This window comes from Carcharhinus amblyrhynchos, chromosome 17 (genome assembly GCF_965287045.1).
Source record: "Carcharhinus amblyrhynchos chromosome 17, sCarAmb.v2.hapA, whole genome shotgun sequence".
In the NCBI taxonomy this organism is placed as follows: Eukaryota; Metazoa; Chordata; class Chondrichthyes; order Carcharhiniformes; family Carcharhinidae; genus Carcharhinus; species Carcharhinus amblyrhynchos.
In genome coordinates, this window is record NC_137340.1 from 51,993,627 (window position 1) to 53,145,679 (window position 1,152,053).

Consider the following 1,152,053-nt stretch of genomic DNA (forward strand, 5'->3'; position numbering starts at 1 on the left):
CAGAGTTGAGGAGGAACTTCTTCACTCAAAGGGTGGTGAATCTCTGGAATTCTCTGCCCGTTGAAGTGGTGGAGGCTACCTCGCTAAATATTTTTAAGACGCGGGTTGATGGGTTTTTGCTAAGAGAGGGGATTGAGGGTTATGGGGAGAGGGCGGGAATGTGGAACTGAGCCATGACAGATCAGCCATGATCTTATTGAATGGCGGGGCAGGCTCGAAGGGCTAGATGGCCTACTCCTGCTCCTATTTCTTATGTTCTTATAATGACCAGATAACCTGTTCCTGTGATGATGATTGGGGATCAAATATTGGCTAGGACATTTGAAGTAGCTCTTAAATAGTACCACAGCATTTTTTATATCCACATGGAACAGTTGGTACTAGAATGTCAGTAAAGCATTTGACGAGTTCCCAAATGGCAGACTGGTACAAAAGTTAAAATCGCATGGGCTTTGGGGTGGACTGGCTAGATGGATACCGGACCGGTTTGGTTATACAAGTCAGAGTAGTGATGGAGGGATGTTTTTCAGACTGGTGATCTGTAGCTAGTGGTGTTCTGCATGGTTCAGTGCTGGGACCTCTGTTATTTGTAGTATATATAAATGATCTGGAAGAAACTAGGTGGGCTGATTAGTGAGTTTACGATGACATGAAGATTGATGGAATTGTTGATGCTGTCAGGGATTGTTGTAAGATACAACAGGATATAGATTGGCACCTTGGGCACAGAAATAGTAGTTGGATTTAATCCGGACAAATGCAAGGTGATGCATTTTGGAGGATCAAATTTCGGTGTGAATCATACTGTAACTGGGAGAACCCTTAGGTATGTTGACACCTAGAAGGATCTAGACGTGCAAGTCCACAGTTCCGTATGAGTGGCACGACAGGGTGCCAAGGTGATTCAGAAGGCATATGGCATGCTTGCCTTCATCAGCGGGACATTTGAGTACAAGAATTGGGAAATCATTTTGCAGCTATATAAAACCTTGGTTAGGCCGCATTTGAAGTATTGCATGCACTTGTGGTCACAGAACTACCAGAAAGACGTAGAAGCTTTGCAGAGAGTGCAAAGAAGTTCACCAGGATGTTGCCTGACCTCAAGAGTGTTGACTCAGAGGAGAGGTTGAATGAATTAGGATTGTTTTCACTGGCAAGGTGGAGGCTGAGGGGAGACCTGATAGAGGTCTACAAAGTTATGAGAAGCATAGACAGGGTGAATAGTCAAAGGCTTTTTCCCAGAGTGCAAGTGTCAATTACAAGGGGTACAGCTTCATGGTGAGAGAGGGGAGTTTAAGGGAGATGTGTGGGGGACGTTTTTCACGCAGAGTGGTGGGCGCCTGGAATGCGCTGCCAGAGGAGGTGGTGGAAGCAGGCACATTAATAACACTTAGGCATCTGGATGTGTACATGAATAGGGAGGGATTAGAGGGATGGACCGAGCAAGAGTAGAAAGTTGTTTTTTTTAATTTGGTTAGGGCATCATGATCAGCACATGCTTGGAGGGCCGAAGGGCCTGTTCCTGTGCTGTACTTTTCTTTGTTTTTTGTTAACCATTTTTTGTGCTGGAGTGTGACTTGAACCACGGCCTTTTGATTTGGACAAGAGTGCTACGAACTGAACTATGGTTAACGCTCAACCGCACCTCAGAGATTTGAACCCCAGTCCAGGCTGGCACCTCAGTGTTAAAGGAGTGCTGCACTGTCAGTTGTGCTATCTTTCAGACAAATGAGACCCCACCTGCCTTTTCATGGATGGAAAAGATACCACAGTACTATTCGAAGGAGAGGAGGCTGCCCAATATTTATACATCGCTATAACAAATGATAAGAACATAAGATATGGGAGCTGATGAAGGCCATTAAGCCTCTCGAATCTGCTCCGCCATTCAGTAAGATTATGGCTGATAAATGTGGCCTAAGCTCCACTTTCCTACTTGTCCCCCAAAATCCTCAACTCCCTTGCAGATCAAAAATCTGTCGAACTCAGCCTCACTGTTCTCTGGGATAGAGAATTATAAAGATTAATCACAATCAGTAGGGGAATTTCACAGTAACTTCATTGCAGTGTTAATGTAAGACTTACTTGTGATTAATAAATAATCTTTAACTTTTAAGTAGAGGTGGTAGCATATTGGTAATGTGACTGAACAAGGAAGAACAGAATGCACTGGGAATATGGGTTCTAATCCCACCACTGGCAGTTAATAAATCTGGAATGAAAGGACAACCTCCATCATGAACCTTACAACCGTAGAGGTGATGAGGAAATCAACGGCAATGTTGTAAAAATCTTTTCTGGTCCATTAATGTCCTTGAGGAAAGGAAATCTGTGGCCTTGCATGGTCTGGCCTACATGTGACTCCAGTCCCTCAGCAAAGTAGCTAACACTTGTATGCCCTCAGAAATTTCTAAGGAAGCCACTCAGTTCCTAAGGAAGAAACTCTTAAATGGGAGACGTCAACGTGAAATCATGCCTCCTAGTTCTAGATATCCCCCATGAGCCAACATTCTGTCGTCCCCTGAAAATCAATATTTATCTCATTCATCTAAACTCCAGTGAGTACTATCTGATCATTAATCACATTGTAACTTGAGAGCTTGCTGTTCACAAATAGGCAACTGCGTCTCCTACATTTAAACATTGACTGCACTTCAGAAGTATTTTGTTGCCTGTAAAGACTTTGCAGATGTCCTCATTGGTCAAGGGTGCTATATAAATGCAACTTTTTTCTTTGTAAATAAATTTTCTCTGGCTTCAGAAAATCAATGTGAAAGCTTAAGAATTTTTGGCCATTCCACCCAACATCCTTACAGATAGTTATTACCGATCTATCTTTTCATCTTTCAGTCCCTTCTCCCTCATGCAGTGCATGTGAATTGTCCTTTAATTCCCCATGCTGCCAACTCCATTGTCATTCTCTATTGACCTTGTCAGCGATGTCCACATCTTACGAATCAAAAGTACTTATTCACGAAGATGAGTGGAAAAGCAAATTGCGCGGAGGGTGTGGAAAGTCTGCAGAGGGATCTCGATAGGCTGAGCGAGTGGGTGAGGACCTGGCAGATGGAGTATAATGTCAGCAAGTGTGAGGTTATCCACTTTGGCAGAAATAAAAGTAAGAGGGATTACTATTTAAAGGGCGAAAAGCTGCAGCATGCTACGGTGCAGAGGGACCTGGGGGTCCTTGTGCATAAGTCACAAAAACCCAGTCTGCAGGTGCGGCAGGTGATCAAGAAGGCGAATGGAATGCTGGTCTTTATAGCGAGGGGGATAGAATATAAAAGCAGGGAGGTCTTGCTGCAACTGTACAGGGCACTGGTGAGGCCGCAGCTGGAGTACTGTATGCAGTTTTGGTCGCCGTACTTGCACAAGGATATTTTGGCCTTGTAGGGAGTGCAGAGGCGGTTCACTAGGCTGATACTGGAGATGAGGGGGTTGGACTATGAAGAGAGACTAAATAGACTGGGTCTGTACTCATTGGAGCTTAGAAGGATGAGGGGGGATCTTATAGAGACGTATAAGATAATGAAAGGGATGGATAGGGTAGCGATAGAGAGATTCTTCCCGCTTAGAAAGGATAGCAGGACTAGAGGGCACAGCCTCAAGATAAGGGGGGGTGCAGTTTAGAACAGAGTTGAGGAGGAACTTCTTCACTCAAAGGGTGGTGAATCTCTGGAATTCTCTGCCCGTTGAAGTGGTGGAGGCTACCTCGCTAAATATATTTAAGACACGGGTAGATAGGTTTTTGGCAGACAAGGGAATTAAGGGTTATGGGGTAAAAAGTGGGAAAGTGGAACTGAGCCACTTCAGATCAGCCATGATCTTATTGAATGGCGGGGCAGACTCGAAGGGCTAGATGGCCTACTCCTGCTCCTATTTCTTATGTTCTTATTCCACGGAGTTGTATGAGTTTTGAATGAAAAGTTCCACCTGAATTTCCCAATGCAGTTTTGAACCTTTATCACCATGAGCAAATAGTTTGTTTCAGCTTTGCTGATCCATTTCCTCCTCATGAAGTGTGGTAAAGATTCCTCTCTTTTCTGGGCCAACCTGTAATTCCAGAAAGCTGGAGTTATCTTCACTCCAGGAGCTGATGAGACAGATTCTAACTTTCAGAGGATTGGGCTATTGCAACAATCATTCTGCAGAAGGGGAATGAAAACAGGAACATTAATTCCTTCACCAGCCTCCCTCTCATTTACATTTCCACACCTCCCCAAACTGCCCCTGCCATGAGTCACTCAGTTAATCTTCAGGGCGACACGGTAGCACAGTGGTTAGCACTGCTGCTTTACAGCTCCAGGTCCTGGGTTCGATTCCTGGCTCAGGTCATTTTCTGTGTGGAGTTTGCACATTCTCCTCATGTCTGCATGGGTTTCCTCCAGGTACCCCGGTTTCCTCCCACAGTCCAAAGATGTGCGGGTTAGGTTGATTGGCCATGCTAAGAAATTGCCCCTTAGTGTCCAGGGATGCGTAGGTTCGAGGGATTAGTGGGTATAATATGTAGGGATATGGGGGTTAGGGCCTGGGTGGGATTGTGTTCGGTGCAGACTCGATGGGCCGAAGGGCCTCTTTCTGCACTGTGGGATTCTATGATCTATGATCTGTGACTAAGTGATACAAACCATTAAGTCCCAGACTGGATTCCCAGTCTCGATTGTCACTTCTTGGCCAGTGTGGCAAGGAGTTATGGTTCTATGTACAACTTGCTGGAGTGACATCAGGATAGATCAGGAAAGGTTTGGTCCATACTTCTTGCTGACCTGCATTGGCTCCCAGTAATGCTCATCCACGTGTTGATATCCTCTATGGTGTGAGGATCTATCTTAATAATCTTGTCCACCTCTACAGCCTTTCAACATGGCTGCGTTCTACCAGCTCTGCTCCCTGTCCATTGCCAACTCCTTCACTTTACCTTTGGGAGCCCTGCCTTTCGCAGTCCAAGCCCCCTCAAGTTCCACTCTTTTCAAGGATCTTCCTTAAAATTGAACCTTAATGTCTCCCCCTTTTGACTTGGTGTCAGCTTTTAACTGACATGCCTGTGAAGCAGTTTGAAGTATTTTGTTACATTAAAACTAATGTAAACATAAATACAAGTTATTGATGCCTTGGGAATTTCCTGATCCCGTTCACACACTCAGCTCACATTCTGAAAAGCTCTTGTGTGAATGTGGAAACAGAATGAAATTAAAGGTCTCTGTGTTTCACTTGTCCTGCTCCTGCTCCTACCCCCACCTGACTCAGCCAGTACTCATCACGTGTACTCATTGTGGTGAAGTGGTTGCCTGCGTCATTTGTACTTTCTTTCCAGTAAGTGTTTGTGTGTCCACAAGAAGCACAAGAGATAATCGGAGACAAAACTCAACACTTTGAGTAAACAATGACTGGAAGACGAGGGGATTGGGAGTTTAGAATCCTCGTATAAACGCACTTCCTTCCGAATCTGTAAAGGAGTATGTAGATTTCCAAACATTGGAATCAAACATTGGGACAGACTATTCCTTTCCTGTTTCTTCCTTCCAGTGGAATCAATTATTCTCTGCTTCCTGTTTCTCTCTTCTGGAAAAGCTGTGGCTTCCAACCCGTCTGCACCCTGGAGATTCCTTGTCCTTCACCCTGGCTCACCCCCGAATGACTGATGTGCAGTGATGTCAGGAGCATGCAAAGTTTCACCCCATTGGCATGGTTCTCTTGTGCTGCTGTTTATCATTGAAATATACAGCACAGGAGGAGGACCTTTAGCCCATTGTGCCTGTACTAGCTAATTGAAACAGCTAATTAACCCCTCTTCCCTGTTCCTTCCCCAGAGCCTGATTTTCTTTTTCCTTCAAGTATCAATCCAATTCCTTTTCTAAAGTTACTGTTGAACTGTTTCCACTGCCCTATTAGGCTCCAAAGTTCAGCTCACAGGAACTTGCTGCATAAAATACTTCTTTAAAAATTCTTCTAATTTCTCTGTTTTTTCTGCCAATTATCAAAAGTTGACAACGGGGTAGTTTCCCTCCTTTCAGCTTTGAGAGCTTCAGTTCCAATCCCACTGCAACAGTTTGAGAATTTGATTTCAGTTTTTTAAAAACTGATATCAATAAGTGTGAAGCTGTTAGATTGTGGATAAAATCCCAGTTTGTTAGTGTCTCTTAATGGTAAAATTGCAAAGCTTGGAGATGCAGAAGGATCTGGGTGCCCTAGTACATGAACCATCAAAGATTAGTTTGTAGACGTACCAAGTAATTAGGAAAACGAGTGGAATGTGATTGTTTTAATGCTTCAGTTATACAGGGCATCGGTGTGGCCACATCTGGAGTACTGTGTACAGTCTGGGTTTTCCTATTTAAGAAAGGGTGTATATGTGTTAGAAGCAGTTCAGAGAAGCTTTACTAAACTAATATAGGAATGGGTGGGTTGGACATGCTAGGCTTGTAACCACGGGAGTTGAGAAGGGTGTGAGGTCTTTGAATGCTTAAGGTGGAGGTAGAGAGATTCTTGCTAAATAAGGGGATGATAGGTTACGGAGGATTAGACAGGAGGTTACGGCCAGATCAGCCATGATCTTTTTGAATGGTGGAGCAGGCTCAAAGGGCTGAGTGGCCTTCTGCTAGAGTTCATATGCTCGTATGTAAACATGCCCCATCTCGACCTTATAGGTGACTCTAGTCCATGCAGAGCTGGGCCGAGAGGTCCCGGATAGAGTTTAATGCGGAAAAGTGTGAGGTAATTCACTTTGGCAGGAATAACAGATGTGTAGAGTATAGGGCTAACGGTAGGACTCTGAATAGTGTTGATGGACAGAGGGATCTAGGTGTATGTATACATAGATCCCTGAAAGTTGGGAATCAAGTAGATAAGGTTGTTAGGAAGGCTTACGGTGTCTTGGCGTTTATTGGTAGGGGGATTGAATTTAGGAGCCGCAGCGTCATGTTGCAACTGTACAAAACTCTGGTGCGGCCGCACTTGGAGTATTGTGTGCAGTTCTGGTCCCCACATTATAGGAAGGATGTGGAGGCATTGGAGAGGGTGCAGAGGAGGTTTACCAGGATGTTGCCTGGTATGGAGGGGAGGTCCTATGAGGAGAGACTGAGGGATTTGAGGTTGTTTTCGTTAGAAAGAAGGCGGCTAAGAGGGGACCTTATTGAAACATATAAGATGATTAGAGGTTTAGATAGGGTGGACAGTGATAGCCTTTTTCCTCGGATGGAGAAAGCTAGCACAAGGGGGCATAGCTTTAAATTAAGGGGTGGTAGTTATAGGACGGATGTCAGAGGTAGGTTCTTTACCCAGAGGGTAGTGAGGGATTGGAATGCCCTGCCTGCTGCAGTTGTAAATGCGCCTAGTTTGGGGGCATTTAAGAGATCCGTGGATAGGTTTATGGATGGAAAGGGATTGGTTTAGGTTAGAGGGTCATTGCTTTTTAATTGGTTGGCGCAACATCGTGGGCCGAAGGGCCTGTTCTGCGCTGTTATGTTCTATGCCAACATGGCTGACTTCCCTTTGAAGTGACCTAGTCTGTCAGTGCATTGTATCACATCGCTCGCAGCAGTTGTAGAAGGTTCACAGATATTCGGGGATGGCGATAGATGCCAGTGTTTTCAGTAAATCCTCATTCCAAGAGAACTGTTTTTAAGCCTGAAACGTTAAAAATTGCAGGACAGCCGAATTATCATTTTGTGATTGTGCTGATTATCATTTGAATCTCATGCAGTGTGTGTGTAGAAAGTCTTTTAAAAATATTTGTTTTCTTTCCCTTCCCCCACTCAACCCCTTCTTAGACTAGCTTCCAGAACAATCTCCCAGGTTGTGGCCTTGTATCTCGATGGGGATGTCTCCTTCTTGCCTGAAAATAATTTTTCCAGAAAGTTCCAGCCTTTCCAAGTGAGTAACTCTTTTGCTTTTCTTGTTGATGGTCAGAATAATTCAGCACAAAAGGAGGCCATTTGGCCCAGTGAACCTGGGCAGCTTCACCCCTACTTTTCACCCCATAGATTTTTTCCTTTTGGAAGTTAACTGTTGAATCTGATTGCACCACCCACTGCGTTCCAGATCATCATAATTTGCCTTTTAATGGTGTTTTTTTTAAAATCCTCACATTTCCTCTCATTCTTTTGCCAATTACTAGTATCTGCCTGAAGAAATACTGCTCTTCTCTCCGACAGGATTTCTGTCTCACTTTTTATGCCTTCTAGCTTTGGCAAAGGGTCATCGATGGATAGGATAGAGGTGGAGAGACTCTTCCCGCTCAAAAAAGACAGTAGGACTAGGGGGCACAGCCTCAAGATAAAGGGGGGGCGGTTTAGAACGGAGTTGAGGAGGAACTTCTTCACTCAAAGGGTGGTGAATATCTGGAATTCTCTACCCGTTGAAGTGGTGGAGTTTGCCTCGCTAAATATTTTTAAGAAGCGGGTTGATGGGTTTTTGATAAGAGAGGGGATTAAGGGTTATGGGGAGAGGGCGGGAAAGTGGAACTGAGCCACGACAGATCAGCCATGATCTTATTGAATGGCGGGGCAGGCTCGAAGGGCCAGATGGCCTACTCCTGCTCCTATTTCTTATGTTCTTATGTTCATCTGGACTCAAAACATCAGCTCTTTTCTCTCCTTACGGATGTTGCCAGACCTGCTGAGATTTTCCAGCATTTCCTCTTTTGGTTTCAAATTCCAGCACCTGCAATAATTTGCTTTTATACTCATATCTGTCTTCTCTGTTTAGAGACCTTCTGAAAGTGTTTTGCAAGGACCAAGCTGAGATTTAGTTCCACTGCTACCTGGCATCAAGGGGCTATACTGCCTATCTGAACAGTTCATATTGGCTAGTCCATTCAACTGTCATGCCATTGAAACCCAGCCTGACATCCACATATGCAATTCAGGTCACTTTTAGTTGTGTGCTCTTCAAATAGTTCCCTGGGATCTTTAACACTGAGCTATTGGAGCAGGTAGATGGGACCTTTGTTTATCCATTCATTGCAGTTTTAATGGCTAGAGTTAAAGCAAAGAAACAGGAGAGTGTCAGGAGGGGGCGGCATGGTGGCACAGTGGTTAGCACTACTGCCTCATAGCGTCAGGGACCCGGGTTCAATTCCAGCCTCAGGTCTCTGTCTGTGTGGAATTTGCATGTTCTCCCTGTATCTGCGTGGGTTTCCTCCTGGTGCTCCAATTTCCTCCCACACCAAAAATGTGCCGGTTAGGTGGATTGGCCATGCTAAATTGCCCCTTAGTGTCAGGGGACCAGTTAGAGTAAATGTTTAGGGTTATGCTTGGGTGGGATTGTGGTCAGTGCAGACTCGAAGGACTGAATGGCCTCCTTCTGAACTGTAGGGTTCTATTTAGGCTTTTGAGCTTGTTCCACAAGTCTGTGCAATTGTGGCTGATCTGTATGCCAACCCATCTACCTGTCTTTGACCCCCGATACCTTTACCCAATATAAACTTACTAGTTGAGAGATTTGTTTGCTCCTGAACATTTGCAACTTTTTGAGTTCCAGATTTCCACAACTGTGTTGACAAATTGCTTCCCAGTTTAATCCTAGGTGGCCCAGCTCTCTGAAGTTGAGAGCCTTCGTTAGGCCCCACTTGGAGTATTGCATTTTGCTCAGCCTTGTTCTGGATTCCTCTTCCACCAGAGGAGGCATTTCTCGCCACCTCCTGATTGAAATCCTTTTATTTTAAACACTTCGATTTAATCATTCCTCAATCTTTCACCGTTGAGGGAATACAAGCCTGGAATTCAACCCATGTAGCTGTATGATCATTCTGGTGAATCTGCTGTTTATCTGCTCCAAGGCTTGCAGCGCAGTGTCTGAATACAGTGACACCACATGGGATCTAACCAAGGCTCTACATAATTAAAGCACTCCTTTAAATTCCAGTCCCTCAAAATAAAGGCCACCGCCTCAGGTGCAGGAGTAGACCTGTTCCTTATATATCTGAGTTTGAAGAGTGATGTTTTAAATGAATAAAGTTAACTTTGAAGAGCTGTGCAATTGATCTGAAACATTCACTAACATTTCACCAGCACCATCAGGGGGTGCTTTCTGGAACTGCATGTAAAGCACATTAATGTGATGTTAAATTCAGATGCGCATTTCACCTCAACAAGCTGTTTCCAGCCCTCCAGATGGCTTTTACCCAGTGGAGAATCTAGGATTAGGGGGTCAAAATCAGGGGCCAGTCATTTAGAAGTTATTACGTAGATTTTTTTGCAGCACAAAAGCAGGCCATTTGGCCCAACAGTTGTGCTGCCTGCGATAAGATATTCCTTGACTCAGGGTTTGCATCATTGAAGTGCCTCAGAGAACTGTGGATGCTCAGTCATTGGGTTTATTTCCCCTTCTAATGGCAGTGTGGTTGTAGCTATGCACATGGACTGCAGTGGTTAAGAAGGCGGATCGCTATCACTGTCTCAAGGGATGGGCATCAGATGCTGGCCTTGACAGCAATGCTCACATTCCATGAAATTATTTTTAAAAATAGATTTTTGGAATCAAGGGATAATGGGAATAAGACAGGAAAGTGGAGTTCAGCCTGATCATATTCAATAGTGGAGTAGTCTTGAGGGGGCAAATGGCCGACTCTTGTTCCTATTTCCGTACTGCTCAGTGCCCAGGTTTGAACTTTGCTCTGTGCTGAGTCTGCTCACTTCACTTGGGGTGGAGGCAGGAGCGGCGTTAGGGATGGAAGGGAGCCAATAAACATTGGTCTTTCCAATGATATTTCCACTGAATTCTATCAAAAAATGAGAGTGTGAACAAAGCCAAGTGCAGCTTCTCCAGTTGAATACTCTGCTTAATGTTATGCCGTCAAAGCTCAGGTGATAATTGGCCACTTGGCTAAAATACTGAAATTACTCACTGCCCCTGGAGCCTTAATTGGAAAAGAGACATCATGCTCGAGAACTGAGGGGTACCAGACATTTCTGAAAGAGAAAATTCTCCTGCCACTATCCCTACTTCAGGCAGGGTTTATTCCGTTCTGCATTATGTGACTTGGTTGGAGAACTGCACCCAAGGCTGTACACCAGTGACTTTATCAGCAGTAGGTGGGAGAGAGTAGTTGGTGAGTCATTGGCTGAGTCTTCATTTCCCTCCTGTGACATTCCTTGCTTTGAAGGTCTCTGCTTGCTAGCTCCCTGTTATAGTCTTGCTCAGGAACTAAGAGCTGGGATTCATTACTCCAGCCCTCACCCCACCATCCTGATAAACCCCATAATTGAGGGCCTTAAATACCATTATTCCTATGAGACTCATCTCCACACTCCATGGCCTGGGGGTCAGCTGCTCCATCTGCAACTGGATCCCACACTTCCTGTCCCAAGACCACAGTCAGTAAGAATGGGCAACAACACCTCCTCAACACTTCAGCACCTTGCTATATATACCCCTTACATACCTTTCACTGTGTGGTCAAATTCCCCTCCAACTTGATTTTCAAGTTTGCTGATGACACCACCGTAGAGAGTCGGATCTCAAACAATGATGAGGCAGAGTACAGGAAAGAAATAGAGAATCTGGTGAACTGGTACAATGACAATAATCTCTCTGTCTGTCAACAAAACGAAAGCGGTAGTCACAACTTCGGGAAGTGCCTTGGAGGGCATGCCCCTGTCTACATCAAAAGCACTTTCCTGAGGTAGGAGCAGCACTCTGAAAACTTGTGATTCCAAATAAACCTGTTGGGCTTCAACCTGGTGTTGTGAGACTTCTTACTGTACATCAATGAGGATGAAGTAGAAATGGTCGAGAGCTTCAGGTTTTTAGGTGTCCAGATCACTAACAACCTGTCCTGATCCCTCCATTGGATGCTATAGTTAAGAAAGCTCACCACGCCTCTACTTCCTCAGTAGACTTAGGGAAATTTGGCATGTCTGCCACATCTTTCACCAACTTTTACAGATACACCATAGAAAGCATCCTTTCTGGTTGTATCACAGCTTGGTATGGCTCCTGCTCTGTCCAAGACCACAAGAAACCACAAAGGATCATGAACAAAATCCAGTCCATCACTCAAATCAGCCTCCCATCCATTGACACTGTCTATGGGGTTTGCGGCTGCCTCGAAAGCAGCCAGCATAATGAAGGACCCCACACCCCGGACATACTGTCTTCCATCACCTTCTTTTGGGAAAAAGATACCAAAGACTGAGATCACATGCCAACCTACTCGAGAACAGCTTCTTCCCTGCTGCCAATAGACTTTTGAATAGACCTACCTAGTATCAAATTGATCTTTCTCTACATCCTAGCTATGACTATAACACTACGTTCAGCACTTTCTCCTCTATAAACAGTATGCTTTCTGTATAGCACACAAGAAACAATACTTTTCATGTATACTCATACATGTGACAACAAATCAAGTAATTTCGTGGTTGTGCAGGAAATAACGAACTTTCGTTTTAGAACTCCCTTGTACAATTCCATTTATTATAGAATCCCTATGGTGACCATCCAACCCATTGAGTCTGTACCGACAACAATCTCACCCAGGCCCTTTTCCTGTAATCCCATAGATTTACTCTGCTAGCCCACCTGACGCCAGAAAGCAATTTGGCATGGCCAGTCATCCTAAGCTACACATCTTTGGGGTGTGGGAGGAGGAGCACCCATAGGAAACTCACACAGACATATGGAGAAGGTGCAAACAGCACACAGGCATTGACCCAAGGCCAGCATTAAACTCTGGTCCTTGGCGCTGTGAGGCAGCAGTGTTAACCACTGTGCTGTCCTGGGTCTATAAGCTGCCTCGCATGTAGCTCTAATTTACAGTATGAATTTGGCAGGCCTTGTGTAAAACTGGATCATGTCCCCTCTTCATATTGATATCATGTTAGAGTGGAACCCAGGGGTTTTTTTATTCCTTATCTGACCAGGGAGTGCTTGATGCTGACACAGGGCTCCTGAAATGAAATGTGTTGTAAAACCCATTAATACCTTCCATGCTGGTGAGGGAGAAGGTCCCAAACCTCTCAATATTGCTGGTTGAAGGCTGCCTATATTTCCCCAGCCATCATCCAACAGGGAGATCGAAGCTTGGCTTAGTGGAGCTTTGGCAGTTCAATCCTTCAGCAGCAGTTTATAAATACATTCTGTCTCATCATAAAGATTTGTGAGATTGGAAAGTCTCCCTGTAGTCAGGATGCTGTAATCATCTCTCCTTTCCTTTTGCAGTTGCCTGACTCGCCCTGGCCACAGACTCAATTGACTGCTCTCCTGCAGGCTGCCGTTTGCTCGCTGCCAAAGAATGTGAGTATTAACCCCACCTGACTATGTAATGTCAAATCACCAGAGTTTTCCCCTCACCTTGGAACTGAGACTGTCTTGGTCCATTCCAGCACAGATCCAAGGTGGATGGTTCAGAGGAGTCCACTGAGCAGAATATGTTTACAAATTAGCAGTGAGCTGTCAGTTCCCATTCCACCTCACAACATGGTGCAGTGTGGAAAATAAAACTGTCACACTGACATGTGTCACCATGCCACCCCTAGGGAATAGAATATGCCTTTCACATTTTTACTCACAAAATCAGTCCTCACTTTGGCGGCATAGTGGTTAGCACTGTTGCCTCACAGTGCCACGGACCTGGGTTCAATTCCAGCCCTGGTCACTGTCTGTGGAACGTGCACATTCTCCCTGTGTCTACGTGGGTTCCCTCCGGGTGCTCTGGCTTCCTCTCTCAGTCCAAAGATGTGTGGGTTAGGTTAATTGGCCATGTTCAAATCAGGGGGATTAGCAGGGTAAATGTGTGGGGTTACAGGATAGGGCTTAGGTGAGATGTGGTCGATACAGACTCGATGGGTCAAATGGCCCTCCCTCTGTACTGTAGAAATTCTATGATTGGCACTAGCCGCACCTCCTGCCTGCTTGCCAGCATTACTGCCAGTGTGAACTGGACCCCATTCAAGTCAGCTCCGACTGCATCTCTCAAACAAGGATTTCTTCAGCTTAATTCGACTACTGGTAGTCAAAAAGTTGACCAAGATTTTACAAAAACATTTCACAGATTATATACATCAGGATCAACTAATTGCAGGTCAGACTTTAGGACAAAAGAATTAAAGGATGGGTAACACCGCAGCTTGTGAAAACACTGCCACTCCTGCGCTCATGTCACATGACCCCCAGTTTGCATTCATTTAATCACCAAAGTGTGGGTGTTGCAGGGTGGTTAATTTCACAACCCATTACCAGTTTCTTTTTGAGAAAGAACTGAAGGAGGAAATGTCTGACTGAGCTCTTATTTGGTTTCATATGCCTTAAATCACCAATCATTGAGTTACTAAAGCATTTCCTTTGTTGCAGGTAACTGTACCCCAACAGGAGAGGCTGCTGACACACTTGATGGAGCTGTGTTGCACCAGCAACCATCGGTTCACTTACACATCTGCTGCCAAATGCATTGCTGGCCTTATCAATAAGTGCCCTGCAGGTGAGAGACAGAGAGGTGAAGACAGAGTGGTGGAGTGAAATTTTCAGACTGGAGGCCAGTTACCAGCAGTGTAACAGAGGGATCGGTGCTGGGTCCTCTGCAATTTGTGATTTTTATCAATGACTTGGAAGAAGTGGCTGAAGGGTGGTCAGTAGATTTGCTGATGACACCAAGATTGGTGGAGTAGTGGATGAGGTGGAGGGCTCTTGCACACTGCAAAGAGACATTGATTAGGATGCAGAGCTGGGCCGAAAAGTGGCAGATGGAGTTTAACCCTGTTAAGTATGAGGTGATTCATTTTGGTAGGACAAACTTGAATGCAGTTTACAAGGTCAACAGCAGGGTTCTGAGGAATAGAGAGATCTGGGGGTTCATAGCCACAGAAGGTTGCCACTCAAGTGGATAGAGCCGTGAAGAAGGCTTATAGTGTGTTAACATTTATTAATAGGGGGTTTGAGTTTAAGAGCCGTGGGGTTATGCTGCAACTACATAGGACCTTGGTGAGACCACATTTGGAATATTATGTGCCGTTCTGGTCACCTCACAATAAGAAGGATGTGGAAGCATTGGAGAGAGTGCAGAGGAGATTTACCAGGATGCTGCCTGGTTTGGAGAGTAGGTCTTATAAGGGAAGGTTGAGGGAGCTAGGGCTTTTCTCTTTAGAGCAGAGGAGGATGAGAGGCAAATTAATAGAAGTTTATAAGATGATGAGGGGGATAGATACATTGGACATTCAGAGACTATTTCCTTGGGTGGGTGTAGCTGTTACTAGGGGGCATAACTATATGGTTCATGTTGGGAGATGTAGGAGGGATGTCCGAGGTAGGTTCTTTACTCAGAGTGGTTGGGGTGCAAAATGCACTGCCTGCTGTGATAGTGGAGTTTAGGAACTTTAAGCGGTTATTGAATAGGCACATGGAGCACACCAGAATGATAGGGAGTGGGATAGCTTGATCTTGGGTTTGGATATGGCTCGGCACAACATCGAGGGCCAAAGGGCCTGTACTGTTCTGTGTGAGAACTGGGTCCGCAAGTCTTTGTGCTCCAGGTGCAGTAATCTGAACCAAGATATTGTTCAATATTCAGTCTGCAATACTGCCATTTATGTAGCATCTTAACCTGTTGGAAAGGTAAGGGGAGACCATCCATCAATACTCAGTTCCCCAATTGTGGAATCTAACTGCCTCTTTTAGAACAAAGAACAGCACAGCACGGGAAACAGGCGCTTCGGCCCAACGAACCCGTGCCTTGGTCTTGAGATGGGCTGACACTATTCTTTTCCACATTGATAGTGATATGCATGGTTGCTCAAGCTTCTTTTGTCAGATATTTTGTACATGCACACATTTCTGTGTCACCATTGTTCTGTTCTGTGCCTGGATTTGCAGTAGAAAATTGCTTGTATAAAACTATCTGCTGGCATCTGCACTCCCTCTAGTGGAACCTCTGCAGTAGAACCATTCGCAGGAGGCTGTAACTGCAACATGTCAACTTTCCAACACAAATATAGACACAAGAACTTACAGTGGAAGTGAAGGCAGAGAGAAAATGACTTCAAAATGGGGGAACCTGTATCCTGTGAGCACCCCTTGTCTTAACACTGCTTCACCTTAAGACTAAACTGTGTTCTGGGGCAATTAATGAGCTTGATCCAGTTGGATATCTCTATAAATATAAGCAAGAACCTGAAATACCAAAGAAGTCTCACAATACCAGATTAAAGTCCAACAGGTTTATTTGGTATCATGAGCTTTCAGAGCACTGTTCCTTCATCAGGTGAGTGGAGACTTGGGTTCACAAACACGGCATGTATAGACAGAGATATGTTTCTGAAATCTCGTGGTTCAAATAAACTCATTGGACTTTAACCTCGTATTGTGAGATTTCTTACTGTGCCCAGCCCAATCCAGTGCTGGCATCTCTACATCCTGAAATATCAAGGCATTTTCGCACTGTGCAGTGTGATGAATTTGAGGGAAGAGGACAAGAATCGATTTCACACAGTGACTTGTGATAATCTGAGATGAGCTGCCTGTAAGGGTGGTGAGAGCAGATTTATTAAGCCCCTACAGTCAGAAGAGGCCATTCGACCCATTGAGTCTACACTGACTCTTACCAATACCAAGTATCTTACTCAGGTCCTATCACTGTAACCCTATATGTTCCCAATGTCTAATCCATTTAACGCTACACATTCAGTAGTAACTTTCAAAATGGAATTAGACAATTACTCTAATGGAAATGTTTTTATGGTTGTAGGGAAAGAGAGTGGAATTAACAGTACCAATCTCTCAAAGCACCAGAACAGAGACAATGGCGTCCTCTGATGTTTCATTCTAACTTGCCTTCTCTCCTAGATTCATAGAGGTTTACAGCATGGAAACAGGCCCTTTGGCCCAACTTGTCCATGCTGCCCCTTTTTTTTGAAACCCCTAAGCTAATTTGGCAGCTGTAGATTTCTGGATTTTATTACCTTCCCATTGCAAAAGGTCTTTGTTACATTTGTCACTTGTGCCTTCTACAAGTGTGGGTGATACTAGCACCCTAAACCAGGGAAGATGCCTCACATCCCCAATAATACCAGGTTAGGTGATTACCAAAATACAACATTACATTACAGTCTGCCATTGGGAAGATGGTGAGAGCTGGTCCTTGGGATAAAGCACTCCTCCCCTCAGTGCAAGGAGCCTCCTTCATTCTCACCCCCACCCTATGTAAGGTGACACAAGAGAAACCTAACCTGTATGGAATGCAAAGCCTAGGTTTTAAATAGCTGAACATTAGAGTCAGGTGGGGACCAAGATCAGTGTGAGGTCTATAAGTACGAGTAGACAATACATTAATTGCAATATTTGTGTATTGTGGAAGAATGAATCTAAAGCTTACCTCAGGCAGGTTTATTATTGAGACAGCAGAATGACATTCTCCCAACTCCTTTCACACCACACTCTTACAGGTGTGTTCATTTATGGGTGAGCCAATGCTTATCAACTGTCGTTAACCATGTGAAGTAAAAAGGAAAGTCACCATTGTCCCTGACAACTATAGAAACATAGAAAAACTACAGCACAATACAGGCCCTTCAGCCCACAAAGTTGTGCCGAACATGTCCCTACCTTAGAGATTACTAGGCTTATTTATAACCCTCTATCTTACTAAGTTCCATGTACTTATCTAAAAGTCTCTTAAAAGACCCTATCGAATCCGCCTCCACCATTGTTGCTGGCAGCCCATTCCATGCACCCACCACTGAGTGAAAAACTTACCCCAGACATCTTCCTCTATCTACTCCCCAGCATCTTAAACCTGTGTCCTCTTGTGGCAACTATTTCAGCCCTAGGAAAAAGCCTCTGACTATCCACTCAATCAATACCTCTCAACATCTTATACACCTCTATCATGTCACCCCTCATCCTATGTCTCTCTAAGGAGAAAAGGCCAAGCTCCCTCAACCTATCCTCATAAGGCATGCTCCCCAATCCAGGCATCATCCTTGTAAATCTCCTCTGCACTCTTTCTATGGCTTCCACATATAGGCTGTGAATGGTGGTGATTTAACCTGAGGATCACCTCAGGGTAAGGGCAAGTTGAGACGGTGGGGCCTTCATGAATAACCTCAGCTGGTACAGGAATTGAACCCACACTGTTGGCATTGCCCCTGCATCACTCACCAGCTGTCCAGCCAACTGAGCTAAACTGATACCCTGTACAGTGTAACTGGTGATGGATTGATCAACGAGACCCAACATGGCCCAGTTCAGAGCAGCAATAAGCAGTTATATTGACAGAATACAGAACAGCAGAAAAGTGTGATGAGAGGGAGGGGAAGTTCAGGGTGAAAACAGAACTTGTCTATCAAACAACAACCTTTGCAGCAGCCTCAGCATATATGGGTTTGTCATTGAAATTCTGGGGACAGTTTTGGACTAGAATGAATTACCTTAGTCAACTCTTGCTTGGCCTGTTTTCCCTACCTCCATGTGAGGGAGCCTCAGCCTCAGTTTGGTACGACCCTCTCATGATGGATTATTTTCCCCTTTTTTGTGTAGGTGAGCAGTTGGATGCTATTCTACGTGATGTACTGAAAAAGATTGACAGTGGGCTGGGGAGGAACACTGGCGATTGCTCGCAATCCACTAGCAGGACCCGGATCTTCACCTTGCTGCTGTGGGTAAGGAATCTATGTGCCAATGGTATTAGAGGTAAAGAAGAAATTTAATTTATCTCATGCCTTCATATCCTAAAATTGCCTCAAAACACTTTACAGACAGTTAAGTGTAGCCATGGGTCAGAATGTGAGAAGCATGACAACAGTTTGTGTGCAGCAAACTCCCACAAAAAGCAAGTGATGTTGGCTGAGGGATAAATATTGGCCAGGACACGAGAACTGCCTTGTATTTCATAATCATAGCTGTGGGATCTGTTTGATCCATCTCGGAGGCCTTAGTTTCATGTCTTGTCTCGTTTCACAGCAATCTTTTATAAACAGCGCTGGGAATATTTTGTGCTTGTGCCTCTGCAGTGGGATTTGAACCAGCAACGTCCTGGTGCAAAATGCTACACTGACCATGTCTGACAGATGAAATACAATTTATCCAAGGGTACAGGTGCCTCAGTTGTCTCAACATCCTTCGGTTAAGGGGCAATGGGGAAATCAGCCAGGATTCCTGTTCTCAGTTACTAACCAGTGACTTCATGAGCAATGGTTTGAGATTTACAATGCAACTTACTAGTTTAAGTTTATTCATTAATGTCACAAGTAGGCTTACATTAACACTACAAGCAAGTTACTGTGAAAATCCCACACTCCGGCGCCTGTTCAGATACACTGAGGGAGAATTTCGCACGGCAGTGCACTTACCAGTAAGTCTTTCGAACTGTGGGAGGAAACTGGATCACCCAGAGAAAACCCATGCAGAGATGGAGAGTGTGCAGACTCCACACAGACAGTGACCCAAGCCAGGAATCGAACCCAGGTGCTGTGAGGCAACAGCTATCCTGCCACCCTAATAGAAACTGCAATGTATATAGAATCTGTAGTGGCTTTTAAGAGGGCAGTGGATAATGAAGCAGTTAGATGTGTTAGGGAGGAAGTAAATGGCTCTTTCAGGGGGCTGGCATAAGGCTGATGGGCCATATAGTTTTCCATTTTGTGCTGTAAGATTCTATGATTTGGTTCCTTTTTGAATTTGCTAATACAGCCACCCTCATTTTCTAGTTTCTCTCCTGCTGGTCTGCTCTGTATGTTGATCACCCACCATGTCAAGAGGTTAAATTTAAGCCATCTTGTTCACCTTTCCGGTTTTGAGCTTGGGTTCCTTTTCTTGTATCAATCTGGTTTTCGATATTGTCAAAATAGCTATGTCCTTTGCCCCCAGAGAATGTGACTGGGGACAGTTTTGTTCTCTGTACAACAACCTTCTTTTGATTTTTGTCTCATTTCTGCAGTTAACAAAATCTCTTGTGCTGCGATATCACCCTCTGGCTACCACGTTGACAGACAAGGTAGGAGGAATTTTCTCCCTTGACCTGTTACTCAGCATGAAGCCTTTTTGCTTACTGGTCTCTCGTTACTGTCTGCTACCTTTCTCCAGCGCCTTGACTTCAATTATCTCTTGTCCCAGCTTATCGAGCTGCTCACTGACCCGGATCTGGGAACCGCGACGGCAGACGGATTCTCCATGTTGGTGAGCGACTCCACAGATGTGCTGAACAAGGCCACTCATGCCGACATCCGCATCATGTACCGGCAGCGGTTCTTCACTGAGAATGTCCCCAAACTGGTCCAGGGCTTCCACTCAGCCAGTGAAGGTGATCCATGGTTTCAGTCGCAGTCAGAATGAACACTCTGAAACATAGAGATTAGAAAGGCGCAATTGGTTAATAGGCAAATGAGAGAAAAGGATTGTTTGCAGGAGGACCAACTATCGGGACAGGTGAGCACACCAGTCCGCAGACAGCAGCACCCACATTGTGTCCTGGGAGCCACTGGGTCCAGGGGTATGTGTACATTGTTCCAGAAGGTATAAGGATTAAATTGTTGTTAAAATTTGCAACTGAGCTGACATGGGTGGCATGGTGGCACAGTGGTTAGTACTGCTGCTTCACAGCGCCAGAGACCCAGGTTTCCAGTCTTGGGTCATTCTCCGTGTGGAGTCTGCACATTCTCTCCATGTCTTTGTGATTTTCTCTGGGTGCTCTGAGTTCCTCCCACAATGTAAAGATGTGCAGGTTAGGTGAGATGGCCATACTAAAATTGACCCTAGTGTCCCCAAGAGAGTATTTTGGTATAATTAAAACTTTTGGCTGTGAAAACTATGACTAGAGGGAAGATTTTGAGCTGTGTAATTCCAGGGTGAAATTATGTTGGTGGGGTGGGGTGGTCAGGGGGAAATGAGTCCTCATCTCCATTATTAATTACTTTGAGCCACATGTTGCTGCCAACACTGGCACTGTCGCCCTGTCATTGATAATTTAACATTCACTCTAATACCATCCCAATGCTTGGTTTGTTACAGATAATAAGTCAAACTACCTGAAGGCACTTTCTCATGTGTTGAACAGTCTCCCGAAGCAGGTCCTGATGACAGAGCTCCCGTCGGTCAGTGCAAGCATTTTCCTCCTTCAGGACTTGGTGCTGTTGTAGTGTGCAAGTGTCAACATCCTGTTACTGCTGTTTTGTGTATCTGTGATTTATATTTTACTCACTCTATTTAAACCTCACCTCCACTTTCCACTCAGCCTCAACCTAGTGACACACTAACCAAGTCGTTAGCACTTCTGCTTCACAGCGCCAGGGACCCGCGTTCAATCCTGGCCTTGGGTGACTGTCTGTGTGGACTTTGCATGTTCTCATGTCTGTGTGGGTTTCCTCCAGGTGCTCCGGTTTCCCCCCACAGGCTAAAGATGTGTCGATTAGGTGAATTGGCCATGTATGTTGTCCCTCAGTGTGCCAAATTGCCTTAAAAAAAGGATTACACAATCCTTTGTAACTGCAGTCAGGTGCTGAGTTGGTGCAGACTCATTGGGCCGAATGGCCTCATACACAGTAGTGGTTCTATATTTGCTGTTGTTGCATATTCCCAAGTCTGGTTTCCTCCGCCATCACAATCTGGTCATATTTATACCCAAAGCCCACATTAATGGACTTTACAGCAGCAATGACTGGACTGACCATAGATTGATCCATAATTGTTTCCTCACCTTGCCACCCTTACAATTCCAAGCCTGGGGATGTTGAGGTCAGTTATTGTGCCTCTATTGCCAAACCAGTGGACAGCTGTTTTACCCTAGAGCAAGTTGGGATCGCTCCCTGACTGTCTTTATTACAATGGAGGCACTCTGATAATGTTTGACTCCCTGCAATATGCATGAAAGATCACTATCTCATCACCACATCCTGTTGTAGTCGCATATAGGTCTGCAATTACTATAATTTCTTTTCTTGGTCCAACCCATCAATAAAGTAATGATTTTAAAAACCTCTACTTGTCCCAAGTGCAAAGAACATCTTAAAACATCAACTTGAGCCCCTGTCTGCCTTCATTGGGCATTATAGATCCTACTGCCACTGAAGAGCAGTCAAGTTGTTTGCAGTGTCCTACTAATGTTGGTTTATATTGATCAGCGTGTGAGGTTGCTGCTTTTTTATATCACTGGGTGTGTGATTGTTACTGGTTTTAACTATTGCTCCTTTTCCTTCTCCAGTTGCTGACGCTGCTGCTGGAGGCTCTGTCCTGCTCAGACCAGGTTGTCCAATTGTCCACTCTGGGCTGTTTGCATCCATTGTTACTGGACGCCCCACAGATCATGAGCTTGCATGTGGAGACATTAGTGACTAAACTGCTGAATCTGACTACTAGCCCTGCCATGGTATGTATGGTGAACCGGGACAGTGGGGCTTTGAGTGAGCATCTCATTCAACCTTTGCCAGCTTTACCCAGGAACAGAAACCTGGGCTCCTTAAGGTGAAGAACATTTTCCTTTGAGATGTTTTGTGTTGGGTTCTCCAGTCTTTACATGAAGGCTGTGCTACATCCTGATTGCACGGTGCTTTGATCCATCAGGGTGTCTTGTCTCGAATGTGATAGCTTGTATTTATATAGTCATGTAACATAGTGAACATTCCAAGAGTTTTGACAAAGGATCATCTGGACTCAAAATGTCAACTCTTTTCTCTCCTCACAGACCTGCTGAGATTTTCCAACATTTTGTCTTGATTCCAAGACTGTGCTTGCCCTGGGTCAAAGCTTGTCAGAAGGCTTTAGGGAAGTGGCCAAGGAAAAGTATTTTTCAAGTGGACCCTCTGTGTGTAATCTCCACAAGGATACTCCCTGTATGATTGAATTAAACAGTACAGGAGGTCAATCAATTCATCATATTTGTGCTGCCACTTTGAAAGCTCTATCCAATTAGCCTCACTCCCTTGATTTCTCCTGCTGGCCTCTAATGTTTTCATGTTTAATTATTTATCTGAGCAGGGATAATTATTGAGGAGGAAAGCCAACTTTGGGATGGGAATTGGAATCAAACGTTGACAGACAAGACAGTGGCTGAACAATGGGCCACTTTTGGAGAAAGCATATTTTAGGCAACATAAAGTATATTCCCTTTAAGGGGAAAGGTCAATCAAGTAAATCCAGAGTATCCTGGATGATGAGAGAAATAGAGGTAAAGATGAAAAGAAAGAAGTGCACCTATGATGAAAGTCAGGTAGAAAATACAATGGAAAATCAGGCTGAATATAGAAGGACAGAGAGGAAGTGTAACAACTAATAAGAAAAGCAAGATCAGCAAAAAAGAGACTGGCAGCGAACAAAAAAGAGAATCCCAATGTCTTCTATAAGCATGTAAATGCTGATAAAAGAACATAAGAAATAGGAGCAGGAGTAGGCCTTCTAGCCCTTCGAGCCTGCCCCGCCATTCAATAAGATCATGGCTGAAGAGAAGTGGATCAGTTCCACTTTCCCGCTTTCTCCCCATAACCCTTAATTCCCTTGTCTATCAGAAACCTATCTACCCATGACTTAAATATATTTAGCGAGGTAGCCTCCACCACTTCAGTGGGCAGAGAATTCCAGAGATTCACTACCCTTTGAGTGAAGAAGTTCCTCCTCAACTCTGTTCTAAACTGCTCCCCCCTTATCTTGAGGCTGTGCCCTCAAGTCCTGCTGTCCTTTCTGAGCGGGAAGAATCTCTCTACCTCTACCCTATCCATCCCTTTCATTATCTTATGCGTCTCTATAAAATCCCCCCTCATCCTTCTAAACTCCAATGAGTACAGACCCAGTCTATTTAGTCTCTCTTCATAGTCCAACCCCCTCATCTCCGGTATCAGCCTAGTGAACCTCCTCTGCACTCCCTTCAAGGCCAATATATTCTTGCGCAAGTATGGCGACCAAAACTGCACACAGTACTCCAGCCGTGGCCTCACCAGTGCCCTGTACAGTTGCAGCAAGACCTCCCTACTTTTATATTCAATCCCCCTTGCTATAAAGGCCAACATTCCATTTGCCTTCTTGATCACCTGCTGCACCTGCAGACAGGGTTTTTGCGACTCATGCACAAGGACCCCCAGGTCCCTCTGCACCGTAGCATGCTGCAGCTTTTCGCCTTTTAACTAAGAATCCCGCCTACTATTATTTCTGCCAAAGTGGATAACCTCACACTTGCTAACATTATACTCCATCTGCCAGGTCCTCTCCCACTCGCTCAGCCTATCCAGATCTCTCTGCAGACTTTCCACACCCTCCACGCAATTTGCTTTTCCACTCATCTTCGTGTGATCAGCAAATTTCGACACCCTACACTCAGCCTCCTCCTCCAGATCATCTATATAAATGGTAAATAGCTGAGGCCCCAGCACCGATCCCTGCGGCACTCCACTAGTCACCAACCGCCAAACCGAATAGCACCCATTGACCCCCACTCTCTGCTTCCTATTAGACAGCCAATCCTCTATCCTCAAAAGAATGAGTAGGGCTGATTAGGGATAACAAGGTTTGCATGTGGAGGCAGTAGAAATAGTGTGCTACGAAACACGTACTTTTCATCTGTCTTTACAAAGGAAGATGATGCTACCCAGGCTGAGGTGACAGAGGAGGTAACTGATAAACTCTGACCGAATTTATAATTGAGAAGGAGGAGGCATTAGAAAGGTTTTCTTTACTTAAAATTGATAAGGTGTCGGGACCGAATGAGCTGTAGCCAAGGATAGTGACAGAAATGAGTGGAAATTGTAGAGCATTGGTGATAATCTTCCCATCTTCCTTAGACACAAGGGTGTTGCCAGGGGACTGAAGAATTGTGAATGTTACACCCTGGTTCAAAAAGGGATGCAAGGATGAAGCCAACAGCTACAGACCAATCAGTTTGACTTCACTGGTAGGGAAACTTATGGAAACTATAGTTAGGGACAAAATTACCTGTCACCTAAACAAGTGCAGGATAGTGAAGGAAAACCAGCGCAGATTCATTAAGGGGAAATCACGTTTAACTTACAGGAGTTTTTTAAGGAGGTAGCAAAGAAGCTTGATAAGGGCAACGCTGCCGATGTGATGTATGTAGATTTTCAAAAGGTATTTGATACAGTGCCACACAACAGACTTTGTGAACAAAACTCTATAGCCCATTGAATAAAAGGAAAGTAGGCATCTGAAAAAGAAATTGGCTGAGTTGTGATAAGTGGTTATTTTTTGCATTGTTGGAAGGATTGTAGTGGAGTTCCCCTGGGGTCACTGTTGGGACCCTTGCTCTTAAACTAAACGACCTGGTGTGCAGGGCCTGATTTCATCATTGTAGATGGAGAAAATTGGAAGCTTTGTAAGCTGTGATGAGGATCATATCGCTTCAAAACAACCTAGACGTGTTGGTGGATTCAGCAGACAGATGAAATTCAATGCAGGGAAATGTGAAATGATTCATTTTGGCAGGAAGAAAACAGAGAAATAGTTTAAAACAAAGGGAGAAACAGGATCAGAGGGACCTCCGTGTATATGTACAAAAGTCATTGAAGATGGCAGGGCACGTTGAGAGTGCAGTTAGTAAAACATATCTTAGGCTTTATCCATAGGGCCATTGTGTGAAACAGTAAAGAGATTATGTTGAATTTGTGTAAGATGCTAGTTAGGCCTCATCAGGAGATTGTGTCCAGTTCTGGGCATCATACTGGAGGAAGGATGTGAAGGCATTGGAGAGAGTGCAGAGGAAATTCACAAGAATGATTCCAGGGATAAAGAATTGTGAGGATATATTGGCAAAGTTAGAACTGTTATTCTTGGAGAAAAGAAGGCTGAGAGGAGACTTTATAGGAGTATTCAATACCCTGAGTGATATGGACAGGGTAAATACAGAGAAATTGGTCCCACTCAAGAGGGAACAACTAGAGGGCACAGATTCAAAATCATTGGCAAAATGAGTAAAAGTGATGCGAGGAAAACTGTTTTCATTCTGAGGGTGGGTTGGAGTTTGGAAGAAGTTTCCTGAGGGGATGGTGGAGGGGGATTTGAACGAGGTGCACAAAGGGAAATTGGCTTGCTATCTGAAGAGACAAAATGTGCAAGGTTGCAGGGATAAGGCAGTGGAGTGGAATCAGGTAGAAAGCCAGTGCAGTCTCAATGGGACAAATGGCCCCTTTCTGCATCGCAGCAATTCTGTGATGTAATCCCTTTCTGAAAGTTACCATTGAATCAACTTCCACCGCCTTTTCAGGGAGCACATTCCAGATTACAGCAACCCGCAGGGGCCTGGGAATGCACTGTAGGGATTCAATGGTTAAAAACAACTGTCCTCATCTTGTCTGTTGTTTTGGTAATTATCTTAACTTTGAAAATGTTTTACCTTCCTGCTTCAGTGCAAGGCTTGCAGGTTTCTTCACTTTGATTCACTTAGTGCCTCATTTGAGATATATTTGGAGTACAGACGTCCCGTGATGATGAGTTAGGGTTTGCTAGAAAGTTTCACCTCTCTTTGTTAATAGTTTGCCTGTTTTAATTGCAGAAGGTCCGTATTGCATCCTTGCAGTGTATGCATGCGCTGACCAAGCTGCCTCCACATGTGGTAAGATTTTTAAAATTAATCATCTGTTATGTTAACCATTAGTCTTGTATTTATACAAATGCATGTTTTGCAGTTATTTCTTCCCTCAACGTACAGTTACTATTGTTAAGTAAGTAAAGTGAACAGAGATTTTGTGTACAGCATGGCCCCACAAATGCTGATAAATGATGTGGTTTGTTGTTTTTCCTCTTTTTGGAGGGAACCGATTGAGGGAGGAATGTTAGCCAGGACTCCCCGCTGCAGTTCAGGTGGTTGCATTGGATCTTTAGCATTCACCAGAACAGTGTGGGCTTCAATTTACTATCTCAATCAAAGGATATCACCTCAGACAATGCAGCATTTCCTCAGCGGTGCTGCCACACCTATAGGACCACAGTCAAATGCTGTGTGGCTGCAATGTTTCACTGGATGTGTTTTTAAATTTCTGTTTATAAAGTTTTAATAACAATCATAATGAATAACAGTGAAGAAAATAGATTACAGTGCAGTAATTTTCTCCCCCACCGCATGCACACGCACACAAACATCAGTGGCAATCATGGGACAGATATAGGGAGGAAGCCCATTGGTCCATGGTGTCGGCACCAACAACAATCCCAACAGGGCCCTGTCCCCATACCCGCACGCATCCATCCTGCTAATCCCCCTGACACTAAGGACAATTTAGCATGGCCAATCCATCTAACCCACACACCTTTGAAGTGTGGGAGGAAACAGGAGCACCTGTAGCTCCTCGAATTAATCTAGAAAAGGTTGCCAAATCCCATCTGTGCAGCCTCTGATGGTGTACTTTATTTTCAGAAGAATTAATACAATATAATTTAACTTCTAGCAAGCCATGTCTTGCACAGATAAGGAACATAACATGAGAGAAAATAGACTTCCAGTTATCTCCTGATAATTCTGAATCAAAATTTTGCTCTGAGTTTTTAATGTACAAAGCAGAGGACAGCATGGTGAAAAAAGTGGAGAATATAATTTAAAAATGAACCCCCTAACAAGAGGATTTAAAATACCTATCAGCAATTTAGGGGCTATACAGGAAACTGAGCCCTTTTTGCACACAACCTCTGATTTGTAAGTAATGAAAGAAATGTGTGCGGGGCACATCATATTTCTGAGCGAGAGAGTCAAACAAAGCAAAAATATTATCAACGTATAAGTTTGTAAGGGCTCCGATGCCTCTCACGTACCAGGCTTGAAGAGCAGAATTTCCTAATGAAGGCAGAAGTAAATGATTTGCATCAATAGGGCTGCATAAAGAGAGAGATCACAGACCCAAGGGTGTTCTGAACTAGGTCCAAATCTTAAGTGACTATTGCGTTTGAAGTAAAGTGAGTGGTTGAGAAAGGGATAGAGGAGTAGACAAAATGTGGTTTATAAATCCACTTCTGTGCCAACTCACTTTATCTTTTCCAGAAGAACATACTGTCAGTTAAAATGTAAACACAGAAACTGACCCTTTGTCCCACACCATTACAATGTGTTGTATGTCACAATTTATACATTCCCACCCTGGCTGAATCGCTGGGAGCACCTAGGAGACATGAATAAAGGGTTGAGGACCCACACCAAAATAGGAATTGAGCCAAGATCATTCTGGTCCTGATTCATGTTGCAAGCTCTCTCCAACTAGAAACAAAAAAGATTCTGCAAACCAGTGCACAAACTGAGCGGCACGGTGGCACAATGGTTAGCATTGCTGCCTCACAGTGCCAGGGACCCAGGTTCAATTCCCAGCTTGGGTCACTGTCTCTGTGGTGTCTATATGTTCTCCCCGTGTCTACATGGGTTTCTTCTGAGTGCTGCAGTTTCCTCCCACAGACTTGAAAAACGTGCTGGTTAAGTGCATTGGCCATGCTAAATTCTCCCTCCATGTACCCAAACAGGCACTGGAGTGTGACGACTCAGGGAATTTCACAGTAACTTCACTGCAGTGTTAATGTAAGCCTACTTGTGACACTAATAACTAGAGTGCGGAAGATAGTTTTTTTTAATCACTTCACAACTGCTCGTGATTCTTGATGTCTCTAACTAGATTGTCCAAATATCTAGCCTTCCTCACCTGCTTCGATTCTTTTCCCTGAAGTGTCTATTTATGTTAACCATTTGCCTAAACAAATATGCGTAACACAGCACTTCGCTAAATTGAGGTATAATTGTTCACACTGTACCTGTTCCTTTGGTTGCCATGCTTAGTGGCACCAGAAATGTGTTTGCTAAGTTTCCACCTGTTCAGTATTTCTGATGAATTTGTGAGTAAATTCTCTTTTAAGATATTGAAAAGCACAGCTGCATTGTTTCTATAGAGAAGTCAGATGGACTGTTACCATCGATCATTCTGCCTTGTGGAGGCCAGATTTGAGTGTCACTTTCTTTCATGCTTTTACATTTGCTTCTTCTCTGCAGATCCTGCCACGTAAATCCCGAGTCATCCAAGCCCTGGCTAAACCATTGGATGACAAGAAGCGACTCGTGAGAAAAGAGGCAGTCAGAGCTCGGGGTGAATGGTACGTGTGGGATATAGTGTGAGTTAGGAGGGAAAATATATAACTGTCTTTCATCTGTGAAGGTCCAGTCTTTTTACTGAGCGTAGGGGTTGGGAATTGTGCAAAATCAAGTCTTGTCGTTCCAATTCAGCAGTGAACAGCTGAGTGATGCAGAGCAGGTTCCATTGCTGGTGTGTGCTATGTTCACTGATCACTGCCTTAACAGCACTGGAACATTTCAATGGATCAACTGGAGCTGCAAGGGTGAAAATCAACAAGGTTTCCAATTGCTGTTCACTATTCTTCATGTTTCGCAGGTAGAAGGGATGCAACAAAATGCACTCCCTCAGTTCCCTTCCCTGATGCTATGATCCCCTTTCCTCAGTACAGGAGCACATTAGTATATCTGCTGTCGGTTCGCTGTAGATTGCCTACCGCAGTAGAGGACAGGAACTGAGCCGGTCACACGGGTGTGTATGCATGCACGAGCGTGTGTGGGTGCGCACACGTGCCCGTGGGGTTCTGCCTGGATCTGTCCCTCTGTTATACATGCTGGGGCTTCAGTGCTGAGTCTCTCAGCCTAAAAGGCCTTGGCTTTGATCCCTTATTGCTGATCACTTTTTGTCAAGATTCCTCTAATCACTCAAAAGAGCATTAGTTTGATGGGTTTTTTGTGCTGTTGTCTAACCCAGCTTTTACGTTTGCATATGAACTGATCTCTTTGCGCTCCTGCCTTTACAAGAAAGACTTAATATTTGTTCTTTTTCTTTCTTCTACTTACCCCACCCCTCCCAAATCTGTTTTCTTTACAGGTTTCTTTTAGGGAGCCCAGGCAGTTGATGTGTGGCCAGCTGACAAGAGAGACAATCAGACAAGGCCCAGCCTGTCCTGCACATTTACAACTCAGCAGCCTATTCAACTTAACATTCCAAACCCCAACAAAAAACACACAGAAAATGAAACCATTTCTTACAAAACTGAAAATCAACCGTTTCCAGCAGAGATGAAGACTGAAATGAAGAAATTGCACCTTTAACCTGTTAACAAATATTTAAATAAGCACATTTCACCCACTCCACGTATGGCCCCAAACCCCATGTGTGGAGTGTGATTCACCCACCTGCTTGTACAATATGTCAAAGCAACATCACCAACCCTGAGCAAATCACCTCATTTATTCTAGTCTCTGAGTAAAGATTGGATGTATCAGAGAGACCCTGGCAAATGTTCTGTAAGGCTGTTGCATCTAACAACTGCTGGGCACTTCAGAGAATTGCTGCTGAGATCATTCATTTCACCCCTGATATGTGCAGTGAAAGACTGTGTACAACATTGGGCAACCAGGAGGGAGTTACAGACTGGAATCTAATTGAGGGATTCGAGGTGGTTTATATATAGAATAACAGATACCCGGGAGTGAGTTACAGACTGGAATCTAATTGAGGGGTTTGGGGTGGTTTATATATAGAATAACAGATACCCGGGAGTGAGTTACAGACTGGAATCTAATTGAGGGGTTCGAGGTGGTTTATATATAGAATAACAGATACCCGGGAGTGAGTTACAGACTGGAATCTAATCAAGGGCTTCGGGGTGTTTTATATATAGAATAACAGATAGCCGGGAGTGAGTTACAGACTCGAATCTAATCCTAGGGTTTGGGTGATTTATATATAAAATAACAAATACCCAGGAGTGAGTTACAGACAGGAATCTAATTGAGAGGTTCGGGTGGTTTATGCATAGAATAATAGATACCCAGATGTGAGTTACAGCCTGGAATCTAATCCTCGGATTTAGGTGGTTTATATATAGAAAAGCAGATACCCGGGAATGAGTTACACACTGGAATCTAATTGAGGGGCTCAGGGTAGTTTACATATAGAATAACAGAAAGCTGGGAGTGAGTTACAGACCCAAATCTAATTGCGAGGTTTGCGTGGTTTTAAGTATAGGATAACAGATATCCAAGAGTGAATTATAGACTCAAATCTAATCGGGGGTGGGGGGGGTGGTGTTCAGGTGGTTTACATATAGAATAATAGATACCTGGAGTGAGTTACACACTGGAATCTAACTGAGGGGTTTACATATAGAGTAACAAATACTTGGGAGTGAGTTACAGACTCGAATCTAATCGAGAGGTACAGTCTTGAAATTGCTCGTGTGATTTGAGATTTTTTTAAAAATACATCTCCTTACAGTTCTCCTGGACTGTTTCACACAGTTAGGTGATGCACATTTTTACATTGACAGGAGCAGTAAGTATAACGCACAGACCTATTCTCCTGTTCAGTTGAAGTTGTTCTTTGCTTTGGCCTGTCCTTTTCAAGCTGTAAGGTCTAACTGCTGTAAGTAAATGCAGATCAGTCTGAGTGTAATTTCTGCTGAGAGGTTTGAAAATTGCCAAGTACTAATAACCAGAATAGCCCTGAGGGCGGCACAGTGGTTAGTACTGCTGCCTCGCAGCACCAGGGACCTAGGTTCAATTCCTGGCTTGGGTCACTGTCTGTGTGGAGTTTGCACGTCCTCCCTGTGTCTGCGCAGGTTTCCTCCGGATGCTCCGGTTTCCTCCACATTCTGAAAGATGTGCTAGTTAGCTGCATTGACCCGAACAGGGGCCGGAGTGTGGCAACTAGGGCCATTTCACAGTAACTTCATTGCAGTGTTAATGTAACCCTTACTTGCGACTAATAAATAAACTTTAACTTTAGAACAAAATACCTGTCTTGTGAAAATCGTGACCCTTTTGAAGTCTGACAAATGTGGCCAAAGTCATGACTTAATGGAACATGAAGGATGGGTGTGAGTTAGGGTAGGGTGTTCCACAGTTAGGGTAACAGTGCATCTTTTACTGAATGATGAACCTGAGTGGTCATGAATCTGTGAAATAATTTAAACAAAATTATCTCTGTCAGCTACGGAAGTTGGGAGAAATTGGAGGAGTAAAATCTGCATTTTTGTTTAGTCTGAATGTGGTTGCAACTCATTCTTGATATAGTCTGTGTGCATGTTAAAGGGCACAGTATTTGCATTCTGGGCACCTTGGCAGAGTAGGGAAGATCAAGCAGCAGTGTTTGGGGAAGTGTAACACAGTGAGTAAAACCTGAAGAAAGTTTCCAAAAGGGGTGTGAAAGGATGCCAGAGATGAGGGATAGCCTCTCCCAGTTTGAGTTCTATGGTTATTTCATGGCCTGTGTGGGCTTGTAATTGGCTGTTGGTTCAGATCCTCCCCTCACCAACAAACCTTTCCTCCACCAGTAAACCCCTCTATAAAGGGATTTTGATGTATCGGCCTGTGATGATTGACTGCTAGCAGTTATAGACTTTGAGCAGGAAAGAGAGAGTCTGCACGGCTGCTATTGAAGTTTTTGATTCTATGTTTGCACTTTCTTTTCCTTGGGGCTTGCCTGTCAATGGGGGTTGTCCCACATGTCTGGGTTTCTCCAGATTGTACCCATTCCTGCCAGAGAGGGTCAGTATTATAACAGTGTGGGTTGATCCCTTATTTTGTACATAGCTCAGTGTTTTCTTACACTCTCTCTCAGGAATTATTTTGGGGGTGGCGGGAACGATCTAATGGAAGGTTTGTTTGGATGTGGTTCCTCCTGGATTGCTAAACTGATTATTATCAGGAATGACCCTGTATGCAGCTGATTTCACCCGAGTCTCCAATTGGGTCCGTCTCATTGGCCTCTTTGGGATGGTAAAATTGTCCAGTGCACATTGCTGGCATTGTGCCACAGGGTTTAAATCCTATACGTGTATCACAGTGTCGAAGGTTAATTCACAGAGAATATGACTGCTGTCACTGTAAGTTCGTGCTGACCAATCATTGTTATCCTCCTGTCATTGACTGGCACTAATCCATTTGCCCCATCTGTAACTAGTATCAGTAAAACCCTCACTGTCCCACCATTGACAGACATTGACCCATCTTTGGCATGCATTAACCCATGGAGTTATTACCAGCTGATGTTCCTTTTGAACTAGCAAAGTTTTTATTTTATAGGTTGCTCACCTGTCCTTTTAATCACTGCCTTTGTACCAACTGCATGGTGTGCATATGTGTGTGGTTACTGGGAAGAGGGGGTTCTTCCACCCCAAGAAGTTGAAATTTGTGTTTCTATCCCTTATCCAGTTCTCCCACCACTTGATTTTATTGATTTGGTAAATAAATAATTTGATCTTCCATCGATTACATAGTTTACTTTGCCTGTGGCGCCCTCCCAATTCTGGTACAACTGAAACAGCAGCCCAGGGCTTTTATTAATTATTCACCAACATCCTTTCAAAGCCACAATAGCTTAATTCTGTTAACCATGAGCACATGCATCAAGCACTTCTGCTTAGTGACAGTTTCCTTGCCTCTTTTCTGCACTCCTCTGGTGGGAAAGGCAACTTTTTATTTCCCTCTGTTGCCCCAGCCTATTTTCAATCCTGTCAAAATTGCAATGCAGGTAGATCATCAGTCCAACTCCTACCCTTGTTTCCTAGGATCTCAAAACCAATACCATCAATTGTTTAAGCTTGGTAGTAATTTTCACTCTCCTACTTTGTACTGATACCCTTCATCTTTCAAACCATTTTGAAATAATTCTGCAGCCTAAATTGCTGGTTGAGTTTTTTAATTTGCTGACTTAAAGCATCAAGTCCAATTTTAACCCATTGGCCTCTTCCTTCTGGAACCCAGCTCAATGCACCTTTTTTTTTGGCACATGGGTTTCATGGAGGCAAATGTCCTGCCACATGGGCTGTACACAAACAGCTTTTTCACCACCTCCTTTGTTCAACGTAAGAGAGATTAATTGAGCCATTGCTGGTTCCATCCAGATAGTTCACAAAATGTGTGATTTGCAGTTGTTGCCTCTCAACTTTTATTGTAAGATTAACTCTTGACTGGAGGAATAATTAACATTTGCAAAAAAAAAAATTATATTAAAGTGTTTTTTTCTCCACCAGCATATACTTCAAAGACCACCAGTGTTTAAAATATCAAAGTGTGTCAAATGTTGGGGATGGAGCTGGTGGCTGGGATTAGACTGGTTCAGTTAGTGAGGAATGGCTTCCTACTCTGTTGATCTTTGCTTCAGTAGATCTGCCTGATAATGGCTTTTGTTCTAAGTATGGTTTTGGGAGTTTTCATTCACACAGTATGAATTAAATCTTCAGATTCTTTCCACCCACCTAGTTTACAAGTGTGAGATTGGTGGGAATTATTCTCCCATGTCTACGTGTGTTTCCAGAACTGTGTGGGTTAGGTTGATTGGCTATGCTAAATTGAGCAGAACAAATACATGAGATTATGGTTAGTGCAGACTCAATGGGCTGAATGGCTGCCTCCTGCACTGCATGGATTCTATGATTAATTAAACAACTGTCTACCCACAAGCACCACAGGGAAAGAATAGGATATGTAGACTGTGGGAGGAGGCTCACATGAAACATAGATATTGGTACAGACCAGATGGGCTGAATGGCCTGTTTCTGTGCAAATTAACAGCACATAAGATTCTTTGAATTGTGAAACTGACAGTGAAAAGCACCTCCAACTATCAGGGAGGGGAGAAGGGTTGGGGAAATGACAACTCGAAGACTGGTTAATCACTGATTTTATTATTTAAACACTTGGAATTTCCAGCACTAATCTGACTGTCCAGTGGTTAGGTGTGTGAGTACTGAAAGTGTTTATCACATTATTAACCACATTATCACACAAGATGGTTCAACTACACTAAACAAAGGGTAAATAAAGGAAGTCCAGGAACAAACACCACTGTTTTTAGATTAGACTGGAGTAGTTACCCTGAAATCTAGGGTGCTTTTATACTTATGGTGGGAACCCTGTTGGGGTGTCCACAGAAAGATATTTCAGCTGGAGTGGGATATCAGTATCAAGATTGACCAGCTCCTGAACCAAGCTGCACACCATTTCCAGTAAGCTGTACATATGGCAAACACACACACACACACACACACACGATGGAATCAAGCTTAAAAATAAATACAACTTGACTGTAACTAAAGCCCTTTTACCCAGACACAATATTCAAAACCATAAAAAAACCCCACAAACTGTTCAAAGACTAGACTACAATTTCTTCCACTGAAATATAAATAGGAGGGCATTTGTTTCACTGGAATCTTATTGCAACAGGGTGAAGGGGAATGAGAAGTGGTTTGGTCCATTGGAGTTTTGGAGAGGAGTTTGAGCCTTCTGTCCCCACCACAGCTAAACCTTCCATTCCCCAGGTCCCTCAGAAATTACTCCCCGTAGGGAATACTTAAATGTTTCGACATCAATAATTCAAGAACTTGCAAAGTCGACATCAAAGGAAATAATCATTATACAATAATAGCTAGTTTTATAATATATAAAACATAGTCCAAAATCTCCATATTAAAAAAGTCCCTGATTAACTCCCATCTGAGGAAGCACAGTAGCTATGGCTTCAGCATAACCACTGGTCAAGGAATTTAGTCCACACATGACCATTGGGCACTTTATTGCTTCATTGACCTGCAATTATTGCCTTCGAACACAAGGAGCACCAGTGGATCATTTTGAAGTTTGTCAGTTTGAAAGTTTTCATCTTTCACCAAGTCCAGATGAGCAGTAAAGTCAACGAGCCATTAATTCCCTCCCTCTGATTCACATATCCTCCTGGTGAATAAAGAGATTTTATCTCCTGTCGTCCCTCATCAGGTGAGCAAAGAGGTGTCCCTTATGTCATCTCTCATCAAATCGCCAGTATGGCTTTATCCACATTGAAGGTTGATGGCAACGTCCATTTCATACCATCTCCATAAGGCAGGTGGGATGAGGGGAGCAGCAAGCGAGTAATCCAGTGACTGAAATGCAAAGAAAGTATTGGTCAATGTAATGATTTCCTAGTGAGCAGAACATTAAACCCATTACTGGATATAACCACAAAAGAAAGAGCAAAGACAACATGAAAAGAAACAGGCAGTCAACATGAATTCAAGAAGGGCATAGAAATGGTAAAGGAATAATCAAAACACCAGTGTCAATTAAGGACTTATCAGGGGATTTACGCCTGGAGGAAGAGGTCATGATTAAGGTGTTAAATTAATTCTTTGCATGTCTTCACCAAGAAAGATGATACTGCTCAACCCGGTGAAAGGAGAAAACTTAACGCCACATGGACTAAATTCAAAAGTCTGGCTGTACTTTTGGGGGAAAAGTTTGATATGGAGACCAAAAACATTGCTTCAGTCTTCCCAATATTTAATTGGAGGAAGTTTATGCTCATCCAGTTCCACATATTGGAAAGCAATCTAATAATTTAGCAACACTGGAGGAGTTAAGGGAGAAAGTGGTGAGGTGGAGTTGGGTTTTTTCAACATGTGTGTGTAACTTTACATTGTGCTTTCAGATGATCTCATCAAGGGGGTAACATAGATTTAAAAAAAAGGGAGCCAAGGATAGACCCTTGGGGAACACCAGGGATAACAGGTCTGACAGCAGCTGTGGAGAGAGAACATAGGTAACATTCCGAGTCGGGATGACTCTGTCAGAGCAGCTTTGACAAAGGATCATCCTAACATCCGCAGTAATTTGCTTTTACAGGAAGAGAAACCATTACATGTGACTCTCCAGCTATGGTTAGATGAGAATGGAATAAGATATATACTGCTGCAAATTAGTGGTAGACCAAAAGATTGGGACAATTTTAGCAACCAGCAAAGCATGGTTAAAAAGAGAGAAATCAGATTATGAGAGAAAACCAGAAACATAAACTCAATAAAAGCCTTAATAAACAGAGATAAAGGGAAAGAGTAGCTAAAATGACACTGATTCCTCAGAGGGTGACACTGGGGAATTAATAATGGGAAACAAGCAAATGGCAGATACTTTGAACAAGTATTTTGTATCTGTTTTCACAATAGAAGATACAAAACATCCAAGAAGACAATCAAAAGGCAAAAGGGATTAATTTAAAACCATTACAATCACAAGAAAGGAACTGGTAGACAAGTCCCCGGAACCGGATGGAATGCATCCCAGGGTTCTGAAAGAAATGGCAGAAGTAATAGCAGATGCTTCAGTAATTATTTATCAAAATTCGCAGGACTCAGGGGAAGTGCCGGCGGATTGGAAAACAGCTACTATTACGCTGCTGTTTGAAAAAGGGAGCGACAAAAGGCAGGTAACTACAGGCTGGTTAGCGTAACGTCCGTAGTTGGGAAAATGCTAGAATGCATCATCAAAGAAGAAATAGCAGGACACCTAGGAAAGAACGTTTTGATCAAACAGATGCAGCACAGATTCGTGAAGGGAAAGTCGTGTTTGACGAACTTACTGGATTTTTATGAAGATGTGACTAATGCAGTAGACAGAGGGGAACCGGTGGATATGGTGTTTTTAGATATCCAGAAGGCGTTCGATAAGGTGCCTCACGAAAGGTTGCTGCAGAAGATTAAGGCACACGGAGTTGGGGGTAAAGTGTTTGCGTGGATTGAGGATTGGTTATCTAACAGGAAGCAGACAGTTGGAATAAATCGGTGCTTTTCTGGTTGGCAGTTAGTGACGAGTGGAGTGCCGCAGGGATCGGGGCTGGGGCCTCAACTGTTTACCATTTACACAGATGATCTGGAGGAGGGGGCTGAGTATAAGGTAACAAAATTTGCTGATGACACGAAGATGAGTGGAAAAGCGAATTGCGTGGAGGACGCGGAAAGTCTGCAGAGAGATCTGGATAGGCTGAATGAGTGGGCGAGGACCTGGCAGATGGAGTATAACGTTAGCAAATGTGAGGTTATCCACTTTGGTAGAAATAATAGTAGGAAGGAATATTATTTAAAGGGCGAAAAGCTGCAGCATGCTACGATGCAGAGGGACCTGGGGGTCCTTGTGCACGAATCGCAAAAACTCAGTCTGCAGGTGCAGCAGGTGATCAAGAAGGCAAATGGAATGTTGGCCTTTATAGCGAGGGGGATAGAATATAAAAGTAGGGAGGTCTTGCTGCAACTGTACAAGGCACTGGTGAGGCCACAACTGGAGTACTGTGCGCAGTTCTGGTCCCCTTATTTGCGTAAGGATATATTGGCCTTGGAGGGAGTACAGAGAAGGCTCACCAGGCTGATACCGGAGATGAGGGGCTTAGCTTATAAGGAGAGATTAAATAGACTGGGCCTGTACTCAGAGTTTAGAAGGCTGAGGGGGAATCTTATAGAGACTTACAAGATAACGAAGGGGTTAGATAGGGTGGAGGTAGAGAGATTCTTTCCACTTAGAAAGGAAACCAGAACCAGAGGGCACAGCCTCAAAATAAGAGGGGGGGGGGGGAGCAGTTTAGAACAGAGTTGAGGAGGAACTTCTTCACTCAAAGGGTGGTGAGTCTCTGGAATTCTCTGCCCATTGAAGTGGTGGAGGCTACCTCGTTGAATATATTTAAGTCACGGGTAGATAGGTTTCTGATAGACAAAGGAATTAAGGGTTATGGGGAGAAAGCGGGAAAGTGGAACTGATCCACTTCAGATCAGCCATGGTCTTATTGAATGGCGGGGCAGGCTCGAAGGGCTAGATGGCCTACTCCTGCTCCTATTTCTTATGTTCTTATTTCCTTAAGGGACATTAGCGAACCAGACGCATTTTTATGACAAACAACAATGGCTTCCTGGCCATCATTAGTCTTTTAATTCCAGATTTTTGTTGAATTCAAATTTCACCATCTGCTGTGGTGGGATTTGAAGCAGTGTGCCCCAGAGCATTATCCTGGGCCCCTGGATTACTAGTTCACCGACAATACCACTATGCCACTGTCTCCCAGAGTATAATCTGGGAATGTGAGAGGTTGTCTACTTTGGCAGAAGAGTTAAAAAACAGAATTTTATTTTATGGAGAGAGTGCAGAATGTTACAGTACTTGGGTTCTGGGTGTCCTTCCAATTAGGAAGGCAGGTGAAATAAGAACATAAGAAATAGGAGCAGGAGTAGGCCATCCAGCCCTTCGAGCCTGCCCCACCATTCAATAAGATCATGGCTGATCTGTCGTGGCTCAGTTCCACATTCCCGCCCTCTCCCCATAACCCTTAATCCCCTCTCTTATCAAAAACCCATCAACCCGCGTCTTAAAAATATTTAGCAAGGCAGCCTCCACCACTTCAACGGGCAGAGAATTCCAGAGATTCACCACCCTTTGAGTGAAGAAATTCTTCCTCAACTCCGTTCTAAACCGCCCCCCCTTTATCTTGAGGCTGTGCCCCCTAGTCCTACTGTCCTTTCTGAGCGGGAAGAGTCTCTCCACCTCTATCCTATCCATCCCATTCATCATCTTATACGTCTCAATGAGATCTCCCCTCATTCTTCTAAACTCTAACGAGTACAAGCCTAGTTTATTCAACCTCTCCTCATAGCTCAACCCCCTCAACTCCGGCATCAGCCTAGTAAACCTCCTCTGCACTCCCTCCAAGGCCAAGATATCCTTGCGTAAGTACGGCACCCAAAACTGCACACAGTACTCCAGCTGCGGCCTCACCAATGCCCTATACAGCTGCAGCAAGACCTCCCTACTTTTATATTCAATCCCCCTCGCTATAAAGGCCAGCATCCCATTCACCTTCCTGACCACCTGCTGCACCTGCAAGCGAGGTTTTTGCGACACATGCACAAGGACCCCGAGGTCCCTCTGCACCATCGCCTGCTGCAGTTTTTCGCCACGTAAGTAATAATCCTTCCTACCATTATTCCTACCAAAGTGGACCACCTCGCATTTGCCAACGTTAAATTCCATTTGCCATTTCCTGGCCCATTCGCCCAGCCTATCTAGATCCTTCTGCAGACTCTCCACACCCTCTGCACAATTTGCCGTTCCACCAATCTTGGTGTCATCAGCAAATTTCGACACCATACACTCGGTTCCCCCCTCCAGATCATCTATATAAATGGTAAATAGCTGAGGCCCCAGCACCGACCCCTGGGGCACTCCACTAGTCACCAACCGCCAATCCGAACAGCACCCATTGACCCCCACTCTCTGCCTCCTATTTGACAACCAATCCTCTATCCACGCTAACACCCTACCCCCAACTCCATGTCCCCTGACCTTCTGCAATAACCTCTTGTGAGGTACCTTGTCAAACGCCTTCTGAAAATCAAGAAAGACCACATCCACCGGCTCTCCTCTATCCACCGCCCTAGACACATCCTCACAGAACTCCAATAAATTTGTCAGACACGACTTCCCTTTAATGAAACCGTGCTGCGTCTGCTCTATCAAGCAATTCCCCTCAAGATGCCTCGCTATTTCCTCCTCGATGATGGATTCTAACATCTTACCTACAACAGACGTTAAACTAACCGGCCTATAATTCCCTGCCTTTTGCCTGGCACCCTTCTTAGACAACGGCGTAACATTAGCCGTTTTCCAATCATCCGGCACTTCCCCGGAATCCAGCGACGTTTGGAAAATAACCACCAAGGCATCCACTATCACCTCCGCCATTTCTTTCAGAAACCTCGGATGCATTCCATCCGGTCCTGGGGACTTGTCCACAATCAGCCCCTCCAGTCTGTCGAGCACCGCCTCTCTAGTAACAATAATGTCATTGAGACCCTCCAGTCCTACCACCTTTCCATCTCTAACACCCGGCAAATTATTCACGTCCTCCTCCGTGAAGACCGAAACAAAAAAGTTATTCAAGACCTCAGCCATATCCCCATCCCCTACCACTAAGTCCCCTTTCTCATCCTCTAAGGGTCCAACGTTCACCCTAGCCAGCCTCTTCCTTTTTATATATTTATAAAAACTCTTGCTATCCTTTTTTATATTAAGCGCTAGCCCAGCTTCATAGTTTCTCCTACCCTTCTTTATCAACTTCTTTGTCAATCTTTGTTGACATTTAAACCTCTCCCAATCCTCTTCTCGCCCACTACTCTTAGCTACTCTAAACGCCTCCGCTTTTAATTTAACACTTTCCTTCACCTCCTTCGTTATCCACGGCTTATTACCTCTCCTCCTACGGTCCTTTTTGACCATCGGAATAAATTTCTGCTGAGCACCAAGAAAGATCTCCTTAAAGATCCTCCACTGCTCCTCAGCAGACCTACCTTCCAACGCGCTCCCCCAGTCCACATTCGCCAATTCTTCTCTCATCCTACCGTACTCCCCTCTGTTCAAACAAAGGGCGCGTGTCCGGGAACCCACTTTCTCCTCCTCCATCTGCACCAGAAACTCCACCATACAATGATCACTCTCCCCAAGAGGATCCTTCACCACAAGGTCCCTAATTCTACCCGCCTCATTACATAACACCAGATCCAAGATAGCTCACTCCCTCGTCGGCTCCAACGCACACTGTTCAAGGAAACTATCCTGGCAGCATTCCAAGAACTCCTCCTCGAGCCCACCGCGTCCAACATGGGTCGACCAATCAATATGCAGATTGAAATCCCCCATAACTACGACCGTCCCATTCCTGCATGCCGCACTTATTTGTGCGTTAACAGCCCGCCCCACCTCCAGATCATTATTCGGGGGCCTATAGACGACACCCACCAGCGTCTTCCTCCCTTTGCTGTTCCTAATCTCTACCCACAACGATTCCACGTTCTGTTCTTTGGTTCCTATATCATCCCTTGCTACCACCCTGATGCTATCCTTAATCAGCAGAGCTATGCCCCCCCCCCTTTTTCCTCCCGTCTATCCTTCCTAAACACTTGATACCCCTGGACATTCAGCTCCCAGTCCCTGTCACCTTGCAGCCACGTCTCTGGAATGGCCACCAGATCATATCCATTTGTGCTGATCTGCGCCACCAGCTCATCCACTTTATTCTGAATGCTTCGTGCATTCAGATAAAGTGCCTTCATCCCAGCCTTCACCTGGACCCTATTTGCCGGAACGCCACCAACCATACTCACGCCCCCTACTCCCTTTATTATTGGGACATCCTCGGCCTCTACCCTTACCTGTACCCTCTCCTTAACTCTAGGCCCCGTAATGTCACCTACCCTTGCACCCTCCCCCCCCCCAATTAGTTTAAAGCCCTGTCTACAGTCCTCTTTACACGATTCGCCAGCACTCTGGTCCCAGCACGGTTCAGACCAATCCCATCCCACCTGAACAGGTCCCAACTACCCCAATACTGATGCCAATGTCCCATAAATGCAAACCCATTCCTCCCACACCAATCCCTGAGCCACCCATTCACTTCCTTAATCCTATCGACCCTACGCCCGTCTGCACTCGGTTCAGGCAGTAGCCCAGAGATAACCACCTTGTCGGTTCTACTTTTTAATTCCATTCCCAGCTTTTCATACTCCCTCCCCAGATCCTCAGTTTGCATTTTGCCTACGTCGTTGGCACCCACATGTACCACAACGACCGGATTCTCACCCTCCCACTCCAGGTTCCTCTGCAGCCCAGATGCGACATCCCGGACCCGAGCACCAGGCAGACAGCACACCCTTCTGTGCACTTTGTCATTGTGACAAAGGACAGTGTCAATACCCTTCACCCCACTATCCCCAATTACTACTACGTTCCTTTTCACCTTCTCTATGCCTATGCCCTGCTGCATCACTGTACCGTGTGCAGTTTGCTCACCGACCTCACCTCCCTCATTCTTGTCCAGACTGGAAGCAAGAACCTCAAACCTGTTATGCAGATTGAGAGGCTGAGGCCTCCGCTCCCCACCCCCCTTCCTCCTCTCAGCAGCCCCCTCTTGTTGCTGACCCTTAATTAGCCAGTCCGGGGGGGGGGGGTGGATGTCACTTGCACCCCATTGACAATGGCACCCTCTCTCCCCCTGATATTAGCCTTTATTGCAAAGGGGATAGAGTATAAAAGTTGGGAAGTCTTGCTGCAACTGTACAAGGCATTGGTGAGACTGAGAGTACTGTGTATAGCTTTGGTCTTGTTACTTTAGCAGGATATATTTGGACACAGTTCAGAGAAAGCTCAGTGGGCTGATTCCTGGAATAAAGGGTTTGCCTTTTGAGGAAAGGTTCAGCAGGTTGGGCCAATCCTCATCAGAATTAAGAAGAATGATTTTATGAAACATAGACGTTCCTGAGGGGGCAGGACAGGTGAGATCATAGAATCCCTACAGTGCAGAAGGAGACCATTCAGCCCATCGAGTCTGCACCCACCACAATCCCATCCAGGCCTTATCCCCATAACGCCACACATGTACACTGTTAGTCCTTGTCACTAACGGTCAATTTAGCATGGTCAATCAACCTAACCCAAACATCTTTGGACTTGAGGAAATCTGAGAACCCAGAGGAAACCCACGCAGACATGGGGAGAACATGCAAACTCCACACAGACTGTTAGCTGAGGCGTGAATCAAACTCGGGTCCTTGGCACTGTGAGGCAGCAGTGCTAACCACTGTGCCACCCATCTAGAACTAGTGGAAAAAGTTTAAAAATCAGTGATCTCCTACTTAAGACAGAAATGAGGAGGAATTATTTTTCTCTGAAAAGGTTATTAGTCTGTAATAACGTATTCAAGGCTTGATTAGATTTTTGAATGACAAGAAAGTCACAGGTTATGGGGGAAAGGCAGGAAAGTGGAATTGAGGCCACATTCAGATTAGCCATAATCCCATTGAATGGTGGAGCAGGCTCAAGTTTCTGACAGACAAGGAAATTAAGGGTTATGGGGAGAAAGCGGGAAAGTGGAACTGATCCACTTCAGATCAGCCATGATCTTGTTGAATGGTGGGGCAGGCTCAAAGGGCTAGATGGCCTTCTCCTGCTCCTATTTCTTATGTTCTTAAGGGGCTGAATGGCCTCCTCCTATTTCGTTGAGAAGCAGAGGACACATTTAAATTGATTGCCAAAAGGTAAATGGTAACCTGAGGAAAACATTGTTCCGTAGCAAGTGATTAGAATTTGAACTGTACTGGGTGTGGTGGAGGAACATTCAATCAAGAGGGAACTGGATAAGCAAGGGCTGTGGGAAACAAGACTAGCTGAATGGCTCAAGACTAGCATAAATCTGATGAGCCGAATGGAGACCTTCTAGCTGCAACCAGAGAAACAAAATAAAGAGATGGCGAACAGGTTGAGTAGATACAATTGGAATGGTTTATGTAGAGGATGAGGGTGGGATAATTGATCCAGATGATCTGCTGAGAGTCAGTTCTGTGCAATTCTGTCATCTTTTACCTTCGCTTTTCTATTCCAAGAAACAATTTCAAGTTGTTCAATTTTCCAGCATGATAGGGATTCCTGAAAACCTGATCAGAAAGAAGGAAACTGTAAATATTTAATAAAAATGAGAATGAGGCAGATTCCAATGAAACAAACAATGTCTCCAACCCAGAGATCAAAGGGTGGCCACCTCAGTACAATGGACACTATTAGCACTAAGGTTAACATAATACTGAGTAGTGAACATGGAGCTTTACCCTGTATTAATCCCGTGCTGTACTTGTCCTGGGAGTGTTTGATGGGGAATGTGTAGAGGGAGCTTTACTCTGCATCTAACCCCGTAGTGTTGTAGTGTTTGATGAGAAGCAGAGCTTGAAATGGAGAGGAACCAAAACAGAAAATGCTGGAAAATCTCAGCAGATTCTGACAGTGTCTGTGGGGAGAGAAAAGAGCCAACGTTGAGTCTGGATGATCCTTTGTCAGAGCTGAGAGCAAAGAGATTTATATCATTGGGGTGAGTGGGTGCGCTAGAACATTGCAAAAGGCCAAGGAAGGACATGTGGACAGGACAGCAGGATGGGGTGTTGAAGTGGCAAGAGACAAGTGTCCTGTAGGTGTTCAGCAAAGTGGTCGCCCAGTCTACGTTTGGTCTCTCTGATGTACAGTAGATGCATTGGGAGGAACAAATGCAACAGGCCAGATTGAAGGAGGTGCACAAGAAGCTTCACCTCCAAACATTGGCTCTATTCTCCTCCCACAGACGCTGTCAAAGCTACTGAGATTTTCCAGCGTTTCTGTTTTTGTTGCAACGTCCACAGTAATGTGCTTCTTTCTAAAATGGAAAAGATCTGGTCCACAGCAAAAACTCTTGCTTTAATAAGCAAAGAAAATTCAGACACGAGAACAACTAACAAACCCAAGGCATTTTCTGCTGCTCCTCTCTCACATAGTCCTGTGACTGAGCTAAACCCAGGATAGGGACAAATTTGTTAAGAATCATAGAATCCTTGCAATGCAGAAGGAGGCCATTCAGCCCATCAAGTCTGACCAATCACAATCTCACCCAGACCCTATTCCCATAATCCCTTGCATTTACCCTGTTAATCCCTAGGGTCAATTTAGCATGGCCAATCAACCAATGCGCACTTGTTTGGACTGTGGGAGGAAACCGGAGCACCTGGAGGAAACCCACTCAGACATGTGGAGAACGTGCAAACTCCACACAGTAACCTGAGATCGGGATTGAACCTGGGTCCCTGGCGCTGTGAGGCACTCTGCTAACTGCATGTGCGGCACTCTGCTAACTGCATGTGCACCCTATACTGTTAGCAGTGTGACCCACTGCAATATAACATGAGCCAAAGTGCTCAGGGACCATCCCCACCTCCATCTTGGCCTATCCTTGCCACCCAAGTATCAACTCTAGATCCTGCACCACTCCCTGCTCCAGGAACAGCCTCTGGAAGATGTTATTCAGCAAATTTCAGTGTGGAACAGGGACATGGGAATGGATCCGAGAGAGAAGGGAACCAGATATTCAAAATGAGAAAATTACATCACTCCTGCTGATTTCTTCACCCTGAATCCCTTGGGTCTTAAATTCAGGCAAGTAGGCTGCAGTAACTGAACCAGGCCTCTCACTATCCTTCCCCAACCAGACGTAACAGAGTTAAGAGACTGGAGAAGAACATCATCGTCCAGCCCGATGTCTGGACACCTCCCCCTCACCCGCCCACCCAGCAGCCCACCACTAGGTAGCAGACAGCAATCATTGGACAATTTTCAGCTGTTCTTGCGCCACCCAATACTGTCCACTGTCAAACCCCATTTCACCAAAACTCCATTCCACCCACACTGCCTCCTCTCAACCTCCATTCCATCCACACTGCCTCCTCTCAACCTCCATTCCACCCACACTGTCCCCCAGCTCCCAAACCCCCTTCCACCCACACTGTCCCCAACTCCCAAACCCCATTTCACCCACACTGCCCCTTTCAAACCCCATTTCACCCACACTACCCTCTCGCAAATCCCCTTCCACCCACATTACCCTCTCCCAAACCCCAATCCACCCACACTATCCTTCCCAAACCCCATTCCACCCAAACTGCCTCCTCCCAAACCCCATTCCACCCAAACTGCCCCCTTCCAAACCCCAATCCACCCACACTGCCCCCTTCCAAACCCCAATCCACCCACACTGCCCCCTTCCAAACCCCAATCCACCCACACTGCCCCCTTCCAAACCCCAATCCACCAACACTGCCCCCTTCCAAACCCCAATCCACCCACACTGCCCCCTTCCATACCCCAATCCACCCACACTGCCCCCTTCCAAACCCCAATCCACCCACACTGCCCCCTTCCAAACCCCAATCCACCAACACTGCCCCCTTCCAAACCCCAATCCACCCACACTGCCCCCTTCCAAACCCCAATCCACTCACACTGCCCCCTTCCAAACCCCAATCCACCCACACTGCCCCCTTCCAAACCCCATTCCACCCACACTGCCCCCTTCCAAACCCCATTCCACCCACACTGCCCCCTTCCAAACCCCATTCCACCCACACTGCCCCCTTCCAAACCCCATTCCACCCACACTGCCCCCTTCCAAACCCCAATCCACCAACACTGCCCCCTTCCAAACCCCAATCCACCAAAACCCCATTTTCCATCCAATACCGTCTCCTCTAAAACCCCATTTCACCAAATACCACACCCTCAGAATTTTACCCAACTGGCTTAACAACCTAACACTGACCCCCAACTGTGTCTCATCCCCAACAATGACCAATTGTCCTTACGTGTACCACCCCACGCTGCCCCAACATTGATCACTGGACAGACTGGCCTTCTAAGGGAGCCAGGGTCTGAGCACTTCAGATTCTGACAACTTACTCGGCCTTTCTTCTGCTGCCTCTGACGCTCTTTCTTATTGATGTGCCTTTCAATGCTGGTCTCTCCACACAGAATGAGGACTGTGTGCCACAGGGTGAGGCCACTGAGAGCAAGGGCCACAGAACTGGAACAGAGGGGAAGACACAGGGAAAGAGAGCAATTAACCACACCTCAAATTTCAAACGCCAACATCCTCCATACACCCAGAACCTTTAAATGGGGAAGAGGTGGCGGGGGAGGGGAGGGGGAGCGGGGAGGAATAGCTACAGAGGCTTTATTGTTAAATGTTAGAAATACTCAATCATTTAGTAAATTACATTTAAGTGAATTGAATGTTCTTAATGGGCAATAGCAGCAGTCATTTTGTGCTCAGCAAGATCCCACAAGGATGGTGGGCTAGGGGGTTACATATGAACAAACAAATTAGGAGCAATAGGCTATTTGGCCCTTGTACCTGCTTTCCTATTTGGTAAAAGTTAAAATTTATTTATTAGTCACAAGTAAGACTTAACACTGCAATGAAGTTACTGTGAAAATCCCCTAGTTGCCACACTCCAGCACCTGTTCAGGTACACTGAGGGATAAGTTAGCACGGCCAATACACTGACCCATGTGTCTTTCAGACTTTGGGAGGAAACCGAAGCATCCGAAGAAAACCCACGCAGACATGGGGAGAATGTGCAAGCTCCACATAGACAGTGACTCAAGCTGGGAATTGAACCCAGGTCCCTGGGACTGTAATGTGCTAACCACTGTGCCACCATGTGTAAGATCACGGTGGCTCCATTTATGACCTCAACTCCATTTTTCTGCCTATCCCCATCATCCTTTAACTCCCATCTTCAAAGATTAATCTAACCCAACTGTTAAATTATTCAATGGCTCTGCCTCTACTGCTCTCCGGGGTGGGGGGCGAATTCCACAGACCAACAACCTTCTGAGAGAAAATATTTCTCCTCTCTGTCTTAAATACAAGACACCTCATTTTTAAACTGTGTCCCCTGGTACTAGTCTCTCCCACAAAGGGAAACATCCTCTCAGTATCCACCCTGTCGAATCCCTCAGGATCTGGTGTTTCAATAAGATCATCTCTTATTCTTCTAACTCCAATGATACAGGCCCAGCCTTTCCTCATAGACAAGCTCTTCTTCCCAGGAATCATTCGAGTGAACCTTCTCGAATGTCAATACATCCTTTCTCAAATAAGGAGACAAGAGCGAGTGGATAGCACTGCTGCCTCACAACACCAAGGACTCAGGTTCAATTCAGGCCTTGGATCACTGTCTGTGTGGAGTTTGAACGTTCTCCCTGTGTCTGCATGAGTTTCTTCCGGATGCTCCGGTTTTCTCCCACAGCCCAAAGATGTGCAGGTTAGGTTGACTGGCCATGCTAACATTGTCCCTTAGCGTCAGGGGGATTAGCAGGGTAAATATGTGGGGTCATGGGAATAGGGCCTGGGTGGGATTGTGGTCAGTGCAAACTCAATGGGCTGAATGGTCTCCCTCTGCACTGTAGGAATTCTATGAAAAATTGTATAGCGTATTCCAGATGCAGCCACACCAACATCCTATAAAATTGTGGCAAGATTTCCCTATTGTATTCCATTCCCTATGCAATAAACAACAGGGGAATGTTATACCAGGGAATGAGAGCACTGACCTGCAGAGAACCCAGAGATAAATGATACACTTATGGAAAATCTTTTCCCGGAATGAAATGGTGGGAGCTGGAGTTTGCGTGGCTGACTGTAAGAGAGGGAAAGAGAAAGAGGTCATTTCTCAGCAACTTAGAGAAAACCACACTTCACCAATAACTTACACACTGCTTTCATTATCAAAGACATTTTAGTTATTTAAGAGACAAAATATTCAAATTAGAAGAAAATAAAAATGAATACACAAGAATTTTCTGCAGCATTTGCTAAGAGGCAATTTAGCATAACCAATCCACCTAAACTAGACGTCTTTGGAGTGTGGGAGGACCCAAGCCAGGAATCGAACCCAGGTCCCAGGCGCAGTGAGGCAGCAGCGCTGACCACCGTGCCACCCTGGCACTCTTCTTTGAAATACTGCCACAGAATCTTTTCCATCTGCGCAGGTGGTTAAAAGCCACATACAAAAGATGATCCCTCGGACAGTGGAGCACTCCCTCACTACTCAACGTCAGCCTAGGTTTTTCTCTTTAAGTACTGGAGTAAGACCTTAGCCCACCACGCTGACTCGAGTGAGTGTGCGATCCACTGAGCCAAGGGCAGCTAGAACTCAGCACAGACAGCAGTGCAAACAAATTGGGCTAAATAGTCTGTGGCAAATTCCACGTAAAGAAACTTTTTTTAAAGACAGGTCATTCCTACACCCCAGGCAACTGTTCCTCCCCACTTAATTCAGGGGCACCAATGTCAGATGTTCCAGGTCAGACCCAACCCCTCAGCAGAACTCAGACAACCTGGGACCTTCCAATTTGTGGTGCTTGGGGCATGTTTATCCACTGATCCATCAGGGAACCGGCTGCAGTAAGTTTGCAACATGTATTCTTGATAAACACACTGCTGGATCAAAATTATAGGTTTAGAAACAGGGCCCAGTTTGAACTTTGTCAATAAAATAACTCAGTTATTTTTAATTTTTATTTCGGGGCTCAGACTAACTTTTCCAGACACTCAATCCACAATTCCAACTTTAAAAACTTTCTCGTGAGAATTTTATTCGCATCGGGGGTTACAGTGTGCGAGATAAGGTCTGCAAAATGACTCGATAGGGGTCTCCAAAATGATACAGATAAGAATAGAGGTTGAGAAGATTTTCCTTCTTGTAGGGGAGATTAAAACGAGGAACAATAAATATAGGACAGTCACTAAACAATCCAATCAGGAGAAATTTCTTCACCCAGAGAGTGGCAAGAAGGTGGAACTCACCTCTACAGACAGTAATTGAGGTGAGTTACAGGCACAGTTAAGGGGTAAGTTAGATAAGAGAAAGGAATAGAATAATACACTGATAGGGTGCGATGAATAAAGATAGCAGCAGCTGGAATGCAGCATAAACAGTGGGACAGACAAGTTGGGCTAACTAGTCTGTGGTAAATTTCACATAAAGAAACTTTTTTTAAGGCAGGTCATTCCAGCACACCAATGCCAAGATGACTTGCTGCTTACATTAATGGTGAAATATGCATCAACAAACAGCTCCCTGCTGCTCACACTACAGTACACACAGCCCAGTGTCATAAATAGGCAGAATGAAAAGAAGTATCGATGGTTGTAATGGCCCACGCAGTTATTCAGCCAAGCTGGACTGGAGAGTTAAGGAGGAGAAACCGTGACAACAAAGCCTCCTTTCATTTCACCCTTTCAGCTGTTGGTATAGTGCTATTATTGTACCTGTCCTGGGAGTGATGGGGGCAGTGTACAGGGAGCTTTACTTTGTATCTAACCGTGTGCTGTACATGTCCTGGGAGTGATGGGGGCAGTGTAGAGGGAGTTATACTCTGTATCTAACCGTGTGCTGTACCTGTCCTGGGAGTGATAGGGGCAGTGTAGAGGGAGCTTTACTCTCTATCAAACCATGTGCTGTACCTGTCTTGGGAGTGTTTGCTGGGGACAGTATAGAGGGAGTTTTACTCTTATCTAACCCCATGCTGTACCTGTCCTGCGAGTGCTTGATGGGGACAGTGTAGAGGGAGTTTTATTCTGTATCTAACCCTGTGCTGTACCTGTCCTGGGAGGGTTTAATGGGGACAGTGTAGAGGGAGCTTTACTCTGTGTCTAACTCCATGCTGTACCTGTCCTGGGAGTGTTTGGTGCGGACATGGTAGAGGGGAGCTTTATTCTGTATCTAACCCCATACTGTAGTTTTCCCGGGAGTGTTTGATGGGAGTGTAGAGGGAGTTTTACTCTGTATCTAACCCTGTGCTGTACCTGTCCTGGGGAGCATTAGATGATCTGGTGCATGAGAAAGGTCACCAAAACTAATGAACTCAGGAACACAAGTTCAAAGTAAGGGGAAACAGTTCAGTGGAGATGTGTGGGGGAAGTTTTTTTACACAGAGGGTGGTGAGGGCTTGGAATGCACTGCCAAGTGAGGTAGTTGAGGCAGTTACATTAGCGACATTTAAGACCTATCTGGATAGACACATGAACAGACGGGGATTAGAGACCAACAGATGGTTGGTCTAGATAGTACAATGTGGTCGGCACAGGCTTGGAGGGCCGAAGGGCCTGTTCCTGTGCTGTTCTTTGTTCTTGAAGAATAATAAAATATCAAAAAGATGATAAACCATTTAAGTGCAGAAAGGATACGGCAATGATGATCCATCTTCAAGATACATCTGAAAGATAATAAAGTATTGGTTAGCAGTCTAAGTTTGCTCTTTAAAATCTGTCAGATTGAGATCATAAACTCCAAAAGGACTGAGAAGCACCACAGCAAAACTCCATCCTGTCCAAAACCAGAGTCCCAGGGACCTCTGGCCCCACCCACATGGCCCCATGGGATCTGCCCCTCCCCTCAGCGCCAGAGACCAGTCTTACCGGTTACAAATGCTGCAGTGATGGGTACGGGCTGGTTTTGGATTAATGCACTTCCTGCAGATTGAAACCATCGGAATGTCAGTTTTTCCCTGGGAACAAAGAGAGCTAAACATGTAACTCACACATCAGCTACAGCACAGGATTAGATGCAGAGTAAAACTCCCTCTACACCCTCCCAATCAAACACTCCCAGGACAGGTACAGCACGGGGTTAGATACAGAGTAAAGCTCCCTCTACACTGTCCCCATCAAACACTCCCAGGACAGGTACAGCACAGGGTTAGATACAGAGTAAATCTCCCTCTACATCGTCCCCATCAAACACTGCCCTACAGATACAGCACAGGATTTGACTAAACTTCCTTCCACAAGCCATGCTCCATTATTTACATGTGTGAATCTGTGGAATTATACTAATGTTTTTCTCTTTTAATTCACAGGTTTTAAGTCGGTCCGCCTTGTTGTCCAACGAGGGGCATACACGCGATGGGTCGTACCAGGGCTGTTCTTCGATGTTCGAGAGTAGCCTAGTACTTCATGTCGTTAGTGTACGCTTAAACTGGACCAGATGCTGGGCAACACGACAGCTCAGTGACTATCACTGTTTGCTGTGCAGACACATGGATTTGGGCCAGTGTCTGTGGGAGTTTGCGCATTCTCCCCGTGCTTGCGTGGGTTTTCTCCGGGTGCTCCGGTTTCCTCCCACACCCCAAAGATGTGCTATTAGGCTGATTGGAGGTAATAAATTGTCCCTAAATTAGTTTTCCCTCAATGTGAAATGCCATAAGCATAGATAAGATCATGGGTGGAGGGGGGACTGGTAATGTTAAAATGGCGGCGCGGGCTAGTTGGGCCGAAGGGCCTGTTTCCCGGGCTGTTTTTGTTCTTCTTCTTTCTTTGAATGATGCTATATGAGTGCAACTAACAATCATCCTATTGCACTTTGCCTTATGTGCCTCAAAAATCCTCTGTAATTACACTATGACGCTCACGTCTTTCTGGTCCACCCTGATCAGATTCTCCTCTTGCCCAGCCCTGAGGGCCATGTCTGTATTTGAGTCTGTACCTCTGCTGGGTGTCCAGGGTGTGTCCGCACGGCCTTGTAGTAGTGAAATACAATCTGCATCAGGTTCCAGTGCCCGTAGCAGAGGTGCCAGGCGATCCATCCCACAGGATATGTGCTGAGGATGACGGGCAGGACACAAATATAAACTATCATCACAATTGTGGTCGTCAGGATGATCACCAGGACAACAAACACCTGCAAGAGAGAAGGAGCAATGAATCTGCAGAGACCACATGGGGAGGGGGGGGCAGAGGGTCCACATCAACCTACCAGGCACAAGTCAGGAGTGTGATGGAATACTCCCCACTTGCCTGGGTCAGGGCAGCTCCAACAACACTCAAAAAGCTCAACATCATCCAGGATAAAGCAGCCCACTTGACTGGCATCACATCCCCCATCTTAAACATTCACTCCCTCCACCAACACACAGTGGCTCATGCAGTGCAGCAACTCATCAAGATTCCTTAGAAAGCACCTTCCAAACCCATGACCTCTACCAGCTAGAAAGACAAGGGCAGCAGATACATGCTATAACACCACTTGTGAGTTCCCCTTTAAGCCACTCACCATCCACAAGACCATAAGGTATAGGAGCAGAATAGGCCATTCGGCCCATCATGTCTGCTCTGCCATTCAGTCATGGCTGACATGATTCTCAACCCCATTTTCCTGCCCTTTTCCCCATAACTTTGATCTCTTTACCAATTAAGAATCTCTGTCTTAAATGCACTCAATGCCCTGGCCTCCACAGCCTTCTGTAGCAATGAATTACGTAAGAACATAAGAAATAGGAGCAGGAGTAGGCCATCTAGCCCCTCGAGCCTGCGCCGCCATTCAATAAGATCATGGCTGATCTGTCGTGTCTCAGTTCCACATTCCTGCCCTCTCCCCATAACCCTTAATCCCCTTGCCTATCAAAAACCTATCAACCCGTGTCTTAAATATATTTAGCGAGGCAGCCTCCACCACTTCAACGGGCAGAGAATTCCAGAGATTCACCACCCTTTGAGTGAAGAAGTTCCTCCTCAACTCTGTTCTAAACCGCCCCCCCCCCCCTTTATCTTGAGGCTGTGCCCTCTAGTCCTATTGTCCTTTCTGAGCGGGAAGAGCCTCTCCACCTCTATCCTATCCATCCCATTCATCATCTTATATGTCTCAATGAGATCTCCCCTCATTCTTCTAAACTCTAACAAGTACAAGCCTAGTTTATTCAGCCTCTCCTCATAGTTCAACCCCCTCAACTCCGGTATCAGCCTAGTAAACCTCCTCTGCACTCCCTCCAAGGCCAAAATATCCTTGCGTAAGTGCGGCGACCAAAACTACACACAGTACTCCAGCTGCAGCCTCACCAGTGCAGCAAGGCCTTCCTACTTTTATATTCAATCCCCCTCGCTATGATGGCCAGCATCCCATTCGTCTTCCTGACCACCTGCTGCATCTGCAGGCTGGGTTTTTGCGACTCATGCATAAGGACCCCGAGGTCCCTCTGCACCATTGCATGCTGCAGTTTTTCGCCAAGTAATAGTCCTTCCTACCATTATTCCTACCAAAGTGGACAACTTCACACTTATCAACATTAAATTCCATTTGCCAGTTCCTGGCCCATTCGCCCAGCCTATCTGGATCCTTCTGTAGACTTTCCACACCCTCCGCACAATTTGCCGTTCCACCCATCTTGGTGTCATCAGCAAATTTCGACACCATACGCTCGGTTCCCTCCTCCAGATCATCTATATAAACGGTAAATAGCTGAGGCCTCAGCACCGACCCCTGGGGCACTCCACTAGTCACAAACCGCCAATCCGAATACCACCCATTGACCCCCACTCTCTGCCTCCTATTTGACAGCCAATCCCCTATCCACACTAACACCCTACCCCCAGCTCCATGCCCCCTGACCTTCTGTAATAACCTCTTGTGCGGCACCTTATCAAACACCTTCTGAAAATCAAGAAACACCACATCCACCGGCTCTCCTCTATCCACCCGCCCTAGACACATCCTCATAGAACTCCAATAAATTCGTCAAACACGACTTCCCCTTAACGAAATCGTGCTGCGTCTGATCTATCAAACAATTCTCCTCAAGATGTCTCGCTATTTTCTCCTTGATCACGGATTCTAACATTTTACCTACAACAGACGTTAAACTAACCAGCCTATAATTCCCTGCCTCTTGCCTGCCACCCTTCTTAAACAACAGCATAATATTAGCCGTTTTCCAATCTTCCGACACTTCCCCAGAATCCAGCGATGTTTGGAAAATAATCACCAATTCCACAGATCCACCACCTTCTGGCTGAATGAATTCCTCCTCATCTCAGTTCTAAAGGATTGTCCCTTCACTCTGAGTCCTAGTCTCTCCTACTAATGGAAACATCTTCCCCATGTCCACTCTATCTAGGCCTTTCAGTATTCTGTAAGTTTCAATGAGAAATACTCTCATCCTTCTAAATTCCACTAAGTACAAACCCAGAGCCCTTACATGTTCCTCATACATGGAAACATATTGTCGTTCCTTCACTATCACTCAAAATCCTGGAATTGCCTCCCTAACAGAATGGTGGGTGCATCTGTATCCCTGCGACTATAGCTGTTCAAGGCAGTGATTCACCACCACCTTCTCAAGGGACATTAGAGATGGGCAACAAATGTGAATATTTAAAATATGATGGAGTTAGAACACTCACCACTCCAAACCATCGAGTTACATGGTCCACCAGCCAATAGATAGGCTCAAACAAAGAGTCAAGGACAACGTCAGTATTGGTAAAGGAGTTGTAGATGAGGGACTTGGCACACAGCTTGCTGTAGCTCCAGAGGGTCCTCACACGGTGAAGGAACTTCGATCGCCGCCTACGGCCCAGTCGGAAACACTTCAAAAACAAACGCATGGCGGTGCAGACACAACGTAGTTGCCTCCTCATTTCAGCACAGCCCAACCTAGAGACAAGGAATTAGGACAGAGCAGGGGATTAGATACAGAGTAGAACTCCCTCTACATTGTCCCCATCAAACACTCCCAAGACAGGTACAGCACGGGGTTAGACACTGTAATGTCCGAATTATGTTAGGGGTTGTGGGCTTTAAAGAAACAGAAAACTATGTGGTTCCTTTCAATACCAAATCCATCATCTTCCACACTACAGGATCAATTCCACTATATCTCTGAACTTGAGAAGTTGTCACAGACAAATGATCTACCAGCAAAAAATAAAGAACGTTGGCAAAACTAGTTGGTGGCATCTGCTCAATAGGTAAAGGAAAACATGATAACGTATCAATCACTCTGATTGACGATGCTGTATATCATAGGAGTGTGCAGACAGGAGTGGTGACTGTTACTGCAATCAGTTAGCAGCTATGGAAGGTATACCTTCGTACAGACCAAAAATAGTAGCTACGGGTTGATGATTAGTCTGGAAAAAGTCAAACTTTTTTCTCTTGATTCGCAGACCATTTGCTTGAAAACATACCAAAACTGCTTCCAAAGCATTCAAGTGCTCCTGTTCACTCGACTTTGTAATTAAAATATCATCCAGGTAACATTGTACTCCAGAGAGATCACTTGAAATCTGCTTCATTGATCTTTGCAAAAGGTCTGGTGTGGATGGTATTCCAAAAGGCAATCTTTCATAGTGAAAAAGACCTTTGAGTAACGATGGTGAGCAATGGTTGAGATTCAGTGGTTACATTATCTGTAAACATGCTTGTGAAAGATTAATCTTGCTAACTTTCTGACCATCTGATAACCCAGCAAAATCTTCAATTAAAGGAAGCAGATACTGTTCCGCCCACAACACTGGATTTCACCACAAATACAAAACTGAACCATCTGGTTTGTTGACAGGTACAACAGTGTAACCCAGTGACTCATTGTAACTGGCTCTAAAACACCAATGTTAATAAGTTGTACTAATTCTCCTTCGGCTTTGATCCGAATTGCATATGATACCACTCTTGCCTTGAGAGTTGCCACTTTTAGGGAACTGTGGACGTGCACGCCCAGATCCCTCTGTACGTTAATGTTCCTACAGGGTTTTGCCATAGTAACATTAATATAGAGGGATCTGGGTGTGCAGGTCCACAGTTCCCTAAAAGTGGCTACACAAATGGCCAAGGTGACTAAGAAGGCATTTGGCATGCTTGCCTTCATCGGCCAGGGCACTGAATACAAGAGCTGGCAAATCATGTTACAGCTATTTAAAACCTTGATTAGGCTGTATTTGGAGTATTGTGTGCAGTTCTGGTCACTCTACTACCAGAAGGATGTGGAAGTTTTGGAGAGAGTGCAAAGAAGGTCCACCAGAATATTGCCTGGTCTTCAGGGTGTTGACTATGAGGAGGGGTTGAAAAAACTAGGATTGTTCTCACTGGAAAGACGGATACTGATAGGAGACCTGATAGATATCTACAAAAATATGAGAAGCATAGATAGGGTGGATAGTCAGAGGCTTTTTCTCAAGGTGGAAGTGTCAATTACAAGGGGGCACAGGTTCAAGGTGAGAGGGGGAAGTTTAAGGGAGATGTGTGGGGAATGTTTATCACTTAGAGTGGTGGGTGCCTGAAATGCGCTGCCAGAAGTAGTGGTGAAAGTAGACACATTAGTGACATTTAAGAGGCATCTGGATGGCTACATGAATAGGGAGAGGACAGAGGGGTTCGGACTGAGTAAGGGCAGAAGTTTTTTTTTTAAGCTTAGTTAGGGCAATCTTGATTGGCAAAGGCTTGGAGGGCTGGAAGGCCTGTTCCTGTGCTGTATGCTCTTTTTATTCTTCTCAGGGGAAGCTGGTTTAGCCCAACAAGCTTTTGCAATGTGACCCCTTTTGCCATTGTCCTTGCTCCAGTATTCACTTGCTGAATGGCCCATTATGGGATATCTATGACATGCTTGTTGCTGTTTTGGCTTCTTATGGGCAGTTACCAACTTGTGGCTCTTCATTCCTGCACCAAATTGTGATGCCACTTTAGCAGCCAGTTCCATTGACACCATTTTCTACATCTGTCTTTAAAGGCAAAGTATGTTCATTAAGCAATCTTCTTTCAATAGCCTCATTTTGAGATCCACAAACCGAGAGATGCTTTAACCTTCCATTCGATTCCTTCAGTGGAACTTCAACTGTTCTGTGATAATCAATGGCTCTGGAGAATCATGCTTTCAAGGATCTTTGTTACGTCGTTATAAGTTTTGGTTCCTGGTTTTGTTGGATGAACCAAGCTCCAGAGCAAACTGAAGGTTTTACTTCCAATTGTGCTGAGAAAAGCTGGTATGAGCAACTCATTTGTAATTTTATTCACTTGGACAAAGTACTGAAAACGCTCTCACTAGGAACTCCATGATTCATTTTCTTCATTGAAAGGCGTCATGGATCCAAATTCCTGTTACAGGCTCCAGTGATTTGAGACAGCTCAGAATATTTTATTTTACTGTCTTCCCTGTACTCCCTTTTAACTCTGGTGACCGTTGACTTGACGTACTTTTTCTAAACAATGCCAGTTATACGGAAAAGCATCCCTTATTTTCAAATATGCCAGATACTGATGGGAATCTCACCCTTCTCTGGTCAAACATTAACCCTCTTTAAAATTCCACAGAGAGCTTTTTTCTACATGGTCTTTCTGTATTGGCATTTCAATCTTTCATTCTGTTGTTGGGGGAAATCAGAAAAGAGGGAGACTGGGGGGGGAGAGAACCAGAAAGGGGGGTGTGGGGACAGGGGAAGAGGACCAGAAAAAAGGGGGGGAGAAAGAGGGGGATCGAGAAGGGAGATTGGGGGGGGGGGGGGGGTGATGGGAGGGAGGTAGGAGGAGAAGGTTGGGAGGGGAAGGCTGGGAGGGGAAAAGGAGGTGGGAGGAAAGACCAGAGCTCATCCCACGTTTGATGTCGCTGCAAAGACACTCATTCTCACAGCACTACTTTGTTCCTTTGTCACATTATAAAATTACAAAATAACCTTTCCCAGAATCCAACTGCAGATTAATTCCACTAAAAATATAGTGGGCTATCAGAAGATGGAAATCAATGCTTACTTTCAGAAATCGATGTGCAGCTAGCTGCAGAGATGATCAGATCAGGTAATGCAATAAAGATACCAAGAAGAAGCAGTGAGGATGTGGTTAGAGCAGTCTGAAGATAAGGTGGAACAGGAGAGGTCAGCTCCCTGTTGATGTGACAGAGCACACTGACATCCGCAGAGCAGAATTGTGTGTGTTATGATGGAGGGGGAAGGTCGGAGGTGAGAGAGTAAATATGATTGACATTACTTATAGTCACAAATTAACCTGTAGCAGCGACGACAATTAAACCGGACTTCTGTCAAGCTAAAAATAACATTCTCGAGTTTCACTTTTGGTTTACAATGTCATCAGATTCAGGACTGCCTGATCAGTGCCCCCCCCCATCCCACTCAGATATATTTCTGGGGAGGCAGTGGTACAGTCACTGGATAGTAACCCTGGATAATGGTCTGGGGGCGCACGTTCAAATCCCACCATGACAAATGTTGCAAGTTTCAATAAATTAAACCTGGAATTAAATGCCCTTTAGAAAAAGATATCTGTCATCCTTACTGCTGACTCCAGTTCTACAGCAACGTAGCTGACTCTTAAACGTGCTCTGAAATGGCCCAGTAAGGAAAGTGAAAGACCACACAGCATCAATCCTGCAAAGTCCTCCTCACGAACTTCCGGGGGGCTTCTGCCAAAATTGGGAGAGCTATCTCAGACCAGTCAAGCAACAGCCTGACATAGTCACAGTCATGGAATTATACCTCATGTCTTAGACACCACCATCACCCTCTTCTGTCCCAGTGGTGCAATCAGGGAGGAATTCCTCTGGATTCCTCAACATCAACTTGAGACCCCTGGCACCAAGTCAAAGAAACCCCCAGCGGATTACCACACACGCTGCTTGAGCTGACGAATCTATACTCCCCCATATTAAACACCACTAGAAGGAGTCCTGATGGTGGCAAGGGTGCAAAATGTACTCTGGGTGGGGAACCACAATGTCCATCACCAAGAGCGACTCGGTAGTACCTACTAACTGAGTCCTGAAGGACATAGTTATTAGATGGGGACTGCGGAAGGTGGTGAGGAAACCAACAAGAAGGAAAAACATACTTGATCTCATCCTCAAAAAAAAACAAAGCAGCCCATTTGATTGCTACCCCATCCACAAATATTCAATCCCTCCATCAGTAACATACAGTGGCCATCTACCAGATGAATAGTCAAAGCACCTTGGACAGCAACATCTAACCCTGCAACCTCTACCATCTAAAAGGACAAGGGCAGCCGACGCCTGGGAATACCGCCACTTGCAAGTTCCTCTCCAAGCAAACACCATCCTGACTTGGAAAAATATCACCACCATTCCTTCACTGTGACTGGGTCAAACTACTGGAACTCCCTTCCTAACAGCACTGTTAGGGACTGCAGTGGTTCAAGAAGGCAGCTCATCACCACCTTCTCAAGGGCAATTAGGGATGGAAATAAATGCTGGCCTAGTTGGCATCATCCACATCCCATCAACAAATAAAATATATCACTCAAAATCCCGCAATTAGATTCCAGTCTGTAACTCACTCCCGGGTATGTTATTTTCTATATATAAACCATCCTGAACCCCTCGATTAGATTCCAATCTGCAACTCAGTCCTGGGTATCTGTTATTCTATATATAAACTATCCTGAACCCCTCGATTAGATTCCAGTCTGTAACTCATTCCCAGGTATCTGTTATTCGATATATAAACCACCCCAAACCCCTCGATTAGATTCCAGTATGTTTCTCACTCCCAGGTATCTGCTATTTTCTATATAAGCCATCCTGAACTCCTTGAAATTCAGTCGACAGTACAAGTTAAGTTTACTCACAGGTGAATGGTGAAGACAGTGACCCCAGATCTGAGAAACCGGGCATCATATGGACAAACTCTGCAGATTCTCCCAGTTATTGGTAAGGTTGTTCAGCCCCGAGTACAGCGCTTGTGTCTGCAAATAAAAAAAATGATGAATTAGTCAAACAAATAGGCCCCGGTTACACTGAGCAACAGCTTCTGTGGTCAGGTGCTGAGTTTGCTGAGAGGGACCACAGCAGCAACGTGGGCTTGGGAGGAGGTACAGAGGGGCTGGAGGTTGGGAGGAGGTACAGAGGGGCTGGAGGTTGGGAGGAGGTGGTATAAGTGGTTTCTGCTTGAACAGAGCAAATGTTTCTTATGGGGGCAATTCAACCAAAGAAGCACCACAACCAATGATGATCCAATTTGTATCCAATGAACTCACTTGCGCATGTGCATAAACACTCATCCCCTCCTCGTGTACACATACACTGCACATATTTCCATAAGAGATAATTAAACAGAAACCCACAGCTACTAACATTTCACAGAATCCCCACACTGCAGAAGGAAGCCACTCAGCCCATTGAGTCTGCGCCAACCGCAATCCCACCCAGACCATAACCACGGGCATTTATCCTAGCTAGTCCCCTGGCACTAAGAGACAAGTTAGCATTGTTAATCCATCTAATCTCCACATCTTTGGACTGTGGGAGGAAACTGGAGCACCAGGAGGAAACCCACGCAGTCACAGGGAGAAAGTGCAAACTCCACACAGACAGTGACCCAAGCTGGGAATCGAACCCAGGTCCCTGGCACTGAGAGGCAGCAGTGCTACCAACTCTGCCACCATGTCGCCCCTCTCTACTTCTCTCGACTCATCCCTCTCTTCTACTAAACCCCAAGCTTGGATTCACTTTGTCTTCTCTCCCAAGTTAGGGTCCCCGGTTCTGCAGCTTTTCCCTGAATGAAGGTACTCAGCCTGGCTCTGTTGAACACACACAGGTTACACTGTCACAGTCCCCCACAGCATCCTCAATCCTGTGGACTAGTTTCTGGCAGGAAAATCTTCTCCCTCAATCCACGGAGCTGTCATCACCAAGGTCTTTCCTCTCTGGAGTGGTGATGGAAGCAGAAGTTTTGATCCTTGGAAAAGAGGGGGACTGGAGACAGGAGAGATCCTGTATCCAATGTGTCCCGTAACTAAGGTCAGTTCTGTATTGTGGAGCAGGTTGGTCAAACTTAATTAACTCAGTGAGTTATTTATTAATGAGTTAAGCCCCAGTAATAAAGACTATTACTCTTTATAATTAATGGTGAAACCCAATCGGTGCATTCAAACTGGTTTCATCAGCAGTGTACAAATTCAGCAGGTGGGGTTAGTCCTCAGAGCAAGAAATACAAACATTCATTTGCTCTGCTGTAGTAAGGACTCACCTGACAAAGGGGCAGAGCCCCGTAAGCTAGCGGCGTTTGCTACCAAATAAACCTGTAGGACTTTAACTTGGTGTTGTGAGACTTCTTACTGTGTTTACCCCAGTCCAACGTCGGCATCTCCACACCATGGCATAGAAAGACAGAGGTGGCCATACTATGGACTGAACTGAAAACAAGGATATGAATTGTTAGATAGATTATCGCTGGACTGGTCAATGGAGGTCAGAAAACTGGGGGAGGGGGGCAGAGGTGGTGACGGGAGTTTGGCGTGAATCAGAACACGGGGCAGCAGAGTTGCACAAGCCCAAGGTTCTCTCTTTGACTCATGTCCAGTTGGTTGGTCCCCAACTAGAGTAAACGATGCTATGGCATTTAATGCCCTCACCTGTGGAGATTGAAAATCAAGTAAGGGCTTTGTTATCTGATGAGTGCCCAGTGATCCCTGCAAGGACACAAATGAATGTTGAATAAGCACGGTGGAATTCAGCCATGACAATTTGTGTTGTCCTGTAGCACATTAATAAATGAATGGCTATTTCTGGGTGAGGTGTGAGGGAGGAGGTTTCAAAGTTTGACTGATTTTCCCAACTGGAGTTTTTTTTAAATTCATTTATAGGTTTTGGGCATCGCTGGCTAGGCCAGCACTAATTTCCTATCCCCATTGTCCTTCAGGAGGTGGTGGTGGTGAGCTGTCGTCTTGTCCCTGAGATGTAGGTACACCCACAGTGCTATTAAAGAGGATTTTAACCCAGCGACAGTGAAGAAACAGTGATATGTTCCCAAGTCAGGATGGTGACAGTCTTAGAGGGGAACCTCCAAGTGGTGGTGTTCCCAAGTGTCTGCTGTCCTCGTCCTTCTATATGGTAGTAGTTATGGGTTTGAAAGGTGCAGCCTAAGGAACCTTGGTGAGTTGCTGCTGTGCATCTTGTAGATGGTACACATGGCTGCCACTGTTTATCAGTGGTGGAGGGAGTGAATGTTTGTGGAAGGGGTAGCAATCAACTGAGCTGCTTTGTCCTGGATGGTGTTGAGCTTCTAAGCAGCTGAAGGTGTTTGGGCCTCAGGCATTATCCTGAGGAAGTCCCGCAGTGATGTCCTGGAGCTGAGGTGATTGACGTCCAATAACCATCTTCTGTTTTTCCAGGTATGACTCCAACCAGCACAGTATTTTCTGTCTGATTCCCATTGATTCCAGTCTTGTTAGGGTTCCTTGATGTCACACTCAGTCAAATGCTGCCTTAATGTCAAGGACAGTCATGCTCAGCTCACCTCCAGCATTTGGCTGTTTTGTACATGTTTGAATCAAGGCTGTGATGAGGTCAGGAACTGAATGACTAGTGGAACCCAAACTGAGCATTCGTGAACAGGTTATTGCTGAGTAGGTGTCACTTGACTGCACTGTCATTGACCCCTTCAGCATTTTGCTGATGATCAAAAGTAGATTGATGGGGCGGTAATTGGCAGGGTTGGTTGTGTCCTGTTTCTTGTGTACAGGGCACACCAGGTCAATTTCCCAATTGTAACTGTACTGGAAAACATTGGCTTGGGGCGCGGCAAGTTCTGAAACACAAGTCTTCAGTACTACTGCTGGAATATTGCCAGGGCCCATAGCCTTCGCTGTATCCAGTGCCTTCTGTTGCTTCTTAATATCAGGTAGGATGAATCGAATTGGTTGAAGACTGACATCAGTGATGCTGGAGACCTCCAGATGAGGCCAAGATTATCATCCACTCAGCACTTCTGGCTGAAGATTGTTCTGAATGCTTCAGCCTTATCTTTTCCACGAATGTGCTGGGCCAGTCCATCATTGAGGATGGGGATACTTGTGAAGCTCCTCCTCTAATAAGTGAGGCAGCACAGTGGTTAGCATTGTTGCCTCACAGCACCAGAGACCTGGATTCAATTCCTGGCTTGGGTCACTGTCTGTGTGGAGATTGTACATTCTCCCCATGTCTGTGTGGGCTTCTTCCAGATGCTGCAGTTTCCTCCTACAGTTCAAAGATGCGCTGGTTAGGTGCTTTGGTGAATTTTCCCTCACTGTACCCAAACAGATGCCGGAGTGTGGCAACTAGGGGATTTTCACAGTACCTTCATTGCAGTGTGAATGCAAGCCTACTTGTGACTAATAAATAAATTTTAATTGTCCACCACCATTCATGACTAGATGCAGCAAGACTGCAGAGCTTAGGTCTGATCTGTTGGTTGTGGGATTGTTTAGCTCTGTCTGTATCATTTGCTGCTTATGCTGTTTGGCACACAAGTCGTTCTGTGTTGTATCTTCACCAGGTTGACATCTCATTTTTAGGTATGCCTGGTGCTGCTTGTGGCATGCCCTCCTGCACTCTCCATTGAACCAGGGTTGATCCCCGGCTTGGTGATAATGCTGGAGTGGGGATATGCTGGGCCACAAGGTTACAATTCTGCTGCTGTTGATGGCCCACAGTACCTCATGAATGCCCAGTCTTGAATTGCTAGATAGGTTTGAAGTCTGTCCCATTTAGCACGGTGATAGTGCCACACAACACAATGGAGGGTGTCCTCAATGTGAAGATGGGGCTTGGTCGCCACAATGACTGTGCGGGGGTGACTCTTACCGATACTGTCATGGACAGTTGTATCTGCAGCAAATGGGTTAGTAAAGATGAGATCAAGTATGTGTTTTTCTCTCTCTCCGATTCCCTCGCCACCTGTCTCAGTCTCAGTCCCAGTCTAACAGTGATGTCCTTTAGGACCCAGCCAGCTCAATCTGTGGTGGTACTACTGAGCCATTCTTGGTGACAGACATTGAAGTCCCCACCCAGAGTACATTCTGCACCCTTGCCACCCTCAGTGCTTCCTCCAAGCATTGTTCAACATGGAGAAGTATGGATTCATCAGCTGAGGGGGGGATAATACATGGTAATCAGCAGGAAGTTTCATGTTTGACCACTTGCCATGAGACTTCTTGGGGCTCAGAGTCAATGTTTCGGACTCCCAGGGCACCCTCCTAACTTTATACCACTGTGCTGCCACCTCTGCTGGGTCTGTCCTGCCAGTGAGACAGGACATATCCAGGAATGGTGTTGGTGTCTGGGACAGCATCTGTAAGATATGATTCAGAGAGAATGACTATGTCGGGCTGTTGCTTCACTAGTCTGAGAGACACCTCTCCCAATTTTAGCACTAGCCCTCAGGTGTTACTAAGGAGGACTTTGCAGGGTCGACAGGGCTGGATATGCCGGTTTCCAGTGCCTGAGTCGATGTCCATCCAGTTTCATTCCTTTGGGTTCCATTGGTAGCGGTTGAATAGAACTAAGTGACTTTCTAGGCCATTCCAGAGGGTCCTTAGGAGTCAACCACATTGATGTGAGTCTGGACTCACATGTAGTCAAACTATGGTGGGTTTCCTTCCTTAAAGGACATTAATGGTCAGATGAGTTTTTACGGCAGTCACCAATGGTTTCATGGTCATCATTAGACCTATTGTGTCTAATTCTGGTATCACATGTTAGGAAGCGTGTTAAAGCTTTAGTGAGGGTGCAGAGGAGAATGGTACCAGGGATGAAGAATTGCAGTTAAAGTGGTGTAAAGAGGCTGGAGAAGTTGGGATTGTTCTTTTTACAGCAGACTAGGTTAACAGGGGATTTAATGGAGGTATCCTAAATTATGAAAGGTTCTGATAAAGAAAATAAGGAGAAAAGCAAATTACTGCGTATGCTGCAATCTGAAACTAGCTTTGACAAAGGGTCACCTGGACTCAAAACGTCAGCTCTTTTCTCTTCTTACAGATGCTGCCAGACCTGCTGAGATTTTCAAAATTTTCTCTTTTGGAAGGAAATGAAGAGAAACTGTTTCCACTAACAGGAGGATCGCTAATAAGTGGGGCACAGTTAAGGAAACTAGCAAAATAACTAGAATTAGCATGAGGATTTTATTTTACTCAAAGTTTCAGGAATGTATTATCTGAAAGAGCAGTGGAAGTAGATTCAATAGCGACGTCCAAAGGGGAATTGGATAAATACTTGAAAAGCAAATATTTGCAAGACTATGGGGAAAAGGCAGGGACAGTGGGATTAATTGGATAGCTCTTTCAAAGGGCTAACGTCGATACAATGCACATGAAAAGCCTCCATTTGAACAGTGAGATTGAAGGATTTTCCTAGTTCTGAGGCAGAGATAAAACTGGCTTAAATTTTTAAGTTTTATCTCTGTACCATACCTAATTTCAGGAAGCCTTAATCAGTTTTAATCCAACCAATTATTTAACACAATCTAACTGCCCGAGGCAGGAATACAAACTTTAAATCCTTTAACTTAACAAAATAAGGAAATTAAACCTGAATACAGCAATGGAGCTCCATCTCCCCACCAGAAATGGTACAGAAACCACATTGGAATTTTGCATAAAGCAGACAGTACACTCTCCCCTCCCCACAACACATATCACCTCAAAAAAAAAACATTTTGTTACCTTCAGCAAAACAGATAATTAATCTCAGAAAACTGTCATAAAAGAAAGTAGTTCAATCTCCTGTTCTTGCCCAACAATAGCCTTCATGCTTTCGGTACTTTCAGGTTCAATTACAGCATCGCAGCTAGAGGTTTGGGGAGGGGGGGGAATGAGGGGCAGCGGAGGGGGTGAGCGGGGGTGAGGGTAGGGGAGGTGAGCGGGGGTGAGGGTAGGGGAGGTGAGGGTAGGGGAGGTGAGCGGGGGTGAGGGTAGGGGAGGTGAGCGGGGGTGAGGGTAGGGGAGGTGAGGGTAGGGGAGGTGAGCGGGGGTGAGGGTAGGGGAGGTGGGTGGGGGTGAGGGTAGGGGAGGTGAGCGGGGGTGAGGGTAGGGGAGGTGGGTGGGGGTGAGGGTAGGGGAGGTGGGTGAGGGTAGGGGAGGTGAGCGGGGCTGAGGGTAGGGGAGGTGAGCGGGGGTGGGGGTCGGGAGGTGAGCGGGGATGAGGGTAGGGGAGGTGAGGGTAGGGGAGGTGAGGGTAGGGGAGGTGAGGGTAGGGGAGGTGAGCGGGGGTGAGGGTAGGGGAGGTGAGGGTAGGGGAGGTGAGGGTAGGGGAGGTGAGCGGGGGTGAGGGTAGGGGAGGTGAGCGGGGCTGAGGGTAGGGGAGGTGAGCGGGGCTGAGGGTAGGGGAGGTGAGGGTAGGGGAGGTGAGCGGGGGTGGGGGTCGGGAGGTGAGCGGGGATGAGGGTAGGGGAGGTGAGCGGGGGTGAGGGTGGGGGTGATAGTGGGGATGGGGATGAGGGTGGGGGGGGGATCAGGGGCGCTCTGCTCCCCGTTCGGGGGCGGAGGGGGGAGGGGCTGCACTTACCGGCTCACCGGGCTCCGGCTGCAGTGTTAGCACTCGGAGCACAGACACAACACGCCTGCGCAGGCCGGGCACCAAGGCATTCTGGGAGTTGTAGTGACCCGATTGCGTCATGGGTATAGAGGCTGCGCCTGCGCCTTGGCACTTGGAACTACATCTCCCAGTATGCTCTCCGCGCAGCTCCCAGGCACGGCGAATCGCCGGCAGAGGCGCTGCCAGGGAAGAGCAATGGATTGTGTGCTTTCTGAAAGGAAGGATGGGAAGGTTGATTGTGAAACAGCAGAGAGTCCAGATTCATATCACTCAACTAATCAGTAAGGGTTATGGGGAGAGGGCAAGGAAGTGGATATGAGGAATGTCAGATCCGCCATGGTCCTATTGGATGTTGGAGCAGGCTTGAGGGGCCGAATGGCCTACTCCTGTTCCTGAGCCATCTCTCACACCTCCCCCTCCCTCCCAGAACCAGGATAGTATTACCCTTGTGTGCACTTTTCACCCACCAGTCTCTGCATTTAAAGGATCATCCTCCACCATTTCCACCACCTTCAGCATGATTCCATCATTAGATACACCTTGCCCTCACTCCTGCTGTCAGCATTCCACAGGGACATGTCACTCAGTGACTCCCTGGTTCGTTCCTCCATCACCCCCAACCCCTTCCCATGGCATTTTCCCATGCAATCGCAAAAGATGCAACACCTGCCCCTTCCTTCTTCCCTCCTCACTGACCGAGACCCCAAATAGTCTTCTCAGGTTATGATGTTGAGATGCCAGTGTTGGACAGGGGTGGGCACAGTAAGAAGTCTCACAACATTAGGTTACAGTCCAACAGGTTTATTTGGTAGCGCAAGTTTTCAGGGAGCTGCTCCTTCATCAGGCGAGTAGCGTTTCAAGTGAAGTAGTGTTTCACTTGCACCTCCTTCAGCTTGGTCTGTTGCATTCACTGCTCCCAGTGCAGACTCCTCTACTGGGAGACTAAACACTGACTAGGTGAGCGCTTTTTGGAACACCTTCACCCAATCTGCAAGCAAGACCCCAACCTTGCACCTTGCTCTCATGTCCACGTGTCCATCCTTGGCCAGCTACAATGCTCCAGTGAAGCCCAACGTAAGCTGGAGGAGTTTGCTGATTAGGCCCCCTACCGTGATCCGGAGGCTGAATTCATTGAGTTCAACTTTAGACTGTGAACTTTCTCCTCCACCTTTACCCTTTTTTAAAATCCAAAATGTTTTCTCTACCAATGCAACCACCCTCCCGCCCCTCCCCTCTGGGCCATCTGTCACTTGCCCTTTAATTTCGCTTTCACCAAGCACTGATCTTTGTTCTCTTATTAACATATTCTGGTATCTTTCCTCTATGCCACTATCAGCACCTTCTTTAGTCATAGAATCCCTACAGTGCAGAAGGAGGGCAGCACGGTAGCACAGTGGTCTGCACTGCTGCTTCACAGCTCCAGGATCCTGGGTTCAATGCTCAGGTCACTCTGTGTGGAGTTTGCACATTCTCCTCATGTCTGTGTGGGTTTCCTCCAGGTGCTCTGGTTTCCTCCCACTGTCCAAAAATGTGCGGGTTAGGTTGATTGGCCATGCTAAAAAAAATGCTCTTAGTGTCTGGAGATGTGTAAGTGGGTATTAGTGGGTATATATGTAGGGATGTGGGGGCAGGGCCTAGGTGGGATTATGGTCGGTGCAGACTCGATAGGCCGAATGGCCTCTTTATGAACAGTAGGGTTTCTATGATTTCTTTCTCCTAGGACAGTATAAAGATACAGTCCGTTTATGGCAGAGAAGTGAATTCAAGGCCATTTGGCCTATTGAGTCTGCACTGACCACAATCCCATCCAGACCCTATCCCCACAACCCCATGCATTTACCCTAGCTAGTCCCCCTGACACTAAGGGGAAATTTAAGCATGGCCAATCCATCTAATCCACACATCTTTGGACTGTGGGAGGAAATTGGAACAACCAGAGGAAATCCACGCAGACATGGGAAGAATGTGCAAACTCCACACAGACAGTAACCCAAATCGAGAATCGAACCTGGGTGCGTGGTGCTGTGAGGCAGCAGTGCTAATCACTATGCCACCGCGCTACCCACCTTAATGCTTAAGGTGTAATGCTTAATGCTTAAGGACTTAAGTTCTTAATGCAACCAGTAATACTCTCTTTGTCTTGTGTCCATGACATCTTAGTCAAACTCTCCTTAGCTCCCACCTATCCCTGACCTTCTATTCTGCTCCACCTTCTCCACTTCCCATTCCAACCACACAATCCATCACATTTTTACTCCTCCTCAGCTCTGAAGAAGTCATGCGGACTTGAAATGTTAACTTTATTTCTCTCTCCACAGACCTGCGCAGTTTCTGCAGCATTTTCTGTTTTTATTTGACATTTTCAGCACCAATAGTATTTTGATAGGGTTTGACCAAGGCTCTGTACAACTGAATCTTCATCTATTCAACTCTCTTGTTACCCTCCATTCTTGAAGCTAGGATCATTTGGCAAACTCTCTGAGGGAACTTAAAGCCACTGGAACTGTATCTCTGAATGGTGAGAAATTAAAAGCAGGCGGGGGAGAGTTAAGGAATAGAAAAAATCTGCCCAGCAGTTTCTTGGCCTGTCATTTCCTTTTAATTGAGATAATGGAGCCAGTGCACATGCTCCAGTGTAATCTATCACCAAGATTGTACATGAGACGCATTGAGAGGAGAGTCAACCTGCCAGTCATTTGCTGATTAATTGACTCTGAGAATTCCCTAGACAGAACTGACAATGGGGCTATTTTTACACAGAGCCAGTGTTGTGTCAATCAACACCTTAAGTCACTGCAGTCTCAGGAAAAATAGTGATGACATGGAAATATCAGGGAACTCCAATAAATCAGAATGTTTTCTGCTGGCAGTATATTTTTAAAAGCTGTCAGATAATGTAGCTGCTTAAAGGCAGGGACAGTTTGGTCGTGCTATTTGAGCTACTGCTTTTGAGATATTGATGAGCCTAGCAACATTGCAAAACAGATATTCACCTAAGGCAAGCTGGCAACAACGGGGAACAGAACACAAAGGATTTGAATAAAGGGTTCGAGGTTCAAAGGAGGAGGCAAGAGGTGAACTTTGCATTTACACTTGAAAAGGTAGACTCACAAAATGAAGCTAATTCAGTTTGAATTCTGGAGAGGTTGGTTCGGATAAGGGAAGATCAAAAGGGAAAAACTGTCTGTCAGAGATAATTTAACCTAGGCAAGGGTGGCTGCCTCTGACCTCAGGCATAGCAGGAATAGTTGTTAACTCCCAGCCAGCTGGGCCTGTGAATAAAGCCTGTCTGCACTGCTCTGCTGGCAAAGGACTTTGAAAGTCATATCGTCTGAATTGAATTGATTTATTATTGTCACATGTATTGGGATACAGTGAAAAATATTGTTTCTTACGCACTATACAGGCAAAGCATACCATTCATAGAGTACATAGGGGAGAAGGAAACAGTAAGGTGCAAAATATATTGTTGTAGTTACTGCTAGGGTGAAGAGAAAAGTTAGCTTAATATATAATAGGACCATTCAAAAGTCTGACAGCAGCAGGGAAGAAGCTGTTCTTGAGTTGGTTGGTGCGTGTGTTTCAGACTTTTTCCCAACCGAAGAAAGTGGGAGAGACAATGTCCAGGGTGTGTGGGTCATTGATTATTCTGGCTGCTTTTCTGAGGCAGCAGGAAGTGTAGAAAGAGTCAATGGATTGGAGGCTGGTTTGCGTGATGGATTGGGTTACGTTCAAAACCCTTTGTGGTTTTTTGCTGTCTTGGTCAGAACAGGAGCCATACCAAGCTGGAAAGGATGCTTTCTGTGGTACAAAGTGGGTGAGAATCGTAGCTGACATGCCAAATTTCTTTAGCCTCCTGAGAAAGTAGAGGCATTGGTGGGCTTTCTTAACAATAGCATCGGTGTGGAGGGACCAGGACAGGTTATTGGTGATCCAAACATCTAGAAACCTGAAACTCTCAGCCATTTCCACTTTGTCCTCATTGATGTAGACTGGCACATATCTTCCACTACGCTTCCTGAAGTCGATGACTGTCTCCCCTTCACTGGCATGAATTATACTCTTCTACTCTCACAACATTTTGATATGGCTTCAGAAAACCCACGCATGGAGAGTATGGGGTCAACATTTCCACCTCCCCATCCCACTCCGCTGAGTTTGGTGCATGCTACAGGTGAACACACTGGCCCCTCAAAGGTACCCAATATCAGCAAGATACTGCTTTTCTATTTCTCCATCCCCCAAAGGTTCAGTGCCAGAGCACAGAGCTACCTATCCTGTGTCAGCAACTGAACTTCAGATGGTGTACAAGGAAATGGATATATTTGACAGCAGGTATCCAGGAGTCAGTTACAAGCTGCAATCTATCGAGGGGTTCAGAGTGGTTTACATATCGAATAATCATGGTAGTCAGTTTAAAAAGAATCCAGTATCAATAAATAGCAACCAGGAAGCTGTTGAATTGTTGAAAAACTCTTTAAGGACTTTACCTGGTGTGGTGACTCCAGACCCAGATCAACATGGTTGACTTGAAATTGTCCCCTGAAGTAACTTAGCTAATCCCACAGTTGTATCAATATCGGTCCCAACAGTTCATGTGGGTAGTTCATCATCACCTTCTCAAGAGCAACTGTGGATTTGCAACAAATTGTGGCCTGGTCTTCAATGATGACCATCCTAAGAATGAGAACAGAGTTGTTATTTATTTAAGTGGTTAGAGTCATAGAGGTTTACAGCATGAAAACAGGCCTTTCGGACCAACTTGTCCACGCCGCCCATTTTTTTAAAACCTGCAAACTAATCCCAATTGCCCGCATTTGGCCCATATCACCCTATACCCATCGTACCCATGTAACTATCTAAATGCTTTTTAAAAGATAAAAATGTATCTGCCTTTACTACTACCTCTTGGCAGCTTGTTCCAGACACTCACCATCCTCTGTGTGAAATAATTGCCCCTCTGGACACTTTTGTATCTCTCCCCTCTCACCTTAAACCTATGCCCTCTAGTTTTAGACTCCCTTACATTTGGGAAAAGATATTGACTATCTACTTTGTCTATGCCACTCATAATTTTCTAGACCTCTATAAGATCACCCCTAAGCCTCCTACGCTCCAGAGATAAAAGCCCCAGTCTATTCAGCCTCTCTTTATAACTCAATCTATCAAGTCCCAGTAGCATCCTAGTAAATCTTTCCTGCACTCTTTCTAATTTAATAATATCCTTTCTATAATAGGGTGACCAGAACTATACACAGTATTCTAAGTATGGCCTTACCAATGTCTTGTACAACTTCAACAAGACATCCCAACTCCTCTATTCAATGTTCTGACCAATGAAACCAAGCATGCCGAATGCCTTCTTCACCACTCTGTCCACCTGTGACTCCACTTTCAAGGAGCTATAAACATGTACCTCTAGATCTCTTTGTTCTGTAACTCTCGCCAACACCCTGCCATTAACTGAGCAAGTCCTGCCCTTTGCACGATTGCTTTCAGAGTCGGTCACATGATTTGATGGTGCTGTCATTGGGGTGTTTCACATGCTACTGTTTAGTTTCATTTGCTACTCTGTACAACCTGTTACTGTTATTTTGAATCTACATGTACAAACCACATCATTTTATTTTTGTTTAAAACCCACAACCCTTAACATAGTTAGGAGATTACAAAAAGAATATTGTCGACGACTCAGAATTTTGTTTTGTTGAGAACATCGAATAAAGGTCCCAAGTAAAACAAAAAGTTATGGGTCTCCTGTGCTTCAGATGTAAGAAGGCCGTAGAGAAACAACAACAGGATTAAAGATTGAAGTTCCAGTAAAGGAAGACCAAGTAAGGGAAAAAAATAAATACTGTGTTTCTTCCCGAAAAACAAAAATCACACAGACTCCTCTGAGCTGCAGGAACCGTGCAAAGTGCTGCTGTGCATTGTGGCAGAGCAGGGGACTCACTACACAGTAGAAAAAAGGTGGAAGCTATTTGTGTGGTTTTTAAAATACATTTTTATTATGTTCAGAGAAGGGTAAAATTCCAGGCAGAATCTGGCATATTTGAAAAGTAAGAAGTCTCACAACACCTAGTTAAAGTCCACAGGTTTATTTGGAGCTTTCGGACCGCTGCTCCTTCATCAGGTGAGTGGAGTCACTCCTCCCATCTGTTGAAGGAGCAGCACTCCAAAAGCTCATTATTCCAAATAAACCTGTGGACTTTAACCAGATGTTGTGAGACTTCTTACTGTGCCCACCTCAGTCCAACGTCAGCATCTCCACATTATATATGAAAAGGGATGCTCTGCTGTCTAGCAAAAAAATACAGCAAATCATTGATCTCCAGGTTAAAACAGAGTGTACTGGGAGAGACAGTAAAACAAAAAATCACTGAGCAGTCTTGAGTCATTAGTGCCTGCAAGAGAAATGGTCAATTAGAATCCATGGTGCCTTTCAATGAAGAAAATTAATCTTGGGAGTTCCTGTGCAGAGCAGTTTCAGTACTTTGTGTAAGTGAAAAAATTGCAAACAAGTTGTTTGTACCAGCTTTTCTCAGTTCCATAGGAAGTAAAACCTTCAATACGCTCCGGAGCTTGGTTCATCCAGCAAAGCCAGGAGCCAAAATGACTTGACAAAGATCCTTGAAGACCATTACTCTCCAAAGCCATTGATCACTGTGAAACAGTTCAGGTTCCACAAAATGAATCAAGTGGAAAGTGAAAGCATTGCTCAGATTGTGGCAACCTTCAAGAGATAACACAACATTGTGAGCTTGGTGAGTCATTAGAAGATACTCTTGGAAATCGTCTAGTTTGTGTATTTCAAGATGAAGCTATCCAAAGAAGATTGCTGACTGAACATGACTTAACTTTAAAGACAGCAGTAGAAATTTCATGTTGTTGGAACTGGCTGCTAAAGAGGCTTCACAATTTGGTGCAGGAATGAAGATCCATAAATTGTAAATGCCCATAAGAAACCAAAACAGCAATAAACATGTCACAGGTGTCCCATAATGGGTCATTCAGGAAATGAATGCTGGAACAAGAATAGTCTATGCAAGAAATGTGGCATAATGGGCCACTTTGCAAAAGCTTGTTGGGCTAGACCAGCTTCCCTTGAGAAGAATATTCAGATGAACAATCTGGGTCCCTTCATAAAGAACTATTGCATTTGACGAAATAAATTAACAATATGGAAGAAAAGAAGAGAATGTCTAGGAATATGATGAAGAGCTCCAGCTGAACATCTGATCCATACAGGGTGAATCATATAGATTCTGGGTGATTCCATAGTTAAGTGGACAATCTATTAGGATGAAGGTTTATACTGGTGTTGCTGTATCTTTAGTTCCTGAGACTACACACCAACAAAAGCTCAAGCATCTTCCTTTAAAACCAGCTGATGTGATTTTAAGGACATGCACAGAAGAGATTGTGCTGTTAAAATGTTACATCATGGTCAATGATAGAGTTGAATGGATAAACAGGGAAGTTGCCTCTCCACGTGGTCCGAGGATATTTTCCAGCTCTGTCTGGGAGATCATGGTTGGAGAAGATAAAGCTGAACTGGAGTTCATCAACAGATGTTAAAACAGACCTACAGAACCTTCTGGATAAATACAAGACAGTATTTAAGAAGACACTTAGCTCAATCAACATAGTTCAAGTGAAACTCAAGATAAAGCATAATAGTCAAGCAATAGTCACTGTGGCACAGTATTGCACACTGCTGCCTCACAATGCCAGGTTCAATTCCTGGCTTGTGTCAATGTCAGTGTGGAGTCTGCACATTCTCCCTGTGTCTGTGTGGGTTTTCTTCGTGTGCTCCAGCTTTCTCCCACAGTTTGGGAGACATACTGGGTTAGGTGCATTGGCCGTGCCAATTCTCCCTCAGTGTATCTGAACAGGTGCCAGTGTGTGGCAACTAGGGGATTTTCACAGTAATTTCATTGCATTGTTAACATAAGACTATTTGTGACATTAATAAATAAATTTTGAACTTTGAATAAAAAATCTCAAAGCAAGAATGGTGCCATATGTAATTTGTCCAATGTTGAAGAAGAATTAATATGATTTGTTAACACTGGTGATTTAAAGCCATTTATAATGAGTGACTGGGCTACATCCATCGTATCTGTCATGAAACCAAATGATTCAGTTCATAATTGTGGTGATTTTAGAACAACCATAAATCCACTGTTGTGTGCTGATCAATATCCGCTTCCTTTAATTGAAGATTTGTTTGCTGGGTTTTTAAGTAGGCTGAAATTCAGAAGATTGGTCTTTTACAAGAATACTTATAGGTGAATGTAGCCACTGAATCTCAACCATTTCTTATATTGTTATTCATAAAGGTTCTTTTTGTTATAAAAGATTACCTTTTGGAGTAACATCTGCACCAGCCCTATGTTTTCGAGCACGTGCTCTGCGACCCAAAAAAGAAAGGGCAGCATGGTGGCACAGTGGTTAGCACTGCTGCTTCACAGCACCAGGGGCCTGGGTTCAATTTCTGGCTTGGGTCACTGTCTATGTGGAGTTTGCACATTCTCCCCTGGTCTGCATGTGTTTCCTCCGGGTGCTCCAGTTTCCTCCCACAGTCCAAAGATGTGCAGGTTAGGTGCACTGGTCATGCTAAATTGACCCTTGGTGTCAGGGGGACTAGCTATGGTAAATGCATGGGGTTATGGCCTGGGTGGATTTGTGATTGGTGCAGACTCAATGAGCCAAATGGCCTCCTTCTGCACTGTTCTACGATTAAAAGTATGACATTTTCCAATGTCAGTCCAGTAATCTGGTCATATTAGTAACAGTAAAAGCCTACATAAGGCACCTAAAAATTTGGAGGTTATTTTAGAAGCATTCAACAAAAGTGATGCAATTGACATCCTTTATAGAATTAGTAAATTATTATGGCAAATATGTTTCCAACTTTGTTGTATTATTGAAGCAATTGTATAATTTACTGTGTGTGAAACAGTCATGGGACAGACAACAGAATGTGAGAAAGCGGATAAGGATGTCAACGTTGCTTTGCAGAAGTCTGAAGTATTTGTTCATTTTCATAGAATCATAGAACCCTACAGTGCAGAAAGAGGCCCTTTGGCCCATCGAGTCTGCACCGACTATAATCTCACCCAGGCCCCACCCCCACATCCCCACACATTTACCCACTGATCCCTCTAACCTATGCACCCCAGGACACTAAGGGGCAATTTTAGCATCGCCAATCAACTTAACCTGCACATCTTTGGACTGTGGAAGGAAAGTGGAGCACCTGGAGGAAACCCATGCAGACACGAAGAGAATGTACAAACTCCACACAGACAGTGACCCGAGCCGGGAATCGAACCCAGGTCTCTGGAGCTGTGAAGCAGCAGTGCTAACCACTGTGTGTTTTAATCCTAAGCTATCATTGCTACTTGTTTGAAACACTTCACCTTATGGAGAAGGGACAGTGGTTTGCTATTTTGTACTTTTGGGAGAAGAATGACCAATAGTATTTTGCTTTGTGTACTCAGGCTAGTGTTGTATCTAACTATGTTCAGCTCGAAAAAGAAGTGTGGGATATAATTTTTGGTGTAAGACTTAATTGAATTTGTGCTGTCTGATGATTGTGTCTCAGCTACTATACCATGTGAGAATGGTACAGAAATATTACCTTGAGAAGAAGTGTATATTGAAGTTCCAAATCAAACTTCTAGGTAAAGGACAACCAAATTTCAAAGCATTGTATAGAACTAAAGAAAAATAAACATCCTCCTCATCAACTTTCTTATTGATTGTGTATAATGATTGTGAAGATATTGTGCCTTTAACAAATTTACTTATATCTTGTTTCTCATAAGAGATATGTTTAGAATTCATATATGTACCAATTTGTCAAATAAATATTTTAAATTGGTAGCTGGGAGAACAGGATAAGTACTCATTTTAGCTTGAAGTATTTGTTTAAAGCTAAGCTGATGCATTTGTGTTTAACTAGGCATCCCTGGGGTTTCAGAGTAGAGTTTTGATTAGGTTAGTTGACAGGGAGTCATGTGCTTAGTAGGAGGAGCTAAGCGTACCAGAAAGATACAGTTTCTCTTTCATTTTCGAAACAAGCAGTTACTGCTTAGTTCTGAAAGAAGCAATATGTGTCCCTTTCTCTCTCTAGAAGTGTTCTGAAAGCTCTCGGACTGTTAACCTGAGGCAAGCAAGTAAGGCTGTAATTTGTGGACTAGTTTTAAAGAGTGGGTTTAAGTCTACAAGAGGGATATTGCTGAATTGGAACTCATAGTGAGAGGTTAGCAGTCAAGAATTGTATTTTGTTTTGGTTAAGTATTGTTCAATTGTTAAAAGTTAAAAGTCATTTGTTATAGTTAAACCATATTGGTAAATAAAAGTTGCTTTGATAAAAGCTTCCCTCTGTTGCCGATAGCATCATGTCCTCACATTAATACCAAAATAGCAAATTGTTGGGGTTTTGTCTGACTTCAAAGTATAGCTTGGAGGTTCTGATCCATACCCTAACATGGTTAATGATGCATAGAAGAGTGTCTAGAGTATAATTGATCCTATGTATAACATCACAGTAATGTGTTGTCATGACCACAGAAGTGGGAGAGGTAAAAGTAAAAGCTTATTATTCACAAGGAGGCTTACATTCTCACTGCAATGAAGTTACTGTGAAAATCCCTTTGTCGTCATCACTCTGGCGCTTGTTCACGTACATTGAAGGAGAATTTTAGCATGGTCAATCCACCCAACCTGCACATCTTTGGACTGTGGGAAGAAACAGGAGCATCTGGAGGGAACCCACACAGACATGGGGAGAATGTGCAAACTCTACACAGACAGTGACCCAAGCTGGGAATCGAACACATGCCCCTGGCGCTATGAGGCAGCAGTGCTAACCACTGTTTAAGTGATTTCATGATTGCTTTATGAGATGGCCACCTGATTTGATGTTGACGTCATTAGGATGTTTCACAGGCTCCTGCCTTCGTTTCATTTTCTGCTCTTCTATGCAGCAGCTCTGAGAATAGATGTTATTGTTATTTTGAATCTACAAGTTAAAACCACATATTTTTCTTTTGGTTTAAAACTGTGATGTTAGTGTACCGATAGAAGTTTTTTTTTCTAAATCATATTTTCTGTAGTCGTATACAGGCCTTTTTGGCTTCAGTTGTTTTCTCATTATGTCACCAGTTTGTCTGGAGGAGTCTTTTTATTGCAGCTTAAAGGGGGTTTGTTTATTTTTACTGGGATGTTTATGACTCTGCATTGCTAGAAAAACTGGTTGGTGGGTCAGGTGATAGGAGTTCCTTTATTTTCAATATGGAGCTGCAGGTTTTGGTTTTAGAAGGGACATTGAGCTGAAAGAAGTTTTTTTCTATCGTTGGTTTTGGATATCCTGCTGGTTATCTGAAAGCAAGGTTTTGCCTTCCTGAAGGGGGTAATCTGCTGTTGGTGGCTTGCCTAGAATCCCCAGTGTTTTGGGAAGCTGTTCTGACTTCAAACTTTTGAATCTATCCAGAGAACTGCAGACTTCATCCAAAGGACTCAATTCCAGTATCACGTGAGCATTAGGCTATGCTGTATTAAACCTGTTTGAAGGGTCTTGTTTATGGGTTTGATTGGGACAGTTCCTATATTCATTAAGAGTTATACATTGTCATGGTTGTTTTGGTTTTGTTTATAATTGATACTTATTGCTAATATTCTTAAATAAACTTTGTTTGATAAAAGCTCCCTAGTAGGCCATTTGAATCATACCTGAAGTGAAACCTATCATGCTTACCCTAGCCAAATTCAAGATGCAAAGCTTATGATCCAGGCAGGCTCTATAAAACACTTTGGAGTTTCTGACCTCAACCATAACAAAACTCACAGCCCCTAACATAGTTAAGATTTTACAGGAGTGCCAATTCTGATGAAGGATCAGTGTCCTGAAATGTAAACTTTCCCTCCACAGTTGCTACATGGTCTGAATTATTTCCAACCTGTTCTGCTTTTTTCACTTAAAGCAGATTGCCCCGTTCATAAATCTCATTGAGGTTTATGGGAACCTGATGTCCACAAACTCACTCTGCATTGCTAACAATAGTGGCTACACTTCAAATATACCTAGTCACTGGGGCTCCTTTGCTCATGTATGGAGCTTGGACTTCTTTTCCAGCATTTCTGTGGCTCTCCAACCAAAGTTACAGAAGGTGAGGAGAATCCCTAAAGAAAATCATTCCCTTCCCTGTGTGTTCTTCCTACATTAAAAAGTGAGCCAGTGACATCTGCTGGCAGTCTCACAGCATTGCTGATTATTTCCATTCAAATAAAGAAATTGAGATTCAAAGCCACGCCACTCTGTGGGGGAAATTCCATGTCCTGTATAGAGGTGCACTCAACAAGTGGCAATTTAAGTTAGAAACCCACCCATCGGGGCCACCGTGGGCAGCACAGTGGCTAGCACTGCTGCTTCACAGCGCCAAGGACTTGGGTTCAGTTCTGACCTTGGGTACCTGTCTGTGCATAGTCTGCAGTTCTCCCCATGTCTGCACGGGCTTCCTCTGGGTGCTCTGGTTTCCTGCCACAGTCTAAAAAACATTCTGGTTAGGTACATTGACTGAACAGGCGCCAAAGTTTGGCGACTAGGAGAACTTCACTGATACGTGGTTTCAAATCAGGATGTGCTTAATGCATCCCAGCTATCATTCATAGTCATAAAGGTTTACAGCATGGAAACAGGCCCTTCAGCCCAACTTGTCCATGCCACCCTTTTTTTAAAATCCCTAAGTGAGTCTCAATTGCCCGCATTTGGCCCATATCCCTCTATATCCATCTTACCCACATAACTGTCTATAAACGCTTTTTAAAAGACAAAATTGCACCTGTCTCTACTACTACATCCTTAGGGATTCACTATAACTTCATTGCAGTGTTAATGTAAGCCTTACTTGTTAATAATAAATAAACTTAACTTCTCCCTGTAATACAATAAGATCTTGTTGTCCAACAAGGGGCATACACGCGATGGGTCGTACGAGAGCTGCTCTTGGATGTTTTCGAGAGTAGCCTAGTACTTCATGTCGTTAGTGTGTGCTTAAACTGGACCAGATGCTGGGCAACACGACAGCTCAGTGACTATCACTGTTTGCTGTGCAGGTACATGGATTTGGGCCAGTATCTGTGGAGTTTGTGCATTCTCCCCGTGCTTGCGTGGGTTTTCTCCGGGTGCTCCAGTTTCCTCCCACACCCCAAACATGTGCTCTTAGGCTAACTGGTGTAACAAATTGTCCCTAAATTAATCTCCCTTCAATCTGGTTTCCAATGTGGAGTGCCATAAGCATAGACAAGGGTCATGGGTGGAGAGGGGACTCAAAATGTTGAAATGATGGCGCGGGCTCATTGGGCCAAAGGGCCGGTTTCCTGTGCTGTGTTGTTCTTTGTTCTTAATCCTGTTTAATGTTCTTTGACCCTTCCAAGTAGATTGGTATACTGCATTTTTATAGCACCTTTAACAGTAAAGCATCCCAAAGAGCTTTAAAGAAGCAAGTATCAAAATTTAACACTGAGCCACATAAGGAGATATTTGGATGGGTGATCAAAAACTTGGTCAAAGTGCAAGGTTTTAAATAGCATTTTAAAGTTGGAAAGCAAGACAGAGGGGTTTAAGGGAGTTCCAGAGATTAGAGTGCAGGCAGCTGAAGGCAGTGCTGCCAATATGGAGTGATTAAAATGGGGATGCTTAAGAGGCCAGAATTGGAAGGGTGCAGAGTTCTGAGAGCTGGAAGAGATTATGGAAATAGGGAAAACAGTAGGGGGAAGATGATGGATTTGGTATTGAAAGGATTAATAGCTGGAATGCATCATGCAATCCTGATTTGAAACCACATGTTAGGAAAGCTCGAGTTGATCGTCCAAGGTGGGTACTCAGAGGGATCATTCCTCCTAGTCTGCAAGATATACAGCAGCTGTAAATCTGAACCACTTGTTCAAATTAAGGAGTAACAATGGGCTACAGGTTCATTATTAAAGGCAAATTTAAAGGCTGACGTTAGAAGAGTCATAGAAAATCAACAAACAAAGCCCAGAATCAATTAAGATTGTCTTCTCAAAAGTATGACATGTTGAAGGTCACAATCATACCTGAATAGATGGCACCCTCGCTTCTGAGTCAGCAAGTCGTGAGCTAAAGTCCAACTCCAGTCATGAGTATAAAATCCAGGTTAGCCTAGTGCAAGTACTGAGAGAGCACAGCACTGTGATGAGGAATCATCCAGACTCAATGTTAGCTCTGTTCTCTCTTTCCATAAATGCTGTCAGATCTGCTGAGATTTTCTAGTATTTTGATTTGATTGTATTTCAGGTGTTTGCCCTCTCAGATGAATATTACAAGATCCCAAGAGAAGGATTGTTCTTTCAATTGTCTTGCCCAAGAGTACAGGAATGAGATAGAGAATCTGGTGAACTGGTGCGACAACAATAATCTCTCCCTCAATGTCAACAAAACAAGGGAGATTGTTATCGACTTCAGGAAGCGTAATGGAGGACATGCCCCTGTCTACATCAATGGGGACAAAGTCAAAAGGGTCGACAGCTTCAAGTTTTTAGGTGTCCTGGTCCCTCCATGCTGACACTACAGTTAAGAAAGCCCACCAATGCCTCTACTTTCTGAGAAGACTAAGGAAATTTGGCACGTCAGCTATGACTCTCATCAGCTTTTACAGATGCGCCATAGAAAGCATTCTTTCTGGTTGTATTACAGCTTGGTATGGCTCCTGCTCTGCTCAAGCCCGCAAGGAACGACAAAAGGTCATGAATGTAGCCCAATGCACCACGCAAACCAGCCTCCCATCCATTGACTCCTTCCGTACTTCCTGCTGCCTCAGCAAAAGCAGCCAACATAATCAAGGACTCCATGCATCCCAGACATTCTCTCTTCCACCTTTCTACGTCGGGAAAAAGGTATAAAAGTCTGAGGTCACCTACCAACCAATTCAAGAACAGCTTTTTTCCCTGCTGCTGTCAGACTTTTGCATTAAGTTGATCTTTCTCTACATCCTAGCTATGACTATAAAGTACATTCTGCACTCTCTTGTTTCCTTCTCTATGAACAGTATCGTTTGTAAAACACGCAAGAAACAATACTTTTCACTTGTTAATACATGTGACAAGAATAAATCAAATCAATATTTAGCCCAATGCTAACAGAACCAAATCTGACAATATCGCAGTGCTGTTTGTGGCATTTTGCTCCCTGTATTTTTTTCATAACGTTTTTATTGCTTCTGAACATCCTAAGGTTGTAATAGATGCTTTAAAGGGCAAGTCTTTTCCTTTAGCTTCGCAAATGTGAATGTTATCCATGCTGATCGCCTCTGATAATTGCAGCTTCAGTGTAAAATGTTATTAGCTAACTGATTGGAATTCTTCTGCAGGTGAAGAGATGTAACAAGTGACCTTCACGATAGATTACCTTCTGAAATAGAGGTTGAAGGAATTCTCCCCAAGCATAAAAAGCTATTAAAGCTGAGACGTCCTTGTGATTATGTTAGATCACCGGGCATATATTTCTATTCTGTAAATTAGGAAGCTCTGCTGAAGAATGCAAGATTCATTTATTTTAAAGAAGCGTACACACTGAAATGGTGGACAATGATAGCACCAGTTTCCAAGGTGAAATGCAAGGATGAGTTAGCAAATGGGGGAGTTGCAAAAAGATGGTGGCATAGTGGCAATGTCACTGAACGAGGAATTCAGAGGCACAGACCAATGCTCTGGGGATGTACATGTGTACGAATCCCACCACAGCAACTGATGGAATTTAAATTCAATTCATATATTTGGATTATAAAACTAGTCTCAGTAATGATGAGCATAAAACTACCATCGATTGTCATTAAAAACCCAACTGGTTAGCTAATGCCCCTTTAGGGAAGGAAATCTGCTGTCCTTATCTGGTCTGGCCTGTGTCTCCAGATCCAGAAAACATGGTTGACTCTTAACTGCCCTCTGAAATACTTAGTTCAAGGGCAACAAATGCTGGTTTTGCCAGGAGAATTAAAAAAAGGTTTGATTCTGATTACCTGATCAGGGCCATGCTAAACCAATACAGTGGCAGGTTCCTGCATGAGGGGAACCAATCCAAACCAGAAAGTCTCTGCCTGGGTTGAATTAGTCTCTGCTGGTGGATGGTGGTTACTGGAGGTGCTGACAAGATGTTGCAAGCAATTCATATGCCTGCTTTCCACACAATCAAGATTTGATGCCACGGAGAGATGGACGCAAGAGAGTAACAAACACAATCTGAAATTGATAAACTGTTTAAAACCTAAGCTTTAAAAACAAAAAAAGTTTTATTTAGAAGTGAAAAATCTGTAACGTCACTCGAAACTGCAAGTTGTGTGAAATAGCAGACCAAAAATCATGACATTATCTCCAGTGCCAGTCCTCAGCTGGGCTCAGTTCTGCTATTTATGCGGCCGACTACCGGATCAGATGGTCAAACAATAGCCTTAATACAAACTGGGTTCATGAACAGGCTTCACAGAAGTAATCAGCATCAATGAAAGGCAGAGAAATCTTCTCTTAGTGTGCTGTTGGTACAGGATTCAGGTGTGGAGGAACTCTGGCTGCACCCGAGCCACTTTCCGGAACTCTTTTCCATGGGATTTGGGGCACTGCATCTCACACCAGCTGATGGGAACCATCTGTGCACCTATGAGAAGGAAAGACTATATTTTAAAATATACAGGGATGTAAAATATAGAGGTTTAAAACATCATCTCTTCTGCTTTAAGATTAATCCAATTCCTGACTCATCCCACCCTCCGTTTGATTTTTCTAAATAAAGGTATTACTCCCTGCCAGGTTAGATTCAGTTACTTGTTTCAGTTAATCATTCTTCAAATGTGACCATCTTTCCATCTTCCACCTTACATAAACTCGAGCTCAGCTATATCATTGCTGCTACTCGTATCCTAACTCATACTGAATCCCGTTCACCCATAACCCTGCGCTGGTCAGCATATATTGACCTTTGGTACCTTGACACCTTAAATTTTACAATTCTCACCTGTAATTTCAAATTCCTCTTTAGCTGCTCCCCTTCCCACCCCTGTAGCAATCTCCAGTCCCGCAACTCTCCATAAGACATAGGAGCAGAATTAGGCCATTCGGCCCATTGCGTCTGCTCTGCCATTCAATCATGGCCAAAATTTTTCATACCCCATTCTGCTGCCTTTTCCCCATAATCCTGGATCCCCTTATCAATCAGGAATCTATCTATCTCTGTCTAAAAGACACTCAATGGCCTCCACAACCTTTTGCGAAAGAGTTCCACAGATTCACCACTCTCCGGCTGAAGAAATTCCTCATCATGGTGTTAAAGGCTTGTCCCTTTAGTCTGAGGCTGTGCCCTTGGGTTCTAATTTTTTCTACTGGTAGAAACATCCTCTCCACATCCACTCTATCCAGGCCATGCAGTATCCTCTGAGTTTCGATAAGATCCCACCTCATCCTTCTAAATTCCAACGAGTACAGATCCAGAGTCCTCAACCGTTCCTCATACAACAAGCTCTTCATTCCAGGGATAACTCTTGTGAACCTCCTCTGGAATGTAACCTCCTCCAGTCCTGCAACTCTCCAGTATTGTAACCTCCTCCAGTCCTGCAACTCTCCAGTATTGTAACCTCCTCCAGTCCTGCAACTTTCCAAGGTAACTGTGCTGCTCCAATTCCGGCCTCTGATTTTCATTACTCCACAATTGGTGGCCATGCCCTCAGCTCTGAAAATTCAATTCTAAATCTCATCTTCTCTCTGGATTTCCACCATCCTGTGTGTGATGAAGCTCTTTCTGGCATCATCGCAAATGGCCTATCTCTAATTCTAAGATTTTGCTCCTTTTGTACTGGACACACCCCTGCCCTCCCCTCACCAAAGGAAACAGTTTTCTTGTAAACTGCTTCACTCATCAACCTTCGACATTTGAGGGAATACAAGAGTAGTTAGCCTGTGTAACCTGTCCTCAAAGTAGGAGCTTAACAAACTTCAGAAATGCTTCAAAGCTGAAAATGAGTTAGGATGTACTTACCTGCTTCACTGTGTGCAACTACCACACCGAGTTCATTCTCTGCAGTAGTCAGCAGATAGTTAGACTGAGCGTCACCTAAAGAGATCTAGGAGGACACGTTAAGGATAAAATACAAGTCATACAGTTTAAACATCAGAGCACTGAAGAGGAGTAATTAGTGCATTTAAAAATCATAGAATTCCCATAGTGCAGAAGGAGACCATTTGGCCCACCTGCAACAACCACAATCTCACTCAGGCCCTAACCCCGTAACCCCATGTGTTTACCCTGCTTGTCCCCCCGACACTAAGGGGCAATTTAGCATGGCCAATCCACCTAATCAGCACATCAAAAGAACATGCAGACTCTGCACAGTGACCCAAGGCTGGAATTGAACCTGGGTCCCTGGCACTGAGGCACCAGTGTTAACCACTGTGCCACCCCTACGGGAGGAGGCATTGAACAAACTGAAAGGGGCAAAGCCTCTGTTCCGGATGGGTTTTTAAAAAATCTTGGGTTGAGATAGCAGAGGCAGTGGATGGCGGAAATCTAAAGAGGGGGTATAGAACACGTCCATGGAATTACAGACCAGTCAGCTTAACATCAGTGGGAGGAAAAATAATGGCATCCATATCGAAGGAGAGAATACAAGAACTTCTTGATTTGAGAAATACAAAAAATAGCCAGCATGGATTTCAGAAGGGGAAAATCTTCCTTGACCAACATTATTGAATTTTTTGAGAAGGTAACAGAGAGCACAGACAATAGCAATGCAGTAGATGTAACTTATCTGGATTTTTAAAAGCCTTACGCTGATGAATAAGAGGCAATAGTGTGTGTGCAGAGAGGAAAGGATACCAGAAATGTGTTTATGTATATAACAGGAAAGAAATAACAGGGTTTTCTCTTGAAATAGGAGTAACTAGAGACTTTTAAAATTATGAAAAATTTTGATGAGAGAAAATGTTTCCTCTTGTGGAAAAAGCATAACCAGAGGCCAGCAATATAAGATTATTACCAAGAAATCTCTGCCTAAAGAACAATAGAAATGTGCAACTTGGGAGTAGTTGAAGTGAATAGTACAGATGTTTTCATGGTTATGATGGTAGATTTAGAGAAAAGATAGGAGGGAGCTTGAACGAAGCATAAATATCAGTACAGACCGGTGGGGCTGAATGGCCTGGTTCTGCACTGTATATCTTTTGTAATCCTAAACTGCATCTTGTTTTCAGGGGGAAAATTAAGATTTATCAGCAGGGGCCATTGGTAGTTACCAAAGTATAGGAGCCAATGGCCAAATTGAGTTCCCCTTCTATGTTGAGGTGCTCCATCTCAGGTTAGGCAACTTGCTACAGAGTAGGGAACAGAAACTAGAAACTTTCTGGTTTGTACAGCTCAGCTTCTGGCTGGATCAGGAAGCTAAGCAATAATGGGGACTTCATTGGGCTGCTGGTATCCTCATGCACAGTTCTTTGGCAGAGATTGCAGAACAAACATTCTAAGGATTGCTTTATTCAAGATATTGCCTTGGCTACAAATGGGTCCTTGCCTGCCTCCTGTATAGCAACATACTGACTCACAAACATTTTAACACGTTACAGATAATGAACTCAGTGACTGTTGTTACATAGGCAAAGTGTAGAAGTTATTTCTCTGACAGTGACAACCAAAGGATAAATGACCAGTGAATCAGTTTCAGTGGAATCGATTGAGGGAGGAATAGTGGCCACGTCATCTTGGGAGATTTACACTGTTCAAGCGCTATCATGGTCGTTAACAACTGCGTCAATGTCTCATCCAAAGGTGAGCACCTCCAATAATGCAGCATTCCCTCAGTACTGCAGTGGCTATCTACATGCAATTTCTACATCCAATATTCTGAGGTGCAGCTAATAATCAAATATCAAACAACGATACGTGAAGGATACCACTTTTGCTAAAACAATGTCGCCAGGTCTGAAGCATTTGTAGACCTCTATCTGCAGGAAAGATGATTCACAGTAAACTTACAACAAAAATTAATCTCGACACAGCATCCCAGGACAGTGTCTCACAATCAATGCAATAGCTTCAAAGTGTAGGCACTGTTATGCAAGCATCTTGGGACATTTTACTAATGAAAAAAGCTATCTAAATACCAAATTATGTTATGTTAAGTAGATAAAAATGGTTGTCAATTTGTGTACAGCAAGAACCCACAAACATCATTTGAAATAACCTATTAACCAATCTGCTGTTCAGGTGATATTGACTAAGACACCAGAGAATTATACAAATAACGCATGGAATCTTTTATATTTGCTCAGTAGCATAGTGGTTGTGTTACTGGACTGGTAATTCAGAAGCCTGGACTAATAATCTGGAGACACAAATCAAATCCCATCATTTAAATTCAATTAAAAATTTGGAACAAAAACCGTTACTGTGTCAGTAACTGTGCAAAGTAATCATGAGATTCTTGTCACACTCATTTGTTCACCAATGTTCTCTAAGGAAGGAAACCTGTTGTCCCTACACTGTCTGTTGCTGTCTCTGAACAGCCCTCTGAAATGGCCTAGCAAGCCATTCAATTAGAGGCATTTACCGATGGCATTAAGAGTACTCTTGACAGTGACCCCATGAATTATTAAAAAAGACAGGAAATCTAATTTGGAGGAATAATGTAGCATCTCTCAGTACCAGAATGGCCAGTCAACTCAAACTCCTTGTGTGTAGTGCAATACATAACTTGCTAGCCCAGAGGCTGGCGTGCCACCAATCGTAACAAGTTGACAAGTCTGCCAAATGTAGTCAGAGACCAATGGGTAAGAATGAGTTACGGAGGCAAAAATAGAAACTCAGCATATTCAATAAAACATTAGCATTGCTATTCATCCACACAACCGCCACGCAACAAGCTTTTACTCTTAAAGCAGGGAGAGGGGAGATCAGAAAGAACGGCTCCTGTGACCATTTTTGTTTCCATCACAAACATTTAAATTTAATGATGAGGGAGGGTACTGACAGAGGGAATACCTTACCTCTCAACAAAAGCATTGGAGAGAAATACAGTGCATACCTTGTCCTTTTCTGTTGCTCGAATATCTTCTCTTCTACATAGAATAATGCAAAGTTATGATATCTGATTGAGTCCCTGACAAACAGTGCCCTGTCCTCAAAATAATCAACATTTTAGTTTGCTAGTGTTCAATACTTTAAGGGAGTGGTAAATGCTGTAATTGGTGAGCATATCATAATTTTACCCTCTACCAAATAAGAATATATAGACAAGATAGCATAGTTTTATTGTACTGGAACCCAGAGACATGAGCTCAAAACAGTAACTGGGGAATTTAAATTCAGCTATTAAATAAAACCTGAAATAAAGAGCACGTATGAATCAGTAGTGCTGACCATGAAACTACCGGGTTGTCATAAAAACTCAACAGGTTTGCTCACTTTAGGGAAGGAAATCTGCTGTCCTTATTTGTGTTAGTTTGCATGCGAGTCCAGACACACAGCAACGGAGCTGAATCTTAACTGCCCCTGAAATGACCGAGTTCACCATACATCCATAGAAACTTATAAAATTCTAACAGGGTTAGACAGGGTAGATTCAGACAGAATTTTCTCAACAGTGGGAGAGTCCAAAACTAGGGGTCATAGTTTGAGGATGAGGGGTAAACCTTTTAGAACTGATGTGGAGATGTCGGCATTGGACTAGGATGGGCACATTAAGTCTCACAATACCAGGTTAAAGTCCAGCAGGTTTATTTGGAATCACGAGCTTTTGGAACACTGCTCCTTCACCAGTGAGTCACCTGATGAAGGAGCAATGCTCTGAAAGCTTGCGATTCCAAATAAACCTGCTGGACTTTAACCTGGTATTGTGAGACTTCTTACTTTTAGAAGAGGTGAGGAAAACTTTCTTCACCCAGCAGGTGGTGAATGTATGGAATTCACCACCACAGAATGTTGTTGAGGCCAAAACGTCTGATTTCAAGGAGAAATTAGATTTAGCTTTTGGGACTAATGGGATCAAGGGATATCGGAGGGAGGAGGAATCAGGTCATTGAATTCAATGAACAGCCATGATCAAGGTGAATGGCAGAACAGCCTCGAAGGGCAGAACGACCTACTGCTGCTTCTAGTTTCTATGTTTCAAAAAGATGGTTCAGCGCAATCATCTTAGGGGCAATGAAGATTAGACAATCGTTGCTGCTTTTACAGTGTGACAACATTCTGAACAAACAAGAAAAGCACCTCCACGATCAATGGATTTGAGCAGATGTTAGCGTGGATCTCTTACACAGTACCAATTTTACAGTGTGTATAGAGTTTCTCCCAATCTGTTAAACAAAGTGGAATGAATCCAGTCCCTCATCAGTATAAACAGCACTGCCATTTTTCTGTCCAATTAACTGTCATTCCCGGGTTCTTGGCGGGATCTAGCCCCACAACTGCCAGCTACTCTGTTGCATCACTCATCAATCTTTCCACATGAGCCTCTGAGTACTATAAGGTAGTTTGCAATCCTGAAGCATATTTCTATCTCAACCATGCTTGATGACTATTCACCTTTATAGTTGACATTCGTTAAAAGTAACCAGAATCCAGACTGATTTTCACCCCCAAAACCACAGCAATTATTAGTTGTGCCAAAATTAATTATGCCAGATAGTGAGGGACTATTGTGAAGTACTGCAAAATTGTTGAGTAGAATTCACCAACCTTTTAAGTCCTCTAAATGCAGAGGATGACTGACTCATGCATCTATCCCAATGCCCAACAATTCAAATACCATGCCCACTTGGTCTTGGTTCCGAATAGCCAGTTGACTACAGCTTGACCACTTGCTTGTTTCCAGGTATGCCAGACTAATAAAACCAAAATAGGGAAGGGGCATACAGATTCATAGAGCAGGCTCTCCTGCCGGACTGCACAGCCAGATAGCATTATTATTACCTGATGGTTCCTCGAAAAGTCCCTTTCAGTGGAGTGGATCGTACGTATAAAATATGGACTTTAGCAAACCGAGGGTTAATACTGGTCACCTGTTTATAAAAAGAAAAAATGTCCATTTATATTAAATGTGATACAGAACACTTGGGAAACAGCAAACAATGCCTACTGATGGGGGCAAAACTCGTTATTCTAAGTTCCAGACATGTTACAATGATAGTGGTCAGGGAGATCGACTGTCAGCTGAGAAAAATTTTTAAACATTTCTTTTAGACAGTAAACAGTGCATATCTCTCAGTCTTAACCCATGGATCAGTCCAGTCAGTGCAAGTCAGCAAAAGTCTGCCATCTAGTCTAGCACAGGGTAAAATTAAGTGCTTTTGCGCCCTTTTCAGGACAAAGATATTGTTGGCTAGGCCAGCATTTGTTGCTACCTTCTTGAATCGCTGCTGTCCCATGTGGTGACAATGCTCCCAGGAGAGAGATCCAGAGTTTTGATCCAGCAATAATGAAAGAGAAGCAATATGGTTTCAAATTAGATCCTGTGTGACTTGAAGTGGAACATGTTGGCAATGAGGTTCTCATCCTTCTAGGTGGTACAGCTCGAAGAAGCCTTTGTGAATTGCTGCAATGCATCTTGTAGATGGCACACACTATTGGTACTGCGCTCTGCTGGTAGAGAGGATCCAAATTTTCAGCCAAGGTAGAAATTAAGGGATGCTGAAGGGAACACAAAATGGCTATTTGCCAACCTCTGATGGGTTGGAGGCATGAGCTCTGCAATGACTTAGTGGCATCCAGTTAAGATTGGAAAGAAAATTGATCACTATTGTCCTTCCAACAGGCATTGTGTTTTAATGTTGACCAAGCACAGGATCAGACTGTTCATCCAAGGATCAAACAGCACAGAAATCCATTCATCCCACTATGTCTGTGCTGGCTCTTTGGAAGAGCCATCCAATTAATCACTCAACCTGCTGTTTCCCCATAGCTCAAAAAATGTCTCTTTTTCAGGTACTCATTCAATTCCCATTCAAACGTTGCTACTGAATCTGCTTCTCTTAGCCCTTTAGGAAGTATGTTCCAGGTCACAACTCACTGCATAGAAACAGGACGTACTGGAGGTTACTCAGAATTTTAAGTAAATACTTAAAGTTTGGCTCTACTGAGGACTGCACAGGAAAAGATTTGAAACCACCTTACCTTACATGTTACAACAACACTGACTTCTGGCAGGAGTTGGGGCTCTGTGTCTCGAACAACCGATATGACAGGCACCTGGGAATAACAGCTCAGAGTTATCATCCAAAATGGTCATTTAGTCCAGCTCGTATAGAGCAGCGTTTATCCCCCACATGAATCTCCCTCCACTCTGCTTCACTTAACCCTATCCGCAAGTTGTCTTTTCTTTTGTCCCTCTTGTACTTATCCAGATTCCACTCTAGTGCACCCAATTCCCTTAACTATGACCTGTGGGAGTGAGTTCCATATTCTAATCACTAATTGGGTGAAGAAATTGCTCCTGACTTACCTACCAGCCTTAATATTGACAAGTTTATATTGGCGTCCTCTCATTTCTGAGACCAACAACCAGGAGGTGCAGATTGCTTTCCTGGACTATGCAAGAGGAGAGTGAGGAAAGTTAACTGATGCCACTCCTGCATTTGAGCTTGGAGGCAGGTTCAATCATTCTAAAATTCTGAACACTGAGAGTTAGCTGTGGCTGTGCTCCCCACCTGATAGCTTTTATTGGGCATATAGAGTGTACAATAAACAAAGAGGAGCAAATTATATAGTTCAGTGAAAACCACAGTGTAATTAAACCACTCAGAAAGGGGGTTTGCATTCAATTTCTGATGTGCAAGTTAGCTGATGTCAGGAGGAAACAGTTAAAATGTGACTTAGCACCACTGGGTTGGGAGAAAATAAAACAGCCAGATGTTAGAACATAAGAAATAGGAGCAGGAGTAGGCTATCTGGCCCTTCGAGCCTGCCCCGCCATTCAATAAGATCATGGCTGATCTGTCGTGGCTCAGTTCCACTTTCCCGCCCTCTCCCCATAACCCTTAATCCCCTCTCTTATCAAAAACCCATCAACCCTCTTCTTAAAAATATTTAGCGAGGCAGCCTCCACCACTTCAACAGGCAGAGAATTCCAGAGATTCACTACCCTTTGAGTGAAGAAGTTCCTCCTCAACTCCGTCCTAAACCGCCCCCCCTTTATCTTGAGGCTGTGCCCCCTAGTCCTACTGTCCTTTCTGAGCGGGAAGAGTCTCTCCACCTCTATCCTATCCATCCCATTCATCATCTTATACGTCTCAATGAGATCTCCTCTCATTCTTCTAAACTCTAACGAGTACAAGCCCAGTTTATTCAGCCTCTCCTCATAGCTCAACCCCCTCAACTCAGGCATCAGTCTAGTAAACCTCCTCTGCACGCCCTCCAAGGCCAAAATATCCTTGCGTAAGTACGGCGCCCAAAACTGCACACAGTACTCCAGCTGCGGCTTCACCAATGCCCTATACAGCCGCAGCAAGACCTCCCTACTTTTATATTCAATCCCCCTCCCTATGAAGGCCAGCATCCCATTGGCCTTCCTGACCACCTGCTGCACCTGCAAGCTGGGTTTTTGTGACTCATGCACAAGGACCCTGAGGTCCCTCTGCACCGTCGCCTGCTGCAGTTTTTCTCCACGTAAGTAATAGTCCTTCCTACCATTATTCCTACCAAAGTGGACCACCTCGCACTTGCCAACATTAAATTCCATTTGCCAGTTCCTGGCCCATTCACCCAGCCTATCTAGATCCTTCTGCAGACTCTCCACACCCTCCGCACAATTTGCCTTTCCACCAATCTTGGTGTCATCAGCAAATTTCGACACCATACACACGGTTCCCTCCTCCAGATCAACTATATAAATGGTAAATAGCTGAGGCCCCAGCACCGACCCCTGAGGCACTCCACTAGTCACCAACCGCCAATCCGAATAGCACCCATTGACCCCCACTCTCTGCCTCCTATTTGACAACCAGTCCTCTATCCACGCGAACACCCTACCCCCAACTCCATGTCCCCGGACCTTCTGCAATAACCTCTTGTGAGGTACCTTGTCAAATGCCTTCTGAAAATCAAGAAAGACCACATCCACCGGTTCTCCTCTATCCACCGCCCGAGACACGTCCTCATAGAACGCAAGTAAATTTGTCAGACACGACTTCCCCTTAACGAAACCGTGCTGCGTCTGCTCTATCAAGCAATTCCCCTCAAGATGCCTCGCTATTTCCTCCTTGACGACGGATTCTAACATTTTAACTACAACAGACGTTAAACTAACCGGCCTATAATTCCCCGCCTTTTGCCTGGCACCCTTCTTAAACAACGGCGTAACATTAGCCGCTTTCCAATCCCCGGAATCCAGCGACGTCTGGAAAATAACCACCAAGGCATCCACTATAACCTCCGCCATTTCTTTCAGAACCCTCGGATGCATTCCATCCGGTCCTGGGGACTTGTCCACAATCAGCCCCTCCAGTCTGTCGAGCACCACCTCTCTAGTAACAGTAATGTCATCGAGACCCTCCAGTCCTACCACCGTTCCATCTCTAACACCTGGCAAATTATTCACGTCCTCCTCCGTGAAGACTGAAACAAAAAAGTTATTCAAGACCTCAGCCATTTCCCCATCCCCTACCACTAAGTCCCCCTTCTCATCCTCTAAGGGTCCAATGTTCACCCTAGCCAGGCTCTTCCTTTTTATATACTTATAAAAACTCTTGCTATCCTTTTTTATACTAAGCGCTAGCCCAGCTTCATAGTTTATCCTACCCTTCTTTATCAATTTCTTTGTCAATCTTTGTTGACATTTAAACCTCTCCCAATCCTCTTCTCGCCCACTACTCTTAGCTACTCTAAACGCCTCTGCTTTTAATTTAACACTTTCCTTCACCTCCTTCGTTATCCACGGCTGATTACCTCTCCTCCTACGGTCCTTTTTGACCATCAGAATAAATTTCTGCTGAGCACCAAGAAAGATCTCCTTAAAGATCCTCCACTGCTCCTCAGCAGACCTACCTTCCAACGCGCTCCCCCAGTCCACATTCGCCAATTCCTCTCTCAACCTACCGTATTCCCCTCTGTTCAAACAAAGGACGTGTGTCCGGGAACCCACTTTGTCATCCTCCGTCTGCACCAGAAACTCCACCATACAATGATCACTCTCCCCAAGAGGATCCTTCACCACAAGGTCCTTGATTCTACCTGCCTTATTACATAACACCAGATCCAAAACAGCTCGCTCTCTCGTCGGCTCCAACACACACTGTTCCAGGAAACTATCCCGGCAGCATTCCAAGAACTCCTCCTCGAGCCCACCGCGTCCAACATCGGTTGACCAATCAATATGCAGATTGAAATCCCCCATAATTATGGCCGTCCCATTCCTAGTTGTGACTGAATGAAGAATGGATAAAGGCAGAGACTGGTAAGTTCCTTGGAACAGGAGGAGGCTATTTAGCCCTTTGAGCTTTTTCCACCATTCAACTCAATCATGGCTGATCTGTAACCTAATATTCAAATACCCGTCTTTGCCACAAATTCCTCGGTACCATTGGTTAACAATATGCTAATCCCAGCTTTAAAATGAACAATTTTCCATGGTCCTGTATCCATTTCCATTTCTTAATTCCACCAATAAAATCTTCACTACCCACTTACTCCACCTTAGATCCTCGATTATTTAAGTGATTTAATCTGATATCATTACAGTTATTCCTCCCCTCCACTATTTTCCATGTTTCCTGTAGATCCTATAACCTGGAATATTTAGTTCCTAGCATCAACCATATCCCAGTAATGGTTGTTATCCTCTCATAGACTAATGGTAAAGGATGAATCCAAAGCCAGTCTTTAATTTGAAGAGATATATTCACAGAGTGAAACGTTAAAGGTGTACATCTCCTGGCTCCAATCACCTTTGTGTCGGTGTCTCCTTATGCTTCTTTGCATTAGCCAAATATACTAAATCAACAAACTGTGGGATAAATTAAAAATGCAGCTCTTTAAAGAGATACTGTAAAGTTAACAGAATCTCAAAGGAAACTGAAAACGTCAAAACAAAACGTGATTAAAGGAGTCAATAAGACACCCCAGTCCGTGCAGTGCCCGTGGAGCATGGAAGGCCTTTATAGTGCCAATAGACATCGTGTGCTCTCATTCCAGGGAGACCTGGCAACAAGCACAGTCGTGGAAGGCAGATAGACACTCTGGATGGATGACTCCTTCAAGCACCCCTTGCCTGGACCCATTAATGGCCAGCTTGGCTAGACCCACGAGGAGGTCCTTGTCTTTCACCACAACCCACCCTCACAAAAACTGGTTCCTGCAGATCAAGAGTGTGGGGCTGCAGCCACATGACTCAAACTAATTTTCAGGGACTGCAGCCTAAAGTACCCTGAACAAAGCAAGCGCAGCAGAGAAACATCTGAACCATCACAGCTGAAAATCTTTTAACACATACTTGTTCTAGTTTCCGGGATCATTTGAGAACGAACCTCTGGCTGTGCGGCTAAGAGAAGCTTCACAGCTTTATGTGGACCCTTTGTTTATAAAAGACCTTCATGCCAACCAAAGTATTAACTCAACTAAGGCAGCAGTGGGCCTCCACAAGTTATAAGCTCAATTTTACAATTATGGCATTAAATTCATCTGTATCTAATCTTTGTGTGTGATAGTGAGAATGAGACGAGTGACTGAGATGTTACGTTTCAAACATCCAGGGCAAGTGTGAGAGATCTGATAAGTAACATTCATTATTTTTAAAAATCACTAAAAACACCTGCTGCTGACATTTGTTTTTGAATTAGACAAAAATCGCTAGGAGGGTAAGGGAATACAAACACCTCACACATAATCAGCCTAAATACACCCTGGAAGATAATAGCACTTTCAACATTATTACACGAATGACAGCCTGGATTATTTTTTCCAAGTCTCTGGACAGGACTTGAACCGACAACCTTCTGTTTCAAAGGTAAGAATATTACCCATTGAGTCATGGCTCACACCTTCTTTGTCGCATAAATGACTCTGTGCCTTGCTTACCATTCCACTGTCATTTTCCTTCACCACATACCCAGCTAAAGATGCAAAAATGTATCCATGTCTGGAGTAGGTGCCATTACCAGGTGTGCAATCCTCAATGCTGCACAATCTCTCCCCTGTAGTCATGCAAAAGAATATTGACAAAAATCAGGCTATATACATGCAAGATGATTGAATTAAAAAATAAATTACATTTATGACAGTGCTTTTCATGATCTCAGGATATCCCAAAGTGGCTCACACCAAATTTAGTATAGTTGAAATGTAGTCAATGTTTTAAGATAAGAAATGAGGGGCAACAATAATGTGATAGGGACCATATTTTAGATACATTGGCTGAGGAATAAATATTTTACAGTAAGAAGTCTCACAATACCAGGTTTAAGTCCAACCAGTTTATTTGATAGTAATCCCAAATCCCTACATCAATGATAAATATTTGCCAGGTCACAAGACAGAACTCCCCTACTCTTCTTCAAAATCATGCCCTGGAATCTTTTATGCTTGCTTGAGGGAATGGAGCTTTAATGTCATATTCAAAAGTAGGCACCTTCAACAGTGGAGCACTCCCCAACAACACAACATCACCTCAGACTATGCACTCCAGTTTCTGGATGAGGCACCATCATCCAGAACATCATTTCACAGATTAAAAATGCAGTTACAACTTTTCAAAGCCAAGACCTCTCAAGGTTTTGCTGCTCAATAAATCACTGAATAACTAATGCTTTCATCTAGAAAATAAGAGATTTGGGATCAAAAGAGAAAACACTGGAAAATCTCAGCAAGTCTGGCAGCATCTGTAAGGAGAGAGAAGAGCTGTCATTTGACTCTTTGTCAAAGCTAAAAGGCATAGAATATGGGAGGTATTTGTACCGCAAGTGGAGGGAAATGAAAGATGAGTCATAGACATAAAAACCAGGGAGAAAGACTGTGAATGGCTGTCCACAGAGAAGGTAAAAAGTGAATGGCCAAACGGCAGAGGAACTAAAATCAGAAGGTAAGCTGTGACAGATGGAGGTGTTGAGGGGAGGGGAGAATGGGACAGAGGTAGCTGGGGCTTCAACTGTTTACCATTTACATAGATGATCTGGAGGAGGGGGCTGAGTGTACGGTAACGAAATTTGCTGATGACACGAAGATGAGTGGAAAAGCAAATTGTGTGGAAAGTCTGCTGAGAGATCTGGATAGGCTGAGCGAGTGGGCGAGGACCTGGCAGATGGAGTATAATGTTAGCAAGTGTGAGGTTATCCACTTTGGTAGAAATAACGGTAGGAGGGATTATTACTTAAAGGGCGAAAAGCTGCAGCATGCTACGGTGCAGAGGGTCCTGGGGGTCCTTGTGCACGAATCACAAAAACCCAGTCTGCAGGTGCAGCAGGTGATCAAGAAGGCAAATGGAATGCTGGCCTTTATAGCGAGGGGGATAGACTATAAAAGCAAGGAGGTCTTGCTGCAACTGTACAGGGCACTGGTGAGGCTGCAGCTGGAGTACTGTGTGCAGTTTTGGTTGCCGCATTTGAGAAAGGATATATTGGTCTTGGAGGGAGTGCACAGAAGGTTCACTAGGCTGATACCTGAGATGAGGGGGTTAGCCTATGAGGTGAGATTGAATACTCTGGGTCTGTACTCGTTAGAGTTTAGAAGGCTGAGGGGGGGATCTTATAGAGACGTAAAAGATAATGAAGGGGATAGAGAGGGTCGAGGTACAGAGATTCTTCCCGCTTAGAAAGGATAGCAGAACTAGAGGGCACAGCCTCAAAATAAGGCGGGGGGAGCAGTTTAGATCAGAATTGAGGAGGAACTTCTTCACTCAAAGGGTAGTAAGTCTCTGGAATTCTCTGCCCATTGAAGTGGTGGAAGCTACCTCACTGAATATATTAAGTCATGGGTAGATAGATTTCTGATAGACAAGGGAATTAAGGGTTATGGGAAGAAAGCGGGAAAGTGGAACTGATCCACTTCAGATCAGCCATGATCTTGTTGAATAGTGGGGCAGGCTCAAAGGCCTACTCCTGCTCCTATTTCTTATGCTCTTAGAAAAGGGGAAGCGGGGGGGGGGGGGGGGGGGGCGGGCGAAGGAAAGAGTGGCAGGGGCAGAAGAAAAATGAAGAAAGACCATAAAGAAATGGAAGAAAACAGTAAAAAAAAAATTAAAATGAAAACAAAAGGCTCGAGGTGGGGTACAGCTAAGGCTTTAAAGTGCCTGGCCAGAAGATGAGATGCTGTTCCTCCAGTTTGGGTTGAGCTTCACTGAAACATTGCAACAGGCAAAGGATAGACATGTGAGCATAGGAGCAGGATCTCTCCTTACAGGTATTGCCAGACCTGCTGAGATTTTCCAGCATTTTCTCTGTTGGTTTCAGATTCCAGGATCTGTAGTAATTTGCTTTTAACAGATTTGGGATATTTTGATCAAGACTGATTGTTTTTTCAAGCATTGATCATGATCAGCTGTATCTTGATACTGTTGATAATAAACCTTGTACATTTTAATTGCAATCATTGATAGCACGTATAAATTTCCAAGCAGGCTCCCCTATTCTGACACCTAGCAGGTCTGACTTCCCTGCCTAAGTCAGCAAAGAATATCTACACTGCTCAGCAATTGTTGAGTTAATGCACTGGCATCTGACTTAAAAGTTCATGGGTTCAAATTTCAAGAGAATTGAGCATGAGATCCAGGCTAATGCTGCCAGTGCAGTACTGAGGAAACACTACACAGTCAGGGTGCTGTCTTTTGGATGCAATGTTAAGCTAACGTTCCATAGCTGTAAAAGATCCACAGCAATATTTTCCAGCACAGAATAGTTGGGCTGAACAGCCTGTTTCTGTGCTGGATTTTATCTATGTGGTAACCAACGGGCTAGGCTTTCTGGGATCCCATTACCTGGCTTACAAATAGCACAGTTAACAGGGATCCAGGGTGCCATGGGTAGGTCAGAGTTACTAGGGACCCAATTGACAGGAACAAATGTAACTGGACAGGGCTGTTATACCATCAGGACATTGCGTCTTTCACCTTTCTCTGTCAGGAAAAAGATACAAAAGTCTGAGGTCATGCACCAACCAATTCAAACAGTTTCTTTCCTGCTGCCATTAAACTTGAATGGACTTGCATTAAGTTGATCTTTCGCTACACCCTAGTTATGATCATAACACTATATTCTGCACCCTCTCTTTTCCTTTTCCCCTATGTACTCTAAGAAGGGTATCTTTGTTTGTATAGTGTGCAAGAAACAATACTTTTCACTGTATGTTAATACATGTGACAATAATAAATCAAATCAGGGCACAAGCAAAAAGGACTCCAGACCACATCTGGGATGTTTAAATTCAAATTGAAAATTTACACAAAATAATAAAACCCAGTCTCTTGTGTAATCTGAATTATATCTTTGAGGCCAAGCTGAGCAAACCCCCCACCCTCCCCCCCCACCATCCTCCCCTCCCTCCCCCCCCCCCCCCACCCTCCCCCCCCACCCTCCCCCCCCACCCCCCACCCTCCCCCCCCACCCTCACCCTCCCTCCCCCACCCTCACCCTCCCTCCCCCCCCACCCCCCTCCCTCCCCCCCCACCCTCACCCTCCCTCCCCCCCCACCCCCCCCTCCCCAACCGCCCCCCACCCTCCCCCTCCCCCCCCCCAACCGCCCCCTCCCCCCCCCCAACCGCCCCCCACCCTCCCCCTCCCCCCCCAACCGCCCCCCACCCTCCCCCTCCCCCCCCCAACCGCCCCCCACCCTCCCCCTCCCCCCCCCAACCGCCCCCCACCCTCCCCCTCCCCCCCCCCAACCGCCCCCCACCCTCCCCCTCCCCCCCCCCAACCGCCCCCCACCCTCCCCCTCCCCAACCGCCCCCCACCCTCCCCCTCCCCCCCCCCAACCGCCCCCCACCCTCCCCCCTCCCCCCCCCCAACCGCCCCCCACCCTCCCCCTCCCCCCCCACCAACCGCCCCCCACCCTCCCCCTCCCCCCCCCCAACCGCCCCCCACCCTCCCCCTCCCCCCCCCAACCGCCCCCCACCCTCCCCCTCCCCCCCCTCCCCCTCCCCCCCCCCCCAACCGCCCCCCACCCTCCCCCCTCCCCCCCCCCAACCGCCCCCCACCCTCCCCCTCCCCCCCCCCAACCACCCCCCACCCTCCCCCTCCCCCCCCACCCTCCCCCTCCCCCCCCAACCGCCCCCCACCCTCCCCCTCCCCCCCAACCGCCCCCCACCCTCCCCCTCCCCCCCCCACCCTCCCCCTCCCCCCCCCAACCGCCCCCTCCCCCCCCCAACCGCCCCCCACCCCCCCCCCCCCACCCTCCCCCCCCACCCTCCCCCCCCACCCTCACCCCCCCCCTCACCCCCCCCACCCCCACCCTCACCACCCCCACCCCCACCCTCACCACCCCCACCCCCCCCACCCCCACCCTCACCACCCCCACCCCCCCCACCCTCACCCCCCCCACCCCCACCCCCACCACCCCCACCCCCACCCTCACCCCCCCCACCCTCACCCCCCACCCCCACCCTCACCCCCCCACCCCCACCCTCACCCCCCCCACCCCCCACCCTCCCCCCCCCCACCCTCACCCCCCCCACCCCCCACCCTCACCTCCCCCACCCTCACCCTCCCCCCCGACTCTCTCTCCCACCCTCCCCTGGCAGTTCCTCACTCTGTCTCTGTCTCTTTCCCCCCTCCAGCATCCCCGGACCTCAGGTTCAGCCATGGTAAAAACAGAAAACGTTGGAAATGCTGCTAAACCCGGACAGCATTTCCAGAATGTCCCGTCCTGCTGTCAGGTTTGGCCCTGGTCTCCTCACCACCCCGTCTACCTGGGATGCAGACTTTCACCGGCGCCATCATAGCTTCGCGGAGCCTCGGGAGCTGCCCCGCGATTGGCTGAATGGGCTCTGGCAGTAAGGAGCGAGCGGATTGGCTGAGGCCCGTTGCTTGGAGCTTGAGCTGTCTGCTGCCACCTGTTGCAGCTCTGGAGCAGTGCAGCAACACTCACCTGTCAGAGTTCACTGTGCTGGAACTAAGATCACTTTCTATTCTTCACTGGACTTCAGTTCACAGAAACACATGAATGCAGAAGGAGACTATTTGGCCCATCATATCTGTACCAACTCTCCAAAATGAATAATTCTAGCCAATAATTCCCCCACCTTCTTCCTGTAATGCTGAGCATTATCTCTCTCAATAACTGTCCAATTGTTTTCATGCCTCCACCACTTGTCTCAGGCAGTGCACTGCAGACTTTAAACACTTTGCATGAAAAAGATTTTCTTATAGTGGCTTTTCCTTAATTACTCTAAGAGTGTGCCCTCTGTCAGGTTTGGGATCCAGCTGGGGTTTCTTTCAGGTTTGACTGTTACACTATGAATGCTACCTTAGACTGTTACTCATTAAAAAAATTGATTATATACAGATGCATGCAGATCTCAATACTCTACACAAGATTATACTTCTGATTTCCTCCAGATCTCAGTTACTGACTATCATGTGAACTTGCATCATAATTACATCAAGTTGTTTGATCAGTATCAGGTGCTTCAGATATTAATTCTTTTCATCTCCCCTCAACTCTTGATCCCAACTATGTACATAGACCTACATTTCCTCCCAAAGTCTCCGATTTTATAGGGTTAATCTCTGTGATGCCTTGACCAATCTCCCTGATCTGGTTCTTATCTCCTCTGGACATTGAGGATGAACTGCACTAATTTGTTGGTCAATAGAAGTGACTACTACCTGAGTGATTGTAGAGTTTCAACTTGTTTCTAGTTCCTTGTCTTTGTTTGGATCCAAATGGTATGTCCAAGGTTCCATTGGTTTCCTTCCCCACAGTATCAGGGGAGCTGATCATGTCATGGAAATGCCATTGGATTAGTAATACAGAAGCCCTTGAATACAGGTTCAAATCCTGCCATGGCAGCTGGTGGAATTTGAATTAATTTAATAATTCATTCACAGGATATGAGCATCATTGATTAGGCCAGCATTTTTATTGCCCATCCCAAATTGCTGTTGAGGTGGTGAGCTGCCTTCTTAAACCACTGCAGTCCATGTGGTGGAACTGTTTTGGAATTGAAAGCTGCTCTCAGACCTGGTGACTATAAAATTATTACTAGTTGTCATAAAAACCCATCTGATTCGCTGATGTCCTTTAGGGAAGGAAATCTGCAATCTTTACATGGTCTGGCCCACATGTGACTTCAGATCCACAGCAATGAGGTTGACTCTTAATTAGAACATAGAACGTAGAACACTACAGCACAAACAGGCCCTTCGGCCCACAAGTTGCGCCGATCACATCTATATCTACCAAGGCATAGAACTATCTGTAACTCCCAATCCCATTAGATCCCATATACCCATCCAGAAGTCTTTTAAAAGACCCCAGCGAGTTCGCCTCTACCACCACCGACGGCAGCTGATTCCACTCACTCACCACCCTCTGAGTGAAAAACTTACATAAGAACATAAGAACATAAGAAATAGGAGCAGGAGTAGGCCATCTAGCCCTTTGAGCCTGCCCCGCCATTCAATAAGATCATGGCTGATCTGTCGCTGCTCAGTTCCACTTTCCCGCCCTCTCCCCATAACCCTTAATCCCCTCTCTTAAAAACCCATCAACCCGCGTCTTAAAAATATTTAGCGAGGCAGCCTCCACCACTTCAACGGGCAGAGAATTCCAGAGATTCACCACCCTTTGAGTGAAGAAGTTCCTTCTCAACTCCGTTCTAAACCGCCCCCCTTTTATCTTGAGGCTGTGCCCCCTAGTCCTACTGTCTTTTTTGAGTGGGAAGAGTCTCTCCACCTCTACCCTATCCATCCCATTCATCATCTTATACGTCTCAATGAGATCTCCCCTCATTCTTCTAAACTCTAACGAGTACAAGCCCAGTTTATTCAGCCTCTCCTCATAGCTCAACCCCCTCAACTCCGGTATCAGCCTAGTAAACCTCCTCTGCACTCCCTCCAAGGCCAAAATATCTTTGCGCAGGTGCGGCGCCCAAGACTGCACACAGTACTCCAGCTGCGGCCTCACCAATGCCCTATACAGCTGCAGCAAGACCTCCCTACTTTTATATTCAATCCCCCTCGCTATGAAGGCCAGCATCCCATTTGCCTTCCTGACCACCTGCTGCACCTGCAAGCTGGGTTTTTGTGACTCATGCACAAGGACCCCGAGGTCCCTCTGCACCGTCGCCTGCTGCAGTTTTTCGCCCCGTAAGTCATAGTCCTTCCTACCATTCTTCCTACCAAAGTGGACCACCTCACACTTGCCAACATTAAATTCCATAACCCATAACATTAAATTAAATTCCAATACCCCTAACACCTCCTCTGTACTTGCTTCCCAGCACCTTAAACCTGTGTCCTCTCGTAGCGACCATTTCAGCCCTGGGAAATATAGAACATAGAACACTAATTGTCCACTGAAATGGCCAAGCACCCATTCAGTTCCAGAGCATATCCCATATCCACATTCCCTGGGCTATAGCATTTTCAAGGCTTGTGCTTGAAGTTAAAATTATGAATTTGGCTGCCTTATTGTTGCTCCACATTTCCTAACTCTCTCATGATCATCTGAGCTTAGGTTAGGTTTGATTTGATTTATTATTGTCATATATATCAACATACAGTGAAAAGTATTGTTTCTTGCGCACTGTACAGACAAAACATACCAGTCACAGAAAAGGAAAGGAGAGAGTGCAGAATGTAGTGTTACAGTCATACCTAGGGTGTAGGGAAGGATCATCTTAATGCAAGGTAAGTCTATTCAAAAGCCTGACAGCAGCAGGGAAGAAGCTATTCTTGAGTTTTTTGAATCTTTTTCCTGAAGGAAAAAGGCAGGAGAGAGAATGTTCGGGGTGCGTGGGGTCCTTAATTATGCTGGTTGCTTTGCTGAAGCAGCAGGAAGTGTAGACAGGGTCAATGGATGGGAGGCTACATTCATGACCTTTTGTCATTCCTTGTGGTCTTTGGGCAGAGCAGGAGCCCAGACCAAGCTGTGATACAACCAGAAAGAATGCTTTCTATGGTGCATCTGTAAAAGTTGGTGAGAGACTTGGCTGACATGCCAAATTTCCTTAGTCTTCTGAGAAGGTAGAGGTGTTGATGGGCTTTCTTAACTTTAGTGTTAGCGTAGGGTAACCAGGACTGGTTGTTGGTGATCTGGACACCTAAAAACATGAAGCTCCCGATCCTTTCTACTTCATCCCCATTGATGTAGACAGAGGTATGTTCTCCTTTACACTTCCTGAAGTTGATGACAATTTCCTTTGTTTTGTTGACATTGAGGGAGAGATTATTGTTGCCGCACAGTTCACCAGGTTCTCTATCTCATTCCTGTACTCTGTCTCGTCCAACCTACTACAGTGATACCGATAGCAAACTTGAAAATTGAATTGGAGGGGAATTTGGCCACACAATTACAGGTGTATAAGGAGTATAGTAGTGACTGAGAACACAGCCTTGTGGGGCACCGGTATTGAGGATGATTGTGGAAGAGGTGTTGTTGCCTCTCCTTACTGACTGTGGTCTGTGAGTTGGGAAGTTCAGGATCCAGTTGCAGAGAGAGATGCTTTCACTTACCCAATAACATCTTAATCATCCTATTTGACCTCTTCCACTGGTATTCTTGATGATGCATTTTATCTGGAAGTACCAGATGTTATCTGGTAATTCCCTTGAAAGCACTCAGTACCGGAATCATATCTCATGAATCTCAGCCTAAAACGTTGAAATCTAAGTACCATTCTTTCAATTACCTTTAGATTAAGTGATCAGTTTCAATTTTAACAATTTTGATCTCATTAGAGAACTTCACGTGGGCCTACGTGACTGCTACTGTTTTTTTCTCAACACTGCATAGCTTTTCTCTACTTAGGTGAGAGATCTTCAGGCACAATAAACTGGCTTACTTTGTCCATCTTTTTGAACTTGAAACAGCAATGTGCCCATGCCTGAAGATGATGTGCCCACTGCTATACTTGTTGGCAATTCTGGATCACAGTGCCTTAGAATTTCTGGTAAAGTTAGAAGATTTTCGATCCTTTCAAAAGCATTTTCTAGCCCACATTCCAGCACCTAGTCCAACAGTTGTTGTAACGGTTGTTGAATTCTGCCAAATTTTATAGGAACTTGCCTACTTGGTAGACCAATGAATCTTTGTATTCTGTGATGGTTCTAGGTTGTGCAAACTTGCTAATCATCTTGGTTTTCTGTGGATTGGCCATAATTCCTGAAGCTTTTACAATGTGCCCTAAAATTTTTGTCATAGGCTTTGCAAATTCACATTTTTCGTTCAATGTTAAACCTGCTTCTTACAGAATTGTGAGGACTGCTTTCCCTTGATGGTTATGTTCTTCCTTCAATGAACCATGAGTGAGAATGTCGTGCAAAAGGCATATTACTCCTTCCATGCCTTCAGGGGTCATTGTTTGGAATATCTCAGGTGCAGAAGCAATTCCAAATTACGACCTACTGTGATGAAAGTAGTTAACAATCTGGATTCTTTGTCTAGATGTAACTACCACAAACCAGTGTTAGCATCTAAATTTGTAAAGAACATACTTTTTGCTAACTTAGCAAGACTTTCATCCACTGAAGTGCTCAAATGACTTGGTTAGACCATAAGACCATAAAGCATAGGCGCAGAATTGGGCCACTTGGCCCATCGAGTCTGTTCCGCCCATTCAATCACTACTGATATTTTTCTTATCCTCATTCTCCAGCCTTTTCCCCATAACCCCTGATCCACTTATTAATCAAGAACCTAACTATCTCTGTCTTAAAGATACTCAATGTTCTGGCCTTCACAGACTTCTGCAGCAAAGAGTTCCACAGGTTCACCACTCTCTGGCTGAAGAAATCTCGTCTCTGTTTTAAAGGATCGTCCCTTTAGAACATAGAACATAGAAAAACTACAGCACAAAGAGGCCCTTCGGCCCACAAGTTGCGCCGATCATACCTCTACTTACTAGGCTTACCTATAACCCTCAATCCTATTAAGTCCCATGTACTCATCCAGAAGTCTCTTAAAAGATCCTATTGAATTTGCAAACTTACCCCTGACATCTCCTCCGTACCTACTCCCCAGCACCCTAAACCTGTGTCCTCTCGTAGCAACCATTTCAACCCTGGGACAAAGCCTCTGAGAATCCATCTGATCAATGCCTCTCAACATCTTATACACCTCTATCAGGTCACCTCTCATCCTTCATCTCTCTAAGGAGAAAAGATCGCGCTCTCTCAACCTATCCTCATAAGGCACGCCACCCAATCCAGGCAACATCCTTGTAAATCTCCTCTGCACCCTTTCAATGGCTTCCACATCCTTCCAGTAATGAGACGACCAGAACTGAGCACAGTACTCCAAGTGGGGTCTGACCAGGGACCTTTAGTCTGATGTTGTGCCATCTGGTTCTAATTTTTCCAATTGTGGAAACATCCTCTCCGCATCCAATCTATTCAGGCCTCCCATAAGTTTCAATAAGATTCTCCCTCATCCTTCTAAACTCAAATGAGTACAGAGTCCTCAACTGTTCCTCATACAACAAGCTCTTCATTGCAGAGATCATTCTTGTGAACCTCCTCTGGATCGTTTCCAAGGCTAGCACATCTTTTCTTAGACCTGGGGCCCAAAACTGTTCACAATACGCCAAATGGGGTCTGACCAGAGCCCGCAGGGAATTATAGGCCGGTTAGTTTAACGTCTGCTGTAGGTAAGATGTTAGAATCCGTCATCAAGGAGGAAATAGCGAGGCATCTTGAGGGGAATTACTTGATAGAGCAGACACAGCACGGTTTCGGTAAGGGGAAGTCGTGTCTGACAAATTTATTGGAGTTCTATGAGGATGTGTCTAGGGTGGTGGATAGAGGAGAGCCGGTGGATGTGGTCTTTCTGGATTTTCAGAAGGCGTTTGACAAGGTACCTCACAAGAGGTTATTGCAGAAGGTAAGGGGGCATGGAGTTGGGGGTAGGGTGTTAGCGTGGATATAGGATTGGTTGTCAAATAGGAGGCAGAGAGTGGGGGTCAATGGGTGCTATTCGGATTGGCGGTTGGTGACTAGTGGAGTACCCCAGGGGTCGGTGCTGGGACCTCAACTATTTACCATTTATATAGACGATCTGGAGGAGGGAACCGAGTGCATGGTGTCGAAATTTGCTGATGACACCAAGATTGGTGGAACGGCAAATTGTGCGGAGGGTGTGGAGAGTCTGCAGAAGGATCTGGATAGGCTGGGCGAATGGGCCAGGAACTGGCAAATGGAATTTAATGTTGGCAAATGCGAGGTGGTCCACTTTGGTAGGAATAATGGTAGGAAGGACTGTTACTTACGTGGCGAAAAACTGCAGCAGGCGACGGTGCAGAGGGACCTCGGGGTCCTTGTGCATGAGTCGCAAAAACCCAGCTTGCAGGTGCAGCAGGTGGTCAGGAAGGCTAATGGGATGCTGGCCTTCATAGGGAGGGGGATTGAATATAAAAGTAGGGAGGTCTTGCTGCGGCTGTATAGGGCATTGGTGAGGCCGCAGCTGGAGTACTGTGTGCAGTTTTGGTTGCCGTACTTACGCAAGGATATTTTGGCCTTGGAGGGAGTGCAGAGGAGGTTTACTAGGCTGATGCCGGAGTTGAGGGGGTTGAGCTATGAGGAGAGGCTGAATAAACTAGGCTTGTACTCATTAGAGTTTAGAAGAATGAGGGGAGATCTCATTGAGACGTATAAGATGATGAATGGGATGGATAGGATAGAGGTGGAGAGACTCTTCCCGCTCAGAAAGGACAGTAGGGCTAGAGGGCACAGTCTCAAGATAAAGTGGGGGGCGGTTTAGAACGGAGTTGAGGAGGAACTTCTTCACTCAAAGGGTGGTAAATCTCTGGAATTCTCTGCCCGTTGAAGTGGTGGAGGCTGCCTCGCTAAATATTTTTAAGACGCGGGTTGATGGGTTTTTGATAAGCAAGGGGATTAAGGGTTATGGGGAGAGGGCGGGAATGTGGAACTGAGCCACGACAGATCAGCCATGATCTTATTGAATGGCGGGGCAGGCTCGAGGGGCTAGATGGCCCACTCCTGCTCCTATTTCTTATGATCTTACGTTCTTACGTTCTTACACAGCGTCAGAAATACATCCCTGCTCTTGAATTCCAGCCCTTTCAACAAGAATATGAACATTGCATTTGCCTTCTTAATTGCTGTCTGAACCTGCAAGTTAACCTTAAGAGAATCCTGAACAAGGACTCCCAAGTCTCTTTGTGCTTCTGATTTCCTAAGCATTTCCCCATTTAGAAAATAGTCTATGCTTCCATTTTAAGAACATAAGAAATAGGAGCAGGAGTAGGCCATCTAGCCCTTCGAGCCTGCCCCGCCATTCAATAAGATCATGGCTGATCTGTCGTGGCTCAGTTCCACATTCCCGCCCTCTCCCCATAACCCTTAATCCCCTCTCTTATCAAAAACCCATCAACCCGCGTCTTAAAAATATTTAGCGAGGCAGCCTCCACCACTTCAATGGGCAGAGAATTCCAGAGATTCACTACCCTTTGAGTGAAGAAGTTCCTCCTCAACTCTGTTCTAAACCGCCCCCCCTTTATCTTGAGGCTGTGCCCCCTAGTCCTACTATCCTTTCTGAGTGGGAAGAGCCTCTCCACCTCTATCCTATCCATCCCATTCAACATCTTAAACGTCTTAATGAGATCTCCCCTCATTCTTCTGAACTCTAACGAGTACAAGCCTAGTTTATTCAGCCTCTCTTCATAGCTCAACCCCCTCAACTCCGGCGTCAGCCTAGTAAACCTCCTCTCCACTCCCTCCAAGGCCAAAATATCCTTGTGTAAGTGCGGCGCCCAAAACTGCACACAGTACTCCAGCTGCGGCCTCACCAATGCCCTATACAGCCGCAGCAAGACCTCCCTACTTTTATATTCAATCCCCCTCCCTATGAAGGCCAGCATCCCATTAGCCTTCCTGACCACCTGCTGCACCTGCAGGCTGGGTTTTTGCGACTCATGCACAAGGACCCCGAGGTCCCTCTGCACCTTCGCCTGCTGCAGTTTTTCGCCACGTAAGTAACAGTCCTTCCTACCATTATTCCTACCAAAGCGGACCACCTCGCACTTGCCAACATTAAATTCCATTTGCCAGTTCCTGGCCCATTCGCCCAGCCTATCTAGATCCTTCTGTAGACTCTCCACACCCTCCACACAATTTGCCTTTCCACCAATCTTGGTGTCATCAGCAAATTTCGACACCCTACACTCAGTTCCCTCCTCCAGATCATCTATATAAATGGTAAATAGCTGAGGCCCCAGCACCGACCCCTGGGGCACTCCACTAGTCACCAACCGCCAATCCGAATAGCACCCATTGACCCCCACTCTCTGCCTCCTATTTGACAGCCAATCCTCTATCCACGCTAACACCCTACACCCAACTCCAACTCCCCTGACCTTCTGCAATAACCTCTTGTGAGGTACCTTGTCAAACGCCTTCTGAACGAAGACACATACTCCACCAAGCCTCTAAAACTGACTCTGACCCTCAGTGCCAGTCCCTCTCCCCTCCCTCGGTGTGCCCCCTACCCCCAGTGCCACCCCCCCATCCCCCTTTCCCCAGAACCCCCAGTGTGCCCCCAACATTGACCCCGACCCCCAGTGCCGTCCCCCCTTTCCCCAGAACCCCCAGTGTTCCCCCAACACTGACTCTGACCCCCAGTGCCATTCCCCCTTAACCCAGAACCCCCGCTGTGTTCCCAACACTGACCCCGACCCCCAGTGCCATCCCTCCTTTCCCCAGAACCCCCAGTGTTCCCCCAACACTGACCCTGACCCCCAGTGCCATTCCCCCTTAACCCAGAACCCCTGGTGTGCTCCCAACACTGACCAATACCCCCAGTGCTGTACCCCCTCAACCCCTCCCCCAGTCCCTAGTGCCTTTCCCCATTCCAGTCCCCCTCGAGAACCCTGGACTCCAACTCCCAGTGCATTCCCTCCCCTCCCCCTGAACCCCGGTGTGCCCCCAACACTGACTTTGACCCCCAGTATTGTCATGTCCACATCCGACACTGACCCCAGTGTTGGCCTGACCTGATTATCTGGTGCACAGTGGAACCCTCACCATAAGGTGCTGTTTCTGATACTCAACCAGTTCCAGGTGATGCTGCATCTGGATCATTTGGAACTGCACGTTCTTCTGCTGCGTCTTCAGTTCTTCCTCCAGTCCATGCCGATTCTACCTGAACCAGTAGCTTTGTACTATGACCATTCTGGAACTCCACTTGATTGCTATGGTTACTAGAGAGATGTCATGTTTAAGTATTGTTCAATTGTTAAAATTTGAGCTAATTCATTTGTTATAGTTAAACTGTGTTGTTAAATAAGGGTTGTTTTGATAAAAGCTCACTAGTTTGTCAGTATTAATTGCACCTGGAGTGAAACGTTATATCTTCACATTAATGTCAAAATGGAGTCTAGTCTGGCTTAACAATATATATCTTGGGGTTTCTGATCTGGTACCCTAACAGAAATCTTTCTGAATTTGCAAGATATCTGATAGGGTTTCATCAAAGATTCCAACTGCTATGCAAACACATATTATGTGATTGCGTAGCAGTTGGAGACTGCAGAACTGAAAGACCAACATCTCTGAGGATCAAGTATTCACAATTTTCTGGTAGCCTGTATATGTCATTTATGAATTAACCCATGCATTTGCCCTTTTTTTATTCCTTCTTATTAAATTTTGCTCATTCAATGTTTTCCTAAACACCAAATTATGTAACAAATGCCTGGAGGACTTCATTGTAAGAGATTGAAGATTTATTGACTCCCTGTTTCATTATTACTTCACCTGCAATAGCTCCTACTGCATGGAGGGAAGTACTGACCTGATCCTTTTGTTCATGTATCTGGATAATCTCGTCATCCAATTGCCATAAAGTTGACTCTGTTATAAGCATTCAGCACTTTGGAAAGACTCTGTGGTTAGCAATGTAGACTCCATGCTTGTCCTAAACATTGGATCTGTTTCTGTTTCAGTAGTTTGGCTTGTACATTGTAATCTGTGCTCACTGCTGTCTGGACTTCAGCTATGTGGACTAGCCTGCAACCACGATGTTCCATTCTCTGGTGAATCTTAAACCTTCTTCTCTTCTTATCCTTTTTCCAAAGATTTATTGGTCTTTCAGTTCTGCAATCTTCTCTTTGAGTTTTTCTGGGTCTTTATTCTCTATCCTTTGCCATCATGTTTTAACCTAGCTTCACAGTCTAAATGGAGTTTCTTTAGGATTTGTCTGTACCCTATGAATGATACCATAGATTGTTATACTTTTAGAGTTGATGTTACCACTGGACAAGTCAGATCCAAGGTTGGAACCAACTTGATGGATCCTAACTTCCATCTTTTGTTCAGAAACGTGGAAGGTGGTTACTGAACAGAGTCACAGGAGTCAACTGCTGAACTTTTAACAGAAGAATAACACATTTATTAAACAAGAATAGATGAACTATAATACACTACCACTTCATTCCAACAATACCTTCACAGAATGTTTGCAGATCTGTAAGGATACAGTAGTTGCAAAATCCATCTTATACTTTAGTGTTCACAGTAAGTTCTGTCCATGTAAACCAATAGGCAAACTGTGGTCAGACACACCACTCTCTGAAACCAAGTGACAGATGCCACCCAAAACAACTTTGACAGATTTCTTAGCAATTCCGCCCAGACGCTGGTCACACTGAGACTGCCCATCTCACTGAACTGTGATTGTGTGAACTGTCATTCACACAATCTCTGCTCTTAAAGAACGCAACTTGGAATCTTGTCACAAACGATGCTTTGACTTGGATTTTTTTAAAAATTATGTACGGATGTGGGTGTCACTGGCTGGGTATTTATTGCCCAGCCCTAGTTGCTCTCAAGAAGTTGGTGGTGTGCTGCTTTCTTGAATGGCTGCAGTCCCTGTGGTGTAGGCACATCCACAGTGCTAAACGGGAATTCCAGGATTTTCACTGAGAAATGGTGAAGGAATGGTAAAATATTTCCAAGGCAGGATTTTGAGTGGCTTTGAGAGGAACCTCCACATGTCGGAGTTCCCAGGTATCTGCTACTCTTGTCCTGCTAAATGGTAGTGATCATGGGTTTGGAAGCTGCTGCCTAAGGAACATTGGTGAATTCCTGTGGTGCATCTTGTAAATAATACACATGGCTACCATTGTCCTTCGGTGGTGGAGGGATTGAATGTTTGTGGAAGAGGTAGCAATCAAATGTGTTGCTTCATCCTGGATGATGTTAAACTTCTTAAGTTTTGTTGGAGTTGCACTCAATCTGGCAAGTGGAAAGTATTCCATTGCATTCCTGACTTGTGTCTTGTAAATGTTGGACTGGTGTTGGGGAGTCAGGAGGTGAGACACCAGAGATCCATTTCCAGGTTTCAACCTCTCCTTCTGATATTCATCTGCCCTGGATTGCAACGCACATTCAAATTTCAGCACAATCTCGCAGATACCCCACCACCAACAGAATACTACAGCTTCATAGGTCCGCAAAAAGGAGTTACAACATTCCAGTCACCTCAGATCTCTGGCTTCTCACAAGCCGACATCCCCAGGTCACCACCTTGCAGCCCTGTATTTAACTTGGAGTCTCTCTGCTTCTTAATCTCAACTTTATTGAACATTTTCTGTTCACATCCCTGGCACCCCACTAGTCATTGCCTGCCAATTTGAAAAGCACCCATTAATTCCTACTTTTTGTTTCCTCTCTGCCAATCAATTGTTCTGTCCATCTCAATACTCTCCCTCCAATCCCATGCACCTTAATCTTGCACGATAATCTCTTGTGTGGGACTTTGTCAAATACTTTCTGAAATATACCACATTTATGGATCCCCCCTCCACATCTACTGGTTCCCCCTTGGAGTTGGATTTGGATTTCCAGAACGCACACAGATCAGCAGAAAAAGTAGAGCTAATATTCTAGAGCATTCTAGAGCAGCAGAGCACCTAAGGGGACTGAAGGCAACTTTGGATTCTTCCTGTGCACCAATTGGTATGGGCTGTACCCACCAACCATTCACGGAGAGGTCTTTGCACGCACTGCCTATGCCAGCACCGCTTGCAATTTACAATCTGGTTGATCGGCCAATATTTTATGTAACATATCATCTATCATTGCATGCTTTCCCTCTCACTGACCATTACTGAATGAGCTCTCAGCCACAGAGTGCATAACTATAAGAACATAAGAACATAAGAACATAAGAAATAGGAGCAGGAGTAGGCCATCTGGCCCTTCGAGCCTGCCCCGCCATTCAATAAGATCATGGCTGATCTGTCGTGGCTCAGTTCCACTTTCCCGCCCTCTCCCCATAACCCTTAATCCCCTCTCTTATCAAAAACCCATCAACCCGCTTCTTAAAAATATTTAGCGAGGCAGCCTCCACCACTTCAACGGGCAGAGAATTCCAGAGATTCACCACCCTTTGAGTGAAGAAGTTCCTCCTCAACTCCGTTCTGAACCGCCTCCCCTTTATCTTGAGGCTGTGCCCCCTAGTCCTACTGTCTTTTTTGAGCGGGAAGAGTCTTTCCACCTCTATCCTATCCATCCCATTCATCATCTTATACGTCTCAATGAGATCTCCCCTCATTCTTCTAAACTCTAACGAGTACAAGCCTAGTTTATTCAGCCTCTCCTCATAGCTCAACCCCCTCAACTCCGGTATCAGCCTAGTAAACCTCCTCTGCACTCCCTCCAAGGCCAAAATATCCTTGCGCAGGTGCGGCGCCCAAAACTGCACACAGTACTCCAGCTGCGGCCTCACCAATGCCCTATACAGCTGCAGCAAGACCTCCCTACTTTTATATTCAATCCCCCTCGCTATGAAGGCCAGCATCCCATTCGCCTTCCTGACCACCTGCTGCACCTGCAGGCTGGGTTTTTGCGACTCATGCACAAGGACCCCGAGGTCCCTCTGCACCGTCGCCTGCTGCAGTTTTTCGCCACGTAAGTAATAGTCCTTCCTACCATTCTTCCTACCAAAGTGGACCACCTCACACTTGCCAACATTAAATTCCATTTGCCATTTCCTGGCCCATTCGCCCAGCCTATCTAGATCCTTCTGCAGACTCTCCACACCCTCCACACAATTTGCCTTTCCCCCAATCTTGGTGTCATCAGCAAATTTCGACACCCTACACTCGGTTCCCTCCTCCAGATCATCTATATAAATGGTAAATAGCTGAGGCCCCAGCACCGACCCCTGGGGCACCCCACTAGTCACCAACCGCCAATCCGAATAGCACCCATTGACCCCCACTCTCTGCCTCCTATTTGACAACCAATCCTCTATCCACGCTAACACCCTACCCCCAACTCCATGTCCTCTGACCTTCTGCAGTAACCTCTTGTGAGGTACCTTATCAAACGCCTTCTGAAAATCCAGAAAGACCACATCCACCGGCTCTCCTCTATCCACCGCCCTAGACACATCCTCATAGAACTCCAGTAAATTTGTCAGACACGACTTCCCTTTAATGAAACCGTGTTGCGTCTGCTCTATCAAGCAATTCCCTTCAAGATGTTCAGATTTTCACACACCTCAAAATTCCTCATTGGGAAATTCTCCACCATTATGTCAGGAATTTCTCTGGTGTACCCAATCCTGTTCTCACCCTTTTTCCATGACCTTATTGATGATGGTTTGTTTTTCTTTACCATTTATTCCACGGATGTGCTAAATCTGGTCTCAATATCCATACAGCGCAGCAAAAAAAACCCCTATCTTTGTCCAATACTTTTAAGTCCTTTGTCACTGCATCCCCTGGCTAGTGGCAAGCTCACATCAGAATGTGGTGGTGTCTTCTGATATTTTATGTAAATTTCATACAGATCCGTATATTGCTTAACAAGGTCATCATATTCTTTATCAAGCAGCCCAGCATCTCATAGTAAACTCTTCAGTTTTTGTGAACCTGGATGTGCAAACTGTCTTTGCAACTTCCAAACCATCTTTTTGCCTCCCAGATTTTTCTTCCCAACTTTGCGAATTCTTTGAGAAATTTCTGGCTTCCTTAAGACAATGATGGCCTCCCAGAAGAAAAATAACAGTATAATGAAGAAATAAGAATACTTGTCTTGTATACTTTAAAATAGAACCCCAGTAAATGGCACCTGAATGTGGCGACTAAGGGATTTTTACAGCAACTTCACTGCAGTGTTAAGGTAAGCCTACTTGTAACACTAATAAATAAACTTTAAGATGTGCAGGGTAGGTGAATTGGCTATGCTAAATTTGTCCCTTAGTGTCCCTAGATGTGCAGGTTACAGGGATTATCAGGATAAATGCATAGGTTACAGGGATAGGGGGGTGGGCTTGGGAAGGATATTCTGGTAGAGAGTTGATGCAGACTCAATGGGCTGAATTGCCTCCTTATCCTTACATAAATTCTTTGATTCTAAGTGGTGTAGGTAGATCCACAATGCTGTTAGGGAGGGAGCTCCAGAATTGTGACCCATTGACAGTGAAGGAACGATGATATATTTCCAAGGATGGTGTATGACTTGGAAGGGAATTTGCAGGTGGTGTTGGTGTTCCCAGGTGTCTGCTGCCCTTATTCTTGGTAGGGGATGCAAGTTTGGAAGATGCTGTCGAAGGAGACTTGGTGAATTGCTGCAGTGCATCTTGTCATGGGGATATGGCGAAGGTCTTGAATAACTTTTTTGTTTCTGTCTTCACGGAGGAGGACGTGAATAATTTGCCGGGTGTTAGCGATGGAAAGGTGGTAGGAATGGAGGGTCTTAATGACATTACTGTAACTAGAGAGGTGGTGCTCGACAGACTGGAGGGGCTGATTGTGGACAAGTCCCCAGGACCGGATGGAATGCATCCGAGGGTTCTGAAAGAAATGGCGGAGGTGATAGTGGATGCCTTGGTGGTTATTTTCCAGACGTCGCTGGATTCTGGGGAAGTGCCGGAAGATTGGAAAACGGCTAATGTTACGCCGTTGTTTAAGAAGGGTGCCAGGCAAAAGGCGGGGAATTATAGGCCGGTTAGTTTAACGTCTGTGGTAGGTAAAATGTTAGAATCCATCATTAAGCAGGAAATTGCGAGGCATCTTGAAGGGAATTGCTTGATAGGGCGGACGCAACACGGTTTCATTAAAGGGAAGTCGTGTCTGACAAATTTACTGGAGTTCTATGAGGATGTGTCTAGGGCAGTGGATAGAGGAGAGCCGGTGGATGTGGTCTTTCTGGATTTTCAGAAGGCGTTTGACAAGGTACCTCACAAGAGGTTATTGCAAAAGGTCAGGGGACATGGAGTTGGGGGTAGGGTGTTAGCGTGGATAGAGGATTGGTTGTCAAATAGGAGGCAGAGAGTGGGGGTCAATGGGTGCTATTCGGATTGGCGGATGGTGACTAGTGGGGTGCCCCAGGGGTCGGTGCTGGGGCCTCAGCTATTTACCATTTATATAGATGATCTGGAGGAGGGAACCGAGTGCAGGGTGTCGAAATTTGCTGATGACACCAAGATTGGTGGAACGGCAAATTGTGCGGAGGGTGTGGAGAGTCTGCAGAAGGATCTAGATAGGCTGGGCGAATGGGCCAGGAAATGGCAAATGGAATTTAATGTTGGCAAGTGTGAGGTGGTCCACTTTGGTAGGAAGAATGGTAGGAAGGACTATTACTTACGTGGCGAAAAACTGCAGCAGGCGACGGTGCAGAGGGACCTCGGGGTCCTTGTGCATGAGTCGCAAAAACCCAGCTTGCAGGTGCAGCAGGTGGTCAGGAAGGCGAATGGGATGCTGGGCTTCATAGCGAGGGGGATTGAATATAAAAGTAGGGAGGTCTTGCTGCAGCTGTATAGGGCATTGGTGAGGCCGCAGCTGGAGTACTGTGTGCAGTTTTGGGCGCCGCACCTGCGCAAGGATATTTTGGCCCTGGAGGGAGTGCAGAGGAGGTTTACTAGGCTGATACCGGAGTTGAGGGGATTGAGCTATGAGGAGAGGCTGAATAAACTAGGCTTGTACTCGTTAGAGTTTAGAAGAATGAGGGGAGATCTCATTGAGACGTATAAGATGATGAATGGGATGGATAGGATAGAGGTGGAGAGACTCTTCCCGCTCAAAAAAGACAGTAGGACTAGGGGGCACAGCCTCAAGATAAAGGGGAGGCGGTTTAGAACGGAGTTGAGGAGGAACTTCTTCACTCAAAGGGTGGTGAATCTCTGGAATTCTCTGCCCGTTGAAGTGGTGGAGGCTGCCTCGCTAAATATTTTTAAGAAGCGGGTTGATGGGTTTTTGATAAGAGAAGGGATTAAGGGTTATGGGGAGAGGGCGGGAAAGTGGAACTGAGCCACGACAGATCAGCCATGATCTTATTGAATGGCGGGGCAGGCTCGAAGGGCTAGATGGCCTACTCCTGCTCCTATTTCTTATGTTCTTATGTTCTTATGTACTTTGTGCTGGTAGTGGAGGGAGTGAATTCAGCTCATTGAGTCTGCATCAACTCTCCGACAGAACATCTTTCCCAAGCTCACCCCCCTATCCCTGCAACCCCATACATTTACTCTGAAAATATTCCTAACCTACCCAAGTGGGCTGGATTGTCTGGGATGATTGATGTCAATCTTCTTTTCTGTCAATACAACGTTGCTGAGCACATACTGGCTGCTGTGTTTCGCATGCTCCGAAAGTGACTACACTTCAAAAGTATTTCTTTGGCTGTAAAATATTTCGATGTGTCCAATCATCACGGAAAATGCCAAGTATATGCAACTGAGAACTTGAATGTAGCTGAAAAGAGAGACATGTTGCCAAAGTTTTTTTCTCTTGCTCTCATCACGACACACACAAGAATGCCAAATTTTAAATAAACCCAGCAACAGGAGGAGGCCATTCGGCCCCATCATGCCTGCTCCGCTACTTAACTAGATTATGGCAGAAAGTTATACTACGGGAGAAAAGGGTGCTGATTGGTTGCCAAGTTGCCTCTAGTTGGCTGGGGCATTGTCAGGGGAAAATAAAAGCAAAATGACTAGCTGTCATGTAGAAAATTAAAGGACAGTCTGCCATAGGTGTCCTGATGAAGGGGCTGCCAGAGAGGTGAAATTTAAAGGTCCGAATGACAAACAGTGTCCCAGCACCATGCAGCCTGCGGTTCAGGACAGTGGACTCAGATAAACAAAATTAGTAAATTTTGTTTGGATGTTGGAATTTGAAACAAAAATAGAGAATGCTGGAAAAACTCAGCAGGTCGGGCAGCATTTGAAGTGAGTGAAAACAGAGTTAACATTTTGAGTCCACTTGACTCTTCATCTGAACCAAAAGAGACGGAAAATTTGTTGGCTAATATACTGTAGCTGGGAGACATTGCAACAAAGATGTAACAAACTTAAGAACAAGAGACAGGTGACTCAATGGTGGGGATGGAGAGTGGGAGAGGAGGGTGGATTTGCATTGAGACAAAAAATGTATGGGATATAAAAATGAGGTTAAGATAGCGGAGCAAGGTCACAGTCTAAATTTGTTGATCTCAATCCTGAGCTCTGAGGGCTGTAATGTGCATAATTGGAAGATGAGATGCCCCTCCTCCAGCTTGCGTTGTGTTTCACTGGAGCATTGCAGCAGGCCCAGGATAGGCATTGGCATGAGAGCAAGGTGCTGAGTCAAAATGGCAAGTGATAGGAAGGTTAGTGTCATCTTTGTGGGCTGAGCGAAGATGTCCCACAAAGTGGTCACCCGCTCTGCATTTAGACTCCCAATGGAGTCACCTGTCTCTTGTTCTTAAGTTTGTTACATCTTTGTTGCAATCTCTCCCAGCTACAGTATATTATCCAACAAATTTTCCCTCTCTTTTGGTTCAGATGAAGAGTTAAATGGACTCAAAATATTAACTCTGTTTTCACTCACTTCAGATGCTGCCCGACTGTGAGCAACGAAGAGAATGCAGTAGACCAAGTTGAAAAAAGTTCAAGTGCCCATGTCGTTTAACCTGAAAGGAGTGAGTTTTTTGCTTCCACTCTTAAAGTGACAAGGCAAATGCTCAGAGTGGACTGGGTGGACCTGAATCCATCTCCTTGCTTGCTCCAAAACCAAATTCAAAATCCCATTGAATTTAATTCATAGTCTCCTCAAGAGAAACAAACAAGATCCAAGCTGATAAGAAAAGGCATAGCAACCCACCTTGGGCTTGATCTGATGCTTGATCTTAGCCAAAAGATTAAGAAGTGGTGTTTAAAGTTTTTAGTTTGTTTAAGTTTAAAGTTTATTTATTGGTGTCATAACTAGGCTTACATTAATACTGCAATGAAATTACTGTGAAAATCCCCTCGTTGACACACTCTGGTACTTGTTCACGTACACTGAGGGAGAATTTAGCATGGAGACTGAGGGAAGAAACTGGAGCACCTGGAGGAAGCCCGTGCAGACATGGGGGAGATCGTGCAGACTCCACACAGAGAGTGATCCAATCTGGGGATTTGAACCTGGGTCCCTGGTGCTGTGAGGCAGCAGTGCTAACCATTGTGCTGCTAAGTATGTCGCATTTGTGACATTGGACAGTGAGGAGGTAAAGGGGTGTGTGTTGCATCTTCAGCGATGACATGGGGACATGCTGGGGGGAGTTGGGCATGACATAAGAGTGAACCATAGTGGACTCCAGACAGAGGGCCCAAGCTGTAAAATAAAGTGACAAGAGAAGCTGCTGGAGCCCTGAGAAATTTGGCATTCTTGCCTTTGTCCTTGTGTTGGGGCTGGGTAGATTGTGCTGGAGGAGGGGGGAAACACGTGGGCGTCATGACGCTTGGTAACACGCGCCTGTCCGCAGGATTGGCACGCTCGGGTTGAGGGCGCGCACGCACACAGTAACTGCCCCGTGTCGCGCGCACGCACGCACGGTGACTGGAGCGGCGCTCGGACGCGAGCATGCAGTGAATGGAGCGGGGCGCGAGCGCGCAGGTTGCCGGCGCTTCCTTTCCTCCCTCTCCCTGAGCCGGCAGGCTCCGCCATGGAGGGGGATTAATTTTGATATCATTATCTCCTCCCCGCGCGCACACTGCCAAAGCCTGTCAGAAAATGGCGAGCCCGTGTCATCGTCAACAATGTTCGGTGGAAAGGCGCGGCTTCCGACAGGAGCTCGACTCTTGGAGACATAAACTTATTCACTGTGTAGGTAAGATTTAATGTATTTATTCCTGCCAAATTGACGCTGGGAACCAACCTGCCTCTGAATAAAAAAACCCCTCAGACAACTATGAGGACACTCAGCCTCCCTGACTATCTCCCCCCACCCGCGTTGTGGGGAGGGGGCTAATATTGAAGGTGACAGTTTAGTTTTGTTTTAGTGCTGAGGGCTATTTTTGATCTTTAAATAAAACGACACGGTCCTCATCCTCACAAACATCACCACACGCACATACCACAAAATCATCAATTTCTCCTTAATATTACTTTAACTGAATGTTTTAACTCCTGGTTCTATTAGTGGGGAGAATGTTGGCGATGCCTCCCCCACACCCGATTTAATTCTCGGCTTGGTTTTTTTTTGCCAGCCGGTTAGAAACCGTTTTATTTAAAAATCCGAATATTCAAAATAAAGGGACGGAGGCGGCACTGCGCACGCGCACCGGCTAGACAGCGCGACGCATTATGGGAGTTGTAGTCAGAAAACCCCCCGCCCCCCGCACCTGGAGAAAACCCACGCAGACACAGGGAGAATGTGAAAACTCCTCGCGGATAGTCACCCAAAGCTGGAATCGAACCTAGCTCCCTGACCCTATGAGGCAGCAGTGCTGACCACCATGTTGCCCATTTCCTTAGAAAAGGGAACCAAACCTGTATCCCAGGTGTGATCGAACCAGTGCCTTGTATAGTTTTAACAAGACTTCTCTATTTTTATATTCCATTCCCTTTGAAATAAAGGGCAACATTTTATTTGTCTTTCCTATAACCTGCGGAACCTGCATGCTATTGCTCTGAAATTTATGCCCAAGAACCTCCAGTGCTCTCTGTGCTGCAGCTTTTTGTAGAATTTCTCTATTTAAACTACCATGCCTCCAAATAAGGTTCAGCTCCTTTATTCTTCCTACCATAACTTCTTTTCTTTACATTATATTCCTCCAACCAAGTTTTTTACCCACTTACTTAACCTGTTTATATCCCTGTGTAGACTCTTTGGATGAAATTTTCTCAGAAAAAGGAAGTTTTCTCGCCTGTTTACCCAGTGAGGTAAGTGGTGCAATACACCGGCCATAATGCTAATCTCAGCGGTCGGGGAGTGGGTGGAGCCTATTCAGACCTTGAAGCAGACTGCTAGGGATGTCATCATGCAGATGCCCCAATTTCCCAGTAAACAGCGTACACAGTATGCTGGAGGTCTATCAACACTCCCACCCCACCCCACCTTCCCCTTGGACATCACCCCCACCCACCCTACTCCACGGACTCCCTCACCCGATTGCTGGCGTCAATCCCTGAATGCTGGCCCCACCAACCAGCCCCTATTCCTGATGCATAGTTGCTCCTACCCTCCCTGGGGAGGGCAGTATCAGGAGAGAAATCGGGCTCTTGCTCATATTTGCCGCCCCGCTACGCTACTCAACTGGGTGGGTTGGAAAAATCCCACCCTTTGTGTTATCCATACCACTTGCCTTCCAACCTGTTTTTGCGTTATCTGCAAATTTGGCAACAGCACACTTCCCTTGTCCAAGTCACTAATATATGTTGTGGCACTCCACTAATTAGAGATTGCTATCCTGAATGTGTCCTTCTTATACCAATTCTCTGCCTCCTATTAGTTAGCCAATCTTCTATCTGTGCTAATATACTACCACCAACACCATGGGCTCTGTAGTACCTAATCAAACACTTCTTGAAAATCCAAGAATATTCATCTGGTTTCCCCCCTTATCCGTTATGCTCATTACCACTTCCAAGAATGCTAATAAATTTGTCAAACATGATTTCCCCTTCATGAAGCCATGTATGTTGACTCTGCATGATCATATTATTTTGATTTATTATTATCACATGTATTAGCATACAGTGAAAAGTATTGTTTCTTGTGCGCTATACAGACAGAACATACTATTCATAGAGAAGGAAACGAGAGAGTGCAGAATGTAGTGTTACAGTCATAGCTAGGGTGTAGAGAAAGATCAACTTAGTTCAAGGTAGGTCCATTCAAAAGTCTGATGGCAGCAGGGAAGAAGCCGTTTTCAAGGCAGTTGGTACATGACCTCAGACTTTTGTATCCTTTTCCTGACGGAAGAAGGTGGAAAAGAGAATGCCCAGGTTGGTGAGGTCCTTAATTATGCTGGCTGCTTTGCCGAGGCAGATGGGACGTGTCGACAGAGTTAATAGATGGGGGGCTGGTTTGCATGATGAATTACATTCATGATCTTTTGTAGTTTTTTGCGGTCTTGGGAAGAGCAGGAGCCTTACTAAGCTGGAAAAAAGCCAGAAAGAATGCTTTCTATGGTGCATCTGTAAAGGTTGGTGAGAGTCGGAGCTGACATGCCAAATTTCCTGCTTCTGAGTCTTCTGAGAAAGTAGAGGTGTTGGTGGGCTTTCTTAACTAGAGTCGGCATGGGGGGAACCAGGACAGGTTATTGGTGATCTGGACACCTAAAAACTTGAAGCTGTCAACCGTTTCTACTTCATCCCCGTTGATGTAGATAGGGGCATATATTCCACTATGCTTCCTGAAGTCGATGACAGTTTCCTTCATTTTGTTGACGTTGAGGGAGAGATTGTTGTCGCAGCACCAGTTCACCAGATTCCCACCTCATTCCTGTACTCTGTCTCATAATTGTTTGAGATCTGACCCACTATGATGGTGTCGTCAGCAAACTTGAAAATCAAGTTGGAGGGGAATTTGGCCACACAGTCATAGGTATATAAGAAGTATAGTAGGGGGCTGAGAACACGGCCTTGTAGGGCATTGGTGTTGGGGATGAATTTGGAGGAGGTGTTGTTGCCTATCCTTGCTGATTGTGCTCTGTGAGCTAGGAAGTTTAGGGTCCAGTCACAGAAGGAGGAGCCGAAGCCCAGGTCACAGAGTTTGGAGATGGGTTTCATTGGAATAATCGTGTGGCAGGTTGAGTTGTAGTTAATAAATAGGAGTCTGACATACGTGTCTTTGTTATCCAGGTGCTCCAAGGTTGACTGCAGGGCAAGGAGATGACGTCTGCTGTGGACCTGTTGCGGCAGTAGGCAAACTGTAGTGGATCCAGGTAGTCCAACAGGCCTGAATTGATTTGTGCCATGACTAGCCTTTCGAAGCACTTCATAATGATGGATGTCAGAGCCACTGGACAACAGTCGTTAAAGCACGCTGCTTGGCTTTTCTTAGGGACCTCATATTGTTGTGAAGAGAGGTTGAAGAATATTCTGTGAATATTCCTGCCAGCTGATCCGCGCAGGATCTGAGTGCTCTTCTGGGTACCCCATCTGGGCCAGTCGCTTTCTGTTGATTGACCTTCAAGAAAGCTGCTCTGGCAATGTATTTCTAAATGCTCTGGTATTCGATCCCAAACTAGCCTTTGGTTAACTGTTTTATGTCCCTCTTCCTTTTTGAATAAGGGAAGTTTTCACAATCCTCTGGGACTTTTCCCCTGAGAATTTAAAGATTCTTGGAAGGTTATGACCATTGCATCCACAATCTTTATAGCTACTTCTTTTAATATCCTAGGATACAAACCATCAGGTCCAGAGTGACTTATCAGCCTTTATCCCCATTAGTTTCCTGAGTCATTTTCTCTCATGATGGTTATTAATTATTTCCTGCCCTCTTTTGTCTCTTGATTATTTAGTATTTTTGGAATATGATTAGTGTCTTCTACCGTGAAGACTGATATAAAATATTTATTTAATTTCTCTGCCATTTCCTGGTTTCCCATTATTATTTCCCCAGTCTCATTCTCTAAAAGGCCTGTATTCGCTTAGGCCTCTCTTTTCCTTTGTATATATTTAAAATGTTTACTGTCCGTCTGTTTTTATGTTGCTAGTTCACCCTCATAATTTATCTTTTCCCTCTTTTGTTTGGCCATCTTTTGTTGGTTTTTAAAACTTTCCCAATTCTCTGACTGGTCACTAATCTTGCTAGATTAGTTTGATTTTTCTTTCAGTTTAATACATCCTTAACTTCCTTGGTTAATTATGATTGATTTATTCCTTTCCTAGAGTCCTTCTTCCTCAAACCAGTTTCATAAACGTCTGCCATTACTAATCAACCTTTAATATAGAACCAACGTTCTATATTTAAGAAAAGCTTGGACAGGTGCATGGATGAGAGGGGTGTGGAGGGATAGGGTCCAGGTGCAGGTCAGTGGGACTAGGCAGAAAAATGGTTTGGCACAGCAGCCTGTTTCTGTGTTGTAGTGTTCTATGGTTCTAACCATCTTTTCTGCTAAACTCTTTTTCCGCTCCAATCAACTCTGCTGTCATTTTTTTGTATTTACTTAAGTTTAGCACAGTTGTTTCTGACCCACATTTGTCATTCGCAAACTGAATGCTAAATTCTATAGTCACTGTTTACGAGAGAATCTTTTATTGTGAGATTGATTATTAAACTTGCCTCAGGCTGCACCACTGTGCTGTCCCTATGTGGAATTTGCACATTCTGTGTCTGGGTGCTTAGGTTTCCTCCCGCAACAATGTGTGGATTAGATGGATTGGCAATACTTAATTGCCTCTTGGTGTCCAAAGATGTGTAGGTTAGGGGAATTAGTAGGGCAAACGTGTGGGGTTAGGGGGATAGGGTACTGGGTGGGCCTCTGTAAGATCCTCTTTCAGAGTGTTGGTTCAGATTTGACAGGCTGAATGGAATCCTTCTGCACTGTAAGGATTCTATGATAATACATTACCAGATCCAAAATAGGCTGATCTCTGGTTGGATGCACAACATGTTATTTTGGGAAACTGTCCTGAATAGACTTCTTGAATTCTTCCTCATGGCTACCTCTGCCAATTTGATTTTCCCAACTTAGATGAAGTTTAAGTCATCTATAACTTATGTGCTCTCATTGTTTCCTGATTAATTCTTTGTTCTACACTATAGTTACTGTTAGCGGACCTGTGGACTACCCTCACCAGTCTTCTTGCCCTTGTTATTCCTAGTCCAACCATATGAATTCTTCATCTCCTGATCCAAGATTATTTCTTTCTATTGTACTTGTTTAATCTTGTACTAACAAAACCTAATCAACGACTCGTTCCTTCTTGTCTATCCTTGCCCCATTCTCCACCGCATAGCCGCCCCTCTGCTTGTTCCTTCCTCCACCCTGCCCAGTTAGTCTCTTCCCTTCCCCGTCTGTTTTCTTCACCTCCCCTGTCTGCCTCCTCTGTCGCCCCCACACACCCACCCCATTTCTCTTCCCCCTAGCTGTCTCCTCCATTTTTCGCTGGCTCCGATGCTCCGGATATTCAACCAAGAAATTATTGTCACTGAACTCTGCTCACATGACACGCATACATGCATAATTTTCAATGTAAGTTTCAGAATAGTGATGTGCAATGTTGCTCTGACTGATTATTACTTCCCCAAGGTTAATTGTTTCACTTCAGTTGCTAGTAACTCAGTGTGGTCATGATATTATCTGACTTGTTTGATTTAGTTACACGTTATCCTTATGCTTGAATGATCGAAAATGGTGTCACAGATTTAAAGATTTTTTGAGGATTTCTCAAAAGCTTCCATTAAATAAGATTTTTAAAGATCAAATTGCAGTAACTAAGGTAACTAAAGTAAGACGCTAATGGGGTTTGACATGGTAAAAGCTTTGATACGTGCATACATTATTCATTACTGTCCAATTAGTCTTTAGTGGAGATATTCTGTAGATTTTCATTGTCAACAGAATAATTTTATTTCATAAAGAAGGCATTTATATGAATATATTGGAGGATTAAGGGGAGAAGAAAGTTAGATATTCGCAAAAGAAATTCACTTCACATAGTCATACACTGTGTCATTGGCTCTTAATGCCAAAGGACATCTGAAAATGAACAAGAAATAGTGCCTAGCCCATGCACTTGCATCCCAAAAGCAAATTTAAAAATAATTTTAGACCTTTGGCAGGCAGTTTTAAAGAAAAAAATGATTAAGGCCCATAATCCAGGACCACAGAGCTGTTAAAAAGTGTAGAAGAGTAAATGAATCATTGAGCGATACTAAGAAAATAAGACTTCCGTTTTTATAGCACCTTTTGCCAGATATCTCAAAGCCAATGAAGTACTTTGAAGTGTTGTTACTGTTACAATATAAGGAACACAGTTGCCAATTTGGATACTGCAAGAAAATGACAGCACAGGAACAGGCCATTTGGCCCTCCAAACCTGCACCGACCATGCTGCCCTCCATTCTCATCCTAGGACCAGTTAACCTGTTAGTTTGATATTGATTGAGGGATGAATATTAACCAGAGTATCAGGGATGACAACCCTACCCTTCTATGAAAAATTGCCATGCAATCTTTTACATTCATCCCAACAGGCAGATAGAGCCTTGGTTTATTGCGGTAAGGTTGGTGGATTTATGGATAGTGATGAACACCATCAGAGGATACAGCAGGATATAGATCGGTTGGAGACTTGGGCGGAGAGATGGCAGATCGAATTTAATCCGGACAAATGTTAGGTAATGCACTTTGGAAGGTCTAATACAGATAGGAAACATACGGTAAATGGCAGAACCGTTAAGAGTATTGATAGGCAGAGGGATCTGGATGTACAGGTACACAGGTCACTGAAAGTGGTAATGCAGGTGGAGAAGGTAGTCAAGAAGGCATACGGCATGCTTGCCTTCATTGGCCGGGGCATTGAGTTTAAAAATTGACAAGTCATGTTGCAGCTTTATGGGACCTTAGTAGGCCACACTTGGAATATAGTGTTCAATTCTTGTTGCCACATCACCAGAAAGATGTGGAGGCTTTGGAGAGGTAGAGGAAAGATGTTGCCTGGTATGGAGGGCATTAGCTATGAGAAGAATTGAAGAAACTTGGTTTGTTCTCACTGGAACGACAGATGTTGAGAGGTGACCTGATAGAAGTTTACAGAATTATGAGAAGCAGAGTGGATAGTCGGAAGCTTTTTCCCTGGGTTGAAGAGCCAATTACTAGGGAGCATAGGTTTAAAGGAGATGTACGAGGCAAGTTTTTCACTCAGAGGGTGATGGGTGCCTGGAACTCGCTGCCAGGGGAGGTCGTGGAAGCAGATACGATAGTGACTTTTAAGATGTGTCTGGACAAATACATGAATAGGATGGGAAGGGTAGGGAGTTTTAGTTCAGTTGGATAGCATGGTCAGTGCAGGCTTGGAGGGCCAAGAGTCTGTTCCAGTGCTGTAATTTTCTTTGTTCTTATTAACAAGGGAGTGAAAAGCTTATTTGGGGGTAGGCAGGAATGTGAGTTTAAGATTGCAATCAGACCAGTCATGACATTATTAAATGGTGGAGCAGGCTGAGTGGCTACTTCTCCTAATTTGTATGTTTGTATATTATTGGAGAATGAGGTGGTCGTTGTTGGGGAAAGTAGTGGAGGCAGAAGCGATAGTGACTTTTAAGGGGCTCTTGACAAATACACGAAAAGGATAGGAATAGAGGGATATAGTTCCTGGAAGGGTGGGGGTTTTTGGTTCAGTTGGACAGTATGTTCAGTGCAGGTTTGAAGGGCCGAAGGGCCTGTTCCTGTGCTATAATTTTCTTTGTTCTTTGTTTGTTGACTGAACCTCAAACAGATTTGATAGCTGTAAATATGATTTACGCATAGAAAAATTATTAATAGTCATTTGGTAGTATAGAACTTGAATATTTCTGAATGAAAGAGACTATTTTGATTAAAGCTTTTGTCTTGCACTCATCAGGACAATTTGCAAGAATAGCACTGAGGGAAACAAATTGATACTGTACAAGAAGAGGGGGCTGATTGGTTGGCAAGTGGATTTTCATTGGTCAAGGCAAATGATAGTTAAACTGCCAAACACAGTTTGAAATTTAAATCAGGCAGTTTGACTTCAGTCGAGGCATTGCCCTGAGGAATGAACAAAATAAGTGACAGACATTCTGTGGTTCATTCCTCAACTTGCGCATTTTCCATTGGTAATTCCAGAGTTCACTTGCCAACAACCTTCACACTCTTGTCACACAGTATAAATGTGCAAGATGAAAATCTTTGACAAAAAAAAATTCCCTTTTCATCAATGCTAAAGAAATGATATACTTCATCATGTTGTGAGCATTGTCCACTAAGTCACCTTCCAGTTTAATCCTTGGGTGTACTGGCATTATTTTTGGAGAAAATGGCAGTCATTTTTTTCTGCATGCAGTACTTTACATTTGCTGCTCATTATATGTAACTGTTTCTGACACTTTTGCAATTTATTGAACCTTTTGAGATTTATAGGCTGTTCCCATTGATGTAATTTCTTTTTGTTGTTGTATCATCTGCAAATCTCACCAGTTAACATCCAACCATGGCAGCTGGTGGTATTCAGATTCATTTATTGAATCTGGAATATAAATTCCCCTTTATGAAAGAAGGAAATCTGCCATCCTTACTATGTTTGGTCTACATGTGACTTGGTAATGGTATTGACTCTTAATTGCCCTCTGAAATGGCTTAACAAAGTTACTCTGTTTAAGGGCATTTACAGATGGGGAACAAATACTGGCCTTGCCAACAGTGCCCATCTCCTATGAAAGAATGAAAAAGCTTGGCAAGTTACTGTGAAGTCAGTTGCGGGTAAACTTTGGAATCTACAATTCAGGTATTTAGATGAGGCAAAATGGAAGGAGGCTTAAGTGGAGCATAAACAATGATTAGACATGGGCTGAATGGTGTGTTCTGTGCTGTATATCCAATATACATTGAACCACTGCCGTGTGATATCAGTATTTTTTGTGGGGCATTCTTTATTATTGCTTTTGAAGATCATGGATAATGTTGTATGCTTGGAATGTTTACTTCTGTCCTCATTGCTTCAGAACCTGTGTTCTGACACCTCTCAAACAATAGTACTATTTAAAAGCTGTAACTTTTGAGTTTATTTCACAGAATCATAAGAATCACAGGGCAGGAGAGGCCATTCAGCTCAGCAAGTCTGCACCAACACATGAGAAATAGCTAACATACCTAATCCCATTTACCAGTACTTGGCCCATAGTCTTCAATGTTATGACATACCAAGTGCTCATCCAGGCACTTTCTAAAGGATGAGAGGCAACTTGCCTCTGCCACCCTCACAGGCAGCATATTCCAGACTGTCACCACCCTCTGAATAAAAAAGTTCCTCCTCACTTCTCCCCTAAACCTCTTGCCCCTCACCTTGAACTTTTGTCCCCTTGTGACTGACCCTTCTATTAAGGGGAAGAACTGCTTGCTATCCACCCTGTTCATGTCAATCATAATCTTATACACCTTGATCAGGTCGGCCCTCAGCTTTTTCTACTCCAACTGAAACAACCTAAGTCTATATAACCTCGCTTCATAACTTAAATGTTCCAACCCAGGCAACATTCGGTTGAATCTCCTCTGCACCCCCTCCAGCACAATCACACCCTTCTTATAATATGGTAACCAAAACAGCACACACTACTCTAGCTGTGGCCTCACCAAATTTCTTTGCAACTCCAACATGACCTCCCTGCCTTTGTAATCTGTGCCTCGATTAATCAAGGTAAGTGTCCTATATGGCATTTTCACCACCCATTAACATGCCCTCCAGCTTTAGAGATCTATGGACAAACATGCCAAGGTCCCTTTGTTCTTAAGAACTTCCTAGTGTCATGCCATTTATTGATTGAATACCTCCTTGTCAAATTACTCCTTCCAAAGTGTATCAACTCTCACTTTTCCTATCTGCCCATTTGACCATTCTGTCTATATTTTCCTGTAGCCCAAGACACTCAACCTTACTGTTAATCATCCAGCCAATCTTTGTGTCATTGGCGAACTTACCAACCCTATCCCCAACATAGTCATCTATTTTGTTTCTATAAATGACGAATAAGAACATAAGAAATAGGAGCAGGAGTAGGCCATCTAGCCCTTCGAGCCTGCCCCGCCATTCAATAAGATCATGGCTGATCTGTCGTGGCTCAGTTCCACTTTCCCGCCCTCTCCCCATAACCCTTAATCCCCTCTCTTATCAAAAACCCATCAACCCGCATCTTAAAAATATTTAGCGAGGCAGCCTCCACCACTTCAACGGGCAGAGAATTCCAGAGATTCACTACCCTTTGAGTGAAGAAGTTCCTCCTCAACTCCGTTCTAAACCCCCCCCCCCCCCCCTTTATCTTGAGGCTGTGCCCCCTAGCCCTACTGTCTTTTTTGAGCGGGAAGTCTCTCCACCTCGATCCTATCCATCCCATTCATCATCTTATACATTTCAATGAGATCTCCCCTCAATCTTCTAAACTCTAACGAGTACAAGCCTAGTTTATTCAGCCTCTCCTCATAGCTCAACCCCCTCAACTCTGGTATCAGCCTAGTAAACCTCCTCTGCACTCCCTCCAAGGCCAAAATAGCTTTGTGCAGGTGCGGCGCCCAAAACTGCACACAGTACTCCAGCTGCGGCCTCACCAATGCCCTATACAGCTGCAGCAAGACCTCCCTACTTTTATATTCAATCCCCCTCGCTATGAAGGCCAGCATCCCATAATAGGGTACCCAACACAGATCCCACTGGACACTGGCTTCCAGTGTGTCACCACCCTCTGTGTCCTACAACTGAGCCAATTTTGAATCCACTTTATCAAAGTACCCTGTATTCCATGTGTGTTTATCTTCTTTATCAGTCTTCTGTGTAGGACCTAGTCAAAGGCTTTGTTGGATTCCAAATAGACTGCATCAACTGCATGACCCTCATCTGCATGCCTGGTTACCACCTCAAAAAATTCAGTCAAATTTGTTAGGCATGACCTGCCTCTGACAAAGCCATGCTGACTATCTCTGATGAAACTTTGCCTGTCAAAGTGGAAATAGATTCTCTCCTTCAGAATTTTCTCCAATAGTTTCCCCAACAGAAGGGGCTTAGGAAAGCTAGGAGGGGGCATGAGAAGTCCTTGGCGGGTCAGATAAAAGAAAACCCCAAGGCTTTTTACTCTTATGTGAGAAATAAAAGAATGACCAGGATGAGATTAGGGCCAGTCAAGGATAGTCGTGTTGTGCATGGAGTCAGAAGAGATAGGTGAGGCATTGAATGAATACTTTTTTTCAGTGTTCACTAAGGAGAGGGGACATGTTTTTGAGGAGGAGCGTGTGATACAGGCTGATAGGATGGAGGAGGTAGATGTTCTGAGGGAAGATGTATTAGCAATTTTTAAAAACCTGAGGGTGGATAAGTCTCCTGGGCCAGATGGGATACATCCTAGGATACGATGGGCGACAAGGGATGAGATTGCGGAGCCTTTAGCTTTGATCTTTGGGTCCTTACTGTCCACAGGGATAGTGCCAGAGGACTGGAGAGTGGCAAATGTTGTTCTTCTTTTCAAGAAAGGAAATAGGAATGACCCTGGTAATTATAGGCCAGTTAGTCTTATTTTGGTGGTCGGTAAGCTAATAGAAAGGGTCCTGAGAGATAGGATTTCTGACCATTTGGAAAGATTTAGTTTAACCCAGGATAGTCAGCATGGTTTTGTAAGGGGTAAGTCCTGCCTCACAAATTTGATTGAATTCTTTGAGGAGGTAACTAAGTGTGTGGACGAAGTTAGAGCAGTAGCTGTTGTATACATGGATTTTAGTAAGATGCTTGATAAGGTTCCCCATGGTAGGCCCATGAAGAAGATAAGGAGGTTGGGATAGAAGGAAATTTGGCCAATTGGATAAGTAACTGGCTGTATCATAGAAGACAGAGGGTGGTGGTGGAAAAATTTCCAGACCGGAAGTCAGTTACCAGCGGTGTACCACAGGGGTCAGTGCTGGGTCCTCTGCTTTTTGTGATTTTTATTAATGACTCGGAAGAAGGGACTGAAGGGTGGGTTAGTAAATTTGCTGACGATGCCAAGATTGGTGGAGTGGTGGATGAGGTGGAGGGCCCTTGCAGGCTACAAAGAGACATTGATAGGTTGCAGCTCTGAGCCAAAAAGTGGCAGATGGAGTTTAACCCCAATAAGTGTGAGGTGATTCATTTTGGTAGGACAAACGTGAATGCAGATTACAGGGTCAACGGCAGGGTTCTGAGGAATGTGGAGGAACAGAGAGATCTTGGGGTTCGTATCCACAGATCTCTGAACATAAGAACATAAGAAATAGGAGCAGGAGTAGGCCATCTAGCCCCTCGAACCTGCCCCGCCATTCAAAAGATCATGGCTGATCTGTCGTGTCTCAGTTCCACATTCCCGCCCTTTCCCCATAGCCCTTAATCCCCTTGCCTATCAAAAACCTATCAACCCGTGTCTTAAATATATTTAGCGAGGCAGCCTCCACCACTTCAACGGGCAGAGAATTCCAGAGATTCACCACCCTTTGAGTGAAGAAGTTCCTCCTCAACTCCGTTCTAAACCCCGCCCCCCCCCCCCCCCCCCCCCCTTTATCTTGAGGCTGTGCCCTCTTTCTGAGCGGGAAGAGCCTCTCCACCTCTATCCTATCCATCCCATTCATCATCTTATATGTCTCAGTGAGATCTCCCCTCATTCTTCTAAACTCTAACGAGTACTAGCCTAATTTATTCAGCCTCTCCTCATAGTTCAACCCCCTCAATTCCAGTGTCAGCCTAGTAAACCTCCTCTGCACTCCCTCCAAGGCCAAAGTATCCTTGCATAAGTGCGGCGACCAAAACTGCACACAGTACTCCAGCTGCGGCCTCACCAGTGCCCTACACAGCTGCAGCAAGACTTCCCTACTTTTATATTCAATCCCCCTCGCTATGAAGGCCAGGATCCCATTAGCCTTCCTGACCACCTGCTGCACCTGCAGGCTGGGTTTTTGCGACTCGTGCACAAGGACCCCGAGGTCCCTCTGCACCGTAGCATGCTGCAGTTTTTTTGCCAAGTAATAGTCCTTCCTACCATTATTCCTACCGAAGTGGACAACTTCACACTTGCCTACATTAAATTCCATTTGCCAGTTCTTGGCCCATTCGCCCAGCCTATCCAGATCCTTCTGCAGACTCTCCACACCCTCCGCACAATTTGCCTTTCCACCAATCTTGGTGTCATCAGCAAATTTCGACACCATACACTCGGTTCCCTCCTCCAGATCATCTATATAAATGGTAAATAGCTGAGGCCCCAGCACCGACCCCTGGGGCACTCCACTAGTCACCATCCGCCAGTCCGAATAGCACCCATTGACCCCCACACTCTGCCTCCTGTTTGATAGCCAATCCCCTATCCACGCTAACACCCTACCCCCAACTCCATGCCCCCGACCTTCTGTAATAACCTCTTGTGAGGCACCTTATCAAACGCCTTCTGAAAATCAAGAAACACCACATCCACTCGCTCTCTTCTATCCACCGCCCTAGACATCCTCATAGAACTCCAATAAATTCGTCAGACACGACTTCCCCTTAACGAAACTGTGCTGCGTCTGCTTTATCAAACAATTCTCCTCAAGATGCCTCGCTACTTTCTCCTTGATCACGGATTCTAACATTTTACCTACAACAGACATTAAACTAACCGGCCTATAAGTCCCCGCCTTTTGCCTGCCACCCTTCTTAAACAACGGCGTAACATTAGCCGTTTTCCAATCTTCTGGCACTTCCCCGGAATCCTGAAGGTTGCCACTCAAGTGGATATAGCCGTGAAGAAGGCGTTATAGTATGTTAGTGTTTATTAACAGGGGGTTTGAGTTTGAGCCATGGGGTTATGCTGCATCTATACCTGACGTTGGTGAAACCACATTTGGAATATTGTGTTCAGTTCTGGTCACCTCATTACAAGAAGGATGTGGAAGCATTGGAGAGAGTGCAGAGGAGATTTACCAGGATGCTGCATAGTTTGGAGGGTAGGTCTTATGAGGAAAGGTTGAGGGAGCTGGGGCTTTTCTCTTTGGAGTGGAGGAGGATGAGAGGCGACTTAAGAGGTTTATAAGATGATGAGAGAGATGGATTGAGTGGACGTGCAGAGACTATTTCCTTGGGTGGATGTAACAGTTACTAGGGAGCATAACTATAAGGTTCATGGTGGGAGATATAGGAGGGATGTCCGAGGTAGATTCTTCATCCAGAGAGTGGTTGGGGTGTGGAATAGACTGCCTGCAGTGATGGTGGAGTCAGACATTGTACTTCTGAACAAAATTCCCTTCTGTGTGATGCCATGACATTTCATTCTGAAAATGTAATAAATGAGAAAACAGGTTGATGATAGCAAATTGATGAGAGGAGAATTTCAGATTGCTGGAGAACTATTTTTGGCCTTTTCATCAACAATAACTAAGAAATTAATGGTCAGTGTTCTGAGTGTTGATGTGTGTACTGAAGGATCAGTTAACTGTGATTGAATCTGTTCAGTAATGAAGATTTGATTACCAAGAAACATGATCAGTATATATTACAGATTTAAAGTATTAGCCAAAGTGGACATTGGATTAATTTAACAATCCCAAGATGTATGCTTTTCAAATCAATGTTTCTTGGTATCTGAGGCTGAAGAAAGCACCAGCGCAGCTGTCCCATCGTTGACCGTGTTCAGTAGTTAGTTGAATTTTACTCTTGTTTTAGCTTCCAGGGTTGATTGGGTAACTACGCTACACCACCCACAGTCTAAAATAAATAATGGAGTGTCAAATGTTGTGATCAAAAACGCCATTGTGCAAAGGGACTGCAACTGAGCAGTAGTGAGTTTTAGCTCCAGGTTTCTCTATTGGTTAGTGAAGGCAACACAGCAAAGATCTTTAAAATGAAGCTGTAAAACCTGGAAGATAGCTAAGCTACTCTTTGCACACACAGTTTTTCTCCATCTCTCGCTCTCTCTTCCTCTGTCAATGTTACTGAACAGATTGATTACAATTTTAATATTTACGAATACTTTCTAATTTATGCACAAAACAACGGAGGCAAATATAAATAAAAGAAAGTAGTTACAATGAATAATTAACTGTTTAATTGATTGTAGAAGATTAAATAAAATGTAGGAACAGGGTAAATTAACTATATCGATAAAAGACTAAAAAGCAGGAAAATGTTCTAAGAAAATATTTTATAAGTTCTCCTTGTGAGATAGTGTCTTTGGATTATTAAATGGGAGTCCCAAATGTCTTGGTTGGAGATGTGCAACTGTGCGTTAAGAGGAAGTTTGCACTCATATCCATATTTCATTTGTTTATTGTCTGAATTTGATAAAAAATACATGGATGAAAATGTGTATGAGGAATGGAAGCAAAATATTGGGTGATTGCTTATTTGTTTTTCCAACCAAGATATTCGGGATTCCTGTCTAATAACCTAGAGCCACTATCTCGCAAAGAGGACTTATAAAATCTTTTCTTACAACATTTTTCTGTTTTTGTAGTCTTTTTTTCAATATATTTGTTTACCATGTTCTTGCATTTTATTTAGTCTTGTACAATCAATTAAACAATTATTTGTTCATTATAACTACTTTCCTTTATTTGTGACTATGGCAAGGTCTGCAAAACAGAACAGGCTACAAGATGAAGGCATGTAAAATTGCCAGCTCCAACGCACACCTTCCTGATGAGCTGAATGCATTCTATGCTTGTTTTGAGCAAGGGGTCAGTGATAGCATCCCCTCCACCCTGGAAGCCCTAGATGAACCTATATTGGGGTCACCATTGCAGATGTCAGAGCAGCTTTCTTGAAGGTCAACCCATGAAAGTACTGGCCTGGATGGGGTACCTGGACGAGGACTCAGATCTTGCACGGATCAGCTGGCAGGGGTATTCGCAGACATCTTCAACCTCTCTTTGCAGCAATCTGAGGTTCTTATCTGCTTCAAGAAGACGACCATCATCCAGGTACCCAAGAAAAGCCAAGCAGCGTGCCTGAATGACTATCATTGAGTGGCTCTGAATCCATCATTATGAAGTGCTTCGAAAAGCTAGTCATGGCACGAATCAGTTCCAGCCTCCCGGAATACCTGGATCCATTAAAATTTGCCTACTGCCGCAACAGGTCCACAGCAGATGCCATCTCCCTGGCCCTGCACTCAACCCTGGCACACCTAGATAACAAAGACACTATGTCAGACTCCTATTTATTGACCATAGCTCAGCCTTCAACACCATTATTCCCATGAAACTTATCTCCAAATTCCCTGGCGTGGCCATGGCATCTGCGTCTGTGACTGGATCCTAAACTTCCTAACTCTCAGATCACAATCGGTAAGGGTAGACAATAACACCTCTTCCATGATCAACCTCAACACTGGTGCCCCACAAAGTTCTCAGCCCCCTACTACACTCCTTATACACCTATGACGGTGTGGCCAAATTCTCCTCCAATTTGATTTTCATGTTTGCTGACAACACTACCATAGTGGGTCAGATCTTGAACAATGACGAGACGGAGTACAGGAATAAGGAAGGGAATCTGGGTGAACTGTGTGGCAACAATAATCTCTCCCTCAATGTCAACAAAATGAAGGAGGTTGTCATCGACTTCAGGAAGCATAGAAAGGGTCCTGTTTACATCAACGGGGATGAAGTAGAAAGGGTCGAGAGCTTCAGGTTTTTAAGTGTCCAGATCACGAACAACTTGTCCAGGTTCCCCCATGCTGATACTGTATTTAAGAAAGCCCACCTATGCCTCTACTTTCTCAGAAGACTAAGGAAATTTGGCATGTTGGCTATAACTCTCACCAACCTAACAGATGCATCATAGAAAGCATTTTTTCAGGTTGTATCACAACTTGGTATGGTTCCTGCTCTGCCCAAGACCGCAAGGAACTATAAACGGTAATGAATGTAGCCCAATCCATCATGCAAACCAGCCTCCCATCCATTGACTCTGCCTACACCTCTTATTGCCTCGGCAAAGCAACCAGCATAATTAAGGATCCCACGCACCTCAGACATCCTCTCTTCCACCTTCTTCTGTTGGGAAAAAGATACAAAAGTCCGATGTCACCTAGCATCTGACTCAAGACAGTTTTTTCCCTGCTGTCATCAGACTTTTGAATGGACTTACCTTGCATTAAGTTGATCTTTCTCTATACCCTAGCCATGACTGTGATGTTACATTCTGCACCCTTTTGTTTCCTTCTCTATGAACGGTGTGCTTTGTCTGTATAGCGTGCAAGAAACAATACTTTTAGCTGTATGCTAATACATGTGACAATAATAAATCATCAAAACATTCATGATGTACCAATTAGCTTCTGTTCCATATTTGGACTCGAAACGTTGGCTGTATTCTCCACAGATGCTGTCAGACCTGCTGAGTTTCTCCAGCATTTTCTATTTTTGTCACAAGTGTTTAAAACAAGCTGCATGTAAGTCACATAGCCTTGCCATGTATGGGCTGAGGCAGTAAATCAGCAGCCCTGATCTGTCTGGCACCTGTCCAAACAACCATCCTTATTTGGTCAGCACAGGAAGTGTCAGGTCGTGTCTCACATACAGGTCCCGACTTGCTTCAGCTTCTCTGATCTATATCAGTGTTTAACTTGACTGGAATTCCCAGCATGCTTGATTGTAGCTCTTAACCGTTCTCATTGTTACTGTTCTTGTTGCCATAGGCTGCCCGACCATAAAACAATCCTAGGATTTCCTTTTATTCTGAAGTTTTGGTTCAGTCCAGGATTATGGACTACCCAGTGACCATTACAAAAAGCTGATGGGTGACTTTGGTAGGTCCGTCGAAACCAATGTCATGAAAAACTGATTCAAATGTCTATATGAACCACGTCCTTGCCTAAATATGTATTTAATGTCATAATTTGTCCCAAATGTTGAAATATTTGAAGTATTCCAGATCTGATGTTACATTGGTGATCACTTTGGTAGGTGGTCAGTTCTAGTTGTCCTCTTAGTGATGGATATGTGCTAGAGAAAACAGACATTTGTGCACATCTGGTTTAACCACTTTTTACCTCGAGCACTATTAGGTCAAGTATAGCTTGTTTAGATGCATTGTAAAGCTTTATTACCTAAATAAAAAATCAAATCAGAGATCCTGTCTACTTATGATGACATTTTTTAATATACAAACAAAAATTAGCAAAAATTGTTCTGTGAAGATGTTTTCCAGCTGAATTGCTTCTTAACAATATTAATGCTGACATTTTAAAATTGGCAACATTTTTTATGTCTATAAATGTATTGAGCAGCCCTATTAATCACAGTCCAATGCCTACAATAAATATTACAACATGGGTTGGCAGATATATAATTGTGAAATTAATGCCTGCTGTTTCTGCCCCTGCATGTTGTTGCCAGGACTGTTTTGTTTGTTCTCACATTGTTGTAATTGTTTTTCCATAAGGGTTTGAAAGCATTTTGGAAGGGCTGTTTGGACCTAGACTTCTAGAAGATATCAGCTTATTTGAAGGTAAATCTTTTAAATGTTTTTCTGATAGCCTCACCCAATAACAGTTTATAAAGCCCATTGTCTTTAGTTGAACAAATTCAGGAAATAGTGGAGAATTTTTTTTTTGCACAGCATTCTATTTTTGGGTGAGAGGATGGCCATCTCGAGCTTGTTGGAAGTTTTTAAGCTAACATTTAGGTAGAGAATTTTTTTTGTTGTTGATGGGATGTAAACATTTCTGGTAAGGCCAGCATTTATTATCCATCCTTAGTTGCCTTTGTGAAGGTGGTAGTGAGTTGCCACTTTGGCTGCAGTCCATGTAATGATACAGTGCTATTCAGATAACTTCCATGTTCTGCTATATTGGAAATTAGCAGGTAATGAAAAATCCCAAAATTTAGTTAAGTCTAGGCATGAGGACTAATGTCATAGAAATAACAGCAAGTATCATATTTTATTGATCAAGAAAATTATATAAAATACAAGCAGGTGGATTGTACAGTAAAGTTCTTTTTTCAGAAACCCTTATCAGGAAGATGGAGCAATGTAGTGGAGGGTTTTCTGTAAATAATTTCACAAGCTGTCAAATTGGTGCTTTCTCTGTGTTTTAATAAAATTGTGCTTAAATATTTATTGATTTGTTCTGAGAATAGAAATATTTTTGTTCATCTTGGGCAGATATATTGCTAATCATTTGTCAATTTGGTAATTGAATATGTGGTATTGAATAAGCAAGAACAATAGTAAGTCTGAGCCCAAATGGCTAAAGATGAAGGCATCTGCAAGTAACTTAGCCGACTGACCTCTGATTTTTTTTCCACATAAGATTTTGGGCTTCTGTATTCCATGTATTTATTCCTTTGGGTTTGATGTGCTGGAGTAAAGCAAGTGGATTTCCATTGTCATGGGTGGTATAGGTTTTTTTTTAGGTTATTTACCAATTTTAATAGTGAAAAGATCTGTTTATGAAGTTTGAAGACAAGTATCGTGATACTGAATGACAATACTGCAAAGCAATCCCTTTGTTCTGTATTATTACTGAACATATCTTTGCTGAATGAATGGGCTAAATAGAGCATAGAGGTAATGGTCTTCAAAGACATATTTTAAAAATACAGCAAAGCAAGAGTTGTTCTGTGATATTATGTTTTCCACATGATTGATTAATTCACATTTGGACTTAAAGTACCATGTGCACTTCTAATTTCATTTTAGTTTGATACTCCTCAGTTGTTAGTAAACTTATTAATCAGTCCTTGCATTATCCTTAATAATTTTCATCAATTACATAATTTTGATCCATTTTTTAAAATTGTGAAGTAAGTTTTTTTGATGCCGGAAATTGAATGAAATCCATTCTGAGTGACTAACATCAGATTTGACACTACCACACCAAGGGTAGCATGGTTAGATGTAGAATAAAATTTTATTCTATCCCAACAATGTGGTTCAGCCCAAACCCAGTATTTCCTGCATACTGGTATACAATTCTTTGATATTGTCAACTGATGCTGAATGAAGTAGAGTTTTGTGGTGTGCCATACCCACTCAGAGCTGCACTGAGACTGTTCTGAATAATTTTATGTAAGACTCTTTTAAGCTAATTGATCACAGATACTTTAGTTCCCTTGTGTTGGGCTGGATTTGACATCTTATAAATGAGGGTTTATTGTCTGACCTACTGCACCATCCAGTTCTTCCTGAGTGTAAGCAGTTAATAATGAGGTCTCTCCATGACTTTGATGTCCATTGTAAGGTTCATCCTGTACAAAATGTCATTGAGTGTTTGATTACCAACACTCTCAGGTTAAGAATTAAAAGGAATTATATTTGATTTACCGTCCATTTTGGTAAGTTATCTGGGCTGCATTGTTGTAATACCATGCCTAGTGTTAATTTGTCATTTCCTTATGCTTCGGGAGGTGGGCTAAAATTGTCATAAGATTTGTTGTTAAACTACTGAACGAAGAGTTATATTGACAGAGGAATTGGGGCTGATTGTACCTCTGCCCTGTCAGCTGCAAGAGTGTTGGCTTGGCAGTACCTGGTCTGAGAAGCAAAGGAAGAAGAAAATATTAAAGTGTTTTCATACCCTCAAAAAAAGCTAAGTCAGTTTTGTTTTATTCTAACGACTATTCAGTTATGTGTGGAGCTTTTTTGCACACGTAAGTTGATTTCTTAGTTTTCCTCCTCTTGCACTAGGAAGGAGGAAATTTAGGAGTTTTGCCAAGTGTACCTCTGGTTGACTGAAATGTGGAATGATTTCTTACTATATTGGATGCTATTTGACAGATAATATACCCTTCCAAATGAAGGATGTGGGAAAAAGACTAAAACAGCAGCAAAGTCAATCTTGTGTTAGGCTAAAATTATTCTTGAATTCCACAGATTGTGAGCCTACATGTGTTTCTGACTGGTCATTTGATGAAAACTGTCTCTTCTGTTGCTTGAGAAGAGAAAAAGTGAAGGTAAGAAGTAATTTGAAGTATTTAATTTTGGTGACTGGTTGGTACACTTGGTTTAGAACAGAATGATGCTGCTCAGTTTATTAGGTTGTGCAACTGGAATGAAAAAAATCTTTTTTTTTGTACTGTATTTTTTATTTGAGGGTATGTACTTCCTTTACTCCCTACCAGACAAACCATGATCAATGTCAGGAGGCAGGGGTGCTGTGGTATTGTCACTGGACTAGGAATCCAGAGACCCAGAGCAATGCTCTGGTGACCTGGGTTCAAATCCAACCAGGGTAGATAGTGAAATTTGAATTCAACAAAAATCTGGAATTAAAAGTGTAATGATGACTATGGAATCATTGTCATAAAAACTCATCTGGTTCACTAATGTCTTTTAGGAAGGAAATCTGCCATCATCACCTGGTCTGGCCTACATGTGATAGCCAGAGCTTTTAATTGCTCTCAGTTCACGGGCAATTAGGGATGGGCAATATGTTAATGAGTTGTTACAAGGTGCATGAACAAACGTGGGTGCTGACTATCCATCTGACTTGTCTTTCTGCTTTCTTTCTCAAATCACCTCCCACTACAAAACTTTAAAAGGAGATTGCAAGCAGGCATGTAATGGATTGGACCTTTGTGCAATCAGTTCATTGCTGCTGATCCTCATTGAAGTTGAGTGGAAATAATTAGATCTTAACCTAGCTGAAGGATGAAGAAGAACCTGAATGAATATCATTCAAAGCACACTCAAGTTTGATAGCAAATTGTCAACTTTCTGCTTTAGACAAGTGTTTGTGGCTGATGTCTCTTCGTTTGTGAGAGATGACGGGAATGCAGCCTTAAACATATTGGGAAATCACAAGCGATCATTTGCTGGACTTGTTTTGATGGCTGAACAAACAAGAAATGTAAATTCTGTCATAAGTACCACAGGTGAAATTGTTTCTCGCTGATGGTGTAGGAAGAACTCTGCTCATGCCTTGTTTACAGGACTTTCTGGTTTGGAGTTTCATGGTGGCGAATTCCTCCACTCCATTAGTGTTGCTTTTTGCATTGCACATCAGATAGAGTTTCCCATTTGTTGTGATTGATGTTGAGGCTTTCATGTGTCTTTCGACAGTATCTTTGAATTGGAACTTTTGGCGCCCTGCTGATCTCTTGGCACGAGCCAGTGAAACTTCCTTTGTTTGATTAGTGCTCACCTGCTTGGCACATTGATCCTAGAAAGGTCTGCTTTATTCGTGACTTTGTCTTTATGTGTCATGCTGAAGATGCGTGGTAGATACTGGAGGTGGAAGTTATTGGATCTTTCTTCATGAATTATTCCTAAGTTGGGTTTCATATCACTTTACAGCTGTTAGGCAGAAATTTGCCATCCTGCCTGCCAAGGGAATTGTAGTCGGTAGGACAGGATCGTGCAAAGTCCCATTGACCTGCAGCATGGTGGCACAGTGGTTAGCACTGCTGCCTCATAGCACCAGGGGCCTGGGTTAGATTCCTGGCTTGAGTCACTGTCTTTGTGGAGTCTGCATGTTCTCCCTGCGCCTGCACAGGTTTTCTCCGGGTGCTCTGATTTCCTCTCATGGTCCAAAGACGTGCAGATTAGGTGGATTGGCCATGCTCAGTTGCTTCTTAGTGTCAGGGGAACTAGTAGGGTAATTACATGCCGTTACACGACCTGGGTGTGATTGTTGTTGGTGCAGGCTTGATGGGCCAAGTGGCCTTCCCTGCACAGTAGGGATTCTATGACCTCAAGTGGAATTTTCTGGTCTTGGAATGAGTGCAGCCGGAAAATCCCACCCGTTTTGTACTATGTCAAAAAGGCTCTTTACGATGCATTGTTTTGTCTAATACCTGGTGATGCTTTTATCAATGAGTAATTTGTTTTCTCATGTATATAAAGAAAATGGATGCTGTTTCACTTTGTGTGATAGGCATAGGCAAAGTTTCAGTTACTTCATTCAATTATTTCACTCACTTTCTTAAGGCCTCGATCTCTTTGATATTTCACTGCAACTCATATGAAATGCTATCTAGAAGCTGAAAATTATAAGAAAACTGCAGTTTACTTTCCTTTTCAGTTATGGTCAGCAACAGATCATCACATTTGAAACTATCAATTTTTCTGATTGCTCACTGGTTTCCTTCTTGGTGATAGGTCAGCTTAACCTCATGCTGCCTAAACATATTGCTACGATTAACTGTTAGTTGTGCGGCACAGTGGCACATGGTTAACACTGCTGCCTCATAGTGCCAGGGACCTGAGTTCAATTCCCAGCTTGGGTCACTGTCTGTGTGGAGTTTGCACCTTCTCCCCATGTCTATGTGGGTTTCCTCTGGGTGCTCCGGTTTCCTCCCACAATCTGAAAGACTTAGTGGTCAGTTGTATTGACCGGAACAGGCGCCGGACTGTGGTGACTAGGGGTATTGTACAGTAACTTCATTGCAGTGTTAATGTAAGCCTTACTTGTGACTAATAAATAAACTTTTTAAACATTATAATTTGAAATTTCCCAATTGCGAATAAACTTTAGCCGCATGATCCTAAAATGCTCACTTATGACAAATGATCCATAATAAACAGTCCTAACTGTACTTGCAGTGACTATTTAGACAGTTTTCTGGTGAATGCCTAGAACGTGCTGATGGAGGAGATGGTGGAGGCAAATTCCATAATGTTCAAGAGGCATCTGAAGTGATATATGAATAGACAAGGAATAGAGGGATATGAACCATGCAGAGGCAACAAAATATTAGAGAGGCATCTCTGTTGGCACAGACTTGGTGGGCTGAAGGGCGAGTTCCTGTGCTTACTGTTCGTTGTTCTTTGTACTCCAGATAAAAGCATTTTCCAGCAAAATATAGTGAGTGAAGGATAGCTATATAATACAAATTATGCAGGTAAAATTGATCCCATTTTTGCAGTTCAGACTCCAGTCATGATTGACTGTGAAATGATTCATCATCTCCATTTTTACCAGCCTTTGTGATGCCGTTATAAGCAGCCTGACAGAGTAGCCACCTGAAACTCCTTTCAGACTTGAATATGGAAAAGAGCTGAAACTCCTTATTTTGTGCATGTTGCAATTCTGGGTTTTGAGTAGGACAACTGATTTTCTTTCTTTGTTTTCAAAATTGTTTTCACAAACTAAGTTGGCAGATGGAATATAATGTTGGAAAATGTGAAGTTATGCATAGGATTATCAGATCAGTCATGATCTCATTGAATGGTGGAGCAAACTGGATGGGCCATGTGGCCTACTGGAGCTCCTATGTCATATGGCCTTATTTTGTACTTTGCGATTCATACCTGGCACAAAGGAAGATGGTTGGGATTGTTGGAGATGAGAGATGAGTCATTTCAGTTCCAGGGTTATCACTGCAGGAGTTCCTCAGGGTAGTGTCCGAGGCACAACCATCTTCAGCTACTTTATCAGTGACCTTCCTTCCAACATAAGATCAGAAGTGGGGACATTCACTGATGACTGCAGAATGTTCAGCACTATTCATGCTTCCTCAGATGCTGAAATGCTCCATGTTCAAATACAGCAAAACCTGAACAATATCTAGGCTTGGGCTGACAAGTGGCAAGTGCCACTTTTGTGCCATGCAATGACGAGTGAAACTAACCATCTTCACTTGATGTTCAGTGGCATTAGCATCACTGATTTCCACACAATCGGCAACCTGGAGGCTACGATTGACCAAAAACTAAACTGGACTAGCCATGTAAATATTTTTGTCTTATGAGAACAGGTCAGGGACTAGGACTCCTGCAACGAGTATCTTACCTCCTGACTCCCCAAATACTGACCACCATCTACAAGACACAAATCAGGAATGTGATGGAATATCTTCCACTTGTCTGGATGAATGCCGCTCCAACAACACTTGAGGAGCTCAACACCAGATAGGACAAAGCAACCTGCTTGATTGGCATCCTAGGAACTCACCAAAGCTTCTTGGATAGCACCTTCCAACCCATAATTGCTGCCAACTGGAAGCACAATGGGAGCAGATACATGAGAACATCACCCCCTGGAAGTTCTCCTCCAAGCCACTCATGATCCTGACTTGGAAATATATTGCCGTTCCTTCACTGCCACTGAGTCAAAATCCTGGATCTCCCTCCCTAACAATAGTGTGGTTTTACTTACACCACATGGACTGTGACAGTTCAAGAGGGCAGCTCATCACCACCTTCTCAAGGAAATTTATGGGTGGACAGTATATGCTGGTTGAGCCAGCGACACTCGCGTCCCATGAAAGAATAAAAAAAGTATTTTTACAGTGACCAATTTTCATAGAGCTGTTTGATTTCAAGGATGAATAATTACCCCATTTTCAGTCAAACACTGGAATATATGTAGCCTTCTGCTGTGCTGCACATTTTCTTTGAATAGACGAACGTTACACATGAATCAGAGGGAGTTTTCTCAGCTGAAGGCAATTAATTTGTTTACTATTAAATGGTAAGATGGAATACAAGATAATTCTTCCTGAAGTTAAAATAGCAAAGTCAATATTGAGCCAGCTGCCTTTTCTGTAACTTTCTGGTGAAAAAATGTTAGTAGGCTTTGCTGCTTTGTGAAACAACATCCTGCTTACGTAAATTCAGTATGATTTACCTAGCTACTGCCTTTCTGTATCTGCTAGTTATAATTGCAATATTATTTATACAGCAAAGGTCTCATGTTAGGAAAACCTCAGTCTTGGAGTACAGTACACAACTGGACTGAAAAATCTTCCAGTTTTGAATCAGTTATTTCTTTCAAAGTTAAGATTTTACAATTATTCAATCTTTGCCTATGAGAAAAATGTTCTTAAATGCCAGTAGATAATTTCCTGAATGCATCAGGATGAGAGTGGATCATTTCCTGATTACAGTTATTCTAATTCGCAATGGAAAAATGTTTTAAATGGTTTTACGAAGACTAGTGAGTCAGCTAACACATTTTGCATTATTATTTCACATTTCCAAGCTAGTTTCTTAACAAAAAATAATTCTCTGGCTAATTATGTTATGAAAGACTTTATTTGTGCTTTTGGAATTATCTTTAAATACAGAGCATAAACCACAACATTTGTGGTTGCACCATGCATGCTGCCAGTATTACCTAGCATTGTTGGCACTCATTTCCATGTTCTTGAGAAATTTCTGGAGTCTTCTTGGAACTCAGTGTGGCTTCCCCCAGTGTTCTTTGCTGCCCTCATTAATGCCGCAGACCAACCTATCTCTGAGCGCATCTTCTAAAACTGCTCCAAAATCACAGTATTCTGAAAGCTGGCATAATTCTGCCACAAAGTTAGCTACTGATTGACCTGCTTTTCAAAAATAGCTATAAAATTTAAATCTTTGAACAATCACTGAGGGCTTTCAATTATGATGATTCTAAACCAGAGCAATTAAATCTACAAATGAAATCTCCTGGTTCCTGTGGCCTGGCTAGATTCCTCAACAACTTACAAATCTTTGCTCCCCCTCTGCACTGGCAAATTGAGTGCTGCTTCACCTCATCCTCTTTTCCATTTGCTAAGAACAAATGCTGCACCTTCTCCACATATTCAGCCCAGTCCTCGCTTCTGTCTTCAAACTCACTGATTGCCCTGAACATGATGCTGCCAACCTGAAATTCCGTTAAATGAATCCACAGTGCAACCTAGCTGTCACACTGAATGTTGAAACTTTGTTTTCTTTTCGTTGGCCGTTTTCTCATCATCAAAAAGATGTGTAACTTGAGACCACAATAAAGGTAGCTGAATGTATTGTTTTAAAAGGATCTTCTTTATAGTCACTCAGCAGAACAATAATAAGTAATGACTATGAAAACAGGAGCATGAATAAAACATGCTTGCAGAACACTCTGGCAGACTGAAAAGCCATCCAAAACTCTTAACAGACGTCAAAACAATTTCATAGGAGAAAAAGCTTATTAGAACACTCTGAATCAGTTACAAGGTGTCATTTCGAGTACAATGTCCAAAGCTGCTTAATGACCAAAGAAAGATGGGAAATTAGTGGTACGTTCACCTATATCCTGATATGATAACATCCCAATGCACTCAATCTGCATTCTCAAATTGTATTTGCTCACATACGTATCTGTGCACTCACCACTGACACTCCTTCTCATCCAAGTGCCATGCTTCTTCCTCATTGTTATCCTAAACAAATGCTGTCCGTCCATTTGATACAGGCCGTTAGTCTCATCAACAATCTCTCTTTCCTTGCAGAATAGAACACGTAACATGAGGGACAGACAGAGAACTGCTTCTCCAGCCACCTCATGACTGACACCACCTGCTCTGCAGGGTTCATCACAGCTATGTGATGATAAGATTTAATATCAGATAGCCTTATGGAACAGAACACTCCCTCATGTTGACTTTAACTGGGAATGAAGTATCATGTGCATACTCACCATTTAAAGTATTCTTATCTTGACAATTCATGTCTTTTAATCTCAAACAGGATTTTCATGTGTCCAACAGGAGAAGGCTGATGACTCCTAAAAAGAGATCACTCCCTCTGAGAATACACCACTGCAGAATTTGAGCAGATAGTGCACTTGTTGAGGTGCTCAATTAGTGGAATCAGTACGGCAGATGGTTGGGTTTCAGCTAATGATTCCTATGTTATGCATGAGCAAGAGCTGTTGGTGGAGACAGGGACAACAGTGGAGAGTTCATCCTGGAGGCTGCAGGATGCTCCAAGCTCTGCTCAGTTGGCTATGGATGCTGTGGCTTTGGTCTGATGACAAACAGGGTATTTCTGGAGTGTCAGAATATATAATATTTTGGCAGGACATCAGCAAAGAGCACTTCAGTAGTCAGAGCAGGGATCTGTACAAACTGTCTCTATCTTCTGTGAAGCTGCATGAGTTGTGCCATTTAGAAGTGATGGAAAAGCAAGAGTGAAGATTTTAGACACAAAGGTATGCTTTTGAGTGTCTTACACAGTGCTAGAACGTTAAGTATCTGTTCTATTTTTGAGTACAATTAATAATTTCTTCTTGCTCTTTTTCTGTCTTGCCAATTTTTCTTTGGTTGCTTTTGGAAAGTGGCCTTTTCACTTGTGATGAATGGTGAGATACAAATTGACACCAAGCAATTGGGGACTGTGAAAGGGATATTTGGTTGTTTGTAGGACTATTTGGTGTTATGAGAATGGTGGGGGAAGTGGATTTTTGGTGTAGTTGTCAGATGCGTGAAACCTAAGTGAACCTTGAGGGCATCCTGAACTGCGATACGTATTACTATTATTGCATTAAGAATATCATATTCTGCAGCAGCTTCTTGCCTTTCTTTGCAATTATCTGAGAAAGCATTAAGCTCTGTGTTTTGTTTCTCTTGTAGGCCCAATTCTCTCTGCTGTGAGATGTTGTGCAGAGTGCTCACGACCACAGCTGTTTTGAAGAATCTGGCTGGTACATTTTGAAGGGGCTGCAAATCTGCCCAGAGACATAAAATACATTCTAAGCATGCCAATGGCTTGCTCAATATCCTACCTGGTTGTTAAATGGTTTTTGTTGCATTGCTTCTAAACCTTATTGAATTGTTTCCTCCTGGATACCATCAGCCAATGTTTTAAGTGGTTATGCTTTGTCTCTGTGCAATCAGCCAGGGTTACCTCAAGGAATGATGAGATCATGGAAGGTGGACAGCTGCAGAATGAAAGCATCGTGACAACTGCCTGGGAATCCTGGGACTATTTGCATGAAGATCAATTTGTGATTGCACATTATGATGCTGAGGGATTCGAAGCCCTTGCGGCTGATGAAGATTGATCTGGGAGTTCCTTAATTGCCATATTTGTGGAAACAGTGATGCTTTGTAGTTGTCCACAGTCATCCAGAATGAACAAGTGCTTGTTCATTCTGACTGGCATAATAGCTAGCCTGGAAACAAACCATTAGTCATATGCATTTATGGGCTACCAATATAAGATTACGCAAATGTATCCAGCAGAAACCTGGAAGGATCTAGAGGCACTGACAATGTAGGCTTTGGTAACTTTGACAGCCACTGGTAAGGCATGGCCATCAGGTAATGTTCCAAAGGCTGCAAGTGTTTGCCACCACATGGCGCAAGACACTAAGACTTCTGGGTTAGTAATGGAACGTGTTGAACAAGCTTACTCTCTACTTGTAGATCCTTTATGTTGAGTATGGCCTCCTTCAAACTGCTCCTGTCTGTTAATCCTCCCTCTCATGTGGAGCTGCAGGTCTATATGGCGCAGGCTGTTGCTGCTGCTGCTGCTGATGGTGGTCATCTTGGTTCTTGCCCAAGGCCCAAAGTAATGCAGCATAAACAGTACCTTTACCAATCTGATAGCTCAGAGCTCCAAAGGGCTGGTTTGGTGTACAAACCTCCAAAATTGTAAAAGTAACCTCTCAGCACAAGTAGTGTGAGCAAAGCCTTTTACACAAGAAGGAAAGAAATGCGCCATGAGGTTTCAGTACTTACTGACATTGTTCCTTATGATGTTTTCAACCCTCAGTTGCAGCTGTGTTCTCACCTGGTTTTACTGGCAAGTTTTAGGAAGCCTGGGAAACGTGGACCCTGAGTTAAGTTGCCAACTTCATGTCAATATTGCTACAGTCAACTTATTAACATATTGAAATTGACAGCCTGTATCTGCTGGGGAGATTGTTGACATGCAGATTAAGATACTGGAGTTAAATGCGAAAGTCAGTGGTTTGGTACAGGCTTGCAAACATACTTCAGCTTCCCTGGTTTTAATCTCAACTTGCTCCCAATCCAGTGAGCACCATGAATGAAGGTGCTATTTATACATAAGATTTCACATAGATTTTTATTGAATAAATTTAATAGAACTCCATCCTAAGCTTCTAATTGCACGTTTGCTTCTCTACAGGAACATTTAGCCTCTCTTGATCTACCAAAATTAAAAGGTGGAGAAAAGGCATTCTCAAGACAGGAACAGGCCAAAATTAATCGTTTAGAAAAACAAGCAGAAGAATTTCTCAATGCTGTCTTTCAGAGAAAAGGTAAGTCATTCAAAGCAGCTGCTATTATGGAACTATTTGCTTCTTATGACTTGATAGCCATTGAAACATGTTGTGTTTCTGTACTCTCCAAATAATTGGATTTGCCAGGTTTGAAAGATTGCCGTTTAGGAAGTTCTTCTATTTCATTCTATATCAGAGGGTTATGTGAAAATTGTCTAAATCTTATAACATTAATAGTCACTTGATGCCTAAGTCAACAGATGGGAGAGCTAATCACAGCAGATGCTGGAAATCTGAAATAATAGAATGCTGGAAATAGTGGCAGCATTTACAAGGAGAGAAACAGTTAAAATTTCAGTTTCGTATCCATTTTTCTGAACTGGTTCTTACATAGAATCATCATCTGCATTGTTAACTCTGCGTCACTCGCCACAGATGGCAAATCTTGTTCTTTGCACTCTATGATTTGAATTGAGGTATTAATTTATGTAATTGTGGGAACTAAGATGAATGATAGTGTTTTATACATTCTTGGTGATGAACATTCATCACGAAAACTATCCTTAGGGCAGGATTCTCTGGCTTCCTCGCGGTCTCTTCCTCATAGCGCGGGGATGCTGAGCTGTTGGCCGGTCATGGAATCTTCTGGTCCTGCCACAGTTAATGAAATTTCCCATTGACTCCACTCCATGCTGGGGTGGGGATGTGCCCTTCTGGTTCCATCGGCATGATGTGGGTATGCCGGCGTTGGACTGGCGTAAACACAGTAAAAAGTCTGACAACACCAGGTTTTAGTCCAACCGATTTATTTGATAATAGATTCACAAGCTTTCGGGGTTAGTCCCTTCGTCAGGTGAATGGAGAGTTCTGGCCTCAGACAGAGCGTATAAAGCACAGTTTAGAGATTACTGATTAGAATGCGAATCCTTACACCTAACCTTACTGTACTGTCTGGAGACAATATACATCTCTTTAACCTGTGATCAGTGCTCCTTCCACTCACATTGTCAGCCAGTCTATTATCAAATAAATCGGTTGGACTAAAACCTGGTGTTGTCAGACTTTTTACTCCATCGGCATGAACAGCTGGAAAGTTCTAACGTTATATGTTTCAGTTTTAATCACTCAGTGATGGAAAACCTTTGAGGTTGGGAGTTTATCCAAACAAGTATTGTTACTTATGAAAAGAGAAAATTCTGGAAATGTTCTGTGAGGAGAAAAACAGTTAATATTTCAGGCCAAGGATCTTTCTTCAGAACAGAAGGAAGATTGAAATGTAATAGGTTTTTTACAAGTGAAAAGGGGAAGGAAGAACAAAAGGGAATGTCTCTGATATGGTTAAAGGCATGAGAGATTAAATGATTAAAAATTTCATGGTATAAAGGGCAGAGAGTGCGAATGGTTGTAGTAAAGAAACAAAAGATTTGTCCAAGTGAATGGCAGAATAATGAATAGCTGTGTCTGAAAGCAAAATCATGAAAAAATTAAGGCACAGCAAAAAAAAAATAGGGAGTCAGAGTTTACTGTCTGAAATTGCTGAAATCAGCGTTGAGTCCAGAAAGCTGTAAAGTGCCTAATTAGAAGTTGAAATGCAGTGGGAGGATATTGAGCACTTTATCCCAGTGACAGTGAAGGAATGGCCATGTATTTCCAAGTGAGAATGGTGATTGGCTTGGAGGGGGACTAGCAAGTGGTGGTTTGCCTGTGTATCTGCTGCCGTTCTCCTTGATGGCTGTGGTTGGGATTTGGAAGAAGCTGTCTAAGAGTCGTGGTGAATTCCTGCAGTGTACCTTATAGATGATATGTTTTGCTACCACGATATGTTGGCGTTGGAGGAGTGAATGTTTGTGGATCAGGTACCAACCAATTGGAATACTTTGTTCTGGATGGTGTCAAGCTTTTTGTGTTGTGGGAGCTGCACTCATTCAGTGAAGTGTTGAGTTTTCCACTATATCCCTAACTTGTGCCTCGTAAATGTTGGGCAGGTTTTGGAAGGTCAAGGAGTGAGTTACGTACTGCAGGAGTCCTAGCTCTTGGAGTATCTATATGGCTACTCCAATTCAGTTTCTGGTCAATGTTAACTCCCAAAATGCTGATAATGGGTGATTCAGCGATGATAATGTCATTGAACATCTCGGGGAGATGGTTAGATTCTCTCTTGTTAAAGCATTCCTGGTACTTGTGTGACCTGAATCTTGGTCGTCAGCCTAAGTCTGGATATTGTCCAGGTCTTGATGCATTTGAACATGGACCACCTCAGTATTTGAGCAATCGTGAATGTGCTGAACGTTGTGCAGTCATGAATGAATGTCCCCAATTCTGACCATGTGAAAGAAGGAGGGTCATTGATGAAGCAGCTGAAGACGGTTGAGCATGGGACAATACCCTGAGGAACTCCTGCAACAATACCCTAAAACTGAGATGACTGACCTCCAACAATCTTAGCCATCTTCCTTTTGTGCTGGGTATGATTCCATCAGTGGAGAATCTTCCCCTGATTCCCATTGATCCCAGTCTTTGATGCCATGCTTGGTCAAATACTGCTTTGATGTCAAGGGCAGTCAGTTCAGCTCTTTTGTCCATGTTTGAACCCCTGGCTTGGTGGTAATTATAGAATGAGGATATGCCATGAGGTTACAGATTGTGGTGTGTGCAGTTCTGCTTGCTAACGTGTACCATCTACTGCTTGCCCAGTCTTTTGAGTTTCTAGTTCTGTTTGAAGTCTACTCCATTTAGTACAGTGGCAGTGCCACACGAGATGATGGAGGCCATCTTCAATATAAAGACAGGATTTCTTCTCCACAAGAAATGTGTGGTGGTCACTCCTACCAATACTGGCATCTGCGGTAGGCAGATTATTGAGAATGAGGTAATGTATGTTTTTTTTATCCTGGTTCCTTCATCACCTCCTTCTGACCCAGTCTAGCAGCTACGTCCTTCAGGATTCAGCCAGTTCGATCTGTAGGTGTTTCCAATCCTCTCTGTTGATGGACATTGGTGTCCCCTACCCAGAGTACATTCGATGCACTTGTACTTGTCAGGAGCCGAGAAGATTCCCATCTTGACTGTATACCATTGTGTCACCACCCATTCTAGGTCTGTGCTGCCATTGGGATAGGACATACCCATGGATGGTGATGGTGCCCGGGACATTATCTGTAAGGTATAAATCTGAGAGTATGACTGTGTCAGGCTGTTGCTTGGCAAAGAACTGGCTTGGGCAAAGAAGACAGAGGGTAGCTGTAGAGGGGTGCTTTTCTGAATGGAAGGTTGTGACTGCTGGTGTTCATCAGGGATCAGTTCTGAGACCTTTGTTGTTCACAGTACGCATAAATGATTTGGAGGAAAATGTAGCTTGTCTGATTAGCAAGTTCACAGACAACACAAAAAATGGTGGAGTTGCGGATAGTGAAGGGGATACAGTCAGAGGATACAGCAAGATGTAGACCGGGAAATAGCAGATGGAGTTTAATGTGGACAAATGTGAAGTAATGCATTTTGGAAGGTCTAATGGAGATAAAGGAGAGTATTAAATTAAAAGCTGATGCGTTTAGAGTGGCTAAAAGTAGTGGGTGAGAAGAGGATTGGGAGAGGTTTAAATATTAACAAAGAATGACGAAGAAGTTGATAAAGGAAGGATAGAATATGAATCTAGGCTAGCACTAAATATAAAAAAGGATAGTAAGAGTTTTTATAAATATATAGAAAGGAAGAGGCTGGCTAGGGTGAATGTTGGACCCTTAGAGGATGAGAGGGGGGATTTAGTGGTGGGGAATGAGGAAATGGCTGAGGCTTTGAATAACTTTTTTGCTTCGGTCTTCACGGAGGAGGACGCGAATAGTTTGCCGGGTATTAACGATGGAAAGGTGGTAGGAGTGGAGGGCCTGAATGAGATCATTTTACTAGAGAGGCAGTGCTCGACAGACTAGAGGAACTGATGGTGGACAAGTCCCCAGAACCGGATGGAATGCGTCCAAGGGTTCTGAAGGAAATGGCAGAGGTGATAGTGGACGCCTTGGTGATTATTTTCCAAACCTCGCTGGATTCCAGGGGAGTGCCGGAAGATTGAAAAACGGCTAATGTTACACCGCTGTTTAAAAAGGGTAGCAGGCAAAAGGCAGGGAATTACAGGCCGGTTAGTTTAACGTCTGTTGTAGGAAAAATGCTTGAATCCGTAATCAAAGAGAAAATAGCGAGGCACCTTGAAGAATTGTTTGATAGAGCAGACGCAGCACGGATTCGTTAAGGGGAAGTCGTGTCTGACGAATTTATTGGAATTCTACGAGGATGTGTCTAGTGCGGTGGATAGAGGGGAACCGGTGGATGTGGTGTTTCTCAATTTTCAGAAGGCGTTTGATAAGGTGCCGCACAAAAGGTTGTTACAGAAGGTTAGTGGGCATGGAGTTGGGGGTAAGGTGTTAGTGTGCATAGGGGATTGGCTGTCAAATAGGCAGAGAGTGGGGGTCAATGGGTGCTATTCGGACTGGCGGTTGGTGACTAGTGGAGTGCCCCAGGGATCGGTGCTGGGGCCTCAGCTATTTACCATTTATATAGATGATCTGGAGGAGGGAGCCGAGTGTAAGGTGTCGAAATTTGCTGATGACACCAAGATTGGTGGAACGGCAAATTGTGCGGAGGGTGTGGAAAGTCTGCAGAAGGATCTAGATTGGCTGAGCGAGTGGGCGAGGACCTGGCAGATGGAATACAATGTTGGCAAGTGTGAGGTTATCCACTTTGGTAGGAATAATAGTAGGAAGGACTACTATTTACAGGGCGAAAAGCTGCAGCATGCTATGGTGCAGAGGGACCTGGGGGTCCTTGTGCATGAGTCGCAAAAACCCAGCCTACAGGTGCAGCAGGTGGTCAGGAAGGCAAATGGGATGCTGGCCTTCATAGCGAGGAGGATTGAATATAAAAGTAGGGAGGTCTTACTGCAACTGTACAGGGCAATGGTGAGGCCGCAGCTGGAGTACTGTGTGCAGTTTTGGTCGCCGCACTTGCGCAAGGATATTTTGGCCTTGGAGGGAGTGCAGAGGAGGTTCACTAGGCTGATACCGGAGTTGAGGGGGTTGGTCTATGAGGAGAGGCTGAATAGACTGGGCTTGTACTCGTTAGAGTTTAGAAGGATGAGGGGGGATCTCATTCAGACGTATAAGAAGATGAAAGGGATGGATAGGGTAGAGGTGGAGAGGTTCTTCCTGCTCAGAAAGGACAGCAGGACTAAGGGCACAGCCTCAAGATAAGGGGGGGGGGGGTGTGTGCAGTTTAGGACAGAGTTGAGGAGGAACTTCTTCACTCAAAGGGTGGTGAATCTCTGGAATTCTCTGCCCATTGAAGTGGTGGAGGCTACCTTGCTAAATATATTTAATACGCGGGTAGATAGGTTTTTGGTAGGCAAGGGGATTAGGGTTATGGGGAGAAAGCGGGAAAGTGGAACTGAGCCACTTCAGATCAGCTATGATCTTATTGAATGGCAGGGCAGGCTCGAAGGGCTAGATGGCCTACTCCTGCTCCTATTTCTTATGTTCTTAATGCCTGTAGGAATTATACAGTAAATGGTAGAACCCTTAGCAGTACTGACATGCAGAGATCTGGGCGTACATGTCTACCGATCACTGAAAGCGGCAACTCAGATGGATAAGGTAGTCAAGAAGGCATACAGCATGATTGTCTTCATTGGTTGGGGCATTGAGTATAAAAATGAGCAGGTCATTCTGCAGCAGTACAGAACCTTAGTTAGGCCTCATTTGAACATCATGTACAATTCTGGTCGCCACACTACCAGAGGATGTGGATGCTTTGGAGAGGGTACAGAAGAGGTTTACCAGGATATTGCCTGGTCTGGATGGTATTAGCTATGAGAAGAGGTTGGATAAACTGGGTTTGTTGCCACTGGAACAATGGAGGTTGAGGGGTGACCTGATAGAGGTTTACAAGATAATGAGCGGCATGGACAGAGTGGATAATCAGATGCTCTTTCCTAGAGTAGAATAGTCAGGTACTAGGGGACATAGGTTTAAGGTGCATGGGGAAAAGATTAGAGGAGATGTGCGAGGCAATTTTTTTTTAACACAGAGGGTGGTGACTGTCTGGAATGTGCTGTCAGGGAGGTGGTGGGAGCGTGTATGATCGCAGTATTTAAGGGGCATCTAGACGAATACATGAATAGAATGGGAATGGAAGGATATGGACTCCATAAGTGTTTTAGTTAAATGCTGCTCACCTGTTTGCCAGGTCTGCACTCATATCCCAGTAAATCCTGATTGGATGGCCTTGTTAAATGACATCACGGTGCTCTGTTGCCCACAGAAGAACAAATTCCTCCTTCTTGCAGTGATGGGACCGTACTAGCATGGCTCATAGGGGGTTGCTGGGTGAGGTTTCATTTGAAAGATACAATGGGATCTGTCTGCCTCTGGGGGTTTGGGGAAAGTTTCCTCACCAAGCACTTCTTTGAATAAAACCGGCATGGACCTCAATCCAGCTACAGTGAAGGAATACCGATGTATATCCAAATCGACATGATCCATAACCTGGAAGTGATGCTGTTCTTATGTTAGTGTTAGTCTGTGTTGAGGTTGTGGAGAAAGAAGGTGCTGGTATGTTGCTGCACTGTGGTTTGTCAATTTGGCCTCCGAATCTCCCTGACTTTGGTTTTGCTAGGGCTCCTCAATACTATATTTAGTCGAATGTTGATGTTGAGAACAGTTTCTCCTGTCTGACGTTTAACTCTTGCACCTGTGTTTGGACCAAAGTTGTAGTCACGTCTGTGGCTGAGTTGGTTCTGTTAGAAACTGTATTGAGCACTGGTCAGCAATGATTTGGTGTTATTTGATCACATTGTTGATAATACCTTCCATTGCTTTATTGATGACTAGAAGGAGACTGATAGGACAGTAATTGACCAGCTTAAATTTATTCTATTTTCGTGGATTGGATTTGATTGGACATTCATCCAAATTGACTGGTATATGCTAGTATTGTTGTTGACCAGGGGAATGACTAGCTCAGGTGCACAGGATTTCAAGTCAATAGCCTTTACTCTATTTATTGCATTCAGCTTAATGTTACATGAAGCTCGGGGAGGCTGAATAAGATCATTCATTTAGCACTTTTGGCTGTGGACATTATGCCTTGTCTCTTGTACTCCTACTGAATGTGTTGACTAACCTGTAGCTAGTTCCCAGACAAACATATGAACAAGGAACAGGAGTGGACCATTTGTCCCCTCGAATGTGCTGCATCATTTAATAAGATCATGTCTGATCTGACAGTAACCTCAAATTTGCATCCCGCCTACCCCCATTAACCCCTTTGCTTACCAAGAATCTATCCACCATTGCCTTAAAAATATTCAAATACGCACCTTTATAGGAAGCAAATTCCAAAGACTCATGACTCTCTGAAATAAAACATTTAGCCTCATACCTGTTTTAATAGGGAATAAATATTTTTAGACAATGTTGTAAGTTTATTTATTAGTGTGGAGAGGATGTTTCCTTTTTAGGGGCAATCCAGATCTAAGGCTCATTGCGCAGTGGTTAGCATTGCTGCCTCACAGCACCAGGGACCTGGTTTCAGGCTTGTGTCACTGTCTGTATGGAGTTTGCATGTTCTCTCTGTGTCTGCGTGGGTTTCCTCCGGGTGTTCTGATTTCCTCCCACAGTCTGAAAGACGTGTTGGTTAGGTGCAATGACCATGCTAAATTCTCCGTTAATGCACCCAAACAGGCGGTAGGCTGTGGCAGTTAGGGTATTTTCACAGTAACTTCATTACAATGTTGATGTCAACCTACTTGTGACAATAATAAAATGAACTTTAAACTCCACCACTCTATCCCTGTAACCCCAGATATTTGCCATGGCTAATCCAGCTATCCTACACATCTTGGGACACTAAGGGGCAAGTTAGTCTAGCCAATCCATCTAACCTGCACATCTTTGGACTGTTGGAGGAAACCCATGATGTGGGTATGCCGGCGTTGGACTGGCGTAAACACAGTAAAAAGTCTGACAACACCAGGTTTTAGTCCAACCTATTTATTTGATAATATACTCACAAGCTTTCGGGGTTAGCCCCTTCGTCAGGTGAATGGAGAGTTCTGGCCTCAGACAGAGCATATAAAGCACAGACAGTTTAGAGATTACTGATTAGAATGCGAATCCTTACACCTAACCTGCTGTTCAAGACCTGAAGTGGCTGATAATGTGAGTGGAAGGAGCACTGATCACAGTTTAAAGAGATCATCTTAAAGAGAATCAGTTGCATTCTTGGACACACGCATCTCCATTAAGGATGGTCACCTCAGCACCTCACTGTACCACAAGCCCACAGACAATCTCACAATGCTCCACTTCTCCAGTCTCCACCCTAAACATGTTAAAGAAGCCATTCCCTATGGACAAGCCCTCCGTATGCACAGGATTTGCTCAGATGAGGAGGATCGTGACAGACACTTCCAGACCCTGAAAGATGCCCTCATAAGAACAGGATATGGTGCTCGACTCATAGATCGGCAGTTCCGATGCGCCACAGCGAAAAACCGCACCGATCTCCTCAGAAGGCAAACACAGGACACAGTGGACAGAGTACCCTTCGTCGTCCAGTACTTCCCCGGAGCGGAGAAGCTACGACATCTTCTCCGGAGTCTTCAACATATCATTGGTGAAGACGAACATCTCGCCAGGGCTATCCCCACACCCCCACTTCTTGCTTTCAGACAACCACACAACCTCAAACAGACCATTGTTCGCAGCAAACTATCTAGCCTTCAGGAGAACAGTGGCCACAATACCACACAACCCTGCCACAGCAACCTCTGCAAGACATGCCGGATCATCAACATGGATACCATCATCACACGTGAGAATACCATCCACCAGGTACATGGTAAATACTCTTGCAACTCGGCCAACATTGTCTACCTGATACGTTGCAAGAAAGGATGTCCCGAAGCATGGTACACTGGGGAGACCATGCAGACGCTACGACAACGGATGAATGAACGTCGCTCGACAGTCACCAGGCAAGACTGTTCCCTTCCTGTTGGTGAACACTTCAGTGGTCACGGGCATTCAGCCTCTGACCTTCGGGTGAGCATTCTCCAAGGCGGCCTTCACGACACACGACAGTGCAGAGTCGCTGAGCAGAGACTGATAGCCAAGTTCCGCACACATGAGGACGGTCTCAACAGGGATCTTGGGTTCATGTCGCACTATCTGTAACCCCCGTGACTTGCCTGGGTTTGCAAAACCTCACTTACTGTACTGTCTGGAGACAATACACATCTCTTTAAACTGTGATCGGTGCTCCTTCCACTCACATTATCAGCCACTTCAGGTCTTGAACAGCAGGTTAGGTGTAAGGATTCGCATTTTAATCAGTAATCTCTAAACTGTCTGTGCTTTATATGCTCTGTCTGAGGCCAGAACTCTCCATTCACCTGACGAAGGGGCTAACCCCGAAAGCTTGTGAGTATATTATCAAATAAATAGGTTGGACTAAAACCTGGTGTTGTCAGACTTTTTACGGAGGAAACCCATGCAGACACACAGAGAATGTACAAACTCCACACAGGGTAGTCACCCAAGGCTGGAATTGAACCTAGGTCCCTGGAGCGATAAGGCGGAGGTGCTAACCACTGTGCTATCTATAATATGCTTTTCTTTTATTCTGCTACCAAATGGACGATTTCACGTTTTCTCAGTTATACTCCATTTGTCAGATCTTTGTCTACTCAACTTATTTATTTTCGTAACCTCCTTATCTCCTCATCACAGCTTACTTTTCTACCTATCTTTGCGTCATTGGCAAGTTTGGCAACTGTCCTATCCATCCCACTTCCAGGTCATTTATATACATTCTAACTACTTGAGGTTCCAGCACTGATTTCTGTGGCACACCACCTGTTATATCTTGCCAAACTGAGGAAAAACCCATTTATGCTTACTCTCTGCGTGTTTGCCAGCTGATCATCTGTGCATGCCAATGTGTCACCCCTGATACTATGAGTTTTTATTTTCTTCTTTAACCTTTGAGGTAGCACTTTATCAAGTACCTTCTGGAAATCTGTACATCCACTGGTTCCCCTTTATTCACAACACAGGTTACTTCCTCAAAGAACTCCAAAAGGTTGTTTAAACGTGATTTCCCTTCCACAAACCATGCTGACTCTGCCTGATTATCTTGAATTTGTCTAAGTGCCCCTCTATAAATTATTTAACGATAGCATCTAACATTTTCCTTATGATAAATGTTAGGCTAACTGGCCTGAAGTTTCTTGCTTTCGGTCTCCCTTCCTTTTTCAGTAATGGGTTACATTTGCTGTCTTCCAATCATATAGCATCTACCCTGAATCTGGGGAGCTTTGGAAAACTAATGTATCAACTATCCCATGAGCCGCTTCTTTCAAGGTCTTAGGGTGAAATCTATTAGGACCCAGGCATGTGTCAGCCTGTAGTTCTAGCAATTTACCCATACCACTTCTCTGATTGTAATTTTCCTAAGCTCCTCCCTCCCTTCCATTTCTGGATTTATAGCTGCTTCTGGAATGTTACTTGTAGCCTTTGGTAAAGATTCATGCAAAATATCTTCAATCCATCTGCCATCTCCTTGTTTTCCATTATCAGTTTTCCAGAATCACTTTCTATTGGATCAATGGTCACTTTATTAATTTGTTTCTTTTTAAAATATTTATAGAAATACTGTTTTTATGTTAATGGCTAACTTTCTCTCATACCCTTCTTTTTTCTGCCTTATTAATCTTTTAGTCATCCTGTGTTCCTTATATTTTTCCAGTCTTCTGACCTTCTACCTTTTTCTTTCACTTTGATGTTACTGTTAACCTTTCTGTTTAACTACCGATGGTGTGTCCAGTCCTTGGACCCTTTTCTTGTTGGAATGTATCTTTTCTGTGTATTCTGAAACATCCTCTTAAAAGTTGCCACTGTATCTCCATTGACCTAATTTGCCAATTCACTTTAGTCAACTCTATTTTTGTTCCATTGTAATTGCTCTTATTTAAGTTTATAAACATAGTCTCAGACCCATTCCTCTCTCCCTCAGATTGAATTTGACATTCAATCTCTCAAATTCATCTGATTTGACTCCATTTGTATATTCTGCAGGTCTATTATGTTCTCTTCAGTATTGACTGTCCCTGTCTCCCCACTTTGCTATCATCAGCAAATTTAGAAATTGTGTTTCTGATTTCAAAGTCCAAATCATTAATGTAAATTGTGAAGAGCAGGGCTCCTAGCACTGATTCTTGTGGAACACCACCTCTTAACATCTGCCATACTGACTAACTACTCTTCACTATCACTTTCTGCCTTCTGCCCTGAAGCCAGATGGTAATCCATTCTGGCACTTGTCCTCTGAGACCAATTATCTGACCTTATTATTTTATCTATTATGGGCCACGTTTTTGCATGGCTTTTGGAAAACCAGATAAATTACATCTACTGCAATACCATTGTTCTGTTGCCTCTTCAAAAATTCAGTAAGTTTGGCCAAGCAAGACTTTCTTTTGAAATCCATGCTGATTCTATTATTATGTTTCATATTTCTGGATTTTCTTTTATTCTCACCTTCAGTAGAGTTCCATTATTTTTCCTACCACCAATGTTAAGCTGATTGGTCTATAATTCTGGATTTGTTTTTTGACTGCTGATATTTTTGACTTTCATAGGTGAGATAGTCGCTGAAAATCTCTGTCCTCGTTCGTGGCTGGGATTCCCTGATGCCACTGAAAGTGAATGTAATTTTGGCTGGAAGGGCAAATTCTCCGTTCGTTCTTGCAGTGGGAGGGCCACAGATGAGATCAGAGAATCCTGCCTAATCTTTCTGCTTTTCCAGATAAATTTGTAGTGACCTAGGAAATGAACAAGAATCTTTTCTGACTTCATTTCAGATATCTATTTCATTACGTGATCATTTTTGTCTTGGAAAGTGGCAGAATAACTCTACACTTCAACTGACTAGAAATTTTATTCTCAGAAGCCTAAGGAAGTTTGACATGTCAGCTACAACTCTCACAACTTTTACACATGCACCATAGAAAGCATTCTTTGTGGTTGTATCACAGCTTGATTTGTCTCCTGCTTTGCCCAAGACCATAAGGAACTACAAAAGGTCGTGAATGTAGGCCAATCCATCATGCAAACCAGCCTGCCATCCATTGACTCTGTCTACAGTTCCCACTGCCTCGGCAAAGCAGCCAGCATAATTGAAGACCCCACGTACCCAGGACATTCTCTCTTCCACCTTCTTCCTTTGGGAAGAAGATATAAAAGTCTGAGGTCATGACCAATTCAAGAACAACTTCTTCCCTGCTGCTGTCAGACTTTTGAATGGACATACCTTGCATTAAGTTGACCTTTCTCTACACCCTAGCTATGACTGTAACACCACATTTTGCACACTCCTTTTCTATGAACGGTACGTTTTGTCTGTATAGCCTGCACGAAAAAATACTTTTCACTGTAAATACAGTGACAATAATAAATCGAATCAGTAAAACAACATGCAAACTGGAAGAATAACAAAATGTATATTTTTACAGTGGCTATTATGCTTTGACAGTTTTCCATCGTAAAATTCATAAAGACCCTGTGACTGCTGTGTTGAACATTGATATAAACAAAATATGGAAAATAAAGAGAAATGAGACAGGTAAGAGAGGGGATTTATTGTGAGCTAGTAGAACATTCACAAAATCTGTTTGTTAAATGCTGGATATTCTAGCTTCCACCTTGGAGAGAGATTTTCAGCCCTGTTTCTTCACAGCAAAATGGAATGCCAATGGACTTCCTTTAAAATAAATAACAATTATTTTGTCTCCTGTGCAGATAGTCCATGGGTTGTGGATCCCAGTATTCCTTTAGTGGCTCGTGAGATTATGCATCGAATGATCAGGCAATTTGCTGCTGAATATACCTCAAAAACTAGCACTTCTCAGGACTCTATAGTACTCACCAGCACCAAGGACCAAAGTGCAACTAAAATACCTGTGCTGGGCGCCAGTGCTCTAAATCCTGTTCTAAGCAGACTCCTTATGGCTGACCAAGATATACCTTTGGATCTAACTGTCAAAAAGTCTAATCCTGAATCTGACAATCAAGGTAAGTGTGCAATTTCTAACAATCTTCTGACTTTCTGTCTTTGATTTATTTTGCTGACAATCGTTTCCTCTGAGATAATAGGATGGGGTGAATATTCTAATCAGGCATTGTGATTTTGTAAGTCTGATTTTTCTTTTTAGCCAGAGTCCACTTCTTTTCAAACCTCTTTGAAGATTGGCATTTGAGAGCATGAATGTACATCCTCATGTTTTGCAGTGCAGTTTCTTTGTAAAGAATATATTTCATATGTTTTATCATTAAAAGTCCTGAAGTCAGAGATTGTAACATTTTGAAGTGAGGTTCTATATTTGCATTTAGCTCTATATGGTTTTTCAAGACTTTTTTTAATGTCTTACACTTAAAACATCCCTTTGTTCCAAGGTGCTGCTCGTAACCTTGGTGTCTCCCTTTCTTATTTTGTCTCCCGTTTAAGGAGGTTCAAGACCAATTCTAACTTGTATTTGTATTTTATGCTATATTCTCAACAGCACTGTGTCTTGTATAGTTAAAGGAAGCAATACTGTAAGAATATTCAAGTGAAGGCAGCATGTGACAGAATGACGGAGATTGAAAATGATTCGGTTTTGATTCTTGGTCTATGTTGATTTAGGCTGAATAGGGTTTAAGTTTTTAAGTTAAGGAGAAGAATCTTATTCCTGACTGTAGTCTAATGGCCCTGATAAAATATTTGTGTGATGATCAAGTGAGAACACAGTGGGACTTTATATATGCAAGTTTTTGTTTCATTTACAAGGAAGTATGTTCGCTTGAATAGACTGCCATTATTCCTGATTATGCTCAATTGTGTTGGTGTCATGCATAGACATCCGTATCCAGCCAACATTTATGTGGCTAGCATGAGCTGAACCAGACATGTCTTATATGATAGTCATGATAATGAAAACATATATAAATGGAAATAATTCAAGTGATGGGACTTTGACAACCAGGTTTGATTCTCGGCTTGGGTCACTGTCTGTGCAGAGTGTGCATGGGTTTCCCTGGTTGCTCCGGTTTCCTCCTGCAGTCCGAAAGATATGCTGGTTAGGCACATTGGCAATGCTAAATTCTCCCTCAATGTACCTGAACAGGCGGCAGAGTGTGGCGACCTAGGGATTTTCACAATAACTTCGTTGCAGTGTTAATGTAAGCCTACTTGTGCCACTAATACATAAACTTAAACTTAAAAACACTGTTAGATTGTCTTGGGAAGAAAGATTATTGTTAAACTATCTTGAAAACAAGCGTTTTTTCTAGTTTATATGGATGGCCACTCAGTTTTAATATGTCTCTCCAATGTATGATCTGAGGCCAAGAGTAAACCTCTGGCATATTTTCTAATGTGTTAGCTGAAAATAACCAAAAGCAAGTTGGTTAGCTTGAAGCTTGAACTGATCAATCTTGTTCAAGTGCATTGTTAAATCTTGGGAACCTTATTTTGTAAACTAATTGATGTCCATTGCACATCTGAAGTTGAAAATTCCAGCTTCCTATTTTGTCCTGGACAAAACAATGTTTTATAAAAGAGATTTGCTTGGGCAATGAGTAATATTATGCAGACTTGATGACTTTTTAGGACTTTTGTTCTTTATGGAGTTCCATAGAGAGCATCTGTATGGAGCAGATAGATTTGCTTACAGGCTGAGCAGATATTAAAAACTACAATGAATGCACAGCAAATAATGGAGACAAGTGGCCTTTTCTGATGTGAAATATATGTTAATCAACTGAATCCGAGATGAATGCGTCAGTTATTAGCTGCTTTCACCTGCTGTTATGTCAAATTTTGTCTGATTATGCTTCTGTATAATGCATTAAAATGTTACGTAAAGGTGGTCTGTAAAGACAGATTGTTATATTACAGAAACACCTACTTTGATTATAACTAACCCTTTCCGTGCTCTAATGGATTAATCACTTTTTGAGCCTTAATTTGTATAGAGCTATTGTGTGATAATTATTAGTGGAGGCTTTGTTTGAAATATTGAAACTGTTCAATCGTTTCCAGCAGTGTAATGTAAGAAGGGATGTAAGGGATGTTCCACCACATTGTTTTAATCGATTTGTAAATGCAAGTTGTTCAAGTACATTCTTATCCAAAGGTAAAGGAAAACATGGCAAATCTGAAACAGGAATGGAACTGTTTCATCAATCTTTTTATAAATGTTTATACATTTCTGACACTTTCTATCTGTAGCCCACTTCTGAGTAGATATATTTTTCTTGCACTGATAAATTTACCTGGAGTAAGAAGTTTTTAGTTGGTGGAGTTTGGCTGTTTGTCTCTGGAGTGATGTTATTTTCCAAATCAAACTTCTTAAAAAAATGCATATATTGATCTAAGCTGTGTTTTCAAAATACAGTAAGCCCTTGTTTTAAGCTGTAGTTGCATTCCTGGAAATTGTAACTTTAAGTGAAACAACTATTGTTCTCAGTAGGAATCAATGTTCAAGTTGGAGTTGCATTCTGTTGATTATTTTTTACCCAGAAATAACGATATCCATGTGTGTGTAGCATTGTGCATTCCTAGCTGAAATAACTTGCAAAATAAAACAAATCACTAAGTATAAAATAAACCCTGTATAAATTCAAATTAGATAGCACTCAACAGCCTCAAGACAATTTAAAATATCCAATTTCACTGCTAGGCTGATAGGCTTTTCTTGCTTCCTTTGCAGCAGCAGACACTACCAGCCCTTGCTGGACATTTCTGGCTCATGTTTAAAAGTAATTTAAAAGTCCCACCATTGCTGACACCTTAAATTTAAATCCAATTTTTGGCTTGGGAAAAAAAAGCAACTCTGGCTTTGGATGCCTCTGGTTTTAAATTAATGTTACCTTGAATACAGCTTCCTTAATAATGACACTGATAGGGACACAGGACCTGTAGTTATGTGAAGGAAACTGATGTGCAATGACGCATGATGTGATGTGCTGTGCGATGACAGAGAGGGCGATGAGGCATGCTGTGTGATGACATGCAGTATCTAGTGACAATGGGTGGTGATGACCCATGCCCCAGTGAAGACAAGCGGCAATGATCAGCAATCGTGTGCATGCAAGAAAAACTGACAGTATTGTTGCGAGCAAGGTGATGGCACAGAACAACTCTAAAGTGGAAGTCGTAACTTAATCAGGGAAAATGGACCTAAAACAAAATTAACTTTAAAACAAGAACTTGCTGTAATCTGTTCTCATCTATGAATCTGAATCAATATTTTTAGAGTTAAAAGTGTGCTTGATGCGATCCCTAGAAGTACAAAGATACTCTTTGGTATTTATTCTAAACAATCAAAATCACTTTTTCTACATAGTTTAATAGCTACTCGTATGTATTGTATTTAAGATGAAGAGTGGGTCTTAGGTTCCCAGAAACTTCATTATTAGTTTTTGTTTGAAAGTATGAAATATATTAAAAAAGAACTTGTATTGCACACTTAATATGACAGTCCTCTCAAAGAAAAATCTCCCAAGCATACTAACACTTATCAAACAGAAGTGACTTTGTTGCCTTGAGCATCTTCACAGAAAGGAAGATGGATGGGTTTTTGAAGATTTTCGTCTGGTGAGGTAGCCGGAGCCAGGGGATCAGCAGGTCACCCAAAGCTTTACTTCAAGGATGATTGCAATTATGAGTTGGAGGTCATTAACATCAATGTGTCACACCTGGGAAACACCAACTAGTGACCAGGAAATGGTGCCATCATGATGATCAATGGTTGTAATGACTTGGCAATAGATGTCAATACCAAAAACAACAATCCCCAATGACAATTGATAACTACCTCATATGCGGCACTTATGGTAGAACTTTCTTCTCATAAAGTGGTCTTTTCCACCATCAGTAAAAATGCAACATATGAAACTTATTTCCAAAGGATTTTCTGCATGTTCATTATCTTACATAGATGGATGGTTGCTGATTGAACTTGCTTCACATCTGTTTGAACCTTAACCAGCTTCAAGGAAGAACTAGATAGATTCTTGTCAACAGATGGGATGCTGAGTAATTCAAAATATACGAAGGGAATACTGTGGATGGGTAGGGTAATTGAACTGAATAGTTTCATGCACCAGAAAACATCATTGTGTTGAGAATGATCAGGAGGGCAAAGAGAGATTCAGAACAGAGTACAGAATGGTAAAACCTAATGGTGAGGGATTCTTTGAGTAGCTATAACAACAACAACTATTGGCATATTACCTTTAACGTATCAGCAGATTAGGAACAGGCTAACTTGATTATTTTCAAAAATAGTGACAAAACAGGTACAGAAAACTAAAATGTTGTTTTTCCACTATCCTGTGTGAAATGCTAGAATTTATGATGGAGAAAATTGAGGAATTGTCTATTCAGTCAAAACTTAGTAAATAGAATCATGGATCAAAAAAGGATGAACCTCTTTCCCATTTCTAACTGTTACCCTAAGTCTCCAATGAAAAAAAGCCACATGTGTACCTGGAATTTCAAAGGCACCTGATAAACCTCCACTTTAAAAAGTAATTAAACTGAAACAATGGGATTTTAGGATAAATCCTTATAGAAAACAGAGCGTACATTTTGAAGAATTATTTTTGGGAGTTTGTGAAGTATTTAGTGGGTAGCCAAGGATCAGTTTTGAGATTTTTACTATTTCTAATTTGGAATCCCAGCTAAATTGCGGCAGTATTATGGTGCTCTGTTTTAGGTAATCAGGATAATATGGGTAATTTTGCATAGTTGAACTGGAATACAAATTGGGAGAAGGAAAATTGCACAATATTTCCACATACTTTTGGAATGTATTTATTGAAAAGTGTTGAAAGAGGAAGAACCATTATATAATTAGGGAACAATTTTGAGTGTTGATAGCAGGTCTGGTTTCTGAAAACGGTTGCTTCGTTAGAAAGGAGACAGGCACTGTCTCCTTTAGAAAAAAATTATCAGGCTGCAATAAATTTACCCCAGGAACAATTCCATTCTAATGTTTGGTTACTATTAACTTTCTAGAATTGAAATTGTGGAGTTTTTGATGGGATTAGCTAGTTTATGAAACAACCATGAAGCTGTCTTGTGCAACTGTGTGTGTTTCACTTGAAATGAAGAATTAGTTTTTTATCTCTTGCTCATTTAATTTTCTTAGTATCTTAGACAGACATGTAGGCAGTTCCAAAAAATGTACACCCACTCCAGCACCAATCTGTCAGTCTGGGCTTTTTGACATCTGTGTTTCCTTTTCCAGATGGAGTGCTTGATCTGTCAACTAAGAAAAATCCTTGTGCCAGCAATGTTTCCACAAGCAAATCCCTGAGCTGCTCCACATCTACTATTCTAGCCAAAGGGTATGTATGAAGTCTGCCTTAAATTACATTCCCCCGTCTTTTAAGTACTCCCTTTTTATTTTTAGTTTGCATTCGGTTATAACTAAGAACTACATGAACGCTAGGTGTTTCTTCTGTACTCTTAGTTAAGGTTTTCTCACAATGGAACAAGTCAACAATGGAACAAGTACAAGATGTGAGTGGGGAAGCAAGGGATGAAAGTAACTCACTAAATATGGCAAATCAAATGATTTATTACCTTTTTATCTTTGTGAAGTAACATTTTGTTTCCTTCTGCTTTTGCAGAGGCAGTTAGTTTTGATAACTATGGGTATTTGCTTGATGATATAGTTCGTTGTGATAGAGTCATCTATAGAATGGTCCTATTCCCCGTTTAGACTTGATAAACAGAAATTTTACATATGGCTGTTCTTCAGAGTTCTCTTTGTGAACAATCTCAAGAATTGTTCTGTGGACATTATTTCAGGCCATTTGAACTCGTTCATCAGGTTGCAAAAAACAATCTAAGTAACATAAAATGCACCTCCATAATAATGTTGTGGAGGGAAGCAGAAGCTGTAGTGTTTGACTGGCTTCTGTTTGTAATGATATGTATAAGGGTTTAGTCTAATTGATATTGTCTACATAATATATGGACCTATCGCAGCAGAGTATTTTCTGCAGCTCTTTAATTACATAAGACTTGTCTTCATTTTTGTAATGTATGCTTTTCTATAACTTTACTGATGCTAAACATTTGTAGTTATACAATCATCTGTCTGAACGTAACATGCAGGACTTAGCAATGCACTGCAGAATTCGAAGAAACATGAATTCCGAATTTGTTTGATGTAAGCATTATAAGCTTTTTAAAGTATACAATTATTTGATTTCATTAGAATGGAAAATGTAAACTAAATCCATCCAAACACCAATGAATTCAATGAACAATGAGAATATACATTCAAGAATTAAGCTGTCCCTCAGTCCTTTCTAGACCTTTTGAAATGGCATTTTTTTTGTGGGACTAACCATGAGCAACTGGGGTTATCTACACTCCTGGTAATTTCCAGGAGTTGCTAGGAATTAAAAGTTAATACCCTGCATAGTGCAGAAAATGATAAAGAATTGGGGGAGAGTAGGGAATCAGGATAAGATTGTGCTGGGAAAGAGGGAGATGAGCGTAGGATTTGGGAGGACTGAGGATGAGAAGGCAAACTGTAAATGAGGTAGTATGAGAGTAGCAACATTTCCTGAAGAGCCTAGAACAGCAATAGCAACTTAGTGTGATCAGGATTGAAAGCAAATCAGCTAGTTAGGACAGCATGTTGGCACAGTGGTTGGCACTGCATCAGGGACCCGGGTTCAATTCCTGGCTTGGGTCACTGTCTGTGTGGAGTCTGCACGTTCTCCCGTGTCTGTGAGGGTTTTCTTGGGTGCCCCAGTTTCCTCCTATAGTCCGAAAGACATGCTTGTTAAGTGCATTGGCCATTCTAAATTCTCCCTTAGTGTACCCGAACAGGCACTGGAGTGTGGCAACTAGGGGATTTTCATAGTAACTTCATTACAGTGTTAATGTAAGCCTTTTGACACTAATAAATAAACTTTGAATCCATTAACACAGGAAGTAATCGATGGCAAAACATTGAATGTATTCGAGAGGTGGCTAGATATAGCACTTGGGGCGAATGGGTTCAAAGGTTATGGGGGAAAAAGCAGGATCAGGCTATTGAATTGGATGATCAACCATGATCGTAATGAATGACAGAGCAGGCTCAAAGGGCTAAATGGCCTCCTCCTGCTCCTATTTTCTACGTTTCTGTTAGTGGGTGAGTGAGATTTGGGGATTTCACTGTGGTTAAATGTGTACAAAAAATAAGGATTCCTGTGAGAAGATCAAGAATTTTAAATAATCTGGGGGAGAATAGAGTTACAGGAGAAAGAATGGGTGTATGTGGGTTTGAAAGGCTGCTTCTTGCACCATGATTTCCATCATTCTATGAAAACCTTTTCCATGTTGTAGTATAGAAAAGTTGATGCTGAACTGAGTTTAGAACAATGTACTTTTGAGAAGTTTGCACAATCTTTTAGTTTGGTTTACCTTGGTCCATAACAGCTGACTTTGACATTTTAAGTCTAAGCACAGATCAGCTCTGACTGAGGCTTCCATTCAGAGTTGTCACGTTTATGCACAACCTGAGTCCCAGGGAGAGATGGAGCAACAATAGCAGATACAACATAAACAAAATGTCACATGATCAAAGCTTCATGGATATCTAAAACCAGAAATGGAAACTCCACTGCTAGTGCCTGAGTGACACAGTAGTCTATTTTAATATGGAAATCTAGGTCCTATGATGCATATCAGATCCTGAGTGTCATTTTAGGGTTCAATTGGATGCAATGTGAACTGTTCACTTATGCAGTTTCATCTTGTGCTCCAGCTGAATAAGAACTCAGAGTATAAATTCTTTATAAAAGCAAATTACTGCGGATGCTGGAATCTGAAACCAAGACAGAAAATGCTGAAAATTTTCAAGAGGTCTGGCAGCATCTGTAAGGAGAGAAAAGAGCTGGCATTTCAAGTCCTGATGACCTGGAAAACTTTGACAAAGGGTCACCTGCATTCGAAACATCAGCTCTTTTCTCTCCTTACAGATGCTGCCAGACCTGCTGAGATTTCCCAGCATTTTCTCTCTTGGTGTAAATTCTTTACTTAGTTTTGTGAGCGCATTTGCTCCACTGGGTTCTATTTAAAATAATTGGGACCAAAACTGCATATGTTCCTGAGAACAGATCTCCGCTTACCCCGTCCCATCAACTTTCTGTTTTCTGGCCCTGAAAATTGGTCAAAGTGCCTGATATTGCTGCAGTTCAGCACCAGCAGTTTAACTGGGGGGGCTTGTTCACCATATCCAACCTGTTGGCTTTGTGTTATTGTGCTGCCAGTCCTCAGGTTGGACTGGATCTTTCATTGACATAAACTCACAAGACTTCTTGACAGCATTTATCACACCTCTAACAATCAAAAGAATGAGGGCAACAGATGCATGGAACCAATTTTTTAAGTTCCACTTCAAGCCATGCGCCATCCTTGCTTGGAACTATATCACTGTTTATTGAATGTCTTGAATCAAAATCCTGGAACTTTCTCCCTAATAGCACTGTGGGTTTATCTACATTGCATGAACTTCAGTTCAAAAAGGTGATTCACACCACCTCAATGACAATAAAAGGATGAGTAAAAAACTTCGGAATATGGCTAATCACTGATAACCCTATTATTGACTTTATTTTTAAGAAAACCACTGCTTTTATACAAAACATCAAAATAATGGTAGTTTGGGGAGAATGTTGTCGTGATTCATCAGCTTCTTGTAGCCAGAAAAAATTGAGATTAATCCTTGTGTTCTTAGTGCTGTGCTAGCAAAGCTGAGTAAATTCTGCAATTATTTTGGATTGTGTTTTGAACCTTTCTGGCATTCATTTTCAATACTATATCACATAGAATTTTTAAAAAATGCTTGTCTAATTACTAGTGAGTAAATGCAAAAATGAGTATCACTGAAACCATGGAGACAGGAATGGCTGTGGTCAATTCTCAGTCCATGTTACGAACTGATCTCAGTGGGGTAGTAGTGAAAGAACTGTTCAAATTCAGTGCCCATGGGTTGGGGAACAGTGCCTCTTCTTTCTGCTGTTTCCTTAAACAAAGGGAATTATTGATCTGATTCCAATTGTATTTAAAATGCTTTAAAAGTATGATTTGCATTTATCGCACTTTGTCATGACAGCATTGACGTTCTCTTCCAAACTCTTTGTTTGCTAAAATAAGTTCCCTATATTACAGCAATCATGAATTAAATTTCAAAAGGATTTCATTAGTTATGATGTGATTTAGGTTGTTCTGAGGCTATGAAACAGACTATGTAAAATGCAAGTTCTTCGTTTTAACCGCATAGCTTTGTTTTTGAATCCTTCAATTTACTCATGAAAATGCCATCAAAGTTGGCTTGTGAAGTTTATTGTGAAGGATGTGGACAAGCCATTTGAAATGGACTGCTTTTTGTCATGGATCACTTGTGACCTTTATTCTTGGTACAATAAAGGCCAATAACTAATTTTACCACTTCTCTGAAAGAAATAGTACCATATGTTACCTGTGGCAAGACATTGAATAGACTGATTGTAATCAGAGGTTAAGTAAATGAACAAAGCCCATGCCTGCTGCAAAAATATAAGAGTCTAGAGCATTAATCTTTTGATTTCAGGGTGAGGTGTTTTCTTGCAGAGTACATTGCTTTTTCTGGTAATGGCACTTTGTAAATCATTGCAGTTCTGTATTCCAGAGGTCCATGAACATTACACAGTGTAAAATTTTAATAGATTGATAAACTTGACTACTGTATTTTGGAAAGAAGTTATGAATAATGTAAATTTAATATTAATGACTTTAAGTCACTATTGGATTCACAGTATTTCCATGGTGTTAGTGTACTATCTTATTGTAGGTTTTAAAAACATATAAAAAAATAACTCCCAGGTGCTGTGGACAGGATTTTCAGAGAGGAACTGGAATCAGGAAAGTTCCTGACTTTGCAACTTGTCTGTATGAAGGATACCCTTGCCCTTAATGTTTTCTTTCCAGGGAAGTGTGGGTGATGTGGAATCTAGCCTGCTGCCCCCTACAGCAGGTCTGAGGGAGAAATGAAGATGGATGGAAGGAGAGGCTGGAAGGCTCACTTCAGTTTAATGGGACATCTGTTCAACTGTAGTGATGAACGTTAGGCCCACAAATCCTCAAACCACCTGCCCACTCATTCCATGTGCCCTTCATGTCTGTCATACCCACTAAATTCGCCTTGCCCTGCTCCATGCATTCTCCATATCCATTCTTTCACTATCCACTATTTACAGAAGTAATACTGAAACAGATAATAAGCAGAGGCTTTGAAAAGATTTTCTGAAAATATGACTTGGTTTACAACCTAGGAAAGTGTCAATCAGATAGCTATTCACAGCATCAATGTAAGAAACCTTTATCCACTTAAAACCCTTTAATCTTGTGTACATAGACACGTAGGAAGTGAAAAAAGTTCTACAAAGAAACAGAAGATTATTACAAGGTAATACAGATGTCTATCAAACAAATCTCTCACTGCTGTCTGCAGCTTTGTAAACGTTGTTTGCTGAGATCTAAGTGGATTAACCATTCTTGGAATTCAGCCAAGCATTCATGACAAAGCCACTGTTCAGCCTGCTTTTCTTGGTATAGTTGCCATCACGGAAGGGGGGGATGGAGATGATGCTGACTGTGGGCTGGCTGCCAATACCATTATCCCACACCAGTGAGAATTGCTTGAAATGAGCCTGGAATCAGGAATCCCAGATTTGGGTACCCCCAACATTTTTATAGGGCTCCCAGGATGACACAGCTTCGCGAAAACCCAGGCCAAAATGTTTGGTGTTATCTTTTAAAATAACTTTTTTTCCTCCCAAAACGTTACTTACAGGCTTTTACTATTAAGGGTGAAATAGGTAAGCCATGATGATGCCAGTCTCTACTTCCTTGTTGCTCATTCGGACTGATACTAACAGACCTGAAACTTTGGATGTGTTTTATTTTTAAATAACCTCCAAACTGTTCCCACTGATTAAATTGATTACTGAATGGAATGGACAGGTTGGCACTGTCGAATAGCTCTTTAACAAGTTTTTGAAAATATGTTTCATTAAAATGTTATTTTTTAATTGCTCTTTTCAATGGTGATGATTTATAGGTAAATACTTCAACTTAATAAACATTCTTTAGGTGAGACTTTAATCCAAGGAACAGTCAACCTTTCAGTTGGATGTTAAAAGTTTCATGGAAATATTTGAAAAACAGCTCAGAGATCCACAAAGAACTATCATCAAAAAATAATTATTCTGATCATTTATCTTATTGCTTCTTGTGGATTCTTGCTAACATTGAAATCTTTGCACTTGCCTATATAACAATACTTTGGAAAATGCTTTTACACTTTTGAAAAGCAGTATATTAATGTAAGTATTAATTATATTGCTGTTATAAAGTACTTGTTCATTTGAGTTACTACTGTTTTTAATATGAAAATACAATTATTTTATTATAATCTTCCAGCACTTCAGATAGCAACATATAACAGCATTAAGGCATGTGTATCATGAGTGCAGACATAGGCTTCCTGAGAAGTATTTTCATTCAATGTTTTGTTTTTAATTAACTTCGGTTTAAACTAAGTTTATTTCAGTAATAAAACACGTGTTGTTAATGATGTTCATAATGCCCTAACTATGTTAGGGGTTGTGCTTTTTCCACAAAAAGATAAAGCTGTGGCCTGCACATGTAGATCAAATTAACAATAACAGATTTATTCTGGGACCTCTTACCTGTACAGAGCATTAATAAACAACAGCCTCTGCAACACCTTAACTACAGCATAAAGTTATTTAATAAGCCACTCTATAATATCCCTCCCCCTTCACTTCTGTAGTCATGACAACAAATGTTTCTGGAGGTGATGACAAATCATAGTTCTGTACTATTGCTTTAAGAGTAATGCATGTGAACTTTGGGTAGCCTCATGAATAGTATTTCTGCAAGATGCCAAAAAGCTATTCATATGATGTGATAACAAATCTTGTTCTTTTGTAGCTTTTAATGAATGTTTCAAGGATTGTACAAATCCTTCAGACAATCCATTGGTTGATGGAGATAAGGTGTGAATTGTATATACTGAATATCACTTACTTTGAGATAATGAAGTAAGCTGTGAACTATTATCGTTAACAATCAGTTCCAGTTTACCAAATGTTGCAAAAGTTTTCTTTAGTTTTTCAAGTTTGTTCAGATGTAGTAGATCCATGATGACAACATTTGGCCAATTTGAGTATGCGTCAGTTATGACTAAGAGTATACAACCCTCAAGTGGACCAGCAAATTCTGCATGCAATCATTGCCATGGCATCTTAGGTCACTCCCAAGAGTGTAAAGGTGACAACGATAGTGTATTTCTTCTTTGTGCATACGATTAACACTGTCCCTGCTTATTCTTCAATCTGAGCATTCAGACCTTTCCACCAAAAGTAACTACGTGCTAATTCCTTCATCTAGACTGTATCAGGACATTGTTCATGTAGTTGCTCAAGAACTTTTCCACACAAACTAGGAGGAATGATCTCACGCATTCCCCACAACAGACTACCACCTTGGATGGTCAACTCAAGCTTTCTTGACACATATGGTTTAAAATCAGTGTGTGTATCATGCATTCATAAGAACATAAGAAATAGGAGCAGGAGTAGGCCATTTAGCCCTTCGAGCCTGCCCCGCCATTCAATAAGATCATGGCTGATCTGAAGTGGCTCAGTTCCACTTTCCCGCTTTCTCCTCATAACCCTTAATTCCCTTGTCTGCCAAAAACCTATCTACCCATGTCTTAAATATATTTAGCGAGGTAGCCTCCACCACATCAAATGGGCAGAGAGTTCCAGAGATTCACCACCCTTTGAGTGAAGAAGTTCCTTCTCAACTCCGTTCTAAACTGCCCCCCCCCCCTAATCTTGAGGCTGTGCCCTCTAGACCTGCTGTCCTTTCTGAGCAGGAAGAATCTCTCTACCTCTACCCTATCCATCCCCTTCATTATCTTATACGTCTCTAAGATCCCCCCTCATCCTTCTAAACTCCAATGAGTACAAACCCAGTCTATTCAGCCTCTCTTCATAGTCCAACCCCTCATCTCTGGTATCAGCCTAGTGAACCACCTCTGCACTCCCTCCAAGACCAAGTGTGGCGACCAAAACTGCACACAGTACTCCAGCTGCGGCCTCACCAGTGCCCTGTACAGTTGCAGCAAGACCTCCTTGCTTTTATATTCAATCCCCCTCGTTATAAAGGCCAGCATCCCATTTGCCTCCCTGATCACCTGCTGCACCTGCAGGCTGGGTTTTTGCGACTCATGCACAAGGACCCCCAGGTCCCTCTGCACCGTAGCATGCTGCAGCTTTTTGCCCTGTAAATAGTAATCCCTCCTACTATTATTCCTACCAAAGTGGATAACCTCACACTTGCTAACATTGTACTCCATCTGCCAGGTCCTCGCCCACTCGCTTAGCCTATCTAGACCCCTCTGCAGACTTTCCACACCCTCCGCACAATTTGCTTTTCCACTTATCTTCTTGTCATCAGCAAATTTCAACACCCTACACTCAGCCCCCTCCTCCAGATCATCTATATATTCCAGTGATTATTCCTTTCAATACCAAATCCATCACCTTCCCCTAAAGGATATTTCTGGTATGTCTCTGGACTTGAGAAGCTGGCACAGGCAAATGATCTTCTAGCTAAAAATAAAGAATATTCGCAAAACTAATCTCAGTAGGTAAGGGTAAGCATGATAATGCATCAGCATGGCTGTAGTCAGAGTAGGCAAGGCAAAACCTATTGGTCGTTCTTCTCCCAAACTTGTGAAATGACTGCCCCTGCTCAATAAGGTGAAGCATTGCAAGAAAGCAGGTATGGTAGCTTCCAATTAAAATGAACCAATACTTCAGACTTGTAAAGCATTTTTGACAGCCTTGTTCACTTTATCATATTCTGTTGTCCAGTCATGTGACACTTTCACACACAGTAAATTATGCAATGGCTTCAATAATATAGCTAAGTTAGGAACACATTTACCATAATTATTTACTAATCTTAGAAGGAAGCTCAATTATGTCACATTCGTTGGACATGGTATTTATAAATAGCATTCATCTTTTTAGGTGCTTTATATCGGCCTTTATTATCAATAACGTGACCCAAATACTGGACTAACATCGGGATAAAGCCATACTTTCTTGATGCGCGGACCATATGCACGAAGGTGTTCCAGTGTTACTCTTGTTCACTTGACCCTGTAATTAGAATATCATCTAATATTGTAGACCAGAGAGACAGCTTAAAATCTGATCCATTAATTTTTGGAATAGGGCTGGTGCAGATGTTATCCCAAAAGGTAATCTTTATAATGAAAAAGACTGTGTGTAATGATTCAGTGGTTGCATTCATCAGTAAATATGCTTGTGAAAGATTTATCTTTCTGAATTTCTGCCCATCTAATAACCTAGCAAACAAATCTTCAATTAAGGGAAGCATATATTGATCACACAACAATGGCTTTATGGTTATTTCCAAATCATCACAAATGTGAACGGAATCATCTGGTTTCATAATGGGTATGATGGGTGTAGCCCAGTCACTCATTGTAACTGGCTTTAACACACCAGTGTAACAAGTCGCACTAATTCTTCTTTGATCTTGGGATGAATTGCATGTGGCACTGCTCTTGCTTTGAGACACTGGTTGTCTGTTAAGCTTTATCTTGAGTTTCACTTGAACTCCCTTGATTGAGCCAAATGTCTCTTCAAATACACTCTTTTGTTTATTCAGAAGGTGCAATAACTCTGTTTTAGCATTGATTAATCTCCATATAGCATAGCTAGCACTCCAGTTAAGTTTATTTTCTCCAACCATGATTTCCCAAATAGAGTTGGAAAATCACCATGGTCCACATAGGCAACTTCACTGTTTGCCCACTCAACTCTACCTTTGACCAGAATGTTACTTTTTAATGGCACAATCTCTTCCCTGTATGTCCTGAAAAATTACATCAGCTGGTTTTAAAAGAAGCAGCTTCAGATTTTGTTGGTATGTAGCCTCAGAAATTAAAGGTAAACCAGCACCAGTCTCAACTTCCATCCTAATAGATTGTCCACTTAAGTTTGGAATCATCCAGTGTTTATTGGATTCACCCTAGTTGGAGCTCTTCATCATATTTCTGGACATCCTGTTCTTCTTAGTTGTAATTTTTCTCTTCCATATTCTGAATTCTTTTTGTGGAATGCAATGTGTTTATTTCTTGAAGGTGTCCAGATTATTTTGAATATTCTACTCAGGGGAAACTGGTTTAACCCAACAAGCTCTTGCAATGTGGCCTCTTTTGCCATTATCCTTGCTGCAGTATTCAATTGCTGAATGGCCCATTATGGGACATTTATGACATGCTTGTTGCTGTTTTGGCTTCTTACGGGCATTTACCAACTTGTGGCTCTTCATTCCTGCACCAAATTATGAAACCGCTTTAGCAGCCAGTTCCATTGATGACACTGGTTTCTACATTTGTCTTTAAAGTCAGAAGCATGTTCATTAAGCAATCTTCTTTGGATAGCCTCAATTTGGAGACCACAATCTCGATGATTGTGAAGAGGATCTTCTAATGACTCACCAAACTCAATGTTGTACCAGACTTTTCAAGGTTACCAAGCACTGAACAATGCTTTCACCTTCCACTTAATTCCTTCAGTTGAACCTGAAACCATTTTGTCTTAGTGTAATGTCTTCAAGGTTTTTCAAAAGTCATTACAAATTTGGTTCCTGGCTTTGCTGGATGACCATCATGTGGAGATGCAGGCCTTGGACTGGGGTAAACACAATAAGAAGTCTCACAACACCAGGTTAAAGTCCAACAAGTTTATTTGACAGTAAACCCACAAACTTTCGGAACAAGCTGGATGAACCAAGCAGTGGAGAAAATTGAAAGCTTTTCTTCCAATTGTTCTGAGAAAGGCTGGTACGAGAAACTAGTTTGCAGTTTTATTTGCTTTGGTTGATTTATTATTGTCACGTGTATTGGTATGCAGTGAAAAATATTGCTTCTTGTGTGCTATACAGACAACGCACACTGTTCATAGAGAAGGACATGAGAGAGTGCGGAATGTAATATTACAGTCATAGCTAGGGTGGAGTGAAAGATCAGCTTAGTGCGAGGTAGGTCCATTCAAAAGTCTGATGGTAGCAGGGAAGAAGCTGTCTTTGAGTTGGTTGGTACCTGATCTCAGACTTTTGTATGTTTTTCCCAACAGAAGAAGGTGGAAAAGAATATGTCCTTGATGTGTGTGGTCCTTAATTATTTTAGCTGCTTTTCCAACGCAGCGGGAAGTGTACACAGTGTCAGTGGGTGGGAGGCTGGTTTGAGTGATGGACTGGACTTTGTTCATGACCCTTTGTAGTTTCTTGCAGTCTTGGATAGAACAGGAGCCATACCAAGCTGTGATACAACCCGACAGAATGCTTTCTATGGTGCATCTGTAAATGTAGTGAGAGTCTTAGTGGACATGCCGAATTTTCTTAGTCTTCTGAGAAAGTAGCGGTGTTGGTGGGCTTGCTTAAAAGTTGTGTTGGCATGAGGGGACCAGGACATGTTGCTGATCTGGACATCTGAAAACTTGAAGCTCTCGACCATTTCTCCTTTGTCCCCATTGATGTAGACAGGGGCATGTCCTTCACTATGCTTCCTGAAGTCGATGACAATCTCCTTCGTTTTGTTGACATTGAGGAAGAGATTATTGTTGCCGCACCAGCTCACCAGATTCTCTACCTCTTTCCTGTATTCTGTCTTGTCGTTGTTTGAGATCTGACCTACAATGGCGTATCATCAGCAAACTTGAAAATCGAGTTGGAGGGGAATTTGGCCACACAGTCATAAGTGTATAAGGAGTATAGTAAAGTGCAGAGGACACAGCCTTGTGGGACTCTGGTATTGAGGATGATTGTGGAGGAGTGTTGTTGCCTGTCCTTACTGATTGTGTTCTGTGGGTTAGGAAGTTTCGGATCCAGTTGCAGAGGGAGGAGCCAAACCACAGGCCATGGCATTTGGAAATGAGTTTTGTAGGAATAATGCTTGTACAAGGTACTGAAAATGCTCTGCATAGGAATTCCATGATTCATTTTCTTCATTGAAAGGTGCCGTGGACCCTAATTGCCCTGCCATTTCTTTTGCAGGCACTAGCGACTTGAGACTGTTCAGTAGATTTTTTGTTACTGTCTTCCCAATACTCCCCTTTTCAGCCTGCAAACCATTGACTTGATATTTTCTTTTCAAATGATGCCAGCAGTCCAGCAAAACATCCCTATTTTCATATATGCCAGATGCTGTGTGGAATCTCACCCTTTTGTGATTGGAATAAAAACCTACTTCTAAAACCACTCAGAGCTTTTTTTCTTACTTGAGTCTTCCTTCACTGGCACTTCAACCTTTAATTCTGTAGACCCATAATGTTATTTTTTTTCTTCTGCTTAGCATCTTTTCTCTATGTTCTTGATGAAATGAGATCCAGACTTCTCGCTGATTTTTTTTTTTGTAATGTTCTAACTATGTTAGGGATTTTAAGTTTTACACAAAAAGAAGCAGTTGCACATACAGAATCAAACCAACAATGACAGATTTATTCTAGGACCTCTTACTTGTACAGAGCGCAAACCGGAAGTAAAATGGCAGCCTCTGCAACACCCTCATGACATAACCATCAAATTATGTCATCAGTTCTTTAAATACATAACAGGGTTGGACTTCGTGAACTTACTGAGAGTAAGGACACTTAACTAACATGGTCACTTGTGGCCATGAAATATGAAATTAAATATTACACATTAGATATGGAGAATGATAGGTCTGTCCCAAAAGTTAATATTCTAAATTGGCCCAAGGCCAATTTTGATGCTATCAGGTAGGAACTTTCAGAAGTTAATTGGGGGAGTCTGTGGGAAGGAAAAGGGACGTCTAGTAAGTGGCTTGTTTTCAAAAGTGTGTTAATCAGGATTCAGGGTAAACACATTCCTCTTAGAGTGAAAGGCAAGGCTGGCAGAAGTTGGGAACCCTGGATGCTTTGGGATATTGAGGCCCTGGTCAAGGAGAAGAAAGAGGCACATGACATGCATAGGCAGCTGGGATCAAGTGAATCCCATGAAGAGTATAGGGGTGTAGGAGTAGTGTTAAGAGAGAAATCAGGAGGGCTAAAAGGGGACCTGAGATTGTTTTGGCAGATAAGGCAAAAGAGAATCCAAAGAGCTTCTACAAATACATAAAGGGCAAAAGAGTAACAAGGGAGAGAGTAGGGCCTCTTAAGGATCAACAGGGTAATCTATGTGCAGATCCACAAGATGGGTAAGATCCTAAAAGAATATTTCTCATCAGTATTTACTGTTGAGGAAAGCATGGATGTTAGGGAATTTGGGGAAATAAATATTGATGTCTTGAGTGTACATATTACAGGGAAGGAGGTGCTGGAAGTCTCAAAGTGCATCAAGGTAGATAAATCTTCAGGACCTGATGAGGCATATTCCAGGATATTGCGGGAGGAAATTGCGGGTCCCCTAGCCGAGATATTTGATTCATCAAAAGTCACGGGTGAGGTGCCTGAAGATTAGAGAGTGGCAAATGTTGTGCCTTTGTTTAAGAAGGGCTGCAGGGAAAAGCCTGAGAACTACAGGCCAGTGAGCCTCACATCTGTGATGGGTAAATTGTTGGAAGGTATTTTGAGAGACAGAATCTACAGGCATTTAGAAATGCAAGGACTGATAGGGACAGTCAGCATGGCTTTGTAAGTGGAAAATCATGTCTCACAAATTTGAGTTTTTTGAGGGGGTAACCAAGAAGGTAGATGAGGGCAGTGCAGTTGATGTTGTCAACGTGGACTTTAGCAAGGCACCACATGGTAGGTTGTTGCATTTGGTTAAATCTCATGGGATCCAGGGTGAGGTATCTATATGGATAGAGGGTGGTTATAGCGAGTTTTTCAAACTGTTCTGACCAGCTGTGTGCCTCAGGGATCAGTGCTGTGTCCACTGTTATTTGTCATTTATATTAATGATTTGCATGAGAATATAGGAGGCATGGTTGGTAAGTTTGCAGATGACAGTGAAGAAAGTTATCTCCAATTGCAGTGGGATCTTGATCAATTGGGCCAGTGGGCTGACAAATGGCAGATGGAGTTTAATTTAGACAAATGTGACGTAATGCATTTTGGTAGATTGAACTAGGGCAGGACTTACTCAGTTAATGGTAGGGCACTGGGGAAAGATACAGAACAAAGAGATCTAGGGGTACATGTTCATAGCTCCTTGAAAGTGGAGTCACAGGTGGACTGAGTGGTGAAGAAGGCATTCAACATGCTTGGTTTCATCGGTCAGAACATTGAATACAGGAGTTGGGACATCTTGTTAAAGTTGTACAAGACATTGGTAAGGCCACACTTGGAATACTGTGTGCAATTCTGGTCACCCTATTATAGAAAGGATATTATTAAACTAGAGTGCAGAAAAGATTTACTAGGATGCTACCGGGACTTGATGGATTGAGTTATAAGGAGAGGCTGAGTTATAAGACACTGGGTCTTTTTTCTCTGAAGCATAGGAGGGTGATGGGTACCCTTATAGAGGTCTATAAAATAATGAGCATAGACAAGGTAAGATAGTCAATATCTTTTCCCAAATGTAGGGGAGTCTAAAACTAACATAGGTTTAAGGTGAGAGGAGAGAGATACAAAAATGGCCAGAGGGGCAATTCTTTCACACAGAGGGTGGTGAGTGTCTGGAATGAGCTGCCAGAGGTGGTAGTAGAGGCGGGTACAATTTTATCTTTTAAAAAGCATTTAGATAGTTACATGGGTATGATGGGTATAGAGGGATATGGGCCAAATGTGGGCAATTGGGATTAGTTTACGGGTTTTTTTTAAATAAAAGGGCGACATGGTCAAGTTGGGCTGAAGGGCGTATTTTCATGCTGTAAACCTCTGACTTTGACTCTATATGAAACTAAGCAAATAGAATTACCAGACCAGGTACCATATTCCTTATCTGGCATCCCAAAATCCCGAAGGACCTGAAAATATGCTACATTTGAGGTTGGGCTACTGGGTCACAATTTGAATGAAACCATTTTATTCATTTTTCATGCCTTATTTTATGTATTATAAGTACATGCTAGGCCTTGGACCTAAAATCCCAAATCCGCCACAAGTCCTAGCCCAATCTTGCTTGGATTTGGGGTTCAGTACCTGTATTTTGTGAAAATCAAATGCAATTAGAATCATTGAATAATTACAAAACAGAGAGAGACCATTCAGCTCATTTGTTTCTGCAGATTCTCTGAGCAATTCAACTAACTTCACTCCTCTGGCTTTTCCTCCTGGCCTGCAGTTTCTTTTCAAGTAATTACACTTTTGAAAGCCACAACTGAATCTGCTTCCAACAGACTGTCGCAGAATGCATTACAGATTCCAACCACTTGCGACATAAAAAATGGATTTTCTTCATAGCGCCTCTGGCTCTTTTGCTAAGCACTGAAATCTTTGGTTTCTGGTTCTGTACTTTTCCAAAAGTGAAAACAGTTTCTCACTACTATTCTGTCCAGACCCCTCTTGATTTTAACCAACTTACCAAATCTTTCAACCTTTTCAAAGGGAAACAACCCCAGTTTCTCCAAGCTATCCAGATGACTGAAGTTCTTCATCTCTGGAATCATTCTTGTCAATCTTTTCCGCATCATCCTTAGTGCCTTCACATCTTTCCTAAAGTTTGGTCCAGTTAACACAATACCAGTGTTTGTAAAGATTCATCAGAACTTACTTGGCTTTGTACTCTATGCCACTGTTTATTAAGCCAGTATTCCATATACCATAATGATCGCTTTCTCAACCTTCCCTTCCATCTTCAATGATTTAATTTGATTTATTATTGTCGCATGTATTAGCATACAGTGAAAAGTATTGTTTCTTGTGTGCTATACAGGGAAAGCATACCGTTCATAGAGAAGGAAAGGAGAGATTACAGAATGTAGTGCTTCAGTCATATCTAGGGTATAGAGAAAGATCAACTTAATGCGAGTTAGGTCCATTCAATAGTTTGATGGCAAGCAGGGAGTCTGCTCTTGAGTCAGTTGGTACATGTAATCAGACTTTTGTATTTGTGCACGCGTATTCCCAGGTGTCTCTGTTCCTGCATCCCAGAATTGTACCCTTTATCTTACATTTTTTTCCTCATTCTTCCTATCATTTCTCTCTAATCCGCATTTAAATTCATCTGCCATATGTCTGCTGATACCAGCAACCTGCCTGTGCGCTCTTGAGCTCTATCATTGAATGGCGGGGCGGGCTCGAGGGGCTAGATGGCCTACTCCTGCTCCTATTTCTTATGTTCTTATGTATCCTCCTCTTTGCTTCACACTGAAAAGTTTTTTGTCATCAACAAAATTTAAAGGCTCCAATATGATGGGATTTGGGCTCTCAATACCAGACCATAATTCCAGGTATCTCTAGTGCAATAATATAATCATTATGATCTTTTTCCTGTATACACAAAGCAGAGACTTTATAGACTTCCCATCAGGAAATATAATTTAAGAAAGATTTTTAAATATTAAAATTGTGGGTTTTTTAAGCTATACTAGCTTCTTAAAAGTAATTTTGGAATGCAGTTTGGGATCACACAGTACATGTTTTCTGAAAGGATTGTTCACTCCAGGTACTAATGTATATGTATGATATTGGTTTAACGAGGTTACCCATTTAGAACATAAGAAATAGGAGCAGGAGTAGGCCATCTAGCCCTTCGAGCCTGCCCCGCCATTCAATAAGATCATGGCTGATCTGTCGTGGCTCAGTTCCACATTCCCGCCCTCTCCCCATAACCCTTAATCCCCTCTCTTATCAAGAACCCATCAACCCGCTTCTTAAAAATATTTAGCGAGGCAGCCTCCACCACTTCAACGGGCAGAGAATTCCAGAGATTCACCACCCTTTGAGTGAAGAAGTTCTCCTCAACTCCGTTCTAAACCGCCTCCCCTTTATCTTGAGGCTGTGCCCCCTAGTCCTACTGTCTTTTTTGAGCGGGAAGAGTCTCTCCACCTCTATCCTATCCATCCCATTCATCATCTTATACGTCTCAATGAGATCTCCCCTCATTCTTCTAAACTCTAACGAGTACAAGCCTAGTTTATTCAGCCTCTCCTCATAGCTCAACCCCCTCAACTCCGGTATCAGCCTAGTAAATCTCCTCTGCACTCCCTCCAAGGCCAAAATATCCTTGCGCAGGTGCGGCGCCCAAAACTACACACAGTACTCCAGCTGCGGCCTCACCAATGCCCTATACAGCTGCAGTAAGACCTCCCTACTTTTATATTCAATCCCCCTCGCTATGAAGGCCAGCATCCCATTCGCCTTCCTGACCATCTGCTGCACCTGCAAGCTGGGTTTTTGCGACTCATGCACAAGGACCCCGAGGTCCCTCTGCACCGTCGCCTGCTGCAGTTTTACGCCACGTAAGTAATAGTCCTTCCTACCATTCTTCCTACCAAAGTGGACCACCTCACACTTGCCAACATTAAATTCCATTTGCCATTTCCTGGCCCATTCGCCCAGCCTATCTAGATCCTTCTGCAGACTCTCCACACCCTCCGCACAATTTGCCTTTCCCCCAATCTTGGTGTCATCAGCAAATTTCGACACCCTACACTCGGTTCCCTCCTCCAGATCATCTATATAAATGATTTAATATGCTACCACTTTGCACAAGACCATACTTTCTTTCTTAGAATGGTGTATCTTCCCTAAACTAATCCACAGAACCCAGGCCAGACATAGAAACATAGAAAAACTACAGGCCCTTCAGCCCATAAAGTTGTGCCGAACATGTCCCTACCTTAGAGATTACTAGGCTTATTTATAACCCTCTATCTTACTAAGTTCCATGTACTTATCTAAAAGTCTCTTAAAAGACCCTATCGAATCCGCCTCCATCACCGTTGCCAGCAGCCCATTCCAGGCACCCACCACTGTCCGAGTGAAAAACTTACCCCTGACGTCTCTGTACCTACTCCCCAGCATCTTAAACCTGTCCCCTCTTGTGGCAACCATTTCAGCCCTGGGAAAAAGCCTATGACTATCCACTCAACCAATAAGATGTCTCAACATCTTATACACCTCTATCAGGCCACCCCTCATCTTTCGTCTCTCCAAGGAGAAAAGGCCGAACTCACTCAACCTATCCTCATAAGGCATGTTCCCCAATCCAGGCATCATCCTTGTAAATCTCCTCTGCACTCTTTCTATGGCTTCCACATCCCTCCTGTAATGAGGCGGCCAGAACTGAGCACAGTACTCCAAGTGGGCTCTGACCGGGGTGCTATATAGCTGCAACATTATCTCTCGACTCCTAAACTCAATTCCTCGATTGATGAAGGCCAGTACACCATACGCCTTCTTAACCACAGCTTCAATCTGCGCAGCTGCTTTTAGTGTCCTATGAACCCGGACCCCAAGATCCTTCTGATCTTCCACACTGCCAGGAGTCCTACCGTCAATATTATATTCTGCTATCCTATTTGACCTGCCAAAATGAACCACTTCACGCTTATCTGGGTTGAACTCCATCTGCCACTTCTCCGCCCAGTCTTGCATCCTATCAGTGTCTCTCTCCACCTTCTGACATCCCTCCACGCTATCCACAACACCTCCAACCTTTGTGTCATCAGCAAACTTACCAACTCATTCCTCCACTTCCTCATCCAGGTCATTTATGAAAATCACAAAGAGTAAGAGGCCCAGAACAGATCCCTGGGGCACTCCACTGGTGACTGACCTCCATGCAGAATATGACTCATCTATAACCACTCTTTACCTTCTGTGGGCAAGCCCGTTCTGGATCCACAAAGCAACGTCCCCTTGGATCCCATGCCCCCTCACTTTCTCAATTAGCCTTGCATGGGGCACCTTATCAAATGCCTTGCTGAAGTCCATACATCTACTGCTCTTCTTTCATCAATGTGTTTAGTCACATCCTGAAAAAATTCAATCAGACTCGTAAGGCATGATCTGTCTTTGACAAAGCCATGCTGACTATTCTTAATCATATTATACCTATCCAAATGTTCATAAATCCTGCCTCTCAGGATCTTCATCAACTTACCAACCACTGAGGTTAGACTCACTAGTCCGTAATTTCCAGGACTGTCTCTACTCCCTTTCTTGAGTAAAGGAACAACATCCACAATCCTCTAATCCTCCGGAACCTCTCCTGTCTCCATTGATGATGCAAAGATCATCACCAGAGGGTCAGCAATCTCCTCCCTCGCCTCCCATAGTAGCCTGGGGTACATCCCATCCGGTCCTGGCGACTTATCTATTGATGCTTTTCCAAAGCTCCAACACATCCTCTTTCTTAATATCTACATGCTCAAGCTTTTCAGTGTGCTGCAAGTCTGCACTACCGTCAAGATCCTTTTCCATAGTGAATACTGAAGTAAAGTATTCATTAAGTAACTCTGCTATTTCTTCCGGTTCCATACAAACTTTCCCACCGTCACACTTGATATGTCCTATTCTTTCATGTCTTATCCTCTTGTTCTGCATATATTTGTAGAATGCCATGGGGCTTTCCTTAATCCTGCCTGCCAAGGCTTTCTCATGGCCCCTTGCTCATCTTGTAATTTGTCATGGAAGTTGTAAGTGAGGGATGACCTGATAGAGGTTTACAAGATTTTATATTTTAATTTGGTTTCTGGGAGTATAAAATGCAAGGGATAAATCCCAGTGTTTGTACTGTTAATTTTATTTACCTTACACAGCAAAACTAATGAGGGGCAGCACGGTGGCACAGTGGTTAGCACTGCTACTTCACAGCTCCAGGGTCCTGGGTTCGATTCCCAGCTCGGGTCACTGTCTGTGTGGAGTTTGCACATTCTCCTCATGTCTGCGTGGGTTTCCTCCGGATACTCCGGTTTCCTCCCACAGTCCAAAGATGTGCGGGTTAGGTTGATTGGCCATGCTAAGAAATTGCCCCTTAGTGTCCAGGGATGCGTAGGTTAGTGGGCATAATATGTAGAGATATGGGGGTAGGGCTTGGGTGGGATTGTGTTCGGTGCAGACTCGATGGGCCAAAGGGTCTCTTTCTGCACTGTAGGGTTCTATGATTAACCAAACTCATCCATCCCCTCCAAAAATAAGAGTGGTACACCCAAAACTAGATCCCCCTGGTTGTTTTGAAAAATACAAGGGAAGATCAAGCAGAAAAAGAAAGTGTATGAGAGGCGCAAAGAACTAAGCACTGCAGATAACCTAGATGAATATAGGAAGTGCAGGGACAAAGTGAAAGAGGAAACAAAATCAAAGAGAGGACATGGAAAAAGATTAGCAAGTAAAGTTGAAGAAAACCCAAAGATGTTTTTATCAATGTACTAATGGTAAAAGGTTAGTTAAGGAACAGAAAACAGTGGAGCACAGGAACAGGCCCTTCGGCCCTCCAAGCCTGTGCCGATCATTGTGCCTGCCTAAACTATGCACTTATGGAGTCCATATCCTTCCATTCCCATCCTATTCATGTATTTGTCTAGATGCCCCTTAAATGTCAGTATCGTACTGCTCCCGCCACCTCCCTGGGCAATGTGTTCCAGCCATTCACCACTTTTTGTTAAAAAAAACTTGCTTTGCACATCTCCTCTAAATCTTTCCCCACGTGCCTTAAACCGATGTTCCCTAGTACTTGACTTTTCTACCCTAGGAAAAAGCATCTGACTATCCATTCTGTCCATGCCACTCATAATTTTGTAAACCTCCATTAGATTACCCCTCAACCTCAGTCATTCCACTGAGAACAAACCGAGTTTATCCAACCTCTCCTCATAGCTAATACCCTTTAGACCAGGCAACATCCTGTAAACCTCTTCTGTACCCTCTCCAAAGCATCCACATGCTTCTGGTAGTGTGGCGACGAGAATTGTACACACTATTCCAAATGAGGCCTAACTAAGGTTCTACACAGCTGCAGCAAGACCTGTCAATTTTTATACTCAATGCCCTGATCGATGAAGGCAAACATACCATATGCCTTTTTGATACCTTATCCACCTGCGTTGCCATGTTCAGTGATCGGTAGACGTGTACGCCCAGATCTCTCTGCTTGTCAATACTCCTAAGGGTTCTACCATTTACTGTATAGTTCCTACAGGCATTGGACCTTCCAAAATGTATGACCTCATATTTGTCTGGATTAAACTCATTTGCCATTTCTCTGCCCAAGTCTCCAACTGATCTATATTTTGCTGTATCCTCTGACAATCCTCTTCACTATCTGCAACTCCATCAATTTTTGTGTCATAGAGTCATAGAGATTTATAGCATGGAAACAGGCTCTTTGACCCAACTTATCCATGCTTTTTTAAAACCACTAAGCTAGTCTCAGTTGCCTGCATTTGGTCCATATCCTCCTCTATCTATCTTACCCATGTGACTGTCTAAATGCTTTTAAATATGTTGCCTGCAAATTTATGAATCAGACCAGCTACATTTTCCTCCAAGTCATTGGAACAACAAAGTCCCAGAGTTGATCCCTGTGGAACACTGCTGGTCACAGCCATCCATTCCAATACTTGGTCCGTATCCTTCTAATCACTCCCTGTTCATGTACCAATTTAGATGCTTCTTAAATGTTGCTAATGTGCCTGCTTCCACCACCAGCTCAGGCAGCGTGTTCCAGGCACCCATCACTCCGTGTGAAAAACTTCCCTTAAACTTATCCCCTCTCACCTTGAACCTGTGCCCCCTTGTTATTGACACTTCCACCTTGGAAAAAAGCCTCTGACTATCCACCCTGACTATGCCTCTCATAACTTTGTAGACCTCCATCAGGTCTTCCCTCAGCCTCTGTCTTTCCAGTAAAAACAATCCTAGTTTAGTCAACCCTTCCTCATACCAACACCCTTGAGACCAAGCAATATCCTGGTGAACCTTCTTCGCACTCTCCAAATCTTCCACATTCTTCTGGTAGTGGAGTGACCAGAACTGCACGCAATACTCCAAATGCGACCTAACCAAGGTTTTATATAACTGCAATGTGATTTCCCAACTCTTGTACTCAGTGCCCTGATTGATGATGCAAGAATGCCATGTGCCTTCCTACTCCCTTGGCCACCTGTGTTGCTACTTTTAGGGAACTGTGGATCTGCATGTCCAGATCCCTCTAGATATTAATGTTCCTAAAAGTGTTCTGTGATTTAGCAGTATGGTGGCGCAGTGGTTAGTGCTGCTGCCTCACAGCAACATGGACCCAAGTTCGATCCCTGGCTTGGGTTACTGTCTGTGCGGAGTCTGCAAGTTTTCCCCGTGCCTGCATGGTGCTCCAGTTTCCTCCCACAATCCGAAAGACATGCTGTTTGGGTGCGTTAACCGTGCTAAATTCTCCCTCAGTGTACCCAAGCAAGCCTGAATGTAGCGACTTGGGATTTTCACAGCAACTTCATTTCAGTGTTAATGTAAGCCTACTTGTGACGCTAATAAATAAACTTAAAACTTAATTCACACATAAATTTGATTCTCCAAAATTGAAAATGTAGGGACCTGTTAGAGATGAAGAAGGGAGCTTGTGTAAAGATGCAGAAGCTGTTTGGTTTTAAATTAATATTTTGTTTCCGTGTTTACAAAAGGTGATGCAGATTTAGAAGTTCGGGAAGAACACTGAGAGAATTTGGACAGGATAATCTAAAGAGAAAGGAAGTACTGGAAGGGTTGGAATCCTTGAAAGTTGATAAGCCACCAGGACCAGTTGTACTGTTTCTGACGCTGCTGAAAGAGTTCAGGGAGGAGATAGCAGATGCTCTGAGGATGATTTTCCTATCCTCACTAGATACAGGGGAGGTACCAGAGGACTGGAGAAATGCAAACATTATTTAAAAAGGGATTGGAGGAAATGCCAAAGAATTATAAGCTGGTGTTAGCCTTACATTGGTGGTGGACAAATAGTGGAATCAATCCTGAGAGGTAGGATTAACTAGAAAGGATGGATGTATCAGGGATGGTCAGCATGGATTTGTTAAAGGAAGATCTTGTCTTACTAATTTGATTGAATTATTTGAAGTGACAAGAAGCGTTGATGCAGTGCAATGGATATCGTGTACATGGATTTTAGCAAGGTGTTTGAGGTCCCACGTGCAGATTGGTCAAAAAGGTAAAAACCCATACGACATAAGGTAAAAACCCATACGACACAAGGTAATGTGGCAAATGAGCAAAAGTTGGCTTAGTAACAGGAAGCAAAGGATAATGGTCGATGGGATGTTCTTGCAAATAGAAAGTTGTTTCAAGTGGTGTTCCATGGGATTTATTGTTGGGACACTTGCTGTTTGTTATATATTAATGATTTGAACATGAACTTGGGGTCACAATTGGAAAATTTGTAGATGATACAATGATTGGCAATGTAGAGGAAAGGTACAATCTACAAAATGATATTGATGTGTTGGTGAAGTGAGTGGTAAAGTGGCACATGTATTTTAACAGAGAGAAGTGTGAGGTATTGCATTTAGGGAGGTCAAATAGTAATAAAGAATACACAATAAATGGAAATATACTCAGAAGGGTAGATGAAGTGAGATATCTTGGCATTAAGCACACAGGTCCCTAAAGACAATAGTTAAGGTAAACAAGGTTGTAAAGAAGGCATATGGAATACTCTGCTTCATTGACAGAGAGATAGAACATAATAAGGATATAATGTTGGAATTGTATAAAACACTGATGAGGCCACAACTGAAGCATTGTGTGCAATTCTGATCACCATATTACAGGAAAAATATAACTGCTCAGGAGAGAGAGCGCAGAGGAGCTTTACAAGAATGTTGCCCGGGTTAGAAACCATGTAGGTATGAAGAGAGATTGGACAGGTTGGAGTTATTTTCCTTGGAACAAAGACGACTGAGGGTAAACTTGAGAGAAAGAGATACACTGGACAGGATAACATTGTTTCCCTTGATGGGGAATTCTAGAACCAGGGGACATAGATTCAAGGTAAGTGGCAGTAGGTGTAGATGGGATGTGAGGAAGAACTTTTTTAAGCAAAGGGTGGTGGGTGTCTGAAATTTGCTGAGGACCTTAAGTGTTCTCAATTGTGGGGCTATGGGCCAGATGCAGGAAGATGGGATTAGATAAGCACCTGTGTGTCATAAAAACATAGAAGATAGGGGAGGAGGGGGCCACTTGACCCTTTGAGCCTGCTTTGCCATTCGTTACGATCATGGCTGATGATCCAACTCAATAGCTTAATTCTGCTTTTTGCCCATAATCTTTGATTCTGTTCACTTCAAGTGCTAAATCAACCGTCTCTTGAATACATTCATTTTGGCATCGACTACTTCCTGTGGTAGTGAATTCCACAGGCTTACCACTCTTTGGGTGAAGAAATGTCTCCTCACCTCAGTCCTAAATTGTCTACTCTGAATCCTCATTCTGTGACCCCTGTTTCTGGACTCCCCCACCATTGGGAATATCCTCCCTGCATCTACCCTGTCTACTCCTGTTAGAATTTAATAAGTCTCTATGAGATTCCCCCTCATTCATCTGAACTCCAGCGAAAACAATCCTCGGGCTGGCATAAAAAAGATGGGCTAAATGCCTTCCTTCTGTGCTGTAACTTCTCTGTGGTTCTATGGAAACTGACTGGATCCACAGCAATGTTGGTTTTACGTTCTGCTCAATTTTACTCTCCACTAGAGTTAATGGTAGTATTGAGCCAGCTGTAAAGTGTTCATTCCACCTGATACCATGAATGAGTTAGGTTAAAATGATCCCATTTGCTCAGATAAAGATAGGTCTATAAGTCTATTGTCAAATTATGGAAAATTCATACATAAATGACCCGTGCAGATGGTCATGATATGGAGAATCTTAAATGGAAATCTGAAACATTTCAGTACAAAAGCAGCTGAAATGTTGTAGTGCAAGTCAAACGAAGTTTTTGATTGCATTTATCTTTTATACCTTTATTATGACGTCTTCATTGTAATTCATTTATCACAGTTAAGTAGGAAGAAAACAGGTGGTATCCTGGGCTATACTGATGTGATATGCCAGAACATATTCAGTATTATCATTAGCATTTTAGTATTGGATGTATAATTTTTTTTAGATCCAATCTTCATGAGGTAAGGCAGCATCTGGAGAAGACAATTAAGCTACGACATCAGCATGAAACAGTGATTGTGGTGGGAGTAATTTATTTTAGCATATCTGACACAAAATATGCTGGGGAAAAATTAAACTATTTTGGATTAAGTTTGACTTTGGTAATGTATACGCTAAATAAGCCTAATAAAAGCATTGGTGATGTACGCTATCAGCAATCTAGATATGCCTCGCAACAGGTTAATCTATCCATAATTTTCCTCTCCCCTACCAGCCTTGCATTAAAACCATCAGTGGACTTCGCTAGGATTTGGGCACATGACTAATGTTTATGGCAGTTCAAATATTGGAATTCACAACTTCACGTTGCTGCTAGTTTGGCCAGTTCATTCAGTAAAAATGCTGTGATGATATGGATGCTAGCTAAGGTGCTTGTGCATTAGAATTTAGAAGAAGTAACTGTAGCATTGCATGATAGTTCTTTCTATTATTGTTCTTGTACTGTCCCTGAATGTTAAGCGTATGACAAAATTCAAATTCATTATAATTGAATTCATTTGAAGTGTGATATGCCATGCTTAGGTCCCAGGTTTTTACTGCTAGTGCCCTGTATTAAAATTAAGCGACACAAACAATGGCCTGTAGGTTGAGAAGAACCATAAGTCACTGGTTTGCTTTAGTTCCAAAAGGTGTATTTTCTATATATGGGCAGCTATCAATGCAAGTTTGTTCAAAGCCTGTTTGGGAATCTCAGTGATGATCAGTGCATGTGGCTAGTTGGAACAACTTCACTAGTCCTTCAGGCCAGTTACACTTCAACTGTTGCTCATCTATTTCTAAATTCACTGCCTCAATCCAGTTAACCATTGTTAATTTAGAGACCCTGTAGTATTCCAAGGTCACTTTGTTCTCTTGCCATTGGCTAAACTTGTAAATATGAATAACCTAACATTTGTCATTTAAACAGAAATAGAAACTTAATTTATGTGGCCCTTGAAAGCTCTGTCTGGCTGACTAGGTGTCCCAATCACTTTAGTCTGTTCCACATCTTAAGTTTTTACTTTTCCACACAACTTCGTACCAGAAAAACTAATGGGATGAAAGGCTGAAAGGTGCCCTGGATCTGATGGTTTTAAAATAAGTGCTGCAGAGAAAGTAGATACATTGATTTTTAGAAGTGTGCAACCAGAGGGGAAATGGGTGACTGCTAGGCAGTCTTGGACAACCAGGCAGGTAGTGCAGGAGACCTCAAGTCTATCCCGCTTGCTAATCATTTTCCATTTTGGAAGCTGAAGAGGGTGATGTCTCTGCAGGGGAGTGCAGTCAGATCCAGGCCTATGGTACCACTGGTAGCTCAGCTGTAGGAAGGAGGAAGATGAATGGAAGGGTAATAGTGATAAGGATTCCATTGTCAGGGGATCAGACAGGCATTTCCACGGCAGTAAATGTGACTCCAGGATGGTGTATTGCCTCCCTGGTTTAAGGGTCAAGAATATCATGGAACAACTGCAGGATATTAGTAAAGCATTTGATAAGATCCCTCATGGCAGGCTGGTGCAAAAGGTTAACTCTCACAGGATCAAAGGTGAATTAGCTAGATGGGTACAGAATTGGCTTGGCCATAGAAGACAGAGCATAGCAATGGATGGGTCTTTTTTTGATTGGAGGTCTGTGACTAGTGGTGTTACAACACCAGGTTTTAGTCCAACGTATTTATTTGATAATATTCTCACTAGCTTTCGAGGGGACAGCCTCTTCGTCAGGTGAATGGAGAGTTCTGGCCTCAGACAGAGCATATAAAGCACAGACAGTTTAGAGATTACTGATTAAAATGCGAATCCTTACACCTAACCTGCTGTTCAAGACCTGAAGTGGCTGACAATGTGAGTGGTAGGAGCACTGATCACAGTTTAAAGAGATGTGTATTGTCTCCAGACAGTACAGTAAGTGAGGTTTTGCAAACCCAGGCAAGTCACGGGGGTTACAGATAGTGCGACATGAACCCAAGATCCCTGTTGAGACCGTCCTCATGTGTGCGGAACTTGGCTATCAGTCTCTGCTCAGCGACTCTGCGCTGTCGTGTGTTGTGAAGGCCGCCTTGGAGAATGCTTACCCGAAGGTCAGAGGCTGAATGCCCGTGACCACTGAAGTGTTCGCCAACAGGAAGGGAACAGTCTTGCGTCACCAGGCAAGACTGTTCCCTTCCTGTTGGCGAACACTTCAGTGGTCACGGGCATTCAGCCTCTGACCTTCGGGTAAGCATTCTCCAAGGCGGCCTTCACAACACACGACAGCGCAGAGTCGCTGAGCAGAGACTGATAGCCAAGTTCCGCACACATGAGGACGGTCTCAACAGGGATCTTGGGTTCATGTCGCACTATCTGTAACCCCCGTGACTTGCCTGGGTTTGCAAAACCTCACTTACTGTACTGTCTGGAGACAATACACATCTCTTTAAACTGTGATCAGTGCTCCTACCACTCACATTGTCAGCCACTTCAGGTCTTGAACAGCAGGTTAGGTGTAAGGATTTGCATTTTAATCAGTAATCTCTAAACTGTCTGTGCTTTATATGCTCTGTCTGAGGCCAGAACTCTCCATTCACCTGACGAAGAGGCTGTCCCCTCGAAAGCTAGTGAGAATATTATCAAATAAATAGGTTGGACTAAAACCTGGTGTTGTCAGACTTTTTACTGTGTTTACGCCAGTCCAACGCCGGCATACCCACATCATGACTAGTGGTGTTCCGCAGGGCTCTGTACTGGGACAGGTTTTGGGGTGAGCTGGGATAATTGTATTCAAAGTTTTCAGATTGCAGATGAGATTCAGGTGTTCTGCATATGCCTGATTATGCCCACTTGCTCTATGATTGATCCATCTGTAAGTTAGGGAGAGGAAAATAAGCCAAAGGTTCCTATTCCTGATTGCTTGAAAGTGCTTGTCGGTGTTGGGTGAAGGTGGCACGGTAGCACAGTGATTAACACTGCTGCTTCACAGCTCCAGGGGCTTGTGTTCGATTCCTGGCTTGGGTCACTGTCTATATGAAGTTTGCACATTCTCCCCATGTCTGTGTGGGTTTCCTCCAGGTGCTCTGGTTTCCTCCCACTATCCAAAGATGTGCAGGTTAGGTTGATTGGCCATGCTAAAGTTGCCCCTTAGTGTCCTGAAATGTGCAGGTTGGGGGGATTAGTGGGTAAATATGTAGGAGTGTGGGGGTAGTGCCTTGGTGGGATTGTGGTTGGTACAGACTCAGTGGGCCAAGTGGCCTCTTTCTGTACTGTAGAGTTTCTATGATTTTATGTTTCTATGGGATTTGCCTTGGCTATAATGATTCTTATGGTTGTAGGACGTAGTCTACAATCGAGACTAGTTCAGCAAAAATGGTCACGAGAGAATTATCTAATACTACCAATGCTTTCAGGAATGAGAAGTAAAAAAGAGAAAATATGGACAAGTTTTTTTTATTAATTCGTGGGTGAGCAATAAACTGGCTTGCTACGTCATTCCAGAGGGCATTTAGGAATCATCGATATTGCTGTGGATCTGGAGTCACGTGGCCAGACCATGTTTAAAGAATGTTAGTGAACCAGATAGGTTTTTACAACAATCGGCAATGGTTTAAAAGCCAGATTTTTATTGAATTCAGAGGAAATAAGCCAAAGGTTCCATTCCTGATTGCTTGAAAGTGCTTGTAGGTGTTGGGTGAAGGTGGCACGGTAGCACAGTGATTAACACTGCTGCTTCACAGCTCCAGGGACCTGGGTTCAATTCCCAGCTTGGGTCACTGTCTGTGTGGAGTTTGCACATTCTCCCCATGTCTGTGTGGATTTCCTCCAGGTGCTCCGGTTTCCTCCCACTGTCCAAAGATGTGCAGGTTAGGTTGATTGGCCATGCTAAAATTGCCCCTTAGTGTCCTGAGAGGCGCAGGTTGAGGGGATTAGTGGATTTTAGTCCCAGGCCCCTAAAGCATTACTCTAGGATCCTGGGTCACTAGTCCAGTGACAATACCACTATGCCACTACCTCCTCATGTGTTGAACACATAGTTTCGCTAACAATAGTTTGAATTTGTAGCAATCTAATTTCCATTCAAAGACGCTAATTGCATAGTCATGAAAATCTGAGAATGAAAACCATTTAAAGTTAGAGGCAATAACAGCTGTTAGTCTAGTAGGATTTATTCCATGAGGCATATACAATAACTATCCTAATTTAGGTAGCATAGTTTTGAACAGGTTATTTTCAGGGTGGCTGCTAGATAATTCTGAAAATAAACAACAAAAGAATCCTTACAGTGCAAAAGGAGGCCATTCGGCCCATCATGTCTGCACCGACAACAATCCCAGCAAGGCCTTATCCCCGTAACCCCACATATTTACCCTGCTAATCCCTTTAACCTATGCATCCTGGGACACCAAGGGGCAATTTAGCATGGCTAATCAACTTAACCCGCACATCTTTGGACTGCGGGAGAAAACCAGAGCACCCGGAGAAAACCCACACTGACATGGGAGAACATGCAAACTCTACACAGGTGGTGACCTAAGCCAGGAATCGAACTCGGGTCCCTGGAGCTGTGAGGCAGCAGTGTTAGCCACTGTGCTGCCATATTTCGAGTACTGAAAAATATTATACATGTGTATGACATGTATAATATTTGCGCGCACAAACAAAATGCACCAGTTTTACTTGTCTGATTGTGTATGTCGTTACATGTCTTGAGGTCAGTTTTGGACTGGAGAAAAATTGGCCCACTATTTGTTTTTAAATGAAGAAGACTATGCATTACAGAAAAAAGCAAAACCTGTAAGAGCATCATGTTTATGACATTGGGCTTGTGTGTGTATGTATGCAGAAACTGTTAGTACCTTAATTTCATGGGGGAGGTTGAGAAGCTTGATGGGGAAGATAACTTTAATTGCTTAGTTTATTTTGGGAAGAACAAGTTTTTTCAATACCTCACACAAGTGACAGAATGTTACTTTTCAATATCACATAAGAACATAAGAAATAGGAGCAGGAGTAGGCCATCTAGCCCCTCGAGCCTGCCCCGCCATTCAATAAGATCATGGCCGATCTGTCGTGGCTCAGTTCCACATTCCCGCCCTCTCCCCATAACCCTTAATCCCCTTGCCTATCAAAAACCTATCAACCCGTGTCTTAAAAATATTGAGCGAGGCAGCCTCCACCACTTCAACGGGCAGAGAATTCCAGAGATTCACCACCCTTTGAGTGAAGAAGTTCCTCCTCAACTCTGTTCTAAACCGCCCCCCCCCCCCCCCCCCCCCTTTATCTTGAGGCTGTGCCCTCTAGTCCTACTGTCCTTTCTGAGCAGGAAGAGCCTCTCCACCTCTATCCTATCCATCCCATTCAACATCTTATACGTCTCAATGAGATCTCCCCTCATTCTTCTAAACTCTAACGAGTACAAGCCTAGTTTATTCAGCCTCTCCTCATAGTTCAACCCCCTCAACTCTGGAATCAGCCTAGTAAACCTCCTCTGCACTCCCTCCAAGGCCAAAATATCCTTGCGTAAGTGCAGCGACCAAAACTGCACACAGTACTCCAGCTGCGGCCTCACCAGTGCCCTATACAGCTGCAGCAAGATCTCCCTACTTTTATATTCAATCCCCCTCGCTATGAAGGCCAGCATCCCATTAGCCTTCCTGACCACCTGCTGCACCTGAAGGCTGGGTTTTTGCAACTCATGCACAAGGACCCCGAGGTCCCTCTGCACCGTAGCATGCTGCAGTTTTTCGCCACGTGAGTAATCGTCCTTCCTACCATTATTCCTACCAAAATGGACAACCTCACATTTGCCAACATTAAATTCCATTTGCCAGTTCCTGGCCCATTCGCCCAGCCTATCTAGATCCTTCTGCAGACTCTCCACACCCTCCGCACAATTTGCCGTTCCACCAATCTTGGCGTCATCAGCAAATTTCGACACCATACACTCGGTTCCCTCCTCCAGATCATCTATATAAATGGTGAATAGCTGAGGCCCCAGCACCGACCCCTGGGGCACTCCACTAGTCACCAGCCGCCAATCCGAATAGCACCCATTGACCCCCACTCTCTGCCTCCTATTTGACAGCCAATCCTCTATCCACGCTAACACCCTACCCCCAACTCCATGCCCCCTGACCTTCTGTAATAACCTCTTGTGAGGCACCTTGTCAAACGCCTTCTGAAAATCAAGAAACACCACATCCACCGGCTCTCCTCTATCCACCGCCCTAGACACATCCTCATAGAACTCCAATAAATTCGTCAGATACGACTTCCCCTTAACGAAACCATGTTGCGTCTGCTCTACCAAACAATTCTCCTCAAGATGCCTCGCTATTTTCTCCTTGATCACAGATTCTAACATTTTTCCTACAACAGACGTTAAACTAACCGGCCTATAATTCCCTGCCTTTTGCCTGCCACCCTTCTTAAACAACGGCGTAACATTAGCTGTTTTCCAATCTTCCGGTACTTCCCCGCAATCCAGCGATGTTTGGAAAATAACCACCAAGGCATCCACTATCACCTCCGCCATTTCCTTCAGAACCCTTGGATGCATTCCATCCGGTCCTGGGGACTTGTCCACAATCAGTCCCTCCAGTCTGTCGAGCACCGCCTCTCTAGTAACAATAATGTCATTCAGGCCCTCCACTCCTACCATCTTTCCATCGCTAACACCCGGCAAATTATTCACGTCCTCCTCCGTGAAGACCGAAACAAAAAAGTTATTCAGGGCCTCAGCCATTTCCCCATCCCCTATCACTAAGTCCCCCCTCTCATCCTCTAAGGGTCCAACGTTCACCCTAGCCAGCCTCTTCCTTTTTATGTATTTATAAAAACTCTTGCTATCCTTTTTTATATTAAGTGCTAGCCCAGCTTCATAGTTTCTCCTACCCTTCTTTATCAATTTCTTTCTCAATCTTTGTTGACAGTTAAACCTCTCCCAGTCCTCTTCTCGCCCACAACTCTTAGCTACTCTAAATGCATCCGCTTTTAATTTAACACTTTCCTTCACCTCCTTCGTTATCCACGGCTGATTATCTCTCCTCCTACGATCCTTTTTAACCATCGGAATAAATTTCTGCTGAGCGCCAAGAAAGATCTCCTTAAAGATCCTCCACTGTTCCTCACTGTTTCATGTTTTGGCCTAAGTAAATCTCATTGCTGCTGAGCGTTGTTAATTAAAATAAACATTTGTTCAGTCCACTGACCTATTCATATTTAACCTGCGTTGAGGCCCTGATTGTGACATCATGAGGTTGAATTGTATCAAGTGATTGGGAGATATGTTCAATTGCCAATGATCCTTCATAAACAGTACCAAGAATATATGAGGCTATTCTCCCGTAGCATCTTTCACCACAGCAACCATACAAGACCTACAGAACACAATTGCCTTTGCAACATCTGTACAGTGGGCAAGAGTGAATTTGTTATTTTTGGAATACGAATCTGGACAGAAAATTAAACAACTCATTGGAGGAGAAAGCTCCACGAATATCCCCTATCACAATGATGGGGAAGCCTGGCACATCAGTGCAAAAGATAAGGCTGAAGCAGTTGTAACAATCTTCAGTCAGAAATGCCAAGTGGCTGATCCCTCTTGGCCTCCTCCTCAGGTCCCCAGTATCTCACATATCATGCTTCAGCCAGTTTGATTCCACAGGATATCAAGAAGTGGCTGAAGGCACAGGATACTGCAATGACCCTGACAACATTCCAGCAATAGTACTGAAGACCTGTGCTCCAGAACTTGCTATGCCCCTGGCCAAGCTGTTTCAGTACAGCTACAAAACTGGCATCTAGCTGGCAATGTGGGAAAATTGCCTGGGTATGTCTTGTACAAAAAAAGCAGGATAAATCCAATCTGGACCCATCAGTCCACTCTTGATTGTCAGTGAAGTGACGGAAGGGGTCATTAGTGGTGCCATCAAGTGACACTTGCTTAGCAATAACTTGTTCAGTTTAAGTTCCACCACGGTTACTCAGCTCCTAATCTCATTACAGCATTGGTTCAAACATGGAAAAAGAGGTAAACTCTAGAGAAAAGCTGAAAGTGACTGCCCTTGATGTTATTATAGTATTTGACTGAGTGTGCTATCAAGAAGCCTTAGCAAAACTCGAATGAATGGGAATCGGTGGGGGAACTTGCTGCTGGGTAGGAGTCATTCCTGGCTCAAAGGAAGAAGGTTGTGGTTGTTGAAGGTCAGTCATCACAGTTCCATGACATAATTGCAGGAGTTCCCCAGGCCAACCACCTTCAGTTGCTTCATCAATGACCTTTCATCATAGGGTCAGAAGTAGGGATGCTTGTTGTTGATTTCACAATGTTTGGCATCGTTCATGACTCTTTGCATTCCATGTCCAAATGTAGCAAGACCTGGACAATATCCAGACGTGGGGCTGAGAAGTGGCAAGTAGCATTCGCACGACGCAGGTTCCAGGCAATGACTGTTTCCAAAAGGAGACTATCTACCTGTTATCTCATAACATTGACATTACCATCGCTGAATCTCCTAGTATCAACATCCTGGAGTTTACCATGGATCAGAAACTGAACTGGATGAACCATATAAATACTAGGGCTACAAGATAATATCAGAGGCTAGGAATCTTGTAGCATGTAACTCCCCTCCAGTCTGTCCACCATCTATCTACAAGGCACTAGTCAGTAGTATGAAGGAATATGCTCCACTTGCCTGGATGAGTTCAACTCCAGCAACATTCAAGAAACTTGACACCATCTAGGACAAAGCAGCCCACTTGATTGGCACCCTATCCACATTTACTGCCTTCACCACCAAAGAACAAATAAAATTACAGTCAGGAACAGGCCCTTCGGCCTGCCAAGTTTGCACCGACCATACTGCCTGACTGAACTAAAGTCCTCTACCATTCCTGGGACCATATCCCTCTTTTCCCATCTCATTCATGTATTTGTTCGGACACCTCTTAAAAGTCACTATCATATCTGCTTCCTCTACCTCCCTCAGCAGTGAGTTCCAGGCACCCACCATCTGCAAGTAAAAAAAAAATTTGCGTCATACGTCTCCTTCAAACCTTGCCTCTCGCACCTTAAAGCTATATCCCCCAGTAATTGATTCTTCCACCCTGGGAAAAAGTTCTGACTATTCACTCTGTCCATGCCCCTCATAATCTTGTAGGCTTCGATCGGGTTGCCCTCAACCTCTGTCGTTTCAGTGAGAACAAATCAAGTTTCTCCAACCTTTCCTCATAGCTAATGCCCTCCATACCAGGCAACGACATCTTAAATCTTTTCTGTATCCCCTTCAAGGCCTCCACATCCTTCTGGTAGTGTGGCGACCAGAATTGAACGCTATATTCCAAATGCGGCCTAGCTAAGGTACGATAAAGCTGCAACATGACTTGCCAATTTTTAAATTCAGTGCCTTGGCCAATGAAGGCAAGCATGCTGTATGCCTTCTTGACTACCTTCTCTACCTGCGTTACCACTTTCAAGTGACCTGTGTATCTGTACATCCAGATGCTTTTGTCTATGAATATTCTTAAGGGTTCTGCCACTTACTGTATATTTGCTATCTGTATTAGATCTTCCAAAATGTATTACCTCACATTTGTCCGGATTAAACTCATCTGCCATCTCTTCGCCCAAGCCTCCAACTGATCTATATCCTGCTGTATCCTTTATTGGTCCTCATCGCTATCCGCAAATCCTCCAACCTTTGTCTCATTCGCACCTCCAAATCTATTGCAAACAGCAAAGATCCCAGCACTGATCCCTGAGGAATGCCATTTGTCACAGCCCTCTATTCAGCTGTGATATTCTCCCACCCCTTTTATATCCCCCTCAGTCCTGCCTGAAACATCTGTATCCTGGGATGTTAAGCTGCCAACCCTGTCCTTCCCTTAACCAAGTCTCTGTAATAGCAACATCATAGTTCCAAGTACTAATCCAAGCACTAAGTTCATCTACCTTGCCTGTTACACCTCTCGCATTGAAACAAATGCACTTCAATCCACCAGATCCTCTCTGATTAGCAACCACACCCTGCCTGCTATTTCTGAGTCTTACTGGCCCTACTTTCTGGTTCCCCTTCAGTTAATTCACTTTTGCTTTGGTTCCCACCTCCCTGCCAAACTAGTTTAAATCCTCCTATGTGATACTAGCAGACCTCCTGGCCAGAATATTTATGCCCCTCCAGTTTAGATGTAACCTGTGCTTCTTGTGCAGGTCCCACCTGCCCGAGAAGAGATTCCAGTTGTCAAGATATCTGAAACCCTCCCTCCCTCCTACGCTAGCTGTTTAGCCTCACTGTCACGTGGCACAGGGAATAAGCCTGAGATTACAACCCCAGCGGTCCTGCTTTTTAACTTTCTACCTAACTCCCTAAACTGCTGCTGCAGGACCTCATCATTCTTCCTTCCTATGTCGTTGGTACCAATATGTACCACGACCACTGGCTGTTCACCCTCTCCCTTCAGAATGCTTTCTGCCCGTTCAGAGATATCCTGGACCCTGCACCAAGTTGGGAATATACTATCCTGGAGTCTCATGTCCACAGAAGTGCCTATCTGCACCCCTAACTATAGAGTCCCCTATAGCTATTGCTCCAGTGCTCTTTGTCTCTCCCTGCTTAACAACAGAGCTAGCCTAGGTGCCACTGCTCTGGCTGCTGCTGCTGTTATCCCCTGATAGGCCATCTCCCCCAACAGTATTTAAACAGTATATTTGTTAGAGAGGGGGATGACCACAGGGGATTCCTGCACTGACTGCCTGCCCTTATGAGCTGTTACCCATCCATCTGCCTGCACCTTGGATGTGACTAATGCAAATAGCAGCAGTGTGTACCATCTACAAGATGCACTGCAGGAACTCACCAAAACCCCATAGACAGTATCTTCCAAAGCCACAGCTGCTGCCATTGAGAAGAGCAAGGACAGCAGATACATGGGAACACCACCACCTGGAAGTTTCCCTCCCAAGTCATTCACCATCCTAACTTGGAAATATATCGCCATTCTGTCATTGTTGCTGGGACAAACCCTGTATCTTCTTCTTTAATAGCACTGTGGGTGTACCTACAGCACGTGGACTGCACCAGTTAAAGAAGACAACTCACCACAACCTTCTGAGGAGCAATAGTGGATGGGCACTAAATGCTGGCCTAACCATGTAATGATGAAAAAATACGTTTTTCATTTAAAATCAGCATATTGTTGACTTATATAGGCAAAACAAATCAGAAATTCACACTTAAACCTTTATAATGCTCTGGCAAGATTGCATCCTGTACACTATCCATTTATATTTACCACAACAAAAGGGAGACATCCAAGCATTGAAACTATGGTGGAGAAACTACTAAGCTGCTTCATCGCATAAGAGGTCTGGATTACCAGGAGAAGCTAGAGGAAGTTGAACTTTTCAGTGTTGAAAAGGAGTTATCTAACTTTCTGGCAGTATACAAGACATTAATTTGTACAGAAAAGGGAAATCCAGAAAATTACCAAGTTGTTAGCTTAGACCTTGTAAAAGGCAATTTAGGAAAGATGCCAGGAAGTTGTGCTTTTGTAGAAGCTGTGCTCAGCAAATGGAATGGATTCCTGAACAGAACAGCAGAGGTGAAAACGTTAGAATTGTATAAGACCCAACTTAATACTATTGCAGATATTTAGTTGCACTGGGTGGATGAACTTGTTTTTGGAGATTTTAAAACAATTGGAATGCTAAATGTGAAGCCACCTGACTGCTATTATTCAGATTTGACTGGGCTTGTCTTTTGTTTCTGTTTTCCATTACCAATGTAATGGAAATATTGAATCTCTCTTACCAATTGATTTTTTTTTAACTGAAAACAAATGCAGCGAGTTAGTTTGCTCTCTGTCTCACTGAACTGGATCAAACCTGAATACATGAGGCATAATTCTCTCTGCCAGCTATCGGGAGCCAAAACAAAATTTCTTTTGTTGACCTTTCGAGCAAAACGACCTACAATTCAATGCAGATTGGCACTCATGTTGGATACAGGATATCTAGTGTAATTGCATACTGGGCTGCTTTACAGTTGTTACAAAGTGGCGATTTTCACCTTGTATCTAATCCATTTGAACGTTGAATCTAAAAGATTTTTTTCTCTCCCCACCATGTATTTACAATGACCCCACTAAATTGGTATTTGATACTTCCCAACATTTGACCTATTGCTATCAAATTTGCATGTATTTGAATACACACTTGATAAGAATACATTCCTATTAATATTCTACAAATATAAAGAATTTAAAAAATGGGAATGTGTGCAAATGTTGCAGTTTAGTATTTTTTCACTAATGCTGCTATCCAGAGGTTGTTCTGAGCCTATGATTCGTACATTTGCAAATTCTCAAAAGGATTAAAGTATCAAAGGTTATCTGGTGGAGCTGGTGTAATGAAAGCCAGATCGGGTAAGTGAAAGTTTTTTGGTTGATGATCAGTAGTATGCATGACGTATTTAGATTTGATAGAGGTGTTCAAAATCCTGGAGGGCTTTGATAAAGTTAATAAGGAAAACCCATTTCGAGTGGTAGAAAGGCCAGTAACCAAAGGATACAGAGTCAATGTAATCACTAAAAATAACCAGAGGTGAGATGAGAAATATTTTTATGCACTGAGTTGTTTTGAGCTGGAATGCACTGCCTGAAAGCATAGTGAAAGCAGATTCAGCAATAATTTTCTAAAGGGAATTGGATAAATTCTTGAAGAGGAAAAAATCTCAAGGACAATGGGGAAAGAACAGGGGAGTGGAACTAATTAGAGTCATAGAGGTTTACAGCATGGAAACAGGCCCTTCTGCCCAACTTGTCCATAGTGCCCAGATTTTACCATTAAGCTAATCCCAGGTGGCCATGGGATTTGGCCCATATCCCTCTAAATGCTTTTTAAAAGACAAAATTGTACCCTCCTCTACTACTATCACTGGCAGCTCAATCCTTACTTTGACAACCCTCTGTGTGGAAAAAAAATTCCCCTCTGGACCCTTTTGTATCTCTCCCCTCTCACCTTAAACCTATGCCCTCTAGTTTTAGTCTCTCCTACTTTTCAGAAATGATATTGATTATCTCACTGATCTATGCCTCTTATTATTTAATCGACCCCTGTAAGATCACTCCTCAGCCTCCTACTCTCCAAAGGAAAACAGTCCCAATTTATCCAGCCTCTCCTTATAACTGAAACCGTCAAGTCCCGGTAGCATCCTAGTAAATTTTTTCTGCACTCTTTCTAGTTTAATAATATCCTTTCTGTAATAAGATGACCAAAACTGCACACAGTATGCTAAGAGTGGCTTTACCAATGTCTTGTACAACTTCAACAAAACATCCACTCCCGTATTCAATGTTCTGACCAAAGAAACCAAGCAAAGCCAAATGCCTACTTCATTACTCTGTCCACCTGTGACTTCACTTTCAAGGAGCTATGATCCTGTACCCCTAGATTTCTTTGTTCTATAACACTCCCCAGTGCCTACCATTAACTGAGTAAGTCCTGCCCTGGTTCGATCTACAAAAATGCACCACATAGAACATCACATCACAGTACAGGCCCTTCAGTCCTCAATATTGTGCCAAGCTATGTCCAATCCCAAGATCAAGCTATCCCTCTTCCTATAATTCTGGTGTGCTCCATGTGCCTAGCCAATAACCACTTGAAAGTTCCTGAAGTGTCCGACTCCATTATGACAGCAGGCAGTCTATTCCACATCCCACCCACTCTCTGAGTAAAGAATTTACCTTGGACATTCGTCCTATATCTCCCACCATGAACCTTATAGTTATGCCCCCTAGTAACAGTTACATGCACCCGAGGAAATAGTCTCTGCATGTCCACTCTATCTCATCATCTTATAATGTTGCCAACTATTAAGTTGCCTCTCATCCTCCTCTGCTCCAAAGAGAAAAGCCCCAACTCCCTCAACCTTTCCTCATAAGACTATCCTCCAAACTAGGCAGCATCCTGGTAAATCTCCTCTGCACTCTCTTCAATGCTTCCACATCCTTCTTATAGTGAGGTGACCAGAACTGCACACAGTATTCCAAATGTGGTCTCACCAAGGTCCTATGTAGTTGCAGCATAACCCTATGGCTCTTAAACTCAAACCTCATGTTAATAAATGCCAATGCACTGTAAGCTTTCTTCATGGCTATATCCACTTGAGTGGCAACCTTCAGCGATCTGTGGATATGAACCCCAAGATATCGCTGTTCCTCTACATTCTTTAGAACCCTGCCGTTGACCCTGTAATCTGCATTCAAGTTTGTCCTACCAAAATGAATCACCTCACACTTATCGGGGTTAAACTCCATCTGCCACTTTTCTGCCCAGCTCTGCATCCTATCAATGTCTCTTTGCAGCCTGCAAGAGTCCTCCACCTCATCCACTACTCCACTAATCTTGGTGTCATCAGCAAATTTACCCTTCAGCACCCTCTTCCAAATCATTGATAAAAATCACAAATAGAAGAGGACTCAGCACTGACCCCTGTGATACACCGCTGGTAACTGGCCTCCAGTCTGAAAATTTCCTTCCACCACCACCCTCTCTCTTCTATGATACACAGTAAAAAGTCTGACAACACCAGGTTTAAGTCCAACCAATTTATTTGATAGTAAACTCACTAGCTTTTGAGGTTACCCCCTTCGTCAGGTGAATGGAGAGTTCTGGCCTCAGACAGAGCATATAAAGCACAGACAGTTTACAGATTACTGATTAGAATGCGAATCTTTACACCTAACCTGCTGTTCAAGTCTTAAAGTGGCTGACGATGTGAGCTCTGATCACAGGTTAAAGAGATGTGTATTGTCTCCAGACGGTATAGTAAGTGAGGTTTTGCAAACCCAGGCAAGTCACGGGGGTTACAGATAGTGCGACATGAACCCAAGATCCCTGTTGAGACCGTCCTCATGTGTGCAGAACTTGGCCATCAGTCTCTGCTCAGCGACTCTGCACTGTCGTGTGTCGTGAAGGCCGCCTTGGAGAATGCTTACTTGAAGGTCAGAGGCTGAATGCCCATGACCACTGAAGTGTTCGCCAACAGGAAGGGAACAGTCTTGCCTGGTGATTGTCGAGCGATGTTCATTCATCCATTGTCGTAGCGTCTGCATGGTCTCCCCAATGCTTCGGGACAACCTTTCTTGCAACATATCAGGTAGACAATGTTGGCCGAGTTGCAAGAGTACTTACCGTGTACGTGGTGGATAGTATTCTCACGTGTGATGATGTCATCCATGTCAATGATCCGGCATGTCTTGCAGAGGTTGCTGTGGCAGGGTTGTGTGGTATTGTGGTCACTGTTCTCCTGAAGGCTGGGTAGTTAGCTACGAACAATGGTCTGTTTAAGGTTGCGTGGTTGTCTGAAGGCAAGAAGTGGGGGTGTGGGGATGGCCCTGGCGAGATGTTCGTCTTCATCAATGATATGTTGAAGACTCCGGAGAAGATGTCGTAGCTTCTCCGCTCCGGGGAAGTACTGGACGAACTCTTACAACTCGGCCAACATTGTCTACCTGATACGTTGCAAGAAAGGATGTCCCGAAGCATGGTACATTGGGGAGACCATGCAGACGCTACGACAACGGATGAATGAACATCGCTCGACAATCACCAGGCAAGACTGTTCCCTTCCTGTTGGCAAACACTTTTGTGGTCATGGGCATTCAGCCTCTGATCTCCGGGTAAGCATTCTCCAAGGCGGCCTTCACGACACACGACAGCGCAGAGTCGCTGAGCAGAGACTGATAGCCAAGTTCCGCACACATGAGGACGGTCTCAACAGGGATCTTGGGTTCATGTCGCACTATCTGTAACCCCCGTGACTTGCTTGGGTTTGTAAAACCTCACTGTACTGTCTGGAGACAATACACATCTCTTTAACCTGTGCTCAGTGCTCCTTCCACTCACATTGTCGGCCACTTTAGGACTTGAACGGCAGGTTAGGTGTAAAGATTCGCATTCTAATCAGTAATCTGTAAACTGTCTGTGCTTTATATGCTTTGTCTGAGGCCAGAACTCTCCATTCACCTGACGAAGGGGGTAACCTCGAAAGCTAGTGAGTTTACTATCAAATAAATCGGTTGGACTTAAACCTGGTGTCAGACTTTTTACTGTGTTTACCCCAGTCCAACACCGGCATATCCACTTCTATGATACAGCCAGTTACTTTTTCAATCGGCCAAATTTCCTACTATCCCACACATCCTTGTCTTCTTCATGAGCCTACCATGGGGAACCTTATCACACACCTTACTAAACTCCATGTATATGACATCAACTGCTGTACCTTCGTCCACACACTTAGTTACCTCCTCAAAGAATTCAGTCAAATTTGAGAGGCAGGACTTACCCCTCAGGAAACCGTGCTGACTATCCCAGATTAAACTGCATCTTTCCAAATGGTCATAAATCCTATCTCTCAGGACCTTTTCCATTAACTTATCGACCACCGAAGTAAGACAAACTGGCCTATAATTACCAGGGTCATTCCTATTTCCTTTCTTGAAGAGAGGGACAACATTTGCCACTCTCCAGTCCACTGGCAGTAGCCCCATGGACAGTGAGGACCCAAAGATCAAAGCTAAAGTCTCCGCGATCTCATCCCTTGCCTCCCACAGTATCCTAGGATGTATCCCATCTGGCCCAGGGAGAGTATGGTAGGATGAGAGAAGAATTGGCGAATGTTGACTGGGGGAGTGCGTTGGAAGGTAGGTCTGCTGAGGAGCAGTGGAGGATCTTTAAGGAGACCTTTCTTGGTGCTCAGCAGAAATTTATTCCGATGCTTAAAAAGGACCGTAGGAGGAGAGGTAATAAGCCGTGAATAACGAAGGAGGTGAAGGAAAGTGTTAAATTAAAAGCGGAGGCGTTTAGAGTAGCTAAGAGTAGTGGGCGAGAAGAGGATTGGGAGAGGTTTAAATGTCAACAAAGATTGAGAAAGAAATTGATAAAGAAGGGTAGGAGAAACTATGAAGCTGGGCTAGCGCTTAATATAAAAAAGGATAGCAAGAGTTTTTATAAATATATAAAAAGGAAGAGGCTGGCTAGGTGAACGTTGGACCCTTAGAGGATGAGAGGGGTGACTTAGTGGTAGGGGATGGGGAAATGGCTGAGGCCCTGAATAACTTTTTTGTTTCGGTCTTCACGGAGGAGGACGTGAGTAATTTGCCGGATGTTAGCGATGGAAAGGTGGTAGGACTGGAGGGTCTCAATGACATTATTGTTACTAGAGAGGCGGTGCTCGACAGACTGGAGGAACTGATTGTGGACAAGTCCCCAGGACCGGATGGAATGCAATCGAGGGTTCTGAAAGAAATGGCGGAGGTGATAGTGGATGCCTTGGTGGTTATTTTCCAAACATCGCTGGATTGCGGGGAAGTGCCGGAAGATTGGAAAACAGCTAATGTTACGCCGTTGTTTAAGAAGGGTGGCAGGCAAAAGGCAGGGAATTATAGGCCGGTTAGTTTAATGTCTGTTGTAGGAAAAATGTTAGAATCCGTCATCAAGGAGGAAATAGCGAGGCATCTTAAGGGGAATTGTTTGATAGAGCAGACACAGCACGGTTTTGTTAAGGGGAAGTCGTGTCTGACAAATTTATTGGAGTTCTATGAGGATGTGTCTAGGACAGTGGATAGAGGAGAGCCGGTGGATGTGGTGTTTCTTGATTTTCAGAAGGCGTTTGACAAGGTACCTCACGAGGTTATTGCAGAAGGTAAGGGGGCATGGAGTTGGGGGTAGGGTGTTAGCGTGGATAGAGGATTGGTTGTCAAATAGGAGGCAGAGAGTGGGGGTTAATGGGTGCTATTCGGATTGGCGGTTGGTGACTAGTGGAGTGCCCCAGGGGTCGGTGCTGGGGCCTCAGCTATTTACCATTTATATAGATGATCTGGAGGGGGGAACCGAGTGTATGGTGTCGAAATTTGCTGATGACACCAAGATTGGTGGAACGGCAAATTGTGTGGAGGGTGTGGAGAGCCTGCAGAAGGATCTAGATAGGCTGGGCGAATGGGCCAGGAACTGGCAAATGGAATTTAATGTTGGCAAGTGCAAGGTGGTCCGCTTTGGTAGGAATAATGGTAGGAAGGACTATTACTTACATGGCGAAAAACTGCAGCAGGCGACGGCGCAGAGGGACCTCGGGGTCCTTGTGCATGAGTCGCAAAAACCCAGCCTGCAGGTGCAGCAGGTGGTCAGGAAGGCTAATGGGATGCTGGCCTTCATAGCGAGGGGGATTGAATATAAAAGTAGGGAGGTCTTGCTGCAGCTGTATAGGGCATTGGTGAGGCTGCAGCTGGAGTACTGTGTGCAGTTTTGGTTGCCGCACTTACGCAAGGATATTTTGGCCTTGGAGGGAGTGCAGAGGAGGTTTACTAGGCTGATGCCAGAGTTGAGGGGGTTGAGCTATGAAGAGAGGCTGAATAAACTGGGCTTGTACTCGTTAGAGTTTAGAAGAATGAGGGGAGATCTCATTGAGACGTATAAGATGTTGAATGGGATGGATAGGATAGAGGTGGAGAGGCTCTTCCTGCTCAGAAAGGACAGTAGGACTAGGGGGCACAGCCTCAAGATAAAGGGGGGGCGGTTTAGAACGGAGTTGAGGAGGAACTTCTTCACTCAAAGGGTGGTGAATCTCTGGAATTCTCTGCCCGTTGAAGTGGTGGAGGCTGCCTCGCTAAATATTTTTAAGACGCGGGTTGATGGGTTTTTGATAAGCGAGGGGATTAAGGGTTATGGGGAGAGGGCGGGAATGTGGAACTGAGCCACGACAGATCAGCTATGACCTTATTGAATGGCGGGGCAGGCTCGAAGGGCTAGGTGGCCTACTCCTGCTCCTATTTCTTATGTTCTTATGTTTTACCCACCCTCAGATTTTTCAAAATTATGAATACATCTTCCCTCAGAACATCTACCTCCTCCATCCTATCAGCCTATCACACACTCCTCCTCAAAAACATGGCCCCTCTCCTTAATGAACACTGAAGAAAAGTATTCACTCAATGCCTCATGCACAAGTTCCCACTAGTATCCTTGACTGGCAGTAACCTCACCCTGGTCATTTTATTTCTCACTTAAGAATAAAAAGCCTTGGGGTTTTCTTTTATCTGACCCGCCAAGGACTTCCCATGCCCCCTCCTCGCTTTCCTCAGCCCTTTCTTTAACCCATTCCTAGCTATCTTTAACACTCAAGTGACCCAACTGAACCTTGTTTTTTCATCCTTACATACGCTTCCTTTTTCCTCTTAACAAGACATCTAACCTCCTTTGTGAACCATAACTCCCTCACTCAGCCATTTCCTCCCTGCCTGCCAGGGACATACCTATCAAGGACATGCAGTATTTGTTCCTTGAAAAAGCTCCACTTTTCGTTTGTGTCCATACCTGACAGTTTCTGCTTCCATCTTATGCTCCCTAATTCTTGCCTAATTGCATCATAATTGTGCTGGATATTCTGGAGGGTCTGAAAATACATAAGTCCCCTGGTCCGGATGGGATTTACCCCAGGATTCTCTGGGAGGCAAGAGAAGTGATTGCAGAGCCTCTGGCTCTGATCTTCAGGTTGTCGTTGGCCTCTGGTATAGTACCGGAAGATTGGAGGTTAGCGAATGTTGTCCCATTGTTTAAGAAGGGGAACAGAGACTTCCCTGGGAATTATAGACCGGTGAGTCTCACTTCTGTTGTGGGCAAGGTTTTAGAAAAAATTATTAGGGATAGGATTTATAGTTATTTGGAGAGTAATGAATTGATTGGAGATAGTCAGCATGGTTTTGTGGTGGGTAGGTCGTGCCTTACTAACCTTATTGAGTTTTTTTGAGAAAGTGACCAAAGAGGTGGATGGGGGTAAGGCAGTGCACGTGGTGTATATGGATTTTAGTAAGGCGTTTGATAAGGTTCACCATGGTAGGCTTCTGCAGAAAATGCAGATGTATGGGATTGGGGGTGATCTAGGGAATTGGATCAGGAATTGGCTAGCGGATAGGAGACAGAGGGTGGTGGTTGATGGTAAATATTCATCATGGAGTTCGGTTACGAGTGGTGTGCCTCAGGGATCTGTTTTGGGGCCACTGCTGTTTGTAATTTTTATTAATGATCTGGATGAGGGTATAGTTGGGTGGATTAGTAAATTTGCTGATGACACCAAAGTCGGAGGTGTGGTAGATAGTGAGGAAGGGTGTCATAGTTTGCAGGAAGACTTAGACAGGTTGCAGAGCTGGGCCGAGAGGTGGCGGATGGAGTTTAATGTGGAGAAGTGTGAGGTAATTCACTTTGGTAGGAATAACAGATGTGTTGAGTATAGGGCTAACGGGAGGACTTTGAATAGTGTGGATGAGCAGAGGGATCTAGGTGTATGTGTACGTAGATCCCTGAAAGTTGGGAATCAAGTAGATAAGGTTGTTAAGAAGGCATACGGTGTCTTGGCGTTTATTGGTAGGGGGATTGAATTTAGGAGTCGCAGCGTTATGTTGCAACTGTACACAACTCTGGTGCGGCCGCACTTGGAGTACTGTGTGCAGTTCTGGTCCCCACATTACAGGAAGGATATGGAGGCTTTGGAGAGGGTGCAGAGGAGGTTTACCAGGATGTTGCCTGGTATGGAGGGGAGGTCCTATGAGGAGAGGCTGAGGGATTTGGGGTTGTTTTCGCTGGAAAGAAGGCGGCTAAGAGGGGATCTTATTGAAACATATAAGATGATTAGAGGTTTAGATAGGGTGGATAGTGATAGCCTTTTTCCTCTGATGGAGAAATCTAGCACGAGGGGGCATGGCTTTAAATTAATGGGGGGTAGTTATAGGACGGATGTCAGGGGTAGGTTCTTTACCCAGAGGGTGGTGAGGGATTGGAATGCCCTGCCTGCTGCAGTTGTAAATGCGCCTAGTTTGGGGGCGTTTAAGAGATCTGTGGATAGGTTTATGGACGAAAAGGGATTGGTTTAGGTTAGTGGGTCATTGTTTTGTAACTGGTCGGCGCAACATCGTGGGCCGAAGGGCCTGTTCTGCGCTGTAATGTTCTATGTTCTAATTATAAACCTGCCCCAATTATAAACCTTGCCCTGTCATGTAACCCTATCCCCCTCCATTGCAATAATGAAGGACACCGAACTGTGGTCACTATCTCCAAAGTGCTCTCCCACAAATAAATCTCATGCTTGGCCTGGTTCATTACCCAGTACCAAGTCCAATGTGGCCCCACCTCTTGTCAGTTTATCTGCATATTGTGTCAGGAAACTTTCTTGCACACACTGTACAAAAAGTGTCCCATATGAACTATTCGACCTATAAAGGTTCCAATCAATATTTGGAAAGCTAAAATCACCCATGATAACTACCCTGTGACTCCACACCTACCCATAATCTGCTTTGCCATTTCCTCCTCCACATCTCTATTACTGTTTGGGAGCCCATAGAAAACTCCTAACAATGTGACCGATTCTTTCCTATTTCTAACTTCAGCCCATATTACCACTGTAGGCAGATCGCCGTCGAAATGCCTTTCAGTAGCTGATAAACTACCCTTGATTAACAATGCTACTCCTCCACCACTTTTATCGCCTTCCCTACTCTTACTGAAATATCTATACCCCGGAACTGCCGACAACCACCTTACATTTATCTCAATTAAACTCCGCCTGCCATTCATCAGCCCACTGGCCAATTGATTAAGATCCCATTGCAATCCTAGAGAACCTTCTTCACTGTCCACTATGCCACCAATTTTGGTGTCGTCTGCAACCATGCCTCCTAAATTCTCATCTAAATCATTAATAAAAATGACATAACAGTGGGCCCATCACTGGTCCCTGAGGCACACTGCTGGTTACAGGCCCCCAAGTTGAAAAACAACCCTCTATAACCACCTGTCTTCTGTCATCAATCCAATTTTGTATCCAATTGGCTAATTCTTTCAAAGAGTTGGCACAGACACAAATAGAATGAATTATTTGTACTGTATCATTCTATGATTTTATGGATGTAGTGAGTATGAAAGCACTAATATTATTTCTAAAAAGGTCAATTGCTTTAAGTAGTAAATGCTGAACCACAATGTGAGGATCTAGCTAAATTCCCAATTGGTTAATCTGATCTCTGCTAGGATGGATGTAGGATGCTCCAATTGGCTTTTGCATCCTTGGCTTGAAGGAATGAATATAGTCGGGATTCCCACTCCAGATAATGATCCAATGTCCCTCACTAGAAAATGCATCTGTGTGAATAAAGACAAGAATGAACAGAAAAAGGACTATCGAATCTTCCAACTCAGGAGGCCATTTGGCCCATTGTGCTTAGCCGGTTCTTTAAAAGAATAATCCAATTAGCCCTACCCTCCTGATCTTCCCCTATTGTCCTGAAATTATTTCCTTTTCAAAAATATGTGATAAAGTAGCCTTTTAATGCTCACTGTCTGGGCCAAAGTATGAATTGTGACTGCCTGAGCTAGTATTCAAGGGTGTTTGGCACTCATGAAACCGTATCCTAGCATGAGAGAGGAGAAAAAAGGGAAAGAAATTTCCAGGAATAAAAGTGTAATGCATATGAAAAAAGTAACTTATGTTGAAATCACACTGCTAAACATTGCAAAATTATTGAGAGTTTTTGTGTTTTGACTTCATCAGATACTTTAATATTTTGCTTTGTTAAGGTTATATGTTGGTTTAAGGTGATTCCTATGCTTTTGTGAAAGAGTGGCTTGGACAAAGTTTAATCTGTTATTTCGATATACTATGATATTAGCATTAAATGTTTAATCTTGTATAATTTGGCTGACTCTTTTATTACTTGTTTAGAGGTAACGTCACATTTGTTACACTAAAATTAATTCTGTATTGTAGAGTGACAATATATGTTAAGTTGTAATGTGCAATAAAGCTACTGTTTGTAGACTATTTGCGCGAATCATTTCAAGAGAAATTTATGCACCCTTTTTAAAAATGACTGCCCTTCCTGCTGTATTATTTTTGTATTTTGGGGGAGCTTTGATTTCAATGCCTCAGTTTGAGCTACTTCAGACTATTGGTAAATATTCTCCAACAATTTTATAAATAATTATTTAAACAATTTTAAAATTGATTGAGATGCTGAGGTTGTTAAATTCTTTGTATTCATAAAGTGATGTTACCCAAGCAAGGCCTTCTAATAAAGGAGGTGGCCCCCATCGATCCCTTCCTGCCTGTGCAAGTCCTGCTCACCTGAGTTTCCTTCCATCCAATCCTAGGCGTCCTGTGAGAGCTGGCCAACAGCAATTGGACTGCGAATCGCAAAGTATTGAAGGAGCACTTCCAAAGTCACTAAGAAGCATTCAAACCGTGACACAGGACAGTTATGGATCTTCTGTTGTTCTCAAAATACCAGTGACTCGATCTGTCCAGAAGGGTGAGGAACCAGTAAGCAAGAATGAGGAATCTACTACATCAAATTTAGGGCCAGCGTCTCAGCACCGTGGACAGCACTTAATACTAGCCAGAGAGGCCCCCTGGGCCAAACCACATTATGAATTCAATTTGGAACATGTAAAATTCAGGGGAAATGATACATCTGCAGATACCAAGGAATTTCCTTTCCATCAGGTTACATTTCAGAGAGGATCAGTTCAAACAAAACATGGAAAGAGAGACCAAGGCCATTCCTCTTCAGTAGATTTGAAGATACCACAGGTTCGGGGAATGGCTCTCTCTTGTGAAACCAATGTCACAAATCATTATAACTGTAGTTCATTGCTCATGAATTCACAGATTGAAAGCGCACTCCACAGGAAACTCAGAGTGATCCTTCCAAAGCAGAATTTGTGGCACAGGAAAGGGGTGGTGAGCTTGGTTGATGGAGGACATGATTCCTGGGGCTCAGATGCAGACCAGCCTACTTCTAGTAAGCAGCAGACCACATCTGAACAAGAAGGTGACTTGAAACAACCCAGAAAAAAGCGAGGACGCTACCGACAGTACAACAGTGAGATCCTTGAAGAAGCTATCACTGTGGTGATGAATGGGAAGATGAGTGTTTCAAAAGCCCAGAGTACCTATGGAATCCCTCACAGCACCCTGGAGTATAAAGTGAAAGAGAGGCTGGGTACTTTGAAAAACCCGCCAAAGAAAAAGCTAAAACTCCTCAGCCCAGAACCCCAAGAGTTGGATGACGAGCTAGAGCATAGTCCGAACAATTTGAAAGTTGAGTAGGACTTCATTTATCTGGGTGAGCACTAGTATAGCCCAATGACAATTTGAAAAGACATGGTAGTGGGGCATAAAGGTAGGTTGAGAACAAAAGGGAGTGCTCCTTTGCTACTGAAAATTCCAATTATTTAAAACTAGCCAACATTACAGAAGCACCAAAATGCTGAAAATTTGGGAAACAAATTAAAAGAATACAAATGCTGGAAACACAAAATTCTAATCGACCAGACATTAATTCTCTTTCCCTCCACAGAGGATGCCTGAGCTGCTGAGTGTTTCAAGCATTTTGTCTTCCTATTTACTGTAGTACTACTGGTCCAGTGAATAAGTCTAAAAGAAATCTCTTTTTAAATTGTTAATCTTTGTGCAGTTTTTTCCTAATGCAGTAGCAAAGGAGTTTGTACTGAACAAGGGAAAGACTTCTGAACCGTTCATTATAAGCTATCAGTACCAAGGTAAAAGCACTTACAGCAGCATTAGCAGTCAACATTTAACACAGCTTTTTAGAGAATATAATTGATAAATTTAATGTCAAAAACCTATACTTCAGTCCAGGCATGTTTCCTAGTGCTCTCCATCAATTAAAAAAAAATGAAATTAGCACGAAACTGGTAGGTGATTTATTCATATGGATATTCATATTCCTCGCATAGAGACACATTAAGAATAATTGTCCCAAACTGTTTTTGCTCTTTTAAATTTTACTTTGGAATTTGGCCCATCAAGCCACATAATCATTGTTGTAAGTTTTGAAAAAAATTCATTGAAAATTTATAATTTACTTTATGCTCGACTTAGGATCTTTGAAGTAGAATCTAAACAGATTGCCTTTATTGCAGAAAGGTCTGTCTTATCGAGTCTTGTTGGATTTGAACCAGCAGCAAGATTTTATAAACTGGTGTGGGGAGAATATTTTTCACATACGTGTGCTAGTGATATAGGCCTCTTACAAAGCTTTGGTTCTGCCCACCATAGATTCTTTTAAAACCCTGTGGAATGAAATGCCGGTAATGTATCTCATTGCTTGCCTTTTGATCTCTTACTGTTAGCTGGTGCCGAAACTTAATAGGAGGAGCTGGAGGGGAGCAAAAAATGTATCGGTAATTAATACTTATTGGAGCTAATTATGTGCATTTTTTATCATAGTCATTGATGCTTATTATTGGAGACAATTATATACATTTTCGGTAATTCAGCTATCAATTCCTATTTTTAATTTTCTCCGATGTAATTAAAATTAAACAGGCACATGCTGAGGCCTTCTAACGCTGAAATAGAAGATTGGCAATTGTAAGAACCAGTCCGGGAAGAGGTACTCTGCCCTGAGCCAATCAGGGAAGATGCGGGTGGAACTACTCAAGTCCCTTTCACTCTGGCTTGTGGACTCCTGGGATGTAACTGCAGTTGTATATTTTTTTGAAAAAAATATGCCTTATGACAAATTTCTATTAATGGAGTTCAGAGACAGTGGAGTGATTGGGAACTGGAAATCATCTATATGACATGTAAGTTGCTTGGAGAGACATGTTAGACTCAGGAGAGAGTATGGCTTTGACTGTTTTGGTATTTTGACCCACATTCCTTTTTTTGAAAAAATAGATCTGCTCATTCTCTGGTCGTATGTATTATGTTTTATACTCTTAACAAATTGAGTTAGACGTGTAGCACGGTCAGGCGGTGGAAGAGAGCAGCCTAACTGTAGCGGAATAGAAGATTTTGTTACGGCTGCGCTTTTATTTGATATCATTGGAAACAGGCCTACTAGCTAAGAGGCAGTAAGGAGCATAATCCGAAACCACAAGAGATAATACTACTGCATGATCGACCATGGTCGTCACCAAAAATTCAGCTTTGCAAGGTTATAAGGTCTATGTTAGTTGGCCTACAAGAGCTGTTAAAACAGCGGGTTTTCAGTGTAATTAGATGAAGGGCTGAGCATTTGGATCCCTCCTTCACTAACACTTCCTGTTTGACAATTAGTGTAAAATTCGATGTATTAGTTCAATATAAGCATGAAGTGGAATCTTATATTTCAGAGATGCTTAATCAATTTGCCAGTTTTGCTGTAACAGTATATTCACATGGAAATACTTTTAAACATATCAAGGTTAGACGCGCACAGATTCTACAGATCTGCCTCTGTCAGTATTGATTATTTTCATGCAATTTTTTCAAGTTTTTAAAAATCAGATTTGGAGCATTCGACAGTGTAGCTTCATGATAGATATGAGCATTTTTTCATATTTGTCAATATGAGGCCTTCTTAATTTGGCATTCCAAGTTGGTAATGTTCTTTAAGATGACCATTTGGTAAATTTTATAAGTATAATGCCAGTTTTGAAAAAAAAGTGTTTGTTCAAATTTATTAAATTCATTTAGATTGCATAGGAAAGATCTGATTTCCAAGTAGCGAGGGAGACTTAATAGTCTTAATTAAGGGTCCCACAAGAGGGCACAGTTGTGGCTTGTACAGATTGATTAAATAAACCTCTTGCAAAGCTGTGCTCATGTAGACGTTCCCCATCACCACCCTGTCATCTTAGTTTAAAGATTTAGAATTGTTGTTTCTTAACATTGTTCAGGAACTAAAATATTTGTAATCCAAAATTGAAAAAAATAAACTTGGAATGACAGGTTTTTTTTAAAGTTCTGACACTAAATTCAGGATGAAAAGCGATTCATGCTGCTAGTGTACAGGAACTAAAATATTTCTAGTCCAAATATGTGAAAAATTTGATCTTGGAATGATGGGCGATTTTTCTGATTTTAAAAGTTCAGGATGAAAGGCTATTTGTTCTGCTAGTGTAACTACTGAATCAGTCAATGAACTGAGAAAATTGGAACTAGTGGAAGTGCTAAGTGTCATTTGTATTTCTGATTAAATTGGCTTTGAAAATCTCCCAAGCTTTTAAAAGTAAGAACTTGACAAGAAATGAAGTATTGAACAAATTGGAAGAACACAGTATATAAGCTTTGTAATGAAAATGTTAAATTGTAATTTTAAATTGATTAGTATCCTTAGTATAATTTAATGTTCTACCTTGTATATTGGATTGAATGCAAAATTGTAGAATAAAATTTATATTTCCCCAAAAGTAACTTTAAACAATGAATTCTAAAATAAGTTTAGCCAAGTTTTTATTCTAAAGAGACACATAGCAAATACATTGTCCTTATTAAAGAACAAAATTATCAATTTACTTTATTCATATTGTACCTGCTTTTTATTTATTTATTAATTCATGGATGTGGGTGTTATTGCCTAGGCCAACCCTAATTTCCCTTGAGAAGGTGATGGTGAGCTGTCTTCTTGAGCTTCTCTCTTCCATGTGGTGTAGACAGTACTTTTGGGGAGGGGAGTGTGACAATTTTGACCTAGCAACAGTGAAAGAATGGTGACATGGTTACAAGTCAGGATGTTGAGTGGCTTGAGGGGAACTTCTTGGGCAATCAGCTGATGTAACCTGTTGTAGCATGGGAAAATGATAGGACACAGCTTTGTTCATCTGCCCTTTGTCTCCATATCATTCAGCTAATGTTCTCGGGTGTGCTGCTGTGGTAAAATGTGTAGGGAAAGGAAGGAAGGGGGACGGGGAAAATTGAAAAGCACTTATTGCCCTGTTTTTATGAAGTGAGATAGCAATATTGTTGGGAGTTTTCTGTTACTGTAGATTGCATAGTAAGCTAACATCTGCACAAGGAGAAAACGATTGAGAGGACTTTATAATTGTTGGAAGTAGACAATCCGCTGTGTTGATGTTTTTATGAAACTCCTCTTACTACACAAGTAAAGGCATTAATTTGAATTAAATGGGTTACATCTCTATTCAGACAGTATAAAGAGGGATTTCATAGGATGTATAACTATGGGCACTGTTGGCACCACATTATTTCAGGAGTTAAGTTGTTAAAGTAGAAAATCAACAGATGTTGATGGAGAGTTGGTCTTGAGTTAGTTATGTATTGACTCTGGGTAGCCTGAGCTTGATGAACAGAATAACCATTTCTCTCTTGTGTTCTTCGGATATTGTTGCTTTGCCTCACCCACTGCTGCAGTTCACCCCTTCTGCCATTTTCAAATAAGGAGTGAAATTTAAGTAGAGTGATGATGAATTAAAATAAGCTATTTGCACTGTTCTGAATTGATTGGCTTTACTGGCACTTTTTATTCCACCATTATTTCCATGGTGCTGTACAAGAAGGAGTTGCTGTTGGGTCATTGTGTTTTGTTGACTCATTTTCTTGATCTGGTAGTATGTTGACAAATCATAAAGTGGTCACTAAATTAAAACAACAAGTTTTGATTTTGACATATGGGTTTTGTGTCTTCACATACCCACCAAATAACACTGTTCAGCATCAGTTGATCACTTCCACTAATGAAATAGACTGATTGAATATTCAAAGAACTTGACAGACTGATGCCATGAAGATAACTTTATAGAAAGAACATTACAATAGAACTGCAGTATTGCTGTCTAAAAACATTTTTCCCAGGGTATTTCATTGGACTTGCATGCAACATTTTACTTATTTTTACCGAAAGGAGGATGTGTGTTTAACATTTGCATCCCAACAAATGAACAGTTGATTAGCACAAAATCAAAATACATCAGTTGCTGCAAATCTGAAACAAAAACAATGTTCAGCAGGACAGGCAGCACCTGGAGAGAGGGTTAAGGGAGTAGTGCCAATGATGGTCATCAACCTGAATTGTTGGTAAACATGTTTTCCATTAGCTTGGATATCTGCTGTGACTGTGATGATGGAGTTTTTTGTTTACTCAACTTTTCACGTCTTGTTTAATTTTGAGTGTTGCACTTTTAAGTTTATTGTAAAAGGGTAGGGGTTGATTGTAGGGGTTCAACAGCTTTCTGTTTTCCAAGGTGTGGTTCTGGTTTACTGGAGACTGCCACAACAACCATTACTTTTGTTAAGAAGGATAGGAATTTTAGCAAATTTTAAGTTCCTAAGTTTGGAAGTACATAAGTTCCTGCCATGCTGATAAACTAAAGAGCGCACGTTCTTGACAATGTTCTTTTGGGGCCCTAACATCAATCCATGTGAGAGCTCTAGGCCTTTTGTTAAAGCAACTCAAGAACCCCCAACTATTTCAACCTTCAAATGATGTAAGTAAAATTTTAATGTGGGTAGAGTTTTTTAAGTAAATTGGAAAATTAATTGATGGGAAATCTAATAGTTTTTAAAAGTAGGACACTTTGAACATTGCCCTTTTTTCTTCATCCTCATTTCAAAATCATTAATTGTTCCAGTAGCTGAACTGCTATATTTTTCTGCCTAATTTGTGATTAGTCACTTGTTTTAGTGCATAATAGTTGGTACAGAAATTCTAGAAAGTGATATCCAGTTCCCAAACTTGTGGTCTTGAAACAGATCATGACTGTTTTTTGTGTTGATTGTATGTTTCCTTTAGCAACCAAACGCATTGAAGTTTTGTCATCTGATGTGATCTGTCTAAAAACACATAATTGTGTATTTATAGGAATAGTTAAAATTAAAACTATTCCTCAGCTGCTAATTATAAGAAGGGGGTGCCATCAAGCTGCCAGTTAACAAATAGGCAGGGAATGGCTTGAAGATGAAACTGAATCAAAACAAAAAGAAAAAGAATGGTACGTTGTATGCTAGTGCTCACCTAGAAAAAAACTCATATATTGTGAAATGGCTGACAGTATTGTGCTGGTACTGTAATTGTCTTAATACTTCATACCTAATTATGCACAACTACTTTATCAGATAGTGAAAATGGTACCTTCACTGTAATATTGTATTAATACAAGACTTTCTCACCTCTTTATGATCAGTAGCCTTATAGCCTTATTTATAAAGATTCATAACGCACCATTGTATATTGCAATAGCTGTTTACTGTAGGTGATTTTTGTTGAACACTACTCATTCAATTTATTTAAGGCATTAACTTTCCCAAGAACTGCTCAGAGAAACTGCTTGGTTCCAGTAATTTAATGTTCTCCATGAATTCGACAGAAAAGGTTTTTTGGAAAACACACTTTTGAAGCTTACACTGATGTGTAATTGCCAATTTTCTGTATCCCAATGCTAAAATAGGCCGATGGATAAGACAAATATCAACTTCAGGCAAAATGATTTCGGGAAATCATGTTTCTTCTTCTGGAGAAGAAATGGTGGAAGAAGCTCTCCTGAATTTTTCATATCCATCTTTGTGACTTAGAGTTCTGTTGAATTATTAATGACATTTTAAACAAATTTATTATTTAATGTTAAAATGAACTGATTGTGGTCAGCCTCTGCTTCACTTTTTACTTATGTTTATTCTAAAGCACTAAAATAAAGTATTATCTTGTCATTTTTGCTAATTTATAAAGCCTCCATTCCAATTGGAATGCTAACTATGAATATGCGAGACCAGTGCTGGAGTCATGCAGTTTCTGAGAGATTTTATTTGCAATATAAATAATATTTGAAATTGCAAGCATTTACTGTTACTTCCTAGAACATTGATAATTTGCCCTCTGAACTTTAACATTTGACAACTAAACTGCATTCACAAAAAGCATTGTCTGATTTAATACATCTTGCTAAAGGTGGTTTGTATATATGCCAGCTTTTTGCAAGTGTGGACCCAGAAGATTTTCAATTGGGGTGAGAAAGAAAGATTAGAGAAAAGGGAGACAGTGGAAACTCCTGTTTATGACTTTGCGTGAATACTGCAACATTACCAAACAAATCACTTGGCACACCATTCTGTAAATGGAAAGTAAATCCGTTCTTAATCGAAAGTTTTTTAAAAAAAAGTTGTGACTGTGGGAAATTTATTTAACTAGACATATTTTCTATAGAGCTCAGAGTATTTGTTGCATCACTATAATATTTGCAAGATTGGCACTTTGCTAATGAATTAACCTGGTATCAGGATTGATTAGAGCAGTATGAAACTATATAATTTTAAACTAATGCCCTTGTTACTTCTTACTTAAAATCCTGAGAAATTAAAATGCCTGAAGAGTCCTTTTGTGAAATAGTTTGAGCTGGTTTGCTACAGTTTCTAGATTGTATGCACCCACACTGCAAAACTCTTCATTTTAATACTAAACTGATCATTTCACTCAGATGGCCAGAGGGACATTAAATAAACATCAGAATGGGGTTCTTGTCATGGAGGTGTTTTGGAGGGGTTATGCTGGGTTACAGTGTAAGGAATTTTATTATGTATCTGAAGGGTCTTCTCCCTATTCTGATGGTGCTCAATGCTATTACCGCATCCTTTAGATGGAAGGAGTTCAGTTCTGGAGCACTAATGTCTCCCATCATGTCACGGGTACTAAAATAAAAGCCAAACAATATTATTGGTGTGTTTTCTATCAATGCTAGGCAAACAACATTCATTTTTTGCACATTGTCATAATCTAACGTATATTTTTGCAAATCTAAAAAGCAATACTGTAGCACAAGAACAACTTGCATTTATGTGGCATCTTTTAATATAGCAACACAGCTCAATTTGAAAAATGCAAAATTAGGCAGAGAAGGGAGAAGGAAGTTAATATATCTGCCTATTTTGAAGCTGGATGGGAAAAGGATTATTAAAACAGGATATATATATATATATATATATATCAAAAAGCTTTCTGTGTGCCTTAGTGATCCTGTACATTGGAGCACCTACAGCAATAATGGAAGCATGGACTTAATGTCTCCAAATGTTATTCGTTCTGTTTGCCGTAGCTGGTATATAATCTCGGAAGAAAAAGGTTTGAAGGATTTCCCATTTTTTAAAAAAAATGTTAATTGTGAATTGACTTTTGCAACCACTAGTTCAATTGGATGGTGTGTATAAGTTCTGAAAAGATAGAATCCTTGCAGTGCAGAAGGTGGCCATTCAGCCTAATGGCTCTGCATCAACCCTCAGAGAGAATCTTACCCAAGGCCACCCCTCACCCTATCCCCGTAACCCCTGGCATTTACCTCACTAATCCCATAACCTACAAGAACACTAAGGAACAACTTAGAATGGCCAAGCCACTGAACTGGCACATCTTTGGACTGTATTAACAACTGATTTTGCAGTTGATTTCATTCTTCCTCGACGCACAAGGTATTCAATTTCGTACCTCTTGCACATTTTGTTTAAAGGTAAATGATGATGGACATCAGTCTCATGGGAATTCTAATTCATTATAACAGAGCCAGACAGTCCTCTAAGCCTCTATCAGCTGGTGTTGTTTATGTAGATTATGGTATTCAGATTTTAATATTCTACCACGATACTTGGTGTCAAAGCTTTTTTCTATCACTTTTTTGTAGCATGGGTCTCTAAACTTAATGTAAATTAATACAACAAATCATTGCAATTTTTGAATTCAACTCTGAATTTCCCATTTCAGTCGCATGTTTAAAAAATGTATTAACCCAGTTTTGTGATTTTTTTCCTACCCCTTGCCCGTTTGTGATGCATCAAGATTTTGTTGGATTGTAATTTTGATTCATAAGCTGTACGATGCACATTTTTGTCTGACTTCTAATCCAGAGACAAGGTTGCTATGGAAACAGGGTTTAAAGAGCTGTTTCAGGTCAGGAGCAAGGTGCCTCATTTGTGAAACAAATGAGATGGCTAACGGTATAATACAGCTGTAAAGATGGGATAATTTTGGCAGTAACTATTTGGAACACGATTTAACAAATTATTTCACACCTGCAAACTCTAAAGATTACAGCTTTGTTTTTATTTTACCTCATTTAACAAGATTAAGGGTTTTGTCAATGCTGGAAATCCCATTTTCAATTTCCTAACTGATAGCAAAAAGCAATCTTGTTCAGTATGTCAGTGAGAGGATTTGAGTGGACAAAACTAAGGTCCAGTTTTTCTTGCTTTGCTCATCAGAAAGTTCCTGAGTTTAATTCAGATTCACATTGGTTCAGTATTATGTCCTGAATGAATAGATTGAATGGTGTGCCAAGCCTCTCAAGGTATTGTTACGGTATAAATTTTTTAAAAAAGCACCATTTAAAATCTGAATCTCTTTCAGAACATAGATGGTAGATTGGAGTTTGTAATGTATGTATAAATAGAGCAGAGTGAAAGCGATGATTTACTCTGAACATTGCAGTATTTTCCAATTGTTTATGGATTGACCTCACTCCTCTGTTTTGTTAACCAAAAGCGCACTCCATTTCTCTGTTTTATTACGTATAGCTTTTGATTATTGTAGTGTTCCTTACTACTGTATAGTACTGTTTCTAATGCATTAATTCTCACTTCTGTCATACGAATGTTTTGTAAAAAAAAACGCTGCCCCTTCCCTAGACAAGCTGTCTGTGTTAAGTGAGCTTCTGTGCAATGTAGTTGTCCTTTATTGTAAGCCTGGAATTGTTCACAGTTTGATACCGAAGCCAGTTTGTCAGTTACTTTGCATTTCAGAATTAATATATCATGGCTTGATTTCATTTGCCATTTGAGCGAGCCTTGACCTTGATTGAGCAATTGGTTACTTTTGTACATGTTGTCCATCCTTCAAATACAGTAAAAGTGAATGAAAATTACTGACCTTTCTGGTTCAGCAATGGGTACGCCCTTAGTGCTGGAAGAGGGGATTTGTGTAAAATAATTTATGCAACTCTAAGAGACAGTGGGCAGTGGTAATGTTGTGACTTTTTTCCCCATTCAGTATTAAATCAGCCAGGACCAATAGGAAGAATATGCTGCTGCAAGTGCAATCAGCAGTCGGTTCCCAGCTGGACTGAAACCTGGCAAATGACAACTTTGTGTGACCTTAAGTCTCGTTCTGCTTGCAGCTTTGATTGTTATAACAGTCAGCATTGGGTTGGTGATCTATTAATCTCCAGTATTTTTTAATTTGATATAATCCAACGTTTTAACTGGGCTCTTATTTGCAACAGATCTTTTTTGAGGAGGAGGAATGGATATGGTATTTTGTTTATTCAGTGCCCCTACATATCCTCCATGCACTTTGCATAGATTTTTCCCAGCATAAAAAAGTATTGTTTTTCTGGCCAAAGGGTGAAGATGCTGCTCAATGTTGGGCCAAATTATAGAGACTAAAGAGCCAATGTTCAATTCTCTGTCTGTACTGAGCTACCAAATCTCGCTAGGTTACCAGTTGGTGGGCTACAGTTAGTCAGTCAGAATCCTAGTGCTCATTGCACTTAACGCACATCCATTCCTTGGCTGAGATTCCAGTAATCGTTGAGTAGCCTGCAGACATTCACTGTTCCACATTGCTTTTATGGAATCAACCAAGCAAGACTTCATGTACTTGTGAGAAGAGAAAAGGAAAGTTGTAAAACATATTACATAGATTATTGCTCCAATGTCCGTTTTGAGTTTGTAGTGAATGTGGACTGTATAATACTCCTACACATAAATGTGTTGTATTACAGAATTTTCCAAATTTACAGCTATCCAGTTTAAAAAATCACTTCCATAGGGCTCAGGGGAGGCCATCAGGGAAGGATGAAGTTGAAATGATTTATAGGAAAACAGCTTTTTTTGGGAATGACTGTAGTTAACATTTTGCCTAGGGTTTGAAATATGCCCCTCTCTGGACATGAATTATGGATTATCATGTCTGAAATAACAATGATAAGAGGCTACTTTAGAGGTTTTAGAAAATCTGGCTGACGTATTGGCTGTGAACATATCAGGATGTTCAGGATAATTTGTTACTTTATTAAAGCATTTGTTCCCTGTTTCAATACAGAAAAGTGGATTGTACAATGTATATCTGAGGCATTTCAGATCTACTTCATCCAGACTCATAAATAAGTATTTTGTTTCCAAGTTTGTGCAGTATCTTCATCGTGTAGAATGCTGTTTTTTTCATTTTTTAAATACAGCTGATTCTGATGTGTGTGCTTGGAGTGGGAGAGGGTAAAATGAGTATTAGTGCAGGGGGAGTGGGGGGGGGGGGGGGGAAGAATGTTGACAGAAAGGTGGGCTTTGTTCCTTTTTGATATGCATCTCATCTGTACATAAAGCAGCTTGAAACTCAGGTATTTTTCTCAGTCTTCTCTGTCAGTTTCCCACTTTCCAGCACCTTGGTTAGTTGGCCTTTATTTGTGTGAAAAATCTTGGCTGTGTATGTTAGCAAGTTATTTTGACTGTGACTGGAGTTTCAGCAGAGCTTGATATTTCTTTACCCAATACTTGCATGTGCATTCTCCTCTTTCTCAGGCCACAGCTAGAGAGCCTGATTTTATGGAACTTGTTTGGTTAATTGGTTGCAGTAGAAAATACAGATCAGGTATCTGGATTACTGGGAAGTATTGTCTCTTGCCTTTGTGGTAAGAGATAAGTAGAGCCATGTGTGAGAAAATATAAACACTTAGAATATGGAATTCTTAAATTCCCCAGTTCCTTTGTCCATTTGTCTTGCTAGGTTGTTGCAGGTTTTTAGGTTCCTCCCACAGATAGTCAGAAGTGCCATCTTTTTTAAAACACCTATTAAGATTTTAGGATGCGATGGACAATTTTTTTTTGTCATTTCATTTATAAATTGTAACAAAACAGAGAGAATAGCTTCTATTTGCAAAAGGAATGAAGGATACAGGATAAAAATACCACTAGCTGTGATTTATACCTCATGAGATTCTTAGCAACAGATGAGTTCATGTCAATGCCAAAAGTCAGATGCAAATTGCATCACATGACTCCATCACACATTCTAATTATATCACTTGTTAGCTAAGTAATTATGATCCAAAGAAATTGATGGAAATGGTCCATTGTAAATACAGGCTCTGTTGATTGCAGATAGATTCCAATACTGTCACAGTTATGATGTCCCTATAAAATATAAAAATATTTCACAATTATATTGGTTTGTGTGGTGCAAAAGTGAATACACACATCACATCGGAAAGTAACAGTTTCAAGATGATGGAGGAAGAAATAGAAAAGCTGTTCATACTGTCTCTACTTGGATGCATATCAAAGAAACAAACCTATTCTGTTTCAGTAACCTCTTTTGTTATGTCAGTTGTGTTTGTGTATTGTACTGTTACGTTACCTGTAAGAAGGATAAGTGACTTTAAAAAAATAGCGCCTCTATACTGTTTTATGAAACCCTCAGGGACATTTGACACACTACTTCAAAACCAATTAGTGCAGGTACTAGATTGTTAAATTTAACAGTGAGTTTCCAAGTGCTATGGCATATTTGGTGAATGTTAATTTTATTCAGTTTAACAATTTAGTCAGCGAATCTGAAGCTTCATTTTTTTTCTACGCAGTGCCTCTGATGTTTAGTTGCTGCATTCTGTGTTCACAATTGTGTTTTTCTGTACAGACTTATTGGGCTCTGTTTTCTGAACGCACCAAATTTTTACGGTATTGTTTGCATTTTTAAAACATTTATAGAAATTCTGCTGATTGATACTTATATAGGTGGGACTTGGGAGTCAAACAGTTTCAAAGGAAGTGATTAATCCTTGCTGGTTAAGGGCTTTTCAGAGATGACCAGTTTTACTGTAATTCCATTTCCCTACCCTTTAGTATTTTGCTCCTGCATGTATTTATCAAATTCTCTTTGTTGTGATTGATTTTGCTTTAAAAACTACATACGGTAATGCTTTTCATATTCTAGAACATAAGAAATAGGAGTAGGCCATCTAGCTCTTCGAGCCTGCCTCACCATTCAATAAGATCTGAAGTGGATTGGTTCCACTTTCCCGCTTTCTCCCCATAACCCTTAATTCCCTTGCCTATCAGAAATCTATCTACCCGTGACTTAAATATATTCAGCGAGGTAGCCTCCACCACTTCAACGGCAGAGAATTCCAGAGATTCACCACCCTTTGAGTGAAGAAGTTCCTCCTCAACTCCAATCTAAACTGTCCCCCCCTTATTTTGAGGCTGTGCCCTCTAGTCCTGCTACCCTTTCTAAGCGGGAAGAATCTCTCTACCTCTACCGTATCTATCCCCTTCATTATCTTATGTATCTCTATAAGATCCCCCTCAGCCTTCTAAACTCCGAGTACAGACCCAGTCTATTCAATCTGTCTTCGTAGGCTAACCCCCTCATCTCCGGTATCAGCCTAGTAAACCTTCTCTGCACTCCCTCCAAGGCCAATATATCCTTCTGCAAGTGCAGCAACCAAAACTGCGCACAGTACTCCACCTGCGGCCTCACCAGTACCCTGTACAGTTGCAGCAGGACCTCCCTGCTTTTATATTCTATCCCCCTCGCTATAAAGGCCAACATTCCATTCGCCTTCTTGATCACCTGCTGCACTTGCAGACTGGGTTTTTGCGACTCGTGCACAAGGACCCCCAGGTCCCTCTGCACCGTAGCATGCTGCAGCTTTTTGCCTTTTAAATAATAATCCCTCCTACTATTATTGCTACCAAAGTGGATAACCTCACATTTGCTAACATTATACTCCATCTACCAGGTCCTCGCCCACTCAGTCAGCCTATCCAGATCTCTGCAGACTTTCCACACCCTCCACGTGTCATCAGCAAATTTTGTTACCCTACACTCAACCCCCTCCTCCAGATCATCTATGTAAATGGTAAACAATTGAGGCCCCAGCACCGCTCCCTGTGGCACTCCACTAGCCACCAACTGCCAACCAGAATAGCACCCATTGATTCCAATTTTCTAATATTCCGATATTCTAATAGTTCTTTGTATGACAAAAATACCCTTTCAACATCCTAGATGCTTTTAGTATTAATAATTTTCCACCAGCACCCCCATTACCAATTTATCAATCAACAGAAAAAACACTTTTGTTTACTATCAGACTTTCCATAAGTATTGCTTATACTTTGTATTTGATCCCCATTTAATCTCAGCTCAAGTTATTTCACCCAAGTATTCTTTAAAATCTTTAATCCTTAATAAATCTGTGTTCTGTAAATTAAACAAATACTAAAGTGTGAAGAGATATGGAATTGTATTGCTTTGACCCATATGCCCGGATTACATGCAGTCACTTTTTAGGTGTATTGGCTGTGCTAAATTCTTCCCCAGTGTACCCAAACAGGTGCCAGAGTGTGGTGAGTAGGGGATTTTCACAGTAACTTCGTTGTCGTGTTAATGTCGGCCTACTTGTGAAGCTAATAAACTTAAAAGCTAAACAGCCAGTTCTGTCTTTGGAGGAGTGGGTACTTATCATTGTATTTTGTTGCCAATATCTAAATTATCCAGCAAAATCTGCAGCTGTATCATAAATAGCAATATCCTGTCTGAGTGATTGAAGTGGACTTTTGTGTGTACGATATCTGGGGAAATAATGATTCTGAAAGTGTCAGTGGTTTTTGTAGTGCAAATTCAAGAGCTGATATTGCCTTACCCTCTTCCAACTTTAAAAAGTAGGTCTTTAATCCTATTTATGTAATGGACTGAGGGTAGGGTCTGCACTGACCCAGCAATGGACACATTTGTCTGTCCTATTTTGGTTTTGAAAGAATGGGTTTAACGTTCTCAGTAACAAAAAAAAACCCTAGCCTATTATGTGGAAGTGACTTTTTGGTGTTAAATCAGATTTTCTGTGATTTTCTTTATATGGGATCCTAAATTGGTAAGTTCTGCCCAGCACAACACTACCGAGTATGATGGACTGTGCTGGTTGATTAGTTTAGCATGAGGCCAGCTGTGTTGAAGTCAAGTGTCTCATGTAAGTTTTAAGTTCCCTCGAACTCTACAGCAGTGGTGAAGAAGAATTGTTGATTAGGTTACCTGATTTCCCACAACATCCCAAATCCAGTTGCAGAATTTATAATTGTTCTGGCATTTTTGAAATCAAAAATGGCCCTTTACAGTGCACCATAATCAACCTTATCCTATAGCATGATATTTCTTTCCCCATCCTCTACCCCAATAATGTATAAGAAATTTCTGCAATTTTCTCATTGGCTGATTAACATGAAATTTTCATGAGCACTATTTTAAACATGAACAATCTGTCATATTTCAGACAATGGTAGAAATTCATTACAGTCATCGTTGAAATTAAATGCTTTAAAAATGTTGGGAATCTGATGGGATGCTCCACTGGACTTTGATCATAAAAGTCCTGGACATTCTGGCAAATGGCAACAAAGCTTTCTGGCAGAGTCAATCAATGTCATATGCTTAATGTTACAGGTATACACTTATCATTTTCACAAACTACTTTCAACATCAAAAGCACACTATCTCAGACAAGCATTTCAAGAAGTTTTACTCATGCTGGATGCAGAATATTCAAATGTAAACTACAGCTGCTATCCAGTTGAGTTGGGGCTAGGTGTTTGTGATATGTCCAATTCTCCCTTAATAATCAGTAATGTTAGTGGGTGCTCTCTAATGTTCTGGAGTGATAGAATCTTGAGTGGTAACTTGCTTAAGGCTTATTTCTGTTCCTCTATGATTGCATATACCCTGGTTTGATCATGTGATTGAAAGATTGACTTATGATTTAAAGCTGGTGGCAAGTGGCTATAAGTCTGCTGGAGCACACGTGACCACAAACAGCCCAGCTGGATTTTGAGCACTGATAACTGTCTCATTTGCAAACAAGCTCACCTACCACGTTCAGATAAAGTTCAAAAAACGGGTGCCCATTTGGTCTGCTTGACCTCATATTATAATAACAGTTTACAATCTGAAAGAATTGTATAATTTTTTTAAAAAGCTTATTTGGCAGTTGATTATAAATGTATTTCTTGTTTCTGTATCCATTTATTATCAATGTCTTGTATAGATGTTGTGACATTTATTTTTTGCACTACTGTAATGGATTTGTTTCAAAACTGGAAACTGATTTCAACTTGGAATACTAAAATACCGTGTCTTACTGTAAGTGACCAGTACTTTTTAGATTTTTTGTAACTTGTGTGGTCCTTTGCCTTGTACAGTATGTTGGAAAACAATGATTCTGTCTCTGTGCATGTGGAATTTTTGATTGTTATTGCGTAAGAATAACATGAAGTTTAACAAATAACAATTCTAACTGTAATGTGTTTGTAGTACTTACTAGTTGTTTTAGGCTCAGTTTCAGTACAAAAACACTATTCTTCTAATAAATTTTGTTTGTTAAATTTTATGCTGTCTGTTAATTTCCCTTTTCTATCCTCATTGCTGTTGATTTTCTTGCATCTGTTCTTTGAAGAGTTGAAAGAATGGCACAGATTTCTGACAACGTTCCCATTCAATTTGAACTTGAAGCAGTACGCTTGCATTTACAATCCTTGCTCCTGTGTCTGACACTGAAATTTTATATTTTGGAAATATTTCGTTTGGCACTACAAAAGATAGAGAATTGAAGGAAAAATGTGCTTTACCTACAAGTGTCAGAAAATAAACCTAGAAGTGCATAAAAATATCTGGTTCAGGCTCAAAATCATTAAGTCACAAAATCATCAACAGTCACTGTTGAAACTAAGCAACTTTTACCTACTTTGGTAATAATGATAGCATTAGATGTTAATCTAATGCTATCATTATTTGGCAGTTGGAAATTGCCAAATAATGGCAATTATTGGAAATTGCTTACTTCCATTTTCATTGGTTTTGCATTGCACATATTAATAATTTTAAATGATTGTCACCTGTTCAGTGTACTAGTACCAACAAAAATGGCATATCAGTACAGCTCAATGTTTTGCCAATACGCTTGTTTGATACTATCAATTAGGAAGCTTTTGTTAAATATCCTTTTATTTTGTTATGATTTTAACATTATGCAGCTGTTGTAATTGTTTCAGCATGCAAGTACTGGCAGCCTTGAGTAGTATTTTTTATGTCGATATTTCCTCTATTATAATATTCATTACCTCAGATTGCTTCTATCAATGCCAGTGACAGACTTGCAACGACCAGTATGCACCCTATTGCTATCCAACTCGAAATGCTCTCTTCAGATACTACCAGCTTTGGTACGAAGTATTTAATAATTTTACTGGTTTTCATTACTACTTTCTCATTATTCAAGTGGACAAAGTATCACAATTTCGAGATCTTAGTGACAACAAGTTAAGGCTCAGGATGCATGCAAATACAATATCATTACAAAAAATTATGAAATGGGAGAAAAGTGCAAAACCAATACTACTTTCTTTAATCCAGTTTGGAGTTTGCATATGTTAATTGTATTTTCTCTATTAGTTTATGGCTGAATGTTAATTTTTAAACAAATAGTAACAATAGTAAGTTTGCAGATAGTGATAAGGACTATCAGAGGATATCGATCTGTTGGAGACTTGGGCGGAGAGATGGCAAATGGAGATTAATCTGGACAAATGTGAGGTAATGCATTTTGGAAGATCTAATACAGATAGGAAATATACAGTAAATGGCAGAACCCTTAAGAGTATTCATAGGCAAAGGGATCTGGGTGTGCAGATACACAGGCCACTGAAAGCGGCAATGCAAATGGAGAAGGTAGTTGAGAAGACGTACGGCCCGCTTGCCTTCTTCAACCGGGCATTGAGTTTAAAAATTGGCAAGTCATGTTGCAGCTTTATCATACCTTAGTTAGGCTGCACTTGGAATATAGTGTTCAATTCTAGTCGCCACACTATCAGGAAGATGTGAAGGCTTTGGAGAGGTAGAGAAAAAAATTTACCAGGATGTTGCCTCGAATAGAAGGCATTAATTATGAAGACAGATTGGAGAAACTTGGTTTGTTCTCACTGGAACAACGGAGGTTGAGGGGCAACCTGATAGAAGTCTACTAGATTGAGAGGCATGGACAGAGTGGATAGTCAGAAGCTTTTTCCCAGGGTAGAAGAGTTAATTACTAGGTTTAAGGTGCAAGGGGCAAGGTTTAAAGGAGGCGTACGAGGCAGATTTTTTACACAGAGGGTGGTGGTTGCCTGGAACTCGCTGCTGGGGGAGGTAGTAGAAGCGGATACGGTAGTGGCTTGTAAAGGGCAAATACATGAATAATATGGGAAGAGAGGGATATGGTCTCCGGAAGGGTAGGGGGTTTTAGTTAAGTTGGGCAGCCTGGTTGATGCAGGCTTGGAGGGCCAAAGGGCCTGTTCCTGTGCTATAATTTTCTTTGTTCTTTGTTCACTGAGCCAGGAGAAATTTAATTTTTCTTGTAAAGTACCATAAAGTTTTTCTTTATGACCATGTTTTTTGAGGTTAAAACTTTTATTTCTCATTATCTTTTTTTCCTCCCACTTCTATAGATGTTGTTCATGCCATTTCATAGTTCCACTGATTTGGTTAGTGACATAATTGACAACTCTGTAAAATAAGTGACGCTTAAGCATTACAATTGCAGATGTGCATACTCCTTTCAGAAACTATTATTCCAGCTTCTTGCTGCTGGTGGTTGGCAGGACTAGATGTAGAACTGTAGCTCCCAATAGCATTTACATCAGGATCACTGTCCTTTTAGTCTGGTGGCTGATCTACCAACCCCTCCCCACAGGCTAGCTGTATCTTTTGTCAAGTGCACATCAGATAAATCAAGTGTTGGTTTTGCATTTAATAGTGCAGGGACTTTTATGTTGTCCTCAATTTCAGAGCAGCTGAATCTCTAAGTTGCACTGAATTTGGAGATTAGCAAACTTTGGAACATGTACTGAAAATCTGATTGGGATTGTTGTGCAGGAGCAGACCCTCTTAGAGTTCTATGAATGACACTAATTGGTTAGTGGTATGTAACAATAAGCATTCCGAGCAAAGTATATTGTACTTGTACCATTGTGTCTTACACAATGTGGTTTCTCACCAGAGTCTTGCTGTAATTAAAAATTCTTATACCTAGTTTAGACATTAATCTATAGTCATTTTTTAATCCTTGGACTTTGAAACTATATTACTATTAATAACAAACACTTGAAGGTCCCTACAATTTCTTTTCTCAGAGCTGAGTACTTTAGGTAAGGCTACATTATATTTTCTAGTCCTTAGTCATGCTGTAGGCCTTCTCCTTGAGCTGCTGTAATCCTTATGATGATATTGCTCCAATGGGGGAATAGGATATTCCAGGATAATGACAAACTATTAATGAAGGAACCTAAAACTACCTGCTCTGGATAGCTCTCACACTTACTCCCATTAAAGGAGCCTAAGTACAATGCTTTTTGCAATGTAGCAGACACTATACTTCAAAAAACAATAATTAATTAGTTGTGAAGTGACTTTGGGCATTAAGGCTATAAAAGATACTAAATTAATACATTTTTTTCCTTCACGCTAATGTCAAACCAGCTATTATAAATTATGGATCATTTATCCATCCGGAACAATCTCTGCAATTATACTTGAGCTAAGCAAAATAATACTTGTGTTTTGTTTGTATAAAATTGCATATTTAATAGTAAATATTTCACCTTGCATCGTCTGAGGGGTGGGTCTCTCGGTCTCGTATAAAACTGAGCAAATGGAGCTGAAGGAAAGGATGCACCATACATGGTATTAACCTGAATTTGTTGAAAGGAATACTTCAGCCGGTGCTCTCAAATTTAAGTGAACAGCACTTAACAACTAAGAACACAAAGGAGTATGTACGATGTTTTATTCATGGTTTTGGTCCAAAACAAATTGCTTTATGTTTGAAACTATAGGAGTGCAGCCAGAGGCAAGGACTCTGTTCTCCCTCTCATGTGTAAACAAACTTAAGCTCCTGGAGCCAATGGTATTGTGGAGCTCAGCTTTGTGACTGTTGAATGTGCATCAGATTAAGACCACCAAGTTCAATAAAGGGAATTTGGCCTCTGTCCTTTTGTAATCTGGGTTCCTACCCCAGCATTGTGCAAGGGAATTCGATAGTCTTGTAGAGGCCAGTTCCCAACGTGAAATTGTAAGAATGATGAACAAAGATTGTGCTCCTGAAGCTGGATCCTTATGCAACTACCTAAGCAATGTATTGGGCACTGCATTAACTAAAAATTGTTCTGAGTTTGCTGTTACCAGTCAAATTCAGACCTGTCTGTGAGCAAATCCTGACAATCCTGCTCACAAAGCCACAAGTCTGTGCTTGTGGTTCTTGCATATTGGACATTTTTTGTATAATATTTCCTTAGTGCAGAAATTTTAATATCAAACTATGTAACCACATTTGAGATGTATGCATGTTAATAGGACGGCTGATTTTAATTTTAAATGGTGCCTGCGAGGCGCCCAAGATGGTTTAAAGGCACAAACTTGGGAGATTCTAATAGGTGTCAGAATTGCTACTGAAGCTAATTATAACTGGTGTAGCAGTATTGGTGTTAGACCCAGCAACAATCTGCTGGGTCAGGGAAGATTCCCGGTACTTGTCGCTGTCTATTGACTCATCTTAGGTTAGGTCAGGATTGAATTTGGCATTGATGTTTTCTCCGGGTGAATGCTTATTGCCATTCACTATGTCTGTTGCCATAAAGGATTGTTGCTTGGCTGCAAGAATTAGCAACTCAGAAGACAATGTTAGCACAATGTATTTTGTTTGGGTACAGACAATATCAGGTAGCTAAGTGTCCTTGTTCTCTCGGTAATATGTACAAGTGACATGAATAAATGTTTGATTTATTCCACTTCATTGTGTGTGTTAGATAAGCAACAATCAAAGGTTGACATTTTTAAAATTAACCTTGGCCAGAATTACTTCACTTATTTAATAGTAGCAGCTGGCTTTTCTGTTGGAATCTTGCAATTGTTTGTCAGTCAATCTAAAGTCATGGGAATAATGATCTGGAGGTGGGGTGGGCTGTTAACGCGCAAATAAGTGCGGCGTGCAGGAATGGGACGGCAGTAGTTATGGGGGATTTCAATCTGCATATTGATTGGTCGACCCATGTTGGACGAGGTGGGCTCGAGGAGGAGTTCTTGGAATGCTGCCGGGATAGTTTCCTGGAACAGTGTGTGTTGGAGCCGACGAGGGAGCGAGCTATCTTGGATCTGGTGCTATGTAATGAGGCGGGTAGAATTAGGGACCTTGAGGTGAAGGATCCTCTTGGAGAGAGTGATCATTGTATGGTGGAGTTTCTGTTGCAGATGGAGGAGGAGAAAGTGGGTTCCCGGACACGTGTCCTTTGTTTGAATAGAGGGGAGTATGGTAGGATGAGAGAAGAATTGGCGAATGTGGACTGGGGGAGCGCGTTGGAAGGTAGGTCTGCTGAGGAGCAGTGGAGGATCTTTAAGGAGATCTTTCTTGGTGCTCAGCAGAAATTTATTCCGATGGTTAAAAAGGACAGTAGGAAGAGAGGTAATAAGCCGTGGATAACGAAGGAGGTGAAGGAAAGTGTTAAATTAAAAGCGGAGGAATTTAGAGTAGCTAAGAGCAGTGGGCGAGAAGAGGATTGGGAAAGGTTTAAATGTCAACAAAGATTGACAAAAAAGTTGATAAAGGAGGGTAGAAGAAGCTATGAAGCTGGGCTAGCGCTTAATATAAAAAAGGATAGCAAGAGTTTTTATAAATATATAAAAAGGAAGAGGCTGGCTAGGGTGAACGTTGGTCCCTTAGCGGATGAGAAAGGGGACCTAGTGGTAGGGGATGGGGATATGGCTAAGGTCTTGAATAACTTTTTTGTTTCTGTCTTCACGGAGGAGGACGTGAATAATTTGCCGGGTGTTAGCGATGGAAAGGTGGTAGGACTGGAGGGTCTTAATGACATTACTGTTACTAGAGAGGTGGTGCGCGACAGACTGGAGGGGCTGATTGTGGACAAGTCCCCAGGACCGGATGGAATGCATCCGAGGGTTCTGAAAGAAATGGCGGAGGTGATAGTTATTTTCCAGACGTCGCTGGATTCCGGGGAAGTGCCGGAGGATTGGAAAACGGCTAATGTTACGCCGTTGTTTAAGAAGGGTGCCAGGCAAAAGGCGGGGAATTACAGGCCGGTTAGTTTAACGTCTGTGGTAGGTAAAATGTTAGAATCCGTCATTAAGGAGGAAATTGCGAGGCATCTTGAAGGGAATTGCTTGATAGGGCAGACGCAACACGGTTTCATTAAAGGGAAGTCGTGTCTGACAAATTTACTGGAGTTCTATGAGGATGTGTCTAGGGCGGTGGATAGAGGAGAGCCGGTGGATGTGGTCTTTCTGGATTTTCAGAAGGCGTTTGATAAGGTACCTCACAAGAGGTTACTGCAGAAGGTCAGAGGACATGGAGTTGGGAGTAGGGTGTTAGCGTGGATAGAGGATTGGTTGTCAAATAGGAGGCAGAGAGTGGGGGTCAATGGGTGCTATTCGGATTGGCGGTTGGTGACTAGTGGGGTGCCCCAGGGGTCGGTGCTGGGGCCTCAGCTATTTACCATTTATATAGATGATCTGGAGGAGGGAACCGAGTGTAGGGTGTCGAAATTTGCTGATGACACCAAGATTGGGGGAAAGGCAAATTGTGTGGAGGGTGTGGAGAGTCTGCAGAAGGATCTAGATAGGCTGGGCGAATGGGCCAGGAAATGGCAAATGGAATTTAATGTTGGCAAGTGTGAGGTGGTCCACTTTGGTAGGAAGAATGGTAGGAAGGACTATTACTTACGTGGCGAAAAACTGCAGCAGGCGACGGTGCAGAGGGACCTCGGGGTCCTTGTGCATGAGTCGCAAAAACCCAGCCTGCAAGTGCAGCAGGTGGTCAGGAAGGCGAATGGGATGCTGGCCTTCATAGCGAGGGGGATTGAATATAAAAGTAGGGAGGTCTTGCTGCAGCTGTATAGGGCATTGGTGAGGCCGCAGCTGGAGTACTGTGTGCAGTTTTGGGCGCCGCACCTGCGCAAGGATATTTTGGCCCTGGAGGGAGTGCAGAGGAGGTTTACTAGGCTGATACCGGAGTTGAGGGGGTTGAGCTATGAGGAGAGGCTGAATAAACTAGGCTTGTACTCGTTAGAGTTTAGAAGAATGAGGGGAGATCTCATTGAGACGTATAAGATGATGAATGGGATGGATAGGATAGAGGTGGAAAGACTCTTCCCGCTCAAAAAAGACAGTAGGACTAGGGGGCACAGCCTCAAGATAAAGGGGGGGCGGTTCAGAACGGAGTTGAGGAGGAACTTCTTCACTCAAAGGGTGGTGAATCTCTGGAATTCTCTGCCCGTTGAAGTGGTGGAGGCTGCCTCGCTAAATATTTTTAAGAAGCGGGTTGATGGGTTTTTGATGGGAGAGGGGATTAAGGGTTATGGGGAGAGGGCGGGAATGTGGAACTGAGCCACGACAGATCAGCCATGATCTTATTGAATGGCGGGGCAGGCTCGAAGGGCCAGATGGCCTACTCCTGCTCCTATTTCTTATGTTCTTATGTTCTTAAAATGTTGAGACATCACCTGATGGCTATTTTAAGGAAGGTAACTTCTTTTGTAGTGTTAAAGAATTCTGCATTGTCCCATTACATTGATTTTTGCTTGCAGCTGTGAGGTCCTTGAAATTCTCATTCTGTAACCTACTTCAGCCCTACCTCACTCCAAGCTCTGCTCTTCCAATTCTGGTCTCTTGCACATCTCTGATTTTAATTTCTCCACTGTTGATGGCTGGGCCTTCAGCTGCCTGGTGTCCTGAACTTCATAATTCTGTCCCTAAACCCTGGTGTGTCTCTTCTGATGCTGCATAAAACTTACCTCTTTAACCAAGCTTTTGGTGATCTGCCCTAATATCTCCTTATGGAGCTTGGCTCAAATTCGGTTTGATAATGCTGCAGTAAAGTGCCTTGAGATATTTTGCTATGTGAAAGGTACTGTACAAATGCATGTTCTTGTTTGTTCAGTTTAGATTTTAAAAATCCAATGGCTATGTTCAAAGAGGAGAAGAGTTCTCCTTGTCTTGTTGAAATGTGGACTGGTTATTGGGGCTGAATTTGAAGGGCTGCAGTCTTCTGCCTTGTCACTCTAATGACATGCATTTTTACAGTATTTGACCTCTCCCACCTGGAGAGCTGCACCCTCTCTGCTGCTGAATGACAGAGTCTCCTGACCCCTCATAGACGTTGTTTGCTGACAGTATTTTCTTTTCCAGAAGCCATCTGCCAAAAAGCAATATCAAAGGGATCCTCTTAGAATCGTTGAATAATACACCACAAAAGAAGATCATTCAGTCCATCGTGTTTGCACCACTTGTTTAAAAGAGCCATTCAATTATTTTAATTCTCCCCTCAATTGCATATCACATTTCCTTTTGAATGTTACAATGAATTTGCTTTCATCACACTTTAAAACAATGTATTCTGGTTCATAACAATTCACTATATAAAACGTTTCTCCTTCTCTTCCCTTTGGTTCACTTGCCACGGATCTTAAACAGTGTCCTCTATGAAACCTCCTGCCCTTAATTTCCACAGATCCAACATTCCCGGGGGTCAACGTTGAGACTATGTTAATAACCTAGACCTTTGTGTATAGGGTACAATTTCAAAATTTGCAGGTGACATGAAACTTGGAAGCATTGTGAACTTTTAGTAAGATAGCATTAGAACTTGAAAAGGACAGGTTGGTGGATAGGTGGCAGATGAAGTTCAATGTGCAAAAATGTGAAGTGATTTTATTTGATAGGAAGAATATGGAGAGACAATATAAAATAAAGGAAAGGAATGCAGGAACAGAGGGACTAGGTTTTCATGTGCATTAGTTGTGAAGGTGGCAGGGCAGTTTTAACGAGCACGTACAGTAGATTAGGCTTATTAATAGTACAAGGCCAAAGAGGTAATGCTGAACTTACATAAGACACTAGTTCAGCCTCAGCTAGAATATTGCCTTTTAGTTCTGGGCGCACCACATTTAGAAGTGTAGAAAAGATTCACAATGATTCGTGGTATAAGGAGCTTCAGTCTCAAAGATAGAGCATAAGAACATAAGAAATAGGAGCAGGAGTAGGCCATCCAGTCCTTCGAGCCTGCCCTGCCATTCAGTAAGATCATGGCTGATCTGAAGTGGCTCAGTTTCACTTTCCCGCCTGCTCCCCATAACCCTTAATTCCCTTGTCTATCAGAAATCTGTCTACCCAAGACTTAAACATATTCAAGAGGTAACTTCCACCACTTCAATGGCAGAGAATTCCAGAGATTCACCACCCTCTGAGAAAAGAAGTTCCTCCTTAGCTGTGTTCTAAACTGCCTCCCTTTTATTTTGAGACTGTGCCCTCTAGTTCTGGTTTCCTTTCTAAGTGGAAATAACATCTCTACCTCTACCCTATCTAGTCCCTTTGTTATCTTATATGTCTCTATAAGATCCCCCCTCAGCCTTCTAAACTCCAAGTACAGGCCCAGTCTATTCAATCCCTCCTCATAAGCTAACCCCTTAATCTCCGGTATCAGCCTGGTGAACCTTCTCTGTACTCCATCCAGTATATCCTTATACAAATAAGGGGACCAAAACTGCACACAGTACTCCAGTTGCGGCCTCACCAGTGCCTTGTACAGTCTTAGCAAGATCTCCCTGCTTTTATATTCTATCCCTTTCGCGATAAAGGTCAACATTCCATTCGCCTTCTTGATCACCTGCGGGCTGAGTTTTTGCGATTCATGCACAAGGACCCCCAGGCCCCTCTGCACAGTAGCATGCTGCAACTTTTCATCATTTAAATAATATTCCTTCCTACTATTATTTCTTCCAAAGTGGATAACCTCACATTTGCTAACGTTATACTCCATCTGCCAGGTCCTCGCCCACTCACTCAGCCTATCCAGATCTCTCTGCAGACTTCCCGTGTCCTCCACGCAATTCGCTTTTCCACTCATCTTCATGTCATCAGCAAATTTTGTTACCCTACACTCAGCCCCCTTCTCTATGTAAATGGTAAACAGTTGAGGCCGCAGCGCCGATCCCTGCGGCACTCCACTAGTCACCAACTGCCAACCAGAAAAGCACCGATTTATTCCAACTCCCTGCTTCCTGTTAGATAGCCAATCCTCAATCCACGCTAACACTTTACCCCCAACTCTGTGTACCCTAATCTTCTGCAGCAACCTTTTGTGAGGCACCTTATTGAACACCTTCTGGAAATCTAAAAACACCACATCTACTGGATCCCCTCTGTCTACCGCACTAGTCACATCATAAAAATCCAGTAAATTCATCAAACATGACTCCCTTCACGAATCCATGCTGCGTTCGTTTCATTGAACGGTTCTTTTCTAGGTGTCCCGCTATTTCTTCTTTAACGATGGATTCTAGCATTTTCCCAACGACGGGCGTTATGCTAACCGGCCTGTAGTTACCTGCCTTTTGTCTGCTACCTTTTTTTTTAACAGCGGCGTAACAGTAGCTGTTTTCCAATCCGCCGGCACTTGCCCAGAGTCCAGCAAATTTTGATAAATAACTACTAACGCATCTGCTATTACTTCTGCCATTTCTTTCAGAACCCTGGGATGCATTCCATCCTGTCCCGGGGACTTGTCTACCTTCAGTCCCCTTAGTCTACCAAGCACTACCTCTCTAGTAACAGTAATTGTATTAAGGACCTCATCTCCTACCAACCCTCTATCTTTAATATTCAGTAAGCTATTTGTGTCCTCCTCTGTGAAGACTGACACAAAAAACTTATTTAAAGTCTCAGCCATTTCCTCGTGTTCCACCATTAAATCCTCCCTCTCGTCCTTCAAGGGTCCAACATTCACTCTAGCCATTCTCTCCTTTATATATTTGTAAAAACTTTTACTATAATTTTTTATATTTAGAGCTAGTTTAGTTTCATACTCTATCTTTCCGTCCTTTATTGCTTTTTTAGTCATTCTTTGTTGTTAAATCTTTCCCAATCTTCTAATTCCCCACTATTTTTATCCGCTCTGCATGCATCGGTTTTTAATTTAATACTCTCCTTTATTTCCTTCGATATCCACAGCTGGTTATCTCTTTTCTTACAGTCGTTCTTTATCACCAGAATATATTTTTGCTGAGTACTGAAAAAGATCTCCTTAAAGATTCTCCACTGTTCCTCAGCTGTCCTACCAACCAGTCTGCGCCCCCAACCTACATTAGCCAATTCCGCCCTCATCCTATCATACTCCCCTCTGTTCAAGTAGAGGACACTGGTCTGGGAACCTACTTTCTCACCCTCCATCCGTAGCAGAAATTCAACCATATTGTGATCACACTTTCCAAGAGGATCCCTCACAAGAAGATCCCTAATTCTACCTGCCTCTTTACACAGTATCAGATCTAAGATAACTCACTCCCTCGTAGGTTCCGTAACATACAGTTCAAGGAAACTATCCCGACAGCATTTCAAGAACTCTTCCTCAAGCCCACCGCGTACGACTTGAGTCAACCAATCAATGTGCAGGTTAAAATCCCCCATGATTATCGCCATTCCGTTTTTGCGCACACAAATTATTTGCTCATTTATAGCCCGCCCCACCTCAAAGTTATTATCTGGGGGCTTATAGACCATACCCACCAGTGACTTTCTCCGCTTACTATTCCTTATCTCCACCCACAACAATTCCACATTTTGCTCTTTGGAGCCTATGTCGTCTCTCACTACCGCCCTGATATTATCTTTTGTTAACAGAGCTATCCCACCTCCCTTTTCTTCCTGTCTATCCTTCCTAAATGTCTGATACCCCTGGATACTCAGTTACCAGTCCCGGCCCCCCTGCAGACATGTTTCCGTAACGGCCGCTAGGTCATACCCATTTGTGCTGATTTGTGCCATCAACTCATTCACTCTGTTTCGAATGCTTCATGCACTCAGGTAAAGTATCTTTATGCCAGCCTTTATCTGGACCCTATTTGTAGGAAGGCTACTAACCCCTCCTGTGCCATCTACTCCTTTAATTAGTGGAATGTCCTCAACATTAACCTGCACTCTAACCCTCACTTTTACTTTTGATTTTGCAATTCTGCATACCCCTGCATCCTCCCCCCACTAATTAGTTTAAAGCCCTGTCTACAGCCCTAATTATACGATTCGCCAGGACTCTGGTCCCAGCACGATTCAGACTAAGACCATCCCATCTGCCCCAATACTGGTGCCAATGCCCCATGAATTTGAACCTATTCCTCCCACACCAATCCTTGAGCCACGCATTCATCTCCTTAATCCTATTGACCCTGCGCCAATTTGCGCATGGCTCAGGTAGTAATCCAGAGATTTCCACCTTGTTGGTAATTTGTTAGTATTACCTTGTTGGTAATAGACTGGAGAAGCTGGCACTATTTTCTTTGGAGAAAGCTGAGAGGTGCTTTTGTTAGAGGTAAATGTAGATGGGGAAGAACTGTGCCACTTAAGATAGTTGAAGTCTGATGTGCACTGTCTGAGAGGGTGATGAGGCAGTTTCAATGGAAACATTCAGAAGGAAATTAGACATTTATTTGAAGAGGAACAATGTGCAGAGTTATGGGGAGAAGGTGGGGGAATGGCATCAGATGAATTGCTGATTTGGAAAGCCAGTGCGCAGACAATGGGCCGAAAGTCAAGCCCCGGGTGCTTTAACAATTCTGTGATGAAATCAGCATCTTAGAATAAGTTTCATAGTGAAAGCTGCCATGTTTGCACTGTCAGAGCTACTTAGCCCCAAACTTGCACAAATTTGTTTTGCATATATTTGTCTAGTCCCCTGTCAGTAACTCTATACAATGCATTGTTGTTTTATTAATTTCCATAGGTGCTGGAACTTTTGTTTCTCCCACAACCACACATAATATGGATAGTTGCTGCAGTTCATGAACTACTTATGATTGGATGGTACAATATATTACAATACAGTACTTTCACTTTTGGGGCGAGTGTCCGTTTTTAACTGAGTCAGAGATGTTGGAAACTCCTAGTTGTAATGGCCCTAAACGAAATTGAGTTTAAGCTTACATTTTTATTGAGGAGTCTACCCCCAACTCACCAATCCTCCTATGAATTCAATTCTCATTTATGACAAATCGCAAGCGCTTCCTTGTATGATTCTGCCTGACAGTTTTCCATCAATCAACATGCCCATTTTTGTATTTTTAAGGCAGAGCTAGATAGATCCTTGATTAACAAAGAGTCAAAGGTTATAGGGGTTAGGGAATATGGATTTGACACATTCTGATTGGCCACGAACTTGAAAATGGAGCATTCTCAAGGGGCTGAATGGCATACTCCTGCTCCTAGTTTGTATGCTTGTGAGATACCTGTATTTCTGTAGCAGAGTGGGATGTTGTTTTTGCTTAGTAAAACAAGACCTCCCGCTCTTAAATGTAATTCTCTCAAGCTTCTGCTTCCCAGACTATCCATTTGTTGTTTCTTGGTGAATTATCTGCAGATGCATTAATACCCTGTAGAAGGAAGGATGCTCACATTGGCCATGAACTTGTGCACGTGCAGCTATTATGCCTTGGTTTTCAGATAAGGAGCCCTGCTTGAGTGGCTTGTGATGACCATCCAGGCCAATATGGAAGAAACAGCATTACAGTGCCTCTCTGCTTTGTCAGGTCTGTCACATTTATGCTGCTTTGCAAGTTGACTTTAAAAATTGAGGAATTGTGCGTGTGATTCAATTGGGCTGGTGTGATTGGTCCCCAGTTTGAGTTTTATTCCTTGCACAGCTATTACATCGTCTAGCTGATGCCCTCCCCCATACCAATCTCCTCTAATGTGCTTTTAGGAACGTAGGCCATCGGTTGGTTGAGCATGTTTCACCATTCAAACAGATGGAGTTGCAGGCGGATGATCAACCACTTTTCCCCAGTGTCCTCATATCCCTTGACACCATTAGTCTCCAGAAATCCATTAATTTGAGTGAAGAAATTCCTCCCTCACTCTCTTAAATGATCGTCCCCTTATTTTGAGACTATGTCCCCTGGTTCCAGACTCACCTGATGAAGGGGCAAACCCTGAAAGGTAGTGGCGTTTACTACCAAATAAACCTACTGGACTTTAACCTGGTGTTTGAGACTTCTTACTGTGTTTACCCCAATCCAATGCCGGCATCTCCACATCCAGACTCACCAGACAGGAGAAACACCCTATCCGCATCTATCATGTCATGCCTGGTAAGAATTTTCAAAGTGTCAATGAGATCATCTCTCCTTGACATTCTAGAGAATACAGGCCAAGATGCCTCAATTTCTCTCAGAAACCTATCCTGCCATTCTAGGGGTTAGTCTGGTGAAATCCTGTTGCATTTCTTTAAGGCAAGCACATCCTTTCTTGGATAAGAAGACCAAAACTGTACGCATTACTCCAGGTGCAAGACATTTTTACTCCTGTACTCAAATCCTCTGGCAATGAAGACCAGTATTCAGTTGGATTCTTAATTGCTTGCTGCACCTGCATGCATCACATTGCTGTTGCAGTTTAAAGCTGAGGTTAACCCACTCAGTGATAAAGGCACTATACCACTTTCAGAGAGCGCTCATGCTGTGATAATTCTTTTGGACCACAATGCCTACATTGACATGCAAAATGGTTTCCTGCTGCAATACACAGTGATCAAAAGCAACCACCCATATAAATATTTCTTCAAAGGTGCAAGCATAAACCTTGGCAGATTGGATGAAAGACAAACCTCATTACGTTTGTCTGCACTGAAGGAAGATTACTTTCTGCATGGAAATTACATAACTGCAGACTGTAACACAAGGAACTATATGGAACAGACCTCTCTGACTGACTGTGAAGTCTCTCTGGAATCAGCAGTCTTTGCTTGAATTTCTTGCGGTTCCACACGTGTCTACTTTGGTTCTTGAGGGGCCCTATTTTCTCTCTTTTCCTTTAACATAATGAAAGAATTCCTTTCGATTTACCTTAATCCTCTCAGCCAAAGCTACCTATGCCCCCTTTTTGCCCTCCTAATCTCCTTGAGCATACTCCTGTATCCCCTGTACACCTCCAGGAAATTCCTTGATTCCAGATGCTTGTACCTGAGCTGTGTCTCCTTTTCCCTGACCAAAACCTCAAATAGTTTTGTCATCCAGGGTTTCCTACTCCTTGCCCTTCACCCTAACAAGAACATATAGATCCTGAATTCTAGCTATTTCACTTTTAAAGGCCTCGCACTTGCTGGAGGTTCCTTTGCCCTCAGACAAGCTACTCCAATCAACCCTTGTAAACCCTTGTCTAATTCCATCAAAATTCTCCTTGCCCCAATTTAGAATTTGCACTTGTGGACCAGTTTTGTCCCTTTTCATGACTACTTTAAAACTGGTCCCAAAATGATCTCCCACACCTCAGTCACTTGCCCTGCCCTATTTCCCAATTTTGCCCTTTCCCCGAGTAGGAACTTCTGCATATTTCCTGAGGAAACCTTCCTGAACATACTTAAATTCCACCCCATCTAAGCCCTTAACAGTTTGGCAGTACCAGTCTAAGAAAATTAAACTCCCTACTATGACAACCCTATTACTCTTGCAAGTCTCCCCAACCTCCCTGCATTTTTGTTGTTCTTATTCCCATTGCCTATTTGGGGGTCTATAGTACAACCCCAATAAGGTCACCATCCCCTTCTTATTTCTTAGTTCCACCCACAAAGCTTCATTCGATGATCCCCTGGTTATTTCATCTTTGACTACTGCCATGATGCTTCCCTTAATCAAATATGCGACTCCTTCCTCCTCTTTCCTCTACCTCTGTCCTGCCTAAAGCACCTATACCCTGGAAAATTAAGCTGCCAGTCCTGTCCCTCCTTTAGCCATGTTTCAGTTATGGCTATAATATCCTAGTCCCACGTATCTATCCATGCCCTGAGCTCATCAGCCTTACCTGTCAGTCAGGGCATTGAGTAAAGAAGTTGGGAAGTTATGTTGCAGCTATACAGGACATTGGTGAGGCTGCACCTGGAGTATTGTGTTCAGTTTTGGTCGCCCTGCTATAGGAAAGTTGTTATTAAATTGGAGGGAGTGCAGAAGAGATTTACAAGAATGTTGCCAGGACTCAAAGGACTGAGCTATAGGGAGAGATTGGACAGACTAGGACTTTTTTCTTTAGAGTATAGGAGATTGAGGGGTGATTTTATAGAAGACTATAAGACCATGAGAGGCATGGATAGGGTCTTTTTCGTAGGGTTGGGGAATCGAGAACTAGAAGTCATAGGTTCAAGCTAAGAGGGAAAAGAATTAACAGGAGCCTGAGGAGCAACTTTTTTACACAGAGGGTAATGAGCTGTCGGAGAAGATGGTCGAGGTAGTGACATTGACCAGATTTAAAAGGCATTTGGACAGATACGTGAATAGGAAAAGTTTAGAGGATATGGGGCAAATGGGGTTAGGTTAGATGGGCATTTTGGTCAGCATGGACTAATTTGGGCCTAAGGGCATGTCTTCGTGCCGTAGAGTCTATGATTCTTACAAGTTACAAGACAGCCTAGAAATTTACAGGATCTGTTTTTTATTTGTTTACGGGATATGGGCGTCACTGGCTAAGCCAGCATTATTGCCCATCCCTAGCTGCCCTTCAGAAGGTGTTGGTGAGCTGCTTCCTTGAATCACTGTAGTTCCTGAGATGTAGGTAAACCACAGTGCAGTTAAGGAGGGAATTCCAGGATTTTGACCCAACAACAGTGAAGGAACAATGATATATTTCCAAGTCAGAATGGTGAGTTGCTTAGAGGGGAATTTCCAGGTCGTGATGTTTCCAGATATCTGCTGCTTTTGTCCTAGATAGTAGTAGTCATGGGTTTGGAAAGTGTTGCCTAAGGAACCTTGTGTTTCTGCAGTGCATCTTGTATATGGTACACACTGCTGCCATTGTTTGTGGTGATGGAGGAATTGAATGTTTGTGGAACGGGTAGTGGTCAAGTTGATGCTTTGTCCTCGATGGTGTCTTTGTGAGTGCTGTTGGAGTTGCAATCATCCAGGCAAGTAGAGGGTATTTCATTTCACTTCCGACTTGTGCGTTGTAGATGGTGAACAGACTGTGGGAGGGTCAGGAGATGAGTTACTCACAGGAGGTTTCCTAGTCTTTGACCTGCTCTGGTAACCACAGTATTTATATGTAGAGTCGAGTTGGTTTTCTAGTCAATGGTACCCCAGGATGTTGATCATGAGGGATTCAGCAATGGTAATGTCGTTGAAAGAGGTGATGGGTGGATCCTCTCTTGTTTGAGATGGTCATTGCCTGGCATATGTGGGGCGTGAATGTTACTCATCAGCCTAAGGCTGGATGTTGTCTGGATCTTGCTGAATTTAGACACGACTGCTCAGATATTGAAGTAGTTCATGAATGGTGCTGGACATTGTGCAGTCATCAGCCAATGTTCCTATTTCTGAGCTTATGATGGAAGGAAGGTCATTGATGAAGAAGCTAAAGATGATGGACCTAGCACACTACCCTGAGGAACTCCTGCAGTGGTGTCCTGAGTGACCCTGGCAGAACCCAAATTGAGCAAGTACAAACAGGTTATTGCTGAGTATCTGCTTGTAGATTGATGGGGCAGTAATTGGTCAGGTTGGATTTTCCAATTTGGCTAGATGCCAGTGTTGTAGCTGTACTGGGACAGCTTGGCTAGTGGCGTGGTAAGTTCTGGAGCACAAGACTTAAGTACTATTCCTGGAATGTTGTCAGGGCCCATAGCCTTTGCAGTATCCAGCCCCTTCAGCTGTTTGTTGATATGTGGAGTGAATCGAATTAGCTGAAGACTGACATCTGTGATATTGGAGACCTCTGGAGGAGACAAGATGGATTATCCACTTGATACTTCTGGCTGAAAATTGTTGTGAATGCTTCAGCCTTATCTTTTGCACAGATGTGCTGGGCTCCATCATTGAAGATGGGGATATTTTTGGAGCCTCATCCTCCAGTGAATGGTTTAATTGTTCTCCACCATTCACGGTTCAGTGTGGCATACTGCAGATCTTAGATTTGATCTGTTGATTGTGGGGTTGTTTAGAACTATCATTTGCTGCTTATGCTGTTTGACACGCAAGTAGCCCTGTGTTATAGCTTCACCAGGTTGATACCTAATTTTTAGGTATGCCTGGTGTTGCTACTGGCATGCCCTGCACTCTTCATTGAACCAGGGTTAATCCCTTGGCTTGGTGGTAATGGTAGAGTGGGAGAATATGCCAGGCCATGAGGTTGCTGGTTGTGCTGGAGTTCGATTCTGTTGCTGCTGATGGCCCACAGCGCCTCATGGATGCCATGAGCTACTAGATTTTCTGAAAATTATCCCATTTAGCATGGTGGTAGTGACACATGACACAGTGGAGAATATCCTCAATGAGAATATGGGATTTGTCGCCACAAGGACTCTGCGGTGGGTACTCCTATTGACACTGTCATAGATGTATTTGCGGCAGGCAGGTTGTTGAAGATTAGTCAAGTATGTTCCCTCTTGATTCCCTCACCACCTGTCTCAGACCCGGTTTAGCAGCTATGTCCATTTGGACCCTGCTTGCTCAGTCTGTGGTGGTGCTACCGAGCCACTCTTTGTGATGGACATTGAAGTTACCACCCAGAGTACATTTTGCGCCTTTTCCACCCTCAATGTTTCCTCCAAGTGGTGTCCACGTGGAGGATTCATCATTTGAGGAGGACTGGTACGTGGTCATCAGCAGGAAGTTTTCTTGCCCATGTTTGACCTGGCAGCATGTGACTTCATAGGTTTCAAAGTTAATGTTGAGGCCTCCCAGGGCAACTCCCTCCTGGATGTATACCACTGCTGCTGCCACCTCTGCTGGGTCTGCCCAAAAACCCTGAAGCCTCTTTGCATCCTCCCTGCAACTCCCATTCCCATTTAAATTTGTGTTATCAGCAAATTTTGAAATATATTTGATCCTCACTTCCAAATCACAGCTGCGGCCCAAGCAATGAGCCTTGATTAGTAACAGCCTGCCATCCTGAGTGACCCATTTATTCCTACTGTCTGTCTGCCAATTCTCAGTCCATAGCAGTGTATTACCCCCAATTCCATGTGCTGTAACTTTGGCCACTAACATGCGTAGCATCTTAATGAAAGCTTTCTAAAAGTCCAAATACACCAGCTCCGCTGGTTCGCCTTTATGTATTCTGCAAGTTTCATCCACAGAAAAACTCCCAACAGCCTTGTCCAATATGGTTTCTCTTTCTTTGATCCATGTCGACTCTACCCAGTTTTATTGACTTATCATCTGGTGGCTCTGACATGAAGTGCTCTGAAAGTTTAGTAATGGCACAGATCAATTCCAACCTCCCAGACCATCTAAATCCACTGAAGTTTGCCTATCGCCACAACAAATCCACAGCAGATACCACCTCCCTGGCTCTGTACTCAACCCTGGACTACCTGGATAACAAAGACATTCCTGTCAGACTCCTGTTTAGTGATTACAGCTCATCTGTTACAGCTTCATCACCATTATTCTTACAAAACTCATTTCCAAACTCCGTGACTTGGGGCTTTGCTCCTTCCTCTGCGATCTGATCCTATTCTTTCTAACCCACAAATCGCAATCAGTAAGGATCAACAACAACACCACCACCTCCACAATCATCCTCAACACCAGTTCAACGTAAGATTGTGTCCTCAGCTCCTTACCCCTTATACATCTATGACTATGTGGCCAAATTCTCCTCTAACTCGATTTTCAAGTTTGTTGATGACACCATCATACTGGATTAGATCGCAAACAATGATGAGAAAGATACAGGAATGAGATAGAGAATCTGGTGAACTGGTGCGGTGACAATAATCTCTTCCTCAATGTCAAAAAAAAAGGAGATAGTCATCAACTTCAGGAAACGTAGTGGAGGACGTGCCCTGTCTACGTCAATGGGGACAAAGCGAAATGGTCAAGAGCTTCAAGTTTTTAGGTGTCCAGATCACCACCAACCTATCTTGGTCCCTCCGCACCGACGCTATAGTTAAGCAAGCCCATCAGTGCCTCTTAACTTTCTCAGGAGTCTAAGGAAATTTAGCATGTCTGCTACGACTCTCACCAACTTTTACAGACCATAGAAAGCATTCTTTTTAGTTGTATCACAGCTTAGTATGGCTCCTGCTCTGTCCAAGACCACAAGAAACTGCAAAGGCTCGTGAATGAAGCCCAGTCATCACACAAACCAGCTCCATTCATTGCCTCTGTCTACCTTTCTCGGAAAAACAGCCAACATAATCAAGGACCCCAAACATCCTAGACATGCACTCTTCCACCTTCCAAAAGGAAAAAGATACTAAAGTCTGTCGTCACGTACCAACCAACTCAAGAAAAGCTCCTTTCCTGCAGCCATCAGATTTTTGGATGGACCTACCTTATATTAATTTGATCTTTCTCTACGCTCGAGCTATGACTGTAATACTACATTCTGCACACTCTCCTCTATGAATGGTATACTTTGTATGGCATGCAAGAAACAATACTTTTCACTGTATACTGGGACAAATCAAATCATTATTTTCTAAGTCTCCAGTTATCATATCCTTTATAATATATTTTCACACTTTCCTCATTACTGATGTCAAACTGGCAAGGCTGTAGTTAATTTTCTCTTCTTCCATCTTAAATTGTATAGTTGTAATTTTGACAGACCAATAAATAAAGAAGAAACTTCTAACATATCTTCTGTGACCTTGGAATGTCAAAGTGCTATACAACCAAAAAAGTACTTTTGAAGTCACTGTTGTAATGTAGAAGATGCAATAGCCAATCAGGACACAGCAACTCCCACAAACAGCAGTGATGACGATGACCAGATATCTTTTTGGCAGTTTTGGTCCAATATATTGGAGGGAACTCCTTTACCCTTTAAAATAATACAATGAAACAGTTCATGACCATTTGTGAGAGCAGATGTGGACCTTAGTTTTACTTCCCATCTGAAAGACAAGTACCTTGGGCAGTTCAGTACTCCCTTAGTTGGAATGTCAAAGTCTGGCATTTGACTTGAAGCCACAACTTGACACTGAGGCAAGAGTGCTACCCACTGAACCATGGCTGATACTGGATAGTATTACTAAGGGGATATACAATACAGTGCAAAATGTGGCAATTATAAATATGTTGATAGGTTCACTATATGAAACTTGCAGTGGAACAATTTTACTTATGAGACCTGGATGTTTTGGAGATCGAAATGTAACTCCATATTCTGATATCATTTCTATTGGCCTTCATCCATGCCCAATCCATGGCTTACAAAGGAAATTAGAGAGAGTGTGCAATCCAAGGAAGAAGCATACAGATGGGCCAAGAAAAATAACTGGTTTGAGGATTGGGAGCAGATTAGAATTCAGCAAAGAAGGATTAAGGGATTGATTAAGAAGGGGAAAATACAGTACAAAAGTAAGCTTGTAGGGAACATAAAGACTGACACAAAGAGTTTGTATAGCTACATGAAGAGGAAGAGGTTGGTGAAGACAAATGTAGGTCCTGTACAGACAGAAATGGGGGAATGTGTAATAGGGGACAAAGATATGGCTGAGCAACTGAATACATACTTTGATTCTGTCTTCACAAAAGATGAAACAAGTCAGATGCCAGAAATGTTGGAGAATGCAGGATGTAGTGAGAGGGAAGAACTGAGGGAGATCAATATTAGTAGAGGAATGGTACTGGGAAAATTGATGGGATTGAAGGCGGATAAATCCGCAGGGCCTGATAACCTATATCCCAAAGCACTTAAGGAAGTGGCTCTAGAAATAGTGAATACGTTGGTCGTCATCTTCCAGGATTCTATAGAGTTGGGAATAGTCCCTGCAGATTGGAGGGTAGCTAATGTCACTCCAATATTCAGAAAGGGATGTAGAAAGAAAACCGGGAATTATAGACCAGTGAGCTTAACATCGGTGATGGGGAAAATTCTTGAATCTGTTATCAAGGACTTTCCATCAGAGCATTTAGAAAGCAGTGGCAGGATCAGACAGAGTCAGCATGGTTTTATGAAGGGGAAATCTTGCTTGACAAATCTTTTGGAATTCTTTGAAGATGTAACTAGTAAGTTGACAAGGGAGAGCCAGTCAAAGTCCCACTTTAAGAGGTTATCGTGCAAGATTAAAGTCATGGGATTGGGAGAAGTATTGAGATGGATAGAAAACTGGTTGGCAGAGAGGAAACGAAGAGTAGGAATTAATGGGTGCTTTTCAAATTGGCAGGCAGTAACTAGTGGAGTGCTGCAGGGATAGATGCTGAGACCCCAGCTATTCACAATATATATTAGTGATTAGGATGAGGGAACAAAATGTAGCATGTCAAAGTTTGAAGATGATACCAAGTTGGGTGGAAGGACGAACTGTAAAGAGGATGCAGAGATCCTTCAGAATGATCTGGACAGGTTGGTGAGTGGGCAAATCAATGGCAGATGCAGCATAGTTTGGATAAACGTGAGGTTATTCACTTTGGAAGCAGAAACAAGAAGGCAGATTTCTACCTGAATGACTGTAAATTGGGGGAGGAGAGTGTTCAGTGGGACCTGGGTGTCCTTGTGCACCAATCACTGAAGGTAAGTATGCAGGTGCAGCAGGCAGTAAAGAAGGCAAATGATATGTCGGCCTTCATTGCAAGAGCTTTTGAGTAAGGAGCAGGGATGTTATGTTGCACTTATAGAGAGCTTTGGTGAGGCCTAATCTAGAGTATTGTGTGCAATTTTGATCTTTTCATGAAGAAGAATGTTCTTGCTCTGTAGAGAGTGCAGTAAAGGTTTACCAGGCTGATTCTGGGGATGGCGGGACTGATGTGTGATGAGAGATCGATTAGGCTAGGATTGTTTTTGCTGGCGTTCGGATAAATGAGGGGGGATCTCATTGAGACTTATACAATTCTAACAGAACTAGACAAGGTAGATGAAGGGAGGTTGTTACCGATGGTGGGGGAGTCCAGAACCAGAGGTCACAGTCTGACGATTCAGGGTGGACCATTTAGGACGGAGGAGACATTTCTACACCGAGTGGTGAGCCTGTGGAATTCATTATCACAGGAAGTAGTTGATGCCAAAACGTTGAATGTATTAAAGTGGCGGTTGGATGTAGCACTTGGGGGCAAATTGGATCAAAGGTTATGAGGAGAAAGCAGTTAGGCTACTGAGTTGGATGATTAGCCATGATGGTGATGAATGGCAGAGCAGGTTAGAAGGGCCAAATGGCCTCCTGCTCCTAACTTCTATGTTTCACTGACTGCTGTTATTGTGTTGGCCAGTCTCTCGAGCAACATCTCAAGCTAATTGGATGAGGCACAGTGTATTAATGATAACAGCAATGCAGTTCAAAAGATTGTTGGCCTCAGTTGTTGGCATGTGGTTTAGCAGAGTGCCAGCAGTGCACGGTTCAACCCCTATCCTGGCTGCAGTAGACTTGGACCCTGCCTCTTTGTTGTGCCCTATAGTAATATCACAGCAGTAGCTGTGGTTTCATGACCTTTGAATAATCAAAGATTATACTTTAAGAAAACTCCTTCTATACTCTCCAATCAAACACTGCCAGGGCAGTGATAGAAAATTAGTTTTATTCAAAAAGAGCCAGGCCAGGTGCCGAATTGTGATAATTATACAAATAAAGTAATTATAATTCATAACATAGACAATTTTTAAAAATATAAAGTAATAAAACAATTGTGCAATTGTTAACATTTCAGTATACAAATGATGACACACAATCTACAGCTAAGAGGTACAAAATGGCAGACCATTGGGTCAGATTGCAACACAGGTGCATGTTCATCACCTGACAATGTCAAGGGCACCTCCATGTTAACCAGAACCTAACTTTACATTGGTTGTTGAAAGCAACATTAGTCCTATAAGCTCTTCAACAGTGGTGTCCTAATAAAGTAAAATAAAGTCTCAACTTGTCACCCCAAAATTAGTATAAAATGGCAGAGCACTTGCAGGCTCTGAGATCCCTTGGAATTCTGAACATCCAGCAGAGAACTTTAGATGTGAGATTAGCTTTCATACATGCAATACACATTGGTCACAGGGAGATGCAGGAGAATACTGGCGCAAAGGATACGGTAGCAAAGTAGTTAGGTAACTAGGTTAATAGCCAAGAGATGTAGGCTAATATTCCAGACAGAGACAGCTGTGAAATTTAAATTTGCTTAATTTAATAAATGTGCAATAAAAGGCTGGTATCTGTTACTGTGACCATACAACGACCTAATGGCCTTAAATCTCTGTCTTTTAAGGAAGGAAATCTGCTGTCCTAGCCAAATTTAACATCTGATTCCATACCTACAACAGTCTTAACTTCCTCTGAAATTGACGAGCAAGCCACTGAGTTGCTTTCACTGCTATCTTCATGAAGACAATTCAGTATTTATATTATATCCTAGGAATGAATTACAAAACAAAACAGGAATTTGGAGCAGAAGTAGGCAAATTCAGCCCTTCAAGCTTGAAAGCTCATATCTATTTTGGTTGTATAAGCAAATTTTGGGCTTTTGTGCTTTGAACGTGTGGTTCTGACGTCATGGTTCTTTGCATTCTGGTATTATTCCACCTGATATAACCTCCACTTGCATTAATGTTTTTTAATCATTGTTATATATTGAGCCACAATGTGTAGAATTCCAGTGAATAAATGAAGAATACTTGCTGTTGCCATAGTAGTCAGTCAGATGTTGCTGTTTTTTCCCTTGCTGGATGTACTAATTCTGAAAGCTTTAGAGGAAGAACTTGCCCTATGGTAGGAAAATGAATACATCCCAAAGCAAACTCCCACAAATGACAAAAAGATAAATGGTTTTGTTTCAGTGATGATTGGTTTGAAGGATAGAAATTGGCTTGGACATGGGGGCTTTCACTTTGAATAGTGTTTGAGGTATCTTGCGTGTCCACCTGTGGGAGCAGACAACCCCACCCTGTGCTCCAGTTCAGTGGCTACTGGTGCCATTTTGTAGGAGTTACCCAAGACTGGACTGTTTGCCACATGGAAGACTTTGTAATACAATTAAATATTTTCCTCATTCAATGCATACGCAACCTAAGAGATTTATAAGGTCATAAATAGGAGCAGGAAAAGGTTATTTTGGCCCATCGAACCTGCTGCATCATTTGACTCCACTCTGCTCCTACCCCCAAAAACTATGTAAACTCCTTAAGTAAGGAGACCAAAACTGTGCATTGTACTCGGGTGTGATCTCATCAATGCGCTGTACAGTTTTAGTAGACTTTCCTGCTTCATCTCCCTTGTGTTATTAAAGGCCAACATTCCATTGCTTGCTATCTTTTAACGATTTATGTACAAAGACACCAGGTCCTTTTGTGCTGCAGGATTCTGAAGTCTGTCTCCATTTAAATAATGTTCTGTTTTTCTACTTTTCTGCCAAAGTGGACAAACTTGCATTTTCCCTCATTATATTCCATTTGCCAATTTTTTTTTACTCACTCAACCATTCTACATCCCTTTTCAGATTTTTTTTTGTATCCTCACGGCTTGCTTTCCTATCTTTGTATCATCAACAAATTTGGCTACAACACAGCCTATCCCTTCATCAAAGTCATTAATATAAATTGTAAATGGTGTTGCAGCACTGACCACTGCATACTCCACAAATTAAAGCTTATCAAACAGAAAATGATCCATTTATCCCAACACAGTAAGCTCTTATTCTTGTGCAATAATCTTTGAATGCCTTTTGGAAATCCAAAAATACCACACCTTCTGGTTCTCCTTTATCCATCTTGCTTTTTCCATCCTCAAAGAACTCTAATAAATTTGTCAAACACATTTCCCTTTCAGTAAACAATATTGACTCTATCTGATCTTATTATTTTTTAAATGTCCTGTTACTACCTCCTTAATAATGGATTTGACTATTTTCTAATGACAGGTGCTAGTCTAACTGGCCTATATAATTTCTTGCTTTCTGCCTCCCTCCTTTCATGAAGAGTGGTGTTGTATTTGCGCATTTCCAATCTACTGGGACCTTTCCAGCTAATCTTAGGAATTTTGGCAGATTGCAATCAACGTATCTCTGTAAGATGCTGGGATGTAGGTCATCGGGTCCAGAGGACTTAGAACATAGAAAAGTACAGTACAGTGCAGGCCCTTCGGCCCTCGATGTTGTGCCAAGCTATGTCGGAACCCAAGATCAAGCTGTCCCACTCGCTATCATTCTGGTGTGCTCCATGTGCCAATCCAATAACCGCTTAAAAGTTCCTAAAATATTCGACTCCACTATCACAGCAGGCAGTGCATTCCACACCCCAACAACTCTGAGTAAAGATTCTACCTCGGACATCCCTCCCTCCTATATCTTCCACCATGAACCTTACAGTTATGCCCCCTAGTAACAGCTACATCCACCCGAGGAAATAATCTCTGAATGTTCACTCTATCTATCCCCCTCATAACCTTATAAACTTCTATTAAGTTGCCTAAGTTGGCTCAGGGATTGGTGTGGGAGGAATGGGTTTGAATTTATGGGGCATTGGCATCAGTATTGGGGTAGGTGGGACCTGTTCAGGTGGGATGGGGTGGGTCTGAACCGTGCTAGGACCAGAGTCCTGGCTAATCATGTAGATAGGGCTTTAAACTAATTGGTGGGGGGTGTGGGGTGGGGTTGGGGGGGTGTGGGGTGGGGTTGGGGGGGTGTGGGGGGTGGGGTTGGTGGGGGTGTGGGGGGGGGTGGGTGGGTGTGGGGGTGGTGTGGTGTGGGTGGGGTGGGGGTGTGGGGGGGTAGGGGGGGTGTGGTGGGGGGTGGGGGGTGGGGGGGTGTGTGTGGTGGGGGGGTGTGGGTGGGGTGTGGTGGGGGGGGGTGTGGTGGGGGGGGGTGTGGTGGGGGTGTGGTGGGGGGGGTGTGGTGGGGGGGGTGTGGTGGGGGGGGTGTGGTGGGGGGGGTGTGGTGGGGGGTGTGGGTGGTGTGGGGGGGGGAGGGGGGAGGGTGCGAGGGTAGGTGACATTACAGGGTCTAAAGTAAGGGAGAGGGTGCAGGTAAGGGGGGAGGCCAAGGGTGTCCCAATAATAAAAGGGGTAGGGGGCGTGAGTATGGTTGGTGGCGTTCCTGCAAATAGGGTACAGGTGAAGGCTGGGATGAAGTCACTTTATCTGAATGCACGAAGTATTCGGAATAAAGTGGGTGAGCTGGTGGCGCAGATCAGCACAAATGGATATGATCTGGTGGCCATTACAGAGACATGGCTGCAAGGTGACAGGGACTGGGAGCTGAATGTCCAGGGGTATCAAGTGTTTAGGAAGGATAGGAAGGAGGAAAAAGGTGGGGCGGGGGGGGGGGGGGGGGTTGCGTAGCTCTGCTGATTAAGGATAGCATCAGGGTGGTAGTAAGGGATGATATAGGAACCAAAGAGCAGAACGTGGAATCGTTGTGGGTGGAGATTAGGAACAGCAAAGGGAGGAAGACGCTGCTGGGTGTCGTTTATAGGCCCCCAAATAATGATCTGGAGGTGAGGTGAGGTGGGGTGGGTTGTTAACGTGCAAATAAATGCGGCATGCAGAAATGGAACGGCGGTAATTATGGGGGATTTCAATCTACATATTGATTGGCCGACCCACGTTGGAAGCGGTGGGCTTGATGAGGAGTTCCTGGAATGCTGCCGGGATAGTTTTCTCGAACAGTGTGTGTTGGAGCTGACTGGGGAGCGAGCTATCTTGGATCTGGTATTATGTAATGAGGCGGGTAAAATTAGGGACCTTGTGGTGAAGGATCCTCTTGGGAAGAGTGATCATTGTATGGTGGAGTTTCTGATGCAGATGGAGGAGGAGAAAGTGGGCTCCCGGACATGTGTCCTTTGTTTGAACAGAGGGGAGTACGGTAGGATGAGAGAGGAATTGGCGAATGTTGATTGGGGGAGTGTGTTGGAAGGTAGGTCTGCTGAGGAACAGTGGAGGATCTTTAAGGAGGTCTTTCTTGGTGCTCAGCAGAAATTTATTCCGATGGTTAAAAAGGATCGGAGAAGGAGAGGTAATCAGCCTTGGATAACGAAGGAGGTGAAGGAAAGTGTTAAATTAAAAGCAGAGGCGTTTAGAGTAGCTAAGAGTAGTGGGCGAGAAGAGGATTGGGAGAGGTTTAAATGTCAACAAAGAATGACAAAGAAATTGATAAAGAAGGGTGGGATAAACTATAAAGCTGGGCTAGCGCTTAATATACAAAAGGATAGCAAGAGTTTTTATAAACACATAAAAAGGAAGAGGCTGGCTAGGGTGAACATTGGACCCTTAGAGGATGAGAGGGGGGACTTAGTGGTAGGGGATGGGGAAATGGCTGAGGCCCTGAATAACTTTTTTTTGTTTCGGTCTTCACGGAGGAGGACGTGAGTAATTTGCCGGGCGTTAGTAATGGAAAGATGGTAGGAGTGGAGGGCCTGAATGATGATATTGTTACTAGAGAGGCGGTGCTCGACAGACTGGAGGGGCTGATTGTGGATAAGTCCCCAGGACCGGATGGAATGCATCCAAGGGTTCTGAAGGAAATGGCGGAGGTGATAGTGGATGCCTTGGTGATCATTTTCCAAACGTCGCTGGATTGCGGGGAAGTACCGGAAGATTGGAAAATGGCTAATGTTACGCCGTTGTTTAAGAAGGGTGGCAGGCAAAAGGCGGGGAATTATAGGCCGGTTAGTTTAACGTCTGTTGTAGGTGAAATGTTAGAATCCGTGATCAAGGAGAAAATAGCGAGGCATCTTGAGGAGAATTGTTTGATAGAGCAGACGCAGCACGGTTTCATTAAGGGGAAGTCGTGTCTGACAAATTTATTGGAGTTCTATGAGGATGTGTCTAGGGCGGTGGATAGAGGAGAACCGGTGAATGTGGTCTTTCTTGATTTTCAGAAGGCGTTTGACAAGGTGCCTCACAAGAGTTTATTACAGAAGGTCAGGGGGTAGGGTGTTAGCGTGGATAGAGGATTGGCTGTCAAATAGGAGGCAGAGAGTGGGGGTTAATGGGTGCTACTCGGATTGGCGGTTGGTGACTAGTGGAGTGCCCCAGGGGTCGGTGCTGGGGCCTCAGCTATTTACCATTTATATAGATGATCTGGAGGAGGGAACCGAGTGTATGGTGTCGAAATTTGCTGATGACACCAAGATTGGTGGAAAGGCAAATTGTGCGGAGGGTGTGGAGAGTCTGCAGAAGGATCTAGATAGGCTGGGCGAATGGGCCAGGAACTGGCAAATGGAATTTAATGTTGGCAAATGTGAGGTTGTCCATTTTGGTAGGAAGGAATATTACTTGCGTGGCGAAAAACTGCAGCATGCGACGGTGCAGAGGGACCTCGGGGTCCTTGTGCATGAGTCACAAAAGCCCAGCCTGCAGGTGCAGCAGGTGGTCAGGAAGGCGAATGGGATGCTGGCCTTCATAGCGAGGGGGATTGAATATAAAAGTAGGGAGGTCTTGCTGCAGCTGTATAGGGCACTGGTGAGGCCGCAGCTGGAGTACTGTGTGCAGTTTTGGTCGCCGCACTTACGCAAGGATATTTTGGCCTTGGAGGGAGTGCAGAGGAGGTTTACTAGGCTGATACCGGAGTTGAGGGGGTTGAGCTGTGAGGAGAGGCTGAATAAACTAGGCTTGTACTCGTTAGAGTTTAGAAGAATGAGGGGAGATCTCATTGAGACGTATAAGATGTTGAATGGGATGGGTAGGATAGAGGTGGAGAGGCTCTTCCCGCTCAGAAAGGACAGTAGGACTAGAGGGCACAGCCTCAGGATAAAGGGGGGGCGGTTTAGAATGGAGTTGAGGAGGAACTACTTCACTCAAAGGGTGGTGAATCTCTGGAATTCTCTGCCTGTTGAAGTGGTGGAGGCTGCCTCGCTCAATATTTTTAAGACGCGGGTTGATCGGTTTTTGATAGGCAAGGGGATTAAGGGTTATGGGGAGAGGGCGGGAATGTGGAACTGAGCAACGACAGATCAGCCATGATCTTATTGAATGGCGGGGCAGGCTCGAGGGGCTAGATGGCCTACTCCTGCTCCTATTTCTTATGTTTTCTCATTCTCCTCCGCTCTAAGGAGAAAAGCCCCAGCTCCCTCAACCTTTCCTCGTAAGACCTACCCTCCAAACCAGGCAGCATCCTGGTAAATCTCCTTTGCACTTGCTTCCACATCCTTCTTATAGTGAGGTGACCAGAACTGCACATAATATATTCCAAATGTGGTCTCACCAAGATTCTGTTTGGAGGCAGCATAACCCCACGACTCTTAAACTCAAACCACCTGTTAATAAACGCTAACATACTATAAGCCTTCTTCACGGCTCTATCCACTTGAGTAGCAACCTTCAGAGATCTGTGGATATGAACCTCAAGATCTCTTAGAACCCTGCCATTGATCCGCATTCAAGTTTGTCCTACCAAAATGAATCATCTCGTATTTATCAGGGTTAAACTCCAGCTGGCACTTCTCGGCCCAGCTCGGCATCCTATCAGTATCTCTTTGCAGCCTATAAGAGCCCTCCACCTCATCCGCTACTCCACCAATCTTGGTGTCATCAGCAAATTTACTAAGCCACCCTTCAGCCCCCTCTTACAAGTCATTGATAAAAATCATAAATAGCAGAGGACTCAGCACTCAGGACACCACTGGTAACTGGCCTCCAGTCAGAAAATTTTCCCCCCACCACCACCACCACCTTCTGTCTTCTTGGAGATAGCCAGTTACTTATCCAATCAGCCAAATTTCCTTCTACCCCACACCACCTCACTTCCTTTATGAGCCTACCATGGGGGACCTTATCAAATGCCTTATCAAAATCAATGTATATGACATCAACTGCTCTATCTTCATCTACACACTTAGTTACCTCCTCAAAGAATTCAGTCAAATTGGTGAGGCAGGACTTACCCCTCATGAAACTGTGCTGACTATCCTGGATTAAGCTGCATCTTTCCAAATGGTCATAAGTCCAATCCCTCAGGAGTTTTTCCATTGACTTATCGACCACCGAAGTAAGAGTAACTGGTCTATAATTATCAGGATCATTCCTATTTCCTTTCTTGTAGAAAGGAACAACATTTGCCAACTCTCCAGTCCTCTGGCACAATCCCTATGCAGAATGAGGACCCAAAGATCAAAGCTAAAGGCTCCGCAATCTCATCCCTTGCCTCCCGAAATATCCTAGGATGAATCCCATCTGGTCCAGGGGACTTATCGACTTGTCAGACTTTAGTGCCATTACTTTTTCTCTGGTAATCGTTATGGTTTTAACTTTGTCTCTTGATTTTCTGCCATTTTTGGGTGCTTTCTGTGTCTTCTACTGTGAAGACAGATATAAAATACTTGTTCAAGCTATCTGTCATTTCTTTATTTGCCATTAATTCCAAAATCTGACTCTCAAAGAACCCAATGGCTGTTTTCAGTAGGGGCCCTTTGAGTAGAGGTCATTGGGAATTAATAGCATTAGCAACACGAGCTAAACTTCCCTTCCACCTTTTTTTTCAAGCCCAAAATAGTTGAAGTTACAACTAAAACCTCTCTGCTTCTGTGCCCCTCTCCTCCTCTGAGACACGAAGGTTGGAGCTGTTGTGGATAGTTTGGAGGGATGTCAGAATTTGCAGTGTGACATAGACAGGATGCGAGACTGGCCGGAGAAGTGGCAGATGGACTTCAACCCGGATAAATGTGTAGTGGTACATTTTGGCAGGTCAAATGGGATGAAGGAATATAATATTAAGGGTAAGACTCCTTAGCAATGTGGAAGATCAGAAGGATCTTGGGGTCCGGGTTCATTGGACTCTCAAATCGGCTTTGCAGGTAGAGGATGTGGTTAAGGAGGTGTGTGGTGTACTGGCCTTCATCAATCGAGGAACTGAGTTTAGGAGTCAGGAGATAATGCTGCAGCTGTATAAGACACTGGTCAGACCCCACTTGGAGTACTGTGCTCAGTTCTGGTCGCTTCATTACAGGAGGGATGTGGAAGCCATTGAAAGGGTGCAGAGCAGATTTACAAGGATGTTACCTGGATTGGGTGGCATGCCTTATGAGGATAGGTTGAGAGAGTGCGATCTTTTCTCCTTAGAAAGACGAAGGATGAGAGGGGACCTGATAGAGGTGTGTAAGATGATAAGAGGTATTGATCAGGTAGACTCTCAGAGGCTTTTCCTCAGGGCTGAAATGGCTGCCATAAGAGGACACAGGTTTAAGGTGCTGGGGAGTAGGTACAGAGGAGATGTCAGGGGTAAGTTTTTCACTGAGTGCTGGGTGAATGGAATCAGCTGCTGTCGGTGGTGGTGGAGGCAAATTCGATAGGGTCTTTTAAGAGACTTCTGGATGAATACATGCGATTTAATAGGATTGAGGGTTATAGGTAAGCCTATTTGGTAGAGATAAGATCGGTGTAACTTGTAGGCTGAAGGGCCTGTTTGTGCTGTAGTTTTTCTATGATTCTATGATTATTTTTATCATGCCTCTGGTCAGCTGACCTAAACACACACACACACACACCCCCACCCCCACCAACCCCGTCTCTTTACTTCAACATTGGTGTCAGGTTTTATTTAATCGTGCTCCTGCGAAGTGCCTCGGTGCATTTAACTATTTAAAAGTTGCCACAGAAATAGAAGGTTTTTTAAACTGTAGTGTTCCTGTCACTGCCAAGCTTATTTCCTGTTTATCAGACTGAAAATCAAAAGTGATTCATGTCATCCAACTCTTCATTTGCTTTTAATAAAGACAAAACACCTTTAACACAACAAAAAGTACTTAATGTTACAAAAACCCCAGCTTGTTTCATGGGCCAATGAAAACAAAGAGGCTGAGTTGGGAAAAGGGAGACATCGAGAGAGAGCTCAAAGTTTGGTTAGAGAGATGGAGAAATTGAGGGAGGGGATTCCAAAACCCAGGAGACCATCTCTCACCTGCTTTCCCACACAAATCTCCTTCAGTTCCAGCCTTTAAGCACCCTGATTTCCTCTGCGCCAAGTCAGTTACCTGTCAAACAATGCTCTGGAATTCCTTCTCTACCTTTTCTTTCATTTGCTCAAAACCTACCTCTAACCAACCTTTTTGGCCACCTGCTGTAGTACCTCCTTTGGTGGCTGTGTTAAATTTTACTTGATAATGCTCATATGAAGCACCTTGAGACATTTTTGCTGTATAAATACAAGTTGTTGTTGAAGTTGAAAGGATGGTTGAAGGGTATGCACAGGCAGAGGAATGAAGAGTTCCAGGATGAGGATCAGGAGTCAGTGACAGCTTGTCACTTGTGTGTCTGGGAAGCTGACATTACTTGGACTGAAAAGGTTTTAATTTTCTAAGGAATGCTGCCTTTGTCAAAGGCATTAACATAAAAGAGAGGTGTTGGGGGAGAGAATAGTCAATGTCAGCTAATGAACCTTTGATCTAAACTCTCAACCTTCCCTTTAAGACGAAAGCAAACTGTTTACCTTTAAGGCCCATCCCCCACCCAGGCTGTCTTTTGTTTGGTTTAACCCTGGAGATCAGTTTTTAAAAGCCTGCGAACAGGCTGCGCAGAAAGTGTGATCAGGAAAGCTCCAGCTGGGAGTTCACTCGTTGCTGCTGTTTTTCATTGGCTTGAGAGCAGCAGGGAGAAGAATTAGGTGAGTTGACACATAATATGCTTGGTAAAGAACCGAGAGTGACAGTTTGAAAGAAACACCCTGAGTGGATTTGAGAGAGAAGTCAGGAGGAAGTGATGTAAAGGATTTAAAATGGAACAGTGAGGAAGGACGCCACAGCCTCGCTGCTTCCTCATTCTTCCTCTCTTTAGAAGTGATAAATTTGGAAAATTCTGGCAAAACCTAATTTTTACACAGGGAGGCAAGGCAGTAGGATTATTTCAGACTTGTGATGAGATGTAAGTACAGTTGTATTGAGGTATCATGTCCAGAGAAGCAGGTCAGAAGTTAACTTGCAAAAGATTCTTGAGCTCAAGGGGAAGCTGGACTAGTAAATTTGAAAGAATTCATCGATTTGTTGCACGTATCTGCTTTTGATATTTCCTGCATTTGTTGCTCACTGTCTGCACATTACAGCCAGTTGCTCAGTGCTAATTCTAAAGCTTATTCCTGTAATTAGACTACTTTTTCCTTTGCGGAGTTGACTGACTGGGGATTTCTCACAGTGCACCAGTATTTGTGGTGGGGGCAGAAGATTCGAAAGAATATTCCCATCAGGACAGACAAGTCATTAGAGGCACAAACTCTGTGTCATCTTGTCTCCCTGTGGATAAGTTGTCAGGTTTGTTTTCCTGGATACTGTGCTTACCTGGGGGTGGGGAGGTTTGTCCCGAGGAGTATGTCAACATTTGCCACGGTTTGCAGGAAATTCCATGTTTTAAGGTCTCGGGGAGCATTTGTATCGCCCCCCCCCCCCACTACTTTGTACCCCAGGCAGACACCACTGACCATTTGCCATCATCACTTACAAAAGCATTTCTTAAATGTATATTTGCATATTAGGCAAAACAAGATACTGCAGCTGATGGAAATCTAAAATAGAAAATGCTGGAAATACTCAGCAGGTCTTGCAGCATCTGTGGAGAGAGAAACCAAGTTCTGATCAAAGGTCATTACCTGACTATTTATCTCTCTGCAGATACTGCCAATCCCACTGAGCATTTCCAGCATTTTCTGTTTCTATTTAATGAGATATTAGGACAGGAGACCAAAAGTTGGATTGAAGAAGTAGATTTTAAGTAGAGTCAAAAATAAGAGAGTGTCCTGTGGAGAAATTGGGGAGCAAGTTCTCAAGCTTAGGACTAGGGCATTTGAAGGCATGACTATCAGTGTTTCAGCTATTAAGATTGGGGATAAGCAAGGGACTCGAATTGTTCAAAAAGTCCTTAATTGGCTGTAAAGTGTTTTGGGATGTCCCAATATCATGGAAGGCATCGTTCGTTCTTCTTACTACAAATGCGTCCCACTATTTGTAGTGTAGATCTTATTTCCTGGGGTTACCTGGCCTGAATCTAATGTGGCTTGATGTCACATTTTGATTAAGAGGTCCTTTGAAGCACTTTAGAACATATTACTACATGAAGGGCACTAGATAAATGCAAATAGTGCAGCCTCTATCTCTGCCATGATCAGTTTTGGCCTAGTAAATTGGAAATCAAATGTGCTTTGTGTCACCTAACTCTGTACTTTTAATGCCAAAGCATCTTTAACAAAACACAGAGTCTTAAATATAACCAAGGTCCCAATGTGTTTTGCAGGTGGATGCAAAGAGGCCGAGCTGGGAAAGGAGAAGCATGGGGACACATCTAGCTAAAAAGCTTGGCCAGAGAGGTGGGGAAGTTGTGAGAGAGGATTCCATAGTTTAGGAGTTTGATGCTTTTTTTTAAGGTGTCTATGTCCTACTGTTCTCTGTTAAAACTGTTCACCTTTTACAGGATCATCTTGATTGCAAAACTCATTTCTTTTCTCTACTGCAAATCCTCCTTGACCCTCACCTCCAACAATAAGTACAAAGAGCTCATGAATTTATGTCGTTAAGATCGCGACCATCTAATCAGCCAGCTTTCCTCCTTCACTCCTACTCTGTCCTATCCCTGAAATCTCATTGTTAATTTTTCCTATCTCTTTACACGTCCCCTCTGATCTCAGTTTGTCCAGGAACCTCACCTCTGTTGCCTATCCCCACTAAGCTGCTGGCCACCCATTTCATTTCTGTTTTCAATGTTGGTTGATATTGTTAACGGTTCTTTCTATTCCGTACTATTCCCCTCCCCTTCAAATGTTAAATCATTGCCCCTTTCAAAAAGTAAATCGATCATTGACCTCATTGTCCTTGCAAACTACTATCCATCTGGATTTAGCTATCATCTCCCAAATCCATGCCCAGTTTTTCTGGAACTCCATGTTTTAATTCCTCCAATCAGATTTCTGCCTCATCACGGCACCAAAATGGTTCTTACTAAATTCACAAAAGACACCCTGTGTGACAGTGACCAAAGACACATTATCTTTCCTCATCCTCCTCAACCTGTCTGCACCTTTTGACATGTAGACCACACTGTCCTCCTCCACTGTCTCTCCACTGGTGGGACTGAATGGTTCTGTCCTTATCTATCTAATAGTGAACAGAGAATAATTTGCAATGGCTTATCTTTTCAGTTCCACAGTTATCTCTATCCCCCATGGACCTATCCTTGATCTATTTCTCGCCTCTCAGTGACAATATCTGAAAACAGAACATTCATTTTCAAGCCAGGTCTACTTGACCACCATCTCTCTTGACTCCTCCATTGTTGCTAAATCAAATGACCACTTCTGGATGCGCAAAAATTCCCTCCATTTACTGGAAGACCAAAATTCTAATGTTGCTTTATGAGGCTGAGTGTTAAATTTTGCATGAAAACATTGCTGTGAAGTATTTAATTACATTAAAGGGTCTGTACACATACTTATTAATTGCTCATTTTGTGATTATATTGCCATCATATTTCTTCCCCGTTGAGTGGCATTCCTTGCATCCCAGAAGGAGATGTGTTGCTCTCAATTGGAATAGTTGTACCTGATTTTTGCAATAATCCATCTTGTTTGTCATTAGATTCTATCTTGCCTTGAATGATGATGCTGGGGCAAAATAAAAACATTTGTACATTTTGCCATTGTGACCGCATACTGTGTTGGAAAGAACATTTTTTGAGGCTGAAGAACGTAGTAGATTCAAGTCTGATTTGTACACATAATCCAAGTTGGCACATCTAGTGCAATATCAGTGAATGTCATAGGGAAGTCGTTATACGCTGTCTTAAAGGTGTTGTTCTGTCATTCAGTCAGAACATGGCAATCACTGTTGGTGTTGTGACCTAGGGGCTTTGCACCAGTGAAACCACAACCGTAGTCGAACTTAAAGATGCACGTAATTTAAACTGAACAGGCCAGTGAGTAATTTTACCTCCATGCCAAACACTGGTTAGATCATTACTTCAGGGGTCAATGATGATTTTTTTAATAATGTTAATTGAAGCAGATTGTTTTGTTGACTTGATGCAAAATATATTGAGATATGAGAACAAGAGAATCACAGCCTGTGGCAACCAGTGAGATGAGTTATTTAGGTAGAAGGAAGCCACATAGCTGTTGTCTAAACTGTTCCTTTAAGAAGTATAAATGTCCTTTTTCTTTGCTTTTTTTTTAGCAACAACAAGATACCGAGACAGGAGGCACAACTCCATACAGAATCCCAGACTTCCCTGGACCAGTTTATGGCTAAGCTGTGTAGACATCATCAGATACAGTTTATGAGTGTATTAAGCTACATGCACAGTGAAGTGAGTCCAACTGAGGAGCCATTAGAATCATCACTATTTGAGGACATGGCTGCCTCCAATCCAGCTGCTGTCCATCTACAGTCTAAAAACCCTGAAGGCCGAGCTGGGAGAGGATCTGCTTTACAGTTATGTACTTCATCAAGCCAAGAGATACAAACGCCAAATGAATTCAAGAGTGAAAGCGTTGAGGAAAAATGGCTTGCTCATGAGGAGGTACTCCTGGTAGGAACTGAAGCAAGTAATGTTGCCTCCATTGAAAAACCAACACCCAGAAGCTGCTATAGCAGTGGGAATTGTATCAAACACTGCACTGAAGAGGCCGGGTTCTCCTCTGTGAGTGCATGTACTACTGACTGTAATCAAATGGGGAGTGTGGATGTTTTACAAAAAGAAACTGTGAATAGGGAGGAGATCAGTAACTCACAACTGGATCAGTCTTCCAATGAATGTACGCACATCAGTACTGTTGCCAGAATAGAAGAAGTGTGTTCTAACAGTCAGGAGGACAACACAGAGGCTGCAGTTCCTGCCAAAGCTCAGGTTGAATCACTTCTAGCTCTCCCTGAAGAGCTTTTGAACTTGAGTAAGAATTTGACCAAAAATCAGAATGGTTCACGGAATGCTTCTGGAGCCACTACAGATCACAAAACAACTAAACACACACCAATTCAAGGAGGGCCTCGAGAAAATATTAGTGCTACCAAAAGAATGATCAAGGATAATCATGTGCTCACAAAGGAAACAAGCGCCAAAAATTGCTGGTCTGTCTCGAAGCCGCGCACTACTGTGCGCAACACCAATGGCCGTCTGAGATTAAAGCCCCAGGTTCCTCCCACAAAGACAGCCAGAAAGAGCACCAGGGTGTCTATGCTGCGGGCTCGGACCTCTGTGCCCACCATGTGCCAATATGTGAATGAGCACGACAACCAGTGTGACATTGTTTACATCAGCAAACCCATCACTGAATGCCGTTTTGATGCTCATAGGTCCTTATCTTCCAGTAGGAAAACTGCAAGGAAAAGCACACGTGGCCATCTCTGTAACGAAGAATATTGGGAGCTAAAAACTGTCCGTACATTGGCCAAGAACTCAACAATAGAAGCCAGCAAGGGGAACTGCCCCTCTTTGATCCCCATACCACCCACCCCAGTGACTCCGAAGCAAGCACTTATCCTGCCAGTTAGTGTGCCGGCCATTGGTGTTCCTGTGGCCTCTGACATTCAGGAGAACTCAAAGTCCCTGCTGTTAAAAGTCTTGCCAGAAGAAAGTCAAGACTGTCGTTGCTCAAAGAGCAAAGATGAGCTGGTTGTTGAACCAAGTCAGACCTGTCGATTGCAGGAGCCTGAGGCACCTTCCCAGAACGCGAACAGCGCACAAGGGGAGTCTGGGAGGCCGAGGGGTCAAACCATCACTTACAGTTCCAAAACACACACTGTGGAAATCAAGGGCACACTGGTCTCGAATGCACAAGTGGGCGACCCCATCCCAACAAGTGCCGGTTGTCAAACTCTTAGAGACAGCTCACCAGAAAATGCTGGTGCTAGTGAGAGCACTGAGCCATTGAGATTACTGAAAGAGTGCAGGACAACCCAATGGAGCCCTTCTAAAGTGGAACAAATCGTTAAGGAAAGAGGAGACATGGAGAGAACATTCTCAACAGCAGACTGTCCAAACACTTTGGAGCCTGTTCTAACTAACCAGAACCAAAACCCACTGTTATCATTTGTGGATAAGGGAAGCAGCAGTCCTGGTAGTATTGGAATTAATACCATTCTGTCTCAGGAATGCAGCAACCAGCACTCTGACAATAGTGAAATGTCAAACACTGACAAGGCAATGATGAACAACATTCCCAGCAGCCCAATAGCAGCAGCTGGAGATTCATGTGAATCTGCTGAAATGAATGAGGTACAGGTAGAAAAATCAGTAATTGAGCAAGAAGGGTTGAGCAGCTCAGGGCAGATACTCAGTGTTCCACTTGGAGCAGTTCCTTGTTCAGTCACTCCAAAGGAAGTTTTATGTCCACAAATAGATTCCAGGTGTCAAGACGAGAACAGTTGCAATGTGCCAGGGGGACCCACACTGGAGTTGCTGAAAGAACCTGTTCAAGGAGCTGACAGATTGAATGACCCAGGTTTGGAGAAGGGGAGGTTGGAAGACCTCGATAAAAATGTGATTGACTACAAGAATGAAAAAAGTATTGTTATTGGAAGAACTTCTGAGTCTGAAAAGTATGCAAGCCACCACAAGGAGAAGACACTTAACCCAAGCAAGCCGGAGAAGAGAAAGTGGCGCAAAAAACTGGAGCTTGCTTCTTCAGACAGATGTTTGCGGAGTCAGCAGTCTAGGCCACAAACTGTGACCTGTCCCAGTGATGTTAAAGAACAGCCGCTGATTTGTGCTGATGGGTTACAGGTACCCTGCCTGAACATAAAACTCTTGAGAAGTCAAGGCGAGAGGGGCTACAAAAGGGAGGTGTGTGTCAACAGAGTGGCATTGGTTCAGTTTCCAACAGACTGCTTCAACAAAATTCTTTTGCAAAGCATTATTGACCCAGAGAGCAGAGTATATGAGTCTCTTATTACCACGCCAGAGCAAGAATTTTCCAAAACAAGGAAGGTAGCGGTCAAGCAAGCCTCCGAGGATCTTCTGGCAAAGCTTGAAAGCTTTGAAGATGAAGAGCTGATTGATGACAGTTCTATCTATGACAGCACACGCTATGGACAAAATCGTATTCTTGAGGTTTGTGTGGATACAAAATCCTCCGAAGAGCGGAAAGTTTCCTTCTCCATTCAAAAAGTTGGAAGTGATCGGGATTCTGAGTCTTCCAATGGCCCCATGGATGAAATCTCTCCTGCGAACCGACAGCAGTCAAGCTCATGGAAGGCAGATACCTGTAAAGAGAACTCAAGGTGGGCAAAAGGAAGCCTTACGAGAAGGTCAGCCAATTTTGGATCACTGCATCAAGCAGCGAAGGGAACAGCTTCAAAAGTGCCACCAGGAGATAAGAAGGTTGTCGGAGGGTCCCGCACCTTGAGATTCCCAAATATGCCCAAGACTGAACCAGAAATGGCAGTGCTACAAGAGGACAGCAAATGCTCAAGTCTAAATCAATCCAGTAGAGCTCTCCAGGAGAATGAAGATTCAGATTTGTTAGGTGTGAATGACCCCGATGCTCCAGAAGTGAGTCGGCCAAAGTTTTTGGACTGGTGCTCAGAGGATGAAAATCAAGAACTAATCACCACCCTGAATGCCACGTACGAGAACATTCACAAGGCTTGGATTCAGCTGGAAAAGGAAGTACCAGTGATGCAGAAAACCAAATCCAAGTCCGACCGGCTCAAGGAAATCTGGAAAAGCAAGAAGAGGGCACGGAAAGCACGAGGACTTTATGACCACAAAATATCTCCTGTGCAGAAACTCTTTGTGACCAATTTCAACCTTGCCAGCATCTGTAGGTGGTTCATGGAAACGACCGAGACCAGGTCTCTGATCATTGTCAAAAATGTCAGTGCCCGGAATCCAGTAGAGACCATGAAAGCCAAAACCTTCCTCCAGAAGAACTCCATGGTTGGCCTGTTCCCCAGTCCCCAGGCCGAGCGGCTGAAAAAGCACCTGAAAAAGTTTGCCGTGGCCTCCCCTGCTCGGAACAATTGTAAGACCCGGGCCTTGCTGGACCATGTGCAGCGGAGTGCCGCCACAGGAGCAGATGGAACTGGGCAGCAGCAGCAATGGGACCTCTCGTTAGATGCAGGAGAAGGCCTGGCTCCCAGGGATCTCTTTCTGGCCAAAGTGGAAAGCACCTCTGTTGAGGGAGGCAGATCACCCAGCAACAGGACAGCACCCCAACCCTCCAAGCATTTGGGGCTGAAGAAGCCGGTTAGTGCTTGGATCCTGCGGAAGTATTCCAACATGAGGGGCAAGCTTCACAAATTGCAGCAGGGGAAAGAGCAAGCTGGGAGGAAGCTCCTAGCTAAACACAAGAGCGTCTGCATGAACCCCATGGTTTCACCCAAACTGACCTCGCAGACCCAATTGGACTCACGTGGAGCATTTCTTCCCACTGCCCCTCCGAAACCTGAGGGCAAAGGGAAGAGGAAGGCATGTAAGAACACCTCTGTCAAGGGACTCCGTAAAGGACGAGTAAAGAGCAGAAAGTCCGACGCAGGGCCTCCTGCACCTCCGCCCAAATTCACCCCCAAGCAGTTGTCAGCAAATCGTAAGTCCAGAGTGGAGGGTGGCTCTGTCAAGCTACCAGTCCCCAAAAAAACTGCTGCTGGTGGTAAGGCCCATCTTCCAGAGAAGAGATATTCTGGCCTGAAAACCATTGCAAGGGGCAAGAAACTGCCCCAGAGCCGAGACAGAGCCAAAGCCAAAAAGGTGAAAGGCAGCAGCAGCAAAGAGCGTCAGATGAAACCCACCAAGAAGATAGCAGCATCTTTGGCCAAGACCAAGCGGGGGGGTAAGACTGATGCCAAAAAGAGAAACAAGGTGGCCACCCCAGCCAGACGCAAACGAAAGGGTGAAATTTCCTCTGAAGCCATGTACAAAAAGAAACGGAAACTAAATGAAAAGAGAGACCCAGTTCCCAACAAACGCAAGCGGACTGATGCAAAATGACACGCTTACCGAAGGACTAACTGTAAATTATTGTGTCTTTGTATAACAGCAACAAAGAAGAAAATAGTTGACTGCAGAGAGCATTAATTGTCGAAGCTGCTTTTTATAATCTTGAAGCAAGTCTTTGAAATTGCAGAGGAAAGAACTCGTGTGATTTTAATTTTATTTTTTTAAGCACGTAAGCAGGTAGCTTGTTGTAAAGAGAATACAGGGAGCTTCCCCCAACTGTGAATAGAGTTTTTATACGGTGCTATGAATAGTATTGTTTTCTTTCTCCTGTTTTGATTTTTTTATATATATATTATATATATATATAAAATATTGCCCCAGCTTAAAACTGATAACAAGAGCTGCAAATGCAAATTGAAAAGAACAGTGCCTTATTTAATGACGAAAGGAAAAGGAACAATTTTTTTGTGTGTATTTGAGATTAAAGGCTTGCATTCACAACGGAGACTTACCCTGTACTTGCTGCACCTCCACTTTGTTTTTTTAAAGAAAGCCATCACACACACAGAACCATGCAGCACAAGGAGGAGGCCATTTGGCCCATTGGGCTTGTACCAGCCCTTTGAAAGAGCTATCTAATTAGTCTCACTCCATCTGTTCTCCCCCCATAGACCTGTTCATTTTTCCTTTTTAAGTATTTATTCAGTTTACTTTTGAGCGTTACCATTAATTCTGCTCCCACCATTCTTTAATGCAACACATTCCAGTTCACAACAACTCATTGTGTAAAAAAAAAACAAATTTTTATCTCCCCGCCACTTCCTTTGTGAATTGCCAACGCATTTGCCCGCAGGATCCATTTCACTTTATTTATCAAAAAATCCTTCACAATTTTGAACACCTCCATTAAATCTCCTTACTAAATTTCCCAGTTCTTGAGGAGAGCACCCCCAGCTTCTCCCACATCTGTCTATTTGATTATCCCAATAAATAGAAAAGAATGTTGGAAGGCTGGGATAAATCACACTGCTGAAGCCGCATTAGGAGGTAGAAAGTTACACTTGGGTCAGGATCCTCGTATCTGAGATGTTAACTGATCTGTCTCGTGCTGGTCCTCTGCTGTCAATGAAGTCAATATTGTTTGACCTTTCTATTTAAGCTATCTTAAGCAACACTTGGTTCTAAGTGAGGCTGAGTTCTCTTTGAATGCATATCTGAAATCTCAATGTCTGTAAAAGCCTTGTGTTGTGGTATGTGGATGGCTGCACTCTAGTTATGTGAGGTATTCACCCCTCCTCCCCACCACCACTTCTCCTTAAAGTCGCAAAATCATTTCAGTTTACCACCCAAGAAGGCACAATGCCTTCTTTCTCCCTTAACCAGGCCTTGTATCTGTTCAGTTCTCCCAGTGTATTCATGTTTCCATTGCCCCACCCACAGTTGATTACTGAAAGCACAACCTACAGTCTCCAATAAAAGCAAAATATTGCGGATGTTGGAAATCTGAATTAAAAACAGAAAATGCTGGCTGAACTTGGCAGGTCTGGTGGCATCTGTGGAGAGATGAACGCAGTTAACATTTTAGGTCTAAATGACTGATCATTTAGACCCAAAATGTTAACTCTTTCTCTCCAAAGATGCTTCCAGACCTGCTGAGTTTATTCAGCATTTTATGTTTTGACTATGCTCTTTAGTAACTGCCTTATGCATCCTTCCATAAAATCTCCTCATTTGCCACCTCCCACGTCTGATAAACAGGGATTTCTGTGGTATTTTCTCTTAGCTTAACCAACATATGAATTTGGAGTAGGAGTGGGCCATTTGGCCCCTCAACTTTGTTTTGTCACGTGGCTGATCTAATTGTGGCCTGAACCCCACTTTCCTGTCTACCCAACACCCTTAACTCCCCCGTCAGTCAAGAATCTATCTAACTCCACCTCAAAAATATTCAACAACCCTTCTCTGTTGCTCTCCAAGGGAGAGAATTCCACAGACCAATGACTCTCTAAGAAAAAATTCTCTTGAGCTTTAGATTTGATCCTGTAGTTCTAGTCTCCATAAGGGGAAAACATCCTCTCAGCATTCACCCCGTTAATTCCCTTCAGGATCTTGTGTTTCAATGAGATCACCTCATTCTTCTAATCTTGAATAGATACAGACCCAAACTTTCCACATAAGATGACCCCTTCCTCCCAAAAGTCAGTTGAGTGAGCCTTCTCTGAACTACTTCTAATGTCCTTTTCAAGTAAGAAAACCAAAACTATACATAGTACTCCAAATGTGGTCTCACCAATGCCCTGTACAATTGTAGCTAAACTTCCCTACTTTTATATTTAATTCTCCTTGCAATAAACAACAACATTCCACTTACCTTCCTAATCACTTGCTGTACCTGCGTGCCAACTTTTTTGATTAATGTACTAGGACACCCAGATCGCTCTGTATCAAGGAGTTTGCAATCTTTCTCCATTTAAATAATATGCGTTTTCTTGGGCAAGTTCACATTTTCCCACATATACTCTGCTAATTTTCCATCTAAATCTTTTTTTCCCACAATTTACTTCCATACTTTGTCTTAGCAACCATAAATTTGCTTCCTTCATCCAAGTCAGTTATATAGATTGTAAATAATTGAGGCTCCAGAACTAAGCCTTGTGGTAATCCAGTCGATACATCTTGCAACCCCCAAAATTGCATACTTATCCCTATTCCCAGCCAATCTTCTATGACATTATGTTACTCCCTACATCATGAGCTCTTTTTTTTGTAGCAACTTTCAATGGGACACTTATCAAATGCCTTTTGGAAATTCAAGTACACCGCATCTACAGACTCCCCTTTATCCACTTTACTTCCTACTTCTGCCAAGAACGCTAACAAACTATTCAAGCATAATTTCCCTTTCACGAAATCGTGTTGACTCTGCCTGATGCATTAAGGTTTTCCAGGTTCCCTGTTATAACCACCGTAACGATGGATTCTAGCATTTCCCAGTGACTGTTGTTAGGCTAACTAGTCTGCTGTTTCCTGCTTTTACTGTTTTTACTTTTTCCTGTTTTCTCCTTTCTTGAATAAAGGAATTACATTTACTATTTTCCAGTCCATGGGGACATTGCTAGAATCTAGGGAATTTTGGAAAACGACTATTAATGCATCGACTATCCCTGTAGCCAATTCTTTTAGGAGTCCTCGTGCTCAGAATAATTTTCATAGCTCTTCACTGAGCGACAGCTCCCTAGGAACTCAGTAGCCAATGCTGATCACAGGGTGAGGGCCCACCAGAGTACCATCAGTTTAAGCCTAACTTTCCCCTTGCTAGATACCACTGTTTATTGCTATAAAATTTATTTTACCCATTGGGCTGTCAAGATAACAATAGTAAAAGCAGGCATGCTTCCAGACTACTACTGTTCCAGAATGATGCAGTATTGAAGGAGGCCATTCGACCCATCATACCTGTGCTGACTCTTTGAAAGTGCTTTCTGATTGATGTCTCATCCCTCCTTCCCCATTGCCTGGCAAAATATATGTACTTTTCCTTTTCAAGTTTATATATAATCTTTGGTAAGTTATTCAATGTTTCCACCACCCTTTTCAGCATTCCTCAGCACCCCTCTGTTTAGTTGGTGCATGATTGTACCACTTTGAAAACCCCACTGTGATGACAGCCAGTAAGACACCAAATGTAACTTTGATCTGCAGCTCAGATGTGCAGATTTTAATAAAGCCAGAATGAAAAGTGCACCAGGTTTTAGCAAGCTGTGCAGTGTTATTGTAGCTAGATAGAGGAAAATGAATTGAAATGACCTGTTTTGCTTAAATAGTGCAATCAAGAGTTTTAGTTTCTAATTTCAGACTTATTGCCACAATATTGTGACAAAATTGGTTTCCCTGCCAGGCTTTATTTTGTGGAAAAACTGAGGAAGTGATTTGAACAAGTGACTTGGTTTCTTTGGAATAATTTTTGCCAATCCACCAGGCCAATGTAAAGGGTAATTGTCCCTCCACCTCACCCTCCTACTCCTATTCTCCCTCCTTCTCCCACTCCGTCCTTCTATTCTGGTAGCATGAGTGGTATATAAACCAGCTGAAACATATGAAAAGCTGCTGGACACGTGAAATTACAAAATAATCCCCGGGAAGCAACACTTGAAAGAGTTTTGAGGGGGGTGGGGGGGAGTTCTGTCCCGCCCACCACAGGAATTGTAGCAAGCAGGGGGCAGAAGGTCTATTGAGTTCAGGCGGGATTCTCCGATTTTGGGGCAAGTGCAGCAGAGAATCCCACCCTTTATGAGCAAAGGTTTAACAGGTTCTGAACCTGAGCCTGTCTTTTCTCTCTGGGAATTTGGAAAGCTACTTGAGGATGAAAAAATACAGGATGACAGACAAAGAATTGGATGGGGATGGGGGGCAGGGGGGAGACAAGAGGCATCACTGGTACAACATGCCAAATGGCCTTCTGTGCTCTTAAATTTTCTCATCATCTGATTCTGCTTTACTGGGTGACAGAATGTTACGCCTCAATACAATAGGGCTAACTGCATCTTGCCAGAAAAGAATGGAAATAGAGTTTATCACCAGTGTAGAATTATGTTAAATTTTACAGTGCAGATTCAAGCCATTCAGCCCAAATTTGTCCATGCTGCCTTTTATGCTCCAGACTAGCCTCTTCACATCCTTCTTCATCTAACTCTATCAGCATAGCCCTCTATTTCTCCCTCTTATGCTAAACTAGCTTCCACTTAAATGTATCTTCATCCTCAATCTCTTGCTGTGGTCGAGACCTCTGCATTTTTCTGGGTCACAGAGTTAATTCTGTATCCCCTGTTAGGACTACCTTATACAGTGGGCACTGCTTTTTCTGTCATCCACGATTGGAAACACGCTCTGTTAACTTCCTATTTTGATGTGGGACTGATTCCAAGAGGTTCAGAAATTGAGACTGTGTATCATGTAATCCGCTTTTGAGGAAAAGGCATTTCAGGTCTGTTCCCATTAGCCCTGATGCCGGAGATTTCCACCTGGCCTTTAAAAGGTTAGATGTTCTTTGAGTGTTCGTGCTCCCAGTATGAAGCAATAAAACTTTGTGCCACTTAAACAATGAGCGATCAGCTGCTGGACAGTGCCTTGCTGTTCATTCTTATCTATGCAAGACTTATTTTTTAAACTTCAGTAATAATTGTTATAATTTTGAATATTGATGCCTTTTGATTGAAGCAGGGCATCGATGGTGATCTGAGATCTGCAGCAGGAAGTTGCTAAGTTGTAAAAATGAATACAGCCTTTTAAAGTTAATCTCACAGTTACTACAGCATTTAGACAAACTTGGCAGCTGTTTTGCACCCAGCGAAGTTGCACCAACAATGGTGAATTTTAAAACAACATTTTTTTCTCTGTGACAACAGTCCCCATATTTCAAACTAATTTATTTTGTGTGATGCTTGTTGAAACTTGATAAATACAAGTCTTTTAAACAATGAACATGATTTTTTTTTCTGTTGTGGTTCATTTCAGCTAGAGAGATGGCATGTTACATTATGGTGGATAGGTTAGTCATGGTGATGATATAACATGGTTTCTGCCTTAACCAATCTTCCTTTTAATCATCCATGTGTAAGCCAAGATGTCGTTTACACATCTCCCCTGTCCTTAGTGACTTAGTTCCCAATCTGGCAATACAATTGGAACGGCATGGTGGCACAGCGATTAGTACTGCTGCCTCCCAGCGCCAGGGACCTGGGTTCCGTTCTGGCCTTGGGTCACTGTCTGTGTGGAGTTTGCATGTTCTCCCCTGTGTCTGTGTGGATTTCCTCCAGGTGCTCTGGTTTCCTCCCATAGTCCAAAGATGTGCAGATTAGATTGGTTGGCCATGCTAGTATCACATTATTAGCTGGGTAAATATGTGCGGTTACAGGCCTGGGTGGGATTGTGGTCAGTGAAGACTCGATGGGCTGAATGGCCACCTTCTGCACAATGAAACCTCGATTTTAAAATTCTCATCCTTGTTTTCAAACGATCCCTGGCCTCTACCTCTCCAGTCTTCAACCGTCCAGTTTTGGTCTCTTTATGCATCACCTTGCCACTGGTGCTGTGCTCCCAGTTGCTTGGGGCCTATGCTCTGGAATTCCCTCCATGAATGCACTGCATTTATTTCCTCCTGCTAAGTTGCTCTTTAAAATCTACCTCTTTGACCAAACTTCTGGTCAGATTCCCAATATGGCCGTTGTCAGCATTTGTTTGAATACACTCCTGTGAAACATCTTTAGAATGTTTTACAACATGGGCACTTTACAAAAGCAAGTTGTTCCCTCGCACCAGCAAGTAGAACAACGTGACAAGATGTCTGCAAGATTTCCAGCAAGGTTGCTGCTGTGCAGGTCCTTCCATTGGACATGTACGTTACAAGGGTAGTGGGGATGTGTGAGGGTGGCAGGGCCAAGGCAGAGACATCTCCACTCTGTGTTTTGGGAAAACTTGTCTTACAACTCGCATTCTGTGGGACATGTGTGAATCGACCCAACAACAAAATATGACTTTGCAAGATTTTACCTAATTATTTAAATCATTGTAAATTTAAATCTTGGCTACCCCCAATGGTTGTATCTTAATCCTAGTAATTATACTTAATCACATCATCAATTGAGTTGAGGGATGCATTGCAGACCATGCCCAAGATTGTCTGTGTTGAGATTACCCAGTGCCTCAAGATCCTGGGCTCAGTTACATCTCCCTCCCCCCTCCAATTCCCACTCTACATCTCCCTCCCCCCTCCAATTCCCACTCTACATCTTGCTGTTGGCTTCCAATACACCTTGGAAGAGGTTGAAAGGTCAGCCAGAATTTCTTCTCCTGATCTGGGAAGGCCTCTTTTAGAATGCACACACAACACAGAACAGAGATAGAATCAGGTTTGTCCACAGCCTCCACAATTCCATGAGTTATTTGCTGTCTCAACTCACACCTGAATGATGGCAAAGAACGGTTAGCAGCCATTCCCTCCACATTTTGTTCAATTTTTCCATCTGTTCCTGGTCCTCTGCACCAGTCACACAGCCTGTTAATTCCAAAGCACTGTCCTTGGTAATAGCTTCCAATGGTGTTGTTCTCTGCACCAGTTTTGCACCATTCCAGGGTAAGCAAGCATCTTTGAATTTCACCAACCCACCAACATGACCTCTTATCTCCAAAGCTTGTCATGTGCAATCCCTCCTGCAAATCTGTCCGACAACAAAAAAAGGCGGGTGGCAAAACATTTACCAGAGAAGGAGAGGTTGATGGTGACAGAATGACCTGCTTTGCTAGAAAATTGTAAGTTCAGATTGTTTTAAAACTCATAGAATATTGCATGTGTGTCAAAGACCTAAATGTGTGAAATACATGCCCTAGTATCTTTTAAAATATTGTGTACGTTATAAATTTAAATCAAAATGGTTGTATATGGAAGCAATGGGTTGCAGTTCCCTGAACACAGACACAACGAAAACATTTGGTGATCCAGGCACTGGATGGTTTATGTGCAGTGTCCACCTGATTGAAATGCGGAATCATTCCTGGAAATTGTAGGAGCTGTGGGAGTTCAGTATCACAAGCAGAGTTGCAGGTTGTGGTTCTATCTCAGGATGATTCATTTCATTTTCCACTGGATAATTTGCTAATGTGACGATAGATTTACCAGTTGTTGCTCTTTGGTTTTTTCTGGGAATACTGTAATCATTAAAAATCCATTAGGAAATCCAGGGGAAACGTTTTTACCCAGAGTGGTGAGGATGTAAAACTCACTACCACAAAGTGTAATTGAGGCTAAAAACACAAATGCATTTAAGGGAAAGCTGGATAACCACCAGAGAGAGGATATGTTGATGGGGTTACTTGAAGAAGAGTAGAATTGCACTGTCTGGGGGACAAATGATGCTTAAAATAGGTAGAGGACTGGATTTATTAACCATCATAGAAACAAAACATACTTTAAACTATTCAATGAATGTTGTGTGTGATTTCAGTAAGTTCTTGTCTACCTTTAGACATTCATAACTCACTCAGTTCTTGCTAACTGTTTGGGCTGCAGGTTACTCACTGACCCCATTCATTCACAACCCTTCTCTTTTTGCTGCAACAGAATTTTGAAAAACACTGCCCAAGATGATCTAGACAATAGGATAGAAAGCTACATATCCAAGTTTGCCAATGGCACAAAAGATTGGTGGCATGCAGACATTGTGGGTATTAAGTTACAAAGAGTTATTGATAGACTGATTGAATGAACAAACAGGCAAATAGACTGATTTCAATGTAGGCAAATGTGTAGCTATCCATTTCAGATCGAAAAAGGATAAAACAAGATTTTCTAAACAGTGAAAAGTTAGATCCAGATAACTGATCATTTAAATGTCATCAAAAGCACAGGAAATAGTCAAAGCAGCTAATGGAATGCTGGGCTTTATATCTCCACTCTGGTTAGACCACATCTGGAATACCATGTTCAGTTCCGAGGGCCACACCTTAGGAAGGATACATTGCCCTTGGAGAGACTCAGTGTAGATTTACCAGAATAATAACCTGGTCACTGAGGGTTAGATTAAGAGGAGAGATTGCACAAACTGAGATTGTGTTGCCTGGAATTTAGAAGGCTAAAGGGTGAAGTGATTGAAAAATATTAAGTTTAGAAAGAACAAAACTATTCCCACAGAATTGGGAATCTTAAAATTAAAGCCAACCCTTTTTCAAGAATGACATTAGGAAACGCTTCTTTATGCAAAGAGTGGTAGCAGTTTGGAATTTTTCAATAAATGGCAATTAATGCTGGGTCCGTAGTTAATTTTATATATGAGATGGATAGATTTAACTTAACCCAACGGTATGTCTGGATATGAGGCAAGTTGGGTCACACACCAATCATGATCATATTAAGTGGCAGAGCAAGGTCTAGGTTCTAAATGGCCTACTCCTGTTGTTGTGTTCTTAAGATTCATGGGCAGAGTGAGTGTCACAGAAGACATTGAAAATGAAAATCTTGGAAAGATGTGTAATAAATAAAAGCAGAATGTCTCTGATTCAGTTCTGTGAATCCAGTGTCGGTGGGAGTGAATAAATAAAATCTTGTTGTCATTCATAGACAAGTTAGAAAAAGCAGAGTATTAGCACTGCAATTCAAAAAATGCCTCGAGTCTTATCAGAACAAGGGACTTGACTCATTCAGGAACAAAGTGATCCAGTCATTGAAATATACATAGATTTACACCATTTGGATATGTCAAAGCAATTGCCCTTTCCAAGGTATCTTACATGTGAAAATATTTTAAAATATATGCTTCATCCAATCAATATATGACACGGTGATAGAATAGCCAGTACGATGTTAGAAACTTGATTTGATCGGGCAAAGCCTTTCAATAATCCATAATATCTTCCAATATTCAAACTTATTTTTCTCAAAGGTTTTTTTTAGAAGAAGCTTTTTTTTAAAATTCAAAAGAGCCTGTTGTGTTTCTGTAAATAATATTTATGCTAATTATTTTAGGGTTTAAATATCAACAAATGTAAATAACGCAGGGGAGAGCCTTCCACAAGTATGATGATTAATGAGTACATTTTGTGGCTGCTGTACTTGGGGTAGGGGTTTGGTGTAGTGTGGGGGAGAAAGAATTTTTTTTAAAAGTTCTGATGGATCCAGCAATGACCAATCCTTCATAATTGACTTGGTGAATATGTACTAGGTTGTTACACGTGCAATAGTGCGTCAGGACAATTGGATTAGAAGGACTCTGTACTCACTGGCTCTGCCCAGGACCATGTCAGCTGCTGCAGTGAGTGAAGGTCTAAAACCAGTGTGAAAGAAGTAGTTTATTGCATTCCTTCATGGCAACCAATTAATGCAGGTCTCTGCAGCAAAATGATATAGCTCGGATATGTGCTTCATAAAGGTCAGGCCAAGTAGACAGTGCTTGGATGTGTACATCTCTCTTGTTCTTTTGTTGGGAAAAGTATTTGGTAACAAGGAATGCTCAGGCCATTGATATTGTAGATCCTAAAGAATTTTTAATAAATGATATCAAATTTGATGGTTAAAACATTAGGTGTTCAGTGTTATCTCGTACACCAAAGGCTAAAGTGTACTTGAATTTCACCAAGGCAAATTTCCTAAGGCTAAATTGCAGATATTCATGTTCTGTTATTTGGTACTGGTTAGCCCTGGCGTTGCCACTTAACTTCCTCCCCAAACCCTAGTATATCTGGTCAACCCTCTGCTGATTTGGATTGGATAAAAGGGAGTTAATTCATCAGGAATACAGCCACTATGTGGTTGCGTGGTTTGGATGTTGTGACTGCAAATCTATTTAGTGGGCATTTTCAACTGGCCTGGTGTTGGTGGGCTAAATGACAGGAGAGATCCTTGCACGGCTAGTGCACACATTCTGTACAGAATTCAACACTTCCATCCCGTGACTGGCAGTAAATCATGTTTCAGTATTTGTAATAGAATTCCCACAGCACCATACTGTCTGATGCATGGTTCATACCTCACTATTAGAATTTAAAGAAAAAAGTTTAAAACTTTATTTATGAAATATGTGGATTATATTGCGTGTTACAATATGTATAACTGTAACTCATTGTTTGTTTCAACTTCACATTGGCAAATTGGATGTTCTTTATTTAATGTGTGCTCCTCCCTATTGCTACTTCCCCCTTCCTTCTCTGCCTCCTCCTCTTTCTCTTCCCCTCTCCCTCTGATTTTCTTTTTCTGTCCCTCTTCATCTCTCTCCCAGTGCATCCCCCCCTCCACATTCTCTTTCTCTCTTTCTCAATTAGTGTATTGGAATTTTAAACAACCTGTGTTCCTCAGTTGAGGCCTCTCCATCCAAGAGTAGATCACCCGTTGCTAATCATTGGTTTAATGGGGAAATCAATGCTAACTTGATGTGTTAAGCCATGTCTTAGAGTTTAATTTTACAATTTCTCCCAGAATTAGTATTTTTTTGATTTATTTCAATTCCTATTTGTTTTTCAAATGTTCTAGCATCACTCATGCTGTACTTATTCTGGCCATTCCCGATGTGTATATTTTATCTAATCTTATTAAAGCATAACTTGATTATTTCCCTTTCTGGTGTCTTTGCTGCAGAGTTTATTTAAAGCTTAGATCTGAGGTCACTCAAAGAACACTAAAACTGCCTTCATTGGTACAGTTGGCAGTCCTGGAGCTAAATAGGCCATGACTTACAGTCAACAAAAGACTAGGTGCTAGACCCAGTTGAGCCCAAAAACTGGGTCAATACTCCCAATATAGCATCTAGTTAGTGAGTTAAAAGATAAAGTTGCCATAGTCCCAGATGACCATTGGCTACTCTCCCCTTTTGAGGGCGAGAGCAGTCTATCAGAATAATGGGTGAACATAAATGTTGCCTTGGCACTAATTCAGGGAAGAGCTATTGAGTTCTCCCCAGGGTCCTGGTCACTATCCCTCTTCAACATCAGTATGAAAAAAAAACATGATTTGATCATTGCCTGTCAGTTGTTAGTGCAATCTTACTGTGTGCAAATCAACTACTGTGTTTTCGACATTGTAACAGTGACTACATGTCAAAAGTTATTGGTTGTAAAGCACTCTAGGATGTTCTAAAAGGTGCTATCTTAATGCAAGTCTTTATAACTTTCAACTTAAATAAAGTTGTGGATAGACATTAAGTAAAGTTGGAGGAAGGCTTAGATGGAGCATAAACTCTAGTAGAAGCCAGCTGGGCTGAATGGCCTGTTGCTGTATCCTTGCCATTTCTGCCCATGGCTTGATGCAATTCCTGTTTGCTGCATTGAGGTGATATTTGTTGTGTTAAAGGCAATGCCAGTAATGCAATCCAGCCAAATTGGAGTTTGAATCTCCATCTCTCAGTCAGGCAGATTAGGGAGATGTTGACACTCAACGCACAGTCTTTGCCAAATCAATTAATAGATGTGTCATTAGCATTCTCTGGTATAGGGGATTCAGTCTGGATTCCTTGATTCTGGTCACTGTCCACAATCTTGGGAGTGTGAAGATATGGCTGCTGGGCGCAGACACAAACTAGTCAAAGAAGAGAGGGCTTATGTTCATATAGAAACCTCAGGATGCTCCAAAGCTTACATTAATGAAGTACTTTTCTGAAGAGTAGTTACTTTGCAGTGTAGGGAGATATGAAATTTGTGTACAGCAAGCTCCTACCGAGGCAGCAAAATAATCTTTTAATGATGTTGGGTAAAGGTAAATATTGGCCAGGATGCCAGGCGAGATTGGAATTCACTGGCAAGGCTAACACACAGACTATTGGATGAATTTGTGGAGAAGATCCCTGAAACAATAACCCAGAGAACCTGCTTATAAAATCAAAATGTCATGCGCCCTTTCACTGAATCTTTCAAACATTAAAAGGTCATCACCGGCAGCATAACACATTCTACTAGCACACAACTGATTCTTGGCTTTGCACCAGACTGGGATATGTGAAGCCCTGTATATTCAGAAAACCTTTCAGGAGGAAGGGTTAGTTGAGTCTGGTCCAGGTGCTTAACCATTGAGGAAAGTCAGGCAGAGAGTGAAGGACGTTGCACAGATTGGCTGACCTCAAGATCTGCACCATAGTATTGGGTAGGAGATGCTTTGGGTTTGTTATTCTCTCCAGTTGTGTTGGAGAGAGAGGTAGGAGCAGTAATGTGTCCAATCTTGGGTAGACTTGAGGTTTACAGAGAGCAAATAATAATAATCTAGGCTGACAGTTAAGTGCACTACTGAGGGAGTGCTGCATTGTCTTTCCGCTCAGGCATTAAACCTCTGGCAAGGCTGCCTGTTCTTGAAGATCATATGGCAGTATTTAAAGAAAAGCGGGTGAGTTCTCCCATTGTCTTTTTCCTTACTCAACACCTTCAAAAATCTCTGATGCTGTGGTCATTTATCTCATTGCTGTTTGTGGGATCTTGCGTGTGTAAATTGGCAGCTACATTTGGTACAAAACAGTGATTACACATCAACAGCACTCCACTGGTTGTGAACAAGTCCTGATGTGAAAGGTGCTACAGAAATTCAATTTCTGGAGCCAATATGAATATGAAAGATGCAATAACTCAGACGAGACTGGGACTCATCCTAGAACTTTTCTAGATTGTTTAGCTCACCGAGTAAACAGACTGAGTCATTGGTAAACTGGCCCAGTTTACATTAGCTCCATTTTCTCTCCACAGAGGCTGTCGGACCTGCTGAGATTTTCCAGAATGTTCTCTCTATGTTTCAGATTCCAGCAGCTGCAGTAATTTGCTTTTATCTGAACGTTAGAGTGTGGAGATCATGCAGTGGGCTTATCAGCCATCTCAGAACTCATCCAGCTGGAGTGGAAATAAGTCATCCTTGATCATGAGGGACTGCCTAAGAAGAAACTTTTTCCACCTCAGTCTGAATGTTTACCTTCTGCCTCCTTTTGCATGTATTTTCTGTTAATCTGCCAGAGATGTTACACTGTGGCCCTCTCGGGTGTTTGTAAAAGATCCCGTGGCACTGTTAGGATGCAGACGACGTTTACCCAGTGCCCCACTGCAATAGTTCTATAAACTCTACGACTAATATTGAAATATTGTTCAAGGAATTCTTTTGATGACAATTACTTTTTATTGCCCCCTTTTTGTTCCTGTGTTTGGCTCACGTAAAGTGAATCTAACTCCTGAAGCTCCCAGGGCAATCCTGGAGGGTTGGAAATCCGAACTTGTAAATGTCTCCAGAACTACAGAGGGGCGAGTACCACCAGTGCTTAGTTCTGACTACTGATGTCCTCCTGGTGAGTATAGGCTGAAGGAGGATAGAAGAGTTAAACACTTCCTTTCAGGCAAAATACAACCCCCGTGCAATGAAACCAAAACTCAGGATTGGTTGGTGAAGTCAACTGTAGTGTCTCCATTGCAACTCTCGTTCAGATCCACAGCATGGCTCAATCGGTCACTTCCATAATCAAACCACAGAGACCAATTGAGAGACCTTCTTTATTTATGTTCTTTACTGACTGGTTTTAAGTGTAAAGCCAGTTTGCGCTGACTGTTTTTAAATAATATTTATATTATAACCATACGACAAAACTGGGAGCCAAGCATCATATTGTTTAAAAAAACTCCTAATACTATTCATTCAGTAACTTGACTTGTTATTCTGAATTTTCTTCCATCGCATAAGGACGCTGCATCTTGCTATCCTTGAAAGAGGTGCTAGCATTTCCTTGCTTGCAGTTCTGCCTACTCCACATCATGTTCAATTAACATCAAGGATGAGGCAAAGACTGCAGCGAGGTATATGACAGAGACACAAGTTGGAGGTAAGATGACATTTTGTTATATCTAGACTGGTTCATTGACGCTCCAAGATACAACTCACCTTTCCAGCTAGGTAACCTTTCGTTGGTGTGAAGTTTTGGCTCATTGGAGTGAGAGCATTAACATAAGAGGGTAGAACTCACTCAAGTAACCAATACCAGATACAGCATGGGGTCAGATATCAAGTGAAGCTTTCGCTACACTGCCCCCATCAAACACTCCCAGGACAGATACAGCACAGGGTTAGATACAGAGTAAAGCTCCTTCTACACTGTCTCCCATCAAACACTCCCAGGACAGGTACAGCGCAAGATTAGATACAGAGTAAAGGTCCCTCTACTCCATCAAACACTCCCAGAATGGGTACAGCACGCGGCTAGATACAAAGTGGATCTCCCTCTGTACTGTCCCTATTAAATATGAGGGATGAGGATATGTTTCACTGAGCCTCCCGTTTAAACAATTGTGGAACATAAAGGGAGATTTTATTCCTCTCTGACATGCACAAGCACAAGGACTTGATTTGTTTGGTTTCTTTTTTCTTGTGTGATCCCCGAGACCCCTCCCACCCATCCCTCCCCTCCCACTAAACCTTCTCTCCCCCCAACCCCCTCCCTTAACAGCAGACAAGCCACTCGGCGAAAATGTAAGAAAGACAAGGGACAGACAGTGTTGGCATCCTGGATTGCGTTTTCTCCCCACCACACCCCCTGCCCTCTCCTCACTATCCCCCTCCCCCCCCCCCCGGTCATTTCGTACTGTTTCCAGATGCTCCAGGACTTCAGCTGTTCTGATGGTGTCAATGCAGAACTATAGTTTATTTTCTCCTGAATGCATATTTCTATCTGGAGTCCAGGAAGGATCTGCTAGATCGGACAGTTTTCCTTTCATTTTTGTGGCAATTTCAAATAAGTCTTATTGTACAAATAAGTCACTGTCCTTTGTCGATCTTGCTGATTTGTGATGTTGTTGACTAGTGTTGTTTTTGTTTCAATATATAATATACTCTATCTCATGCGAAGGATCGAACGGAGCTACAGACACCGGGTGCAGCCACACTTGGTGCTTTTTTCCACTTCCTCAGTGAAGGATGAGCCATCGCTGCACTCGAAGGTATATTTCCGTCGCTTCACCCTTAGGTCAATGCAGCAACCCCGACCTGGGCAAGATCCCTGGCACTCCACCCAGGAGACGCGTCGTGTGCTCTGGCAGATGGTGTAGCCTCTCTGCAGCTGGTAATAATCTCGCACAGGCACCCCTCGACACTCCGCTTCTGCAATAGGTCCGTGGGGAGGCGGGGAGGGGAAGGAAGAGGTCGCGGGATAGGGAGAGAGAAGAGAAAATCAGTCAGACTCCTCTGGAGGTTGTTCCACATTCGCACCTGGAGACCCCAATTTTCAGGGCACAAACCAGCTGTGCTCAGTGGGTACCCACGCCTTTCAATAAGTCCCACTCCAGAGTTTGAGCCCCAAAAAAATCACAGCTGACATTCCAGTGCAACCCTGGGGGAATACTGCATTGCTGGGGATGCTGTCTTTCAGATGAAACAAAAACCTAGCTGCCTACACAAGTGAATTCTGTGGCGCTATTTCAAAGAAGCTCTGAGGATTTCGCCTTGGTGTCCTGTCCAATATTTATCGGCCAATCATTTCTGTCGGGGGGGAGGGGGGGGGAGGTGGTGGAGTGGGGGGCAGGTCACTCAGCATCTGATTCCCAGGGGCAGCATGATTTTCCTGGTCTTTTATTTACAGTTTGTTACTTAAGTGTACCTGCTTTGTGTGATATATCTGTGAAGAAGAATTAATCAAACATTGAATAGAAAATCTTTATTTCCATATTCATGTTCGTTGAATTATAAAATCCCTACAGTGCCAAAAGTAAGTTATTCGGCTCATTGAGCCTGCACTGACAAGAATCCCACCCAGACCCAATCCCCATAACCCCCATTTTTCCCTGCTAATCTCCCTGACACTAAGGGGCAATTTAGCTTGACCAATCCAGCATGTCTTTGGGCTGTGGAAGGATATCAGAGCACCCAAAGGAAACCCACAGTCACACAGCATGAACAAACTCCACACAGACAGCTATGTGTGATTTGCAAAAATGCAATGAAACGAGTTGAAACTTTAAATTGTCTTTTTTCAAGAGCATTCTGAGTTTCTTTGGACGTTGTTTAATTAGCTTTGCAACCTGTTCCCTACAAAACGCTGAGGTCTCCATGTGTGTCTGAATCTCGCATGTTGAGCATCCCGACTTCACTCTCGATCTCTGGCTTCCCCAACCCCGTTTCCTCGCTTCTCCCTTCCTCTTCACTTTAAGACATTCCTGAGCTCTTTGAGCATTTGGTGGCGAGGTTTAATGGATTGGCCATGGAAAATGTGTGTGGTTATAGAGATAGTGCGGAGGAGAGGGCCTGGGGTAGATAGTCAGAGTCGGTGAAGACTCGGTGGGCTGAATGGCCTCTTCTGCACCGTATAAATTCTATGATTTGGTATTCTGCCCTGATATCCCCAAGTGATTCTGTGAAACATTGTTCCTGTGAAGCACCTTGGGATATTTCAGCATAAAGAAAGCTGAACATTTCTGCAAGCTGTTGTTGGGACACATCTGAGTGTACTTCAATGAAGTTGGGAGGATACTTGGGATATTTCTTGGTTTCACAGAAACGATCACAGCTCCTCTTGTTCCTTCTACTTTAATTTGCAGGTTGTGCACATGGAGGTCACTCAGGATATTGGGTTAAAGATTACATTCACAGCTTCTCTTAAAACTTATTTTCTCATTGAGGTTTCTGCTCTCCAACATCTGGCAAACACCTGGAATGAGAAGCTATTGTTCAAGTGTGAGTCGACTGTGAGTGTTGATGGGGTCTTCAATATTGAAAGGCTTGCCCTTAATCAGCCTCCGCGTTCCAGACATGTCCCGGGTGAGGGGTGACAAGGATCACCGAGTCTTGGAGCATGAGGCCTTATGTCTTGTTTTTGGTCCCTACTCTACACCACCGACACATCGTCTGTCTCTGCATCTCTCCTTACGTGTTTCGATCAAAGTTGCCTATGCCTTATACCAGGGACCGTGACTACTTGCGTACGGTTGTTCTCGCCAACATCGCTCCAGTTGCCAACTTCGGTCATTCATATTTCTGTGGATGTTTGTATCACCTGACTTCTGATAGCCAACCACGCTGCTTTCCAGCCATTGGTCACGTGACATGTCCATCTTCGCCAACACAACCAATTGGAAGATGACGCATTCCATATTCTTTGTTACGCGATTAGATCACTTTTTCTCATCTTAATATTGTAATTAGTCACAGTTTTATTTTAATTTGTTTATGGAATTTGGGCATTGCTGGTGAGACCGGCATTTATTACTGTCCCTAAATGCCCTTCTGAGGGTAGTGGTGAGCTCCCTTTTTGATCCCCTGCAGTCCCCATGGTGTAGATACACCCACGCTGCTGTTAGGAAATGAATCCAGGATTTGACCCAGCGACAGTGAAGGAATGACAATATATTTCCAAGTCAGGATGATGTGGAGGGGTTAAAGAAAGTGAAGAAAATATTCCCTGGGAATGTTTGATGGGAATAGTGTAGCGGGAGCTTTACTCTGTATCTAATCCCATACTGTACCTGTCCTGGCAGTGTTTAATGGGGATATGGTAGAGGGAGCTTTACTCTGTACCTAACCCCATGCTGTACCTGATCAAAGCAAAATACTGTGGATGCTGAAATGAAAACAGAAAATACTTGATTAATTCCGCAGGTTTGGTATCATCTGTGGAAAGTGAAACACAGTTAACATTTCGAGTTGATATGATCCAGCTACAGAACTCAATGTTAACTCTCTTTCTCCACAGATGCTGCCAGACCTGCTGAGTTTATCCAGCATTTCGTTTTTAATACCATTCTGTACCTGCTTTTCAAATGTTTGGGATAGGGTAGAGGAAGCTTTGCTTTACATCTACCTCTTGGTTCTGTTTGATCAGGGTTTTTGATGAACTATAAGAACTCCCTTTAAATAAAAAATTGGGCTAATAATTGATTTGCGACTTACTGAACCCTGTTATTGATGGATTACTGCAGCCAACACACAGCATAGGTTTACCAGTTTGAGCTGGAGAAAATTCAGGCCAAACAGGAACTCACAATGCAACTTAGTCTGTCAATAGTTTGTATTGATATAATTGCCTGTCCTTAGCATCCTATCCTTGACCTAGGAGGAGGAAAAAGCCATTCAGTCCCTCAAGTTATTGTGATCTATATCTCAACCCCATTTTACTGTCTTAGTTCCAAATGATTCAGACCCTTGCTCAACTAAAAATCCATCAGTCTTAGTCTACCTGATGCTCAATGATCACAGAATTTCAGATTCATGCTAGTCTTCCAGGGAGTGCTCCCTGACTTCACTCTCGAACAGCCTTTCTCTGCTTTTATGCTTGTGACTCTGGTCACTGTCAATCTTGGCTCCTTTACTCTGAAATGAGTCAGGGCATGATTTCTGCACAGTTTTGGTGCTGACTCAAAGTGTTAACCCAAACACTCGAGAATCAGAAAAAGTTTAAAATGAGCCAGTAGTTCAGTTCAGGCCTAAGCTAACTTTGCTGAGCTGGTCCACAGTGAAAGGTTCTTGTAAACTGTGATATAGAAGCGGTTACTGTAGTATTGGATTTTGACTAGTGTTAATTTCTTAAGGTAGAACTTCACCAGCAAATCCAGTCAGGACTCATTGTTCGTTGGAGCAAGGTGAGAGAAGGATCGATTTGTGGCAAGTGAGCGACTAACTTTTTTAAGTTTAAGTTTTTTTGCAGGGTTTTTGTTTTTGAAAAAGTAACTTTAAAAGTTAAGTGGAAGTGGGCCGCGGGATGAGCTGGGAAGGGTTTTTTTAGCGCGCGAAGTTTGAAAGGGAGGCCGCACTATGCAGCAGGCAGTGGAGTAAGCAGGGAGCAGAGTGAGAGCTGAAGAACATAAGAACATAAGAAATAGGAGCAGGAGTAGGCCATCTAGCCCTTCGAGCCTGCCCCGCCATTCAATAAGATCATGGCTGATCTGAAGTGGCTCAGTTCCACTTTCCCGCCTTCTCCCCATAACCCTTAATCCCCTTGCCTATCAAAAACCTATCTACCTGCGTCTTAAATATATTTAGCGAGGCAGCCTCCACCACTTCAATGGGCAGAGAATTCCAGAGATTCACCGCCCTTTGAGTGAAGAAGTTCCTCCTCAACTCCGTTCTGAGCAGGAAGAGCCTCTCCACCTCTATCCTATCCATCCCATTCATCATCTTATACGTCTCAATGAGATCTCCCCTCATTCTACATAAGAACTTAAGAACATAAGAAATAGGAGCAGGAGTGGGCCATCTAGCCCTTCGAGCCTGCCCCGCCATTCAATAAGATCATGGCTGATCTGTCGCTGCTCAGTTCCACTTTCCCGCCCTCTCCCCGTAACCCTTAATCCCCTCTCTTATCAAAAACCCATCAACCCGCGTCTTAAAAATATTTAGCGAGGCAGCCTCCACCACTTCAACGGGCAGAGAATTCCAGAGATTCACCACCCTTTGAGTGAAGAAGTTCCTCCTCAACTCCGTTCTAAACCGCTCCCCTTTTATCTTGAGGCTGTGCCCCCTAGTCCTACTGTCTTTTTTGAGCGGGAAGTCTCTCCACCTCTATCCTATCCATCCCATTCAACATCTTATACGTCTCAATGAGATCTCCCCTCATTCTTCTAAACTCTAACAAGTACAAGCCCAGTTTATTCAGCCTCTCCTCATAGCTCAACCCCCTCAACTCCGGTATCAGCCTAGTGAATCTCCTCTGCACTCCCTCCAAGGCCAAAATATCCTTGCGTAAGTGCGGCGACCAAAACTGCACACAGTACTCCAGCTGCGGCCTCACCAGTGCCCTGTACAGTTGCAGCAAGACCTCCCTACTTTTATATTCAATCCCCCTCGCTATGAAGACCAGCATCCCATTCGCCTTCCTGACCACCTGCTGCACCTGCAGGCTGGGTTTTTGCGACTCATGCACAAGGACCCCGAGGTCCCTCTGCACCGTAGCATGCTGCAGTTTTTCGCCATGCAAGTAGTAGTCCTTCCTACCATTATTCTTACCAAAGTGGACAACTTCACACTTGCCAACATTAAATTCCATTTGCCAGTTCCTGGCCCATTCGCCCAGCCTGTCTAGATCCCTCTGCAGACTTTCCACACCCTCCGCACAATTTGCCGTTCCACCAATCTTGGTGTCATCAGCAAATTTCGACACCATACACTCGGTTCCCTCCTCCAGATCATCTGTGTAAATGGTAAATAGCTGAGGCCCCAGCACCGATCCCTGGGGCACTCCACTAGTCACCAACCGCCAATCCGAATAGCACCCATTGACCCCCACTCTCTGCCTCCTACTTGACAGCCAATCCCCTATCCACGCTAACACCCTACCCCCAACTCCATGTCCCCTAACCTTCTGTAACAACCTCTTGTGCGGCACCTTATCAAACGCCTTCTGAAAATCAAGAAACACCACATCCACCAGTTCTCCTCTATCCACCGCCCTAGACACATCCTCATAGAATTCCAATAAATTCGTCAGACACGACTTCCCCTTAACGAAACCGTGCTGCGTCTGCTCTATCAAACAATTCTCCTCAAGATGCCTTGCTATTTTCTCCTTGATTACGGATTCAAGCATTTTACCTACAACAGACGTTAAACTAACCGGCCTATAATTCCCTGCCTTTTGCCTGCTATCCTTCTTAAACAACGGCGTAACATTAGCCGTTTTCCAATCTTCCGGCACTTCCCCGGAATCCAGCGAGGTTTGGAAAATAATCATCAAGGCATCCACTATCACCTCCGCCATTTCTTTCAGAACCCTTGGATGCATTCCATCCGGTCCTGGGGACTTGTCCGCAGTCAGTCCCTCCAGTCTGTCGAGCACTGCCTCTCTAGTAACAATAATGGCATTCAGGCCCTCCACTCCTACCATCTTTCCATCGCTAACAGCCGGCAAACTATTCACGTCCTCCTCCGTGAAGACCAAAGCAAAAAAGTTATTCAAGGCCTCAGCCATTTCCCCATCCCCCACCACTAAGTCCCCCCTCTCATCCTCTAAGGGTCCAACGTTCACCCTAGCCAGCCTCTTCCTTTTTATATATTTATAAAAACTCTTACTATCCTTTTTTATATTTAGCGCTAGCCCAGCTTCATAGTTTATCCTACCTTTCTTTATCAACTTCTTCGTCATTCTTTGTTGATATTTAAACCTCTCCCAATCCTCTTCTTGTCCACTACTCTTAGCTACTCTAAACGCATCCGCTTTTAATTTAATACTCTCCTTTACCTCCTTTGTTATCCACGGCTGATTATCTCTCCTCCTACGATCCTTTTTAACCATAGGAATAAATTTCTGCTGAGCACCAAGAAAGATCTCCTTAAAGATCCTCCACTGTTCCTCAGCAGACCTACCTTCCAATGTGCTCCTCCAATCAACATTCGCCAATTCCTGTCTCATCCTATCGTACTCCCCTCTGTTCAAACAAAGGACACAGGTCCGGGAACCCACTTTCTCCTCCTCCATCTGCATCAGAAACCCCACCATACAATGATCACTCTTCCCAAGAGGATCCTTCACCACAAGGTCCGTAATTCTACCTGCCTCATTACGTAACACCAGATCCAAGATAGCTCGCTCCCTCGTCGGCTCCAAAGGGTTTTGGCTCATCAGGCTTAGGTGGAAATGAGCGAGGCAAGGTAGAACTAATTCATAATTACTTTTCCTGTGTTCTTTAAAAAAGGGGAATTATGAATGTGAGGCCAGTCTGGTGTTCCCAGTGTCAGATGTGGGAGATCCTGGAGGCTCCTGGCCTCCCATGTGCTGGGTGCATTGAGCTGCAGTTCCTAAGGGACTGTGTTAGGGAACTGGAACTGCAACTTGAAGGCCTTCGTCTGGTCAGGGAAAATGAGGAGATGATAGACAGGAATTACAAGCAGGTTGTCACACCGGGTCCACAGGATGCAGACAAGTGGGTCACGCTCAGAAAGGGGAAAGCTCAGGTGATAGAGAGCACCCCGGTGGATGTGCCCCTTCACAATAAGTACTCCTGTTTGAGTACTGTTGGGGGGACAGCCCAACTGGTGGAAGCAGCAGTGGCCGTGCCTCTGGCACAGAGACTGGCCCAGTAGCTCAGATAGGTCAGGAAAGGAGGAAGACAGTATTAATCGGGGACTCTACAGTGAGGGGGTCGGACAGGCGATTTTGCGGAGGCAGATGGGAATCTCGGATGGTGGTTTGCCTTTCTGGTGCCAGGATCCAGGATATTTCTGGTCACGTCCCAGAAATCCTGAAGTGGGAGGGAGAGGAGCCAGAGGTCGTGGTACATACTGGTACCACTGACATAGATAGGAAAAGGGAAGGGGTCATGAAAAGAGAACATAGGGAGTTGGGTAGAGTTGAAAAGGAGGAATGCAAAGGTAGTAATCTTGGGAATGCTGCCTGTGCCACGAGAAAGTGAGAGTAAGAATGGAATGAGGTCGAGGATGAATGTGTAGCTGAGGGATTGGAGCAGGGGGCAGGGATTCAGGTTCCTGGATCATTGGGACCTCTCTAGGGGCAGGTGTGACCTGTACAAAAAGGACAGGTGACACTTGAATCCCAGGGGGACCCCTATCCTGACAGGAAGGCTGGCTAAGGCTACTGGGGAAACTTTAAACTAGAATGGTTGGGGGGAGGGAATCGATATGAAGTGACTGGGAGCGAGGAGGTTAGCTTGCAAATAGAGAGGGATTGGCGACAGTGTAGGAGGGAGGATAGATAGGTGACGGAGAAAGGGAGTGCTCAGGCCGAAGGCTTGAGATGTGTCTATTCTAACGCTAGGAGCGTGGTGAGCAAAGTGAATGAGCTTAGAGCGTGGATCGCTGCTTGGAAATGTGATGTGGTGGCCATTACAGAGATTTGGATGTCTCCCGGACAAGACTGGATACTTCAAGTGCCGGGTTTCAGATGTTTCAGGAGGGACAGGGAAGGAGGCAAAAGAGGTGTGGCACTGTTGATCAGGGATAATGTTGTGGCTGTAGACAAGGTGGACGCCGTGGAGAGATTGTCTCTGTGGGTGGAAGTTTGGAACAGGAAGGGGTCAAAGACTACTGGGTGTTTTCTATAGGCTGCCCAATAGTAACAGGGTTGTTGAGGATGAGATAGGGAAACAGATCCTGGAGAGTGCAATAATAACAGAGTTATTGTGATGGGAGATTTTAATTTCCCAAATATCGATTGGAATATCCCTAGGGTAAGGGGTTTGGATGGGGAGGAGTTTGTTAGGTGTGTTCAGGAGGGTTTCCTGACACAGTATGTGGATAAGCCTACAAGAGGAGAGGCTGTACGCGATCTGGTATTGGGTGATAAAAGCGGAGGAATTTAGAGTAGCTAAGAGTAGTGGGCGAGAAGAGGATTGGGAGAGGTTTAAATGTCAACAAAGATTGACAAAGAAGTTGATAAGGAAGGGTAGGAGAAACTATGAAGTTGGGCTAGCGCTTAATATAAAAAAGGATAGCAAGAGTTTTTATAAATATATAAAAAGGAAGAGGCTGGCTAGGGTGAATGTTGGTCCTTTAGAGGATGAGAAAGGGAACCTAGTGGGATGGGGATATGGCTAAGGTATAAGAACATAAGAACATAAGAACATAAGAACATAAGAAATAGGAGCAGGAGTAGGCCATCTAGCCCTTCGAGCCTGCCCCGCCATTCAATAAGATCATGGCTGATCTGTCGTGGCTCAGTTCCACTTTCCTGCCCTCTCCCCATAACCCTTAATCCCCTCTCTTATCAAGAACCCATCAAGGTATTGAATAACTTTTTTGTTTCTGTCTTCACGGAGGAGGACATGAATAATTTGCCGGGTGTTAGTGATGGAAAGGTGGTAGGACTGGAGGGTCTTAATGACATTACTGTTACTAGAAAGGCGGTGCTCGACAGACTGGAGGGGCTGATTGTGGACAAGTCCCCAGGACCGGATGGAATGCATCCGAGGGTTCTGAAAGAAATGGCAGAGGTGATAGTGGATGCCTTGGTGGTTATTTTCCAAACATCGCTGGATTCCGGGGAAGTGCCGGATGATTGGAAAACGGCTAATGTTACGCCGTTGTTTAAGAAGGGTGCCAGGCAAAAGGCGGGGAATTATAGGCCGGTTAGTTTAACGTCTGTGGTAGGTAAAATGTTAGAATCTGTCATTAAGGAGGAAATTGCGAGGCATCTTGAAGGGAATTGCTTGATAGAGCAGACGCAGCATGGTTTCCTTAAAGGGAAGTCGTGTCTGACAAATTTACTGGAGTTCTATGAGGAGGTGTCTAGGGCGGTGGATAGAGGAGAGCCGGTGGATGTGGTCTTTCTAGATTTTCAGAAGGCGTTTGACAAAGTACCTCACAAGAGGTTATTGCAGAAGGTCGAGGGACATGGAGTTGGGGGTAGGGTGTTAGCGTGGATAGAGGATTGGTTGTCAAATAGGAGGCAGAGAGTGGGGGTCAACGGGTGCTATTCGGATTGGCGGATGGTGACTAGTGGAGTGCCCCAGGGGTCGGTGCTGGGGCCACAGCTTTTTACCATTTATATAGATGATCTGGAGGAGGGAACCGAGTGTAGAGTGTCGAAATTTGCTGATGACACCAAGATTGGGGGAACGGCAAATTGTGCGGAGGGTGTGGAGAGTCTGCAGAAGGATCTAGATAGGCTGGGCGAATGGGCCAGGAAATGGCAAATGGAATTTAATGTTGGCAAGTGTGAGGTGGTCCACTTTGGTAGGAAGGACTATTACTTACGTGGCGAAAAACTGCAGCAGGCGATGGTGCAGAGGGACCTCGGGGTCCTTGTGCATGAGTCGCAAAAACCCAGCTTGCAGGTGCAACAGGTGGTCAGGAAGGCGAATGGGATGCTGGTCTTCATAGCGAAGGGGATTGAATATAAAAGTAGGGAGGTCTTGCTGCAGCTGTATAGGGCATTGGTGAGGCCACAACTGGAGTACTGTGTGCATTTTTAGGCGCCGCACCTGCGCAAAGATATTTTGGCCTTGGAGGGAGTGCAAAGGAGGTTTACTAGGCTGATACCGGAGTTGAGGGGGTTGAGCTATGAGGAGAGGCTGAATAAACTGGGCTTGTACTCGTTAGAGTTTAGAAGAATGAGAGGAGATCTCATTGAGACGTATAAGATGATGAATGGGATGGATAGGATAGAGGTGGAAAGACTCTTCCCGCTCAAAAAAGACAGTAGGACTAGGGGGCACAGCCTCAAGATAAAGGGGGGGCGGTTTAGAACGGAGTTGAGGAGGAACTTCTTCACTCAAAGGGTGGTGAATCTCTGGAATTCTCTGCCCGTTGAAGTGGTGGAGGCTGCCTCGCTAAATATTTTTAAGACGCGGTTTGATGGGTTTTTGATAGGAGAGGGGATTAAGGGTTATGGGGAGAGGGCGGGAAAGTGGAACTGAGCAACGACAGATCAGCCATGATCTTATTGAATGGCGGGGCAGGCTCGAAGGGCTGGATGGCCTACTCCTGCTCCTATTTCTTATGTTCTTATGTAATAACCTGGACAGGTGTCAGATCTCTCAGTGGGAGAGCATTTTGGGGATAGTGATCATAACTCTATCTCCTTTACACTAGCATTGGAGAGGGATAGGATCAGGCGAGCAAGGAAAGTGTTTATCTGGAGTAAGGGGAAATATGAAGCCATCAGGCAGGAAATTAGAGATGTAAATTGGAAGGAGGTGTTCTCAGGGAAATGTACTGAAGTAAGGTGGCAGATTTTCAAGGAATGTTTGTCTGGAGCTCTGCACGACAATGTTCTGATGAGACAGGGAGATTTTGGTAGGTTACAGGAACCATGGTGCACGAAAACTGTAACGAATCTAGTAAAAAAGAAAAGAAAAGCAGACAAAAGGTTCAGGGATCTAGGTAATGTTCGGGATCTAGAGGAGTATACGGCTTGTAGGAAGGAACTTAAGAAAGAAATTAGGAGAGCCAGAAGGGGTCATGAGAAGGCCTTGGCAGGTAAGATTAAGGAAAACCCTAAGGCATTCTACAAATATGTGAAGAGTAAAAGGATCAGATGTGAAGGAGTAGAACCTATAAAATGTGACAGTGGGAAAGTTTGTATAGAACCAGTAGAAATAGCAGAGGTGCTCAATGAATACTTTACTTCAGTATTCACGGTGGAAAAAGAACTTGGTGGTTGTAGTGCAGGCTTGCGGCAGCCTGAAAAGCTTGCGTGTGTGGACATTAAGAAAGAGGATGTGTTGGAGCTTTTGAATAGCATCAAGATAGATAAGTCACTGGGACTGGATGGGATGTACCCCAGGTTACTGTGGGAGGCGAGGGAAGAGATTGCAGAGCCTCTGGCGATGATCTTTGCATCATCAATGGAGACGGAGAGGTTCCGGAGGATTGTGAATGTGGTTCCTATGTTCAAGAAAGGGAATAGAGGTAGCCCAGGAAATTATTGACCAATGAGTCTAACCTCAGTGATTGGTAAGTAGATGGAAAAGACCCTGAGAGACAGGATTTATGAACATTTAGAGAAGTATAGTATGATCAAAAGTAGTCAACAAGGCTTTGTTAAAGGCAGGTCATGACTTATGAGCCTGGTTTTTAGAAAATGTAACTAAACACATTGACGAAGGAAGAGCGTTTGACAAAGTCCCTCATGGCAGTTTGGTGCAAAAGGTTAAATCTCATGGGATAAAAGATGAGGTGGCTAGATGGGTGGAGAACTGGCTTGGCCACAGAAGACAGATGGTAGCAGTGGAAGGGTCTTTTTCCGGTTGGAGGTCTGTGACTAGTGGTATTCCACAGGGCTCTGTACTGGGACCTCTGCTATTTGTGATATATATAAATGATTTGGAAAAAGGTGTAACTGGTGTGATCAGTAAGTTTGCCGATGACACAAAGATGGCTGGACTTGTGGATGGCGATGAACATTGTCAGAGAATACAGCAGGATATAGATAGGCTGGAAAATTGGGTGGAGAAATGGCAGATGGAATTTAATCCAGATAAATGCAAAGTAATGCATTTTGGTAGAACTAATGTAGGGGGAGCTATACAATAAATGGCAGAACCATCAAGAGTATTGACACACAGAGGGACCTGGGTGTGCAAGTCCACCGATCCTTGAAGGTGGCATCACAGGTGGAGAAGGTTGTGAAGAAGGCATATGGCATGCTTGCCTTTATAGGACAGGGCACAGAGTATAAAAATTGGCGTCTGATGTTACAGCTGTATAGAACATTGGTTAGGCCACATTTGGAGTACTACGTCCAGTTCTAGTTGCCACACTACCAGAAGGACGTGGAGGCTTTGGAGAGAGTACAAAAAAGGTTTACCAGGATGTTGCCTGGTATGGAGGGTCTTAGCTATGAAGAGAGATTGGGTAAACTGGGGTTGTTCTCCCTGGAAAGACGGAGAATGAGGGGAGACCTAATAGAGGTGTATAGAATTATGAAGAGCATAGATAGGGTGAACAATGGGAAGCTTTTTCCCAGGTTGGAGGTGACGATCACGAGGGGTCACAGGTTCAAGGTGAAGGGAACTAGGTTTAACTCAGATATCAGAGGGACGTATTTTACACAGAGGGTGGTGGGGGCCTGGAATACACTGCCAAGCAGGATGGTGAAGGCGGACACGCTGGGATCGTTTAAGACTTATCTGGGTAGCCACATGAACAGACTGGGAATGGAGGGATACAAACGAATGATCTAGTTGGACCAATGAGTGGTGCAGGCTTGGACGGCTGAAGGGCCTGTTTCCTGTGCTGTATTGTTCTTTGTTTGTTGGATGTGATTTATGTGAACTTCAGCAAGGTGATCGATAAGGTCCCCCATGCAAGGCTTTTTGAGAAAGTGAGGGGGCATGGGATCCAAGGGGACGTTGCTTTGTGGATCCAGAGTGACTTGCCTGCAGAAGGCAGAGAGTGGTTGTAAATGGGTCTTTTCCTGCATGAAGGTCGGTCACCAGTGGAGTGCCCCAGGGATCTGTTCTCGGACCCTTGCTGTTTGAGATTTTTATAAATGACCTGGATGAGGAAGTGGAGGGATGGGTTGGTAAGTTTGCAGATGACACGAAGCTCGGAGGTGTTGTGGATAGTTTGGAGGGACATCAGAAGTTGCAGCGTGACATAGATAGGATGCAAGACTGGGCGGAGAAGTGGCAGATGGACTTCAACCCGGATAAATGTGTGGTGGTACGTTTTGGCAGGTCAAATGGGATGAAGGAATATAATATTAAGGGTAAGACTCTTAGCAGTGTGGAAGATCAGAAGGATCTTGGGGTGCACAAGAACATAAGAAATAGGAGCAGGAGTAGGCCATCTAGCTGTTAGAGCCTGCCCCGCCATTCAACAAGATCATGGCTGATCTGGTGGATCAGTTCCACTTTCCCGCTTTCTCCCCATAATCCTTAATTCCCTTGTCTATCAGAAACCTATCTACCCGTGACTTAAATATATTCAGCGAGGTAGCCTCCACCGCTTCAATGGGCAGAGAATTCCAGAGACTCACCACCCTTTGACTGAAGAAGTTCCTCCTCAACTCCGATCTAAACTGTCTCCCCCTTATTTTGAGGCTGTGCCCTCTAGTTCTGCTATCCTTTCTAAGCGGGAAGAATCTCTCTACCTCTACCCTATCTAGACCCTTCATTATCTTATATGTCTGTATAAGATCCCCCCCTCAGCCTTCTAAACTGTAACAAGTACAGACCCACTCTATCCAATCTCTCTTCAGAGGCTAATCCCGTCATCTCCGGTATCAGCCTAGTGAACCTTCTCTGCACTCTTTCCAAGGCCCATATATCCTTTTGCAAATGCGGCGACCAAAACTGCACACAGTACTCCAGTTGCGGCCTCACCAGTACCCTGTACAGTTGCAGCAAGACCTCCTTGTTTTTATATTCTATCCCCCTCGCTATAAAGGCCAACATTCCATTTGCCTTCTTGATCACCTGCTGCACGGGCAGACTGGGTTTTTGTGATTCGTGCACAAGGACCCCCAGGTTCCTCTGCACCGTAGCATGCTGCAGCTTTTCACCCTTTAAATAATAATCCCTCCTACTATTATTTCTACCAAAGTGGATAACCTCACATTTGCTGACATTATACTCCATCTGCTAGGTCCTCGCCCACTCACAGCCTATCCAGGTTTCTCTGCAGACTTTCTGCGCCTTCCACACAATTTGCTTTTCCACTCATCTTCCTGTCATCAGCAAATTTTGTTACCCTACACTCAGCCCCCTCCTCCAGATTGTCTGTGTAAATGGTAAACAGTTGAGGCCCCAGCACCAATCCCTGCGGCACTCCACTAGTCACTAACTGTCAACCAGAATAGCACCCATTGATTCCAACTCTCTGCTTCCTATTAGACAACCAATCCTCTATCCACGCAAACACCTTACCCCCAATTCCATGCACCCTAACCTTTTGCAGCAACCTTTTGTGAGGCACTTTATCAAATGCCTTCTGGAAATCTAAAAACCACCAGTTCCCCTCTGTCTACCGCACTAGTCACATCCTCATAGAAATCCAATAAATTCGTTAAACATGACTTCCCCTTCACAAATCCATGCTGCGTCTGCTTGATCAAACCGTTCTTTTCTAGGTGTCTCGCTATTTCTTCTTTGATGATGGATTCTAGCATTTTTCCAACTACGGACGTTAAGCTAACCGGCCTATAATTCCCTGCTGTTTGTCTGCTACCTTTTTTAAACAGCGGCATAACATTAGCCATTTTCCAATCTTCTGGCACTTCCCCAGAGTCCAGCGAATTTTGATAAATAATTACTAAGGCATCCGCTATCACCTCTGCCATTTCTTTCAGAACCCTGGGATGCATTCCATCTGGTCTTGGGAACTCGTCTACCGTCAGTCCCGTTAGTCTATCAAGTACTACCTCGCTAGTGATAGTAATTGCATTAAGGACCTCATCTCCTACCATCCTTCTATCTTTAATATTTGGCAAGTCCGGGTTCATAGGACTCTCAAATCGGCTTCACAGGTAGAGGATGTGGTTAAGGAGGCGTGTGGTGTACTGGCCTTCATCAATTGAGGAATTGAGTTTAGGATTCGGGAGATAATGCTGCAGCTGTATAAGACCCTGGTCAGACCCTACTTGGAGTACTGTGCTCAGTTCTGGTCGCTTCATTACAGGAGGGATGTGGAAGCCATTGAAAGGGTGCAAAGGAGATTTACAAGGATGTAACCTGGATTGGGTGGCATGCCTTATGAGGATAGGATGAGAGAACTCGATCTTTTCTCCTTAGAGAGATGAAGGATGAGAGGGGACCTGATAGAGGTGTATAAGATGATGAGAGGTATTGATCAGGCAGACTCTCAGAGGCTTTTCCTCAGGGCTGAAATGGCTGCCACAAGAGGACACAGGTTTAAGGTGCTGGGGAGTAGGTACAGAGGAGATGTCAGGGGTAAGTTTTTCACTGAGTGGTGGGTGAGTGGAATTGGCTGCCGTTGGTGGTGGTGGAGGCAAATTCGATAGGGTCTTTTAAGAGACTTCTGGATGAATACATGGGACTTAATAGGATTGAGGGTTATAGGTAAGCCTATTTGGTAGAGATAAGATCGGCGCAACTTGTGGGCCGATGGGCCTGTTTGTGCAGTAGTTTTTCGATGATTCTGTGACTTCACGAGAAATATCTTTAGCTGAGAGTGTGGAACTCCGCTACTCCAGGTGAGTATTATCAATACATTTTACATTTTAGGGGAAGCTGGATAAACACATGAGGGAGCAAGGAGCAGAAGAATCACTGAGGTGAAGAGGAGTGGGATTCTGTGGAGAGTAAACTCCAACAATGGACCATTGGGGCCAAATGGCCTGTTTCTGTGCTGCAATCTCATGTCGTTTTATGAAAGTAAAATTGTTAAAAATGTACGTTCTCCATTGTTATACTGAAGCTTTTAGTTTTAAAGTTAAAGCTTTTAAAGTTTATTTATTGTCACAAATAGCTTACATGAACACTACAATGAAGTTACTGTGAAAATCCCAACTTTGAACTATTCGTTAAGAATAGTGTTTCAGCTTTAGTATAGATCTGTTCCACCTTAGCCTTCAAACTATCCAGGACTGACATTTTAAATCAGTTGCAAACTGCACAGTCTCTTTCCAAAGGAAAAACTTGCATTTCTGTAGTGTTTTTTTGTAACTTCAGGACATCCTAAAGTGCAAGAAAGTATTTTTGAAGTGTAGTCATTGTTATAATCTAGGATATAGGGCAGCCACTCTGCACACAACAGATCCCAACAGTGAAATAACCAACCACAGTATGTTTATACAGTGTTGAATGAGGGATAAATATTGGCTTGGACAATGGGAAGGGGATAAACTTCCCTGCTCTTTGAAACGTTCACCAAAGAGGGCAGCTGACCTTCGGTTTAACGTCTCAAACAAAAGAAGGCTGCTGTGACAGGGAAGGAATTCTGCAGTACTGCAGATTCGAGTATCAGCTGGATTTTGTGTTCTAATTTCTGGGGCTGTGCTTGAAGCCACAGCAAGAATGTTAGCAACTAAACAGGCTGATACATTGGACACATTCCACTCAGTCCAATCTCATTGGTTCAGTTTGCCTTAGTTTCTGTTCAATACCATTTGCAAATCACAAATGTAAAGTCTCCCATGACCCAGCACAATAGAATGTGATCAGCAATTTATTTTAAAATTTCCATCAAAAAGTTTTCCATTTTTTGACTAGGTGCAGTTTCATTAATCCAGCTGAAAATTCTCTGATCACTTTACTCTAGCTCATACGATTCAGCCCCTATTGCATTGATATCATTGACAATAAACACGCTTAAAATGTATTCCTATTAAACCCATGGCCTTTTCCCCAACCCCCCAGCAAATCACAGGGCTGGAGCTGAACCAGTACCTTGGTTGCAGAGATCTCCGGTGTAGCCATTCTCACACTCGCATTTTGCCTCTCCGAGCTCTGAGATCTGGCACTGGCCATGCTCACACTGCAATGCCTTGCAGGGGTTAAACAGCTCCTGTTGCTGGTTGCACAGTGCTCCCTTGTGTCCCTCGTCGCATTCACAGCGATAAGTCACTACATCCAGTGCCACGCAGCTACCATGTACACACCTGCAGCAGACAACATTGTAAAGTAAGTTTTACTCTGTATCTAACCCCATGCTGTAGCTGACTTGGGAGTGTTTGATGGGAAGAGTATAGAGGGAGCTTTACTCTATATCTAACCCCCATGCTGTACCTGTCCTGGGAGTGTCTGATGGACTCACCTGATGAAGGAGCAGCTATTTGGTAGTGGCATTTGCTACCAAATAAACCTGTTCAACTTTAACCTGGTGTTGAGAGACTTCTTACTGTGTTTACCCCAGTCCAACACTGGCATCTCCACATTATGTTTGATGGGGACAGTGGGAAGGGAGCTTTACTCTGAATCTAATTATAGGCCGGTTAGTTTAACGTCTGTTGTTGGAAAAATGCTTGAATCCGTCATCAAAGAAGAAATAGCAAGGCACCTTGAGAAGAATTGCTTGATAGAGCAGACGCAGCACGGATTCGTTAAGGGGAAGTCATGTTTGTCAAATTTTTTGGAATTCTATGAGGATGTGACTAGTGCGGTAGACAGAGGGGAACCGGTGGATGTGGTGTTTCTCGATTTTCAAAAGGCGTTTGATAAGGTGCCGCACAAAAAGTTGCTTCAGAAGGTTAGGGGGCATGGAGTTGGGGGTAAGGTGTTAGTGTGGATAGAGGATTGATTGTCTAATAGGAGGCAGAGAGTTGGTATCAATGGGTGCTATTCTGATTGGCGGTTGGTGACTAGTGGAGTGCCGCAGGGATCGGTGCTGGGGCCTCAGCTATTTACCATTTATATAGATGATCTGGAGGAGGGGGCTGAGTGTAGAGTGTCGAAATTTGCTGACGACATGAAGATAAGTGGAAAAGCAAATTGTGCAGAGGGTGTGGAAAGTCTGCAAAGGGATCTAGATAGGCTGAGCGAGTGGGCGAGGACCTGGCAGATGGAGTACAATGTTAGCAAGTGTGACTTAATCCAATTTGGCAGGAATAATAGTAGGAGGGATTACTATTTAAAGGGCGAAAAGCTGCAGCATGCTACGGTGCAGAGGGACCTGGGGGTCCTTGTGTATGAGTCGCAAAAACCCAGTCTGCAGGTGCAGCAGGTGATCAAGAAGGCGAATGGGATGCTGGCCTTTATAGCGAGGGGGATAGAATATAAAAGCAGGGAGGTCTTGCTGCAACTGTACAGGGCACTGGTGAGGCCACAGCTGGAGTACTGTGTGCAGTTTTGGTCGCCGCACTTGTGCAAGGATATTTTGGCCTTGGAGGGAGTGCAGAGGAGGTTCACTAGGCATACCGGAGATGAGGGGATCGGACTATGAAGAGAGACTAAATAGACTGGGTCTGTACTTGTTGGAGTTTAGAAGGATGAGGGGGGATCTTATAGAGACGTATAAGATAATGAAGGGGATGGATAGGGTAGAGGTAGAGAGATCCTTCCCGCTCAGAAAGGACAGCAGGACTTGAGGGCACAGCCTCAAGATAAGGGGGGAGCAGTTTAGAACGGAGTTGAGGAGGAACTTCTTCACTCAAAGGGTGGTGAATCTCTGGAATTCTCTGCTCGTTGAAGTGGTGGAGGCTACCTCACTAAATATATTTAAGACATGGGTAGATGGGTTTTTGGTAGGCAAGGGAATTAAGTGTTATGGTGGGAAAGTGGAACTGAGCCACTTCAGATCAGCCATGATCTTATTGAATGGCGGGGCAGGCTCGAGGGGCTAGATGGCCTACTCCTGCTCCTATTTCTTATGTTCTTAATCTCGTGCTGTACCTGTCCTGGGAGTATTTGATGGGGACGGTGTAGAGGGAGCTTTACTCTGTATCTAACCCTGCGCTGTACCTGTCTTGTGAGTGTCTGATGGGGACAGTACAGAGAGAGCTTCACTCTGTTTCTAACCCCGTGCTGTACCTATCCTGTGAGTGTTTGATGGGGACAGTGCAGAGGGAGCTTTACTTTGTATCTAACCCCCATGCTGTACCTGTCTTGGGAGTGTTTGATGAGGACAGTGGAGGGAGCTTTACTCTGTATCTAACCCAATGCTGTACCTGTCCTGGGAGTGTTTGGCAGGGTAAGAAGTTTTACAACACCAGGTTAAAGTTCAACAGGTTTATTTGGTAGTAAACGGCGCTAGCTTTTGGAACGCTGTTCCTTCTTCAGGTGAGTGGGGAGTTCTGATCACAAACAGGGCTCATAACGGTGCACACAGTTTACAGAATACTGATTAGAATGTGAGTCTTTACAATATGAGTGTCTGCACCTTTAAGACTTGATTAGCTGACTAGCTGTAAAGACTCGCATTCTAATCAGTATTCTGTAAACTTGCGTGCCTTTATATGCCGTCTGTGATCAGAACTCCCCTCTCACCTGACAAAGGAACGGTGTTCCAAAAGCTAGTGGTGTTTACTACCAAATAAACATGTTGGACTTTAGCCTGGTGTTGTAAGACTTCTTACTGTGTTTACCCCAGTCCAACGCTGGAATCTCTGCATCGTGTTTGTTGGGGATAGTGTTGAGGGAGCTTTACTCTTTATCTAACCTCGTGCTGTACCTGTCCTGAAAGTGTTTGACTGGGACAGTGCAGAGGGAGCTTTACTCCTTTGCCGTACCTGTTGAATCCAATATTGACATCAATAAACCTCAGTTTGAGAGCTGTGAATGGAGCGGAAATTGATTTTGATTTTGTATGTTAAATTCCTCCCTCTACAGTTTCTTCTTGGGGGTTGGGGGCGGGGGTACACAGAAACAGAATCAATGAGTAATGTGCTGTTGCTCGCTCCTAGTGAATGGAGACAGTTTGGCAAGCTGATTGACCATAGGGTGAATCATATTTGATGCTGATCCCATTCTAAGGTGCCAAAATCAGGAGCTCGATTCTGGTGGACCTCTCTCCATCCTGAACGAGTCACTGCAATTATTAGATCAACTTCACTTCATTCAACTAACAGCGTACAGATGAACTGTCAAACTGGGCTCCTTCTGGTCTCTAAGCCTCAGTATCACATCACATGGTTCCATTAGTGGTCAAGCAGTGTGAGGGTGGTGGGCGGGATTAGGGGGAATAGAAGAGGCAGCTAACGGGAGTTCAGTATGACCATACATCCTCCACACTACAGACCTGTGGTCAGTGTTCACGGAGACAAACACTGACATCTGGTGGGCAACATTACAATTTCAACAAATCACCATTCCACAAACCTGCAGCTAACAATCTTTAATAATTGTTTCTGATCTTCGATATATAAAATGGAGAGTTCCAGATGTGCTTTGTCAAGAGTACGCATTGTAATATAGGAAACACAGCTGCTAATTTGCACATGGCAAGATCCCACAAACTCATACTGATACATCATTTTTTTTATTGATAATTGAGGGATAAATATTCTCCAGAAAACTGAGGCAAGCTCTCCTGCTTCTCTTCAGAATAGTTGCTGTGATCTCTGAGAAAATGGGTGGGACCTCAGTTTAATGTCTTGCCTCAAAGACAGTGTAGCACTCTCTCAGTACTGCACTCAGAGGGCTAACCTAGATTTTCGCACCCAATCCATTTCTGGACTGTGCTCCCTGGAAGGGTGATGGAAGCAGATTTCATATTAACTTTCAAAAGGAAATTAGACCTGAAAAGGAAAACCTATCACGTTATGGGAAAAGAGGAACTAATTGGATAGCACCAACTTTAACACCAAGACATATAAGGAGATATTAAAGAGAGATTAAACAGTTTGGGCTTGTACTCGCTGGAGTTTAGAAGAATGAGTGGGGATCTGATTGAGGTACAAAAAATACTAAATTGGATTGATAAAATAAATATAGACCAAACGTTTCCCCTTGTGGGGTAACCTAGAACAAGAGGTCATGGGTAAAGGCTGAGAGGTTTCATGGAGTTAGGTATATTTCTGATATAAAAAAAATAGGTTAAAGGGATATGGGGAACAGGTGGGGAGATGGATTTGAAACTAGGGAGCGATCACCCATGATCTGATTGAATGGCAGAACAGGCTCGAAGGGCTGAATTGCCAAGTTGTTCTCCTGATTCCTATATTAGAACAGAGAATCCATAGATTCAATACAAAAGGTAGCAGTTCGGCCCATTGAGTCTGCACCGACTCTGTCAGATTATCTTACCCAAACCCTCTCCCAGCCTTATCCCACAACTCCACACACTTATTATGGCTAATCCACCTGGCCTACACATCTATGGACCAAACATTTGGTCAAATAAGTAATGTCTTTAAAGAGGAAAGAGAGTTGGGGAGGTTGAGGGCAGGAATGCCAGAGCTTGAGGGGCCAATGAGTTTAGGTAGCTGAAGGCACAACCACCAATGGTGAGGCAACAAAAATTTCCAAACATGAGAAGCCAGAATTAGACGAGCAAAGATCTTGTTGGGTTTTGGCTTGGAGGTGCTTATGGACATAGGGAAGGATGAGACCATGGCAGGCAAGAGGCTGAGTGTTTTAAAATTGAGATGTAGCTTAACCTGGAGCCAGAGTATGTCAGTGCACAGGGGGTTGATAAGTGAACAGTTTTGTATGGGTTAGGTCACAGGTTGGATCCTATGACTTACTTGTGTCCCTGGCATGGGTTACCAAGAGGCTGGTCACAGCGAGGTCCCATCCAGCCTGGCTCACAGTGGCAGACAGGCTCAGAGTCAGCGCGGGGTTGACAGATGCCATGGAGGCAGACAATCTTCCTGCAGGGCTCGCAGCCTGGCACCACACCGGCTTTCATCTGCGTCTTGGTGAAATCCTGGAGTTCGTTGTTGATGTACAGGTTCTGGATGCACCCATGGAAGCTGGAGCCATTCTGGATCTGCCAGAGCTGGAATGCTGCGGAATTCACATCGACGGGCATTCCTGGACATGGGAAAGGGAACAAAAACACAACTGCTGAAGAATGGGCACATTGCAAGCAATTTGCCAGGAGATTGGTCTGCACTAACCCACCTCACTGAACACATTAGGCAGAATTTTACCAAAACAATTCTATGGGAGGAATTTTCCCATCGCACCTGCAACAGGAATCATAGCGGGTGAACTAATCTGGACGGATTTTCCAGTTTGGGGTAAGTGGGCCAGAAAATCCCACCTGAACTGTCACAAAAGTGTGAAAACTGGAGTTTAACTCTGATTTTTTTCAGTGAGTTACTCCACACAATTTTCCCACACTGTCAATTTTTTTGGCAGTTGGAAGTTTCACGCTGGTTGGGGGCAGGAGGGGAACCTAAAGTCATAGGGAAAACTGGCTTCAGACTGCTAGGCATGTGTCTTGATCTCTATACTGTGTACAAGTATATGCAGTATATGGGGATCTGTCAACCACCACTCCCCCATGGACTACCACCCTGATCACCGCCCCCTCCGCAGATTCTGCTCCCCTTCCCACCACAACCAACCTTCCCTCCCCACCCTGATTGCCAGCTTGTTGGTGGCCCAGATTCCCGGTCAGCGGCCACACCAGCAGCCTCAAATCCCACCCCCTCCACCACAATGCAGAGTATCCCCTTTCCTCCCATTCTACTGACCACTCCACTTCCCTGACTGGCTACATCCCTTCTGACCTTGCCCCCTTGGTGCTGCCACAGTGCCAAGCTGGCACTGTCCCACCCCTGCCTGTGACCATTCAGGGGGCCTTAATGGCCTCTGGTCGCACTGGCGAGGCCATCATGTCAGGTTCCCTTCAGTGGAAATCCTCACCGGTGAGGATTTCCACCGTTAAAGTTGGAAAATTAAACGAGCCTATTGCATCCTGGACTTACTAATCACATTTAAATGAAGTTATAAATATTTGATTTACTCTCCTGCCCTCCTGGCTGCAAGGCTGATTACACCGGCCAAAATTGCCTGGGCGGATAGCAAATGGCTTGATGCCATGCATGACGAAGTCCCACATGGCAAACTTACTAAGAAGGCACATGGGTATAGGGATTGATAATTGGCTTAGTGATAGGAGGCAGAGGGTGATGACAGATGGCTACTTTAGTGACTGAAGGTCAGTGACCAGTGACTTCGAACAAGGATCTGTGCTGGACCCCCTATTATTCATCAATTATATAAATGACATAGATAACATTGTGGGGGTAGGATCAGTAAGTTAACTGATGACACAAAGATTGGCCAGGTGGTTAACAATGAGATTGAGTGTCTTGGGTTACAAAAAGATGTAGACAAGATGGTCAAATGGGTGGATAAGTGGCAGATGGAATTTTAGCCTGAAAAGTGTGAGATGATACACTTTGGGAAGAATAATTTGACAAGGAAGTATACAATGAAATGCCTGATACTAGCAAGTTCCAAAGAACAAAGGGACATTGGCATATTTATCTGTTGATCTCTAAAGGCAGAAAGGCATGTTAATAAGGTGGTGAGAAAGGCATATGGCACACTCGCCTTTATCAATCAGAGTATCGATTACAAAAGCAGAGAGGTCATGATGGAGTTGTACAGAACTTTGGCGAGGCCACAGCTGGAGTACTGTGTGCAGTTCTGATCACCACATTATAGGGAGGATGTGAATGCACTGAAAAGGGTGCAGAGGAAATTCACCAGGATGCTGCCTGGGATGGAGCATTTAAGTTATAAAGAGAGATGGATAGGCTTGGGTTGTTTTCGCTGGAGCAGAGAAGACTGAGGGGCGACCTGATTGTGGTGCTCAAGATTATGAGGGGAATGGACAGGGTGGATAGGGAGCAGCTGTTCCGCTTAGTTGAAGGATCAGTTACGAGGGGACACAAGTTAGAAGTGAGGGGTGGGAGGTTTAGCAGGGATTTTTACCCAGAGGGTGGCGATGGTCTGGAACGCGCTGCCTGGGAGTGTGGTGGAGGCGGGATGCCTCACATCCTTTAAAAAATACCTGGATGAGTACTTGGCACGCCACAATATTCAAGGCTATGGGCCAGGGGTTGACGAGTGGAATTAGGTGGGCAGATCAGGGTCTTTCATACATCGGTGCAGACTCGATGGGCCAAAGAGCCTCTTCTGCACTGTAGTATTCTGTGATACGATTCACATTTTTCATTTCCTGCTTAGATTTCCCACCTCAGCGCAGCAGGGCAGAAAAATCACGCTTATAAATTTTTAGAGATGCTTCAAGAGCAGGTGCTGAGAAGCTGTGATACCCTGATTGGATATGCTTCAGTCTTAGGATAGGTAGATTGGCCATGTTAAATTGCCCCTTAGTGTCCAAAAGATGTGTTGGTTGGGGGATTGGCAGGATAAGTATGTGGGATGTGGGAATAGGATCTGCGTGGGCTAGGGTAAGATACTCTGTTGGGGAGTCAGTGCAGACTCTACCCTGAATATCGATAGATGTTTGAGAGTCAAGGCTGAGATTGATAGATTTTGGATTTGGAGGGAATCAAGGGATATGTGTGATGGGCAGTGTTAATGATCTTATTAAATAGTGCAGTTGGTTCAAAGGGCTAAATGGTCTACTACTGCTCCCATTTTTCATAAGCACAAGGAGGTGAAATAGGTCTCGGATTTATAAGCGTCCCATTTTCCACTATCACCTGTGTTTTTTTTATATAATGTGCTGCTGTCATACATCTTTAAATGGGTGTGGTCATGTTTTCCGTACCCATCACAAGAGCAAAGGAAGCAATGCATCATGTGATTCAGACTTAGTTTCAGTTTGTTCTGATAAAGCTCCCAACTCAGATATGTGTACAAGCTCAATACTCAAATACCAACATCTCAAATCCTTGAAGAAATTAACCTGTGTTTTTGTGTTAACCAATCCCTCGTGCATTGGTTGGTGTCTTAATGTTCATGTAATAAGTAAGCCCAGGAGCAAAACAAAACAGGTCGCCGGGAATGTGAAGAAGAGGAGGCCATTTAGCCCTTAAGCCTGTTCTAGCAGTCCATCAGATCATGGCTGAACTGAACCTTTCACCAGATGGCCTGTAGGGTATTTTCATGGATTGTGAATAACTTGGTCATACTCATTTTATGATAAGTGACAGTGGTAAAGCTAAGCAGCAGAGCATGACTGTTAACCTTGTTGAAAAAGTCACCAATGTGTAACCATTCATTGTGTCATTTTGCACTGATTTCTCACCTCTGTCTAATTAAATGTTGGTGAAAGATGCGTTTCTTCTGAGAACAATGGCAAAGATAAGGAAAGTCAAATCAGTTTATAGCCATAGAATTCCAATTCAATCACGTTTGCTTGCTAAGCCAACATGTGGTGACGGATAACAATGATGAACCTAAATCTAATCATGTTTGTATGACAAGTCATCAGCCCCCTGAGAGGGGTAAAACGGGGAGGGAACCTCAGACTTCACTGGTGAGGAAGAGAAATGAGTCTATGGTCAACGTGACAACCCCAAAAGGAATTGGCCCAGAAAGTTTGGAGAGCAAGGATCAAAGTTTGCTGTTATATCATCACCAAGTATCAAGTTTGTACATACTAGTTGAGGTCAATCAGCTTGTGCTGAAAATTGGAGCTTTCAGTGTCTATCTTTTAGGTCAAAGAATGATGAAGATTCTTGTAGTCCAACACCTTACAGACCTCATAGAATCATAGAGTCCCTACAGTGCAGGAAGAGGCCATTTGGCCCATCGAACCTGCACTGACTCTCCAATAGAGCACCTCACCCAGACACATCCCCCTGCCCTATTCCTGGAGCCCCACATACCATGGCTAATTCCCCTAACCTACACATCTTGGGGCACCAAGGGATAGTTTAGCACGGCCAATCCACCTAACTTGCACATCTTTGGAGTGTGGAAGGAAACTGGAGCACCCGGACAAAACCCATGCAGACATGGGGAGAACATGCAAACTTCACACAGTCACTCGAGGTCAGAATTAAACCTGGGACTCTGGCTATGAGGCAGTAGTGCTAACCACTGCCAGATTCTGTCCGGACCCCACTCTCCCTTCAATATTCACCCACTACATCCATTATCACAATGCCTCAACACCCCACACCAACCAGATGAAGACCCAAAGAGTGGCTCATCGCCTTCTCCTCGAGGGGCATTAGATACCAGCCCAGGCAGCAATGCCCACCATCTGGAGCCTGAATTAAGTTTAAAAGAAAACCTTGGACTTGTTGCCCGATTTTAAAGGGAATTGGGGGGGTGGTTTCCTGAATATAGGAATTGTGAGGATGAGGGGGTGAGCTTTGGCTTTCTGTCAGCCTACCTCCGATATAAAGTGGTGTCTCACGGTTGAGTGTAGACTGCTTGACTGAACTCTCCATACTCTTGGGTGTCCCACCATCGATGGAAAGATTCACCATCTGGTCCAAGGTGACAATCTCGACGGTGTGGAACTGTCCATCATTGATTGTCTCTAGGCTGTTGGATGAACAAAAAGAGATATATTGGCTAAACATTCCCTCGCTTTCTTCCTCTGCAAGCAAATTGGCATGTGATCAATGGCCAAAGGCCATAGATTTCAGACTTGGCCCAAACTAAGGTGTTAAACATGGCTCACTGGGTAGCAATCTTGCTTTGAAATCAGAAGACTGCGGGTTCAAGACTCCCACAAGGACTACAGCACAAATATCTATGCTGAATGCAGTGTTACACTGCCAGTGATGCTGCTTTTCAAATGAGTTAGTAAACCCTGACCCTGAATACCCTCTCAAGTAAATGTAGCAGATCCCATGTCATTATTCCAAAGCAGAGCAGCGTCCTAGCCAATATTCATTTTTAATTCTGTCTCCTCATGTGCCATGCCCTTAGAGGACATCGGTGACTGCCCAGCCATGTGTTTTTCCATGATTATGTCCTGGCTGATCTAGAGATTCAGACCACCTGCCATAGGCGTAATGAAGGATTTGCAAGTTGATAAGCAACCTGTTTGGCCAGATTATGAACACACCTTCTGTGGACTGCCCCAGAGCTTTAGATTCGGAGGTAGGGATGCTACCCATTGCGCCACAAGACCGCCATCTTTTAACCAGCATTCCAAAGAAAGATCATCTGTCTGTGGTATCCTGCTGTGCGTAAATTGGCTGCTTCCTATTTTATAACAGCGGTTACACTTTATAAAATACTTGGCAGTAGAGCTTTGGGATGTCCAAAGGATGTGAAAGGGTTTAAAGAAATGCAAGAAATTACATGTTAAAGTGAGGCTCCGTCTGCTCTCTCAGGTGGCCAAAAACCAAGTCATGTCATCTACCATCTTTGCTGGAGATGATACGCAGAGTGGGGGACAGTTGCATGTCCAAGATTCCTTCCAAAGGCAAGGTTAATGCATCAGCTGGTGAGGTGTAACCATCATGTTTGCCATGACTCCAGTGCTGACTGCTTGGGCTCACCCACACAGAATGGACACTAGGTCAAGATGCAGAATGAAAAACCAGCGAGTGAGAGACGGAGAGAATGAGAGAGAGGTTGCTGGAGAAAACAAAGGAGCAGATTTAATTATACCTGTCAAGGGTATAATCTCTGGGCCCCACTTTCCATTACCTGTAGATTGCAGAGCTTGGATAACTCCCTGGATCATAGCTGACCCGCACGTGACCCTGGTAAAGTTCAACTGCTATGTGGTCATTGTCTCCGTTGTAAAGGAGAATTCCATTATCTTCTGCAGTGGAGACCTGGAGAAACAGATGTTATCTTCGTATTAAATATGCTGTTTAGGATGTGCACTTCCTGTCCGTCAGCCTCACTTTCTGTTGTCGCAACTTTTAGTCACATTTTTCTATCAATGGAAATAATAGGGGCAGTAGGCCCATTCAGCCCACCGAGACTGCCCTCTATTCAATAAAATTGGCTGATCCATCTCGACTTCCCACATACTGTCTATCCCCATATCCTTATCTTAAAATCTATTGATCTCTGTCGCAAACATATTCCACAATGGAACATCTCTGGGATTGAAAATTCCAGAGATTGACAAGCCTCTAACATACTGACGGTGGGGGAGTTCAGAACAAGGGGTCATAGTTTGAGGATAAGGGATAAACCTTTTAGAACTGAGGTGAGGAGAAATTTCTTCACATACAAGGTGGTGAATTCAATACCACAGGAAATAGTTGAGGCCAAAACTTTGTGTGATTTCAAGAAGAAATTAGGTATAGCTGTTGGGGCTAAAAGGAGCAAGAGATATGGGGGGAAGGGAGATCAGGATATTGATTTTGATGATCAGTCATGATCAAAATGAATGGAGCCAGCTCAAAGGGCCAAATGACCTACTCTTGCTTCTTTTTTGTGTTTCAATATCTCAGAAATGTCTCCTCATCTTCGTCAAAATCACCGTTCCCTTATCCTGAGATTCTAGATATCCCCAGCCAAGGAGAAACAACCTCTCAGTACTTATGCTGACACGCCCTTGATGACGTGATCCCTCCTCTCCACACTTACTTGCAGCGAGATGTTTGCACGTGGCCAGTTCTTGAGCTCGGTGAACTGTAGGTAGGAGTCTCGGTCCACAAAGTTGACGCTGACCAGCTTGTCACACCGGGCCCCTCCGAAGCCAGGGAGGCACTGGCACAGGGCACGGGTGCCAATGTTCACACACTGCCCACCGTTGAGGCAATCCTGCATCTGGCACTGGGCAGGAAGCGGAGAGGCCTGGGAAGGGAGCTCACAGAAACGACCACTGGGGGGAGACAGAGAGACACCGATAGATGTAGAGAGTGGAGCTGATTATAAACAAAATTGTCCAAAGCTACTGCCAGCTTTTGCTCAAATGCTAGAATTTCCATTCTGTGTGCTGAGATATCATCCCATTGCTCCTATCAGACCATGCACAAGTGCTCCTTTGTGAAGCCTTTATGTTGAATGTTGATTAATGTACTAATCTTATTGAAACATTTAAGGTCCCGAGGGGACTTGACAGGGTGGATGCTGAGAAGATGTTTCCCTGTGTGGGAGAGACTAGAATTCAGGGACACAGTTTAAAAGTAAGGCTTCTCCCATTTAAGAAAAAAATGATGAGAATTTTTTTCTCTCAGTGGGTCATTAATCTATGGAACTCTCCTCCCCATAGGGCAGGAAGGAAGATGGCATTGAGGCCACAATCAGATCAGCCATCATCTTATTGAATGGTAGGGCAGGCTCGAGGAGGTGAATGGCCTCCTCCTGCTGCTAAATTGTACGTTTGCACGTCACAGACTGCTTCAGTATCTGAGGAGTCGTGAATAGTGTTGAACATTGTGAAATCATCAATAAGCAACTGCACTTCTGACCTTATAAATCATGAATGGAAGGAAGGTCATTGATGAAGCAGCTGAAGATGGTTGGGCCTAGGACACTGAGGGACTCCTGCAGAGATGATTGTCTCCACCACAACTATCTTCCTATGTGCCAAGTATGACTCCAACCAGCGGAGAGTGTTTCCTCTGATTCCTATTAATTCCAGTTTTGTTTGGGCTCATTGATGCTACACTTGGTCAAATGCTGCCTTAATATCAAGGGCAGTCACTCTCACCTCACCTCTGGTATTTAGCTCTTTTGTCCATGTTTGAACCAAGGCTGTAAAGAGATCAGAATCTAAGTGACCATGGCAAAACCCAAACTGGGCATTACTGAGCTGGTGCTGCTTGATAACACTGTTGATGACCTCTTCTATCGCTTTACCGACGATGGAGGGGAGACTGTTGAGCGGTAATTGGCCGAGTTGGATTTGTCCTATTTCTTGTACAGAAGACATACCTGGGCAATTTTATACATTGGATGCCAATGTTGTAGCTGTACTGGAACAGCTTGGCTAGGGGCACAGCAAATTCTAAGAACATAAAAACAAGGAGCAGGAGTAGGCCATCTGGTGCCTCGAGCCTGCTCCACCATTCGATAAGATCACGGCTGATCTTTTTGTGCACTCAGCTCCACTTATCCGCTCACTCACCATAACTCTTAATTTCTTTACTGTGCAAAAATCTATCTATCCTTGCCTTAAAAACATTCAATGAGGTAGCCTCAGCTGCTTCACTGGGCAGGGAATTCCACAGGTTCACAACCTTTTGCATGAAGAAGTTCCTCCTCAACTCAGTCCTAAATCTGCTTTTTCTTATTTTGAGGCCATGCCCCCTAGTTCTAATTTCACCTGGCAGTGGAAACAATCTCCCTGCTTCTAATCTAATCCCTTCATAATCTTATATGTTTCTATAACATCTCCCGTCATTCTTCTGAATTCCAATGGGTATAGCCCCAGCTATCAGTCTTTCCTCAAATGGATGACCTCACTTTTACCAACATTGTATTCCATCTGCCAGACCCTTGCCCACTCACTTAGACCATCTATATCCTTTTGCAGACTTTCAGTGTCCTCTGCACACTTTGCTTTGCCACTCATCTTAGTGTCATCTGCGAATTTTCACACACTGCAAATCACCTATGTAAATCGTAAGCAATTGCGGTCTCAACACTGATCCCTGAGGCACACCACGAGTCACTGATCATCAACCAGAAAAACACCCATTTACCCCCACTCTTTGCTTTCTGCTAGTTAACCAATCCTCTACCAATGCTGATATGTTACCTGTAACACCATGCATCTTTATCTTATGCAGCAGCCTTTGGTGTGGCACTTGTCAAATTCCTTCTGGAAATCCAGATACACCACATCCACAGATTCCCCATTGTCAATTGAGCACATAATATTCTCAAAGAATTCCACCAAATTAATCAAACATGACCTGTCCTTCATGAACCCATACTGCATCTTCCGAATGGGACTGTTTCTATCCAGATGTCTTGCTGGACATCTGGACATCTTGCTAATTTCTTCCTTAATAGATTCAAGCATTTTCCCGACTACAGAAGTTAAGCTAACCAGCCTATAATTACCCACCTTTTGTTTACCTCCTTTTTTAAACAGTGGCGTCACATTTGCTGTTTTCCAATCTGCAGGAACCACCCCAGAGTCCAGTGAATTTTGGTAAATTACCACTGGTGCATTTGCTATTTCCCCCACCATCTTTTTTAGTACCCTGGAATGCATTCCATCAGGGCCAGGAGATTTGTCTGCATTTAGCTGCATTAGCTTGCCCAACACTACCTCTTTTGTGATAATAATAGTTTCCAGGTCCTCACCTGCCATAGCTTTCTTGTCATCAATTTTTGGCATATTATTTATGTCTTCCACTGTGAAGACCGACTCAAAATAATTATTCAATGCCTCAGACATTTCCTCATTTCCAGTTATTACATCCCTCTTCTCATCCTCTAAAGGACCAATGTTTACTTTAGCCACTCTTTTTTGTTTTATATATTTGTAGAAATTTTTGCTATCTATTTTTATATTCTGAGCTAGTTTACTCTCATAATCCATCTTACTTTTCTTTGTAGCTTTTTTGTGGCTTTCTGTTGACCTTTAAAGCTTTCCCAATCCTCTAGTTTCCCACTAATCTTTGCCATTTTGTATGCATTTTCTTTCAATTTGAAACCCTTCTTTATTTCCTTACATATCCATGGCTGATTTCTCTTTTTCTACAGTACTTCCTTATCACTTGTGTATACTTTTGCAGAGCATTGTGAAAAATCACTTTGAGAGTCCTCCACTGTTCCTCAATTGTCACACCATAAAGTTTTTGCTCTCAGTCTATCTTATCCCTCATCCCATTGTAGTCTCCTTTGTTTAAGCAGAAGACACAGGTATTGGATTTTACCTTCTCACGCTCCATCTGTATTTTAAATTCAACCATACTATGATTGCTTCTTCTGAAAGGATCCCTTTTCCTTCTCATTACACAGGACCAGATCTAGGATAGCTAGCTCCCTCATAGGTTCTATTACATACTGTTCAAGGAAACTACTGTGGATACATTCTATGAACTCCTCCTCAAGGCTGCCTTGACCGACCTGGTTTGACTAATTGACACGTAGATTAAAATCCCCCATAATAATTGCTGTATCAGTTTTAGATGCATGTTATTTCTTTGTTTATTTCTCATCCCACCATGTTATTATTTGGAGGCCTATAGACTACACCTATCAGTGACTTTTTCCCCTTATTATCTCTAATTTTCACCCAAATGATTCAACCTTTTTTTCCATCTGGAGCACAAGTCTTCAGTATATTGTCAGGGCCATAGCCTTTGCAGTATCGGGTGCTTCAGCAATTTTGTGTGTCTAAGTAGATCTTTGTCCAATGTCAGTGGATGTATCAAAGACTGTTAACTGTAACTGTTCAATAATATCGCTAATGTCATTCTCATTTGGAGCTTGGGCAGCTCTGATGTTTTGGAGTGAGGAGATGATGGGTTTAAGCTCCATTCCAGCAATTTGAACACAAAATCCAGACTAACATTCCTACAGTGCAAAAGGAGACAATTTGGCCTATTACATAAGAACATAAGAACATAAGAAATAGGAGCAGGAGTAGGCCATCTGGCCCTTCGAGCCTGCCCCGCCATTCAATAAGATCATGGCTGATCTGTCGTGGCTCAGTTCCACTTTCCCGCCCTCTCCCCATAACCCTTAATCCCTTCTCTTATCAAAAACCCATCAACCCGCTTCTTAAAAATATTTAGCGAGGCAGCCTCCACCACTTCAACGGGCAGAGAATTCCAGAGATTCACCACCCTTTGAGTGAAGAAGTTCCTCCTCAACTCCGTTCTGAACCGCCCCCCCTTTATCTTGAGGCTGTGCCCCCTAGTCCTACTGTCTTTTTTGAGCGGGAAGAGTCTTTCCACCTCTATCCTATCCATCCCATTCATCATCTTATACGTCTCAATGAGATCTCCCCTCATTCTTCTAAACTCTAACGAGTACAAGCCTAGTTTATTCAGCCTCTCCTCATAGCTCAACCCCCTCAACTCCGGTATCAGCCTAGTAAACCTCCTCTGCACTCCCTCCAAGGCCAAAATTACGTCTGCACCGAGCACAATCCCACCTGGGCCCTATCCCCATAACCTTACCATTTACCCTGCTAGCCCCCCTGACACTCAGGGGTAATTTAGCGTGGCCATGGTAAATATATGAGATTATGGGGTTGGGACCTAGGTAAAATGCACTGTTGGAGAGCTGGAAGAGATTTGATGGACTGAATGGCCTCCTTCCTCCCTGTGGGGATTCAGTACTAAGGGAATGCTGCACCACCTGAAATACTGTCTTTGGATGAGATGTAAACCAAGGGCACTTTGCCAGCCCACAGGCAATCAATCAAAGAAGGTAGGGGGAGTACTCCCAGGTGCCCTGGTCAATATTAATCCAGTAAAATGTCTGACAACACCAGGTTTAAGTCCCACCGATTTATTTGATAGTAAACTCACTAGCTTTCGGGGATAGTCCCTTCGTCAGCTGATTCACCTTATGTGATTCTTTATGTGATTCACCTGATGAAGGGACTAACCCCGAAAGCTAGTGAGTTTACTATCAAATAAATCGGTTGGACTTAAAGCTGGTGTTGTCAGACTTTTTACTGTGTTTGCCCCAGTCCAACGCCGGCATATCCACATCAATATTAATCCAACAAGCATCATCACTAAAACACATTAACTGATCATTATCACCTTACTTTTTGTGGGAACTTGCTTTGCACAAACTCACTGCCACATTCCCTAATTATAACACTGTCTACATTTCAAAAGTACTTAATTGGTTGTGAAGCATTTTGTAATGTCCTGAGATTGTTAAAGACACAATAGAAAAACTAATCTTTATTCCTTTCCACTGATGTCAGATATCTACACGTTGCACTATTCTGAGCTGTAAAATGCCTTGGCCACTCACCTGTAATCTTCTGAGCACAAACAGGTATAGCCATCAACACCAGCTATACATACACTGTTTCCCTGACACTTGTGTTCTTCACAGTTGTCAACGGCAACACTGCAGTTATCTCCGACATATCCAGAATTGCACAAACACCTACAAAATTATAACATCAAGATTCAAATGAGGGATTAGGATCAGGTAAGGTAGCATTCCAGTGACAGAGTGAATGGCCCAACTCACCCCTATGTTTCTGGTTCATTAGATACAGAGTAAAGCTCCCTCTACATTATCCCCATCAGGCACTCCCAGGACAAGTACAGCACAGAGTTAGAAACAGAATAAAGCTTTCTCTACACTGTCCCCATCAACATTGCCAGGACAGGGACAGCACGGGATTAGATGCAGAGCACAGCTCCCTCTATACTTATCCATCAAACACTCCCAGGACAGGTATAGTACAGGTTAGATAGAGAGTAAAGGTCCTTCTACACTGTCGCCATCAAGCACTCCTAAGACAATTACAGCATGGGGTTAGATATAGGGTAAAGCTCCGTTGACACTGTCTCCCATCAAACACTCCCAGATCAGGTACAGCATGGGGTTAGATACAGAGTAATGCTCCCAAAACACTGTCTCCCATCAAACACTCCCAGATCAGGTACAGCATGGGGTTAGATACAGAGTAAAGCTCCCTCTACGCTGTCTCCCATCAAACACTCCCAGGACAGGTACAGCACATGGTTAGATACAGAGTAAAGCTCCCTCAACATTGTCCCCATCAAACATACCCAGAACAGGTACAGCATGGGATTAGATACAGAGTAAAGCTCCCAAAACACTGTCCCCACATGTAGGATATGAAATGAAACTGTGTGCATTAAGCCAGTAATTTCAAAGAACCTGAGCCTATTCTCTAATTGCCCGATATCATAGTTCGCAGTCTCTGATCTGCTCGGCTCCAGTGACTTACCTTGGCCCCTCAGCCGTTACTGTGCACCTGGAATCTTGCTGGCACGGGTTTAACCCGGGTATGCAATGGTCAATCACCTCATCACACAGATCTCCTGCATTAAGACAGAGGACAGGATAATACCTGGTCAGGGCACAGCTCAAACATACATCATCCACATTATGTAATGCAACAGAGCAGCACTCCTATCGCAGAGTCTCAGAGTTGGGTTTCAAATCTCACTCTGACATGAAGGGTAGTTAGATTCACAATTTAGTACTGACGGAGTGCTGCACTGTCAAGTGGGTCAGCACTGACGGAGTGCTGCACTGTCAGAGGGTCAGCGCTGAGAGAGTGCTGCACTGTCAGAGGGTCAGCGCTGAGAGAGTGCTGCACTTCAGAGGGTCAGTACTGAGGGGGCACTGGACTGTCAGAGGGTCAGAACTGAGGGGGCACGGGACTGTAGAGGGTCAGTACTGAGGGAATGCTGCACTGTCGGAGGGTCAGCACTGAGGAACAAAGAACAAAGAACAACACAGCACGGGAAACAGGCCCTTCGGCCCAACGAGCCCGCGCCACCGTCCTACTATCTCAGTGACCTATTCATGATTTTAGTCTAGGAAGTGCTGCACGTCAGAGGGTCAGTACTGAGGGAGTGCTGCACTGTCAGAGGGTCAGTATTGAGGGAATGCTGCACTGTCAGAGGTTCAGTACTGAGGGAGTGCTGCACTGTCAGCGGTGCTGTCTTCCTGATGAAATGTTAAATTGAGGCCGCCCTTTGTGGTGGGAGTAAAAGTTTGATAATTGGAAGAAGCTGTGTTATGTCTTTACCTCCAGTCAATATTCATCCTAAACTGATATCTCAAAGACATATCTGAACACTATCACATTGCTGGAATCTTGCTGTGTGTAGATTGGTTGCTGCATCTCCAACATTACAACAGCGAATACACTCTGCAAATGTTTCATTGGCTGTAAAACACTTTTGAGATGTCCTGAGGTTGAGAAAGATGCTACAGAAATGTAGTTCTTTCTTTTTAACTTCCTCCCTCTTCCCTTTTTCCAATCTGCCCTCGCTGTCACTTACCCGTGTGATAGGGCGGACAGAGGCAGGTATAGTTATTGATTCCATCCAAACAGGTGGCGCCATTTTTGCAGGCATTTACTTCACACTCATCCAGATTGGTAGCACAGGTATCTCCGAGGAAACCTTCTGGGCACATACACCTAACAGGAGGTTAAAAACTAAAATCACCTCAAAACCACACACACAACTGAACAACATCAAAATAATCTGAATGAGACAATGAGTAGCAAATGTTCCCAGTTATTGCAGCAGTTATAATACAGGCAATAGTCAATGTGACAATAGGGAATGCGGAATTCTAGATCAGTTATGGCAGCTCCCAGGATCAATTTAACTCAGTTGGTTACACTTCCAATTCACTACAGAGGGAGTGCTGCACTGTTAGAGAGTCAGTACTGAGGGAGTGTTTCACTGTCAGAGGGTCAGTACTGAGGGGGTGCTGCACTGTCAGAGTGTCAGTACTCAGCGATTATCATACTGTCAGAGGGTCAGTACTGAGGGAGTGCGCACTGTCAGATGGTTAGTACTGAGGGAGTGCGCACTGTCAGAGGAGCTGCACAACCATTGAAAGACACCCCATAAGGGCCTGACAATGTGATGGACAATGAATGGCGAAGACAAATTTTGGGGGGGAACAGGGAAAACGGGCTTGGGGTGTACAGGGGATTCGGGAAAGACAGACTATTCCCACCACTACTCCACCTCCCCCCAACAACACAAGAGAAAACTGGAGAAAAACAGTGAAAGTATGAAGAAGGGAGAAGGAATGTAATTGAGTGTGGCAGCTGGGAATGTCACTGTTCGTTTACCAAGTGGATCAAATTCATACCGAATCTATAGAAGCCAGTGGAAATGCATCTCTCTGATTATTTATACAATTCCAGAGAGTTGTCTGCCTGTCCCTGGGTAATATGTGGTGTTGTGGATTAGGTTACAGTCCTGGGTCACAGGGAAGCGTTCGAAGGGGTGGGCAGAGTGAAGATCTTGGGAGGTGCAGTCTCTCAGCTTTCATTTTGTGACTCCTTTGCTGCTGCTTTTGTCTTCTCGGGATGCCAGAGCTAGGGGCCTCAAAGCAGCTGAAGGCATGGCCAACAATGTTAAAATCCAAGGTGTCTGAGAGGCCAGGATTGGAGGATTGTGGAGATTGAGGAGGGTAGGGCTGGAGGCAATGACAGAGATGGTGATGTATGCAATGTTGTGGAGGGATTTAAAAACAAAAATGAGAAATTTTAAATCGAAACTGAGCTGGGAGCCAGTTTGGTCAGTGAGCACAACCCTGGGTAAATGGGTCATAGTGCGAGTTATAACAGAGGCAGCAGTTTTGAACCAGCCTAGCTGTGTACAGGGTATGGGTCTGACCGGGAGAGCATTGCAATATCACTGGAGGCTCTCAGTGACACTGGGATGAGGATCTCAGCAGCTAAGGCAGATCAGAGAGCCACCATGTTATGGAGAAATTGGCAATTACAGTGAAGAGGTCAGGAGTGCGACTCAGGATCGATTAGGATCCAGTTAAAATCAGGGAGACGATAACATACGAAAAGATCTCACCAGAATGGACTGCGGTCTCCCTCCTTCACATGGCAGGTCCCCCCATTCTCACAAGGGTTGCCAATGCATGCATTAATCCGAGATTCACAGTGCCTGCCCTGGAAGAGTTAGAGAAAAAAAAACAACCTTACTTCATGTTGGATACTGCACTCATGGTGAAGAAAGGGTGTGCATGGACAGCATGCCATTAATTCAGAATCAGGAAGGAGTTTTGAGAGAGTAAATAAAAATAAACTGTTTTCATTGGCAGAGTAACCAAAGGACTTGGATTTATGATAATTGGCAAAGGGACTGGTGAGATTGCGGGGGGGAGGTGGAGGTTCGGGCGAAATTACTTTAATGCAGTAAGTTGTCTCTATCTGGAATGTGTTAACTGACAAGGGGATGGAAGCAGATTCAACTGTAACACTGAAAGAATTGGATAAATACTCGAAGGGTTAAAGTTGTTGGGCTGTGTGAGAAAGAGGAGGGGAATTGGGACTAATTGGGCAGATCACTCAAAGGGCCCAGGCACTTTGATGCTGTACGGAGCAATTATCACTGCCTGCCAAGTGTAGAATTGAGACACAAAGTCTAACAATGAGAACCAGACATTCCAGGGGTGAGAGTAGCAAACACTACTCACATGCAAAGGCCAGTAGAAACATGGAACTCTGTTCCATTAATGACATTTGATGTTGGGTCAACCATTAATTTAAATCTGTGGTTATGGATTTTTAAAAAAACCAATGAGGAGAAGGGGCTTGAGAGATCCACTATGACCTCACTGAATGGCAGAATGGGATTGAAGGGGTTCTATGGCCTCCTGTTGTTTCTGTATTCCTATCAGATTCTCTAACCCTATATCAGCTGTGATATTGAAGTTAGACACACAATGGAAAAGGGCAAACAGTCTGTTAGACCTCTTTCATTGAGATGTGATGTCCTCAGGAAATCCACAGGAGAGGCAGAAACAGCAAGATACTTACCCCAGATTATTCAGCAATAAAGGAACTTGGCAGAGTGAAAACCTAATGCAACAATTGAAATCCAATCAAGGGGTTTGGGGCGGTTTATACGTAGAATAACAGATACCTGGGAATGAGTTACAGACTGGAATCTAATTGAGGGATTCGGGTGGTTTTTATATACCGAATGACAGATACCCAGGACTGAGTTACAGACTGGAATCTAATCAAAGTGGAAGAATCACGCAAAGCTGCCTTTACCTTGTAACCATATGGACAGCTGCATCTGTAATAATCCAAGGTGTCATCCTGGCAGGTTCCTTGGTTTTCACAGGGGTTGGAAAGACAGGGGCTACACTTTGCCAAGACGCTCAGCTCTGTTGGACCTAAATAGGACAACATGATGTTGTGTGATACAGAAAGCAATATCTGGTCTGCTAGGACACTCCAGTGTGACCACTTTCAAACTTTCAAGCTGACATTGTTAGTTGTAAAGTATCCACAATTTATTTTATTTTGTCCTTGAGCAATGATCTGGCAAATCAGCAAATATGCTAATAATTTCTCTATTTCAATAATGGCCAACATGCCAGCACATCCAGAATACTGGACGGACTGCATGATAGACTCACATTCTCCATCAGGGACTGAAACTTCAAAAACATGAGTGAGACAATAAGGAGGGAATAAAATTCTCCCTCTTGAGGTTTTTGCAACCTCCTCCAGCCTGACAACACTTTGAGATCTCTGCATTCTTCCAATTCTGGCCCCTTGTGTATCCCTAATTTTAATCTCTCCACCACCGGTGAGTGAGCTGTCAGTTACCAGGCCCGAAATCCTGGGAGTTTCTCCTTAAACCTCTCCATGTTCTTCTGCTCCTTTAATGTCTGCTTCATTTATATCTCTTTGATCATGCTTTGGTCATGTCTTAACATTGTGAAAGGATACCTGACTTAAATCCTATGGAATGCTTTAGGATGCTTTACTGTGTTAAAGTTGCCACATAAATGGAAATTGTTGTCTGCAATGAATAGCGCTAAACCTGGTGTCTATGTGAATTATTGCTGTGTCTACGTGGAGCAATGCTGAATCTGGAGTAACGTTAAATCTGGAGTCTATATGGAGTAATGTTTGCTGGAAATTGCGGAGGTGGGCAGATTACCACACAGCTGGTTGAGTTTTTGCCAGTGGGTATTTGTGACGGTATGGCGTCAGGGGATTCTCATGGTGATGTGGGGCTTAGGAATTAATGTTAGCTCACAACACCAGGTTCACTGAGAGAGAGAAAACAAGCTCTTACCCTGGCACTCAAATTTCTTGGCGGGAGTGGTCAAGAGGAGCTTGCCCTCCATGTCTCCTGGTCCAGCGCAGCGGGCAATGCCAGGCTCTTTGTACCCAGTTTTAACCCAATCAGAAAGCCAGCGGAGATTACAGTCACAGTAGAGTGGGTTGGCCCCAATGGCACTGAAAAGAAAGACAGAGGGAGAGAGAGAGAAAGAATTTTACTCCATTGGATAATTTCCCATTTAGTTACAGCACATTGCACCCTGTCAGAGTCAACTGTGATGGAGTGAGTAATAACACTCACATTCTCAGGGTCAGAAGGTTGAGGGTTTGAAATTCACTCTAGAGACTCAATACGGAGAGAATGCTGCACTGTCAGAGGTGCTGTTACTTAACTGAGGAGTTCAACTGAAGCCCCGTTGTAATGGATGTTAAAGGTCCCATGGCTCCATGTGGAGGAGACAAATCTTCCAAATTCCTTCCTCCTCCAATACTGCCAAAAACATGTGAGCATTTGTCTCAATCCTTGTGGGATCATACTGTGTGTAAGTCAGATATTAAACTTCAAAAAGTAACTCATTGTGCATGAAAGGATTTTCAGGAGTTCAAATAAAAAAGATACCTTAAGGCAATTCTTGTGTGAAAAAGGAAACGATTTCTATGAGAGTTAAAATGTCTTGCATTTCAACAGCACCTTTCACACCCTCAGGACATCTCAAACTGCTTTACAGCCAAAGGGATATTTTTGAATTGGTGGGTGGGGGTGGGGGAAAGGGGGGGGGGTCGTGGTTCTCCCACTTTCAAGTCTAAAGACTGAGCTTAAAAATCCACTCCAAAGACTACATAACTTTGGTCAACACTCATAGTGCAGTACCGTGGGAGTGCTGTCCTGTCGGCGCCAACGTACTTCAGATTAGGCATTAAACTGAGGCCTCGTCTGGATGTAAAATATCCCAGCTGGAATTCTCCAATCTCGCCCGTGGCTGGGATTCTCCAGTGCAGCCTCTGTGAATGGAGATGTGGCTGAGCCCCAAATTCTCTGTTTCCGCTGGCAGCAGTGGCAGGGCATATGGCATCGAAGAATTCTGGCCCCCATGACCGTATTTCGAAGAAGAGCAGGGGAATTATCCCCAGTCTCCTTGCTAATAATTGTCTTGCAACCAAACATCTTTAAAAAGATTGTTTGGTCCTTACTACATTTGTGGATCCTGCCATGCAAACATTGGCAGCTGTGTTTTCTAGATTACAACAGTTGCTACACTTCAAAAAGTACTTAATTGGCTGTGAAGCACTTTGGGGTTCCCTGAGGTGAAAGGTGCCATGCAAATGCAAGCCTTTCTTTTTTGTTCATGTGATTTGGCAATCCAATCATGAGCTGCGCTGGTGTTAACTGAGAGAAGGCTCACCTTCAACCCTGGCTTTTGCAATCATCTGTCACCCACTTAATCCCAGAGGCATTCAAGAAGGGGAGATGCTGGTGTAGTGAAAATGTCACTGAACTGATGATCCAAAGTTATGGATTTGAATCCCACCAAGGCAGTTGGAAGGATTTAAATTAATTACCACAAAAAAGCTGGAATAGAAAGCTAGTCGTAGTAATGGTAACCATAAAATTATCAATTTTTTGTAATTATGAAAAGAAACATTGATTCGCTAATGTCCTTTTGGGAAGGAAATCTGCCATCCTTACCTGGTCTGGCCTACATGTGATTCCAGACCCACCGTAATGTGGTTGATTCTTAACTGCTCTCAAAGATCAATGTGGGTAACAAATACTGGCCTTGCCAGTGATGCTCACTTCCCAAAACTGGACAAAGAAAATAACTGTTCAGCAGCAGGAGGAATCTGATTACCTCCCCCAGAACACCACCCTCCCACTCTTCACAAAGCCAAGACTCGCATCACAGCCTCTCCCTCAGCCTTTGGGGACACAGATTGGAGATCTGGGACTTTCCATCTTAGTTAGATCGTTGGATAAACGTGAAGAAGTTTCAGGGGTCTGACAACAGTTGTTTATTGTAACACACAATGAACACTTCCTTTACTTACAGGTGCGACAGAGAAGCCACATCACCAAAGATTCCTTTGGGAAGTGTGGAGATATCATTCCCATGCAGTGATCTGTGTGGAAAAAAGGAAAGGCAAAGTTCAGGAAGTGCAAGCTAATTGCCACTTGGTCGCTCCATGCTGATGCTATAGTTAAGAAAGCCCACCAACATCTCTACTTTCTCAGAAGGCTAAGGAAATTCAACATGTCCACTATAACTCTCACCAATTTCTACAGATGCACCATAGAAAGCATCCTTTCCGGATGTATCACAACTTGGTACGACTCCTGACCAGAAAAAAGAACAAAAAACAAAGAAAGGTACTGCACAGGAACAGGTCCTTTGGTGCTCTAAGCCTGTGCCGATCCTGATGCCTTAGCTAAACTACTTAGTCCGAATCCCTCTATTCGCTCCCTATTCATGTAGCTATCCAGATGCCTCTTAAATGTTGTTAATGTGCCTTCTTCCACCACCTCTTCTGGCAGCACATTTCAGGAACCCACCACTCTCTGCGTGAAAAACTTCCCTGCACATCTCCTTTAAATTTTCCCCCTCTCACCTTGAACCAGTGCCCCCTTGTAATTGACAGTTCCACCCTAGGAAAATGCCAGTGACTATCCACCTTGTCAATGCCGCTCATAATTTTGTACGCTTCTATCAGGTCTCCCCTCAGCCTCCGTCTTTCCAGTGAAAACAATCCTAGTTTATTCAACCTCTCCTCATAGTCAATACCCTTGTGACCAGGCAACTTCCTGGTGAATAGTCTTTGCACTCTCTCCAAAGCTTTCATGTCCTTCTGGTAGTGTGGTGATCAGAACTGCACACAATACTCCAAATGAGGCCTAACCAAGGTTTTATATGGCTGCAATATGATTTCCCAACTCTTGTACTCAAAGACCACAAGAAACTTCGAAGGGTTGTGAATGTCGTCCAGTCCATCATGCAAACCAGCTCTCATCCATTGACTCTATCTATACTTCCCACTGCCTCAGAAAAGCAGCCAGCATGATGAAAGACATCATGAACCCCAGATATACGCTTCTTCCGTCTGGAAAAAGATAAAGAAGTCTGAAAACATGTAATAACTGACTCAAAAAAACTCCTTTCCTGTTGTCATCAGATTTTTGAATGGTTTTATCACACGTTAAGCTGATTTTTCTCTTCACCCTATCAGTAACTGCAACACTACATTCTGCACCTTATCCTTTCCTTCTCCCCTATGTACTCTATGAATGGTATGTTTAGTCCGTAACAGTTCGCAAGAAACAACACTTTTCACTGTATCCCAATAAATCTGACAATAATAAATCAATCAATCATGTTGAGCAGTGAACCACTGAGAACAAGCACATCAGAAAGCATTCTAAGTTTTCAGAAGGCCAGATCATTATGTATGTCAAGTTATCAATAGAAGACAGAAACACTTAAGCAATGTGTTCTGTTAGCTGTGACCGATGTCTTTCTGTTCAGCTGTGTGTGAATCATTCACTGGCTAAGACCTAGACATTTCTAAAGCCCCTGCTTCTATGGAGCATCTTTTTTTAAGTTGCTCTCCCTCCTCCCCACCCCCAATTCTTTTCCCTTGAAAATATATCCCCTCATTCCAGAGAGTCTTGCAAAACCCCTTGATTCAGCAGCATAAGAACATAAGAAATAGGAGCAGGAGTAGGCCATCTAGCCCTTCGAGCCTGCCCCGCCATTCAATAAGATCATGGCTAATCTGAGCACTCTGAGCACTCAGTAATGGGCTGGCTATTTCTTCACCTGTCTTCTTTATATCTCTGTAACTTTCCCCACCAGACAACCCTTTGAGATCTTTGTCCTCTTCCAATTAGATTTTAATCACTTCACAACTGGCGACTGCGCCTTCAACTCCCTGGAATTCCCTCCCTAAACCTCTTCCCCAACCCCCTTATGACCTACCTCTGACTAATTTTTTAGTCACCTGTCGTAATGTATCCTTAGGTGGCTCAATGTTACATTTTGGCAGATTTCTGGTGTGTTTTATTATTACCTCCAATATCTTTATTTATTACCTTCCCACTACAGAGTGCAGGAGGTGCCAAGATGTTGATAACGAGTATTGAAGGAGGGTACATGTCCATCCCCTTTTACTGTGTGCACTTGGAGTGCAACCTTTCGTCATGACCTTTGGAGTTGTTCCCAGTTAGCCTGTGTACGAAGCTGATATCGGCAACGACCAGGAGGCCGGGCCGGGCCGGGCTGGGGTGGGGGGGTTGCGTTGGGGGGTGTTTAGTCTCAGAGAAGCTGACCGAGGTCAGAGAGACAGAACAGCTGCAGGAGAAAGTGCCTGGCATTACCCTGACTGCGTGCTAATCCAGTCTATGGTCAAACAAACCCCATCAGAAGAGGCCGAAGTGGTGCTGCAGACAGATGGCCCCACTGTCTGGTTACCTGAAACCTTTTTCGGTGGTCTAGAGAATGTAACCATGTTCTGTGAGTGAATCACGAGAACCTGTGATGTGGCTGAAAAATCTCCCAGATAGCTATGCAAAACAGGCAGACAAACATGCCGGCATCAAACATTTCACCCAGCAGACAATGTCTTTGTGTTCCTAACAATGCTGTGTGAATCCCTAAAAGCCCCGTTCAGTGATTCGTACAGAGTAGCAAAGAAACTCAGGAAGGTAAACTGTCTAACTGACACTTGGACTGCAGGGAAAAGCAGAGTTTGTGGCATATCAACATTATAAAACAATATCACGGCCAAGAAAGGGACAAGCTGGCAACTGGCTGTCCAATAACAACAGACCTTGACGATGAGAAGAACAGTGAGGGTGAATTGGAGAAAGACGTTGGTGAGGCCCACATCAAACCTCCTACTGTCTGGCTTTGAAACACAGACACCTTAGCGAAATCAGACACCATATTTAACCACCTCAAGGCAGAACAACGAGGAGGCCTGATGAGATTGCCCATTGCATTTGCAGCCAGGTTACACCACTTTAGTCACACACTGTGAATATGGGAACAGCCCTACTTATAGATCCAGGAAAGTTGGCCTATGTTCAGGAGGAGATTAACTGGATCATTAACTAATCAAGCCCAGCAACAGTAGCTGGAGCTCCCCAGTTCTGCCGGTTCCTAAACCGGATAGCTCCACCAGGTTCTGCATTGACTATCACAAGATTAATGCAGTGACCAGAACTGACTCCAACCTAACTCTCCCACTGGAAGACTGTAGGGCACAGTCCAGTGAAGCAGGAGTGAGCTATGTCTCCATGAAATAGAGACATAGCTCACTGTTATGAGTGGGCTATAACAAAGACATGTATGTCAGACTCCTGTTTATTTACTATAATTCAGCCTTCAACATCATTATTCCTACAAAACTCATCTCCAAACTCCATGACATAGGGCTTGGCTCCTCCCTCTGTGACTGGATCCTAGACTTCCTAACCCCACAGACCGTATTCAGGAATGATAGGCACAACACCTCCTCCACAATCTTCCTCAACACAGCCCCACAAGGCTGTGTCCTCAGCCCCCTACTATACTCCTTATACACCTATGTCTGTATGGCCGAATTCCCCTCCAACTTAATTTTCAAGTTTGTTGACACCACTGGAGTGGGTCAAATCTCAAACAATGAAGAGACGAAGTACAGGAAAAAGAGAATCTGATGATTCATTGCTCCTTGAAAGTTGAATCACAGTTGGACAAAGTGGTGAAGACGTCATTCGGCATGCTTGGTTTCATTGGCCAGAACATTGAATACAGAAGTTGGGATGTCTTGTTGAAGTTGTACAAGACATTGGTATGGCCACATTTGGAATACTGTGTGCAATTCTGGTCACCCTATTATTGGAAGGATATTATTAAACTAGAAAGAATATAGAAAAGATTTACTAGGATGTGACCAGGATTTGATGGATTGAGTTATAAAGGAGAGGTTGGAAAGACTGGGACTTTTTTCTCTGGAGTGTAGGAGGCTGAGGGGTGATCTTATAGAGGTCTAGAAAATAAGGAGTGGCACAAATCAGCTAGATAGTCAATATCTTTTCCCAAAGATAGAGGAGTCTAAAACTAGAGGGCATAGGTTTAAGGTGAGAGGGGAGAGAAAAAGAGTGTCCAGAGGGGCAATTTTTTCACACAGAGGGTGGTGAGTGTCTGGAACAAGCTGCCAAAGGTAGTAGTAGAGGCAGATACAATTTTGTCTTTTAAAAAAAGCATTTAGATAGTTACATGGGTACGATGGGTTTAGAGGGATATGGGCCAAATGCGGGCAATTGGGATTAGTTTAGGGGTTTAAAAAACGGCATGAACAAGTTGGGCCGAAGGGCCTGTTTCCATGCTGTAAAGTCGTAGAATCCTATAGTGCAGAAGGAGGCTATTTGGCCCATTGAGTCTGCACTGACCATAATCCCATCCAATCCCTATCCCCTTAACCCCGTGTATTTACCCTGCTTACCCACCCCCCCCCCCCCGTAACTAAGAGGCAATTTAGCATGACCAATCAACTAACCAGTTCGGACTGCGGGAGGAGACGGAGCACCCGGAGGAAACCCTCGCAGACACGGGGAGAACATGCAGACTCCACACAGCCAGTGACCCAAGGGGGAATCGAACCCGGGTCCCTGGCGCTGTGAGGAGGCAGCAGTGCTAACCCACTTTGCCACCATGCCTCATCTGGTCACTGACCTGAGGGGGGTGGATAGAGAGACACCTTACACGTTCCCTACCTGTGCTATTTTCTGTGCAGCAGATACTTAAATTTAATGGGAGTGAGGGGGTGACTGTGGTGTGGATCACCCTCTCACTCAGGAGGTAGTAGGTTCGAGTCCTGCTCCTGTGTCCTTGGGCACACAGCCCAGGTTGATCTTCTGGACTCGAGGGGTGCGCCACAGTGCCTCGGGTGTCAATCTCCTCCCCCTGCTGCCCACTCAGGTGGTATAAAGCGTTGCTTCAGAGAGAGGCACAGCCTCAAGATAAAGGGGGGGCGGTTTAGAACGGAGTTGAGGAGGAACTTCTTCACTCAAAGGGTGGTGAATCTCTGGAATTCTCTGCCCGTTGAAGTGGTGGAGGCTGCCTCGCTAAATATTTTTAAGACGCGGGTTGATAGGTTTTTGATAGGCAAGGGGATTAAGGGTTATGGGGAGAGGGCGGGAATGTGGAACTGAGACACGACAGATCAGCCATGATCTTATTGAATGGCGGGGCAGGCTCGAGGGGCTAGATGGCCTACTCCTGCTCCTATTTCTTATGTTCTTATGTTCTTAAATCTGTGTGACTCTATGACTCTAACTGGTGCAATGACAATAATCTCTCCCTCAAAGTCAACAAAAGAGTCATCGACTTCAGGAAGCGTAGTGGAGGATATGCCCCTGTTGACATCAACGGGGGCAAAGTGGAAATGGTTGAGAGCTTCATGTTTCTAGGTGTCCAGATCACCAACAATCAGTCCTAGTCCCTCCTCGCCAACGCTATAGTTAAGAAAGCCCACCATTGCCTCTACTTTCTCAGGAGGCTAAGGAGATTTGGCATTTCTGCTACGACTCTCATCAATTTTTATAGATACATCATAGAAAGCATTCCTTCTGGTTGTATCACAGCTTCATATGGCTCCTGTTTTGTCCAAGACTGCAAGAAACTACAAAGGGCTATGAACAAAGCCCAGTCCATCATGCAAAGCAGCTTTCCATCCACTGACCCTATCTATACTTCCCCCACCTCAGAAAAGTAGCCAGCATAATTAAGGATCCCACGCATCCCAGACATACTCTTTTCCATCTTCTTCTGTCAAGAAAAAGATACAAATGTCTGAGGTCACGTACCAACCGACTCAAAACCAGCTTCTTCCCTTCTGCCATCAAACTTTTGAATAGACCTACGTTGCATTAAGTAGATTTTTCTCTACACCTTAGCTATCACATAATGCTACATTCTGCACCCTCTCCCTCCCTAAGTACGTTATGCTATGTCTGTACAGCGTGCAAGAAATAATACTTTTCACTGTATGCAATACATGTGACAAATCAAATACTTAAAGTACTATCAATGCTGCAGCTCAGGAGGATGAATCAAGAATAGAGATATTCAATCAGGTACTTTCTCCCAAAAAGCTGAACAAACATTAGAAACAATATTCCTCAGTGGAAAAAGCATCTGCAGTTTTATTAGTGGCTCTCAAAAACTGAGATGTATGTCGGAAGTGTGAGTGGCACAGTGACACAGTAGTTAGTACTGCTGCCTCACAGCTCCAGAGACCTAGGTTCAATTCCTGGCTTGCGTCACTGCCTGTGTGGAGTTTGCACATTCTCCACGAGTTTGCGTGGGTTTCCTTCGGGTGCTCCGGTTTCCTCCCACAGTCCAAAGATGTGCATGTTAGGAGCACTGGCCATGCTAAATTGCTCTTTAGTGTCCCTGGATGCATAGGATAGAGGGATTAGAGGGGTAAATAAGTGGGGTTATGGACATAGGGCCTGGCTGAGATTGTTGTCAGTTCAGGCTCAGTGGGCCAAATGGCCTCCTTCTGCACTGTAGAGATTCTATGACCACAACCTATTCTCACCACACAACCTAAAGGAGAGCAGATTGACAGCATTAGAAGGGAAGCATGTCATGTGATCCAGTTTGAGTTTCACTTTCACTTTCAAGCACAGCACACACAAAGCTCTGCTCCCATATTCCTGGTCTCAATGAAAGAACCCACAACATGTTTACCCAATCCCTTAAGAGTAATTGGTGTCTTTATATCATTATAATAACACAACATGGTGCTCAGCGGTGCTCAAATTGTCTGGCAGCAAGATTAGGTACAGGAATGACATGGTGGCCAGCCTTAAATTATGCTACATGTGTGAGACGACGTTTTGGTTAGCAGCAATTTATTGCAACATGTAGTGACTGCACAGAAAAGCTTTCAAGACATGATGCTGAGCTAGAACTGGTAGCAGACAGATCCATCGATTGAAATTGCAGTGCACAGCTTGTCTGTCAGTTTAGTGAGTGGGACAGCATATCGAGACGGCCAGCGTTGGGTTTGTTCAGTTGGAAAGGTGAGTGGCCAGTGTATGGGCCAGATTGATGGCGAGCGAGGGAGAGTCAAACAAAAAAAACTTAAACACCCATCATTAAAAAATGCTCCAGAGAAATTTGTGATTATAATGGGCAGAGCTTTGGAACAGTGTGTGAAAGTAGCTACAACGACACTCATATCAGATACTGCAGGAGGAGGAAAGTCAAAGGGACATTATCAGAATGTCCACTATATTTCCCAGTTTGAATTGGGACTCAGCCAACCAACTATCCAAATTCAGAATGTTTAAACAGCATACAGAGCTATGATTACTTGATTCAGGTGTGTCTGAAGCAGATGGACAAGCCATAAAAATTTGCCTAGCAATTGTGAATGAAGGTCCACATAGGCTGAACACTTACAGATTAACAGAAAATCGCCAAAAGGATATGAACTCTTGGAAGACCGGTTCAGAATTAAGTTAAATGTCCACATTCATCGACTAGAGTTTGTGTCATTTTGACAACAGCCTACAGAATCCAGAGACCACTTAGTCAGCAGAGGAAAGGATCTGTACTATGAATTCTGAAGTGCCAATGAGCAGATAGAATTGTTGAGTTGGTGATCGTATCCAGTACCTTGAAAGTGTTCCAGAAAGATCTATTAGACATGTCTAACAGATATAGCATTGAAGAAATATGAATGGCATGGTGGCACAATGGTTAGCACTGCTGCCTCAGCATCAGGGACCTGGGTTCAATTCCTGGCTTGGGTCACTGTGCGGAATCTGCACCTTCTCCCCGTGTCTGCGTGGGTTTCCTCTGGGTGCTCCGTTTTCCTCCAACAGTCCAAAACATGTGCTGGTTAGGTGCAGTGGCCATGCTAAATTCTCCTTCAGTGTACCCAAACAAGCGCCTGAATGAGGTGACTTGGGAATTTTCACAGTAACTTCATTGCAGTGTTAATGTAAGCTACATGTGACACCAATAAATAAACTTAAACTTAGATACTCAAGGATGGATATAAATACAAAACCTCAAAGGCTGACAAAGCTTACAGGTCCTAAGCACATCCCAATTGCTGAAAGAAATGGCAGAGGTGATAGCAAATGCCTTAGTAATTATTTATCAAAATTTGCTGGACTCCAGGGAAGTGCTGGAAGATTGGAAAACGGCTAATGTTACGCCGCTGTTTAAAAAAGGTAGCAGACAAAAAGCAGGGAATTATAGGCCAGTTAGTTTAACGTCTGTGGTTGGAAAAATGCTAGAATCCATCATCAAAGAAGAAATAGCGAGGCACCTAGAAAAGAACGGTTTGATTGAGCAGACGCAGCACGGATTCATTAAGGGGAAGTCATGTTTAACGAATTTATTAGATTTCTATGAGGATGTGACTAGTGCGGTGGACAGAGGGAAACCAGTGGATGTGGTGTTTGTAGATTTCCAAAAGGCGTTTGATAAGGTGCCTCACAAAAGGTTGCTGCAGAAGGTTAGGGTGCACAGAGTTGGGGGTAAGGTATTAGCGTGGATAGAGGATTGGCTGTCTAATAGGAAGCAGAGAGTTGGAATCAATGGGTGCTATTCTGGTTGGCAGTTGGTGACCAGTGGAGTGCCACAGGGATCGGTGCTGGGGTCTCAACTGTTTACCATTTACATAGATGATCTGCAGGAGGGGGCTGAGTGTAGGGCAACGAAATTTGCTGATCACACAGAGTGGAAAAGCAAATTGCGTGGAAGCTGTGGAAAATCTGCAGAGGGATCTGGATAGGCTGAGCGAGTGGGCGAGAACCTGGCAGATGGAGTATAATGTTAGCAAGTGCGAGGTTATCCACTTTGGTAGAAATAATAGTAGGATGGATTATTATTTAAAAGGTGAAAAGCTGCAGCATGCTACGGTGCAAAGGGACCTGGGGGTCCTTGTGCACGAATCGCAAAAACCCAGTCTGCCCGTGCAGCAGATGATCAAGAAGGCGAATGGAATGTTGGCCTTTATAGTGAGGGGAATAGAATATGAAAGCAGGGAGGTCTTGCTGCAACTGTACCGGATACTGGTGAGGCCACAGCTGGAGTACTGTGTGCAGTTTTGGTCGCCGCACTTGCGGAAGGATATATTGGCCTTGGAGGGAGTGCAGAGAAGGGTCACTAGGCTGATACCGGAGATGAGGGGGCTAGCCTATGAAGAGAGACTGAATAGACTGGGTCTGTACTCGTTAGAGTTTAGAAGGCTGAGGGGGGATCTGATAGAGACGTATAAGATAATGAAGGGGATGGATAGGGTAGAGGTAGAGAGATTCTTCCCGCTTAGAAAGGATAGCAGGACTAGAGGCCACCACCTCAAGATAAGGCGGGGGGGCAGTTTAGATCGGAGTTGAGGAGGAACTTCTTCATTCAAAGGGTGGTGAATCTCTGGAATTCTCTGCCCATTGAAGTAATGGAGGCTACCTCGCTGAATATATTTAAGTCACGGGTAGATAGGTTTCTGATAGACAGGAGAATTAAGGGTTATGGGGAGAAAGCAGGAAAGTGGAGCTGATCCACTTCAGATGAGCCATGATCTTGTTGAATGGCGGGGCAGGCTCGAAGGGCTAGATGCCCTACTCCTGCTCCTATTTCTTATGTTCTTATGTTGATGCATTCACTAGCATTCCTAAACCCAGCAAAACAGGTGGAAGGTGTGGTCTTCTGCAGGTACCAGGGGAATGCCCTGCCTTGAAGCAATACCGCAAGGCATGTTGCAGAAAGGGCCCTTGGCAGTGCTAGCGCATTGGAGCAAAGACTGATGCAGCTACATTGAGCTATGCACTGATCCAAACACACTGTACACAGTGGGTACCTTTAAGCAATAGGAATGACCGCCCGGTAACTCTGTTAGAAACATATATACAACGTGATAGATAAACCAGAAAATTAGTAAGATGTGCACAACGAGATGATATGTAGCGAACACGTGTTTCACACCATCAATCTTGCGGAAAACACAGATGCTGTCACACCATCCAAAACATTTGCCAAAAGTGCAATTATCTGTCATAAAATAGTTGGCAATCATTCATTATTGGCCAAGATTGACACAGGAGCAAGAATCAATATACTAACTCTGCAAATTCTAAAAGATAGGTATCCACAGATGGGGAGCTCCATGGAGAAACCGATTACTGCGCAACCTCCATATGACAGATCTCTAATTCCATGGACAGGGTCCACTGTTTTATAGTGCAAATATAATCAATCCTCCTGGGTGTCACAGATGTTCTACATTGTGGTTGGCATACCGTTACCTCACACTAATGACAAATAGTCTAAAATCACAAGGCAAATCAACCTCAGAAACTGCTTCTATCACCTCAGTTCATGGCCTAAAATCGAAATATTCACAATATTTCAACAAAATTGGAAGTTTCTAAGAAGCTGCAATATTATGCTTGCAGGAAATGTAAGTCTGTCGATCGATCTGGTACATTGTGCATAACACAAGTGCCAGCAGCTACAAGAAGAAATAGAAAAAGATCCTACATTACAGAAACTGAGGAGACCCTCATTGAAGGATGGCCTGATTCAATTCAGTAGGTCCTCAAGCATGTGAGGCTATATTGGTTTTATCAAGCCAATCTAGACATCTCCCGGGGAGTCACTTTTAAAGACAGGGAGGAATCTTTGCAAATTAATATTCTTCAACAACTTAATTACACATGGGCATATATCAGATAAGAAGGCTCACAAGAGAGACAGTCAATTGACCGGATATGAGCAATGGCATTGAAGTCATTGTCAAGAAGTGTGTTACGTCAAGAGCAAATGTAAGTCAGTACAAAGAATCCTTGATTGTTACACATGAAGTTCCTATCCATCCTTGGTCCAAAGTCGCATTTGACTTCTTCCATGTCCTTGGCATTGATTTTATTTTATTTGATTTGATTTATTATTGTCACATGTATTAGTGAAAAATATTGTTTCTTGTGCGCTATACAGACAAAGCATATCATTCATACAAAAGGAAATGAGAGAGTGCAGAATGTAGGATTACAGTCATAGCTAGGGTATAGAGAAAGATCAACTTAATGCCTGGTAGGTCCATTCAAAAGCCTGATGGCAGCAGGGAAGAAGCTGTTATTGAGTCGCTTGGTATGTGACCTTAGACTTTTGTATGTTTTTCTCAATGTAAGAAGTTGGAAGAGAGAATGTCCAGGGTCTGTGGGATCCTTAATTATGATGGTTGCTTTGCCAAGGCTGTGGGAAGTGTATACAGATTCAATGGATAGGAGGCTGGTTTGCATGATGGATTGGGCTGCATTCACGACCTTTTGTAGTTTTTTTGCAGCCTTGGGCAGAGCAGGAGCCATACCAAGCTGTGATACAACCAGAAAGAATGCTTTCTATGGTGCATCTGTAAAAGTTGATGAGAGTCATTTTTGACATGCCAAATCTCCTTAGTCTTCTGAGAATCATTTGTGGGCTTTGTTAACTATAGTGTTGGCATGGGGATCCAGGATAGGTTGTTGGTGATCTGGACATCTAAAAAACATAAAGCTTTCAACCATTTCTACTTCATCCCCATTGATGTAGACAGGGGCATGTTCTCCACTACGCTTCCTGAAGTCGATGACAACCTCCTTCATTTTGTTGACATTAAGGGAGACATCATTGTCATTGCATCAGTTCACCAGATTCTCTATCTCATTCCTGTACTCTGTCTCATCATTGTTTGAGATCCGACCCACTACAGTGGTGTCATCAGCAAACTTGAAAATCGAGTTGGAGGGGAATTTGCCAGTCAGCATTGATTATTTTATCAAGTAAGCCATTGTTCTGCAACTGAGCAGCACATCAAGCACAACCCTCATGCAAACTTTAATTTATTTGGTGTACCCAGAGAGACTATTATGGATTCAGGATTATGTATGAGAAGTGGAATATCAATCACACTACTTCTTCTGTTCATTACCCTAGATCTAATTCTCAAATATAGACAATGCAAGAAAGAGGTACATTGCAATGTTACATCTGAGAGTGATGCCTTTAAGTGCAACTATTCCATCACCGGCAGAGATCATGTTCAATACAGTGTTGCATACCATTTTACACACTCTTACCCTTTCCTCCGGATTTCCTCCATTCCAGCTCCTCAATCATTGTCAGTCCTGATGCATAGGAACTAGATCCCAAATGCAGCCAGGAACAACATTCAAAAATGACAATACAACAAATCACAATGAGCAAATGAAGAAACCGCAACAGTAGGTTACCATTACAACATCAGGGAGTACCATCAAATTACCTCCTTATGGGAGACACTCAGAGATTCATCAGTTGTGTACACTTAAGTAACGGTAAGTAAATATGAACATGTGTTATAAATATTCATATTTCTTTGGAAGGGGGAAAATATCTTTACAACGAAAGGGGATGTTGTAATATACCTTAAAGACATGGCAGCATTACATCACTCGAAGGGAAATGTGTCATGTGACCCAGTCTTAGTTTCATTTTTGCTTTACAGCACAGCACACACTCTGTTAATGAAGTCTTCAAGCTTTTTACCTATGAAAAAATGTTCCCATGTGCCTGGTCTAAATACAAGAGCTCACAATGTGTCTATCCAATCCTGTATGAATGATTGATGCCCTTATATCATTATAACAGCATGACAAAACTCTTTGACCTTGGTGGAAAAATTCAAACTTCAGAATGCAAAGTTAACAGTGGCACAGTGGTTAGCACTGCTGCCTCACAGTGCCAGACCTAGGTTCAATTCCCGGCTTGGATCACTGTCTGTGTTGATCCTGCATGTTCTCCTCGCATCCGTGTGGGTTTCCTCTGGGTGTTCAGGATTCCTTTCAGTCTGAAAGATGTGCAGGTTAGGTGGATTAGCCATGCTAAATTCTCCCTCAGTGTACACGAACAGGAACCGGAGTATGGTGACTAGGTGATTTTCACAGTAACTTCATTGCAGTGTTCATGTAAGCCTACTTGTGACACTAATAAATAAACTTAGAACTTAAAAACCTATTTCACTGGAGTTTGCTTCTCCAAATATATCACCAAAAGTTATCCACATTGTAGAGAAATCAAATGTGATTGTGGAGACCCATCCAGAACTTAGAGACCCAGTTAGGACTGATGGGATGTTCCAGCCCAAGGCTAAGTGAGTGAATGGGATTTGAAGGATGGAATTTTCCTGTCCTACCCGCCATAGAACATGGACCATGCAAAGGTCCATGGACCTCGGGTGTGATTTTCTGGTCTTGGGGCGAGACCGGCCGGAAAATCCTGCCTCAAGTGTCTTTTTGTTTTGTGTTCTTTATACCTTGTAATAAGATAAGAGTGAATTTCATTTAATTTATTAAGTGTGGAGTTACAAAGAGCTGTACCCCTTTTTTATGAAAACATGATTTTTAAATTTTCAGTTGACTGGAAATTTTACAATTTGAGCTGAGACAGAGCAAATTGCTTAAACTGCAAATTTACATTCCAAGGTGAAGGTGAGAAACCAACAAATCACCCTCAGAGGAATGGGAAGGGAGAGATTTTCCCTGTAATCCAGACATCCATCAAAACTCATAATGGTCAAAGGAAGAAACATTAAAATGCAAAGTACTGGATATTGAAACAATGGCTACCACAGATAGATCCACACAAAGCCTCTTGGAAATACACAATGGGTGAAGTATTTCAAGGCAAGGCTGCCCAGCTACTTGAGTGAGATTGTAGATGGCACTGGTAGTATCAATAAAGATTTCAGCAGTAGAAACAGGCTGAGGGTTGCTCTTTCTCCCATTTTCTCTTTTGGAATAAGAATGTTGCTGGGTTTGAGAAGCCAACTCTACCAGAAATCTACCAACAAACTGATATCTCATAATAATTACAACATCTTCTACATCTGATCATACCCCAGAAAACATAAAACTAGTTAATCTGTACCAGCTGCTGCTTTTAAAATCAACACTTCAAGGACAACCAAAGAATATTTAACTGTATATTCTTTGTAGCCTTTATTTATTGGACTCTGATAGCCCATAAATATGCGCGTGTGCATGTGTGTATATATGCGTGCAAGGGGAGTGAATGACTATGAAGGCTGAATGTGTGTATTTATTATCTTTGTCAGGTTTAGCAGTTAATAAATTTTCTCTTTTTGACTCAAAACCCTTTTTGATTGACTCTTTTGGTCACAGATTAAATAATTAAATGATTTGGAAAAGGAATATCCTGGTGAAAAAAAAACTTAAATCTTTGTTGTAACCAACCTAGGAGATTTGAATAGATGAGAGCCAGTTCACCCCTTCTCAGCTGGTCATAACAGTCCTATGTAAATGCATGTTGTTTTTAATCCTTGCACATCTACTTACTGGAATATGTGTCATTGGGTTTATCAGTGAATATTTTATATTTATGAACACTAGTGTTGGACTCATCACAGGCAGGAATGCCTTTTCTGTGAATACCCTATTGAGTTCTTTCATAATTTTACAGATTTCCATCAGGTGTCACCCCCTTCTCTTTTCTGTTAATCCAGCATGTTCAGCCTTTCCTGATAATTACAGCATCTCTGTTCTATTATCAGCCATGCAATGTGTTTTTGCACCTTCTCTGGTGCTCCTCAATCCTTTTACTAGTTGAGGATATTCTGCACCAAATGTCAAATTAACAGACTGCATGCTTCAATCTCTTCCGAGTCATCACCTCACTCAGCAAGAGCTGAAGTCTGTAATTAGTAAACTCTCTGATGCCAGGAGCACTCAGCATGTTGTCAGATGACACAGTTTCTGGGTGTTAATGAAAGCACTGGCCTGTTAAATAATCTGCCAGTTTGTGACTGAATTAGGAAGTGGACTGTTGAAATTGTTCTCTGTGTAGCAGGGCAGGACTTAACATGGCAAAGGGACCATCTCCAAAAAGCTACAAAATAAGGAAACAAAAAAAATGAAACACACTCTTCCTGAAGATTTTTTTTAGTTGTTTTATGTGGAAAAATAGAAGCCTGAATTAAGACTGGAATTATCCAATAATGTATCTCCACTGTCAGCAAGGATGGAGAATTTGGTGCTCAGTCAAATCTCCATTCACTACAGCAGGCTCAGAAAATTCTAGCTGCGGGTGAGGTTGGAGAATTCGGGCCTTTAGTCTCTGTGTAACACAATAGAAGAGGCTTCCAAAGTTCTCGTTGGAGTTTAGAAGGATGAGGGGGGATCTTATAGAGACATATAAGATAATGAAGGGGATGGATTGGGTAGAAGTACAGAGATTCTTCCCGCTCAGAAAGGACAGCAGGACTAGAGGGCACAGCCTCAAGATAAGGGGGGGACAGTTTAGAACGGAGTTGAGGACGAACTTCTTCACTCAAAGGGTGGTGAATCTCTGGAATTCTCTGCCTGTTGAAGTGGTGGAGGCTACCTCGCTAAATATATTTAAGACACAGGTAGATAGGTTTTTGGTAGGCAAGGGAATTAAGGGTTGTGGGGAGAAAGCGGGAAAGTGGAACTGAGCCACTACAGATCAGCCATGATCTTATTGAATGGCGGGGCAGGCTTGAAGGGCTAGATGGCCTACTCCTGCTCCTACTTCTTATGTTCTTAAAGTTATGTTAATTCAGAAATAGTGAAGGACTAAGAGGAGAGAGCAATACAGAAAGGTTTACAAAGATAGGAAATTAAAAAAAACCGGGGCAGGCAAAGTGAAAGTGATTGTGTAGGAAGAGAAGAGGTTGACAGAGATATGGCAGCACGGGGGCACTATAGTTAGCATGCTGCCTCACAGGAACCTAGGTTCGATTCTGAGCTTGGGTGACTGGCTGTGTGTGGTATGCATGTTCTCTCCATGTCTGTATGGGCTTCCTCCACGTGGTCTGGTTTTGTCCCACACTCCAAAGATGTGCAGATTAGGTGGATTGGTCATACTAAATTGCCCCTTATTGTCCCAAGATATGTAGGTATGGGTGATTATCAAAGTAAATGTGTGGAGTAATGAGGAGATGGCCTGGGTGGGATGCTCTGTCATACAATCAGTGCAGACTTGATGGGCTGAATGGCCTCCTTTTGCACTATAGGGATTTTATGATTCTATAAGAGAGGGAGATACATATGCACAGCAAATATTATTCTGAGGCTGTGACTCCATGTTCTAAATTCTCCAGATAGGGGAAAAATCCATCCTGTCAAGTGTTTGCAAATTTTATATATAATTTTATATTTTATGTTTCAACAAGATAATTCCTCATTCTTCGAAATTCCAGGTAGAATAATCCCAATCCTGATAATCCCACCTTGTAGGATAATCTTCTCAACTCAGGAATCAATTTCATGAATGTTTGTGATAATCCTTCAAAGTATATCCCTTTCTTAAGTAAGGAGATCAAGACTGCACGTAGAATTCCCTATCATCCTGTATAATTGTGTGAAGCCTTCTCTATCTTACACTCCAATCCTTTTGTAATAAAGGTTAATACACTATTTGCTTTCCCAATTGCTTGTTTTATCTGAATGTTAATGCTCTGTGAAGCAAGCACAACACCCAGGTCCCATGGATACCAACATTTCTCAGTCTCTCATCACGTAAAAAATATTTTGTTTCTCTTCCAAAGTGGATAAATTCATATTTCCCCAAATTATATTCCATCATAATAAATGACCATAATAAATTCCATCATAATAATTCATAAATGACCTGGACGAGGAAGTGGAGGGATGGGTTAGTAAGTTCGCCGATGACACGAAGGTTGGTGGTGTTGTGGTCTGGAGGGATGTCAGAAGTTGCAGCATGACATAGGATGCAAGACTGGGCGGAGAAGTGGCAGATGGACTTCAACGCGAATAAATGTGTAGTGGTCCATTTTGGCAGGTCCAATGGGATGAAGGAGTACAATATCAAGGGTAGGACTCTTTTAGCAGTGTTGAGGAGCAGAAGGACCTTGGGGTCCGGGTCCACAGGACTCTGAAATCGGCCTCGCAGGTGGAGGATGTGGTCAAGAAGGCATATGGTGTGCTAGCCTTCATTAATCAAGGGATTGAGTTTAGGAGTCGGGAGGTAATGCTGCAACTTTGTAAGACCCTTGTCAGACCTCACTTGGAGCACTGTGCGCAGTTCTGGTCGCCTCACTACAGGAAGGATGTGGAAGCTATTGAGAGGGTGCAGAGGAGATTTACAAGGATGTTGCCTGGATCGGGAGGCATGCCTTATGAAGATAGGTTGAGGGAGCTAGGGCTCTTCTCCCTGGAGAGACAAAGGTTGAGAGGCGACCTGATGGAGATTTATAAAATGTTGAGAGGTATAGATAGGATGGATTCTCGGAGGCTATTTCCCAGGGCTGAAATGGTCGCTACGAGACGACACAGGTTTAAGGTGCTGGGGACCAGGTACAGAGGAGATGTCGGGGTAAGTTTTTCACTCAGAGGGTGGTGAGTGAGTGGAATCGGCTGCCGTCGGTGGTGGTAGAGGTGAACTCGCTGGGGTCTTTTAAAAGACTTCTGGATGAGTACATGAGATTTAATGGGATTGGGAGTTCTGGATAGTTCAATGGCCTGGTAGGTATGGATATGATCGGTCCAACTTGTGGGCCAAAAGGCCTGTTTGTGCTGTAGTGTTCTATGTTCTATCAGCCTTAGTTCTTGCCAAATCATTAAAACTATATATCTTTCTGCATCCCTTTTTGTATCCTCCTTTTCACCTAATTTTGTATTGTCAGCTAACTTGAAAACTTTACTCAGTCATTGATGTAAATTGTAACTAACTGAGGTCTCAGTAAGGTGACTAAATAACAGTTTACCAACTCAAAAATGACCTCTTTATTCCTACTTCCAGTTTTCAGTCCAGTAGCTGATCTACAGCACACACATAGGTGTGCACAAACACATATCTGCACACACGTGCACGCACATACATACACATACGCAGTAACGTTTCTGAACTAGTAATCCACAGCCCCAGGCTAAGGTGCTGGTTACAAAATTTCAAATCCCATTATGGCAACTTTTTTATTATTCATTTATGGGATGTGGGTATTGCTGTCTAGTCTACCGCCAATTACCTGTCCCTAATTCCCTCTGAGAAGCTTGTGGTGAGCTGCCCTCTTGAACTGCTGCAGTCCCTGTGACCAGCAGTTTGATCAACTGGTTTGCCAGGTCATTTAAGAATCAGCCACATTGCTGTGGCTCTGGAGTCACATGTAGGCCAGATTGGGTAAGGATGGCAAATTTCCTTCCCTAAAAGGACATCTAGTGAACCAGATAGGTTTTTACAACAATCAACAATGGTTTCATGGTCGTCAGTAGACTTTTAATTCCAGATTTTTGTTGAATGCAAAGTTCATCATCTGCCATGGTGGGATTCGAACCTTGGTCCCCAGAGTACTACCCTGGATCTCTGGATTAGTAATCCAGTGATAGTGTCACTACACCACTGCCTCCCTTTAAACTGAAGAAATTTACATTTAATTTACTAATAATTCTGTAAGTGAAAGCTAGTTTCAGTACTAATGCAATGAATCAATCATCAACGGTTGTAAAAAACATCTGGTTCACTAATATCCTTTACGGAAGGAAATCTGCTGTCCTTAACTGGTCTGGCCTTCATGTGAGTCCAGACCCACAACTATGTGGTTGACTATAAATGCCCTCTGGAATACCAAGCAAGCCACTCAGGCGAACTTATAGATACCAGATGGACTGCAGCGATTCAAGAAGGCAGCTCACTTCTCAAAGGCAATTAGGGATTTGCAAAAAATGTTGTTCTTGCCAGTAGTGCCCACATCCATGAAGTAATAAATTAAAATAAATCTGGTGAATATATTACGCCCAATCCAATGAGCACTAACTTTGTGTCATAGAAGCACCTTATTGAATACTTCTAGAAAACCCAAATATACTACATCTACTGGTTCCCCTTATCCATACTACTTGTTACAATCTCAACGAATTCTAACAGATCTGTTTAACAGAATTTGCCCTTCATAAATTCCTGTTGTCTCCACCCAATCAGATAATGATTTTCTAAATGCCCTATCAGCACATCCTGAATATTAAATGTTAGCATTTTCCCAATTCCCAATGTCAGGCTAAATGACTTTTATTTCAGTGTTTTCTCTCTTGTTGAATAGTAGGTTTCATAATTGAATGTAATTGATAATTAGATGGAGAAAAATACACATAGGGTGAGAGAGGGGGAAACAGAGACAAGGAAGAGACAATGTCCGAGAGAGGAAAGGAGAGAGGCAGAACAAGAAACAGGAGAGAGCCAGAGAGAAACAGGGAGAGACAGAGATAGAAGCAGGATGAAAGAGAGAAACAGAAGCAGGATGAAACAGAGAAACAGGAAAGGGAGTACAGAGACAAAGAATCAGAAGAGAGGTAGCAACAGGGTGAGAGTTGGAGAAAAAGATGGAGAGAGACAAAGATAGAGACAGGGAGATAGAGAAATAAGAGAGAGAGAATTGGAGGGAGAGTTAGGAAAGAGGTGATAGGGAAAGACAGGGATAGACAGAGATGGAGAGCTAGGTAGAGAGTTAAAAGAGAGTTGAAGAGCAAGGAGAATGATGGAGGTAGAAACAGGAGAAACAGAATTAGGATAGGGCGAGAATGGAACAAAGGAGGCAGAGAACCAAATAGGTTTAAAGGAGGAGCACTGGCATGGAATATAGTATGCGTGTCTGTGTGTGTGTGTATTAGTGAATGTATGAGTGTGTACAAATGTGTGTGTGTAAGTGCATATAAGTGTATGTATGGAAGAGTGAGAGTGTGCAAGTATGTGTGTTGTGATTGCATGTGTGTGCATACATGCAAGTGTATATGTAAGTGTGAGTGTGTGGGTGTGTGTATCCAAGTGCGTGAGTGTATGATAGTGTGTATGAGTGTGAGTGCAAGTGTATTTGAGTGCAAGTGTGTATGAGTGCAAATATGTGTGTGTGTGTATGTAAGTGTAATTTTGAGTGTATGAATACATATCTGAGTGTGTGTTTGTGTGTATGTGTGTGTATGTGTGCATGTGTGTATGAGTACGTGTGAGTGCATGTGTATATATGAGTGTATGTGTATATGTGTATGTGAGCATGTGTACATGTGTGTGTATGAGAGTGTGTGTCTTTGATTTATTATAGTCACATGTATTAACTTACAGTGAAAAGTATTGTTTCTAGTGCGCTATACAGACAAATAATACCATTCATAGAGAAGGAAACGAGAGACTGCAAAATGTAGCGTTATAGTCATAGCTAGGGTGTAGAGAAAGATCAACTTAATGCAAGGTAAGTCCATTCAAAAGTCTGACAATAGCAGGGAAGAAGCTGCTCTTGAGTTGGTTGGTACATGACCTCAGACTTTTGTATCTTCTTCCCAAAGAAAAAAGGTGGAAGAGGAAATGTCCAGGGTGTGTGGGGTCCTTAATTATGCTGGCTGCTTTGCCGAGGCAGCGGGAAATGTAGATAGAGTCAATGGATGGGAAGTTGGTTTGCATGATGGATTGGGTTGCATTTTATAGTTTCTTGCGGTCTTGGGCAGAGCAGGAGCCATACCAAGCTGTGATACAACCAGAAAGAATGCTTTCTATGGTGCATCTGGAAAAGTTGGTGAGAATTGTATCTGACATGCCAAATTTCCTTACTTTTCTGAGAAAGTAGAGGTGTTGGACGGCTTTCATAACTATAGTGTCGGCATGGGGAACTAGGACAGATTGTTGGTGATTGGGACACCTAAAAACCTAAAGCTCTAACCCTTTCTACTTTGTTCAAGTGCATGTGAGTGAGTGTGTGAATGTGGATGCATGTGTGTGATTGTGAGTGAGTGAGAGTGTGAGAGTGTGTGAGTGTGAGAGTGTGAATGTGAGAGTGTGAGAGTGTAAGAGTGTGTGAGTGTATGTGAGCGTGAGCATGTGGTGTGAGGAGGGAAGTGAACATCAAGGCAATAATACCTCTTTATTCAACTAGACTTACTGTCCCAGGTTGAAACACCAGAACGAAGGACAGAAGAGGGTCAGGCTTCTGGAACACTTCTCCAACAGGGATGGAGGGGTGGTGGGGAGGAGGGGAGGTGGGGAAGAGGCCTTGCATGCAGGAGGAACTGGCAAATAAACACTACTTGCAAGAGAGCTAGAAATTAGAATGAATAATTTTTAAATACTCCAAGGTAAAACAGTGCTAATTTAGAGACACTGCTTTGCCCCTCCAGGCTGTGAAATGCTGTCACCACCTCCATCTTTCTGGACACTCAAAGTTGGTCACACTACATGAAGGAGATTGTATTTTAGACAGGCAATTAGTTAGCATTACTGATATCTTCCCTTCCCACCACAGCAGGCCATCCTGACACTCAGAGAAAGGCAGTTCTGGCTGTGATTCATACGTGGACACTGCACACAACCCCTCAGTAAATCAGTGCTCCAGTTCCTCATGCATTAATTTATTTTCACTTTCCTAATTTCCTCCTCTTCCCCTCACACTCCCCATTAAGGTGCCTCTGTTGTTGGAATGTTGTTCCCTGAACTCTCTCACTAGCCTGCTCTCCCATTATATCAGAATACACGGACGAGAATTTTAAATCTAAGGCATTACAAGCCAGGGAGCTATGTCAGTGAGCAAAGGCGGTGAACAGGATTTGACAGTATTCATCTAAAGTCAAATTAGGAACATGTTGGTCAAGGACTGAAAGGAGACTGCGCTAAGTCACTTCATGTTGGGATCTAAGATTTGGCAAAGTGGTCAGTCAATCCCAGCCTGGAAGGCCGTTCTCAGGGAGTCATGTGTTACACCCAGTTTCTGCTGAATTGAAGGGGTTGAATCATCTGAGGAATCATCCATGGTTCCCTGCTTCACTCTTATCTTTTTAGCACATCCTCAGAGCTCCGCATTCCTTTCCCAGACTTCCAAACCAGGTCTCATCAAGGTGGTAGCGTCAGTAGGGTGGTGAGGTTGGGATCGTGAGCTCGGGGTCAAGTCAAGTTGTGCGAGTCAGAGGTCAAAGAACAAAGAACAAAAACAGCCTGGGAAACAGGGCCCACGCCGCCATTTTAATATTACCAGTGCCCCCCTCCACCCATGACCCCTATCTATTGTTTTTATGGCAATCCACATTAAGGGAAACTGATTTAGGGACAATTTATTACTTCCAATCAGCCTAATAGCACATCTTTGGGGTGTGGGAGGAAACCGGAGCACCTGGAGAAAACCCATGCAAGCACGGGGAGAATGCGCAAACTCCCACAGACACTGGCCCAAATCCATGTGTCTGCACAGCAAACAGTGATAGTCACTGAGCTGTCATATTGTCCAGCATCTGGTCCAGTTTAAGCACACACTAACGACATGAAGCACTAGGCCAATCTCGAACATTCAAGAGCAGCCCAAGTACGACCCATCGCGTGTATGCCCCTCGTTGGACAACAAGGTGGACTGACTTAAAACCTGTGAATTAAAAGAGAAAAAACATTATTATCATCCCATATCCTTTTCCATTACCAGGGTCGTCCCACTGTTTATGAACTTTATTTAAAACAATCTCCTATATCCTCCCATCTCCAACCCACTCATGTGCCTGTCTAAGTTACTCTTAAACAACTCTAGCGTGCCTGCCTCCACCATCTTACTTGGCAGAGCATTCCATACCCCCACTACCCTCTGTGTGAAAAACCTCCCTCTAATATCTGTGTTATACCTCTCCCCCCTCACCTTAAGCCCGTGGCTCCTCGTACTGTGTGTCTCTAACATAGGAAATAGCTTACCTCTGTTTACTCTATCTATACCCTTCACAATCTTATATACCTCTATTAGATCCCCCCTCAGTCGCCATCTTTCAAGGGAAAACAGCCCCAGTTTGCTCAATCTTTCCTCATAACCCAGTCCTTCCATACCAGGCAACATCCTGGCAAACCTCCTTTGCACTCTCTCCAGAGTCTCCACATCCTTCCGGTAGTAAGGTGACCAGAACTGGACGCAGTACTCTAAATGCGGCCTAACCAACGTTCTGTACAACTGCAACATTAGACTCCAGCTCTTATATTCTATACCCCTTCCTATAAAGGCTAACATACCATAGGCTTTCTTCACAACCTTCTCCAATTGTACTGCCACTGTCAAAGACTTGTGCACTTGCACCCCCAGGTCTCGCTGCGTTTCTATACTCCTTTTGGGCTTACCCTTTATCATATAACTCCCCCCTACATTATTCCGGCCAAAATGCATCACCTCACATTTATCCGGATTAAACTCCATTTGCCATATATCTGCCCAATATACCAGCCTATCTATATCCCACTGTACTGCCAGACACTGCTCCTCACTGCCCGCCAATCCAGCCATCTTGGTGTCATCAGCAAATTTGCTGATCACACCACTTACCCCCTCTTCCAAGTCATTTATATACACTACAAAGAGATGAGGTCCCAGTAATGAGCCCTGCGGCACACCACTAGTGACAGACCTCCAGCTAGAAAAGGACCCCTCCACTACTACTCTGTCTCCTCTTAGCAAGCCAGTTCTCCACCCATCTAGATACCTGGCCTTGTATCCCATGAGCCTTAATCTTTTCTACCAACCTACCATGAGGGACTTTGTCAAACGCCTTACTGAAATCCATATAGACGACATCAATGGCTCGTCCTTCGTCGACCGTTTTTGTCACCTCCTCAAAAAATTCTACCAGATTCGTAAGGCAAGACTTCCCCTTTACAAAGCCATGCTGCATATCCTTAATCAGATCGCAATGCTCTAAGTGCTCGTACATCCTATCCCTAAGAATCCTCTCCATCAACTTGCCTACCACTGAAGTCAAACTCACCGGCCTATAGTTACCCAGGTTATCCCTCCTACCCTTTTTAAACAACGGTACCACGTTCACTATCCTCCAGTCCTCTGGGACCTCACCTGTGTCCAAAGAAGAGACAAAGATTTGCGTCAGAAGCCCAGCAATTTCATCTCTCGCCTCCCTAAGCAGCCTAGGATAAATGCCATCAGGCCCCGGAGATTTATCAGTTTTAATGCTACCTAAAAGCCCTAACACTTCTTCCCTCGTAATCGATAGTTCCTTCAATTGGTCTACAGCTCCCTTGATGACCGTACCAGACATCAAGCCCCTCTCCTTCGTGAATACCGACGCAAAGTATTCATTCAGGATCTCCCCCATTCCCTCAGACTCTAAGCACAATTCCCCTCGTCTGTCCCTGAGAGGACCGATTTTTTCCCCTAGCCACCTTTTTGCTCCTAACATCGGAGTAAAACGCCTTTGGATTTTCCTTAATCCTATCTGCCAAAGCCATTTCATGCCCCCTTTTTGCCCTCCTAACTCCCCTTTTGAGGTCCCTCCTACTCTCTCTGTACTCCTCCAATGCTCTCTCTGTTCCCAGTTGCTTAGACCTGACATACGCCTCTCGTTTCTTCCTGACCAGGTCCCCTATATCTCTAGTAATCCACGCTCGCTAATCCTACGTTTCCCATCCTTCCTCTTAACCGACACATGCCTTTCCTGCACCCATTGCAGTTTTCCCTTGAAAGACTCCCACATGCCTAACGTGGACTTGCCCTCCAACAGCCTATCCCAGTCTGTATCCCTAAGCTCCTGCCTAATCTGACTGTATCTAGCCCTCCCCCAATTTAGCACCCTCCCCTTAGGACAGCGCTCATCTTTTTTCATTCGTATCCTAAAGTGGACAGACTTGTGGTCACTATTAGCCACATGTTCACCTACCCCCAGTTTTAGCTGGGGGAAGGGTAATTATGAGGCCATTAGGAGAGAATTAGGAAGCATTGGTTGGACTAGGAGATTACAGGGACTAGGAACATCTGAAATGTGGAGTTTTTTCAAGGAGCAGCTACTGTGGGTCTGTGATAGGTATGTCCCTGTCAGGCAAGGAGGAATTGGTAGGGCTAGGGAACCGTGGTGCACAAAAAAAGTTGATTTGTTGGTTAGGAAGAAGAAGGAGGCTTATGTTCGGATGAGGCTTGAGGGCTCGGGTAGTGCAGTAGAAAGCTTTAGATTGGCTAGGAGGGAGTTGAAGAGGGAGTTAAGAAGGGCTAGAAGAGGGCATGAGATGACTTTGGCTGATAGGATTAAGGAGAATCCTAAGGCGTTCTATAGGTATGTCAAGAACAGAAGGTTGGTTAGGGCAAGATTAGGGCCAGTTACAGACAGTAGGGGGAAGTTGTGTGTGGAACCGGAAGAGATTGGAGAGGCATTGAACCATTATTTCTCTTCGGTGTTCACGCAGGACGATATGAATGTAGCTGAGGAGGTCACTGGGGTGAAGGGGTGTAAAATAGAAAGTATTGTAGTTGATACAGAGGATGTGTTGGATATTCTAGATGGGTTGAAAATAGATAAGTCCCCTGGTCCAGACGGGATTTACCCTAGGATTCTATGGGAGGCAAGAGAGGTGATTGCAGAGCCACTGGCTCTGATCTTCAGGTCGTCGTTGGTCTCTGGTATAGTACCGGAAGATTGGAGGACAGCGAATGTTGTCCCATTGTTTAAGAAGGGGAGCAGAGACTTCCCTGGGAATTATAGACCAGTGAGTCTTACTTCTGTAGTGGGCAAGGTTTTAGAAAGAATTATTAGGGATAGGATTTATAGTTATTTGGAGAGTAATGAATTGATTAGAGATAGTCAGCATGGTTTTGTAGCGGGAAGGTCGTGCCTTACTAACCTTATTGAGTTCTTTGAGAAGGTGACCAAAGAGGTGGATAGGGGTAAGGCAGTAGATGTGGTATATATGGATTTTAGTAAGGCGTTTGATAAGGTTCACCATGGTAAGCTTCTGCAGAAAATGCAGATGTATGGGATTGGTGGTAATTTAGGTACTTGGATCAGGAATTGGTTAGCAGATAGGAGACAGAGGGTGGTGGTTGATGGTAATTATTCATCATGGAGTTCGGTTACGAGTGGTGTGCCTCAGGGATCTGTTTTGGGGCCACTGCTGTTTGTAATCTTTATTAATGATCTGGATGAGGGTATAGTTGGGTGGATTAGTAAGTTTGCTGATGACACCAAAGTCGGAGGTGTGGTAGATTGTGAGGAAGGGTGTCGAAGTTTGCAGGGTGACTTGGACAGGTTGCAGAGCTGGGCCGCGAGGTGGCGGATGGAGTTTAATGCGGAGAAGTGTGAGGTAATCCATTTCGGTAGGAATAACAGATGTGTTGAGTATAGGGCTAACGGGAGGACTTTGAATAGAGTGGAGGAGCAGAGGGATCTAGGTGTATGTGTACATAGATCCCTGAAAGTTGGGAATCAAGTAGATAAGGTTGTTAAGAAGGCGTACGGTGTCTTGGCGTTTATTGGTAGGGGGATTGAATTTAGGAGTCACAGCGTTATGTTGCAACTGTACACAACTCTGGTGCGGCCGCACTTGGAGTACTGTGTGCAGTTCTGGTCCCCACATTACAGGAAGGATGTGGAGGCTTTGGAGAGGGTGCAGAGGAGGTTTACCAGGATGTTGCCTGGTATGCAGGGGAGGTCCTATGAGGAGAGACTGAGAGATTTGGGGTTGTTTTCACTGGAAAGAAGGCGGCTAAGAGGGGATCTTATAGAAACATATAAGATGATTAGAGGTTTAGATAGGGTGGATGGTGATAGCCTGTTTCCTCGGATGGAGAAATCTAGCACGAGGGGGCATGGCTTTAAATTAAGGGGGGGTCGTTATAGGACGGATGTCAGGGGTAGGTTCTTTACCCAGAGGGTGGTGAGGGACTGGAATGCCCTGCCTGCTGCAGTTGTAAATGCGCCTAGTTTGGGGGCGTTTAAGAGATTGGTGGATAGGTTTATGGACGAAAAGGGATTGGTTTAGATTAATGGGTCAATGTTTTTTTTAAAAAATAAGACTGGTCGGCGCAACATTGTGGGCCGAAGGGCCTGTTCCGCGCTGTAATGTTCTATGTTCTATGTTCTATGTTCTACCGCAACCTCAACCACCTGACCTGGCTCATTGCCCAGAACTAAATCCAGTATAGCCCCCTCTCTAGTCGGGCTATCTACATACTGCTCCAAGGACCCTTCCAATACACATCTTACGAATTCCTCCCCGTCCGAACCCCCAGCTCTAGGCACCTTCCAATCCACCCCAGGGAGATTAAAATCTCCCACTACAACAACCCTGTTCTTCCTACACTTATCCAAAATGTCTCTACATATACCCTCTTCCACTGCCCGTGGGCTGTCGGGCGGCCTGTAGTACACCCCTAGCATAATAATGGCTCCCTTCCTATTCCTCAACTCCACCCACAGAGACTCAATTTCCAACCCCTCTATGTTATCCTCCCTCTGCACATCTGTGATGTGCTCCCTAACTAACAGCGCCACTCCCCCTCCTCTTTTCGACCCTCCCCTGTCACGCCTAAAACACTTGTACCCAGGAATATTTAGCTGCCAGTCCTGCCTTCCTTTAACCACGTCTCTGTCACTGCCACCACATCTAAATTCCTCCTGAACATCAAGGCCTTTAGTTCATCCATCTTACCCGTCACACTCCCCGCATTAAAACAGATGCACTGAAGACCCTCAGGCCCACTCGGGTCCTCCTTCTCCCGGGAGATTTTCCTCTCATCTAGACTTACCCTGTCACCCAACTCACTCCCACTCCCAGTGCCCACTGAGCTATCTGTCTCCTCCCCACCCCCCCCTCCATATTAGTTTAAACCCTGCCAAAACATTCCAGCTAACCTCCCAGCTAAATTATGTGTACCCTTCCCATTTAAATGTTCCCCATCCCACTTGTACAAGTGCCCTTCCCTTACAAAGACTTCCCAGTGGTCTACAAAACTAAAACCCTCTGTCCTGCACCAATCCCTCAGCCACGCATTCAGCTGTAGGATCTCATTATTTTTATCCCTGCTATTACTGGGCACTGGCAGCAGCCCAGAGAACACCACCCTGGAGGCCCTGCACTTCAGCCTGGCCCCCAACTCCCTGAACTGCCTACGTATATCCCCCCTACTCTTCCTTCCTACGTCCTTCTCTCCTACGTGTATAGTTACATCTGCCTGGGTCCCTTGGCCCTTCAAGATTCCCTCTACCCTCTCCGACACATCCTGTACCCCTGCTCCAGGGAGGCAGACTACCATCCTGGAGTCCTGCTTTTGCCCACAGAACCACCTATCAATTCCTCTAACCCTCCCATCCCCCACCACAATCTCACATCCAGCCCCCTTCCTTCCCTCTGAGGCATTCTGGTCTTCCTCTCTTGCCCTTTCTACCCCAGTTGTCACCTCACCCCTGTAATCTTGGGAGACTACCTCTGGGGTAGCCTTTGGACCCTTACTCTTCTTTTTCCCCTTCCTAGCTGTAACCCACCCATTCCCCCCCCCCCAGGCTCTGGGATCTCCTTGTAACCGTGGTTCCTATTCACTATCGCCTCATTCTCCCTGACTAAAAATAAATCCTCCAGCCTCAGCTCCAATTGCCGAACCCGGGCCCTCAAATGCTGCAACTCCAGACATTTGGTGCAGATGTGGACTTTCCGGAGATGCTGTGTCTCCAGGAACTCCCACATATTGCACCTAACGCAGCTGACGCCTCTCCCCAAGGTCCCTGCCATTTATTTGACCACCCTTAGAAGTATGGACACAGAAGGAAAAATTAGACCAGTAACTGACCTCGCCTAAGCCTGCTGTCGCCTAAGCCCTGTGAGCCAAAGCCCTTGCAGTACTCACTCTGCACCCCCTCACTCCGCTGCCCGCTGTCTATTGCGGCCTTCTTTTTATACTCGCGCACTCCCTTTCCAACTGGCCCCGCGCCTAGGTCCCGCTACGGAAAGCGCAAACAAACAAAAACCCCGCAAACCAGCACTACACTAAAGAATTAAAGGCAATCACAATTTCAAGACTCACCAGCCACCAGTACACTGCTCCGGAGAACAATGAGGTCACAGGGAGGCAGAGAGTTGGCGGAAGAGTCGGAGGATCAGGAAAACAGTCAAAGGGTCAGGGGGATGGAGTGGGTGCCAGTTGTATAGTTACCCGGGAGTTAAGTATGATTTTCTTTCTTGTCTAACATTTCCTGGGTAACAATTCGAGTAAAGGAGTCAGAATGCTCCAAAGTCTCTAACTCTATCTCAGAGTTGGAGACTTTTTCTGAGGGTCCTGAAATGCACAGAAACTGTTCATTAGAAGTTGAATCTTCCTGGGCAATTCCCGTGGACTCCTTGCATTGGGATTTCCTGAGAGTCCCCCATAAGTCTTCCAAGGTATGACCATCAGAGACCAGAAGATCTTGGGACGGGTGTATTGTCAGTGTACAAAGGAGGCCAATCAGCCTTTACTATCATTCATGATCATTCAACTCCACTTGACAGTCTTTGATCACATCTCTTACCACAAAAATCTCTGTTGAAAGTTTCGACTGACTCCAGTATCCACAGACTGTTGAGATAAGATGCTTTTACCCTTTATGATTCCTGATTTCCATTATCAATCATCAAACTTTCATTTTAAGATTAGGCCTCTAGGTCAGGAATCTCTGGCAAAGGAAATAATTTCTCCCATATCCACCTTAACAAATCCTTTGAACGTTTTAAAACCTCAATTAGATTGAGCTTTAATCTTCTAATCCCAAAGGAAGATGAAACAGCTCTATTCACCTGTTCTTCACGATTTAACCCTTTGAGCTCTAAAATCATTTTCTCAATCTGTTCTTTAGGCAATGAACTTAAACCTGCGTATTCTGGGTTAATGTGTCCCGCACCCCACACCACCCCCATGCAAATGGTTTCCCCCCAACTACTTGCTCAAAATCTTCATAATTTTGAACACCTCTGTTAAATCCACTCTTAATCTTCTCTGCTCTAATCCTAGCATCTTCAATTCCTGAAGGCCGATATTCCTGGCACTGTTTAGGTAATCATCCTCCACATGCTCCCAAAGGCCTTGACATCCTTCCTAAAATTTTGCTGCCCAGAATGGGTCGCAATGCTAGCAGCCAGCTGGTGACTGTTGTGTTGTAAAATGGTTAAGTATTTTTCATTCAGGACTTACAGAAGGCGGAGAGAGTGCAGGCCCTGGAACGCAGAGGCAGGAATACATCGTAAGGAGTTGTAACTGAGAATCCTGGGGAAAAAAGAGACAAGGAAACAGGGAAAGAAAATACAACAGTCAGAAGCTGCAAAATTAAGCGTGACTTTATGATCACTTGGTGGCTCACCCCACAGCCCAAGTTTGGGATTCTCTGGCCGTTCATGTCAGTGGAACTTTCTGATTCTGCTAGTGATGCACCTCCTGCCACGGGTTTTCCAGCGGCATAGGGTGATTTCTATGGTGTAGATGGAGAAAGAACAGCTACAACAATGATTTAACAACAATAATGGCAATAGTGGCTTTAAAATGGCTATTTTGGCTCAGAGTTAAGCGTGCTGGGATTTTTGGTTAACCCATAATTAAAGCCAGATGCAGGTTGTAAAGTTGCTCTGAGTTACATATCTTGTCTGAAAGCTGTGATCTGAAACTTCCTGAGTTGACTAAATAAGGAAGTCATTTACATTTGAACAAATATCATAGCCTCACATTTTATTGCCTTTATTTGTGGAACATGTCATGTGAAGTAAACGTAATGGCATCGTTCACAAGTAATTTCATTGGATGTCTGAGCCATGTAATCAGTTTCTGGTTACACAGTTGGCTGGATGACAGAGAATCTTCTGGAAGCAAGTGGAGAATTTGTGGATAAAAGTCATTGCAATTCTTTGTCTGCCAGCGACAGCTCTATGGAGACTAACCATCATAAGACATGTACCCTGAAGGATGCTTCAGAGAAGATAAATTCTACATCGGTTTTTCTTAAATTTGGTAGTATCTATTTTCAGTTTAATAATTAATAATTAAATAAATAATTAAAGTTAATGTTCAGTTAAAGTGAATGTGCAGTTAAGAGTTAAAGTTCAGTTGAGAGTTGAAGTTAAGAGTTAAAGTTCAGTAAAGAGTTAATGAGTTGCTACTGCTTGAGTTGGTACCAGAACTGTTAAATAAAGAAATAGTTGAATGAACTAAAGAGTTGATTACTTTTCTTGTTTGTCTCATTAAACTGGAATGCTTGCAAGGTGTTTAAATTAGAAGCCATATAACAATGGGAATTCCCATACTGCCACCAGTTGAGAAGCACACTAAGAGGCTGGAGAATCTCACCCCATATTCTCTTTCCTCTCTGATTTGCACCAACTAGCTGTGGCACAGTGAGTAGTACTACCACCTCTGAACGAGAATTGATCCCATTGAAACTATAACATTCTTAAAGAATTTGACAGAATCCAACTTTTCCGCAGGCTTTTTTTTGCACCAGCAAATGGGCCTCAGAGAGCAGCTCCTTAGGCCATACCCACGAACAAAAAACAAAACGAGGAGTTAAAGAGGTCTCGCAGTTATCAAAAGTCAATCTGGGCTTCTGGACAGCTACTGCCTAGGAGCTCACAACCCAAAATTCCATCTCAGTATCCAACTGGCAGTCACAACGCACATGTTGGGAAGTCTTTTCACAGGGGGAGAGGGGGAAGAAATAAAATAATGGCATGGCTTTTATTCATTTTCTTTGTTCATTGGTTCTAAACTATTGGAATTATTTGAAGAAGGGCCCTTCAGCCAGATGAGGAGGTTGGTGGGTTGAAGGTCATGTGATGCAACCTCCGGGAACACATTCAACAAGAGCTCATAAGAGCATAAGAACATAAGAAATAGGAGCAGGAGTAGGCCATCTAGCTCCTCTAGCCTGCCCCGCCATTCAATAAGATCATGGCTGATCTGAAGTGGATCAGTTCCACTTATCCGCCTGCTCTCCATAACCTTTAATTCCCTTATCAATCAGAAATCCATCTACCTGTGACTTAAACATATTCAAAGAGGTAGCCTCCACCACTTCAATGGGCAGAGAATTCCAGAGATTCACTACTCTCTGACAGAAGAAGTTCCTCCTCAGCTCTGTTCTAGACCAACCCCCCCTTATTTTGAGGCTGTGCCCACTAGTTCTGGTTTCCTTTCTAAGAGGAAAGAATCTCTCTACTTCTACCCTATCTAGCCCCTTCATTATCTTATATGTCTCTATAAAATCACCCCTCAGCCTTCTAAACTCCAATGAGTACAGGCCCAATTTGCTCAATCTCTCCTCATAAGCTAACTCCCACATCTCCGGTATCAACCTGGTGAACCTTCTCTGTACTCCCTCCAAAGCCAATATATCCTTTCACAAATAAGGGGACCAAAATTGCACACAGCCCTCTAGTTGCGGCCTCACCAGTGCTTTGTACAGTTGCAGCAAGACCTCCCTGCTTTTATATTCTATCCCCCTTGTGATAAAGGCCAACATTCCATTCGCCTTCTTGATCATGGGCTGCACCTGCAGTCGGAGTTTTTGCGATTCATGCACATAGCTCGCGGCTACAGACTGGTGATAGATCTCTATAATAGGAGCAGGAGTAGGCCATTCGGCCCTTTGAAATTCCACCATTCAATAAGATCATGGCTGATCTAATTGTGGCCCTAACCCCATTTTCCTGCCTGCCCCCCATAAACCTTGACCCCTTTTGTCAATGGGAAATCTGCCTACTTTGAATATATTCAATGTACCAAGTTCTCCCCGCCCCTCCTGCCCTCTGAGGAAAGGAATTCCACAGACTAATAACCCTCCGAGAAAAAAATCCTCTTTGTTTCCATCTTAAATGGGAAACTCCTTCAATTTAACTGTCTCCCCTGATTCTGATCTTCCCGACAAGAGGAAACATCCTCCCAGCATCCATCCTGTCAATCCCCCTCAGAATCTCACGTTTCAATAAGATGACCTCTGATTCTTCTAAACCACACTGTGTATAGGCCCGATCAGTTCAACCTTTCCTCATAAGACAAACCCCTTCATCTCAGGACTTAGTTCACTGAACTGAACTGCTTACAATGTAAGTGCGTCTCTCTTAAAGTAAGGACACCAGGTGCCATATTATCAGTGTCCTGTACAGCTGTAACAAGACTTCCCAACTTTTATATTCCATCCCACTTTGCAATCATGGCCAACATTCCAGTTGCCCTCCTAATTACTTGCTATAGCTGCAGACTAACATTTTATGATTCTTGTACAAGGACACCCAGATCCCTCTGCATTGCAGCATTCTGCAGTCTCTCTCTATTTAAATAATGTTCTGCTTTTCTATTCTTCCTGCCAAAGTGGAAACCTTACATATTCCCACATGATACTCATTCTGCCAATCTTTTGCCCACTCATGTAAACATTCCAAGACTCACAGCTTGTTGTAATTACCCATAGCCACACGTTACTTACAGTGTAGTCAGCTGACTCATATTAATGAAGGATGTGTTGGTCAAGGAACTGATCCGGTTGTTACTCATGTCCCTGTTAAGAGAGGAATGAAATGATTAGCATCAATGATTGAAAACCATGAACCCTGTCACCTTTCAATTTCCCTACGAGAAAGGAGACCCAAATTAGGGGGCTGAGTTCTCACCCTTGAGACCCTGTTGGTTCAGGCATGGTTGTGGCATCTCTGGCTGCTGACTCAGGCAGACATTCCATGGCTAGAACGTGCTACAAAAGAGCAGCACTCACACTTCGGAGTCAGAAGGTTGTGGGTTCGAGTCTCACTTGAGCTTGAGTGCAAAGATCCAGGCTGATGCTCTCATTGCAGGACTGAATGAATGCTGCACTATCAGAGCTACTGAGTTTAACTGAGATATTAAATCAAGGCCCTGCCTTCCTCCTCGGATAATGTCAAAGATTCCATGGCACTATTTCAGAAACGAGCAGGGGAATGTGGCCAATATTTATCTGTCACCAATGTCACTGAAATCAGATCTTTATCACATTGCTGTTTGTGGGAGCTACATACAAACTGACAGCCACTATTCCTTATATTACTGCAGTCTTACACTTCAGAATATTCCGGAAATCCATTATGACTGTGACCAGAGCAAACGTGTGGCCTTCTGAACTCAGAATTTATCTGATCTACGTGCAGCTTAGCCCATGATCTTTCAAGAAAAGTTTTTTTAAAATGATTGACTTTAATATGGAAGGGGGGGGGAGTGGGGCAGGAGAGTTCAGCCAGGAATTTTAGCATTATTGAAAACCACTGATGACCCATCCTTGGTGCTGCTCCCATTCTCTCTCCCACCTCCCAAGACTTCACTCAGAGCAGTTGGCAGTGAGACACTGGCTGGAAATTGAAGTGGTCCAGAGCATCAAGCTTCTTTAAGCACAACCAATTTTGGGTGGTCCTCAGTCTAGTCTCTTTTGGTTCACATCCACAAAACTTGGGCAAACCAGTTTATATTTCCCCATGGGATAAGGTGCTTGGGTTAGTGTGAAGTGAGTGTGGGTCAATGGTGGGAGGAGCACTGGGAGAAGGATGGGAGCTTTTGTCAAAGGCTCAAAGTGACTTTTGACCTAGCCAACCATGTCTCAATGGACAAATGGCAACCACAGCTTGAGAGGTAGTTGCAGAGGGATCAGAGGGTGTGTTGAGCTCAGGTTGTACCTTCTGGTGTCAAGTCAAAATAGCAAGGTTCCTCATACCTGACTATAACCCGACGACTCACCGCATAGGAATAACTAGACTAAAAGAAAAAAATTAGCTTCATCTAGTTTGCCTTTCCCCATTCAAAAAGCTCCATAATACAAGAATAATGGAGTTAATGATTTCAGCAGCAATCAATCTCTATCAATGTGTCCACAACAGACACAGACATGAGGTGAGGAAACCCTCCCAAATGGTGGAGAGATCTGGGAACCATCGATCCAAAATCACCCATTCCTGCCAAGAGTCATTACATTCCCCACATGTCATGTTACCAATTGTTCAGAGATTTTATACCCAAAACATTGTTCCCTGAAAGAAATCTATTCTGTATCTGAATTAATCAATTTTATCTACTCTCATCGTATCCATCGGAGCCAGGTACATACTCACTCACTAAAATATAGATACCACACCCATGGTGAGTAGTGGGAGGCATTTAATCAAGTGGGGACTCTGCCATTATCTCCCCTTTGCCCAGATTAAGTTTGTGGTGGGTAGGCAAGTTGAGGTCCTTAGGTGGGTTTGTCCACCTCCTCTGGTATTAACGCAGCTGCGGGCAGGGGGCTTGCCATGTGGGGATCCCAACAGACAAACCCTGGCATGTTTGCTTGCAAACTCCCAAAGGAGGGTGCCTGCCTGATCGAGGAACCCACCATCAGGAAGTGGGGGAGGGCCTGCAGGGAGCCACCCCATGCCCATGCTGCTGAAGACTTTCATCCCATGAACATCACCCCCCATCCCCCCCCAAACTCTCTGTTCATCACTAACATCCAGCATCGTTCCTAGGCTTTGAGTGGGTATAGTACTGGCAGCAGCCACCATCTCCCCACTGGTATTGCCATTCATCTCAAACCCCCACCTCCCCTTCCCCCTGGGTACTTAATCTCAGGTAAGGCCTGCCACTGCCCAGTTAGGTGCCTAAGTGGCAGATGATGCAGTGAACCCACCAAATATGAAGGAATGGGATGTCTCACCAGTTCTCCAGCCAGTCAGTGAGACCCCTAAATATTAAATACCACCCATTGCTCCTTCAGACTAGCCTTGAACCATCCTCCTTTGAACACATTTAGGGAGGAGGTATGGTGTGTTCCTACACCAGTTCACCAATAAGACAGCCTCCCTACATTGCAGCTTTGACGCCAGGGCTTTAGCTTACCCGAGTGTGTTACTTCTGGCCATTAGCAAGGCCCAAGCTTCACCCAACTCCCAGGAACACACTGAAGACAAGAATGAAGAAGCAAGAATGTCCTGATAAATCTCACCCCCAGGCCCTGATCTATTTCACTGGGCACAGCGCAATGTGATTGAATCTTCATTCCTTTGTTGGTCTCTGCAACCCCAGTATTTTTCAAGACCTTGTGATGGGGAAATAGCAATCTTAAAATGGATCATTGCAAACAAACTGGATCCTTTCCACTCCCCAATTCAAACGCTTCGGACTATTGCTGGAAATGCATTGTCTCGCACCACCCACCCCCGCTCCACCAACCATTCCCCCCACCCCCTCAGCACTCATCCCCACCCCACAACCCACCCTCCACAAACACCACTTTCTCCCACCCCCAACAGCACCCATCCCCAACCCCCCACCCCCTCCCCCCCACCACCAATATGAGCCATCCCTCCCTCTGCCACTGGTCTTTCCCTGGATACCTACACGAGCTGTAGGCGTTTGAAGGTGTAGAGTACGGTGGGAACTGAGCTAAACTGGTTACCATCCAGGTACCTGGAAGATAAAAGAAAGAGTTAGGATTGGTGGAATTTTATGAAATGGGTTGTGTTCAATTAAAATAGCACTCATTGGTTGACACAAGCATGTCTATTTGCTGCTGAAACCCTCCTCTACATCTTTGTTACCTCGGCAATTATTCTAATAAGACTCTCCTGGTCATCATTCCAATGTCCACTTTCCATAACCTCGCACCCCTTCACAATTCTGCTCTTAACTTGCACTAAAGCCCATTCACCCACCACTCACTGAGATATTGGCACACAGTCCAATAATGCCTTGATATGAAAATTCTCATTCTTGAGTATAATTTCCTCTGTTGCTTGGTCCCTCTCTATTTCTGTTTCATTCTCTAATCTTGCAATCCTCCAAGGTCTTTGCACTCCTCAAATGCTAGTCTCCTACACATCTCCATTTTTCAACCACTCTCCATTTTCTTTCTCCCACTTTCACTGAATAGCGATGTTACGCATGCTAACTTTCAACCTGCTGGAATCATTCTAGAATCTAGGGAATTTTGGAAGATCATTACCACACTAAGCTCCAATGAATTGATGTGAAAGAGTTTAGAACATCATAGGGTCATGGAGGTTGCTATACAAATGCAAATCCTTGTTTTTTCTCCATTTGATTTTCTATTTTAGTTTGCTTGGTTAAGACTACACATGTCAAACTGATGGGAACAGTACAATCAGATCACATTACTGTTCCACTGCGTGGCTTATGTTAAAGTTGGCAGCTGTTTCGTGCCTGATTTATTCATCGCTCTTTCTTTCTCTATCTGTTTTGTATGTACTCTTCCTCCCTACTCAACAGCCAAAGTCAAGCACTGGTGAAGATGCAGAGTGACAATCCGTTTACAGCAGTAATATCTTACTGGATATGAATATATGAGTATCTATGAGGAAGCAGCGCGTGAGAACCTGGTTCTCACAGTGCGTTCTGTTTGATCCTCTCTCACTCACAGTTCAGTCACGTTTTTAGGGATGCCTTTCGGTAGGGATTTCAGGTGTTTGTTGCTACAGCGGACAACAGTCTCCAGACAGGTGCACTCTGCAGGACACTGAGGACGAGGGACACAGGTGCTCTCCTCATAACCTGCAACACAAATAACAACTTCACATCACTGACATTTATTCTGATTTTAACTCCGTGCTGTACCTGTCCTGGGAATGATGTGAGATGCTGGGGTTGGATTGAGGTAGACAAGATGAGAGGTCACACGACCCACCAGATTATAGTCCAACAGGTTTATTTAAAATCACTAGCTTTTGCAGCATTGGATAAAAACAAATTACTGTGGATGCTGGAATCTGAAACCAAAACCACCTGACGAAGGAGCAGTGCTCCAAAAAAAATGCTGGAAAATCTCAGCAGGTCTGGTGGCATTTGTAAGGAGAGAAAAAGAGCTTTCCGCTTTAATGCATGATCCTGCCCCCATGCTCACGTGTCTGTCCTGGGCCTACTGCAATGTTCCAGTGAAGCTCAACACAAACTGGAGGAACAGGATCTCATCTTCCGGTTCAGCACTTTACAGCCTTTTGGCCTCAATATCGAATTCAACAACTTCAGATGATTAGCTCCCCCCACCCCTCCACCTCCTCAACCCCTTTGTTTTCATTTTATTTAATTTTTAACTGTTCTATATCTTTTATTTCTTTATTGTCTTTCTTTTTTTTCCTCCCCCCCCACAGTTTCCCCCTATTTTATCTCCCCTTACCTTTTCTCTCCCTTTGCTCTCCCTTTCCCCCCTTTTCTCAATTTTACCTCTCCCCCACCTATTTGCCCCCTCCCCCCACATCTTCATCTGTCATGGCTTACCATCTGATTTCAGCTTCTCTGCCATTTAAACCTGCTATTCTATGGACTTCCATTAGCAGTCTTTCCCCCTGTTCTTTGTGGCTATGACTCATCTTTCATTCCCTCGCCCTACTTTCCCTCCCACTTTCCATGCCTTTTAGCTTTGACAAAGGGTCATCTGGACTCAAAACGTCAGCTCTTTTTTCTCTCCTTACAAATGCTGCCAGACCTGCTGAGATTTTTCCAGCATTTTCTTTTTTGCAGCACTGTTCCTTCATCAGGTGAAGTGGAGTAAGGAACGCAGGCACAAAATATATAGATGGAATGTCAATGGCCCAACACTAACAGGTAATTAAAAGTGTCAAAGGATAAGTACATACAGTGTAGGCCAGCTGAATGACAAGGCACAAAAACTCACAGGATAAAATTAAACAACTTTATTGATCCAGTAATAAAGCAGGTAATTGTTACCTTCTTCACAGCGGAAATCCTGATAAGCTACATCCTGTAGGGGGATTTCTCTCAGGAAGTCCGGCTTCTGGCATCGTGGGTTTCCGCTGACTATTTTTCTCCTCCTTAACCACTCTCCCAGCCAAGCCAATTGACAGTTACAGTTGAAGGAATTTGCAAGGAGATTGCTGCAATCAAAGTGACAGACATAGAAACTCGCAACCTTCCGTGTACAGAGCATCAGAAGAAGCGATTGGTTATGTGTGTCTGGGTGCCTGTGTGTGTTGATGTATGTGTGTCTCTGCGTGCACATGTGTGTGCATGCATGTGTGTGCGTGTTTGTGTCTGCATGTGTTGTAATGAGCACCTGTCTATCTGTGCATATGTTCAGAGATGTGTATTCACACCTGAATGTCACCTGCTCAGCTGTATTTATTTAAATGTTTGCATGAGTACATAGGTTTTTCTATATGTGCATGGTACATGTGAACATGCAAACACACGTGCTTTTATGTTTGTCTTTATATTTAAAATGGATATCTGTTAGTTGGTGATGTCAACATGAATGATCTGAAACACAGAACAGTAAATACCGATTCTGCTGCCAGTTTTATTAATGGAGCTCTCCACCATCATCAATTTCCTTGCCTCTGCCTTTATCCTTCACCTGTTTTCAGATTATTTATTCACATCTCTTTTCAATGATGGTACAGCTCTACTAATAAACAAAGAACAAAGAACAACCCAGCACGGGAAACAGGCCCTTCGGCCCAACGAGCCCATGCCGCCATTTCAACAAAGCATTTTCCTGCACCTACCCTGCCCTGTGTAGCCCTAATGTAGCCAGATTCAGGGGAGAATAGTGTAGGGTCAATTTGGTACACCAATCAGCCTAACAGCACATCTTTGGGGTGTGGGAGGAAACCGGAGCACCCGGAGGAAACCCACGCAACCACAGAGAGAATGCGCAAACTCCCACAGACACAGGCCCAAATCCATGTATCTGCACAGCTAGCAGTGATAGTCACTGAGCTGTTGTGGTGCCCGTCTGCTGGTCCAGGATTAAGCACACACAACGACACAAAGTACTAGGCCACTCTCGAAATCTCCAAGAGCAGCCCACGCACGACCCACCGTGTGCATGCCCCTCGTTTGACAACAAGGTGGACCGACACCTGTGGATTAAAAGAGACAAAACATTAACATGTAATATTACATTTCCAATGTCGTCCCGAGGCTCTGACCCTTTTTAATACCGTCTACTATAACCCTCCATCCCTGTTTCGGTCATGTGTCTATCTAAGTAAACCTTAAACAAGTCCAACGTGCCTGCCTCCACCACCTTACTTGGTAGCGTGTTCCATACCCCCACGACCCTCTGTGTGAAAAACCTTCCTCTAGTATCCAAATTATACTTCTCCCCACTCACCCATAGATTGTGACCTCTCGTAATAGTTGTCCCCAATCTAGGAAAAAGCCTACCACTGTTGACTCTACCTATTCCCTTCATTATTTTATACACCTCTATCAGATCCCCCCTTAATCTCCGTCTTTCTAAGGCGAAGAGCCCCAGTTTTTCCAACCTTTCCTCGTAACTCAGTCCTTCCACGCCAGGCAACATCCTGGCAAACCTCCTCTGCACCCTCTCCAGGGTCTCCACGTCCTTCCGGTAGTAAGGTGACCAGAACTGGACGCAATACTCCAAATGCGGTCTAACCAACGTTCTGTACAACTGAAGCATTAGGCGACAGCTCTTTAACTCTATACCCCTTCCTATAAAGGCTAGCATTCCATAAGCTTTATTCACAACCTTCTCTACCTGTGTTGACACCTTCAGAGACTTGTGCACCTGCACTCCCAGCTCCCTCTGTACTTCTATACTCTTAATCGGTCTACCTTTTATCATGTAACTCCTCCCTGCATTATTCCTTCCAAAATGCATCACCTCACGTTTGTCAGGATTAAATTCCATCTGCCATCTATCTGCCCAATATACCAACCTATCTATATCCTGCTGTGTCACCTGACAATCTTCCTCAGTATCCGCCAATCCTGCCATCTTGGTGTCATCTGCAAACTTGCTGATCACACCACGTACGCCTTCTTCCAAGTCGTTTATATATATTACAAAGAGGAGAGGTCCCAGTACTGAGCCCTGCGGCACACCACTGGTGACTGACCTCCAGCCAGAAAAGGACCCTTCCACTACTACTCTTTGTCTCCTACTGCCCAGCCAGTTTTCAATCCATCTAGCTACCTGTCCTTGTATCCCATGTGCCTTAACCTTTTCTACCAGCCTACCATGAGGGACTTTGTCAAACGCCTTAATGAAATCCATATAGATGACATCAACGGCTCGCCCATCGTCAACTGTTTTTGTCACCTCCTCAAAAAATTCTACCAGATTCATAAGGCAAGACCTCCCCTGGACAAAGCCATGTTGCGTATCCCTAATCAGATCGCAACGCTCCAAATGCTTATACATCCTATCCCTAAGAATTTTTTCCAATAATTTTCATACCACCGATGTCAAACTCACTGGTCTATAATTACCAGGGTTATCCCTACTACCCTTTTTAATGCGGTACCACATTAGCAACCCTCCAGTCCTCTGGGACCTCACCTGTGTCCAAAGAAGAGACAAAGATTTGCATCAGAGGCCCAGCAATTTCATCTTTCACCTCCCTAAGCAGCCTGGGATAAATACCATCAGGCCCCGGAGCTTTATCCGTTTTTGTGCTACATAAAAACCCTACCACTTCCTCCCTCGTAATGGATATTTCCTTCCACTGCTCTACAGCTCCCTCCGAGACATTACATGACACCAAACTCCTCTCCTTCGTGAATACCGACGCAAAGTATTCATTCAGGATCTCCCCCATTCATAAGAACATAAGAACATAAGAAATAGGAGCAGGAGTAGGCCATCTAGCCCTTCGAGCCTGCCCCGCCATTCAATAAGATCATGGCTGATCTGTCGTGGCTCAGTTCCACATTCCCGCCCTCTCCCCATAACCCTTAATCCCCTCTCTTATCAAAAACCCATCAACCCGCGTCTTAAAAATATTTAGCGAGGTAGCCTCCACCACTTCAACGGGCAGAGAATTCCAGAGATTCACCACCCTTTGAGTGAAGAAGTTCCTCCTCAACTCCGTTCTAAACCGCCCCCCCTTTATCTTGAGGCTGTGCCCCCTAGTCCTACTGTCCTTTCTGAGCGGGAAGAGTCTCTCCACCTCTATCCTATCCATCCCATTCATCATCTTATACGTCTCAATGAGATCTCCCCTCATTCTTCTAAACTCTAACGAGTACAAGCCCAGTTTATTCAGCCTCTCCCCATAGCTCAACCCCCTCAACTCCGGCATCAGCCTAGTAAACCTCCTCTGCACTCTCTCCAAGGCCAAAATATCCTTGCGTAAGTACGGCGCCCAAAACTGCACACAGTACTCCAGCTGCGGCCTCACTAATGCCCTATACAGCCGCAGCAAGACCTCCCTACTTTTATATTCAATCCCCCTCGCTATGAAGGCCAGCATCCCATTCGCCTTCCTGACCACCTGCTGCACCTGCAAGCTGGGTTTTTGCGACTCATGCACAAGGACCCCGAGGTCCCTCTGCACCGTCGCCTGCTGCAGTTTTTCGCCACGTAAGTAATAATCCTTCCTACCATTATTCCTACCAAAGTGGACCACCTCGCACTTGCTAACATTAAATTCCATTTGCCAGTTCCTGGCCCATTCGCCCAGCCTATCTAGATCCTTCTGCAGACTCTCCACACCCTCCGCACAATTTGCCGTTCCACCAATCTTAGTGTCATCAGCAAATTTTGACACCATACACTCGGTTCCCTCCTCCAGATCATCTATATAAATGGTAAATAGCTGAGGCCCCAGCACCGACCCCTGGGGCACTCCACTAGTCACCATCCGCCAATCCGAATAGCACCCATTGACCCCCACTCTCTGCCTCCTATTTGACAACCAATCCTCTATCCACGCTAACACCCTACACCCAACTCCATGTCTCCTGACCTTCTGCAATAACCTCTTGTGAGGTACCTTGTTAAACGCCTTCTGAAAATCAAGGAAGACCACATCCACCGGCTCTCCTCTATCCACCGCCCTAGACACATCCTCATAGAACTCCAGTAAATTTGTCAGACACGACTTCCCTTTAACGAAACCGTGCTGCGTCTGCTCTATCAAGCAATTCCCCTCAAGATGCCTCGCTATTTCCTCCTTGATGACGGATTCTAACATTTTACCTACAACAGACGTTAAACTAACCGGCCTATAATTCTCTGCCTTTTGCCTGGCACTCTTCTTAAACAACGGCGTAACATTAGCCGTTTTCCAATCTTTCGGCACTTCCCCGGAATCCAGCAATGTCTGGAAAATAACCACCAAGGCATCCACTATCACCTCCGCCATTTCTTTCAGAATCCTCGGATGCATTCCATCCGGTCCTGGCGACTTGTCCACAATCAGCCCCCCCCCCCTCCAGTCTGTCGAGCACCGCCTCTCTAGTAACAGTAATGTCATTAAGACCCTCCAGTCCTACCACCTTTCCATCTCTAACACCCGGCAAATTATTCACGTCCTCCAGACTCGATGCATAGCTCCCCTCCTTTGTCCCTAAGAGGACCAATTTTCCCTCTAACCACTCTCTTGCTCCTAATATAAGAGTAAAATGCCTTTGGATTTTCCTTAATCCTATCAGCCAAAGCCATTTCATGCCCTCTTTTCGCCCTTCTAACTCCCCTTTTAAGCTCCCTCCTACTCTCTCTATATTCCTCCAGCGCACTCTCCGTTCCCAGTTGTTTCGACCTAACATATGCCTCCCTCTTCTTCCTGACCAAGTCTTCGATACCCCCTGTAATCCACGGCTCTCTAATCCTGCCTTTCCCATCCTTCCTCTTTGCCGGCACATGCCTTTCCTGCAACATTATCAGTTTGCCCTTGAAAGCCTCCCACTTACCAACTGTGGACTTGCCAGCTGACAACCCCTCCCAATCAGTGTCCTTCAGCTCCCTCCTAATCCGGCTTTAGCTCGCCTTCCCCCAATTCAGCACCCTCCCCTTCGGACGGCACTCATCCCTTTCCATTTTTATGCTGAAGTAGACAGACTTGTGGTCACTGTTAGCCACATGTTCGCCTACCTCAACCTCAACCACCTGCCCCGGCTCATTACCCAACACTAAATCCAGTATAGCCCCCTCCCTAGTCGGGCTAGTTACATACTGCTCCAAGGACCCTTCCAACACACATTTTACAAACTCCTCCCCATCCGTACCCCCAGCTGTAGGCACCTTCCAATCCACTTCAGGAAGATTAAAGTCACCCACTACAACCACCTTATTCTTTCTGCACCTATCTAAAATGCCCCTGCAGATACCTTCCTCCACTGCCCTTGGGCGGTTGGGTGGCCTATAGTATACCCCTAGTATCGTAATCTCTCCCTTTTTATTCCTCAACTCCACCCACAGCGACTCAATCCCTAACTCCTCCATATTATCCTCCCTCTGCACTGCTGTGATGTGCTCCTTTACTAACAGCGCTACCCCACCACCTCTCTTCAACCCTCCTCTGTCACACCTAAAACACTTATACCCAGGAACATTCAGCTGCCAGTCCTGTCCTTCCTTTAACCACGTCTCCGTTACTGCCACCACATCTAACTTCCTCACAAACATCAAGGCCCTAAGCTCATCTGTTTTACCCGTCACACTCCTCGCATTGAAACAGACGCAGTCCAACCCACCAGGGCCACTCAGAACCTCCTTCCCCCTGATAATTTTCCTTTCACCCAAACCTACCCTATCACCCAACTCACTCCCGAACCCAGTGTCTAATGAGCTATTAGTCTCATCCCCACCCCCGCTCCCTATTAGTTTAAACCCTGCCTAAACGCTCCAGCTAACCTCCCTGCTAAGATATTTGTCCCTCTCCCATTCAAATTTTCCCCATCCCTCCTGTGCAGTTGCCCTTCTCTCACAAATACATCCCAGTGGTCTGCAAAAGTAAAGCCCTCTACCTTGCACCAATCCCTCAGCCATGCATTCAGCTGCATGATCTTGTTATTCCTAGCCCTGCTTGTGCTAGGCAGCAGCCCAGAGAATGCCACCCTGGCGGTCCTGTTCTTCAGTTTGGACCCCAACTCCCTAAATTGCCTGCGTACATCTGCCCTACTCTGCCTTCCTACGTCCCTCTCACCTACGTGTATTATTACTTCTGCCTGGGTCCCCTCCCCTTTCAAAATTCCCTCTATCCTCTCCGATATGTCCTGTACCCCTGCTCCAGGGAGGCAGACCACCATCTTGGAGTCACGCTTTTGCCCACTGAACCTCCTGTCAATTCCTTTGACCCTCCCATCCCCACCACTATCACATTGCCAGCCCCCTTCCTTCCCTCTGAGTCATTCTGGCCCTCCTATCTTTCCTTTTGTACCCCTGTCGATACCTTTTGGGGGGCCACTGGGGTGGTCTTTGGACCAGGACTATTCTTCTTCTTCCTCTTAACAGTTGTCCACCCATCCTGTTCCTCAGCCCCTGGGACCTCCACTTGTTCATGGTTCCTAGTCATTAACTCCTCATTCTCCCTGACCAGAAACGCATCCTCTAAACGCACCTCTAGTTGCCTGACCCGGGCCCTCAAGCGCTGCAGCTCTAAACACTTGACACAGATGTGGGCCTTCGGGAGATGTGATGCCTCCAAGAACTCCCACATGTGGCACCTAACACAGCTAACGCCCCTCCCCATAGCCCTTGCCATGTCCCAACCTCACTTGGGTTTGTATGTGCTGAAATGCAACCTGAGGTAAATCATTTCACGTCCTAGTGATCCTCAATGTGGACAAACAGCCTTCTAATAATGAACCTGAGCTGATCTTGTTCAAAACAACTATCTTTGCAACATAACAATGTGAAAAAACTGTCCTGGTATGCCTCCTCCATAAAAGGACGGATAAATCCAATCCAGCCAGCTACTGACCCATGAGCCTATCCTCCAACATCAGCAGAGTTATGGATGGGTTCTTTGACAGAGCTATCAAGTGGCATTTAATCAGCAATGACCTGCTTGCTGGCACTCCGTTTGGGTTCTGCCAGGACCACTCAGTTCTTGACTGTAGTACAAAAGGTTAACAAAATGGATATTCCAATCCAGGTGGATTATGTGGCACTGATGTCAGTGTGTAAATAAACTATTTTATAAGTAGTTATCTTGATAACTCCTCCTTGTTAGAATCAGGGTCTCACACCTTCTATAACACTGACCTCATTACACCCTTGTTCCAAACATGGAGATAAGAGCTGAATACCAGAGGTGAGGTGAGAGTGACTGCCCTTGACATCAAAGCGTCATTGGATTGAGTGTGACATCAAGGAGCCCTAACAAAACTGGAGTAATTGAGAATCAAGGGAGATTCTCCACTGGTCATGCATGGCACAAAGGGAGATGGTGGTTGTTGGAGGTCAAACATCTCAGTTTCAGGATATCACTGGAGGAGTTCCTCAGGTAGTGTCCCAGGTCCAACCATCTTCAGCTGCTTCATCAATGAACTTCTCTCCATCATAAGATTCACTGATGATTGCACACTGTTAAGCATTCGTGATTTCTCAGATGCTAAAACAGTTTGTGTCCCAATGCAGCAAAACCTAGACAATGTCCAAGCTGGGGTTGAAAGTGGCAAGTAACCTTAGCGCCATGCAAGTGCCAGGCAATGACCATCTCCAACAAGGGGTAATGTAACCACTTCTCCTGTAGGAGGCCATTAAATTCAGCAAACTAAGGCATCGCCAGCCTCAGCAGGTTACAAGTCGAACTCTGATAAACAAACAGATGTCACAGTGTCCAGAGCCAATTAATTGTGTCACTCACTGTGTCCTGAGATAATTAATTGTGTCACTGTGATCTTGATATATGCTTGGTCATGTTTAGAATCTGCTGAGTTGGTAAAAAGGCAAGGTTGAAGATGCTAACATAATAATGCAACATATACCCTGTTTCAAATAACTTCTTCACAAGAAGGAACCCTGATGAAGACAATAAGAAATCATCAGGAAGCGATAGCAGTCTGGTCATTTACTCTCACAGACCTAGTCCATCACTGGATAATGTCTGAACAGGTGATAGTCAGTATGTATACACACACACACACACACACACACACACACACACACACACACACACACACACACACACACACACACACATGTATTGGGGATCTTGATGCAACTGAAGAACTTCCTAGGTTTACTAGGATGTTGCCTGGTATGGTGGGGAGGTCCTATGAGGAGAGACTGAGGGATCTAGGGTTGTTTTCGTTGGGAAGAAGGCGGCTAAGAGGGGATCTTATTGAAACATATAAGATGATTAGGGGTTTAGATAGGGTGGATAGTGATAGCCTTTTTCCTCGGATGGAGAAAGCTAGCACGAGGGGGCATGACTTTAAATTAAGGGGGGGTAGCTACAGGACGGATGTCAGGGGTAGGTTCTTTACCCAGCGGGTGGTGAGGGATTGGAATGCCCTGCCTGCTGCAGTTGTAGATGCGTCTAGTTTGGGGGCGTTTAAGAGATCTCTGGATAGGTTTATGGACGAAAAGGGATTGGTATAGGCTAGTGGGTCATTGTTTTTGTAACTGGTCGGCGCAACATCGTGGGCCGAAGGGCCTGTTCTGCGCTGTAATGTTCTATGTTCTATGTTCTATGTTCCACTGTGTTATAAGGAACAATCAACTAGATATGTAAATTGTGTCACTCAGTCTGTCCTGAGACAATTAATTGACAATTAACCAACCCAACCTGTGCAGGTTGTTCTTTGTTTCCATACATCACATTCATAATTCTAGTGTCCAAAATACATTTGGCATATTGGCCCTCACACCTTGACATTCAATGGCATTACCATGGCTGAATCTGTCGCTATCAACACCTTGCCAGAAACCGAACTGGACTAGCTGATAAATACTGTGGCTACAAGTCAAAGGCTCGGAATCCTGTGTGAATAACTCACCTCCTGACTCCCAAAGCCTGTCCACCATCTACAAGGCACAAGACAGGAATGTGACAAAATACCCACGTAACGAGGGCTACTAAATACCTCATTGCATACATAAATCAGAGTGAAATACAGTCTGGTAGAGAAGGAGAGAGGAAGTCTCTGTGTACTCACAGGGTAGAGAGCGAGTGGAGAGTGTTGAAGGCAGCTGGTGTAATGGTGGCAATGTGATTGTCGTAGAGTGAGAGTAGACGTACAGCACTCAGTCCTGTGAAGCTGTTGTTGTGGATACAGTTGATGCGATTATTCCTCAACATCCTTGGGGAAGAAGGAAAGGTAAGTTCTTACCAGAAGGAGTGTCTTCTCAGGGGTGGTAATGACCAATTATCAAAGAGAATTAACTAGATGAGCTGGAACAATGACTAATCCTTTGAGTCCATTACACATGGACATTGACTAATATATAATGCAAACGGTGCCTGCTAATTCTCGCCACTGAACAAGCTGGGAATGACAAATGTCTGTTTCTTTCTTTCTCTCTCAGTCTCTCTCTCTCTCTCCACGCAGGTGTCTTCCTCCTCTTATTCTCTCAGTTTCTCTATCTCTTTGTGCATGTGCATCTATCTCTCTCTTTCTGAAGATATCAACATCTTTGGGGTTACCATTGACCGGAAACTGAATTCAACTAGCCATATAAATACTGTGGCTACCAGAGACAGTCAGAGATTAGGAATACTGCAATGAATAAGTCACCTCCTGACACCCCAAAGCCTGTCCACCACCTACAAGGCACAAGTCAGAAATGTGATGTAACACTCCCCGCCTGCCTGGATGAGTGCGGCTCCAACAACACTCAAGAAGCTCAACACCATCCAGGAAGAGCAGCTCGCTTGACTGTCAACACATCCACAAATATTCACTCGCTGACCACTGATGCACAGTAGAGGCAATGTGTTCCATCTACAAGATGTACTGCAGGAACTCACCAAGGCTGGTTAGGCCACACCTTCCAATCCCATGACTGATTTGATCTAGAAGGTCAAAGGCAGGAGATATCTGGGAATACCCCAGGTAGGGGAGGTGATGGCCTGGTGGTATTATCACTAGATTATTAATCCAGAGACTCAGCTAACGTTCTGGGAATGTTCTGAATCCAGTCTTGGCAGAGGTGAATTATGAATCTACTGATGACTATGAAATCATTGTTGATTGTCAGAAAAACCTACCTAGTTCACTAATGTTGTTTAAGGAAGGAAATCTGCTGTCCTTACCTGGTCTGGCCTACATGTTACTCCAGAGCCACAACAAAGAACAAAGAACAAAAACAGCCCGGGAAACAGGCCCTTTGGCCCAACGAGCCCGTGCTGCCATCTCAACACCACCAGTGCCCCTCTCCACCTACGACCCTTGTCTAATGTTTTATGGCCATCCACATTGAGGGAAACTGATTTAGGGACAATTTATTACTGCCAATCAGCCTAACAGCACATCTTTGGGGTGTGGGAGGAAACCGGAGCACCCGGAGAAAACCCACGCAAGCACGGGGAGAATGCGCAAACTCCCACAGACACCGGCCCAAATCCATGTGTCTGCACAGCAATCAGTGATAGTCACTGAGCTGTCGTCTTGCCCAGTATCTGGTCCAGTTTAGGCACACACTAACGACATGAAGCACTAGGCCAATCTTGAACAACCAAGAGCAGCCCAAGTACGACCCATTGCGTGTATGCCCCTTGTTGGACACAAGGCGGACCTGTGAATGAAAAGGAAAAAAAAACATTATTATTGTACCATATCCATTTACCTTACCAGGGACGCCCCAATGCTAATGACCCTTATTTAAAACAATCTCCTATATCCACCCACCTCCAACCCACTCATGTGCCTGTCTAAGTTACTCTTAAATGACTCTAGCGTGTTTGCCTCCACCACCTTACTTGGCAGAGCAATCCATACCCCCACTACCCTCCGTGTGAAAAACCTCCCTCTAATATCTGTGTTATACCTCTCCCCCCTCACCTTAAGTCCATGGCCCCTTGTCCTACAATGTGGTTGACTCTCAACTGCCCTCAGGCAACTAGGGATGGGCAATAGATGCTGGCCAGACAGCAATGGCAACAACCCATAAGTGGATTTTAAAAAAGTGCCTACCAACCGCTTAGAAAGGAAATTAGAACTAGAGGGCATAGCCTCAAAATAAGGTGGGGGGCAGTTTAGAACAGAGTTGTGGAGGAACTTCTTCACTCAGAGGGTGGTGAATCTCTGGAACTCTCTGCCCATTGACGTGGTGGAGGCTACCTTGTTGAATATATTTAAGTCACAGGTAGATAGATTTCTGATAGACAAGGGAATTAAGGGTAATGGGGAGCAGGCGGGCAAGAGGAACTGATCCACTTCAGATCATCCATGATCTTACTGATTGGCGGGGCAGGCTCGATGGGCTAGATGGCCTACTCCTGCTCCTATTTCTTATGTTGTTATGTAACCCTAAGACTCTGACTTTCCTCGAGATATCCTTAGCCTCTGATTGGCCCCAGCATGTACTTACCAACAATTAGACTGTGAGGACGATCTTTCCAAAATAACTTTAAGTGCCAAACAAGCATGAAAATGAGAGTGTTTCAGACCCATTTTTTAGCAAGACAAAAAATAAAATCCTATGACACTTGGAAAAAAAAGAGGCTAATTAGGGGGAGTAGACAGCATCTATTCACGCTGGGAAGCTGGCTGCTCACTGCTACAGAGCACTATTGAGCACACGCCCTGATCTCCCAGTGCACTGTCAAGAGTACACTGAGAGATTGTCACTCCTCCCATCCCCTGACATCGGCTCTGCCATCGCTGGTTGTCCTGATCTTGGCCCAATTTACACCCCCCTCCCAGGCGATCACCATCCCTGTTCACCCTCAGCTGATCATCACCTCCGTTCATTCCTCTTAGTTGATCGCTGACTCGGCGATCCCCGATTGCAGTGTGCCCAGCCCCCATGCACTGCCTCCCCTTCAGGCCTCACCCTTTCCCATTAGGCCCTAGCCCTTGGCACTGCTTGGTGTCCAGTAGGGAGTGCCAGTGTGCCCGATGGGCAGATCCAGAGTGCAAGGCTGGCACTGTCAGGGTCCCAGGCCGGCAGTACCAGGCTGGCATTGTCCAAGAGGCACTGCCCACCTCTGCCCCAGACCACCTGAGAGGGCCCCAATGGCCTCCAGTCCCACTGATGAGCCCATCACATCAGGCCCCCATTGTTGGGGTTCCATACATGATCCTTGCTGGTGAGGAGCTCCACTGGCAAGGCCATTAAGGCAAGTGAGCGTGGACGATTGCATTCTGGGCTCACTAATCACATTTAAATTGATTAATAAATATTTAAATTTGCTTCGCGCCCTTCTCGGGTGATGCCGATTACGCTGATTTAACAGGGCTGTTAATACCTCGAGAGGCAAAAAGCCGGGCACATCGCTCAAGATCTTACTGGCTTGCCATGCCAATCGACTGGTCTGACAGGCTGGTAAGATCGCCCTTTGTTTTTTCTCTTCTTGTACCTTTCAGTCTCCTGGTTTTTCTCTCCGTCTCTATTTCTGCCTCCCCTTGTCTGTTTCTCTGCATGTGTGTGTGCGGGGAAGCATCCTTTAAGGAAATCAACCAATTCACAATTTTTAGTCATGCATAGAAGTTCTCTGGGGAAACCTGAGAGGTATGAGATTACAATCTAACATCAGATATTGAATTTTCCTGTAACTCACTCTGAGTACCCGAATAATAATCACCAGTCCATCACACAATCAATATTCCTTCAAGTTGCACATCACAAAATCAATGCACTGTCACAGTTCTGTTTCATGTGACATCTTTAAACAACAACAGAAATGGAACCAAAGCAACAGGAAGAAAGACTGATGTAAAAAGGTCATCAGGGTACATGACATATTCATCACTGTATTCATTCATCTGTATAGAAGTCTCACTTCATGAGCTTATGATCTAGTACAATTGCCACACTTGAGAGTATCACATCCTTGTCAACAATGCCTGTGTCCCAAGAATGAATAGATAAACTGCTGTGCCTAATAACAAACTGTCTGTAAGAGACTTCAGAAAGTACCTATTGACAGCAATTAAGTTTGGTGACATTCAATGGACAGCCTGCCTTAAATCTTAGAGGCAGTGTAATACGCAATGTATTATTAGCTCAGTTGCTTAGTGATGCAGAGTGATGCCGACAGTGTTGCTTAATTCCTGCATGGGCTGAGGGTACTTACGAAGGCCCCACCTTCTCAACACTGCCCCTCACTTGATGTGCGGTGATCCTCAAGTTAAATTACGAGCAGTCAGCTCTCCCCCTAAAAGGGAGATCTGGGACAATGACGACTTGATCTTTATTGCATGATAGAAGAGCTGTCACATTCTCTGACTTACACTGAGAAATGGGTAGGGATAACACTCGTGTCTCTGGGGCCAGGGACCTGAGCACAAAGGTCTAGACTGACCCGTCAATGCAATATTGAGGCAGTGCTGCACAGTCAGAGGTGCCTGCCAAGGGGAGTTTAAACTGAAGTTCCTTGTACCACATCGCAGGGGATGTAAGATCCCCTGACGCAATTTGTAGGATAAGCAGAGGAATCCTGTCCAGTTTCCTGACTGTTATGTCTCCCCCAATCAAACTCACTGAAAAATTAAATGATCTGGGCCTTTGTCACATTTATGGGATCTTGCTGGGTACAAATTCCTTGCCACATCTCCTAGATTATAATACTGACTGTGCTTTAGAAAATACTTCACTGGCTCTGTTGGGACATCTTGAAAGATGCTATATAAATGTAAGCTCTTTCTCTCTTTTTCCGCTGCACTAATGTGGGTGAAGAGGGTCAACATTCCTGCCCCCAATCACTATCTAGTGACCCCAGACTGTGCAAGGACAAGCTGGTCCCACAGATTACCAATGCTGACATGATTGGTTCACACGTGAGTCATGTTATAGGTGAGGATTAGGGAGGAACTTCCGGCATTCAATGACTATCAATATTAATAATTAATACACACTGCTCAGACGCACATCAACAAAACATTTCTCTCAGGGAAATTGAACAGATGGAAGTTTAATGATTAAGAACATGTTCTAGTGGTCCTGTTGAGCCACTTACAAAGTCCGTAATCCATCAAGACCCCGAAACATCCCACTTCTAATGGAATCGAGCTGATTGGCTGTCAGGTGTAATTCACTAACAGAAGAAGCACCTTCAAACGTTCCATCTTCAATTTCCACAATCTTATTGTTGCTCAGGTTTCTGGGAATAAAGAGAAAAGGATCTTAGATTAGAGGATTGAAACATATATACGCGACTGAGTTAGAGTGTGTAAGTGTGTGTATGTGTGTGAGATTAAGTGTGCTAGAGTTAGTGAGTGTGTAAGTGTTTGTATGACATAGTGTGTAACTGTGCATATGACTGAGTGTGCTAATATGAGTTAGTGAGTATGTAAGTGTGTCAGATTGGCTATGTTAGTGTGAATTGGTGTGTAAGTTGTGTGTGTGACTGGGTGTGTTAGCGTGAGTGAGTGGGCCAGATTTTACCAATCGGAGACTAAGTGCCAGATCCAGATGTAAAATGGACCCAAGCCCGGAATCCCCATTCCAGCACGCCCATACGCTTTCTGCTGGCTCCGATCCGGTCCGCGCTGTGGGTCGGGGCTTAGCGCTGCTGGAACGATCAGAGCTCTGAACTGCGCATGTGCAGTTCGAAAAAATCTGGAACAGCGTGCCCGGGTGTGAAAGGCAAGACAAGACAAGACAAGACAAAACAAGACAAAACAGAGAGAGCTGTGGGTGGGTGGGTGGGGGCACAGGGAGAAGGGGTGATGAGCTGTGATTGGACCCCCTGGGAGGCAGGACCACCCGGCAGATGCCCCCCTGATCAAAACCCCCACCTCCCCACCGCGATCAGACCCCTCCTGGGAGGCAGCGCCCCTCCCCCACGATTGGTCCCCCTGGGAGCCAGGCTCCTCCAGCAGACTACCCCCAGTGGTCAGACTCCCCCAGGAGGCAGGCCCCCTCCTCAGCAGAGCACACCCCCAACCTACCTTGATTGCTGCTGTCCCTCCACCATCCTTCTGACCTGCACTCGTTGATGTGGAGATGTCGGCGTTGGACTGGGGTCAACACAGTAAGAACTCTCACAACACCAAGTTAAAGTCCTGTTGGACTGGTGTTGTAGGACTTCTTACTGCACTCATTGGACATCCTGCAGCACCTTCCTGGCCTTCCGCTGGCTTCTGCCGGAGGAGGGGATGGGCTCAGATGGATCTCTGGTTTGGTGGGGGGCTGGTGGCGGAGATTCTCCCAAGTCTGTCCTCCCCCTCATCCTCCACCACCATCCCCCCCCAAAGCAGAGATCCATCTGAGCCTGCACCCCCCTCCCCCTCCTCTGACAGACACCAGCAGAAGGCCAGGAAGGTGCTGCAGGATGTCCAACGAGTGCAGTAAGAAATCTCACAACATAGGACTTTAACCTGGTGGTATGAGACTTCTTACTGTGCTTACCCCAGGCCAATGCTGGCATCTCCACATCAACAAGTGCAGGTCAGAAGGATGTTGGAGGTAGAGCAGCAATCAAGGTAGCTCTGCCAAGAGGGGGCCTGATCACAGAGGGGGGGGCTGCCTTCCGGGAGTGTAGGGGGGAGGGGGGGGAGGGGTCTGCCAGTGGGGCCTGCATCCCGGGGGGCGTTTGATCATGGGGGGTGGGGGGGGGTTCCAATCGCAGGGGAGGTCTGCTGGGGGTGGGCTGCCTCCCAGGGGGTTTGGATCGCAGGGGAGGGGGTGGGTGGGTCTGCCTGGGTGGTTAGCGGGGAGTCTGCAAAAGGTGTTCGAGGAGGTTGGGCTTTGGAGGTTCCCCTGAAGAATAGGAATCCGCTTCGGATTTTTATTCTGCAGGTGGATAGGAGCACAAATCCGAAATGGATCCGAAGATAGTAAAATGGTAAAATCAAGCCCAGTGAGTATGTGTGTCTGTGACACAGTGTATTAATGTAAGATAGTGTGTCTGTAAGTGTGTATGTGCGATTCAATGTCCATGTTAGTGTGAGATAGTGAATGTCTAAGTATCTGTGATTGACTGAGAACCAGAACTGAGTTGCTTGTGGGGTGATTTGTTAGTGCTGTTGGGGAGGGTTTAGACCAACTCGGCAGGGGTGTGGGAGCCAGGACGTAATATCAGAGAGGAAGGTGCACAGTACGCTGGGAGACAGCACTTGAATGGCGAATAGTAAATTATTAGTTATGGTCAGATTAAGGGGGAAATTAATGCTGTCTAAATCAGGGTTACTGTGCATGTATAGAATGCACAGAGTGTGGAAATTAAGATCGGGGAGTTACAGACATAGATTGCATTGTGGAAATATGACATTGTGATAATAACTGGGAGCTTGCTCAAGGAAGGGTAGGACTGGGTGTTAAATATTCCTGGGTACAAGATGTTCAGAAAAGATAGGAAATGGGAGAGGTAGCGATATTGATTAAGGAGACCTTTGCAGTGCTGGAGAAAGAGGGTATACACAGTAAAAAGTCTGACAACACCAGGTTTAAATCCAACCGATTTATTTGGTTGGACTTAAACCTGGTGTTGTCAGACTTTTTACTGTGTTTACCTCAGTCCAACGCCGGCATATCCACATCATGAAAGAGGGTATCACAGAGAATTCAAGGACAGAATCTATTTGGCTAGAGCTCAGGAACAAAAAAGGTGGAATTAGATTGTTTGGTCTATAGGTTAACAATTAATGGAAAAGATTAACATATCTGTAAGGAAATTACAGAGGTGCAAAAATTATAGAGTTCTTATAATGGAGAATTTTATTGATCTGAATACAAATTGGGATAGTAATACTGTAAAGGATAGAGAGGGGCTAGAATTCCTAAAGTGTGTTCAGGAAAATTTTCTTTCGCAGTGTGGTTCCAATCCAATGAAAGAGGGAACACACGTGGGCCTACTTGTAGGGAATGAGGTGACTTGAATGGATCAAATATCAGCAGGAGGCAGAGGTCATTGTTTAGACTAACTGTGGAAAAGAACAAAGAACAATGCTGAGTAAGAATAATTCACTGGGGAAACCAACTGGGGTAAGAATGGATCTGGGTTGAATCAATTTGAGTCAAAGGTTGGCAGGAAACACAGCAGCTAAACAATAGGCTACTGTGGCACAGTCAAGGTATATTCCCACAAACAGGAAAGGTAAGGCCAACAAATCTAGAGCCCCCCGAATGGCAAAAGTGAAAGAAATTAAGACAAAGGAGAAAAAAAAGTGCCTACAACAGATATCAGGGGGACAATACAGTGAAGAATCAGGCTGAAGATTCAAAGGGGAAAGGAAAAAGCAAACAAGATAAGCAAAGCTAGAGTATGAACAAGATGCCAACTAGAGAGGATGCGATACTGGATATTGATACTGATATTGGGAAATGAGTTAGGGCAGGTGATGGATGTGAGTGTGAGGGAACACTTTGGATCCAGTGATCATAATGCCATTAGTTTCAACCTGATCATGGATGAAGATAGATCTGGTCCTCGGGTTGAAGTTCTGAACTGGAAAAAGGCCAATTTGATGAAATGAGAAGGGATCTGGGAAGTATGGATTGGCACAGGCTGTTCTCTGGAAAGGATGTAAATGAAAAGTGGGAGGCCTTCAAAGGAGAAATTTTGAGAGTGCAGCGTTTGTATGTTCCTGTCAGGATTAAAGGCAAAGTAAATAGGGATAAGGAACCTTGGTTCTCGAGGGAGATTGTAACACTGATTAAGAGGAAGAGAGAGTTGTATGAAATGTACAGGCAGCAAGGAACAGATCAGATGCTCGAGGAGTATAAAAAATGCAAGAAACAACTTACGAGGGAAATCAGGAGGGCTAAAAGAAAGCATGAGGTTGCTTTGGCAGACAGAGTGAAGGAAAATCCAAAGAGCTTCTATAGGTATGTTAAGAGCAAAAGGATAGTGAGGGATAAAATTGGTCCTCTTGAAGACCAGAGTGTAGACTGTGTATGGAACCAAAAGAGATGGGGGAGTCTACGGAAATTGGGCAAACAGGTAGGGAGGTCATTTAAACCTTTACAGATTAAAGAGGAGGAGGTGCTGGCTGTCTTGAGGCAAATCAGAGTGGATAAATCCCCAGGACTGAACAGGGTATTCCTATGGACCTAGAGAGAGGCTAGTGTTGAACTTGCAGAGGCCCTGGCAGACATATTTAAAGTATCAATATTCACGGGGGAGGTGCCAGATGATTGGAGGGTGGCTCATGTTGTTCTGTTGTTTAAAAAAGGTTCCAAAAGAAATCTGGGAGATTACAGGCCAGTAAGTTTGACATCGGTGGTTGGCAATTTATTGGAAGGTGTGATGAGGGGTAGGATCTACAAATATTTGGATAGACAGGAACTTATTAGGGAGAGTCAACATGGCTTTGTGCATGGTTGGTCATGTTTGACCAATCTATTAGAGTTTTTCCAGGAGATCACCAGGAAAGTGGATGAAGGGAAGGCGGTTAATGTTGTCTACCTGGATTTTAGCAAGGCCTTTGACAAGGTCCCTCATGGGAGGTTAGTTAGGAAGGTTCAGTCACTAGGTATAGATGGGGAGGTTGTAAATTGGATTAGACACTGGCTCAATGGAAGAAGCCAGAGAGTGGTTGTGGAGGATTGCTTCTCTGAGTGGAGGCCTGTGACTAGTGGAGTGCTGCAGGGATCGGTGTTGGGTCTATTGTTGTTTGTCATCTATATCAATGATCTGGATGATAATGTGGTAAATTGGATCAGGAAATTTGCTGATGATACAAAGATTGGATGAAGGTTTTCAAAGCTTGCACAGGGACTTGGACCAACTAGAAAAATGGGCTGAAAAATGGCAAATGGAATTTAACGCAGACAAGTGTGAGGTATTGCACTTTGGAAGGACAAACCAAAGTAGAACATACAGGCTAAATGGTAGGACTCTGAAGAGTGCAGTTGAACAGAGGTATCTGGGAATACAGGCACAGAATTCCCTAAAAGTGATGTCACAGGTGGGTAGGGTTGTAAAGAGTGCTTTTGGTACATTGACCTTCATAAATCGGAGTATTGAGTATAAAAGTTGGAGAGTTATGGTAAGATTATATAAGGCATTGGTGAGGCTAAATTTAGAGTATTGTGTACAGTTTTGGTCACCCAGTTACAGGAAGAATGTAAATAAGGTTGAAAGAGTGCAGAGAAGGTTCACGAGGATGTTGCCAGGACTTGAGAAGCTGTGTTACAGAGAGAAATTGAATAAGTTAGGACTTTATTCCCTGGAGCATAGAAGAATGAGGGGAGATTTGATAGAGGTGTATAAGTGTGAGGTGGTCCACTTTGGTAGGAATAATGGTAGGAAGGACTATTACTTACGGGGCGAAAAACTGCAGCAGGCGACGGTGCAGAGGGACCTCGGGGTCCTTGTGCATGAGTCGCAAAAACCCAGCTTGCAGGTGCAGCAGGTGGTCAGGAAGGCGAATGGGATGCTGGCCTTCATCGCGAGGGGGATTGAATATAAAAGCAGGGAGGTCTTGCTGCGGCTGTATAGGGCATTGGTGAGGCCGCAGCTGGAGTACTGTGTGCATTTTTGGGCGCCGCACCTGCGCAAAGATATTTTGGCCTTGGAGGGAGTGCAGAGGAAGTTTACTAGGCTGATACCAGAGTTGAGGGGGTTGAGCTATGAGGAGAGGCTGAATAAACTAGGCTTGTACTCGTTAGAGTTTAGAAGAATGAGGGGAGATCTCATTGAGATGTATAAGATGATGAATGGGATGGATAGGATAGAGGTGGAGAGACTCTTCCCACTCAAAAAAGACAGTAGGACTAGGGGGCACAGCCTCAAGATAAAGGGGGGGCGGTTTAGAACGGAGTTGAGGAGGAACTTCTTCACTCAAAGGGTGGTGAATCTCTGGAATTCTCTGCCCGTTGAAGTGGTGGAGGCTGCCTCGCTAAATATTTTTAAGACGCGGGTTGACGGGTTTTTGATAAGAGAGGGGATTAAGGGTTATGGGGAGAGGGCGGGAAAGTGGAACTGAGCCACGACAGATCAGCCATGATCTTATTGAATGGCGGGGCAGGCTCGAAGGGCTAAATGGCCTACTCCTGCTCCTATTTCTTATAAGATTTTGATGGGTATAGATAGAGTGAATGCAAGCAGGCTTTTTCCACTGGGGCTAGGACAGAAAAAGAACCAGAGGGCATGGGTGAAGGGTGAAAGGAGAAAAGTTTAAAGGGAATGTTAGGGGGGGCTTCTTCACGCAGAGAGTAGTGAGAGTGTGGAATGAGCTGCTGGATAAAGTGGTAAATGCGGGGTCACTTTTAACATTTAAGAGAAACTTGGATGGGTTCATGGATGAGAGGGGTGTGGAGGGATATGGTTCAAGCACAGGTCAGAGGGACTAGGCAAAAAATGGTTCGGCACAGACAGGAAGGGCCAAAAGGCCCTATGGTTTCTATGAAAAGAAACTGGCAGCTAACATAAACAGCAAAGTCTTATAAATAGAGCGCGGTAAAAAGAGCTGTAGGATCAATTATGCTGCCTCACAGCGCCAGGGACCCGGGTTTGATTCACGGCTTGGGACACAGTCTGTGCGGACTCTACACATTCTCCCCGTGTCTGTGTGGGTTTCCTCCAAGTGCTCCGGTTTCCTTCCACAGTCTAAAAATCATGCTGGTTAGGTGCATTGACCATGCTAAATTCTCCCTCAGTGTACCCAAACAGGTGCTGGAGCGTGGCGGCTAGGGGATTTCCACAGTAACTTCATTGCAGTGTTAATGTAAGCCTACTTATGACACTAATAAATAAACTTTGAAACTTTAAACTTTAATTAGGGAGCAAAAAGCGGATTTATACATTGAAGTTGGGGGCATAACAGATATTAAATGAATAACTTTCATCTGTCTTTATCAAGGAAGAGGATGCTACCCAGGCCATGGTAAACAAGGAGATAAGTCAGACACTAGAAGGATTTAAAATTGTCAAGGAGGAGGTAATGGACAGGCAGCAGGACAGGATGAGATACATCCAAGTATAGGGGAAGAGTGCAAATTTCAGAGACATTAACCATTACTTTTCAGTCTTCCTTAGACTCAGGGATTGTTGCTGGTGGTCTGGAGAATTGCAGACATTATACCCTTGATCAAAATAGGGTGTAAAGATAAGCTCAGCAACTACAGGCCGGTAAGTTTAGTTAGGTGGTGGAAAACCTCTAGAAACAATAATTTGGGACAAAATTAATGGTCCCAAGGACAAAAATGAGTTAATTAAGGAAAGCCATGACGTGGAGATGCTGGCGTTGGACTGGGATAAGCACAGTAAGAAGTCTCATAACACTAGGTTAAAGTCCAATGGGTTTATTTGGTAGCACAAGCCACAAGCTTTCAGAATGCTGCTCCTTCATCAGGTGAGTGGGAGTTCTGTACACAAACAGGGACAAACTCAAGATTCATGACTTACAGACACAAACTCTATTTACAAAATAATGGTTGGAATGCGAGTCTTTACAAGTAACCAAGTCTAAAAGGTACAGACAATGTGAATGTAGAGAGAGTTAAGCACAGGTTGAAGAGATGTGTATTTCTCCAGCCAGGACACTTAGTGAGATTTTGCAAGCCGAGGAAAGTCGTGGTGGTTACAAATAATGTGACATGAACCCAGGATCCAGGTTGAGGCCATCCTCAACTGTGCAGAACTTGGCTATCAGTTTCTGCTCGGCAATTCTGTGTTGTCGTGTGTCGTGAAGGCCTTAATTAAGGAAAGCCTGCACAGGTTTGTTAAAGGAAAATCAAGTTGAACTTACTTATTAGAGTTTATTGAAGAGGCAACAGAAGATTGATGAGGGTAATGCTGTTGATGCGCTGAGCATGGATTTTCAAAAGGCATTTGATATAGTGCCACACAACAGGCTTGAGAGAAAAGTTATACTTCATGGAATAAAAGGAAGAGTAGCAATGTAGATACAAAATTAGCTGAGTGATGGGAACAGAGCATATTTGTCAATGGATGTTTTTTGGCCTGAGGAGTGTTCTGTAGTGGAATTCCCTCGAGGTCAGTGTTGGGACTCTTGTTTTTCCTGATATACATTAATGACCTGGACCTTGGCGTACAGGGCACAATTTCAAAATCTGAAATTGATAAACAACTTGGAAGCATTGTGAACTGTGAGGAGGACAATATGGAACAGATAATGACAGGTTGGGGAATGGGTGGACAGGTGACAGATGAAGTTCAATGCAGAGAAATGTGAAGTGATTTATTTTGGTCAGAAAAACATGGAGAGACAATATAAGAGAAAGGAAGGGAATGCAGAAGCAGAGGACCTGGTTTATATGCGCATTAGTTGCAAAGATGGCAGGACAGGTTTAGAGAACAGTTAACAAAGCATACAGTAGATTAGTCTTTACTAATAGGGGCATTGAGGTTATGCTGAACTTGTGTAAGACACCAGCTCAGCCTCAGCTGGAGTATTGCCTTAGGTTCTGGGAGCTGGGGTTTTAGGGAAAATGTGAACACATTGGAAAGAATGAAGGAAAGATTCAGAAGAATGATTTCAGGGATGAGGAACTTCAGTTATAAGGATAGATTGGGACTGTCCTCCTTGGAGAAAAGAAAGCTAAGAGAGAGATGTTCAAAATCACGAGGGGACTCGACAGAATTGATAGAGAGAAACAGATCACCATGATGAAAGGATCAAGAACGAGAGGGCACATATTTAAATTAATTGGCAAAAGAAGCCATGGTGACATGAGGAAAAGCTATCTCACACAGTGGGTGATTAGGATCTGGAATGCACTGTTTGAGTGTGATGGAGATAGATTCAATTGAGGAATTCAAGAGGGAATTAGACAGTTATCTGGAAAGAAAGGACATGCAGGGCTACAGGGAGAGGGCAGGAGAATAGCACTCAATGAATTGCTCTCTTGGAGATCCAATACAGACACAATGGGCTCAATGGCCTCCCTCTGTACTGTAACAATTCTGTGACTGTGTGTTACTGTATGAGTGTCTTATTGTGTGTGTGTTAGTGTGAATTAGTGAGTGTGCATGTAATAACGTGTGTTAGTGACTGTGAGTTTGTGTGAAAATGACTATGCTAATGTGGCAGTGTGTGCGTGTTAGCATGGTTAGTGTATGTTAGTGTGCATGTATGTAAGTGTACGTTAGAGTGTATGTCAGTGTGAGTGTGTGTAAAAGAGAGTTGCCGGAATTTTACCACCCACCTGCTACAGGAATCAGAGTGGGCAAGGTGCCAACAATGGGAAGGCCCGTTGACCTTGAGCGGGATTTTATGGTTTGTGGATGAGCGAGGCCGTAAAATCCTGCCCATTGTGTGTGAAATAGTGAATGAGTGAGTGAGTGTGAGAGTGAGTAGACAGTGAGTGAGAGAGACAGTGTGAGAGACAGCATGAATGGGAAAGAGTGAGAGAGTGTGTAAGAGAGTGTGTGAGCAGTTGAGTGTTTGTGCTAATGTCACATTCAGTGTCACAGTGTGAATGGGATCACATGACTAATTATGGTTACTCATTGTACTGTAACAAAGCAGAAATACAATGAGCCACATCTGGATTTCTAGATAGTCATATGTCGTGAGTGGACAGCACAAAACGGAACACCTGGGGCTGCAGCTCAGAGAACTATTCAACTATTCATATCAGACATCTTCATTGGACTCAGTGGGATGGGGGAAGGGGAGGGAAACAGTCCTCTTCAAACCAGTAAATGATTGAAAACCTTTTGGCCCCCGTAATAAGCAACATAGCCAGGAATGGTTTGATTTCTGAGAATGTGATTTCTCTCGCTCTCTTCGCCTGTCATTAGCATCCTGAACCAGTCAGCCTTTATAGGAACTGGAGGAGCGCCTTGGGACTACCCGCCACTCAACTAAATAACAATTAATCTGTGCCTCAACTTCATTTTTAAAAATATATTCATTCTCACAATGTGGACATCACCGGCTTCATCAGAATTTATTGCCCATCCCTAATTGCTGCCTTTGCTTCCTGCCCCCGATTCACTCGACCCAATAAAACTCCATTGATTTCAGTCTTAAATGCTACAGTTGACTCCATCCACAGTTTTTAGAGGCAGAGAGTGCACATTTCCCTCACAGCTTGGGTGAAAAAATACTTCCAGATTTTGCTCCCGAAAGGCCCAGTTCAAATTTTAAGATCGAGTCCCTCATTTTGGATTTCCCCGCTAGCGGAAATAGTTTCTCTCAATCTACCCTATCAAACCCTTTCATTGTAAACATTTTCAACTTCCCTCTTTATCTTTACGACTCATTCTGAACCCACCAAGTTTCTAGACTAGTCACCCTTCCGTAAATCTTCTTCTGTGCTGAGCATCCATTTTAATTTTCATCAGTGTCTCGGGTTTATTTGACTGAAAATAAAAAGTGATCATTTGTTTTGTTATTTTATGGGGCATGGGTATCACCAGCAGGACCAGCATTTATTGCCCACTTTAAGAGGGAAGTTAACAGTTAACCACATTGCTGTGGGTCTGGAGTTACATGTAGGTCAGACCAGGTAAGAATGGCAGATTTTCTTCTCTAAAGCACATTAGTGAACAAGAGGGGTTTTTGCAATGATCCAGAATTAGGCTTTTAAATTTCACTATCTGCCATTGTGGGATTTAAACACAAGTCCCCTGAGCATTTCCCTCGGTCTCTGGATTACTAGTCCAGAGACAATATCACTAGTCTCTTGTCGCTTATGTTTCACATGGAGTCTGGCTAAGATTTCCGCATCACTAATTCAGTGTGAAAGGAGATGCTTCAAGACAGTCTTCCCACCACCCATTCCACCTATCATTTTAAATAGGAGTGTTTACTACCATCGTGTCTTGTTTACAGCAACTCCAGCTGTTGATCATGGAATTATAAAATGAAACTGATGGAGGCTGTTTGGCCCATTGAGCCTATGCTAGCCCTTTCAGTTAGCTCCACTGTGATGATACTGTGCATTTAAGAAATGTATTTCATCATGTAAGGGATTTGTTACAACTTTTTCTGCTCTGTTTACAGAGCACCAGCCAGCTCACATGCTGAGAATGCAGGCCAATAATTGATCTTAGCTAGTGGGATATTTGGTTTAATCTGAATAAATGCATTCTTGTTTATTTTGATTTTTCCCCTGGGGTTTTAGAGCAGGTTTCTGATTAGATTGATTGACAGAGACAGTCATGTTGGGCAGGGCTAAGCTTGCAGGGTAAAATCAAGGGCAATTTCTGCCTGATCCTGAAAGAAGTAATGGGTGTCATTCTGTCTCCCTCTCTCTCTCTCGAGGCTGCTCTTTGGGGTTGTCAGAAAATAGGTCTCTCTCTCTCTCTCTCTCTCTCCAGAGCTGTTCAAAAGCTCCAGGACTGTTAATAAGTACACAAGTAAACCTGCATGTTGCTAACTGATTTTGAAGAGGAGCTTAAGTCTATAAGAGGAAAATTGCTTGCATTGGAATTAATAGACATATGTTAGCAGTTAAGATCTATACCTTGTCACGTTTAAGTATTTCAATTGATAAATGTTAAACTAGTGTTATTAAAATGAAGTTTGTTTTGATAAAAGTTTTCTAAATGTGTCAATAGAATCACATCTGGATTGAAACACCTTATCCTCACACTAATGCCAAAATAGAAAAATACTCTTGGCATCTGGTCAGGCTTCAGAACGTACCTTGAGGTTTCTGCTCTGATCCCTAATGCCACGCTCTGCTTTTTCTCCAGATCCCTGCTATATTTTCGTCAGCTGAAAGCTGACATTGAATCTGTCTTCACCATCCTATGAGACAATGCTTTCAAAATCCCAACTGCTCACTGCGCAAAAAAAAATTGTTTCCTTAGATTGACCCTGGCTGTTTTGCCAATCATCTGAATTCTGCATCCTCTGATTATTGACTCTTCAGAAACAGTTTCTCTTAATCTACTCAATCTAAACTCTTTGCGATTTTAAACATTGCCATCATATTTCCTCTTAGTCTCCTCTGCTCTAACCCAGCTTCTCCATGTAACTAAAATCTCCGGAGCCACCCTAGTATATCTCTTCTGTACCCTCTCCAAAAGCCAACTGCGAAGTCAAACGGTGAAAGAGAAATTTCAGCCCCTGTTTGGAGTGACCGGGAGAGTTGTCATTATTCATATGAGGAGCATAGAGATGAATGAGAGGTAAAGAGAAAAATTCACTCACATCTTTCTCAACTGTGGAAGCTTCCGGAAGAGACCAGTGGCTTCCAAAAGCGTAATATCGTTGTTAGTCAAGCGGCTGGGGAACAAGAGAAATTTGTAAATTTAAAATTAGTTACAAAGTATGAAGATTACTCAGCTGCCTTGACTGTACACCTTGGGGGTGTAAACAGTAGAACTGCTTGAATGTTCGTTCATACAACCTAGTACAGTACTGAGGGAGTGCTGCCCTGTCAGTGGGTCAGCACTGAGGGAGAGCCACACTGTCAGAGGGTCTGTACTCAGGGAGAGCCGCACCGTCAGAGGGTCAGTACTCAGGGAGTGCCGTACTGTCAGAGGGTCAGTGCTGAGGGAGAGCTGCACTATCAGAGTGCCAGTACTGAGGGAGAGCCGCACTGTCAGAGGACCAGTACTGAGGGAGAGCCACACTATCAGAGGGTCAGTACTGAGGGACAATCGCACTATCAGAGGGTCAGTACTGGGGGAATGCTGCACAGTCAGAGGGACAGTACTGAGGCGATGCTGCACTGTCACAGGGTCAGCCCTGAAGGAGTGTTGCACTGTCGGAGGATGAGTACTTGAGGGAATGCTGCGCGGTCAGAGAGTCAATACTGAGGGAATGCTGCACCGTCAGAGGGTCAGTACTGAGGGAGTGCTGCACTGTCAGAGTGTGAGTACTGAGGGAGTGCTGCACTGTCACAGTGTGAGTACTGAGGGAGTGCTGCACTGTCAGAGAGTCAATACTGAAGGAGTGCTGCACTGTCAGAGAGTCAATACTGAGGGAGCACTGCACTGTCAGAGAGTCAATGCTGAGGGAGCACTGCACTGTCAGAGAGTCAATACTGAGGGAGTGCTGCACTATCAGAGGTGCCTCCTTTCAGGTGAGATGTTAAGCTGAGGCCCTGTCCATCCTCTCAGCTGGGTGTAAAAGATCCTACATCACTATTTTGAGGAGGAACCGGGGAGTTCTACCTGGTGTGCTGGTCACTATTTACATCTCAACATCTGTTTTCATTTGATGCTTATCTGATCTTTGCCACATCGCTATTGATAGGAGCTTGCTGTGTGCATTTTGTTTGCCACATTTCCTACATCACAAGTGTGAGTTAATTCAGTAAACGTACACCAAGATTTAGAATATCCTGAGAAGTGAAAGACAAGATGAACTTATATGTTCAGGTTAGAATCGTGTCTATTTTCAGCTTGATGGCTGTTTGTTGGGGTCAGTGTTGGTCTCACTTTGGAGGTCCAAGGCCGTGGTGTCAGGGTCACAGTGTCAGTTGAGGTGACAGTGTTGGGGTCAGTAATCAATGCCGACTTACAGCTCCACAGTTGACTGAGGAATAAACTCTGGGACTTTGGTCAGTTTCTGGTTCGAACAATCCACCACGTTGGACTCACAGCGACATTTGAGTGGGCAGACTGTGTCTCCATTGCACTCACTCCCCAGGCGGTGATCTTCAGTACCTGTTGAAAACAGTGAAGAAACACAATGTACACTTGGCAGAAAATAACACTTCTTGTTTTAGTTAAACCTTTGTCGTATTTACCCCCCTCCACTTCCTCCTCCCCTGGATGTGCAGATGTTAGCATTGGACTAGGGTGGGCACAGTAAGAAGTCTCACCAGGTTAAAGTCCAACAGGTTTGTTTGGAATCATGAGCTTTCGGAGTGCTGCTTCTTCATCAGGTGACCTCACTGGAGCAGCGCTCCGAAAGCTCGTGATTGCAAATAAACCTGTTGGACTTTAACCTGGTGTCATGAGACTTCTTACTGTACTCTCCCGAGGGGCAGTTACAGCATTGAGGTTTGGTTACCTTGGTGCAAGGGTCTCTTTGTACACAAATAACTTTCAACATTAGACAGTGGGCCTGATTTTACCATTGCATCGCGCCTGTTTTTGGGTGTGAAAACGTGGTAAAGTCAAGCATTAGACCATTAATGTGATCCGCGCCCACATCTGCGCAGATGGCCACTTTACCGAGACCCGGGAATGACCGCGATCCGATTTGCACCTGAAAGAGGTGCAATGACAATTTAATTGCATTTCCACGCATTCAGATTGAATTAATGAACCGTCTGCCCAACTTTATCAGCATTTACCCCTTTGTCACATGTTCGCCAATCTGGAATCACGCCAAAATGGACATGCTGAATAAAAGTCTGGTTTGGGTCTGTTGAAGAGGCAAGTTCAGAGCTTCCAACTTCTGACTCAGCTCGGTGGTGGTGGGGAGAAGGGAGGCCCGATTGTTGTCTGGTTGGAGGGAGGGAGAGGAGGGCAGATGTATCTTGAGGGGTTGGGGGGGAGATGAATGAGGCCAGATCATTCTCTGGGGGCAGCGGGGGGGGGGTGAGGGAAATGAGGCCAGATCATTCTCTGGGTGGGTGGGCGGGCAGGTGGCGGCATGGGAGGGCGGGGTTGGGGGGGGCATGTTGGTGGGGGGCGGGGGGGGGCGTGTGGGGGAGGGGGTGTGAGGGAGGGGACATGTGGGGAGGGGTGATCATTCCCTGGTGGGCGGAGGATGGGAAGGAGGCAGGCCAGATCATTCTCTGATGAGGGGGGAGGAGGGAGTCCCGATTGTTGTCTTTTGCCGGTGGAGGGGAGGGGGGGGGTTCAGATGTACGTCTGGGGGGTGGGGGGAGGGGGTGGAGGGGGTGTGGTGTGTGAGGCCAGATCATTCTCTTGGGGGGTGGGAGGGGGTGGAGGGGATGTGGTGTGTGAGGCCAGATCATTCTCTTGGGGGGCGGGGATACGGGGGGGGGAATGTGCCCAGATCATTCTCTAGAAGGTGAGTGTGTGAGGCCAGATCATTCTCTGGTGGAGGAGGGCGAGGTCAGATGGATCTCTGGTGGGGGAGCGATGGGAGGGGGTCCACTGCCACTCTGCAGGTGAATGGGGGGGGGAGGTGGAGTGCAGGGGGTCACAACTGATCTGGGTAGCAGGTCGATAAGGGGGACAGTGATGTCTGTGGGGGCCATCATGTCTGCTTTTTGTTCCCGGGCATCTTTATCTGTTTTCTGTGGCCCACAAGGGCACGCTTTTTCAAAGTTTTTCTAACTGCGTATGCACAGTTCAGAGCTCCAATCATTTCAGGCATGCTAAGCCCCGCCCACAGTGTGATTGAGACCCACGGTCTTTTTTTTCAAGCTAAGTCCATTATGGGGGTGCCTGAAAACAGATGTCCAAGTTAGATCTGAATTGCGCCTCGTATCATCCAACGTGAGCCAAGCTTTGCTGGAACCATAACTAGCAGTGCATTTCCCTTCCCTAGCACAGGATCCTGAGGTCAATTTTAGCACCTCTGACACAACTGATAATCTCTGCTGAGCTGAAAACTTGGACTATCAGTTGTGTGGCTCCCAGTTATAGCATCATAGAACCCTACAGTGCAGAAAGAAGCCCTTTGCCCCATCAAGTCTGCACCAACCACAATCCCACCCAGGCCCTACCCCCATCTCCCTACACATTTTACCCACTAATCCCTCTGACCTAAGCATCCCAGTACAATAAGGGGCAATTTTAGCATGGTCAATCAACCTAACCCGCACATCTTTGGACTGTGGGAGGAAACCGGAGTACACGGAGGAGACCCACGCAGACACGAGGAGAATGTGCAAACTCCACACAGACAGTGACCCAAGCCGGGAATCAAATCCAGGTCCCTGGAGCTGTGAAGCAGCAGTGCTAACCACTGTGCTGCCGTGCCGCCAGGTTAATAGAATGGAACATGAAATGGACCATTTTAGACATATAGTTACTTCTGAACATGATTGCCCAGGGAGCACTTGCAGTTGAACTAAACTGGTTAGTAGCATGATAAAGCAGAACATTTCTGAATTGGAGGGGAGGATAAAGAGAGGGGAGGAAAGGAAAATAAGAGAAGTGGAAACATGGAGAGGAGAGGAGGACAGAAGAAAATTGGTAACGTAAGCAGAGGTGAAACACGCTTAGTGAATATTTGGTTCAGAACAGGGCCAATGGCTACCCAAGTTGCTGGGTTGTTGAAAATGTCAAATCTGGAACATCAAGTAGACAGTATTTTGTGAGTGTTGCCTTTGGAAAGATAAAAGGAAAGCTTGCTGAACTATTCCCAGAAGATCCGAACTCTAAAGAAATCATCTCATCTCAATAGTCTGCAGCCAATATCTCACTCTCCTGAAATGATTCATTGCCTTTGATCTCAATGGAGGACTCAGTCAACTGTTGCACATTTATCCATCCATGAATCCTGAACTCATCAAAGTCTGGTGTATACACACATTGATTAATTGACAGATTGCTGACAAGGAGAATTAATTGGAGGATTATTGGAGGAGATCAGAATCAATACAAAATCCAGGCTGTGAATGAATTGATTCTCTGCTACCTGTGTAGAAGGAGGACTACATGGTTTGAGTAAGTACAAGTCCACATCTCAAGCTTGTTCTTATTATTGAACTTCAGTCTCAGTCAAGTCAGCAGACATGGCGAAGGAAAATGTATGAAAGAGAGCTCATGATATGGAGATGCCGGCGTTGGACTGGGGTAAAAACAGAAAGAAGTCTCACAACACCAGCTTAAAGTCCAATAGGTTTATTTGTAACAAACACCACAAGCTTTCAGAACAGGCTGTCCCTTTGTCAGGTGGGTGGGAGTTCTGATCACAACAGGGCACAAAGACACAAACTCAATTTACATGACTAATGATTGGAATGGAGAGAGCATTAAGCACAGGTTAAAAGGATGTGTATTGTTAGGAAAGTTAGTGAGATTTTGCAAATCCAGGCAAGTTGTGGGGGTTACAGATAGTCTAACATGAGCTCAAGATCCCGGTTGAGGCCGTCCTCATGTGTGCGGAACTTGGCTATCAATTTCTGCTCAGTCGCTCTGCGCAGTTGTGTGTCGAGAAGGCCGCTTTGGAGAACGCTTATCCGAAGACCAGAGGCCGAATGCCCGTGACCGCTGAAGTGTTCCCCAACAGGAAGAGATGTCCTGAGGCTTGGTCCATTGGAGAGACCATGCAGATGCTATGACAACGGATGAATGAACACCGCTCGACAATCACCAGGCAAGACTGTTCTCTTCCTGTTGGGGAACGCTTCAGTGGTCACGGGCATTCGGCCTCTGATCTTTGGGTAAGCATTCTGAGACTGATAGCCAAGTTCCGCACACATGAGGATGGCCTCAACCGGGATCTTGGGTTCATATCAGACTATCTGTAATCTCCATAACTTGCCTGGACTTGCAAAATCTCACTAACTTTCCTGCCTGGAAACAATACACATCCTTTTAACTTGTGCTTAATGCTCTCTCCACTCACATTGCCTGTACTTTTGAAGATTTGATTAGCTGTAACAATTCACATTCCAATCATTATTCATGTAAATTGAGTTTGTGTCTTTGTGCCCTGTTTGTGATCAGAACTTCCACCCACCTGATGAAGGGACAGCCTGTTCTGAAACTTGTGGCATTTGCTACAAATAAACCTGTTGGACTTTAAGCTGGTGTTGTGAGATTTCTTTCTGTTAAAGAGAGTTCCCAGATGGCAAGTTTCAGAGCTTGGAACTGAATCGAGGAAGCTTTACTCTATCTAACCTTGTGCTGTACCTGCCCTGGGAGTGTTTGATGGGGTAAAAAGTCTGACAACACCACATCAGTGTTTGATGGGTGCAGTGTAGAGGGAGCTTTACTCTGTATCTAACCTTGTTAGATATAAGAGGGTTGGTATATTAGAGGATTGAGAAATCTTTAAAGGTCAACAGGAAGCCACAAAAAAAAGTTATAAAGAAAAGTAAGATAGATTATGAGAGCAAACGAGCTCAGAATATAAAAACAGATAGCAAAGGTTTCTACAAATATATAAAATGAAAAAGATTAGCTAAGGTAAACATTGATCCTTTAGAGGATGAGAAGGGGGATGTAATAACTGGAAATGAGGAAATGGCTGAGGCACTGAACAGGCATTTTGTGTCAGTCTTCACAGTGGAAGACACAAATAACAAGCCAAAATTGATGAAAGGCTATGGCAGGTGAAGACCTAGAAACTATCATTATGAAAGAGGTGGTATTGCTAATGGGGCTAAAGATAAACAAGCCTCCTGGATCTGATGGAATGCATCCCAGGGTACTAAAAGAAATGGTGGGGGAAATAGCAAATGCGCTCATGGTAATTTACCAAAATTTGCTGGACTCTGGGGCGGTTCCCGCAGATTGGAAAAGCAAATGTGACGCCACTGTTTGAAAAAAGGAGATAGACAAAAGGCGGGTAGCTATAGGCCGGTTAGCTTAACTTCTGTAGTAGGGAAAATGCTTGAATCTATCATCAAGGAGGAAAAAGCAAGACATCTGGATAGAAATTGTCCCTTTGGGCAGATGCAGGATACATTCATGAAAGGCAGGTCACGTTTAACTAATTTACTGGAATGCTTTGAGGACATTATGAGCACGGCGGACAACGGGAAGGATTAGATGTGGTGTATCTGGATTTCTAGAAGTCATTCCACAAGGTGCCACACCAAAGACTGCTGCATAAGACAAAGGTGCACAGCATTATGGGTAATGTATTAGCATGGATAGAGGATTGGTTAACTGGCAAAGCAAAGAGTGGAAATAAATGGGTGTTTTTCTGATTTGCAATCAGTGACTAGTGGTGTGCCTCAGGGATCAGTGTTGGGACAATAATTGTTTGCAATTTACATAGATGATTTGGAGTTGGGGATCAAATGTGTCAAAGTTTGCAGATGACACTAAGATGAGTGGCAGAGCAACTTGTGCAGAAGACACAAAGTCTGCAGAGGCATACAGATGGTCTAATTGAGTGGGCAAAGATCTGGCAGATGGAATACAATGTTTGTAAATGTGAGGTCATCCATTTTGGTAGGAATAACAGCAAAATTGACTATTATTTAAATAGTAAAAAAGTGCAGCATGCTACTGTGCAGAGGGACCTGGGTGTCCTTGTGCATGAATTGCAAAAAAGTTGGTTTGCAGGTACAGCAGAAAATTAAGAAGGCAAATGAAATTTTGTCCTTCATTGCTAGAAGAATGGATTTTAAAAACAGGGATAAAAACAAGGTGCTGGTGAGGCCACACCTGGAGTACTGTGTAAAGTTTTGCTTTTTTTACTTGAGAAAGGATGTACTGGCACTGGAAGAGGTGCAAGGAGATTCACTAAGTTGATTCCGGAGTTGAGAAGATTGGCTAATGTGGAAAGACTGATGAGACTGGGACTATGCTTATTAGAATTTAGAAGAATGAGGGAGGGGGGCATCTCATAGAAACATATAAAGTTATGAAGGGAATAGACAAGATAGAAGCAGGGAGGTTGTTTCCACAGGCGGGTAAAACTAGAACTAGCCTTAAAATAAGGGGGAACAGATTTTAGGACTGAGTTAAGGAGAAACTTCTTCAAACAAGTGTTGTGAATCTGTGGAATTCCCTGCCCAGTGAGGCAGTTGAAGCTACCTTCTTGAATGTGTTTAAAATGGATAGATTTTTGAACAGTAAAGGAATTAAGGTTGTGGAGAGCGGGTGGATAATTGGAGCTGAGTCCATGGAAAGATCAGCTATGATTTTATTGAATGGCAGAGCCCGCTCAAGGGGCCAAATGGCCTATACCTGCTCCAGTTCTTATCTTGTGCTATACCTATCCTGGGAGTGTTAAGTGGGAACAGTGTAGTGGGAGTTTTACTCTGTATCTAACCTTGTGTTGTACCTTTCTTAGGAATGTTTGTTGGGTACAGTGTAAAGAGAGCTTTACTCTGTATCTAACCCTGTGCTGTACCTGTCCTGGGAGTGTTTGATGGGGACAGTGTAGAGGGAGCTTTAGTCTGTATCTAAAACTGTACTGTACCTGTCTTAGGAGTGTTTGGGGACAGTGTAGAGGAAGATTTACTTTGTATCTAACCTGGTGCTGTTCCTGTTCTGAGAGTGTTTGATGGGGACATGTAGAAGGAACTTTACTCTGAGGAACCTTGATCCTTGTATGAGAGAGAAATGTATTGTCTATTGTAAGTTTTTTTTGTATTGCCTCTCTGTTCCTGCATGTGCTAGCTGCGTGGGTGCTGAGGAATCATCACTATTCCAAATTTATCACAGTAAATCCAAACTATTAGAGCTGGTTTAATGGTAATAGCAGGAGTCACAACAAAAGCCTCTCTTATCCTGACCACATTTAGATTCCAGCAGGTGTGACTGACATATGTGGGGAGTAGGGAACAGTGACCAGTAAAAATGTTGGAGAGATTGTAGAGGTCAGTGTATACTCACTGTCCTTCAGATCAACCATGAGCCACACCATGGCAGACAGAGCTAGAAAATTTTCTAAATTAAAAAGCCTGCTCAATGGGTATGTGTTGGAAGATCACAGGTTTAAGCCCCATGCCAGAATAGCTGCACAAAATCCAAGATAATTTTCCTTGTGTAGTGCTGAGAGAGGGATGGCCTGTTTTTGCATTAGATGTTAAGCTGTGGTCTCTTATGCACCCATAGGCATACATAAAGCAGACTCTGCCTCCCCCCACAACCCCACTTTTGTCAATTTGCCCTGGTGTTGCTGAATATTTTTCCCTCAAATAACACCTGTAAAAAAACGGTCTATTTGTGGGATCTTTTGTATTCACAAATTGCCTGCCACATTTGCCTCTGTACAAATGTGACTGAATTTTCAAGTACTTTATGGGTTGTAAAGCATTCTGGGATGTTCTGAGGTCACAAAATAGGCTATATAAATGCATGCATCTCCGCTTTCTTCATTATGATTGTGTGAACTGATGGTGGAAGAGCTGGAGCCCTCTATCTGTAACATTATGTAGAGATGCTGGTGTTGGACTGGGGTGGGCACAGTAAGAAGTCTCACAACACCAGGTTAAAGTCCAACAGGTTTATTTGGAATCATGAGCTTTCAGAGCACTGCCCCTTATCAGGAGAGTAGAGAATTGGGTTCACAAACAGGGCATATATAGACAACGACACAATTGCAAGATAACAGTTTGGAATGTCAGTCTTCTCAGGTAATTGGCTCTTTATGGGTGCAGACAATGCGAGTAGAGGGAGGGATAAGCAGAGGTTAAAGAGGTGTGAATGATCTCAACCCAGGACAGTTAGTAGGATTTTGCAAACCCAGGCCAAATGGTGAGGATTACATGTAATGTGACATGAACTCAAGATCCTGGTTGAGGATAGCCTCTGTAACATGAAACAACCCCCTCATCCACCAACCTCGTAAATAGAGGGGAACTCAGAATAATGTCACTTGCAGTCAGTCTTAATAGTCAGCTCAGCAAAAACTGAGGTGACAAATGCCACACTGCAGATTGATTCAATATTTTCAGTCTCTTACCTGGGATGAAATACTGTTCTTTTGCTGTGTGGGGAAAAAAGATGAAAAACTGTTAAGACTACTAGACATAGGAACAGAAGTAAGCTACTCTGCCCATCGAGTCTGCTCCGCCATTGAATGAGGTTATGACTGATCTGACATAACAGTCCTCAACTCCACTTTCCCTCTTATCCCCATAACTCTGGATTCTCTTACTGATTAAGGGAATAAAATCTGTCTGTCTCAGCCTTGAACACACTTAAGGACCAACCTCTACAGCCCTCTGCGGTAAATAATTCCACAGAATAACTCCCCTCAGAGAAGAAATGCCTCCTCATCTCTGTCTTAAATGGGTGGCCCCTTCGAAATAAACATTCTATTTACCTCCCCTATTAACTGCTGAATTTGTATGCTAGTTATCTGTGATTTATGCACAAGGACTCCTAAATCCCTCCGCGCTGTAGCTTTCTGCAGTCTTTCTCCAGTTACAATGTATATGTGAGCCCTCAGTACCCCCACTGTACATGGACAAAGCTACAAGCTGAAGCTACACATCACAGAGGTTTCTGAAGTTGCAGCTGGGCCTCTGCTTATTTTTGTGACTTTCCTAAGAAGGTGGCACAGGAAGAAGGGTGGGGAGTGCGCTGGGCCGAGCAAAAGTAATTAGGTGACTGCTTACGGATCTAATGATCTTTTTAAAGTTGAGTATGCAATGTAACAAATACTATTGTTGAGAGGAATAGATAGGGTGGATTCTCAGAGGCTATTTCCCCGGGTTGAAATGGTTGCTACGAGAGGACACAGATTTAAAGTGCAGGGAAGCAAGTACAGAGGTGATGTTAGGGCTAAGTTTTTCACTCAGAGGGTGGTGAGTGAATGGAATCGGCTGCCGTCAGTGGTGGTGGAGGCGAACTCGCTGGGGTCTTTTAAAAGACTTCTGGGTAAGTATATGGGATTTAATGGGATTGGGGGTTATAGATAGGTCTATGGATTGGTAGGTATTGATGTGATTGGCGCAACTTGTGGGCCGAAGGGCCTGTTTGTGCTGTAGTGTTCTATGTTCTATGTTCTATTGTTTAATCATGGAATCCCTACAGTGCAGAAAGAGGCCATTTGGCCCATTGAGTCTGCACCAACAACAATCCTGCCCAGGCCCTATTCCTGTAACCCCACATATTTATGCTGCTAATCCCTCCAAAACTAAGGAGCAATTTAGTATGGCCAATCAACCTAATTTACACATCTTTGGAGCATGAGAGGAAACTGGAGAACCTGGAGGAAATGCCCAAAGACATGGAGAACGTGCAAACTCCACACAGACAGTGACCCAAGGCCAGAATCGGACCTGGGTCCCTGGAGCTCTGAGGCAGCAGTGTTAAATGCCCCTAAAATGGTTAACGTGATTCTTTAAATTGCTTTATGTACTGTTTCCAGAGGTAACAACCAGCAGGGGGCAGTTGAGAAGGGCTAATTATTTTTTTGAGAAGGAGACAGTTCCAGATTATCACTCCTCTTTATGTAGAAAGTGTATCCTTTCTTCCTTGAATAGCCTGGCTCAAATTTTAAGCTTTTGCCTTCCTCATTGTTTTGAACTCTGTGGCTGGAATAGAACCCCAGAACTCCACAACATTGAGATCAACATTCCATTAGTGAGCTCACTCCAAATTGTCGATGCAGAAATCAGCACTTTTACCATGCCTGCATTATAATATTGTCAAATGGCTGTTACATTTGATTGAGGTTTCCAAGTGACCACTCTGAGTTTGCCTCCAAGCCCCTGCAATACAACCGTGAAAGCAGGGACACCATAATTACATTTGTGTTAATGGGTAGGATTTTCCGGTCATTCCTGCTGGCAGGAGTTGCCAACTCCACCAATTACAACCCCCTGCCCTCATGCTGGTCGCACATTCCCTGGTGGCAGAGGGTGTGAACCCCCTTGACAGCGGCGGAAATTGCTGCTGGCCAATGGCATCTGCCACTGCAAAACATATCATGGAGGATGGACATAGAAAATCACACCTGATTTTTGTTTTATTATTCATCGGTGGGACATGGACATCACTGGCTGGCCAGCATTTATTTCCCATCCCTAGTTGCCCTTCTTCAGAAGTCAGTTGAAAGCCACGTTGCTGTGGCTCTGCAGTCACATGTATGCCAGACCAGATAAGGACAGCATATTTCCTTCCCTAAAGGACATTAGTGAACCAGATGTGTTTCTCTGACAATTGACAATGATTTCATGCTCATCAGTAGATTTTTAATTCCAGATATTTTTTATTTAATTCAAATTTCACCATCTACCGTGATGGGATTCAAACCCAGGTCCATGGAATATTTGCTGAGTTTCTGGATTAACTGTCTAGCAAGAATACCACTCTGCCACTACCTCCCCTGATTTTACATGGAAGAGTTGCATGGTGTAAATCTCAATGCACTATGTTGGAAAGAAAATCCATTCTTTCTAATGAAATGCCAGATTGTGGGAATTAGTGGCATTTATTACCCATCTGAGTTTCCCTAAGAAACTGCCAGTGCTGTTGTGGTGTAGTGTAGTGGTGGTGGTGGTGGACCCTCTTAAAGAAACACTCACTGGCCATGGTTTGATGCAACTCGCTACATCACTTCAGAGAATTGAGAGAAATCAGGTTGGTTTTGGGGACTGGAGTCACATGTAGAAGCAGATTGGGTACAGACAGTATATTTCCTTCCCTTCAAGGGGTATCAGTGAGTCGATTGGGACTTTCTGACAATCCAATAGGTTTCTGATCACTTTTACCGATTCCACTGTTTTACATCCATCAAAACACTTGTGATGAAATTAACCTATCAAAACTGAAATTCTTTAAATCTCTACATATGTCACTCCATTCCTCCCAAGCCATCACTCTCATGTCATACCCATCCCATTCCCCATGCCATCCCTTCATGTTAAGATGTCTGCATCATCCATTCTAAACCTCTTTCATGGCCCATCACTCCCCTGTCTTTTCCCCCTCGCCCTGTCCATAGAGGCCTTGCCCACTCCCACCATGGCTGGGTCAAAACTCTGGAATTCCCTCCCTAACAACACTTGTGGTGTTCCAACACCATAGGGACTGCAGTGGTTTGGGAAAGCAGCTCACCGCCACCTTCTCAAGGGCAACAAGGGATGGGCACTAAATGTTGGTCTAGCCAGTGACACCCACATCCAATGAATGAATGCAAGAAATCCCAGCAGTAACTAATACGATACCTGAGCACCGGAACTTCTTGCTTTTGATCTGCCCGATCCTCTTATTTGCCAAGCGCCGTGGACTGGCACAGCGAGCCCCACTAGTCTCGATCGGGTTGGAACGAAGATAGTCAGCAAGCCACTTGAGGTGGCAGTCACAGATGAACGGGTTTTGAGCTAAGTGCCTTGAGTGAGGGTTAGAGAAAGACAAAGATGATAATACATAGAATTTATACCACAGAGACAGGCCATTTGGCCTGGCTGGTATATGCTGGAGTTTCTGCTACACACGAGTCTCCTTCCATTTACTTTGTCTCACTGTATCAGCATATCCTTCTATTCCTTATTCCCTCTTGTGCTGATCCAGTTTCCTCTTAAATTTGGCTATCCCATTCCTCTCAACAACTCTGTGTGGAAATGAGTTGCACATTCTCTGGTAAAAATGTTTCTCCTGAATTCCCCATTGGATTTATTACTGACCATCTTATACAGATGCCCCTTGTTTTTCTAACAAGAGGAAGCTTCATGCAGAATCTTACCAGCTTTGAGGTGGCAGCTTTGGAAAGAGTAAATTTGAAAAGATGTGTGTTGGATTGGCTCTGTGTGCTTTTGCCAGAGGTGGGTTGTACACATACACACGCCCATCCCCAGCACCCAGCAGGTAATCTACATGCAATTTAGAATTGTTTTGTGAATGGCACTAGGGTCCCCCGCTGTGTTAACCCTCCCTGGCAGGTGAGGGAAGATGGCTACACAGCCAGAAGTTGCATCATCATTAATGTTTAGACAGTGGAGGAGCTCAGCAGAAATCAATGGAGACAGCCAATTAAGAGGCTGCCTCTATATTTGACAACTGGGTGGGTTCTGGGGTGGGATTACAGGTGATCTGCCCATGTGGTAGCCTCACTACTGAGCTCTGAAATAACACAGACTGATGTCCATATTCATTCACTTTGTCACACCCTTCAGGGACTAATGGAGGCTGCATTGCTTGCAAACTTGTCCATCATTCTGGGCTTCTGCAATGCTGCCAATGGTCTCACAGTGGTAACTGCCAGACTGGAGTGGTCCTATGAGCCTACCAGTAGGTGCATCTCTGACCCAAAGTGAGTTTGAACTTCATAAGGCCCTGATGCCTGGAATTTTTCCAAGAGCAAAAAATGCCACCCATTTTCTCAATGTTTTGTCCCTTTATAATTGTAAAGATATCTATGAAATAGATGAAGTATTGTAAATAATTAGCCAATAGTTTAAAAAGGATGGTAGGCACCTTCCATTAGAGAGGCTACGTAAAATCACAGGAGCGAGGTGAGACAAGGAGGCAGGGCTCCATGAACTACCACAGGTGGTACTGGGAGTGTATCCACACCATTAGTGTGATTCTAGCCATCTTCAACCAAATTAACCAAACCCCTCAGAAGGAGACTAGAGACAGCAAGAAGAAAACCGCACAATCCATGAAAAGTGAAACTGGTTTTCTATACATACAATGTCTGGATGGCTCGGAGTGAGGTGAAGGTCCCTTTGGCGAGTGTCTGGATCTTATTGTCATAGAGCGAGAGGAGGCTGAGATTTTGTAAGTCCTGAAAGGCATCCGCCCGAATGCAGTTGATTTTATTAGCGTTCAGGAGTCTGATGGGAAATGGAAGTAACATTATCAAATATAACACACAGGAGCCAATCAGCCCCTTAGATCTGTTCTGACTCTTTGAAAGAGCTATCCAATTTTTCCCACGTGTCTTTCCCATAACGTTGCAAACATTTTCCCTTTGAGGGTGTATCGAATTCCAATTTGAAAGTTGCTACTGAACCGGATTCCAAAGTCAGTGCATTCCAGATCACCACAACTCGCTGCATAAAAAAACTGTTTCCTCATATCACCTCTAAGTCTTTTGCTAATTGCCTTAGATTTGAGCCCTCATGTTTTTGACCTTTCTGCCAATGGAAACAGTTCCTCTTCATTTACACCATCAAGATCCTCCATAATTTTGAACCCCACTAATTAATCTCATCTTAACTTTCTTTGCTCTGAGGAGAACAATCCCAGCTTCTCCAAGCTCTCCACAAAACTGAAGTCCCTCATCTTGCAAATCTCTTCTACACTCTCTCCAAGGCTGTGACATCCTTCCTGAAATGCAGTGGCCAGAATGGGACGATATTTCGACTGAAGCCTGATCAGTGCTTTAATGAGGTTTAGAACTTGCCTACTTTTGTGCTCAATGCCTTTAATTGTAGAATTGTGTGTTTGCTAATGGTCTTTACAACTTGTCCTGCTACCTCCAATGAATTGTATCATACACTCAAGTCTCTCTGTTTCTGCACCCCCTTTAAAATGGTACCACATTCCAATTTCTCCCCAGCTCAAAGGCAGTGGAGGGTGAGTCCCAATATCTAAAGTCAGAGACCAGGATTTTTCACTGCTTTTCCCATCTGGCGGGTTTGGCGATGGGAACAGAGAATATTGCGAGAAGCCCAAGTCTCATTTTACATCATTGTAAATAATGACGTGATTGTTTCTACCATCCCCCACTCCCCCAATCAGTGAGGGAGCATTTGTCAATGTCGGGAATATCATTATAATTGATGAACATATCATTGCACAGGATGACTGGTCTCCAAAGATGTGGAGCTGGTAAGCAGACCTCTCAGGCAAATACAGCTCCCAGGAACAAGAGAGTCATGCCTGGGTATTGCCCTGGCACTGTCTAGGCACCTATTGGCACTGCCAGGGGTGGGGTGCTGGGAGATTCTGGGGTTTATTGGCTGTTCACTGCACTGGGGCAGCCTTGAAAAATGGCACCCCAATCCCACACTTGCCACTAATGATACATTGTGGGACCTGATGCTTGAAGTTTTCTTTTTCAAAGTGCCACACTATATAGCAGGGGAAGCCATCAATGGTGTTTTTCAATGCCCCTTTTCTTGACCATCGGTCTTTTCCGATTTTTGGGCAAATCTTGCCCAGACTGTGGGCAAAAAGGGAAACAGCTCAGGTTTGTGAAACTTTGAGATTTCATTCTGATCTTCAATCCCCATTGAGAAGAGGGAGCTCACGCCTGTGGAATTCCTCTTCATCTGTCCATCCATTGACAAAGTTCTGCCCCCATTGACAACCACCACCCCCCCAACCCCTGACCGCACCCCAGTCCACCCCAAGGACACAGTCACTTTTGGCACTGCAAGAAATCTATGTATGTGATTGGAAACCCAATGTATACCTGATTCAATGGTGGTAGTTGGAAGGATGGGTTTAAAGTGTCTAAGCTGACCATCATTAGAACTTGGATGACATTGGCAAAGACACCCAGTGAAGGCACTACCCACCACTCTCGAGGGTACAGTGGCCCTCCTGGGTGGGAGGCCTCTAGTCTTCAATCCAAGAGTTCTCCTCCCCACCTTCCTGAAATGGCGCCAGTTTTTGGCGTGCCTGTTTGAAACAGTGAAAACTCACAGGAGTTGTAGAGCGTAGAGTCCGTCAAACACTCCTTTTGGAAGCTCATTGATTTTATTTCCATACAGAACCCTGGAATTAGAGCAGACAAAGGAATTTTAAGAATAACAATAATTGAAGGGTGTAGGGATTTCCTGAAGGCACAACCTTTTCGTCTTGGTGCCAGTGCATATCGTGACTGCAATGCGATGGACCTGAGTCTTAGCCCTTTGGAAGAAGGCTTCCCAATAGGTGTTGTATAGTGATTACCAGCTGAGCCTATGTCAGTGTGACTTGAATGACTGGTCAAGTGACATGAGTCTTTTCCATTTAAAATTTGATGCCCCTTGTCTGGTAAATACTTACAGAGAATTTAATGATCGGAGTCCCTGGAATGCATCAGGTGCAATCTCTGCAATCTGATTGTTGCTAAGGTCTCTGAAAGAGAAGAGAGAGGCTTTAGAATTTTGCTTCTGTTAGTTAGATTCACTCTCCAAGACATGGGTGTTGTTGACTAGATCAAAATTCATCCCTCATTGCTCCTTGAGAAGGTGCTGGTGAGCTATCTTCTTGAAACTGCTGCAGTCCATGTGGTGTAGGTACACCCCCACTGCTGTTAGGGAGGGAGTTCCATGACTTTGACCCAGCAACAGTGAAGGAACGGTGATATATTTCCAAGTCAGGATGTTGAGTGGCTTGGAGGAGAATCTGCAGATGGTGGTGTTCCTAAGTATCTGGTGCACTCGTTTCCTAGTAGAGGCATCCTATACTTTTGAAGGAGCCTTGGTGAATTGCTACAGTGCACCTTGTATAGAAAATAAAACCATAGAAAATTTACAGCTCAGAAACAGGCCTTTTGGCCCTTCTTGTCTGTGCCGAATCATTTTTTGCCTAGTCCCACTGACGTGCACCTGGACCATATCCCTCCACACCCCTCTCATCCATGTACCTGTCCAAGCTTTTCTTAAATGTTAAAAGTGACCCTGCATTTACCACTTTATCCGGCAGCTCATTCCACACTCCCACCACTCTCTGCATGAAGAAGCCCCCCCCCCCCCCTAATATTCCCTTTAAACTTTTCTCCTTTCACCCTTAACCCATGCCCTCTGGTTTTTTTCTCCCCTAGCCTCAGTGGAAAAAGCCTGCTTGCATTCACTCTATCTATACCCATCAAAATCTTATACACCTCTATCAAATCTCCCCTCATTCTTCTGTGCTCCAGGGAATAAAGTCCTAACCTATTCAATCTCTCTCTGTAACTCAGCTTCTCAAGTCCCGGCAACATCCTCGTGAGCCTTCTCTGCACTCTTTCAACCTTATTTACATTCTTCCTGCAACTAGGTGACCAAAACTGTACACAATACTCTAAGTTCGTCCTCACCAATGCCTTATATAACCTTACCATAACACTCCATCTTTTATACTCGATACTCCGATTTATGAAGGCCAATGTACCAAAAATACTGTTTATGACCCTAACAACCTGTGATGACACTTTTAGGGAATTCTGTAACTGTATTCCTAGATCCCTCTGTTCATCTGCACTCTTCAGAGTCCTGCCATTTAGCCTTTATGTTCTACTTAGGTTTGTCTTTCCCAAGTGCAATACCTCACATTTGTCTGTGTTAAATTCCATTTGCCATTTTTCAGCCCATTTTTCTAGTTGGTCCAAGTCCCTCTGCAAGCTTTGAAAACCTTCCTCACTGTCCACTACACCTCCAATCTTTGTATCATCAGTAAATTTGCTGATCCAATTTACCACATTATCATCCAGATCATTGATATAGATGACAAACAACAATGGACCCAACACTAATCCCTGCGGCACACCACTAGTCACAGGCCTCCACTCAGAGAAGCAATCCTCCACTACCACTCTCTGGCTTCTTCCATTGAGCCAGTGTCTAATCCAATTTACTACCTCCCCATGTATACCTAGCGACTGAACCTTCCTAACTAACCTCTCATGAGGGACCTTATCAAAGGCCTTGCTAAAATCCAGGTAGACAACATCCACCACCTTCCCTTCATCCACTTTCCTGGTATCCTCCTCGAAAAACTCTAATAGATTGGTCAAACGTGACCTGCCACACTCAAAGCCATGTTGACTGTCCCCAATAAGTCCCTGTCTATCCAAATGTTTGTAGATCCTATCCCTTATCACACCTTCCAATAACTTTCCCACCACTGACGTCAAATTCACTGGTCTATAATTTCCCGGATTTCTTTTGGAACCTTTTTTAAACAACGGAACAACATGAGCCACCCTCCAATCATCCGGCACCTCCCCCATGCATACTGACATTTTAAATATGTCTGCCAGGGCCCCTGCAAGTTCAATATGTTGTATGTTGTATACATTGCTGTCACTATGTGTCAGTGATGTAGGCAGTGAATATTTAAGGTGGTGGATGAGATGTTACTCGAAAGGGGCTGCTTTGTCCTAGATGGTGTCAAGTTTATCGAGTGTTGTTGAAGCTGCTCATATCCAGGTCGATCTATGATTGAGTAATTAGACACAACTAAGGTAGTCACCATGTAACTCCTTTGTTAAATACAGTCATTTGTGATACTGTAGTACACTGGGAAGGTACGTTGATCTGTGGTGAGTCAATATGTGATTCTGATGTCACATAGACTGCAGCGGTTCAAGAAGGCAGCTCACCATCACCTTCTCAGTAACAACTAGGGATGGACAATAAATGTTAGCCCAGCCAGTGACATCCACATCCCATGACTGAATAAAAACAGGAACGTTAACGCAGCTGACAGAAATTAACCTATTTGGCAAACCACTTTCACACATTTGTAATTTTTTCAAACTGTTAACGAATACCCTGTTTTCCTATGTTCTAGCATAAGGTTGAACAAGCTGGGACAATTATTTCTCAAAAAGAGATTTGATCAACTTCTTTAAAATTATGAAATGTTTGATGGAGTAGATATAGAAAAGATGTTTCCACCGAGACAGAGACCAGAACTAGGGGCCAAGAATGTCGATATTAGACTAGTGAGCTTGCGCATGACCGGTGGGAGAGATTGCAGCCAGAGTGAGATTCAGCCAGAGTGAGAGTATGGAAAATTTGGAGCTGAGCGGGAATTCAGTGCTGAGGGGAAAGAGGTGTTCCCCTTCAAGAGGCGCGGAGAGACGGACCTGCGCGGGAGACTTGAGAGCAAGAGATAAGTAGAAACAAGTCAAACCGTGCCATCACAACCAGCAGGTAAGTGATTGGCTAGTGCCTGATAAGTGGTTTTTCTTTTTTTCCCTTAGCATCATAGTTGTTGTTAAGTTACCCTAAGACTTAAGTCACAGCAGGAGATCTGAGACCCGTGTCATGCTCCCTGTGTGTGAATTCAGGGATCTTTCTGATGTCTTTGGCTCTTTCATATGTAGGAAGGGTGTCCAATTCCAACTCCTGTTAGACTGCTTGATGGCTCTGGAGCTGTGGATGGATTCACTTTGGAGCATCCACGATACTGAGGAAGTTGTAGATAGCATGTTCAGTGAGTTGGTCACACCGCAAATAAAAGTTACTGAGGAAGATAGGGAATGGGTGACCACCAGACAGAGGAAAAGGAGGAAGGCAGTTTGGGGGTCCCCTGCGGTCATTTCCCTCCAAAACAGCTAAACCATTTTGGATACCGTTGAGGGAGATGGTTCATCGGTGGAAGGTGGCAGCAGCCAGATTCATGACACCGTGGCTGGCTCTGCTGCACAGGAGGGCAAGAAAAAGAGTGTCAGAGTTATAGTGATAGCGGATTGAACTGTAAGGGGATAGACAAGTGTTTCTGCAGGTGCAAATAAGATTCCAGAATGGTATGTTGCCTCCTTGGTACAAGTGTCAAGGATATCTCAAAGCGGCTGCAGGGCATTATGGAGGGGTAGGGTGAACAGCCAGCTGTTGTGGTGCATATAAGTGCCAATGATATAGGTTAAAAAAGACAGAATGAGGTACTACAAGCAGAATTTAGGGAGTTAGGAGTTAAACTATAAAGTAGGACCCCAAAGATAATAATCTTAAGATTGAATCATAGAAACCCTACAGTGCAGGAAGAGGCCATTTGGCCTATCAAGTCTGCACCAACCACAATCCAGGCCCTACCCCATATCCCTTCATATTTACCCACTAATCCCTCTAATCTATGCATCTCAGGACACTAAGGCAATTTTAGCATGTCCAATCAACCTAACCCGCACATCTTTGGGCTGCGGGAGGAAACCGGAGACCTGGAAGAAACGCACGCAGGCACGAGGAGAATGTGCAAACTCCACGCAGACAGTGACCCAAGCCAGGAATCAAACCCATGTCTCTGGAGCTGTGAAGCACTGTACTACCGTGCCACCCACTAACTGCTGCCAGTGCCACGTGCTAGTCAGAGTAGGAATGTCAGTATAACTAAAATGAATATGTGGCTTGAGAGATGTGCAAGAGGGAGGGATTCAAATTCCCAGGACATTGGAATTGGTTCTGGGGAAGGTGGGACCAATACAAATCAGATGGCACCTGGGCAGGACTGGAACCAAAGTCCTAGGGGGAATGTTTTCTAGTGCTGTTGGGAAGGGTTTAAACTAATTTGGCAGGGGGATGGGAACCGATGCAGGAAATCAGAGGGAAGTAAAGTGGGAACAGAAACAAAAAGCAGTAAGGGGAAACGTGGCAGGCAGAGAAACAAAAAAGGGCCACATTACATAATAATTCTAAGAAGGCAATAAATGCCAAAAAACAAGCCTGAAGACTCCGTGTCTCAATGCAAGGAACATTTGTAATAAAGTGGATGAATTAACAGCAGTCAATAATAGATATGATATAATTAGGATCATGAAGACCTGGTTTTAGGGTGATCAGAGATGGGAACTCAACATCCAATATTCAATATTCATATATTCAGGAAAGGTAACAGTATTCAATATTCAGGAAAGATAGACAGAAAGCGTGGCTGGTTAAGGAGGAGATTAATAGTAAGGAAGAACATTAGCCTGAACGATGTGGAATCTGTATGGGGGGAGCTGCAGAACACCAAAGACCAAAAATCGTTAGTGGGAGTTGTGTACAGACCACCAATAGTGAGGTTGGGGATGGCGTCGAGCAGGAAATTAAAGATGCGTGCAATAAGGCTACAGTAGTTATTATGGGTGACTTTAATCTGCATGTTCATTGGCTCACCAAACTGGTAGCAATGCAATGGAGGAGAATTTCCTGGAATGTATAAGGGATGATTTTCTCGACCAATATATTGAGGAATCAGCGAGAGAGCAGGCCATCCTAGACTGGTACTGTATAATGAGAGATGATTAATTACCAACTTTGAATTGCGAGATCTTTTGGGGAAGAGTGATAGAATTCTTCATTAAGATAGAGAGTGACATAGTTAAATCTGAGACTAGGGTCCCGAAGTTAAGGAAAGCTAACTTTGATGGTATGAAATGTGCATTGGCTAAGATAAGCTGGCAAAGGATACATAAGGGGTTGACGGTGGATAGGCAATGGCAGACATTTAAAGAACAACTAGGTGAACTTCAACAAATGTACATCCCTGTCTGACATAAGAGTAAAATGGGGAAGGTGGCTCAGTCATGGCTAATGAGGGAAACTGGGGATAGTGTTAAAGCCAAAGAGGAGGCTTATAAGTTGACCAGACAAAAACAGCAAACCTGAGGATTGGGAGAAACTTAAAATCCAGCAGAAAAGGATAAGAGTAAGCTTGCAGAAAACATAAGAACTGACTACAAAAGCTTCTATAGATATGTGAAGAGAAAACGACTGGTGAAGACAAATGTAGGTCCCTTACAGTTAATGAGGTGGATTTATAATGGGCAACAAAGAGATGGCAGACTAGCTGAACAAATACTTTGGATCTGTCTTCACTAAGGAGGATGCAAATAATCCTCCAGAAATATGAAGAGATAGAGGATCTAGCACGTAGGAGGAACTGAAGGAATTCCTTATTAGTTGGAGGCGGCATGATAGCACAGGGGGCTGCATGGTAGCACAGTGGTTAGCACTGCTGCTTCACACTGCCAGGGACCTAGGTTCGATTCCCAGCTTGGGTCACTGTCTACACGGAGTTTGCACGTTCTCCCTGTGTCTGTGTGGGTTTCCTCCAGGTGCTCTGGTTTCCTCCCACATTCCGAAAGATGTGCTGGTTTGGTGCATTGACTCGAACAGGCGCCGGACAGCGACAACTAGGGGAATTTCACAGTAACTTCATTGTAGTGTTAATGTAAGCTTTACTTGTGACTAATAAATAAACTTAAAAAAAAATTGTATTAGGGAAATTGCTAAGATTAAAACCCGGTAAGTCCCCAGGGTCTGATGCTCTGCATCCCAGAGTACTTAAGAAAGTGGCCCTAGAAATAGTGGACACAGTGGTGCTCATTTTCAGCCTTCTCTAGACTCCGGAAGATTTCCAATGGATTGGAGGATAACTAATGTAAACCCACTTTTTTAAAAAAGGGAGAGAGAAAATGGGGAATTCTAGACCAGTTAGCCTGACATTAGTGGTGGGGAAAATGCTGGAGTCACTTATTAAGGATGTAACAACTATGCATTTGGAAAACAGTGACAGGATTAGTCCAAGTCAGCATGGAGTCACTAAAGGCAAATCGTGCTTGACAAGTCTACTGGAATTTTTTAAGGGTGAGAGTGGACAAGGGTGAACCAGTGGATATTATGTATCTGGACTTTCAAAAGGCTTTTGACATGGGCAAAATTAAAGCTCGTGGTATTGGGGGTAATGCATTGATATGGATAAAGAATTGGTTGGCAGATAGGGAGAAGAGTGTGGGAATAAATGGGTTCTTTTCAGAATGGCAGGCAGTGGAATACTGCAGAGTTCGGTGCTGGGACCCCAGCTATTCACAAGATACAATAATGATTTGGATGAAGGAACTGAATGCAATATCTCTAAACTTGCAGACGACACTAAGCAGGGTGGCAGTGTGTGTTGTGAGGAGGATGCTAAGAGCCTGAATGGGGACTTGGACAGCGTGACTGAATGAGCAAGTACTTGGTTAATGTGGATAAATGTGTGGTTATCCACTTCGTAGCAAAAACAGGAAGGAAGTTTATTATCTAAACGATGGAAGTTTAGGAAGAGGGGAAGTGCAAGGTGACCTGGCTGTCATGGTGGAACAGGCGCTGAAGGTTGGCATGCAGGTACAGCAGGTGGCAAGGAAAGCTAATGGTATGCTGGTCTTCATAGCAAGAGGGTTTGAGTATAGCAGTAAGGATACCTTGCTGCATTTATACAGGGCATCGGTGCGGCTACATTTTGAGTATTGTGTGCAGTTTTGGTCTCCTAGTCTGAGGAAGGACTTTCTTGCTATTGAAGGAGTCCAGTGAAGGTTCACAAGACTGATTCCTACCGGAATGGCAGGACAGACATATGAAGAGAGGCTGGATTGACTGGGCTTGTACTCACTGGAATTTAGAAGAATGAGAGGGGATCTCATAGAAACATATAAAATTCTGATCGGATTGGACAGGCTAGATGCAGAAAGAATGTTTCCAAAGTTGGAGAAGTTCAGAACTAGAGATCACAGTCTAAGAATAAGGAGTAAGCCATTCAGGACTGACATGGTGAAGAACTTCTTCACTCAGAGTTGTGAACCTGTGGAATTCTCTACCACAGAAAGCTGTTCAGGCCAGTTCATTCCATATGTTCAAGAGGGAGCTGGACATGGTCCTCGTGGCATGAGGGACCAAGGGGTATGGAGAGAAAGCAGGAGTGGGATACAGAAAGTGCATGATCAGCCATGATCATAATGAATGGTGGTGCAGGCTCAAAGGGCTGAATGGCCTATTCCTATGCCTATTTTCTATATTTCAATGAGTCACCTGAGTTCAATTCCGGCTTTGGTTGACTGTGTGGAGTTTGTATGTTCTCCCAGTGTCAGCATGGGTTTCCTCTGGGTGTTCCGGTTTCCTTGCACTGTCCAAAAATGTGCAGGTTAGGTTGAATGGCCATGGTAAATTGCCCCTTGATGTCAGGGGAATTAGTGGGTAAATACATGGAGATACGGGAATAGGTAGGATTGTTGTCAGTGCAGGCTTGGTGGGCTGAATGGCCTCCTTCTGCACTGTAGAGATTCAATGATTCCAAAATGGAATTTGGGACAAATGTCTTTATTCAGCGAGCGGTGAGAAGGTGGAACTCACTACCGCACAGGGTAGTTAAAGCAGGTACAGGTATAAGATGGTAGAACAAATAAACGTGACTGCAGAGATGCTGCAGTAGGAGGGGGGGGTTTAAACTTCTGAGGCAGTGGAACTATTTACGGGAATGATACTCGACAGACAGTTTACACCTGACCAGGACCAGGACTGATATCCTCGCACAGAGATTTCCTAGAACTGTTAGAGAGGGTTTAAATTCATTTGGCATGGGATGGGTACTAGAGACAGAATTCAGGTAGAGCAAAGAATAATACAGCACAGGAAATTGCCTTTCGGCCTGTGGAATTCTCTACCGCAGAAAACTGTTTGGGCCAGTTCATTCCATATATTCAGGAGGGAACTGGATGTGGTCCTTGTGGCATGAGGGGCCAAGGGGTATGGAGAGAAAGCAGGAGTGAGATACGGAAAGTGCATGATCAGCCACAATCATAATGAATGGTGATGCAGGCTCAAAGGGCTGAATGTGGATGACACCTTTCTAAACTAAAGATCTTCTGCCTCTACGTGGTCTGATACTCTCTATTCCCTGTCTATTCATGTATTGTTCAAATAGAAAAACAGAGTTGGTAAAGGGTAAGAAGAAAATTCATCAGCAAAATTGGAAGGCAGTGGAAACAAAGGTCAGTATCAAATAGGATCTAAATATACAAAAATGATTAAAAAGGCAAAATTAAAGCACTCTTATCTCTCTTATCTGAATGCATTCAGCATTTGCAACACGTTAGATGAATTGGCGGCACAAATAGAGGTAAATGAGTAGGGCCTTGTTGCTATTACAAAGAAGTGGCTGCAGGATGACCAAGGCTGGGACCTGCACATTCAAGGATATTCGAAGTTTAGGAAAGACATGCAAAAATGGAAAAGGAGATTGGGTGGCACTCTTAAAAAAGGATGAGATCAGTACATTCGTAGAGTGGATCTTAGATTGAAAGATCAAAATAACAGAATCAGTTTGAGTGGAGCTAAGAAAGAGCAAAGGGTAGCAAACATTGGTGGGAGTTATTTATAGGCCAAAAAACAGTAGTAATAATATATGGCTTGATATGAATCAGGAAATTAGAATACATATGAAAAAAGGCAGTCCAGTAGTCATAGGAAACTTCTGTTTATATGACTGGGTAAATATTAATAGCACTAATGCTGTTGAAGATGAATTCCTGTATGGGTTTCTAGATCAGTACATTGAGGACCCAACTAAAAAATACGCTATTTTAGATCTAATTTGTGCAATGATACAATCTCATGTAAAGGAACTTAAAAACCAGCACAGATCAGTTGGGCTGAATGGCTTGATTCTGTGTTGTAGACTCAATGTAAGAGAGCTATCTATGTAAACTGCTTGAAGGAGTTTATGTTTACATCTTCTTGAAGAAGCAGGTCTAACAACAACTTCTCAGGAACCGTCAATGCCAGTTTTGCTAGCGGCACTCATGTTCCTTGACAAGGAATGAATTTTTAAAATTGCAGATATGAACCTTGAATTTGTTGTTTAAATTGGGCCCAGGCCCTTGGGGGAGGAGAGGGGAGGGGAGAGAACTGAGGTGTTAACGGCTTTCCGTCTGCTGCCTCCACTCTAGCAGATGGTATAGGGAGGAGAGGGAGTCAGCACCAGAACGTAATCAGTGGCTACCGTCAGTTAATTTTACATGAGGTATTAAATATTCATGAGGGAGTTTAGATTCGCTTGAGTAAGAAACCATCTCTGTAATTTGTTTTTTTGTGTCATTTACACACGGACACTGTGCACACATGACACGCAGACACTGTGCACACATGACACGCGGACACTACACAAAGCTTTGGTTAAGTCACATCTGGAATACTGCATTCAGTTCTGGCCACCACAGCATCCGAAAGAGGCACTGGTCTTTGAATGAGTTCTGCACCTTATTCACCAGAACATTACCAAGGGTTACATGATGTGAGATTAAATAAATATGAACTGTATTCTCAAGAATATTGAAGGTTATGGTTTGATCCTGTACGAATACCTGGGCCACAATTCTCCAATCTCACTCGCGAATGGGACCCTCCAATCCCACTGCAGTCAAATTCTCTGTTCTCGCTGTGGGGGGGGGGGGGGGGAGGGGGTGTTGGTGGTGGTGGTGGTGGGGGGTGGGGGGGTGGCGGTGGGTGTGTGTGTGTTTGAGATTGGAGAAGTTTGGCCCTGTAGTAAGTACTTTTGAGTACCTGGGGCCAGTGTGGCAGAAGATGCGAGTATGGAAACAGAAATTAAGCAATAGATTAGCGCTGGTTGGAGTTATTGGAATGTTAGGTGATTATAAAAATATCACAGGAGCTGAAAGGAAGAAACTACAAGACAGTTGTGAGATCGGTCATGTTGTACAGGGCTGACACCTGGTAACATCGGAGAGGGGAATAAAGACGATAGGAATGAGGTACTGATACTGAGATGGATGTGTGGAATGGTGAGAAAGGACAAAGTCAAGAACCAGCACATCAGGGGGACAGTGAAGACTTTGGGAGCATTGAAGGAAGCCATGGAAAGACTGAAATGGATTTGCTGTCTGTCAAGGAGGGGGAATATGGAGAAGCAAGTGATAGAAATTGAACTGCCAGGAAGAAGGAGGAGGAGAGGGCATGAGATCAGATGGAAGGATACAGTGATGAGAGACTTGAATGCAACGGAAATGGAAGAGGAATGAGTGATTGGCAGGATGAGATAAAGAGGAATGATCAATCAGCATTGTGGCCACTCCAAATAAAATGTGAGTTTTAAGGATTCAATAAGCTTGATGGAAACAGTTTTAGCTGGTGTGGGAGCAGGAGGGCCGTAACCTTAGAAACAGAACCAGGCCACCAAGGAAATGAGAATGGTTGAAATGTGGAACACTCACCCACAAAAAGCAGCCAATGCAAAGAAGTGAATTGATAATTTTAAATCTGAGATCAATAGAGATTTGTTAGGTAAGGTATTAAGGGATTTGGCAGGTAGATGGAATTAGGATACAGATTAGTCCTAATCTCATTAAGTGGAAGCCTGGCAGTATTCCTAAACTCCTATCACACTACTGTTGCTGAAAGAAAGACAAATTATCACTCAAATATTTTGCTCTTTTATATCACACTTGATCACATAAAAATACCCCAATTCACTTCATAAATTAGCTGCAGCTCCTACAGCATGCTCAGACAAGATAACAGTCAGATAACATTCGGCAAGCAGTTGAATGGTAGGTTAGAGGTTGAGACTGGCCACACTGACACTGTAGCACTCCCACTGATGGAGGCTTGGAAGCAGGCAAAGAACAAATTGACCAGATTCTCCAACATTGCTGCCATATTGTAGGGTTCATTGGTCTGAGGTGTCCTTGACAACTGCCCAAAGGCAATGTTGGCCCATTTTTGACTGGGTTCTTTTTTAATATTCATTTTTTAAAAATTATTTTACTCCATTCTTAAAGTTACAAAGCCGATGTGTAGAGCAAATCCAGCAAATCATGAAATTATCTCCTTGCTTGCTCCAAAAAAATTCACATTGAATCCAATTTATGGTCCCCATAAGAGAGACAAACAAAATCTGAGCTGTCAAGTGAAGCTTTGCACCCTATCTTGGGCCTGATCTGATGCTTGATCTTCGCCAAAAGACCGAGAATCTTTTATCATATTCAATCAGTGGATGTGGACTGCCTTCTTGAATATAACTCAGTAGTTTGTGAGACCATTTCAAAGGTCAGTTAAGAATCAGTCACATTGCCGTGCGACTGACATAACAGAGAGGCCAGAAAAGGATGGCAGATTAGTGAACTCCAATCTGTTTCTATGGCAATCTGGGAGTTTCCTGGTCATCTTTACCGATAACTAATTTTTCATTGCAGATTTATTTAATTAATTGAATTTAAATTATCTAGAGGGGATTTTAACTCATTTCTCCTGGGCTTTAGTCCAGACCTCTGAACTAGGAGCCGAATAACGTAACTATTGTCCTTCGGTATACATCATGCCGTGAGAAAACTCAAAAATGTAAGTCATGAGTTGGGTCTGACTGCCTTTGCCCATTTTGCAGTGACCTAATTAATGGCTGTTTAGCATAGGCCACTCTACAAAAAGGTTAGTGTGTATTTTTTTATGGGGAGGCAGAGCTGGGGAATGGGAATGATTTCTGAGATCCCACTGCTGTGTGAAGGAGAGTTCCTGATTTTTACAATCCTTTGTGTAAAAAATTGTTCCCTGATTTCATTCCTCTGCGGCCTATCTCTGATGTTGTCTAATTGTGCAGCCTTTATCTAGGTTCCCTTCAGCAGAGGAAGTAGATTTTATTTATCTACCCGGTGAAGGTTCTAAACACCTTGGTCAGATTGCCTTAGGTTGTCAGGGTTGCTGAGAGAATATAAAATAGCACTTATGAAATCTGCCCTAATAATATAATACTTTTATCATTCTTCTTCAATCTGCTCCGTTGCCCTCTTGGGCCCTTCTGGTCCTGCTCACCTCCTAAATGCTGGGTCGAGGCCTGCGAGTGGATCAGGCTAATAAGTGTGGTTAAAATGTGATCTGTGAAAACCTCAAAATGGAGGGAAGGGAATAAAAGGTATTCAGGGAGAGAGAAACATAATTTCGAGAAAGATTTCAATGATCGGCTGAACAATTGCAGTTTCTGAAGAAAAGGTATTAACCTGTTGCTTGCAAGTCACCATAGTAATCAGTGCTTGACTGGAGGTTTCTATGCTTTTTCTTTATCTCTCCATCTCCTGTCTGATTTTATTTATCATTTATTAGGCTTTCACATCTGAAAATTTAATGATCAGGTCTTTGAGAGAACAACGTAATTTCTTTGGCCTTGAGCCAAGTACTCCAGTGTCTCCCTTCAGATTGCAGCTCATAATATTGCAAAATAATATATTTTCTGGGGACAAATAGTAAATCTGGCATTTGTGTAGCACCCTTAAGTTAGTAAAATGTCAAGAAGTACTTCAAAGGAATAATAAAACACAAAAATTGTCACTGAGCCACATGGAATGTTTGATGGGGACAGTGTAGAGGGAGCTTTACTCTGTATCTAACCCTGTGCTGTACGAATCCTGCAAGTATTTGATGAGGACAGTGTAGCTGTCATGGCAGTGTTCAATCTTGCATTAAAATAACACATGAACATTTGCTGAACGACTAACATGTTAGTTGTAAATGTTAATTTTTAAACTGAGAGATTGAAGAAGAATGAGAAATTAAGTGATGTACTTACATACGTCGCAGCTTTTTATATGGAGTAAATGTTCCTGGTGGAACGGATTTAATTCCATTCTGTTCCAGTCGTCTGGAATGAATGTGAAAGAGAACCATGTGAATAATTCTAAACCTAATGGTGCTGGGTAGAACACAACTGGAAGATTGCTGAATATTTATTACTTTTCATCCTGCTCATCAGGACAAACAGGAGAATTTCAAATTTCAAACAATCAGAATTATACCACAAGGGATGAGTGCTGACTGAATCAAGCATGTTTCCTCTGTTATTCATCAGAGACACAGTATCAAGCATACTCAACATACCCACCCACAAAACACCGACTGTTAGATGTGATTCCATCAATGGGCAGCACTTGCTGAATAATCCTGAGTGTGTTAATAGCTACACCAGCAACCAATTTAAGATAATCAATTAAGTTCATAATATAACTCATTCACACTTGTTAGAAATGAAATATATTCATTTACAGGGACCCATTCTCTGCAAACAAAAGGAATATGTTCAAATCTTGTTGCTTTTGTGAATTACCCAGGAACTAGGGAGCCAATAGGTCCCCTTAGCTTTCCCCATGGCACGCTTTGGCTAATGACAGTCAACTTGCCAACAAATCAGTATCTTTTCACCTGTATTATAAATTGTTGTGAATTTTTGAAATTTGGCAATTCTTGCATTTAGCCAGATGAGTGTAAGGTGAAAAGCTTCAGCAATAAACACAAAGTTGTGAATTATTGTCAGTGACATTATAAGACTTGACAGATGCACATTAAATCCCACCTTTGGTCAGTATGACCTGTTTAAAATGAGTATTGGAATAGGAGGCAGGGAAATAACAACATGTTTGATGTTTGTAGTTGAATATCAGAACAACTTATTGTGCAAAAAGATTCTCATTTTCCTCTCTGGCTTTTTTTGTGTCCTTTGGTACTGACCATACTGCCACTGCAAACAATTCTTCCTTCGTGGTTCTGTCAAAATCAGTCATAAGGATGAACACATTGCCTTAAAGCTCTTTGCTCCACGCAGAACAATCCCAGCTTCTCCGGTATATCTGTTCCGAATGGGATGCTGGCCTTCATAGCGAGGGGGATTGAATATAAAAGTAGGGAGGTCTTGCTGCAGCTGTATAGGGCATTGGTGAGGCCGCAGCTGGAGTACTGTGTGCAGTTTTGGGCGCCGCATCTGCGCAAGGATATTTTGGCCCTGGAGGGAGTGCAGAGGAGGTTTACTAGGCTGATACCGGAGTTGAGGGGATTGAGCTATGAGGAGAGGCTGAATAAACTAGGCTTGTACTCGTTAGAGTTTAGAAGAATGAGGGGAGATCTCATTGAGACGTATAAGATGATGAATGGGATGGATAGGATAGAGGTGGAGAGACTCTTCCCGCTCAAAAAAGACAGTAGGACTAGGGGGCACAGCCTCAAGATAAAGGGGAGGCGGTTTAGAACAGAGTTGAGGAGGAACTTCTTCACTCAAAGGGTGGTGAATCTCTGGAATTCTCTGCCCGTTGAAGTGGTGGAGGCTGCCTCGCTAAATATTTTTAAGACGCGGGTTGATGGGCTCTTGATAAGTGAGGGGATTAAGGGTTATGGGGAGAGGGCGGGAAAGTGGAACTGAGCCACGACAGATCAGCCATGATCTTATTGAATGGCGGGGCAGGCTCGAAGGGCTAGTTGGCCTACTCCTGCTCCTATTTCTTATGTTCTTATGTTCTTATTTCCAATTTAGTCATTTGCTTCTTCAAGCTTTCACAAAGGCACGTTGAGCCTGATCCCCACAGTCCTCGATCCATTACGTTGCAGCTTCAATTTATGTTCTACAAACACTGGGGACATTAGTCCCTCTTGCCCCCTCACTACTGACCCTCTTACTTCCCTTAATCCCCACCCAATCTGTGTCTCATTCTTGTCAAACTCATTTTTACAATTTCCTCCCCTTATTCATTAAGTTTCTAACTCATTTAGGATAAGGACTTTGTGACACTGCTGGACCTAGTCCTTGTGGCCCACCTGCATAGATGAGACTAGACAGTGGGTGCTGACGGACTATTTGACCACAAGGGCATTGAACATTAGGCTGATTGTGTCCAAATGCACAAATCCACACTAGCACATGCTCAATCATGCACACTTACACATGCAGACCTGCTCCCACACACAATCATGCACAGTCTAATGCATACTCATTCACAGATTTGTACATGCATATACGCACACATGTGCACACATGCACACATGCACATGCCTTTGCAGAAACAGTTTATTGGAAAGTTCACCAAAGCACAAACCTCCATCCATTTTCTGTCACTAACCTAGAATTGATAAGACCATGGCAGAATCTTGTGCCATCTCGCATGGAGGGTTTGGTGTGTGTTTGTATGTATATATGTGTGTTAGGGGAGTGGGGGGAGGTGGTGAACAGTTAATTGAGAAGTAGGGTGGTGGGCGGGTGGAGACCTCTGTGCCTTTCTGCGTCCATCGTAATCAGGTTCATGGAGGGAAGGCCCATGGATAATTTGACATCCTGATGCCAATTCAGGCACTTAGGTGGACAATTAACGCCCATTGACAGGCTTCGCCCCTTGTCCTGCCACTGGTGGTGGTAGCCTGTTCTTTGTCCCAGTGGAAAGCCAGCCACAGGCTGATCAAGTACCTGAGTGCCACAAAATGTGCTGGGCCGTCCCAGGAATGGATCTCGCTGGCAGAACCTCTGGTATTTGAGATCCCAATCGCCTCCACAAAATCCCACCCCAACTATTGAGTGGAGATCAGCCCAAAAGGCTTGATGGGCCGAATGGCATCCTCCAGCCCTATTTCTGATAATTGGTCTGGTTTAGTCTCCCACCAATTCGTTGTTATTTACCAAAAAGCTTATTAAATCCTCTCCAAGAGTCAACACTAAACTCCTGGATATCTCTGAAAGGGCAGAAAGCATTCTGAAGGGAGAGGGTGAACAGCCAGAGGTCGTGGTACATATTGATACTAACGACATAGGCAGGAAGAGTGATGAGATCCTGCAGCAGCAGTTTAGGGAGTTAGGTAGAAAGTTAAAAAGCAGGACTTCTAGGGTTGTAATCTCAGGATTACTCCCTATGCCACGTGCTAATGAGGCTAGGAATAGGCAGATAGTGCAGCTCAACATGTGGCTAAACAGCTGGTGTAGGAAAGAGGGTTTTAGATATCTAGACCATTGGGGTCTCTTCTGGGCAGATGGGACTGTACAAGAAGGATAGGTTGCATCTAAACTGGAGGGGCACAAATATTCTGGCTGGGAGATTTGCTAGTGTCATATGGGAAGATTTAAACTAGTTTGGCGGGGGGTGGAAACCAAAGCAAAGGTGAATTAGCTGAAGGGGAAGCAGAGAGTAGGGCCAGTAAGACTCAGAGAAACAGCAGGCAGGAAGGGATTGCTAATCAGAGAGGGTCTGGTGGACTGAAGTGCATTTGTTTCAATGCGAGAAATGTAACAGGCAAGGCAGATGCACTTAGAGCTTGGATTAGTACTAGGAACTATGTTGTTGCCATTACAGAGACATGATTAAGGGAAGGACAGGATTGGCAGCTTAACATTCCAGGATACAGATGTTTCAGGTGGGATAGAGAGGGATGTAAAAGGGGCAGCAGATTTGCACTACTGGTTAAGGAGAATATCACAGCTGTACTCCAGGAGGACACCTCGAAGGGCTCATACAACGAGACAATATGGATAGTGCTCAGGGATAGGAAAGGTGTAGTCATAATGTTGGGGGTTTACTATCGGCCAGCAGGAGATTGAGTAACAGATATGTAGTCAGATTTTGGCAAGGTGTAAAAGTAACAGGGTTGTTGTGGTGAGAAATTTTAATTTTCCCTATATTGACTGGGACTCACTTAGAGCTAGGGGCATGGATGGGGCAGAGTTTTTAAGGAACATCCAAGAGGGCTTCCTGAAACAGTATGTAGATAGTCCAACTAGGGAAGGATCTATACTGGTCCTGGTATTGGGGAATGAGCCCGACCAGGTGGTCTATGTTTCAGTTGGGGAGCAGTTCCGGAACAATGACCACAATTCAGTACGTTTTAAGGCACTGATGGATAAAGATAAGTGTAATCCTCAATTTAAGGTGCTAAATTGGGGGAAGGCTAATTACAACAATATTAGGCAGGAACTGAAGAATGTAGATTGGGGGCAGATGTTTGAGGGTAAATCAACATCTGGCACATGGCAGGCTTTCAAGTGTAAGTTGATAGGGATTCAATACCAGCACATTCCTGTAAGAATGAAGAATAAGTATGACAAGTTTTGGGAACCCTGGATAATGAGAGATATTGTGAGCCCAGTCAAAGAGAAAAACGAAGAATTTGTCAAAGTTAGAAGGCTGGGAAGAACGAAGCAAGTGTGGAATACAAGGAAAGTAGATAGAAACTTAAGCAAGGAGTAAGAAGAGCTAAAAGGGGTCATGAAAAAGCATTGGCCAGAAGGATTAAGGAAAATCCCAAGGCTTTTTACACACATATAAAGAGCAAGAAGGCAGCCAGAGAGAGCCACTCAAGGAGGAAATCTATGTGTGGAGCCAGAGGAAATGGGCGAGGTATTAAATGAGTACTTTGCATCAGTATTCACCAAAGAGAAGGACTTGGTGGATGGTAAGTCTGGGAAAGGATGTGTAGATAGTTTGAGTCACGTTGAAATCAAAAAGGAGGAGTATTGGAGTTCTTGAGAAACATTAAGGTAGACAAGTCTCCAGGACCTGATGGGATATACCCCAGAATACTGAAATAGGCAAGGGAGAAAATTGCTGGGGCCTTGAGAGAAATCTTTGTATCCTCACTGGCTACAGGGGAGGTCCGAGAAGATTGGAGAATAGCCAGTGGTGTTCCTTTGTTTAAGAAGGGAGCAAGAATAATCCAGGTAATTACAGGCCGGGGAGCCTTATATCAGTGGTAGGGAAATTATTGGAGAGGATTCTTTGAGACAGGATTTATTCCCACTCGGAAATAAATGGACATATTAGTGAGAGGCAACATGACTTCGTGAAGGGGAGGTCGTGTCTCATGAACTTGATCAAGTTTTTCAAGGGAGTGATGAAGATGATTGATGAGGGTAGGGCAGTGGATGTTGTCTACACAGGCTTCATTAAGGCCTTTGACAAGGTCTCTCATGGGAGACTGGTGCAGAAGTTGAAGTTGCTTGGGATCAGAGCTGAGCTGGCACGGTGGATACAAAATTGGCTCGGTCAAAGAAGACAGAGAGTAGCAGTGGAAGGGCGCATTTCTGAATGTAGAGCTGTGACAAGTGGTGTTTCTCAGGGGTCAGTGCTGGGACCTTTGCTGTTTGTAATATATATATAAACGATTTGGAGGAAAATGTAACTGGATTGATTAGTAATTTTACGGATGACACAAAGGTTGGTGGATTTGCGGATAGTGATGAGGACCATCAGAGGATACAGCAGGATATAGAACTATTGGAGACTTGGGCGGAGAAATGGCAGATGGAGTTTACTGCGGACAAATGTAAGGTAATGCATTTTGGGAGGTCCAATACAGATAGGAAATATACAGTAAATGGCAGAACCCAAAGGAGTATTAATAGGCAAAGGGATCTGGGTTTACAGGTACACAGGCCACTGAAAGTGGCAATGCAGGTGGAGAAGGTAGTCAAGAAGGCATACGGCATGCTTGCCTTCATCGGCCGGGGTACTGAGTTTAAAAATTGGCAAGTCATGTTGCAGCTTTATAGAACCTTAGTTAGGCCGCACTTGGAATATAGTGTTCAATTCTGGTTGCCACACTACCAGAATGCATGGTTGAGGGACTGGTGTAGGGTAGAGGGGTTTACTTATGTGGATCACTGGGAGGTGTTTAGGAGAGAAAGGCAATTGTACAGGAGGGGTGGGGAGGATTTGAACGGGAGGGGGACTAGTGTCTTAGCAGGGAGGTTAGCTGGGGTGTTCAGGAATGATTTAAACTAATAGGGAGGGGGGGTGGGGAGGTGGCTGGGAGAGAGACGGGTGAAAGGAAAATTATAAGGGAGAAGGTGGTTCCGAGGGACACTTGTGGGTTGAACTGTGTCTGTTTCAATGCTAGGAGTGTGGCAGGGAAAACAGATGAGCTTAGGGCCTTGATGTTTGTGAGGCAGTTGGATGTGGTGGCTGTAACGGAGACGTGGTTACGGGAAGGGCAGGACTGGCAGCTGAATGTTCCTGGGTACAGGTGTTTTAGGTGTGACAGAGGAGGGTTGAAGAGAGGTGGAGGGGTGGCACTGTTAGTCAAGGAAAACATCACAGTAGTGCAGAGGGAGGGCGATATGGAAGAGATCGGGATTGAGTCGCTGTGGGTGGAGTTGAGGAATAAAAAGGGAGAGATCACACTGCTAGGGGTGTACTATAGGCCACCCAACAGCCCAAAGTCAGTGGAGGAGGGAATTTGCAGGGGCATTTTGGACAGGTGCAGGAAGAATAGAGTGGTTGTAGTGGGTGATTTTAATTTTCCCGGAGTGAATTGGAGGGGGCCTAGAGCTGGGGGTACGGAGGGAGAGGAGTTTGTGAAATGTGTTATGGAAGGGTCGCTAGAACAGTATGTAACTTGCCCGACTAGGGGAGGGGCTATACTGGATTTAGTGTTGGGAAACGAGCCAGGGCAGGTGGGTGACGTAGAGGTAGGCGAACATGTGGCGAACAGTGACCACAAGTCTGTCTACTTTAGGATAAAAATGGAAAGGGACGAGTGCCGTCCAAGCGGGAGTGTGCTGAACTGGGGAAAGGCGAGCTATGGCAGGATTAGGAGGGAGCTGCAGCAAACTGACTGGGAGGGACTGTTAGCTGGCAAGTCCACGGTTGGCAAGTGGGAGGCTTTTAGGGACAAAATGAAATGGTTGCAGGGGAGGTTTGTTCCGGTTAAGCGAAAGGATGGGAAAGGTAGGATTAGAGAGCCGTGGATTACGGGGGATATTGAAGACTTGGTCAGGAAGAAGAGGGAGGCGTATGTTAGGTCAAAACAAATGGGTACGGAGTGTGCGCTGGAGGAATATAGAGAGAGTAGGAGGGAGCTAAAAAGGGGAATTAGAAGGGCGAAGAGAGGGCATGAGATGGCTTTGGCTGGTAGGATTAAGGATAATCCTAAGGCATTTTATTCCTATATTAGAGGCAAGAGAGTAGTTAGAGGGAAAATTGGTCCTCTTAGGGACAAGAGTGGAGAGTTGTGTATTGAGTCGGAGGGAATGGGGGAGCTCCTGAATGAATACTTTGCGTCGGTATTCACGAAGGAGAGGGGTTCGGAATCGTGCGGTCTCTTGGAGGGAGCGGAGGTTCAGTTGCAGGATATAGTTATTACGAGAGAGGAAGTGCTAGGGCTTTTAGGTAGCGTAAGGACGGATAAAGCTCCGGGGCCTGATGGTATTTATCCCAGGCTGCTTAGGGAGGCGAAAGATGAAATTGCTGGGCCTCTGGCGCACATCTTTGTCTCTTCTTTGGACACAGGTGAGGTCCCAGAAGACTGGAGGGTAGCAAATGTGGTCCCGTTGTTCAAAAAAGGTAGTAGGGATAACCCTGGGAATTATAGGCCGGTGAGTTTGACGTCGGTGGTAGGGAAATTAATGGAAAAAATACTTAGGGGTAGGATGTATGAGCATTTGGAGCGTTGCGATCTGATTAGGGATACGCAACATGGCTTTGTTAGAGGGAGGTCTTGCCTTACGAATCTGGTGGAATTCTTTGAGGAGGTGACAAAAACGGTTGACGATGGGAGAGCCGTTGATGTCATCTATATGGATTTCAGTAAGGCGTTTGACAAAGTCCCTCACGGTAGGCTGGTAGAAAAGGTTAAGGCGCATGGGATACGAGGCCAGGTAGCTAGGTGGATTGAGAACTGGTTGGGAAATAGGAGACAGAGGGTAGTTGTGGAGGGTACCTTGTCGGGCTGGAGGCCAGTGACCAGTGGTGTGCCGCAGGGCTCGGTACTGGGACCTCTCCTCTTTGTAGTCTACATAAATGACTTAGAAGAGGGAGTAGGTGGTGTGATCAGCAAGTTTGCTGATGACACCAAGATGGCAGGGTTGGCGGGTACAGAACTGGATTGTCAGGTGATACAACAGGATATAGATAGGTTGGTGCAGTGGGCAGATAGGTGGCAGATGGCATTTAATCCTGACAAATGCGAGGTGATGCATTTTGGAAGGAATAATGCAGAGAGGAGCTATGTGATAAAAGGTAGGCCGATTAGGAGTATAGACGTACAGAGGGACCTGGGAGTGCAGGTTCACAAATCCATGAAGGTTGCGTCACAAGTGGAGAACGTTGTTAGGAAGGCTTATGGGATGTTAGCCTTTATAGGAAGGGGCTTAGAGTATAAAAGCTGCCGTCTAATGCTTCAGTTATACAGAACGTTGGTTAGACCGCATTTGGAGTACTGCGTCCAGTTCTGGTCACCTTATTACCGGAAGGACGTGGAGTCTCTGGAAAGGGTGCAGAGGAGGTTTACCAGGATGTTGCCTGGCATGGGGGGACTGGGTTACAAGGAGAGATTGAAGAGACTGGGGCTATTCTCCTTGGAAAGACGGAGATTGAGAGGGGACATGATAGAGGTATATAAGATACTGAAGGGAATAGATAGAGTTAATAGTGAGAGACTGCTCCCTAGACTGGGTACGAACACAAGAGGTCATCACTTAAGGGTGAGGGGGGGGAGGTATAATTTGGAGGTAAGAGGAAGGTTCTTTACGCAGAGAGTTGTGGGGGTCTGGAATGCGCTACCGAGTAGGGTGGTGGAGGCAGGAACGTTGGACTCGTTTAAGATGCAGTTAGATAGGCACATGAGTGAAACGAGAATGGAGGGATACGGTAGGGGCTATTAAATAGGGTTAAACCTCGGGAGACACCGGAAGGGCAGGCTGTATGATTAATATTTTTTGTCTTTATTCCACAGGTGGAGGTCCACCTCGTGTCAAGCGAGGGGCATGCACACGGCGGGTCGTGCGTGGGCTGCTCTTGGAAGTCCAGGAGTGGCCTAGTACTTCATGTCGGTGTGTGTGCTTGATCCTGGACCGATAGACGGGCTCCACAACAGCTCAGTGACTAGCACTGCTAGCTGTGCAGATACATGGATTTGGGCCTGTGTCTGTGGGAGTTTGCGCATTCTCCCTGTGGTTGCGTGGGTTTCCTCCGGGCGCTCCGGTTTCCTCCCACACCCCAAAGATGTGCTCTTAGGCTAATCGGTTTCCACCAAATTGACACTATTTCTTCCCTGAATCTGACTGAGTAGGGTCCCATTCGTAGACATGCAGGGTAGAATAGGTGTAGGGCGATGCGGCGGCGCGGGCTCGTTGGGCCGAAGGGCTGGGTTGTTCTTTGTTCAGAAGGACGCTGTTCTACTTTGGAGAGGGTACACAAAAGATTTACCAGGATGTTGCCTGGTATGGAGGGGAATAAGCTATGAAGGGAGGTTGGAGAAACTTGGTTTGTTCTCACTGGAGTGACAGAGGTTGAGGGGAGACCTGATAGAAGTCTACAAGATTATGGATGGCTTGGATAGAGTGGATAGCCAGAAGCTTTTTCCCAGGGTGGAAGAGTCAATTACTAGGGGGCATAGGTTTAAGGTGTGAGGGGCAAAGTTTAAAAGGGATGTATGAGGCAGATTTTTTACACTGAGAATGGTGGGTGCCTGGAACTCGTTGCCGGGAGAAGTAGTGGAAGTGGATATGGTAGTGGCTTTTAAGGGGCATCTTGACACAAACATGAATGACATGGGAGTAATGGAATATGGTCCCCATAAGGGTAAGTGGTTTTAGTTAAGTCAGGCAGCGTGGTCAGTGCAGGCTTGGAGGGCCGAAGGGCTTGTTCCTGTGCTGTAATTTTCTTTGTTCTTTGTTCCTGTTGCATGCACATTGTGGGAGGGCAATAGGTAGACCTACCACTTTAATAATACATCTTCCTTTGAAAATGATCGTGATTTCCCTTTTTAAGGGAATTGTGTATTGGAGCCAGTATAATTGTAACAGGATGAACTGAGTTCAACAGAAAGGCACCAGTTAATACTATTCATTAGACTCTTGCAGCTGACAGTAAGGTTCTGATTTGTAAGGAGCAAGGCAATGCAACTAATCCTGCTATCACGTTCAGATCCCTCCTCTCTGGAAAACAATCAAATCTCTTTCACTTTCTGCACACAGTTCCTGCGGTTTTTATCAATCTTCTCTCTTCACGCCCACTCCTCCCAGCACTGAGTCTTCCAGCATCTTTGTCTGTATGTTGTGGCTCAGTGGGTAGCACTCACACTCTGAGTCACAGAACCGTGGCTTGAATGCCAAGGAATTGAGCAGAATAATCTAGGTGGACACTCTCAGTGCTGTCTCAGAGCTGTCTCAAAGCCTGTGCTGTACCTGTCCTGGAAGTGTTTGATGGGGATAATGTAGAGGAAGCTTTACTCTGGCTCTAACTCCGTGCTGTGCCTGTCCTGGGAGTGTTTGATGGGGACAGTGTAAAGGGAGCTATACTTTATATCTAAGCCGTGCTGTACCTGTCCTGGGAGTGTTTGATGGGGGACAGTGTAGAGGGAGCTTTACTCTGTACCTAACCTTGTGCTGTACCTGTCCTGGGAGTGTTTGATGGGGACAGTGTAGAGGGAGGTTTTCTACTCATTGGATTTCTGTGCCAGTGCTGAGAGAAGCTGTCAGGAACTGTGTGAAAATAGGAATGTTCCATTCTCCAACACTGACAACAGCATAAAATTCATCAAAGGAAAAGGGTGAGGTACAAAAAAGAGTGATCTGTAAGAGGATTACACAGAACACTTGTAAAGAGCAGGATTTGGGCTGAAGTATTTATCCCGAGAGTAACCATTAATTTTGAAATATATAATCCCATTTCGCGCAAAAAGTTTCCCCTAATTAGCCCATTGTTGTTTTCTCAGCTTCTCCTCCCTTTCTGACATCAATGCGTCTTAAAACTTTAATCGTTTTTGTGTAAATTCTGCAATCTTGTTAAGCGCTTATTTCTATTATGGAGTGGATGTGTTTTTCATTCCTGTGTGGGCACTGATTCTTAGAGCTGCATGTACGCATATGTGTGTCTGTGTATAGAGTGGATGTGTGTGTGTGTGTGTGTGTGTGTGTGTGTGTGGGGGGGGGGGGGCGGGGAGGTGGGGGTGCGGGGAGGTGGGGGTGCAGTTGGTGTGTGTATCTGATCATAGAGTGTGGGTGTTTGCGTGTCTGGGGGATGTTGTTGTGTGTGTGGGGGGGGGGAAGGTTTGACATGTGTGTTTTGAAACATTAACTCAAACGCTGCACAGCATTTCCTGTATTTATTTCAGATGTCCAGCATTTGCAATATTTTGCTTAAATGATGTGAAATGGTTGATTGACAATGGCCAGTCTTGTTTTACACTCCTGCTGATTAGCTTCTGTGTCAGAGCTAGTGGAAAATTCAATCGGGCATGAAGTGAAATGAAGCTGGTGAATTGCTTTCGTTGTTGTCTGCACATAGGTTTTCTCAGACTCTCACAGCTAAATGGACGACATTCACTCTCCATACACGTGCTGGCTCTCAAAGAGCTCTCCAATTTACACTCACAACTTAGCAATCTCCCCATAACCCTGCAAATGAATCCTCTTCACGTACAAATTCAATTGATTGGAAACATTGCTATGGAACCTCCCTGTTAGGCTGTCCATTCCAGATCTTAACAAGCCTCTCAGTGAAGAAATTTCTCATTTCCTCTTTAACTATTTCACCGATTATTTTTACCACTCAAAATTGATTTCATCCACTTCTATGTTGTCCTAGCCCCACAGTCTACTTTGGACAAGGAGATATAGCAACACAGAATGGTGTTAAACACAGCACTCAGACCCACCCTATATTAATTTAGATCAAGACCAATAACAGATTATATGTATATAATGTCTCACTGTGCTTTGCAGGAGTGTTACTAAGGAGAATGTGACACAGAGCCTGATAGAGGTACGAGGTGGCGATGATGTGTTACAGTTCACTCAGGGTGCTCGAGTTGCTGTGGCAACACACTTTTACAGGCAAGTTGCAGTCTGGAACTATGAACAGTGATGGTGGATTCTCCAATAGTCTTTCTAACAGGCTGACCAGGAATCTCTCCCACTCTTGCTGGTTGTCATTGGCAGTGTTTGAAGGATTTTGCACATTGGTACTCAACCTGTTTGATCTTATTATCAATATACCTTCCTTAGCCATCGAGTCCTGGGGAGAGACTCGAACCTGGTTCAGAGGCAGCGACCCTACCCACTGCGCTACACGATCTCCCTAGGATACTCCAGGACAGGATAAGGCTCGAGTGGGATGCACCCAAAGTTGGATAACTCACACTGACCATTCATGCATGTACAGCAGATGGTAGTAGGCTGCATTGGTCACCCAGAGATGAGCCAAGATAGTCAGTTACTGGTAGACCGCGGAAAGGGGACACTGCAGCCAATTTCCCATCCATCATTTCTTGGCATCAAGTGAAATCAGATCGCTAAACATGACTTCATTGCACTATATATAAATGTATGTGTATGTGTATATATATATATATATAAAACCACACAGGATTGGAAACATGTGTAAGCCCACGCCTTGTGTAGAAACAATCTAAAACCCCAGGCTCTCCCCAATATGAGAAGCAGATGAGCTGGAAATGGTTTTGTTGGTGAAGGGAAGCTGATGGGTCGCGGTAATCACCACATTGAGAGTGTCGTCAGAGACCAGCCATCCACAGCGACCAATTAAAGTCAGCTCCAATGATGCGGTAACCATTCAGAATGGAGCCATGTTACACACAGGCCACCTGCTAACAATAACTGGCAAAGCTAATAGAATGTTAATGATTTTGAATGGATCTCATGCAGAGAGCACCTGCTCAAGTGACCACTTAGCGTCAGTCCAGCCTCCACGTTAATGGTTTAGACTTGAACCTCCAGACGCGCCTCTCCATAATGACCAAACAAAATACATTGCAACAATGGACCCCAAGGATTGGATTAATTTGATGCACATCACAGTGTCAGCCATGGCTCAGTGGGGATCCACTTCTAACCCCCTAAATCAGAAGGTCGTGAGTTCAAGTCCCGGTACTTCAGCACAACATCTAGGCTGAAGACGTGCTGCACTGTCAAAAATGCTGTCTCTTAGATAAGACTGTAGCCAAAGTTCCATCTCCCTCCCCAACATACGTAAAAGATATCAAGGCCCTTTTTCAAAGATGAGTAAGGGCGTTCTCCCTGGTGTTGTGGCCAAAATTTATCTCTCAGCCAAAATGATAAAAACAGATTATCTGGCCATTATCACATTGGTGTTTTTTGGGATCTTACTGGGCACAAGTTAGCTGCTGTGTTTCCTACATTGCTTGTGAAAGACTTTGGGGGTATTCCAAGGTTGCAACAGGTGCTATAGAAATGTGAATGCATCACATATGGGAGTTGATTTTCACCCTCCTAATCTTCCTCCATCAACCCGAGAAGATGCTGTGTCATGTTATGGATTGAACCTGCTCAAACCTAGCAACACGCAGTGCCCGAGGTCCTGGATCTTGACCTGATTCCCTTGGAAACCACACCCTAGCAGTAGTGAATGAAGAGGTGTGAAGAGGGACGAACATTCAGAGAGGTTCAGGAGGGTTGAGAAATATGGACTTTCAAACTGCTCACTTTGCAAACATAACTGAAGTTTTCATGATTTGATTGACACCATTAATTGAGGCAAATCACCATCTACAAAATGCATTATAGCAGCACACTAAAGCTCCTTCAACAACACTTTCAGAAGTTGCAGCCTTTATCATCTAGAAGGACAAGTGCAGTAGATACATTGGACACCTCTATCTGCAGGATCCCCTCCAAGTCACTCACCATCCTGACTTGGAAATATATCATCATTCCTTCAGTGTCACTGGATCAAAATGCCAGAAATCTTCCCTAACAGCAATGTGGGTGTACCTACACCACATGAACTGCAGTGGTTCAAGAAGACAGCTCACCACCATCTTATCAAGGGATGGACAATACACGTTGGCCTAATCAGCAATGTTCACATCCCTTGAATGAATGAATAAATAAAAAATGTTGAATTTGGATGTTGTTTTCTGCAATTGAACAGAGTGAATTTATGTCTGATTAACAGCCTCACAGGCCACAATGTGAACACATCTTTCACTCTCTGAAGTATCTTTGTACCAGCCATTGAAATTACTCAATTTGAGGTGGAGGTTTTAAGGGCTCCCACAACCCATGTATATCACCAGAGATGACATCTGATTCTCAACCTGGAATTCAGACCAGAGTTGACTTGGATTGGGTTTCAATCCCTATACTTCCTCCCTCAGACCAGCAAGGGGAAGCTGGCACTCAATTATTTCTAGCAATTTTGGCACCAGACCATTCTCTTCAAAAAAATGGCAGAAAAGGTCTGAAGATATGGTGGGAGTGTGGGGATTAGAAAATATGGTGAGACAGTGCGAAGTTTAAATTGAAGATTTAAATTGTAGTGAAAAGGAGGGTTGAGGGATTTGGTGGTTAGAGTGAGAAAACACATGGTAGTGGATGATCTGTGAAGCAGGGACGGTCCTTTCCTGCTCCAAAATGTTCAACTTAATTTCATCAGTTTTCTCTACTGGTTTGCACCCCTCCTAATGGTGATAAGTTCCTGCAATACCCCAGACACAATGTTGCACTCAATCACGGTGAAATCGTTTTGAAATGCAGGAATTTTTCCAATCCTCAGAAAACTTTCTCACCGACAATTCTTCAAAGGAAGGGTTTCCTCACCATGCCTGCAAATTGTAACAGTTGCTTCTTCCTCTTTAATGTCAAGAGTTGCTTACTTATTCCATTATTCACCTACACCATTTCCCACAGGGAAGCTGCTTCCAAAATACTAATTTCCCTTTTTCCTGTTAAATGCCTCTTATCTCCTCAGTAACACCTATCTGCTTTTAGAAGCTCAACTCCAGTCGAAACCTGAATTGTGCTCTGTTTATCCGGGAACACTCGTCAATCACTTCTGTGCACTCATGAAAATGAGTAAGAAATGTTTGACCTCCAGCTTTCAATCTCTGTCTCTCGCAACCTTTAAAACCCATCCTCAATTTTGCCAACATAGCTTTGATCACTTTTTCTCAGGACTTTCCTCATTTGCTGTCCATAAAATACTCAACTTCCAAACACTTCCTGATCTTCACACACTGAAAACCTCAACCTCAACTAAATTCCATTTCATTATTTGCTTTATTATTTCATTACTCTTTACCCAATTGGTATGTTAGCACTAACTGATTCAGCTTTCACAGAGACTGGAGAATAGAATCCAGTCTGTAACTCACTCCCAGGTAGCAGTTATTCTATATATAAACCACCCAAACCCCTCGATTAGATTCCAGTCTGTGAATCACTCCTGGGTATCTGTTATTCTATATATAAAACACCCTGAACCTCTCGAATAGAATTCAGTCTGTCACTCACTCCCAGGTGTCTGCTATTCTATATAAAAATCACCCTGAACCCCTTGAATGGAATCCAGTCTGTAACTCACTCCCGGCTATTTGTTATTCTATGTATAATCTACCCAAACTCCTCAATTAGATTCCAGTCTGTGAATCACTCCTGGGTATCTGTTATTCTATATATAAAACACCCTGAACCCCTCGAATAGAATCCAGTCTGTAACTCACTCCCGGGTGTCTGCTACTCTATATAAAAATCACCCTGAACCCCTTGAATGGAATCCAGTCTGTAACTCACTCCCGGCTATTTGTTATTCTATGTATAATCTACCCAAATTCCTTGATTAGATTGCAATCTGTAACTCATTCCTGGGTATCTGATATTCTATATATAAACATGCACCCATCGATTAGATTCCAGTCTGTAACTCACTCCCAGGACTTGTTATTCCAAATTATAAACCATCTGAACCTCTCGATTAGATTCCAGTCTGTAACTCAATCCTGGGTATCTGTCCATCTATATAGAAACCACCTCAACCCTTCGATTAGATTCTAGTCCATAACTCACTCCTGGGTATCTGTTATTCTATATATAAACCACCCTGATCCCTTTGATTAGATTCCAGTCTGTAACTCAGTCCCGGGTATCTGTTAATTTGCCACTTTAGAGGCCACAATGTATCCAATATAATGAGTGTCTCCAACATTTGTGACTCATTACAGTCTTGCATTAGAAAATACAGGAAGGACCCAGAGTGCTAACTGGATCCATACGAGACCTGTTTTTATTGGAGCCACATTTCTGGAGTTGTATTTTACATATAATGAAAGAAAATCCAGGAAAAATATCCATCAGGATTTCTCTGGAACTCACACACCTACAGCCCAAAAATAAATTTTCAAAATTGCACATTTCCGTTTTTCTGTCTGTTTCCTATTGGGCCGCACTGGGACACTAGGATAATTCCCTCTGTGTTCCCGAGATTCTGTATCAATTCCAGTTTTGAACTTGGAAAAAGCTTGTCCTCCTTCACGAGGATAAAACTCCTTCCTGTCACTTCATCTTTTGTTCTCTTTTGCAGGGGCTGCCTCTCTGGGGGAGCTCAGCCACATCCCCAGTTTCACTTTCATTGTATGTCCTTTCCCACCCTCACATTCTCCCCACCTCCCCTCACTGGTGATAAACATATGCAGCTATCAAAGCTATTTGTATCCATTTTCGGGAGTGGAGGGGTGGTGTTTCATGACCTATCCATGTCTGCTCTCGTTGAAGCATTCAACATGCTAACTTCATGTTTGAGGTATTGGATGGAGTGTCAATCAAGAATGATCTGTCGTTCAATCTGAGGAAATCTCAGCTGGTGGAAGGCTTTGGGAGTCTGTTCCTCCTGGGCTTGCTGCATTCACCGCAATAACCAGAGGAGGTCATTCAGCTTCTCCAGACCATTGCAGCATTCAGTGAGATCATGATCGATCTGTACTTTAACTCTATTTAAATGTCCTGTCTCCATTTCTCTCAGCTGCCTTGTTTAGCAACAACCTACCCATCTCAGATTTAAAATGTTTAATTGCCATCCGCTCCCAGCATCCTCTGCTATTTATGAAGGAGATCCACACTTTTATCATTCTTTGGCCAAGATGTTCCTGTTATGGTGAGACTATCTGTAAGTGTTAGTGAAGTTAGTGTTAGGGTGGAAAGTGATGATGTATGCCATTACTCGCCATTGGTAATAGTAAGAGGGGCAGAGTCTCTCTAATGGGAAGAAATTGGCATAAGAAGGTACAGTTAAATTGGGCTGAGTTACTTACAGCAGGGATCAGCAAGAGTATGTCTGTCACTGAGGAAGTTCTAAAAGAATACAAAGTGGTCATTGTGTAAAGAGAACCAAATGATAAAATAAACGATCAGTAGACATTAAATGTTGTAAATCAACAGATCATGCAAATGAAGATACTCTTTTGCAATTTCCCACAGAATCTGATTCATTTTTAGCCAGTAAACCCCAAAGTGAAAATAAATAATTTTACATACACAAATGTAAACCAGTTTCTGCCAGAAAAAGGATGCACTGCTCAGTAAAGTGTTCATTTTTGTCAGGAATGGCTGGTCTAAAGAGTGTGATAGTGAAAAATTGCAGGAGTATTTCACATATAGGCATGAATGAAATGTAGGTCAAGGCTGTTTCCTGTGCGGTTTAAGAGTCATTATTCCACCAAGGTTTAAAGAGATTATTATGGGAACTTCCTCAACAGCACATAGGGATAGCAGCAAGAAGCTATTCTTGGTATCCATAGGTGGATAGAGATATTGTAGCGTTGTGAAGTATATTGCAGAATGAGAAATGAGCCAAACAAATTCCTTTTATTCTTTGGTCAAACACAAGAAAACGTTGGAAATGCGCACACATTGATTTATTCAAAGTGAAAGGGAAAGAGTGCCTAGTTTTAGTTGATAGCAATTCAAATGGATAAATATTGAGTCTATGCCTGATACCACAACTCTTTTTTTTATTCATTCATGGGATGCGGGCATCTCTGGCAAAGCTGACATTTATTGCCCATCACTAATTGCCTTTGAACTGACTGGCTTTCTAGTCAATCTCAGAATCAACCACATTGCCATGGGCCTGGAGTCATTTGTAGGCCAGACTAGGTAAAAACGGCAGATCTCCTTCCCAAAAGGGGCATTAATGAACCAGATGGGTTTTTACAACAATCAATAATAATTGTCATGGACACTACTACTGATATGTTGAATTTCAGATTTTATTAAGTGAATCTAACTCCCACCAGCTGCTGTGGTGGGATTTGAACTCAGGTCCCCAGAGCATTAGTCTGGCTCTCTGGATTACTAGCTCAGTGACTGCACCACTGGCTCCCCTAGAGGCAGTACCAAAATAGTGGCAGAGCTTTGAGGTTTTGAGAAGTTGGTTTGTTATGTGATGTTGGCAGATAATAGTTCACAGTTTGTGTTCGAAGAGGATGAAATGTTTGAGTAAAAATGGAGTCAAACACACTCCAATACCATTGTATTACCCTGCATCGAATGGTGCTGCAGAGAGAAATGTTCAGATTGTGAAAAGGTCTTTGCAGAATAGTTACAAGATGGCAAGCTAGCCAGCAATTTCTATGTTTCCTTCGATACGGGCAGGACAATTATCCATTCTTTTGCAGAATAACCTAAGGTCTCTAACTTCACCTTATGAATTAGTGTTTAAACACATTCCTAGGACAAGGTTTAGTTTGCTTAAGCCTGATGTCAATAGCAGAATAAGAGAAACCTCAAAGTGAAAATGAATCATAAAGTGTAAAGCATGAAACTTAGAGGGTTCAGCAATGGTCAGAAGGTCATGGTTAAAAACCACCGAGATGATAAAGAGAAGTATGTGACTAGAGTTGTTGTATAGAGACCAAGTGCATTCACATTCCAGTGAAGATTGGTGAGAGAACTCGTCAATGTCACATAGATCATTTGAAAAAGTAAATCTGATAAAGGGAGGTTATGAGAAACCTCCTAAAGTCCAAATTCCTCCAACAGCCCCATGTGAAAGTCAGCAAGGAGGTGAGAGTAACAAAGAAACTGAAGGTTTGCTGGTATTATAGAATCTGGTAAGAAGTTTCACAACACCAGATTAAAATCCAACTGGTTTATTTGGTAGTAAAACCCACAAGCTTTCAGAATGCTGTTTCTTCGTCAGATGAGTGGAGAGTTTTGCTCACAAACAGGGTATATAAAGGCACACACAGTTTACAGAATACTGATTAGAATGCGAGTCTTTACAGCTAATCTGCTATTCAAGTCTTAAAGGTGCCGACAACTGCCAGTTTCCAGATGCAGTTTTACAACTCATCTGCTTCATCCTAGATCACAATGTCTTCATCTTCAACCAGACACATGGAACAGCCATGGGGACCAAATTTGCACCTGAATATGCCAAAATCTACATGCACAGGCTCGAACAAGACTTCTTCACTGCACAGGACCTTCAAACGATGCTATACACTAGATACATTGATGACATTTACTTCCTTTGGACTCATGGTGAACAATCACTGAAACAACTGTATGATGACATCAACAAGTTCCATCCCACCATCAGACTCACCATAGACTACTCTCCGGAATTGGCTGCATTCTTGGACACACGCATCTCCATTAAGGACGGTCACCTCAGCACCTCACTGTACCGCAAGCCCACAGATAACCTCACGATGCTCCACTTCTCCAGCTTCCACCCCAAACACGTTAAAGAAGCCATCCCCTACTAACAAGCCTTCCGTATACACAGGATCTGCTCAGATGAGGAGGATCACAACAGCCATCTCCAGACGCTGAAAGATGGCATCATAAGAACAGGATATGGCGCTCGACTCATCGATCGTCAATTCCGACGTGCCACAGCGAAAAACCGCATCAGTCTCCTCAGGAGACAAACACGGGGCAAGGTAGACAGAGTACCCTTCGTTGCCCAGTACTTCCCTGAAGCGGAGAAGCTACGACATTTTCTCCGGAGTCTTCAACATGTCATTGAAGAAGACGAACATCTCGCCAGGGCCATCCCTACACCCCCACTTCTTGCCTTCTAACAACCGCACAATCTCAAACAGATCATTGTCCGCAGCAAACTACCCAGCCTTCAGGAGAACAGTGACCACAACACCACACAATCCTGCCACAGCAACCTCTGCAAAACATGCCGGATCATTGACTTGGATACCATCATCTCATGTGAGAACACCATCCACCAGGTACACAGCACACACTCTTGCAACTCAGCCAATGTTGTCCACCTAATACGCTGCAGGAAAGGATGTCCCAAGGCATGGTACATTGGGGAGACCATGCAGACGCTATGATAACGGATGCATGAACACCGCTCGACAATCACCAGGCAAGACTGTTCCCTTCCTGTTGGCGAACACTTCAGTGGTCACGGGCATTCGGCCTCTGATCTTCGGATAAACGTTCTCCTTCACAACACATGACAGCACAGGGTCGCTGAGCAGAAACTGATAGCCAAGTTCTGCACACATGAGGACGCCTCAACTGGGATCTTGTGTTCATGTCACACTATCTGCAACCCCCATGACTTGCCTGGGCTTGCAACATCTCACTTATTGTCCTGTTTGGAGACAATACACATCTCTTTAATCTGTGTTTAATGCCAACTCCACTCACATTGTCTGCACCTTTAAGACTTGAAGAGCAGATTAGCTGTAAAGACTCGCATTTTAATCAGTATTCTGTAAACTGTGTGTGCCTTTATATACCCTGTTTGTGAGCAGAACTCTCTACTCACCTGACGAAGGAACAGCATTCCGAAAGCTTGTGGGTTTTACTACCAAATAAACCTGTTGGACATTAACCTGGTGTTGTGAGACTTCTTACTGTATTTACCCCAGTCCAATGCCGGCATCTCTACATCACTATAGAATCCATCAGTAGAGCAAAGTGAATCAGGGGGCGGAATTTTCCCATGCCTCCTATCATGGGAATTGTAGCAGGTGGGACACAGAGCATGCAAGGGTCCATTGACCTCAGGTGGGATTTTCCAGTTTTGGAGCAAGTGTGGCCGGAAAATCGCACCCAATGTCTTTAATCAAGACAAATCAATCAATGTCACAGCCTATTTAAGTGGAGTTGGTAATCAAAATTCAGGTTTGACACAGTCACAAATGTTGAGAAAACAGAGTCAATCTAATAGAAATGGAAGAAGATACCCAATCAGAGAGAAAAACCCTACAGAAAGTAATTGAAAGTAAGTAGGAAGGAATAAGAAATGATGATATTTTTGTTAAACACATACTGGTGTTATCAAAAAGCATTTTTAACATGGAAATTGCTCTGGGAAAATCGGCCAAATATGTTATGGTTGAGATTACAGTAAAAACAAATTGGCAACCCAATATCTCAAGTTTTGTTGATATTGGTTTAATCATAATGGGCTGAGACTCCCTCAGAGTCACAATCAGTGTTGGATCGCCACTGGGCACCTAGTTTTATTACCTTAAATGTTTTTCCATGCTGGCTTGAATGATTTGAATGTTGTAGTGTGTCCTTAGGGTCTGGTTCAAAGGACAGCTCAGTTGAAAGCAAGAAGACTCAGGTTACTTCATGGCACTCAGTGCCATAAACCAGGTGGGTTTAAAAGTCCATTTGAGTTTAAATGTCCCAGAAAGGCCAGGGAGAAGGTCAGTATAAAAGGTACGCAAACTTTCAATGGTTTGTGGCGGGGTCAGGTTGAGTTGGACCTCAGGGGAAGGGGAATGGGTTGGGCCCCGAGAGGGATCAGGTTTTGGACCTTTGGAGGAGTTGGTCGGGTTGGCCTCAGGGAGGAGGGGGTCAGGTCAACTCTTGGGCTGTGGACTGGAGGGGGCAGGGGGAGAGCCTCAGGGGGGTCAGGTCATGGGGGTGCACATTGGATTGGCTCAGGTCTCGGGGGGGGCTGGAGGATGTTGGGTCATATCTAGGGAGACGTGTGGGTGTTAGCCTGTGTGGGCGCAGGAGATGGGGATGCCCCTGGAAGTATGCAGTCGGGGGGATGGGGTTGTTGGGGAGCGGGTCAGTCTGTGTCAATGCAATAGTTACCCAGAAGTCAGATGTGGTTTTAATGTTTCTGGGTAATTACTGATGTGACACAATTAGAACCATCTTAGACTTGTGATTTAAATCACATTTTTGGATGGTTTCCAATGCAGAACCAATGTCTAGAGGGAGTTTGCACTCCATGGAAACTTCTGAAGAGGTTTCCCCAGCGCTTCCTTGGGTACCCCCACTACAGTGCTCTGGAGCACGGAAGTTACTGTTCATGTTTTGGAAATTATCTATATGTAATGTGCATTTTTATTTTCATGTTGCTCAGGAGTGAGTGCGGTATATTGAGCATGTTGTTATACAGCGCTCTCTGCTGTCCTCTCTGTTGGGAAGGTGTAAATGAAGCTGTTCAATAATGGTTGGGTGCCGCTGAGTAGATGTTGGACTTGCTTGGTAATACACACCGTCCTGGATCCATTTTCCCGGAGTCAGAAATGGGAAGAAATCAGGTTGGCCTATTTACTGGATTCGATTCCCAAACTGGGTCACTGTCTGTGTGGAATCTGAATATTCTTCCCATTTTTGCATGGGTTTCCCCCGCATGCTCTGGTTTCATCCTACAATCTGAAAGACGTGCTGGTTACGTGCATTGGCCACGCTAAATTCTCCCTCAGTGTACCCAAACAGGCAGCAGAGTGTGGTGACTAGGGGATTTTCACAGTAACTTATTGCAGTGTTAATGTAAACCCACTTGTGACACTAATATATAAACTTTAAACTTAAACCATAGTTGTGAATTGAATTCAATAAATAGTTAGTCTGTTATCAGTTAGAATAATAGGAGGCCACTCAGCCCATTGTGTCGGTGTTGACCCTTTGAAAGAGCTGTTTAATTCATCCCATTCCCTCATATTTTCCCATGCAAGATTTTTCTTTTTTAAGTATTTTTTTCTTCCTTGTTAAAGTAATGGCTGAATCTGCTCCCATCGCCCTTTCAGGCAGCATCTTCTGGATCACAATTCGCTGCCTGAAAAATTTCCCCAATTCTCCCCCTCTGGCTATTTTTTTGCCAATTATCTTAAATCTGCATCCTCTGGTTACCGACCTCCTGCCAGTGGAACCAGCTTCTCCCTATTTGCTCTGTCAAGACACCTTCACTAATTTTGAACACCTCAATTAAATTTTGTGCATCAGGCATATGTTACAAGCAGCTGATGACTCCTCTCAGAACTACAGAACCCCTGCGAATAACTCACACACAAGTCTCCCACACACGCACACACAGCTGCTCGAACACTCTCCTTGTGGGACTGTGGAATGTCCGGTCTCCCTTGCTTGCCACTACCTCCTGCGATAAGAACATCGCTGGGTGGGAAAGTGCAGCTGAAACTTCTGTAATGATCTTGTTGAATAGCAGAACAGGCCTGAAGGGCCGGATGTCATCTTCTATTTCTAACATTCTGAAATAGGAGTTGGGGTAGACAATTCAGCCCTTCCTGCCCACTCACCATTCAATATGATCATGTTGACCTTTGACCTCAACTCCACCTTCCCACAGTAACTTCCCATATCCCTTAGTCTCCAGAAATCTATCAAATTCAGTCCTCAATATTCAAAATGACTGAACATCCACAGCTCCCTTGGATAGAGAATCCAAAAGATGTCACAGGTTCATTCTGGCACAGAAGGAGGCCATTCACCCATTGAGGTCATGCAAGTAAGAATGTAGGGAGCTTCCCGCCACCTCATTTTCCCTACCTTGGCTTCTTGTAAAAAGTGTTATGTCAATGAGTGTCAAGTGGAGTTAAGGCCACAATCAGATCAGCCATGATCTTGTTGAATAGTGGACCAGGCATGTCTGGCTGAATGGCTTACTCTTGCTCCTATTTGTTTTGCCTTATGTTCTGTGGCCTCAGTGCGAAGGGATTGCAAAGTGGGACCTTGTTCCTGATCACAGTTTCTATAGCTGTTGGGGTTAAAGGGATCAAGGGATATGGTGGGAAGGCGGGATCAGGATACTGAATTTGATGGTCAGCCATGGTCAAAATGAATGGCAGAGTAGGCTCGAAGGGCCGATGGCTTATTCTTGTTTCTATTTCTATGAAATTGTAACTCTGCACTGATTGGGGGCTGGACTGGGGACCAGATTGGAGGACCTCACTGATCTACAATTTTCAAGAGTGAGCTGTGCCCATTTGAACAATGTTGACAAGCCACAGCAGACTAAAACAGTTGAGCCATAAAGGTCAGGAAGGTGTCATATATTTCATATCTGGAAGCTATGCAGAGATGACACTAGTTCTTTCGTGAATTATAGGTTATACTTATAAATCTTTAAAATGTCTCCTCTACATCACCAGCTCTAATGTCCAGCACTTTCTTTGGCTTTGCTAACTTTGCTCTGAGTCCACACCAAGGCTTAAGTAATTAAGCTTAGTGATCATTAATTCTAATCAAACACGGAACAATTTAACACTGCAGAGGATCCTCAGTATTTGCTCCTGGGCTGCGTGTGAGAGTGTACCTCACCTCTTTTAAAGGAGATGAAAGTTGCACATTTCTCAACAGTCTGTCATGCACAAGGGAAGAAACAATAACAAATATAGTAGGTGATCAGTAGAGGCAAACCACAGGGGTCCTTGGAGCTTCTTAGGTGGTTCTGATGCAAGTCCTGTTTTTGCCACCCACACACACTGAGCAAATTCTAGTCGAGTTCTTATCTAATTATTATTTTTCTTTAAAAAACAAATAGATGTGCCAAAGAGATTGATGCAATAATGATTCTTACATGATGATGGTTCTGTGAATCTAATCCTCAAGGCTAAATGCTTCTTTCGTACAACCGCAACCATCCAGAAAGACAAGGGCAGCAGACATATGGTAACACCACCACCCTCAAGTGCCCCTCCAAGCCACTCACCATCCTGATTTAGAAATATAATGGCTCTTCCTTCATTGTTGCTGGGTCAAAAACCTAGAACTTCCTCTCTAGAAACACTGTGGATGTACCTAAACCACAGGGACTGCAAAGTTCAAGAAGGCAGATCACCATCACCTTCTCAAGGACAATTGGGGATGGACAACAAATTCTGACCTTGCCATTGATGCCTTCATCCCGGAAATAAAAAAAACAAGTGCATTATAGAACATAACAGCGCAGAACAGGCCCCTCGGCCCACGATGTTGCGCCGACCAATTAAAAAAGCAATGACCCTCTAACCTAAACCAATCCCTTTCCATCCATAAACCTATCCACGGATCTCTTAAACGCCCCCAAACTAGGCGCATCTACAACTGCAGCAGGCAGGGCATTCCAATCCCTCACCACCCTCTGGGTAAAGAAACTACCTCTGACATCCGTCCTATATCTACCACCCCTTAATTTAAAGCTATGCCCCCTTGTGCTAGCTTTCTCCATCCGAGGAAAAAGGCTATCACTGTCCACCCTATCTAAACCTCTAATCATCTTATATGTTTCAATAAGGTCCCCTCTTAGCTGTCTTCTTTCTAACGAAAACAACCCCAAATCCCTCAGTCTGTCCTCATAGGACCTTCCCTCCATACCAGGCAACATCCTGTATGTAAAACAACCCCAAATCCCTCAGTCTCTCCTCATAGGACCTTCCCTTCGTACCAGGCAACATCCTATATGTATGTATGACATACATATAGGCTATTCAACCATATAAAACCCCTACCCAAACTGATTCCACCCTCCACCAACTTCCACATACCCATAACTCTTTGATAGTGATCAGGAAGTATTCCCAGTGGGGTTTCTTTGTTAATACTGCCCCTCTTACCCTGTGCACTGAAGCCAACAGCTCCAATGAGAAAACAGGAAGATTTATATTTATGTATCCCCTTCATGACTTCAGAATATCCTAAGTTGCTTCCACACCAATGAAATATGACTGATTTGCAGTGATAATGACCAGATAATCTGTTTTGTCTTAACAGACATCAGCTGAGGGATAAATATTAATCTGAGAATTCTTCAAAACAATGAAACACAGGAGCAGGACTTTCTGACTCCCTGCATTGGGTCTGTGACGGAGACTGCCATTGGCCGATGGTGGCATTTTCCGGTTCCATTCCTGTCAATAGGTTTTCCCATTGTTCGCACCTTCAGCCACCAGGGAATCTACGATGAGGGGGCTTGGAGGGGGGGCGGGGGGTCGCTGTCAGTGGACCACAAGCTTCCACAGGCAGGAACTGCCAGAATTTTCCAGCCAAATTATTTTAACATCCACCAGAGAGGTCAAATGGGGCCTCCTTTGAACATCACATGACACTCTGACAGGGCAGAACTCCCTCTGTACTACTTGGAAGTACCAACCTAGATTATGTGCTCAAGTCTCTTAAATGAGTTGCAAACCCAAAAGCTCTGAAGTGGCTGAAGCAGCTCTGCACAGACAGAGGACTGGATCAGAGCAAGGGGCTTCTGTATTCAGTGGAACCCAGCATTTACTTAACTCGACAGAGCAATGTTGTATAGCTGGAGTGACAAACAGGAAGAAAAGAAAGGCGAAATTTTGATAATGTCCACAGGAAATCTCAAAGTGCTTTTACAGTCAGTGAAGTATTTTTGATGCATAGTCATCGCTGTGATGCAGAAAAACACGGCACAACAAGATCCCACAAGTAACATCATTGATCCATTAGGTTTTTTCCAAGTGTATTGTTTGAGGGGCAAATGTTGGCTTAAGCTCACAAATGAGAATGGCACATTTCTATACATTCTCCTCCTGTACTTACATTTCGGTGATGGTCTCGGGGAGGTTGGCAGGAATGGCAGTCAGGCCCTTCCCCCGGCAGTCAACAATGCTATTGCTGCATGTGCACACGGCAGGACACGAGCCAGAGGTCAAGCCACAGGACTGGGACCGAGAGCTGTCTGAATAACCTGTATTGGGAGAAGAGGGTGAGATAAAAGGGGAACTTTGCCAAACACAAGCACGTAAATAGATTCAGGCAGAGGCCATTTGGCCCCTCCAGTCTGATCTACCTTTCAATAAGATCTTCTACTTCAACTCCATCTTACTGCCCTACCCCATATTCCTCAATTCCCCCACTGTCCATAAATCTAATGATCTCAGTCTTGAATATATTCAGTGACAGAGTATCCACAGCCCTCTGGGGAGAGAATTGCAAAGATTCACCACCTTCTGATTGAAGAACCTTCTCCTGATCTCGGTCCTAAATGTGGAGACTGTGGCCTCTTGTTCTACATTCCACAGTCATGGGGAAACGCCCTTTCAGCATTTCCCTTGTCAAGTCCCTAAGAATTGAAAACACTAGAACCTAAGGACCTTGGCCCACTTAGTCATGCCTTCCCCACATTATTGGACTGGAGGTGGACTGGTGGAATACATCACAGGTGGGACATGATTTCTGGATTCCCACCACATTTAGCAGCTTGGTTTAGAGTGTGGAGTGTGAGCCTGCATGTAGTATTTCCAACATGCTGGGTCTAGGGGTGACATTTCAAACCCTCTACAATTCTGATGAGATCAGGCCAGCATCTGAGGCAACGTGGCTCACTCCAGGTCAGCGGTATCATGGACCTGTTCTGGGGTCAGGAACCTTTTCACATGCAAATTAAAAGGTGATGCCAATTTCATGTGTCATAATGTATTGCTGTTTAAGTAAATATATCTTTAATGCAGCAGTTAATGGTAACGCTTTGTTACTAAAAGGTAAGTGACTACTACATTGACCAGCACTGGTTAAGTGGAAATGCACCTAGATGCATTTGAGTACATTATTCACTGAATAAAATGCTTTACTGCGTTGCACAATATTGATATTCAGCTTTGACTGTATCAGTTGTCCACTGTGATTTAATCTTTTCAATGATTGACAGTTCAGACATCTGTTTCTGTGCTTCAAACTTGAACAGATGGTTGAACTCCTGCATTGGTGCCAAAGGCTTTAATATATTTAGTATCAAAGATTCTATTAACACAATTGTGCAATATAATCTCAGTATGAAGGCTTATCTGAGTTCCAAGTCTCACTAATGTATTCAGTTCAACAGGGGGCATTAATACAGCTGTAATGAAATCTATGAGTTTGTTTAGCTTGACAGTTTTATGACCACTTAATAGAATTATGTTTTTTTTAAAGTGACTTTTGACTGTCTTTTTGTTCATTTTGACAGATTTATGATCAATTAATAAGATAATCGTCTTTACTAAGTGGTTTTTGAATGACAATTTGCTTAGCTTGACAGTTTTATAACCACTTAATAGGATTCTGTTTTTTGGCAGTAGTGTTTGAAAGACTTTTTTTATTTTTTACAGTTTTATGAATGGCTTAGAGACTTCTAGTGCTATTATCGGGCTCAATAGTTCTGTTTGTTGTAGATGTGGCTGAGTGGACAATGGCGGGCTGAGAGGATATGTGGGTGGGTGAGGGGCTATGGATGGTGCAATGTTTTAAAGTTCTTTCCTGGAAAGTGAGTGCCGCTGGCAAGGCTACTAATTGTTATCCCATTCCAATTTCAGTTGAGGAGATAGCTGTTCACCAATGTCCTTCAAGCAAGGAAATCTACTGTCCTTACCCGGTCTAGCCTACATGTGACTCCAGACTCACAGCAATGTGGTTGATTTTTAACCAATCTCTGAAATGACTGAGCAAGGAGTTGTACCAAACTGCTGCAGAATGACCCACTTAACCACGCATCCATGAGCTGCTAACGACACTTGTTGTTTACAGTGTTCTCTTACTGCCAAGACATGTATCTTTGGCAATCCCTTTTTAATTTATTTTGTTGAGAGATTTAACTTTTAACCCCACACACAATTCCATTCTTATGTCAACTTACTCCAGCGTGCCTTCCTCCATAACCAACTAGATGTGCTGGGGGTCCCTCAAACAGCTTCAAGGATTCAAAAATAAACTTCATTAAATCACATTTCCGTATCTTTTACACCACCCCCCCCCCCCCCACCCCCCCACCCTGAGGTCTGTGCCTTTGGGATTCCCCCACCAGGGATTCCCACCCAGTCGCTGCTTGTAAATCTCAGGCAGCAGTCAGAGGGAGTGAGACAGAGAGAGTAATTAAAGCCGAGAATTCAGTCAGATTCTCTATGGCCTGTGGGGTAGTTGGAGAGGCCAACACCTTGTGCAGCTACACTAATGAGTCTTAAAAAGCTAGTTTATTTGCTGGTCATGAATTTGACTCATCTCAGCTTGTCACCTTGAAATAATTCTGACATATTCACCTGTGCTTTCAGCTTAGTTTCTGAGGGATCGGTATAGGCTAATGCTGAGCTGATGTTCGATTAAGAACGGGGGTATGAATCATGAAGTCAAACCTAAGTGCTGTTATGTGACCATTTCATACCAGTCAGAAAAAGCACTATTAAATAAATACCTGATACCTTTCCTTTGACTAGTTGCCTTTCCTCATCCGAGAGCAGGGACTCCAGTTGCTGAACAATATTCTACCACATTCAAGTGGCCTAATTTCTTGCACTATTCAACTGTGAGGGAATCGAATAAACTTCCACCTGACATTCGAATCATTCACAATATCCATCAGGAGTAGCAGCCTGGCAGCATTAATTTTATCACACTCCTTATCACAGGGGAATTGGCCAGCCTTGCAATTGGTCTCAGCAAAGCCATGGGGAGAAGGACAGACTCAGGACAGGTACTGGTTGTCTTGCACAGGAATCACTTCTAGCATTCACCTACAGTGTTTGCAGCATTTTACCCAGGCCCAACACCACCCGGTCATTCCCCATAACCTCATGCGCAACACAAACTTATATCTTTTTCATTTATTCTTGTGATGTGGGCATCACTGGTAATGTAGCCATTAATGACCATCCTTAGTTGTGTTGAGAAGGTGATAGTGGACCAACTTCTTGAACTGCTGCTAACTGCTTTTTGATACAATTGACAATCTTACTGGGTCACTTCAAGGGACAGTTAAAATCGACAACATTGCAGTGGGTCTGGAGACACATATACACTGGACTGAGTAAGAGCACTGGGTTTCTTCCTTCTGCGCTCTGTCTGAGGGCAGCTCACTCCCAAAGTGCCTCAGGTAGGGCAAGGGGGCAGATCCCAAAACCAGCCCAACCAGAACGGGATCGAACCCCACGTCAATGGCACCAATCTATTCCACACCGACCTATTGAGCCATCCAACCACCACTGAGGAATCCTGGTTGCTGTGGCAACATACGCTCTTACAGGCGTGTTGTAGTCTAGTGCTATGAAGAGTGATGTATTGGTTCCATCCTTCTCACAGGGCTGACCAGGACTCTCGGCCAGTCTTACTACCAATCACTGATATGTGTTGGAAGAGTCTGCAGGTTGATAGTCAACCTCTTGGGCCACATTATGAACACACCCTCCTTAGCCATCTAGTCCTGTTCCAGAGCTTCTGGTTCAATGGCAGGAACATAACCCACTGTGCCACTAGACCTCCAAATTGTTTTTTTTCTTTGAAGGTTATTAATGAACCAGGTGGGTTTTTATAATGATGCAGTCATATTCAAACTCATGTTCTACCCGATTGTACATTCAGTAACTGAGCCACAAACACTACCAAAGACTTTGTTCTAACTGTGCTTTTACTTGTAGCTTGGGACCACTGCTTTGTTTACACACCAGCTAACACTGCTAAGCTAAGCGTTCCAACGCACCCTGCTTCCCTGACACAAATTCAAATCACACTCACCGGTACAGGAAAACTCATGCTTCTGGATTTCTGCCACGTTGAGGCCACGGAGATCAGGCGGCGCAGTGCACTGTGTGAAGAGCCCAATCTGTGGGCGTTGACGGAGCCACTGGGAAAGCCAGGAGAGGTGGCAGTCGCAGTACAGGTGGTTGGAGTGTAGGCGACTGAGGGACAAAAATACAAAGAATTTTTGAAGCTCAGCTGGTATAGTTGGACAGCCTGACCCCAGCCCCAGGGAGCAGCAAGCACTGAACTGTCCCTGATATGACATTAAATAGTCATCCTCATTTGGAAAGGTCCCAATAAAAAATGTGTAAGAAATGTGAAGAAAAGGCCACAACTGTGCCCCTGAAGAGTCGGTATCTCTAACCCATGCTAAAAGGTCCAACCTAACTAATTGATTAAAGGAAAAACAATTATAGTTGGAAACAGTTACACACTAAAACATTCATCTTCAGATGAAGACTGACTCCCAAAGGCCACTTTTCCCCTCAACAATGATCTCTGCTAAATTGTGTATGTGAAGGCAAAGTTGGGCTCAGCAATTAGGCACTCTGGAGTTGATTAGCCTACCTATAACCCACAACCTCAGTCTCCCGGGAAGAACCAACATTGGAACCAGGAAGATGATCATCATCCTGGTACCTAAGAAAAACCAAGCAGCATGCCTTAATGATGATCGGCTAATGGCTCTGACATCCATCATTTTGAAGTGCTTCAAAAGGCTAGTCAAGGCGCGAATTAATTCCAGCCTCCCGGACCAGCTGGATCAACTACAGTTTGCCTGCTGCTGCAACAGGTCCAAAGCAGACACCATCTCCCTGGCCCTGCACTCAACCCTGGAACACCTAGACAACAAAGACACCTATGTCAGACTCCTATTTATTGACTATAGCTTAGCCTTCAACACTACCATACCCACAAAAGTCATCTCCAAACTCTGTGCCTGGGCCTCGCCAACTCCCTCTGCGACTGGATCCTGAACTTCCTAACTCACAGACCACAATCAGTAAGCATTGGCAAGAACACCTCCTCCATGATCATCTTCAACACTGGAGCCCCAGAAGGCTATGTCCTCAGCCGCCAATAATACTCCTTATACACCTATGACAGTGTGGCCAAATTCCCCTCCAATTCGATTTTCAAGTTTGCTGACAACACCACTTTAGTGGGCTGGATCTCAAACAATGATAAGACAGAGTTCAGGAATGAGATAGAGAATCTGGTGAACTGGTGCGGCAATCTCTCCCTCAATGTCAACAAACCAAAGGAGATCGTCATCGACTTCAGGAAGCGTAAAGGAGAACATGCCCCTGTCTACATCAACAGGGACAAAGTAGAAAGGGTTGAGAACTTCAAGTTTTTAGGTGTCCAGATGACCAACAACTTGTCCTGGTCCCCTCATGCCAACACTATAGTTAAGAAAGCCCACCAACGCCTCTACTTTCTCCGAAGACTGAAGAAATTTGGCATGTCAGCTACAACTCTCACCAACGTTTACAGATGCACCATTGAAAGCATTCTTTCTGGTTGTATCACAGCTTGATATGGCTCCTGTTCTACCCAAGACTGTAAGGAACCACAAAAGGTTGTGAATGTAGCCCAATCCATCATGCAAATCAACCTCCCATCCATTGACTCTGTCTACGCTTCCAGCTGCCTCAGCAAAGCAGCCAGCATAATTAAGGACCCCACGCACCCTGGACATTCTCTCTTTCACCTTCCTTCGGGAAAAAGATACAAAATTCTGAGGTCATGTACCAACTGACTCAAGAACAGCTTCTTCCCTGCTGCTGTCAGACTTTTGAATGGACATACCTCGCATTAAGTTGATCTTTCTCTACACCTAGCTATGACTGTAACACTACATTCTGCACTCTCTCATTTCCTCTCTATGGACAGTATGTATTATTTGTATAGGTTGCAAGAAACAATACTTTTCACTGTATATTAATACATGTAACAATAATAAATCAAATCAAGCGCTGACAGAGCGGTACTCTTTTAACTGCCAGTGGAGGTAGGTTGTTTGGAGCAGAAATAAACATTGGATTTTCCCCCTGATTATATCAAGAAAGAAAATCTTACATTTATACAGAGCCTTTCATAGTCTTAGGACACCCTAAAGAGTTTCTTCGTCAATTAGGTACTTGTGAAGCATGGTTACTATTGTAATGTAGAAAATGCAGCAGTCCATTTGCACACAGCCAGATCCCAGCAATATGATCATGACCAGAAAATGTATTTTCTGTAATTGATGTTAGTTAAGAGGTAAATATAAGCCCATATCATCAGGAAGAACTCCCCCTGCTCTTTTCTAAAATAGTGACACAGGAGAAGTCTAGCTGAGAAGGCAGACAGGGACTTAGCGTAACATACTAGAAAAACATCAGTGCAGCACTGCCTCAGTACTGAACTTTAAGAGTCAACCTGGATTTTTTAGGTTAAGTTTCTGCAGGGATTTTAGATCTCTCGAAATTCTGACAGAGAGTGCTACTGAACTATGACTAACACTAAAGTCATAGAGTCATACAGTGCAGAAAAGGCCTTTCAGTCCATCAAGTCTGCAACAACAACAACTATCACTAAAGTTCCATTTTCCAGCACTTGTCCCATATCCTTGAATGTTATGATGTTTCATGTGCAACTCTAGATACTTTTTAAAGGTTGTAAGGTTTCCAGCCTCCACTACTCTCCCAGGCAGTGCATTCCAGATTCCCACCATCCTCTGAGTGCCTTTTTGTTTCTTAAATCTCCACTGAATCTCCTGCCCCTTACCCTAAAACTATGCCCCCTTGTGATTGACCCTTCAACCAACAGGACCAGTTGCTCCCTATTCATGCTCTCCATGCCCCTTATAATCTTATACGCCTCAATAATGTCATCCTTCAGACTCCTCAGCTCTAAAGAAAACAACGCAAGTCTCACCTTATAGCTCAAATGCTCCATCCCAGGCACCATCCTGGTGAATCTTCTCTGCAATCTCTCGGGTGCAATCAGACCTTTCGTACAGTGAGGTGACCAGAACTGTACACAGTACTCCGGCTGTGGCCTAACCAATGTTCTGTACAATTCCAACATTACCTCCTTCCTCTTACACTCTATGCCATGACTGATAAAAGCAAGTGTCCCACATGCCTTCTTAAATATCTTATTCACCTGCTCTGCCAAATCAGGGATCTGTGAATACGTTACCCAAGATCAATCTGTTCCTCTGAACTTCCTAGTGTACTGCCATTCATTAAATACTCCTTTGTCTTGTTACTTCTTCCGAAGTGCATCACCTCACACTTATCAGGGTTACTTGGTGATGTCATTGGATTTGCTGATGTTATAGAATGTCTATATAAAATGGTTGTCTCTCCAAGCTTTCAGCTAACAATTGTGCAGCCAGAAATGGAAGTGATATGAGACATCATTAGATCTACATATGTATAAGATGAGAGGATTATTAGTTACCGCTGTCGAACTTGAGGAAAACAATAAAATGCATTAAAATAGCAGTTTAGCGGTTGAGAGTTGACTGCTCCTGGCAGTATGCTAGTTAGAGTGAAAGAAGGTCTCTGGGAGTCTTTGAGTTTATGAGCTCAGATCTGATTATTCATGCCAGTTTTATAAGCTCTTTACTGTCTTGGCAGTGGCAGAGTCACAGTCACTGAGGAAGGGGGGTGGGGAGATTCAAGCAACACACCAAGTCCACAGAGATCAGTGAACCAAATTATAAGACAGCAAAATCAATATAATATGATCAGGTCAGCTTTCCAACCTCTCTGTACCGTCCCGCAGGCAAAGCTCTGAAACTAATTAACCATCTCCAGGATGGGATGTCCTCTGGCATTGTCGATACCTCAAGGTTAATTTGCTGCTTCCAGTAAAGCACATTGCTATGTGAGAGTTTTTGTTAACGATTGTGGAATCAAGGTGAAAGATCAAGGTTCAGAGTTCAGGACACCGTCAAAAATAAGAAATCGAGGTTATTCACAATGTAAATGATGTCAATCTTCAGTGTTTGAAAAAGGCTTGTGGAGTATGAGACCGAGGGAGGTAACAAACTGCACATTCTTGAAATAGTGTGATGAGTGCTAATGTCAGCATTGTCAGGATATAGGGATGGAGAAGGATGAGTCTGATTGGGATTCTGCAGCTAAGGTAGAAAGACTTAGCACGTTTTACTACCTCAGAACATTTGATTTCATTTGATTTATTATTGTTACATGTAAAGTTTATTTATTTATTAGTCATAAGTAAGGCTTACATTAACACTGCAATGAAGTTATTGTTACTGTGAATTCCCCTGGTCGTCACACTCTGGCGCCTGTTCGGGTCAAAGCACCTAACCAGCACATCTTTCAGACTGTGGGAGGAAAGGGGGACTTCTGGAGGAAGCCAACACAGTCACAGGGAAAACATGCAAACTCCACACAGACAGTGACTCAAGCTGGGGAATTGAACCCCGCTACCTGGCACTGTGAGACAGCAGTGCTAAACCACTGTGCCACCGTGCCACCCTCTGTAATGGGGTACAGTGAAATGTACTGTTTCTTGCGTGCCATAGAGACAAAATAAACAGTACATTTGGGAGAAGGAAAGGAGAGAGTGCAGAATGTAGTATTACAATCATAGCTAGGGTATGACTGTAACACCAAATTTGGCAGGTCCATTCAAAAGCCTGATGGCAGCATGGAAGAAGCTGTACTTGACTCAGTTGGTAAATGACTTTAGACTTATGTATCTTTATCCCAATAGAAGAAGGTGGAAGGGAGTACGTTCAAGGTGCTTGGAGTCCTTGATTATGCTGGTTGCTTTCCTGAGGCAGTGGGAAGTGTAGACAGAGTTGATGGGTGGGAGGCATGGACTGTTTAAGTTTATTTATCAGTATCACAAGTAGGCTTACTGCAATGAAGTTACTGTGAAAAACCATTTGTTGCCACATTCTGGCACCTGTTTGGGTATATGGAGGGTGAATTTAGCATGGCCAATGCAACTAACCAGCGTGTCTTTTAGACTGTGGGAAGAAACAGGTGCACCTGGAAGAAACCCACGCAGACACGGAGAGAATTTGCAGTCTCTACAAAGTGACTCATGCCAAGAATCAAACCTGGGTCCCTGGCACCATGAGTCAGCAGTGCTAACTGCTGTGCCACTACGTCTCAATGCATGTGTGCATGTATGTGCATGTTTACTTGTGTGTACTGTGGGCTGTGAGTATATGTGGGCTGTGTGTGTGCATGCATATGCATGTGTATGTATGTTCGTGCATGCATGTATGTTTATGTGTGGATCCACATATGTATCTGTGTATGTGTGTGTGTCAGTTCGAATATGTATGTGTTCATGACAAGAAATGAAATGCTTTTGAAGCATAGTTACTGCTAATATCAGAAATGTGACAGCCAATTTGTGCGCCACAAGTTTCCACAAACAGCAGCCAAATACATGGACAGATCATCTGGCCATCTGGTTGTTGGCCGAGGGATAAATGTTGGCCAGGCCATCAGCAAGAATGACCATGTTCTTCTTTAAAATATGTCCACTTGAGAAGGAAAACAACTGAATGATCACACTTCTGACAGTGCAGCACTCCCTCAGTACTGCACTGGGAGTGTCAGCCTGGATTTTGTGCTCAGATTTCCGGAGAGGGATTTGAACCCATAACCTCCTGATCCAGAGGTATGAGTACATTGTTGGGATACAGCTGAACCTCGGAACAACAGAGGAAAATGTAGAGGAAAACTGACTCTAGTGGGGTCAAATTAAACAGAGAGTGAGAGAAAGAAATAGTGATATATTTGGACAGGACTTTGGAGACTGGCAATGCTGGGAAGATTAGATGGTGTGGAGATGCCAGCATTGGACTGGGATAAGCACAATAAGAAGTCTTACAACACCAGGTTAAAGTCCAACAGGTTTATTTGGTAGCACAAGCTTTCAGAGCACTGCTCCTTCATCAGGTGAGTGGGAGTTCACCTGATGTTGTAAGACTTCTTACTGGGGAGATTAGTTGCAGAACTTTGTGTGATTCTCTTTAATAGAACCAACTCCCTCATTTCTTCTAAATCCCTCTCCCTTCTCAAATCACTGCACCAACGAATAACAGTGATTTTGTTTATTGGCTAAGACCTCCTAGACTGAACACGGTTTGTCCCTTGTCTATTTCACTATACATCTGCAGGACAGGCATCGCAATTGTTGATCCTCTCCCAGGGGAGTGTTAAAATAATTTGAGTCAGTCTCATTGTCACATGGTTGGAAGGTAAACCAAGATAAAAATCCAGGACAAGACTGCGTTGTAAATGCAAAGAATAATTCCTTCACCCTTCTCCCTGTCTACAATATTCCTTTCTGACATGTGCACGCACAGAATACATACAGAGAAATACACACACATGTACACAGACTTGTACAGAGATACATATACGCACATACAGACAATGCACACATACATATTCAAACTGACACACACATACACAGACATGTACATGGATCCACACATGCACACATAAACACACATGCATGCAAACATACATACACATGCATATGCTTGCACATACACACAGCCCACATATACATACAATCCACACGCACAAAAGTGTACACAAATAAATATGCACATACACATATCCCAATACACATGCGCGTACAGACATACACATGCTCGCACACACACTTTCTCTCACACACAAATAAACATACACATGCATACAGGCACATACATATGCACACACACACATCCCAATACACATGCACATACAGACATGCTTGTGCATGTGCACACACATACATGCACATAAACGTGAACAGGGGTTTGGTCATTTAAAGTTTTATACAATGAAATTGAACAGGAAAGATTTTTGTTCATTAGATTCTGCACTGCTCCTCTCTGGGGATTTCACTGTTGTTGACAGTAACCGTGCAGACAGGAGGTTGTAGCTAAAAAACAAAGAACACGAACAATACAGCACAGGAAACAGGGCCTTCGGCCCTCCAAGCCTGCGCCGCTCATTGGTCCAACTAGACCATTCTTTTGTATCCCCCCATTCCCAGTCTGTTCATGTGGCTATCCAGATAAGTCTTAAACGATCTCAGTGTGTCCGCCTCTACCACCCTGCTTGGCAGTGCATTCCAGGCCCCCACCACCCTCTGTGTAAAATACGTCCCTCTGATATCTGAGTTAAACCTTGCCCCCTTCACTTTGAACCTGTGACCCCTCGAGTTCGTCACCTCTGACCTGGGAAAAAGCTTCCCACTGTTTACCCTATCTGTGCCCTTCATAATTTTATACACCTCTATTAGGTCTCCCCTCATTCTCCGTCTTTCCAGGGAGAACAGCCCCAGTTTACCCAATCTCTCCTCATAGCTAAGACTCTTCATACCAGGCAACATCCTGGTAAACCTTTTCTGTACTCTCTCCAAAGCCTCCACGTCCTTCTGGTAGTGTGGCGATCAGAAGTGGACACACTACTCCAAATGTGGCCTAACCAACATTCTATACAGCTGTAACATCAGACACCAATTTTTATACTCAATGCACCGTCCTACAAAGGCAAGCATGCCATATGCCTTCTTCACTACCTTCTCCACCAGTGATGCCACCTTCAAGGATCTGTGAACTTGCACACCCAGGTCCCTCTGTGTGTCTATACTCTTGATGGTTCTGCCATTTATTTTATAGCTCCCCCTATAGTTCTACCAAAATGCATCACTTCACATTTATCTGGATTAAATTCCATCAGCCATTTCTCCGCTCAATTTTCCAGCCTACCTATATCTTGCTGTATTCTCCGACAATGTTCATCGCTATCTGCAAATCCAGCCATCTTTGTGTCATCCGCAAACTTACTGATCACACCAGTTACACCTTCATCCAAATCATTTATATATATCACAAATAGCAGAGGTCCCAGTACAGAGCCCTGCGGAACACCACTAGTCACAGACCTCCAGCTGGAAAAAGACCCATTCACTGTTACCCTCTGTCTTCTGTGGCCAAGCCTGTTCTCCATTCTCTAGCCACCTCTCCTTTTATCCCATGAGATTTAACCTTTTGCACCAACCTGCCACGAGGGACTTTGTCAAACGCTTTACTAAAATCCATGTAGACGACATCCACAGCCCTTTCCTCATCAACAGTTTTTGTCACCTCAAAAAATTCCACCAAATTTGTGAGGCATGACCTCCCTCTTACAAAACCATGCTGTCAGTCACTAATGAGATTATTCCATTCTAAATGTGCATACATCCTATCTCTAAGAATCCTCTCCAACAATTTCCCTACCATGGATGTCAAGCTCACCAGCCTATAATTACCCAGGTTATCCTTGCTACCCTTCTTAAATAATGGTACCACATTCGCTATCTTCTAATCCTCTGGAACACTGAGACCATGCAGACCTAATATGTTGCAAGAAAGGATGTCCCGAAGCATGGTACATTGGGGAGACCGTGCAGACCTGATACGTTGCAAAAAAGGATATCCCAAAGCATGGTACACTGGGGAGACCATGCAAACGCTATGACAACGGATGAATGAACATCGCTCGACAATCACCAGGCAAGACTGTTCCCTTCCTGTTGGCGACAGTGGTCACGGGCATTCAGCCTCTGACCTTCGGGTAAGCATTCTTCAAGGCGGCCTTCACGACACACGAGTCGCTGAGCAGAGACTGATAGCCAAGTTCCACACACATGAGGACGGTCTCAACAGGGATCTTGGGTTCATGTTGCATTATCTGTAACCCCCGTGACTTGCCCGGGTTTGCAAAACCTCACTTACTGTACTGTCTAGAGACAATACACATCTCTTTAACCTGTGATCAGTGCTCCTTCTACTCACATTGTCGGCCACTTTAGGACTTGAACAGCAGATTAGGTGTAAAGATTCGCACTCTAATCAGTAATCTGTAAACTGTCTGTGCTTTATATGCTCTGTCTGAGGCCAGAACTCTCCATTCACCTGACGAAGGGACAAACCCCGAAAGCTTGTGAGTTTACTATCAAATACATCGGTTGGACGTAAACCTGGTGTTGTCAGACTTTTTACTGACCTCACCTGTGTCCAATGAAGAGACAAAGATTTCTGTCAGAGGCCCAGCAATTTCATCTCTTGTCTCCCTGAGCAGTCTAGGATAGATGCCTTCAGGCCCTGGGGATTTGTCAGTCTTAATGTTCCCTTAAAAACCTAACACTTCCTCCCTTGTAATGGAGATTTTCCCTCTAACACTTCCCTCTGAGACACTCCCAGTCAACATGTTCCTCTCCTTTGTGAATACTGATGCAAAGTATTCATTTATGATCTCCCCTACTTCCTTGGGCTCTAAGCATAATTCCCCTCATTTGTCCCGGACAGGTCCAATTTTTCCCTGACAACTCTTTTGTTCCTAACGTATGAATAAAATGCCTTAGGATTCTCCTTAATCCTGTCTGCCAAGGACATTTCATGACCCCTTTTTGCCCTTCTAACTCCCCATCTGATTTCTTTCCTACTTTCTCTGTATTCCTCCAGTGCTCCATTTAGCTGCCCGGACCTAACGTACGCCTCTCTTTTCTTCTTGATCAGACCCTCAATTTCCCTGGTTATCCACAGCTCTCAAATCCTACCTTTCCTATCCTTCCTTTTTACAGGCACATGCCTGTCCTGCAGCCCCAACAACTGCTCCTTAAAAGACTCCCATATGCCAGATGTGGATTTACCCTCGAACAGCCTCTCCCAATCAACGACCAACAATTCCTGCCTAATCCGGCTATAGTTAGCCTTCCCCCAATTCAGCACCCTACTCTTAGGGCAACATTCAGACTTTTCCATTACTCCTAAAGTTTACAGAATTGTGGTCACCATTTGCCACATGTTCCCCTACTGACACTTTGATGACCTGACCGGGCTCATTCCCCAGTACTAGGTCCAGCTTAGCCCTCTCTCTAGTTGGGCTATCTACATATTGTTCCAAAGAACCTTCCTGTACGCATATTACAAATTCCTCCCGGTCCAGACCCCCAGCCCTAAGCACTTTCCAGTCTATACAAGGGAAATTACAGTCTCCCACTACAACAACCCTATTTTTTCTGCACCTATCCAGAATCTCCTTACATATCCGTTCCTCCACTTCCCGTGGGCTGTTGGAAGGCCTGCAGTATACCCCCAGCATAGTGATTGAGCCCTTCTGTTTCTGAGCTTCACCCACAGTGGCTTGTTACATGACCCCTCTAAATCGTCCACCCTCTGTACTGCTGTAATATGCTTCCTAACTAATAATGCTACTCCCCCACCTCTTTTAGCCCCTCCTCTGTCTCGCCTAAAACACTTATACCCCGGAATATTCAGCTGCCAGTCCTGTCCTTCTTTTAACCAAGTCTCCGTCACCGCAACCACACCCAAATTCCGCATAAGCATTAAGGCCCTAAGTTCATCTGTCTTACCTGTTACGCTCCTTGCATTGAAGCAGATGCACTCCAGACCTCCAGGCCCATTGAGGTCATCCTCCTCCAGAATGCTCTTCTTCTTAGATAGCCTTGTCCTGGCCCCAAGCTCGTCCCCAGCCTCTGTGCTTACTGACCTATTGTTTTGATCCCCACCCTGCCTGCCACATTAGTTTAAACTCTGAACTGTGAAAATTAAATTTACATCTGAAAAATTATACATTTGTGTGGGTCAGACCAAGTACAGACTTAACAGCAAGTGATTTCAACATGTCAAATCTCTAGAATAATACGAGAAAGAAATGTTTGCTGAGTTCAAAGTGGGCAAACTGGATTTCCAAAGCAATGGCTTTAAATGGGTTTAGAAATACTTTTAACATATCTCAGAAAATCTTCTGTTCACTAAGGTGAGGAAACATCATTACTGGTGATCGAAGCACATTTCAACATTTTACACTGACTGTCAGTACTAATATGCCCAGGATAGATACAGCACGGGTTTAGATACAGAGTGAAGCTCCCTCCATACTGTCCCCATCAAACACTCCCAGGACAGGTAAAGCATGGGTTTAGACACGGAGTTAAACTCCTTCTACATTGTCCCCCATTAAATACTCCCTGCACAGGCACAGCACGGGGTTACATACAGAATAAAGCTCCCTCCATACTGTCCCCATCAAACACAGTAAGAAGGCTTACAACACCAGATTAAAGTACAACAGGTTAAACTTCCAGGACAGGTACAGCACGCGGTTGGGTACAGAGTAAAGCTCCCCCCACACTGTCCCATCAAATACTCCCAGGACAGGTTCAGCATGGGGTTCAATACAGAGTAAAGCTCCTTCCACATTGTCCCCATCAAACACTCCCAGGACAGGTGCAGCACGGGGTTAGATATAGAGTAAAGAAGTACAATTGAAAGATTTATTGATTCCTGTTATCGTACTCACCTCATCCTGGATCATGTATCCTTACTCAGGATCTTTATTCAGGATTCTCACTGAACTCAGTGAGAACACTCATTGGTTAATTTACAGGTTGAACACTCAGTGCTCCTGAGTCCTGCTCGCTATACTATCCCTTGTTGGGGTCTGTATGCGTTGAGACCCAAGAACTGATAAGTGGAGAAGAAGCACAGGAGGGAAGAAGAGGGGGAAGGATGTTTGTTTTCTCAGAAGTTAATAAAATTGAGTGTTTATTTGTCTGGGAAAAGGTCCTTTTTTAATATTCATTCACGGGATATGGGCATCACTGGCTGACACAACACACAGCTGCCCATCTCTAGTTGCCCTTGGAAGGTAATTGAGAGTCAACCACATTGCTGTGGGTCTGGGGTCACATGTAGGCCAGATCAGGTAAGGATGGCAGATTTCCTTCCCTAAAGGGCATTAGTCGGGTTTTTCCGACAATTCACTATGGTTTCATGGTCATCCCCCATAACGGAATTTGAACCTCGGCCCCAGAACATTAGCTGAGTTTCTGGATTAATAGTCTAGTGATAATAGCAATAGGCCATTGTCTCCTCTGTCTACTCATTGTCTACAATGAGTTATCAAATCACCTCCAGGTGGCACGGTGGCAAAGTGGTTAGCACTGGTGCCTCACAGCACCAGGAATCCGAGTTCAATTCCCAGCTTTGGTCACTGTCTGTGTGGAGTTTGCACACTCTTCCCCTGTCTGCATGGGTTTCCTCTAGGTGCTCCGGTTTCCTCCCACAGTCCAAAGATGTTTAGGTTAGATCAATTGGCCATACTAAATTGCCCCTTTGTGTCAGGGGGACTAGATAAGGTAAATGCATGGGATTATGGGGATAGGCCCTGGTGGAATTGTGGTCAGTGCAGTCTCGATGGGCCAAATGGCCTCCTTCTGCACTGTAGAGTTCTATGATTCTCTGATTCTTCCTCTAGTTGTCAATGGAACCATTTATCTCAGAGGATACTACATACTTGGAACTATTAAACCAAGCCATGTAACTGGTTCAGTGAGTCACACTCTTGTCACTGAGTCAGAAGGTGGTAGGTTTGAGACCCAATGCAAAAACTTGAGCACAGAATTTCGGCAGAAATTGTGCTAACCCACTGGAGGTGTTGACATTCAGATGATATGTTAAACTGAGGCCCCGTCTGTCCTCTTAGTTGGATGTCAAAGATCCGGGAGAGCAGGGAAATTCTTGACAACGTCTTCACTGATATTTATCCCACGATCAACATCAATCAGTATCACAGACAATCTGCTAGTTTGTCTGCGCACAAACTGGTTGTGACCATACTTAAATAAAAAGGCAAAGAAAGGAGCTCGATTTCAATTCTGGCCTTGAATGTCTGTGGGGAATTTGCATGTTCTCCCAATATCTGTGTGGATTTCCTCTGGGTGCTCCAGTTTCCTCCCACACTCCAAAGATGTTCAGGTTAGGTGACAACGCTAAATTGTCCCTTAGTGTCAGGTGATTAGCAGAAAATACATGGGGATACGGGCTGGGTAGGATTGTTGTCAACACTGGCTCAATGGGCTGAATGTCCTCCTTCTGTACTTTCGGGATTCTATGAATTGGCTGAAAAGCATTCTGGGACGCTGTGAAGCTGTGAAAGGCTCTTTTCAAACCTTTCTTTAATCGGCACTGTTATATGCTTTTCAGCCTGTCTGCTGATGCCGATTAACATGGAATAATTTATGTATGTGAATCCTCAGGAATCCTTAAGCAGGCACGGAGCTACAGAGAAGCTGCTGACCCACCCATTGATAACCCACTGCATCAGAGAAATGGAAAAGTGTACTGCACAGTAGGAAGCCACTCAGCCCATTGTGTCTGTGCCAGCTCAAAGTGATTGATCCAGTTTGATCCCACTTTCCAGCTCTTGCTCTATAGCACCATAGCTTTATTGTCCTTACTGCTTTGCCCAAAGTCAGGCCCTTTGTTGATGGGTCACCCTGAGTTATTGACGTTGGTAGTTTCTGTCACTGGTGGTTTTGACATTTCAGAGACAGGTTAAGAAGGCAGGTTCTCATCTCATATGGGAGTTGAACCTGCGTGATAAGATAAATCTGAACCACATGCTAGCCACCTAGTCAACTAAGCTAGCCACGCATCGTGTAGGTTATGGCATGTCAAGTGCATTTCCAAATACATTTTAAATGCATTGAAGACTTTTGCCTCTAGCACTTTTTCTGACAGTGTTACAAACAGCTCATACTCTCTGCATGAAAGAAATCCTTCTTATCCCTCCTGTAATTCTTCTACCAATCACTTTAAACTTCTGCCCTGACTGTTGACCTCTCTACTAAGACAAATAGGTCCATAGAATCCTGACAGTGCAGAAAAAGGCTATTCGGCCTGTCAACTCTGTGCTGACTCTGACAGAACACACCACTCAGTCTCTCCCCTCTGCCCTATGCCTATAACTCAGTGCATTTACCATGGCTAATCTACCTAACTGTCACATCTTGGGACAGTAAGCAGCAATTTAGCATGGCCAATCCACCTAACCCTTCACATCTTTGGAGCATGGGAGCACACTGGCACCCAGAGAAAACCCACACAGACATGGGGAAAATGTACAAATTCCACACAAACAGTCACCCAAGGTTGGAATCGAAACAAGTTCCCTGGAGTTTTGAGGCAACCATGCTAACCACTGTGCCACCATGCTGCCCCATTCATTCTATAGGGCCCCTCACGATTCTTTCCCCATTCAATTAAATCTCCTCTCACCGTCTTCTGTTCCAAGGAAAACAGCCCCAGTCTTTTGCTCTTAACTAAAATTCTCCATTCCAGACAACATCTTCTTAAATCTCCTCTGCACTCTCTATAGCATGATCACATACTTCCTGTAATGCATTGACAAAACTTTATGCACTGCTCCAGCTGTGGTCTAGCTAGTGTTTTATGCAGTTCTAGCATAACCTCCCTGCTCTTATACTGCATACCCTGACTAATAAAGGAAAGTTTCTCTTCTGCTTTCTTATCCAGCAGCCTTGATCAGTGGACATGCAATCTAATGTCCTTCGGTTTCTCTACGCTTCTCAGAATCCCGTCATTTATTGTGTATTCCTTAGTTTTGTTTGCCCAACCTAAATGCATATCTCACACTTCTCTGGTTTGAATTCCATTAGTAAGAAGTCTCACAATACCAGGTTAGAGTCCAACCAGTTTATTTGATAGTAATCTCACAAGCTTTCGGAAACGGTGTTCCTTCGTCAGGTCCACATACTCTAACCTGGTGTTGTGAGACTTCTTACTGTGTTTACCCCAGTCCAACGTTGGCATCTCTGCATCTTGAATACCATTAGCCATTTTTCTGCCCCATCCCCCCATTCCCTGACCAGTACATCAATATCTTCCTGCAATCCATAGTTTTCTTTTTCTCAGCCACATCACCAATTTTCACAGCATCTGTAAGCATTTTCATTATGCCTCCATAGTCCTGTCTGATTGGGTTTAAGAGCCATGTTCCATTTCTCACAGTCCTTCTTTCTCCTGACAGTCACTGTATTTACACTTGTGATACTCTGGCCTTGCTAGTCATCTCTTGTTATTTTATAATGTTATTAATTGATACAAAAATCAATGCTCAGAGAATGATGCTCACAAAGCTTTTCAGTATAGTACTTACAAGGTGCGAAGTTTTGGCATGTGATTGAAACTGGAGACAGGAATACTGCTGATATTGTTGTTATTCAGGGTCCTGGTGATACCAAAACAATTAATTAAACTTCCTTCTTTTATTTTATACAATAATTTCACTTCTTTTGTTGTGAAAGGAAAACAGATATTGCATTTCTACGGCATCTTTCATAATTACAGACATTCCCAAACACTTCATAATTAATGAGGTATGCTTCAACTCTAACCAATAGTGATGGCCCATGTGCTTTTACATTTTACATTAGAGTGATGGTCCCCATAAAATCTAAGTTTCTCTGAAAGAGTTTTGATAATGCATCTTGATTCCAAAAACTGACCTTGTGATCAAATTGCCTGGGAGGTAAACAACGTCAAAAGGGGTCAACAGAAGGTTATTATCGGAGGGGGGGGGGGCGTGTAGATTTTCTGGTGGTGGTTCTGTTGCAAGTGGATTTAGTTCTCTAATTTAGAAATTCTGTATGCGTGGCTCAAAGATTATTTTTTTAAAAACTGGTTAACTGAAGGATTATTCTACCAGTGAATTGATTTTCTCAGATAGCCACTCTGTGAAGAGAGAAAAGATGGTTGGATGCAAAATTCCAGAAATAAAGAATATTAGAAGCAGGAGAGTTCTGATCCAGAGTGGCATTAAGACCAACTGATCAACACCATCTCCAGATATGGTCTGTTCTTCCTGGGTTTGCACGGAAAGACAATATTTGGGAGAGGAGTTTAGATGTAGCTTTTAACATCGTGCACGAGAGGCCGAGGGTCTGAACTCTCCTCTTACATGAATCAAATGGGTGATCCTCATATTTCACAGGATGGGTCCAAAGGAAACCTGAGAGAGGGAATCAACAACTAAACCACGAAATGTATAGAAGGCTGAAAATGACTTACAGAACTTCCAGGCTCCTCAGGGCTCGGAACGCTCCTTCCTCAATGCAAGTAATTTGGTTTTTATCCAGCTGCCTGTTAAGAGAGTAGGAATATTGAAGCAATGAGGCCATAAGTATTAGGCGACAGGACACTTATCTACATATGGGGAAGGATCTTCCAGGCACGCTCGTCCAAAACCGAAAAATCCCGCCCGAGCTCATTGGACCTTTGCATGGTTTGCCCCCACCCCCCAAACCGCTCCCCCCCAACCACCCCCCCCCCCCTCCACCACCCCACTCCCCCGCCGCCCGCTAAGATTCCTGTGGTGGGCAGGATGGGAAAATTCCCCCATGATCTTTGTAGACTCATTTCTAAAGGGTTTGAGCAAATCTATGAAGATTTCTCTCTATCACTGATGTTCTACCCTGAGAAAACCCCTTCAAATAGGCTCTGCTTTTTAAAAAAATTATACCATCAATGTTTTGGAATTCCCCTTGATCAGCTGAATTAGAGAGTGAGGGCTGATAAACTAGAGGGAAAGAGGGACATAAAATGAGAGACAGAGGCCAGGATTTCACACCCCCGCCCCGCCAAGCCAGGTCTTCCAGCCGTGGAGATGGCTTGCTGGCTGCAGGCTGCGGAGGCAAGCTGCTTCAGTATTCCAGCTATGAAAAGAGGCTGCGTTTGCCGCCAAGGCTGTTCATGCACAATTGTCTGCATGGGCCACCATCTTAATAGGGGACAACAAGCAACACGGCACATGCATGGTCATTGCTGGTCTTGGCATTGCAAATACTACATCAAGTTAATATTTTTAAACATGTCCTCCATCCATAGCCCCCCAAACTTCAAAGACAGGGCTGGCCAAGAGAATAGATGAGGGCAGTTAAGTAGACATTGTCTACATGGACTTTAGCAGGGCCTTCAACAAGGAATCGCATGGTAGACTGGTCAGTAAGCTTAGATCACATGGGATTCAGGAACAACAAGCCAATTGAGTACAAAACTGGCTTGTTGGTAGAACAGTAAGAAGTCTCACAATATCAGGTTAAAGTCCAACAGGTTTATTTGGTAGCACAAGCTTTTGGAACGTCGCTCCTTCTTCAGGTGAGGACTTTGTTGGGCTTTAACCTGGTGTTGTGAGACTTCTTACTATGCTTACCCCAGTCCAACGCCAACATCTCCACAGCATTGCTGGTCGGAGAGATGTGTAGAGGAGCCAATGTGTAGGAGGATTGCAGATAGTTGCAAGAATAATAGGAGAGTATTAGTGGGAGATTTTAATTTCCCTGATATTGACTGGGCCACTCAGAGTGCAAAGGCCCTGGATGGGGTAGAATTTGTTAAATGTGTCAAAGAAAGTTTCCTAAATCAATTATATAAAGGGCCGTAACCTGGAGGATGCAACACTAGAGCTCCTTTTAGGAATCACGGCAGGGCAAGTGACTGATGTGCCAGTTATGGAATACTTTGGATCCAGTGACCATAACACTCTTAGTTTTAAAGAAGTTATGAAAAAAATAGGACAGGTCCACAGGTTAAGTCCTAAACTGGAGCAAGGTCAATTTTGGGGACATTAGGCAGGATCTAGCAAAGGTCAATTGGGTGGCTCTATTTGAAGGGAAAGGAACGACTGACAAATGAGAGGCTTTTAAAAGTGTCTTATCAAGAGTCTGGGACAGTATATCCCTATTCAGATGAAGGGAAAGGCTGGCAAGTTTAGGGATCCCTGGTTGATGAGGGATATTGAAGCTTTGGTCAGGATAAAGAAGGAAGCATACATTGGTTTAGGCAATCAGGGACAAGTGAATCCCTCAATGACCATAAAAGAATAGGAGTAAGCTTCATAGGGAGGGCAAAAAGAGGATATGAGATGGATCTGGCAGGTCAGGTTAAAGAAAATTCCAAGAGGTTCTATAGCTCTATTAAGAATATAAGGGTGGCTGGCGAGAGAATAGGTCCCCTTAAAGATTAGTATGGCTGTCTGTGTGTGGAACCATAGGAGATGGGTGAGATTTTAAATGAAAATATTTCTCCTCAGTGTTTACTGCAGAGAACATAATGCGTGCTAAAGAAATAAACAAAACGTGGGCAATATGCATATTACTAGGGAGGAGGTATCTGCAGTCATTATCCATTGTAATGCGATTTAATCCCCTGAGCCTAATCATGTGCAGCCTCGGATCTTGTGAGGGGCTCAGGAAGAAATTTCAGAGGCTCTTGCAGAGATATTTGCTTCACTTCTTTCCTCTGGCAAAGTTTCAGAAGACTGGAGGGTGGCTAATGTTGTTCTGTTGTCTAAGAAGGGTAGCAAAGACAAACCAGGAAATGACAGGCCGGTGAGCCTGACATCAGTGATGGGTAAGTTACTGGAGAGGATTCTGTGGGACAGGATCTACCAACATTTGGATAGTCAGTTTCTGATTAAGGATAGTCAGCACAACTTTCTGTGTGGGAAGTCACGTATGACAAATCTTATGATGATGACACCAAGATTGGTGGAACGGCAAATTGTGCGGAGGGTGTGGAGAGTCTACAGAAGGATCTAGATAGGCTGGGCGAATGGGCCAGGAAATGGTAAATGGAATTTAATGTTGGCAAGTGCGAGGTGGTCCACTTTGGTAGGAATAATGGTAGGAAGGATTATTACTTACGTGGCGAAAAACTGCAGCAGGCGACAGTGCAGAGGGACCTTGGGGTCCTTGTGCATGAGTCGCAAAAACCCAGCTTGCAGGTGCAGCAGGTGGTCAGGAAGGCGAATGGGATGCTGGCCTTCATAGTGAGGGGGATTGAATATAAAAGTAGGGAGGTCTTGCTGCAGCTGTATAGGGCATTGGTGAGGCCGCAGCTGGAGTACTGTGTGCAGTTTTGGGCGCCGTACTTACGCAAGGATATTTTGGCCTTGGAGGGAGTGCAGAGGAGGTTTACTAGGCTGATCCCGGAGTTGAGGGGGTTGAGCTATGAGGAGAGGCTGAATAAACTAGGCTTGTACTTGTTAGAGTTTAGAAGAATGAGGGAAGATCTCATTGAGACATATAAGATGATGAATGGGATGGATAGGATAGAGGTGGAGAGACTCTTCCTGCTCAGAAAGGACAGTAGGACTAGGGGGCACAGCCTCAAGATAAAGGGGGGGTGGTTTAGAACGGAGTTGAGGAGGAACTTCTTCACTCAAAGGGTGGTGAATCTCTGGAATTCTCTGCCCGTTGAAGTGGTGGAGGCTACCTCGCTAAATATTTTTAAGACGCGGGTTGATGGGTTTTTGATAAGAGAGGGGATTAAGGGTTATGGGGAGAGGGCGGGAATGTGAAACTGAGCCACGACAGATCAGCCATGATCTTATTGAATGGCAGGGCAGGCTCGAAGGGCTAGATGGCCTACTCCTGCTCCTATTTCTTATGTTCTTATGTTCTTAAATCTTTTAGAGCTTTTCAAAGTAATAACCAAGAGGACAGATGAGGGTAGGGGAGTAGATGTTGTTTATATGGACTTTAGCAAGGTCTTTGACAAGGTCCCGCATGGCAGGCTAGTCTGGAAGGTTAGGTTGCATGCGATCCAGGGAGAGCTTGCAAATTGGTTTCAAAATTGGCTCCATGATAGGAAGCAGAGGGTGACGATCGAAGGTTGTTTCTTGGACTGGAGGCCTGTAACTAGTGGTGTGCCTCAGAGGTCAGTGTTGGGACTCTTGTTATTCGTTATTTATATAAATGATTTGGATGTGAATGTATGAGGCATAGTTAGCAAGTTTGTGGCTGATAGCAAAGGTGGTTATCAAAAATTACAGGAGGCTCTTGATCAGTTAGGGAAGTGGGCCGAGGATTTAATGGATTTCAATACAGATATAGGGTGGCGCAGTAGCACAGTGGTTAGCACTGCTGCTTCACAGCTCCAGGGACCTGGGTTCGATTCCCAGCTTGGGTCACTGTCTGTGTGGAGTTTGCACATTCTCCTCGTGTCTGCATGGGTTTCCTCTGGGTGCTCCAGTTTCCTCCCACAGACCAAAGATGTGCGGGTTAGGTTGATTGGCCATGCTAAAAATTGCCCCTTAGTGTCCCAGGATGTGTAGGTTAGAGGATTAGTGGATAATATATGTTGGGATATGGGAGTAGGGTCTGGATGGGATTGTGGTCGGTGCAGACTCGATGGGCTGAATGGCCTCTTTCTGTACTGTAGTGTTTCTATGATTTCTATTAGTGTGAGGTGGTGCATCTTGGAAAGTTAAACTAGGGTCGGACTTATACAGTGAATGGTAAGGCCTTGGGGAGTGGTGAGGAACAGAGGGACCTAGAAATACAAATACGTAGTTCATTGAAAGCAGCGTCACAGGAAGAAGGCATTTAACACACTAGCCTTCATCAGCCAGGGTACTGAATATAGGAAGTGGCACATTCTGTTATAGTTGTATAAGTCATTGATGAGGTTACACATGGAATATTGTGTACAGTTTTGGTCAACCTGTTGTAGGAAAGACATTAATAAACTGGAAAGAGTGCAAAGAAGATTTACAAGGATGTTACCATGACTGGTGGGCCAGAATTATAGGGAGAGGTTGACCAGGCTAAGGCTTTATTCCTTGGAATGTAGGAAAATGAGAACAACCTTATTGAGGTGTATAAAATCATGAGGGGAATGGACAGGATGAACATACACTTCTTTTTCCCACGTTGGGGAATTGAAAACTAGAGGGCATAGGTTTAAGATGAGAGGGGAAAGATTTAAAAGGGACCTGAGGGGCAACCTCTTCACGCAGAAGGTGCTGCATATATGGAATGCGCTGCTAGAGAAAGTGGTTGAGGCGGGTTCAATAGCAACATTTAAAAAGCATTTGGTTAAGTACATGGATAGGAAAAGATTAGAAGGATGTGGACCAAACGCAGGCAATTGGGACTAGCTGGGAGAGCACCATGGTCGGCATGGACTGGTTGGGCCAAGGGGCCTGTTTGCATGCTATATTGCTCTATGACTCTATGGGCTCAAATTTACTATTGCGTTGCACCCATTTTTGGGCGCGAAAATTTGGTAAAGTTGGGTGTGACGCAAGTAGTGCGATCCACGCCTGCCTCCGTGCCAGTACCACCTTTACCAAGGCCCAAAAATGGCCACGATCAGGACTGCACCTGAAATGGGCGTGACGGCCATTTAAATGCATTTGTATGCTTTTAAATTGACTTAATGGGCTGCTCGTCCAACTTTATCAGCACTTCCCCCTTTACCCATCCGGAATCGGCGTGTAACAGACATGATCTATATAATCCGATTCCATCAGTGAGGGTCACTGAGGAGGTAAGTGCTGACCGTCTGACAGCTTTCTGCTTGAGATTGGTGAGGGGGTGGTGGAGGGAGTGGTGGGTCTGACAGCTCTTTGCTTCAGATCAGTTGGGGGGAGGGCGGGGTGGAGGGGCGTTGGTGTGGTGGGGCGAATGAAAGAAGGATCTGCTGCCACTCTGCCTGTGATCGGTCGTGGGGAAGAGCGGTCCGTTGCCATTCTGCTTATGATCAGTGAGGGTGAAAGGGGTTTGCTGCCACTCTGACTGTGATCAGTGAGGGCGAAGGCAGATCTGCTGCCACTCTGCCTGAGATCAGTGGGGGTGAAGAGGGGTCTGCTGCTACTCTGCCTGAGATCAGTGGGGGAAAAGGGGTGGGGGGGGAGGCTCCGATCAGTCTGGGTGGTGGGGGAGTGGGGTGGGGTGCAAGGGGGTCAGTAATGTAGTGGTGGTGGGGCAATGTCTGTGGGGGCCAGGCCAAGGCATTGTCCGACCCAGGAGTGATGAGGCAGGGGAGCAGCATTCTATCATTTCTTTTGGCGCATGCTCAGTTGGAGACTCAGTTGGGCACCTCAAGCCTCGCCCACAGGCAGGCATCTGCAGTGCAATTCGGAATTGCTGATACTTGTGTAGGCAGAGTACGTATGCGGGGGCGGGGGGGCGCACTTGTGAACGCGTCTAAAAGTCTGATCTGAAACACTCCCAGTTTCAAGTCCATCCAGCACTTAGACTCAAAATGGTAAAATAGGGCCCTATGACTCGAAGGATGTTAAAATTTGAAGGAAGGTTTGAATTGTAAGGAGAGGCTGGATAGGCTGGGACTTTTTTTCCTGCAGCATAGGAGGATGAGCATTGACCCTATAGAGTTTTATAAACTAGAGGGCATAGATTTAAGAGGGACCTGAGGAGCAACTTTTCCATTCAGAGGGTGGTATGTATATGGAATGAGCTGTCAGAGGAGGTAGTAGATGCAGGTACAATTACAACATTTAAAGGACATTTGGACAGGTACATGGATAAGAAAGGTTTAGAGAAATATGGGCCAAACACAGACAAATAGGACTAGTTCAATTTATGAAATCTGGTTGGCATGGACGAGTTGGGCTGAAGGATCTGTTTCTGTGCTCTATGATTCTATAAGAGCAGAGTAGTTAAAGGGAAACCAGTAGATGATTTCCAAAATGTGATTGACAAGGATCACATAAAAGGCTACTTAATAAACTAGCAGCCCATAGTGTTGGGAATAGTATAATAGCATGGATAGAGGATTGGCTAACTGATAGAGGACAGAGGTTTTTGGTAAGACGGTCATTTTCAGGACGGCAAATGCCAACCCGTAATTAGTACGGTACCACAGCAATCAATGCTGGGGCCACAATTATTTGTATGTATCAATGATTTGGACTAGGGAATTGAATGTATCATTGCCAAGTTTGTGGATGACACAAAATAGGCGAAAAGGCAAGTGGTGAGAATAATACAAAGAGTAACAGAGGGAGACAGACAGATTAGGTGAGTGGGCAAAAACTTGGCAGAAGGAATATAATGTGAGTTTATGCACTTTGGTAAGAAGAATAAAAGAACTGAATATTTTTTAAATGGAAAAAGATTGCAAAAAGCTGCAGCACCGCAGAATTTGGGGTCTTCGTGCATAAATCACAAAAAGCTAGCATTCAAGTACAGCAGGTAATTGGGAACGCAAATCGAATGTTGCCCTTTATTTCAAAGGTAATGAAGCATAAAAATATGGAAGTCTTGCAAAAACTATACAACACATCTGGAATACTGTGAACAGTTTTAGTCTTGTTATCTAAGGAAAGATGTACTGGCATTGGAGGCAGTCTAGAGAAGCAACACTAGGTTGATCCAAGGTAAGGAGGGATTTTCATATGAGGAGGCTTGTACTCATTGGAGTTTAGAACAATGAGACGTGACCTCATTGAGACATAGGATTCTCAGGGGGCTCGACAGGCTAGTTGCTGAGAGATAATTTCCTCTTGTGGGAGCATCTAGGACCAGAGGATACAATATTGGAGTAAGGAGCCACCCATTTAGCACAGAGATGAGGAGGAACTTGTTCTCTCAGAGGATAGTGAATCTGTGTAATTCTTTATGGCAGAAGGTTATAGAGGCTGAGTCATTAAGTATGTTCAAAGCTGAGACAGACTGATTTTTAATCAGTAAGGAAATCAAGGGTTATGGGAGGTAAGGCAGGAAAGTGAACATAGAACATAGAACACTACAGCACAAACAGGACCTTCGGCCCACAAGTTGCGCCGATCACATCTATACCTACTAAGCCATAGAACTATCTGTAACTTCCAATGCCATTAGATCCCATATACTCATCCAGAAGTCTTTTAAAAGACCCCAGCGAGTTCGCCTCTACCACCACCGATGGCAGCCGATTCCACTCACTCACCACCCTCTGAGTGAAAAACTTATCCCTAACATCTCCTCTGTACCTGCTTCCCAGCACCTTAAACCTGTGTTCTCTTGTAGCGACCATTTCAGCCCTGGGAAATAGCCTCCGAGAATCCACCCTATCTATTCCTCTCAACATTTTATAAACCTCTATCAGGTCACCTCTCAACCTTCGTCTCTCCAGGGAGAAGAGACCTAGCTCCCTCAACCTATCTTCATAAGGCATGCCTCCCAATCCAGGCAACATCCTTGTAAATCTCCTCTGCACCCTCTCAATAGCTTCCACATCCTTCCTGTAGTGAGGCTACCAGAACTGCACACAGTGCTTCAGTTGGGGTCTCACAAGGGTCCTATAAAGTTGCAGCATTACCTCCCGGCTCCTGAACTCAATCCCTCGATGAATGAAGGCCAGTACACCATACGCCTTCTTGACCACATCCTCCACCTGCGAGGCCGATTTAAGAGTCCTATGGACCCGGACCCCAAGATCCTTCTGCTCTTCAATCCAGCTAAGACTCCTACCCTTGATATTGTACTCCTGCATCCCGTTGGTCCTGCCAAAATGGACCACTACACATTTATCCGTGTTGAAGTCCATCTGCCACTTTTCCGCCCAGTCTTGCATCCTATCTAAGTCACGCTGCAACTTCTGACATCCCTCCAGACTATCCACAACACCACCAACCTTCGTATCATCAGCGAACTTACTAACCCATCCCTCCACTTCCTCATGTAGATCATTTATGAAAATGACAAACAGCAAGGGTCATAGAACAGATCCCTGGGGCGCTCCACTGGTGACCGACCTCCATGCAGAAAAAGACCCATCCACAACCACTGGATCCACTGGAACACAACCAGTTTTGGATCCACAAGGCCAAAGCCCCTTGGATCCCATGCCCTCTCACCTTTTCAAGAAGTCTTGCATGGGGGACCTTATCAAACGCCTTGCTGAAGTCCATGTAAACCACGTCCACCGCTCTTCCTTCGTCAATGTGTTCAGTCACATTTTCAAAGAACTCAACTAGGCTCGTAAGGCACGACCTGCCCTTGACAAAGCCATGCTGACTATTCCTGATCGTTCTAAACTTCTCTAAATGCTCATAAATCTTGTCCCTCGGAACCCTCTCCATCAATTTACCAACCACTGAGGTCAGACTCACTGGTTGGTAATTTCCTGGACTATCCCTGTTCCCTTTCTTGAAAATAGGAACCACAGCCGCAATCCTCCAATCTTCCGGAACCTCTCCAGTCTCCATCGACGATGCAAGGATCATCGCCAGGGGCTCTGCAATCACTTCCCTCACCTCCCACAATAACCTAGGGTACATCCCATCCGGTCCCGGTGACTTATCTATCTTGATAGAATTTAAAAGTTCCAACACATCCTCTCTCTTAATATCCACATACTCAATCTTTTCAGTCTGCCACAAACCTGTAGTACAACCTCCCAGATCACTTTCCACCGTGAATACCAAGGCAAAGTACTCATTAAGCACCTCTGCCGTGTCTTCCTGTTCCACACAGACTTTCCCCCCTTCACCTTTTATAGGTCCTATCCCTTCTTTTCTCATCCTTTTACTCTTCACATATTTGTAGAACGCCTTGGGATTCTCCTTAATTTTACCCGCCAAGGCCTTCTCATGACCCCTTCTGGCTGAAGTTGAGGATTATCACATCAAATCAGCCATGATCTCACTGAATGGTGGAGCAGATTTGAATGGCTGAGTGGCCTAATTCTGCTTATAAATCTATGGTCTTATAGTCTATTTCTATTCCTAATACCCAGAAATACAGATTTAACTTATTTGTTTTACCATTTATATAGATGATCTAAAGGAGGGGGCTGAGTGTAGGGTGATGAAATTTGCTGATGACACAAAGATGAGTGGAAAAGCAAATTGTGCGGAGGGTGTGGAAAGCCTGCAGAGGGATCTGGATAGGCTGAGCGAGTGGGCGAGGACCTAGCAGATGGAGTATAATGTTAGCAAGTGTGAGGTTATCCACTTTGGCAGGAATAATAGTAGGAGGGATTACTATTTAAAGGGCGAAAAGCTGCAGCATGCTACGGTGCAGAGGGATCTGGGGGTCCTTGTGCATGAGTCGCAAAAACCCAGTCTGCAGGTGCAGCAGGTGATCAAGAAGGCGAATGGTATGCTGGCCTTTATAGCGAGGGGGATAGAATATAAAAGCAGAGAGGTCTTGCTGCAACTGTACAGGGTACTGGTGAGGCTACAGCTTGTGTACTGTGTGCAGTTTTAGTCGCCGCACTTATGCAAGGATATTTTGACCTTGGAGGGAGTGCAGAGGAGGTTCACTAGGCTGATAGTGGAGATGAGGGGGTTGGACTATGAAGAGAGACTAATTAGACTGGGTCTGTACTCGTTGGAGTTTAGAAGGATGAGGGGGGATCTTATAGAGATGTATAAGATAATGAAAGGGATGGATAGGGTAGAGGTACAGAGATTCTTCCCGCTTAGAAAGGATAGCAGGACTAGAGGGCACAGCCTCAAGATAAGGGGGGGGAGCAGTTTAGATTGGAGTTGAGGAGGAACTTCTTCACTCAAAGGGTGGTGAATCTCTGGAATTCTCTGCCCGTTGAAGTGGTGGAGGCTACCTTGCTAAATATATTTAAGTCACGGGTAGATAGGTTTTTGACAGACAAGGGAATTAAGGGTTATGGGGAGAGAGCGGGAAAGTGGAACTGATCCACTTCAGGTCAGCCATGATCTTATTGAATGGCGGGGCAGGCTCGAAGGGCTAGATGGCCTACTCCTGCTCCTATTTCTTATGTTCTCATGTTTTGTTTTGGGGTCCTGACACAGGATTAATCCTGTGATGGTAGCCTTCAAGTTTATTTTGGCAGACAAAATGAAATAGCAAGCAGTGATATTTTTTAAACACTGTAGCCAGTTTTTTTCAACTACTTAAAGGGCAGGAGATTTAAATGTCTTCAAAGCTTGACAGCTCCCTCTGACATCTCCCTCTGGCAGCTTCCTTGACAGCTTGACAGTTCCCATGACAGGTCCCACGATTGTTCCACTGAGTTTATCCATTTTTTACACACAATCATGTCTACTTTTAAAAATCCCAAAGGGCACCACATCTCTCCCAAAAATGTTGAGGGACCATATCCAAAAGGGTGTCTTACCTTTCCAAAGGACTCCAGTAAGTTTAGGCTTTCTACTACCATATCTAAGGTACACAAAATGGATTTACCACCCATTCCTTGCAAAAATTAGATCACACAGAAGGAGTCTGTACTTTAACATGTGCAAAGTTGAACTTAACCTGTTCCTTCTCTGCATGAAAATGGCGGGGGCCTGGACTTGGGCCTGGGCAAGCATATTTGGGCCTCTAGCAACATTTTCACAAAGATAGAGAACCTCTCCATCTGTGTGCAAATTCAGGTCTGAGAGAGTATTAGAAGTAAGGAGACAGAGGATGAAGGAAGACCCCAATTACAAAGGATGGAGATAGACAGAGTAACAGGGAGTTATAAATACGATAGAATAAGAGACAGGTCACGAGAGAGACAGGAGTCAGAGAAATTGAGTCAGTGCTGGGGTAGTCATGAGAAATTGATGGAGACAAAGAAATAAAGGAGTCGATGGTGAAGACAAAGGGTGATGCAGAACTTTCCCATTTTCTATTAAGGCTGGACTGTCTTAACAAACAATGGTCCTCATTTTAAATCACTCTCATCAATTTAATCATCCCATAACACACAGCTGAGTCTATGATTACACTCAGAGTGGAAGTTAATCTCTGAACCAATGAGTACTGGCTCACTTTCCCAGAGAAAAACACTGATTTTGTTCTTGTTCATGGAGAAGCGTTGTTATTTTTTATTCATTCATGGGACACATGCATCACTGGCTGACCAGCATTTATTGTCCATCACTAGTTGCCCTTGTTAATGTTGGCATTGTAACTGTCCTGGGAGAGGGCAAAATTTGAGCATAATTTCCTACATCACAAGGATTCAAATCCAAAAGATAGACTGAGTCTCGTATGTATTTTCTTTGAACACTTTTGTTTGTAAATTATAAAAATATTGTAGATGAGGGGAAAAAACTATTTAGCTTGATGGGGGTGGGGGAGGGTGGGTGGCAGGTCACGTGACAGAACTTCCAGGAATCCAAGCAGAGTTATCATCAACCAGAATCTCAACTGGACTAGCCATATAAGTACTGTGGCTACAAGAACAGGTCAGAAGCTAGGAATTCTGTGATGAGTAACTCATTCCTGACTCCCCAAAGCCTGTCCACCATCTTAAGGCACAAGTCAGGCCTGATGGAACATTCTCCTGGATGAGTGCACCTCCAATAAAACTCAAGAAGCTCGATTGTCCAGGACAAAGCAGCCTGCTTGATTGCTACCTCTTCTACAAACATACACTCCCTCCACCACTGACACAGCAGCACATACCATCTACAAGATGCACTGAACACAGTAAGGTTCCTTAGACAGCACCTTCCAAATCTGTGAGCTCTACGATCTCAAAGGACAACAGCAGCAGTACGTGGGAATACCATCATCTGGAGGTTCCCCTCGAAGCACTTACCATCCTGACTTGGAAACATATCACCATTCCTTCACTGTCGCTGGGTCAAAATCCTGGAATTCCACCCCTAACAGCACTGTGGGTGTGCCTACACTACATAGACTGCAACTGTTCAAGAAGGTAGCTCACCACCACCTTCTCGAGGGCAAATAAGGATGGGGAATAAATCAGCTGACAACTGCTTCTTTCTCTCTGAGAAGTAACAGTCCCTGGTTAGCTGGTTGTGTCAGATTGACAAAGGACATCGAGTGTCATTGGAAACAACAACAATGGAGTAAAGTCTGAGTGACCAACTTCACTGAGATACAATCAGCCCCAACTGCAGGACTCAAATCAGCACATCCCTGAGGGGATGGAATGTAGTACTGGGTCAGGACAGAGCCCTTAGGGGGCAGACCAAAGAGAGAGGGAGAGGACAATGCAAATAGGCCAAAGAAGAGAAAGATGAAGACGGATTGAAGTGACCTGCAGTGCACGTAGCCTGGCTATACTCACAAGTTCTTGATGTCGGTCGCTCCACGGAATGCCTTCCTGGGAATAGCCTGGATGAAATTCTCGCTCAGATCCCTGTGAAAATATCAGATTCCATATTATTCTGAATTCTGAATAATTAATCAAATTTCCCATCATTAATAATGGCTCCTGCTGTTAACAACCCAATATCTTTTCTGCTGCTCAGTAGACTTATTGTATGGATAATGACACCACTCGCCCCTCTGAATGTTCAGAATCTTAGGCTGGAATTTTACGCTCCCCTTGAAGTGGGCTGGCAGCCACCCACCCTTGGGTACGTATAATTGGCTATATTGGCAGGGCCACTGTTTGTCTTGGGTGGTATGGGTGGATCTCCAACTTGGAGATTGCAAGGGGATGGGGGTAGGGGATTTGTCACGTAGGGAATGGTAGCATTGCAGTAATGTTATTAGACTAGTAGACCAAAGTAACACCATACTAATGCTACGTGTGCATGGGTACAAATTCACCATATCAGCCAGCAGAATTTAAATTCCATTAATAACAATCTAGGATTGAAAACTAGTCTCAGTATCCATTTTCATAAAAACACAACTGGTTCACTTTAGGGAAGGAAATCTGACCTACATGTGACTCCAGACCTACAGTAGTGTAGTGGAGAACATGTAAAGTAGAAGTGGAAATGATCAACAGCTTCAGGTTTTTAGGTGTCCAAAAACCTGTCCTGGTCCCCCCTGACACTATAGTTAAGAAAGCCTGCCAATGCCTCTACTTTCTCAGAAGACTAAGGAAATTTAGCATGTTAGCTATGACTCTCACCAACTTTTACAGATGCACCATAGAAAACAATCTTTCTGGTTGTATCACAGCTTGGTATGGCTCCTGTTCTGCCCAAGACCACAAGAAATTGCAAACGATCGTGAAAGAAGCCCAATCCATCACTCAAACCAGCCTCCCATCTATTGACTGTCGACACTTCCCGCTGCCTTGGAAATGTAGCCAGCATAATTAAGGACCCCACGCACGCCAGACATACTCTCTTCTCTTCCATCTTCTTCCATTGGGAAAAAGATACAAAAGTCTAAGCTCACATACCAACCGACTAAAGAACAGCTTCTTCCCTACTGCCATCAGACTTTTGAATGGACCTACCTCGCACTAAGTTGATCTTTCTCTATATCCTAGCTATGACTGTAACACTACATTCTGCACTCCCTCTTTTGCTTCACTATGAATGGTATGTTTTGTCTGTATAGCATGCAAGAAACAATACTTTTCACTGTATACTGATACATGTCGCAATAATGAATCAAATCAAGTCAAACAGCAATGTAGTTGCTCACTAAAATGGCCGCCTGGTTATATTCAAGAAGGTGGCTCTCCACCATCTTCTCAAGGGCAATTAGGGATGGGCAATAAATGCCTAGCCAGTGACACCCACATCCAACAAATGAATAAGAAACCTCCAGAAATACATCTGACTATATTTGGTGACATGATATTCTCAGGTCCTGGGGTCGTCCTACTGCTCGACTGTGAGTAAACAGAGTTAGTGTTTTAACAAGTTTTCCACAAATCCTCAGGTACACAATGACCATTATGTGCCAGGGACTCAGGTTCAATTCCCAGCTTGGGTCACTGTCTGTGTGGAGTTTGTATATTCTCCCCATGTCTGCATGGGTTTCCTCCTGGTGCTCCGGTTTCCTCAGTCCAAAGATGTGCAGGTTAGATGCACTGGCCATGCTAAATTCTCCCTAAGGGTACCCGAACAGGCACCAGAGTGTGGCAACTCAGGGATTTTCACAGCAACTTCATTATAACGTGAATGGAAGCCTGCTTACAACTAACTTTACTTTTTTATTTTGCAATGGAGAAGTTCCTGATTCTTGTTGCAATTAGCCAGTTATTACAGTGGGACTGCTTAGCTCTTCAACAATCTGCTCCTCCTCCCTCACCTCTCCCTCCTCCACACCCACATCATCCCTGCCTGAAAACTGAGCCCCTCCCCCAGAAAAAGAGGCCATGGTTGGAGATAAACAATCTGCAGCAATCCTCTCTAGAACTGGATGGAAGTCAATATTCTCTTAGATGACAGATAAGGTTCTAATCTGACAAGACACTCTTAGGAGAGGGGGGGGAGAGTGTGGACTACCAACTGGTTCATACAGTCTGTGTGGAAATTTCTAGAAGTCCGGTTTATTTAACTTATGAAATAAAATACCTTTTGCTTTCAAATTTGGAGATGCTAGTTGTTAATCTTACCACAGTAATTGATGAATCTTCCGTAGCAGAAATTAAGCAAAGATCACAATGTAACCCAACTACCCAGCATGCACTGATCACAAACCCTCCCTGAAACCACCTGCTCCTATCCTGATCCCATCCTTTTCTGGCCCCTCCATCCTGACACAAATTCAAGGTTGATTCTGAGCAGGCAAGATTTTGAACCAGAATCAAAGGCATCAGAGAAGACTTGGAAAGCCCACTGACCTTTAATTTGCCTAACTAGGAAACTCAGGAACTGCAGGTCAGAGATGAACCCTCGGAATATCACTCCCACACCTCTAACCTGTGATAAAGTGTACGATTATAGGAGTCTCCACTGCCCAATTGTCACCTCTGGCTTAAAGTCAAGAACAAATTCCCATTGCCTAGGCAACTGGCAAACTAGACAGTGTTAGTGAGCTATTCCAGCAAAGGTGTTTCCACTTGAGAACAAAATGAGTGGTCCTAAATAAAATTATTCATCACTGATAAATCTAATGGGGAACTCAGAAGCAATTTCTTTACTCAGAGAATGGCTGGAATCTCGAACCAGAGAATAACATTGAATCACAGGGTAGAGCACAGAAGGCCATTCAGCCCACTGAATCTACAACAACTCTCTTGAAGAGCAATCCAGCCAGACTCATGCTCCCTGCTCTTTATCCTTGTACCATTGTCTATTTATCCAATTTCTAATTGAAGGCTACTGGATCTGTAGTCACTCCCCAAACATTTTGCAAGGAATGTTGGTCTTGTCAGCATTGCACATATCCCACGAAAGAATAGAAATAAAATCTGATCACACAGCAAATGCACCCTCTACATCAAAAAAAAAGGTTTTCCAATGTCACCACTGGCTCCTTTTGCCAGTTACCTTAAATCAACCCTTCAGCCATTCAACACAATCACACTTTATTTGATCTGCCTAACACTTCATGATTTTGAACATCTCTTTCAAATATCTTCTTAGCTTTCTCTCTGCTTCAAAAAGTCCCGACTTTTCTGTTTTTCTGTGTAGTGTAATCCCTTATTCCTGGAACCATTCTAATAAACCTCTTCTTTATCTTTAAGGGAAATACGAGAAGTAATGGAGAAAGGAATGGAAAATGATGCCAATGGAATGAGATGAAGAGGAATGGGAGGAGGATCATGTAGAGCATAAACATTGCAGATGAGATTAGCACGCTGGAGGTTTTCTCTGCAGCCTCTCAGACGGTGTTAAGTCCTATTTCCTGTTTTGCGAGGTGTGCATTGCCTACACTCCCCAGGTAGTCTTGACAGCTGCAACATGTTTTTTCCTTCCTTGTTAACAGGCATCCTATTTGTCAACAGATGGGCACACCATGGAAACTCAATTTATTTCCGTCTTGAATGTATGCTTGCTGTACTTGTTTGAACTCCCTGGCACAAGTGGACTTGAGCCACAGAGTGATGGCGAGGAAGCCAAGCACTTCAAAAGAGTATTTTGTTAGCTGTAAAGTGCCTTAGGATGTCCTGAGACCGTGAAAGACGCAGCAGAAATGCGAAACCTTTCTATTTTTTATATCAGCAGTTCAGTAAAACCCTCTAAAGACAGCGGCATCATTTAGAGCACATCTGACCCAATTATTCATTGGACTAAGAACTTGAGATGGATTTTAATGTAGATATATACCAGGTAGTTTTAACAGTGGGATGGGAAACTCTGTAACATGAAGATTGGGTCTCCATTAACCAGAGTGGAAGAGGCAAAGTAATGGGTTGATTATTGGCTGTTCTCTGAGAGTATACAGTATATACGTATCAGTCAAGATCATTGTACATGGATATTTTAACCCCCTATGACCAAACTGCACACTGGATGCTGCAGGTAACATTTAGCCTCACCAGAATTCAAGGACCAGGGTGGAGTAAAGACAGAAAATGTAGGATAAACTCAGCAGGTCTGGCAAATCTTAGGGCTCCATGTTACATGGACAGACTTATGAAAGTGAACTCATTTTCACTGAAGAAAGAACATTTGTAAGAAGCTAGCAATCTCCTCTGAGAGAACAAACAGTGTTGAAGGACTGTGATTGGGATGGAGCAGAAGATGTTTACTCACAATGGAGCAAATACATTCCCTAACGATTAGAGGCCAAACTCTAGGCACCACAAGGGTGGCATGTTGGCACAGTGGTTAGCACTGCTGCCTCACAGTGCCAGGGACCCAGGTTTGATTCATGGATTGGGTCACTGTCTGTGTGGAGTCTGAATGTTCTCCCTGTGTCTGCATGAGTTTCCTCCGGGTATTCCGGTTTCCTCCCACAATCCGAAAGATGTGCTGTTTAGGTGCATTGGCCATGCTAAATTTTCCCTCGCTGTAGCAAACAAGTGCAGGAGTGTGGCAACTAGGAGATTTTCACAGTACCTTCATTGCACTGTTAATGTACGCCTACTTGTGACACTAATAAATAAGCTTTAAAACTTTAAACACTCCAGAAAGGATGTGAGAACATTGCAGAGAGAGAGAGCAGAAAAGAGTTATCAGAATGAATTCAGGATGAAAGATTCCAGTTAAAGGGATAGATTGACAATGCTGGGCGCGTTCGCTATGATAAAGTATAAGAGGTGATTAAACAGAGGTGTTCAATATTATGAGCGAACTGCACAGAGTATAGTGGAATAAGCTGTTCGGTTAATGGAAGGGTCAAGAACTTGATTTGGTGTGTTCTCACTGAGATTTAGATGAATTGAAGCTTAAGGAGGGTGAAGGTGTGCATTGAAATAGTCAGGTCTAAAGGTAACATAAGAACATAAGAAATAGGAGCAGGAGTAGGCCATCTGGCCCTTCGAGCCTGCCCCGCCATTCAATGAGATCATGGCTGATCTGTCGTGGCTCAGTTCCACATTCCCGCCCTCTCCCCATAACCCTTAATCCCCTCGCTTATCAAAAACCCATCAACCCGCGTCTTAAAAATATTTAGCGAGGTAGCCTCCACCACTTCAACGGGCAGAGAATTCCAGAGATTCACCATCCTTTGAGTGAAGAAGTTCTTCCTCAACTCCGTTCTAAACCGCACCCCCCCCTTTATTTTGAGGCTGTGCCCCCTAGTCCTACTGTCCTTTCTGAGCGGGAAGAGTCTCTCCACCTCTATCCTATCCATCCCATTCATCATCTTATACGTCTTAATGAGATCTCCCCTCATTCTTCTAAACTCTAACGAGTACAAGCCTAGTTTATTCAGCCTCTCCTCATAGCTCAACCCCCTCAACTCCGGCATCAGCCTAGTAAACCTCCTCTGCACTCCCTCCAAGGCCAAAATATCCTTGCGTAAGTACGGCGCCCAAAACTGCACACAGTACTCCAGCTGCGGCCTCACCAATGCCCTATACAACTGCAGCAAGACCTCCCTACTTTTATATTCAATCCCCCTCGCTATGAAGGCCAGCATCCCATTCGCCTTCCTGACCACCTGCTGCACCTGCAAGCTGGGTTTTTGCGACTCATGCACAAGGACCCCGAGGTCCCTCTGCACCGTCGCCTGCTGCAGTTTTTCTCCACGTAAGTAATAATCCTTCCTACCATTATTCCTATCAAAGTGGACCACCTCGCACTTGCCAACATTAAATTCCATTTGCCAGTTCCTGGCCCATTCGCCCAGCCTATCTAGATCCTTCTGCAGACTCTCCACACCCTCCGCACAACAAAGGCACAGATGAAGGTCAGTACCTCCAGAGCCAAATGTTTCTGATGGGCTCCCCTTTTAGAGACCCCTCTTTCAATTACTCACCATCTGCCCAAGGCCTGAGTAATAGTGAGTATTTCCTCACAGATAGCCTGCCATCTTTATCATGAGTGAGGATACAGCTAGTCCTTTCAGGGTAACAATGAAGTTTCCACACTGAGGGAGCGTAGAGGTCCTTTTGCTGGAGTACTGACGCAGTGGCATGGACTAACAATCCTGAGAACATGGATTCAATTCCGACCATGAATTACTGAGAATCTCAATACAGTTTGTAAAATCTTTGGGCGTGAAGAGTTGGTGTTGAAACAAGTGACCATGAAGCCCCAAGCTGTTGTATAACATCATCTGGTTTATAAAGTTCTGGAAATCTGCTCTCCTTAATCAACCTGAGAATATATTTACACTTGTGAGGAAGTTCAAAGCAAGGAATCATGAATGTAAGATAGTCACTAATAAATCCAATTAGGAATTCAGGAGAAATTGTTTTACTCCTTCAAGTCATACACCATCCTGATTTGGAAATATATTGCTGTTCCTCACTGTTGCTGGGTCAAAATCCTGGAACTCCCTCCCTAATGGCACTGTGGGTGTACCTACATCACATGGGCTGCAGTGGTTCAAGAAGGCAGCTCACCACCACTTTCTCAAGGACAATTAGGGATTGGCAATAAAAACTGGCCCAGCCAGTGATGTCCAAATCTCATGAATGAATTTTAAAAAAGCAACAGAGTGGTGAGAATGCAGAATTTGTTACCACAGGGAATGGTTGAGGTAAAAAGGGTGGAAATCATTAAGGAGAAGCTGGATAAAGGAATGAGAATAAAAGAAACAGAAAGATTGGTTGAGAAGTTGAGGAAAAGTTGAGGTGAAGTCAGGTGGGTAGATACTTGTGTGGGGCAGTTGTGTCAGAGGTGTGTTTTGTGCTGGGAATTCTATGTAATTCTGTATGTGACTCCAATCCCACACCAATGCGTTTAAACTTTCTGAAGTGACTGAGCAAGCCAGTTAATTGAATGAGACAACTGCCAGTGGTTTAGGAAGCAAACACAGTCCTCAAATAGGAACACCAGCTTTAATTTTCAGTGATATCACTGCATCCCGAAAATTAACAATTTAGAAGAAAGCAGAGTTCTACTCCCAAATTAAGAGGCAAAAAATTCACCCTGTTCCAAACTGCTGCCTCCCACCATTGTGTTAAAGGCCTGTTTCAGATATTAACTGTGAAGCATTCACCAAGAAAAAGAGTATGGGCCCTGCAGTCAATGGTGCATGAAGGTACAGATCGCTCGGCAAATAGGGAACTCATCTCAAACTGCCAATTACCCTCCAATTATGGCTTATCATGGATTTGCGGATGTGGGTAGTTGTAGGAAACCTTGGCATCATTCATGCTGAGGTTTCACATCAGACAAATTCACATGTGGGTCATCATTGCTCATGTCAACATTTCAGATAGTGCAGGTATTTGCATGTATGCAGGCATGAGTTTGCAGGCATGTGTGTGTGCGTGTGTGTGTGTGCAGGCATATGTGTGTGTGTGTGTGTGTGTGTGCAAGCATGCATGTGTGTGCAGGCATGTATTTGTGTGCAGGCATGTGTTGTGTGTGTACAAGTATACACATATGTGCAGGTATCATGTGTGTGTATGCATGCGTGGTCCTGTCTTTGTGTATGGGCATGCACGTGTGCACAGATGTGTATGTGTGCATGGGTGTGTGCATATGCAGGCATGTGTATGTGTCCAGGCATGTCCATACATATAGGTGTGTGTGTGTCTACATGCATGTCTGCATGTGTATAAGAGAGTGTGTGGGTCCACCTGCTTTTTCTGGTCATAAACAGCCTGATTCACAGAGGGGGAAAACATCAGAAGCAGGTCACCATGGGAATACAGGTCTGTGAATATTCTCAGACAAAAGTGAAACACTGATGCTGAAAACGAGAGGTATGATCAAGCTGGTATGCAAACACAGAGCACAGGTTATCTATGTGCGAAACACCAAGGGAGAGGATGCACCTGCCGCTGCAGATGATGCTCAGAAAGGTTCTGGAATGAATTCCAACTGAAGATATTTAGATACAAGTGTAAAACAAAACTGTTGTACTACAAAAAAAATCTCAAATATAAACAAACAATAAAGAAAGACTTACGTTGATATAGCACTTTTCACAATGATTAAACATCTCAAAGCCCTTTATGAGCAATGAAGTATTTTTCTGTTGCAATGTTACAAATACAACAGCCAATTTGCATGCAGCAAGCTCCCACAAACAGCACTGTGATAATATCCTGTTTTTGTAATGTTGATTGAGAGATAACTATCAGGCAGAACATCAGCGGTAACTCCGTGGTCTTTATTAAAATGGTATTATGTGATCTTTTATATCCACCCGAGCAGGCAAGTGGGGCCTCAGTTTAGCATCTCATCCAAAAGACGGCATCTGACAGTGCAGCTCTCACCCAATACTGACCCTATAACATGCAGCACTCTCTCAGTACTGACACTCTGACGGTGCAGCATTCCCTCAGTACTGAGGTCACATGCCAACTGACTCAAGAATAGCTTCTTTCCTGCTGCTGTCAGACTTTTGAATGGACTTACCTTGCACTAAGTTGATCTTTCTCTACACCCTAGCTATGACTATAGCACTACATTCTGCACTCTGTCGTTTCCTTCTCTACGAACGGTATATTTTGTCTGTACAACGCACAAGAAAAATACTTTCCACTGTATATTAATACATGTGACAATAATAAATCAAATCAAATCAAATCAAACAGTGCAGCACTCCCTCAGTACTGATCGTCTGACAGTGCAGCACTCCCTCAATACTGTCCCACTAACAATGCAGGGCTCCCTCAGTAGTGTGCTGGTGTATTACACGGCATTCTTGTGCTCAAGCCTGGGAGGCACATGAACTTTGAATCTCGAGAGCCCTATTTTACCATTTTAATACTAAGTGCTGGGTGTACTTGAAACTTGGAGTGCTTCAGGTCTGACTTTTAGACAAGTTCTCAGCACCCCCCCCCCCGCTCCCCCGCCCCCTCCCCACACGCTCTGCCTGAAAAAATAGCAATGATTCTGAATCATGCTGCAGAAGCCGATGGGCAGGACTTATCATACCCAAAATACTGTAGCTCCAATCGGCACCTCCAACTGCGCATGCGCAGAGAAAAAGATAAACGCTCCCTTGCCATATTGCTCCCGGGCAGGATAATTCCTCCCCTCTGGTCCCACAGAAATTGCCCCAACCCCACAACACAACTTACCCGAACACCCCCATCACCTAGACCGATCACGGCACCTTCCCACCTTCCTCCCCACCGATCATATGCAAAGTGGCAGTGCCATTCCCTCTGAGCGTTGACATGCAGAGTGGCAGTGCCCCCCCCGCCCCCCATTGACCTCCCTCCCTCCACCAGAGAGCCATCTGACCCACCTTCCTCCCCCCACACCACCGATCTGAGTCAGAGAGCCACCAGAAGCTCGGAACTTACCTCCTTAGAACCTGGAGTGCCGAATCGGATCTTTACGGACCATATCTGTTTTGCACTGAATCTGGATGGGCGAACACAGTGGCAAAGGCGGAAGTGCCGGTAAGTTTGGGCGTGCAGCCCATTAAGTCAATTTAAATGGTCCCAACGGTAGCCATTTTTGGCCCTTGGTAAAGGGGGAACTAGCGCGAAAGCGCCAAACACTCCACGGAAGGAGAGGTAAATACTGCCTAATAGCTAGGAAAAACTCAGCAAGTCTGGCAATATCCACAGAGAGACCTATCTAGTAGTGTTCTCTTTGGGAGGGTTGGTGCAGACCTGATGGGCTAAATGGCCTCTTTCTGCACTGTAAGGATTCTATGGTACATATATGGGCACATAAAAATCATAGAATCATAGAACCCTAGTCTGCACTGAACACAATCCTACCCAGGCCCTACCCCCATATCCCTCCACATTATACCCATTAATCCCCAAACCTATGCATCCCTGGATACTAAGGGGCAATTTCTTAGCATGGCCAATCAACCTAACCCATAAGGAAGCCACTTGACCCATTGGACATGTTTTCTGGCAGCAGAGGCAGTTTGTCATTAGTTGATAGCAGGAGCTTCTAGTCCTGCCGATGTCCATGGCCTTTTGTGAGGCTGGCCCGTCCTGCCGCTGGGGAACCCATTCCAGCAGGTCACCTTCAGCAGGACAGGAAATGTGTTCAGCAGGAAGGGTTTGGAAATCCTGCCCATCATATCAGCATCAGGCAAAAGATCCCATTTTCCAATATTTGGTCCGTATCTCTAAAAGTCACAGTATTTAAGGGGCATTGAGCGTTTCTGATTCTGTCACCCTTTCAGGTAGTGAGTTCCAGACCCACACAACCCTCTGGGCGAAAAGTGTTTTCCTCATCTCTCCTCTAATCTTTCTACTAATCATTTTAAATCTATGCCCTCAATCACTTCCCTCTGTGTGAAGGTAAATCCTTTCCATCCACTCTATCCCGGCCCCTCACAATTTTGTACATCTCATTCCAACCTCCCCTCAGCCTCTTCTCTTCCTAGAGGAACAACCCCAGCCTTTCCAATCTTTCCTCATTGCTGCAAGGTTCCAGTCCTAGCAACATCCTTGTCAACCTTGCAAACCAGTCTCCCATCCATTGACTTCATCTACACTTCCTGCTGCTTCGGAAAAGCAGGGAGCATAATCAAGGACCCCACACATCTCAGGCACACTCTTCCAACTTCTTCCATAGGGAAAAAGATCACGTACCAACCGACTCAAGAACAGCTTCTTCCCTGCTGCCATCAGACTTTTGAATAGACCTACCTCGCACTAAATTGAACTTTTGCTGCACCCTAGCCTTGACTGTAATACTACATTCTGCATCCTCTCCTTTCCTTCTCCCCTATGTATTCTACATATAGTATGCTTTTATAGCGTGCAAGAAACAATATTTTTCACTCTATACCAATACATGTGACAATAATAAATCAAATCAAATCAGATTGAATACAATTACATCCTTTCTGTAATTAGGTGACCAGAACTGCACAGTTGTGGCCCAACTGATATTTTATATAATTCCAGCATATCCTCCCTGCTCTTATAATCTATATCTCAGCTGATAAATGAAGGATTTCATGCTTTTTAAACCACCTTATCTGCACCTTCAGGGATTTGTGGACATTCACTCCGAGGTATCTCACTCCTCTCCGCCTCTCACTATCCTCCAATTTATTGTGTAATCCTTTGTCTTGTTTGACTTATCCAAATGCCGACATTTTTCTGGTGGAGTTCCATTTACCACTTTTCTATCTACCTGACCAGTCCATTGATATCTTCCTGCAGTCTACAGCGATCCTGCCCGCTATCTACCACGCGGCCAATCTTTGTGTCATCTGCAAATTCCTTAATGATTCCCTCCATCTGCTTCCAAATCATTCATATAAACTATACAAAGCAGCAGACCCAGTACTGAGCCCTGTGGGACCCCACTGGAAGCATCCTTCCAGTCGTGAAAATACCCATCAACACCCTTTGATTCCTGCCAGAGTCCATTTTGTTTCCAGCTTGCAACATTCCCTTGGATCCCATGGGCTTGTTTTTAAATCAGTCTGCCATGGGGGAACTTGTCAAATACTTGCTAAAATCTATATAGACCACATCAACTGCGCCACCTTCATTAATCCTTCTTCTTCCTTCCTCAAAAGATTCAGTCAAATTAGTGGGACATGATCTTTGAGTATTTAAAGGCAGCCGCCAATCTAGGAATTTGTTTTGTCACCACAAATTGATTCCTCATTGACCTCAGGGTTTCCAACCACAGTCACCACATTTGATACCTTAAAGGAACAGGGTCGTATTACACACACCTTCAGCTTGAGAACAGAATAAAACATTGTGGTAAACACTCCTGATAATAAAGATTGCCTGATTTACTTTGAGCAATGCCAAGGAAGCTCCTGTAGTTACATTCACATCATCCATGGCCTCATGTCAATGACTTTGTCAATGTATAGTCCTCTTTGATTGTTCAATGAGAAAAGGTTCATTGTCAAGGATGGGCCTTGCACCATGCCCACATCACTGTCTTCTCTGTTCTTTATTATTATGTTTTATTCCTTCAGGCAGAACCTTCTTATCTTGAAGATATTTATTTTTCAGATCTTTACACACAGAGAAGATGTAATCACTGCTCTTGTTTCCTCCATTGAAAAGCTTCTCAGCAAATTACTACATTGAAGTGACATGCCAGCAGCCACAGTCAGCCTGCACTGACGTTTCGGATTTGTTCTTCCTTCTAGTGCAGGTTTTTTCCCATCCTTCCTTACATCAATTCTTGTCCTTCAATAGAAGCTGAACACTCCACCTGAGCCAACAACAACCTGCATGTATATAGTGCCTTTGACACAACAAAATGTCAAAAGGTCCTTCAGATTAGTGAATACCAAACACAGTTTGACTCCGAGTTGCTTCACAGAATCATGGAACTGTTACAGTGCAGAAGGAGGCCATTTGGCCCAGCATGTCTATACCAGATCACTAAATAAGCATCGTGACTTAGTGCCACTCCCTTGCTTTTTCCCCATACCCCTGCGCATTGTTTCTATTCAAATAATCATCTAATGCCTCTTGAATGTCTCAATTGAACCTGCCTCCACCACACTTTCAGGCATTGCATTCCAGACCCCAACCACTCATTATGTGAAATTTTTTTTCTCACATTACATTTGCATCTTCTGCAAATCACTTTAAATCTCCGCCCTCTCGTTCTTGATCCTTTCACCAGTAGGAACTGATCCCATTTCACGAATGGGATGCTGGCCTTCATAGCGAGGGGGATTGAATATAAAAGTAGGGAGGTCTTGCTGCAGTTGTATAGGGCATTGGTGAGGCCGCAGCTGGAGTACTGTGTGCAGTTTTGGGCGCCGCACCTGCGCAAGGATATTTTGGCCCTGGAGGGAGTGCAGAGGAGGTTTACTAGGCTGATACCGGAGTTGAGGGGATTGAGCTATGAGGAGAGGCTGAATAAACTAGGCTTGTACTCGTTAGAGTTTAGAAGAATGAGGGGAGATCTCATTGAGACGTATAAGATGATGAATGGGATGGATAGGATAGAGGTGGAGAGACTCTTCCCGCTCAAAAAAGACAGTAGGACTAGGGGGCACAGCCTCAAGATAAAGGGGAGGCGGTTTAGAACGGAGTTGAGGAGGAACTTCTTCACTCAAAGGGTGGTGAATCTCTGGAATTCTCTGCCCGTTGAAGTGGTGGAGGCTGCCTCGCTAAATATTTTTAAGAAGCGGGTTAATGGGTTCTTGATAAGAGAGGGGATTAAGGGTTATGGGGAGAGGGCGGGAAAGTGGAACTGAGCCACAACAGATCAGCCATGATCTTATTGAATGGCGGGGCAGGCTCGAAGGGCTAGATGGCCTACTCCTGCTCCTATTTCTTATGTTCTTATGTTCTTATGAACAATTTCTCCCTATTTACTATGTCCAGATCCCTCATGATTTTGAACATCTCTATTAAATCTCATCTAGGTCTTCTTCCCTCCAAGAACTGTCCCAACCTCTCCAATCTATCTTCATAACCATTCTTGTAAACCTCTTCTGCACTCTTCCCAATGTGTTCATATTCTTTCTATAGTGTGGTGCCCAGAACTGTGTGCAATCTTCCAGCTGAGGTTTAACTAGTGTCTTGTATAAGTTCAGCATAACCTCCTTGTTCTTGTACTCTGCGCCCCTATTAATAAAGATGATGTGGATGTGCCGGCGTTGGACTGGGGTAAACACAGTAAAAAGTCTGACAACACCAGGTTTTAGTCCAACCGATTTATTTGATAGTAAACTCACAAGCTTTCGAGGGAACTCCCTCTTCGTCAAGTGAATGGAGAGTTCTCTGTCCGAGGCCAGAACTCTCCATTCACCTGACGAAGAGGGAGTCCCCTCGAAAGCTTGTGAGTTTACTATCAAATAAATCGGTTGGACTAAAACCTGGTGTTGTCAGACTTTTTACCCTATTAATAAAGCCATGCTACTCTACGCTTTATTAATTGCTCATTCCACCTGCCCTCTCACCTTCAATAACCTACACATATACCCCCAGGTGCCTCTGCTCCTGCACCCCTTTGGAGATGTACTCCTTCTCCCATATTGGGTGAAATTTTCCTATGATCTGTCAGAGTGACAGGCTCTGCTTGAAACTTGGCATATCTCTCTCCAAATGCTCAGCCCAGGTTTTTAGACCAAAATCTCTGTCACTTGGACAAATAAAATCTGGGGCATGACTAACGCTGTCAATCTGGCAGGGCCTGAAAGGGCCAGCAAAACTGGCTGCACAGAGATAAGGGCATCATCTTTTAAAATTTATTTATTAATCACAAGTAAGGCTTACATTAACACTGCAATGAAGTTACTGTGAAATTCCCCTAGTCGCCTCACCCCAGTGCCTGTTTGCGTCAATGCACCTAACCAGCATATCTTTCAGATGGTGGAAGGAAACCAGAGCACCCGGAGGAAACCCACACAGACACAGGGAGAAGGTGCAAACTTCACACGGACAGTGATCCAAGCCAGGAATCAAACCCAAGTCCCTGGTGCTATGAAGCAACAGTGTTAACCACTGTGCCACCCACATCTTTAAAGTGTGCCCAATCAACTTCCCCCAGTGATTTCCCCCTTCCCCCGCACAGAAGTATTGGGGTCTCTCCACTCAACCCTCCTCACGGCCAACAACCCCTGCAGCCATATCGTCAGTTCTCACCCCCCTCAATGCCAGGTGCCCCCTCCCTTCTCAATAGCCACTTTGTGTCACTGTTGAGTCCCCCCTTCAAAGGCCTCAATGCTCTCCCTCTCCACCATGCATAATGGGAAACACCCCAAATTGGGCTCTCCAGAGAGTCCATCCTGTCACTGACCCCTGGTACCGGTTGGCATTTCCAGGTTGGCACTGCTGGGGCAGTGCTATCCTGCATCAGGGATGGTGCCAACCTGTTCCAAGGCAGTGGCATTCTGTGCCAGGCATGTCCCTCTCCCCCCTCACCTTTGTGCCCTGGGGGGACCTCCTTGACTGATTCATGCCTTCAGTGGTTAGCACTGATGCCTCACAGCACCAGGACCCAGGTTCAATTCCTGGCCTTGGTCACTGTGCAGAGTTTGTAGGTTCTTCCCATGTCTGTGTGGGTTTCCTCCAGGTGCTCCAGTTTCTTTGCATAGTCTAAAAGACAGGCTGGTTAGGTGCATTGGCCATGCTAACTTTTCCTCCAATCAGGCACCAGAGAATGGCGACTAAGAGATTTTCACAGCAATTTCATTGCAGTGTTAATGTAAACCTACTTGTGACACTAATAAATAAACTTATACCTGTTGCAAACTTTGCCAGTGTGAGGTATGAGTATTAAGTTAGGGGGGATCGTGTGATGGGAGGGGATTATTAATTACATTAAAATATATTCAAATGTATTAAAATGAGGTTCTTGCCCTTAGTTGGCTGGAACCTTGTTACATTATTGGTTAAAAGCATGGAAATTCAGGAAACATGATCTCATCAGCAAGAATCACGGTTCTTGACTTGTGTGATAAGTTGTGTCTGCATCGCTGTTTTTGCTGATGGCTAATGTGGGTGCAAAATCATCCCTATCATTTGTCCACATTCTTCCTATCAGAATGAATCACCTCAGATTTCTCTGCATTGAGCCTCATCTGCCACCTGTCTGCCCACTCCAGCAACATGTCTGTCTCCTTTTGAAGTTCATGAGGAAACATTAGAGCAACAGTTTGGTCAGAAAGGCAGGTTTTAAGTAGCATCTCAATGGAGGAGTGAGAGAAAGCGAGGCCAAGAGGTCTAAGGAGGGAATTCCAGAGCACAGAGCCTTGGCTGCTGAAGATATGGCCGCCAGTAGCGGAAGAAAGGAAATTAGGCCTTGTTTAAAGTAGTTAGGTTAAGTTTCATATCCCTGCTTTTCATCAGGAACTCATCTTCAACTCCAACTCCCTTCTCAAATTACTTATGGAATAAGCTTCCATCACCTTTTGGGTTGGGATTTCTAGATCCTGACAAATCTGAGTGGAAACATTTCTCCTCATCTCCCATCTGGATCTTTTACAAATGATTTTAAATCTGGTTATTGACCCACTCACTACAGAGAGTGGATTTTCTCCATTTCATTCACCAAAACCTTTCAACAAGTCTAAAACATCTATTAGAGAACCTCTAAATATTTTCTATTCCTAGCAGAATGAACTTTTCCAACTCCTCTTCACAACTGAGGTCCCACAACCATTGATAACCCCTGGTAAATAGCTTACGAAACATTTTGGCATTTGAAGGTGGGGTGGGTGGAGGATTGCTGTTGAACTCTGTGAGAGGGTTGTGATGACCAGTGGAGAATTAGGCCTCACAAAAATTCTAAAGAGATCATACAACAGCAACAACCAGAACAGATAAAATGATGGGAAAGCAAAGCTAAACAAAGTTTTCCACCAAGTTCATGGAATTTTTGCTCACAATTACACCAGAGGAGAGAAATGGGCTTCTGTCACAATCCTTGGACAGACTGAACTTGTCTCGTATACTGTCTTGACCAGAGATGATGTTATCGGGAGGAGACATACAGAACAGCTGTTGGCAGGAAGAATAGATCCACCGGAATCAGAACCTGCTGAGAATCCAGATTCAAAAATACAAAGACCTGACCTGAACTTTCCTACAAGCCGAATACTAACAGACACTGTTGTGGAAAGCAACACCTCATCTACTATTTAGACACAGAGACAAACTATGGTCTCTGCGTCAACACGGGTTAAATACACCACTAATGACATTTGTGCAAAGGGGAAAATGCCAAAGGGTACCATCAGTATAAGAAAGAAGAAATCTGATGTTCACTATCAACCACTTTGAGAGTGACAACCTCCAGACCATCTGAATTATTAATAGTGACTAACTTATTGATTATTGTTCATATTGAACTAGTTTTGAACTTGTTGGGGACGTTGAATTCGAGAAGGGAGGAAATGCCATGTTTTTGTTATTAATTCTTATTGGCACACTGAACTCTGCTATATTAATGTATTCACTGGAAGTGATGTCATAAGTCCCTAGTGAGGGAAACAGACAGAAAAGAGGCAGCAATAGAAGAGAACACATGCCTGTAAATAAAGTACTGTTCTTTTAAACCCTCCATGGTCCCTAGCATCGTTCTCCAACATACAACAGTCCACAATTCTCCAGCTGAGACCTGACCAGTGATTTATAAAGTTCAAGCCTGATTAGATACATAATTTCCTGGCTCTTTATTGGTCTGGGTTTCTCTGCATCTCACTTGAGCTGGGGTTCGGTGTCCTATCCCCTGTACTACCTCCCCTGCCTCAGTGCCCATTCTCCATGTGAGGGTCTGGAGACAGTGTCAGCATGTCTCTGTCTGGGTCAGTAGGAGGTCATCACAACAAGTACTTCACTGATACACACACTGGTGTAATGATCAGGAGCAGCAACATGAAATTTATTTCCTAATGATTTATTCATTTATGGCATATGGACATCCCTGGCAAAGCCAGAACTTGCACTCCATCTCTAATTGGTGGGGAGGGAGCTGCCTTCATGAACAGCTGCAGTTTGTCATAGCAATTTTTATAAAATGGAGTATCTCGCCAAGTCACTTAAGATGAGAGTTAGGAATTAACCATGCTAATGTGGGTCTGGAGTCACACATAGGCCAAACAAAGTCAGAATGGCAGATTTCCTTCCCTAAAGGTCATTAGTGCAACAAAAAGGACTTTTAACGACATGGTCACCATTACTGAGTCTACTATTTTCTTATTCTGAATTTAGTCAGTTAACTGAATTTAAACATCTCCGCTGCCATAAGGGCAACATGGTGGCACAGCGATTAGCACTGCTGCCTCACAGTTCCAGGGACCCGGATTCAATCCTGGCTTTGGGTGACTGTGTACCTTGCACATTCTCCCTTGACAGGGTAGATGCTGAGTGGTTGTTTCCCCTTGTGGGAGAGTTTGACTAGAGGGCATAATCTTAGAGTTAGGGGTCGACCATTTAAGACAGAGATGAGGAGGAATTTCTTCTCTCAGAGGGTAGTGAATCTGTGGAATTCTTTACCATAGAGGGCAGTGGAGGCTGGGTCATTGAGTATGTTCAAGGTTGAGAGAGGCAGATTTTTAATTTGTAAGAGAATCAAGGATTATGGGGATGGGGCGGGAAAGTGGAGTTGAGGATTATATCAGACTAGTCATGATCTCATTGAATGGTGAAGCAGAATCGATGGGCCAAATGGCCTACTTCAGCTCCTATGTCTAATTGTGTTTTGGTCATATGGTCTTACTGAATGGTGGAATGGGCTCAAGAGGCTGAATGGCCCCCTTCTGTTCCAATGGAACATTCCTCCCTCAACCAAAATATTAAAAACAGATGACTAGCGGAAGGCAATGGCAAACCACCACTGTCAAAAGAAAACGATTCAAGATGAAGCATTAGCAGACAATGAGCCAAGGACTTTGGGTAGCATGGTAGCACAGTGGTTAGCACTGCTGCTTCACAGTTCCTGGCTCAGGTCACTGTCTGTGTGGAGTTTGCACATTCTCCTCGTGTCTGTGTGGGTTTCCTCTGGGTACTCCGGTTTCCTCCCACAGATGTGCGGGTTAGGTTGATTGGCCATGCTAAGAAATTGCCCCTTAGTGTCCAGGGATGCATAGGTTAGAGGGTATGATATGGGGGTAGGGCCTGGGGTAGGATTGTGTTCAGTGCAGACCCAATGGGCCGAAGGGCCTCTTTCTGCACTGTAGGGTTCTATGATTCTATGATGACTTACCTTCAGGCAAAGTAAACATGACATGGTCTGGTTATTGCTGTGTGTGGGATCTTGCTCTGCATAAATTGGCTGCAACACTTCCTAATTTACAACAATGACTACACTTTAAAAATACTTCATTGGCTGTAAAGCACTTTGGGATATCCTGAGGATGTGAAAGGATTCTGAGGAATAGAAATGCAGGCTCTTGTTTTTTGTATTTTGGACTTTCATCTTCCATGTCTTTGGGCCTTTTTTCTACCAGTTCTCTTTCTTTTTTTTATTAATTGATGGGACATGGGTGTCATTGGCTGGCCAGCATTTATTGCCCATCCCTAGTTGCCCTTGGAAGGCACTTGAGAGTCAACCACATTCCTGTGGTTCTGGAATCACATGTAGGCCAGATAATAGTCGACATTAGTTTCACGGTCATCAGCAAGTTCTTAATTCCAGGATTTTTTTATTGAATTCAAATTCCACTATCTGCTGTGGCAGGATTTGAACCCGGGTCCCCAGAGTATTAGCTGAGTTTCTGGATTAATAATCCAGTGATAATACCACTAGGCTATCACCTCCCCCACTTGTCTGTCTCACTCTCCATAATGTGGGCAGAGGTTAATGTAAGTGATAGGGGTCTCACATGGCAAACGTGAAGCCAATGAGAGCCCACGTTGCCTCTTTTTAGAAAGATTCATTGCATCAAATGCCAACCAGGCACTTGGCTGGTAAGCATGGACCTTTCCTGTGATCAAGGATCGAGAGCTGCTGGCCTTTTAAAGGCCAGCACCTCTGCCCTGTCCACTGGGAGAGCTGGCACCCACCAAAGGCCCAGGTCCCTGAGGCCAAAGGAGAGTGATGGTGGGATGGGACTTCATAGGAAGCGGCAACTGCAGTCAGATGGCAAAAATAAAAGCAAATTGCTGCGGATGCTGGAATCCGAAACCAAAACAGAAAACACTGGAAAACCTCAGCAGGTCTGGCAGCATCTGTAAGGAGAGAAAAGAGTAGATGTTTCGAGTCCAGATGACCCTTTGTCAGAGCTAGAAGGCATAGAAAGTGGCCTTTTAGCTTTAACAAAGGGTCACCTGGACTCGAAATGTCAGTTCTTTGCTCTCCTTACAGATGCTGCCAGAGCAGTTGGTTGGCTTTCAGTATGTCCCTCTCAACCCACAACCAACCTCCTCCCCACTTCCAATTCTTGATGCCAGGTCTCTTGATCAGACTTTGAATGATCACCCCGACCTCTTGGAAGCCCGAGATCAAACATGCCAGGGTGTGCCTTATATACTTGCTGCATGGTGACTGCTCCACCTGCCCCTATTGAATGCCAGCGGATGCAGCATGAATTTCCCAGTCAAGGGCATCAGATGGCAGGAGGTTTGAAGGCTTTTCACCAGACCTGAGAAAGAGGCAGGTCATCATCAGACACCCTCCCAAACAATTAACTGTCCCCAATTCCATATGCACCTTGTGGGAGGGCATCAAAACCAACTCTGCTTTTTCTGATGAAAACTTCCTCTAAGTTTCTCACTCCTTGTTCATCTGTCTATGTTCCTCTACTAATCTGCCTCTTGGCCTATGTTGATCCCTCCACCATTCGTCTCAGGTCTATCTGTCAAAGTATCTTTGCCTCTTTTTCCATTTCTCTTTCTGTTTTTATCTTTCCATTTTTCGTTCCTCTCTTTCTCGTTCTCATACTATCCATCTCTCCATTTCCCTCTCTCTCCATCTCTCTCTTTAGTTTCTCTCTGTGGTCTTGCTGTACTCTGTCTTTCTGGCTGTCTCTGTTTACGCTGCAGAGGTCACAGCTCCTGTAGGACAAAGTCCTGCAGCTGCCACCCACTCTCTTCACCGACATTCCCACTCCCCCCACTCCACCCCAACCAAGTTCCTGTCTCTTCCTGGGGTCGGTGTGTTGATGGAGAGGAATCAGCAGCTGTCTCACTTGATATCAGATACTTTGACTTATTGTCAACTGTGAAACTTGATCAGCTTAAACAAAACACCCAGCAAAACCAGCAAACATCATTCCTGCCCTATTCAGGCTGAACAGATTAACCCTTCGCCTCCCCAGCTGTCTCAGGGTCAAGCAACTACATCATTGTTCTGAATTTAACATCTTAAACAACATTTGTGCCCCTCCCACACTCTCAGCTACATCACTCCTCTCCAGAAGATGAGAACTAAGGTGAGGGGAGATCTGATAGGCATCAGATGCCCACTAGCACTGTGCCCAAGGAGAGCACGCAAGCTGTCTGTTGGGTGTCAGAGGATGTGGAGGTTTCAGAGGGTATGGGGGTTTTAAGGTTGTGGAGATGTCAGAGGGTGAAGGGGTGCTGGAGGATGCAGGGGTTTTGGCGGAGGTGGGGGTTGGAGATTGTGGGGATGTCAGAGGATGTGCAAATGTCCTGAGGGTATGGGGAGGGTGTTGGGTGGATGTGAGGATGTCTGAAGGTGTGGGAGAATGTGAGAAGCTATGGGGAGGATGTGTGAAGAACATGTAGGGGTATCAGAGAGTGAGTGCTGGGTGTAGGGAGAGTGTGAAGGGATGTAGACGGCATAGAGAAGGAGGTAATTTACAGAAAGGCAGGATAAGATCATAAGATATAGGAGCAGAATTAGACCATTTGGCTCATCACGTCTGCCCCACCACTTGATCATGGCTGATATGTTTCTCAACCCCATTTTCTCACCTTGTCCACATAACCTTTGATCCCTTCACTAATCAAGAACTATCTATCTCTGTCTTAAATACATTCAATGACTTGGCCTCCACAGCCTTCTGTGGCAATGAATTCCACAGATTCACCACTTTCTGGCTGAAGAAATTCCTCCTCATCTCGGTTCTAAAGAGTCATCCCCTTTACTCTGAGGCTGTGCTCTCAGATCTTGCTCTCTCCTAATGGATGGATGTGTAGGGATATACAAAGATGGGTAGCAGGATGAAAACTGATAAATGGAGATTGTTGAGGATAACACTGTCAGCATTCAGGATTAAATCCCTTCAGGATAAATTGAGTTCCCTTTCGAGAACAAATTCATTTTGTTTAAGACAAATCAGAGAAACAGCATCGGAGCTGAATTAAAACTCTAGTCAGGTGATTGGTTACAGATGGGTTACAAACGGTCACTTAACAACCTGGGGTCAGGCTTCAATTCCATCTCAGTGCTATACCTGCCCTGGGACTGTTTGATGGGGACAGTACACAGGGAACTTTATATCTAACCCTACGATGTTCCTGTCCTGGGAGTGTTTGATGGAACAGAGTAGAGGGAGTTTTATTCTGTACCTAACTCCTTGCTGTACCTGTGCTGAGAAGTTTGATGGGGACAGTGTAGAGGTAACTTCACTCTGTATTTAACCCTGTATTGTCCCTGTCCTAGGAGTGTTTATGCCATGCAGTTGTCTCTTGGCCCCTGTTTATGGGGACCCAGTGCAGACTGGGATACCAGTGAGGTCCAGAGGACCCAGAGAAATAAGGTGCCCTCTTTATTTCATCAGAGCTGTCAGTGGGGCGGGTGCTTGAAGTCAGTTGAGGGTACATTGTGTTCCAATCTCTGTTGCTGTGATGCCTAGTCTTTTTAGTCTGTCTCCTTTCTATCTGAAGCTCCTATCTCCCAATCATGGTACCAGCCTTGGCACACTCTGTGTACCACTTTCATCTTTTTATGGTTGTGATTTTAAGTGCCACTCCCGAGACATTTTCTCGAGTAATGCATTACCTTCACTGATTCCACAACACCCTGGGGGTTACCATTGATCAAAAGGTGACATGGACCATTTAGTGGACCGACCTGTCCAGGTGATTAGCATGTAATTCCAGGAGACTCCAGGACTGTCCAGAATCATTGGAGACCCCTTCTCAGCAATGACTTCCTTCTTTATAAAGGATCCAGAGAGTAGTGACCTTTCCTTGCGCATTGCCAGAGGAATTCAGAGCAGTAACAGAGGACAGTGAATTTTAGTTGTTGTGGATTGCCAGATTCTGGATGTGGTGAAAGATTGAAAGGCACTGCTGTAGGTGGCATTTTGTATTAATATCAGCTGACATTCCACAGCTACTAGCAAAAAACCCCACAGGGTTAAGAAACAGCACAGAGATAATCTACCTCAACACCATATGCCAATGAAACACTATAATGATTATCCCCTCCCCCATCTCTCTCTCGCTTGTCTCTCCTCTCCTTTATAACTCTCTTTTCACATCTTGCTCTCATCCCTTTCTTCGTTACACACTCCACCTCATTCATTTTTATCTCAATTATCTTTCTCTCCACTCTCCATTTTCCCCTCCTCTTTCCTGTATACCTCATTAAACAAACGTATCCTCTCCCAACCCTTACAACTCTCCTTATCTCTATAACCTCCCCAGATGCTACAACCCTCCCTATCTCTGTAACATCCTCTAGCCCTCCAACCCTCACCTCTCTCTATCACTGGCCTCCAACATTCACCCTTCCCTATCTCTCTAACCTCCTCCAGCCCTTCAAACCTCCCAAGTCTGTAATCTCCTCTGGCCCCTACATCCCTTCCTATCTGTCTGCACATCCTCTTGTCTTACAACCCTCACTTTTCTCTCTCATGACCTCCTCCTGCCTGCCTCCTTCCTATCTCTGGAGTCCAACACTTGTCCCTCACTTTATCTATAACCTCTTCCAGCCCCTAAACCCTCCCTATCTTTGTAACCTCCTCCAACCCCTACAGTCCTCTTTATCTCTATAACCTCAAGCACCTACAATTCTCCCACCTCTGTAACCTCCTCCAGCCATTACAACTCTCCTCATCTCTGTAATCTCCTCCAGCCCCTACAACCTTCCCTACCTCTGTAATCTCCTCCAACTCCTACAATCTCTCCTATCTCTGTAACTTCCTCCAGCTGCTACAACTCTCCCTATCTCTGTAACCCTCTCCAATCCCTACCATCTTTCCTACCTCTGTAACCTCCTCCAACCACTACAACTCTCCCCATCTCTGTAATCTCCTCCAACCCCTACAACCTTCCCTAGCTCTGTAACCTCCTCCAGCCCCTACAACCTTTCCTATCTCTGTAACTTCCTCCAGTTCCAATTATCTCTTCTCTGTAACCTCCTTCAACCCCTACAACCTTCCTTACCTCTGTAACCTCCTCCAACCCCTACAACTCTCCCTATCTCTGTAACCTCCTCCAACACCTACAACCTTCCCACTTCTGTAACCTCCTCCAGTCCCACAACCCTATTTCTGTAACCTCCTCCAGCTGCTACAACTCTCCCTATCTCTCTAACCCTCTCCAATCCCTACCATCTTTCCTGCCTCTGTAACCTCCTCCAGCTCCTACAGCTCTTCCTATCTCTGTAACCTCCTCCAACCCCCACGACCCTTCCTATCTTTGTAACGTCCTCCATCCCCTACAGTCCTCTCTATCTCTATAACTCTTCCAGCCCCAACAACCCACCCTTTCTCGGTGGGATTTCAGTGCTTGTCCAGGTCTTGCCACTTGTCCAGACCTCATATGTTTTATTCCACTATTTGGTGACTATGCTATCAGCTGTCTGGGTCCTCAGTTTTGAAGTTCTTTCCCTTAATCTCGCCACCACTGATTCTCTCTCTCCTTCATCATGATGTGCCTTAAAACTGTCCTCTTTGACATGTTCTCAAATATTCTTCCTTGTCTTGATGTTAACATTTCTCTGACGTAAGCTCTTGCAAAACATGTTGAGACGTTTTGCAACATTAATGATACTATATCAATGTAAGTTATCGTTGCTGTTGCTGCCCAGCCAGTTCTATGTCTCTGTACCATAGCTGTTGTTATCTCTTTTCTCTCTTTCACCTAATTCCTCATTTTCTCTCCTCCCCATCCAAAGTTTCAAGGACATCAGTGAAGGCCAGCAACAAAGTTGGAAACCCAAAAGGTGGTGGGAATCTGGAACTCACTGCCTGAAAGAGTGGTAGAGGCTGAAACCCTCACAGCATTGAAGAAGCATTTAGACAAGTGCTTGAAACATCATAGCGTACAAGGCTAGGGATGAAATGCTGGAAAATATTATAGTGGCTAGATTTTTGATGGCCAGCACAGACACGATGAGCCGAAGGGCCTCTTTTTGTGCTGTAAAACTCTATGACTCGAATAAAAAAGTTGAGCTAAATTCTGGCGTAATGATGCTGCACTAACTAGCCTGGGGTTGTAAAAAACTGAAGGTGGTCAAAGGAAGAAAAGGAGAAGCATAGTTTTGGGAATTATGAGAAAAGATGGTGCAATGAATCTTGACTCAAACACAATATAAGATAGGAGAAAAGAGAAAGCAAGATGGAATACTTGAAATGAGCTAAGTTCATGGGAGTATTGGCTGTTTAACTGTGACAGGTTAGAGAGCGTATTATGAGAATAGTTGGAATCAGGATAGTAAGACATCTTTACTCTCATCCGTCTTGTGTTCTCTCTCTCACTGCCTCTTGTTTATCCTCATTTACCATCTTTCCTTTTCTCTGCTGCCTCTGCAACTCTCTCTGCATCCACTACTCCTGTGCTGACTGCATCTTCCAACATTCAGTGATTCCCTCTCCTGATTTTTATTGAGCCTACTTATTTTCTGATTTGCTCCCTATCTCCACTACACTCTTTGGAATCAATGGTTATGACACAGGAGGCCATTGGCCCATCATGTCAGTGCCTGCTCTCTGCAACAGCAACTCAGCTACTCTCGCCTCTCAGCCTTTTTCCTGCTATTTTTCTTCCAATAATGATTCAATTCCTTTTAAAATCTCAACGGAATCAGTTTCCACCACATTCTCAGACAGTACATTCCAGATCCTAACCACTCACTGTGTGAATCTGTCTCCACCACTCTCAGACAGTACATTCCAGATCCTAACTACTCACTGTGTGAATGTTTCCACCACTCTCTCAGACAGTACATTCCAGATCCTAACCAGTCACTGTATGAATCTGTCTTCACCACACTCTCAGACAGTACATTCCAGATCCTAACCACTCGCTGTGTAAATCTGTCTCCACTATGCTCTCAGACAATAAATTCCAGATCCTAACCACTCACTGTGTGAAAAAAGTTTGTCCTTACATCACCTTCTGCTTTTTTGCCAATCACTTTAAACTGATGCTCTCTCGTTCTCAACCATTCCACCAATGGGGACAGTTTCTCCCTATCTACCCTGTCCCAGACCCCTCATGCTTTTTGAACATCTCCATCAAATCTTCTCTCAGTCTATTCTTCTCTGGGGAGTACAACCTCAGCTTCTCCAACCTATCCACGTAACTGTTCACACATTGGCAACAACTTACAACATCAGCCCCAGAACCCACGAGAGATTCCCTTCTCTCCCCCACCCCACCCACCCTGGGGCTCTGTATGGGAGTTTAGTGATCCCTTACCCACTTTCCAGATGTGGGCCCAGGTGCCAGCGTACAGCGGAGTCAGACTACTTTGCACCAGAGCATTAGTACAAGGATACTTAGCGAATCATCATCATCCTCCTGCCTGGTAAAGAAACTCGCTAACACAGCGTACCTAGGCCCACCACTCTAGTATTACAATGTTGCAGGAGATTGTAGGGCTCTGGGGGAGTGGGGGGGCAGGAGATTGTAGGACTCTGGGTGAGTCACCTGAGGAAGGGGCCGTGCTCCAAAAGCTCGTGATGCCAAATAAACCTGTTGAACTTTAACCTGGTGTTGTGAGACTTCTTACTGTGCCCATCCCAGTCCAAAGCTGGCATCTCCACATCTTGCCCCGGTTTTGGTGGTATTCCCCTATATCGCGGGATTCTTCCTGCTTAGAAAGGATAGCAGGACTAGAGGACACAGCCTCAAGATAAGGGGGAGCAGTTTAGATCAGAGTTGAGGAGGAACTTCTTCACTCAAAGGGTGGTGAATCTCTGGAATTCTCTGCCTGTTGAAGTGGTGGAGGCTACCTCACTAAATATATTTAAGTCACGGGTAGATAGGTTTTTGACAGACAGGGGAATTAAGGGTTATGGGGAGAAAGCGGGAAAGTGGAACTGATCCACTTCAGATCTTATTGAATGGCAGGGCAGGCTCGAAGGGCTAGATGGCCTACTCCTGCTCCTATTTCTTATGTTCTTAAGTTTAGATAAAAGCTTGGCAGTTAACTATTCCCTGGTGCATTCTCCATGGCAATGCTCCTGTCAATAAAGGTACACTTGTCAACTAATCAACACTATCTAAAGCTTATAAGTTGTTGATTCCTTTGAGATTCGGCATTCTTGCATCTGTCCTAATGAAACGTTTCAACAGTTTGTCCCTTTTATCAGCAATACTCAAGTTCTGGACTACCAACCATACATAAGAACTAGGAGCAACAGTAGGCCATCTGGCCTCTCAAGCTCACTCAGCCATTCAATAAGATGGTGGCTGAACTTTTCGTGGACTCAACTCCACTACTCACCCACTCACCATAACGATCAATTCCTTTACTGTTTGGTAGGAAGGACTATTACTTACGTGGCGAAAAACTGCAGCAGGCGACGGTGCAGAGGGACCTTGGGGTCCTTGTGCATGAGTCGCAAAAACCCAGCCTGCAGGTGCAGCAGGTGGTCAGGAAGGCGAATGGGATGCTGGCCTTCATAGCGAGGGGGATTGAATATAAAAGTAGGGAGGTCTTGCTGCAGCTGTATAGGGCATTGGTGAGGCCGCAGCTGGAGTACTGTGTGCAGTTTTGGGCGCCGCACCTGCGCAAGGATATTTTGGCCTTGGAGGGAGTGCAGAGGAGGTTTACTAGGCTGATACCGGAGTTGAGGGGGTTGAGCTATGAGGAGAGGCTGAATAAACTAGGCTTGTACTCGTTAGAGTTTAGAAGAATGAGGGGAGATCTCATTGAGACGTATAAGATGATGAATGGGATGGATAGGATAGAGGTGGAGAGACTCTTCCCGCTCAAAAAAGACAGTAGGACTAGGGGGCACAGCCTCAAGATAAAGGGGGGGCGGTTTAGAACGGAGTTGAGGAGGAACTTCTTCACTCAAAGGGTGGTGAATATCTGGAATTCTCTGCCCGTTGAAGTGGTGGAGGCTGCCTCGCTAAATATTTTTAAGAAGCGGGTTGATGGGTTTTTGATAAGAGAGGGGATTAAGGGTTATGGGGAGAGGGCGGGAAAGTGGAACTGAGCCACGACAGATCAGCCATGATCTTATTGAATGGCGGGGCAGGCTCGAAGGGCCAGATGGCCTACTCCTGCTCCTATTTCTTATGTTCTTATGTTCTTAAAATCTTTGCCTTAAAAACATTCAACAAGGTAGCCTCACCTGCTTCACTGGGCAGAAGTTCCCACAGATTCACAACCCTTTGGGTGATGAGGTTCCTCCTCAACTCAGTCCTAAATCTGCTCCATTTTAGTTTGAGGCAATGCTCTATTCCTATCTCTCCATCACTACTTCTTTATCACCATCTCTCCACTCATATTTGTCTATCAACGTCTCTTTGTTCTGACCTTCTGTGTCATTATTCTGCCACTATTAAGTATCTCTCTCTGCATCTCTCCAATATTTTCTGACTCTTAATAAAGATCTCTAACTCTAATCCCTGGATCTCTTTCTCAATCTTTTTCTTTGTCTCTCATCCTCTGTCACTCTCTTTTTTCTACCTCCTTTCCCTTTCACTCTGTCTCTCTCTCTCTTGCTCCCTTGGTCTCTCTCTCTCTCTCTCAGGCTCTCTCCATCTCTCCCTTTGTCTCTCTCTCTCTCTCTCTGTCTCGTCTCTCGTTCTTTGTCACTCTCACTCTCTGTCTCTCTCACTCTGTCTGTCCCTCTCTGTCTGATTCCCTCTGTCCGTCTCCATCTGTCCCTCTCTCTGTCTCATTCCCTCTGTTCTCTCTTTGTCTCTCTTTCACTCTCTCTTTGGCCAGAATTTTACTGGTCCACCTACCACGCGAATCAGAGCAGGCGAAGGGCAGACCATGGAAAGATCCGTTAATCTCGGGTGGGATTTAACGGTTTCGGGACAAGCAAAACTGTAAAATCCTGCCCCATGACTGTCACACTATCTGTCCCTTTCTCTCTCTCTTTATCTTTGCTCTCTTTGTCTCCCTTTCTCTCTGCCTCCCCCGTCATTGTCTATCTCTGTCCCTCTCTCTACCTTTCTGTCTCTGTCTTTTTCTGTCTGTTTGTCTCTCTCTATCTCTCTCTCAGTCTCACATAATAAATGCTGTTAGCTCATTTCATGAGGTACTTGCCAGCCAGGACTAAATACCACAATTCCTCTGAGGTTGTGGTTTGAGGGAGCTGTGAAATACATCAGTGGTTTAGTGTTAATGACTGGGCTGAGTGCCTTGTGCCACCAACTGCTTATTCAGTCTTTCAGTGCCTATTTCCATCAATAAAATCCCAAGGCTATGAAGATGTATCGGAGAGATTATGGGACAATCACACTCTCATCAAGTCAACTTGTGGCTGCCCATAATGCTGCCCAGAAGAATTATCTATCAAACTTGGCTCACCATCCAATTCATTTCCTACAGTGAGGGATAAGTGGAATGTGTTTGGCATTTTTCCTGCCCAACCTTTTGAAACTTCTTACAGTAGTTTTACACCATTAAGGAATAGTGCCAGAATGATGGAAAGATTATCATTTATATCATCACTCAGAACCTCCCACAAGGGGCTTTGCGTTGAATGCATTCAATGTTGGTCACTGTTGCTGTGTCAGTCAAATATATGGGGCGGGGCAGCATTTCTGCACAGCAAGATCCACAAAAAGCAACACATGAAAGTATTTAAACTCAGGCTCCATCTATGCTCTCAGGAGGGTGACGGGGAGCAAGGAGCTTTTCCTGGCCAATATTTATCTCTCAACTCACCATAGCAACACTGAGGGCAATTAAGAATGGCAAGGTGATTAAAAAGGCCTATGGCATGCTTGCCTTCATCAGCCAGGGCACTGAGTACAAGATTTGGGAAATCATGTTGCAGCTATATAAAACCTTGGTTAGGGTGCATTTAGAGAATTGTGTGTAGTTCTGGTCACCACACCATCAGAAGGACCCAGAAGCTTTGGAGAGAGTTCAAAAAAGATTAACCAGGATGTTGCCTGGTTTCAAGGGTGTTGAAAAAGCCAGGAAATGGCAAATGGAATTTAATGTTGGCAAGTGTGAGGTGGTCCACTTTGGTAGGAAGAATGGTAGGAAGGACTATTACTTACGGGGCGAAAAACTACAACAGGCGACGGTGCAGAGGGACCTCGGGGTCCTTGTGCATGAGTCGCAAAAACCCAGCTTGCAGGTGCAGCAGGTGGTCAGGAAGGCGAATGGGATGCTGGCCTTCATAGCGAAGGGGATTGAATATAAAAGTAGGGAGGTCTTGCTGCAGCTGTATAGGGCATTGGTGAGGCCGCAGCTGGAGTACTATGTGCAGTTTTGGGCGCCGCACCTGCGCAAAGATATTTTGGTTGATGGGTTTTTGATAGGAGAGGGGATTAAGGGTTATGGGGAGAGGGCGGGAAAGTGGAACTGAGCAGTGACAGATCAGCCATGATCTTATTGAATGGCGGGGCAGGCTCGAAGGGCTGGATGGCCTACTCCTGCTCCTATTTCTTATGTTCTTATGTTCTTATGACTATGAGGAGAGGTTGAATAAACTAGGATTATTTTCACTGGAGGGACAGAGACTGAGGAAAGACTTGATAGTTGTGTACAAGATTATGAGAAGCACACTGCACACAGCACACTGCAGCCAGCACTCAGCACACTGCACACAGTACACTGCACTCAGCACACTGCAGCCAGCACACTGTGCGCAGGACCCAGCACACTGCATGCAGGACCCAGCACACTGCATGCAGGACCCAGCACACTGCATGCAGGACCCAGCACACTGCACACAGGACCCAGCACACTGCATGCAGCACACTGCGCCCAGCACATTGCACGCAGGACCCAGCACACTGCACCCAGCACACTGCACCCAGCACACTGCACGCAGCACACTGCACGCAGGACCCAGCACATAGCACTCTGCATCTAGCACCCAGCTCACTGCATACAGCAATCTGCATTCAGCACACTGGTCTCTGCATACAGCACTCTGCACCCAGCACTCAACACCTAGTATACTGCACACAGGACCCAGTATGCAGTACCCAGCACGCAGTACTCTGCACACAACACACAGTACCTGCTGCTGAGCATGAAACCCAGAACACAGGAACAGCCTAGCCTCAGGCCCTGCCATTGCTATCACCTCAACCAACGTTAGTGCCGGAAAAAATGGGACAACAGGGCACATGCCCCCTCACATCACACCCACTCACACCCACACACCTTCACACTCATATAAACTCACCCACAGAGACATACCCACAATTCATCCACATAGGCAAACACAACACACACACACACACACACACAATCTCACACACACACTCATACCCCCCACACACACTCGTACAAACACACACACATTGACGCACATACTCATGCACACACAGTCATTGCTGTTTGTGGGATCTTGCTGTGTTTCCTGCATTATATCATTAATTGAAAAGTTCTTCATTAGCTTGAAGTTACCAATGAAATCTTGCATTCTGATTATTCTAAAGTCACGGAGTGCACGGAACTGGGCAGCTTCATGGTTAAGCAGGACAGAAAGGAAGAGGAAGCAAATATTTGCATTTCAATTCTGGAATGTGGGAATTGCTGAAATGTCAGGTTATATTATTACCTCAACACCAAAGTTTCAAACTGGCCAGGACATGACACCTTTTAAAATTCTGCCATTGGATGTGTCAGTCACTGGCTGAGCCAACATTTGTTACTCATATCTAATTGGCTTTGAACTGAGTGTCTCATTTGGCCATTTCAGAGGGCACTTGAGAGCCACCCACATTGTCGTTGGTCTGAAGTTACATATAGGTCAGACCAGGTAAGGATGGCCAATTTCCTTCCCAAAAGGATATTCGTGAACCAGATCTTTTTTAAACAAGAGAATCATAGAATCCCTACAGTGCAGAAGGGGCCATTTGGCCCATCGAGTCTGCACCAACTCTCTGACAGAGTATCTTACCTAGGCCCTATCTCTGTAAGCCCACATATTTGCTTGGCTAATCACCCTAACCTACAGAAGAGACTAGCTCTATGATTCAAACTTATTAATTGAAGTTAAATTCCACCATCCACCATGGTGAGGTTTGGACCGATGTTCCCCAGAGCAATAGCTTGGCCCTCCATATTTAAAGTTCAGTCGTATTACCAATAGCCCACCATCTCCCCACATCAGAGGGCAGTTCAGAGTCAGTGACATTGGTGGGGATTGGGACCACATCTTGGCCAGACTGGGAAGGACTGCAGGTTTAATTCCCTGAATGGCATCAAAAAATCATTTGGGTCGAACACAATCTGATAATTCCATGGTCACATCACCAAGGTTTCATTTTTATGATTTTTAACTGAGTTTTACTAAATCTTAATATATCAATGGTGAGAACTCAGTTGGAAAACTGAGCCGATTCTGAACACCACATGCTAAAAAGGATTTGAAGGCTTCAAAGGACTGACTGACAACAATATTACCAGGGATGAGAGACTACAGTTAAGTGGAGAGAAGCTGCAAGTGTTCTTAGAGAGGTGTTCAGGTGAGATTTAATGGAGATGTTCAAAATCAGGAAGTATTTAAGGAAGGTAAACTGGCGTGGCATGGTCTCTTCAACGGGGCAAAAGTTTGTGGTCACATGACCTTCCTGAGGCCTATTAGGAGGAAGCACATGAATCGGCACCTATCAGGTGTCAAGGTTGAGTCCTGGTCAGAGGAAACCTTTAGGTGAGAGACTGAGAGTTGGTGGAATTGGAAATGTACCTGTGTTGAGCTTGTTTGTAGACAGTTTATCTTGCCTTCACTGCTGTGATTCAAGACGTCCTCATCCTGACAACTCACACGATAAGAGAAACTGTCTAGTGGTTGGAGGGTTGGTAACCAAAGGACAAGCAATATAAAATAATTTGACAATCTCTGGATTACAAATCCAATAAATAAATATACCTGTACCAAATTGCCATAACCTCATCATTCAGAATATAATAGTTAGCTGTGGACTTTAAATTGCTGTGAATTTTAAGACTACGGTAGGAATTCTCTAGCGAATCGGGTCCTAAATTGTATATTCCTGGGATAGTGAGATAGAGTTTTGAGACACTAATCAATGCGAGTATTTTTGTTTCCTGTCTGCAAATCCTTCTCTCCCGTTTCTGCCAGTTCCAGGCTGTGGATTCCAACGGTGATGCCGATGGATGCCTGTGCATACGTGGACCAGCATGGTTGTGCGAGTGGCTCTCAGCAGCCATCTTGTGTGGCCATATTGCATTGTCAGGGGATACAGAATTAATCCGCTTCCCCTTAACAGCACCAAAGGTTCCACTTGTTAGAGAATTCCACTTTCTCACCACTAAGTGTTGCCAGTTGGCCTTAAGTCATGAAGATAAATTAAATAAATTAGACAGTTAATTTACAATCTGATATTGCCAGTTGCTCCATAATGGTAATACACATTCATCAAAGTCTTCATTACAGATTTGTAAACTATCCAAGAAGTGGATTAATGAGAGTTCAGAATTAATTGGAGCCAGTGGCGAACAGGTCAGAGAATAAGGGAGTGAATTGATTCTAATTAGGACTTCAGAGCAGACAGGATGTACAATATAATCGATGAAGCTAACTTCGGAGAGAGAAACACATAAGGCATATAGGCCAGGAAAGAGGGGAACCTGGGAAATACTGTCAAACAAAAAGAGACATAAGTAAAGAGAAATAGATGGAGAATCAGAAGAAACGGAAGAGAACAAGACAGCAACAACTTACATTTCTATAGCACCTATCCCATCCCAAGACACTTTTGAGTGGCCGGTTCCTGACAGAACTGATTTTTTTGACTTATACTAATGACCAAAACTGGAATATACACAGCACAATTTCAAAGTTTGCAGATGACACAAAACCTGGAAGTATTGTGACCGGCAGGAAGGATAGTAATTGACTACACAAGGACAGAGGCAGGTTGCTGGAAGTGATAGATCAAACTTAATGCAGAGAAGTGTGTGTCATTATATTCCTTTAAGAGAGATTGGCATGACATCACTATAAGGGAAGTGTGTCACAAGATGCAGTCTTAGTTTCACTTTTGCTTTGAGCAGAGCACTCACACGGCTCTGATGGCTGCATGATTTATCCCAATGAATATCTGTGTTCACATGCCTAATTTTAATAAATGCGTGCACAATGTGTTTACCCAATCCTTTAGGAGTGTTTGGAGCCTTGTGTTTTGAACAGTAAATAAACCCAAGGTATTGTATTATCATAATAACACAACTGTGTTGAAGTGACACATTTTTAGTAGGAAGAACGAGGAGGGACAATATAAAATAAAGTGTACAATACTAAAAGGGAAGCAAGAGCAGAGAGACCCAATGCACGAGTTATTGACAATGCCAGGTGTTGCAAGTTGAGTAGAGTAATTGTAGATTGGTGTTTGTAAAATTGCAAGATGCTAAGGAAAAAGCATTGCATTGTCCTTTAAAAGGTGTTGCTTTTTCTGTGCTTAGAAAGTTAAAAAATGCAAGTAAAGATAGTGTCCAAAATGAAACATTTGTATCGAAAGGCCAGGGAGAAGTGTTACTAAAGCAAAAGACTTGAAGACTTTTGAATTTTTTTGAACTCAGCTAATCAATTTGAATCAGGCATTTAGAGACCAAGAACCTATTAAATTTAAATCTGATGGTTTTGGCAACCTAGTATCAATCCTATTGTGGGGGATATTGATATGTCATCACAGGTATAAAAGGAAGGGGGCAGTAGGACAAGGAGAGACAGCAACTGCCACTTGCCACAGCTCACAGTGCTTACTGCAAAGCCTGATCTGCATAGCAAAGGTACCAAAGAAGAAAAAAGAATCAACAGAGAAGGGTTAGAATATTCCAGAAGACACAAAACCTGGTTGTAATTTAGACAGTGATTAAATTTCTATTTTTTTGTTAATGAGTGGGAATTGTATTTGTTGGAACAGCATTCCATTAGAGTCATGTTTTATTTGGTTTGTTAATAATTAGCTTGTTCACTATTAGTTAGATAAATAAATTGTTACTTGTTGATTTTAGAGAGTGTCAGGGAATTATTTCGATTTAACACTAAATGTTGCTGAAGAATATATCATACTACTTCACACTCACTTTAATAGATCTCTTTGCGTGGTTAGGTGTTTATTCTTAGAGGGGGAATCCACCTAGTGGGAAACTAGAAAATTGGGAAATCTTTAAAGGTCAACAGAAAGCCACAAAAAACTATAAAGTAAGGTAGATTATGAGAGTAAACTAAGTCAGAATATAAAAAACAGACAGCAAAAGTTTTTACAAATATAAAACTGAAAAAGAGTGGCTAAAGTAAACATTGGTCCTTGAGAGTCTACAGGATGAGAAGGGAGATGTAATAATCGGAAATGGCTGAGGCATTGAACAGGTATTTAGTGTCGGTCTTCACAGTGGAAGACACAAATAACAGGTCAAAAATTGATGACAAGAAGGCTATGGCAGGTGAGGACCTAGAAACTATCATTATCATGAAAGAGGTAATGTTGGGCAAGTTAATGTGGCTAAAGATAGACAAGTTTCCTGGTCCTGATGGAATGCATCCCATGGTACTAAAAGAGATGGCGGGGGACATAGCAAATGCACTACTGTAATTTACCAAAATTTGCTGGACTCTGGGGGTGGTCCCGCAGATTTGAAAACAGCAAAGGTGACGCCACTGTTTAAAAAAGGAGGTAGACAAAAGGCAAGTAACTATAGGCCAGTTAGCTTAACTTCTGTAGTAGGGAAAATGCTTGAATCTATCATCAAGCAAGAAACAGCAAGACATCTGGACATAAATTGTCCCATTGGAAAAACGCAGCATGGGTTCATGAAGGGCAGGTCATCTTTGACTAATTTGGTGGAATTCTTTGAGGACATTGCATGCGCAGTGGACAATGGGGAACCTGTGGATGTGGTGTATCTGGATTTCCAGAAGGCATTTGACAAGGTGCCACACCAAAGGCTGCTGCATAAGTTTAAGACGCCTGGTGTTACGAGTAATGAATTAGCATGAATAGAGGATTGGTTAACTAACACAAAGCAAAGAGTGGGGGTAAATAGATGTTTTTCTGGTTGGCGATCAGTGACTAGTGGTGTGCCTCAGGAATCAGTGTAGGGACCTCAACTGTTTACAACTTACATAGATGATTTGGAGTTGGGGACCACTATGGTAGTGTGTCAAAATTCGCAGATGAGACTAAGATGAGTGGTGGAGCAAAGTGTGCAGAGGATACTAAAACTCTGTAAAGGGACATAGATAGTCTAAATGAGTGGGCAAGGGTCTGGTAGATGGAGTACAATATTGATAAATGTAAGATCATCCATTTTGGTAGGAATAACAGCAAAATGGACTATATTTAAATGGTAAAAAATTGCAGTATGCTGCTGTGCAAATGGACCTAGGTGTTCTTGTGCATGAATCACAAAAAGTTGGTTTGCAGATGCAACAGGTCATTAAGAAGGCAAATGGAATTTTGTCTTTCATTGCTAGAGGGATGGAGTTTAAAAACAGCGAAGTTATGTTACAGCTGTATAAGGTGCTGGTGAGGCCACACCTAGAGTACTGTGTACATTTTGGTCTCCTTATTTGAGAAAGTATATACTGGCACTGGAGGGGGTGCAGAGAAGATTCACTAGGTTGATTCTGGAGTTGAGAGGGTTGGCATATGAAGAGTGATTGAATAGACTGGCCTACACCCATTGGAATTCAGAAAAATGAGGGTAGATCTTATAGAAACATATAAGATTGTGAAGGGAATAGACAAGATAGAAGCAGGGAAGTTGTTTCCACTGGCAGGTGAAACTAGAGCTAGGAGGCATGCCTCAAAATAAGGGGGAGCAGATTTAGAACTGAGTTGAGGAGGAACTTCTTCACACAAAGGGTTGTAAATCTGTGGAATTCCCTGACCAGTGAAGCAGTTGAGGCTCCCTCATTGAATGTTTTTAAGGTAAGGACAAATTTTTAAACAATAAAGGAATTAAGGCTATGGTGAGCGGGCAGGTAAGTGAAGCTGAGTCCACAAAAAGATTAACATGATTTTATTGAATGGCGGAGCAGGCTCAAGGGCTCAGATGGCCTACTCCTCTCCTAGTTCCTATGTATCTCTGCTTTATAGCAGACTGGGGACTCAGATCCTAGAAATAATCCTTAAGTGAGAAGTGGAAAATCTGTTTAATTTCGATGGCTTGTTGGTGGTTAAATCAAAAGTCGGGAAATGGCTCTCAGCATTGCTAAAGAGATTCTGGGGAAAAAAGATGCTTCCCAAATTTGCCAAGAAAGTTTAGAAAGACAATTACTAGGGGGCATAGGTTTAAGTTGCGAGGGGCAAGGTTTATAGGAGATGTATGAGGCAGATTTGTTACACAGAGAGTAGTTAGTGCCTGGAACTCGTTGCCGGGGGAAATAGTGGAAGCGGATACGATAGTGACTTTTAAGGGGCGTCTTGACAAGTACATGAATAGGGTGGGAATAGAAGGATATGGTCCCTGGAAGGGTAGGGGGTTTTAGTTAAATAGGGGAGCATGGTCGGTGCAGGCTTGGAGGGCCGAAGGGCCTGTTCCTGTGCTGTAATTTTCTTTGTCCTTGTTCTTCGACAGAAAAAGATGACACTTGTAGAATGAGCAAACAGTCTAAAATTGGGTTCAACCAGGATTAATAGAAAAGCTGAAATTGTAATGGAGTTAGCCAAGCATTTACGTATACCAAAGAAACAGTCAAGTGCAGTGGAGTTAGAAAAATTAAATTGCAAATGATACAGCTGGAGTTAAAGACTGAACTTAAAAGGCTGGAGCTAGAAAAAGAGTGAGAAGAAAGAGAGAGGTAAAAAGAGGGAGAAGAAAGAGAGAAGAAGGCCCTAGCAGAACATGAAGAAAGGCAAATTGTTTGAGTTGGAAAGCTTGAAGTTGGAACTTGAAACAAAAAGAACATAAGAACATAAGAAATAGGAGCAGGAGTAGGCCATCTAGCCCCTCGAGCCCGCCCCGCCATTCAATAAGATCATGGCTGATCTGTCGCTGCTCAGTTCCACTTTCCCGCTTTCTCCCCATAACCCTTAATCCCCTCTCTTATCAAAAACCCATCAACCCGCGTCTTAAAAATATTTAGCGAGGCAGCCTCCACCACTTCAATGGGCAGAGAATTCCAGAGATTCACCACCCTTTGAGTGAAGAAGTTCCTCCTCAACTCCGTTCTAAGCCGCCCCCCTTTTATCTTGAGGCTGTGCCCCCTAGTCCTACTGTCTTTTTTGAGCGGGAAGAGTCTCTCCACCTCTATCCTATCCATCCCATTCATCATCTTAAACGTCTCAATGAGATCTCCCCTCATTCTTCTAAACTCTAACAAGTACAAGCCCAGTTTATTCAGCCTCTCCTCATAGCTCAACCCCCTCAACTCCGGTATCAGCCTAGTAAACCTCCTCTGCACTCCCTCCAAGGCCAAAATATCTTTGCGCAGGTGCGGCGCCCAAAACTGCACACAGTACTCCAGCTGCGGCCTCACCAATGCCCTATACAGCTGCAGCAAGACCTCCTTACTTTTATATTCAATCCCCCTCGCTATGAAGGCCAGCATCCCATTCGCCTTCCTGACCACCTGCTGCACCTGCAAGCTGGGTTTTTGTGACTCAAGCACAAGGACCCCAAGGTCCCTCTGCACCGTCGCCTGCTGCAGTTTTTCGCCCCGTAAGTAATAGTCCTTCCTACCATTCTTCCTACCAAAGTGGACCACCTCACACTTGCCAACATTAAATTCCATTTGCCATTTCCTGGCCCATTCGCCCAGCCTATCTAGATCCTTCTGCAGACTCTCCACACCCTCCGCGCAATTTGCCGTTCCCCCAATCTTGGTGTCATCAGCAAATTTCGACACCCTACACTCGGTTCCCTCCTCCAGATCATCTATATAAATGGTAAAAAGCTGAGGCCCCAGCACCGACCCCTGGGGCACTCCACTAGTCACCATCCGCCAATCCGAATAGCACCCGTTGACCCCCACTCTCTGCCTCCTATTTGACAACCAATCCTCTATCCACGCTAACACCCTACCCCCAACTCCATGTCCCTCGACCTTCTGCAATAACCTCTTGTGAGGTACTTTGTCAAACGCCTTCTGAAAATCTAGAAAGACCACATCCACCGCCCCTCCTCTATCCACCGCCCTAGACACATCCTCATAGAACTCCAGTAAATTTGTCAGACACGACTTCCCTTTAATGAAACCGTGCTGCGTCTGCTCTATCAAGCAATTCCCTTCAAGATGCCTCGCAATTTCCTCCTTAATGACAGATTCTAACATTTTACCTATCACAGACGTTAAACTAACCGGCCTATAATTCCCCGCCTTTTGCCTGGCACCCTTCTTAAACAACAGCGTAACATTAGCCGTTTTCCAATCATCCGGCACTTCCCCGGAATCCAGCGACGTCTGGAAAGTAACCACCAAGGCATCCACTATAACCTCCGCCATTTCTTTCAGAACCCTCGGATGCATTCCATCCGGTCCTGGGGACTTGTCTACAATCAGCCCCTCCAGTCTGTCGAGCACCGCCTCTCTAGTAACTTCAAATGGCAGAAGTAAAAGCGCAAAATAGAAGTGATGGTGAGCAAACTTATCCGAGCCAACCTCCTGGTAGGGATACATACAAATATGTCCAAATATTACTAAAATTTGATGAAAAAGACTTAGAAGCCTTGTCCATTTCCTTTGAGAAATTGGCTATGCTTTGTTCGCTGGAGCGGGCAGAGTGAAGGAGCACTGAGTAAGGTAAGCAATTACCTTTAAAAACATTTTCGCGGGCTTATTAATGTTTACAGCTTTAAAACTACAAAGGAAGTGGGTTACGGGGATTTGTGGGAAGGGATTTTTTTAAACCACCCTAGGTTTAAAAGGAGGCCTGCTGTAGACAGCGGGCAGCGTCGGAGCGGGCAGCGGAGTGAGAGGGAAGCTGAATGAGCTGCAAGGGCTTAGGATCAAAGGACTTAGGAGAAAAGGGCCAGGTAAGTTTGACCTGTAAACTGTGTTTAGTAATTACTAAGGGGCAATAATAGAGGGGCATGTGATGTGCTGTTTCTGTATGATGTGGGAGCTGGTGGACCCCAGGATCCTTCCCAGTGACCATGTCTGCAGTAAGTGCTGGTTGCTGGAGGAGCTCCAGCTCAAAGTAGATGAGCTGGCCTCTGAGCTTCAGACACTGAGGCTCATCAGGGGGAGGGAGGGTGCCATAGATAATGGGGTGCAAGAGACATCCACACCCTCTAGACTGACTCACTCTAAGGGTCAGGAACAAGAGGGGGCTGCTGAGGGGAGGAAGGAGGGTGGGGAGGGGAGGAAGGAGGGTGGGGAGAGGAGGAAGGAGGGTGGGGAGAGGAGGAAGGAGGGTGGGACCCAAATGCCTCAGCTTCTCAATCTGCACAAATTTGAGGTTCTTGCTTCCACTGTGGACAAGAATGAGGGCTGTGAGGTTGATGAGCAAACTGCACACGGTACAGTGATGCAGACACAGGACATGGACAAAGAGAAGGTAAAAAGGAATGTAGTGGTAATTGGGGATAGTGTGGTTAAGAGTATAGACACTGTGTTTTGTCACAATGATAAAGAGCACAGAAGGGTGTGTTGTCTGCCTGGTGCTCGGGTCCAGGATGTCGCATCTAGGCTGCAGAGGAACCTGGAGTGGGAGGGTGAGAATCCGGTCGTTGTGGTGCATGTGGGTGCCAATGACATAGGCAAAATGCGAACTGAGGATCTGGAGAATGAGTATGAAAAGATGGGAATGGAATTAAAAAGCAGAACCGACAAGGTGGTTATCTCTGGATTACTACCTGAACCGCATGCAGATGGGCGTAGGGTAGATGGATTAAAGAGGTGAATGGGTGGCTCAGGGATTGGCGTGGGAGGAATGGTTTTGAATTTATGGGGCATTGGCACCAGTATTGGGGCAGGTGGGACCTGTTCAGGTGGGATGGTGTTGGTCTGAACTGTGCTGGGACCAGACTCCTGGCAAATCATATAACTAGGACTGTAGATAGGGCTTTAAACTAATTGGGGGGGGGAGGGTGCGAGGGTAGGTGAAATTACAGGGTCTAAAGTAAAGAAAAGGGTACAGGTACGGGAAGAGGTTAAGGATGTCCCAATACTAAAGGGAGTAGGGGGCATGAGTAAGATTGGTAGCGTTCCTTCAAATAGGGTCCAGGTGAAGGCTGGGATGAAGACACTTTATCTGAATGCACGAAGCATTCGGAACAAAGTGAATGAGCTGGTGGTACAGATCAGCACAAATGGATACGATCTGGTGGCCATTACGGAGACGTGGCTGCAAGGTGACAGGGACTGGGAGCTGAATGTCCAGGGGTATCAAATGTTTAGGAAGGATAGACAGGAGGAAAAAGGGGGGCGGGGTAGCTCTGCTGATTAAGGATAGTTTCAGCGTGGTAGTAAGGGAAGATATAGGCGCCAAAGAGCAGAACGTGGAATCGTTGTGGGTGGAGATTAGGAACAGCAAGGGGAGGAAGACACTGGTGGGTGTTGTCTATAGGCTCCCAAATAATGACCTGGAGGTGGGGCGGGCTATAAACGCGCAAATAAATGATGCATGCAGGAATGGAACAGCGATAATTATGGGGGATTTCAATCTACATATTGATTGGTCGACCCATGTTGGACGCGGTGGGCTTGAGGAAGAGTTCTTGGAATGCCGCTGGGATAGGTTCCTTGAACAGTGTGCGCTGGAGCCGACAAGGGAGTGAGCTATCTTAGATCTGGTGTTATGTAATGAGGCAGGCAGAATTAGGGACCTTGTTGTGAGGGATCCTCTTGGGAAGAGTGATCATTGTATGGTGGAGTTTCTGATGCAGATGGAGGAGGAGAAAGTAGGATCCCGGACCTGTGTCCTTTGTTTGAACAGAGGGGAGTACGATAGGATGAGAGAGGAATTGGCGAATGTAGATTGAGGGTGCAGATTGGTCGGTAGGTCTGCTGAGGAGCAGTGGAGGATCTTTAAGGAGATCTTTCTTGGTGCTCAGCAGGAATTTATTCCGATGGTAAAGAAGGATCATAGGAGAAGAGATAATCAGCCGTGGATAACGAAGGAGATAAAGGAGAGTATTAAATTAAAAGCTAATGCGTTTAGAGTGGCAAAAAGTAGTGGGCGAGAAGAGGATTGGGAGAGGTTTAAATATCAACAAAGAATGACGAAGAAGTTGATAAAGAAAGGAAGGATAGGCTATGAATCTAGGCTAGCACTAAATATAAAAAAGGATAGTAAGAGTTTTTATAAATATATAAAAAGGAGGAGGCTGGCTGGGGTGAATGCTGGACCCTTAGAGGATGAGAGGGGGGATTTAGTGGTGGGGGATGAGGAAATGGCTGAGGCCTTGAATAACTTTTTTGCTTCGGTCTTCACAGAGGAGGACGCGAATAGTTTGCCGGGTGTTAACGATGGAAAGATGGTAGGAGTGGAGGGCCTGAATGAGATCATTGTTACTAGAGAGGTAGTGCTCGACAGACTAGAGGGACTGATGGTGGACAAGTCCCCAGGACCGGATGGAATACATCCAAGGGTTCTGAAGGAAATGGCGGAGGTGATAGTGGATGCCTTAGTGATTATTTTCCAAACCTCGCTGGATTCCGGGGAAGTGCCGGAAGATTGGAAAACGGCTAATGTTACGCCGCTGTTTAAAAAGGGTAGCAGGCAAAAGGCAGGGAACTATAGGCCGGTTAGTTTAACGTCTGTTGTAGGAAAAATGCTTGAATCCGTCATCAAAGAGGAAATAACGAGGCATCTTGAGAAGAATTGTTTGATAGAGCAGACACAGCATGGATTCGTTAAGGGGAAGTCGTGTCTGACGAATTCATTGGAATTCTATGAGGATGTGTCTAGTGTGGTGGATAGAGGGGAACCAGTGGATGTGGTGTTTCTCGATTTTCAGAAGGCGTTTGATAAGGCGCCACACAAAAGGTTGTTACAGAAGGTTAGGGGGCATGGAGTTGGGGGTAAGGTGTTAGCGTGGATAGGGGATTAGCTGTCAAATAGGAGGCAGAGAGTGGGTGTCAATGGGTGCTATTCGGATTGGCGGTTGGTGACTAGTGGAGTGTCCCAGGGATCGGTGCTGGGGCCTCAGCTATTTACCATTTATATAGATGATCTGGAGGAGGGAGCCGTGTGTAAGGTGTCGAAATTTGCTGATGACACAAAGATAAGTGGAACAGCAAATTGTGCGGAGGGTGTAGAAAGTCTGCGGAGGGATCTAGATAGGCTGAGCGAGTGGGCGAGGACCTGGCAGATGGAATACAATGTTGGCAAGTGTGAGGTTATCCACTTTGGTAAGAATAATAGTAGGAAGGACTACTACTTACAGGGCGAAAAGCTGCAGCATGCCACGGTGCAGAGGGACCTGGGGGTCCTTGTGCATGAGTCGCAAAAACCCAGCCTACAGGTGCAGCAGGTGGTCAGGAAGGCAAATGGGATGCTGGCCTTCATAGCAAGGGGGATTGATTATAAAAGTAGGGAGGTCTTGCTGCAACTGTACAGGGCACTGGTGAGGCCGCAGCTGGAGTACTGTGTGCAGTTTTGGTCACCGCACTTGCGCAAGGATATTTTGGCCTTGGAGGGAGTGCAGAGGAGGTTCACTAGGCTGATACCGGAGTTGAGGGGGTTGAGCTATGAAGAGAGGCTGAATAGACTGGGCTTGTACTCGTTAGAGTTTAGAAGGATGAGGGGGGATCTTATTGAGATGTATAAGATGATGAAAGGGATGGATAGGGTAGAGGTAGAGAGGTTCTTCCCGCTCAGAAAGGACAGCAGGACTAGAGGACACAGCCTCAAGATAAGGGGGGGGAGGAGTTTAGAACAGAGTTGAGGAGGAACTTCTTCACTCAAAGGGTTGTGAATCTCTGGAATTCTCTGCCCGTTGAAGTGGTGGAGGCTACCTCGCTAAATATATTTAAGATGTGGGTAGATAGGTTTTTTGTAGGCAAGGGGATTAACGGTTATGGGGAGAAAGCGGGAAAGTGGAACTGATCCACTTCAGATCAGCCATGATCTTAAGAATGGCGGGGCAGGCTTGAAGGGCTAGATGGCCTACTCCTGCTCCTATTTCTTATGTTCTTATGAACTGGCTAAAGGAGGTATGGGTAATGTTAATTCAGACCAAGTTGGTAGGCAGGGCTACTGAGGCATTTGCAGTACTGTCAGAGGAGGTGTCAGAAAAATATGAAGAAGTAAAAAGGGCTATTTTGAGTGCTTACAAATTGGTACTAGAAGCATACAGACAATGGTTCAGAAACGTAAGAAAGGAACCAGGTCAGACTTATATCAAGTTCAAAAGAATTAAACAAAGCAATAGATGGGTAACAGCATTAAAGATAGAGAAGATATATGAGGCTCTTAGAGATATTATTCTGCTGGAGGAATTTAAAAACTCACTTCCAGAAGTGATAAGAACTCGTGTTGAACAGCAGAAAGTTGAAACTGTAAGAAGAGCTGCAGAGATGGCAAATGAATATACATTTGTGCATAAATTGAAATCTAGATTCCAACAGCAATTTCATTCTGTGAGGGATAGAAACTGAGAGAAAGGGAGGTGTTCAATGAAAAACAAAAAGTAGATCATACTGGGAACAGTTTACCACATGTACAAAAAGAAACCCAAGGTGAGAGATCTCAGGTGTTTTCACTGTAATAAGGTGGGACACACAAAGTCACGGTGCTGGTGGCTTAAGAAAAGTACTGGGTAAAAGGATGTGGTAAAAGAGACTCAACTAGCGGGATTAGTTAAGGCAGTGAAGGAAATTCCAAGAGAAGTTGAAGAACTGAAGGACAGTGTGCAGCCTAGGCACAGGTTAGATAGTAAGACAGCACTTGATATTTTCAAAGACTTCACCTGTGCGGGTAAGATTTACTCAGAATAGGGGGAGTAGATAAAGAAGTTAAAATATTGAGAGATATGGGTGCTAGTCTGTCTCTAATAGTAAGAGGTGAAAATATTTGCACTCCTTCTGAAATCTTGCCCAAGAGAGTGATAATCTGTGGAATAAATGGAAAGAGGATGGTGTTCCCCTGTGTAAGATAAGGCTAGAAAGTCCAATCAAAACTGGGGAAGTGATAGTGGAAGTGATGGAAAACTTGGCTATTCCAGGAATACAGTTTACATAGAACAGTACAGCAAAGTACAGGCCCTTCGGCCCTCGATGTTGTGCCGAGCTATGTCTGAACCCAAGTTTATCCTTGGAAACAATATAGCTGGATCATAGGTGGGAGTGATGCCCATTGTAGTGGAAAAGCCAAAAGAAAACCATGGAACTGAGGAGCTAAAAGAAAAATACCATGGAATTTTTCCAGACTGTGTGGTGACAGAATCCCACAGCCAGAAGTTAAAACAGGGAGAGAGAACAAAAAGAGAAAGATGAAGGAGTTGAGGTCTAGTTAGCTGACACTCTGCTTAATGAAATGGTAAAGGAAAAATCTAGGCAGGTAGAGGATCAGGCAGAGGTGTTTAGTTCTGAAAGATTAATGGAATTACAACAGAAACACAAGATGATAAAGGTTTTATATCATAAAGCCTACGTGGAAAAGGAATCACAGTGTATTCCAGAATGCTATTTCCTTAAGGATAAAATCTTAAGGGAAATGGAGCCCTTGGCAGATTAGTGCAGATGAGAAATGGGTGGACTTTTATCAAATTGCGTTGCCGGTGGAATAAAGACACAAAATATTGCAAGTAGCACACAAATTACTGTAGGAGATTATCTAGGAGTGAGAAAGACTCAGGCTAAGATACGGAAGCATTTTTATTAGCCTGGATTACATAAAGATGTGGTTGGATTTTGCTCTAGCTGTCATACATGTCAGATGGTAGAAAAGTACAAGCAGTGATAAAACCAGTGCCTTTGGTGCCAATTCCTGCATTTGAAGAACCTTTTACACAGGTTATAATTGATTGTGTAGGTCCCCTCCCTCCTATCAAGTGGGAACCAGCATTTGCTAACCATAATGGATGTGTCTACCAGGTTTCCAGAGGCAATTCCATTATGGAATGCCAAGGCAAAAATGGTTGTGGAGTTGCTTGCTTTCTTTACCCATTATGGATTACCCAGAGAGACTACCCAGTCAGACCAATTTTACTGTGAAATTACTTAAGGAGGTCATGGATAGTTTAGGCATCAAACGCTTTACATCAAATGCATCCTGAATCCCAGGGAGCATTGGAAAGGTAGTATCAGACCCTAAAGAGTATGTTGCAGGCTTATTGCCAGGATTACCCAACTGATGTATGTTATTTGCTATCGGAGATGCTCCAAATGAATCAACTCAGTTTATTCCATTTGAATTAATATTCAGACACAAAGTAAGAGGACCTTTAAAATTAATTAAGGAAAAATTGGTAGGTCCGAAGTCAGAGATCTCACAGTTGTATTTTGTATCTGAGATGAAAAATTAAACAGAGGGGGTGAATTAGCTAAACAACATCTGAAGGTAGCACAACACCTAAAGAAGCAAGAAGCAGATAATAAATCTAAAATTCATATGTTTGCCCATGGGGATAAAGTATTGGTGCTATTACCAATGGTAGGAGATTCCTTCAAAGCAAAGTTTATTGGGCCCTATCAGATTGAGAAGAAGGTAAGTCAAGTGAATTATCTGGTAAAGATGCCAAATAGGAAAAAAAAATTTATAGTGTATCTCATGCGAATGTACCAAAACAGTATTATGAGAAGGAATAGGAACCAGACAAACAGGTGTTTGTTACTGCAACTCAGAGTGAGGAATCAAATCCAGACGATTTCAATTTCGATGTGCCCCAGAATAAATTGAATAATGAAGAAGTCCTTAAGGAATGGAATAGGTAGTGAGTTATTTGTTCCAGGAACAGAGAACTGAATTGAAAGACTGGTTACAGTGCTATGAGGACCTATGTAGAAATAGAATGGGGAGAATTAATGCCATAGCACATGAGGTTGATGTAGGAAATGCTGTTCCGATAAAACAGCACCCTTATGAGCTTAATCCTCTCAAAGCAGCGCAGGTTCAAAAGGAAGTCAGGAACCCTGGATAACGAGAGATACCAGGAACCTGGATAAAGAGGGAAATTGTGAGTCTTGTCAAAATGAAAAAGGAAGCATTCATAAGATCTAAAAGGCTTAGGAAGAATATAAAGAAAGTAGGAAGAAACTTAAAGAAGGAGTTGGGAGAGCTAAAAGGGGTCATGAAAAGTTCTTGGCAAACAGGATTAAGGAAAATCCTAAGATATTTTATACATATGTAAACAGCAAGAGGATAGCCAGGGAAAGGGTTGGTCCACTTAAGGATAGTGGAGGGAATCTATGCATGGAACCAGAGGAAATGGGTGAGATACTAAATGAATACTCTGCATTAGTATTCACCACAGAAGAACTCTTTGGATGAGGGACCTAAGGTAGGTGTGTAGATATTCTGGGTCATGTCGATATCAAAAAGGATGTTTTGGGTGTTTCAAAAGCATTAAATTAGATAATCCCATCAGGGCCTGGTGGGATCTTCCCAGAATATTAAGGGAGGCAAGAGCGAAAATTGCAGAGGTCTTGACAGAAATCTTTGTATCCTCATTGATGACAGGTGAAGTTCCAGTGGACTGGAGGATAGCCAATGTTGTTCCTTTGTTTAGGAAGAGTATCAGAGATAATCCAGGAAATTAATGGCGGGTGAGCCTTACGTCAATGATAGGGAAATTATTGGAAAAGATTCCTAGAGATAAAATTTACTCACATTTGGAAACAAATAGATTTATTAGTGATAGCATGGTTTTGTGAAGGGGAGGTTGTGCCTTGCTAACTTGATCGAGTTTTTCAAGGAAGTGACGAAGACAATAGATGAGGGAAAGGCAGTGGATGTGTGAATGAACAGAGGGATCTAGGTGTATGTGTACATAGATCCCTGAAAGTTGGGAATCAAGTAGATAGGGTTGTTAGGAAGGCATACGGTGTCTTGGCGTTTATTGGTAGGGGGATTGAATTTAGGAGCCGCAGCGTCATGTTGCAACTGTACAAAACTCTGGTGCGTCCGCACTTGGAGTATTGTGTGCAGTTCTGGTCCCCACATTATAGGAAGGATGTGGAGGCTTTGGAGAGGGTGCAGAGGAGGTTTACCAGGATGTTGCCTGGTATGGAGGGGAGGTCCTATGAGGAGAGACTGAGGGATTTGAGGTTGTTTTCGTTAGAAAGAAGGCGGCTGCGAGGGGACCTTATTGAAACATATAAGATGATTAGAGGTTTGGATAGGGTGGACAGTGATAGCCTTTTTCCTCAGATGGAGAAAGCTAGCACGAGGGGGCATAGCTTTAAATTAAGGGGTGGTAGTTATAGGACAGATGTCAGGGGTAGGTTCTTTACCCAGAGGGTGGTGAGGGATTGGAATACCCTGCCTGCTGCAGTTGTAAATGCGCCTAGTTTGGGGGCGTTTAAGAGATCCGTGGATAGGTTTATGGATGGAAAGGGTTTGGTTTAGGTTAGAGGGTCATTGTTTTTTTAACTGGTTGGCGCAACATCGTGGGCCGAAGGGCCTGTTCTGCGCTGTAATGTTCTATGTTGTATGCATGGACTATAGTAAAGCCTTTGACATGGTGCCTCATGGAAGACTGGTACGAAAAGTGAAGTCGCAAGGATCAGAGGAGAGCTGGCAAGATGGATACAGAACTAGCTTGGCCATAGAAAACAGAGGGTTGCAGTAGAGGAGTGTTTTTCTGAATAGAAGGCTGTGACTAGTGATGTTCCACAGGGATTAGTTCTGGGACCTTTGTTGTTAATAGTACATATAAGTGATTTGGAGGAAAATGTAGTTGGTTTGACTAGTAAGTTCACAGACAACACAGAAATTGGTGGAGTTGTAGATGGTGAAGAGGATTGTCGGAGGATACAGCAAGATATAGGCCGGTTGGAGGCTTGGGCAGAGCAATGGCAGATAGAGTTTAATCCGGGCAAATGTGAGGATGTATTTTGGAAGGTCCAATACCTGTTGAAATCATACAATAAATGGTAGAACCCTTAGCCGTATTGACATGCAGAGAGATCTGGGCGTATATGTCCACCGATCACTGAAAGTGGCAACACAGGTGGATAAGGTAGTCAACAAGGCATACAACATGCTTAGCTTCATTATTTGGGGCATTGAGTATAAAAATTTGTAGGTCATGCTGCAGCTGTACAAAACCTTAGTTAGGCCTCATTTGGAATATCGTGTACAATTCTGGTCTCCACACTATCAGAAAGATGTGCATGCAATGAGAGGCTACAGACGAGGTTTACCAGGGTGTTGCCTGGTTTGGAAGGTATTAGCTATGAGGAGAGGTTGGATAAACTCGGTTTGTTCTCACTGGAATGATGGAAGTTGAGGGGCAATCTGATAGAGGTTTACAAAATTATGAGTGGCATGGACAGAGTGGATAGTCAGACGTTCTTTCATAGGGTAGAAAAGTAAAGTACTAGGGACATAGGTTTAAGGTGCATGGGGAGAAGTTTAGAGGTGTGTGAGGCAAGTTTTTTTACACAGAGGGAGGTAAATGTCTGGAACGCGCTGCCCAGGGAGGTGGTTGGAGCAGATACGATAGCAGCATTTAATGGGCATTTATTCAAATACATGTATAGGATGGGAATGGAAGGATATAGATTCCATAAGTGCATATGGTTTTAATTTAGGCAGGCATCATACCGGCACAGGCTTGGCAGGCCAAAGGGCTTGTTCTTTGTTCTCTTTGTTATTTAAAGTGGAAGTGATGCTACAAGAATACATCACAGAGCTGAGTCAAAGCGAGTGGAGTTTGCCAATCACGTTGGTTCCCAAACCTGATGGTGCTCAATGATTTTGCGTAGATTAATGGAAGGTCAATGCTGTGACTGAATCTGACTCATACCCAATTCCAAGGTTGGAGGATTGTGTGGAAAAAGTAGGACAAGCCACTTGCATCCCAAAGTTGAACTTACTTCGCGGTTATTGGCAAATACCTTTGTAGGCGGGAGTAAAAGACATTTCTGCTTTTGTAACCCCAGTGGGCTATATCAATTTAAAGTAATGCCCTTTGGGATGAAAAATGCACCAGGCACTTTTCAAAGTCTAATGAGCAGAGTTGTTGCACAATTGTGCTGTCTACATAGATGACTTAGTAATCTTTCACCATTCATGGAAAGATCACATTGAGTATTTGACAGAGCTCTTTGAGAGACTATGGAAGGCAAAGTTGGCCATAAACAGAATTTGTGAAGGTGGAAGTGACGTTCTTAGGGCACAACATTGGATGCGGATGGATGACACCAAGAAACGTGAAGGTGAAGGCCATTGAGGAATTTCCAAGACCATTCTCAAAGAAGGAAGTACTACAATTTTTAGGATTCAGTGGATTCTTTAGTAGCATAGTGGCACCGTTGATGGATTTGTTAGAAAAGAATATGAAATTTCGGTGGATAAAACAATGCCAGGAGGCATTTCACAATTTAAAAGCAGTGTTAACCACCGCATCCATTTTAGCCATGCCAAACTTTTTGAAACCCTTCAAAGTCGCTATCGAAGCCAGCAATGTCGATGTTGGAGCCATATTGTTACAAGAGGATGATTGTGGAATTGAAAGGCCAATTGGTTATTTTTCAAACAAACCCAATATCCACCAGAAAACATATTTAACAATTGAAAAAGAATTATTGAGTTTGATAATGGCCTTGCAACATTTTAATGTTTACATTGCAAACAATGCATCAGAGATGATTGTGTATGCCGATCACAATCCTTTGACATTTCTGGAATGGTTTAAGGAGGAAAACACCAGATTATTTTGTTGGAGTCTCATGTTAGAAGAACTTAATTTACAGATTGTACATGTTGCGAGTCATGAAAATGTTATCGCTGATGCTTTATTGCGACTTTAAAAGAGATAAAAATATGAAGCTATCTTTTCATGATGATGGTTCATTTTTTCTTAAGGGGAGATGTTGCGAAGTTGAGTCGAATAATTGTAGATTGGTGTTTGTAAAATTGTAAAATGCTAGGGACAAAGCATTACTTGGTCTGTTTAAAAGGTGGTGTTTTTTTCTGCGCTTAGAAAATTAAAAAAATACATGTACATACAGTGCCCAAAAAGGCCAAGCAGCAATGTTACCAAGGCAACCGGCTTTTTGAATTTTCTTTGAATTCAGCCAATCAAGAACCAATCAAACCAAATCATAAAAACAAGAAACAATGGAAAATCTCAGTAAGTCCGGAAGTATCTCTGAAGTGGAATGAACATTTTGTGTTGACAACAGGATTGTTGAAAGTTGGCAGGACTATTCTGATGAAAGGTCATTATCCAGAAACGTTAATTCTCCACAGACGCCTCTTTCCTGTGCTGTGTTGTTCTTTGTTCTTTGTATGCTGCCAGATCTACTGAGCCTTTCCTGCTGAGATTATTTTTGTTTCTTTTAATTTCAGATTTCCAGTATCCACAGTCTCTCACTTTTGGAAACAGGTCACTCTCTGTATTGAGGAATTGCCTAAGAAGAAGGAAGCAGGTTTGGAGAAGCAGCGACACAGTGGCACAGTGGTTAGCACTGCTGTCTCACAGCGCCAGGGATCTGGGTTTAATTCCAGCCTTGGGTCACTGTCTGTGTGGAGTTTGCATGTTCTCCCTTGACAAAGGGTTGTCTGGATTCAAAATGTCAGCTCTTTTCTCTCCTTACAAATGCTGCCAGACCTGCTGAGATTTTCCAGCATTTTCTCTTTTGGATATTTATTTGGTGTACCTGTTCCTTATGTGGCTCAGTGTCAGGTTTTGTTTGATAACATTGTTGTGAAACACCTTGAGGTGTAGTCCATGTGGTGTATGTACATTCACAGTATTGTTAGGGAAGGAATTCTAGGATTTTGACCGAGCGACAGTGAATGAACAGCGATCTAGTTCCAAGTCAGAATGGCAAGTGACTTGGAGAGGAACCTCCAAGTGATGATGTTCCCATGTGCCTGATGCCCTTGTCCTTCTAGATGGCAGTGAAAGGGAGTTTGTAAGGTGCAGTTGACTCATACCCAATTCCAAGGTTGGAGGATTGTGTGGAAAAAGTAGGACAAGCCACTTGCATCCCAAAGTTGAACTTACTTCGCGGTTATTGGCAAATACCTTTGTAGGCGGGAGTAAAAGACATTTCTGCTTTTGTAACCCCAGTGGGCTATATCAATTTAAAGTAATGCCCTTTGGGATGAAAAATGCACCAGGCACTTTTCAAAGTCTAATGAGCAGAGTTGTTGCACAATTGTGCTGTCTACATAGATGACTTAGTAATCTTTCACCATTCATGGAAAGATCACATTGAGTATTTGACAGAGCTCTTTGAGAGACTCTTTGAGAGACTCGGTGAGTTGTTGTAGTGCATCTTGTATGGTATTCACGGTTGCCACTGTGTGTCGTTGGTGGAGGGATTGAACTCAGTATCTGAAAACATCCTGTCACTTCCAATATTCAGTAAGAAGTCTGACAACACCAGGTTTAAGTCCAAGCGTTTTATTTGACAGTAAACTCACAAGCTTTCGAGGTTTCCCTCTTCATCAGGTGAATGGAGAGCTCTGGCCTCTCTCCATTCACCTGACGAAGAGGGAAACCTCAAAAGCTTGTGAGTTTACTATCAAATAAATCGGTTGGACTTAAACCTGGTGTTGTCAGACATCTTACTGTGTTTACCCCAGTCCCACGCCGGCACCTCCACATCATGACTTCCAATATTCAACAGTGGGGTCATTGGAATTTTAGACACCAAGGGAATTGAGGGATTTGGAGAGGGGGCAGAAAAGTAGAGTCCAGCTAGAAGTTGAGCCAATGGTCTCACTGAATGGTGGAGCAGGTTCAAGAGGCACAATGGCCTACTGTTTACATTGTTATGATGTCTGACCTACAAAACAGCATGACGGAAAGCTCACTGGGTATTATAAGTCAAGTGTTACTTCATTATTGGAGTGACAGATGTGTGGGATAAGGGAGTGGAGGTTGGGGGACGGGGAACCTACATTCATGCTTGTGTTGCAAACTTGTAATGGTTTCCTGCTGGCTTCTTGGCTGGGCCTCAAACACTGAGCAACCAAATCATCCACGGTTTCAAATCTGCCTGTCGTGGTGAATTGGAAGGATTTTCTGTTTTGTCATTGTGTGAAGATTCCACAGGAGCAGATTTGGAATGTTTTTAACGGTATCAAACAACAGTGGCATAGAGAGACTCAGCAATCTAGGATCATTACTGTCAACAAGCTGCTTAAAGAAAAACACAACTGTTTACACTGTAAAGTACAGATGAAAAGAACGTGTATTTCAATGGCACATTTCACAACCTTAGGATGTCTCATTGTGCTCCAAAGACAATGAACTCAATTTTGAAGCATTGTTGGTGTTATGTCAGAAACACCAATTAGTGCACAGCAAGATCCCATGAGCAGCAATGCAATAACGAGCAGATAGTTGTTGTTGGGAGAGGGATCAATAACATTAGCCAGGACAACAGGGAAAACTCCCTTTGAAACAGCCACAGGACCTTTTACAATCTCCTGAGAAGTCAGTCAGGCCATTGCTTCAATCTGAATGAGGGCACCTCAGACAATACGGCACTCCCTCAGTGCTGCACAGCGTCACAAATTGTGTTCAATTCTCTAAAGTGACTCAAAATCAAGCATGCTGCCCCCCCTGAGCTGGGATCGTAGAATCCTTACAGTGCAGAAGGAGGCCATTTGGCCCATCAAGTCTGCACCAACACTCCGAAAAGCATTTTACCCAAGCTCTAATCTCTGCAACTCCAGATATTTACTCTGTTAATCCCCCTGTTAAGGAGAAACTTAGCATGCAAAACCCCCCAACCCTGTACATCTTTGGACTGTGAGAGGAAACTGGAGAACCCAGAGGAAACCCATACAAACATGGGGAGAATATGCAAACTCCACACAGTCACCCAAGGCTGGAATCGAACTTGGATCCCTGGTGCAGTGAGGCAGCAGTACCAGCGTAGATCCCTTGCTCGCTAACTCGCCATAGACCTCATAACATATCTGGGGCAGTGCTGGTCAAGTGTGGCACATTTACACTTGGCAAACTCACTGATAGATTAGTGGAAAGATAATCTGGATCACCAAACATCTTGTTCCCATCATATTAGCTCCAGGTAGAAACAACTTGGGGACTCACATTTCATTCAAAGAAGTTTGGAATTTTCTGGATTTATGTTGGTATGAAATTAACATTTCCGATTTGTTTTGATGTTTCTCATCTTGGCAGACAGTGGGGAATAACTTCCCCATCAGTTCTCCTTCCCACTCTAAACTCCCTGCCCTCTGACACTGCTGCTTTGATGTACTGAGGAAGCGCTACAGTATCCTAGGTGCTAATTTTCAGATAAGACATTAAACATCATCTGCCCTCTCAAGTGGACACAAAAGATCCCATTGCATTACCTCAAACAGCAGGGGAGTTCTTCCTGCCACGCTGGACAGTCTTTATCAACAAACATCACTAAAGCAGATGATAAAAGCAAAATACTGCGGATGCTAGAATCTAAAACAAAAACAGAAAATGCTGGAAAATCTTAGCAAATCTGAGAGAGAATAGGGCCAACATTTTGAGTCTGGATGATCCTTCGTCAGACTAAAGTAGATGATTTCGTCATTATGGAATTGTTGCTTATGGGAGCTTGCTGTGCAGAAATTGGCTACCGCATTTCCTATGCACAAAAGTGGCCACACTGCAAATGAGGGAGGAGTCAGTCAACAGAAGGAAGATGGGGAGGATTGGTATTTCTCGGTGAGTGGTTGTGATCTGGAAGGCACTGCCTGAAAAGGCGGTGGAAGCAGGTTCAATAGAAACATTAGGATAGGTCCTAGAAGGAGAAAGAATTAGGGCTGTGGGGAAAGCGGAGGGGAGAGGAATAATCTTGATAACTAGATTCTCTTTCAAACTACCAGCAGAGGCAGGATAGGCTGAATATCCTCCTCCTTGCTGTATCATTTCAGGAATGGCAGTGGAGGGCTTGGGGTCATGCTGAGGTTGTGAACAGTGCTACAGAAACGCAAGTCTTCCTTTCTTTCCTTTTCTGTCACTGTTCCACACTCACACCTTCTGCACCATGTGTCAAGCCTTTATGAATGATAAAGAGCTCTACAAACGATACATTATTCAGTGAGACTCGTTGCTGGGAGCTGAGCCCGGAGAATTAACATTCACCACCAGAGGGTCCCAGCTAGTAACATCTTTGAAATTCCAACGGACCATTACCTGGACCTCCCCCCTCCAGTTCCACAAAGGTCAACACAAGGATATAGAAACTCATCACAGAGAGGGAGAGCCCTGTGCTGTCAACAATGTATTTACAGTTAATACTAACTGTGTACTCTGTGAATACGATAACGTTGTGTACTCTGTGATTGAGGTAGATAGATATTTAGATAGATAGACAGACACACAGACAAGATAGACAGACAAGACAGACAGACTGACAGATAAAAAAGGACTTGCATCACAATAGTATATTTCCAGGATATCTGAATGTGCTTTATAGCCAATGAAATATTTTTGAATTGTAGTCACTGCTGTAGGAAATGTGACTATTTGTGCACAGCAAGATCCCATAAACAGCAATGTTTGAATGAATAATTTGTTTGTTTTATTGACATTGGCCAGGTCACTGGACAAGTGCCCTAGCTTTGCTGTAAAATAGAGACTGTGGAATCATTTACAGCCACTTGATAGGACACACAGGGCCTAGATTTCGCATCACTTTCAAAAACAGATAAGCAGAAGCACGTATCGGCAGAGAGACAGACAAATTCAATACAAGGACTGAGTATGTAAAATGTATCTCCCACATATTGATACATAAAACAGATACACACAATTTAATTATATTTACCAAACCACATTCCAGTCTGGAACACTCCTGGGTATCTGTTATTCTATCTATAAACCTCCCCGAACACCTCGATTAGATTCCAGTCTGTAACTCACTCCTGGGTATCTGTTGTTCTATATCTAAACTGTCCCGAACATCTCGATTAGATTCCAGTCTGTAGCTCACCCCTGGGTATTTTTTACTCGATATATAAACCATCCCAAACCCCTCAATTGGATTCCAGTCTTGTCACTCACTCCTGGGTATCTGTTATTCTATATATAAACCATCCTGAACCCCTCAATTAGATTTCAGTCTGTAACTCATTCCTGGGTGTCTGTTGTGCTATGTGTAAACCATCCAAAATTCTGAACTGGCTTTGTGCCTTTAAAACCAGGGTCCTGATTGCCCCCTGGGATGCACATTAAAAATCCCATGGCACAAAATTGGAGAGAACAGGGGAGTTCATCCAGTGGTCTGGCCAATGTTTCTCCCTCGACCAACGTCAAGTAAACAGATTATGTGGTCATTAGTGGATTACCATATATGGGATCTTGCTGTGCACTAATTAGCTGCTGTGTTTCCTACATCACAGCAGTAGCGGCTCTATACAAAGGTGCTCCCTGGTTTTTAAGGGTTTCATGGTGCCTGCCCTGAGGTCCTGAGAGGCGCTATAGTAATACAGGTTCTCTCTTTCTTTCTCACTCAAACGCAAAGAAAAATTCAGTCTCAAGCAGAAGAAGATTGTTTACTGTGAGAGGCACAGAAAGAAGGGCTGATTCCAAGGATGAATAATAGATCAGTGAAGTGAGCATGTTGTGAAGTGAAGGCTCCCACACTGGGGGAGAAGGATGAGGCAGGGCTCAAGCAGCCATCAGCATCAATAATTCATCCTGCATGTCAGAGGGAATGTTTGTGACTTAAACGTCCATAAATCTTGAATAGATTCCTAATGGCAGCATTTCTGGCAAACGCTCTCAGCCTCCCCAAGTGTTTGCGTGCCAAGCAGGCATGAGGCCAGAAAGGTCTCAGCTCTACGTTATTTGTTTAGGAAGAGGGAAGATCAGAAAGCAGAGGGAGAACATGGGAGGGAGGGAAGATTTGGAGGAGAGAGAAAGAGGGATAGAAAGGCAGACATCGTGAAAGGGAGGGAAAGAAAAGAGAGGAGAGAAAGAAATGAATAAAAGAACAAAAGAGACAAGAGACAAGAAGGATATGAACATAGAGAAAGAGGGGAAAATTGTAAAGAATTTGCACTGCTGCATTTTCATTCCTGTGTCAGTTATGTAGGATTAGGAAGTAGAAAGAAGAAATGAAGAGAGATTGAGAGAGAAGAAAGGAGGCACAGAGTTGAGGAAGGAAGTTTGTAAAAGAACAAATAAAGATAAAACCATAGAATGCAAAAGAGGTCCTTTGGTCTATCCAGTCTGCACCAACACACGAGAAACACCTGACCTCTTACCTAATCCCATTTACTAACATTTGGCCCATAGATTTAAATGTAATTATGTGCCAAGTGCTCATCCAGGTACTTTTTTAAAAATGTGAGGCAACTTGCCTCTGTCACCCTCCCTGGCAGCACATTCCAGACCATCACCTCCCTCTGGGTAAAGTAGTTTTTCACCATATCCTCACTAAACCTCCTGCCCCTCACCTTGAACTTGTGTCTCCTTGTGGACTGACCCTTCAACTAAATCGAACAGCTGCTCCTTATCCACTCTGTCCACGCTCCTCAATCAGGTCACGGGGAAAATGAGAACATTACAAAGAGAATGAAAGTCTGTTGCTGATAACATTGCTGTTTGTGGAAGTTTGCTGTGCATAAATTGGCTGTGATACTTGTGACTACATTTCAGAAGCATTTCATTGTCTGTATATGGGATATTCTGTGGTTGTGAAAGGTGCTATATAAATGCCAATTCTTTCTCCCTCTCCATTCAATATTATGTGAAAATAGAGAGGGAATCTAATTTCAAAATGGTGACTCAATTCGTTTTGGGGATCTTATTCCTCACTGAAACCGCTCTCGCCCAAAGACAGTACTTGCTCTGATGAAAAGTGGTTACAATAAAATGTGCAAGAGACTGTTGCTAGGTTCAACAATCCAATGAACTGAGGGTAGAGAGAAGGCATGGTGGAATCTTTCTCAGCATCTGAAATACAGCCAAAGGCCATCAAGTGTCTACAATACAGCCTACCCTGCCACCAAAGAACGTGAATGGATTCCCAAGAATCCATTCCTGGAATTTTGCAGCAAGTGGTTGACATTCTCAATGGGTCAATTCATAGCTTGCTCAGATAGCTGGGAGGTCTGACCCTCACATTGACTGGCCTGGAATCATCTGACCTTCACACCGACTGACCTGGAACTATTGTCCTGAAGACCTCCAGTCTCTGGAAAGCCAAGATGTCAAGAGCACACTCTACCCTCTCCCTGACTTAGATTATCTCCGAGATCAGGAGATTGAAACTTGAGAAGACTGTAGGAACCAGGTTGTGGACAATGCACAGAGCAATGGATATGGATCAGAATGCCAAAAATAGAGGCTGAGACTGAGCTTAATAAACTCTTTCAAAAAGGAGCTGGCTGCATTTCTGCTTGCAAAATGTGAGTGAAATTAGAAGAATAACACTATTCAGTGCAGTTAAAACTCAGTGGGCCTCCAAGGTACTTCCCCTGCTGTGTCTGAGGCATTCAAGTCGGGTGACCCTGACCTATACAAGAAATCCAGATACAATTTATGAAGTACCTTCAAAGCTGCCAAGAGACAGAACTGAACCAAGCTAGAGTCCCAGGCTAGCCATGTGAACACCCACCTGATTATGGCAAGGTTTACACAACATAACAGGCTACAAGGCATTTAGAATTGCTGGCACTAATGCACCCCTCCCTGATGAGCTCAACGCATTCTATGCCCATTTTGAGCAAGAGGTCAGCAAAAGGACATCATCTGCAGTGGAAATCTCAGTTGGACCAGTATTTGAGGTCACCATCTTGGACATCAGATCAGCCTTCTTGAAAGTCAACCCAAGGAAAGAAACTGGTGCAGGTGGAGTACCCCGACAAACACTCAGATCTTGCACGGACCAGCTGGCAGGGGTATTCGCAAACATCTTTAATCTCTCTTTATACCGATCTGAAGTCCCCAGCTGCTTCAAGAAGGTGACCATCATCCCTGCACTAAAAAAAACCCAGGCAGCATGCCTTAATGACTACCGGCCGGTAGATCTCACATCCATCATTATGAAGTGCTTCGAAAGATGAGTGACGGCACAGATCAACTCTGATCTCCCAGATTGCCTGGATCCACTATAATTCATCTATTGCCGCAACAGGTCAACAGAGACACTGGGAAAGATTCTTCCAAAAGTGCTGAATTGATGAAAAAACTTGCTAAATCATGCTAGTTTTCTCAGTGCAATTTCAGACCCAAATCTCCTGACTCTGCAATGCAGGGAACACGATCGTGAATATCATTAAAAACCCGGGGCGGGGTGGGGGGGGTCCTATTTGCACTGGAGACTGACAGTTCTGGAGCTCTGTACATGCGCAGTAGCCCCAATCTGTAGGGACTTCAGATCAATGGAGAGATTAAAGATGTTTGTGAATATCCCTGCCAGCTGGTCTGTGCAGGATCTGAGTGTTTGTCCGAGTACTCCATCCAGACAGTTTCTTTCCGTGGGTTGACTTTCAAGATCCAATGTCTGAGATGGTGACCTCAAATACCTGTCCGGCTGAGATTTCCACTGCGGATGACGTTTTTTGCTGACCTCTTGCTCAAAATGGGCATAGAATGCATTGAGCTCATCGGCGAGGGATGCATCGGCACTGAATCGCTGGCCAGCCTGGGACCACCGCAGTGCTGCCCCTCCAGCCCCCCTATGGCCCAATCCCCCACGACAATTCCCGGGCCAGGCCCGACCCCCACTTTGTCCCAGAGCTTCCCAATATCAAGCCCACACCCCCAGCAGTGGTGATCCCCCCACCACAGCGGACCCCCCCTGCTGACCACCCCCTCCCCTCCCACTGGCAGACCAACCCTACCCCCCCCCAACCCCCTCCCCTGCACTCTCAGCAGATCACCTTCCCAGCCCACCCCAATCCTGGCTTCCCTCCAGCCCGACTGATCCCCATGCTAAGTGGCAACCCCCACCAATTGCCCTCTAGGCCCTACCCACAATAGGCCTGCTCCCTGGCACTGCCTCTTGCCTGGTGGGCATTGCCAAGGTGCCCCCAGGCATGGTTACTTTGCCCCTTGGGCAGTGCTGGGGGCACAGGCTGGCACTGCCAAGGTGCCCATGCCCAGGAGGCACCACCGCCCATCACCCGACCCCCTAGGGGGCCCTGATTGCCCTCCATTCATTCCGGTGGGGTCTCCCGCTAGTTCCCTGCAAATGGGGTGCCACTCTGAACTCTGCCAGAACACCGTGCCGGGCCCGATAATGACATTTAAACTACAAGTAAAATACATTTAAGACAGATTAAAATCACTTACCTCTTTTCCTGCCAGTTTCCAGCACAGTCCCAACGGCACCTGTTCCCTGCTCTGGGAGACGCACATGTGTTCCAGGCGCATGCGCGTATCCCATGAAATGGCTGACACACGATCCTCCCAATTGGATCCGTCAGAAAATTTGTGGACCGCGATGGGAGAATCACCCCCACTATTTTCCTGGCCTTACACTCAATCCTGGAGCACTTGGATAGCAAGCACACTTATGTCAGATTCCTACTTACTACAGCTCAGCCTTCAACACCATTATCCCAACAAAACTCATCTCCAAACTCTGTGGCCAATGGCACAGCTCATCCCTCTGCAACTGGATCTTTGACTTCCTAAATCACAGACTGCAATCAGTAAGGATAGGCAACAACACCTTCTCCACGATTATCCTTAACACTGGTGCTTCGCAAGGCTGTGTCCTCAACATCTCACAACACTCATTATACACTTATGACTGTGCAGCCAAATTCCGCTTCAACTCCACCTTCAAGTTTGCTGATGACACCACCATAGTGGGTCAGGTCTCAAACAATGATGAAACAAAAAGATAGAGAACCTGGTGAAATGATGTGATGACAATAATTCTCCCTCAATATCAGCAAAATGAAGGAGATAATCATGACTTCAGGAAGTGTAATGGAGGACATGCCCCTATCTACATCAATGGCGATGAAGTGAAAGTGATTGAAAGTTTCAAGTTTTTAGATGTCTAGGTCACCAACAACCTGTCCTGGTCCCTCCACACCAACGCTATTGTTAAGAAAGCCCCACCAACACCTCTATTTTCTCAGGAGACTAAGGAAATTCAGCATGTCCGCTAGGGCTTTCATCAATTTTTATAGATGCACCATAGAAAGCATCCTTTCCAGATGCATCACAACTTGACATGTCTCCTGCTCTGACCAAGACTGCAAGAAACTACAAAGCGTTGTGAACGTAGCCCAGTCCATCACTCAAATCAGACTCCCAACCACTGACTCCGTTTATACTTCCCACTGCCTCGGAAAAGCAACCAGCATAATCAAGGACCTCACGCACCTCAGACTTACTCTCATCCATCTTCTTCCTTTGAGAAACAGATACAAAAGTCTGAGATCACGTACCAACTGACTCAAGAACAGCTTCTTCCCTGCTGCCATGAAACTTTAGAATGGGCCTATCTTATATTAAGTTGATCTTTCTCTACACCCTAGCTATGACTGCAGCACTATATTCTGCACCCGCTCCTTTTTTTTTCTCCTATATATGGTGTGCTTTGTCTACATAGCTCGCAAGAAACAATACTTTTCACTGTATCCCAATACATTTGACAATACATAAATCAAATCAAATCAAATCAAATCAAATCTAAAATGAGTGTCGTTGGGAGTGTTGTCTCCTGTCTGAAGTAAAGGGAGGCATGAGGACCTGGAACTTCTGTTGAGTTGTGCTTGATAATCTCAGAGTATTGAGAATTAGAGAAAAGGCTGGGTGGGTTAGCCACAGTAAGCACATGGAGTTATGGGGGTTAGTGCGTGGACCAGGATGAGATGATCTTTTGGACAGTTGGTACAGACTCGATGGGCCAAATGGCCTCCTTCTGCACTGTAGGGATTTTATGGTTTGATGGCTGTCGACTGTGATTCAATGCATAGCACTCATCCTCTGAGTCAGACTGAGGGCTTGTGACCCTCTCCAGATACCTGTGTACACAACCTAGTGCAGTACTGAGTGAGGACTGCATGTCTGGGGGTATTGTTTTTCAATTGAGCTTTTAGCCAAAGGCTTGTCTGCCCTCCCAGGTGCATGTGAAGATCCAACTATTTGAAGAAAAGCAAGAGAGTTTTGCCTGGTGTCCTGGCCAATATTTATCCCTCAACCATCATTGTGAAAAACAGGTGATTACATTGCTATTTGGATTTTCTTGGTGTCAGCAAACTGATTATTAGATTTTACAGTTGAAAAAAATTCTTATTTGGTTTGAAGCAATTTGGGACATGTGAAGGTTGTGAAAGGTGCTACATAAATGCAAGACTTTCTCCTAACTTTCCTTCAGGATATTAGATCGGTGAGATACATGCAATGATTTGGCCCCATGGGCTTCTGAACTCATGATGATTTGAAAGTTGAATATGGGACAACAAGGCATCTATAGTTGGCATCGCTCAAACCATAGGCCAGGGCACGTCAGCACCTTTGGGTGGGGAAGAGGAGAGAAATACATTCCAATCGTGTGGGGTGGGAGAGGGAGGCAGAGTTGATGGGGTGGAAAATCCCAGTCATAACCACACATCATGAAGAATTCCCCAGCGAAGCATTATTGAGAGAAACTAGAAACAGAGAAGAGAAAGTGTTCAAAATGATCATGGAATCACACAGTACAGGAGGAGGCCATTTAGCTCATCATGTAGAACATAGAAAAACTACAGCACAAACAGGCCCTTCGACCCACAAGTTGCGCCAATCATATTGCTACCTACTAGGCTAACCTATAACCCTCAATCCTATAAAGTCCCGTGTGTGCTATCTCTTTCTCATGGTCTTTCCCACGTAGTTCTGCAACTTTCTCCCCTTCAAATATTTATCTAAATTATGAAAGATAAAACAAGTCAGGAAAATCATTTTCTAATGGCCATGAACATGACAGTAAAAACCTCAGGAAAATGACTAAAAGGGGAGGGGAGATGTTGGAAGAATTGTTTTTAAGCAGAAACATGCTGGAAGTTGAAATTATTAAAAGGAATACTTGGATATTTGATTTTTATTTAAATGAATGCGAGTAATGAGCAAGGAAGTAGAACTTAAAAGTGTGGTTCTTTCAGAAAGCTAGTACAGTTATTAGGGCTGAATGGCCTGCTGCAGACTTGCAAAAATCTACATTGTGAAGGCAGAGGCTTTGATTTGTGCATTTTTAATTTTTTCTCCTCCCTTGGAATGCTGCTTTGAGGAGACAGTTGACGTAAATTAGTGTGTTACTGGAACTAGGTCTCATGCATTTTGACATGGGCACACTCACAGCGGACCAAGGCTCACTGTCTCTGTATCCGTCTGTCCACGGTTGCCAAGAGACAAGAGATATCCAGACAGATTCCCGTGTATTTGAACTGGCAGTAGGACCCCCCAGGGATGTGGGCCTGTGAACGAGTGGTCTGTGGAGGCAGACAATGGCAGCGCGGGTTTGACTGGCACAGCTTGTGAATACATGTGCTGGGTGGTGACGGACAGCAATAAAACACCTTCAATATCAGCGAGCGCGGTGTCAATATTTACCAATGCGCTCTCTAAAGACTACATGCCCAGGCTCCAGTCTCGCAAACAGGCCCCTTCAACTTCTAATGATTAGAAAATCCCCTTTTACCAGTTTTAGACTTGACAAAATGAGTAGCTTTAGATTCCATTCCTGGGGAAGGGAGATGAAAAAGATAGGAAAGACTATCATTTACGCAGCAGTGTTTGCAACCCCCCAAAACACATGGATGCACTTTGCAAGTGTAGTCATTGTTGTAATGTAGGAAACACAGTATGACAATTTGTACACAGCAAGACTTTGGCCTGCCCTCTCAAGTGAAAAATAGGAGATCCCATCACATTAATTCAAAGAAGAGTAGGGGAATTCTCCCTAATGTCCTTGGCCTTTCACACCATATCACTGAGAAACAGAGGGCGGAATTTTCCCATCCCGCCTGCCACGGAAATTGTAGCATGTGGGACATGGACCTGCAAAGGTCCATTGATTTCAGGCAGGATTTTCCGGCATTAGGCCGAACACGGCCGTACAATTCTGCCCAGATTATCTGATTGCTTATGTCATTGCAGTTTGCAGTCTGCAAGTTAGTCAGCAAGTTCAACCATTCAACCATTGACAGCAAAGGGGTTTGGGACATTGTGAATGGTGCATTATCAATATGAGTTCCTCCTGAGGACAAAAAGTACTCCACACATGGACTGGAAGTCTGAACAGAAAGCTGAGCATAATTTGGATGGTGAGATGGAGAGTGAGAGAAACTGTTGCTATCATCTAGAGGTTAGGAAGGGCCAGGGCTTTCCTGCAACCTGCTTGTGACAGATCAATTAGACAAGCTCAATCAGAGCTTGGGAAGCTTGGTTGGCTACAACCCAACATAATCATAGCTGGCAGCCCTGAGCAGTTGTGGGGTTGCTGGGTGCTGCCCTGGGTGTCCCCAGTATTCCTGCCACCCAACATGCTGATCTCACCCAGCCAGGCCACAACTTACCACGATATCAGAATTAGCTACAAGAGATCAGATGAAACATCATCGCTAAAGCAAATGAGATGGACTTTTATTACATTGCGGTGGGAGCTTCTTATGGATAAATGGGCTTTCTCATTTCCCACATTACTATAGTGACAGTGCATCAAAAATAATTCCTTGGTTGCACAATGCCCAATGGATAGTATGTGGCTTGGAAAGGAGCAGGAGATGGCATTCCAGTGTGTTTGATGCCCTTGTCCTTCCAGTTACATTTCTGTAGTGCCTTTTGTGAAATGTTGATGTTCCATAGTGACAAAGTCACTATTGTAATGTGTGGAGGCAGGGAGTAGTGGTATTGTCACTGCATTAGTAATCCAGAAACCCAGGGTAATGCTCTGGGTTCCAATCCCACCATGGCAGATGTTGAAATTTGAATTCAATAAAAAAAATCTGGAATTAAATGTCTAATGATGACCAGGAAACCATTGTCCATTGTCATAAAAACTCATCTGGATCTCTAATGTCCTTTAGGGATGAAAATTGCTGTCCTTACCCGGTGTGGCCTACATGTGACTCCAGATTCACAGCAACTGTCACTTCACTAGTGTCTGAAGACTTGCCAAAGTTTGGGAAACCTGCCCCACAACCTCTATAATCTAGAAGGACAGCAACAGTAAAACGTCACCATTTGTTCCCATCTGAGTCACCCACCATCCTGACTTGGAAATATATCAGTCATTCCTTCACTGTCGCTAGGTCAAAATTCTGGAACTCCCTCCTTAACTGCACTGTGGATGTAACTACACCACACTTCCTTTAAAGAAACTTTACATTTCACAATGTTTGGAGTCTGGGGAGAACTCCCCTCCTGTCGGATCTTTCACAGAGAGGACAGTGGGGCCTCAGCCTAATGTATCATCTGAAAGACAGCACCTCTGATAGTTCAGTACTCCCTCAGCACTGCCCCAGAGTGTAAACCTGGGTTATCTACGCAAGTGTCTGGATGGGCCTTGAACCCACAACCTTACACCTTGGAGTCAAGAATGCCACAGCTGATACCCGCCAATGTAATTTTCTTTATTAATCACTTTGCACAGAGGAGCTTTTCCTGACATACTAATATGGTTATACCCCAAGGCCAAAAGAAAATTGCATTTACAGTTGAAAAGGAGGAAATAGCAGGTCTTTGGGGGAAAGAGAAAGGATATTTGGATTGCTCTTTCAAAGTGCTGACATGGACATGATGGGCCAAGTGGTCTCCTACATTGCTAATTGATTTGATTAAGAACATACTAAATTAACTTATAGATTTTTTAAAAGTTCACTGTGGGATGTGGATGTCACTGGCTAGGTCAGCCTTTATTGCCCATCCCTAATTGCCCTTGAGTGCTGCCTTCCTGAACAGCTACAGTCCATGTGGTGTAGGTACACCCACAGTGCTGTTAGGGACGGAGTTCCAGGATTTTGACCCAATGACAGTAAAGTAACGACCGATATATTTCCAAGTCAGAATACAATGAATCTCAAAGCTTTCCTGCTTCAAACTTGATGAATCCAGTTGGACCTGGATTTCTGGATAATTTCAATAAGCGCTGTAAGAGATTTCTCTCCCACCGATCCCTGGGTGCCTATTGGTTTTCCATTCCCACTCTCCCTCAGTAAAGTAAGGGATCTTGAAAACTCATTAAGGGTCTAGTTCAATCACAGGCGCAATGATGCGTTCCCACGGCAGATTTGTTGCGTTGTCTGATTTAATTTGAAAAGCAAACACAGACACTGGTGTTCCCATTCCGAGTGTGGCTCAGAATTTGCTGTTTTCACAAGCAGCTCAGTGGTATCAGCCTGATCCTCAATGACAGGTCAAAGGGCATCCCCCTCCCCGCCCCACCCCCCAAAAAAACCTCTCCCCTTCAAAAATGTCTGAATTGCAGCTGTGTGGAAAAGGAGACTGGAGTGAGCTAGGAGAGTTGTCCAATATTTGTCTGTCTACCTCATGTTTGCCAGGTGTGTGTGTTTGCTGAGAGCGGTGAGATGTGTGCGGATTCTCAGAGTTGCTGGGATACCTGAGGTTCGGATTGGAAATGTGTCATCCCGAACATTTAGACTAGCTGCTTCACTGATTCACAGAGCTACAGCCTGAAGGTCAGAGGAGAGGAAATGAAGGACTCACACACTCTTTCAGCTCATTCATAAAACAAGGGCTTTCCAACATTGCTGTCGCCTGAGCAAGCACTGATTAATATCTCAGCTCTCCGCAGTTCAAATACTCCATTTTCAGCTGTCAGCCTCTCCTTTCTCCCCCTCCTTCCTTCTCTCCATTCCTCTTCTCTCCCCTCTCCCATTCCCCTTTCCTCTTCACCCCTCTTTCATTCCTTTCTCTCCAGATCGAGTGAAAAGCTGGATAGTCTCTTTTCTGTAATTGATATTTGCTTTTTCCCTGACTGTTTCTTTTTCCCCAAACTTTCTGCTTCGTTTATTTAAAATCCTCTGTGTTTCTGCATTCATACACAAGTCTAGCTTCAAACTTACCTCATGTAATCCATTTTGTGCACAAACCCAGGACTGACCTAAGTATCCATCTCCTCAAGGATGAACTTCAACAGAACTCAGTCCAGCTTCAGTGACAATCAATCCCAGGATGGGTACAGCACGGGTTAGATACAGAGTAAAGCTCCCTCTACACTGTCCTCATCAAACACTCCCAGGACAGGTACAGCATGAGGTTAGATACAGAGTGAAGCTCCCTCTACTTGGTCCCCATCAAAAGCCCACAGGACAGGTGAAGCATGGAGTTGGATGTAGAGTAAAGCTCCCTCTACACTTCTCCATCAAACACTCCCAGGACAGGTACAGCACGGGGTTAGGTATAGAGTAAAACTCCCTCTACACTGTTTCCCGTCAAACGCTCTCAGGACAAGGACAGCACGGGGTTATATACAGAGTAAAGCTCCCTCTATAGCTTTAAATTGAGGGGTGGTAATTATAGGACGGATGTCAGAGGTAGGTTCTTTACTCAGAGGGTAATAAGGGCATGGAATGCCCTGCCTGCAGCAGTTGTGGACTTGCCAACTATAAGGGCGTTCAGATGGTCAGTGGATAGGCATATGGATAACATTGGAATAGTTTAGGTTAGAGGGTCATTAGATTGTTTTCACTGGTCGGCACAACATCGAGGGCCGAAGGGTCTGTACTGCGCTGTAATGTTCTACGTTCTACACTGTGCCCATCAAACGCTCCCAGGACAGGTGCAGCACAGGGTTGGATATAGAGTAAAGCTCCCTCTGCACTTGCCCCATCAAACATTCCAAGGACATGTACAGCACGAGCTTCCCTCTACACTGTCAATTTTCAAGTGTGGTATATGCTGAGATCTCCTGTAAATCAGAGTATAGATCCCATAAATTGTGCCACATTAATGGTGCTACAGAAATGCAGGTTTTTGCTGCTGTCATTCTGAAATGATGAGTTAAAGGACATTATTGTTTGGCACCTATCTTGTGATTTTGTGAAATGCACTTTCTTGCGCAGAAGCCCCTTCAAAAGGTCATGAATGTTACACAAACCAACCTCCAATCCATTGGCTTTGTCTACACTTCCTACTGCCTCGGCAAAGCAGCCAGCAAAATTAAGGACCCCACACACACTGGACATACTGTCTTTCTCCTCCTTCCCTCGAGAAAAAGATATAAAAGTCTGAGGTCATATATCAACTAACTCATGAACAGCTTCTTTCTTGCTGTCAGGCTTTTACATGGCATTAAATTGTTCTTTCTCTACACCCTAGTTATTACTGTAATACTACATTCTGCACTCTCTTGTTTTCTTTCTACGAATGGTATACTTTGTCTGTAGCGTGCAAGAAACAATACTTTTCACAGTAAGCTAATACATGTGACAATAATGAATCAAATCACATCAAAAAATCAAATTAAATCATCCAGATAAATTTGCAATGAAAGATAACTATGGCAGTTAAGGGGAAGTCGTGTCTGACGAATTTACTGGAGTTCTATGAGGATGTGTCTAGGGCGGTGGATAGAGGAGAGCCGGTGGATGTGGTCTTTCTTGATTTTCAGAAGGCGTTTGACAAGGTACCTCACAAGAGGTTATTGCAGAAGGTCAGGGGGCATGGAGTTGGGGGTAGGGTGTTAGTGTGGATAGAGGACTGGTTGTCAAATAGGAGGCAGAGAGTGGGGGTCAACGGGTGCTATTCAGATTGGCGGTTGGTGACTAGTGGAGTGCCTCAGGGGTCGGTGCTGGGGCCTCAGCTATTTACCATTTATATAGATGATCTGGAGGAGGGAACCGAGTGTATGGTGTCGAAATTTGCTGATGACACCAAGATTGGTGGAAAGGCAAATTGTGTGGAGGATGTGGAGAGTCTGCAGAAGGATCTAGATAGGCTGGACGAATGGGCCAGGAACTGGCAAATGGAATTTAATGTTGGCAAGTGCGAGGTGGTCCACTTTGATAGGAATAATGGTAGGAAGGATTATTACTTACGTGGAGAAAAACTGCAGCAGGCGACGGTGCAGAGGGACCTCGGGGTCCTTGTGCATGAGTCGCAAAAACCCAGCTTGCAGGTGCAGCAGGTGGTCAGGAAGGCGAATGGGATGCTGGCCTTCATAGCGAGGGGGATTGAATATAAAAGTAGGGAGGTCTTGCTGCAGCTGTATAGGGCATTGGTGAGGCCGCAGCTGGAGTACTGTGTGCAGTTTTGGGCGCCGTACTTACACAAGGATATTTTGGCCTTGGAGGGAGTGCAGAGGAGGTTTACTAGGCTGATACCGGAGTTGAGGGGGTTGAGCTATGAGGAGAGGCTGAATGAACTAGGCTTGTACTCGTTAGAGTTTAGAAGAATGAGGGGAGATCTCATTGAGACGTATAAGATGATGAATGGGATGGATAGGATAGAGGTGGAGAGACTCTTCCCGCTCAGAAAGGACAGTAGGACTAGGGGGCACAGCCTCAAGATAAAGGGGGGGCGGTTTAGAACGGAGTTGAGGAAGAACTTCTTCACTCAAAGGGTGGTAAATCTCTGGAATTCTCTGCCTGTTGAAGTGGTGGAGGCTACCTCGCTAAACATTTTTAAGAAGCGGGTTGATGGGTTTTTGATAGGCAAGGGGATTAAGGGTTATGGGGAGAGGGCGGGAATGTGGAACTGAGCCACGACAGATCAGCCATGATCTTATTGAATGGCAGGGCAGGCTCGAGGGGCCAGATGGCCTACTCCTGCTCCTATGTTCTTATGTTCTTAAGCTCAAACATAACTGGTAAAAGTATCAGATTTGGAAAGATTTATTAGATGGAGCTGTCATTGGCAAATTGAGAGGAAACTTTATTTTTATTTACACTTCCACAGAGCATGGGCTTCTCTGGGTTGGCCAGTATTTTTATTGCCTATCTTTAATTGCACTTCAGAAACTGGTGGTGAACTGCTGTCTTGAACCCCTGAAGTCCATGTGGTGTAGGTACGTCCACAATGTTATTAGGGAGAGAGTTCTGGGATTTTCATCCGACAGTGAAGAAGGAGGCCATTCGGCCCATTGAGCCTGCATTGACAACAATCCCACCCAGGTCCAATCTCCATAACCCCATGTATTTACCCTGTTAATCCCTTGACATTTAGGGTCAATTTAACATAGCCAATCAACCTAATCAGCACATCTTTGGAACGTGGAAGGAAACCCGTGCACCTGGAGTAAACCCAGGCCGACACTCAAGGCCAGAATTGAACCCAGGTGTCTGGCACTGTGAGGCAGTAGTGGACCCACTGTGACATTGTGCTGCCCAGCAACAGTGAAAGAACGCTGATATATTTCCAAGTCAGGATGGTGACTGACTTGGTGTTCCCATGTACTGTTGTTCTTGTCCTTATGGATGGTAGTGGTCTAATGTTTGGAAGGTGCTGCCTAAGAAACCTTGATTGAGTTCCTGCAGTGCATCTTGTAGATGGTACACACGACTGTCACTGTTTATTGGTGGTGGAGGAAGTGAATGTTTGTGGAAGGGATAGCAATCAAATGGGCTTCTTTGTCCTGAATGGTGTTGAGCTTCTTGAGTGTTGCTGGAGCTTCACTCATCCAGGCAACTAGGCAGTATTCCATCACACTCCTGACTTTTGCCTTGTAGATGGTACACATGCTTTGAGGCGTCAGAAGGTGAGATACTCGCTGCAGGATTCTTAGCCTCTGATCTTCTCTGGTAAACATGGTATTTATATTACCAGCCCAGTTCAGCTTCTGGTCAATGGTAACCCCCAGGATGTTGATAGTGGGGATTCAGTGATGGCAATGTCATGGGGTGGTGGTTAAATTCTCTCTTATTGGAGATGGTCATTGCCTGGCATTTGTGTGGCATGAATTTTACTTGCCACTTGTCAGCCCAATCCTGGATATTCTTCAGGTCTTACTGCATTTGCATACGGACTGCTTTGGTATCTGAAGAGTCGCGAATGATGCTGAACATTGTGCAGTCATCAGTGAACATCCCCACTTCTGACCTTATGGCGGAAGGAAGGCCAGTGACGGTTGGGCCTGAGACGAATCCTGAGAACTCCTGCAGTGATGCCGTGGGACTGAGATGATTGCGTGCCAATAACCACAACCCTCTTTCTTTCTGCTTACTATCGTTCCAACCAGTGGAGAGTTTTCCCCGATTCCCAATCACTCCAGCTTTGTAGGCTCCTTGATACAACACTTGGTCGAATGCTGCTTTGATGTCGGGGAAGTCACTCTCACCTCACTCCTCCTTTCACCTCATGGTTCATCCAAGGCTGTAAAGAGGTCAGGAGCTGAGGGACCCTGGCAAAACCCAAACTGAGCATCAGTGAGCAGGTTACTGCTGAGTAAATGCTTCATAGTGCTGTTGATGATCCCTTCCATCACCTTACTGATGATAGAGAGTAGACTGGTGGGGCCCAGAGGATTGAATAGTAAACTGCTGTTACTCCAATTACAAAATGATGTAGACTCTGAGAAAGTAAAAACTGTTTCCAATGGCAGGAGGGTCAGTAATATAAGACACTGGCAAAAGAACATGATGAGGGGGATTTCTTTATACAGAGATAAACACGTAAGAAAAAAAAATTGTATAGTAGTGGGGGAAGATCAGGGGAGTGAACTCATTGGATATCACTTTCAAAAAAACCAGTAAAGGCACGAGGGGCCAAAGTGCCTCCTCCTTTATTGTACCATTGACTGATTCTAATTCCAGGGACTGTGATTGGTTTGATGCCATGTCTTCTTCAGTCTAATGATTACGTCAAGTACGGTTCATCTTAGAATCTCCTCTTCTTTAATCCCTCTGAGGGAACAAACAGGTTGACAAATGACTGAGGCAGTTCCTCTTCCACCCACTCCATTGTGGCGTCTTTATCGGTCCCAACCCACGACCAAATCCCCAGGGTGCCGTCTCCCAGGTGACACTTCATGGTCCCAGTCTCCCAGCAACCAGCGACAATGAGCCCTGGGAAAGCACATGTGGCCTAGTGAAATGGTTGCCCTTTTCACTCCCAGCTCCTCAGTACTGTGTAGCCAAAGTGGGGGGGTTGGGTGGGGGTGGGTTAGGAGTGGGGCTGCTGCTTCTAAATGAAAAGATTACAGAGGAAATGAGAAAACTTTTGCAATTAAAAACCGATGTTTGCTCTGTCGCCTGATTAGCACAATGTGGAAAGTCCCATTCTGATCTCTCAGCAGCTGATCTTCCATCCCCATTAACCCCTGGTTTCACAGATTATGCAGAAGATAAGCTTTCCTTTTGACTTGCACAGTATGATAAGAAAGGCACAACAAACTTACAGCATAACAGCAACTCATTCATCCTAACTGGGGTCATACTACATAAGTCTCCTCCTTACTCTATCTACTGCTTATACACTTATGACTGTGTGGCCAAATTCCCGTCCAACTCCATTTTCAAGTTCATAGTGGATCGGATTTCTAACAAGAAGAGTATAGGAAAGATATAGAGAATCTGGTGAACTGGTGAAATGACAATAATCTCTCCCTCAATGTCAGTAAAACGAAGGAGATGGTCATCGACTTCATGAAATGTAGTGAAGGACATGCCCCTGACTACATCAACGGTGACAAAGTGGAAATGGTTGAGAGCTTCAAGTTTCTCAGGATCCAGATTACCAATTACCTGTCCTGGTCCCTCCACGCCGAAACTATAGTTAAGGAAGTCCACCACTTTCTCAGAAAGCTAATGAAATTCGGCATGTCCACTACGAATCTCAACAATTTTTACTGATGCACCATAGAAAGCATCCTTTCTGGATGCATCACAGCTTGGTGTGGCTCCTGCTCTGACCAAGATTGCAAGAAACTATATAAAAGATTGTGAACACAGCCCAGCCCATCAACCAAACCAGCCTCCCATCCATCAACTCCGTCTGCACTTTCCACTGCCTTGGAAAAACAGCCAGCATAATCATGAACCCCACGCACCCGGATATACTCTCTTCCATTGAGAAAACGATACAATAATCTGAGATCATGTACCAACCAACTCAAGAACAGCTTCTTCCCTGCTGCCATCAGACCTATCACATATTAAGCTGATCTTCCTCTACACCCTAGCTGTGACTGTAATACTACATTCTGCACCCTCTCCTTTCCTTCTCTATGTACGGTATGCTTTGTCTGTATAGCACACACGAAACAATACTTTTCATTGTATATGCCAATACATGTGACAATAATCAATCAAATCAAATCATGTGTTTATCGAGCTTCCTAAATGTATCTATACCATTCACTTCAACTATTCCTTGGGTTCGTGTGTTCCACATTCTCACTAATCTTCGATGAAAGGAATTTCTTCTGAATTGGATTTATTTGTGATTAATTTATATTCTTAAAGGTTGATTTATTCCACAAACAGAAGCAGGTACTCCATGTCTACTCACTCAATCCCATTATGATTTCAATGAATCTCATCAGGGCCACCTTTCGGCCTTTGCGTTTTCAGGAGAAAAGCTTTTCAGCCCAGTTAGTCTTTCCTAATGGTTACAGCTTCTCAATTCTGGTTCCATCCTTGTCAATCTTTTTTCAGTGGCTCCACAACCTTATCAATGACGTAAGGAGCAGAGCTGTGTACAGCATTCCATGCATGGTCCCAGGAAGCTGGCAGTTGATGTGGATGCCTACAAGAAGGCCTTGGGGCCTAGTGTCATAATTTCCAGCTGAATATCAAAGTGTTGTGATGTGGAAGGAATTATGCTTCAGATGAACAGTACCTGAGACAGATCTCATCTGGAGTACAGTGTTCAGATCTGGGACTGTATCTCAGGAAGCATGAACTAGCCTTGGAGGAGGATTGATCAGGGAGACACTAAAGGTATTAAAATTGGGAGGAGTTTGTATGAATTTGTCTTGTATTTCCTTTCGATGGCAAAGTGTTGATCTGATAGAAGTTTTCAAAATATTGAAAGAAATCGATATGCAATTCAGAGCCTCAAATCCCTCCTTCTAAACCACTAGAGTTATCCAAAAATTGGTCATTTCTAGAAGATACCAAACATCAACTTTAATCAAATGAAATGAAAAAAAAACATAGCTCAACAACTTGGCTAAGCGCTGCATTAATGCGGCATGGTGCCAGACTAGTTATCTTCTTCATCACTATAATGTCAGTTTATTCCTGTGCTCCGAGTTGCCATTGACCCCACCCAAACTGGCTTGATCTAATCCAACCATAATCCAGAAACCGTCACAATCGGAAATCCGACACGATCGGAAAGCCATCATGATCAGAAATCCGACATGATCGGAAAGCCATCACGATCGGAAAGCCATCACGATCGGAAAGCCATCACGATCGGAAATCCGACACGATCGGAAATCCGACACGATCGGAAAGCCATCACAATCGGACATCCGACACGATCGGACATCCGACACGATCGGACATCCGACACGATCGGACATCCGACACGATCGGACATCCGACACAATCGGAAAGCTGACACGATGGGAGATCCGTCACGATGGGAGATCCGTCACGATGGGAGATCCGTGACCATTGGAAATCCGACACAATTAGAAATCTGTCATTATGGGAAATCTGTCATGATTTTGCAACGTGTTGGATTTCCATGAAGGCAGCCCACCATTGGCAGGTGGCAGGATCTCCTGTTCCCGCCATTGTCAACAGGATTTCCTGTTGAATACAGCCCTCATACTGGGAAATACACAATGGGGTTGAGCTGTCAGTGGGACTGGAAGATTCCAGGACTGTGAATGGCCAGAAAGTTTCTGGCTACTGTACCTGTGTGTCCTCTGAACGGGCAAGTCATGGTGGGGTCAGGGTCAGGTGGGCCAGGTCAGGGTGGGATCGGGACTGGGCCAGGTGGATTTGGACAAGGGGGATAATCTTAAACCTGGGCCCAGGTTGTTGAAGTCGTGAATCGTCTTCTTACACAAAGTGGAGTGGAAATCCGGATGCCTCTATTCCCAAAAAACTGCAAATGCTGGAGGATATTGAAAGCTTTCAACAATGCATTTCATTGATATTTTTTGGATAAACATTTCAAGGGATATTGAACCAAGGCAGGTCAATGGAATTGAGATACAGATCGATCATGATCGAATTGATAGCCAAAGAGGCTCAATGGACCAAATGGCCACTCAACCGTGCTTATGGTCACCCGGTCAAATATATCCTAATGTGGCTCAATATCAAATTTTAAGCTTTATGAGTTGAGCCCTCTTTTCCTATTTTTTAATGTTCCATTTACACTTGGTTTCAGCTCTGGAGCAGAAACTGTATTTGGTGTTTTTGAGTAGGTTAACGAGCATGTAATGAAATTGCAGAAACTAATGAGGCCTAATGTTTAAAGCTCCTGCCTGTTTTCGCTGGCATGGCTCACAGTCCAGCAATAACTCAGTTTGAAATTCACTTCTTTGTCTTTGAATCCTTTCATGGTCTTGCCTTTTCCTATCTCTGCGATCTCCTCCAGCCCTATTGATCCTCCATTGACCTCTTCCAGTTCTGGCTTCTGGAGCATCCATCCATGCCCCATTACAATCACGCTACCATTGGGCTCTGCCTGGGCTCCGGTCTCTGCGATTTCAGCTGTAATCCTCTCCACCTTGCTAATCTCCTTCCAGACATTTCACAAAACCCAGTCCTTAACCAACATTTAGTTACCGGTTTCAAATTCTGTTTGATAAATAGATCTTGTGAAGCAGCTGAGAAGGTTTTATTGTGTACGATCTACTCGGCACACCGCGTTGCTCGGGTAGTGCAGCAGCCCGGGAAACGTCAGTAGACAGACTGTAGCGAGATGTGCGACTAGTTTACTTTCTCGGGCCACTTTTTATAGTGTAATCAGCCTCACGCCGGAAAACGGCACAAGGCTAATTAACATAATGAAATCACCATCTCGATGTATCATCCTGGCTCACTAATGTTTCCCATCCCACCGGGAGAGGTTGCATGATGACTTTGCTGGTGGGGGCAGAGGATTGAGGCCTCCCCCACCAGGGGTTGGGGTGGCGAGTGCCCTTGGACAGTGCCAACTTTGCACCCTAACACTGCCCACAAGGCACCGGGCAGAGGAGGCTGCCCATCGGTGTGGGCGAGTGCACATGCACCGATCTCCCTACTGACAGATTGGTGCATGCGCAGTAGCCTGCTCAGCACAATAATGCTGGCCTTTTGGGTGGGATTAGGCCCCTTCTCCCCCTACCACCCTTACCAGTGTGAATCCCCTGGCAGAGGCTGTGGAGCACCGAGAGCCAGAAATTCAACAGAACAAGTTCGCCTGAAAAGCAGGTGGGAAAATTTCCAATTTTCCCGCCAGTTGGGCATGTAGTTTCTTTTTGGAAAAATCATCCTGTTTATAAAAATGTAAGTTTTTGTTCCGCATTGCACAATCACATCCATAGGGTAGTGGGTATCTGCTGATCACCAAACACAGTGTGAGCACGGAGTGTATGTGTTACTGATTGTGTGTGTATGTATCTATATAAGAGTGAGTGAGTGAGTGAATAGGTGCAATTTTCCTACCCTGCCCACCATGGGAATCGTTGTGGGCAGGACATGGATCATGCAAAGACTCACTGACTTTGGGAGGGATTTTCCAGTCTTGGGGCAAGTGTGACCAGAAAATCCTGCCCAAAGAGTACGTGTGCATTTGTGTGTTAAGTGTGTGTGCATCTGTGTCGTGCGTGAGAGTCTATGTGAGGCTGAATGAGAACGTGTGTGTGAGAAAGAGTCTGTGGCTGTGTGCAAGCGACGGGATATATGTGTGTGTGTGTGTGTGTGTGCGCGTGAGTGTGTGCATGCATGTACATGTGTGCGAATGAGAATGTGTGTGAGAGTGGCTGTGGGTATGTGAGAGTCTGGATATGTGTGCATGTGAAATTCTATGTGAATATGTATGTGTGTGAGATGAGTGAGTGAGGTGAGGACGGTGAGTGAGGTGAACGAGCAAGCGTTCATGCATGCATGGGGGGAGGGGGGGGGGCGGTGTGTGTGTGTGGGAATGTGTGTGTGTGTATGGGAATGTGTGTGTGTGTATATGCATGTGAGTGTAGATGTGTGTGTGGGCATGTGTGTGGGTGTGCTTTTTGTGTGTATGTGTGTGTGTCTATCTACATCAGCAATGATGTTCTATTTCCTTTCAAGTTGATCAACCTGGTGACCATCAGTGCTGAGGTCAGAGATGAGGAATGAACAGTCAGACACAGAATCCATAAATCTGGAGTAGTTGTGAGAGAGGGAGAAGTCCAGCTGGATAAACTGTCAGAGTGTAAAATAGAGAGAGAGGCTGAAAGAATTTCAGAGAGAATGAAATAAAAAGACAGGCAAAGAAAGAGAAGCTGAGAGAAGGAATATCAGGGAGACAAAGGATATGTCTGTGTATGAATAAATCACTTCTGGGGACCCCCCTGTAAATACTGATGCACCCTCCCCGAGAACCCCTATAAATATTGACACTCTTCCCAGGGGCCCCCTGTACAGATCACAAACTCACTCAGGTCAACCTATACCACAGACTATGCTGAGGGACTCTCTCCCACTCCTCAACCGCTTCATATACCAGCTCGACAGCAGATGCTGCAACTTGGAAACCAAGATAGAGTCCACATTCTCAACTTGCGCTCAGGATGCAGACCAGCTGTGAAACACTGCCAAGCAGACAAAACAATGGAAATGCACTATCTACACGCACACCAAGTACAGGAAACTTGAGAAACTTGGCATCACTACCAAGGGCAACCAAGCTTTTTTTTTAACCAAAAATATACTTTATTCATAAAAAAAACTTGATTAATCTATTTCAAATATACAGGGCTTTGAATAGCAAACACAACGTGGAATCAAAATATTTTTACAGATCTGTACACATTACAATGACTACATTTCAAAACTTAAAAAACTATATCCATGCCTCAATATTTACAGATTTGTGCTGATTACAATGATTACATTTCAATACCTAAAACTTTCTACATGCCTCAATAAATTACTGTGTGCCGTTAGTGCTCAGATTGGCACACAGCTCCGCAGGTCGAGGGTATTCTGCAGTTCCCGGGCCCTCGGTCTGCCTCCGTTAAAAGGCCTTACAGTAGAACCCCCACCATTTGGCCTGGGCTTGCAAAATCTTACTAACTGTCCTGGCTTGAAATAATTCACACCTCTTTAACCTGTGCTTATCCCTCTCTCCACTCACATTGTATTTGTAAAGACTTGATTACCTGTAAAGATTTGCATTGCAACCATTATCTTGCAATTGAGTTTGTAATATATGTATAAATGATTTGGAGGAGAATGTAACAGGATTGATTAGTAAGTTTACAGATGACACAAAGGTTGGTGGATTTGCAAATAGCGATGAGGACCAGAGGATACAGCAGGATATAGATCGGTTGGAGACTTGTGCGGACAGGTGTAAAGACTGACACACTTTCCAGGGACCCCTGTAAATCCTGCACACTCTCCAGGACCCCCTATAATTACTGACACACTCCCCGCATACCCCTTGTAAATACTGACACACTCCCTAGGGACTCCCTGTAAATAATGACACACTCCCCAGAGACCCCCTGTAAATACTGACACACTCCCCAGAGACCCCCTGTAAATACTGACACAATCCCAAGGACACAATGCCCTTAAATAGTGATGCATTGTGGAGATTCCCTTGTAAATATGAAGCATAATCATTGCTCTAACATAACAAAACTGGTTGTCTTCCACCACCCCACCTCTCCTGGATATTGAGATCTGAGCCTGGAAACGCTGTGGTGAAGGATGATTGAATTTTGGCTAGAGAGAACAAACTTTCATCAGAGATGACGTTGAACATAAGAACATAAGAAATAGGAGCAGGAGTAGGCCAACTAGCCCTTCGAGCCTGCCCCACCATTCAATAAGATCATGGCTGATCTGTCGTGGCTCAGTTCCACATTCCCGCCCTCTCCCATAACCCTTAATCCCCTCTCTTATCAAAAACCCATCAACCCGCGTCTTAAAAATATTTAGCGAGGTACCCTCCACCACTTCAACGGGCAGAGAATTCCAGAGATTCACCACCCTTTGAGTGAAGAAGTTCCTCCTCAACTCCGTTCTAAACTGCCCCCCCTTTATCTTGAGGCTGTGCCCCCTAGTCCTACTATCCTTTCTGAGCAAGAAGAGTCTCTCCACCTCTATCCTATCCAAAATAGGGTTCCAAGACCCTCCTCCCCCTCTGAGTATCATAGAATTTTGGTCTACTAGATCAACTCAGCTCCTGCCCACATTACAGCATCAGTCCAAAAATGATCGAAGAGCTGAATTCCAGAGATGAGGTGAGAGTGATTGTCCTTGACATCAAGGCCGCATTTGACCACTTACCCGAAGGTCACTTCGGATAAACATTCTCCAAGGCGGCCTTCACGACACACGACAGTGCAGAGTCGCTGAGCAGAGACTGATAGCCAAGTTCCGCACACATGAGGACGGTCTCATGTGTGTGGGTTCATGTCGCACTATCTGTAACGCCCTTGACTTGCCTGGGTTTGCTAACCCTCACTTACTGTACTGTCTGGAGACAATACGCATCTCTTTAACCTGTGATCAGTGCTCCCTCCACTCACATTGTCGGCCACTTTAAGACTTGAATAGCAGGTTTGGTGTAAAGATTCACATTCTAATCTGTAAACAGTCTGTGCTTTATATGCTCTGTCTGAGGCCAGAACTCTTCATTCACCTGACGAAGAGGTAAACCTCGAAAGCTTGTGAGTTTACTATCAAATAAATCGGTTGACTGGTGTTGTCAGGCTTCTTACTGTGTTTACCCCAGTCCAACGTCGGCACCTTCACATCATGACTACTAGCCCTACAGTGCCAGGGACCCAAGTTCATTTCCAGCCTTGAGTGACTGTGTGGAGTTTGCATGGTCTTCTTGTGTCTGCATGTATTTCCTCTGGGTACTCTGGTTTCCTTCCACAATTCAAAAACATGCAGGTTAGGTGGATTAGCTATGCTAAATGCCTCTTAGTGTTCCAAGGTTAGGGGGATTAGCAGGGTTAATAGGTGAGGCTGCGGGTCAAGGCCTGGGTGAGATGGTCTGTGGAGAGTCGATGAAGACTCAATGGGCCAAATGGCCTCTTTCTGCACGTTTGGATTCTATCTACGTTCACTGAAGTATCGGCAGACTATTTCACTGCAGATCACATCGCAGATGAGCCTAGACCAAGTTTTCACATTGGCAATGGCAGCAAGAGAAGTGAGTGGTGGGTTCCTGGCCAGCACGAGGAACAAGTAATCACTTTGTGTTCTCCCACCAACCACCTTCACCCCTCACCACCACTGTTCCAGCCCTAAACAGACAGAGTGTGGACCACAGCTTGGAGATCTTCCCCCTCTTTTCAAGGCGACCAGAGAAGGGAAAAGAATTTCTGCCGCACCTCACGAGAGCAGGATGATGATAACCTCAAAGTACTAGTCACTGAAAGATCAAAGCTCTCACATTCCAGTCAGCACCCGTGATTATTGCTTTTGGCACAGGGTATTAGTCCCAGCAGTTTCACTGGCTGTATTCCACAAGACTGCTCAATGGAATCTCCTGCAGTACAATTCACTCCGTGGAGCACCAGCTAGCACACTTGCCAAGCGCCCCCAGCTTTCAGGTTGGTCAGTGCCACCCAGAACTTCAATAATTTCTAGTATGGACAGGAACAAAGACAAAGTGGAAAAGGGGAACCTTGTCAGTGTTTGATCTCTACTTGAGAAAAGAAATATTTTGCATTGCTATAGCACCTTTCACATCCTCAGCAGCTGCCCCCCCACCCCCAGCCCCACCCCTTTCCCTCAAAGTGCTTCACAGCCCATGTGACACTTTTTGAAGTGTGGTCACTGCTGCATTGTGGGAAATGCATAGCAAGATCCCATGAACAGCAAAGCACAGATTTTTTTTATTATTCATTTAGGCAGATGTGGGCATTGCTGGCTAAGGTAGCATTTATTGCCCATCCTTAATTCTCCCACGAGAAGATGGTTGTGAGCTACTTTCTTGAACAGTTGCAGTTCACGTGGTGTACCTGCACCCACAGTGCTGTTAGGGAGGGAATTCCAGGATTTTGACCCAGCGATTATGAAGGAATGGTCATATTTCCAAGTCAGGATGGTGAAAGATGTGGGTTGAGGGATAACTATTGGTTAGGATACCAGGGAGATCTCCCCTACTCTTCTTCCACAGTCATGGGATCTTTCTGCACCCATCTGGTAGGTCAGCTCGTGCTTCCTTGGCACTAGATTTTATGCTAAAGGTGTTTGGAGCAGGATCCCACCCTGCAATCTTCTGACTCGAAGACAAGAGGTGTTACCCACCAAGCCACAGTTAATACTGAGTGAGCCCTGCATATCATAAAGACAATGCTCCTTAATTGGTATGCTGTGTGCTCCCCACTCATTTGTCCCTTCTGTGTCTCAAGCCACAGAATGTTCCTTTGTAGAGAAATTAGTCTTGTCTTTGGGGGGAACATTTGTTGTGCTGGCCTGCCTGTGAGAGTTGGAGAGACGCACTCCAATTCTCTAGTGAGGATTTTTTACAAGGCTGCTTGGCTACATGGGAAAGTCAGCGCCTGAGGACACGCATAGTCTGCAATGACTCTTGGCAAATAAGCCAAGAACACACAATGGACCCCCGTGACCTTTCCTTCTATGGTCAAATAAAGCTGTTGAAGTATGTTTCTATGTAGGCCCCTATGAGTTCCCATCCATCACAAGAGAATTCATTAGCAGCTAAATATAACGGTTGGAGACGCAAGCACAAAGAGACATTGATATCCTGCCATGAGCCAATGTTAAAACTTGTCCTCCGTTGATAGTCTCGTTTTTCTTTCCCCTGACCTGGCCTTTCATTCCTATTTTTTTTCCCCTCATGTTTCTTACAGGGGATAATGGAAGATTTACAGTGTTCCCGTCCCAACAAAGCTTCAAGGAACTGGAAATGGGAAGTACTAAATTTCCAAATAACCTTGGCTTGTTAGCTCTGGAATTCCCTCCCTAACCCTCTTTCCTTTAAGATTTTCCTTAAAATCTACCAAAGTTTTGGTCACTTGTCATAGTACCTCTTTATGTGGCTCAGTGTCACATCTCATTGGCAAATGCTCCTGTTATGGCATGGTGGCACAGTAGTTAATACTGCTGTCTTGCAGCACCAGGGGCCTGGGTTAAATTCCTGGCTTGGGTCATTCTGTGCGGAGTCTGCACGTTCTCCCTGTGTCTGCATGGGTTTCCCCCAGGTGCTCCAGTTTCCTCCCATTGTCTGAAAGATGTGCTGGTTAGGTGTACTGGCCATGCTAAATTCTCCCTCAGTGTACCCAAACAGGCGCCAGTGTGGCAATTAGGGGATTTTCACAGTAACTTAATTGCAGTGTTAATGTAAGCCTACTTGTGACATTAGTCTTTTGGGATATTTTTACAGCATTAAAGGTATTTGAATATAAATGTGTCTTTAATGTGTAAGGAAGACGTTAAGGTGCTTCTCAGGAATGTTGTTTTGATACCACGTCACATTAAGGAGGTTAGAATAAAGAGGCATGTTGACATAAAGATGGAGGGAGAAGGAGAATGGGAGATGAAGGGTTTATTTACCTGCTGCTGAAATTTGCATCAATGATTTCATTATCTCCAGTCTTCAATTATTCCAACATTCCCCTGATAGCATTTTCAATTTCTAGCCACCATAAACCTCAGCTCATCCAGAACTCTCTGCGCAGCTCTTAACTCGCATCAAGTTCAATTCACCAAGGATCCTTTCTCCCAGGGTCGAAGGGTCAATTACTCAGGGGCATAGGTTGAGAGTGAGAGGTGAAAAATTTAAAAGAGATGTAAGGGACAAGTGTTTCCACACAGAAGATGGTGAATGCCATGGAACATGCTGCCAGAGTTGGTGGTGGAAGCAGATTCTATAACAAAGTTCAAGAGACATCTGGGTGGATACATGAATAGGCAGGGAATAGAGAGATATGGATCAGGTAGAGACAAGAAAATATTAGAGAGGCATCTGTGTCAGCACAGACTTGGTTTGCCGAAGGGCCTGTTTCTGTGCTGTACTATTCTTTGTTCTATCCCCTGCGCTTGCAGACTGACACTGCTGCCCAATCCAGCAATGCAGCTATTTGAAATATTACATCTATGACAACCCCCACAAGACTCATAGGGAAAATCACTGATTGATCTCCATGTGGAGCTCACTGAGTATGAGTCCCTCTGGTAACAGGCAGGACCCTTCCAGGTGGAACTCATTACCTGAGCTTTTTATAAGACAGGCCCGGGACTGGGCCTGCTGTATTCTATCCTGATGTGGGTATGCCGGCATTGGACAGGCGTAAACACAGTAAAAAGTCTGACAACACCAGGTTTTAGTCCAACCGATTTATTTGATAATACTCACAAGCTTTCGAGGTTTCCCTCTTCGTCAGGTGAATGGAGAGTTCTGGCCTCAGACAGAGCATATAAAGCACAGACAGGCCCTTCTGTCTGTGCTTTATATGCTCTGTCTGAGGCCAGAACTCTCCATTCACCTGACGAAGAGGGAAACCTCGAAAGCTTGTGAGTATTATCAAATAACTCAGTTGGACTAAAACCTGGTGTTGTCAGACTTTTTACTGTATTCTATCCTGGCAGGGACTAGTGTGCGTACGCCAGGTACTGGTTTTACTTTGCATTCTGCAATAAACTGTGTTACTTTTCAGTCAGGCTTCATAAGTCATTCCAGCATCCCTGTTGGCAAATCCATTCCTGAGGAGGTGCCTCCCCCTACCATCTCTGTAATCTCATCCAGTCTCACAATCATTCCAGAGCCCTGCACTCCTACAATCCTAGCCTCTTGCCCATCCAAATATCCTGTGCTCCATGCTCAGTCGCTGAACCATCAGCTGCCTTGGCTCCAAGCTCTGAAACTCCCTCCTTAAATCCCCTCTGTCTCTCTCTCTCTCCTCCTACAAGATACCACTGAACACTTGTCTCATTAAACAATCTTGTGGTAATCTATCCTGATATTGTCATATATCATCCTGGTGTAAGGCTTTTCTGATAACATCTTATTGAAGTGCCTTGGGCCATTTCACTATGCTAAAGGCCTTAAGTTTTGGAAATAAGAGCAGGAGTAGGCCATTCAGCCCCTCATACTTGCTCTGCTATTCAATTAGGTAATGGCTGGCCTTCTACCGCAACACTATTGTCCCATGACTATCACCATATCCCTCGTCATCTTTAATCTCTATCAATCTCTTACTGGGACGATACCAGAAATGATGGATTCTGGGGGAAATTGTGGAAGCTGGGATTTTTCTCCTTTGAGCAGATTTGATGGAGCTTTTCAGAACTGTTGGGGCTTTGCATCTGCTATATCCCCAGTAAATGTGCTGGTCAACAGAGATCATAGATTGAAAATAATTGGAAATCAGACATTTCCTCACACAAAAGGGTCATTTAAGATCTAGAATGTGCTACCTGAACATGTGGTGTAATCAGATTCCATAGAAACTGTCAAAAGGTAATTGGCATGTACTTGAAGAGATCTAAATTGCAGGGTGTGGGCAGGAAAGTGAGCTGTGGAAATATATTGGCTATTCTTTGGAAGAGATAGCAGAGCCACAACAGGCCGAACAATCTCTTTCTGTGCTGCAAGATTGTATGTAACTGCACATTTCTGCTGTTGCGGTGAATCTATTCTCAAGGGGAATAGGGAAAACATGAATAAAATATCCAGAATGACAGACCACCATAGTTTTATCAAAAATAAAATGAGAGAGGGAAAGGAGAAGGGAATGTAGGTGCAGGTGAAACTGTCGTGGGACTTAGGTTCTATTTGCAAATTAATTGAGTTCACATGTACCATGAATTTTTGCAAGCAGAGGTCTAGCATACACTCGCACTTGTCAGGGAAAGTAATGAGGGAAACCAGCTAAGAAACTGTTTCTCTGATTGTGTCCCTACCTTCTCCCCTTCAGGAGCTGTGCTCAGAGAGGAAGAACAGGAATTTATTCACTCTGATTATCTCCAGCTGTTATTGTTAGATTGTATCCAGTTCCTCTGTGAAAGGAGGTCACCTTAAACTTCAGCTTCTTTCTCATGTCTCACATTTTTCCTGAGTCGCTAGTGCCTTGTCCTGCAAGGTTTCCCTCCTTACAAAATTCATCCAGATAGTTGAAATGTCTAATACTAGGGGGCATGCAGTTTGGTGAGGGGGAAAGTTCAAATGAGATGTGAAGGGCAAGTGTTTTTTTACACAGAGGGTGGTAGGTGTCTGGAACATGCTGCCAGGGATGGTGGTGCAGGCAGATACCATGGGGGCGTTTAAGGGCTTTTAGATAAGCACATCAAAATGCAAGGAATAGAGGGATATGGACCAAGGGAAGGCAGAAGAGATTAGTTTAATCTGGAGTCACATTCGGCACATTGTGGGCCAAAGGGCCTGTTCCTGTGCTATACTATTCCACGTTCTATAGTAAAGACTGTCGAATCTAATCATCCCAAATTGCCCAATCTGGCCTCTATTCCTGCAAATACTGGCTTCAAATGATTTCAAGGTATTCCAAGTGCCCATTCCATTGCATTCCAAGTGTCACTCAGCTGCTATGTGACATAGGGGGGCACGGTGGCACAATGGTTGGCACTACTGCCTCACAGTGGCAGGGACCTGAGCTGAAGCCTGGCAGGGTTATGGGAAAAGGCAGAGGGGAGTGTCTGGGTGGGATGCTCTTTTGGAGAGTTGGTGCAGACTCAATGAGCCAGATGGCCTCTTTCTGCACTGTAAGGATTTTATGGTTTTATATACAAAGAACCTCGTGATACAATCCTAGAATAACCTTCAACTGCTTTGAACCCAGGTCTTTGGCTGCTATTGCTAATTTAAAACAACACTCCAGATAAACCTTCACACTATTTGTTATGTCACATCCACCAATAAGATCACCTGCTAGATCCCTCCTTTCAGAGTTAAAAATCCTAGACCTCTCGTCAGTTCTCATAATTCAGATCTTTGACTCAAAGGGTAAACATCATAAGAAATAGTAGGCCATTCGGCCCATTGAATCAGACCCATCATTTAATTAGATCATGGCTGATCTGATTGTGGCTTTAACTTCACTTTCCTGCCTGTCCCCCTAACCCTCAACTCACTGTTTGATTAAAAATCATACTCAGCCTTGAATATATTCAGTGAGCCAGCTTCTGGGGAACAGAATTGCAAACACTAATAGCCTTCTGCAAAAAGAAATTCATCCTCATCGCCATCTTATTGGAAAGCCCCTAAACTGTGTCTCCCAGTTCTAGATTCCCTTACAAGTGGAAACTCCCTCTCAGCATCCACCCTGTCAAGCCCCCTCAGAACTTTCTCCATTTCATTAACTCTCGGAAACTCTAATGGATATGGGTCCAACCTGCACCACCTGCAGTGAATGAAGAGTTTCCCTTATTTCTTATTGGTCAGCACTGGACACAGTGTTCAATGTGGGTCTGGCCAGCACAGGACATACATATTCAATGTGGGTCTGACCAGCAGTGGACGGTATTTTACCACCTCACCCACCCCGGAATGGGGGCAGGTGTGGCTCAAAGAACAGAACTCTCTATTGGCTTCGGGCGGGATTTTACGAGCATTACCGGCCAGAGTTCAATGTGGATCTGTCTGAGCTGAGTGCAGTTTTTACACAACTTGGGATTTTCCGGCCGCGCTCGTCCCAAAGCCTGGAAAATCCCGCCCGAGGTCAACGGACATTTGCATAGTCCGCCCCCACCTCTTACGATCCTGTGGCAGGCGGGAATGGAAAATTCCACCTAATGGACAGAATTCTCCCAATGCAAGAGCCTGTCGCCACCGAGTGGCTCTCACAGTGTTTGTCCCACTGGCCAGAATGGCGTTATTTTGTGCCAGATTCTGCGCTTGGACCCTCATTAATTACGCACAGTTAAGTTCCCCTTCCAAAACGCCTGACCGACTGGCAGTTGATTCAACTGTCCACCCTCACCTGACGGGTTCGAAGGTCCCGGTGACATATTTAAACACCAGTCCAGCATAGCCACATCAGTCTCTGCAGCCCAGATTTCTTCAAGAGACCCTCTAATGTGTCAGGAAGCCAGAAATAAAAGTCGAGTATCCTGGAGAAGCACGCAACACTTGCTTTCTCGCCATCCTCCATTGCAACCTCACTGGATTTAAAGCAAAATCACATCACTTTTCCTTTCTCTTCCACTTGGTTATCTCATCCCATTGTCCCCTTTCCAAAGAAACTGGTTGAGGAAATCCCATACTTCCTGCACTGCTTCCCTGACAGATCAGATATTTTCCCAAACCTATGGTGGGTGGGGGGGAACAGACAGAACGTGAGCCCGAGTGACCGTTAAACGGCCGAGTCTCGAGCAGGAGCTCGAGCTCGAGCTCCAGCGCAGCCGCAGGGGCATGAGGATTAGAGCCAGCACCACCGCCAAGCTTAGTCCCCTCACCGTCAAAACTTGTCTAGCCAGTGTATTCCTATCGAGCGAGAGGACCGATTAGTGTGCGTTAATTGCAGGCAAAACATTCCATATGATTGAATTTTTAAAAAGTTAAGGACATTCTTTGAGAGTTTTTCCAAGGTGGTAGGGAAAAGATTTTGTGGGTGTTGAAAGTGGGGTCCGGCCTCCTCCGCCGCCATCTTGGTAAAGGAGTAACCTGTTGAGGCATGTATTGGCCTCTCTGCGCGAAACTAAAGGCCGCTTGTCTTGACTTGGATATTCGTCAACTGATACTGTGGTCAGTCTTGTCATGCGAAATCTATTGCTGATTGCGTCTCTCCTTCTCGTATGGCAGAACCTTTGGTGGCCTCAGTTACAACTGACAATGACCTTAACTTACAAAATGTTCCAAAGTGATTTATGGAGAAATATTGAGGGAAATGAAATGGTGATCTATGAAGAGATCTAAGAAGTGTGTGGAGGACCATTTCAAATACACGAATGAGGGCCTAGCCAATGTCAGCAAACTTAAATATACAGCAAAGTGCCCAGAAGAAGGCATCATTAGTACGTATGGTTATCTTAATTAAAATTGTACATGAATTAACTTAAAATTTGATCCCCATTGTTGATAATACAATTAATATACTAGGAGACCAACCAGTTGCATGCTCAATAGATGGGTTTGAAATTTTTAATGCAGTTTCCAAGAGGGTTTTGGGGATGGGGGGGAGGGAGTGAGAGGTGGGTGGGTGGGTGGGGAGTGGGGGGGGAGGGAGTGAGAGGTGGGTGGGTGGGGAGTGGGGGGGGAGGGAGTGAGAGGTGGGTGGGTGGGGAGTGGGGGGGGAGGGAGTGAGAGGTGGGTGGGTGGGGAGTGGGGGGGAGGGAGTGAGAGGTGGGTGGGTGGGGAGTGGGGGGGGAGGGAGTGAGAGGTGGGTGGGTGGGGAATGGGGGGGAGGGAGTGAGAGGTGGGTGGGTGGGGAATGGGGGGGAGGGAGTGAGGGGTCGGTGGGTGGGGAATGGGGGGAGGGAGTGAGGCGGGGAGGGAGTGAGGCAGGGGAGGGTGGGGAATGGGGGGGAGGGAGTGAGGGGTGGGTGGCTGGGGAATGGGGGGAGGGAGTGAGGGGTGGGTGGCTGGGGAATGGGGGGAGGGAGTGAGGGGTGGGTGGGTGGGGAATTGGGGGGAGGGAGGGAGTGAGGGGTGGGTGGGTGGGGAATGGGGGGGAGTGAGGGGTGGGTGGGGAATGGGGGGGATGGAGTGAGGGGTGGTTGGGTGGGTGGGGAATGGGGGGAGGGAGTGAGGGGTGGGTGGGGAATGGGGGGGAGGGAGTGAGGGGTGGTTGGGTGGGTGGGGAATGGGGGGAGGGAGTGGGGGGGGTGGGTGGGGAATGGGGGGGAGGGAGTGAGGGGGGGGTGGGTGGGGAAGGGGGGGAGGGAGTGAGGGGGGTGGGTGGGGAATGGGAGGGAGGGAGTGAGGGGGGGTGGGTGGGGAATGGGAGGGAGGGAGTGAGGGGGGGTGGGTGGGGAATGGGGGGGAGGGAGGGAGTGAGGGGGGGTGGGTGGGGAATGGGGGGGAGGGAGTGAGTGAGGGGGGGTGGGTGGGGAATGGGGGGGGAAGGGAGGGGTGGGTGGGTGGGGAATGGGGGAGGGGTGGGTGGGGAATGGGGGGAGGGAGGGAGGGGTGGGTGGGGAATGGGGGGGAGAGGGAGGGAGGGGTGGGTGGGAATGGGGGGGAGAGGGAGGGAGGGGTGGGTGGGGAATGGGGGGGAGGGAGGGAGGGGTGGGTGGGGGGAGGTGGTTGGGGGGAGGGGTGGGGGGGTGGGGGAGGTGGTTGGGGGAGGGGTGGGGGGGTGGGGGAGGTGGTTGGGGAAGGGGTGGGGGGTGGGGTAGGTGGTTGGGGGGAGGGGTGGGTGGGTGGGGAGAGGTGGTTGGGGAAGGGGTGGGTGGGGGAGGTGGTTGGGGAGAGGTGGTTGGGGGGAGGGGTGGGTGGGAGAGGTGGTTGGGGGGAGGGGTGGGTGGGGAGAGGTGGTGGGGGAGGGGTGGGGGTTGGGGGGAGAGGTGGTTGGGGGAGGGGTGGGGGTTGGGGGAGAGGTGGTTGGGGGAGGGGTGGGGGTTGGGGAGAGGGGTGGGTGGGTGGTTGGGTGGAGGTAGGTGGTTGGGGGGAGGGGTGGTTGGGTGGAGGTAGGTGGTTGGGGGGAGGGGTGGGGGTGGAGGTAGGTGGTTGGGGGGAGGGTGGGTGGGGGGGTGGAGGTAGGTGGTTGGGGGGGTGGAGGTAGGTGGTTGGGGGGAGGGTGGGTGGGTGGGGGGTGGCGGGAGGCGGTTGGGGGGAGGGTGGGTGGGGGGAGGGGTGGGTGGGTGGGGGGTGGCGGGAGGTGGTTGGGGGGAGGGGTGGGTGGGGGGGAGGTGATTGGGTGAGGGGTGGGGGTGTGGGGGGAGGGGTGCGTGAGAGGTGGGTGTTGGGGGTTTGGGGGAGGGGAGGGGTGGGGTCTGGGGAGGTGAGGGGGAGGGACGGGGGAGGTGGGGGAAGGTGTGGGGAGGGGTAGGTTGGGGGAAGGGGTGGGGTGGGGAATGGGTAGGTTGGGGGGAGGGGGAGGGATGGGGAGGTAGGAGTGGGGGATGGGGTTGGGGGAGTGGTGGGGGTGGGGGGGCGGTGTTGGAGGAGTGGTGGGGGTGCGGGAGGGTTGGGGTGGGGTGGGATGCAGGGGTAGGGGGGCGGGGGAGGGATGTGGAGGTTGGGGAGGGGTGGGGTGGGGAGGGGTAGGTTGGGGGAAGGGTGAGGGGAGGGGTGGGGAGAGGGGAAGGGGTGGGGTGGGGGAGGGGGTAGGTTGGGGGAGGGGTGGGGGTGGGTTGGGGGGTGGGGAGAGGAGTAGGTTGGGGGAGGGGTGGGCGTGGGTTGGGGGTGGGGAGAGGAGTGGGTTGGGGGGAGGGGTGGGGAGTGGGTTGCGGGGAGGGGTGGGGAGTGGGTTGGGGGGAGCGGTCGGGAGAGGGGTGGGTTCGGGGGAGGGGTGGGGAGAGGGGTGGGTTCAGGGGAGGGGTGGGGAGAGGGGTGGGTTCGGGGGAGGGGTGGGGAGAGGGGTGGGTTCAGGGGAGGGGTGGGGTGGGGGGAGGGTTGGGGGGTGAGCTGGGGGGAGGATTGGGGGTGGGCTGGGGGGAGGGTTGGGGTGGGCTGGGGGGAGGGTTGGGTGTGGGCTGGGGGGAGGGTTGGGGAGGTAGGGGAGGGGTGGGTGGAGGGTTGGGGTGGGCTGAAGGGAGGGTTGAGTGTGGGGTGGGGGGAGGGTTGGGCATGGGCTGGGGGGTGGGGGATTGTGGTGGGGGGAGAGTTGAGGGGGTGGGGGGAGGGCTGGGCAGAGGGGAGGGGTGGGGTAGGGTTGGGTTGGGGGGAGGGATGGAATGGGGTGGGGTGAGGGGTGAGGGCTGGGGCTGGGGGGGAAGGGGTGGCTGTTGTGGGGAGGGGTGGGAGGGCAGTTCCAGAGAATAAGACCAATGACTGAGTGCTGTTCCACAAATAGTTGAGTAAAAGAGGGATATATAGGGGTGCAGGGGTTGCACAGAAGGCCAAAATTGAAATGCAATATGATGTGAGAGGAAGAAATTTGTAGAGGTAAGTAGCTGCAAGAGTGAAGGGAATGAATACTATGATTTTAATTTGAATGCTCTGGAGGAACAAGAAACCAGTATTGATTAGAAAGACACGGGAAATTAAATAATCAGAAAGACTTAGTAAGGGATAGAAGAAGGATTTTGTCAAATTGTTTATGGTGTATTGATAATGGAGAGCAAGGAAATAGAGCAAGTTGATTCCAAAATGACAACATGGGAAATGTAAATGATGCTGTTGATGCTGTAAATGTGCTGTCATTGGAAGAACTATACAAAGGCAGTCCCACAAATTGGACATTAGAGAAGAGGCAGTGAAGGAGGATGGCAGATTTGGTTGTGTCAAATGTTACAGAAAGATCAAGGAAACATAATGCAATATGGTCATCACTGATGATGTCATTTATGATTTTAAGGTGGCATAGTGGCCCAGTGACCCAGTGATTAACACTGCGGCCTCACAACGCCAGGGACCCAGGTTCAATTCTGATCTTGGGTGACTGTCAATGTGGAGTTTGTATGCTTTTCCTGTGTCTGCATAGGTTTCCTCCCCAGTCCAAAAATGTGCAGGTTAGGTGGATTAGCCATGCTAAATTGTCCCTTAGCATCTTAAGATGTCTAGATTAGGGGGATTAGTAGAATAAATATGTGGGACTACAGGGATAGGACCTGAGTTATACGCTCTTTCAGTGAGTTGATAGCCTCCTGTACAGTAGGGATTCTATGATATGTACACACCCATGTTTTTTTCTGAAAAAACCCACAACTTTTGGACTTAGTACCTTTGACATTATGAATTAAATGTTCCTTGAAGAACAAAAATCATACAAAAAACGATTCACTTAATGAGGTCTTAGGATGACTATAAGGAAAGTTTGAAAGGAGGAGAGAGGTGAAGAGATTTAGGGAAGGAATTCCAAATCTTGGGTCCAGGCAGCTGAAGGCATAATTGCCAATGCAAGAGTGATTAAAATGGGCAATGGTCCAGAGGCCAGAATTGAGAGGAGTGCGGAGAGTGTTGGGGCTGGAGGAGATTACATAGATAGGGTGAGGCCATAGAGCGATAGGAAAAGAAATGTAAATGGGAGCCAATAACAATGTGTACAGAGCATAAAGCTAAATTACTGCAGATGCTGAAATTTGAAACCAAAAGAGAAAATGGTGGAAAATCTCAGCAGGTCTGGTAGCATCTGTAAGGAGAAAAAAAAGCTGACGTTTCAGGTCCAGCTGACGCTTTGTCAGAGCCCTCTTTTGGTGTCCAGAGCATGATGGGTGAATGGAGGTTGGTACGAGTTAGAATGTGAAAAAGGCAGGAAGTACTCAGTGGATCAGGCAATACTTGTGGGAAAGAAACCACAAACTAAAGATTGATTTCAGCTGATTGTTACTTCTGATTTTTCTTCTCTCCTCTGTCTTACTCTGAAAATGTTAGCTATGTTGTTCTCAGTCAGTCTCAGCCCTGCTCAGTCATTTAAAAACAGAGAGCTTGCAGCCTGATTGACTTCAAGATTCTAAAATGGGTAGATTCAATTCCCAGATTGGAATGATATATAATGACTATATAATTTTAATACATACTATATATATAATTATTTACATAAATTATGATTCAATTATGGAAAGTTTGTATTTAGACAGCACCTTGCAGAACCGTAGCACATCCCAAAGCACTTAACAGTGAATGAAACATTTTGGAAGTGTAATCATGTTTCAACGTGAGAAACACAACAGCCAATTTACAGCAATGTGCTAATGATCGGATAATTTGCCTGAATAATGTTGATTACAGGATAAATATTGGTCAGGACACCAGGGAAATCTCCCCTGCTCTTAGTCAAAATGGTGCTAAGGGACTATTCTACAACATCTGAGAAGGGAAACAGAGCCGTTCTTGGACAAATCATCTAAAACTATGAAGCTGGGCTAGTGCTTAATATAAAAAAGGATAGCAAGAGTTTTTATAAATATATAAAAAGGAAGAGGCTGGCTAGGGTGAACGTTGGTCCTTTAGAGGATGAGAAAGGGGACCTAGTGGTAAGGGATGGGGATATGGCTAAGGTATTGAATAACTTTTTTGTTTCTGTCTTCACGGAGGAGGACGTGAATAATTTGCCGGGTGTTAGCGATGGAAAGGTGGTAGGACTGGAGGGTCTTAATGACATTACTGTTACTAGAGAGGTGGTGCTCGACAGACTGGAGGGGCTGATTGTGGACAAGTCCCCAGGACCGGATGGAATGCATCCGAGGGTTCTGAAAGAAATGGCGGAGGTGATAGTGGATGCCTTGGTGGTTATTTTCCAGACGTCGCTGGATTCCGGGGAAGTGCCGGAAGATTGGGAAACGGCTAACGTTACGTCGTTGTTTAAGAAGGGTGCCAGGCAAAAGGCGGGGAATTATAGGCCGGTTAGTTTAACGTCTGTGGTAGGTAAAATGTTAGAATCTGTCATTAAGGAGGAAATTGCGAGGCATTTTGAAGGGAATTGCTTGATAGAGCAGATGCAGCACGGTTTCATTAAAGGGAAGTTGTGTCTGACAAATTTACTGGAGTTCTATGAGGATGTGTCTAGGGCGGTGGCTAGAGGAGAGCCGGTGGATGTGGTCTTTCTTGATTTTCAGAAGGCGTTTGACAAAGTACCTCACAAGAGGTTATTGCAGAAGGTCGGGGGACATGGAGTTGGGGGTAGGGTGTTAGCGTGGATAGAGGATTGGTTGTCAAATAGGAGGCAGAGAGTGGGGGTCAACGGGTGCTATTCGGATTGGAGGATGGTGACTAGTGGAGTGCCCCAGGGGTCGGTGCTGGGGCCTCAGCTTTTTACCATTTATATAGATGATCTGGAGGAGGGAACCGAGTGTAGGGTGTCGAAATTTGCTGATGACACCAAGATTGGGGGAACGGCAAATTGCGCGGAGGGTGTGGAGAGTCTGCAGAAGGATCTAGATAGGCTGGGCGAATGGGCCAGGAAATGGCAAATGGAATTTAATGTTGGCAAGTGCGAGGTGGTCCACTTTGGTAGGAAGAATGGTAGGAAGGACTATTACTTACGGGGCGAAAAACTGCAGCAGGCGACGGTGCAGAGGGACCTCGGGGTCCTTGTCCATGAGTCGCAAAAACCCAGCTTGCAGGTGCAGCAGGTGGTCAGGAAGGTGAATGGGATGCTGGCCTTCATAGCGAGGGGGATTGAATATAAAAGTAGGGAGGTCTTGCTGCAGCTGTGTAGGGCATTGGTGAGGCCGCAGCTGGAGTACTGTGTGCAGTTTTGGGCGCCGCACCTGCGCAAAGATATTTTGGCCTTGGAGGGAGTGCAGAGGAGGTTTACTAGGCTGATACCGGAGCTGAGCGGGTTGAGCTATGAGGAGAGGCTGAATAAACTAGGCTTGTACTCGTTAGAGTTTAGAAGAATGAGGGGAGATCTCATTGAGACATATAAGATGATGAATGGGATGGATAGGATAGAGATGGAGAGACTCTTCCCGCTCAAAAAAGACAGTAGGACTAGGGGGCACAGCCTCAAGATAAAGGGGGGGCGGTTTAGAACGGAGTTGAGGAGGAACTTCTTCACTCAAAGGGTGGTGAATCTCTGGAATTCTCTGCCCGTTGAAGTGGTGGAGGCTGCCTCGCTAAATATTTTTAAGATGCGGGTTGATGGGTTTTTGATAAGAGAGGGGATTAAGGGTTATGGGGAGAGGGCGGGAAAGTGGAACTGAGCCAAGACAGATCAGCCATGATCTTATTGAATGGCGGGGCAGGCTCGAAGGGCTAGATGGCCTACTCCTGCTCCTATTTCTTATGTTCTTATGTTCTTAAAAAACAGCACCTCTGGCAGTGCAGTACTCCCTTAAGTACTGCACTACAACAGTGGGACTTGAACCCATCATCTGGTGCAGAGATAAGAGTGCCGCCCACTCAGGTGCCATGGTTAACAAACATCTTGAGTTCACCTGGCCATTTAACCCTTTTTTTGCCCATCCAGAGTATCTACATACTGTCCGTTTGCACATTTCTCTCCAGGCTAGTGGAAGGTTTCCCTCCCCTACTTGATTCCCACCAGGGGTCTAGGGAGATGTGATGGGGTAGCGCTGCCACCATGTTGCACTTACTTGTGGCAGCAACACATTACAGGTGTATTCAGCCATACCAGCACACAGAAACTCCAGTTATAAAGAACAAAGAACAACATAGCACAGGAAACAGGCCCTTCGGCCCTACAAGCCCACGCTGCCATTTTAACATTCAGTGAGTGCCTCATTCCAATCCTTCTTCTACCTATGACTTTTGTCTACGCCTCTTGAACTCTACAATAAAGGTGTGCAAATTTGGAGAATTATATGTGTGCCAGATTAAGGGAGGTCTAATTTAGGGCCAATTTGTTTACACCAATCAGCCTAAAAGCACGTTTTTGGGGTGTGGGAGGAAACCGGAGCACCCGGAGAAAACCCACGCAAGCACGGGAGAATGTGCAAACTCCCACAGACACTGACCCAAGTCGGAGATCCGACCCAGGTCCACGTCTCTGCACAGCAAACAGTGATAGTTACTGAGCTGTCATGTTGGTCCAGTTTATATTCCGTGTGAATCAAGCTTCCTCCATCTTTAATGTTGGTTAAAAAATCATTTTGCCTGGAGGCAGTCTTGTCCTCAGAACTCCAAAATAATGATGCCAAGTTTCTGCCGACTGATTTGATTTATTTCTGTCACATGTATTAGTGTGTGGTGAAAAATATCATTTCTTGCACGCTCTACAGACAAAGCATACCATACATAGAAAAGGAATGGAGAGAGTGCAGAATGTAGTGCTACAGTCCAGAGTGCAGAGAAAGATCAAGGTCCATTCAAAAGTCTGATGGCAGCAAGGAAGAAGCTGTTTTTGAGTCAGTTGGTACATGTCCTCAGACTTCTGTTTTTTTTCCCATGGAAGAAGGTGGAAGAGAGTATATCTGGGGCGTGTGGCGTCCTTAATTATGCTGGCAGCTTTTCCAAGGCAATGGGAAATGTAGACAGAGTCAAGGGATGAGAGGTTGGTTTATGTGATAGAGTGGGCTTTGTTCATGGCCCTTTGTAGTTTGTTGTAGTGTTTGACAGAGCAGGAGCCATACCAAGCTGCAATAAATGGAAAGAATGCTTCCTATGATGCACCTATAGAAGTTGCTGAGAGTTGTAGCGGGCATGCCAAATTTCCTTAGCCTTCTGAGAAAGTAGAGGCGTTGGTGGGCTTTCTTAACTATAGCATCAGCATGGAGGGACCAGGACAGGTTGTTGGTGATCTGGATACCTAAAAACCTCAAGCTCTCGACTATTTCTACATTCGTCTCCATTAATGTAGACAGGGGCATGGTCTCCACTATGCTTCCAGAAGTTGATGATTATCTCCTTCATTTTGTTGTCATTGAGGGAGAGATTGTCATCACACATGTTCACCAGATTCTCTATCTCCTGTGCTGTGTCTCGTTATTGTCTGAGATCTGACTCACAACGGTGGTGTCATCAACGAACTTGAAATTCGAGTTGGAGGGGAATTTGACCATACAGTCAGAGGCGTATAAGGAGAAGAGTAAGGAGCTGAGGACATAGCCTTGCGGAGAACCGATGTTGAGGATAATCATTGGAGGCGGTGTTGTTGCCTATCCTTACTGATTGTGGTCTGTAGGTTAGGAAGTCTAGGATCCTGTTGCAGAGGGAAAAGCTGAGCCTTAGGCCACGAAGTTTGGAGATGAGTCTTGTAGGAATAACAGTGTTAAAGGCTGAACTGTAGTTTATGAACTGGTATCTGACACAGGTATCTTTATTATCTAGGTTTTCCAAGGTTGAGTGTAAGGCCAGGGAGATGGCGTCTGCTGTGGACTGTTGCAGTGGTAGGCGAACTATAGTGGGTCCAGGCAGTTTGGGAGACAAGAATTGATTTGTGCCATGACTAACATTTCGAACCACATAATGGTGGATGTCAGAACCATTGGACAATAGTCATTAATACTATGGGCAATAAATGTTGGCCTCGCCCATGATGTTGACAACTTCCTGAGCAAATCAGTTTTTAAAAATGTCCATTATTGGGCACCGTACTTCCGGAAAGATGTGAAGGTCTTAGAGAGAGTGCAGAAAAGCTTCCTGATAATGGTTCAGGATATGAGAAACGTATGTGATAACATCAGAGAAGTTGGGGCTATTCTCCGAGGGAAGAGAGATTGTGAGGAGCTTCGATCAAGATGTTCAAAATTATGAGGGATCTAAACAGAGTAGAAAATGTTCCCATTGGCAGGAGGCTTGAGAATCACAGGACATCAATTTAAGGTGATTGACAAAAAACCAGTGGTGACAGGACAAAAGAAACCTTTTAAAACAGCAAGTGGTTAGGATGTGGCGTGTTCTGTCTGAGAATGTGGTGGAGACAGATTCACACAGTAAGTGATTAGGATCTTGGATGTGCTCTCTGAGAGTGTGGTAGAATCATAGAAGCCCTACAGTGCAGAAGGAGGCCATTCAGCCTATTGAGTCTGCACTGACAACAATCCCACCCAGGCTCTATCCCCGTAACCTCACATTTTTACCTTGCTAATCCCTCTGACACTAAAGGCCAATTTAGCATGGCCAATCAACATAACCCACACATTTTTGGACTGTGGAAGGAAACCAGAGCACTCAGAGGAAACCCACACAGACACTGGGAGAATGTGCAATTTCCACACAAACAGTTAGCCAAGGCTGGAATCGAAGTGGGTCCCTGGTGCTGTAAGGCAGCAATGCTAACCACTGTGCCACCGTGCCACCCATTATGGGAGAATAATAAATATAGTGTTCTGCATAAACTTAGGACATCCCAAGATGTTACTAAATGAATTAGATCATGTTGAACTGTTGGAAACATGGCAGCCAAATTATGCACAGCAAGATCCCACAAAGAATAATTTCCTAACGGCTGGATTATTGGCTTTGGTGATGTTGGTCACAGGATAAATGCTGGCTAGGAGACTTTTACACCAGCCCTGAACAGGCAGGCAGTGGCTTCGTTTTGATCCAGACAAGTGCACCTCTGACAGGCCTGCATCTCCAACAGTGTGGCATTCCTCAGGTCAACAGCTCTGACAGTACAGCATTCCCTCAGGATGGCACCGCCAACAGTGCAGCACCCCCAACAGAATGGCACCTCTGACAGTGTGGCACTCCCTCAGGCCCGCACTTCCAACAGTGCGGCGCCTCTGATAGGCCCACATTTCTGACAGTGCAGCATTCCCTCAGGACCGCATCTCCAACAGTGGAGACAGATTCACACAGTGAGTGGTTAGGATCTAGAATGTACTGTCTAAGAATGTGATGCAGACATATTCACACAGAGAGTAGTTATGAAATGTAGTGTCTGAGAGTGCAGTGGAGACAGATTTAACTGAAGAGTTCTTGGGGGAATTAGACAAAGGCCTTAAGGGAAAATAACAGCAAGGTTTCAGGAGAAGGGCAGGGGAGTGGAATTAGCAGAGTTGCTCTTTCAGGGGGCTAGCATGGATGCAATGGGGTGAATGGTTTCCTTCTATGCTACATCTAATTTATGATTCAGTGGATCCAAATCTGCACCAGTGCCCTGTCCTCAAACACACTGAAGAACCTCTGAGAACATAAATAAAGTATGAAATCCTGTTCCGCTGCCTGATTGTGCTGTTTCATGGAAGATTTTACGTTTGTAATAGCACCAATGAACTTTAGCAGAAACTTGAACTTTAGCTGAAAGTTGAACCGTAACCTAAGCAGTGCAATTTGAAGCACAATTTGCCAATTGCGCATCAAGTGGAAACTATATTGCAATATTTATACTAATAGCACTATGTAATGCAGAATGAGTTGAAGTGAAGTCACTAGGAAGCTGAGCAGTGACATAAACAATGTGGCAATTTTATATATATATTAAAAAATAAAAGCCTCTTTGTCCCACAGTCAAATATCAAAGTGTCTGGACAGGTTGGTCCTGAGGGGGTAGAGGGAGCAAGGTTGGTCCTGAGGGTGTGCAGTCCAGGTTATTGGTGCTTGGGGAACCAATACAAAAATAGTGATTGTTTCTACCTCTGCTTTTAACTTGTAGTGAATGAGAAATGTTGTAAAAACAAAACCTGGTGAACAGAAAAAGCAAGAAGGTTTGGGAGAGAATGTCTGCAGCAAAATGAATTGGCTTCATGAGGAAAATGTTAAGTTTAAGTTTACTTGTTAGCATCGCAAGTAGGCTTACATTAACACTGCAGTGAAGTTATTGTGAATGAGGTGAATAAAGACAAAGAAAGATCATTCCCTTTCCAAACCAGAATCAGCAATGTCAGAAAATCAAAACACAGATCAGAGTCAGAGTAAAAAATATTAATGAAAAGGGGAAATTGGCCTAATGGAGGAACGAGGATTGTGGAATGTTTGGATCAGTTAAGAGCCATAAGCTGAGCACACATGATGGAGAATATGGGACCATTTGCCAAAATCCAGTTTGTCCTGTTTACCTTCATTGTTTTCTGTTCCTCCCATTTCCATTTTATGGTGTGTTCACTGAAACACACTTTCTCAGCCAGATCAAGAAGAAGCTTAGGAATGGCATTAAGTGGATTGCTCCTTCAGACAGCCAGCACAGATGGTCTGAATAGCGTCCTCTAAAGGTGCTGCAACCTTTATATAATTCTCTTGCATTTTACAGATGTACCATAGGAAACATCCTTTCAGAATGTATCACAGATTGGTATGGCTCCTGCACTGACCACGACCACAAAAAACTACAAAGAGTTTTGAACGAAACCCAATCTATCATGCAAACTAACTTCTCATCCATTGACTCTGTCTATACTTCCCGCTGCCTCAGAAAAGCAACCAACACACTCTTTTCACCTTCTTCCGTTGGGAAAAAGATATAAAAATATGAGATCACATACCAACCGGTTCAAGAACAACTTCTTCCCTGCTGCCATCAGGCATTTGAATGGAATTCCTTCCTATTAAGCTGACATTTCTATACACTCTAGTTATGACTATAACACTATCTTCTACAGCCTCTCTTTTCCTTCTCCACAATGCATTCTATGAACAATATGCTTTGAATAGCGTGCAAGAAACAATACTTTTTGCTGTATCCCAATACCTGTGACAATAATAAATCAAATCTACCTTGGACTGGATTCCAACTTAAATTCCAACCCGCATAATTTGTATTTCAGCAGTTTCTGTTTTTATTCCTTGATTGCTTATAGGGGGAATGTTGGCCGAGGTATGAATGTTGACCAGCGCACTCTTTGTCAAACGTTGACCGGGGGGCGGGGGGGGGGGGGGCAGCGATCTTTCATCGACAAGGGATGACAGAGGGGACTTTGGTTTAATATCTCAATGTGATGGAGGGTTTTTCTTTGGCACTGCTCTGATATTCTGTCTAGATAAAGGACTGTGGCAAGTAAGGGAAAGAAAAGCTTTATTCCTCCAAATCGTGGGAGGTATTTGTTCCAGAAAGTTCATTTCAAATGGACCTCATCAAAAAGAGTTTTATTGATCTCTCTGATTAACTCTTCCACCTGAGGTTAACAAAAGAATAGTTCATAATCAGAAAATGAAACCAGTTTCCCCTTTGCCTCTCAATAGAGATGTTGATGAGATTAGATGCAGAGATTTTGCCATCTATCTTGGCTCAATTGGTAGCACTATTGTTGCTAACTCAGAAGTATCATAGGAACAAGAAATAAGGGCTGAATTAGGCTAGTTGGTCCATCAAGAATTTAAGACTTTCTGCCGCAACACCACATCCTTGGCCTAGCCTCATATCCCTGCATCCCTGTCGCATCCAACAAGCTAGTCATGGAAAATGTGCAGGGGAGAGGGCATGGGTAAGATAGTCTGTCAGAGAGTTAATGCTGACTCAATGGGCTGAATGGCCACCTCTGCACTGTAGGAATTCTATGATTCTATCCATCTCAGGCTTAAACATTGTAGTAGAGTGGGTGACATTCACTGAAGTTGTAAAGAAACAGATGTGATCTCATTGAAACATACAAAATACTGAGAGGGTCTGACTAGGAATGTAGCAGCTTCAAACTCAGCTCTGTGCTGAATGAGGGCAATGTGAGAAATGATCTCGTCTGAAATTACGAGGCGAGAAAAGCCAACTCAAGCTTAATCACTGATTAAACTCACACATATAACAACATTGGTGACTTGTGAGTGACTGCACTTTGCAGGGGGTGGGGAGATCAATAGAAGAGGATAAAACTCAATAAAGAATAGGTCAACTTTAGAGCTAGGTAACTCCTGGTTTATGAAAGACCCAAAGTCTCATTTAAATTAAAAATAATAAAACAATGAACAAATTGGCTTAATCTCTGAACCTGATCTGTGGCTATAACAGTTATTCTAGTCTACACAGTACACAGCAGATAAAAGAGAATCCACTCTTGCCTGGTACTGCCCTGCCTGTATGTGCCTAAGTGACAGCTCCTGTACAAGTAGAGTGCAATGTGTAAAAGGGCCATTTCACTCCTATCTACTACTCTACGTCTGATATAAACTCCTGTATGTGAGACACAACAACAGGGGAATTGATATCTGCAGTGCATTCCCAGTGAGATGGTTTTACTGAGTGTTGTTTGAGTGAAGTTTGTGTACAAAGCAGGGTGAGTGGATATATTTACAACTCAACCAGGAAGGTCTTACATGTCCTAACATGCTAAAATGTGGTGACCTCATAGCTTAAAAAATGGAACCAAGTGGGGATGAGGTTTGGTGCATTTCCAGCCTACATCTACAGAATCATCTACAAGATTCACTGCACCAAGGTTCCTTCAAAGGAACCTTCCTAACCCACAACCACTGCCATCTAGAAGGACAAGGGCAGCAGATATAAGAACATAAGAAATAGGAGCAGGAGTAGGCCATCTAGCCCTTCGAGCCTGCCCTGCCATTCAATAAGATCTGAAGTGGATCAGTTCCACTTTCCCGCTTTCTCCCCATAACCCTTAATTCCCCTGTCTGTCAAAAACCTATCTACCCGTGACTTAAATATATTTAGTGAGGTAGCCTCCACCACTTCAACAGGCAGAGAATTCCAGAGATTCACCACCCTTTGAGTGAAGAAGTTCCTCCTCAACTCTGATCTAAACTGCTCCCCCTTATCTTGAGGCTGTGTCCTCTAGTCCTGCTATCCTTTCTAAGCAGGAAGAATCCTGCGATATAGGGGAATACCACCACCTTGAAGCTCCCCCCTATCCCCCCAAGTCACTCACTATCTTGACTTGGAAATATATCAGCCATTCCTTCACTGTTACTCGCTCACAATCCTGGAATTTCCTCCCTTGCTCCTTCCCTCACCCACCCTCTTCCTTTCCCCCACCCTCCCTTACCCTTTCCCCCACTCATTCTCACCTCTACACTCACCCACCCTCACCCATCCTTTCCCCATACCCATCCTCCTCCCCATACTTGCTCAATCAATCTAAGGGGATTAAGACAAAATTCTCTCTCTTTTAGGAGACTAACAATCATCCTGAGCTAGGAAAAGCCAGAAAGCCATCCGTCTCCCGGGTAACTGCTTGTTCTGAGGTGGAAGCTCTCCTCAGCTTTCCGGGGTCGTTGTCAGACTGGGAAAGGCCAGGAGATGGAGAGTGAGTTCAGTCTGGGCTGCTGGCAAACAGCCAGAGAGCGGAGAGACTTTTAGACCTGCTAACCATGTGGGCCGTCACTGAAATGCAAAATTCAACGTTTACACAGTACCCGAGACTGAATGAGACAGAATCCTTTTTGTCAATATACAATGAAGGAAAGTTAAAAGTATAAAGCAGTTTATTCTCTCGTCTCTCTCTCTCTCTCTCTCTCTCTCAGACAGACTCCGGTGGTTGACATGTTTCACCAGTACAAGCAAAAGACCAAATTAAAGATCCCAGTTTGATTCACTGATCCCTGCTCTGTCAATTTCAGCAATAACAGTAGTTTGGGGCAAACAATCACCCTCAGTGTTAATTCACAAGGAGGATAGCAGAACTCGGAGGTTACACCTATCAAGAATAGACGGGATTGGCTCTTCAAGAAAGGAGAAGGCTGAGACGTGACCTGGAGGAGGTCTTTAAAATTTTGAAAAGAATTGATCAGGCACTGATTAGGAAAGCAAATGAAATGTTGGCATTTATTACAAGGAGATTGAACTATAAAAATAGAGATGTTTTACTGCAGCTATACAGGGTCTTCGTGAGATTGCATCTGGAATAGTATGTATAGTTTTGGTCTCATTATTTGAAAAAAGACGTAATTGTTAGAAGCAGTTCAGAGAAGGTTCACTCAAACCATTCCTGGGATGAGGGGCTTATCTTATGAGGAAAGTTTGGACCGGTTGAGCCTAGACTCACTGGAGCTTAGAAGAATAAGAGGTGATCTTATTGAAACATATCAGATCTTGAAGGGGCTGGACAGGGTAGATGCTGGGAGGATGTTTCCACTTGTGGGAGAGACTAGAACCAGGAGACACTGTTTAAGAAAAAGAGGTCTACCATTTCAGACAGAGATGTGGGGAATTTCTTCTCTCAGAGGGTCATTAGTCTGTGGAATTCTTTTCACCAGAGAGCAGTGGAGGCTGGGTCATTGAATATATTCAAGTCTTAGTTAGACAGAATTTTGATTGACAAGAGTTGAGGGTTATGGGGGACAGGAGGAAAAGTGGAGTTGAAACCATAACATGATCTGAATGTAAGCATGCAGGTACAGCAGGCAGTAAAGAAGGCAAATGGTATGTTGACCTTCAAAGTGAGAGGATTTGAGTGCAAGAGTAGGGATGTCTTGCTGCAATTATTCAGGTGAGGCCACATCTGGAATATTGTGTGCAGTTTTGGTCTCCTTATCTGACAAAGGATGTTCTTGTCCTAAAGGGAATGTAGAGAAGGTTTAGCACACTGATTTCTGGGATGGCAGGACTGACGTACGAGGAGAGATTGAGTTAGTTAGGATTATATTTGCTGAAGTTCGGAAGAACGACGGGCATAACATAGAAACCTATATAATGCTAACAGGACTAGACAGGGTAGATGAAAGAAGAATGTTCCTGATGGTGGCGTTGTCCAGAGCCAGGAGTACCGAGGATACTGGGTAAACCATTTAAGACTGAGATGAGGAGAAATCTCTTCACTCAGAGAGTGGTGAATCTGTGGAACTCACTACTGCAGAAAGCAGTTGATGCCAAAACAGTGTGGCTGGAGCGTTATGGTAGTTCACAGTGCTGGGATTTTCCAATTCTGCTGCAATGAATAGAGATTTGGCTGGCTGGCAAATTCTCCGACCTGGTTGCAGCCGTAGCATGGCATGAACAGCTAGTAAGATTGAGCCCCGTATGTTTTCAAGAAGGAGTTAGATATTGCTCCAGGAGCGAAAGAGATTGAAGGATATATAATTTATTTATTAGTGTCAAAAGTAACCTTACATTTACACTGCAATGAAGTTATTGTGAAATCACCACAGTCTGACACCTGTTTGTGTACGCTGAGGGATAATTTATCATGGCCAGGGCATCTAACTAGCACATCTTTCGGACAATTGGAGGAAACCAGAGTCACCGGAGGAAACCCACACACACGGGAAGAATGTGTAGACTCCGCACAGTGATCCAAGCCAGGAATCGAACGTGGGTCCTGGCACTGTGAGGTAGCAGTGCTAACCATTGTGCCACCGTGCTGCCCCTATTGGGGGAAAACAGGAACAGGTTATTGAGTTGGCTGATCAGCCATGATCATAATGAATGGCGAAGAATCTCCCACAGGGTTTGCTCTTGTGCCTGGCTAAGGTGGTCAGTAACAAATCCAGGCAGCAACCCAGAGAGAAGGTCATCAAGCCAGAATGCTCCAGTCCAAGGCTACATTCCCAACCCCATATCCTTGGAGAGGGACAACGAAGTGTCCATTGGGACACTTTAAGCCTTTTGTGTGCAGTGGGCATTGCGGGAGCTGAAGTGCGTCATTAGCTCTGGGAACAGCATCTTAATTAAATTTGATAAATTGCATTTGAAATGTTGCGTTTTTAATACAGTGCCCCTATATTAATTTGTTTATTTTGGGGGCTTTAAAAAGAATATAAACATGAGGTGAAGGATAACGAAGAAGAATTAGAATGATGCAAAATCACCTTAGCTGAGCTGCCAACGTGTGTGCATGCCCTGCCAAGGCGAGTGAATATGAGAAGAATACAACCTGATTGCTCCCAGATATCAAGGTCTCTCAGGGCAGTGGGGCTGTCAGGTTTGATGAGTTTGAACAGGATGTTCCAAAGGGAAATAAGTTTTAATAATTTCTCCCACCAAATATAATAATGCAGAGCAGCTGTGTGAAAACAATCCTGTGATTAGTAAAAGCTTGCTGCTTCAAACTACTCTGATCTCTGAATCACCCAGAGGTCATTGTTGCAGAACTTACTACCCTGTGTTGTGCCTTTAACCTAGGAGTATCTCAGCTCCAGAAACTTTGCTGTCTCTCACTGCAACTCAGTTGGGCCAGCACTTTGCCAAGTTTCTCTGCTACACAGCATCCAAGGCTAGAACACATCCCTTCTGTCCAAGTACGGGAACACAGCGTTCAGACTGTGCATTGACCATAACAGCATACGCTAATTTAAAAACACTGAATTGTAATTAGTAAGCTGAAAAAATGTTCATCTCACAGAAAGAATGTCTGACCCAGACAGGGGAGAGAAATGACTATTGTGGAAAGTGAGAAAATAATTCACGACACAGAAGGGAGTGTTACCCGTAGGTTAGAGCTCTGTATCTAATCCCGTGCTGTGCCTGTCCTGGGAGTGTTCAATAGGGACAGTGTAGAATTTAACCCTGTGCTGTACCTGTCCTGGGTGAGTTTAATGGGAAGAGTGTAAAGGAAGCTTTACTCTGTATCTTACCCCTTGTTGTACCCATTCTGGGAGTGTTTGATAGGGACAGTGTAGAGGGAGCTTTACTCTGTATCTAACCCCGTGCTGTATTGACTCCGGGGAGCGTTTAAGTTGAAAGGTGAATATGTTCATCTCTCCAGTGCTAACATCCTTTGGATTAATGAGCATGAAAATAAAACACAGACACACACGAATGACAAACTCCTAGAGGATTGGAAGCATTGATAATCACATCCGTTTGGGGATCAAATTCATTTCTTCCTTGTTTCTCATAACTTCAAGATACTTTGAATCATTTCTAATTAAAAGGCATTGAATTTGTCTTGTCAAAACATGACACTGGAAAGGCTGATGTAAGTGAAACATAGTCACCCTCAGCCTGAGGCACTTTACTAGTTAAATAATAAGAGCACATTTTTCCCAGCTTCAATAATGAAATGCTTTGTTAAAAATTAAAGAGACTTCTGTGCAATGATTCAGGGAGTGTGTGCACTGGGTACTGAGTTTGGGATGGTATATGGGGTCAGTTTGGGGTCAGTGCTGCTGAGCTTGATGTCTTGATGCAGAACAACACAATGGCCACAGCAACCAACTTGGACCAGGGAGGGATGGAAACCAACTTGATGGTCATTTAATCCTTGTTACGGTATTTTATTGCAGAAATGTGGACACAGGCATTTAATATGGAGCTCCCTTGTGCACATTATAACATGCTAGAATAATACTGAACGGTAGTAGTTCATTGTGTCAGCAAGGACAGCTCTGTGAACTTTTTAATAACTGTCACTATGGCTCACTGGGAAGGCCTTTTATTTCTGACTCCGAAGGTTGTCAGTTCAAGTCTCATTTTGGAGATTTGCCATAAACTTCAGGCTGACATCTCCAGGGCAGTACTCAGGGAGTGCTGCACTGTCAGAGAGTCAGTACTGAGGGACGGCTGCACTATCAGAGGGTCAGTACTGAGGCAGAGCTGCACTGTCAGTGTTGCCACTTTTCAAGTGATGTGTTAAATCCAAAACCCTGTCTGTCCTCTCAGCATTATTTTGAAGAGGAACTGGGGAGTTCTCCCCAGTGTCCTTCAACCAACATCATTAAAACAAAATAAATTGTCTGCTGCATCTTGTACATTCCAACAGAGACCACATTTCCAAACTTAATCACTGATAGTAAAAAACATTGAGATTATTTTGTGTGGCACGCATGCATGTGGTCTCTTAAATGGGACAACTGTTGAATGGCCTGCTGGATAGTGCCTTGGTTTCTGCATGGCCTGTCACCTAGCCAGCTTACAGCAGGGTTTTCAAAGTTTTGTGACACAAAGCACGATTTAGGGATGGACAGACCAAGGCAGCAATAATTGATGTGGAGCTTGGACTGATTTCTAAGTGCTCCGAGATCCCTTTAATTCCTTGCATAGTTTTCCATTGGTAGGCCGGGCTTAATGGACTGCCCTGTGAGATCCAATTGTTGCTGCAAAAAAAAAACACTGTTTTGCCTTTGATTTGTAGAAACCCTGGCCAAGGGTTCCACCCCCACCCCGTGGCGGGTTTTGCGATGGCAGAGACAGCAAACCATTGGCCGGTGGCGGGATATTCCAGTGCCACCGCTGTCAACAGAGTTTCCCATTGTTCACACCCTCTCCTTTTAAGGAACCTGCAATGAGGCATTGCCATCAGCAGGACCAGAAGATTCTGCAAGTGGGTTGACAGGAAAATTTCAGCCCTTGCCTCTACATGAGTTCCCTATCAGCCCCCCACTCAGTAACTGAAGCTTCTCGTCCGCCTCTGGCTAAAATTCTTGTAAACCTCCTCACCCACCCCTCACCTCCCAGAGAATTCAGGGGCTTTAAAATAGCATCACACCAGGAAAACATTTGGAAGCACTGGGTTACAAGGAACATGGCACCCGAGTTAACGAACAACCAATTGTTGACCAATCATGAGTCCCTCCCAATATGTAGACCATATCTACGGAGTGATCACCAAACATACTTTAGTGACCACCAGTCAGTCCAAAGCCAAAATCAGGGTCACTGCTGGGACAATGGAAACTAGGGATGCACAACAGGTCACGATTGGAGGAGTGCCAAGATCCTCGAGTCATTTGGAAAGGCAGTCATTAAGAGAAGGATTTCAAAGATAAACTTCAAAAAACACCTTAAGATCTCATTGACTCCTTCAGAATTGGACTTCATTGTCAACAATACACAAAGCAAACCTTTATAGAAAGCACAGCAGTCCCTGTGATACACCAAGCCTCAGATTCAAACAGATTGTCAATGTGAACTTCGTCATCTTGTCATATCCTGTTTCCAAACTCAATACAAGGGTATTAGGGAGGAGAGGTACCAGTTCTCTACAGAAGCTGGGATCATCAACCGGAAAGACGAGAAGGTGAAGGGCAGATTTAATAGAGATTTGATTTGATTTGATTTGACTTATTGTTGTCACATGTATTAACATACAGTGAAAAGTATTATTTCTTGTGCATTACACAGACAAAGCATATCGTTCATAGAGAAGGAAATGAGAGAGTGCAGAATGTAGAGAAAGATTAACTTTATGCAAGATAAGTCCATTCGAAAGTCTGATAGCACAGGGAAGAAGCTGTTCTTGAGTTAATTGGTGCGTGACCTCAGACTTTTGTATCTTTTTCCTGATGGAAGAAGGTGGAAGAGAGAATGTCCAGGGCGCATGAAGTCCTTAACTATGCTGGCTGCTTTGCCAAGGCAGCAGGAAGTGTAGACGGAGACGGTGGATGGGAGGCTGGTTTGTGTGATGGATTGGGCTACATTCACAACCTTTTGTAGTTCCTTGAGCAGAGCAGGAGCCACATACTAAGCTGTGATACAACCAGAAAGAATGCTTTCTATCGTGCATCTGTAAAAGTTGGTGAGAGTTGTAGCTGACATGCCGAACTTCCTTAGTCTTCTGAGAGAGAAGAGATGTTGGTGGGCTTTCTTAACTATAGTGTCTGCATGGGGGAACCAGGACAGGTTGTTGGTGATCTAGACACCTAAAAACTTAAAGCTCTTGACCCTTTCTATTTAGTCCCCATTGATGTAGACAGGGGTGTGTTCTCCCTTATGCTTCCTGATGACAACATCCTTTGTTTTGTCGACATTGAGGGAGAGATTATTGTTGCTGCACCAGTTCACCAGATTTACTATCTCATTCTTGTACTCCGTCTCATCATTGTTTGAGATCTGACCCACTATGGTGGTGTCATCAGCAAACTTGAAAATTGAATTGGAAGGGAATTTGGCCAAACAATCTTAGGTGTATATTGAAAAGGAAATGTTAAAAATGTTAAGTAGGAAGGGAGAAAGCAAAGAGGGGTTCTGTAACTAAAATATAATTGTCCAAAAGCTATGTGAGGGAGGAGGGGCGCGGTGGAAAACAGGTGAGGAGAGATTGTTGTTATTCGTTGACTTAATTGGATTTGGAATTGTTTGATGGGATAATGGAAGTGAACAAAGAACAATACAGCACAGGAAACAGGGCCTTCGGCCCTCCAAGCCTGCGCCGCTCATTGGTCCAACTGGACCATTCTTCTGTATCCCTCCATTCCCAGTCTGCTCATGTGACTATCCAGATAAGTCTTAGATGATCTGTGGATCAAAGTGGATTCGATAATAACTTTCGTAAAGAAATTGAAGAAATATTTCAATAGGTAAATTTTCCAAAGCGATGGGGGTAGAGCTGGAGGGCGGCACCAACTGGATATACTTTCAGAGAGACACAACAGCTATGATGGGCCCAATGGACTTCTGTACTGAATGCTCCTCGCATTGTTGGTCATTGTCCTTCATCTTGGAATGTTGGATATATATCCAGTTAAAATAAATGGGTCATTGTACTCTCTGGCTATTTCCCAGCTGTATACAATGCAGCGGCTATTGGGAGACATCCAACATTTCCAGGGTCAGGAAGGTGAGATTGTCTCCTCAAAGCCTGCCCTATGATCATATCTGCTGTAATCTCTTCACCCATTGCTATTCCCTATTTGTTCTTACGCCTGTGTCTAAGCTAAAGATGTTAAATGGCAAGTCACTGAAATTTCAACACAAAAGGAAGCAATTCAGCCCATTCTTCTGTGCTAGCCCATTCCTCTGTGCTAGCCCATTCCCCTGCATTCCGGCTCCCGGGGTGCTTTACACTCCTGTAACTTACTCGTAGCCATCTGTTCCCTGAGTAACATTCCAATTATTCAGACAGCTGGAAATAGGTATATATTATTCCAAAGAATCCTTTATCACAGCTCCTGTGTACACTGTAGCCTCAGGGAATACATGTTGTGGCAAAAGAGACATTACTTGCTGTTTAATTGTAGCTCCTACATTCTACTCAACTGAACAAAGACCTCACTAATTCAGACAAGTTTACAGATTCTAATATTGGTAATTCAACAAAGAAACATGGCATGAAAAACTGATAATTTTATTGGAAAAAGGGTATTGAAATAGGGAGACAAATATTGAGGATGGTGTATGCAAATATGAGTGTTATATCTGGGAGATATAATGAGAGTGCAGTGAATATTTGACTAAAACTTTACAATTTCACATCTCTACTGATTTGTACCATGAGTTATCTCAGTACATATTATCACGAGTCACAGGGTAACCCCAAGGATATTACTCACAGTCTGTAGAGTGTGGGGTTCCGCTGAAAGAGTAATTCCGGCAAAATCTGTAGCTGATTGCGATTCAGCCGCCTGCAAAATAAAAGGAGGAGTCAACAAATAGTCAAGGCCCGAAACTCCAGTACGAGAGAATGTTTAGGACGAGAGAGTATTCAGTACAGGAGTGTGTTCAGCACGAGGGGAGGTGATGGCCTAGTGGTATTATCGCTCAGCTATTAATCCAGAAACCCAGATAATGCTCTGAGGACCCTGGGTTTGAATCCTGCCACGACAAATGCTGGAATTTGAATTCAATAAAAAATATCTGGAATTAAGAGTTTACTGATGACCATGAAACCATTGTCGATTGTCAGAAAAACCCGTCTGGTTCACTAATGTCCTTTAGAGAAGGAAATCTGCTGTCTTTACCTAGTCTGGCCTACATGTGATGCTAGAGCCACAGCAATGTGGTTGACTCTCAACTGCCCTCTGAAATGGCCGAGCAAGTCACTCAGTTGTAACAGTTGCTACAAAGTCTCAACAAAGAAATGAAACCAGACAGACCACCTGGCATCGACCTAGGCACCAGAAAAGACAATGGCAAAACAAACAGCCCTGTCGACCCTGCAAAGTCCTCCTTACTAACATCTGGGGGCTAGTGCCAAAATTGGGAGAGCTGTCTCACAAATTAGTCAAGCAACAGCCTGACGTAATCATTCTCATGGAATCATATCTTACAGATAACATCCCAGACACCACCATTACCATCCTGGATATGTCCTGTCCCACCTGAAGGGTCTGTTTGTGCTGTAGTTTTTCTATGTTCTACGTTCTGTAAATGCAGTGGTTACAAGAGCAGGTCAGAGGCTAGGGATATTGCAGCGAGTAACTCATCTTCTGACTCTCCAAGGCCTATCCACCATCTATAAGGCACAAGCCAGGAGTATGATGGAATACTCCCCACTTGGTGGAGGGTGCAGCTTCAACAACACTCAAGAAGCTTGACACCATCCAGGACAAAGCAGCCCGCTTCATTGGCACCACATCTACAAACATTCAATCCCTCCACCACCGATGCTCAGTAGCAGCAGCATGTACCGTCTACAAGATGCATTGCATAATTCACCAAAGATCCTTAAACAGCTCCTTCCAAACCCACGACCACTTCCGTCTAGAAGGACAAGGGCAACAGATAAATAGGAACACCACCACCTGCAAGTTCCCCTCTAAGCCACTCACCATCCTGACTTGGAAATATATTGCTGTTCCTTCGCAGTCGCTGGGTCAAAATCCTGGAACTCCCTCCCTAATGGCATTGTGGGTCAACCCACAAAACATGGACTGCAATGATTCAAGAAAGCAGCAGCTCACCAACACCTTCTCAAGGAATGGTCAATAAATGCTGGCCAGCCAGCAATGCCCATGTCCCACAAATGAATAAAAAGCAGAATAACGAGAGAGTGTTCAGTACGAGAGGATGTTCAGTACGAAAGGATGTACAGTACGATAGGATACTCAGTACGAGAGGGTACTCAGTACAAGAGTGTTCAGTACAAGAGGTGTTCAGTATGAGAGGGCTGGGATACCGACTGCCCACTCATACTGAACACTCTCTCGTACTGAACACCCTCTCGTAATGAACACCCTCTCAGACTGAACAGCGTCTGGCACTCATTGGTACTAAGTGCAATTTGTTACAGTGTGTTGAGATCTATCCCTTCTGGTACAGAATGTTTCTCTGAGGTTAGATCGCCATCATTAGTGTTTGTGACGATTCTGCACTCATTCACACCACACCCTCGCATGACAGTTTTTCAGCACAGTTCTCTGGATAGTGATCAGGAGCAGGACCTCCAATCGATCTTGCCCCCTGCCATCCTCAGGATCTCTGTGCCAACAAATTCCTCCGCTGAGATCAGGGATGGAACCTGTGTCTGTCCGGGGAAACCTCTTAGGTCTGGCCTAGTTCACAAAGCCCAGTGTTTCAAACTGCTGATACGATAAGGGGAAGAGAATGTGGGGAAGCTGATGTGCAACACAAATACTAGCAGTGATGAGTTGGGCTGAATGATTTGTTTCTGTGCTTTAAATTCAGTGTAATTTTATCTATTGAGACCCTAAAATCTCTGCATGGAAATGGACGGATGGTGAAACTAAACTTCCAACTTACAATCTTTCCAACTCCTTCATGTCATCAAATGCTCCACGTTCAATGGAATTGATCTGATTCTCCATGAGTTGTCTGCGAGAAAGGAGAGAGAAAAGGAGACACAATGTTAACATCATGGTCAAGGCAAGCAGTGCATTGAACACAGAGTCTGAATACTAGAGTAACAGTGGTCAAGCAAATTCGTCACTCAATCTAATTCCAAAAGGTACTGTCCACAGCACAAAATCAGTTCTAATCTGAGCATAAATTAACAGAACACACAGCAAACAATTAACTAGAAAGACCATACCATCCATTTATCTTCACTTTTTTAAGTTGAAGCAACATTGCGCCATATTTTTATGTCAGAAATATTGTTTGAATGCATTTCACAGCAAAGATTAGCTACAAAGTAAAGCTCCCTCTACACTGTCCCCATCTAACACTCTCAGGACAGGTACAGCATGGGGTTAGATACAGAATAAAGCTTACTCTACACAGACCTATCAAACATTCTTAGACATGTACAGCATGGGGTTAGTTACAGAGTAAAGCTCCCTCTACACTGTCCCTATCAAACACTCCCAGGACAGATACAGCACAGGGTTAGATACATCATCTACTACTTGTCTGCTTTCCACCACACTGACTCCCGGTCTCTGATAGAAAAGACAAAGCAGTTCTTCACAGCCTCACATCAGCCACTTATTTATCTGTGTCCACTGCCAATCAGATAACTTGAACAGAAATTATTCCAAATGGGCACGCCAGTAAGTACAACCATACCAACCTGATTGGGATTGAAGCGGCTCAGTAACTGTCCTAAAGTATCCTGCACAAGAACGTTGACAGAGGTGTTGCCAGGAGCTAGTAAAATTGCCATTCTGCCCATACTATCTCTCAAAGACTGGATGCAAACAGTAGGAGGTTGAATAGTGCCCCTGTGTAAACAATGTTGATACAGAACCAAGTTTCTGCTCTGTTATTTTCTCTCAATGCCATCATCGGTGATACTCACAGAACCCTAATGTGCCTGAGTCCCGACAAGTCACTTTTGCTGATCCGTGTGATGTTGTTTCCATTGAGCTCCCTGTGAAATAAACCAGGCAAAACGTTAATAAAACCCAGCTCCCAGTCTGTACCTGAACTGAAAACTGGGACAGCAGTCCCATGATCTGACAGCTATCTTTCTTTGCACTATCCCAGTTTCAATTCTTTCTGTAATCCCCTTGGGAGTGGGCACTGACTGGCTCTACAACCTTGTGGGGCATCATAGCAGAAGCTATTTTTTTCCACAACCCATTGCCATGCCATGCTTTGCTATATATTCAACAGAGGAAAGGTTAAGGTTCAGGATTCTTTTTAATCAGCAGAGATCAGATTAAAAGAAAGGAGGACTTTTATTTATATAGCGCCTTTCATGATGCCAAGAAGAGGCATTACGTTACAATGGATAGCATCCGTACTACTGGACCAGAAGCTCCAGGTTTGAGTCCAATATCAGGCCTTGTTGGTGACAGAAGGAGCATTTAACACAGTTCAACAGGCTGATAAGAAGATCAGAAATCTTTCCCAATTCCCCCCATTGTTCCCAAAGGGTAAAAGATAGTGTGAGTGCTAAGATACACTAAAATAAAATGACCTCAGGACATATAGTCATTTGTCGTGCAGGATGTGTGATAGCCAATTAATATGCAGCAAGTGCCTGGAATTAATAACGTGATGATGTGCAGATAATCTGTTCCTGAAATGTTGATTGAGGGATAAATATTGGTCAGGACCCTAGGAGAGGGGGATTGCCCCTGCTCTTCCTCAAATAGAGACTGTAAGAGCTTGAACCTGAAAAACACAACCACTCTCTCCCAGCTCCAGAGACTTGAGCATATAATCCAGGCTGACATTCCCAATGCGGTACTTAGGGAGTGCTGCAGTTTTGGAGGTGCTGATTTTCAGATAAAACATTAAACCAAGGACTGCCTGTGGTCTCAGCAGTGTGTGAAAGATCCCAAGGCAATATTTCAAAAAATAGAAGCAGAATTCTCCCCAGTGTCCTGAATGGCAGGACACTGGGAAGCTCAGAGGAACAGATTCATCTTGGGGTGGTTATTCACGGATCCCTGAAGGCGGCAGCACAGGTGAATAGGATAGTTAAGAAAGTATATGGGACCTTTGCTTTTATCAGTCATGGCATAGAGCATAAGAGCAGGGAGGTAATGTTGGAGCTGAACAGAACATTGGTTAGGCCACAGCTGGGGTACTGTGTACAGTTCTAGTCATCTCAGTATAGGAAGGATATGACTGCACTTGAGAGGGTGCAGAGGAAATTCACCAGGATGTTGCCTGGGATGGAGCATTTGAGCTATAAGGAGAGACTGGATGGGCTTGGATAGTTTTCTTTTGAGCAGTGAAAGCTGAGTGGGGACATGATTGAGGGATATGGATTGTGAATTGGGAACAGCTGTTTCACTTGGTTGAGGGGTGAATCACATGGGGGCATAGTTTTAGGGTAAGAAGCAGGAGATTTGGAGGGGATTTGATAAAATGATTTTTCACCCAGACAGTCGTGAGAATCTGGAATACATTGACTGGGAAAATAGTAGAGGCCTGAAACCTTATAACCTTTAAAAAATATTTGGATGAGCATTTGAAACTTCAGAACATTCAAGAATGTGGGACAAGTGCAGGAAAATGGGATAAGTGCAACTTCAGTGGGAGTTATTGTCAGTGCAGACTCAATGGGCCAAAGGGCCTTTTCTGCACCATATGACTCTATGATTCTATAATAAGTATCCCACAATCAACATTGTGAAAAGGAATGTCTGCCACACTTCCAAGAAGCATCTTCTCAAGTGGATTTAAGAGCAACATTTAAGAGACATCTGGATAGTACATGAAAAGGGAGGGAATAGAGGGATACAGACCGAGTAAGGGCAGAAAGTTTTTTTTTAGTTCAGTTAGGACATCATGATCGGCATAGGCTTGGAGGGCCGAAGGCCCTGTTCTTGTGCTGTACTTTTCTTTGTTCTTCGGATGTAACAATTGCCTGGCACTATTCTGAAGAGCAGCAGAAGAGTTATCCTCACTAATACATATCCAATAATTCATAATCACTGGATATTGTTTGATTACCATTAATTTAGGATTTCTGTGGGCAAATTGGGTATCCCTATCCTTGCACAAGAATAACTACACTTTAAATGCATTTTATTAGTTGTAAAGTGCCCATGGACATCCTGAGGTTGTGAAAGATTTTTCTCTGTCAGGCTATAAGAAAAAAATAAAGTCAGCTAGGAGGCTAATGAATAGTTGACACTCAGCTGGCTTTTAATCGCAGGAAGAATGAACCCCTCACCTGAGGTGTTAAGAAGAAAATTTATTGAACTAGGAGATTTCAATCTTTCAGCCTTTTACATGTATATCAGTGTGTAACCACCACAGTGAATTCTTCTGCTCGCCATAGGAGTGGGCTAGAATAATGATCTTAATGAGCTTTATAAACATCGGTTACAAACACATCTGCTTTCTCACCACTTAATAACAGGTTTGAAGGCTGCTATAGGCCTGCTGGAAAATGAACTCATGTGAACATTCCTCAACTTGCATTCCACCTCCTAACCACATTCTCATGCAGATACAATACAAAGTGGACAAATGTGAGGTTATCCACTCTGATAGCAAAAATAGTAAGGCAGATTATTATTTGAATAGCTATAAATTGAGAAAGGGGAATGTGCAACGAGACCTGGGTGTCTTCGTACACCAGTCGATGAAGGTAAGCATGCAGGTGCAGCAGGCAGTAAAAAAGGAAATGGTATGATGGCCTTCATAGCGACAGGATTTGAATACAGGAGCAGGGATGTTTTGCTGCAGTTCTACAGAACCTTGGTGAGGCCACACCTAGAATATTGTATGCAGGTTTGCTCTTCTTATCTGATAAAGGATTTCTTGCTATGGAGTGAGTGCAGCAAAAGTTTACCAGACTAATTCCTGAGATGGCAGGACTGACATGTCAGGGTTAGGATTATATTCGCTGGAGTTCAGAAGAATGAGGGGGATCTCATAGAACTGACTAGACAGAGTAGATGCAGCAAGGATGTTTCCAGTCGTGGGGGAGTCCAGAACCTGAGGTGACAATCTGAGGATATGGGATAAACTATTTAACACTAAGATGAGGAGAAATTTCTTCACACAGTATCTGTGGAATTCTCTACCGCAGAAAGCAGTTGAGGCCAAAATATTGTATGTTTTCAAGAAAGAGTTAGATATAGCACTTGAGGCGAAGAGGATCAAAAGATATGGAGGGGAAAGCAGGAACAGATTACTGAGATGGATGACCAGCCATGATCATAATGAATAGTGGGACAGGCTCAAAAGGCTGAATGGCCTACTCCTGCTCCTACTTATTAGTTTTCTATATTTCATGTCGAATATATGGAAGAGGGCAGGGATAACGAGGACAGAAACAGCCATCCCGCCTATTAAGGTCATTCCTAGCACAAAGTGTATGGAGCAGGAGCAGACTTCATTGTGAACCTAGTTAGGCCAAAGGCCTTTTCTGTGCCATCATGGACTTTACTTCACATCATTTTGGGGGAGATCCTGTTCTTCACTATCTTGCTCAGGAATGTTCAGTGAAGAACAAAATAGGACTGAGCTATGTTGTTGCAATGCCCGTATTACACCTGGTACTGATATCTCCCCATGCGTTGTTTACTGCACCTACACCTCAAATAAGTCCACATCAGGGGGCAGCAGTGGTATTTTCATTGGATTAGTAATCCAGAGACCCAGGACAAGATCCAGGGTCCCTGATTAAAATCCCAGCATGGCAGATGGTGAAATGTGAATTCATTAAAAAAGTCTACTGATGAAACCATTGTCGATTGCTGTAAAAACCCATATGGTTCACTAATGTCCTTTAGGGAAGGAAAATGCTGTCCTTATCTGGTCTGGCCTACATGTGACTGCAGAGCCACAGCAATGTGGTTCATTCTTAACTACTTTCTGAAATAGTCTAGCAACACACCCATTTCAACAGCAGTTGAGGATGGGCAATAAATGTTGGCCCAGCCAGTGGCACCCACATCCCTAAAATAAAAATCAGGCTCAGTTTTGTTCAGCATTCTTCTTCAAGAGCCTCTTGGCATGGTGGCACAGTGGTTAGCACTGCTGCCTGGGTTCAATACCTGGCTCAGTTCACTGTCTGTGCGGAATCTGCACATTGTTCCCATGTCTGCATGATTTCCTCCCACAGCCTGAAAGATGTACTGGTTAGGTGCATTGGCCGTACTAAATTTCCCCTCAGTGTAATACAAACAGGTGTTGTATTGTGGTGACTTTCACAGTAACTTCATTGCAATGTTAATGTAAGCTTATTGGAGACACTAATAAATAAACTAAGCTGCCCCAGAGCTGAACAAACCAGGCATTGCACATAGGCCTGTGGTTGGGGGAAAGCTCGAAGGTGAGAGTCCCTTCACCTATGCCCTTCCCCAAGCAGCTTTTGTGCTTGAGGGGCTTGAGGCTTTCCCCCTCTTTCTGTCTCTCAGGGCCCAGTCGAGGGAACACTGGGCTCCAGGCAATTACATCTAAGAAAACCAAGCCCTCTGAAACTTCTTTTCAATGCACCTCATACATCAGGCTTGTCAGTTGTCCACTGGGGGCAGACAGAATGATCTACCCACGAGAACGAGGGAGATCTCAAAGGTCCCTTGAACCTATTTCACCATTCAGTAAAACCATGGCAGAGCTGTCTGTTGTTTCAACTCCACTTTCCTGTTTGTACCCTACCCCAACCCTTGACTACCCTCGTCAGTCAGAAATCTGTCCAACTCAGCCTTGAATAAATTCAGTGGCCCAGCCTTCATTGCTCTCTGACAAAGGTAATTCCTCAAAATAACCACCGTCCACTAAAAAATATTCTCCTCGTCTCTCTCTCTCGCTCTCTCTCTCTCCTAAATGGCAAACCCTTAATTTTCAAACAGATTCTAGTCTCTCCCACAAGGGGGAAAAATCCTCTTGGCATCCACCCAATCAAATCCCCTCAGAATTTTATAAGTTTCAATGAGATCGCCTCACAGTCTTCGAAATTCGAGTAAGTGTATGTCAACCCTGCTCAACCTTGCTCAACCTTCCCTCAAATGATAACCAGTCAAGTGAACCTTTCAGTTTTAAAGAATGATATTTTTTTTAGTTTGAGAATAAGGGGTAAACCTTTTAGAACTGAGGTGAGGAGAAATTTCTTCACCCAATGGGTGGTGAATGTGTGAAATTCACTCCCACAGAAAGTAGTTGGGCACAAAACATTGTCTGATTTCAAGAATAAATTAAATATGGCTCATGGGGCTAAAGGGATCAAGGGATATGGGGGGAAACAAGGGATCAGGATATTGAATTTGATGATCAGCCAACATCAAAATGAATGGCAGAGCAGGCTCAAAGGGCTGAATGGCCTACTCCTGCTTCTAGTTTCTGTATTTCTATGTTGAGTAAGGGGGCCAAAGCTGTATACAGTATTCCAGTACCTACCCCTCTGAGGAATAGCTCTGTATAAATATACTCAGTTCCCTCAAAATGTTGTCAAGCAAAGCTCCAGAAATCCATTATAGTCTCAGACAATCCCTAGAGTGCAGAAGGAGACCATTTGGCTCATTGAGCCTGCACCAACAATAATCATGCCCAAACCCTATCCTTGTAACCCAAAGTTTGCCCTCCTAATCTCCCTAACACTAAGGAGCAATTTAGCATGGCCAATCCACCTAACCCACATATAACCCAGGTTCTGCTTCTGTCCTCACTAACATCTGTCTCTCAACCAACAGCACTGAGGAAAGGAAAAACCACATAAACAAATCTGGTTGCTGCCTGTGGGATCTTGCTGTGTGCAAAATGGCTGCCGTGTTTCCCTTTGTAACAGTAGCTACAGAGTAATTCATTCTATATTCACCAGCTTATTACTGGGGCTATAATGGTTACATTGGGTGGACAGTTTGCGTCGATCAGGCTTTTATAGAAGCTTGTATTCTCGAGAGTGTAGCAGATTAAATGGCAATCTAATCTTTAAAATGTTTAAACGATTTGATCAGATAGATATAGAGAAAGTATTTCATCTAGTTGTGGGAATCCAGAGGAACACAACACAACCTTAACTTTTGAACCAGGCCATTGAAGGGAGATGTCAACAAACATTGCTTGACACAAAGCCGAGTGGAAGTCCGGAACTGACTCCCCTCGGAACAATCAAGGCTGTGGGAGGGACAAAACACAAAGACACACGTTCACACACATTCTCACACATACATACACTCATATACTCACTCACAAAAACACACACACACACTCAAACACATGCTCAAACACACAGACACACTTTTCAATGCACACAAACACACATACATGACTGAGGTGTTTGGGTGGTTTATATAGAGAATAACAGATATCTGGGAGTGAGTTACAGACTGGAATCTAATCGAGGGTTAGGGATAGTTTATATATAAAATAACAGATACCCAGAACTGAGTTACAAACTGGAATCTAATCAAGGGTTTGGGATGGTTTATAAATAGAATAATAGATACTTTGGAGTGAGTTGCAGACTGGAATCTACTCGAGGGGATCGGTGTGATTTATATATAGAATAACAGATACCCGGGAGTGAGTTACAGACTGGAATCTAATCGAGGGGTTCGGGGTGGTTTATATATAGAATAACAGATACCCGGGAGTGAGTTACAGACTGGAATCTAATCGAGGGGTTGGGGTGATTTATATATGGAATAACAGACACCTAGGACTGAGTTGCAGACTTAAATCTAATTGAGGGGTTTGGGGTGGTTTATATATAAAATAACAGATGCCTAGGAGTGAGTTACAGACTGGAATCTAATCGAGGGGTTTGAGTGTTCATATTTAGAATAACAGATATCAGGGAGCGAGTTACAGACTGGAATCTAATCGAGGGGTTTGGGTAGGATATCAGCAATATTTGTAAATTGAGACGACACAGACATTTTGCAGTGATCCCAGGATATGGTGCTGCTATTGGGAGAGACACTAGCAATATGCTGACTCTCCACTCTCCCAGCGGGTGCTGCCCCCTGCTGGGGATGTGGGTTCGTCCCTCGGCAGATATGAGAAAGAGTGCGTGTATTTGTACGTGAAACTGTGTGTTTGTGTGTGAGAGAATGTGTTAGTGAGTGAATATGAGAACATGTGTGAGAAAGTATTCAGTGAGTATGAGATTGTGCATGTATGAGAGAGTGAATAATGGTGTGAATGTGCGTGTGTGCAAATGATTGTACGAATGTGTGTGTGGGAGAGTGAATGTGCAAGAATGTGAGTATGTTAGTGAGACAGTACAAGTGTGAGTGAGAAAGCATGTATAAACATATGCGTGTGTTAGAGTGAATGTGCAAGAATGTGAGTGAGACAGTATAACCTTGAGTGCAAGAATGTGTGTGTGAGTGGGTGAAGACCATTTTTGCTATAAAGCCCTACATGTTCAGATAGTTGTTATCGTCTGGAAGGTGCTGCTTGAAAGGTCGATGGAAGCAGATTCATTCGGAATGCGCCAGAGAAAGTTGGATAAATACAAAGGAGAAATTTGCAGAGCTATGAGGAAATAGCAGGGGGAGTGGGGACACTAATTGGATGGCTCTTTCAAAGAGCCAGTACAGACGCAGTTGACCAAATGACCTCCACCTGTACAGTAGGAGTCTATGGTCCAATCCACATTCTCTGAGCTGTCGAACACCACCTTCACCTCTCTGTGTGTCTGTAACGTGTAACAGAGGGTTGGTGATACTGGATTGGTGTCTCTCCTAGCTTATTGATAGAATACTGGTGTGGAGGGGCTTCTGGTGAGTTCATGGGAACACATGAATCAGGAACAGGACTAAAGCCACTCGGCCCCTTGAGCCTGCTCTGCTATTCAATAAGATCACGGCTGATCCTGCCTTCCTCTGATACTACCTAGTCTACCAAGAATCTATCTAACTCAGCCCTAGTATATTCAGTGACCCAGCCAGCACCTCCATTTGGTGGATCATGATCCTTAGAGAGAAAACATTTCTCCCCTTTGTATTAAATGGGGGTCTCTTTATATTTCAACTGTGACCCTTGGTCCTAGTCTCTCCCACACGGAGAGACATCCTCTCAGCACCCAATCAGGAGGCACCGCTGCTCTCACTGGCCTCTGATTGATCAGCAGCTTTCAGTGAGTCTGGCACTACCACCAGTGAGCTCATCATGGGGAATGCTGAACAGCAGCCAACTGAGTACCTGAAGGACCTTCAATTCCACGGAACCCCCCCTTGAGGGTGAAGAAGGCTCCCCAAACAATCTCCAACCAATGAGTGAGATCCCTATCAAGAATCCCAGACAATCACACTCACACATAAACCAATACCCTCACACATTCATCCACAGACATTCAACCACACACAGTCTCACACACACACACTCACACACACACTCACACATAAAACCATATTCTCTGTGATGATATTGTATCTTTAAGAAACGTATTGACGTCATGTTTCTTGTGAAGGGTATGTTTAAAATTCAGCTCTGTTTTACATGGTGCTATTTGTCTGCACCAGGCAGCTCATATGCTGAGAATGCAGGCTAATGATTGAATTTAGCTAGGAATGTGTTTGTTTTAATCTGAGTTGATACATTTTTGTTTATTTAGCTTTTCCCCTGGGGTTTCACAGTAGTGTTTGATTAGATTGATTAACAGAGTCATATGCTTAAGGGGAGGAACCAAGCTTACTGGAAAAGGCAGATAGTTACTGCTAGGTTGTGAAAAAAGCAAGAGGTCTATCTCTCTTGCTCTCTGGTGGCCACTGTTTGAGATATGCTGGGAGAAATGGGTCTCTCTCTCTCTCTCTCTGCTTTCCTCTCCAGAGGTATTCTGGATGCTCGGGGACTGATAGCCAAGTTCCGCACACATGAGGACGGTCTCAACAGGGATCTTGGGTTCATGTCGCACTATCTGTAACCCCCGTGACTTGCCTGGGTTTGCAAAACCTCACTTACTGTACTGTCTGGAGACAATACACATCTCTTTAAACTGTGATCAGTGCTCCTACCACTCACATTGTCAGCCACTTCAGGTCTTGAACAGCAGGTTAGGTGTAAGGATTCGCATTTTAATCAGTAATCTCTAAACTGTCTGTGCTTTATATGCTCTGTCTGAGGCCAGAACTCTCCATTCACCTGACGAAGAGGGTAACCCCTCGAAAGCTTGTGAGAATATTATCAAATAAATAGGTTGGACTAAAACCTGGTGTTGTCAGACTTTTTACTGTGTTTACGCCAGTCCAACGCCGGCATACCCACATCATGCTCGGGGACTGACAGCCCAAGCATGTAAACCTGTGTCTCACTAACTGGTTTTGAAGAGGGGTTTAAATCTATAAGATGAGTATTGCTTCAATTAAAACTAACAGAGATAGTTAAGGATTGTATCTTGACATGTTTAAATATTTTAATTGGTAAAGGTTATAAGGGTAGGCAGTGGCATAGCAGTATTGTCACTAGAATAGTAATCCAGAGACCCAGAGCAAGGCCTGAAGAACCGAGTTCAAATCCCATCATGAAATTTGAATTCAATAGAAAGAGTGGCATGGTCCCTCACAGCACCAGGAACCTGGGTTCAATTCCAGCTTGGATGACTATCTGTGTACACTTTGCACGTTCTCCCTGTGACTGCATGAATTTTCTCCGGGAGCTCCAGTTTCCTCTTACAGGCCAAAAATGTGTGGGTTAGGTTGATTGGACATGCTAAATTGCCCCTTAGTGTCCCAAGATGTGTAGGTTAGGCAGATTAGCCATGGGAAATGTGCGGGATTATGGGGTTAGGGCAGGGAAGAGGGACTAGGTGAGATTCTCTGTCAGAGTTGGTGCAAATCCAATGGGCGATTGGCCTCTTCTGCACTGTAGGAATTCTATGATTCTAAGATTCTAAGTCAATCTGTAATGGTGAGATATGTAGTTCAGAAGGAGTATTGCCAGAAAAGGTGGTAGCATTTGGAATTAATGGTGAAAAGAGTAGTAGTCCATTATATAAGGTGAGGTTGGAGAGTCCAGTGAAAAGTGGTGGCAGGAGTAATAGAGGAATTACTTTTTTCAGGAATACAGTTTATCCAGGGTAACAATATAGCTGGATTGCAGGTGGGAATCTTTAAATATTCAGGCAGATGAAAGATGGATAAAAGTTCATCAAGTTGTATTACCGGTGGGTTATAGAAAGGAAGTGTTGTGGGTAGCACATGAGGTTCCAGTGGGAGGTCATTTAGAAGTGAGAAAAACGCAAGCAAAAATTCAAAAACATTTTATTGGCTTGAACTGCATAAAAATGTAGCGGGATTTTGCCATACATGTCAGGTGATAGGAAAACCTCAAGCAGTAATCACACCAGCACTCTTGATACCATTCTGGTATCTGAGAAACCTATTACAAAAGTCCTAATTGATTGTGTGGGATCCCTCCCTAAAACAAAAAATGGGAATCAGTATTTGTTGACCACAATGGATGTGTCTGCTAGATTTCTGGAGACAATTTCATTACATAATATTACAGCTAAAAAAATTCATAGAATCCCTGCAGTGCTGAAGGAGGGCATTTGGGCTATCAAGTTTGCACTGATCACAATACCATCCAGGCCCCATTCCTGTAACCTCAATATTTACACTGCTAATCTCCCTGACACTAAAGGGCAATTTAGCATGGCCAGTCAACCTAACCTGCACATCTTTGGACTGTGGGAGGAAACCAGAGCACCCGAGAAAAACCACATAGACACAGGGAGAATGTGCAAACTCTACACAGTGAGCCAAGCCTAGAATTGAACCTGCGTCCCTGGTGCTGTGAGGCAGCAGTCCTAACCACTGTGCCACCGTTCCACCCCACACACCTGTCCCCTTTCCATCTCAACAAAATTTATTGCAACAATAGGACAACATGCCCAGCTTTAACACTTTCAGTATGTCAGCAATGAGACACATGACATATCCATACAAAGCTTACTCATTTCTTAATTGTAGAGGAGTTTTTTTTGCTAGATATGGACTGCTCACAGAAATGCAATCAGATCAAGGATCAAATTTTACATCAAAGTTATTCAGGGAAGTTAATGGACAGTTTAGGAGTAAAGCAAATTAAATCATCTGTGTACCATCCAGAATCGCTGGGAGCGACAATGTTGAGGGCTTATTGTCAAGATTATCTGGAGGATTCGGATAAAGGATTTCCATTTGTATACTTTACAATTAGGGATGCACCTAATAAACCAATCAAATTCTGTACCTTTGAATTGATTTTTGGGTATAAGGTAAGAGGACCATTTAAAATGATTAAGGAGAAATTGGTGAGTATGCGTTCTGAGACTACATCATTAGACCATGTATCAAATTTTAGGGAAAGGTTGAATTGGCTAGACAACATTTAAAAGTGGCACAGCATGTGATGAAGCAGGAAGCGTATAGGAAATCAAAAATTCATAATTTTGCTAGTGGGGATAAAGTCTTAGTACTGTCACCAGAGGCAGATGAATCTTTAAAAGCAAGATTTAGTGGGCCTTCTCAAGTTGAACTAAAATTCAGTGGGGTGAATTATTTGATAATGCCAGATAGAAGGAAAACTCATGCAGTGAGTCATGTTAATATGCTCAAACGGTATTTTGATGAGGAAAGAAAGCAGAAGAAAAATGTATTGGTTGTTATAGCTCAGGACTATTACTTACGTGGCGAAAAACTGCAGCAGGCGACAGTGCAGAGGGACCTCGGGGTCCTTGTGCATGAGTCGCAAAAACCCAGCTTGCAGGTGCAGCATGTGGTCAGGAAGGCGAATGGGATGCTGGCCTTCATAGCGAGGGGGATTGAATATAAAAGTAGGGAGGTCTTGCTGCAGCTGTATAGGGCATTGGTGAGGCCGCAGCTGGAGTACTGTGTGCAGTTTTGGGCGCCGCACCTGCGCAAAGATATTTTGGCCTTGGAGGGAGTGCAGAGGAGGTTTACTAGGCTGATACCGGAGTTGAGGAGGTTGAGCTATGAGGAGAGGCTGAATAAACTAGGCTTGTACTCGTTAGAGTTTAGAAGAATGAGGGGAGATCTCATTGAGATGTATAAGATGATGAATGGGATGGATAGGATAGAGGTGGAGAGACTCTTCCCGCTCAAAAAAGACAGTAGGACTAGGGGGCACAGCCTCAAGATAAAGGGGGGGCGGTTTAGAACAGAGTTGAGGAGGAACTTCTTCACTCAAAGGGTGGTGAATCTCTGGAATTCTCTGCCCGTTGAAGTGGTGGAGGCTGCCTCGCTAAATATTTTTAAGATGCGGGTTGATGGGTTTTTGATAAGAGAGGGGATTAAGGGTTATGGGGAGAGGGCGGGAAAGTGAAACTGAGCCACGACAGATCAGCCATGATCTTATTGAATGGCGGGGCAGGCTCGAAGGGCTAGATGGCCTACTCCTGCTCCTATTTCTTATGTTCTTATGTTCTTAAATAAATCCAGATTATTCTGAATTTGACATTCCTCAAATTAGATTGGACAATGAGGAAGTTATCAGAAATTAGAATAAATGACTCACTCACTCACATACACACAGACACACACTCACTCACCCATTCATTCACTCACACAGACACACACATACACTCACACAGACACACATTCACACAGGCACACACTCACTCACCCATTCATTCACTCACACTCACACAGATACTCATTCACCCATTCATTCACTCACACTCACACAGACACTCACTCACCCAATCATTCACTCACACAGTCACACTCACTCACACAGACATATATTCACATAGACACACACTAACTCAGTCATTCATTCACTCACACACAGTCACACTCACTCACACGTCCATTCACTCACATTGACACACACTAACTCATGCATTCACTCACTCACACACAGTCACACTCACTCATACAGACACACGCACACACACACAGGCACACGCTCACCCATCCATTCATTCACTCACACACTCACACAGACACACACTCACTCACACAGACACACACACATATGCACGCACACACACACACACACACACAGAAAAACACACTCTCTCAAGGATACACAGACAAATACATATTCACTCACATACAGACATACTAGGATTCTGTGGAATGGGTTGTATTTTAAAAAATTCTATTTGAACCCAATATTTCAAATGCCGTTGTCAGACGTGGTAAAGCATTATTTTTTAAAAAACAACTTCCTTTTCAACGAAAGTTAGGAGCTGCATTTCTTTCGAGTATTTTGCAATGTCCCAGAGCATTTCTAATACAAATGCACGCTTTTTCAAGTGTGGTTACTGCTGTAATGTGGGAAACACGGCAGCCAATTAGGACACAGCAAGATCCCACAACAGCGATACGATAATCTGTTTGTCTGGATCATCTGTTTATTTGATGTTGGTGTGGGTGGGGGTTAAATATTCTTCAGGATTAGCCCCATGGTATTATTGACATCAGAGACCAAGGAGAGAGTCTCGATCGAATGTCTCACTTGAGAGACAGCACCTTTGCACTACTGCATTCCCTCAATACTTCACTGGAGTGTGATCCTTGGTATTGAGTGAGGCTTGAACCTGCAACCATCCACTCTGAGGTGAAGACAGCTGAGATGCAGCTGACAGTGCGATGCATGAGAGAGGATAGAGAACACAGCAAGCAAAGTACCTGCAACGGGCCAGAGCGTAAGGTGCATTGTGAGTTACAGCCCTGGATGGGAATAGGAGAACAGGCTAATGATGGAAGGGTCTGCACCATCCCATTGCAGGATGTAAATTCAGTGCAATCTCCTTCTGGGATCACGGAGAATTCCAAAGTTTGGTATTGGCACTTGTCAAGGTCTGACAATTCCCCTTCTCCGGCAAACGCAGCAAAGGCAGAAGGCAGACAGGAAAAGCAGGCGTTAATACTCACAGTCTCTCCGTATTCCTGGGGATGTTCTTGGGGATGGCTCTCAGCCCCAGTCCGTGACAGTCTACACTGCTCCCCGCACAGATACAGGGAGCCGGGCATGCAGACGCATAGATCCAGCAAGAAGCCAGCAGCACAATTCCAGTCCTTGTGATCCCAGCCACTTTCCAGCTTCTGTCCATGGTGATCAGGAGGGAGGGGAGGGAGGGGGTGGGAGGGGAGGGGGAAGAGAGCGATGAAAGGTGAGGAAATCCTTCGTGTCCCCAGTACAAGCCTTCAGAACATGACAAAACCCCCAGAGCTGTTTCAATCCAGTCTGTCCAACAGCCCCCCACACAAGGAGCTATTCTGGGTCACAAACCCTCACTAGCACAATGGAAGGGAGGGATCTCTGTGCCAGTCCACACTGAAATCCAGTCTCTGATCTTCAGCACTGATATGTTATATTCACTTTCCCCCCTCCCCTCCACTCCAATAACCCTCTGGAGAATCTCTCTGTCTTACTCTTTCTCTCTCGTTGATATTCCTAAAAAAAAACCCTCTGCTCCAAGCTGCATCTGATTGCTACAAAATAAAGCTGTCACACACATCCATCAGGAAAGCACAAATAACACAGAGTGGGCCCGCCCCCTGATCACACACTCCCTCTGCCGCAACAGCACAGGCTGGAGAGACTGACAATCATACCCCTCCTCTCCCTCCTTCACGCCCTGTCTCTCCTCTCCCTCCTTCCTCTCTCTCCCTCCTCCCCCTCCCTCTGTCTCTCCCTGCGTCCCCTCTCCTTCCCCTTTCTCCCTCCCTCCTCCTCTCTCTCTCCATCGCTCCCTCCTAATCCCTCTCTCTTCCTCCCCTCTTTCCTTCCCCTCCCTCCCTTCCTCTATCCCTCCCTCCTCTCTCCCTTCCTCTCTCACTCCATCCCTCCTCACCCCCTCTCTGTCCCTTCCTCTCTCCCTCCCTCCTCTCTCCCTTCCTCTCTCACTCCATCCCTCCTCTCCCTTCCCCCTCTCTGTCTCCTCCACCTCTCTGTTGCCCCCTCTCTCTACATCCCTTCCTCTCTCTCCTCCATCCTCTCCCTCCCTCCTCTCTCCCCCTCCCTCCTTCCTCCTCTCTCCCTCCTTCCTCTTCTCTCCATCTCTGTTTACCCTCCCCTTTCTCCCTCCTTTCCCAAAAAAACTAACAGCAGGTTATGGGCAAGGAGAGACAGAAGGAGATAATAAACTCATTCACTGCTCCAATACATGAATCACCTGAATTGTGTTTGATTCAGCCGGCAAGCTTTGTTGGAAAACTGCACAGATGTGAAAAGTGTCCGCCTCGATTCTTTATCCAGTTTCCAGGACCTTTGTTAATCATCTGTTGTGCTGTTGAAAGAGAAAGGAGGAGGAAACAAAAAAAATTACACACAGCCCTCAGAAAGTCTGGCAAGACTTTAATTCATGGAACAATTAAAGAATGTTGCGCAGCTAATTATTGTTTACATTTTCACATGCACTGGGAAAGCGGGATTGCTATACAGAACATCACAGGCTTTATTTCTGAGAATATATTGAGTCAATGCATCACTGGAAGATTGACTTCAGTATCTGTGGACTAGGGAGTGTAACGAGTGTGTGTGAATAAGTGTGTGTGAATGAGAGTATGTGAGGATGTGTGACTGTGTGTGTGAAAGAGTGTGTTGGAGTGTGTGTGAGTTTATGTGTGTTAGCGAAAAGGAGTGGATGAGTGAGACTTTGTGAGTGTGTGTGATGTGTTTGTGTGTATGATACAGTGCGCGAATGATAGTGTGAGTGAAAGTGTGTGTGAATGAAAGTGTTTGTGTGAGTGTGCATGTGAAATTATGTATGACTATGTGAGAGTATGTATAACTATGTATGTGTGCATGAGTGTGTCTGACTCTGTGAGTGTATGTGTGAGACAGTGTGATGTGTATGTATATGTATGTGTGAGAATGAGAGTGTGTGCATATATGTGTGTGTTGTGAGAGAGTGTGAGTATGTATGACTGTGTGTTTGTGTGACTGTGTATGATGAGAGTGTGTATGTTTGTGAGTGTGTGTATATGTGTGTGGGAGAAGATGTGCATATGTTTGAGTGTATGCATATGTGTGTGTGTGTGAATGTTATGTGTGTGAGATGTGTAAATGTTTGTGTGTGTGTATATGTGTGCATTTGAGAGAGAGAGTGTGTTTGTGTGTGTGTGTGCATGTTCATGTGTAAGAATGGAGAGAAGTGACATAGCTACCATGAGGACTTAGGTTCAAACACAATGCCCCCAAGTTCAAATAGTCAGCTGGTGCTTGCTGCCTGGGCTCAGGTGGAATCTATAATGACCCATGCAGACTGAGCAGAACACCCCCCAGTGCTTTCAGGAGAAGGTGGGGCTACATAGTGGAAAAGATTGCAGTTCAGCCAGAGGTTGAGTGCAGTCTTCAAACCAACAAAACAGAATCAGCACAGCCCAGCCAAACCAGGAGCAGGAGAGAAAGAACAAGAGGCGGTGAGAGGGATGCTCTTGTATGTCAAAATCTGTCAAAATCCTGAAACTCCCACCCTAATAGCACTATGGGTGTATCCAGACCCTCAGGGACTGCAGCAGTTCAAGAAGGCAGCTCACCACCATCCTCTCAAAGGCAATTAGGGTTTGGTAATAAATGCTGCCCTAGCCGGATATGCCCACATCCCATGAATGAATAAAAAATACCCATTAATCACAGTGTACTCAGTGACCCTGAAAGTCACGAGTGAGATTTTCACCCACAGGAGCATATAAAACAGCACAGAGGTTGGGCAGCTCATTAATGAAAAAGGCTGTGTCACACGAGGATGGATTGTCAAACTGCTTCATTCACAACTCTTTTTGTTTCTCCCTTTTCAAAGATTTTCATGGAAAATAGTAGCAGGATTAGGTCATTCAGCCCCTCAAACTCATTCTTGAGTAGGCTGTTCAGCCCATTGAACTTGTTCTGCAATAGGCCATTTAGCCCCTTGAACCAGTTCTGGAGAAGGCCATTCAACTCCTCAAACCCATTCTGGAGTAGACCATTGAACCTGATTAAGCTGTTGTGAAATAGACCATACATTCCCTCAAAACCATTTCAGCCCTTCGAGCTTAGTTTCGGAGTAGGTGGATTCAGATCCTCAAGCTGCTCCATTGTTTAGTTAGAACTTTCACCTCAACACCACTTTTCCATGTTGTCTCTGTATCCTTTGATGTTGTCAATGCTCCAGAAATCTATCAATTTCTGTCTTCATCATACTCAATGCATGAACTTCCACAGCCCTCTGGTATAGAGAATTCCAAAGATTTGCCATCCTTTGAGTGAAGAAATTTCTCCTCATCTCAGTTCTCAATGGCCTATCCCTTATTCTGAGAGGGTGTCCCTCCCTGGCTCTGGACCCCTGGAAGAATTTTGTAAGCTTCAATGAAGTCACCTTTTTTTAATTCATTCATGGGACATGGGTGTCACTGCCAGCATTTATTGCCCATTCCAAGTTGCCCGAGGGCAGTTGAGAGTCAACCACTTTTCTGTGGCCCTGGCATCACGTATGGCCCACATCAGGTCGGGATGGCAGATTTCTATCCCTAAAGGGCATTAATGAACTAGCTGGGTCTTTTTGACAATCTATTTGACAATACTTTCATGGTCATCAGTTGATTCTTAATTCCAAATGTTTTTTTATTGAATTCAAATTCCACCATCTGCTGCCATGAGATTCAAACCCGGGTCCCCAGAACATTAGCTGAGCTTCTGGATTAATAGTCTAGCGATAATACCACTAGGCCATTGCCTCCCCACCTTTCATTGTTGTAAACTCTGGAAAATCCAGGCCCCGATTCCTCAATCTCAGTGCTATGTGAGGAGTGACAGCCGAAATGAAGAGCTCAGCCTGATGGGGTGCGGCGTGAACACAGGATCTCCTCCAGGCTCAAACTCACTCAGCTAAGCCATGCTCACACACATTTCTCAGATCGATATTTCTCAGCAGGAAGCACTTGTCCGAATTGTCCTGACCAGGCAATCGTGGGTAGAATTTGTCCAAAGCTCCTCTCTAATGAGCAAGATTCCTCTTTCGAGAGCACAAGGTGGGTTAGCATTGACCACAGCTCCCCCCACAGACATGGGGACCTCACAATTCTCTCCTCGTTGTGTGGCTGCATTTTCTCCCAGTGGACAGAAAGTCTCTGGCTTTGTGTGGATCTAGTTATTTCCCTAAGTCACAGGGAGCTTTTTTTTATTCATTGGTGGGACATGGGCGTCGCTGGCTGGCCAGCATTTATTACCCGTCCCCAGTTTCCCTTGAGAAGGTGGTAGTGAGCTGCTTTCTTGAATCGCTGCAGTGCATGTGCTGTGGGTTGACCCACAATGCCGTTAGGGAGGAATTCCAGGATTTTGACCCAACGACTGCGAAGGAATGGCAATATATTTCCAAGTCAGGATGGTGAGTGGCTTGGAGGGGAACTCGCAGGTGGTGGTGTTCTCATGTATCTGCTGCCTTTGTGCTTTTAGATGGAAGTGGTCGTGAGTTTGTGAAGATGCTGTCTAAGGATCTCTGCTGAATTGCTGCAATGCATATTGAAGACAGTACACACTGCTGCTATTGAGCGTCGGTGGTGGAAGGATTGAATGTTTGTGGATGTGATGCCAATCAAGTGGGCTGCTTTGTCCTGGATGATATCAAGCTTCTTGAGTGTTGTTGGAGCTGCACCCATCCAGGCAAGTGGGGAGTATTCCATCATACGTCTGATGTGTGCCTTGTAGATGGTGGATAGGTTTTGCGAAGTCAGAAGGTGAGTTACTTGCCACAGTATTCCTAGCCTCTGACCTGCTCTTGTAGCCACTGTGTTTATGTGGTGAGTCCAGTTGAGTTTTTGGTCAATGGTAACCCAAGGATGTTGACAGTGGGGGGATTCAGTGGTTGTAACACCATTGAATGTCAAGGGGTGGTGGTTAGAGTGTCTCTTATTGGTGATGGTCATTGCCTGGCATTTGTGTGGCACAACAAATTGTGTGCCTCACAAAAGGTTGCTGCGAAAGGTTAGGGTGCACAGAGTTGGGGGTAAGGTGTTAGCGTGAATAGAGGATTGGTTGTCTAATAGGAAACAGAGAGTTGGAATCAATGGCTGCTATTCTGGTTGGCAGTTGGTGACTAGTGGAGTGCCGCAGGGATCGGTGCTGGGGCCTCAACTGTTTACCATTTACCATGATAATCTGGAGGAGGAGACTGAGTGTAGGGTAACGAAATTTGCTGATGACATGAAGATGAAAAAGCAAATTGCGTGGAAGGTGCAGAAAGTCTGCAGAGAGATCTGGATAGGCTGAGTGAGTGGGCGAGGACCTGGCAGATGGAGTATAATGTTAGCAAATGTGAGGTTATCCACTTTGGTAGAAATAATAGTAGGATGGATTATTATTTAAACGGCAAAAAGCTGCAGCATGCTACGGTGCAGAGGGAGTCCTTGTGCACGAATCGTAAAAACCCAGTCTGCAGGTGCAGCAGGTGATCAAGAAGGCGAATGGAATGTTGGCCTTTATAATGAGGGGGATAGAATATAAAAGTAGGGAGGTCTTGCTACAACTGTACAGGGTACTGGTGAGGCCGCAGCTGGAGTACTGTGTGCAGTTTTGGTTGCCGCATTTGCAGAAGGATATATTGGCCTTGGAGGGAGTGCAGAGAAGGTTCACTAGGCTGACACTGGAGATGAGGGGGTTAGCCTATGAGGAGAAATTGAATAGACTGGCTCTGTACTCGATGGAGGTTAGAAGGCTGAGGGGGGATCTTATAGAGACATATAAGATGATGAAGGGGATAGATAGGGTAGAGGTAGAGAGATTCTTCCTGCTTATAAAGGATAGCAGTTCTAGAGGGCACAGCCTCAAAATAAGGGGGTGGGGAGCAGTTTAGATTGGAGTTGAGGAGGAACTTCTTCACTCAAAGGGTGGTGAGTCTCTGGAATCCTCTGCCCGTTGAAGTGGTGGAGGCTACCTCGCTGAATATATTTAAGTCACGGGTAGATAGGTTTCTGATAGACAGGGGAATTTAGGGTTATGGGGAGAAATCAGGAAAGTGGAACTGATCCACTTCAGATCAGCCCTGAACTTGTTGAATGGCGGGGCAGGCTCGAAGGGCTAGATGGCCTACTCCTGCTCCTATTTCTTATGTTCTTATGTTCACAACTGTTACAAGCCACTTATCAGCCCAAACTTGGATATTGTCCTGATCTTGTTGCAATAGAAAATGGACTGTTTCAGTATCTGAGGAGTCGTGAATCTGTTGAACATTGTGCAGTTGTTCGTAAACATCCTCATTTCTGACCTTATGACAGAAGGAAGATCATTGATAAAGCAGCTGAAGATTGTTGTGCCTAGGACACTACACTGAGGGATTTCTGCAAAGATGTCCTGAGGTGACTGACCCTCCACAACAACCATTTTCCCATGTACCAGGTATGACTCCAACTAGGTGAGTGTTTACCTCCTGATACCCATTGATTCCAGTTTTACTAGGGCTCCTTCATGCCACATTCTGTCGAATGCAGCTTTGATGTCAAGGGCAGTTGCTCTCACCTCACCTCTGGAATTCAGCTCTTTTGTCCATGTTTGAACCAAGGCTGTAATGAGGTCAGAGCTGAGTGACCCTGGTGAAACTGGGCATCACTGGTTATTGCTGAGCAGATGCTGCTTGATAGTACTGTCGATGACCGCTTCCAACACTTTACTGATGATCAAGAATGGACTGATTGGGCGGGTAATTAGCTGGATTGGATTTTTCCTACTTTTTCTGTACAGGACATACCTGGGCAATTTTCAACATTGTTGGGTAGATGCCAGTGTCGTACTAGAAGAGCTTGGCTAGAGGAGCGGCAAGTTCTGGAGCACAAGTCTTCAGTACTATTGCCGGATTGTTGTTAGGACCCATTGCCTTTACAGTATTCAGTGCCTCCAATTTCTCAATATCACATGGACTGAATCAAATTGACTGGAGACTGGCAATTGAGATGCTGGGGACCACTGGAGCAATTCGAGGTGGATCATTAATTTGGCACTTCTGGCTGAAGATTGCTGCAAATATTTCAGCCTTACCTTTTGCACTGATGTGCTGGCTCCTCCATCATTGAGGATGGGGATATTTGAAGAGCCTCCTCCTCCAGTGAGTTGTTTGGTGAATGGCTTGGTGAATCTCACTCAGCCCCAGCTAGACTTTGTAACCTTGCATTACCCTGACTATATTTACTAGCTGCAAACTAGTGTGAAAATCTCTAGTGTCATGTTACTTTCACAGGATCACAGAATTGTTACAGTGCAGAAGGAGGCCATTCAGCCCATTGTGACTGCACCGGCTCTCCAAACAAGCATCATGATTCTATTCCCCTGCCTTTTCCTTGCACCCCTGCACATTGTTTCTATTTAAATTATCACCTAGTGCCCTCTTGGATGCCTTGAATGAACGTGCCTTCATCACACTTTCAGGTAGTATGTTCCAGACCCAAACCACTCACTGTTTGAAACAGTTATTTCTCAAATCGCATTTGTGGAAGACATGTCCCATGGAGATGAAGTAGAAATGGTCAAGAACTTCAAGTTTTTAGGTGTCCAGATCACCAACAACCTGTTCTTGTCCCTCCATGTCGACACTATAGTTAAGAAAGCCCACCAGCACCTCTACTTTCTCAGAAGACTAAGGAAATTTGGCATGTCCGCTACAACTCTCACCAACTTTTACAGATGCACGATAGAAAGCATTTTTCTGGTTGTATCACAGCTTGATATGGCTCCTGCTCTGTCCCAGTAGCATCCTAGTAAATCTTTTCTGCACTCTTTCTAGTTTAATAATGTCCTTTCTATAATAGGGTGACCAGAATTGCACACAGTATTCCAAGTGTGGCCTCTTGTACAACTTCAACAAAACGTCCAACTCCTGTATTCAGTGAAACTACAAAGGGTTGTGAATGACCCAGTTCATCACTTAAACCAGCCTCGCACCCAATGACTCTGCCTACACTTCACACTGCTTCAGAAAAGCAGCCAGCATAATTAAGGATCCCACGCACCCAGGACATACTTTCCTCCACTTTTTTCCACCAGGAGAAAGATACAAAAGTCTGAGGACACGTATCCAAATGACTCAAGAACAGCTTCTTCCTCACTGCCATCAAACTTTTGAATGAACCTATCTTGCATTCAGTTGATCTTTCTCTACGGTATGCTTTGTCTGTGTAATGTGGAAGAAACAATATTTTTCTCAATACTGTTTACTAACACATGTGACAAAATAAATCAAATCAAATCAATTCACTCGGCCAGTGGCAGATGGAGTTTAATTTAGACAAATGCGAGGTGATGCATTTTGGTAGATTGAACCAGGCAGGACTTAGTTAATGGTAGGGCACTGGGGAGAGTTACAGAACAATGAGTTCTAGGACTACATGTTCATAGTTCCTTGAAAGTGGAGTCACAGATGGACAGATGGTGAAGAAGGCATTAGACATGCTTGGTTTCATCAGTCAGAACACTGAATACAGGAGTTGGAATGCCTTGTTGAAGTTTTACAAGACATTGGTAAGGCCACACTTAGAATACTATGTATAGTTCTGGTCACCCTATGAGAAAAAGGATATTATTCAACTAGAAAGAGTGCAGTAAAGATTTACTAGGATGCTTGATGGATTGGGTTATAAGGAGAGGCTGAATAGACTGGGACTTTTTCTCTGGAGTGTAGAAGGCTGAGGGGTGACCTTATAGAGGTCTATAAAATAATGAGGGGCATAGACAAGGTAGATAGTCAATACCTTTTCCCAAAGGTAGGAGAGTCTAAAATTAGAGGGCATAGGTTTAAGGTGAGAGGGGAGAGATACAAAAGGGTCCAGAGGGGCAATTTCTTCACACAGAGGATGGTGAGTGTCTGGAATAAGCTGCCAGAGGTAGTAGTAGAGGCAGGTACAATTTTGTCTTTTAAAAAGCATTTAGATAGTTACATGGGTATGATGGGTATAGGGCGATATGGGCCACATGCGGGCAATTGGGATTAGCTTAGGGGTTTTTAAAAAAAGGGCGACATTGACAAGTTGGGCCAAAGGGCCTGTTTCCATGCTGTAAGCCTCTATGACTCTATAAATACTCCTTTTGCAAATCACTTTAAATCTCTGCCCTCTTGTTCTTCATCCTTTTACCAGTGGAAACAATTTCTTCCTATTTATTCTGACCAGTCCCCTTTCAACGCTTCTATCAAATCTCCTCTTAGTCACCTTCTCTCCAAGGAGAAGAATCCCAACCTCTCCAATCTGTCCTCAGAACAGAAGTTTCTCATCCCTGGAACCATTTTTGTAAACCTCTTCTGCACTCTTTCCAATGTGTTCACATTCTTCCTATAGTGTGGTGCCCAGAACTGTATGCAATATTCCAACTGAGGTCCAACTAGTATCTTGTTTAAGTTCAGCATACCCTCCTTGCTCTTGTAGTCTATGCCCCTGTTAATAAAGCCCAGAATATTAAGCTTTATAACTGTTCTCTTGATCTGTCCTGCCACCTTCAATGATCTAGGCACTTAGACACCATGTCCCTCTGCTCCTGCACCCCGTTAAGAATTTTACCCTTTATTTTGTATTGTCTTTCCATGTTCTTCCTACCAAAACACATCACTTTAAAACAGGAACTTTCTACTTGTGGGTGTGAAATCAACATTATGGTGCCACAGCTGCCTCACAGCACGAGGGACCTGGGTTCATTTTGGCCGTGTATGACTGTCTGTGTGGAGTTTGCACTTTCTTCCCATGTCTGCATCAATTTCCCCCAGATGCTCTGGTTTCCTCCCGCAGTCCAAAGATGTGCAGGTTAGGTGGATTGGCTCTGATAAATGTGAGGTGTTACAGAGAAAGGGCAGGGAGAAGGCCTAGGTTTGATGCTCTGTTGGAGAGTTCATGCAGACTCAATGGGCTGGATGGCTTCCTTCTGCACTGTAGTAGTTCCATGATTCTATGCTAGGAACAGGAAGAGACAATTCAGTCCCTCAAGGCTGTTTCACCACCATTCAGTGAGATCATGGCTGATTTGCAACTGTCTGCCTGTCTTTGCCCTACAACCCTTAACAACCTTGGTTAACAACAGTCAGTTAATCTCTGAACTAATATCAAGCACTTGCCTTTATATAGTGCCCTTTATGACATCAGGTTGCCTCACAGAGCACTTTTTGACTAGCTGTTTTAACATAGGAAATATGGCATCAATTTGCACACAGCAAGATCCCACAAACAGCAGTGTGATAATGACCAGATAATTTGCTTTTCAGTGATGTTGTCTGAGCAATGAATGCTCAGAAGAATTCCCTCGAAGAACTCTCCTGCTCATCTCTGAAATTGTGACGTGCGATCTTTTATAACCCTCTGAGAGAGCAGACAGGACCTCACCTGAAAGACAGCACCTCTGACAGTGCAGCCCTCCCTTAGTATTGGCACAATGATTGTTAGTCTGGATCAAGTATTCAAGGCATTGGAGGAGGACCTCACACAGTCACAACAGAAGCCCATTTGGATAAAATGTTAACAGGATAGACTATATACCTTACCCCCATTCTGTCAGTGTCCTACTGAGTGTCCACTCAAAGACAGCACAACCCAATTTGTCTCTCTTTCTCTCTCAGCTTTTCTCTTTGTCGCCTTTCCTGTTAGAAAACCAGGAACTTGCCTGCTTCCTCAGGGGCACATAGAATGTTTGAAGAGGAGGAAAGGAATTCTCCCTGATCTCCAAGGCAATGCACTCGCCCAGGAACATCCCTAAATCCAAGAGATTGTCCAATATGTATCTCATTGCTGTTTATTGGATCTTGCAATGCACAATAGCTAATGGCATTGTGGATCAATCCACAGCGCGAGGACTGCAGCATTTCAAGAAGGCAGCTCATCACCACCTTCTCAAGGGCAACTAGGGATGGGCAATAAATGCTGGCCAGCCAGTGACGCCCATGAATGAATAAAAAAAACAAATCGACTGCCTCACTTCCTCCGTGACTTTAATAGAAATACAAAAGTGAGGTATAAAATGGTGGCTGATTGGATGTTGGAATCATTCTGTCTTTGATTCTATTCCTTTCTGGAGTTTTCTCTCTAACCACCCGGGTCCCTATCCTCTCTCTCTCCCCTTCAGACTCTATGCTCCGATATCTATCCCTGTGCCTTCCTCTCTCATTCCTGTCTGACTCTCTCTTTGCCTCTCTCATTCTGTGTCTCACTTCCTCCGGCACTCTCTGCATACCCTCCCTCAAATGAAAAAACAGTTCAATTCATGCACCGTCTGAAATGGGATCAGGGGCTGGAGGTGGAATTCTAACAGCAGTCTGATGGTGCTCCGTAACCTTCAGCTTATTAATATAAATTAGCTCTCTGACTGCATCCTGAATATTAAAATGTCCAGATAACACCTCCAGAAAAAGGGACAAAGAGAGAGAAAGATACACAGAGAGGGAGAATGGAGATAGACAGATGACAGAGAGAGGTTTAACAATGTAAATAAATGGGGATAGACTGTGACAGAAAAAAATAGTAGATGCAGCAACGGGGAAAGTGAGGGATTCAGATAATCAGGAAGAAGAAAAAGCAGGCAGCCACAGTGAAAGGAATTGAAATATTAACAGAGGCTGGGACCCCAAATCTGGGGACAGTTTAGTCAGATAGCTTGAACCTCAGTAGGTAATTTTCATTCTAGACCATGGCCTCTGTCAACCGTTAAATCAGAAACTCATTATTCAGTTTTATTTCAATTTTCTTTCCTTTCTCCCCCTCCTGTGAATTCTCTCTCCACTGAGCTGTGAAACTAAGGCTCGCTTCACAAAACACAGCCCTTTCATTTTCCATTAACTCTTTCATAACAAGTCCTTTTGAAGACTGATGCACGTGCTGTGCGCGAGGAGTGGGGGAGGGGGGGATGCGTGGGTGGCACAATCCAAGTGAGTGTTCAGACACCCACCCTCACAAAACCCTGGGAGAGGGAAGAGGACAAAAACATCAAAAATGTTGGAAATAAACAGAAAAGACGGACCAACGTTTGAGGAGCAGGTTCTTGCTGAACCTCTGTGCGGGCACAGATGACCTCATCTACAGCTCCAGATTATTGCTCCTGTAATAGAATCTCTACAGTGCAGAAGGTGGTCATTCAGCCCATTGACTCTGCACCAACTTTCCCTCAGAGTATCCTATGCAGGCCCACTCTAATCCCTGTAACTCCACACATTTACCCCACTAATACCCCTAACCTACACCACTTGGGACAGTAAGGGGTAATTTATCATAGCCAATTCACCTAATTGCACAACTTTGGACTGTAGGAGAAAACCTATGTAGACACAGGAAGAATGTGCAAACTCCACAGTCACCCAAACCTAGAATTGAACCCGGGTTCCTGGCACTAAGAGGCAGCAGTGCTAACCACTGTACCACTGTGCTGCCCATCACATCCAGGGAGTGCCCCATTAGTCCCTTCAATTCAATGTTAGAAAGACAGTGGATAAACTGAGCAATTAAAAAGATGTGGATGTGCCGGCATTGGACTGGGGTAAACACAGTAAAAAGTCTGACAACACCAGGTTTAAGTCCAACCAATTTATTTGACAATACACTCACTAGCTTTTGGGTTAGCCCCTTCATCAGGTGAACGGAGAGTTCTGGCCTCAGACAGAGCATATAAAGCACAGACAGTTTACAGATTACTGATTAGAACACGAATCTTTACACCTAACCTGCTGTTCAAGTCTTAAAGTGGCTGACAATGTGAGTGGAAGGAGCACTGATCACAGGTTAAAGAGGTGTGTATTGTCTCCAGACAGTACAGTAAGTGAGGTTTTGCAAACCCAGGCAAGTCACGGGGGTTACAGATAGTGCGACATGAACCCAAGATCCTTGTTGAGACCATCCTCATGTGTGCGGAACTTGGCTATCAGTCTCTGCTCAGAGACTCTGCGCTGTCGAGTGTCATGAAGGCCACCTTGGAGAATGCTTACCCGAAGGTCAGAGGCTGAATGCCCCACAGTTCCGATGCACCACAGCAAAAAACCGCACCGATCTCCTCAGAAGACAAACACGGGACACGGTGGACGGAGTACCCTTCGTCGTCCAGTACTTTTTCGGAGCGGAGAAGCTACGACATCTTCTCCGGAGTCTTCAACATATCATTGATGAAGATGAACATCTCGCCAGGGCCATCCCTACACCCCCACTTCTTGCTTTCAGACAACCACTCAACCTCAAACAGACCATTGTTCGCAGCAAACTACCCAGCCTCCAGGAGAATAGTGACCACAATACCACATAACCCTGCCACAGCAACCTCTGCAAGACATGCCAGATCATCGACATGGATGACATCATCACACGTGAGAATACCATCCACCAGGTACACAGTAAATACTCTTGCAACTCGGCCAACGTTGTCTACCTGATACGTTGCAAGAAAGGATGTCCCGAAGCGTGGTACATTGGGGAGACCATGCAGACGCTACGACAACGGATGAATGAACATCGCTCGACGATCACCAGGCAAGACTGTTCCCTTCCTGTTGGCGAACACTTCAGTGGTCACGGGCATTCAGCCTCTGACCTTTGGGTAAGCATTCTCCAAGGCGGCCTTCACGACCTACGACAGCGCAGAGTCACTGAGCAGAGACTGATAGCCAAGTTCCGCACACATGAGGACGGTCTCAACAAGGATCTTGGGTTCATGTCGCACTATCTGTAACCCCTGTGACTTGCCTGGGTTTGCAAAGCCTCACTTACTGTACTGTCTGGAGACAATACACACCTCTTTAACCTGTGATCAATGCTCCTTCCACTCACATTGTCAGCCACTTTAAGACTTGAACAGCAGGTTAGGTGTAAAGATTCGCATTCTAATCAGTAACCTCTAAACTGTCCGTACTTTATATGCTCTGTCTGAGGCCAGAACTCTCCATTCACCTGACGAAGGGGCTAACCCGAAAGCTAGTGAGTATACTATCAAATAAATCGGTTGGACTTAAACCTGGTGTTGTCAGACTTTTTAGTACAATTAAAAAGATCCAAGATCTCACACAGTGACAGTCTCTAATGACTCGAGGGGCTGGGTGGCCTCCACTATAGGTATCTGCAAAGGGATGCCCAAATCCACTGTGAGCAAGGAGATGATTAAACACAAGAACTATAGCAACGGAGCAAAGGAAAGGAAAGCTGCACCATCTAGTGGCTTTATTTGTGATTGCATTCATCCAATTGTGCAATGGTTTATTTTCCAGGCATTCAGATGTGAAACATTTTTAGGGAGACAGACAGGAGGAGAGAAAGAGAGTGGGGAGGAGAGAGAGAGAGTGGAGAGGAGTGGGAGAGAAAGTGGGAGAAGAGAGAGTGTGGGAGAGGGAGGTGAGAGGGAGAATGGGGAAATGAAGGAGTAGGGAGAGAAGGGAGGGGGAGTGAGTGAGGGGGAGGGGGAAGAGGAAGAGAGACACCCAAGGAGGGAGGAGAAATGATTGAGGGAAGGGGGAGGAGTTGAGGAGAGAGAGAGAGAGAGAGAGACCAGTACGAGAGTGCATGGGTGGAAGCATGGATGGGAAGAGAGTGGGGGGTGGAGGGGTGAAGAGAGGGGAGAGAGACCAGTGTGTGAGAGGGAGAGGGAGGCAGGAGAGCAGGAGCAACAGCAGGTGGCCTGAGCAAGGGAGAGGGAGATAAAGCGAATGCAGGTGAGGGATAGAGGTGAGGGAGCGGGGCAGCATAAGAACATAAGAAATAGGAGCAGGAGTAGGCCATCTAGCCCTTCGAGCCTACCCCGCCATTCAATAAGATCATGGCTGATCTGAAGTGGCTCAGTTCCACTTTCCCTCTTTCTCCCCATAACCCTTAATTCCCTTGTCTGTCAAAAACCTATCTACCTGTGTCTTAAATATATTTAGCGAGGTAGCCTCCACCACTTCAACGGGCAGAGAATTCCAGAGATTCACCACCCTTTGAGTGAAGAAGTTCCTCCTCAACTCTGTTCTAAACTGCACCCCCCTTATCTTGAGGCTGTGCCCTCTAGTCCTGCTGTCCTTTCTGAGCGGGAAGAATCTCTGTACCTGTACCCTATCCATCCCTTTCATTATCTTAAACGTCTGTATAAGATCCCCCTTCATCCTTCTAAACTCCAACGAGTACAGACCCAGTCTATTTAGTCTCTCTTCATAGTCTAACCCCCTCATCTCCGGTATCAGCCTAGTGAACCTCCTCTGCACTCCCTCCAAGGCCAAAATATCCTTGCACAAGTGCGGCGACCAAAACTGCACACAGTACTCCAGCTGCGGCCTCACCAGTGCCCTGTATAGTTGCAGCAAGACCTCCCTGCTTTTATATTCTATCCCCCTCGCTATAAAGGCCAGCATCCCATTCGCCTTCTTGATCACCTGCTGCATCTGCAGACAGGGTTTTTACAACTCATGCACAAGGACCCCCAGGTCCCTCTGCACCATAGCATGCTGCAGCTTTTCGCCCTTTAAATAGTAATCCCTCCATTCCTGCCGAAGTGGATAACCTCACACTTGCTAACATTGTACTCCATCTGCTAGGTCCTCGCCCACTCGCTCATCCTATCCAGATCCCTCTGCAGACTTTCCACACCCTCCGCACAATTTGCTTTTCCACTCATCTTTGTGTCATCAGCAAATTTCATCACCCTACACTCAGCCCCCTCCTCCAGATCATCTATATAAATGGTAAATAGCTGAGGCCCCAGCACTGATCCCTGCGGCACTCCACTAGTCACCAACCACCAATCAGAATAGGTGGAGGGTAGAGATAGACTGAAACAAGATGGGAAGAGAGTGAGGGAGGAGAGGGTGAGAGACCCTGAGGGCAGGAGTTTAGGAGAATAGAGTGAGCCAATCTAAGGGGTGGGGAAAGACAGAGACCAAGGTTGGGGGCTAGGCAGGGAGTTTTGGGGTGTGTGTGTGTGTGTGTGTGTGTGTGTGTGTGTGTGTGTGTGTGTGTGTGTGTAAAAGACAGGAAGCAAAAGAGCTCCCAAGATGGAGACAGAGTTTGAGAAGGGGAGAGTGCCAAGGGAGCACCAGAGATTTACGACTGGACAGATGGACAGTTCCTGAAGCATTCATTGAGCTTCCTTGCAGCAGTGTAGATCAAGGATGGAGAATTGGAAGTAGAGCAGCAAATTAAATGACAAGCACAGAATCTCTAGTTACCTAATAGCATTTGACCTCCACAATTTAGGCCAATGATTCCCAACCTTTTATATGACACAGCATACCTCTATACTATTTTGAGGCACATTTCTATTTTCTGTCTTCTTCTCTTACTGGGAATTTGATTTTTTTAACTTCTCCCTGTACCCTCACGTCTCTCTCGCACTTCTCCCCAGGTTTTTGTGCCCTTTTTGAGTGAGCCTAACAACAGTTCTGGGGAAGCTGCTAGAGTCCATCATCAAGGATTTCACAACTCAGCATTTGCAAGGCAGTGGTATAATCAAAGTCAGCATGAATTTACAAAAGGGAAATCATGTTTGACAAATCTATTGGAATTCTTTGAAGATGTAACTAATAGAGCTGACCAAGGAGAACCAGTGGATGAGGTTTATTTAGACTTTCAGAAGGTTTTCGGCAAGGTCTCACATAACAGACGACTGTGTAAACTTAAAGTACATGTGATTGCGGGTAATGCCTTAAGATGGATAGAAAGCTGGTTGGCAGATAGGAAGCAAAGAGTGGGCATGAATGGGTCTTTTTCTGATTAGCAGTCAGTGACTAATGGGATTCCACAGGGGTCTGTGCTAGGACCACAAATGTTCATATTATATATTAATGATTTGAAAGAGGGAATGAATGTATAAGCTCCAAATTTGCAGATGATACAAAATTGGTTAGGAGGGTGAGCTGTGAGGAGGATAGAGATGTTTCAGTGTGATTTGGCCAAGTGCGATTTGGCCAAGTGCATGGGCAGATGCAGTGTAATGTGGATAAATGTGAGGTTATCCACTTTGGTAGTGATAACAGGAAGACAGATTATACTTGAATGGGTGCAAATTGAGAGAGGTGGACACTCAACAAGACTTTGGTGGCCTTGTGCATCAGTCACTGAAAGTAAGCGCACAGATGCAGCAGGCAGTAAAAGCAAATGGTATGTTGACCTGCATAGTGAGTATAGGGATAGGGATGTTTTACTACTATTGAATTGGGCATAGGTGAGGCCATACCTGGAGCATTGTGTACAATTTTGGTGTCCTTATCTGAAGAAGGGTGTCCTTGCTCTAGAGGGAATACAGAGAAGATTTACTAGTCTGATTCCTGGGATGGCAGGTCTGTCATATGAAGACAGACTAAGTTGGTTAGGATTATGTTTACTGGAGTTGAGTGAGGGCGGTGGTGGGGGGATCTCATAGAATTTTATAAGTTTCTAACAGGGTTAGATAGGGTAGATTCGGGAAGAATGTTCCAATGGTGGGGGAGAGCAGAACTAGGTGTCATAGTTTGAGGATAAGGGGTAAACCTTTTAGAACTGAGGTGAGGAGAAATTTCTTTGCCTAAAGGGTGGTGAATGTGTGGAATTCACTATCACAGAATGTAGTTAGAACAAAGAACAGTACAACACAGGAACAGGCCCTTCAGCCTTTCAAGCCAAAACATTGTCTGATATCAAGAATGCAGCTAAAGGGATCAAGGGATATGGGAGGAAGGGGGAAATCAGGATATTGAATATAATCAGCCATGATCAAAATTAATGGCACAGTAGACTCAAAGGCGTACTCCTACTTCCAGTTTCCATGTCCTGACTTTTCAATTTTTGTGCAGGGGCATGGGACCTTCATCTTTAGCTCCAAGTCCCATTGGGCATGGGTCTGACCAATGTAAAAATCAAAATCATGCAGGTGTGGCTCTTTTTCAGTGGGCACACGTGTGGAAAGCCTGAGCTTCGTTAGATCTTTCAGATGCCAACCAGAGCTGAAGATGATGAGTTTACATTTAATTATATACATTTTTCATCATTTTGAATATTTTTCACAGCACACAGGTTGGGGACCACTGATTTTGAACACATCACTGACCAGGGAATGCAGTATACTGAATTGGTTTATAGGTTAATAGGTGTTACAAATAGAACATAGAACATTACAGCGCAGTATAGGCCCTTTGGCCCTCGATGTCACGCCGACCAGTAGAACCAATCTACTGACCCTCTAACCCAAGCTATTCCAATATTATCCATATGCCTATCCACTGACCATTTGAACACCCTTAATGTTGGCAAGTCCACAACTACTGCAGGCAGGGCATTCCACGACCTTACTACTCTGAGTAAAGAACCCACCACTGACATCCGTCCTATAATTACCACCCCTCAATTTAAAGCTACGTCCCCTCGTGTTAGCTGTCACCATCCGAGGAAAAAGGATCTCACTGTCCACCCTATCTAACCCTCTGATCATCTTGTATGCCTCAATTAGGTCACCTCTTAACCACCTTCTCTAACGAAAATAACCTCAAGTCCCTCAGCCTTTCCTCATAAGACCTTCCCATCATACCAGGCAACATCTTGGTAAATCTCCTCTGCACCCTTTCCAATGCCTCCACATCTTTCTTATAATATGGCGACCAGAACTGTACGCAATACTTGAAGTGTAGCCGCACCAGAGTTTTGTACAGTTGCAACATGACCTCACGGCTCCGAAATTCAATCCCTCTACCAATAAAAGCTAACACACTGTATGCCTTCTTAACAACCTGGGTGCCAACTTTCAGGGATCTATGCGTATGCACACTGAGGTCTCTCTTCTCATCGACACTACCAAGAGTCCTTCCATTAGCCCTATATTCTGTACTCCTGTCACTCTTACCAAAGTGAATTACCTCACACTTTTCTGCATTAAACTCCATTTGCCACCTCTCAGCCCAGCTCTGCAGCTTATCTATGTCCCTCTGCAAACTGTAACATCCATCCTCACTGTCTACAACTCCTCTGACTTTAGTGTCGTCAGCAAATTTACTAACCCATCCTTCTACACCCTCATCTAGGTCATTTATAAAAATAACAAACAGCAGTGGCTTTAAAACAGATCCCTGAGGTACACCACTTGTAACTGAACTCCAGGTTGAATATTTCCCAAGAACCACCACCCTCTGTCTTCTATCAGTTAGCCAATTCCTGATCCAACCTGCTAAATCACCTTCAATCCCATGAATCTTCATTTTCTGCAGTAGCCTACCATGGGGAACCTTATCAAACGCTTTGCTAAAATCCATATACACCACGTCAACTGCCTTACCCTTATCTACCTCTTTGGTCACCTTTTCAAAAAACTCAATAAGGTTTGTGAGGCACGACCTACCCTTCACAAAACCGTGCTGACTATCCCTAATCAATTTATTTCTCTCTAGATGATTATAAATCCTATCCCTTATAATTCTTTCCAAAACTTTGCTGACAACAGAAGTAAGGCTCACCGGTCTATAATTCCCAGGATGGTCTCTATTCCCCTTCTTGAACAAGGGGACAACATTTGCTATCCTCCAGTCTTCCGGCACTATACCTGTAGCCAATGATGACATGAAGATCAAAGCCAAAGGCTCTGCAATCTCCTCCCTAGCCTCCCAGAGAATCCTAGGGTAAATCCCATCTGGCCCAGGGGACTTATCTATTTTCATACTCTCAAGAATTGCTAACATCTCCTTCTTATGTACCTCAATCCTGTCTAGTTTAAAAGCTTGTACCTCAGTATTCTCAACTACATTGACTTTTTCCTGCGTAAATACTGACAAAAAATATTCATTTAGTGCCTCTCCTATCTCTCCAGGCTCCACGCACAACTTCCCACTACTGTCTCTGATTGGTTAGGGCAAGATTAGGGCCAATCTTTTATTCTTGACATACCTATAGAAAGCTTTAGGGTTCTCCTTGATCCTATCCGCCAAAGTCTTCTCATATCCTCTTCTAGCTCTTCTTAACTCTTTAGCTCCTTCCTGGCTAATTTCTAACTGTCCAGTGCCCTGAGCCTTCACGTCTCATCTTTACATAAGCCTCCTTCTTCGTCTCACCACAGATTCAACTTCCTTAGTACACCACGGTTCCCTTGCTCGACCACTTCCTCCCTGCCTGACAGATACATATTTATCAAGGACTCACAGTAGCTGCTCCTTGAACAAGCTCCACATTTCAGTTGTTCCCAGCCCCTGCAGTTTCCTACTCCAACCTATGTATCCTAAATCTTGCCTAATAGCCTCATAATTACCTTTCCCCCAGCTATAACTTCTGCCCTTCAGTATATACCTATCCCTTTCCATCACTAAAGTAAACGTAACCGAATTGTGGTCACTATCACCAAAGTGCTCACCTACCTCCAAGTCTAACACCTGGTCTGGTTCATTACCCAATGCCAAATCCAATGTAGCCTCACCTCTTGTTGGCCTATCTACATACTGTGTCAGGAAACCTTCCTGCACACATTGGACAAAAACTGACCCCTCTAATATGCTTGAACTATACCTTTTCCAAATCGATATTTGTAAAGTTAAAGTCCCCCATAACAACTACCCTGTTACTTTCACTCCTATCTAGGATCATTTTTGCAATCCTTTCCTCTACATCTCTGGAATGTTTTGGGAGGCCTATAAAAAACTCCCAGCAGGGTGACCTCTCCTTTCCTGTTTCTAATCTCAGCCCATACTACCTCAATAGACAGGTCCACATCAAATGTCCTTTCTGCCACCGTAATACAGTCCTTGACTAACAATGCCACGCCTCCCCTTCTTCTACCACCTTCTCTGCTCTGACTGAAACATCTGAACCCTGGAACCTGCAACAACCATTCCTGTCCCTGTTCTATCCATGTCTCTGAAATGGCCACAACATCGAAGTCCCAGACACCAATCCAGGCTGCAAGTTCATCCACCTTATTGCGTGTGCTCCTCGCATTAAGGTATGCGCACTTCAAACCACCCTCTAGCCTGCCAATATACTGCTGCGACCTAGAAACCTTATCCATGACCTCCCTATTCTCATCCTTCTGTACATTGGAGCTACAACTCAGGTTCCCATCCCCAAATCTGCCATTGCTCAACATTTTCAAAGCCAGGCAGAGACTCACTCACATGATTTGCAGCACCCTCATACCAGAGGCCATCCAAACATGGGAAATCTGGTCTCTGTCTATTATCACAATTGCTTTCAGGGAAGTGCTACTTGTGCTCACAATCAGGAACCGGACTGTATTAAAATGTAGAGTCACCATTGTTCCAGATGATCACAGGCTGTGACTGGTAGTGATTTAACCTGATGATCACCACACCTCAAGAGAGAAGGTATAACATTGCAGTGATCTGATTTAATTCAAATGTGAATGCTAATAGGTGTTTCAAATTTCAACACAGAGCAGAAGACTAATGAAGAGATGCTTGACATTGCACAAACAGAAAGAACTCTTTAAAAAAATGACACCCAGAAACAACAATCAGTACTTCTGCCATTTGATCAGAACTGAAAAGCCAGAGATTTTGGATACAGGGTAAGTGGAGGGCACAGAAAGGTTAACTTAAGATATGATTGGATGGCAACCATAGCAGTTGAGCTACTGAGTGTGTGAGGATGGTACAAGATGGAAGAGTGTGACCTACCAACACAATATGAGAAACAGATCTTCCTCAACGAGTTAAATCAGTTTCTGGTGGCACTTATCTTGAGTCTGCTCTAACATCTTCCTCAGGGAGGCCAGCTCTACCTATGAATTACAATTCCCTGCCCCATTTGCCCACCACCCTCAGGACCCACTTATCAACTACCCATCCCCCATTTAAACACTTAATTAAATTTACACCAGTAATATACCCCAGATGTCAGTCTCCTTTGTGTGAAGATAGCATAGGGAGGCCATAGCTAATGGTTCAGGATTCGAATACCGAATTTGAATTCAATAAAAAAAATCTGAAATTAAGAATCTGATGACCAAAAAACCATTTTCAGAAAAACCCATCTAGTAGCACCAATGTCCCTTTAGGGAAAGAAATCTACCATCCTTATCTGGTCAGGCCTACATGTGACTCCAGAGCCACAGAAATGTGGTTGACTCTTAACTGACCTCCAAGGGCAACTAGGGATGGGCAATAAATGCTGACCAGCTAGTGACCCTCATGTCCTACAAATGAATAAAAAGATGTTTTCCTGGATTCACTTTTGATCGGTATAGCACAAATTGAGAAATTGTTCTTTAAGGACTCACAATTACAAAGTCCACCAGTGACTGAATCTTTCTATGGTCATGCTTGTAAATCTTCCAGATGAAGAAGAATACACTCAAGTCTGGATAATGTCACCTCTTAAATAATAGGTTGCAACATGACATCCCCCCCACACTATCCAACATTAGCAGCACAGCATTTGAGCATCATAGAGTGGGCTCCCATCACATTCTCTTTTACCACACTGTCAGCAATATCAAACCCCATGTCCACTTCAAGTGGGAAATAATGTAAAGAGAGGGTTGAAACGTTAGAAAATTTATCAAATGCTAAACAGTAGTTTGGCAGATTTATATTTGCAGAAATAGTAATCATTTGATTTTCATTTTATATATATATAATATTTAAATACATTACAGAGTATACAGTGCCTTATCAGGACAGTACATTACAGATTCAGTATTCAAGCAAAGAAAAGCAGTTTTCAACTGGCAGAAACATTACTTTTTATACTTCCTTTGATGAGTTATGTAGGTGGTCCAATAAAGCCGAGCATTGTTATACTGAGGGCCCATGCTTGGCATATCCCTGCAGAATATTTATTAGTATTTTATGTGTACTGGTCGCAGCAACTTGGGGCTTAAATGAAATTTTGTCCATCCATTCCCTTGGTGCTATTATACTGTAGTGATGCTGGTCATAAGCAAGTCAAGCTCACTGGCAGATGACTGGAAGGAGGAGCCAAAAGATGCAAATGCGATGGATTTGAATCAATGAGGGAAGGGCAAAGGAGGAGCAATTTGGGAGATAGAGCAATCAAGAATCCAGCTAAAGGGAGCCTCTTTCCTGGTCTCAGGATTTCCTGAGGAAGTGAAGTAGAAATCTCTTGTGGTCCACTATGCGAGTTGAGACCCCAGAGAGATTCTTCACACATCAAGCCCCCTCAGAAAGGGACTGCAAGGCCAGTAGCTTGCATTTTCTTTCCATTTTGCACCTTAATTGGGAAACACGTTCAGTCAGGAAAACCAATTCCATACCACAAGGCAAACACCAATTCTTCGATAATAAGCTCTATCATGATTCCTCACATTTGTGTCATTGACCTGGATAATGATGTTTGCTTAGTTGCTTGTGTAATAGATCTTTGACCATCATACAGCCACCAATGACCAAAACAAGTTAGCAATTTAATTGGGAACAGGGTTGCGAGTTTTCTGTCAACCAAAGATCTGACAGCACAGTTACCTTGAAACAAATTGCCTTACACTGGCCAACACATTTGAGTGGGATTCCATGAACAGTAGAAGAAAAAATTTCAATCTTGCCAGAGGTAACATTAGACCATAGAGTTTACAGAGCAAATTAAATAAAAATGTATTTAATTCCCTGCAAATCACCAGCCCCCATCCCTTCTCCCAATGGCACATTTCAGAGAACACCATTCCCCATACTAGTAAGGCACAAGAATCAATCTCAACTTCTCCAAGGTAGCAGAAAAGCTGGCCAAATGATCTGCACTGGAAAAGATGTGTGGGCGTTGGGCAAGTACAGACCAGGGTCTCACAGCTGAGATTTCTCCTTTCAAGCCTGCCAATACTTGGCATCAGAACCAACTATAGAGAAATCTGGTCCAGGAGAGATAGATAATCGGCAGCAAATAGTGCAGAATGGAAAAAGTTATTTAAAAACCTGGAAACACAATACAGCTAGAATCTATCCCTCAACAAGCAGCTTGTTTTGTTGACATTGGGGTTATTGAGGAAAGTCAGCTTTGAACATGCACGTAATTTCTATCTGAGATTGACAGGATGGCATACACTTCCATCTCCTCCTTTAACCCACGGTGAGGTCTGAAGCTGCAACTACACATCAGGAGACAAGAACACCTGCCAGAAATAATCTCAGTGGAGTATGCACAACCTTGTAGCAGCCAGGAAAGGAGAGATTGAAGACTCGCAGCTTCCGGAATGCAGAGGCAACTGTGGGACAGAATGGGTAGGGAGTGCATCTTGGACGTACATACCATGCACCAATTATACAAGATAAAAACAATACACTGACAAGAGCAGGTCCCTCAAGAGTTACACTCAAGAAAAATTGGCCAAAATTTCAGGAAAGAGCCCTCATCAAGTTGAGTCTCCATCTACAACAACACTTTCCCTATCATCCCTCAAGGTGTGATTACTTCCAACAATTTCTGCTTTAGTTATTTAGCGTTTAAAAAAATTAGATGGAACTTCACATTTTGCATTTTAAAATGTTTGGTGTTAGACAAAATACTGGAGAAGGCAAGGAGAAGCAGGAAAAAAAGACTTGGTTAATAGCTGACTGATAGCGGTAAGAATTTGAACGTTAGTTAATTAAGAGCACAAGCAATCAGATTTACCTCATGATGTTTTTGTCTGCATTCAAAGTAAACTAAACTTTACTTTGCCACAATGTTATTATTGCAAACAAAATTACCCATGCTCCAGTGAAGGTCTTTTTTTTAAAAAGACTCAAATATATTACCATGCAAACTCTTCCTGTAAACAGGTCACAGGTTGTGAACAAGATTACTGGACACGAGTCTCTTTGAAATGTGTTTATCAGTGTTAACAATTAGCTTGGAGCACGCAAAGTAGAATTCTCAAAGAAACTGGATGACAAATGAAAAGGGGTAAGTGATTTACAGAAACTCCCACATTGTCCACACTTCTGGAATCTTTCCACACAGCACTCAGGCAGCAAGTCACTCCACGAGTGAATAGTGTGTGGGATCTCACGTCACCATGTACACAGTTATGCCAACAGGATTTCAGAGTAAAACCATTCTTTGTTATTTCAAAGGGAAATCCCCGATGTGTTCCAGCCTTGCACCTATGACACTGCCTATCACTGCACTGCACCATAACAGTTAACAATTGCTATTCAGTTAGGACAGAGGGAGGGGAAAACACAAGCTCAAAAAGGGATGGAGACAGGAACAGAGATTATGACCGAAAAGAACCACCCAAACCACATTCAGATAAATTCCAGTTGGGTCTAATCTTTAAAAAGACTAAAAAAGGGGAAAATAGGAGTCCTTCCCTCCCTTTTAAATTGCAAAGGACCATATAGTTTACATGCAATGTTCACAGTGAGGTAAACTCATCTGCTTTGAGAACTATACAGAAAAGAGTTTGGTATTTGTAAAATCTGCCAGTTCATAAAATCAACTTTTCTTCCTGTGAAACGGATCTGAACTGCTCATTAGATTCACAGGGCTGCATTTTTCCTTAACACATTGTACTGATGGGGGGGAAGCCACACAAAACAAGAGCAATATCAATATGGCTTCAAAAGAGCCCAGAGTGTATATTACTGCCATTAAGTCATTCTCCCCAGGAGAGGGTTTATCGGTTCTAGCCTCAAGTAACTTATTCTAATGGCTATGCTGCATATCTGTAAGCTCCAAGTGTTGGCAGGCTATCGGACCATAGAAGGCAGCACATCCAAACTCAATGTCCATATGCGTACCGTCCAGTAGCCCTTACCAGAAATCGGATGGCAGCACGGATTCACAGCTTTTGCCCTTTCCAGCCTGAGTTGCTTTTAGGCGCATCCCTGCCATTAACCCCAGTTTCAACTGCAGTAAAATTATGCAATGTATTACAAAATTAACAAAAAAAAATCACACAAGTCGCTTAAAGCTTGCTAAACTTTATTATTTTCTATCCCTTCTCCAACCTCAAAATGAGTAAATAATGCTGCGACTTCAGCTATTGTAAATAAACAAACCCATGGGGTAATTATGTTAAAATCAGTCCGAAATGGACCAGAATGCAAAAGCAGCAATTCACTGGTTGCAATTCACCCCGGCAGAGCAGATGCAGCATCTGAAAAGCCTGCCGGTCACAGAACCTCTCTTGCACACAATATAGCAGCGACTATGGGGGAGAGGATCAACCTCCTGGCACGTCCACAACAGCACATGCCAACCCTGGCCATCTAGGGCAACAAATAATTCTGAGCATTGAGCCTTCCTCAGCCTGTATATACCAGGGCGTGGGGAGAGACTGGATTTAAAAAATATTTAGTATATCCAGTGTTCTAAAGGTTAGCTTAAGTGCAAGTCACTAAAGAAAAACTGATTTGCTGACTAATTAAGTTCAAACACCCAACAATGGTACTCCATCCAAACCTTCAGATCATTACTGCAGCTGTGATTACAAATCCAAATATTAAAAATGGGCAACTTATTTTCATGGGGGTTTGTTTATGCAAATATCAAACTTCTTCCATCAGGAACAATTTTTCTTCCTTTACTGTCACCCAACTCATATCTGATGTGATAAATATGTTATATATGTTGGTGGGGGTAGAGAGGGGGAGGGGTGTGTTTTTTTTAATGTTTTACTCCATCCATATCAAATTACAAAGCCAATACTCAGAATGGACGGGGAAACTCAAATCCATTCCTTGCCTGCTGACACTTTAAACGTTGGTCAGTACAAATACCAGAATACATTCTCTTTCAACTGCACCAAGCCATTTATCCACTCCTCACCACTGTTGGTATAAAACACAATCATTTTCCCCAGACTCTGCCCAACGGTACCACTGGGACCCTGCACACAAAGGTGAATGCAGAGGTAAATATTACAGGCCTAATATCCAATCGTGATAACTCAGAGCAAAACAAGTGAACAGAAATAGAGGTCAGCACACAAGTTAATTGGCCAAGGAACCTGGGCCACGCACAAAAGATCCCTCTGCAAGATATCTGATATTTAAACATTAAGACAGAACAGATCTTGATATTCAAGAGAACACTACCGGTTTACTGGGCTAAATTACTTGCCTATTAATTTCTGGCAGTGCCCCACTCAAACACGTGTGTCCGTTAAAGAGGGGCAGGCAATATTTGCCACTGTACTCATTCTAGTCATAATCACGCAAGATCAAACAGGTTTGCTTCTCTCCACCAGTAAACTTGTTTATGACACAGAGAGACATGTCCAACTCTTTACTAGTGGAAGGCATTGTTTAATCTCACTGCAGGTGTCCCATTCTTGCTGCACAGCACCACGCTGATCTAGCACTTCCAAAAATACTGCCAAAGACTGCCATAGAGCCAACAGCATAGGCCACTCTCATTCCCATCCACGATACCCTCATTAAAAAGCTTGTAACGATCTAAACCCAAACCCAATGATGCTGCAGTTTCTCTTCTTAAAGTGACCACATGCATAATGTGGAGACTGACCAGCACTGCCTACAATGGCTGGCTTCCCATTCACACATCCACAAGTAAAGCACTTTGCTTGTTAAAAATTCTCCCATTTAGAATTTTAGGCTGAACAAATTATGACACTGTTCCCGCCGCCCTGTGACCGGGCCGCACCCTCCCCACCACCCCATGACCAGGCTGCACCCTGCCGAGACTGGCCCCTACCCTGCGACTGTGACTCACCCTCCCCACTGTCCCATCACCATGACGCACCTTCCCCACTGCCCTGTGACTTAACAACATCCCCCTATCCCATGGCTGGGACTGGGAAACGTCCTGGTGCTTGCACCTGTGACTCTGGACTGAGCAGGGAGTTGTCCGTACTCTGCTACTAGCCTGCAGTACTATGGAACATTGCAGTCACTTTCTAATGAGTCAGTGACAGAGGCCAGTAACTGCATAATCACGTAAAACACAATTCAATGGAATAAATTGTTTAAAATGGTTCATTTGTCACTTAAATATAAAGAGGTTGTGCCCTAACTTCCCAGCATAGATAGTCTGCCTTCTGTCAGTTAATTCACCCACAGAACAAGTTCATAAGGCCTTCTCCAATTGGGTTTAGTGCAAAGACCTCCTCAATACTCAAGGGCCTCAGTCTTGAATAACTTGCAGAGGCGTTTCAGGTACCACCTTTAAATCTCCCTATCTCCATCTTCTAAACCACAGTTCCAGCCAAGACTGAACGACGCTGAGGTCGACATGTACTTGGCAGAAAGGCTGGGCCCCACCTGGTTCCAGATCACCCAGTTTCATGATTACACTAGGAAGGCAGGGGAATAGACACCATAAAGGTCACCACCGTTGCTACCTTAATCTTGCAAATGAGATTTAGCCACAACTGTTCAACCTAATCTGGAACAAAAGTGGGCCTACAGATTTAGTTTCAGTGACACACAGATTAGCTCCATGTTCACCATAGCTTAAAAAAAAAGAGTTTTCACCTCCCTTCGTAGCTTACTAAAAGTCACAACTCCTGGCACACTACTTTTACCGTTGCAGTTTTACAGAGGCTTGAGGAAATTAAACCTTGCAGTATGGAATAGGCTTCAGCAGACAGACAGTTGTCCATTTATGAGACACAGGTCCTAGGAGGGGTATAGTGGGTTTTGAATGTGTGGTATTTTGAGCTGCTCTCTTCCCCTGCTCCGCCTCCCAGATGTCAGGCTCTCTCCTCAGGGGCCCGTTTGAAAGCAGCAAGGGCGGCGAACTGGGTAAAAGGTACTAATCTGAAAAAGTTGACAGCTAAGGGGAAGGGTCTAGGCTTCCTGCCCAGTAAAATCCCGCTTGTTTTGCTTGTCCCACAGGTTCTCAACTGATTGGGATTGGGGAAAATGAAAATAAGTCAGGTTAACCTGAAGAGCAGGGAAAGAGGAATGCAGGAACAATCCGAATTTACATCTATTGAGCAGACCTGTGCGTCTCAGCAAGGTGCCATGGATTAATGCTGGGTGAATGAGTACAGAGGGCAGGTACTTGAGACCCTCATACAATGATTTTATGTTAACCATTATTTTGGCTTTTTAAATAAACATGCTGTATTGGCTTCTGATCACAGTTACAGGTTATTTCTCGTTCACAATTAGCTGGGCTATGTAGCTTCACAGTCATTGCACATGCAGACCCTTTCCCCTGCCCCCTCCAGAACATGGGCCATGTAAAAATAGTGGCAGGCTGGGGAGAGTGGCGGGGGGGGGGGGGGGGGGAGTTGTCAGTACCATCACGCCTGCGTTTTATATATAGAATTCTAAATTCATGCTGCAGATTGAAGGGTAAAAGGGTCCAAGTCAGTGATTTTTAAAAATATTTTGGTCCAGCTAGCGTTCACACCAACACTGGCTGTGCTGAGTACGTAAGGAAGGATGGTTGGGTAGACAGGGGTCATGTTATCTTATTCATCTTCCTCTTTTCACAGCTGAAACCCAAGACTAGTGATACCTTTTTTCAGAGATTCTCTTCTCAAATAATAATTTTTGTCATTGCAGTGTTATATGTTTTTCCTCTTTAAAAACAGACTGCAAAGCGGGCTTGAAAGAAACATGATCGGATTGGATTATTCCGGCACCCGCCATAACTATATTCACTGTGACGTGCACCTGGCTGCAATGTGAACCAAAACCATTTCAGTGCAAAAAAATCAAATTCCAGTTTTGGAGGTAAGGTGACTAGGAAAGGATTAATACAGATGAAGGCAGCCTGTACCATGCGTCAGTTCTGTGACAGCAGCCATTAGAGTCCATTGACGGGAAGACAGCCAAGCATCTGATGGAGCGAGTGCGTGAAGACAACCGTTGGAGCGAAAAGAATAATCAAAAATGTTGGGGGTGCGTGGGAATTAAGTGCAAATCATCCAGTAGAATCCCCCTCGCACGCTGTCTTACTGATGTAGTGATGTCTTGTGCAATAATCATACACGTAGGATAAAACACGAAGCAAGCTTCTCTCTCTCTCTCGCTCTAGCTACGACAAGTCCACGGAGTTCTCATCATTGAGAGGAGGCAGCCCAACATTATCAGGCTATTCAACCAGCTAACTGTTCATAGGGGTGGCATTCTCGCTCTCTGCATCCAGTTACGCTACCACCATGTAAAAAATGGCTTTCTGCTCTGGAAGCTCTGTGTGTACAAGTCACTGCTGCGATGGTGGCTTCGAGTTGTTTCCACAATGACAGGTGGGATCTGAATGAGCATCAGAGGTGACTTCCCATCCTTCAAAGCCTGTGTGAGATTTAGGATCTTGAGATTGAGGTAGGTGGTGAGGTTGGGGGTTTGCAGTGCGGAGGGGAGAGAGATAAGGAACAAATTAGCAAACAAATATTTTACAATGACATTCAGACATAAGACAAGAGATTAATCACAGGGCTGATTCAGTGTCTGTTAGCTCCACAGAGACAGCTCAAGGAAATGAAAGAGAAGCAGAGTGTTTTATCACCTGCCCCCACTGTGAGCTCAACTTGCTGTGATACAAGTTTACCAGCAGATCTTCATTACCTCATCCATGTGGCAATTCATCCTGGACCAGACTAGAGAGACATGCAGTGAAAGCTTATTCAACTGTTCAAAGGGAACAGGTGTTGGAGCTAAACTTGGTCCAGTAGCCACTTGAAGCAAATCTAGAGTGTCCAGATAGTATGTGTGTTCTGGTGTTATTTGACCATCAAATGCAATAGCCAAGCCTCACCCACACCCTTCTCCCAACAACCTTCACACCGTGTATATTTTCACCAGCATCAAGGGCAGAATTTAAAAGGTGGCCGTGACTATTTTACTCCCTAGCTCTGAGCACTTGACTGAATGGATGCTGGATGGCTTTTGATTTTCCAAATGTCCCATTACTATAATGCCATAGACTGAACTCCATAATTCATCAATCCACAGGGATACACTAATTGGGACACAATATACAGAGCCCATTTAGGAAATTTTTGATTTTCAATATCTAGCAGGGTTTAGAAAGAAAGTCCAACCGCACTGGCAAACTGTGATCAAATTGGAAAACAGGTACTTAGTAGTACAGGACTTGAATCTTGTTGAAAAGAGAGACATGTTACCAAAGCTTCTCATCTTGTATTCATCAGGACAAACAAGAATACCAAATTTCAAACGATCAAAAACTTATAGATCATAGAAGCCTAAGGTGCAGAAAGAGGCCCTTTGGCCCATCGAGTCTGCACCAACACAATCCCACCCAGACTCTATGCCCATATCCCTATATACTATACCCACTAATCCCTCTAACCTCCGCTACCCTGGACACTAAGGGGCAATTTCTTAGCGTGGCCAATCAACCTGACCCACACAACTTTGGACTGTGGGAGGAAACCAGAGTAACTGGATGAAACCCACGCAGACACGAGGAGAACATGTAAACTCCACACAGACAGTGACCCGAGCCAAGAATTGAACCCAGGACCCTGGAGCTGTGAAGCAGCAGTACTAACTATTGTGCTACTGTGCCACCCCATATATATTGCAGGAGAAAAGGCTGATTGCTCTCTCCATGGTAATGCCTCAACCAATGGAGTACTATAGGTTCCCCTTTCCTCAGCCTCCAAGTATGAACATGTTTGAGAACAGGTTTCTGCTTATGAATGCATAGTACTTCTCGTTAGAGTTTAGAAGAATGAGGGGAGATCTCATTGAGACGTATAAGATGATGAATGGGATGGATAGGATAGAGGTGGAGAGACTCTTCCCACTCAGAAAGGACAGGAGGACTAGGGGGCACAGCCTCAAGATAAAGGGGGGGGGGGGGCGGTTTAGAACGGAGTTGAGGAAGAACATCTTCACTCAAAGGGTGGTGAATCTCTGGGATTCTCTGCCCGTTGAGGTGGTGGAGGCTGCCTTGCTAAATATTTTTAAGACGCGGGTGGATGGGTTTTTGATAAGCGAGGGGATTAAGGTATAAGGGGAGAGGGCGGGAATGTGGAACTGAGCCACGACAGATCAGCCATGATCTTACTGAATGGCGGGGCAGGCTCGAAGGGCTAGATGGCCTACTCCTGCTCCTATTTCTTATGTTCTTATGTACTTCAATCAATGAGCCATACCATGAGCTTGACTCGTTAACTGAGCTGATTTGCGTAGCTACAGTATCATTTTTGCATTTGCCCTAATGAGTGCAAGATGAAAAGGCTTTGGCAATACGTCTTTCTCTTCAGTGATATTTATTACCATTCTCCCCAGACCCCCTTCCTCCCTTTACACCGGCTGCCTTTGGCACGGCTGTTCTGGCAAACTTTCTTCATGAACAGCCCACATGAAATCCCAGCAGATACTAGCAGCTTACCTGTCCTCTCATGACGGAAATCTGTTTGTAGAACTGTCCCCGATCAAATCCTGGATCTTTCTGCAAAGGAAACAGATCGTATTTTAACCCTGTTCTTTTGGACTCAACCATGAACGCAAAGAAATTCACTGCCAAAAAATGACCCCCAGCTGGGATTCAAAGAATCCCACTGAGCAACACCGATTAAAATAATCCAGCGCATGGTGGATGACAGCAGCTTTGGACTCTGCAGTGAAGCCTCCACAGTTCATTAGCTGGCAAGAAACCATGTAGGAAAAGGCTGCAGACAAGAACCAGCAACCAGGGAACCACAGCAAAGGGAAAACAAATTAATACAGCACACTGTCACTCCAATTAGACAGGCAGGGTGTACCTAATGCTGCCACTCTCCCACGTTGCTGCTGTGATACTAGATTCATTGTTCTCCGGAGCATTGAACCTGGTGGCTGTGGCTGTGGTGAGTGACTGATTTGAATTGCAAACCGCTTTTTTCCTGTACTTCCAGTTCTCGGGGCTTGTGAGTGTAGTTTACTTCCGTACCGGAAGTTAGGCGAGGGGATAGTCGTTAAGGGGGAGCGGGGGGTATAAAAAAGGGGTAGCAGCGTACAGCGGGCAGCGGAGTGAGTGGGAACTGAGTGAGAAGGGCTTTGGCTCGCTGGGCTTAGGCAAGAGCAGGCTTAGAGAAGGTGAGTGACAGATTTCTACCTTTTGCCACATACAGGAGGTTGGGACATGGCAGGGAATATAGGGAGGAATATAAGTTGTGTCAGGTGCCACATGTGGGAGTTCTTGGTGGTGTCACGTGTCCCCAAGGTCCACAGCTGCAGTAAATGTTTAGAACTGCAGCGCTTGAGGGCCCGGGTCAGGCAACTCGAGGGGCGTTTGGAGGATGCGTTTCTAGTCAGGGAAAACGAGGAGTTGATGGCTAGGAACCACGAGCAGGAAGAGGTCCCAAGGGCTGAAGAGCAGGAAGGGTGGACGACAGTTAGGAGGAGAAAGAGGAAGAAGAAGAGTAGTCAGGGTCCCCCGGCCTCCCCGGAGGCCCTCCAAGGTTCATCGACAGGGGCACAGAAAGATAGGCAGAAAGGGGAGACTGACTTAGAGGGACAGAAGGGGGCTGGCAAGGTGATAGTGGTAGGGGATGGGAGGGTCCGAGGTATTGATAGGAGGTTCTGTGGACAGAGGCGCGACTCCAGGATGGTGGTCTGCCTCCCTGGAGCAGGGGTAAAGGATGTAATGGAAAGGGTAGAGGGAATTCTGAAAGGGGAGGGGACCCAGGCAGAGGTCATAGTACACGTAGGGGAGGGGGACATAGGAAGGAGTAGGGTAGAGGTCTGTAGGCAATTTAGGGAGTTGGGGTCCAAACTAAAGAGCAGGACCACCAGGGTGGCACTCTCTGGATTGCTGCCCAGTACTAGCAGGGCAAAGAATGACGAGATCATGCAGTTGAATGCATGGTTGAGGGATTGGTGTAGGGTAGAGGGCTTTACTTTTGTGGATCACTGGGAGGTGTTTAGGAGAGAAGGGCAACTGTACAGGAGGGATGGGGAGAATTTGAACGGGAGGGGAACTAGTGTCTTAGCGGGGAGGTTAGCTGGGGTGTTCAGGAATGGTTTAAACTAATAGGGAGGGGGGGGTGGGGAGGTGGCTGGGAGAGAGTTGGGTGAAAGGAAAATTATCAGGGAGAAGGAGGTTCCGAGGGACACTCGTGGGTTGAACTGTGTCTGTTTCAATGCTAGGAGTGTGGCAGGGAAAACAGATGAGCTTAGGGCCTTGATGTTTGTGAGGCAGTTAGATGTGGTGGCCGTAACGGAGACGTGGTTACGGGAAGGGCAGGACTGGCAGCTGAATGTTCCTGGGTACAAGTGTTTTAGGTGTGACAGAGGAGGGTTGAAGAGAGGTGGAGGGGTGGCACTGTTAGTAAAGGAAAACATCACAGTAGTGCAGAGGGAGGACGATATGGAAGAGACAGGGATTGAGTCACTGTGGGTGGAGTTGAGGAATAAAAAGGGAGAGATCACATTGCTAGGGGTGTACTATAGGCCACCCAACAGCCCGAGGTCGGTGGAGGAAGGCATTTGCAGGGGCATTTTGGACAGGTGCAGGAAGAATAGAGTGGTTGTAGTGGGTGACTTTAATCTTCCAGGAGTGAATTGGAGGGGGCCTAGAGCTGGGGGTACAGAGGGAGAGGAGTTTGTGAAATGTGTTTTGGAAGGGTCTCTAGAGCAGTATGTAACTAGCCCGACTAGGGGAGGGGCTATACTTGATTTAGTGTTGGGTAACGAGCCGGGGCAGGTGGGTGAGGTAGAGGTAGGCGAACATGTGGCTAACAGTGACCACACGTCCGTCTACTTTAGGAAAAAAATGGAAAGGGACGAGTGCCGGCCGAACGGGAGTGTGCTGAACTGGGGAAAGGCGAGCTATAGCAGGATTAGGAGGGAGCTGCAGGACACTGATTGGGAGGGACTGTTAGCTGGAAAGTCCACGGTTGGCAAGTGGGAAGCTTTTAAGGGCAAAATGAAATGGTTGCAGGGGAGGTATGTTCCGGTTAAGCAGAAGGATGGGAAAGGTAGGATTAGAGAGCCGTGGATTACAGGGGGTATTGAAGACTATTGAAGAAGAGGGAGGCGTATGTTAGGTCGAAACGACTAGGTACGGAGAGTGCGCTGGAGGAATATAGAGAGTGTAGGAGGGAGCTAAAAAGGGGAATTAGAAGGGCGAAGAGAGGGCATGAAATGGCTTTGGCTGGTAGGATTAAGGAAAATCCAAAGGCATTTTATTCCTATATTAGAGGCAAGAGAGTAGTTAGAGGGAAAATTGGTCCTCTTAGGGACAAGAGTGGAGAGTTATGTATTGAGTCGGAGGGAATGGGGGAGCTCCTGAATGAATACTTTGCGTCGGTATTCACGAAGGAGAGGGGTTCGGAATCGTGCGGTCTCTTGGAGGGAGCAGAGGATCAGTTGCAGGAGATATCTATTACGAGGGAGGAAGTGCTAGGGCTTTTAGGTAGCGTAAGGACGGATAAAGCTCCGGGGCCTGATGGTATTTATCCCAGGCTGCTTAGGGAGGTGAAAGATGAAATTGCTGGGCCTCTGGTGCAAATCTTTGTCTCTTCTTTGGACACAGGTGAGGTCCCAGAGGACTGGAGGGTAGCAAATGTGGGTACCGCTGTTCAAAAAAGGTAGTAGGGATAACCCTGGAAATTATAGACTGGTGAGTTTGACATCGGTGGTAGGGAAATTAATGGAAAAAATACTTAGGGGTAGGACGTATGAGCATTTGGAGCGTTGCGATCTGATTAGGGATACGCAACATGGCTTTGTTAGAGGGAGGTCTTGCCTTACGAATCTGGTGGAATTCTTTGAGGAGGTGACAAAAACGGTTGACGATGGGCATCTATATTGATTTCAGTAAGGCGTTTGACAAAGTCCCTCATGGTAGGCTGGTAGAAAAGGTTAAGGCGCACGGGATACGAGGCCAGGTAGCTAGGTGGATTGAGAACTGGCTGGGTAATAGGAGACAGAGGGTAGTGGTGGAGGGGACCTTGTCGGGCTGGAGGCCAGTGACCAGTGGTGTGCCGCAGGGCTCAGTACAGGGACCTCCTCTTTGTAGTATACATAAATGACTTGGAAGAGAGTGTAGGTGGTGTGATCAGCAAGTTTGCTGATGACACCAAGATGGCAGGGTTGGCGGGTACTGAACTGGATTGTCAGGTGATACAACAGGATATAGATAGGTTGGTGCATCAGGCAGATAGGTGGCAGATGGAATTTAATCCTGACAAATGCGAGGTGATGCATTTTGGAAGGAATAATGCAGAGAGGAGCTATGTGATAAAAGGTAGACAGATTAGGAGTACAGACATACAGAGGGACCTGGGAGTGCAGGTTCACAAATCCATGAAGGTTGCGTCACAAGTGGAGAAGGTTGTTAGGAAGGCGTATGGAATGTTAGCCTTTATAGGAAGGGGTATAGAGTACAAAAGCTGTCATCTAATGCTTCAGTTGTACAGAACGTTGGTTAGACCGCATTTGGAATACTGCGTCCAGTTCTGGTCACCTTACTACTGGAAGGACGTGGAGTCTCTGGAAAGGGTGCAGAGGAGGTTTACCAGGATGTTGCCTGGCATGGAGGGGCTGGGTTATGAGGAAAGGTTAGAGAAACTGGGACTTTTCTCCTTGGAAAGACGGAGATTGAGGGGGGACATGATAGAGGTATATAAGATACTGAAGGGAATAGATAGAGTTAATAGTGAGAGACTGCTCCCTAGACTGGGTACAAACACAAGAGGTCATGATTTAAGGGTGAGGGGGGAGAGGTATAATTTGGAAGTGAGAGGAAGGTTCTTTATGCAGAGAGTTGTGGGGGTATGGAACGCGCTACCGAGTAGGCTGGTGGAGGCAGGAACGTTGGACTCGTTTAAGGTTCAGTTAGATAGACACGAGTGAAACGAGGATGGAGGGTGATGGTAGGGGCTATTAAATAAGGTTAGAACCTCGGGAGACACCGGAAAAGCAGGCTTGTAAGATTAACGTTTTTGTCTTTTTATTCCGCAGGTGGAGGTCCACCTCGTGTCAAACGAGGGGCATGCACACGGTGGGTCGTGCGTGGGCTGCTCTTGGAAGTTCCGGGAGTGGCCTAGTACTTCATGTCGGTGTGTGTGCTTGATCCTGGACCGGTAGACGGGCGCCGCAACAGCTCGGTGACTAGCACTGCTAGCTGTGCAGATACATGGATTTGGGCCTGTGTCTGTGGGAGTTTGCGCATTCTCCCTGTGGTTGCGTGGGTTTCCTCCGGGCGCTCCGGTTTCCTCCCACACCCCAAAGATGTGCTCTTAGGCTGATTGGTTTTACCAAATTGACACTATTCTCCCCTGAATCTGGCTAAGTTAGGGATTCCATTCGTAGACATGCAGGGTAGAATAGGTGTAGGGTGATGCGGCGGCGCGGGCTCGTTGGGCCGAAGGGCCTGTTTCCCATGCTGGGTTGTTCTTTGTTCTTTTTTATTCCACTCAAATTGGGGGACTGGATTGTAGACAACCACAAGTTACATCAGTGGGGACTACTACTCAAACGTGCACAGCCAGTCTGCCTCAGGGGACACTGGGCAAGAAGTTCACATATCTAATGTGGGCTAATTTCTATCTGCATTTAGGTTCTACAGTGCTCTCTAATCACTCTCCAACTTTTAAACTGAGATAAGGGGAAAAGTGTAAGGGGAGATGTGCAGGGGGAAGAAGAGTTTTTTCACACAGTAGTGGGTGCTTGAATGCGCTGGTTTTTTAATTTTAGTTTGGCATCATGATCAGCGCAGGCTTGGAGCGCTGTATGGTCTGTTCCTATGCTGTACTGTTCTATGTTCTTATCAACGATACTATCGTTGGTGACATAGTTGCACTGTAGGGGTTGCCAACATAAGGCGAAAACACTGGGAGGTTTGCGAGGGAGGAACCATATAAACTAATAACAATGTTGTCAAAATCAAGATTTCTTGAACTCATCACCATAAACTCCTCTTACTATCAAGAGCGGACCTACTAACTCAGGCATTATATAGTTCAAAACATAGCCGTCATTTATCTCACTTTAATCTGACAGAATTGATTATATTGCAGCCTTTATTTCTTACCCATTCTTCAAATGGGCACTGAAAATTTCAGTGTTATTCGGTACCAAAAATCTTAGCTTTTTTTAATATCCGTTCCTGGGATGAGTATGCGGCTAGCAAGGCCAGCATTTAATGCCCATCTCCAACTCCCCTTAATGTGGTTGAGCCACACTCTTGAACAGCTGCAATCAATGGCGGAGATACCCCCCCAATTGGCTAGCTAGACCTCTTTTTCTTTCTGCACCTTCCCAAGAGAGTGTGATGCTGAGTGTCTGTGCCTCATTTACTCAGCCACAGTACATAACTGGTTGCTCCTCCACAGTTCTACTCCCCATTGAACAGAACCCACTCTGCAAGTAATAAAACAGGCTCACAAGCTGCTGACTAACCTTGAAGAGCTCGTAAAGATCCTCTTCTAAATCTTTTACAAAGTTTGGGTCGGAAATCTTGGGAAGAACCAGATCCTTAATTTCTTGGGAAAATGGTATCTTCGCTTGAGGGAGCCATGCCCAGTAAAAAGGATCTGTAATAAATAAAAATGCTGTCTACAAAATCGGTTTCCACTTTCTTGCAAGTTTTTTACATGACTATGGGAGGCCACCAATATCCAAGCAATCCCATGCTCAACAGATAGTTAGTAATAAACTGCAGGATTTGAAGTCACCTATGTCTTCCCTAGTCTAGGTCAAAAGCTTTGGCAAATTTTGGTGACTACTGCAGATATTTCCTCATTTACCAGTGTCACTATTTTGGGAAACATACTTTTAGTCCCATTAACTAACCCTCTCTGTTCCCCTTCAAGACTCAAAGCTTTCCAAATCTGTGGCCAGTCACATCACTGCCAGTGCCATCTCCTTTGACTCAAGGTCAATTTTTATCTGATTATGCTCCTTTGGAAACTTTTTACATTACTCACAGAATGTGGACATCACTATTAAGATCAGCTTTTACTGCCCATCCTTAGCTACTCTCAAAGTGCTGCTGGTGAGCCACCTTGAGTGGTTTAGTAGGTCTTTTCATTGGGCAGTCAAGGGTTTTACCCACATTGTGGGAATGGAGTCACACAAAGGCTGGACTGGGTAAAGATAGTACATTTCCCTTCTGAAAGGACATTAGTGAATCAGATGGGTTTTAAATGACAATCCAGCAATTTCATGGTCATTACTGGTACTAGCTTTTTATTCCAGACTTTAATTAATGGAATTTAAATTCTCCAGCTTCTATGGTGGAATTTTAACTCATGCCCCTGTATAATTAGTAAGAAATCTCACAACACTAGGTTAATTTGCCAGCACTAGCTTTCGGAGCCTCAAGCTCGTTCTTCAGGTGAGTGAGGACTTGTGTTCACAAACACATATAAAGACACAAACTGAATTTACAAGATAATAGTTGGAGCCAGCATTTATTGCGCACCTGCAACCCACTGTTGCCACCACCGCCCCCCCCGCCCCCTCAGTTACTCCCACAGGCTACTTTGACCCTTTGCAAAGGGGGAGAAACTGATGTCAAAATGCTCATTGTAGATCTGTAGGCAGCCTTGCCATTAACATTAAAAACCCCTTGCTATTCTCCCTTAATTTTCACTGTGTATGGCACATTCACACCTTCATTACCTCACATTTAATCTGCACCATGTTTATAATTTCAGAAAATATTTCCACCTCATGTCCAAAAATTCCATTGTCAAAATTACAGGAAGGATTTGGATGAAGTTCACCAGCTCCAGGAGGGTGTTATTCAGAACAGCATGCCCCTTTGAAGCTAACTCATCAGGGCCAGCTGTTCCCATCTATTATCCCCAATCTTCCATACCTCTAACATTTATCCTCTCCGATCATTTACCTAATCACCTTTTGATGAAATGAAAGGGATACAGATAGTAAGATGCTGTACTTGACAAAGAGGAATTCTGAGCACAGCAAAATTGCAAATGGCAACAAGATGAACAGTAAGTTGAGGGAGGAATGTTGGCCACCACACTGGAAACTTTGAAAGCACAAAATGAAATCATTAACATCCACTGGAACAGACTAACAAAGTCTCCGGTTAATATCACACTGAAAGACCAGGAGGGTTAAGATTTGGAGTGCACTGTTGGAAGCTGCAATGGAAGCAGCTACCACAGGAACTTTCAGAGGGCAATGAATCTGAACTTGCAGAAGACTAATTTGCAGAGTTGTGGGGAAAATGGTGATGAGTGAGGCTAATTGGATAGTTCTTTCAAGGAGCTGGCAGACAAGCTGAATGGCCTCCTCCTACGCTATCAGACTCTCTAACTCCCTCAGCAGTATCTGTAACGAGTCTACGTATAAGATTGAGTTCTGGAGAGTTCCTTGAATTTTCAATCGTTGACTCAAAGGCAAGAGTGATACCAATGAGCCAAGTCAACAGAACAAGAACTGCAGTCTCAAGGCCACACCTGACATGTTCCAACTCCTACATGCCTGTTTGATTGGTTGCTATTTGCTACATCAATTTCAAAACCCCAAATCAAACATGAGGTCTTAAAATCAGTGAGAGCTTCAAGAAAATTCTGCTTTGTAAGGACTGAATTTCAATACTCACAAGCCCGCCACGAGTCTGGGTGCTTCAGAGGGAATGCCAAACCATTGTCTATTGCTGCGATCTTTATGACAGGCTCCTTCACTACAACCCAGTCAGCATCCTGCAAAAAAATACACAACTAAAGTTTTCCAAACCCCAAACATTTCATCTCTACTGGTCCCCTTTGAAACGTGTTAATGGATGCAAGATTTTCAATACAAAACTGCTTTAATCCATTCTGACTTGTGTTTACAAAGATTCAATCATAATAGGCCATGAATATCAGCGCTACAGAGAATGAGAGGTTGGACTCCAGGTGGATGTTGAACTGGCTGATCTCAGGTGAAGCAATGATAAAGAGCACTACAATCTACATCAGAACCACGACTCTGGAGAACAAAGAAAAATCTGCATGGGTTCCTACACCTGATCATTATCTGGAGGCCACAGAGAGTACAGTTATAAGGATACCAGGTACAGGGGAAGCCAACCGTGTTTGCAAAGGCCTCATCCCACCACCTCGATACAAACCGAGGCTCATCACCTAGACCTATACAAGTATACTCCTGCACTGTGGTGGAGGGGAGCAAAGTAAAGTTTACTTATTTATTAGTCACAAGGAACATTAACACAGCAATGAAGTTACTGTGAAATTTCCTTACTCTTCACACTCCAATGCCTATTCAGGTCAACACACCCAACATCAGACTGTGGGAGGAAACCCACACAGACATGGGGAGAAGGTGCAAACTCCACACTGACAGTGACCCAAGATGGGAATGGGACCCGGGTCCCTGGAGACGTGAGGCAGCACTGCTAATCACTGCACCACCGCGCTGACTGCGACTGCAGTCATTTCAAATAGCCTTGGACACTTCTAGTATCACAAATCTATTGTTCCCTACTGCAAAACCAAGAGCAAAAGTCACACAGAAGATGATGTAAAAGTCTGTTAGCTAAATTTAAAACCGAGGTTTGAAGAAATCAGAAGCATGGAGAGACAAAGTCAAAATCAACTGACTGCAAGGCAGCATTCTCATCATGACTGTATCTTACTCAATCTGTGTTGACTGAGTATTTAACCCTGAATAAACATTCAGAGGTTTTTGACTCATATTTCAAACGTATTAATTCTCAGTGCTTAGCTTAGGCACAAGGCTACAGCTTTGTTTATATAATATATATTAGAGGCATTCCCAATGATGCCATTCCACGTGAACAAAATCTGTAAGCAGTATAAAGAACGAGGAAGAAGCTGGAGAAATTGGCTTTCTGAAAACTCAAAGGATGAAACTGATGCAGAAGGAAATACCCCCCCAAAAACAGAATACAGAAGTAAAAAGTTTAGTTATTAGTCACAACTAGGCTTACATTAACATTGCAATGAAGTTACTGTGAAAATCGCCTAGTCGCCACACTCCGACACCTGTTTGAGTACACTGAGGGAGAATTTAGCATGGCCGATCCACCTAACCTGTCCATTTTTCAGACTGTGGGAGAAAACAGGAGCACCCGGAGGAAACCAACGCAGACAAAGGGAAAACGTGTGAACTCCATACAGACAGTGGCCTGAGGTCAGAATCGAACCCAGGTCCCTGGTGCTATGAGACAGCAGTGCTAACCACTGTGCCACTGAGCTGCCCCCACATTGTGCACAGGTATACAAGGAACTAAGAATCCCCAGTTAGCAGGACAGACTCCCTCCTTTCCTTGCTTTTAGTCAAACCATATTTGCTGAGGGAGAGTTAATTCTTTTTTCAAAGGTCAGATTTATTTCTCCATTACCTCCCCCGTATTCCACCTTCCCCTCCACTTAAATTCACTGGTTTGGCCACCTGAATTTCACAAGACTTGAGGTTCTGGAAGGTTTGCTAGCATTGTTTCCTCATCAGTGTACAATCTCCAAATTAAAAATGACACTAACAGAAATATCCATCCATTAAAAGGAATGTGGATTTGAAGACGAGTGCTATGCACAGTTCCATTGTATGCACTTATATTGCACACAAGAGAAAAACAATTGGTTCCAATAGTTTTGACACAAAACAATTCTACTGACCTTTGAGCTGGCACTATCCATAGGACAGTCGTATTTGATCAACCAATTATCATTACCTCGATCTATGGAAAGAATAAATCGGAGATAAAATGTTTGCTCAACAGCTCCCCCTAAGGGCCTTCCTGCCACAATTTCCACTTTGTTCCGAACTCCACCACAGCCGCTCTCTAAAAGATCAGTTAGAAACCGAGAAACTAGGAGTAGGCCACTCAGTCTTTCAAATTCAATATCCTGATCTCTGTTATGCCAATATCCCATAGAAATACACCCTGGAACCAGGGCTTCCATGGTTTGTCTGGCTCACTGCTATCCTGGGCTCAAACATTTATGATGTGGAGATGCCGATGTTGGACTGGGACAAGTAAGCACTTCTCAAACATTTACCCAGAACTATTTGGAGAAAGAATTCTCTTTTTTGGATGTCATGAGAAAATTTCTGGATATGTTTTTCATCATCAATATTATGCATTCCCATGCCAAAGTCCAACACGTTTACATAGAGTGTCAGTGCGGGTCCCTAGGGGTGAACATTGCTATCCACAATACTACAATCTCACATTTAACAATTTATGCCCAATCACCTGTACCCTCACCACTTTCCCACGCACAGATATATTTGTCAACAACATTTGCCCTAGTCTTTATTGAGAAGGAAACAACCCATTTGATCTGGAAAGAAAACTGGAGGATGTTTCAGAGGCAAAGTACATATCATTACCAGCACAGCTGTACAGCCTGAAGGTGAATAAATCTTAGGGACTGGATGAGATACATTCAAGAATTTTTAAGCAAACAAGGAGAGGAATCGCAGGCACAAAAACAGGAAATGCTGGAAAATCTCAGCAGGTCTGACAGCACCTGTGGAGAGGGTCATCTAGACTTGAAACGTTGGCTCTATTCTCTCCCCACAGATGCTGTCAGACTTGCTAAGATTTTCCAGCATTTTCTGTTTTGTTTCACGTTCCAGCATCTGCAGTGTTTGGCTTCTATATTAAAGGAATAGCAGGAACTCAGACACAGAACACTCAATACTTATTTTTAAAGAAATTACTAAAAGTTAATTACAGACCAGCCAGTTAATGCTCAGTTGGAGTAAAGATATGGAAAACTCTAGCAAAGATGAGAGGAAGGCAGCTTGTTGACCTGCATCCCAAATGTGAGCAGTGAGTCCAATGCTTGCAGTGAAGCCCGATTTCTTAGAGGAATTATATAACAGATATTAGATCTGTAATTGAAAGGGGCAAAACATTTGTCAAGCAGCCACCACGTTCTTGGGGAACAGGTAACAGCTCTGTGAAAACGGTCAACCTTGCTCTTGAATGTCCATCTGCAGAGTATTGATCTGCCTCTTGCAGATGCTGGTCACTCTACCAGCATGTCCAACTGGCCTTTTCAGGCCGAAATTGCCTTTCACTAATCCCAGTTACTGCCCCCCATCTGATCTACAGGTGTTTGCTACAATTCTGAATGGTCGGGAGAGGGGGTGAAAATAGGGATCAAAAACAGTGTGTCCAGTGCAACTCAGAGTAACAGGTGACTGCTTCCTCTGTCTTTGACCATGAGGGGACAGCAGCCTCAAAGCTTCTAATGAAGAAGAACAAAGCTGCCAATCAGATTCAAAGAGGGCAAAGTGCTGCGTAGTCACGTGTGCACGCACTCAGAGAATATGTCTTTGACAAGGTACCAGCAGCAAGAGAGTCTGTGCCTTTGTTGATGTTCAATGCCCAGAAAAATAATGTCTTCAGAAGGAGAGGGGAAGTTGATAAAAGTCAAACAATACTGGCCTGTGTTCCTGATGATGTAATCCAGAACCACAAGCCGCTCAAACTGCAACTGCAGCTGCCGACTGGTCTTCTCAGGTAAAGGCTCTGCCTCAAACCTCCGCAACCAATAATCTGCATCTTTATAACCTTCCACAAACAACTGGAAGGAGCCAACCTAGAATGAGGGGAAAACAGAATTAATTTTATTCTGCTTATAGGCTGGGCAATCTCTTTCATCAGCCACTTGCTGCGGTTAGCCATTAGAAACTAATTCTGTCCTATGGAGATGCTAGAAAGAATGCAAAAGACAAAGTTTACACTCGAGGTAATTATAAAGCAAGTTTGAGGTTTTATCTATTGAGAAAAGATGGCTGAAGAAAGATGAAACAATTAGGAGTGTTACGTGGAACTGCTTTTAAAAATAAATTCTAATTTTCTGGCTGAATTTAAAAAAGATAATTTGAAATCCCTTTAAAACAGCGGAAGACTGTTAGCCAGTTACAACATACAAGTTTGCATTCCATTAAGTGAGGTGAAGAGGAAGATTCTCAAATCTCTTGGTGAGCATGCAAGACAATTATCTCGTGCGGCTTTACAATATTCAAAAACTTTTAAAAGTTCCTGCAATGTGATATCAAAATAAAATTACCAGTGCTAAAAAAATGATGAATATAGCAGACAGGTATTGATCAAATTTCTCTGCAACATACAGCCGACATGATACTTTAAAGATTGTTTACCAAGCCAGAGATCAGATGTTGCACTGAAAACAGGTTAAAACAGCTTTGGCCACCGCCTCCTCCAAAATAGTGTGGCCGGATTTGCAAAGTAACCGTCATGAGAAGGGAAATTTACTGCAAATTGAGACCTTTTGGAAATAAAAATTCTATCATCTGTGTTACTGTGTGAGCAGAAATGTGCAAGACATTTGAGTGATGGTTGTGATGTGCCTAGCTTTTAATTTGGCAAATAATTTCAATAAACTTATTTCTTTAAACTCAGAAAACCGGTCTTATTTTTTACTATCTGAAAGCGTAAACGATGGGATTCCTGTAGTCATGGCAAAAGACATCCTCTTTATATTCACAAAAGCAGACTGTTATGGTCAGACGAAGTGGTAGAATAGGGGAATCATATTATTGCTATGAACATGTGAGGAGGAATAGATACAGAAAAAGCATAAAAATGCTGGAAAAACTCAACAAGGTTTGGCAGTGTTTGTGGAGATATGGATTTCCCAACTGGAGCTCAGTTACATAATGGCAGCTGGAACAGTACAGCTGTTGCATTGTTCCTCCATTTGGGAATTCTGAACAGATGAATAAATTGATGGATTTGGGTGGGGGGAGGGGTGTGAAGAGTGAAGAGAAGGGTGGAGGAATGGAAGGGAAAGAGGGTAAGCCAGGTTTCCCAAGACCCATGAAATTTATGTGCGTTTACATCATGTGATGACCTCATAGTGAGGTCACATGACACCAGATTATGGTCCAACAGCTTTATTTGAAATGATAAGCTTTCAGAGCGCTGCTCCTTCATCAGGTGAAGTGAAGCATTACCCCGAAAGGCTGTGATTTCAAACAAACTTGTTGGGCCATAACCTGGTGTCATGTGACCTCTCATCAATACTGGCATCTCCACATCACGACTCTCAACGTGATAGCTGTTCAAAAGTCTCTGGACTCATGAAAAAATTGGGTAAATTTCTAATTGTATGAAGCGTTTAATGAAGTAAACTGTCCCAAGCTGCTTCATAGAAATGTGAAGTCAAATAAGATGACATCTGGAGCGATTGCTATAGCTTGGACAAAGACAAAGATTTTGAGAGGGAGAGAGCTGTAGAGGAATGGAAAATTTTAATAAAGGATTCCAGAGTTTTGGGCCGAGCAAGCTTGCGTAGATATTGTATCTTTAATTAAAAAAATGCCCGTAGCACATTCTAAAAATATTGATTGAGACACAGAGAGGCATGTCTGGATAGATGACCAAAAACCGGATATGAGCAAGGATATGCAGGGATTTGAAAATATGAGATTAAAAATTGAGGCTTTGCTGGACCCTGGTGCCAATGTAAATCAATGAGCAGAGGGCGGATGGAACAATACAAATGTACTAAAGTTCACCTTGTAACATTTCACCTGCCCTCCTAGAAATCATGCCTAAAGGAGAGATAGGGAAAAATACATGGGAAAAAATGCACACCATCACTCACGGCAGGAAAAGAATTCCAAAAATATAGTATTAAGTAATAGCTGGTACCTTGGGAGGTAGACCTATCCGGTGAAACCGCTGCCCAACTTTTGGCACTTTCTCAAGAGCCAGTTTCTTCCCCCGTGATTTCACTCGATCGATTGCACTATAGTTAAACGTTTCACTTGCTAAGTACACCACCTGGAGAGGGAGAATCAGAGTTAAAGATGAAAAGATGACCTGAACTAATACAGCTCAAGCACAGTCTTACCCCTAGCTTTGAGAATGCCCTACGAAGGTGCAAACTCAGTGATCAGGATACGCTGATGCCACTTTCATGAACATAAAAGTCTCAACCACCTGTGACAAAGACAGAAACAGGTGCATCTTTGCAGAGTTTGAGAGGTGAGAGGGTTGAAGTAAAAGTACTCAGCAATTATTAGCATGCAATGCAACAGTACCTTATTTGCTTTCTTGAGCAAAGGTAAAGCTACAAAGCCATCCACCCTGTGGTCTTTGCTCATTATCTGCTCAGTCACCATAAGAACATAAGAAATAGGAGCAGGAGTAGGCCATCTAGCCCTTCAAGCCTGCTCCACCATTCAATAAGGTCATGGCTGATCTGAAGTGGATCAGTTCCACTTTCCCGCTCTCTCCCCATAACCCTTAATTCCCTTGTCTATCAGAAACCTATCTACCCGTGACTTAAATATATTCAACGAGGTAGCCTCCACCACTTCAATGGGCAGAGAATTCCAGAGATTCACCACCCTTTGAGTGAAGAAGTTCCTCCTCAACTCTGATCTAAACTGCACCTCCCCCAGCCCCATCTTAAGGCTGTGCCCTCTAGTACTGCTATCCTTTCTAAGCAGGAAAAATCTCTTTACCTCTACCCTATCCATCCCTTTCATTATCTTACACGTCTCTATAAGATCCCCCCTCAGCCTTCTAAACTCCAATGAGCACAAACCCAGTCTATTTAGTCTCTCTTCATAGGTTAACCCCCTCATCTCCAGTATCAGCCTAGTGAACCTTCTCTGCACTCCCTCCAAGGCCAATATATCCTTGTGCAAGTGCGGCAACCAAAACTGCACACAGTACTCCAGCTGCGGCCTCACCAGTACCCTGTACAGTTGCAGCAAGACCTCCCTACTTTTATATTCTATCCCCCTCGCTATAAAGGCCAATATTCCATTCGCCTTCTTGATCACCTGCTGCACCTGCAGACTGGGTTTTTGCGACTCGTGCACAAGGACCCCCAGGTCCCTCTGCACTAAACCATGCTGGGATTGCACATTATTCAAACAACAGGGAACACAATCAGAAACCTAAATTCCCATTCAAATATCTTCCATCATAACTTTATGGCAGGAAATTTCCCAATGCATGTGGACAAAACAGACGCCTAGTCAAGGGAGAGCAGAAGCAAAGGTTTTGATGAAGACATAGCACCTAAGAGTGATCTTGTGGGAAGGAAAGGAAAGGAAAAGGAATTTGAGTCAACTCCAGAGAATGGGACCCATGTAACTGAAGATGTACTTGATGGTGGTGAGGGAAATGGAGGCACATATGGCCAGAATTAGGGATTGAATGACTGTACAGGTTTAGCACTATTGTCTGGAGTGAGGCCACATAGGATCAAATGAAAACACTCAACTGAAGTGCATGCATCTGCAAATGTTCTTCCTATCAGAAGCACTGAGGCTTTTTTTGGCAACATTAACTGAGTGGATTCTAGCTCATCACATGGAGCTGGTGGGCACATATTGCTAATCACCATTATTTAGAGACAGGTCATTTGACAAACACTCATTAATACTCTGCAAAAGGACAACCAGCCCCAGTCCCAAGGTTCTCCATAAAGCAGCACCTAGTCTACCTGCTTGATGGTTGAGCAGATGAAAGCCCCATCTAGCATGGTGTATAACTGCAGACAGCAGCAATGCTCATGGTTCCATAACTGATAATTTGGGGTGCGAATCATTAGGACTGATTCTCTTAAGCGATCATGTATGGCATCTTATGCAAGATTACGACAAAGAGTACATGCAGTCAAAGATCGCACAGACACACTGCCACTAGTGTGCTGACACCAGCTTTGGGAAAAAGAGACGAGAGACAAGGCACAGAGTTTAATGCCCTACCTTAGTCCTTGGAACTATGTTAAGCCCCAGTTTCTGGTCCACCAGGCTGGCCCCAGCCTCCGAGAGATAGCCCTGATTGAGAACGAGACAGTCTCTGCCAAAGCAGCACGGACAACACAGCTTCTGAAGCCACTTGGTCCATTTTGGGTTCAGGTGACCGTAAGGTTCCTCATTTTTTGGTTTAAAAACACCTATAAATTTCTGGGAAGATGAAGAGAAATAAATGTTCTTATTAAGCCTCATCAATATTTGAACAGATTTATACAGTCAGAAAGGAAACTTTTAGGTCAAACTACTCCTGAAGGAGTTGATATTGATGACTGTATGACTGGGCTAAGTAGTGTTATAACCCTATACAGGCCCACAACTTTGAGATATTTAAACTGCCAATGGCTGGCTGAAAGTATCACATGACTAGATTTCAAAGACGACTTGTTCTGTAACTAGAAGCAACATCACCTGAACGCTATTTAGTGGACAACACTATTCGATGTACTCTGCAGGGGAGAAATTTCTCCATTAAACTTTTACCATGACTGAAAATCCCACATCATGGCAACTATTCTCTGTACCTTAAATGGACACTTTATTCTCTTAGAAGCAGATCAACTATTCTCAGCTCTTGCTGACTTGCTTCCTCTTCCCTACCAGGGTAACTTCTAATGCCAACAAACAAAGAACAATACAGCACAGGAACAGGCCCTTCAGCCCTCCAAGCCTTCATCGCTCATAAGCCCAACTAGATCATTTGTTTGTATCCCTCTATTCGCAGTCTGTTCATGTGGCTATCTAGATAAACTTATCTAAACGGAATCGCAAGTGTTTCACTGGAAATTCCGTCCACCTAGCCCAAGTTAGGCGAATCTTCTAGTCTCCTTTCAATCCTCACAAATTGAGACTGTTCAATTTGAGTGTGAGCTCCCACCGTGTTCTGCATAATGAACAACAGAGCCAGCATTCATCCTGCTTCGGGCGCAGAACTGGATGCCTCAGACTCCTGCGCTCTGCAAACTGACTTGTGCCTGAGAGGTTCTGTGGTATCCTTGGAAACCCACAACCTGATACAATAACTTTTGATTGATTCCCCCTCTCAAAACCCATCACAATGGGCTTAATACCCAGGTAGAAATCCTAATTAGCTATTCCGAATACATTTGTACATACACACATGAGCGCGCAAACACACTGAAATTAAAGAGTCACCTAAAAGTAATCTTATTAGCTTTATATTTGCAACAACAGCATGATCACTATCAGATTAAACCTTCTTGACAATGCCCACTATTGCTCTATCCATTTCTCGTAAAAATTAGTTCTGCTGTTTTGAAAACACGCTTGGCAACCTTCACATTCTGGCAACCACTCACAGAGCAGTGTTCTCACCACTGATGTGCTGAAACAGGTATTGGTCCAGCTACCTGGTATTAAACCAAATTGACTTACCATTATTCAAACATGTGAAGATGATAGATGGATCACAAATTCATCCAATCAAACAAACGCAGCCATTTCTAAAATGATCCTAGTACCTCCTCCAATATCCTATCCAAGTGTGGACTATCAACGTCAGTGCAAAACCTGCCATTTGTCAGATTAAAGCGATGTGCATCGTATGGTCACAGCTCAACTAGAAATGGTACAGTGGGATTTACATACAATGTACCATTAAAGTTTGCCCTCAGTTGCATTCATGCACTAAGGAGCGTAATTAACTCTGATACTTAGCTTAAATTTAAATCAAATTCAGTGTGGGAACTACTGCTCCCAGCAGGCCTCAGGATATCTGCACATGTGCAATTAGTCAGAAACAGGGCAATTTCCTCCCGAATGTATAACGCTGTCCCGCCACCTCTGCCTGAGCTACGAATTGTGATGGTGGTATCTGGGACAGTATCTGTGAGATATGATTCCATCAGTATGACTATATTGGACTGTTGCATGACTAGTCTGTGAAACAGCTCTCTCTATTTTGCCACAAAGCCCCAGACGTTAGTAAGGAGGACTTTGCAATGTCAACAAGGCTGGATTTGTTGCTGTTTCAGAGACTAGGTTGATGCTGGGGTAGTCTGTCCACTTTCATTCCTTTCTGTTTTCTTCAATATAGCCAAGTGGCTCTCTCAGCCATTTCAGAGGGCGCATTTAAGAGTAACCACGTAGGTGTGGGTCTGGAGTCACAAGTCAGGCCAGACCAGGTCCATAGTGAAACTTATGGCCATGAACTTTACACAAATTAGAGTGATTTCTGCTGTACTGGATACCTAGACTGGTTTAGTCCATCATAGTGCAGCATTGAAATAGCCTCATTTCCTCATCAAGGAATTTCCAATTCAAATTCTTCAGTGGAAATAAACTGCTCAATGAAAAAACAGTGACTACACTTCAAAGGAAATGTGCTGCACAATGCTTTCAGGCAACCTGACTGTGAAACCATCTCAATGTTATTTATTGCCGTAACGCAGAAATGGCCCCACGTACAATACAAATCACTGCACATTAAGGACGGCAAGCCTCCGAAAGCACAAAGAGCCTTCTCCAGCCCTTGGTAAAACACTGGCAAGCAACTCCGCAATTTCAAACCAAATTGGTCTTGTTATCAAAACAAGTGGAGAAGGGCCAGAAGTCCCAGTGCAGCAAACACTATGACTAAGCAAGTTAAACACAGTAACACATTAAGTCAATAAATCTGACAATGTTTTCACTGTTTTCAATTTAAACCTGCAGCATGTTCAGGGACAAAGATTGCACATGTCAGCAATGAGACAAAGACAGGGATTCCACAGCAGAAAAGGCCAAAATATTCAGTTCCTTCTTGGAAGTTACTATGAAACTGTTTCCACAGCCTTTCAGGCAGTGCATGGAATAAAATGAGTGGCACAAGGGGAGGGGAGGGGCGGAGGAGGGGCGGAGGGGCGGAGGGGAGGAGGGGAGGAGGGGCGGAGGGGAGGAGGGGCGGAGGGGCGGAGGGGCGGAGGGGAGGAGGGGAGGAGGGGAGGAGGGGAGGAGGGGAGGAGGGGAGGAGGGGAGGAGGGGAGGAGGGGAGGAGGGGAGGAGGGGAGGAGGGGAGGAGGGGAGGAGGGGAGGAGGGGAGGAGGGGCAGAGGGGAGGAGGGGCGGAGGGGAGGAGGGGCGGAGGGGAGGAGGGGAGGAGGGGCGGAGGGGAGGAGGGGAGGAGGGGAGGAGGGGAGGAGGGGAGGAGGGGAGGAGGGGAGGAGGGGCGGAGGGGCGGAGGGGCGGAGGGGAGGAGGGGAGGAGGGGAGGAGGGGAGGAGGGGAGGAGGAAGGGAGTGCTGCAAAGGTGGTAGTTGGAGGGATGTGGGGAGAGGAGGAGGAGAAGGGGATAGCACAAGAAGGGAAAGAGTTTAAAGCAAGAATTCCACAGCAAGGGACCTGGCTTCCTGGACATCAACTCTTGACTACGAGAGGGGAGAGAAGCAGAATCAGAATTCTGGCATGGGATAAAGGAAATTGGGCGAGAGAGACAGGGAGCAGCAACACCAGAAGAGATTTAAACACAGGGAAAAGAATTTTCAATTTCAAGTGTTGGTTGACCAGGAGCCAGTGTAGACTAGTAAGATCAGGGATAGAGAAGTGCAGGATTTGATGTGTAATCAGGTTAAGTGTGGAGAGTCTCACCTCAACAATGAACCTAAGTGCCTCTGTCGACCACAGCCCACCAAACTACACATATCAGCTGATGCATCAGCTGAACATTTGAATTCCTTTCTTGCAAATTTAATAATTCCTTTATTACAAATTTAATAATTCCTTTATTACAAATTTAATTCCCATGGGATTTTTATTTTGGGAACTGGAAAAATTAATTAGGGACACAAGACCATTCTGATAAGATACTGACTCCACAGTATCACATGCCTTCTTACTCCAGAGACAAATCTCAATAGAAATAAAATAATGTATCTCACAGCCCTCTTCGCGTGCTTTATTGCACATCTGCCCAACTTTACAGCTTGTTTTTAATTTGCTTCTCCAGTTCCTTGTTTAGAGACATCCTTTGAACAGTTCAAGACTATTTCATAGACACAGCCCATTAGGAAGTGCTGATTTAGAGAAAACAAATGACATTTACTGAGGGCAAGACCTGGAGTTTATCACCACTGACCATCTTCCACGCAGATATTTCAACTTGCAGCTTCCTAGTTTCTTAGATGCAGGCTACGAGATACTGCTGGGCTACAATGGGGTTTAGGAGTCCCAGTAAGAAGTCTCAACACCAGGTTAGAGAACAACAGGTTTATTTGGTAGCAAAATCTACTAGCTTTCGGAAGGAGCAGTGCTCCGTAAGCTAACGGATTTTGCTATCAAATAATCCTCTTGGACTTTAACCTGGTGTTGTGAGACGTCTTACTGTGTTTATCCCAGTCCAATGCTTGCGTCTCGCATCATATTTAGGATTCCCACCAGATATGCCCCTGGCATAACCAGGTACTCTTGTGCATGTGGTAATCACCTTGAAGGACATGGAAACATCTCAACTTGCTTCATGGGAACATTACCAAACGGAAAATACAAACCACACAAAGACAGGTGACCAAAAGCCTGGTGATTGAGCTAGGTGGACAGTCAGGAGGAGTACAGGAAATTTTAGGAACAGAATTCCGGAGCTCAAAGTGCCAGCAGTTGAAGGCTGGAGTGATTAAAAATGGGAGAAGCACAAGAGGTCAGAAATTGGTCTTGGGGGTGGGGGAACAGATGTCCCAGAAGGGCGGAGGTAACCTGGAGATAGAGGGGAGGAAGGACATAGATGGACTTGAAAACATAGGTAAGAATTTTAAAATCCAACTGTTAATTAACTAATGTAGGGCAGTGAGCCCAGGGGGATGAGTGACAGGGCTTGGTATGAGTTAAGACATGGTAGCAGAGTTTTGGATGCGAGAATCCAGCTCCAAGAATATTGGTATCGTCAAGTCCTGAGATCAAAAAGATACAATGAGTTTCAGCAGCACAGACTGGAGGATACGCCAAAAATCAAACAATTTGACTTCAACAACCTATTATGCGGATTGATAGTCACACCCTGCTTCAAATCTTCCTCTAGCAAGAGTTGATATGCCTGGCACATTTCCAGTTATGAAAACGTCACACCTCTCGAGAACCGAAAACAAATCTTCCACCTTGGTAATGGATAAACATCTAACTTGGAAACCTGGTTAACCACAAGCTTAGAGCATAGAACAGTACAGCACAGTACAGGCCCTTCGGCCTTCAATGTTGTGCCGAGCTATGTCCGAACACAAGATCAAGCTAACCCACTCACGATCATTCTGGTGTGCTCCATGTGCCTATCCAATAACTACTTGAAAGTTCCTAAAGTGTCCGACTCCACTATCACAGCAGGCAGTGCATTCCACACCCCAAGCACTCTGAGTAAAGAATCTACCTTTGACATCCCTCCTATATCTCCCACCATGAACCTTATAGTTGTGCCCCCTAGTAACAGCTACATCCACCCAAGGAAATAGTCTCTGCACATCCAATCTATCTATCCCTCTCATCATCTTATAAACCTCTTAAGTTGCCTCTCATCCTCCTCCGTTCTAAAGAGAAAAGCCCCAGCTCCCTCAACCTTTCCTCATAAGACCTATGCTCCAAATCAGGCAGCATCCTGGTAAATCTCCTCTGCACTCTCTCCAATGCTTCCAGATCCTTCTTATAGTGAGGTGACCACAACTGCACACAATATTCCAAATGTGATCTCTCCAAGGTCCGATATAGTTGCAGCATAAGCCCATGGCTCTTAAACTCAAACCCCCTATCGATAAATGCTAACACACTATAGGCCTTCTTCACGGCTCCATTCAATTGAGTGGCAATCTTCAGAGATCTGGAGATATGAACCCCAAGATCTCTCTGTTCCTCCACATTCCTCAGAACCCTGCCAGCGACCCTGTAATCCACATTCAAGTTTGTCCTACCAAAATGAATCACCTCGCACTTATCGGGGTTAAACTCCATCTGCCACTTTTCTGCCCAGCTCTGTATCCTATCAATGTCTCTTTGCAGCCTACAAGGGCCCTCCACTCATCCACTACTCCACCAATCTTGGCGTCATCAGCAAACTTACTAACCCACCCTTCAGCACCCTCTTCCAAGTCATTGATAAAAATCATAAATAGCACAGGACCCAGCACTGATCCCTGTGGTACTCTGCTGGTAACTGGCCTCCAGTCTGAAAATTTTTTCTCCACCACCACCCTCTGTCTTCTATGAGACAGCCAGTTACTTATCCAATTGGCCAAACTTCCTTCTATTCCACACCTCCTTACTTTCTTCATAAGCCTACCATGGGGAACCTTATCAAACACCTTATTAAAATCCACATATACGACATCAACTGCTCTACCTTCGTCTACACACTTAGTTACCTCCTCAAAGAATTCAATCAAATTTGTGAGGCAAACGAGCTTGTAGCCACTGGACCATCATTTTTAAGGATCAGAGCTGCCCAATGAGAAAATGGAACAGGCTGAATGAATCCAACCCTTTGCAGCGATCTGAACTCCTCCACAGCCAAGGGCACTGTCCTGGGCTTGAAAGAGCGGGGAGTAGCCTGTGGACCTACGTACAACTTCACAGTAACACCACACAACGTACTCAGTTTATCCTTGTACACATCTGGATACTTCATAACAACATCCTTCGTCTCAACCTCATGTTTGACCTCACCCCAATTCAATGAAATTTTGCTAAGCCAGTCACGCCTCAACAAACTCAGTCCTTTCCCTTTCACCACAAGGATGCGTGGTTCTTGACTACTGTATGCAATATGGACTTCAGGGCAAGAGGAACCACAGATCAAGTTTACCCCCAGTAGGCTTGTGAAAGCAAAGGGAGTGACAAAGACAGCTGATCTTGCACTAGTTGCTGGAGGCAAGAATGGAGGATATAGGGGAAAGAGGTTTAAAAAGGTGGCTTGTAACAGAGGCAGCGGAGAACATAAGAACATAAGAAATAGGAGCAGGAGTAGGCCATCCAGCCCTTCGAGCCTGCCCCGCCATTCAATAAGATCATGGCTGATCTGTCGCTGCTCAGTTCCACTTTCCTGCCCTCTCCCCATAACCCTTAATCCCCTCTCCTATCAAAAACCCATCAACCCGCGTCTTAAAAATATTTAGCGAGGCAGCCTCCACCACTTCAACGGGCAGAGAATTCCAGAGATTCACCACCCTTTGAGTGAAGAAGTTCCTCCTCAACTCCGTTCTAAACCGCCCCCACTTTATCTTGAGGCTGTGCCCCCTAGTCCTACTGTCTTTTTTGAGGATTATATTTGCATTTCAGGATGCTCCTGGAAAAGAGTAAGGGACAAGTGAGAGCAAACTCCAATAGTGCTTTACATGCTCCAGCCAAATGTGACAATGAATTTTAAAAGTCTCCATCAACCCAGGTGGAGGGAACAACAAGTCTACAATGAGGAAGGTCTCAAAGAGGTTATACTCCTGGTAGGAGCAAAATAAAACCAGGAAGAATTATTCACAGGGGAAAATCTACTTCAGAGCCATGAAGTGTATAGAAAAACATTAAATTAGCAGGCAATGTAGTTAGATAATCCCATAGTCTACTTTCATCTCCGTAACCTTCAATCCAAATATTCATTGGCTACATTATTTAGAATAGGACCTGGCTTAGTTGTGGGAGTCAATTCAATAGTAAATTTCAGAAGGGAATTTGAAAAGGAAAGTTTTGCAGGGCTGAAGGGATGGAATGAGTAATCGGATAGTTTTTATTGCAACATGCTACTAGTCTCACCTGACACACAGTCACCCAGCAGGAACTTGCTGACTATTTCCTTCCCCACATGCCCCCCCCCTCCCTCACCAACCGCAGGGATTACTCTGAGAAATAGCTGCCTCAGTCCATGCCAGTTATTGATGCTGGGATATTTTTGGATTTGTCCTCCACCTTTTATACAAGTCAGCAGTAAGATTGTTTCATGGTCAATAATGTCCCTCTTGATCATTAAACTTACTTCAATCGCAAATCTTTCATTGCAAGCAATGTGAATTGTCCAGACAGAGCCAATATCAACTGCATAAGGATCAATCAGATACAACACACAAACATGGAACACACTATACCAGACACTAAGACTGCAATCTGAACTGGCTGTAGACCCTGACTACAAACTGCTTGGGTCACCCCCTTTTTTATTTAGCTCGGGGATGTGGGATTTGCTGGTTTGGTCAGTATTTATTGCCAATCCCTAACTGCCGTTGCAGAAGTGATGGTGAGCTGCCTTCTCGAACCATTGCATCCCCGTGGTATAGGTACACCCGCGCTACTGTTTGGGAGGGAGTTTCAGGATTTTGACTCATTAATATATTTCCAGGTCAGAATGGCGAGTGACTTGGAGGTGGTGATTTTCCCATGAGTCTGCTGGCTTTCTAGATGTTAATGATTGTGGGTTTGGAAGTTGATGTCTAAGGAGCCTTGGGGTGTTTCTGCGATGCATCTTGTAGATGGCACATATGGCAGCTAGTGTTTGTAGCTGGTGCAGAAACTGAATGTTTATGGATTGGGTAGCAATCAAGTGGGACTGTGTTGTCTTGGATGATGTCAAACATCTTGAATGTTACTGGAACTGCACTCATCCATGCAAGTGGAAAGTATTCCATTGCACACTAACACAGAAGCCATTAAGCCCATTAGATTTCTGTTGGAATTAACTGCATTCTGGAGCTCTTTAATCTAATCCTAGTTCCTTGCTCAACTCCATATCCTTTCATATTTTTCTTCTACTGGCTTTCATACCAGTTACCACCTATAGAACTCAAAATAACTAACTAGAATTAATTGTCCAATGTCATATCTCATCTGCATAATGACTAACCTCGAATGACTGTTCGACTTTAAAGCCTGATTTTAAAAAAGACCCTAATCTAATGATCAAGGCATTATTTTACTCTTTTCCCATTTTTATGTATTTTTATACTTTATTTGAAATGATTCATTTAAAAATAACCTCAACTCAGCCCTCAGCCATGACGCAAGCTAATTTGAGCCTTCTAATCATTATTAAAAGAATCTTCCTTGCTTTCCAAATTCTCTAAGTGTGGACAGCAATGTCAACTTTTGGCAACCGTAGCCTCCACTCAACTGGCAGAAAGATATTCCTGTAACCACTTCTGGGTATGTCTGAAACCAATTTGAAGGGAGCAGGTGAGAAGATGCAATGATTCAGTGTTGTATTCGCTGATTTTACTGCCATTATGCGCAGGAGGAAGGCAAAAACAATGAGGTAATGTTCACCATATCAATCAGTGTCCTATTAACCCTATTTAAATGGCAGCTATGATTAATCTCCACCATAATACACAATGTTTATTGGTCGACATATTGGAAAAAAGTCAGCATCGCTAAAATGTAATTAAAGGAAACTGCAAAAATTGGAATGACAGATCAACATTGTACAGCCATAAGTTATATAACACAGCTCATAACTGTGACTGACTTAATCCATCTCAAAGTCTAAAATAGAAACTGCATCACTTTCATTTAATAAGCCATGAGACACTCATTAAAAAACACTTATCTGTGGCAATCTTAGATTCTTCCCATCCTCCATACTTGCTGTGTGTTACATATCAGATTGGCTAATCCAATCATCCCTGCAACTGGTCCAGATAACCGGGGCTAAAGGAGGAGTGAAAGAGAACAGATTGCTACAACAGCCCTGCTGCAAGTGTGCTTGCATGGCCACCAGGCAAGTACAGGGATTGGATGTGGCACCCTCAACTGTCAAAGGCACTCAGCTAGCACATGAAGAACTGAGTTTCTGTGGAAAGCAGTCCCCTCCCTCAGATCAGAAAGCTGACCAAAAGCCATGGCATTGCACTTTAACAAGAGCACCGACATACTTCAGGTTGTCCTATCTCCCCCAGTATGTATAAACGCTGCAAGTCCTAGTAAGCAATGATAATAGTAAGATAAGTAACAAAAGTGACAGCAGGACTGTAATCTCATCTAAGAGCTGCTGAAATCAAAAGTACAAGAGTACAATGTTTAAATAGTTTGTCAGCAAAATGTTTTGTGGGAGCCTGCTATGTGCACATTGCCATGTCTCCTACATTATAACAGTGGTTACACTTTAAAGGAACCTTTTTTGATGGTGAAGCACTTGGAAATGTTTTGTGGTTTTAAAGGATGTTATTGAAATGCAAGCTGTTCTTCAGCTCAACTCCTAACCAAAGCTTTATCTAAAGGGCGCACTTATACACGTCAGTTTGCTGAGTTTCCAGCAGGAAGCCCCAACACGAGCATCGTTATCTGTAATCCTCCCCCCATCTGCTGAAGCCTAGCTGACACAACCCAGGAATAAACGTGGAATCTCTATCTTTGAGCATCAGCGCTCAGTAGGCCATCAATGGAGCACCCACTGCTCTGGGAAGACACAATAGCGGGATGTGGTGGTGTAGCGGTATTGTCATGGAACAAGTAATCCAGAGTAATGCTGGATTCCAAACCCAACATGGCAGATGACAAAATCTGAACTCAAGAAAAAGCTGATGACCATGAATTCATTGTCAATTGTGGCAAAAAGCAATCTGGTTCACCAAAGTCTCTTAGGATAGGAAACCTGCCGCCCTTACCTGGTCTGGCCTACATGTGACTCCAGACCCAAAGCAATACGGTGGACTCAAATACCCAAGCAAGCCACTTAGTTCAAGGGCAATTAGGGAGGGACAAAGTGCTGGTCTAGCCAGCGATGCCCACGTCCCACGGATATAAAGAAAATCTCTCAGTGCGCTTCAGTCAAGAGAATTAAATCACAGTCCACTTCGTCACAGTAAAGCTTAGATACTATTTTAACAAATGTTTTTGCCCGTTCTAACTGTCAGCAATTGAGATTCTGAACAAAGAACAAAACAGCACAGGAAACAGGCCTTTTGGCCCTCCAAGCCTGCGCCGCTCATGCATTGAACTAGACCATTTGTTTGTATCCCTCCATTCCCAGTCTTTTCATGTGGCTATCCAGATAAGTCTTAAATGATCCCAGCGTGTCCACCTCTACCACCTTGCTTGGTAGTGCATTCCAGGCCCCCACCACCCACTGTGTAAAATATGTCCCTCTGACATCTGTGTTAAGTAACCATAAATGGAGAAGCTTACAATGGTTGCTGCATCAATTCAGTTTTGGTTTCAACAGGAACATAAAGGGCACCATTAACCACTTGAGCCCATTCTACCAATAAACTCAGCTGATCTGCAACTCTGCTCTCTTTATCCACCTTTCAACACATCCTTCAATAACATTAGTAAAAATCTTACAACTGAATTCAGCCCCCACTCTACATCCCGAGTATTCCATTACCCTTTGCCTGAAGGGGTATGTTATGAGTTTACCCAAGAACCTAGCTTTCATTTTAAGAAACAACCCCTTGCTCTGTATTCATCCACATGCAAGTGTGCCAAGAGCACAGATAGAAAGAAATGATCATTTTAAACACCTCAAATCAGCAAGGAATACAAACCAAATGTTTTCCCTCAAGTTAATCCTGTAAGTCCCAGAATAATTCTTGTGAATCTACCATGGCCAACAAATCCTTCCTCAGGTGAGAGGCTGAATGGTTACACAAGACAGAATCAGTCTAAAGCTCTGAACAACTGAAGCATGACTTCATGTCCTTTACATTCCAGTACATAAAAGCCAACTCTCAATTAGTCTTTTTAATTATTTTGTATACGTGCACTAATTGTTAGTGAGGGCCATGGATAATCCAAACCATTCATTCGTCCACAGCTTCTAATCAAGTTTTTTTTGCCTCGAGTCTAGTCATGGCCTTGACTTTCCCCACAATACCAGTTTTGTCGAATCTGTCCATGTCCTTTTCTCGATTTTTGACACCAGGCCTTTACAAGACTGCACCTCTTAATTTCTTTGTGTTCCTCTATTGCTTGTTATAGTACACCCAGTGACTATGGCCATAGTTGCTTAACCACACATGCAAAGCTTTTGGCTTTATCGGAAAATGTACAAGTTTTACGTCAAACCAAATAATTTGAATACTCTCCATTGTTTTCCTGTTGATTACATGAGTGACAGCATTGTAAGGGCAATGTTGATTACATGAGTGACGACATAGCACTTTGAGCTATTCTGAGGTTGGAGAAAGGATCTATATACAAATGCAACTCTGTCCATTTATTGACCCAAATGCTGAATCCAGTTTACTGCAGGCAATTTTTTCTAATCTCTTTGATACTTAAATTAAAATCTTGGTTTGTGATTATCTTCTCCCGAAGGGAAGGTTGCCTAAAGTTAGTTTGCATTCCCTTAAATTAATCAGATTGAGGTAGTTAAGACATCAGCTTCTCTCTTTTGAAACATTATTTCCTCTCGGGGAATTCAGAATCAACACTGAAAACCATTAACATCTTTTACAGTTCCTTCCTCATTAACAATCTGATCATGGTTGCAATCCTGGTTTCTGACATGCCTTTCTATCTTTATAAATCTACCCATAGTATCATTAATGCCAAGCAGTAGAAGACACTCCCACCCTTTACCCAGGATTTCCATTTGCCTGTTCACGCTCTGAAATCTTTTCTGGCTGCTATCACAGTAATTCTGCCCTTAAATCAATAAGTTTGATTCTTTTTAATTCACGTATTTCCAATGTTTTATACAGTTGTGAACATGCCTCCTCTTTGGATAACACAGAGTGCAAAATTCACAGGATGTGTTATTTGGCTGCAGATGATATGCCCCAAACTCAATTACATTCATCATAAATGAAGAACGATTAGACAGGCTCAGACCAAATATTAAACACACTTACACTCCCCCCAGGGCTTCGCGCTAAACACAGATGTACAACCAATCCTGCCTAGAAACTTGTGTCTTGAACCACCTGGGCTGTCTACATCAGCATCCTTCCTCACTACTTTCCCCACCACAGATAGCACTTGCCAATTGGGGAAAATTAACACAACAAAGGAAAAATATAGAATTGACAATGCACAGTTCCAGGCAGTTTGATCACTGTACTGACAGATTGGCTCTGCTCCATCCAGTGGAGCTCAGGCACGCTGCATATATCTTGCTTCCTTCCACTTCTTGCTTTCCCAAAACTCTCTGCTCCAATTTTGTGCAGGAACACTGCAAGTTATTCAAGCCCACCAAAGCACATTCCCCATTAATCTTAAACCCAGTGTTAATGTTTATCACTGACGATAGATTCCCTTTGGTTTCACATACACACTGGGGTTCAGTATCTCATGTCTGTCGCAGCACGACTCTTCTCCTTGCTCACTGCTGCTTTCACTCATTCCCCCTCCTCTCTTCACAAGACAACCTCCTGAAACCTCAGTCCTTATTAATTCGTTGCTGCTCATCCCAATGTTATTTGCCCCGTTCCATCAACCCCAGGAGATCTCCCCTCCTGTTAGCACAGTACCGTCGCACCCCCTCTAACCCTCACTCCCCAGGTTACTGCCCCCAGATTAACCCCTCCTGTTTTGTTACTACTCTCCCCAGTTTATCCACTTCCTTCTTGACAGTAACCCCCCCCCCCCCCAACAACTCTCTCACCTCAGATTGTTGCCCCCCTCTTGCCACCTGCCAGGTTGCCCCTGGGACTCACCCCCGTCGGCTCCGGAATGAAGTAGCTGCCACTCGAGCCCTGGCTGATTCTCTGCGGGTGGATGCCCAGCTCCTGGGCCTGCTCGGCCCTTCGCATCACCTCGGCGAACTCGGGTTCCTCGGGGAAGTCATTGAGGGATCGCGGGCCCAGGAGCGGCTGCCGCTCACGGCCAGAGCCGGGGGATCCGGGGGGAGAGGCCGTGGCGGAGGCCGGGCCCAGCACCCTGACGCCGGCTCCCGGAGCCGGGCCGGCCGGGCAGCGAGCCCCAAAGCCCGAGCATGAGGCGGAATTGGAGGCCGCGGCCGGGGACAGCACAGCGGCTGTGGAGAAGTAGGTGTCGGGAGGCGGCTGGAGCGGCGAGCGGAGCGGGCTGGTCTCGTCCATGGCCGGTAGCGGGAGCGGCTCCTGGCGACGGCCCGGCTGATAGGAAGCTGCGCGCGCAGGCTGCTCAGCTGACCCAGAGCTTCCGGTTACACGAAACTTCCGGTTCCCAGCTACTTCCAATTACACGCTTCCACCATGAGCAACATCCTATATTAACCACTTCCGGGTCAGGAAAAGTACTTCCGGTTTCTGGTGACCATCAGGGAATAGGGGAAGCAGGCTCCAAGGGCTGAATGGTCTCGTGCTCCACCTGAGCCCTGTGTTTAGATAGTAAAAAGTCTGACAACACCAGGTTTTAGTCCAACCGATTTATTTGATAATACTCACAAGCTTTTGAGGGGACTGCCTCTTCATCTGACGAAGAGGGAAACCTCGAAAGCTTGTATTATCAAATAAATCGGTTGGACTAAAACCTGGTGTTGTCAGACTTTTTACTGTGTTTATGCCAGTCCAACGCCGGCATACCCACACCCTGTGTTTAGCACAGGGGATCATTCAGCTTGGGCGACACAGTGGTTAGCACTGCTGCCTCACAACGCCTGGGACCTGGGTTTGATTCTTGGCTTAGGTCACTGTCTGTGTGGAATTTGCACATTCTCCCTGTGTCTGTGTGGGTTTCCTCCAGGTGCCACCCACAGTCTGAAAGACGTGCTGGTTCAATGCATTGGCTGTGCTAAATTCTCCCTCAGTGTTCCTGAACATGCACTGGAGTGTGGCAACTAGGGGATTTTCACAGTTACTTCATTGCAGTGTTAATGTAAGCCTACTTGTGACACGAATAAATAAAATTTAAAACTGTCCTCTCTGTGCTAGCTTCCATTGGAACAGCTTTCCTCTTGCCAGTATCTCGTAGACACTTATAAAATTCTAATGGTTTAAACAGAGTGGATTCCAAATGAATATTCTCAAAGGTGGGTAGTCTAGAATTTGCGGTCATAGTTTGAGGATAAGGGATAAACCTTTTAGGACTGAGATGAGGAGAAATTTCTTCACCCAGAGGATGATGAATGTGTGGAATTCACTACCACAGAATGTAGTTGAGGCCAAAATGTGTGATTTCTTAATATTCTCACTGAACTATAAGTCTGGGTGACACAAACTGTGAGTAAAATAACCTTTCACTTTTCTTCAACAGTTATTTCATTCATTACAAAGAAGCAATGCAGCCTTTCATAAAATCCCTGCAATACAGAAGGAGTAAAAAGTCTGACAACACCAGGTTTTAGTCCAACCTATTTATTATCAAATAAATAGGTTGGACTAAAACCTGGTGTTGTCAGACTTTTTACTGTGTTTACGCCAGTCCAACGCCGGCATACCCACATCATGACTAGTACAGAAGGAGGCCATTAAGCTTAGTGAGTCTGCACCAATGCTCTGAATAAACATCCCACCCAGGCCCACTATGAGAGATACCCTGTAACCCCACTCATGTACCCTGCTAATCCCCCTAAACCTATATCTTTTGGGACAGTAAGAGGCAATTTACCATGACCGATCCACCTAACGTCCACACCTTTGGAGTGTGGGAGGAAACCGGAGCATCCGGAGGAAACCCATGCAGATTATTGGAGAGCATGCAAACTCCACACAGTCACCCAAGGTTCCTCCAATCTATCCACATATTTGAAGTCCCTCACCTTTGAAATCATTCTCGTGAAAACTTTCTACACCATTTCTAATGCTCACAGATTCTTCCAGAGTGTGGCTTCCAAAACCTGATGGAATATTCTAGTTGAGCCTAATCCACTATTCTGTACAAGTTTAACATAACCTCTTTGGATTGATTGTGCAATCTGCCATAAATGTCACATCGCCAAAGAAAAGCAGCTTATCTGCTCTTTTATCTCTGGGATCTTCTATCCTGATTGGTCACATTATGAACACACCTTCCTGGCCCATCATGCCCGGTAGTGGAAGGTGAACTCAGAGCTCCTGATTCCGAGGCAAGGACGCTGCACTAAACCATCTCACTCTCACCTCTACACATGCATATTCATTCTCCTTTCACCCATTCTATTGGTCTTTCTGGAACTTTGAGTACAAATCAGAATAGAGTCCAATCCATCACACAAACCAACCTTCCACCCATTGACTCTGTCTACACTTCCCACTGCCTCAGAAAAGCAGCCAGCATAATCAAGGACCCCACGCATCCTGGACATTCTCTCTTCCACCTTCTTCCATCAGGATGAAGATACAAAATTCTGAAGTCGCGTACCAACCAAGTCAAGAACAGCTTCTTCCCTGCTGCCATCAGACTTTTGAATAGACGTATCTTGCATCAAGCTGATCTTTCTCTACACCTTTCTCTACACCTGTATGACTGTAACACTAGATTCTGCATTGTCTCTTTCTCTGTGAATGGTATGCTCTGTCTGTATAGCGTGCAAGAAACAACACTTTTCACTGTATCCCAATACATGTGACAATAATAAGTCAAATCATGGCAGCCTTGTTTGTTGACTTGAACAATAGTCATCGGGTTGCAAAATAATTGGTCACATATTAAACATTCTGAAATGTTTCCACAAAATCTAATGAGGCACGTGTTAAATGCAATTAAATCCTTCACCTTTCTCCCTATCAACCTTTCTTTTCTGTCTCTTACTAAATTCACATGGAAAGGATTTAGATTCATGTCACATCTTCTCCATTGTCAGAAGCTCTGGTTTCAGGTTAATGCCAGGACTTGCTGGTTTTGGAAGGACTGTTCATAAGGCAGTTAAGCAGGCTGATAATCAGCTCAGGATCAATTTCCCTACTATTTCCCAAAGGGAAAAAAGAGTGTGTGTAAGAAACATACTCCATTAAAAAAAACACCTTTCCACTATTAGGATGTCCCAAGCATTGTACAAAGAATCTGAAATGTAATCACAGTCGTTTTACAGATAAAAAAGCAGTCAATTTGTGCATCTGGTCCCAAAAATAGAACAAGTCAGCTAAATGGACAATTTTATGGATAAATATTGGTAAGATACCAGAGAAAATGTCACGGGAGCGAAAATGGGCTTGAATCCAAAAGACAACACCTTTGACAATGAAGTACTCGCTCAGTACTGCAGTAAAACATCAATCGGGATTATTTATCTGGAGTGGGACTGCAGGAAATCTGATCTTGAAGCTCCCCGGTGAATATGCGACCACATTGAAATGAGTTGGGGATTGCGGTAGATTTGGGTTTGAGTGGGCTAAGTGGAAGTTCCTGATTTACAAGAGAAATCACCATTTACCGCTCTCCAGATCTGCCATCTGTCGGCTGTGTTTCAGTTGGCTGCCTTATTTAATATCTCTCAGTTAGAAGCTGTGGCTGAAGTTTCACTCCAGGGACTTCAGCATGTGAGCTATGTTGACACTCTCAGTGCAGCCATCCATGCTGGACCTGCTGCGAAATATCTAACCATGACTGCATCCTCCACTTTAAACTGTCTGTTTTTCCTTCCTGAGTTGCGAATTTCCTTCTGAGAGGTTTGCCAAGCCTCCACCCTCCCTGCCAAATTTGGGAATGTCGTGTCCAATGGTATTCTTCAGTGGTGTCCCATCAGTAACTCAGCTGGAGTGATCCCTGTTTTAGAGTGGCGTTATCAATCAATAAAAACTGTTTATCCATAAAGAAAGATGTCTATTTTACTTACTTGCTTCTTATTCATGATTTGAATGCCTACAGCACGCTTTTAAATGATCTTTGCTATTACACCTTTAACACATATAATTCTTGCATCAACAAACTTCTTGGGAACGTTCTTCTCCACATCGAAAGTACGCTTCAGCCTTCACTCCTGCACTTCCTCTGTTGGGCACAGTTGTGTCTGTTCCTGGGCTGCTTTGCACCACAGCCATTTCCTGCCACAAGTGACTTATCTAATTCAGCACACTTTGCAAACCTTGCGCCAGATATGCCCCACTCCGCACATTTTCTAGAGAGATTTTGGCTTCAGCCTTTAACTTCTTCTGTATGATTAGACTGTTTATACCACAGACCATTCTGTTTCTAAACATTTCCCTGAATGCTGGGCTGAACTCACAGTGTTCTGCCAGTCCCCTAAGTCTTGCCGCAAAGTCTGAGATTGTCTCCCCGGCCACTCGGATTGTTGTATGAAATTTGTATCTCAGTGTAATAATTGAGGGATGGCGGTTAAAATGATTTTTGACCAACTCCATGATCTGATTAAAAGACTTTGGGTGTGATTTTCCCACCCTGCTATGCTGGTTGAGTAGTGTATTAGAATGGGAAATAGAATCATAGACTCATAGAGGTTTACAGCATGAAAACAGGCCCTTCGGCCCAACTTGTTCATGCCACCTTTTTTTTAAACTCCTAAACTAATCCCAATTGCCCGCACTTGGCCCATATCCCTCAATACCCATCTTAGCCATGTAACTGTCTAAATGCTTTTTAAAAGATTGTACTCGCCTCTACTACGACCTCTGACAGCTTATTTCAGACACTCACCACCCTCTGTGTGAAAAAATTGCCCCTCTGGACACTTTTGTATCTCTGCCCTCTCACCTTAAACTTATGCCCTCTAGTTTTAGATTCTTCTCCCTTTGGGAAAAGATATTGACTGTCTAGTTCATCTGTGCCTCTCATTATTTTATAGACCTCTATAAGATCAGCCCTCAGCCTCCTACGCTCCAGAGAAAAAAGTCCCAGTCTATCCAGCCTCTCCTTATAATTCAAACCATCAAGTCCTAGTAGCATCCTAGCAAATCTTTTCTGCACTCTTTCTAGTTTAATGATATCCTTTCTATAATAGGGTGACCAGAATTGCACACAGTGTTCTATGTGTGGCCTTACCAATGTCTTATACAACTTCAACAAGATGTCCCAACTCCTGTGTTCAATATTCTGACCAATGAAACCAAGCATGCTGAATGCCTTCTTCACCACTCTGTCCACCTGTGACTCCACTTTCAAGCAGCTATGAACATGTACCCCTAGATCTCTTTGTTCTATAACTTCCCCAATGCCCTACCATTAACTGAGTAAGTCCTGCCCTGGTTCATTCTGCCAAAATACATCACCTCACATTTGTCTAATTAAACTCTATCTGCCATTTGTCAGCCCACTGGCCCAATTGATCAAGATCACATTGCAATCAGAGGTAACTTTCTACACTGTTCACTATGCCACCAATCTTGGTGTCATCTGCAAACTTACTAATGATGCCTCCTATATTTTCATCCAAATCATTAATATAAATGACAAATAACAGTGGACATAGCACTGATCCCTGAGGCACCGCTGGTCACAGGCTTCCAGTTTGAAAAGCAACTTGCTATAACCACCCTCTGGCTTCTGTCAAGAAGCCAATTTTGTATCCATTTAGATACCCCACCCTGGATCCAGTGAGATGTGACAACTTGCCATGCGGTACCCTGTCAAAGGCCTTGCTAAAGTCCATGTAGACAACATCAATTGCACTGCCCTCATATTTCTTAGTCAAATGTCAGCAGGAGACCAAAAATAGCTCCAGTCTGGTCAGTTGCAAACTTCCCAGACCGTTATTTATGATGTTAGTTAGTTAGGAAGGTTCAGTCGTTAGGTATACATAGAGGGGTAGTAAATTGGATTAGACATTGGCTCAGTGGAAGAAGCCAGAGAGTGGTGTAGAGGATTGCTTCTCTGAGTGGAGGCCTGTGACTAGTGATGTGCCACAGGGATTAGTGCTGGGTCCGTTGTTGTTTGTCATCTATATCAATGATCTGGATGATGATGTGGTAAATTGGATCAACAAATTTGCTGATGATACAAAGATCGGAGGTGTAGTGGACAGTGAGGAAGGTTTTCAAAGCTTGCAGAGGGATTTGGAGCAGCTAGAAAAATGGGCTGAAAAATGGCAGAAGGAGTTTAATGCAGACAAGAGTGAGGTATTGCACTTTGGAAGGACAAACCAAGGTAGAAATTAGAAGGTAAATGGTAGGACACTGAAGAGTGCAGTAGAACAGAGGGTTCTGGGAATATAGATACATAATTCCCTAAAAGTGGCATCACAGGTAGATAGGGTCGTAAAGAGTGCTTTTGGTACATTGGTCTTTATAAATCAAAGTATTGAGTATAAGAGTTGGAATGTCAGGGTGAGGTTGTATAAGACATTGGTGAGGCTGAATTTAGAGTATTATGTGCAGTTTTGGTTACCTAATTACAGGAAGGATATTAATAAGGTTGAAAGAGTGCAAAGAAGGTTTACAAGGATGTTGCCGGGACTTGAGAAACTGAGTTACAGAGAAAGGTTGAATAGGTTAGGACTTTATTCCCTGGAGCGTAGAAGAATGAGGGGAAATTATGATGGGTATAGATAGAGTGAATGCAAGCAGGCTTTTTCCACTGAGACTGGGGGAGAAAAAGCTACAGGACATGGGTTAAGGGTGAAGGGGGAAAAATTTAAAGGAAATATTAGGGGTGGGTTCTTCACACAGAATGGTGGGAGTGTGGAATGAGTTGCCAGATGAAGTGGTGAATGTGGGCTCACTTTTAACATTTAAGAAAAACTGGGACAGGTACATGAATGAGAGGGATGTGGAGGGGTATGGTCCAGGTGCAGGTTAATGGGACTATGCAGAAAAATGTCAAGAATGGCCAAAAGGCCTGTTTCTGAGCTGTAATGTTCTATGGTTCCATGTGATCAGCTGTGCTCTGGGGAACGCACAAGGCTAATTACGATCTATTTAGTAAGCCTGGGATAGTTTGGGCTCACTTATGTTTCCAACCTCGCCGGTGGAGGTTCCCACCAATGGGGATCTCAGATAGTCACCAGCAATTGGACCAGTTGTGATGGCTTCACTGGTGATTGAAACCATCTAATAGGTCGGGGGCAGGACGTCTGTGTCCCCTGGACTTGCAATCAGGTGGTAGGGGGTCGTCAGGGCTGGCGATATACAGCGGGGAGAGGGGGAGTGCAGACAGTGCAGTGGTGGTGGGGGAGGGTCAGTGGGGAGGAGGGAGCGAATCAGGACCGGTGATCAGGAGACCGGTAGGGATGCCAACTGATCTCTCAGTTCAGGGAGATTGGTGTATGCGTAATCATCCCCTGAGCACTCTACTGCGGTCTCTCGAGCAGGATTAGACCTCCCCCGACTGGCGTGAATCTCCTGACAGTCTCTGTAGTACACAGAACGCTAGAAATGATCAAAAGTCAGCACATCCAAAAATGGGTGAGAAAACCTCCCATTTTCCTGCCTACAGGGCAATTAGAATATTTTTAGGAAAATTGTGCCCTTGTGTCTGGAGGATCCGGTGACGTTAGTGTTGTTTGTAATATATATAAATGATTTGGAGGAAAATGTAGGTAGTCTGATTAGTAAATTTGCAGATGATACAAAAGTTAGAGGAGTAGCGGATAGTGAGGAGGCTTGTCAGAGGACACAGCTGGATATAAATCGGCTGGAGACCTGGGCCGAAAGATTGATAGAGTGGATAGTCAGAGTCTTTTTCCCAGGGTCGAAGGGTCAATTACTTGGGGGCATTGGTTGAGAGTGAGAGGGGAAAGTTTAAAAGAGATGCAAGGGATAAGTTTTTCACACAGAGGGTGGTGAATGCCTGGAACGTGCTGCTGGAGGAGGTGGTGGAAGCAGATTCTATAACAACATTCAAGAGGTATCTGGATAGAGACATGAATACAGTAAGAAGTCTGACAACACCAGGTTTAAGTCCAAACAATTTATTTGATAGTAAAGTTGACAGAGCATATAACAGCAGGCAAATGGAGAGGTGAGCATATAACTCTGTCCGAGGCCAGAACTCTCCATTCACCTGACGAAGGGCAAATCCCGAAAGCTTGTGAGTTTACCATCAAATAAATTGGTTGGATTTAAACCTGGTGTTGTCAGACTTCTTACTGCGTTTACCACAGCATCTCCACATCATAGATACATGAATAGGCAGGGAATAGAGGGATACGGACCAGCTAGAGGCAAGAAAATATTAGATTAGAGAGGCATCTGTGTCTGCACAGACTTGATGGGCCAAAGGGCCTGTTCCTGTGCTGTACTGTTCTTTGTATCTCTGTTCTATCAGTCCGTGGGTCACAGATTGTGAGCAAAATAACCTTTCACTTTTCTTCAGCTGATATTTCATTCACTACAAAGAAGTAACGCAGCCTTTCTATACACTGTCCCCAGTTGTCTACTTTGGGGTCAAATGGCTCTATTGTTGTGATTATAGTCATTGTACTAAGTGAACGTACTTTGCTTCTTCCTATTCTTGACACTCGATGCAGATAGCCTACTTCAAACATAAAGGGCTGGATTTTCCCACCATGCTCACCCCAAGGCTGGAAACTCCCTCCTGAGTTTGACAGGCCTTTGCATGGATCTGCTACCCACTTGCTATGACCCCCACAGCAATTGGGAGGTCTACATAATAATGAGGGGCATAGATCAGCTAGATAGTCAACATCTTTTCCCAAAGGTAGGGGAGTCTAAAACTAGAGGACATTGTTTTAAGGGGAGAGGGGAGAGAAACAGAAGGGTCCAGAGGGACAATTTTTTCACACAGAGGGTGGTGAGTGTCTGGTATAAGCTGCCAGAGATAGTAGTTGATGCAGGTACAATTTTATCTTTTAAAAAACATTTAGATAGTTACATGGATAAGATGGGCCAAACGTGGGCAATTGGGACTAGCTTAGTGGTAAAGACAGGGCAGCATGGACAAGTTGGGCCATAGAGCCTTTTTCAATGTTGTAAATCTCTATGACTCTGTAACTCCTCCTGTCTAATTGGACACTGCAATACTTGACAACTTCAAAGTTTTACCTCATCGCCAATGCAATAGATTGAGGGTGACTTGATGAGGCTTGAACCAACAAAGGCTTTAGTGCCAACAATAAGAATATATTCAACAAAGTCAGTCTGAATTACAACACAGCTGCTCTTCTCGGCTCCCTGGCTCCAACTGCAAGTCCCTCCTCAAACCAGGGTGTGTGACCTCCTGCTGATTGACTCAGCTTTCAGCCATGGCAATTCATTGAGTCTGACTCTCATAAAAAGCCTGTCTCTTAAAGGGCCATGCTACTCTGATTCTTAAGTTGTGATAGGTGTTATAGAAATGCAAACTTGAGTTTGTAAATATTGTGTTGGGTGCTGGGTTTTGTGTAGTACAGATAGCCAACTTCAAACACAAGGGGCTGGATTTTCCGGCCCCACTCGCCCCAAGGCTGGATTTTCCCACCCGAGGTCAACAGATCTTTGTATGGTCTGCTATGTGCCTGTTATGATTCCTGTGGCAAACAGGACGGGAAAATTCTGCCCAAAGAGTCAAATTACGTATTTCCTGAGTAGTGGGATTCAGCAATGTGACAGCAGATTTGTAGAATTGAACAGTTGGGGGTCCAAAATACTTTGGGTGTTTTGCAGGCAGTCGTTGTCTTAGAGCCATTATGCAGAGAGGAAGGCCATTCAGCTCATTGAGCCCCCTCATCGAGGGGTGGCATGGTGGGACAGTGGTTAGCACTGCTGCCTCACACTGTCAGGGACCTGGGTTCAATTCTGGCCTCGGGTCACTGTGTGGAGTTTGCACATTTTCCCCGTGTCTGCATAGGATTCCTCTAGATGCTCCGGTTTCCTCCCACAGTCCAAAGATGTGCAAGTTAGGTTGATTGGCCATAAATTAACCCTAGTGTCAGGGGAATTAGCAGAGTAAATATGAGGGTTTACTGGAATGGGGATTGGATGGAATTGTGGTTGGTACAGGCTTGGTGGGCTGAATGGCCTCTTCTGCACTGTAGGGATTCTATGAGCTGTCACACCAGCTCTCAGTAGAGCTATCCAGTCAGTCTCATTCCCCTGTTCCAGCCTCGTAGCCTTGGTGAGTTTATCTCTCTCTGGTGCCCAACCAAATTCCTTTTGAAGTCGGTCTTCACCTCTATCTCCACCAGCCTCCCAGGCAGTGAGGTCTGGGTCATTAACACAGTGCACAGTGCAGCCAATAGAGGCAGGAAATACATCTACAACCAGGCTACTTCCTAACATTTAACCAGGACACAAAGCATCTGGTTTTAAAACTTGGCTTATTCCACATGCAATTTGGAGCTAGATGCATGAAGGTTTTCAGTAAATGATCAGATGAACAGGGTAAGCATTACAATTCAAACTGTCATCCCACTTCCTGCCCTACCCATTACCCTCTTCTCTGTTCCAATTCTGGATTTAGGAAAAATACCAGGCCAATCCCAGTCATCCATGGAGCGCCCTGGTCAGAGACATCCCACATTTCCCCAGTGGTCCAATGGTTGCTGCCTAGCACAGTACTGAGTCACACAAGGCCAGCTAGGATCAGGCCCAGAGTTATGACCAAAGCATCATTCAGGAGGGAACAAAGCCATTCAGCCCTTCCCAGTAATGCTAGCTCTTTGAAAGAATTGTTCTTGCTGATGTTCCACAGAGTCCAATACTGAGCTGGAAGAACAAAGAAAAGTAGATGGATGTTCCTTGGCCCAGCCCCAGGGCATTGCCAAGCTGTTCATGGTCAGTGATGTATAAAATGGAGGTGTAGTCAATGTTGCAATGCAGGAATTGCAGCAACTGATTTACACACAGCGAGATCTTGTCGTGGTAAAATGACCACTCGAGTCTGGGGAATTCTAGCAAGCAAGGAGAGAAAGGGTCTCAGTCATCCACAGAGACTCTCTCATGGCTATGGAAGTTGCAGCGTATGTTTATAAAATTCGTTCTTATTTCAATGCGTATCTTCCTATTTTGACCACAGTGTTTCTTGGCAATCATTCATTTCTCAATTAACTGAATTGTTACATCAGCAAATGTTCTCGTCAGCCTTGGGAATGGCCTTCAGTTCCCCTTTGTCTCCCTCTTCTGTATAACCACATCTGTCTGCACGGGTTGTTAATGCAGTAACTACTCATTGCTAAGCCATCATCGCCAGAGTCACCTTTGGTCAAGGATCCCATCATGTTCAGGAAAGAAACCTTCATAACGCCCACACTTATTTTAAATTAGTAAACCATTTTTATATGAATCCTATAGTATAAATTCCCCCAGTTTCCACTTTAATCCCACAAACAGCACTGTGGTAAATCATAGAACCAAACAATCCTTACAGTGCAGAAGGAGGCCATTCAACCCACTGAGTGTGCACCGACTACCATCCCACCCAGGCCCTATTCCTGTACCCTCACATATTTATCCTGCTAATCCCCTGCCACTAAGTCAATTTAGCATGGCCAACTAATCTAACCTGCACTTTGATCTGTGGAGGAAACTCACGCAGACAAGGGGAGAACATACAAACTCTACACAGACAGTGACCCATGGCTGGAATTGAACCTGGTGTTGTCAGACTTTTTACTGGAATTGAATCCAGGTCTCTGACGCTGTGAGGCAGCAGTGCTAACCACTGTGCCACCCCAAAATGCCAAATGCTGTGGTGGGGGTGCAATCTTACCTTTGTTCCCCACAGGCCAATGGGTGGAGTGAGCCAGTAAGACTGTGAGAGAGCCAAAAAACCAGGGATTTCTTGCCTCTCGCAATCTTATCGGACTGGATATCTGGCACATTCAGCATCGCACGTGAAAAGGGCCAAGGTTGATTATAACATTTGAATATATTTAAAACCCAATTAGAATGGAATTAGCCAGGTCAGGACAGAATCGTGAATTTCAAGTTTGTCAAGATTTTTTTTGCCAGAGTCAGGTAAGATTTGATTTTTAAGTCACCAAAAGAAAATATGCAAATTTCTCCTATTTTCCACACTCATTCGGGACTTAGAATATTTTTGGTAAGATTGCCCTTTCTGTCTTGGGTGTTAGTTTGGGGGAAAATATCAGATCAGGGTAACTTGTATTGATTGGATTCTATGTATGTTTTGTGTTTGGATGATACTTACTCATATTTGGTGCCATGGGGAGACAGTGACATAAGAACATAAGGCCATAAGAAATAGGAGCAGGAGTAGGCCATCTAGCCCTTTGAGCCTGCCCCGTCATTCAATAAGATCATGGCTGATCTGAAGTGGATCAGTTCCACTTTCCCTCTTTCTCCCCATAACCCTTAATTCCCTTGTCAATCAAAAACCTATCTACCCGTGACTTAAATATATTTAGCGAGGTAGCCTCCACCACTTCAACAGGCAGAGAATTCCAGAGATTCACCACCCTTTGAGTGAAGAAGTTCCTCCTCAACTCCGATCTAAACTGCGCCCCCCCCCCCCCCCCCCTTATCTTGAGGCTGTGTCCTTTAGTCCTGCTATCCTTTCTAAGCAGGAAGAATCTCTCTACCTCTACCCTATCTATCCCCTTCATCATCTTATACGTCTCTATAAGACATAGTGGCAATGTCACTGGACTAGTAACAAGAGTCTCTGGAACCTGGGTCCAAACCCTACAATGGCAAACTGGTGGAACTTAAATTCAATTAATAAAGAAATCTGGAATTGTAAGCTTGTCTCAGGAATAATGACTGTGAAACCCTTGTCGATTATCGGAAAAATCCATCTTGTTCACTAACGTCCTTTAGAGAAGGAAATCTGACATCCTTACCTGGTCTGATGTGGAGATGCTGGTGTTGGACTGGGGTGGGCACAGTTAGAAGTCTCACAACACCAGGTTAAAGTCCAGCGGGTTTATTTTGAATCATGAGCTTTTGGAGCACTGTTCCCACTCACCAGATGAAGGAGCAGCGCACTGAAAGCTCATGATTCCAAATAAACTTGCTGGACTTTAACCTGGTGTTATGAGGCTTCTTATGGGTGCTTACCTGATCTGATGTACCTGTGATTCCAGAGCCACAGCAACGTGGTTAACTCTTAACTGCCCTCTGAAGTGATCTCGCAAACCTCCTTTAGGGGCAATTAGGGATGGGCAATAAGGCCTAGTCAGGAATGCCAAAATCCCAATAAGATTTCTCCATTGACAAGGATGGGTGCTATTTAGACTTCATTTAGTATTTCACCGTTATTTGTACGATCCTGTGTAATATTTGTACTGTGCGCAGTAAATAAACTGTTTTCAGTGGCGTGTTGGCTGAATTTTGCACTGCCGGAGATGTTTCTATTAGATTTGGGCGGTATTCACACATGAAATTGCCGCAAGTTTCCATCCGGCTACATTGAGATCTTGGTGCTACTAATTTGCAGAATAATTGCACCCTCCTCCCCCCGCTCCCAGACTGTAATAATCCGCTTTAGACATTTCCCCTCTCCAGGCGAGCAGATCAGAGTCCAGTCCCAAAGCGTCCCTGACAACAGCTGTTCCCAGCAACAGTGAGTGAGGCTGTGGAGACAGCATTGCAGAGACCCTCCAACACAACACAGTAAACCTGCGAGTAAGAACGGCAATCGGAAATATTCTTTAAAAACTTTGCATTGTTTAATTGCATGTTTTTCTTACTGATCCAGCAGACTCGAATGGGACATCAGTCCTGAGCTGTGCAGACTGAGGGAAGGAGGATTTAAACAGGAGGAGAATCGATGTCTTTCTCTCCAGATTCCCCTTCCTACCCAGACCTCCACTTCTCTCCAGTTTCCAGCTTGTCCTTCAATCTCAACAGCCTGAGCTGCCAGGAGAGGTAATCAAAGTAGCAGAGAATTCATCAGCGTTACTGCCGAATTATAAGCAATGGAGTTCAATTTAAAAGATATTTGTCTTAAATGTTTAATTGATTGGAACGCTTTCTATTTAGTTTTTGGGGATGTGGGTGTCGCGGACTAGATCAGCATTTATTGTCCATCCCTTTTAAGTTTTATTTATTAGTGTCACGAGTAGGTTTACGTCAACATTGCAATGAAGTTATTGTGAAAATCCCCTAGTCAGCCCACTCTGGCTACACTGAGGGAGAATTTAGCATTAGCACCTAACCAGCACGTCTTTTAGACTGTGGGAGGAAACCCACGCAGACACGGGGAAAACATACAGACTCCACAGGGACAGTGACCCAAGCCAGGAATCAAACCCAGGCCCCTGGCGCTGTGAAGCAACAGTGCTAACCACTGTGATAGCCTTCTAGTTGCCCTTGGAAAGGTGGTGGTGAGCTGCCTTCTTGAACCACTGCAGTCCAGCTACACCCACAGTGCTGTTTGGGAGGGAGTTCCAGGATTTTGATCCAGCGACAGTGAAGGAATGGCGATATATTTCCAAATTAGAATGGAGAGTGACTTGGAGGGGAATCTCCAGGTGGAGGTGTTCCCACCTGTCTGCTGTCCTTGTCCTTCAAGATGATAGTGGTCATGGGTTTGGAAGGTGCTGTCTAAGGAATCTTGGTGAATTCTTGCAGTGCATTTTGTAGCTAGTACACACAGCTGCCACTATTCATCATGGAGTGAATGTTTAAGTGAGAATGGGGGACTATTACTTACGTGGCGAAAAACTGCAGCAGGCGACGGTGCAGAGGGACCTCGGGGTCCTTGTGCATGAGTCGCAAAAACACAGCTTGCAGGTGCAGCAGGTGGTCAGGAAGGCGAATGGGATGCTGGCCTTCATAGCGAGGGGGATTGAATATAAAAGTAGGGAGGTCTTGCTGCAGCTGTATAGGGCATTGGTGAGGCCGCAGCTGGAGTACTGTGTGCAGTTTTGGGCGCCGCACCTGCGCAAGGATATTTTGGCCCTGGAGGGAGTGCAGAGGAGGTTTACTAGGCTGATACCGGAGTTGAGGGGATTGAGCTATGAGGAGAGGCTGAATAAACTAGGCTTGTACTCGTTAGAGTTTAGAAGAATGAGGGGAGATCTCATTGAGACGTATAAGATGATGAATGGGATGGATAGGATAGAGGTGGAGAGACTCTTCCCGCTCAAAAAAGACAGTAGGACTAGGGGGCACAGCCTCAAGATAAAGGGGAGGCGGTTTAGAACGGAGTTGAGGAGGAACTTCTTCACTCAAAGGGTGGTGAATCTCTGGAATTCTCTGCCCGTTGAAGTGGTGGAGGCTGCCTCGCTAAATATTTTTAAGAAGCGGGTTGATGGGTTTTTGATAAGAGAAGGGATTGAGGGTTATGGGGAGAGGGCGGGAAAGTGGAACTGAGCCACGACAGATCAGCCATGATCTTATTGAATGGCGGGGCAGGCTCGAAGGGCTAGATGGCCTACTCCTGCTCCTATTTCTTATGTTCTTATGTTCTTATGTTCTGATCAAGCAGGCAGCTTTGTCCTGGATTCTTATTGAGAGAGGAACTTGCATTTATAGAGTACCTTTCATTACCATAGGATATTCAAAGTGTTTTACAGCCAATGAAACACTTTTGAAATGTAATCACTGTTCTAAAGTAATGAAATGAAAATTGATGTGTAGTATTTTGGAACACCCAGTGAGGTGTCTTTTATTGTTTAAAGGGATTTATTCTGTTAATAAATCTCATTTTCAATTATGTGACTGTAGTATGATACAGCATAGAAAGAGGCTATTCACCCCATTGTGCCTGTGCTAGCTCTCTGAAAGAGCTATCCAATTAGTCCCACACTCCCTCTCTGCTCCTCATAACCCCAAAAGTATTTCCTTAGGTATTTCCCAAGTTCCTTTTAAAGGTTACTATTGACTCTGCCTCTGCCACCCTTTGCGCTGCAGCGCCTTCCAAATCATAACCACTCACCGCATAAAAAACCCTCTTTCTCTCCCCTCCTGATTCACTTGTTTATCGATAACATGGCATTTACTGAGGAGAAACAGGCCATTTGGTCCAGCAGGTCTTTGCTGGTTCTGCACAAGTTTCCTTTCATTTTGCTTCGCCTACGCTCACCAACATGTTTTTTGTACATAAACACTACCATAGTTTGTCTCCATTTCCAAATCATTAGTGACTGAATCCAGCACCTTTAAGAGAGGAAATTTTTCACTAATTCTGATTTTCCTAACTTCCTTTCTTGAAGTCTTCAGTTGCTCAGGACAAACATTTATCAATGCCATTGGCTCTCTGGTAATTTCCTAGCAGACAATTTGACCATGAGGGGTATCACGCTTCACAGGTTCCAAAACAGCACAGACCAGAGAGTCCCTACAGTGCAGAAAGAGGCCACTCAGCCCATTAGGTCTCCACCAACTCTCTTAAAGAGAATCCCACCCAGGCTCTCCCCTCTGCCCTATCCCCATAATGCCATGCATTTTCCACGGCTAATCCATAAAACCTGCACATCTTTGGACTATGTGAGGAAACTGGAGCACCCGCAGACACGGGAAGAATGTACAAACTCCATGCAGACAAACAGTCCCAAGGTTGGAACTGAACCTGGCTCCCTGGCGTTGTGAGGCTGCAGTGCTACCAATTGTATCACTCGGGAAGTGAATGTGTGACATTCTAGTCTTCATCCTTCCAGTTTATAACACACAATCTCAGCTGGTAACCACTCTCTGAATTAGAAGATATGGAGTCAAGCCCAACGCCAGCACATAAACTGGGCTGACATCCCTAGTGCCATTATTGAGGAAGTGCGCAGTGTCGGAGATTCCATGAGACTTCACCTGCTCTCTCAGGTGCAGGTAAAAGATTCCTAGGCACTATTTCGCAGAAGAGCAGAGGACTGGTGTCCTGGCCACAATTTATTCCTCAACAAACATCACTAAAATAGATGGTATGGCCATTATCACATTGCTGATTGTGTGAGCTTGCTAAGTGCAAATTGGCTGCCATGCTTCCTACATTCCAATTTCTGACAATAATACACTAAAAAAAATGCATAATTTGGTGTTTAGTGTCCTCCTGATGGTGTTATAGAAATGCAAGATTTCATCCAGAGAACAGTGCCTGTTACAGTGCAGCGGTCCCTCAGTAATGCAGAAGGAGCCTGAAGTACACACTGGGGTGAGCCTGGAACTCAGAATATCCTGAATCAATGATGAAAGAGAGGAAAAGGGTAACACCTGAATTCTTAGAAGCAATTTATTAATTAGAGAAAGACAGGTGAGGGGTTAAAAATTGTGTAATTTATTTTTGAAATAGAACAAAGAACAAAGAACAAAGAACAACCCAGCATGGGAAACAGGCCCTTCGGCCCAACAAGCCTGCGCCGCCGCATCACCCTACACCTATTCTACCCTGCGTATCTACAAATAGAACCCCTGACTTAGCCAGATTCAGGGGAGAATAGTGTCAATTTGTTAAAACCAATCAGCCTAAGAGCACATCTTTGGGGTGTGGGAGGAAACCGGAGCGCCCGGAGGAAACCCACGCAACCACAGGGAGAATGCACAAACTCCCACAGACACAGGCCCAAATCCATGTATCTGCACAGCTAGCAGTGCTAGTCACTGAGCTGTTGCGGCGCCCGTCTACCGGTCCAGGATCAAGCACACACACCGACATGAAGTACTAGGCCACTCCCGGAATCTCCAAGAGCAGCCCACGCACGACCCATCGTGTGCATGCCCCTCGTTTGACAACGAGGTGGACCTCCATCTGCGGAATAAAAAGACAAAAACGTTAATCACAAGCCTGCCTTTCCGGTGTCTCCCGAGGTTCTAACCCTTATTTAATAACCCCTACCATAACCCTCCATCCTCGTTTCACTCATGCGTCTATCTAACTGAACCTTAAACGAGTCCAACGTTCCTGCCTCCACCACCCTACTCGGTAGCGCGTTCCATACCCCCACAACTCTCTGCGTAAAGAACCTTCCTCTCACTTCCAAATTATACCTCTCCCCCCTCACCCTTAAATCATGTCCTCTTGTATTTGTACCCAATCTAGGGTACATACGCCTCCCTCTTCTTCCTGACCAAGTCTTCAATACCCCCTGTAATCCACGGCTCTCTAATCCTACCTTTCCCATCCTTCCGCTTAACCGGAACATACCTCCCCTGCAACCATTTCATTTTGCCCTTAAAAGCCTCCCACTTGCCAACCGTGGACCTGCCAGCTAACAGTCCCTCCCAATCAGTGTCCTGCAGCTCCCTCCTAATCCTACTATAGCTCGCCTTTCCCCAGTTCAGCACACTTACGTTCGGCCGGCACTCGTCCTTTTCCATTTTTATCCTAAAGTAGACGGACTTGTGGTCACTGTTAGCCACATGTTCGCCTACCTCTACCTCAACCACCTGCCCCAGCTCATTACCCAACACTAAATCCAGTATAGCCCCTCCCCTAGTCGGACTAGTTACATACTGCTCTAGAGACCCTTCCAAAACACATTTCACAAACTCCTCTCCCTCCGTACCCCCAGCTCTAGGCCCCCTCCAATCCACTCCAGGAAGATTAAAGTCACCCACTACAACCACTCTATTCTTCCTGCACCTGTCCAAAATACCCCTGCAAATGCCTTCCTCCACTGACCTCAGGCTGTTGGGTGGCCTATAGTACACCCCTAGCAATGTAATCTCTCCCTTCTTATTCCTCAACTCCACCCACAGTGACTCAATCCCTGTCTCTTCCATATTGTCCTCCCTCTGCACTACTGTGATGTTTTCCTTTACTAACAGTGCCACCCCTCCACCTCTCTTCAACCCTCCTCTGTCACACCTAAAACACTTGTACCCAGGAACATTCAGCTGCCAGTCCTGCCCTTCCCGTAACCACGTCTCCGTTACCGCCACCACATCTAACTGCCTCACAAACATCAAGGCCCTAAGCTCATCCGTTTTCCCTGCCACACTCCTAGCATTGAAACAGACATAGTTCAACCCACAAGTGTCCCTCGGAACCTCCTTCTCCCTGATAATGTTCCATAAAAACATTTCAAATGAGGATGCGGAAGTTTCAGTTGGGAGATTTAAACACAAAGCTCCTCCTTGTCAATTGTAAAAGGAAATAGTTAAAATATTTGATCTCTTTATACGCTCCCTCTGCTCCAGCTTGTTTATGTTTACTGTTGTTCTCTGAAATCAGTGACACCCCCAAGCGCAGACTCAAGCTTTCTCCCGAGAGTGGAAACCCAAGCCCTGAGGCCTTGGCCGTTGCTGTGGATACCAAAACTCTGACAGGTCTGTACAGGTTGTGCTCAGCTGGCAAATTGGGTCTGTTGCCATGGTTTCAGCATTCTGTCTGGGACAAGAGGGTTGGGTGGGGTGGGTTGTGGTGGGGGAGGCGAGAGGGGGGTCAGAATATTTTGTACAAAAGGGTTGTTGAAGGAGAGCAGCTGAAAGGGTCCTGCTTTCAGCATTTAGGAGGTGAGGGCCCATTAGGCCATGCAAGCCTCAAAATACATCTCGGCATCTAGAGACAGATTTGCAGATCTCTGATTAGAACTGTGGCTGTATTCATGAGTGAGTCTTACTATTTGTTGTATCTGTTTTTGCATATCTTTCTTCTAAGGTGACATGGTATTCATGGCACAAAAGCAGATTCTGTATAGCCCATGCTAGAATTAATGGCCCATACAAAACTTCTCCCACCTTTTCTCAGCTAATCCCATCAAAGCTATTCCCCTTAAATTCCTTATTGGATTTACTAGTAACTATCTTCTCATATTTGTGGCTCAGAGTTTTGGTCTCCCTCACAATTGGAAACATCACCTCTACAGATCTATCTTAGCGAACCTCTTTATAATCTTAAAGGTGTCTAACAGTTCACTCCTCAATCTTCTCTTTTCCAACAGCTTCAGCCTGTTCATTTTTCTCTGACTTGAGGAACAGGCCTGATTTTAATGCTAAGGACTGGGTTTTCCAAGATCACCAGTAGCGGGCATTGTTGTAGTTGGGATGGGAATATTTGGACAGTGGAAAAGTCATGAGGAGTGGCAGTTGTTGGCACTGCTGCCTCACAGCTCCAGGAACCTGGGTTCAATTCCAGCCTCGGGTCACTGTCTGTATGAAGTTTGCACATTCTTCCCATGTCTCCATGGATTTCCTCTGGGTGCTCCAGTTTCCTCCCACACTCCAGAGATGTGTGGGTTAGTTGGATAAACCATAGTAAATGCACAGGGTTATGAGGATTGGGTGGGGCAGGGGTCCAGGATAAGATATTCTGTTAGAGAGTCAGTGCAAATCCGATGGGCTGAATGGTCTTTTCTGCACTGTCAGGATTCCAAGACTATTGGCCACTCTCCAGATTTTTCCATCCTGCCTGCATCGCTTTCTGCCTCTGGGGAGATTGGAAAACCCTAGCCTAAGTGAATGGATTTTGAATGAGTTAAAATTGGGTCCAGCCACTTAGTTCTGGTATCCTAGGACATCTTTTCTGTACCTCCTGTACTGCCACTATATATTTTTTTAATAATATGGGAATCAGAAACATTCACAGTGCTCCAACAGTGAGGTTTCTCTATTTTTCAGTAGTATTTATTCTTTTTGATCTGAAATTTTATGGCCTTTCTTAAAAATATTTTTCTTCCTCTAATGCTGTCCGTCCTTTTGAATAATTTTGAATCCACTATCTCATATGGAAGTCTGTAGCATACGCTGACCACCGTTCTGTGCTGGGAGATACGTGATCAGGCTTTCAAGTTACTGCTGCCTAGCCAATTCCATCCAGTTGAAAAGCCTGGTGGTATTCACTCTCCGGGCTGCCAGTGACATTGCTTTCTCTGGGGCAAAGGGAGGGGGTGCTGCAGAGAGAGGAGGTACAGTACTGAGATTATTAGTCAAATATTGTGAAATCAAATCAGTGCAAAATGCAGAAACTAGAAGCAAGAGTTTGCCATTCGGACCTTCGAGCTTGCTCCACCATTCATTTCAGTTTCTATGGGATTCCATCTCACTCTCCTAAACTCCAATGAATATAATCCTAAATGATTTAGTTTCTCCTCATATGACAGACCTGCCATCCCAGGAATCAGCCTGGCAAACCTTCACTGCATTCCTTCTATAGCAAGGACATCCTTCCTCAGATAAGGACACCAAAACTGCACATAATGCTCCAGATGTGACCTCACCAACACCCTATACAATTGCAGCAAAACAATCCTATTCCTATACTCAAATCCTCTCACTATAAAGGTCGACACCATTTGCCTTTACTGCCTGCTGTACCTGCATGCTTACTTTCATTGACTGATGGCCGAGGACACCAAGGTCTCAAAGTCTTGCTGAGTATCCACCTCTCTCAATTTACACCCATTCAAGTAATAATCTACCTTCCTATTATTGCTACCAAAGTGGATAACCTCACATTTATCCACATTATACAGCATCTGCCATGCGGATGCCCACACACTCAGCCTGTCCAATCATGCTGAAGCATCTCTGCATTTTCCTCACAGCTCACCCTCCCACCAAACGGTGTATCAAATTTGGAGATAATACATTCCGTTCCCCCCTCCAAATCATTAATATATAACGTGAAAGAGTTACTTAATGCCATAACACATTACAACTCCTGTGCAATGAGTAAAACATAGGAACTTGTACATGTAGTTAAGTGCAAAGCAAGATCTCACAAACAAATGGCCAATTAATCTTATTCAGGGAGAAATGTTTGCCAGCAAAAAATCTGCATTCTTTTTGACATATGCAATTTTTTACTCCAAAATAGAGGCCTCAGTTTAATGTCTCATCCAAAAAGACAGTGTGGCACGTCTATAGTGGGGGTGTCAGCCTGGATTAAGTCTCTGGTATGGGGTTTAAACCCACAGCCTTCTGAGTCAAGAGTGCTATCCACTGAGCAATGGCTGACAGTTACAGCCCTAAGGAATTCCTTGGAGTTGTGATAAAGATGAGCGAGAGCATTATAACAAAGAGATCAATCAGGAAACGGGGACATTACACACACGAGTTAATAGTATGTTTTGCATTACTCACTGCAGGTCAGTCACCCAGCTCACCATGCAGACTGCAAGTGAAGAACATGAGCAGAAGGTTTGTCCTGGTATTTACTCCCTGCTGTGATAATTATTTTCATGATGTGGAGATGCTGGTGTTGATTAGGGTAAACACAGTAAGAAGTCTCACAACACCAGGTTAAAGTCCAACAGGTTTATTAGATAGTAAACACCATAAGCTTTTGGAACGCTGTTCCTTCGTCAGGTGAGTGGAGAGTTCTGATCAGAAACAGGGTATATGAAGGCACACACAGTTTGCAGGATATTGATCAGAATGTGAGTCTTTACAGCTAATCTGCTATTTAAGTCTGCAACCCCCATTGACTTGCTTGAACTTGCAACATCTCACTTACTGTCCTGTCTGGAGACAATACACATCTCTTTAACCTGTGCTTAATGCTCACTCACATTGTCTGCACCTTTAAGACTTAAATAGCAGATTAGCTGTAAAGACTTGCATTCTAATCAGTATTCTGTAAACTGTGTGTGCCTTTATATACCCTGTTTGTGATCAGAACTCTCCACTCACCTGACGAAGGAACAGCGTTCCCAAAGCTTGTGGTGTTTACTATCTAATAAACCTGTTGGACTTTAACCTGGTGTTGTGAGACTTCTTACTGTGATAATTATTGTCCAGCTAAGACCCTGGCTGACCTTGTTCTAAACTTCAGAATGCAATAAAGAGTGTTGGTTGGATTGGACTCCCCTATAGACCCAGAGTTCCCGAAAGGATACCAGTGAATTTTTACTAGGATCCGAATATTTTTTGAAAAACTGAATTCAGACTTAGCTCTGCTCAGTTCCACTTTATTTTTTTAATTCATTCACGGGACTTGGGCATCACTGGCTGGACCAGCATTTATTGCCCACCTCTAGTTGCCCTTGTTCAGAGGGCAGTTGAGAGTCAACCACATTGCTGTGACTCCAGAGTCACATGTAGCTAACACCAGGTAAGGACGGTAGATTTCCTTCCCTTAAGAACATTAGTGAACCTGATGGGTTTTCCAACAATTGACAATGGTTTCATGGTCATCAGTGGATTCTTAATTCCAGATTTTTAAAAATTATTTAACCACCTTCCTTCACACCTGCCCTTTATTGATGTTGCAGTCTAACTGTCTTCAGTTTAATTAAGTTAGTCACACCCACACTTAGGCACACAAGCCTGTTTCACAGTGCATGACAGTGATATTGAGAACAAAATTGAGAAATCTCAGTTTTCCTCAAATTATTTATCAACATATACCCCCAGGTCCCTCTGCTCTCACTATTGGCCATACCAGGGCAGCTTCCCACCTAGCTACCATTTTCTGGCCAGTGGGTGAAGGGGGTGCATCCAGAGATCATCTTCCAGGTCATTGGTCACCACTTTCAACTCTCCTCTCCAAGACCTATCCCACATCCTGGTGCTTCCTCCTTGCCTGACTATGTCATCATGATCCCCACCCACCCTTCTTTCTGTTCACTCCTGGGAGTCGCCTCCCATTCCCTGTCCAAGTCCCCGGGCTTACCTGCCTTGGTCTGCAGTCTCCAGCACTGAATCATGGGACTACAAAGCCTATCAGATTTGGCTAATCAGATTGTCTGGCAGCTCTCTGAGGTGGGACTTCCATCCCAGTGAGGAGCAGAACTCTCAACTTCAGCCAATGAATGCTCCTCCGAGTGTCACATGGCCACAGAGCTGCTGTAATTGGGCAGGGATTTGTTTTCCGATGGCTGTTCCGGTGGTGGAACTGGAAACACTGCCATCTGACAAATCTTGTCCACAGGAACATAGGAATCAGAAGCAGAACTTGGCAATTCAGCCATTCGAACCTGCTCCGCCATTCAATCAGATCATGGCTGATCTCTTCCTGGTCTCAAATCCACCACCCCACCTGTTCCCCATCTCCCTTTAACCCATTTTTAAAAATCAGAAAATATATCTATCTCCTTTAAAACCATTTAACAATTCGGTCTCCACCACGCTATGGGGCAACGAGTTTCACAAATTCACCACCCTCTGCGAGAAGTAGTTCCTCCTCATCTCAGTGTTAAATCTACCACCTCCCAACCTATACCCGTGACCTCTTGTTTTAGATTGCCCATAAGAAGAAACATTTAGTCTACATTTACTCTATCAATCCATTTTAGTATTTCATACACCTCGATCAGACACCCTCTCTTCCTCCTAAACTCCAGCGAGTACAAGCCCAAACTGTAGTGTCAGCACATCATGCAGACTGACACTCTGGGGCCAGTACTGGGGGAGTATTGTACTGTTGGAGGTGCCATGTATCAGGTGAGGTGTAAACTGAGACATTGTCTGCCCTCCCAGATTGTGAAATGTGTGACACTATATTGAAGAAGACCAGGGAGTTTCTCCTCAGTGTCCTTCACTCAGAGGGTGGTGACTTCATGGAGTTCTCTACCACAGAAGACTGTAGAGGACCAATCACTGGCTATACTTAAGAAGGAAATGAATAGATTTCTGGACTCTAAAGGTGTTGAAGGGTATGGGGAGAGAACAGGAGTACAGTGTTGAAATAGAGAATCAGCCATCGGCATGTTGAAAAGCAGAGCTGGCTCAAGAGGCCAAACAGCCTATTTCTGCACCCATTTCCTATGTTTCTCTGACCAATATTTATCCCTCATTGAACATCACTGAACAACAGATTTTCTGGTCATCAATATTTTCAGGACTTTCCCATACATATGCATTTCCTGCATAGAAACATTGAAACTAGAAGCAGGAGAAGGCCATTTGGCCCTTTGAGCCTGCTTCGTCATTCATTATAATCATGACTGATCATCAAATTAAATATCCTGGTCCCCCCTGCAGCGGGTACACCTCATAGGCTGGAAGGTGTTTCAGAATGTCCTGAGTTCACGAAAGGCATGAGGGAAATGCAGGTTTTCTCTCTGAAGAATAGCCAATGAGGTTCTGACGATGTGTGTAGGAGGGTCATATTGGGGGGTGGTGGGGATGGATGGAGGGGAGAAGAAGGAAAGGGTGGAGGGGGGAGGGATGGAGTGTCCCAGCATGGGTCAGCAACCTCAGAAGCTGGGAATCAGGAAGGATGTAAAGGAATGAATCCCACTGGAGATGTGTCTATGATAATGTTGCTGTTTCCTTACAGCCAGACTCCAGTGAGGCACACAGTTCCCAAGCCGGTAAGTAAGGAAAAGACTTCTGTTTATTTAATAAGACACTAGTAAGTAACCAGAATCCCTTTCCGCTGTCAGTTCATCATTATAGGTTTTAGCACGAGGATCAAGAGAGAGCCTTTTGAAACTTACTTCACGGAATCACCTGGTGGCCAGACCCTGAAGTTACATCGTTACAGGCAACTGTTTACATACAACATTCCCAATTTAAATGCTTGAAGTAAAAGTGTGAGAATAGGAAAAGTGTGAAAAGGAAATAATCCAAATAGAAGATGTACACCCTATATGTAGTCCATCGATCTAGATCCTTGCTCAGACACTGCAGGTGAATGTCTATCTTCAAAGGGTCAAAACCAGATACAATATTCTCATGCAGTGAACATAGAAACTGGAAAATAATTAGACCAATGGGGTGGCACAGTGGTTAACACTGCTCCTTCACAGTGCCATGGACCTATGTTTGATTCCAGGCTTGGGTCACTGTCTCTGCGGAGTTTGCTCGTTCTCCCATGTCTGTGTGGGTTTCCTCTAGGTGCTCCAGTTTCCTCCCACAATCTGAAAGATGTGCTGCTTACATACATTGACCGGTGCTAAATTCTCCCTCAGTGTACCCAAACAGGCGCCAGAGTGTGACGAGTGTGATAACTTTTGCAGTGTTAATGTAAGCCTACCTGTGACTAATACACTTTACAGGTTAATTCAATTCCCATTTTAAAGTCACACATTCTACCCTTGTTCTTATACAATGCCCTGATTTTAGGATATATCTTTATTTATTGAAATAATTCTCAGAGACCAGATTCCCTTTATTTATAAAATCAATTTCACTTCTAAGAGTGCTTGAGGTACAGAGCCAGAATCCGGAGTATCAGTAGCCCTGACACTCCTCTATATATATATATATGCAGCTGAGGCTCCTTGATTGAGCAGGCAATCATAATCTCAATCATAATCCAAGGGGCCCGTCTTGAGGGCTTCATTGAGGACATTACATTTACAGTTTGAAATTTAGGAAATAGTCAAGCATCAATTGCTTTTTTCAAGAAGAATTCCAAATTCCTGTCACCCATTACGTGAAGAATGTTTCCTGATTTCAGGAAAGTTATTGCTTTTTCTTATTTTTAGACTGTGACCCTGGATCTACACACCCAGCCAAGGGAAATCATTTTTTTTTATTTGCCTTATCACTATCAATATCTTGCAAACTTGAACAAATCGTACCTTTTAACATGATGTTGAACAGCCTGCGCTCTTTAGGGCAGACACAAAAATGCCAAATTTCAAGGGAAACAAAAACTTATACTACATGAGAAGAGAGGTGCTGATTGGTTGGCAAGTTAGCTCTGAATGGTGGGGAGGTTACCGTGGCAAATGCACCAGGGAATTATTATTCCACATGCTTCTGTTTTTCAAAAAAGCAGGTGCAATGGGGCGGCACGTGGGACAGTGGTTAGCACTGCTGCCTCATAGCACGAGGGACCTGGGTTCAATTCCTGGCTTGGATCACTGTCAGTGCAGAGTCTGCATGTTCTCCCCATGTCTGCATGGGTTTCCTCCAGGTGCTCTGGTTTCCTCCCACAGTCTGAAAGACGTGCTGGTTAGGTGCATTGGCCATACTAAATTCTCCCTCAGTGTACCCGAACAGGTGCCGGAGTGTGGCGGCCAGGGGATTTTCACATTAACTTCACTGTGGTGTTAATGTAATCCAACTTGTGACACTAATAAATAAACAATGTCTGGGCATATTCTTTTTGCCTGCAGAAGATATACCCCTGCATATCTATATGTACCTTCTAGAAAGTATAAGTGAACTACATTGCGAACCCAACTGAGAATCTTAAATTGGCTGTGAATGTAATTCTCAGTGCAGTTTGTAATATTCAGCAAGTACTGCCCAACCACAGAATCACATCTAAATTAGACATTCTGTTCTGCATTACACAAGATGTTCAAAGGAAGAAAATCAGAGTTTGTTTAATTTCACCTCATAGCTGAATCCCTAGAGTCAGATATCGTCAAATCTACACTGCACTCCCTCCAGAGCCAATGTATCTTTCTTCAGCTGTGATGCCCAGAACAGCTCACAGTAAATGCAGCTGTGATCTATCTAGGACTTTGTACATCTGAAGCAGGAGCCCTTTTGTATTCTTGTCCTCCAGAAGGACATACAAACCAGCATTCCATTAGCCATCTTTGGTTCTTTGTAATATTTGTTCACGACATTGTGATGGTCTCTACACTTGGTCGGATCCTCCAGCTTTTGGATCTCCACAGTTTCTAACTTTTCACTATTGAGAACGTCCCCTGTACTTTGCTTACAACCTCTGGAACTAAAGATATGACTACCAATGGTGGAGTGATTAAAATCAGCAATACTCAGGAATCCAGAATGTGAGGGGTGCAGGAACCTCAGAGGGTTGTGTGGCTGAAGGAGGTTACAGAGAGAGGAAGGGAGTTTGGAAGAAGATAATAATTCTAACATGTTAAGTATTGTTGAAGCTAGGCTCAGCGTGGGTCAGTGAGGGCTGATGGATGAATAGGACTTGACAATTCAATTGATCAATGTAACAGTGATTCACAAATTTGCAATTTTCAGTTTTACATAAAATCTTATTTTTAGGCACTAGAAAATGAAAATTGGCAACTAAAAATTATTTCAGAAACTATTGTCAGAGCGATGAGAGAACTGGCTACTGGGATTGTGCAGTCAGGCTGAGAATTTACAAAGACAAAACCTACAATTAATGTGCTCATCACAACTCAGAATAGATAAATTTGACAAAAAGTGATGACAGGAATCAAGTGGCAAAAACAGGAAGTACCGGCATGCCTGGATAATTTTAAAAAGAAGACAGATGTATAGTTTGTCGATTTCAATCTCCTTGAGTTAAAATACAGCAAACTAAAACATCCATTGATTTATTTGCACAGAAACGGCTTCTAAACAAAATGAAGATGAAAGCGGACGGAAACTTGCATCAACTGGACAAGCAACATGTGAGATAGAACACTCCCATCCTTTTACTTTCTGTTGTGTGCGATTGTTTTATCCCTCCTGCTTTGTCAGTGGGGTTCAGTTCTGATACCTCCCCCACATGTTCATTCCTCATCTGAACCTTCATCTGTTAACAGCTACTAGCAGAGAATTGTCAGGCCTTCTCCGTGCCTGAGCTACCCGCTCCTGCTTTCCAGCATAGCTCACCAAGTAATGATCAGGAGCAGGAATCCTGCTTTACAGATCTTCCCATCTGAATCTGAGCTCTTCCCCAGCCTGTTCCATCACTGAACCAGCAGTACAACATGGATGGATCAGCACCATGTTGAGTAGCTCACCCCTTCACTAAATCATTAGAGTCACCAATTCAGAGTATTACAGCACAAAGAAAGGCTCTCCGGCCCATCATGTCTGTACCGGCATCTAATATTTCTAATCCCATTGCTGGTGGCTATTCATATGTTTGACTGGACTAGCAGAGGAAGCTTTACTCCGTATCTAACCCCGTGCTGTACCTGTCCTGGGAGTGTTTGATGGGGACAGTGTAGAGGGAGCTTTACTCTGTATCTAATCCCGTGCTGTACCTGTCCTGGGAGTGTTTGATGGGGGACAGTGTAGGGGGAGCTTTACTCTGTATCTAATCCCGTGCTGTACCTGTCCTGGGAGTGTTTGATAGGGACAGTGTAGAGGGAGCTTTACTGTGTATCTAACCCCGTGCTGTACCTGTCCTAGGAGTGTTTGATGGGGACAGTGTAGAGAGAGCTTTACTCTGTATCTAACCCCGTGCTGTATCTGTCCTGGGAGTGTTTGATGGGGACAGTATAGAGAGGGCTTTACTCTGTATCTAACCCCGTGCTGTATCTCTCCTGGGAGTGTTTGATGGGGACAGTGTAGAGGGAGCTTTACTCTGTATCTAATCCCGTGCTGTACCTGTCCTGGGAGTGTTTGATGGGGGACAGTGTAGGGGGAGCTTTACTCTGTATCTAATCCCGTGCTGTACCTGTCCTGGGAGTGTTTGATAGGGACAGTGTAGAGGGAGCTTTACTGTGTATCTAACCCCGTGCTGTACCTGTCCTAGGAGTGTTTGATGGGGACAGTGTAGAGGGAGCTTTACTCTGTATCTAACCCCGTGCTGCACCTGTCCTGTCATTGTTTAATGGGGACAGTATAGAGGGAGCTTTCTCTTGGAGTCTAACTGAGGAAGTAGAGCAATCATTTAATTGGGTGCTATTTTAGGGCTGTTCATGCCACCCATCCCACCACCCAATGGGAGAATCCCGCTGGCCTGAATGGTGGTAAGATTCCAGGCCTGACTTTCCAGTTCCTCTTGCTGAGCACAATGTCACCACAATCTTCAAATGGAGTTTAAGTTCAGTCCCTGGTCGGACAAGATTCTGTCGTTGAGTAAATTGTTCTTTTGTTTCTGTGGGCAGGAGAGTGAACGTGTGCAATCAGGGGTCATTGCTTCCTCATCCCCTCTAAACCAGCTAAACGGCAAACGCACTGAACAGGCTGACAGCCAACAAACACCGGCTCAGAAAAAAAGGAAAAACTGTTTCCATGGCAACTGGGAAGCCGAGCAGAGATGGGTAAAAGTTATGATTCATGGAGGGCCTGTTACAAGGCTTTGGTTCTTTGGTACAATTTCACTGAAAAGATTTCTCACTCTCTGTTAGTGTATCTGCAGAGCCACAATGGTTTTTACCCTTTGGGGAATAGTGGCGAAGGATTTCTGAGCTTCTTTATCAAGCTGCTAAACCATGTTCAAGGTTCTTTTCATGGCCAGCAAGTCCTGGTGTTCAACTCGAACCCAGAGCTTCTGATCCAGCAGCATGGGCTCTACAGTGCACAGGAGACATCCACAGTGATGGGGTGTAGGTCTGTGATTCCCCCACACGGTGACGGGACGGGGGTCTGTGATTCCCCCACACGGTGACGGGACGGGGGTCTGTGATTCCCCCACACGGTGACGGGACGGGGAGGGGGGTCTGTGATCCCCCCCACACGGTGACGGGACGGGGGGGGGTCTGTGATTCCCCCACACGGTGACGGGACGGGGGGGGGGGTCTGTGATTCCCCCACACGGTGACGGGACGGGGGTCTGTGATTCCCCCACACGGTGACGGGACGGGGGTCTGTGATTCCCCCACACGGTGATGGGACGGGGGGGTCTGTGATTCCCCCACACGGTGACGGGACGGGGGTCTGTGATTCCCCCACACGGTGACGGGACGGGGGTCTGTGATTCCCCCACACGGTGACGGGACGGGGGTCTGTGATCCCCCCACACGGTGACGGGACGGGGGGGGGGGTCTGTGATTCCCCCACACGGTGACGGGACGGGGGGGGGTCTGTGATTCCCCCACACGGTGATGGGACGGGGGGGGGGGGTCTGTGATTCCCCCACACGGTGACGGGACGGGGGGGTCTGTGATTCCCCCACACGGTGACGGGACGGGGGGGTCTGTGATTCCCCCACACGGTGACGGGACGGGGGGGGGGTCTATGATTCCCCCACACGGTGACGGGACGGGGGGGTCTGTGATTCCCCCACACGGTGACGGGACGGGGGGGGTCTGTGATCCCCCACACGGTGATGGGACGGGGGGGGTCTGTGATTCCCCCACACGGTGACGGGACGGGGGGGGGTCTGTGATTCCCCCACACGGTGATGTGCACGGGTCTGTGCTCTCAGGATAGGAGAACAATATTCAGTATTAGATTTGATGAGTCAGACAATAAAACAAAATCAGCTCAGGTTCCTGCTCTAGTGGAAAGTCTGTACGTATGAGGAAAGCATCAGATTGTGATGCCCCCACAGTGGAATGGCCTGACCAGGTTCACTGACCAGCCTCACAAATGGCCATTTGAGTGAGGAGCGGTGGAGAGCTGGTGGCCCTATCTAAGCGATCAGCCTGCACTGTCAGAGGGCGTATTTCAGGCCGTTCCACTATTCCTCTTCTCATTTCCATCTCCAATTCCTTTTCCAGGTTTATAATCTCTGCCAACCATCCTGCTCCCAGGAAGTCGACATGAAACTAATCCCGGATTCAGAAGAGTACAGCCTCATCGGAGATTTCTCTAAAGTAAGAACTATAACAGACCCTCTTCTCTCTCTCTCTCTCCCTCAATCCGCCTTGCAGCCTCCTTGCTGTCTTGCCTTCCACTCTGTTATTCACACCCCATCTCCCTCTCTTCAATATGCTGATCCCATCTCCTTCCAGCACCCTGTGTAGAGGGAGCTTTACTCTGTATTTAACCCCGTGCTGTACCTGTCCTGGGAGTGTTTGATGGGGACAGTGTAGAGGGAGCTTTACTCTGTATCTAACCCTGTGCTGTACCTGTCCTGGGAGTGTTTGATGGGGACAGTGTAGAGGGAGCTTTCCTCTCTCTGTATTTAACCCCGTGCTGTATTGTCCTGGGAGTGTTTGATGGGGACAGTGTAGAGGGAGCTTTCCTCTGTATCTAACCCCGTGCTGTACCTGTCCTGGGAGTGGAAGGCTGGGTAGCTGTAACTGGAAATTGCTGCATGCCTGGCTGTGATGTTGCTGATAATTTTCAGTGGAATTTTGGGGGGGGTGGTTTGAGACCAGTGATGATGATGATGTATTCTTTCTTACTCCTTGCTCTAGGCTTGTGTTCTACCAGTGGAGGCGGGGAAACATCAGGATCTGAAATATGTTTCAGCTCAGACAGTGAGTATTGTGAGTGCACTGGGAACAATCCGCAGCTCACTGCCCCCAAACTGATCAGTAAGCAAAGACTATGTGTGAAATTGAGCTGTACCCTCCAGGAAACCCCCTGGTTGGATTCCCGGTTTTGGGAACCTGTGGGAGTAGTTGATACAACGTAGTGTTGTTGTTGCTAGAATACAACTTCATCTTGGAGCAGGGTTGGTGCAGAAGGAGGTCACGGGCAAGATCCATAGAGACAGGAGGAGGCCATTCAGCCCTTTTGAGTCTGCATCACTATTGGATGAGATCATAGTAGATCTGTATCTTCTCTCTATCAACTTGTTCCGGTTGTGTAACCTAAAACCCAACAGAAACCTCCGTTTAGAGATTATCTCCCAGTCTCCAGTTTTTGAGGGAGGGAATTTCAGATTTCCATGACAGTCTAGTGAAGGCTTGCTTCCTGATATCCCCCTTGAATTGTCCTGGGAGTGTTTGATGGGGACTTTCATAAAGAACAAAGAACAGTACTGCATAGGAACAGGCCCTTCGGCCCTCCAAGTCTGCACTGATCATGATGCCTGCACAAACTAAAACCGTATGGAGTCCAAACGCTTCCATTCCCGTCCTATTCATGTATTCGTCCAGTAGCTCCTTAAATGTCACTATCGTACCTGCTCCCACCACCTCTCCGGGAAGCATGTTCCTCTGTGTAAAAAAAAACTTGCCTCGCACATCTCCTCTAACCTTTTCCCCACGCACCTTAAACCGATGTTCCCTAGTACTTGACTTTTCTACTCTAGGAAAGAGCATGTGACTATCCACTCTGTCCACGCCACTCATAATCTTGTAAACTTCAACCTCTGTTGTTCCAGTGAGAACAAACCGAGTTTATCCAACCTCTCCTCATAGCTAATACCCTCCAGACCAGGCAACATCCTGGTAAACCTCTTCTGTACCCTCTCCAAGGCATCCACATTCTTCTGGTAGTGTGGAGACCAGAATCATACACATTATTCCAAATGAGGCCTAACTAAGGCTCTGTACAGTTGCAGCATGACCTGCCAATTTTTATACTCAATATCCTGACCGATGAAGGCAAGCATGTTGTCTGCCTTCTTGACTGCCTTATCTATCTGCGTCACCACTTTCAGTGATTGGTGGACATGTATGCCCAGATCTGCATAAACGTATAAGGTTTTTCTGGATTTGATCCTGGACTCGCTCCAGGATCTATTCACTCTAAACAAAGGCAGTACAAGTGGAGTCGATGGCAAACTTTCCTCACATTTTAACATAGTCAGCCCCTCTGCAGGATTCCGATGAATGAGTGCTGCACCTTCTCCAGGGTTCATCTATCGCTCCTGAGGTTTGGAGCCCAGAACTCAACCCAGTTTCCCTAGGGTGGGGTCAGATTCTGCCCAACTAAAGAATAAGGACTTGTCATTTGTCATAGAGTCATTGAGGTTTACAGCATGGAAACAGACCCTTTGGCCCAACTTGTCCATGCCGCCCAGATTTTACCATTAAGCTAATCCCAATTGCCTGCTTTTGACCCCTATCCCTATTTGTACTCCAGTGCACTTGAGATAAAAACTTACATTTCATTGGCCTTTTTGATGACTGTTGGGATCTGCACAGTAAGAAACTTCACAACACCACATTAAAGTCCAATTGGTTTATTTGGTAGCATGAGTTTTCAGAGTGCTGGACTCCCCTGATAAAGGAGCAGTGCTCTGAAAGCTCGTGCTACCAAATAAACCTGTTGGATTTTAACCTGGTTTCTTACTGTGCCCACCCCAGTCCAACGCCAGCAACTCCACATCATTTTTGTGTTAATGTGTGAACATGGACACCAAAATCTCAGTGTTCCTCCACCGCTTCCAATCTCTCACTGTGAGAAAATGCTTCCAATTTATCTTACTCGACTGCACTGGTGAACTTTGGCCACACCCCTCAAGGCCATTTATATCTTTTCTGAATGCCATTCAGCTGTGATGCCTCTCACAGTTCAGTAGCCTGCACGTGCTCTCCATGTGAAACTTTGGGCTAAGTCATGGTATATAGGGCAGGAATAGCTGAACTCCATGGAACCTGTGTTCAGACAAGATCTCAGTGTGAGGAGGAGAGGTGAAAATCCGACTGTTCTTCCTCTGGGATTTGACTGTTATTACCATGCCAAGCTTCACTACTCTGCCACTGCCTCCCCTCCCCCTCAATCGTGACCTCACAGCAATGTTCCCCTCTCTCTCTTTCCAACCTTCTCTTTTCCAGCTCCTTGCCTTTCCTTTGGTTTCCTGACAGAATCCAGGTTGACACTCCCTGCACAATACTGAGGGAGTGCTGATCTGTCAGAGGTGCTGACTTTCAGATGAGACAATTCAGGGCCTGTCTGTTCTCTCAGGTGGATGTAACAGATCCCATGACACAAAGATGTTCTCCCAGGTATCCTGGGTTAATATTTATCCCTCAACCAACCTCTCAAAAAATACGGACTATCTAGCCATGGTCGGATTATTGTTTATGGGATCTTGCTGTGCGCTCCTACATCATAACAGTGACTACACTTCAAAAAAAATTAAATCATTCGCTGTGAAACACTCTGGGATGTCCCATGGCAGTGAAAGGTGCTATAGAAATGCAAGTTCTTTTCTTTTTTCCCTATATTTTGAGGCAATGGTTGCACTGAGAATTTGGGATGTTTTACAGATAGCAGCTCTGCTCTGCGGGGAGTTTGGACATGTTATCGATGAATATGTGATAGTGGATTGTCGCTACCCTTACGAATACAATGGAGGGCACATAAAGGTTGGTTCTTATGCTCTGTTTATGGTCTGCAGGGTTGGGACTGTGTTTTGCCTTCCTCTCTGCATTTCAGGTTTGAGATAATTGTCCCTTTTCCCCTGCATCTTATCCCCCCGACATAGAATCATAGAAACTAGAAGCAGCAGAAGGCCAGTCAGCCCTTCGAGTCTGCTCCACAATTCATTTTGATTATGGCTAATCATCAAATTAAATATCCTGATCCCACCCTCCCTTCCCCTTCCCTTAACAGATGGATGAGGGAGAGACCTTGGTTTTGATAGTAGTGAGCGGATATTACAGAGAAAGCTGGGGATGGTGGTGGCGGAGGAGATTGCTCTTTCTCTCTGAGTTATTTTACATTTTCCACTTGCCTCCCTTCACCTTCCCTTTGCCAGAAATGAATTGCTGGAAAACCCAACCCTCCGCTTTGTGTTGGGCCTCCCATCCCTGATCCAACTGCCCCAAGAGGACAGAGTTGGGGTTTCTGTCTGAGTGATGCCGAGCCTGGTTGAATGGCCTCCCAGTTCCTTGCTGTTGAGTTGCGAGCTCTAAATGTTGGTTACTTTGGCAGTTTGATAGGAGGACACAGGGGAACGATTTCATTTTTCTGGTTGTGATTGCACTGTGGGCCAGTGGACAGACCTCCATAAACCAGAGGATTAGGAGTCAAAAGTCCAAAGACCTGAGTATAAAATCCAGCTTGACGCTGCCGTTCAGGACTAAGGGAACGCTGCAGTGTCAGAGGTATCATTTCTTTTGGATGAAATGTTAAACTGAAGACCTCTTTACCCACACAGGTGAAAGGGAAGAGATCCAAAGATTTTTTTTGAAGATGAACAAAGTAGTTCTGCTTGATTTCATGGCAAATAATCCTTCAATAAAAATTACTGAAATCGATTAGCTGATCATTATCACAGCTAGGGGATTTTCAGAATAACTTCACTGCAGTGTTAATATAATGTAATTTAATATAAGGAGAACATGTCCCTGTCTACATCAATGGGGACAAAGTAGAAAGAGATGAGAGCTTCAAGTTTTTAGGTGTCCAGATTACCTACAACCTGTCCTGTTTTCCCCATGCCGACACTACAGGTAAGAAAGCCCATCAACACCTCTACTTTCTCAGTAGACTAAAGAACTTTGGCATGTCAGCTATGACTCTCATCAACTTTTACAGATGCAACATAGAAAGCATTCATTCTGGTTGTGTCACAGCTTGGTATGGCTCCTGCTCTGCCCAAGACCGCAAGGAATTACAAAAGATTGTGAACGTAACCCAATCCATCACCCAAACCAGCCTCCCATCCACTGACTCTGTCTACACTTCCCACTGCCTCGGCGAAGCAGCCAGCATAATTAAGGACCCCACGCACCCCGGACATTCTCTCTACCACCTTCTTCCGTCAGGAAAAAGGTACAAAAGCCTGAGGTCTTGTACCAACTGACTCAAGAACAGCTTCTTACCTGCTGCTGTCAGATTTTTGAATGGACTTACCTTGCATTAAGTTGATCTTTCTCTATACCCTAACCATGACTAAAACAGTACATTCTGCACCCTCTCCTTTCCTCCTCTATGAATGATCTGCTTTGTCTGAAAAGCACGCAAGAAACAATACTTTTCACTGTATGTTAATACATGTGTCAATAATAAATCAAATCAAAATCAAAGCCTATCTGTGACACTAATAAATAAACTTTCAGCCTTTTTTTTAAATCATTCATAATGTGGACATCGCTGACTGGGTCAGTATTTGTTGCCCTTCCCTAATTGCCCCTGAACTGAGTGGCTCAATTCAGAGGGCATTTAATAGTCAACCACATTGCTGTGGCTCTGGAGCCACATGTAGGCCAGACCAGGTAAAGATGACAGATTTCCTTCACTAAAAGAACATTAGTGAACCAAATGGGTTTTTACAACATTCAACAGGGGTTTTATGGCCTTCATTAGACTATTAATTCCAGATTTTATTGAATTCAAATTTCTCCATCTGCTGTTTTGGGATTCAAACCTTCTGTTGGGTTTTTACTCTAGTCCAGTGACAATGCCACAACGCCACTGCCTCCCCCAGTGTTGCTATCTGTGAGAGCTTGCTGTGTGCAAATTGGCTGCCACATTTCCTATAACATGTCAAAATTATATCAGTGGGAAATCCTGAGGTTGTGAAAGGCGCTATGGGAATGCAGGTCTTTCTTTTTCTCTCTTTGTCACGGTGAGGGAAATGGAAAATTCTGTCTATCCTGTTCATTGTGTGTGTTTTGCAGGGAGCTCTGAACCTGTACACAGAGGAGCAGCTTATCAACACTTTCTTTCCAAGGCATATACCGTCATATCCCAGGAAGCATCGTAAGGTCATCATCTTCCACTGCGAGTTCTCATCTGAGCGAGGTCCTAAATTGTAAGTGCCACTCTGCGGTTTCTATTTTCTTGGCCCCAGGGGCTGCAGTCAGTGCCACACATCTGGGCATCTTCTTTTAAGTGTCCAATCTCCGAGTGTGGATCTGAGAGTGGTTAAACTGTGTATTACAAAGTTCCTGATCATGGGGGACACCCAGGCTGACTTCACCTTTGCTCAATGTGCAGGGGGGCATCTTACCAAAAAATGGCAGGGGTTGTTTCCTGCGAAAAAATCTGGTGTGTTTCTCTTCAGAGAGACCGATCGCTTTTCTCTCCAGATCTAACAATACTCTGCCAAAAAAGACAAGGGAGCAGAATCTCAACACAAACTGAGATTGAGCGCCATCCCCATCAGAACCTGAGTAAACCACACACACACACACACACACACACACACACCCCTTGCCCATTACGGAGGTCTCAGAGGCTCCCCTCCCCCCCCACCCACCCCCCAATCAGAGTCGACTCCTCCCTCCCCGCCGATCATTGGCCCCTTCACCCCTCTCGACCCCCCCACCTCCACTCCCACACCCCAATCATTCGTTCTGTTCTCCTCCTCACCCCCAATCAATGCCCCCCTCACCCCACCCCACCACCACAGATCATTGGCCCCCTTCCCGCCCCAGCCACGACCATTGCTGGCATCCCCCTCTCAAAGAACAAAGAAAATTACAGCACAGGAACAGGCCTTTCGGCCCTCCAAGCCTGCACTGACCATTCTACCCGACTTAACTAAAACTTCCTACTCTTCCGGGGACCATATCCCTCTATTCCCATCCTATTCATGTATTTGTAAGGATGCCCCTTAAAAGTCCCTATCGTATCTGCTTCCACTATGTACCCCAGCAACGAGTTCCAGGCACCCACCATCCTCTGTGTAAAAAATCTGCCTCATACATCTCCTTTAAACCTGTGCCCCCTAGTAATTGACTCTTCCGCCCTGGGGAAAAGCTTCTGACTATCCACTCTATCCATGCCTCTCATAATCTTGTAGACTTCTGTCAGGTCACCCCTCAATCTCCATCGTTCCAGTGAGAACAAATCAAGTTTCTCCAACCTCTCCTCATAGCTGATGCCCTTCATACCAGGCAACATCCTGGTAAATATTTTCTGTACCCTCTCCAAAACCTCCACATCCTTCTGGTAGTGTGGTGACCAGAATTTAACACTATATTCCAAGTGCGGCCTAACTCAATTCTTTGAGAACATTACATGTGCAGTGGACAATGGGGAGCCTGTGGATATGGTGTACCTGCATTTTCAGAAGACATTTGACAAGGTGCCGCACCAAAGACTGCTACGTAAGATAAAGGTGCACAGTGTTACAGGTAATGTATTAGCATGGACAGAGGATTGGTTAACTAACAGAAAGCAAAGAGTGCGGGTAAATGTGTGTTTTTCTGGTTGGCGATCAGTGACTATTGGTGTGCCTCAGGGATCAGAATATATTACAAACAGCAAAGGTCCCAGCACTGATCTCCTCCATCCACTCCTGGGCACCACCACATCTGAATTAATCTATCCTCTCCCACTGGGGCCTGCCCCTTTGTGCAGGTTGGCACAGGACAGGGCAAACTGGTCTAATATCTGCAGCCTCAGACTGTGCCTCCAGAAGTGCTACACTCCCTCAGTACTGCACATTAATGATACAAACACAGTGACAGTTTAGTGCATACTCTGGTTGTGATCAGTTTAGCTCAGTTGGCTGGATGGCTGGTGAGTGATGCCAACACCACGGATTCAGTTCCCGGGCAGGTGGAGATTATTCAGGAAGGTTATTCAGCCTTCTCAACCTCGCCCTTGTCCCTTTCCCCTTTGCTCGCTCCTCAAAGGGAAGAACAGCCTGTGATCATCTGAGACTTTGGTGACTTTATCACTCAGGTCGTGATTAAGAACAGTTGGTACTAACTGGGGAACGGTTAGAACAGAGGAGGCCTGTGGTGTCCACTGGCAGGCTTCAGGTCTTCTACGCCATTGCCGGAGGTGAGGAGAGTGCATCATTAGCTCTGTGAACACCATTTAATTTCAGTGAATGTTCCTTTCTGGGTTTTATTTTTCTGTTACAGTGCCCCTTCACAGTTTAGTTTGATTTTCTAAAGAAGGGCATAAAAGAACTAGTTTCCACCTGTGGTTGGGGTAGGGTGTGCTTGGGGGGAGTGGGTTACTATGTGTGAGGGAGAGGTTGTCAGCATTTACATGAAACAGGGGTTGCTGAACAAATGAATGCAGAAATCAGACTGGCTCCGGCTTTTCCAGATGGATTACCTCTGTAACATGGTCAGTGGGCAGCACAGTGATTAGCACTGCTGTCTCACAGCATCAGAGACCTGGGTTTGATTCCCAGCTTGATTCTGTGTAGAGTTTGCACATGTGTGTGTCTCCTCTGGATGCTCCAGTTTCCTCCCACAGTCCAAAGATGCGCTGTTTAGGTGAATTGGCCATGCTAAATTACCCCTGAGTGTCAGGGGGACTAGCTGGGGAAAATGCATGGGTTTATGGGAGTAGGGTTAAGGTGGGATTGTGATCGAATGGCCTCCTTCTGCACTGTAGAATTTTATGAAGTCTCTGGAGCGGGGCTCTGAACCCACAACCTTCGGGCTCACAGGTAAGCATGCAACCTACCGAGCCATGACTGGTCCATCAGGAGGGGGAGGGGAACAATCAATCTTCCAGTGTCACTGCACCACTTCCTCATCTCACCACCAGAGATGCAAGTACACACACATGCTAGTTTGGTGTGGGGGTGATCTTGAGGCCACTCCTGCTGTCCATGCCAATATCAACGGGAACTAAAGATCCAGAAGTTGCAGATCTCGTGATCCTGGATCTCCCCAGCTCCACCTGGAGACACCATCCGGCTCACACCCATAATGGGTTTTATGCGAATTTCAGTGCAATTCCTGATCACTATCGCACCCCCTCACCAGATTTTGAGCCCCCACCACATATTGACGCTGTGCCAATGTAACATCACGTTGGCACAGTTTACAACAGGTTCATTCAGACATAAATCTGTTGTGAGAACTACCCCCCCCCCCACCCCAGGGGCAGAAAAGTGAGTTTAGCAGTGGCCTGAATCCCCCCCACCAGCACAGGTGGATGTAAAAGGCGATATCTGAATGAAGAGAGGGCGGGGGAGATATTCCCGGTGTCCAGGGTGATATTTATTCTGAATCAGACGTTGCAATAACAGATTATCTGGCCATCGCTCTTTATGTGATCTTACCATGTGCACAGTAACTGTCAGAATTCCAACATTTAAACATTGGCTACATTTCAAAAATATTTCATTGCCTGGAAAAACCTTTGGAATATTCAGAAGGTTGTGAAAGGTGCTATATCAACGCAATTTCTTTCTTTCATTCCTCCTACTGTTGTCTTGTGATATTTCTGCTGTGGGCAGCACAGTGGTTAGCACTGCTGTGTCACAGCTCCCGAGAACCAGGTTCAATTCCAGCCCTGGTGTCTGTGTGGAGTTTGCACATTCTCTCCGTTTCTGTGTGGGATTCCTCCAGGTGCTCCGGTTTCCTCCCACAATCCAAAGATGTGCAGGTTAGGTGAATTGGCCATGCTAAATTGTCCCTGAATGTCCAACACGTCTAGGTCAGATGGAACAGCCATGGTAAATGTGCAAGGTTACAGGGATAGGGTGGGAAGGCCTGGATAATTACTCTGTTAGAAACTTAATGCAGATTTGATGGGCTGAATGGCCTCCTTGTGCACTGTGGGGATTCTATGATTCTGCAGAGTCTCTGCTTTACTCCTGAGATTGGAGTTGACTCCAGCAAGAAATCACAAGCTTAAATCCCGATGGCCAATCAAGGTGAGCAATGTCCCGTTCCCCACTCTAAACTCTCCCTAACCACTCCACATCCCCCTCCCCACTGGTCGCCCTTCATTCCATACCCCACTGCACCCAAGCGCTAAAGCAGCTCATTGTGAAATTACCATGAGTAGCTCAATCACATAGAATTGTAGAAACCCTACAGTACAGAAAGGGGCCATTCAGCCCATCGAGTCTGCACCAACCACAGCCCACCCAGGCCCTAACCCCATATCCCACACATTTTACCCATTAATCCCTCTAGAGAGGGGATTAAGGGTTATGGGGAGAGGGCGGGAATGAGGAACTGAGCCACGACAGATCAGCCATGATCTTATTGAATGGCGGGGCAGGCTCGAAGGGCTAGTTGGCCCACTCCTGCTCCTATTTCTTATGTTCTTATGTTCTTATCTCAGGACACTAAGGGCAATTTTAGCATGGCCAATCAACCTAACCCACACATCTTTAGATTGTGGGAGGAAACCAGAGCTCCTGGAGGAAACCCACGCCGACACAGGGAGAATGTGCAAACGCCACACAGACAGTGACCCACATGACATGTGAAAGACAGGATTTTAAAAATAATGAAGACGATGAAGAAATCTCCAATCTTATTCGTCTTGCCCTGACTGCCAGCGAGAACCAAGAATTTGGCACTCAGCCAAACCTTCATTCACTGCAGAGGGAACGGAGGAGCCGGTCCGCGGGCCGGGTGGGAGGAGCCGGTCCGCGGGCCGGGTGGGAGGAGCCGGTCCGCGGGCCGGGTGGGAGGAGCCGGTCCGCGGGCCGGGTGGGAGGAGCCGGTCCGCGGGCCGGGTGGGAGGAGCCGGTCCGCGGGCCGGGTGGGAGGAGCCGGTCCGCGGGCCGGGTGGGAGGAGCCTGTCCGCGGGCCGGGTGGGAGGAGCCTGTCCGCGGGCCGGGTGGGAGGAGCCCGGCCAATGTCATACAACTCATGAGGTTTGAACCAAGGATCAACATCTGAAATCAGCTGACCTGTTCCCCACACTGCTAATCCTCTTTTTCTCCCTAGTTGTCGGAATCTCAGGAAAATGGACCGGAACATAAATGTCTACCCCAGCCTCTGTTTTCCGGAACTTTACATATTAAAGGATGGATACAAAGAATTCTTCCAGGAGTTTGAGGTGATTCAACTGGGATAGCCACCAGGGCAAATGGGACAAATTGGGGAATTTAAACAGAAACTATAAAAGAGACAGAGAGAGACTGACAGAAATGGAGGACTTTAACTCTGTGTAAGTGAATGTTTGTGAGTTTATATCAGGTCCAAGTGTTAATGAGACAGAAAGGGAAGGCAATCGAGAGGGTAAGACAGAGAAGAGACAAAAAGAGGGAGAGAGCAAGAGACAATGTGATAAATGGAGAGGAAAGAAAGGAACGGGGGAGAAAGAAAGCGAGAGATGCTGAGGATGTCCTTGGGGTTTCTCCAGATTGGTTTGTGGTAACATTGGCAGCAACCGTGACACCCAGTGTATCTTCCACAAAGTTGCATGAACCAATCAGGAGTATTCATAGAATCCCAACAGCCATTCGGCCCGTCAAGCCTGCACCACAATAACCCCACCCATGCCCAATCCCATAACCCCATATATTTACCCTGCTAATCCCCTGACACTAAGAGTAAATTTACTGTGGCCATTTACCATGTGCCCAGAGAAAACCCACACAGACATGGGGAGAATTTGCAAACTCCACACAGTCACCCAAGGCCAGAATCGAACCCGGGTCCCTGGAGCTGTGAGGCAGCAGTGCAAACCACACTGTCACTGTGCCTGAGGAAATCTGGTGGTGTAGGAGAGCAGAAGAGAGAGACAGAGACTGAAGGAAAAGCGTGGAGCAAGATGGAGAAGTGGTGAAAGAGGTAAAGCGATGGACTGATACATAGAATGTGAGTGAGAGCTAGAAAAGAAACATAAGGGGCCTTATCAGAGACATTACCACAGAGAGGTAGAGAGAGCAAGGCAGGTAGATAATGAAGGATGAGATTATTAATAAGAAAGTGAGGAGCCAGGAGACTGAGAGAAATAGACAGATGAAGATGATGCAGCGAAAGAAAAGTTAAAGTTTATTTATTAGTGTCACAAGTAGGCTTATATTAACGCTGCAATGAAGGTACTGTGGAAATCCCCTAGTCGCCACACTCCGGCACCTATTTGGGTTCACTGAGGGAGAACGTAGCATGGCTAATGTACCTATCCAGCACATCTTTGGACTGTGGGAGGAAACTGGAGCACCCGGAGGAAACGCACGCAGACACAGGGAGAACGTGCAAACTTCACACAGACAGTGACCCAAGGCTGGAATTGAACCCGAGTTTCTGGCGCTGTGAGGCAGCAGTGCTAACCACTGTGCCACCATGCCGCCCAGAACGTGGCTGTTGTGTTCTGGGAAATGACTGTGTGCTTTTCCATGAATGCTGACATCTTATAATCCATTTTCTGTTGTGTAGACATTCTGTGAACCTCGGGGATACGTCCAGATGCACCACAAAGATTACAGGGAGGAACTTCGCTCGATCCGCAGAAAAGTACGTTCGGTGGCAGGATATCGCAGGCGGAAGGAACTATTCAGAACTACAAATGGACATTGAAAGGACAGCCGAGATCACAGCCTCAGAAATAACTTTGAGATAGGCTCTTGATTGGTAAGTGGATCAAAGGCGACGGGAGAAAAAGCAGGAGAATGGAATCGAGAAACTTACCAACCATGATAGAATGATGAAGCAGATGCGATGGGCTGAATGGCCTAATTCTGCTCCAATATCTTATGGTCTTTGAATAGCTTACTGAGTTAAAGTCTTGGTCACTCTCCACACCCTTGGCAGGTCAGAGTCAGTGTCAGCCTCCTCTGGCAGCAGCCCTATCATAGAACACCTGGAACCTTTGTATGCCAGGTGAGCTGGGGGAATCTTATCTCTGTGCCCAATGTCCCTTCAAACACTCCCAGGACAGGTACAGCCTGGGAGTTAGATACAGAGTAAAGCTCCCACTACACTGTCCTCATCAAACACTCCCATGACAGGTACAGCACGGGGTTAGATACAGAGTAAAGCTCCCTCTACACTGTCCTCATTAAACACTCCCATGACAGGTACAGCACGGGGTTAGATACACAATAAAGCTCCCTCTACACTGTCCTCATTAAACACTCCCATGACAGGTACAGCACGGGGTTAGATACAGAGTAAAGCTCCCTATACACTGTCCCCATCAAATACTCCCAGGACAGGTACAGCGCTGGGTTAGATACAGAATAAAGCTCCCTCTACACTGTCCTCCATCAAACACTCCCAGGACAGGTACAGCACGGGGTTAGATACAGAGTAAAGCTCCCTCTACACTGTCCCCATCAAACACTCTCAGGACATGTACAGCACAGGGTTAGATACAGAGTAAAGGCCAATCAATACCTTGCAACAAATATGATAAAATGCAATCTGATTTTTGATCATTTTCTGCAAATTTTGGAAAATGTTGGCTGTGAGTGATGTTGCAGGTTCTGTTGGTGAAGAATTTTAAGAAAATTTTATATAACACGATTTGAAAATGCTTATTAAAGCTAAATGAACCAACCTCCCATCCATTGACTCTGTCTACACTTCTCGCTGCCTTGGAAAAGTAGCCAGCATAATCAAGGACCCGACGCACCTCAGATATTCTCTCTTTCGTCTTCTTCTGTCGGGAAAAAGATACAAAAGTCTGAGATCACTTAGCAACCGACTCAAGAACAGCTTCTTGCCTGCGGCCATTGGACTGTTGAATGGACTTATCTTCCATTAAATTGATCTTTCTCTACACCCTAGCTATGATTGTAACACTACATTTTGCACTGTCTCGTTTCCTTCTCTATGAATGGTGTGCTTTGTCTGTATAGCATGCAATAAACAACACTTTTCACTGTATGTTCATACATGTGACAATAATAAATCAAATCAAAATGAGTCAATTTATGGCAGGTCACAGCCCACTGTCCATTTTTTTTTTATTTGTTTGTGGGACATGGGTATTTATTGCCCAGCCCTAGTTGTCCTTGGAGGGCAGTTGTGAGTCAACCACATTGCTGTGGCTCTGGAGTCATATGTAGGCCAGACTAGGTAAGAGAAGCAGATTTCCTTCCCTAAAGGACATTAGTGAACCAGATGGATTTCTCCAACAGTTGACAATGGTTTCATGGACATCGTTAGATTCTTCAAGATATTTTTTGTTGAATTCAAATTCCACCACCTGCCATGGCGGGATTTGAATCCGGGTCCCTAGAACATTAGCTGAGTTTCTGGATTAATAAGCTAATAATATCATGAGGCCATCGCCTTCCCAATGCTGCTGAACATTGTGTGATAATCACTGAACACAGTCCTCACTACTGACTTTGTGAGGGAGGGAAGGTCTTTGGGGAAACAGCTGAAGACTTAGGTCTTGGACTCTACCCTGAATTTATGGCAGAAGATCTCATTCTAACCACTCTTTCATTTTTTTATATAATGACCTTCAATTTGTGTCCCTCTATTTCTTTGACCAGCTGAGACAATCTATCATTATTTACCACTTGATAAGTCTTCATGATCTAGAAAACCTCTGAGAGATGAACCCAGAACCTCCACAGGAAGCGAGTAAAATGCTCTGATTTCTCAAAAATATCTCTGTAAACTATAACTTTTTTTAAAAAAGGCTTGCATTTATATAGTGCCTTTCCTTACCTCAGAATTACCCAAAGTGCTTTTGCAGCCTCTTTTATGGACAGGAGGGTGATAAATTTCAACAGCCCCAATTTTTCCCATTATTCCTCTGCGAACAGAAAGATGGTTTTGATTCCCATCTTTGAGTATTTTTCCCCAATCCTTAAATCTGGAGTGCTCCAATCCTCAATGAAGAACTTGCATAGCAAACTCAAGGTAAGATAAAGAGGTGGGATTTATTTCCCACACACACAAAACGTGGGAGAGGGATTTCACAACGTCTGCCCTATTCATTCGTGCAGTAAAACAGAATAGAACAGAAAAAACTTGTTGCAGAGCCAGACCGTAACAACACAGCTATCGTTTGAGTCCAGAATCAAAAGTCTAATGGAAAGTTCCTTCAAAGAATAGGTTGGTTAACTGCCTCAGGGTGATCCATTTTTCCAGGAATCCTACACAAGGGGAGAAGGCACCTCGAGTTAAATCAGTTTTGAATGCATCAGTTCTAATATTCCAGTCTTCCACGGTGTGGATGAGGGGCAGGTGAATGTACCTGGACAGAGCTCCTTCTGCTGCTAACTGTTTGATGGTAAGATGGTGGATAGTTCTTCGCAGGTCAAACAAAAAACTGTTAAAGTTTATTTATTAGTCACAATAAGGCTTACATTAACACTAATGAAGTTACTGTGAAATTCCCCTAGTCGCCACACTCCAGCGTTTGTTTGGGTCAATGCACCTGACCAGCACGTCTTTCAGACTGTGGGAGGAAACCAGGACTACGTGCTGAGGGACGCGCTGAAGCTTGGGGCAGCTGCCGCAAAGGCACAACGGGGAAAGGCCACACTGTAAGGCCTTTTAACGGAGGCAGACCGAGGGCCCGGGAACTGCAGAATACCCTCGACCTGCGTAGCTGTGCACCAACCTGAGCAGTAACAGCACACAGTAATTTATTGATTATGACCAAAGCAGGGAGTCAAACACAGGTCCCTGGCGCTGTGAGGCAGCAGTGCTAACCACTGTGCCACCCAAAACTGACTATAAGATCCAGCAGCTTATTAATAAAGGGAATTCAGACAGCTCAATTCTTGGGTGTGTTATAGTGTGGTTGACCATTGAGATGAAACTCATTGTGTTTTGGAGCAGGTAATGGTCAGGCTTTTATCACCACATTGGATATTAGGAGTCACAAACACTACTTTTGTTCACAGCTGGTTGGGGCTGGCATCTTGTCTGCTAAACCATTGTGTTGGCAGGGATGTTTATGTGATGCAAGGACTGTTACATTCCAGAGGGTTTGAAGTGTTAGTCTTTGTTCACCTTCAAACTGCTCAGAACCTTCCAGAAGTTAACATGTGATCAGCTGGAGCCATTAGACAGCCGAGCAAGTGTCTGTTTGGAAAGCAGAGGAAAATTAATTTTATATATTTCGGTTAGCCTGGCTACCTTATATTTATTTTTTCTTGCCGTCTCAACTGGGTGAAGCCAATAAACTTCCATGTGAAGTGTTGTCAGTGTCGTAGGAAACGTGGAGGCTAATTCATGCACAGGAAGCTCCCACAAATAACAATGGATGATCCTTCTTGGCCTTCTTCCGAGGTCAGAGCATCATAGATATCAGTCTTCAGCCAATTCGATTCATTCCACATGACAGCAAGAAACGGCTGAAGGCCCTGGATATTACAAAGGCTATAGGGCTTAACAATATTCCAGTAATAGCCCTCATTCTTACATGAAGAAGCAATAGTACTGAAAACTTGTGTTCTAGAATTTGTCACATCCCTAGCCAAATTGTTCCAATATATCTGAAACATTGGCATCTACCCAGCTCTCCTAGCCAAGTTCTTCCAGTACAGTTACAACACTAGCGCCTACCTGACAATGTGGAAAATTACCCAGATGTACCCTGTATGCAAAAAGGATAAATCCAACCCTGCCAGTCACTGGACAATCAGTCTACTCTCGATCATTGGTAAAGTGATAGAAGGGGTCATCGACAATGCTATCAAGCAGCACCTGCTCAGCAATAACTGATCACTGATGTCCAGTTTGGCTTTTGCCAGGGTCACTCAGCTCCCGACCTCATTACAGCCTCGGTTTGAACATGAACAAAACAGCTGAATTCCAGAGGTGAGGTGAGAGTGACAGCCCTTGACATCAAGGCCACCTTGGGCATCAAGGAGCCCAAACAAAACTGGAATCAATGAGCATCAGGGGGCAAACTCTCCACTAGTTGGAATCATACCTGGCACATAGGAAGATTGTGGAGGGTCAATCATCTCAGCTCCAGGACATCTCTGCAGGAGTTCCTCAGGCTAGTGTCCTAAGCCCAACAATCTTCAGCTGCTTCATCAATGACTGGGACAAATCAATGTTCTGCTCTCACTCCCTGCCTTTTGGTGAGATTTTTTGTGGATGCTGGGTTAGCTCAGTTGGTTGGATGATGGTCTGTGTGTGAGCTGCAGAATAATCCCAACAGTGTGAATCCAATCCCAGGACTGGCTGCTACACAGTTTCATGGAGGCATTCCCCTTAATTTATTCCGTGCTTGATGTGGAGTGGTACTCCTCAAGCTATGTAACCACTTGTCTGCCTCTAATGGAGTGATGACATTATTAACCAAGCTATCTCAGCATAGTCCCCCAGTGTTTGAACCCTGCCATGCTAACAACAGAGGAGGCCAAGAGGCGACCTAATTGAAATGTATAAAAATTATGGAGTGACATAGGCAGGGGGGACAGGAAAAATTTCATCTCCCCTTGCTGAGGGGCCTATTACCTTGGGGATTAGATTTAAGATGATTGTTAGATGGATTAGAGGGACATGAGGAGCATCCTTTTCACCCAGAGGGAGGTGGGTGTCTGGAATTCACTGCCTGAAAGGCTGAAACACTCAACTCATTTGAAAGGTACCTGGATCTGAATCTGAGGTACTGGAACCTGTAAGGCTATGGGCCAGATGCTGGAAAGTGGGATTAAAATGAGCAGCTAGTTTCTTTTTTCTCCTTTCTTTGGTGGGCACAGACACGATGGGCTGAATGGCCTCTTTCTGCACTGTAACGTTTCTTTAGTTCCACGGTTCTAGGTTCACAAACTTTCACAGAAACAGTTCATACAGCAGTGATTAAAATACAGCATTGTAATCACGGGTTTATATGCAGCATCGCACTCGTATTGTATAGCAGTAATTACGGTGTCTGCTTTCCGCTTCAGCAATCTCAGATTGAGATGGTTCAGAATCTGGGTTAAAAGTTAATTAGACATTAATAATATTGCAAATACATTTAAATCGTCGCATTTTATCATCAATAATTATCCCAAAGGCAATGCAAATATTTATATTTTGTTTTGTTTAAAAGAATAGAACGAGGATTATATTTCCAAGGTTGGCATGAACAATGCTGGTGCTTTGTTATGCTGGGTTAGTGCTGTCCGGCACTGTCAGCTATTAGCTCACAGACTCGCTGTAGATCCCAAAAACGTGTCTGACTCTGTGTCATACTGCAATGCAGAAGGAGCCTTTTTCCAAACAACCTGGAGCCACTGCTCTCAAAAAGATACTCCTTTTACACAAAGTATTCAATTCAAACGTCAAATTTTGCAGTCTTATTTGATCCAGAATTAAATGTACACTCCCTCTCTCTCGAAAGAAAGATAAATGTGTACTTATTATGTACACATACAATACTTTATACCTTAAATAAAATGCAGAGATCACATTATTATGCATTTTTATATATTATTTCCTATTTAAATGGATATGCACATATCATAGAATAGAATCATAGAATCCCTACAGTGCAGGAGGAGCCTGCACCAACAATAATCCCATCCAGGCCCTATCCCCATCACCTCACATATTTACACTGTTAGTCCCCCTGACACTAAGGGGCAATTTAGCATGGCCAATCAACCTAGCCCGCACGTCTTTGGCATGTGGGAGGAAACTGGAGCACCCGGAGCAAACCCACACACACTCAGAGAGAAGGTGCAGACTCCCACAGACCTGAGGCTGGAATTGAACACAGGTCCCTGGCACCATGAGACAGCAGTGCTAACCACTGTGCCACCCTATATGGGATGTTAATTAATATACATGTTTTAGCAAAAAGTGTGAAATTACTATAAATCAAATATTCATGAAAATGTTGCATTAATAACAATATACCTAGATACATCAGTTAGATATTGCACCTGAGGCAAAGGGAATCAAAGGATATGGGGTAAGGTGGGATCAGGCTATTGAGTTGGGTGATCAGCCGTGATCAAAACAAATTGTAGAGCAGGCTCGAAGGATTCAATGGCCTTCTCCTGCTCCTATTTTCTGTGTTCGTATATATTTCTATATCTATAATTAAGAATTCTTTTAACTGCTTTTGCACCTCTCAGTTTCTATGTTTCTATTGTAGTAGAGGCCAAAACTTTGTCTGATTTCAAGAAGAAATGAGACGTAGCTCAAGGGATTTGGGGGGAAGGGAGGAATCAGGATTTGATGATCAGCCATGATCAAAATGAATGGTGGAGCAGGCTCGAAGGGCCAAATGGCCTACTCCTGCTTCTAGAATCACAGTATCCCTACAGTGCAGAAGGAGGCCATTTGGCCCATTGAGTCCGCATTGACCACAATCCCATCCAGGCCCTATTCCTGTAACCCAACATACTTACCCTGCTAATCCCAATACTAGGGGCAATTTAACATGGCCAATGCATCTAACCTGCACATCTTTGGACTGTGGGAGAAAACCGGAGCTCCCGGAGGAAACCCACACAAACATGGGGTGAATGTGCAAGCTCCACACAAACTCCAAGGCCAGAATTGAACCTAGCGCTGTGAGGCAGCAGTGTGCCACTGTTTCTCTGTTTCAAACAAAAATGGAGCTTGCTAACAAACATTGATTTTATCCCACCAGAGTTTATGCGCTGTTCACTGTGTAAATTGACACCAGGTGCAGATAGGATCAGGTTGGATATATTGCTGCCTCTCGATGCAGTGGGCACCCATTTTCTGTCCTCTCAAATAGGAAAGGTACCAATCACACATAATTCAGGGACAAAATGGATCAACCCAACAGAGATTCTCACTGGAAAAGATGATGCTGACAATAAACAAGATCGTATTCAGGTTCAAGCTGAAACGCGACATTCATGTCAACAAACATCTCCAGTAAGAGAAAATCTAACTATCTCCCCTTGACATTCAATGGCATTATTTCTGAATTCCCCACTATCAACATTCTGGGGGTTACCATTGACCAGGGCCTGAACTGGTCCAGCCACATAAACACTGTGGCTACCAGAGCAGGTCAGAAGGTAGGAATCCTGCAGTGAGTAACTCACCTCCTGACTCTCCAAAGCAGCCCATTTGATTGGCACCCTGTCCACTACATTCGATATCTATTCCCTCCATCACCAGCACACAGTGTCAGCCAAGTGTACCATCTACAAGATGCCCTGCAACAACTCGCCCAGGCTCCTTCAACAGCATCTTCCACATTCTCAACCTCTACCACCTAAAAGGACAAGGGCAGCAGATACCTGGGAACACCATCACCTGGAAGTTCCCCTCCAAGACACACACCATCCTGACTTGGAAATATATCAACTGTTCCTTCACTGTCATTGGATCAAAATCCTGGAGATCTCTCCCCAACTGTACTGCGGGTGTGTGGGATTACTATTATCAAATAAACTGGTTGGGCTTTAACCTGGTGTTGTCAGACTTCTTACTGTGTGTACCTACACCACATGGACTGCAGCAGTTCAAGAAGGCAGCTCACCCACCACCTTCTGAAGGTCAATTACAGATGGGCGATAAACGCCGGAATAAACGTGAAATAAGTGATAAAACAGGACAATGCTACAGGAAATCTCTCTTCCCCAGTAGGATTAGCCCACCTCTGCTCTGGGAAACTATGTCCCCAGTTAGCACTCAGCAACTTCAGAATAAAGAATATGTGAATATTTATTTTAAAAATACATTATTAAAGATTTGAAAATCATCATTTTTTTTCTGGTTTAACTGAAGGGTGGTATCTTATATATTTGGATCCAGCTTTTTGCCAGTAAATTGGGTACAGTCCTTCCATTCTGCTGCTGAAGGTCGTTGTGTCCTCAATACGTGCATTCTGCCTTTGCTGGGAGGAGTTGCAGATCATTGCAGGCTTTAGGAGGGATAGAGAGGGAGAGAAATAGACAGAGATAGAGAGAGTGAAATAGACACAGAGAGAGAAATAGACAGGGAGAGAGAGAGAGAACAGCAGAGGCAGAGGGAGAAGCATAAAGAGAGATAAAGGGAAGGTGTCAGAGGAATAAGAGAGGAGAAGCCCGGGGATTCTCTACTGCAAGTTGCTGTAGTGATGGCTGCTCACAGATTGGTGCTGATCCGACATGGGGAGAGTACCTGGAACCAGGAGAACCGCTTCTGCGGCTGGTTCGATGCTGACCTGTCCGAAACCGGGCTGCAGGAGGCGGCCAGGGGAGCCCGGGCTCTCAGTGAAGCCGGCTACCAGTTCGACATCTGCTACACCTCGGTGCTGAAGCGGGCCATCCGCACTCTGTGGACAGTGCTGGACGGGGTGGACCAGATGTGGCTGCCGGTGGTCAGGACCTGGCGCCTCAATGAGAGGCATTACGGCGGCCTGACCGGCCTCAACAAGGCGGAGACGGCGGCCAAGCACGGGGAGCAGCAAGTGAAGATCTGGAGGAGATCCTTCGATGTCCCCCCACCTCCCATGGAATCAGACCATGACTTCTATTCCACCATCAGCAAGGTCTAAGCACTCTTTAAATAATAAATACGTTACTATGGGAATAGATACATTATTATATAGAATTGATACATTATAATGTAGAATCGATACATTGTATCGAATAGATACATTATTATGGGAATAGATACATTGTACAGAATAGATACATTACTCTATAAAATAGATGTTATGGGAATAGATACATTATTATGGAAATAGGTACATTATTATATAGGCTACATTACTATATATAGATACATTATCGTATAGATTAGATACATAGTTATGTCGAAACATAAAATATAACATAGAATTATGACGTAGATACATTATGGGAATAGCTATATATGGAATAGATACATTACCATGGGAATAGGCTGTGATATGGTATGTTACTGATTTGATCATTCAGAGGTCAGTATTATGGTTTCAAACAGAACCCTGATTACTGGGGACATTTAAATCTAATACAATCAATCTGGAATGAAAATAGTTTGCGGAAGCTGATGGTGACTGTTTAATTACAAGACTTTCTTTTATCCATCTGACTCACTGCTCCCCTCGAGGGAGTCGAAATCTGCCCCTTTACCCGTTCTGACCTACTTGCCATTCCAGTCCCACAGCAGAATGGATGAATCATAGAATCCCGAAAGTGCAAGACGAGGCCATTCGGCCCATTAAGTCTGCACCAACTCTCCAAAAGAGCATCTGACCCTAGCCCAACCCTTCCTCGTCCTATCCCCGTAGCCCCACTTTTTTATCCAGATAATCCTCCTAACCTTCATATATTGGGACATTAAAGGGCAATTTAGCACAGCCAATCCACCTAAACTATACATCTTTGGATTTTTAACTTCTCTCGGAAATGGCCCAGCAAGCCAACTCAGGTGTACCAAACAAAAACCAAAAATGCTGGAAAATCTCAGCAGGTCTGACAGCATCTGTGGAGACAGAATAGACCCAACATTTCAAGTCTGAATGACCCTTCATCAGAGCATCCGCAGTAGTTTGCTTTTATCAGTTGTACCAAAATGGTCTGAAAATCTATAGCCCACACAGACTGCAGCAGTTTAAGGAGGCAGCTCACCACCAGCTATCTCCTCGAGGGCAATTAGGGATGGGTGCAATAATTACCCACCTTGCCAGTGATGTCCAAAGGCTGTATGTATTTTAAATAATATGTTAATTGATGTATTAAATAGTGTATACTTTTTTATATACCTTAACTAATATTGAGTTTAAATAATAGAGTAAATCTATATACATTAAATATTGTTCCTATTTGCTGTATTTATTCTGATAATGAAAAGTGAATTTTCTTTTCCAAACTTCTGAAATTCAGTTCTGCTCAGCATAAATACAAAGCACCTCAATCAGGGAACATTAACTCGCATCAACATGAACATTTTACAAATCAGGTTTTGCACACTGAATGAATATTGATTTTTTCTTCACAGCTCTGTATGTGCAATACAGAGTGAATTTGTGCACTAATTAACTATCTTTAAAATGGCTAATGTAATTTAATATTGCTTTTTTGCTCTATTTTTAAATAATTACTAAAGCATTTGTGTAACTCAGATTTCCATATATTTCCCATAGACTGTGTGAGACAGTATACATAATTAGTGTGTATTATTGTGACACACACATGCATTTCAATACACATATACACACTTTACACACACAGGTACACAAACGCATGCACACACATACACACCCCACACACTTCAACACATATTTACACACCCATTTACACACATACACAGATGTGTACACACACATTTACACATATGTGCACATGTACATTGACACATATATGCAAATACACTTCAACATACATTTACACACATACATGTAAACATACACTTCAACATATTTACATGCATGTACACACACACACACACACACACACACAAACCTGCTTTCAACAGTCATTCTAATTTATCACCTCACCCTTGCCTTCCAATCCAACCCTGGAAGACACTCCCTTGGATATTGGGGTGATTGGAACAAGTGGAGAAGCAATGATAGCTAAAGAGAAAAAGACATGGACAGAGAGGGATGTCCAGAACGAGATAGACAGATGGACAGAAATAGATAAACGAAGGAGCTGATGGGGATCAAGGGAGTTAGAAAGCAAGATAGAAAATCAAAGAAAGACAGAAAGATAGAGGCACAGTAAAGGTTAGAAAGAAAGATGGACTGTGATAGAGGGAAAGAGACAAAAAAATGAAATATATAGATAGGTATAGGAAGAGAAAAGGATAGACAGGTGTCAGAGAGAGACAGGAGAAACAAGCAGAGGGAGAAAGACAAGACATGTAGGTGGAGAGAAGAGCAGACAGAAAGAGAAACAGAGGAGAGAAAAGGAAACAGAGACACAGGGTGATAGAAACAAAGATTGACAAAGTGTATTTGTGCTTGGTTGCACCACAATGGAATAGCTGAAGTAATTCCTGACCTTACAGAATCAGATCAATCTTCTGCTTCCTCCGGATGTATTTGAAAATCTCTCTTGCCTTTTCCTGTGTCACATATTTAAACCAAACCTATTGCTACCAATGTAAATTGCACAGTCAGAGTAAAAACACAACCTGGGAAAAGAGCAGCAGGAGATTCAGTTCACTTCACAAATCATTCTTGCAACATCTCTCTGTGTCTCTCTCACTCTGTGTGAGTGTGTCTCTCTATCTCCCCCTCACCCTCTCCCTGTCACTCCGCCCCCTCTCTCTGTCTCCCCCCACTCCCCCGTCTCTGTCTCTCCCTTCCCCTCTCTCTGTCTCCGTTTCGCCTCTCTCTGTCTCTCCCTCCCCCTCGCTCTGTCTCCCCCTCGCTCTGTCTCCCCCTCCATTGTCTCACTCAGGTTCAATCTCTCTGTATCCACGTTCTCTAATCAGAGTAACTAGTGATTTATTTTGAACAGGATGTGCAGCTTATTTCTCATTGTGGCGCAGGTGGGAAAGCATCACTTCTGATTCTAAACCTCTGGTTTGGGTCCCACTCCAGAGGTTTGAACACACAACTCTGACTGACAAACAGTGTAGTGCTGAGGGAGTGCTGCACTGTCAGAGGTGCTGCCTTTCGAATGGGACATTAAATGGAGGCCTCTGATCAAAGAAGTCAGATATATGAGGTGGAGCATGACTCTCTCTTTGCAAGTAAAACACCTAAACTTTGTACAGTTCCTGGTAGCTAAAGGTGTGATTGTTCCCTTAGGATCGTCGCTATGCTGACCTGTCTGAGGATCAGCTTCCCTCATGCGAGAGTCTGAAGGATACGATTGCCCGAGCCCTGCCCTTCTGGGATGAGGAGATTGTGCCACAAATTAAAGCTGGAAAACGAGTGCTGATTGCAGCTCACGGCAACAGCCTGAGGGGAATTGTCAAACATCTGGAAGGTAGCAGCCACTGGTCTAGTTTCAGGTGTTGAGTGGTTTTTATTTGTTGTATTTACAATGCACAGACCTGGACATGCCCAGAGCTGTGTGTTTCATCACCAGTTTTTCCAGAAATGAGACTCCAACCACCATAGTGTCAACGTCACCAAGATTATCTATTTCCATCTCCATATCAAGTTCCTGTCTCTGCCCTGTCTCAGCTTATCTGGGCAGCACAGTGGTTAGTACTGCTGTCTCACAACGCCAGGGACCCAGGTTCGATTCCTGGCTCAGGTCACTGTCTATGTGGAATTTGCACGTTCTCCCCATGTGTGCATGAGTTTCCTCTGGTTGCTCCGATTTCCTCCACACTCCAGGGATGGGAGGTTAGGTGGATTAGCCATGGTTAATGTGTGGGGTTACAGAGAAGGGACTGTGTTGGAGAGTTGGTACAGCCTTGCTGGGCCGAATGGCTTCCTTCTGCACTGTAGGAAATCTATGAAATCTTCAGATTAGCTATGATCTTATTGAACGGCACAGCATGCTTGAGGGGCCAAGTGGCCTACTCCTTCCTGCCCCTAATTCATATCTTCAGTTGAAACCTTATCCATGTCTTTTTTCATTTGTGTCACAAGTAGGCTGACATTAACACTGCAATGAAGTTATTGTGAAAATCCCCTAGTCGCCACGCTCTGGCGCCTGTTTGGGTACACTAAGGGAGAATTTAGCACAGCTAATCCAGCTAACCAGCATGTCTTTCGGACTGTGGGAGGAAACTGAAGCACCTGGAAGAAACCCATGCAGACATAGGGAAAATGTACACACTCTGCACAGACAATGACCCGAGGCAGCAGTGCAAACCACTGTCCCACTGTTCAGCAGTAACGTAATGGCAATGTCACTGGACTAGTAATCCAGAGGCCCAAGGTAATGCTGTGGGAAGATGGATTCAAATCCCACCACGGCAGTTGGTGAAATTTAAATTCAGTTAATAAATCTGGAATTGAAAGTTAGTCTCAGTAATGATGACCATCAAACTCTTCAATTGTTGTAAAAACCCATCTGGTTCACTAATGTCCTTTAGGGAAGGAAATCTGCCATCCTTACCTGGTCTGGCCTACATGTAACTCCAGGCCCACAGCAATGTGGTTGACTGACTCCTTTCCAAACTGGCTGAACAAATGACTCAGTTCAAGGGCCAATAGGGATGGGCCACAAATGCTGACCTTGCCATCGATGCCTACATCCCATGAAATAAAAAAATCCCAAAATCTCTCTGGCTGGCAGCCTCCCATCTTCCAGACTTCATAAACTTCTTCTGAAACTTGGCTGCCTCATTTTCTAATTTGTACCAAGTCCCATTCACCCATTACCTGTATACTGCTGACTCACACTGGCTCCAGGTACCATAATGCATCGCTTTAATATTCTCATCCTCACTTTTAAATCCCTCCATTGCCTCAGCCCCTCCCTATCTCTGTAATCTCCTTCAGCCACATAACTCTCTGAGATAAGTGCAGTTCCAACACTCAAAAAGTTCAACATTACACAGGACAAAGCAGCCTCATTTGTAATCATAGAATCCGCACAGAAGGAAACCTTCGGCCCACCAAGTCCGCACCGACCACAATCCCACCCAGGCCCTATCCCCATAACCCCACATATTTATCCTGCTATCCCTCTAACCTAAGCATCCCAGGACACTAAGGGTCAATTTAGCACGGCTAATCAACCTAACCTGCACATCTTTCAGACTGTGGGAAGAAACTGGAGCACCCGGAAGAAACCCACGCAGACATGGGGAGGACATGCAAACTCCACACAGACAGTGACCCAAGTGAACCTGGGTCCCTGGTGCTGTGAGGTAGCAGAGTTAACCACTGTGCCACCGTACTGCCTGCTTGACTGGCACCCCCTCCAGCACCTTAAATATTAATTCCCTCCACCACCAGCACACAATGTGCATCATCCACAAGGTATATTGCAGCGACTCACCAAAGCACATTGACAACATCTTCCAAACCCGTGACATCTACCACCAAGAAGGGCTAGGGCAGCAGATACATGGGAACACCACAACCTCCAAGTTCCTCTCCAAGTTACTCACCATCCTGGCTTGGGAATATATTGCTGTTCCTTTACTGTCGCTGGAATTCCGCCCCCCCAACCCCGAACAGCACTGTGGATGTTTCTATGGATGATTCCAATTAGGGATGGACTATAAATATCTTCCAGCCAGTGATGCCTACATCTTACAAAATAATAAGTTTTAAAAAGTCTCTCCTTCTCCAATTCATACCTGATTTTTATCATTCCACCATTGGCAGTGGTGCCTTCAGCTGCTCAGGCTAAACTCTGGAATTTACCCCAAACCTCTGCGTTTCCCTATCTCACCTCTTTTAAGACACTAGTTAACCTTAATCCTACAATCACATTTTTGATCATTTTTCCTACTTTTTGGTTGAGTCTCATTGTCGAACATTTATCTGACAATGTTCCTGTGTAACGCTGTGGGATATTCTACAATTAATAAAATGTCGTAGGCTATAGATTTCAGTGAAGGTCTGGGGTGCTGTGTGATTGTACACAAAGTTTAAACTGAAGGGATAAGTTTTTTTCAGCACAATCTCTCTGAAATTGGCCAAACCAGTGTGAAAGGCTGAGGAATTTCAAGCATAAATTAGACCTAGAGCAAATTGAGTTTCCCCAACCTATTGTGATCATACAATAGAATTGTAGAATCCCAACAGTGCAGAAGGAGGCCATTCGGCCCACCATGTCTGCACCAACGACAAGCCCAGAGGGCCTAGAAACCTAAACGCAATGTTCTCAGAGCTTTTCAATGTAATTTTGTTTTAATGTACTGAAAATCTGGCCACTGCACCAGATTAACAGAAACTCATGATTCCGTCAGGTTTCCAAAAGTCAATTTTAATGATTTAAAATTGAGTTGCTCACAGCTTCATTGGGATACATTTCACTTATATTAATTAAACTGTACCAGGTTACTGCCTGATATAACACATAAGGAGGCCATTCGTCTTATGTCCATGCTGGTTTTCTGTAAAATCAGCTCATTCCATTTTCCCACCTTTACCCAGAATCCTGAAATTCTCTCCAGATAATGATCCAATTCTCTTTGAAAACCTCAATTCAATCTGTCTCCATCACACTCTCAGACAGTACATTCCAGATCCTAACTACTCACTGTGTGAATCTGTCTCCACAACACTCTCAGACAATACATTCCAGATCTTAACTACTCACTGTGTGAGAAGATATTTCGTCCTGTTGCCGTTGGATCTTTTGTCAATCATCTTCACTCTCTGGTTCCTGATCACTCCGCTAATGGGGACAGTTTCGCCCCTTCTGCACTCACGGGGTTTTAAGCATGAATTCATAGAATCATAGAATCCCTACAGTGCAGAAAGAGGCTATTCAGCCAATCGAGTCTGCACCGACAACAATCCCACCCAGGCCCTTTCGTTGTAACTCCACATATTTACCCCACTAATCCCTCTAACCTACGCATCCCAGGACACTAAGGGGCAATTTAGCATGGCTAATGCACCTAACCTGCACATCTTTGGAGTGTGGGAGGAAACTGGAGCACCCAGAGGAAACCCATGCAGAAACGGGGAGAATGTGCAGGCTCCGCACAGACAGTGACCCAAGCCAGGAATTGAACCTGGGTCCCTGGCGCTGGAAGGCCGCAGTGCTAATCACTGTGCCACCCATATTAAGGAATTTTTCGCTTTTTAAAAAATTACATTCTAAAGGATTGTATATTTTTAAGTTTTGAAAAATGCAAATAAACTTGAGTACAGCCTCTAGGGAAAAAGGACTTTGTAAAACCTGCACAATTCTGTGGGTGATTTGGGCTCAGGTTGCACCCCGTGGTCAAGATTCCCAATCTCAACAGTCCAGTGAAATTCAGAGTGGAGAGGTTGGGAAAATTGGAATGGAGATCATTTCATGCAGCTTCTAGTGAGAAGATCAAGAGCCTGGAAAACAGCAGGGGTCCCGTTTGGCATAATTAGATGGTATGGGAACTGAGGTGATGTGAAAGGGAATGTACAAAATAATAATCAGATTGGCTGTTGGAATGCATTGGGCTTTTCCTCCGAGGCATGGGGGATTTCAATCTGCATATTGATTGGTCGACCCACATTGGACGCGGTGGGCTCAAGGAGGAGTTCTTGGAATGCTGCCGGGATAGTTTCCTTGAACAGTGTGTGTTGGAGCCGATGAGGGAGCGAGCTATCTTGGATCTGGTGTTATGTAATGAGGCGGGTAGAATTAGGGACCTTGCGGTGAAGGATCCTCTTGGGGAGAGTGATCATTGTATGGTGGAGTTTCTGGTGCAGATGGACGAGGAGAAAGTGGGTTCCCGGACACGCGTCTTTTGTTTGAACAGAGGGGAGTACGGTAGGATGAGAGAAGAATTGGCGAATGTGGACTGGGGGAGCGCGTTGGAAGGTAGGTCTGCTGAGGAGCAGTGGAGGATCTTTAAGGAGATCTTTCTTGGTGCTCAGCAGAAATTTATTCCGATGGTCAAAAAGGACCGTAGGAGGAGAGGTAATAAGCCGTGGATAACGAAGGAGGTGAAGGAAAGTGTTAAATTAAAAGTGGAGGCGTTTAGAGTAGCTAAGAGTAGTGGGCAAGAAGAGGATTGGGAGAGGTTTAAATGTCAACAAAGATTGACAAAGAAGTTGATAAAGAAGGGTAGGAGAAACTATGAAGCTGGGCTAGCGCTTAATATAAAAAAGGATAGCAAGAGTTTTTATAAATATATAAAAAGGAAGAGGCTGGCTAGGGTGAACGTTGGACCCTTAGAGGATGAGAAGGGGGACTTAATGGTAGGGGATGGGGATATGGCTGAGGTCTTGAATAACTTTTTTGTTTTGGTCTTCACGGAGAAGGACGTGAATAATTTGCCGGGTGTTAGCGATGGAAAGGTGGTAGGACTGGAGGGTCTCAATGACATTACTGTTACTAGAGAGGCGGTGCTCGACAGACTGGAGGGGGCTGATTGTGGACAAGTCCCCAGGACCGGATGGAATGCATCCGAGGGTTCTGAAAGAAATGGCGGAGGTGATAGTGGATGCCTTGGTGGTTATTTTCCAGACGTTGCTGGATTCCGGGGAAGTGCTGGAAGATTGGAAAACGGCTAATGTTACGCCGTTGTTTAAGAAGGGTGCCAGGCAAAAGGCAGGGAGTTATAGGCCGGTTAGTTTAACGTCTGTTGTAGGTAAAATGTTAGAATCCGTCATCAAGGAGGAAATAACGAGGCATCTTGAGGGGAATTGTTTGATAGAGCAGACGCAGCACGGTTTCGTTAAAGGGAAGTCATGTCTGACAAATTTACTGGAGTTCTATGAGGATGTGTCTAGGGCGGTGGATAGAGGAGAGCCGGTGGATGTGGTGTTTCTTGATTTTCAGAAGGCGTTTGACAAGGTACCTCACAAGAGGTTATTGCAGAAGGTCAGGGGACATGGAGTTGGGGGTAGGGTGTTAGCGTGGATAGAGGATTGGTTGTCAAATAGGAGGCAGAGAGTGGGGGTCAACGGGTGCTATTCGGATTGGCGGATGGTGACTAGTGGGGTGCCCCAGGGGGCGGTGCGGCGGCCTCAGCTATTTACCATTTATATAGATGATCTGGAGGAGGGAACCGAGTGTAGGGTGTCGAAATTTGCTGATGACACCAAGATTGGTGGAACGGCAAATTGTGCGGAGGGTGTGGAGAGTCTGCAGAAGGATCTAGATAGGCTGGGCGAATGGGCCAGGAAATGGCAAATGGAATTTAATGTTGGCAAGTGCGAGGTGGTCCACTTTGGTAGGAATAATGGTAGGAAGGATTATTACTTATGTGGCGAAAAACTGCAGCAGGCGACGGTGCAGAGGGATCGGGGTCCTTGTGCATGAGTCGCAAAAACCCAGCTTGCAGGTGCAGCAGGTAGTCAGGAAGGCGAATGGGATGCTGGCCTTCATAGCGAGGGGGATTGAATATAAAAGTAGGGAGGTCTTGCTGCGGCTGTATAGGGCATTGGTGAGGCCGCAGCTGGGGTACTGTGTGCAGTTTTGGGCGCCGTACTTACGCAAGGATATTTTGGCCTTGGAGGGAGTGCAGAGGAGGTTTACTAGGCTGATGCCGGAGTTGAGGGGGTTGAACTATGAGGAGAGGCTGAATAAACTAGGCTTGTACTCGTTAGAGTTTAGAAGAATGAGGGGAGATCTCACTGAGACGAATAAGATGATGAATGGGATGGATAGGATAGAGGTGGAGAGACTCTTCCCGCTCAGAAAGGACAATAGGACTAGAGGGCACAGCCTCAAGATAAAGGGGGGGCGGTTTAGAACGGAGTTGAGGAAGAATTTCTTCACTCAAAGGGTGGTGAATCTCTGGAATTCTCTGCCCGTTGAAGTGGTGGAGGCTACCTCGCTAAATATTTTTAAGAAGCGGGTTGATGGGTTTTTGAAAAGAGAGGGGATTGAGGGTTATGGGGAGAGGGCGGGAATGTGGAACTGAGCCACGACAGATCAGCCATGATCTTATTGAATGGCGGGGCAGGCTCGAAGGGCCAGATGGCCTACTCCTGCTCCTATTTCTTATGCTCTTATGTTCTTAAATCTAACATAGAACTAATGGAATAAAATGCTCCTTGGATGCTGGCGGAAGTGAGATTGTCCCCACTTCCTCTGGTAGACATGAATCCACAGCACAAACTTCCTCCTTGACTGAAACTAAACTGACAAACCAGTTCTGCATGGTCAGAAAACATTGCAACCCTGTTGCTCTTCATTGGCACTCAAATCCCATATCAGTGGCTCAGTTAGCTATTAATTCACCTTTAAATCAGAAGGTTGTAGGTTCCTAGGAATGGGATCAGGCTATTCAGCCCCTTAAGCCTGTTTATCATTTAACAGGGTCATGGCTAATCTTATGCCTCAATGCCATTTTCCACTCACTATCACCATATCCCTTAATATCTTTAATAGGTTTAAACTCCACTCCAGAGACTTGAGCGTAGAATACCCCACAGTGCAGTACTGAGGGAGTGCTCCACTGTCATGATGCTGTCTACCAGATGAGACATTATACCTGAGGCTCCATTTGCCTTCCCAGGTAGACACAAAAGACCCCATACTATTTTTGTGACAAAGGGCAGGGGAGACTTCCCTGGTGTCCTGGACAATATTTATCCCTCAGCCAACAGATTATCTGGTCATTATCACACTTTGCTTTGTGGGAGCTTGCTGTGCATAAACTACCTACTTCTTTTCCCTGCCTTAGAAAATACTTCATTCACTGGAAAGAACATTGAATCATCAGAGCATGAAATATAATTAAAGTCCCAATTCAGAAAAGCCATGTATGTGGACCTTAAGTCACAAGTAGCTTGCTCCCAGCCCTTTCTACCATTTCTCAGCATTCTAAAGTAATGGGAGAGAGAATTTCTGGCTTACATGCAGCTAGCCTGTAAGGCCTATCATAGCACAATAGAGAGCTGGATATTGCAATGTGCCATATTGTTTCTCTAGCTCAGCCTGTTCAATACTTGACTCCCAGGCTTTGCATATGGGCCTAGAAGTTGATTAGATTGTAATAACTCAGGAAACTCGACTGGAAAAGAACACCATTTATTTTTAGAACATTAAGTAAAGTCATTACTGTGGTGTACACACACACTACACTCTGCCTGGTACTGTTCAGCAGGCCCAGTCCTGGGCCTACTTTATAAAAGGCTTAAGTAATCAGTTCCAGTTGGGCAAGCCACTGCCTGTTATCAGGGGAACTCCATATTCATCCAGCCCTGGAGGGAGATCCATGAGCGTCATGGGGCTCATCACAACCATGATTCACTCAGTGACAATTCCAGTTAGAACTTTAATTTATAAATTCAAACAGCTAATTCAATTTGGTTGAGCTAATAGTTACAATTTTTTATTTAAAAACAGTTTAATATTGCATCAGTTCAATGATAACTCAGGTCTTGGTGCATGTGTGTGTGTGTGTGTGTGTGTAAGTGTTAGGTCAGGCACAGCATCTGTACAGAGATACAGAGTTAACATTTCATCAGAACTGGCTAATCAGCATTTTCTCTTCTTGTTTTGGATTTCTAGCCTCTGCTGTATTTTACTTGCATGCTGCGGTTGCCACAAGTGTCGATGTGTTTAATTGACAACTATGCGACAGGTCCAGCATGGACATGTCAGGATGAATGCCACAGTCATTTGCTAATTCATACAGAATTGGCAACATTCAGGGAGATGGGGAAAAGCAATTCCAAAGGCTGATGAAATGTTAGCCTTTACCTCCTGGGGGTGGGAACGGTTGGTAGTTGGAATGAAAATTGTACACCCGTTGTATAAAACTCTGATTAGAATACATAGAATTCTACAGTGCAGAAGGAGGCCATTTGGCCCATTGAGTCTGCAATGTACATAATCCCACCCAGGCTCTATACCCATAACCCTATGCATTACCCAAGAGAGTCCCCCTGACACTAAGGGGCAATTTAGCATGGCTAATCCACCTAACCCGCATGCACATCTTTGGGAGGAAACTGAAACACCCACAGGAAACCCATGCACACATGGGGAGAACGTGCCAACTCCACACAGACAGTGACTTCAGCTGGGCATCAAACCTGGGTCCCTGGCGCTGTGAGGCAGCAGTGCTAACCACTGTGCCATCCCTGGCATGACTCTGGAATCTGGAAAGACTACATTGAGCTTTGGTCACTCCACCTCAGGATGAATATAATGGTATTGGCCTTAGAGAGAGTGCCTTGCAGATTTACACTGGGTCTAAGAGGGTTATGAGGTTGCCTAGATTTGACTTGTATTCTCCTCAGTATAGGAGTTTAAGGGGCGACTTAACTGAAGAGTTTGAGATGATTAAAGTTTAGGCTAGATGGAGAGAAACTATTCCCAGAACAAGAGGGCATAACCTTAAAATGAGAGCCAGGTGTGATGTCAGGAAACAAAATGTGAAAATCTGGAACTCTCCTTCATGATTTGAGACTGAAGGTCAAGTTAAACTTTCAAAACTTAATTTGATAGATTTTTGTTGGGTACAGGAAATATTACAGAACCATTTGTATATAAAACCTTGGTGAGATCACGCCCAGAGTTCTGCATAACATTTTGGTCTCCTTATCTGGGATGTGTTTACCATAGAGGAAGTTCAACAGAGGTTCATCACATTAATCCCAAGGGATTGTTTTATGAGAGAAATGGAGGAACCTGGGCCTGTATTCGCTAGAATTTCGAAGAATGTGAGGCGATCTCATTGAAACTCACAGAATTCTTACAGCACAAGAATGTGGATAGGGTATTTCCCCTGGCTGAGTCTGCAACCAGGGGACACAATCCCAGAAAACTGGCAGGCCATTTAAGACCAATATGAGGAGGAATTTCTTTGCTCAGAGGGTGGTGAATCTTTGGAACTTTCTATACTAGAGGGCTGTGGAAGCTCTAACATTGAGTATGTTTAACACAAAAATTGATAGATTTCCAGAATTCTAATGGCATCAAGGGAGATGGGGATAAATAAAGTTGAGGTAAAAATCAGCCATGTTTTTTTTGAATTGTGGAGCCGGGTAGATGGGCTGAATGGTTCAATCCAGCTTCTATTTTCTACGTTGCTATGGTGAGTAAATTGAGTTGAAGTACATGTCAGCCATGGGGTGGCACAGTGGTTCGCACAGCTGTCTCACAGCACCAGCGACCCAGGTTTGATTCCTGGCTTGGGTCACTGTCTATGTGGAGTCTGCACATTCTCCCCGTGTCTGCGTGGGTTTCCTCCCACAGTCCAAAAATGTGTGGGTTAGGTGGATTGGCCAGGCTAAATTACCCCTCAGTGTCAGGGGGACTAGCTAGGGTAAATATGTGGGGTTATGGGGATAGGGCCTGCGTGGGATTCTGGTCGGTGCAGACTTGATGGGTCAAATGGCCTCTTTCTGCACTGTAGGATTCTATGTTCTAACTGAATGGTGGAAGAGTCTCCTCCGATCCCTCTGTCTTTGATGATTTGATATGTTCTTTGATTGGCAGGCATGTCTGAGGAAGCCATCATGGAACTGAATCTCCCAACTGGAATTCCCATCATGTACGAACTGGACAAGAACCTGAAGCCAATGAAGCCCATGCAGTTCCTGGGCGATGAGGAGACTGTCAAGGCAGCAATGGCTGCTGTGGCAGCTCAGGGTAAAGCCAAGAAATGAAGCGCAACACAGAGAGAGGGCAGACACAAGTATGAAGATCAGAAGAATTCCACGATATAGCTTCTTAAAAAAAAATCTATTCATGTGTTTGGGGAATCAAGGCTGCATATAACTCCCAGTTATCATTAGTGAGGAATTGTATTTCCCATCTTGCACTGTGTTCATTGAGCATGCTCAATGGGTCCTTCCTGCTACCATGTTTTCGCTCTCCCACATTAGCGTTCTCCTCCTCTCCTGCCTGTAGTGACGTGTGTTGGATTTCACCACTAGGAGCCATTGTTCACATGGGACAATTTCCATTTCGCGTGTGAGCAGTGAAATGTTAGGCCGCTTCTCCCGTCATTCAATTTATTTGGCACTGAAACCCATCTCCTTGCAGCAGCTCAGATTGAACAAGAGCCGGCAAACACCGATGAGCCGTCAAGTCTCTTACTTAAATCTTCAAGTGATACCAAGGACGACCCTGTCCCAAATGGCATACTGTCGCTACAAAAGCATTTTCACTGCGATGAGATAGACAGTAGAATGATCAGAGATTAGGCATTAAATTCTTTTGCAGAATTATCATAAGGCAGTATTGGTTGGGTTCAACATTCTCAGTGTGTCTTTGTCACAGTCTGGCAATGAGAAGAACTCCAGCCACATCAACTTAGGATTCAATTTCTATAGACGTGGCAGAGTTACGCTGCAGGGTAACTGTCAAGAACACTGGCATTGATACCCTGAGACAATTAGTCATCAAGGCAATCTTTAGCATCTTCACTTAACCCCTCATCAAGAATAAAATAATCACAAGTGAATCTGATCAGGAATTCAGGAGAAACCCCTTTACCCAGAGAGTGATCAGAACTTTCTACTATAGGGAGTGGTTGAGATGAATAGTGCGGATATATTTAAGGGAATGCTAGATAAACACAGGAAGGGGAAAGGAAAAGAGGGATCGTGGGTCGGATTCTCCGTTCTCGTCCGTGGCGGGACTCGTTGCAAGCGAGAAGGGAAAATTTAACATTTGAGCCAAAACTCTGCGGCAAAGGAAAATCCCAACCACCAATGAGGACTGAAGATTCCAGCCTCAGTGATTGGCTGAGATGAAGAGGAGTTCGAAAAACTGTGCATGGAACATAAATACCAACACGGACCAATTGGGCCGAATGGCCTGTTTCTGTGCTTTAACCCATTGAGCTTGCTTAATTCTATGTAACAGTCTCTGATCCTAGGAATTAATGATGGCAAACAATGTCAATTACATCAACCCATCTGGATTACATTAATGCTAACACTGCCAAACCCTGTCAAGATCCACACACTTTACTGAGGGAATAAATTAACCCCTTTTTGTTAATTAGCAATGAAGTCAAACAATCAAGTCGTTAACTGGCAGTTGTTTGGTAACCTTAGAATCGTAGCTGTTTGACACTGTGCATACAAGAAATTAATAGTTTAGGTTCATGAAGGAAAAAGGGTTATAATAATTCAGAAAGAATGGTGTTGATCTTCTGAGATCTGAGGGTGATGAGCTTCTGTTCTTCAGCTGTCCATTGTTCCTGAACCCTGTGCTACTAGTTAAATCCAGGTTCCACACTGCTGCCTGGATCTGGTTTAACTACTGCCTATCTTGGTCAAAGTGATAGACTTTGATGTGTCTGTATCTGGCTGATATCACTGTGTAATCTCAGCTGCTGTCAACTTTCTCTTTCTTTCACCCTGTTGAAGATGCAACCTTCCAGTTTACAGAGACCCCCTCTTCATGTACACCAGAATTCTTAATGCTGCAACTGCAAGATCTAGACTAAAGATTGACACCTGAAGACTTTGTCAAAAAAGCCATCTTATAGATCCATAATTTGTGCTGAAACCCACTCAGTTCTGTTAACCAGTCTGAATGTTCAGTCCATCTGGTGTCATATCACCTCTAACACTATGGTCAGTTTGACTCTCAAATCAGTGACGCATTGGCTAATTGTCCAGAACATGTCCTTCACTCATTTACTTCTGAGCTTCTTAAACAGTAAAAACACTGGGGTTTGAAAGCCCGTCAAACAATCGCAAGGGACCAGGTGCATTCCTGGCCCTCTTACTAAACTTTGCACTAAAGAACCACCTGGAGTTAAACCAGTCAGTTTAGGGAGCAAGTGAGTGTCCATGACCATTCAGATCACTTGAGTTACCTGCACCAACACTCAATGGGGAACATTAACGAGATATGGAGTGAATAAGCTAATGTGAAGGAAGAAGTTGGAAAAATCACACAGTGTCAACTAAGTAAATAGCTACCTTATAATGAGCTTATTGAAACATGTAAGGAAGTCTTGACAGGGTGGATGCTGAGAGGATATTACTCTGTATAACAGAGACAAAAACCGGGGACACAGTTTAAAAATAAGGGGAGTCCTACTGGAGCTGAGATGAGGAGAGTGTAGTTGGTCTGTAGAACTCTCCCCCAGAAAGCTGTCAAGGCTGGCTCAATGGATATTTTAAAATTTGAGTGTGCTAGATTCTTGATTGACTGGGGGTGAAGGGGGAGCAAGGGAAGGTGAAAATATGGAGTTGAGGCCACCATTAGATCCGTCATGATCTTATCAAATGGTGGAGCAAGCTTGAGGAGCTGAATGACATACTCCTGCTCCCAATTCATAACTGTAGTTATCTGGCAGTTTGAGTAGTGAATGGATCATTAATGGACTGAATTGTATAGGGAATGAATGAGAGAGGTTACACAGACAACTCACTGTATCACTGTAAATCAGTATTAAAAATAGCATTGGCACCTCACACAATAGGCCAAGTGGCCTTTGTAATCACAACCAAAGATCAATTGCAAGCACCTTGATGAAACAATCCTCGATCACATTGCTCAGGTGAGGAAGCTCAGAGCACAATGTGCAAACTTAAATCAGAGGCTGTCTCCTGGAATTTTTCAGCAGTCAAAGAGCTAGGAATGGTGTTAGTTTGTGGTTATGTTGTGCTTCCCTGTTCCCCGCCCCACCCCCACAACAGTGTTTCCAATAGTTGAGGACGGTTATTCTTTGTCTTCACTGATTTCTCACTCACCCGCCACCCTGCTCTCCGTGTTGCTGCTTGCATTATGTTGCTGACTGTCACAGTAGGGACTGACAGTGGCTCAAATACAGCCTAGAGTTCAATGTAAGCCCACCTTTGCATTCCAAATTTTCCTGTAAACACTTGAACTGTGAATAAATGTAGCTGTAAGAACAGTTTTGGTGGTCTATTTCTTTATTTAAGTTGTTGGATGGCTCTTTTTCCAATTGCCCCTTAACCTTTGACCCTTCCCTTTTCTTGCCCTCCTCCACACCCCTTTACTCCACCCTCCTCCCCCTCCTATTCCATCTTACCCCATCTCCTTTCCCCATCTCCTTTCCCCTTCACTACCCCTTCTATTCCCAGTAGTAGAGGCTGAGGGGGAGATGAGCAGAAATTGTTTTACACTGCGAGCTGTGATCTGGGAGGCACTGACTGAAAGTTTCTCAACCCCATTCTCCTGCATTTTCTCTGTAACCCTCAATCCCTTTACCAATCAAGAACCTATCCATCTGTCTTAAATGCACTCAGTGATTTGGCCTCCACAACTTTCTGTGGTAACAAATTCCACAGATTCAGCATCCTCTGGTTGAAGAAATTCCTTCTCACATCAGTTCTAAAGGATTGTCTCTTTACTCTCAGACTGTGTCCTTGGATCGTAGATACTCGCACTAATGGAAACATCTTCCCCACTTCCACTTTATCCAGACCTGTCTTTTTTTTTATTCATTCGTGGGACATGGGCATCGCTGGCTGGCCAGCATTTATTGCCCATCCCTAGTTGCTCTTGAGAAAGTGGTGGTGAGCTGCCTTCTTGAATGTTGTAGTCCATGTTCTGTGGGTTCACCCACAATGCCATTAGAGAGGTAATTCCAGGATTTTGACCCAATGACTGCGAAGGAACAGCAATATATTTCTAAGTCAGGATGGTGAGTAGCTTGGAGGGGAACTTGCAGGTGGTGGTGTTCCCATTTATCTGCTGTTCTTGTCCTTCTAGATGGAAGTGGTTGTCTGTTTGGAAGGTGATGTCTAAGGATCTTTGGTGAATTGCTACAGTACATCTTGTAGATAGAACACACTGCAGTTCCCGAGCATCGATGCTGGAGGGATTGAATGTTTGTAGATGTGGTGCCAATCAAGCAGACTGCTTTGTCCTGGATGATATCAAGCTTCTTGAGTGTTGTTGGAGCTGCACCCATCCAGGCAACAAGAGTTTTTATAAATATATAAAAAGGAAGAGGCTGGCTAGGGTGAACGTTGGTCCTTTAGAGGATGAGAAAGGGGAGCTAGTGGTAGGGGATGGGGATATGGCTAAGGTCTTGAATAACTTTTTTGTTTCTGTCTTCACGGAGGAGGACGTGAATAATTTGCCGGGTGTTAGCGATGGAAAGGTGGTAGGAATGGAGGGTCTTAATGACATTACTGTTACTAGGGAGGTGGTGCTCGACAGACTGGAGGGGCTGATTGTGGACAAGTCCCCAGGACCGGATGGAATGCATCCGAGGGTTCTGAAAGAAATGGCGGAGGTGATAGTGGATGCCTTGGTGGTTATTTTCCAGACGTCGCTGGATTCCAGAGAAGTGCCGGAAGATTGGAAAACGGCTAATGTTACGCCGTTGTTTAAGAAGGGTGCCAGGCAAAAGGCGGGGAATTATAGGCCGGTTAGTTTAACGTCTGTGGTAGGTAAAATGTTAGAATCCGTCATTAAGGAGGAAATTGCGAGGCATCTTGAAGGGAATTGCTTGATAGGGCGGACGCAACATGGTTTCATTAAAGGGAAGTCGTGTCTGACAAATTTACTGGAGTTCTATGAGGATGTGTCTAGGGCAGTGGATAGAGGAGAGCCGGTGGATGTGGTCTTTCTGGATTTTCAGAAGGCGTTTGACAAGGTACCTCACAAGAGGTTATTGCAGAAGGTCAGGGGACATGGAGTTGGGGGTAGGGTGTTAGCGTGGATAGAGGATTGGTTGTCAAATAGGAGGCAGAGAGTGGGGGTCAATGGGTGCTATTCGGATTGGCGGTTGGTGACTAGTGGGGTGCCCCAGGGGTCGGTGCTGGGGCCTCAGCTATTTACCATTTATATAGATGATCTGGAGGAGGGAACCGAGTGCAGGGTGTCGAAATTTGCTGATGACACCAAGATTGGGGGAAAGGCAAATTGTGCGGAGGGTGTGGAGAGTCTGCAGGAGGATCTAGATAGGCTGGGCGAATGGGCCAGGAAATGGCAAATGGAATTTAATGTTGGCAAGTGTGAGGTGGTCCACTTTGGTAGGAAGAATGGTAGGAAGGACTATTACTTACGTGGCGAAAAACTGCAGCAGGCGACGGTGCAGAGGGACCTCGGGGTCCTTGTGCATGAGTCGCAAAAACCCAGCTTGCAGGTGCAGCAGGTGGTCAGGAAGGCAAATGGGATGCTGGCCTTCATAGCGAGGGGGATTGAATATAAAAGTAGGGAGGTCTTGCTGCAGCTGTATAGGGCATTGGTGAGGCCGCAGCTGGAGTACTGTGTGCAGTTTTGGGCGCCGCACCTGCGCAAGGATATTTTGGCCCTGGAGGGAGTGCAGAGGAGGTTTACTAGGCTGATACCAGAGTTGAGGGGATTGAGCTATGAGGAGAGGCTGAATAAACTAGGCTTGTACTCGTTAGAGTTTAGAAGAATGAGGGGAGATCTCATTGAGACGTATAAGATGATGAATGGGATGGATAGGATAGAGGTGGAGAGACTCTTCCCGCTCAGAAAGGACAGTAGGACTAGGGGGCACAGCCTCAAGATAAAGGGGAGGCGGTTTAGAACGGAGTTGAGGAGGAACTTCTTCACTCAAAGGGTGGTGAATCTCTGGAATTCTCTGCCCGTTGAAGTGGTGGAGGCTGCCTCGCTAAATATTTTTAAGAAGCGGGTTGATGGGTTCTTGATAAGAGAGGGGATTAAGGGTTATGGGGAGAGGGCGGGAAAGTGGAACTGAGCTACGACAGATCAGCCATGATCTTATTGAATGGCGGGGCAGGCTCGAAGGGCTAGATGGCCTACTCCTGCTCCTATTTCTTATTATCTTATACATCCCTGATTTGTGCCTTGCAGATGGATAGGCTTTGGGGAGTCAGGAGGTGAGTTACTTGCCACAGTATTCCAGGCCTCTGACCTGTTCTTGTAGCCACTGTGTTTATCTGGTGAATCCAGTTGAGGTCCTGGTCAATGGTAACCCCAAGGATGTTGACAATGGGGGATTCAGTGATGGTTACGCCACTGAATGTCAAGGGGCGGTGGTTAGAGTGTCTCTTATTGGTGATGGTCATTGCCTGGCATTTGTGTGGCACGAATGTTACATGCCACTTGTCAGCACAAGCCTGGATACTGTCCAGATCTTGTTACATTTAAACATGGACTGCTTCAGTATCTGAGGAGTTGTGAATGATGCTGAACATTGTGCAATCATTGGCAAACATCTCCATTTCTGACCTTATGATGGAAGGAAGATCATTGATGAAGCAGCTGATTGTTGGGCCTAGGACACTACCCTGATGTCCTGGAGCTGAGATGACTGGCCCTCCACAACTACAACCACCTTCCTAAGTACCATGTATGACTCCAACCAGTGGAGAGTTTGCCCCCTGATACCCATTGATTTCAATTTCGTTAGGGCTCCTTGATGCCACAATCGATCAAATGTGGCCTTGATGTCAAGAGCTGTCACTCTCACCTCACTCATTATTCCGTAAGTTTCAAAGAAATTCCCCCTTCATCCTTCTAAACTCCATCGAGTACAGACCCAGTGTCCTCAGATGTTCCTCATACATCAAGCCTTTCATTCCATTGAATCTTTTACACTAGGACATGAACTTGAATCCCAGATTGATGCCTGCAAGGGTTCATTAGAATATGATGTCTTTATAAGTAAAATAAATGTATAATAAAGGAAAATTTCAGCTAAAATCATCATTGGATGCCAGCCATAGGTAGCACTCGCAACTACGCCAAAAATTTGTGGGTTCAAGTCCCATTCCAGAAACTTCACCACATGTTCCAGTTTGACCTGAGGGAGAGCTACAATGTCTGCACAATGGGCAGCATGGTGGCACAGTGGTTAGCACTGCTGCCTCAGAGCGCCAGGGAACAAGCTCCTGTCTGTATCAACGGGGATCACCAACAACCGGTCCTGGTCTCCCCATGCCAACACTATAGTTAAGAAAGCCCACCAATGCCTCTACTCTCTCAGAAGACTAAGGAAATTTTATGTTAGCTATGACTCTCACCAACTTATACAGATGCACCATAGAAAGCATTCCTTATGGTTATATCACAGCTTGGTATGGCTGTTGCTCTGCCCAAGATCGCAATAAACTACAAAAGGTAGTTTTGAATGTAGCCCAATCCATCACGCAAACCAATCTCCTATCTATTTACTCACTCTATACTTTCTGCTGCCCTGGCAAAGCAATCAGCATAATTAAGGACCCCACACATTCTCTGTTCCACCTTCTTCTGTCAGGAAAAAGATACAAAAGTCTGAGGTCACGTACCAACCAACTCAAGAATAGCTTCTTCCCTGATGCAGTCAGACTGTTGAATGGACTTACTTTGCATTAAGTTGATCTTACTCTACACCCTAGCTACGACTGTAACACTACATTCTGCACTCTATTTCCTTCTCCATGAACAGTATGTTTTGTCTATATAGCATGCAAGAAACAATATTTTTCATCGTACGTTAATACATGTGACAATAATAAACCAAAACCTGGGTTCAATTCCCAGCTTGGGTCACAGTCTGTGTGGAGTTTGCACATTCTCCCCGTGACTGTGTAGGTTTCCTCCATTTCCTCCCACAATCTGAAAGAAGTGCTGGTTAGGTGCATTGATCTGAACAGGCGCAGGATTGTGGTGACTAGGGGAATTTCTCAAGAACTTCATTGCAGTGTTAATGTCACCCTTACTTATGATTAATAAATAAGCTTCACTTTTTCACTGTCAGAGGTGGTGCTGTCTTTGGGGTGGGGTGTTAAATTGAGCCCCAACTTCCCTCTTATATGGGTGTAAAGTTGCCTCTGCCACTATTCAAGCAGCAGAGGAGTTATCCCAAGTAACCTGGCCAATATTTATCCAACAACAATGTGTATTTATACAGTAAAAAATAAAATATCTCAAGGTGCTTCACAAGAATGTTATCAAACAGAGTTGGACACCAAGCAATATAGGGAGATACTAAAGCTGAGGACAAAACAAATCTTGGTCAAAGGTACCATATTATAGAATCCCTACAGTGAAGAAGGCCATCCAGCCGATCACACCCTGCATTTACCATGGCCAACCTACCTAACTTGCACATCTTTGGACACTAAGAGCCAATCCATCTAGCCTATACATCTTTGGACATTAAGGGGCAATTTAGCATGGCCAATCCATCTAATTTGCACATCTTGGAACACGAAGGGGCAACTTAGCATGGCCAATCCACATAACCTGCACACCTTTGGACACTTAGGTGGACTGGCTGTGCTAAATTGCTCCTAACTTGTGCATCTTTAGTAGGATTTAAGGAGTGCCCTAAGGGCAGAAAGAGGCATGTCAAGGTGGAGAGATGAAGGGAGAGAATTTTGTTGCTTAGAACCTAGACAGTTGAGGGTGGACTTAGGTGAATTGAGGGATGCTCAAGAGGCCAGAATTGGCAGAGAGTAGAGATCCCAGAAGGGTTGTCGGGCTGGAGGAAGATAGGGAGGGATGACTCCCAAAATCACAAAACTGTCATTCCTCAAAAAACCTGGTGTTGTCAGACTTTTTACTGTGATTCCTCAAACAACCCATTACCACATTACTGCCTGTGGCAAGTTGCTGTGTGCAAATTACAATCCCAATTTGTGGATGCTCTGAGATTGGGGAAGGCGCTACATAAATTCATGTCCTTCCTTGCACAGAGAATTGCATTTACTCAGACAATTTTTTAAGCAAAGATTCTGTTCAAAGTCACTCAGATATCAAAGGTTCCATAATTCTCACTTTATGAGGATCTGAATCTTCTGGTGATGTTTTGCCACCAGCAATCTCCAAATCTCTCCCCAGATGTCGTCCTGCCAGACTAGCCCTGGATGGACAGAATAGTTTCCAACGCTAACCATTCAGCAGGCACTGCGCCTGCGCACTGAGATGGCGCCTTCTAGCGTCACTCAAAGGCTGACCAATCGGCAGCCTCGCAGGAGAACCCCGCACCCGATTGCAGGAGGCAGGGGACCGGGCGCCGCTGATTGGAGAAGGCGGTCAGGCCCTCATTGGAGGATCCGGGGAGCCAGCTGCTGATTGGCGAAGCTGGGCAGTCAGGCGTCGCTGATTGGACAAGAGGGGGGCTAGGCGCTGATTGGAGGAGCCGGAGAGACAGCCGCCGCTGATTGGGGGGGGTTCAAGCGCTGATTGGAGGAGCCGGGGAGCCAGGCGCTGATTGGAGGAGCTGGGCAGTCAGGCGCTGCTGATCGGGCGGCTCGAGCGGAGTTGGTTTATTTTCAAATCCGGGAAGTGGGAGAGGGTGCTGAGGGGGAGGGGCGCCGGGATCCTGAGGACCAGAGGGGGAGGGGCGCCGGGGGCCCTGAGGACCAGAGGGGGAGGGGCGCCGGGGGCCCTGAGGACCAGAGGGGGAGGGGCGTCGGGGAACTGAAGTCCAGAGGGGGAGGGGCATCGGTGTCCTGAGGACCAGAGGGGGAGGGGCGCCGGGGGTCCTGAGGACCAGAGGGGGAGGGGCGTCGGTGTCCTGAGGACCAGAGGGGGAGGGGCATCGGTGTCCTGAGGACCAGAGGGGAAGGGGCGTCGGGTCCTGAGGACCAGAGGGGGAGGGGCACGGGGGTCCTGAGCACCAAAGGGGTGGGGGGTGGGGGCGCGCCGGGGTCCTGAGGGGGAGGGGCTTTGGGGACCTGAGCACCAGAGGGGGAGGGGCACTGGGGTTGTGAGTACCAGAGGGGGAGGGGCACTGGGGTGCTGAGGTCTAGAGAGGGAGGGGCATTGGGGTGCTGACCCCTGCAGGGGGCCACAGGGGAGTTGAGCCCCAGGGGGAGTAGTTGGGGTTGTTTGTGGTGGGGGTTGCTGCAGTGGGTAATGGTTGGGTTTGGGGCAGGGGAGTCCTGGTTGGATTGAATTGAGGGGTACTGGGAGCTGGGGAGATGAAGTGCCTCCTCATTGCCAGTGAGAGTGCCCAGGTCCTCTTCTACTGGACCGACCAGGAATTTGAGGCCAGCCTGAAGCAGCGATTCGACAACTTGGTGGAACAGCACAGAGAGGTATGGAGAGCACAGAGTGATTTGGCTGCTGAATCTTAGCATGGACTGTAGTTATACTGTCCTCACACCAGTGGCCATTCTTTGAGTGAGCCATTTTGATTTTGATTTATTATTATCACATGTGTTAACATACAGTGTAAAGTATTGTTTCTTGTGCGCTATACAGACAAAACATACCGTTCATGGAGAAGGAAACAAGAGAGTGCAAAATGTAATGTTATAGTCATAGCTATTGGAGCTTAGAAGAGTGAGAGGGGATCTCATAGAAACTTATAAAATTCTAACAGATAGATGGTGGGGTAGTCCAGAACAAGGGGTTTGAGGATGAGGGATAAATCTTTTAGAACTGAGGTGAGGAGAAATTTCTTCACCCAGTCGGTGGTGAATGTGTGGAATTCACTACTACAGAAAGTGTTTGAGGCCAAAACATTGTGTGATTTCAAGAAGAAAGTAGATATAGCTCTTGGGGCTAAAAGGATCAAGGGATATGGGGGGAATCAGGATATTGAATTTGATGATCAGTCATGATCAAAATGAATGGTGGAGCAGGCTCGAAGGGCCGAATGGCCTACTCCTGCTTCTACTTTCTACTTTTCTATACTGATGATGGATTTGACCCCATTGCTGATGCGCAGTGGAAAACCTATGCTTGCCTGACCCACCTCTATAATGGGAGAGAACTGTCACCCCCACTGCCCTCAGCTTGACTGACAGATTTTTGGACAGTAAAGGTTACAAAATGTGCTGATGGATTTTAAAATCAGCCAAGGTCTAACTGAGTTGGGAAACAGCTTTAGGGATGAATTATTTCCTTCTGAACTTGTATTCCTCTGGTACTGCTATGTTAGTCTAAACTATTCCTTCATCAGTGTTGCATGTGGTAACATTCCTTCAGTAGCAGGGCTTGGTTGACAATGAAACTAATTAACTTCCCTTGCTGAAATCAGCAAATTCAGCAAAAGGATTGCCACTGTCTGTCTGACTGAGTTTCACACAGCACAGTGACTTTCACGGCTTCATCTTTGCTCCAGAAATTACCTGTTGCTGTTTCTCCACGATAGATTGTTAGGGGAGATTTGTGGGATGATTGTCCCAACCTGTAGTTTTTTCTTTGTATGGGGACTTCCTGGGAATGAGATCACTAAGACACTACCTTGCATGGATTAACAGCAAGATCCTGCAAAATGTGGACTATTTTCTGTGGCTGGGAACTTCCTCTTGAGGCAGGTCAATCGAGAGAGTATTTGAGAACCTGGATTTCAAATCTGAGACTAAGGTCGTGGTTTACTGGGTAGCAGTGATCCTTGCCACTCCTATATGTTTTAGAGACTAGGACATCCTACAGCAGGCATATCAAAGCTCTGGACATGTAGCATCATCTCAAACAATGACAAGACAGAGTAGAGGGAAGAGGTAGAAGTGACATAGTGCAACAACAGTGATCTCTCTCCCCCCCAATGTAAGTAAAACAAAGGAGATAGTCACCGACTTCAGGAAGTGTAGTGGAGGACATGCCCCTGTCTACATCAATGATGATGAAGTGGAAATGGTCCAGTTTCTCGGTGTCCTGATCACCTGCCCTGGTCCCTCCATGCTGATGGTATAGTTAAGAAAGTCCACCGACACCTCTACTTTCTCAGGAGGCTAAGGAAATTTGGCATGTCTGGTACAACTCCTGTCAATTTTTACAGATGCACCATAGAAAGCATCCTTTGTGGATGTGTCATAGCCTGGTATGGCTCCTGGTCTGACCAAAATCGTAAGAAATGACAAAGGGCTGTGAATGTAACCCAGTCCATCATGCAAACCAGCTTCCCATCGATTGACTCCGTCTACACTTCCATCTGCCTCAGAAAAACAGCCAGCATAATCAAGGACCCCACGCATCCTGGACATTCTCTCTTCCACCTTCTTCCGTTGAAAGAAAGATACAAAAGTCTGAGGTCACGTACCAACCTACTCAAGAACAGCATCTTCCCTGCTGCCATCAGACTTTTGAATGGACCTACCATATATTAAATTGATCTTTCTCCACACCCTATCTATGACTGTAACGCTACATTCTGCACCATCTCCTTTCCTTCTCTCCATGTACTCTATGAATGGCATATTTTGACTGTACAGATCGCGAGAAACAATACTTTTCACTGCATCCCAATACATGTGACAATAAATCAAATCAAAATCAGCAATGCCTATTCTGGTAAAACATACCATTCATAGAGAGAGAAAGAAAGGAGAGAATGTAGAATGTAGTGTTACAATCACAGCTAGGGTGTAGAGAAAGATTAACTTAATGCAAGGTAGGTCCATTCAAAGGTCTGACAGCAGCAGGGAAGGTGCTGTTCTTGAGTTGGTTGGTATGTGACCTCAGACTTTTATATCTTATTCCCGAAGGAAGAAGGTGGAAGAGAGAATGTCCAGGGTGTATGAGGTCCTTAATTATGCTGACTACTTTGCCCGGACAACAGGAAGTGTAGACAAAGTCAGTGGATGGGAGGCTGGTTTGCGTGATGGATTAGGCTATATTCACAACCTTTTGTAGTTCCTTGCGGTCTTGGGCAGAGCAGGAGCCATATCAAGCTGTGATACAATCAGAAAGAATGCTTTCTATGGTGCATCTGTAAATGTTGCGCAACCAATGAATTGTTTTTGAAGTGTAGTTGCTGTTCAGTAGGAAAATAATTTTTCTATTCATTCCTGGGATATGGATGTCACCTGCAAGGCCAGAATTTATTGCCAATCCGTAATTGCCCTTGCAAAGGTGATGCTGCAGGTCCAGTAGGTATACCCACAGTGCTGTTGGGAGGGAATTCCAGGATTTCACACCCAGTGACAGTGAATGAACAGTGCTATGGTTCCAGGTCAGGCTGGTGAATGACTTGGAGGGGAGCTTGCAGATGGTGGTATTCTCTTGCATTTGCTTGTTCTCCAAAGTGATAGAGGTCACGATTTGGGAGATGCAGTTGAAGGAGGCTTGGCAAGTCCAACTGTGCAAGGTAGCTTAAGTCTCACAAGCTAAGATAAATGTTAATCAAGTCACACACCATCCTTATGTTGGCCAGTGTCACTGTTGCTGGATCAATATCTGGGAGTTCCTTGAATAGTACTATGGGACCAAGCAAGAGCAGCACGGTGGCACAATGGTTAGCACTGTTGCCTTCCAGCACCAGGGACCCAGGTTCAATTCTGGTCTCGGGTGACTGTCTGTGTGGAGTTTGCACGTTCTCCATGTGTCTGCATGGGTTTCCTCTGGGTGCTCTGGTTTCCTCCCATGGTCCAAAGATGGGCAAGTTAGGTGGATTGACCATGCAAAATATGTCAGGGGGATTAGCAGGGTAAATATATGGGCTTATGGAGATAGGGTCTGAGTGAGATTGTTGTAGGCTGATGGACTGAATGGCCCCCTTCTTCACTGTAGGATTCTATGATTCTACTTACCTTTGTGAAGAGTTGGACCTTTTTCTGGCTGGGGTAGAGATTGTATAAAACACAGTTATGGTATGATAATCAGGGCCACAATGTTCTCCTGTACTAGTTCTGATTGTCTAACAATGGAATTTCCAACATGATCCCCACATTTGGCACAGCTTTTTAATCTGGTTTTTCACCTCTCCGGCAATGACTTTGCTTTTGAGTAGGGTGAACAGAAGGTAATACGTGTGTGGGACTGGCTGGATAGGGATATTTTCCTGTCTGTCATTGTATGTGTTTTTTTCAGCTATCTGAACAGGTAGATGTGGCTTCAGTTTAATCATTCCCTAAACATGGGTTGTGTGGCTTTGATCCCACAGTCTTCTGACTCTTTACCTGGACATAAATAGAGCAACATATTAAATTGGACATGAAGCTGTAAAGGAGCTAACTTGGATACAAAGGGAATTAAGGGGGAGAGGGTGGGAATGTGGGGATATAAAATTAAATAGTGGAGCAGACTCGCAGGGCTGAATGGTCCATCCTGCTCCTGTTTCTTTTGTTATAATATGAATGAACTGTCCCTTATGTTCATAGACATCCCCAGCCTTTGAGGACAGCATAAACACACTGTTTGCACCGCTTCTCATTTCCTGCATTACCCTCAACGAGAAGATTTCTGACACCTACACCTCCGTTGTCAGTGAGAATAACTACCTGTTCATAGTGCACCAGGTAGGCAGTTCAAAGCTGTGTGTGGTTATTTATCTGGCTTGACTTGTATGCCATGGGTTCAAGTGCTTTTTTTGTCAAAACTTTCAAAACACTTGCTGCATGTACATTGTCTCTGCTGTTCAATATCTTCATTTTTCGTATTTTCCCCACCATATTCTCAGAACTCTGCCTGTATGACATGAGAGCAACATGGGGCGACATGGTGGCACAGTGGTTAGCATTGCTGCCTCAGAGCGCCAGGGACCAGGGTTCGATTCCCGGTTTGGGTCGCTGTCTGTGTGGAGTTTGCACATTCTCCCCAAGTCTGCGCTGGTTTCCTCCGCATGCTCTGGTTTCACGCGCGCACCCCCCCCCCCACACACACACACACACACACAATCCAAAGATGCGTGGGTTAGGTGGATTGGCCAGTCTAAGTTGTCACTTAGTGTCAGAGTGACTAGTTTGGGTAAATGTATGGAGTTATGGGGAAAGAACCTGGGTGGGATTGTGGTTGGAACAGATTTGATGGGCCGAATGGCCTCCTTTTGCACTGTAGGATTCTATGATAGCACATTTATCTACTTCAGAATATTTGACAATGGGTTGATCAGTGAGCTGTTTCTAGGCCTTCCCATTACTGAATACTCCCACCTCTGTGCAGCTGTGTTTGGGAACTCAGCAGCTTGAAGGGGAGGTGGCCGGGGTACCTAGGAAGCAATGATTCATTAGATTCACTGCACTGCTGCTTGGCGTGAGAAAGATGTGGAAAAATTAGGAATTAGGAGGGAGGGGATTTCAGGATGATTTGACGAGATGTTTAATCCTTGGATTTATTTCCTATACTTTCTATTGTGTTCTGGTCTGCAAACTCCCTCTAACTCTTCCAACTGATGTACTCTGGGAGCCTTCAATTCCCTTTCACCACATCACTGTACCATTAGCTCTCTGTCTCTCCAGAAATCCACCAAAGATGTGATTGCACAAGAGGGGGTACAGAGGGGGTTCACCAAGATGTTGCATGGGATGGAGCGTTTGAGCTGCAAGGAGAGACTGGTTCAGCTTGGATTGTTTTCTTTAGAGCAGAGAAGGGTGAGGGGGGATCTGATTGAAATGTATAAGATTACAAGGGGTATGGACAGGGTGAGTAGGGAAGCAGCTGTTCCCCTTTGTTGAGGGGTCAGTCATGAGGGGGCATAGTTTTAGGGTAAGATGCAGAAGATTGACAGGGGATTTGAGGGAAAAAAAGTCACTCGAGATGGTATTGGGAATTTGGAGTGCACTGTCTGGGAAGATAGTGGAGGATGGAAACCTTACAACCTTTAAAAAGTATTTGGATGAGCACTTGAAACATGATAACATTCAAGGATATAGGTCATGTGTAGGAAAATGGGATTAGTGCAACTTTAGTGGGAGTTATTGTTGGTGCAGACTCGATGGGCCTTTTCTGCATTGTATGACTCTGACTCTTTCCTTTCCCTACCCCAGTTCCACTTTAGCTTTCCCCAGTATCTAAGATTTTTGCTCATTTGTGGGATGTTGGCATTACAGGCTAGGCCAATAGTTACTGCCCCTTCCCTAACTGCCCATGATAGGGTGTTGGTGAGCTGCCTTCTTGAACTGCTGCAGTCCATGTAGTGCAGATACACCCACAGTGCTGTTAGGGAGGGAGTTGTAGGATGTTGATCCAAGTCAGGATGGTGAGTGACTTGGAGGGGAATCTCCAGGTGGTGCTGTTTCCTGACTGTACTCTGCCTTCCCCCAAGCCTCCATTATCCTTCTTGCCCCCAGTTGTGCTTCATTTTCCCTCTTGCTGTCTGGTAACCCTCTCCCACCTTCTGCACCTCATGACACTGCACTGTTCTCTGTCACCTTACTCTACCTCAAACAGCTCCATGGCTCTGTTCAAATTATCGTTTGCCTTCTAACCCCACTTGACCTGAACTTGGTTGTGATGCCTGATTGTATGATGTGTTTGGGGCTCAAAATGTAGCCGCTTCCTGACGGTAAAATTGTGATGTTATTGATTCCACTGCCAATTGTCAGAGTTGTTCCCAGATGAATTGTTAATTTTCACAGATTCGGGGAGATGAGAGTGAACTTGCTTCACTGACCTGAGTTTGACTGTTTGTGATTTCTTCAGTTTGGGGAGTGTACATATGTTGCAGTGAATGGAGACGGTTCCGAGAATGAAGATGACCTGAGACGGAAGATCTTTGTATTGAAGAAGATTATTGATGTGTGTTTTGGCCTGGTAACGCTGGATACCAACATCCTCAAGAAAAAGTATGTGATATTCCTTTGTTTCAGGTTTTCTGATACAATTTTCTCCCCATCTCTTGACAGACATTTCCTTTGTTGTGATGAATTGTGAGTCCAGGTGGAGAGTTTTAGCAGGCTGTTTAATCATGGGGACACAGTAAGCTTCAGTCACTTCCAACAAGGGAAGTGGATAAGCATTGGGATTAGAAGCTTGGTTAGCTTATCTTCTACCCAAAATACAGGGAGATCAAAAGAACAGGAGTCAATCATTTAACCCCCTCCTGCCTGGTCTGTCATTCAGTGGTGTGTTGGCTGGCTAGGTCCAATGTGAAACTCCTCTCTGTGTTCAATTAAGTTTACACACAGTGTGAGCATTCGGTATTTCCTAGTCTCGATGTCTGAGTAACTGAATGTCTTAACCAGCTTGCAGAGAACATGTTTCCATTTATGGGGGAATTAGAGGTCATAATATAAACTTGTCACCGACAAATCCAATAGAGAATTCAGAAAGTGGTGTGAATGTGAAATTAGCTACCAAACAGTAGTTGTGGTCCACAGAGTAACTAATTTTAAGGGGAAGTTGGATAAACGCATGATGGAGGAAGAAATAGAAGGATATACTGACAGGTGGGTCAAAGTAAGGTTAGAGGTGGTTTGAATGGAGCATAAAGCCCAGCCTGGACTTTGTGGGATGAATGGCCTGTTTCTGTGCTGTAGCCTCAGTGTAACTTTGTATCTTTACAATGTGTAAACCATCAGGCAAATGACTTGAGATTCATAACGAAATTTAAAATCAGAGTTGCGGTTAGAATTAAGAGTTCCAAAAGCAGGAAGTTGACAAGCTCATGTTTGCATGCTAACATAGACCTTTGCTCCTTGAGCAGTTCCATTACAGGGACATAGGGGCAGAAGTAGGCAAATTCAGCCCTTCGAACCTGCCCCGCCACTCAATTAAATCATGGCTGATCTCTCCCTGGTCCCAAATCCACCTCCCTACCTGTTCCCCATATCCCTTTAACCCATTTTAAAAATCAGAAATATATCTATCTCTTTCTTGAAATCATTCAACCATTCAGACTCCAGTGCGCTTTGGGACAGTGAGTTCCACAAATTCACCACCCTCTGTGAGACGTAGTTCCTCCTCATTTCGGTTTTAAATCTACTGCCTTTCGTAGAAAATAGGTGCAGGAGCAGGCCATTCGGCCCTTTGAGCCTGCACCACCATTTAATATGATCATGCACTCTCAGCTTATACCTGTGGCCCACAAGGGGAAACATTTGGTCTACATTTACGTTATCAGTTCCCTTTAGTATTTTATGCACCTTGATAAGATCCCCTTTCATTCTTCTGAGCTCCAGCAAGTACAAGCCCAAACTGTTTAATATCTCCTCATACGTCAACCCTTTCATCCCTGGAATCAACCTGGTGCACCTCCTCTGAACTGCTTCCAATGTTGCCACATCCTTCCTGAGTAAGGTTCAGTTTGTCTCCCAGTATTCAATAGACTGGCATTTGGGAAAAAAAGGTATTTTGGGGTGAATCATTGGAGGGAATCTTTGATGCATGGGAACCATACACCAGAAAGAATAGACGCTTTCTGCAGAACAAAGAACAGTACAGCACGGGAACAGGCCCTTCAGCCCATCAAGCCTGTGCCGACACATGCTGCTGTAATGTCTTCTTGCCTCTATGTGATCCATTTCCCTCTATTCCCTGTCTATTCATGTATCTATCCAGATGCCTCTTGAACATTGTTATAGAATCTGCTTCCACCACCACCTCAAATTAGTCTTTGCATTTCTTTTTAGCGGACAGCATCTTGCAGCCCAGTGATGTAGTTTAGCTCTGTAGCTGCATACTTGTACCATTAGATGGGGCTCGTGCTCCAGGAACTGCAGATCTTCATGTTAATGCACTATGGCATGAGATTCACCGATCGTTGTGGAAAAAGCTGGACACACAGTCAGTCAGGACCTGGCAGCAAAGTATTGTTTCTAAAGGCTGTAGCTGAAAATTGGGCCATCGTTTGCTTTCAGGCATCCATAGTGCTTTTAGTTTTTCTGGTATGCATTTATCTCTCCACTACTTGTGGAAAAAAATGTGAACAATTATCTTCTGTCTTCCACCACAAACCTTTCTTGACTCTCTTAGGCTGGTTAGGTGATCTGTTCCAGAAACACTGTCATTTGTGAACTCTCCTCACAGCTTGGATTACCTGTCTGATGATAGAGTTAACCCTTTCAGTCTTGCTCATTTTGCTTGATCCCTTCCAAGGGGGTTTGCTGTGCGTCTCTGAGTGATCTCTTAACCAAGGCTTTGTTCTCCATTCTCAGGTTGCGGCCTCAAGATACAGAGCAGCGCTGCAAAGTTTGGAAGATGTTACAAAATCTGCTAATGACATACAGCCATTTGAGGGAGGAAGACCAGAGTTTCCTGGTGGAGGTGTTGCAACATTTGCTGAAATTAGTGGTAGTTTGAAGAAGTTTTTGCAGTGGAGCATCCCTGCTGGCCTATATTGTACTGAGGAAGGCACTGCTACATAGGCTAGAGCTTTGGTTCCCAGTCTGTGTTGAATCAGCTGATACTGACTAGATACGATACTGTTAGAAAGATGGGCAAGGCCAAGCTTTGCTGGGATCCATGGTTGCAGAGAGTTTGTTCCACTCCATGTCCGAAATCCATCGAGAAATGGCCACTAAGGTGAAGCTGATTTACTGCCCATCCCCAGTTGCCCTGAGAGAGTAATGATTTCCTTAACTGCTGAGTTCTTGTGATATTGGTATTCCTGCAGTGGTGACTTGTCTGCAATGATCTGGTAGCTTGCCAGAGAAGAAAGAGATGTGCATCTTCTAACCCCTTTCACCATCTCAGGATTTCCTGAAACATTCTGAAGTGTATCACTGTTGTAGTGTAGGACCGACTACACACAAACATACATGCACACACGCACATACATGTGCACACATATATACATACAAGCACCTGCCAAGTAAAATATCCTAATGCCTATATTTTTTAAATTGATGTTGATATTGGCTAGGACACCCAGGAGAACTCCCAGCTCTTCTTTGAAATAGTGCCATTGGTCTTCTCCATAAACCTGGAAGGGTGGCACAGTGATTAGCACTACTGCCTCACCGCACCAGGGCCCAGGTTCAATTTCTGGCTTGGGTCACTGCATGGGTTTCCTCCGAGTCTCCTCTCTCAGGGCAACTGGGGATGGGCAGTAAATCAGCTTCACCCTAGTGGCCATTTCACGATGGATTTCGGACATGGAGTGGAACAGACTCTCTGCAACCATGGGTCCCAGCTAAGCTTGGCCTTGCCCATCTTTCTAACAGTATCATCTGGTCAGCATCAGCTGATTCAACACAGACTGGGAACCAAAGCCCTAGCCTGTGTAACCATGTGTAACCGTGCCTCCAGTTTTCTCCCACAGTCCAAAATACATGCTGGTTAAGGTGCATTGGCCGTGCTAAATTCTCCCTCAGTGTAGCTGGACAGTTGCTGGAGTGTGGTGACTCAGAGATTTTCACAGTAACTTAATTGCAGTGTTGACGTAAGCTTATTTATGACACAAATAAATAAAATAATAATGTTGTCTCAACTGAAGGTGGGCATTTCCAGTGGTGCAACACTCCTTCAGGGGATGAGAGAAATTTTTCACTCATCCTTTCTGGGGCAGTATATAGTCACATTCTCATTTCCTAACCAGGAACCCTGTTGTGTATGAGATGGTAATCGGACTTGGCTATGCCCTTCTACCATCCTTCCCCCTGCTTTCATCTCTCCATGGACCCAGGAAAACACAGTAATATGGGATCCTGGATAAGCTTTGCTGAAAGTGCAGCTTCTCATATTCTTACAGAGTGCTAGTCTTTCGCAGTGAGGAGTGGGAGAACAAAGGGAGCTGTGCATTGACATTGACTCTGTATTTTTATTGCACGGTGGTTAACACTGCTGCCTCACAGCGCCAGGGACCCCTGTTTAGTTCCTGGCTTGGACCACTGTCTATGTGGAGTCTGCATGTTCTCCTCATGTCTGAGTGGGTTTTCTCCAAGTGATCCAGTTTCCTCCCACAGTTCGAAAGACATGCTGGTTAGGGTGCATTGACCCAAACAGGTGCTGGAGTGTGGCGACTAGGGGAATTTCACTAACTTCATTGCAGTATTAATGTAAGCTTTACTTATAACTAATAAATAAACATTTTTGTTAGGCTGTGGAACGTCTGATCCACCCCCAGTTGTGTGAGCAATGCATTGAGTTCCTGGACCGACAGGTGGTGCAGCAGATAAATAGCAGCATGGAACGGGCTAATGAGGAAGTGGTACACACCTTCATCCTGGTACACACCAAGCTGCTGGCATTTTTTTCAAGGTGATTTTGTGACAAATCTACATATTTTCTGGTTTTAAAATAAGAATGTTTGTCCCCACCAAAAATGTTCAGGTTTGGTGGATTGGCCAAGCTAAATTGCCCAGTAGTGTTGGGAGATTAGCAGGGTAACTACTTGGGGTTATGGGGAAAGGGACTGGGTGGAACTGTTGTCGGTGTAGGCTTGATGGGCTGAATGACCTCCTTCACTGTAGGGATTCTATGATTCAATGATAATGGCTCAGCTGTTTACTGTAATGAGTAGATGAACCATACAAAGCTGGAAAATCCCCAGTTCTGTCTCTACCCTGTTCTGATTTGACTGTTTTCTGCTGTGATGCTGGAAGGGGCCTGACCATTGGACTCATCACCCCTGGAATGCTCATCGTTACTCAGTGACCCCTGGTCAAAATGTATAGACATTAGGCAGAGTGATTAGCACTGCTGCCTCTCAATGCCAGGGATCCGGGTTCACTACCAGCCTTGGGTGACTGTGTGGAGTCTGCACATTCTCCCTGTGTCTGCGTGGGTTTTCTCCTGGTGCTCCAGTTTCCTCCTGTGGTCCAAAGATGTGTAGGTTAGCTGGATTAGCCATAATAAATTGCCCCTTAGTGTACTGGGGTGTGTAGGTTAGGGGGATTGGTGGGGTAATTATATGGAGTTACAGGGATAGGATAGAGGGGGTAGGTGGACCTGGATATGATGCTCTGATAGAGAGTTAGTGCAGACTTGATGAGCCAAATGGCCTCCACCTGCATTGTAGGGATTCTATGATCCTGTGAAATGATTGGACCCTGCCATGGTGCTCTCCAAAGATGTGAGTAACTGTCAGCTTGTACGGCAATAAATGTTGGTCTTACCAGTGGCATTCGCATGTGAGCAAAGAAAAAAGGTAATGCAAGGGAGTCACTTAAGATGCACTGATGGTCACCAACTGAACTGTGTCCCAGTCAGTGTCCTGGAGCGTGGAAGGGGAAAGAAAAAGATGAAAATATCTGGCACATTATCAAAAGATAATTATATTGTGCACTGTGAGGACCTGCTGGTGACTTCAGAAGTATCTAGTGTATACAGAACACTAGATTGTGAGATTGTACCCAACAATTTGTATCTTGAAAGATTGTGTCAATCAAAGCTTGCTCCTGTTTACTCTCTATACTCTTTTAACCTTCAGGTCTAACCCAGAAGATATTGCCTTACACTCCATTATAGAGTGAATTAGGCAGCAATCTGTTTTAAAAGAAACTAACTGAATGGGGAAGGCAGTACTGTAAAAGTTGATTTTAGAAATTGCCTTTAGATTCACTTCTGAGATGTATCAACATTTGAATAAACTTTAACCCATCCCTTTGAGACTTTAGCTGCCCCACCCTTCTCTTTTGAAGATGTAGACTCTGGAGTGTGATTCCACTGGCTTTGACACTTCACCCTCATGGTCATCCTTTATTATATATTTAAGTGATTGCATGATTGCGTTTAAGAGCCAGTCACATGATGTGATGGTGATATCGTTGGGGTGTTTCACAGGGTCCTGCCTTTAATTCCATTTTTAACTCTGTACAAGCAGCAGCTTGTTATTTTGAATCTGTGTGCAAACCACAGCTTTTCCTTTTTGTTTAGAACTCACAACCCCGAACATAGTTTATTATATCCTTCATCATGAATTCATCTGGAAATATCTCAGCCAGGTCCCTGTGATGCTCTCCCACAACCCAATAGCTCATTGGGTCCTCATCCGGACCCAATATTATAGAATATTATATTTTATTATTATTAAACTAAAAAGAGTGTAGAAAAGATTTACTAGGATGATACCGGGACTTGATGGATTGAGTTATGAGGAGAGGCTGAGTAGACTGGGACTTTTTTCTCTGGAGTGTAGAAGACTGAGGGGCAATCTTATAGAGGTCTATAAAATAATGAGGGGCATAGACAAGGTAGATATCAATATCTTTTCCTAAAGGTAGGGAAGTCTGAAACTAGAGGGCATAGGTTTAAGGTGAAAGGGGAGAGATACAAAAAGGTCCAGAGGGGCAATTTTTTCACAGACAGGGTGACGAGTGACTGGAATAAGCTGCCAGAGGTAGTAGTAGAAATGGATACAATTTTGTATTTTAAAAAACATTTAGACAGTTACATAGGTAAGATGGGTATAGAAGGATGTAGGCCAAGTAAGGGTAATTGGGACTAACTTAGTGGTTATGAAAAGAAAAGGGATGGCATGGACAAGTTGTGCTGAAGGACCTGATTAACTGCTGTAAACCTCTATGACTCTGACATGTAGAGATCCCAGTAGGCATTGGTGAATATGCTGACTGTGAGCATGAGCTGTTGTTGTTTTACTCCTGTCTTTGCCAATGTACTATCATTGCAAACCAAGTTTGAGAGTCATGATAGCCTGTATAAAGATGTGATTTAAGCACTAATGCTATTGCATTTTGTATTTCAATATACCTGCCATGATTAATGTTAAATTCAAACCAAATACTTGTCACCTTTTCACCAAATTGATTTCTATCCTGCTGACTGTCTATTCCATCCTTTTATCCCATAGTCGTAATGCCAGCTCTCTGAGACCTTCAGACTTGCTTGCACTCATTCTGATTGCTCAAGATATGTACCCAAGTGACAGCAACTTGGAATCAGTAATTGTCAAGGTAAGGCTTCAATTTGTAGTTGATGTGGTCTCTTTGTGAGTTTGATAGTAAGGTAAAAGCAGGAACTTCAATAAGCGGATTGCAGACTACAGTCTGCCATGTGTATCTGCATTGTTTATTCACAGTAAATGATGATGTTTAAATTCTAGGAGCTAGTGGAGCAAATACTGTTGCAGTAAAGGTCCACTGGGTAGTGTGGTGGCACAGTGTTTAGCACTGCTACCTCACAGTGCCAGGGACCTGGGTTTGATTCTGGCCTCAGGTGACTGTGTGGAGCTTGCACGTTCTTCCCATGTCTACATGGATTTCCTCCGGGTGCTCCGGTTTCCTCCCACAGTCCAAAGATGTGGGAGATGTTTTGATATCCTTACTTGAGAAAAAATGTACTGACACTGGGGGTTGCAGAGGAGATTCATTTGGTTGATTCCGGAGTTGAGAGGGTTGGCTTATGAGGAGAGACTGAGTAGACTGAGGCTATGCTTATTGGAACTTAGAAGAATGAGGGGAGATCTTATAGAAACATATAAGATTATGAAAGAAATAGATAAGATAGAAGCAGGGTGGTTGTTCCACTGGCAAGTGAAACCAGAACTGGGGGGCATAGCCTCAGAATAAGGGGGAGTAGATTTAGGACTGAGTTGAGATTCCCCCAAAGGTTTGTGAATCTGTGGAATTCCCTGGCCAGTGAAGCAGTTGAGGCTACCTCATTGAATGTTTTTCAGGCAAAGATGGATAAATTTTTGAACCGTAAAGGAATTAAGGATTATGGTGAGTAGGCAGGTAAGTGGAGTTGACTCTACTAAATGATCAACCATGATTTTATTGAAAGGTGGAGCAGCCTCAAGGGGCTAGGTGGCCTACTCCTGCTCCTAGTTCTTATGTTCTTACATGCAGATTAGGTCGATTGGCAATGCTGGATTGCCCCTTAGTGTTTCAAAGACGTGTAGGTTAGGTTGATAACCCCAGGCATTTACCATGGCTAGGGGGGCTAGGGGGAATGGAGGGATGGGCCTAGCTAAGATGCTCTGTTGGAGAGTTGGTGTAGACTTGATGGGCTGAATGGCCTTATTCTGCTCTGTAGGGATTCTGTGAAACAATTAAATTTTTGATATTACTGTCCAACCTTGGTGGGGATGGGTCCACAGCAGCAACAGTGGCTTGGTACTAAATTGGTAATCTCTGAGTGATTGGTGTGGGACGTGCTGCTGAGAAGGAGGTGGGTAACTGGGGAAAATTCTCCTGAGGCTGGGGAGGGTCTCGCAGTGATAAAACTGACATTAGATTACCAGAAGAAAACCAGTCCCATCTCCCAGAACTAAAATAATCCATAAATAAGCATTAAACAAACGTCATGCTCTCAAGTGATTATTTAATTGTTAGTCTGATGCATTGTTTGCTCATAGGATCTGGAGAATACTGCAGTAACTGAAGAGGTTTATTCCCCTAAACTGTCGCCAAGTGCCCAAGGAGCGGGTATGTAACAACCAACCCAAAAAGCAAATCTCCACATCACGTGCGTCACCCCGAGGGGGTGGGGCAGGGCCGCTGTGCGGGTCACCCCAAGGGGGGTCGTGAGTCCCGCCGCACGCGTCACCCCAAGGGTGGGGGGTCAGTCCCACCATACACGTCACCCCGAGGGGAGCTGGGGGGGGTGGTCAGTCCTGCCACGTGCGTCACCTCAAGGGGGGTTGGGGGGGGGGGGGGGTGGTCAGTCCCGCTGATTTGATTTGATTTATTATTGTCACATGTATTAGCATACAGTGAAAAGTATTGTTTCTTGTGTGCTATGCAGACAAAGTATGCTGTTCATAGAGAAGGAAAGGAGAGAGTGCAGAATGTAGTGTCACAATCACAGCTAGGATGTAGGGAAAGTTCAACTTAATATGAGGTAGGGCCTCAAAAGTCTGACAACAGCAGGGAAGAAGCTATTCTTAAGTCAGTTGGTACAAGATGTCAGACTTTTGTATCTTCTTCCTGACAGAAGAAGGTGGAAGAAAGACTATCTGGCGTGTGTGGGGTCCTTTTGTTTAAAAAAATAATCTGGGAAATTATAGGCCGGTAAGTTTGATGTCAGTAGTAAGTAAGTTCTTGGAAGGAGTACTAAGAGATAGGATCTACAAATATTTGGATGGACAGGGACTTATTAGGGAGAGTCAACATGGTTTTGTGCGTGGTAGTTCATGTTTAACCAATCTGTTAGAGATTTTGAGGAGATTACCAGGAAAGTGGATGTTGCCTACGTGGACTTCAGTGAGGCCCTTGACAAGATCCCACATGGGAGGTTAGTTAGGAAGGTTCACTTGCTAGGTATACATGGAGAGGTAGTAAACCGGATTAGACATTGGCTCAGTGGAAGAAGCCAGAGAGTGGTGTGGAGGATTGCTTCTCTGAGTGGAGGCCTGTGACTAGTGATGTGCCACAGGGATCAGTCTGGGTCCGTTGTTGTTTGTCATCTATATCAATGATCTGGATGATGATGTGGTAAATTGGATCAGCAAATTTGCTGATGATACAAAGATTGGAGGTGTAGTGGACAGTGAGGAAGGTTTTCAAAACTTGCAGAGGGATTTGGACCAGCTAGAAAAATGGCAGATGGAGTTTAATGCAGACAAGTGTGAGGTATTGCACTTTGGAAGGACAAACCAAGGTAGAACATAGAGGGTAAATGGTAGGACACTGAAGAGTGCAGTAGAACAGAGGGATTTAGGAATACAGATACATAATTCCCTAAAAGTGGCATCACAGGTAGATAGGGTCGCAAAGAGTGCTTTTAAATCGAAGTATTGAGTATAAGGACTGTTATGGTGAGGTTGTGTAAGGCGTTGGTGAGGCTGAATTTAGAGTACTGTGTGCAGTTTTGGTCACCTAGTTACAGGAAGGATATTAATAAGGTTGAAAGAGTGCAGAGAAGGTTTACAAGGATGTTGCTGGGACTTGAGAAACTGAGTTACAGAGAAAGGTTGAATAGGTTAGGACTTTATTCCCTGGAGCGTAGAAGAATGAGGGGAGATTTGATAGAGGTGTATAAAATTATGATGGGTATCGGTAGAGTGAATGCAAGCAGGCTTTTTCCACTGAGGCTGGGGGAGAAAAAAACTAGAGGACATGGGTTAAGGGTGAAAGGGGAAAAGTTTAAAGGGAATATTCACGGGGGTTCTTCACATAGAGAGTGGTGGGAGTGTGGAATGAGCTGCCAGATGAAGTGATGAATGTGGGCTCACTTTTAACATTTAAGAAAAACTTGGACGGTACATGGATGAGAGGGGTGTGGAGGGATATGGTTCAGGTGCAGGTCAGTGGGACTAGGCAGAAAACTAGTTTGGCACAGCCAAGAGGGGCCAAAAGGCCTGTTTCTGTGCTGTAATGTTCTATGGTTCTTAATTATGCTGGCTGCTTTGCCGAGGCAGCGGGAAGTGTAGATAGAGTCAATGGCCGGGAGGCTGGTTTGAGTGATGTACCTAGCTTAGTTTACAACCCTTTGTAGTTCCTCGCAATCTTGGAGAGAGCAGGAGCCATCCCAAGCTGTGATACATCTGGAAAGTATGCTTTCTATATTGCATCTGGTGAGTGCTGCTAATTGTGCAACTGTAACAAGAAAATGAATAGAAAAGTGACACCAAAGTATGTTTTTGCCCCTCTCTGCGTTGTGTACCAAGTGCAGTAATGAGGATTGGCTGCTGTATGCTATCTTTACCTCTGACCATGTAGCTGGCTATTTTGCTGTTGATCATTATCCTAGTGACCTGGGGTGACAGTCTATATGACATCCCTTTCAGGATCTTATAGAGACGTATAAGATAATGAAAGGGATGGATAGGGTAGAGGTAGAGAGATTCTTCCCACTTAGAAAGGACAGCAGGACTAGAGGGCACAGCCTCAAGATAACAGGGGGGCAGTTTAGATCGGAGTTGAGGAGGAGCTTCTTCACTCAAAGGGTGGTGAATCTCTGGAATTCTCTGCCCGTTGAAGTGGTGGAGCTTACCTCGCTAAATATATTTAAGTCACGGGTAGATAGGTTTTTGACAGACAAGGGAATTAAGGGTTATGGGGAGAAAGCGGGAAAGTGGAACTGATCCACTTCAGATCAGCCATGATCTTATTGAATGGCGGGGCAGGCTCAAAGGGCTAGATGGCCTACTCCTGCTCCTATTTCTTATGTTCTTATGACGTGGTTTTGTGAGTTCTATTTTCGTCTTGGGCAGGTGATTTGATTTGATGCAATATCCTATTTGCTGCCTGGGTTTTGAAGTTCTGTGCATCCAGCAGTGCAATGCAGCTTTCTATGATATATATACTAGAGGTTGCTACTTTGTCTGCAGATTTCTTTTCATATTTATATTCTTTCCTCCCTTCTTTAGCTGCTTTGTTCTCTGTAATTGCATCACCATTCAGGCTGATGTGATCTCTTTCTCTCTGCTTCAGGAGAATCTTTGGAAAGTGGTTCATACACATCCCAATTCACTGACTCCGTGGTGCAGGTAAGTGCTTCTCTGGGAAGGTCACAGGGCTAAATCCTAGCATCAGTTGAAATCAGTGAAACTGTTCGTACCAGTGATCCCTTAAATCTAGACAAAGTGGGAATAGCATTTTTACAGGACTGGCGGTGGTTAATCAGGAAGATTCGAAATGATGCAGGGAGACAATAGAAATGTTCTGGTTTGAAAAAGTGTGTGATTTTAAAAAAGAGCTTAAAACAATAATTTGCATGTAGGTTAGTACATTACCAGCTTAATTGCTTTAGAATAGTAGTGTCCTTGCTAGCTGTCTCAGAGTAACTCGGTTAGCTTGTAGTAAAGTTGAAAGCTAGAATGCAGCCTGTGTGTTTTTAGCTTTTTTTAATTCTTTCATGGGATGTGAGCCAGATAAGGACAGCAGATTTCCTCCCCTAAAGGACAGTAGTGAACCAGATGGGTTTTTTCACAATCGACGATGGTTTCATGGTCGTCATTAGACTTTTAACTTGTTTTATATTGAATTCAAATCTCACTATCTGCTGTGGTGGGGTTCGAACCCAGGTCCCCAGATTCTGGGTTCCAGTCCAGTGACAATACCACTACATCACCACCTCCCACCCACTTCACCTTCCAATAAGCCCATGTTTAAAAGCTTTCTCAGCATCCACACCTGCCATGCGATAGCTCGAAGTACAGAGAAGAAGCTTGTTAGTCTGATAAGCTTAGTGATGGAGCTTTTACAATTTCCCTTGTGCTTTAAGACCAGGGAAACAAATACAACTAATGTTTCTGCTCCTGACGGTTATCCAGCGACTCCTAATGGAAAGGTGTTACTCGGACATATTCTAACATCCGGGGTTATTATCATCTGATGATGCTAACATCCCTAAGTGGCAACATTTGTCTCCAGAATACAGTGTACTTTTTACTATTTCCTGTGTGTGAGTTTGTGTGTTGGGCAGAGCATGGCCTTCACAAGATAATATCCTGTCTCCTGGTGTTCAGGTTGCAGAAGACAGCCTGCAAGTATTTGAATCGTTTTCTTCTGAGAGTTCTAACCCCAAAAGAGTTTTCCTTGATGCCAATTTAAAGGATCATTACTGCCCCATGATGCCTCACAACATGTACTGCATGTCCCTCTGGCCCGGGATCTCTCTGGTTCTGCTTACAAAGGTGAGAATAACATCTGGAATATATTAACTTTACTGCATGTGTTGTACATTCAAGTCATTGCCACTGTGAATTTCTGTTCATTTCTACCATTACTTCAATCACTAACAATATTCCAGTCTCTCGACCTTGTCTGTTTTTTGGTTTAAGAATGTTTTTGTTGAAAGTTTTCCATTTTATCCAAAAAATTTAATACAGTGCAGAGTAATCAGTATTCCACATAAACATACAGAAAAGACCAGCAAATATTCATGCAAATGGTTCAAATTATCAAGCATTGCAATCATTGCAATTGGTGTCTTCTCTTGTACGGATAAAGAAAGAATACTTATACAGTGGGGGATGTCAAGAGAACTGGATACAACTGTGAGCACATGGTCACACAGGATAACAGGAACAAGAGCTGCACAATATATGGAATAATATACAACCAAACAGGACCTAGTTCATCATCCCAAGACCTCCAAGCAATGAAAGGATATCCAGGAAAAGGGGAACATCCAGATAATCCCATCAGTACAAGATGTTCTCACATACAGGAACTAGTCAGCTAAGGATTCGTACACCTCACCTGGGCTCAGAACACAACAAACGTACCGCCTCTCCAGCCATATCAGAGGCACCTATCAGGGCCTCCATCACTGGAAAACCTAAACCATTTTCCACTAAGCAAATTCTACTGAAAAGTACAATCATTATGACACTTATCTACAGGATATCTCAGAGAGAGAGATATCAGGATCACCTCAAGAAACAGGACCCCATAGGGGATCTCACGCCTCAAGAAGGCGGACAGACAGGAAGTCCCTATATAAGATGACTTGGAGGAGGCACGCAACTCCATCCAGCCAGTGGGGCGGCATGGTGGCATAGTGCTTAGCACTGCTGCCTCACAGCGCCAGGGACCGAGGTTCAATTCCCGGCTCAGGTCACTGTCTGTGTGGGGTCTGCACATTCTCCCCATGTCTGCATGGGTTTACTCCAGATACTCTGGTTTCCTCCCACACTCCAAAGATTAGGATTAGGTGGATTGGCTATGTCCAACTGCCTTTTAATGTCAGGGAGATTAGTGGGGTAAATATGTGGGGTTACAGGGATAGACCTTGGGTGCAATTGTTATCGGTGCAGTCTTGATGGGCTGAATAGTCTCTTTCTGAGGAGATGTCTCGAGGGAGGGCAACCTGCACCCCTGCCCAACAGATGCAAGACTGGGCAGAGAAGTGGCAGATGGACTTCAATGCGGATAAATGTGTAGTGGTCCATTTTGGCAGGTCTAATGGGATGAAGGAGTACAATATCAAGGGTAGGACTCTTAGCAGTGTAGAGGAGCAGAAGGACCTTGGGGTCTGGGTCCATAGGACTCTTAAATTGGTCTTGCAGGTGGAGGATGTGGTGAAGAAGGCGTATGGTGTACTGGCCTTCATTAATCGAGGGATTGAGTTTAGGAGTCGGGAGATAATGCTGCAACTTTATAAGACCCTTGTCAGACCCCACTTGGAGTACTGTGCGCAGTTCTGATCGCCTCACAACTAGAAGGATGTGGAAGCTATTGAAAGGGTGCAGAGGCGATTTACAAGGATGTTGCCTGGATTGGGTGGCATGCCTTATGAGGATAGGTTGAGGGAGCTAGGTCTCTTCTCCCTGGAGAGATGAAGGTTGAGAGGCGACCTGATAGAAGTTTATAAGATGTTGAGAGGTATAGATAAGGTGGATTCTCGGAGGCTATTTCCCAGGGCTGAAATGGTCGCTTCGAGAAGACACAGGTTTAAGGTGCTGGGGAACAGGTACAGAGGAGATGTCAGGGGTAAGTTTTTCACTCAGAGGATGGTGAGTGAGTGGAATCGGCTGCTGTCGGTGGTGGTAGAGGCGAACTCGCTGGGGTCTTTTAAGAGACTTCTTGATGAGTACATGGGATTTAATGGGATTGGGAGTTATAGATAGGCCTGGTAGGTATGGATATGATCGGCGCAACTTGTGGGCCGAAGGGCCTGTTTGTGCTGTAGTGTTCTATGTTCTACAGACCCTCCACCTGACACACATAAACAACGCCACTTCTGGACAAACCTACTCAACGACATGCAAGAATAAGGGCCAACAAGCCAGTGGTTAGCACTGTTGTCTCACAGCGCCAGGGACCCAGGTTCAGTTCCAGCCTTGGGTCACTGTTTGTGTGGAGTTTGTATGTTACCCTTGTGTCTGTGTGGGTTTCCTCCAGGTGCTCCAGTTTCTTCCCCCAGTCCAAAGATGTCAAGTTAGGGAGATTGGCCGTGGTAAATGCATGGGGTTACAGGAATAGGGTGGAGGAGTGGCCCTGGGTGAGATGCTCTTCTACACTATAGGGATCCTATGGATTCTAGGCCAAAGATACTCCCATCACTCTGTACATTGAACAAAGCAAAGTACTCCTGTCTGCCATCAGTGAGATTTAACCCAAACCCCCTCATCAGAGAAACCTGACAGCAGGATGATTTGCCCACTATACATCCCATGGCAAAATGTTCAAATAACTACTGTCACCATCCGGGCAATCAGATCAAATTTAGATGACCAACCTAACAAGATATCCAAGGATCAGCCAATCTCACCCAGGCATGCACCAGCATATAACTCCCCCGCTCCAAGAACAAAACCCAACGACCAAAACAAAAGCAGCCAGCCTTTTCCAGAATACATCCTTGTTTGTTCCTGTATAGGAGATAAGCAAGGATTCCTTAATCTCAAAATAACAAAAGTACAAAAAGAAAAATGTGACCTCAGTAGCTCTAATGGAGGTTTTCCTCACCCACAGTCAGGACTTAAGGCCATACCAGCTGTCTATACCAAACCACCTACCTGCCCGCGCCACCCTTCTATGACACTGCTCATCCCACTCACTTGATGAAGGAGCAGCATTCTGAAAGCTCGTGATTTCAAATAAACCTGTTGGACGTTAACCTGCTGTTGTGAGACTTCTTACTGTGCCCACCCCAGTCCAACACCAACATCTCCACATTATATCTAAAAAATAAAGTGAAGGGCACTAAAAGTGGTACTCCCTCAGTATAAGTGCAGGGATTACAGCAGGTAAAAAAAACCCTAGGAAAATATTGCACAATCCTCTTGGCATTAAACGCAGCTCAACATACTCGCTAATCGAAAGAAGCAGACACATACAAATACCAAACAAGGAAGTATCTCTGTTTTGCAACACCGAAACCCAGGATTTAGCACTTGACACAGGGCCAGAAGCAGAGTAAGCAAACTCGCTCCTCTGGTGCCAAACACCAAAACCAAGATTGGTTGTGAACAACAATACACATTAAATTAAAGCCTCCACCATCAGAGTACATTAATGGACCAATACCATCAAATTGCAGGATAACAGGTGACAAAAGCCTTTGTACTCACAGATCATACACTCTTGTCAAGATAAAAGACATTCATAAAATTAGGAGTGGAATCACAAGGGAACAGAGTTCAGCATTATTGATGAACTGCAGGATAATGTGACCATCCACAGAGCGTGAAAAGGCCAAAGCCATGATAGGTTCATCGAGCAGGATCCATCCAGAGTTTCATTGAACCCTCTGCACCACTGCCACATCATCCTTCTGAAACCCTGGAGAAGAAAAGCCTGGGCATCAGCGGGTGGTGAGGATCCACCAAGGCCGGCTGCCTCCAGCCCATCTAACTGAACACTGAGGACAAGACAGCATAAGACTAGCGCTCAGCGTCATCAACTGACCCCAGACTGCGAAGAGCAGACATAAACGCTTCATCGAACTTCAGACATCCAACCCGCAAATGAGATTGTGAAAATATGGCAGCCAATTCTCAAATTCAGTCAGGAATTCATTCCCAGTTACCCTTGGGGGACCAGATGTACAGATACTCCTCCGGCCCCATCTCTCCAAACCAACCAGGATGTTCGACCTACCATACAGCAGGATTTCCAAGGACTGAAAGTGAGCCCCCACTGACGAAACTGCCGTCACAACTCACGGAATTCTCTTCTCCATTTCAGCTAATCTCTTTAGGATACCTCTCAGTTCATCAGTGTGAGCACCAATAATCAGTGCCAGGGAACCAAGATCATTGGTGACAACTTCACTCATAATGATGACCATCACCTTGATGCCAACACCATGGCTGAGGCTGCGGCCTGCTCCTCACCTGTGAGGCCGCCACTCTGAACTGAGCGCCACCCAGTTGTCCCTGACCAGCTCGATCAAACAAAGATTTTCTTGACTTAACTCGCTCCCCTTCGTCAAAATTCAACCTGGATCTTCCAGAAATAGAACACAGATTGTACACGCCAGGATTGGGTAATCCGGAGTTGTCCACCAGGATAAAAATGGATTCAAAGGTGCTTAATCTTGCATCTATATCCCTTCATTATGGATTCTTCATCCATTGGGAACAGTATTTATCAACTGTCCCATCCAAAATGCCCATGTTGATAACCCATAACCTTCTGTAACTCAGCCTATAAAGCTCTAATATTTCAAATTAGTCTTTGCATTTCTTTATATCGAACAGCATCCTGCAGCCCAGTGTAGTCCAGATATGTAGCTGCATACTTGAACCATTAGATGGGGGTCCTGCTCCAGGAACTGCAGATAAGCATTGACAGGCTTGTCAATGCAACATGGTGTGAGATTCACCAATCATTTATGGAAAAAGTTGGACATGTACTGCCAGTCAGGAGCTGGAAGCAAAATATTGTCTCTGAAGGCTGTACCTGAGAATTGGACCATCGTTTGCTTTCAGGCACCTACAGTATTTTTAGATTTTCTGGTATGCATTTATCTCTCCACTACTTGTAGAAAAAAATGTAAACAATTATCTTCTGTCTTGCACCACAAATCTTTCTCAACTCTGTTAGGCTGGTTAGGTGATTTGTTGCGAAACACTGCCATTTGTGAACACTCCTCATAGCTTGGATTACCTGTCGGAGGAAATGCTTCACCTTCCACACTGATTATTGAAGCTCCCTGTACAACATGAGAATGGAGAGTGGGAAAATTTTTTAATTAGAGAACAACTAATACAAGAACATGGAATTAAGTTAATTGCTGCAAAAGCTGCCCAGCGGTTTTTGTTTTGTTTTTTCCAGTTGTGAGTGACGGGGTTCTACGAGGCTGGAGTTCTGACTGTTCAGGGCATAACAAACTGCAGAAGCTAGTGGCAAGCTGGAGGATTGGAAGAACTTTAAGGTTCAGCAAAAGGAAACTAAAAATAGAATCAAAACAGCTAAGATAAACTACAAAACGAAACTAGCAGAGAACGTAAACACAGATACCTAAAGCTTCTATCAGTCCATAAAGAGGAAGAGAATAACTAAAGTAAATATTGGCCCTTTAGAGGACGATACTGGTGAGATATTAACAGGGGATACAGAGATGGTAGAGGCACTAAACCAATATTCTGTCTGTCTTTGCGATAGAGAATAATGACGATTTTCCAAAAACTGTCACTACTGCAGAGGAACCTGGTGCAATAACTGCCACCTGGGAGAGGGTATTGAATAAACTGATGAGATTCAGGGCCGATAAGTCTCTGTGACCTGATGTCCTGCACCCTAGGGTATTAAAGGAGATGGCAGCAGAGATAGTGGGTGCACTGGTCGTGATATTTCAAAATTCCTTGGATTCTGATAAGGTCCTGGTGGATTGGAAACACGCTAATGTGACATCCTTATTCAAAAAGGGAGAGAGGCAAAAAGCAGCGAACTACAGGCCGGTTAGCTTGACCTCTGCGGTGGGGAAGTTGCTGGAATAAATCACTAAGGAGGAGGTGACTGATCATTTGGAAAGGCAAAGCTCAATCCAATATTATCAGCAGTTTTATGAAGGGAAAGTCATGCTTGAGTTCTTTGAGGATGTAACCAGCAAGGTGGATAGTGGGGAACCTGTGGATGTGGTATATTTAGACTTCCAGAAGGCGCTTGACCAGGTGCCGCATAAAAGACTGATCCAGAGGTGAGATTACAGGGGATTGGGTGTAGAGTGCTGGATTGGATTGAGGATTGGCTGACTGGCAGAAAGCAGAGGGTCAGGATAAATGAGTCCTTCTCTGGCTGGAGAAACATAACGAGCAGGGTGCTGCAGGGGTCAGCCCTTGGACCTCAACAGAATGTAACAGCAAGATTGCAGATGATACCAAAATAGGTGGGAAAGCCAGCAGTGAAGAAGATATAAAGATTTTACAGATGGATATAGATAGGCTAGGAGAAAGGGCCAGAATTTGGCAGATTGAGTTTAATGTGGATAAGTGTGAGGTCAACCATTTTGGCAGAACAAATAGAAAGGCAAATTATTATCTAACTGGAAAGCAGATTCACAATGAACCTGGGCAGAGGGATCTGGGTGTCTCTGTTCATGAGTCACAGAAAGCTGCAGGTGCAGCATGTAGTATAAAAGGCAAATGGGATGTTGGCATTTGTTGCAGAAGGACTGGAGTATAAAAATAGAGAAGTGATGCTGCAATTGTATAGGGTGTTGGTGAGACCACAACTCAAGCATTGTGCCCAGTTTTGGTCTCCTTATTTGAGGAAGGATCTGGTGGCATAGCAGGCAGTTCAGAGCAAGTTCACCAGATTGATTCTGGGGATGAAAGGATCGACGTATGAGGAGAGATTAAACAGTTTGGGCTTGCACTCGCTGGAGTATAGAAGGATGAGAGGGGACCTGATCGTGGTGTATAAAATTTTAAGTGAGATTGATAAAGTAAACGTAGACCATAGTTTCCTCTTATGGGGCGATGTAGAACAAGTGGTCACAGGTATAGGTTGGGAGGTGGTAGATTTAACACTGAGATGAGGAGGAACTACTTCTCGCAGAGGGTGTTGAATTTGTGGAACTCGCTGCCCCATAGCGCGTTGGAGTCTGAATGATTGAATGGTTTCAAGAAAGAGATAGATATATTTCTAATAAAAAAGGGATAAGGAGATATGGGGAACAGGTGGGGAGGTGGATTTGAGACCAGCAAGAGATCAGCCATGATCTGATTGAGTGGCTCAAAGGGTTGAATTTGCCTACTTCTGCTCCTTGTTCCTATGTTCCGATTATTCATGTTAACCATTCACTCATTGAGGCAAATAGTCCATTTCATAATTTCACAGTGATAATTGACAGTGTGGTCTATTGTGTGGGACATAATAATCTTTTGTACAAAACCAGAGCAATTCTCCTTGGTCCCAGCACTGGTTTTTCCTTTCTTTATGGGTCCTTGGTTTTAATTAGGACAGGAGGTAAAATAGCAAGGCCAGGGAGCTGAAAGCACAACTACAAAACATATTTCAGAGTCTGCTAGGGCATAACGCTCACTCTGATCACAGGGCTATTTATCCTGATTACTACTTTGTTTTGTTTCCTTACTGACAGGTTCCCTCCAGTCACGTTGCAGTGTCTTTATATCAGCTGTTGGATGCATTCACTGTTCTTGAGGCTAAACTAAGCGACGGACAGGAGCTCGGGCACACTTCCCGGATTTACCCTAACATGCCAGACCTACGGCAGAGGATGGATAAATTTATAAAGGCTGTGGGGGTCTCAAAACGGCAGGTAAAGGTGGGGAGTGATCATTTATTATTGGGAAAGCTTGATATTAGGCTGGGACCCCCAGTGAAGATTTCACGAGGGGTGTACTAACTGAAATACTGCCGATGCTGGAAATCTGAACTAAACACAGAAAATGCTGGAAATACTCAGCAGATTTTGCAGTGGCACAGTGGTTAGCATTGCTGCCTGTCCGCATCAGGGACCTGGGTTCAATTCCTGGCCTTGGGTCACTGTCCGTGTGGAGTTTGCACGTGGATTTCCTCTTAGTGCTCTGGTTTCCTCCCACAGTCCAAAAGACATGCTAATTAGGTGCATTGGCCACGCTAAATTTTCCCTCAGTGTACCTGAAAGGTGGCTGAGTGCAGCGACTAGGGGATTTTCACAGTAATTTCATTGCACTATTAATGTAAGCCTACTTGTGACACTAATAAATAAACTTTAAAGTTTGAATGAGAGGTCATTGACCTGAAACACTAACTTTCTCTCTCCGGTGATGCTGCCAAACCTGCTGAATATTTCCAAAATTTTGAGTTTATTTTAACAAATGGTAGCAGGGTAATTCAAGCAAAGCAAGGATTAGTGACTGGCTAACTCCAAACTAGAACTTTAATGCTCTGTGAAATGTAACAGAAAAGAATGACAAAAGTGAGGTAAGAGTTTCTATAGTTTTGAGCATCTTCACAATACTGAGTTATGTTGTGTTAATACTCTGCCTTTTACTAAAGCTGTAAATTGTGTTAACTTGGCATTCATTGTTCTATATTGTGTTAGTTCTCTGGTGTTTACTGATCGCACTGTAAATTGTGTTGGACCCTCGTCAAACAGGCTGTTTTGTCCTATCTGGAAATATCAGTAAATTGTAAAAAGTGATCCTTGTTTTTGAATGTTCTCAATAGCTTCAGTCTGCCTGGGTGGACTTTAAGAACAAAGCATTTTCCAAACCTGACATTGGAAAATCTCAAGAGTGAGTATGCAAGCATCTTTCCTATGTAATTTTAAACATCATTTATCCCCTGTGTATTCAAACACTAAGGGCGATTGAATGCAGAAATAACCTCTTTCTGATGTATTTGTGCAGTTCTGTCACATCGAATGCCATCAGCCACACAGCCTGCCACAGAAGCACAACAACAGAGCCCAGTCCTGACCCTACCTAAAGTGCACTTTCCAGACCAATGTCACAGACTCGTGATGAAGGCTGGTAACCTTGGCTTACTTCCCTCTCCCTAATGCGGTCTTCGAGTCTCCTTATCACATACTGCAGCTCAAATCGATACAGGCATGGATGACTTGTTTCTGTGAACACTTCAGAAGTGAGCAGACTGAGAACTGAAACTGAGATTTTGTGACCCATACAGTTCAGTTTCAACTTTTAATTTGCAAATAAAAGCTAGCAGTTACTGGTTCCCAAATTAATGCAATTGTCTTTTCCTGTCCTAGTACTCTTCAACTAACTTAGAACTTAGAACAATACAGCACAGGAATAGGCCCTTTGGCCCACGATGTTGTGCCGAACATTACACCAAATTAAACTAATCCCTTCTGCCTGCCCTATCCCTCTATTCCTTGCACATTCATGTGCTTATCTAAAAGCCCCTTAAACACCCCTATGGTATCTGCCTGCGCCGCCTTACCTGGCAGCATGTTCCAGACACCTACCCCCTCTGTGTAAAAGAGAAAGAACTTGCCCCTCCCACCTCCTTTGAACTTCACCTCTCACCTTAAGTGTGTACCTCCTAACATTAGACGTTTTGGAAGTGATTTAGTTTTATTTTGATGAGGATTTGTTGTGTTGTAGACTCTTGCAGGCCTGTCGGAATGTGAAGAGCCAACTGTGCTTGGTGTATCAGCAGTATTTCCTGATGAAAGCTGCAGGGGATTCTCAGCACTTATCTGTGAACCTTCAGACCAAGACACTCAAAATTGTCCAGTACGTATCACAGTGGAAAGGTGGAAGAATGTATGTGATGGATTGACTCTTTGCACGTTGAATGCTCTGGAGTCAGAGGTAATTTCAGACGGGAAGGCAGAGACTAGAACCATTTAGAACAGGCACCTGAACACTGGAAGAAATCACTTCATAGAATACATAACATCCTTGCAGGGTAGTAGGAGGCCATTTGGCCCATCAAGGCCGCACTGACAATAATCCTACCCTGGCCCTACCCCCATTACCCCACATATTTATCCTACTAATCCCCCTGACACTAAGGGGCAATTTAGCTTGGTCGGTCCCCCTAACCTGCACATCTTTGGATTGTGGGAAGGAATTGGAGCACCTGGAGGAAACCCACACAGACACGAGGGGAATGTGCAAACTGGTGCTGTGAGGCAGCAGTGCTAACCACTGAGCCACCGTACTGCCCATCATGTGGCTTTTTGATATGCTGTGTATTTCCTGGGTTAGTTTATTTTGTTAAGATCAGTGGATTTATGATGAGTGTCAGGATGTTTAATGAAAGATTGTAATATCATTGCATTTATTAACTGAAAAATTGCTGTGATTAACAGAATAGTTCAGAAGTTGCTGAAAATGCACAAAGTGGGCTTCTGAAGAGGATGAAGAGAGTTACATTTAGGGAGACATCCTTGTATAGCATAACTAATGAATAGTATGTAATCCAATCCGATACGATGGGACTGTGTGTGGCTGTGTGTTCTGAGTTGCCTGTGTTTATACATTGCAGTGAAATCTCTTTTGTCGCTGCAGGGAGAAGCTGATAGACTGGAAGGACTTTCTCCTAGTGAAAAGCAAGCGGAACACCACCATGATCTCATATCCTTCCTTAGCACCAATTATCCCTTTCAGATGAACTCTTATTTTTAATCCACTTACAAGTGCAATTTCTGGTCTCCAATAGGGTCCCTTTTTGAATTTCTATAATTATCTTTGGTGTTCCTAAAGCTGAGTTTGATGGAGGGGGGGAGAGGGTGGTGGTATAGGTGCGGGGATTGGGAGTGGTGTGGGGTGGGTAGTTTGAGAGGAGGAATCAGCTGGGATCCTGCTCTTGGTCACTTATCAGGGGACCACTTGCTGTAAAGATGCAGCGAGAACAGAAATGGACTCCCTACGATGTGCAACAGAGCCAACTACTTTGATGCCATTGCTCTCTGGGGTTGCAAATGACAAATGAACTATCACAGGACTAACAACATCTGTGGAACTATTCAAACAGCTGACATCTTCAGCAGAGAACAAAGGAAAAGAAATCTCTTCCAAATAAATAAAAGCAAAATGCTGCTGATGCTGGAAATCTGAAAACAGGAAATGCTGGAAAGATTCAGCCGGTCTGGTAGCATCTGTGGAGAGAGGAACTGAGTTAATGTTTAGAGTCCATATACGGACTCAGTGTTAACTCTGTTTCTTCTCTCCACAGATGCTGCCAGACCCGCTGAGTCTTTCCAGCATTTTCCGTTTTTTTTTAAGTCTCTCCCACATATTTTGGCCACGTGCTACATCAAAATTATATTTTTGAACTGTCTTTTTAATGTTTGGGAAACTCGCTACAGGTATTAGTAAACCTAATCTAAAGCTGCTAATTTTACTTTCGGAGGAAGCGAAAACATTAGGATTTAAGCGTCAGAGATAAAATTGTGAATATTAACTGTGATATCTTAGGCTGCTATCTTGACTGTTTCTCCACTACTAAGCAGAATGTTCATTATTTAAACCCAACTATTGTAATGGGTACAGCAAGGGATGCACTTTATAATCCATGATGTGGAAATGCTGGCTTTGGATAGGGTGGGCAAGTATGAAATTTTACAACACCAGGTTAAAATACAACAGATTTATTTGAAATCACGAGCTTTCGAAGAGCTGCTTCCAAAAGTTCATGATACCAAATAAACCTGGTATTTTGAGACTTTATAATCCATTATAGTTACAGCAATGACTGCAGCTTGGAATGTCATGTGCCAGCGGGTGACCAGACACCTTCCCTTTCCCTACACTGTTTCTAATCTATTTATGCTAACAATGTTTCGCTGCTCCATCATGGTCTCGCCCCTACAGGAGCCACAAAGGTCGAATAAAAGGGAAGATGATCAATAGTGAAAAATGAACCTAATTTCTATACTTTGCAATTTTATTTCTTCTTGCTTTTAAATACCATCTGATCACTAAGCTGTTTGTCAAAGTCTCATCGTCATATGCTATTTTAGGTGTTTTAGCAAGAAGACACTGCTCTTCATTTCTCAGTAATATCTCTTCACTTTTCTCCTGTGCATCCCTCTCCCCTCCCCCCACCCAGATCTCATTCATTTCTATACAGTTTTTATTGCCATCTTTTAAAATTGCCATATGCAACTCTGGCCACGAGTGGAAAGTGTTCCTCAGCTCCTGCTAATGGCACATTCAAGCTGCCCATTGTAAAATATCTGTCCTTGGCTATTTGTAAGTAGTTTCCCAACACCAGGTTAAAGTCCAACATATTTATTCGATAGAACAAGCTTTCAGAGCGTTGTTCCTGTTTGCACACTGACAATATTTTAGAAATATTCTCGCAGCAATCTGCTCTTTTTAAAAATTCTTTTTTCATCTCCTTGCCCTCATTCCTTTCATTTCCTCTCCCCGAACAATAAAACCCAGGGAGTAGCTAGGTTCAAATCATTGTGATAAATAAATTCAACAAAGCTTAGAGCTTCTATCTACTCTGGAATGGGAGCAGAATGAAACTAGCTCTGATTTTGTTCTTGTCTGCTGTCCACTTACCTGTACTGAAATATCTGTGTATGTGGATGTGGGTGGGGACAGATTCTGGATGTCTGCCAGTATTTGCGACCACGGCCTTAAGGGGAAGAATTGGGTCATGCGTCAGGACTTGGAGATTGGCTTGTACCTGTAGAACAGCATTTCAGTGCCTTCAGGATAGAAACCAATTCTTATTCTCCACCCCTCTGAGGAAATGCTCTGCTGGTGTTGGTGCAGGCAGTTGTCAGACATGCTCAATGAATCTAAAGGTTGCTGGTTGACATTGGAGCTGTAACCCAGGCAGATGCTTCAGTGCAGTGACTGAGGGAGTGCTGCCAAGGCCATATCTGCTCTCTCAAATGGAGTTAGTTATATCATTACTATTGGTTGAAAAGCAAGAGGAGTTCTCATTAGTGTCCTGGCCAATACTTATCCCTTAGCCATCATCACTAACACAGATGATCTAGTCATTACATCGTTGCTGCTTGCAGAAGCTTGCTTTGCACAAATTGGCTGCCTTTTTTCTTACATTACAACAATAATTACATTTCAAAAACACCTATTTGATTGACAACCCTTTGGAATATCCTGGGTTGTGAAAGGTGCTATATAAATGCAAGTATTCCTTTCTCTTATTTCTTGCGTTGAATTCAGCCATAGCTTCAGAAAATAGAAGCTGAGTCGGGTTTAAATTTCCTTCGCACTATTGGCCAAGTGTGAATCTGATATTCTGTCTTTACTTCCGTTGTGAGCCCTGGACAATGATCTCTTTTTGGTTGCCCTTAACTTGGGATTATACGTATTTGCGAGATTTCCCAGGACTCGTTCATTTCATCTATGTGGACAGGACAGTCGGTCAAATGATTGCACCTTCTCTAAACGTATCAGAAAAATCCACGGAGCTGGGGAAAGGACCATTGGCTTCGTTTATCAAAAGCAAGGTACACGTCTTTGTTGCACTGGGGGCTGCTGTACTCCTGTATGAGCAACGTGAGGGTCATCAGTATAATTGAAAATATTTTCCATGTCTAATTATATAAATGAAGAGTAAATTCTCCTCTACAATCTGCTTTACCTGCAAGCTACAATGACACTATTTTTCTATTTCCCATGTCTGCCTTTTATTGACAATTCCATGCCCAGGGCAACACAATAACTTCATTTTGTTGATTAGGAACTTGGATGAGGAGTTTGCCCATCACAAGGTCCAAGTTACTGGAAACTCTTTCAATTATTCTGGGCTGGATTTGACCGTAGGACTCCAGAGTTGAAAGACCAGTTTCTTGATGCATTATGGCACTCAGCTACCCCAAGATGGTTGTAATCAAACAGTATGTACAACTGTTCCTTCATGTATTTCCCTTCCTAACAGTGGTGTGGATGTACCTACACCACATGGACTGCAGCACTTTAAGAAGGCAGCTCACCACAAATTCAGTGGCAATTAAGACTGGGTAATAAATGCTGGCCTAGCCAGCAATGTCCACATCTCTTGGACGAATTTTCTGCGGGAAGTAAAGTTTGTTTATTAGTCAAAAGCAAGGCTTACATTAACACTGCAATGTAGTTACCGTGAAATTCCCCTAGTTGCCAAATCCGGCACCTGTTCAGGTCAGTGTACCTAACCAGCATGTCTTTCAGAATGTGGGAGAAAACCGGAGCACCCAGAGGAAACCCACGCAGACACAGGAAGAACGTGCAAAATCCACAAATAGTGACCGAAGCTGGGAATTGAACCTGGGTACCTGGTGCCATGAGGCAGCAGTGCTAACTGCTGTGCCATTGTGCCACCGATTGGAGTCACAGTTGCTGGGAATGGAGAGCTATTGCCTGAAATGTTACTGTTCTGTTTTGGGTTGAGTGAATGAGCCATAGACTTGTTCAATTGTCTTTCTAATGTGGGAGAAATCACATGAATCACTAAATCTGCATCTGGATCCTGCAATAATTTTGAGTTTCCATTGGGCACACTATGCTCTGTGTAAACCCTGTCGCGTGGATATGAATGTACAGCAGCTAAACCAGCAATCTGTAATAGGACTAGTGTTGCTCCCAAAGTTAATTTTTTGATGCTGCTATTTCTTCCCATATTGCCACTTTTGCGACCTGCATTGCTCCACAGGAGTCTCTGGATCTCCTACCCCCAGATCTGATGTGCTGCCCATCAGCAAGTGTTTCAAGTTGGCAGCTCAATAATTGTCTACAACATCAGTGACATCATTGTGTGGAGCAGTCTTGTTGTTCGTCACCCACCTGATGTATCTGCAAGATGATGACCCCACCCCCATCTTATCTACTTGGAGGCTTTCTTATTTACTCTGTCCTTAGAATTCACTTAGAACTTTGTGATTATTGCCATTTGTAGGTGGTGCAGTGGTTAGCACTGCTACCTCTCACAGCACCAGGAACCAGGTCACTGTCTGTGTGGAGTTTGCACGTTCTCCCCATGTCTCTGTGGGTTTCCTCCGGTTTCCTCCCACAGTCTGAAAGATGTGCAAATTAGATGAATTGGTTATGGTAAATGTGCGAGGTTACAAGCTTTGTGAGGGGACGTGGGTCTGGGTAAGATGCTCTTTCCGAGAGTGGGTGCAGATTCGATGGGCCGAATGGCCTCCTGCTCTGTAGGGACTCTGTGGTTCGATGGGTTTATTTTGGGATTTCTAACAAAAACAAATAGTAGTAGAAGTAGCCATCCCTTGTTTGTGAAATGGCTTGCAGAACAGTAGTCTTACGCACTTTTGATCTATTTTGAGATTACTACTCAGATGTGGCCATATATTGTGTGTGTACAGGCTATCCTGTTACTGTAGCTTGGATGCACACATCTCTCCGATCCGTGCTGTCATTATTGCCTAGTCAGTGTAATTCTAGTTTAAATATTTGCATTATATCTGTTTCTGTGGAAATGTTTGTAACAAAAGTTTTCCTATTTTCTAGGTGTGGTCTCTGGTTGGTATGGGACGCAGATATTTACAGAAGGGCTACGCCACACTGACATTCCGTGATGGAGATTACTACTGCTGCTATTTCCTTTGGTTTGAGAATGAAAGTGTAGGTGTCATTTCTAATTAGTGTTTAGAATCCCGTGCAGCCACGTACCATGCCTGAGAGAGCTTACACCTCCTCCTCACAGCTTTCAATTGTAATTTGCCCCACAAAAAAAGTCTTAGAAGCACGCTATAGACTGACAGAAGGTACCGTTAAATTAATGTCTCATTGCAAATGGCTCCAGAATGATCTTATTTACCTTTGGATAGTTTTTTTAATGTATTCCTTCTTAAATTCTTCTTTTTTTTGCGGTCACCTTTGTGAAAGCCCTCACCACTGGTTTTTCTTCAATCTTGCACATTAGGGATACAAGTTGCCAGTTATTGAATTGCCGGTGCTGTCTGATGATTCTGCTCCGATTGGAATGTTGACTGGAGATTATTACAGGTATAACATTTTTGTCAAACCTTGACAAACTCCCTGATAAATGGTGTGGTGTGTGGGTGGAAGGGGCCGATAGGTGGGCATTCTGAAGGATGTTTGAATTCTAAAATGCCTCAGTGAGTTTGAAAGTATGTGGGAGCGCTGTGGTGGTCGTGTGCTGGAAGATTAACATACAGTGCCAGAGCAGAATGCAGGTTTTGTGCCTGTAATTCTGTGGTTAAATGTCAGCACAGGTGAAAATCCAGCTGCTAGTGCATCGAGAGCAAAGAGAGACTTTGTAAGACTCATCCCTCCCCTGCATCCTGTCCCCCTCATCAGCTCCAATATGTAGAAAGGTCTTAACAGCATCGTGGGAAAAATGGGTAACCTGCAGAGAAATCACTCAGAGAGGATTAAAAATATTGAGATGGGTGTGGGATAGTAAAAGGGAAGATTCATGGCAGGGAGTTCTTGTCTAACAAATTTATCAGACCACTTTAGGGGAATGAGCTTGATGGTTTCAGCAAAAGGATATGTAGATTGGGAAGGTCTGCTGGTGAAGGGGACTTGTGGACAAATGAGTGAAGAAACTATTGCAGGAAGGGCTGTGAAGTGAACCTTGGTTTGTTTAGCCAGAGAAAGGGAACTGAAATCCCAGGACATGGGGAGTCCATATAAACCCCAATAACAGCACAGCTGGAGAATGGTGTGTGGTTCTGTCATGGTGCAAGTAGCAAGGTATTGCACTACAGGAGAATGTCAGTCTGGTACCTGGCTTAATGCTGGGAGGGGAAAGCTGTAAAGCTTGAGGCTCTTTAGTCTGGACAAGTGAACACACATGTTTAAGCATCTTTAAGTATTGGAACTTTTTAATGGAACAGGTACATTCCTCACTGATTACAATGTTCCTGGGCACATTGGGCTGGATTTTTGTTATCAGCAAAATACATTAGCACACTGAAAGAACCCTGGAATTCACTGCAGGGCATTCAGCTTTTGAAAAGAGAGTAAGACAGGGAGATTGTTTTAGCTGAGAATCCTTTTTCAGGTGTGAAAAGGGAACATGTATAGGACTGAACAAAATAAAACCAAGTCACTGCTCAAATATACAAATGGCTAGTTAACAGAAATAACTAATAGTTTGTAATATAGTTTTAGATTCATAGCATCCTTACATGCAGAAGAAGGCCATTCAGCCCATTGAGTCTGCACCCACTGTCTGAGAGAGCATCTTAGCCATCGTCCCCCTTGCCAATCCCCATATCCCCTCGTATTTAGTATGGTCAATCCCCCTTACTTACACGTCTTTCAGACTGTGGGGGGAAACCAGAGCAGCCAGAGGAAACGCACACAGACACGGGAAGAATGTGCAAATTCCGCACAGACGGAATCAAATGCAATTCCCTGGTGTTGTGAGGCAGCAGCACCAACCACTGTGTCACCTGTAGTTTATTTGTAGAATAGTTTTAAGTTTGGTAACAAATTATGAACCTTGTAAATGATACTCAGTTTCAATTCTCAATTTGAATATTGGTCTGCAAGCTGGTTTAATTATTTGCTTTCGTGTGAAATGGTGCTAGTTGGAGTGATACATACCCGTAGATTTTGCAACACAAATCACTCAGCCTTTGCTCTGCTTCTTTCTCAGGAAGCTGCTGCGATATTACGGCAAAAACCACAGCCTGGAGGTGATAAAGTGCTTTGAGCTGTTCACAATCCACCTGGGTGTCATGCCTACAGAGTTCGTCATTCAGCAGTGCAGCGATCTGGTTCGCAAGTTGTGGGAACCCTCGCGTATCCCTCTCCTCTAAAACAGCAAGAGAAGTTTGGAAAGGATGTTCTGTGTTGGGGAGGTTGCATATTAATGGAGAGAACAAGCCCCCAGAGAAAACGCTACTCTTGTGAAATAAGGCTGCATTTTTGAATTTTTATATAAATCAGGGACTGAACCAATATCTGCAGCATCCTGTAGCCCTGGGAGATTAAACATCCAGCTTTGGAATGTTAATTGGCTCCTCTGTCTCAATTATGAGATTCTCATAGCTTCAGGTCTTAGCTGCCAGATGTATTTTTATATCTGTACTCTGTGGCAAGTACATTTTTAGAAGCATGGTATTAATGGGGAGTGAGAGGGATTGAATCTCTCATTCCCTTTGTAACCTAAATGGCTACTGATACACGTTTCCAGTATGTATTCCTCTATGGGGCAGCAGTCGTGGAGCTGAATTGGGCCCAGGAAAAGCTCACATCAGCTGTTGGTGTGACCCTTGGGGCGTATGGGGATGTTTCGGTATGGGGGGTGGGTTTGGAAGGTGTGTAATACTTCCTGCCTTCATGGTCAGATGCCATATTTATGAATGTTGGTCATTTGGAGCAGGCATCCTCCGCACCGTGTCCCAGTAGGCTGGTGTGTTGTCAGGAAGGGTAGGGGATTGAGGGTGGGATAGGGAGAGGAAGGTGAAGATTCTTCTTCAACTACAGATTAATTACAGTGTGGAACTTGCTACCATGTGGAGTGATTAAAGTGAAAAACTTCAGATACATTTAAAGGCAAAGTAATTGAGGATGAATGAATCAAAGGATAGGCCAACAGGGTTTGATGGAAATCGGATGGGAGGCACATATGGATCATAAACACCAGCAGAGACTGTTTGGGCTGAATGGTCTTTCTCAATGCTGTTATTCTGCATACTAATTTGTCACTGACTATAGATTCCTCCGTGTGATACTTTCAACTAACATAATGAAATAAATTAGACTTGAAAGCATTAGCCAATCTATAAACTAAAATGAGTAAGTTCTAAATCAAGGAATGGAAAACACAAGAAGCATTCAACAGGTCAGATAACAGATGTGGACCAGGATTATACAGTCCTTGCCACTGTACGTCTCCCCAGTGACTGTGCTGGGCCATTTAAACTACTGTTTACTTCAGTGGGATTGTAACATCCTGCTGGACGCGAGGGGCTGTAAAATTCTGGCCCTGGAGAGCAGAGGATTTAACCCTTTGTGAAGTTTGTTTAAAAATATTACTTCCATGTTCAGTAAAAATAACTCCAAATTGTATTATCATCCATTGCAAAATAGCCTTAAAAATAATCCAATAAAGCTGCCTTTTGAATGCAGTGACTTCTGAACATTGAACAGAGGCATCTAAATTGGACTTTATTTTGGATGTAACCAATGATTTAACATTTTTCTAATCTTAATGCTTAATAAATATTACCTTGGTCATCTCCTTTGAGCTTGTCTATTGTTGAAAGTTGTGTTCTGAGACAGGGTCTGCCAGACTGCAGCCCCCAAATCTCTAAATGGCTTTGGTATGAAGTAAAATGATAATCTATTTTAACGGTACCAAATTCAGTCTTATTTTCACTGGTATTATATTCAGCACCTTGATATCTGAAATCATTTCCTGTTCCTCGTTTACTTTCAGATGTCTGTCACATTATGGGATAATTTTTAAACAGAATTTGTGTGAGTATATAATATATCCCGTGCTGAGGACATCAAACACTTCAAAAGCATTTTACTGCCGTAGGCCGTAGTTAGTGTGTTTAATAGGTTCTGAGTTAGCCAGATAAGCTGTAACTCAGTGACTGAAAGCTGGCCACTAGCTGGAGAGCTTTCTCATTTGAATAATTGACCAGGCTGACAGTACCTCAGTTTAACATCTTATCCAAACACCTCCAACAATAAAGCATTCCATCAGCACTGTACTTCTTTAGTTTTTCGTGGGATGTGGGCATTGCTGACAAGGCCAGCATTGGCTATCCATCCCTAGTTGCCCATGAACTATAGGGTTTGCCACATTATTGCAGAAGGCTATTAAAAGTCAACCATATCTGGAGTCGCATGTAGGCCAGACCAGGTAATGATGATGATTTCTTAAAGGAAACGTGTGGGGAAAGGACCTGGATAAGATACTCTGTCAGAGTCGATGCAGACTTGATGGGCCAAATGGTCTCCTGCACTGTAGGATTCTGTGACAATGAAGCAGACAGGTTTTTAACCACAGTTCACACCCACTATTAGAGACCATATATTAAATTTAAGTTCCACCAGCTGCCGTGGTTTAACCCTTGGACCCAGAGCAGTAGCCTGACTTCGATTGTAGCACCATCTCCTCCAGAGTCTCAGTGATGTGTTGAAGTCTCTGGAGAAGCTTAAAGGAGCATAAAGGTGATTAATATACAAATTGAACATTAGATATTAGACAGCAAAAAATCAATTCAGTAATCAGTAAGCAATTCCCTTACATTATGTTGGTAAGTTTCTGCTCCTAACTGTCTTCCTTCAGATGGTGAACACATGGGGATGGACTGGCTGAACAAAGTGAATCTAATCATAACTGTTCTTGTGTTCACTTGCTGTAAGGTAAAGCAGTTCAGTGATTTGCATTTCTGGTCTCATCTGACAGTGTGTTGCTTGGCCTGCCTTTGAAAAGATTGAAGGAAGTTTTTTAAAGTTTATTTATTAGTGTCACAAGTAAACTTACATTAACACTGAAATAAAGTTACTGTGAAAATCCCCGTGTTGCAACCCTCCGGTGCCAGTTGGGATACACTGAGGGAGAATTTAGTATAGCTAATGCACCTAACCAGCACATCTTTCAGATTGTGGGAGGAAACAGGATCACCCAGAGGAAACCCACGCAAACACAGGAAGATGTGCAGACTCCACACAAACAGCGACCCAAGCTGGGAATCGAACCTGGGTCCCTGGCACTGTGAAGCAGCAGTGCTAACCATGCCACCATGCCGCTCCAAGGATGGTGTCCACGAGGATGATTGGAGGATTGTGATGTTAGTCCATCGGTGGTTACACCTCATTATGTCCCTTGGGCTATTCTAAGTACAAGTAGATAACAGGCAGCACATTCAACTCCCCACATAGGCAGGCTGCCTTTTATATGCGTGACTGTGGCAAGGCTGGATTTATTGCCCATCCTTTGTTGCCCTGAAAAGGAGCTGATGGTGAGCTTTCTCCATGAACTTCTGCAGGCTGCCTGGGCAAGATCCTAATTGTGCAGTGTCCTTGCCTGTCTCTAATACACAAGGAAAACATTTAAATTCTAGTGGCTAGCTTGCCGCTGTCCTACAAAGCATTATGTTTGTAGGAAAAGTGTCTCAAAAACCACTTCTCTGCAAGTTGGCTATCGAATGATTAATAAATCAGAAAAAGAATAGAAACATCATTGAACAAATAATCTGCAGCAAAACCAGCACATCAGCAACACAGGTTCAGCTCCTTTTTACAACCTTGGTTTTTTTTAAGCCAGGCTGTGTACCAAGATTAAACTTTAACAGTTTTCAAAGAAATCATTAAAATGGGCTGCAGGCCACCTACTTTATCTTAACTCTGTCAGTTAACTGCTTTTACAAATTGCAGCATTCAGGAAATTGTCAGACTCTTGCAGAAGTACTTTGTTCTGTAATGTTAATAAATTCCAACAACAAGGGACACGGAGGCATTCTCCGGAAAACCACCAGTTTCCAGCCAATTACATCTGCTATCTATTGAGAATTTGGTTGATTGATTTGTTATTAATTCAGGGAGTCATTAATCAATCAGTACCCATTTTGAGCACAGATAAAACATGCACCAGCCACAAGCCGTGAGGCTCACCAAACACCAGCATGCCCGCCTTGGAATTGGGGTGGGAGTGGTTCACAGAATGGCATTCTCTGTTGGCTTTGGGTGGGTGTGGCATAAAATTCCGGTATTGACATCTGGTTTTGTTTATTTAATTTGGGCAGGTTGTCAGTGCCATAGACAATTTCCCTGCATCTTGTTGGTAAGTCTCCGACAGTTCAGCTGGCTAGTCTAGCCCTCTGACTATGAACATGTGGAGATGGACTGATTGAACAAAGTGAATCCGATCATAACTATTGCTCTGATGTTCACTTGGTTTAAAATAATGTTTAATGATTCGTATTTCTGCTCTTATTTGACCTTGTGATTTGAAAAGATTGCAGCAGTGTCAGTGAAGATGTCTGATGTTCATGTGTCTGGCGCTTATTCATCATTGACCTTAAGGTAAGTTGGGTGTTTACTGGGATGCTACACTGTCCTCTTATTTTTCCTTTCATTTTATTTGTCCAGAGTCATCTTGAAGTTCTGATTTTTTTCTCTATTCTTTCATGGGATGTGGGCATTTCTGGCAAGGTACATCCCCACTTACCTTTGAACTCTGCATTTCAGAGGGCAATTAAGAGTCACCCTCACTGCTGTGGGGCTGGAGACACATGCAGGCCAGACAAGGTGAGAACGGCAGATTGCATAGTCATAGAATCCATACAGTGCAGAAAGGCCATTCAGCCCATTAAGCTTGCACTGACAACAATTCCATTCAGACCCTATCCCCATAACCCCACGTATATATCCTGCTAATCACCCGACACTAAGGGACAATTGAGATTAGCCAGTTCACCTAACCAGAACATCTTTGGACTGTGGAGGGAACTGGAGCATGTGGAGGAAACCCACACGGACACGGGGAGAATGTGCAAACTCTGCACAAACAGTGACCGAAGCTGGGAATTGAACACGGGTCCCTGGTGGTGTGAGGCAGCAGTGATAGCCACTATGCCACCCATTTCCTTCTCTAAATGGCATTAGTGAACCAATGGGTTTTAGGACAATTGATGATTACCTTTCAATTCTAGCTTTACTAATTGAATTTAAATTCTACCAGTCGCCATGGTGGGATTTCAACCCAAGTTTCCCGGAGCATTAGCCTGGGCCTCTGGATTACTAGTCCACAGACAATATCACCACACCATCATTCCCCCAAAATTTTATCTCTAGAAGCATTCTCATTCGTAACCAGAGGTCATATATTTTAAAATAAAAACTCGAGGAGAAGTTTCTCCATGCAGTAGGGTGTTTAGATTTGGAGCTGGCTACTTGAGAGCAAGTGGGATCGGATTCCACCTGAACTTTCAAAGGGCAATTGGAAGGAAACTCACTTGCAGGGTTATGGGAAAATGAGTCTTTATTTGATCAGTTCTTAGAGAGCTGGCAAAGGCATATCAGGCTGAAAGGCCTCCAATGTGGCAAGGATTCTAAGATTTGATAACTGCAACATGTAGGTTAATCACAGGATTGCTATTGAAATGAACAGAAAGCTAATGTCTTTTTGTCTAAAACTGCTTCAGTGTTTTACTCCTGTTTAGTCTTCCTCTGTTGTGCTCTCATGTTCTACATCCATTGTGTTCGTTAATTAGTAGACTCCTGTTAGGAACCAGTGGAACAGATGTGCACTACTATAATCACACCCTGCTGCATTGGCGGTGAAATCACTGGAATATAAAAGTTTAATCATAAAATCTTATCATAGGTTTCAGAGTTTACACTCAGCAATTTAATACTTTATGAATAATTATCTAGAAATTATAGCACCATAAAAAAGGCCATTCCACCCATAATCAGAGTAAACGTGTGATTGGTTCCAGTCTGTACACATACATGCACAAAGCCCTTTAATGAAACAAGGAGACCTGGAGTTTTACATTATACTCAATCTGCCTACACTGGCTCAGTGGGTCCATCAACTTTTAAATCCTCCACTAAAGTATTAACTGACTGATTCTGATTATCATAACTCTCAACACAAAACTAAATCTGTGTCTGGGCCTCATTCTTATCTGTGTCACTCAAGGTCTGGTTCTTTGCATTGTCCAACAGGGTGTAACCTGAGTGTTCACATTACCTCAAAAGCTAGCTCATCTTGGGTTATTTCCTGCCCTTAAAAACATAGGTTACATCCTCTGACCTAGTGTTCACTCGTGGCTTCAGATTGATTTGTGACTAACTGGGTTCGATTTCTGCTTTCTTATTCATTGTAACTGTCTCCTGTCTGTGCCACCACTGAACATTGTTGGACTAACTGTCTGCAATGTACTAACTCTGGTTAACTTGTCCACCCGTGATGGCTGTACATCCATTTTCAGCTTAGATTTTATGCTGCAGGAAGAACACTTTTGTCTAGTGTAAAAAATATAGAATCCCCACAGTGCAGAAGGAGGCCATTTGGCCCATTGAATCTGCACTGACTCTGTGAAAGAGCATCTCACACTGACCCTATCCCTGTAGCTCTGCGCATTTACCTGCTACATACCTTGGGACACTAATGGACAATTTAGCACGGCCAATCCACCTAACCTGTACATCTTTGGAGCATGGGAGGAAACCGGAACACCCAGAGGAATCCCATGCAGACACGGGTAGAATGTGCAAATTCCACATTGTGGCCAAACGGGCCATCTAAAATGGCAATTTGTAAAGCACTCTGGGACAATTAGGCAAGAAACTAAACTGACAGGCTGTTGTTTAAAGGCAGAGACAAACAGGCTGCAACCCTGATGAGTGAATAAACAAGATATGGGTCATCTCCAGGATGAAAGGGGCTTTATAGTCACACTGGCTTGTTTCATCTCCAGGTTGGGTTGTGTACAGTCACAAGGGCACCGTGACCCCTTATTTAGGAGGGAGATATGTGACTTTTGTGCCTCCAGCACCTACAGACATGGCCATTGGGAACACACCCAGAGATCGGTGCAGTAGCACCTGATTGGACTCTTATCGATCAGGGGGATCAAGTCCTGATCAATTGATTGGCAATGGACAAAAGGGGCGTGAAACCAAACAGGATATAAAGGGTGCTGCGCAACCAGGAATCTCTCTCTCTCTCTTTGACCCCACGAATGAGCTACAACAATGGTGAACATCGCCAGCGATGACCAGCACGAGAAGAGCCATTGCACCCGAGAAGGAAAGGAGGGAAACCAGAGCCAGAGTGCCGGACCAGGCTATGAGACCAGCGCACAGATAAAGGCCCTTATCTGCTGGGTACTTGCCAGTCACGCAAAGTTAAGTCAAGGTCTTGTATTGGACTTGAATTCTAGTATTTTCTGTAAGATAACTTATTGTCAGTCGGGTGGGTAACTATTGATTGTGTGGGTTTTAATAAATATTGGTTGTACTAACAAGATGTCTACTCGAAGTTATTTGTCCACCTTATAAGTTTAAAACAGATGGTGCAGCAGGCAGCAACATAGACAATGAGCCAAGCCGGGACTTGAACCCATATCCCTGGCGCTGTGAGGCAGCAGTGCTAACCACCGTCCCACCATGCTGCCCCTTTAGTTCGGAATTTTTCTATGCTTCTTGACACAACAGTGTGATATTGATAAAATATCCAATTCTTTTGTTTTCAGCATTAAGAAAGAAAGTGATCCCAGCTGTAGACTGCCCATTTCCATTATCCTACCAGCTGACCCCACCTGTAAGGTCATTGACAACTTTTGCTTTCACCAAGGAAGCCAGGAAGAGTTTTTCTCTATTCACATTGTGCACAGCCTGAGTATTCATGGCATTCATCCGCAAAGTTTCATAGTAATGCAACGGCAAGTCAGGGCGCGTCATATCGTAGCCAAAACCAGCCAGGTTAACCTCATCGCACAGGTGCAGGGCGGTGCTGATGGAAATCATTCCCAGTGTCGGAAGCACCTGGGGAAAAAAAAATAAAAGTGATGATGAGGGGAAAAAGATTTTCCAGTGAGTTCTGATGTGGAACGTGCTGCCTGAAACTGTGAGGGAAGCAGGTTGAGTAGTAACTTCCAAAAAGCAATTGGATAAATAGATGAATCTGCAGAGATAGGGGGAAAGAGCAAGGGCTGGAGTGAAAGTAAATCAGGTAGCTCTTCCAAAGAGCTAGCACAGGAATGACTGACTGAATGGCCTCCTGTACAATTCTATAAAAATGTGGAACGTAAGGTGTTTATTTAGTGCTTTGGAGAAACTCATGTTGTCCACAGACCTTCTCTCATCTAATTTATAGGTTTTGCCCGACCTAATCCAGGATCTCAAATTACATTGGAGAAAAAGTGCTGGATATTTTTGGATTTTACCAGGTCTCGCCCCCTCTCTCCCCTCTCACCTTAAACTTATGCCCTCTAGTTTTAGACTCCTCTACCTTTGGGAAAAGATATTGACTATCTAACTGATCTGTTCCCCTCATTATTTTGTAGACCTCTATAAGTAAAGAGGACTGTAGACAGGGCTTTAAACTAATTAGGGGGGGGGAGGGTGCGAGGGTAGGTGATGTTAGGAGGTCTACAGTTAAGGATAGGATACAGGTAAGGGAAGAGGCTGAGGATGTCCCAAGTGGTGGCGTTACGGCAAATAGGGTCCAGAAGAAGGCTGGGATGAAAGCGCTTTATCTGAATGCACGAAGCATTCGGAATAAAGTGGATGAGCTGGTGGCGCAGATCGACACAAATGGATACGATCTGGTGGCCATTACAGAGACGTGGCTGCAAGGTGACAGGGACTGGGAGATGAATGTACAGGGCTATCAAGTGTTTAGGAAGGATAGGCAGGAGGAAAGAGGGGGTGGCGTAGCTCTGCTGATTAAGGACAGCATCAAGGTGGTAGCAAGGGATGATATCGGAGCCAAAGAGCAGAAAGTGGAATCGTTGTGGGTGGAGATTAGGAACAGCAAAGGGAGGAAGACGCTGGTGGGTGTCGTCTATAGGCCCCCGAATAATGATCTGGAGGTGGGGCGGGCTGTTAACGCGCAAATAAGTGCGGCGTGCAGGAATGGGACGGCAGTAGTTATGGGGGATTTCAATCTGCATATTGATTGGTCGACCCATGTTGGACGAGGTGGGCTCGAGGAGGAGTTCTTGGAATGCTGCCGGGATAGTTTCCTGGAACAGTGTGTGTTGGAGCCGACGAGGGAGCGAGCTATCTTGGATCTGGTGCTATGTAATGAGGCGGGTAGAATTAGGGACCTTGAGGTGAAGGATCCTCTTGGAGAGAGTGATCATTGTATGGTGGAGTTTCTGTTGCAGATGGAGGAGGAGAAAGTGGGTTCCCGGACACGTGTCCTTTGTTTGAATAGAGGGGAGTATGGTAGGATGAGAGAAGAATTGGCGAATGTGGACTGGGGGAGCGCGTTGGAAGGTAGGTCTGCTGAGGAGCAGTGGAGGATCTTTAAGGAGATCTTTCTTGGTGCTCAGCAGAAATTTATTCCGATGGTTAAAAAGGACAGTAGGAAGAGAGGTAATAAGCCGTGGATAACGAAGGAGGTGAAGGAAAGTGTTAAATTAAAAGCGGAGGAATTTAGAGTAGCTAAGAGCAGTGGGCGAGAAGAGGATTGGGAGAGGTTTAAATGTCAACAAAGATTGACAAAAAAGTTGATAAAGGAGGGTAGAAGAAGCTATGAAGCTGGGCTAGCGCTTAATATAAAAAAGGATAGCAAGAGTTTTTATAAATATATAAAAAGGAAGAGGCTGGCTAGGGTGAACGTTGGTCCCTTAGAGGATGAGAAAGGGGACCTAGTGGTAGGGGATGGGGATATGGCTAAGGTCTTGAATAACTTTTTTGTTTCTGTCTTCACGGAGGAGGACGTGAATAATTTGCCGGGTGTTAGCGATGGAAAGGTGGTAGGACTGGAGGGTCTTAATGACATTACTGTTACTAGAGAGGTGGTGCGCAACAGACTGGAGGGGCTGATTGTGGACAAGTCCCCAGGACCGGATGGAATGCATCCGAGGGTTCTGAAAGAAATGGCGGAGGTGATAGTGGATGCCTTGGTGGTTATTTTCCAGACGTCGCTGGATTCCGGGGAAGTGCCGGAGGATTGGAAAACGGCTAATGTTACGCCGTTGTTTAAGAAGGGTGCCAGGCAAAAGGCGGGGAATTACAGGCCGGTTAGTTTAACGTCTGTGGTAGGTAAAATGTTAGAATCCGTCATTAAGGAGGAAATTGCGAGGCATCTTGAAGGGAATTGCTTGATAGGGCAGACGCAACACGGTTTCATTAAAGGGAAGTCGTGTCTGACAAATTTACTGGAGTTCTATGAGGATGTGTCTAGGGCGGTGGATAGAGGAGAGCCGGTGGATGTGGTCTTTCTGGATTTTCAGAAGGCGTTTGATAAGGTACCTCACAAGAGGTTACTGCAGAAGGTCAGAGGACATGGAGTTGGGGGTAGGGTGTTAGCGTGGATAGAGGATTGGTTGTCAAATAGGAGGCAGAGAGTGGGGGTCAATGGGTGCTATTCAGATTGGCGGTTGGTGACTAGTGGGGTGCCCCAGGGGTCGGTGCTGGGGCCTCAGCTATTTACCATTTATATAGATGATCTGGAGGAGGGAACCGAGTGTAGGGTGTCGAAATTTGCTGATGACACCAAGATTGGGGGAAAGGCAAATTGTGCGGAGGGTGTGGAGAGTCTGCAGAAGGATCTAGATAGGCTGGGCGAATGGGCCAGGAAATGGCAAATGGAATTTAATGTTGGCAAGTGTGAGGTGGTCCACTTTGGTAGGAAGAATGGTAGGAAGGACTATTACTTACGTGGCGAAAAACTGCAGCAGGCGACGGTGCAGAGGGACCTCGGGGTCCTTGTGCATGAGTCGCAAAAACCCAGCCTGCAGGTGCAGCAGGTGGTCAGGAAGGCGAATGGGATGCTGGCCTTCATAGCGAGGGGGATTGAATATAAAAGTAGGGAGGTCTTGCTGCAGCTGTATAGGGCACTGGTGAGGCCGCAGCTGGAGTACTGTGTGCAGTTTTGGGCGCCGCACCTGCGCAAGGATATTTTGGCCTTGGAGGGAGTGCAGAGGAGGTTTACTAGGCTGATACCGGAGTTGAGGGGGTTGAGCTATGAGGAGAGGCTGAATAAACTAGGCTTGTACTCGTTAGAGTTTAGAAGAATGAGGGGAGATCTCATTGAGACGTATAAGATGATGAATGGGATGGATAGGATAGAGGTGGAAAGACTCTTCCCGCTCAAAAAAGACAGTAGGACTAGGGGGCACAGCCTCAAGATAAAGGGGGGGCGGTTCAGAACGGAGTTGAGGAGGAACTTCTTCACTCAAAGGGTGGTGAATCTCTGGAATTCTCTGCCCGTTGAAGTGGTGGAGGCTGCCTCGCTAAATATTTTTAAGAAGCGGGTTGATGGGTTTTTGATAAGAGAGGGGATTAAGGGTTATGGGGAGAGGGCGGGAAAGTGGAACTGAGCCACGACAGATCAGCCATGATCTTATTGAATGGCGGGGCAGGCTCGAAGGGCCAGATGGCCTACTCCTGCTCCTATTTCTTATGTTCTTATGTTCTTAAGATGATCCCTAAGCCTCCTATGCTCCAGGGAAAACAGTCCCAGTCTACCAAACTGCTCCTAATAACTCAATCCATCAAGTTTAATAAATCTTTTCTGCACTCTTTCTAATTTAATAATATCCTTTATACAATAGGGTGACCAGAACTGTACACAGTATTCCAAGTGTGGCCTTATCAACGTCTTGTACAACTTCAACAAGATGGCCCATTGATTTAAATTTTTCCAGGCCTTCTTGATGTCGTAATTGAATACCTCAAGATGTAACATCACCTCAGAATTTGGCTCTTCTGTCTGTGCTTGGAGTTATGTTTTAATGAAGTGTGGAGTTGAGTGGTGCTGGTGGAACCCAGACAGAGGAGCAATGAGTAGCATCATAGAATCCCTACAGTGCAGGAAGAGGCTATTCAGCCCATTGAGCCTGTACTGATTCTCTGACAGAGCATTTTACCCAGGTCTTATTCCCATAACCCACATATTTACCCTGCTAATCCCCCTAACTTACACATCTTGGGATACTAAGGGTCAATTTAGCATGGCCAATCCACCTACTCTGCACATCTTTCGGAGTGTGGGAGGAAACCCACGCAAACATGGAGAGAACGTGCAAACTCCACACAGGCAGTCATCCAAGAGCAGAATTGAAACCACGTCCCTGGCACAGTGAAGCAGCAGTGCTAATCACTGTGCCACCGTGAGGCAGCAGTGCTAACCACTGTGCCACAGTGAGGCAGCAGCGCTAATCACTGTGCCACTGTGAGGCAGCAGCACTAATCACTGTGCCATCGTGAGGCAGCAGCGCTAATCACTGTGCCACTGTGAGGCAGCAGTGCTAATCACTGTGCCACTGTGAGGCAGCAGTGCTAATCACTGTGCCACTGTGAGGCAGCAGCGCTAATCACTGTGCCATCGTGAGGCAGCAGTGCTAATCACTGTGCCACCGTGAGGCAGCAGCGCTAATCACTGTGCCACTGTGAGGCAGCAGCGCTAATCACTGTGCCATCGTGAGGCAGCAGTGCTAATCACTGTGCCACCGTGAGGCAGCAGCGCTAATCACTGTGCCACTGTGAGGCAGCAGCGCTAATCACTGTGCCACCGTGAGGCAGCAGCGCTAATCACTGTGCCACTGTGAGGCAGCAGTGCTAACCACTGTGCCACCGTGAGGCAGCAGTGCTAATCACTGTGCCACTGTGAGGCAGCAGTGCTAATCACTGTGCCACTGTGAGGCAGCAGCGCTAATCACTGTGCCACGGTGAGGCAGCAGCGCTAATCACTGTGCCACTGTGAGGCAGCAGTGCTAACCACTGTGCCACCGTGAGGCAGCAGTGCTAATCACTGTGCCACCGTGAGGCAGCAGCGCTAATCACTGTGCCACGGTGAAGCAGCAGTGCTAACCACTGTGCCACCGTGAGGCAGCAGTGCTAATCACTGTGCCACCGTGAGGCAGCAGCGCTAATCACTGTGCCACTGTGAAGCAGCAGTGCTAATCACTGTGCCACCGTGAGGCAGCAGCGCTAATCACTGTGCCACCGTGAGGCAGCAGCGCTAATCACTGTGCCACGGTGAGGCAGCAGTGCTAACCACTGTGCCACCGTGAGGCAGCAGTGCTAATCACTGTGCCACCGTGAGGCAGCAGTGCTAACCACTGTGCCACGGTGAGGCAGAGGTGCTAACCAATGTGCCACGGTGAGGCAGCAGTGCTAACCACTGTGCCACGGTGAGGCAGCAGTGCTAATCACTGTGCCACCGTGAGGCAGCAGCGCTAATCACTGTGCCACGGTGAGGCAGCAGTGCTAACCACTGTGCCACCGTGAGGCAGCAGTGCTAATCACTGTGCCACCGTGAGGCAGCAGTGCTAATCACTGTGCCACCGTGAGGCAGCAGTGCTAATCACTGTGCCATCGTGAGGCAGCAGTGCTAATCACTGTGCCACTGTGAGGCAGCAGTGCTAATCACTGTGCCACTGTGAGGCAGCAGTGCTAATCACTGTGCCATCGTGAGGCAGCAGCGCTAATCACTGTGCCACTGTGAGGCAGCAGTGCTAATCACTGTGCCACTGTGAGGCAGCAGTGCTAATCACTGTGCCACTGTGAGGCAGCAGTGCTAATCACTGTGCCATCGTGAGGCAGCAGTGCTAATCACTGTGCCACTGTGAGGCAGCAGTGCTAATCACTGTGCCACTGTGAGGCAGCAGTGCTAATCACTGTGCCATCGTGAGGCAGCAGTGCTAATCACTGTGCCACTGTGAGGCAGCAGTGCTAATCACTGTGCCACTGTGAGGCAGCAGTGCTAATCACTGTGCCACTGTGAAGCAGCAGCGCTAATCACTGTGCCACCGTGAGGCAGCAGTGCTAATCACTGTGCCACTGTGAGGCAGCAGTGCTAATCACTGTGCCACCGTGAAGCAGCAGTGCTAATCACTGTGCCACCGTGAAGCAGCAGTGCTAATCACTGTGCCATCGTGAGGCAGCAGTGCTAATCACTGTGCCATCGTGAGGCAGCAGTGCTAATCACTGTGCCACCGTGAAGCAGCAGTGCTAATCACTGTGCCATCGTGAGGCAGCAGTGCTAATCACTGTGCCACGGTGAGGCAGCAGTGCTAATCACTGTGCCATCGTGAGGCAGCAGTGCTAATCACTGTGCCACCGTGAAGCAGCAGTGCTAATCACTGTGCCACTGTGAGGCAGCAGTGCTAATCACTGTGCCACGGTGAGGCAGCAGCGCTAATCACTGTGCCACCGTGAGGCAGCAGTGCTAATCACTGTGCCATCGTGAGGCAGCAGTGCTAATCACTGTGCCACCGTGAAGCAGCAGTGCTAATCACTGTGCCATCGTGAGGCAGCAGTGCTAATCACTGTGCCACCGTGAAGCAGCAGTGCTAATCACTGTGCCATCGTGAGGCAGCAGTGCTAATCACTGTGCCATCGTGAGGCAGCAGTGCTAATCACTGTGCCACCGTGAAGCAGCAGTGCTAATCACTGTGCCATCGTGAGGCAGCAGCACTAATCACTGTGCCATCGTGAGGCAGCAGCACTAATCACTGTGCCATCGTGAGGCAGCAGCGCTAATCACTGTGCCATCGTGAGGCAGCAGTGCTAATCACTGTGCCACGGTGAGGCAGCAGTGCTAATCACTGTGCCATCGTGAGGCAGCAGCGCTAATCACTGTGCCATCGTGAGGCAGCAGTGCTAATCACTGTGCCACCGTGAGGCAGCAGTGCTAATCACTGTGCCACCGTGAGGCAGCAGTGCTAATCACTGTGCCATCGTGAGGCAGCAGCGCTAATCACTGTGCCATCGTGAGGCAGCAGCGCTAATCACTGTGCCACTGTGAGGCAGCAGCGCTAATCACTGTGCCACGGTGAAGCAGCAGTGCTAATCACTGTGCCATCGTGAGGCAGCAGCACTAATCACTGTGCCATCGTGAGGCAGCAGCGCTAATCACTGTGCCATCGTGAAGCAGCAGTGCTAATCACTGTGCCACCGTGAGGCAGCAGTGCTAATCACTGTGCCATCGTGAAGCAGCAGTGCTAATCACTGTGCCACCGTGAGGCAGCAGCACTAATCACTGTGCCACGGTGAGGCAGCAGCGCTAATCACTGTGCCACGGTGAAGCAGCAGTGCTAATCACTGTGCCACCGTGAGGCAGCAGCACTAATCACTGTGCCATCGTGAGGCAGCAGTGCTAATCACTGTGCCATCGTGAAGCAGCAGTGCTAATCACTGTGCCACCGTGAGGCAGCAGTGCTAATCACTGTGCCATCGTGAGGCAGCAGCGCTAATCACTGTGCCATCGTGAGGCAGCAGTGCTAATCACTGTGCCACCGTGAGGCAGCAGTGCTAATCACTGTGCCACCGTGAGGCAGCAGTGCTAATCACTGTGCCACCGTGAGGCAGCAGTGCTAATCACTGTGCCACGGTGAAGCAGCAGTGCTAATCACTGTGCCACCGTGAGGCAGCAGTGCTAATCACTGTGCCATCGTGAGGCAGCAGTGCTAATCACTGTGCCACGGTGAGGCAGCAGTGCTAATCACTGTGCCACGGTGAGGCAGCAGTGCTAATCACTGTGCCACCGTGAGGCAGCAGTGCTAATCACTGTGCCACCGTGAGGCAGCAGCGCTAATCACTGTGCCACCGTGAGGCAGCAGTGCTAATCACTGTGCCACCGTGAGGCAGCAGCACTAATCACTGTGCCACCGTGAGGCAGCAGCGCTAATCACTGTGCCACGGTGAGGCAGCAGTGCTAATCACTGTGCCACCGTGAGGCAGCAGCACTAATCACTGTGCCACCGTGAGGCAGCAGCACTAATCACTGTGCCACGGTGAGGCAGCAGTGCTAATCACTGTGCCACGGTGAGGCAGCAGTGCTAATCACTGTGCCACCGTGAGGCAGCAGCGCTAATCACTGTGCCACGGTGAGGCAGCAGTGCTAATCACTGTGCCACCGTGAGGCAGCAGTGCTAATCACTGTGCCACCGTGAGGCAGCAGCGCTAATCACTGTGCCATGGTGAGGCAGCAGTGCTAATCACTGTGCCACCGTGAGGCAGCAGTGCTAATCACTGTGCCACCGTGAGGCAGCAGTGCTAATCACTGTGCCACCGTGAAGCAGCAGCGCTAATCACTGTGCCACCGTGAGGCAGCAGTGCTAATCACTGTGCCACCGTGAGGCAGCAGTGCTAATCACTGTGCCACGGTGAGGCAGCAGTGCTAATCACTGTGCCACCGTGAAGCAGCAGTGCTAATCACTGTGCCACGGTGAGGCAGCAGTGCTAATCACTGTGCCACTGTGAGGCAGCAGTGCTAATCACTGTGCCACGGTGAGGCAGCAGTGCTAATCACTGTGCCACTGTGAGGCAGCAGTGCTAATCACTGTGCCACCGTGAGGCAGCAGTGCTAATCACTGTGCCACGGTGAGGCAGCAGTGCTAATCACTGTGCCACCGTGAGGCAGCAGTGCTAATCACTGTGCCACGGTGAGGCAGCAGTGCTAATCACTGTGCCACCGTGAGGCAGCAGTGCTAATCACTGTGCCACCGTGAGGCAGCAGTGCTAATCACTGTGCCACTGTGAAGCAGCAGTGCTAATCACTGTGCCACGGTGAAGCAGCAGTGCTAATCACTGTGCCACCGTGAGGCAGCAGTGCTAATCACTGTGCCACTGTGAGGCAGCAGTGCTAAACACTGTGCCACGGTGAAGCAGCAGTGCTAATCACTGTGCCACGGTGAAGCAGCAGTGCTAAACACTGTGCCATCGTGAGGCAGCAGTGCTAAACACTGTGCCACCGTGAGGCAGCAGTGCTAATCACTGTGCCACTGTGAGGCAGCAGTGCTAATCACTGTGCCACTGTGAAGCAGCAGTGCTAATCACTGTGCCACGGTGAAGCAGCAGTGCTAATCACTGTGCCACCGTGAGGCAGCAGTGCTAATCACTGTGCCACTGTGAGGCAGCAGTGCTAATCACTGTGCCACCGTGAGGCAGCAGTGCTAATCACTGTGCCACTGTGAAGCAGCAGTGCTAATCACTGTGCCACGGTGAAGCAGCAGTGCTAATCACTGTGCCACCGTGAGGCAGCAGTGCTAATCACTGTGCCACCGTGAGGCAGCAGTGCTAATCACTGTGCCACCGTGAAGCAGCAGTGCTAATCACTGTGCCACCGTGAAGCAGCAGTGCTAATCACTGTGCCACCGTGAAGCAGCAGTGCTAATCACTGTGCCACCGTGAAGCAGCAGTGCTAATCACTGTGCCACCGTGAAGCAGCAGTGCTAATCACTGTGCCACCGTGAGGCAGCAGCGCTAATCACTGTGCCACGGTGAGGCAGCAGTGCTAATCACTGTGCCATCGTGAGGCAGCAGTGCTAATCACTGTGCCATCGTGAGGCAGCAGTGCTAATCACTGTGCCACCGTGAAGCAGCAGTGCTAATCACTGTGCCACCGTGAGGCAGCAGCACTAATCACTGTGCCACCGTGAAGCAGCAGTGCTAATCACTGTGCCACTGTGAGGCAGCAGTGCTAATCACTGTGCCACCGTGAGGCAGCAGCGCTAATCACTGTGCCACTGTGAGGCAGCAGTGCTAATCACTGTGCCACCGTGAGGCAGCAGCACTAATCACTGTGCCACTGTGAGGCAGCAGCACTAATCACTGTGCCACCGTGAGGCAGCAGTGCTAATCACTGTGCCACGGTGAAGCAGCAGTGCTAATCACTGTGCCACTGTGAGGCAGCAGCGCTAATCACTGTGCCACCGTGAGGCAGCAGTGCTAATCACTGTGCCACTGTGAGGCAGCAGTGCTAATCACTGTGCCACTGTGAGGCAGCAGCACTAATCACTGTGCCATGGTGAAGCAGCAGTGCTAACCACTGTGCCATGGTGAAGCAGCAGCGCTAATCACTGTGCCACCGTGAGGCAGCAGTGCTAATCACTGTGCCACCGTGAGGCAGCAGTGCTAATCACTGTGCCACCGTGAGGCAGCAGCGCTAATCACTGTGCCATGGTGAAGCAGCAGTGCTAATCACTGTGCCACCGTGAGGCAGCAGTGCTAATCACTGTGCCACCGTGAGGCAGCAGTGCTAATCACTGTGCCACCGTGAGGCAGCAGCGCTAATCACTGTGCCATGGTGAAGCAGCAGTGCTAATCACTGTGCCACCGTGAGGCAGCAGTGCTAATCACTGTGCCACCGTGAGGCAGCAGTGCTAATCACTGTGCCACCGTGAGGCAGCAGTGCTAATCACTGTGCCACGGTGAGGCAGCAGTGCTAATCACTGTGCCATGGTGAAGCAGCAGTGCTAATCACTGTGCCACCGTGAGGCAGCAGTGCTAATCACTGTGCCATGGTGAAGCAGCAGTGCTAATCACTGTGCCATGGTGAAGCAGCAGTGCTAATCACTGTGCCACTGTGAGGCAGCAGTGCTAATCACTGTGCCACCGTGAGGCAGCAGTGCTAATCACTGTGCCATGGTGAGGCAGCAGTGCTAATCACTGTGCCACCGTGAAGCAGCAGTGCTAAACACTGTGCCACCGTGAGGCAGCAGTGCTAATCACTGTGCCACCGTGAGGCAGCAGTGCTAATCACTGTGCCACCGTGAGGCAGCAGCGCTAATCACTGTGCCACGGTGAGGCAGCAGTGCTAATCACTGTGCCACCGTGAGGCAGCAGTGCTAATCACTGTGCCACTGTGAGGCAGCAGCACTAATCACTGTGCCACTGTGAGGCAGCAGCACTAATCACTGTGCCACGGTGAGGCAGCAGTGCTAATCACTGTGCCACCGTGAGGCAGCAGTGCTAATCACTGTGCCACTGTGAGGCAGCAGCACTAATCACTGTGCCACTGTGAGGCAGCAGCACTAATCACTGTGCCACGGTGAGGCAGCAGTGCTAATCACTGTGCCACCGTGAGGCAGCAGTGCTAATCACTGTGCCACCGTGAGGCAGCAGTGCTAATCACTGTGCCACCGTGAAGCAGCAGTGCTAATCACTGTGCCACCGTGAAGCAGCAGTGCTAATCACTGTGCCACCGTGAGGCAGCAGCGCTAATCACTGTGCCACGGTGAGGCAGCAGTGCTAATCACTGTGCCACCGTGAGGCAGCAGCACTAATCACTGTGCCACGGTGAGGCAGCAGCGCTAATCACTGTGCCACAGTGAGGCAGCAGTGCTAATCACTGTGCCACCGTGAAGCAGCAGTGCTAATCACTGTGCCACCGTGAGGCAGCAGCGCTAATCACTGTGCCACGGTGAGGCAGCAGTGCTAATCACTGTGCCACCGTGAGGCAGCAGCACTAATCACTGTGCCACGGTGAGGCAGCAGTGCTAATCACTGTGCCACCGTGAGGCAGCAGCACTAATCACTGTGCCACGGTGAGGCAGCAGCGCTAATCACTGTGCCACCGTGAGGCAGCAGTGCTAATCACTGTGCCACCGTGAGGCAGCAGTGCTAATCACTGTGCCACCGTGAGGCAGCAGCGCTAATCACTGTGCCACCGTGAAGCAGCAGCGCTAATCACTGTGCCACGGTGAAGCAGCAGCGCTAATCACTGTGCCACCGTGAGGCAGCAGCGCTAATCACTGTGCCACCGTGAGGCAGCAGCGCTAATCACTGTGCCACGGTGAAGCAGCAGCGCTAATCACTGTGCCACCGTGAGGCAGCAGCGCTAATCACTGTGCCACCGTGAGGCAGCAGCGCTAATCACTGTGCCACCGTGAGGCAGCAGCGCTAATCACTGTGCCACCGTGAGGCAGCAGCGCTAATCACTGTGCCACGGTGAAGCTGCAGCGCTAATCACTGTGCCACCGTGAGGCAGCAGCGCTAATCACTGTGCCACCGTGAGGCAGCAGCGCTAATCACTGTGCCACGGTGAAGCAGCAGCGCTAATCACTGTGCCACCGTGAGGCAGCAGCGCTAATCACTGTGCCACCGTGAGGCAGCAGCGCTAATCACTGTGCCACCGTGAGGCAGCAGCGCTAATCACTGTGCCACCGTGAGGCAGCAGTGCTAATCACTGTGCCATGGTGAGGCAGCAGTGCTAATCACTGTGCCACCGTGAGGCAGCAGCACTAATCACTGTGCCACCGTGAAGCAGCAGCGCTAATCACTGTGCCGGTTATTGGATCTCTTCTCAATTCCTTTCAATCTTGCTGAACCCATGTGCTATTGGGATGAAATTCACCTTCCATTTAAGTCAACGGGAAAGAACATTAGGTATGATGTTAATCAGGCTATTGACTGGCTCTTGATCCTATTGCTTTACAATCTAAGATGGATTTAATGCCCCCCCTCCCCTCATTTATGTCTTCACCCAGGTGTTGATTACATTTGTATGGGAATAATAACAAAGGTATGGTTTTAAAAGCCTATCGCAACCCTGTCCCATATTTGTGACTTCTCAATGTTCTCTGCTGCTCTAACCACACCGATTTACCAAATATCCCTTTCATCCAGGATGTCCTGATCCTCTCTAATCCTGTGCTTCATCAGCGTAATCTCCACCTTGCTCACAATCCCAACCTGTCCACTGCCACTGCCTGGTTCAACGTTCTTCCCTTTTTCAAACAGTACTCCAGATGAAATGTATGCAGCCATAACTCCAGAGGTTGTAATTATAAACACTGGATTAAAATCATAGAATCCTTACACAGCAGAAGGAGGCCATTCGGCCCATTGAGCCTGCACCGACCACAATCCCACCCAGGCCACATGCCCGTGACTCCACATATTTACCTGCTAATCCCCCTGACAACAAAGGGCAATTTAGCATGACCAATCAACCTATTTGGAAGTGCCTGCTGTGCATTAATGAACATGAGAGGTTTTGATAAAAATGAATAAGAAACTTGTGCCATTGGCAAGAGAGTCGGTAACCAGTGTAATTAGTAAAGAATCAGTGGGGGATGAAGAGAATGTATTTTACACAGCAAATTGGGAGGAACTGGGAAGTGCTGCATGATAGGGTGAATTCAACACTAACTTTCAAAAAGGAACTGGATAAACTCTGAGTGGAAAGATTTAAAAAGCCTTGGGAAAAGATCAGGAGAGTAAAATTAACTGGAGAGCTTTTTGAAAAGCCAGCGGAGATATGATGGGCTGAATAGTCTCCTGTAGTGGACGGGTTTTTGTGTAATAGATTCACTGTTAGTGTATGTGGAATCTTAGCTGCAAGTGTGTGGAGTTTAAAGGTCATACCTGCTTCCATCTCCAACCATCATAATGTGGCCCCGGGAAGTCCAGTAAATTCAGCACTGTCTCTCTGACGATATCCAAGTTTAATATTCGATAGTTTTTTGGTTCTAAGGGGATGGACTCAACCACAGATTGCCAAAACCACATCTTCTGCCAAAGATTCTGTAGAAAGGAAATAATATTCTCAAGGCGATGAAGTTTTCCTACAAAGCAGCTGTTAGTGTGAGTGAACACAAAGAATGTGTTCCTCTCTGTTACAGAATAGCTGGAGTCTTTCTCTCTTCACACTCCTCAACCCATTGGCTACTGGGACTCTGGTTGGTCTCCTATAGGTTTGTAGTTTGTTCCAGACAAATGGGTTTCTTCCTGCTTGCTGAATGTTTTAGTTTGGCAATTCTGTATATTAGACTCCATAGAATCATAGAACCCCTACAGTGCAGAAGGAGGCCATTTTGCCCATTGAACCTGCACTGACCACAATTCCAACCAGACCCTACCCCCATAACCCCATGTATTTACCCCATTAGTCCCCGTGAGACTAAGGGGCTACTTTGCATGCCCAATCAATCTAACCTGCACATTTTGGACTGTGGGAGGAAACCAGAGCACCTGGAAGAAACCCATGCAAACACAGGGAGAACATGCAAACTCTGCACAAACAGTGACCCAAGGCTGAATGGAACCCAGGTCCCTGGCACTGTGAGGCAGCAGTGCTAACCACTGTGCCACAATGCCACTCATTATTTATTCACATCTAGCATTGTGCCCATACACACTTTATCACAACGACTACACACATGTTTTCAGCTAGTCCCTCTGCTGAAATGCAAGAATTAGGTCTGAAATTGAGCCCATAGAAAATGCCAGAAATGTTTAAAATGTCCCTGGGCAGTTTCTGCATTTCTTAAAGGAATCGAACACCTTAATGTAGCTAATGGGTCATGCCACTTGCCTGGCAGTTCTGTAGGATGTAATAAATGATTATGAATGTGAAACGCAGTATGAACATCAACTGTGCACTTTTGAGTCAATGGCACTTTTCAAGTTTATCTATGATGATGGAATAAAAGTTAGTTAAATTTTGAGTTACAGCCTGGGGTTCAAAACACCAACATAAGCTTGGCAATGTGGCAAAGAGAGACAGCCTGGGACTCCTCCGCTCCATCCAGCCTGCGTTAAATAAATGGAGGAGAGAAAATCAAATGAAATGTTTTGTGGTGATCAGGAAACACCAAGCTCTCTGGATTGTGGAAGGATTGTAAATTGCAGAAGTGTAAAGGTTTGAACTCCTGCAGAAGATTGAGTAAAAGTGGGTGAATTTGTTACAACTCATATCAAGAGAAGTGAGAGGAAAGAGGGACAATGTTAGTTGGATTGTAAGAAAGGAAGGTCCAGGGATGCAATGATTCATACTGTCTATAAACTAAAGGGAAACAAGAAAAGTCCATAAGCGATTGGAAGTGAGAAGCAAGATCGTTCAAAAGAATCTTTATTTCCTCCTATCCATTCCTGCAATAGAGCTCTTCAGAAAGTGGTGCAAGATTGTGTTAAAGGAGACATTTCAGAATGCAAAAGGAAATATTCATTCACCATTGGCTTTCTTCTGACCACTGCGTTTAGCCAGGCAAGGTCCATGCTTTTGTACGTTGCCATCACAAACAATGAGCTGGGATCGTAGTCCCTGGGAGAATGGGGAGCACCTTCTGGGTATGAGATCCTCAGTGTGGTCTTCCATCCCACATCAACCTCGTAACCTATCACAGGCCCATTGTTCATCCTGTGTGGGTAGAAAGAAATCAGTGCAAAGAAACGGTACCCCTCTTGCACCATCTATGAGAACATGTGTATACATTAAATATACCTATACATCACTACAAATTTCCTCTCTGCATAGTTGCTGAGCGCACTAACTTTACTTCCTGTGTCGCTCTCCAAATGGAAACCATTTCTCCCGATCTCCCAATGGAAAGACCTTATAGCAACATTTTTGAATGTGGAAACTAATGTTCTAACTATGTTAGGGGTTTGGACTTTAACAAAAAGAAAATAACATGGTTTGCACGTATGGATTCAAAGTAATAACAACAGGTTTATTGTAAAAGATCTTCTCTGTTCAAACTGAAAGTAAATCTGCCACCTGTGTAACACCCTAATTACACCTTCATCAAATCATGTGATCAGCTCTCAAAGCAACCTGCAGCCCTTTTAAATATATAACATCTCTCTCCTTTACTTCTGTGGTCATGACAACAAATGACTATGATGTTATGCATAGGATCAATGATATTCCAGACACAGTGCTATGCATTATTAATCATTATATACAGTCAGTTAGAAAGTCTATCAGGAGGACATCTATTCCTCTTTGATTATATACACATTCTGGAATTAGGCTGTCCTTTATTCTAGGAGTATGAATTGGAACTTCAGGAGACACTTCTTCTGTTGGAACTAATTCTGCATCATTCTCATGTGGTATCGTAGCTGAGACACATTCATCAGGCAACTCAGATTCAATTAGGTCTTTGTAACAGTATTCACAACACTAGGAACTAAAGAATGATGCTTCTGGAGAGGATTCTGAGAAATATTTTGAGATGACAATTGGTCAGCATGGTATCGCCAAACTAGTTCATCTTTGGCTTGAACCATGTAAGAAATTGGACCTGTTTTTGGTAAAACTATGGCAGGTATCCATTTCTCATCCTTGGCATAATTACACACTAACACTCAACCTCCTTGTTGAAATGAATGTGTCTGGCAACTTGTGATCGTTGTTGATGCCCCACTAATTCTGAAGTTTCTGGAGGTAATAACAAATCAAACATGGTTCTCAACTTTCTTGTTAAGAGGAGGAATGTAGGTGAACTTTGGGTAGTCACATGACTAGCATTTGTACAGGATGCCAAAAAGCTTTTCACACAACATGATACTAAAACTTGCTCTTTTGAAGCTCTAAATGAATGTTTCAAGGATTGTACAAATCCTTCAGACAATTCATTGGTTGATGGAGATAAAGTGTGAATTGCATATAGTGAATATCATTTACTTTGAGATAATCCTCAAACTCTTCTGCAGTAAGCTGTGAACCATTATTGTTAATAATCTGTTCCAGTTTACCAAATCTTACAAAAATTTCATCACGTTTTTCAATGTAGTAGATCTCATGATAACTTCTGGCCGCTTTGAGTGCGCATCAATTATGTCTAAGACCACAATCTTCAAATAGACCTGCAAAATCTATAGATAATCATTGTCATGGCATTTTAGGTCATTCCCAACCATGCAAAGGAGACAACAGTGCTGTGTTTCTTATTCATGCACAGGGTTGACACTGTCTCACTTTTGCTTCAATCTGAGCATCCAGACCCAGCCACCAAAAATAATTACCCACTGAGTCCTTCACCTGGAATATACCAGGATGTCTTTCATGTGGTTGTTCAAGAGCTCTTACTTGCAGACTAAGAAAAATGTTCACTTAGATTCCCCACAATAAACACCTTGGGTGGTCAACTCAAGCTTTCTTGACACACATGGTTTCAAATCGGGGTGTAGACGATGCATTCCAACTATCATTCCTTTTTATACCATACCCATCACCTTCCCCCAAGGGATCATTTCTGGTATGTCTGTGCTTGAGAAGCTGGCACAGGCAAATGATCTACTAGTAAGAAATAAAAAATATTTGCAAAGCTAGTTGGTGGCATCTGTTCAATAGGTGAAGGTGAGCATGATAATGCATCAGCATTAGCACAGCACTCTGATTGACAATACTGTATATCGTAAGAACGTACAAATAAGATCTTTGCAATAGACCAGCAGCTAATGATAGTATGCCTTTATACAGCCAATAAATAGTAGTTAAGGGTCAATGATCAAGCAATAATGTGAAATGATGACCATATAAATAATGATGAAACATTCATACGCCAAAAATTATACTAAAGCTTCTTTTTCTAGCTAAGCATAGTTGGATTTAGCACTAGTCAGAGTACACAAAACAAGAACTATTGGTCATACTTCTCCTAAAGGCATAATAAATGAAATTACTGCCCTTACTCCATAAGAGCTCCAAAAATATGTGAGTTAGGTGGTTTGGCCATGCTAAATTGTCCCTTAGTGTCAGGGGGATTAGCAGATAAATACATAGCGTTACGGAGATAGGGCCTGGGTGGGATTGTTGGTGCAAACTCAATAGACTAAATGGTCTCCTTCTGCATTATAGGGATTCAAGATTTTATGGGTTTACGATGCTATGAAGGTGAAGCAAGCCATAATAATAGCTTCAGTTTGAAATGAACTAATACTTCAAGTTCTGCAAAGCATCTTTGACATTCTTGTATACTTTCATTCTGTTGTCCAGTCCTGAGACTGTTTCACACACAATAATAAATTGTGTAATGGCTTTAATAATGTAGCTAAGTCAGGAACAAATTTGCCACAATTATTTACTAGTCTTAGAAGGAACCAAGGGATTTTCACAGTAACTTCATTGCAGTGTTAATATAAGCCTACTTGTGACACTAATAAATAAACAAACTTTAAACTTAAACTTAATATTCTAAAATAGTGTCCATCTTTTTAGGTGCTTTATGGAGGCCTTTATTATCAATAACATTATCCTAATACTGGGCTAATGTCTGGAGAAAGTCACTTATCTTTCTTAATATGCAGACCATGTGCTTGAAGACATTCCAATGTTGCTTCTAAATTATTCAAATGCTCACTTGACCCCATAATTAGGTAATATTGTACACAAAAGAGACCACAAAGATCTGATCCATCAATCTTTAGGGTTGGTGCTGATTTTATTCCAAACAGCAATCTTCATAATGAAAAAGACCTTTATGAATAATGATGGTAAACAATGGTTGTGTTTCAGTGGCTACATTCATTTGTAAATATGCTTGTGAAAGATCACCTGATAACCCAGCAAACAAATCGTCAATTAATGGAAGCGGATATTGATAAGCTCACAACAACAGATTTATGGTTGTTTTAAAATCACCACAAACTGAACCATCTGGTTTCGTGATGGGTACGATAGGTGTAACCCAGTCACTCATAACCGGCTCTAACACACCAGTGCTAACAAGTCACATAAATTCCTCTTCAACTTTGGGATGAATTGCATATGGCACTGCTTTTGCTTTGAGACATTTTGGTTGACTATTTGGCTCTATCTTGAGTTTCACTTAAACTGCCTTCAATGAGTTAAGTGTCTCTTCAAATATACTTTTGTATTTATTCAGAAGCTGCAATCTATTTTGATCAACCAATCTGTTGACAGCACTCCAGTTAAGCTTTACCTTCTCTAAGCATGATCTCCCAAACTCTTGAATTGGCTATCCTTGCTCCAGTATTCACTTGCTGAATAGCCCATTTTAGCACATCTGTGAGATGCTTGTTGCCGTTTTGGCTTCTTATGAGCATTTACCAACTTGTGGATCTTCATTCCTGCACCAAATTGTGAAGCTGCTTTAACAGCCATTGGTGCTGTGATTTCTACTGCTGTCTTTAAAGTCAAAGCATGCTCAGTAAGCAATCCTTATTTTGGAGACCACAAACTAAATGATCTCAAACAGAGTCTCCTAAGGATTCAGGAAACTCAATGCTGCGCGAGTGTTTTTAAGATTGCCACAAACTGTGCAATGCTTTCACCTTCCACTTGATTCATTTGGTGGAACCTGAACTATTACACAGTGATCAATGGCTTTGGAGAATAATGCTCTTCAAGGATCTTTGTTGGATGAACCACGTTCTGGAGCAAATTGTAGGTTTTACTCCCTATTGTGCTGAGAAAAGCTGGTAAAGCAACTCATTTGCAATTTAATTTGCTTGTATAAAGTACTGAAACTGCTCTGCACAGGAACTCCGTGATTAATTTTCTTCATTGAAAGGCCCCATGGATCCTAATTGACCCAGAATTTTACAGCCACTAGCAACTCAAGAATGCTCAGTGGATTTTTTTTTACTATCTTTACAGTACTCCCCAAGACCGTAAGGAACTACAAAAGGTCGTGAATGTAGCCCAGTCCATCACGCAAACCAGCCTCCCATCCTTTGATTCTGTCTACACTTCCCCGCTAATTCAGCAACGCAATCAACATAATTAGGGACCCCACGCACACCGGACATTCTCTTTTCCATTTTCGTCCGTCAGGAAAAAGACACAAAAGTTTGAGGTCATGTACCAACCGACTCAAGAACAGCTTCTTCCCTGCTGCCATCAGACTTTTGAATGAACCTACCTCGCACTAAATTGATCTTTCTCTACACCCTAGCTATGACTGTAACAATACATTCTGCACTCTCCTTTTCTTCTCTATGAACGGTATGCTTTGTCTATATAGCACGCAAGAAACAATACTTTCCACTGTATACTAATACATGTGACAATAATAAATCAAATCAAAATCAAATTCCCTTTTTATCCTAGAGATTGTTGACTTGATTTTTTTTCAAATGACCCCGTCCATACAGTAAAACATCCCTTCTTTTTAAACATGCCAATACTGCCTGGAATTTCACCCTTCTCAAATTGGAAAAAAATCCTCTTTTGAAACCACACAGAGAGTATTTATCTTACCAGTCTTTCTGTGTTAGCATTTTAATCTTTATTAATTCTCCACAGCCTAACGTTCTAAGTGTGAGGACCCACAGTGATTATTTTTCTTCCTAGGACTTTTCTCAATGTTCTCTCCTGATGAAATTAAATCCTGACTTGTCGCCAGTTTTCTTTCAATAATCTCCTGTCTGTGTTAGTGATTGTGTGTTTTAACAAACGTGATTTGCACACAGATTTAAAGTAACAGCAACAGATTTTTTGGAAGAGATGTTCTCTGCTCAGAGTACAAACTGAAAATAAAACAGCAGCTCTGTAAATACCCTAACGACATCACCATCAAATTACATGACCAGTTCTTAAAGCAACCTGAAAACCTTTTATGTATAGAGTCATGGAGGTTTACGGCATGGAAACAGGTCCTTCAGCCCAACTTGTCCATGCCGCCCAGTTTTTACCATTAAGCGAGTCCCAATTACCTGCATTTGGCCCATATCTCTCCATACCAATCTTACTCTTGTACCGTCTAAATGTTTTTTAAAAGACAAAATTGTACCACCTCTACTACTACTTCTGGCAGCTCACTCCAGACACTCACCACCCTCTGGACCCTTTTGTATCTCTCCCCCTCACCTTAACCCTATTGCGCTCTAGGTTTAGACTCCCCTTCCTTTGAGAAAAGATGTGGACTATCTACCCTATCTATACCCCTCATTATTTTACAGACCTCTATAAGATCACCCCTCAGCCTTCTGCGCTCCAGTTAAAAAAGTCCCAGCCTATTCAGTCTCTCCTTATAACTCAATCCATCAAGTGCCGGTAGCATCCTGGTAATTTTATTCTGCACTCTTTTCTAGTTTAATAATATCCTTTCTATAACAGAAACAATATACAAACTTTCATAATCAGTTTGTTAATAAAACAAATTTCTGAAAGTGAAACAATTATATGTTCAGTAAATTAAATTTCTAATGTCCAAATTAAAGTCTGAAGCAACATAAAAAATTTCAATAACCCGATTAATGTTTCACATCAATTGTTTTATTCACAACTGAATAAATGAGTCGGAAATTAGAAATAAAACAGAGAAAGGTATTTCTGCCATAAGATAAGTTAGCCTCTCAGAGAGAGAGTAATTTTTGTCTGAGAGAAACTTCTATCAACAGCAGTAATGAAACAAGCCCCAAAGACAAATTTAGACTAATCACTGTAAGGATAGTCAGAGCACGGGGTGGGACGGTGGCACAGTGACTAGCACTGCCACCTCACAATGCCAGGGACCCGGGTTCAATTCTGGCCTCGGGTGTAGAGTTTGCACATTCTCCCTGTGTCTGCATGGGTTTTCTCCGGGTGCTCCGGTTTCCTCCCACATTGCAAAGATGTGCAGGTTAGGTTGATTGGCTGTGCTAAATTGCCCCATAGTGTCAGAGGACTAACTAGGGTAAATGTGTGAGGTTATGGGGATAGGGCCTGGGAGGGATTGTGGTCGGTACAGACTTGATGGGTCGAATGGCCTCCTTCTGTACTGTGGGAATTCTATGATTCTATGAGTAGTGCAGCCCATGTTAGCAGCTAAACTGAACTGTAGTAACTGACAAGGGTGGGAAATTGAAAAGAAGGAATGAGGTTTAGAGTTCTGAAACTCTTAGGGTAGAAGATGGTGCATTGCCTCAGAAATTCAATTACCCAGAGGCTTGTTACAGCTTCCTAAACCTCCAATATCACAAATAGAAATCACACACTCATTAGAAACAGCTCTGATAGGAATACAACAAGGTCAGTTATTAAAATGTACTGCACGGACCATGGAGTGGGGAGGGACAGCAGTGACTCTGGCCCCAATCACTGCCACTCCCACTCCCAAGGGATGGACCAACTCTCCCTCCTGATCCAATTAGTGCCTCCCAGCCCTCTGGCAGTGCGGCACTCCCTCAGTACTGACCCTCTGACAGTGCGGCACTCTCTCAGCACTGACCCTCTGACAGTGCAGCACTCCCTCAGTACTGACCCTCTGACAGTGCGGCACTCCCTCAGTACCGACCCTCTGACAGTGCGGCACTCCCTCAGCACTGACCCTCTGACAGTGTGGCACTCCCTCAATACTGGCCCTCTGACAGTGCGGCACTCCCTCAGTACTGATCCTCTGACAGTGCAGCACTCCCTCAATACTGACCCTCTGACAGTGCGGCACTCCCTCAATACTGACCCTCTGACAGTGCGTCACTCCCTCAGTACTGACCCTCTGACAGTGCGGCACTCCCTCAGCACTGACCTTCTGACAGTGCGTCACTCCCTCAGCACTGACCCTCTGACAGTGCGTCACTCCCTCAGTACTGACCCTCTGACAGTGCGGCACTCCCTCAGCACTGACCCTCTGACAGTGCGGCACTCCCTCAGCGCTGACCCTCTGACAGTGCGGCACTCCCTCAGCGCTGACCCTCTGACAGTGTGGCAGTCCCTCAGTACTGATCCTCTGACAGTGCGGCAGTCCCTCAGTACTGATCCTCTGACAGTGCGGCACTCCCTCAGCGCTGACCCTCTGACAGTGTGGCAGTCCCTCAGTACTGATCCTCTGACAGTGCGGCAGTCCCTCAGTACTGATCCTCTGACAGTGCGGCACTCCCTCAGTACTGACCCTCTGATAGTGCAGCACTCCCTCAGTACTGATCCTCTGACAGTGCGGCAGTCCCTCAGTACTGATCCTCTGACAGTGCAGCACTCCCTCAGCACTGACCCTCTGACAGTGTGGCAGTCCCTCAGTACTGATCCTCTGACAGTGCGGCAGTCCCTCAGTACTGACCCTCTGATAGTGCAGCACTCCCTCAGTACTGATCCTCTGACAGTGCGGCACTCCCTCAGTACTGACCCACTGATAGTGCAGCACTCCCTCAGTACTGATCCTCTGACAGTGCGGCACTCCCTCAGCACTGACCCTCTGACAGTGCGGCACTCCCTCAGTACTGACCCTCTGATAGTGCGGCACTCCCTCAGTACTGACCCTCTGATAGTGCAGCACTCCCTCAGTACTGATCCTCTGACAGTGCGGCACTACCTCAGCACTGACCCTCTGACAGTGCGGCAGTCCCTCAGTACTGACCCTCTGACAGTGCGGCACTCCCTTGCACTGACCCTCTGACAGTGCGGCACTCCCTCAGCACTGACCCTCTGACAGTGCGGCACTCCCTCAGCACTGACCCTCTGACAGTGCGGCACTCCCTCAGTACTGATCCTCTGACAGTGTGGCACTCCCTCAGCACTGACCCTCTGACAGTGCGTCACTCCCTCAGCACTGACCCTCTGACAGTGCGGCACTCCCTTGCACTGACCCTCTGACAGTGCGGCACTCCCTCAGCACTGACCCTCTGACAGTGCGGCACTCCCTCAGCACTGACCCTCTGACAGTGCGGCACTCCCTCAGTACTGATCCTCTGACAGTGTGGCACTCCCTCAGCACTGACCCTCTGACAGTGCGGCAGTCCCTCAGTACTGAGCCTCTGACAGTGCAGCACTCCCTCAGTACTGACCCTCTGACAGTGCGGCACTCCCTCAGTACTGACCCTCTGATAGTGCGGCACTCCCTCAGCACTGACCCTCTGACAGTGTGGCACTCCCTCAGTACTGATCCTCTGACAGTGCGGCGCTCCCTCAGTACTGACCCTCTGACAGTGCGTCACTCCCTCAGCACTGATCCCCTGACAGTGTGGCACTCCCTCAGCACTGACCCTCTGACAGTGCGGCACTCCCTCAGCACTGACCCTCTGACAGTGCATCACTCCCTCAGCACTGACCCTCTGACAGTGCATCCTTCCCTGAGTGGCCTGTTTCTGTTTCTACTTTCGATGTTTCTTTGTAATAGAGCTTAATGCAAAGATAATTGTGGTAAATGATATTTAGAGGTTTGGGCTTTAATTGCACATTTGGACTGTCCGTTTGTTAACAGACAGAAATTTTGGTCACCTGATAATGATGTCATGTTGGTCAATGAAGGTCCCAAGCTTGCTGCCTCGCAGAACGCCTGCGTTTCCCACCACAATACACTTGCTGCACCTGGGCAATGCCACCTCCTTTGGAAGCCCTGCTTGTGGCAACATCTCCATGATTCCCTGAAGTTGCTCCTCACAACCTTGGAACCCCAGTGGCGGTTTGTAAAGCGCGGTGCCCGGATGTGGGACCTTCCCTTTCTGCACAAACACAGGGATTCTGTGGAGCTGTTTCCCAGGATACAGCACGGAGAACTTGGACTGGCTGGAGTTTGCTTTGCAAGGCTGGGAAATGATCGTCTTACTTTGATTGTGGAGTCGCTAAAGAAAGATAGAAGACATTTTGGTGAAGTCACAACATTGCTTTTCCAATGTTCCCAAAATCAAAAATTGGATTTGGGGTAAGCCATTCGGCCCCTTGAACCTATCCTGTTATTTATAAAATCATGGCTGAACCCCTACCTCAAATTCACTTTTCTATCCTTTCCCATATTTCACAGAGAGATGGGTTTAGATCAATGTTTCTTCTAAGCTGTGCAAGTGTACGCCTGCTCAATCCAGAATGTTCCGCCGAGTGCAACAAAGAAATCACATAGCAATAAATGAATGAAAGCGAGCCAGTGTGGGCAGGAAGCCAGGAGGGAGGAGGGCAGGAGGGCAGGAGGATGATATCAGTCTGAAATTCTGAGATTTCCTGGGGATCAACCAGGATAATTAGTGGCTGGAGAAAGATGCCATAATGTGCAGATTAATGAAGTAATTGGAATTCTACCCAGTTCCAGCATGGTCCTCGTGCCACGCCAGCTGTCAGAGGGCACTCGTGTGGGCATCCTGCCATTGGGAAGTGTCTGAGATTATTCTGGGGAGTTTCTGGAAGGATTTGATGGGGAATCTGACTGCATCTTCACAGGGAGGATGGAGGATTTGGTCATCCACCCTCACAAAGATGACAATAGTTGCAGCGTCCTTGTGTCTACAGGATGATAGGGACAGGGGAGAGATGGTGGAGAGAGGAAGCTGTGCACGGTGTCCTCTGTGAAGTTAGAGCCAGACTTTTCCATGCCCCTTGATAGTGATGGGAGGTTACAGGGCAGGCCGGCTGATATACCCAACATCTCAGTGTACATATCCTCCAATGTTCTCTTGTATCTGCCTCATCTTTGCCACCCTCACCAGCACCCTCACTCTCTTTACCCTCCCCTTCAACATATACCATAAACATTGTTCACCCTTGTCATGCCCTCCTCTTCACACAGTCTCGCCTCACTCCCCACCCCGTCCCCACCAACCCTCACCCACCCACATCAATACCTCTCTCTCTCACCCACATCCTTCCTGCTCTCACTCTCTCTCTCTCTCTCTTCCCCTCACCCATATCATTTCCCTCTCTCTCTTCCCCTCACCAGACCATTCTGAGTATGCAGCTCACCGCAATGCAATCCTGTGACATGCTGTAATATCCCCAGATATCCTGCTGCTTGTGGTATGACGGATAGAGCAACACCAGGTAGCATATTGACAGGAGGATCAGCGATGTGAACAGAGACCTCTGCCTGGGGTGGAGAGAACGGTTATAGCATGAGGCAGAGATGATGGAGAGGTTCAGTGAGACTGAATACCTGCAGCGAAAGGCAAAGTTAGAGTCAAATCTACTCAAAATGGATTTCTAGAACTTTTTCATCCTGTAACATGGGATCTGCAACATCATATAACAAACAATTAAAAGGTTTGGAATTATGCCCCGAACACCCCAGTCTAGGTAATGAATATATTTCAGGAAAAACAAGGGGTCTTATTCCCTATCACTGTACACCTCACTGTATACTTTCCCCAGCCTGAGGAACTCTCTGTTTTACCACTCTCAGTTTCCTGTCAGTGAGCCAGTTTCAAATCCTTGTGTCCTTTTGATTTCTGAGGCTGCAGCTTTGCTGATGAAGCGACTGTGGCACTTTTCAAAACTCTTTTGGGTGTCCACGGCAACCACAATATTTTTGTTTTAATATCTTGGAAAGAGTGGTACCCACACAGTGAAGTAGCCAAATTAATTATTAGCAGGAAGGATAAAACTACAAGAAGTATAATGGTTAATGGGAAGCAAAGCCGCAGGTTAACGTGTAGGGAGGTGGCTTCAACTACATGGAAAATTATTTAAAAAGTCAAAGGGAAGGAAAGCTCAGGAGAGGTTATTAAAGTCTCTCAAACAAATACTAGGACAGAGAGTTGGGAAGGGGTTAGGAATCTAACTTCAGGCACAGCAGATAAGGGGGCGACCATGAGAACAGGACTGAGGGTGTTGTGTTTGTTGTGAATGCGTGCAATGTACGGAATAAGGTAAATGAGCTTGTAGCACAGATTGAACTTGGCGGGTACGATGTTGTGGGCATCACAGACACATGGTTGCAAGGGGAGCAGGGCTGGGAGCTAAATCTCCAAGGAGATTTTTTCCTATCGAAAAGGCAGGCAGGTGGGCGGGGAGGCAGGTTTGCCTTGTAAGTAAGAAATAAAATTAAAGAAATGTAGGTTCAGAGGTGGGCAGGCACAGAGGTTAGCACTGGGGTTCAATTCTCGGTTTGGGTCAGTGTCTGTGTGGTTTGCACATTCTCCTCGTATCTGCCCGAGTTTCCTCCGGGTGCTCCAGTTTCCCCCACAGTCCGAAAGACGTCCTGGTTAGATGCATTAACCATACTAAATTCATCCTCAGGATGAAGGAGTCCTGGTGCAGGAATGTGGCAACTAGGGGATTTTTACAGTAACTTCATTGCAGTGTTAATGTAAGTCTACTTGTAACATTAATAGATAAATTTAAACTTAAGATGTAGAACGTATGTGGATAGAGTTGAGGAACTGCAAAGGTAAAAAGACCAGAATGGGAGTTATGTACAGGCTTCCGAGCAGTAGGCAGGATATGGGGCAGAAGATACACCAGGCGATAGAAAAGGTATGTGAGAAAGGCAATGTTAGAGTGATCATGGAGGACCTCAATATACAGGTGTACTGGGAAAATCAGGTTGGTAGTGAATCCCAAGAAAATAAATTTGTGGAATATCCACAAGATGTCTTTTGGAGCAACTTGTGGTGGAGCCCATTAGGGAACAAGAAATTCTGGATTTGGTGATGTGTAATGAGGCAGACTTGATTAGGGAACTTAAGGTAAAGGGACCCTTAGCAAGCAGTGAGCATAATATGATAGAATTCACCCTGCAGTTTGAGAGGAAGAAGCTGGAATCAGATGTAACGGTATTACAGTTGAGTCAAGGCAACTACAGAGGCATGAGGGAGGTGCTGGTGAAACTTGCCAAGCAGGAAAGATGATGGAACAGCAATGACAGGAGTTTCTGGGAGTAATTCGGGAGACACAGTAAAATTTCATCCCAAGGAAAAAGAAGCATACTATGAGGGAGGATGAGGCAACCATGGCTAGCGAGGGAAGTCAGGGACAGGATAAAAGCAAATGAAAGAGCATACAATGTGGTGAAGTTTAATGGGAAGCCAAGGGATTGGGAAGCCTTTAAAGACCAACAGAGGACAACAAAATAGCATTGGGGGGAAGAAGATGAAATTTGAGGGTAAGCTAGCCAGTGATATTAAAGAAGATTGCAAGAGTTTAGATATATAAAGTGTAAGACAGAGGTAAGAGTGGACATTGGATCACTGGAGAATGATGCTGGAGAAGTAGTAATGAGAAACAAAGAAATGGCGGAGGAACTGATTAGGTACTTTACATCAGTCTACACAGTGAAAGACACCAGTAACATATCAATAGTTTGACAGAATCAGGGGGCAGAGGTGATGATGGTGGCCATTACTAAGGAGAAGGTGCTAGGGAAGCTGAAAGGAGTGAAGGTGGATAAATCACCTGAACCAGATGGACTGCACCCCAGAGTTGTGAAGGAGATAGTTGAAGCGTAAGTGGTGATCTTTCAAAAATTACTGGAGTCAAGGAGGTCCCAGAGGACTGGAAAATCATTAATGTATAACCCCTGTTTAAAGAGAAAAGGAGGCAAAAGATGGGAAATTACAGTCCGGTTAGCTTGACCTCGGTTGTGGGTAAGATTTTAGATTCCATTATTAAGGATTAGATTTTGGAATATTTGGAAGCGTGTGGTAAAATAGGGTGAAGTCAGCATGGTTTTGTCAAGGGGAAGTCATGCCTGTCAAATCTGTTAGAATTCTCTGAGGAGATAACAAGCAGGTTAGATAAAGGAGAGCCAGTGGACGTTATTTATTTGGATTTCTGGAAGGCCTTTGACAAGGTGCCGCACAGGAGGCTGCTGAGTAAGATAAGAGCTCATGGTGTTAGAGGCAAGGTACTAGCATGGATAGAAGATTGGCTGACTGGTAGAAGGCAGAGAATGGGGATAAAGGGGTCCTTTTTAGGATGGCAGGTGGTGACTAGCAGAGTTCCGTAGGGGTCAGTGTTAGGACCACAACTTTTCACAAAATACATAAATGACTATTTTGTAAATGGGGAGAGAATTCAGATATCAGAAGCATAAAGGGACTTGAGAGTCTTCGTTCAGGATTCTCTTAAGGTTAACCTGCAGGTTGAGTTGATAGTTAGGAAAGCAAATGCAATGTTAGCATTCATTTCGCGAGGACGAGAATACAAAAGCAAGGATGTACTACTGAGGCTTTAGAAGGCTCTGGTGAGACCACATTTAGAATATTGCGAGCAATTTTGGGCCCCATATTGAAGGAAGGATGTATAGTCCTTGGAGAGGATCCAGAGGAGATTCACAAGAATGATCCCAGGAATGAAAAGCTTGATGTATGAAGAGCATCTGAAAACTCCAGGTCTGTACTCATTGGAGTTTAATATATGAAGATGACCTGGAAAATGGAGTTTAATGTGGGGAAGTGTGAGGTCATGCACTTTGGGAGGAGGAATCAAAAGGCAGATTATTATCTAAATGGAGAGACTGCAGCTGAGTGAAGTACAGATCTAAGTGTTCTAGTGAATCACAAAAAGCTGTCAGACAGTAATTAAGAAGGCAAATTGTATTTTGGCCTTTATTGCAAAGGGGTTGGAGTTGAAAAATAGTGAGTTTTGTTGCAGTCGTACAGGGTGTAGGCGAGGTCTCATCTAGATTACTGTGTGCAGTTTGATCCTCTTGCCTAAAAAAAGGATATAATAACATTGGAGGTAGTACAAAGGAGATTCACCAAGCTAATTCATGGGATGAGATGGTTGTCCTACCAAGAAAGACTGAATAGTCTGGTCTGTATTCCTTGGAGTTTAGAAGAGTGAGGCGTGACCTTATTCAAACATATAAGATCTTGAGGGGGCTTGACAGGGTAGATGATGAGATGTTTTCACTAGTGGGAGAGTTTTGAACAAGGGGACATAGCTACAGGATAAAGGGCCAGTCATTTTACAATGAGGTGTGTAGAAATTTCTTCTCACAGAGGGTGGTGGACCTCTGGAATTCTCTGCCTCAAAAGGTGGTGGAGACTGGAATATTAGAAGCATTTAAAGTGGAGGTGGATAAATATTTGAAAGATCACAGAATAGAAGGCTGGGGGGAAGTGGCACAGAAAATGAGCTGAGGCTGGCATAGATCAGCCATGATGGTATTGAATGGCAGGCAGGCTGGAAGGGCCTGGAGGCCACTCCTGCTTCTATTTTGTATGTTCTTGTTTTGTGTTTTTTGTTGATCTGTGATGCTGCTTTAATCATTTGTTCATCTGTGTCTCAATCCTTTTTGCTCTTCTATTTCAGTTTCCTACACTTTATTCTATTCTTTTCTATCTAATTCAGTTTCTTATTCTCAAGGTGTGCAAGGAGCTTGTATGCACTCTCTGTGTAACGGAGTTGTCTTTACCTTTTCCTGAAGCAGCTGTTTGCCTGAACCAACCTCATCCTGTCGCCAAAGGCTGGAAACTGGAGGAAACATTTAGAAAGAGTGAGGAACTTTAACACATCCATTTCTTTCTCCATTGGTGAAAGGAACCAATTCCTGCTTCATACTCTCTGCCCTTCTAATCTTAAAGGTACCGGATCGTGTGACCCTGGGTCAAGTAGCACCAGCACCCATCAAGACTTTATCCAACTAGCCATTGGTTCACCTGAGCCTTTGGGGCCAGGATGTTCCTCCATGGGGTTGGGGGCATGGCACCAGATAGACAGTCACTACCATTGGTAGAGACAGGGTAGTTAGTGGGGGGGTATTGACTGTTTGACCTCTGGCTGTTTGTCTCTTCCCCTTTCCAGCCAGCAGGATTGTTGGGGAGAGGGACGGGATGGGGACAGGACCGGGAATGGGGTCTGGGGATAGAGGGGGTCGGTGGGGGGGGGGCGGTGGTATTGCAACAGTCAAAGCCTGAATGGCAATTTTACATTTTTTAAAAAAAAATCTGCATTTATACAGCACCTTTCACAACCTTGGAATGGATCACCAAAGCACTTTGCAGACCAGGAAACACAAATCAGGAAACACCGCAGTCAGATTGTACATAGAAGGATCCCATAAACATGGGGCCAGATTCTCCAGCCTTCCCTCACTGGTTTTCTCAGCAGCAGGAGGTGGTGTGCCATTGGTGGGATCCTCTAATTCCAGTGCTGTCAATTGGAATTCCCATTGAAACCATCCCACGCTCCAAAAAACTCATGGCAGGGAGTGCACCATCAGTGGGATCAGAGAATCCCTTTTGAGTGAACAGCTGGAGAATTCTGGCCATGATATCACCAAGATGTAAGTTGTTTATTGTTGCCTCAATTCGTTTCCCCTTGGTTTCAGGAATGTCACTCCTTCCCAAGCCCAGTGGCCAGAGGGGGACATAGAATCATAGAATCCCTACAGAGCAGAAGGAGGTCCATTTGGCTCATCGAGCCTGCACCTACAACAATCCCACCCAGACCCTTTCCCCATCACCTCACATATTTACCCAACTAATCCCCCTAACATCCCCCTAACACTAAGGGACAATCAACTTAACCCACAAATTCTCAGACTGTGGGAGGAAACTGAAGCACCTAGAGACATGGGGAAAATATACAAACTCCACACGGACAATCGCCCAAGCTGGGAATTGAACCCAGGCTTCTGACGCTGCAAGGCAGCAGTGCTAACCATTGTGCCACCATGCTGCCACTGACATGACATGGGTGCCATCAAATGTTAACTCTATTTCTCTTGCATATTAATTGTATTGAGGTGGAGGAGACCATTCAACCCATCAACTCTGCTCCCCTATTTAATAAGGAAATGGTTGAACCTCAGTCTCATCTCTACCTTTCTGCACTAACCCTATATCTCTTGATCCCCTTACTACCTAAAAATGTGTGTTTTATCTCCCAAATGCACTCAACAATGGAGCATCTACAAATCTCTGGAATAGAGATTGCCAAATATTCACAATTCTTTGAATGAAGGAACCTCATCTTAATCCTGAATGGTTGATTACTTGTCCTGAGACTGACTTCTAACATTCGACCCTCCAACCAGGGGAAACATTCTTCCAATATCCACCCTGACCAATAGCCCAACAATTTTTTATATTGCGGGCAGCACGGTGACACAGTGGTTCACAGCACCAGGGACCTGGGTTCAATTCCGGCCTTGGCTGACTGTGCGGAATTTGCACGTTCTCCCCATGTCTGCGTGGGTTTCCTCCAGGTTCTCTGGTTTCCTCCCATTGTCCAAAAGATGTGCAGATTAGGCATACTGGCCATGCCAAGTTGTCCCTTAGTTTTCCAAGATGTGTAGGTTAGGGAGATTAGCAGGATAAATACATGGGGTTTACAGGGAGACAGCCTGGGTGGGGTGCTTGTTCAGAGAATCGGTGCAACCTTGATGGGCTGAATGTCCTCCTTCGGCATGAGCACAGCTGCCTCACCACGCCAGAGATCCAGGTTCGATTCCCAGTTTGGATCACTACCTGTGTGGAGTCTGCACATTCTCCCCGTGTCTGCATAGGTTTCCTCTAGGTGCTCCGGTCTCCTCCCACAATCCAAAAGATGTGCTGGTTAGGGTGCATTGGTCATGCTAAATTCTCCCTCAGTGTACCCAAACAGGTGCCAGAATGTGACAACTTAGGGATTTTCACAGTAACTTCACTGCAGTGTTAATGTAAGTCTACTTGTGATACTAAATAAATAAGTAAATGTAAGGATTTGATTCTATTCTTCTACGTGTTTCAAATTCTACAGATTGTAGATTTAGTTTAGTTTTATCCTCAGAGGACAACCATCTCATCTCAGGAACCAGTCTAATTGCTATTTATTGTACTCCCTCTAAGGCAAATTAGATCCATTCTTTGGTAAGGAGACCAAAATTGTATGCAGTGCACCAGGTTTAGCCCAATGCCCCAAATAATTAGAGCAAAACTTCCTTTTTCTTATTGTCCATTCCTGTTGTAATAAAAGCTGACATAATATTTGTTTTCCTAATTGCTTGCCAGACCTGAACTTCACCGATAAAACTTGTGAAATTGCATTTAATTAATTTATACTGTTGGCTGGCATTTGGAAAGCTGCCAAAATTTTGGAACCACCTGATTCATTCACTGAGGAGTAGCTATGTAAACCAAGCTTGTATTCCCTGGAATACAGAAGGTTAAAGGGTAATTTAATTGAAGTTTTGAAAGGAGTTGATCAGGTCAATAGAAACTTTTTCCATTGGTCGGGGGTCTAGGACAAGGAGATAAACTCTACACCTGATTCCAGAGCCACAGCAATGTGGGTGACACTTAACTGAAATAACCGAGCAAGACTCTCAGTTTAAGGGTCATTCAGGATGGGCAATAAATACTGGCATTGTCAGCAACACCCACAGCACAAAAATGAAAATTAAGAAAAGAAGAATCTTAGAAGTAGAACCAAGTAATTCAGGAGAGAAGTTCAGTAATCTTTCTTCATGCAAAGGGCGGCAGGAATGTGAAACCGTCTCCCACAAAATGGAGATGTTGCTGGAGAGCAATTGATTTTAAATCCAAGATTGATAGGTTTTATTAGACAAGGAATTCAGAGATATGGAACCAGAGTAGGTGTAGAACAAGTGATCATGTAAAAATGTAGTGACATGGCTACGAAAGCAGATGGGAGCAGGGGAGTTATCCCCAGTATTGCAGGAGTTATCCCTGGGAGTGCAGGAATTAACGCTGGGGTGCGGGAATTATACCCAGGCGGTGCGGGAGTTATACCCAGGGGTGCGGGAATTATCCCAGGGGTGTAGGAATTATCCCAGGGGTGCGGGAATTATCCCAGCAGTGTGGGAATTATCCCAGAGGTGTGGGAATTATCCCGGGGTGCAGGAATTATCCTAGGGGTGCGGGAATTATCCCAGGGGTGCAGGAATTATCGTTGGGGCTGCGAGAGTTATCCCTGGAGGTGTGGGAGTTATCCCCGGGGTGCAGGAGTTATCCAAGGGGTGCGGCAGTTATCCCCGGGGTGCGGGAGTTATCCTTGGGGTGCGGGAGTTATCCTTGGGGTACGGAAGTAATCCCCGGGGTATGGGAGTTATCCCCGGGAGTGCGGGAGTTATCCCTGGAGATGCAGGAGTTATCCCCGGGGTGCAGGAGTTATCCCCAGGAGTGCAAGAGTTATCCCCAGGGTATGGGAGTAATCCCCGGGAGTACGGGAGTTATCCCTGGGGATGCGGGAGTTATCCCTGGGGATGCGGGAGTTATACCCAGGGGTGCGGGAGTTATTAAATTAATCTATGAGACGGATGGTTCCTAAGTGACAGCTGATAATTTTGAGGAGGACATGTACATTCAGAGACTAACACCAACGAATAAGTCCAAAATATTTCCCAGAGAGAGAGAGATACACAAGTTGAGAAGTATTGTTATTCAGTATCTACTGAGAACAGCTCTGGCTTTATCCCTGCCACAGAATTTGGTTGGGCTGGCTGAGGAAATTTGGCCTGGGGGGTGATACACAACCCGGAGGGAATCTGGCAGCATTCAGCATGGTAAGATATAGTGAATAAGGAACGTACCTCTCAGTGTGCTAACAGTCAACCCACAATATGCTAAGTGGAGCCAAGAAATCTTCCATTTCAATCACCACATTGACTAATCTCATTTCCCCCTGGACCCCCATCACCCCGCAACTAAATGCAGTTGGGTGTCACGGTGGCACAGTGGTTAGCACTGCTGCCTCACAGCACCAGGGCCCCAAGTTCAATTCCTGGCTTGAGTCACTGTCTCCGTGGAGTTTCCACATTGTCTGCGTGGGTTTTCCCTCGGGTGCTCTGGTTTCCTCCCAGTCTGAAATATGTGCGGGTTATGTGCAATGACCCGGAGTGTGGTGGCTAGGGGAATTTCACAGTAACTTAATTGCAATGTTAATGTAAGCCTTACTTGTGACGAATAAAATAAGCTTTAACTTTAAAGTTTTAAAATATCCATTATAAAAGACTTACGTTCATGTCACACTGCATCACACACTGCAACCACTTGTTTATGTAGCTAGGCATATAAAATGCCATGCAGACAAAGGCTGGAACAGCTCATTGCTGAATACTTCAGGTTGGAGAGACTGCATTTTCTATGGAATTAGACCGGCAATATTAGCAGATGCATCAATGTAATTCTTGTTTTTGAAACTGTTATTTAATGCAGAATCCAAGCTTTTCTGGTTTGCCTTTTCTGTCACAGAAGATCTCCTTTCCATGCTGACAGTGTTCCTGCTGTCCTGAATGTATTTGCTTCAGTTGCTCATCAATAATTTAATAGTTGCATGTTAGCCAGTTTTGAAGTGGTGCGGGTGAGTTGCATTCTTGCTGGTAGTGGGTCCATGACCATGACTCTGACTGTTATTATCCTACTCGCCCCTGGATGGACCTGAGGCAGTCTGTTATCTGTGTCAAACTGTGCCACTCCCTTCCCTTCAATAATTCATCTGCTGTTTTGTCCTTACTTTGCTATCAGCTGTCAAATATTAATCCAGAAGTTAAAGCAAAATACGGCAAATGCTGGAAATCTGAAATAAAAATAGAAAATACTGGAGAAACTCAGCAGGCCTGGAAAGGAACAGAGTTAACTGCCGGAATTTTACCACCTCGCCCACCCGAGACTTGTAACCCGAGGCAAACGGAGAATGCTGTTCTGTGAGCCTTGCCGATTCTGGGACAGGTATGCCGGTAAAATTCCGGCAAACGTTTCGGATCTCACCCTGTCCACACACTCAGGACATGTCGAAGGGTCATTTAGGCCCAAATCATTAACTCTGTTTCTCTCCATAGAAGCTGCCACACCTGCTGGGTTTATCCAGCAGTTTCTGTTTTTACTATTAACCCAAAAGTTACCAGCTTGTTTTTGTTCATCTTAATTTCTCAGCAACTAGTTTCAAAGTGATTCCTTTCCCCCTCACGATTTAATCCTACAATAGGAGCTGGAGAAGGCTATCTGGCCCTTGGAACCATCATTCAACAAGGTCATCATGACTGACCTTCTGATCCAGCTTCCGACACTATCCCAATATTCCTTAATTACCGAAAATTTTTTTTTTTGGAGAGTTCTGAACTCTCCATTCACCTGACGAAGAGGGAAACCTCGAAAGCTTGTGAGTTTACTATCAAATAAATCCGTTGGACTTAAACCTGGTGTTGCCAGGCTTCTTAATGTGTTTACTCCAGTCCAACGCCGGCATCTCCACATCAGAGCCAGAGATGCAAGTCAGGATGGATAAATTTTCCACGGCTTGTGACAACTTTGGGCTCTCCATCAACATTAAAAAGACTGAAGTTATGCACCAGCCTGCTCCTCATGCATCGTACACAGAACCCATAATCACAATCAAAGGGCAGAAACTACAGGTAGTGCACCAGTTCACTTATCTTGGCAGCACCCTCACCCAAGCAGTGACTATTGATACAGAAGTTAACTGCAGAATAGCAAAGGTAAGTTCTGCTTTTGGTAGACTGCGCTCCACTGTATGGGAATGTCATGGAATCAGCCCAGCCCATCAACAAAACTGAAGGTCTACAGCGCTGTGGTAATCACTACCTTCCTGTATGCCTATGAAATGTGGACTGTGTATCAAAGGCATGCAAGACAGCTCAATCATTTCTATATGACTTGTCTTTGCAGAATATTACATATCAGATGGCAGGACAAAGTACCAGACACGGAAGTTCTCTCTAGAGCAAGTTTACCATCATCCACACACTGCTGATGAGAGCGCAGACCCGGTGGGCAGGTCACGTAATCCATATGTCAGAAGAGCGCATACTCAATCTGTTCCTTTTTGGGGAACTCTCTGCTGGAAGACGCTCGCATGGAAGGCAGAAGAAACGTTTCAAAGACACACTCAAAGCCTCCCTGAAGTTGCTTGACATTGACACGACCACCTGGGAAACGCTGGCACAAAACCACCCTACCTGGAACTGCCTCATCCACAAGGGCTGTCAAACTTACGAAGCAAGGTGTATTGCTGAAGCGCAACTTAAGCGTGAGCTGCGCAAGTCCAGAGCCACCAGCGCAACAACTACAGTGTCTACACAAGTCTGTCCAATACGTGCCAGGACATTCCATACCCGAATTGGCCTGATCAGTCATCTTCGGACACACCGCAACCAGCCTCAAAATGACTAATGGTGTTGAGGTCCTCATCAATGACGATGGATGAACAACAACAAACATTGAGGGAGAATTTAGCACGGCCAATGCATGGAGCACCTGGAGGAAACCCATGCAGACACGGGGAGAACATGCAAGTTCAACACAGACAGTGACCCAAGCCAGGAATTGAACCCGGGTTCCTTGGGCTGTGAGGCAGCAGTGCCACCATGCTGCCCTATTTTTCTTCAATATATCCCATCATGGAGTATCCTGAATATATCCCGTAATGGAGTATCCATACCTGTCTGGCGTGGAGAATCCCAAGTCACAACCCTTACAGTGAAGAAAAGTCTCATCTCTGTACATTAGACCATTAGAAATAGGAACAGGAGTAGGCCATTCGGATCCCTCGAGCCTGCTCGCCATTCAATAGGATGATGGCTGATCCGACATTCCTCACATCCACTTTCCTGCCCTTTCCCCGCAACCCTCGATTCCCTTACCAATCAAAAATCTGCCTCAGCCTTAAATATACACAAGGACTCTGCTCCCACAGCTCTTTGTGGTAAGGAATTCCAAAGACTCACAACCCTCTGAGAGAAGAAACTTTTCCTCATTTCAGTCTTAAATTGGTGTCCCTTTATTCTGAGAATCTGCCCTCTGGTCCTAGACTCTCCCATGAAGGGAAACATCCTCTCATTATTTACGCTGCCAAGCCCCTTAAGAATCCGATGTGTTTCAATGCGATCTTCTCCCATTCTTCTCCAATGAGTAGAGTCCAACCCATTTAACTTTTCCTACTGAGCAAATCCCTTCAGTGCTAAATGCCGACCCCTAATCCTGAGACTGTGACCCCCAATTTTACATTCTCCAGCCTGGAGTCACATATAGGCCAGATGGCTAAGGACAACAGATTTCCTTTCCTGGAGGCCATTAGTCACTTTGTGGTTATCATGGGTGACACTATGGTTAGCACAGCACCCAGTTCCATTCCAGCCTTGGCTGACTGTCACGTCAGAATTCTACAGCCTTGCCCACCATGGGAATCAGAGCAGGTGAGGGGCTGACAGCCGGAAGGTCCATTGAGCTTGGACAGGATTTTCCGGTCTAGGGTCAAGGAGGGCCATAAAGTCCTGCCCTCCATGTTTGCGTGGGTTTCCTCCATGTGCTCCGGTTTTCTCCCACATTGCAAAGATGCTAAGCCTCTTAAGAATTGTAAATGTTTCAATTCAATCACCTCCCATTCTTCTAAATTCCAAGAAATGTGTCTCTCTGCTGCTTCTTGTCATAGGATAATTCCAGGATTTTTTTCTCCTGAACCTTAGCTGTACTCCCTGTAGGGCAAGTGTTTTATTCCTTAGAATCATAGAATCCCTACAGTGCAGAAGGAGGCCATTTGGCCCATCGAGTCTGCACTGACAACAATCCCACCCTATTCCCGTAACCCCACGTATTTACCCTGACAGTGTCCCTGACGCTAAAGGGCAATTTAGCATGGCCAGTCAACCCAACCCACACTTCTATGGTCTGTGGGAGGAAACTGGAGCACCAGGAGGAAACCCACGCAGACATGGGGAGAATGTACAAATTCCACACAGACAGTGACTTGAGTTCGGAATTGAATGTGGGTTCCTGGAGCTGTGAGGAGCATTGCTAACCACTGTGCCACCATGCCGCCCACAGTGGTACAGTGGTCTCCTTAGGCAAGGAGACAAAGGCTGCACACACTACTTCAGCTGTGGTGTTACCCGTGCTCTGGCTTTTACACTTATATCCAAACCCTTTGCAACAAAAGCTAACCACTTGCCTAACAGCTTGCTGTTCTTACCTGTTGATGTTCTGGTCCGTTTACAAGGATACCTAGGCCCCTTTGAATTCAAGCATTTCCCAGTATCTTAGGGAAGGCAGTAGGATAGTGGTATTGTCACTGGATGAGTAATCTAGAGGCCCGGAGTAATGCTCTGGGGACCCGGGTTTGAATCTCACCACGACAGATGGCGGAACTTGAATTCAATAACAATCTGGAATTGGAAGTCTGATAATTATCCCTACAGTGCAGAAGGAGGCCATTTGGCCCATCAAGTCAGCACTGGCTCTTTGACAGAGCATCCTACCTAGGCCCTATTCCCATAATCCCTATGTATTTATCCCATTAATCCTCCAAACCCACACATCCTAGTACACCTAGTACAATTTAGCATGGCCAATTCACCTAACCTGCATATCTTTGCATTGTGAGAGGAAACTGGAGCACCCGGAGGAAACTCATGTAGACACAGAGGGCAGGATTTTATCGCCCCCTTGATCCAAGACTGGAAAATGCCACCCTAGGTCAATGGACCTTCTCACTGTCTCCCCTCGCCTGCTCTGATTCCCAAGGGCGAGTTGATAGAATTCTGGCGTGACGGTCAGCCAAAGCTGGAATTGAACCTGGGTGCTGTGCTAACTACAGTGCCACCCAAAATGACTAATGGCCTCCAGGGAAGGAAATCTGCAATCCTCACTTGGTCTGGCCTACCTGTGACTCCAGAGCAATGTGGTTGACTCCTTAAAAAAAAATGCCCTCAGAGAATGCTGACCCAGCTAGTGATGCCTCATGATTTTTTTTTAAAAGAGTCCTTTTGGTCTTGAACTACTCTACACATCTATTAAAACATAATTGCAGCCCAGTATAGTTTCTCCACGACACCACACTCCATCCATGCACTAAGGACTCTGTGAGCAGATCCTTTCTAATGGCCTCTACATTTGCCTTACTTTGGACTGAACCTGCCAGTGTTCCAAATTGAACTTAATCCATCTTTATCAATATATTACTTTTCAAACTAACAGCCCATTCCCTAACCTCCCCTTCCACTCCAAACTACTTGAATATTTTGTCATCACCCAGATTTGTGCCCATCTCTCTGAATTCCACATTTATAACGATCTGCAGGTTGGCACTTACCTCGTTTCATTGTTATCTATTTAATTATAGCCAGGGCATCACTTGTAATGGCTTCTCTTCCTGTTCCTACACCTTACCGAGCATGTCTGCCATGATCTATCCTCAAGTCCCTCCTATTCCTCACCTAATACTGTCCCTCAACAACGTAACATTCAAATATATGCTGATAACACCAGTTCTAACTTGCTACTACCTGTCAACTCCTCCCACTAACTTTCAGACTGCTTATCTGAGATCCAGTACTGGTGGAGTAGAAGTTTCCTCCGATACTGGAAAGACCAGAAACATTGTCCCTTGTCCCTACTCCGTTCCCAGCTACTGACTCCACCCTTTTCCTGTTTTGAAGCTAAACCCAGATATTTCCAACTTCATATTGTATTTGACCCCAGGGTGAGATTCTGACCCAAAATCCATACATCACTAAAATTATCTCTTCCCAGAAATATCATCCAGCTGCACCCCAGGTTCAGCTCATCTGCTGCTGAAACCCTCTCCTTTCTTATCTCTTGACATGACTTTTCCAACAGACTCCCAACAGTCGTCCCATGTTCTCCCTTCAATAAATGTGACATTGAGAACTTTCATGCCCATTTTAACCCACACCAAGTCCTGTTCATTGGTGTTCACTGATCTACCTTGACTCCTAGTTAAACAACACCTCAATTTTATGATTCTCATCCTTGTTTTCAAATCCCTCGCCAGACCCCATCCATTTCGATTTCTCTAATCAGCCTCACAACTCTAGCCCCCCATGCTCCTCCACATCTGGTTGTTTGTACATTCCTGATTTTAACCATATCACTGTTGGTAGCGCACCTTCAATTGCCTAGGCCCTAAGCTCCATAATTCCCTCAAATTTCTTTGATCCTTGATCCTTTGATCTTTGTTGAATCCCAGCTGAGTTATATTTGGACTGTCAATTCCCAGAGTGGAACCCCGGCTCAATAGACCATAACTTTTCGGTTTTGTTTAGAGATGTGGACGAACGATCACAGGATTGTCAATTACCTTCTAAAAGATTAAACATTTATTAAACGTGAAGAGTTTGGCTGTATTACACAACTCCCTCACTCCTACTACACCCTACAGGTATACACAGATTTATAAGGATTGCACTGAGTTACAAAATATCTTAAATTCTAATGTTTGTGGAAATACATAGTCCATGTAAACCAAAAGGCAAAATGTAGTCAGACAACTTACTCTCTGAAACCAAGTGACAGATGCCAATACAACATCTGCAGATTTCATAAGAACATAAGAACATAAGAAATAGGAGCAGGAGTAGGCCATCTAGCCCTTCGAGCCTGCCCCGCCATTCAATAAGATCATGGCTGATCTGTTGTGGCTCAGTTCCACTTTCCGGCCCTCTCCCCATAACCCTTAATCCCCTCTCTTATCAAAAACCCATCAACCCGCTTCTTAAAAATATTTAGCGAGGCAGCCTCCACCACTTCAACGGGCAGAGAATTCCAGAGATTCACCACCCTTTGAGTGAAGAAGTTCCTCCTCAACTCCGTTCTAAACCGCCTCCCCTTTATCTTGAGGCTGTGCCCCCTAGTCCTACTGTCTTTTTTGAGCGGGAAGAGTCTTTCCACCTCTATCCTATCCATCCCATTCATCATCTTATACGTCTCAATGAGATCTCCCCTCATTCTTCTAAACTCTAGCGAGTACAAGCCTAGTTTATTCAGCCTCTCCTCATAGCTCAACCCCCTCAACTCCGGTATCAGCCTAGTAAACCTCCTCTGCACTCCCTCCAGGGCCAAAATATCCTTGCACAGGTGCGGCGCCCAAAACTGCACACAGTACTCCAGCTGCGGCCTCACCAATGCCCTATACAGCTGCAGCAAGACCTCCCTACTTTTATATTCAATCCCCCTCGCTATGAAGGCCAGCATCCCATTCGCCTTCCTGACCACCTGCTGCACCTGCAAGCTGGGTTTTTGCGACTCATGCACAAGGACCCCGAGGTCCCTCTGCACAATCTCTTCAGATGTTTATCACATTGTGAGCTAACTGGTCTCAATGGAAATCTGACTTCCAAATGAGTGTTTCCAAACTCCATTATTGAAAACCACACCTTAGAATTGTCTCCAAACCAACACTTTCTCCCAGATGCCTTCAGCAAGGATCCACTTCCAGGATTTCAGTCTCTCCTTTCAATATTTATCTTCCCTGGATTGCCACACGTATTTGAGCTTCCCTGCAACACAATCTCTCAGGTACCCAACCACACCAACAGAACATCACTGCTTCACAGGCTGAATTAAGGTGTCAGAAATTACTTCTCAGTAATCAGCTTCAGCAAATCTGCAGCTTTCAGCTCTGACTTTAACTAGGAACACCTCTGCCTCTTTCTTTAACTTCAGTGAATAGTACCTTGTTCAGATTCCAGTTCTTTTTCCCTTTGACTTCAATCTTCTGTTTTCAAATCCTGGTTTCCAGACACATTGTAAAACTTTCATTACAATGTAAGCAGTTTAAAGTAACCAAATCCAGACATGCAGGCACTTTATTTAACATGAAGCTAACTAAAGTTTCAAACTTTTCTTACACAGAAAGGCAAAATTAAACATACTTAAAGCCATATCATATTTCTAATATCCATAAATACAAATGTAGATTATTTTAATCTACCTTTTTCCTGATACCTTCTTTTAATATTCTCAAACCTACCACCTTGATTAACTTTGGTGATGTTTCCTCAAGTGTCTTGGTGTTAAATTTTGTTATTGATCGTTTTTATGAAGCACCACATGATGTTATAAACGCTATATAAAACTAGTTGTTGCTTCTCAGGTTCCCTGTTGCACCACAAGACTCCAGAACTCAGCCTTCTTCAGCCTTTCCCATAACTCAGTTGGCTGAAATCAATGATTTGAATAGCAGCTCCTTTCTGTGTCTGTTCCAGACCTTGAAAGCTGATGGCACAATGGACAGAAACAACTGCAGTAATCAAGTTGAAGTCTGCCCAGAATATGAGGTGAATCACTCCAAAGGGTTTACTCCACTAACTGAATATGTTGAGACCAAAGTTCTCTAGCAACATAATATTTCATATCTCTCTCACCTTTATTCTTGCACTGCTCATATTGTGCAAGATAATGATAACAGGTTAAATAGCCAGGTTTGACATGTAGCAATACATGTCAAAATATTCAGGTTAAGTATGTATGAGTGAGATAGTGTGTTGAAATTAAACTCTGATGTGCTAAAATCTAGCAAGGATAAATTAGACAACTCAATTCTCAACATTGAGTTCAACAACTTCGTCCTTGATCTTTCTCCTCCATCTTAACCCTGCTTTATTATATTCCGTACATTTTCGTCTCAATATAAAAACACTCCTATCTCCTTCCCCCGATATCTATCTCTTGTTCTTAAGATTGCTAAGCTTCTGTTGCAATTCTTCCAGCTATAGTTTAATATCCAACAGGTTTTCCTTCTCTTTTTCTCCGTTTCAATTAAGCGCCAAATGGACTCCAAACGTTAACTGTTTTCGCTCTCTCTACAAGTGCCAAACCTGCTGAGATTTTCCAGCATTCTCTGTTTGTAACTTTCAAGTCACAATAGTTTGTTCCGTGCTGCATTTCTTTTGACCAGAGAACAATGTCCTGTTGTTTTGCGAATGTAATAGCTTTTTTCTTTCAACAACTAAAATCTCTTAAATTCAGCTTTGAAAATTCACCAACTTGAAACACTGGCTCTTCAAAGATACTGCAAGACTTTAGTACTTCAAGCATTTTGTTTTTAGTTCTCCAGTATTTTGCTTTCCAAGTACAATATCTTGCTGGTCATTAGGATATCGCTTCATAACATAAGAACATAAGAAATAGGAGCAGGAGTAGGCCATCTAGCCCTTCGAGCCTGCCCCGCCATTCAATAAGATCATGGCTGATCTGTCGTGGCTCAGTTCCACATTCCCGCCCTCTCCCCATAACCCTTAATCCCCTCGCTTATCAAAAACCCATCAACCCGCGTCTTAAAAATATTTAGCAAGGTAGTCTCCACCACTTCAACGGGCAGAGAATTCCAGAGATTCACCACCCTTTGAGTGAAGAAGTTCCTCCTCAACTCCGTTCTAAACCGCCCCCCCCTTTATCTTGAGGCTGTGCCCCCTAGTCCTACTGTCCTTTGAGCGGGAAGAGTCTCTCCACCTCTATCCTATCCATCCCATTCATCATCTTATATGTCTCAATGAGATCTCCCCTCATTCTTCTAAACTCTAACGAGTACAAGCCTAGTTTATTCAGCCTCTCCTCATAGCTCAACCCCCTGAACTCCGGTATCAGTCTAGTAAACCTCCTCTGCACTCCCTCCAAGGCCAAAATATCCTTGCGTAAGTGCGGCGACCAAAACTGCACACAGTACTCCAGCTGCGGCCTCACCAATGCCCTATACAGCTGCAGCAAGACCTCCCTACTTTTATATTCAATCCCCCTCGCTATGAAGGCCAGCATCCCATTCGCCTTCCTGACCACCTGCTGCACCTGCAGGCTGGGTTTTTGCGACTCATGCACAAGGACCCCGAAGTCCCTCTGCACCGTCGCCTGCTGCAGTTTTTCGCCACGTAAGTAATAGTCCTTCCTACCATTATTCCTACCAAAGTGGACCACCTCGCACTTGCCAACATTAAATTCCATTTGCCAGTTCCTGGCCCATTCGCCCAGCCTGTCTAGATCCTTTTGCAGACTCTCCACACCCTCCGCGCAATTTGCCGTTCCACCAATCTTGGTGTCATCAGCAAATTTCGACACTCAGTTCCCTCCTCCAGATCATCTATATAAATGGTAAATAGCTGAGGCCCCAGCACCGACCCCTGGGGCACTCCACTAGTCACCAACCGCCAATCCGAATAGCACCCATTAACCCCCACTCTCTGCCTCCTATTTGACAACCAATCCTCTATCCACGCTAACACCCTACCCCCAACTCCATGCCCCCTTACCTTCTGCAATAACCTCTTGTGAGGTACCTTGTCAAACGCCTTCTGAAAATCAAGAAAGACCACATCCACCGGCTCTCCTCTATCCACCGCCCTAGACACATCCTCATAGACAGGTAACAGGACCCTACTTACCTGAGTAATAACATTCCATTTCCATTTCTGAAAGGATCGAATATGTAGAAGTCTCCCAACTCTGCATCAATTTCCTCTTCACCCAGTTTTTCCACAATATTTACTCTGTTGGACTTTCGTCTACTTTCTTCGTGAATCGCTATCTCATTAAGCAAATAATGTATTCACAATATAAACAAAAAATGGCCTGCATTCTAATGATTTGAAACTCTGGAATTGACTGGATGAGACTTTGGTCTCATCATTTCAAATTGAAGCAACATGCCAAATGGAATAAATACCACTGTGTACAATTTTGATCTCTTGAGCTGTATAATGTTGTGAGTTCCCTAAATCGTTGACAAGGACTTCCAACACAGGTAGTTTATTCCTGAGCTCAACAGCTATACACAAACAGGTAAAATTTGCAAAGTCTACAAAACAACAGTCACATTTAACTATCTTCCATTATAAAATCAAGAGTTAAAGCAGGCAAAGTCTGTAAAATAACCGTCACATTTAACTACCTGCTGTTATAAAAACGAGAGTTAAAGCATTTAAAACATTAACAAATAATTTACATTAATGCCAGGAGCAATGTAAGCCTGGGAAGATCAGCTATGATGAAGGGCTATGTTTGTGATGTACTCTAGGTACAAAATTCATTAACCCTTTCTCTCCTTCAGCAGCATTGTAGACTGTGTGATCCCATGTACATTTCTGTAAGAGGTGATTGGATGAGTGAACCGCCCATTCTGCCAAGCCATTTGTGAGTATAGGAGGCTGCTTGTGATTGGCTCAACATCCTATGTGTATGCGAAGTTGTGAAAATCAGCAGAGATGATTTGGCGAGCGTTGTCTGTCATGCATCTCTGTGGGATGCCGTGTGTGGCGAAATGATCCTCAAGTTACTCGTTATGTCAAACCACACAAAATTTGAATCAACAAAGATTAAATATTGCTTATCATTCCTTCAAAGATGTCAGCTGTTGAAGATGAGCACGGGAGGCCTGGGCCCTCATGTTTGCTGAAGCAGTTTGAGTGCATTGCACTGTAGACAGCTGGAGATTTCTATTTCCACATCAGCATACATGGAGGGCCAGTACAGTGATCCCTGTATCTGGACACTTCCAACCCAGAATGTCCCTGGTGAAGTTATTGGGTGGAATACCTCTGGAGAGAGGTAGGGATGACGAATTGCTGGCCACACAGTATCAACCTGTCTTGTACAGTTAGTTTGCCTCTGATGGTGAAGAATGTGTGGAGCTCGTGGGGGAGCTCCTTTGAGGATTCTGACCAGTCCCACATGATGATGCTGTGCAGTTGTCTGCATGTGATATCCACCTGTAAGGACTGTTTCAGGATTGTACCGCTATTGTCATGATGTTTATGTCTTCCTCATGATCTGCCTGATCTGTGGTGGGTTAGAAGGCTCTGGAGAGGGCATCAGCCGAGTACAACTCCTTACTATGTTTGCTCGCAATGCTGAGATTGTAGAGTTGCAGTTTTAGCATTGTGTATTGTGGCCGTGCAGGCACAGTATAGAGAGAATCCTTTAAGATTGTTATGAGTGGCTGATGAAGAGTTTCAATTGTTGCAGATGAACATGAAGTCATGGAATTTCTGACAGGTAAAGTCTACAGTGAGGAGTTCCTACAGTGAAGAGTTCCTACAGTGAGGAGCTACTACAGTGAAGAGTTACTACAGTGAGGAGTTACTACAGTGAAGAGTTACTTCTCCATCTGAGCACAAGGATATTTCAGCTCTGCTTGCCCAAAACTAGAAAATCCTGTCCGAGGTCAACGAACATTTGCATGGTGCATCCCCCGCCTGCTATGATTTCCACAGGGTGGGATGGGAAAATGCACGTGAATGAGTCTCAGTGTCCGAGATGGCCCTTGAAGCAAAAGGGTGGTCTGCCATTCTGGATATAGACTGTGCCAAGTACCTGCTAGGAGGCATCTGCTGATATGAATATGGGTGCTTGAACTTCAAAGTACTGTAACACTGGTGGGATTGAGTGTCTGTTTGAGTGTGTTGAAGATCGCTGTATGGCGCTCCTGCCAACACCATTCAACATCCTGATGGAGAACTTGACAAAGTGGTGGCACAGTGCTGCCTTAGGGTTCAATTCTGGCCTTGGGTGACTGTCGGTGTGGAATTTGCACATTGTCCCCGTGACTATGTGGATTTCTTCTGGGTGCCACTGTTTCCTCCCACACTCCAAAGATGTGCAGGTTAGGTGGATTGGAAATACTAAATTGTCCCTTAGCGTCAGGGGGATTAGCAGGGTAAATACGTGGGGTTACAGGGATAGGGCCTGGGTGGGATTGATAATGATCCAGGTTCAATGGGCCGAATGGCCTCTTTTTAAAAAAATTCAATCGTGGTTCATGGGCAGTTTTTGCCCATCCCTGGTTGCCCTTGAGAAGGTGGTGGCGAGCTGCCTTCTTGAATCGCTATAGTCCATGTTCTGTGGGTTGACCCACAATGCCGTTAGGGAATTCCAGGATTTTGACCAACTGACTGCAAAGGAATGGCAATATATTTCCAACTCAGGTTGGTGAGTGGCTTGGAGGAGAGCTTGCAAGTGGTGGTGCCCTTGTCCTTCCAGATGGAAGTGGTCGTGGAATGTGCTGTCTAAGGATCTTTGGTGAATTGCTGCAGTGCATCTTGGAGGGAGTGGATGTTAGTGGATGTGGTGCCAATCAAGCGGGCTGCTTTGTCCTGGATGGTGTCAAGCTTCTGGAGTGTTGTTGGTGCTGCACCCATCCAGGCAAGTGGGGAGCATTCCATTACACTCTGACTTGTGCCTTATGGATAGTGGGTAGGCTTTGGGGAGTCAGGAGGTGAGTTACTCGCCGCAGTATTCCTAGCCTCTGCAGTGAGGAGTTACTACAGTGAGGCATCCTACAGTGAGGAGTTACTACAGTGACGAGTTAACTGCAGTGAGGAGTTACTTCTCCATCTGAGCACAAGGAATTTTTCAGCCGTGCTTGCCCAAAACTAGGAAGTCCTGTCCGAGGTCAATGAACATTTGCATGGTGCATCTCCCGCCTGCTATGATTCCCATGGGGTGGGATGGGAAAATGCACGTGAATGAGTCTCAGTGTCAGAAATGGCCCTTGAAGCAAAGGGCTGGTCTGCCATTCTGGATCTGGACTGTACCAAGTACCTGCTAGGAGGCATCTGCTGATATGAGTGTGCTCTTGTAGCCACTGTGTTTACAAGGTGAATGCAGTTGAGTTTCTGGTCAATGGTAACCTCAAAGATGTTGACAGTGGGGGAATTCAGCGATTATAACACCAAGGGGCAGTGTGTCTTGTTGGTAATGGCCATTGCCTGGCATTTTTGTGGCGCAAATGTGTTGTCAGCTCAAGCTTGGATATTGTCCACATCTTGCTGCATTTGAACATGGACTACTTCAGTATCTGAGGAGTTGCAAATGGTGCTGAAATTGTGCAATTATTGGTAAACATCCCCACTTCTGACTTTATGACAGAGGGAAAGTCACTGATGAAGCAGCTGAAGATTGTTGGGCCTAGGGCACTACCCCGAGGGACTCCTGCAGAGATGTCCTGGAGCCGAGGTGACTGACCCTCCAGAACCACACCATCTTCCTATGTACCAGGTATGACCCCAACCAGCGGAGTGTTTGCCTCCTGATATCACTGATTCCAGTTTTGCTAGGGCTCCTTGATGCCACAATTGGTCGAATGCAGCATTGATGTCAAGGGCTGTCACTCTCACCTCACTTCAGGATTACAGCTTTTTTGTCCATGATTAAACAAAGGCTGTAAACAGGTCAGAATCTGAGTGACCCTGGTGAAACACAAACTGTGTGTCACTGAGCAGGTGCTGCTTGATAGCACTGTTGACCACTTCCACCACTTTACTGATGATTGAGAGTAGACCGATTGGGTGGTAACTGGTCAGGTTGGATTTGTCCTGCTTTTTGTGTACAGGACATACCGGGCAATTTTCAGGCAGATGCCAGTGTTGTAACTGCACTGGAAGAGCTTGGCTAGGGAGGCAGCAAGTCTGGAGTACAAATTTTCAGTACTATTGCCGGAATGTTATCAGGGTCCATTGCCTTTGCAGTATCCAGTGCCTCCAACTGTTTCTTGATATATGTGGAGTAAATCAAATTGGCTGGGGGCTGGCGTCCGAGATGCTGGGGACCACTGGAGGAGGCCGAAATAGATCACCTACTCGGCACTTCAGGCTGAAGGTTGCTGCGAATGCTTCAGTCTTATCTTTTGCACTGATGTGCTGGGCTCCTCCATCATTTAGGATGGGGATTTTTGTGGAGTTTCTTCCTCCAATGAGTTGTTTAGTTGTCCACTACCATTCACGACTGGATGTGGCAGGACTGCGAAGCTTAGACCTGATCCGTTGGTTGCGGGATCGCTTAGCTCTATCACTTGCTGTTTTTGCTGCTTGGCGTGTAAATAGTCCTGTTTTGTAACTACACCAGGTTGACACCTCATGTTTAGGTATGCCTGGTGCTGCTCCTGGCACGCCCTCCTGCGCTCTCCATTGAATCAGGGTTGATCCCGTCTTGGTGGTAATGGTTGAGTAGGGGATATACCGGGCCATGAGGTTACAGATTGTGCTGGAGTACAATTCTGCTGTTGATGGCCCACAGCACCTCATGAATGCCCAGTCTTGAGTTGCTGGATCTATTCGAAGTCTATCCCATTTAGCATGGTGATAGTGCCACACAACTTCCCAATGTGAAGGCAGGACTTTGTCTCCACAAGGACTGTGCGGTGGTCACTCCTACCGATACTATCATGGACAGATGCACCTGCAGCCAGCAGACTGATGAGGATGAGGTCTAGTACGTTATTTCTTCTTGTTGGGTCCCTCACCACCTACCGCAGACTCAGTCTAGCAGCAATGTCCTTTAGGACCTGACCAGCTCAATCAGTTCTGCAGATGCAGAGCCACTCTTCGTAGTGGACACTGAAATTCCCCCACCCAGAGTACATTTTGCACCCTTGTCACCCTCAGTGCTTCCTCCAAGTGTTGTTGAACATGAAGGAATACTGATTCATCAGCTGAAGGATGGTATATGGTAACCAGTAAGAGATTTCCTTGCTCATGTTTAACCTGAAGCCATGAGACTTCATGGGATCCAGAGTCAATGTTAAGGACTCCCAGGGAAACTCCCTCCCAACTGTATACACTGTGCCACCACCTCTGCTGGGTCTATCCTGCCGGTGGGACAGGACATATCCAGGGATGGTAATGGTGGTGTCAGGGTGTCATCCGTAAGATATGATTCCATGAGAACGACTATGTCAGGCTGTTGCTTGACTAGTCTGTGAGATAGCTCTCCCAATTTTGGCACTAGCCCCCAGATGTTAGTAAGGAGGACTTTGCAGGGTCGACAGGGCTGTTTGTTTTGCCATTGTCTTTTCTGGTGCTCAGGTTGATGCCAGGTGCTCCTTCCGATTTCATTTCTTTGTAGCGATTATTACAACTGAATGGCTTACTAGACCATTTCAGAGGGCAGTTGAGAGTCAACTACTTTCTGTGGCTTTGGAATAACATGTAGGCCAGACCAAGAACATTAGTGAACTAGATGGGTTTTTCCCACAATCGACAAGTCATCAGTAAATTCTTAATTCCAGATATTTTTTACTGAATTCTGATTCCACCATCTGCTGTGGTGGGTTTTGAACGTGTTTCCCCAGAACATTAGCTGAGTTTCTGGATTAATAGTCTCGTGAGAATACCATGAGGCCATCACCTAGTGTACAATTCTGGGCACCACGTTATAGGAAGGATGTGAACATATTGCAGGAAGTGTAGAAGAGGTTTACACGGATGGTTCCAAAAATGAGAAGCTTCAATTATGAGGACAGACTGGAGAAGTTGGGTCTGTTTTCCTTGGAGGGAACGTGGTTGATAGAAAATTTGATAGAGACGTTCAAAATGATGAGGGGCTGGACACAGAAAATTGGGAGAAACTGTTCCCCCTTGTAAAAGGATCAAGAGCAAGGGCATAGATTTAAAGTGAATTGCAAAAGAAGCAAAGATGTGAGAAAAAAGCTTCTTCACACTCCTGGTGATTCAGGTCCGGAATGCACTATCTGGAAGTGTGGTTGAGGCACTTTCAATTGAGGCATTCAAGACTGCTTGAATAGAAACAAAATGCAGAGGTAAGGGTAAAAGGCGGACGAATGGTGCTAAGCTATAATACTCATTTTTACAGCACACATTGGGCCAAATGGCTTCTTTCTTCACCGTAAGAATTCTGTGAAGATTCACTAGATAGATTCATGAGCTGTGGGCTGGTTCATGAGGACAGGTCAAGTAAAGTGGACTTGTGCTCCCTGGTTTTTAGAAGAATGAGAAGCGTTCTCATTGATCCGTATCAAATTCTTAAAGGGTTTAATGGGGTAGATGTTGAGAGGACGTTTTGCCTGGAGTTGAGGACTAGGGTTTAAGAGGGTCACCTATTTAAGATGGACAATTTGGTGGCACAGCAGTTAGCCCTGCTGCCTCAGCGCCAGGGACCCAGGTTCGATTCCCGGCTTGGGTCACTATCTGTGCGGAGTCTGTATAGGTTTCCTCCAGGTGCTCCGGTTTCCTCCCACAGTCCGAAAGACGTGCTGGTTAGGTTCATTGGCCGTGATAAATTCTCCCTCAGTGTACCTGAACAGGCACCAGAGTGTGGTGACTGGTGGATTTTGACAATAACTTCATTAATGTAAGCCTATTTGTGACACTAATAAATAAACTTTAAAAAAAATTTAAGTCAGATGAGGAGAAACTTCTTTAGACGGATGATTGTGACAATTTGGAATTATCTATTCTGGCGAGCTGTGAAATCTATTATTGAGTATATTCAAGAACAAGACTGATAAGATTTTTTTGGATACAGAAGGAATTAAGGGAGATCAGCTCTTGAACAGCAGAGCAGACTTGAGGAGCTTTAAGGCTTATTCCTATTGCTTATGTAATCTTACAGCAAGCTGGGACAGAGCAGTCTTTGCCCTTTGTGAGCAGAGGGGATCTTGATCCCTTTTGTTCTCTCAGCAAAATGAATAGAAATACTGAATTCTTAAAAATGGCAGCTTCTTAATTGGAGTTCCTTGAAATATGGCATGTGGCGTAAATCTGGTCACTTATTCAAAATGGGCAAGAGAGAAACTCCACGATAATGGATGTACCTACTTGGAGAGCAAGACATACAGTGCAGTAATGAATTGATGGCACTGAATGTGATAGGAACTATTTTTTGTCAGATTTTTTAACAATTGAGTGGGCAAGCTAAGGAACCTTGATGTCACAAGCACATGATATTAAATATGGCAGTGGATTAATAGGCTGAACAGAATCCTTCACTTCATACCTGGAAGCAAAAAAACAAAAACAGGGAATCAATACTGAACTTGTATAAGACCATTTTGAGGGTGCAGCTGAAAGCTTTTCAGGCCCCCATTTCAGAAGGGTTTACAAGCAAAACAAGAAATTTGCAGAGCTGGAATGCTATCAGGTACAAGGACTCACATTACTGAAAGAGAGATATTTGAACATTTCCACACTAAAACTGAGAAGGGAAAAGTGAGAACTGAAGGTCTTCAAAAGAGTGAGGACAGAGTGACTACCACGAGCTCCGATAAGAGGTCCTCGACCTGAAACACTGGGGTGAATTTTACCGTCCCACCTGCCACGGGAATCGGAGCGGGCAAAGGACGACCATGCAAAGGTTGATGATCCCAGACGGGATTTTCTGGTTTCAGGGCGAGCGAGGCTGGAAAATTCCACTCATTAAACTCTGTTTTTCTTTCCATGGATGGTGCCTGACCTGCAGAGCTTTTCCAGCATCTTCAGTTTTCCAGCATTGCTGTATTTTGATTTTGTAAATATTGAGAAGTTGTTGCTAGTCAGGAGAAAAAAAACATTTATAGCAAAGAATGCAATTCTGAGAGAACACGCTGGAAAGGAAGATTTAATTTAAAAAAAAATTTGCTTTTGAAATGTTAATTATTCGCAATATCATTAAATGTTAAAAAGCAAAGGTGTTCTTGATGATCTCTGGTCACTATGTGGTTTATTAATCCCGAAATTATGGTATTTCTGTAAAACATGACACGTGATGACTTTGAATTTGCAAAACACCCAGATAGAAAACAGCCAACCACCAAAACACCAAGGCCATAGTGAAGTTGAGTTATGCCTGGAAAGGTTTCCTAACTGGAATTTCAAGATGGTTGGGGCAGGTCACCAGGAGCAGTTTAAAGGGTTGGATTGAAAACCAGTATTGAAGCACATAAGGCTTGTGATTGTAGTGTATGGTATGGTACAACTGAACATAACTCAGTGATGACCAATTGGTTGTACCTCGATCAAAATTAATGTTACTGATATCAGCAACTGACCCACAGCATTTCTGGTCTTACCATATGGTTCACACATAGGTGTCAGTCAATGGTTTGAGCTAAAGAATATAAATACTTTATAGTGCTCTCTCTCCTCGTCCCCACATAAAAGGCAGGGCCACTCAGTTGTACCATACATCAGCCTTGCAATCAGACTGAAGTTGTGTATATTGAGAGATCTCAATTTCCAATATTCAAATGAAGACATTTAGTTCAAAATAACATTGCTATAGGCAGTACAAACAAACTTTGTAGAAAAGTGCATGAAAATTGCAGTAGACATTCCTGTCTGATCCTGACCCGGGATCTTGCTGGAAGTAACTGTTCAGCTGGTCTCTTCCTTCACTTTGGGACTCTGCGGAGTTCGTGGATCAACCAGAGTGCCAGGCTGAGCAGCACGAGGGATCCTGACTGATGTGTGACTGCCAGAGGCGTGGGGACGTAGAGCAGTAGGGTGCTGATTCCCAAAGCAGCCTAAGAGGGGACCAGAAAGACATACTCCTCAATCAGTGATTTCAGGATGCACAGCCACACATAATTACATGTCCTCTCGATTTTCATCCCCATTTTCTATTTTTTCTGCATCAAATGAGTTCTGCTTAAAGGGTATGATAGCTCACACCCGCTTAGAGTCGCAACTGTAGATCACTGAATAACAGGAGTGGAAATTCTTGCCAATGTTTCTTTGAATCTACAGGGGCTGAGACCAAGTGAAAAAGAGTCATGAGCAAAGCGCAGGAGTGGAACCCCCCTGCTCCCAATAGCCTGGTTCCATAACAGGCAGGCCACTATCTACAGTCATATAAAATATAATTGGTTTGATTAGTAAGTTTGCAGATGACACAAAGATTGGTGAAATTGCAGATAGTGATGAGGGTCATCAGAGAATGCAGCAAAGCATAGATCGGTTGTGGACTTGGGCAGAGAGATGGCAGATAGAGGTTAATCTGGACAAATGTGAGATAATGCATTTTGGAAAGTGTAATACAGATAGGAAATATACAGTAAATGGCAGAATCCTTAAGAATATTAATGGGTATAGGTTTCTGAGTGTACAGGTTCATCGGTCACTGAAAGTGGTAATGCAGGTGGTGGTTAAGAAGGCATATGGCATGCTTGCCTTCATCGGCCAGGGCACTGAGTTTAAAAATTGGAAGTCACGTTGCAGCTTTACAGAACCTTAGGCCGTACTTGGAATATGGTGTTCAATTCTGGTCACCATACTACCAGAAGGCTTTGGAGAGGATACAGAAAAGATTTACCAGAATGTTGCCTGGTATGGAGGGCATTAATATGAGAAGTTGGAGAAACTTGGTTTGTTCTCATTGGAATAACGGAGGTTGAGGGGCAATCTGATAGGAGTCTACAAGATTATGAGTGACATGAACAGAGTGGGTAGTCAGAAGCTTTTTCCCAGGGTGGAAGAGTCAATTATTAGGGGGCACAGGTTTAAATTGTGAGGGGCAAGGTTCAAAGGAGATGTACAAGGCAACTTTTTTTTTAACATAGAAGGTGGTATGTGCCTGGAACTCGCTGCCAGGGAAGGTAGTGGAAGCAGATATGGTAATGACTTTTAAGGGGCGTCTTGACCAATAATTGAATAGGATGGGAATAGAGGGATATGGTCCTCGGAAGGGTAGGGGGTTTAGTTCAGTTGGGAGGCATAGTCAGTGCAGGCTTGGAGGGCCGAAGGGCCTGTTTCTGTGCTGTAATTTTCTTTATTCATTCTAGAAACTGCACAGGGAATTGCTTTAAGCGTCACATGCTAGAATGTGGTGACCTACCACAACTATTGCTCTCCACACTCCAACAATGAGTTTGTTAATGGTAATAATAATACGGAAATTGTGGGTGGAATTTTCCCATCCCGCCCGCCAGGGGAATCATAGCAGGCAGACACGGACCAAGTAAAGGTCTGTTGACTCCGAGTGGGATTTTCCAGTCTTGGGGTGAGCACGGCCAGTAGATTCTGCCCTGTGAGTTCAAATCCCACTGTGGAAACCATAAATTTTAATTTTTTTTAAAAATGCGGTTGATTAAAAAGCTGGTCTTCTCTATGAAGACAGCAGGTCATTGTTAAATGATTAAGTAGCTCACTACTCCCCTTTAGGGCAGTAAACCTGCTGTTTATACTCAGTCTAGCCAATGAATCCAGATAATTGGCCCCTGATGTAGCCTAGTGAGTAAGCCTAGTTGTAACAAGCAAGTCAATTAGGGATGGGCATTAAAGCCAGCCTTGCCAGCGAAGAAGAATTTATTTTTAAAAAGTTAATGCATAGGCATCCTGCGGGAAAGCGCGTAGAGAACGATCACTTTTCACCTTACCTGCATGTAAACCATGGCGAGCAGGGATGATATTGCTATCTTAGTTCTCCGGGGCATAGGCATCCTGCGGGAAAGTGCGTAGAGAACGGTCACTGCCGTTACTGAGGCAATACCCTGGCAAGACACATGGGTAAATACAACGTTAGGAAAGGGACAGTCATAAGTGGAAGAATTGTCTGTCAGTAAAACCAGTGACTCAACAAACCAAAAATTCTATAGCAAATTATTTCAGACCAGGTTAAAAACCTGAAATTTAAACAGTGCAGGAGTATGTAGAAATCAGTTATAATATTCCAACACAAAACAAAGCACACTTCTAAACAAGGTTCCCAAAGATCACCGGCTTTCTCAGCACTCATTAGGGTGAGCTTGTGAGAATGGGATGCAGCTTGAGATATAGCTTGTGCTTTACCCAAAAACCTGCAGCAGTTAGCAAACGTAGAAGTTCCAAAAGGCTTTCATACCAAAAAGTATGACTATGTATCATTTATTAAGATGAAGACCAGGAACTCCAAGGTGTTTTGTGAAGTTAGCCTAGACCTGAAGTTTTATATTTGATTTTGGTATTAGGGTGAGCGTAAGGTGTTTTACTCCAGGTATGATTCAAGTGGCCCACTAGGAAGTGTTTATCAAAAAAATTTACTTAAGAACACAGTTAAAATATAACAAGAAGAATGAGCATAACTTTAACCAATTGCAAGATTTAAACATGACACATTGCAAGTCTTAAACAGCTAGCTATCTCTGTTGTTCCAATTTAAAGAAATATTCCACAGACATACACCCTTCTTCAGAATTAGTTAGCACAAACACAAGTATGCTCACATGATGCTGGATTTCCAGCTTTTTTACCATTTCTGGACTGAAATCCCAATAGCAGTTTCTTAGAAAGATATATCCTTAAAACAGCAAAACTTCAGAAAGATAAACTTAGTGTCTGGCAGCTCCCAGTCTCTGGGGGTGGAGAGAGAGAGAGAGAGAGAGAGAATGCTCTCAAAAGGTGCATCTGAAACAACAATACTTAGACAGCAAAATCTCCAACTCCAGAGAGGGGGAAAAAACACTGCTGTCCCTTTCAGCTCCAAGCAGCTTCTGAAAAGCAAAATTAAAACTGCATTTCTCTGTGAAAACACAGCTGTCCCTAATCACATGATCTGACCTGTCAATCGCTCTCAAACAAGCTCTACTCTGCCATCCCAGGGGAACACTAAAATAATGAACACTGCATTAGTTCAGATTAAAACCAACATGATGTTAATTAAACTGCCTCAGTAACACTGAATAACACTGGCTGCAGACAACACGGCACTGACACATCCCAGGGACTGCTAAAACATCCTGCGGAGAAGCATGATTAAGGTACGTTTCCTGAAGGCATAATATCATCACACATTTCACTTTCATGATGTGCGCCAGTGGCAAAATACTTGTTTAGGGCATTATGTTTTTTTAAATAGTTAGAGCTTTTATGATTTTGAACATTCTCCTTGGGAGTGTTTGATAATTATGCACCTTTTAGATGAAACAGAGATGCCCATCATTTCCATCCAGCCTGCATATATTGCAAGTGTCATGGTCAAGATGTGATGTTACTTTATAAAGTCAATTTTTCTGCTTTTCAAAATGGACAATTGCAGTGCTGGCAAGATACCTTCCAGGTTAAAGTCCAACAGGTTTCTTTGGTTGAGCTTTAACCTGTTTGGATTTTATCCTGTTGGGACTTTAACCTGGTCTTGTGAGACTTCTTATCGTGCTTATCCTAGCCAACGCCGGCATCTCCACATCAAAGATGCCTTCCAGCAGTTTCATAGTTAACAAACACCTCAAACATTTAGAATGTTGCAGTCCTTGCACTGCAATTACATTCCAGCCCAGTGAACGCAATGGCCCAGCAGACAAGTCTGTCTGTTCCAGCCAATTTCAAACAAAAACAACCCTTCACACGGTTAATCACCTAAGCACTGTGATGTTGCAAAGGATTGGGTAACAATACAGGTGGGGCTCCGAGACATAACATAGCTTCCCAGAAGTCCAAGTCAATCTACAAACAACTTATTAATTAATCAACATGAAGGCATGTAGCCAAGTCCATAGTCAGGAAAACAGAAAAGGTTCTAGTTACTGAGGTGGTTCTTATTGAGTTTAGTCAAATTCCAAGCTAGGTTTGTTGTCCACAAGGCACACAGTGAATTTGCACAAAGCTGGTAATGAACACAAGTCCAACACCTTTTTAGCTTTCACCCTCAGGCTGTCTGTTGTAGAAAGACTCAGCACTCTAGGCTGCACATCTGATCCTTTCTTGCACTGATTCCTTATCAATCTGTGGCCATCTTGGCAGACAGGGCTGTACTCAACAACCATGTTGAATGAGGGGTGGATATGATCTAGAAAATGGAGGGGCGAATGTCAGAAATACCACCCTTCAGCATCCAGCCCTTAGTTACATCACAGCATTAACGGTTCTTACACAATGGTTTCAATCAGACGGCCTCATTCAACAACATGAAACCAGTGGCTCCAAGAACAAAATTAACCCCAACTCCAAGTAAACACCTCAAGATTTCAGCCAACGGAATATACCTCCTTGGTCCAACATTGAGGTGTGGTATGTCAAATGACCTCTCCTAACTGCAACTGTTTCTGAAACTGAACTCAGGCAGTTACTGTTTTGATCTCCAGGAGAACAGAACTCCAGGCAACAGGCTGTGCTGTCTACCATCAAGCCAGTGGCAACAGAAAAAACTCCAGATCTCATCCACAATTGCAGGAACCTTGGAACTTATACTTTCAGACTAACTCAAACTGCGTGCCTTCTCCTGTCGTTGATATCCTGCTGTGGAAAAACTGATCAGCCTATAATCAGTCAACCTCCCACTGGAAGAAACTTTTCATTAGATTTCTGATTGTGGACACACATAAAACTCTAACTTGCATTTTATTGTGGTTATGCCCTGAATCCTCTTCCTTTTTCCTTTATTTCCCCCATTCATTGCTGTGAGTGCAAAAGAGGTGGACGTTATGAAATCCCTCTCGTGCATGTGTGTGTGTGTGTAATAGTTATCGGATCCTTCTTTTTTAAATCTGACCTTGAGTTTGCTGTGCAAATTATTTATAGAGGATTGGAACACCCCAAACTTAAGGATTGGAGCAAATATGTCATCATTTATAAAGAGGGAAATCAGAATAAAAAAGAACCTTTGTTTCTGGGTGAGTAATGAACAGGGTAATCAGGGCAGTTTAAGTTGTCCGTGGCACAAAGCCACATTACAGAGCAACATCAGAAACAAAGGATCAACCTTTATACTGATGAGAGCATGCAAATCAGAAATGTAATTTTTATTTTAAGAAATCTCCCCTTGATTAAAGCCCTAGAGTGTATTATTTGAGCCAATTTTGTCCACAAGAGCTCACTGGACAGAGATCTGGAGCAAGGTCCATGGTGAGCTAGTCTCTTCCACCCTGCCATCAAAGCAAATTGTAGTGCCTTGTACAGTCAGCTGGGCAGGAACAGTTCCAAGAAACCATCTGCAGAGCTGGAGACTGGATGACTTGAGAAGGCATTGCGTCATCTTGTCCTACTGGAATCCAATTTGTTATGTAATTAATTCCAAAATTCCACTGAGTGCGAGTGAATCAGTAATGGAAGAATTTGATGCCAAGCTTTAAAATAATTACCAGGATTCTGTGGTCAAACTGAACCGTGGTTGGGTTCTCAAAGAAGTTACGAAGAGCTGGGGAAAATGCTAAAAGGTCGTCAGGCACCCAGCGCTCTCCCATCTTGGGGAAAGAATTATAGACAAGCCCAGCATCCAGTCCAGCAACAAAGGCACCTGCAGAGAGATTGAGGGGAAAAAACAGTTAATCAGCCAACCATCAGTCAAGTCTTTCTGTAAGGCTTCACACAAGGCTCCCACTTTATTCCATGTTTCACACCCTCAGCATTATTTTCAGAACTAAAGGCATTGACAATGTTAGAAGATCAGAATTTAGTGTCCGTCCCTCATGGCCATTTGGGAAGGTGAAGGCGCTGACACCTCCTTGATAACAGAATGGCTTGCAAAGCCATTTTAGAAGACTGGTGTGGGTCTGGAATCATAGACTGGATATGGGGAGGTGATGGCTCCGGAGTATTACTGCTAGACTATTAATCCAGAAACACAAATCCCGCCACGGCAGCTGGTGAATTTGAATTCAATAAAAAAAATTTGGAATTAAGAATCTACTGATGACCATGAAACCATTGTCAGAAAAACCCATCTGGTTCACTAATGTCCTTTAGGGAAGGAAATCTGCCGTCCTTACCTGGTCTGGCCTATGCGACTACGACTATGCCGACATTGGACTGGGGTAAACACAGTAAGAAGTCTCACAACACCAGGTTAAAGTCCAACAAGTTTATTTGATAGTAAACCCACAAGCTTTCGGAACGCTGTTCCTTTGTCAGGTAAGTGGAAAGTTTGATCAGAGAAAGGCAATATAAAGGCACACACAGTTTACAGGATACTGATTAGAATGCGAGTCTTTACAGCTAATCTGCTATTCAAGTCTTAAAGGTGCAGTCAATGTGAGTGGAAATAGCATTAAGCATAGGTTAAAAAGATGTGTATTGTCTCCAGATGGGACAGTAAGCAAGATGTTGGAAGCCCAGGCAAGTCATGAGGTTACAGATAATGTGACATGAACCCAAGATCCTGGTTGAGACCGTCCTCATGTGTGCGGAACCCAGCTATCAGTCTCTGCTCAGCGACTTTGCGCTGTCCTGTGTCGTGGAGGCCGCCTTGGAGAATGTTTACCCGAAGATCAGAGGCCGAATGCCCGTGACCACTAAAGTGTTCCCCAATAGGAAGGGAACAGTCTTGCCTGGTGATTGTCGAGCGGTGTTCATTCGTCCGTCGTCGTAGTGTCTGCATGGTCTCCCCAATGTACCATGCTTTGGGAGATCCTTTCCTACAGCATATTAGGTAGACAACATTGGCCGAGTTGCAAGAGTACGTGCCATGTACCTGGTGAACAGAGTACCCTTCATCACCCAGTACTTCCCCGGGGCAGAGAAGCTACGACATCTTCTCTGGAGTCTTCAACATGTCATTGATGAAGATGAACATCCCGCCAGGGCCATCCCCACACCCCCACTTCTTGCCTTCAAACAACTGCACAATCTCAAACAGACCATTGTCCGCAGCAAACTACCCAGCCTTCAGGAGAACAGTGACCACAACACCACACAACCCTGCCACAGCAGCCTCTGCAAGACATGCCGGATCATCGATATGGATGACATTATCTCACGTGAGAACACCATCCACCAGATACATGGCACATACTCTTGCAACTTGGCCAACATTGTCTACCTAATATGTTGCAGGAAAGGATGTCCCGAAGCACGGTACACTGGGGAGACCACGCAGGTGCTACGACAACGGATGAATGAACATCGCTCGACAATCACCAGGCAAGACTGTTCCCTTCCTGTTGGTGAACACTTCTGATGTGGAAACCTGGTGCTGTCAGACTTTTTACGGCGAACACTTCAGCAGTCATGGGCATTCGGCCTCTGATCTTCGGGTAAGCGTTCTCCAAGGCAGCCTTCACGACACACGACAGCGCAGAGTCGCTGAGCAGAGACTGATAGCCAAGTTCCACACAGATGAGGACAGCCTCAACTGGGATCTTGGGTTCATGTTACACTATCTGTAACCCCCATGACTTGCCTGAACTTGCAACATCTCACTCACTGTCCTGTTTGCAGACAATACACATTTCTTTAATCTATGCTTAATACTATCTCCATTCACACTGTCTGCACCTTTAAGACTTGAATAGCAGATTAGCTGTAAAGACTCGCATTCTAATTGGTATTCTGTAAACTGTGTGTGCCTTTATATGCCCTTCTCTGATCAGAACTTTACACTCACCTGACGAAGGAACAGCGTTCCCGAAAACTTGTGGGTTTATTATCAAATAAACTTGATGGACTTTAACCTGGTGTTGTGAAACTTCTTACTGTGTCTATGTGACTACTCCAGAGCCACAGCAATATGGGTGACTCTCAACTTCCCTCCAAGGGTAACTAGGGATGGGCAATAAATGCTGGCCAGCCAGCGATGCCCACGTCCCACGAATGAATTAAAAAAAATCAGATTTTCTTCCCTAAACTGGATGCGTTCTAAATGACAATGCAGTAGCTTCATGGTCACCAATACTGATATTAGCTTTTTATTACAGATTTATTAATGATCAAATTTAAATTTCCCAGTTGTCATGGTGGGGTTTTGACTCTTGAATCTGGATCACTAGCCCCAGGCCTCTAGATTACAGTCTCAGTAACATAACTTCTACATCTCCATAACATATGGGCGGCAGTAAGGAGCCTAGAAAATCTGGCAGAAATGGAGGTGAATGGGCTGTGGTTAGGGTTGTTGGGCAGCGAGTGGTTACAGCCCCAGGATATCACTATAGGAACTCCTCAGTACATTGTCCTCAGTTCAGCCATCACCAAAGACCTCCTCTCCATCAGGAACCACTTGCTGATAATTCTAATGCACAGCTCCATTCATCAAATAGAGCAGCCCACAGCAGTGCAATACCCATGTCTGGACTGACAAATGGCATGTGATATTTCTTTCACAGCCATTAACAGGCTTGCAATCGAGTTGCAGGTTGCATTGATCAAAATGTTTATCTGGAATGATCTTTTCAGCATTTCAATAGCAGGTCAAAGACAGGGTACTCTGATGAGGGTCTCATCCCCTGATTCTCTCCAAGTCTCTTTTTTTACCATTTGCAAGGGTTGAGTCATTAGTTGTACACAACTTTCCTATTATAAGCTGGGCATTTTTGTACAACATGACAACTTTAGATGCTGTTCATGTATTTTATTTTTATTAAAGTAGTCTTGGGTTTGTTTGTTTAGCGCATGTTCACACCCAAACTGTATTTACCACCTTTGAGTGACAGTGGAGGAGTGCTGGAAGGATTTCCAAGCTGATTATGAGCAGGTTAAACTGTGTTGACCGCCCCTTCAATCGCCAACAAGTCCTATTATTGGACTTGAACCCAGAGCTTCTGGTCCAGTGGTAGGGTCGCTACCCACTGCATCACAAGATCTCCCGAGTATGACAGAAAACTCACCATTCCTCTGGACAACTGCAGCCACAAGACAACCATCTACACTTACTTACTAGGAAGGATGGATTTGGTCAGATCCAAGGGAATAGTTTGGACCTATTATCCTGGGGGATTCAGCATTTTGAGCAGGGATTGATTGGTGCAGGAAGGAAACCACCTGAAACCGTCCTTGCAGTTCTTGATCACACCAACACAAAAGTGAATATCTTCAAAATCAAAAGTTGGGATGCTTCATGTATTTAGTGCTTTATTGCTGTCTTGTCTTTAATTACCATAATAAGCAGCAAAAGCAAATACTCCAGTGTGTGTTCAAGAGCAGATTCTCTCCCCTGACTTTAACTGGCTTTCAATGGGAAAGATCCAATTATTCCCTGAAGTTTTCTGCGGAAGGCACCAATTCTAACTGGTCCACAGAAACAGCAAGATGCCGTTCAGCTTGAGCCTGCTGCACCCTTCAATGTGATCATAGACGAACTGCAACCTAATCCTGTATAGCTACCTCTGAGCTTTGACAAAGGGTCATCTGGACTCAAAACGTCAGCTCTTTTCTTTCCTTACTTTACAGATGCTGCCGGACCTGCTGAGATTTTCCAGCGTTTTCTCTTTTAGTTTCAGATTCTAGTAATTCCGCAGTAATTTGTTTTTAACTATCTTTCCCCCACATCCCTTAATATCTTTAATCAACAAAAATCTCAGTCTAGGATCTAAAACTAACAACCGATCGCGCATTAAGCGCCATTCGCAGAAGAGAATTCCAAACTGCTACCACCTTGCGTGAGTAGAAGGGTTTTTTAATTTCACCCTGAAATCTTCAGGCTCTGTTTCCTAGTCAAAGACTCTCCCCAACCAGAGGAAATAGTTTTTCTTTATCTACCCGGTGGTTCTACGAAACTTTATGCACTATGTTGCTTTTTTACATGTAGCTATATTTAGTCAGTGTTAGCAAAGACCTGGAAGCCCAGTTTTGGGGCACTTCCTGTTCACACACCTGCATTTTCATCCTCCACTAATTCACAGATCCCGGTGAAGGTAGCCCCTCAGCCCATTCAATATCATCTTACCTAGACACCAACCCTATCGATTCTCTACGGCATTCAAAAGTGTGTTAACCAGGATTCAGGGTAAGTACATTCCTCTCAGAGTGAAGGGCAAGGCTGGCAGAAGTAGGGAACCCTGGATGACTTGGGATATTGAGGCCCTGGTCAAGAAGAAAGAGGCACATAACATGCACAGGTAGCTGGGATCAAGTGAATCCCTTGAAGAGTGTAGGGGGTGTAGGAGTAGAATTAAGAGAGAAATCAGGAGGGCAAAAAAGGTTCATGAGATTGTTTTGGCAGATAAAGCAAAGGAGAATGCAAAGAGCATCAACAAACACATAAAGGGCAAAACAGTAACAAGGTAGAGAGTAGGGCCTCTTAAGGATCAACAAGATCATCTACATGTGGATCCACAAGAGGTGGGTCCATAAGGGAGATCCTAAATGAATACTTCTCATCAATGTTTATTGTTGAGAAAAGCATGGATGTTAGGGAACTTGGGAAAATAGTGATGTCTTGAGGAGTGTATATATTACAGAGAAAGAGGTGCTAGAAGTCTTAAATGCATCAATGTAAATAAATCCCCAGGACCTGATGAAGTGTATCCCAGGACATTATGGGAGGCTAGGGAGAAAATTGTAGGTCCCTTAGCACAAATACTTGAATCATCAATAGTCACAGATGAGATGCCTGAAGATTGAAGGTGGCAAATGTTGTGCCTGTGCTTAAAAAGGGCCGCAGGGAAAAGCTTGGGATCAACAGGCCAGTAAGCCTCACATCTGTGATGGGTAAGGTGTTGGAAAATATTTTGAGAGACAGAATCTACAGGCATTTAGAGATGCAAGGACTGATTAGGAACAATCAGCATGGCTTTGTGAATGGAAAATCATGTCTCACAAATTTGATTGAGTTTTTTGAAGGGGTAACCAAGAAGTAGATGAGGGCAGTGCAGCTGATGTTGTGTACATGGACTTTAGCAAGGCCTTTGACAAGGGGGGGATTCAGAGGGGGGGTGGGATCCTGGGTAGAGGGGGTGAAAGTGAGGGGGGCATAGAAGGGGATGGCATTGCACGGCATTGTGAGGGTGGGGCGGAGCGAGGTTTGAAATGTATATACTTTAACGCGAGGAGTATTCGCAATAAGGTGGATGAACTTGCAGCGTGGACCAGTACCTGGGACTTTGATGTTGTGGCCATTTCAGAGACGTGGATAGAGCAGGGTCAGGAATGGATGTTGCAGGTGCCAGGGTACAAGTGCTTTAGTCGGAGTAGAGAAGGAGGTAGAAGGGGGGGTGGAGTAGCATTATTGGTCAAGGACTATATCACAGTGTCAGAGAGGAAGTTTAATGAGGATTTGTCTGTTGAGGTAGTATGGGCAGAAATTAGAAATAGGAGAGGAGAGGTCACCCTGTTGGGAGTCTTTTATAGACCTCCAAAAAGTTCTAGAGAGGTTGAGGAAAGGATTGCAGAGACGATCCTGGTTAGGAGTGAAAGTAATAGGGTAATTGTTATGGGGGATTTTAACTTTACTAACATTGATTGGAATAGCTATAGCTCTAGCTCGTTAGAGGGGTCAGTTTTTGTTCAAAGTGTGCAGGAAGGTTTTTTAACTCAATATGTAGATAGGCCAACTAGAGGTGAGGCTATATTGGACTTGGTGCTGGGAAATGAGCCAGACCAGGTGCTAGACTTGGAAGTTGGTGTGCTTTTTGGTGATAGTGACCACAATTCGGTTACGTTCACCTTAGTGATGGAAAGGGATAGGCATGAACCTCGGGTCAGTAGTTTTAGCTGGGGGAAGGGTAACTATGAGGCCATTAGGAGAGAATTAGGAAGCATTGGTTGGACTAGGAGATTACAGGGACTAGGAACGTCTGAAATGTGGAGTTTGTTCAAGGAGCAGCTACTGTGGGTCTGTGATAGGTATGTCCCTGTCAGGCAAGGAGGAATTGGTAGGGCTAGGGAACCGTGGTGCACGAAAAAAGTTGATTTGTTGGTTAGGAAGAAGAAGGAGGCTTATGTTCGGATGAGGCTTGAGGGCTCGGGTAGTGCAGTAGAAAGCTTTAGATTGGCTAGGAGGGAGTTGAAGAGGGAGTTAAGAAGGGCTAGAAGAGGGCATGAGATGACTTTGGCTGATAGGATTAAGGAGAATCCTAAGGCGTTCTATAGGTATGTCAAGAATAGAAGGTTGGTCAGGGCAAGATTAGGGCCAGTTACAGACAGTAGGGGGAAGTTGTGTGTGGAACCGGAAGAGATTGGAGAGGCATTGAACCATTATTTCTCTTCGGTGTTCACACAGGACGATATGAATGTAGCTGAGGAGGTCACTGGGGTGAAGGGGTGTAAAATAGAAAGTATTGTAGTTGATACAGAGGATGTGTTGGATATTCTAGAAGGGTTGAAAATAGATAAGTCCCCTGGTCCTGACGGGATTTACCCTAGGATTCTATGGGAGGCAAGAGAGGTGATTGCAGAGCCACTGGCTCTGATCTTCAGGTCGTCGTTGGTCTCTGGTATAGTACCGGATGATTGGAGGACAGCGAATGTTGTCCCGTTGTTTAAGAAGGGGAGCAGAGACTTCCCTGGGAATTATAGACCAGTGAGTCTTACTTCTGTAGTGGGCAAGGTTTTAGAAAGAATTATTAGGGATAGGATTTATAGTTATTTGGAGATTAATGAATTGATTAGAGATAGTCAGCATGGTTTTGTAGCGGGAAGGTCGTGCCTTACTAACCTTATTGAGTTCTTTGAGAAGGTGACCAAAGAGGTGGATAGGGGTAAGGCAGTAGATGTGGTATATATGGATTTTAGTAAGGCGTTTGATAAGGTTCACCATGGTATGCTTCTGCAGAAAATGCAGATGTATGGGATTGGTGGTAATTTAGGTACTTGGATCAGGAATTGGTTAGCAGATAGGAGACAGAGGGTGGTGGTTGATGGTAATTATTCATCATGGAGTTCGGTTACGAGTGGTGTGCCTCAGGGATCTGTTTTGGGGCCACTGCTGTTCGTAATCTTTATTAATGATCTGGATGAGGGTATAGTTGGGTGGATTAGTAAGTTTGCTGATGACACCAAAGTCGGAGGTGTGGTAGATTGTGAGGAAGGGTGTCGAAGTTTGCAGGGTGACTTGGACAGGTTGCAGAGCTGGGCCGCGAGGTGGCGGATGGAGTTTAATGCGGAGAAGTGTGAGGTAATCCATTTCGGTAGGAATAACAGATGTGTTGAGTATAGGGCTAACGGGAGGACTTTGAATAGAGTGGAGGAGCAGAGGGATCTAGGTGTATGTGTACATAGATCCCTGAAAGTTGGGAATCAAGTAGATAAGGTTGTTAAGAAGGCATACGGTGTCTTGGCGTTTATTGGTAGGGGGATTGAATTTAGGAGTCGCAGCGTCATGTTGCAACTGTACACAACTCTGGTGCGGCCGCACTTGGAGTACTGTGTGCAGTTCTGGTCCCCACATTACAGGAAGGATGTGGAGGCTTTGGAGAGGGTGCAGAGGAGGTTTACCAGGATGTTGCCTGGTATGCAGGGGAGGTCCTATGAGGAGAGACTGAGGGATTTGGGGTTGTTTTCACTGGAAAGAAGGCGGCTAAGAGGGGATCTTATAGAAACATATAAGATGATTAGAGGTTTAGATAGGGTGGATGGTGATAGCCTGTTTCCTCGGATGGAGAAATCTAGCACGAGGGGGCATGGCTTTAAATTAAGGGGGGGTAGTTATAGGACGGATGTCAGGGGTTGGTTCTTTACCCAGAGGGTGGTGAGGGACTGGAATGCCCTGCCTGCTGCAGTTGTAAATGCGCCTAGTTTGGGGGCGTTTAAGAGATTGGTGGATAGGTTTATGGACGAAAAAGGAGTGGTTTAGATTAGTGGGTCAATGTTTTTTTTTAAAAATAAGACTGGTCGGCGCAACATTGTGGGCCGAAGGGCCTGTTCCGCGCTGTAATGTTCTATGTTCTATGTTCTATGTAACGCATGGTAGATTGTTGCATAAGGTTAAAACTCACGGGATCCAGGATGAGGTATCTAAATGGATACAAAATTGGCTTCTTCACAGAAGCCAGGGAGTGGTTGTACAGGGTTGTTTTACAAACTGGAGGCCTGTGACCAGCAGTGTGCCTCAGGGATCAGCACTGGGACCACTGTTATTTGTCACTTATATCAATGATTTGGATGAAAACACTGGAGGCATGGTTAGAAAGTTTGCAGATGACACCAAGATTGGTAATATAGTGGACAGTGAAGAAAGTTATCTCCAATCACATCGGGATCTTGATCAGTTGGGCCAGCGGGCTGATGAATGGCAGATAGAGTTTAATTTAGATAAATGCGAGGTGATGCATTTTGGTAGATTGAACCAGGGCAGGACTTACTCAGTTAATGGTAGGGCATTGGGGTGAGTTATAGAACAAAGAGATCTAGGGGTACATGTTCATAGTTCCTTGAAAGTGAAGTCACAGGTAGACAAGAGTGGTGAAGAAGGCATTCTGCATGCTTGGTTTCATTGGTCAGAACATTGAATACAGGAGTTGGGACATCTTGTTGAAGTTGTACAAGACATTGGTAAGGCCACACTTGGAACCCTGTGTACAGTTCTGTTCATCCTCACCCTATTATAGAAAGGATATTATTAAACTAGAAAGAGTGCAGAAGAGATTTACTAGGATGCTATTGGGACTTGATGGTTTGAGTTATAAGGAGAGGCTGGATAGATTGGGACCTTTTTCCTCTGGAGTGTAGAAGGCTGAGGGGTGATCTTATAGAGGTCTATAAAATAATGAGAGGCATGGATCAGCTAGATAGTCAATATCTTTTCCAAAAGGTAGGGGAGTCTAAACTAGACGGCATAGATTTAAGGTGACATAGGAGAGATACAAAAGGGTCCAGAGGGGCAATTTTTTTCACACAGAGGGTGGTGAGTGTCTGGAACAAGCTACCAGAGGTAGTAGTAGAGGCGGGTACAATTTTGTCTTTTTAAAAGCATTTAGACAGTTACATGAGTAAGATGCGTATAGAGGGATATGGGCCAAATTCAGGCAATTGGGATTAGCTTAGGGATTTTTTAAAAAAAAAGAGCAGCATGGACTAGTTGGGCCGAAAGGCCTGTTTCCATGCTGTAAACCTCTATGAACAGTCATTAGCACAGACAGTTTTACCTGACAGTGCTGTAATGAATACCAAGCCTCCAGTACCACGAGCAAATCTTCTCAATAGCAGCATCTGACCAGTATTGGGCATCTGTGTTAACAAAGAACTTGAATTAAACGCATTGCACGTGCACCTGATAGTAATACGTTTCAGCTAAATCCAGACATCTAAGTTCACCCTGTGGTGATGTTCGAATTACCAGTTTCACTGAGAAGCCACAACTGCAGCGTAAAAGATAGGAAAGCCACAATGGTGAAGCATAGGTTATGCTTCTGAGATTGGGACAAATGCTCATTGATGGGATATTTAGAACATTGTGTCATTTAGTCATTAGCTTCATTCCTGACTATTTGGTCCACAAATCTGGACCTACCTTGCATTAAGTTGATCTTTCTCTACACCCTAGCTATGACCATAACACTATATTCTGCGCTCTCTCCTTCTCTTCTCTACGTAGGGTTTGCTTTGTCTGTACAGACTGCAAGAAACAATACTTTTTACTACATACTAATACATGTGACAGTAATAAATCAAATCAAATCAAAGACCAGTCTACTCAGTTTAGACCTGTGTTAATATCACAAACTCACTGCTTTGCCCTGTATGAAATGCCACATTTCTGAAGGGTTGCAAAGGCACTTGATCAGTTCTGTTCAACACATTTCTATATCACACCTGCAGCCAGAAAAGCAAATTAATGGAGACATTGGTTTAAAGTTTAAATATGGTACACATCTGTACAGCACAACAAATAACTTGGATGTATTCCTGCTTTTCCTCTTTCACTTTCCATCTGTGGTGTTGCTGACCTCAGTTCTCCCATGAACTAAATCTATAGAATGTTTAAATGTAAAGGGATTAAAATTTAATCAACTCAAAACATACATACACAATCTCACAGCTTTAGGTATGTTTTGTTTTTTAAAACATGAACAAATTTGTTCCCTTGCTGGGAGCAAGCCCCAATATCACAGAATTAAAGTAATGGGCATCTTATACCATCACTCTGCCAATCAATCAGATAAACACTGCAGTTACAAGAGCAGGTTAGAGGCTGGGAATCCTACAGTGAGTAACTCACCTCCTAAATCCCCAATGGATGTCTGCCATCAGCAAGGCACAAATCAGGTCTGATGGAATATTCTCCACTTGCTTAGATGAGTGCGGTTCCGACAACTGTCACAAAGTTTGACACCATCCAAGGCAAAACAACCCCGCTTGATTGAAAACCCACCCACCATTTTGAACATTAATTCCCTCCACTATTGATGCACAGTGGCAACAGCGTGTGCTATCTACAAGATGCACTGCAGCGACTCAGCAAGGTTCCTTTGACAGCACCTTCTAAACCTGTGACTTCTACCAAGAGTGACACAGACAGAAAATGTGAGAGTACCACACCCCTCCATGTCTCACACCTACCCTGACTTGGAAATTCATTGGCTGTTTCTTCACTATTGCTGAGTCTTCATGTTGGAACTCTCTCCTTTACAGCACTGTGGCTGTACTTTCACAACATGACTGCAGCATTGCAAGAAGATGGCTCACCATTAATATAAAAAAGGATAGTAAGAGTTTTTATAAATATATAAAAAGGAAGAGGCCAGTTAGGGTGAACATTGGACCCTTAGAGGATGAGAGGGGGGATTTAGTGGTAGGGGATGGGGAAATGGCTGAGGCCTTGAAAAACTTTTTTGTTTCGGTCTTCACGGAGGAGGACGTGAATAATTTGCCGGGTGTTAGCGATGGAAAGATGGTAGGAGTGGAGGGCCTGAATGACATTATTGTTACTAGAGAGGTAGTGCTCGACAGACTGGAGGGACTGATTGTGGACAAGTCCCCAGGACCGGATGGAATGCATCCAAGGGTTCTGAAAGAAATGGCGGAGGTGATAGTGGATGCCTTGGTGATTATTTTCCAAACGTCGCTGGATTCTGGGGAAGTGCCGGAAGATTGGAAAATGGCTAATGTTACGCCATTGTTTAAGAAGGGTGGCAGGCAAAAGGCAGGGAATCATAGGCCGGTTAGTTTAACGTCTGTTGTAGGTAAAATGTTAGAATCTGTGATCAAGGAGAAAATAGCAAGGCATCTTGAGGAGAATTGTTTGATAGATCAGACGCAGCACGGTTTTGTTAAGGGGAAGTCGTGTCTGACGAATTTATTGGAGTTCTATGAGGATGTGTCTAGTGCGGTGGATAGAGGAGAGCTGGTGGATGTGGTGTTTCTTGATTTTCAGAAGACGTTTGATAAGGTGCCTCACAAGAGGTTATTACAGAAGGTCAGGGGGCATGGAGTTGGGGGTAGGGTGTTAGCGTGGATAGGGGATTGGCTGTCAAATAGGAAGCAGAGAGTGGGGGTCAATGGGTGCTATTCGGATTGGCGGTTGGTGACTAGTGGAGTGCCCCAGGGGTCGGTGCTGGGGCCTCAGCTATTTACCATTTATATAGATGATCTGGAGGAGGGAACCGAGTGTACGGTGTCGAAATTTGCTGATGACACCAAGATTGGTGGAACGGCAAATTGTGTGGAGGGTGTGGAGAGTCTGCAGAAGGATCTAGATAGGCTGGGCGAATGGGCCAGGAACTGGCAAATGGAATTTAATGTTGGCAAATGTGAAGTTGTCCACTTTGGAAGGAATAATGGTAGGAAGGACTATTACTTACATGGTGAAAAACTGCAGCAGGCTACGGTGCAGAGGGACCTCGGGGTCCTTGTGCATGAGTCGCAAAAACCCAGCCTGCAGGTGCAGCAGGTGGTCAGGAAGGCTAATGGGATGCTGGCCTTCATAGCGAGGGGGATTGAATATAAAAGTAGGGAGGTGTTGCTGCAGCTGTATAGGGCACTGGTGAGGCCGCAGCTGGAGTACTGTGTGCAGTTTTGGTCGCCGCACTTACACAAGGATATTTTGGCCTTGGAGGGAGTGCAGAGGAGGTTTACTAGGCTGATACCGGAGTTGAGGGGGTTGAACTATGAGGAGAGGCTGAATAAACTGGGCTTGTACTCGTTAGAGTTTGGGAGAATGAGGGGAGATCTCATTAAAACATATAAGATGATGAATGGGATGGATAGGATAGAGGTGGAGAGGCTCTTCCTGCTCAGAAAGGACAGTAGGACTAGGGGGCACAGCCTCAAGATAAAGGGGGGTGGTTTAGAACGGAGTTGAGGAGGAACTTCTTCACTCAAAGGGTGGTGAATCTCTGGAATTCTCTGCCCGTTGAAGTGGTGGAGGCTGCCTCGCTAAATATATTTAAGACGCGGGTTGATAGGTTTTCGATAGGCAAGGGGATTAAGGGTTATGGGGAGAGGGCGGGAATGTGGAACTGAGACACGACAGATCAGCCATGATCTTACTGAATGGCGGGGCAGGGTCGAGGGGCTAGATGGCCTACTCCTGCTCCTATTTCTTATGTTCTTATTACCTTCACAAGGGCATTTGGGGATGGACAATAAATGCTGGCCTGGTCAGTGGCATCGACATCCACAGAATTAATTTCATGGAAAATTTTTGTTTCACTTGCTCCAAAATATTAAAGGTTGGATGGAGGAGTGGTACCTGTTTTGGGGGTAGGAGCAGAGACAGGCCAGTCCACAGACTGGCACAGTACAGGACTAGTGCAGATCCAAGATGTGCAGCCAAGCGATACTGGCTGACCCGAGGAATGTCGTGCGAATCTTTCTTCTCCTCCAAACCGCTCTTTACCATGTACCAGCCCAGCAAACCCTGAAGAAAAACAACAAGGGGTGGGGATAAAACACCAAGAGATCACAGAGCTGTGAAAATGAAAACATCATTCTAGGATTAGAACAGGGAAGATGGCGGGAATGCAAAGCAGGTCTGTCAGCATCCAGAACTAGGGAGGAGAGGAGAACAAAACTCTGATACACGTTAACATGCATATTTGGTGTTTGGATCCTCAGTGACACGCTGCAGTTTTCTGCCCTAGTTTCAGATTCCTACCTACTTTTCATGCCTACATAATGCCCTGGCTTATTCAAATCCTTTTCATCACCAGGTCATGTTTGATTCTGTTGATACAGGACAGTTTGTCCTCCTGTGCTTCCCAAGTGTGTCCTTTGTGTCACATTGTGTCCTTAGAGATTAAAAAAAACTCTGCACTTTTATCCCACATAGAAACATAGAAAAACTACAGCACAATACAAGCCCTTTGGCCCACAAAGTTGTGCCAAACATGTCCCTACCTTAGAGATTACTAGGCTTACCTATAACCCTCTATCTTACTAAGTTCCATGTACTTATCTAAAAGTCTCTTAAAAGACCCTATCGAACCTGCCTCCACCACCGTTGCCAGCACCCCATTCAACGCACCCACCATCCTCTGAGTGAAAAACTTACCCGGCATCTCCTCTGTACCTATTCCTCAGCATCTTAAATCTGTGTCCTCTTGTGGCAACCATTTCAGCCCTGGGAAAAAGCCTCTGACTATTAAAGTTTGCAACACATTCTCAGCAAGCTGCAAAACCAGCAGCAAAACTCAAACCTCATGTTCTCCCCTTATCCAATCTCCCAGTTCCTCCATGTCACAGCTATCCCGTCTTCACTGAGTACAGAAAAGTAGGAAAAAGCAACAGTGCGCAAACAGCAATGAGGTGAATGAGCAGCTATTTTTAATGCAATACCCTGACAAAGAATGTTAGACAGAACAATGGAATAGAATTCATTGCTCTTCTTGAACCAAAATAAATAAAGGCAGGCTGGTTTTGAGGATGCTTCTCATTGCAGGAGGAATCTAGAACCAGGCATAGTGTTAAAATAAGAGGTCTAATTTAAAGATGGACCTGAGGAGGAATTTCTTCTCTTGGGGGGTTATTCTTTTTCAGAATTCCCTTCCACAGAGGGAAGAGGAGCCTGAACATTGAATATATTCAAGAGTCAGACAGATTTTCAATCAACAAAAGAGCTAAGAGTGATAGTTATAGAATCATGAAGCAATACAGCACGGAAAAGGCCCTTCGGCCCAGCCAGTCCATTCCATCCGTGGCGCCCTCCCAGCTAGTTCCAATTGCCCACGTTTGGCCCATATCCCTCTAATCCTTTCCCATCCATGTACCTATCCAAATGCTTTTTAAATATTACTCTTGTATCTGCCTCTGGCAGCTCATTCCATACACGCACCAATCTGTGTGAAGAAGTTGCCCTTCAGGTCCCTTTTAAATCTTTTCCCTCTCGCTTAAATCTATGCCCTGTAGTTTTCAATTCCCCTTCCGTGGGAAAAAGTAAGTGTGTGTGTTCATCCTATCTATGTTCTTACTGATTTGATACACCCCAATAAGGTCACTCCTTGTTCTCTTACATTCTGAGGAATAAAGCCCTAGTCTGGCCAACCTCTGCCTAGAGCTCAGGCCCACTGGTCCTGGCAACATCCTTGTAAATCTTTGCATTCTTTCCAATTCGTCAGCGTCTTTCCTATTACAGGGTGACCAAAACTGTATACAATGCAGTCTCATCAACAACCTATACAACTATAACATAATGTCCTGACAGAAGAAGACCAGTGTGTTAAATGCTTTCTTCACTATCCTGACTACCTGTAACGTCTCTTTCAATGAACTATGTACTTATACTCCTAGGTCTCTCTGTTCCACAACACTTCCCAAGGCCCTGCTGTTCAGTGTACAAGTCCTACCCTGGTTTGACTTTCCAAAATGCAACAGCTCACACTTATCTGTATTGAAATCCATTTGCCAATCTTTGGCCCAATAGCCTAACTGATCAAGAGCCCCCTGTAATTTTTGATCACCCTCTTTACAGATGATACAAAGTTAGGTGGAGGGATAGGTAGTATTGAAAAGGTGGGGAGGCTGCAGAAGGACTTGGATAGGTTAGGAGAGTGGTTAAAGAAGTGGCAGATGGAATACAATGTGACAAAGTGTGAGGTTACGCACTTTGGTAGGAATAGAGGTGTAGGCTATTTTGTAAGTGTTTAGTTTAAGCTAATGGGAAGGGAATTCGGAAATCGGAAGCACAACGGGAGTAGAGCGTCTTCGTTCATGACTCTCTTAAGGTTAACTCACAGGTTGAATTAGTTAGGAAAGCAAATTTGATGTTAGCATTCATTTCAAGCGGCCTAGAATACAAAAGCAGGGATGTACTGCTGAGGCTTTAGAAGGCTCTGGTCAGACCACATTTGGAACATTGTGAGCAATTTTGGGCCCTGTTTCTAAGGAAGGATGTGCTGTCCTTGGAGAGTCCAGAGGAAGTTCACAAGCACGATCCCGGGAATGAAAAGCTTGATGTACGAGGAATGTCTAAGGACTCTGGGTCTGTACTCAATGGACTTTAGAAGGGTGAGGGGAGATCTCATTGAAACTTACAGAATAATGAAAGGCCTGGATAGAGTGGATGTGGGGAGATGTTCCCAATAGTAGGAGAGACTAGGAACAGGGGGCACAGCCTCAGAGTAAGGACTGAGTTGAGGAGAAATTTCTTCAGCCAGAGGGTGCTGAATCTATGGAATTTATTGCCAAAAAGGCTAAGGAGGCCAGGTCATCCTGGCCAGTGCAGAGACAGAGACAGATTGGTAAGGAGATCGAAGATTCTGGGGAAAAAGTGGAAGATGGGGTAGAGAAACTTGTTAGCCATGACTGAATGGCGGAGAAAACTTGACAGGCTGAATGGCCTAATTCTGCTCCTTTATCTTATGGTCTTAATATGCATCACCACTTGCTTCCCTTAATTCTTTAGAACCCATGACTTTTTTCTCAGTTAACACCAAGGAGAAATAGTAATTAAAAATCTTATCCACCTCATAGACAGCCATGCTGATTTTTAAGGGAACCTATTCTCTTCTTAGCCACCCTTCTACTCTTAATAAACCTATAGAACCTCTTGGAATTTTCTTTAACCTTGTCTGCCAGATCCATCTCACATCCTCTTTTTGCCCTCCCGATTTCCCTATGAAGCTTACTCTTACACTTTTTATGGTCATCGAGGGATTCACTTGTCCCTGATTGCCTAAACCCAATGTATGCTTCCTTCTTTATCCCGACCAGAGCCTCAATATCCCTTATCAGCCAGGGATCCTAAACTTGCCAACCTTTCCCTTCATCCGAACAGAGAAAACAGAACTATAGATCAATAAGGCTGACATCAGCACTGGGGAAAATTCTAGAATCCACTATCAAAGATTTTATAGCAAAGCACTTGGTAAACAGTGGCAGGATTGGGCAGTCAGCATGGATTTATGAAAGGGAAATCATGTTTGACAAATCTACTGGAATTCCTCAAGGATATAACTGGTAGAGTTGATGAGAGGGAGCCAGTAGATGTGGTTTATTTCAGAAGACTTTCAACAAGCTCCCACGTAAGAGATTAGCCTGTAAAATTAAAGCACATGGAATTTTCTATATTTCTATGATGCTTTGCAACATTGCCACATCTTCATCGACTTCATACATTTGCAAATCAAATCTAAAAACCTGCAGAAAACATTGTCAACCATTTGAGACATAGATACAGCAAAGTAACAGCAAGAGCTCGCTTGTCTCTCTCTGTCTCCCTGTTTCAGTCTCTTCCCTTCCCTGTCTTCTTACTCCATCTCTTATTCTTTCTGTCTCTCTCCCTCTCTTTGTCTCTTTTTCTCTCCCTCTATCTTGTGTGTGTGTCTCTCTCTTTGTATATCTCTCCATTTCTGTCTCGCTTGCTCTGCCTTTCACAATATCTCTCACATTGCCTCTTGCTCCCCCCTCTCTCGCACTCTCTCTGCCCATCTCACTTTTTGCCCCCCGCCCGCCTTTCTCTCCCAATATGTCTTTCTCTTTATCTCAAAAGTATCTGCTGAAATGAGAGACTGTGTGAGACAGAGCGAGCGAGTGTGACAGTGTGGGTGTAAGAGTGAGTGAGTGCATGTGTGTGAGAGTGTGTTTCTGTATGTTTGAGTGCCTGTGTTTGTGTGTGAGTAGGAATATGCGTGTGTGTGCGTGCGCATGAGTGTGCGTGTGAATGTATGTTTGCTCACTCGTTATGGCTGAAGACCCTGAATGAACTGATCTTGGTCTGATAGTTTCAGAAGACTGGAGATGGAGTAGAATGGTCATCTGGAATTGGAAAACAGCAGTCAGGAGGCCGCAGCTTAAACTGCTGGAAGGTATCCCTTTATTCGTTGGGATGTCTGCAAAAGTTCCAGGCTAAACTAGATGACATGCTGAACGCACCTATACTAAAGCAGTGAGTAGCTCAGAGAAAGGGCCGCACAATGGAGGGGGTCCCATGGTGGAGGAAGAGGGGCCCACACTGGAGAGAGACTGGTCCCATGGTGAAGCATGAGGGGCACCACAATGGAAGGAGTGGGTCCCATATTGAAGAAAATGCTACCACATTGGAGGGAGATAGCCCCATGGTGGGGAAAGAGGGTCCCCAGGTGGAGGGAGGGAGAGGGACTCCCCCCCCACCCCCGGTGGAGGGAGAGGGATCTCCACAGTGGAGGGAGAGGGGGGCATGGTGCAGAGAAGGAGCCCCAAGATGGAGGAAGAGGACCCCACGGTAGAGGGTGAGGACCCCATGGTTGAGGGAGAGAAACTGTTTGGGTGAGTTTTGCTGCCTTGAGGCATTTAAAAGCAAACAGCATTCTCACTCTCCCAGCCATCTCTTGACCTCTCTTTGTCTCTCTTTTTTCTGTTTTTCTTTCTCACTCTATCACCCACTCTGTGTACCTCACTATGTCTGTCTCTCTTCCATTCTCCATTGCTCTGTGTATCTCTCTGTCTCCCTCTCTGTCTGTCTCCTTCTGCCGCTCCCCCTCTTTGTCGCTGTCTCCCACTGTCACTCCCTCATCCCGTCTCCCACTGTCACTCCCTCATCCCGTCTCCCACTGTCACTCCCTCATCCCGTCTCCCACTGTCACTCCCTCATCCCGTCTCCCACTGTCACTCCCTCATCCCGTCTCCCACTGTCACTCCCTCATCCCGTCTCCCACTGTCACTCCCTCATCCCGTCTCCCACTGTCACTCCCTCATCCCGTCTCCCACTGTCACTCCCTCATCCCGTCTCCCACTGTCACTCCCTCATCCCGTCTCCCACTGTCACTCCCTCATCCCGTCTCCCACTGTCACTCCCTCATCCCGTCTCCCACTGTCACTCCCTCATCCCATCTCCCACTGTCACTCCCTCATCCCGTCTCCCACTGTCACTCCCTCATCCCGTCTCCCACTGTCACTCCCTCATCCCGTCTCCCACTGTCACTCCCTCATCCCGTCTCCCACTGTCACTCCCTCATCCCGTCTCCCACTGTCACTCCCTCATCCCGTCTCCCACTGTCACTCCCTCATCCCGTCTCCCACTGTCACTCCCTCATCCCGTCTCCCACTGTCACTCCCTCATCCCGTCTCCCACTGTCACTCCCTCATCCCGTCTCCCACTGTCACTCCCTCATCCCGTCTCCCACTGTCACTCCCTCATCCCATCTCCCACTGTCACTCCCTCATCCCGTCTCCCACTGTCACTCCCTCATCCCGTCTCCCACTGTCACTCCCTCATCCCGTCTCCCACTGTCACTCCCTCATCCCGTCTCCCACTGTCACTCCCTCATCCCGTCTCCCTCTGTCGCCCCCTCGCCCGCTCTCCCTCTGTCGTCCTCTTGCTCGGTCTGTGTTGCTCTCTCACTCGGTCTCCCTCTTTTGGGATTAGGGTCACAATTTTCCACACTTTGCATTTTCGAGAAGGAATGTGTTTCTTAAATATCCACTTCTTCACAGCCTTGAATTGTTTATAACCATCCCTGGATTTGCCAATGTGTTCAAACTGTCCAGTCTCATTCAGCAGGGTGTGTTCATTATCTCCCGCTGGGCAGTCTTGGTGCCCGTGTTCATTTCCTGCCACAGAAATGACTTCTGACAGAGAGTTTTCTGACCTTTTAATTTGCTTGGGGTTGGGAACCGCTGCCCACCTGGCCTGTCTGATCTCCGCAGCTATCTGAAGTCTGAGGATCGCCAGGATTAATAGCCCCACTAAAGGATCGAAACTCACCCCTGCTTTGCACACTGGAGCACTTAATCCATCCTAAGATCATCTTTGATCCGGTCACAGTCAGAGGATTTTCCATCCTGAAGACATACAGGAATATTTTCTTATTCTGTCATGGGATGTGGGTGTCGTTGACCAGCCCAGAAGATGCTGCCCTCCCTAACTGCCCTCTTGAGAATGTGGTGAGTGGGCTGCCATCTTGATCCACTGCAGCCTTGTACGGTGTAGGTACACCCACAATGCTGTTAGGGATAGAGGTCCAGGATTTTTGACTCCAACAACAGTGAAGGAACGGTGACATATTTCCAAGTCATCCCCTGCCCAGCCTGGTCCTTCTAGGTGGTATAGGTGGCGCCGAAGGAGTCTTGGTGAGTCATTGCAGTGTATCTGGTAGATGATATGCACTGCTTGCTGTGTGTCAGTGGTGGAGGCAGTGAATGTCGAAGGTGGTGGTTAGCATATCGATCGAACAAGGGTCTGCTTTGTAATGATGTCGAGCTTCTCAAGTGTTGTTTGGAGCTGAGATGATTGACCTGCAACCACCACAAATGTCCTCCTTTGTTCCAGGTATGACTCCAACCAGCAGAGAGTTTTCCCACTGTTTTCCAGTAACTTCAGGATCCTCGATGCTACACTCAGTCGAATGCTGCCTGTGTGACCATGGATTAGCTTGTCTTTGAGGGCTTAGAATCTGCAGGTAGTAGTAGGTGATATAGGTCGCATCCTGCCTTCAGAGAATGTCATCTGCTGTAGGACTTACTGCATAGAGCAACATCTTTACTTGCAGCTTTGCCTGAGGGTTATAGGCGGCAGAGAGGAAAGTGGAATTGAGGCCACAGTCAGATCAGCCATGACCTTATAGAATGGGACAGCATGTTCGAGGGCCAAATGGCCTTATTTCTTTTGTTCTTAGCTGGCTGGAGCTCCTGTTCCAAATTTTACATTGAGGGTTGGTATTGCCACTCAACCCTCTTGGTTCTTTTGTAGAATTATTCATTTTCTTTTAATAAAAAGGCTCCTTAATCCAGAGTACCCACTTCCAGCAGAGGGACAGAGAAACCAGGTGAAAATCAGGACAGGGAATCCTAGCTAATTTTCCCCCCTCCTAATTAGTCTACCTGTGCCAGTAACAAGACCATCCCAGTTTCCTGACACTGTCACGATTTGGCTATCTCAGCATAGGCCCCACAACTGAAACTGGGACTTTCCTCCACTACATATACCAGTGGGCAGTGCACTTACCAGCGGAATGACCACAGGGGAGGTGAGCTACTCACCAAGGGTGTAAAAGAAAACTCCACCATTCTGTAATACAGACTGACTTCCTAGTTAATCAGGTCAGAAATGCCACAACCTGAACACCAACCTCTGAGGTGGATGCAGGAAATCAGAACTAAATACAAAAAATGCTGGGAACACTCAGTGGGTTTTCATGGTCTGTGGAACAAGAATAAAACAGAGTTAACTTCAGGCCTGTGATCTATCATCAGAGTTCTAGCAAAAGATCACAAACAAAATATTAACTTTATTTTATGCTCCACAGACGCTGCCTGACTTGCTAAGTGTTACCAGCATTCTTGGTTTTTACCTCTGCCATTTGTTGATCTGGTAAAAAGTCTGACAACACCAGGTTTTAGTCCAACCTATTTATTTGATAATATACTCGCAAGCTTTCGAGGGGTTACCCTCTTCGTCAGGTGAATCCATTCACCTGACGAAGAGGGTAACCCCTCGAAAGCTTGCGAGTATATTATCAAATAAATAGGTTGGACTAAAACCTGGTGTTGTCAGACTTTTTACTGTGTTTACGCCAGTCCAACGCCGGCATACCCACATTTGTTGATCTACCAGGCTATCTATTTCAGTCTCTTGCAATAGTAACTGGTCCTCCACTCAGATATGGTGGAAGGTCCTTCACTCACCTGGAAGCACACAAATCCGCAGAGGCCCATCACCCGCAGCTTCAAGCTCCTGGAGAACCAGCCCTTCCTCCAGAAGTAGATGGCAGGCAGGATGTAGGCTAGTCCCACTGCCCTACCCCACATCCGGTGGGAATACTCCATGTGCCAGATGAATTTGAACTCATTTAAAGTCATGTCGTGATTTAATCTGAGGGAAGGAACATGGATTCAGTTGAGGGTGAGGAAACATAGATCAATGCTTGAAGACTATAGGTAGAATGAGTAATAATAACCATTCACTAATTCAGGCCTCAGACAGAATATCAGAGCACCGTCCAACATTGTTACCCTGCAAGCTTCCTAGGCCTTTCTCTTCCCCATTCAGAAATAGAAGGACAAGTCAAGCTCCATAATAAAGACCATGTTGAAAAATTATACCCCCAAAGCACATAATGGAACTTACTGGACAACAAGAGCAATCCAAAAATTAAACTTCTAATCACTGCTCTAAACAGGTACAAAGCTGGGAACTACAGTAAGATTTATGGTAATTGGCAAAAGAGCCACAAGATACATGACAAGTTATGATGATATGGAAAGCTTGGTCTGAAAGAATGGTGGGATTTATAAAGGAATTGGATACGTACTTCAAGAACTACTTGGCCTCCAGTGCCTTTTGATGATACTAGATGTTTGTGATTATTTATTCATTTTTATGGGATGTGGGCATCACTGGCAGGGCCCAGCATTTATCACCCAACCCTAACTGTCCTCCATTTCAACAGGCATTTGAGAGTCAACCATACTGATGAGGCTCTGGAATCACATAAGAACATAAGAAATAGGAGCAGGAGTAGGCCATCTAGCCCTTCGAGCCTGCCCCGCCATTCAATAAGATCATGGCTGATCTGTCGTGGCTCAGTTCCACTTTCCCGCCTTCTCCCCATAACCCTTAATTCCCTTGCCTATTGTAGGCCAGACCAGATAAGGACGGCAGATTTCCTTCTCTAGAGGATATTCGCGAAGCAGGTGGGTTTTTCGGACAATGGAAATTGGTTTCACGGTCACCTGTAGATTTTAATTCCAGATACTTTTACTGAATTCAAATTCCACCATCGGCTGTGGCGGGATTCGAATGCGGGTCCCTAGAACTTTAGCTAAGTTTCTGGATTAATAGCCTAGTGATAATACCTCTAGGTCATTGCCTCCCCATATACTGACATATAACCACAATCATTCCATTGAAAATTGGGTTCTATATGGAAACCTACAGGAGATTTGAACCTGTATCCCAGATCACTATAGCTAAGTTCACTGATGATCTAGTTTATTGTAAGAAGTCTGACAACACCAGGTTTAAGTCCACAGTTGTCAGACTTCTTACCGTGTTTACCCTAGTCCAATGCCAGCATCTCCACATCATGATCCAGTTTATTGCCAGCAGAAACACAGACCTGTACTTTTATTGTCATGCAATGGGGGAGGGAGTGGCATAGTGGTATCATCATTAGGCTAGTAATCCAGAGAGCAGGGTAAAAATCTGGGGATCCAGGTTCGAATCCCACCGCAACAGATGGTGAAATTTGAATTCACAAAAATCTGATATTAAAAGTCTAGTGATGACTGTGAAACCATTGCTGATTGTCATATAAACCCATCAGGTTCACTGCTGTCCCTTAGGAAGGAAATCTGCCATTTTACCTGGTCTGGCTACATGTGACTCCAGATCCACAACAATGTGGTTGACTTTTAAATGGCCTAGCAAGCCACTCTGTTCAAGGGCATTGAGGGATGGGAAAGAGTATTTAGAATGCAAGCCCAGCCAGCAACACCCATGTTCCATAAGTAAATAAAAAGAGCCGAAGTTCGAAACACTGCAACTGTGACCAGAATAAACTCAGTGATGAAGGCACAGAGTTAGATGCACATGGAACCATGGCAAGTTTCTTCAGGCTGACAGTTAGGCATTGACACTTCAGGGATCTTCATTCATAACCATCCAAAGCTGATGCTGTGAATATTTCACCAGTCTGGGGCCTATATGGATCTGTGTGTGAAATTAGAGCTGTACTCTCTCAACCTAAATCACAGTAAGTAGTCTCACAACATCAGGTTAAAGTCCAATAGGTTTATTTGGTAGCACGAGCTTTCGGAACATTGCCCCTTCATCAGGTGAGTCAGGTGAAGGGGCAACGTTCCAAAAGCTCACGCTACCAAATAAACCCGTTGGACTTTAACCTGGTGTTGAGAGACTACCTACTGTGCCCACCCCAGTCCACGCCGGCAACTCCACATCAAACCTAGATCACAGTAGGCAAGAGTATCATGGCAACAAAAACTGCCCACAATGCCACTCAAAAGGCAATAGACGTGACTGCTCGGGGAAGTAAAACATCACACTAGTAATAAATAGTAAAACTTGGTATCAATGGCATCCTTCATATTCTTAAGATTTCTCAAAGGACTTTATGGTCAATTAATTACTTTTGAAGTGTGGTCACTGTTGTAAAATAGGAAACGCAGCAAGGTCTCACAAACAGCAATGTAATAATGACCAGATAATGTTAACTGAGGGATAAATGATGGCCTGGATAACAAGAATAACTCTTCTGATCTTATTCAAAATAGTGCTATGGGATTTTATGAATCCACTGGAAAGGGCAGAGAGGGGCTTTGGGTCATTATCTCATCTGAAAGACTGCACTTCCAACAGTGCAGCCCTCCCTTGGTACTGCACTGGGGTGTCAGCTTGGATTTAGCACTCAAATTCCTGGAGTGGTGAGTGAACCCACAACCTTCTGATTCAGAGGCAAGGTGTCAGGGGGGAACACGTTTCAGACTGTGATCTACAAAGCAATGCAGACAAGCATGGCCAATGAGAGGAGCTGTTACCATGGTAACTTACATCTTAAATTCTGGGAACTGCTGGTACTTCTGGAACTCGGCTTCCCACTCTGCCTGAGTGCTTGGAGGCTTCATCTCCTTGATGAGGTGCCAGTCCACCATCGATAAGCCAGACTCGGTCAGCCTATGGAAAAGGAAGAAAAATTCTTGCAGTTCTCCCAGTGCTCAGCAAACATACCATCATCACAACCTCCTCGGAGACTGGTAATACAAGTGTTAATCAGCACAAAATTGCAAAACAATTATATTCAAAATCAACACTTTGCCACATAATAAGCTTCATCTCATCTTCTCAAAATATTCATAACGCCAGGGACATAAATTTGGAGTGGCACAGTGGTTAGCACTGCTGCCTCACAGCACCAGTGACCTGGGTTCAATTCCTGGCTTGGGTCACTGTGTGGAGTTTGCACGTTCTCCCCATGTTTGCGGGGGTTTCTTCCCAGCTAGGGTAAATATGTGGGGACATGGGGATAGGGGCTGGGTCGGATTGTGGTCGGTGCAGACTTGATGGGCTGAATGGCCTTCTTCTACATTGTAGAATTCTATGATTCCAAATATACAGCAGAACTACACTCAATGCCATACCACTCAAAACGTTTGCCAAATGCAATCCTATTCTGGAATTGCTGAATCTATGGTTGAATGTGTTTCTCACACTCAAGGTTGCAGATGCTACTGAAATCAGACATTTGAAAGATTTATCCTTCTAGATGCTGCTCAGCCACTGATGCAGAAAGCTAAAATACTTGTCTCATTTCAGCAACCCAGTATTTATTTATTTTTAATGGGATGTGGACGCCATTGGCACCAGCATTTGTTACCCATCCTTAATTTCCTGGGGGAGGCATGGAGGTGCCTTCTTGAACGGCTGCAGTCCTGTAGTGCAGGTACACCCGCAGTGATACAGAACCCTACAGTGCAAAAGGAGGCCATTTGCCTCATTGGGTCTGTATCAAAAGATATAATTTCTTTATATAATTTCTTTCCCCTGTTACAACATATGGAGTCTGCTGAACTATCACTGGAAAATCCCAGGCAGAGGCCAAATGCTTCCTAAATTTTGGTGGCAGATCAGAGGGAATAAATGGTCATTTAGCTCCACCTAGCTGTGGATTATGGAGTTTGCCCAGATAGTGACTTGGGGCTAAATCAAACCCCACAACCACTAAAGACGTATGTCTAGCACAAGTCTTCACAATCGTAATTGGCTGCAGATGCAAAATAATCAAGAGAGGGGGAGAGAAAAAGTCATTGAAAAAGTCGGTCATTGAAGTTTGAAATTTACAAGCAACTTTCTGACCCACTTCTTACAACTTGTACTCATTAATTTCCCAGAGGAAGTAGTTAATTATAGAATCATACATCACAGATCATTGTGTTTGCACTTGAAAGAGCTTCACTGGTAACCTAACCTCACCCTCTCCCTATAGCCCCTCAAATTTTATTTTCTCTGTAAAAAAGCAGAGGGATTAAGACAACTAGCAGCTAAATACCGTAATTAGTCTTTTTCTCATTCTATTAAGCAACACCAATCCATGTGTAAATTTTAAAAAATGACAGAAACAATTTAAATCCCAGAGCTTGATCTACTTAATTCGCATCCATCCACTATGTTAGACATTTACTGTCACCGGCAAACAGTGGCAGCAGTGTGCACAATCTACAAGATGCACTGCAGCAACTTAACAAGGCTCCTCCGACAGCACCTCCCAAACCTGTGATCTCTACCACTAGAAGGGACAGGCTACAGATGCATGAAAACACACAACCTGCAAGTTCCCCTCCAAGCCACTCACCATCCTGACTTGGAAATATACTGCCATTCCTTTACTGTTGTTGGGGCAAAATCCTGGAACTCCCTCCCCAACACAAGGGGGCAATACCTATACCATATGGACTGGAGTGGTTCAAGAAGACTGAAAGTCAAAGAGCTATTTGGCTAACTCCTGCTCCTACTTCCTACTCCTCCTGCTCACCATCACTCTCTCAAAGGCAAAGAGATGGGCAAAGATTGGCTTTGCCAAACATTCCCACAGGCCATAAATAAATAAAGCAAATATGACTCAGGGTGGGACCGATTATAGAACCAATTTGGTTTCGTGAAAGGAAAATCATGTTGAACTAACTTATTGGAGTTCTTTGAAGGAATCACACATGTTGTAGATGAATGGGAACTGGTGGATGTACTGTACTTAGGCACTTAATAAAGTGTCACAGCAAAGGTTATGTGTAAAATTAAAGCTTAGGGTGTAGGGGTAACATGCTGGCATAGATTGAAGATTGGCTAACAGGAAACAGTTGGCATAAATGTATTTTTCTTGTTATCAGAATGTGACAAGTGGGGTGCCACAGGGGTTGGTGCTGGGGCCTCGCTATCTTTTACGATTTGTATAACTGACTAAGGGACTGAAGGTACGGCTGCTAAATTTGCTGCCATAACAAAAATAGATAAAAAAAATACATTGTGAAGAGAATGTAAGGAAACTACAAATAGACACATAGAATTAAGCAAGTCGGCAAAAATCTGGCAAATGGGATATGATGTGGGAAAATGTGAAATTGTCCATTCTGGCAGGAAGAATATAAAAGAAACATATTATCCAAATGGTGAGAGGTTGTAAAGCTCTTGGTGTCTTGGTGCATGATTCACAAAAGGTTAGTATGCAGGTATTGAAAATAATTAGGAAAGCTAATAGAATGTTATCGTTTATTGTAAGGGGAATTGAATACAAAAGTAGGAAGGTTATGTTTCAGTTATACACAGCAATGATGAGACCATATCCAGAGTACTATATCGGCTTCCTTATTTAAGGAACGACCTAAATGCATCTTAAGAAGTTCAAAGGAGGTTTGCTGCATTAATACCAGGAATGGGTGGGTTGTTTTATGAGGAAAGGTCGGAAAGGCTGGCTTTGAATCCACTAGCATTTAGAAGGATAAGAGGCAACATGATCAAAACCTTTAAGAACCTGGCAGGGTGGATGTGAAAAGGGTGTTTTCTCCTGTTGGAGAATCTAGAACTGGGGGTCACTGCTTAAACATAACGGGTCACTCATTTCAGACAGAGATGAGAATTTTTTCTCGGAGGGTTGAGAAACTCTGGAACTGTCTTTCATAAGAGGCAGTGGAAACAGAGTCTTTGAATATTTTTAAGGCAGAGCTACAAGAATTCTGGATTAAGAATAGGGTGAAAAGTTATTGGGTGGAACGTAGGATGGAAATGTCAATCTGAATAGCTATAATCTAATTGAATGGCAGAGCAGGCCTAAGGGGTCAAGTGGCCTACTCCTGCTCCTAATTCGTGTGCAACCACAGAAGAATTTCACTCACCTGGTTACTCCACCAAGGACTACAGCTCCCACAACCGTCCCGCTGCACACAATCATCCATTTTCCCACGATTCGGTCAGTGGCAGCATTTGGGGCAGAGGTTGCCCCAGACTGTGCAGAGACTTTGGTAACAACAGAACTCATTCCCTTTCTTGCTCCCCATTGTTTCCACCAGCGAGTTAACTGAGAAAAAGAACAAACAAAACATTATGACTAACTCCCCTGTCAGCACAATCTGATGAAAATCACAATGGTTCTAAAATCTTACCACACAGGAGACCATTCACCCCATTGTCCCTGTGCCAGCGCTCTAAAAAAGCTATCCAATTGGATCCACCCCAGGCCCCTCTTCCCCACAGCCCTGCAAAATTTACCTTTTCCAGTAAATTACTACTGAATCTGCTTCCACCACCCTTTCAAGAAATGTTTTCCAGATCACAACTCATCTAAACCTCTGCTTTGTTAACCCTGCTTAATATTGTTGACAGGACCCCGCATGGGAGACAAATCAAGGACGTTAGAGCCCTTGAGTTCCAGTTCAACTAGGATCAGTGTCAGAAAGCAGAAGGTGATGGTTGAAGGTTGTTTTTGGATGCCTGTGAGATGTACCAAATTGAATTGGTGCTGGGCCCCTTGCTGTTTATAGAGTATATTCATAATCTAGCATGGGGAGTAGTTTTGCAGCAGACATGAAAATTGGCAGTGTGGTAAATAGTGGGGAAGCAAGCCTTGGATTATAGGGTATGGATGAGTGCTGGTTAGATGGGTAGATCAATGGCAAATGGAATTTAACCCAGTAAAACTTGTGATGTGTTTAGGGAGGACAAACAAAGCAAGGGAATACGCAATAAACAGTAGGACATTAGAGGTTGTATGTCCAAAGATAAGGTAAGGTGGCATATTGGATACTCATGGGGTGGCACAGTGGTTAGCACTGTTGCCTCACAACTCCAGGGAATGTAGGTTTCATTCTGACCAACCTCACCTCATAGAACAATCCTTTCATCTCAGCAATCTGTCCAGTAAACCTTTGCTGCTCTCCCTCTAAGATAAATATCTGTCTTTGAGATAAGGCGAAGCAAGTCTGTTTCCAATGTTGCCAGTATTAACTAGGAGCAGCATGGTTGCACAACGGTTAGCATTGCTGCCTCAGTGCCAGGACCCAGCTTGGGTCACTGTCTGTGTAGAGTTTGCCATGTCTGCCTGGGTTTCCTCCCACAGTCCAATGGTGTGCGGATTAGGTGAAGCGGCTACGCTCAATTACCCCTTAACGTCCTCGGATGCGTAGGTTAAAGGGATTAGCAGGGTAAATACATGGGATTACGGGGATAGAGCCTGGGTGGGATTATTGTTGGTGCAGATTCAATCAGCTGAACGGCCTCCTTCTGCACTAGGGTTTCTGTAACTTGCCTTTATTAGCTGACGCATAGCAGAGAAGAACACAGAAGTTATGGCAAATTTGTATAAAACAATCATTAGGCCACAGCTAGAATACTGTATGCCGTTCTGTCACCATACTCTAGCAAAGATGTGTTTGCACTAGAAAGAGTATAAAGGAGATTACCAGGATATTGTCTGGGCTGGAGCATTTCAGCTACGGCGAGAAGCTGGCTTTGCAGGGGTTGTGTTCCTTAGAGGGACCTGGTCGAGTGTACAACATGGACATAGGACAGAAAGTGTAATGTTTGAACTATGTTAGGGGTTGTGCGTTTTACCCATGCACACATGGGTTTAAATCCCATCCTCGTTGCCAATTTTCTTTTTGTAATGTCCTAATTAAGTTAGCGCTTGTGGATTTTAAGTAAAAATTGATGTGGTTTGCATCTGTAGATTCAAATTAACAAATTTATTGAAAGAGACATTCCCGGTGCAGAGTATAAACTGAAACAATCAGCAGCCTGTGCAACATCCTAATGACATCACCTTCAAAGCATGTGATCATCCCTTAAAGCAATCAAGCAACCAATTAAATATGTAACAAAGTAAGAAACTTTTCCTCTTAGTAGAAATCAATAACCAGGGGGCACAGATGTAAGGTAAGGGGCAGGCAATTTAGAGGGATCTGGAATCACTGTCTGAAAGAATGGTAGAGGTAGGAACCCACACAACATTTAATAAGCATTTAGATGAGCACTTGAAATGCCATAGCATACAAGGCTAGGGACTAGGTGACGGAAAATGGGTTTAGGATAAGTGTTTGGTGCAGACACAATGGGCCAAAGGACCGAGTACACAAGACCTAGAAGGCATTTCAGCCCTTTGGCCTGCTTCACCACAGCTGATCTCATCCCTACCTCATCTCCATTATCCCACCCCCTTCCCCACAAACCTTCATTCTGCTATTAAGAACCAATCTATCTCCTCAAATTTTAATATTCCACTGCCCTCTGGGATACAGAATTCCACAGATCTGCGATCCTTTGAGTTACGTAATTGCTCCTTATTTCTGTTTTAAACCTGCCTCCCCTGTCGGAACATAGCAAACTCAAATTCTACCTAACTGGGCACCAGTGGTTAACATTGCTGCCTCAGAACCGAGGGACTCAGATTCAATTCTAGCCTTAGATGACTATCTGTGTGGAGATTACATGGTCTCCTTGTGTCTGCGTGGGTTTTCTCTGGGTGCTCCAGTTTCCTCCCACAGTCCAATAACGTGCACATTAGGTGGTTTGGCTAAGCTAAATTTGAGTCCCAAGATGTGCTGTGTGGGATCTTGCTGTGCACAAACAGGCTGGTGCGAGAAAGTATTTCCTCGGCCACGGAGCGCTCTTTTAGCTATCCAGGTGAAAGGAGCTATACAAATGCAGCAACTCCATACCCCTACCCCCACCCCCACCCCCACCCCAAGATTCAGTCCTCACCATCCTGGGCCCACACCAAGCACCTCTCCCCAACCACCGGGGACTGGGGTGAAATGTCCCATTTCCCACCCCCACTCTCCAACCCCACCCCCCCCACCCCCACTCTCCAACCCCACCCCCCCCACCCCCACTCTCCAACCCCACCCTCCCAGTCTTGCCCCCTTTGCCCAACGCTCCCCCTCCACCAGCCCCCTCTTGCCCCCAGTCCCGGGTCTCTCTGTCCCTGCTCCCACTCCCCCCCAATCTCAGTCCTGTTACCCCGCTCTCCTCACCCCCCCCCCCCCCCCCGGCTCCGGTCTCCCTCGGTCTCCCTCGGTCTCCCTCTCCCTCTCCCTCTCCTCCCCCGGTCTCTCTCTCTCACTCTCACCCCGGGGCCTGGGTTTCTCACTCGGCGACACAGGCCGAACAGCAACATCGCCCGCTCGGTTGCAGCAACCAATCAGAGCGCCGCTTACTGCCGGGTGCAGAGGCCCCAAAACCCCGCCCCCGCGCTAACCACGCCCCTTGACCCCGAGCTGACCCCCGCGCTAACCCCCGCCCCCTGTCCCTGACCCCGCGCTGTGTCATTCTGTCAGGTGACGCGGGCCTGCTCGGCGAGTCCGGGGTGAGTCAGCGGGTTAAACACAGTTTCACTCAGACACTGGCAGCGGTATCGGGTTTCCAGCACCAAGCAGCCTCTCAGATCATAGCAATGGACTCTTCATTGTCACCGTATGACATTGCCCATCCCCGGTTACCATGGAGACAGTGCCATCCTCGCCCAGAGCCACCCTGGGCATCAATGGCTTCATTCACTGACCAGTCCGGCACACCACGCTTTACCCCTGACCTGTGTGGCACGGTGCACTTTACCACTGACCACTGGCACAGTGTGCTTTACCCCTGACCGTCAGGCACAGTGCGCTTTACCCCTGACCCATCTGGCATGGTGTGCTTTACCACTGACCATCAGGCACAGTGCGCTTTACCACTGACCATCAGGCACAGTGCGCTTTACCCCTGACCCATCTGGCATGGTGTGCTTTACCACTGACCACTGGCACAGTGCGCTTTACCACTGACCACTGGCACAGTGCGCTTTACCACTGACCGCTGGCACGGCGCGCTTTACCCCTGACCGCCTGCCATGGCGTGCTTTATCCCTGACCGCCTGCCATGGCGTGCTTTATCCCTGACCGCCTGGCACAGCACACTTTATCACTGACTGCCTGGCACAGCGGGCTTTAGCCCTGACCGCCTGGCACAGCACGTTTTACCCCTGACCGCCAGACAAGTTTCTGAATTCAAGCTCACATTCCAGGAATTTGAGCACAAAATCCTGGCTGACACTCCCAGGGCAGCACTGATAGAGTGCTGTACTGCCGGCGATGCAGCCTTTTGGGTAAGACATTAAACTGCCCTTTCAGGCTAAAGTAAAAGATCCCAAGGCCCCACTGTGAAGCAGAGCAGGTGGGTTCTGCTGGGAGTTTGGGACAATATTGTCTGCTACTCTTTAATTTGAAGCTGGTGTTTTTATCCCTCATCACATGATCAGAATGGCTGCAGTCACATTGACTTCAGTCCCATTCCTGTTCCTATTCGCTGTACAGGAGCCACTCCAGGACTCTGATACTAGAGCAGTAAGGGTGACTGCAGGATTTCCACACTGACAGGTAACTTTAGCCCAGCAGCCTTTTGAGAACTTTTCGTCCCAAGCACAGGCAATTAAGAAGGAATTTGTGCTGCTGTAGGGTCTTTCCTGACTGCAGAATGTTCTAAAGTGCTTTTCACAACTATTGAGCGATGCTTTTTGAGATAAAGTCGCTGCTGCAGTTGCAGGAAAACACGGCCACCAATTTGTGCCCACTAAGCTCGCACACAGCTAATCTGCTTTTAACACCATTAATTGAAGGGTTTAGGAAGTAGCTTGTCTGGAGTGTGAATGTAACTGCAAACCTTGGCAGCTGTCAACAATTAGCCCCAAACTCTTTTCTATTGAATGAGTGCACGGGACTTCAATGCAAAATTCACAGTTTATGCTGCCAATATTTAGACTTTAGTTTCCAGGGTGTTTGTGCCAAATGGAAAAGAGATGGAAAGGATTTGGTCAACGCTTCTACTTGCACTGTAACAGTGACATTAACTAATTTTGGATGTTGAAAACCAGATTTCTGATCAGCCTTGCATTTCTGGTGTTTATTTTTCACAGTAACGTCATTGCAGTGTTAATGTAAGCCTTACTTGTGACTAATAAACTTTACTTTTATCCCTGATTTGATTTATTATTGTTACATATATTAGTTACCATACAGTGAAAAGTACTGTTCCTTGTGCGCTATACAGACAAAACGTACTGTACGTAGAGGAGGAAAGGAGAAGGCGCAAAATGTAGTGTTACCATCATAGCTAGGGCGTAGAGAAAGATCAGCTTAATGTAAGATAGGTCCACTCAAAAGTCTGATGGCAGCAGGGAAGAAGCTGTTTTTGAGTCAGTTGGTACATGACCTCAGACTTGTGTATTTTTTTCCCTGTCACTGAGGAGTGATAACCACATATCCTGTACATTTTTCCATGTAGAGTTTTGTAGCTCTAAAAGGATTAATCTTTGTGTAGTTTTGCATTTTAATGTCATAAAATATCTTGCATTCTTCTCGACCTTGTCACAATCTCTGGACATCCCAAAATGCTTGACCATCAATAAAGCACTTCTGAAATATAGAGTGGGATTTTAAGCCTGTACTTTCTGTGCGGCAGATCACTGGAGGGGCAGAAGCCGGGAATCGCAAATCTTGCAAGATTGTAACCTATTTTTCCCACACCAGTGACATAATCAGGATCATTCCACACTGGGCGAGAACCTGATTTCTCGCTGACCTGATATCATGTCAATGATGTTCTCAGTGGGTTTGGCCAGATGTTGAGGGGATTCCTTTGGAGGCGCAAAGGTCAGTTTAGCCCCCGGAGGGGAGGACATTAAGAAGGGTGCCAGGCAAAAGGCGGGGAATTATAGGCCGGTTAGTTTAACGTCTGTGGTAGGTAAAATGTTAGAATCCGTCATTAAGGAGGAAATTGCGAGGCATCTTGAAGGGAACTGCTTGATAGAGCAGACGCAACACGGTTTCATTAAAGGGAAGTCGTGTCTGACAAATTTACTGGAGTTCTATGAGGATGTGTCTAGGGCAGTGGATAGAGGAGAGCCGGTGGATGTGGTCTTTCTGGATTTTCAGAAGGCGTTTGACAAGGTACCTCACAAGAGGTTATTGCAGAAGGTCAGGGGACATGGAGTTGGGGGTAGGGTGTTAGCGTGGATAGAGGATTGGTTGTCAAATAGGAGGCAGAGAGTGGGGGTCAATGGGTGCTATTCAGATTGGCGGTTGGTGACTAGTGGGGTGCCCCAGGGGTCGGTGCTGGGGCCTCAGCTATTTACCATTTATATAGATGATCTGGAGGAGGGAACCGAGTGCAGGGTGTCGAAATTTGCTGATGACACCAAGATTGGGGGAAAGGCAAATTGTGCGGAGGGTGTGGAGAGTCTGCAGAAGGATCTAGATAGGCTGGGCGAATGGGCCAGGAAATGGCAAATGGAATTTAATGTTGGCAAGTGTGAGGTGGTCCACTTTGGTAGGAAGAATGGTAGGAAGGACTATTACTTACGTGGCGAAAAACTGCAGCAGGCGACGGTGCAGAGGGACCTCGGGGTCCTTGTGCATGAGTCGCAAAAACCCAGCTTGCAGGTGCAGCAGGTGGTCAGGAAGGCAAATGGGATGCTGGCCTTCATAGCGAGGGGGATTGAATATAAAAGTAGGGAGGTCTTGCTGCAGCTGTATAGGGCATTGGTGAGGCCGCAGCTGGAGTACTGTGTGCAGTTTTGGGCGCCGCACCTGCGCAAGGATATTTTGGCCCTGGAGGGAGTGCAGAGGAGGTTTACTAGGCTGATACCGGAGTTGAGGGGATTGAGCTATGAGGAGAGGCTGAATAAACTAGGCTTGTACTCGTTAGAGTTTAGAAGAATGAGGGGAGATCTCATTGAGACGTATAAGATGATGAATGGGATGGATAGGATAGAGGTGGAGAGACTCTTCCCGCTCAAAAAAGACAGTAGGACTAGGGGGCACAGCCTCAAGATAAAGGGGAGGCGGTTTAGAACGGAGTTGAGGAGAACTTCTTCACTCAAAGGGTGGTGAATCTCTGGAATTCTCTGCCCGTTGAAGTGGTGGAGGCTGCCTCGCTAAATATTTTTAAGAAGCGGGTTGATGGGTTCTTGATAAGAGAGGGGATTAAGGGTTATGGGGAGAGGGCGGGAAAGTGGAACTGAGCCACAACAGATCAGCCATGATCTTATTGAATGGCGGGGCAGGCTCGAAGGGCTAGATGGCCTACTCCTGCTCCTATTTCTTATGTTCTTATGACATGACCTGGTACAGGTTGGTGGTGCTGTCCATGCCGGGGTGGGTTCCAGGGGGAACCTCGTTGCAGGGGCTCATCTGTTTATTGGGGGAGTAAACCTATTTGTGACACTGCTTCGGTATCTGGGGAGTCGCAAATGGTGCCAAACATTGTGCAGTCATCTTCGAACATTCCCTCTTCCAAACTTATGATGGAAGGAAGTTCATTGATGAAGCAGCTGAGGATTGCTGGGCCTAGGACACTACCCTGAGGTGATGTCCTGGAATTGAGAGGATTGACCTCCAACCATGTTTTGTGCCAGGTATGACTCCAACCAGCAGAGAGTTTTTCTCCTGATTCTCATTGATTCCAGTTTTGCTGTGGCTGTGTGATGCCACACTCAGTGAAATGCTGCCTTGATGTCAAGGGCTGTCATTCTCACCTCACCTCTGGAACTTAGCTCTTTTCTCCATGTTTGAACCAAGGCTGTAATGCATTCAGGAGCTAAGTGCCCCTGATGAAACACAAACTGGACATCACTGAGCAGGTTATTGCTGAGCAGATGCTGTTTGATAGCACTAGTGATTCCTTCCATCATCTTACTGATGAATGAGGGTAGACTGGGCGGTAATTGGCAGTTGAATTTATTCTTTTTTTTGTCTACAGGACAAACCTGTACAATTTTCCACATTGCTGGTTGGATGCCAGTGTTGTAGCTGTGCTGGAACAGCTTGGCTAGGGGAATGGCAAGTTCTGGAGCACTATTGATGACCCCTTCCATTATTTTAATGATGATCAAGAGAAGACAGATAGGCTGGTATTGGCTGGGTTGCATTTGTCCTGCTTTTTGTGTACAGGACACACCTGGGTTATTTTCCACATGGCAGTACTGGAAGAGCTTGGCTAGGGGAATGGCAATTTTATTTATTAGTGTCACAAATAGGCTTACATTCACACTGCAGTGAAGTTACTGTGCAAGTTCTGGAGCATGAGCCTTCAGTACTATTGCTGGAATATTGTCAGAGCCATAGCCTTTGCAGTATTCAGTGCCTTCAGCTGTTTCTTGATATCATAAGGAATGAATCAAATTGGCTGAAGTCTGACATCTGAGATGCTTGGGGACCTCCAGTTGAGGCCAAGATGGATCATCCACTTGGCACTTCTGGCTGAAGATTGTTGCGAATGCATCAGTCTTATATTTTGTACAGATGCGCTGGGCTCCCCCATCATTGAGGATGGAGTTATTTGTGGAGCCTTCTCTTCCAGCAAGTTGTTTAATTGTCCACCATCATTCACAGCTGGATGTGGCAGGACTGCAGAGTTTAGATTTGATCTGTTAGTTGTGGAATTGTTCAGCACTGTCTATTATTTGCTGCTTATGCTGTTTGGCATATAAGTAGTCCTGTGTTGTAACTTCACCAGATTGACACCTCATTTTCAAGTATTCTTGGTGCTGCTCCCGGCATGCCCTCCTGCACTCTCCATTTAACCAGGGTTGATCCCCTGGCTTGGTGGTAATGGTAGAGTGGGAGATATGTCAGGCCATGAAGTTACAGATTGTGGCCGAGTACAGTTCTGCTGCTGATGACCCACAGCACCTCATGGATGGCCTGTCTTGAATTGCTAGATCTGTTTGAAGTTTATACCGTTTAGCACGGTGGTTGTGCCACACATCACAATGGAGAGTATCCTCAGTGTGAAGGTGGGACTTTGTCTCCACAAGGACTGTGTGTTGGTCACTGTTACCGATACTGTCATGGACAGATACATCTGCGGCAGGCACGTTGGTGATGTTTCCCTCTTGTTGGTTCCCTCACCGCAGTCCCAATCTAGCAGTTATGTTCTTTAAGACCCAGTCAGCTTGGTCTGTGGTGGAACTATGGAGCCATTCTTGGCGATGGAGTTCCCCACTCCAGGTACATTTCGCATCCTTGCCACCCTTCAGCTGATGGTGGTGCATGGGTGTGATTGGTATGTGGTAATCAGCAGGAGGTTTCCTTACTCATGTTTTACTTGGTGCCATGTTGACTCCTAGGCCAACTCCTTCCCATCTGTATAGCAGTGTGCCTCTGCCTCTGCTGTGTCTGTCCTGTTGGTTGGAGAGGACACACCCAGGTATTGTGATGGTGACGCTTGAGACATTGTTTGTGGAGCAGGCCTGAATGGCCTACTCCTGCTTCTAATTTCTGTGTCTGTAAGGTATGATGACTACATCAGGCTGTTGCTGGTTTAGTCTTTGAGACAGTGCTCCCAACTTTGGATGCGGAAAGAACTAGGTCGTGATAGTAAATTGAAACCAGCAAAGAGTTTTCCCCTGATTTCTATCGATTCCAGTGATGCCACACTCCGTCAAATGCTTCCTGGATGTTGAGGGCAGTCACCCTCGCCTCACCTCTGGAATTCAGCTCTTTTGTCCTTGTTCAACCCAAGGCTGTAATGAGGTCAGGAAACCTGCTGATTACCATGGACCAACATCACCGTGCCCCTAGCTGATGAATCAATACTCTTCCATGTTAAATACCACTTGGAGGAAGCACTAAGGGTGTCAAAGGTACAGAATGTACTCTCGGTGGGGGGCTTTGACGTTCATCATCAATAGCTTGGTGGCACCACCACAAACCAAGCTGGCCGGGTCTTAAAAGACACAGCTACTATGAACAAAGAACAGTACAGCACAGGAACAGGCCCTTCGGCCCTCCAAGCCTGTACTGATCACGTTGTCCTGCCTAGAGCAGCTGCATGTATCTGTCTATTCCCTGCCTGTTCATGTGTCATGGGCCAGACTACAGGGGGTGGATTTGCTGCAGGGAAATCCAGCGCAAATTACTCTCCATCTCTCTTATAATGAAAGGGAATATCTCCAAAACCTCATTGTTTGTAAATGTTATTAATTCAGCAATATATCCCTCCTTTGAGGCAGCAATTCACATTCTGCCAGGTCTAGATGCATCTATTTCCATAGGCGTTGGCATTTGATGGCTCATTTCTCTTACTTCTTACCATCAATCTCAGCATCTATCTATCGGTCCCCCTATCTGATCTTTTTTATTCTGTTGACATAAAGATGGGCATGCTGGCTTTTGCAGCATCTCCTACAACAACCCATTCTTTCAGACTTCAAACCCACGGCGTTCTTCACCTCGGTCAGATTCCCCTTTCCTCTGTTAGCCTGCTGAAACCCAAGGTTGGCCAGACCTAACCACCACTGGTTGATTCAAATGGCCTTCTCTCTGATCAGAACGTTGGGATGTCTTGTTGAAGTTGTACAAGACATTGGTAAGGCCACACTTGGAATACTGTGTACAGTTCTGGTCACCCTGTTATAGAAAGGATATTATTTAGCTAGAAAGAGTGCAGAAAAGATTTACTAGGATGCCACTGGGACTTGATGGTTCAAGTTATATGAAGAGGCTGGATAGATTGGGACTTTTTTCACTGGAGTGTAGGAGGTGATTTTATTGAAGTCTATAAAATAATGAGGCGCATAGATCAGCTAAATAGTCAACATCTTTTCCCAAAGGTAGGGGAGACTAAAGTTAGAGGGCATGTTTAAGGTGGGAGGGGAGAGATACAAAAGGATCCAGAGGGTGGTGAGTGTCTGGAACAAGCTGCCAGAGGCAGTAGTAGAGGGGGGTACAATTTTACCTTTTAAAAAGCATTTAGACAGTTACATGGGTACGATGGGTATAGAGGGATATGGGCCAAATGCAGGCAATTGGGACTAGCTTTGTGGCAAAAACTGGGTGGCTTGGACAAGTTGGGCCGAAGGGCCCGTTTCCCTGCTGTAAACCTCTATTACTCTACTGGTGAAGTGTCTTGTGCTGTGGGCCTTTACTTTATTTGGAAAGGTACTGCCTTGGAGACTGATTTGTGCCCGTTGGGAAACAATGATTCTGACTGCCAGTCGATGATTTATGGAATTTGCATACATACATAACTGTGCTTCCAATTCTGCTGTCTGTCACTTTAATAACACCATCTATTGATCCATAGGGTCGGATGGCAACAAACATTCTAATGGAAGTGTGTGTGGATTCAGTGGAATCTGCTGTCAATGCTGAGAGGGGAGGTATGTACCAGACTAATCTTGTATTTTTCATTTGACTGAGGCTGCTGCTTAGACTATAAACTGTCCTTTGTATTTTGAGTTTTAATTTACCATGTCTCAGCCTTACTTGGAGCAATAAGTACAACCGAGGATGTGAACTGGGATTGGATTGTAACCAGTCAGCATCACGTAGTCACAGTCTGTACAATAAGGTGCGAAACAGCACCTTTAACATAATAAAATGTCCGCAGGAGTGTTGTCAAACTAAACTTGACACTGAGTCACATTAGGACAGGTGACCAAAAGCTTGGTCAAAGAGGGAGATTTTAAGGCGCATTTGAAAGGAGGAGAGTGAAGCAGGAAGGTGGAAGAGAACTGGAGCTTGGAGTCCAGGCAGCTGTAGGGATAGTCACCATCGGTGGAAGATTTAAAATCAGGGATGGGCAAGAGTTCAGAACTGCAGATATCTCAGGAATATTGTGGAAGGAGATTGCGGAGGCGGAAGGCACAGAGAGATTTAATAGCAAGGATGAGAATTTTAAAACTTAGACATTGTTGGACCGGGAGCCAATGTAGGTCAGGGAGTACAGGTGATGGGTGAGTGCGACTTGGTGAGAGTTAAAATATGGGCAGCAGAGATTTGGGTGAACTCACATGGAGGGAAGAAGATGGAGGGAATTCATCAAAAAGTAATCAATGCTTCCATCAGTAAGTGTCGTGGAAAGTAGAGATAAGCATAAGGGAGAAAGGAATAGGGAGACATGTTGGCGAAGATTTTGTTGTGCACTCATCAGATCAAAAGCAAGACTTCCAAATTTCAAGCAATTGCAACAGTTTATGCAAAACTTATTGAGGTTGTTTGAAATGTGCATTCTTGCTTTTGTCCTAATGAGCTTAAGACACATATCTTCAACATGTCTGTGTTGGGGTGGAACGGTGGCACAGTGGTCAGCGCTGCTGCCTCAGCACCAGGGACCCAGGTTTGATTCCTGGCTTGGGTCACTGTCTGTGAGGAGTTTGCACATTCTTCCTGTATCTGTGTGGGTTTCCTCTCGATGCTCCAGTTTCCTCCCACACTCCAAAGATGTGCGGATTAGGCAGATTGGTCATGCTAAATTGATCTAGTGTCAGGGGAATTAGCAGGGTAAATATGTGGGGTTACAGGAATAGGGCCTGGGTGGGATTGTGATCGGTGCAGACTCGATGGGCTGAATGGCCGCCTCCTGCACTGTAGGGATTCTATGATTCTATGAAAGTTGAGTGAAGAGTATTAGGAGCAGGCTCGTGTGGAACATAAACAGCGGCATTGCCCTATTGGGCCAAATGGCCTGTTTCTCTGTCATAGATTCTGCGTAATGCCTTGTAAGGTTAAATCTTAGCTGGCCCCTTCACCTTCTCAGAAGAATTAACCCAATTTCTGTATGACCTGGTGACTATTTCCAGAATTCCCTGGAAGCCTCAGCCTTTCTTTTGCTCTGTCTGCCTTTGAGTTGCCTTGACCAGTTCATGTTTGTGATTGTTTTCAGGAGCATGTCGAATTGAGTTGTGTTCTGGCCTAATGGAAGGAGGTGTCACCCCCAGCAGCGGTGAGTGCTTTACCCTGGGTCTGTGGATTGCTAGTCCAGCAACAATACCATTCTGCCTCTGTACTGTAGACTCTACAATTCCCTCTCCTCGCTCCACCAGTTATCCAGGTTGATTGGGGATTTGCAGTGTTCCTGTCGCAGCTAGCTCATTGAGTGCACTGCTTCACAATCAGAAACAACAGTGTGACCTTGATAATGGCAACTGCTGTAGACAAAGCAATTAATTTTGAAACAGAACATTTGTGAGAGACTCTGTACACTCTCTTTTGCTCAAGAGCTCTGTTCTTTGAAGTTTGTGCTGGGCACAGTTTCACAGTTGCAAAGAATCCTTTGGCACCACACACATGACCACTCTTCATGGCATGAATCTAGTCAGAAAATTCTGGTGGGGTAATCAATTGGAGGAGGCAATCCTGTACTTGCTTGGCAGTTCCCGAACATATTTTTCAGCTGGCCACTGGACATCAGTCAGCAACAACTTATATTTATGTGGTACGTTTAACACAACAAAATATCCCAAGATGCTCCTCATCAGCATTATCGAACACAATTCGACACTGAGTCAGGTTAAGAGGTGTTAGAACAGGTGACAAAAATCTAGATCATAAAGGAGCATCTTGAAGGAGGAGGAAGAGAGTTGAAGAGGTTTAGGGAAGGAATTCCACAACTGAGAAGCCCTGGCAACTGAAGGTACAGCACCAGCAAGTGGAGCAACCAAAATCAGATGCACAAGAGGCCAGAATTGGAGAAGCGCAGAGTGTGTGTGACTGGAGCTTGATCCAGAGATAGGGATGAGGACCACAGAGTGATTTGAAAACAAGGATGAGATTTATGTTTAAAGACAGTTGATTGACTGGAAACCAATCTAGATGAGCAAACACAAGAGGGGTGAATGGGATTTGGGCAGAGTTTTGGAGGAGCTCAAGTTTATGTCGGGTGGAAGATGGGAGGCCTACAAGGAGAGCTTTGGAATAGTCACCCTGCCTCACTGACACTGAATGGGGAATAAAATTATAGTGCACCAATGTGAGGCTTGTTTAATCAGTATAGCCCAATGCACATGAAGAAGTGCAGGCACCTCAGGCCATGAAGGGGGTACCCTCGCTATTTGATTTATTATTGTCACATGTATTAGTGTACAGTGAAGAGTATTGTTTCTTGTGCGCCATACAGAGAAAGCATACTGTTCATAGAGAAGGAAATGAGAGTTCAGAATGTAGTATGCAGTCAGAGCTGTGGATCAACTTAGTGTGAGGTAGGTTCATTCAAAAGTCTGATGGCAGCAGGGAAGAAGCTGTTCTTGAGTCAGTTGGTTTGTTACATCAGACTTGTGTATCTTTTTCCTGATGGAAGAAGGTGGAAGAGAGAATGTCCAGAGTGTGTGGAGTCATTGATTATGCTGACTGCTTTGCCGAGATGGTGGGAAGTGTAGGCAGAGTTGATGGATGGGAGGCTAGTTTGAGTGAAGGAATGGGCTTCATTCACGACCCTTTCTTACAGTCTTGGACAGAGCAGGAGCCCATACCAAGCTGTGATTCAACCAGAAAGAATGCTTTCTATGGTGCATTTGTAAAAGTGGGTTAGAGTTGTAGCGGACATGCCAAATCTAATTTAATTTGGACACATTTAAGGGCTCTTAAGTCATGAAAAAGAAATTGAATTTCAATTTAAAGTTCATTTATTAATCACAAGTAAGGCTTACATTACAATGAAGTTGCTGTGAAATTCCCCTGGTTGCCACATTCCAGTTCAGGTCAATGCAGCTAACCAGCACATCTTTCAGAATGTGGGAGGAAACCGGAGCACCCAGAGGAAACCCATACAGGCACGGGAGAACATGCAAACTCCAGACATACAGCAACCCAAGCCGGGAACCAAACCAAACCGGGTCCCTGGCACTGAGGCAGTAGTGCTAACCACTGTGCCACTCCAGCATATTTTCTTTGGAGAAAAGTTGAAGGGGCTGGTGTAAATAGATCTTTGAAACAGTGAGAGACATGCAAAATAGAAATGGAATAACTAAAGCAGACACAGGACTAGAAGTCAGAAAAAGAAAATAACGTGGCTTAAAAAAGCCGAGATCAGAAGAATTGTTTCCCACACTGTAGCGAAAGGTGGAATGAATTCCCAGCGAACAGAGTTGGCATTGGTCCAGTTGGACACTCATACCCAAACACTGTGGTTTTACTGACTGTTCATTGAGGCTGTACCAGACAGCTCCCATTATTAGTCGTACGTTAATTATATTGTTACAATAGACAGATGAAGGGCATTGATTAATTAAGTACTTAGAGCACCTATAAAGAGAGATTGTTGGGAACCACTGGGCTATTAGGTAGGAGGCATTGATGTGATGCTGCATTCTGTAAATGAAAGAATTATCACAAAGACGATTTGTATCCAGTTTTATATTTCACCATCTGGTTTGGGATCCGCTTAACACAGAACCTTCAGGCTCTGCCAAGCCAGAGTTCAATTTCAAAGCCCACTGCCCAACTAACACCAAAAGTAATGATTTTCACATCCATAACTTTTCCCATCCCTCTACTTCTCTCACTCTTTCCACAATCAAATACCAATCTATGCTTCCATCGCCTACATGATTTCTCTGATGCCACTCTCCACACCCCCTCCCCTCCCCCACTTCCTACTTCCCAAGATACACCCTCTAATGACTCTTTAGTTCATTTGAAATTCCCCTGCCTATGTCCCAATGCAGTCCACTGCTGCGATCCTCACAGTCATGCATCGACACTGACTTCTATCCTGCGATTCACCAATTTCCATATCCTTGTCCTCCTCTGTAACCTCCTTTACGCTTAGGCCCGTCACAACACCTTTGTTCCTCTAATTCCCTCCCTTCACCTACAATCATTGGGAGGGTTTTTCAGGCCCTATCCAGTGGAACCTCCCCCTATTCAACCCAACACATTTTTTCTATTTACCTTCAAGCATCTCCTCGAACCAACCTGTTAAATAGTGAAAGCAGAGGACTGCGGAGGCTGTAAGTCTGAAATAAAAACAGAAAATGCTTGAAAAACTCAGCAGGTCTAGCAGCACCTGTGGGGAGAGAAGCAGAGTGAATATTTTGAGGCGAGAATGACTCTCCTTTGGAACTAACTTACACTCTGGCTGCAGTCTATCACCTCCCAAGACTGACCAGGTGCCTAACTAAGGGGTTTGGAAGCAGCACCATGGACCTGGATTTCTCACCCTGGTCCAGGTTTTAATAGAGCAAATAGAAGAACTGTTTCTTCAGTCAGTGACCAGAGGACATAGGTTTAAAATAATTGACAAGAACACTGATAAATATTTCTCATGAAGTGTTGTTACAACCTGGAATGCATTGCCTCAAAGGGTGGGGAAACCTAATTCCATAAGAACTTTTGAAAGGCTTGAAGGGAATGAACCACAGATAATAGGGAAAAGCTGGGCTATGGAACTAAATTGAAGAGCTCTTTCAAAGGGCGAATACAGACATGATAGGCCAAAAGGCTTTCTGCATTGTAGAATTCTGTGATTGTATGGAACATGTCACCTGTGGAACATAAACAGTCATTGGCGAAGATTTAGAAACATGGAAAGTAGGAGTAGGCCATTTGGCCCTTTGAGCCTGCTCCACCATTCAATATGATCATGGCTGATCATCAAATTCAATATCCTGATCCTGCCTTCCCCCATATCCCTTAATCTCTTTAGCCCCAAGAGCTATATCTAATTTCTTCTTGAAACCACATAATATTTTGGCCTCAGTTACATTCTGAGGTAATGAATTGCACACATTCTCCACCCTCTGGGTTAAAAACAGTTCTCCCCATTTCAATCCTAAAATGTTCACCCTTTATCCTCAAACTATTTCTGGACTCCTGCAACAGGGGAACGTTCTCTTTGAATTTATCCTGCCTCATCCCTTCTCACTCTTCAAAGCTCCAGTGAATATAATCCTAACCAATTTAGTCTCTCCTCATGTGACAGACCTACCATCCCAGGAATCAGCCTGGTAAATCTTCACTGTATTCTCTCCATAGCAAGGAACATTTTTTCTCAGATAAGGACACCAAAACTGCACATAATACTCCAGGTGTGGTCTCACCAATACCCTATACAGTTGCAATTTGAGCGTGGGCTTAGCATGATCTGATTGAGGAAATGGAGAAAATTCTTATCCAGGTTCAAAGTGGTTTCCTCTGACTTGTGTTTTTTTTTACATTGGTTGATTGCAACAGGTCTGCTGCAGGTGGTTAAACAGTACGTGAGGATCCCAGTGTTTGCCATGATACGTCCACGAGGCGGGGACTTCCTGTACTCTGACAGTGAGATTGAAGTTATGAAAGCTGACATCAAGATGGCCAAAGCCGGCGGTGCAGACGGCATTGTGTTTGGGATTCTGACACAGGATGGAAGGGTCAACGGCGAAGTGTGCATGGATTTGATTGGTATGAGGGGTACTATCTGGGGTAAATGCATGGGGTTACGGGGAAAGGGCCTGGGTGGGATTGTGGTCAGTACAGACTTGATGGGCCGAATGGCCTTCTGCACTGTCAGGATTCTCTGAGTCCCACACTAGACCACAGGTGATCCAACCAAACTGTATAAGATGCAAACCAGTGGCACTGCGGTAACATCACTGGCCTAGTAATCGAGTGTCCCAGGCTAATGCTCTGGAAATGAAAACAAACTATGGTGGAAATCTGAAATGAAGACAGAAAGTGTTGGAAAACCCAGCAGGTCTGGCAGCATCCGTGGAGAGAAAAACAGAGTTAGCGTTCTGAGTCGAATATGACTCTCCTTCAGAACTGGAGAGATGTCTGTTTATTTATTATTGTCACAAATATGCTTACATTAACACTGCAACGAAGTTACTGTGAAAATCCCCTCTCTGCCACACTCTGGCACCTGTTCAGATACGCTGAGGGAGAATTTAGCACGGCCAATGCACCTAACCTGCACGTCTTTCAGACTGTGGGAGGAAACCAGAGCACCTGGAGGAAACCTATGCCGACACGGGGAGAACATGCAGATTCCACACGGGCAGTGACCCAAGCCGGGAGTTGAACCCGGGTCCCTGGCGCTGTCAGGCAGCAGTGCTAACCACTGTACCAGTCCCTAGATCACTGTGCCACCCCCTAGGATGTGGAAATATGATAGGATTTTATGCTGTTGAGAGTGTGAAGGGAGCAGGTGGAGCAATATCCAAGGTCAATGATCGGTTAGAGGGCAGGGGAAATAAATGACAAAGATGTCGTGGAGCACATGACAAATGGAGAGGCAATGATGGTGTTAAAGACTAAAATGTTGGGCCGGGATTTTCCAGTCCCAGCTGCCAGAGGATCGGAAATTTCCACCCAAAGTCAATGGATCTGTCTGGTCTGTCACACTTTCCACCCTGCCCGTGACCACTCCCTTTGCAGGTGGCACCAGAAAACCACAACCTTGGTTCAGAATAAATGTCGAAATTAGAATATATCAATGTTTTTATTATTTATGTTCTGGGGACATGGGTTCAAATCCTGCCATGCAGCTGGTGGAATTTAAACTCAATTAATTAATAAATCTAGAATTGAAAACTAGATTCAGTGATTGTAACCGTGAAACTACCACTGACTGTCATAAGAACTCTCAAGGTTCACTAATGCCCTTTAGGGAAGGAAATTTGCTGTATTATCTCATCTGCTCTACATGTGACTGCAGATCCCCAGTAATAGAAACACGGAAAATACCAGCAGGATCAGATCATTCAGTCCTTTGAGTCTACTCTGCCTTTAAACATGATCATGGCTAATCCTCTACCTCAACGCCATACACCTGTGTTCCCCCCGAATCTGTTGACACCTTCAGAGTAATGTGGTTGACTCTGCCCAGCACTCTGAAGTGATCCAGGAAGCCACTGAATTCAAGGGCAATTAGAGCAACAAGTGGTGCTCTTGTTACTGATGCCCACATTCTACGAAAGAATGAGGAGCTTGTTGGCTTTACCATTGAGATGGGTCAGGCTGTATTGCCGCAAGAGTGTTTGTGTTCAGTGACCAATAATGGGAAGTTGGGGCGGGACTGATGGAAACAGGATGTCATGTGATGAAACCTCCAGAAATACTTCCAAGCAGAATTGGCTACCCTATCTGGTGGGAGGTAGGCATAATCTTAAAATTTGAGCTCAGCTGATCAGGGATAATGTCAGGAAGTGCTTCTTCCCACAAAGAGTGCTGGGAATTGAACTCTCTTCCCCAGACATCTGTTGAGGCTGAAGGTCATTTGAAGCTTCCAAAATTGAGATTTATAGATTTTTATTGGGTAAGGGCTGCAGAACCAAGGCTAATAGATGGAGTTTAGATACAGATCAGCCATGGTCTAAGTGGATGATGGAACATACTGAAGGGGGCTGAATGGCCTTCTCCTGTTTGTATATTCCTCAGAACTCTAGGACATTGAAGAGGGCCTTACAGTATAGATAGTTTCCCAGTTGCTTTATGTCCATGTTCTCCCTCTTTCCTGAGGCACTGAGTTGTGTTGGGACACCGTTCCCCAATAGCTGAAAACCACCTCTGAGAAGGAATTAACTTTATAGTGAGTGGGCAGGTAAGTGGAGCTGAGTCCTCAAAAAGATCGGCCATGATGCTGGCCTTCATAGCGAGGGGGATTGAATATAAAAGTAGGGAGGTGTTGCTGCAGCTGTATAGGGCATTGGTGAGACCGCAGCTGGAGTACTGTGTGCAGTTTTGGGCGCCGTACTTATGCAAGGATATTTTGGCCTTGGAGGGAGCGCAGAGGAGGTTTACTAGGCTGATAACGGAGTTGAGGGGGTTGAGCTATGAGGAGAGGCTGAATAAACTAGGCTTGTACTCATTAGAGTTTAGAAGAATGAGGGGAGATCTCATTGAGACATATAAGATGATGAATGGGATGGATAGGATAGAGGTGGAGAGACTCTTCCCGCTCAGAAAGGACAGTAGGACTAGGGGGCACAGCCTCAAGATAAAGGGGGGGCAGTTTAGAACAGAGTTGAGGAGGAACTCCTTCACTCAAAGGGTGGTGAATCTCTGGAATTCTCTGCCCGTTGAAGTGGTGGAGGCTGTCTCGCTAAATATTTTTAAGACGCGGGTTGATGGGTTTTTGATAAGCGGTGGGATTGAGGGTTATGGGGAAGAGGGCGGGAAAGTGGAACTGAGCCACGACAGATCAGCCATGACCTTATTGAATGGTGGGGCAGGCTCGAAGGGCTAGATGGCCTACTCCTGCTCCTATTTCTTATGTTCTTATGATCTTATTGAATAGCGGAGCAGGCTCGAGGCACTAGATGGCTCCTAGTTCTTATGTTCTATCCACGATTTGATTGGATTGGGGAACAGGTTTGGGGACCTGAAATACCAATCATCAGACAAAGAATAAAGATGTGCATTTCTACAGTACTTTCCCCGACACCAGATGTCATAAAGTACTTCACAACCAATGAAGAACTTTTTGAAGAGTAGTTACTGCTGTAATAGGAAATTCCGCAAACAAATTTCCCGCAATTGCTCTGAGACACAAAGTTCTGGGATTAAGTCCCACTTCAAGATTTGAGTAGCTGAAACTCCAGTACGGAAGGAGTGCTGCACTGCTGGAAATGGCATCTTTTTGATGATGAGTTAAACTGGGACCCCAATGTTGTGAAGTTGAGTTTGTGAAGTATGGTCCCTTTAAAAGATGATATTGTGTTCCCTGCCTGGATGTTTAAAATGCAGACGCCTACAGGGTATATAGATTGCAACATTTGTAATGAGGACCAAGCATCAAGGTTGCTTTGGTAACAGGCTTTGCAGGCTTTTGCATTTTGACAGCCTATCAGTTTAAATATCAGGAATCTATCAAATTTGAATTTGCTGTTGTTGACAATGTCAAACCAATCCTGGTGTAGGAAAGTTGATTAGATCATCACAGTTATAAAAAGAGGAACTCAACTGCCTGGCTGCAGTGCAACTGAAGAGCTGCCACACCTCTTCCCCTTAGAGAGGGAAGAACAGTTTTTAGCTGGCAGGAAGCTATCTCTTAAGAGAATTCTTCATCTTACAGACACCGGAATTGAATTTTGCGGAATTTCCTATTACAGCAGTAACTACCCTTCAAAAAGTTCTTCATTGGTTGTGAAGTACTTTATGACATCCAAAGGGTTTCCAAAGCTAAAACACCTAGTTGTATATTTTTTGAGAGTGATTAAGTTTCTGTTATATTATTATTTTTTGGTAATGAAAGGACCTTGTATTTATTTGAACAGCATTCCAGCAGAACCTTACTTTAATCAACAGGTTGATTATTCACTTAGAGTGAGTGTCAGATCTCCCTGTTAAAGAACGCCTAAATGTGAATCAAGAACAGTCTACACCTCCCCAAAACTTAGAACAGATTATGAAGCAAGATATTCCTCTTTGCAGGATTCAGTGTGGCATCTCAAAAAGGGAATCAACCTCTACCTCATAGCCCCAGTCTGTCCTTCAGGTGAAGATAAATATGGCACTATTTTGAAGCAGGGGAGGGGAGTTAGGCCTGATTTCCTGGGCAATATTTAGCCTCAGCCCACATCACTGAAAATGCATCATTATCTCATTGCTGTTTGGGGAGCTTGCTGCGTGCAAATTGGCTGTCACATTTCCTGCATGTAAATGGTGACTGCACTTCAAAAGTACTCCATTGCTTTGGACTGTATTGAGGTAATGAAAGGTGGTGTAGAAATGCAATCATTAGACTTGTGTTTCTATGGAGTGAAACAGTGGAGACGATGGGGAGCTGGGCTCAAGACCTTGTTTGGCAGAATGGTCCATTCCAGTTCTTAAGTTTGAAGTTTTTATTTTCTTTTTAAGTCAACTGATACCTATTCTGAATGTTTAAATATTACTTCTTCTGTTACAGCTGAATCACGACCTTTGTCTGTGACTTTTCACAGAGGTGAGTATGTCTTAACAGAGAGGGAATGACCTTTGAGGAGAAGATAGGTTGAGCCTGAGGTGTTGAAGGGAGGCAAGGGTAGGATGGGCAGAAGGGGAATGTACTGTTTCTGGGAGGATATTGAGCACCAGAGTAGATGGTAGTAGTAAGATGAGCATGAGCATGATAACAGAATGGAAAGGTTATAATTATTAGAAAAGCCTGAACAGCTTTCCCCTGTAGAAAATTGAAGAGTGAGAGGTGACCCGATAGAGGTCTTTAAAATGATGAAGAAGTTCAATAGGATAGACATGGAGGAGAGTTTTTAATTGAAGGGAAAACCAGAATTAGAGACAGCCACTAATAAATTCAGTTGAGAATTTTGGATAACCTTCTTTGTCCAGAAAGCAATGAGAATATGCCACTCAACAGAAATTGAGGCAAAAGTCCTGGATGTACCTCAAGGGAAGCTGGATAATCATATTGGGAGTTAGGAATGGACAGGTATGGTGATGGGTGGGAGGAAGCTAAACAGCATTCACCAATTGGGTCGAATGGCCTGTTGCTGTGCTGCAATTCTGCATAAGGCAGAATTATGATTCACTATGATTGAATAGTGAAGCTGTGCTGACAGGATGAATATCAAAATAGCCAAATTTGGACGCTATGGTGGCACAGTGGTTAGCACTGCTGTCTCACAGCGCTAGGGACCTGGGTTCAATTCCGGCCTCGGCTGACTCTTTGTGTGGAGTTTGCACTGTTTCCTCTGGGTGCTCCAGTTTCCTCCCACAGTTCAAAGCTGTGCTGGTTAGGTTGATTGGCCATACTAAATTGTCCCTTAGTGTTAGGGGTACAAGCAGTGTAAAAAAGTGGAGTTATAGGGATAGGGCCTGAGTGGGATTGTGGAGATTCAATGGGCCTCCTTCTGCACTGTAGTGATTCTGTGATCCTGGAGGTTTGCCTTTGAGCTTCACAGCATTAACAAGTATTTTCCATTAGAAAATGAAGGCTTTGGAGTAGAGTCTGCAATTGGGAGGAGGAGAGGGCTTTGACTGTAAAGATAACATTCTCTGATTTCTCTTTCTGGTTGTTGTACTGGTCCTCTGACACCAGCTGTTGTTTGTGTCCCCACAGCATTTGATATGGTGCATGATCCCACCACGGCCCTGGAGTGCCTCATCTCGCTGGGCTTTGAGCGAGTTCTCACCAGCGGATGTGACAGTACAGCACTTGAGGGGCTGCCTGTCATTAAGCGTCTGGTAGAACAGGTAAGTCTGTGGTTCGGGCAGCATTTTCTTCAAATGCACACACTTTTCTCTGGGACATTGACACTGAGAAATGCCAGAATGAGCTTATTGGGCTGAATGGCCACTTTATGTATCATAGAATGATAGAATCCTCCAGTGCAGAAGGAGGCCATTCAGCCCATCAAATCTGCACCAACCACAATCCCACTCAGGCCCTATCCCCATAATCCCATGTAACGTTAAAGTTAGAATTTATTTATTAGTCACAAGCAAGGCTTTCATTAACACTGCAAAGCAGTTACTGTGAAATTTCCCTAGTTGTCACATTCCAGAGCCTGTTCGGGCGAATGCATCTAAGCAGCACGTCTTTCAGAATGTAGGAGGAAACTGGAGCACCTGGAGGAAACCCATGCAGGCATGGGGAGAACGTGCAAAGTCCATACAGACAGTGACCCAAGCTGGGAATTGAATCCAGGTCCCTGGAGCTGTGAGCCAGCAGTGCTAACCACTATGCCACTCATGTATTTATCCTAGCTAGTCCCCCGACACTAAGGAGCAATTTAGCATGGCCAATCCACCTAATCTGCACGTTTTTGGACTGGGAGGAAACCGGAGCTCCCGGAGAAAACCCATGCACACACAGGAAGAATGTGCAGACTCCGTAAAGACAGTGACTCAAGCCGGGAATTGAACCGGGTCCCTGGCAGTGTGAGGCAGCAGTGCTAACCACTGTGCCACCAAGCAGCCAGTGTCACTGTGTGGTAAATACGATTCAGCGTAACGAAACATAACCTGAACTGTTGAAAAGAAGGGAGAGGGATAAAGCTGGCAGGTCAGATGGGAACCATCATCATAAGAATGTTATTGATAAATTGAACTGGGAACTCATGAGAAATCTTTTACCTAGAGAGAGGTGAGAATGTAGAGCACAAGAGCAGTTGAGGCAAAAGCATGGATACAGTTATAGGGAAACTAGTTCAGCATTGTTCAGACAAAATTCATTTTTGTTTGGAAAAGCATGGGTTAATAAGATACAGGCTGCACAGGTTTGTAAAGTACAAATTGTGCCTGACTGACTTGACTAAGTTCTTTGATGAAATAGCAGGATTGATGGAAGGCAGTGCTGTCAATGAATATACGGACTCTCAAGGTGTTCAGTAAAGCATCATCTAACAGATTTATACGGAAAATGGAGGAATGCGGTATTAAAGGGATGGTGTGATCTTGTGTATATACGTGACTGAGGAGTAGGAGCAGGGACTGGTGAATGAAAGGGGTGACTGAGGGCTGAAGCAATGGATGGATTTGAAAACAAGGATGAGGATTTGAAAATCAATTTTCCTCAGACTGGGAACCGCTCGGTCAACGAACACAGGGCTGAAGGATATCTCGGTTTGAGTTAAGATACAGAGCATCAGAGTTTTACAGTGTGAGAGAGATAGTACTTTTTAATCATCTATCCAACCTACTTCTTAATGTTAACATTGTTTGTGGTGGAAGAACTGACCCTGTAAATGGATTCTGTAGCCTCGTGAAGAACTTTCTCCCAACCTTTGATCTAAATCTCTCGCGATTAACCTTGTGTATGGACAGTAATAACTTAAATCCTTCAGGAATTCCCTTCCTTCAGCTTTTAACATTGCTTTTCTTTTCTTCCAATTGCATATTTCAGGCGAAACAAAGGATTATTGTCGTACCAGGTAATGCTGAGTCCTGTGTTTTCAGCTATCTTGCAATTTCAAATTCTGTTGATTGTTCAGTGGACAGTGGAATCTGGAGGGGTGTAATACAGATCCGTACTGGACATGATTATTCCAAAATTGATCAGTTTTGCCTCTGTTGTATCATTATTTGATTTAATTTATTATTGTCACATGTATTCACATAGAGTGAAAAGTATCGTTTTTTGCATGCTATACAGACAAAACAAACCATTCATAGAGAAGGAAACAAGAGGGTGCAGAATGTAGTGTAACAGTCATAGCTAGGGTGTAGAGAAAGATCAATTTAATTTAAGGTAAGTCCATTCAAAAGCCTGATGGCAGCAGGGAAGAAGTGTTCTTGAGTTGGATGGTACGTGACCTCAGTCTTTTGTATCTTTTTCCTCAATGGCAGAAGGTGGAAGAGAGAATGTTTGGGGTGCGAGGGGTCCTTAATTATGCTGGCTGCTTTGCCAAGGCAGTGGGAAGTGTAGACAGAGTCATGGATGGGAGGCTGGTTTGCATGATGGATTGGGCTTCATTCATGACCTGTTGCAGTTCCTTGTGGTCTTGGGCAGAGCAGGACCCCATACCAAGCTGTGATACAACCAGAAAGAATGCTTTCTGTGGTGCACCTGTGAAAGTTGGTGAGGGTCATAGCTAACATGCCAAATTTCTCTCTAACCTGGTACACACAGGGTTAAAAACGTGATTCACCTATATATATTTTGCTACTTTGAAGTTTATTGATAGAAAGTGATGGAAATTGATGGCAGAACCCTTCTGTGTATTGACAGGCAAAGGAATCTGGGTGTACAGGTACACAAGTCACTGAAAGTGGCAATGCAGGTGGAGAAGGTAGTCGAAAAGGCATACGTCATGCTTGCCTTCGTCGGCCAGGGTATTGAGTTTAAAAATTGGCAAGTCATATTGCAGCCTTATAGAACCTTAGTGAGGCTGCACTTGGAATATAGTGTTCAATTCTGATTGTCACAATACCAGAAGAATGTGGAGGTTTTGGAGAGGGTACAGAAAAGATTCACCAGGATGTTGCCTGGTATGGAGGGCATTAGCTATGAGGAGAGGTTGGAGAAACTTGGTTTGTTCTCACTGGAGCGACGGAGATTGAGGGAAGACCTGATAGAAATCTATAAGATTATGAGAGGCATGGACAGAGTGAATTGTCAGAAGCTTTTTCCCAGGGTGGGAGAGTCAATTACTAGGGGGCACAGCTTTAAGGTGCGAGGGGCAAGTTTTAAAAGAAATGTATGAGGCAGATTTTTTACACAGAGAATGGTGGGTGCCTGGAACTTGGTGCCAGGGGAGGTAGTGGAAACAGATATGATAGTGACTTTTAAGGGGCGTCTTGACAAGTACATGAATAGGATGGGAATAGAAGGATATGGTCCCTGGAAGCGTAGGGGGTTTTAGTTAAGTCAGGCAGCATTGTCGGTGTAAGCTTGGAGGGCCGAAGGGTCTGTTCCTGTGCTGTAATTTTCTGTGTTCTTTGCTCTTTGAAAGTGCAAAACACCAAAGGAATCCTGTAAGCTTAATGATCAACCAATCCTGCCTCACACTACAAACACTCCATTCCATTGATGTTCTTTGAGTGAGCAGAGGGGGTGAGGGTGAATGATACTGCAACCTCAGGTACTTCCAGGTCAGGTGCAGCATGCAGGAAAGAGAGTGCATTGCCTTAAACTTTAAAAATGATCTCATAAAACAAACCAACATTACTGAGAAAGACTACAAACAGAGTGTATTCTGAAGTGTTTCAGATTCCAGCATCCACAATATTTTGTTTTTATCTCAATGTATTCCAAAGTACAAAGTTACACCTAAATTACAGATTCTCCAATGGTGTGACAGTCTTACAAGGTCACTTGTGATATTTTTCTGATTTTCTGTTATCCAGTGACTTCTCTGAATGAGTTAATCCCGGCTATCATCCAAAATAGCAGCAGTTTATTTGCTTTGGGTCATTGCCGATTCGGAGCTAAACTGAAACGAAGGAACAGTCGTAGAATCATAGAATCCCTAAAGTGCAGAAGAGGCCACTGACCCTCCAACAGAGCAACACATTCAGGCACTCTCCCCTGTCCCATTCCCGCAACCACACACATTTCCCATGGCTATTCCCTCCACCCTAAACATCTTGGGACACTAAGGACAATTCAGCATGGCCAATCCATCTAACTTTGGAATGTGGGAGGAAACTGGAGCACCCGGAGGAAACCCACGCAGACATGGGGGAACATGCAAACTCCACACAGACAGTCACCCAAGATTGGAATCAGACCTCGGTCCCTGGTGCTGTGATGCAGCAGTGCTAACCACTGTGCCACCCAGAATACAAGACAGCCTTTTTATTTATTAATTCTTGGGACATGGGTGTCGCTGGCTGACCAGCATTTATTGCCCATCCCTAGTTGCCTGAGGGCAGTTGAGAGTCAACCACATTGCTGTGACCCTGGAGTTACTTGTAGCCAGACCAGGTAAGGACGGCAGATTTCCTTCCCTAAAGTCACATTAGTGAACCAGATGGGTTTTTTCAACGTTCGACAATGGTCATCAGTAGATTCTTATTTCCAGATATTTTTTATTGAATTCAAATTCCACCATCTGCCGTGGTGGGATTCGAACCGGGATCCCAGAACGTTAGAACATAAGAACATAAGAAATAGGAGCAGGAGTAGGCCATCCAGCCCTTCGAGCCTGCCCCGCCATTCAATAAGATCATGGCTGATCTGTCGCTGCTCAGTTCCACTTTCCCGCCCTCTCCCCATAACCCTTAATCCCCTCTCCTATCAAAAACCCATCAACCCGCGTCTTAAAAATATTTAGCGAGGCAGCCTCCACCACTTCAACGGGCAGAGAATTCCAGAGATTCACCACCCTTTGAGTGAAGAAGTTCCTCCTCAACTCCGTTCTAAACCGCCCCCCTTTTATCTTGAGGCTGTGCCCCCTAGTCCTACTGTCTTTTTTGAGCGGGAAGAGTCTTTCCATCTCTATCCTATCCATCCCATTCATCATCTTATACGTCTCAATGAGATCTCCCCTCATTCTTCTAAACTCTAACGAATACAAGCCCAGTTTATTCAGCCTCTCCTCATAGCTCAACCCTCTCAACTCCGGTATCAGCCTAGTAAACCTCCTCTGCACTCCCTCCAAGGCCAAAATATCTTTGCGCAGGTGCGGCGCCCAAAACTGCACACAGTACTCCAGCTGCGGCCTCACCAATGCCCTATACAGCTGCAGCAAGACCTCCCTACTTTTATATTCAATCCCCCTCGCTATGAAGGCCAGCATCCCATTTGCCTTCCTGACCACCTGCTGCACCTGCAAGCTGGGTTTTTGCGACTCATGCACAAGGACCCCGAGGTCCCTCTGCACCGTCGCCTGCTGCAGTTTTTCACCCCGTAAGTAATAGTCCTTCCTACCATTCTTCCTACCAAAGTGGACCACCTCACACTTGCCAACATTAAATTCCATTTGCCATTTCCTGGCCCATTCGCCCAGCCTATCTAGATCCTTCTGTAGACTCTCCACACCCTCCGCACAATTTGCCGTTCCCCCAATCTTGGTGTCATCAGCAAATTTCGACACTCTACACTCGGTTCCCTCCTCCAGATCATCTATATAAATGGTAAAAAGCTGAGGCCCCAGCACCGACCCTTGGGGCACTCCACTAGTCGCTGAGTTTCTGGATTAATAGTCTAGCGATAATACCACTAGGCCTTTGCCTCCCACTAAAGCTGATTGATAGTTAATCCTACAATATTCCATATAATATTTTTATATGACTCATCAAAAAATATCGAGTCCAAAGGAGATGTATTATATAAGAAATAGGAACAAGAGTGGACCATATGGTACCTCAGGCCTGCTCTGCCATTTAATTAGACAAGCTTCAACTTCACTTTCATGCCCGCTCCCCATTCCCCGTGATTCATTTAAAAAACAAAAATCTATTTATCTCACCTTGAACATATCCAATGATGAAATATTCAGCACCATCTGAGTGAAGAAATTTATCTTCACCTTAGTCCTAAATGATCTGCCCCTTATGCCGAGACTGTGCCCTCATGTTCAAGATTCCCTTGCCAAAGGAAATGACTTCTCAGTATCTTTCACATCATGCCCATTCAGAATCTTTTATGTTCCATTCTTCTGAACTCCAAAGAGTGCAGGCCTATTGATCCCAGGGATCAATCAATGAACCTTTGCTGCATCTCCCCCAATGCAAGCATTCCCTTCCTGAAATATAGAGACCAAAAGCACACAGGGTATTCCAGATTTGGTCTCATTAAAGCCTTTTACAATTGTAGCAAGATTTCCTCCTCCTTATACTGAAATCCCCTTTCAATTATGGTCAACGTGCCATGTGCCTTCTTGATTGCTGACTGTACCTCCATACTAAGTGCCTATACCCCTTGTACAAGTACACCCAAGTCTCTCTGATATTACTTCTAAAGTTTCATGCTTTTTGAAAGACATTCTAATTTTCTATTCTTCCTAGCAAAAGTAATAATTTCACACTTCCTCAATTTACCAACATATTGCCCATTCACCTGGTCAGTATGTTTCTTTGCAGACTCTTTGTGCCCTCTTCACAACTTGCATTCCTAGCTTGCTTTTGCCAGAAAACTTAGATACATTGCTCTCGTATCTCTCTGACTAAGTTTTAAAATAGACTGTAAAGAGTTGAGGCCCCAGTATGTAAGATAATGTAAGTTCCCTTGTGTGTCGATATATAGAGACTGTATGACTGAGATTTTCAATTAATGGTAATCTATCATGGATCAGTTGGTAGCGTTCCTCTTTCCGAGTCAGAAGGTCATGATTCAAGTGTCACTCCAGACACTTAAGCACACAACCTAGGCTTATAGACTCACTGCAGCACTGAGAGAATGTTGCACGGTCGGAGTGCACATGAGGTATTAAACCAAGGCCTTGCCTGCTCTCTCAGGTGGACATTACAGATGCTATGGCACTGTTTTAAAGAAGAGCTAGGGAGTTCCCTCTGCTGTCTTGGCCGACATTTATCCCTCAATCAACATCACCAAAGCAGATTATCTGATCATTATCACATTGCTGTTTGTGGGAGCTTGCTGTGCACAAATTGGCTGCCACATTTCCCATACAATAACAACAACAAACTTGAAAAACGTTTTGGATGCTGGAATCTGAAACAGAAACAGGAAAATGCTGGAAAATCTCAGCAGGTTTGACAGCATTTGTGGAGAGAGAATACAGCCCATTATTTTGAGCCGAGATGACCTTTCATCAGAGCTCGAAACATCTGCTCTATTCTCTCTGCACAGATGCTGTCAGACTTGCTGAGACTTTCCAGCATTTTCCTGTTTTTGGTTCAAAAGTACTTCATTGGCTGAGAAGCTTTCTGGGTGTGAGATTATGATGGGTAGTGCAGACATGCAAGTGTCTTTTCAATAGAATGTGTCCCTTTTATGTTTGTTTGTTGTGTAGGGGGAGGAATAACAGAGAGAAATGTGCAGCGGATTCTGGAAGGTTCCGGAGCCCGTGAGTTTCACTGCTCTGGCCGAACCTCTCGTGACTCTCTAATGAAATTTAGGTAGGTCAATTAGAATGATTAACTTGAGGAGATGTGGGGAGAGGGAAGATCACGTGCATTAACTTGTTACAAATGGTAAGTAGAAATATCCATGTTTTATAATTCTTTGTTAAGTCTTGGTGAATTTCCTCCTGTAGTTACTGTTTTAATAAAAGGATATTAGTTCTGGAATAATATGTTCCATATGAATTAGGTTTGGGTGGTTTTAAACAATATTGTTTTTTACTGAAACTAAAGCCAACAGTTCTGGAAGGATTCAACAAGCCTGGCAGCCTAGAGGAACAGCGTTAAAGTTTTGAGTCTGTATGACTCTTCTTCAGAATTAAAGAAAGGGAGAAATGATCATAGGATCATAAGGTACAGGAACAGAATTTGGCCCATCGAGTCTGCTCTGCCATTCAATCATGGCTGATATACTCCTCATCCCCATTTTCCTGCCTTCTCCCCATAATCCTTCCACCCATTAGTAATTAAAAATGTCTAACTCCTCCTCAAATTTACTCACTGTCCCAGCATCCAATGTGATGGATTTTATACTCTTAAAGAGGGGATGGGGCAGGTAAAGCAAAATAGAAGGTCAGAGATCGGTGGGAACTAAGAAGAAGTTTGACAAATATGTCATGGAACACAATCTTTTCTGTTGACTGGTAACGGTATTGTTGTTATGTAACTTGTTGTTCGTCTATCGTTGTCGATGAGGACCTCGACACCATTAGTCATTTTGAGGCTGGATGCGGTGTGTCCGAAGATGACTGATCCGGCCAATTTGGGCACAAAATGTCCTGGCACATATTGGACAGACTTGTGTAGACACTGTAGTTGTTGCACTGATGGCTCTGGAATTGCGCAGCTTGCACTTAAGTTGTGCTTCAGCAATGCACCTTGCTCCGTAAGCTTGACAACCCTTGTGGATGAGGCAGCACCAGGTAGGGCGGTTTTGTGCCAGCGTTTCCCAGGTGGTCGTATCTAGGTCTAGCGACTTCAGGGAGCCCTTGAGTGTGTCTTTGTTATGTTTCTTCTGCCCTTCATGCAAGCGTCTTCCAGCAGAGAGTTCCCCAAAAAGGAGCAGCTTGGGTATGCACTCGTCCAGCATACAGATGACATGACCTGCCCACTGGGTCTGCGCTCTCATCAGCAGTGTGTGGACTGATGGTAGACTTGCTCGAGAGAGAACTTCGGTGTCTGGTACTTTGTCTTGCCATCTGATGCGTAATATTCTGTGAAGACAAATCACGTGGAAATGGTTGAGCTGCCTGTATGCCTTCAAGACACAGTCCACGTTTCACAGGCATACAAGAAGGGTAGTGAGTACCACAGCTCTGTAGATCTTCAGTTTTGTTGCTGGGCTGATTCCTTGATATTCTGATACAATGGAACACAGTCTACTGAAAGCAGAAGTTGCCCTTGGTATTCTGCAGTTAACTTCTGTGTCAATATGATGCTCGGGTGAGGGTGCTGCCAAGATAAGTGAACTGGTGCACTGTCTGTGGTTTCTGCCCTATGATTGTGATTATGGGCTCTGTGTGTGGTGCATAAGGATCAGGCTGGTGCATGACTTTGGTCTTTTTAATGTTGATGGTGAGTCCAAAGTGGTCACAAGCCATGGAAAATTTGTCCATACTGATTTGCATCACTGCTCTGAGCCAGTATACAGGGCGCAGTCATCGACAAAGAGGAAGTCTCTCAGAACAGTCTCCTTTACTTTAGCATTAGCTTGAAGTCTCCTCAGGTTGAAGAGCTTCCCATCCACTGGCTGATTCCAGCAACGGAGTCCTGGAAGGCATTATTCAGCATGGCAATAAACATCATGCTGAACAGTGTGGGTGCGAGCACACAGCTCTTTTTGATGCCATTGGTGACTGGGAATGCATTAGAGGATTCTCCGCTGTCCAGTTCTCTGGCCTTCATGCCATCATGGAACTGGCTTACCATCTGAATGAATTTGTGGGGACAGCCGAACTTTGACATGATCCTCCACATGCCTTGTCGACTGACAGTGTTGAAGGCTTTGGCAAGGTCAACAAAGATTGCGTAGAGCTTGCGATTCTGCTCCTGACACTTCTCCTGAAGTTGGCACACGGCAAAAATCATGTCAATAGTCCCGCAACCTTTGCAGAAGCCACACTGTGACTCTGGAAGTTAGTAGTTCATTAAACGACAAGTATTTAATATAACCTTATTTCCATGTAGATTAAGTTTGATTGGGCTTGACTGTCATCAGGCAGCTATTGACTTTTGACCGTGCTAAGAGCTTGAGCAACCACTGACCACTCAGCCCTACAAAGAAGTCTACTGGTTTTATACTTTCTGAGGGTCTGCTTCTCGTATTGTGTTCCCAAACAAGATTTATAAGCTCAGTTCAGATGTCAAAAGCTAGACAGAGATGTAGTGGTAATGTTAGCCCAGCGGCCCAGGCTAACAGGGTTCAAATCCTATAATGGCAACTGGAGGAGTTTAAATTCAGTGAATTGATAAAGCATGTCACAGTGATGATGGCCATGAAATTATCAGATTGTCCAAAAAAAAATGTTTCATTAATGTCCTTGAGAGAAAGAAATCCACCATCCTTACCCTGCCTGGCCTACATGTGACTCCAGATTCACATAATGTTCATAGAATCACTACAGTGCAGAAGGAGGCTATTCAATCCATCAAGTCTGCACTGACTCTGACAGAGGATCTTAGCCGGGCCTATTTTCCTGCCCTATCTCCTTAACCCCATGCATTTACCCTGCTAATCCACTGGTGTGTTCGTCTTCATTGTTGAGTCTTAACTGGCCTCTAAAGTGGTCAAACAAGCCATTCACAGAAATATAGAAAATAGAAGCAGGAATAGGCCATTCAGCCTTTCGAGCCTATTCTGCCATTCAATATGAGCATGGCTGATCATCCAACTCAGTAACCTGTTCCTACTTTCAAAGGATATGGGGGCTATCTTTTGATCTATTTAGCCCAAGAGCTATATCTGACTCTTTCTTGAAAACAGACAATGGTATGGCCTCAACTGCTCTAGGATTTAGTGAATTCCACAGGTTCGCTACTCACTGGGGGAAGAAAGTTCTCCTCATCTCTGTCCTAAACAGTCTACCTTGAATCCTCAGACTATGACCCCTGGTCCTGGTTTCCTTCACCATCGGGAACATATATCTGTGTAGTCCCTGTTAGAATTTTTTAGGTTTCTATGAGATCCCCTCTCATTCTTCTAAACTGCAGAAATATAATCCTAATTAATTCAATCTCTTCTAATATCTCAATCTCACCATCCCTGGAATCAGTCTGGTAAACCTTCACTAAATTCCCTCCAAGGCAAGAGCATCCTTCCTCAGATAAGAAAACCAAAACTGCACACAATATTCAGGTGTGGCCTCACCAAGGCCCTGTATAACAGCAGCAAGACATCACTATTCCTGTACTCGAATCCTCTCGCTATTTGCCACCTTCACCTTCTGCTGTAGTTGCATGTTTACTTTCAGTAACTGGTGTACGAGGATGCCCAGGTCTCGTTGCACATTCCCCTCTCAATTTATAGTCATTCTGGTAATAATCTGCCTTCCTGTTCTTGCTACCAAAGTGGATAACCACATTTATCCACATTATACTGCATCTGCCATTCATTTGCCCATTCACTCAGCCTGTCCAAATCACACTGAAGCATCTCTGCATCCTCCTCACAGCTCACCCTCCCACCCCTCTGCAAATTTGGAGATACTACATTTAGTTCCTTCATCTAAATTATTAATATATACTGTGAATAGTTGGGATCCGAACGCCGATCCCTGCGGTATCCCACTAGTCACTGCCTGCCACTTGGAAAATACCTGTTTATTCCTACTTTATGTTTCTTGTTTGCCAAACTATTTTCTATCCATCTCAACACACAAACCCTTGCCCACTTAGTTGTATTAAACTACTGTAGAAAAAGCCAGTCTGCTGGCTTTTAACTTGCTGTACATAAGCATTGTGCAATGGGAAATCAATACCCTAACACTCCAAGCCATGATGGGATGATACATCTGTGCTTCTCCTTTTCTCTTTAGAAACTGCTCTGTTTCCATGGGAATATCTCTCACTCCGCCAGAGTACAGTGTGAAAGTGGCAGACATCTGCAGGCTAAAAACAATAATCACTATTGCCAAGGAGACTGTATAAGCACTGAGAATCTTACAACTAAGAAAACCAGGGAATAAATACCGCTGTATGGAAGACTCACTGAAGCATCTACCTGATCGAGTACGGGTTTGTACAGTTCAACAATTATGACTTGCCTTCTAACTGGGAGAGGAACAAGCAAGAGATTTGGGTTGAATGCAACTCATTAAATCACAAGTCTTGTGGCCGAGGAACCTTTTACATCATTTTTCTATGATTTTTAAATGATTGACTTTGTTTTCAGAGCAATGCAACTGGAATTCTTATTTGTATTGTATAGAAGGAGCTCTACGTACCCTCCACTAAAAGAAGTGTGATGACTGCCAGTGCACATAACTTGCTTTCATAATAATTAAAAGTTGTTAACTCAATGCTCCAATTCTTTTCTTCATTAACATTGTTCCTTTTTCCTCCTCCACCCTCAGTGTTTGGCCCCTTGCAAATAAAATTCCATAGCCACCATCTGGTAACCAACTCAAGTGGCCAACCTTTACCAGTGTGAACCTAGTAAGAAGTCTCACAACACTAGGTCAAAGTCCAACAGGTTTATTTGGAATCATGAGCTTTCGGAGCGCTGCTCCTTCAGGTGAGTGGTTCACAGAGTGGTGTGAGACTTCTTCCTGTGCCCACCCCAGCCCAACGCCAGCATCTCCACCTCATGTAAACCTAAATGTTGGGTGTGTCGACCCACAGTGGATATCAATTTCTCCCCTCAATGTGTTTTCTACACATATTGTACTTCCTACTCTGCATTGCTATGGGCAGGAATCAGAAACCTTGACCAATTTCCTCTTTCAATCCTTTGGAACTATTATCAGCTGTACATTCCTATTGCTATTCCAGATAAGATCAGGAAACTCCACCTCCAGCTAATCTGGAGCTTTCTTGTCATGTTTGACTCTGCTACTGAATGGTAAACTCACTGAGCCATCAGGGTAGCTAGACCCATTACCAATTAAAGAAAGATATTCCATACAGTAAGTAAAGAAACAAACACCAATTCCTAAAGATTTCACTTTTCTGCCCAGATGATGAAATTGTACGTATAGCGACTCACTCCAAAAGAGAATGGCGCCACTTTGCAAGACCTTTATTAAGATCTGTGATTACATGTTGCCAGTTCCTGAAATGCATGCACCCCTTCCTTAATTAATTATTGTAGTACGAATGGAGTAGATAGGAAGACCAGTAAATTGCAGAGAACGGCACATAGTCGCAATAGAGTGAGTGGACAAAATGGTGGCAAATACTGCTTAAAGTCAATGTGTAAGCTGATACATTTTGGATGTAAGACCATAAGACGTAGAAACAGAATTAGGCCATTCGGCCCATTGAGTCTGCTCCACCATTCAATGAGATTGTGACTGATCTGATATAATCCTCAGCTCCACTTTCCCACCATATCCTCATAAACTTTTATTCCCTTACTAATTAAAATCTGTCTGTCTCAGTCTTGAACATACTTGATGACCCAGCCTCTACAGCCCTCTGCACATGTCCACATGTTCACTCATCAGAGAAGAAATTCCTCTTCATTTCTGTGTTTAATGGGTGACCACTCACTCTGAGATTATGCCCTCTAGACTTCGACTTTCCCACAGGAGAAACAACCTCTCAGCATCTACCCTGTCAAGCCTCTGAGAATCCTATAGAAACATAGAAGATAGGAGCAGGTGGAGGCCATTAGGCCCTTTGAGCCTAATCCACCATTCATCATGATCATGGCTGATCATCCAACTCAATAACCCTGCTTCCTCCCCATAACCTCTGATCCCATTCACCCCAAGTGCTATATCTAACCACCTCTTGAATGCATTCAATGCTTTGTCATTAACTACTTCCTGTATATGTCTCAATGAGATCACCTCATTATTCTAAATGCCAACGGGTACTGGCCCAACCTACTCAACCTCTGCTCATCAGAAAATCCATAAGGCAAAAAGATATAAGAACAGAATTAGGCCATTCGACTCACCGAGTCTGCTCCACCTTCAGTCAAGGCTGATATGATTTTCCTCCGCATTCTCTTGCCTTCTCCCCGTAACCCTTGGTCCCATATGGACCACAACAACTTGATCTTTCCTCCCCCACTCCAAGTTTCTCTGCAACCCAGAAGGGATATCCCAAACCCTGGCACCAGGCAGGCACCACAACCTACTGGGGCCAAACAGGACATCTAAAATGGCGATTTGTAAAGCACTCTGGGACAATTGGATAAGAACTAAAACGACAGGCTGCAGCCTAACAGACAGAGATAAACAGGCTGCAACCCAGACGAGTGAATACACAGGATGTGGGTCATCTCCAGGACAAAACAGACTTCCTGATCACACTGGGTTGTTTATCAATAGGGGCGCTGTAATCCCTTATTTAGGAGGGAGGTGTGTAAATTACATGCCCCAGCACCTATAGACATGACTGTTGGGGACACACCCAGAGATTGGTGTGGCAGCACCTGATTGGACTTTATCGATCAGGGTGATCAAGTCCTGATCCATTGATTGGCAATGGCCAAAAGAGGCGCGAAACCCAATGGGGGGGGGTACAAAGAGTGCTGCGCAACCAAGAATCTCTCTCTCTGACCCCACGAGTGGGCTACAACAACGGTGACCGTCGCCAGCGATGACCAGCACGAGGAGGGCTACCACACCCGAGAAGGAAGTGAGACCAGAGCTAGAGTGCCAGACCAGACCAAAGGACCAGACTACGCAGAGGACGACCGAGACCAGCACACAGATAAAGGCCATTATCTGCTTGGGTACTTGCCAGTCATGCAAAGTTAAGTCAAGGTCTAATATTCGACTTGAACTTCAGTATTTTCTGTAAGGTAACTTATTGTTGGTTGGGTGGGGATTATTGATTGTGTGTTTTAAATAAATATTGGTTGTACTAACAAGACATCTACTCACAGTTATTTGTCCACTGTATAAGGGTTAAAACAGGCTGTGTAGCAGGCACAACGCTACGGACTCTCAATCCTGGCCACAGAGAAGGGTGTATTCCCCTGAGTATATTATCCCTAATTACAACCACACTTCCCTTCCTCCCACTTGAATGGCTCCCTGAACCACAGTGCTGTGGTCAGTTTGCTCATCTTCCCTGCAGCCCCCACTCATGCCCACAGAGGAAGCAAGAATATCAAGCCTGTTAGACAAACTCAAGGGTTGAGGATTCTTCAACACTACCCCCTGCATCCCTCTACCTGCCTTGCTTGCAGTCATACCATTCTGACACTGACCACTGACCAAATCTGATGAAGTTAATCTAAGGAGTGTGGACAGAGAACAGCTGCAACCAATAATTTAAGAACAATAATGACAATAGTGGCTTTAAAATGGCTATTCTGGGTGAGAGCTAAGCATGCTGGGAATTTTGGTCAATTTATCAATTAAAACTAGATACATTTGGTAAAGAGGCTCTGGTCTGAGAGCTGTGACCTGAAGCTTCCTGTGTTGGTCAAATCAGGGAAGTTGTTTACATTAACTGAGTCATTGTGGCTCCAATTTTTATGGCTGCTATGTGTGGGACATGTCAGATGAGCTAAGGATTGTGGCATCATTCAAAAGTAATTTCACTGGATATTTGAGCCATATAATCAGTTTCTGGTTACACAGTTGGTTGGATGACAGAGAATCTTCTGGAAGAAAATGGAGAATTGTGGATAAAAGACATGAGTCCTTTGTTCAGCAGCGATAACTCAGAAGAGACCAACCATTGCAACAAAGCTTGTACCCTGAAGAATGCTTCAGAGAGAAGAAGACAATAGATTCTACATCGAGGATATTTCTTGGCCAAGATTTCCCTAAACTTGATAGTATCTATTTTCAGTTAAGCAGTTAAAATTGATGTTCAGTTCGAGTTAAAGTACAGTTTAATAATTAAAGTTCAGTTGAAAGTTGATGTTCAGTTAGGTAAAGTTCAGTGAAGAGTTAATGATTTGGAATTGTTTATGTTGAGATGGTACTAGAAGTGTTAAATAAAGAAATAATTGAATTACTGTCCTAGTTTCTTTAAACTGGAATGCTTGGAAGGTGTTTAAATTAAAGCTGTGTAACAAGGGAGTGACTGCCTCCTGAAACACTGTCCAGGTACCTCTCTACCTCCATGCTGTGTCACAGTGCCTGTAGCTCCGACTCCAGTTCATCAACCCTGAGCCACAGTTCTTTGAGCGACCAACACTTACTACAGATGTGGTCATTGGGAACCACAGTGGGGTCCACCGGCTCCCACATCATGCAGCTACAACAGGAGGCTATAGGCCTCCATGCCTATTTTAATTAGTTTTTAATTTGCTTTTTTAAGTTTCAACTGCTTTTAGCTTCCTGATCTGTAAAATATTTCTCCTTATTACCTTTAATCTAGAAGCAACTTAGAATATTCACATTTTCAGTGTCTTACCAACCAATGCAATTAAAGTTTTCCTCTGATATCACTCCTGATTGCTTTTCACACTCAGCCCTCTGCTCCAGTGGAGGTGTCCCTCTGGCTGCCTCCGCTCCGGGATGGTGAGTGAAGGCCCCATGCTTCACTCTCCATTAATCTGTGGTCCGGCTGCCTCCGCTTCTGGAAGGTGAGTAGCTTTAATCAAGGGGACTGATGCTGTGTAGAGAATTGCTCTTAAATCCTCAGAAATCTCTTGCAAATGGGAAGGAAGCAACTTATACTGAAAGTAATGCTCGATTCCTGCGATAGCCCTGGTGTTTTTTTCCTTCTTTCCTGAGGAAATTGGTGAACTGGCTGAAATGGGCAAACGTGGCATTGTTTGAAAACTCAACCCCAGAACTTTGTGCTCTGTAACTCTAACTTTGCTGCCTGGGCTTTTCTCATGATTTTCCAGTACTACGCACATGACCACTCATCATACATGATCCAAGACAGTATATTTGGCAAGAATGTTCAAGAACAGATGATAGTGCAGTTAAAGTTTGACTCTAATCCCATCCTTATCTAACATTCCCAGCTACGAGGAGCGAGAATTAATCTATTGCTCTTAGAAACCAATGTGGAGGCTTTGTGTGCAGTGAATAGTATCCTTGACTCTGAGCCAAAAGCTCTGGGTTCAAGTTCCAACACAGGACTTGAATGCCAAAAAAGTTGACATGGGACAGTATGGTGGCACAGTGGTTAGCAATGCTGCCTCTTGGGTTTGATTCCAACCTTGGGTCACTGTGCAGAGTCTGCGCGTTCTCCCCGTGTCTACGTGGGTTTCCTCCAGATGCTCCAGTTGCCTCCCACAGGAGGAAGATGTGCTGGTTAGGTGCACTGACTGTTCTAAATTCTCCCTCAGTGTACCCAACAGACAGCAGAGTGTGGCAACTAGGGGATTTTCACATTAACTTCATTGCAGTGTTAATGGAAGCCTACTTGTGACATTAATAAATTTTAAAAAAAGTTGTGCTTATAACGTGGGTTACCTGCAAATCCTTCCAAACATACCAATGGCTGGTGCTAAGAGCAGGAGAGACTCCTGAACAGCCATGCCTGATGTGGAGTAGCGTCCCTCGAGCTATAACCCTCTGGTGACAGACTAATGATCTGTTCCTGGAATTACTAACTATGGAAACAGTTGCCTTCGTGCACCACTTGGTGCGGAAAGAGAATTGGGAAAGTCATTACCTCCCTTGTTGCCATAATTCTGAACAGACTGGAAATCAGACATGGGACAGATTCTTTTATTCTGTGAATCAACTCAGCAGCCAGACCAGTTTTCGGAATCACTCCAAGGCAATGGAGGCTTTTGGGAGCAGGTTTGGGAGGTTCCAGATCCTCTAGATTCTAAAAGTAAGGAGAGAATGTACTAGAGCAGGCAATGGCACTAAACCTCAGCTTTGAGTGAGAAATTGGGTCGAGCGAGAGCGGAAACATTCATGTTGATAAAATGCCACTTAACAGGCTTGTCAGCAAAGCTGAAGCCCATAGTGCTAGAGACCATGGCAGCATGGATACAAAGATATCTGTGTTTAGGAAACAGAGTGATAGAAAGAACAGTACAGCACAGGGACCTCCAGGCCTGCACTGATTATTATCTAGACCAACTGCCTATATCCCTCTATTCCCTGTTTGTTTCTGTGTCTAGCCAGAGAAGTCTTAAATGTAGCTAACATATCTGCCTCAACCACCTCATTTGGCAGTGCATTCCAGTGCCCACCACCCTCTGTGTAAAAAACTTCCCCCGCACATCTCCACTGAACCTTTCCCCCTTATCTTGAATTTGTGCCCCCTTGTAATTGTCATTCCTGCCCTGGGAAAAGCTCCCAACTGTTCACCCTATCTATACACCTCATAATTTTATAAACTTCTATCAGGAAGCAGTGCTTTTCAAACTTGAGGATGGTATACGGTGTAGTCCCCAAGAGGTTAGAATTAGGAACACTACTTCTCCACATCTATATTAATATCCTAAACTTGTGTGGGCAATTTGCAGATGACTCAAATCTTGGAAATATTGTGAACTGTGAGGAAGATTTTGGAAGGACTTCAAAACCAGATGGTGGAACGGTTGGATATGGAGTAGAGGAAATTTAATACAGGAAAATGCATAGTGATATGTTTTGGTAGGAAAATGAAGAAAGAAAATATGAAGGATACAGTTCCAGAGGGAGTGCAGGGGCAGAGGTTGAGAGGAGAGGCGTACGGACAGGACACTGCGCTTTCGAGTGCCACAGAGTGCAAAAGGAAGTTATGATGGATCTATATAAAACATTGATTCAGCCTCCATCGGAATATTGTATCCAATTTTGGGAATCTCAGTTTGGGAAGGCATTGGAAAGGGTGAGTGATTCAGGAGTTATACAGAAAAGATTCAGGAGAGTGGTTCCAGGGAAGGGAGACTTCAGTTACGTGGGTAGATCAGCAAAGAGAAGGTCGAGAGGAGATTTGAATTTTTTCAATTGCCAAGTTGATTGCTGGAAAGTGGAAAAAAGCTTCTTTTAATATGGTTAATATTCGGTAACAAATATATATTTGTTGTAAGATACCCACCAAGCAGCCCGCCAAGCCTGCATCGATCAAGTTGTTCTATCTAGACCAACCACCTGTGTCCCTCTATTCCCCACTTGTTCACGTGTCTATCCAGATAAGTCTTAAATGCCGCTAATATATCTGCCTCATCCATATCAATTGGCAGTGCATTCCAGGCCCCCACCATCCTCTGTGTTAAAAATCTCCGCAGCACATCTCCACTGAATCTCTCCTAACCTTGAACTTGTGTCCCCTTGTAATAACAGAGTATAGCTACAAAACTTCATGGGTTTTGAACCAACAAGATATACTATGTTTAGTCAGAAAGTGCAGAATACTATGCAAATATACTATGTTGAGGCAGAATACTACGTTTAGGCAGAAAAGTAAAACAATTTGCAACATATATTTTATACTTTAACATTTAGAGTCAACATGAGATACATGCAAATTAACAGGCAAATTCTGGTTGAGTACACCACATTGCACAATAAATGGTAGATGCAACCAAGACAGATCCCATGGATTTCTGTACAACCCACCCAAATGTTAGTATTCAGCAAGAATTATACAATCTCGCTAGAACTCTGGAGTGGATATTCCCGTTCCACGTAGCTGGTGAGAGGCGGACCATGGAAATGTGGGTTAACCTCAGGCGGGATTTTCTGGTTTCGGGGTGAGCACATCCGGAAAATCCTGCCCTCTGTCTCCTCTATGAGGGATTGCAAGTTTTTATTCTTGCGAAGACCTGGCCACTCCTATCAATGGGCATAGTGCTGGCGGCATGGTAAATAATCACGTGATGGAAAGTTCAGTTTTATGTTAGCGTGAAACTGGTCATGATCATCCGCTCCAGACCTCAAAGGTGGCACAAGTTTCCCGTGGCACCATGCCTGTAATGAAGGCAGTTCGCTGCAATCATGTTCCACACTGCATCAAAAGGCCATGCCAGCATTTTTTAGATCACAGTCATTCACAATTGGATATAAGGGACATGCAATTGACAAACTGTATTCCACTGGAGACTTTGAGATATTTTCCCCTATCTTACATCCTGCTGTGTCTGCGGCCCCTCTGATCTTTTGGTTTGATTTGAGTTGATTTATTATTGTCACATGTATTAACATGCAGTGAAAAGTATTGTTTCTTGCACACTATACAGACAAAGCATACCGTTCATAGAGAAGGAAAGGAGATATGTAGAATGTACTGCTACAGTCATAGCTAGGGTGCAGAGAAAGATCGACTTAATGCAAAGTAGGCCCATTCAAAAGTCTGACAGCAGCAGGGAAGAAGCTGTTCTTGAGTTGGTTGGTACGTGACCTCAGGGTTTTGTATCTTTTTCCTGAAGGAAGAAGGTGGAAGGGAGAATGTCCGGAATGTGTGGGATCCTTAATTATGCTGGCTGCTTTGCCGAAGCAGCGAGAAGTGTAGACAGAGTCAATGGGTGGGAGGCTGGTTTGCATGATGGATTGGGCTACATTCATGACCTTTTGTAGTTCCGCACAGGTAATAGGAGAACAACTTTCAGGATGGTTTCAGAGCCAAGGCCAGACCGGCGATGAGGCATCGAGGGAGAGGGGGGGTTTGCCGGGGAGGAGGGGGAATGGTGTTATACATGAGCTGCAGGGCAAAGGTTTGACTGAGGGGGAGTTGGGGGAAATGTAGACTGAGGCAAGGGAACAAGCAGGATGTCTACAGCTGGGAGGGGAATACAGGGGGACGGTACACTCCGGCACATGATTGGGTAGGGCTGTGGGAATTTCATTGGGGCCAGAATGGGATGTGAGCCAAGAAAAGGAATGCTTCAGTTGAGATTACTGAGATTGCAGAGTCTGTCCTTGTCTCAGTCCAGGGAGGGGAAGATATTGTCAGTGCACAGGGGCTGCTCACCATCAAATGCATGTCTGCCTGGGGCGTTTTAGGCATAATCCTGGCTTGCAGATGACACAGATATAGTCAGGGAGGTATCTGCAGCCTGTAGATAGATCTGCTCTTCGAACTTCAGCACAGTCATCCTGCAACTTGAACCTGCCGTACAAACTAAAACTCTGGTGGGAGGCTTCTTAGGGTTTCTCGGATGAGTGGATCTTGGCACTGATAGGCCAACTTAAAAGGCAGCTAACTGATATCTGTATTGCCAAATGAAGAGGAATACACAAGCGAGACATGTTCAGAGCATTCTAATAACAATAAATTCAATCAGGAGGCTTTATTTTTCGAGCATTCATGCGAGATTAATTGTGATTCTTGTTCTAATCGATCTCCTTGCAGTAACCCCTTGACCCAAGCATAAAAATTCTCCAATCAATCCGGAAAGATTGGATTTGCAACAATAAATCCAAAACCAAGTGGGCTACTGGACAAACTGCAGAAGACCAATGGAAACTGCACCTACTTTATATTCCAGCTGCCAGGTTTTTGTCCACTCATCTAACCATTCCATGTCTCTCTGTAACTCTGTGTCATCCCCACCACTTGCCTTTCCACCTATTTTTGTGTCGTCCGCAATTTGGCGATGGTACATTCACTTCCCTCGTCCGAGTCATTAATATATATTGTGAATAACTGTGGCCCCAGCACTGATCTCTGAGGCACTCCAATACTTACAGGTTGCCATCCCAAAAATGCTCCCCTTATTCCAACTCTACATTGGTTAGCTAATCCTCTATCAATGCTGATATACTACCCCCAACATCATGGACTTTTATCTTATTAAGTAACCTTCTGTATGGTACCTTATCGCAATGGTTCCCACTTTTTATATGCCTGGAACACCTACATAACAAGGACACCCATGTCAGATTCCTATTTATCACCTATAGCTCAGCCTTCAACACCATTATTCCTATGAAACTCATCTCCAAACTCAGTGGCCTGGTGCTCGCCACCTTCCTATGCGACTGGATCCTGAACTTCCTAACTCACAGACCACAATCAGTAAGGACAGGCAATGACACCTCCTCCACAATCATCCTCAACACCGGTGCTCCACAAGGCTGTGTCCTCAGCCCCCTTCTATACTCCTTACAGACCTATGACTTGTGTGGCCAAATTCCCCTCAAACTCGGTTTTCACCAATGTGGTGAATCGGACCTCAAACAATGATGGAACAGAGTACAGGGGATAGAGAATCTGGTGAACTGGTGCAGCAACAATAATCTCTCCCTTAATGTCAGCAAAACAAAGCAGACAGTCATCAACTTCAGGAAGCATAGTGGAGAATATCCCTTGTCTACATCAATGGGGATGAAGTAGAAAGGTTCGAGAGCTTTAAGTTGTCCTCGTTCCCGCCATGCCGACACTATAGTTAAGAAAGCCCACCAACACCTCTACTTTCTCAGAAGACTAAGGAAATTTAGCATGTCCACTGCAACTCTCACTAACTTTTACAAATGCATCATAAAAAGTATTCTTTCTGGTTGTATCACAGATTGGTATGGCTCCTGCTCTGCCCAAGACTGCAAGAAACTCATGAATGAAAACCAGTCCATCACTCAAACCAGCCTACCACCCATCGACACTGCCTATACTTCCTGCTGCCTCAGAGAAGCAGCCAGCATAATTAAGGACCCCACGCATCCCGGACATTCTCTCTTCCACCATTTTCCAGTGGGAAAAGACACAAAAGTCTGGGGTCACGTATCAACTGACTCAAGAATAGCTTCTTCCCTGCTGCTGTCAGACTTTTGAATTGATTTATCTTGCATTAAGTTGATCTTTCTCTACACCCTAGCTATGACTGTAACATTACATTCTGCACTGTCTCCTTTCCTTCTCTATGAACGGTATGCTTTGTCTGTATACTGCGCAAGAAACAATGCTTTTCACTGTATGTTAATACATGTGACAATAATAATTCAAATCAAATCAGTCATGAGCCACCTGTACTATATGAAAACGTTAAGGCACTCGTCCTATTTTCTGTGTCTTCTTCCCTTACTGGGAAGAGACATGCCTCTGTCACTCTTAGTTCCTTATGTTCCCTTTATGAGTTTTTGCTTCTTGTCTCAGTGCAAAGCTCCAAGTCCCACTGGTCATGGGAATGGGCCTGGCCAAGGTGAAAAAACCTAGATGGAGATGGAGTTTAGTTTTAGTTTAATTATATGGATTTAGAATCATGTTGAATCTTTTCTGGGGCACACTTGGGGATCTGCGCAGTGCACGGGGTCATGGTACGCTGGCTAGGAACCACTGCCTCATCGAACACTTTTTGGAAATCCAAGAATATTACGTTTACTGGTTCCCCTTTATCTATCCTGCTCCATTACTACCTCAAAGAGCTTGAATAAATTTGTCAGGCTTGATTTCCCTTCATGAAGCTGCGCTGACTCTGATTGTACAATGTATTTCTAAATGTTCTGCTATTACATACTTTATAATGGACTCTAACATTTTCCCAATCGCAGATGTCGGTGAATTGAATTGTGATCTATCCACTAATGAGACAAATTAATATCCAGGTTCCCCCTTGAAGATAGGGCAAACCCAATGGATGAAGAGATTCACAACTTATTTGTGCTTTGCCGGGATACGTTGGGGCTTGTCAGAGTTTGGGAGTTAGTTATGGCAAATGAGCTATGGTTTGAACATTCCTTGTATTACGGTGAAATGCAGGAAACAAAATGAGAATAAACAAACTTTCTGAATCATATTTTCCTTTTTATGTTCTAGTTGGCTTATTTTTCTGTGGATCTTAGTTTCTTGCTTCTAACGTCCTGCCTCTTTATGTTATCGAATTTAGAGATATTAGACCAGCCAAACCTGTTCCAAAAACCTCTGACTGCGTCACATGAACCTCCCACCCTGTCTTCACCAAACCCCATACAAAGTTCCATGCAGAGATCCCAACATGCACCTCGTTACACTTGTTAACTTGTCGAGAGATATGAATTGGGCTGGAAAGTTCACCAAATGTCGCAACTCTGAGTGACATGGTTTGAAAGTCCAGTTGAAAGTGCAAATCGTGGTGAATTACAACAGAGAAACTACTTCCAGAAGAAAAAGATAATCGTTTCTAATAATTAACCGTAGATTGCTGTTTACCTCACTGCCAGGGTAAGCATTGAACTTCAAAAAAAATCAATTCAAGTGATATGAAGCCACAAAGTCCATCGTCGGCCCACTGCAAAATGCAAGAAGGCGCTACTCTGTCACCAAGTATTAGAAAGCAAGTTAAAATGTGATCACTCTCTGGGTCTCACCATCCCCACAAAATGCAAAGTATGGTGAATAATGCTAAGAGACTGCAATTCAATATTAACAAAGAGGTTTTTGACTCGTTTTGGACTTGATTAGGCTCTGATGGCCAGGCAGTAAAGATACTTAAGTTGGGAGTTTACTCTTGTTGTCTTCTTCATTGCCCCCTCTCCACCCAGCCTCTCATTCTTGTTTGTGCTGAGTCACGTCGGGCATTGCACTTGTTTTTTATTGGAGCGCCGTACTGTAAAGTCTGCATTCTGAGTGAACTGTTGAGAGGGAGTGTGTCATGTCGTCAGTGCTGGATGAATACTGCGGCTCCACATTTTGGGTGAGTGTCACCTTCACACTGTATTTCCTTCCGTGTCCATCCCTGTCTTCAAATGCTGGGTTGGGGTTCCAGTGATTGATATATAGAAACAAACTTTCTATAGCCCCTTTCATCCCCCACACCACCTCCTACTCCCCCCCCAACTCATGACATCCCGAAACCTGTTGCAATCATTAAGTATTTTTTGAAGTATAGTCACCGTTGTAATTTAGGAAATAAGGCAACCAATTTGCTCACAGCATGCTCCTCTGAACTATAATTTAAATGTGGGGCGGCAGGGTAGCACAGTGGTTAGCACTGCTACCTCACAGCTCCAGGGACCCGGGTTCAATTCCAGCCTTGGTGACTGTGTGGAGTTTGCACATTCTCTCTGGGTTTTTTAAAATTCATTTGTGGGGCATGGGTGTCACTGGCTGGCAGGCATTTATTGCCCATCCCTAGTTGCCCGTGTCTGTGTGGGTTTCCTCCAGGTGCTGTGGATTCCTCCCACCATCCAAAGATGTGCGGAGGATTGGACATATTTCGATTTTTGATTTGAGAAAATAAGAGGTGTGCTTTAATGTTCTATATAGTATCGAGATCTGCCATGACTGATTTGATTAGAGTTGATTTATTATTGTCACATGTATTAGTATACAGTGAAAAGTATTGTTTTTCATGCACTACACAAAGCATACTGTTCATAGAGAAGGAAAGGAGACAGTGCAGAATGTAGTGTTGCAGTCGTAGCTAGGGTGTAGAAAAAGATCAACTTAATGCAAGGTAGGCCCATTCAAATGTCTGACAGCAGCAGGGAAGAAGCTGTTCTTGAATCAGTCGGTACGTGACCTCAGACTTTTGTATCTTTTTCCTGACGGAAGAAGGTGGAAAAGAGTATATTTGGGGTGCATGGATCTTTAATTATTGCTCCTTAGTGTTTCAAGATGTGAAGGTTAGATGGATGGTAAATGTGTGGGGTTACAGGGATAGGGTGGAGGAGAGAGTCTGGGTAAGATATTCTGTCAGAGAGTCGGTGCAGACTCGATGGACTGAATGGCCTCCTTCTGCACTGTAGAGACTCTATGGTGATGCTGCTTGAAGGATAAATATTGCCCAGGGCGCTGGGGGAGAACTGTTCTTTGGGATCTTTTACATCTAGCTGAGATGTCTCTGTGCTGAGTCGCTTTATTGGAGTGTTACACTGTAAACTCTTCATCCAAAAGATGGCATCGTCAACTGTGATGCACTCCGTCAGTATATCAGGACTCAGCACAGCGGGATATCAGCCTGGATTATAGGCTCAAATCTCCAGAGTGAAACTTAGCCCCGTGTCCCTTTCATTCTGGGGTGAGACTGGGCCATGGCTAGAGATTGAGATGATCAGATAGTCTGTGAGAACAATGGTTCCTGGGCTCCAGGGCATTGGGTAGAATGTTATCCATGAAAGGGGTGCAAAGTGGAGAGGAAGGAATATTCCAGAGCACTGTACAGCCACTGATTGAAATGTAGTCACGGTGTTCTGTAGACCAGAGTTGAACTCTCTATGCACTGTTTTCTTCCTACCCTGTGTCGTCCTATATCTGTATGGATGTGTAGGATATAGAGAGTCTATCCAGTGATACCTGATGCTGGAGGCAGGGAGTAATTCATAAAGGTTTTCCCTTCTCTGGAATTTATTGGATAACCAGCAGTTATGATGGAGGTTGAAGGATGTGGTGTACAAGGTCATGCCGTCAGCTGCAGAGCTGAAGCATTGATGGCCAAATGGCCAGCTCTCACCGTTCACTTTCTTGTGTTTGACTGAGAAGGTTCAGGAATCAAAGTACATTCAATATTTCCTGATCTGTAAAATTTCCTTCATTAGTTGCGTATAGCAATTAATGAACGCAGTTATAGATGCCACAAGTTACCCTAGGGGGTGAGTTGGAGGAATAGGCTCTCTGATAGTGTAGCATATACATGGGCTTTGGGCTTGATGTAGAACATAAACAAAGAACAGTACAGTACAGGAACAGGCCCTTCGGCCCATTAAAACCAGGCAACTTCCTGATGAACCTTCTTTACACTCTCTCCAAAGCTTTCATTTCCTTCTGGTAGCATGGTGATCAGAACTTCACACAATCCTCCAAATGCAGCCTAACCAAGATTTCATATGTACTGAATGAATTTTCTCCATTGAATATTTTACTCATCCCTTTATCTTTGGAAAGTAAGGTTTTCTATCCCACAAAGAGCAAGGGGAATGAATGGACAGGTAATTTATTTTTGGTAGTTGATTATTGGCCAGGTGAAATTCCTGATTTTAATGTCATTCAGATTTTGTACCTAATGAAGAAAGCAAAAAGAAAAGCAGTGTTTCCACTGGACCAGATTACTATTTAGTGACCTGGTTTAAAAAAAATGTGGGTGTAAGTTGACTAGGTTATTGCCTTCACTGCTGAAACTCTCACCTAAAGAATGCAAATTGTGTGAGTTATTTGAAGATTATTGGCACTTGATACCAATTTCAAACTCTTCCTATTTTCCACACTCCAATCCATGGGGCACCACGGTGGCACAATGGTTCGCACTGCTGCCTCACAGCGCTAGAAACCAGGGTTAAATTCCTGCCTCGGATGACTGTGTCTGTGTGGAATTTGCACATTCTTCTGTGTCTCCAATTATTAAGTTGCCTCTGGGTGCTCTAGATTCTCCCAATTCTAGAGATGTGCAGGTTAGGCGGATTGGCCATGATAAATTGATCCTTAGTGCCAGGGAGATTAGCAGAGTAAATCTGTGGGGTTATGGGGGTAAGGGCCTGGGTGGGATTGTGGTCGGTGCAGACTCGATGGGCCAAATGGCCTCCTTCTGCATTGTAAGGATTCTATATTTCAGCGTTATAATATGGAGTCAGGTCACAAGCAGTTCCTGTTTGCGACTATCCATCGTGAGTAACTCCTTTAAATCACGTTTACTTCCCTCTTCCCGATCCATGCATCCCTGTTTCCCTCAACCCCCTATCGAATCTAAGCTTCAATGTGGACGCAAACTCTGCCTCTATCAATAAGGCTGCAAGTGAGTTCCACAGCTGATCACAGCTCTCCCTGTGTCCTCACTTCTCAATCACCTTGCATCACCTTGTTTCACCTTGCATCAATGCACCAATCCCCTCAGCGGCAATCAACTCCAGGCTTTGATAGTGGATGCCTTGGTGGTTATTTTCCAAATGTCGCTGGATTCCGGGGAAGTGCCGGATGATTGGAAAACGGCTAATGTTACGCCGTTGTTTAAGAAGGGTGCCAGGCAAAAGGCGGGGAATTATAGGCCGGTTAGTTTAACGTCTGTGGTAGGTAAAATGTTAGAATCTGTCATTAAGGAGGAAATTGCGAGGCATCTTGAAGGGAATTGCTTGATAGAGCAGACGCAGCACGGTTTCATTAAAGGGAAGTTGTGTCTGACAAATTTACTGAAGTTCTATGAGGATGTGTCTAGGGCGGTGGATAGAGGAGAGCCGATGGATGTGGTCTTTCTAGATTTTCAGAAGGCGTTTGACAAAGTGCCTCACAAGAGGTTATTGCAGAAGGTCGAGGGACATGGAGTTGGGGGTAGGGTGTTAGCGTGGATAGAGGATTGGTTGTCAAATAGGAGGCAGAGAGTGGGGGTCAATGGGTGCTATTCGGATTGGCGGATGGTGACTAGTGGAGTGCCCCAGGGGTCGGTGCTGGGGCCTCAGCTTTTTACCATTTATATAGATGATCTGGAGGAGGGAACCGAGTGTAGAGTGTCGAAATTTGCTGATGACACCAAGATTGGGGGAACGGCAAATTGTGCGGAGGGTGTGGAGAGTCTGCAGAAGGATCTAGATAGGCTGGGCGAATGGGCCAGGAAATGGCAAATGGAATTTAATGTTGGCAAGTGTGAGGTGGTCCACTTTGGTAGGAAGAATGGTAGGAAGGACTATTACTTACGGGGCGAAAAACTGCAGCAGGCGACGGTGCAGAGGGACCTCGGGGTCCTTGTGCATGAGTCGCAAAAACCCAGCTTGCAGGTGCAGCAGGTGGTCAGGAAGGCGAATGGGATGCTGGCCTTCATAGCGAAGGGGATTGAATATAAAAGTAGGGAGGTCTTGCTGCGGCTGTATAGGGCATTGGTGAGGCCGCAACTGGAGTACTGTGTGCATTTTTGGGCGCCGCACCTGCGCAAAGATATTTTGGCCTTGGAGGGAGTGCAGAGGAGGTTTACTAGGCTGATACCGGAGTTGAGGGGGTTGAGCTATGAGGAGAGGCTGAATAAACTGGGCTTGTACTCGTTAGAGTTTAGAAGAATGAGAGGAGATCTCATTGAGACGTATAAGATGATGAATGGGATGGATAGGATAGAGGTGGAAAGACTCTTCCCGCTCAAAAAAGACAATAGGACTAGGGGGCACAGCCTCAAGATAAAAGGGGGGCGGTTTAGAACGGAGTTGAGGAGGAACTTCTTCACTCAAAGGGTGGTGAATCTCTGGAATTCTCTGCCCGTTGAAGTGGTGGAGGCTGCCTCGCTAAATATTTTTAAGACGCGGGTTGATGGGTTTTTGATAGGAGAGGGGATTAAGGGTTATGGGGAGAGGGCGGGAAAGTGGAACTGAGCAGCGACAGATCAGCCATGATCTTATTGAATGGCGGGGCAGGCTCGAAGGGCTGGATGGCCTACTCCTGCTCCTATTTCTTATGTTCTTATGTTCTTTCCTTTCAGAATTTTAAACCCTTTTTGATTTGAGTTTGATTTGATTTGATTTGATTTACTATTGTCACATGTATTAGCATACAGTGAAAAGTATTGTTTCTTGCACACGATACAGACAAAACATACTGTTCATAGAGAAGGAAAGGAGAGAGTGCAAAATGTAGTGTTACAGTCATAGCTAGGGTGTAGAGAAAGATCAACTTAATGCAAGGTAGGTCCATTCAAAAGTTTGACAGCAGCAGGGAAGAAGCTGTTCTTGAGTCGGTTGGTACGTGACCTCAGACTTTTGTATCTTTTTCCCAATGGAAGAAGGTGGAAGAGAGAATGTCCGGGATGCGTGGGGTCCCTAATTATGCTGGCTGCTTTGCCGAGGCAAAGTGTAGACAGAATCAATGGATGGGAGGCTGTATCTGTGTCATTTGAACAAAAAAAAATCCCCAATAATAAGTAAAAAATGAAGAATAAAATCATGCATACCCTGCAGCATCTAAGTGAAATTTCACTGTACCCTCGCTAAAGCCTTTCCTTTCAAAGGGCCTGTAATTTTCTCTTCGTTCCTTTGAAGTACTGAGGGAGTGTGCAGCTGATCTTAAAGCTGATTCCTTACCAGCCCTGCTGGTGGGTGCGAGAGATCCCATGGCAGTATTCTGTAAAACAGCTGCGAAGTTCTCCCTTGGTGTCCTGGTCCATTAGTTATTCCTCTACCAACCTCAGCAAAAACAGATGATCTGATCACTGTCACATTGCTGTTGTTGGGATCTTGCTGGGTGCAAATTGGCTGCTGCGTTTCCTTACAATGAACTGTGTTTCCTTACTGCCCTTCCAAAGGGTGATTGGTGGTCAAGCTCTTTGGGATGTCCTGAGGTTGTGAAAGGAGAAGGCTAATGGCCAGAGGTTTCCAGCATTTCCTGCCCATGGGGGATCTTGTGGACCTGCCAATGGTGCCTCTCCTCTCTGTGCGTTCTTCGGCAGCGGAGGGTATGGAGCACACAAAACCCCATAGACATTGCGCCATTGGCCAATGATGGGCTGTCATGTTGGGGGGGCCGGGGGGGGGGAATGAGGGGCCGGGGGGAGTGGGGGGTGGGGGGGGGAGTGGGCTGCACCAGAAAATCCTGCCCAATGTTTATTTTACTGGCGATTTCCCCGGGATTGTGCGAGGGTGCTGTTGTTGATCTTCAACCTGCGTTCAGCTTCACTTTGCTGGAGGTTGGGAGGGGAGTGAGGGTGAAACTCGACTGGCTGCTTTTGGTAAAGTACTTCCCATTGTTTCCACCGCCTGCGCCTGCCGAAAACGGGCATCCACTTCTTTAGGAGACAATATCTGCCCTAATGCATCTCTGAATAGCCGAGTGTTTCACAGAATCATAGAATCCCTACAGTGCAGAAGGAAGGCATTCAGCCCATTGGGTCTGCGCCAACCACAATCCCACCCAGTCCCTATCCCTGTAATGCCTCATATTTACCCTGCTAATCCCCTTCACACAAAGGGTTAATTTAGCATGGCCTTTTGAACCTTTCCACATAAGCTAGATAGTGGCAGTCATAGAATCATAGAATCCCTACAGTGCAGAAGGAGGCCATTTGGCCCATTGAGTCTGCACCAGGCCCTACCCTTGTAACCCTTGTAACATATTTACCCTGCCAATCTCCCTATCACGAAGATGCAATTTATCATGGTCAATCAACCTAGTGCACCCGTCCTTGGACTGTGGGAGGAAACTGAAGCACCTGGAGGAAACCCAGGCAGACACGGGGAGAATGTGCAAACCCCACACGGACAGTGACCCGAGGCTGGAATTGAACCCAGGTACCTGGCGCTGTGAGGCAGCAGTGCTAATCACTGTGCCACTTCATGTCTTTGACTTCATGTGGAACATCTTGAGGAGGCAGTTGTCCCTTTGGAGAGCTCATAAGTTTGTGAATTCACTGCCAGCTTTGTCCTCCAACATCCCCAATGTGTATCACTTGTTATAGCTGGTACATATGTAGAATAAACAGCATTTTTCCCTATAAAACCCAAGATCCAGGTTCCTTGTGCTGTTCTGCCATTCACTTTGATCATGTCTGATCAACTCTATTTACCCATCTTTTCTCCTTGCCCAATCTCACTATTACACAATAAAGAAACTAAAAGGGCTTCACACTAGGGGAATGTTTCCGATGTGCCGTCACTGCTGATACAAAGGAAAATGCACTAGCTAACCTTTTACTCATAACAAGAAAGGGCAACAAAATGAATATCCAGCCCCTTAATAACAAGTAAGAACAGAAAATGCTGGATAAACTCAGCAGGTCTGGCAGCATCTATAGAGAGAGAAACCGAGTTAACGTTTCGAGTCTGAATGATTCTCCTTCAAAGGCGAACATTGGTAGAAATTCAATGGATTTTACACTGTTGGCACTGATGATTAGATTAGATTTGATTTGATTTATTATTATCACACGAACTGGGATAGGGTGGAAAGTATTGTTTCATATGTGTTATACAAAGCATACCATTCATAGATTACATAGGGGAGAAGGAAAGGAGAGGATGCAGAATGTCGTGTTACATTCATAGCTAGGGTGGAGCGGGTGGAGCAAAATAGGCCTGGGGTCGGTTGGAGGTCAAGAGAGACAAAATGGCAAGAATATCATGGACACAAACAACACAGTGGCCAGCACTGCTGCCTTACAGCACCACGGGTTCAATTCCTGTGGTAAGGTACCTAATCGGAAGATGAGGTGCTGTTCCTCCAGTTTGTGCTGACTTCACTGGAGCGCAGGACAAGGATGGAACTTTTCACCCAATTTTTGAGTTGATGTGGGAATGTTACCAGGATCCTAGAGGAGCCTGATGCTCTTTTTCCCCAGAGTGCCAAGGGATCTTCAACAACCACTGGGTAAAGCAAATCAGACCATCTTTAAATGCATAATTTCCTCAGTAATGTTATCAGTAGATTCTTAATTCCAGATCTTTCTGTTGAATTCAAATTCCAGCATCTGCTGTGGCGGGATTTGAACCCAGATCCCCAGAACATCATCTGAGTTTCTAGATTAATAGTCTAGTGATAATACTACTAGGCCATCACCTCTGCCCTCCTTGGTGGAGCTGTCCTCCTGCCCATCTCCATTACCAATTTTCTCCTTCAAGACTTTATCCAATTTTCTTTGGAAAGCTGCAGTGAATTGCCTTCCATCGCCTTTCCATGAAGCACATTCCAATTCTCAATAAATTCCTTCATTGAAAAGAATCTTAATTCTCTCTCTGTGGCTCTTTTCCAATGAGTTAAAACTGGTATCCTTTTGGAAATGAATCTCCAGCCAGTGGACACAGTTTTGCTGGATTCACTCGATCAGAATTCTTTACCATTTTGAACAGCTCGGGTAAACTACCCCTGATACCTTGTCTGTTAAGTGGAGAGAGAGAATGATGTTGTATTTGATTCCACAATGTCTGACCTGAACCTGTGTGCCTCAATCTATATTAACAAGGATCACCAGTGAGATCATTCTGAGATCATTGAAATTCGCATCGAAATGTGTCATTGGCTGCTTTGTGCACACTACTGTGTCTATTCTAGAGGTTCTATTGGGGGCCTGTTTTAATTGTACTGCTCAGCGATTCACCATCAACCAGCATGAGTCCCACTTAAAGCATCAGAGCCTCTTGACATTGCATCATCATAGAATCCCTACAGTGCAGAAGAAGACCATTTGGCCCATTGAGTCTGCACTGGTTCAATCCCACCCAGGCCCTATTCCAGTAACCCCACATATTTACCCTGCTGGTCTCCCGACTCTGAAGGGAAATTTAGCATGGCCAATCAATCTAACCCACACATCTTTGGAGTGTGGGAGGAAACCCACGCAGACACGGGGAGAATGTACAAACTCCACGCAGGCAGTGACCCAAGCCGGAAATTGAACCTGGGTCCCTGGTACTGAAACAGCACTGTGAATGTGCTCAGTCCATGAGGCATTGAGAGCTGGAATGTCGATGGAGATTAGTCATTAACCCAGTGAAGTAGGTGAACACATAAATGACTTCAACTCCCGCTCCCTCAATCTAGAGGGAGGGGTAATGATGACAGCATCAGGTTAAAAATGTCACCTTGTGCTTTTTTTGGAAGCAAGTCTTTGCCTGCTGGAGAATAGTCATTTTATTTTGGCCCATTTTACTGCGTCTCTTTCAGTGAGACCAGGTTTGTGATAAAGATTGGGGAAGATTACTCAAGTTCTGACCACACCACATTGAAGTGTCGCTAAAAGCAAATTACTGCTGATGCTGGAATCTGAAACGAAAACAGAGAATACTGGAAAATCTCAGCAGGTCTGACAGCACCTGTGGGAAAGGACAATAGAGCCAACGTTTCATGTTTTGGTGACCCTTCAAAGAACAAAGAGCAAAGAAAATTGCAGCACAGAAACAGGCCCTTCAAGCCTGCACCCACCATAAGAACATAAGAAATAGGAGCAGGAGTAGGCCATCTAGCCCCTCGAGCCTGCCCCGCCATTCAATAAGATCATGGCTGATCTGTCGTGGCTCAGTTCCACTTACCCACTTGTTCCCCACAACCCTTAATTCCCTTAATGATCAGAAATCTATCTATCCGTGACTTAAACACATTAAACGAGGTAGCCTCCATTGCTTCAATGGGCAGAGAATTCCAAAGATTCAGTACCCTCTGAGAGAAGAAATTCCTCCTCAACTCTGTTCTAAATTGACTTCCCCTTATTTTGAGGCTGTGCCCTCTAGTTTTTGTTTCAAACCATGCTGCGTGATTGAACTAAAACTCCCTACCCATCCAGAGACTGTATCCCTCTATTCCCATCCTATTCGTGTATTTGTCCAGACGTCCCTTAAAACTCACCATTGTATCTGCTCCTACAACCTCCCTTGGCAGCAAGTTCCAGGCACCCACCACCTTCTGTGTAAAAAACTTGCCTCATGTGTCCTGTGCCCCCTAGTAATTGACTCTTCCACCCTGGGAAAAAGCTTCTGACTATCCATTCTGTCCATGCTTCTCATAATCTTGTAGACTTCTATCAGGCCACCCCTCAGCCTTTGTTGTTCCAGTGAGAACACACCAAGTTTCTCCAACCTCTTCTCATAGCTAATAGCAAGAGAGAGCTCTGATTCCAAACATTGGCTCCAATCTCTCTCCACAAATGCAGTCAGACCTGCTGAGATTTTCCAGCACTTTCTGTTTCTGTGACAGTGAGGTGCTGGCTGGTTTAGAAGGGGATTTGAAGAGGAACTACAGTTAACTCTGAAACTCTCTTCACCCTAAGTTTTACCAGCGCATACATTGGCTGATCTCCTCCTCCAATAACCCAGGTTGTTGTGGTAACGTGTCCACCATTCTGGCTGAGATCAGTGAACTCTCCAGGAACAGAAAGTGGGATGTTCACGAGATGTGTGTGTGGGATGTATGTGTGTGCTTCAGTTACTCACTGACTAATGCACAGATTATTAAACTGTAGGAGTCAGGTCCAGCAGATAGTCAAAAAAGTCGAATGCATTGTTGATCTTTTTAAGAACCAGAGCAAAGAATATAAAAGGAGTAAGTTTAGCTGCAGTTAAAGCACTGAATAATCTGAGTTCTGTGTATGGTTCTGTGCTGGATGCATTGTTCTCAGAAGGAATGAAGTTCATATTGACCAGAATGTTACCAAGGGTCCATGGGTTTGATCATGAGGGGAAATTCATTGGACTATAGAAGGTGATTTAATTCAGGTTTTTCACATTCCTACAAAATTATTCCTACGAAACTTATCTCCAAACTCTGTGGCCTGGGCCTTGGCCCCTTCCTCTGCAACTGGATCCTGAACTTCCTAACCCACAATTTGCAATCAGTAAGGATAGACAACATCTCCTCCACAATCATCCTCAACACCAGTGCCCCACAAGGCTGTGTCCTCAGCCCCCTACTATACTCCTTATACACCTATGACTGTGTGGCCAAATTCCCCTCCAATTCGATTTTCAAGTTTGCTAATGACACCACCATAATGGATCAGATCTCAAATGATGACAAGACAGAATACAGGAATGAGATAGAGAATCCGGTGAACTGGTGCTGCCAGAATGACACTCTGTCAATGTCAATAAAATGATGGAGATAGTCATCGACTTCAGGAAGTGTAAAGGAGAACATGCCCCTGTCTACATCAATGGGGACGAAGTAGAAATAATCGCGAGCTTCAAGTTTTTTGGTGTCCAGATCACCAACAATCTGTCCTGGTCCCCCCATGCCAATACTATAGTTAAGCAAGCCCACCAACACCTCTACTTTATCAGAAGACTAAGGAAATTTGGCATGTCAGCTATGACTCTCACCAGTTTTCACAGATGCACCATAGAAAACATTCTTTCTGGTTGTGTCACAGCTTGGTCTGGCTTCTGCTCTGTCCAAGACTGCAGGAAACAACAAAGGATCGTGAATTAAACCCAGACTATCACTCAAACAAGCCTCCCATTCATTGACACTATCTATACTTCCTGCTGCCTCGGCAAAACAGCCAGCATTTGCACACCAGACATACTTCCTTCCAGCTTCTTCCATCAGGAAAAGCTACAAAACGTCTGAGACCACGTAACAACCGACTCAAGAACAACTTCTACCCTGCTGCCATCAGACTTTTGAATGGACTTACCTCACATTAAGTTGATCTTTCTCTACACCCTGGCTATGACTGTAACACTACATTCTGCACACTCTCCTTTCCTTCTCTATGAATGGTATGCTTTGCCTGTACAGCATGCAAGAAACAGTACTTTTCACTGTATGCTAATACGTGACAATAATAAATCAAATCAAAATCAAATCATCCTGAAACAAATTATTTAGATAGGTGGAGAGAAACATTTTCCACTGGTGGGGAATCGAGGACAAAGTGGGGCATAACCTTCAGGAGAGATTGAGGAAACACTTCCAAACATGAGGAGATAAAGTCTGTGTGAAAAGTGCTAAACGTTGGGTGGCAATGAATCATTTTAAATGTGAAATCAGTAGTTAAGGCTTTGAAGGAGTGTTGGGGCAATGCTGGTGGCTGGAGCTTAGATACAGATCAACCATCATCTCATCCAATGGCAGAACAGGCTTGAGGGGTTGAATGGCCTCTTGCTGTTTGTATGTTAACAAGTTAAGCAATCAGAGGGATTCAGGTTTTTCTCAAATGAACAAGGCAGCTTCTTTAACCTTTCTTCATAACTTAGACATTGGAAATCATGTACAGTTCCCCCTGCAACCTCTTGAAGGGGTGATTTCTCCTTTATGATAACTGATAAAAAATACAGCAGTTTTGCTCTTTTCCATCTCCCGTGTATACACTTGTTAAACATAGTTCAAGTTTATTATGTTAACAACGCTTTGTTCTAGAAAGCTGAAATCCATCTTGGACAAGCTCATTGGCATGGAGAGTATTAGAACCTTAGACAAATAGGGATAGGATAATTAGGGAATAGTAACTGTGTGTTAACATTTATTGAATTTGTTAATAAAATTGGGTTGGACCAGGAAACGAGCTTTGTCCTTTTGTTTATCTCATAAATAAGGGCACCTGAGTAAATGTGTTTTAGTGCAAGCTGGTCAAAGTGTTCAGTATTTCAGTTAACAGCCTTCTCCTGTTCCCTTGTTCCAAAGACTGACGGTGGTCTGATGTCTTCAAGATAAAGGAAAATGATTCAACTTGATAACAAGGCCAGAACCAGAGGCCACGAATATAAGATTGTCTCAAATAAGTCCAATAGTGAATTCAGGGGAAACCTCTTTACCCGGAGGCTGGTGGGAATGTGGAACATAGAAACATAGAACAGTACAGGCCCTTCGGCCCTCGATGTTGTGCCAAGCTATGTCCGAAGCCAAGATCAAGCTAACCCACTCCCTATCATTCTGGAGTGCTCCATGTGCCTATCCAATAACTGCTTGAAAGTTCCTAAAGTGTCCAACTCCACTATCACAGCAGGCAGTGCATTCCACACCCCAAGCACTCTGAGTAAAGAATCTACTTTGGACATCCCTCCTATATCTCCCACCATGAACCTTATAGTTATGCCCCCTAGTAACAGCTACATCCACCCGAGGAAATAGTCTCTGCACATCCACTCTATCAATCCCCCTCATCATCTTATAAACCTCTATTAAGTCGCCTCTCATCCTCCTCCGCTCCAAAGAGAAAAGCCCCAGCTCACTCAACCTTCCCTCATAAGACCTACTCTCCAAACCAGGAGCATCCTGGTAAATCTCCTCTGCACTCTCTCCAATGCTTCCACATCCTTCTTATAGTGAGGTGACCAGAACTGAACACAGTATTCCAAATGTGGTCTCACCAATGTCCGGTATAGTTGCAGCATGACCCCATGACTTTTAAACTCAAACCCCCTGCTAATAAATGCAAACCAGTTGGAGTAGCTGAGTTGGATGGCACTGATACATTTCCAGAGAAGTTCGATAAACACATGGGAGAAAGGATTGGAGATTTATTCTGACAGGGTGTGATAAAGAGTGTTGAGAGGAGGATAGCGTGGAGCATAAACAGCAGGCTTGGCCAGCCAGGGGGAGGCGATGGCCTAGTGGTATTATTGCTAGACTATTAATCCAGAAACTCAACTAATGTTCTAGGGACATGGGTTCGAATCCTGCCACGGCAGATGGTGGAACTGGAATTCAATAAAAAATATCTGGAATTAAGAATCTACTGATGACCATGAAACCACTGTCAGAAAAACCCATCTGGTTCATTAATGTCCTGTTGGGGAAGGAAATCTGCCGTCTTTAGCTGGTCTGGCCTACATGTGACTCCAGAGCCACAGCAATGTGGTTGACCCTCAACTGTCCTTTGAAATGATCCAGCAAGCTGCCTTCAGGGGCAACTGTCCGGTCAGAGACACCCGTGTCCCACAAAAAGGCTGAATGTCCTTGTTCTGAAGGCATAGACTCAGACCATAGGTCGTCCTGGTAAGGTGGTGCTGCTAATTCTGAGGCTGATGGTGATGTGACTGTGTTTCCTGTTTAGAATGATTCCTATGTGGATCGACCGGACCCTGACATCCCTGTGTGCCTGGAGCAGACTGTCCTGGTATGGATTCCTCTGGGCTTTCTGTGGATCTGTGCACCATGGCAGCTCGCTGCCTTATTCAGAGCAAGACAAAGAGGAAGCAGATGTTCCAAACTCTACCTGGTGAAGCAGGTACCCTGTCCCTTCATTCTCAAACCCTGTTACATTGAAGCTGCTTTAAAACTGTCGCTTGTTAGTTCTTGCTGTGACCAGTGAATTTTGTACATTATCATTTGACACTAACAGTACTCAAAATATGATTTTGTTTTGTGAATCTTTGTGCTCCCACACGTACCTAACATGTAAAGCAAATTATAAACAGAAATTTCTGCAGGTATTCAGCAGGTTTTGCAGCACCTGGGGAGAGAGAAACAGAGTTATTGGCTGGAGTTTTAGTGTCCCGCGCACCACGGGAATCGGAGCGAGCAAGGGGTGGACAATGGGAAGGTGCATTGACATCAGGCGGAATTTTATGGTTTCAGGAAGGGCAAGGCTGTAAACAGCCACCTAACGTTCCAGATCAATGACCTCTCATCAGAACAGTAAAAGATTAGACAGTTTATGCACAAATCCAGAGACAGGGAAAGAGGCGAAAGAGCAAAAGAAAAAATGTCCTTTAAACTGAAAGAATTCCGTCGACACCGTCCCCGTCAAACACTCCCAGGACAGGTACAGCATGGGGTTAGATACAGAGTAAAGCTCCCTCTACACTGTCCCCCATCAAACACTCCCAGGACAGGTACAGCATGGGGTTAGATACAGAGTAAAGCTCCCTCTACACTGTCCCCCATCAAACACTCCCAGGACAGGTACAGCACGGGGTTAGATACAGAGTAAAGCTCCCTCTACACTGTCCCCCCATCAAACACTCCCAGGACAGGTACAGCACGGGGTTAGATACAGAGTAAAGCTCCCTCTACACTGTCCCCATCAAACACTCTCAGGACAGGTACAGCATGGGGTTAGATACAGAATAAAGCTCCCTCTACACTGTCCCCATCAAACACTCCCAGGACAGGTACAGCATGGGGTTAGATACAGAGTAAAGCTCCCTCTACACTGTCCCCCCATCAAACACTCCCAGGACAGGTACAGCACGGGGTTAGATACAGAGTAAAGCTCCCTCTACACTGTCCCCATCAAACACTCCCAGGACAGGTACAGCACGGGGTTAGATACAGAATAAAGCTCTCTCTAGAGAATGGTCAAATGAACACCAGAAGCTTAGGAAAATGTCCTCGGAACCAGATGTGGTCAGGATGACTCAGTGCCTTCACAGTGGGGCAAGCAGTGAGGAGAGGGCTGAAGTGGGGAGGGTAGGGGAGGGGGGATTTCCTGTAGATTTCAGAATTGAAGCTCTGCAGCACTCAGTACCTTGGAACAGTGCGTTCTGAATGATGAATGTTTAACAATGGCATTGTTTTTCTCTCCAATAGGCCCTTACCTTCCTGCTGTTCCTGACCTCTGTGACTGGCTTGATCATCACATTGCTGGAAGATTCTGGGAACTTTCGGGACCCTACACTCAACAGGCTGAATCCGCTGGTTCTCTATGTGAACCCTTCCATTTACGCAGCATCTTGGGTAAGAAGCAAGGGCATTTCACCTTGTGTGAAACAAATCATCGAAGAGAAAGCCCTCCTCACAATGTTCGCCGAGAGTGTGGGATTAGCTTTGTTATACAGCTTTAATTTAAACACCTTCCAAGCATTCCAGTTTAATGAGACAAACAAGGACAGTAATTCAACAATGCCCTTATTTAACACTCCCAGTACCAACTCAAACATAAACAGTTGCAACTTATTAACTCTTAACTGAATTTTAACTTTAACTATTTAACTGAAAGAAGATACTACTGAGTTTAGGAAGACCTTCATCAAGAAATAGTCTCAATGTAGAATCTACCATCTTATGCTCTGAAGTATCCTTCAGAGTACACTTCATCTTGCGATGGTTGTTTATCGCTGGCAAGCAAAGATGTGGTTAAAAAGACATGTCACATGTCTTTTTAACCACTATTCTCCACTCGCTTCTGGAAGATTCCCTGTCATCCAGTCAATGAACTGATCAGAAACCAAGCATATGGCTGAAGCAACCAGTGAAATTAATTTTGAATGATGCCGTTATGCTTAGTTCAAACTGTATACTCCTTCATTTAGCAGCCAAATAAATCAGATCGCAATGTTTGGGTTAATGTAAACAACTTCCTTTATTTGGCCAACACAGAAAGCTTCAGATCACAGCTACCAGACCAGGGTCTCTTTACCACATGCAACTGGTTTTAATCTATAAATTGATCAAAAATCCCAGCATGCTTAGCTCTCAGGCAGAATAGCCATTTTAAAGCCGCTATTGCTGCTATTCTTGTTAAATTATTGTTGCAGTCGTTCTTTCTCCGTTCACAACTTCAAATAGCAAAACCTCCTCACCACGATTCCACAGCATTACACTGGGAGTTTGAGGCTGGATTAGAAGATCAAGTGCCTGGCATAGAGCTTGAACCCATAGCTATCAGCTGCAGACTGTACAGAGGGAGCCTACCACTCAGTTACCCAGTGCTCTGGGCTTCAGGTTGGCCAGGCCTGCCTGGAACTTGTCCTGTTACAATGAACACACGTGTCCAAAGAGCTTGGACAGAGTCAAAAGTGATTAATCAAAATAGTTCTGGGGACTTGCGTTAATGTAGCCAAAGTGAAGAATTTGGGATTATCCGCTATACAGTAGGGGTGAGGGGAGGTGATGGCCGAGTGGTATTATCACTGGACTATTAATCCAGAAACTCAGCTAATGTTTTGGGGGACCTGGGTTTGAATTCCGCCACGACAGATGGTGTAATTTGAAATCAATAAAAAAAATCTGGAATTAAGAATCTACTGATGACCGTGAAACCATTGTTGATTGTCAGGATAAACCAGGATCTGGTTCACTAATGCCCTTTAAGGAAGGAAATCTGTCGTCCTTACCCGGTCTGGCCTACATGTGACTCCAAAATAATGTGGCTGATTCTCAACTGCCTTCCACGATAACTAGGGATGGGCAATAAATGCTGGTCAACAGGCGACACCCATATCCCACTAATGAATAAAAAAAAGAAAGGAGATTTAATTGAGATATTCAAAATTCTGGAGGATTTTGATTGGGTAAATAGTTCACTGGCAAGAGTGTTGATAACCTGAAGAAATGGATTTTAGAAAATTGGCAAAATAATCATGAGGAGATGAGGAGAAGTATTTCGATGTGGTGAGTTATTCTGGACTGAATTGTGCTGCAGATTCAATGATACCTTCCAAAGGGAATTGGAAAAATACTCGGAATAAGGAATAATTGGAAGCTGTGGGGAAGGGCAGGGTTGTGGTGGGCTGGAGTGCGTGGAACTAGTTAAACGGCTTATTTCAGAGCCACAGTTGGGTCAAATGGTCTCCTGCTGCCTTGTGTCATTCTGTGGAATGTGCTGTTCTCTCTGAGTTGCCCAGGTAAAGGGACAGTGCGGGTTGTTAGTATCGGCAGCACCGGTATGTTCTATTCACTGCCTACTCTCTCTGTCTTCTAGATGTTGTTGTTGCTGATTCACGAAAGCAGAAGACGGGCCGATGACAAGAACTCCGGCTTCCTCTTCATATTCTGGCTCTTGTCCGTCTTTTGTGGTGTTTTTATGCTGCAGACTCTAATCAGACTGGCTATTAAAGAGGTGGGAACTGCTGGTTTTATGGTTACAGTGGCAGGGGAGGTGGGGGTGTGGGGTGGGGACGGTGGGGGGAGGGTGTGCGGTGGGGATTGTGTGGTGGGGAGTGCTGTGGTGGGGAGTTGGGGCTAGTGAGACTGGGGGATGAATTTCAATGTTCGATGGTGGTGTGGTGCAGAACAGGGGTGATGGTGGATTGACAACCTGTCCTGGACACAGATACCCTTCCCAAACCTCCTGTTCACTGAAGTCAGTGGCCATTTAATGAGCAGTTGATCAGTTATCATCCATTTTCCATTCTTGTCCAATCAAAGTTGACTTGTTATTCACCATGTACAAGGAAGATTCGAAAGTTTAAATTTATTTATTCGTGTCACAAGTAGGCTTACATTAACACTGCAATGAAGTTACTGTGAAAATCCCCTAGTTGCCATACTCTGGTGCCTGTTCAGGTGCACAGAGGGAGAATTTAGCATGGCCAATGCACCTAACCAGCACATCTTTCAGACTGTGGGAGGAAACTGCAGCATCTAGACGAAACCCATGCAGATATGGGGAGAATGTGTAAACGCCACACAGACAGTGACCCAAGCTGGGAATCGAATCTGGGTCCCTAGCGCTGTGAGGCAGCAGTTTGCCACCGTGCCAACTCTGCATTATCCCTCCCAGGCTGCTGGAATATTTGACAATTTTCCCTGAGTTAGATCATCTTAGAACAATGGTTCCCAATTGGGTCACACCAACAGAGGAGAAGTTTGTAAACTTTCCCTCCTCCAAGACTGTGCCTGCCCTCACCAGCTCTGAGGCCCGAGGGGTGACTTAATTTGCCGTTGTCCTCCTTGTCTCTCTGCCTGTCTCTGGGCCATAAGCTTCCACTTGCGGTCATTTCACTGAGCATTGAAATCTAGCCCTGTCTATGATCCAGACAGCGATGCCACCACAGCTGAGCTGTGGCCTGCCAGAACCCAAACCCTGGCACCCTTGCACTATAGAACATCCTGGCTCCAACAGCAGAATGCTCATCCTACAGGTCAAAGCCCAGGAGATGAAGTCATGGATTGGTGAGCACATCAAATAATAACATTTTTACAGAAAATATGGAAATACAGATTTTCATTTTTATGTGATGTGAATATGTTGATCTATGATATGCAATTTTTAACAAACATATACCGAGTGACAGGGTAGATGTAGGAAGGATGTTCCCCGATGGTGGGAGTCCGGAACCAGGGGTCACAGTCTGAGGATCCAGGGTAGACCATTTAGGACAGAGATGAGGAGACATTTCTTCAAGTACAGAGTGGTGAGCCTGTGGAATTCATTACCACAGGAAATAGTTGATGCCAAAACATTGAATGTATTCAAGAGGCGGCTGGATATAGCACTTGAAGTGAACGGGATCAAAGGTTATGGGGAGGAAGCAGGATTAGGCTATTGAGTTGGATGATCAGCCATGATCGCAATGAATGGTGGAGCAGGCTCGAAGGGCTGAATGGCCTCCTCCTGCTCCTGTATTTCTGTGTTTCTATGTTGTTTTATTGCTGTATTGCTTTTGTTGGCATCTGGGATCATGTTAATTGTTGGATGTTAAAATGAGATGATAGAAAAGTTTGGGAAACACTGGATTAGAAACAATCGGGGTGTTAAAACTGCCTTTGAGCTACTTGGTCATGGAAGGGAAAGAGAGACCTGCATTTCTATAGCGCCTTCCATGATCTCAGAATGTCCCCCTGGTGCTTTGCTAGCAATGAAATACTTCTTGAAATAAGGTTATTGTTGTAGCACGACTGAATGAATGGGCTGCCAGAGCTCGGACACAATGGATAATCTCTCAGACAAGGCATTGGGAAGTGTCGCGTGTGGTGGGAGCTGCACCTGGCAGCGGGAGTCAGGACATGAAAAGGACGGGAGATATGAAGGGGCCAGTTTGGAACCATCCTGCAGAATAACATCCTGATACGCTGTGGTGGAAAGCTAGGTGCCGATCATAAACCTGAACCCCGACTGTCAATGTATCTTCCTGCATCTGCCTCGTTAAGCCTTGCAAGAGTTTTGTAAGCTTCAATGAGATCACTGCCTCATTCGTCTAAACTGGAGAGAATACAGGCCCCATCTCCTCAATCGCTCCTTATAAGGCAATCTATTTATATCAATACATTTCTATATTGTCACTGAAATCTTGCTGCCATTCACTCCGGAAGGAAGAAAATAAATCTAGTGCTCTGGGTGCCATTATCCCATGGGAGATCTTGCCCCAGAGATCAGGGAGATTGGGAATCAGTTTGTTCAATCACATGATGATCTTCGGCAGAAACTCAGAACCCTAAATTCAACGTCTGTCTTCGAATCAAGAGATAATTGTAATGTTGTTGTGTCCTTTCTCTGCTGATGTTAATGCTTGGTAATGATGTTAATTGGTTGATTATATTTTCTCCACTCTCTCATTCCTCCGCAGGGAGATATTTCAGATTTACCGCGTTTCGCTTTGTTTTGCATCTCCTATGGCCTTCAGTGGATCGCCTTCATTATCTCCTGTATTTCTGATGTATCTCCAGAAGATAAAGCTGCAGCAAAGAAGGTCAGTTTTTGCTATTTTCTTCTGAGTAAACATCATTTCCCAAGGGTGTGCTGGAACAACTTTCTATCACCTGGGCAGAGTAAATCTCCCACTACACTGTCCCCATCAAACACTCCCAGGACAGGTACAGCACGGGGTTAGATACAGAGTAAATCTCCCACTACACTGTCCCCATCAAACACTCCCAGGACAGGTACAGCACGGGGTTAGATACAGAGTAAAGCTCCCTCTACACTGTCCCCCCATCAAACACTCCCAGGACAGGTACAGCACGGGGTTAGATACAGAATAGAGCTCCCTCTACACTGTCCCCCATCAAACACTCCCAGGACAGGTACAGGATGGGGTTAGATACAGAATAAATCTCCCTCTACGCTGTCCCCATCAAAGACTCCCAGGACAAGTACAGCACTTTGTTAAATACACGGAAATACCAGAGCACCCAGAGGAAACCCTGCAGACACAGTGAGAATGTATCTCCCCACAGACAGTGACCTGGGTCCCTGGCACCGAGAGGCAGCGGTGCTAATCACTGTGCCACCATGCCACCTTGTGGCTCCTGGCACTTACTGGAGACTGTCTTCAATCTCGTGATATTTAGTTTAGCAAGAATTTCCAGGGCGATTCTCTGGGTTGATGGGGTACTGATCCACACCAAACACATTGAATCCCAGCTCCCAGCTGAATTCACTCAGCCACATAGCTGGGATTGAGTGGGAATATAGATAAGTTGGAATTCCAACTTCTGACTCCCTGCCATTGAATTCTGCAGGAATGTGTGTATTCAGGTGAAGGCCATGTGGGAAATGGATTGTGTTTGTCCTTTGTCAGTTTATTGGGTTACCGTGTGGCAGGAAAAAACTGTAAATTCAAACACTGTTTAAATACAAACTGTCTCTTCTCTTTTTTAAGAATCCACAATTATCTGCATCATTCCTCAGTCAGATCACATTCCACTGGTTTAACGGGTAAGGAAAACTCTCCAAACTTTAGCTTCTGGGAATGTTTTTGAATGTAAGACTCTGTTAGTAAAATCACTGTTCACTGTATTTTGCTTTTTGGAATTTTGTTATTAAAAGGGTTTTATTTTTATCCTGTGGCCAAGGCTGGAAACACAGTGTTTATGGAACTAACACAAGGTTCAGATTAGTCACTTATCTGAGTATGTAAGCACTGGCCTCACTGAAGGCCTTGTTTGCAAATAATCATTTCCATTACTTCACAGAGTTGTTGTAACTTAATCTGTCCATTTCAACATCTGTAGGTTTTAACTGCTTTTAACTATAGCTTCACTATATTTATTGGTTTATTTGAAGTGAGCATCCTTAAGCTTGCAGAACAAAATGAATTACGTATTTGGCCATAGCTGAAATTAAACTTAATTTCCAGAGGAGTAGTGAGAATAATCAATGAACTCCTTCAAAAGGGAGCAGACCTCAATGGGCTGAAGGGATGTTTCTGTCCTGTAAGTTCTATTTTTTTATTGCTAAGGCTGTTGAGTCAATTGGTGAGTCATCAAAAATTAGGTCCTAGCAGGATAGATCCAGAAAGAAAGAGCTTGCATTTCTATAGCACCTTTCACAACCAATTAGGACATCCCTAATTGCTTCACAGCTAATGAAGTACTGTTGAAGTGTAGTCACCGATGTACTGTACAAAACATGCACAACAAGATCCCATAAACATAGAACCTTACAGTGCAGAAATAGGCCCTTTGGCCCATCGTGTCTGCACCGACCACAATCCCACCCAGGCCCTATCCCCATATCCCTGCACATTTACCTGCTAATCCCTCTAACCTACACATCCCAGGACACTAAGGGGCAATTTTAGCACGGCCAATCAACCTAACCTGCAAATCTTTGGACTGTGGGAGGAAACCGGAGCACCCGGAGGAAACCCACGCAGACACGAGGAGAATGTGCAAACTCCACACAGACAGTGACCCGAGCCGGGAATCGAACCCAGGTCCCTGGAGCTGTGAAGCAGCAGTGCTAACCACTGTGCCACCGTGGTGTTAATGACTGGTTAATCCTGCTTTCTTACTGATGTTGATTGAAGGCTGAAAGTTGGCCGGGACACCAGGGATAACGCTATGGCTGATGGTTCCTTCTTTACTATTAATAATTATTAAGTAACAAAACTTACAGCAATAAGTTGACGCAGTGGCGTAGTGGTCTTGCCACAGGACTAGTAATCCAGAGACCCAGGGTAATGCTCTGGGGACCTGGGTTCGAATCCCTCGAGGGGCTAGATGGCCTACTCCTGCTCCTATTTCTTATGTTCTTATGAAATAAAATATCTGGAATTAAGAATCTACTGATGATTATGAAACCGTTGTACACTGTCGGAAAAACCCGTTTGGTTCACTAATGTCCTTTAGGAAAGGAAATCTGGCATCCTTACCTGGTCTGGCCTACATGTGACTCCAGACCCACATCAATATGGTTGACTCTTAACAGCCTTTTGAAATGGCTGAGTGAGACACTCAGTTGAAGTGTAATTAGGGATGGGCAACAAATACTGACCCAGCCAGCGACACCCACATCCTATGAAAGAATAAAGAAATGAAAAGTTTTGGAAGCAGACGAGTAGAGAACTCCGAAGTTTCTCAGTAAGATTGTTGAAGGAGTGCATTGTGGGATTGCAAAGCTGAGATGTTATGATGCCACTACTGGTGAGAGGGTGCAATTACAGTGTGACAAGTTTATTATAGGAGATTCCCATTGTAAATGTATACATAGGATTTTATTATTGGGAATAAACTGATAGAAGAGTGGAACAAAAGCGTGCCAATAGGAAGTAAGGTTTAGCAGACAGGGACTGTGGCAGACATAAGGGGGGTGGGGGGAGCGATCCTCCCACCCCACTGCATGGTAGACAGGGGTGAAATGGGCACCAGAGATTCTAGCGGGGGCCAAATTGCAGGATTTGCGCTGGGCCTCAGCGCATCTCCCAGCCTACGATTTTTGGCATCGACTGATCCAGGTTGTAAATCAGCATAACGGATATTTGCATGCGTTTACATACTTTACCATCTAATTAGAGGGCTCGCGACCGGAATCTCTGTCCCTGCTGGTGTCTCCCAGCCTCTCTGGCGTGATGTCACGCTGGCGGGGTTTACAACTGCTGTATAAAAGTCAGGACCTGGCGTCGCATCCAAGGTTCTGTATCCGGTGGGGGGGGTGGGGGGGAGGGGAGTGCTCAAGGGTCTCAATCAACAAAGGGGAATGAATGCATGCAGGCAGGGGGTGTGCATGGCAGCACAGCGCTATTTGTGTGCAAGGTAGCAGTGAGGCCAGTGCTACATGTGTGGGGAAGGCCAGCGATGCCCGGGTCACTGGGGGATGGGGAAGGCAGTAATGTTAATATGTTGGCATTCTGCACAGGATGATGATAAAGGGATACAGAAAACCCCTGGAGACAAAGCACCTTTGGGAGTTGAATGAGGTCGACAAGTCGCAAACCATCCTTGCCGACTTTGAGCGGTACATGCTGCCAGGCCTGAAGGAGGCACAGAGGAAGATGGAAAAAAAACGGAAAAAGGAAATTCCAAAAGACAATGAACAAACGAACGGCTTCAGCAGGAGTGTGAGTCAAGACATCTTGGTCATGGTAGGTGACCTTCCAGACCTCACTATCCGGACTGGGTCACATTACTTTCTGCAACTGGGTTTCCATCTCCCTGTAGAAGGTACAGGTTCTTCTCAAGGCTCCTTCCCCTTTGTCAAACGTTGGATACAATATCACTTCCACTTTCATTGCTGATCAGGGAATGATACACAGGAAGGCCCCGATCTTTCCTGGAATGATTTGTCACAAGTCGGCTTTGTCAGGAGAGTGAGCTGGAGGTGTCACGCTTCTTGCTGGTGTCTGACTTCAGAACCATTGTCGTCCTGCTAGGATCACCTGCTTCTTCCCTCATTCCAGGCTTTGCAAATTCAGACACCGAGCAAAACTGATGACCCCCTCATTGAGTTCAACTCTTCGGTTGGGTTCAGGTACCAGGATGTGCCGCTGGTCTGCATTACCAGTTACTATGAGGGTGGTAGCCAGCTGGGGACACTGTGGGACGCCAATGGGGCCTCACCAACCAACCAGCTGGCAATGGATACCAGTCCTGTCACAGAATTCCCCATACATCCCATATTACCCATTGCAATACTAAAGCACATGGACCGGACACTCTTTGGTTCCATTCTGGTTGAGTTAATTGCTTTTAGCAAGAGCACCAATTTGTGGCTAATTTGTCGTTGACCTCTATGGGATTAGGAGGGGGCCTTTTGGGTATTACCAAGTGTCGGATCAAGCTCAGGATGGGGTGCAATGCCTTATCTTGTCAGCTTGGATTTTGTTTGTCTCTCATGTGGGAACCAAGAATGGGATTCAATTGGGTTTTGAATTTGGTTTCTGAATTTTCCCAGTCCACTCTGAGCATTGGCTTTGCAACTTTTAAGGATGGAGTAAAAACTAAAAGAAAAGGCAGGAAAATCAGAGAGGAAACTCTCTCCTCTGTTCAGCGGCTCATAGTAGTTTACAGTACAGAATGAGGCCATTCGATCCATCAGTTCAATGCTGGATCTTTGAAAGATATGTTCGATTAACCCCACTCTTCCAGAATCCTGCAGATTCTTCATTTTCAATCTTTTATTCCATTTCCTGTTGAAAGTTATGATTAAATCCATTTCCTCCATTAGACAGTGCATTCCATCTCATAACAACTCGCTGCTAAAAAAACACCTCCTTTCTGTCAATTATCTGAAATCTGTGTCCTCTGGTTAGCAAACCTCCTTTAACAGCTTCTCCTGATTCTCCCTCATGAAAGCCCTGTATAATTGTGAAGTTAAATCTCACTTTCTCAGCCTGGAGGAGAGTAATCCTAGTTTAGTGTGCGAGGTAGACAGTGTACATAAAAATCAAACTTGTTAGTGATCTCTTCAGTCATCAGTTATCATCACTGGGAGAATATATAAACACAGCACAGTGGCTCAGTGATTAGCACTGCTGCCTCACAGGGCCAAGGACTCAATTCAATTCCAGCCTCGGGTCACTGTCAGTGCAGAGTCTGCACATTCTCCCCGTGTCTGCGTGGGTTTCCTCCAGGTGCTTCCTCCCACAGTCTGAAAGACATGCTGGTTAGGTGCGTTAGCTGTGCTAAATTCTTCCTCAGTGTACCCAAACAGGCGCTGGAATGTGGCAACTAGGGGATTTTCACAGTAACTTCATTGCAGTGTTAATGTAAGCCTTACTTGTGACACCAACAAATAAACTTTTAACTGTAACAGCCTCTCTCTAAGCTCTCCTCACCAGTCTTATCAGCGTGTTCTATTTACTCTTTCGTAGGATGTGGTGTTGGTGCCTCAACCAGGATTTATTGCATATCCCGGATTACCCATGACAAGGTGGTGGTGAGCTGCCTTCCTCAGGGAATCCCTACAGTGCAGAAAGAGACCTTTGGGTCCATTGAGCCTGCACTGACAACAAAGCCCCATCCCACCCGTAACCCATGTAGTTACCCCACTGTTCTCCCTGACGGTAAGGGGGAATTTAGCAGGCCAACACACCTAACCCACACATCTTTGGAGTGTGGGAGGAAACTGGAGCACCTGGAGGAAACCCACGCAGACTTGGGGGGAACATGCAGACTCCACGCAGACAGTGACCCAAGGCTGCAATTAAACCCTGGCGCTGTGAGGCAGCAGTGCTAACCACTGTGCCACCGCGCCATCCTCTTCTCGAATAGCTGCAATCTGTATGGTGTAGGTACACCCACTGTGCTGTTAGGGAGGGAGTTCCAGGATTTTGATCCAGCGACAGTGAAGGAATGGCGATATATTTCCAAATCAGGATATGGCTTGGAGGGGAACCTCCAGGTATTCTCTTTTGGAATGTCATTGATAATAAAGGCCAGGCCCTTCCAGAGGCTGCTGGTGAAATATTCCTGATCCAAATGTAAAAGTTGCTGATGTGATTCTCTGCCAGACTGCAGCCTGTACCTCCGGCATTATTCCGCTAACCCGAGTTTCCTGCCCCATGGAGAGTTCCAGACGCACGGATCCCTCTTCACTGTCCAGACTTTGATTGTGTTGTTTTTCCCTCACATCATTTAGGAAGAAAAGAACCAGAAAGACAAAAGGAAGAAGCCCAAGAAGAAGGAACCGGCAGCAAAGGCAGCCACAGGGTGGCTGGTTCTGTCAATGTTAAAAACCTATCGATACATCCTCATCAAGGGGGTCATTTTTAAACTCTTACACGATGCCCTGGTGTTTGTGAATCCACAGCTGTTGAAGTGAGTGGCGATACACGGTATTTACAGCATGGAAACAGGCCATTCAGCCCCGATGGCCCGTGCTGGTGTTTATGCTCCGCATCTGCCTCCTCCCACCCTGATGCATCTTATCCTATCAATATATCCTTCTGTTCCTTTCTCCCTCATGTACTTATCCATCTTTCTCTTAATTATATGTATTATGTGTAGGCAGCACGGTGGCATAGCAGTTGGCACTGCTGCCTCATAGTGCCAGGGACATGGATTTGATTCCCAGATTGGGTCACTGTTTGTGTGGAGTCTGCACGTTCTCTCCATGTCTGCGTGGGTTTCATCCGGGTGCTCTGGTTTCCTCCCACAGTCTGAAAGACGTGCTGGTTAGGGTGCATTGGCCATGCTAAATTCTCCCTCAGTGTACCCAAACAGCCACCAGACCGTGGCAACTAGGGGATTTTCACAGTAACTTCATTGCAGTGTTAATGTAAGCCTAATAAATAAATAAACTTTAAGAAGGGGGAGGGTGATCCCTCTCTGAGAACTAACACCTAACCATGCAAAGAGGAGTACCTCACCCTATAATCTGTTAAAGTGAGGGTGAAGTAGTACGATATGTTCTTCAGCAGCTTTTAGTGGTTAAGTCAAAATAACTCCCTAACACTCTCTCAAAAATCAACAAGCAACAATTTATTTATCTAACTAACAGTGAACAAGCTAGCTAAACTATTAACAAACCAAATAAACCATGATTCTAATGGAATGCTGTTCCAACAAATACAGTCCCCACTCATTAACAAAAAATAGAATTTTAATCGCTCTCTAAATTACAACCAGGTTTTGTGTCTTCTAGAGTACTCTAAGATTTCTCTGTTGATTCTTCTGTCTGGACCTCTTCCTCTTTTCTTCTTTGCTATCTTTGATACCTTCGCTATTGAGAAGGTGCTTTTTCTTAAGATGTAAGTGAAGTTAAGAGCTAAACTCAGAGTTGCTACTCTGGTAGATGGCAGTTGCTTTCTGCTTTTATCCTACTGCCCCCTTATTTTTTACCTTTGATGACACATCAATATCCTTTACAATAGGATTGGTCCTCGGTTGCCAAAGCTATCAGTTTCAAATTCAGTAGGCTCTCGGTATCTAAGTGCCAAATTCAAATTGATTGGCTGAATTCAAACAAAAATCAGAAAGCTTGAAAGCCTGTTATCAAAGCAACCCCGCTGCTTAGCTTCTGATGCAATGTTTGAGTCTGGGCTCCTTATGTACTGGCAATTTTTTTTAACTTTTTAAGCGCAGAAAAAAAATACCCTTTCAAAGGGACCATGCAATGCTTTCACTTCTGAGCATTCTCAACTTCACAACATGTACGTTATTCACCTCAGCCACTCCCTGTGGTAGCAAGTTCCATACTCTCACTACTCTCTAAGAAATGTAGTTTCTTCCGAATTCAAGCAAAATACTGCAGCTGCTGGAATCTGAAACAAAAACAGAAAATGCTGGAAATTCTCAGCAGGGATTTTCCACAATTTTCGGTTTTTGTTTCTCCTGAACCTGCTGCTCCAGTTATTTGTGACGACTCAATAGCTCAGTTTTGATTTCCCTGACAGGTGTCTCTGTGTCCACCCTGTCAAAAGCCTCCACAATTCTAAAGACAAGAATGTTAGCCATTATCTTGCGAGGGCTGAAACATAAGAGAGAAATTTAAAAAACACATTTACATGGCACCTTTCATGGCCACTGGTTATCTCAAAAGGGGGAGGCAATGGCCTAGTGGTATTATCACCAGACTGTTAATCCAGAAACTCAGCTAATGTTCTGGGATCCGGGTTCGAATCCCGCCAAGGCAGAAGGTGGAATTTGAATTCAATAAAAAATATCTGGAATTAAGAATCTACTGATGACCATGAAACCATTGTCAATTGTTCGAAAACCCATCTGGTTCACTAATGTCCTTTAGGGAAGGAAATCTGCCATCCTTGCCTGGTCTGGCCTACACGTGACTCCAGAGCCACAGCAATGTGGTTAACTCTCAAGTGCCCTCAGGTAACTAGGGATGGGCAATAAATACTGGCCAACCAGCGACGCCTGTGTCCCAGGAGTGAATAAAAGAAGTAAAAAAGCCTTACAGCCAATGAAGTCTTTTTTAAAGTGTCATCACTGTTGAAATGTAGGCAACACAGCAGCCAATTTGCACACAGCAAGATCCCACAAACTGAAATGTGTTAATGACCAGATATTTTGTTTTTGTGATGTCGATTGAGGGATAAGTATTGGTCAGGACACTGACAACGTGTTGTGCATAACTCACTTTAGAAATATTAACATGGGATCTTTGACATCCACCTGAGCAGGCAGATGGGGCCTTGGTTTAGCATCTTGTCTGAAAGACAGCATCTCTGACAGTGCAGCACTCCTTCAGTACCACATTGCAGTGCTGAGCGGGAGTGAGATTTGAACACAGAATCTTCTGGAAGTGAATTCTTGCTGTTTTCTCCAAATGTCCTTGTCTGGCCCATATGTTTATTACCTTGAGATTTGACTACACCTTATGCACTATCCCAGGCAAATTTCCATTTACCCCCCTTCCTTTAACTGGTCTGGGAGCCACTGTAAATCGGTGAGCTCGGAGGGTGATAGGTCATGGAACCATGTGGCCTCTTGGGCAGCACAGTGGCACAGTGGTTAGCACTGCTGCCTCACAATCTTAGGGACCCAGGTTTGATTCTGGCCTCGGGTCACTATCTGTGTAGAGTTTGCGCATTCTCCCTGTGTCTGCAAGGGTTTCCTCCAGGTGCTCTGGTTTCCTCCCACAGTCCAAAGATGTGTGGGTTAGTTTGATTGGCCATGCTAAATTGCCCCTTAGTGTTTGGAGGATTAATAGGGTAAATACGTAGGGTTACAGGGATGGAGCCTGGGTGGGATTGTTATCTGTGCTGGCTCGATGGACCAAATGGCCTCTTCTCCACTGTATTCTATCCAAGTACTTTCTTATCTGTGTCTGATCTGGCACCAAGCCTCCTGCATTTGTCACCCTCTGTACTCACTGACCAATATCAGCTCCTACAGGTTTAAACTCCCATCCTTGTTTTTAGATCCCCCAGTGGCCTCCTGATCTCTGTAATCTCCTCAAGCCCCACGACCCTTTGGGGCCTCCGCACTGCTCCAATTCCAGCCTCTTGCACATTATCCGCCGTCAGTCATCTGATCGTTGGAGGTTGTTTCCTCATCTACCTGGGTCCTATGCTTTGGAATTCCCTCCCCAAATCTCTCCACCTCCCCCATCCCTCCAAGACACTCCTTTGACCACCTCTTTGACTCAACTTCTGGGCGCCTATCCTAATATCTCCTAATGTGGTTTAGTGTCAATTCTGTTTGCTAAGACTCTTGTGATATGCTCTGGATATTACATAAAGGGTGCTATATAAATGCACATTGTTGTGTTGGCCTGATGAAGCATTATCCAGCTTTTCAGTTTCAGGTGCTGTCTTTAATCTGTTCTTACCCTGCATTATCTGTTCCCTTTTTAACAGACTGATGATCTCCTTCACTGCGGACCTGTCTATTTACCAGTGGAAGGGATATCTGTATGCTGTGCTGCTGTTTATCACTGCCCTGCTACAATCCCTGATTCTGCAGCAATATTTCCAGTATTGCTTTCTGCTGGGAATGCGAGTGCGGACTGCTATCACAGCAGCCGTCTATAAGAAGGTGCAGTACCAGAGAATGCCTCTAACACAGGGAATGATAGAGACTGCACAATACAACTTTAAACTCAAGATTGAACATAAGAACATAAGAACATAAGAAATAGGAGCAGGAGTAGGCCATCTAGCCCTTCGAGCCTGCCCCGCCATTCAATAAGATCATGGCTGATCTGTCGTGGCTCAGTTCCACATTCCCGCCCTCTCCCCATAACCCTTAATCCCCTCTCTTATCAAGAACCCATCAACCCGCTTCTTAAATATATTTAGCGAGGCAGCCTCCACCACTTCAACGGGCAGAGAATTCCAGAGATTCACCACCCTTTGAGTGAAGAAGTTCCTCCTCAACTCCGTTCTAAACCGCCTCCCCTTTATCTTGAGGCTGTGCCCCCTAGTCCTACTGTCTTTTCTGAGCGGGAAGAGTCTCTCCACCTCTATCCTATCCATCCCATTCATCATCTTATACGTCTCAATGAGATCTCCCCTCATTCTTCTAAACTCTAACGAGTACAAGCCTAGTTTATTCAGCCTCTCCTCATAGCTCAATCCCCTCAACTCCGGTATCAGCCTAGTAAACCTCCTCTGCACTCCCTCCAAGGCCAAAATATCCTTGCGCAGGTGCGGCGCCCAAAACTGCACACAGTACTCCAGCTGAAAGAGGCCTGGAGGAGTGCAGAGATCTTGGAGGGTTATAGGGGCTGGATGAGATCACAGAGATAGGGTGGCACTGTGGCACAGTGGTTGGCACTGCTGCTTCACAGCGCCAGGGACCTGGGTTTGATTCCCAGCTTAGGTCACTGTCTGTGTGGAGTTTGCGTGTTCTCTCTGTGTCTGCATGGGTTTCCTCCGGGTGCTCTGGTTTCCTCCCACAGTCTGAAAGATGTGCTGGTTAGGATACATTGGACGTGCTAAATTCTCCCTCAGTGTACCCGAACAGACTCCGGGGTATGGCAGCTGGTGAAATTTCACAGTAACTTCATTGCAGTGTTAATATAAGTTTTACTTGTGACACTAATAAATAAACTTAAACTTTAATTTTAATTCATATTGTACTGCCCTGAACTCCTCTCTGCTCAGGAAGATGTACAGATTGGCTTGAAAGGATTCCACCAAATTCTACCCCTCCCCCTTTACCCGCTGACACAGCCCTCTGAATCGCACCGTGGGTGAGCGCTTCGTGTGGGTGTCAGAGTATCTCAGTACTCCAACCTGTTATCTATCTGCCCACTCCAGTGAGGCTGAGATCCAGGGTTCAAATAAAGCAACCAGATTATCAGAGCAAACATCGGCAGTAATTTGGCCGCACTGTGGGGTGTGGGGGTTAGTGGGGGCGGGGCATGGGTGAACCAACGTAATATCAGTCCGATCCTAACGCTCTTCCACCGGCTGCACTTACTGAGTTCAAACTGAGGCTGTATTAAGTTCTTTTTTTCCATCTCTGGCAGGCGCTGACTGTATCTAACGCAGCCCGCAAGGAATCGACAGTGGGGGAGATTGTGAATTTGATGGCCGTGGATGCTCAGAGGTTTAACGATGTCACAAACTTCATCCATTTGCTGTGGTCGGCTCCTTTGCAGATTTTGGTGGGGATTGCTTTCCTGTGGCAGGAGTTGGGGCCCTCGGTCCTGGCTGGGATGGCAGTCATGATCTTACTCATCCCCCTCAATGGAGTGATTGCGAGCAAAGCCAGGGGCTTCCAGGTATCCTGATGACCCTCTCAGAGCGGTCTTTGTCCACGTTAGTACAGGAGGTCAAACGCCTCAGGTCAACAATTTATTGGAATGGATGAGGATGAGGATGTGGAAAGACTTGAGAAGTTGGGATTGTTTTCATTTGAGTGGAGAGGTTTCAAAGGGAAATTTCACTTCTACGGTACAAAGGATGAGGTGTTGCCCATTGTCTGAAATTTACTCCTTGGACCTCTTTACCTTCTGCTTCTCTCCCCTCCCCTAAAACCTGCCTCTTTGATCGGACCTTGATTTGATTTATTATTGCCACATGTATTTATATGCAGTGAAAAGTATTGTTTCTTGTGCGCTATACAGACAAAGCATACCGTTCATAGAGAAGGGAAGGATAGAGTGTAGTGTTACATTCATAGCTAGGTTATAGAAAAAGATCAACTTAATATGAGGTAGGTCCAATCAAAAGTCTGACAGCAGCAGGGAAGAAGCTGTTCTTGAGTTGGTTGGTATGTGTCCTCAGACTTTTGTATCTTTTTCCCGACAGAAGGAGGTGGAAGGGAGAATGTCCGGGGTGCGTGAGGTCCTTGATTATGCTGGCTGCTTTACTGAGACAACGAGAAGTGTAGACAGAGTCAGTGGGTGGGAGGCTGGTTTGCGTGATGGATTGGGCTTCATTCATGACCCTTTATAGTTTCTTGCGGTCCTGGGCAGAGCAGGAGCCATACCAAGCTGTGATACACCCAGAAAGAATGCTTTCTATGGTGCATCTGTAAAAATTGGCGAGAGTCGTAGCTGAGATGCCAAACTTCCGTAGTCTACTGAGAAAGTAGAGGCGTTGGTGATGCTTTCTTAACTATAGTGTCAGCATGGAGGGACTAGGGCTTTGTTCTCCTGTCCCAATATCTTTTACAATCTGTGACAGATTTTGTTTAACCCTTCCATGAAGCACCTTGCAACATATTACTCCATTAAAGGTGCTATATAAATACATGTTGTTGTTGGAATGAGGCTGGAGGAATTGTTCTAGAGATGTGTGGGTTAGATTGATTGGCCCTCAATTAACCCTAGTGTCAGGGGGACCGGGAGGGTAAATATGTGGGGTTGCAGAGATAGGACCTGGGTGGGATTGTTGTCGGTGTGGGCTTGATGGGCCAAATGGCCTCCTTCTGCACTGTGGGGATTCTTTGATAAGCTGGGGGAGGTTTTGAAACAATTACTCACTGCAAAAGCATATTAACTTGACTTTTCATTTCAACAGATGGAAAACATGAAATACAAGGACCATAGGATGAAATTAATGAATGAAATTCTGAATGGAATAAAGGTAAGCTCTGATTGGAACATGAGAATGAATGGGTTAGTATTGGAGTTGGTAGATGGGTGAATGAGAGCAAGAGGGTCTGGGGCATTAATTGCTAAGGAACCCAGATTCCCTGGTGTTGAGGAGTCCAGAACAAGGGGGTCATAGTTTGAGGATAAGGAATTAACCTTTTTGAACTGAGGTGAGGAGTAATTTCTTCACCCAGAGGGTGGTGAATGTGTGGAATTCACTCCCACAGAAAGGAGTTGAGGCCAAAACATTGTCTGATTTCAAGAAGAAATTAGATATAGCTCTTAGGGCTAAAGGGATCGAGGGATATGGGGGGGGGAAGGAGGGATCAGGATATTGAATTTGATGATCAGCCATGATCAAAATGAATGGCAGAGCAGGCTCGAAGGGCAGAATGGCCTACTCCTGCTTCTAGTTTCTATGATTTCATGTTTCTATGTATGTGCCTCACTGCGATGCTCAGTGTTAACACTGAACATACACAACATTTAATCCACATGATTATTTCCTTGTCTGCATCAATCTTTTAATTTTGGAAGTGTGAAGGAGTTAAGCTTGTCTTTAACTAACGGCTTTTGAGTTGATTTAACTGAGTTATAGAGAGAAAGATATTGCATCTCTACGGCACCTTTCACAACCTCAGGGAATCTTGTCATGAACCCTGGCTGATGTTATCTACAAGGGTGTCCCAACTTGGAGTCATTGGTTTGTGGTGATGTGTAGTTTTGTCTACAGGAGTGGTGTAGGAAGCCACGAGTGATATCCAGTGAGAACAACCAGCCCAGTTGCTGTATAACGGTTAGCTAAGATTGGTTTGTAATGTGGAGTGACTCAACAGAGTGGGTTCAATTCCTGTGCTGGGGGAGGTTATTCATGGCCACTTCCTAACCTTGCCCCTCACCTGAAATGCGGTGACCCTCAGGTTAAATCACCCACCCACTCAAAGGAGAAAACAGCCTATGGTCATAGAATCATAGAATACTACAGTGCAGAAGGAGGACATTTGGCCCATCGAGTCTGCACCAACCACAACCCCACCCAGCCCCTATCCCTGTAACCCCATGCATTTATCCTAGCTAGTCCCCCTGACATTAAGGGGCAATTTGGAATGGCCAGTCCACCTAACTCACACAACTTTGGACTGTGGGAGGGAACCAGAGTACCCGGAGAAACCCACACAGACATGGGGAGAATGTGAAAACTCCACACAGACGCTGATCCAAGCTAGGAATTGAAGCTGGGTGCTGGCACTGTGAGGTAGCAGTGCTAACCAATGTACCACTGTGCCACCCATCTGAGACTATAGCGATTTTGTCCTGACCTAGCACTTATTAAAAACTATTTGCTACAACAAAGAAAAGACACATATGCAAGGACCAGAATGACGTAAGTCAGTTCTTACAAAATTACTAACACACCCACTCAATTTACTTGGAAATGACCATTTTGATCCAAAGTACATTTACAAGGTCAGAACTGTTTCAGGACTTCCTTCTTCCCATACAACATCCAATCCAACAGATGTATAAGACCAGTTTATAGTTATCACACTGTATATGATTGATGCTATTCTAGGGAGCGTCTCTTCTTGCTTCAGTGAGGATATGAGTTTTAATTGCCTCCACAAAGGTTTTCTGCACTCTTGCTTCTGGTTTGCTAGCTAGAACCGACGTACAGGCTGCTTCCACAAAGACATTGCCAATTATATCATTGTTTCCCTTTGAATATACTCTCAGTATATTTGGCTGTCTGTGCCCTCGGTTCATACTATTCTTCCCTGAATGGTGGAAAAGTCCAGCCAAAGTGTTTCCTATTAGTAGGACAATGTATTTCTTTTGGTTTGTCTACAACAGCTAATCTGGTTATTGGGTTTCACATCCTGTGAAAATACTTCTGAAATGCTGGGAGTTTTGGACCTGCTGACACATTCATACCAATCTCAAAGGACAGTATTCTGGAGAGTAGTCAATGTTATAGTACTGTGTAGTGGAATTACACCCAGCAAGTTTCACAGAAAGAAATCTGATAAACAAATTAGATCAGATCATTTTTTGCTGAGAAACGTTGACTGAGGGATAAATATTGACCAGGATACTGAGGGAGAATCCCCCCAGTCTTCTTCCAAATACTGATCCTGGGATTCTCATTAGCAATGCAGCACTCCCTCAGTACAGCACTGGGATTGTCAGCCTAGTTCCTGTGCCCAAGACGAGTGGGATTTGAACCGAAGATCCATTGGCTCAGACATGGGAGTTCTACTCACTGGGCAATTGCTGACATTTAGTCATTTAGGAAAATGTGAATATCAGGGGTTATCACGGTGGTACAGTGTTTAGCGCTGCTGCCTCACAAGGCCAGGAACCCAGGTTCAATTCCTGCTTAGGTCACTGTCTGTGTGGAGTTTGCATGTTCTGTGTGGGTTTCCTCCCACAGTCCAAAGATGTGTGGGTTAGGTTGATTGGCCAGGATAAATTGTCCCTTAGTGTCAGAGCGTTAGTAGGGCAAATAAATAGAGTTATGGTGGAACTGGGGTCAATGCAAACTTGATGGGTCAAATGGTCTCCTTTTGAAGTGTAGGGAATCTATGGGCTGGGCTCTGTGGCTGTGGGGGAAGTGGGGGTGGAGGAGGTTTGGGGGGGTTTGTTGATCCATTGCCAGTGTTTACAATCGTTACCCCCCTGAAACTGACCTTAATATCTGGACATAGGGAGTTCATCATGGAATTCTCGAGGTTTGTCACTCCATCACATGCTGTCCTTCCTCCCAGATCCAGCAATCACTGGGAACTCTGACTTCCCAATCCCACATCACAGTTTGAAACCCAATAAGTCATAAGGGGTGGGATTTTCTGACCTCAAAACCGGAAAATCTCACCCGAGGTCAATGGATGGCGTGGTCCGCCCCTCCCCGCCCGCTACAATTCCTGTGGAAGGTGGGAGGGACAAACTCCCCTCATTCAATGGAGGGTAACTGGATTTTAATGGTAACATGCTTTTTAACATTTGATGAACTGAATTGAAGATGTATTTTTATTGTCCCGGAGTGTTGGTAAATGATTAATTAGCAGGTTTTAAAAACTAATTTTTAAACAAAATTTTGAATAAAGGTTTCTTCAGAATATTCTACCTTCTAATTTCACCCTGTACATTTGTTCCATCTGGGACTTTCTGGCTGTTCACGTCATAGTCGTAGAGTCGTAGAGGTTTACAGCATGGAAACAGGCCCTTTGGTCCAACTTGTCCAATCTGCCCTTTTTTTTAAACTCCTAAACTAATCCCAATTGCCCACATTTTGTCCATATCTCTCTATACTCATCTTACCCATGTAACTGTCTAAAAGCTTTTTAAAAACCAAAATTGTACCTGCCTCTACTACTACCTCTGGCACCTCGTTCCAGACACTCAGCACTCTCTGTGTGAAAACATTACCCCTCTCAACACTTTTGTATCTCTCCCCTCTCACCTTAAATCTCTGCCCTCTAGTTTTAGACTCCCCTACCTTTGGGAATAGATATTGACTATCTACCTTATCTATGTTCCTCATTATTTTAAAGACCTCTATAAGATCACCCCTCAGCCTCCTACGTTCCAGAGAAAAAGATCCCAGTCTATCCAGCCTCTCCTTATAACTCAAACCATCAAGTCCCTGTAACATCCCAGTAAATCTTTTCTGCACTCTGTGGGATCATCTGGTACCACCGATAGCACATCCTCACCAAGGGTTTCCCGGTGACGTGGAGTGGAGTCAGTGGGAAATCCCATTGACAGCAGCAGGGCCAGAAGATCCCGGCCATCCACCAATGGCTCACCACCTGATGCTGCAGTAGGGAAGCCAGAGAATACCTGCAACAAGTTTTGGTTTGCTTTTGATGTAAACGAATTTTACAAAATCACCGCAGTTCCATGCTGGTCATGCCCTGTGGAGAGCATGGTGATCAGCAGCAGATCATTGTACAGTGATAGAAGGGAAAGCCACCTCAGAGAAATCTCAGCGAAACCTATCTCAAGCTCAGAGGCCAGCACCCTTGCCTCATTGCAAATCAGGGGATGTTATCCACAAAGGGATGACAATATACTGGAATATAACCGATGGTAAATATACCGGAATATAACCGATGGTAAATATACCGGAATATAACCGATGGTAAATATACCGGAATATAACAGATGGTAAATATACTGGGATATAACCGATGGTAAATATACTGGGATATAACCAATGGTAAATATACCGGAATGTAACCGATGGTAAATATACTGGAATATAACCGATGGTAAATATACCGGGATATAACCAATGGTAAATATACCGGAATATAACCGATGGTAAATATACTGGAATATAACCGATGGTAAATATACTGGAATGTAACCGATGGTAAATATACTGGGATATAACCAATGGTAAATATACCGGAATATAACCGATGGTAAATATACCGGAATATAACCGATGGTAAATATACTGGAAAATAACCGATGGTAAATATACCGGGATATAACCGATGGTAAATATACCGGAATATAACCGATGGTAAATATACCGGGATATAACCGATGGTAAATATACCGGGATATAACCGATGGTAAATATACCGGAATATAACCGATGGTAAATATACTGGGATATAACCGATGGTAAATATACCGGAATATAACCAATGGTAAATATACCGGGATATAACCGATGGTAAATATACCGGAATGTAACCGATGGTAAATATACCGGGATATAACCGATGGTAAATATACCGGAATGTAACCGATGGTAAATATACCGGAATGTAACCGATGGTAAATATACCGGGATATAACCGATGGTAAATATACCGGAATATAACCAATGGTAAATATACCGGGATATAACCGATGGTAAATATACCGGAATGTAACCGATGGTAAATATACCGGAATGTAACCGATGGTAAATATACCGGGATATAACCGATGGTAAATATACCGGGATATAACCGATGGTAAATATACCGGAATGTAACCGATGGTAAATATACCGGAATGTAACCGATGGTAAATATACCGGGATATAACCGATGGTAAATATACTGGAATATAACCGATGGTAAATATACCGGAATGTAACCGATGGTAAATATACCGGGATATAACCGATGGTAAATATACTGGAATATAACCAATGGTAAATATACCGGAATATAACCAATGGTAAATATACCGAAATATAACCAATGGTGATTGGAAGTCAGGCTGCTTTGGTATTGCTTGGTGGAAAGCGCACTGACTGCTAGAATGCTTTATTCTACTTCGAATATGATGATGAGTTCCTTCGTATCCACCTAATCAGGCAGCTTACACATTGATGTAAGTTTTGATCTGTTAGGAATGGGTTAACTGACCTTCCAATTAAGTCCTAATTTGAGGACAATTATTCAGTAGAAGTGACTGATAGATAAAGAGGCCACAGGTGGCACTGTTTGTTGAGGGAGAATTGTGTGTGATATTTTTATAAAGAAACAGAGCTTGTGTTTTGTTTACTGAACAGCAACTGAGAGGTTCAAAGATGATCCTGTGTCAATGCTGCAATGAGTATAGTGTTCAATTGCTTGGTATTTGATTGTGTGTCTGTTGACTACTCACTGTGTATCATTAGTTCAGTCTGTGTGTGGTCACTTAGAAAAATAAGCAAAACTGTGGCAAATTGTTGTAAACATGAGAAGAGATGTTTCAAAGCATTGAATCAAAATCCTGTCTCACACACACGCTGGTGTATCATTTCTGCGTATCTCTAAAGCATTAAACTCATTCATCATCAAATCAAACAGCCCAATGATTAGGAGGAAAAGCTCAGTGAACCATTCAGCATATCACTGGTGCAATAACCAGGGGCAGCACAATCAGTCTGTGTGGCACAGTGGATAGCACACTGTATGCTTTCCTCAGTGTCACAAGGTTTTGGGTTCAAGTCTCACGCCAGGGTTGGAGTACAAAATTCAGGACTGACGCTCTGGTGCAACACAGAGGAAGTGCTGGCCTATCGGTGATGCCATCCTTCAGATCAAATAGAGATCCCCTCTCCCTGCTTGGGTGAATATAGATGGTCCCACGGTATTTTGCTGAAGGACAGTGGAGGAAGTTGCTTGGCCAATATTCATATCTGAATCAACACAATTAGATTATCTGGTCATTATTACACTGCTGTTTGTGGGATCTTGCTGTGGGAAAATTAGCAGCTGGTTTTCCTACATTACAACCATACTGCATTTAAAACAAAAGGTTCTTGGCTGGAAAGAGCTTTGAGACATCCAGTGGTTGTAAGAAACGATAAATAAATGGAAAATTTCTTCTACCTTTTTTCTTGCATTCATTAGGTGTCCAGATGAGTTTCTATAAAGAGACAATTGAGAGAAGCTGGGGTCGCCGAGCTGTCTTCCTAAAGATGTTTTTTTTCCTTTTTGAAGGTGATGAAGTTTTATGCTTGGGAGACATCATTTGAGGAGCAGATCCTTGGGATAAGGGAGAAAGAGTTAAAAGTGATGAAAAAGTCTTCATATCTGGTGGCTGCTGCTATTTTCCTTGTTACTTGTACACCGTTCATGGTAGGTATTCCGGTGATTGTGTTTTCTTGATTTGGGAATCTTTGTGGGCATGTAAAGTTTATCATCAGCAACAACTTGCATTTATATAACGCCTTTAATGTTGTAAAAACATCTCCAGGTGTTTTATAGGAGTGTGATTTGATACTGAGCCATAGATTTGATTTGACTTTGATTTATTATGTCACATGTATTAACATACAGTGAAAAGTATTGTTTGTTGTGTGCTATACAGACAAATCATACTGTTCATAGAGAAAGTTAGGAGAGTGTGCATAATGTAGTGTTACACTCATAACTAGGGTGTACAGAAAGATCAACTTAATGCGAGGTAAGTCCATTCAAAAGTCTGACAGCAGCAGGGAAGAAGCTATTCTTGAGTTGGTTGGTATGTGACCTCAGATTTTTGTATCTTGTCCCGAAGGAAGAAAGTGGAAGAGAGAATGTCCGGAGCGTGTGGGGTCCTTAATTATGCTGGCTGCTTTGCTGAGGCAGTGGGAAGTGTAGTCAGAGTCTATGGATGGGAGGTGGTTTGTGTGATTGATTGGGCTACATTCACGACCTTTTGTAGTTTCTTGCAGTCTTGGGCAGAGCAGGAGCCCATGCTAAGCTGTGATACAACCAGAAAGAATGCTTTATATGGTGCATCTGTAAAAGTTGGTGAGAGTTGTAGCTGACATACCAAATTTCCTTAGTCTTCTGAGAAAGTAGAGGGGCCAGTGGGCTTTATTAATTGTAGTGTCAGCATGGAGAGACCAAGACAGATTGTTGGTGATCTGGACACCTAAAAACTTGAAGCTCTTGACCCTTTCTACTTTGTCCCCATTGATGTAGACAGGGATATGTTCTCTTTTATGCTTCCTGAAGTCAATGATAATCTCCTTCGTTTTGTTCACATTGAGAGAGAGAATATTGTGCCGCACAATTCACCAGATTCCCTACCTCGTTCCTATACCCTGTCTCGTGGTTGTTTGAGATCCGACCCACTGCGGGGACGTCGTCAGCAAACTTGAAAATTGAGTTGAAGGGAATTTAGCCGCACAGTCATAAATGTATAAGGAGTATAGTAGGGACATTAAGGGAGCTGACCAATTTTTAAGCAGTGTCCTTTCCCATCCAAGTACTTATCCAAATGCTTTTTATGAGTGTAGAGGGCCAAACGTGGGCAATTGGGACTAGTTTAATGGTAAAAACTGGGTGGCATGGACAAGTTGGGCCGAAGGGCCTGTTTCCATGTTGTAAACCTCAATGACTCTATGATTCTACCTGAGCAACGTTAATCCCCAGACTCACTGGGAGTTCAAGACAGGGAGGGAGACTCTCTGGGGTTTTGGGTCGGGGGGAATGACTCACTGAGGATCTAACTCCAATTTATATATGAATTGCTCCGGGCAAATTATTTGCTTATCATTGTTTCACATAGATTGGACTTTTAAGAAACGCAGTGAGGAATTCCTGTCATTCTGAGTGCCGGTGTTCTTTCCCTTGTTTTGTGTAGGTGACTGTAGTCAGTTTCGCTGTCTATCTCGCTGTGGATCCGAACAATGTTCTCAGTGCCGAGAAAGCTTTTACCTCCATTTCACTCTTCAACATTATGAGATTTCCTCTAATGATGTTACCCATGCTGATCTCCTCAATGGTCCAGGTAAGACCCGTGGCAAGTCGATTTCAGTGTCAGCCTGTTCACTTTGGATTGAGAAAGAAATGGATTGAACAAGATACTGTACACCCCAAAAGGTGAAATTTTAGGAACAGTGCGTCCAGGTACACAATATCATTCAAATGTCACAAACATGCAGAATCATGAGGCTAAGGGAATGCTGATTTGTATGTTGCCAAGACTAGGATCCAGAGTGGGAACTGTCATGTTTTGGTTGGGCGTGCCTGGAGTTACAGATATCACATCTTAGAAAAGATATATTGACCTTGGAGGGAGTGCACTATAGATTTAGCAGAATGATACCTGGACTCTAAGGGTTAAATTAAGAGAAAACTATAGGAAACTAGAACAGCAAAAGATGGAGAAGTGTCACCAATGGTAGATTTAAATCAGCAACAATGGGATAAGGCTCAAGTGGGGCATAAATAACAGCATGGGCTGGTGAGGCCTAATGACCTGTTCTATATATCCTATGTAACGATTACACAAACTAGGGGTGTATTTCTTTAATTTAGAAAGCTAAGGGATGATTTTAGTCAAAGTTTGATTTTGATTTGATTTATTATTGTCACGTGTATTAGCATACAGTGAAAAGTATTGTTTCTTGTGCGCTATACGGACAAAGCATACCATTCATAGAGAAGGAAAGAAGAGAGTGCAGAATGTAGTGTTACAGACATAGCTAGGGTGTAGAGAAGGATCAACTTAATGCAAGGTAAGTGCATTCAAAAGTCTGACAGCAGCAGGGAAGAAGTTGTTCTTGAGCCGTTGGTATGTGACTTCAGACTTTTGTATCTCTTCCCCATCAGAAGAAGGTGGAAGAGAGAATGTCCAGGGTGCTTGGGGTCCTTAATTTTGCTGGTTGTTTTGCCAAGGCAGCGGGAAGTGTAGACAGAGCCAATGGATGGGTGTTGGGAGAACAGATAGGGTAGACGGAGAGAAATTATTTTAGCTAATTTGGAAGTTTATGGCTAAGAGGAAAAGATTCAAGTTGTGTAATTAAGAAACACTTGTACACACAGTCAAAATTGGAACATTCTTCCACAACTGGCATTGACGCCAGATCGGTTACTAGTTTTCAGTTGATATATTTCTGTTAATCAAAGATGTTGAAGGATATGGAGAAATCATGAGTACATGGATTTAGTTCAGAGATTAGCCATGTTCTTATTGAATGGACAGGTTTGAAGGGCTAAATGGCCTCCTCTTCCTATCTTTCCAGAAACCTCCTGATGATGACCTTTCTCTCTTGGCATTTTTACTTCCTTCTGCTCTTCTCTTGAAGTCACAAACTTCTTCATGCCTTCCACTATCTTAGAGGGCATACAGAATTCAGCACCAAAAGACAGCACCTCTGACAGTATGACACTACCTCAGTACCGCACTGGAGTGTCGATCTGAATTATGGGATGAGTCCCTGGGGTGGGTACTAGGATATCAGATCAGAAACCCCAAGATACATAATGAATACAACCAGCAATTTTCTATTTTACCATTAATATGAGGATAGACTTTAGTTTTAGTTTATTTATTATTGTCACAAGTAGGCTTACATTAACACTGCAGTGAAGTTACTGTGAAAATCCCTGAGTCGCCACATTACATTGCCTGTTCAGGTACACTGAGGGGGAATTTAGCATGGCCAATGAACCTAACCAGCACATCTTTTGGAATGTGGGAGAAACCAAATCTAGGTACGATTCTACTGAACTAGGGAAGCTTTTATCAAAACAAACTTTATTTAACATGACAGTTTAACGATAACAAATGAAATTAGTTAAACATTCAGCATCTCAATAATGTTGAAACATGAAAAGATACAATTCTTAACTGCTCACGCAACCCTATGAGTTCCAATTCAAGCAATATTTCTATTATAGGCTTAAACCTCCTCTTTAATATTAGTCAGCAAAGCACAGGTTCACTTGTCTGCCTCAGGTTAACAGCTTTACAGCTTTCAGAACACCTCTGGAGTGAGAGAGACACATCTTGCTTCTTTCAGAACCAGGCAGTAACCACTTGTTTTAAAAATGAGAAAATAACTGTTTTCCCTGTAATTTTAGCTCCTCCCATTACGCACATGACTCTGTCTCTGTCAATCAGTCTAATCAAAACTCTACGCTGAAACCCTAGGGAAAACCTGAGTAAACTCAAGTGTCAGCTAAGCTTAAAACAAACACTCCAGTTCTAAAATGAGTGTTTATCCCACGCTATCAATTGAATGGTTTTGTGGACAAATCAGCACCTTGCACAACAGATCTGAATTCTAAACATACTCCTTACCTGAAACATGATAGAAATACATTTCATAAAGGTACTGTATCATTACATGGAATTTAATCTGTAACCTTCTGATTCAGGAACACGAAGAATAGGGGACATAGGTTTAGGTTACGTAGGGAAAAGTTTAGAGGGGATATGCGACGTAAGTTTTTTACATAGAGGGCCCTTATTCTGAGTCTGACTGTCTTTTAAAAAATCATTTATAGGACATTGGCATCTCTGACTAGGATAGCATTTGTTGCCCCTCCCTAATTGCCCTCAAGAAGGTGATGGTGAGCTGCCATTTTGAACTGCTGCACTTCATTCTCAAGGGCAATTAGGGATGGGCAATGCGTGCTGGTCTAGCCAACGACACCCACTCCCTATAAATGGATAAAAAAAAAATGAGGGTTACAGACTCAGAATAAAAGCCAGAGAACAGGGATATTCTGATTCAGATCGATTCCTGCGAGAGTCCTACCCACTGAACCAAGACTGACCCCTCCAGCATTGTCAACTAGGAAGAGTATACTGGTCAATGAGAAATGTTCCGAAAGCTTTGTAAGAAGATACCAATATTCTTTTAATCCAATACATGTCATTTGGTTACTTGAGTTGTTATTTCTTCCATCTGCAGGCCGGAGTTTCCTGCAGACGTCTGGAGAGATTCCTAGGAGGTGACAACCTCGACACCTCAGCAATCCAACAGGATCCCAGCTATGGTACGTTGGGCGAGAGATATCTAGGAGTATTTTAGTCATTGCTGATGTATCAAAGCCATGGTCTGTTTTGGAATATTCCACTAGTTATTTATATTTATGTGGTAGCTTGGCCCCTTTAAGGAAGCGATCCCTGAGGGCCGTGTGATTGGGCTGGACCCTACGGAGCGTTGCGGCGGGAAGCCAAGCCAATTGAGTGAAAGTGCACGTATCTTGCGTTGGGGAGGATCCTCAGTTGGAGCCGGGGAGGAGAGTTGTACAGTTGCATAGTTACTGTGTCTGACCCTGTTAGTGTAAATACACTACTGAGGATCCTCCCCAACCCGGGATACGCACACTTTCACTCAATTGGCTTAGCTTCCTGCCTCAACATTTTATTTGATTTGTTCATGGAATGTGGAAATCGCTACTCATACCTGATTGCCCCTTGAGAAGGTGGCGATGAGCTGCAGCCCATGTGGTGTAGGTTTATTCATTACCAATAAAACCGTGGTTACTTCAAGCCACATGAAGTCACCCTCAATTTTTGGCAACTTATATTGGCAGCACAGAGCTTGAGTATTGCTGCAAAAAGACACATATTATCGAAGTTTTCTGTCTTGTACTCATCAGGACAATTAACAAGGATACCAAATAGTAAAGGAAACAATAATTTATACTGTGTGAGTTGAGAGTGCTGATTGGTTGATAGAGGTGTTGCAATGGAGAATGCATCACTCTTAATAGTTCAGAGAAGTGTTCAAAATCATGAAGGATTTATTTTTATTATTCATTGGATATCAACATCGCTGGCTGGGCCAGCATTTATTGCCCATCTGTAGTTGCCTTCAAAACTCACTCGGCCATTTCAGAGGGCAATTAAGAGTCAACCACATTGCTTTGGTCTGGAGTCATGTGTAGGTCAGACCGGGCAAGGGCAGCAGATTTTTCTACATTTGATAGTTTCAGGGTGACCATTTCTGAGATTAGCTTTCAATTCCAGATTTTATTAATTGAATTTAAATTCAACCAGCTGCCTTGGTGGGATTTGAACCCATATACCCCAGATCCTCTAGACTAATAGACTAGAGCTTGAGCCTCTAGACTAATAGCCTAGTAACATGGGCACAATGCCACCATCTCCGCTGAATTTTTGATGGGAAAAATTGTCAGGGTTAAATGGAAAGAGAAGGGGAGGGGGATTGTCGGTACAATTTGATGGACTGAATGGCCTTCTGTGCTGTATCGTTCTATGATTCTGTGTTTTGTACACGGTCAGACAGTGCAAATAAATTGACATTTGTTGGATCTGTGAGGAATAACTTTTCGATGTCCTGTCACCAGAGTCTGCAGTAAGCTTCTCAGATGCCACCTTCTCCTGGAATAAAGATGAAAGTCCCACCATTAAGAAGTGAGTAAGCTTTGTGTGGATATGTCATGTGTCTCATTGCTGACATGCTGAAAGTGTTAAAGCTGGGCATTACTGAGGATTCTAATGTTGTCTATTGTTGCAATAAATTTTGTTAAGAGTTAGAAAGGGGGTAGGTGAGCAGGATGGCACTGTGGCACAGTGTTCAACTCTGCTGTTGCAGGGCATCAGGAACCTGGGTTCAATTCCAGCCTCGGGTCACTGTCTGTGTGGACTTTGCACATTCTCCCTGTGTCTGCGTGGGTTTCCTCCGGGTGCTCCGGTTTCCTCCCACACCCCAAAAGATGTGCGGGTTAGGTTCATTGGTCATGCTAAATTGCCCCTTAGTGTCAAAGGGGTCTAGGAGGGTATGTATGTGGGGTTGTGGGAATAGGGCCTGGGTGGTGCAGGGTTGATGGGCCGAATGGCCTCCGTCTGTACTGTGTGGATTCTTTGATTCTCTGTGAGTTTTGGTGGCTGTTCCCTGGTGTTTTGCCCAGGTGCCCGACCTCACAGCGTGCCAGCACTGGCAGCAGAATTTGAACCTGGTGTTCACACATCCGATCACAGGTTATCGGAGCATGAACCCTGCTTCCACCTTCTGCCCAACTCCAGTGGAAAACTCCACTGCTTTTCCATGGATAGAGGCTACAGGATTGTTTATAGCTATGTGATACAGCAGGGTGGGGCGGGGGGGGCTATGTTTCAGCACCTGGTCTGAATGACTGCTCCCCTGACAATGTAGCACTCTGTTGGTGCTGCACCAGGTGTGTCAGCTTTGAGTTTGTGCTCATGTCTCTAGGGTGGGAACTGAGCCCAGTATGTTCTGGGTTGGAGGCCAAGGTCCTGCCCTCTGAGACCAAGACCCAAGGAGCTTCCTGATTACTGTTCACCTCGCTATCTCAGCGGATCTTGACTGCCATTTGCGATATTAATCTGTCTGTTTTTCTCCAGTGTTACATTAGATATCAAAGCAGGCAGCCTGGTGGCAGTGGTGGGGAGTGTGGGAAGTGGCAAATCCTCGTTGATATCTGCATTACTGGGGGAAATGGAGAATGTCAAAGGATTCATAAACATCAAGGTACTGAAATACACCAGCTGCGGAATCGGTTCCATGTCCTTGTGGGAGGAGTGATTCTTGCTGACAATTTCCTTGGAGTTTTCCATTTAGTTTACCCAGGTTTCAGTGGAAATGCAATGGGCATCTCCGTTTACCCGTGTGGGAACTGTAACCGTCACACTGCCCAAAGCTCTGCTAGCCAAAAGGGCAAAGGTCAGAGGAAATTGACCTCCAAACTTGTGTATTTATTTTATTATTCATGGAACATGGGAGTCGCTGTTTGACTCTAATTGCCCCTTGAGAAAGTGGTGATGAGCTGCAGTGGTGTAGGTATACCCTCAGTGCTGTTAGGGAGGGAGTTCCAGGATTTTGACCCAGCCACAGTGAAGGAACGGCTGATATATTTCCAAGTCAGGATGGCGAGTGGCTCAGAGGGGAATCTCCAGGTGTTCCCCTTGTCCTTTGAGGTGGTAGTGGTCATGGGTTTGGAAGGTGCTGCCGAAGGAACCTTGGTGAGTCGATGGTACACATTACTGCTACTGAGCATCAGTGGTGGTGAGAGTGAATGTTTAAGATAGCAGATGAGATACTGATTGGGTGGGCTGCTTTCCCTATCAAGCTTCTTAAGTAGACAGTTTGCACCAGGAAGTTATGTGAGAGTGTACAATAAGGTGCATATCCTGCTACACAATGTCATCTTAGAATCATACAGCACAGAAGAGGCCCTTCAGCTCATCGAGTCCGCACCGACACACAAGAAACATCTGAACTCCCACCTAACCCCACTTGCCAGCGCTTGGCCCATTGCCCTGAATGTTATGGTGTGCCAAGTGCTCATCCAGGTACTTTCTAAAGAATGTGGGGCATCCTGCCTCCACCGCCCTCCCAGGCAGCGCATTCCAGACCCTCACCACCCTCTGGGTAAAACGTTTTTCCTCAAATCCCCCCTAAACCTCCCTCCCCTCACTTTTAACTTGTGTCCCCTCATAACTGACCCTTCAACTAAGGGGAAACAGCTGCTCCCTATCCGCCCTGTCTGTGCCCCTCATAATCCTGAACATGTCACCCCTCAGTCTTCTCTGCTCCAGACAAAACAAGTCATGATGTGGAGATGCTGGCGTTGGACTGGGGTAAACACAGTAAGAAGTCTGACAACACCAGGTTAAGGTCCAGCCAATTTATTTGATAGTAATCCCACAAGCTTTTGGAGTTTGCCCCTTTGTCAGGTGAATGGAGAGTTCTGGCCTCAGACAGAGCCTATAACAGCACAGTTTACAGATTACTGATTAGGATGTGAGTCTTTACAACTAACCTGCTATTGAATAGTTGTAAAGCCTTCAGCCCTCTGAGCCTGTACCGATCGTGATGCCCTAACTAAACTAACAATTATTCAGTCCATTTGCCTCTATTCATGTATCTATCCAGGTGCCTTTTAAATGTTGCTAATGTGCCTGCTTCCACCCCCTCCCCTGGCAGCGTGTTCCAGGCACCCACCGTTCTCTGCCGTTCTGAGAATGCAGATCTAGTTCCCTTAAAGGGCAACATGGTGGCGAAGGTGATTAAGAAGGCGTATGGCATGCTTGCCTTCATCAGCCGGGGCACTGACAAAACCTCCCCCACACATCTCCCTTAAACTTTCCCCCTCTCTCCTTGAACCAGTGCCCCCTTGTAATTGACACTTCCACCCTGGGGGAAAAACCTCTGACTATCCTCCCTGTCCATGCTTCTCATAATTTTGTAGACCTCTATCAGGTCTCCCAGTGAAAACAATCCTAGTTTATTCAACCTCTCCTCATAGCCAACACCCTCGAGACCAGGCAACATTCTGGTGAACCTTCTTTGCACTCTCTCCAAAGTTTCTGGGTCCTTCTGGCAGTGGGGTGACCAGATCTGCACACAATACTCCAAATGTGGCCTAATCGAGGTTTTATATAACTGCAACATGATTTGCCAGCTCTTGTACTCAATGCCCCAGCTGATGAAGGCAGACATGCCACATGCCTTCTTAATCACCTTGGCCGCCTGTGTTGCCCTTTCAGGGAACTGTGGACCTGCACGCCCAATCCTGTGAACAGAACTACACACAGTACTCCAGTTGTGATCTCACCAAAGTTTCATACAATTCCAACATGACTTCCCTGTTTTTGTAATCTGTGCCTCGATTGATAAAGGCAAGTGTCCCATAATGCTTTTCCATCACCCTACTAACATGCCCTTCTACCTTCAGAGACCTGTACACACACACACGCACCAAGGTCCCTTTGTTCTTCAGAACTTCCCAGTGTCATGTCATTCATTCAATGATTTAATTCCTTGTCAAATTAAATCTTGGTTGGAATAGGGATATGAATTGGAATTTTGTTGAAGAGTTCACAAAGTAAGGTGTTGATTCAGGATTCACCAGGGAGGAGAAGAAGAACGAGGGACAAGATCAGGAGATAGATGAATTAATCTGTCTGAACTGCTCCTGACCAAGCAGCCCAATGTTAATATTAGCAAGACATGAAAAGCCTTGCCTTCTCTCATCCCATTTTTCTCCCGTTGACTGTGTGCTTTTAGGGTTCATTTGCCTATGTACCTCAACAAGCCTGGATCCAAAATGATACCCTCCAGGACAACATTCTGTTTGGTTCAAAATGGGAAGAATCTCGATATCAGCAAGTCCTGGAGGCCTGCGCTCTTCTAGCAGACCTGGAGCTCCTGCCAGCCGGGGACCAGACAGAGATTGGGGAAAAGGTACTGGAGAAATGGGAAATTCTCCGCAAATCTGGAGACATCTTTGGGGAGGGAAACTCTTCTGAGTCACATTGATGAAGAATCATATTGGACCCAAAACATTTTCCTGTTCAGCCTGGCACGGGAATCGGAGCAGGCGAGGAGTGGACAATGGAAAGGTCCAATGATCTTGGGTGGGAATTTCCAGTTTTGGGGTGAAGGCGGCCATAAGATCCTGCCCCTTGACTCTGTTTCTCTCTCCACAGGCGCTGCCAGATCTGCTGAGATTTTCCAGCATTTTCTGTTGTCCAACAATTTTCCAGCATCCTCAGTATTTTTTTTAATTAAAGACTAAACGGAAATGTTCAAATTGGGCTGGGAGCCAGATGCCTCTTTTTCAGAGAGATATTCCAATTTTCATTTCTCTTTTGCTGATGGTTATAGTCTGAAACCTGGATTGTGTGGTGAATATAGTTGGTCTTAGTAATCCAGGATATTTACAGAGTCTGTTGAGGTGACCCCTCCATTCGATGATGTTCACTGGATAAGGTGTTGGTGACTTTCGGAGACGGGACGAGTCTCGGAGATGGGGCTGTCGCCTCGGAGGATGCAGTTTCAGTTCTTTGCTAGAACCAAGAGTAATTTATGCTGACCCTTCACCTGTATGACCGAGAGATTGTAACACTTCACTGCCACAGATACTAACCGGAATTCTACAGCCGTTCAGGTTACCCTAAGTGAGGACGGAGGATTTGATGCTTAGCCTAATGACGAGATTTTATTCCTGTTGGTATGTGGGTTAATATCCAGGACTTGCTGGGTTCTGGAATGCCATATCTGAAAAGTGTGTTGAATCAAAATCAAGAAATAATTTGGAAAGGGAGAAAAACAGTCCTGGAGGATAAGGAAGTTTGTGATGTCACTTTCAGGACAAAACAGATGAGATCTTTGAATTAAACGTAACTATTCCCTGAGCCAGCATGTGCAATGATGGGCCAAATGGCTACTTACTTTGTGGAGTTGGTTGATTTGCTGATTTTTCTTTTCCAGGGTATTAACCTAAGCGGTGGACAAAAGCAGCGAGTCAGCCTGGCCCGAGCAGCTTACAGTACAGCCGAAATTATCATCCTGGATGACCCTCTGTCTGCAGTGGACGCCCATGTGGGAAAGCACATCTTTCAGAAAGTTATTGGACCAAATGGACTGTTAAAGGACAAGGTGAGAGACAGATCTCTGTTCCCTCCACACTGTCCCCATCAAACACCCCCAGGGCAGGTACAGCACGGGGTTAGATACAGAGGAAAGCTCCCTCTACACTGTCCCCATCAAACACTCCCAGGACAGGTACAGCACGGGGTTAGATACAGAGTAAAGCTCCCTCTACACTGTCCCCCCATCAAACACTCCCAGGACAGGTACAGCACGGGGTTAGATACAGAGTAAAGCTCCCTCTACACTGTCCCCCCATCAAACACTCCCAGGACAGGTACAGCATGGGGTTAGATATAGGCCATATCTCAACTACAGAGCACTGTCAGAGGGTCGGTGCTGAGGGAGCGCCGCACTGTCAGAGGGTCGGTGCTGAGGGAGCGCCGCACTGTCAGAGGGTCAGTACTGAGGGAGTGCCGCACTGTCAGAGGGTCAGTACTGAGGGAGCGCCGCACTGTCAGAGGGTCAGTGCTGAGGGAGTGCCGCACTGTCAGAGGGTCGGTGCTGAGGGAGCGCCGCACTGTCAGAGGGTCAGTACTGAGGGAGCGCCGCACTGTCAGAGGGTCAGTGCTGAGGGAGTGCCGCACTGTCAGAGGGTCGGTGCTGAGGGAGTGCCGCACTGTCAGAGGGTCGGTGCTGAGGGAGTGCCGCACTGTCAGAGGGTCAGTGCTGAGGGAGTGCCGCACTGTCAGAGGGTCAGTGCTGAGGGAGTGCCGCACTGTCAGAGGGTCAGTGCTGAGGGAGTGCCGCACTGTCAGAGGGTCGGTGCTGAGGGAGCGCTGCCAGAATTTGTGAAACAATATTCCATGATGCTATTTTCATAGATGGGCGGAGTTCCTGCAGTATCCTGAACAATGGACAAACTCTCCTGCCCTCACTCGAGGCTGGTTCCTTTAGGCTGTTGGAAGTGAATGGAATGGAAGTTTTTGCTGGAATGCCAAATTTTCCACTCTCGCTTACAGTGAGTCCCGCCATGGAGAGGACTGGAGAACCTTCCCAGATATCTATCCCTCATTTAACATCACAAAGGCAGACTGTGTGGTTATTATCACATTGCTGAGTGGGAGAGGTTATTGTGTGTAAATTGGCTACCATATTTCTTACTATGGAGAGGCGATTCCCTAGTGATTTCCCATGAGACTATTAATCCAGAAACTCTGCTAATGTTCTGGGATCCCAGGTTCAAATCCCACACAGCAGATGGTGGAATTTGAATTCAATAAAAAATAAAAACTAAGAATCTACTGATGACCATGAAACTATTGTTGATTGTCAGAAAAACCCATCTGATTCACTAATGTCCATCAGGGAAGGAAATCTGCCGTCCTTACCTGGCCTGGCCTACTTGTGACTCCAGAGCCACAGCAATGGGGTTGACTCTCAACTGCCCTCAGGAAACTAGGGATGGGCAATAAATATAGTGATGCCCATGTCCCTTGAATAAATAAAAAACATTTATCTTCATTTACTGGAAAGGTTTTGAGATGTGTTGGGCTCATGAAATTTCCATAGGAATGTAATTTTCTGTATGGTCTTTCTGACTAAAGCAGGGAGTGTTAAGGTGAACAGTGTAGATACGTTTCAGGGAAAGGCAGATAAACATATTGGAGAGGATGGGACGGGGTAGGGAAACTTCGAAAACAGAAGCAGGGATTGGCCATGTTGAGATTTGGAGGAATAACAGGAAGTTTGTATGGAGGATAAACGCTGCCTCTGGTCTGTCCTGGTTCCATGTGAAGTTCCATTTATTCTCTGACTCTGATGATTCATGTTTTTAAACAGACTCGAGTTCTTGTGACGCATGGGGTGACCTTCCTGCCTCAGGTGGATGAGATTGTGGTCCTGGTGGACGGTGAAGTGTCTGAGGTGGGCTCATACAAAACGCTAAAGGCAAACGGGGGGGCGTTTGCCGACTTCCTGAACACGTATGGAGAAGGGGAGCGCAGTGAGGAGGGAGAGGCTACAGGTATGAAGCTCCCACACATCTATTCTCCACCCCATCGCCCCAATCACCCCCCTTCTCCCCCCTCTCTGGCAACATTTCAATTTCTCCAGTTACACAAATGATTTAAAGGTTGGGCCTTGCAACAGCATCTCCAGGGCAACTCTGGCTATGGAGAGATCATATCCACAGCATTGTTAACATAAGGACTAGGAGGAGGAGTAGGCCATCTGACCCCTCGAGCCTGCTCCACATTCAATAAGATCATGGCTGATCTTTTTATGGACTCAACTCCACTTACCTGCCTACTCACCATAACCCTTAGTTCCTTTACTCTATCCATCTTTGCCTTAAAAACATTCATTGAGGGATCCTCAACTGCTCCACTGGGTAGGGAATTCCACAGATTCACAACCCTTTGAGTGAAGAAATTCCTTCTCAACTCAGTCCCAAATCCCCCTTATTTTGAGGCGATGCCCCCTAGTTCTCGTTTCACCCGCCAGTGGAAACAATCTCCCTGTTTCTAACTAATCTATCTCCTTCATAATCTTATGTTTCTATAAGATCTCCCCCCATTCTTCTGAATTCCAGTGAGTATATCCCCAGTCTATTCAGCCTCTCCTCATCAGCCAATCCTCTCAACTCTGGAATCAACCTAGTGAATCTCCACTGCACCCCCTCCTGTGCCAGTATATCCTTTCTCAAGTAAGGAGACAAAACTGTACACGGTACTCCAGGTGTGGCCTCACCAGCACCCTATAAAGCTACAACATTACTGCTGTTTTTAAACTTGTCGCTGCAAGGTGTTTGATAAGCTGAGTTATAGTGTTTACATCCCCAGTTATTAACCCCACTCCCTGTAGGACTTGCTCTACACCAGCACCACCCTCACCCCCCAAACTTCTGAACAGAATATTTCACAGTTATTGCTTTTCTTGACAGACAACAAGAAGAACTTGAATTTAAGTTTGAAGTTTATTTATTACAATCACAAGTAGGTTTAAATTGACACTGCAATGAAGTTACTGTGAAAATTCCCTAGTCGCCACACTCCAGTGCCCGTTCGGGTACACTGAGGAAGAGTTTAGCCAATGCACCTAATCAGCATGCCTTTCAGACTGTGGGATGAAACTGGAGCACCTGGAGGAAACCCATGCAAACACGGGGAGAATGTGCAGACTCCGTATAGGCAGTGACCCAAGCTGGGAATTAAACCAGGTTTCCTGGCACTGTGTGGCAGCAGTGCTAACCACTGTGCCACTCCTAAAACGTAACACCTTTAATGTAGCAAAATATCCCAAGGTGCATCCCATGATGGTTATCAAATAAAATTTGAAATTGAACCAGCTAAGCAGAGTAATGGTTCTGGAGGAGGTGACAGGGACAGAGTGGGTGAGAGCGGGGAGGTGACAGGGACAGAGTGGGTGAGAGCGGGGAGGTGACAGGGACAGAGTGGGTGAGAGCGGGGAGGTGACAGGGACAGAGTGGGTGAGAGCGGGGAGGAGACAGGGACAGAGTGGGTGAGAGCGGGGAGGTGACAGGGACAGAGTGGGTGAGAGCGGGGAGGTGACAGGGACAGAGTGGGTGAGAGCGGGGAGGTGACAGGGACAGAGTGGGTGAGAGCGGGGAGGAGACAGGGACAGAGTGGGTGAGAGCGGGGAGGTGACAGGGACAGAGTGGGTGAGAGCGGGGAGGTGACAGGGACAGAGTGGGTGAGAGCGGGGAGGTGACAGGGACAGAGTGGGTGAGAGCGGGGAGGTGACAGGGACAGAGTGGGTGAGAGCGGGGAGGTGACAGGGACAGAGTGGGTGAGAGCGGGGAGGTGACAGGGACAGAGTGGGTGAGAGCGGGGAGGTGACAGGGACAGAGTGGGTGAGAGCGGGGAGGTGACAGGGACAGAGTGGGTGAGAGCGGGGAGGAGTGCGGAAAGGAGGACGTGAATTTTAAAATTGAGGTGTTGCTGGAAAGAACTAAATTAAGTCAATAAGCACAGGGGTGATGAAGGAATGGGACTCAGTGTTATTGAACTGAACTGAATACTTTGATCTCATTGCGGGGGTACTTTGTTGCCGGTGATTCTACTCGTCATCATATTGTAGCTTGTAATGACGTATAGAGTTTGCCACGATCAATAGGTGTTTGTTTGGCTACTCTGGGATTCTAGCTTGGGCTGGTGTTATCTCTTGGCATCTTTGATGGTTCTCTGTAGATCATTATCCGGATTTCTTGTTTAGGTCAGGATCACCTGACTTGAATGCCTCAGACCTGGACTTTAGTAGGCAGTGGATATCCCTGTTCATCCATAGTTCTGGTTGGGAAACGCTTGGATTAACTTCTTTGGCACACAGTCTGCTACACACTTAATGAAGTCTGCTGCTGTAATGATGTATTTAATTAGGTTGGCCACTGAGTTTTTGAATATTGACCTCCACTGACTTGAAGCAGTCCCACAGGAGATCATCATTAGACCAACATTGCATGACTTTATTGCAATCTCCCCTTTCAGTTTCTGCTTGTAAGCCGGGAGCAGGAGCTGGTCTGATTTCCCAATGTGTGGAGGGGGATTGAGCGGTAGGTATGTTTGATGCTTGTACAGGATGTTTAGGTCTCTGGTGGGACAGGGGACGTGTTGATGGTATCTTGGTAGGATACTCTTGAGCTTGGCCTGGTTGAAGTCATCGGCCACAATGAATGAGGCCTTGGGAAGTTAGGCCATGGGGGGTAGCAGAGTCTGCAGAACTGAAGTTGCCTAAGGGTGGGACATCAGTCACTGGAGCATTGAATAGTTCAACCTGGGAATGCCAAGGATGTGGATGAAGCTTTCAAAAGCAGATAGGCTGTGACAGAGTGGAGCTGGGAAACTGAGGTGAAAATATGAGATCTTTGAGGTAGGGAGGGTATGTGGAAACTTAACTTGGGGTCAAATAAGAATGTTCTGCTTCCAAGGCTTGGTGAGACCACATTTCAAATACTGTGTGCAGGTTTGGTCTCCTTATTTAGGATGTAAATGCAATGGAGGCAGTTCAGAGGATGCTTGTCTCCGTCAGCTGGGGCATTGAGTTTAAAAATTGGCAAGTTGTTGCAGCTTTATAGAACCTTAGTTAGGCCGCACTTGGAATACAGTGTTCAATTCTGGTCGCCACACTACCTCTGAACCGCCTCCAATGCATTTACATCCTAAATAAGGAGAGCAAACCTGCACACAGTATTTGAAATGTGGTCTCACCAAGGCCTTGGAAGCAGAACATTCTTATTTGACCCCAAGATAAGTTTCCACATATCCTCCTATCTCAAAGATCTCATATTTTCACCTCAGTTTCCCACACTACCAAAAAGATGTGGAGGCTTTGGAGAGGGTACAGAAAAGGTTTACCAGGATGTTGCCTGGTATGAAGGGCATTAGTTATGAGGGAGAGGTTAGAGAAACTTAGTTTGTTCTCACTGGAATGATAAGAAACATAAGAACATAAGAAAATAGGAGCAGGAGTAGGCCATCTAGCCCTTCGAGCCTGCCCTGCCATTCAATAAGATCATGGCTGATCTGTCGTGGCTCAGTTCCACTTTCCCGCCCTCTCCCCATAACCCTTAATCCCCTCTCTTATCAAGAACCCATCAACCCGCTTCTTAAAAATATTTAGCGAGGCAGCCTCCACCACTTCAACGGGCAGAGAATTCCAGAGATTCACCACCCTTTGAGTGAAGAAGTTCCTCCTCAACTCCGTTCTAAACCGCCTCCCCTTTATCTTGAGGCTGTGCCCCCTAGTCCTACTGTCTTTTTTGAGCGGGAAGAGTCTCTCCACCTCTATCCTATCCATCCCATTCATCATCTTATACGTCTCAATGAGATCTCCCCTCATTCTTCTAAACTCTAACGAGTACATGGAGGTTGAGGGGTGACCTGAAAGAAGTCTACAAGATTATGAGAGACATGGACAGAGTGGATAGTCAGAAGCTTTTTCCCAGGGTGGAAGAGTCAATTACTAGAGGGCACAGGTTTAGGTGTGAGGGACAAGGTTTAAAGGAGATGTACGAGGCAGATTTTTCTATGCAGAGAGTAGTGAGTGCCTGGAACTCATTGCCGGGGAAGTTAGTGGAAGCGGATACGGTAGTGAATTTTAAGGGACGTCTTGACAAATATATGAATAGGATGGGAATAGAGGGATTTGGTCCCCGGAAGGGTTGGGGGTTTTAGTTCAGTCAGGCAGGATGGTTAGTGCCAGCTTGAAGGGCCTGTTCCTGTGTTTTCTTTGTTTACGAGATTGATACCTAAGAGGAACAGATTGTTTTATAAGGAAAGGTTACGCAGACTGGGCTCATTTCTACACGAGTTTAGAAGAGTGAGGGATAACTTGATTGAACTTTATAAGATCCTGAATGGTCATGAGAAGGTAGAAATTTCCTTGTGTGGGTGAGTCCAGAGCTCGGAGTCTCTGAGGGAGACAGAGGGTACAAATTCTTAGAAATCATGGGTTATTGGGTATCTGGAACATAGCGAGATCTTATTAACTGGTGAAGCAAATTTGAGGGGCTGAATGGCCTTCTCTGTTCCTATTCCATATGTTCATAAGATTGCGAATTTCAGCCTTGATCAGCATTAGATTTCAAATTGGACTCAGTGTGACCATAAGACGTAGGAGCAGAATTAGGCCATCCGGCCCATCGAGTCTGCTCCACTATTCAATCATGGCTGATAAGTTTCTCAACCTCATTCTCCCATCTTTTCTCCGTAACCTTAGATGCCTTCAGAAATCAAGAACTTATCTATCTCTGAGTTAAATACACTCAATGACCCGGCCTCCACCACCTCTGTGGCAATGAATTCCACTGATTTACCACTCTCTGAGTGAAGAAATTCCTCCTCATCTTGGTTCTAAAGGGTTTAGTCTGCCCTTTCTAAAGGGTTTAAAAGCCCTTTACTCTGAGGTTGTGCCCTCAGGTCCTAGACTCTCCCACTAATGGAAACATCTTCCCCATGTCCACTCTATCCAGCCCTTTCAGTATCCCTGTAAGTTTCAATGAGATCCCTCTTCATCCTCCTAAACTCCATCAAGTACAGACCCAGAGTCCTCAGACACTCCTCGTACGTCAAGCTTTCATTCTTGGGATCATTCTTGTGAACCTCCTCTGGACCCACTCCAAGACCAGCACATCTTTCCTCAGATACAGGGCCCAAAATTGCTCACAATACTCCAAATGGGGTCTGACCAGAGCCTTATACAGCCTCTGCAGTACATCTTTGCTTTTGTATTTTAGCCTTTGTGAAATGACTGCTAACATTGCATTTGTCTACCTAACTGTGAAGTCAACCTGCAGGTTAACCTTAAGAGATTCCTGAACAAAGACTGCCAAGTCCCTTTGCGCTTCCGATATCTGAATTCTCTCCCCATTGAGAAAATAGCCTCTGCCTCTATCCTCCGACCAAAGTGCATAACCTCACGCTTTCCCATGTTATATTCGTCTGCCACTTTGTCCACTCTCCTAACCTGTCCAAGTCCTTCTGCAGCCTACCTGACCCTTCACCTATCTTTGTATCATCTGCAAATTTAGCCACAGTGCCCTCAGTTCCTTTATCTAGGTCATTGATGTACACCTGTATTAAACTTGCATTAATACATATTTATTAAACCTGTATCATACACCTGTATAATACATCTGCATTAAACCGACTAATAGACCTGTATTAAACCCATTAGTACACTATTAAATCTGTATAAATACAATTGCATAATATGTCTGTATTAATACACCTGTATAATTCGCCTGTATTAATAGACCTGCACAAATCTGTATAATACACCTGTATTAAACCTGTGTGTGCCTGCTTCAGCCTCTAGTCTCTCTACATGACACATGGGTAAAACTAATTGGAGAATGACAGAGATCTCAGAATGTGGCAGGATTTGGTGCAATGAGTGGCTTCCAATGATATTTCCTTCAATAATCCCCTGCTTTCAGTCAGTGTGGTGACAGAGGAAGATCTCGCACCGGTCGAGGACCAGGAACCACAGGCAGATGAATATCTCGATGATGCGGTGACTGTAACACTGAAACGGGAGAACAGCGAGCGTGCCAGATACCGGAAGTGGAGGTAAAATTCAATAAAACCCAGCTCCTCCGTGTGACCGGGCCCCGTGCTGAGACCAGACCAGACCCAGAACCAGACCCGCGCTGTGACTGGACTGGACCCAGACACATGCTGTGACCAGACCAGATCCGTCCCCACGCTGCACAGCGACCGGAGGATGAACTCTAATCAAAGTGAGGTAGAGAGACTTTGCAAGGCTGTGCGGAAGGGATAAGTGATAATCTTGCAGCACAGGCTGAAGGGCCTCCTGTGCTGTGATTTCTACAGGAATGATGCTCTATCAGACACTCACTGGTGTGGGTTGCTCCTTGAATTGAGTGCAGGTTAATATCCACTGATTCACATCTCAGAAATTGAAATCTCCACTCCCAGAGCCTGTGAACAAGGAATTGGTTGTGACTTTTCTCTTTTTTTTAATTCTGCGCCAGTGTACCTTGGCTAAGTGGTTGTGTATGAGGCAGCTTATGAGTTTTGATAGCCATTTCTCGACACGTATTCTGCCCTCATCCAGCACCTGTACACAAATGTGCGCAAATCCAAATATACACAAATCCATGCACAGACCAACACACGGATATAATTGGTGCTCACATACACAGAGGCATAAAAATACACTCATTCACGCACACACACACACTCATGCATACATGCACGCATGCACACACTCATACACACACACGCATACTCACATGTAAACCTAAGTCTCTGGCAGCTCCCAGTTCCAGACTTCAGAGAGGAGAAAAGGGAGGCACTGCTCTCTCTCAACTCCTAGCTATATCTAAAAGAATAACTAAGCTTGAAGTCTCTGTGTAAGCCTAACTCCACCCAGTCATATGACCATGCCTGTCAATCAGTCTAATCAAGTTCTACCCTTCAAAGCCTCAGGGGAACACAAAAAAACAACAGAATAACATTAGTTCAAATTAAAACAAACATTCCAGTAACTAGGAGCATTTATGTTGCTGCAGTAACAATGCAGGATGCTAGTTAGAGATAGAACGGCTCTGATAATACAAACAAAGCTGCTAAAACAGATCCTGCATGAGGAACATGACAAATATATTCCTTAATGGCACAGTATCATCACATTGCTCCATCTTCAAAGATAAAAAGCCAATGTTTGGGTGGACTGGGCAAAGTCAAATCCATTCCTTGCTTGCTCAAAAAAACAGATTCAAATTCCAACTGAATCCAATTCACGGTCCCCACAAGAGAGGTAAACAAAATCCAAACTGATAAGGTGAGGCATTGTCCCGTTTTGGCCTCAATCTGACGCACGATCTTAGCCAAAAGGACTGGTTCAAATTTAATGACATGAAACCAGCCAAGCTATCAGAGGACCCAGTAAAAGTTTCAATAGAAGGAGGTTTTCAATGTTCTTCATGTTTTTTCCTCAGTAAAAGTAGCGTGAGAGTGTCTCTGAAGAAAGCTACGAAGAACAAGAACCTGGTGTCGGAGACAGAGAGACCGGTGGAGAGGGTGAAAGGTCAGAAATTGATAGAGAAAGAGACTGTGGAAGTAGGGAAGGTAAGGCCTCATCTGCCCAGGATGCTGTTGAAGGTTGTGTAAACTGAAAGAAAGCAGTTTAAAGATACCAGTGTTTGGACTTTAATTGAGTTGGATGATCAGCCATGATTGTGATGAATGGCAGAGAAGGCTCGAAGGGCCAAATGGCCTCCTCCTGCTCCTTTCTTCTCTGTTTCTATGTTTTCAGGCAATTGAGGTGGGCCTGTTAGAATATGAACTCCCTGATAAAGGGCCAATTTGATTGGACTATTAGGGAGCTTCTTGCTTTGTACAGAACCAGGCGTGTCAGTTCCTCTGGCACTCTGAGTGCAGGCTGTGAACTGAAAGTGCTCTGTATGCTGCTGTCAGACTTGTAAATAAAGGGATTTTGGTGAAAGGATTTCTACCTCTGAGGACCTTTTCCAACGAGCTTGCTGATTGTTTCAGATTATCACTGCCGTTCTCCGTGGTTAAGGTTGTGTTATTCTGGGATCTGCCACATGGTGGGTTCCCATTCTTACCCAAACTGCTGAATGGGCCATGAGGCGATTGGAAGATCTGCCTGATGAGCAGAACAGGAGATCAAAGACTCACTGGGTGCGATCTTACCGGCTAGCCAGGCCAATCGATTGACCAGGGCAGCGATTAGGAGGGTTGGCAGTGGTAATTGGCTGGGGGGGGGCGCGGGCGGTGGCAGGGAGGGGGGGGGGCGCGGGCGGTGGCAGGGAGGGGGGGGCGCGGGTGGGGGCGGTGGTAAGGAGAGGGAGTGAGGGCGATGTTTATGGGCAGAATGATCGGTCCCCTAGTAAATGGAATACAAGGAGATAGGGGCACGTGCGCAATGGCGCCCCTAGAGGTCAGCAGCCAGCTTCATTGGTGGGACTGTAGCCCCGCCCCCCCCACTGGTGAGATCCACATTTTGGCTTCTGCATTACACAGAGTGCTGTAAATCTGTCTTATTTACCTTGCTGAATGGCGCCGCGCTCTGGAATGCTGCCATGCTCCAGAACGTCCTTGTGGAGTTGAGGTGTTTGGATGCAATGCTCCAATTGAGATTGAGCCAGTGTTTTATAAAGGTTCCTCATAGCTTCCTTGCTTTTGTACTTGGTGCCCTTATTTATCAAACCCTAAACCCTGTGAGCTTTATTACCCTTATTCAGACAGCCCAAAACTTCACTGGTTTTGTTATACGGGGTAAAATGTTATGTGGAGGTAAGAAAGAAATGAAGCCAGGAGTGGGCGATTCGACACAAAGCATTCCTTAGCCTCAGTTCAGCTCACACCCAACCCCCTGGGCTGATTTTAAAATGATACCTACTCTCTATACCGCGATGCAGTGTTTGTGTGTGAAAGGTAAAATCAGACACAGGAATGTAGAGTGACTGGTTCTGTATTGAAAAGAGACGGGTCAATCAGGCTCATCTATCTAGAAAGTTCTTGGCCAATAATTACAGGTTAGAAGGAACAGTTGGAGGCAGTGTGAGGAAGTGTGGTGTATTCCTTATTCTACATTGTTGTACTGCGATTGTACGGTTAACCCTGTCCCTCCAGGGTAGGGTTGTACAACCTGGCCTCAATCTTCCGGCTGACACATAAAGGATAAAAGGGATCAGGCATGAAAGGTTTTGAGAGGAAAATGGTGAAGGATTTTTGTTAATGATTGGATAACTGAACCTGTACGAAGTGAAGAGTTAGTAAAATGAAATGGGGATTAGTAGATTTCATAGAATCATAGAATCCCTATAGTACAGAAGAAGGCCATTCAGCCCATCAAGCCTGCACTGACAATATTCCCACCCTATCCCCATAACCCCACATATTTACCTTGCTAATTCCTCTGACATTAAGGGCAATTTAGCATGGCCAATCTACCTAACATGCACATCTTTGGAGTGTGGGAGGAATCCGGAGCACCCGGAGGAAACCCACACAGACATGGGGAGAATGTACAAACTCCACACAGACAGTGACTCAAACCAGGAATTGAACCCAGGTCCCTGGCGCTGTGAGGCAGCAGTTCTAACCACTATGCCACCGTGGCCCCCATTTATTTTCACAAAGATGGGTCTTATTAAAAGTATGTGGGGATTGTGCCTTTTAAAGCCTAGAGGGGAGAGTCAGGGTCATCTGGCTCAGGTGACCAATTGGGACTCTGACTGGGGAATCATCCTGGGGGGGAAGGGGAGGGTTTTCTCAGGCAGAGGCATTCCAGGATTAGCTACAGGTCTACCGCTGCTCTTATAGATCCTTGTAAATAACTCCTTTGTTGTTCACTTAATGATTCTGAAAGTACATCATTACTAAAATATTTATACTTGTGTTGGGCCTTTTGCAACTTCAGAAAGTGCCAAAGCCAGTGAAGGAATTTGTGAAGTCTACCCATTGTTGCAATATCAGAAATATAGCAGCCAACTGTCACTCAAACAGCCGTCAGATAATTAACCAGTTCATCAACTTTGGAGATGTTTGTCACAGAATAAATGTTGCTTCAGGAAACAGCATACACATCACAAACAAATCACTATTACAAACAAATGGTCCAGTTGGACCAATGAGTGGCACAGGCTTGGAGGGCCGAAGGGCCTGTTTCCTGTGCTGTATTGTTCTTTGTTCTTTATTGTATCTCTTCCGGCTGTTGAGGTGAACATGATATCATTTTTAAAGAGAATTTAATAAGTTCCTCCCTTCATTAGCAAGTATTTGAAAAGGGAAAATATAAAAAGAGCTGGAGATTTGATTTGATTTATTGTTGTCGCCATGTTGGGGTAGCATGATGGCATCATAGTTAGCACTGCTGCCCCAAAGCGCCAAGGATCCGGGTTCGATTCCTGGCTTGGGTCACTGTCTGTGTGGTGTTTGCACATTCTCTCCATGTCTGTGTGGGTTTCCTGCGGGTGCTTTGGTTTCCTCCCACACGCCAAAGATGTGCGGGTTAAGTGGATTGGCCATGCTAAATTGCCCCTTAGTGTCAGGGAGGACTAGCTTAGGGTAAATGGGCCTATGGGGAAAGAGCCTGGGTGGGACTGTGGTTGGTGCAGACTCAATGAGCCGAATGGCTTCTTTCTGCACTGCAGGAATTCTATGATTCAATGTATTGGGATATGGTGAAAAGCATTGTTTCTTGCGTGCTATACAGACAAAACATACTGTTCATAGAGTACATAGGGGAGAAGAAAAGGAGAGGATGCAGAATATAGTGTAAGAAGAGCATTATTAGAGAGTTTAAGAGTTAGAGTTGAGTTTTAAGAGTACAGAACGAGAGTAAAAGATTGAATTTGAAGGGGCAGCTTGCAGGAAGTGGCCTCGCTCCAGCGCCATCTTGACAAAGGTAGCAACATGGAATTGGAATGGTTCTATCCAGCTGAAGGTCCAGACCAGCATCGGCACAATGGACTGAATGGCCTCTTTCTTTGCTGCCGATTCTATGAACTGGAGGGCATTGGGATCTATAGAATTGTTGACCAACAAAGAGTTAGCTTTGGGAAGGAGAACAATTAGAAAATCAGAGGCGTGAGAAACACACCGTTTACTGGGTTTGTAACCTAGTTTCCATGGAAACGTTCGAGGAGGAATGAAATACCATCGCTACAGAAGTTTAAGTTTATTTGTTAGTGTCACGAGTAGGCTTACATTAACACTGCAATGAAGTTACTGTGAAAAACCACCAGTTGCCGCATTCTGGTGCCTGTTCGGGTACACTGAGGGAGAATTTAACATGGCCAATTGCATCTAACCAGCACATCCGAAAGACTGTGGGATCAAACTGGAGCACCCAGAGGAAACCCATGCAGACATGGGGAGAACGTGCAAACTCTGCACAGACAGTGACCCAAGCCGGGAATTGAACCCAGGCCCCTGGAACTGTGAGGCAGCAGTGCTAACCACTGTGCCACCGTGCTGCCCATATTAGACCAGTGAATGGGGCTAAAGGCAGATATATCCCCTGGCCCTGATGGCTCACATCCTTGGATCCTATAACAGCTACAGAGATAGTGCATGCATTGATTGTAATTTTCCAAAAATCCTTACATTCTGGAGAAGTGCTGGAGGATTGGAAAACTGCCAATGTGACAGCTTTCTTCAAAAAGGGAGAGAAGCAAAGACCAGATAGCTATAGGTCAACTAGCCTAATATCTGTTTTGGAAAAATCAATTTTTCGGGGAGTGATAGCAGCATGTGTGATAAATTATAACCTTAACTAGCGTGGCTTCATGAAAGGGAAATCATGCCTGATAAATTATTATAGTTTTTTTGAGGAAGTCTCAAGCAGAATGGGTAGAGCGAAAGCAGTAGACATTTGTATTTGGATTTCCAGAAGGTGTTCGCCAAAAAGAACATAAGAAATAGGAGCAGGAGTGGGCCATCTAGCCCTTCGAGCCTGCCCCACCATTTAATAAGATCATGGCTGATCTGAAGTGGATCAGTTCCACTTTCCCGCTTTCTCCCCATAACCCTTAATTCCCTTGTCTGTCAGAAATCTGGTAAGTCATAAGGTAAGAGCCCAAGATGTTGGAGGTAGTATATTGGCATGGATAGAGAATTGGTTAATGGCAGCAAACAGCGAGTGGGGATAAGGGGTTATTTTTCAGGTTGGCGACCTGTAACCAATAGATTCCACAGGGATCAGTACTGGGATCACAACTGTATACAATATATATGTATGACTTGGAGGAAGGAAGCGAATGTACTACAGCCAAATTTTCAGATGATACAAAAATAGATGGAAAGGCAAGTTGTGAGAGGCTTACGAATAGCTTACAAAGAGATAAGTGGTAGATTAGGTACGTGAGCAAAACATTGGCAAATGATGTAACATTCAGGAAAATGTCAAGTTGTTCATTTTGGAAGGGAGAACAAAAGAACAGAATATTATTTAAATGGAGAAAAACTGCAGAAAGCTGCAACACAAAGGGACTGGGGGGTGGGGGGAGTTTGTACACAAAACACACAAAGCTAGCTCCCAGGTGCAGCAGGTAATCAGGAAGAGTAATGGAATATTGGTCTTTATTTCAGAGGGAGTTGGTATAAGAGTCAGGAAGCCTTGCTGCAACTGTACAGGGTACTGGAAAGCCCACATCCGGAGAACTGTGAGCGGGTTTGATCCCCTTAATTAAGGAAAGATTTTATTTTATTGGAGGCAGTTCAGAGGAAGTTCACTGGGATGATCCCCAGTGTGGAGGGAGTTCCTTGTGAGGAACGGTTAAACAGGCTGGGACTCTACTCGTTGGAATTGAGAAGAATGAGTGGTGATCTCATTGAAACAGGATTCTTAAGGGGTTTGACAGGGTAAATGCTGAGAGTACGTTTCCTCTCATGGGAGAGTCTAGGAGCAGAGGGCAGAGTCTCAGAGTAAAGGGTCACCAATTTGAAACTGAGATGAGGAGAAATTTCTTTTCTCAGAGGGTGCAGAGTCTTTGGAACTCCTTACCGCAGAGAGCTGTGGGGGGGCCAGAATCCTCGTGTAGATTTAAAGCTGAGGCAGACTTTTGATCGATAAGGGAATTGAAGATTGCGGGGAAAGGGCTGGAAAGTGGACGTGAGGAATGTTGGATCAGCCGTCATCCTATTGAATGGGGGAACAGGCCTGAGGGGCCGAATGGCCTGCATCCATTCCTATTTCTCATGGTCTATGGTCTTATAAGAATTAGAGGCTGATGTAGGCCATTCATCCCCTCAGTAAAATCGTGGCTGGCCCTCTCTCAATGCCACTTTCCTACCAGATTCCCAAATCCCTTGATTTTCTTCGTAACCACAAATCTGTTGATCCCAGTTTGGAGTATACAGAGTAACTGCACTCTGAGATTGTCTAAAGATCTGACTTTGAGGATCCTAAGACCCTTGAGGTCAAAGGGTAAAGTTACATGACATGTGACTGTCTTACCCCAGTCAGGTGTATTAATCTATTGGTTGTTTTTTTTGTGACTGACAGGTGAAATATTCTGTTTACTGGAAGTATCTACGTGCGATTGGCTGGCTGTACTCCCTGCTGATAATACTGCAGTACATCGCCCAGAATGTGGCCACCATTGGCCAGAACCTTTGGCTCAGTGACTGGACCAATGATGCCAGCCGTTATGTCAACAGCACCTATCCATCCTCTGAGCGGGACATGCGGATTGGCATATTCGGCGTTCTGGGCGTTGCTCAAGGTGGGTGCCTCTTGGTTCAACACCAGGGCGAGCGAGTAGCAGAAAATACTGCTCACTGGTCACCATCACCCTGCTTGTCAATCTCGTACTTTGTTACATAAGACTCAGATATCCTAGAACCATTCAGGACAGACAGAGCTACTATTCATTCGTTCATCTGTGAGACGTGGGCATCATTGGCTGGCCAGTATTTATTGCCCATCCCTAGTTGCCTGAGGGCAGTTAAGAGTCAACCACATTGTTGTGGCTCTGGAGTCACTTGTAGGCCAGGCTGGGCAAGAATGGCAGATTTCCTTCCCGAAAGGGCATTAGTGAACCAGATGGGTTTTTTGACAATTGACAATGATTTCATGGTCATCGGTAGATTCTTATTTCCAGATATTTTTTATTGATTCAAATTCCACCATCTGCCGTGGTGGGATTTGGTCCCCAGAACATTAGCTGAGTCTCTGGATATAATACCACTAGGCCGTCACCTCCCCGATATTGGACCTATTTGTGATGTGTGTGTTCTTTGAAAGAGTTATTTCGTATCTCTCCATCTCAGATCACAACATGTCTCTGTGTAAAATCAACATTTTCCTCCTCTCCTCTCTGTTTTTGCTTGTTAATTCTCATAAATCTGTGTCCTCTGGTTGCCAACCCTTCGTTCAGCCTCAACAATTACTCCTTGTGAACCATTATAAAATCTCCTCGGTATTTATTTAATTCAGGAGACCAAAAGCTCTGATGTTTTCTTATCTTCCTTCTTGAGAAATTGATCTGGAACTTTCTGATTGATGGATCATGCCTCACTCCTGCCTCTGACTCAGAGAACTGTGGGTTCAAATCCAACTCTAGAGCCGTGAGCACAGAATCCAGGCCGACACAGGTGCTGCACTGAGGGAATGCCACACTGTTGGAGGTGCACTGTTTTGGATGAGAATGTGGTCTCACCTTGCCACTTGGGTAAAAAATCCCTTGATGCTCTTTCGGAGATGAACATAGAATCACAGAATCATAGAATCTCTAGAAGGAGGCCATTTGGCCCATTAAGTCTGCACAACAATCTCAGGCTCTATCCCCATAACAGCAAGTATTTACACAGGCAATCCCCCTAACCTACACATCTCAGGGCACTAAGGGGCAATTTAGCACGGCCAATCCACCTAACCCGCACACCTTTGGACTGTGGGAGGAAATCAGAGCACCCAGAGGAAACCCATGCAAATATGGGGAAAAATATGAGGCAGTGACTCGGGGCCAGAATTGGACCCAGGTCCCTGGCGCTGTGAGGCAGCAATACTAACCAATGCACCACCGTGCTACCCAATGGTCTAGTTTTCCCGATATCCTGGGCCAACAGTCATCCCTGAACTACCATCGCTAAAACAGATCATCCAGACATTATAACAGTGACGTTTGTGGAATCTTGCTGTGCACCAGTTGGGTATCACAATTTCTACATTACAACAGTGGCTAGTTAGAATCTCAATAAACATCAAACTGATTTATCGCCCTGTTGTAAACTCAGGTTGACTCTGTCCAATCGTATAATGATTCTCCCTGTTTTAATAACACATTGTATAGACAAAGCTTGTATTCTCTCCTTCACAGAAGACTCAGAAATGATTAAATTGAGGTGTTTGAGATGATTTCAACTATTTCCTCTGGGCGGGAGTCCAGGACAGGGGGTATAATCTTAACATTAGGGCTTGGCTGGTCAGAGATAATGGCTGGAGTTTTGCCACCTTGCCCACCACAGAGTCAGGGCTCACAGAACGGCATTCTCCATTGGCCTCAGGTGGGTGAAGTGGTAAAATTCGGCAAATGGCCATAAACACATCTTTTCACAAAGGGGAGTAGGAATCTGGAATCCTCGCCCCCAGGGAGCTGAGAGTGGGGCTCAGTGGAAAGGTCCAATATTGAGATTGGGGCATCATGGTAGCACAGTGGTTAGCACTGCTACCTCACAACACCAGGGACCCAGGTTCGATTCTGGCCTCCGGTGACTGTTCTCCCCATGTCTGTGTGGGTTTTCTCCTGGTGCTCCGGTTTCCTCCCACACTCCAAAGATGTGTGGATTAGGTTGATTGGCCGTGCTAAATTGCCCCTTAGTGTCAGGGGGTTAGAACATAAGAACATAAGAAATAGGAACAGGAGTAGGCCATCTAGCCCTTCGAGCCTGCCCCGCCATTCAATAAGATCATGGCTGATCTGTCGTGGCTCAGTTCCACATTCCCGCCCTCTCCCCATAACCCTTAATCCCCTCGCTTATCAAAAACCCATCAACCCGCGTCTTAAAAACATTTAGCGAGGCAGCCTCCATCACTTCAACGGGCAGAGAATTCCAGAGATTCACCACCCTTTGAGTGAAGAAGTTCCTCCTCAACTCTGTTCTAAACCGCCCCCCCTTTATCTTGAGGCTGTGCCCCCTAGTCCTACTGTCCTTTCTGAGCGGGAAGAGCCTCTCCACCTCTATCCTATCCATCCCATTCATCATCTTATACGTCTCAATGAGATCTCCCCTCATTCTTCTAAACTCTAACGAGTACAAGCCTAGTTTATTCAGCCTCTCCTCAGAGTTCAACTCCCTCAACTCCGGTATCAGCCTAGTAAACCTCCTCTGCACTCCCTCCAAGGCCAAAATATCCTTGCTTAAGTGCGGCGACCAAAACTGCACACAGTACTCCAGCTGCGGCCTCACCAGTGCCCTATACAGCTGCAGCAAGACCTCCCTACTTTTATATTCAATCTCCCTCGCTATGAAGGCCAGCATCCCATTCGCCTTCCTGACCACCTGCTGCACCTGCAGGCTGGGTTTTTGTGACTCATGCACAAGGACCCCGAGGTCCCTCTGCACCGTCGCCTGCTGCAGTTTTTCGCCACGTAAGTAATAGTCCTTCCTACCATTATTCCTACCAAAGTGGACAGCTTCACACTTGCCAACATTAAATTCCATTTGCCAGTTCCTGGCCCATTCGCCCAGCCTATCTAGATCCTTCTGCAGACTTTCCACACCCTCCGCACAATTTGCCTTTCCACCAATCTTGGTGTCATCAGCAAATTTCGACACCATACACTCGGTTCCCTCCTCCAGATCATCTATATAAATGGTAAATAGCTGAGGCCCCAGCACCGACCCCTGGGGCACTCCACTAGTCACCAACCGCCAATCCGAATAGCACCCATTGACCCCCACTCTCTGCCTCCTATTTGACAACCAATCCTCTATCCACGCTAACACCCTACCCCCAACTCCATGTCCCCCGACCTTCTGCAATAACCTCTTGTGAGGTACCTTGTCAAACGCCTTCTGAAAATCAAGAAACACCACATCCACCAGCTCTCCTCTATCCACCGCCCTAGACACATCCTCATAGAACTCCAATAAATTCGTCAGACACGACTTCCCTTTAACAAAACCGTGCTGCAGGGTAAGTAAGTGGGTTTATGGGGCTAGGGCCTGGATGGGAGTGTGGTCGGTGCAGACTTGACGGGCTGAATGGCCTGCTTCTGCACCATAGGGATTGTATGATTCTGAGTTTGTTAGGTTTTTATTGGGAAGGATATTAAGGCAGGGAGAAGGAGTCAAGATACAGGTCAGCTGTGATCTATTGATCGGAAGAACAGGTTTGAGGGGTTGAATATTCTCCTCCTGTTCCTGCGGCAGTCAGAGGAAGAAATGGTGATGATAAACTCGCTTATCGTCTTCCCGTTTACCCCTTAGCTATCTTTGTGTTCCTTGGAGTTATCCTGATAACAAGAGGGACAATCGCCGCCTCCAGGGACTTGCATTTCCGTTTGCTGCAGAACATCCTCCACGTCCCCATGCTGTTCTTCGATACCACACCAATGGGAAGAATTGTCAACAGATTCTCCAAGGTAGGATTTCCCCTTCGTGAGCCTCTGATAACTCCGTTACAGCTCTGCTGACTAAACAGGCTGACCAAGGGCTGGGAAGATCCCACGTTTAACTAGTGCTGAGTTTGATTAAAGGCGTCATTTAAAGATGATATTGGACTCATCATTCACTGTCCTTCAAATACCCACTTAACCTGTCCTTCCAGCAGCTAATTGGATAGTGAAGACTGGGGGCATTGATTCATTATTTCACATTCTCTCGAGGTGAATTCTCCAGCACCTGTTCCTGAGGGAGAATTTAGCATGGTCGATGCACCTAAGCTTTCAGACTATGGGAGGAAACCGGAGCACCCGGAGGAAACCCATGCAGACACGGAGAGAACCTGCAAACTCCACACAGACAGTGGCCCGAGCCGGGAATTGAACCTGGGTCCCTGGCGCTATGAGGCAGCAGTGCTAACCACTGTGCTACCATGCCGCCCATCCCTTGAGAAGGTGGTATTCTGCCTTGTTGAACCGCTGCAGTCCGTGTGGTGTAGGTACACTCACAGCGCTGTTAGGGAGGGTGTTCCAGGATTTTGATCCAGCAACGGTGAAGGAACAGCGATATATTTCCAAGTCAGGATGGTGAGTGGCTTGGAGGGAAACTTCCTGGCGATGGTGTTCCCATGTGTCTGCTGACCAGAGGACTCAAAATGCTTTCATCTGCCTTAAATTTGAAATTCCCTCTCTAAACTTTGCTGCTGCTATCCACTCTCCTCTTTTAAGGTAATCTTTAAAGCCAATATCTTTGGCCACATTTGGGCTATCTGTTCTAATATCTTCTTACGTGGGCCAGATGTCTTGTCTAATAAACACTCTCATGAAGCATCCTGGGATATTTGCCACATTCAAGTCGCTATATAAATGTAACATGTGTCTATTGCCTTTTGAAATCTCCAGTGGAATCTTCTTCAAGCACTCAATCTGGTTGTACATTCCAGTTCACCCGCAACACTCGATTTGATTTGCTCCTTAACATTCTTCATTCAAGGGAATCCAACCCAGAAGAAGGGGAGTTTTTATTCCATTTGTGACTTCTGCTTCTCTCCTCTGTGCAGGATATTTACACCATTGACGAGACGATCCCACTGTGCTTTCGGAGTATGCTAGCCTGCTTTTTTGGTGTGATCGGCACATTGTTTGTCATCTGCTTGGCGACACCTTTTTTCACCATTGTAATAATACCACTCACCGTTCTTTACTATTTCATACAGGTAATGTTGGCTCAAACAGCTCAGCTCAGGGTGGTGCCTGAACTGAGTGGGTCTGTCACTGGGGGAAGGATGAACAGGTTGGGAGTCACCAGTGACTGGGGTGGCTGGGAGTGGGGTGGACAGACTGAACTCTTTAAGGTTATGAATGTGATTCCGATGAAGATATTTCCATTCGCAGGGTGACCAAAACTAAGAGCGGTAATTATGAGAAAATCATTAATAAGTTAAACAGGGAATTCAGGAAAAGGTTTGTCACCAAGGAGTGGTCAGAATGTGGAACTGTCTACCGCAGAGAGTTTTTGAATTGAAGAGTGTTGATATATTAAACTGGAAGCTGGGTGACCTCGTAAAAGAGGCGGGAATAGAATAAGCTGTCAGAATGAGATGGAGCATTTCAGATTGGACGAGGCCTGAGTTGGGAAGGATGATCTGTTTCTGTGCTGGAAATAGTGGGAGATTCTAAAACAAAACCAGTGCCCATTGCTACCCTCCTGCTGTCCCTGTCCTGGGAGTGTTTGATGGGGACAGTGTAGAGGGAGCTTTACTCTGTATCTAACCCCGTGCTGTACCTGTCCTGGGAGTATTTGATGGGGACAGTGTAGAGGGAGCTTTACTCTGTATCTAACCCCGTGCTGTACCTGTCCTGGGAGTGTTTGATGGGGACAGTGTAGAGGGAGCTTTAATTTGTTTGCCATAATTCAGTACTGAGAAACTGGTTTGGAGTTGAGAGTTTGATGCTAAACAGGAATGTTTGTGTCTTTAACTTTCACCCTTGTTATTTCGGAGTGTTGTGTTGTGTGATGGGGGTTGTTATTTGAGCCTGGAAAGTGCAGCATGCTGTTCCAGTCGGTGGCTGTTTGACTCCTGTTGAGGAAAGCAGTGAAGTTCTGCCTCAGGTTATTGATGGGATGATCCATTTGTTCCTGCAGGCGTTTTATGTGGTCACATCGCGGCAGCTTCGCCGGTTAGATTCCGTGACCCGGTCCCCAATCTACTCGCACTTTGGTGAGACAGTGACTGGTTTGCCTGTGATCCGGGCCTATGGGCATCAGGCGCGATTCCTGGAGAATAATGAGCAAATCCTCAACGGAAACCAGAAATGTGTCTTTCCCTGGATTGTGTCCAACAGGTACCAACTTCCCCGTCTGATTACCCCTGCTTTTTATTCACACTTTGTGATGCGGTGCAGAGATCATTGTGTTGGGGCTGTGATGGAATCCAAACAGAACACTCCATTGATTATAGAACCTACACATACACCAGAGGCATTGTGTGGCGCAGTGGGTTAGTGTCCCTGCTTCTGAACCAGAAGTTCTGAGTTCGAGTCCCACCCCAGGACTTGATGGCCAAGGAAGGTATATTGACTGTAAGGTCAAACAGGTTGAGTACCAATGTGCAAAATCCTTCAAACACTGCCAATGACAACCAGCAAGAGTGGGAGAGATTCCTGGTCAGCCTGTCGGAAAGACTATTGGAGAATCCACCATCACTGTTCATAGTTCCAGACTGCAACTTGCCTGTAAAAGTGTGTTTCCACAGCAACTCGAGCACCCTGAGTGAACTATAACACATCATTACCACAGCACAGGAGGAGACCATTCAGCCCATCATGTCTGTTCTAGCCCTTTGGAAGAGCTATTCAATTCGTTCCAGTGCCCTCTTTCCCCATCACTCTCCAACTGTTTCCTTTCTGAGTCTTTATCCAATTTCATTTTGAAAATTTCTCTTGAGTTGAGTTCCAGATCACAGCAATGCTCAGGGTTAAAAACACAATCCTCATCCTCCCACTTTTCTTCTCCTGCCGATCGTTTAAAATCTGTGTTCTTTCATCACCGAACCCCCAGACAGTAAAAGATGTGACTCCCCCACTACTCAGCTGGAACCCTGCAGAATTCCTCAACGCCTCGATTAAATCTCCTCTTAACCTTCTCACTTTTAAGCAGCAGGGGCAACTTGAGGCTGGGTGGAGTTTAGTTTGTTAGACAAGAGGGATGGAGGGGGGTAGATTTTCCTCTGACAACACGCACTCATTTTCCATCAGGTGTCTGGAGTGGGAATCAAACCTGAAACCTTCTGACCAGGAGATAAGGGAAGGCTAACAAATGGATCACATTGCACCTGGATAGCTCACCGCATGTGAAATGTTTTGGGTTGTTGCTGAGATGAGTAACAGATGTGTTCATATTTATCTCCCGTGTAACTTTGGCAATCTGTTCCACTCATCACCTTATCTTTCCTTACAGATGGCTTGCAATCCGTCTGGAGTTTGTTGGCAATTTAGTGGTGTTCTTTGCTGCTCTCTTTTCTGTATTATCCAGAGGCAACATGAATAGTGGCCTGGTTGGCCTCTCCATTTCATACGCATTAAATGTAAGTAATTACAGAAGTGTACTGGGTTCACAGAATCCCTACAGTGCTGAAGGAGACCATTTGGCCCATTGGGTTTGCACCGACCACAAACCCACCTAGGCCCTATCCCCATAACCCCACATATTTACCCTGCTAATCCCCTGACACTATGATCAATTTATCAAGGCCAATTCACCTAACCCACACATCTTTGGACTGTGGGAGGAAACTGGAGCACCCGGAGAAAACCCACGCAAGCACGGGGAGAATGCGCAAACTCCCACAGACACTGGCCCAAATCCATGTGTCTGCACAGCAAACAGTGATAGTCACTGAGCTGTCGCCTTGCCCAGTATCTTGTCCAGTTTAGGCACACACTAACGACATGAAGCACTAGGCCAATCTCGAACAACCAAGAGCAGCCCCAGTACGACCCATTGCGTGCATGCCCCTCGTTGGACACGAGGTGGACCGACTTAAAACCTGTGAATGAAAAGAGAAAAACATTATTTTCATACTATACCCATTTACATTTCTAGGGACACCCCAATGCTAATGACCCTTAATTAAAGGTTCTCCTATATCCACCCATCTCCAACTCAGTCATGTGCCTGTCTAAGTTACTCTTAAAGGACTCTAGCGTGTTTGCTTCCACCACCTTACTTGGCAGAGCATTCCATACCCCCACTACCCTCTGTGTGGAAAAACCTCCCTCTAATATCTGTGTTGTACCTCTCCCCCCTCACCTTAAGTCCATGGCCCCTTGTCCTACGTGACTCTATTATAGGAAATAGCTTACCTCTGTTTACTCTTCTATACCCTTCATAATCTTATATACCTCTATTAGATCCCCCCTCAGTCGGCGTCTTTCAAGGGAAAAGAGCCCCAATTTCTTCAATCTTTCCTCATACCCCAGTCCTTCCATACCAGGCAACATCCTGGTAAACCTCCTCTGCACTCTCTCCAGAGTCTCCACGTCCTTCTGGTAGTAAGGTGACCAGAACTGTACGCAGTACTCCAAATGTGGCCTAACCAACGTTCTGTACAACTGCAAGATTAGACTCCAGCTCTTATATTCTATACCCCTTCCTATAAAGGCTAACATACCATTAGCTTTCTTCACCACACTCTCCACTTGCACTGCCACCTTCAAAGACTTGTGCACTTGCACCCCCAGGTCTCGCTGCGTTTCTATACTCCTTACAGGCTTACCCTTTACCATATAACTCCCCCCTACATTATTCCGGCCAAAATGCATCACCTCACATTTATCTGGATTAAACTCCATTTGCCAAGTATCTGCCCAATCAACCAGCCTATCAATATCCCGCTGTATTACCAGACACTGCTCCTCACTGCCCGCCAATCCAGCCATCTTCGTGTCATCAGCAAATTTGCTGATCACACCACTTACCCCCTCTTCCAAGTCATTTATATACACTACAAAGAGAAGAGGTCCCAGTACTGAGCCCTGCGGCACACCACTAGTGACAGACCTCCAGCTAGAAAAGGACCCCTCCACTACTACTCTCTGTCTCCTCTTTGCAACAGTCTGACAACACCAGGTTTTAGTCCAACCTATTTATTTGATAATATTCTCACAAGCTTTCGAGGGGACAGCCTCTTCGTCAGGTCATTCACCTGACGAAGAGGCAGTCCCCTCGAAAGCTAGTGAGAATATTATCAAATAAATAGGTTGGACTAAAACCTGGTGTTGTCAGACTTTTTACTGTGTTTACGCCAGTCCAACGCCGGCATACCCACATCATGTCCTCTTTGCAAGTCAGTTCTCCACCCATCTCGATACCTGACCACATATCCCGTGAGCTTTAATCTTCTGTACCAACCTACCATTGAGGGACTTTGTCAAACGCCTACACCATATGGACTGCAGATCACCAGCACCTTCTCAAGGGCAATTAGGGATGGGCAGCAAGTGTTGGTTGAGTCAGCAATGCTCACATCCTGTGAATGAATAAAAACAGTATTATCAGCCACATTCGAATGGCAGAATAGATTCAATGGCTGAATGGTCTGATTCTGCTCCTATATCTTGTGGTCTTACCGTCTGTTTCCTGGGCCTAAGCGAAGGATTCCATATGTTTGCCCTCAATCTCTTTGTGTGGGGGGATCACAGACCCCCCCCCCCCCCGTCACCGTGTGGGGGGATCACAGACCCCCGTCCCGTCACCGTGTGGGGGGATCACAGACCCCCGTCCCGTCACCGTGTGGGGGATCACAGACCCCCGTCCCGTCACCGTGTGGGGGGATCACAGACCCCCCCCCCCCCCCCCCCCCCCGGTCCCGTCACCGTGTGGGGGAATCACAGACCCCCCCGTCCCGTCACCGTGTGGGGGAATCACAGACCCCCCCGTCCCGTCACCGTGTGGGGGAATCACAGACCCCCCCCCCGTCCCGTCACCGTGTGGGGGAATCACAGACCCCCGTCCCGTCACCGTGTGGGGGGATCACAGACCCCCGTCCCGTCACCGTGTGGGGGAATCACAGACCCCCCCGTCCCGTCACCGTGTGGGGGAATCACAGACCCCCCCGTCCCGTCACCGTGTGGGGGGATCACAGACCCCCGTCCCGTCACCGTGTGGGGGAATCACAGACCCCCGTCCCGTCACCGTGTGGGGGAATCACAGACCCCCCCCCCGTCCCGTCACCGTGTGGGGGAATCACAGACCCCCCCGTCCCGTCACCGTGTGGGGGAATCACAGACCCCCCCCCCGTCCCGTCACCGTGTGGGGGAATCACAGACCCCCCCGTCCCATCACCGTGTGGGGGAATCACAGACCCCCCCCGTCCCGTCACCGTGTGGGGGAATCACAGACCCCCCCGTCCCGTCACCGTGTGGGGGAATCACAGACCCCCCCCGTCCCGTCACCGTGTGGGGGAATCACAGACCCCCCCGTCCCGTCACCGTGTGGGGGAATCACAGACCCCCCCCCCGTCCCGTCACCGTGTGGGGGAATCACAGACCCCCCCCCCCCCGTCACCGTGTGGGGGATCACAGACCCCCCCCCGTCCCGTCACCGTGTGGGGGAATCACAGACCCCCCCCCGTCCCGTCACCGTGTGGGGGAATCACAGACCCCCCCCCCCCCCGTCCCGTCACCGTGTGGGGGGATCACAGACCCCCCCCCCGTCCCGTCCCGTCACCGTGTGGGGGAATCACAGACCCCCCCCCGTCCCGTCACCGTGTGGGGGAATCACAGACCCCCCCGTCCCGTCACCGTGTGGGGGAATCACAGACCCCCCCCCCGTCCCATCACCGTGTGGGGGAATCACAGACCCCCCCCCCCCCCCCGTCCCGTCACCGTGTGGGGGGATCACAGACCCCCCCCCCGTCCCGTCCCGTCACCGTGTGGGGGAATCACAGACCCCCCCCCGTCCCGTCACCGTGTGGGGGAATCACAGACCCCCCCCGTCCCGTCACCGTGTGGGGGAATCACAGACCCCCCCCGTCCCATCACCGTGTGGGGGATCACAGACCCCCCCCGTCCCGTCACCGTGTGGGGGAATCACAGACCCCCCCGTCCCGTCACCGTGTGGGGGAATCATAGACCCCCCCCCCGTCCCGTCACCGTGTGGGGGAATCACAGACCCCCCCGTCCCGTCACCGTGTGGGGGAATCACAGACCCCCCCGTCCCGTCACCGTGTGGGGGGATCACAGACCCCCCCCCGTCCCGTCACCGTGTGGGGGAATCACAGACCCCCCCCGTCCCGTCACCGTGTGGGGGAATCACAGACCCCCCCCCCCGTCCCGTCACCGTGTGGGGGAATCACAGACCCCCCCCCGTCCCGTCACCGTGTGGGGGAATCACAGACCCCCCCGTCCCGTCACCGTGTGGGGGAATCACAGACCCCCCCCCGTCCCGTCACCGTGTGGGGGAATCACAGACCCCCCCCGTCCCGTCACCGTGTGGGGGAATCACAGACCCCCCCGTCCCGTCACCGTGTGGGGGAATCACAGACCCCCCCGTCCCGTCACCGTGGGGGGGGAATCACAGACCCCCCCGTCCCGTCACCGTGTGGGGGAATCACAGACCCCCCCCCCCCGTCCCGTCACCGTGTGGGGGAATCACAGACCCCCGTCCCGTCACCGTGTGGGGGGATCACAGACCCCCCCCGTCCCGTCACCGTGTGGGGGAATCACAGACCCCCCCCCGTCCCGTCACCGTGTGGGGGGATCACAGACCCCCCCCCCGTCCCGTCACCGTGTGGGGGAATCACAGACCCCCCCCCGTCCCGTCACCGTGTGGGGGAATCACAGACCCCCCCCCGTCCCATCACCGTGTGGGGGAATCACAGACCCCCCGTCACCGTGTGGGGGAATCACAGACCCCCCCGTCCCATTACTGTATCTGGGTTGCAAAGACACAGAGACGGTGATTTAACCATGTGAGAAATGCAGTTACAGAGCTGTGCCCTGTGCCCCTGTGGAAGGCAGCATGTTGCCCTGGACTGTGGCACGGTCTGGTTTAACTCTGGTGAATGTTGTCAGTCAGTGAGTTGAGCCACTCTGTCCATTCTTCGAATGCTTCCTTTCATCAGTTGTTTCTCTGTCCACCTCCCCCCAGGTGACCCAGGCATTGAACTGGCTTGTCAGACAGACAGCTGAGCTGGAGAATAACATTGTATCTGTGGAGAGAGTGTCCGAATATACCAAACTGGAAAATGAGGTATCCGAAATGGAGTGCTGGGAATGAATAGGGAAAAGAACACAGGGTTCCTGGAGTTGGGAACAGCAGTGGGACAGGCAATAATGTCGGGGACAGGAGGGTGGGAACTGCCCCGAGTTACACCAAGTGTCCGGCACTGCAAAGTGCAATGAGATAATGACTGCTTTATCTGCTTTCGTTTTATTTTGTGTTGACTGAGGGATAATTCTTGGTGCCAGGACACTGGAAGGATTCCCTGGGTCTTATTTGAAATTCATGTTCTCTGTTTTAGGTTTCTGAGAGGAATCGTAATGAGGATTCCCCCCCAATCCGGCATAACTATCTGAGGATTGAGGGAGCGGGGAGATTGAGTGCAGATTTAGTGAATTGATATTGTAGGATTTTGATCTGATTTAACTTAATTTATTGTCACATGTATTAGTAAACAGTGAAAAGTATTGTTCCTTGCACGCTATACAGACAAAGTATACTGTTCATAGAGAAGGAAAGGAGAGGGTGCAGAATGTAGTGTTACAGTCGAAGCTAGGGTGTAGAGAAATATCAACTTAGTGCGAGGTAGGTCCATTCAAAAGTCTGACAGCAGCAGGGAAGAAGCTGTTCTTGAATCGGTTGGTACGTGAGCTCAGACGTTTGTATCTTTTTCCCACTGGAAGAAGGTGGAAGGGAGAATGTCCGCGGTGCGTGGGGTTCTTAATTATATTGGCTGCTTTGCCCAGGCAATGGGAAGTATAGACAGAGTCAGTGGATGGGAGGCTGGTTTGCGTGATGGATTGGGAGAGATAAGGTGCTCTTCCCCCTTAGCTCATTATTCACCAATGGTCCAGAGAGGAAATTGGGGATTTTTATAAATTTTGGGAAATAAAAAGAAAGCTTTTTTTAATGATTTTTTTAAAAAAATGTGTTTCCTCCCAGGCTCCTTGGGTCATGGACCATCGACCAGAAAAGGACTGGCCAGCGAAGGGGGAGGTTAAATTCCTGGATTATCAGGCACGGTACAGGCCAGAGCTGGACCTGGTTCTTCATGGTCTCACCTGTGACATCAGCGCAAATGAAAAGGTAAAACCAAAACAAAAATAACTCATCTGACAGTTCAGAAGGTGGCCATTCAGCCCATTGTGTCTATGATGGCATTCTGAAAAAAACTATCCAATTGGTCCCACTGTCCTGGCACTTCCTCACCAGATTTGACCTTTCTCCCATTTATTCCTTTTTGGAAGTTGCGATTCAATCCACCGGCCTTGCCGTCAGCACATTCCAGACCATAACTCATTACCCAAAAACAAAATTATTCTCCTTGCCTCTGCTGGTTCTATCATTAATTACCTGGAATCTGAGACCTCTGGTTCTCAATCCTCCTGTCCCTGGGAACAGTTTTGAAGTTTCAAAGTTTATTTATTACTGTCACAAGTAGGGTTACATTAACACTGCAATGAAGTTACTGTGAAAGTCGTCCAGTCACCACACTCGGCACCTGTTACACTGACAGAGAATTTAGCCTGGCCAATGCATCTAACCAGCACAACTTTCAGACTGTAGGAGGAAACCCACGGAGACACGAGGAGAACGTGCAGACTCTACACAGACAGTGAACCAAACCGAGATTTGAACCCAGGTCCCTGTGCTGTGAGGCAGCAGTGCTAACCCACTGTGCCTTATTCTCTATCAAAGTTCTTAATAATTTTAAACATGTCTTGACAATCTGTGCTCTAAGGAGAACAATTGCAGCTCTTCTGATCCTTCCATGATATTCCGATAAACCTCATCTTGCACCTATCCTAAAGTCTTGACATCCTCTCAAAGTTCAGGTGATCAGATTTGGACAAACTGCTCAAATGCAGTCTAACCAGTGAGATATGATGCCATAACCTCCTTGTTTTGTACCCTGTGCCTATAATGCTTCAGTGAGGCCCATGATGTGGGCCTCTTGGAGTATGAGCTCCCTGATTGAGGTAATGATCTCCTGCACCAAAAAGACTGTAATGATTGTCTGCCCAATCAGGGAGTCCCATCTGCATATATATTGAGCAGTGTCAGGGCGTGTATGGGTATAGAGGGATATGGGCTAAATGTGGGCAACTGGGACTAGCTTAGTTGTTAAGTATTGGGTGGCACGGACATGTTGGTCCGAAGGGCCCGTTTCCATGCTGTAAACCTCTGAGTCTGTGACTCCACTGGAAAACCTTGGATTCTGACTTTGTATCTGAAACGCCCTTAGAAGTGGAATTGAGTTTGTAAATAAAGGGAATCTGGTAAAGAGACACCAGCCTCTGAGAAGTTATTTCAGTGCCCCCATTCATAAAGTTAAGAATCCCAAAGGCGTTTTTAATAATCTTCTCAACTTGCTTTGCCATGTTTGTGTCCTTTTCTCAAAACACAGTTTCTGTTTGCAAATTGGGCAATCTTATTGGATCAGCAAGTTCCCTAACCAGACCAGGAGGCGTCTGTCATAGAGTCACAGAGTCACAGAGGTTTACAGCATGGAAACAGGCCCTTTGGCCCAACTTGTCCATGCCAGCCTGTTTTTTAAACCCCTAAGCTAATCCCAGCTGGCCACATTTGGCCCATATTCCTCTGTACCCGGATTAATCCGTTATCTGTGTGATGATAGATGATTTGAGGATGCTCCAATTCACCACCTCATCCAGGGTCAAGGGAGAGACTGGGTGATAAATGAATGCACAGGGTTTCCCACTCCCCATTGCTGTCCAGTTAAAGTTATGATGCACTGCACAGTCGAATAGCTTTCATAAGGAAGTGAACCTATTAAGAACATAGCCAACACCGCTCTTTATGTGTAGTTTTAATTGTTGTTCCACAACTGGTATTGTTGAGGATCTATCCTAATAAACACAAGATGAAAATCATCAGCTTGACTCCTACACAGCAATACTGTTTATTAATTTATTAACGTAGTAATTCTACATTAACAAATCATTACTTTGTCTATTAAAAGTTGAATAGGGGTAGTATCTGAACTTCTAGACCATGTGTGTGTATGCTCTCTGTCTGTCTCGGACAGGTGTGTGTCCCTCTGTCTGTCTCGGACAGGTGTGTGTCCCTCTGTCTGTCTCGGACAGGTATGTGTCCCTCTGTCTGTCTCGGACAGGTGTGTGTCCCTCTCTCTGTGTGTCTCGGACAGGTGTGTGTCCCTCTCTCTGTGTGTCTCGGACAGGTGTGTGTCCCTCTGTCTGTCTCGGACAGGTGTGTGTCCCTCTGTCTGTCTCGGACAGGTGTGTGTCCCTCTGTCTGTCTCGGACAGGTGTGTGTCCCTCTGTCTGTCTCGGACAGGTGTGTGTCCCTCTGTCTGTCTCGGACAGGTGTGTGTCCCTCTCTCTGTCTGTCTCGGACAGGTGTGTGTCCCTCTCTCTGTCTGTCTCGGACAGGTGTGTGTCCCTCTCTCTGTGTGTCTCGGACAGGTGTGTGTCCCTCTCTCTGTGTGTCTCGGACAGGTGTGTGTCCCTCTCTCTGTGTGTCTCGGACAGGTGTGTGTCCCTCTCTCTGTGTGTCTCGGACAGGTGTGTGTCCCTCTCTGTGTGTCTCGGACAGGTGTGTGTCCCTCTCTCTGTGTGTCTCGGACAGGTGTGTGTCCCTCTCTCTGTGTGTCTCGGACAGGTGTGTGTCCCTCTCTCTGTGTGTCTCGGACAGGTGTGTGTCCCTCTCTCTGTGTGTCTCGGACAGGTGTGTGTCCCTCTCTCTGTGTGTCTCGGACAGGTGTGTGTCCCTCTTTCTGTGTGTCTCGGACAGGTGTGTGTCCCTCTGTGTGTCTCGGACAGGTGTGTGTCCCTCTCTGTGTGTCTCGGACAGGTGTGTGTCCCTCTCTCTGTGTGTCTCGGACAGGTGTGTGTCTCTCTCTCTGTGTGCCTCGGACAGGTGTGTGTGTCCCTCTCTCTGTGTGTCTCGGACAGGTGTGTGTCCCTCTCTCTGTGTGTCTCCGACAGGTGCGTGTGTCTCTCTCTGTGTGTCTCGGACAGGTGTGTGTCTCTATTTCAGACAGCTATCTGATGATATTTCTCTCTCTCTATCTGCTGCAGATTGGCATTGTGGGTAGGACTGGGGCTGGCAAATCCTCTTTGGCCAACTGTCTATTCCGCATCATTGAATCAGCTGGAGGGAAGATCCTCATTGATGGACTGGACATCTCCAGCATTGGGCTGCAGGATCTGAGACAGAGACTCACCATCATCCCACAGGTAAGGAGGCTTTTGTATTTCCATAGCACCTTTCACCAGCTCAGAATGTCGGAAGGTGTTTTGAGATGTAATATTGGGAAAGGTGATGTCCCACAAACGTTGATGTGATAACGAACAGATTGTCTGCTCCTCTGTGATGTTGGTTGAGGGATCGATATTGATCAGACGCTGGGAGGTGACACCATATTCATTAGCAAAAGTTTTGATTTCATTCATTGTTAATGATCTACTGGTGGTCATTTAGACTCTGGGTTGCTTCTATAGATTGGAGGGTAGCTAATGTAAGTCCACTATTCAAAAAGGGAGGTAGCGAGAAAACAGGGGACTATAGACCAATCAGCCTAATGTCGTTACTGATTTGACTTCATTTATCATTGTCACATATATTAGTATACAGTGAAAAGTATTGTTTCTTGCTTGCTATACAGACAAAGCATACCATTCATAGAGAAGGAAAGGAGAGAGTGCATTGGGGAAGTTGCTAAAGTCCGTCATCAAGGATTTCATAACTCAGTGTTCAGAAGGCAGTGGGATAATCAGACACAGTCAGCGTGGATTTACAAAAGGGAAATCATGCTTGACAAATCTATCGGAATTCTTTGAGGGTGTAACTAGTAGAGTTGACAAAGGAGAACCAGTGAATGTGGTTTATTTAGACTTCCAGAAGGCTTTTGACAAGGTTTCACATAACAGACTATCACATAAAGTTAAAGCACATGGATTGCAGGCAATGTCCTGAGATGGAGAGAAAGCTGGTTAGCAGATAGACCATAAATGGGTCTTTTTCTGATTAGCAGTCAGTGACTGGTGGGATTCCACAGTCTGTGCTAGGACCACAAGTGTTCATATTATATATTAATGATTTGAAAGAGGGAATGAATGTATAAGCTCCAAATTTGCAGATGATACAAAATTGGGTGGGAGGGTGAGCTGTGAGGAGGATACAGAGATGCTTCAATGTGATTTGGCCGAGCGCATGGGCAGATGCAGTGTAATGTGGATAAATGTGAGGTTATCCACTTTGGTAGTGATAACAGGAAGACAGATTATACTTGAATTGGTGCAAATTGAGAGAGGTGGACACTCAACGAGACTTTGGTGGCCTTGTGCATCAGTCACTGAAAGTAAGCGCACAGATGCAGCAGGCAGTAAAGGCAAATGGTTTGTTGGCTTTCATAGTGAGAGGATTTGAGTTTAGGGATAGGGATGTTTTGCTGCAATTGTATAGGGCATTAGTGAGACTGCACCTGGAGTATTGTGTGCAGTTTTGGTGTCCTTATCTGAGGAAGGGTGTCCTTGCTATAGAGAGAGTGCAGCGAAGGTTTACTAGGCTGAATGCTGGGATGGCAGGTCTGTCACATGAGGAGAGACTAAGTCAGTTAGGATTATGTTCACTGGAGTTTAGAAGAGTGAGAGATGATGTCATAGAAACTTATAAAATTCTAACAGGGATGGACAGGGCAGATTCAGAAAGAATGTTCCCGATGGTGGGGGAGTCCAGAACTAGGGGTCATAGTTTGAGGATAAGGGGTAAACCTTTTAGAACTGAGGTGAGGAGAGATTCCTTCACCCAGAGGGTGGGGAATGTGTGGAATTCACTACCACAGAAAGTAGTTGAGGCCAAAACGTGCAATTTCACAAAGGTATTAAATATTGCTCTTGGGGCTAAAGGGATCAAGGGAGGAAAGGGGATCAGGATATTGAATTCAATGATCAATGAATGGCAAAGCAGGGTCAAAGGCCGAACGGCCTATTTCTGCTTCTTGTTTCTATGTTACGTTACTTTTTCCCAACACAAGTATAATTGCAGACTCTGAGATATTTCCGCACAATCTCTACAGTACAGAAGGAGGCCATTTGGCCTTTCGAGTCTGCACCAACAACACTCCAGCCAAGGCCCTATCCCCATAACCTCACATACTAAACCTGCTAATTCCCCTGATACTAAGGAACAATTTAGCATTGCCCATCCACCTGACCCACACATCTTCCGGACAGTGAGAGGAAACTGGAGCACCCGGAGAAAAGTCATGCAGATATAGGGAGAACGTGCAAACTCCACACACTGACCCAAAGCCAGCATTTGAACTTGGGTACCTTGTATTGTGAGACAGCAGTGCTAATCACTGTGCCACCGTGTCACATCCTTAGTATTGATGCTGGCTTCAGGAGTGAAGTTGGGAAGGAACGTTTCATACAGAATGGTGGAAATCTGGAAATCTCTCCCACATAATATCCTGGGATGTTATTTGGTGGAAGAAGGAACTGGCGGGGGTGGGGAGTGGGGGGAGGTAGTTCCGTTGAAAAATTCAGGACTAAGATAGTCAGGTGTTTGCTGGGTAAGTGTCTCGCACCAAATGGTGTTAATGTAGGGATCAGCCATGATATGATTGAATGGTGAAGCAGGCTCGAGGACTGAATGGCCTCCTCTTGCTCTCCTGAAAGACTGGGTAGATTCCATGGGTGACTTATGCCAACCACACCCAAACGCCCGTTCTTCAGAGCGATCCCTGCACCGGATGACAGGAGGACTAATGATCAGTGATTGATCAGCTGGTGGAGAGAGGGTGGATGGTTCAATGGCCTGAACAATATTTCAATAATTATTGGGTAGCACTTACTGAACAATCCCGAGCGTGCTAATAGTTGCCTCGGCGGCACAGTGGTTAACGCTGCTACCTGTCAGTGCCACGGATCTGGGTTCAATTCCTGGCTTGGGTAACTGTGTGGAGCTTGCACATTCTCCCTGTGTCTGTGTGGGTCTCTTCCAGGTGCTCCTTCTTCCCGCAGTCTGAAAGACGTGCTGGTTAGGGCGCATTGGCCGTGCTAAATTTTTCCTCAGTGTACCCCAACAGGCGTCGAGTGTGGCAACTAGGGGATTTTCACAGTAACTTCATTGCAGTGTTAATGTAAGCCTACCTGTGACACTAATCAGTAAAACACTAACCATCAATTTAAGATAATCCGTTGACCTCTGTAACGTTGACCTCTGTAACGTGACTCATTTACACTTGAACCTTGTGCCTTTTTTAAGCTTGGAGAGCCTCTAGTTCCTCATTGGCTGTTACTATGGAGAAAGCAATCAGAACAGCCTTGCCAATCCAATCAGCATCCTTTTAGTGTGTAATATAAATTGGGATTGTTTTTCTGTGACAATCTTGACATGATCCGATGGCCGTATCTTTCACCGGATAGAATTCAGGAGCAGGAATCCTGACTGATTCTCCTCAATAGCCCAATCAGCAGAGCCAGTGTGGGTCAGAGGTCCAGTCTGGAAACTCAGTGATCAGGTGTCAGAGCAACTTTCATGTCATCTTCCTCCCAGCTTTATATCAATTCATATGGTACAGAGGCCATTTGGCCCATCATGTCGGTGGCAGCTCTTGGAAAGAGCTACACAATCAATCCCAACACTCTCTACTCTTTCCCATCACTGGGTAAATCCCACCCCCAATTTATTGAAACTTTTGAAAGTCAGGTGATGCTTTCCTCGCTGCGTTTTTAAAAAATGTCACTGCAAAGACTTTGATAAGGTACCACATGATAGGTTGTTACATAAAGTTAAATCTCATGGGATCCAGGGTGAGGTATCTAAATAGATACAAAATTGGCTTCTTGACAGAAGCCAGAGGGTGGTTGGAGAGAATTGTTTTTCAAACTGGAGGCCTGTGACCAGTAGTATGTCTCAGGGATCAGTGCTGGGCCTGCTGTTATTTGTCATTTATATTAATGATTTGGATGAGAATATAGGGGGTATGGTTAGTAAGTTTGCAGATGACACCAAGATTGGTGGCATAGTGGACAGTGAAGAAAGTTATCTCCAGTTTCAACGGGATCTTGATCAATTGGGCCAGTGGGCTGACGAATGGCAGACGGAGTTTAATTTAGATAAATGCGAGGTGATGCATTTTGGTAGATTGAACCAGGGCAGGACTTACTCAGTTAATGGTAGGGCGTTGGGGAGAGTTACAGAACAAAGAGATCTAGGGGTATGTGTTCATAGTTCCTTGAAAGTGAAGTCACAGGTGGACAGAGTGGTGAATAAGGCATTCGGCATGCTTGGTTTCATTGGTCAGAACATTGAATACAGGAGTTGGGACGTCTTGTTGAAGTTGTACAAGACATTGGTAAGGCCACACTTGGAATACTGTGTACAGTTCTGGTCACCCTATTATAGAAAGGATATTATTAAACTAGAAAGAGTGCAGAAAAGATTTACTAGGATGCTACCGGGACTCAATGGATTGAGTTATAAGGAGAGGCTGGATAGACTGGGACTCTTCTCTGGAGCGCAGAAGGCTGAGGGGTGACCTTATAGAGATCTATAAAATAATGAGAGGCATAGATCAGCCAGATAGTCAATATCTTTTCCCAAAGATAAAGTCTAAAACTAGAGGGCATAAGTTTAAGGTGAGAGGGGAAAGATGCAAAAGTTTCCAGAGGGGCAATTTTTTCACACAGAGAATGGTGAGTGTCTGGAACAAGCTGCCAGAGATAGTAGTAGAGGAGGGTACAATTCTGTCTTTTAAAAAGTATTTAGTTAGTTACATGGGTACGATGGGTATAGAGGGATATGGGCCAAATGCGGGCAATTGGGATTAGCTTAGGGGTTTTAAAAGAAAAGGGCAGCGTGGACAAGTTGGGCCGAAGGGCCTGTTTCTATGCTGTAAACCTCTATGATTCTATCTTCCCTTTTGCCTTTTGTCAATTATTTGAATTCTGTTTCTCCTGCTTTACTGACCCTCCAATAGGTGGGACCAGCCCCTCTCCATGGGTTTTGCGAACCTCATTATCATAATTAGGATTTGAAGAGAACATTCCCAGTCTCTCCACCTACCCAAAGGACAGAAGCACTATCTTCCCTGCACCCTTTCTAAGTTGTTGATAACTTTCCTAAATTGTATTTTAAGTTTACGTTTATTTATTGCTGTCATGAGTAGGCTTATATTAACAGTACAATGAAGTTACTGTGAAAATCCCCTAGCTGCCACACTCCGGTGCCTGTTCGGGTACACTGAGGGAGAATGTAGCTCGGCCAATGTCCTTAGCAGCACATCTTTCAGAAGCACACGTTTGCAAATCTCACCCTGTAAGGTGGGAATGTTCGATTTGGGGAGTTGAGGGCAGTGGAATGCTCTGAAACACCTCAATTCTTTTGTTCTCAGGATCCCGTCCTGTTCTCGGGTACAATCCGGATGAACCTGGATCCGTTCAACAGATATACGGATGAGGAAGTGTGGAGATCGTTGGAGCTGGCTCACCTGAAGCAATATGTTGCCGGATTATCCAGCCAACTCCAGCATGAGGTGTCCGAGGGAGGAGAGAACATCAGGTATGATCCATACTGGCCAATCACAGGGGCAGGAGCCAGGCTGCTTGGGAAGGCTCTGGGTTGATGTGTCAAAGTGAACTTCCTGTGGAACCGGACTCCACCCTCACAGCCGGAGTGCTGACAGCCAATCAGAGATAGGGAAGGGGTGACCATGGTTCACAATGTGTTGGGGGGGGGTGGGGGGGGGAGGTGGGTGCGGTTTCCGTGGCTGGTCAAGGCTACACATGTTCAGCAGTGAGATCGGAAAATCCTGTGAGAATGTCCTGGCCACATTTCCCAGCGACGGAAATCCAGGATGTGATCGTGTCCGTCTCCTCCTCAAGCCTTCACCTCTTTTGCCCCCCCACTGACCCCACCCTCCTCCCCTCCGCCCCCCGTCAATGAAGGGCTGCGTTTCGTGCTATCAAATGTCAGGAACTTAATTTGAATAAATTTGCATCTCACTATTATGGCCACACACCGAAATCACCCCCACCATATCCAGTTTAAATCCCACCTCGGCACTTTCAGAGCAGTGTGATTTACAACTACCTTTAATAGCTGTGCACCTGGCAACTGAACCCTGAAGGGAAGCCAGAGGTGAGTTCACACAACTCAGCGCAGTGCTTGTGAGGTTCCCTTACAGGGAGCAGTGCTACGGATTCACATGAGTTGTGTGTCACAGGCAAGTGTCCAATGCGGCCTCTCCCAGCAGGAGAGGGAAAGGGGGTGCAGGGGATGTGAAGAAATCAGCCACAACTTGGAAACACTTTTCAAGACTTAACATCACTCTGCAACTGAGACCATTCAGCATCAGCCCAATTGCCATGCTTGGAATCTGGCATCTGATGCACTTATGGCCATTCAAACAACACCAACTCTTGACAGTGCCATTGATTCCTCCTGAATGTTTAACCCGTTGGGCTCAGGCTACAAATTAAGCTGTGTTTTATGGTGCTACAGAATAGTCGGGTGACTGGGTAAGTTACAGGACTCTTTGTGAGAGGTGGGCATGGAGCGGTCACTGAGGGTACCAAGATAACCAGTTACTCATAAATGCCCCCCTTCTGCAAGATTTGCTATCACAGGGACTTGGTGGACACCCATTGCCAGTAATATTCAGATTACCCACTCTGTCCAGTTTCCAGGACAGTGCCTCCTTCCAGAGCTCCACTGCTGACTCGGGTGGGATCGCTTGAAACTCCAATCAGGAGGTGTGGGCTGGGAGGGCCGAAGGGCCTGTTCCTCTGCTGTACTTTTGTTTATTTTATTCATTTTGTGGGATGTGGAAATCTCTCCCTAACAGCACCGTGGATGTACCTACACCATAGGGACTGCAGTGAGTTTGAGAAGGCAGCTCACCACCACCTTCTCAAGGGTAATTAGGGATGTTCAATAAATGCTGGTCAATGACACTGATTCCACAGAAGAATATTAAAAATTGGATCCGTGTATGAGAGACAGAAAGAATGTGGGAGAGAAAATAGGAAGGAACTCTGCTCTCTTGACCTCGTGAGCTTCTGGTGGATTTTTCTGAAAGTCATTGTGAATTGTGCTTTGGGGATTTATTTGATTCTCTTCTCTCCCCCTCAGTGTGGGACAGCGGCAGTTGCTGTGTCTTGCCAGGGCGCTCCTGCGGAAATCCAAAATCCTTATTCTGGATGAGGCCACAGCTGCGGTGGATCTGGAAACTGATGATCTGATCCAGACAACCATTCGCAAAGAGTTTGCAGATTGTACTGTGCTCACCATTGCTCACCGTCTCCATACCGTCATGGACAGCACCAGGTAAAGAACCCCCTCATATCACACACACTTCTTTATACATTCATGGGATGTGGGTGTTGCTGGCTGGCCAGCATTTATTGTCTATCCTTAGTTGCCCTTGGCCATTTCAGAGGGCAGTTGAGAGTCAACCACATTGCTGTGGCTCTGGAGTCACATGTAGGCCAGACCAGGTAAGGACGGCAGATTTCCTTCCCTAAAGGACATCAGTGAACCAGACGGGTTTTTCTGACAATCAACAATGGTTTCATGATCATCAGTAGACTCTTAATTCCAGATATTTTTTATTGAACTCAAATTCCACCATCTGCTGTAGCGGGATTCGAACCCAGGTCCCCAGAACATTCGCTGAGTTTCAGGATTAATAGTCAAATGATAATATCACTAGGCCATCACCTCGAGAATGTCTCAAAGCACTGGCTAGCCAATGACATACCCTTTTGCAGTGGGGTCACTTGTAGGAAACACAGCACCCTATTGATACACCATAGGACCATAAAACATAGGAGCAGAATTAGACCACTCAGCCCATCGAGTCTGCTCTGCTATTGAATCATGGCTGACATTTTTCTCATCCCCATTCTCCTGCCTTTTTCCCATAACTCCTGATCCCCTTGTTCATCAATAACCTATCTGTCTCTGTCTTAAAGACACTCAATGACCTGGCCTCCACATCCTTCTGTAGCAAAGAGTTCCACAGATTCACCACTCTCTGGCTGAAGAGATTTCTCCTCATCTCTGTTTTAAAGGATCGTCCCTTTAGCCTGAGGTCGTGCCCTCAGGTTCTAGTTTATCCCACTAGTGGAAACATCCTCTCCATGTCCACTCATTCCAGGCCTCTCAGTATCCTGTTTCAATAGGATCCCCCCTCATCCTTCTAAACTCCAACGAGTACAGACCCAGAGTCCTCAAACCCTCATATGACAAACACACAGCAAGATCCCACAAACAGTTAACATGATGATGAGCAGATAATCTGGTTAATGTCCCTGTGTGTCTCCCTCATCTACTTCCACCCACACTGGCCAACATGTGGGCAAGTTGGGGAGATGGTGGCATAGTGTTAATGCCACTGGACCACAGAGGCCCAGGCTAACATCCCAAGAGTCAAGGGTTCAAATCCCACCACAACAGCCAGTGAGAATTCAGTTAACAAATCTGCAATTGAAAGCTTGTCTCAATAATAGTGACCGTAAAACTTCACCAATTGTAGGAAAAACCCATTTGCTTCACTCATGTCCTTTAGGGAAGGAAATCTGCTGTCCTTATCTGGTCTGGCCTATATGTGACTCCAGACCCAGAGCCATGTTAACTGCCCTCAGAAATGTTCAGCTTAAGGGCAAGTAATAGTGGCAGGCGGTTAGCACTGCTGCCTCACAATGCTAGGGACCCAGGTTCGATTCCTGGATTGGGTCGCTGACTGTGTGGAGTTGGCATGTTCTTCCTGTGTCTGCATGGGTTTCCTCCGAGTGCTCCGGTTTCCTCCCACAGTCTAAAAATGTGCTGATCAGGTGAACTGGCCATGTTAAGTTCTCCCTCAGTGTACCCGAACAGGGGCCAGAGTGTGACGACTAGGGGATTTTCACCGTAACTTCATTGCAGGGTTGATATAAGCCCATTTGTGACACTAATAAACTTTTTTTAAGGATACACAATAAATACTGGCTTTGCTAACAATGCCCATATCCCACGAAAAAATAAAGTGGGCATACACATGTCACACAAAGGCTTTTCTCAGAAGGTCAACGGTTCTTTAATAGTGAAATGGCTGCAGATTTTAAGTCTTTTCTATTTATAATTCTGGGCTGGGAGCTGAAATTCAGGAATGGCTGATGGAGCAACAATTTATACTTCAGGAAAATAGGCATGTCAATGCTGATTGGCTGATGCATTGCCATGGAGATAGCAAGACAGGCTATTGGCTCCCTTAGCCCCTGGATAGTATTGAAAAGGCGCAATGCCTTTCTTGTGCCTGTTTCTCCTGTGTATAAATTGTTATTGTTTGAAATTTGGTATTCTTGTGTTTGTCCTGATGAGTGCAAGATGAAAAACTTCAGTAACCTGTGTCTCTCTCCAGCAGTGTCCGAGTTCTGTGTTACCAAGTACAATAATCTCTCTTTGCCTCGTGTTGTGATAGGGTGATGGTTTTGGGTGCTGGAAGAATCATTGAATTTGATGCCCCCTCCACTCTGCTCCGAAACCAAGGACATTTCTATTCTATGGCAAAAGATGCCGGCATAACTTCGACAGAGGACACGGGGATGTGAGGGTCTCGCTGGACATGGCAACGCAGTGTTGGTGACAGCAGTCGGATGGAAGGACTTTGGCTTCAATGCTCACGTGTCAATGCTGTACAATTCAGTGACCTGAGACGTCTGGACTCTACAACAAGCTCCCCAAATCTCCTTTCTTACCTTTAAATATCAGCATGACTTGGAATAAAACATTGATTTGTGACACGTGGAAACTTCAGTATGGCTGGAATTGTGTCAATGGCATCAAGCAAGACATAGGAACCTTGTTTGGTGGAACAGGGCAGCCGACGATGGATTGAGATTTAACAGCAAAGCTACTGCACTTTTAAGTCACCTTCCAATAAAGCACCACAGCTTTCATAGAATCCCTACAGTGTCAAGGAGGCCATTCGGCCCATTGAGCCTGCACTGACAACAATCCCATCCAGGCCCTATTCCGTAAAGCATGTTTTGATTTGATTTATTATTGTCAGACGTATTAATATACATTGAAAAGTATTGTTGTTTCTTGTGCGCTGTACAGCCAAAGCATACCAGTCATAGGGAAGGGGAGAGTGCAGTATTACAGTCATAGTTAGGGCGTAGGGAAAGATCAACTTAATGTAAGGTGGATCCATTCAAAAATGGCAGCAGGGAAGAAACTGTTTTTGAGTCGATTGGTACATAACCTCGGAGTTTTGCATCTCGTTCCTGACAGAAGGTGGTGGAGGAGTGTGTATTTACCCTGCTAACTCCCCTGATGCTAAGGGACAGTTTAGCACAAAGGGTCAGCTGGACTGGAAACGTCAGCTCTTTTCTCTCCTTATAGACACTACCAGACCTGCTGAGATTTTCCAGCATTTTCTGTTTTGGTTTCAGATTCCACAGTAATTTGCTTTTAGCACATCTTTGACGTGTGGGAGGAAACTGGAGCACCCAGAGGAAACTCATACAGGCACAGGCAGAATGTGCAAGCTCCACACAGTGACCTGAGTGCGGGAATTGAACCTGGGTCCCTGGCGCTGTGAGAATGATTAAATTCTGCTCAGCTGCCGCTCCCCTGCCAAGCTCACTGCCTTCCTGTTTACCAAGGCCCTAATTTTCTCGTTTTCAAACCCCTTCCCTGATCTCACCCCGCCCTATCCTTGTAACCTCCTCCAGCTGCCACCATACCTCCTCTGTGCTTGTTCAGCAGTCCTGGTTTGAATTGCCTCCTCCCTTTCGGTCGGGGGGGGGGGCGGTTGCTGACTGGGTCTTGGGCTCTGGAGTTCCCTCCTCTTTCCAACTTATCTTCCTAGCGCTGCTTTTTTGTCATCCAGCCTCACGTCTCCCCATGTGGCTGGCTGGCTGGTTTGAGAATGGCTCCTGGAGCACTTTCACCCATTGGACTATGTCAAAGGTGCTACATAAATTCATATTATTGTTGGTGTAATTACTGGGATTCTCACAATAACTTCATTGTATCGTTAAAGTAAGTTTACGTGACTAATGAATAAAGTTTACCGTTATAGCCAGCAGTCGCAGCTTTCTGAGAACATGAGGATTCCGAAGCTCAGAGCGCTGTGTTACTGTGAAAGGTGTGTGCAGTGCGGTGGATAGATCACGCCTGGGTGTGTAATGGTTGACGGATCAGGTTGAGGTTATTGGCAGCCCCACACTCACAGGATCACATTTCCACATTACACAATAAATTCTGTCTGTCCCATGCTATCTGTTCCAGGCTAACTCCGAGTGTGGTAAGGCAGGAATGGAACACGAGGTAATGGTCAGTAATGTGGCTTCACCACACTCAGTATTAATTAAACGCAACTCCTCCTTTTGGCTCTGAGTGCTATTGGATTGTGACTGTGTGGGGGGAGAGGCGTGTGTGTGTGTGTGTGTTGGGGGGGGGGGGTGAGGCGTGTGTGCGGGTGAGGTTTGTGTGTGTGTGCGTGTGGGGGGGGGGGTGAGGCATGTGTGGTGTGTGTGTGTGTGTGTGGGGGGGGGGGTGAGGTGTGGGTGAGGTTTGTGTGTAGGGGGGGTGGTGAGGTGGGTGTGTGGGTGAGGTTTGTGTGTGTGTGGGGGGGGTGGTGAGGTGTGTGTGTGGGTGAGGTTTGTGTGTAGGGGGGTGGTGTGTGTGTGTGTGTGTTGGGGGGGGGGGTGAGGTGTGGGTGAGGTTTGTGTGTAGGGGGGGGTGGTGAGGTGGGTGTGTGGGTGAGGTTTGTGTGTGTGTGGGGGGGGGGTGGTGAGGTGTGTGTGTGTGTGGGTGGGTGAGGTTTGTGTGTAGGGGGGGGTGGTGAGGTGGGTGTGGTTTGTGTGTGTGTGTGGGGGGGGGGTGGTGAGGTGTGTGTGTGTGTGGGTGAGGTTTGTGTGTAGGGGGGTGGTGTGTGTGTGTGTGTGTGTTGGGGGGGGGGTGAGGTGTGGGTGAGGTTTGTGTGTAGGGGGGGTGGTGAGGTGGGTGTGTGGGTGAGGTTTGTGTGTGTGTGGGGGGGGGGTGAGGTTTGTGTGTAGGGGGGGGTGGTGAGGTGGGTGAGGGTTGTGTGTGTGTGTGTGTGTGGGGGGGGGGGTGGTGGTGAGGGGTGTGTGTGTGTGTGTGTGTGTGTGTGGGTGAGGTTTGTGTGTAGGGGGGGGGTGGTGAGGTGGGTGTGGTTTGTGTGTGTGTGTGTGTGTGTGTGTGTGTGTGTGGGGGGGGTGGTGAGGTGTGTGTGTGTGTGGGTGAGGTTTGTGTGTGGGTGAGGTTTGTGTGTGTGTGTGTGTGTGTGTGTGTGAGGTTTGTGTGTGGGGGTGGGTGGTGTGTGTGTGTGTGTGTGTGTGTGTGTGTGTGTGAGGTTGGTGTGTGTGTGTGTGTGGGGGGGTGGAGAGGTGTGTGTGCGTGTGTTCACTCACAACATCAATTTCTTTCCCAAGAAGCTATTATTAAGAAAACAGCCGGAAGGAATCTTTATTTCAGAATATCACTGAGTGGGTCAGGTCACAGTTACTGAGGTAAGCGGGCTGGGGGAGGTGGGAAGACATGTACCAGGGCTCAGGGACTGTGCGGAGTGACTGGTCACACCTAACCGGAGTCACAACCTGCCCGATAGAAAAGGGAGAAAGTAACAAGGTAAATAAAGCTTCAACCCACTAAACCTGCCTCCCACAGAGACACCCAGAGGAACGAACACACACACACACACACACACACACACACACACAGAGGCACCCAGAGGTGCACACACAAACAGACATGCATACACAGACAGGGCTGTGCACACATATCCATGGGCACGGCCATGTAAACAATACTGGACAAAGAGAATGCTTTTAATTGAAGAATGGAAGATACCTTCATATACCGTGGCAGTCTGTACCGAGGATAGACTGCATCCATTGATCGGAAAGACCTGTTCTCACTGCGAGTGTTAATGTGTAAACTTGCAGCAGGCAGGAATGCTGTGGTCATCTTTATAATGTCAAAGCTGGATTCATTTCAGCAATGATTCAGTTTTTTCTCTTTAAACCATAAACCCTTCCAGGAACATTGAAAAAATAAGACACCATTCCAGGCGAGAGGAGCACTGCTGTCTCTCTCTCTCTGTCTCTGGAGCTATGCCAGCACGACCCACTGGATTGGGATTCAGCACCCGCTCCACACAGCTTTCCCAGAGCAGCTTACCATTGCCAGACTGGCACTGCCAGCATGTCCTGGCCCATGTCCTAGGGCAGGAGATGGCAGTGCACCAGCAGCTGGCCAGCTCTGAGGATCTTGCCCATTGCTTGGGACCAGGAAAAATTAGCTTTAAAACTCCACTGTTGTTGTCCACCTGCAATAGCCGAGGACGGGAACACTGGGTACAGGGGGCTGGCAGTCAGACTGTGGCTGTGGTAGAGGGCATGGCTAAGGTACATTGTCAAAACAATACTGAACTTCCAAACAACCTGTACCTTTAACCATTCAAATTATTTGAATCAGACTGGCACACTGAGACAGAATGGTATACCTTTTACCCAAATCTCTACTTCCCTGCCTCAGTGGTTAGCATTGCTGTTTCACAGTGCCAGGGACCAGGTTCAATTCCTAGCTTGAGTCACCGTCAGTGTGGAGTTTGCACATTCTCCCCATGTCTGCATGGGTTTCCTCCGGGTGCTCCAGTTTTCTCCCACAGTCCAAAGATATGCGGGTTAGGTAGAATGGCCATGCTAAATTTTCCCTTAGGTTAGATAGATTGGTAAATGTGTGAGGTTACAGAGATAGGGTGAGGAGAGGACCTGGGTATGATATTGGGTGGGATTTTACTGCTTCGCTCATCCCAAAACCGTAAAATCCTGCTCAAGGTCACTGGATCTTTCCTCTGTCCGCTCCTCGCACATTCCGATTCCCGTGGGAAGCAGGGAAGTAAAATTCCAGCCACTCTGTTAGAATTGGTGCAGACTTGATGGGCCAAATGGCCTCTTCTGCACTGAAGGGATTCTATGGTTCTCTGTTCCCGCCTTAATATTTTAGACAGGAAGTCTCACCCTGTGGCCATTGCTGTTAGGAAGAGGTTGGATCCATTTATCCCAGTTGGGCCTGTTCTGCTACTCAACCAGATCCTGGCTGGTGATCTCGTCCCTCTTGTTCTCTGATGCTGTTTATCTGTCGCAGCCCAAGATTCAGATATTTGGCTGAGAAACCCTCCCCCCGCCCCACTCCCCCACCCAACACCAATTACCCATTTGGTAACATCACAAAGCCTGGTGTACTGCCCTCCGCCCCTGGTCAGAGTTATTCAGCCCCTCACGGTTGTTCCCACTGTAACACTGCAGTTGGTGAAGTTGCAGACTTCTGTTCTTTGCCCTACTGTGTGAAATCGTGATGCGTGGCCCCAGATACATCCAGCTGGAGGTGCTGCTTTCCACCGAGTGAAGCAGCTAGAGGTTCGAGTGCGGCCTAGCTCGAGGCCTTTCATTCCAGAAATAAAACACCAGAGGGTAACATCGGAAACCTCACTCAGCAACGCGACACGGTTTCACAAATTGCACCTGAATGAACTGTAGGTTGTTGCAAAAGTTTGTGCAAACCCAACTCTCTGAAATCTCCTGATTTTGAACTTGAACTGGTTACCTTGGAAACATTGAGGTGAGGGAGTGAAGAGGAAGAGACCAGATCAGCAAAATACTGTCGCATTCTTAAAGAGTGTGTTTGGGAATTGTGTTTTTATATAATATTTAGCACAAGTACATTGCCAACTGAGGCCATTTTTGTACAATGCCAAAAGGAGCTTTGGCCTGGATTAGTTCCAGCGATGATTCCAGTTATTGAGAAACATCCTTGGAGAAATAAGACAGCAGTTCCAGTCAGTGTCCCTGGGCTCTCTCCACTGCCTGAGGCTGGACCGAGGGACAGCCTGGACTCTCGGCTCGATTGTCTTTAAACACAGGAGGGCGGGCGAAGCTGGTTCATTTCTTTCTCTCCCGTCCTGTCCTCCCCTTCCTTCACGTGTATTCTGTCTTTCTGATGTAAGTGGCGGGGACATATCCCTGCCTGCCGTTAGCCTCTGCCAGCCACCATTCCCGGTTCCCGTTCATGTCTTGGAATCGCAGGATTCGCACGCGCTGGTTGTTGACAATGGAGAGTTCATTCGGACAGCGGGCTCGAAAATCATAGACAGCATAGTAAACCTGGAGAGAGAGAGAGAGACAGCACAGTGAACCATAGACAGCACAGTGAACCATAGACAGCACAGTGAACCATAGACAGCACAGTGAACCATAGACAGCACAGTGAACCATAGACAGCACAGTGAACCTGGAGAGGTAGAGAGTAAGAACATAAGAACATAAGAAATAGGAGCAGGAGTAGGCCATCTGGCCCTTCGAGCCTGCCCCGCCATTCAATAAGATCATGGCTGATCTGTCGTGGCTCAGTTCCACTTTCCCGCCCTCTCCCCATAACCCTTAATCCCCTCTCTTACCAAAAACCCATCAACCCGCTTCTTAAAAATATTTAGCGAGGTAGCCTCCACCACTTCAACGGGCAGAGAATTCCAGAGATTCACCACCCTTTGAGTGAAGAAGTTCCTCCTCAACTCCGTTCTAAACCGCCTCCCCTTTATCTTGAGGCTGTGCCCCCTAGTCCTACTGTCTTTTTTGAGCAGGAAGAGTCTCTCCACCTCTATCCTATCCATCCCATTCATCATCTTATACGTCTCAATGAGATCTCCCCTCATTCTTCTAAACTCTAATGAGTACAAGCCTAGTTTATTCAGCCTCTCCTCATAGCTCAACCCCCTCAACTCCGGTATCAGCCTAGTAAACCTCCTCTGCACTCCCTCCAAGGCCAAAATATCCTTGCGCAGGTGCGGCGCCCAAAACTGCACACAGTACTCCAGCTGCGGCCTCACCAATGCCCTATACAGCTGCAGCAAGACCTCCCTACTTTTATATTCAATCCCCCTCGCTATGAAGGCCAGCATCCCATTCGCCTTCCTGACCACCTGCTGCACCTGCAGGCTGGGTTTTTGCGACTCATGCACAAGGACCCCGAGGTCCCTCTGCACCGTCGCCTGCTGCAGTTTTTCGCCACATAAGTAATAATCCTTCCTACCATTATTCCTACCAAAGTGGACCACCTCACACTTGCCAACATTAAATTCCATTTTCCATTTCCTGGCCCATTCGCCCAGCCTATCTAGATCCTTCTGCAGACTCTCCACACCCTCCGCACAATTTGCCTTTCCCCCAATCTTGGTGTCATCAGCAAATTTCGACACCCTGCACTCGGTTCCCTCCTCCAGATCATCTATATAAATGGTAAATAGCTGAGGCCCCAGCACCGACCCCTGGGGCACTCCATTAGTCACCATCCTCCAATCCGAATAGAACCCATTGACCCCCACTCTCTGCCTCCTATTTGACAACCAATCCTCTATCCACGCTAACACCCTACCCCCAACTCCATGTCCCCTGACCTTCTGCAATAACCTCTTGTGAGGTACCTTGTCAAACGCCTTCTGAAAATCCAGAAAGACCACATCCACCGGCTCTCCTCTATCCACCGCCCTAGACACATCCTCATAGAACTCCAGTAAATGAGATAGTGAGTAAGTGAGATAATGTAATAGAGAGCGCGAGAGAGAGACAGTGTAATAAAGTGATAGAGAGAGAGGGATGGAGAGAGAGATGGGGATGGAGAGATGGAGAGAGAGAGAGAGAGAGAGATGGAGAGAGATGGAGAGAGAGAGGGACACCAAAGAGAAAAATAAATCAGGTCTTTGCCAGAATTCAAGCTGTGCTTTAGCTTCTGATTTCTAATTGAAACACTCACTCCATCCCAACACGTTAGCCAGGACTGACTTTAAACCAGGGCCCTGAACTGGGCTCCGCTCACACCAGGTGCCTCGAGCATGGCTGAGGGAGTGTGGCACTGTCAGAGATGGACCAGAATCTCTGTCATATGTTTCAGGAGCTCAGGATGTGTGAAACTGGTCACTACAGCAAATACAGCCTTATAGATAGCAGAGTCCAGCAGACAGCCAGAACAGAATGACAAAGTGACCGGATTTAGACATGGGATTGGTTAGAGGCAGCTTCGAGAGCAGAGGGGAGACCTGAAACTGTCCACTCGCTCTGAGGGGAGACACTAAAGATTGTTACTTTGAACATGAGCAGGGAAGCCCTTCCCAGCTTTCTGGCCAATACTTATCCCTCAATCACTGAACCAGAGCACTGCTGTGTATGGGATCCTGCTGTGCAATATTGTGCTGCTGAGTTTCCGACATGACAACAGCGATTCAACAAGCACGGCACTGGCTGCAAGGCACGTTGGGAATTCCTGAATTTGTGGATGGCGCCTACAGGAATGGGAATCTCCTCTCATACAGGCCTCCAAACATCTTCCCCTCGCCCACTCCCCCTCATCACCGCACAGTGAGAAGGTGGGAAACTTTTCCGATTATTTCTCGCTCTCACAGGATGAGGATTTTATTTCAACAGGACGTGGGTGTCACCGGCTAGACCAACATTTATTGTCCATCCTTTGACAAGGTGCTGGTGAGCTGCCTTCCTGAACCGCTGTGGTGTAGGTACACTCACAGTGCTGTTAGGGAGGGAGCTCCAGGATTTTGACCCAGCGACAGTGAAGGAACGGCTGATATGTTTCCAAGTCAGGATGGTGAGTGGCTTGGAGGGGAACTTGCAGTTGCCGGTGTCCCCATGCATCTGCTGCCCTTGTCCTTCTAGATGGCAGTGGTTGTGGTTTTGGAAGGAGCTTTCTAAGGGTCTTTAGTGAATTGCTGCAGTGCATCTTGTAGGTAGAACACACTGCTGCTACTGAGCGTCAGTGGTGGAGTGAGTGGATCCTGAGGGTGGTGGATGGGATGAGGTTTAAGGGATTAGTAGGGAACTCTCTCGGAGCTGTGTTCCTCTTACCTGATGACCGGGATCATACTCATTGCTTTCCAGATATCCCTCTTGCGATGACGCTCTGCGCAGCCCTCGCCTACATTCCCGGGATTTCCGCGGTAGGGAATATTCCATCTGTTTGGAGCGTTTTGGATGCACGGTTAAGTAGGAATCTTTTACAGGTGAGCGGTGAGATGTGAGCAACTGAGAGCTGGTTGCTGGTGCTGGGTCATAGGTGTTGGCTTGTTGCACCAAAACGGGCGGGCGTGATGCGGAGTCATCAACCAGGTATGGCCGCGGTGGTGACGCAGTCTGCCGCGGTGGTGACGCGGCCTGCTGTGGTGGCGAGGGTTCCGGTGCGTTCCATCGCTGTGGCGCTTTTGGGGGAGGAGCAGCCACCGACTCCGTGGAAACGTGCGCCTGTGGAGAGGCGGAGAATGTTGCCATGCCACTGGAGTGATTGACCGCCACGACTGAGCTGCTATTCTGCCTCGAGATGACCGGAGAGGAACCTCCGTAACCCGATTCATTGGAGGAATGGCTCTCCACTGAGATGTCCGAATGACTCCGGCGCGGGTTATAGGGCTTCAGGAAGGAACTGTACACAAAACCCTTCATCACTGATGGAAGACAAGACAAGGCTGTTAACACTTTGTAACAGGACTTTCCCAACTCCACCTCTTCTGCTCCCTCCACACATCCCTCAGTCTCCCTTTCACCACTTCCCGGATTCCCACTCATTCCGGGCACAGACACCACCAGGAATCAGCCCAGACTCAGTGGGCAGCATTCATAAACCCACCAGTCAGAATGTCACATCCCCAATCCACAACACCTCTGGATTACTAGCCCAGTGACGATCCCACCGCGCCACTGCCTCCGCGATAAAACTACATTCCCCACACAAGGTTCGGGAGGTTCAAAAGAAAGGAGAGGGTTAGGGAGGGAATTCCCGAGCTTGGATCTTTCCAGCTGAAATCCCAGCAGCCAATGAAGGAGAGAAGGAACTGAGGGATGGACACGAGGCCGGAGGAGTTTCCTGACAGGTCTGGCTCATCCTGGACAAGCTACACACACGCCTCTGTGTCAGAACAGGTGCCTTTTGGTGGAGTAGTGGATGAGTGGAGGGCTCTTGTAGGCTGCAAAGAGACATTGATAGGATACAGAGCTGGGCAGAAAAGTGGCAGATGGAGTTTAATCCCGATAAGTGCGAGGTGATTCATTTTGGTAGGACAAACTTGAATGTGGATTACAGGGTCGCTGGCAGGGTTCTGAGGAATGTGGAGGAACAGAGAGATCTTGGGGTTCATATCCACAGATCTCTGAAGGTTTCCACTCCAGTGGATAGAGCCGTGAAGAAGGTTTATAGTGTGTTAGTGTTTATTAACAGGGGGTTTGCGTTTAAGAGCCACGGGGTTATGCTGCAACTGTATCGGACCTTGGTGAGACCACATTTGGAATATTGTGTACAGTTCTGGTCACCTCACTATAAGAAGGAAGCATTGGAGAGAGTGCAGAGGAGATTTACCAGGATGCTGCCTGGTTTGGAGGGTAGGTCTTATGAGGAAAGGTTGAGGGAGCTGGGGCTTTTCTCTTTAGAGCAGAGGAGGATGAGAAGCAACTTAATAGAGGTTTATAAGATAATGAGGGGGATAGATAGAGTGGACGTCCAGGGACTATTTCCTTGGGTGGATGTAGCTGTTACTAGGGGGCATAACTATAAGGTTCATGGTGGGAGATATAGGAGGGATGTCCGAGGTAGATTCTTTACTCAGAGAGTGGTTGGGGTGTGGAATGCACTGCCTGCTGTGATAGTGGAGTCGGACACTTCAGGAACTTTCAAGCGGTTATTGGATAGGCACATGGAGCACTCCAGAATGACAGGGAGTGGGATAGACTGATCTTGGGTTCGGACATAGCTCGACACAACATCGAGGGCCGAAGGGCCTGTACTGTTCTATGGTGTATTATGAGGCAGAGTGCGCCAACAATCGATCTGCTCTTACCCCCGTTGTCCACTAGCCACCGGTTATGGCTGCCCATGGGATCTTGCTGTTTAATCACTCCGACCAGGTCTCCTTCCAGCAGGGAGACGTCCAGCTGTTGGGCAGCGTTGAAGTTGCGGTCGGTCTGGTACAGTTTATCCGGTTCATACTTTGCCAGCAGCGCGGCTCGCTGTTCGTCTGTCTGTAACGCGGCAATTGGCTGTCACCGACAGAGAGACGTGGAAGGTTAGACCGAGGAACCGGAACGTGCTGAACACGGCATCGCTTAGTAAACAGGAGCCCGTCTGCCCTGTGGGATCTGTCCCACCATCCAAGCTGTATCTTAACTCAAATCGACCCTAATTACCCTCTCCGCTAATCTCAGTTTGGAAATTTTTAGATCCACAACCCCAGCTTCTCAACTTATTTAGATCCGAGAGTTCCACATTGCTACTCCCCCGTGTCAGGAAATGCTTCCTCCGATCAGCTCCGACACACCCTGCTCTCATTTCACAGTTATAGCCCCTTTGATTTAGACTCCACGCCCCCCCCACCAGAAGAGATCAGTTTCTCACTATCGACACTGGAAAATTCTTCTTTTAAATCATTTTACACTCTCCGATTAGATTTACATCAATCTTCTATACTCAGGTGTGATTTTTTTTCCATGGACTGACCTTGTTTTGACCTATCATTCTTGTGAATCTGCGCTCTTACACCAACCCCCCCACCCCCCCATTCCCTGACCCGCCCAAGTTCAGTCTGAGGTGCGGTGCCCAGAACTGAACCCAGTCACTGCAGACGAGCCCCGACCAGAGGTCTGTGTAACAGGGGCAGAATCTCAGAATTCTTGCAGTGCGGAAAGAGGCCATCCAGCCCATCGCATCTGTATCAACTCTCTGAAAGAGTCCCACCCAATCCCTCCTCTCCACCCTTTCCCTGTAACCCCCCCCCCTGTATTTACCACGGTTAATCCACTGCACATCTTTGGACACTAAGGGGCAGTTCAGCACCACCTAACCCGCACATCTTTGGACAATTTTATGTCCTTCCAACCCACATGTGAGAATGGCCAACATTCCATTAGATTTTCTGATTTTTTTTGGACCCACTAGGATTTAATGATTTCCCTATCTGACTCTCTCTCTCTGTGCTGCCACTATTTCCAGTTTCTTACCCTTTAGATATTTGAGAATAAAACGACTCAAACGATAAAACCATTTGCAAATGCCTCCAAATTAATGGGGTTTTATCCAGGTCACCGGATCTGAGTGGAATGTTACCAACACAAACATAAAATGGTGCTAAAATTCATAAACTCTAATCCTGCAAATTCATTTCCATGAGCCCCAAATACTGCCAGTATCTGGGACAGAGCTGGAAAAATCACTCAGACCTGGTACAGAGTTCCTGGAAGGGGAAATATCTGCATTTATACAGGTATTTATAACTGGTCTGGTTCAGATCAACAATGAATATTTCTCACACCCACCTGGCGAAATCGATCGGTTCTCTAGTTGGATCAGACTTGACATTCAGGCCAATGAATTGAGGGCAGAGTATAAAGATGGCCAATGGTAAAGATTAAATTCATCAAAGATCCTTAAACAGCTCCTTCCAAACCCTCGATTACTTCCATCTAGAAGGACAAGGGCAGCAGATACATGGGAACACCATCGCCTGCAAGTTCCCCTCCAAGCCACTCACCGTCCTGACTTGGAAATATAATCGGCCGTTCCATCACTGTCGCTGGGTCAAAATCCTGGAATCCCCTCCCTAACGGCATTGTGAATCAATCCACAGCACATGGACCGCAGCGATTCAAGGCGGCAGCTCACTACCACCTTCTCAAGGGCAACTGGGGATGGGCAATAAATGCTGGCCAACCAGTGATGCCCATGTCCCACAAACGAATGAAAGGAGGGCTTGACAGGTTAGATATTGGGAACTTGTTTCCCCTGGTTGGAGGGTGCAGAGGTACTTACAGGGCCTAGTCTGAGGGCATGGGGTACGGCTGTTAGAATTGAGAAGAAATCTTTAGCTTGGAAGGCTGTGAATCTTTGGAATTTGGGCAGTAGCTACGGCTCAGTGGGCGGAACCCTTGCCTCAGAGTCACAAAGGTTCAGAGTCCAATTCCCACTCCAGGGCTCGAGGACAGAAATCAAGGCCCACACTCTCGGTGCAGTACTGAGAGAGTGCAGCACTGTCAGCTGTGCTGTCTTTCAGATGAGTTGTTAAACTGATGCCTGCTTGGGCAGATATAAAAGATCTTATGGCACTATTCTGAAGAATAAGAGGGGAGGCATCTGGACCAATATTTATCCCTCGACATTATAAAAACGTCACAGCTCTGTGGGATCTTGCTGTGCGCATATTGGTGCCACGTTACCCACAAGGTTTTAAAAGTATTTTATTGGCTCTAAAGCATTTTCACATGTCTGATTGTTGCGAAAAGCTTAAGATAGACACCAGGTCTTCTCTTCATTCCCTTTACCCCAGGGACTGTGAAGGTTCCAACAGTTTTCTCAAGTTCAGACTGATAGATTTTCCCGGAACTAAGAGAATGAAGGGGTTTGGGAATGAGGTACAGCTAAGGACGGTGGTCAACCATCACCTTACTGCGTGATAGAACAAGCTCAATGGGCTGAATGGTCTACTCCTGCTCCTTATGCAGCCTACTGCAGAGCTATCTGGAACAAACTGAGAGGATGTTTAAAATACGTAACATAAATATGTAAAATAAAAACACCAAGCTCACCATTGACGACATGTGAAAGCGCGAGGACTGTCGTTCTGTGGTCTTGCGATCAAATGGTTTTCTGGAGGAAGGGAGTGTGTCTGGGCAGAAGCTGAAGACTTGGAGTAACTGCAGAGCTTTGAGATGTTGTTCCTGGAACAAGGCCACAATACTGGTGTCCTTATTCACCACGGCAATCAACTGTGGCAGAGAAACCTCCCATCGGTCAGTGTACAACAGACTCAAACAGTAGCAGACACTGCACACGTTCCAAACTGACACAGCACTGTCACATCATCATATATCCCACATCAGTATTAACCACTCAAAATCACAGAGTAACCTTCCCTCGACACGGTGGCACAGTGATTAGCACTGCTGCCTCACAACGCCAGGGATCTGGGTTCAATTCTGGCCTCCGGTCACTGTCCGTGCGGAGTCTGCACATTCTCCCCACGTCTGCACGGGTTTCCTCCGGATGCTCTGGTTTCCTCCCACTCTCCAAATACGTGTAGGTTAGCTGGATTAGCCATGGTAAATGTACAGGGTTACAGGGAAAGGGCGGGGGACTAGGTAAGATGCTCTTTTGGAGAGTTTCTGCAGACTTGATGAGCCAAATAGTTCCCTTTTGCACTGTAGAGATTCTACAACTCTATCCCCATCAAACACTCCCAGGACAGGTACAGCACGGGGTTAGATAAAGGAATAAAGCTCCCTCTACACTGTCCCCCCATCAAACACTCCCAGGACAGGTACAGCACGGGGTTAGATACAGAGTAAAGCTCCCTCTACACCTGCGCAAAGATATTTTGGCCTTGGAGGGAGTGCAGAGGAGGTTTACTAGGCTGATACCGGAGTTGAGGGGGTTGAGCTATGAGGAGAGGCTGAATAAACTAGGCTTGTACTCGTTAGAGTTTAGAAGAATGAGGGGAGATCTCATTGAGACGTATAAGATGATGAATGGGATGGATAGGATAGAGGTGGAGAGACTCTTCCCGCTCAAAAAAGACAGTAGGACTAGGGGGCACAGCCTCAAGATAAAGGGGGGGTGGTTTAGAACGGAGTTGAGGAGGAACTTCTTCACTCAAAGGGTGGTGAATCTCTGGAATTCTCTGCCCGTTGAAGTGGTGGAGGCTGCCTCGCTAAATATTTTTAAGAAGCGGGTTGATGGGTTTTTGATAAGAGAGGGGATTAAGGGTTATGGGGAGAGGGCGGGAAAGTGGAACTGAGCCACGACAGATCAGCCATGATCTTATTGAATGGCGGGGCAGGCTCGAAGGGCCAGATGGCCTACTCCTGCTCCTATTTCTTATGTTCTTATGTTCTTACACTGTCCCCATCAAACACTCCCAGGACAGGTACAGCACGGGGTTAGATATAGGGTAAAGCTGCCTCTACACTGTCCCCCATCAAACAGTCCCAGGACAGATACAGCACGGGGTTAGATATAGGGTAAAGCTGCCTCTACACTGTCCCCCATCAAACACTCCCAGGACAGGTACAGCACAGTGTTAGGTACACAGCAAAATAAAACTTGCGGAAGGTGTGGAGAGACTTATCCAGGGACGTGGGGCAATTGTGTCGGGAGACTGGAGAAGCTGCCTTGTTCTCCATAGGGCAAAGGTTAAAGGTTGTTTTGATTGCAGTGTTTTCAAATCCATTTCTAAGCAGATACAGAACAGAAACAAAGGCTCAGTCTATCAACATCTCTGTTACGCTTCCAGTTATCAGTGAACATGTCTAGGTTGCGAGAGGAGATGGTGAATAGTTGGTGAATACACGGGTCACCGAGGGGCATGTCCCGCCAATTTGCTTTCCCGCCCCGTATCCCCAATCAGTTTCCCGCCACTCCATCAATTCCTCAGCCATGTCTATAATCCACCCTTCACCAGCAGTTCTGGTGTTGGCTCACAGGATCAGAACACTCACTCTGTTCCTCTCTGCACACAGACTCACTCAGCATTTCTCCACTTTCTGTCTCCATTTCCGACCTGCGGGATTTTGCTTGTGTGTTTGGTTTTATAATTCCCGAGTTTTCCTCTCCCAAAAATCAGCAAACATTTTTCCAATCGGAAGGAATGGTTCTGGAATCGAGAGAGCTTTGGGAGTTTATTCATTGGGGGATCTGCAATATTCTCAGCCACTTCTTTTAAACCCCTGGATTGGAGGTTCCTGGGGTTTTGTCACTGTGTAACACCATTAATCTCCGCATTACTGTTACTTTGCTAACATTAACTTTGGGGAGACTCTCTCCCTGATTCAGTGTTCCCTTCCTTGGGGCATGCTGATCTCTTCCTCCACTGTAAGGCATTATTCTGATATTTCCCTATTTTTATTGTTACTATTAACAATTTCAAAAGGGCCCACATTCATAGGTCATAGAATCTCTCCAATGCAGAAGTAGGCCATTCAGCCCATCGAGTCTGCACCGACCGCAATCCCACCCAGGCCCTACATATTTTACCCACTAATCCCTCTAACCTAAGCATCCCAGTACACTAAGGGGCAATTTTTAGCACGGCCAATCAACCTAACTCGCACATCTTTGGACTGTGGGAGGAAACCAGAGCACCCGGAGGAAACCCACACAGACACGGGGAGAATGTGCAAATTCCACACAGACAGTGACCCCGAGCCGGGAATCGAACCCAGGTCCCTGGAGCTGTGAAGCAGCAGTGCTAACCACTGTGCTACCATGCCGCCCTTATCCTTGCTACCCAAATATTTACCCTGCTAATCCCCTCACCTACAGATCTTGAACACAAAGGGGCAATTTAGCATGGCAAATCCATCTAACCTGCGCATTTTTGTATTGTGGGAGGAAACCAGAGCACCTGGGGGAAACCCACGCAGACACGGGGAGAACGTGTAAACTCCACACAGTGATCCGAGGCCAGAATTGAACCCGGGTTCTGTGAGGCAGCAGTGCCAACATGCTCCTGACCACTGTTTCTTGTAACATACGATGATCTTAGGGACATTATCGAGCTGAAATATTTCTCTCTCCACAGATGCTGCCAGACCTGCTGAGTTTATGCAGCATTTTCTATTTTTATTTCTAATCTGATGTACCACTTGTTGGTTCTGGGACATTTCGTGGCAGGAAACTAGCCTGGACATGCTCCAAAAACTCACTGGGCGGGGATTTCCTGCCTCGTTCAACCCAAAATCGTAAAATCCCGCCAGATCTTTCCATGGTCTGCCCCTCGCCCACCCCGATTCCTGTGACGGGCGGGATGGTAAAATTTACCCCACTGCTTTTCTAAGGAATAGTCTATCTTCTTGTTCCAGTTAATGTGAAGGTTCAAATCCCCCATCAATGACTCTGCCCTTGTTATCTGTTTGTCTGATGTCTGCATTTATACAATCTACCACCACCAGCCTTTCATTATAATGGTATCCACACAGGATGTTCTGTGGTGGTAGACCTGGCTGGGTGCTGCGGTCCCAGGCCTCCCCCCCTCTATTTACCTGTGTCAGTGGTTGAAGTTCCTTCAGCGTCAGCCCCACAAACTCCTGGTGGGCCTCGGCGAAACCCCGCATACAGTTGATGAAGAGTTCCTCGGCGCTCTTGTGAAACTTTGGCAGTTCGTCAAGGAGTTGGGCGTTGAGAGCCTCGTAGTTGTTCTTGGCCGCCTGCAGTTCATCCAGGGTCCTCTTATCCTTCAGTTTCTCAGCCCTCTCCTTGCAGTTGTGGTAATCCAGCAGCTTGTCGAAACGTTTGATGATCAGTTTGTGGGGCCCAGGGCACATCCCCAGCAGCTGGTTGAGGGGAGCGATAACCAGCGTCTCTGTCCGCTCTTTCTGCGGGGAAAACAGTGAGGGGGAAAAAGTTCTCAATCTTCTCAAATCACTCCAGGGCCTCAACCCATCTCCAGCCCCGCAGCCCTCCACGCTGCTCTGGTCCTTTCTCCAGCTGAAATCGCTCCAACCTGGCAGCCAGGGTCCCAAGCTCTGGAATTCCCTCCCGAAACCTCTCCACCACTCTCTCCCCTCCTTCAGTTTGTTCAAAGTTTAAAGTTTATTTCTTAGTGTCACAAGTAGGCTTACATTAACACTGCAATGAAGTTGCCACACCCCGGCGCCTGTTCTTGGTACACTGAGGGAGAACTTAGCGTGGCCATTGCACCCTAACCAGGGCCTCTTTCAGACTGTGGGAGCCATAAGATGGACTGGGGTGGGACACAGTCAGAAGTCTCACAACACCAGGTTAAAGTCCAACAGGTTGATTCGGAATCACGAGCCTTCGGAGCGCTGCTCCTTCATCAGGTGAGTGATGCAGCGCTCCGAAAGCTCGTGACCCCAAATAAGCCTGTTGGAATTTAACCTGGTGTTGAGAGACGTTGGACTGTGGGAGGAAACCGGAGCACCCGGAGGAAACCCACACAGGCACAGGGAGAATGTGCAAACTCCACACAGTGACCCGAAGCCGGAATCGAACCCGGGTACCTGAGCTGAATTAGGCCACTCAGCCCATCGAGTCTGCTCTGCCAATCAACCATGGCCGGTAACCACTGTGCTGCCAGTGATGCTGTCTCTTTGCCAAGCTTTTGATGACCTGCCCTAATATCTCCTTGTGTGTCTGATATCCCTTCTTGGGATGTTTGATGGTGGTAAACGTGCTCTGTAAGTGTCACTGGCTGGAACGACAGTGTGAATGCTGATCTGATGTGTGAAGTAAGTGGTGCAGACGGGAGAGGTCTCAGGGCAGGTCCTCAGTCTGTACTGACCTCGAGAGGACCAGGAATTGGTGTCCAGGGTCAGGGACAGGAATGTTTATCACCACCTTCACCCAGCGACAGTGTCCCTCAGACTGGAGCTGAACATTTAGCTGGGACACTCACGGTGCAGTGTGAGGAAGAATGGGCTGAACGGCTCGAGTCCAGCATCCTAAGATAATCGATAATGGGGGGAAGAGTGAAGAAAGCAACAACTGGCCACTCACTCCTGAGGCACAGGGCCCTCCTCCATGAGGGAACTTACTAGGGGGGGGAAATTTACAAAATTCCACATTCTGTAAGCGACTGAGACTCAGGAGAATTGTACAGCAGAAAGAGGATGCCATTCAGCCCATCCTGTCTATGCTAGCTCATTGAAAGAGCAATCCAATCAGGGCCACTCTCCCTGCTCCTTCCCCAGATTCCCGCAGCTTTCTCCTTTACAAAATGTCTCTGCAATTTGCTCTCTGGAAAGTTATTGAATCTGCTTCCACCGCTCTCTCAGACAGCACCTTCCAGATCACAATAACTCGCTGCGTTAAAATAAACGTCTCTCTCCCTGTCCTGCCAATGTTGTGAAACCTGTGACTCTCGTTATTTACACATTAAAAGCTGACTGTAACGGAACACCTTGGAAATCACTCACGAAGTTGGTGAAGAGTTGGTCACTGATGAGTCGATGTGCTCGCTGGAAACTCTCCAGGTCGGGATGGTTCTTTTCTCCGTACATGTCCAGGATGCTCATTGCCACCAGCACCTTCACCGAGACCGATTCCTACCGCAGGAGACAAACACACTCAGTTCCCGGTCCCAGCTGGCTGCACAGATCTCAATCCTACCACACAGCACGCTGCTGTCTGCCCAGGGGACAGGGACTCCAGGCTGGGTGTCTCTACCCCACTCTCCATCCCCACCACAGCTCCCCGAGCTCCGACCTCTCACTGGATTATAACCCCAGGCTCCATCTGTCCCAGAATATCTCCCCCTCCGCGGGACATTCCCCATCCGTTAGTGTCCGATGCTGAGTGTCAGCCTCAGGCTATTCGACTGTGGAGGGGCTAAATGCATCCACACTCAAACTCATCCCAGCCTGTCCCACATTAGCCCCATCCATCCCCTAAACTCTTCCCCATGGTCCCTGTCTGTCTCCTAACTCCTCCCCATAATCCCCATCCATTCCCTAAACCTCTCCTCTATGAAGCCCGTCTCTCCCCTAAGCTCCTCTCCATTTATCCCCGTCCGTCACCTAAACCCCTCCCTTATAGTCCCCGTCCGTCACCTAAACCCCTCCCTTATAGTCCCCGTCCGTCACCTAAACCCCTCCCTTATAGTCCCCGTCCGTCACCTAAACCCCTCCCTTATAGTCCCCGTCCGTCACCTAAACCCCTCCCTTATAGTCCCCGTCCGTCACCTAAACCCCTCCCTTATAGTCCCCGTCCGTCACCTAAACCCCTCCCTTATAGTCCCCGTCCGTCACCTAAACCCCTCCCTTATAATCCCCGTCCGTCACCTAAACCCCTCCCTTATAATCCCCGTCCGTCACCTAAACCCCTCCCTTATAATCCCCGTCCGTCACCTAAACTCCTCCCCAACACTCTCCCAGTCAGTTACCATCCACCCAACCACAAGTACTTGTGGGGAGTGTGTGTCCTCCCCCCAGGACACTGAGGCTAACGGTACCCGAGCCGCTGAGCGACTGGGCTGCAGCCCTGTGTCGGTGAGAAAGTGTGACATTGACTCACCCGTACGTGCTGCAAATACAGGGACAGATCTCGGATGAAGGATTTAATCAGCCGCTCCTGTACCCGAAACCTCCTTTCTGCCTCCTCAAAAGCCTCATCCTTGATCTGAAAGAGAGGAGATTCTTCAATCCTGAATCCAGGGAGAGTATTTTCGAAATGGTGAGGAACAGGAAGCTGACAAGAAGCCAGAGATTTCTGTACCTGAGCCCACAGCTCATTGCTAATACAGAAACCTTGTCTCTTCTAAACTTCCTTTGAAGTTTAACAGCTGAAATGACAAGTTGCTACCTATCTCCTAATGCAAATTTTAAACCCAGTCTATTTGCATGTAAACCCAACCTCACTATAGCCTCTCTTTATAAACGATGTGCCTGGCATTTTATCGTTTCATCTCCCAGCCAAGCTGTCTCTATTAACCTACCCCCAGTTCAATTAATCTTGGGCATAAGATTTACAGAATACACAATACCACAATATTCCCAAAAATATATTTTAAAACAATCCATCGCCACATCTGGGCCTTGTGCTTGAGGATTATCCTTCAAGCAGGAGCAGCGTAGGTTGACCAGAACGAGCTGCTGAATGGTGCGACGCATATACACATACACACACACGCACACATATATATACACACACACACACACACATATACACAGACTCTAACAGGGTGACACTTTCTCCAGGACTATCTTCCAAACACCAGCTAACAGATCTGTTTAATACAAAATGTGCAGCTCTCGGTTACAGTGGAGGAGACGACAAGAGAGTCAGGCTCTCAGCCAGGGATATCAAAGTAAGAATTTTAATACCGGGTGTGAGTTTCCGAGTTAGATCCAGTAGAACTTGGCAGTAACAGTTCTCCCTCCTTCCCTCCATCTAGCCCTTCCCCATTCCCTCCATCCCCCATCTCTATCTAACCTCCCTCCTCCTCCTCCTCTCTACCACTCCAATCCCTCAATTCCCCCCATCTCCGCCTATCCTCACTCCCTCTAACCCCCTGCCCACAATCTCTTACCTGGAGAGCGAAGCCTGTCAGGTGCTTGAGGTGGCTGCTAACCCTGTTGGATTTCTTGATGATGGAGTGCATGCTGAGTTTGGAGATCTTGTCTATCAGAGAGTCTTCATCTCCTTTGCGATACTTCAGAACTGCACAGAGACACAAAGTCAAACCAAAAGCAACAACTTGCCTTGAGAGCGATGTGAGGAGATCCCAGAAACTATTGGAAAGGGAGCGGGAGAGCTCGCCCTCACACAATGCTTGGTTCTCAGTGACCATCTCTGAAAACAATAAAGGGTGATCTAGTCATGATCACATTGTGGGATCTTGCTACGTGCAAATTGGTTGTCACATTCCCTACAGTGACTACACTTTGATAACACCTCATTGACACTTTGGGGTGTCCTAAACTCTTAAAGATGTCATAGAAATTCTGGCCAAATGGGCCACCTATGATGGCGATTTACAAAGCATGCTGGGACAATTGGCCAAGTACAGAAACAGACAGGCTGCAGCTCAGATGACCGAATATAAGGGCAGGCGATGGCCAAGTGGTATTACCGCTAGACTATTAATCCAGAAACTCTGGGGACCCGGGTTCGAATCCTGCCACGACTGTTGGTGGAATTTGAATTCAATAAAAAAAAAATCTGGGATTAAGAATCTACCGATGACCATGAAAACATTGTCGATTGTCAAAAAAAACCCATCTGGTTCACTAATGTCCTTCAGGGAAGGAAATCTGCCCCCTTACCCGGTCTGGCCTACATGTGACTTCAGAGCCACAGCAATGTGATTGGCTCTCAACTGCCCCCCCATGGGCAAGTAGGGATGGGCAATAAATGTTGGCCCAGCCAGTGGCACCCATATCTCACTTTAATAAAAAAAGTATCCCCATTAATAAAAAACATACACAGGATTTAGGCCATTCCAAAGACAATGGACACTCTCTGGTCAAATAGAGTTGTTTATCAGACACAGGGATGCCTTAACTCTTACTGGGGGGGTGGGGATGTGACCTACCTGCCTCAGCACCTACAGGCATGGCCATTGGGGACACACCCAGAGATTGGTGTGGCAGCACCTGATTGGACTTTATCATTGAAGGTGATCAAGTCCTGATTGATTGATTGGTAATGGCCAAAAAGGGTGTGAAACCCATGAGGGATAAAAGATGCTGTACCACGGGAAGATCGATCTCTCGCACTCTCACAAACAACAACTACCAGCATGAGGAGAGCCACCACACCAACGATGGGGGGGGGAAGACCAGAGTCAGGGCCTCAGACCAGACTAAAGGACCAGACTACGCTGAGGGTTACAGAGACCAAGACACGGATAAAGGCCAATATCTGCCTGGGAACTTGCCAGTCCTGCAAAAAGTGAAGGCAAGGTCTGGTATTGAACTTGAACTTCAGGATTCTGTGAAATAACTTAATATTGATCGTGTGGGTGATTAATACTTCTGTTTGTGAATAAATATTACTGCAATAACAAGAAGACAACTCACAATTCTTTGTCCATCGTATTAGGGTTAAAAACAGATTGTGCGGCAGGCACAACACAAGTTATTTCAAGTATTTCTTTTTACCAAATCATCCCAAAATCCTTCCTGGGAGTGTTTATCAGACAAAACCTGTCCCCACGCGACAGCAGGAAGTATTCGGGTTGGTGACCGGCAGCTCCTTAGGACTGATAGAGAGACAGAGAGAGGGAGAGGGAGAGAAACACGGAGGAAGAAACACCGAGTCTCACCCAGGTCCTTCCGCCGCTTGTACTCATTGATGTTAACGTTGAGATCCTTCACCGCGAGAACCGCCTCACCCAATGGCTTCTTGTCACGGTGCGATTCTGGGGTTGTGTTCAGCAGCTCCATCAGTAACAGCGGGTACCTCATCACCCGCTGTACTGGCTTAATGAGGAACGAGCCCAGGTTAATGTAGTTCGTTTTGCCCCTGGTTCACAAAGAGAGAAGTGTTAGAAATTATTATTAAACCAAAGTTAGTTTACGGCTGGAAGATGGTTTTCAATTCTGGGCACGGCACTTTCGGAAGGATGTGAAGCTTTTGGAGAGAGCAGGGAGGAGATTTATGAGAATGGTTCCGTGGATGAGGGACCAGGAGAGACTGGAGAAGTTGGGAATATTCTCCTTAGAGAGGAGAAAGTCAAGGTGAGATTTAACTGCATGGAAAGCTGCTTTGATAGATATCCAAGGAGGAAGTGTTTCCAGGGGCAGGAGGGTCACAGATCGAGGAGGGGGTGGTGAGGAGAATAAGTTTTTTGACAATGTGAGTTGTTGTGGTCGGGAAGGTGCTGTCTGAAAGGGCAGTGGGAGCAGATTCAATTGGAACTTTCAAAACAAAAAAGGGAATTGGAAAAGTTTGGAAGTAAACCACTGGCCGGGTGAATGGGCAGGGAAGGTGGGATTAATAGGACACACCTTCCAAAGATAGGCATAGACACAACGGGCCAAATGGCCACTATCCGGGTTATGAGATTCCCTCAGAGGTCTCTGGCATTTATAATCTTCCATGAGATTTCCCCTTTACACTGCCACAACTCTGTCACATTACTGTGTTCACATCAGCACGAATATAAACACTGCCCAGTATCAGAGACAGTCATGTAAGGGTTGCAATAACTCCGTGTCCCTTCACCAGGTTCACTTTGTTTATAAGCTCTATTCCATTTCTAAGGGTGTTTCAGGTACAGAGTCAGAATCTGGAGTGCCAGCAGCCCTGACACTCCTCAATATAGATACATACAGCTGAGACACTCTGATTGGACAGGTAATCATTGCCTCAAATCAGGGAGCTCATACTCAGAGGCCACCTCATGAGCGTCACTGGGGACATGACCAGAGTGTACGTCACACAAAACAAGTGAGATAGAATGGACTGTGGGAGCAGGAAGGGGTCCTGATGTTTGGAATCACTTCCGGGAAATGGGATACCTGGAATCACCCCAGCCTAACAATAACAGTACAGTACAGGCACCTTTACTCCGTATCTAACCCCGTGCTGTACCTGTCCTGGGAGTGTTTGATGGGGGGACAGTGTAGAGGGAGCTTTACTGTGTATCTAACCCCGTGCTGTACCTGTCCTGGGGGTGTTTGATGGGGACAGTGTAGAGGGAGCTTTACTCTGTATCTAACCTCGTGCTGTACCTGTCCTGGGAGTGTTTGATGGGGACAGCGTAGAGGGAGCTTTACTCTGTATCTAACCCCGTGCTGTACCTGTCCTGGGAGTGTTTGATGGGGACAGTGTAGTAGGAATTTTAGTCCATATTTAACCATTTTCTGACCTTGATCCTATCCTCAGGATAAACCTCCTTCCATTTCAATGAGACAATGTAGAAATGTCAGAGACATGGGTGGAATGAACCAGACAATCGATTACTTACCTATAACAAGGTGTGATACTGATGAACATGAGTACAATGAGTTAGCAATGTTAGACCACATGAAAACCACACTCAGGATGGAGACAGCAGTGGGTTAGTGAGTTTAATATCATGTGTGTTTCACAGGGGAACATTGCTAGGTGATGAGGGAGAGGGAGCAGCCTGCAATACATCGGTTACACAGACAGGAGGTGCTGCACACACAGAGGATCTCGAGGTGATCCAAAGAGAGGGTCATTGATATCGTTTAGTGCCAGCTGGGCTGGGATCATTCCATGCCGGCCACAGCCTATTAGAGCAAGAAAGCAGAACAGAGACGCCGTCTCTCTCAACCACACTCTCTCTGACATTCTCTGCACCAGTTCCCAGTCCGGTCACACCTTTCCCCTACACTCCCCCCACCGCCCCCCCCACTCCCCCAGGCATGGCCAACATGCCCAGCCATATTATTCTCTCTTCTCCTGCTGTAGGAGTGATCCCCTCCTCCCTCCTATCCCCAACCCTCCGTTGGGGCCTCTTTCATCAGAATAAACAGGTCTGGCTTTTGAACTGTGGGGGGCATCACTGCTGAGTTGATGTCCTGTCCTTGGCTGATTTTCCACCCACGCCCTCCTCCGTACACCCCCCGCACTTCCGCTCCCCATCCCCCAAACCCCTCCCCTCCTGCCCAACTTGGCAAGCCCCCCAAATCATCCACCATACCGCCCCCCCCCCCCAACAGATGTTCCCTCCCTCCACACCCTCTCCACTGCAAGCACTGAGCTTCTTACCTGCCCCTCCACCCATCCTCTACCTGCACCCCCCACCCCCTCACATATATGCACTTGGCTGAAAGCAGGCGTCACAGCAATGCAGGTGACCTCTGTAAGCAGGGGCAAGTAAAGCGAAGGAGAAAGGTTGTCGGATCAGACTTACCACTGGCGATATATTGCTCTGGAGGAGGAGGAGGAGCAGTTGGTGAAGAGGGAAAAAGGAGAGTTATTGAAGAAAACATCAGTAAATTCCACAGAGCAATTGCCACGTAGACAGAGAACCGAACACTGAGCCCCTGCTAGCCAGAGTCTTGGCAAACCCTATCACCCAGAAAGAGCAAGGCAGCAGGTACCCCTGGGAATAGCTGGAAGCTCCCATCTAATCCACGTTGACTTGGAAATCCCTCCTGGCTGGATTTAAAGATCCCAGGACAATATTATAAAAAACAACAAGCATCTCCTTCCCGGGACCAACATTTTAAAACATCGCTGATCTCATATTCATTAGGCTCACTATCATATTTCAGCATGACTTGATTTATTATTATTAGCATAGAATAAAAATATTCCTTCTTGCGCGATAAAGCATATTCTTCATAGAGAAGGAAAGGAGAGAGTGCAGAATGTAGTGTTATATCATAGTTAGAGTGTAGAGAAAAATTAACAATGCGAGGTAGGTCCATTCAAAAGTCTGACAGCAGCAGGGAAGAAGCTGTTCTTGAGTCGGCTGGTACGTGACCTCAAGACTTTTGTATCTTTTTCCCCGATGGAAGAAGGTGGAAGAGAGAATGTCCGGGATGCGAGGGGTCCTTAATTATGCCGGTTCCTTTGCCAAGGCAGCGGGAAATGTAGACAGAGTCAATGGATGGGAGGCTGGTTTGCGTGATGGATTGGGCTACATTCACAACCTTTTGTAGTTTCTTGCGGTCTTGGGCAGAGCAGGAGCCCATACCAAGCTGTGATACACCCAGAAAGAATGCTTTCTATGGTGCACCTGTAAAAGTTGGTGAGAGTCATAGCTGACATACCAAATTTCCTTAGTCTTCTGAGGAAATCGAGGCGTTGCTGGGCTTTCTTAACTGTAGTGTCAGCATGAGGGTTATTTGGCTTTGTGGGAGCTTACTGTGCATAAATTGACTGCTGCGTTCCCTACAATAATCAGGCCATTGGCTGTAAAGCGCTTTGGAATGAGATGATGAAAGGTGCTACATAAATGCAAGTCACCCCCCCACATTAGTAACGCCGCTCAAAAGGAATTTGTTGACTATGAGGCAATTGGAACTCGTGGCGACATGCTACACACATCTACTCTCTAATTTAAATTGTCGCTTGTTCCTGTCTTACCGGAGGTGATCCAGGCAGGCATTGACATGTCCCTGTATCTCTTTATCCTTCTCGTAAACCTCCAACAGGGCGATGGCCTCCTCGTGGTTTTGACAGTAAGTGTTGTACATGTCTTCCAGTTCACTCCTGAAGGAAAGGAACACATGACCTGCACAGGGAGAGAAACAACAAAGAACCCCTTGTCAATCTGGTGGATTGGGTATTTCTACATTTCATCCATGAATGGTGATGAATGAAGTGAATCACTCCAACATCAAAGCCTCTAGTTTAGTGCACTGAATAGTTTAAGTGAGAGTCTTGATGAAAAGAGAGACGTGCTGTCAAAGTTTTTCATCCTGCACTCATCAGGACAAACACAAGAACACCAAATTTCAAAGAGCAATTTAGATACAGGAATAAAGGATACTGACTGGCTGGTAAGTTGACTTTGCTTAGCCTAATTGTGTGGTAGGCAGATTGTTTCTGGAGCAAAGTCTATGTATGAATTTTTGTGTCGTGTGATGCCGACATTGGATGTCACAGAAACATAGAAAGTAGAAGGAGGAGTAGGCCATTCGGCCCTTGGTAACTTGCTGCACCATTCAGTTTGATCATGGATGAGCATCAAATTCAATGTCCTGATTCCCCCCTTCAAATGATAGCCTGATCGAAACAACTGCTTGTAATAGGCAGCCTGCACTCCCAAAACATCTACTGGCCTTTGACAAAGTGCAAAATCGTCCAGAGGAGTATTTTTTTCATTCAGAGGGTATTGTGTGTTTGGACCAAGTTGCCAGAGGTAGTATAGGCAGGTACAATTTTGTCCTTTAAAAAGTGTGTAGATAGTTACGTGGTTAAGGTGGGTATAGAGGGATCTGGGCCAAACGCAGGCAATTGGGACTAGCTCAGTGGTAAAAACTGGGCAGCATGGACAAGTTGGGCTGAAGGGTCTGTTTTCATGTTGTAAATCTCTAAGACTCTGGTGTGGGTTGAGGGAGGGACCCGAACAACACGACGTAACCTGAAAATGAGAGGGTTATGTCAGGAATTCTGGAACTTTCTCCCTCAAAGAGCTGCTGATGCTGGGGTCAACTCAACATTTCAGATCTGAGGGAGTTACATCTTGTTGGCTGGGGATATGAAGGGTTACGGTGGAGGAATGAGAATTCCATCCGGATAATCACATGCCGTTAGTGAATAGCCTCCTTCTGTTCCAAAGTGAGTTGGTTTGGGGAGGGAGGGAGGGGGGAGGGGGGAGGGAGGGAGTTACATCATTGACCCCATGCTGTCACGGCTATGAGAGGGTTATGTTGAAGTGAATCGAGATTGTACCTATACTGTCCGTGTATTCCAGTTCACTGAGCAGTCGCTTGGAAACTTCGATCACTGTTTGGATGTTTCCAAAGAGAGCGTCACAATCCACCTGCTGTAACTGAGAACAGACAAAAACCCTTAATCTGGGCAGCCTGGCAACCTCCACCTACCCTCCCCTTCCATCACTCACACCCCCCCACCATTCCGTCATACACTGGGATGGTGCGCCGCGCTGTCAGAGGGTCGGTGCCGAGGGAGCGCCGCACTGTCAGAGGGCCGGTGCCGAGGGAGCGCCGCGCTGTCAGAGGGTCGGTGCCGAGGGAGCGCCGCGCTGTCAGAGGGTCGGTGCCGAGGGAGCGCCGCGCTGTCAGAGGGTCGGTGCCGAGGGAGCGCCGCGCTGTCAGAGGGTCGGTGCCGAGGGAGCGCCGCGCTGTCAGAGGGTCGGTGCCGAGGGAGCGCCGTGAGACAGCCATGCTAAGCATGCTATTGTGACAGTTTTGAGTTTGGGTGTTGATGGAGCTGTGTCCATCCAGGACCACGTTCCCACTTGAATGTTGACTGACAGGCAAGGCTGAGTGAGTATTGAGCCGCACCCTCCCCCTCACAAGGAGCTATCTCCCCCAACGCCCCCCTCTGTCCACTCCCCCCTCTCCCACCTGTTTGTTCTGTAGTGGGATCAGCACTTTGTCCACACACATCTCCAGGTCTTTAATGTAATCAGCCTCTGTCTGTAGCAACTCTTCAATGACCTTTGCCCTCTTCTCCATCATCTTCTGCTCAGGGTTCTCTGCTGTGATTGGTGATGGCTCCAGGGGCGTGTGGTCAGTAGATAAAACAGTCATGTCTAGAAAAGAGGAAATCCAGCAGAGTTACTGAACAGTGCTAATTTCACATCAGGAGAATGGAGAACATTCTCCCAGAGTCCCACACTTCCAAATTCCCACTTCTGTGTTCAACGCCCAACTCCTGCCTCTCTCAACCTCCAGAACAGCCAACTTTTACAGATGCACCATAGAAAGCTTTCTTTCTGGTTGTATCGCAGCTTGGTCTGGGCTCCTGCTCTGCCCAAGACCACAGGGAACTACAAAAGATTGCAAATGTAGCCCAGTCTATCACTCAAACCAGCCTCCCATCCATTGACTCTGTCTACACTTCCCGCTGCCTCGGAAAAGCAGCCAGTGTAATTAAGGACCCCACGCACCCCGGACATTCTCTCTTTCACCTTCTTCCGCCAGGAAAAAGGTACAAAAGTCTGAGGTCACGTACCGACTGACTCAAGAACAGCTTCTTCCCTGCTGCTGTCAGACTTTTGAATGGACCTACCTCGCACTAAGCTGATCTTTCCCTGCACCCTAGCTATGACTGTAACACTACATTCTGCACTCTCTCCTTTCCTTCTCTATGAACAGTATGCTTTGTCTTTAGAGCATGCAAGGAACAGTACTTCTCTCTGTATACAAATACATGTGACAGTAATAAATCAAATCAAATCAAAAATCAAAGCCAATGAAGTCTTTAAGTGTGGAATTAGGAAACTCATGGTTAATTTGTGCACAGCAAGATCCCATATACAGCAGTGTGCTTGATAGATTCTTGATTAATGGGGGGGGGGGGTGTGAATGTTTATCAGGGCGGGGTCGGCTGGAACGTGGGGTTGAGTTTACAATCAGATTAGCTGCGATATTATTGAATGGCAGAGCAGGCTCGAGGGGCCGAGTGGCCTCCTACTCCCTAGTGCCATGGGATCTTTCACACCGAGGGGGCGGCATTCCCCCGGCGCCCCACCCAGGGGGTGGCGTTCCCCCCAGCGCCCCGCCCAGGGGGCGGCGTTCCCCCCCAAAGAGTGCTTTGGCACATCCCGACAGTATGAATGTGCGAGGGAAATGCGAGGCTTTGTCTCACTTGGTGAATTAATTACCAGCTGCTTTGATGCCCAGGGTTTCTAGAATCTTCCATCAATGTAAAAAACTGCAAGCGGGGTCGAGGTGTGGGGGTGGGGGAAGGTAACTCCATATTGGGTTGGTGATCTGTGAGTGATTGTACCCTGGAGTTCCGGTGAAGAGCTATAACTCACGGCCAAAATAAACCGGGAGGCTGGGATTCTGGGAAAGAGGGGAATTCCAGCTGGTGTGTCTGCCCCGAACATTCCGGCTATCCCAGCTGTGGGGTACGCTGTGCTCGCAATCAGGATCAGCAGCGAGGGCCACCACAGTTGAACGTCCTGCCAAAACTAGTGTTCATCTTCCAGAACAAGTCTCAAGCCAAACGGCATTCACGAAAGAAATCATAGAATCCCTACAGTGCAGGAGGCCATTCAGCCCATTGAGTCTTTACAGGCCACAATCCCACCCAGGCCTATTCCTGTAACCCCACATTTACCCTGCAAATCCCCCAACACTAAGGTCAATTTAGCACGGCCAATCCATCTAAACTGTACACATTTGGACTGTGGGAGGAAACCAGAGCACCTGGAGGAAACCCACGCAGACATGGGGGGAACATGCAAACTCCACACAGTCACCCCCAGGCCAGAATTGAACCCGGGTCCCTGGCGCTGTGAGGCAGCAGCACTGACCACCACGCTGTGCCTGATGCTCATTCATACTGTCAGGATGTGTCAAAGCACTTTACTTTTCTGAAGAATCGCAGTGACTCTCGGCTCTGTTCAAACACAGCAGCCAGTGAGAGTGAGACCACAAAGTTAACTCGGAGTCTGACCCACAGCAGACACTCATTAATTCAATGTTTAACCGGACATTCGGGGGCGAGGGGAGGGGGAGAGGCAGAGGAGAAATGGGAGGGAGGGAGTGGGCAGGCAGAGAGAATGAAGGAATAGAGCAGACAAAGCAAAGAGATCGATTTTGAAAAAGGAGGGAGAAAGAAAGAGAAAGAGAGAGGGGATGAAATAGAAGACAAACAGTTCCAGGTGGTCACGAGCAGAGACCATACAGCACACACACAGCAATCTGCCAGAGTCTGCTCACTCTCTGAACTGTGAGACATTTCTATCCCAATGCCCCCTCTTCAAATCTCGTCACTCCCCCTGCAGAACAGGCTCTGTCCATACACCCAGAGACTGTCAAACCCCCAACCAATCTCCCCCTGCACTGCCTGTAACCTCCTCTTGAAGGGAAGTCTCGTGGCTATTGCTGTAACTTGAAGGAAATACAACAGAAGACACAGTGATTTTAAACTGTAAATCTCGGGACACCAATCCTTCAGCAGATTAAATCCCATGAACAATATGTCGGCATCTAATCCTGTTACTGCCCGCAAGTCTCACAAGGCCCTTTAATCCACAGCGAGGAGAGCAACTCACCCCCCTGGCTCGGGGTGAGGGGAGGAGAGCGACTCGCACCCCCCCCCCCGGCTCGGGGCGAGGGGAGGAGAGTTACTCACCGTGCTGTAGAACTGAACAAGTTCACCTTTGTTTTTTGCAGCTGTTGAACCTCAAACGGTCCCGAGATTCCACAGCACAGAGCTGGTGAACCCACTGCTGCTACATCACCGTGTATTAGTGATGAACTCCAGCATAATGGAGCGCTCCCTGTGGGAATTCATCTCACCAAGGGCTGTAGTTCTAAAGACCTGTGTCCCAGAACTTGCCCCTCGCCAAGCTGCTCCAGCACAGCTACCAGGCTGGCATCCTCCTGGCAGTATGGGGCATTGCCCAGGTATGTCCTGTACACAAGAAACAGGACAAATCCAACCCAACCAATGATCACCCCATCAATCTACCAGCACCTTCTCAGCAATAACCTGCTCACGGACGCTCAGTTCACCAGGGTCACTCAGCTCCTGACCCCATTCCATGTTTGGGCCAAGGTTGTAATTTAGAAAAATGAGGGGAGATTGAGGTCTACAAGACCATGAAAGGTATGGATAAAATAGACACGGAGCGGATGCTTCCTCTCGTGGGACATTCTAGGACGAGAGGTCATAGTCTTAGGATAAGGGGCAGCAAATTTAAAACAGAGTCGAGAAGCTACTTCTCCCAAAGGATTGTGAATCCGTGGAATTCGCTCCCCCAAAGGATTATAGGAAGAAGGTAGCAAAATGGGGATGAGGAGCATATCAGCCAATGATCGAATAGCGGAGCTGACTTGATGGGCTGAATGGTCTAATTCAGCTCCTATATCTTATGAGCCTCTGAAAAGAGCTGAATTGCAGAGATGAGGTGAGGGTGATTGTCTTTTGACATCAAGGCAGCATTTGACCAAGTGTGGCATCAAGGAGCCCTAACAAAACTGGAGTCAATGGGAATCAGGGAGAAGTCTCTGCTGGTTGGAGTCCTATCAGGCACAATGAAAGATGGTTGCGGTGATTGGAGATCAATCATCTCAGCTCCAGAATATCACTGCAGGAGTTCCACAGGGTAGTGTCTGAGGCCCAACCACCTTCAGCTGCTTCATCAATGAACTTTCTTCCATCATAAGATGAGGATCGGAGATATTTGCTGATGATGGCACAATTTTCAGTCACATTCGCAACTGCTCAGATACTGAAGTGGTCCATGCTCAAACGCAGCAAGACCTGTACAATATCCAGGCTTGGGGTTGACAGTTGGCAAGTAACATTTGTGCCACACAAGTGCCAGGCGATGCCCATCACCAACAAGAGAAAATCTGATCACCTCTCCTTAACATTCAATGGCATTACCATCGCTGAATCCCACACTAACAACATCCTGGGGAGTTACCATTGACCAGGGACTGAATTGGACTAGTTACTGTGGCTACCAAAGCATGTCAAAGGCTAGGGACCCTGCCACGAGCAACTCACCTCCTGATTCCCCAAAGCCTGTCCACCATCTACAAGGCACAAGTCAGGTGTGGGATGGAATACTCCCCACTCACCTGGATGGGTGCAGCTTGCTGTGCTGGTACTATATAAATGCACACTTGTTGTTGTTGCAATGCCAATCTGTGAGAACAGCAGAGAATGGGGATCAAAGTTACTACCTGAGGGAGCGGCACCCAAACAAAAACAGGTTAAGACTTGGTTTCCTCCCCTCGGGAACTAATGGAACCAGTTCCACAGGAAGCGTCTCTTTCTGGAGAACAGGGCGGGTGTGCAGAGGAAGGTAAGTATGAAGCAAGGTGAGGAGTGGGTGGCAATGGGAATGTGCACTCGTATCCGCTGCCAGTTTAGGTGTACAGCGGGTATGAGCCTGCTTACTGCTGCCAGGCTGTTTGAGGGGAGGAAGGGGTTTAAAACTGCTCCTCCTTCGAAACCTCAATCTGGGAGAGAAATGCTTGGAAACACGAGATCTCTCCGCTCACCGAGACATTTTACAGCACAGAAACAGGCCATCTCACTGCCGTTTATACTCCACACAAACCACTCCCCACCACAGGCTTGATCACAGCCCATCAACAAATCAGCTTATCATCACAACCCAGTCCAAGGCCGGCATCTCCACCTCATCAACAACGTGCGTTAGTAACACAGAACAGTTACAGTGCAGAAGGAGGCTATTCAGCCCACTGTGTTTCTGCTGGCTCTCCAAAAGAAGAAAATTACAGCACAGGAACAGGCCCTTCGGCCCGCCAAGCCTGCACCGAAACAATTCGCCCAGTGTCACTCTCCTGCCTCCTCCCCGTAATCCCTGTACACTCTTCATTTTTGAAAACAATCCTACAGTCCACCCCATGCTCTCAGACAGTGCATCCCAGATCCTAACCACTCACTGTGTGAATCTGTCTCCACTCTACTCTCAGACAGTACATTCCAGATCCTAACCACTCACTATGCGGATCTGTCTCCACCACGCTCTCAGACAGTACATTCCAGATCCTAACCATTCACTCTGTGACAAAGTTTAAACTCATTCACCACTGTTTCTTTCACCAAGCACAATCTGTGCCTCCCTCGTTCTTGATCCCTCCACCCATGGGCAGCACAGTGGCACACTGGTTAGCACTGCTACCTCGCAGTGCCAGGGACCCGGGTTCAATTCTGGCCTCGGGTGACTGTGTGGAGTTTGCACATTCTCCCGGTGTCCGCGTGGGTTTCCTTGGGTGCTTCCATTTCCTCCAACTGTCCAAAGATGTGCGAATTAGGTTGACTGGCCATGCTAAATTGCCCCTTAGTGTCAGGGGGACTAGCTAGGGTAAATGCATGGGGTTATGGGGATAGGACCTGGGTGGGATTGTGGTCGGTGCAGACTCGATGGGCCAAATGGCCTCTTCTGTATTCTATGAACACAATACATAGTAAGAAGCTGTTCCCACTGTGTTCAGAGCCCTCGTGGTTCTGTATACTTCTATCAAATCCTCTCCTAACCTTCTTTTATCCAATGAAAACACTCCTAACTTTACCACTCTATTCACGTAACTGAATTTCCTCATCCCTGGAATCATTGTTGTGATTCTTTTCTGCACCCATACTGTACTAAAACCTCTCAAGATGCTTCACAGGAGTATAGTAAAGCACAATGAGCCACATAACAACAGAAAGGTTCTAAGGAGCAGCGGGGAGGAGGGAATTCCAGGATTTAGGATACAGGCAACTGGAGGCCAATGGTGGAGTGATAAAAATTCGGGATATTCAAGAGACTGGAATTGGAGAAGTTCAGATGTATCGGAGGGTTGTAGGGCTGGAGGAGATTATAGAGATAAGGACGGATTGAAAGACCACGAGGAATTGGAAAACCAGGATGCAAATCTTAAAAGGGATATTGCCGGACTGGGAGCCAATGTGGGCCAGTGAGCCTGTACAGGATTGATAGGAAGACGGCATTTACTGTGAGCTGGTGTATATGATGTGGAGATGCCAGCACTGGGCTGGGGTAAGCACAGTAAGAAGTCTCACACACACACAAGCTTTCAGATCACTGCTCCTGCATCAGGTGATGGGAGCTGTGTTCACAGACAGGGCACATATAGACACAAACTCAACTTACAAAATAATGGTTGGAATGCGAGTCTTTACAGGTAATCAAGTCTTAAAAGTACAGACAATGTGAGTGGGGAGAGGGTTAAGCACAGGTTAAAGATGTGTATTGTCTCCACCCAAGACAGCTAGTGAGGTTTTGCAAGCCCAGACAAGTAGTGGGGGTTACAGATCGTGTGACATGAACCCAAGATCCCAGTTGAGACCGTCCTCATGCGTACAGAACTTGGCTGTCCTCATTAATGGGTTCATTGATGAAGACAAGCATCTCGCCAAGGCCATCCCCACACTCCCACTTCTTGCCTCCAAACAACCGCACAACCTCAAACAGACCATTGTCCGCAGTAAACTACCCAGCCTTCAGGAGAACAGTGACCATGACACCACACAACCCTGCCACAGCAACCTCTGCAAGACATGCCAGATCATCGACATGGATACCATCATCACACGTGAGAACACCATCCACCAGGTACATGGTACATACTCTTGCAACTCGGCCAACATTGTCTACCTGATACGCTGCAGGAAAGGATGTCCCGGGGCATGGTATATTGGGGAGACCATGCAGACGCAATGACAACGGATGAATGAACACCACTCAACAATCACCAGCTAGGAGTGTTCTCTTCCTGTTGGGGAACACTTCAGCAGTCGCAGGCATTCAGCCTCTGATCTTCGGGTAAGTTCTCCAAGGCGGCCTTCATAACACATGACAACGCAGAATCGCTGAGCAGAGACTGATAGCCAAGTTACGCACATGAGGACGGCCTCAACCAGGATCTTGGGTTCATGTCACACTATCTGTGAGCCCCACGACATGCCTGGACTTGCAAAATCTCACTAAATGTCCTCGCTGGAGGCAATACACATCTCTTTAACCTGTGCTTAATCCTCTCTCCACTCACATTGTCTGTACTTTTAAGACTTGATTACCTGTAAAGACTCGCATTCCAACCATTATCTTGTAAATTGAGTTTGTGTCTATATATGCCCTGTCTGTGAACACAACACCTCACTCACCTGATGAAGGGGCAGTGCTCTGAAAGCTAGTGGCTTGAGCTACCAAATAAACCTGTTGGACTTTAACCTGGTGTTGTGAGATTTCTTACTGAGCTAGTGTACAGGTAGCAGTCAAATTCTCTCTCCAGTTGTTTCTTCACGCTTTCCCGTAAATGTTTCTATGCTACTTAACTCAACTTTTAAAAATTCATTCAAGGGATGTGGGCATCACTGGCAAGGTCAGTATTTGTTGTCCATCCTTATTTGCCTTTGAACTGAGTGGCTTGTTGGACCATTTCAGAGGGCAGTTAGAGTGAACCACAATGTGGGTCTGGAGTCACATGTAGGCCAGACCAGGTAAGGATGCCAGATTTCCTTCCCTAAAGGACATTAGTGAACCAGAAGGGTTTTGCCGACAATCGACAATGGTTTCATGGTCACCATGGGTGTCCAGATCACCGACAACCTGTCCTGATCCCCCCCATGCTGACACTAGTTAAAAAAGCCCACCAACACCTCTACTTTCTCGGAAATTTGGTATGTCAGCTATGACTCTCGCCAACTTTTACAGATGCACCATAGAAAGCATTCTTCCTGGTTGTATCATAGCTTGGTCTGGGCTCCTGCTCTGCCTAAGACCGCAAGGAACTACAAAAGGGTGGTGAATGTAGCCCAATCCATCGCGCAAACCAGCCTCCCATCCATTGACTCTGTCTACACTCCCCACTGCCCTGGCAAAGCAGCCAGCATAATTAAGGACCCCACGCACCCCGGACATTCTCTCTTCCACCTTCTTCTGTCGGGAAAAAGATGCAGAAGTCTGAGGTCACGTACCGACCGACTCAAGAACAGTTTCTTCCCTGTTGTTGTCAGACTTTTGAGTGGACCTGCCTTGCATTAAGTTGATCTTTCTCTACACCCTAATTGTGACTGTAACACTATATTCTGCACTCTCTTGTTTCCTTCTCTATGAACAGTATGCTGTGTCCGTATAACGCACAAGAAACAATACTTTTCACTGTATGCTAATACAAATCAAATCATGGAGGCTAGTTCTAGATTTCACATTTATTAATTGAATGCTAGCCTAGCCAGGGCACCCATGGAGGAATTTGAATAAATTGAGTTCTACCAGTTTCGGTGATGGGATTTGAACCCCTTACCAGATAATTAGACTAGGACTCTGGATTATTAACCCACTGTTGTTACCACTACACCACTGTGGCAGCAAGTTCCATATTCTCACCAGTCTCTGGATAAAGATATGATGAATGCAGTTTATTGGGAGAGAGTGAGCGCAATGGAGGGCTTGAGGGGTCAGGGGAAAAGAGTGTGAGGGGGAGGGAAGTGGAGCATTCATTGAAGGTGAGGGGAGTTGCCAACCCTTGCCTTAGGTATTTGGATATTAAACACTAATAGACTGGGCACTAAGATGAGGCAATCGATGGGGGGGAGGGGGCGGGGATAATCATTGTTGGGGAGCTGGCATTAAACTATATTCACTTGTTATGGAATATAATGGGGATGGGATGGGGAGGGGAAAGGCTGTTTGACAAAGAGCTGAGAATGACTTGTTGATTATTCCCAGAGTTTAATGGCCAGCTTTCTTCGGAGGGTGAGAATTGGAGAGGTTCCCTCTCCTCAGATCCTGTTCCCCTTCATTTCAAAACTCCCATCCTCCCCCTCCCATCTCCATGATGTTCAATAGCAATGAAACAAGCCTCAATTTCTCTCTCCTTGCTGTAGAATCCCTGCAGTGCAGAGAGGGGCCATTCGGCCCACTGAGTCTGCACTGACATATCATCATACCTAGGCCGTATTCCTGTAACCCCATATATTTACCTGGCACGGTGACACAGTGGATAGCATTGCTGCCTCACAGCAATGTAGGTTAGGGGGATTAGTAGAATCCTACAGTGCAAAAGGAGACCATTCAGCCCATCAAGTCTGCACTGACCACAATCCCACCCAGGCCCTAACCCCATAACACCGTGCATTTACCCTAGCTTGTCCCCATGACACCAAGGGACAACTTAGCATGCCCAATCCACACATCTTTTGCACAGTGGGAGGAACTGGAGGAAACCCACGCAGACACGGGAAGAACATGCAGTCTCTGCACAGACTATGACCCAAGGTTAGAATCGAACCCGGCACTGCAACAAGTCCTGTCCCTCGGTCACCCCTCTGACCCCTGACCGCCACTGGGTCCTGGTTAAAGCAACAGGCCAATGTTAAAATCCCATCCTTGTATTCAAATCTCGCCTTGGCCTCTCCCTATCTGGGAGATCGCCAATCCTACACTCCACAGAGATATCATCACTCCTCTAACCCTGGCACTTGATCACCTGCAACTTGGATCACTCCAACACTGATGGCCAGGCCTGCCCGGATGATACTGAGATTTCTGGAGTTGCAGAGAGTGATGAAGATTGTCCGAGAATACAGCAGGATGTAGATAGGCTGGAAAATTGGGCAGAGAAATGGCAGATGGAATTTAATCTGGACAAACGTGAGGTGATGCATTTTGATAGATCCAATGCAGGTGGGAGCTATAAAATAAATGGCAGAACATCAGGAGCAGAGAGAGAGAGATCTGGGAGAACAGGAACAGATCCTTAAAAGTGGTGAAGAAAGCATATGGCACACTTGCCTTCATTGGACAGGGCATTGGGTACAAAACTTGGCAAATTATGTTACATTTATACAAAACATTGGTTAAGCCACATTTGGAATACTGTGCCCAATTCTAGTCACCCACACTACCAGAGGGAAGTGGAGGCTTTGGAGGGAGTGTTGAAAAGATTTACCAGGATGTTGCCTGGAATGGAGGGTATTAACTGTGAGGAGAGACTGAATAAACTGGGATTGTTCTCTCTGGAAAGATGGAGGCTGCGGGTATAGACGTTATGAGGGGTACAGATGGAGGCTGCGGGTATAGACGTTATGAGGGGTACAGATGGAGGCTGCGGGTATAGACGTTATGAGGGGTACAGATGGAGGCTGCGGGTATAGACGTTATGAGGGGTACGGATAAGGTGAACAGTTGGAAGCTTTTTCCCAGGGTGGAAATGACGATTACAAGGATGTGCAGATGCCGGCGCTGGACTGGGGCGGACACAGTTAGAAGTTGCACAAAACCAGGTTAAAAGTCCAACAGGTTTATTTGGTGTCATTTACAAGGGTGCACAAGTTCAAGGTAAGGCGGCGGGGGAAGGAGATGTGTGGGGAAAGTTTATTTTTACACAGAGCCTGGAATGCACTGCCAAGTGAGGCAGTCGAGGCAGATATGTTAGCGACATTTAAAACTTATCTGGATAGACACACGAACAGACGGGGAATAGAGGGATACAAGCGGTTGGTCCAGATTGGACAATGTGATCGGTGCAGGCTTGGAGGGGCCTGTTCCTGTACTGTACTTTGTTCAAACTCTGGAATTTCCTCCGTAAACCTCTTTTACCCATTACCTCACTCTCTTTAAGACTCTCTTCAAAATCTACCTTCTTGACTAAGCTTTTGGACACCTGCCAAATATCTCCTTAAGTGGCTTCTATGAATCATCCTGGGACAGTTTCTTGCACTAAAGGTGCTATGTAAATGCAAATTATTGTTGCGGTTCTTTTCATCTGGGACCCTGACAAGGCGCCGAGTGCAAGTGGCAGCTCCCACACGCTCAGTATCCATGACAACGACAGGCGGTTTCTGTCTCGTCTACCTTCACTGATACTCCTGCTGTCAGGGAGATTAACCACCTTGTGAGTCACTGAAACTGTAAACCAGTTCATTCTCCTCCTCCACACAGATTGTCATTCTTAAGAGATTGTTATTCTTTCCTTCCTCATTCTAACCTCGCAGTTTCACTGTTCCCAGCCTCAGTCAGTGACACGGGGCTGAGTCACACCCAGAGGAGAAGTCCAGCCTCCAGTTCCCAGGCCAGACTGTTTACAACCCTCAATCATAGAACCCCGACATTCAGCCCATCGAGTCTACACTGGCTCTCCGACACAGCATCTCACCCAACCCGTAACCCCACACAGCTACCCTGCTAATTCCCCAAACGGACACATCTTGGAACACTACGGGGCAACTTACTATGGCCAATCCACATAATCCGCACACCTTTGGACTGCGGGAGGAAACCCACGCAGGCACGGGGAGAATGTGCAGATTCCGCTTAGATGTTCGTGCCAGACTGGACTCAAATCTGGGTCCCTGGCGCTGTGAGTTAACAGTGCTAACCACTGTGCCACCCTATATCACAGACACAGACACACACAGACACAGACACACACAGACACACACAGACACACACAGACACACACACACAGACACACAGACAGACACAGACACACACACAGACACAGACACACACACACACAGACACACACACACACACAGACACACACACACACAGACCTTGCCAGAATTGACATTTCTGATCAATAATCACTGATTTCTACTCAACCGTGTGCTTGTGTGAAGGTGTACACACGAGCATTACGTGCATATGTGTACACGAGTGGGTACTGGGAATGGGCCAGGATTGTGAGGTTTGTCAGCCAGGTTTCCCAGTTGTCGGGAAACTGCTACAATCCATTGTTAAGGAAGTAATAGCAGGACATTTGGAAAGTCAAAAGCAATCCATTAGAATCAACATGGTTTCTGAAGGGTAAATTGTGTTTGACTAATTTTCTGGAGTCCTTCGAAGATGTAACGAGTCAAGTGGATAATCCTATGGATGTAGAACATCTGGACTTCAGAAAGGCATTTGCTAAGGTGACACACAAAGTTAATACACAAAATAAGGTCATGTGGGGTAATTTACTACTTGGAAAGAAGACTGGCTAACTGACAAAAGGCAGTGTTTCGGGATAAATGGGTCTTTTTCTGGTTTGCAATATGTAACTCATGACGGGGGCCACAGGGTTTGGTCCTCAGGCCCCAGCTATTTACAATCTATATTAATAACTTGGATGCAGGGGTAGAATGTACTATTGCCAAATTTGCAGGTGAGACTAAAACCAGTAGAATAGGAAGTTGCAACAAAGGAATAAAGTTGCAAATGGATATAGATATATGTTAGGTGAGAGGGCCAAAATTCAGCAGATGGAATTTAACCTGAATATGTATGAGGTTATCCAATTTGGGCATAAAAATAAGAAGGCAACTAAACAGAAAGGGGATTCAAGCTGCTTTGGTGCAGAGGGATCTGGGCGTCCTTGTGTATGAATCACAGAAAGTTAGTACGCAGGTGCAGCAGGTAATAAGGAAGGCAGACAGAAGTTTGGCATTTATAGTTAATGGAATAGCATATAAAAGTAGGGAAATGTTACGGCATATTTTAGTCCCTTACTTGAGGAAGAATGTAAATGCATTCGAGGCAGTTCACTCGGTTATTCCAGGAATGAGAGATATGTCTTATGGAGAGAGATCGAGCAGTTTGGGCTGATACTGACCGGAGTTTACAAGAGTTAAGAGGAGATTTAGGGGAGCTTTATAAGATGCTGAAGGGGATTCCCAGGATTGATATAGAGCTGATGTTTCCCCTTGTTGGGCATTCTAGAACAAGGGGCCATAGTTTCAGGCTGGGGGGGTGGGGCGAGGGGGGTGCGTGGTGCGGGGGGGGGGCAGATTTAAAAAAGAGAAATGAGGAGGAATGACTCCATTCAAAAGGGTGGTGAATCTGTGGAATTCTCTACTCCAGAGTGCAGTGGACACTGGGACAAATTTAAGGAGGACGTAGACAGATTTTTAAATTAGTAACAGGGTGAAGGGTTGTCCTGAACAGGCAGGAAGATGGAGATGAGATCAGCCGTGATCGTACAGAACGGCAGAGCAGGTTCGAGGGGCCGAATGGCCTTCTCCTGCTTCTCACGTTTCCTACAGTTCAATATCCGTTTGCTCTCAAAGACAACGCAAAGGCAGAAAGGAGGAATGGCTGTCCACAAACATGAAGTAGAGATTCCATACCCCCCACCCCATCTGCATGGCCCCACACCCTCCCCATGCCCACTCCCCCCCACCCCACCCTCTCCCCCTGCTATGACCAAACTCTCTGTGCTCCAATCCCTCAATAAAATCAAACCTTCTCACGAGTCTGGCTATCATCCACCTTGTTCACAGAGCTCAGTGTCCAATCTGTACAGTGACACTGAAACAGAGAGAGTGCTGAAAGAACTCAGCACTTCTCGTTGCTGCTATCTGTGCAGAGAAATGCTATGATGTGGAGATGCCAGCGTTGGACTGGGCAAAAACACAGCAAGAAGTCTCAAAAAACCAGGTTAAAGACCAACAGGTTCACTTGGCAGCACAAGCCACAAACTTTCGGAGTGCTGTCCCTTCATCAGGTGAGTGGGAGCCATTTGTGAACACGACTCCCATTCACCTGATGAAGGAGCAGTGCTCTGAAAGCTTGTGCTATCACATAAAACTGTTGGACTTTAACCTGGTGTTGTGAGACTTCTTAGAGAAATGTTGCCAGACCTGTTGCGTATTTCCAACACTTTGTTTTTATTTCACATCCGCTGCGGTATTTTGCTGTTATTATTTCGCTCTGCACCATACCGTGTTGTTAGAGATCAAATCTGGGCAATGAGCTTGGAGCAAAGCACTCACCGAATAGAATATACAACAAACACACTCATATAGATAGTGAGGCTACAACAGATAGTCAGAACCTGCAGTGAGTAACCACATCTCCTGACTCCCCAAAAGTCCACCATCGACAAGACAAGTCAGGAATGAGATGGAATACTCCCCACTTGCCTGGATTGGGCACAGCTCCAACAACACTCAATAAACTCAACACCATCCAGGACAAAGCAGCCCCGCTTGTTGGCATCCCATCCACAAACATTCACTCCAACTACTGACAGCGAACAGTGACAGCCGTGTGCACCATCTACAAGAGGCATTGCAGCAATTCACCAAGGTTCCTCAGACAGCACCTTCCAAACCCATGACCCTACCGTCTAGAAGGATAAGGGCAACAGATACCTGGGAACACCACAACCTGCAACTTCCCCTCCAAGCCACTCACCATTCTAACTTGGAAATATATCGTCATTCCTTAAGGTCATAAGATATAGGAGCAGAATTAGGCCACTCGGCCCATCGCGTCTATTCCACCATTCAATCATGGTTGATTTTTTTTTCATCCTCATTCTCCTGCCTTTTCCCATAACTCCTGATCCCCTTATTCATCAAGAACCTATCTATCTCTGCCTTAAAGACACTCAATGATCTGGCCCCCACAGCCTTCTGCGGCAAAGAGTTCCACAGATTCCCCATTCTCTGGCTGAAGAAATTTCTCCTCATCTCTGTTTTAAAGGATCGTTCCTTTAGCCTGAGGTTGTGCCCTCTGGCTCTAGTTTTTCCAATTAATGTAAACATCCTCTCCATGTCCACTCATTCCAGGCCTCACAGTATCCTGTATGTTTCAATAAGATCCCCCCCTCATCCTTCCAAACTCCAATGAATACAGAACCAGAGTCCTCAAACCATTCCTCATATGACAAGCTCTTCATTCCAGGGATCATTCTTCCTTCACTGTCACTAGGTCAAAATCCTGGAACTCCCTCCTTAACTGTGCTGTGGGTGTACCTACGCCACATGGAATGCTGCGGTTCAAGGCAGCTCACAACCATCTTGATTTGATTTGGTGTGTCACAGTGAAAAGTATTGTTTCTTGCACGCTATACAAATAAAGCATACCATTCATAGGGAAGGAAAGGAGAGAGTGCAGAACGTAGTGTTACAGTCATAGCTAGGGTGCAGAGAAAGATCAACTTAATGTACAAGATTGAATTAAAGCATTGTTAAGAGAGTTTAAAACAGTTAGAATGAAGTTTCAGAAGCAAATGAGAATAAAAGATTGAATTAGAGGGTATATTGGGCACAGCTTGCAAGAAAGCCCCTCGCTCTGGTGCCATCTTGTCCGTCTCAGAGGAAATGAGGGATGGGTAATAAATACTCACAATACCAGGTTAAAGTCCAACAGGTTTATTTAGAATCACGAGCTTTGGGAGAACCTGTTCCTTTATCACTCACCTGATGAAGGAGCAGCCCTCCGAAAGCTCGTGATTCCAAATAAACCTGTTGGACTTTAACCTGGTGTTGTGAGACTGACTGCGCCCACCCCAGTCCAACGCCTGCATTTTCACATCACAATCAATGCCGGCACAGCCAGTGACACTCAGTCCACAAACAAGGAAAAACAACAGTAAATTCCAAAGAAGAGCCGTACGGACCTGAAACATTGGCCGAAATTTTACCATCCTGTCCAAGTCAGGGATCAGAGCGGGCTAGGGGCAGACCACAGAATGGCCCGCTGACCTCAGGAGGGATGAGTGAGGTTGTAAAATCCCGCTCGTTAATTCTTGTTTCACTCTCCACAGATGCTGCCAGACCTGCTGAGATTTTCCAGTATTTTCAGTTTCCATTTCCGATCTCCAGCGTCCGTAGTATTTTGCTCCAGTTATAGTCAGTCATTCACGGTGCGTTATGCAAAACATTCTCTCTCTCAATCCCGGCCTCCTCAGACGAAGCCAAGTGTTGGATCATTTCACTCACTCGTGCCTACAATAGAACTGGAATCTGAGGACTGAACAGTCTCTGGGAGCTGACAGTGAGCTGCCGATCCACACAGCCTGACGATCTGATACAGGGTCTGACTCATGAGGAGCAGGGGCTGAGTGAGACCGCTGGCTGGTTAACCATGATGTTCATCGCACTGAATAAAGCAAGGATCTTGCATCGCTGCTGTGCCTTCAGAACATTCAAAAATACTCTGCTTTGCTGCCAATGGAAGACCTTCTGAAGGGAAGTGTGGTCATTGTTGTTCATGAGAAACAAGGCAGCCAATCTGTACACAGTAAGATCCCATAAACAGAAAGGCGATCCATCACCCAATCATCTTGTGAAGGAATGTTGATTGACAAATAAATCTTGCCCCAGATCCCAGGAGAACTCCTCCGCTTGTCCAATAGTGACTGTGGAATTTTTACCTCCACCTCCAAGGGCAACAGAATTTCAGATTAGTATGTTATCTGAATGATGGCACCTCTGACAATGCAGCACTCCCTCAGTGCTGCAGTGGGAGCACTGGCTCAAGCCTTTGAAGTGGGACTTGAACCCACAACCTTCCGGCTCAGAGGCAAGAGAGCACTCCCTGAGCCACGGCTCAAAAGGTCTTGAATGTAGCCCAGTCCATCACGCAAACCAGCCTCTGACTCTGTCTACACCTCCCGCTGCCTCGGAAAAGCAGCCGGCATAATCAAGGACCCTACACATCCCGGACGTTCTCCCTTCCACCCGGAAAAAAATACAAAAGTCTGAGGTCACATACAAACCGACTCAAGAACAGCTTCTTCCCCGCTGCCGTCAGACTTTTGAATGAACCTACCTCGCACTACGTTGATCTTTCTCTATACCCTAGCTATGACTGTAACACTACATTCTGCACTCTCTGTTTCCTTCTCTATGAATGGTAAGCTTTGTCTGTATAGCGCAAGAAACAATACTTTTCACTGTGTGTTAATACATGTGACAATAATAAATCAAATCAAATCATCCTGAGGCCTGCGGGGGGTGGGGGGGCAGTACTGACCATCCTGAGGCCAGGGGAGGGGCGGTACTGACCATCCTGAAGCCGGGGGGGTGGGGTGCGGGGCGGTGGTGGTTAAGAAGCTTTGGAGAGTGGGGGGAGTGGGGCAGGGGTTGTGGTGAGAGCTCTGGGGGGAGGGAGGGGAGAGTTCTGGGGGTTGGGGACAGTTCCGGGATGGCGGGGAGGGGGGGTGAGAGAGGTGTGGGGAGAGTTTGGCGGGGGTGTGGGGAGAGTTCGGGGGGGGGGATGGAAGGGGGCAGGCCGGCAGCAATGGTTTAAAACTCTGTCGTGATGTGGAGATGCCGGCGTGGGACTGGGGTAAACACGGTAAAAAAAATCTGACAACACCAGGTTTAAGTCCAACCCATTTATTTGATAGTAAACTCACAAGCTTTCGGGGTTAGCCCCTTCGTCAGGTCGACTTAAAGCTGGTGTTGTCAGACTTTTTACTTAAAATTCCGTCGCCAACCACAAAGCTGAGGGCGGAGGAACAAGACAGACGGATTACACGGTTGCCGGGAGACAGGAGGAATTCAGTAAAAAGTAGATGGAAGCAGATTTGTTTGGACAAAGATTGGGATAAAGGAAAGGGAGGGAGGGGGTGGGGAGGTTAGCTGCCCCCCTCCTCACTGCAACACACAAAATAGATACTCCCCCCCCCACACATACACCCACTGACACACCAACGCACACAGAAACCTTTACAGACGCTCCCCCTCACCCCACAGACAGATACACACCTCGCTATCTTTCTCTTACCTGGTGTGAATCATGCCCCAGTTGGTTTGAGTTGAATTCTCCTGTTCCACACTATCCAGACTCCCAGTCTCTCCTATTCTCAGACTGTAATGATGTGCAAAGCTGTGGGTTTTTTTTTGTACTGGTGACTGTCTTAGGAACGGGTACCTCCCCCACCACCCCCACCTCTCCCTGGCCTCAAACACAAGCCACTTTTGGAGAGGTTACATTAGCATTTGAATGAATGGGAAGTCAGTGAGAGACAGAGCGATCACCATGGAGCAGAAACTGAGGCTGGACAGAGCTGCGGAAAACCTGGAGTTCAGAACCTCCAGGCAGAGTGGAGGAGAAATTCATCCATTAATCCTCACTTCCCCCACTCCACGGCCCCCCCTCCAAAACCCCCGGGCCTTGGGGGTGATCACCACCCCTCCCCACAGCCCCCACCCCTTTCTGCCCCCTTCCCCCACACCTTGGGGTGATTAACCAGACCTCGCCTCAGGGTAATCCCTCCCCCACGCCTCAGACCAAATGGGAATATGCTGGAAAATCTCAGCGGGTCTGGCAAAGCTTTGTCAGGGGGTCGTCTGGACTCGAAACGTCAGCTCTTTTCTCTCCTTACAGAGACTGCCAGACCTGCTGAGATTTTCCAGCATTCTCTCTTTTGGTTTCAGATTCCAGCATCCGCAGTAGTTTGCTCTTATCTATTTTTCCCCCAGGCCTCAGGATGGTCACTACCCCCCCTCCCCAGGCCTCAGGATGGTCACTGTCCCCCCCAGGCCTCAGGATGGTCACTGTCCCCCCCACCCCAGGCCTCAGGATGGTCACTACCCCCCCCCACCCCAGGCCTCAGGATGGTCACTGTCCCCCCCACCCCAGGCCTCAGGATGGTCACTACCCCCCCCACCCCGCCCCAGGCCTCAGGATGGTCACCGGCTCCCCCCCACCCCCAAAAGGCCTCACAATGCTCCCCACCCCCCCAGGCCTCACGATGGTCAGTAGCCCCTAACAGGCCTCAGGATGTTCACTACCCCCCACCCCCACCTCCCAGGCCCCAGCATTTACCACTCCCCACAGGCCCCAGGATCACCGTTCATTGAGGGTCTCTAACCCGGTCACCAAAACCACATATCCGAACGCAATCCCTCTCCGGGACACCCCAGATTTGGATTCCAAGATGCCCAATCCTGTCCTCGCTCGCCGTGTCCTCCCTGACCTTCGCTGACTCCCTCGGGGCCTTGTTTTTAAAATTCTCACCCTTGCGTTTAAATCCCTCCATGGCCTTGCCCTCTCCTCTTCACTGTAACTCCTCCCTGTCCCCCCCCCCCCACTCCTCACTCCCTCCCCCGTAACTCACTCCGAGCCTCTCTGTGATTTAATCATTGCTGCTGTAAAGCCGGGTTATAGGAGCTGTACAAACAGAACATGGGGGGTTGGCCGTGTCTTAAACTGGGACAGCAAAACAAAAGAAACTCGCAATGATATAGCGCCCTGCAACACCTGAGCGAGTACCTCTGAAGTGTGGTCACCACCTAATGCAGAAAACACAGCAGCCCAAATGCACAGCAAGATCCCACAAGGGGCAATTAAGTAAATGATCTTTCGATGGGTTTTAGCTTGGGGGAAAATCAGGAAGAACTTCCTTTCTCTTTTGCTAAACAGTAGCTGTGGGATCTTCTACATCTGCCCGAGAGAGGAGTGGGGATCCTTAACATTTCACCTGAGAGACAGCGCCTCTAACAGTGCAGCACATCCCTCGGCACAGCACTGAGAGTGTCAGCTTCAGAGCCAATAGCTCCCATGGTGTAGGGGATCACAACGCCTACAGCACAGACTCCAGTTCCAGATTTTATCGTCCACTTGATATCTCACCCTTTGAATTCCAGACAGATCTCTAGTGGTTTCACACAATCACCTCAGATCCTTCCAGAGAAGCACAGAATTCAAACCGGTTTGACATGGTGTAACAAGCCTGAGAAAACAGTTTCCACTGACAGAGAGTTTGACACTATGGTAAAGTGAGAGGCAGGAATCCAGATTCGATTATAGTGCTGAGCGCAGCTCGTTATACACCGAACACAGACCAATACAGCACAGGAACAGGCCCTTCGGCCCACAACGTTCAGCCAAACAGGATGCCAAATTAAGCTTAGGGTGAAGCTGGAACGGGGAGGCATAACCTCAAAATAAAGGGGGAGCAGATTTAGGACTGAGTTCTTCACACAAAGCGTTGTGAATCTGTGGAATTCTCTGCCCAGTGAAGCAGTTGAGGCTCCCTCATTGAATGTTTTTAAGGCAAGGATAGATACATTTTTGAACAGTAAAGGAATTAAGGGTAATGGTGAGTGGACAGTCCACGAAAAGATCAGCCATAAAATCATCATCTATTACAGCTTACTATCTGATTCCAGCTTCTCTGCTGTTTGGCCATTCACACATTCTCTCTGTGGGCTGCCATTAGCAGCCTTTCTCCTGGTTTCTGTGGCTATGGCTCATCTTTCATTCCCTCCCCCTGCAGTATAAACATCTCCCACTTTCTATGTCTTTTAGCTTTGACAAAAGGGTCATCTGAATTTGAAAGGCCAGTTCTTTTCTCTCCTTACAGATTGCTGCCAGACCTGCTGAGATTTTCCAGCGTTTTCTCTTTTGGTAAAAGATCAGCCATGATCTTATTGAATGGCAGAGCAGACTCCAGAGGCCAGATGGCCCACTCCTGCTCCTAGTTCTTAATCCCTTCCGCCTGCCCTGCGTCCATATCCCCCAATTCCTTGCATATTATCTAAAAGCCCCTTAAACGCCCCTATGGTATCTGCCTGCACCACCATCCCTGGCAGCATGTTCCAGACACCCACCACCCTCTGTGTAAAACACTTGCCCCTCACATCTCCTTTGAACTTTCCTCCTCAGCTAAGTGCATACCCCCTAGTTTTAGACATTTTAACTTCAAAATAAACCTTCAGAAATGTCAGCCCAACACTAAACGCATCCATCAACCTCAACAACCTTAATCAGCCAGGGGTCAATGTGCCACCCACACACCACTGGCTCAGAATCCTGGCGTACGCTCTCAGCGCAGTGCTGTGGGAGTGCTGCATTGTCAGGTCCCCCCACACCGACACCATAGTTAAGAAAGCCCACCGACGCCTCTAATTTCTCAGAAGACGAAGGAAATTTGGCATGTCAGCTACGACTCTCACCAACTCTTTCTGGGTGTATCACAGCTTGGTCTGGGCTCCTGCTCTGTCCAAGACCGCAAAGGACTACAAAAGGTCATGAATGTAGCCCAATCCATCACACAAACCAGCCACCCATCCACTTCCTGCTGCCTGGGCAAAGCAGCCAGCATAATTAAAGGACCCCATGCACCCCAGACATTCTGTCTTCCACCTTCTTCTGACAGGAAAAAGATACAAAAGTCTGACATCGCGTACCAACCGACTCAAGAACAGTTTCTTCCCTGCTGCTGGCAGACTTTTAAATGGACTTACCTCACATTAATTTGATCTTTTTCTACACCCTAGCTGTGACTGTAACACTACATTTTGTACTCGTTTCCTTCTCTACGAACAGTATGCTTTGTCTGTATAGCACGCAAGAAACAATACTTTTCACTGTACATTAATACATGTGACAATAATAAATCAATCAAATCAAAATCACATCACTGTCAGGCATACACTCTCGGTGCAGTACTGTGGGAGTGCTGCACTGTCAGCCTATCCCCTATCAGATGAACCATCAAACTGATCCCTGTAGATTCCCTCCCAGAAACGTAAAAGATCCCATGACACTAATTTCGAAGACCAGGGGAGTTTCCCCCGATGTCCCGGCCATTATTTATCCTTCAATCGACACCAGATAAACTGGTCATCATCCTGTTACTGTTTGTGGGATCTTAACATAATAACATAACATAACATAACATAAGAAATAGGAGCAGGAGTAGGCCAACTAGCCCTTCGAGCCTGCCCCGCCATTCAATAAGATCATGGCTGATCTGTCGTGGCTCAGTTCCACTTTCCCGCCCTCTCCCCATAACCCTTAATCCCCTCTCTTATCAAAAACCCATCAACCCCCGTCTTAAAAATATTTAGCGAGGCAGCCTCCACCACTTCAACGGGCAGAGAATTCCAGAGATTCACCACCCTTTGAGTGAAGAAGTTCCTCCTCAACTCCGTTCTAAACCGCCCCCACTTTATCTTGAGGCTGTGTCCCCTAGTCCTACTATCCTTTCTGAGCGGGAAGAGTCTCTCCAACTCTATCCTATCCATCCCATTCATCATCTTATACGTCTCAATGAGATCTCCCCTCATTCTTCTAAACTCTAACGAGTACAAGCCTAATTTATTCAGCCTCGCCTCATAGCTCAACCCCCTCAACTCCGGCATCAGCCTAGTAAACCTCCTCTGCACTCCCTCCAAGGCCAAAATATCCTTGTGTAAGTACGGCGCCCAAAACTGCACACAGTACTCCAGCTGCGCCCTCACCAATGCCCTATACAGCCGCAGCAAGACCTCCCTACTTTTATATTCAATCCCCCTCGTGATGAAGGCCAGCATCCCATTCGCCTTCCTGACCACCTGCTGCACCTGCAGGCTGGGTTTTTGCGACTCATGCACAAGGACCCCGAGGTCCCTCTGCACCGTCGCCTGCTGCAGTTTTTCGCCACGTAAGTAATAATCCTTCCTACCATTATTCCTACCAAAGTGGACCACCTCGCACTTGCCAACATTAAATTCCATTTGCCATTTCCTGGCCCATTCACCCAGCCTATCTAGATCCTTCTGTAGACTCTCCCCACCCTCCGCGCAATTTGCCTTTCCACCAATTTTGGTGTCATCAGCAAATTTCGACACCCTACACTCGGTTCCCTCCTCCAGATCATCTGTATAAATGGTAAATAGCTGAGGCCCCAGCACCGACCCCTGGGGCACTCCACTAGTCACCATCCGCCAATCCGAATAGCACCCATTGACCCCCACTCTCTGCCTCCTATTTGACAACCAGTCCTCTATCCACGCTTTGTATCAGTTGGCAGTCTAGAGTGACTACATTTCAAATATCTTTCATTGGTTGGAAAGGGCTTTGGGCCATTGAGGATGGGACAGGTGCTACAGAAATACAAGTCTTTCCTTTTTTTTATTTGCATGGTCAGATTTCACAGAATCCTACATTGCAGAAAGCCATTCGGCCCATTGACTCTACAATGACTATCCAACAGAGCATCCCACCCAGCTCCTGTCCCTGTAACCCCACACATGTTCCCCACTAATCACCCCAATCTACATGTCTTTCAACACTAAGGGAGAATTTAGCATGGCCAATCCACCTAACCCGCACATCTTTTGGATTGTGAGAGGAAACCGGAGCACCCGGAGAAAACCCACGCAGACATGGGGAGAATGTGCAGACTCCACACAGACAGTGACCCAAGCCAGGAATCAAACCCTGCTCCCTGGTGCTGCGAGGCAGCAGTGCTAACCACCATGCCACTCATATTCCCTGGATTGCTAGCCTGGTATTGTAACCATTCCTCGACTGTTTCAGTGCTGAGGTCAAGAGGACATAACTTTAAAATCAGAGCGAGGATACCCAGGAGAGAAGTTGGGAAGCACTCCGTCACACAGAGTGGTGGAGGTTTGGTGTTTGCAACTTTCTCCCACAATAAACAGTTAGGAAGGCAAATGCAATGTTAGCATTCATGTTGAGAGGGCTAGAATTCAAGAGCAGAGATGTACTTCTGAGACCTCATTTGGAGTATTGTGAGCAGTTTCCTTCCTTCCCATATCTAAGGAAGGATGTGCTGGCCTTGGAAAGGGTCCAGAGAAGGTTCACAAGAATGATATGAGGAACAGGTGAAGACTTTGGGTCTGTACTCATTGGAGTTTAGAAGAAGGGGAGATCTTATTAAAACTTACAGGATACTGTGAGGCCTGGATAGAGTGGACATGGGGAGGATGTTTCCACTAGTAGGAAAAACTAGAACCAGAGGGCACAACCTCAGGCTAAAGGGACGATCCTTTAAAACAGAGATGAGGAGGAATTTCTTCAGAGTGGTGAATCTGCGGAACTCTTTGCCACAGAAGGCTGTGGAGGCCGGATCATTGAGTGTCTTTAAGACAGAGATAGATAGGTTCTTGGTTAATAAGTGGGTCAGGGGTTATGGGGAAAAGGCAGGAGAATGGGGATCAGAAAAATATCAGCCATGATTGAATGGTGGAACAGACACGATGGACCGAGTGGCCTAATTCTGCTCCTATGTCTAATGGTTTATGGTCTGAGGTTTGTAGGGACTTGTGTGTGTGGCCGAGGTTGCGATGCGTGGGAATGACTCGAGGATCACAGTGAGAACTTTACAACTGGGGGCTGCGGAATTGTGAGTCAGCGTGGGTTAGTGAGTAAAACCCACTCTCAATCATCAAACACCAATCAGACTGCCTCAACAGCTCCTCGTCAACTGTACGCCACACTGACTCATCCAATCACAAAGACCTTTGCACCCTTATTACGACCTGGAACATTCCAAGCAGACTGATACAGTACGATAACAGCAATCAAATAACTTCCCCCAGTCACACAGGGAATCACCTGCTGTGTGGCACATGCCCAGGTCTCAGAGTCTAACTGCAGCACTCAGCTCTGAAGATAAGACCAGCAATTGGAACTGATAACAGAGTTAGTTTGGCAGCATATCTCACACTGCTGGGTGGATGTGTTTGTTCACATGGGAACAGTCTAATGGTCAACATTGAGTAGCCAGTTAACCGTCACGCTAACCGCCACGCCATGTGTACACCAAATGGAAGGGCTGCAAGCTATCCTCACATTTTCGCAGAGGGGTTTCTCTCTGGGCGCAGGTCACTTGGAAAGGAATATATTCAAAGATAGCAATGGATTTATACAACACCCTACACATACTCAACAGCATTGAAAAACAAAATACCACACCAAATCACAAAGAGATAGTCAGGTGACCAAAAACCTACAAACCAAAAACATTACAGCACAGTACAGGCCCTTCGCCCTCAAGCTATCCCCTCCCTATCATTCTGGAGTGCTCCATGTGCCTATCCAATAACCGTTTGAAAGTTCCTAAAGTGTCTGACTCCACTATCACAGCAGGCAGTGCATTCCACACCCCAACCACTCTCTGAGTAAAGAATCTACCTCGGACATCCCTCCTATATCTCCCACCATGAACCTTATAGTTATGCCCCCTAGTAGCAGCTACATCCACCCGAGGAAATAGTCTCTGCACATCTACTCTATCAATCCCTCTCATCATCTTATAAACCTCTATTAAGTCGCCTCTCATCCTCCTCCGCTCCAAAGAGAAAAGCCCCAGTTCCCTCAACCTTTCCTCATAAGACCTACCCTCCAAACTAGGCAGCATCCTGGTAAATCTCCTCTGCACTCTCTCCAATGCTTCCACATCCTTCTTGTAATGAGGTGACCAGAACTGAACACAATATCCCAAATGTGGTCTCACCAACGTCCTGTATAGTAGCAGCATAACTCCACGGCTCTTAAACTCAAACCCCCAGTTAATAAACACTAACACACTATAAGCCTTCTTCACGGCTCTATCCACTTGAGTGGCAACCTTCAGAGATCTGTGGATATGAACCCCAAGATCTCTCTGTTCCTCCACATTCCTCAGAACCCTGCCGGCGACCCTGTGACCTGCATTCAAGTTTGTCCTACCAAATACTTTTTCACCCACAGGGTGGTGGAAATATGGAACGCACTGTCTGAGAGGATGATGGAGGTAGATACTCTCACAACATTTAAACAGTATCTGGATGAGCACTGAAATTGCTAAAACATAGTAGACTCTGGACCTAGTGCAGGTAAATGGGATTATTGTAGATTGGTATTTGATAGTCAGCATAGACATGGTGAGGCGAAGCACTTATCTCTGTGCTGTATGACTCTAAGAAAGCAGCAAAGAGCTATTCATGATTACCGGCGATGCAGATAGAGGGATCCAAGAGGTTGCACTGTGACAGCCTCAGCCCCAACCCTTGTTCAACAGGTTCAAAATTCATGCCCCCAGGTGGAAATAGCGAGGACTGTAGGGAGGATGAGCTAACTGACCATCAATAGCACCATGGTCCAGGGGGCTGTTCAAGTTGGGCAAAAAAGAGAAATGTAGTCGTAGTCAGGGAGAGATTTTTAATTATTCATTTGTGGACATTCATTGTCCATCCCTCTTTGCCCTTGAGTGGTGAACTGCCTTCAAAGAGTTTGGTTTTAAGGATTGCCATAAAGTTGATGTGGAGAGATTTAGAGGGGGAATTACAGAGCTTTCACTGCAGGAATGGCTGCGAGTGGTGGAAATGCCCAGGAGGGCTGAGTTCGAGGAAGGCAGAGATCTCAGGGTGGGGGGGAGCAGAGGAGATGACAGAGCTTGGGAGGGGCAAGAACACGGAAGGGTTTAAATACAAGGATGAGAATTGGTCTGTTTGAAACGTAAGGGTAGGGGAACGGGACGTGGGTTAAGACTCAGGGCAGAGTTTTGGGTGACCTCAAGCTGACAGAGGGTGGAATGTGGAGAGCGCAGAAACAGGCCCTTCAGCCCAACTTGTCCATGCTGCCCAGTTTTTACCACTAAGCTAGTCCCAATTGTCTGTATTTGGCCCATATCCCTCTATACCCATCTGACCCATGTAACTGTTGAAACGCTTTTAAAAAGACAAAATTGTACCCGCCTCTACTACCACCTCTGGCAGCTCGTTCCAGACACTCACCACCCTGTGTGAAAAAATTGCCCCTCTGGACATTTTTGTATCTCTCCCCTCTCACCTTAACCTGTGCCCTCTAGTTTTAGATTCCCTTACCTTTGGGAAAAAATATTGGCTATCTAGCTGATCTGTGCCTTTCGTTATTTTATAGACCTCCATAAGATCACCCCTCAGCCTCCTACACTCCAGAGAAAAAAGTCCCAGTCTATCCAGCCTCTCCTTACAACTCAATCCATCAAGTCCCAGTAGCATCTTTTTCTTTTCTGAACTCTTTCTAGTTTAATAATATCCTTTCTATAATAGGGTGAGCAGAATTGTACACAGTATTCCAAATGTAGCCTTACTAATGTCTTGTACAACTTCAACAAGATGTCCCAACTCCTGTACTCAATGTCCCTCAGCTCTGGAATTCCCTCCCTAAACCCTTTTTCTCAACCTACACCTCTGACCACATTTGAGTCTAGAGTTAGCAAGGGTATGGGTGAAGGTTTCAGCAGCGGAATAGCTAAGAGAGGGGTAAAGTTGGGCTGATGTTACAGGGTGGGTGGAAATAGCCAGCATCGAGTGGCAGCATCATCCCCAGGGACAAACGTGACACCAACGTTACGAACAGACTGGTTTAGCCTCAGACTGTTGCCAGGGAAGGGGTTGGACTCGGTCGCTAGGGTTCGGAGTCTGGAGTTGGCACTGAAAACAATGGCTGCAGTCTTCCCAATATTTAATTACGGCAACTCTCTGCTCACCCAGTACGGGAGGCCGGATAAAATCTGAGCAGCCCTGGAGGGCTGGGGAGAGGCGAGGTGGGGTGGGGGGGGGAGATAGAACAGGGTGTTGACTCTGTACATGAACCCTGACCCTTCGGATGATGTCACCAGCGGTAACGTGTAGATGAGGAACAGGAGTGAGGGGGGGGCGGTGGGCGTAAGGATAAATCCTCGGGAAGGGGGAGGGAGCCAGTGATAACTGGGAGAAATTAATCCATTGCAAGTGATATTCAGAATTCTATCACAGGACGTGGGCACTGCTGGACAGGCCAGTATTTATTGCCCATCCCTAATTGCCCCTGGAGAAGCCACCATCTTGAACCACTACAGCCTACGTGATGTAGGTACACCCAGAGTGCTGTCAGGGAGGGAGTTCCAGGATTTCGATCCGGAGACAGTGAAGGAATAGCGATATATTCCCAAATCAGGATGGCGAGTGATTTGGAGGGGAACCTCCAGGTGGTGGTGGTCCCAGATATCTGCCCTTGTCCTTCTCAGTGGATAGTCAGATAATCCTAGGGTAGAAAAGTCAAGTACTCGGGGACATTAGGTTTAAGGTGGGTGGGGAAAGGAATAGAGATGTACGAGGCAAGTTTTTATACACAGAGGGTGGTGACTGTCTGGAACACGCTGCCCGGTATTGCGGGAGGGGAGCAGGTATGATAGCAGCATTTAGATGAATACATGAATAGAAGAGGAATGGAAGGATACGCACTCTAAGTGCATCCGGTTTTAGTTTAGTTATGGGAATATGATCAGCGCAGGCTTGAGGGGCTGAAGGGCCTGTTTCTGTGCCGAACTGTTCGTCGTTCTAGAGGTTGAGGGTTTGAATTCAAGTCTCACTCCAGAGGCTCACGCACATAATTCAGGCTGCTATCCCGTTCAGAGGCCTATCCTCCTCCGAGTCAATGTAAAGAAAAATCTATGGAATTATTTTGAAGGGGAGGGAAGGTCTGCCTGGCTTCCTGATTGATTGAGTGCTGAGTATCAACAGCTGACATGGCCATTATCATATCGTGGCTTGTGGGATCATGCTGTGCAAAAAGTAACCACCATGTCTCCCACATTACATCAACATTTCATGGAATCCTACAGTGCTGAAGGGGGCCATTTGGCCCATCAGATCTGTACCGACCCAGGCCCTACTCCCGTAACCCCGCGCATTTAACCCACTAATCCCCCTGACACTAGGGTCAATGTTAACATGGTCAATCCACCTAACCCGCACAGCTTTCAAATGCAGTTAATTGGCTATAAAAGAGCTTTTGGATTTCAGGATGAATTGAAAGACGCTATGGCAATGCGAATCTTTTTTGCCGAGAGCGAGGATGATTGTTGGGCATCAGGTGGTGAGGAACTCGTCATGGGATTCCCACACTCTTGTCATCTGCTGTTGGCCCACTACAGTTTCTAACCAATGAAGACCCTCAGTGACAGCTCGTGTTTACACAGTCCCTTTAAATGTGGCAAAGCATCCCAGGATTCACTGGGGCGCTACCTGACAGAAGTAGACAATGAGCCACATAAGGCAATGTCAGAGAGAAAGACCATAGAGTTCCAAGGAGATTCTTCAATGTAGGAGAGAGATTTAGGGAGAGAATTCCAGAGGCTAAGGCCCAAACACAACCACCAATACTGAAGAGGGTAAGGAATGGACAAGGTCCAGAAATGATCATTTCTTTTCTATTATTCATTCATGGGACATGGGCATCGCTGGGTTGGCCATCCCTAGTCATCTGTGGAGGGCAGTTGAGAGTCCACCACATTGCTGTGGCTCTGGAGTAGACCAGACCAGGTAAGGACGGCAGATTTCCTTCCCTAAAGGATGCTAGAGAACTGGATGGGTTTTTCCGACAATCGACAATGGTTTCATGGTCACCAATAGATTCTTAATTCCAGATTTTTTTTATTGAATTACAATTCCACTATCTGCCGTGATGGGATTCGAACCTGGGTCTCCAGGACATTAGTTGAGTTATTGAATTAATAGTCCAGTGATAATACCACTAGATCATTGCCTCCCCATAAGGTGATGTGGGGGGTTAAGGGTTCTGTTGGTGAGAGCTCTTGAGGATGGGTTATTTTTAAAAGTTCCGAAATGGGATGTGGGCAGCATTGGCTGGTCAGCATTTATTGTCCATCTCTCAACAGTGGTTTGCTCGGCTGTTTATGAAGATATTTAAATAACTTAAAAGTCTACTGACGACCATGAAATCATTGTCGATTGTTGGAAAAACCCATCTGGTTCACTAACGTCCTTTAGGGAAGGAAATCTGCCATCTTCACCCGGTCTGACCTACATGTGACTCCAGCCCCACAGCCATTGACGATATTTCATGGTCACCATTAGACTTTTAATTCCAGATTTTTATTGAACTCAAACTTCATCGTCTGCTGTGGTGGAAATCAAAACCGGGTCCCCAGGACATTACCCTGGGTCCTTGAATTACTATTGTTTATTTATTCGTGTCACCAGTAGGCTTACGTTAACACTGCAATGAAGTTATTGCGAAAATCCCCTATTCGCCACACTCCGGCGCCTGTTCGGGTACACTGAGGGAGGATTTAGCACGGCCAACACAGCCTAACCAGCACGTCTTTCGGGGAAACCCACACAGACACGGGGAGAATGTGCAAACTCCACACAGACAGTCACTCAAACCGGGAATCAAACCCAGGTCCCTAGGGCTGTGTGGCAGCAGGGCTAACCACTGTGCCAACGTGCTGCCCTAGTCCAGTAACATAACTACTACTGCACAATCTACCACACACTTAACGCAGATCATACAAAGAAGTGATACAACTAAGATGTATTAAAACCACAAAGTTGGCCCTTCATTTCCTGCTGTGTGCAGGGAGTGGGGGTTGGGATTCGAAGGCTGTATTATACCTGATGAATACAAAGTGCAGGAATGAGGCTTGTTTTACAGCTCAGATTTCAAAAGCAGCCTGCCATTAACAAGGAGGCTGGAACACTGTGTCCCAGAGTCGGGGAGTTTAACAGCGCTCCATCACACTAGCTGCCTTTACTCCAACTCTGTCTCACTTCTGAGCAAACCCGTCATATCCTGGGGTCAACCAGCCTGGTCAGAACCATCCAGTAAGAAGTCTCACAACACCAGGGTAAAGTCCAACAGGTCCCACGCAGACATGGGGAGAACATGCAGACTCCACACAGACAGCGGCCCAACCTGTTGGACTTTAACCTGGTGCTGAGAGACTTCTCACCGTGTTTACCCCAGTCCAACGCCGGCATCTCCACATCAGAATCATCCAGCACAGGGGATACCATTCACCCCAAAACTGTCCCCACTGCCCTGCAAACCTTCCCACTTCCACTGCGTGTTTCTCCTTCGAAGGATACGCAGGAGAGAGTGACGGGGGCGGTTAGGGAAGGAATTCCCGAGCTTTAAGGTTTTGACAGCTGGATGCGCGGTCGCCAATGGGGGTGGGGGGAGAGGGGTTAAATCCAGGGTTTGCGGAAGGGGCATGGGGGGGTGTGGGGGTGGGGCAGAATTGGAGGAGAGGAGAGATCCCAGGCATAGGGAATAGACCATTGAACGCGTCAACTCCATTCTATAAAAGGGAGTGGGAGATGCACAAAAAGGCCCCAGTTGGAGAAACGTGGAGATCTCAGGGGAAGGGGGGGGGCATGGTTCGAGGGGAGGTGTTCAAGCTGTGTCCGTACTGTTTAATTCACTGCAAAACACATTGCGGGGATGTCCCGAGATTACAGATAAGAACATAAGAAATAGGAGCAGGAGTAGGCCATCCAGCCCTTCGAGCCTGCCCCGCCATTCAATAAGATCATGGCTGATCTGTCGTGGCTCAGTTCCACATTCCCGCCCTCTCCCCATAACCCTTAATCCCCTCGCTTATCAAAAACCCATAAAAATATTTAGTGAGGCAGCGATGGCACTGTGAAAAAGGTCCTTCTTATTGCAGAGGTGCTGTGATGACCCACTCTGTCACGCACCCCTGTGTGATTCACAGAGTTATATGGCTCTGTGTTATGTGGGGGGTGGTACAGTGGTATTCTGGTGGTCGTGTGTCCAGCTGCCAAGACCCTAAAGCTCTGGGATTCTCTCCCTAACCACTCTGTCACTCTCTCCAGAAGCTGTGCAACCTTCAACAAGAGAAGCAAGCAGCGGAAGTGGGAAGGTTTGCAAGACAGTGGGGCCAGTGTCGAGTGGGATAGCACTTGGGACTGAATGGCCTCCCCCGTGCTGGATGGTTCTGACCAGATGGGTTGACCCCAGGATATCACAGCACCAGGGCTTGGGTTGGGTCACTGTCTGTGTGGAGTCTGCATGTTCTCCCCGTGTCTGCGTGGGTTTCCTCCAGGTGATCCGGTTTCCTCCCACAGTCTGAAAGACATGCTGGTTAAGTGCATTGGCCGTGCTAAATTCTCCCTCAGTGTAACCCAAACAGGCAATGGAATGTGACGACTCGGGGATTTTCACAGTAGCTTCATTGCAGCGTTAATGTAAGCCTACTTGTGATACCAATAAATAAATAAAGAAATATATTAGGCACCGAACGTACCCCGTGGGTTATGTAGAAACGCACACAGATGGAGATCTGGCCCCTGGGTGAATCGAGGCAGCTGCAGCTGCCAAAGGGAAACGGAGAAACACTCAGTGAGGGGAAGTAAAGACCTAATCTCTCTAAAAGCCAGAACAGACAAGATGGGCCAAATGGCCGGATACTTTGTTGTGCTCTGACCTATTATACATTCAGGAATCTTTGACACAGAAAGATGAACACACCCGAGGTTGTGAACATTCCTCAGGACACGGAGACACCACGAAGGGAAAACTGATTTAAAATGAATCCGTGTTCACAACCGAACAAATCCAAAATATCAAACACACAAGCACTGGCCTAGATTTATATCTCTCTTGGACATCCATCTCTCCCATCCTTCTGTGTCTTGTTCAGTTTAGTTTATTATTGATGTTATGGGATGTGGGCATTGCTGGCCCAGCATCGACTCCCATCACTAACTGACCCCTATTTCAGGAGGACATTTGAGAGTTAAGAACATAAGAACATAAGAAATAGGAGCAGGAGTAGGCCATCTAGCCCTTTGAGCCTGCCCCGCCATTCAATAAGATCATGGCTGATCTGTTGTGGCTCAGTTCCACTTTCCCGCCCTCTCCCCATAACCCTTAATCCCCTCTCTTATCAAAAACCCATCAACCCGCTTCTTAAAAATATTTAGCGAGGCAGCCTCCACCACTTCAACGGGCAGAGAATTCCAGAGATTCACCACCCTTTGAGTGAAGAAGTTCCTCCTCAACTCCGTTCTAAACCACCCCCCCTTTATCTTGAGGCTGTGCCCCCTAGTCCTACTGTCTTTTTTGAGCCGGAAGAGTCTCTCCACCTCTATCCTATCCATCCCATTCATCATCTTATACGTCTCAATGAGATCTCCCCTCATTCTTCTAAACTCTAACGAGTACAAGCCTAGTTTATTCAGCCTCTCCTCATAGCTCAATCCCCTCAACTCCGGTATCAGCCTAGTAAACCTCCTCTGCACTCCCTCCAGGGCCAAAATATCCTTGTGCAGGTGCGGCGCCCAAAACTGCACACAGTACTCCAGCTGCGGCCTCACCAATGCCCTATACAGCTGCAGCAAGACCTCCCTACTTTTATATTCAATCCCCCTCGCTATGAAGGCCAGCATCCCATTCGCCTTCCTGACCACCTGCTGCACCTGCAAGCTGGGTTTTTGCGACTCATGCACAAGGACCCCGAGGTCCCTCTGCACCGTCGCCTGCTGCAGTTTTTCGCCACGTAAGTAATAGTCCTTCCTACCATTCTTCCTACCAAAGTGGACCACCTCACACTTGCCAACATTAAATTCCATTTGCCATTTCCTGGCCCATTCGCCCAGCCTATCTAGATCCTTCTGTAGACTCTCCACACCCTCCGCACAATTTGCCTTTCCCCCAATCTTGGTGTCATCAGCAAATTTCGACACCCTGCACTCGGTTCCCTCCTCCAGATCATCTATATAAATGGTAAATAGCTGAGGCCCCAGCACCGACCCCTGGGGCACCCCACTAGTCACCAACCGCCAATCCGAATAGCACCCATTGACCCCCACTCTCTGCCTCCTATTTGACAACCAATCCTCTATCCACGCTAACACCCTACCCCCAACTCCATGTCCCCTGACCTTCTGCAATAACCTCTTGTGAGGTACCTTGTCAAACGCCTTCTGAAAATCCAGAAAGACCACATCCACCGGCTCTCCTCTATCCACCGCCCTAGACACATCCCCATAGAACTCCAGTAAATTTGTCAGACACGACTTCCTTTTAATGAAACCGTGTTGCGTCCGCCCTATCAAGCAATTCCCTTCAAGATGCCTCGCAATTTCCTCCTTAATGACGGATTCTAACATTTTACCTACCACAGAAGTTAAACTAACCGGCCTATAATTCCCCGCCTTTTGCCTGGCACCCTTCTTAAACAACGGCGTAACATTAGCCGTTTTCCAATCTTCCGGCACTTCCCCGGAATCCAGCGACGTCTGGAAAATAACCACCAAGGCATCCACTATCACCTCCGCCATTTCTTTCAGAACCCTCGGATGCATTCCATCCGGTCCTGGGGACTTGTCCACAATCAGCCCCTCCAGTCTGTCGAGCACCGCCTCTCTAGTAACAGTAATGTCATTAAGACCCTCCAGTCCTACCACCTTTCCATCGCTAACACCCGGCAAATTATTCACGTCCTCCTCCGTGAAGACAGAAACAAAAAAGTTATTCAAGACCTTAGCCATATCCCCATCCCCTACCACTAGCTCCCCTTTCTCATCCTCTAAAGGACCAACGTTCACCCTAGCCAGCCTCTTCCTTTTTATATATTTATAAAACCACATTGCTGTGGCTCTGAAGTCACATGTAGGCCAGACCGGGTAAGGACAGCAGATTTCCTTCCCTAAAAGGATATTGGTTACTAGTTCTACAACATCAACCATGGTAACTTGGTCTTCAGTGGACTTTTAATGCCAGATTTCATTAAAACCACTTGCCTGTGGGGGGATTCGAACATGTCACCAGCTCTGGCCCTGGATTACTAATTTAGTGATAATACCACAAAGCCAGTGCCTTCCCTACCCTCATGAGCACTGGAGGAGATCACGGAGATTTCAGAATATTGTGGAGCTGAAGATCAATTGCAGACTTTGGGGAGAGGGGAAGATGAGTTAATGGAGGATTCTGAAAATAAGATTGAGCATTTTTGAACCTTGTTGCTTTGTGACCCGGGAGCCAGTGTAGGTCAGTGAGCCGATGTGCGTGTGTGTATCTGAATAAGGTTCTGGATTTACAGTAGCCTGAGAACTAAAGTTTGTTTCTCAGTCACAAGTAAGGCTGACATTAACACTGCAATGAAGTTACTGTGAAATTCCCCTAGTCACCACACTCCTGTTCGGGTCAAAGCCCACGTCTTTCAGACTGAGGGGGGAAACTGGACCACCCAAAGGAAACCCATGCAGACACAGGGACGATGTGCAGACTCTACACAGACGCAAGCTGGGAATTGAACCCGGCTCCCTGGCGCTGTGAGGCAGCAGTGCTAACCACTGTGTCACCACGCCACCCCAACCGAGGTTTGATTTGAAAGTGGAGGTGGGGGGGGCGTAGCTTGGTGAGACAGTTAAAATTTAAAAAAAAAATCACAACTTTAACTAGCAGCACGGAGCACTCAGAGCCTGGAGTAACTGGTGCCAGGGACTGTCACACAATATTCCCAGAGAACACACCAGGAAAGGGAGAGAGAGAGAGAGAGAGAGAGAGAGAGAGAGACAGACAGACAGAAAGAGAGAGATAGAGAGAGAGAGAGACAGAAAGAGAGAGATAGAGAGAGAGAGAGACAGAAAGAGAGAGATAGAGAGAGAGAGAGAGACAGAAAGAGAGAGAGAGAGTGAGTGAGTGGGAGGGAGTGGGAGAGAGTGAGAGAGTGAGAGTGAGAGAGGGAGGGGGAGAGAGTGAGAGAGTGAGAGTGAGAGAGGGAGGGGCGCACAGAGGTTTGTTCAGTGCCTCACCTTGAACCTGGCGCCTCTTCCTTGCCAGCTCGGAGTGTCGGTAGCTACTGGGAGCAGTCCTTCGATATAAACTGTTCCTGGTTAGGGAACCATTCACCCTCTCTCGAGGAGCTCTGCAATAATCCTGATATTCCCAATCTTCCATTCTGTCAGCCGGATACGGGGCAAACTGACCCAGGAGCACGTTCCCTTTCATATTCCTACAGCCAGTTCCCCAATAAACATGCCAACACCACACTGCCCACTTCTCAGCAGCCCCCTGACCTCAGCATTGTCCCGAGAGAGAGTGGGCAGTGTGAATAAAGGCAGTGTTAACCCTGGACAGTCTCCTCTCACACAGCCCAACGGGGAGCGCTGGCTACAGGAAACCAAAACAGGTGTGACAAGAACGAGAGCCAAGACACTCCCCGCAGCGACTCACCCCCTCACCAGGTAGCAACCAATCAACAGGCTGCCTGCTCCTGAGAAAGGACCCCCTCCCCCTGCCCTCCCCCCCACCCTCTAACCTCCCCCCCTCCCCCCTCCCCCCCACCCTCTAACCTCACCCCCCCCCACCCTCTAACCTCACCCTCTCCCCCTGCCCTCCCCCTCTAACCTCACCTGTCTCCCTCTGTGCCCTACCCCCTCCTTCCCTCTCTCTCTGGGCCCTACCCCCTCCCTCTCTCTCTCTCTCTGGGCCCTACCCCCTCCCTCTCTCTCTCTCTCTGGGCCCTACCCCCTCCCTCTCTCTCCCTCTGTGCCCTACCCCCTCCCTCTCTCTCCCTCTGTGCCCTACCCCCTCCCTCTCTCTCCCTCTGTGCCCTACCCCCTCCCTCTCTCTCCCTCTGTGCCCTACCCTCCCTCTCTCTCCCTCTGTGCCCTACCCCCCCCTCCCTCCCTCTGTGTGCCCTACCCCCTCCCTCCCTCTCCCTCTGTGCCCCACCCCCTCTCTCTGTGCCCCACCCCCTCTCTCTCTCTCTGTGCCCTACTCTCTCTCTCTGTGCCCTACCCCCTCCCTCTCTCTCCCTCTGTGCCCTACCCCCTCCCTCTCCCTCTGCCCTACCCCGTCCCTCCCTCTCTCTGTGCCCTACCCCCTCCCTCCCTCTCTCTCTGTGCCCTACCCCCTCCCCCTCTCTCTCCCTCCCTCTCCCTCTGTGCCCTACCCCTCTCTCTCTGTGCCCTACCCCCTCCCTCCCTCTCCCTCTGTGCCCCGCCCCCTCTCTCTCTCTGTGCCCCACCCCCTCTCTCTCTCTCTGTGCCCTACTCTCTCTCTCTCTGTGCCCTACCCCCTCCCTCTCTCTCTGCCCTACCCCCTCCCTCCCTCTCCCTCTGCCCTACCCCCTCCCTCCCTCTCTCTGTGCCCTACCCCCTCCCTCCCTCTCTCTCTGTGCCCTACCCCCTCCCCCTCTCTCTGTGCCCTACCCCCTCCCCCTCTCTCTCCCTCCCTCTCCCTCTGTGCCCTACCCTCTCTCTCTGTGCCCTACCCCCTCCCCCTCTCTCTGTGCCCTACCCCCTCCCTCTCTCTCTGTGCCCTACCCCTTCCCTCTCTCTATGCCCTACCCTCTCCCTCTCTCTCTGTGCCCTACCCCCTCCCCCTCTCTCTGTGCCCTACCCCCTCCCCCCCTCTCTGTGCCCTACCCCCTCCCTCTCTCTCTCTGTGCCCTACCCCCTCCCTCTCTCTGTGCCCTACCCCCTCCCTCTCTCTCTCTGTGCCCTACCCTCTCCCTCCCTCTCTGTGCCCTACCCCCTCCCTCTCTCTCTCTGTGCCCTACCCCCTCCCCCTCTCTCTGTGCCCTACCCCCTCCCCCTCTCTCTCCCTCCCTCTCCCTCTGTGCCCTACCCCTCTCTCTCTGTGCCCTACCCCCTCCCTCTCTCTCTCTGTGCCCTACCCCCTCCCTCTCTCTCTCTGTGCCCTACCCTCTCCCTCTCTCTCTCTGTGCCCTACCCCCTCCCTCTCTCTCTCTGTGCCCTACCCCCTCCCTCTCTCTCTCTGTGCCCTACCCTCTCCCTCCCTCTCTCTGTGCCCTACCCTCTCCCTCCCTCTCTCTGTGCCCTACCCCCTCCCCCTCTCTCTGTGCCCTACCCCCTCCCCCTCTCTCTGTGCCCTACCCCCTCCCTCTCTCTGTGCCCTACCCCCTCCCCCTCTCTCTGTGCCCTACCCCCTCCCTCTCTCTCTCTGTGCCCTACCCCCTCCCTCTCTCTCTCTGTGCCCTACCCCCTCCCCCTCTCTCTGTGCCCTACCCCCTCCCCCTCTCTCTCCCTCCCTCTCCCTCTGTGCCCTACCCCTCTCTCTGTGCCCTACCCCCTCCCTCTCTCTCTCTGTGCCCTACCCTCTCCCTCTCTCTCTCTGTGCCCTACCCCCTCCCCCTCTCTCTGTGCCCTACCCCCTCCCTCTCTCTCTCTGTGCCCTACCCCCTCCCCCTCTCTCTGTGCCCTACCCCCTCCCCCTCTCTCTCCCTCCCTCTCCCTCTGTGCCCTACCCCTCTCTCTCTGTGCCCTACCCCCTCCCTCTCTCTCTCTGTGCCCTACCCTCTCCCTCTCTCTCTCTCTGTGCCCTACCCCGTCCCTCTCTCTCTCTCTGTGCCCTACCCCGTCCCTCTCTCTCTCTCTGCGCCCTACCCCGTCCCTCCAAACCCTTTCGATAATTCCTGGGAACTCTGGCCCAGACTGAGAACGCAATGCACTGATTGGCTCTGGACTGAGTAAAGCATTAATCAGCTTTTCTTAATACACAACCCAAACAAGCTCAATGTAGGAGAGAGAGAGAGAGAGAGAGACACAGAGAGGGAGAGAGAGACAGAGAGAGAGAGAGAGAGAGAGACACACAGAGAGAGAGAGAGACAGAGAGAGAGAGAGAGAGAGAGACACACACACACAGAGAGAGGGAGAGGGACAGAGAGAGAGAGAGAAGAGAGAGAGAGAGAGAGAGACACACACACACACACACACACACACACACACACACACAGAGGGAGAGGGACAGAGAGAGAGGGACAGAGAGAGAGGGACAGAGAGAGAGGGACAGAGAGAGAGGGACAGAGAGAGAGGGACAGAGAGAGAGGGAGGGAGAGAGAGGGAGGGAGAGGGACAGAGAGAGAGAGAGGGAGAGGGACAGAGAGAGAGAGAGAGGGAGAGGGACAGAGAGAGAGAGAGGGAGAGGGACAGAGAGAGAGACACAGAGAGAGAGACACACAGAGAGACACACAGAGAGAGAGACACAGAAGGATAATCTTGGGATGGAGAACATGAGTTCATGTGGGGAGAGGGGAGAATGTGGGATTGCAGAGGTGGTGAGTGTCTGGAACAAACTGCCAGAGGTAGTAGTAGAGACTGGTACAATTTTGTCTTTTAAAAAGTGTTTAGACAGTTCTATGGGTAAGATGGGTATAGAGAGGGATGTGGGCCAAATGTGGGCAACTGAGACCAGCTTAGTGGCTAAAAAAAAGGGCAGTATGGACAAGTTGGGCCGAAGGGCCTGTTTCCCTGCTGTAATCCTCTACCACTCGATCTTCGACCAGAAAGGTGAAGATTTAACAAGTGTCCGAATCATCAACGGTTTCTGGATAAAGAGGAATTGGCAGCAGGACTGGTAACCAGGGAGACAGGTTTAAGATGATTAGCGAGAGACCAAGCCGCAGTGAGTTAGCAACCCTTTTATATAAATCCGGTGAGTTGTGATCTGGAATGTTCCGTCTCGCTGAACGGTGGGAAGTGATTGAATTGGAACTTTCAGAAGAGAATCGGATGGATTTGTGAAAAGAAATTCTTTATCAGGCCTGAGGAAAGAGCGGGGGATTGGGACCAAACAACTCTTAACAAGGGCTAGCACAGGGGTTGGGGGCCGAATGGCCTGCGTTTGCGGGGGGGGGGGGTTATACACTCGATCCGAGTGAGCATGCTCCTACCTTTCAGAGTCTGCAGTTCTTTTTCCAGAGTCCTGATGTTATAGCAGCAGAATTCCAGGTTTTCCAGAGAGTCCGACTGGAGATTTCCCGCCTCTGACCTTTCCAACATCACCTTCAGGGAATGGCGGGTCTGATAATGCATCTCCAAATCCCACTCCAACTCCTGGATCCGGGAACGCAGGAGGCCGGGTGATGGGCCCCGGGGGAGGGGCGCTCCTTCCCATTCCCTGCCCTCCTCCCGGGGCAGGTTGGAGCCGCTCAGTCTGGGGTGGGGGTACCTGAGGGGGCCGGGGTCCCCCTTGCGGGACTGGGCCGCGTGCGGCGGGGGCAGGGGCGCGGGTCTGGAGGGGCGCAGAGAGCGCCCGGGGGAGGGGGAGTGGGCGGATGCCTGAGGACGGGGAGGGGGCGGCCTGCTGGACCGGGCCGGGACCCGGGGAGACCCCCAGGGAGACCCCCGGGCCACGTCCTGCTCCGTGTTGTAATCCGAGATGGAGAAGTGCCGGCGGGCCGGCGGGCTGACCTCTGACCTCGGGGCTGGCACGCTGCGGTTGAACTCTTCGATCTGCTCGGTGCACTTGGAGTCCAGGTCGCCCCCGGCAACCAGGCCCTTGGAGCCGGCCCTCGATTCCAGCCAATTGGCGTCGTCCCACTTCCTGCCCTCTGACCCCGGCTGGGCGTCCAAGCCCCGCCCCTCTTGCGCCAGGTGGTCCGGATCGGGAATCGCCGGGGCGACGGGGAGTCTGGGAATCTCCATCCGTTCCGGAGCCCAGGGCGAGGCGGCCTGACCGGGGCCCGGTCCAGCTACCGTCACGTGGGCGGGGCCACTGGGGACCGTGAGGGGGTCAGAGTTCATCACCGCCCCGGGGCGGCCTCCCCGCTCCGGCAGGTCCAGCTCGGGGGGGTCTGGGCGCCGGCTCCCGCCCGGGGGACCGGACTCGACGGCAGGCGGCCGCTCCTCGGCCCTCCCAGCCTCCTCCTCCTCCAGCTTGACAAAGCGGATCGGGAAGATCCCAGTCCGGCCTCTCACTGACCCCTGGAGCCAGCCATCTTCCAGGGTCGCCGTGATCCGGATCCGCTCTCCCCTGACAAAATCCAGCTCCTCCGGTTCCAGAGCATGGAAATCGTACATGGCGACTCCGTAAAGCCTGTCCGACTCCTCCTCCTCCTCCTCCTCCTCCTCGTCCTCCACCTCGTCCTCCTCCACCTCCTCGTCCTCCTCCGCGAGCTCGCAGCTCCCCACGCCGCAGCCTGGCCCTGCCTCGGGGGTCTGCAGGGGTCCCATCAGTTCGACAAAGCCCTCAGGGAAGATCCCCCTCCTGCCCTCCAGCTCTCCCTCGAACCAGCCGGGTTCCGGTAGCCCCACGATGGTGATGACGTCGCCCTCGGTGAAGTCCAGCTCCTCCGGCAGCTGGGCGGAGAGGCTCATCAGGGCCACAGCCCATCCCAGGCCGTAGTCCGGCAGCTCATCCACGGCCTTCCGGGATAATTCCCGGGCCCGCGACGACAGGCGCAGCTCCCGGGCGCAGGAGGCCGGGAAGGTCCCGCTCAAACCCCAGTTCGTGCGTCCGCGAAGCCAGTATCCGCCTGGCAAATCCTCAACCACCACAATGTCACCTGTCGGAGAGACGGAGGGGAGGCGGGGAGGGAGGGAGGGAGAGTGGGGAGAGAGCACGGGCGGGAGAAAAGAAAGAGAGAGAGAGGGAGAGATAGAGTGAGGGGGAGGAGTGGGGAGGGAGGGATGGAGGGGGAGATAGGGAGGGAGAGAGAGGGCAAGAGGAGAGAAGAGATAGAGCAAAGGGGAAAGAGAGGGAGGGAAGGAGAGGGAGGGAGGGTGCGAGAGAGGAGACAGAGAGAGAAGGGGGGAGAGGGAGAGAGGGACAGAGAGAGAGAGAGATAGGGTGAGGGGGAGAAAGAGAGACACAGTAATGAGCAAATTGTAGGCAGTATCTTAATGTTAACCCTCAGCTCCCCAGCTACCTCTCCCCTCCACCTGTCCAGCTCAGTGCGAGGTCCAGCCTGCTCTGGCTCAGTGATTCACAAGGCGATGGGTTCAAATCCCACACCAGAGCCTGGGAGTACAGAAGCCAGGCTGAGTACTGGGCGCAGTTTCTGGTCAGCGTATTACAGGAAGGATATAATCCCTCTGGAGAGGGCACAGAGGAGCTTTACAAAACCGGGCTGGAAATGTGTCGCTGTGAGGAGGAAGTGGGTAGATTGTCCTTGGAACAACGAAGGCTGAAGGGTGAACTGGGTAGAGGTGTACAAAATTATGAGAGGAAGAGATAGAGTGGACAGGATAAAAAATATTTCCTTTCGTGGGAATTCTAGAACCAGGGGACACAGATTCAAGAGAAGTGGCAGAGGGTGTAGAGGAAACACTGACCTAGACATAGAGCATTACAGCACAGTACAGGCCCTTCGGCCCTCGATGTTGTGCTGAGCTATGTCCAAACCCAAGATCAAGCTATCCCACTCCCTATCATTCTGGTGTGCTCCATGTGCCTATCCAATAACAGCCTGAAAGGACATGAACTTTTACACAGAGAGTGCTGGGTGTCTGGAATCTACTGTCCGAGGCAGAGACGCTAAGCTCTGGATCTGGATCTGCACCTTGATTCTGCAAGCTACAGGGCTACGGACTGGGTGCAGGAAGGGCACATAAGACCATAAGAAATAGGAGCAGGAGTAGGCCATCTAGCCCTTCGAGCCTGCCCCGCCATTCAATAAGATCATGGCTGATCTGTCGTGGCTCAGTTCCACTTTCCCGCCCTCTCCCCATAACCCTTAATCCCCTCTCTTATCAAAAACCCATCAACCCGCGTCTTAAAAATATTTAGCGAGGCAGCCTCCACCACTTCAACGGGCAGAGAATTCCAGAGATTCACCACCCTTCGAGTGAAGAAGTTCCTCCTCAACTCCGTTCTAAACCACCCCCCCCCTTTATCTTGAGGCTGTGCCCCCTAGTCCTACTATCCTTTCTGAGCGGGAAGAGTCTCTCCACCTCTATCCTATCCATCCCATTCATCATCTTATACGTCTCAATGAGATCTCCCCTCATTCTTCTAAACTCTAACGAGTACAAGCCTAATCTATTCAGCCTCTCCTCATAGCTCAACCCCCTCAACTCCGGTATCAGCCTAGTAAACCTCCTCTGCACTCCCTCCAAGGCCAAAATGTCCTTGCGTAAGTACGGCGCCCAAAACTGCACACAGTACTCCAGCTGCGGCCTCACCAATGCCCTATACAGCTGCAGCAAGACCTCCCTACTTTTATATTCAATCCCCCTCGCTATGAAGGCCAGCATCCCATTCGCCTTCCTGACCACCTGCTGCACCTGCAAGCTGGGTTTTTGCGACTCATGCACAAGGACCCCGATCCCTCTGCACCGTCGCCTGCTGCAGTTTTTCGCCACGTAAGTAATAGTCCTTCCTACCATTATTCCTACCAAAGTGGACAGCTTCACACTTGCCAACATTAAATTCCATTTGCCATTTCCTGGCCCATTCGCCCAGCCTATCTAGATCCTTCTGTAGACTCTCCACATCCTCTGCACAATTTGCCGTTCCCCCAATCTTGGTGTCATCAGCAAATTTCGACACCCTGCACTCGGTTCCCTCCTCCAGATCATCTATATAAATGGTAAAAAGCTGAGGCCCCAGCACCGACCCCTGGGGCACTCCACTAGTCACCATCCGCCAATCCAAATAGCACCCATTGACCCCCACTCTCTGCCTCCTATTTGACAACCAATCCTCTATCCACGCTAACACCCTACCCCCAACTCCATGCCCCCTTACCTTCTGCAATAACCTCTTGTGAGGTACCTTGTCAAACGCCTTCTGAAAATCAAGAAAGACCACATCCACCGGCTCTCCTCTATCCACCGCCCTAGACACATCCTCATAGAACTCCAGTAAATTTGTCAGACACGACTTCCCTTTAATGAAACCGTGCTGCGTCTGCCCTATCAAGCAATTCCTCTCAAGATGCCTCGCTATTTCCTCCTTGATGACGGATTCTAACATTTTACCTACAACAGACGTTAAACTAACCGGCCTATAATTCCCTGCCTTTTGCCTGGCACCCTTCTTAAACAACGGCGTAACATTAGCCGTTTTCCAATCTTCCGGCACTTCCCCGGAATCCAGCGACGTCTGGAAAATAACCACCAAGGCATCCACTATAACCTCCGCCATTTCTTTCAGAACCCTCGGATGCATTCCATCCGGTCCTGGGGACTTGTCCACAATCAGCCCCTCCAGTCTGTCGAGCACCGCCTCTCTAGTAACAGTAATGTCATTGAGACCCTCCAGTCCTACCACCTTTCCATCTCTAACACCCGGCAAATTATTCACATCCTCCTCCGTGAAGACCGAAACAAAAAAAGTTATTCAAGACCTCAGCCATATCCCCATCCCCTACCATTAAGTCCCCTTTCTCATCCTCTAAGGGACCAACGTTCACCCTAGCCAGCCTCTTCCTTTTTATATATTTATAAAAACTCTTGCTATCCTTTTTTATATTGTCCTGAGGCTGGCACAAACAAGATGGGCTGAATGGCCTCCTTTCGATGCTGTAACATTTCTATGGACACTCCCGCCGCAGGACTGAGGGAGAGCTGCATGGTCAGAGGTGCTGCTTTAACCTCGTCTGTCCTTCCTGTCGGCAGTAACCATCCCTGTGCCACTGTCTGGGGCAAGAGCCGGGGAGTTTGCCCCGCTGGCCTGTGCAGTGTTGATCCCTCGCTCAATATCCATCAATATAAACCCCAGAATCTGGCTCATTAGTGCTGCGGTGGGATCCTGCTGTGCTATTTCTTTTCACAATGCGACACCTTGCTCCCAGAGTTAAAATCAAAACCCCAAAGGGATTGGCAGGAGTGGAAATCAGTCCGAGTTTGACCCTGAGTCACGTTAGGAGAGACTCAGACCGCGAGCCGAGCCTGGGCTGTTTGGAGTTCTGAAATATTTCACCACTCCGCAACCCTCCAAGTGAATCCACACTGGGCCAAAGACAACCCTCCTCCCATCCCCACCCACCCCAGCCCGTCAACGTAACCCTAACGGAGTGATTTCGGATTCAGGCCTAGGTGACTCCCGTCCTGCGCGGAACAGCTGAGTTTCAACATCAGAAATGGCAAAAGTCATCATTAATACATCGCGCTCCAAAGATGTGTGGGTGAGGTTGACTGGCCGTGCTAAATCGTCCCTTGGGGGATTGACAGGGTAAATATATCGGGTTACGGGGATAGGACCTGGGTGGGATTATTGTCAGTATAGGATCGATGGGCTGAATGGCCTCCTGCACCGTAGGGATTCTATTCTGTTCTATCCCATCCCCTGCACCCCCACCCAGAGAAAAGGAGACTGTCTGGTGGTCCATCCAGCAGGCCATGCCCCCCCGTGAGAGGCAGGAAATGCAGTGTGACTGAGCTATTTGACTGTGGAAACCATCACAGCCTAGACCAATCATTCACCCATTCATGCCCCCCTCTCATCCCCACCTCCCCACCCACCACTACCATCACAGTGGTTAGCATCGCTGCCTCACAGCGCCAGGGGCCCGGGTTCAATTCCCAGCTCGGGTCACTGTCTGTGTGGAGTCTGCACATTCTCCCCATGTCTGCGTGGGTTTCCTCTGTGTGCTCTGGTTTTCTCTCACACTCTGAAAGCTGTGCTGGTTAGGGTGCATTGGCCGTGCTAAATTCTCCCTCAGTGTGCCCCAACAGGTACCAGAGTGAGGCAGCTAGGGGCTTTTCACAGTGACTTCATTGCAGTGTTAATGTAAGCCTACTTGTGACACTGATAAATAAAACAAAACTTATCCTTTAAAGGAAGGCGGTCAGGAGCCAGGCAGGTCCACGCACACACACAGACACTGACACTCTCTCTCATGTGCCCGCCATCATTTGTACGCACGGACAGACACTGGCTAACGGAGATGTTTGGGAGGTTTCAGAGAGATTCAGTAAAATGTTTTAAGTCACTGAAGCTCAGCCTTTCCCCCTCGCTGAGCAGAGGCTGCCCTCTAGTGTTGAATGTGTTAACTGTCCTGTGGCCAGCTCCCAGGCTAACACACAGACAGGATACAGCAGGAGGAGGCCCCTCGAGCCGGTTCCACCATTCAATAAGGTTGTGGCCAGCCTGATTATTGCTGAAAAGACAACTCACTGAACTTTTCATCAGGATAGAAATCACCAAACTATAATTCGGGGCTGGGGGGGATGAATTTATACTCCATGTGTTCCTCTAATGCAGCTTCTAATTATCTTGCTAAGTGCAGGATGAAAGGGTTCGCTAGTTTGTCTCTTTTTCCAGTGATAAGTCCTGGATTATTAAACGGCTGGCCGATCGCATTGTGGCCTCAACTCCGACTTCTGTCTACCGCACCTCTTTTGGACGATGCGAGGAAAGCGGAGCACCCGAAGGAAACCCACGCAGACACGGGGAGAATGTGCAATCTCCACACAGGCAGTGACCAGAGGCTGGAATTGAACCCGGGTCCCTGGCGCTGCGAAGCCGCAGTGCTAACCACTGTGCCGTTAGGTAGGATCATCTACTCAGAGAGTTGTTGGGATTTGGAATGCGTTGCCTGGGAGAGCGGTGGAGGCGGATTCCATTGGAGGTTTGAAAAGATTGCTGGGTACAAATTAAAAATGATGAATTTGGAGGGTGACAGAGATAGGGCTGGACAGTGGGGCTAACTGGTGAACTCTCAGGAGCCAGTACAGCCACAATGGGCCGAATGGCCTCCTGTGCTGTACAATTCTATGATTTCCTCCCCTGAAAACCAGATGGTTTTTTTTTTACAACAATTGACAATAATTTAATGGTCATCATTACTGAGCCTGGTGTTTCAATCCCAGATTTATTCATCAAGTTTACATTTCCACCCAGCTGCCGGGCTGGGGTTTGAACCCTTAGCCCTCGAGGATGAGCTGGGTTCTCTGGATTCTAGTCCAGTGACACCACCATGTTACCAGTTCCCAATCGGTAATGTGGTCATGTGTGTTTACATGTACAAGAACCGGTGTGCACACTTGCATGTTTGTGTGAGCACATGTGTCTGTGCACAGCGGAGCAGATATTGCAAAGTGTTTACAAGAAGGATTTAAAAGCAGAAAACTAGCTTCATTGTGCAGTGAGTCAGTGTCAGGAGGGTCGATCGAGAATTTATATTGCACCTGAGTAGGGGAACAGGAGCAGCAGCTGGGCATGCCAAAGATTATTCAACACACACACAAAAAAAAACGGTGGCACAGTGGTTAGCACTGCTGCCTCACAGCGCCAAGGGCCCGGGTTCGATTCCCGGCTTGGGTCACTGTGCAGAGTCTGCATGTTCTCCCCGTGTCTGCATGGGTTTCCTCCAGGTGCTCCGATTTCCTCCCACAGTCCAAAAAATATGCGAGTGAGGTCGATTGGCCATGCTAAATAAATTGACCCTAGTTTCAGGGGGATTGGTGGGGTTATGGGAAAAGGGCTAGGGTGGGATTGTAGACTCAAAAGGGCCAAATGGCCTCCTTCTGCACTACAGGGACTCTATAATTCTATGAGTGTACCTAAACAGGCAGCGGAGTGTGGCCACTAGGGGATTTTCATAGTAACTTCATTGCGGTGTTAATGTAAACCGACTTGTGACACTAATAAATAAATAGTAATACCAAAGTTGGCTGAGATTGAGTCAGTCTCAGGAATTAGGATCACATTAGATAAAAGCAAGAGGTAAGTATCGGAGGGGGCAGAGTCACCGATTAAACCCCGAGTTTCGACAGTGTAGTTAAGAGTGCTGCAGGAATGGGATCGGACGGGGCTGATAGAGAGAAACTACTTCACTGTGGGGGGGGTGGCTGCTTTCCAGAACAATCTTACAACTAGAGCCAGGCTGTTTGGGGAACATTTCTGTACAGAGGGGATGGCCGATTACTGAACCTCTCCCTCCCTGGAGGGATGTGCATTCCGGGGCTCAGTGTGAGCTTTCAAGATGGAGATCGATAGAGTCAGAGAGGTTTACAGCAGGGAAACAGGCCCTTCGGCCCAACTTGTCCATGGTGTCCTTTTTTTTTTAAGGCTGTAAGTTAATCCCAATTGCCTGCATTTGGCCCATATCCCTCTATACCCATCATATCCATGTAACTATCTAAATGCTTTTTAAAAGACAAAATTGTACCCACCTCTACTACTGCCTCTGGCAGCTCGTTCCAGACACTCACCACCCTCTGTGTGAAAAAATTGCCCCTCTGGACCCTTTTGTATCTCCCCCCTCTCACCTTAAATCCATGCCCTCTAGTTTTAGACTCCCCTACCTTTGGGAAAAGATATTGACTATCTAGCTGATCTGTGCCCCTCATTATTTTATAGACCTCCATAAGATCCCCCTCAGCCTCCTACACTCCAGAGAAAAAAGTCCTAGTCTATCCAGCCTCTCCTTATAACTCAATCCATCAAGTCCCAGTAGCACCGTAGTAAATCTTTTCCGCACTCCTTCTAGTTTAATAATATCCTTTCTAATAATAGGGTGCCTGGAACTGTACACAGTGTTCCAAGTTGGGCAGGGGAAGGAGAGTAAACGCAGTTGCGATCTGGATGAGGGACAGGATAGGTTCAAGGGACTGAATGGCCTCCTGGGATCCATGGCTTTAAAACGATGGTGCAATAATATGGCCATACTCTCTGACCCCTGAGGTAGTTTTGAGGTTATTTATTATTGTCACAAGTCGGTGTACATTAACACTGCAATGGAGTTACTGTGAAAATCCCCCAGCTGCCACACTCCAGCACCTGTTCGGGTACACTGAGGGAGAATTTAGCACGGCCAATGCACCCTGACCAGCACATCTTTCAGACTGTGGAAGGAAACCCACGCAGACATGGGGAGAACATGCAGACTCCATACAGACAGTAACCCAAGCTGGGAATTGGACCGGTGTCCCTGGCACTGGGAGGTAACAGTGCTAACCGCTGTGCCACATTTGGCACTGATCTCTTCTATCTCGCAAAGAGGAGGAAGAATGGAGAAGTATGAATGGTTTCTACGCTCGTCTGTGAGAGACTGCATCACACAGGAGTTGAGTAAGTTGGCCTTTTGAGTGTGTCCAGATGCTTGGCCTGGTCAGGCCTGGGGGAGTGAGGAGGATCGGGTGGGAGGACCACAATGGGGTCTGTGTGTCCGACAGCATTGACAAGGACAGCAGGTCCTTTCAAACACTAAACCGCATGGAATGACAAGTCAGCCACACAGTTCAAAATAAAACAAGAGCAATGAAAGAGCTCCTCCCTCACACACGGATTCCGGAACCTTCTGACGCTGTATCACAGAATACGCAACCGTGAATCACACCAACGTGCGTCACAGCACGGGATAGCGTGACGCTGTTTTCTCTCTCTGTCCCCGTGTCTGAACAGGGAGGAGGCAGAAGGTTCAAAGCTCCATTCTTCATGCTCAGTGAGTAACACTCTCACCTCAGAGTCATAGGTTCAAGACCCACTGCACACCTGGAGTATTGGGTGCAGTTTTGGTGTCCTTATCTGAGGAAGGATGTCCTTGCTATAGAGGGGGTGCAGTGAAGGTTTACCAGGCTGATTCCTGGGATGGCAGCTCCGTCATATGAGGAGAGACTAAGTCGGTTAGGATTATATTCACTGGAGTTTAGAAGAGTGAGAGGGGATCTCATAGAAACTTATAAAATTCTAACAGGACTAGACAGGGTGGGTTCAGAAAGAATGTTCCCAATGGAGGGGGAGTCCAGATCCAGGGGTCATAGTTTGAGGATAAGGCGTAAACCTTTTAGAACTGAGGTGAGGAGAGATTCCTTCACCCAGAGGGTGGCAAATGTGTGGCATTCGCTCCCACAGAAAGGCCAAAACATTGTGGGTGGAATTTTTCATCCTGACTGTCATGGGATTCGCAATGGGCAGGACAGGACCACGCAGAGGTCCATTAACCTCAGATGGGATTTTCCGGCCTTGGGACAAGCTCAACCGGAAAGTCCCGCCCTGTATGTTTTCAAGGAATTGGATACGGCACTACGGATTTAAGGGATCTAAGGACATTGGTGGTGGGAGGGGAGGAGAAGAAACGGGAACAGATTACTGAGTTGGATGACCAACCACAATCAATGAATGGGGGAGCAGGCTCGAAGGGCCAAATGGCCTCCTCCTGATTTATGTTGCAGGCTGATAGTCCCGGAGCCGTTCAGAGGCAGTGCTGCACTATCAGAGTCACTGTCCTGTCAGATACAACATTCAACTGAGGTCTGTCCTATCTTCCCTCTCAGGTGGGTGTAGAAGATCCCATGGCCACTATTTTGAAGAAGAGTGGGAGTTCTCCCCAGCTTCCAGATATTTATCCCTCAACATCCCAATTTGTATCTTTCCATCATTGACAACCGTGCCCCTAATTGCCTGGATTCCAAGCTCTGGAATTCCCTTCCTAAACCTCTCTCTCTCTCTCCTCCATCAAGGTACTCACCAAACCTACCTCTTTGACTAAACCTTTGATGATTTATCTTAATAGAATCACAGATTTGCTACAGTGCAGAGGTAGGCCATCCAGCCCATCGTGTCTGTACTGGCTCTCCAAGTGAACAATTCATTGAGTGCGATTCTCCCACTTTCTCCCCTGTACATTCTTCCTTGCCTGAAAACAGTCCAATTTCCTCTTGAATGCCTTGATTGAATCTGTCTCCACCACACTCTCAGACAGTATATTCCAGATCCTAACTACTCGCTGTGTGAATCTGTCTCCGCCACACTCTCAGACAGCTAATTCCAAACCCGAAGGACTCACTGAGTGAGAAAGGTTTGCTGTACATCACCACTGCTTCCTATGCCAATGAATGTAATTCTGTGTCCACCTCATTCTCGAACCTTTCACCAATGGGAACAGTTTCTCCCTCTCTACTCTATCCAGACCCTCATGATTTTGAGCATCTCTAGCAAATCTCCTGTTTGTCTTCTTCCTTCCAAGGAAGAACAGTCCCAACCTCTCCAATCTACCCTCATCAGTGAAGTTTCTCATCCCTGGAGTCATTCTTGAGAATCTTTTCTGAGCCTTTTCGAATCCTGTGACATTTTTCCTGAAGTGCATCATCTGGAACTGGACACAATTCTCCACGTGAGGTCCAACTAGTGTCTTATACAAGGTCAACATGACCTCATTGCTTTTATACTCTCTGCTCCTGTGAACAAGGCTCAGGATACTGTCTGCTTTATGCTGCGGTTAGTTCAGTATCTGACTGATCGTGTCCCTGTAAAATACTAGATTAAAGTCACTATATAAGTGCGAGTTGTTATTGACACATCACAGTGATTAGAGGTGTTAGGCTCTGTAGGTGTTCCCCACTATTACAGGAAATGTATCAACACTTACCGCGTTTGAGAGAGAGGTCAGTGCTGGTTGCAGCATTGAAATCATTGATACAAACACACAACTTCTCCCCCTGTTTGGTGTTCGGAATAGACACAGCTTCCACAAAGCTGCTGGGAAACTGTCCTGGAGGGAGAGAGGAGTTAGAATCAGAGCGATGTATCCATCAGACTGAGACCCCAGCGTGTCCCCACAGGCACAGCAACAGGAGCAGCGACCATCACCCACTGGGGTCATCGGCACAAAAGGTTAAGCAATTATCGTCACTGAAATCCTCAGTCCAGCCCCAGGGTGGAAAGGTTAAACCCCAAACTGGGGACTGGCAGAGAGAGAACCGAGATAGAAGTAGGGTAATACTGGGCTTTAATCTTCAAACCGAGTCACTGTCACATAGACACATGGACACTGGAGAGGTTCTTGGAAACAACAGAGATACTTCCCCCAAAGTCTTTAGATTCAGCTGAATAACTGAAGGCTCATGGGTCTAACCCCGTGCTGTACCTGTCCTGGGAGTGTTTGATGGGGACAGTGTAGAGGGAGCTTTACTCTGTATCTAACCCCGTGCTGTACCTGTCCTGGGAGTGTTTGATGGGGACAGTGTAGAGGGAGCTTTACTCTGTATCTAACCCCGTGCTGTACCTGTCCTGGGAGTGTTTGATGGGGACAGTGTAGAGGGAGCTTTACTCTGTATCTAACCCCGTGCTGTACCTGTCCTGGGAGTGTTTGATGGGGACAGTGTAGAGGGAGCTTTACTCTGTATCTAACCCTGTGCTGTACCTGTCCTGGGAGTGTTTGATGGGGACAGTGTAGAGGGAGCTTTACTCTGTATCTAACCCCGTGCTGTACCTGTCCTGGGAGTGTTTGATGGGGACAGTGTAGAGGGAGCTTTACTCGGTATCTAACCCCGTGCTGTACCTGTCCTGGGAGTGTCTGAGGTGACCAGAACTGCGCACAGTACTCCAAGTGGGGTGTGACTAGGGTCTTATAAAGTTGCAGCATTACCTCCTGACTCCTAAACTCAATCCCTCGATAAATGAAGGCTAGTACACCATACGCCTTCTTGACCACATCCTCCACCTGCGAGTTTATATATCCTGCTCAGTTTTCCCTGGATCAACGAGGAGCTGGTGCTCATGCTCTGAGCAAATCCCAACGAGACCTGTGGGAAGATGGAGAGTGTGGGGCAAGACAGATCGATACCCCTGCTGTCCCAGCTGCTTTCCAGAGGCACGGGAGCACACTGGTCACTCGGGGATGGTTTTTCTCGTGTTGGGGATACCTTCACATATGGGTTCGTTCCCCCATCGAGTGACCGAATGGTGTAGCAGGCATGAGGGACCGAATGGCCTCCTGTTCTCATCTCAAATAAAAAAAAATCACCAGGTTAAAGTCCAGCAGGATTACTTGGAATCACGAACTCCCATTCACCTGATGAAGGAGCAGTGCTCCAAAAGCTCGTGATTCCAAATAAACCTGTTGGACTTTAACCTGGTGATGTGAGACTTCTTACTGTGCCCACCCCAGTCCAACACCGGCATCTCTACATCATCTCAAATAAGGGACTAAAGAGCAGAGGTGAGAGGGTGGGGAGCCGGGGGGAGGTGAGAGGGTGGGGAGCCGGGGGAGGTGAGAGGGTGGGGAGCCGGGGGGAGGTGAGAGGGTGGGGAGCCGGGGGGAGGTGAGAGGGTGGGGAGCCGGGGGGAGGGGAGAGGGTGGGGAGCCGGGGGAGGTGAGAGGGTGGGGAGCCGGGGGAGGTGAGAGGGTGGGGAGCCGGGGGAGGTGAGAGGGTGGGGAGCCGGGGGAGGTGAGAGGGTGGGGAGCCGGGGGAGGGGGGGAATGGAGGGAGGGAGGGCTGTGGAGGGGAGGGCTTGCTCCCCTCTCTGACGAAGCTCTTACCTGTCACTCCATCCTTCCTCCCCAGTAACCAGAACTCATCCAGCACATTCAGCACCTCGATGACATCACCCGCAAAGATGGGCAGCTCCTCGGAGACACTGGGCCGGAAGTCGAAAAGTGCTCGGACCAGGGATCCGGCCTCCATCTCGCCCTGCAACACAGCAACAGCTGGATCACACACCCGGAAAATACCAGCCTGACAAAGCAGGATAACACACGACCTGTACCTACAGGATTCAAGCCTAATCTTACACAGGTCCTAAAGTATAAAGTCCAAAGTTTTTAAGTTTAAGTTTATTTATTAGTGTCACAAGTAGACTTACATTAACACTGCAATGAAGTTACTGTGAAATTCCCCTAATCGCCACAGACTGGGGTCTGTTCAGGTCAAGGCACCTAACCTTGCAAGCCTTTCAGACTGTGGAAGGAAACTGGGGCACCTGGAGGAAACCCATGCAGTCACGGGGAGAACATGCAGCCTCCACACAGACAGTGACCCAAGCCGGAAATTGAACCCGGGTCCCTGGCGCTGGGAGGCAGCAGTGCCAACCACTGAGCCACCGTGGTTAAAGGATCGGATGGAGAGATAAACATGATTTTCCCCAATAAATTTTGTAAGGATAGGCAACAACACCTCCTCCACGATCATCCTCAACACCCGTGCCCCACAAGGCTGTGTCCTCAGCCCCCTTACTACACTCCTTATAGACCAATAACCGTGAGGCCAAATTCCCCTCCAATTCAATTTTCAAGTTTGCTGATGACACCATCGTAGTGGGTCGGCTCTCAAACAATAACGAGACAGACTACAGGAATGAGAGAGAGAATCTGGGGAACTGGTGCAGCAACAATAATCTCTCCCTCAATGTCAATAAAACTAAGGAGATTGTCATCGATTTCAGGAAGCATAGTGAGCAGTAACACATTGACAAGTGTCTGGTAGTGTTGACTGGTGTGGGGAACGTTGTGGGGAGTGAGATTGTGGTGCTGTATTTGGTAGTGTTTTCCATTGTGGGGGCACAGACACTATTTGGCAGTATTTGCAATGTATGGGTGGGAGAGTGGGGGGTGGGGGGTGCGATACTTGGCAGGGTTTTTCAATGCTGGGGGTGCAGTGTTTGGCAATGATTTCCAGGGCTGGGTCGTGCAATATTTGGCAGTGTTTTTCAGTGTGAAGGAGGGGGTGCGGTATTTGGCACTGTTTTCCCATGGGGAGGGGGTGCGATATTTGGCAGTGTTTTTTCAGTGGGTAGGGGGTGCAGTATTTGGCAGTGTTTTCCCATGGGGAGGGGGGGTGCAGTATTTGGCAGTGTTTTTTCAGTGGAGGGGGTGCAGTATTTGGCAGTGTTTTCCTGTGGGGGGGGGTGCAGTATTTGGCAGTGTTTTTTTCAGTTGGGGGGGTACAGTATTTGGCAGTGTTTTCCCATGGGGAGGGGGTGCAGCATTTGGCAATGTTTTCCCATGGGGAGGGGGTGCAGCATTTGGCAATGTTTTCCCATGGGGAGGGGGGGGTGCAGTATTTGGCACTGTTTTCCCATGGGGAGGGGGGGTGCAGTATTTGGCAGTGTTTCCCTGTGGGGAGGGGGGATGCAGTATTTGGCAGTGTTTTCCCATGGGGAGGGGGTGCAGTATTTGGCAGTGTTTCCCTGTGGGGAGGGGGGATGCAGTATTTGGCAGTGTTTTCCCATGGGGAGGGGGTGCAGTATTTGGCAGTATTTTCCTGTGGGGAGGGGGGGTGCAGTATTTGGCAGTGTTTTCCCGTGGGGAGGGGGGGGTGCAGTATTTGGCAGTGTTTTCCCATGGGGAGGGGGTACAGTATTTGGCAGTGTTTTCCCATGGGGAGGGGGTGCAGCATTTGGCAGTGTTTTCCCGTGGGGAGAAGATGCGGTATTTGGCAGTGTTTTCCCGTGGGGAGGGGGGGGTACAGTATTTGGCAGTGTTTTCCCGTGGGGAGGGGGGGGTACAGTATTTGGCAGTGTTTTCCCGTGGGGAGGGGGGGGTACAGCATTTGGCAGTGTTTTCCCGTGGGGAGAAGATGCGGTATTTGGCAGTGTTTTCCTGTGGGGAGGGGGGGGGTACAGTATTTGGCAGTGTTTTCCTGTGGGGAGGGGGGGTACAGTATTTGGCAGTGTTTTCCCGTGGGGAGGGGGTGCAGCATTTGGCAGTGTTTTCCCGTGGGGAGAAGATGCGGTATTTGGCAGTGTTTTCCCGTGGGGAGGGGGGGTACAGTATTTGGCAGTGTTTTCCTGTGGGGAGGGGGGGTACAGTATTTGGCAGTGTTTTCCCATGGGGAGGGAGGGGGTACAGTATTTGGCAGTGTTTTCCTGTGGGGAGGGGGGGTACAGTATTTGGCAGTGTTTTCCTGTGGGGAGGGGGGGTACAGTATTTGGCAGTGTTTTCCCATGGGGAGGGAGGGGGTACAGTATTTGGCAGTATTTTCCTGTGGGGAGGGGGGGGTACAGTATTTGGCAGTATTTTCCTGTGGGGAGGGGGGGGGGGTACAGTATTTGGCAGTATTTTCCTGTGGGGAGGGGGGGGTACAGTATTTGGCAGTGTTTAAATCTCAGCCATGGCTTTGCTCCAGCTGCTATGACAGTGTGTGGTTCCTGGGGCAGGAAGTCGACAGACGCAGTGGAAACTGGGCCTAGTTTCCTGGAAGGTCAGCTAGCTGACACATTGAACAATGCTGGTCGCAGAGAGGACCCAGAGTCTCTTCCAAAACAAACACAGCACATCCCAGTGGAAACACGGCAACAGCTTCCCTGCCATTCTTCTGGAAACTTCCTTGATTGATAGTTTTAGATTTAACCCATCACAATCCACACATGCGCCCCACCTCCACAACTCTCAATGGCCTTCAGTCTGCTCTCCTCCATATCTCCCCTCCCCTACACTCTCCCTTTGTCCATCTCCCTTCACCCCTCCCACCCTGTCCCTCACTACCTCTTGCCTCTGACTGACCCCAGATAGCCCAGGCAGTGCAGAGATGGATTGGGGAGGATGCTGGTGGTGATGGGAGCAGATGTTAGTGACCTGCCCACTCTGCCTCAGGTCAGACAGGCAGAAGATGGTTGTCCGTGCAGTTTGATTTGATTTCTTATTGTCACAAGTATTAGCATACAGTGAAAAGGAGAGAGAGCAGAATGTAGTGTTACAGTCATAGCTAGAGTGTAGAGAAAGATCAACTTAATGCGAGGTAGGTCCATTCAAAAGTCTGATGGCAGCAGGGAATGAGTTGGTTGGTACATGACCTCAGATTTTTGTATCTTTTTTTCCCCGAAGGAAGAAGGTGGAGAAGAGTGTGTGGGATCCTTAATTATGCTGGCTGCTTTGCTGAGGCAGCGGGAACTGTAGACAGAGTCAATGGATGGGAGGCTGGTTTGCATGATGGATTGGGCTACATTCACAATCTTTTGTGGTTCCTTGCAGTCTTGGGCAGAGCAGGAGCCCATACCAAGCTGTGATACAACCAGAAAGAAAGCTTTCTGTAATGCTGGTGAGACTCGTAGCTGACATGCCAAATTTCCTTAGTCTTCTGAGAAAGTGGAGGTGTTGGCGGCCTTTCTTAACTATAGTGTCAGTATGGGAGGACTAAGACAGATCGTTGGTGATCTAGACACCTAAAAATTTGAAGCTTTAGACCATTTCTACTTTGTCCTGTTGACGTAGACAGGGATATGTTCTCCTTTACACTTTCTGAAGTTGATGACTATCTCCTTCGTTTTGTTGACATTGAGGGAGAGATTATTGTTGCCGCACCAGTTCACCAGATTCTCTATTTCATTCCTGTACTGTGTCTTATCATCGTTTGAGATCTGACCCACTATGGTGGTGTCATCAGCAAACTTGAAAACCAAATTGGAGGGGAATTTGGCCACACAGTCACAGGTATATAAGGAGTATAGTAGGGGACTGAGAACACAGCGTTGCGGGGCACCAGTGTCGAGGATGATCGTGGAGGAGGTGTTGTTGCCAATCCTTACTGATTGTGGCCTCTGGCAATTGGGTGATGCCACATTATGAATCACTCCCTCTTAGAGTCATAGAATCCTACAGTGCAGAAGGAGGCCATTCGGCCCATCAAGGCTGCACCAAACACAATCCACTAAGGACCCATCACCACAACCCCATGTATTTACCCTAGCTCGTCCCCCTGAGACTAAGGGGCAATTTAGAGCAGCCAATCCGCAGGTCTTTAGAGTGTGGGAGGAAACCAAAGCACCCGGACAAAACCCACGCAGACACGGGGAGAACATGCAAACTCCACAGAGACAGTGACCCAAGTTGGGGACCAAACCCAGGTCCCTGGCACCGTGAGGCAGCAGCGCTAACCACTGTACCAGCGTGCCCTTCCTAAGGTTTAGGTAGGGCATTCCAGAGCTTGGGACTCAGGCAGCTGAATTCATGACCGCCGATGTGAGGTGATTACAATCGGGAATGTGTGAGAAGCCAGCGATCAGAGAACTCCGAAACTGGAGCAGGTTAGCGAGGCAGGCAGGAGAAAAACCCTAACAACCAGACCCGGAATTTTAAACTGTATACACTGCTAGTGGGGCAGCAATCAGGGCTGGTCAGTGTTCACTCACACTCACACACTCACACACACACACTGACGTGCAGCTTGCTCAGTGAGATTCTGAGCTCACCTTCACTCTCTGCTCCAGCATGTATGCACACACACATACACACACATCATAAAACCTCAAAAGGAAAGCCAGCAAAGTTTCTCTTCCTTTCCGATCAACAGTGATCAAAAGGAACGAGCAGCGAACTGAGAGGTTGTCTGAAGTTCATCTTTAACTCATTCCCCGTACATCACAATCCAAGCCTTACTCCCAATTATTCACTATTACTCCCCCACAAGCTCCCAATGTAACGCCCTGATATACCCCACACCCCCTCACTGTAACACCCTGATATACCCCACACCCCCTCACTGTAACACCCTGATATACCCCACACCCCTCACTGTAACACCCTGATATACCCCACACCCCCTCACTGTAACACCCTGATATACCCCACACCCCTCACTGTAACACCCTGATATACCCCACACCCCCTCACTGTAACACCCTGATATACCCCACACCCCTCACTGTAACACCCTGATATACCCCACACCCCCTCACTGTAACGCCCTGATATACCCCACATCCCCTCACTGTAACACCCTGATATACCCCACACCCCTCACTGTAACACCCTGATATACCCCACACCCCCTCACTGTAACGCCCTGATATACCCCACACCCCCTCACTGTAACGCCCTGATATACCCCACACCCCCTCACTGTAACACCCTGATATACCCCACACCCCCTCACTGTAACGCCCTGATATACCCCACACCCCCTCACTGTAACGCCCTGATATACCCCACACCCCCTCACTGTAACGCCCTGATATACCCCACACCCCCTCACTGTAACGCCCTGATATACCCCACACCCCCTCACTGTAACATAAGAACATAAGAAATAGGAGCAGGAGTAGGCCATCTAGCCCTTCGAGCCTGCCCCGCCATTCAATAAGACCATGGCTGATCTGGAGTGGATCAGTTCCACTTTCCCGCTTTCTCCCCTTAACCCTTAATTCCCTTGCCTACCAAAAACCTATCTACCCATGTCTTAAATAACATTCTGATATACCCCACACCCCTCACTGTAACACTCTGATATACCCCACACCCCTCACTGTAACACTCTGACACACCCTACACCCCTCACTGTAACACTCTGATATACCCCACACCCCTCACTGTAACACTGATATACCCCACGCCCCTCACTGTAACACTGACACACCCCACACCCCTCACTGTAACACTCTGACACACCCTACACCCCTCACTGTAACACTCTGACACACCCTACACCCCTCACTGTAACACTCTGACACACCCTACACCCCTCACTGTAACACTCTGACACACCCTACACCCCTCACTGTAACACTCTGACACACCCTACACCCCTCACTGTAACACTGATATACCCCACGCCCCTCACTGTAACACTCTGACACACCCTACACCCCTCACTGTAACACTCTGACACACCCTACACCCCTCACTGTAACACTGATATACCCCACACCCCTCACTGTAACACTGATATACCCCACGCCCCTCACTGTAACACTCTGACACACCCTACACCCCTCATTGTAACACTCTGACACACCCTACACCCCTCACTGTAACACTCTGACACACCCTACACCCCTCACTGTAACACTGATATACCCCACACCCCTCACTGTAACACTGACACACCCCACACCCCTCACTGTAACACTGATATACCCCACGCCCCTCACTGTAACACTGATATACCCCACGCCCCTCACTGTAACACTGATATACCCCACGCCCCTCACTGTAACACTGACACACCCTACACCCCTCACTGTAACACACTCTACAGAGCACATACCGTTGATATCTTCCTTATTAATAGAACAACCTTTGTATTGTGTCACTGACTGATCTCAGAACAGAATACCTCAGTTGCTGTATCGCTCACTGACTGACCTGATTATATAAAGCAATCCTTTCGCATTGTGAATGCCAGGCCCTGTGTTCTGACTGTTCAGCTTGTAAAATGATGATAAAAATCCTGCAGAGAGCGAGAGTGAGGCCATGTGTAAGCCCTGTTCCACGTGGGAGTCCCTGACCCGAGGCCGTGTGTAAGCCCTGTTCCACGTGGGAGTCCCTGACCCGAGGCCGTGTGTAAGCCCTGTTCCACGTGGGAGTCCCTGACCCGAGGCCGTGTGTAAGCCCTGTTCTACGTGGGAGTCCCTGACCCCAGGTGAGGCAGCTTTCCGAGCAATGATTGCACGTCTCCTGGCCAGGCTGAAGCAACCAACGTTCTTGTGTTAACCTCTTTACAAATCCTTCTAAAGCCTTGCCCACCCCAATCTCTGTAACCCCCTCCAGCTCTACATCCCGCTCCAAGTCTGTCCTCTTGCACATCCTCAGTCTCCGGAGACTGTCCGGTTCCGGGCACTGTGAAAACATTGGAGAGAGTACAGAGGAGATTGACAAGAATGATTCCAGGGATTAAGATCTGGAACTATGAGGATAGATTGGAGAGGTCGGGACTGTTTTCCTTCGCGAAAAGGAAGATGATGGGAGATTTGATGGAGGTGTTAAAGATCTGGGGAGGTACGGACGGGGTAAATAGTGAGAAACTGCTCCGTCTGAAGAGAGAATCAGAACTAGCGGCACAGATTCAGAATAACAGGCAAAAAGAGAAATTGGCAGTGAGTGGATGGGATGTGAGTGTGGGAGTGTTGCTGTTCCCGTGAGCTGCCTCTCTGGATATTTTTCCCTATTCCCGGTGATTCTCAGGATCAAACTAGGCACTCTGCAGTTTACACAGACGCTGTGTTAGAGTGAAGCGCGACTGTTCGCAACAACTCTGTCTGGGTTAATGTCCCTCCTCACAGCCCACCTCCTCCCCCTTACACATCCCCTCCCCTCCATCCTATCCCATCTCACCCCCTACCCTCCCTCTGCCTCCTCTCATCCATCCTCTGTCCCCCTCCCCTCCCCACCCTTACACACCCTATCCCAACCCCTCCCCCCTCCACTCCTTGCCTTCCCACCCCCATGTGTCCCAGCCACTGAGCTGGCAATGGGCAGTGACGGAGAGCCATAGCAACCTCCCAGCTGAAGGGGCAGCAGTGAGTTTGCAGAGGTTCTATCAATGGGGTGTCCTGACCTGCTCCCACTCTGCACCCAGTGCTGAGTTAACCTCACGCAACCCGAGTATGGTTTGAGTTAGAAACTCGAGTCAAACCCTTGCTGCTTAGCAACAAGAGGACAACAAAGAATTGAAAATTAGTTCAAGATTGCAGCATCTCTCTCCCCTCCCCGCCAGCTCCCTCCTCACTCTCCCCTCCCCGCCAGCTCCCTCCTCACTCTCCCCTCCCCGCCAGCTCCCTCCTCACTCTCCCCTCCCCGCCAGCTCCCTCCTCACTCTCCCCTCCCCGCCAGCTCCCTCCTCACTCTCGTCTCCATGTTCCACAGAAACTGCTTGTTTCTCAACTTCTGTAAACAAATGCTGGTTTTGCTAGCGATGCATAAATCCCAAGGAGATTTAAAAATATATTACCCATTCGGAGTCGCCCATGAGCCTGCCTTCTCAAACTGTTGCAGTCCAAGTGCTGTATGTACACCCACAGTGCTGGTAGGGAGGCGAGAGGGTGCAGCTCTCCCTCTCACTGGACATAGCACCTTTAACATCCACTGGATCTAACAATTTTGACCAAAATTGGTTGGACTTAAACCTGCTGTTGTCAGACTTCTTACTGTGTTTACCCCAGTCCAACGCTGGCATCTCCACATCTAACAATACAGCACCCCCTCAGTACTGTACTCACGTCTGTTTTGTGAACCCAAACTCTGGCACAGGATTTCAATCTACAGTCTCTGCCTCCGAGGTCACAGTGCCACTAATGGCTCCACACTGACTGCCGAACACAACACAGTCAATTGCTTTCCTGTCCAAAGCTTGCAAGGAGCCAGCAGGATAAACTACTGCCTACTCCCCGTCTCTGCAACCCAGCGCTCTCAACAGAATTCAACCTGAACTTCACAGACTCTTCTTTCAGACGTGCCAAATCTGCAATGACGCCGCTGGAGCCATACCAAAGTGTGTCACAGCTTGGTCTGGGCTCCTGCTCTGCCTAAGATCACAAGGAACTACAAAAGGTTGTGAATGTAGCCCAGAGCATCGCGCAAACCAGCCTCCCATCCATTGACTCTGTCTACACTTCCCGCTGCCTCAACAAAGCAACTTAATTAAGGACCCCTCGCACTCCGGACATTCTCCCTTCCACCTTCTTCCTTCAGGAAAAAAGATACAAAAGTCTGAGGTCCCGTACCGACCGACTCAAGAACAGCTTCTTCCCTGCTGCCGTCAGAGTTTTGAATGGACCTACCTCACATTAAGTTGATCTTTCTCTACACCCTCGCTGTGACTGTAACACTACATCCTGCACTCTCTCCTTTCCTTCTCTATGAATGGTATGCTTTGTCTGTATAGCGTGCAAGAAACAACACTTTTCACTGTTTCCCAATACATGTGACAATAATAAATCAAATCAAAACACAGTTAGAGTGTGACAACAAAACACTGACTCTTTCTGCACACTGGCTCAGTATATATTCCCAGTCAATCTCCTAAATGGAGCAAGCCCAATCTTCCAGCAGGGTTTGAGAGCAGCAGGTATCTGTCCCAGAACACACTGGATATTATCAACTGCGTCATTTTATTCCTACATACACTTACTGCCAACATTTTCCATCATCAATTGGCATTTATAATGCCAATTGCCCATGTAAATATGTCACATGTAATTATAGCATGACATGGGCAGCATGGTAGCACAGTGGTTAGCACTGCTGCCTCACAGTGCCAGGGATCCGGGTTCGATTCCCAGCTTGGCTCACTGTCTGTGTGGAGTCTGCACGTTCTCTCTGTGGGTTTCCTCCCATAACCTGAAAGACGAGCTGGTTAGGGTGCATTGGCCGTGCTAAATTCTCCCTCCCTGTACCCAAACAGGCACCAGAGTGTGGCGACGAGGGGATTTTCACAGTAACTTCATTGCAGTGTTAATGTAAGCCCACTTGAGACATTAATAAGTAAACCTGAACTTACATCCTTCTGCCAGTGGAAGCGCTGTTTGTGAAGGTTCTGTTGCACGTGGTCAGGAGTGTCACGCAAACATAGAAATTAGAAGCAGGAGTAGGCCATTCGAGTCTGCTCTGCCATTCATTTTGATCATGGCTGATCATCAAATTCAATATCCTGATCCCCCCCATATCCCTCGATCCTTTTAGCCCCAAGAGTTATATCTAATTCCTTCTTGGAATCACAACGTTTTGGTCTCAACTACTTTCTGTGGGAGTGAATTCCACACATTCACCACCCTCTGGGTGAAGAAATTTCTCCCCATCTCAGTCCTAAAATCCCTTATCCTCAAACTCTGACCCCTCGTTCTGGACACCTCCAAAAATGGGAACATTCTTTCTGAATCTACCCTGTCTAACCCTGTTAGAATTTTATAAGAAAAAAATTCTAGCAGGGTTAGAATGAGAGGGGATCTATCAGATCTATCAGATCCCCTCTCACTCTTCTAAACTCCAGTGAATGATGGAGGTATCCAAGATCCAGAGAGGTACGGACAGGATAAATTGTGAGAAACTGTTCCAACTCCAGAGAGGATCAAAACTAGAAAGCACAGATTTAAAATAATTGGCAGGAGTAGATGAGATATGAGGAAAACGTGGAGCATTGCCACTCTCCTATGATAGGAAGAGGCTATTCGGCCCATTGTGCCTGTTCTATCCCTTTGAAAGAGCTATCTAATGAGTCCCTCTAACCCTGTTCTCCCCCCCCACACTGCCTCACTCAGGTCGAGTTCAGGCTGTCATGGTGGTCTTCCACTTTGCAGGAGGACTGACCAGATCATGATGGGGAGAAACCAAATATCTTCCCTCCTCCACTTCGCCCACCATTGTCACCCCTGCCCCCTCCTCCACTTCACCCTCCATTGCCACCCCTGCCCCCTCCTCCACTTCACCCGCCATTGCCACCCCTGCCCCCTCCTCCACTTCACCCACCATTGCCACCCCTGCCCCCTCCTCCCCCAAACCCAATGTGCAGGAAAGTCAGAGCGCCCCCTTTTGAAGCCACATGGAACTGCCAACCAGTGCAGAGCCAATCCGCCAGCTTCCTGCTCCAAGTGGCCTGTCTTCAACTGCTGGATCCAAAGTTCTGGAATTCCTTCCCTAAATCTCTCCATCTCTCTCTCTGTATCCTTCTTTAAGATGCTCCTCAACACTTACCTCTTTGGCTAAGTTTCCAGTCATCGACCCTAACATTAGATTTGATTTATTATTGTCACATGTATTAGTACACAGTGAAAAGTATTATTTCTTGCACGCTATACAAAGCATACCATTCATAGAGAAGGAAAGGAGAGGGTGCAGAATGTAGTGTTACAGTCATAGTCCAAAGATGTGCGGGTTAGGTTGATTGGCCAAGCTAAAATTGCCCCTTAGTATCCTGGGATGCTTAGGTTAGAGGGATTAGTGGGTAAAATATGTAGGGATATGGGGGTAGAGCCTGGGTGGGATTGTGGTCAGTGCAGACTCGATGGGCCGAAGGGCCTCTTTCTGCTCTGTAGACTTCTACGATCTATCTACAGCTAGGGTGCAGAGAAGGATCAACTTAATGCAAGGTAGACCTATTCAAAAGTCTGACGGCAGCAGGGAAGAAGCCGTTCTAACATCTCCTGCAATGACGTGGTGTTAAATTCGGTTTCACTTATACTCGTGTAGAGCACCTTGGGACGGTTTGTATTCAAGGTGCTACACAAATGCAACTTGTTGTTGGTGTGTGACTCAGATTTTGGGGTAGTGCGTTAACTCACTGAGTGCGTGTGGGAGTCTGATCTATTGCAGGGATGTTTGCTTTTGTGTCAGTTTTTCCAGTCGGGTCCTCAGCGATGTGTAACCTGCGCAGTGCTGATCCAGTCTTACTCTGCTGTGGTCTACTGAGGGGGAGAGACACACAGACAGCATTGGAATGATCGCTGTGGGGTCTGCGTTCTCTTACCATTACTCCCCTGGGGGGAAATAGCAGGTCAGGAGGGGACACAGCTGTTACTGAGCTTGCAAGCACAGGCAGTAAACAGATGTCAAAATCTTCAAGGAACCACACAGGCCAGAGACCAACATCAGGAGGGACAGTCAGCCAGAGGTTCCACAGCTGGCTGTTGTCATCGGGGTTTTTTCCACCAGCTGGGCAGTAGGATTCCCCTAGAGGCCCTCCGTTCCGTCCCTCACAGCCACGGTGCTGCTTTTACTCTGGAGAGATTTGGAGAGCCTCTCCCTCCGCACCAACTTCCCCCCCCCCCATCCCCAATCCAATTTGTTGTGAAGTTCTTGTATGTAAAGTTCTAAAATAATTGTAAAAATGCGAAGAGCAGAAAGCATTGCATTGTCTGTTTAAAGAAAAGGTAGTTTTCGTTCTGTACTGAAGAGAGGCAGGTGCATGCTGTACACAGACTGAAACATCGCAGCCTAGACAGCAGGGCCGCCAAGACAACAGGTTGTTTTTCAATTTTAACCAATTTTAGGCATTTGAATAACAGCAGCCTATCAGATTTGAATTTGATGTTTTGATAACCAGTAAACCAATCCTATTGTGGGGATTTTGGTGTATCATCAGGTGTATAAGAGCCAGCTCCAAACTGCCAGTCACTGTGTCTGGAGCAACTGCATCTGCCACAGTTCACAGCTAGAGGGAAACAGAGAGAGAGAAAGAGAGAGATAGACAGCTACTGTCTGCCATATTTAAGTCTTAAAAGAAAGCCTCATCTCAATCGTAAAGGAACCAACAGAAGACAGTGAAAACAGAAGATGAAGACAAAATATTCCGGAAAACGACAAACCTGGTTGTATTTTCAGAGTGACTAGAAATTCTGTTTTTTTGTTAATAAGTAGGAATTGTATTTATCTGAACATTCCATGAGAATAATCTTTTATTTGGTTTGTTAATAATTTAGTTAACCTGTCCACTGTTAGTTAGATGAATAAAGTGTTACTTGTTATCTTTACAGAGAGTGTCTCAGGTAGTTCTTTCGATTTAACCATTAAAGATTGCTGAAACGCTGATACTTCCCCTTCTCATACTTGCTTTAACAGATTATGAGGTGAGATACTTCTCTTTGAGTGGTTGTGTGTTAGTTCTCAAAGAGGAAATCATCCCCCCCTTTCTAACACCTTAAGCATGTTGTTTCCATGTCGAGGTACAGGATCCCAAATGCTCACCCGCTGGGCATCATGTTGGCAACAAGTGTCATTGTAGCCAACACAGCAAGACCTGGGGCTGCACCCAGGAATCCTCGCACCCACCATCCTGATAGACAGAGGGGGGGGGAAGAGAGAGAGAGAGAACGACGGAGACGGTGGGGGGGGGGGGGGGTGGAGAGAGAGACACTGACAAAGACAGAGGGGGGAGACAAAGATAGTGACGGAGGTAGAGGGGGAGAGAGAGGCAGAGCGACAGAGACAGAGGGGGAGAGAGATTGTGCGACAGGGACAGAGGGGGTTAGAGAGCGAGCGAGCGACGGGGACAGAGGGGGTTAGAGAGCGAGCGAGCGACGGGGACAGAGGGGGTTAGAGAGCGAGCGAGCGACGGGGACAGAGGGGGTTAGAGAGCGAGCGAGCGACGGGGACAGAGGGGGTTAGAGAGCGAGCGAGCGACGGGGACAGAGGGGGTTAGAGAGAGAGCGAGCGACGGGGACAGAGGGGGTTAGAGAGAGAGCGAGCGACGGGGACAGAGGGGGTTAGAGAGAGAGCGAGCGACGGGGACAGAGGGGGTTAGAGAGAGAGCGAGCGACGGGGACAGAGGGGGTTAGAGAGAGAGCGAGCGACGGGGACAGAGGGGGAGAGAGATTGTGCGACAGGGACAGAGGGGGTTAGAGAGAGAGCGAGCGACGGGGACAGAGGGGGAGAGAGATTGTGCGACAGGGACAGAGGGGGTTAGAGAGAGAGCGAGCGACGGGGACAGAGGGGGTTAGAGAGAGAGAGAGAAAGACAGTGACGGAGACGGGGGTGGGGGGGGGGGTGGGGGGGAGAGAGAGAGTAACGGAGGCAGAGGGGGAGAGAATGATGTTGAGACAGAGAAGGAAAGATGTGGATAATTAAGAAAAAGGTGATAGTGATATTAAAACTCGAGCAGAAGGAAGAGTGAGAGAGAGAGAGAGAGAGTGAGAGAGAGAGGACAGAAAGGAATGAGGAGTGAGAAAAAGGCAGGAAATGATAGAGAGAAAAGAGGAGCGATAGAGGAAAGTGGGAGAGGGAATGAGATGTAAAAAGGGGTGAGCAATGAGAGGGAGGAGAGACAAACAACTAAACATGAGGAAAAAGGGTAAAGAAAGAGGGAGGAAGGGTGAGAGATAAAACTGTGAGGAGGTTGGAGCTATTCATTCACTTACCGTGGGGTGTGTGTCAGTGTGGGGTGTGTCCACACTCAGGTTTGACTGTGACATTGGGATTCGATTCCCGACAGGCAGAATCTGGGCTCACTGCGATGGGGGGGGGGGGGGGTAACAGTGGGGTAAAGATCCCCACCCCAGGGTGCAGCAACAGCCGATAATGAGACCCGTAGATCAACTCGGGAGATGGTAGGGGGAAGCGCTCCAGCAGTTGCAGCTGCCGGGATCACTGACTCAATCTGGAGACGGGGACAAGTCCCAACACGCAACAGATTTCAGGCCTGGCTCCTCACATTCCCCAGCATCCCACCTGCCCTCAGCCAGAGGCTCCCTCGCGCTTGTCCACAGCAACTAACTGCATTTAAATAGCACCTTTAACCTGGCAAGACAGATGCCAAAGTGCCTCACAGGAACAGAATCAAATAAAGAGTGACACTGAGCCGGACAAGGTGATACTCAACCCAAAGCTGGGTTTCAGAAGGTCGGGGGGGGGGGGGAGGCAAAGCTACACCACGGGGGCAGGAAGTGAGGGTATATGGGGGGGGTGAAGAGGGGGGGAGATTTGAAAACAAAAATGAAAGAAATCAAGATGTTGCTTTTTTTTTTAATTCATTCCTGGGACACAGGCGTCACTGGCTGGCCAGCAGTTATTGCCCATCCCTAGTTGCCTGGGGGGGGCAGTTGAGAGTTAACCCCATTGCTGTGGCTCTGGAGTCACATGTAGGCCAGACCGGGTAAGGACGGCAGATTTCCTTCCCTAAAGGACATCAGTGAACCAGATGGGTTTTTCCGACAATGGTTTCACGGTCACCAGTAGATTCTTAATTCCGGATATTTTTCCCTGAATTCAAATTCCACCATCTGCTGTGGTGGGATTCGAACCCGGATCCCCAGAACATTACCGATAATACCACTAGGCCATCGCCTTCCCCTTGACCAGGAGCCAATGAAAGTCAGCAGGCACAGGGTAACAGAGGAAGGGCTATTGTTAGCAGAGTGTGAGATGAGCTCAGTTTCACAGAGGCTCCAAGGCGGATGATTTGCCGGGAACTGGGATTGGGAGAGTCCGGGCTGGAGGTGATAGGGTGACGGATGATAACTTCAGCAGCAGGTGAGCGGAGACAAAAACAGGCCCCGTTCCGAGGATGGAGGTCGGTCGTCTTGGCAAAGAGAGGATGTGGGGTCGGAAACACTTCCTGGGGTCAAATAAAGGTAAGGATCAGGAATAACAGGAGGAAAGATTGTTTATAAAACACGGGGAGTTACAATGGGAAAGGACACTGGGAGCAGGTTCAGGAATCAGGTTCAAAAGCAAACTGAGTAAATATTGGGAACAATAACATTGAGAACATTTATGGAGAAAGAGTGGGACAACACTGAGAACAACTGAAGCTTTTTCAGAGAGCTAGCACAGGGAAATGGGCCAAATGGTCCCCAGAATTTGAATTCAGTGGCGTAGGCAGATTCAATCGAGGCATTCAAGAGGGCGTTAGCCAATTATTTGAATACACTGTGCAGGGGGTACGGGGAAAGGCAGGGCTGTGGGCACTAAGTCGAACATAGAACATAACAGCGCAGAACAGGCCCTTCGGCCCACGATGTTGCGCTGACCAGTTACAAAACAATGACCCACTAGCCTATACCAATCCCTTTCCGTCCATAAACCTATCCACGGATCTCTTAAACGCCCCCAAACTAGGCGCATTTACAACTGCAGCAGGCAGGGCATTCCAATCCCTCACCACCCTCTGGGTAAAGAACCTACCCCTGACATCCGTCCTATAACTACCACCCCTTAATTTAAAGCCATGCCCCCTCGTGCTAGCTTTCTCCATCAGAGGAAAAAGGCTATCACTATCCACCCTATCTAAACCTCTAATCATCTTATATGTTTCAATAAGATCCCCTCTTAGCCGCCTTCTCTCCAGCGAAAACAACCCCAAATCCCTCAGTCTCTCCTCATAGGACCTCCCCTCCATACCAGGCAACATCCTGGTAAACCTCCTCTGCACCCTCTCCAAAGCCTCCACATCCTTCCTGTAATGTGGGGACCAGAACTGCACACAATACTCCAAGTGCGGCCGCACCAGAGTTGTGTACAGTTGCAACATGACGCTGCGACTCCTAAATTCAATCCCCCTACCAATAAACGCCAAGACACCGTATGCCTTCTTAACAACCTTATCTACCTGATTCCCAACTTTCAGGAATGTACACGTACACCTAGATCCCTCTGCTCCTCCACACTATTCAAAGTCCTCCCGTTAGCCCTATACTCAACACATCTGTTGCTCGAGATGCTTGTTTGGAGAGAAGTACAGACACACTGGGCTAAATGGCCTCCGTCTGCACCGTAACAATTCCGTGATTCTGTTCTACGGTCTGCCGCACAGCTCCCTCTGCAATGTCTGCTTTGAGGGATTGTCCGTCACGTATGAAGAACTCACGGGGAGAGGATTAGAATTGAACGTAGAGTGAGCAGTGTGTAAAAACATGGGCACTGGGAAGAGTAGCAAACAATGTTCGGCCTTTGGCAGTCCTGCTATTAAAATCAGGCCCGGGGGCGTCATCTGGCTTGCATTATGGAGTGGGAGATTTTTGAAAGCAGAGTGGATTTATTCAGTGCTGCTCTCTTCTCCACAGTTTCATTCAGACTTTTCTTCCTCCACAGCAGAGCTCGGCTTCCTCCCACTCAACTGTCACAGTCTGCCAGGAAAGCGCAACATTTTCTTCCCTCTTCTGCTTCCCCTTCCCCCAGGGTGAATGTGCCAGTCCCGTGCCCGGGGGGGGGTAGGATGGGAGTGCGGGCAGTGGTTAATGTGCCAGCCTCTCCTTCCCCTAAGTGGTTAAATGCTCAGAGAGAGAGAGAGAGAGAGAGAGAGAGACTGTGGCTGGTTTGACTGTACTGGCCCCACGTACAAATCCACTGCTCTATTCACACAAACTATCCAGAAAGTGTCACTGGGCAGTCAGCAAAAGTAGCAAGCTGGGCCCTAGTGATCTCTGTCCCCACACAGCCCACTGAGCAATCCAACCAGTCCCAACCTTGTGACATGACGTCACTCAATCCACATAGAGGATTGGATCCAGGGTTGTATTATTAACTACAGCTCAGCCTTCAACACCATTATTCCAACAAAACTCATCCCCAGACTCCATGGCCTGGGCCTCGGCTCCTCCCTCTGCGAGTGGATCCTGGACTTCCCCACGATCTCCTCCGTGATCATCCTCAACATCGGTGCCCTACAAGGCTGTGTTCTCAGCCCCCTCCTTACACACCTATCATGGTGCAGCCAAATTCCCCTCCAACTCGATTTTCAAGTTTGCTGATAACACCACCGCAGTGGGTCGGATCTCAAACAGTGATGAGACAGGTTGCAGGAGAGAGAGAGAATCTGGTGCGGTAACAATAATCTCTCCCTCAATGTCAACAAAACAAAGAAGATTGTCATGGATTTCAGGAAGCATAAAGGAGAACATGCCCCTGTCTACATCAATGGGGACAAAATGGAAATGCTGAAGAGCTTTAGGTTTCTAACCAACAACCTATCCTCTCCATGCCAACACTATAGTTCAGAAAGGCCACTGACGCCTCGACTTTCTCAGGAGGCTAAGGAAATTTGGCATGTCCGTTACGACTCTCACCAGCTTTCACAGATGCCCCACAGAAAGCATTCTTTCTGGGTGTATCACAGCTTGGTCTGGGCTCCTGCTCTGACCAAGACCGCAAGGAACTACAAAAGGGTGATCAATGTAGCCCAATCCATCACACAAACCAGCCTCCCATCCATTGACACTGTCTACACTTCCCACTGCCTTGGAAAAGCAGCCAGTGTAATTAAGGACCCCACACACCCCGGACATTCTCTCTTCCACCTTCTTCCGTCAGGAAAAAGGTACAAAAGTCTGAGGTCACGTACCAACCGACTCAAGAACAGCTTCTTCCCTGCTGCTGTCAGACTTTTGAATGGACCTACCTCACATTGAATTGATCTTTCTCTGCACCCGAGCTATGACTGTAACACTACATACTACATTCTCACCTCCTCTATGAACAGTATGCTTTGTCTGTATAGCAAGCAAGACACAATACTTTTCACTGTATATTAAATGTGACAATAATAAATCAAAGAAAGTGTCTGTGTGACTTTGCCCCTTGCCCACTGGGTTAGGGTGTGGGCATGAACTGGTTGGGCACAGAAGCAATGCCCCCTCCCCATTTACCAACTCTCCATAATGTAAAGCTTTTCCCAGACACAATGTGTAGCTGTTTGGTGAGATGGCAGAGCTCAGAAACTGTAACTCCACACCGTCACAAGACTATGTGTGGCCCCCGAGTTTGCTCTCTTCTTCGCTCACAGGATTAGGGTAGGGGGAGTCGAGAGACCTGATCAGTATTGACCACGCTGCCACCGCCCCCAGAGCGCCCCCCCACTGCCCCCGGCCCACACAGCGCCCCACTGCCCCCGGCCCACACGGCGCCCCCCCCCCCCCCCCCCCCGCTGCCCCCGGCCCACACGGCGCCCCCCCCCGCTGCCCCCCGGCCCACACGGTGCCCCCCCACTGCCCCCGGCCCACACGGCGCCCTGCTGCCCCCAGCCCACACAGTGCCCCGCTGCCAGATGAGACTTTAACCTCCAGCCTCATCTGCCTTCTCAGGTGGATATAAAAGTGTGATATTATTGGAAGGAGACCGGGGGGGGATTCTCCCTTGTGTGTCCCGGCCAAGATTTCTCCTCCAATCAACTTAAAGAGAAACAGATTAACTGCACAGTACCCACAATGCTGTTTGTGGGATCTTGCTGTGCACAAAATGGCTGCAGCATTTCCAACAATACAGCCGTGACCATACCTCAAAAAGAACATGACTGGATATAGATTAACTGTATAACTGCCAATTGTTGTTGCAGAGTCGTCAGTTCCTTTGTCTGGAACTCAGGCCTCACTGTGTGTACGCGTGAGAGTGCGCGCGCGTGAGAGAGTGCGCGCGTGAGAGAGTGCGCGCGTGAGAGAGAGTGTGCGCATTCCTCAGAGCAGCTGATAAATTAACCATGGTTCTGGCTAGGATTGCAATCAGGCTGAAAAGCTGCACCATTTACCCACAAGCCATTATTCTGATCTACACGGTCCACATCATATTCCTGAGAGACAGACACAGCCTCGGAAACATCTCCTCCCCACACTGCAGCCTGCTGACCTCGCCAGGCCTCAGTGGCAGCTCTCACAGCCAGTCACTCAATATCTCCCACTAAAACTATCCTCTTCAGCTGGATAAATATTACACTCATGACAGGCAAAGATAATAGTCCTGGGAAAAGGAATACTGTTCTGTTTTTATACACTCTATCCCCATCAAACACTCCCAGGACAGGTACAACACGGGGTTAGATACAGAGTAAAGCTCCCTCTACACTGTCCCCCCATCAAACACTCCCAGGACAGGTACAGCACGGGGTTAGATACAGAGTAAATCTCCCTATACACCGTCCCCATCAAACACTCCCAGGACAGGTACAGCACGGGGTTAGATACAGAGTATAGCTCCCTCTACACTGTCTCCCATCAAACACTCCCAGGACAGGTACAGCACGGGGTTAGATACAGAGTAAAGCTCCCTCTACACTGCCCATTTAAGAGCCGATGGAAGAAGTGAAGGGGGAAATTAACCTCCCCGTTACCTCCACCTTAGTGCTATTCTCATCTCCTCTCCTCCCCTCCCCCCCCCCAGTTCCTGTAGATAGGTGTGGTGGTCTGGCGGCACAGTAACACAGTGGTTAGCACTGCTGCTTCACAGCTCCAGGGACCTGAGTTCGATTCCCGTCTTGGGTCACTGTCTGTGTGGAGTTTGCACATTCTCCCCGTGTCTGTGTGGGTTTCCTCAGGGTGCTCCGGTTTCCTCCCACACTCCAAAGATGTGCGGGTTAGGTTGATTGGCCATGCTAAAAATTGCTCCTAGTGTAACAAGATGCATAGGTTAGAGGGATTAGTGGGTAAATATGTAGGGATATGGGGGTAGGGCCTGGGTGGGATTGTGGCTGGTACAGACTCGATGGGCTGAATGGCCTCTTTCTGTTCTGTAGGGTTTCTGTGATTTCTAGGTCACGTGCCGTTCGGGCTTCAGTACAATAGTGGTTTGGAGTTGGGGATTTGCAGCACAAAGCAGGCAGCCTCAGTGGAGACTAACTCTCAGTCTGATATGCTGACTGAGTTTCCCTTGGGCCGGGATCCAGCACTGAAGGCACCCAGTCAGCAGAAATCACTGCCTTTGTTTAGCTGCAAGTTCTCGTTTCCATTTTTTTTTAAACGGCCTGCCTTTGCCAAGAGGGAAGCAGCAGCAGCGATCAATAACCTAGCCGCAAATCACAGGGAGCAAGGTTCAGAATGAGCCGGGTTCCCACTTCTACACTCACCGGTCTCCTGGGACCATTCCTGTGTTGGCACGCCCAGGTTACATCTCACCAGCCTGTGTTATCATCCAGCAGTGGGCATGGGGAATCCTTCTCGTTCTACTCATAGAATCCCAACAGTGCAGAAGGAGGCCATTCAGCCCATCGAATGGCCAGGATCCATCCTTGTAACCCCACATATTTACCCCTGCTAGTCCCCCCGACACAATAGAGGATTGATAGGCAGAGGGATCTGGGTGTACAGGTACACTGAAAGTGGCAATGCAGGTGGAGAAGGTGGTCAAGAAGGCATACGGCATGCTTGCCTTCATTGGCTGGGGGCACTGAGTATAAAAATTGACAAGTCATGTTGCAGATTTATAGAACCTTAGTTAGGCTGCACTTGGAATATAGCGTTCAATTCTGGTCGCCACACTATCAGAAGGATGTGGAGGCTTTGGAGAGGGTACACAAAAGATTTACCAGGATGTTGCCTGGTATGAAGGGCATTAGCTGTGAGGAGAGGTTGGAGAAACTTGGTTTGTTCTCACTGGAGCGACAGAAGTTGAGGGGTGAGCTGACAGAAGTCTACAAGATTATGAGAGGCGTGGACAGAGTGGATAGTCAGAAGCTTTTTCCCAGGGTGGAAGAGTCAAATTACTAGGGGGCACAGGTTTAATGTGTGAGGGACAAAGTTTAAAGGAGGTGTACGAGGCAGATTGTTTTACAGAGAGTAGTGGGTGCCTAGAACTCGTTGCTGGGGGAGGTAGTGGAAGCGGATACAGATACGGTAATGACTTTTAAGGGGCATCTTGACAAATATGTGAATAGGACAGGAATAGAGAGACATGGTCCCCGAAAGGGTAGGGGATTTTAGTTAAGTCAGGCAGCATGGTCGGTGCAGGCTTGGAGGGCCGAAGGGCCTGTTCCTGTGCTGTAATTTTCCTTGTTCTTTGACACTAAGGGGCAATTTAGCATGGCCAATCAACCTAACCCACACATCTTTGGAGTGTGGGAGGAAACTCATGCAGACATGGGGAGAATGTGCAAACTGCACACAGACAATCATCCAAGCCAGGAATCGAACCTGGGTCTCTGGTGCTGTGAGACAGCAGTGCTAACCGCTGTGTCTCCGATGCCAGGATTTAAGTTGAAATTATATCAACAGTTTGTATATATTTAATTGGTCAAGTTTCGAAGCTTAAGAGGTGATTGAGTTGGAGTCTGAAGAATGATAAAGGATTCCAATAGGGTCGATACAGAGAAACTTTTCCCTTTGGTCTGAGGGGAAACGGGGGAGGGGGTTGCCCACAACATGGGATATAATTTTAAAATGAAAGGCGGTCTATAAAGGGACGATATAGGGAGCACTACAGGGTAGTGGGAATCTCTCCAGCTGCTATAGGTGCTGAGGACAACGAATATTTCCCACAATGCAATGGAGGGACATTTCCTGGGCATCATGGGATATGAAGCAATGGCGAGCAGATGGACACGGTCCATCCCGGAGCTCACTGACCATCTCAGCAGCTTCCAGGGGCTGAGTGGCTTCCTCCTGTTCTTCAGATGTACGCTCAGCAGTGGGACGAAGAACCCACATGGACTGTGAGTTCTGTTCGTCTGGCTCCTGTCCATCACACACCATTAACTGACAGCTGGCACACTGCTGCGCAGGCTTTACCCTGTCCCCGAGAGCTCGTGCGAGTTGGAGAGCGTTCGAATGCCACCTTCAAATTAACTCTGAAAACACCACACAACGCCAATGCAGATTTTGTTCCGAGGCGGTTTTGTTCTTGGAGGGTACTTTGAACTGAATAACGCATTTATTTGTTATTGTCATTAACACTGCAATGAAGTTGCTGTGACTATCCCCTAGCTGCCACACTCCAGCGGTGCCTGTTCGGGTACACTGAGGCAGAATTTAACATGGCCTAACCAACACATCTTTAGGACTGTGTGAGAAAACCCACTCCGCACACAAGAGTGACCCAAACCGGGAACTGAACCCGGGTCCTTGGCACTGTTAGGCAGCAGAGCTAACCACTGTGCCACCCATATGCCACTGGGATAGAATACTAAAAAAAAGAGAAAGAGCCACATTTATATATCTCCTTTAATGAGGACTGTGTTTTGCAGGGTTGGCACTGTTGTAACATGGGAAACATAGCAGCCAATTTGTGCACAGAAAGATCCCACAAACAGCAGTAGGATAATGATCCGAGAATCTGTTTTACTGAAGCTCATATTGATCGGGAGACCGGCAGGAACAACACACTGTCACGGGATTCATTAGATCCCATGAAGATTGTGGATAGCAGTGGTTAGCACTGCTGCCTCACAGCGCCAGGGACCCAGGTTCAATTCCAGCCTCGGGTCACTGCCTGTGTGGAGTCTGCACATTCTCCCCGTGTCCGGGTGGGTTTCCTCCGGGTGCTCTGGTTTCCTCCCACAGTCCAAAGATGTGCAGTTTAGGCTGATTGGCCATGCTAAATATCCCCTTAGTGACCCGTGATGCGTACAGGGATCAATGGGGTAAATGTGTGGGGTTGTGGGGATAGGGTCGAGGCTGGGATTGTTTTCAGTGCAGACTCGTAGAGATTCTATGACCCTCCCAAACACACAGTTTAATATCCTATCCTACAGACCATTCACTACTCCCTCAGCACCCCTATGGAATATTAACGCTGATTTTCCTCTTCAAAACCGGCTGTGGATTTTGAACATACAACCTTGTGACTCTGACACAACTCCACTCCCCAGTGAGATGTGGCTACACAAAATGTGAGTGGGTACAGGCTAGTCAGGGTTACACTGTGGGGTACAGTATTGGCGGGGATGGGTCTGTCAGGATTACACTGTGGGGTACAGTATTGGTGGGGATGGGTCTGTCACGGTTACACTGTGGGGTACAGTATTGGTGGGGATGGGTCTGTCACGGTTACACTGTGGGGTACAGTATTGGTGGGGATGGGTCTGTCACGGTTACACTGTGGGGTACAGTATTGGTGGGGATGGGTCTGTCACGGTTACACTGTGGGGTACAGTATTGGTGGGGATGGGTCTGTCACGGTTACACTGTGGGGTACAGTATTGGCGGGGATGGGTCTGTCAGGGTTACACTGTGGGGTACAGTATTGGTGGGGATGGGTCTGTCAGGATTACACTGTGGGGTACAGTATTGGCGGGGATGGGTCTGTCACGGTTACACTGTGGGGTACAGTATTGGCAGGGATGGGTCTGTCAGGATTACACTGTGGGGTACAGTATTGGCGGGGATGGGTCTGTCAGGATTACACTGTGGGGTACAGTATTGGTGGGGATGGGTCTGTCACGGTTACACTGTGGGGTACAGTATTGGCGGGGATAGGTCTGTCACGGTTACACTGTGGGGTACAGTATTGGCGGGGACGGGTCTGTCACGGTTACACTGTGGGGTACAGTATTGGTGGGGACGGGTCTGTCACGGTTACACTGTGGGGTACAGTATTGGCACGGGCAGGTCAGGCACGGGCCTGGTGGGGATGGGTCTGGTGTGTTTTTCTCTGCGGTTCTGAATCCACTGCACCATAGAACTCCATTGCTTTGGCTGCATTCCGCCCAATGGGAACTGGAGGATAGCCAGTGATATGACACACACAGCAAACATTTGACAAAGCTGCTTCTGGCAGAACCTCCATTTAAAAATGTGTTTCAGACCCTGTTCAACATGACACGGGCTCGGAGGGTGGGAGACCTCTCTCGCTTTTGGAAGGAACCCCTGTCAAATAAGAATGTTTCTCAACCCAGCGACAGCACCATGAACCCTGAGAATCAGAGTGACAGTGATTTGATATTCATACTCAAAGGAGCCACATCCCACCCAACCAGAGAACCACAAACATTTAAAAACAATCCTCACAGCCGGAAAGCCGATTGTTGGCCAGTAACTTTATTCTCTTAAAGCTCCAGAGGGGATATAACCAACGATTCCCTTAACTCTAAGACCAACTATCGCCATCTCCCTACCTGTACTCCATTTTACCTGCTGCAAAAATTCTCAGTCATGCCTTTGTTAATTCTGGGTTTATCTATTTCACACTCTCCTGGCTACTCTCCCACATTCTGCTAAACATAAACAGGGGTTCATTCTAAAACTGCTGGCCATGTCTCAGAATACACTAATGTTTTGTAGCAGGGAAAATACTTGAATCTATCATCAAGGAAGAAATAACGAGACATTTGGATATAAATTGTCCCATTGGGAAGATGCAGCATGGGTTCATGAAGGGAAGGTCACGTTTGACTAATTTGGTGGAATTCTTTGAGAACATTACACGCACAGTGGACAATAGGGAACCTGTGGATGTGGTGTAGCTGGATTTCCAGAAGGCATCTGATAAGATGCCACACCAAAGGCTGCTACATAAGATAAGGTGCACGGTGTTACGGGTAATGTATTAGCATGAACAGAGGATTGGTTAACTAACAGAAAGCAAAGAGTGGGGGTAAATGGGTGTTTTTCTGGTTGGCGATCAGAGACTAGTGGTGTGCCTCAGGAATCAGTGTTGGGACCGCAATTGTTTACGATTTACATAGATGATTTGGAGTTGGGGACCAAGTGTAGTGTGTCAAAATTCACAGATGACATTAAGATGAGTGGCAGAGCAAAGTGTACAGAGGATGCTGAAAGTCTGCAAAGGGATATAGATAGTCTAAATGAGTGGGTGAGGGTCTGGCAGATGGAGTACAATGTTGGTAAATGTGAGGTCATCTATTTTGGTAGGAATAACAGCAAAATGGACTATTATTTAAATGGTAAAAAATTGCAGCATGCTGCTGTGCAGAGGGATCTGGGTGTCCTTGTGCAGGAATCTCAAGGAATCGGTTTGCAGGTGCAGCAGGTAACTAAGAAGGCAAATGGAATTTTGTCCTTCATTGCGAGAGGGATGGAGTTTAAAAACAGTGAGGTTACGTTGCAGCTGTATAAGGTGCTGGTGAGACCACACCTGGAATACTGTGTACAGTTTTGGTCTCCTTACTTGAGAAAGGATATACTGGCACTGGAGGGGGTGCAGAGGAGATTCACTAGGTTGATTCTGGAGTTGAGAGGGTTGGCTTATGAGGAGAGACTGAGTAGACTGGGGCTATACTCATTGGAATTCAGAAGAATGAGGGGGGATCTTATAGAAACATATAAGATTATGAAGGGGATAGATAAGATAGAAGCAGGGAAGTTGTTTCCACTGGTGGGTGAAACTAGAACTAGGGGGCATGGCCTCAAAATAAGGGGGAGCAGATTTAGGACTGAGTTGAGGAGGAACTTCTTCACACAAAGGGTTGTGAATCCGTGGAATTCTCTGCCCAGTGAAGCAGTTGGGGCTCCCTCATTGAATGTTTTTAAGGCAAGGATAGATACATTTTTGAACAGTAAAGGAATTAAGGGTTATGGTGAGTGGGTGGGTAAGTGGAGCTGAGTTCACTATCAGATCAGCCGTAATCTTATTGAATGGCGGGGCAGGTCGAGGGGCCAGATAACCTACTCCTGCTCCTAGTTCTTACGTTCCTTCACCAATCACACCTGTCCTCACTCATCTGAGTTGGTCAGCCAATTTTACAATTCTTGTTTCTACTTTCAACTTCCCCGTGCCTCAAAAACTGGAAAATAGAAGCAGGAGGAGGCCATTTGGCCCTTCCAGCTTGCTCTACCATTCATTCTGATCATGGCTGACCATCCATCTCAGTAACCTGTTCCCACTTTCCCCCCATATCCTTTAATCCCTTTAGCCCCAAATGCTATATCTAATTCCTTCTTGAAAATACAATGTTTTGGCCTCAGCTGCTTTCTGTGGTAGAGAATTCCACACATTTACCACCCTCTGGGTGAAGACATTTCTCCTCACCTCTGCCCTAAATAGTCTACCCTGAATCCTCAGACTGTGACCCCTGTTTCTAGAGCCCTCCTCCCCCCACCCCCAAATCGGAAAAATCCTTCCTGCATTAAAATATTATAGATTTCTATGAGATTCCCTCATTCTTCTAAATTCCAGTGAATATAATCCTAACTGACTCAATCTCTTCTGATGCATCAGTCCTGCCATCCCAGGAATTAGTCTGGTAAATCTTTGTTGCATTCTCTCTACAGCATGAACATTCTTTGTCAGATAAGGAGACCAAAACTTCACACAATATTCCAGGTGCAGCCTCACCAAGGCCCTGTATAACTGCAGCAAAATATCCCTGCTCCTGTACTCGAATCCTCTCGCTATGAAGGCCATCATACCATTTCCCTTTTTTACTGCCTGCTGCACCTGCGTGCTTACCTTCATCGACTGGTGTACGAAGACACCCAGGTCTCATTGCACATTCTCCTCTCAATTTATAGCTATTCAAATCTTCCTGTTCTTGCTATCACATTTATCCACATTATTCAGATGTGTGTCATCTGCAAACCTGGAATTACTACATTTAGTTCCCTCTTCCAAATCATTAATATATAGCTGGAGTCCCAGCACTGATCCTGCGGTACCCCATTAGTCACAGCTTGCCATTTGGAAAAAGACCCATTTATTTGTACTCATTGTTAGCAGACAGGAAGCAATCTCAATACGCTCTCCCCAGTCCCACGTGTTTTAATTTTACATCTCTTACGTGAGACTCTGTCGAAAGTCGTCTGAAAGCCCAAATAAACCACATCCACTGATTCTCCCTAATCAGCTCTACTGGTTACACTCTCAAAGATTTCCAGATTTATCAAGTATTATTTTCATTTCGTGGGTCTACGCTGAACCTGCCACTGTTTTCCAAATACCCTGATATAAAATCTTTGATAATAGACTGAGTATTTTCCCCACTGATATCAGGCTGACTGTTCTATAATTCCCTGTTCTCTCTCTACCTCCCTTTTTCAATAATGGGGGACATTAGCTACCTTCCAATCCTCCAAAAGACATTCTGGTTAGATGCACTGACCTTGCTAAACTCTCCCTCAGTGTACCCCAACAGATGTTGGAGTGTGGTGACTAGGGGATTTTCACAGTAACTTCATTGTGGTGTTAGTGTAAGACTACTTGTGACAATAATAAATAAACTTGAAGCTGGAATCTGCAGAGACTGTTCCAGAATCTATGGGATCCTAGAAGATTACATCAATGCATTCACTATTTCTAGAGTCACTTCCTTAAATAATCTGGGATGTGGATTATGAGGCCCTGAGGATTTATCCACCTTCAATCCTATCAATTTCCCAAGCACATTTCCCCACTAATACTGAGTTCCTTCATTTCCTCCCTATCATGAAACCCTGTGTTCACCAACATTTCTGGGATCTTCTTTGTGTCCTTCTTTGTGAAGTATGTATTTAGTTAGTCAGCCAGTTATTTCTTCCACATTATAAATTCCCCTGTCTGACAGTAAAAGACCTACATTTGTCTTCATCAATCTTTCTCTCGTTACAGATAGAAACTTTTACAGTCAGCTTTTATGTTCCTACAAAGCTTAGTCTCGTACCCTATTTTCCCCTTTGTAATCAATCCCTTGAAATCATAGAATCCTGCAGTGCAGAAGGAGGCCATTCAGCCCATCAAGCCTGCACCGACAACAATGCCACCCAGGCCCTATCGCCGTAACCCCACACATTTACCTTGCTAAGCATACATAACCTGCACATCCTGGGACACTAAGGGGCAATTTTAGCATGGCCAATCAATACAACCTGCACATCTTTGGACTACGGGAGGAAACCAGAGCACTTGGAGGAAACCCATGCAGACATGGGGAGAATGTGCAAACTCCACACACACAGTGACCCAAGCCAGGAATTGAACCTGGGTCCCTGCTGCTGTGAGGCAGCAGTGCTAAACACTGTGCCACCCATGGTCCTATTTTGTCAAATTCTACACTGCTTCCATTCTTTGGGCCTGTTTTTTTCTGACCAACTTGTATGCCTCTGCCTTGGATCTAATATTATCTCTAATTTCTCCTGTAAGACATGCTTTCCTGTTTGATTTTTGCACCAGCCAGTAATGAACAATTGTTGCCGTTCACCCATGTGTTCTTTCAATATTTGCCATTGTTTATCCACCGTCACCCCTTTAAGTAACGTTCCCCAATCCATCATAACTAACTTGTGCCTCATACCATCGTAGTTTCCTTTCTTTAGATTCAAAACCTTAGTCTCAGAATCAACTACGTCACTCATTTGAAGAGGAATTCTATCATATTATGGTCACTCATCCCCAAGGAGCCTAGCAGAATTAGATCGCCAATTATTCCTTTCTCATTACACAATAAACAGTCCAGGATGGCCTGTTCTCTTGTTGATTCCTCAATGTATTGGTCCAGAAAACCATCTTATACACAGTCTAGGATTCCTCCTCTACAGTATTATTACTAATTTGATTTGCCCATTCTGTCTGCAGATTAAAGTCACCCATAATTACATATGTTCCTCTATCACATGCGTCCCTAACTTCCTGTTTAATGCAATCCCCAACATCACAACTACAGTTTGGGGGTTGAAATGAAACCCCTTGATGTTTCTCAGTTCTCTCCATACAAATTCCACATCTTTGGAGCTAACATCCTTCCTCACTATTGTCTTAGTTTCCTCTTTAACCAGTGATGTAGCTCCACCGCCTTTCCCTTTTTGTCTGTCCTTCCTAAATATGGAAGTCCAGTTCCCATTGCTGGTCACTCTGCATCTCTCCCATTCCCTGGAATCTCCTTCAGCCAACAACTCTTGAAGATAACTGCAAACTAATTCTGGCCCTTGTGTATCCCTAATTTTAATTGCTCCACCATCCCTCAGCAGACCGTACACTCTACAATTCCCTCCCCACACCTCTCGGACTCTCAGTATCGCTTCCCTCCTGTGAGATACCCCTTTAAAGCCCAACTCGGACCAATCCTTTGGCCATCGAACCCAACGTTCCGAATGCAGTTCAGTTTCCTTCCTGCCAAGCACCTGGGGATGTCTTATTAGGTTAGAAAATGCAACAAATATAAATAAAAACAGCTTGGAAAAGCTCATCAAGTCTGGCAGCATTAGTGAAAAGGAAGAGGTAAAGTTTAAATTTGCTGTGTTTCTCTCTCCACAGACGCTAACAGAACCAGCTGAGTTTTTTCCCAGCATTTTCTGTTTTTGAGCAGTATTTTACAATAGAACTATACATTGTTATTTCTGTTGTATCAATAATCATCCTGAGAATATTCAAAGGGACAATGTAGAGGGAGCTTTACTCTGTATCTAACCCCGTGCTGTACCTGCCCTGGGAGTGTTTGATGGGGACAGTGTAGAGGGAGCTTTACTCTGTATCTAACCCCGTGCTGTACCTGTCCTGGGAGTGTTTGATGGGGACAGTGTAGAGGGAGCTTTACTCTGTATCTAACCCCGTGCTGTACCTGCCCTGGGAGTGTTTGATGGGGACAGTGTAGAGGGAGCTTTACTCTGTATCTAACCCCGTGCTGTACCTGTCCTGGGAGTGTTTGATGGGGACAGTGTAGAGGGAGCTTTACTCTGTATCTAACCCCGTGCTGTACCTGTCCTGGGAGTGTTTGATGGGGGACAGTGTAGAAGGAGCTTTACTCTGTATCTAACCCCGTGCTGTACCTGTCCTGGGAGTGTTTGATGGGGGACAGCGTAGAGGGAGCTTTACTCTGTATCTAACCTCGTCCTGCATGGATAAGGTTTCTAGGTCGCAGCAGTATATTGGCAGGCTAGAGGGTGGTTTGAAGTGCGCATACCTTAATGCGAGGAGCACACGCAATAAGGTGGATGAACTTGCAGCCTGGATTGGTGTCTGGGACTTCGATGTTGTGGCCATTTCAGAGACATGGATAGAACAGGGACAGGAATGGTTGTTGCAGGTTCCAGGGTTCAGATGTTTCAGTCAGAGCAGAGAAGGTGGTAGAAGAAGGGGAGGCGTGGCGTTGTTAGTCAAGGACTGTATTACGGTGGCAGAAAGGACATTTGATGTGGACCTGTCTATTGAGGTAGTACGGGCTGAGATTAGAAACAGGAAAGGAGAGGTCACCCTGCTGGGAGTTTTTTTTATAGGCCTCCCAAAACATTCCAGAGATGTAGAGGAAAGGATTGCAAAAATGATCCTAGATAGGAGTGAAAGTAACAGGGTAGTTGTTATGGGAGACTTCAACTTTACAAATATTGATTGGAAAAGCTATAGTTCAAGCACATTAGAGGGGTCAGTTTTTGTCCAATGTGTGCAGGAAGGTTTCCTGACACAGTATGTAGATAAGCCAACAAGAGGTGAGGCTACATTGGATTTGGCATTGGGTAATGAACCAGACCAGGTGTTAGACTTGGAGGTAGGTGAGCACTTTGGTGATAGTGACCACAATTCGGTTATGTTTATTTTAATGATGGAAAGGGATAGGTATATACTGAAGGGCAGAAGTTATAGCTGGGGGAAAGGTAATTATGAGGCGATTAGGCGAGATTTAGGATACATAGGTTGGAGTAGGAAACTGCAGGGGCTGGGAACAACCGAAATGTGGAGCTTGTTCAAGGAGCAGCTACTGTGAGTCCTTGATAAATATGTACCTGTCAGGCAGGGAGGAAGTGGTCGAGCAAGGGAACCGTGGTGTGCTAAGGAAGTTGAATCTGTGGTGAAGAGGAAGAAGGAGGCTTATGTAAAGATGAGACGTGTAGGGACAGTATAGAGGGAGCTTTATTCTGTATCTAACACTGTGCTGTACCTGTCCTGGGAGTGTTTGATGGGGAACAGTGTAGAGGGAGCTTTACTCTGTATCTAACCCTGTGCTGTCCCTGTCCTGGGAGTGTTTGATGGGGACAGTGTAGAGGGAGCTTTACGCTGTATCTAACCCCGTGCTGTACCTGTCCTGGGAGTGTTTGATGGGGAACAGCGTAGAGGGAGCTTTACGCTGTATCTAACCTCACGCTGTACTGTCAGGGGGATGTTAGATTCTCAAACTAGTGCATAAATTGGAATATAATCTTCACCCAGCATTGAATAAAAGGCCTGTGACAAAATCTTCTCTGTATATTTTTGTTTAAAATGATTCACTGTTATATTTGGGAGAGGAGAGTGCAGAGTGTGCAAGAGACCCTACAATTAACCGCTGTCTATTCCCATCTGTACTCATAAGAATTCATTTGCAGATTTCAAAGCCCTTTGCTTCTCAATGGGGATTGGGTGGAGTATGTATCATTTTGGAGCTGCTTTCTAATTTTCTCTCTGCACCCCCACGCGTTGGCTGCAATGCTAAATGTAATGTCTGGTGTTGTACAGAGTGAAACACCACAACTTCTACAGGCGGACAGTGGTTTGCACTGCTGCTTACATAAGAACATAAGAAATAGGAGCAGGAGTAGGCCAACTAGCCCTTCGAGCCTGCCCCGCCATTCAATAAGATCATGGCTGATCTGTCGTGGCTCAGTTCCACATTCCCGCCCTCTCCCCATAACCCTTAATCCCCTCTCTCATCAAAAACCCATCAACTCGCGTCTTAAAAATATTTAGCGAGGTAGCCTCCACCACTTCAACGGGCAGAGAATTCCAGAGATTCACCACCCTTTGAGTGAAGAAGTTCCTCCTCAACTCCGTTCTAAACCGCTCCCCCCTTCATCTTGAGGCTGTGCCCCCTAGTCCTACTGTCTTTTCTGAGCGGGAAGAGTCTCTCCACCTCTATCCTATCCATCCCATTCATCATCTTCACAGCTCCAGGGACCCAGGTTCGATTCTCAGCTGGGGTTTTTGTCTGTGTGGAGTTTGCACATTCTCCGTGTCCGCGTGGGTTTCCTCCCACAGTCTGAAAGACGTGCTGGTTAGGTGCATTGGCCGTGCTAAATTCTCCCTCAGTGTACCCAAACAGGTGCTGGAGCGCGGCGACTACGGGATTTTCACAGCCACTTCATTGCAGTGTTAATATAAGTCTACGTGTGACACTAATAAATAAAAGTTTAAACTTATTCATATAGCAGCTCCAACATAATAGAAAGTCCCAAGACGCCTCCCGGGAGCATTAAGATACCAAGTCACATGAGAGGTATTACATCAGATGACCAATCACAGCTAGATATTCAGCTCCGATCCTGGTCAATACTCAGGGGTCTGACTCAGACTGGTCAGGGTCAGCCGAGTCAATATGGACTGGGCCAGTCTGTCTGACAAAAGGAGCAAAGGACAAAGAATAAAGAACATTCCAGCACAGGAACAGGCCTTTTGGCCCTCCAAGCCTGCACCGACCATGCTGCCCGACTGAATTAAAACTCCCTACCCTTCCAGGGACCGTATCCCTCTATTCCCATCCTAGTCATGGATTTGTCCAGACGCCCCTTAAAAGTCACTATTGTATCCGCTTCCACTACCTCCCCCGGCAGTGAGTTCCAGGCACCCACCACACTCTGAGTAAAAACTTGCCCAGTACATCTCCTTTAAACCTTGCCTCTCGCACCCCCTGGTAACTGACGCTCCCACCCTGGGGAAAAAGCTTCTGACTATCCACTCTGTCCATGCCCCTCGAAGTTTTGTAAACTTCTATCAGGTCGCCCCTCAACGTCTATTGCTCCAGTGAGAACAAACCAAGTTTCTCCAACCTCTCCTCATAGCTAATGCCCTCCATACCAGGCAACATCCTGGTAAATCTTTTCTGTACCCTCTCCAAATCCTCCACGTCCTTCTGGTAGTGTGGCGACCAGGATTGAACACTATATTCCAAGTTATGGCCTAACTAAGGTTCTATAAAGCTGCAACATGACTTGCCAATTTTTAAACTCAATATCCCAGCTGATGAAGGTAAGCATGCCGTGTGCCTTCTTGCCTACCTTCCCTGCCTGTATTACCACTTTGTGACCTGTGTACCTGTACACCCAGATCCCTCTGCCTAACCTCTTAAGGGTTCTGCCATTTACTGTATATTTCCTATCTGTATTAGACCTTCCAAAATGTATTGCCTCACATTTGTCCAGATTAAACTCCATTTGCCATCTCTCCAAGTCTCCAACTGATCTATATCCTGTGTATCCTCTGATAGTCCTCATCATTATCTGCACATCCACCAACCTTTGTGTCATCCACAAATTTACTCATCAAACCAGTTACATTTTCCTCCAAATCGTTTATATATATTACAAGCAGCAAAGTTTCCAGCACTGATCCCTGAGGAACACCATTTGTCACAGCCCTCCATTCAGAAAGTTAGACTGAAATCTATTGGGTTGACAATCAGCGATTACCGAGCGGGGACTAAATCTGACATGACTGTGATGCCACGTACAGTTGAATAGCCCGTTTATATTCACTGGCCCAGGCTGATGGGGGAAGAGTCAGGTAAAGAGCCCTTGAGCTGGGGTGGGGGAGGGAGGTGATAGGACATCGGAGACAAACCCAGGGAGCTGAAAGGGTTAATTATTAAAGAAAATATTTCTCGGTGAAGTTACAACTCACAGCGAACCACTATCACCATGACAACCGACTGGCAGAATTCCATACCCAGTGGGTCAAGTTTCTCCATCCAGTAACATTGCAAAGAACACACTCAGTGTGAGAACCCAGGACCACCTCCCCCCACCCCAGCCCATCCTCCCCCCTGCAATTGGAGATGGACAGGTCAGCCACATGGATCCCAAGGACTGTCCAGGAATTCCAAGCGTGCAGATCAGAATTTCCTGATAACATTCTCTCTCTAAGAGTTTCTCCTGGGGGGCGGGGGTCTTTAACATGCCTTGGCAACACCAAAACCAGTGTCTTTTCCCTGACCTTGCTTACAGCTGTTAAATCAAAGTGCAGCATGACTTATGTATATAATTTGAACAGCACTGTACTCTCTGTAACAAAAACACTCAATGTTTGTAATTACTGCAGAACCTCGAGTGCTTTCTGATGTAAGCGTGAAAGTCATTGCAACTTTCCATCAAGTTGAAATGTTTTGCGATGCTTTCTTTGAAATATTTTATGAATAAAGTATTTTTTTGCCACATAAACGATCTACCCGATGCTTGCCAAGACTCTAACTCCTCCTTGCACCAGATTGCTGCCCACTCTCCCATCTCTGCAGCCTCTTGTCGCTGCTGCTTTCTTCTTGTCTCCCTGCGCACAATGTCCTTCCTTACCTGGGGGTGCCAACGGGCTACTGAACCACAGGGGCCATCGCTCCTGTCCTGAGTCCTGAGGGCGGGGGGGTAGGGAAGCTGACACACCCAACCAGTGACTGAATGAAGTAAGCTCTCTCGGTAAACAGAGGCAGGAACATCAGCTTCACGCCACCTCAGCAACTCCGGACAGATAGAGAGCAGTTCACCCGCTGCATACACGGAGTTGCGGGGGGGGGGGGGGACCGAGGACCCTCCCTGCTTAAACCTGACTCAACACTTGACTACAGAACAATTACACGGATGGTTTCAATCCTACAAATGCAATTTAAAAACACTGCAATTTGACTCCTTAACGTGTCTGAATGGTCTGCAAAACCGTTCACAATGTCCACACTACAAAAAAAATACTTAGCGCACACACACACACACAAAACAACCAGAAAGTGAGATCAGGGGGTACAAATGGAAAGAGCTGTGCATCGCACACTAAGCAAGCTGTAACACACATACAGTGACACATCCCAGCACTGAGAACCCCCTTCTCTGACAGCACAGCAGCTTGGTGCAAGGTGGGGTGGGGGATATTTGGTCCGCCCCCTCCTCTCTCCCCTGGGGAAGGAGTGTGTACTTGCGGGGGAGTGGGGGGGGGGGGTTGGTATCTGCCCTGTCCTTACCTGTCTCCAGCCTCCAGGCTGGGCTGCCTGGGGAACAGGAGCTGCTCTCCCACGCTGGGATCCTGCTCCTCGCTACATTCACCAGTGGAACTTTGATACATTCCCCGCTTGTCAGTTACATGGTGTCAATTTCCCTGCGTCATGACCTCAGCACGCAAACCCCAGGGTCCTGACCATATTAGGGAGAGGGCTGGAGGGGGGGCGTGGCTGGAAAGTGGGGCAATCCACAAAAGTCCTGAGAGTTTTAACCATTGCCATGGAAACAGTGTGTTACAGATGACCAGGAGGATGATGTAGCAACCTCCACTTCCACATGGAGTTTTAAAGTTTAAAGTTTATTTATTAGTGTCACAAGTACAAGGCCTCCTGCTACCATCAGACTTTTGAATAGACTTCCATATATAAAGCTGATCTTTCTCTGCACCCTAGCTATGACTGCGCACTCTCTCCTTTCCTTCTCCCCTGCATACTCTATGAACAGTATGCTTTGTCTACACAATGTGCAAGAAACAATATCTTTCACTGTATACTAATACATGTGACAATATCAAATCAAATAAAAAGGCAAATAATTTAAGTTTATTTGTTAGTATCGTAAGTCGCCTAACATTGACACTGCAACAAATTTATTGTGAAAGTCCCCTAGTTGCCACACTTCTTCCCTGACTTTTGAATGGACTTACCTTGCATTAAGTTCATCTTTCTCTACACCCAAGCCATAGCTGTAACACTACATTCTGTACTCTCTCGTTTCCTTCTCTATGAATGGTATGTTTTGTCTGTGTAGCGCACAAGAAACAATTCTTTTCACTGTATGTTAATACATGTGACAATAATAACTCAAAATATAAAAAATCAAAATCAAAAAAACCTAGCACCTGTTTGGGTACATTGAAGGAGAATTTAGCATGGCCAATCAACCTAACCCACCCATCTTTAGACTGTGGGAGGAAACCAGGGCACCTGGAGGAAACCCACCCAGACATGGGACGAATGTGCAAACTCCACACAGACAGTGACCCATAGTGGGAATCGAACCTAGATCCCAGGAATTGTGAGTCATGATGGAGGCTCCAATGCTCTTTCCATCACATGACTGACCAGGAATCTCTCAGGCTCTAACTGCCAGTCATTGGCATATTCGGAAGGATTTATAGGTTGACACACAACATGTTTGACTGTGTTATGAATGCACTTTCCCTGGGACTCAAACCCAGGGTTTCTGGCTCAGAGGCAGCAAGATCACCCACTGCCCCACCAGATTTCCTAGAAACATTGTATATGTACCTAAAAACTAATATTCGGAAATACTGTGTGGAGTTTGCATGTTCTCCCCATGTCTGGGGGGTTTGCTCCAGGTGTTCTGGTTTCCTTCCACACTCCATAGATGTGCAGGGTACATGGATTGGCCATGCTACATTGCCCCTTTGTGTCCCAAAATATGTAGATTAGGGGGATTAATGGGCTAAATATGTGGGATCATGGGGCTAGAGCAGGACTGGACCTTGGTAAGCTGCTCTATTGAAGAGTCAGTGCAGAGCTGATGGGCTGAAAGGCCTCCTGGAGGAATTCTATGATAATGATGATTAATCACCAACCCTCCCCCTTCAACCCAAGAATTCATAGTTACACAATTCTCAAGTTGCAAAGTCTCTCAAAGTGCAATAGTCCAACATGTAGGAAGGTTATTCTGTTCTTGTGCCGCAGTGTGTTGGAGTAAGAATGGGATTACCCATTATCCACGGAACCCAGGTACAGAATCAAGATTATAATTTTATAATAATCCATACTCTCTTTCTTCTCTGTCTGTATGATTCCTAATAGGACCTCTGCTTTGAGCACAGGTCTGATCTATATGTTTCTCTCAGCGACTACCTCCTTCCAATAGTCGTTCTGAATGCTTTAATTTTAGGGATATTGACTCAACCTGTCAAATATCTTACTGTCTGGTTGCTGGACGGAGGGATACAGGAAATAAAGAATTGCATTTCTGTAGAACCTTTGACATGTGAACTTGTCCACTTTGGCAGGAAGAACAGCAGAACAATATGTTTTTTAAATACAGGGAAATTGCAAAACTCTGCATTACAGAGGGATCTGGCTGTCCTAGTAAATGATTCACAAAAAGTTTGTCTGCAAGTGCTACAAGTAAAGTAGAGTTGAGGGCACATCAGCCATCATCTTATTGAATGGTTATATTAACATGGCCCCTTTAAGAGGGCAGTCTTTTGAGGGCCACATGGTCAGGACGGACCCTATGGAGAGGCTATGTGGGAAGCTGAGCCAATCGGGAGTGAGGGCACACATCCTGGGTCATAGAAACATGACATAGAAGATAGGGGCAGAAGGAGGCCATTTGGCCCTTCGAGCCTGCTCCACCATTCATAATGATCATGGCTGATCATCCAACTGAATAGTCTAATCCTGCTTTCTCCCCATAACCTTTGATCCCGTTCACCCCAAGTGCTATATCCAGCTGCCTCTTGAACACATTCGATGTTTTGGCAACAACTACTTCCTGTGGTAATGAATTCCACAGCCTCACCACTCTCTGGGTGAAGAAATGTCTCCTCATCTCTGTTCTAAATGGTCTACCCTGTATCCTCAGACTGTGACCCCTGGTTCTGGACTCCCCCACCATCTGGAATATCCTCCCTGCATCTACCCTGTCTAGTCCTGTTAGAATTGTATATGAGATCCCCCCCCTCATTTGTCTGAACTCCAGCAAAAACAATCCTAACCTAGTCAATCTCTCCTCATACATTAGTCCCTATGTCCCCGGAATCAGCCTGGTAAACCTTCGCAGGGGTGGGAAGAAGAGAGTGGACATCTTTTGCAGTTCTGAGACGCCCTTAGATATACATATATATATAAATAGTTAATAAATCGATTAATACTTGAAGCCACAATAAGTCAGTCACCTCCAAAGTTACCACACTGGCCCAGGGAAAAAACTGTCAGTTACTGGGAGATTGCAGTGTGCAGTTAGAGAGGCAGGAGAGTGAATCAAAGCCACGGGTACACATGCCATATAAAAATATCTTCAATTGTAAAGATTGTACCTTTGAACCCAGAAGTGGAAAACTCCGGTCAATATATCAAAGGCTGCATTATTTATTTGTATCTAATGAGATCATAGCAGAGTAAAACTGAAAGGTTTTGATTTGATTTATTGTTGTCACATGTATTAGTATACAGTGAAAAGCATTGTTTCTTCTATACAGACAAAGCATGCCATTCATAGAGAAGGAAATGAGAGAGTGCAGGATGCAGTGTTACAGTCATAGCGAGGGTGTAGAGAAAGATCAGCTTAATGTGAGGTAGGTCCATTCAAAAGTCTGACAGCAGCAGGGAAGGAGCTTTTCTTGAGCCAGTTTGTACATGTTGTATTGCCTCAAACCAGGTCCAGCGCAATAAGGTGCCTCCTATAGAGATAACCTTGATGGTAAACCCTTTAAATTGGAGGTGAACACAGGAGCTGTAGCCACAGCCGTGGGAGAGCTGGCATTCCGATACATCCAAAAAAGTCTGCAAATTCGAGATTGAGTGATTCAGAGGCCAATGTGTACAGGAGAGACAGTCGAGGCAGCCACTGTTCCAGTATCCCACACAAAGCAATAACACCATCACCACTTCGAGAGATCGAGGGTCACTGACCTTGGCTACTTTGCAGAGTTGAGGAGGAACTTCTTCGCTCAAAGGGTGGTGAATCTCTGGAATTCTCTGCCCGTTGAAGTGGTGGAGGCTACCTCGCTGAATATATTTAAGTCACGGGTAGATAGGTTTCTGATAGACAAGGGAATTAAGGGTTATGGGGAGAAAGCGGGAAAGTGGAACTGATCCACTTCAGATCAGCCATGATCTTATTGAATGGCAGGGCAGGCTCGAAGGGCTAGATGGCCTACTCCTGCTCCTATTTCTTATGTTCTTATGTCTTGGCTCCAGGCTGGATGAAGCAGATAAAACTGGTTTGGCTGGAGATGTTAAACATTTGAGTGGAGGATTTCAAGAGTTGCTGTGCAAATAACCTGAGGTTTTCCAAAAGGAACTGGGATGAATAAAAGGGGCTAAAGCCAAAATTTATTTGAATCCCAGGGCAATGCTGAAATTCTTGTGGCCTGTCCAGTGCCTTGTACACTCCATCATAAAGTAGGAGGTAACATTGTTTGTTTCAAAGACTCAGGTGTCTTATAATCTGTACAGTTTTCCGTATGGTTAACACCCATAGTCCCTACTCCTAAAACCAGATTTGATTTGATTTCATTTATTGTTGTCACGTGTATTAACATACAGTGAAAAGTACTGGTTCTTGTGCGCTATACAGGCAAAGCATACCGTACATAGAAAAGGAAAGAAAAGGATGCAGAATGTAGTGTTACACTAGGGTATAGAGAAAGATCAACTTAGTGCGAGGTAGGTCCATTCAAAAGTCTGACAGCAGCAGGGAAGAAGCTGTTCTTGAATTGGTTGGTACGTGACCACAGGCTTTTGTATCTTTCTCCCGACAGAAGAAGGTGGAAGAGAGAATGTCCGGGGTCCGTAATTATGCTGGCTGCTTTGCCGAGGCAGTGGGAAGTGTAGACAGAGTCAATTGGTGGGAGGCTGGTTTGCATGATGGATTGGGCTACATTCATGACTTTGCAGTCTTGGGCGGAGCAGGAGCCCATACCAAGAAGTGATACAATCAGAAAGAATGCTTTCTATGGTGATTCTGTAAATGTTGGTGAGAGCCGTAGCGGACATGCCAAATTTCCTTAGTCTTCTGAGAAAGGGAGACATTGATGGGCTTTCTTAACTATAGTGTCAGCATGGGGGGTCCAAGGGGAGGTTGCACTGTAAGAATCTGTGGGGATTATAAATAAAGTGTAAATTGTGTTTCTCAGCTCAATAGCTATTCCATTCCAGGAACTCTATGCCAAATTAGCAGGGGGTCTTACATACCACCAGGTTAGATCTCAGTCACACCTACCAGCAGCTGGAGTTGGATGAAGATTTCCAGCAGTTAGTTACCATCAACACCCACAAAGACTTATTTATACCAGACACATGGTTACCCTTTGGAATCTCATCAGTCTGTAGCATTTTCCAGTGTACAATGGAAAGTTTATCCCTAACACAGTAATATTTCTGGATGGTGTCCTAATTATACAGGTGTCCCTGAGAAGCACAGGGCAAACTTAGAGAAAGTGCTAAGAATATTTGGGGGGGAAGTTACATATCTGGATTACGGGGTAGATGCTAAAAGTTTACATCCTTTGGAGGATAAAGTTAAAGCCATTAGGAAAGCACCACAGCCTAAAAAAAATCAGAGTTAAAATCATTCCGAGTAATGGTGAATTATTATGGGAGGGTCTTATAAAACAGGGGCTAGATAGGGTAGAGGTAGAGAGATTCTTCCCGCTTAGAAAGGAAACCAGAACTAGAGGGCACAGCCTCAAAATAAGAGGGGGGGGGGAGCAGTTTAGAACAGAGTTGAGGAGGAACTTCTTCACTCAAAGGGTGGTGAGTCTCTGGAATTCTCTGCCCATTGAAGTGGTGGAGGCTGCCTCGCTAAATATATTTAAATCACGGGTAGATAGATATCTGATAGACAGGGGAATTAAGGGTTATGGGGAGCAGGCGGGAAAGTGGAGCTGATCCACTTCAGATCAGCCATGGTCTTATTGAATGGCGGGGCAGGCTCGAAGGGCTAAATGGCCTACTCCTGCTCCTATTTCTTATGTTCTTATGTTAACATCTCCACAATTTTAGCCCCACTGCACCAGCTTTTGAAGAAACATCAGTGATGGAAAAGGAGAGGAGCCCAAAACGAGGCATTTGTCAAAATAAAGCAAACCTTTCAGTTATTAACACCGCCTGTACGTTTATCCAACCAAAGCATTGATAATTACCTGTGATGTGTCACCATATGGAGTGAGAACAGTCCTGTCCCACAAGATGTCAGATGGACTGGAAAGACCAATTGCATTTGTGTTAAGAACATTATCAAATGCTGAGGAAAAATATTTTCAGATTGTTATGACGTTGCATATATAAGGTTAAAAATGTGATGTCTGACAAACGGTTTCCTCCGGGTGCTCCGGTTTCGTCCCACAGTTTGAAGGATGTGCTGGTTAGGTGCATTGACCTGAACAAGTGCCAGAGTGTGGCGACTAGGGGGATTTCCCAGTAACTTCATTGCAGTGTTAATGTAAGCCTCACTTGTAATAAATAAACCTGACTTTGAAATGTAAATATTAAAAAGAAATGCTAAAACCAAAAGAAGAAATCCTATTGTCTCTTTAAAAAGCATGCATCTTTCTATGGATTTTAAATTGCAGAAGCCGGTTTGCAACATTTGTTTCCAAAGCAGCAGTCAGGCTTCCAACATAGCAAAACAGGCTTTTGAATTGGACCAATGAGTTTAAAGCAAGCACGCAGAGACACAGGACCAATGGAATTTAAATGTAAGGTTTGTTGACATTCGCAGCCACTCAGATTGCAGGAATACCCTGGGGTAATTCCAGATATTTAAACCTGGAACAAGGGGAAATAACGGTCAGAGTAAGCTTGCCACCTCTTTAATCGGAAGGAGAGGAGACTCTGATATAGAATCCTGTAGTACATAGTATATATATATTATTTATCTCTTCAGAAAACCCCCATCTAAATTGAAGGAGATACTAGCTCAGCAAGTATTCCAGATGAGAGCATCACCAGAGAATGTTCATACTTCCAAAGGCGTCTGGTTTTATGTTCTTTGAGAGTGACTATATTCTATAAGGATTTATTTCATTAGTCCTGAATGAGTCTTGTGATATTTGGACAGCATTCAGTTGTTTTAATTGTCATCAATTTTAAAAGGACAGACCTGTTAATTTTCATGATAAAGAGTGTGAGACGCTGCTTTAATTTACCAAAACCATTAAGTGCTATAACCTCACATACATTCGTACAAGATTACGAGGTAAGGTATATCCCTTTGGGTGGTTCCAAAATCGTCTAGAGAGACACATCACCTCCTCATAACGAGATAGACAAAGAGAGTGTGGCAATACAGTAGACATTTCTCCACAATATCAGCTGACAAGCCGTTGTGGAGTTTATTCTGGGAGTGCCACCAATTGCGAGGGTACAGAGATGGTTTTATTGCTGGCTGCATACAGATACACTTTACAGCATTGGCCAGGGATCCACCTCCCTGTGTCGCAGACTGTACCATCACCACCAGTACCACGAGAAATAATGTCGGCGCTTCACCTGATAGAATCTCGGTCGGTCTCAGCTACTTAAGACCATAAGACATAGGAGCAGAATTAGGCCACTCAGCCCATCGACTCTGCTCCACCATTCAATCATGGCCGATATTTTTCTCATCCCCATTCTCCTGCCTTTTCCCCATAACCCCTGATCCTCTTAGTAATTAAGAGCCTATCTATCTCTGTCTTAAAGACACTCAATGACCCGGCCTCCACAGCCTTCTGTGGCAAAGAGTGCAGAGAACAGCCATCGGCAAATATGGGAAAGGCCGGATCAGCTGTGGTGAAGGCTGTGCATAGACTTTGCAGGAATCTTTCATGGGACAGATATTCCTCACTCTGGCTGCTTCTCATTCTAAACGGCTGGATGTCCAGTCGATGAAGTTTACAATGACCACAGCTACCACTGACAAGTTATGGCAGATGTTTGCCACCTATGGTATCTCAGAGGCCTTAATATCAGACAATGGCACAGCATTTACAGAGCTTTGGAAATTTATTAAATCAATTTAGTGCCTGGAACCCGTTGCAGGGGGAGGTATTGGAAGTGGATATGATAGTGGCTTTTAAGGGGCATCTTGACAAATACATGAATAGGATGGGAATAGAGGGATACGGTCCCTGGAAGGGTAGGAGGTTTTAGTTAAGTCGGGCAGCATGGGCGGTGCAGGCTTAGAGGGTCGAAGGGCCTGTTTATATGCTGTAATTTTCTTTGTTCTTTGTTCAAACAGTATTTGCCACATTCAGTTAGCCCCTTACCACCCAGCTGCCAGTGGGTTAGCAGAATGAGCTGTACAAACGTTCAAATCAGCTGTGGAAAAGCAAGTTCACAACCTTCACGTTTGGCAAGCTTCTTGTCATACTGTACCACACTGAATGTGATCACTGGGGTTACGCCAGCTGGATTAATAATGGAATGGTGCTTACAGACCTGTTTGGATTTGGAGTTTTCCAGATATAGCGGGGTGGGGATGGTAGCTAAACCTCCCCGAAAAAAAACCTTGCCCTGAGAAAAGGGAACCTAGTTTTCAATAATTTAGCCACGGCCAAGGATCTTTGCAGTTGGACCAACATTGGTGGTGGGTAGAATTGTGAATGGGACCAGTTTCTGTTGGGGAAGTGCACGGTTATTGTGTAAGAAAATGTGTGGATCATTTGAAGAAGAGAATTGGGCCTCATACAGGGGACCAACCGGTGTGTCCTGCGGATGGGCCTGGGCATGTCAGCTCCTGATCCAGGGCTCCCTGTTGTAAATGTGGAGTTGGGACAACCAGCTGTTTCCTAGGCTGAGGAGATGGTAGCTACAAAGCTCCAAAGTCCGGAAGTCTCTGGGCTGACTGACTTTATGATGAGTCTTTTCCCTGGGGTGTCCTCGATGTCTTGTTGAGTTACATATGTCCACGTTTAATAACGTTCCTCTTGTTTCATTCATAGGTGGACCCAGGAGTTGGGGGAAGGAGTGTGGGAATGAGGATGGGAGGGGTGGGGACTTTGGGGGCCACCTGATTGCGCTGGACACCATGGGGAGGCCATGTGAGAAGCTGAGCCAATTGGCACACATTCTGGGTCAGTGGAGCCAGGGAGAAGAGTGTAGGTGTTGAAGTTCTGTCAGACCCTTGATTGTACAAATATAAATATTGTTATTAATAAATCAGTTATTACTTGATGCCAGCACTGTTTGGGCCTATACTCGTTGGAGTTTAGAAGAATGAGGGGGGCTCTTACAGAGACTTACAAGATAATGAAAGGATTGGATAGGGTAGAGGTCGAGAGATTCTTCCCGCTTAGAAAGGATAGCAGGACTAGAGGGCACAGCCTCAAGATAAGGTGGGGGGGGGGGTGGGGGGGGGCGCAGTTTAGATCGGAGTTGAGGAGGAACTTCTTCACTCAAAGGGTGGTGAATCTCTGGAATTCTCTGCCCGTTGAAGTGGTGGAGGCTGCCTCGCTAAATATATTTAAGTCACGGGTAGATAGGTTTCTGATAGACAACGGGAATTAAGGGTTATGGGGAGAAGGCGGGAAAGTGGAACTGAGCCACGACAGATCAGCCATGATCTTGTTGAATGGTGGGGCAGGCTCGAAGGGCTAGATGGCCTACTCCTGCTCCTATTTCTGATGTTCTTACGTACTTCAATAGTGGAGCAGGCTCGAGGAGCTGACTTGCTGACTCCTGCTCCTCATGTGGAAGTTCATGTTTTTACATATCCTCATGGCATTCCAAATACCTCACGGCCAATGAAGTGTTTGCAATGCAGGAAACTTGGCCGTAGATTCGGGACAGCGAGCCCCAAACAGTAACTTGTTTATAATTGTCTTTCGGTGATGTAGAGGGAGGAATGTTGATAACAGTGTCGGAGCTAAAATACTTCACCCTGAGCGCTGAAACAGGCAGACTGAAGGATGGCGTCTCCAACAGTGCAGCACACACTCAGCAATGCACTGAGTGTCTCCAACACAGTAAGAAGTCTCACAACACCAGGTTAAAGTCCAACAGGTTTATTTGGTAGTAAACGCTACGAGCTTTTGGAACACTGCTCCTTTGTCAGGTGAGTGGTGATCAGAATTCCCACTTTGGACTTTAACCTGGTGTTGTGAGACTTCTTACTGTGTTTACCCCAGTCCAACGCCAGCATCTCCACATCATGTCTCCAACAGCGCAGCACACATTCAGTAGTGCACTAAGTTAGCTTAGATTAGCTCCCAGATGCAGGACATGAACCCACAACCTCTTTATTCAAAAACAAATTTGCTACTAACTAAACTGTAGATGGCAATTTGGTGACAATCTGAGATCTCAGACGATAGACCCAGTGCCAGCTTCAATACCTAAAGGGTTAACTGTGCTTCCCTGCTGAGAACCTGCTGTTTGCTACACAGAGTCAGACTGTTGAATTCACACACGCAACATCCCCATTGCATTCCTGCCCTGAACAGCTGAACCCTCCGCCACACAGCTGCTCAACACAGACACCGGGGCGATATCACTGGATTGACCTAGGAACATCAGCAGAGGAGGAGTCCATTCAACCCCTCCAATCTGTTCCATCATTCAATAAGAGAATGGCTGTTCTGAAACCTAATTCCCTTTATCAGCTTCTGTCTCCTATCTTTTAATATCTTTCCTTTACAATCTCTAATATTTGAAAACTAACAAATGATCTAACATCAAAAGCTAATAGCAGAAGATAGTGTGTAAGACATTGTTAAATTCACTCATGGGACGTGGGCATCGTTGGCTAGACCAGTCTTTATTGCCCATCCCTAATTGCCCCTTGAGAAGGTGAACCTCTTGAACTGCTGCATCCATATGGTGTAGGTGCACCCACGGTGCTGTTAGGGACAGAATTGTGGTGGTTAGCACCACTGCCTCACAGCGCCAGGGATCCTGGTTCAATTCCCGGTTTGGATTACTGTCTGTGAGGAATCTGTACATTCTCCCGTTTCCTCCGGTTTCCTCCCACACTCCAAAGATTTGTGGGATAGGTGGATTGGCCGTGCTAAATTGACCCTTAGTGTTGGGGGGACTAGCTAGGGTGCAGTGATGGGGATAGCACCTGGGTGGGATTGTGGTCGGTACAGACTCGATGGGCTGAATGACCTCCTTTTGCTCTGTAGGATTCTATAATTTTGACCCAGCGACTGCGAAGGAACGGCGATATATTTCCAAGTCAGGATGGCGAGTGGCTTGGAGGGGAACTTGCAGGTGGTGGTGTTCCCAGATATCTGCTGCCCTTGTCCTTCTAGCTGGAAGCGGAGTTGGGTTTGGAAGGTCTGTCTAAGGAGGTTTGGTGAATTGCTGCAGTGCATCTTGTAGGTAGTACACACGGCTGCTACTGAGTGTTAGTGGTGGAGAGAGTGGATGTTTGGAGATGTGATGCCAATCAAGCGAGGCTGCTTTGTCCTGAATGGTGTCAAGTTTCTTGAGTGTTGTTGGAGCTGCACCCATCCAGGCAAGTGGGGAGTATTCCATCACACTCCTGATTTGTGCCTTGTAGATGGTGGAGAGGCTTTGGTGAGTCAGGAGGTGAGTTACTCGCTGCAGGATTCCTAGTCTTTGACCTGCTCTGGTATGGCCAGCTGATTGACCTCCAACAACCTTGACCACCTTCCTTCTCATTCAGGCCCCTTGATGCCACACTCAGTCAGACGCAGCTTTGATATCAACGGCGGTCACTCTCAGCTCGGCTCTGGAATTCAGCTCTTTTGTCCACATTTGTACGGAGTTTGTAATGAGGTCAGGAGCTGTGACCCTGGCGAAATCCAAACTGGGCAGGTTATTGCTGAATAAATGCCAGTTAAGATCACCCCTTGCTGATAATCAAGAGTAAACTGATAGGCAGTAATTGGCCAGTTGGATTTATCCGGTTTCTTGTGTACGAGACCTACCTGCAAAAATTTCCACATTGCTGGGTAGAAGCAAGTGTTGTAGTGGGACATCTTGGCGAGGAGCACAGCTAATTCTGGAGCACAGGGTTTTCAGGGCTATTGCCAAAATATTAAGGCCCACTGCCTTTGCAGTATCCAGTGCCTTCAGCCACTTCCTGATATCACGTGGAGTGAATCGAATTGGCAGTCTGATATCTGAGATGCTGGGGAACCTCCGGAGGAGGCCGAGATAGATCGTCCATTTGGCATTTCTGGCTGAAGATTGTTGTGAATTCTGCAGTCTTATCTTTCACACAGATGTGCTGGGCTCCCCCATCATTGAGGATGGAGATATTTGTGGAGTCTCCTCCTTCAGTGAGTTGTTTAATTGTCCACCACCATTCACGATTAGATGTGGCAAGACTGCAGAGCTTAGATCTGATCCGTTGGTTGTGGGATTTCTTATCTCTATTACTTGCTATTTATGCTGTTTGGCACACAATAGTCCTGTGTTGTAGCTACACCAGGTTGACACCTCATGTTTAGATATGCCTGGTGCTGCTCCTGGTATACCCTCCTGCACTATCCATTGAACCAGGGTTGATCCCCTGTCTTGATGGTAATGGTTGAGTGGGGGATATACCCGGCCATGAGGATTGTGGCTGAGTACAGTTCTGCTGCTGCTAAAGACTCAGAACGCCTCATGGGATAGCTGGTAAGCAGTTAGAAAGAAACCTCCTCTGCTTCCAGAGTGTAAATATTTATTTTGAGTTGCCATTTGAAGTTGATGATCCTTCTATTAATATTTGAACAAATAATTATTTTCTATAACTCATTATGAAATCTTTGGTGAGTATTAAATGTATTTAATCTTATTCATGGTGCGATGGTTAGTGAACAAGACCAATTTCAATTTCAAACCAAGTTTCTCCAACCTCTCCTCATAGCTGATGCCCTCCATACCAGGGAACATCCTGGTAAATCTTTTCTGTACCCTCTCCAAAACCTCCACATCCTTCTGGTAGTGTGGTGACCAGAATTGAACACTATATTCCAAGTGCAGTCTCACTAAGATTCCATAAAGCTGCATATAACTTGCCAATTTTTAAACTCAATAGCCCAGTTGATGAAGGCAAGCATGCCGTATGCCTTCTTGACTACCTTCTCCACCTGCATTGCCACTTTCAGTGACCTGTGTACCTGTACGCCCAAATCCCTCAGCCATCAATACTCCTAAGGGTTCTGCCATTTACTGTGTATTTCTATCTATAATAGACCTTCCAAAAATTCAGCATAATCTCCTTGCTTTTGTACTCTAAGCCCTGATTCATACAGCCCAGAATACTGTACAGTCTATTAACTCCACTCTCTATCTATTGACAGAATAAAGGTCTCCCTGCTGTGTCCTCTTCTAACACTCCCAGGACAGGTACAGCATGGAGTTAGATACAGAGTAAAGCTCCCTCTACACTTTCCCCCCATCAAACACTCCCAGGACAGGTACAGCACGGGGTTAGATACAGAGTAAAGCTCCCTCCACACTGTCCCCCCATCAAACACTCCCAGGACAGGTACAGCACGGGGTTAGATACAGAGTAAAGCTCCCTCGACACTGTCCCCCATCAAACATTCCCAGGACAGGTACAGCACGGAGTTAGATACAGAGTAAAGCTCCCTCTACACTGTCCCCATCAAACACTCCCAGGACAGGTACAGCACGGGGTTAGATACAGAGTAAAGCTCCCTCTACACTGTCCCCATCAAACACTCCCAGGACAGGTACAGCAGGGGGTTAGATACAGAGTAAAGCTCCCTCTACACTGTCCCCCCATCAAACACTCCCAGGACAGGTACAGCACGGGGTTAGATACAGAGTAAAGCTCCCTCTACACTGTCCCAATCAGAGTTCCAGGGGGAATGATTTGGTTGATGAGCTGAACAATTTCTCAATGATAGAAAACACCACACTTCGAATACTGGGCAAGTGAAATAGTGGTAAAAGTCATGTGACTTGTCAGCTTCTATTGGCTGAGGAATGGACGATCCCATCCAATGACAACTCACACCTTGTGTCACATGACCTATCCTGTTAGAAATTTTGAGATGTTACGTTTAAATATCACAGCCGTTCCCCATTTTTAACTCAAACTGCCGTTGTATAATTGTTTGAAATTTAAGGATTAAAATCAAGGATGTAAATGGGATTAAAGAGAAGGAGCAGCAATATTTGGTGTATCCACGGGGATCGTGACTGTTCACACTCCAATGTGAGTCGACTCAGGCAGAGACCTGGGCCTGGCAGGGGAGAGGGGAGAGATGGTGCCTATGATTCATGGGGTCAGAGTGTGTGTGTCCATCCCCTAGCAAAACTGTTTGAAAAGGGAGATAGAGAAAAGTTGGGTAACTGTAGGCCAGTTAGCTTAACTTCTGTAATGGGGATAATGCTTGAATCTATCATCAAGGAAGAAACAGCGAGACATTGGGATATAAATTGTCCCATTGGGAAGGTACTGTATGGGCTCATGAAGGGAAGGTTATGTTTGATTAATTTGGTGGAATTCTTTGAGAACATTACACGCACAGTGGAAACGGGGAACCTGTAGATGTGGTGTATCTGGATTTCCAGAAGGCACTTGGTAAGGTGCAGCACCAAAGGCTGCTACAAAAGATAAAGGTGCATGGTGTTAGGGGTAATGCATTAGCATGAATAGGGGATTGGTTAACTAACAGAAAGCAAAGAGTAGGGATAAATGGGTGTTTTTCTGGTTGACGATCAGTGACTAGTGGTGTGCATCAGAGATCAGTGTTGGAACCGCAATTGTTTACGATTTACATAGATGATTTGGAGTTGGAGATGACACTAAGATGGGCATTCAGAGGATGCTGAAAGTCTGCAAAGGGATATAGATAGTCTAAATGAGTGCACGAGGGTCTGGCAGATGGAATACAATGCTGGTAAATGTGAGGTCATCTATTTTGGTAGGAATAACAGCAAAATGGACTATTATTTAAATGGTAAAAAATTGCAGCATGCTGCTGTGCAGAGGGACCTGGGTGTCCTTGTGCAGGAATCTCAAGGAATCGGTTTGCAGGTACAGCAGATAATCAAGAAGGCAAATGGAATTTTGTCCTTCATTGCTAGAGGGATGGAGTTTAAAAACAGCGAGGTTATATTGCAGCTGTAAAAGGTGCTGGTGAGGCCACACCTGGAGTACTGTGTACAGTTTTGGTCTCCTTACTTGAGAAAGGATATACTGGCACTGGAGGGGGTGCAGAGGAGATTCACTAGGTTGATCCTGGAGTTGAGAGGGTTGGCTTATGAGGAGAGACTGAGTAGACTGGGGCTATACTCATTGGAATTCAAAAGAATGAGGGGAGATCTTATAGAAACATATAAGATTATGAAGGGAATAGATAAGATAGAAGCAGGGAAGTTGTTTCCACTGGCGGGTGAAACTAGAACTAGGGGGCATGGCCTCAAAATAAGGGGGAGCAGATTTCGGACTGAGTTGAGGAGGAACTTCTTCACACAAAGGGTTGTGAATCTGTGGAATTCCCTGCCCAGTTGAGGCTCCCTCATTGAATGTTTTTAAGGCAAGGATAGATACATTTTTGAACAGTGAAGGAATTAAGGATTATGGTGAGCGGGTGGGTAAGTGGAGCTGAGTCCACAAAAAGATCAGTCATGATCTTATTGAATGGCGGAGCAGTCTCAAGGGGCCAGATGGCCTACTCCTGCTCCTAGTTCTTATACAAAACACCAAGTTGCATTAGCTGAATATGACAAACGCATAGGCATCTCTCACCCCGCCCCCTGCAAAAACCCATTGGCCATCTTGTGTGCTGTCATTGGAAACAATTACAATAAAGGTGTCTTGTTTTTTGCCTGGCTGGATGAAATCATTAAATCATGGCAAACACCTCAGTAGGCTGATGTCGCAAGTGTTGTGTAAAAACAGGCCAAGAGCAAAGACTACTTCTGGTAAAGGAAGCCTGCAGTGTAGGCCTCAGAACATCAAAACTGAACACTCAGCTCACAACTCTGTTTGCCAACCCTCCAAATTGCCCTGGAGTGCCCAGAAATCTCATCTCCCCAAACACGGAATCTTTAATAACCCCGGGAGACAAGTCACTGAGGGTATAAAGTAATTTAACAAAAAAGTGTTTGAAAACATTTGTTCATTAAATGTGGTAATATTGGGGGAAGGTTGGCCAACTGTCAAGAATCATCCAATTGGATAACAAAGACTTCAGTTGCGTTCTGCTTGGTTGTGGCAATGACAGAGAAGCCGGGTGACCTGAGGGTGGGGCCGCTGGCCAGTCAGAGTTGGCAACTCACAGCTTAAAATAAAAGGAGTAAAAGCAGAATTTTAATGTTGAAATGAAAAGATGTACAGTAAAATTTTAAAGATAAAATGTCTCTGTTTGGGTGTTTTTCCTGAGTGGGAGTTCTCCCAAGAGGTTTTAGCCCTGTGTTTCCCTGACAACTCTTCACAAATGGCAGCTGAGTTAATATGGGAGGGTGAGGGGAGAGTGAGGGTGAAGAGGGGAGAGGGTGAGGGGAAGAGTGATGGGGAGAACGGGGAAGGATGAGGTGAGGGTTGGGGGAGGCTGAGGTAAGGTGAGGGGAGATGGAGGAGGGTGAGGGTGAGGGGAGGATGAGGTGGGGTGAGGTGGGGAGGATGGAGGAGGGTGAGGGTGAGGATGGAG

The 1,152,053-nt window shown here is 45.1% G+C and overlaps 15 protein-coding genes across 29 annotated transcripts in view; 8 read left to right on the forward strand and 7 right to left on the reverse strand.

Moving 5' to 3' along the window:
* The window catches only part of mms19 (MMS19 homolog, cytosolic iron-sulfur assembly component), an 81,032-nt gene extending 46,581 nt beyond the window's left edge, over nt 1–34,451 (forward strand). The window contains exons 17-27 of the mRNA XM_080205943.1: nt 7,770–7,872; nt 13,162–13,236; nt 14,293–14,419; nt 18,469–18,590; nt 19,868–19,924; nt 20,044–20,230; nt 20,938–21,020; nt 22,127–22,291; nt 26,417–26,476; nt 28,886–28,986; nt 29,778–34,451. Of these exons, the coding sequence (XP_080062069.1) occupies nt 7,770–7,872; nt 13,162–13,236; nt 14,293–14,419; nt 18,469–18,590; nt 19,868–19,924; nt 20,044–20,230; nt 20,938–21,020; nt 22,127–22,291; nt 26,417–26,476; nt 28,886–28,986; nt 29,778–29,805 (1,108 nt within the window). The 3' untranslated portion in view covers nt 29,806–34,451. The remainder of the gene's footprint in view (nt 1–7,769; nt 7,873–13,161; nt 13,237–14,292; nt 14,420–18,468; nt 18,591–19,867; nt 19,925–20,043; nt 20,231–20,937; nt 21,021–22,126; nt 22,292–26,416; nt 26,477–28,885; nt 28,987–29,777) is intronic.
* A 111-nt stretch (nt 34,452–34,562) lies between these two features.
* zdhhc16b (zDHHC palmitoyltransferase 16b) lies at nt 34,563–67,222 on the reverse strand. 4 transcript variants are annotated; one of them, XM_080205944.1, is made up of 12 exons: nt 67,154–67,222; nt 60,463–60,579; nt 55,275–55,527; nt 52,585–52,779; nt 51,519–51,607; nt 51,288–51,316; nt 50,145–50,278; nt 48,650–48,735; nt 46,991–47,114; nt 44,347–44,522; nt 44,105–44,175; nt 35,728–35,817 (listed from the first exon to the last, which is right to left on the reverse strand). In XM_080205944.1, exons 3-11 carry the CDS (start codon nt 55,509–55,511, stop codon nt 44,142–44,144), a joined length of 1,104 nt encoding a protein of 367 aa, XP_080062070.1. In that variant the 5' UTR covers nt 55,512–55,527; nt 60,463–60,579; nt 67,154–67,222; the 3' UTR covers nt 35,728–35,817; nt 44,105–44,141. The 4 variants fall into 4 exon arrangements, with proteins under 4 accessions (XP_080062072.1, XP_080062073.1, XP_080062070.1 ...); XM_080205945.1 differs by lacking the exon at nt 67,154–67,222 and adding an exon at nt 61,863–61,956; XM_080205946.1 differs by lacking the exon at nt 44,347–44,522 and having other exon boundaries at nt 34,563–35,817.
* A 15,523-nt stretch (nt 67,223–82,745) lies between these two features.
* exosc1 (exosome component 1) lies at nt 82,746–101,120 on the reverse strand. Its single transcript, XM_080205950.1, has 8 exons — nt 101,074–101,120; nt 96,258–96,373; nt 91,362–91,436; nt 90,162–90,250; nt 88,276–88,309; nt 87,146–87,196; nt 85,239–85,323; nt 82,746–83,864 (listed from the first exon to the last, which is right to left on the reverse strand). The coding sequence occupies exons 1-8, from the start codon at nt 101,102–101,104 to the stop codon at nt 83,758–83,760; spliced, it is 588 nt and encodes a 195-aa protein (XP_080062076.1). The 5' UTR covers nt 101,105–101,120; the 3' UTR covers nt 82,746–83,757.
* Nucleotides 101,121–120,247: 19,127 nt separating this feature from the next.
* LOC145354519 (ligand-dependent corepressor-like) lies at nt 120,248–217,494 on the forward strand. Its single transcript, XM_080205954.1, has 7 exons — nt 120,248–120,418; nt 138,631–138,696; nt 141,064–141,143; nt 150,010–150,142; nt 162,952–163,224; nt 168,447–168,546; nt 216,535–217,494. The coding sequence occupies exons 1-7, from the start codon at nt 120,322–120,324 to the stop codon at nt 217,490–217,492; spliced, it is 1,707 nt and encodes a 568-aa protein (XP_080062080.1). The 5' UTR covers nt 120,248–120,321; the 3' UTR covers nt 217,493–217,494.
* A 1,417-nt stretch (nt 217,495–218,911) lies between these two features.
* LOC145354518 (uncharacterized) lies at nt 218,912–286,032 on the forward strand. 2 transcript variants are annotated; one of them, XM_080205952.1, is made up of 2 exons: nt 218,912–218,994; nt 270,234–286,032. In XM_080205952.1, exon 2 carries the CDS (start codon nt 270,301–270,303, stop codon nt 274,984–274,986), a length of 4,686 nt encoding a protein of 1,561 aa, XP_080062078.1. In that variant the 5' UTR covers nt 218,912–218,994; nt 270,234–270,300; the 3' UTR covers nt 274,987–286,032. The 2 variants fall into 2 exon arrangements, with proteins under 2 accessions (XP_080062078.1, XP_080062079.1); XM_080205953.1 differs by lacking the exon at nt 218,912–218,994 and adding an exon at nt 266,574–266,686.
* Nucleotides 286,033–290,007: 3,975 nt separating this feature from the next.
* Nucleotides 290,008–612,727, reverse strand: LOC145354520 (slit homolog 1 protein-like). The gene is made up of 37 exons (XM_080205955.1): nt 612,546–612,727; nt 598,604–598,675; nt 597,607–597,678; nt 595,458–595,529; nt 485,075–485,146; nt 472,346–472,417; nt 471,435–471,506; nt 456,412–456,575; nt 452,473–452,620; nt 425,749–425,820; nt 412,735–412,806; nt 412,390–412,461; nt 410,427–410,570; nt 408,960–409,123; nt 405,746–405,769; nt 397,749–397,893; nt 396,431–396,505; nt 384,373–384,516; nt 379,409–379,552; nt 370,259–370,425; nt 368,953–369,085; nt 367,916–367,984; nt 365,004–365,075; nt 361,727–361,798; nt 331,817–331,888; nt 329,784–329,947; nt 328,745–328,869; nt 327,537–327,634; nt 325,986–326,125; nt 324,920–325,013; nt 323,965–324,102; nt 318,652–318,889; nt 317,755–317,885; nt 316,481–316,635; nt 311,895–312,183; nt 307,162–307,373; nt 290,008–290,530 (listed from the first exon to the last, which is right to left on the reverse strand). Exons 1-37 carry the CDS (start codon nt 612,722–612,724, stop codon nt 290,292–290,294), a joined length of 4,587 nt encoding a protein of 1,528 aa, XP_080062081.1. The 5' UTR covers nt 612,725–612,727; the 3' UTR covers nt 290,008–290,291.
* A 28,928-nt stretch (nt 612,728–641,655) lies between these two features.
* Nucleotides 641,656–675,062, reverse strand: pi4k2a (phosphatidylinositol 4-kinase type 2 alpha). Its single transcript, XM_080205956.1, has 9 exons — nt 674,642–675,062; nt 661,046–661,246; nt 658,971–659,102; nt 656,736–656,889; nt 654,952–655,013; nt 652,914–653,013; nt 650,738–650,871; nt 644,742–644,801; nt 641,656–642,688 (listed from the first exon to the last, which is right to left on the reverse strand). Exons 1-9 carry the CDS (start codon nt 675,023–675,025, stop codon nt 642,530–642,532), a joined length of 1,386 nt encoding a protein of 461 aa, XP_080062082.1. The 5' UTR covers nt 675,026–675,062; the 3' UTR covers nt 641,656–642,529.
* A 13,218-nt stretch (nt 675,063–688,280) lies between these two features.
* cdc25d (cell division cycle 25 homolog d) lies at nt 688,281–718,734 on the forward strand. Of its 3 annotated transcripts, none has more exons than XM_080205329.1 (12): nt 688,281–688,543; nt 693,783–693,877; nt 696,637–696,688; nt 699,771–699,804; nt 702,730–702,795; nt 704,227–704,382; nt 705,784–705,879; nt 706,426–706,488; nt 709,174–709,272; nt 711,532–711,665; nt 716,518–716,629; nt 717,955–718,734. In XM_080205329.1, exons 1-12 carry the CDS (start codon nt 688,446–688,448, stop codon nt 718,093–718,095), a joined length of 1,146 nt encoding a protein of 381 aa, XP_080061455.1. In that variant the 5' UTR covers nt 688,281–688,445; the 3' UTR covers nt 718,096–718,734. The 3 variants fall into 3 exon arrangements, with proteins under 3 accessions (XP_080061455.1, XP_080061456.1, XP_080061457.1); XM_080205331.1 differs by lacking the exon at nt 688,281–688,543 and adding an exon at nt 691,729–691,815; XM_080205330.1 differs by lacking the exon at nt 716,518–716,629.
* Nucleotides 718,735–726,291: 7,557 nt separating this feature from the next.
* pgam1b (phosphoglycerate mutase 1b) lies at nt 726,292–743,748 on the forward strand. Its single transcript, XM_080205957.1, has 3 exons — nt 726,292–726,946; nt 730,145–730,325; nt 740,364–743,748. The coding sequence occupies exons 1-3, from the start codon at nt 726,533–726,535 to the stop codon at nt 740,531–740,533; spliced, it is 765 nt and encodes a 254-aa protein (XP_080062083.1). The 5' UTR covers nt 726,292–726,532; the 3' UTR covers nt 740,534–743,748.
* A 6,872-nt stretch (nt 743,749–750,620) lies between these two features.
* hps1 (HPS1 biogenesis of lysosomal organelles complex 3 subunit 1) lies at nt 750,621–787,465 on the forward strand. 2 transcript variants are annotated; one of them, XM_080205958.1, is made up of 17 exons: nt 750,621–750,829; nt 754,841–754,978; nt 757,101–757,243; nt 759,554–759,662; nt 761,437–761,597; nt 764,149–764,251; nt 765,655–765,724; nt 768,674–768,729; nt 769,711–769,878; nt 777,240–777,425; nt 778,313–778,380; nt 779,215–779,346; nt 780,127–780,191; nt 782,908–783,050; nt 785,047–785,160; nt 785,462–785,544; nt 787,169–787,465. In XM_080205958.1, exons 1-17 carry the CDS (start codon nt 750,713–750,715, stop codon nt 787,329–787,331), a joined length of 2,019 nt encoding a protein of 672 aa, XP_080062084.1. In that variant the 5' UTR covers nt 750,621–750,712; the 3' UTR covers nt 787,332–787,465. The 2 variants fall into 2 exon arrangements, with proteins under 2 accessions (XP_080062084.1, XP_080062085.1); XM_080205959.1 differs by having other exon boundaries at nt 750,622–750,829; nt 777,240–777,419.
* Nucleotides 787,466–792,532: 5,067 nt separating this feature from the next.
* On the reverse strand, nt 792,533–824,777 carry st3gal7 (ST3 beta-galactoside alpha-2,3-sialyltransferase 7). 3 transcript variants are annotated; one of them, XM_080205333.1, is made up of 7 exons: nt 824,682–824,777; nt 820,289–820,478; nt 818,837–819,180; nt 809,905–810,091; nt 808,318–808,476; nt 794,808–795,033; nt 792,533–792,824 (listed from the first exon to the last, which is right to left on the reverse strand). In XM_080205333.1, the coding sequence occupies exons 1-7, from the start codon at nt 824,717–824,719 to the stop codon at nt 792,760–792,762; spliced, it is 1,209 nt and encodes a 402-aa protein (XP_080061459.1). In that variant the 5' UTR covers nt 824,720–824,777; the 3' UTR covers nt 792,533–792,759. The 3 variants fall into 3 exon arrangements, with proteins under 3 accessions (XP_080061459.1, XP_080061461.1, XP_080061460.1); XM_080205335.1 differs by having other exon boundaries at nt 820,289–820,412; nt 824,682–824,734; XM_080205334.1 differs by lacking the exon at nt 792,533–792,824 and having other exon boundaries at nt 794,563–795,033.
* Nucleotides 824,778–847,327: 22,550 nt separating this feature from the next.
* Nucleotides 847,328–884,874, reverse strand: cox15 (cytochrome c oxidase assembly factor COX15). Its single transcript, XM_080205960.1, has 9 exons — nt 884,759–884,874; nt 881,532–881,713; nt 878,200–878,322; nt 875,316–875,502; nt 866,968–867,135; nt 863,423–863,504; nt 853,772–853,926; nt 850,097–850,210; nt 847,328–848,245 (listed from the first exon to the last, which is right to left on the reverse strand). The coding sequence occupies exons 1-9, from the start codon at nt 884,804–884,806 to the stop codon at nt 848,114–848,116; spliced, it is 1,191 nt and encodes a 396-aa protein (XP_080062086.1). The 5' UTR covers nt 884,807–884,874; the 3' UTR covers nt 847,328–848,113.
* Nucleotides 884,875–884,973: 99 nt separating this feature from the next.
* Nucleotides 884,974–918,854, forward strand: cutc (cutC copper transporter homolog (E. coli)). Of its 3 annotated transcripts, none has more exons than XM_080205962.1 (9): nt 884,974–884,995; nt 892,750–892,825; nt 894,331–894,390; nt 898,617–898,826; nt 903,274–903,309; nt 904,423–904,556; nt 906,208–906,235; nt 911,723–911,828; nt 915,866–918,854. In XM_080205962.1, the coding sequence occupies exons 2-9, from the start codon at nt 892,756–892,758 to the stop codon at nt 915,975–915,977; spliced, it is 756 nt and encodes a 251-aa protein (XP_080062088.1). In that variant the 5' UTR covers nt 884,974–884,995; nt 892,750–892,755; the 3' UTR covers nt 915,978–918,854. The 3 variants fall into 3 exon arrangements, 2 of the variants coding, with proteins under 2 accessions (XP_080062088.1, XP_080062087.1); XR_013888862.1 differs by lacking the exon at nt 884,974–884,995 and adding an exon at nt 885,975–886,043 and having other exon boundaries at nt 911,723–911,903; nt 915,866–915,965; XM_080205961.1 differs by lacking the exon at nt 884,974–884,995 and adding an exon at nt 885,975–886,043.
* A 9,198-nt stretch (nt 918,855–928,052) lies between these two features.
* Nucleotides 928,053–1,020,591, forward strand: abcc2 (ATP binding cassette subfamily C member 2). Its single transcript, XM_080205964.1, has 32 exons — nt 928,053–928,467; nt 942,157–942,330; nt 943,635–943,781; nt 945,748–945,885; nt 948,335–948,457; nt 949,370–949,425; nt 951,847–952,072; nt 954,568–954,746; nt 958,247–958,424; nt 959,863–960,117; nt 961,361–961,426; nt 967,869–968,006; nt 969,502–969,648; nt 972,563–972,647; nt 973,968–974,034; nt 974,986–975,112; nt 977,651–977,827; nt 978,857–979,024; nt 980,798–980,981; nt 986,913–987,045; nt 988,440–988,569; nt 994,478–994,697; nt 998,407–998,561; nt 999,641–999,796; nt 1,000,726–1,000,925; nt 1,002,040–1,002,166; nt 1,006,732–1,006,833; nt 1,007,746–1,007,889; nt 1,010,865–1,011,023; nt 1,016,189–1,016,355; nt 1,017,928–1,018,122; nt 1,020,257–1,020,591. The coding sequence occupies exons 1-32, from the start codon at nt 928,426–928,428 to the stop codon at nt 1,020,384–1,020,386; spliced, it is 4,695 nt and encodes a 1,564-aa protein (XP_080062090.1). The 5' UTR covers nt 928,053–928,425; the 3' UTR covers nt 1,020,387–1,020,591.
* Nucleotides 1,020,592–1,025,403: 4,812 nt separating this feature from the next.
* dnmbp (dynamin binding protein) lies at nt 1,025,404–1,135,822 on the reverse strand. 4 transcript variants are annotated; one of them, XM_080205965.1, is made up of 17 exons: nt 1,135,741–1,135,822; nt 1,100,613–1,100,763; nt 1,098,720–1,098,842; nt 1,087,353–1,088,966; nt 1,048,320–1,048,507; nt 1,047,682–1,047,781; nt 1,046,371–1,046,518; nt 1,045,190–1,045,207; nt 1,042,628–1,042,827; nt 1,040,891–1,041,021; nt 1,039,876–1,039,980; nt 1,038,780–1,038,908; nt 1,036,887–1,037,219; nt 1,033,437–1,033,616; nt 1,030,700–1,030,898; nt 1,028,721–1,029,313; nt 1,025,404–1,025,972 (listed from the first exon to the last, which is right to left on the reverse strand). In XM_080205965.1, the coding sequence occupies exons 2-17, from the start codon at nt 1,100,755–1,100,757 to the stop codon at nt 1,025,787–1,025,789; spliced, it is 4,392 nt and encodes a 1,463-aa protein (XP_080062091.1). In that variant the 5' UTR covers nt 1,100,758–1,100,763; nt 1,135,741–1,135,822; the 3' UTR covers nt 1,025,404–1,025,786. The 4 variants fall into 4 exon arrangements, with proteins under 4 accessions (XP_080062091.1, XP_080062092.1, XP_080062094.1 ...); XM_080205966.1 differs by lacking the exons at nt 1,087,353–1,088,966; nt 1,098,720–1,098,842; nt 1,100,613–1,100,763; nt 1,135,741–1,135,822 and adding an exon at nt 1,083,469–1,083,907 and having other exon boundaries at nt 1,025,414–1,025,972; XM_080205968.1 differs by lacking the exons at nt 1,087,353–1,088,966; nt 1,098,720–1,098,842; nt 1,100,613–1,100,763; nt 1,135,741–1,135,822 and adding an exon at nt 1,065,923–1,065,947 and having other exon boundaries at nt 1,025,414–1,025,972.
* Between the last annotated feature and the right edge of the window lie 16,231 nt (nt 1,135,823–1,152,053).

What these genes read in the sequence shown, in the direction of transcription:
- zdhhc16b (XM_080205944.1), bottom strand. Translation starts at nt 55,511, where the DNA reads ATGAGGAGGCAACTACGTTGTGTCTGCACCGCCATGCGTTTGTTTTTG. An exon ending in CACTGCAGCATTTGTAACCG is followed by an intron (nt 51,317 to 51,518) that starts GTAAGACTGGTC and finishes ATTATCTTTCAG; the next exon opens with ATGTATCTTGAAGATGGATC. An exon ending in GAAGATGGATCATCATTGCC is followed by an intron (nt 50,279 to 51,287) that starts GTATCCTTTCTG and finishes TCTCCAGTCCAG; the next exon opens with CTTGGCTGAATAACTGCGTG.
- exosc1 (XM_080205950.1), bottom strand. Translation starts at nt 101,104, where the DNA reads ATGATGGCGCCGGTGAAAGTCTGCATCCCAG. An exon ending in GGTGAAAGTCTGCATCCCAG is followed by an intron (nt 96,374 to 101,073) that starts GTAGACGGGGTG and finishes GCATGACTACAG; the next exon opens with GGGAGAGATTGTGCAGCATT. An exon ending in ACATTGTTTTAGCAAAAGTG is followed by an intron (nt 85,324 to 87,145) that starts GTATCCTTCACG and finishes GTGTCCTCCTAG; the next exon opens with ATCTCTTTAGGTGACGCTCA.
- LOC145354519 (XM_080205954.1), top strand. Translation starts at nt 120,322, where the DNA reads ATGGCGAGCCCGTGTCATCGTCAACAATGTTCGGTGGAAAGGCGCGGC. An exon ending in AGATATCAGCTTATTTGAAG is followed by an intron (nt 138,697 to 141,063) that starts GTAAATCTTTTA and finishes TGAATTCCACAG; the next exon opens with ATTGTGAGCCTACATGTGTT. An exon ending in TGCTGTCTTTCAGAGAAAAG is followed by an intron (nt 150,143 to 162,951) that starts GTAAGTCATTCA and finishes TCTCCTGTGCAG; the next exon opens with ATAGTCCATGGGTTGTGGAT.
- LOC145354518 (XM_080205952.1), top strand. Translation starts at nt 270,301, where the DNA reads ATGGCTAAGCTGTGTAGACATCATCAGATACAGTTTATGAGTGTATTA.
- LOC145354520 (XM_080205955.1), bottom strand. Translation starts at nt 612,724, where the DNA reads ATGGACAGAAGCTGGAAAGTGGCTGGGATCACAAGGACTGGAATTGTG. An exon ending in GCATGAGTTTTCCTGTACCG is followed by an intron (nt 452,621 to 456,411) that starts GTGAGTGTGATT and finishes CTCCCAATACAG; the next exon opens with GTTATTCAGACAGCTCTCGG. An exon ending in CCTAAAAACGTGACTGAACT is followed by an intron (nt 367,985 to 368,952) that starts GTGAGTGAGAGA and finishes TTTATCTTCCAG; the next exon opens with GTACCTGGATGGTAACCAGT.
- pi4k2a (XM_080205956.1), bottom strand. Translation starts at nt 675,025, where the DNA reads ATGGACGAGACCAGCCCGCTCCGCTCGCCGCTCCAGCCGCCTCCCGAC. An exon ending in ACATAGTTCCAAGGACTAAG is followed by an intron (nt 659,103 to 661,045) that starts GTAGGGCATTAA and finishes CTCCCTCTCCAG; the next exon opens with GTGGTGTACTTAGCAAGTGA. An exon ending in TGGATAGTGCCAGCTCAAAG is followed by an intron (nt 653,014 to 654,951) that starts GTCAGTAGAATT and finishes ATTTTTTTGCAG; the next exon opens with GATGCTGACTGGGTTGTAGT.
- cdc25d (XM_080205329.1), top strand. Translation starts at nt 688,446, where the DNA reads ATGTCTTTCTCTCCAGATTCCCCTTCCTACCCAGACCTCCACTTCTCT. An exon ending in GTGAAGAACATGAGCAGAAG is followed by an intron (nt 696,689 to 699,770) that starts GTTTGTCCTGGT and finishes GTTTCCTTACAG; the next exon opens with CCAGACTCCAGTGAGGCACA. An exon ending in GGGAAGCCGAGCAGAGATGG is followed by an intron (nt 704,383 to 705,783) that starts GTAAAAGTTATG and finishes TTCCTTTTCCAG; the next exon opens with GTTTATAATCTCTGCCAACC.
- pgam1b (XM_080205957.1), top strand. Translation starts at nt 726,533, where the DNA reads ATGGCTGCTCACAGATTGGTGCTGATCCGACATGGGGAGAGTACCTGG. An exon ending in TCTATTCCACCATCAGCAAG is followed by an intron (nt 726,947 to 730,144) that starts GTCTAAGCACTC and finishes TTGTTCCCTTAG; the next exon opens with GATCGTCGCTATGCTGACCT. An exon ending in AATTGTCAAACATCTGGAAG is followed by an intron (nt 730,326 to 740,363) that starts GTAGCAGCCACT and finishes TTTGATTGGCAG; the next exon opens with GCATGTCTGAGGAAGCCATC.
- hps1 (XM_080205958.1), top strand. Translation starts at nt 750,713, where the DNA reads ATGAAGTGCCTCCTCATTGCCAGTGAGAGTGCCCAGGTCCTCTTCTAC. An exon ending in TGGTGGAACAGCACAGAGAG is followed by an intron (nt 750,830 to 754,840) that starts GTATGGAGAGCA and finishes TTATGTTCATAG; the next exon opens with ACATCCCCAGCCTTTGAGGA. An exon ending in TGGAATCAGTAATTGTCAAG is followed by an intron (nt 764,252 to 765,654) that starts GTAAGGCTTCAA and finishes GTTTGCTCATAG; the next exon opens with GATCTGGAGAATACTGCAGT.
- st3gal7 (XM_080205333.1), bottom strand. Translation starts at nt 824,719, where the DNA reads ATGAGGTTGGTTCAGGCAAACAGCTGCTTCAGGAAAAG. An exon ending in AACAGCTGCTTCAGGAAAAG is followed by an intron (nt 820,479 to 824,681) that starts GTAAAGACAACT and finishes CTTTCGCTGCAG; the next exon opens with GTATTCAGTCTCACTGAACC. An exon ending in AGTTGTCAATGACCTTACAG is followed by an intron (nt 792,825 to 794,807) that starts GTGGGGTCAGCT and finishes TTTATATTCCAG; the next exon opens with TGATTTCACCGCCAATGCAG.
- cox15 (XM_080205960.1), bottom strand. Translation starts at nt 884,806, where the DNA reads ATGTTGCTGTTCGGCCTGTGTCGCCGAGTGAGAAACCCAGGCCCCGGG. An exon ending in ATTCATTACAGCACTGTCAG is followed by an intron (nt 853,927 to 863,422) that starts GTAAAACTGTCT and finishes ATCTCTCTGCAG; the next exon opens with GTGCCTTTGTTGCTGGACTG. An exon ending in AGTTTGACCACAGAATCCTG is followed by an intron (nt 850,211 to 853,771) that starts GTAATTATTTTA and finishes GTGTCTTGCCAG; the next exon opens with GGTATTGCCTCAGTAACGGC.
- cutc (XM_080205962.1), top strand. Translation starts at nt 892,756, where the DNA reads ATGGCAACAAACATTCTAATGGAAGTGTGTGTGGATTCAGTGGAATCT. An exon ending in AGTGTGCATGGATTTGATTG is followed by an intron (nt 898,827 to 903,273) that starts GTATGAGGGGTA and finishes CTTCTGTTACAG; the next exon opens with CTGAATCACGACCTTTGTCT. An exon ending in GTCTGTGACTTTTCACAGAG is followed by an intron (nt 903,310 to 904,422) that starts GTGAGTATGTCT and finishes GTGTCCCCACAG; the next exon opens with CATTTGATATGGTGCATGAT.
- abcc2 (XM_080205964.1), top strand. Translation starts at nt 928,426, where the DNA reads ATGTCGTCAGTGCTGGATGAATACTGCGGCTCCACATTTTGG. An exon ending in TGATCTCCTCAATGGTCCAG is followed by an intron (nt 969,649 to 972,562) that starts GTAAGACCCGTG and finishes TTCCATCTGCAG; the next exon opens with GCCGGAGTTTCCTGCAGACG. An exon ending in GACTCACCATCATCCCACAG is followed by an intron (nt 1,011,024 to 1,016,188) that starts GTAAGGAGGCTT and finishes TTTTGTTCTCAG; the next exon opens with GATCCCGTCCTGTTCTCGGG.
- dnmbp (XM_080205965.1), bottom strand. Translation starts at nt 1,100,757, where the DNA reads ATGGAGGCCGGATCCCTGGTCCGAGCACTTTTCGACTTCCGGCCCAGT. An exon ending in TGACAGGCTTCGCTCTCCAG is followed by an intron (nt 1,039,981 to 1,040,890) that starts GTAAGAGATTGT and finishes CCTCTCTTTCAG; the next exon opens with ATCAAGGATGAGGCTTTTGA. An exon ending in TGTATTTGCAGCACGTACGG is followed by an intron (nt 1,038,909 to 1,039,875) that starts GTGAGTCAATGT and finishes CTCCTGCGGTAG; the next exon opens with GAATCGGTCTCGGTGAAGGT.